The sequence below is a fragment of the Balaenoptera borealis genome (genome assembly GCF_965194805.1).
Source record: "Balaenoptera borealis genome assembly, chromosome: 16".
NCBI lineage: Eukaryota > Metazoa > Chordata > Mammalia > Artiodactyla > Balaenopteridae > Balaenoptera > Balaenoptera borealis.
Window position 1 is genome coordinate 77,465,408 of NC_138872.1, and position 1,021,196 is coordinate 78,486,603.

Consider the following 1,021,196-nt stretch of genomic DNA (forward strand, 5'->3'; position numbering starts at 1 on the left):
AGTCAGTTAGATAATATAATCCAGGTAATACTGTGTAATAGCTCAATACTCAGTGGCTTAAAACCACAAAGTTTTCTCACTCATGCTACATGTCCCCAGCAGGGTGGAAGGGGGCTCTGCTCATTGTAGTCACCCGGGGGCTCATTATTTGAGCGGCCACCGTCTCCAATAATGCCAGTCTCAGTGCTTGAGGAACAAGAATGCTCCAGAGGAGGGTCTTGCACCAGCTGTGAAATGCTTGCCCCAGAAATGACATTAATTACCTCTGCTTGCCATTCACTGACCAGTACTGGTTACATGGCCCCAACCAACTATGTTGCAGGGATGGCAGAAAATATAATCCTATTCTGCACACCTAGGTGTGGAGAGCTGGAAGTATTCACTGAACAGCGCTGGTGAGAGAAGTGTATAGCCTGGCGATTAAGATTGAGGGTTTAAATTGAGGTTCTACCACTTACTTAGTTGTGGAACCTTGGACACATTACTTTATCTCGCCAAGCTTCTGTTTCCTCACTTTTTAAATGAGGAAATAATTATACCTTCATCAGGGAGTTTTAATAAGGATCCAATAAGATAATGCATTCACAGGACTTAGTATAAATAAACTTAGCATAGATCAGCTTGAGGCCAGCCCAAGTCGTACAAACCTGGGGACCATTTACCCATAGCTTTTGGAAATAAAAAAAACAGAATTATGTCTGAGGAAGAATGCAGGAGATGCATATACAGATATGTCAAGAAGAAAGGGTTCAGAGAAGAGTCAAAACCTTGGCATGAAGAGACAGGGCAAGAGAGAGATGCCCAAGAAGAGAAGAGTGGCAATTTTAAAACATGGCCACAAGTTCTTCCATACTCTCCTATGGAATCTGGGCAAGACTGTGACTGCTTTGACCTATAGAGTACAATGGAAGTGACACTGTGTCATTTCAGTGCTATGTCAGGTAGCTCTCATCTTGTTTGCTGAAACACTCGTTCTTGGATCTCTGAGCCACCACTGACCAACCTGAGGTCACCATGCTATGAGGAAGCCCAAGACATGAGAGGCCACATTTGGAACAACATTTGCCACTGATGCCAGCCAGAGTCATTCCAGACCAGGTACCAGATATGTGAGTGAAGAGCTTCCAGATGATTCCAGCCCTCAGAGGTCATCCCCCCACCACCCCTGCCGCCACCATCTGAGTCATCCCAGCTGAGGCCCTAGGCATCATGGAGTAGACGCAAACCATTCCCACTGCACCCTGCTGTCTTCCTGACCCACAGGCTGAGCAAAATAAAATGGTCATTTTACATCACTATATTTTGGCATGGGTCATGATGCAGCAATAGATAACCAGAAACACGAGAGTAGGGGAATGGTGATTATAGGTGAATGGGCAATTGTGTGGATCAGTACAAGAGACAAAAGCCTGGATATTTTACTGGATCTAATAATATGCTTTCCTGGGAAAAAAATGGGTCCATTTAAACGGCTGAAGGTAAAGGGACTTCCCTGGTGGTCCAGTGGGTAAGACTCCACACTCCCAATGCAGGGGGCCCGGGTTGGATCCCTGGTCGGGGAACTAGATCCTGCATGCATGCCGCAACTAAGAGTTTGCATGCCGCAACTAAAAAAAAAAAAAAAAAGAGTTGAAGGCAAAGTGTCAGTTTCTCTTTGACTTTGGATTTGGCCGCCAGGACTGGGCTTACGTAAGCATTGTGCTCTGATTTGGCACCTCCCATCTGGCCAGCTTCATTCATAAACCTGGCAATACGCTGCCCCTTCTCTTCCTACAGAAACCTGATTTTGATATATCTTCCACTCACCCTCTGGTTTCAGCTTTCTGTAGTAGTCTCGTCGTGCTGATTTGGCAAAGCTAACCTAACTGCCTCTCTCCTCCTCCCCCTCCTCCCCCTTCTCCTCCCCACCTCCGTCTCCGTCTTTTGGGTTGGTCAAAGAGTAGTACAGGCAGCTCACAAAGCTGTCACTGAGCTTTCTCAAATCTGCCTCCTTGTCACACTTACCTTCCCTTTGAGAAAACCCAGGCCATCAGGGACGTGTGTTTATCTACAGTAGCACTGCCCAAGGGCATCTCCTGAGCAGCTCAGAATCCTCCCTTCCAGGTTGACTCAAATCTTGAAAGAAGGGGAGAGAGTCTCCACTCCCTACCACCAAGCACATCTCTTCTCCCACACTTTCTGGAAGCCCCTCTCCCGACTCATGGACCAGGAATGTGCAGCATATCAGGAGGAGGATGTAGCCCACCACAGAGGCGTGGCGCCCATCTTATAAGTCATCCTCAGCAGGTGAAGGACGACTTTTCTAACACCCATTTTGTAGGTGGAAAAGTCCTAATCTTAATATTGCAGCACTGTATTATTTTCCTCCAATTCTTTACCCCATATGGTTTTGTTGTCAAAAGACTCAGGATTTTTGTAAAAGCTGAGATTTCCAAAGTTGTGTCCATTTTATACCTGTTTCTTAACAATTTTACAATTTTTACTGTGACACCCTACTTGCGATAATTTCCCAGCTGCATTTCCTCTTTCCTGAAAGTCCACTTCCTGAAAGTCCTGTTTCCTGAAAGTCTCATGAGCGTTCACACTGCGTCAGAAACCTTCGGTCTCCTTTCTTTATTCCCTCTGAATAACGTGATAGATCTTTAGCAAATACCCCTGAAATGTTGCTAACCTCTACAGAAGAGTTTGCAAAATGTGATCTTACCTAGCAGAAAAGAAAGAATAGACAAAAACTTGACAGGCATTTTAAATCAGGTTCCAAAATGATCTGCACGTTCCTTTCTGGATGATATCAGCTGCTCTTGATTAAGTCAATTAAGAATCTCTGAGAATATATACATTTTAATCTCTCTCTAAGCCTCTGTTTCCTCAGCTGTAAACTAGTGACTCTGAGGGTAGATTTAAACAAGACGTCACATGTAAAGTACAACCATTGCATGGCATTTAGTTCTCAAGAAATGCTGCTTATTTTTCACTGCTCCCCTAACGACACCCCTACCCCTTCTCTGGAGGCCTTAAAATACCCTTGACTGTTTGGCATCATCTGAAATGTTCTAAAAGACTAAAACTTATATACTAAGGATTGAAGTTTCAGCTTTCACTTTGGGGAGGTTGACACCAGGGTGCGACATCAGTCTGAGTCTGTTTTCAAAGACTGATAGAAAAATGACCTGGGTTAGCTCCCAGAATGTAGGTCAGGAGACACTTTTCCATCTTCCTCCCTGTAGATGGGCTCCTGTTAACCTTGTGAGAGGCTCCGGTTTAGGTGGTGTCAGCAGATTTATCAGGGGCGTGTTGGAGGCTCGTGAGAATCAGCAGTTTTGCTTCACTGGGGTTTCCATGAGAGCCTGCTTTTGCCTCATTTCACGTGAGTTCGCGTGAAATGTGAAATAATGGAATAATTTCAAGGAAACAGCGATCTAGACCCTTGAGTTTCTCATGGCCCTTGTACTAAATCATAAATCAACTCCCATTCACTTGAAGTGGAGCCCCCACCTGGATTTTCCAGAAACTTCTGAAGAAGGTAGCAGACGTTTTGGATAGGACTGTGAAATCGCCAGACGGATTGTTGGCTTTCTGCCTCTCTTTTCTTATTTAATCCATCCTAGTAAAGGCTGAGAATAATGAACCTTTTATATATTTTCATCTCAGAGGTCAGGAAGCTGAGGTTTAGGGAAAGGAAGTAACTTAACACATAATCTGCTTGTGCAGTGGTCTGGACCACAACTCAGATGGCTCAATTTTCTATTCCAGTGTCTTTTCTCCTTGCCATGCTTCCATTCTCTTAGTAAAATATTGATTGTTGCATATTATATACTAGGTACAAGGATGTGGAAAGTGATTTTTCAGAATGGAAAAACCAGACTTGAACACTGTATGTAGACACATATAATTAAATAATCCATATTTGAGTAAAGAACTGAGTCTAAACAGGATGGAGATTTTCAGGTTCTCTGGTCAAGCTGGTTGTATTTAGGCATGGGGTCTTCTGGACAGACGACAGGAAGGGAACGGCACTGTGGGGTCAATCAGGTACACCCAAATGGCACAACATGAATAATCTCATCATTAATGAATTATGAAAATCTTAATGTCAGGGCATTATGATAATTTTAATGCTTCTGTCGGGTAAGATGCCCTTACCGAGTGCCTTTCTGTTACTATGATCTTTCCCCTGCATCACCTACCAGCTGCCCTACCTCTAACAGCTAAAAAGGTTAATATCTGGGACAGGAGGAGACTTCCAGAGCCCCCTTATGTGCTAAGACTAGCATCTTATCTGAATCTTTTATTTTAGTTCACTATTTTAATGTGTATTCTAGTTATGCTTCTCCAAGTTCCTTGCAGAATGGGGTTGTGTGCTAATAATGAAATACAAAACATATTGTTTTTTCAATTATTTCAAAGAAATATACATTAGATGCCTTAATGTAAACTATAGAAATATTAAAGCCTAGGATAGCCATCATCTTGCCAAAAGATGAAGAAAAAGATTCCCGTTACATAAGTCTGGCATTTAGTTACTGTTCCTTTAACAGTGATTAATAATGGAATAGCCAATCACCCTACCTTCTGTCCATTTTTCTCCATTTAACTAATAATAAGGATCCAAAGACTCGGAAGTATTCATTGCGTAGATTGGACTCCAGATATCATCTATGATTGAAATATAATGTAATTTAGGAAGAAAACATCAAACTCTTTTCATTTCAGACTCCATCTATCCATTATCAAAGGCAGAAGTCTTAGCACATTTTTCTTCAGGGAATCTGTGATGTTTAGAAAGCTACAGCCATAAGCATTTTTTTTCTTTTTTAATGAATCTCAAATTTGAATGGGCATCAAAATCACCTGGAGGACTTATTAGAACACAGATTGCTGCTCTCCACACCCAGAGTTTCTGATTCAGTGGATCTGGGATGGGGCCCAAGAATTTGTATTTCCAAGTAGAGATGCAGACACCGCTGGTCCTGGGACCACACTTTGAGAACCGCGGACTTATGGTAATGTGACTGCTGGGCGAGTGCCTGGATGAGAAATAGGAAGATCAGTACACCTTGGGAGGTATTGTCTTTATTGTGGAAGAATCTGAAGACTTCTTTACTAAGGGTTGAGCAGAGGACCCAAACTCAAAGGAGAAGTAACAGACCTAAAACACATCAGGCCAATTCTGGCCCAAGGTAAGTGAAGTTGGACTTCAGTAAAGGAAAATCTGGAGATCTAAACTGCTGTCAGGGGTGAGCGGTAGAAAATGGTCATGTGTGGAACTCAGCGGAGCTGTGGGCATTTGGCCCTCCTTGTTCGATACCACCACCATCCTTGTAGTCAATATATTCTGGTTTCTTCTTCTATACACCTGGGATGATACCTTCTCCATCTTGTTTTTGGGTTCATTCTTTTCTATCCATCCACTAAATAGGTATTTCCATGGTTTAAATCAATAGTCTCTCTGGGTCATCTTGTTCTTTCATGCTTTCAGTTAACACCTACCAGTAACCTCTCTTAAACTTCGGAAATGCCTTTTCTAAATTCTTCAAACATATATCCTATAGGCACCAAATATTCCACATATCCAATATTAAAAATGTTGAGCCCACAATGAACCCACAATGCATCTCAGTTAATGATTTCATCCACCGAATTGCCCATGCAAAAACCCTAGAAATCCTCTGAATTCCCCCTTCTCCCTCATCCTGCCCCATCCACCAATTCTCCAGACCCTGACAACTCTATGACCTGACCATCTCTTGCCTCTGTCTCCTCTTCTCCATTTCCACAGCCACACCTGACATCCAGGCCCTTATCAGTGCCTTCCTAGACTACTGAAATAACCTCTCACCTTCCTGAGTCAATCTGCCACTCTGTCTTCTGCCAAACAACTTCTATTCCTACCATAAAAACATAATTTTAATTCTTGCAGCTCAAAAATTCAAATTGTTCCATATCTCCTCCATTATTTACCTCAAACGCCTCGGCAAGGCATCTAAGGCCTTGCATGACATAAACCCAAACTACTTTATCAGCCTCCTCCTCTTCTTGCTCACCTGCCCCTAAATTTCCATCATAAACGAACTAGCATTGTTGCTGAATTTGCCATGTTCTTTCACTCTACTGGCCTTGACTAGTTGCTTTTTCTGCATGGAATGTCTTTCCTACCCTTATCTGCTCTGTAAATCGTATTTGCCCTTTCATACCCAGCTGGCTTATCACTGCCTCTGCAAGGTTTCCTCAGCTGTGCCAGGTTGAGTTGGTTACTCTCTGCTTTGTGCTTTCTTGGCAAATCAGAAGTGGCTTGATGACAGCACACAATACATTATAATCATTCTATATCTGTGTCCTTCATGAATACCTCTAGGGCAGAATCCACAGCTGTCCTGCCCCAGCATCTAGCATAGTATCTGGCACAAAATGGATGTCAATATATGTTTGTTGAATGAATGCTCTCAATTTCATGCTCCAAGAAATACAACCCAAAGGGATGTCAATATTATGCCATGGTATTTCTTTTTGTGAGTAAGAGACAATTCAATATATAATTTTCACATTTTTTCAGCAGCATAAAATAAACAATGTTTGGGCATTACCTAGGAAATGTATTCAGTTTTCCTCTTGTTTGGATCATTTCCAGCGTGTATCTGTGTCAACTAGTCCTCTTGTCTATAATCCTCCTCTTGGAATAAGATGTTCATTTCATACTTTTATTGCATGCTTGTCAGGAGTTGTAAGCTCTATAAAAGAAGCTCCCTGCATTTATCATAAACTGGAAGCTGTAATTGGGAAATGCACAAATGTACTGGGATAGACTCCAGGCAGGTGACTGCCACCAAAGAGACAAATCAAGAATCTGAAAGGGAGACAGACACCTCCATCTTATGGGTGGGCAGTGGGGAATCCTAGCAAAGGAGGCCCACTATGAACAGCCATGGGTCTGGAAGCTCAGGTTTCTCTATTTATCCATGGGTAAATTTCCAAGTAACCCTACCTATTTTGCCCATGACCTCTAACAAGGTAAAGACATTCTTCACACCACCAAAAAGTTGAACTCTCTCAGGCATTAGATGTCTGTTACCAAATACTGAAAAGGTGAGCAAGTAAAAGAGGGAGTGAAGTCTTTTATGCCCAGAGGTCAACATTAGAACAAAGGAGTGGAATTCAGAGAGAAACAAGATTTTGTCTTAAATTAGGAAGGTTTTCCTGAAAACTAAATCAGGTCAACTCTGCTCAATGAGTTAGGATGTTCCCATGATTGAAAGATAGCCTGGATGGTGATATGCCCTGGGTAACATAAAGATGACTTATCCTGGGGGAGGAATATACAGGGGGTGACCTGGGATTCTAAGAGGCAGATCATTCTGTGCAAGCCTGATCTCCTTACTTCATCTCTTAGCCTCCAGAGAAAACGCCACCACCTGAAGACTTAGGATAGCGGCTGTACATTCTTTGGATAACCGCCATCTTGAATCATGAACTGCATGGCAAGTCTTCCCCTCTCTCTCCTTGACACAAGGCTTTGAGTGGGTGTTACAAGGATGAGCCTCCTGTAAGAATTCTCCAGGCAGAGATTTGAGGGAGGCGGATTCAAATAACAGCAGAAATGTTCAGTTTTGTCCTGATTTTCATGGCTTGTTGCACAGCCATTCACATGTTTCTTTGTATGAGCTGTATAATAACCAGCTTTCAAAAGGACAGACAGCATAATGAATGGATTGTAAAACATGCTCATAAAAACAGTAGAGTGTGTCTAGAAGTGTTATCTGCTTTTGATTTACTGTGTACCCTGTTTTGCATTTTCACATCATTTGCAAGTTTTCTATTAAAAATAGGCATTTAATGGGCATGCAATTAAATTTAATTTTTCTTCTTCTTCCCCCCAAGGTGATTTTTAAAAAGTGTGTGTTTGGTGAGGGGGGAGGGGTGCATTTTACAGTCCTGACAGAACATGGATATTATAGCCATCGAGTTCATTACAGGGTAATTAATGCATGTTAAGTATCTTGTAAATATTATGTGGTAATAGCTCTAAATAAATACACACTCCACTTGGAAAGATCTGCTCCACCCCTGCCACAGGGAGTGAGATGCTCCTAATTAATGCCTTTAGAAGAGGATCCTGTGTCACCTTGGATAGTCTTGGGAAATTACAGCTCTAGTTTGTGGAAGGCAGCAGTGAATGGTTAATTACAGAACCTTGACATGCCCGGTGCCTGTCCCACCTGGGCTAAGTGGGTCGGACAGGCCCACCTGGCTCGCTCTCTTCCTTGGAAGGCTTTGTTAAAAAGCAGGCTGTGCAGCTGTAGTTGTGCTGCTGGGAGCCATTCCAGCCCCAGGAAGATAAAGCTTTCCAGGAGGACCTGCTGGCAAGTGCTTGATCTTCTTGGAGCTCTTCAGTCCAGGATGGGGGGCTCTATCTGGTGAGCGAGAGGCACCGCTGTTGTTGATGTTATTTATGAGTATGGGTTTAAATGATGCTTCCTGTTGACCTGCTGCTTGGTTTACAGATGGCCTCTGCCAGGTGTTGGTGTGTGGGGCTTGGGATCCTGTCTTAGCACCTTGGAGTTATTGTCAGGATGCTGAGTGTCTCCACGGCCACTTTCCCAGAGACCTTCAGAGTACAGCAAAGTGACAGAAAGGCTCTTGCATCTCTGGGTCCATTTCTTTTTTCAAGTCAGCTGGGCCCAGGCTGATGTGTCATGCACCAAGATCATGGCATCAAAATAGTTATAGGGGTAAAAGTTTAACATAAATCAACTTTCGTTCATACCTAAACACTTCTGCACAGTACTCAGTGATTCTCCCTTTTTCCAAAGATGTTCACATATTGATTTATTTGTCTATCTATGACTTCTATGCTCTTCGGATGTCAGCATATGGAGATGGGATTAACTGTCCAGAGCAAGCTTTCCTGTGCCCTGGCAAAGTCTTCCTCTCCTACCTTTGAAAGAATACTGCCCCTAAACCTCTCACCTGGTACCCGGAATGCCTAAAGAAGAAAACCAAGCCTTAACACCTTCAATGAGAGAGGTGTTTCAAATGCCAACCTCTGGAGTTGAGATTCAAATGTAGGTAAATGCAGATATAGAATAGATCCTTTAGTCAGAGTTTAACAGTAGTGAGTTCCTGAAGGCTTGAGATTCCTGTGGAGAATGATACCTAGAATAGGGCACCGGGGCCTGCTGGTATGGCTGAAGGAACCAAAGGCAAACTTGATCCACTTCAAGATGAGAAAGTCCAAGTACTGAAACACCATGGACATGGATATTCACATTGCTGGATATTCATGATGCCAGCAAGAAAATGTGGTGAATTCCCAGAGCATCAAGATCAACAGACAAACCAAATGAGGATATTGAGCTCACGGTGTCAGTTGCAGGCAGGGACTACTAAAAGTCTGGGCAGAAGTATGGGGCAAGGAGATAATCCTTGTAAAATACTTAAGACAGAGCCTGGCAAAAGTGAATATTCAATACATGCTGTGTCATCATTATTAAGGAATGTGCCCTCTTCTCTCAGCATGGTAGTGATGCTAGAGAAAATCACACCTCTTGTTCTGATGGAGACATAAAGGGAACCTCACGAGGTAAGGGCAGACATTTTTTAGCACCGTTACAGAAAAATCATTCTGACGCTTGTTTAAAATGCCAAGGAAGACTTTATTCAAAACTATTGCAATGGGGGAGAGAGATTGAACTCAATTCCAAATACAACAGGGACAGTGGGGTTGCATAGCCCATGGGCTTGGTGAGGGAGTGCATGGAAAATTATTAAGAGGAACTTGGTTAGGTATCAAGGGTTTTGGAAGAGGAACTTGATTGAGTATCAAGGGTAGGGGATTCTCAAAAAAGGTGTCTTAGCAGGTCTCTTTGCTAAAAGTGGGCTTGGCTGGCAAGGACTAGGTCTAGTCAAGAAGCAAGCTTAAGGGACCCTGACTAGGGCTGGGTCAAGGAGGGAGACTTTGTTAATCCCTCTTCTCATTCAAGGAAAAAAGAGTCATTATTCTTTCCTCTGGACAGTATAAGTCAATTTCTGTTTGGTCAGCTTTTGTTCATTAAGTACCAACTGACCCATCTCTTGAGACTTGGTGGTAGAGGATATTTCCTGGTTGGTGTGAGCCAGCAGACATTTAAAGAATACCTACTTTTTGGAAGATACTTGGTTCTACTTTGTGAAGATGGGAGTTTGCTCTTAGAAGAACAATGGATTTACATCACACAAAAGAAGTGTATCAGTCAGGATTCAACCAGAAAAACATAACCAATAGGGAGGATATATTTTCTTTAATTTATTACAAGAAATTGGCTTATGTGATTGTGGCGGCTGGTTGAGTCCAAAATCCACTGGGCATGCATGCCATCAGGGAGGGAGGGTCATGGACAGTCTGAAGCTGTGGTTCACAGGAGGAACCGTTTCTCTCCCTGGGAAGCCCCAGCCCTGCTTTTATGGCTTTCCAATGGATTGAATCAGGCTCACCCAAATTATCCAAAATAACCTCCCTTACTTAAAGTCAGCGGATTAGCAACACCTGGATTAGTGTTTGATTGTAGCTGGGGACCTTGGCTGAGTCAGGTTGTTACATAAACAAACAAACAAACAAACAAAAAAACACATAAGGCAAAGCTTTGTTCAAAAAAAAAATGCAAAACTTGGAAATAAGGCCAAAAAGATGGTAACATGACCTTTTAGTGCCATATTAGAGCTTTTTCTAATATGTCCACAGGAGGGTCATCTGACTCTCTTGGGTTTGTAACTGGCTTTAACCGAAAACTGATTTAGGCTCAGACATTTCACAGTCCTATACAGTTGCAGGCCAATTTGCAGAAAACTGGTGAGGCATGATGATTTTCCTTTTTTTCTGCTTGGAAAAGAAGAAGACAAGCCCAAAGGTTTTACTACCCTGTAGGACATTAACTAGTTTTGTACCTACCTTGGCAGTCTTACTTCAGCCCTCTCTTCCCCATGGATTGTATAAATCCTGATTTCTCATATTCCATCAAATCAGTCCTGTCATTCTGCTGGTTGCCTCAGTAAAGAGTTAAATAAAGCTCTGACACGTATTCATTATCTGTTTGTATGAAAATGTTGTTTGTAATGATTTGAGAATTGTGCTCTGACGGGTTCAAAGGAGGGTGTAGGTAAGGATGGGGCTGGTAGGGGAAGAATGAGACTATGGGATGAGAGGGAAGGGAGTGGGTGTCTGTGTATAAAGGGGTAAGTTTCAATCCAAGGGGAGCAGAGCAGGTGTCACTGGCTGGATGGAGACAGACCCTTGATTTAGTAATTCGGAGGGAAGGACAAGGCCTGTTAAGACTGAGTTTGTTGAATTAACCAGCAACAATTGCCCATAAAAATGCCCTTCCTACCAACCCAGAAACCTGAGAGAGAGAGAGAGAGAGAAAATACATTCTCACATAATTTATATATAAACCAAATAGTGAACCTCTGCAGTGGTATAGTGACTGTGGTGTGATGGTGTAATTGAAGGTCAAAAACGAGAGATACTCTGGACTATCGATTCTAATACCTGTGAAATTCCTACTGCTAGTTGATCCTTTGGCTTCAGGCTTTGACAAAACTGATTAAAAGCTTAAGATTATCAACCACTCACAGCTAAACCCTAATTGTTTTTATCATGTAAACTAATCCCACGTTAGGACAAGCGTTTCTGTTGTGGTGGTGATGGTAAAGCATGCATAACGAAATTTACTACATTAACCATTTTAAAGTATATGATTCTGTAGCATTAAGTGCAATCACCATGTTATACAACCTTTGCCTCTGATTAGTTCCAGAACATTTTCATTACCCCAGAAGGAAACTTTGTACTCTTTAAGGAGTTCCTAATCCTTCCCCCAATCCCTAGCTACGACAAAATTGCTTTCTGTCTCTGTGTGTTGTGGATTGTTTTTTTGCGTCCTCCTAAAATTCGTGTGCTGAAACCCTAACCCTCAATGGGATGATATTAGGAGGTGGGACCTTTAGGACATAATTCACTTAGACTTATTTTATTTTTTTGCTTTGTTTTTTGAATTTTATTTTATTTTACTTTTATACGGCAGGTTCTTATTAGTTATCTATTTTATACATATTAGTGTATATATGTCAATCCCAATCTCCCAGTTCATCCCACGACCACCCCCAGCTTTCCCCCCTTGTGTCCTTAAGTTTGTTCTCCACATCTGTGTAGGATGTAATTCAGTTTAGATGTGGTCATGAGGGTGGGGCCCCTGTGATGGAATTGGTGTCCTTATAAGAAGAGGAAGAGATGAGGGCTCTCTGATGTGTTGGCCATGTGAGGACACAGTGAGAAGGCAGCTAGTTATCTACAAGCTAGGAAGTGAGTTCTCACTGGACATGGAACCTGTTGGCACTCTATTTTGAACTTCCCAGGCTCCAGAACTGGGAGAAATGTGTTTGTTGTTAAAGCCACCAAGTCTATGGTATTCTGTTATAGTAGGCTGAGCTGACTGAGACACTATGCATTTTTGTATTCTGATTATTTCATATGTGTGGCCCTTTGCGTACCTCACTTTTTTGTTTTTGTTTTTAATTTATTTTTTTATTGAAGTATAGTTGACTTACAATGTTGTGTTAATTTCTGCTATACAGAAATGTGATTCAGATATATATATATATATATATATATACACACATACATATACATTCTTTTTTTTAAATATTCTTTTCCACTATGGTTTATCACAGGATATTGAACATAGTTCCCTGTGCTATACAGTAGGACCTTGTCGTTTATCCATCCCATATATACTAGTTTGCATCTGCTAACCCCAAACTCCCACTGCATCCCTCCCCTCCCCCTTGACAACCACAAGTCTGTTCTCTATGTCTGCGAGTCTGTTTCTGTTCCACAGATAAGTTCATTTGTGTCATATTTTAGATTCCACATATAAGTGATATCATACAGTATTTGTCATTCTGACTTACATCACTCAGTATGATAATCTCTAGGTCCATCCATGTTGCTAAAAATGGCATTATTTCATTTTTTTATGGCTGAGTAGTATTCCATTGTATATATGTACCACATCTTTATTCATTCATCTGTCAATGGACATTTAGGTTGCTTCCATGCCTTGGCTATTGTGAATAGTGCTGCTGTGAACATAGGGGTAGCACGCGTGTTTTGGATGGAAGGAAATGTAAGTGTTGGAGAGCCAGAGTCCATGTCAGAGGAAGAGCAGAGAGGGAGTGAATGAGTTGAAAGGAGAAGATGTGGTCAGAGGCAGCTTGCAGAGCCCGTCTGCAAGTCAGGAAGGAGAGGCGTGGTGGTGAAAGCCTGGGTGACCTTAGCTTACTTCCCTGGTCTACCTCCATTTGTGATTTCTGAAGAGATACAAATGTCTAGAGGGAACAGCTTAGGCTGCAGGTGTGATTTTTCTGAATGATACAGAGTAAAAGTGACCATAGTCTCTGAGTCCACTGGGAAGGCATCGTTCAGTGATCTGGGGAGGTACCTGCCAGGTGGGTCTGCACACAGGCTCTGCACTCAAGGTCAGAGGCTCTTGAGGCCTCCTTGACGCCACGGACATCTTTCCCTTTCTCTGACCCAAGTAAAGAAAGCATTCCATTTGATGGTGTGCATCTGCATCCCCCAACCTGCAACTACTCAAACCTATGATTGAATTGCCAGGCAATGTGAAGCCCTGCTGATTCCCCACAATTCAGGCAAAGCACATGGGGGCCCTTTCAGGAGCCAGGCATGCTCCAATCAAGCCACTCCACGTACAAGTCTCTAATAGTACAGTAATCAGTGATAATCACCCATACAGTTTATGTACAGGAGGGCCTAATAGGATTCATGCCTCTGTGGTGAATACATTTTCATTTATAGGACTAAATGCAGGCATACATTACTTGTTTAATTAAAAAGAAAATTCTCCAGCCAACAATTTGCTCCCTCTCCTGGATGCACACTACATATATTACTGATGTTTCCTTTAAATCTACTGGTTACCTGTTCCTCTGGTCACTTGTCGTTGTGTGTGACTGCCTGCTGTTTGTGAAGGTAAACCTCTGCTCCTGGTTTCTCTTCGCTGAGAAATCAGGGCCCCTGTGTGTTACTCGCATGCTGACACCGGTTCAGGTCCCCAGACAGGTGATGGTCCCTTGGAAGTGCAGGGTGTGAACATAGGATGCCAGAGGGCAGCGGCTGCCAGGTCAAGCCAGGGGAACAATCACTTGCAGCTCATGATTTATAGGAGTCTTTTGATAACTCTTGCTTTTTTTAAGAGAATGAAATAATGCCATTTGCAGCAACATGGATGGACCTGGAGATTATCATACTAAGTGAAGTAAGTCAGACAGAGAAAGACAAATATCATATGATATCACTTATATGCGGAATCTGAAAAAAAATAGGATACAAATGAACTTATCTACAAAACAGAAACAGCTCACAGACTTAGAGAATGAACTTATGGTTATCGGGGGGGAAGGGTTGGGGAGAGGGATAGTTAGGGAGTTTGGGATGGACACGTACACATTGCTGTATTTAAAATAGATAACCAACAAGGACCTTCTGTATAGCACAGGGAACTCTGCTCAATATTCTGTAATAACCTAAATGGGAGAAGAATTTGAAAAAGAATAGAAAAAGAAAGAAATAAAATAAAAAAACTACAACCCTTGCTTTTTTTTCTTCTGGTTCTCCTCTCCTTAGCCCCTGTCCTGGATGCAGCCAGCTGCCAATCAGTGCACGTACATCTGGGGCGCTTCTCTCGTTTAAGAGCAGACCTCTCAAATAAATGGATGACTTAATGGACAGTCTTGCTGAGCCCCACATATGAGAAGATGACTGGGCTTGAAGGGACTAAATTGAACACCAGGTCAGGTGGAGAAAGTGGCATCACCAACTGTCACTCGGCCTTGACGATATTCAGGTGTGCTCTTCTGTGTTGACGACTCAGGTATGCTCTGAGTGCTCTCAGAGGTACTGTGTTTCTGATCTTGAAATGCTTTTCCTTTCACAGATGCTATTACTCATTCACTTAGGTTATGAGGATGAGCAAGAGGGCATAACTACCTTCTAGGAGCTCATGGGTGGTGGTGAAGGGGCCGGAAAGAGCACTCACGTAATTCAGTGTGTTTCCTATAGAAAAAGGTTGAAGGAGATTTGAAAGAATGATTAAAGAACAAGTAATGAAGTTGATGCAGGATGGGATATAAGGGTAAAAACAAGGTGAGGAACAGGAAATAGAGGCAGGAATGGTGAGCAGTTAGGAATTTTAAATACAAGCTTTACTGCTTTTTTGGTTGTTTGTTCTTAACAGTTCCTCTACTTCTCCTAGCTTCTATTTGCTTCTCCATAAACTGGGAGTAACAAATCTGTGGCAAAATAATACTTTGAAATATTAACTCAGGCTTATCCCCTGGTCTTCCTGTCAGCCTGCTTACAAGGTTGGCCCTTGGCCGTTGTCTGGTAACTTGGATTTTGGGAGGTTCCCACCAATTTCACTGAAAAGAGCGGCCTCACTGTGTCTAAACTATTTGTATGAACAATGTGGTTTATGCCGAACACCTGCTTTCCTTCTGGGAGTCTTGGATTTGGGTGCCTGCGAGGCAGAGGGTGCCTGCGTGACCAGCCCCCAACAAAATCCTTGGGCACTGACTCTCTAATGAGCTTCCCTGGTAGACGACACTTCACATGGGTATTCACAACCCATTGTTGGGGGAATTAAGCACAACCTGTGTGACTCCACTGGGAAAGGAGTCTTGGACGCTTGCACTTGATTTCCCACGCACCTTTTGCTTTGTATGTATTTTTCATTCTAACGCATCATAGCCACGAGTACGACTTTATGAAGATTCCTATCAGCGCTCCTTGCAAATAATTGAGCCTGGGAGTGGTCTTGGGGACCCCTCCCCCACCGCACAGTCAGCTAAAATATTCTTATTTGCTCTGAGAAGGGATGGCACAATGAATATCAATCCATTACTGGCTTTTGAGTCTCAAAAGCCTAGGCTGAGAGGGCCAGAGGCATTGAATGATGAGTACCTCATGATCAGTCCCTCCCTCCCCTGCCAACCAAGACTCAAACGTATTCCCAGGAAGAGGGAAGAGAAGGAGGGAGGAGGGAAGAGTGGACACTGAAAGTGGAGACCCGGACATCGATCCCTGTCCTCCTCTCCCTCGAGCTGAGCCCTTGGCAGCAAGAAGAAAACATGTACAGTTCCAGGGGATCTGAAAGCAAAGGGACCTGAACCACCTTTGGTGGACTCTGAGGAGGTTCCATGACTCAGGGTAGACTTGGGAGAAGGGGGCGTAGGCAAACTGGCCTGACACAGCCTTGCATGTGGATCAGACAGAAAACCACGTAGAAACAAAAACTCTTTACCGGGATGCCAGTGAGGACAGGTAGACTCACCCGGGAGCAGAGGCCCCACCCTCAGCCCTGGCTGTCTGCTGATGCCTTGGTACCAAGTAAGCCCCTCACAGCACAGACACAACTCCAGGGAAGCAGGGAAGACATAGTAATAAGGAACGTTGTATCTTGTGCACAGCTGAGTTTGTGACCTGCAGCTTGTAGGAAGCGATAGAGCTAGAATTCAAAACCATGAAGGTAGGAGATTAAAGCCTATTAGATCCAAGTGTAGACCTCTTTACCCACAACCACACCTGGTCATGTCTAAAAATGTATTGCTTTCAACCTCAGCCGAGGTGTGAATGTCATTCCACATCTTTCTCAATGTCTGTTCAGCTACCTCTCTCATCCCCCGCAGCAGATACTCAACATCTGTACCTCTTTGTTCGAAAACATTTGCTGGCTTTTGGAGTGAGTGAATATAGGGTGAAGGGATTAGAAGATGTTGTCAAGAGAGGGTTTAAATCAATGGCCCCTTGAGTTTGGGCAGGATAGAGACGGCATTACAGCCATAGCATACAGAGGCAGTGCAGGTTTCACTTGCAGTCGAGCTGATCAAGGCTTCTTAGGGGGGACAGGATTCACTTGAATCATGAAGAATAGGTAGGATGTTGCTGGAAGGTGATTAGGTAGCTCTTTGCACTGGAGGAGAAGTTTTGAGCAGTGGTGCAAATATTTTAAACTTTAAATTGGTACTTAAATTGTGTATAAAACTATTTCAGTAGCTCATATTCTATTTAAATTTCTCTAAAGCACTCATCCATACATTGTTTTGCTACCCCTCCATCTTTGTCATCTGCGATCTCTTTTTTATCCCTTATATGAGACCTATGCCTTGTCTCCTACACCTCACCTAGCCCATCCATAGCTTTAAATATGAGGGAATTTCTATTTCTGCCCTCTACCTTCAATCAGAATCAGGAAGAATATCCCCAGGACTCCACTGGAATAGATGGTACAAGCTTGTCTCTTCATTTATCTCCTGCATCACATATGCAGATATAGCCTCTTTTCATTTGGACTTCGTCTAAATACATCTTCCTTTATCCCAATAGGAAAAGACTGAAAAAACTTTATTAGACTAACCTGAAAGGGCAGCTATGTAATTTGTTTTCTTTTCTGACTTTGTTATTGTTTGTTTTAAATTAAAACATTCTTTTTTTTTTTTTTAAGCAAATTGATTTTATTATTTATTTGTTTATTTATTTTTGGCTGTGTTGGGTCTTCGTTTCTGTGCGTGGGCTTTCTCTAGTTGCAGCGAGCGGGGGCCACTCTTCATCGCGGTGCGCGGGCCTCTCACCATCGCGGCCTCTCTTGTTGCGGAGCACAGGCTCCAGACGCGCAGGCTCAGTAGTTGTGGCTCACGGGCCCAGTTGCTCCGCGGCATGTGGGATCTTCCCAGACCAGGGCTCGAACCCGTGTCCCCTGCATTAGCAGGCAGATTCTCAACCACTGCGTCACCAGGGAAGCCCAAATTAAAGCATTCTTAATTGATCAGTTTGAGAGAACATCTTTTGATCCTGCACCATAAAACATGAGGAAACCAGGGTACCAATATTACCTTTCAACTTATTTCTCCTTTTTGCTTTTATTTTGGCTGATTATATAATTTCTAAGTTGTCATGTATAACATTGTCAGTTGTTTTGTACTTAATTCTGTGGAAAATTGGATTCGATTCCAGTATTTTTGCCAACATCTCATCATTATTCACTTCTTGGCTGAAGTTTATTCTTTGGTAGCTTATTCAAGAAAGGCTCATAGGGAATGTATTACCTAAGCTCTTGTAGGACCAAAAGTGTTTTTATACTTGAGTGACAGTTAGGTTGGATATGAAATTCTTCAATTAGACTCCATTGATATTGCTCAAGTGTTTTCTAGTGATGAACCTTGCTATAGAGTAATGGGAAGCCAGTTGATTTCTCTCTTTTTATACGAGAAATTTGGTATTTTTTAAAAACTCGGCTTTGCTTTTACCTCCTTTCTTTATATTTGAAGCCTAGTAACTTTATTGTCTTAGTAATATTGATTCTCTGTCAAGCTTTTCCAGGGACACAGTGTGTATTTTCAATACATAAGTTCAAATCTTTTGTTTCTCAATGTTTTTCTTGAATTATTCCTTTAAATACATTTGATGTTATTTTGTTTAGTTCTCTTCTCCAGGGCACTAATTATATTTATGCTGAGAAACAATGTAGCTACTTAATGGCTACATGAACTTAGGCAAGTTGCCTCACCTCTCAGAGTTTGTTTCCTTTTCTAAAAACTGGAGTAAAGACCCTCAGAAGGTTGTTGTGAAGATTAAATAAGCTAATATATGTAAAGTGTCCTGGACTGGGCCTGGCATGTATTATGCACTGTTAGCTCTTATTCTTTTTATCTATTCTGCCTGACTTCCATACCTCTCATTTCCTCTCTTATCCAGTGGTAAACACTTCAGAGCTCAGTCCGAAGCTGGGGGTTAGTTAATAGAATGTCCTTTCTTGATGGGCCCTGGGCTAGACCCTAATTCAGACAGATTAATTCTTTTTCTTTGCCCAATATTTATTGCTAGAAATTTCTTTTTATATGGCCCCAAATATCCATCCTATAATTGCCAAACATTCTTCCTGATTCAATCAGTCAAAATAATTTATTGAGTGTCTACTATGGGCCAACAATTATACTAGGCACTCTTAAAAGATAACCTGAGGGATATTAAAAATTTTAAGAGTTTCTCTGAGCAAAAATTGATTTGAATTGGGCAGCATCCAATCTAGCAGATAGAGAGAAGCTCTGAGGGGCTATACAGAATTTATAGCCAGAAGGGAGCAGGAATAAGAAAGTTATGCTGGGCAAAAAAACAGGTGGATTGCTGAAAGTTACTTTCCTTTAGGTGATGGCCAGGGTTTATCAGGCAGATTACCAAAGTAGTGCTGACCAGGGGATTCCTGCTTGAGTAGCTTAAGATTCCATTTTTCGGAGAGCCAAAACTGTAATTAAGTTAAGCCTTGGTTTGGTGACACAGGGCTTAGCATAAGTGACTCCATTATGGGCTTATTGTCTTGTTTTTGTTTTTATCAGTTTCCTCCATTTGATCAGACTCTCAGCTTATCTGAGAGACTTGATAAAAATGTAAGGTATTAGTGCCACTCCCAGCTACCACTCTCGAGTTCTCACTGTTGCTGCTGAATCTTTGTGTGGTGTTCATGTTCTTTAAGTTGGTCATTCTCTTTGCTCCAATGTTCTGTCCTTACACAGATCATTTGCTTGGTGATTAGTGCCTGCAAACATGCATTTAAAACTTTTGGGAGAATACAGAGCACCAGGGAGACTATTATGATTACTCTTAGAAGGATAATTCCTAATGTCTGGAGTGCAGTTTGTAGCTATGGTCCCCAAGAACCAAACCAATCAAAATCAAATAAGTCAGAGAAAGACCCCATTGAACGAGTCACTTTCTTAAGCCAACTGACCATATATAAACTTTGGTCAGAGAGTCTAAGGATTTTTGTTGGGCAGTTGTTGCTTTAGCAGCAGATTCAGGGATAGTTGCCAGAGTTAAGGAACACTCCCTTCCCATACATTAACAGAGAGAAAAGCAATCAGCAGCAAAAAGGCAATGGAATAAAGGTTTCATATTGGAGATGAAGATCTTGATCTTGGGAGAGCTGCCTACACAAGCTGTCCTCTGCTTCTTGGGAGGAACCTCCCTAGTCAATTTTCATTTTAGATCTCCAGCTGGTGTACAGTTCCAAGAGTCTGAAGAAGGAGTCCTTTTTAATTGGGAGTTGGGGACCCAAGGTTCAAATCCCTGAAGTTTGGCTGCTGTCTAGGTAGCAAGGAGGACCTGGTATAGTGCCTACTAAGGAGGTTCAAAGACAGACTTTGTTCTTAGTGATTCCAATCAAAAGGGCATGAGAAAATTGGAAATGTTAGTTTGGAGAGTGGTAGCCAGATATTTGAAGAAACTAGAAGAATTTGGAAATCAGTCCAATTTTCAGGTATATAACAAAACCTTAAGGACAAATAACAGGACTAGAATCTACTCTCTACAAAGGTGTGAACATAACTTTTCTCCCTTTAGTCACCCCTATTCTTACCAAATATAATCACAGTACAAATAATTTGTTTTCATTAAATGTGACCTGACAGTTTTTGTAAGTGCAGCAAGAATAGTGACTGACCATATAGGCTCTTTTTTTTTTTAATTAATTAATTGATTATATTTTATTTTTGGCTGTGTTGGGTCTTCGTTTCTGTGCGAGGGCTTTCTCTAGTTGTGGCAAGTGGGGGCCACTCTTCATCGCGATGCGCGGGTCTCTCACTATCGCGGCCTCTCTCGTTGCGGAGCACAGGCTCCAGACGCGCAGGCTCAGTAGTTGTGGCTCACGGGCCTAGTTGCTCTGCGGCATGTGGGATCTTCCCAGACCAGGGCTCGAACCCGTGTCCCCTGCATTGGCAGGCAGATTCTCAACCACTGCGCCACCAGGGAAGCCCCATATAGGCTCTTTTTGAGTCTGCTTTGCTGGAATATTTCATAATGATTCTCAGATTGAACTCTTAAAAGCCTCTCAAGGCTAGGAAGCTAAGCCAAAGACCTGCCATCAGATTTTGCCTGCCATACCTGTAGGTTGGGTGAATTCCTCTCTTCTCAAGGTCCCCCAAATATCCTGAGGTTATTGAGCCTGACAGGAAGTGACCTTCCTTGCTCACCTGGCAAAGCTGCCAGGAACCCTGTACCAAGACGATTTTCCCAGGGGAATTTATTGGCGCCATAAAGTCAAACTTAGCTCTTTAAAGCTGCCTGGTCATATCTGAGTCTATGCACGTCTCTCTCAAACATGACATTCCAGTCAAAGCCTTCGTAATATAACCAGCCTCCATTTGTGTCCTTTACAAGAACAGTTTCTTGTTGAATTTATGCAAATAACTGTACTGCTTGAAATAAGTATACTCACCAAGTTTCCAAATTCTGGAGGGTCCAGGTAGGGGGGAAAAGTAATTGTTTTATCTTAGTTCAAAAAGATATACTTTACCAAATTGCTTTTAAGTCGTAGATAGATTAAGAGGAAAAGTTTCCTTAAATCTGGGAAAACTAAATCTTAAAGAACCAGCAGTTTTTCAAACAAAAAGTCATACAAATTATAACCATCCTCATCAGTTCATTTAGTCCTGTGTAATTAATTCTTGTTCTGCTTGAATCTACTTTTTCCACCAGTTCTGGGAATTCTTACCCAGTTCAGTTTTATGATCTGAAAGTTATCAGAAACCTGTACTTGTCAGAGTTCTTTTCATGAGTCTCCTTGAGGATACAAAAGCAGAGTGAAACAATGTCTCTAAAACAAAACCCATAAAAATGGCCATGGTTAAAGATCTGGCGATAATTCATTATAATGCAATTGACAAGGAAATTTGCTTATTTCTGTGACTTACAGCATTTCAAGATAATAACTAGAATTATAACTGAAAATGCTAAACCAGGACAATCAGAACTTTATACAATTTCTGGAACATATATTAATACCATGTATCCATACAAAGATAGCATAATTATTACTTCTTATTTGAAAATGCTTCCCATGTAATTTAACATACCAAATAAGCCTAGTTAGTTTAACATCTCTCTTTTTATAAGGAGAGAAAACAATTTTTTTGAGATGTTCTATGGGCCCTCTGTAAAATCCCCAAATTAGTTTGAGATCAAAAAGACTTAATTTAGAATTTTATTTTGGGACGTTTGTCAAAAATATCAAAAGGCTTTGGACACTTGATTAAAAAGGATCACAGATCATCATGAAACAATACTTAATTAGCTATTTAACCAAAGTGACAATAAAAGATTTTAAAGACAAATACAGAAGGTTACATAGTTGTGAGCAAAACTTAGCTCTTTTAATATTGAGAAGATTCAATTTTCTTAAGTAATCAAAGACTTGATAAAGACAACATGAAGCAAAGTAAAACACAAAATCTTTGCTTTCTAAACAGATTACTTAAAAGTTAAAGAAAGGGTTTCCCTTGTGGCGCAGTGGTTGAGAATCTGCCTGCCAATGCAGTGCACACGGGTTTGAGCCCTGGTCCGGGAAGATCCCACGTGCCGTGGAGCAGCTATGTCTGTGAGCCACAATTACTGAGCCTGCGCGTCTGGAGCCTGTGCTCCGCAACAAGAGAGGCCGTGACAGTGAGAGGCCCGCACACCGCGATGAAGAGTGGCTCCCGCTTGCCACAACTAGAGAAAGCCCTCGCACAGAAGCGAAGACCCAACACAGCCATAAATAAATAAAATAAATAAATGAAGATACATGAAATTGCTAAAATTATTAAAAAAAAAAAAGTTAAAAACCTTTCAAAATCTCTTAACAGGAACAGAACAATACCTTAAAAAACTTTCATCCTTTAACAGAAGAAAAAAAAAAATTCTAGTTTTGCATCAGTGTACCTTTGATATTAAAACTCATTTTAAAAAAATTGAAATAAATCCATTCCAATCTTAGCCAGTTTGACCACACGTAAAATTTCTTTCCCACGATTCCTTTCTCACAAACCTTCTGCAACGTTTTAACATTCATGCAGGTTTTGTTCTATTTTTTTTCCTCTTTCTGATTCTGAAATAATCAATCATCTTACTTTTCTTGCCTACTTTTCATACAGTTGTTTCTTTTCACCCTTATTATTTCTAAGTAGTTTTAAATTACATATAATGATTAGAATTCTTAACCCTTAGAATGCTTAATTCCTAGTGAAAACTAAGAACTATTACACTAGCATCTGTGGACTGACAAATTTATAGATTTATTTATAATTTCTAGAAGTATATTCTTCCTTATAGTAAATTTTTCAATGTGGCACAAAATACATTTACTGAGAGACCCAGTCTTTAGTTTATTCTGTGATAGGGAGCCATATGTTGATTAGTTAATGTTTCAGTATTTTACTTTAATTGGAAATGACCTAGATAGTCAATTAATTTCCACCATTTAACTTAAGTCAGCAAAACTCTAAGGTTTCAAGTTACCAAAGGATCCTAAAAACTGTATTTTTTTTTTTTTTAGAAATTACAGTGCATTTTTTTTTTTTTTTGGCTGTGTTGGGTCTTCGTTTCTGTGCGAGGGCTTTCTCTAGTTGCGGCAAGTGGGGACCACTCTTCATCGCGGTGCGCGGGCCTCTCACCGTCGCGGCCTCTCTTGTTGCGGAGCACAGGCTCCAGACACGCAGGCTCAGTAGTTGTGGCTCATGGGCCTAGTTGCTCCGCGACATGTGGGATCTTCCCAGACCAGGGCTCGAACCCGTGTCCCCTGCACTGGCAGGCAGATTCTCAACCACTGCGCCACCAGGGAAGCCCTAAAAACTGTATTTTATAAAACCTCATCACTGTTCAAAAGTTTATTTATAAACTTTTATTTTTCTTACATCTGTTTAATTTACTTGTTAAAAGCAATCATGTTTAGATTACCCATGAATATTTCACAAGACATTAAACATCTAACCATTGTTTTAAAAGTTATTTTTCTTGCTGACAAAGTTTGTAACAGAGATAAGTTATTTGACTAGTAAATCCCAGTAGAATAAAAGTTGCATGTCTGCACTAAATTTAATGCTGAAAGCTTTGAAGACATGCCTATTTTAATTAAACCAACAAACTTACACTAGCTTTTATTTACTGAAGATTATCCTTGATCATGTAAATTTGAAAAACATTTGGGTTAGTTTCTATTTTCTGAGAGAACAATTACTTCGATAAGCAATTATTTTTCTTTAAGCCAGTTAAATAGAGCTCTTTTACAAATTAATTTTGGCAATACCATCTGGACATAGAAAAATGTCACACATTTATAATATACATACAAAAATATACATAAACATACAGACAGATGCAAACAGAGATATTATAGCTTTCATTTTCAAATTTTAGCCATGAGATAGGTATGATAATGTAAGGCTCACTAGTTTATAAAAGAACAGTGGGATCCAAATTATGTTTCTGGCAGATGGAATAAGTTTACCTGCTCAGATGGCAGATGACTCAAGCTTTTCACTAATATTTGTGGAAGAGACTTTTCAGATTTTTTGCAGGCCTAATCTTCAGAAAGAATGCAAGTTCCATGAAGAAGAAATTTTGTTCCCAAAGTCCAGATCTTTTACAATATCTACAAGCCTTTTGAGAAGACTAGGGGAGGTTTGGGGATTAGCAAAAAGGGTAAGTGGGATTTAAATTGTTCCTAGATCCTCATTTCTGTTCTTGTAAAGACTAAATTTGTAGGACAGGTATAGTTGTTTTTACTTCCTCAAAGAATTGGATTGTAACCTGAATGATACAGAGTGGCATACCTGTCCGACTATATTATCTTCAGCTTGCTTCTTTAGATCAGGGAGAAGATCTTCATCTAAGATGAAAATCAAAAGATTCCTGTGTTCTAGATTTAGAGCTATGTGTCTTGGAATGCTTTTCTTTCAAAATGTTTTTCTTTCTTTCTGGGTACATAGTTTCATTTTAGCTTAGGGAAGAAGGCTTTAAAAACAGTTTCTATCAGGGTCCCAATATCAGCTTCCAATCTGGCCAACTTCTGACCATAGAACTATTAAAAAAGTCAAATATCTTGTGAGATTTCAGCTGGGGCAAATGGTAAATATTCCTGGCAGTACTGAACAAATCCCTTGGATGCAAGAGGCGTCCCTAAAGTGAGTGCCAAAGATATTACCCTCCCAAGGTCCAGAGCCCCCGCAAAAGATAACCAAAAGAAAGAAAGACTTAGACAATTCTCTGACAGCCTGTAACAGTGGTAAGACCCTAGCCACAAATGGAGTACAACCCACTTTTCTGTCCAGCCATATCTAGCTGCAAATGAGGTGCAACCCACATTTCCGTCCAGCCATATTTTGGAGGGCCCCCAACTTGACATTTGCCAAGCCAAGTTTTTAAGACACAAAATAAGACAAACAAGAAGGCGATAGCTGTCCCTGGGAGGGAAAGGATCAATAACCAAGACCACCCAAAAGCAGATTCATAAGTCATAATTCAAAGATCTAATTCTTAGGAAAAAAAGGTCTTTTTTTTGGCTTGCTAATCTGAAATTAGAAAGGAAGGGACAGCGTGAAATTTTACCTTCCTCTCCCAGCCAGGCACTACAGCTAGAGATTTAAGAGAGCTGACTTTGGTAAGAATTCTCACCCTTTGCTGGCTTCTGCTAGTTTTCACAGAATTCCCTCTACAGGCTCTGGAGCGAGTGGGGTGTCCCATCCTTGTCACCAGAAACTGTACAGGAGGAAAATACGTTTCCCTCTACCCTTTATGATGAGTGCTTAGCTGAGACCCTTTTCTCTCTGGGACATCTCATAAATGGATAAGCTTATTAAGCTTAAAAGGTCTCCACTGTAATTCAAAATTATCTTTGGCAAGGTTAGCATGCTTGTTCAGCCTTTTTTTTAAAAAATTAATTAATTTATTTATTTTTGGCTGTGTTGGGTCTCCGTTGCTGCGCGCAGGCTTTCTCTAGTTGTGGTGAGCGGGGGCTACTCTTCGTTGCGGTGCGTGGGCTTCTCATTGCAGTGGCTTCGCTTGTTGCGGAGCACGGGCTCTAGGCACGCGGGCTTCAGGAGTTATGGCACACAGGCTCAGTAGTTGTGGCTCATGGGCTCTAGAGCGCAGGCTCAGTAGTTGTGGCGCACGGGCTTAGTTGCTCCAGGGCATGTGGGATCTTCTAGGACCAGGGCTCGAACCTGTGTCCCCTGCATTGGCAGGCGGATTCCTAACTACTGCGCCACAGGAAAGTCCTTGTTCAGCCTTAACACAAAATTTTATTTACCCGAGGCCTCACCCAGACCCAGTCCAGCTTAAATCAGACCCAGTCTGACCCTGGACCCAGTCCAGTTTCAAAGTTAGACTTATTCCAACTCACGTTGATTTCTGGACCCAGTCCAGAAAAAGAAATGCTCAAATAAAGTCTGAAAGTTCATAACACAAAAGCTGTGGAGGTAGAATCTGAGAGGGACTTACTCATGACATCTAGAGGCAGCGAGAAAGCAGCAAGCTCAGGGGTTCAGACAGGTGTTTCTGCCTGATTACTTGTTGCTCCTGGGACCCATTCCTTCAATTCCCTCTTCTGACACCAGAACTGTGAAAAGATAAACTAAGGCATATTAAAAACTTTAAGAGTTTATTTGAGGAAAAATTGACTTGAATCAGGCAGCATCCAGCCTAGCAGGTAGCAAGGAATTCCAAGGAGCTGTACAAAAAGAGACTTTAATAGCCAGCAGGGAGCAGAAACAAGGAAGTTATACTGGACAAAGAAGCAGGTTGGTTACTGCAAAGTTACTTTCCTTTAGGGGATGCAGGGGTCCATCAGGCAGATGACCTAACTCATGCGGATTAGGCAATTCCTGACTGACTGGTCTGGGAGATCTGAAACTATAAGTCTCAGTTTGGTGATGTGGGGCTTACCATAAGTGACTCCATTTTGGGTCTGTTGTCTTGTTTTTTAACATCACTAAGAGGAATAAAAGTTAATAAGGTGTAATCCCTCTTCTCAAGGAATTCCAAATCTTTTTTTCAAATCTTCCAAAACAAAGCCAGAAAAGGAAGATTTGGAATTCCAAATCTTCCAAATCTTGTGGGAAGATATAAAGCAATTATCAATTATTATTTTAGATTTTGTTGCTACTTAAGACAATTAAAACAAGAGCTTAGTTAAGGAGAGAAAAGTGAGGGGAGCTTCACGGAAGTGGTAAATTTGAATCAGAAGATGGGGTGTGGGTAACATTTGATTGAGTAAAAGGAAAGAGAAAAAAATTTCCAGGTAAGTCATGGTGAGGGGAGTGAAAATACTTATTGTATTAATTCAGAATCTGCATATAGTAAGGACACTAACAGGACATTGGGTTGGCTCTAGGTGGACCAGGGCATAATACAGGAAACCTCAGAAACTACACAAACCAAGTAGGCAGTGGAAACTTGGTCTTTACTTGTGGACCAGGACAAGGCAAACCTTTTGGGAAGTAGCACATGAAAGAAATGAATAATAGAAAGTTCTAGATGTTGAATGAATCAAGTAGGAGTTGTTCCTCAAGCTGCTTCAGATAATGAGTGATAAGAATCCTGATCATAGCAAGGAAAAGTGAGCTAAGTGCTAAGTATTGAGGCCAGGATGGAAATGGGAAAAGAGAAAGTTTTGTAGCTGGAAGGAACCAGAAGTCAAGCATGAGAAGTAGCTTGAGGAGAATGATGCAGAACTAGAGATAAATTTTGAGTTTCTTTTTTTTTAAATAACTTAGGGTCGGTTTTGTAAAGGTTGACACAGCCTTACTGAAAAGGATGACAGGACTGGAAATACACAGCACAGCCAGCAGGGATCCACTTTCTCTCTCTTGTGGGATCCCTAGGAAGCTACAGGTTTTCACACTACCTGGTGTCTGAGCTCATTTGCAACCAGAGAATTGGTTCACCTGTTTGGAATGGTATAGGTAAGTTAATTGTGTTTATTAATGAACCATTCCATTTGCTTTTATTTTTTCCCCCTTGCTTTCGTGCATGAGCATTCTTGGGTGTCTTACACTGAGAGATTTAAGGATGCTTTCTCTAACTCAACTCTGCTGCTAAGATCCATTGAGGAGTCAGGAATGAGACAGGGTAGAGTTCAAGAACTTGAGTATTATCCTTGTCTTGCAGCAATTTGTTCAACAGACACTGAAGGGAAATTTCTGTGGACAGATGGAATGAAAGGAAACCAAGTGTAGAAATAAACAGCGTTTGTCATTTGAAGTCGGCATTTGTAAGGATTGTTTTTTGAGATGAGGAGCCTGAGTTGATGACTTCAAGTAATTGAGGCAATATTTCAAGTGATATACACAAATTCCTACTTGATAGATCTTCCTCTCTAACTAGCCATCATCCTATTTTATAATGTTATCATATTTTTAATTATATTGTACATACTTGTTTACAGCTATTTGCTATATATCCATGGTGACATCACAGTAAATTAGTTTTTACCCATTGCCTCTGACTGTTCTTTGCTTCAAACTGAACCATAAATATTGCACCTGAGAAAGCTTGTTCAGATTATTTATCACGCTGGTGTGTGACCACAATAGCAATGCCCTAAGGCAGAATGTCCTGGAAGCTGGCTTACAGGAACCCTTGGAGGGGAAATGTCTACGTGCACGCAGCAGGGTTCCCACATTAATATATGCTCAGGGAGTAATGTTGACTGCTTGTATGGCTGAGTATTTGGAAAGGAGTTTATGATACCAGCGCTCCTATCCCTCCATTGGCTACCGTGGAGGTTGGGACGTGTAGAGTGAAAGGCAGTTGACAAACTAAGAGGAATGAAAATGAAAAGTAACTAGCATGGTGGCTGGTGTATAGGAAGTTTCAGGAAATGGTAGTGTCTCCCCTTCCTTCTGCCTTGACAGAGGGAAATGGACCAGAAACAGACACAGCCAGGTTATTGAAATGCCTCATCTTGGCTGCATCTAGTTGCAGCCAGAGTCTCTATTTAACACTCAGCTGGGCTGGAATCTAATCGTGTTTTCCTTATTTCTCCAACTGTAGCTTCACGGTGTTGGGAAACTGGGCTCCTTCCTGGTCCTTTGTGGCCAAGGTCCACTTACAGTATCAGCTATAATTACAACAGCTGTTTGGACTTACTGAGTATGTTTCATGGTCCAGATGATGTGCCAGGTGCTTTGTATAAAACATATGTAATCCTCATGTGAGTCTATGAGGCTGAGACGCGGAGGTGTTGAGACTTGTGCTCCAGGTCACTCAACAGACTCACCTATGGAGCCTGGATTGGTCCCCACATTGGTAGGACTCCAAATCTCATGCCTCTAACTGCCTATTTCTCTTCCTTTTCTGGCTTTGTTTTCATATAATAGAGTATCAGCCTAAGAGCCCAGGTCCCGAGACTGTCTTTCCTATCCCTCAACAGTAGTATTTCACTTCTGTGTCACCAGTGCCCTTGGATCATCCCACCACTTCCACTTGCTTTTCTTCCCAGGCCTCCAAATGCCACTCTATGACTGACCTGGGGGAGAGGGATGCAAGAAAAGGAGTGATTGGGCTTTAGTGGTGCCAACCAACCATGTATCACTGAGAGATGATAGAAGGCTACATTGTGACAGCCAGCTACACTGGGATGATGTGACTAGAAAAAGCATAAAAAAGAGACACAGAGATTAGAGCAAAAATGAAACTAGATTATAGAGCTCATCATTGGAAAAGTGCAGGTATTAGTTTCTGTCTTGGAAGAAAGAGACAGAATTAAGGGGCAAAGCTACGTCTAAAAGCCATGTAGTCATTGCTGTAAAATAGGATCAGTAACTGGGAAATCAGGAGATAGATCAGAAGCAAATGAGGGGCAGCCTATCTACTGATGGTGAATACTGAGGCTCTGGCTTGGACTATACTTACGGGACTGAGAGTTTTCCTAAGCATAAGCTTGACAATTTTAGGGACCCACAGCACCTGAAAATTATGAGCACTTGAACTCATGTAACTAGAGGTCTGGATCATTCCTCTTTCTTGTCCAAAAGTTTAAGAACAAGGGTCATGTTCCATAGCCCTCCACAGAGCTTAAAACCACCCTAGGCACATAGTAGGTGTTTAATAAGTACCTCATTGACTTACATGGATAAAGAATAGCACCAATTCTATGCCCTCCACCTCCCTCAGAGAAAAATTATAATGTTCCACATGGGAACAGCAGGGCATCACAGGGATGTTTGATATTTTAAGAGCTGATTTCAGATGCTCAGAGAAATCTGGTAATGCATTACTTTTCTGACCCAGCCATGTCTGTGATATAGTCACGGCATATAGCATCCTGCCAAACTCTGCCATCACATGGGGTGAGCTATTTGAGGGAGGCAGGTGGAAATTCCAGCAGAAGTTTAGGCAAAAGAGAAGTGTGGAACAGAGAATCACTTGTTACTGAACCAAATCCCTGGGCACAGATAGGGAAAAACTGAAGGAAAACTCTGATCAAATATACCAGCAGCTAAGCTTGGAGATGTAGAGAGCTGGAAAGAGCATTGCTGCCACCCTTACAAAAGAGAAAAGTCCAGACACACTGAAAATTAATTGCTTTTCTTAAACCCATCAAACAAAACAAAACAAAACAAAACAAAAGAACAACGTAGCAGGGCAAAGAAGTAACCGAAATCTGGAGAGAGATGGGTGTCTGTAGGAAGAAATAAGATCTGAGCATTTGCTTACCTGGGCAGATGTCACTTGATGTCACATAAAATGGGTAAGAAAATTCAGTTAGAAATTGCTTACAAATTACTAAAATGTGTTCGTGTAGGCTAGACTGCTAATGGGACATCCTTGGGAACTGCAGATATAGGAAAGTTTACCCCAGGTTGCAGGATTTTCTCCAGGAATTCCACCAGGCACTCATAGGGGAAATGTGGGGTGTGGGGTCCTGAGGATTCCTCCCGCGTGGTTTTGGCTGAGGGAGGGAACAGCAGCGACTGTTGAAACTCCACCCAGACCTGTCTACCTCACCTTCTCTAAGGAACGACAGTCTCAATCTGCATCAGAGTAGAACAAGAAAAACTTCTTCAAGGCACTGGTAAAGGGCACTGATGGCAACCCGTTGTCGCTGGGGGCAGGGAACAGAAAAATGAAAAGATCTCAGTCCCTGGGAGGAGGGCATGAACACCTTAGCACAAGTAGAGTCTTCACTCTTTACTGAGAAGGAGGTTGTTCTTAGCGCTACGTTGCAGTGACTAGGAAAGTTGAAACTTTGCCCAGAACTGTTAGGTCACAGTCTACATCTGGATCCTTACAGGTTCTCCACTCCAAACATTGACCTAATATGCTTCTGTATGGCTAGATGAATTTAAGGGGCCTATTTGCTGGGAGAGCATGAAACTCCTTTATTGCTTTAAATTCTTGGTCTTTTCTCCATTCCCTTTGCCCTCCTCATCATCTAGAGTTCTGTCCTTCCTCCAGAAGGAAGTAGGGGGAGCCTGGAGAATCTTCCCCACCTTAACCTCTCATGAACTTTCAAGCCAGAACAAGAATCGTGGCTTTTCCTCTGATGACCCCTGGGACACCCATTAAAGTTTACTTATTGGGTTTCCAGGGTGGCTTTGGAAATAAGAGGAGTCACAGGCATGTTTGTAAGGCAGGATCCTGCTCAGAGGAACACAGAGGTGCACACAGATGAACAAGCATAGCACAGGATAGTACCTAGCATCTGAATGATCTGTTTACACATTTTTCTTCCTCACTTGCAGGAAAAGGAGCCCATGAGAGCAGAATCAGTCCTTTTTTCTTCCTTTCCTGTTCCAGCTCGCGCATAACGTTTTCTAAAGAACAAGTATATAACAAATGTTTGTGGAATGCATGTTAAACATGCACATAAACATACTCATGCACACACAAAGACCACAGTTGCAAGGATTCTTCCTTCCATTGGTTAAGTCCTACAGAAGATGCATCTGCCATTTGGCAATATCCTCTCATTGTCAGTCTCAGACTCACCTGGAGTTGGCTTCTCTTTCTCTTGATGGAGATTATCTGCCAGGTGAAAAGGCTGAGGCTCTTTGTCACTGTTGGGCAATTGATGGAACCTCAGTCTGAAGCTTTAGTCTCGCCTACTTGGGGACAGATGAGCTGAAGGTGTCATTTAGCTCATAGACACGGTGGTTCATCAGTGTTCAAGATCTGAAGTTGAAACGTTGTTTAAAATATTAACTTCATAGAGTTGTTTCAGGAAGCCCCATTCATATTCCTAGTTTGTATTTGTGTGCAGTGCAACATTCTCGAGGAAGTCCACTTATTTTCACTACTGAATGCTACATTCTTTTTTCTTGTCACAGGGCCCATCTTCTTTATTATTAATAAACTACCACGTTTAGAACATTCCCTTGGAGACAGAGAGGCAGCTGCAGCAGCAACAACAACTTCCTAACTGAGTAGCAATGGTTGCTTCAAACCCATCCTTAATAATACTCACGCCTTGAGCTGTCCCCATAGAAGCAAGGAGGGGCCACCTATACTGAAAGAGCCACTGTATTTGACCAGCCACTCTTGTGGCCAAAGGCAGGAACCTGATAATGAGTGTGGCAGATTGCATTCGGGGGACACCTTCACTCTGCCCTATATGCATGCCCTTTGCCATGTGACTTTCTAGTTCCTCCCATAAAGTGGCAGAAGATATTCTTGGCTCCTTGATTCCTGGTTTAGGCTTTCAAGCCTTACTTTGGCCAATAGGATGTTAGCATTACATGACACAAGACGAAGCTTTATTAAAGTGTCTGCATGATTGTACTTGGACTAGGACACTTCTGCCATAGCCATGAGAAGGACGTTCCTGGTGTAGCCTGCTGGTCCCAGGAGGAAAGTGAGAGTCCTGGGAGCAGAGCCAAGCCCCTCCATCTGAGCTCAGCTGGATTAGCCACCCCCTCCCCCTCCCGAGCCACAGATGCACGGAAGACTCAGCCTGTATGAGCCAATCCCCAGATGCCCCACAGATTAGTGAGAATAGGTGACTGCTGTTTTAAGTCACTGTGCTTTTGCATAGTTGATTACATAGTACCATTGTGACCTGCTATAGACTGCTGTGTCTCCCCGAAATTCATATGTTAAATCTTAGTCCCCATTGTGATGGTATTTGGAAGTGGGGCCTTTGGGAGGTGATTAGGTCATGAGGGTAGACCCCTTATCAAGGGGATAAAGGTTATAAAAGAGACCTCAGAGAGTTCCCTTGACTTTTCCCCCACGTGAGAACACAGTGAGAAGACAGCCATCTGTGAACTAGAAAGCAGATTTTCACCAGACACCAAATCTGTTGTGGCCTTGATCTTAGGTTTCCCAGGCTCCAGAACTGTGAGAAATAAATGTTTGTTGTTTATAAGCCACCCACTCTATGGTATTTTGCTACAGCAGCCCCAATGGAGTAAGACATGCCCTAGTTAACTGATACAATGGGGAATTTCAGAGGAAGTAAGGAAGTGGTCAGAGTAGGTCTGGAATTAGAGTGTCCAAGGATTGTGAATAGCCTTAGTGTAGACGTGACCAAGATTCTCTCAGTCTGGTTACTCTGTGCACAAGCTCCCATCTCTATTCCTTTTCCTGGTTCAAACCTTCATCATCTCTCCCCTGGATTTCCACAAAAGCCTCTTACGAAACTAATTGCTTCCTCTTAAAATGTGCTTGCCACACAGCTGCCAAAATAATCATTTAAAACAGAAAGCAGATCATGGTACTTCTCTGCTTAAAACCTATAATGAATGGATGAGATCCAAACTTGGGCATAATTTGGCCTCCACCTCCCTCCCCCAATGTTCACTTACCCGGTTGGCTCCCTTGGTTCCCTCTGCTGCAGGTCTTTGGCTTCCTACTTCCCACGTCCTTTCCTCACACACTCAAAGATGATTCCTTTCCTGGGACCTGCACCCTTCCTATTTCCTCTTCTAGAAATACTCTTCCCCTAGGTTCCTGCATTGGCAACCCCTGATCAACATCGGCTCTAAGTTCTCCTCCTCTGAATGTCCTCCCTAAACTCCTTAACTCAGCGGTCCCCAACCTTTTCGGCACCAGGGACCAGCTTCATGGAAGACAATTTTTCCACAGACCGGAAGGGTTGGGGGGATGGTTTAGGCAGTAATGTGAGCAGTGGGGAGCGGCAGATGAAGCTTCATTAACTCGCCCACTGCCCACCTCCTGCTGTGCGGCCTGGTTCCTAACAGGCTGTGGACCACTAGCAGCCCGGGGGTTGGGGACCCCCGCCTTAACTAATACTTCCCCTGACAACTAGTTACTCATTATCCTATAAGACTGCTTTGCTTATTTCATATCACTCATCAGTCTGCAAGTATTATACTTGTTTCTAATCTGTTTCCCCACCTAGACTATGTGTTTCTGGAAAGCAAGGATCTTTTCTAGCTTGTTTGTCATCACTGTATATCCAATGCCTAGAATAGCACTGATTGAATGAATCAATGAAAGAAAAAAGGAAGGAAGTGAGAGAGCAGAATAGAATTTGGATTTATTCTGAGGATCAAACTATGAACATTTGTAGCGCAAACATCTCGGTGTCTGGGATTAGACCTGAATCTGTGCCCAGAGTTTAAACAAAAGGTGAAGTCAGAGAGATAAATAAAAGTTAGGTGGTAGCAAGCATTCCAAGCTACCTGAAGAAACTTGGGCTTTATGTTTTAATTAAGGTAAAATTTACCTAAAATACAATGCACAGGTCTTAAAAGTTCAGTGTGATAAGTTCTGACGATTGTATGCCACCCAAAACAAGATGCTTAACATATTCATCATGGCAGAAAGTTCCCTTGATCCCCATTCCAGTCTGTTGCTTACCACCCACTATGCCCTTCCCCATCTGCTGACCCCCATCGGCAGATTTCTTTTCCCTGTTGCTGGACTTCACAGAAACAGAATCATACAATATGCTCTTCTGTGCCATCTTATACTCAACGTGAAGTTGAGATTCATCCAGGTCATTGCATGTATCAGTTGTTCATTGCTTATTGCTAAGTAGCTTAGCAACCAAGTGGAGACTTGGTTTTTGTTTTTTCCAATTTGGAGCTATTATGAATAATGGATAAAGCTGCTAAGAACATTCTGGTATAAGTCCTTTTTGTGCTCATATGTTTCATTTCTCTTGGGTAGATACCTAGGCGTAGAACTGCTGAGTCATAGCAACTGAATGTCTAACTTTTGTATAAGAAACAGCCAAACAGTTTCTCAGAGTGATTCTACTATTTTATGACAGTTCCAATTAACATTTCCAGTTGCTTGATTTCCTCACCAACACTGATATGTTCCATCCTTTTTAAATTTTAACCACTCTAGCACATTTGAGGTAACTCTTTGTGTTTTTAGTTTTCCTGATAGACTTGGTCATTCATATATCTTCCTTTTTAAAGTACCTATTCAAGTCTTTTGCCCATCTTTAATAGGATGGTATTCCAGTGTTGTTGATTTGTATTCTGGATAGGAGTAGTTTGTCAGATATACGTATCGCAAATATTTTCTTCTAGCCTGTGGCTTTTTTCTTCTTTTTCTTATTGTCTTTTGATGAGCTTAAATTTTTTATTCTGATGAACTGTAATTTATCAAATTTTTCTACTGTTGTGTTTTTTATAATCTAAGAAAGTTTTGCCTAGCTAGTATCATAAACATTTTCTCCTACTAAGGGGGCAGCAGCATTCCAGGCTCTGGTCCACGATGTGTGTGCACAAAACATTTTATAAAAGGAGTTGCCTTGGGAGTAGGCCCCTAAGGGAATTTTCTTCACTGTCTAAGGCCTCATTCAACAATAAATTCTCTCTGTACCCACTTCCACTGAAGCCTCAGAAGGTAGGGGATAAAGAAGATCCAGAGAGAAAAACAAGGGGAAACACAATCAAGTGTATAGGGGGCTGACTCGTGTCTCCCCAAAATATATATCCAAGTTATAACCACCGGTACCTGAATGTGACCTTATGTGGAAATAGGTCTTTGCAGATGTAGTTGAGTTAAGATGAGGTGATTGTACCCTAAATCCAGTGACTGGTGTCCTTATAAGAAGACAGGACACACAGAGACACAGACACAGAGGAGACAGTAAGAGAGAAGAAAGCCATGTGAAGATGAATCCAGGAGAGATTGAGGTTATGCTGCTACAGCTATTGAAGTTATGTTCCTACAGCTAAGGACTGCTAAGGAGTGCTGGGAACCACCAGGAGCTAGGAAAAGGTGAGGAAGGATGCTTCCCTAGAGCCTGCAGGGGGAGCCCAGCACTGCTGACCCTTGATTTCAGACTTCTAGCTTCCAGAACAATGAGAGAGTAAATTTCTATTGGTTTAAGCCACTAAGTTTGTGTTAATTTATTACGGCAGCCAAAGGAAATGAATACAAGGTGTTTCCTCCCAGAAAGCAGCACTAGAGTTGAAATTATAACTGCTTCTATTATTTATACAGATGAATTTTTTTTTTTAAAGAGAGATCTTGTTCTTTTTGAGATCTCTCTCTCTTCTGTTCCCCAATTTTATCTGGACCTTCTTTTTCCTAGCCCCAGTTATCCCTGTCCTGCCCCAAATTGGGTTCTACTCCCAGAAATTTTCATCAATAAGGAGTTTTTCCCAGGAAAGGGACTAGTTTTAAGAGTTTATGGGGCCCAGGTTGCTCCAGAAGCTGTAGACCTCATCTTAGGCTTCTTTCATGCATCCATGAATTGGATCTTACAAAACCTTCCCACTTATGGTGATGCTCTGGCATTAGTCTGTAGTACTTTTCAATGAGTAGCTGTTTGATATTTTGAGTTTCTCCTTTTTTTGAAGCCATCAGAAGCTTCATTGCCCTACTTCTGCTTCATTCCACAAAGATGCTTAAATTATGTAAGTCTGATGGCTGCTATTGCTTGCATTTGGGGATATAGGGGGTACCTTATCTGCAGGTTTTTGATTTGCCATCTTAGTTGATGTGTCTGTTTTTATGGGGGGGATTCTGGGAGATTAAAAACTATGTCATCACCACCACCATCTTCTGAGAATCCTATCCATTAACATGCCACAGAAAGTCACTCCCTGTCTCAGCAACTCCAAAGGATAAGTATTCTTTCCTGCTCTGTTGATGTAGGACTTGGCCATGTGCAATGTGAGTAAGGCCACAATTTGGCAATTCTGAGTCTAAGCTTGCAGTTAAGGCAGTTTAACAGGCATTGCATGTTTTTTGTCACCCCTTTGGGATCTTATGACCTTCACCATTAGAACTTGTCCCAAGTAGTCACTGCCCCTCTGCTTGGGACCCCAAAATGAGTCATGTGGAGCAAAGGACCCCAACCACCTCACAGGCCTGTTAGCATGAAAACATTCCCTTAATTTTTGATGACTGATGTGTATCTTATGAAATAGAATAAGACTTGGCAAACTATAGCCCCTGAACCAAATCCAGTCTGCTGTCTGGTTTTGTAAGACCCTAAAACTAAGAATAGTTTTCATAATTTTAAATGTTATTTTAAAAGGTGGACAGGTATTGTATATGGCTTACAGAGTCTAAACTATTTGCTATCTGGTCCTTTAAAGAAAGTTGCTTACCCCTGAAGCAGAGGAAAGAGCACACAACCCATAGCACGAGACCTGGGATCTATGTGTACTGACTTATGTCTATTGTAGCCTCAGTTTCCCCACATGTAAAATGAGCCGGTTGAACTGCAACATCCCTGAGTTCCCTTCTGTTCTAAGATTTTACAGGAAATATAAAAGACTTCCCTGGCGGTCCAGTGGTTAAGACTGCATGCTTCCAATGCAGGGGACAAGGGTTCAACCCCTGGTCAGGGAACTAAGATCCCACGTGCCTCATGGCCAAAAAATAAAAAATAAATAAAAATTAAAAAAGAAAAAAGAAATTTCTAAAAAAAAAGATAGTTATATTTGAAATATGTTTTGATGATACCAGCACCCTCACACTTGTGTAAACGCTGACAAATAATAATTCCAAAGATGAGATATACAAGGTTTCCTGTAACAAAGGCAAAATTCCCTGGAGAAGAGACAATTTGAGCTGTGAGCTGGGAGGTAGGCTGGAGGGAAGCAACCTAAGCCTGGATAGGACAAGGGCTACTGGATACATACCCTGTATTTATTAGTGCTGTTCCCTGCCTTAGGGAGCTTTGTGATTCAGACTACAAATTTCTAATCTATGACTAACTGGCACAAGAAAGAAAAAAACCCATGGTGTGTGTGTGTATGTGCATGTAACATCTGATTTGACTATAGCAGCAAGAAATTGATCTTTTGTGAATTGATGTGATTTAGAGATGCCTGCAGAATAAAAGTATGGTATTTCAGAAAGAGATGAATAAAATACCAGTGTTTTATTGGAATGATGCTATGCCACTGAAAAATCTTTGAGTTTTGGAAGTGGGGAAATTGCGTCTTTCAGAGTGCCAGCCTGCGAGAGTGGACCCTGGAAGTATGCTGTTTGGCTGCACTTCAGCTCATATGAAGCATACCTAATATTTTTCTGTCTGCTCTACCCTGCTGTGCCGACTTGGAAAGGTAGCTGAGGAGGGCATTCACCAGCAAAGTTGGTGACTTGGCTCTTGGAATGGAGCACATCCCATTCTATCCTTGATGTGATTCCAAACGCGTGACTCAATGTCCTCTCTTCCAGGGAGGGAAACTCAAACCATTTAATATTGGGGAAATGTAAAACATTATGAAAAATGTTGAAGGATTAAAATGTTAACGCAGATCTTCCCCAACCAACACTTTATATGAGAAACATCTGCTTGGAATTTTTTTGCTCAAGGTGTTGAAGGGAATAAATGCTGCATTCCCAGATAATAGCAGTTTCTCTTTTGTAGAAGGTGAATGGAGATTATTAATGAGGCCAAGGTATGTTTCCTCTTCCTGAGTCTATAACTTAGAGTAAAATCCTTTCCTTCTCTTGTTTTATTGGCACTTTACATTTGTATTTGAAATAGCCAAAGTGTAATGTTCCATATCAAATCAGTGTGCCAACTAAATTTCGAATGTAGAAATGATTTCTATAAAGACTCAATTTTTAGTAAAAGACCTCTTTTCCAGCTAATTTTCTAATCAGGTCCATATCCTCTTTGTAGCTGAGTAAGACTCAGTCTCTTGTGAGGGAAAAACATGTCAGAGTTACCTAATTTTCCAAGTGTTGTTTGGGAATGACATGGCCCTTTAGAGTTTCAAAGTTCCTATGAAAACTCTTCTTTCCAGTTCAACGGGTTCCTTCAGGAAGAGAGGAGCCTGGATGACTTTTTACAAAAAGTCTTCACTAGCACTAGACAGCCCATAGGCCATTTCCTTAGTGACTTTTTGATAATTTGTGGTGAACAAAGAGAGAAGTTGGGAAGAGAATAAAAGTTGAGACGAAATGTAATTTCAACCTATGTCCCATGGAGAGGATTAGATGAAAAAGGGCTTTACCAAGTCCCAGTCCCTTGCACAGCCCTTTGGAGAACGTCACATCATTTAGTCTGGCCTCTGGGTCAGACCTACACTGCAATCTTCAGTGAGCTTGGCACAGCTCCACAAACAGGACTCAGAAAATACAGATGCGGGCTTCCCTGGTGGCGCAGTGGTTAGGAATCCTCCTGCCAATGCAGGGGACACAGGTTCGAGCCCTGGTCCGGGAAGATCCCACATGCCGCGGAGCAACTAAGCCCGTGCGCCACAACTACTGAGCCTGCGCTCTAGAGCCCGTGAGCCACAACTACTGAAACCCATGAGCCACAACTTCTGAAGCCCGCGCGCCTACAGCCCATGCTCCGCAACAAGAGAAGCCACGGCAGTGAGAAGCCCGCGCACCGCAACGAAGAGTAACCCCCACTCGCCGCAACTAGAGAAAGCCCGTGTGCAGCAACGAAGATGCAATGCAGCCAAAAATAAATAAATTGATAAATTTTTTTAAAAAAAGAAAAGAAAGATAATACAGGCTCAAGGGACATGTCTTTGAAATTTCAGTGTGGAAAGCTTAGGACCACAGAAAGAAGTTCCACTTCACAGAGTGAAGAACTCCACTCAAAGAGGTAGAACTGGGAGAAATACTTACACATGTTCCTTTTATGCTTGGCTCAGGGCACTTCGCTGAGCTGGGGGCAGATTTTAAAGTGATTGAGCCTGGCTGGACAACTTCAGTGGTTGGATCATCACTCTTAAGGCTGGAAAGCAAGACATGGTTTCACATTCTTGCCAGCATCATGCCACCTAAGGTGTGTTGATTGAATTGATTCAGGGATTGTGTGAGTTATGTGTATATAAGGCAAAATCCTTGCCTATAAGAGTATCTCAAACAATTAGGGAGGAAGATAGAGATTTTGCCCATCCTGGAACTGCGAATCCTGGGAAAGTCACACAAAGACACAGAGGCAGTGGTTATTGTTCACAGAGGATGAGGGAGCAGAGTTGAGAGAGTTTTGTTGGCTGTGGCGCTTGCCTGGAGGTGGTGATACCAGTAGTGGTGGTAGTGAGTGTTCATTGACACAGATAGCAGTGTAGACAGCTGTATTCTTTCCAACAGGAGCTTGGTAGACCTTGGTCAAACTCAAGACTGCTGGCCTTCCTTTATCTTTGCTAATTTCCCCAAGCCTAGGTCTCCAGCCTTCTCATAATTTTCCAAGCTATCCAACACCTGTTTACAATTTTTCTCTTTCTTCTTGGGTTATCCAGAGTCGGTTTCTGTCCTGCAGTCAAGAATCCTGACTGAGATGATACTGATTTTCAAGAATAAGAATTTGGCTCTTTGTGGCATGCAATAGCAAGACACAATTATCACTTCTGGTCATCTAACCTAGGATCTTTGGATGAGACTAAGTGACTGCTACAATGGATCAGTATGAAGAACCTTAGAAATTCAATGTCTTTGAGGAGGATGGCTGCTTGTAACAAAAACTTGTTCCTAAAAGAGGATGACAAGGGCTTCCCTGGTGGCGCAGTGGTTGAGAATCTGCCTGCTAATGCAGGGGACACGGGTTCGAGCCCTGGTCTGGGAGGATCCCACATGCTGTGGAGCAACTCGGCCCGTGAGCCACAACTACTGACCCTGCGTGTCTGGAGCCTGTGCTCCACAACAAGAGAGGCCACGGTAGTGAGAGGCCCATGCACCGCAATGAAGAGTGGCCCCCACTTGCCTCAACTAGAGAAAGCCCTAGCACAGAAACGAAGACCCAACATAGCAATCAATCAATCAATCTAAAAAAAAATTTTTAAAATTAAAAAAAAAAAAAAAAGAGGATGACAAGCCCAAGTCCCTAAATTCTTGGTTCAAGGACAGACTAAACAAAGATTCCATGATGGCTGGGTTAAATAAAAAACAGAACAAAACCTCTTAACTTCTGCAGCTGCAGATCTGAGATAGTAAAAAACTAGATAAAGAAATTAATTCTTTGGTTGTGGAATGTTGGTGACATTTGAAATAATAGTCTCATTAGGTTTCTTACATGAAAGTGGAGGCATGGCTCAAATTGACCGGCCAAAAACAAGAATGTGGATTTATGAGAGGATTCAGAGTATTCTGAGAATATGCAGACTCCAAACCCATGCTTCCTATCCCCTGCCAGCCAGAGAGGTCCCTTCCCCTCTGTTTGAAGAGGCTGTTTATCCTTTTATTGATGACCCTGTAATTCCTTCAACTATCAGAGTTTCCAGAGCTGTGGAGTCAGATCCCATCATGCCCCAAGGTACCAATTACAACGTCAGAACTGTGAGGAGAATGGTGATATAACAAAAGAATGACAGAAATTTGTTGCTTTATAAAAAATAAATAAAATTGTGGAAAATATGTGCAAATGGATTCTAAACCAGCTTGACCTAGGAAGGAATCCCACAAGATTAGATCAATTTGAATTCACTGACATGAGTAAACTTATCAGAGATCCTGGATTCAATTTGTTACTTCAGAAACTAGTCCTAGTTCTAATTTTTTGTTCTTGTTGTTGTTGGTTGATTGAAATGTCGACTCAATATTTGCCTACTCTGGGTGAGGTTTAGATGTGAGAAACTGCTTGATATAATGTAGAGGACTTCAGGGCATAGGAATTTTGCAGTGAATTTATCATATAGCTTCCAACTAATTCCCTAACGATATCACACGCAAGAGAAATCTTACCCCTCGCCTTCCACAAAGGAACCTGTAACCATTTACCAGGATAAATGTGCTGGCTGTCTGGGTATTATTAAACAGTGGCTCTGAGTTAGTACTAATCCTGGGGACATAGAATGTCATTGCCTTCCAGCAGTTAGAGTAGAGTTTTAATGCAAGTCCATCTCACAAATGCTCCCTGGGCTCCTAAAACCTTACCGAAGTTATTTTTCCAATTCTTATGTGTTAAAATAATTATCCGTATGTGTTGAAATAATTATATTTGGCAATTAGAAGAATGGGCTGAACAGATGTCCCTGAAGTTCCTTTTATTTAAACCAAACAGGAAACCATTTCTGAAAAATCCAAAAGGATAGTGCCACTATCAATACACAAAACAGCAGAGGTTTGGCACATGCCAGAGATGGATGGGTTTCAAAGAATGGCAATAGATTATTGTAAACTGCACCAGATGGGCATTCCAATTGCAGTTGCTGGTCCTGATGTAGTTTTCTTAATGGACTGGTTATGTGTCTGGCAAATGTTTTATCTCGATCTCATTAAGAACATCAGAAGTACTGTTCTTCCTTCTGCTAGGGTTATCAGTACATCTTCATAATCTTCCCCCAAGTTTAAGTCATCTATCTGAGTCTGTGCTACACAATTTATTCTTCAGAGATATTAATTATCTTACCCATTGTTTCATGACTTTGATGAGTTAAGGTTGTTAAAAACTGAGGACAAGAACATTTTATTCATGAAAGCAGCACGAAACTCATTGGTAGGGGGTTGTAGTGTCCGTGAGAGGCTTGATAGGGACTGTCCACTGTAGACCAGGGTTGATGGTAGGGGAACTTGACTCCCCAACATGAAAGGGGATGATGGGATTATGGGAAAGCAGAAAGAATGGCTGCACTTAACCATCAGAGGCAAGGTTTATATGATTGCTGTTTGGGCAGGAAGGCTAAACTAGAAATTAAGGTCCCTTGATCTGCAGACTTCTATTATGATGGTTAGTCATGGAGTTGCTACGGTTGAAACATATGGGCCCCTGGCTAAGGTGTTGCATGATTTGTATAATCAGAGAAAACTATATTTGGTGAATAGAAGACTCACAGTAATTTCCAGATCTAAGTCAATTTATAGAACCAGAGCCCATTGACTGAAGGGAAGTCTGGGTGCCTTTAAGAAAACAAAAACAAAGAAACAAAAAAAGGACCTACAACATCACTAGATAGATAGATAGATAGATAGGTAGATAATTAATAGATAAATATAATATATAGATAGGTAGATAGATATACATACATATACCTATAAATATATATGTGGATATGTCCTCAAATCCTTCCTGAAATGAATCTTTATATCTTTGCCGAGGTAACTGTACACTAAAAAATGAATAATGCCTAGATTTGGGGGGCGGGAGTCTGTTAAACAAAAAGTAAAATTGACATGAGGGGATCTGATAAGCCATCCGAGTCCCATAGGTAGAGTAGGAGCTTATGGAGATCAAGTGATAAATGGAGTTTTGGCACAAATCAAATTTGGTTCATTAGGCCCTCAGATCTACACGTGGTTATTTCACTAGTTCTTTAACGTGTAATTGCAATTGATACATTTACCAACTGGTAGAAGTCTCAATTTTATTTTTTTACGTGTAGATTAAGGGTCCTTATATTACAAAGGGCCAGATGGAGCCCCAGTGACATGTTCAGAACCAATGATTCCTGGGGGAATTTCAGAAATCAGTGCCAACATCAAATATGTGAATGGTGCAGGGGTGGTAGCCCTTATTATATCCCATTTCAACAAGCCTTTCTTGCCTCTGAAAAACAAGAAGGATATTGACAGATGATAACAGACTCTTTAAAGTTAACAAGAAGATAACCCCCAATACAGCAGCTGTGCCAGATGTGGTATGTTTACTGAACAGATCAACACAGCATCTGGACTTGGTATGTGGCTGTCAGTTTAGTAGGTGCTTTCTTCTTGATACGCGTTAGTAAGAAGATTAAACATAATCTGCATTTGCATAGCAAGGACAGCAGTACACTTTCTCCTGTGTATCTCAGGCCTATAAAAGCCTTTTTGTTTTCTGTCATAATACAACCTGTAGAAATTTGGATTATCTTGATAGTCCATAAGATATTACACCGGCCTGAGATATTTTTGACATCATGCTGTTAACCCAGTTAGCAGTTAGTGTCAAGTACTAGGATATTCTGACGAGGCATATGCATGCCAGAGTGCAGAAATAATCTCCATAAAGATGAAGGTGTCTGTAACATTGATGCAGCTGTAGATGTTCAGTAATTTAAGAGCAGAGATTATTTCTAAGATAAAAGGCAAGCTGCTGTAGCTTCTCCATCCTATCATTAAGAAAGAGGCATGGCACATGCCGGGCCTCTGGATTTCGGAGGCAGCATATACCATTATTCATATACTTGTGAATAATGTTCTAACCCACATATCATGGGACCTAAAACACCGTCTGTTTTGAGTGGGACACAGGAGAAGTTCAGGATTGCCGTCCAAAGTGACATACTACTTGGATATTTTGATCCAATGGATCCAGTGGTGTTGGAGATACCTGGGATGATTAAGGATCCTGGAAGGAGCCTTTGGAAAGACCCAAAAGTGTCAGCTCAGACCCTTAGAATTCTAGAAGAAAACCATGACTTTCAGAGCAGGGAACCACCTTCATCTGAGCTACCTCTTGAGATGGGGGAGAGGGGCAGTATAGGGGTGGGGGAGTGGCAGGCACAAGCTATTGGATGTAAGGTAGGCTCAAGGATGTATTGTACAACACGGGGAATACAGCCAGTATTTGTAATAACTGGAAATGGAAAGCAACCTTTAAAAGTTGTGCGTGTGTGTGTGTGTATATATATATATATATATATATATATATATATATATATATATTTTTTTTTTTAGGAGTCTCTTAATATTATATGGCTTTAGCTGTTTTCTTTGCCACCACAGTGACCAACTTCAGTAGGGGTCACAAGATCCCATGACCTGAACCAATGCCTGAATCTATGGGTCCTCCCTCCACTTTTGGTGGAGAAGGGAGATCTCCCCTAAAGGGTACAACATCAAGCAATATTTCTTACTATCCAATTTGGAAAATGATTTGTGAAGGTGATTTAGGACTGGATGAAAACAAGTTTAGAATATTGATGTCAAGGAGTTTAGGGGAAGTCATATGAATGGGTTTCCCAGAAAGGACCCAGAATGTAGAGAATAATTGTGTTCCGTGTCAAAGCCCACAAAAGGCCTTTACTGCAAAGCTCTCGATAATTAGGAATATGTCAGTCATCTCCTTCCTCAGTTCTTGCTTAATAAGCTCAAGAGCAAAATGTTTACAGAGGCAGCAGTATAGTGTATGCATTACTTAAGAACTTAGACTTCTCCTCTTCAAGTTTGATTTGGCTTCTGCCACTGCCAAGTTAATCAGTGACCAGCACTGAGTCCAGTACAGCAACATACCTAGTGATGGACAGCAGCTGATAACATGCTGGTTTGCTGATTTTATTACTTCTTTTCATCCTGGAGTGGAGTACAATCTCTCTTCACAAAATAGACACTTATTTTAGATTTAGAATTTTTCTCCTTGTCCATTATGCTGTTGCCACTAATAGCATCTGTGGGCTTCCTCAATGTCTTATACACTGACACAGCTGCTCAATCAACGTTCACTCCTGAACAAGTAACTCCCTTTACAGTGAAACAAGCAAGGTAATGGTCTGATACCCATGGTATTCATCGGTCTTATACTCTGAAGTAGCAAGCCATGTGGAACAGTGGAATGGCCTTCCAGAGATTCAGTTATCACACTCTCTGGGAGACAACTCCTTGCAGTAGTAAGGTGATTGAACCTAATTATCCAGGAGAAATAGGATTGTTGCTGGGGACAGGGAAGAATACGGATTAAACCTTGCAGGCTTCTCACACCTTTATGTCTACTGCATCTCCATCTGGGTGAGATCACACCAAGGAGCAAGGTTTTAGATCCACCCAAAGAAAAGAAAATTATAATTTTCCAATTTCATTTGTTTTCCAGAAGTGATTAATTCTGAGTGTTACACTGACTGACAGTGATGCTTTTGCCTATAAAGGGAAATTTGACTTCAGATCTTTTTTTAACTTTTTTTTTTTTTTAATTTTATTTATTTATTTGTTTTTGGCTGTGTTGGGTCTTCATTTCTGTGCGAGGGCTTTCTCTAGTTGCGGCAGGTGGGGGCCACTCTTCATCGCGGTGCGCGGGCCTCTCACTATCGCGGCCTCTCTTGTTGCGGAGCATGGGCTCCAGACGTGCAGGCTCAGTAGTTGTGGCTCATGGGCCTAGTTGCTCCGCGGCATGTGGGATCTTCCCAGACCAGGGCTCGAACCCGTTTGACTTCAGATCTTCCATAACAAAGCTGGATGATATAAACTGATGAGACTCTGGTTCCTCTTCATTTGTGAGGTTACAGAGCAAATATAGATGTATTCTAAATGCTTGACAGATACTTACAATTATTAAATAGAACAATTTTTAAATTTATAATAATCAGAATAATGATAAATGCTATGTAAGTGTTATATAATCAAGGCAGTGGCCTCCAGTGGTATTCCTGGCTATTCAGTTCCAAATTTTCTTCTTTTAGGTTTTGCCTCACTCTGAAAATTAAAAGAGGTAGATATTTCCTCTCCCCACTTACCAGAAACTAGGGCATAGTATATGCCCTATGCTAGAACAAATCAGGTGATATAGCCCAGTTCTTTAAAGTTTGAAGGACTGATGTGAATACATACATAGGAATAAAAGAGAATTTTCCTGGTGCCAGTGGCAGGCCAGAGTAAAGCTGTAGGTGTAAGTGTCCAGCAGTGGAGACACCAGCATCACTCTAATTGAACTGCTGGGTTGTGCTGTGACCTTGACAATGCATATTCTCACCTCCTGTTTTCTGAGCTTGATGCCCCATCATATCCTTTCCTGCTAAAGTTATCCAGTTGGTTTCTGCTGTTTGTAACCAAGAACCCTGGTAAAGAATTAGGCAATTCCAAGTCTGTGTCATTAAGGCTACACCAGGCATAAAGTCAGGAGGAAATGGAACTAGTTTTATTGATATGAGTCAGGAGGCTTCTCATAGGTTGTGACAGGTAAGTTAGGTAATGGAAGATTACACGTTGGGTTAGATTTGAAACCCCAGTCCCTCTCTAGTGGTTTTATTCCTGAACTCCTGGATCAATGGTTGGAGGAGAGGGAAAATAGTCAAATTAACTATGTAGCTCTCATTTACATTTTTATTTAAATCTTAAGTGGTTGTTTGTATATTGAATTTATTTTTGGTTTTGTGTAAAGCCTAAGCTTTAAGACATGAAAAAAAAATTTGACATAAAGGATCTAAAACAAAAGAGTGGCTCTCTTATAAAAGTCACTGAGACATTAAATTTATGCTAATTTGTTAGTATATAATGTGTACAAGTGTTCATTACAGTGCTATGTATAAGAAAAAAATTGAATAGAAAATGTCAAACAATAGAGGAAAGATGAGGTAAATATGATGGAATACTATGCATCTATTAAACATTTATTTACAAAGAGATTTTAGCCTGAGGAAAATATTTGGAATACTTGGGACCCCAATATTTGGGATATAATGTTAATTGAGAAAGACAAAATTGTACACAGTATGATTTCAAGTTTGCAAATGCATACGCCCGTGCATACACATATACAATTCTAGAAGAAATTACATGATTGCAATTGCTATTTTATTTTTAAATTATTTTTTGTGATTTCCAAGAATTCTACAAAAGGTGTGTATAATTTCTACAGTGAGGTAAGTATTGTCTATGAGAGTCAATGCAGTTGTGAATGCTGAAAATAATTGTTATAAAAGATATTAATGGGACAATAGGCAGCATCTGAATAGTATCTGTAGATCGTGTAATAGTATTTCATCAATGTTAAACTTCCTGATTTCGATTACTGCACTGTGGTTATGTAAGCAAATGTCCTTGCTCTTAGGAAATACGCACACTGTTGTTTTTAGGAGTAAAAACACATGATGTCCTACAGTTTATTTCAAATGAGAGAGAGAGAGAGGGAGAGAGAGAAGTAAAGCAAATGTGGCACAGTGTTAACAGTTGGTGAATCCAGCTAAAAGGTACTGCAGGTATTCATTCTACTACTCTTACAACTTTTCTGTAAGCTTGAAATTATTATTTTTTTAATTCGAAACATATGTCCTATGATGATAGTATAAGTCATTAGCCACTAGATTTATTAGGGGGGAGTATTTTCTGTTCTAAGACAGATCAGCTTGTTGAAAAGATTATGGGCTTTGGGGTGAGACACATCTGGTAGAATCCTAGGTCTGCTATTTACTAACTGCATGACCACAGGCAGTTTAATCTCTAGAGACTCAATTTCCTCATCAGGAAAATGGGGATAGTATTCTTTCCATTGTGAAGATCAAAATGTTTGTAAATTCCCTAACACTCCATCTCATCACAGGTGCTCAAAAATTGCAAATTGCTTTTAGCAATAAGTGATACATTCTCTGAAAGTGGACTGGTTGGGAATCAGCATCAGCCTGATTATTTATTAAGCTCAGGATCTTTCATTCATCTTTGCTCTTTGAATAGGCAGAGCACTGTAGGAATCCCTCAAGCACAAAGCAGAGAGAAGAGCTCTGAATGTTTGAGCGATGGAAATAATCATAATATGTATTTAATACTCACTGATCATTTACTGTACCAGGGTCTTTTGTTTGTTTTTAAGTGGATTACTCATTTAATCTTTACTCCAATGCTAGGAAGTAGAAAATTCTATTAGAGTGATTTTATAGATGAAAGAAAGTGATTTTTTAAGTGAATGATTTTATTAACAAAGAGTTTAGACACTTGCCTGTGATCACACAGCTGGTGGTGCCAGGTGTGAACCCAGATACTTGGACTCTTGAGCCTGTGCCTGTCATTCACTATAACTGTACTTTGCTTCTCAAACTTAATATGATGGAGAATTACCTGGGGATCTTGTTAAAGTCACGATTTTGATTTTGGTGTTTGTTAAAATGTAGATCTGTGTGTGTGTGCATGCTGAGATTCTGCATTTCTTTTTTTTTTTTTTAACATCTTTATTAGAGTATAATTGCTTTACAATGGTGTGTTAGTTTCTGCTTTATAACAAAGTGAATCAGTTATACATATACATATGTTCCCATATCTCTTCCCTCTTGCATCTCCCTCCCTCCCACCCTCCCTATCCCACCCCTCTAGGTGGTCACAAAGCACCGAGCTGATGTCCCTGTGCTATGCAGCTGCTTCCCACTAGCTATCTATTTTACGTTTGGTAGTGTATATATGTCCATGCCACTCTCTCACTTTGTCCCAGCTTACCCTTCCCCCTCCCCATATCCTCAAGTCCATTCTCTAGTAGGTCTGTGTCTTTATTCCCATCTAACCACTAGGTTCTTCATGACCTTTTTTTTTTTTTCCTTAGATTCCATATATATGTGTTAGCATACTATATTTGTTTTTCTAACAAACTTCTGCATGATGTTGACAGTGCTGGCCTGTGGATCACAATTACTTGTAGAAGGAACCTGGAAGACGAAATCCAAACCAGATCACATTTGTACACATGGATCCAGGTGATCCCAGTCACCTCCCAGCTGCTACCACTTCCTGCCTGCCATTCCTGCCCTCATCCCACGCCACCCACTGCCCCAGGTGCAGCGTAATTCATCCACACTTCAAATGGCTTGTGCTGGTGTGCTGTTATCCCGTCATGTCACACGCTCTCATGCATCTGTGCCTTTATCCTGGCTCCTTGTGCTTGAAAGAACCTCGTCCTCAAGATGTCACTACGATAACTTGCTTTCCTGATCTTGTTCAATTCAGCGTTAGTTGTTCCTTCCTCTTTGCTCAGAGAGCACCATGTACAGACTCTTGCTTTTAGCACTTATCATTTTGTACTGTACTTATGTGTTTGAATTTCTACCTCTTACACCAGATGATAAGCTATCCAAGGGTGGATATGGTGCTCTGTCTATCTGCATATACTTAGCACTCAGCAAGGGCTTGTCACATACAAGGTACTTGCTAAATATTTGTAAAGTAAATGAATAAGGGAAAGAATGATTGGATATATGAGTGAAAGAATAAGCAAAAGATGTGAGGCCACAACTTTTAGGCTGTGATGGTAATCTACAAATGCTTTGGATTATATACCCCTTCTTAAACAATTGAGCAAGTATATACATATATATGATATATGTACACACATACACACATGTTGTATTAATATCTTACGTACATTTTGTTTATTTATTTATTTATTTATGGCTGTGTTGGGTCTTTGTTGCTTTACGCGGGCTTTCTCTAGTTGTAGCAAGCGGGAGCTACTCTTCCTTGCGGTGCACGGGCTTCTCATTGCAATGGCTTCTCTTGTTGCGGAGCACAAGCTCTAGGCCTGCGGGCTTCAGTAGTTGTGGCGCGTGGGCTCAGTAGTTGTGGCTCGCGGGCTCTAGAGCACAGGCTCAGTCGTTGTGGCGCACAGACTTAGCTGCTCTGTGGCATGTGGGATCTTCCTGGACCAGGGCTCGAACCTGTGTCCCCTGCACTGGCAGGTGGATTCTTTTTTTTTTTAATACATTTATTTATTTATTTTTATTTTTGGCTGCGTTGGGTCTTCGTTGCTGCACGCGGGCTTCCTCTAGTTGCGGTGAGCGGGGGCTACTCTTTGTTGCAGCGTGTGGGCTTCTCATTGCGGTGGCTTCTCTTGTTGCGGAGCACAGGCTCTAGGCGTGTGGGCTTCAGTAGTTGTGGCTCATGGGCTCTAGAGTGTAGGCTCAGTAGTTGTGGTGCACGGGCTTAGTTGCTCCGCGGCATGTGGGATCTTCCTGGACCAGGGCTTGAACCCGTGTCCCCTGCATTGGCAGGCAGATTCTTAACCACTGCTCCACCAGGGAAGTCCCTTACCTACATTTTAAAACAAACATATAGATTAAGAAAGAGTGGTCCCAAAATAAAATAAATACAAAATTTAATATTTTATTAGCAGACCCCAATGGAACATCTTGTATGCTCTGTTGTGAGGGATATGCACCCACCTTAGAGGTCCCTGGGCTAGAACAGCAAATAAATGTAGTAAATTTATGAAGGGGTAGAGTTCAGTTTAATGGCACTCGAGTGAATATGAATCAGAAGAAATAAATAGGGAGAGAAGAAATAGGTCCAGGTGAGTATAGGATTTCCAGCTCCTGAGCCTTTATATTTCTCTGAAAGAGTCAAAAATTATATAGAGTGACCTAAAACCCAACACCAGAAACCTCTGAGGCTTGATAGCAAAGTGCCTTCTCCTCTGAGGACTGGTGACTGGATAGTGACACTAAAAGTGGAGAGAAGTCAGGCCCCAGGGGCCCAAGAAGGTAATTCAAGACTCATACCCCATACACTCTGGCTGAAAATTAAAACACTTTATTTAGCAACAGATAATTTGAAACCAGAGTTTAATGGTCTTTCATAGGTAGAAAGAGATCCCCTTCTTTCATTTTATTTTGTTACTGAAATTAAGTATTTAAGACTTTAAGAGACTTATGTCCTTGCTGGATGAATAGAAAAGCCTCTCCAGGACAAGGTCCAGGACAAGGTCCAAGCCAAGAGTGGAAGCAGGAACATTTGATTCGGCTGTTAAGGATGTGAGGCTAGAGTGTGTGGACCCCAATCCTTTTCTGGCTCCCAGGCAAGGGGTTCACAGTGTAAGTGAATAAAGCAGATGCTCCCCCAAATAACCTTACGTGCTCATACACATTCAAACTGCAGAACTGGGCGGCACCCCTTGGTAATCCACTGCTCTGCCTTAATCCTTTGCTCCTCCTCCGTGTCCATCAAGAACACCCCAGGGCAGCCTGCCCCCTGGAAAACTCACAGTTCCCTCCAGGATTGTGTGTATTTAACCCCTGGTAAACCACAGCTCTGGGCATTGCAGCAATTCTCAGGGTCTGTGGGTCCTGAGAACGGGTAACCATGGCCTCTGAGAAGCTATATGATGTAGACACCATAGGTGGGAATCCAGCTTGAGCATTTACACCTTAATTTGAGTGTGGGTCACTGAAGGAGGCTTCCCAAAGGTGCCCAGGGGTTAGTCTACACTCACTGCCCCTTTCTATCCTGTTGGCTTATTGATCCTTAGCCCTCTCCTGATGAGGCATACATATATACATATATATATATATATATTTTTTTTTTCCCCTTCAATGTGCGTCTTTACTATGTCTTCTAGACTCTACAGAGAAGTATTGAGTTATAATTAGACACAGTTCTTCACTGCAGTTAACTCTTGCTGGTTTTCCCCTGTCACACTCATTTTGACATCCCGTCTCTAGTTTAGATGCCCCACTTCTGAGCTCCTACAGCTCCTCAGCATACCATGTTCCTAACAGCTGCATGTGGTGATTAAGAGAATGATATCCGGAGCCAGTGGGTTTGGGTTCAAATTTGGCCCAAGCTGTGCAACTTTGAACAAGGTACTCCACCTCCCTTTTTTTTTGGCCTCAGTTTTTTCATCTGTAAAATGGAGATAATAAAAATGCCTTTGACAAAAAAAAAATACAACACATGATCCTGGACTGGATCCTTTTACTATAAATAGCAATTTGGGGACAAGGGACAAAATTTGGGTGGAGTCTTATGGCTTAGATGGTAGCAGAGCATCAGTGTTAATTTACCAATTTTGATCTTTTTTTAGGGGGGGTTAAGTGGGAAATGTCTTTGTTTATAGGAATTCTGTACTAAAGTATTTGGAGGTTTGGGGGCATCATGTAGACAACTTACTCTCAATGGTTCAGTTTTTAAAAAGTTAAGAAAGAAAAGAAAAAAATATTATAGAAAAGAGAAATAATGGTAGGGAAGTTCTGGTGCTGCAAAATAATAAAGAACAGGGCCTCCCAGTTAAGTCAATAATTTGTTCTTGATAATCAGACTTACCGCCCAAAAAGTGCTGACTGAGAGCCTATTTCCCGCTATTTTAATGGGAAAAATTATATGGTTAGTACATTAACATAAAATACCCAACTAATTTCCCTAACGTAAAACCAGAACAAAGTAAAACACCTGTATATCAGATACATTAGGTTAGTATATAATATGTTTAAAGCATCACTTTCTCACCAAACTGTATGGTTATTAACACACTTTTGCTTTGTATGTAACATCCCAGATGTCATCCCCGTTGCTGTCACTTAGTGTGCTTTTCAAAGCGTTCTACACATTATTATATCAATATGACTCTATTCTACTAATTTTATTTCACTCAAGATTTATTATGTATTTTTATTATTATTTATTAACTCAAGACTTATTCTATCCATAGTTTTGCTTAAAATGTGGTATAGAGTTTATGGAAAAACATCAAATTTTCCTATGTAACCAGTGGTGAAAAAAATATTGTACCAAAAATAAGTATGTTCAATGATGTTTGTGTAGTACAGTCCAAGAAGCATTCTTTTTTTTTTTTTAAATATGCCATGCTGTGGACTAATCCACTTTTCTTTTTAATTAATTAATTAATTTATTTATTATTTTTGGCTGCGTTGGATCTTTGTTGCTGCGCGCGGGTTTTCTCTAGCTGTGGGGAGCGGGGGCTACTCTCTGTTGCGGTGCGCGGGCTTCTCATGGCAGTGGCTTCTCTTTGTTGTGGAACATGGGCTTTAGGCACATGGGCTTCAGTAGTTGTGGCTCAAACACTCAGTAGTTGTGGCCCATGGGCTCTAGAGTGCAGGCTTCAGTAGTTGTGGTGCACAGGTTTAGTTGCTCTGTGGCATGTGGGATCTTCCTGGACCAGGGGTCGAACCAGTGTGCCCTGCATTGACAAGTGGATTCTTAACCACTGCGCCACCAGGGAAGTCCCCAAGAGGCATTCTAATGAAAGAAAATGTTACCTCTGGAGACATATGGGTTGTACCTGTATATTATAAAGCTACAATAATTTCAGCTGTAAGTCTTAAACTGATAATTCAATAAAACAGAACAGATTGACCCTCAAAAAAATAAAAAATAAAAATAAAAATGCCTTCCTTCTAGAACTATGGTGAGGATTCAATGAGGTGTGTATTTAAAGTGTTTAGAACATGTGCCTGATAGAAAGTCAGCACTGTAGCAAATATTGGCTAATACTATCATGCTTGACACAATGTCCTGTAGGCCCTGATTTGCTCAGATGCCTCTCTGATCAGCCCAGACTATCATTTCTTTAAGGCAGAGACTATATCTTCTGTATCTTTGCATTTCCAGTCTGTGCAGAGTGACTGACATAGGATAGATTTTTCAATAAGTATTTGTGAAATGGGTCAATGAAACCACAGATTGTTTAGGAAAAGGGCCTTAAACAAAAGTTTACTTTTTTCCCAAAAGTAAAATACACTCTCTAAGAAAATCTTATATACTTATCTGCCACCCCCTAATCATGATACAATTCTGATCGATAATCAATATTGCTTATACCTATATTTCTAGCATTTATCTTGTTATACATCATATAATCCCACTTTGCCTACTAGGCATCAATAAATTACAGAACATTTAACCTAAATGGGGAGGAAATCTAAAAAAGAGTGGCTATATGTATACATATAACTGATTCACTTTGCTGTACAGCAGAAACTAACACAACATTGTAAAGCAACTATACTCCAATAAAAATTTTAAAAATAAAATAAATAAATGGAACCCCAGCTAGTGATTCTGAAAGCAAAACGAAAATGACTGCCCTCCCCTCTCTGCTGCAGCTCCATATCCTGACCTTCATATTGTAGGTGGGTTCAATCCTTCAGATTCCTGTAGGCTCTTATCCTGCTGAAGGGTTGGGAGTCCATGGCTATAAAGTAGGAGCTGGGTGACCTCTCCCATCAAACCAGGGCAGACTGGAAGGAGGAGTAAGGTACCCAACAACCAGGTCAACTCCGTAAGCTAGAGCAGCCTCAGCCGCACTTCACAGGAAGATTATACACGTAGTGCTTCAGAGGCCATGAAAGTCTGCTACAAAATGGGAAAACCCTTTGATTCATGCAGACTCAATTCCAAAGAAAAATATTTAATGCTTAGAATTTATTTTTTTGTTGTTGTTGTAAAAAGTTTGGTGACAATGATGTTTTGTATCCATTAACTCTGAGTTACATTACTTATGAACCAATCTATCAAATGGGAAGGTTCATCATCTGAGTGAAAAAGTCAGTTCGTTGTGATTATCCGATTCTGCTTAAAGAACATGATTTTAGGTACATTTTAATAGCAGGATCCAGAGGCCTGACTATATGCTTGTATTTCTCATCAACAAAACTTCATGCTTGGCTAGCAGGCCTTGAGCTATGATCAGTTGCAGTAGGAAAACATTGCTTTTGGATCTGTTAAGTCATCAAGACACCACCATCTTAATTAGACATTTTAGCTAAAATGAATGTTTAAACATGGAGGCTTCTGTTAACTCTTTCTTCTTAATTTTTTTCCCTATAAGACACAGACGTGCCATTTCCTGCCTGAGTCTTTGGAGAGAGAGCTAAGGGCGAGGTAACTTAACTGTCAACCTGCCTGCTCTCTGCAAAACCACTGACTGAATTCAGACAAATTGATTATTAGCTTGTTGATTGAGCAGGTTTCCATTCTGTTGATCCATCAACTGACCATAGCCCTTTTCTATCTGGTTCTGCAGACACAGTCCACTGGTGAAGACACCCTTAAAGATGGTCCAGGCATTGTCTTAAAGGCAAAAAAAAAACAGACCCAGTGGACTGCATAAACCATCTAACCTTTTCATACATTCAGTGGATGTCTTTTGTCTTCACAATACTTATAGGTTTAATAGCAAGCCACCTCTCCTTTTAATTTTGCTCTGATAGAAAAAAAGTGGCACAAACACTGGGAGAAATTCCAAACTTGGATTTATTTTCTCAGTATTTCAGATAGGGCTTAATGATTAATGATTAGTGTTCCCAAACCTGTTAAAGTGTATGGGCATGCATCTTTGCAAAACGTCTCCAAACTCAAAGTCCTTTTCTTATCTCAAATCTCATAGTCTTGGTTAATCAATGTAACTAATCCCTTAGCCAAATACTTAAATAGTTTGTCTCTACACAGTTAATTGTGTGTATGGATGGGAAACATGCTAGAGAGGGCATAAGGATACATGGTTCTCTGATCACAATATGTAAAGATGTAAAAGCAGAGGGTGGAAGGGTGACTAGCAGCATGTTCTCGTAGAAGGGAACAGCTGTGAGGCTCGAGATGCGAGACCTATGAAAGCAAGCCAGGGACTTTCCTGATTGTCCAGTGGTTCAGACTCCGCTCTCTCAGTGCAGGGGACGCAGGTTGGATCCCTGGTCAGGGAACTAAGATCCCGCATGCCGCGCAGTGTGTCCAAAAAAAAAAAAAAGAAAGCAAGTCAGTTCTTTCTGATGAACCCCACAGAGACTTGGCATTTGAAGTCACAGGTCCCTCATGAGCCCCACCCAGTGTGCTGAATCACGCCACCCACACCCACAGGACAGGAGAACCATATTGTTTGGAGAAACTGAACTCTAGACGCTGCAGGATTGGAAGCATCTGTTACAGAGGAGGACATCTGGAGAATTAAGTAAACCTCTCTAAATAAATCCAATCATTATCTCTCAACAATCTGCAGGATGCTAGCAGTCAGGCATATAACCCCCAAACAGCAGAAGAGAGGCTCTTTTCACCAGAGAAATTGGATTTCCTTAGAGAAAAGATATACAAATACCAAGATGGGGGTTGGGGACTTTTCCAACAAAAGTATCAGCTGGCCACTCAATAGTAAAGTCAATCCGTTGAAAAGCTTCATCCGTGCTCACAGAACTTCCAATCTGTTTTTCAATGTCTTGTCATTAAATTAGAACAGATGGTCAAGGATCAGTAGGCTTTTAGGGAAAATTTCCTGTATGCAAAAGAGCAAACTGGGCGAAAAAAGAATTAGAAACAATGCAGGGAGCAGAAGTTAACTTTAAGATGACAATACTTAATATCATCAATGAGATGAGAAGAAATGGTATCCTTGAAATACAAGGATGATCTAAAAAGGAACAGTTAGAGAACCAAGAATGAGCTCTTGGAAACTGAAAATATAAGCACTTTAAAAAACAGAAAAAAAAATGTTAGACAGTACAACCTAGAGAATTCCAGAAAGGAGAAAAGAAAGATAAAGAGACGGAACATAGGAAACAAAATATAAGAAAATGAGAGAATCGATTAGAACAAAGAAAACAGTACAGAGGAAATGATCAAAGAGAAGATGTAGAAAAACCTCCAGAATGAAAGGACATGTAAGACAATCATCATGAAAATTCAGAAAAAAGGAATTAAAAGAAATATTTTGAAAAGCTTCCAGAAAGCAAATCAAAGGACTAAGAATTCTAAAAAAGCATCAGACTTCTAAAACGGAACATTAGAAAGTAAGACAATGGAACTATGCCTTCAGAAACTGGATAGAAAATAATATCTAACCTGGAACTTTATATGTAGCCAAATTATTATTATTCAACTATGGATAGCAGAGTGTTCAAGCCAAGAGAGAGGTAAAAGGATTGCCAGGAGGACAGACAAGGTTAAGTCCACAATGACAGTGGTGTAGAAGATCTAAAGAGAAATCATTTCAGACTGTAGTGGAGGGGGCTCCAGAGAGGATAGCCCAGAAAACAAATGAAACTGAGAGGTTATCAGAAAGTTGTAAAAACACGTTTTGAGAGACATATCTCAGAGGTGTGATAGAGTGTGGGAAGACGTGGCCTTAGGCTCAAGGAAAACCAAGCCGATGGAAAAACAATTATTAAATACAGGGGGCAGAAAATTGTTACAAGGAAAAAAGGAGGTCACAGTATACTACTCAGCTCAGCAGTGATAATTATAGCCATAATAATAAAAACATGGAATATGGATTGAATAAAACTTGTAATATAAGTGTATTGGAAAGATAAGCTGAGAGAAAGGAGAACTAGATCTTTATCTATCAAAATCAGAAGTTACTACATTATGCTTTAAAATGAATTACCAGAGAGTAGTAGATATATCTTATTTAGGAAAAAAAATAGAATTAATGGGAAAAATAGCTAAAAGTGCTAGAAAATTATTGTTCCCATGGAATGGGAGAGGGGAATTTGGGGGCAGGACTCTGCTGTTTTTAACACAGGTCTTTTGGTTTTATATGACTTTTAAGAACACGCTTTACTTAGTACTTTAGAACATTTTGAAATATGTACAATGAATTAATAGTAAATGAGTGTTTATCTAAATTTTCAGGTAAAACTGGTGCTCCACGAGCACTTGCCATATTTCTCCTGCACCTTCCTCTTCCTCCCTGGCACGTGACCAGGTATGCTTGGGGTCTACATACCCCAGTTTAAGAAGCTTTGGCCTAGGCTCTTTCATGATGGGTAAATATTCAGTTTCCATTAGATTTTTGGAAACAGTGACAATAGCTGGAGGACGTCACTCTTGCCTTTTCAGAACCTTCTTCACTGCTAAGATGTTTCCATGTCCCCTCTATTAATGATTCCATGTGTGACCAGGAAGAGCCTGGAGACCCCAGAACTGATACCATTACCCCTGTTTGTACTGACCATGAAAGCAAGTCTCATGGATGGTTAGAGATTGGCTGTGTCACCCAGCTAGTTCATTACCGTTTCCAAGCTGGCCATTACAGTGCTGGTTGCTATGAGGATTTATTATAATCCAAGCCAGGTATGTCTATTTATATGTACTTAAAATTTTTTCTCAGCTAGAGACTGAGCTGATGGAGAGGACGTTGAGCACCAGCTGTCTACGGTTTTCTATTGTTAATTCATTACACTTCATGCTTTATCCTCTCTGGAAATCACTGCCATCCTGCTTCCCGGGAAACAATAACACTGGGGTACTTGCTGCTGTAATTGCCGACAATATCAATTATTTAGTTTTCTGCCAATTCCTATTAGACTTTTTCTAACCGGAGAATTTACACTGTGTTATTGAATTAAAAACAGTGGAAAGCTTCAGGGAATTGAAACTAATTAGCCAGCATTTGTAAACCCCGTTGTTGGAGATAATTTGTTTACATGACTAATTCAACCTTTTAATGATGGGGGCCCACACGGGCCACGGAAGGTCCCACGGCAACCATCCTTGGCTGGGCGCGGGGATGCCAACATGGTAAAATTCATTTTTCTTTGTGATGAGGTGTGATGCCCCAGCTCACTGGCACCTAACCTTGCCTATTAGCATGTTTATCATTACACTTGGGAGAAGCTTTGAGCTTCCCAGGCTTCCCGTGGTGCTTTTTTCTGAGCAGTTTTTTTTCTCATCCGCGTCAGCAGGGCAGCTCCTAACAACTGCTTCATCAGTTCCGCGCATTTTCATAGCTCCTGCTGCCCCCACCCCACCTCCATGTATTCCTTTTACGTCTCTTTGTCTTTCAGAGGTCATGATTGGATTCTTCAGCGCTTAGATGTTTTCACGTCCCCTCTATTAATGATTCTATATATGACCCATACTTGTTGATTACCCAGTCTGTGTGTTTGCATCATGATAAGTGCATGGCTTGGGGCAAATACAGCTGAATTTGGTCTGGTAAAGAGGAATAGAGATACCTGACATCCATTTTGCCTATGGTGAACCTGACGGTGTGGTTCTATATAAAGAATTAGAAAAGAACTAGGTAAATGTAAGTTGTGTTTCCTTGTGGTCTTTTGATACCGGGCTACTTAAATGCAACTTTCTTGATGAGAATGGTTGGAACACGGACATCTATTTGCTGAGAGTGATGCTGAGAAATAATATCAACTCTTGTGATCGCTGGACGTATTTTAATTAACTAAGTACTTTTGTTAAGATTTAAGGACCATTTTAACAAATAACTTTAGCAAGAGCATTCCAAGAATAACTGCAGTTCCTGTGTCTCCTGCATGAATTTCCTGCCTTAGCTGCTGTCTACTAAGATGTTCTAAATTTTGAAAAGGTGGGTTGATAAATTATTGAATGTGTGGATGCAATGGTTAAGGTCTTCCCATTTGCTATGTCCGGTGAGTAAAGGATTCCCTTCAAGATATAAATTAATATCTGTGGCAAGTATTTTAAAGCCTTTTACTCACTTTCACAGGTATGTTTTAGCCTTTCTTAAACTTGGACCCACTTAGGTGTTGCTCTGCCATAGTATCTCCTAGGCATCTTACTACAATAAAAGAAGCCGTCTCTATTTTGTGGTATTTATACCACAAATTCTTTGTTCTGTGTGGAAGGTAATTAAGGTCTCTTTTGTCACTCTGTAAAACAGTGGGGCCGGCAGTATGTGGAGGTCTTTACTTAAAATTCAAGGAAGGTTCTGTTCTCACTTCCCCCTGATTGTATCCAGTGAGAATAGTTTTCACTTAATTTCCATATATTTGTGCTGATGTACAAAGGAACGCTATCACTGTAGCTAGCCTACATGGCCTGCTTTATAGGCATTCCATCATGTCATTCCACATCATCCCTAATGGGCAGGATTTCTTTCTGCTGAAAGAGACAAAAACCAACTCAAAGTGATTTGAGTAAAAAGGCATCTACGGCTCCCAGAGTGGAAAAGTCTAGGGATAGATTTGGCTTTAGACTCGCTGGAATCAGGTGCTCAGAGTTACTTGCTGCACTGCAGATTTCAGCTGGACTTTCTTATATGTTGATCCAATTTCATGTAGGTTTTCCTCTAAGGGGAAAAATAACCCACATATACACATGAAGACTTTGATTAATTCTCTCATTATTTTTTCTCTGCAAAAAATTGGTATTGTAACTGCCCTCCAGCCAAAGACCCAACAGAACAGACCTGTAGTGGAACAAGTTGGGTGGATTGCTCTTTGAAACAAGGGTGAAAACACACCATGGGGAACCCCTGGGCGTCTGAGTAAGAGGGTGTTAGAAAGGATTTATTATATGATTTAGGTTTTGATTAAGTAATTTTGGAGAGAGTTGATGGAAGCTTGGCTTTACTCTGGCTTGGGTGCTGTTGGGAAGTGGGGACAATTTTATGATTGTCTCCACTGATATGGGGACATATCAGTGACTGATTTCCACTTAATCAGTCTTAAGTGGAAGGAGTAAAGACAAGAGCAGAGTGAAAGCTGTCATGGTGGAGAACCAGCAGTCACTCATGGTAGCTGGGGCGGGGCGGGGGGCGCTGGGCATTGTATTTTTGTGGTTTGCACAGTGATGTTCTTCCTATGCTTGGACAGAGTTATGATGTGATGTTGGTTATTATTTTACTTCATCATGATCACAGATAACACAATCTGATATTCATGTGTTGTGAGATTGTTGATAGCCATAGGGGAACACCATGGTCTAGCTGTGAGCATGAGTCAGTACCTAACAGCTCCAAGGTTTAGGTGTAAGTGGCAGGCTTGTCATTACATATCAGGGGATGCTTTTCTCTTTCTTGGTTCCCCCTTTTAGGCAAGATGAAGTCAGACCACAGGATATTCATCCATCATGTCTAGATTGCTGAGATTTGGCTGATTAAGATCAGGAGGGGGTCCCCTGAACCTAGTCTGTAGTCAGGTGAGGGTCAATCTCTCCTTCTCCTTCTGGTATAGAACAAGGTGTTGGTTCGTCTGATGTGACAATGGGCTGCACAGAAGCATTTAATTCTCTGGACCGGCTACATCGGCAGCTGTAGCACAGGCAGTTACCAGAAACCACATGATTATTAGTCCCTGTAACAGGTCTCAAACAAGAGACCTAGACTGTAAAACCTAGGCAATGAAAACATACCCCAGAGTCCAGCAGGACCTGTTTTAGAGACCCAGGAGTCCCGGAATTTTTTACTTGCCCTGTAGTATTTACATAGGGGCCACAATCTTGGAGGAAATCAAGCACTATATGATTGCCCATGGCATCTCTGGCTAATGAATTTAGACTCATTCACTGGGCGTCCAGAGCAGACATTGTATTATACGTGACATCTGCGAGAGTCCACAACAAGGTTCGGATCACTGTGGAAATTGCAACTAAGGAAGTCTGAATGAAGAGGGCATCTGTTCTCTCACCTGCAGTCTCCCATGCTTGCTTCATTCCAGAGCTTCCTGGGAGGTGTGGTAGTTTTAAATATCTAGATATCTCTAATAATTACCCCCCAAACACACAGGGTAAGTTAGTGTGACGCAGACAGGTACAAGCAGGCAGATCCTCACGGAAGAAGTAGAATCTTGGTGGGGCATGGGCTGTACGGGGAATATAAGGATTTTTGCCATGACAGGGGTGAGCCAATTTTCTGTCCATTTTATAGGGGTCCCTGTAGTGGTCAGGAAATCTTCTTTGTTTTTAAATCATTTAAACATCATGGATTAACCTCCAACCATTTACCTCTTATAGTATACATATTTGTTCTTTTATCATTCATGAGTGAGTAGGTTTAGACAAAGAGCAATCCATTTAGGCTACTAAACTGATTTAATTTCTGAGAAGCCTAAATTTCAAGAGTAAATTCAACTCTGTATAGCAGAGTCTCTTGGCAATTTTTAGTTTTTCTTTACAAGTTTGAACCATCAATAAATAGAATTAAATCAGGGATATCCAAAAAAGTCTACAGAAGGTTTGAAAAAGGCATGAATATTTCCCTTAAAGAGGTTTCTTTTCTCCCGACAAAAGAGAAAACTAGATTATAGAAAACCAAGAATTGCTTATTTTTTTCTACAAATACTCATATCATTTTAATAACTTTGATGAGAAGAAATAAATGAACAAAGAAATGTAAATGTATAATATCTAAAAACAATTGCATAATTTGTTAATCTATTGTAATTTTTAAAAGTGAGGATAAATTATGTTTAATGACCAGTTTTTTTGTATTTTTTTCTATTTAAAAACTGTCCAGGCATCCAAGATCATTTATTAATTAATTTAAACATTTGTCTAAGGTCTTAAAGTTAGTTATGGTTCTGAAAATTATAATACAATTTGGCTATCACATTAACTCCCTATGATTTGTAGCATTGTAGGAATTTTATAACATTAATCCCTTTAACGATACATCCATTATTATCATTTCATTTAAGTGAATATAATTTTACATGTATAAATTTTTAATTTTAAACAACCTAAGGAGACAATGGTAACTTAACTAACTCATAAAACCAGTGTAGGCAGTTTAGAAAGTTTAAATATGAAACAAGTAATTCGGTACTTATACAAATAAAACTGTGTGCTGTCAGTATTTTTATAGGATAAAGGAATTTTTAAAGACTGAATCATACCTCGTACTCTTGTTTTATCTTAGAGCTAAAGCCATTTTTAATTTTCCTCATAGCTGTAGCAGCAAAGGCTGTTATATAGATATGCTTTTTGAGGCCCACAAAAACACTGTTTTAAATTTCCTCTCTTTTTTCCAGACTTTTTTTAAAATAAATTTATTTATTTATTTTTGGCTGCGTCGGGTCTTCACTGCTGCACACAGGCTTTCTCTAGTTGCGGTGAGCGGGGGCTACTCTTCGTTGCGGTGCGCAGGCTTCTCATTGTGGTGGCTTCTCTTGTTGCAGAGCACGGGCTCTAGGCGTGCGGGCTTCAGTAGTTGTGGCACGTGGGCTCAGTAGTTGTGGCTCACGGGCTCTAGAGTGCAGGCTCAGTAGTTGTGGCGCCCTGGCTTAGCTACTCTGCGGCATGTGGGATCTTCGCAGACCAGGGCTCGAACCCCTGTCCTGTGCATTGGCAGGCGGATTCTCAACCACTGTGCCACCAGGGAAGTCCCTTTTCAGATATTATTGAGTGCTTATTTGGGTTAGATATTCATTCATAGAGTTCTGACATAACAACTGAATGATTTTTTTTTTAAATCTTTAACTCTTTAACCTTTCTTTCCCCAAGAGAGGGACAGAGAGAGCTTTGAGAGGCAGCCGGCTTTAGGCAAATCTGAAATCATCACTCTAAAAGGCTAATTATGTTTTCTCTACAAAGAGAGGACAGAAGGTTTAGATGTAGGAAAACAGATTTTGACATATCGGCTCACAAAAGAGAGAGGCATGCAGCTGGTTTTGATACAACTTGTACACACTTGACAGTTTCATCAGCCCAAACAATTAAAAAGTCAGCAATTATTTAATTCTCAAATACTAGAACGAAGGAGGGGACAACTCCTGGGTTAAACAAAGTGCTCCCTCCCATAGACAAACAAGACAGGGAATCTCCTCTTGAGGATTTCTTCACTTTTTTATTCAAAGGTACCTTTCAAATGAATACTCTCAGTCCTGTAAAAAGCTCCCCAAAGTGGCCACTGCATTTCTGAATTATTCCTGGTGAAACAGTGCCAGTTAATGAGATAAGCACACAAGTTAGCATGATAGTGAGAAAACAGGAGGATGGCGGAGTTTGGCCTGGGAGAGGCCCAGTGTAGACGGAGAGCCTGGGAGAGCTTCTGGTGTACTTTAGGAGCTACTTGTGCTACTTCATGGCTCTGGGTCCCAGCTGAAGGCCACTCATCACCCAAACCTCATCAGGGAGCAGACACAACCTCCTGATTTCAGGCAGACAAAGATAAAAAGTTCTCAGGAACACCAAGAGAGGACTCAGGAAACATCCTTCTAAGGTTTTAAAATGATGACCCAAGTCAAAGTTGGTCCCCCAAAAAAGAGACCAGTTTCAGGAGACACAGTGAATTCCACAGCCCTTGGGCCTGGCTTGAGGACAAATTTATCAGACCTAGTCCCATATTCTGTCTGTGATGGTCCATGTTATATGTCAACTTGGCTAGGCTATAAATCAGTCCCTCTGTTATTCAGTCCAAGGCTAAACTAGATATTGCTGTGAAGATGTTTCGTAGACATGATTAAAGTCTATAATCTGTTGGTTTCAGTAAGAGGTTATCCTAGATAATCTGGGTGGGCCTGATCTGAGCAGTTGAAAGCTCTCAAAAGCAGAGCCAAGGCTTCCCTGAGGAAGAAATTCTGCTTGTGGATAGAAGCTTCAGCACATCTCCCAGTGTTTCAGCCATTCTGATGGCCTGCACTCTGGATTTCGGTCTTGCCTGGCCAGCCCCACAATTGCATAAGCCAGTTCATTGCCAGAAACCTCTTAATATAGATAGCTCCCACTTGTTCTGTTTCTCTGGTTGAACCCTCACGGATACATCTCACTACGGACGTTTCCTGTTATAGACAAAGAACACTCAAGACCCTAGACAAGCAGACAGACTGCAGGAGCAGGTATTAGAAGATTAGAAAGCAATTGCACCAAAGAACAATACAGATCAGATGAGATAAACAAAAATGTTGGAAGGGAACACATTCCCAGGAAAACAAGGTAAACCTAATGCTGAAGTATTTAACAAAATATTGGAGCTCAGTTTAGCATGGACTTATCTTTCAGCCATGGGCAGAGGGCATCTCAAACAGGTAGAGGCACAGAGGGTCTCGGGTGTAAACACCAGCACTGGGTCCTGGGTTTCTGTCCAGGGCAGTGAGGTTTTCAGCTGAATCTTGGTGGCACATCCCTTTAGCCAGTGCTTTCCAGCCAAACACCACAGAAGCACAGCTGTAACGGAGTAAGTTGGGCTTATCCCTCACTGCAGCCCAGGAGAATGTACACCGTGGGGAAGTGTTGGGCATTTCAGTAAAAGGATGTTAAAAAGGATTTGTCATAGGTTTTAGACTTTGGCTAGGTAACTGGGGAAGGCTACTCCAAGTGGAATTTACTGTGGATTGAATGCTGTCAGGAAGTGGGGACAAGTCTATGATTGGTTGTCTTAATAAATCTTATCTGGAAGGAGAGGAGAGCATGGTTAAAGGTGTAATTGGTAAAGAATCAACAGTCACGCATATTAACTGGGAGAAGGTGATATTTGGTACTTATGTGGTTTCCACAATGACTTTGTGCTATAGACAAAGTTTATCCCCCCAAAAATTTTGAATCCCCAGTGTGATGGTATTAGGACGTAGGGCCTTTGGGAGGTGATTAGGTCATGAAGGTGGAGCCCTCATGAATGAGATTTGTGCCCTTTCGAAAGAGACCCCAGAGGGCTCCCTTACCTCTACTGCTATATGAGGCTGCAACAAGAAAATGCCATCTAGGAACCAGGAAGTGGGTCCTCTCCAGACACCGAATCTGCTAGTACCTTGATCTTGGACTTCCCAGACTCCAGAACTGTGAGAATTAAATTTTGCTGTTTAAACCACCTGGATATTTTTGTTATAGCAGCCGGAGCTAAGACATTTTTGGTTTTGTCTGTGCTTATGAAAGATTCTGAAATGGTTTTGTTGCCTTGTTTTTGTTTTGTCTCACAACATGTCATAGTAACAGACTGTGTGTATCGTAGTCACAGAGCGCAGAGCATCGGCCCCCTGGTCTGATGTTGGTGTTGCTGAGATTGTTGCTACCCAACAGGAGAGCAGCATGGCCAGGCTCTGAGCACCGGGCCAGCTCCTGGATGTCAGAAGCTGCTCTTCTCTTTCTTGGTCTATAAGTTGAAATGGATTTTAATCTTCTATGGTCTGAGATTTATCTTTTAAAAATGTGGAATGAACTACAAACAGTATAATTATTATATCTAATTTACGAAAACAAGAGAAATGTATTACATAGTGTGATCATTACTAAACATAACAATTTTATTAGAAATCACATCTTTTGATAAGGTAAAAGGAAAATTTTTATGTAGGTCATTGATCTATGAATAAATATTACTTATTACTTAAATGAAAGTAGTTGGTATAAATTTTATTCCCATTTTGAATTTTTATTTATTTAAGTGCTGAGACAACTCATGTCCTTAAATGAGTAGATGGGAACAGAATTTAAAAACAAAACCAAAAAGGACATTAATTGTTTTGGTTATCTGCAAAAGATTCCTTTTGATTTACCACTAAAAACTAGTTTTAATGATCTGCCTGTTTGCAATGCAACTGAGTTCCTCAAATTGAAAGTAGAGAATCAGAAACTACCTGACTTGCGAAAGGACTTGTTTTGCAGTTATTAGAGATCATATTTTCCCAACCCCAGGAGCAACATTTTAAATTCTCTTTTGTTCAACACCTCAGAAGTTGTTTTGTTTTGTTTTTTTAATAGTATGAATGGGGATGGATGAGAAATTTGTCTGTCTTTTGTAAAATGTGAGAAATGTGATTGTTTAAAGGAAAGTAGGGACTGAGACTCCAAGTCACTTCAACTGGAGGTGACTTCTCAGTTAAAATAGTTTTAGCAAAGAGTATAAATGCACAATGAGAACCTGGAAACTGGTTTTCTGAAGCTGAATATCTCGGGTATCCTCAGAATTCCCTGCACTTTGAAGACTCACCAAGCGATCTGCAGATTGTTTTCCTGGGAGAAGCTGGTGCATCAATGTAATAGGCTCATTATGCATCATGGTTGTTTTGCTTATGGTTTAGCGATGTTACCTTCAAGTTTCCTATGGTGCCTAAAACAGTGACTTTGCACATAAGAATTTCTCTGCAAATGTTGGTTGTAGTGGAAGAATCCATTGTATTGCTTTAGGTGAGAAAACACAATTACAAATGGCAGCGATCCTGTGCCATGGAGTACCAGTGCCTGACATAGTTCCTGCCAATTAAGAGGTAGCCAGTCATTACCTATTGGTTGATTAATATCAGTTATCATTTATGAAACAACTGTAGGGGCCTGAGTTAATATACATGAGTGTATGGGTGTACACACACACATACACCCACACACACACACAAATGCACACACTATGATAGCTCAACAAGTTATATATTGTTATCCTCATTTTATAAATAAACAGTTCAGAAAGGTTATGTAACTTGCCCAAGCCATAGAGCTAATACACAGTTGTGTAAACATTCTAATACAGTTCCAAAACACCTGTTGTTTTCATCACAACACATTGCCTCTGAGTCACACCTGAACTTACATCCTGGTTACCCTGGGGAACAGGAATAGTTTCTTAAAAAAAAAAAGTGCATCTCCGTTTTCTTACACTTCAAAGGAGGAAGAGCAGTTCTGTCTTGTACTTGTGAGATAAAATACATAAAATACCAATACAGTGCATGGAATGCTTTAGGTATTTAATAAATGCTGCCTCCCTGTCTCATTTGAAAGGAAAGAAATAAAAATAAATCTGTAGAAGTCAAAATGGATACATTTGGCTTTTAACTTGTTTGGTGACATTTTTGGTGAAACAAAGCATTTTCCAATTGCTCAAGTCTCAAATCATCCAGACCCGCTACTTGGCTATTTTGAAAGCTCTTCTTAACGCAAACCCACTTGGAAACAATTCGGGGAAGATGGATTCAATCCGAACTGCAAAGATTAGAAACACTCCACAATTTTCTTTCATTTTAAGAAGTAGAACACAACCTGAAAATGGAATATAATTGGGGCACAGGAGCATCTCTGGGCTGCCTATTTTATTCTCATTTCCTCAGGAAGTGTTCATATTTGATCTCTTGGTGTACACATGGGAATTAGAGCTACTCACAGTCTGTCTTTGAAACAGGCAAAGGGTATCAGCTGGGATGACGTGCACGCTGTTGAACCACATCAATCCGATAATCTCATCTTCACCAGTGAACAGCCCCCGATCTTTTTAAAGGCAGTAGAAATTCTATAACAGGAAGACAAAAGTGAAGCCCAGCCAGTTCCATTCTTTGAAGAATGTCTTGCCTGTAGATTTAGCCAAGGGATTCTCAAGGATCTGTCTACTTTTATTTACTTATGTTATATGTTTTGTGATGAGGTAGGCTTGAAACTTTGGGAATTTATATATGCCAACATAGAAAAACAAATCTTTAACCAAAAGGAAACATAGAGCTCAAGAGGCAACAGGCATCCAATGAGGCAAGTGGGCATTTCATAAAAGTCTGGACATCAGAAGGATGCTGAAAGGCCTTTTCCCTTTTCCCTTCCTGCCAAAGTGTTGAGTGACTGTTAGGAGAATAAGTGAAAGGATTGGGACCCTCTAAACCTTCCCTCTGTTAGCTTAGCCACACCTGCAAACGGTTAAAGAGGCAGCCCGGTGACAGGGGAGAAATAAAATAGATATTTCACCTTCCATACTTGGCTGGGGTTCAGTTCAAAGTCCCTCTTTGGATGCTGCCTATGGGCCCTGGGATGTGTTCCAAGAGGGCAAGTTATTGGGAATGACGTGCCCTGAGCAGCAGAAAGCATCCTGTTTTCAAACACTTAGATACTCTCCTGGATGTGACCCCGCCCTGGCCCCCACCCTCCACCCAACTTTGAGATTTCCTAACCCCTTTCCGCTGGACAACATTGTGAATGCTGATGTCACAGCAGCTGTCTCTCAGTCACACAAAATCACAATTCTCAATCCGCCTGATGACTCACAGATAATAACAGGTGACCAAATATTGTGGCCATCAGCGGTCATGGGACTCCTCAGCTGCATTCATTTTCTACTGCTGCTGTAAACAAATGATCACAAACTTGGTGGCTTAAAGCCACACACATTTATTCTCTTAGAGTTCTGGAGGTCAGAAAGTTAAAATGGGTCAGCAGGGCTCTAGGGGAGAATATGTTTCCTTGCCTTTCTCAGCTTCTAGAAGCTGCCCACGTTCCTCGGCTGGTGGCCTGGCATGACTGTCTCCATCATCACATCTCACATTCTCTGAGCCTGACCCTCCTGCCTCCCTCTTACAAGGATCCTTGCGATTATATTGGACCCACTGAGATAATCCAAGATAATCTCCCCATCCCAAGATCCTTAACTTAATTACATCTGCAATGTCCCTTTTACCAAGTAAGGTAACATATTTACAGGATCCAAGGATTATCACTTATGGAACACCTGCAGGCGCCTGGCAATTAACATCATGATACATGTGGGTATAGATACATACCCCCCCCCCAACACACACACAAACTACAATGGCCGTACTCAATGGCCGTGGGCATCTTTGGGGACCATTATTCAACTTAGAACATATGCCAAGTCATTGTCTCAGAGCACAGACTCTAAAATTAAGCTGATCTTCTCCATGGTCCAAAGAGCGTTAAGTATAAATGTCTGGTGTACTCTTTATTACTGGGTATTATAAACCACTTATTTGCAGCATAGCTGCTAAAATCGTCTCCTTTTATAGACTGAGAAGTCCTTGAGTGCAGGGAATGGCATCAGATGACACTCATCTTGGTAGACCCAGTGCCTACCACATACTGGGTGTCCAGTAACTACTTCTTAAGACTATAGGGTCCTTTCTATATGCGAGGAAGTGGTGATGGTGAGGGAACCTGGTAGAAACCTAGAAAATAAATTAAACTCACATTTTATCTTTCACAGCATGATTTACTTTTTACTTATTTATTTTTTTGATATGTGCTTTTGATGTTTTAGTGTTCCTTGATGAAATGTAGAGCATGTGGGGAAGTGGTTTCTTATAGGACTAGGGCAGGCAAAATGCAAGATGGCCCCAACCAATCAATCAACCAGCCAACCAACCAACCAGCCAAACTAACCAACAAACAGAAAGAAGCAAAGATGGAGCATGTTGAAAGCACACAGAAACCAGTGCTGAAGGAGCTCCTAGTGGCCAAAGCTAGTGTTGAATTAAAACCCAAAGTATAAAATAAATATCCAAAATTTCATGCTGATGTTTGCGATGACCTAGATTGGTCGGATAGGGAGGGTGGGAGGGAGGGAGATGCAAGAGGGAAGAGATATGGGAACATATGTATATGTATAACTGATTCACTTTGTTATAAAGCAGAAACTAACACACCATTGTAAAGCAATTATACTCCAATAAAGATGTTTAAAAAATAAAAAAAATAAAAAAAAAGAGGGAGGGGATATGGGGATATATGTCTGCATATGGCTGATTCACTTTGTTGTGCAACAGAAACTAACACAGCTTCGTGAAGCAATTATACTCCAATAAAGATGTATCAAAAAACCCCAGAAGACTTCATACTCTAAACACACACACAAAATAAGTAAATAAATAAATACATAGTGGAAGAAAGAAAGAAAGAAAGGAAGGAGAGAGAGAGAGAATTCTTCAATGCAGAAGAATTTGGTCACATGTCAACAAAATGCCACGTGGGATCCTGGACTAAATCCTGGACCAGAAAAAGGACATTAGTGCAAGAACTGGGAAACTGAATAAAATCTGTAATTTAGTTGGTATATTGTCTTAATGTTAACTTCTTAGTTTTGATAATTTTACTATGGTTATGCAAAATGTTTACCTTGGGGTGTCACTGCAGGAAGGCTATCCCGGAACAGTTCCCTAAGTTTAAAATTATCCTATGATAAAAAGTCAAAGCTAACTTATGGCAAGAAGGTTGTGTTGGCAATTTTTCTGCATGATTCTAAATACTTAAGTTGCTCTTGTCCCGAGGATGAAGGCATGATCTCCTTTTAAAGAGTAAGAAGTCCCTACCTTCGCTTGGCACTTAGAGTTTTCCACGTGTTTTCACAATGATTTTCCCATTAATTATGTGAGCGATAGATATGGAGTGATACTAGTTTTTTTTAGATCAAGAAACAGATGTTTGTGGAAAGTAAATGACTTGGATTAATAACCGGGTTTTCTGATTTCAAGACCAGCGCTCTTCCTATTCAAGGCAGCTTGCCAGTATTCCTATTCGTCTGTGCTTTGTAGCCATTAAGGAATTACCATCTTGGATTTGAAATCTGGCTCTTACTCTGTATTCTCTAAATAGATACCAAAGCATCTGGCTTTAACCTTGGTTAGATATGCCACACTTCCAACCAGACTTACCTGCAGACTTTCTTTTCCCTAATAACTTTTCAGTCTTCACACAGGGTGCAGGTATAAGCCTTTTCTTATTCTGATACCACATTTTAAAGAACTTGCAAAGTTCTTGCAAGTCTGACAGCCTGATCTGCATGTACCTAAAACGCTGTGGCTCACCCTTTTAACTCTGCTTGATCATCCAACATAGCCACAGCATAACAGGATTGATTCAAGTTTTGAATTTATGGATGGTTCAGGGTTTCCAACTTTCAAAAGCGCCTTTGATGATGGCAATATTGTGGGCAAGGGATGTGGGCATTGGGAGAGATAAGAGTTTCTGTGGGCTGGAGCTCAAACAGTTATATTCATGCCCATGTTTTGATGTGGTAACTTCACTTGCTGCTGCCATCTACATCTAAATTGGGGCTGTAGGAGTCTATTGGCAGCCTGGGTGAAAAAAATAAATGGAAAGAAAGTACATTCTACGGTGCTAAACAGACCTTTCTTCCCTTTCTCAGACATACCTGAGTGATGGAGGAGACCAGAGCCTGAATTAGTCTGCTAGGGCTGCCATAACAAAGTACCATGGACCGGGTATTTGTTTTCTCACAGCTCTGGAGGCTAGAAGCTCAAAATCAGGGTGTTGGTAGGATTGGTTTCTTATTTCTTCTGAGGCTTCTCTCCTTGACTTGTAGATAGCTGTCTTCCCCTGTGTATTCACATCACCTTCCCTCTGTTTTTGTCTATGCCCAAATTTTCTCTTCTTATAAGGACGCCAGTCATATTGGATTAAAATGCACCCTGATGACTTCATTTTAACTTAATTAATTATTTAAAGACTGTCTCAAATGCAGTCATAATCTGAGGTACTGGGGGTTAGGACTTCAATGTATGAATTTTAGGAGGACACCATTCAGCCCATGCCAGCAGCTTTGTTACAAACCAGAATGCAATCAATCAAATACATTCAACAAGCCTCCATATACTTCATGGTGGCCATTAGCATTCTTCAGCTTTGGTTTAGTTCTTCATAACACCTTGGGGGTTGGGGGCGCAGGGATTCTGCACACGGAATCTACAACCAGACCCAGGCTCCACCATAAAGGTGTCCATATGGGGTGATCTTGCTGCCATTGGATAGTCCATAACATTCCTCTCTTTTCACTCCTATGCCCTATCATATTGCTGTGGAGGGAAATTACTGTCCCCCAACCACATAAGCCGCACATCTGCACCCAGGAAATATTTTCTCACTCTGTTTCCTTGTAATGCATCTAATGCTCCAGCTCATCATTCAACTCATGCTGTCAGTTTCTGAGAGTTCACTTTTTTCAAGAAGGGCAGAATAGATTTTCTGGGGCTTGGATCAGAGGACAATATGAGTGCCTGTTTCATTATTATTCAGGTGTGGTGAGCCCAACAAATCAGGAGATGCTTTCCAGTGAAAAGGTAGTTTGTTACTCACAGTTTTCAAGAGGAGGGGGCATGCCACACCATGCAGGGCCAAATGGGGAAGCACCAGAGTCAGTCTGGGGGCAGAGGGAACAAGGGGGGAAATGTGGGCAAGAGCCTTTATTGTGTTTTCTGTGAGTAGAAACAGGTGAGTCAGGGTGAAGGGGCTTATGTTTGGCTGGTTTTCATCATTTCAGCCGTGGCTCCGGAGTTTAGGGACTGTCCTAAATTGTCTGGTACCTGGCCCTGGGTGATGAGGAGAGGGGAATATTGGTCTGGAATTTAAGAGCTCAGTAGAGGAGAAGGTTGGGTGTGGGCTTTGGACTGGTTGGTTTGCATGTGAAAGATGCACTTGTAGGACAGTCATTTACTCTAAGAATTGGCTGGTCCTAGGAGGGGCAGTCTTCCCAAGGTTGGTAAGGCCCCAGAGGCTAAACATGAGAATAAAAAGGCATGCATAATACAGTAGCACCCACAACTGTCCCATTCGAAGTATCATTGGTTGGTGTCCTGGACTGGACTGAGATAGCTATAGCCCCTCTCTCCCCAATGGACTGAGATACTATGTCCAGAGAACAGGGGAGACAGGCAGTTAGCCTGTGATTGATCTGTCTTACTTAGTTCACCAAGTAGGAAATTGTAGATTCTGTCAGGAGTCTGGGGGGATGCCAGGTCACTCTTCAGAAAGTGGACTGTCTACCCTTGCTCAGTTCCCATTCCTGGGGAGCCCTGCATTTGGTTTGTGGACACTGCCACATGGTAGTAAGGAGCTCTGAAACTGGCAGAGACGTGGAGCAATGAAATCATAGTTAAAGCCGGACAGAGCACAAGGAAATGGGCAGACAGCAAGCAAGGCAGAGAGTTGGAGCAATCCCATCTCAAACCTTGGCATGGGCATGGCAAATATTGAACTTCCAGGACCCAGACACTGTGCTGAGATTTAAGAGGTCTGCACTTCCTGATAAGAGCAAAGCAGCAGCAGTGCATGAACTGTTTGATACTGTCAACTCCCAAACTCATCTGAAAATTAGACAAAGGAAGTATGGAGTGAGGTGGGATCCTAGAACCCTGGGGCATGGGGCTGTCAGGAAAAGGCCCTAGCTGATAAGGTCCTGAGGCAGGATTCCTCTGGATACCAGTAATCTGGGAGGATGGAGAAAGCCCAGGAACACAAGTGACCTGTGCAAAAGAGAGGAAACCTGAGCATCACAGGAACTTTCCAGAGGTGCTGATGCCAAATGGTGGTCATACAGTTGTTCATTGTTCATTCATAAATATCCATGAACACTTACTATATTCTGGGTACTAGGCACTGGGAATATAATGATGAGCCAAACACACATGGTCCCCATCTGGTGCTTAGAAGGCTTTCACTGCAGAGCCCTGGTCTATAACCCTCAGACAGAGCCTCCTAGCATCCTCAAATACCACCAGCTTGCGAGTGACCACTTGTGGTATCCTAGGACCATCACCTGTAGAAAACCAGATGCTTATTCCTTGTAGCTGGGCCAGAGCTGAGGCCAGAGCAATGTTCTTCATGACTCATAAGATACCTACCCTGAACCAGTCACCATACCTCATGCCCTTTAATGCCTCCCAACAACCCTGTGAAGTAAGATTATAATCCCGTTTTATGGATAAAGGATTGATTCCAGAATAGGTGAGCAAGTGGCCAAAGGTCACACAGAAGAAAAGTAATCAAAACCCATCTCCATCTGACTGTAAGGCCGGTGCTCTTTCTAAGTTATCAGGCATCTGGAGTCAGGTTCTCAATACAAATGGAAGATGAATCTGGGTTTTTACTCTGATTAAATCATTCCATTTGCTAATAGGTGTTACATCTATTTCTAGGTGTGTAGACACATACTTCTTAGTAACATTTTGACTCATGATTAATAAAATGATATGGATACACCCAAAAGATTAGCGTATAATTTCCAGTTTTTAAAATTTTAGTGAATAAATAACAACTCTATTCTTTATCTAGTTTAAAATGTTAATGAATAGCTCCCCTTCTAATTGCCAAGCTGAGTATTTAAGGGAACCTGACACTTCATAAATATCGAACTATGAGGTTTCATGTGTTGGTTTTCTATAAACATAGGAATTGTGTAATTACTACCCCTGCTATTCATTAAAATTCAAAATTAGATAAGCAATAAGCAGGAATGTTTTAGTTCATTATTATTCATATCAAGTACTTTGCTTATGATATCCCCTGCCTCTTTTCATGATTTCTTTTGTGTTCTGTCCTTTTTCTTTTGAGCACAAAAAATGGTCCATTCAGTGGAAAGCTCTTTCTCTGATTTTCTTTTGGCTTGTTTTCTTTTTTCTTTTTCTTTTTTCCAACTGAGTCATCATTTTATTTGGAAGGAATGGCGGCATCAGAGAAAGAGTTCTGGGCTTAGGGTTGCAAGACCCTTAGTCCTGGTCTCAACCCTGTAACTAACTTGCAATAGGTTCTCTAAGGCACATCACTTGCATCACTGGGCTTGGGTTTCCTCGTCTTCAAGATGGGGAATTTGCGCTAGATGATCATTCATTCATTCATCTTTTTTTCCTTAAACAAATATTTTTGTGTATATATGTGCCAGGATTATGCTAGATACTGAGGTTCTCGAGGTAAATAAGATATGATTGAACTTTCTGCCCTTATGGAGCTCATCAGATAACCACACAAACCATTATAAGGTCACAATTATGATTATTACAAAGGGGATACATAGTGTGTGAACCATTATAATGGAGGTTTGGACACAGAGAGATCACAGGAAGCCGCTCTGGAAGAAGGGACGCTTAAATTGGTATCTCAAGGAGGAATAAAAATTAACTAGGTGAAGAAGGAAAAGAGAAGAATCCCAGGAGTCGGGAAGAGCTTGGGCAAAGGCCCTGTGGCAGGACAGGCTAAAAGGCCCATCTGCATGAGGAGGAGAGAGGGAGAGAATGAGAATATGAGATGAGGCTGGAGCGGTAAGTAGTTGGGGCCTGTTCAGACAGGTCATGGAAAGAAGTCTTCTTCACCATAAGAGCAATAATGATATGCATCAGCATGTGTTTTAATCATACTTCCTTTGAAAGTGGTCTTGTTAGATAGATGGAGGCTAGATCCCTTTAGTCTTGGTGTCTCTCTTCCTTTTCCCAGGTCTTCAGAGTTTGCAACACTCTCTAAGGGATGTAGGTTCTAAAGACAGTTTGTAAGTGTATTGGTTAGTACCAGGTCACAGGTGGGTGATGATGGCAGACCCTAGGGCTGAGAGGTTCACACTCCTTCCCTTGCTTGTTGCCACATTCCTTCTACTGCTTGGCATGCAGGAAAACTCGGGGAGACACAGCTCTGCACAATCAAAGAATTATCGTGGTGCACTCTTCATAAAATGACTGCATGAACCTGAACTTAGAGCTTCAACAACAATCCTCCAGGTCTGTAATTTCACATACGCTAAGCTGATTCTCCCAGAAATCGATAAAGGCTCAAAGAATACACAATTTCTTCCTTTTATGTATTACAATCTACGATTCATATTTCAAATACTTTGCTTGACATAATCTACTTGTAATTTTTATTTTATTTCTTAAAAGGAAAGAGGGAGATAGCCGAGATTGTATCCTGGCAGTCTCCCTGGGGGAAATACTCCTTCCTTCTGGGAACAGGCTGTGCCCTGAGTCTTCATCACCAGCCTTTGACTACAGAGGCTACTTTTCATAAGATGGGGAGTGGGGTGATGGCTCAAAGGGAGACTTGAGGGCTGGCTCAATTCCAGGCCTTGTTTAGAAGTTGGTCATAGAAAACTCCCCAGGCTCAAATGTTACTGCAATTAGTTGGAAAATTGAGACTATCTTTAAGGCAATGCATCTCTGCAGGAAATGTAGCTGAGCTGGGAGGAAACGTGGCATCAGAGTGGTCCCCAAACTATCAGAATCTCCTGGAAGTTTTTTAAGAATGCAGATGCCTAAGCCTCATTTCTGTGGATCTGTTTTGGTGGATTGGGAGTGAGGTCAGGGAATCGATATTTTTAACAAGCTCCCCCAGGGGATTCAATCTGATAACGATTTCAGCTTCTGAAATGCAAACTGTTTTATTCATCCCTGTAAGAGGAAAGGGATGCTCGGAGACATAAGGGTAAGTGGACACATTCAGAGCGCTCGTCACAGTTGAGAAGTCGGGAACACTTTTCCTGAGTACTCTCTCAGCTGTCTGAAGGCCCTTCTCCCTTCTCCCCAGAGCCCAGCACCCCCAAACCCCCGTTTGCTTCTAATTCCATCCTGAGTAAGTAGATAACAGGCCGCCCCTCAGGGAGATGCTATCCCCGTGCAGGCCTTTGGGGGGGCGGCAGTAGACGCTTCGGAATCAGACCGACTTGTGCTGAAATTCCATGCTGGCTTCATCCTCCCAAATTATTTTTTTAATCAACTTTACTGAGGTACAATTTATAAGCAATAACATGCAGCCATATTAAGGATAATTTCATGAGTTTTGAGAAAATTTATAACGTGTCACCACCATCACAATCATGGAGAACATTTCCACATCACCCCAAAGTACCCTTATGACCTTTGCAGTGACCCCTACTCCTCATCACCAGACCCCAGGCCAATACTGATCTGCTTTCTGTCATCATAGATGAGTTTGCTGTTCTAGAAGTTGATATAAATGGAATCACTCAGTATATATTATTTTGTTTCTGGCTTTTGTTTTTTCTTTTCCTCCTAATACATGTTTTTAAAAATTCATCCACGTTTTACATGCATCAGTACACTGTTCTTTATTATTACTGAGTAGCATTCTAGTGGACGGATACAGCACAATTGGTTTATTTATTCACGTGTCAATGAATATTTAGATTGACTTATGGCTATTAAGCGGCTATGAACATTTGAGTAGAAATCTTTGGGCAGACATATGTTTTTTATTTCTTTTGGGCAAATATCCAGGAGTGGAATTCTGGGTCCTATGATAAGTATGTGTTTCACTCTACGAGAAACAATCAAAATGTGCTCTGGAGCGGCCAGACCATTTTGCATTCCCCATAGCGGTGAATGAAAGTTCCATTTGCTTTGCCTTCTCACCAATACTTGGTATTGTCACTGTTTTTCCTTTTTAGCCATTCTAGTGGGTGCAGAGTTGTATGGGCAAATTACTTTTAGCTTCCCTAAACTTTAATTTTTTCACTCTTCCAAGAGGGAAGACCTCACTAATAGCTGTTCTACAGATGAAAAGAGAAAGTTTGTAGTACACGGGGCCTGGCCTGTAATAGTGCTGAATAACTATTAGCCACAATTCTCATGGCCGGAGTGCTCCACCTGGCTGCACGTTACCTCAAGTAGGGAGATTTTAAAAATCCAGCTTCCAGGGGTTCATGCCAGATCCATGAAATTAGAATGGCTGGGGATGCTTAAGATGTGCTGCTTTGTGGAGACCAAGCCTTGTCTGCCTCTGCACAGGGTCCAGCCTGGGTCTGGCCAGTATAAAGCAGCAGCAAGTAACTATTTTGACCTTGAGCGTGTAAGGTTCGTATGTGTGCGCAGGGCTGAAATGGCAGTGGGGGATCAGTTGCTGCTGCAGTGACCTTTCCAGGCAGGCGGGCCAAAGACAGACACGTTCGCTCTTTCTGAGGACTGTGTGGGATGGGAGGGGAGTTTGCAGTCATGAGGTCTCCAGCACAACGGGCTGTGTCTGCAGGCGTGCCGGCCGCGGGCTGAGTGGGGATCACAGGCAATTAGGCGCAGCCCGCTCGCCAGGCAGCTGCAACCCACTTCGTCGCTTCTTAGGCCGGCTGTGTGTGGTTTTAGGAGGCTTTTGCGGGCCCTCCTCTGCAGCCAGCTGGCAAAGCGGTGGGATCAGCCAGAGGGTGTTGCCTAGGTTCTCTTTGGAGGACCACGTGTATGCTCAGAGCCCCTCCTCTCTCCTTGGAACATGATACACAGGCAGGGGACAGCCTCTCCCTCCCTTCCAAAGTGAGAGACCCCTGCAACTGGCGGAACGGTAAAGCAGAACGTGCCTTGGCCTTCCTGTGGCTGCAATTTCTGGAAAGGCTTTTCTATATATAATCCTAAGTAGCTTAGTAATTTTCCAGAGAGACAGTATACCCAGGACAGAGAAGGATTTTCCCTGACTTGAAATTACAGCATCTTCTCCATCTATCTCTTCACAATCCTGGCCTCCTGTTTAGTAGATGCTGGGTACTTGTTAGGTGACTAGAAATGAGTTGAAATCAGAATTTCTAGAAGATTTGGATATTTTATGCCCAGGAGTTGCTTGGAGCCAGATGTATCGGGGTGATGATCTTGACCTTGGCTCTATGGCATGTCCCTCCTATGACCAGCCCAGCTTTGTCCCTCTGAACCCACAGCTCACGCCCAGGCCTTCCACTGCGATACCAGCTGCCGGGTCCCTCCCCTGCGATGCTGCACATGATCTCCACCCCTGGGGGTCTGCAAGCCTCCTCTCCACCCAGCCCCTCACTGAAATGTATCTGCCCTGAGTCCCTTGGCTTCTCCTCCCCTGCCAATTGAGAAAACAAGCTGAGCAAGAAGATCTCAGGGCTTTTTTCCTGTTGAATCCTTGGGGGAGGCAGGCAAAGTTTTCAGGCACCCTCAAGATGGGTAGAAGATATGTTTGGAAGAGGATGGGGGAGTCATTTCACCATCTCCCTGCATTCCATCTAACTGCTGCTGTGCAATTAACCACCCCAGATTCAGTGGCCTAAAATCACAAGCTTTTATTATGCTTCCAGGTTCTCTGGGGCAGAAATATGGACAGATACAGTCAGAATGGTTTGTTTCTGTTCTGTTCCATGACATCTAGGACCTCAGCTGAGAAGTTTCCAATGGCTGAGGGTGAGTCCAGTGGCTGGGGGCTGGAATTATCTGGATGCTTCTGTATCTGAGTGCCCTGCATAGGATGACTTAGAGGCTAAGCTCAGTGAGACTGTCAACCAGAGCATCTGCATATGGCCTCTCTGTGTGGCTTGGGTTTCCTTATGACACAGTGGCCTCATGGTGGTCAGACTGCTTACACAGAGCCAGGAGCTCTAAGAGAAAAGTCAAGCGCATCTGAAGACATGTAAGGTCACTTCTGCCATACACTCTTAGTAAAAGCAGTCATAAAGGCCTCCTAGATTCAAAATGTGAGGACACGGACCCCACGGATTATACGATAGGAGTGTCGTATAATCTGGGTGTTAGGATAACTGGTGCTTTAGGACCTCCACTCCACAAGTCTTTGGTTGGAAAGCTGTCAGAGGAAGAGAGCGGTGGGGTGAGGCACATCAGCCCCTTATGACCCTTATGTTCCCTTCTCGACACCTTCCTGGGATCCCTCCGCGGCAGCTCTTGGAAACTGTGCTGCTGGATTTCAAGGAGAGACACAGTGTTTGGTCCTCAAATCCCACCCTGAGACATTTCGATTTGATTCTCTGCTTGGTGGTGAGGCTCCTGCAGTGACAGCTTTGAGAAGAACGCTATCCTGGGAGGATGAGAAAGGCGGCAGCTAGCTGGGTGGAAGGGAGAGGGGCCGCCGTGGGCGGGGAGATTGAAGAGATGACCACATGAATGCTCAGAACCGGGGAGGGACCTGTGTCCACAGAGAGAAGAGAAGGACCATATCTCAGCGGCCAAAGAACAAGATGTGGGAGGGGCAGCAGTTTTCAACAAAGAGGTCATCTGATAGATCAATTCTTCTGCCAGACTCCGGGACCAGGGTAATGAAGATGTGTAGACATCCTTACTCCACCCCATTGAATGGCTTTGAGTGAATAACTGCAGCATCTCAGCCGCATAGAAATGACATCAGAAACCAGTCTGCTGTTCCAAGTCTCTTCTTGCTAAGGAGCTCCAAGTGTGGGGATCCTTGCCCCTCCACCTCCATTGTACTTACGATTTTTTAAACATATAGAAAGCACGTTGTTTGCGATTACATTGGACCTTCCAAAGGAAGCATGAACATAAATTCTGAGATGAACAGCCTAGTGCTGGAAGCCTCTCGGCCTCACTTCAATAACTTATTTCAATGAATCCCCAGCCGAAAGCATCTTACATACTTCAGTTCTTGAGAAGATGAGACATGAATGCTGGGGAATTATAAGACAGAGGGGCTTTATTGCAACAGTGAACAAGCTGGAAATTACAAGGTAATGGAATCTCAGTGGGAGGACCTCATACCCTGCCATTAGCTAACTCAGACAATGATTGCTGCAGGATCGGCTGGGGTTATACAAGCACCGCACAGGTTTCTGCACTTCACATCCTCATCTGGTGAAGCCCAGACATAATCACACTTGAAGGCAGAGGGCACACCTGGCTGCCGGGAGCTTTGACCTCACAGGAAAAGTCTACAGAATTACCTCCTCTGGGAATCCTTTATCCTACAGGGGATGATTTCCTTCTGAGCCCTTGTGGTGCACAGACGCTAAATAGTGTTCGGAAAAGGTGGAGTGGGTCAGGCCTGGGAGTAGGTACTAATCTCCCAGGATATACCTCTGCAGGTGCTGCCTCTTGCCCCTTTGTGGGATCACTGGACCAAAGGACAGCCCGAGCAGAGACCCCAGTCAAGAGTATCTTTCCTGTGTTCCCTGCCATGTAGGCACGAAGGCTCCGGGCTGTGCAGGAAACACAGAGGCAAAAGTGCAGCCCCGATTATGGGCAATGCAACCACCACCACAAAGACAGCAGCGCACAAATGCCAGGTAAAACGCGTACACCAGGTACTGGGCTACTGTTCCACGTACCTTTCTACGACCTTTCCAATGACCTCCCCAGGGAGGTGATCGTAGCCCCGTTACACAGAAGAAGAGAGAGAATTTAACCTGAGTGCACACGAAATTAGGATTACATCATCCTATCAAATATTGTTTTCTAAAATTTGGTTCTTTGAGGATCATCTTTATGATTTCTGCCCTCTCCATGCGCTGTGTATTTTTTTCATTATTTACTTATATATCTTTGAATCAGTTTGCCCATCCTGCCCAGGCTTTGCTTAGTTAAACACAGCAGAGGGGTGGGGTGCAGCCTAGGAGGAGCTGGGCACTGGACCAGGTCCCGTCCCACTTGAGTCAGGCTGACCCACGTAGGAAGTCGAGTTTATCAGGAAAAGCCTTGAACCGCAGTCTTGGCATGCTTCAGCATCTCAGAATCCAAGATGAGGCACGGAAGAGGTGGCGGACCTCACTAAAGGAAAGTGAAGGCTGGATAAAGCCTTGGCCCTAGGTGATTCTGTGGGCAGCCTGCAGGGAGAAGGAAGTCATGGGCATCAATTGACAACCTCAGTGGTGACCTTGAACGTGGGGTTTTGGTCCCTGGGAGGAGCTGAGCAGAGCAGAGCCCGGGCATGGTGACTGGGTGCTGGAACATTCACCAGGTCGGGGGCAGCCTGGAATGAGGGGTAGACTGTGTTTCTAGAACTGAAACCAAGGCAGGAAATGAGGCTGGAACTCTGCACAAAAGCCCACGTGCCTGGGCCTTGAGGGCAGGACTTGACATTGGAGCCAGAGGGCCCCACCGACTCCCTGTGCCTCGGCCTTCCTTAATGCAGGGGAGTAACCGCAGGTGGGCGGAATCGGCAGGTGGACCTGTGAGGCCCCAGCTGCAGGGAGAGGAAGGCTGGGAGGCAGGGAAGCAGGCCTGGCAACTCTGGCTCCGGTGGAAGCAGCCTGGGTTTTCTGCTAAGATGACGAAGGTTTGCTTTCACTCCCTGATGGGAGAAGAATGCAGGTCAAGTGCTTGCACAAACGAGCCCACTGTGCTGCTGACCGCCCTCAGGCTCACCTTCCTCTGAGCCTTCCAGGGCATGTGAATGAGAAATGTTTCCAGTCTGTGTTTATAAGCGCAAGCAAACAAGAGCTGGGCTGTCATCCCAAGTCAGAAGTAAAAATGCAGCTAATTATGTAAAATGGGATGAAGCGCTAAATCCAGAACCATTTCAGAGGGAAGAAGAGAGGGAGGCGTGTGGGAGGGGGGGAGCATTGGAAGGAGTCCGGGTCTCCTCTGCCACTTGGAGCCTTTGGTGTCTGCTCTGTGCCCCCTTTTCACTTTGTTCTGAAAAACAGCAGAATTAGCTAATGTCCGAGGTATGAAATTCAGTTCAGTTTATCCATCATTTTCTAGGAGCTTATTATGCACAGAAAGGAAGGAAGGGAGGGAAGGAGGGAGGGAGGAAGGAAGGAAGGAAGGAAGGAAGGGAGGGAGGAAGGGAGGAAGGGAGGAAAGGAAGGAAGGAAGGGAAAAAACTACTCAAACAAGCAAATCCCCAAAACAGAACTCTATTTTGCATGTGCTGCTCTGATGTATTTTCTGATGTGTAATTTGTTTTCCTGAGTGCACCTTCTCATCAGGATGGAGTGACCCGTGTTCAGATGTGTGCTGCGAGTCACCTAGAGAGTGTTCCTCCTCCCCATTTTAGAAAAGGAAGAATTAACATCTCTGGAATACCTACTATGCCCCAGATACTGTAATGACATTTGATGTTCGTTATCTCATTTGACTCGAATCACACAGGTCAAGCTAAGCTGTGGTGCAGTAACAACCTCTAAACCTCAGTGGCTTAAACAATGCACGTTTATTTCTTGTTTACATTGCATGTCCATTGCAGGTGGGCTCTGCTTCTTGTGGGACCCAGGCTGAGGAAATAGCCTTTATCTTGGGTGGCACAGGGAGCCATTCTCGATAGAAAGGTAGCCCTGGAGAGTACACATGAGCAACAAAACTCTCCTGCCCCAAAGTGACATATGCTCAGCTTCATTCATAACTCATTACATGGTCGTCACATGGCCCCATTCTGCCCCAGGGGATCCAGGACACATAATCCTACCTTGTGACTAGAAGGCAGAGACTGGGAAATATTTGCCAAAAAGCACCAGTGGCTTCCACAGTTTCTTAAAATAGTCCCTAGCTCACAGGGTTACTGTATTATTCTCACTTTACAGATGAGGTTTCTGAAGCTAGGAGAACTTGACTAACTTAAACTCCAAAGAGTTTTTATGCCTTCATACAATTTCTTTTGCTTTTAGTATTTGTGAATCTGTTTCCTAGAAAAAGCTAACATGTGAGTAAACTGATGAAATCAGATGTCTCAGCCACAAAACTGGTTGCCAAACTCTCTCAAATGGCAGGCACCTTGCAAGGTCTTGCCCAGGTGGCCAGCCATGTCACTGGCCTCTTTCCTGTGAATAACTTTTTAACTATAAAATTTAAACTAGGGTGAGATTCTCCAGACAAGAGTCCCATAGAATGTTAGTGACAATGCATACTAAAAAGTGTTCCATTATGTGTACTTAGGAAACATATATTTTGGAATATGCTGGTATACACAATGTTAAACAGATTTTATCACTGCAGGTATTCTTTTAAAGGACTGACTTTGCTTATATGACTTGTGACTCTCCAAAAGGGAGACTCTAGCATGTGATGTATCCCAAACGCATTTGCTTAAGTTTTCTGGAAAATCTATTAACATGGAAATGCTGGACCAAGATGTTAATGTGTGACAATGATACTCATTGCATTGTAAGAGGTATAGAGTCTAAACTCCTTTCATGCAGTGGTCTGGAATAGGAAAATTCAGGACAGGAGCATCAATTACCGCACAAACAGAGCCTGTATTATCCCAGGTGCTGCAGATAGAGAATCAAACAGGTATGGTCTATGCCTTCAAGGACTACATGATTTAAACAAATAATTATCTGTTATTGGCAATTATCATTTGCTAGGCATGGTAGGAATGCAATTTTTAAAATCTTCACTCTAGCCCAGCCAGGTAATTTTCATCTTCATCTTTAAAGTGAAGACAGATGACTAAGTTTATACATAACTAAGACTCAGATGAACTTGCTTGGCCAAAATCACAGTGTCAGTTAGACACTGAACCCGGCTCCCCACCTGGGGTCTTTCACTCTGATACTCGGTGACTCTCTGCCAGGTCTCCTGCAGGGATAGGAATAGAGCTCAGGGCAGTGTCATGGGCACAAGCTCACAAAGCTCAGAGGAGGGTCATTTTCACTCTTAAATGAGACTTCTGCAACCTTCTCTCAATGCATATGGTGCATGGAACTCGGAGGTCCTCAACCTTGGCAGTCAATGAGCCTCACTGCAGGAGTTTTACAAAATGCCCACATCCAGGCTGTCCGCCATCCCAGCGAACTCAGAACCTCCAGGGGTGAGAGCTGCCACTGCTATTTTTCTGAAGCGCCCCAGTGATTCCAGCGTTCAGGCAAGATTGAGAACCAGTGGCGTGACCCCCGCTTGACCTGTGGGAAGCACCAGCCTCGCTCTTAGCTCCTGTACCTCTCACCACCCAGTCGGAGAGTGAGCTCACACTTGAGATGTAGAAATCAGTCTGTTCCAGGAAGAATTCTTTTGGGTGTTAGAATAAACCCCTTCTCTTGGAAGGAGCAAAGACTTTGGATTTGGACCATCCAGAGTTCTGCCCCTGCTGTGGTCCATGCTCGGAATGCCTTCATCTCTCTGGGCCTCAGCGGGGTTTTTTTGTTCTTTTTTTTTTCACATTTCTAAAACTGGAACTTTAAAAAAAAATTTTTATTGGAGTATAGTTGATTTACAATGCTGTGTTAGTTTCACGTGTACAGCAAAGTGAATCAGTTATACATATACATATATCCACTCTTTTTTTTTTTGGATTCTCTTCCCATATAGGCCATCACAGAGTATTGAATAGAGTTCCCTGTGCTATGCAGCAGGTTCTTATTAGTTATTGATTTTACATATAGTAGTGTGTATATGTCAATCCCAGTCTCCCAATTTATCCCTCCCCCCCATACCCTGGTAACCATAAGTTTGTTTTCTACATCTGTGACTCTACTTCTGTTTTGTAAATAAGTTCATTTGTACCTTTTTTTTAGATTCCGCATATACGTGATATCATATGATATTTGTCTTTCTGTGCCTGACTTACTTCACTCAGTAAGGTTTTTTAGTGCATCTGTAATAACACCCTCGGCACATACGGGTGCAAGGAGGAAAGGAGGTGATGTTCAGTACTTGACACAGAGCAGGTGTCAAACGTGACAGTCCCCTTTCTCTCCCTTCACTGTTCCCTCTTTTCCCTGTGCTTTAATTTAAACTGAGTCTATCATCTTAAGAATCTTAAGAATTTCATGGCTTGTCCTAAAACTAAGACTGGTGACGTTGCCATGAAGTCCTGCCGTAGGACCTGCGAGGACATGGAGGAGGTGATGGCTTTTATCATTTTCTATTGGCTCCAGCTACATTATTATTAGTGCTACCATTATGAGGGCCTTTGTTTAGCTTGAGGAAGCTGAGTCAAGTGTTCATTTAAAGCAGTGAAGCTCAACAGAGACAAATATGTGTATACAGTCTCCATTCTTAGATGCACTAATTGCTCGCCCGACGCTCTAAATTCTAATTAAAACCATTCCACCAGATGATTTTATTTTATTCCTTTCAACTTGTAATTAAAGCATTTACTGGCCAACTATCCGAAAGAAATGAAGAGATTCCACTTGGATGTTTGAAGAAGAAAATGGGATGAAGGCCCCTGAGGGGGTGATTTGGTTGTGGTTTAACAAGATCAGCTCCTTGTTGACTGGAGATCATTTTGGGGGAAGCATTGACTCTGCTTTTGGACATTCGATTTAGCTAGATTACAGCTACATTCAAGAATTCAGTTCTTCATGCATTTATTGAATGCCAGTGCATGTCCAGGGAATCATTACGTGAATCCGGTGGTCACCAGTCAGGAATGTGTAAGTGGCAAACCAAGCCACAGGTAATGATCCACACTTTCAGAACTTCTTCAGAATGCCCTGCTTAGGTCTTCTTTTCCTTGCTCTCATCTTCCTGATTTTGGTTGGTTGTTTTAGTGACCACCAGTTAATGACTATAATCAAATGGGTCCCCACAGCTCTCTCAGATTTTACTTGCCCCTACCTCACTGGTCCCACCTTCTACCCTGCTAATCACAGGCAGTTTTTTTGGGGGGAGGGGCTATGTACTGGACAGACACCACCTACCTAGCTCTAGGCTAGTTGTTACATGTACGGAGTTTACTATCCTTAATATAAAGATAGTCTTTACAAACTTATAAGAAAATCTGAGGCCACAGTAGATAAATAAAGACCCAAATCATTAACAAAATAAAAATATGAATAGCCAAATATAATGCATTTTAAAACAAGCACGAGACAGTGTTTTTCATCCACCAAATTAACAAAGGATGATCATAAGCCATAATGCTGGTGAGCAGACACATTCCAAGGTGCTGGTAAGACTAGAAATGGTATCAGTTCCTCCCCTAACAAGCTCGGGGCCCAGAACAAGAGTATAACTGGGGGCCCACGTACCATGTGCCTACAGATTTAAAAGTTACAAACAAAGCTAAGAAGCGTCAAGGATTTTCAGTCTTCCTACCTAGACAAATAGGTAGGACTTCCTAATGACTTGGGTGAATTTATAATTCTTGGACTCTCAGGAGTTCTTTGGTAGAACTTGGCGGTCCTGGCCCCTAGCAGCTCCCGCTCCTCTTCCCTCCCCAGCTCCACCTTTGCTAGGAGGGGCTCTGTACACAGGCATGTGGACCCCCCAACTGCACATCCAAGATCCTTCCAGGTAACCCACCCACCACACACAGCCTGGGGCATGCACAGTGCAGTTGAGGTCTTCTCTTGAGGGAACAGTCCCAGGGAAGAAACTCTGAAGCCGTGGAATCAGGTGTGGTACCAGAGGAAGGCAATTCCAAGACCCCAGGTGCTGGGAGCAAGATCTAGAAAGCCAGAGGTCATGGGCTCCCAGTGGGTTATCCCCTTGACCCATAGGAAGTGCCATGGCCCAAGGGAGGCCAGAGAGGGGCCCAAGAAAGTGTGGGGGACCAGGGCAGGGACCCTTCTTGCCAAGGTCGGTAGTAATTTGTGTTATCTTTCTGGGAAACAGTTGGACAAGTTTAAAATGTTGGAGACGCATTGTCCAATTGTTTCCTCGAAACAATGTCCCAGACATCCAGTCTCTGAGAATCAGAATACAGAAGACTCAACAAAAAAGTAAAATAATAATTACATATAAAATATTATCTAGTAATATGACTTATCATATCCCTCTCAGAAAAGCCACAGCCTAAATGTCTAACAATAAGTCAATTACTAAATCAGTTATGGTACTATCCAAATAGGGCTTATAATGTTCAGAGTCAAAAATAAGAAATGATGTAATACATGATGTTAAGTGAAGTATTTAATACATAGTAGCAAGTGGTTAAAAAAAAAAGATGTGAAACTTTCCATACTTAAACCATATGGTTTAAACATTATGACTTAAACCATAGAAAAATATTTAAATGTAAATATGCCAGAATAGAATATTAACTGCTATTGATGAAGTGGGTGGGCATGAGGGAATGAATTCTAGGTAATATTTTTCTCTTTATGTAAGCTTTTATTTGGAAAATTTTCTGAAGAACAGCTTATTAATTTTACTCTCAAGAAAAGAAAGTACAAATTATTTTAGATGTTTTGAAATAGGGAGTGAATGCACAATGTAAGTTATTGTTGTGGATCTAGTTTTTGCTTTGGGAGTGCGTTCATAGTTGCTTATTACATTGTTAAAAATAAATGAATTAAGGTACAAGCAAGCAAACAAACAAATAAACAAACAAGCACTATAGTATGCAGGGAGTAATGATCAAGGTGTGTGGTTGAGTCAGAATTATGATTAATCCTGTACAACTGAGGTCCAAATATAAAAATAAACAGTAAATTCATGCTAAATATATTAAAATAAAGATATAAACAGAAATGAAGGGCCAAAAGGAAAAGTAAAAACAAAGCTTTGCTCACTATAAAGGTAAACACAGTTGATGGTGATGTGATTTTTTTCCTGAGCTTCCGGGCAGGTAGAGCAAAGAAAGGTCCCTGTTGATCCCTCTTTCTGTTTGTAATCAGCACCTAGAGGGGCACGTAATTTACGGCACTGCAGTCTTGGTCTGTCCCTTGCATGTGCATTGCCTGTCTGTTACCGAACCCACGCACAGTGAGGCCAAACAATACCAAAACGTTGGACTTTGGAGCAGAGAAAGGTTTACTGCAGCGCCATGCAAGGAGATGGGTGGCTCATGCCTTAAAACCCCCCGAACTCCCTGAAAGCTTTCAGCAAAGCCCTTTCATAGGAAAGGTGAGGGAGGGGCGTGGTTAGCTGTTGAAGATTTCTTGGTGTCAGATCCTTTGTTCTTGAGGTCAGGTCACGGTCAGGTCACCATGTCCCTGTAAGCCTCCACCAAAACAAACATTATTCCCTGTTCTGACAAGAAAGGGCAGGGTCCCAAGGCTCAGGTTCTGCCCTCTGAGGTCCAGGCCCTGGCTAAGAGGAGGGGGTCCCCGCGGGGGCCAGTTACCCCACCCAGGAGCGTCCAGCACCCGGTCTGGGTCCTCCCGCCGGTGCCCAGGTCCAGCTGAGGAGGCAGAGCTCAGCTGGTGGCGCCCTCAGGGCCAGGTCTCCAGACCCTGCCCAGCCATCATCACTGAGGGAACCAGGCGCCCAGGACCCAGCCGGCCCTCAGGCTCCTCGGGCCACCCAAGGCGGGGAGGGGGAGAGGTTCGCTGCTGCTTCAAGGCCTGGGCCCGGCCAATGGGCGGCCGTGGCGAGGGCTCTGGAGCCCTGCAGGACACGGCCCTCAGCCTGTCCCGGGGCCCCCCAGCTCACCCGGCAGCCCGAGGCCGGCGGGTCTGGAGGGCCCTGGGGAGAAGGCCGCGAGCTGCCTCTCACCACACTCTCTGCTGCGAGGACCACACACTAATGGCTGCGTGCCCTCCCCGCCCCTATTACATCTCTAGAGGGCGTCTTTCCTGTCTTTGTATTTCCGGTGTATGAGAATGGCAACAACAACAACAACAAAAAAAGCCGTTTTTTTTGAGCCATTTCTGACATCCACTGTACTTTGAGCCTCAGTTGTTGAATCAAGACAGGTCTCTGCCCTCCCAGGTCCCAAGAAGATTCCAGAATGACTCAGCATTGCCCTGGGTTGGATCTTTGCAGCAGCCAGAGAGGGAAATACCTGTCTCTAATTTAAAGGTGGCTACAGAGAAGAGCTGATCAGGCAATCAGAATGGAAAAAATAAAGAAGACATAGAGTTCCTGCCAGGAAAAGTTTGGGGGAGGAAATTTCCTAAATACTGTGCATTAAACAGAGCAGAGTTTGGGGGTCTCCGAGAGCACCATCACTTGTGACACTAACTGCAAGTTCAGGGTCCCCAAGACCACCCTTAGGTTTGATAATTTGCTAGAAGAACTCACAGACTCACTGAAAACCATTAGACTCAATGTTACAATTTATTATGGCAGAATAAAACCAGTTAAAGTTAGCAAAGGGGAAAGACACATGGGGCAGAAGCCAGGAGAGTTTCACATGTAGAGCTTCTAGTTGACCTCTCTGGCTGGAGTTACGGACAACACTGTCTTCTCCTAGCAACAATGTACAACAATACTCATGGAGTATTGCCACCCAGAGAAGCTCACCCAAGTCTTGGTGTCCAGAGTTTTTATTGGGGCTTCAACATCTAGACATACTTGCCCACCCACATGGCTTGCCTCAGTCTTGAGCTCCTCCAAAGTTTTAGCTCATACCACATGGCCCAAGCCCTCCATTATAAATCATCTAGACTGTAGGGGGTGGCCCAAGGCTCCCAAGTAAACAAAGACACTCTTATCAGGCAGGTCATTCTAAGAGCTTAGGGATGACCTTCTAGGAATCAAGGGCAAAGGCCAGACCTATTCTTGGGTAACATTATTTCTTTAATACACAGACAGACCTACGTGGATTCTCTAAAGCCAACTCTACATGATGTCATAGGTGATGAAGGTTTCTTATTTGGATGGTTGTGTGCTTTAGGTAATCTACATGGCTATTCCTCTGTCTCACCCCTTGTTAGTAAGAACAATCCAGAGCTGAAATAAGACAGGCTGTGGAGGTAGTGTTTCTAAACAGTAGTATTGCAGGTTGGGTTCCCCAGAAAACAATCTCTGAGATGGAGTCATATGTGCGCCATATTTCAAGGAATAGCTGCAGAAAGCAGAAGAATAGCCCCCCAAATGTCTGCCTCTTAATCCCTGGAACCTGTGAATATGTTACCTTGCATGGTACAAGGGACTTTGCTGATGTGAATAAGTTAAGGATCTTGAGGTGGGGAGATGATCCTGGATTATCTGGATGAGTCCAAGTACCATCTCAAGAGTTTGCACAGCAGGGAGCATCAGAGGTCAGGAGGGTCAGAGTAAAAGAAGGTGTGACAACAAAAGCAGAGGGCTTAGAGAGAGATTTGAAGATGCCTGTACTGCTGGCTTTAAAGATGGAGGAGGGGGCCGTGAGCCAAAGAAGACGCCAGTCTCGAGAAGCTGGAAAAAGCAAAGAAAGAAATTCTGCCATAGAGCCTTCAGAAGGAACACAGCCCTGCCAACATCTTAATTTAGCCCAGTGAAACTTATGACCTCCAGAACTATAGGAGAATACATTTGTGTTGTTTGAAGCCACCAAGTTTGTGGTAATTGGTTACAGCCGTCACAGGAAACCAATGCAGTGCCTCTGGGAGTGAGAGGGAGCAGGGGCGGGGAGAGAGAAATCCAGGGTGATGCTCAAGGCTCAAGGTCAGCCTTGACCAATGGCCTGGGGACCTCTAGAGAGAAAGAGAGAGCCCTCCAGAGTTGCCTGTGGTTGGGCTGAGATGGCCTGGCCTTCATGCCCCTGCTGTTGTTGGACCCAAGTTTGTGTGCTTGATGCACAGAGGCCAAACAAACTGAAATATCAGAGTTTGGATCGGAGAAAGGTTTATTTATTGCAGGGTCATGCAAGGAGAGAGGGGTGGCTCACACTCAAAAGACCCGAACTCCCCGATGGGTTTCAGGGAAGAAGTTTTTATAGGCAGAGTTTTGGGGGGGAGGGCTGCAGGGTGTGTAACTGTCCTCTGATTGGTTAGAGGTGGTGTTCCAGGAATCTCAGTCATCAGCCTTCTGGTCCCAACCAGTCTGGGGTCCACGAGCTTGTGCACAGCCTGAATTTACCGTCCTCCCCCTGGGTGGGGGCCTTAGTTCCTGTAGAAGAACTCAGAGATCTGTATCAGATTGGTTTGTAAATCACCCTTCCCACTCCCAGGAGGAGCCAGGCCCAGGCCCCATGCTGCACTGATGTTTCTTTCTGCACTCCCTCACTCCCCTAACTAGTAGCAACTGTTTGAATCTGCCCTTTGGAACTCAGGGAAGGTCTAGGAGGCTGAAGCCTTTTTCCTACAAACAAGAAATGGGGGACACGAAAAGGCTTTTGTCCCCGGAAGGGCCCCCCAGGGTCCTGCTTGGTTTCACTGCAGTTACCCATCCTCACTGCAGCGGAGGTAACCCCGAGATGGCTGATGCCGAGGTCTACCTGCCAACACACCCCCAGCTTCTGGGGCAACAGGTCCTTCCTTGTAAGGGATCTGGGCATTGTATCCTAGTGCCCACCCACGTTGGCCTGTGGACACGGTCACTCCATTCCCCCTAGACTTCTTGCTTGAGTCAGAGGGAGGAGAAAGCAGATGAGTCCCCTTGCTTTGTTCTTGGGGGACGAAGGCATTTTCATGAAGGTTCCAGCAGAAGTTAATCCTCCATGGGTTCAGTTAATTAATTCATGCAGACAGCAGAGAAAGAAGGCCGTTCACAGAGGTAGCCCACTCATGCTTACTCCAAATGGCATGCTTGCACACCAAAAATAAGCTAAGGGTTCTCAGGGGGTGAGTGGCTGCCAGGATGCAACCCTCAAAACCAGTCATGAGTTCTGGCAGAGGACTGTGGCTAGAGGAGGCTAAAATAATAATAGTAATAATAACAGCCGATGCTTCTTTATGGTCTATCATGTGTAATTCCAAGTGCTCTGCCGCTTTGCAAACTAGAGTGTGATCTGCAGACCTACAGCGCCTAGAAGCTCATCAGAAATGCAGACTCTCAGGTCTCATCCCAGACCTGCCAAATGGAAGCTGCAGTTTAGTAGGATGGCCAGGTCATTTATTCGCAGGTTAAAGTTTGAAAAGCACTGCTTTACGTGTGTTAACTCTTTTAATTCTCAAAAACAAAACAAGGAGGAGCTACTATTCTTATTCCTCTTTTACAGATGATGGCGTTTAGGCGCAGAGGAATTAAGTGATAAATCCCACAACTGATAAATCTCTAACCAGGATGGAATTGAGGAAGTCTATTGCACAGTCTGAGCTCTTAAGCTATCCTGCTGCTGAAAGGAATGACTATGTTGTTACACAGAGCTGGGTTCATACATCATGTCCTTCTTGCTGTCTGTGTGCCTCTGGTCAGGTTATTTAACCTCTCTGAGCTGCCGTTTCCTCATCAGTGAAGTGGGTCAAGATTAGCATTTATGTCACAGGGCTTTTGTGAGGCAAACTAAGAAAATGCATATGAAGCACTTAGCAATCAGTGTTCATTTCTGTTATGATCACGGTTATTTCTTTAATCATCATTATCATCATCATTGTCATTCTTATTATCATCATCATTGCTGTCATCTTCCTCATCATTGTCACCATCAGGTGGAGGTTGCCAGGATGAGGACCCAGGTTCAGGGGGTTCAGGAGCTGCCAAAACTCAGCAAGAAGTCATGAGGGTGAAGTTCAGGATTGGTTCTGACAGCTGACTCTGTGGATTAACCACAGTACCAATTTCTTCAACCTCCCTAAGCCCCAGTGTGGTCTGTGACTCATATTCTGTGCTCTTTCTGCCCATCCAGAATTGATAGCCCTGACTAAATATCTTCCTGGGATAGATAACTTGAAGGCAGCCTTCTCCCCAAATTGTGGTTGCTGTGGAAACAGGTGTCCCTCAGGACCGGAAGAATGCTGGCAGAGACTTGGCTTCTCGACTCCTGGAAAATAATTGTTCACTTTCCCTTGTGTTTGTTATTCCCAAGTAGCATTTATTAAAAGAGCACACGTTGTGTGGCGCCCATCCTGACTCTCACCTCTGCTTTGTGTCTGTTGGAAGGAGCGTGCCTTCCGGCTTGTATCTGTGTGTTTGCAGTTGGTGCTGGTGGGCTGGCTTAGACCTGGTGTAGACTCTTCGAGATCTAGCCTTGTGTTTTCTTGTAGTGCCTTGAAAACATCCTCTTATTTTCTGGGACTCCTTGTACAAGCACTGCCTCCCTTGTTTAAAAGAAGGCCAGAGTCTTCAAGGCTTCCCCCCGAGGTTTGTCTTTCTTTCAGGTCAAGGGGTTCTATTTGGATTCCCACTGCTGTCACCACGCTTCCTTCATGAGGAATTGCAACCCCTTTAATCTGTTGGGGGGGTGTGTGTACGCGTTCATGTGGACACAAATAACTTTCTGTTGTTTTCCTTAGCACAGCTGATAGATGCTGAAATGTTAAAAATAAACAAAGAACCTAACTAAATAGAAGGGAAAAGCAAAAATAAAAACAATAACCAGAAAAAAAAAACAGAGGCATGGAAACAGTCCGGAACTCCTAGATGAGGGCTACACTCGGTCCCAGAGTTCTGGCTCTGCTGTGCAGGCTCTTTCCCTTCCCTGGTCCCTTTTTACCTCCCAGGGCCAGGCTTCCTCCATCTCTGAACCTGCCCTGAATCCATCACAAGGGGAGCTGGTTACCTGGCCACCTCTTGAAGCAAAGGCCTAGAAGAAAGATTTTAGCTCTGCTATCTGCCCCTCCCCTCCCAAAGAGAAAGAAAATATTCCAGAATAGAACAGGACATGGAGAAAATATTGGGTCTAAGCTATCCTGGACCCCGAATCACCCTTCTCCCTCTTCATTATTTCTTTAGAAGGGGACTTAACTCTTTGTGTTTAGTCAAGATAAAAGAAGAGGAATTTTGGGACTTCCCTGGTGGCACAATGGTTAAGTATCCGCCTGCCAATGCAGGGGACACGGGTTCGAGCCCCGGTCTGGGAAGATCCCACATGCCGCGGAGCAACTAGGCCCGTGTGCCACAACTACTGAGCCTGTGCTCTAGAGCCCACGAGCCACAACTACTGAGCCCGTGTGCCGCAAACTGAAGCCCACGCGCCTAGAGGCCGTGCTCCACAACAAAGACAAGCCACCGCAATGAGAAGCCTACGCACTACAACAAAGAGTAGTCCCAGCTAGCTGCAACGAAGACCTAACGCAACCATAAATAAATAAATAAATAAATAAAAAGAAGAGGAATTTGACTTAAAGATCATCCTCACCTCATCTTGAATCTTTTCTGCTTTGAAATTATTGGGACTTCCTACCTCTCTCCCTCCCTCCCTCTCTCTCTCCTTTTCTTCCTTCCTTGCCCTCATTTATCCCATACAATAAATATTGAGTTTCAACTATGTGCAAAGTGCATTGAGTGGAGCATTGATTTGAAAATGTCTACTTAAACACATTTTTCGTTTCTAAAATTCTTAAGCTGAATAACACTGAACTTTGCAAATAACGAAACCTCTGTATAATTTCACTCTCCTCTTTTTGAACACACGGTCTTCTGCAGCTCCCTACATGTACGTGTTCTCTGTGTGCGTATATACGTGTTTGGTTAGACACATGTGCCAGGATGTGTGCGCCTGTCTTTGGAATCCAGGTCTTCCTTCACGTTTCTTTTATGTCCGCGGACCCAGAGACTTTTTGGAGGCGGACTTTCCAAGCCATTAGCATCACGGCAGCCCATCCCACCCTTACCCCGTCCCCCCTCCGGGACACATGCTACACCATCACCGTGCATGGCACGTTGCGCAAGTCCTGGGGGCCTAGGGAAAGTAGCTGACCGGATGCCTAAGGAGGTGTAGCACAGCTGCTTCTCACCATTCAAGTTCCAGAACAGGCCGTGCACCATGGGGAGCCCTTTCTCAGCTAGGTAACAGGAGGGAGGCGGCAGATGGCACCCACACACACCCCTCCCCCCGCCCCCGCTTTTCTGCTGAAGCTTCCCCCACGAGAAGCACCACTTAAGCCGGCTTCTCACCTCCTCTCACTGTTCTGGGGATTGTGCTCACGTGAAACAAAGCTTCTGCCAGCTTTTCCTTCCGAGAAGGAGGGGCTCTCCATTAAGCATCCCCCCGAAAATGGCCATTCTGCTCTCTGTCTGCTCCCCAGCGGCCCAAATCGCTTCCCTACGTCCTTCTCCTTCACCGCCCTGTCGGGCGCATCCATCTCTGACAGGTGCGGCGCGAGCCCCGTGAATGCCGGGAGCGAAGACCCCCAAAGGATAATGAGAACCGTTTGCTTTCATGGAGTGCCTTTCTTTCAAGGATCTCCGAGTACCTTTCAGACAATTAAATGTTATTGTTGTAAATGGGGAAACTGAGGACTAAATAAATTAAGCTCCTTCCTCAGAGACGCATGGCTGATGACTCAAAAGAATCCAGCCCACCTGTTTTTCTCATTTTCGATCCCTCCAAAAGTGTAATTTACAACCTGAAAAGTGATGCTAATGCAAAATTATGGAGTCCGTTTTCTGCTTCTGAGCAGGTCTCTTTCCTTGACTGCCCTTCTTACCTCACCAGCCCATCATCCCCTTCCCAAGGGTCTGCCTGCCCTAAGTCTCTGAGGGTCCTTCTCTGATGCAATTCCAGTGGCAGAGCTGTGCTCTGGAAAAACAGGGCCAGAAAGGTCATTAGAATATGTGGAGGCCGGGATACCTCCCTCCCTGGAGTTTTCTTCTCCCTTAGCTTCATTCATTCATCTTATGTGTGTGCGTGTGTTTATATGGCCACCTATGACAACTTCCGTGGGTGTGTTCCTGCAGATACAATAGAAGACAATATCTCATTTGGGACATAGATAACCCATTACAATGTTGATAGATTTATTTATTCCTCATAATGAAGTCTACTTAATAATAGTAATAAATATTGAAAAAATAGCAGCATACACACACACACACACACACACACACACACACACACACATATGGATTAAGTACTACATGTTGAGCTTCATTTTAAGAGCTGTATACACATTATCTCTCTACTTATATCAATTTTCTGAGCCAGGAACTCTTATTATCCCCTTATGTAGAAGAGGAAAGTGAGGCACAGAAATGTTATAAAGTTTTCCCAACATCTAACAAGCATCAGGTATTGAACTTGGAACTTTAAATATAAAATCGCAAATGCATTCTGCAAATCTGAGAAGAACTCAGCTTTCCACGAAGAAAGGGAGGTTTAGGAGATTAAGTCCATTGCTTAGGGCACACAGCCTGTGAGGTGAGAACAGGCATGGGGCCAAGGCTGGCCATTCCCACGGTTATCACTCTTTCTGCCGCTGTCCGTCCTGTAGTGCCGGCTCCTTCTACAGTCTACACAGTGCCCAGCAGAGGGTTGACCCACAACATCCCATAAACACGTGCTCCTTCTTTTTATTGAGCTCGTGGATTCAAAATTAAATATTGATATTAAATTCTGTTATCCATACTCCTGGGAGTAATGGCATGGGTGATTCAAAGGAGTGAATCATTACTCAATCATGGATGCTTTGTTTAAACATGCATTTATGTTTGAATACAGGTTTGCTATTTATGGGATTCATGTCACTTCTCACAAAATAATGAGGATGTGGTGTGATGGTCTGACTCAGGGGAAGTTGGGAGTAACTGTCCCTCTCGCCGCTCAGTGTCCTGCTGTGTCCAGCCCTGCCACAGGGTAAAGGAGCTAGCGCATACATGGGGGCCGCACACTGGCCATCCTGGCCGTCCTTGCCTTATGAATGGCTTTTGTTTGACTCACTCACAGAGTGGACCTGCGAAGTGGTATCCTTTCTCCCACCCTCCCTCCCTCTCTCTTTCTTTCTTGCAGTAGAATTTATTATCCTTGTCAACATTAAGAGGTTAGGAGATTTTGTCGAGATTTCCAGTTTCTCTGAAAAAATTGTGTCTGACAACATAAGCCCCACATTTGCACTTGGCAGTTAGCTAGAGCCAATTACTGAAAGGCCCCTCTTCTAGAAGGGACATGAACTCAATCTTCATCATCCTCTGTCATCTCTTTTATACCAAGGCCGAGTGTCAGTTGCCACCAAACCTCAAGCTTATGCAAACATTTTCCTGACTCCCAGTCAGTGCCACTCATTCCTGTTATAGATCTAGCAGCTGAAGGCGTTTGAGTTCGTGAGCCTCATCTTAGGTGATGCTAATCACGTAGGAAGAGTAGAAGAACACGCAGAACGCCACTCCGGCTCATCCCCGTGGGCCACCTTCCTCGTATCTCCTCTCTGGACAGGGCGCCAAATGAATGTAGCCTGAGATAGGATGGTTCTGCCCCTAGTGTCAAGCCCATAGAACTTTCTAACTTCTCTCAAGGAACCTAGAAGGAGATAGGCAAACATTAATCTTGAAAATTAACTGCCAAAGAAGTCCAACCCTTTCATTTTAAACTTTTCAATTAAAAAATGCCCTTTCTGTGAAAGCACTTAATAGTGAGTGGGTAGTCTCCATCCCAAATAATTTATTTTAGCCTGAGGAGTGCTGATTTTTCTACCCTGATATACTTGCTGTCTGACATAGCCTTTTTTTGTGGCAAAAGTTGTAACGGATGTTTTGTTTAAGAAGAGGAAAATCCATGCCTTATTCCATACTCATGGTGTGTAAATAGAAACATTGGTGCTGTTGCCAAAGGAGCTAAAGGATAAGGCTGTCAAGAACTTGAGAGCACTCTTTGCCTTACCAGAAAGTCACGGGGTCAGCACATTGGACATTGACACACATTTCTGCCAATTTTGGCTCTTGTCCTGGTTATTGTGGGAGGCTGAATTAGTGTTCCCAAATCTTTTTCAGAAGAGAATTTATATCTTCATTCCCTTTTCTCTCTGACCTTGCAGATCCTTCCACTGGAGTCTATAGATTATACATCTGTATCCATTTTTGGACTTTACCATGCGCTTTGCTTTGATAAGTGGAATATGGGTAATGAGTGACACTGTGCCAGTTCCCAGCTGAGGGTTGAAGAAGTTAGCAAATTTCTACCAGCCCTATTAAGCATCCACTCCCTGTAATGAGAAAAATATGCCCCAGGTAGCTGTCGCCCCTTGGGTCTTGGAATGAAAATACAGGGAACAGACCTGCATGCAACATAACCCAGCTGAGCCCAGCTACAATCAGCCAAACCGCAGCCAAACATCAACCCACAGCTTAAAACAAATATTTGTTGCTGCAAATCACTGAGATTTGGTTGGTTGTTATGCAACACTAAAAAAAAATCTGGCTAATACAGCTAGTGAATGGGAGAAAAAGGAGATTCTTTGTTCTAGTTTGCCAATTATTGAGAATTTTGATTATGCCATACTATGTCACTATGATTTTATCTGTTCGGTCTGCAAATGCACTTTTACTAAGATCTTTTGGTTTTGTTTCACCATGTTCAGTATGCTTCTGTGATGGTACAAGCAAGTAAGCTTCACTGTACCACTCCGCTAGACTGACATTGGTACACATCTTTTGTATTAAGTGAAGCCATCCACCTCAATGGAATCATTTGATGGGAACCACAAGTTTACCGGATATTGTGAAGAAATAAGAGGAAGGCTGGTCCCCCCAAAAAAGAGTAGGTTGAAGAGATATCTTGTAATTTGTCAAGAGCTAAGATAAGCACCTTATTTTTCTAAATTAAAAAAACCCTAGGTGTTTCAATCTACCTGACTCCACCAGCTTCTACTTTTCAGTAGAAAACTGAAAAACCAACTCCACTGACTTCTGTTATCTTGATTCTGTGGGCAGCCTTGAGAACTAGTCCCATTGGTCTTTTTGTCTGTTCATTTACAGTCATCTTGTCGGGGTCACAGATAAGTACCCAACTCATTAGGCGCCGACCCCTAGTGGAGCAATCATCATAAACCACCATGAGCTCTTCCCAGTTCAATTGATGTGTAAACTATTTAAGGACAAGATGAAATGAACAGGAAAGATTTTCTGGTTTAGTTTAATTGCTTCTCAGGTGGCCTCTCATTTACCAAGCTCTGCTACAAGTAAAGAACCAGAACTACCTTAATGAAACTAATGTAAAAGACCCAAGCACTTTGGGGAATACAGCTTGATTCAACAGATCCCAGGGAACCTGCATTGCCAGATTGAAAGAAAGACTGTTTCAGTCTACTTGGTGTGCTTGGTGAGTCTTCTTTCGTTTGCATAAGAATAACTTCAAATTGCATTCTCTTTAGATTTAATGAGCAGATTGTGTTGTCCACAAATTCCTTGCTCTTTAAAGTATAAAAAATGATGGCTACCTCGGGACTTCCCTGGTGGCTCAGTGGTTAAGAATCCACCTGCCAATGCAGGAGACATGGGTTCATTCCCTCGTCCAGGAAGATCCCACATGCTGTGGAGCAACTAAGCCTGTGCACCACAACTAGTGAGCCCACGTGTACTGAAGCCCACGAGCCTAGAGCCCATGCTCCGCAACAAGAGAAGCCACCACAATGAGAAGCCCATGCACCACAACGAAGAGTAGCCCCCGCTCGCCGCAACTAGAGAAAGCCTGCGCACAGCAATGAAGACCCGACGCAGCCAAAGATAAATAAACAAATTTTTAAAAAATGATGGCTACCTTAAACATGAGTCAGGTTGTCTCTATTGGGATGTCTTTATTGGGATGCATTTTGAGGGCATCAAGGAAAAGATGGCTTAAAACTTGCAATAAAAATACCGTGGGGTAGATGAAATAAGATTGGCGGAAACATGGTTGCTGAGGCAACATGGTGCTTCATTGTGCTATTTTCTCTACTTCTGTGTGTGTTTGAAATTTTTCATAATAAAAATGAAAAAAACATTTAAGTCTACAGTCATATCAACTCAGATTTGGGCACTTGCTTTGTGTCTCTCTTTTTTTTTTTTAATGAAAGAGTGGCAGTCAGGAGACCCCATTTCACAAAGCATGTTGGATCCTGGTGTTCTTAAGCTTTCACTACTTTGTCAAGTCATGGAAACAACTGGATTTCCAAAGTCCGACTATCAAATTGATGATTGGTGGTTACGGGGTGGGGTGGGGAGTGAGTGAAGGGGGTCAAAAGCTACAAACTTCCAGTTATAAAATAAATAAGTCACAAGGATGTAATTATAGCATGGTGACTATAGTTAATAATACTGTAATACACATTTGAAAATTGCTAAGAGATTAGATCTTAAAAGTTCTCATTGCAAGAAAAAAAAGGACAAAATTGTAACTATATATGGTGACAGATGTTAATTAGGCTTAATATGGTGATCATGTCTCAATATATATAAACATAGAATCATTACGTTGTACACCTGAAACTAATATACTCTTATGTGTGAATTAAACCTCAGTTAAAAAATACAATGAAAAAAATGAAAAATAGGTATGATAATGCTTACCTGGTAAGGTTGACATGAGGATTGATCAATTATACATAAAATGCATAACCTAGTGCCTGGCAGACTATATAACCTCACTGAGTGATGGCTGTTATTTCTCTTTTTACCTCTCAGATCCAGAAAGGCCCCAGACATTCAGATCAAATAGGTAAAACAATGGATGATCCAAATTGTTGATGACCTCTCACCATCCAGGTGCCCATCCACATAGAAGAAAGAGTCCAGAGCCAAAGACCTTGCTCCTCCAATAATGGTAAGTGTCAAGGGCTATTTCTTCATGAGAAAATAGCCTAAGCTTTTGTGAATCACAGATAAGCTTCCGGGGGTTACTGAACCTGAAAATGCCATGCACGGTGTTATCCATGTGCCTCTGTGCATTTTTCTGGGAAGATAGACTGTAGCTTTTATCAGATATTCAAATGAGTCTCTTTTCTTTCATTCACTCATTCAGAAAACACTTTTTTAAAAAATTTTATTGAAATATAGTTGATTTATAATATTGTGTCAATTTCTGCTGTACAACAAAATAATTGTTATGCATATATATATACATTATTTTTCATGTTCTTTCCCATTATGGTTTATCACAGGATACTGAATATAGTTCCCTGTGCTATACAGTAAGACCTTGTTGTTTATCCATTCTATATATAATAGTTTGCATCTGCTAATCCCAAACTCCCAATCCTTCCCTCCTCCACCCCCCTTACCCCCTTGGCAACCACAAGTCTGTTCTCTACGTCTGTGAGTCTGTTTCTGTTTTGTAGATAAGTTAATTAGTGTCATATTTTAGATTCCACATATGAGTGATATCATATGGTATTTGTCTTTCTCTTTCTGACTTACTTCACTTAGTATGATAATCTCTAAGTCCATCCATGTTGCTATAAATGGCATCATTTCATTCTTTTTAAGGCTGAGTAGTATTCCACTGTATATACGTGCCACATTTCTTTATCCATTCATCTGTTGGTGGATGTTTAGGTTGTTTTCATATCTTGGCTATTGTGAATAGTGCTGCTATGAACATAGGGGTGCATGTATCTTTTTGAATTAGTTTTGTCTGGATATAAGCCCAGAAATGGGATTGCTGGATCATATGGTAATTCTATTTTTACTTTTCTGAGGAACCTCCACACTGTTTTCTATAGTGACTGCACCAATTTACATTCCCATCAACAGTGTAGGTGTCCCTTTTCTCCACACCTTCTCCAGCATTTGTTATTTGTAGACTTTTTAATGATGGCCATTCTGACTGGTGTGAGGTGGTATCTCACTGTAGCTTTGATTTGCATTTCTCTAATAATTGGCAGTGTTGAGCATCTTTTCATGTGCCTGTTGGCCATCTGTATTCTTCTTTGGAAAAATGTCTATTTAGGTCTTCTGCCCATTTTTTGATTGGGTTGTCTTTTTGTTATGGAGTTGTATGAGCTGTTTGTATATTTTGGAAATTAAGCCCTTGTCAGTCACATCATTTGCAAATATTTTCTCCCATTCCTTAGATTGTCTTTTCATTCTGTTTATGGTTTCCTTTGCTGTGCAAAAGCTTGTAAGTTTGATTAGGTCTCATTTGTTTATTTTTGCTCTTATTTCTATTGCCTTGGGAGACTGACCTAAGAAAACATTGGTACAGTTTATGTCAGAGAATGTTTTGCCTATGTTCTGTTCTAGGGGTTTTATGGTATTATGTCTTATATTTAAGTCTTTAAGCCATTTTGAGTTTTTTTTTTTTTTGTATGATGTAGAAAACACTTTTTGAGTATTTATTATGGCCTAGGTTGTAGAAAGTACAGCAGTGAACAAAACAGGAAAAATTGAACTGCCTTTATGGAATTTAATTTCCAGTGGACCTAAAAATTCCTAAGAATCACTGATCCAAGGAAACCAAGAAGCAAATGGAATGTGGTTTAAATCTTCCAATAGCTCTCTTTTGGTTGCACTGAGTTATGGACTCCAAAAATCTGTCCAATTGGGTCAAACATGTTTTCTGCAGACATAGGTATTTGATATTGTGGGCACCAAGGGAAAGAATTAATGAAATTTACTGATTAATTCAAAGCCAGCAAATTTCCTCCGAGTACCCCACTATGGAACTATAAGAATAAAAGGAAGCTATTAAACAATGTGGTAAAGTGAAAAACAAACATCAAAACGAACAAAAAGTCCTGGTATTTTGGCATCAGAGGGACTTCGGTTCAAATCTTCAGCTACCTAACTGTGAAAGATTAGACAAGATACACAAATTCTTTGAGCAACAACATTATCTTGAATTAGATATATTTATCTCGCAGGGTTGTCGTGAGTATTAAAAGGTAGAACTGGCCCTCAGTGAATGTTAGTTCTCTGTGGCTAAGGCAGTGATTCTTATAATGTTGGGACCATGGACCCATAAATGTAAACCACACACACACACACACACACACACACACACACACACATAAAAACACACTTGCAAATGTTTGTGATACTGACAAAGACTTGCCAAATTTTAAATTTTGTCCAAGTCGAAGGATTTATAAAACACAAACGAGCTACAATAAAACCAGGCACACAGTCACATACATACACACACGCAACTATCGGTTACCTTCTTTGATTAATAAAGGATATTTGAAAAAGACAATACAGTAAAAGACGTTTAATTTCAGCATAAAAGACAGTCCTTTAAATGGAATAGATTTTGCTTAAAAACTAATATATTGAAAACCCAATACATTAAAACTCAACATAAACATATATAAATATATAACAATATATTATAGGATATATAACAATACATAACAATGTTAACTTATTAAGTTAAAAGCTGGGTATGTTTTCTTTATTTCCTCATCTCAGTTGCAAGGGTACTGTAGTCCATTTGCTTCATCTCTTGATTCTCAGAACCCTACAATAAGATGGGCAGGATGATGACTTTTAGTTGCCTTCCAGAGCAAAGACTCAGGGGTGAAGCGGCTCCAGGTCCCCTCTCTATTCCTGGCTTTGCCAGTGGGTCCCTTAGAACAGAGACCTGCAATTGTTGGTCCAGACACTAGTCATTCTTTTAGGGCAAGGGGAGGGGAGTTTCAGCTTGATGTGGGCAGAACCTTGAGGGCAGACAAAACTGAGTTACCTCACAACTGCAGGAGCCTCGTGGCGGAAGCTGGACAGCCAACTGAGAATATCTGCTCCCCTTTCCAACAGCATCTTCAAAGATGTGAGGTTCACACCTGCCAGGTTTTCCTTTGACCCTGGAAGAAGATTCCTGGGCCCTTCAGTTGAATTCACAGTCCCTGGTGACTTAGGAGGGAGGATGGATAGAACCAGATAGACTTGGGCTAGAATCCCATCAACCAACGTTTCTGTGAACACAGTGTTTCATGTCTCCCAGTCATTCATATTTGTAAAATCGGGACAGTAATTTCAACCTCCTTGTGTGGTAAACATTAAGGAAGGTCAGATGTGTATGTAAAATTCCTGATGTCATCCTTCTGGGGCCGCTGTGTACAGTTGTGCAGGTTGCGTCTTGCTTAAGGGCACCAGCTCCAGGGAGCAAATGGGGGCAGAAATCCAGCCAGTGCTCAGATCTGCTGCCGCCTGGAATGAAGAAAGGCCTTGTAGTCATTTGTGCACCCAGACCGGACACTTTCTCCTAAGTCTGAGAAAGGCTCTGGATGTTGTGGGTAGGTCCTGCCTTCTTTTCCATCCCCTCCCTTTCATCATTTCCCCTTCAATGAACCTGGGTCGTGAAATCTACTACTCCGAACCGTTCACAGTTCTCCCTGGGCTGCTCAGCCCCCGTTGAATGGACTGCAGCTGCTTCCAAGCAAATGAGAAGAGGAAGATTTCTTGTTACCTCCAGGGCCTTGACAAGGATTGGTTCTGTCTCTAAATGAAATACCCTTTAAATTGCACTGAAATTGCATCGCTTGTCTCAGTTAAGTGGAATCCTATGCACTATAAATCTGCCTTGAAAGGGCTGTTTAATTTGACTAAGATGTTACAAAGGGTTTACCAAAATTTAAAGCATTTGTCTATGGAAAATCAATTATGGCCCAATCCATCTCACGGATGACGGAAGTGTTCTCATTTTCGGATGGCGCATGTGCACAGGCACGCACGCGCACACACGGACGTTTGGGGTGCAGTGGCTGGAGTCTTGTGTTGCAGGAATTCCATATAGATTAATTAGGGCTTATTGACGAATGATTAGCAAGTTATCAATTGCAGTAATTTGAGCACATTGCTCATTGTTTCTAGAATGCTCGGTCCTTACCCACCAGCCACAGACCAGGTTTCAGCTTGTTATTCGCATTTAGAGGAAAGAAAGAAAAGTGCTCTCCATTCCAGGTCCCTCACTTTCTGTTTCCCTCCAGTGACATGGGTACAAGTCCACTCAACTGGGTCACATAAAGCTCTGGTCCCAGTATTGAAGGCAAATTATCAATGCACCAAAAGTTCCACGTGCTAAACCAGGGGTCCCCAACCCCCAGACCACCGGACTGGTACCCATCCGCCGCCTGTCAGCAACCGGGTTGCACGGCAGGAGGTGAGCGGTGGGTGAGCGCGTGAAGCTTCATCTGCCGCTCCCCATCGCTCGCCATCGCTCCCCATCGCTCGCCATCGCTCCCCATCGCTCCCCATCGCTCGCCATCGCTCCCCATCGCTCGCCATCGCTGGCATTACCTCCTGAACCATCCCCCCGTGCCCCCCCATCCCTGAAGAAACTGTCTTCCACAAAACCAGTCCCTGATGCCAAAACGGTTGGCAACTGCTGGCTTACATGCATCCCTTCCTCTGGGGTCACAGCCTCACCTCCCCCTGCAGAGGGTCAATGGAGGGTCCTTAAGACTATAGAGAAGCAGAGGCAAAATTCTGGAAATACATACTACAGTTGTCACTCATTTCAAAGAAACAGGCAGGAAACCAGAAGGTTAGTTTCCCAGTTCTGTCTTCCCAGTGCCATCTGGCAGCCAGGACTCAGGCTGCACAAAAGAGTCAAGAATTAGACAGGATCTGTTTGAGAGGAGACTCATGCGAGGGCTCTTTCCATTCAGCTCAGTACCTGCATTCCCATCATTCCCCAAACCCTCCACACCCACTCCTAAGAGCCCCACCCCGGACAGCCCTCTGAAAGTATCAAGGGGAGTAACCGAGGAGAGGGCAGTCCTCACCTAGGCTGCTTTGGGCATATGACTGACATAGCGTTTGTAACATTAGAAGAGAAGGTTTTTAATGGCATGAAAATGTCTTTAATCACAGGAGCTAAACTGCGTGCAGCTCAGGTTCAAGGTGATGGAGATGCTCTTGTTCTACATCTGCATTTCCATCTCACTTAGATTAATTCATATTTTAATTGCTTCTCTCCCTGATTGAAGTAGCAGAAAGGAGCACTTTCCTTCCTTTGATCTCACATTCTCCCAGGCATGGCCAAGGTCAGGCGCTGGGGACACAGCCTCCTGGGAGGATTTCCAGGAAGGGCGTGGGGAGGCAGGCGCCCCCTTATGGGCAACGGTGCTCTTCGGAGGGAGGAAAGGCTAGTGAGGACGCAGGGAAGGCACAGCTGGTCTTGCCGGCCGTAGCCGGAGCACAGTGGCTTTGAAACTGGTCAAAATAAACAGTCGCTCAACTCGTTGTCCCAAGTCCTGTGTTTGGATTCCTGCTTCAGCCATGACGTTAGTAAGAATGTAGCCCATTCTGTCCTACAACTGATGGGGTCCCTAAGTCTTCAGGCCCTGACTTGTCACTTTGCTCTTTAGTAGGAAAATCACAGCGGTCCTCTTGGCAAAAACCTCTGGGATTCTGAAGGTGCTTCTTGTCTGTGTCTTGTGGCCTCCTCTTGTCCCAATTTCCTGTCCCTTTGTAGGTCTCACACCAGTGGGTATTTTCTTCTCTCTACCCAGAGGCAGCAAATAAGCAATGCATACTCGATTCCGTAACAGATAAATCCAAGGGTGTTCATGTGAAACAGAAGATTCACTGAAGGTCGGTGTCACAGCAAACCCTCTAGAAATGAGCATTAGACAATATGTTTCCTGAAAGTTCCCAGGCCATTCTCCCCAGCAGGGATGCTCTCCTGGTTTGACAACTGCATGCCTGTTTCTGCAACTGTTTCTTATCCTCTTGACTCAGGTCCATGTATTAGTCTCTTAGGGCTGCAGTAACAAAGTACCACAAACTTGGTGGCTTAAACAATAGAAATCGATTGTCTGTAGAAGTCTGAGATCAAGCTGTTGGCAAGGCCATGCTCCCTCTGAAATCCTTTCTTGCCTTTTGGTCATGGCCATCAATCCTTGGTTTTCCTTGGCTTGCAGCTGTATCAGTCCAATCTCTGCCTCTGTCATCACAAGGTGTTCTGCTAGGTGGCTCCTCTGGCTCACGTAGCCGTCTTCCTCTGTGTGTGTCTGTGCGCCCCAGTTTCCCTTGTCCTCTAAGGACACCGGTCATTGGAGTAGGGCCACCCTAATCCAACCTGACTTCATCTGGCCCTGATTACATCTGCAAAGACCCTATTTCCAAATAAGGGCACATTCATAAGTATTGGGGATTAGTACCTAAACACATCTTTTTGGGGACACAACATTTCCTCATTTCTGGGAACTTCAAATTCCTCCTTCCTTATTAGGCTGAGAAGTTCAGTTTTCTATGTTTGTGCTCTACCCCATTGGAGCATGTGGAGTATGGGATGGGGGGTGGGTAAGAGAAAAGAGGATGGGGGCAGAAAACAGGAGGTATCCTCCCTCGATATCCAAAGAAGGCATCAAGGTATTTTCCCAAACAAAATCACATCTCTCCCTAATATGGATTCTCTGTAATATGGATTCTGCCTCTAGTCTTTTAAAATAAGTTTGTTTTTTTTTGTTAAATTTCCCCACATCAGTAGTCATTACTCCTCCACATAGGAGATGGTTTTTTTTTTTTTTTTTTTTTAAACTCTTGTATTTCTCACCACAACCCTGAAAATCAGATATTATTATGTTCTTTTCAAAGATTTTGGACTGAGGCTAAACATCGTGCAGCTGGTAGGTGACAAAGCCAAGGATGGAAGTCACAGCTACTTAATCCCAAAGTCAATCTTTCTAACATGCAGTTGATTCCAGCTCCGTCACTCCTTGGCTGACCGGTCCTCCCCTGACTTCAGCTCAGCCCCTTCTGGTTTTACATCTTGGGTACTGCAGGAACTGCCCGCCTTAGTTTCCTGTGCTGCTGTAACTAATCACCATCAAATGGGTTACTTAAGGCAACGCATATTCATTTTCATGCAGTTCTGGAGGCCAAATTCTGAAATCAGTTTCACTATGTCAGAATCAAGGTCTCAGCAGGGCCGTGCTCCCACTGGAGGCTCTAGAGGAGGATCCATTCCGTGTCTCCCCCAGCTTCTAGCTGCCAGAATTCCTTGGCTTGTGGCCTCATCACTCCAGTCTCTGCCTCTCTGGTCACTTTGTCTTCTTCTGTGTGTGTGTGTGTGTAAAATCTCTCTCTGCTTCCCTCTTATAAGGATACATATGATTGCATTTAGGGCCCACCCAGATAAACCAAGATAATCTCTCCATTTCAAGCTCCTTGGCATACTCACATCTGCAAAGATTCTTCTGCCTTGTAAGAAAACACTTGTGGGTTCTGAAGATTAGGACGTGGACCTATCTTTGGGGGCCATGGTTTAGTCTAGCACCCTGCCCTTTATTGCTGTCTTCTGACTGCCCTTCCTTTGGCTTGTGTCTTGCAGGCTCTGGGTTTCTTGCCCTCCTGGCTCCTTCCATGAGTAGGGGCAGATGGGGAGGGGAAAAGGAGAAGTTCCCACGTGTGGCCTGCTAAGAAGACCGCCACACTAGACCACTCCTAAGAGGCACCGGGGAGCTCTCTCTGTCTTGGTTTTATAAAATGGTTGTAATAATGCTTGTTTGCAAGGGAGCTGGAGATCCTCCACTGCAGATGAACGCAGAGGCTGTTTTGGATGGCAGATAGCTGCTTTGAGCCTCTGAGATCTCATAAAATGGAGGTCTTGCAGAGCCAAGATGAGGAAGTTATTGTCCTATTGGGGAAAAGAATTATTCAGAGTGAGAAGGAGGAGGGAGGAAGCCTGTTCATTGACCAATGACAAGACTGAATATCATGGCTGCTACTGCCAGGCGGGGGGCGGGGGGAGTCGGTGCCTTCCATTTGCAACCTTATATATGATAGTCATCATGGGAGCTTGGCCACAAGTGCCTGGGTTAAGAAATCCCCAAACATTCATCAAGCTTTTCCGCGGCAATACCTGATATGGAAACCTTTCTGTTACTTTCGGTTTTAAGCATTTCTATCCTAAGCTGATTTCATCCCTATTGGTCTCAAAGCATAAAGCTTTTTTGCCTTACACATTTTAGGATAGGTGGTACCCCGAGGCCAACAGCCAAAGGTCAAGATCAGCTCTCTAATTATGAGGCTCTGGATGCAAGAATGCATTTGGGGAGTCTTGCTTTGGGATGATGGCTGCTTTACATGTGTGTATTTTAGTCAAACGAAATAAGCTGGATTTGATTGGCTTCAGCTAAGACAGAAAAAAAAAAAAGAAAGAAAGAAAGCCTGTGTGGCAGAGGCAGGAGGGCGCCAGTTCTTCTGAGTCCTTGGGAAACATTCACTTTGAATGGATGAGCATATAATTTTTGATCTGTGCTGTGATGCTTTTCAAAGTGAAGGGGACATTCCTAATAATTAAGTTGGAATCCCAGGCATAAGCCTGGACTGTCTCAATTTACTGTCTAACCATGAGTAACTTGCACTCCTACTTGGCTGGCCGTGGGCAAAACAGTAAAGTAGATTTGCTTCCATTAGTCTCTTTCCTTTTGCTTCTGTTCCCCTCTGTCTCATACTCTGAAAGCCATCATTCCGGAACTTGATGGGAACCTTTTCCCACATCTGATGTTATAATCGAGGATGCTAAGAACTCAGAAGATGGTGACTTTGGGTCACACAGTAACGTAGAGATGGGCTCAGAGCTTGTCTCCTCTCTCCAGAAGAGAGGGCGGATGTTTTCATAGCCGGGACTAGCCAGGGTCCAATACCTCTTACCCCTCTGAGCCCAGCTCAGTTCAGAAATGCCTCTTCTCTCCTCTGCCTTCCAATGCTTTGGTGCTCGGTGAGATGCCTGATGGACATCTGATGAATTAGCAAATACTAGTATACCGTCGCCTTTTGGGGGATGATTCACATTGCTATAAAAGGCTTCTGTAGAGAGTGTCTCTATGCAAAGGAGTGGATCTGGAATATTGGTGTCTCACCTACTGGTAGCAGATTTAGCAAGGAAAATTCTAGATATAGGAAAAGTGAGGGGGTGGGGCACACACGTGGGTAATTTCTATTATTCCTGTGCAGAAGGTGAGACCAAAAGAGAACTTAAGAGTGTATCTGTGGTGGAGGGAAGGGCGAAAGAGAAGGGCACAGGAGTGAAAAGAAAGGAAGGGAAGGGAGGAGAAGAAAATAAGAGAAGGGGAGGAGAAGAGAGGGAGGGGGAGGGAGGGGGCAGGAAAGGCAGGATGTTGCATTCTCCAGTAGCCCTGTTGAGTATAGTTCATGGTGAGGTTGATATGCTCTGGAGAAAAAGGATGTGTTTGAAACGGAGTAGAATCCCAGCTCTGTGTTTGTTGTCAGCTCTGGAAGCTACCTGGGAGCCTGTGAAGCTAATTCCCTTGTCAAGAGGGGCCTGAGTTACATAGTTAATGACTTGCCATGTCCCCAGGTGAGGTCTCCGGACCCCCAGCTCAGAGCTCTTCCTACTCTGCTTCACCATCTCTTTTTTCAGAACAAGAGTGTAGGAAAGGAGCAAACAAAGCAGACACTTCCTGTACCAGTAGGAGTTACCATCATGCACCTCAAGTCCCCGCATCAGAAAACAAAGCCAAAGCAATCAAACGCCAAACCAGAACCCAAGAGAACCAAAAATAACAAGGTTACCCTTGCACCCTTCCTGTATGTTCCAGACTCACGACAAAACAAGCTTACCTCTGACTTTCACATTTCAGATGTCTAAGGGTATGACATGTTTGCAAATATGAAAATCATGTCCAAAAACGCTTTTCCATCATGAATAGACTAACTGTAAAATTAGTAATTTTGTGGGGTTTTACTTTAAAGAACTGTTATGTTTCTTATTTGATAAACCAGATGTTCTTTGCAAATTCACTTCTTAATTCTTGTCTCTGATTCCACATCCACATAGAAGATATATTCCTGGTGATTTTTCTCTAAAACTGTCCCAAAGATAAAAGACCAGAAGGTCAAAAATCCTGAATCATTGTCCATCACTTGTTTCTTTGCAGGTAATTTAGGTAATTTGTCATTCAGCCCTACTGATCTTTTTTCTTTTTTTTTTACCATTTCCCAGATTCAGCCTTACTCTCCTGCTTCCCCTGCCCTCTCTCTGCTCCTCGTCTTTTTATAATCCTCCCATTTCTTACTGAGTAATAACCTTCCTTCTAGTCTCCCTTGTGATGACTCCTGTCTTCCCTGCAATTTGCTGCCAAAATAACATTCCTGCGGCATTATTCTCATTCTGTCATCACTTCCACTCTCAAAAATTATTTCCTGAGACTCCCCTTGTGGCTCAGTGGTTAGGAATCCTCCTGCCAATGCAGGGGACACGGGTTCAACCTCTGGTCCGGGAAGATCCCACATGCCACGGAGCAACTAAGCCCATGCGCCACAACTACTGAAGCCCGCACACCTAGAGCCCGTGCTCCGCAACAAGAGAAGCCACCCCAATGAAAAGCCCGTGCACCACAATGAAGACCCAACGCAGCCAAAAATAAATAATAAATAAATAAACAAATAAATTGATAAAAAAAAAAATTATTGCCTGAAGGAAGCAGTCCAAATTAATCACCATGGTATAGCAGGCCTTCACGATCCAGCCTTACCTTGAGTTCTGAAAGGTTGGCTACTGTCCCACAAAGAACAACTTCACAAATGGTGTGAAGGCCCTGAAAAGTATCTTCAGCCTATCTCTCTCCTTGGTGTGTCCTTTGGCCGCCTATGTTCCTGATTCCTCTTTTCTTTTTCCTCGTCATTTTCTCCTTTACCAGGGTTACTCAGGGTGTGGTCCAGGGTTTAGAAGCATCTGCATCCCCTGGGAGCTGTTTAGAAATGCAATACATGGGCACTGTTCCTGACACACAAAATCAGAGTCACCAGGCCCAGGAACCTGTACTTTAAGAAGCTTCCCAGGTAATTCTTTTGCACACTAATGTTTGAAATATAATGCACTGTTCTAGATCATAACGTCTCCCAACATTGTTTGGCAGTTATTGGCTCTCCCAAAGTTAAATTATTATTGAATTAGTTAGTTATTTTGTGGCAGAGCTGGGTCTAGAACCCAGTGTTCCTAATTGCCCTTACTTTGCTTCATCACCTTGACTATCTCATTGCCCTGTAAATACTGAGTTGGGAGAAGTGGAGCATGTAGTCTGTTTCTCACTTGAATCCTCAGACATGGCCACTATCCTACCAGCCACATAGCCCAGTGTAGCCCTGCCCCGTGGTCACTGACCTGGGTTGCCCCACTATCCTCTGTTCCACCGCATTGTTCACCACCCATGGGACTGTGACACCTTACTGCTGTTAAAAGACACACTGTGTGCCTTTGAGATCCAAATGCGGAGACACCTAAGTATGGAAATGGCTGGGACACTGGCACATTCAGAGGACCACCTGGGCCTTTGTGCATTGACACGTCTACACATGGACATGTCCACACCACATGCTCCTTCTATACCCTCTGATTTCTACTCACTTCCAGCTTCACATGCTCTGCTCTGGATGCACTTTTTTTTTTTTTCCCTAGCTTATGTATTTATTTATTTATTTTTATATTTATTTTTGGCTCTGTTGGGTCTTCGTTTCTTTTTTTTTTTTTAGAAGATTTTTTTTTTTTAATTTTATTTATTTATTTATTTATGGCTGTGTTGGGTCTTCGTTTCTGTGCGAGGGTTTTCTCTAGTTGTGGCAAGTGGGGGCCACTCTTCATCGCAGTGTGCGGGCCTCTCACTATCGCGGCCTCTCTTGTTGTGGAGCACAGGCTCCAGATGCGCAGGCTCAGTAATTGTGGCTCACGGGCCCAGCTGCTCTGCGGCATGTGGGATCTTCCCAGACCAGGGCTCGAACCCATGTCCCCTGCATTGGCAGGCAGATTCTTAACCACTGCACCACCAGGGAAGCCCCGGGTCTTCGTTTCTTGTGCGAGGGCTTTCTCTAGTCGTGGCAAGCGGGGGCCACTCTTCATCGCAACTATCGCGGCCTCTCTTGTTGCAGAGTACAAGCTCCAGACGTGCAGGCTCAGTAGTTGTGGCTCACGGGCCTAGTTGCTCCGCGGCATGTGGGATCTTCCCAGACCAGGGCTCGAACCCGTGTCCCCTGCGTTAGCAGGCAGATTCTCAACCACTGCGCCACCAGGAAAGCCCCTGGATGCACTTTTGATTCCTATTTGGTACCAGGTTCTTGCCCTCAGATTTATGTCATAATTCCTGGTTCGACTTATTTTGATTTCTGTAACACATTCTTAGTGGAGGTCAATCAAAGTTGATTCTTTAGGGTTTCCTGCATTAGCCAGTGACTTCCTAGGACTCCATTTGTCCTGGTCCCAACCCTTATCCTCAACAAGTCCTAGTACATGGACAAGTTAATGACTGGCCTCAGGGTCACCAACAAGATACAAGAAGACTTCCACCTGCAGAGGATAACCATCACCAAGGCAACCATCACCATGTTTCCCGCTCACTTTCTCTCATACCCCTATTTTGATGCCATTGGGTCCTCCAGTTCATTGACATTGCCACATTTCTGCCCCACCTTTTGTGTGTTCACTTCCTACCTGGTCCAGCTTGGATTCCACACTCCATCCTTATCATCCCTCCCTTGCACTCATCCTTATACCCCACTCCTCCCTCCCACCATCCTAACTTCCTCCAACTCAAATTTCAACCTCTCCCCTCTGCCCAGCGCTGAACACGGCCACGGAAGATCACCCTACAGAGCTGACAGCTCTCCCTTTAAGTTCATGACTACAATCCTCAGGTGGAACCTCAGCGCTGCCCAGGTGTCCCATTACATCTCCAGAGTGGATTCTCCCACATCCTCCAGCCTCTCACTCCCTCCTCCTCAGGCTTGTCTGACGTCATAGTTCACTGAGAAAATAAAAGCAGTGGGAGAGTGACCCGAATTTGCCGCCTTGTTATCTACTCGCCTGGCTGCAGTTTACACACATTCTCTGCCTTCCCTCCTTACAGAGTGGATGACATGGTCTGGCTCTGATGTAAGGCTAATGTCACCACTCAAACACATGCCCTTCCTACGATTACCATGTTCTCTTCAGCACTGGTTTTCTCCCTCTTTCCAGAGCCATTTCCATCAGCTTAGGAAGGTATTGCCAAAGCTCACTTCCTTTTAAAAAATGCCCTCCCTGGGGCCTGCCTTCTCCTTCAGCTACTGCCCCAGGTTTCTGCTCCCTTTTAGAGCCCAACTCCTCTTCCTTAATCTCATGGTCTCTCTTCAACTCACAATGATCAGGTATTTGTCTTCGCCACCCATGGAAACACTCTTGCCAAAGTCAGCAGCCATCTTCCTTCTGCCAGATCCGACGGTCACTTCTCTTTGCTCATTTGACTCAGGATTCAGCAGCATATGGCACAATTACTCACCCCTTCTGTCTGGAATGACTGTCTTCACGGGAATTCCAGGTTACCGCGCTCTCCTGGTTCTCCTCCAACCTCAGCGTGGCTCCTGGGTTCTTTCAGTTTCAGCTTTGCAACCACACTCCCCCGAGAACCCAAAGACTTTGCTTTCCTGGAAGCTGCCCGGGGGGTCATGGGAATAACGCTGCCATGTTGTCAGTTGGCATCACTTATACTTTTCACTGAGGTATAATTGACAGAGAACATTGTATTAGGTTCAGGTGTACAACTAATGATTCGATATTTGTAAATATTGTGAAATAATCAGCACAATAATCTAGTTAACACCCATCACCATACATGGTTACACATTTTTTTTCTTGTGATGAGGACTTTTAAGATCTTTTAAGATTTATTCTGTTAACAACTTTCAAATATAAAATACAGTATTATTAACTATAGTCACCATGCTGTACAGTACGCCCCCATGATTTACTTATTTTATAATTGGAATTTTGTACCTTTTGACCTCCTTCATCCATTTGGCCCACCTGCCAGCTCTCACCTCTGACAACCACCAATCTGTTGCCACTCATGACTAATTCTGTATCTATGAGGTTTTTTTTTTTTTCTTTTAGATTCCACATGTAAGTGAGATCATATGGTATTTGTCTTTCTCTGTCTGACTCATTTCACTTAGCTTAATGCCCTCAAAGTTCATACACGCAAATGGCAAGGACGGGATGGTATGGAGGGGCTGGTGGTTAAAACACAGTCCCTAAAGCCAGACTGCCTTTGCTCTGCTTCTTCCCTCAAGATATTAGCATCTTTCTGCAGATCTTTGCATGGCTCTCAGATCTTGTGGCTCAGTCCTCCAGCTGATTATGGCCTCTGCTCAAAGGTGACTTTCTCAGACCTTTCCTGATCACCCTAAAGAGATCACCTGCAGAGCTCCACACCTCTCTCTCTATCTCATTACCCTGCTTTCTTGTCTTTGCTAACTTACAGTGTGTAGCTGGTCTCCCCCATCCCCTAGAATGAAAGCTACCTGAGGCCCGGGACATTGGTTTGTTCACGGCTGTACCTCTAGCATCCACAATGGTCCTGGCTCCTGGCACTTGATCAGTGAATGAGGGAATGAGTGAGTGAATGAATGTCTGGTGGGTTGGCTGTGGTGGCATTCAGAGGTGGGCATGTATATGGTCCCAGCTGCCTTCATGTTGAGGGACACAGAATTCAGAATGCCTTCCCTGTGTCTTTCTTCTTCTTCTGCCTCCCCAAGGTCTGGCACAAGGTAACAAACAGGAGCTCCATCAATATTAATTGTATAAATAAACAAATGCATGGATTTCAGAGAGTCCATTGCTCATGACTCTCTATTGCTTTTAGAAATAGTGACAAGATTCGACAAGCCCTGTATCCACATGGATGTTCTAATCAATAAAAATGTCTTCACAGGGAAAACAAGGCAAGGTACTTGATGGCCCCGTACACTGAGGATGCGGGACTGTAGTTTTAAAGATAGTCTTTTCTGCCGTGAGCCTCCCCCTCAGCTCACCCCACAGGAGCATGTCCGGCTTAAGATACATTTGCACATCCTGCCTTAATTTGCTTAGCGACAGATGCTGTTATCAGAGGAAATCTAAATCGCCTCTTCCTGTGCTAATGAAGCACTTCACCAAGTGCGTGGGGATTTGAGAACAAGATAGATTTATTAATGAGCGTCTAATTAAAGGGACAGTGACAGAGCTCTTTGACGGGGTGTTGGCAGTGGGGGGGGATGTTTCTATTTCTTGTAAAGACTGACACTTTTTTATGACAAAATGAAAATGTTTTACATTGGTGTAAAATTCTAAATGTCACAATTTCGAAATGGAATGTAGAGTTAAGTTTAATTAAATGCAATCGAATGTGACACCCTTGTCCTGGATGAAGTTGAGTGAGGTCTGCAGATCTGCTGTCACAGCTCTCCCCCTATCTCGCCAACAACCGGCCCTTCTGCTATTTTTTTTTTTTTTTTCATCTAACACTACCCTGAAAACCCAACTCTGAAAAAAATGACTTTCTTTGCTACTAAAGAGGATGCTCCAGGAGGTCCTTGGCTGCATGATGGACACTCAGCACGTGTTAATGACACCCTACCCCGACTCTCGACCCTCGGTGCACAGCACATGCCACACAGCAGGGAGCACAGTGAAGAGGGATTCCATAATTGATCCTCCATTTCCCCCATTCTACTCCTTAGTGTGGGAATGCAATGTGGGCTGGAAGTTGCTGTGTTTCATCTTTGAAAGACATAAAGGCTTGTCGGCCATGTTCAGAAATGGGACTCAATGGCTTGGCTTGCAAATCCAAGCCAATCTAACCATCATCGCACATCCACGAAGGAAAGCTTGCTTTTGCTGGATGAAGAACTATCCACTGGGCCGTAGGCAGGAATAGGGGAGCTTTGGTGCGGGAGAAGGGAAGAGGGAGAAGGGGAGAGGTGTTCTGGAAATGGGTTGGGTACAGCAGCAGAATCAGAACAGAGCTCAGTATAGGTTCTACTACTGTGAGCTCTCTTGACATCACAGCTTGATTTTCTAGCAGCTCTGGGAGACTCTACACCTGCTCTTGCCAGCCAACATCCCTGGGGAGCCCACCATGGTGACCATCATAGGCCCATGATGACACAGTGGAAGGAGGGCTGCCTTTTGATCCATCTGAGAGGGAAACTGAAGCCGCAGAGGCTTGACTCCATCGAGGTCACTACAGTGATGTAAAGAAGGAGCCTAGCAAAAAGGTCTGTTAGCCTGGGGCCGTGGGCTACAGTAGAGAAACAACCAAATGTGGCTGGAAAAAGACCATTTCTTCAATGAAAGAAATCCATTTCTTTTAAAAAGAGATTCCCTAAATTATCATTAGTATCCCATTACCTTCAATTGAGAGTAAAAAGGGTTTGCATTTTCTTTGTACTCCAGCCATGTGAAAGACAAGGAGGCTGGGAGAAAGGAGAAGCTATTCCTTTACTTTTGTTAACCAAAGATACTGTTTAAAGTGATTGGTTCACTTGCAGAGACTCTGGAGTTAAATGTCCCTAGAATCGTTTCCTTATTCTTGAAGACTCACTCAAGGATTTCCCAGACGATATTGTGACTTGGAGTACAATTTTTGTAACAGACCCAGAGAACGGAAGAGACGTTTTCCAGCCATACGCATGAAAATAACTTTATCCATTTACATAAAGAATAGTGATCATTCTATGAGAGTTCCTCAATTGGTCCACTAGGTCTTGTTTGATAAAATAGAGGTGATCCTTCATGCTGCACCCGATGGAGGTTTCAAATTGGTCTCCCCTTGGTAAGGAATCATGGCTCCCTCTTGGGGTGCTATGCTGGGAAAGTGACACAGCCTAGGGATGCCGTATTTCTGCTGGGCTTGCAAGTAGTGAATACAACTTCAGCACTCTGGCTTTGAAGAGGAGGGAGAAAGATCCGGCCAAATCTGGGGGACCAACAGTCCACATAAATGTTTGAAGAGCTGGGATCAGCTCAGGCTTGCAGCAAACAGTGTTCATAGTGATATCAGTTCCGCTGTAGGCCCTTGAGACAGAGTCCTTCTGACCTTGCATGTACTTGGGGTGGTGTCAGGCAAGAGGTGGTTTCTGGTTCGGGCCAGTACACACAGCTGGGCATACAGAGAGTAGGCTCAGCCCTCCTGGGGAGAAGGCCTGGTAAGAGGTGTGATGTCTGGATCCAAGCAGAGCATTGAAGTTCAGGTCTGGGTTCATCCCAGTGGGGAACTGCTACGAACCCTACCAGAAAGATGGACCCAGACTGGGCACCTGCTTCTCCATGGACTAGGGTCTGGGACCCAAGCCTGGGTGGGTGAGAGCATCTGGCCTGCAGGTTCCAGAGTAGGGTCAGGGGAGAGTTCACAGGTAGTGTCTGAAGGTGAACCTGGAGTTGAGATGCAACCGAACTAAATCAACTGAAGTGCTGGTTAGAGAAGAAAAAACAGTACATGGAAGGCCATGGTAACACCATGACAGGTACCGCGAGGGGGCATGAAAGCCCTGTTTGATGGGTAAGCGGTAGGACTTAAAAATAGTCCCCGAGATGCCTGGACTTAGACATAATGATTATTACACCTCTCATGCGTTAAGTACCTACTATGTGCACCTTTTAAGAACCATTACTGATGCTTATAACAACTGCTCCAGAAAATTATCATCCCAATCTCTCATACTGAGAAACCGAGACCAAGAAATACCTAGTAACTTGCCCAACTTCTTAGAGCTAAGAATACTGTAGCTGGAATTGAACCAAATGCATCGGATTCCAAAGGTTGCTGTTCTTTGTCATACTTTCTCTCCATCATATAAAATTCTGTAGCTTTGCCCACAGTGGAGTGACACTCTGGTTGTGAGAAAATGGAGTAATCATCCAGGGAAGAAATTGGGCTGTAAGAATGCAGTGAGCACATGAAAGGCCTCCTGCAGCTGGGGGTCCACCATCTGCCTCCACATTCCACCCGCCTGCTCTCAGCCAGGGTCCTGTTGGCTCAAAGATGATGTATGCCAAGGTAGTGGTTTTCAAGTCTTTGGTATGAGTTTGGGTGGGGCTGGAGCCACCAGGCATGTGATTTTCACCCCTCTAAGTTGAGAGGGAGGTGCTCCTTGGGTCTTGATATGCCATCACATCGTGGATTCAAGGGGGCTGAGTACCACTGCAGGGTGACATGCCAAGTGATGAGAAATTCATGCCTTGGAGGAAAATTTCCTGCCATACTTGGCAACAGAGTCTGTGCTGTCCTTTGAGTCAGGCCCTTTGCTCGAGGGTGATGAAGTGTGAAGCTGACAGTACAGGTAAGGTTTCTTCCCACAGATTCCTAAACTTCAGTGGGGCCAGCGCAGCGCCCTATCGTCCGAAGAGATGGAATCTATCAAGCGTTCGTTTGAGAACAACTGGCAACGGCGCTGCTATTTGTGCAGAAGAGGTTGGGGATGCAACCAGAGGTGCTTTGGGGGATTTTGAGGTGGTATTGGATGGCTTCTCCAGAAACCGCAGATGTCAGGCAATCCTCTATGCTGACATCCCACCCATGGCCGAGCGCGGAGGTATAACATCTCCCTGCTGCAAAAGCTGCAGGTTTTTTTTTTTACTAAGCTGCTGATTATAGTTAAGAAACATAAATCTCTCACCATTTACGGGAGGTCCTGGTGTGCAGAGCCAGATCTTAGAATCAAAATCTGCCAGGACTGGAGCCTTTAACTCCTAATTTAGCAAAAGTGAAGCCAGAGAGAGAAAATGACTTTCCTAGGAGGACACAGCACTGAGTGGAGGACTTGCACTGGAATTCAATCTCTTTAACTCCCTGAATATCAGTGATTTTTCTTTTTTTCTGCAGAAGCGAGAGGGTCTCCTATATCACACTGCATCCCATCAAGAACCCTATACATTCACCAAGTGAGGAAGGGGGACACAGGGGTGTGGAGTCCCCGCATATGCGTGCCCATAGTCTGTCATGTATCCAGGATCCTAGATTTCACTTTCTTTGCTTCCAGATGGAACAATTGCCTCTCCGCTTAGGCATCCCAAGAAGGAGATTTTCTGGTCTTACTTTTTAAATGTAAGCTATGCATAGGGTCCTCTGAAATGTCAGGCCACAGTCAAGGTTCCAGTGCCTGAAAAGGGGACTCGTATGGATGGAGTCTGCCTGCTCTAGACCAGGGTTCGCTTTCTGCACAGATGCCTTCCTTGTCATTGGAGGATGCGCTGGGGGGATAATAAGAAACAGAGAGGGCTATCCCTCCTTCCCAGCTGCCCTCTCTTGTCATGCTCTCCTCCTGGATCAGATAAGTACAAGGACATAAAAACAAAAACAAAACACAAAAAACAAATTCAAACAGAAATCCAAAGGAAGGCGGACTAATACCCCCACCACCACCCGCCCCAGCACACATGACACTACTTACATCACAGATCGAAAGACAGAAAATTCTAAAAAGTGGAAAGGGTAAACGTGTCTTTGTAGATGCCTTTCCCCAACGCTGGCATGTAGAAGGGGCGTCCCCTAATAACTAGTTTTACAACTCTTTTGGGGACTTCCCTGGCGGTCCAGTGGTTAAAACTTCACCTTCCAATGCAGGGGGTGCGGGTTCGATCCCTGGTCGGGGAGCTAAGATCCCACATGCCTCGCGGCCAAAAAACCGAAACATAAAGCGGAAGCAATATTGTAACAAATTCAGTAAAGACTTTAAAAAATGGTCCACATCAAAAACATCTTTAAAACTCTTTTGTCATAAAGGTGGAAGAGAAGACTTCAGCCAGGATCCCCAATCTCACCTCACTGGACAGCTGCCCCCCGCCACCCCCCCCACCTGGGTTATTCTTTTATAAAGCCAGATAGGCTGGAGTTTTAGTGGTTTGGGTTGGAGGGCAATTGTGATGGCAGTGGAAGTGTTAATCTCATCCAAAAACACCTTCACAGAAACATCCAGAATATCTGGGTCCATGGCCCAGCCCACATATCTGGGTCCATGGCCCAGCCACACTGACACAAAAAATTAATAAAAACAACATTCTTCAAATAAGCTTAAATTTTATGTGAAGAGGGAAACGTCAAGGGGCTCTGCAGCATTTGGAGGAGACAGGAGTGAAGGTGAGTGTGGCGAGGATAGAAAGAGCTGGGGAGGCAAATAGCCAGTACAGAATATCGAGAAGGCAATGGATCCGGGAGCTCGTTTCCCAGTGTTTCCTGAATCAAGAACATTTGGCATTGTGACTAAGAGATGCTCACCATTGCTCCAACTTACCAAGCACCCTAACCCTGGGTTATAGACATGGATGCACGAGGGTGTATAGTTGCCTGGAATTTTCCTTACTGGCCCACTCCAGTCTCAGGAACCTTTAAACGTTCTTTATGAGTCATATAATAAATACAGTAACTCCCCTACATATGAACCATCAAGTTGCAAACTTTCAAAGACGTGAACATGCCCCTGTATGCCAGCTGTTGTACTGTACGACTGTACTTTTCAAGGTACTGTACTGGAAGATTAAAAATGTTTTCTTTATTTTTTGTGTTTGTTTTTTATGTATTATTTGTGTGAAAAGTATTATAGATCTATTACAGTACAGTACTATATAGCCGATTATGTTAGTTGGGTACCTAGGGTAACTTTGTTGGCCTTATGAACAAACTGGACTTATGAACGCTCTCTTGGAATGGAACTCGTTCGTATGTAGAGGACTCACTGTAGTGAGAAACAGCATTCGTGGCTCAGAGCTCCCATATCTGCCAATACTTTGTGAAAAATCGTTAACACTTATCAGAGCGTGTTCTAATTTTCTGTTTGCCTAGCTTGTAACACACATTAGTGGGTTTATTCCTCAAGGCAAAAACCTCACGTTATTTATGTGATGGAATTAGCATGCCCCCTAAAGAAGAAGAGAGGGACCAAAAGACAGGTGATAATCCCCCCAAACCCCCAGACTTAGTTGCTTTGTGAAAACTAGATCATTCCCCACTTCCCCGAGTCCAGCCCTGACAGCATCCCACACTTTTCTCCCCCTCCTCAGCCCAACTCCCACCAGCTACAATAGTACATATTGTGTAGATTAATATTGAATTTCTTACCTTTTCGTGGATCGCTTTCTTTTTCTAGCCCCGTGGCAACAGAGGAATTCTCCCTTATTTGACGCTATAAAACACAGCAACTCTGTTTCAGCTTGCCAACTGAAGGGACTCTTGCAAATGGGTATATTTCCACAGGCCTACACAATAGGACTAATTGCATGGGTTTGCAGTGTAAGCGGAGGTCGTTTGATTACTAGCTGTTTTGTACCGTGAAAGTGCACATTAATTATTTAAGAGATGGACTTATAATTATTGTAAGCCTTAAGTAATTACCTATAATTTTGGCAAGGGTTAGAAAAACTGATAGTCTAGCAAATTCAGGTTTTAGTCATTAGTAAGATCATAATTACATTTAAATTGCAAAATGAAAATTATGCGATTTATCTCCCCAATAATGCATAAACATTACAGTGATTGTAGGTTTTAATGGACTATAAAAATGAGAGCAGCAATGGGCAGTCAGGGGCAGTTTCAGCCCCTTGCTATTATTTTATATTTTAACTGCTTCTTGCACACCATTGCTCTGTCTACTGCTCCTTGGGTGAGCAGTGGGGCTGCTGTTTATCTTTCAGCATGAAAGCAATGAGGTCTTTGAAGGAGAGGAATAAAGGGAGACTACAGCAGTGGATCATGGGAAACCATAAATACCAGCGGAGTATTTGCACTAGAGCAGAGCAAAGAAAGAACTTCCCCTAGGGACTATCACAGAGTTTCATACTTGAATTTTCATTTGATTAGGGTTGTCATATCTATTTTACAGATGAGGAAACTAAGGCTCAGAGAGGGTATGAGACTTTCTTGCAGTTGTACTGCTGGCCCGGAACCCAGCCTCTGATGCTTTGTAGCTGGCTGTCTCCACTTCGTCATGCTATATTCGGAGTCGAGACCCATTCAGTAGCATGTAAGGCATTATATGGGTTGGTTTTGCCAGGCAAACACAGCCATGCTGTATTTAGGCATGAAATTGTGACACTTTCACAGACGACCGTCAGCCTAAAGTCTTTTCTCCTCTGCGTGGACAGCGTACTTGCAAAATGAAGCTCAAATATCCCTTCCTCTGGAAAGCACTTCCTGGGGCAGAATTCATCACCCCTTGCTTTGTTCCCATATTGACCTGATTAATGTTTCCATTGTGATTCAAATTCATAAACAACAAACTGTAATAAAACACAATATCTCCAACTGGACTGAAACATCCTGGTTCATAGATCTTTGGCAGTCAGTGAAAGCTGAGGAATTGTTTATTAACTGAGTCAATCAATTAATCATTTCTTACCTGTCCACTCTGCTCATTATCTTACATTAGATACAGTGAAGGTTGTAAAGAAAGGTAATAGTTTCTGTCTGCTCCAGGATTTTGCAGTCCACCAAAGAGGAGCAAACAGCAGATGAAGACGAAGTGACAATACAAACATATTTATCATCACTGAACAGACTCCACTGGTGTTAGAAGTGTTTGCTGAGATAAGTTATGAATTTTTCCTCCGTTGGAATGCCAGAGGAGTTGCCCAGACTCCTTTCTGCCTTGCTTAATCAGGTTCAGTTCTACCTAGATGCAAGAAGATAAATATTTCCTGTTGTCATCATCTAATTACAGGATGATGCCTGCAATAAATATTGACTGAGCACCGAATCTGTGCCAGGCTTCATGCTGGGAAATAGGACACCAAAAGAACAAACTTCAGCCAGTACATTATTCGGGAAGACAGACATGGGCAGTACAAGTATAAAGAAAAGAAGGATGTATGCTCTTAACCAATAAGAGCTACGAGAGGGGGGAAGGAGGGTACTGAGGAGGAGCAGAAGCGGGTGAAAATGCCCCCAGTGGTGGGGGCAGAGGGAATGCTTAAGGGAGACTTGAGTTTTGAGAAACACCCTGAAAGATAAGAAAGATTTCAATAGTCAGGGCAGAAGGGTTGGAATGGGTGCCATCCCAAAAGTAACAACATGAGTAAAAGCATGGGATACATTTAATTTGGACTATTGATCTTTCAGGCTGCGTGAGTTTGATGATTCTTAGGGTAGCAACTTCCACAGATTGTGGGTTCTTGTTAGTTTCCTGATCCCGGCCCCAAATTCAGCGAGGGGTACTATTTGGATGACCCGCCAGCAACGTCATTCCATAACCTCATAGTGGCTCAGAATGATGGGACACCCCCATGGGTAATGCTGCTCTGCAGAAATGACGTGCTTGCATACTTGTTCTGAGCAAGAATTTAAAAGAGGGGCTGTGTGTCCAGCCACCTTGCCACGGGTAAAGTGTCTATTCCAGGAGTCTAAATCTGAATGCTTAGAACACAGTGTTGTCAGATGGAATTTGCTTGATTGGGAAACTTAACTACTTCCAAAACTCTGCTCCCATGACTTGGAGGAATCGGATGGAGATACAATTCAAGAAAAAGCTAAAAGAATATTTCTTCTCACATCACAGCCTACTGCTGGATCTTACGGGGAAAAGCAAACCAATGATCACACCATCTCTGCCCTTAGGATACTTAACAATTAATGGAGGATGAGAGGCAAGATCCGACACATGCATGTAGAGCTTTATTATAAGAGAGAACATTACTGCCCTAAAGAAGTAGTGAGTGCCATAGAGCAGAAGCGAACATCACCACTTCAGCTGGGAACACGGGCTGCCATTTTCGATTAAGGCTTTGGCATTTAAACTCAGTCTTGAAAGAAAGATAGGCCTCTGTGAGTTAGAGATGAGAGAATGAATTCTTAGAGAGGAAACAGCAACTACTAAGGCAGGCAAATGGTGGGAAAGCACACACCACATGTGTTCATTGGAATTATCGTGGTTGCAAATGACTGAAAAATCAACTTTCCATAGTGTAGGTTAAAATGGGAATTTATAGTAAGGCTCATAAAATTGTGGGATGGGCAGAGGTATAGCTGGTCACAGCGACAAAGGGGACAAGTGGCTTGAAATCACCAGCACTTACTCTCACCGCTGAATCGCTCAGCTTGTCACTTTCACTGTCTTTCTCCTTTTGGTGGGAACCATGGTGCTGGGCTCTCCTATTAGCATACTCCCAGGACTCAAACTCTGGTTCAAGTTCTAAAATCCCATGCAAGTGCCCAGTTCAGGTTGTACCAACTTCCGTGGGCAGAGAAGGGGAATCTTGTGAAAACACAGAATTTGTAAGAATATGAAGGTCACTTCTAAAACCACATATTTGGACTTGGGAAGGAACATTTGGGAGAAGCAGTGGTGGGAGGGATAAAATACGAAGCATATTTCCTAGAAGAAAATAAGAAGCATGTGGGCCAATAAAATAACAGATGCCTTAAAATGCAAAATACAAGTTTTGGAAGATGTGGTTGGAAACGTTGGTCAGAGTCAGATTATGGAACGCGCAGAACGCTGGCCTAGGGGTTAGGATCTTTGTGCTTGAGACAATATTTAGCACTGGTGAGTTTTGAGTAGGTGCTTTCCATCATATTATTTCACCTGGCTTTCCACTAACTATTTAAATCAAACCACTGTGAATTAGATTAAAGGGGACCTATTAGAAATAAAGATTGAGATTTATCCCAAAGATGAGGCAGATAAACTGGGTAGGATAGAAATGATAATAATATAAAGCATTCACTTTGAATGCATTTTACTTACTAGATAATGGCTGGTTTTAACTGTGGGTGCATGTGTGCGTAGGCATAGAAGAAGCTGAGATGGTGATGTTTACTGGCCCCTGCTTCTCTGAAATATATTCTGCTGGTCTCTTGATCCCACAGGGCTGCCTCATCAGCCCCATCGTGGTGAATCGGAGCTTCCAAGCCTGTATACTAACTCAGCCGACAGCCAAGTTTTAGCTCCTTTCTAATAAAATATGCTTGCTGCGGAGACGGTGAAAAATGTGAACTCCACCTCTACTTTCATTGTAGTTTTCCTTTGGGGAATGAACACAATCTCTCCTCGGAAAGTCCTCACGTTTGGCCATCTAAACTGTCTCATCTAAAGAGAAGGCATTATTTAGAGGCTCTCCCAGTGACAAAGGGTTTTCAAGCTTTGCCCTGCCCTTCTTTTCATTACTTTTCTTGAAGCTGGATGGTACTTACTAGGGGGCCAAGGGACTCTGGTTCTTGAATTGAGGAATAGCTTCATTTCTTGTGAATTTCCATGAATTCCATTTCATGGAATGTCCTACATACAGGGAATGGTAAAAGTGCTGTCCTGAAATGCTGGCTTGTCAAGAAATGACTGCAGGTGGGTTGAGTCAGGAGTTCGATAGCAACAAATGAGCTAGAAAGAGCTATCCTTCCCTGTCAAAAGCCTCAAACAATTGCGGGTTTCTGATGTCCCGGCTGGAGAGTGAATAATTCCTGTTCCAGTCACAGTGAAGGCTGCATCTTTTCTTGGGTAGAGATTAGGTCTAGAATTGCTGAGAAAGGAGCCAGCCCTTCACACAGCCGTTGAATGACTGCTGCCTCCGTGCACATCCATGGAACATGAGATACACTTGAGTGCCAGGGCCTGGGGTCAGTACTGTACAGTGGCTGACCAGGCCAGATCCAATTTTGTCTGCACGTATCTGCAAAGCTCCATATGTGTGTGAGGCACACTTGGAACAGATGGCCACTCAGGGTCAGTGGGGAGGAGAAGCAGCCAAGACTGACCGCTAAGCTGTAGGCAGAAGTCACCGAGACTGAGCCAGTGTCACAGGTCTGCCCCAGACGCTGAGACACAGTGTTTAAAGGTGATCGTAGGCTCAGGTGTGGTTGAGCAGATGCCGGTACCAGCAGCATCTGTACCAGCTTCAGTGAGAAGAGTGGAGTTGGTCAGGTGGAGTTGGTACAGATTAGGTGAGTTCTCTCCATCCTTGCAAGATCCAGCAAGCTTCCAGCAATGGACCAGGGTTGAGCCCTGCAAAGACTCCAAGAGCTAAGTAGGTATGGCTAGGCTGGCATTCCAAGGAGGGCTCCAAGCCCAGAAAAAGCCTGGAGCATGAGGCAGGGTAACTGAACGAATAGAGTAGTATTCAAGCAGAGGCCAGTCTGCTGCTGCGACGCAGGCTAGGTGTGTAGGAAGAGCTATAACTGACAGGTACACGGGGGTCAGGGCTCACCCATCCGAGGTCTAGATCAAGGTTCTTTTGTCACAAGTGCCACTAGACACTGAAGCCAGTGCCGCTGGGAAGCATTCTGGCTCGATCAGACCTGGGGTTCTTTGGCTCCCCTGTGGGCCCCTCAGCGTACCAGGCAGTGGCAGTTAGGGAGGACCAACGCAGGGAAACATCTTTGTGCCTGGCCCTGTCGTGGAGACATTTCTAATTAGATCCAGAAAACTAGTAATGGCAAATGAACTCTCCTGACCCTCACCACTAGAGTGTCCCTCAAAAGGATCTTCATCTATCACTGTTGTTCCAGAAGGATTCCTTTTTAAAATTTTTATTTATTTATTTTTTCTGGGGTCAGGGGGGCTGCGCCTTGTGGCTTGCGGGATCTTAGTTTCCCAACCAGGGATCGAACCCAGGCCCCCTGCTGTGGAAGTGCGGAGTCCTAACCACTGGACCGCTAGGGAGTTCCCATGGAAGGATTCTTGATGACCTAAAATATCACTTCCAAGTCCAATATAATTTTATTTTTATTATCCCATTCCACATAGCTGAGGCCTATGGGATGTGATTAAAATAGCTTATTGTTTTGATTATAAATGTGATACATGTTATCATAGAACGTATAGAAAAATGTTCATAAAAAATCAGCAGTCTGTTATTAGGATGACTTCTGGCTCTGAAGGATACATAGCTAAAATTGTTGAGAGAAATAAGACTTTAAATATCTCAGAATAATTCTTCCCTGGGATTTTGGTGCTCTGTTTGGCCATTGATGGTGGATGTACAGAGGCTTGTTTCCATTAACAAATGCAAGGCAGGCAAACAAGGACATGGAGGCTACAAAACGGGAGACAGCCAAAGAAAGCTCTTCTTTTTGATTTTTACATGCATTTTCATACTTCCATTTGAGCAGAGATGAGTCTGGTGTATTTGAAAATTCACTTCAAAGGAAATAATAAAATCTTGGTGCAAGAGAAATTGAGATGCTTTCCAATTTCCCAACATCAATAAAATGCTCCCCAGCACGTCTCCGAAAGTCACTCTGGACAGGAAATTGACAGCGATGGTTCATTTCCAAGGTGGTGAGGGAGGGGACATTGAGGGTAGCAGCGAACTGAGGCCAGTAGAGCGCAGGGACAGGGAGAAACTGGTCTCGTAGCAGTGGATGCCAACATTCCAAAGCTCTGTGTTGCAAAGACCACGGCTAATTGTGGTCTTGGTGCAGTTTTAAAATCTCTGAGCAGGGAGTTGCAGCTTCTGAAGCTTCTGGCAGCATGATACTTACTGTTGGAGGACTGTGGAAATCATAGACTCAGGAGAGCCGCTCAGATGGAAACAATAGGTGTTACAGTGTCTCCTAAATGGATCCAGATTATCCGTGTGACAGGGTGGAAAAAAGCAACAAGGTCAGCCAGGAACATCTCACTGCTTCTGCCTCTGACATGTATTCTCATTACCCTCTGTCCTGGTCATCTCCTAACTCCTTCTCCCCAGATCTCTGAGCCCTTCAGTCATTCTTTGGCTTCTGATGCCCACCTCAGGCTTACTTTGCTTTCATGATAGTCTACATTTCTCAGGTGTCAGGATATTTGTCTGCCCAGCCTGACTCTTTTCTGGCATAGACTTTTGACGCCTCATCTTCCTTCACCCTGATACTTTGGGACGCTTCCAAGAAAGTGAATGAATTCCAATAAATAACAGCAGTCAAGAATTAATTCTATGTTGATTGGCTGGAAAAGCCTTATAGGAATTAGGACAAAAGGACGAGATCATAGTCCACTAGAGTGGATTCAGGGCTGAGAGTTCTGTGCACTGGGGAAATGACGGGTAAATCAGATCCAGAGGGAAAGGCAAGCCAGCCAAATGCTCCACACGTGGACCATGGTCCATAGGTTCCAGACTGAGTCTCACCCAGGTGTCAACAATCATTTTCCAGTTGCAGGTTGAGAGACTGGTGCGAAATGCCTAAAGCTGGAAGTTGCAGACCTGGTATATGGTCCCAGGCACTATGATTTTCCTCATTACCCAGGAGACCTGAGGTTCGTAACCCCAGAAGGAAGCAGGAGGAGGAGGGGATGGGTACAGAAAAGCCAAAAACTAGTAACTGTCCACCGCCATGTGTTATCTACAGCTACACCTCTTCCCTTACATGTATTTCTCGAAATACCGTCACTGAACAGTTCAATATTCCTGTACAACTGAAAATACTCCCACCTCTTTACCAAAAAAGAGCAAATTAAACTCCTATCACTCATGCCTCCAGTCCCACGTTCAGAATCTCTGCTTGATATTTACTTCGCCTCCACTTCTGCGTGAGCCCGTCTGGATCTTCGGCCGTCTACGAAGTAGATGGCTAATTTAACTGCCACCCACCCAGCCTCCACTGCGTGTGAGGCAAAAGGAAGAGGAAAGAAGAGGGAAATTAATCAAAATACAGAAAGGCATATTTGTTATTGACCACATGCATTATTTATATCTACCCACCCGTCTCTATCTCCACTTGTGTATCTATTGGTCCAGGTCCAAAGTGGGCTCCTGGTCTTCCCCTAAAACCTGTGCCACCTTCCCGTCTCTGTGGCTTAGACCAGAAACCTTAGGGGCGTCCTTGACATCCTCTCTTTCTTACGCTGTATCAAATCTGTCAGCAAGTCTCAGTGATTTTGCTTTCAAATTCCATCCAGAATCCAACCCCTCGGCACCCCTTCCCGGTTATAACCCTGATGCAGACACCACCAGCTCTTGCCAGGATTGCTGCGTAATACCCTAGTGTGCCTGTCTGCTCCTCCTCTTGCCCACTATACACTATTCTCAACACAGCAGACAGAGTTAACCTGTGAAAAGGATGTCATATCAGTAGACACCATCCTGCCCTAACCCCCAGGGGCTTCCAGCAGTCTCCACTAGAAACCAAACTCCCCAAGATGCCTGGAGGGTATCCGTGACCTGGCATCTGTGACTCCCTGACTGGGACCGTATCCCTCTCACTCACTCTGCTCCAGCCAGCCTGCCTCTGCAGTGTTCTTCCAACAGGGCTGGCTTATCCCCACCGCATGCTGTGTGCACTGGCTACTCCTTCCACTTGGGAATAGCCACATGGCTTGTTCCTTCATGCCCTTCATATCCTTATTCAAATGACGCCTTCTCAGGGATGTCTGCTCTGACCACTTGGTTTAATATCGTAACCCTCCTTTTCCAACACCCAGTTTCCCTTCTCTGCCTTTATTTTCCCCTGTGCTCCTTACCACCTTCTACCATAATATATATTTTACTTATTTATGTGGTTTATTATCTGCAATAGCTCCATGAAGAAAGGGAATTTTGTTTTATTCATTCCTTTGCCCCTTGTCCCAGACAGTGCTTGGTATATGGGGAGGCATTCAGTAAATATTTGTGGAATGAATGAATGAAAGCTTGAACTACTTATGGGACAAGAGCTGGTGTTCCACCAGTCTGTAATGCTTCTCTCTTCCGGTACCTGTTCCACTTTCCCTCATCATTTCCCAGCACCGCAGCCAATGGAGGGCTCTTGGACAGGTTAGGATGACCCGCATCTGCATCCTGAGCCCTTGGCGGACCTGCCCAAGCAGAGTTGCTGTCATCTCCCATCACCCTTTATTGCAGATCAGAGTGGTGTGACCGTCCCAGGGATTCCCTGCGTTCCATCTGTTCGTTTCCTACTCCCCATTGTATAATAGCAGCCCAATTCTCCTTGGTACTTCAGTCAGTTTTCCCAGACAATGGGGTAACCACATTTGTCCCAGATAAATGAATAGCGGGAAGTATCTAGGTGTAGGTCTCAGCTCCCAATTCCACTCTCTCTCCTAAAAGAGTCAAAATCATGGGTACAGGAAGGAAAACATTTATAAATGGGTCATTAGGTATCTTCATGAGAATTGCTTCTCTCACATTTTCTTCCTTGGTAAGGGATTCATCATGTGTTCTAGCTCTGGAGGCAAGAGCACCATGTGCTGAACCCTGGTGCACAACTTTCAGAAAGAACCTTGAAGGTCTTGTCTTCCACCTGGCACTGTGATTGAGCCATCAGTAATCCCTTCCACACATCTGTAAAGTCAGATGCTCCTGGGTGATAGAATTCATGACGAGAGTGAATTGCATGGGCATCAGCTCATTGCCTTTCTTCTCTGCCGGGGGAGAACATTCTTTGGTCAGAAGCAATGTAGTGTGAGACAGTGAATAACATATTCAGTAACTTGACAGATGACAATGCTAGCAGAGAGGCCTGGTAGGCCAAGAAGCAGAAGCAAAATCAAATCCATAAAAAAGGGCTGCTCCAACGGAATAAATTGCACAGCGCTTTCTTATAGGAGGCGCTCCATGTAATCAACCTGCCACCAGGTAGCTGAACGACCTCCTACAGGTATGTTATCCTGTCGGTGCTCCTTCACGTCCAAGGTTGATTACCGATGTCAGCATACTGGTCAGTCTAGAGTGACAGCTGGTGACAGAAGGGCCTTAGTGAGAGGAAGTCCATATTGCTGAGCCTGCTGTTAGCCTGCATCTTTAGAGTAATAGTTGCCATTTTGTTCACAGGGTCCTTTCATTGGGTATTTGCAGAGGAGGATGATTGATACTGAAGAAAGGGCCAATCTATCCATCTAATTATTAAGCACCCTTAATAGTGGGGGGCCTTTTGCTGAGCGTTTACATCGGATACAAATATTCTCATCCTCTGGCCAAGTGTAAAACTATATTCTACCCCATATAATTCTTCCCCCAGCTGCCTTGTCATCGGTACGCTGGTCTTGCTCCTTCCAAGTCCCTGTCATTGTAACCACTGTACCTGCTCTCCTGGAATTCTTCATTTGCTTTGTGTTGTCTGTATTAACAGCAGACTGATCGATCTACAGGAATTCTAGGCGATCCTGGGCAATAACATAATTAGCTGCTTTTGCCATTGTTTATGGTGATTTGGAGGCGGGAGAGCTCTGAGGAATGACAGGAATGCTGAAGAATGAGGCTTAAAAGAACAAGGACCGGGGCTTCCCTGGTGGCGCAGTGGTTGAGAATCCGCCTGCCAATGCAGGGGACACGGGTTCGAGCCCTGGTCTGGGAAGATCCCACATGCCGCGGAGCAACTAGGCCCGTGAGCCACAACTACTGAGCCTGCGCGTCTGGAGCCTGTGCTCCGCAACAAGAGAGGCCGCGATAGTGAGAGGCCTGCGCACCGCGATGAAGAGTGGTCCCCGCTTGCTGCAACTGGAGAAAGCCCTTGCACAGAAACGAAGACCCAACACAGCCAAAAATAAATAAATAAATAAATAAATAATAATTAAAAAAAAAAAAAAGAACAAGGACCAAGGGATCTCAAGGGTCCAGGTAGCATGAACTTTGATGGTCCCACCAGAGGGACCACTCCACCTGCTGGAATAGGTAAGTATTACCATCTTCATGGTCATCATCACAGCTCAAGATTCACATTCTGGTGCAGAATATCTAAACAATCCTGCCTGGGTGCCGTATCTCTACTTCTTGGCTATTCCAGACTCTTATCTCGTGGGAGAGGAGCAATTTCCCAAAAGGAAATCAATGTGCCAATCTCAAAGGTGAAATGGACACTGGGTAGCCATAGGTTCTACAAATTTCTGCTGTCCTGGACTCCTTGGTCTAAAGGTCTTCACGATGTTCAAAGGTCTTTTGATGGGGATGGTTGTGTTGGTTGGGTGGGGATGGAGTGATCATTACTCAGGAATTTGCTTAGAGGGTTGGTGCGTAGTAAATGCAAGATCCTTCCTACCGCCCACCTCATCTCCCTGTCCGCAGCCTGAGCTGCTGACCCCACTGTTTGATGTGTGATAATCACATATTATCACACATGGTAACCCCTCACGTGCATCTCAGAGGTGACCTTTGCCCCCGTGACCTGTACTCTCTCTTTTTAAGGACCATCCTGACACACATGAGAGCACACTGCCTGTTTTTTGGGTTGGGAAGGTATGGCTGTAATTTTCCCAGGCTGCCGGCCCAGCCTCTGTTTCTGGCTACGTTCACTCTCTTCTTTCCAGACATGAAATCCTATAAAAGGCCACCACAAAGGAAAGAGAAGAAAGCTCATAGCACCGGTGCTCCGCCTCCTGGCAGGTTGTCATTAGGTCTTAATGAAGCTTGGGTCTGCCATCCCTGAGGCCCTTTTTAATTTCCTCTTGATCTGGCTCAGCCGGCTCCTTAGCCCTGAGAACCCCCAGAAGGGCTGGGCGATTCTTGTGCTCAGGTGTCACGCAGAACTAAAGCTGGGGACAAGGAAAGAGAGAGTGGAAGGAACTGGAAAGAGGCTTTCTATGGCTTCCAAGAGCAGCATCGCTGTGTCTCTAAGACATTTTCCCTGGGTGCTTGTCTGCTGAGTCCCAGCTTCTTGAGAGGGGGCCTGGAGAGGGAACACAGGCCGGGAGGTCAGAGAACCTTGGCTCCAGCTGCTGCTCTGGCAATTTGCTAGCTCTGTCCCTTGCATATCTCCCCTCCAGCCTTGGCTTTCTCTTCTCTTCATATTGTAAAGAACAGTGTCTGAGTAAAAACGGTTGTGCACATGCATGCATGCTTATCATTCACGCAAGGAGTCAGACACTCTGCCATGCATTTTATCTACATTATTGTATTTAATCGCCACATCTAGCTTTGGGGCTGAAATAGTAGTAAACCTATCTTATCGATGAGAAAACTGAGTAGTTAACACACGTTTTAGCTGACATCAGAATCCTGTCCGACTCGAAAGCTTGTGCTGACACGGTTGGACTCTGCTGCCTCTGTCCTGCGTCACGAATGCTGAGTCGGGGGTAGAGTGGCCACTTCGTCATCGCTGCTGTTCTATTTGAACATATGCTTAGTTTCCAGGCCTGTGAGTCTCGCCGACTCCACGTGGGCCGAGTTGCCGTGAGCAATATTTCGTCAGTGCTTGTCACCGAGAGCATTTTTATATGCTAATAAGTATTAATAATTCATGTTCAGTAATCTGCCTGGTGTTGGTCCCACCCCCGTTTCTCGCTGGGGGACAAAGTGGATGAGAAATAGTGCTCCCTGGAGGCCAGGCCAGGCCATCTGCATAGCTGTCTCTGAGGAGGGCTTGGTGCGCTGAATCTCTGCTGTTGAAGGGGGGATGGGGATGACACAGGGGAGGTGACAAGGCAATGCCAGCCTCGTCTGGGGACACACAGCCTTCAGGCTCTGTGCTGGCAGCTGGGCGGCTGCCTCTGTCTGCACTGGGGTGACGCTCTGCTGCCTACCATTTCTTTCTTACCTGACTTTTCGCAGCGATTGTTTCAAATCAGTTGCCTTGTGATTTTCTGGACTTTGTTGAGCCTGAGTAAACTCTCCCTGGGAAGCAGGCCTAGCAGGTCATGAGGGCTTTTCCTACTTGGGCTAATGTCTGTGTTACCCTTGAGCTTGGAGGAATTTTCCAAGCCACTAATTTGTACTTTGCCAGGAGACAAGTGTGATGAGTGAGTGGTATTATTTTAGGCTTTCTAAATTGGAGCACCGCTTTTGGGTACTAGATGTTCTCAATTTCTCATTTCTTTCAACTCAGAGATCTGGCAGTTTTGTTGTGTTCTTCAAAAGGGAAGTTAGGTTTTTCAGAGAAGTATTTCGGGCCCCTCTCCTCAACACGCTAAATGATGACTTTGGGTCTGCAATTTAATCCAACAAATATTTATCATGTGCCTATTAGTGGTCAGGCTCTGAGCTAAGAGCTGCAGGGGGTATAACGATTGATTTATTCATTCCGGCACCCATCTAATTATTCATACATTTTTGAGCACTGCTATTGACCAGTTACTGGCAGGTGCTAGAGCTGGGGCTATTTGTCAGTTAGGACTGTATCCTGCTTCAAGTAACAGAAAACCGAACAGAAGCGCCTTAAAAAAAAATAAGGGTTTCCTGGCATTAGGTAATAGGCTCTGTGATGTTTAGGATGATATTTCTGCTTTCATTGAACCTCTTCCTCACAATCTCAAGATGGCTGCTGCAGATCCAGACATAACTTTCGATTCAAGGCAAGAGAGACGAAGTAGAGGGTGGGGAAGAAGAGGCATTTTTGTAACTGAGCCTTTTGACAAATATAGGGGCCTTGTTGCTGTTTTTTAGGGGAGTCAGTAGGTAAGGAGAACTGGGGGCCATCAGCCAGCATATCTTGCAGAATGTCCGGGTGTTGCCTGGGCAGAGCTGAAGGTACAGGAACACCAGGTACTAGGAAGGAGGCTACAATCATTTCCCCACCATCCAGATTAGCTCAACTATCCACTGAGCTAAGGAAGTTAATAAAGGTTACCTAGACCCTTTCCTGTCTCAGGCATTCTAGCGACTTTCTCCTGTATGAATTCCCTATGGACTCTGAGTTGACTTTTCCCGGAAACCCGAGGCTGGGGTTGCCATGGAAGAAGAATAGAAAGTGTCCTCCATGCTCTCACCCTGTCAGGGAGCAGGTCACAAATCCAATCTAATCAGGGCCCCATCCTTATGACCTCATTTAATCTTAATTACTTCAGAGGCCCCATCTCCAAAGACAACCACTCTGGGGGTTAGGACTTCAGCATGTGAATTTTCAAGGACCACAAACATTCAGTCCATAACAATAGCCTTCTCATTCATTCTCAGAAGAGAAGAACTCAAGGCATTATTCACCATCTGCCCCATAAAGGGGCAGATCACATGGCATAAAAGAGGTGTTCATGCCTGTCCATAAAAAGGGGCTTTTCCCCAACTCCAAGGACACTTCTAGTTACAGGCGTCATGCCCGTCCCATAGTAGGTGCTCATAAATGTTTAATAAATGAATATGTGGCATACAGCTCATAACATTGCTCGGACTGTTAAGGCTCAAATGGAGTGATGAATACACTAAGATCTGTGTAGTGGTAGACTTCACAGCCTGGTGAGACTTGAGAGTCAGCAGAGAAGTGATCCAAATGATGCAGCTTGTAAAGGTTTATCCAGGGGAGAGATTCTCCATGCCCACATGCACTTTGCGAATCTGAAGAAGGAGCAGTCATTTTCTGACTAATTTAGGTGGGTGTACAGGCAGGGTTGTTGTCTCAAGGATGTGTTGATTTCATAACCGCATCAGTGATGGAGAAAATGGGTCCTCTGTCATTAATTATTAGCTTCAAACAAAATGTAAAATACACTAATTATTCTTTCCTAGGATCAAAACCTGACTTTGTCTCCCCCTAAATTATTAAAGGCGAATGAGAGATGGAGGTGGTGGGAGGGAAAGGGGGGATATGGAATCATCTGGAAGGATTCAGCTAGGGGAAGCAGCCACAGGGCCATGGTGGGAAAATTTGTATTGAATCACTGTTCCGCCCTTTACTATTTTCATGACCCTGGTCCAGGAATTAAACGTCTATGATACTCATTTTGTAAAAGCTAATATTGCCTTCCCCACTAGGTCATGGTAAGGATCAAATCAGATCATTTTTCTACAGTACTTAGTGTCATGCCTGGGACTTCACCAGTAACCTATAAATGTTAGTTCTCTCTGGATATGTGATAACACAAATCATCTGATATCCTTTTCAGAACATGGCCGTGGACATGGTGCAAGTTAGGATGTGGAGAGGGCAATTTGCTCGCTAGATGAGGCCGTTTGTCTTCCAAATGTATTAGTTTGAAATAAATCCGTATGTTTCAGGCTCTCTAAGTGATATGGTTAGATACAGGTTTGCTGTTGTGATTTTAGTCAGAGACACAGCAACCACTCTAGATGTTGTTATCAGAAAGGGATTTAACCCAGGGAATTGGGTGCTGAATAGGAAAAACCTCAGTCTTTCCTCCTGGGTCCCTCCTTTACTCCCATGCTACCATCAGACTCACAGCAATTCTGATACCAGATGTGCGGGGATCTTCCCCCACCAAGCAATTCTCTGTGACATCAGCTCGGTATGCGACAGTTTAACTCAATTCTGATACTATCGACCTGGAGATAGAGTCAGATCCCACAGGTTAAGGCTTAGTCCTACAACACTCCCCGACCGCCCCCTCCTTCAAAATGTCAATTGCAAATCCAGGTTGTCATTTGTGCCTCTGACTGATGGGGCTATAAATTACACGTTCCCATGACTCCCTCTTCATGTTCGATTAATTGGCTAGAGCAGCTCACAAAACTCATGAAAACAGTTACTTACATTTATCATTTTATTAAAGGATATGATAAAGGATACAGATGAACGGCCAGTTGGAGAGATACATAGGACGAGGTCTGGGAAAGTCCCAAATGCAGGAGCTTCTGTCCCCATGGAGTTGGGGTGAATCACCCTCCTGGAACAGAGATGTCTTCACCAACCCAGAAAGTCTCTGAACCCCATACTATTGGGATTTTGTGGAGGCTTCCTCCTGTAGGCAAGGCCAATTATTGACTCCATTTCCAGCCCCTCTAACCTCTTTGGAGAATGGGGGCTGAGGCTGAAAATTCCAAGCTTCGAATCGTGGCTTGGTCTTTCTGGCCACCAGCCCCCATCCAAGAGCCATCCAGGAGCCCACCCAGAGTCACCTCATTAGAACAAAAGATACCCCTACTGCTCTTGTTATTTAGGAATTTTTAAGGGTTTTAGGCGCGGTGTTTCATAAATCGGGACAAAGAACAAATATATATTTCCTATCACAAATCACAACATCATAGGTGCTCCATGGAACTTTGGCCAAGCTGGGGATGCCAACACCAGGGGAAATCAGCAATGATCCCAGGAGATCAGGCAGTTGCAGGAGTTGCAAGAAACAGCCACCCCCAACGTAGCAGGTGATTCACAGGAGAAAGCTGGGAAAAAACCGTGAAACATCACACCACCTTCTGGTGAAATCTGTGCGCCTGCCCACCTCTGTCCAAGGCTTACAATTGTTTCCGCTTCTCTCCCACCTGCCACATACGATGTGAGTTCCTGTCATTGGCAGAACCTAAATAAGAATCCAAGTGACAAGGGAGCCTGTGAAATGTAGTTTTCTGGATCCTAGCAGTGGCCACACAGGGAGAGCTTAGAAGGGAGACATGCTGCTGAGTACCAAGGGATGGTTAACCCTCGTTATTCATGGATTCTGTGTTTACAGATTCACCCGCTGGCTCACTGAAATTCATTCGTAACCCCAAATCGATAAATATTCATAGTACTTTTGCAGTCGTTCACAGCCATAAGAAGAGTGGCGAAAAATTTGTGTTGCCAACATACACTTTCCCAGCTGAGGCTGAACAAGAGGCAATCTGCTTTCTTGTTTCAGCTCTCAAGCCGTGAACAAGTATCCTTGCCATGGTCTGTTTAATGCTGCGTGTTTGTGTGTGTGTGTATGCGTGTGTGTGTATGCTTTTTCTATTGGTGATTTTGCTATTTAAAATGGCCCCCAACTACTGTTGAAATGCTGTCTAGTGTTCCTACGTGCAAGAAGGCTGTGATGTGTTAGATAAACCAGGTTCAGGCCTGAGTTATTGTGCTGTTCTATGGTAATGAATCAACAGTATATATTAACTAAAGTGTCTTTAAACAGAAACACATATAAAACAAGTTTCTGTATTGATCAGTTAATGGATGTGTGACCAGAGGCTTTCAGGAACTTAATTCTGTATGTATGCTAGGGGCAGTGATTCAGTATTCGCTAATTGAGCACTTGCTGTGACTTTTTCGCAAGTACCTACTACGAATAGCCGGTGAGAATCAAGCGTAATATTTAGTGCATAATGAGAGATGCGACAAGTGCATCTTTGATACATTTCTGAGCTTGTAGTTTTCTTTGTGGTGGTGAGGACAAGAGACTCACTGAGGCTCATCCTTTGATGTCTTAGGACGTCCTTGTGAGTATATCCAGTTAAGAAGGGAATTGATTCAACATGCTTCCACATACTCAAGATCATCCCAAATTCACATGCAGGAGCTGGCTTTGAAATTGAGACTCTAGAATTTCCAGCATGGTTTTCCCAAGTCTGTGTACCTTCTCTGGTAGATTTTTTTTTTTTTTTTTAACCACTTATAAGATTAAACAACTGCCTGAACCTCCAATGTTTTTCAAACTTTAAAAGGAGAAAGATATAAGAATTCATGCTGTCACCTTGGTGGAGGGAGGGAGATACCAGGTTTAGCCCACTGTCCTCTGGCAGTAAGTTTGCCCTTGTTTTACATATGAAACACCCAAAGCCCACAAAGGTTAAGAGGTTTGCCTGAGGCCACCATGAGGTCAGAAAACCTGCCTACCTCAGTGTCTTTCCTTTTTGCTTGGTTGCTTTAAAATACAATTCAATTGCTTGTAAAATAAGGAAGTTGAACTAGCAAGACTCTGCGGTCTCTTAGAAATCTAAAATTCCATGACTTTGTGACTCTGGCATTTATTGAAGGTTTAAAACTGTTTAACACTATGTTTGGAGCTGGGGCTGACCTGGTGAGGGAAGATATAAGAACAGAACACACTGAATATGCTCCAGAGAGTGTGCAAACAGGTTACAGAGACATAAAAATTTAAATAATAGTACACTGCATTCTTTATGCCTTTGATCAAGTAACACCTCCTCCAGGAAGCCAGCCTTGATTTCTACCATCTTCTCAGTTGTAAATTATTTTATGCTCTTAACTGCTATAGCATTAACTTGGATGTCTCATTAATACTAATGACTAACAATTATTGATTGCATATTACAACCATTGCATTTTAGATAGGTAAAATTAATCTTCAAAACAGCCCTGTTAGAGATCTGTCCTTACTAGCGTCATTTTATACATGAGGGTATTATCTTTCCTCTTCTGACAGTCTCTTGTCAGCATTACAGCTTCTGACCACTCTCTCCTCTGAGATACTATCTTTCCTTTGATTTTTATCATTCAGCATCTCCTGGTCCTTCCCTGCACTCTCTGACCATTACTTTTTCCATTTTCAAATTTTTAAAAATTTATTTTTATCATCTTTATTTAGGTTTAATTGACATATAAGAAACTGCTGATGTTAAAAATACACAATTTTATAAATATACCTGTGAAACTGAAACCATATAACTCAGATGGGGACTTGAACCCATGCACCAGGACTTGAACCCGGCCTAAACCCAGGTTGGGACTTGAACCCACGGTCTTTTAATTGAGATCACACACCTGGTCTCAGGACTTAATGAAGCTCATGTTCTTGATGTCTCATCGCAGAAAGAATTCAGTGAGAGACAAAGTGATAGGTAAGAAGTGGATTTATTTAGAGAGAAACACACTCCACAGACAGAGTGTGGGCCATCTCAGAAGGCGAGAAAGGCACCAGGGTATGGGGTTGTCACTTTTTATAGGAGTGGGTAATTTCATAGGCTACTGAGTGGGAGGGTTATCCCAACTATTTCGGGGAAGGGGCAGGGATTTCAAGGAACTGGGCCACTGCCCACTGTTTGGCCTTTTATGGTTAGCCTCAGAACTGTCATGGTGCTGGTGGGTGTGTTATTTAGATGCTAATGTATTACGGTGAGCTTTTAATGAGGCTCAAGGTCCACTGGGAGTTGAATCTTCCACCATCTTGGACCTAGTTCGTTCTAACTGTTGCAGGAAGGGGTACCCCCTTCCAGGGCCCAAGAGTGGGCTCTTGTCTAACGCTTGGAAATGAATTGTCCGAGGGGACACACGTGCTGACAAAGCAAGAGACTTTATTGGGAAGGGGGCCCCGGGCGGAGAGCAGCGGGGTCCTCACAGCCACAGCCACGTGGCTCCCGGTCTCGGGTTTTATGGTGATGGGGTTAGTTTATGGGTTGTTGCTGGCCAATCGTTCTGACTCAGGGTCCTTCCTGGTGGTGAGCATATCACTCAGCCAAGATGACTCCAGCGAAAAGGATTCTGGGAGGCTGGTAGGACATAAGGACTGGCATCTCCTCTCTCCTTTTGACCTTTCCCGAATTCTTCCAGTTGGTGGTAACTTGTTAGTTCTTCATTCCTTACCAGGACCTCCTATTGTAAGATAACTCAATACAAGTGGTTACTATCTTGCCTGGCCAGGGTGGGCCGTTTCGGTCAGTGGTTCCCCTAACATAACCAGTTTGTGTCGTGTCCTATGGCTATGTCGTTCCTTTAAAAGGTGTGCCCTGCCGCCCTTCCCTCCTGTTTCAAAACTGTCACCACAATCAAGATAATGAATGTACCCATCACCCCTGAGAGTTTCTTTGTGTCCCTGTGTGTCCCTTTGTATTCTCCACCTATCTCCCCCCTCACCCCAGGCAACCACTGATCTGCTTTCAGTCAGAGTTGAGGCAGTACTTTATATTCTCTAGAGTTTTATATAAATGGAATTTCATATAATATGTACTCTTTATTTGGTCCGACTTCTTTCAATCAGCAGAATTATTCCGTGGTTCATTCTTGTGTCTGTTGTTAGTGAATTTTTTTATATTGCTAAGTAGTATTCTATTGAGTTCCAGTTTTACCACATCCTTGTCCACACTTGGCATGGTCAGTCTTTTTAATTTTAGCCACTGTATTAGGTATGTAGTAGTATCACATTGTGGTTTTAATTTCCGTTTCTCTGATGACTAATAATGTTGAACATATTTCCGTGTGCTTATTTGCCAACCTCACATACTCCTTGATGAAGTGTCTATTCAGATCTTTTGCCAATTTAAAAATATGTGTTTTCTTTTAATTGTATGTTGAGAGTTCTTTCTACATTCTCGATGCAAGCACTTTATGAGATACACGTTTGGCAAATAATTTCTCCCAGTCTGTGGCTTTTCTTAATAGTGACTTTTGAAGAGCAAAAGTTTTCAGTTTTTATAAAGCCAATTCATTAATTTGTTCTTTCATAGGAAGTGCTTTTGGTATCACATCTAAGAAGTCTTTAGGTAACAAAAGTTCAGAATGAATTTCTTCTAAGTTTTCTTTTAGATGTTTTACAGTTTGATATTCAGTTGTATGATCCATTTTGAGTTAATTTTTCTATATGCTGTGAGGTGTAGATAGACATTTTGGGGGGAGGGGGAGGAGAAATTACCCACTTATTCCAATATCATTTGTTGAAAAGACTATCATTTCTCAACTGAATTGCCTTTGTACCTTTGTTGAAAACCGGTTTTCCATATACATGTGGATTTAGTAAGTCTTAAAATCAAGTAATGTTAGTCCCCCAGCTTTCTAGTTCTTTTTCACAGTTGTTTGGCTATCCTAGGTGCTTTGCATATCCATACGAATTTTAGAATTTGTCAATCTCTTAGTAAAAGGTATTTTTAATTTAATTTCAAGTTTCCACTGTTCATTTATAGTAATAAAATTATGATGATTTTTGTCTTGTAATCTTCAACCAAGCTAATCTCACTTATTAGGTTTTTATAGGTTTCATCCTATTTTCTACATCATCAATTCCTCTACCTTCCTAGGTTCTGTGCCTGGGGCCTGTGAATTAAACTGATAAAAGAAAGATTAATAGGAGAAAAAGGAATAGTAATTTAATTAATATTTTAAATTTTACATGCATGGGGGATACAGAGAAAAAACATGAAAACCCAAAATGGTTAGACTTGGAAGCTTATCTGCCATTTTAAAAGTTGAGAATTATGTTGTGGTTTTTTTTAACATTTAATATTTATTTATTTGGTTGTGCTGGGTCTTAGTTGTGGCGGGTGGGCTCCTTAGTTGTGGCATGCATGTGGGATCTACTTCCCTGACCTGGAATCGAACCCAGGCCCCCTGCATTGGGAGCACAGAGTCTTAACCACTGCACCATCAGGGAAGTTCCTGATATACCATTTTAACGACGTGTGATAAGGAAAAGTAACTAGACAAAGGAAAGGGGAATTGGGGCTTCTAGGGGTAGTAAATTGTGGGAAGATAAATATATGGGGAAACGAATGGAAGATAAGGGTTATTTTAGTAAGGTTTGTTTATACAGACTCTTCTTGATGCTGACTTTCTGTCTTCTTCATGGCCATAAAACTCCCCTGGAGAAAGAATTTATAGCAACCTCCTTTCTCAGAATTTTCTGTTTTTAGTCAGATAAGAGAGGCTCCAAGAAGTTGTCTTCCTACATCTGTTGATTCTCAATTGCCTTCCTCTTGAAACAATCCATATGCCAAAGTGGCATACTTTGGGGTGGCATATTATGATCCCCTTCACAATCATGTCGTCTGTAATAAGGACAGTTTTACTTCATTATTTCCAATATGAATGTCTTTTATTTCTTTCTTTTTATTACCTGACTGCACTGCTAGAACCTCTGGTGAGAGCCGATATCTCTGTCTTGTTCCTGATCTTAAGAGGAAAGCATTCAGCTTTTCACCGTTAAGAATGATGTTAGCTATAGGTTTTGTTTAGATGTCCTTACCAAATTGAGAAGATTCTCCTCTCTTCCTAAGTTGCTGAGAGTTTTTATCTGCCATGGATGTTGGATTTCTTTTCAGTAGAACCTAAGAAGTCTTTGAGTGACAAAAGTTCACAATGAATTTCTTCTAAGTTTTCTTTAAGATGTTTCACAGTCTGATATTCAGTTTCATGATCCATTTTGAGTTAATTTTACTATATACTGTGAGGTACGGATAGACATTCTTGGGGGTGGGGACGCAGGGGACATTATCCAGTTGTTCCAACATCATTTGTTGAAAAGAATTTTTCTGCATCTATTGAGCTGCTCTTGTGATTTTCCTTTTAAGTTCGTTAAAATGGTGAATCACATTGATTTTCTAATGTGAAGCTTTCCCTCGGGAGTCTTTTTGTGTTTCCAAGATAAGTCATCATCCCTGATCCTCCATTTCCTGAGGAATGTTGGGCTGTGAGCCAGAACAAGTGTGGGTAGGAGGAAGAAACTTTCAAGTCTCAAGGGTGAAAAACAAGTCTTATTAGTCAATCAGTCCTAGGATTCTGCACTGAACCAATTCAAAGAAGTTGATGAGTGGAGTTTGGCTGGAGAGGGAGAGTTCTGGGGACAGCTCATGGCTTTTGGAGAAGAAGTAGAAGATGTCCCTTAGGGACAGACAGAGGTGGGGCTCTGGGCACCTTCATGACACTGTTCACAGATCATTGTCATTTTACTTATCTGTGGAAGGGAAGATGCAGCTAAAAATTGAGAACTTCCCTCCTATTACTAAGATTCCACTGGTCCTTGGTACATAATCTGTCACATTCTTTCAGTTCTTCCCTGAAGCTGTTAATCAAATGATTAGCTTAAAATCCAAATCCAATCATGTTACTGTCTACCCTGTTACTCAACTGCCTGTGAAATAAAGTCTCTATCCCTTTAGCATGACTTACAAAGCCCTTTATATTCTACACCCAACTTACCTGTCCAAGTCCTTCTTCCATTGCTTTCCAAGCACACCCAATGACCCCGAAGGACCAACATTTCTGACTTTCAGAAAACAATACACCTTCTCTCCCAAGCCTCATTGCCTTTGTCTGCAGTGCCTTCCCCCCATTTTCAATCTCTTTCTGTCTCTCTCCTTTTATAGTCTCAGGTTTAGACTTATGTTAATCTCAGTTTTAATTCATTGCACACTGTCATCTGTTGCCTCCAACTCCCCAGAACCCCAAATGATGCTACAATGGATTTGTATGAACATTTCCCTGGGAGATAGATGCTCAGAAGTTGAATTGCTGGCCAGAGAGCATTAGTGTACCTAATTTGACTAAATATTGACAGATTGTTCTACAGAATGGCTGCTCCAATATCTGCATCCTCTGCATCTCAGAAACACTTGGCATTATCCAGCTTTCTAGATTTCCCAGTCTGATAGGAATTAATTACTGTGATTTTGAATGTATCATCGTATGCTCCTTGGCTTTTAAAATTTCCTCTGTCAATTTCCTGTTTCTACCTCTTGCCCTCTTTTTTCTTGCCTTTGCCTTTTTCTTCACCTAATATTCCCTTCTGTCTTCTCACATAGGCCTCAGTTCAAGCGCCACTACCTCTCTGAAGCTTTCCTTGATTACCTCTTCTGAGTGTCTGTGACATTTTGCTTATACCCATATTATACGTGTCATAATACACTGCCATTTATTTCCTTTTTTGTCTCTTATGTTAGAATACGAGACAGAAATAGATAATAACCCCATTTCTTTATCAAAGTACATAGCATAGGGTTTGGCACAAAGCTAGATCTCAGTTATGTTTAATGAGAGGAAAAGAAGAATTGTGCAACGAGATTAAAAATATTCTTAGGATAACTTAATCTATGAAACCAGAGAGAATGCCACAGAGAAATGTAGATTATCCAACAACATTAGACATGCTGGCAACAGAAGACAATTATGTTTAGAGGACAACCCTATGTCCAATTCTTAAAGCAAACATCTGTTCCTTTTGATCTACATCTACCCATGCTGGGTAAACTCCCTGCTCTATAACCATACACATTCACAGTGTTTGTTGACATTGGGCCAAAAGGCATCAAACTGAATTCAGATGACTGGAAGGACGGATCTGTGAACTCAGCATCTCAAGACACTGCCAAGTACATTCACATCAATTTGCAAAGCCACCATTCCAGTTAGAGGTGTCATCTTGAGGGGCTATACTTGGAGTTAAAACAAGACAAGCACAGGGTTTAAATGTCATAGTATGAAAAGTCAAATAGACCTTTACTGGCAAAGAAGAAGGATGTTTCTATTCCCAATGCCCAGTGAATGTGGTCAAGGTTGGCCTTAGAGATGCATAATTAAGGATAAAAACTGGCCTCAGTTCTTATGAGCAAGGTCCTGTGAGAGTTCCTACGGTGGGAAAGGCCTGGCCAAAGGAATTAAAATCCAGTCATCTGTTCTGCAGCCCTGGAGTGGGGAGTGCTCTGGACTCTGAGATTGGCCAGGCCTTCCAAGAGTAAGCCTGAGGACTGGCCAGCTCACCAGGGCTGGAATGTGGTGTTTGGGGTACCCATATCCCACTGCTGCCTTGGGGTGTGGGGAGGTGGCATTTGAATGAGCAGGAGGTCACCACTGACCTGAGCGGGCAGTGTTTCCTCATGGCTTCCTGGAACTTCTACTGATGATGGGACATGCCAGGACTTGGGATGGAGACCCAAGGAGAGAAAATTGGGGTTGAAGGGGGGTCAGGTCTTGGACTGGCCTTTAGGAATTACTCAGTCTTAATAACTGATCTTCAAACAGGCATGGAATACCCGGAGCAGGCATCAATTTCCAACTTGTCTGTTATGGATGAACAGTTTGGGATGAGAATGACCATAAATTGCAGGCTGGTAGGAACACCTTGGTCCTTGGCTGAGTGTGGAATTCCAGTTTTTCATACAACATTACCCTAAGAAGACAAGGATGATTGTAATAGGATATTCATTTTACAGAATGTGTAACTGAGACCCAGAGAGGATAATTGTTCTTGCCAAACATATTCATCATTCATTCATTCACTCATTCACTCCTCCAGTGAACACTAAGTAAGGATTTATCATGCACCAATACCTTTGCCGTCTTTGGAGACACAGTGGAGAACAGGACAGATAGGATCCCTGCATTCATGAAGTGCACAGACCTAGTTACTCAAGATGGCATGTGATTATAACCATGATAAAAATCCTCTGAAGGAAATGAACAACAGACTGGGAGAGTGTAAAACAGGGAACCCCAACTAGTCTGGGAGAGGCCGGCAGAGGTAGTGAGCTCACCCTGGAGGGAATGGTCTCCCTGGGGAAGAAACAGTTAAGCTGTTTCTGAGGTGCACAGTTTCACTGCCATGGAGACGGGTAGAAAGGAGGCTGTACGCTGGGCACAGCACTGGGAGGGAACCGGGCTCCTACCCTCGAAAACTATGTCCCAACCTGGGAGGATTTGATGAGGAGTTTATAAGCAATAGTTCAGGGTGGGGTTACTGGCAAGATGAGGGTGTGTGCAGGGTCTCACGTGGTCTCCTAATCTTGATGAACTTCTCTGGTCCCTTTCATCTCGCCTCAGCTGGTTTCCTGCCTGCTCCTTCCTTGATTAGCAACTGTTCCAATCCGTCCTTTGGAACTCAGGGAAGGTCATGGAGGCTGGAATATTGCCTACAAGCAATGGGGGACAAAAAAAAAAAAAAAAAAAGGAAAAACTTCCCTGCCCAGGAGCCCCACAGGGTCCTTCTAGGTTTCAAAGGGCGCTGCTCCTCTGAGGAGAGAAGGGGAGAAGCAGGGAAAATCTACAGCCCTTTTCACATCCCAGGAGCAGGGTCCACCCCCTTTTCCCAAGCTTGGGGGCCTTCGTTTATAAAATTCAAGTGTAGAGGAGGATTTCCTTTGCTCCTACCAAAATAACGATCGAAATCATCATTGTTCCCACTCGGAGTCAAGAATATCCATCACAATCTCATTCTTGGAAAGTTAACAAAAACACATATGTGCGTTTATTTAGCACTCACATACCGCTGGGATCCTATTTATTTCATCTTCCCAATGATGTGAGGAACAGCATTTTTCAGATTAGAACTTTAAGACTCAAGGAGGTTTATATCATCTGCCTCAAAGTCATTTAACAAATAATTTGGCAGAGCCAAGATTTATACCCAGGTCTCCTAAATCAAGCCAGTTTAATAGCTGACTCTCCTCTGACCCTAAATTCCTTGAGTCTCAGACCTTTACCTCTGTGATCCTGTGACCACAGCCTCTGGCGTGGGCTGGGTCCTGAGCTGAGGGCAGGGCTGGGGGCTTGGTGGGTGCCTGGTGCCCACGGCTCCTGGCTCTTACCCTCTCACACTTCCGGGGACTAGGGTCTGAAAAGCCCCCTATTTCTTTGATTTGAACTGAAGTGAAAACCTCTCCTCCCTCTCCTGCCCTACACATGTTAACACACGCGCTGGGAGGAAAATAGGAGACGTGTTCTCACTGTGTTGTCGCACAGGAAGAGGGTTCTGAGGTGTTAATATGTTCTCTAGAGTTCTAATGAGCCCAGCAGGGGAGAGTGTGTGCCAGTCCCGGCTCAGCTTCTCCCTCTCACGGGGTCATCTGATGCTTCAGCCGTTCAGGGCCCCCTGAGGTTCCAGATGATGCTTCCGAGAGAGGGGGCGGAACTTCTGGGCTGCACACCCAGTTGTCCACACAGGTAAGGAGGAATGGCAAGGCGTAGCGGTCACTTCTCCACCGCTCTGATCCAGGCGAAGACATATCTTCAAGAACATTGGGTACTGGCGGTGGTTCCTTGCAAAACAACCCTCCAGTCATTGCTCTGTGCATGTGCAGCCTTTGGTCCGTCCAGTGAAGCTGTGCAGCCTTCAGAGCTGCCGTGCCCTCTCTGGGACTCTGGGACCTCAGACCTGCCTTGCCTTCCCGGCCTGCTTTGTCCCCCGGGGCCTGGTCTGCAGACTGCGTTTCCCAGACTTTGTCTGGGTTCAGCCAATGGAGGAATCCGTGGGAAACTGGAAGCAGTAAATTGGAAGGAGCCAGAGTACCGCTCTGTTTCTACCCGGCCTTCAGCAGCATTTCCAGCATCTACTGTATCTCCCTCTAGGCTCTCAATCTCTCTCCTCCCCATCTCTGTCTCTGTCTCTATCTTTCTGTGTCCCTCTTTCCCCCCCACTCCCTTTTTCTCTAATTCCCTTCCCTCATGTCTATTTGACCTAAAGGACCACCAACAAAGTGCTGCCAGGTAATACAAGACTTATTGGCTGTTTATATTGCAGGGATCCTATACCTATTTTTGCAAGATATCTTAAAAATCGCAGACTACTCAACACTCTGTCCCATTCTGGGGATGGTGCTGGCCTGTGCCGGACCTTCTTAGGCATGTTAAATCTCATAGGCTAATTAATAATATGTAATACTTAGGGCATTTGGCTGGTAACACGATGGTCCACTTCATAAATTCAGGACACTAGATATTCCAATGTAACCCTTGGCTATGAAATGACCACAGATTTTGAACTACTGGTTTGTCCTTAAGGCCTTGAAATTACCATGGATTCCTAATTGTACCCCTGAGTATCCTCAGGAATTGGGGATTTTTGTTTGTTTGTCTGTTTTCCTTCTAGGAACCAACACTTGTAGACTTCTGCCCAAGGTTACAGGTTATTCTCCAATAATGCAGACTGTGGTGTGGGGTCCACCTTAAAGGCAAGTGCACTACAGGGAAATATTCATAAAGAGTCACTTGTTAGTGTCAAAAAGAAACAACAGGAAATCCATGGGCATTATTCAAAACCTATAGGGAAAAATATAATATTTATCCCTGAACAATCTGTGGTTTTGAAGAGTGGGATTTCATAGACAATGTGGGATTCTGAACAACACTTTCTCGCTGCCCTCGTCCTATGCGTGAGTCTGCATAATGAATGCTGGAAATCTAGACCTAAATCTAGGCTAGGTTGTTCCTCAAGCATCCCACGATGGAGAGGGGGAGTGAAAGTAGCAAATGCATAATTGAAATGAATGTGAAATGTGCTGGCTGAGTCATTAACTCAGACTTAGCAAGTCGAGGAAGATCTTCATCACAGGGAGTGAAGCGTGAGATAGATCTGGACCATGGAAGATACTTGGCCATGTTTGTTGACTGAATACATGAGCACATGAATGCCAGACCAAGTAGATTTTTTAATCAACTAGAAACATGGGGGTCAACCAGAGGAAATAGCATAGTCGGTGCAATAGGAGAGAACGTGTCTTTTTAAACCGGAGCATCCAAGTGTCTTTTTGTAATCACTTTCCTGGATGTTTCTGAATTGGAATTTGAGATCCTGGAGCTTATGGGCTTCAAGGTAAATAATGTGACAGCTGTGGAGAGAGAACACCTTTCTCATGTCCAGGTCCCAAGTTGCAGGGGGCCTCCTTGGATTGCCCTGGGCAGAAGAAGAGGGAAGGTCCTCAGAGGTGAGCCAGGCATCAGAGCTAGGGGTTCCTTCACCTATAAACCCACAGCCTGGCCTCTGGGTGAGCCTCACAAGGCACCCCTCAGCCCCACCTACTACCCTGCGAGCCTGTCACCATGGAAGGTGATAAGGACCAGGAAGGGCAGGGCCTTTATTGTACAGAGAGAACAGCATAGGGGAGAAGTCTTGCTCTGGCAACACTGCTATTCAGAGGCAGGACATTTTATTCAATACCGTGAGTGCCTGATCATCCATCATGCATTCATGTAATCAGCAGGCATTTACGGAACACATACCTGTGCTTCCTGCTGTCCTAGGCCCTGGAGGTAAAATAGTTTGGGTCTCTGCACTAACACAGATCCCATTCTCGTGGGGAAGCAGGAGAGGAAATGGACAATTACGACGGAGCACGCTGAGAGCTGCAGCAGGCACGAGGGCTGTGCGCACAGACTCTGCCCAGGGCGTGAGGGCTGGAGAAATTCCGCTGGGGAGGTGCTATAGTGAAGGTAAAAAGGTATCTCTTGTCATGTTCACAGTTGCATGAAATCTGTGTGTGTACATGTGCGTGTGTGTGTGTGTATTTTCTGCTAGCAAGAGGTGGAATGAAAGAAAAAAAAAAATTCAGGTGTTAGCCTATAGCTTTTGAAATCAACCCTGAGCATCTACATCTGGAGATCCAGGAGATGGCGAAAAAATAATAACAATATGGGAATTTCTTTTGGGGGTGCTGAGGGAGGAGGAGATGAAAGGTTAATTTTTGAAAATAGGCAGTAGGAGAATTTGACATTTGACTAATATGCTAGAGCAGTATGCATCGTGTGTGTCTGCTTTTGTTCTAAGATATATCAACTTTTCTTCAGCAGAGGCCTAAGGGATCAGAAACAATGAGTTGATTTAAAATAAAGGTTATGAAAAATGGTAAGGCCCTGGAGACAATTTACATGAATTTCCAAAGCCAAGAGATTGTCAGCTGGGGCCATGAAGTCAGGACTGGGCTTCCAGGGACAAGCTTGCTTATTTTTTTCCAAGTAAAACTGGGAATTGCTTTTTTTAAAAATATTTCCTGAGCTAAAGTGGGTCAAGTCACTGGTGAGATCTCATTTGCCCATCAAGTCCTAGTGACCAGCTGTGAAAATGTGAAAAATGGATTAAAGGCAGCTCTGCTGGCTGTGTTTACAGAGTGCCAAAGAACGGAATCCAGTTTTCTTGCCAATGAAATCAAAAAGTTATCCAAGTGTCGATGGACTGAATGTTTTTGCAGTCCCCAAATTCCTACGTTGAATCCCTAACTCTCATTATGATGGTATGTGGGGACAGGGGCCTTTGGGAGATAATAATGAAGTCATGAGGGTGGAGCCCATGATGGGATTAGTACCCTTACAAGAAGAAACCAGAGCCCTTGCACCAAGGAAAGGAAATGTCATGTGAGGACACAGCAAGAAGGAGACTGTCTGCAAGTTAGGAAGAGAGCCCTCACTGGGCAGTGAAACTGCCAGCACCTTGATCTTGGACTTCCCAGCTCCAGAACTATGAGAAATAAATTTCTGTTGTTTAAGACACCCAACCTATGGTATTTTTGTTGCAGCAGCCCAAGCTGACGAAGAAACAAGCTAACTTATTCAAATGTTTTAAACCATGCCCCCAACTCAGAATCACCAGCTTCCTCCCTTAATCAGCTCTTGTTCTTATCTTTCTTAGTTGATCGAATTGCCCACTTTCCCAGCGTAGAGATCATCGAGTTACACGTGCCCTGTTCTCATCAGACACATTCAGTGACCAAGTCCAGCTGAAGTCTGCTCCCTGCCCCTCCAAGACATCTGTTTTTTTCTTTCTGCCTCCTACCAGATTTATTGTAGCTTTAGTGTTTCTCTTCCCAACCATATTTCCACACCATTTTATCACCGTGATCCTTTAGAAACAACCCAGAACTTGAAGGCTATTTGTTCCCCCTTTGTCTATGATAAAGAGGCAAAAATCCTCACAATGCATATAAGAGCATTTCCAATTTGGCCACAGCCCACCCTTCTAGTTTCATCTTATGCCCCCCTCCCCTTCCATTCCCTTCCACCCCTGCATCCTTCTCTGCAATTAAAAGGACTTCCTTCTTCCTGCTTCTCTACCTACACCTGCGTCCACGTCTCTGATTCTTTGCCCACATAGTTTTCTATGCTTAGAATGCTTCCCCCATCCTTCTTTGCCTGTAACCCACACCCCACACTCAGGGCCAGACTAGGGCAAGGGGAGTGAGGCCCCCACTGCACAACTGTGAGGTGCTGGGTCTCAGGATCATGTGGGTGCCTGAAAGCAAGTGTCGCCTTTGGTTTGCTCCCTAGGCCCTCGATGGCCTCACTCTAGTCCCAGCCCCACCCCCTCTCCTTATTCCTCACCAGCTGAATGCTTCCTCCTTAGAAACCCTGCTTCTCTCCAAGGCAGAGGTAGCAGTGCTCAGCTTTTCACCTTCCTGAGCTACAGAAAACAATCTCCGCAGATGTATTCCTTTGCATTCTGTGCACAGATCTGTTCCGACGTAGATTCAATTCAATCCACTGGGCACTTAATGAGAATTTGCCATATTGTGTGAATAAACGAATAGCAGTGTAGCCATTTTGCTCTTACTTGCAAAGCTTCCCAAGATTGATTCTTGAATGGCGTGCAGAGTGAGTGCCGATCAATATATCATATCCACATCGGTGTACACTTGATCAGTTGACATCGGACTTGTTTTCTGTATCTGTGACAGTAGACATTTGTAGAGGAAGATTCTAAAACACAGGCAAACTCATTTTGCAAGTCCCTAAAAGATCATTCTTTCATTACAGAGTAAAGAGATATGAGAAAGTCAACTATTTGGGAGGTAATTTATGAAGATTAGAAGGTAATATCCTTTTCCAGTCATACGAGGTATTGATTATGTCAAATCCTCCAAAACATCAAGGGTAGGCAAATAAACATCTACTTGCAATCCATCTAGCTTTAGTTGCTGTGTATATAAATAGTGTTTCTGTGACGCGGGAAGAAGCAGTTAATATTGCCACATATAGACCCACGGCCAGTGACAATGAGTAAATAGTTTGGGGAAAAGGTAAAGAAGCTTCTGAGGGGAACAGCCAAGAGGGAAGTGCTGTTGGTTGAGAGCACACCCTCGAGGGCCTCCTAATATGTCATGTGGAAATTAGAGGGCACAATGTTTCATGAACACTATCCATCAATTGCAAAGAGTTAAAGGCAGCTCTCTATATCATTTCTGGTTTATGAGTTTGCAGGGATTTCTCATGGTTGAAGAAAATGGTCAGAAATTACAAACAAGCTCATTTAACAGATACATTTTATTTCAGCCGATACTATGAATTTTTTTGGAAAATAATTGGTTTGCAACTTGTGTTAGCCAGGTCTCTTTTGGTTGACAGTTATAGAAACCAAAAGAGGGATTTTTTTTTTTTTTTTTTTTTTTTGCTTAAATCACTGCTAAGACAGGGTATATATAGCTTCAGGCATTCCTGGATCCAGTGGCTAGAAGGATAACATCAGAAATATGTGTATATTTTTTTAGCTCTGCTTTATCTGTGTTGTCTTCAACAAGCAGGCAAAGATGGCCACCAGAAGATCCAGTTTTATCAGCTTATAAACTTGTGAGAAAAGAGCTTCTAGTATTGCAGCAAAACTGTTGGTTGTGCCTCATATTGGTGTAGTTTGGTTCATGTGCCTGTTTCTTAATCAATCACCATGGATAGAGAGAAACTGCTCTGAATGCCCAGATCTGGGTTTGCTGGAGCCAGGAGTGGGATTAGACCTGCCGTTACATTGTGTGAGCTGAGAATAGGGTGTAATAGTTCCCTAAATGGTTACCAGTAATGACAAAATATCCACTAACCCCATTTGATCCAGTTTTCCAAGATTGTTCATTCATTTGTTTATTCATTCATTTATCCTGCTTTTTATCCAGTCTGACATTCTTTGCTTTTCAGTCTGTTTTATTTACATTTAATGTATTCATTGATCTATGGTTGTATTGAAGCCAACCATTTTGCTGTTTGTTTTGTATTTGTCCCATCCATCTTCTGTTCCTCTGTTTTTTCTCTCCTGACCTCTTTGAATTAATCAGATATTTTTCATGTTCCATTTTAACTCACTAAATAGCCTTTTAAACTATAATTTTGCATATTAATTTGTAGTGGTTGCTCAAGGGATTATAATATACACCCTTATAACCTACTTTGATTTAATACTGTACCACTTCACATAAAATATAAGAATCCTGAAACAGTACAATATAACTCCATTTACTGTTCCCCTCAGATTTGTGTTGTTCTTGTACTTATTTTACATGTACATACCTTATAAACCCACAAAACATTAACATTTTTAAACTAAATATTCCTGTGCCTTCGAAGAACTTAATAAGGAACAATTGACTTCCTTATCTGCTGATATACAGTTGATACTCCATTATTAATGGTATACAGTTGATACTCCATTATTAATGGTAATGTTTTATTAAGTCTCTGTGAGCACTGAGTAAGTGAATAGTAAACTGTTGTCCCTAGGGAGATACAGGGTTAGGTTCCTGCAAGACTCTGGTCACATTTTCATCAACTAATTAACAATGAGCCTTGTTTTATGTGTGTTTATGTTTAAAGACACCTTAGTAATATATAGTGTTGACTCATTAACATTGGACTCACGGCCAACAGAGCTGTAACTCGTGTCTGAATTAAGCTTACCTACACACCTATTTTCTCATAAGGCACACATCACGACCGACTGCACTTCAGTATTACATTTAGGGACCATTTTAAACAGCAAAATCCCAACAAAAGCACAGAAGTGTGAAAACCATGGCAGTAAATAAAATACAAAAAGGTCACTAGTTTATAGCATGAGTGCTGAAACAAGAAGGCAGCATGTCACTTCAGGTGGGAATAGTGCACATCAGGCAACTCAAAAGTTTCCCCACTCTGCACATGTCTGTGAAGGACTGCAAAATAGTTACAAATATTCATTTCGGGTTACACATTTAGTGAATAGGTAAATTCACCAATACAGAATCCATGAATAATGAGGATTGACTGGATGTATCGTTTCTGGCATCCTTCATTCCTTACAGAACTTAACTGCTGTCTGGTTTTATTTACTTTCAGCCTGAAGAAATTTCTTTAGCATTTCTTAAAATTCAGGTCTGCTGACAATACATTCTTTCAAATTTTGTTTCATTGAAATGTTTGTATTTTGCTTTCTCATTTGAAGAATATTTTTACTTGATATAGAATTCTAGGTAGAGAGTTCCATTGTCTCTTCATCTCCATTGTTCCAAAAGAGAAGTTATTTATAAATACTACCATTGTTCCCCTGTATATAATATGTCATTTCTCTCTGGCTGCTTTGAAGACATTTTCTTTATCTTTGGTTTCCAGCAGTGTAACTATGATGACCTACTTATGGTTTTCTTTATATATATCCTGCTTAGGGTTCTCTGAGTTTCTTGGAAGTGTAGGTTAATGGTTTTCACCAAATTCTTGGAAGTTAATACTTCTTTATATATTATTTCTGGCATTTTTCTCTCCTTTAGGGACTTCAATTACACATATATTAGAGTATTTTATATTGTCCCATGTTCTGAGAACTTCAATTTTTTTCAGTCTTTTGTTTTCTTTTAAGTTCACAATGACTTTTTTTTTTTTAATGTATCTCATCTGCTGTTAAGCCCACTCAGTGAAATTTTCATTTCAAATGTTCTATTTTAAAGTGCTAGATTTAATTTTGATTCCTTTTTTAATACAGTTCCTCTTTCTCTGTTGATATTCATCTTCTGTTCACTAATTAGAACCATCTTTTACTTTATGTCCTTGATCATGTATTTAATTACTGCTCACAACTCCTTGTTTGTTAATTACAATGTTGAGTTATCATATGGTCTTAGTCTATTGACTGATTTTTCTCTTGACTATGGACCACATTTGATTGTTCTTTCCATGTCCAATGATTATTTTGTACTAGACATTGTGGATGCTGCATAAACTCTGGATTATTTTATCTTCCTTGGATGAGTTGCTTTTTGCTCTAGCAAGTGATCTAACTACTGGCTAATTACCTTGAACTTGTGAATGTTCTGTTTTATCCTTTGTTAGGGTGGGTCAGTTTCAGTTTTTCTCTTACAATGAATCCTTAGTCCTGGGAAATCGTCTTTACATGTAAGGCATGACCCTTCTTAGAAATCAACAGCCCAAGGTGTTTATCAACACTTTATAACTTAAGATTCAGACGCTGAACTCTATCTCTCCTCAAGCAGGTCACAGCTGAAATCTCACCTCAAGTTTTTCAATTTTCCTGCTGTTGCTCTCTGCTGGGTGACTTGGCATCTCCCTTACATATGCATGATTCAGATGTCAGTCAAGGATTTAAGGAGAGTTTACATGCAGATTTAGGGATTTCTCCTTCTGTAGATCCCTCCTTTGAACGATTTTCCTCTCCTTAAATTTTCAGCTATTCTGGAAGCCCCAAATTCTTCCTTCTGACACCCCAAGGTAAAAAGCTGTATATTTTTGTTTGAGTTCTAGGCAACCTACACTGAGCATACTGGGATAGTTCTTAGGGGAAAAGCTAAATAAACATAGTTGTCACCAATGAATTTTCTCTCATTCAAGCATTGAATCCATTCCATTTTCTGCTTGCTTTGATTGTTCTCCAGTGCCAACAGAAAGGTTGTTCTTTGTTTTGTTTTGTTTATCACAATTGTATCATTGTTATCTGCATGAAGCTTAATCAGATATAAATTATTTCACAGTTACTGGAATTGGAACTTTCATTTATTCTGTCTTTAATCCATTTATTCAATGAGATACTTCCAACCTATGATTTGAATCTGTCAGTGGTGGTATGGGCATACCCATGGGGAAATGAGAAAGTGGATATTTGGAGAGACCCTCTTTAGATGGCTGGAAAAGACATCTTCCTGGCAGAAAAGCAAACTGAGTAGAAAATATTTGGGGAGAGAGCAAAGATTTTCTCTTGGTGAAGTGGGAAAAGGTTACACAGTATGTAAGCAATTGTTCTCAGAGAGAGCAAAATGATTCCCTATAACTCTGAGATAACCAGTGAGTGCTGGTAAGGTTTAAGTTTGGTGAACTTTTATACATGTGTTTGTTTACTCTGTTTTGTTTTGTTTTTGAGCAGCTTTGATATGGAGAAAATTAGGGGTTTATAATAACAAAACCAAGCTTAGTTTAGTGATCCGGTTTTCTCAGAAAATCTTTTTTATTCCTTTTGGTTTCCCATCTTTTCCATTTAAAATAATAATAATTTATTAAGTATATATAATTTATTATATTAATTTTATAAATTAAATAAATGATATAGTTGAAGGTATACATATATAATATTATATATATATATATTATTTGGATAGATACATACTTTCCTTCCTTTCTTTCAGTGCTTCTGCCAGAGCTGAAACCCATGGACTTATTGAATGTCTTATTTTCCATGTCTATATTCTATACAACATTGCTTCTGATGAAGGAAACTATTTTATAGCAAAATAAGTGTGCAATGGACTCATGCCCATGGAATTTACTAGTCTTACCATGTATCACGTTACACATAGGCAGCTGGTCAGAGAGACGGGGAATGGTTTCATTAAGAGTTGATTGTAGTACCAGGTGGGAGAAAGCATGCTGAAAATCTGATGTTGAATATACTTTCAATAAGTGACCAACATACAGTGCTCTTTCTCATAGCCTGAATACGCAGGTCTGGGAATCAAAGGACCCGATAACCAACTCACAGATAATTGGCTTCCCATCCTTGCCATTTTAGGCTTAATTTCCACAGGTGGAGTGCTTCCAACAGAGTGCATAGGTAGGGTAAATAGGAAGTTTAGCATACCACCTGGTCATTTTGGGGTTGTTTATGCCATTAAACCAACAGGCAAATAAGGTTGCTATTCTGCTGGCTGAAGTGATAGGTCTTGATTATTCAAGGTAATACTTCAAACTTGAGCTCTCTGGAGAAGCCATTTCTTAGTTCTATGTTCAATAAGAAACCATACCAATCATATGAAGGCAGGGCCACCCAATATTCAAACCCTTCACGAATGAAGTTTCATATCACCACACAAGGTCAAGAACCCTGACCATCTTGGGACCTGCTTGAAAACAAAGGGAGCATGAAATGGCAGTGGGAGAGGACAGTTATAAATATCAACAGTGACTAGTTACAGAAATGTAACTGTTTTCCCACATGACCTCTGAATAACACATTCAAGAAGAAAAGGATACTGATTTTGGTGAACTTCTAGCAATCTCTACCACACTGCAGCAGCGATGATTGGTCTTATTTTGATTAATGATCATGTTAGAAGTGAATCGGGGCATGGTTTATTCCAAAATCAGTCACTTGTCTTTAAATGTGTTTTGAAAAAAGTTGAAAATTAGGTTTTTACAAAATTTTCCAGCTAGAATGCAGATAGCCTGAAAATGAAGTGCCAGTGGAAGGGAGAGAGCGAAGTCAGGCAGCAGGTAATAAAACAGAGTAGATGCCGACTGTCAATAAGCTTAAAAACATGATTTACTGAGTCAAAGTATAGAGGAAAATGGAATTTGCTGGTCCAGGGCCAGCCACTGACCCATCAAACCCATGCCCCTGGCTGTGGGTTTTTTTGCGGGGGAGGCAATTCTTCTCTCTCTGTGAGAGGATCTTACTTAATGTGAACAAAGACGACACTAAGGCATGGCGTGCCATCCGTTTGCAGGAGCCTCTGGGCCGAGCTGTCGTACTGAAGCTGCAGCCAGCAGGAGTCACAGCTAAATCTCTGGGCCTGAAGTGGCAAACAGTGGCTTTTTTCTTTCACTCTCTCTGAATGACCACCTTGAAGGCAAATCAACAGGAGTGACAGGGGAAGAGAGAGCCATGTGGCTGAGCTGTCTGCCAGCCAGAAGGGGGAATTCAATAGCTCTCTCTTCTCAGCTGAGCCAGCTTTTCTGAAATCCACTGACATTTCTGCCTGTTAGAGAATGGAAACACACGCCTTTCATTCCTGAGTTGAGCGGTGGTGTTTTGTCTGCAGTGCCTTTGCTCTCCTGGCCTGATTGTTTGCTGAGTGAAAAAACAATTAAATCTCCCATTCAAGGAGAGCCTGTTTGGGTAAGAGCTGTTTAAAACCAGAGAGCTTTATCATATTAATGAGCGCTGCCGCGAAGATTAATACCAGGAAAAGGGATTCCCTAGAGAATTGAAGAGCCAAGCTGAGAATATTAGGATGTTATGATCCTCGCATGATAGAAAATGACGGATAAAATGGCACATTACCCCCAGAGATAGGGACTTCTGTGTTAAATAGGCATGAAAATGAACACATATATATTTCACATAACTTGATAGATAATACAAACTCAGCTGTAATGCGCACACACTTATAACTAATTATCTGCCTAAGATCCGCTCTGTGGGAGACCCAATGCTGGCCTTCCCCGGACAATAGCAGTCAGAACCGGGAAAGCAGGAATGAGAGAGGCACAGGGGTAGACCAGCTCCAGGTGGCGGAGGGGTGTTTGCATCAAATGCCGGGACAAACACAAATTTCAGAGCCAGAAGCAGGGTTGAAGACAAAGCTACAATTCCAGGAGCTCGTAGGAGAGATGGGAGGCAATAGTGTTTTGGGGAGAATAGGTCAGTAGAAAGGGAGGCCCTGTCCAGGCAATAGGCATGCACAGCTTTGCAGCTTTGGGGCTGGGCTTGGTCACCTGGTGGGAGATGTGATGCATGGACCCATCTGGTTCAAAGGGCCAGAGGTGAGTGGATGGCTTGTCTGATTCATATAAATTTAGCTTCTTCTTTAAAAAAAAAAACCTCTCTCTCTCTCTCCGTGTATATATACATATATACATATATATATATATATATATATATATATCTATATCTCAAAGGAGCTCAAAATGGGATGTGGTCAATCTTCACAAGTGTAGACTGCAAGTTGATTGATATGGTTCAATTATTGGATACTTTTATTTTTTAATTAATTAATTTGTTTGTTTGTTTGTTTATTTACTTACTTATTTTTGGCCATGCTGTGCAGCTTGCGGGATCTTAGTTCCCCGACCAGGGATTGAACCCAGCCCCTGGCAATGAAAGCACGGAGTCCTAACCACTGGACTACCAGGGAATCCCCTATTGGCTACTTTCAGAAAAACACATATTTGCAGTACTCACTCTCACACCAAGAACAGAAAGTATGAAAGTTATATTGGGTCTGCTTGAAAGGCTTCGGGTCATTTACGATTTGTTTATTAAATATTAATGGGATTCTTGAGCCTTTAACTCTTTAGCTTTGTTTAGTTGGTTAATTGCATTTCACCTTTGAGAAAAGGTCTTGGGTGAATAATGACACCAGGACCCATATTCTTGTGTCTCTGAACCACAGGAAGACCCAGGCAATGGAAAAGCCAACTGAAGAAGCCTCAAAGACCAAGTTTGCTATTATTAGTAGATTATGGATTGAGAATGAAACTCACAATAATAATAGAAAGCTCCTCCATTAAAGGGATTTTTCAGAATCAAGGCACTGTGGTATCAGTGGAGGACGGAAAACACTGGACTTGAGGTAATTTGGCCACTTACTAGCTGTGTGGCTTTTGGGCAAGTTAGTTAACCTAGTTGAACACAAGCCCTGTACTGAGGAAGAAAGCAGTAACTGATCTGAAGGGCATTTGGGGGAATGAGAAGAGATTTAAGGAGGTATGTCACACATAGAACTCAGTCAGCACAATGCGCAGAATGCAGTAAATTCGTATTAAATGGCAGTAGTGCGGCAGAATTGATTACCTTCAAACCTGGTAGCAGGGGATAAAGAAAGTGATTATGTCTTTATGGGTCCCACTGAGTTGAAGGGGCCCTAGAAAAGAGAGTCAGGAAAGCCTGAGAACTGACTTCAACAAGCCCACATTTTTGGAATTAGCTTCTGTCTCTGCCCCAGTCAGAGAAAGATTGTGATCTATTCTGAGCTCCAAGAGCTGAGGGTGAGACGGATGGGAAGGTGGAACAGAGGTGGCAAGGCAGGTGGGCTCAGAGTGGCAGTAAGAAGCCAAATCTTGTGGTGGGAGTGGGTCAGGGGGTGTCCAAGTCTCAGACACTTCACCTTTGAGAAGCCAGAAGAAGCATCCAACAGAAGGGCACCATGCAGGAAGCTGATGTAGCAGCTTTATTACAGGGGAACGTTCTGCCTCTGCTGGTTTCTGCTTGAGCTCTGCTGTTGCATAATGATGGCAAGAAAGACCCTAGTAGACCAGAGTACAGGTAGCTGGTGATACTAGTGCGCCTGACCCTGTACTTTCATCATCCCAGTGGCTCCGGGCAAAGAGGTGGAGTCTTTTAGGGCCCAAATTGTTGGGTAGAGACAGAAGCAATTCCTCAAGACTGCTGAATGAAAATGCTGACAGCTCAGAGATGGTACCTTGGCTGACCAGAGAGGAGCGCATGCCTCCTCCCATTTTCTCCACCTGGACATACATCAAGAGTTAGACAATTAGGGGGGTCAAGTTGATCAGGGCTGGAAACCCTGTGTGACTGAGGTCTCCACTCACCACCCTCTCAGAGCAAACCTTAGAGGAACCAGCATTCTGGGACCCAGCTATATCCCACTCACAGCTAGGTTAGCAATCACTCATGGGTCAATTAATAGAAGGAAATTGGAAAGGAGTCCTAGAGGCTTTGATGGAGTTTAGGGGCACCTGATATCTTTTTTATTTTGAATCCTAAACTCGGGTTACTTTTGCCTATAAATGTTCTTCAAACCTGTATGTAGAGAGTTGATTTATTTGCCCAAGGCAAATTTGTGTGCACTTATAATTCAGCTAATACTTCTAGAAAGATAAACTTAAGTTTCTGATCTGGATAAATAATCATAAAACCTAGATTATTAAAATAATTAGGTATTGCCATTCTATTGCAAACTATATTTAGGACTAGAACATGAGTTCTATTTACTGAGTCAGATGCTGGCTTTGTGCTGGCATTTTGGTGCATTATGAATTTTCTGGGACATTGTCAGCTTTACATAGTCTGATAAATACATTCACTTTTTAAGACAGCTTTATTGGTATATTATTGACATAAAATAAAGCACATATATTTAAATATAAGATTTTATAAGTTTTGATGCCCGTTATCTCAACCAAGGTAATAAACATATCCATCACTTCCAAAAGCTTGCCTGTGTTTCTTTGCTTCCTTACCTCCCTGCCTTCATCCCTTCCTCAGGTAACTGCTTATCCACTTTCTGTCACTATAGATTAGTTTGCATTTTCTAGAGTTTTATATACATGAAATCACACAGTATGTACTGTTGTTTCTTCTCCCATCATTTACTCAGTATAATTATTTTGAGATTCATCCATGATGTTGCCTGTATCAATAGTTCACTCTGTTTATTGCTGAGTAGTATTCCAGTATAAGGATATACCACCTCTGCATATCCATTCACCTGTGAATGGGCATTTGGATTGTTTCCAGTGTTGACCTATTACAAATAAATCTTCCAAGAATATTGACATGCAAGTCATTGAAAGGAAATATACTTTTATTTCACTTGGGTAAATATTTAGGGGTAAAATAGCTGGATCATATGGCAAGCATATGTTTGGCTTTTTAAAACACTGCCAAACTGTTTTCCAAAATAGTTGTACCATTTTACATTCCCATCAGCAGTGTATAACAGTTCAACATCCTTGTCAGCACTTGATATAGTCAGTATTTTTTATTTTAACCTCTTTAAAAGGTGTGTAGAGGTATCTTATCATGGTTTAATTTATAGTTCCCTAATGGCTAATGATATTTAACATGCTTTCCTATTTATGCATATTTTTAATCTGTATATCTTAATAATACATATATTATTATATATATGATTGGCAAACATTTTCACCTAGTTCATGGCTTGCCTTTCATTCTCATTACAGTGTCTTTTGAAGGGGAAAAGATCAGTTTTTATGCAGTCAAATTTATCCATTCTTTCGTTTACAGATTATGCTTTTAGTGTCATATCTATGATATGGGGTATAAGATCAACACAGGTTTTCCTTATGTTTTCTTCTAGAAATTTTATAGCTTTAGGTTTTACATGATACACCTCTCCATTTATCTATTTCTTCTTTAAATTCCCTTAGCAATGTTTTGTAGTTGTCAATGTACAATCCTTGTACACTTTGTTAGATGGACTCCTGAATATTTCATCTTTTGATGCTATTTTAAATGGTATGTCAGTTCCTGATTGTTTATATAGAAATACACTTTATTTTTGTATCTTGATCTTAGATCCTGAAACTTTGCACTTTTTAGTTCCAGTAGCATTTTTTGTGGGTTCCATTGTATTTTCTATATAGATTATTATGTTGTCTGGTAATAAGGACAATTATAACTTCTTCTTTTTCAATATGGTTTCATTTGAATTCTTTATTTTCTACCTGATTGCATAGATTACACAGAATGCCCAAATACAATGTTAAGTGGAAGTGATGATAGATGATATTCTTAACTGTTCCTCGTCTTACAGACAAAGCTTTCAGTCTTTTACCTGTAAATAAGGTGATAGCTGTCAGCTGTAGCTGACAGCTGTAGCTGTCACCTTATTTTCATAGCTGCTCTTTATTTGATTGCAGAACTTCCTCTCTATCCTAGAATGCTGATCGTTTTGTTTACTTTAAATTTGGAATAGATGTTGGATTTTTAAAATAATTTTTCCATCTATTTAGATGCTCATATGGGTTTCCTTTCTTTTTTGTTTCTTTGTTAATATGGTGAATTATATTGATTGCTTTACTGATGTTAAACCAAAATCGCACTACTGGGATAAAAGTCACTTGATCATAATATTTTATTATTTTATTTTAAAATTTACTTTGCTAAAATTTTGTTTAGAATTTTTGCATCAATGTTCATAAGGGATATTAGTATGTAGTTTTCTTTTCTTGGAATGTCTTTGTCTGATTTTGAAGTAAGTATATTGCTAGCCTCATAGACTGAATTGGGAAGTATTCTTTCCTCTTCAAATTTCTGGAAGAAAATTCTGAATTAGTATTATTTCTTACTTAAACATTTGCTATAATTCACCAGTGCAGCAATCTAGGCCTGAAGTTTTCTTTGTGGGAAGGTTTTAAGCTACAAATTCAACTTTATTTAATAGATACAGGACTCTTCAAATTATCTATTTATTCTTGAATGAGCTTTGGTAGAATATATCTTTTGAAGAATGTGCTCTTTTCATCTAAATTGTTGAAATGGTTGGCATATCCTTTTGTTATCTATAGAATCTAGAATGATATTACCTCTTTCATTATGGTATGAATAATTTGTCTTTCTGTCTTTTCTCTCTCTCCTTCCTTTCTTTCTCCCCCCTTCCCTCCTTCCTTCCTTCCTTGCTTGCTTCTTTCCTTTCCTCTCTCTCTCTTTTCCCTCTCTCTCTCTCTTTTCCCTCTCTCTCTCTCTCTTTCTCTCTCTCTCTTTCTCTTTCTTCCTGATTAGTCTGTCCAGAGGTTTATCAATTATATTGATCTTACAGAACCAGCTTTTGGTTCCATTGTTTTTCTGTCTGTTTTTTGTTTGTTTGCTTTCAATTTTATCAGTTTCCTCTTCCTCATCTGTATTGTCTCCTTTCTTCGACTCAATTTATGTTTAAGGCACAAATGTTTAAAAGCATTATGTCTTCTTAATGAATTGACCCCATTTATCATTACGAAATGATCTTTATCCATGGTAATATTCTTTGCTCTGAAATCTACTTTATAGACTAATGTAGATATGACAGCATCCTTTTGATTAGTTTTAATACAGTATATTATCTTTCCTTTCTGTTTGTGTCTTTATACTTAAAGTGAGTTTCTTGTAGGCAACTTATATTTGAGTCTTACCTACCACTCCAAATCTAATAATCTCTGTCTTTTAATTGTGATGTTTATGCCATTTACATTTAATGTGATAATTGATAATTGGCTTAAATCCATTATCTTGCCATTTGTTTTCTATTTTTCCTCTCTGTTTTTTTGTTTCCTTCTTCCTCTTTTTCTGTCTTCTCTTGCATTAACCGAGTGTTTTTTACATTTCCTTTTTTAATCTTTCTTGTTACAAACATTCTTTTCAAGTATACACAGAATATTTACCAAGATCGACCATATTCTGGACCATAAAGCAAGTTTCAGTAAATTTAAAAGGAGTCAAGTCATACAAAATATGTTAGTAGTGTTTGATTTCTAATTATATTGGTACTATAATTATATATTATAGTACCATCTTATAGCATCAAAATCAGATCCTTATGGTCCATTCAATGAAGTTGACGTCTATATGTGTGGCAGATGCTTAGGGCCCCTTTGGTCTTGACACAGAAATGAGAAGCTAACAGAAGGTGGATTAGGAAGGGTTACTGAAAGGAGACATTAGAGGATATGGGTTTCTTTGATCTTGGATTTCTTTGATCCTCTGAAACACTGCTTCTGCAATGATTTTCTGCCAGTTAAGTATCAGGTGATTCAGATAGCTTCCAGGGAAGAATATAAAGGAGATTAGAATTATATGGAAAAGCCAAAGGAAACATTATTCAAGTCTATAAAATCCCCATGGATATGAAAAGGGTTACTGGGATTGCCCCACAGACCCCTGAAAACTATAACTATTTCTGCATTCTGCCTGTCTTTTCAATGTAAATACTGCAGGATAAAGGATTAGAACAAATGAGATGAGGTTTAGTTTTACATTTCACTCAGTTCAAATTTTAAGCTTTTTTGAATAAATGTATGGATGAAAAGTTGTCTGGTCAGGTAGATATGATAGCACAGATCCAAAGTATAGAATTGTCTATGGAATGACTGGTGAAATTAGGGGTGATTGATAACTGATTCAGAACTGGATTTCTATTGGTGTGACCTAATGAGACAGGTGTGATGTAAAAATAGACAATGCAGTTCTGGGTATGTTTTTGTAACTCATCACGAACCTTTGTGGCCAGTCCACCTCTAGGGAAGGCAAATGTAAACTATGAACATTTTTGATTTCAGTGATTAGATTTAGATTGGTCATTTAGCAGAAGTTAGGAAATACAAATATTTCTTCTGGGAAGTTGATAATAGCATGCACCTTGGCTTAAAACAGGCAACATTACCCAGTAACACAATCATTAAGCACAAAGACCTGCCTACTCCTTTTGCTGGTGCTTTCAGCTCTCCAACCCAGCTCTTAGGAGGTAGGAAATATGACAACAGGAATGCATCCACATTTTACGCAGCTGGCAGTACAAGGACATTTCATACACATGTGACCAGTTTCCATTCAGTGGAGATCTAATCTCAGTATCTTTGGATTCTTTTCCATAGTTCATTACGTTCTAATCAGTTATGGCTCTTATGAAAAAGAACTCCTCTGAGACTCTCAGAGTAGAACAAATCCATAAATCAAACACAATGGAATTTTATTATTGTTTTCTTTTTGTTTTTCTCTCCTGCCTGCACATCTCTCTCCACTGGCTTGGAAAAGAGATGAGCTATAAAACATCTAGGCTAGTGCAAACCACCTGCTTGGGAATATTTTCAGCCAATATTATGGAGAAGCATTGGGACCAGAGAACTATGCCCCATCCAATGCAATCTGTTATCTCATTTATTCTTAGAGAGAACTTCTCATAGATATTTTATCAACAACACCTTCGGCTACCCCGTAAATTCAGGCATCAGAGGCCAATTACATAAAGTAGATGTAAAAGATATGGAACACAGAATTTCCGAATCTGATACAACCTGTCTCCCCTCTTTAACATCCCTATTTCTAGATAAAACTTATTGGCCTACAAAAACAAAAAAAGTGTTTCTAAGTAAATTAATTGTATAAACACAAGTCCCTGGAGAATGATTAAACTATTTAGGAGACAAACAACTCTTCAAGCTTTGCAGAAGTACTGCTTCTTTAAAAAAAGAGTCATGCTTATCACAGATGTCTCATCTCTTCATTAAAGCAGATCCCCTAAGGATCTTTGCTAGCAATGTTTTGTTGACCCAATTCCAATGACTCTATGCATTTGAAAAAAAATTACATTCATTTTGAAATATCCGGTAATCCATAATCCCAGAATAATGATTTTATTGAGTTGGTTTGACATTACAGCTTCAACTTTTACTGACAGGATGGAAGAAATAGCTTTATTATTATAAAATCCAAGATTTTCTTCAGAACACCTTCCACTTACTTCTCAGTGTCATAGAGATGATAAATTTACTTTAGAATTAATTGATGGCAAACATTTAGTTCTCCTGAAGGATTTATATCAAACTTCCTTGTGGACAGTGAAAGGTATATAAGGAGCATGTTTTCTTTTTTGCTCTGGTCACAAGTGATTTGAGAGCCAATTTCACAGCTAAACTATATGTTTAAACAGTCTCTCCAGGAGATTCCTGGGCATGGGAAAGTTTGGAAAAGCACTGCTCTGCATTATTTTATGACAACATCTTTACTAGGGTATTTTCTTCACTCTTCTTAGGGGACAAAATTTGGCGATTCAAATCTGATGCTGTCACGCCACTATCTTTTAAAGCTACTTGTTATGGACTGAATGCGTCCCCTCATAATTCATATATTGAAGTCCTAACACTCTGTCCTTGGAGATTGGATCTCTAAGGAATTAATTAAGGTTAGATGAGGTCATAAGGGTGGAACCCTGATCCTATAGGATTAGTGTCACTTTAAGAAGAGACACTAGAGAACTCCCACCCCAACACCCCATCTCCTCCCTCTCTTTCTCTATTTCTTTCCCTTCCTGCACACAAAGAAGAGGTCACGTGACCACACAGTGAGATGGGTGGCTGCCTACAAGCTAAGAGAAGAGACCTCAGGATGAAACTTACCTTGCTGGCACTCTGGTACCTTGATCTTGGACATTTCAGCCTCCAGAACTGTAAAAAATAAATTTCTGTTGTGTAAGCCACTCAGTCTGTGGTATTTTGTTATGGCAGTCCAAGCAAACTAATGCACTACAGTACTTTAAATACATTTCATGCTGGACAGTAACAAGTTAAGAGTTAGAATATGAGGATTTTATTTTTAGTTCAATTATTGTCTTATCATTTAGCCTTAAATTCACTTTTCCACTTCATTCACCTCAGTGATTTGCAAGGTATCTGAATTAGACAATAACTTTAATGAGCTTTATTTCTTTTGTGTGTATAGATTCTTCAGGGTTGGAAGAGAGCTTAATAATCATCCAGGAAAAACATTTCATTTTATAAATGAGAAAACTCAAGTCTAGAGAGCTAATTGATCATAGGAACGAGAGCAAAGCCCATATCCCTGGACACTCAATCCTGTTGATTGTTTCCTGATGCCAACATATGGCACCAGCTCCACGTTCTTGATTGCCTACAAGCTAGCTGGTTAGAAGACAGCTATATTCAATCCCATTCCATTATTCAGTGTGACTTGTCTTATGTGGAACCCTAGCCACAATGTAATTACACTGTGATTTACATTTTAAAAAGGAAGTCCAACAGACCTAAGTTCACATTTGGCATTGTCCCATAATAACCGTGTGACCAGGGCAGGTGCCCAGCTTTTATGAAGTTCAGATTCTTGTCTGTAATAGAGAGGAAGCAATACCTGTGTCATGAGTTGCTTGTGGGAATTTAGTGGATCATTCTCATGAAGCACCCAGCATAGTGTCTGGGGTGTTCAATAGATGTTGGTTCTCTGGACCACGTATCTTCTTTTCTTATACAAGCAGCTATTAGCAAAGGGTGAACTTTTACTTGAGTTCCTGTCTGGTCACTTTCTTTCCTATCAGTATGGTTTTAAAGAGCATTACCTGACTGGCCTTTGAAGAAGTAAAAGAAGGACAGAGAATCTGCGATAGACCTGCTAGTGACTGCAGTAGTCGAGATTGAGAATCAGGGGATAATTGCCAGGAGAAGGAAGGAGGGGAATTAAAACTCAGATTGGAAAGTCCCTGTATGAGATGAACTCATAAGCAATCTGAAGGTCAGTCACTTACACATGGAAAAAGAACGGGAGCAGGAAAATGAATTTCTCTTAAGTGATGGGGCTCTGGATGTGATTTATGAGGGAGCTCAAACTGAGGATTATTTGATAAGCTGACTGCATGGTGCCTTGGACCTTTGATGAGGCAGTTGCATAAAGGCATGTGATTCGAACATGCCATGAGACAGAAGTTAAATGTAAAGCACAGGAGTAGCTGCTGCTTTTTTATTAATTTACAAAAGTTCAAGTCATGTGCAAGTTCTCAGATTTGGTTCGAAGCAAATAAATCTATTATCTTGAGGTGAGTTGCAATTCCCCAGGAGAGAATGTAACTCCTGAATTAATATTTTTTCATATGCTAGAAAGATATTTTTTCATTTAAATTTTGATCAAAATACTAGATGCCTATGTTTTTAAAAAATCAAATAGTTCAAAAGTTATTTAACAAAAAAGGAACAGGCTTCACCTTCCGATCCCCAGTTCCTAACCAGAGAGGCTACAACTTTTTCAGTCCTCCTTTTATTGTTTCTCTTCCAGATAATATGTTTATAATAATAGGTCATAACTTATCAGTTGTAAAGCATATATGCTGACTTGCTAATATAAAAGAGGAAAATCTTGGTCACTTTATCTTCCCTCTTCCTTCCAGGGTCACTGTACGTAGAATACATGACTCCACATAGAATACAGCAGGAACTCCGCAAGTCCTAATTTTTGATAATTATAGTTTGTGTTTTTATCTTGGTTCTGCTTATAATTTTAAATGATATATTTAAACCTCTGTTTCTTCTTGCATCAACATTAGCAGATGCCTGAATTTATACCATCAAAGTTGGGCCCTTTAGCAATCACATCCTTTTCTTTATTTCCTCTCCATCTCTCCCTCCATTCTCCAATTTCTATAACCTAAAACATCACTTTTATATGGTGAAGATCAAGAACTCAATCATGGTGTTCGCTAACCAAAGTGAGGGCTTCTTTACTTTTTTCTATAGGTTAATTCTAAAACTTGGAGTTTTGTAAATTAATATATTATGTGTGTCCACACACACATAATATATTATATATATTATTATATTATTATATATTATATATATATATACACATATGTCCTATCCTATCACGACTATGTACCATTTTCAGCCTGCAGAGCCCTATAATATACTAAGGTTATGTTTCCTTCTCGGGAATAATGCCACTAAAGAGAGAAGATTCCTTGAATGTAGATTAAATAGATTTCTCTCTCTCTTTCTTGATGACTCTATTAATGGCTCAGAAACAGTCGCATTTTATTTTGCCTCATATTTGGATCCTGAGTTTCTTCCCCCAACTTGGCGTTCCTTCCTTCCTTGTTTCTTTCCTTCCTTCCTTCCTTTTTTCCTTCCTTTCTTTTTCCTGGTGATAAAACAATAATATGTCTTTACTGTACCCTCAGGCTTGTCCAGTCCATCAGCAATTCCATCTATTAGAGCATCCAGTTCCTTTACTGGAAACTTGCTTCCCTGGATCCCTTCAAACTCCCTTTCCAATCTCATTCCAGCTGCCTCCTGGCTTCCATCTTGGAACTTCTATTTTTTCTACCCTACGAAGAAAAGCATGGAGGGAAGAGTTAAATGGCATATCTGTTCCAAGGACAAGTAAATGCTCAACTAAGTTCTTTGCTCTGTTCCTCCTCTCACTGCCTACTTTTATTCTTCCAGACCTCTAGTATAGAGTCTGTCCTGGGTTATTCTCAGAAGGCCAGCTTCTCCACCACTGTATCCTTTCCTTAGCATATTGTGAGCTGAGGCTTTCTCGGTTTTATCCATCAACGTACCTTTTATCTGACTTTCATCTTCTCATAATGTATTGAGACCTCTCAGCCTCTAATGATAGCATTCCACTTGCATGCCCCTTGCCTCGATTTCATGGGTATTCTTTATATTTTATTTGGATTTCTCTGGTGTCTCACGGGCAGAGTTGGTGGTGGTCAGTTTGTCTCCCTGATGGGGAGAAAACAGAAGCTAGTGACAGGTGTTGAGTAGAGATGAATGAGCTTGTCAGGTGAGGAGCTGGTCAGGTCCTGCTTATTTTATTGATTCCAGACTCCTTTTACTGTTTCTGTCTTGTTCCCAGCCTTCCTCTGGCCACTTTTCTAGTCACTTGTTCATGGAGCACACAGAACATGAAGTGAGCGAACGTTGGGGGAATTCCTCTTGCCACGATTGCTATTATTATTTTTTTAATTTTATTGGGGTATAATTGTTTTACAATGTTGTGTTAGTTTCTACTGTACAGCGAAATGGAGTTCCCTGTGCTATACAGCAGGTTCTTATTAGTTATCTATTTTATACATATCGGTGTATATATGTCCACGATTGTTGTTATTTTGTTCTATCATCAAAGTTAACATTCCACTGACAACGGGAAACTGGTGATTAACAAAAATCATGCCTGTCTCCTGAAAGTACAGTTAAACATTTGTATTAATTAAAAGTCACTTGGAGACACTTGAAAAAGTGGGCAAGTTTGTTGCTTTGCATGGCAATGAGTAGAGCATGGGTTTTTAAATAGTTGTTCAACAAGAAATATAAATGTGTATGAAGATTGTCCTTTTTTGTTGGGTGGGGAGGGGAGGGGTGGGCGAGTTGCCAGGGCTGCTTTTGGTGCAGAATTCTGAGAATCAAAGTGGAGATTCACCTGTGCTGGAGACACCAAGAGAACCAGAAGGTATACATGGTGGGAAATACAGTCATCTTGGGTGCCAGTTTGTGTGGGTCCCTTACACGGGCATGTTATGAAAATAAAAGGGGTCAGTGTAAAGTAGTAAGTCCCAGGGTCCTTGAGTCACTGACTATTTTCTTCCTTGGTGCCTCCCTGCCTCTACTGTGCCTAGGTCTCCAAGGAGGGGGCATCTTACAGTGAACAGAGTTCAGGCTTTGGACTCTAGACCTTCACTGTCTTCACTAGCTGTTTCATCTTGGGCAACTTTCATAAGTTCTCTGTTCTGTGGTCCCTCATCTGTGAAACAGGAAGTGAGGATAAAATGATGAGGGATGAGGGAAAGTGATCACCATTAAAAATGGTCACTAACACTCAATGAGTGTTTTAGGGTGGGAAATAGAAAAATAGAAGAAAAAGCATGGTCTAGATCCAAAAATCACTCAGAAAAAGACTCTACACCTCATCTTTTAAGTTTCCTAGAATGATGGGTGATACCTCGGACTGGGTTGGCTCTGGACACTGGATCTGAACTTGCTCTCTAGAGACCTCTTCTAGAGCTATTAGCTTGGGGAGGTATTGATTAGTTGTTCCTTCAGAACAGCAGGGTTATATCGTTTTGACCTTTCAGGGTCTCTCTCCCTCACGTGGCTGGGGGTAGTGTGAGGTGAGTGAGATGTGCAGAGGGTAAGGAGTGGCTTACGTCTCAAGGTGACACCTAGTCCAGGACCAATATCACCTCGCTAGGACGCCCAAATCCCCCCTGTCCTCAGCACACACAGGTCTGTGTTCTTGTCATTTGTACGAGCTTCCGCTCGTAACAAAAGGAAGGACCGTTTCACAAATAGGTCCTAGTGTCCAACAAAGACAGAGCTCTTTCTATTTATTTGAAGCTTTTAAACAACTTAAAAACAAATTTCTGGGACTTCCCTAGAGGTCCAGTTGTTAAGACTCCACGCTTCCAATGCCAGGGGCACAGGTAGAATCCCTGGTCAGGGAACTAAGATCCCACATGCCGCGTGGCGTGGCCAAAAACAAAAACAAAACACCAAATTTCAGGTTCGACATTGACTCGTGCTGTGATGACTTTGGGCAAGTTGCTTAACTCTTCTGTGCCTTGGTTGGGGATAAAATGGGGATAACAGGACTGTGGTGAGGCTTGCACGAGTGAATGGCTGTGACGTGTTTAGCATCGTGCCTGGCACTCAAAAAGCGCTCAGAGTGGCAGCTGCCTAATAAAGGCGACTAACAAGTCAACCTCCTTCTAGAGAATTAGGTTTCCAACCCTGACCCTTAAGATTGCTGGGTGATTCCCTATAATATTATGGAAAATTCCACTTCAAAGTAAGAAGGAGCTGACTTTTATTGTCCACGTGCTATGTGACTGGGGATATCTAGAAGCTTCGCCTGTGCCCGCTTCTTTCCTCCCATAAGAGGTAAGACTGATTTTTCTAAGGAGGAGCCCAGATTTTGAGAAGTTAATCAAACCCTCCAGACCTCATTTTACAGAACAGGAGGCACAAAAAGGCAAAGGAGCCACCCTATGTACGAGTGCCTGCCCACGCATGTGGTCTTGCTGGTCACACCAATTTCCTGAGTCACATTTTGGAAAATGGATCTATTGAAAGAGTTTGGGTAGGGGGGATGCCACTTGGAGGAATGCGGGAGAATAGTTCCCAGCTTCACCATTAAATGACATCCCTTTTGCCAACTCCTACCGTCCAGGACAGATGGCCTGCCTTTCCTATAGGACCCAGGCAAGGTCTCCAGCCCAAGCAAAAATTTAGACACTTGTAGGCACAACTCTGTGTTGTGTGTGTGTGTTTGGTGTGGGGGGGGGGGGGTGGAAAGAGAGAGAGAGAGAGAGGGAGAGAGAGGTAAGTCATTAAAGAAGTGGTTCAGCTAAATAAAGGATCTCATTTTGTGTGCTATTTTTATTCCTCAAATGTCTGCCTTCCTCTCCCGCCTTGAGGTTCCTACTGAAATCTGACAATCGGAGTTGAACTTCTCTGTCAGCTTCCATTAGGCAAATCAAGCAGGAAAAAAGAGAGCGGGAGTCTGGCTTTGGCAGGGAGCTGATTCAGCAGTGATAATCTGCTGGAGCTGGTGGGGGCCAGCTACCAAAGGGTTTAATTAGTCAGCGAGGTGCTGTCTCCACCCCTGGCCTCTCCTTCCTCTTCCCTCCACCCTCCAGCCTCTGAGATGAATCTCTTTCCCTGCCTTCTCTGCCTCTAATTTCTGGGAATGTAGCTGGAGCAGCACATAGCCGGGGGTGTCCTTCAAGGACGTTTCCTCCAGGGGGACGGATGGCTTGCATTGGCTGTCTCCCTCCCTCCATCTCTTGGCTCACCTACTGTGAGCAAGAGTTGACCCCTCCTGGAAAAACTAGGCTGCAGTGGGGCTAAAGCCACAGCAATTTCTTTCCCAGGGGACTAAAAAGCACCCCATCTCCCTCTCTGATCCCGCCTTCATCTTGCCTCCTATATTGGTCATGCAATCATTCATTCAAAAACAAAATTACTGTGTCCATACTGGGTGAAGCATTCTGGCTGAGACGGGGGTAGGATTCAGAGATGAGGTCTCTTCCCTCAAGGAGCGTAGTATCTAGAAGGGGATGCTGAATGGAAAGAGGGGAGAGGAACAGGAGACAGGTGGTCGTGGTCTAGAAAAGTTAATTGGGGCCAATGGACCACAGCCAGCCAAAGGACAAGATGGAAAATAATATGTGAAATAAGGTTAAGAGATCTGGGAGCTCTGGGAGTTTGGAGGAGAATGACCCACTTCTAGAAAAGAACACTTCAGGAAGTGTCCTTGGAACTGGGTTTTCAAGGTTGAGTGAGATTTCACTCAACCAAGGGATGTTCAATTCACTCAAGGGATGTTCAATCCCTTGAACATCAGGTAGAGAGGGGCAGCTGCTGATCTCCCATGGGAAGCTGGTAACATCTCAGAACATCTCACACTCCATCTTGGAGATCACTAACGTTCTTCAGCTATAACCGCTCCCCTGAGCTCTGCCCCACCTCCTAGCCTCAGCCACTCCTGCCTCTTCAACTGCTCCAGCGTCACAGCTGGACACAGCCATGGTGCCCCTTCTCCTGTCGCCATCCTTGCCAACGTCAGGTCACCGAGTTGATGTCACTTCTGCAGGCTTCTTGCAGCTCCTCCATGCCAGTTATCCACACTGAGGCTGGGAATGGTCCTCTCCACAGCTGTGATGCTGTGATGCACATCTCCTTTTCATTCTCTTCATTCGGTGGCTCAGTTTCTTACAGCACCGTGAGTTTCCTAGAATCTTACAGTCACTCTCTTTAGGATTTTGCATCAGTTCTCCAAAGATGAGGTTCAAAGATGATAAGAGCTACACCAGCCTGAAAAACACTTCTGCCTCGCTACCAAAAAACCGTCATCTCGGGTCTGTGTCCCACGCCCAGCATCTTTATGATGTGGTCTGGGGGGCGGAGGCTCGGGAAGGTGCTCTGCTTTCCAATTGCGTTTGAGTAATCTCAGTCTCGAGTGGTCATAGTCCCAAGGACGCTTATCAGTCTCTACCCACCAAGCCTATAAAATCTTCAGGCAAACTGTGCCACTGGTGGGTGGTTGCTTTGTCAGGTACTTCCAGTTCTTGTGATATGCCCTGCTCAGGGCTACTATCTCTCCATTTAATTGAATCAAACTAAGCTGTGGGGTGACTAGGATTCATTGGAGACCTAGCCACAGAGGCTGGGTTCTCTCACTTCTCATATGCCTTCTGGAAATGCACCCAAACGTGTGCACACGCACACACACACACGCACACACACACACAAGACAAGACTGCTGCTTCTTCCTCATGGCAACTTTCAGCTTTTCAAAGGCAACAATCATTTGTTTCCATTCCCACCTCATCAATTCCAGGCTACACATTCCAATTTCTGCTGCGTGCAATCATGCATCGATGCACACAGGTGGAAAGGTGAGGGCCCCCCGCACCTCTTGTCTCTTCCAAATCCCTTCCCCACACCATGCTACTGCTTATTCTCTGGGGTGTTCAATCCCTTTCTCCAAACAACTGTGGAGATTAACCTAGCTCTGCAGGTCTTATGATATATTTTTAAGCATAAATGAGATAAGCTGTGATAAGGAGTTCAAAAAGCAGAAAGCACTAACAAATGTGAAAGATCAATGTTATCATTAAAAACTTGGCAGTCTTCAGGGTAGAGATGGCTATTCCAAGACAATGCTGTCTCTAGGTACCTGGATGGTGGCTCCTAGAGGATTTTGACCTTGAATTAATGTCACTAACAATGCAGAGGAAAGAGCAGAGTCTTGATGCAACCCCAACTACGCGACCAGCAAGCTGCTAGCCTCAATGCCCCTGTCTGTAAACTGGGAACAAGTGGCGCATCTTGCAGTGTGTTCATGAGGGACTGCAAGAAAAAAATAGGTGAACCTGCCTGGTCAGAGCAGTTGAGCAGCTGCCAGGCTTCATTGGAGAATGGGTTCCTTTCGTAGCAACCCAACGATGAAAGGAGGGAAAGAATGAGACTCCAAATAAAGCCCTGCCTGTATTCTGAGAATAATCACTGAACTTGGGGCACTCATTAGACAAGCCAGGGTCTGTTTGGTCTTTCAGCTCAAATAAAAGTCTGAGACACAGGGATATCATTATCATGTGTAGCTCATCAGAAGTAAATTCAGCGTTTGCAGGTAAATAGAATAAATCTCAATGAGGGTCCCTTGGAGGAGGGTGCCCCAGCAGCAGGCAGTATACACGAGGTGGTGGAAGTGGGTCGCTCGTCTGAGAGGACAGCCTCAGAAGCCTGTGCCTGGGCAGAGTGGGACATTTCCATTTTCTTTCTCTGCATGAATCCGGATTTTGGCTGCCCTGGGCAAGCATACAGAGGGAGACAGAGGAGAGGGATGGGCCTCAACACAGCAGTGTGCTAGCAAGAGCCGGGGACATTTTTACCCTGCCATCCGCTCTGGCTACACAAAATGAGTGCGAATTATGGGGGCCCGCTGAGCCTTTGATTTCCCTAGGCTGCCATCCCAGCAGCCACTTTCCTGGAAATTAAGTGCGTGTTTCATCTGCTTGCAGAGGGAATGACAGTTACGTGTTTGCCTGTCACTCTGCCACCAGCGGTCCATCGCAGCCCCTCCTCCCTCCCCAGTTCTAAAGTAGCCCTTTCAAAGGACACACGCGTCCCTCCTCTGGAGGCTGGCTGGGATCTGGAAGTCTTCCAATTAGAGATGCTGCTTCTTTCAAAGGACAGGACTTAGGTGGAAGAAAGCAGTTAGGGAGAAGGTTTTTTGTCCGTTTCATTTATGTGAGTTATTGTTTCCTTTTTCTCTCTTCTCTTCTCTCCTTCCTCTTTTCCCCTCTTTTTTCTTCTCTCCTTCCCTCCCTTTCTTTCTTTTCTGATGGGAAGTTTAAAAAAAGACTACTATTTTTTTTCTGCCAACAAAGTGAGCTTTCTAAAGTGGCTCTTCTGGAACTTAAGCATTCAGGTAAATCACCCGGGGGTCTTGATGAAATGCAGATTATGATTCGGTATGTCTGGGGTCTGACCTCAGATTCTATAGTTCTTACGAGCACTCAGGTGATTCTGATGCTGCATGAATCACAGGGTCCATGAACCACACTTGGAGTGGCAAGAGTCTAATCACCCATGTGTCATGTTATTTCCCCAATCGAAAACCCAAGGTAACTCCCTGTTGCCTGTAGAATGAAGTCTAGACTCTAGAAATCATGAAAGGCCTTTCAGCTTCTGGTCATTCACTCATTCATTTATTCAGTTAGTCAGCAACATTTATTAAGTGCCTCCTAAAGGCTGAAGCCCAATATTCCTTTCCAGCCCCATCTCCTACCACTCCCAGCCATGGCTTCCGCGTCCTGCCCATCTTCACCTCCCAAACATCACGACTTCCCACTTCTGTGTCTTTACCTCAAGCTCTGCTTTCAAGCCCTTTCCCCTCTGTTCTATTTTTCAAATTGCTCCTGACCCTTCAAGATGCCCTTTAAATGTTGGCTCCGCTGAGAAGCCTTCCCTAAAATCCTCCAAACACTTCTTTGAGTATCTCAAGGAATCATGTACAAAATCCCGGCACAGCACTTGTCACCTTGTAAGGCAATGCTGGGGTTTTGTGTCTGTAACCTCCATTAAACGGGGATTTTCTTAAGAGCAGGGCTAGCATTTTTCTTTCCTTCTGTCTGCCCCTGGCACCAGCCAGAAACAGTCAGATGCTCAGTAAAGTTTGATAAATGAACGAGTGAATATTAGGAAAGAAGAGGTACCAACTCCCTTCTTGTCCTCTGGTGGAAACACACATACCTAATATGAAGAAGGCTTAGAAGAAACAACAGAAATGTATAAATTGTTCTCAAAGTTTTATAAAATAAACTTGTATTTTTGAAAAGTTCTAGATTTACAGAAAAGTCATAAAGATAGTAGTATAGAGAGTTCTCATATATTTCACACCCAGTTTCCCTTATAATTGATATCTTACATTAGTAAGGTATATTTGTCACAATTAATGAACCAATATTGCTACATTATGGTTAATGACATTCCACACTTTACTCCGATTTCCTTTGTTTTTACCTAATGCCCTTTTTCTGTTCCAGGATCCCATTGTAATAATCAACCTTGATAGTCTGTAATTGATGATTTGACATCTTGAAATCACGGGCCAAAACTGTTGACGTCCCTACCACCCCTGTGGTTTTACAGCACACAGAAATCATATTACTAACCTTCCAACACAAACTCCAACATCTGTGTTTGCTTCCTGCTCGGTAGGGGACATCCCCACCAGACAACTCCCCACCACTTCTTTATTTAGTAGTAAGGACTCTGGTCTACACTTTCCTCTCATTCCTTCTGCTTCCTGAATGACCCTGGTGCTTCCTCGTGTGGTCCTGTATGACGGGCGTGCCCCCTCCTCTTGGGAATTGTAAGACATAAACTCTTCTTCCAAAGCAGCTGTCTCCATGTCTGTCATCTTACCACACCTGATTAAAACAAATCCCAGGTACATTTCAAAACAATTGGTGCGGCCAGCCAGGTGGCTCAGTGACCGATAGTGATGACATGCCTCTAAACTGCTCTTGGCTTACAAGCTGAATTTGTAGAATGACTGGCACCAGCTGTAAGGGCACCGTGGGCTATTGACATTTTGCATTTTAGCCACCACTGCCTTTTGCTGTGTCTGCTGAATTCTACTTTGGTTTGCCCCATTGAATTTTTGTAGGACCTGAAGGGAGAAATCCCAAGACTCCTGCATAGCTTAGGGTAGCTGTAGGCTGGGCAACTTTCCCAGCTGGCACTCGTAAGATGCTTAAGATGTGTGTAGTGTCTGGGCAAAGGTGGCCGGGGTCACTTAGGGTAATTGGGTGGCTGATAAGACAAAGGCACCTCCCAAGGGAGTGGGAAAGGCTTTCTCAAGGTGTTGGGGGTGGATGTGATCCACAGACCAAGCAACACAGGAAGGCCAGGCCTACCCACAGGATTGCTGTAGACTGGGCATTGTGTCCACTCTTCTTCAAATTACTTAGGTGACACCCCCCCCCCCAACTTTATCAAGGGAGTTTCACACATTTGTAATTTAGTTCACTTTTTTCATCACATTCTACATTCTATCCTAGGATCCCCTGACCTCCTAAATGATTCTTTTTACTTGCATACATTATGGTTCACTCTGTGTTGTAAAGTTCTATGAGTTTTAACAAATATATAGTGAGTGTCATGCATGAACCATTATAGTTTCATACAGATAAAAAATTCCATGTGTTTCATCTGTTCAGCCCTCCTTCCTTCCCCTATGCCCCTAGCAACCACTGATCTGTTTACAAGCCATAGTTCTTCCATTTCTAGAATGTCATATAAATGGACTCAGACAGTATGTAGCCTTTTCTGACTGGCTTCTTTTACCTAACAATGTGCATTTAAGATGCGTTCATGTCTTTTTGTGGCTTGCTAGCTCATTCCTTTTTATCGCTGAATAATATTTTATTGTATTGATGGACCACTGTTCGTTTATCCACTCACGTATTGAAGGACATCTTAATTGCCTCCAGTTTTCAGTGATTAGGAATAAAGCTGCTATGAACATTTGCATGCAGGTTTTTATGTGGACATATGTGTGCAGATTAGTTGTGTAACAAATTTAATTTTTACCAATAAACATTTAGTGAGGGGTAAATATTTAAACACTTTGCTCAAAGCTGCTTGAATGACCTATGATTCTGGGTACGTAAAGAGAATTCCAAATCACTCTTTCACTGTGTTACCCCAGGAGTAGAATAATAGATCTAATAGTTGTCCAAGGAAGGAGAAATAAGTTATATAAATTATGTGAGAGGATTTGGTCTTGAATGCCCAGGGGGACACAATAGTTTAATTCATTAGTTACCTGGTTATTTTGAAATTAGCTATTTAGGAAGCAGATTTGGGGGGGTGGTGTTGAAATCTAGTAAGTGATTCTTAAAATCAATTGTTCCTATAAACCCAAACTGGTTTGGAAATTGGCAGCTGACATCATTTATTGTCAAGTAATATGGCTCTTCTCTACTGAACTAATTTCCCCTGCAACCAGTCTGTCTCCTCCATGTCTTATGAATGCATTCCTTTCTTCCAACCATTTATCAACCTGTTATACCCACTCCAGGCCCTTCTCCTCTCCCCTTACTAATCCGACGCTGACTAAATCCTTCAGGATTTGGTTCCATCCCACCTTCTGTCATTAAATCATCTTAAATTGTTTTATTCTCAATGTCGCCTTCTTTTTAATTACATACCACACAGGTTGGCCCTTCTGTTAAATAATTGATGAATTAATTAAACATGTATTCAGAATCCACTATATTCCAGACTTTTTGCTTAGTCTTAGGTGACAGAGAATGTTTTCATAAATGGCCTGTACTCACTTTTACTTTTCACTTCTGTATCTTGCATTTTAGTTTTCTTTTGCAATGAAATGAAGTGATTTCCATGGGTAGGAATATCTTTTTCTCCTGCATCTTCAAAAATACCCATAATGGAGATGTGTGCGTTATAATAATGGCTAACATTTATTGAGTGTTTATTAAATGTTGGCACTGTTAAAAGCTTTACATATATCCATACATGTCTTCATAGCCTCTCAACATGCTTACCATATAATTGTCTCCATTTTACAGGCTAAGAGCCTGGGTCAGAGAACGTTAAGTAGTTTGTACCAAATTATACAGCGATTAAGTGGCATAACCAGGATTTGAGCTCAAGCAGCCTGACACAGAGCACTTGGTCGCTCCCATTTCCATTCCCCAGCTGCACATACACAACTATCTTAATCACTATGCCCTACAGTCTCTGGCCAAAAAAGTGCTCAACACTGGATGATTTTTCAGTTTGTAATTCTTCATGGAATCAGTCATGTGCAAACCCCACTGTGACTTGTACACATAAGCCCATAAAAAAATAACATACTCAAGAAAATGAGAAAAGAGGCCATGGACTGGGAGAAAATATTTGCAAAAGCCACATCTGCTAAAGGACTGGTACCCAAAATATACAAAGAACCCTTAAAATTCAACAATAAGGAAACAACCTGATTAAAAAAATGGGCCCAAAACCTTATTAGACACCTCACCAAAGAAGATATGCAGATGGCAAATACAGACACACCTCATTTTATTGTACTTCACTTTATTGTGCTTTACAGATATTGTATGTCTTAGAAATTGAAGGTTTGTGGCAACTTTGTGTCAAGCACGCCTATCATTTTCCTAACAGCATTTGCTCTCTTTGTGTTTCATTTTGGTAATTCACACAATATTTCAAATTTTTTCATTATTATTACATTTGTATGGTGATCTGTGATCAGTCATCTTTGATGCTACTATTGTAATTGTTTTGGGGTGCCATGAACTGCATGCAAATAAGATGGCTAACTTAATGGATAAATGTTGTGTGTGTTCTGACTGCTCCACCCACTGGCCGTTTATCCATCTCTCTCCCTCTTTTCAGGCCTATCTATTCTCTGAGACGCAACAGTATTGAAATTAGGCTAATTAATAACCCTACAATGGCCTCTAAAGTGTACAGGTGAAAGAATCACATGTCTCTCACTTTAAATCTAAAGCTAGAAATGATTAAGTTTAGTGAGGAAGGCATGTCGCAAACCAACATAGGCTGAAAGCTGGACCTCTTATACCAAATAGTTAGCCAAGTCGTGAGTGCAAAGGAAAAGTTCTTGGTGTAAATTTAAAGTGCTACTCCTGTGAATACACAAATGACAAGAATGCAAAACAGCCTTACTGCTGATATGGAGAAAGTTTTCGTGGTCCAGATAGAAGATCAAACCAGCCACAACATTCCCTTAAGCCAAAGCTTAATCCAGAGCAAGGCCCTAATTCTCTTTAATTCCAAGAGGGCTAAGAGAGGTGAAGAAACTGAAAAGTTTAAAGCTAGCAGAGTTTGGTTCATGAGGTTTAAGGAAAGAAGCCATCTCCATAACATAAAAGTGCAAGGTGAAGTAGCAAGTGCAGATGTAGAAGATGCAGCCAGTTATCCAGATGTTCTAGCAAATATAATTAATGAAGGTGGCTACACTAAACAACAGATTATTCCATGTAGACAAAGCAGCCTTCTATTGGAAGAAGAAGCCATCTAGGGTTTTCATAGCTAGAGAGGAGAAGTCAATGGCTGGCTTCAAAGCTTCAAAGGACAGGCTGACTCTCTTGTTAGGGGCTAATGCAGCTGGTGACTGGAAGTTGAAGCCATTGCTCATGTACCATTCTGAAAATCCTAGGGCCCTTAAGAATGATGCTAAGTCTACTCTGCCTGTGCTCTGTAAATGGAACAACAAAGCCTGGCTGACAGCACATCTGTTTATAGCATGGTTCCCTTAATATTTTAAGCCCACTGTTGAGACCTACAGCTCAGAAAAAGAAGATTCCTTTTAAAACATTACTGCTCATTGACAATGCACCTGGTCACCCAAGAACTCTTATGGAGATGGAGAAGGACATTAATGTTTTCATGCCAGCTAGCACAGTATCCATTCTACAGCCCATAGATCAAGGAGTAATTTCGACTTTCAAGTCTTATTATTTATGAAATACATTTTGTAAGGCTGTAGCTGACATAGAGAGTGATTCCTTTGATGGATCTGGGCAGAGCAAATTGAAAATCTTCTGGAAAGGATTCACTATTCTAGATGCTATTAAGAACATTTTTGGTTTATGGGAAGAGGTCAAACTCAACATTAACAGGAGTCTGAAAGAAGTTGATTCCAACCCTCATGGATGACTTGAGGGCTTCGAGATTTCAGTGGCAGAAGTAACTGCAGATGTGGTGGAAATAGCAAGAGAACTAGAATTAGAAGTGGAGCCTGAAGATGTGACTGAATTGCTGCCATCTCATGATAAAACTTTCATGGATAAGGAGCTGCCCTTTCTGGATGAGCAAAAGCAGTAGTTTCTTGAGATGGAATCTATTCCTGGTGAAGATGCTGTAAAGACTATTGAAATGACAACAAAGGATTTAGAATATTACATAAGCTTAGTTGATAAAGCAGTGGCAGGGGCTAAGAGGACTGACTCCAATTTTGAAAGAAGTTCTACTGTTGGTAACATGCTATCAAACAGCATTGCATGCTACAGAGAAATCGTTCATGAAAGGAGGAGTCAATCAATGTGGCAATCTTCACTGTTGTCTGATTTTAAGAAATTGTCTGGAATTCCCTGGCAGTCCAGTGGTTAGGACTCCACGCTTCCACCGCAGGGGGCAAGGGTTCGATCCCTGGTCGGGGAACTAAGATTCTGCATGCCGTGTGGTATGGCCAAAAAGAAAGAAAAAGAAAAAAGAAAGAAACTGCCACAACCACCCCAACCTTCAGAGCCACCACTCTGACCAGTCAGCAACCACCAACATCGAGGCAAGACACCCCCCTGCAAAAAGATTCTGACTCAGTGAAGGCTCATATGGAGGTTACCATTTTTTAGTAATCAAGTATTTAATTCGGGTATGTTAGTTGTTCTTTTCGACATAATGCTATTGCACACTTAATCAGCTACAGCCTCATGTAAACATAACTTTTGTATGCACTGGGAAACAAAAAGATTTGTGGGACTCGCTTTATAGCAATAGTGACTTTATTGCGATGGTCTGGAACTGAACCCACAATATCTCTGAGGTGATCTGTAAGCACATGAAAATATGCTCCACATCATATGTCATCAGAGAAATGCAAAGGAAAACAACAGTGAGATACCCCTACGCATCTATTAGAATGGTTAAAATCCAAAGCAGTAACAACTCCAAATACTGGCAAGAATGTGGAACAATAGGAACTCTCATTTATGCTGGTGGGAATGCAAAATGGATCAGCCACTTTGGAAGACAGTTTGGCCACTTCTTGAAAAACTAAACATACTCTTACCACGTGATCCAGCAATCACACTCCTTGGTATTTACCCAAAGGAGTTGAAAACATATGTCCGCACAAAAGCCTGAACAGAGATGTTTATAGCAGCTTTATTCATAATTGTAAAAACTTGGAAGCAACTAAGACGTCCTTCAGTAGGTGAATGGGTAAACTGAGGTACATCCAGGACAATGGACTATTATTCTGCACTGAAAAGAAATGAACTATCAAGCTATGAGAAGATATGGAGGAACCTTAAATGCATATCATTAAATGAAAGAAGCCAATCTTTAAAAGCTACATGCTGTATGATTCCAACTATATCCCATTGTGGAAAAGGCAAAACTATGGAGACAGTAAAAAGACCAGTGGTTTTCAGGGGGTAGGGATGAATGCAGGGAAGGAGGGATGAATAAGTGGAGCACGGAGGATTTTTAGGGCAGTGACATGACTCTGTATGATACTATATTGGTTGATACATGTCATTTATACTTTTGTCCAAACCTACAGAGTGTGCAACGCCAAGAGTGAACCCTAATGTAAACTATGGACTTTGTGTGATTGTGACGTGTCACTGTAGGTTCATCAATTGCAGCAAATGTACTCTGGGGAGAGACGTTGATCATGGGGGAGGCTGTGCACATGTAGGGGCAGAGAGTAAGTGGGAAACCTCTCTACCTTCCTCTCAGTTTTGTCGTGAACCTAAAACTGCTCTAAAAAATTAAAGTCCTTAAAAAAATAGATAACTTCCTCATTGTATCCCAAAGTCTTCCCAGAGATACTCCCTGACCCATTATCTTTGAGTGTGTTTGACTCCTCTCACAGGTAGCTGGGTGCCCACTTCACCTTGTCCCTGGAAGGATTTTTCCTGTTGCTTTGTGCTAATTCTCAAGCCTTTCTTAGAACTTTCCCCAGAGTATCTTCCATGTACATGGTGCTGGAGTGGGTGGAGACATATGCATTTATTTATCGATTCAAACATGCCCAATTTATTTAAGTTGTACCGACTGCCCTGTGGCCTCTGGGAATGTGTGTAATTCTCAGAGGCAACCTTTAAACTAAATCAAACTGAAAAACTTATCTTTAAGTAACAACTTACAGATCTAATAACCAAGGAAGGCTGCACCCGAACACAGATGTTATAAATCTATTATCTAAGTATCCTCTGTCCTAACACAATTTTCCCTAAAGCCTTTGAAATGTTAAATTTCTGCCAGACAAGCACACATGAATTCCAACAACTGGCTTGATGGATTTTTCACAGTTTTTTTCCATGAGTCATATTGCATGCTAGAAATACCGTGTAAGGAGAAGGCTATGAATGGGGTGAGTCTACTCAGCCAGAGAGTATGAATCACAAAATCTGGGGTTATAATGAGGTTCAGCCTGATGTGGGATGGTCAAGTTTGGGGGTAGGAGAGTCTAATGCCAGTGTATTGATAGGATGTTGGGTGGGGTTATCAGGTCTTCTGCTTAGAAACGCCGACTTGTGGTGCAGAAACATTTTCTACGGAGGACAAAACCAACAATAGCTGAGCAATATAAAAAGCAATGTCCAGTCCGGGGGCCAAAGCAATGTGGAATTAAGCAAGGTTGTTAGAGATTCTGTTGATCATGTGGAAATTTAGAGTTGAACCTCTATCCTAGCAGGCCAAGAGGAAAAACCAGGAACCAAGGACAAAGACATCATGGGTGGGGTGGGGGAGGGGGAGGTAGGGAGCCCATCATCTTACTTATCCCTGTCCAAGACTGACGCCAGGTAGGAAGGGCTGGACCAATTCCAGAAGCCAGCCTAGTAGAGAGAGCCTGCCAGTTTCTTCATGTATTTCTTTGGTGCTGAGCCTGCAATTGGAAATAGAAGGAAGGACCACAGTACTCAGAGAAGCAGCCAGCACTGGCTAAATAAGCCACTGCTTTGGTGGCAAGTAGCTTCACGCTCACGCTCTTAAGGAAAGAAAAATCTACTACAAATATCTCTTGGAAAATTCTATAAGTAATCAGCGTCAGCAGAGTCAAACTGAGAACTGTTATTCCCAGAAAATCAGATGCTTCTTTGTAAGATTAATTACTGGGATTCACCAAACCCTGGCTTTGAGCGGATGGGGAAAGACTGTGAGGGCTGTCCTTCCCTTTTCCCAATAATTTAGCCTATGACGTGGCAGCCCCTTGGCTCCCAACGTCACCTAGACATTACGAGCCACCTCTACCCTCCCTTTGCCCTCCCCTCTTCACCATACCTGGTGGGATATTTTCCAAAGTGGTCCTTCCCAAACTACGCTCTCACCATTGGACTACGAAAATTCCAGTTTCTCCAGATCCTCACCAACGTGTAGTATTGCCAGTTTTTTCCCCCCTTAACTTTAACCATGTTTGAGATGGTATCTTGTAGTTCTAATTTAACTTAAATCATTGTTAACCAGTGATGTGGAACAACTTTTCATTTGTTTACCGGCCATTTGGAATCCTCTTTTGTAAAGTACCATCTCAAGAATTTTGCAGTAGCATGTTTGTCATAAATCATGTGATTCATATGTGTGAGTTTGTTTCTGGGTGCTCCATTGTATTCCATTGGTCTGGTTTGGATCTAAACTTGTGCCCATACCAGTTGTATTTTTTAAATTGAGATATAATTGACATATAACATTGTGTAAGTTTAAGATGTACAATGTGCTGATTTGATACATTTATATATTGCAATAAGATTACCACCGTAGCCTTAGCTAACACCTCTAACATGTCACCTAATTGTCATTTCTTTTTTGTGGTGAGAATATTTAAGATCTAGTCTCTTGGCAGTTTTGAAGTATAAAATACGGTATCGTTGCCTATAATCAAATGTTGTACATTAGATCCTCAGAAGTTATTCGTCTTCTAGTTGCAAGTTTAATGTCTTTAACCATATCTTCCCAGTTCCCCCCAGCCCCCAGCCTCTGGTAACCACCATTCTATACCCTGTTTCTACAAGTTTGGCTTTTTTTTAGATTCCATGTCTAAAGATGTCATATAATATTTGTCTTTGTCTGGCTTATCTCACTTAGCATAATGCCCTCAAGATCCATCCATGTTGTCACAAATGGCAGGACTTCCTTCTTTCTCATGGCTGAATAGTATCCCATTGTGTGTGTGTGTGTGACACTTAGGTTGTTCCACATTTTGGCTATTGTGAATAATCAATTATCTGAATAGGCACAGTTTTATAATAAATTTGATATCTGGTAGTTATATTTTCCAACTTTTTTCTTCTTTAGGATTGCCTTGGCTGTTCTTGGCCCTTTGAATTTCTATCTAAATTATAAATTTACATTCTTAAACTATGTATTCAGTTTTCTGACATATTTACCCTTTCCAGTGTTATTTTTAATACTTTGCTACCTAATTGTGTTTCTATATGGGGTCATTTAATATCTGCCTAAAACACTCTCTTTAGAATTTCCTTTAGGGAGCATTTAATGAGCAGCAATTTTCTCAGTTTTTGCTTGTCTGAAAATGTCTTTAGATCACTTTTAGTTTTAAAGGATAGTCTCACTGGGTATATAATTCTAGGTTAGAAATAATTTTCTTTCAGAACCTTAAAAGGCACACTCATTGTCTTCTGACTTACATAATTGCTGTTGGAAAAACAGCTCTCAGCTGTTTTAAAGAATAAATATTGTTTATGCCTTTGAAGGCAACATGTCTTTTTTTTTCTAACTTCTTTTAGAGTTTTACTTTGGCTTTCAGGAATTTTATTATGATATGCCTAGTATGGCATTTTTTGTATTTATGCTTGTAGGGAGCTATAAAGTTTTTTGAATGTGTGGTTTAATGTCTTTTGTCAGTTTGGGAAATTTTTCAGCCAGTGGGCTAAAAAGCAGTACTTCTGTCCCATTCTCTCTTTTTCCTCCTTCCAGGAATCTAATTATAAGTATGTTACACTACTTACCATGTGTTATATGTCCTGCACGCTACTTTCTGTAATTTTAAACAGTGTTCCTCTCTGTGCTCAGTCTGTATATTTTTCTACTAAGTGATCTTCCAATATACGAATCCCTTCCTCTGCTATGCCTAACCTGCTATTAAACCCTTGATTTTCAATTTTAGCCTTTACTATTATTTTTTGTTCTAGAATTTCTATTTTGGTTATTTTTATAGATTCTAATTCTCTGTTGACATTCTCCATCTTGTAACCTATTTTCCTAAACATATTATTTTAAAGTCCTTGCCTTACTATCTGTATAACCTGTAGGTCTGATTCTTACTTCCATTTTATTTTTCCTCTTGGCTTTTGGTCACTTGCTCCTGCCTCTTGGCTTGCATAATATTTTTTTTTTTTTATTGAATGCCAGTCATTTTAATGAAAAGTTGTAGGGTTCTGGATAATTTTATATTCTTCTAGAGCGGACTTAAAGTAATTCTGGCTATTAGGTACAAATGCCTTAATTTAATCAGGGACCGAGATGATTGGAGACTAGACTTAAGGTTCTATATGGGCTTGCCTATTTTTTGGTTCATACTTGCTCCTGGAGCATAGACCCTTAAGGTCGCAATTAAAACTCACCCATGAGTGCTTAGCCAACTTCTTGGCTCTTCCTGAAGTCCAGTATTTTTCCCTAGCACCACAAGACTGCTAAAAGTTCTATATGTATATGTATAGTTCTCTGAGCTGCCATTTTCTGCTTTATCAGCTTTTTTGTCTAGCTCAGCTTTGGATTCAGCAAATGCGGTGAAGTCAGAAGGGACACAGAACGTCTCTGTAGGTCCTCTTCTCCAAGATATCAACCCCTGGAAGTCTTTGAGCCCTGAACTCTCATATCTACCCATCCCCAAGGTAGTGCTGAAAGCTCTAGGCTGTCACTTTCTGCTGGCCATATAAGCTCCAGGCTAGGGCTTGGAAAATTCCTTAAGGACGGGAAAGCATCGCTCATGTGGCTTCTCAAGACATGGTAGCCTTGGTTGTGTTCTGACAACACCAAAAAGATCTTTTTTTTTTTTTTTAATTTGCTTCTTTCTGGATCTCATCAGGAATCCTTAGTTGCTTTCAATGAGAAGATAGCGAAGAGAAGAAAAGAGGCACATTATAAAAGGAAGCAAAAGCCCTCAATAATTTAGTTTTAAGCAATCAAAATTGCTTACTTGGATTGAAGGTTGGGAACGATGCTGCAATGTATAGCTTCGGTTACGAGCAGTGGTGTGCTGGTAAATGTTTAACAACTGGCTCTCTGAAAAAAAAAATCTCACTTGTGGTGTTTTACAATTTCTATGGTGTAAATGCTCTACCATGCCGAATTTCCAGCTACCAACATGATGTCACTGTACACAGAGTTGGAAAGAGATGGGCACAAATGACTTTTGAGGGCTGCTGCAAGCTGGCTCTAGCATACCACTCCAGTATGCCACTAGTCTTCAAAGAGACCAACTGACCATTGGTGGCAACTCAGCTGCATTGGGTTCCTTCCATCCATGAAGGGCCAGGCGTTCCTCCTTATAGAAATATATATCAAACTTGTTACGGGTTTGCTTCCCCCTCCCCACCCCCCAGAGCCTCCATCAGTCCTCTCTTTTGTGGCTTACATTCCTGATCCACAGGTATGAAATCCCATACAATGTAGCATCCATCCAGGGACCTACTTCATAGTGAAGAAGATTTGAGCATGGGCATATTGTCCACCATTGTCATATAATCTACTATATAATCTAGAAGGAAATGACCTCAAAAAATGCTGAAATAGCCTTCTATTGCTGAAGCAATACTGTGCAAGGATAGAGTGGCATCCTTCAAGACACAGCATATACATTAAATCAGAGACCTTTATATGGTACTGTGTCCCCTATGGGAAGAATATATGCATCTGGGAACAAAGAGGTGGAGTCAAGTTTGCCCCTATTTATCATTATACCCAGTGACCCACTGAAGGACTTTGTATTTTCTGTTCCTGAAATTCTGGGCTCTGCAGGCTGGTCCCCAAAGGGGATATACTTACTAGAGGGCAGCAAGAGTCCCACCAAACTACAAACTATAAGTGCTTTTCCAAGGTACTTTGGATTCCTTGTGCCCAGGAATCAGCAGATGAGAAGGGGAGTCACTAACTTGGCACCAAAAATATTATTGTGTTCTGTAAATACAGTGGTAAATAGCTGTTGGCATTCAGCTTCACACTGGAGAACAAGCAGTAAGGCATTGAGGGGAATGTGGCATAAGCGGGAGGATAGAGGCTACTCAGCCTCAGCTGATTGTTGTGTTTGTCTCAGTATTTGGAGACCTTCCAGTTTTTCCAAAGAATCCATACATTTGTAGGTTGGTATAACATCTCCTGGTTTTCAGAGGTTGGATGCTGAACCTGGGTCTGGGGTCTACACTGAGGACTGAATGAAAGATAGCTCAACTCTTTCTCCTAGGGTAGCACACTTTGTCATGGTGCAGCTGGGCTCCCTGGGAAGCAGACTCTGAGATGGAGAGGAGCATGTAAAAACTTTATTAGAGAGTGTTTTTGGAAAGGAGGAAGTGCCAGTGGAGAGGAGGAGAGAGAGGCCACCTTGGACTGAAGGAGACATTGAACTGTGTGATACTGTCTCAACGGAAGCCCCAGCCAAGCCCACGGAGAGGTCTCAAGATGGAAGGACCCTTCAGAGCCATCCCAAGTTGGGGTGAGAGGACCCAGCTTTCACACCCCCACATCCATCTGTCATTGGATGCAGGCTGGTCCAGGAAGGGGCTGTGGTCTGGGGTTCGGTAGCTCTCTGCTGCTAAGGCGATGCCCAAAGGGGGGCTGAGGGTAGATGACTCTGCTGGCAGCACTCAGAGCAGTGGAAGCAGCACGTCGTTTATCCCTGGATCACAGCATCCACTACCAATAAGAGCTCAGAGGGGACCTGAAAAAGAGAAGGGTCACCTTCTTCTGTGGATTCAAGAGGGAGAGTATTGTATTTAGAGTTAAAAACACTGGTTACTTACGAAGGGTCCAGGGTGATGTCCATGGGAACCTTGATGATCTTTACAATCTTGTTGAAATAGAATGTCAATCCTCCCCTGAGAGTGAAGACTTGAACACAGGTTTGGCATTGCCACTCTGGGAAGTATAGGCAGGACTCCACACACAAAGAATCTTGATGGTCCCCAAACCAACTCACTCACTTTACAAATGATGACACTTGGGCCAGAGAAGGGTTTCCTGATATCACATGTGGCCAATCCCTGGTAGGTTGAGAACCAGAATCAGAATCCCTCACCCCAGCCAGGGATCTCTTACTCTCTGCAACATCATGTCACCTCTAGGCTGTCCCATCTACCATTTTAGCCTTGCCATCTGGAAGCCTAGATTTTAAGTACAATTACAATGGTGACTTACATGGATACTGGTGAGTCATACGTCGTCCATCCCCTTATGAATAAGAACCAGTTAAAGTATTATGTCAAAATAATTTATGAACTGTGTCAAGGCAAAAATGAGAAATTCGATTTGCATAGAGCACTATTGATTAGCATGCTGTACCATTGCTCTGAACACCATTCAGGATGGCGTTCAAGAAACTCTGGGATGAGAGGGAGGTAGATTCACAGTGCACGGAGAGTCTCTATTTGTGAGCCAACTAAAACATATCACCAACCCCAGCTGCCTCTGTCACCCCTCCCTGTTCCCCCAGCACGACGGCACTGACAGATCTAAATATGAAGAAGAAAAATGTCTCCGGCAGGCTGTTATTTTGCTGCCTGAATTGTGTCAGGGAAGTGTAAATATAATCACATTTTATCCGCCAATCTGAAATGGATTTCAGGGGAAAGGATCACAATGTTAGGAGAAATCTCTTTCATTGTAGCATGCCTTGATCGAAAATAACTCCCTTGTTACCATCAGTAATGTGTTCAAGGAAGAAAAGAGCAGGGCAGTTCATGACAGAATTACTAGGCAATTCAATCAAAACCCCGTGCCTCGCTTTGCAGGTTATATGGGAGACAGGTAAGTCCAAGGTTTACCTCAAGAGCATGTGGATTGTTCTGAAAATCTTCATTTAAACATCGGTATCTCTGGTGGTTTACGCCGAAAACCATTGCGGAAACACTGGCCTCTCCAATGCAGACCTTTAATATCTTGGCTTGGCCAGTCCTATGCCCATCAGGAGAGCCTTTTAATTCCAGAGCAGGATGAACGGGCCCCCCTTGTTCCCTCTGAGTCCTAAACATACTGCATTTATAATGTAATCATTCATCACTTTGGTCTTACTTTTCTATTAAATGAATATATCTATACAGTTGTCAATCAGACCTTCTTTTCAACATTTGATAGTCAGGATGAGTTGAAATAATTAATTCCCCAAACAGAGGCATCTGATATTTAATTGGACTGCGGAACCTTGGTGTGTGTGTGTGTGTGTGTGTGTGTGTGTGTGTGTGTGTACACACACATATATATAAGCACGTATTCATTCAAATGCTAAAGATATTTAAAATCAGTACGAAGCACATTGACAGGCTTTTACTCTTTCTTTGCTACAATAGCCCTAAGAGCATAGATACTGACCCCCAGAGAATAAGCACCCATTTAAGGATGAGAAAATTCATGAAGGACCCTTCAGACTGTCCTTGCAGTAGCCAGCTCCCAGAGATCAGGCAGTCTGTTCCCAGCTGCTCACCGTTGTCATAGCACATGTAACGTCGCTTGAATTTAGAGCAAGGGAAAGCGGCAGAGATCACCTTAGGTGTCTGCCAATAATGTGACTTGACATTTTAAGCTGGTCTCCTATTACTTTTGAACTTTTCACTGAGAAATATCCACATGACACCTCCTCGAAATTGTCAAGGCACCAATGTAGCCCTAATCCTCCCCACTCAGGCATTAAAAGGGAAAGAAAACAGAAGTATTCATGACACAGTTACATTCTTGGATGAAATTACTGATCTAAATTTAGAACTAGGCCAGGCTTTGAGGCTTGCCCTTCATTCGAGGTCTAACGCATGAAAGACCTCGTGTCGGGGATTTTTTCAGGCTTGCTTGGAAGGGGGCATTTAACCCAATTTGATCTACAGTGAATGCATCGGGAGCTGATTCTCTGCCGCTGGGGGAACGACGCTGCCCGCCCTGTGGTGTCTCGGCACTTTGAGAGAGATTCTTTCTGATGTCAGCGGGAGCTCTGTTTCCAAAAAAGAAGCAGACAACATAGAAGAAAGGAGAGCCAGGGTCTCTGTTTCAGAAAATTTCTCCCCCGGTTTGTCAGCCAGTAACACCCACTGTGCCGAGGGCGGTGGCAATGGCATTACTTGGAGAGGGCTGGATGGGGGTTGGTGGGGTGACATTTTCTTCTGATGGGAGAATTAGGATGGGATTCTCAGCTCAGACATTTTTAAGGCCAAACCTCTTTCAGTAGAGAACAATTAGGAGAGTCATCACTTGAGGCCGGGTGGATTTTTCTACTATCTCAGCTACTTCACTAATGAAAAAAAAACAATTCCCTAAAAGCACACAAAGTCATTGTCCGTCAGTAAAAGAGAGTGAATTTGAATTTCAAATACCTTTTCTTTCACCCAGAGCCAAATGCTCAGTCAGCACAGCTGCTTCTCCCCGCCCCCCACCTCAGCCACCCCCATAAACACCCATAATCAAGGCCCTAGGTAGGGCTTAAATTAACAAATGATTGCCCTTGACAATGTCATTGAAAACAGCACTCAAGTACTGTCGGGTTCCTCTCTGCTGTACAAGGTGCATCAATTAGCTTTTGCTGCATAAAAAATTAGCCCCCAAATTAGTGGCTTAAAACTCTACCATGTATAGGTCACATGGGTGGGCAATTTGGGTTGAGTGCAGCGGGGGCTGCTGGGAGCTGCCTCTGTTGTCACGGACTGGACTTGCTCAAGTGTTTGTGGGGAGCAGGCCGTCCAGGGCCTCACTCACATGACTGGGGGTTGGCTGGCTATTGGTTAGGGGGACAGGGTAACTGGGCCAACATCCTCATCAGTCACCCAGCAGGCTAGCCCTGGCTGATTCACAAGCTGATGGATGCAGGGTTCCCACGGACAGCAAAGAGATAAAACTGCAAGTCTTCTTGGGGCCTAGGATTTGAGAGCGAGCAGTGTCATTTCTACCACATTCTAGCAAGTCGAAAGACCAGCCTGGATCCAAAGAGTGGAGAAATAGACTCAGCTCCTTGACAGAAGCTCTAAAACCCCATGGCCAGCTTTTCAATCTAGCACACAAGGATTGCTGAGGTTCATGTTTTAATACAATAAATCCCATGCATACGAACCTTCAAGTTGTGAACTTTCAAAGATGGGAACATGCTTATGCATGTCCCATCATGTAAGGCATGAGTGAAATTGCAGCTTGCCCTCTGTCTCCTGTTGCTGACGATCCTTCAGCTCTACCATCTCCCACCTCCTCTCCCTCCTCCAGTCAGTAACTCTTCTTGCCTGTTCACTCGATGCCAGCCTCTGTATGCCAGTTGTTATACTGTACTACTGTACCTTTCAAGGTACTGTACTGTAAGATTAAAAACGTTTTCTTTATTTTTTGTGTTTGTTTGTTTTTTATGTATTTTTTATTTGTGTGAAAAGTATTATAAACCTGTTACAGTACAGTACTATATAGCCGATTGTGTTAGTTGGGTAGCTAGGCTAACTTTGTCGAACTTACGAACAAATTACAAATGCGCTCTCAGAACAGAATTCGTTCGTATGTAGGGGACTTACTGTACCATGTAGTGTAGCTGAGAGTGTCTCATGAGCAGGGACCAAGTCACACTTGAGCTATGATTCGTGGCTACCTAGCCTGGCAGAGAAAAGGGACTAAACAACTGAATGCTGTTGAATGAAAGCAAGTTTTAAAATATATACCTTACAATTGTGATATAGCGCTAGGAAAATAAACACAGAAAATGTCATAAGTCAAGATAACCTTGATTACTCATATTGAGATAGAAACAGCCACTGGTCCCCTATCAGGGTTCTCCTTCTAATTGCCCTCCCAGCCTCCAAATGACAGAGGAGTCATTTTAAGACTTCACCATCTAGAAATATGTCAGGCCAAACCCTCTCTCTCCTACCTGAGACCTATCCATAGAGGATAGGTCCGAAGCTTTCTTTCCTCTCTGATGACTGTAAAGGAAATGTCCTTCTCCTTGAGGTCAGGCTGGCTCACCCTCCCCGTAGCCTTCATGGGATGACCATGTGGGAAACCAAAGCATTAACCCCAACAAAAGTGACTCCCATATAACCAAAGGGACTGTTTTCTCTTTGCATGCAATTTCCAGAGAGCGCCTCCCCATTTCCCTCTGAGGATGGTGTTTAGGACTAAGTTGAAGAAATCCCACAGGGCAGTCAATACAATTTGCCTTCAGTCCCCCCAGCTACCTTTCTCTGCAACCCATTTTCCTTCCATTCTTTTCACGTCAACCTTCCCTGTGTTTGAGAAACCCTGTGTGTGTCTGCTCTCACCCAAGTTCTCAGCTCTCAGCAAGGATAATCTATCAGTGATTTATACCTTAATGGGTTATATGAACTGCACTGCCTTTTCAGAGGTATTTGCAGTATCCATGTTAAATCTGATCTCTAATATAAAATATAAGGCTTAATTGCTTGTTAAATAAAAGCACAGCATGGCCTTAGATATTATAAAGTACCTACAAAAGATATAAATTAGTTTTGGATGGGAAATGAACTGTACCTTTAAAAAATGTGTGACCACAGAGAGTAAGGGGGCCACCTGGGATGGGGGAACTTTCTCCATAATTCCTCAAACAGAACCCTCTGATCAATTAGTTATTTGCCTCTGACCGAGGTCACACTGAAGGCTTGTAATCTTTCAAGCTGCCCCCTTGTTCAGCTCGAAATACCTCCCTTTCTTAGTGTCTTCCATCCACATTCTGATCAGGAGTCTTGAAATACAACCCGATTGGGTATTTGCCTGTGGTTCCAAGGTGAGAACTGGACTCTTCCCTGAACTGGCATGTCCCCCAAGGATCCCAGTCATCTCCCCTGGCTGTATTTGGAGCACTTTCTTTTTTTTTTTTTTTTTTTTTTAATTATTTTTTTCTTTTAATCAATTAATTAATTAATTAATTATTTTATTTTTGGCTGCATTGGGTCCTCGTTTCTGTGCGAGGGCTTCCTCGACTTGCGGCGTGCGGGGGCCACTCTTCATCGCGGTGCGCGGGCCCCTCAGTGTCGCGGCCTCTCTTGTTGCGGAGCACAGGCTCCAGACGCGCAGGCTCAGCAGTTGTGACTCACGGGCCTAGTTGCTCCGCGGCATGTGGGATCTTCCCGGACCAGGGCTCGAACCCGTGTGCCCTGCATTGGCAGGCGGACTCTCAACCGCTGCGCCACCAGGGAAGCCCCTGGAGCACTTTCTGATGTAGAAACTACTGCTCAGGTGGAGGAAGCCAGAGTCTTGACGGCATGTCCCAGGGGGATGCTCCGTGATCACCCTTGTTCTTACAAAGCATCTCTGGGAAGTCCCTGCAGAGGAGCACAAGAAGTTGACGTGATGAAGACTCAGCACCAAACACACAAAACCAACAACTAAACCCTCAGGGGTTGTTCCAGTTAAAGTTAGGGCAGGGTCTGCACTGTCCTATATGTGTATGCTTTCTCCATTAGAGTAACCATCCATTAGAGAAATAAGGGCTGAAAGAAAGATGGAAGAAAACAAATAAAATGTACGGAGCCATGACTGACTCAGTACTCCTCACTGCACCTGTGGGAAGGGGATGGATGATCTTCCCAAATAGCCAGCAAGCTCAGAGTGAGCTGAGGGGCCTGAGGCCACGCTTGGTCAGCCTGACTCTGCAGTCCACTCATTACCCCATTTGCCTCTTTGACTGTTTACAAAAACAAAGATTTTCTAGCGAGAGGAAATTAGAACTGCAAAGATCGTGGGAACCATCTAGTTCAACTCCCATGGTTTTAAAGATTAAAATATCATCCTGATTAGTAAACAGTTGTATTAGTTTCCTATTGCTGCTGCAACAAATTAAAGCCATTAAAAACTTAGAGATTGTCATACTGAGTGAAGTAAGTCAGAGAAAGAGAAATATTTATGATATTGCTTTTATGGGGAATCTAAAAAGAAATGATACAAATGAAGTTATTTACAAAACAGAAACAGACTCACAGACTTAGAAAATGAACTTATGGTTACCAGGGGGGAAGGGTGGGGGGAAGAGATAGTTAGGGAATTTGGAATGGACATGTACACACTGCTGTATTTAAAATGGACAACCAACAAGGACCTATTGTATAGCACAGGGAACTCTGCGCAATATATGTAACAACCTAAATGGGAAAAGCATTTGAAAAAGAATAGCTACATGTATATGTATAACTGCATCACTTTGCTGTACACCTGAAACTAACACACCTTTGTTAATCAACTCTACTCCAATATAAATAAAAAGTTTAAAAAAACAAACAAAAACTTAGTGGGTGAAAACAATGCAAAATTATTGTCTTGCAGTTCTAGAGGCCTTAAGTCCAAAATGGGCTAAAATCAAGCTGTCAGCAGGGATGTGTCCATTTCTGGAGGTTCTAGAGGAGAATCCATTTCCTTGCCTTTTCCATTCCAGCCTCTTGAGGCAGCCCACATTCCTTGGCTGATGGCCCCATTCATCTTCAAAGCCAGCAATGGCAGGTCTACTATTTCTCACATAACATCATTCTGACACTGACTCTTCTGCCACCTTTTCCCCATTAAAATTAAACCTTTCTTTCTTTCTTTTTTTTTTTTTTTTACAAAGCAGATCAGCCATATGCATACGCAGGTCCCCATATCCCCTCCCTCTTGAGCCTCCCTCCCACCCTCCCTATCCCACCCCTCTAGGTCATCGCAAAGCACCGAGCAGATCTCCCTGTGCTATGCTGCTGCTTCCCACCAGCCAACTCTTTTTTTTTTTTTTTAAACATTTAACACATTTTTTTTTTAAGTATTTGTTTATTTATTTATTTATGGCTGTGTTGGGTCTTCGTTTCTGTGCGAGGGCCCTCTCTAGTTGCGGCAAGCGGGGGCCACTCTTCATCGCGGTGCGCGGGCCTCTCACTATCGCAGCCTCTCTTGTTGCGGAGCACAGGCTCCAGACGCGCAGGCTCAGTAGTTGTGGCTCACGGGTCCAGTTGCTCCGCGGCATGTGGGATCCTCCCAGACCAGGGCTCGAACCCGTGTCCCCTGCATTGGCAGGCAGATTCTCAACCACTGCGCCACCAGGGAAGCCCCTAAACCTTTATTTCTTAACAATTGGGCTCACCTAAGTTTTGACTTTGGGCCCACTCAGATGATCCAGCATAATCTCCTTATCTCAAAGTCACCTGATTAGAAAACTTCATTCCTTTTGTAACCTTAATTCCTTTTTTTTTTTTTTTGCCAAGTAATCTAACATATTCAGAGGCTCTGGGGATTAAAATGTGGACATAATTGGAAAGCCACGATTCAGTCTAGCACATTTGGTCTGCTTAGCTTCACACTAGAATGTAGAATATCTTATTCCTAGATGATGCTCTTTGCCCATTTCCAATATTTTCCTATTAATGAAGAGCAAGATCATTTCTTTTCTTTCTTTTTTTATTGTTTTTGATGTGGACCATTTTTAAAGTCTTTACTGAATTTGTTACAACATTGCCTCTGTTCCATGTTTTGCTTTTTGGCCGCGAGGCATGTGGAATCCCAGCTCCCCAACCAGGGATCGAACCTGCACCCCCTGCATAGGAGGGTAAAGTCTTAACCACTGGACCGCCAGGGAAGTCCCAAGATAATTTCTAAATATCTAACTGCTGTTTCCTTCTTCCTGCGGCTAAAGTGCCCTCACATCTGAATTTTAAAAGGTCTGGGCCTCCATGAGTCAAGACTGATTTTTTTTTTCTCTGAAATCACCATTTGGCCCTAAATATAAATATAGCTAAGGGAAAGTTTACACTGCACCTTGCAAAACAAGTTTCAGAATCATGCAAAATGAAGTAGAGCTGGGGATATCAATCTGCATATGGAAGAAGGAGGGAAGGAAGGAAGGAAGGCAGGAAAGAAGGAAGGAAGGAGGGAGGGATGGAGGGAGGGAGGAAGGAAGGAAGGAAGGAAACAATTAATATATATTAAACACCTACTCTATATCACTCAGTGGAACAAGTCTATATATTTATTCATTCAGCAAACATCTATGAACTCCTTCTTGATTGACACCATGTGTCCGAGTCTAGGTTCTGGGGATACAACCCTAAATGAGATAAATAGAGTTCTTGCCCACAAGAAGTAGTGGAAGATCTAGGCAATAAACAAATACACAAATAATGTCATATGGTGAAATTGTCATAAACATATCAAGAAGGGCAGGGGAGTAGAGGGTGTTGGAAGACAGATGGCATTGCATTATTGCCCCCATGGCTCTGGAGGCAGATGCTCTTTCACCAAGGCTCAGTATGCCAGACAGAGGGATGTAAAGTGAGGAGTGCTGTGTGATTCTAGCAGCCATACTGTCCAGTGTTACATGGTCTTTGTATGTAAAAATCCCTGCACGTGGTACTTCCGTTCCCATGGCCAGTCCACAGACACATTATGACAGCCTCAAAAACAGGACAGTGTCATCTTGCGTGTGCTTCCATCTCCAGTGAGCTGCTGGGAGCCCACCTCTCTGGTCTTCTCACTGAAACTGAAGCTAATCTTACATGCAGGGACAGAGGTATACAAATAAAGGGGCTCAAGTCCTTAAAATACCCACTGCACATCCATCCTGTTTGCATCTCTGGACTTCCCAAATCTATTAAAACCCTCCGAGGTGCCAGTTTGAAGAACTCAACAGCATCAGCCAGGCCACTCTGTGGACAGAAGGCAGGAAACCAATTTACAAGAGTGCAGAGATAGTTTAAGGCCATTCCAAAGGGAGAAGTCATTTTTGCCATGGCCCTGATTCCTCCCTGGAGGGGAAAAGATAATGAGGACTCACAGCTGCTCTTTCTCAAAGGGGAAAGACCACCAGGTTTCTCTGCTGCCCCTCTATGCAGCCTTCTTCTCCAGGTGCTCTGCAGCCCAGGTGTAATGGATTTCAATGTTGTCCTACTTCTTCACTCCTCTCCTATGCACAACCTTTGCATGGGAACTTGCAATCCCTTTCCTCACCACCAGAGGTAGAGTATATTTTCTGCCCCATTGACATTGATTGGGCTTGTCCACATAAATTGCTTTGGCCAATATGATTTTAACAGACACATGCAAACAAAGGCTTGAAGCATGCCTGTGCGTTTTCCTCTTGTATTTGTGTCATTGCCATGAGAACTTGCTCTGAAGCCTGCTGGTCCGACAAGGATGAGAGCTCAGTGGAGGAGCAGGAGCAAATCCACAACTCAGAGCAAAGATCAGCCAGTTGAGTCCAGATCAGCTGACCCCCAGCCAAGTACGGGCACATGAAGAGAATAAATGAGCATTGCTTTAAGCCACTGAGTTCCAAGCTGGTTTCTTACACAGCATTATTGTTGCAATTAGCTGACTGATACACAGGGGAGTGCAGTTTCCCCTGGTATAAATCTTGGTAGCAGTAACAAATATGCAAATTAGAGCTTTGAAGCCATCTGAGGGAGATATTTTTGAGAGCAGCAGCTGAACATGGGGCCAAGTCAGTCCTGAAACATCAGCTTAGAGTCTGCACAGAAGAAGTCTTATTTACTAGAAAACACCAGTGCTGCCTCACTCCAAAGATCTGGGGTCATGCCTTCTCTAAAGCCAGCAGCTCTGCTCTGCATTTGACCCCTGCTGGACGGAGTTATTTTGGATCTGTTCGTGTGACTCTGGGGCTTAAAATAGTCGCTGCTGAGCCATCTGTCTTGGGATCCATCTCACTTCTGAAACGTGTAGCAGCTGTGGCTGAATTGAAACCAGCTCCTGTTAAGAAAGTGAACAATCTCTCAGCTTTTCTCCATCCTATGAGTGTGCCCTAGGGAGAAAATAAAATAGAGGGCATTTGGCTGCCAAAGAAGGATAAGAGCTTGAGAAGAGAACCTGGGAGAGGCTGGGTAGATAGAAAATGAAGACTGGGACGGCTGCCAGAGGGTCTGGAAAGGAGCCAGGTTACATAAAGTTCAGACAGAGATGCTGCCAGCTGGAGGTGCAGGAGTAAAGGGGTAAAGGAGAACAGGAGGGAGCGTGGCCCTTGGGATAGCAGAACAGCAAAGTGTGGTGGAAAGGTTACCAAGTCCAGGGTCAGAGGCCCCAAGCCGAAGACTCAGCTAGACCGCCAAAGTTGTCACTGTGGAATCTTCTGCAAGTCTCTGCAACTCCCAGCCTGAGCTTTCTTACCATAAAGATGGACTGAGTGATACCTAGCTCAGGTTGAGGATCGATCAGAATGATACAAAGACTAAATAAACTGTATAAACCTAAGCAAAATGTAGTCAGTCACACCCAGGTCTAGTGGCCATCTGTCTGTCCTTTTTGCTGTTTTATGGTATATTTCCAGGACTTAGCTCAAAGTCTGGTGTATACATGTATGCACACACACCTGTGCACACACACGCACTCAATAATTTAATTGTTAAATTAGTAAATGCCATTAATACACGTACGAAGAAACACGACTCAAATTCCTGGCAAAGTAAGAAACAGCTGTTGTCTTTATCCTGAAACCTTCGGAAGTTGCGTTCCAATACAGAATAGTTAATGACAGTCGACTCGCCAGTCTGACACCCATGGTAGAGCAACAAGAGCCACTGTTGCCCTGAGCAGGATCCCAGCCCACAAGAAAAAGTTCATCGCCAGTGTGGAGCTGACGGGAACCTTGTAATAATGGAATGGGGCAGGCTGCTGGGGAAAATGCCCGTCTTCCATCTCTCTTCCTAAGGCACGTGTCTTCATTGTTTGCAGGCATTTCCACATGGTGTGTACATGGGCCCCGGAACTGGACACACCTTGTGTTGCCACTTAAAATCTGTATGATCTTTGGAATGTTGCTTAACCTTTTCTCTATGATTCATTTTCTCCTCTATAAAACGAATACTAAAAATATACTTACTTCAAAGTGTTGTTAAGAGCAGGAGTCAGCAAACTATAGCCTCAGGCCAAGCCCAGCCTGCTGCCTGTTTGTCTAAATAAAGTTTTATTGGAACATAGCCAGGTTCACTTGTTTACATATTGTCTAAGTAAAGTTTTATTAGAACACAGCCAGTTTCACTGGTTTAAATATTATCTAAATAAAGTTTTATTGGAATACAGCCAGGCTCACTTGTTTACATATTGTCTATGGTTATTTTTATGCTGCAGAGTAGCTGGGACAGAGTTACTCAAACCTGAAAGAGTTACTATTTGGCCCTTTACGGAAACAGTCGGAAACAGTTGGCTAACTCCTGGTTTAAGGATTAAATGAAGTAACAAATGTAAACCTTTTAATACAGAGTCTGGAACACAGCTACAGTCATGAAATATTGTTGGTATAAAATGGGGGTAAATAGAAATAACTGCTTTTAAGTTTTTGAAGAGAGGGTTTGTTGACACAAGTCCAAGTGAGGGATGTGGATCCAGGCCCCACAGGAGTCAACAGAGGTGCCATAGGAGCCAATGGGAACCTCAGCTGGGTTGGCACAACTGGGTGTCCACATCAAAGGCAGAGGAAGAGGGACACAGAAACCTCCTGAGTCTCCAGGAGAGAGACCAGGGCAAGAAGGGTTGGGAATCATGACACTGAGTCTGGGGATGGGGGATGGCAGGTGTTTTGGTGAGAGTTCTTGGCAGAGAAGGGGTTAACCCATTACATAAGGAGTATTTTTAGGGAACTGCAGGGGAAAAAAAGTGCTCTCCCAATTGGAAAGCTTGTGTGGTGTGTGAGCTACTCCAGGCGCCCTAAAAACCTGCTGGCTTCACAGGCGTGCTTCAAATACCTTCCACTGGCCACTCTCCCTTTACACTCGCATATAATTTTATCTCTTTCGGTCCACAACAATTTATCTTTTTAATACCCTCTGTTCGTAAAGCTGTGCTTGGCCCAGTCAGGCATTTCCAGTGCTGGCTTAAAAATTTCAGTGGCTCACTCAACGAATATTTTAACAGGAGGGGGAAAAAAAATACACAAGAGAAGAATGTTTAAGTAGGCTGACTGCCAGGCAAAAGGGAGCAGAACAGTAGAGACAGAACTTCTAAAAACCTTTCTTCAGATAAAAAATAAAAACAGGATCATGCGAGCATTCTGAAATGGGCTGGATATTAAGTTTTCTCATTGCAGATGCACTCAGTGCTACCAGTTTTATCCTTCCTGGACTTCAAGTAATTTGGGGATTGAGTGTCCATCTATTCAAGAATTATTTCTTTGCTTTATGACTAGGATGTCTTAGTAGCAAACTTCCAGAGTTATTGTTTTATTATAAAAAATAGACATAAAGATCAACTATTGTCTATTGTATTGTGCAAAAGGTTTTTCACCTCCAAAGCTTCATTGAATCCTCAGAACCAGTTTTCAAGGTTTAGAGAGAGTCAAGAAGAGAATGAACACCATTAGGCTATACGGCCAGGTCAAAGAGCCAGCGGCAGAGTCACAAGTTGAACCAAGTCTATGGGAGTCCAATCTCAGTGTCCTTTCAAGTTCACAAAACTACGTCATGAATTACAGCATCCAATGTTGCCCAGAACACAGCAGGGGCAAGTGGAAACAGGTGCCTTATCTGGTGGAGTAGGGGCTTCCAAGAAGGAGCACATAATTCTGGGGCATCTTGCCACGCCAGACTTACCTGCCCACCCACCCACCATTCTGAAGGGCAGCCCCCAGGGATGAGTCTGACCACACACTGCTTATCAGTAAAAATGGGCATTGTCACTAAGGTTCCAGTCAATACCCTTGACTTGTTTTCCATCTTAGGTTTCATCCTCTTTCCAATGAGACTGTAGGTTGATGTTGCTTCTGAGCAAAGAGTCAAGGAGGACACTTTTGAAAGGAGTTCAAACCAAAAGCATATTTTAATTTTCCTGTACTTGGCAGAGAGGCCACGAGGCCTCAAATGTGAAAAGTCCAGGTCTTTACCACTAGAAAGAGGAACATCTTTATGTGGGGACTTGGGATCTGAATTTCGTCTCATTCTTGGGACTCTTTCAGTCCATGACTCTTTCGAGGGCACCATTTTCTAAGCTCTAGTCCCAGCTTGCACTCAAGTCCATTTCCTTGGTTTCCTTTTATTATATAATACAGAAAACAATCTGGACTTCACAGAAGGCAATTCAAGGAGCGCAGTCATAGTGTATAGGTTTCTACTATCGTCTCCCTCCTGGTTCCTCTCTTTGTAGACCTGTGGACTGCAATTACAAGACAACTTTATTCTGTCTCTCATTGTCCCTTTAAACTTTATTTCACGAGGGAATCTTACCCTTGTTTTCTCTGCTCACTCTTAGACAATAGAACATCTCCAAGTTATTTTCAGTTACAAACACAGATTGATTCAGAGACTACAATGTTCACACCGCAATTTAAAGAGAGACTCTGAACATGGCTGGAAGCCCGCGGTAAGAAAGGGGGCAGAGGGGTCAGTATTCTCAAATTTCTCTTCCTGCTGCTTCCGCTCTGTATCCCCTTGAACCCCCTTGAACCTCCTGCCCCGGCCCCCTCCCACCCTCACAGCACCAGCCTCCAGGCACTGCTGTTGGAGAAGGAAAGGGCAGAAGAGGTGTTGCTTGAACTGACTCTGGAGTTGTCTGGCTTTTTGTTCTCTGGGTCTGTTCAGATGTGTACAGTTGTTGCTTTCTCCTTTGCGGTGCACTTGGAGACTGTTGGCTTGGCGTCCTTGACCTGGGCACCGGGGTGGATGTATCTATTCTAGGTTGTGACTTAACAATCTTTCTTCAGCCCCTGGGCATCCAGCTGTGGTCCTCTGGCCTCTTTCTGCTGACACTTCTTGGCCCCCGGTGCAGCCTGATTGAAAAGGATCCAAGATGGCCCCATAGCTGCCTTGTCACCTATGCCTGCTCCGTGGGAACACTGGCATTCCCCATGGCCCTACAAACCCTGTGCTGGCCAGTCCCAATGCCACCCTTCCCAGGCTCCGCCACCAAGGCAGGTGGTCAGCCCTCCCAGCACCCTCCACCTGGGATATCCTGGGTCAGGAGTCTGAAGCAGTTCACAACCCACTTTTCCGTTCTCAGACATCAGGCTCCTGTGTCTCCCGAAACAGGGATGCCTTTGGAAGCTCTGAAGGGTGCTTTGGAGCCCCTTTTCCCTCATCTCCTCTGAAGAGGCAACTCAGCATGATAGCTGTCCTTTGAAGGGATATCCTTCCAGAGTATTCCCCATCGTACCTTACCCTGCCCCTTTGCGTACCTGGATCTGCTAAGCCATAGAACAAGTTCTCTTTGTTTCCTTTTAAATAGCGGCATCTACAGTTTAGAAGGAAAGCTACCAATTGTCACAAAGTGGAAACAGAGGCAGAGAGTATCACTCTACTTTCCTGCTCCCCTCGTCTCCCCTTTTCCTGGGAAAGTTGCCACCTTGCTTTGTATGATGAAAAGTTCTCCAGACACCAAATCCTTTGGGAAAGAGTCCAAAAAATAAAATTCTCATCTACATCCCCAACCAGACCCCTCCCCATCGACTCACTGTCCGATCTGAGCTGCAAGCTTCTCCCCCGTGAATCTGGGCATTGACGCTATGGAAGCCTTCAGTGGAGATCCTGCCTGCTTGACCCCGCCCCCAAGAGGCCAACCATACAATGAGAATGAAATGCAAAATGTAGATATCGGGGAGGTCTAAACAGTCTACAGGCGGGAAAGCAACAGAAGTTAGCTCGCAGGAAGGAGAAGGAAGTTCCTGAGAGATAAAATGCTACAGATGGAGGAGTGTAGTCCAACCTGGTCACCAGGGCCTATGGTAGCAGGAAAGAAGAGCTGCAGGGTGAAAGGAAACACTGTGTCTCTAACAGTCAGTGCAACTCAGCTGTGGCCCCACCTGTCCCCTCTCTTCTCTCTCAACATCAAAATAAATAAATAAGAAAAGGGCAACATTTCCCTGCAAGCCAGTGAGGAAGGTCACTGTCAGATCTGGAGACATGTTGAGGTAGAAGGACAGACAACACTGTCACAGTCAGAAAATTCAGAGTTTAGGGGCAGATCGGCACGCCCTTGTAGATGGCCCAAGCAAGGGTGGTGAACCAGCCAGAGTTGGAGGCTGCAGCAGGAATTCCTTGTGAGACAACTGTCCCCTCCCCTCTGGTGTGCACCAGAAAGATACAAGAGGGCATGCGGTGAGGCCATACTGCTTGACAAGTGAGGGTTATTGTTCCAGCTGACTCGGAGACAAACATTGAAAATGACCTTAATTAGCATCTAGAAACTTGTAGGGACGAGCAGAATAAACACATCTTAACCTCAACATAACATCTATAAGTGTACTATTCATTTGATGAGAATTATACATGCAAAGTATTAAGGGGAGTGGGTCGGGATGGTCAGAAAGGGATGCTGGCTCAGCTATTCAGTGGTTGATGATCTCATTCAGTGGTTCTCAAAGCAGAAGTGACATCCTGGGACTTTCTAAAGATAAACATGTCCTGGTCCCCCTACCTGGATCTCTGATTCAATGGTTCTGGATGAGTCCTGGGCAGATAGAGATTAGAAAAAGCTATGCAAATGAGGCTGATTCATACCCCTGGTGGAGAACTGCTAAATTAAGTCTTGGACAAGTTTACATTTCTTTTCTACCTTTTCTGTCTGCTTCTGTGTGACTCGTGACCACTTAATTTTTTTTTTTTAACACATCAATAAGAGAGGACCAGGGAAAAGGAAAAGTGCAAACTCCAGGGGATGCTCAGATTCTTGTTTTTTTTTTTTTTTTTTTTATTTTAAATTTATTTATTTATTTATTTATTTATGGCTGTGTTGTGTCCTCGTTTCTGCGCGAGGGCTCTCTCCAGTTGTGGCAAGCGGGGGCCACTCTTCATCGCGGTGCGCGGGCCTCTCACTATCGCGGCCTCTCTTGTTGCGGAGCACAGGCTCCAGACGCGCAGGCTCAGCAATTGTGGCTCACGGGCCCAGCTGCTCCGCGGCACGTGGGATCCTCCCAGACCAGGGCTCGAACCCATGTCCCCCGCATTAGCAGGCAGATTCCCAACCACTGCGCCACCGGGGAAGCCCTCAGATTCTTGTAAGTGGTTCAGATAAGGTTTCAGTGGCTGAGGCTGATGAGACTGATGATTGAAGAACCGTGTATTGTGAGTACATTTTCATAGTCCGTTTACCAAATATTACCAGGACTCACTCCACAGAAGGAAAATGATTTTAAAAAATTAAAAAGCATGGAAATCAAACAACTGTACTATTTGGAAATGTCAGTTGATGGATAATGAGTTACTAAGTGATTGTTTCAGAAAAAAAAAAAAAGAAGGTAGATACTTTTTCCTCCTCCATCACATTTATATAAGTAGAAATATTCTAAGTTTTCTGGGATTGGAGCACAGGTAACAAGATTGGCATTTTGTTTTTGTAGGGCAGCAGTGGCTCAGAAAGCTGGAACAGTCAGCCATTTTAGAGAAGCAGGCTTAGATTTGGATTACCAGTAGAATATCTGCCTGGATGGCAAGGACATCACCACAACACATCCTGACAGCATTTGGCACTTAGATTTAGATGGCCTGGAAATCTGTGCCACATCAGAGTGACAAAGGCCAGCTTCTTGGTGTCATCTGGGGCCTGGCCAACTAGATATTCCTCTGGTTCTGGAGAACGTCTTTCTGCCTAGGAGTCAGTTCGCTGGAATTTGATATTTATGTAAAATGGCAACCTGATTATATTTACTCAGTCTATTCAAATCTAGGGGAAAGCAGATCGCCTACAGAGACCAAATATTTGGCTCCATGAAGACAGGAGAAACAGGCAGACCAAAAAGACAAACTGGATGCAATGCGCTCTGGATTCAAACAGACCATGATTCATTTCCTTAACATCTGGCTAAGTTATTCCACCAAGGGTCTCAGCTTCCCTCATGAAGAAACAAGCACTGTTCGCAAAAAAGTCCATGTGTTCTCCCAGACACTCGATGGGGTTCTACTACCCCCGTCCCACGTCCTTTGACATCAGGCATGGTCAGGTGACACGTGAGCACAAGAGAGCCATGAGCACTTCGAGGGAGTTAACAGCCGGTTTGCAAACCATCCTGCTTTTTCCTCTGTGCCCCTGGGACTGGCAACAGTGGCTGCTCCATTCCCTAGATCCTGGAGTGAGGAAGCTTGGGAGGAAAGCTGCCAGCTGAGCAAGCATCAGACATGTAGTGTCAGTGATGAAGAACTGTTACAAGCCACTAAGATTGGAGGCGTGTTTGTTACCACAGCATCACCTAGCTGATCCTCCTCACTGATCTGGGAGTCAGTCCATTTTCAAGGGTGTAGAAAAGAATTGAAGCAAAGTCTGCAGAGCACCTGGAATGATGTTGACATATAGCAGGTAATGAACTTATTCAGTCTTAAAATGTATGTTAGGACATCATACACCAGAGGCTGTACTAGATGCTGGGGACAAACTGATGCATAAAACAAAAAGTGGCCTCTGCTCTCATCTGCTTACCGCCTAGAGACGATTCCTAACCCGCGGACATTGTCACTGCTGCATTTTATAACAGGCTCGCTTTGCATAAATGCTGGAGCAGGGAGTTCACCTATAGAGGAGGCTCTAAGAAGACATCAGAATGCACCGTGGCTGCCACATCCGTTCTCAAGAGCTAAAATCATACTGGGTACAGGGCACGATATTTTTGTGGGGACATGGGGACTTGGGTACATATTGCATTTTGCAAAAGAATATTGATGATAGCTGCTAGTTATTTTGCACTTGCTATGTTCCAAACCCGGTGCTGAATGTTTTCCACACATTATCTCATTTAATAGAATCCTCACAAGAATGCTAGGAGACTGGTGTTATGATGCCCATTGGATTATGAGCAAATTGAGGTTTAGAGACTAAACTACTTACCCAAGGGTACAGAACGGTTAAGTGGCAGAGTCTGAATTTGAATCCAAATTTGATACCAAAAAAAAAAAAAAAAAAAAATGCAAGTCACAGGCCTGTTAGACTATTTCAACCAGAAAGAAAAAGAGTTAGCCTACCATTTTTTTTCTATACAGTTACACTTTAAAAATAGGCTTGCAATTCAACAACTGCCTCTTTTGCAAAAAGTTTATCTCACACAAGTTGCATTCGTTTGGCTGGGTGTATTTTTCTGTTACTGTGTTGTTGTGGTTGGAACCCTCGCCATCAGTCTTGGCAGACTGGTCTCTGCACAGAGGCGGAGAATGGATAGATCAGGATGCCGTGCTTGTGCTTGTCAATCTTAAGGGGAAAACTTGGCCCTGATAAAATCCCCTGAGACCGGTTGCTTAGGACCACAATGGGGAAGGCAAATCTCTCAAGTTACAAAATAGTTCAATAAGGCTGTCACCACTCCCCTACCACCCCCCCCCCCCGCAAGGTGTCTGGAATGCCCCCACCCAAGAGCCTGGAGCAGGATGGATGCCAGGAGCTCATCCTCATCCCCTTTGGCCCGTGGATCATTCAGAGCAGGCGCTGTCAGATCCTGTCTCTTTGAGATCCCAGTGTCATCTGTGCTAGGTGGTTTCATTCTGGGAGAAAGACAGCCACCAGCAAGGGTTCTAGAAACATTATTTTCTTTCCTCGTTTGACTGACAGGAGCGAGGTGACAGGAACAGTGGGCTTTCGCATGAAATGACGCCTCTGCCTCTGTGTTATTCCAGCCGTGGAGCTGGGAGCACTCCACTCACAATAACTCATCACGTCCAGAACAGAGCTCATTATCTCTCCCTGCAAGCTGCCTCCCTTCCCCCCCCAGTATCCCCTCTCTTGGTTAATAGCATCGCCATACACTGAGTCACCCAGCTGGAGGGCTAATAAGTAGGCAGGAAGGAGAGGAAAGGCCTTGGGATGTGGAATTACAAGAGCAGGACTTAATCAGCATCGTCACAATGGAGGGACTTTGGGCAATTTACCTAACCTCTCAGAGCTTCAATTTCCTCTCCCATCGGAGTTTTGATGATTATAATAATGATTGCGATGTATAAGATTTCCCCTCTGTCCAGCCTTGCTTCAGGGTTTTTGTGGGGTTTTTTTCCCTGCTTAACCTGTACAGTTAACTTTCTTTTTTTTTTTTTTTTTTTCAGTTAACTTTCTTTAACTGTAGTGGCCAATTTTGCCTGGCCAGGTCTGAGCCCTATGGCCCCCTCAGTTGGCTTGTCATTAGCTATTTAGTCCAGGGCACTTCACAAGGACTAGCTTGTAGATTCAGCTTTCCCACTCACCTGAGTCCTTTCACTCCACTGTAGCCATGGGGACCTTCTACTCTTAATAAAATGCATCAATTTTCTGATTATAGAGATAATATACATTTTAAAACTGAAATTATAGAAAAGTATAAAGAACAGAATAAAAGCATCACATGGCATAATACTTCAAAGACAGCTACAGTTGCTATTTTGTTAACTCCCTCCCTGTACGTGCTTATGAGTGCTTAACACCGCTGGGACAGGGCACCCCACTTGCAGGAAGCAATCCGTCAATGGGCAGAGCAGGCAAGAGGGACAGCGGTGGGAGCATGTTTCTATCAGCTGAGGAGAGACAGGACCTACTCACATGGGCACCAAAGAGTCCTGAGCAACTTCATTGGACAGCAGGGAGGTTGAGTTCTGTCCCTAATAACAGCCTCTACCCTTCCCAACACAGAATCCTTACACAAATTGTATGTCCAGAAAAAAAGCACACTTCAGTCAAAGACAAAGTATCATATAAAAGGGACCAAGACAAGAACTGTATAGAAACTATACAAGAAAAAAGGTCAAAAGTGGGAGAAAATGGCAAATGAGAAATGCATAGAGAGAAACGTGGTCTTTGAACAGAGGAATAGTGGCACTACAGTTTCATTCATTAAAGGATATTTTAATAAAGTATCAATATTTAAAAATAAAGCTCAAAGCAGAAATGTAAGCACACAGAGAATATATGGCACCGTAACAGAATGAGCTGAAACTGAAGCGGGCGGAAAGAAGTGAACAAGAGGGAAACAGAAATATAAAAATTCTGAGAAATACAAGCTACATTAAAGAAAAGATAAAGAAGAGTTAGTATAGTTGAAAGCACAGTAGTTTATTATGGAGGAAAGGGTTGAGAAAATCAAGCAGAAATGAACATAAAGGAAGAACCAAAGACTATACATATATTCTATAAACTCATATATGTATATAATATCGATCTCTATATTATTTCTCCGTATTGTGTTCTATCTACCTACTTACATATCTATGAAGAGAATAAAGTCAAAAGAGTTCCAACTTGCCATAGGCATTGTCCCCAAAGAAGACACTAAAATAATGAAACAAAAAAATTGTAAGATTTTAGTCCAAGAAAACTTTCCGTAAAATAAAGATCGAATGCACATAATGAAAGCACACCATGCTCTCAAGAAAAACTGGCATGGAACTATTAGCACCAAGAGATATCCTAAGAAATAGTGACCATTACAGAAAAAGAAGCATTGAATCAAAATATCAAGGAAGCTGTAAGGATAAAAATCACTGGATTGGGGCTTCCCTAGTGGCACAGTGGTTAAGAATCCGCCCGCCAATGCAGGGAACATGGGTTCGAGCCCTGGTCCGGGAAGATCCCACATGCCACGGAGCAACTAAGCCCGTGCGCCACAACTACTGAGCCTGCACTCTAGAGCCCGCAAGCCACAACTACTGAGTCCACGTGCCACAACTACTGAAGCCTGTGTGCCTGGAGCGCATGCTCCGCAACAAGAGAAGCCACCGCAATGAGAAGCCCGTGCACCGCAACGAGGAGTAGCCCCCGCTCACCACAGCTAGAGAAAGCCCGCACGCAGCAATGAAGACCCAACACAGCCAAAAATAAATAAATAAAATAAATTTTTAAAAAAATCATTGGATGGGGCCTCAGACTTTTCCATATTCAGTGCTGGAGACAGTGGAGTCACACTCCCAAAATCTTCAAGGTAAGAAATGAAGACCCAACCATTTTATACCCAGTATAACTTTTGTTAAAGTACAAGGGCAAAAGAAAATCATGCTAGTACTGGCATAAGAATCAACATATAGACCAATGGAAAATAACTGAGAGTCTAGAAATATACCCTAGCATTTATATTCGATTGATTTTTGACAAGGGTACCAAATCAATTCAATGGCAGAAAGACTAGTCTTTTGAACTAATGGTGCTGGGAAAACAGGATATCAACATGCAAAAAAATGAAGCTGGACCCCTAATTCACAGCACATACAAAAATTAAGTCAAAATGATCAAAACCTTAAATGTAACAGCTAAACATAAAACTCTTAAAAGAAAACATAGAGTTAAATCTTCATGACTTGCATTAAGAAATAATTTCTTATATATGACACCAAAACCACAAGCAACAAATGGAAAAATAGATAAATGGGACTTCATCCAAATGAAAAATATTTGTGCTTCAAAGAACACCATAAAAAGAGTGAAAAGACAACCCACAGTGGGAGAAAATTTTTGCAAATCATACATCTAACAAGGGGATTAGATCTGGAATATATAAAGAACTCTAACAACACAATAATAAAAAGATGAATAATCCAATTTAAACATAGGCAAAGCATATGAATAGATATTCTTCAAAGAAGTTATACAAGTGGGCAATGAGCACCAAAAAAAAAAAGATACTTAACATCATTGCCATCAGGGAAATGCAAATCAAAACCACAATGAAATACCACTTCATCACCACTAGGATGGCTATAATAAAAGAGATAGATAATAATGTGTTGATGAGAATGTAAAGAAACTGTAACTCTTGTGCATTACTGGTGGGAATGTAAACTGGTGTAGTCACTGTGGAAAACAGTTTGGTTGTTCCTTAAAATGTTGAACATAGAATTACCATATGACCCAGAAATTCCACTCATAGTCACATACCCAAGAGAAATGAGAATCTGCATCCACACAATAACTTGTACATGAATGTTCAAAGCACCATGGTTCACAGTAGCCAGAAGTGGAACAACTCAAATGTCCATTAACTGTTGAAAGGATAGACAAAATGTGGTGTATCCATACAATGGAATATTACTTAGCATTATGGTAAGCGAAAGAAGCCATCACAAAGGACCGCATAGTGTATGAATTCATTTATGTGAAATGTCCAGAATAGGCAACTCTATGTAGACAAAAAAAAAAAATGCATCCGTCGTTACCTAGGGCTGGTGGGGGGAGCGGGTTGGGGGAGGGTGGGAAGAATGTAGTGTGACTATTCATAGGTACCAAGTTCCTTTTTGGCGTGATAAAAATGTTCTAAAATTGATTGTGGTAATCATTCTCAACTCTGTGAATATACTAAAAGCCATTGAATTGTCAAGTCAAATGGATGAATTGTATGGTATGTGAATTATAGCTCAATAAAGCTGTTATAGGAAAAAGAAGAAAACCATTTTAAAGGGTATAAAAACTTAGAGAATATAAATCCCATAGGGTCTTGTTAAAGAAATACTAGATGATTAACTTCAGCCAACAAATGAACAGTAGCACTCTGGTAAACAGACTGGCTGTAAACATTGAATCAATCCAACTGTGGGACGAAGCTAAAAAAAAATGTGGTTTCAAAACTGTGCTTAAGTATTACAGATTATAATACAGTAAATAAAGTAAGAATCTCTCGGTCCATTCTGATGTAAATAAACAAAAGGAGAAGGAAAAGCTCTACCTTATAGTACAATTCAAACTAATAAGTATAAAAGGATTGATGGAAACAGAAAATCACTATTTGGCAGCCCATAGTGGTCCTTGGATATAGTGGACCTATGGTCACTGATTCAGGCAGGTATTGGTTCAGACATGCTAAGGTAGGTGGGTAGTAATATGATGATGTACATAATATTGGTATGATCTCAGAATATACCCCCACGAGATAACAACCAGTTACAAAAGGGAAAATGATGTCATTATGGTGGAGAAACCTGGCATATACCAGCCTGACCAGGTGATCAAGGTTAACATCACCAGTGGTGCGTAGCTTGAGTTGACATCGTGTATACATAAAGCACTGTGCTGAGAGCACAGCATCATGTCTGTGATACCCCTACCAGGAATGCACGATCTGGATCTGGTGTTGTGGAGACGTCAGATAGACCCACGCTGAGTGTCATCTGACAGCGTGTGAAGCCTGTACTCTTTAAAATTGTCGAGGACGTGAGAGACAGAAAAGATAAGGAACTGTTTCAGGTTGGAGGGGACTAACAGACAAGACAATGAGATACAGTACATGTCCTTGGGTGGCGGCCTGGACCATAAAGGAAAAAGAGACATAGTTGAGAAGTTGAGACCGTTGGCCAAATTTGAATGGCATCTTTGGATTGGATGGAAGCAGTGTGAAAATGTTGACTTTCTGATCTGGAAGCTTGTATGGTGGCTCTGTAGGAGATTATCTTTGTTTTAGGGGACACATACTAGAGTCCTTACAAATGAAGGGATTTCACGTCTACAGCTTGCTCTCAAATAATGAAGAAAAAGAAGTGTGTGTGTGTGTGTGTGTGTGTGTGTGTGAGAGAGAGAGAGAGAGAAAGGGAGGGAGGAGAATATGGAGCAATGCAATGAAATGTTAACACCTGGGGAATAGGGGTGAAGAAGTTATGGGAGTTCTTTGAACTTGTTAACTCTTCTGTAAGTATGTAATTACTTCCAAATAAATTATTTTAAAAAGCAGAATATAAATGTTACAAACCCTGAAAATGTAAAAATGTTGCCATGCAATTATCGAAAATCAAAAGGTGGTTAGCTCTGGGTCTCAACATGCTATTCCTTTTTCCGGGGACCCTCTCACTCCACATTTTAAAGTGGTGGATTCTCTTGTGTCATTCATGGCTCTGCCCAAACATCCTCAGGAAAGGATGTCTCTGACCACCCTTGCCTCTGTTTTCTTTGAGGCACCATCACCAGCTGGCATCATACTAGATATTTAGATACCTAGCACTTGATCTGCTGGGCGTATATTCTGCTATGTCTCTTTTTATTTATGACCCAGGATGCTATTAGGAACATGCATTGCATTTAGTTGTCGTGTCTTCATCTCCTCCAAACTTTGGTGCTTAGAAAAGTGTCTGGCACCAAATAGGTGCTCATTAAATATCTTTTATTGTCGAAAAGCTGGGGTGAGGAAGGAGGGGAGAAAGCAGAGCATGAAGTACTCTGATTTCTCCTTTACAGCCAGTGGGACCAACAGATAAAATTTAGAGGGAAAACTGCTGTTTGTGTCATTTGTAGCCATTTGTGTAAGAAAGAGACGAAGTAGGTGGAGGGACTTCCTTGGTGGCTCAGTGGTTAAGACTCCACGCTCCCAATGCAGGGTGCCCAGGTTCGATCCCTGGTCAGGGAACTAGATCCCACATGCATGCCACAACTAAGAGTTCACATGCCACAACTAAGGAGCCCACGTGCTGCAACTAAGGTGCCAGCAAGCGGCAACTAAGGAGCCCTTGAGCCGCAACTAAGGAGCCCTTGAGCCACAACTAAGGAGCCCACCTGCCACAACTAAGATCCAGCACAACCAAATAAATAAATAAATAATTTTTAAAACAATATATTTTTGTTAATAAAAGAAGTAGGTGGAGAACAGGCTCCGTATGCATCGGCTGTAAAGGTTTAGCACATCTCCATCCTCCTGGACTAGGAAACAACAGGGCACTCACGTTTCCCCCCACACACCCCTTACTTCAAAGAGAATGTCTGGCTGACCCCATCCCATTTTAGGGCAGGCTCTCATACTTTGGAAATCCATAGATCCAAGAATCGTACTGCCTGGGCTCAAATCCCAGTTCAGCCATTTCTTAGCTGTGTGATGTTGGGAAAGTTACCTAACCTCTCTCTTCCTTGGTTCACTCATCTGTAAAATGAGGACAATAGTAGTACCTATCTCATAAAGATATCTGAGGAGAAAATAAAATGTAAAGTGCCTAGAACAGTGCCTAGTCCAGAGTAAGTGGTAGCTATGACTGTTGTCAAAAGATTTGGCCCTTTTTGTTAATATCTTTTAATCAAACCACTATGGGATAAGTGACTTCCAAATATTAAATAGACCCCATTCTTTCCTCTAGCCTAGTCCCTCTAATGATGAAATTATTCCAGGATTTGAAAAAGAAATACAAACTATCAATGTTCAATGTGTCCTGTGATATCATTCATGCAGAGACTGCTATATGCCCGCTTTCCTTCTCCTTGTTTTCTTGGGCACAGAGGGAGGGGTGTGTGGCTGGGACCTGGACGATGGGATGTGGACAGAGCGATGCACGCTGCATGACGCTTCATGCCTCTTTCTTTCCCTCGTGTTTGGCCAGCTGCAGAATATCCAGTAGAGAATTCTGAGGCTCTAGGGAATGGAGAGTCTGAGTCTCAGAATGACCCCACTCACCCATCTTGGGCTGCAATCTGAGTGAGGAATAACCCTTTATGGGTTTAAGCCATTGAGTTTAGGGGCTTGTTTGCTAAAGCACTTAGCCTGACCTGGCAGAGAAATGCATAGTGGGCCTACAGTCTTCAAGGCACTGTTCTAGGCTCCAAGGATACAGCAGTGAATAGAATAAATAACGTCTGTGCTGTCATGGAGTTTATATCCCTCCTGTTACAATACAGATCATAAACTACTATATGAATAAATGATACGCCAGGTGGTAATGGTAATCCTTGCTTAAGCAAAAGAAGATAGAAAAGAAACCAGGGCAAAGTGGATGAAGATTCATACAGATAATAGAGGACCATGTAAATAGTGATAAAACAAGGCATGGGACAGAGTGGGCACCTAATTCTATGAGGAAGTTAGGCTGAGCAGAGCTCTGCACTTGAACTAGGAAACTGAGCTCTGAGCTTCCTGACAAGCAAAGGAAAAAGCAAAGCACGTTGAATTAAGTAGTTAGGATTATGGGAATAGGGGTGTGTGTGTGTGTGTGTGTGTGTGTGTGTGTGTGTGTGTGTGTGTATTAGATAAAATGTTTTTCCAGTAGCAAACCCCAAAAGGAATGTATTTCAATAATCCCTTCAAGGACCTCAAGTTCAGAGGATGGAAAAGGTATTAACGTTCTGAGTCGTGCACAAAGAATTATGGATGAGTTGGGACAGAAAGTGGTGACTTCCCAGGAGGAGAGCTGGGGACTTATTGTGAGGCTGAGCCGGCGTTGACCAGCCTCTCTCTGCCTCAGTGACCTCCAGTGATTTCCTGCAGTGAAGCTTTTCTAAATGCACAGGCTGTTAAACTCCATTGTGCTACTTTGACATCTGGAACAAATCCTTTTGTCATACACCATCAGACTTTAAACAAATAAGAGCTAATGAGTTATCCAGATGCCATGAGTTTGCCCCAACCAATAATTACTTTGTTCACTCAAGGGTAGTATAGAGGTAACAGGCAGAAAGATCTCTCCTGTCCCACCTTGCAAATATCTGACTTGTCTGATGTTTACAATGTAACATATTTATTTTGCCAGGTCTGCCCTATATATCATCCTGTCCAGAAGCTCTCCACCATAATGGTGTGGAAAGAGTCTTTGTTTTGGAGCCAAGCCCAGCAGAGTTTCAGTCCGGGATTCTCTCCATCATTACCAGAGCGAGCAAGGGTGCACCAGTGACCCTCCGCGGGCCCCACTTTCCTCACCGATACACTGGAGGTAACAGCACACGCTCCATAAGGTGGGATTACGTAAGAGTTTAATACAATGTCTGGCACATAGTAGGAAATCAATAAACATTTGTTCCCATTCTATCCTCAAACCACTTTTAATAAGTGTGCCCTTTGAGAAAATGGTCAGTGATTTTTTTTTTTTTTAATAAGACATATTTGGTAAGTTCACTTTGAGGATAGCGATTTGTTCTTTTGAATTGAAAGCCAATTAATCAGTGTAATGTGGCCTTCCCTCTACCGGATGCCTCTCCGAAGTCTCTTTCCCTACAGTTGACAAAACAGAGAAAAGGCTGTTTGGGATAAAAGGATGCACACACGCCTTCTCAGGCTGGTTGCTGGGGGGTCGGGGGGGGATATTAAGCCACTGGATGATATTTGTGTGTCTGGTCTCTGGGGACAAAGAGCATGGGAAGGGTGGACCTACTTCCAGCTACAGTAGCTCAAAGCCATGAGCACCTGTAGGAGAGGAAATGAACCGAAGATGAGGCACCTGGAAGACCAGATGAATATGGGTGGGACATCAAAACATCATCCCCAAAGGCAATCTGAGATGCAGATTTGGGAGCACGCAGAACTAAGCAGCATATGTGGGAGAGGCAGAGGCGATTGGCCAGGGGGCGGGTGTCAGCACAGACAGGAGCCAGCAAGACAGAGAAAGGGCAGCTGTGGCCAGTGCATGGTCTTCCCAGACCAGCCGCCACAGACAGTGGCTGGAGGGCTTTTTTTTTTTTTAATGGCGTATAATTGCTTTACAATGTTGTGTTAGTTTCTGCTGTACGACGAAGTGAATCAGCTATATGTACACATATATGCCCTCCTTCTTGGAGCTCCCTCCCCCCCCCATCCCACCCATCTAGGTCATCACAGAGCTCTGTGGAGGACTTTTATTTATTTATTTATTTATTTATGGCTGTGTTGGGTCTTCGTTGCTGCGTGCGGGCTTTCTCTAGTTGCGGCAAGCGGGGGCTACTCTTCGTTGCGGTGCACGGGCTTCTCATTGCTGTGGCTTCTCTTGTTGCAGAGCACGGGCTCTAGGCACGCGGGCTTCAGTAGTTGTAGCTCACGGGCTCTAGAGCGCAGGCTCAGTAGTTGTGGCGCACAGGCTTAGTTGCTCCGCGGCATGTGGGATCTTCCCGGACCAGGGCTCGAACCCGTGTCCCCTGCATTAGCAGGCGGATTCTTAACCACTGCATCACCAGGGAAGCCCAGGAGGACTTATTTTTTTAGCCTTTCTTTTAATAAGTTTTTAAATATAGGTATTATAGGGAAAACTACAAAAATCAGTACTGTGTCACAATGATTTGAGAACACACAAAACCCTCCTAAGCACGAGCCATCACCCAGCACGCAACCTCTATCCTCTTCTCCCTCCAGGAAAGTAACTGATCCCCTGACTAGGATATAGAATATCTTAATAACTCTCTTGCTTTTCTTTATAGTTTTGCCACTTTAGCATGCATACTCATACACAGTGGATTTGTTTGCCTATTTCTTGAACAGTTATATAAAGAGAGTCATACACTATGTATCTTTTATATCTGGTTTATTTTGCCCAACATGATATTTGTAAGATGCATTCGTGTTGTAGCAGGTAGCAACACGTCATTTATTTTCATTGCTGTGTGGAATTCCATTGTATGGATTTTCTGTGGTGGATTTATTCATTTTGTTGTTGATGGACATTGGGATGGTTTATGGTTTGGGGATACAACCCAAAGTGCAGCTATGAATATACATTTTTGGTGCAAGCAAACACATTTCTATTGAACGCGCATGCATGTGTGTGTTGCCTAGGAGTGGGACTGACGGTGTATAGGGTGTGAGTGTATTTGTGATTAGTTGGCAATGCCCAACTCTCTTCCAAAGTGGTAAAATGGCAGTACCATGGAATAACTGATCTCAATGGATCTTCCATAGATAGTTCTTTGAAAAAGGTCTCAAAGCTCCCTCACGTCTTCAGCGGAAACAGTTTCCTGACCTAATATACACTGTCCTGCTTATTTTAGCAGCCCTACCAAACTGTTGGATGCCACATACATTCAAAGAGTGATATTGCTGTTGGATTAGAATAAGAACTACTTCTACTGGGGTCAGTTTGTTATATACATATACCAAATAATATAATTCAATATACCATAATATTTTATAATTATACTAAACAATAATAGTAAATATTATATAATACGTATGAATGTACCAAATAGTAAATAATACAATCACTGGCTACGTATATTGTCAGACTAGGTCTGTCTCACTTTCTCATTATGAAAAAATATTTAGCAGCAGCTAGCAAAGATTGTTATCTGCCCCAAACCCAGAGAAGGCAGCTTTCTGTTCTACTGGCTCAGTAGCTGACTCTTTCATTTAGCCTTGACTAAGAGGTAGAAATGTGCTCAACTACCCATATCCAAAACTCAGGAATTTGGAGTTATCCTTCCATCAGACTTGTTTTTGGCCTGAGAGAAGCAGGCCCAGGTCTAGGATCAGTACAAGAGTGAGGGTAGGTTTTCAAGATAGCCTCAAAAAAAAAAAAAACTAGAACAGCAAAAATAAAAGCTAAGCTACATAATGAACACCCTAAAAGAAAGCATAAGTGAAGCTCTTGGAAGAATTCTGCATCATGACAATTAAGGATAAAAGAGAGGAAGACAGGAAGAAAGCTTTCCCATGAAATAGATTTATTTAATGAAGTGGAAAAAATTAGAAATAAATAACTGCTTTAAAAAAATTAGAACCAAATGGATACTTATTATGCAATGGCAAAAGATAAAATAAATAAAATGAAAACATCATTATCGGAAATACGTTTGCTGCAAATATTTAGGCTATGGACCCTTTCCCTAGAGAAATGAGTACTTATAAATAAACATAATATTTTGAATTTAATTTTAGGAGATTCTGAAATTCTCATAAACTTCTGCTTGGAATGTAAAATAGTAAAACCACTTTGGAAAGCAGTTTGGCAGTTTCTTAAAAAATTAAAAGTACTCATGCGATGTGATCCATAGCTATTTACCCAAGAGAAATAAAACCATATGTCCACACAAAGATTTGTATGCAGATATTCATAACAGCTTTATTTGTAATGGCCCAAAACTCAAATCAACCCAAATGTCCAACAGCAGGTGAATGGATACACAAGCTGTGATTTATTGTATAATGGAATACTGCTCAGCAATAAAAGGGAATGAACTCTTGATACCTCTGTAAAGTACAAGAATCTCAGAAGAATTATGCCAAATGAACTATACTGCATATTTTCATTGATTTAAAATTCTAAAAAAAAGTCCAAACTCATCTGTAGTGACAGAAAGATCAGTGGTTGCCTGGCAAGTGGTCAGGGGTTTAGGAATGAAGAATTACAGAGACACAGGAAATTTTAGGGCTGACAGAGATGTTCATTATGTTGATTGTGGCGATGGTTTCATGGGTGTATGCAGACATCAAAAGTTATCACGTTGTATGCTTAAATGTGTGCAGTTTGTTATATGTCAGTAATTCCTCAATACAACTTTGTAAACCATTATGCAACACAGTCTTGACCACTTCCAATAACAGTGCACACATTTAACACCTGTTTGGAACACAATTTTGCAAGATGCATCATAAATTCTTACTATTACTGTTATTACAATACAGGTGAAATGTAAAAGAGTCAACCCAAATAGGCAATGATCGGGCAGTTTGTGGTAGGTGGTGTTATTCCCTGATTTGTCTTTTAGAGAAATGCCTGCTTGGAAATGTTACAGACTCACCTATCAGGGAGCACCCAGTTCTGTGGATGCAGCGTCTTATATCAACCATTTTGTTCATGTTTATCTGCAATCACAGATTGTTGTGTTTGATTGACCCTTTGTTCCTTGTGTTTAAAACCGAACAGCTAAGTTCTTTAATTACTCCTTTAGGGACAGTTAATACATTCTAAGTGTTTCCTAAGCTTGGGAAAGTGATTGAGTGTTTCTGGTTAATACTTTCATATTCAAGGTTAATTATTGTTTTTTGATGATATTTTAAAATTCATTAGCATCCTTAATAAAGTTGGCAACCATTGGTTGGTTAAGTGGACAAAACTATTAGTATGAAAGCTAGATTGTCAATGAAAGATAAGTCTATTCATTTCTTGGTCACAGACAACATGGGCAGACCCTATAAAATAAAAATTGCTTATCCTGAGTACCTTCTCTTTAACTCAGTGATATAAAAAAGTGCTGTAAACAGCCTGGAGCTTATTATTTCAGCAAGACTGAATAACCACAAAGAAGACAGGGCAAAGGACATTGAGTACAAAGAATTTGGAGAGTGGATGGGAAGGTAGCATAACTGTTCCTCATTGAATGTGATGAACTGCACATAGAAATTTACTGGAAGGGAAAGAAGCAAGAGAATGCAAAGGTTTTTGGCATTTCACAGACCTTCTCTGAACCTTAAATTTTAATGTTATCCTTAAAAAACGATGCATCCCTTGTTCTGGAAGGGAGGTGAGAACATGCAAACTTCACATCGGGCTTAAGCCGGCTCTCTGCTGATTGAATTCTACAGAAATCAGTAGAGATGCATTTCACAGTCTGGAGCGATCTCAGGGAGTCCTTCCCAAGAAGATGAGCGAAGAACTGGTGCATCCCTTGAAGAGGGCTAAAAGGGAGCAAAGCAAAGCTACAGACATTGAACTAAATTCAGGTAAGAATTTCTGACACCATCACTCAAAGCAGTGGATGTAATTAAGATAGAATGAAAATCATGGAACTGCTAAAACAGCAGAACTATGAAGATAAGGGTAATACCATTCCACATGGCTCCTTCCTGCCTTGCTTAAAAAAGTTATTTAGTAAACATCAACAGTGCTCATAGCATGTTAGGTAAAAATATGGGGAGAGGGAGAGAAAGAGAGGGAAAGAGAAAGTATTTGACTGTCATAGTTTACCTTGTCACTCTCCTGCTGAAAAATGGCTAATTGGCCCTTCACTGAATTAAAAACAGTAAATAAACACCTTAGCAGGGATAAAAATTTGTTCATATTCTGTCCCCAATTCACCCATTTCTCATTATATATCCTTCTCCACTATCTAGTCTTTGGATTTGATATATCAGGATAAGCATGGTACATAATCAATTACCCAGTTCCAAGTATTAGGTAGCAATACCAAACATTAGGTTCATTAATGCTAGTTGCTATCTCACACACACAACACACACACACACGCGCGCGCACACACACACACACGCGCGCACACACACACACCACTACCTCAGTGACTCAATGTAAAAAATCATCCAGCACTTCACCACTTCGTTCACGCAAAGTCCAGCCAAGATATTCCTGGTCGGGTGGCTCTCTGGACAGCTGTCCTCTAAGTATTAAATCTGACTCATACGTCTTCCATTTTGATTGACTATGTCCCTTAGAGTCTCTTTCCAGCCTTCTGTTCTCCTGACTCACTGGCCAAGAGAAAGCAAGTGAACAGTCTTTCAGAAGATTCTAGGGGCCAGCCCTGCAGGTGGTCCATACATCACTTTTGTCCACATTCTCTTGGTCAAAACTAGTCACATGAACCCATCTAGAAATGAGGGGATCCATCAGTGACGTGTTGCCATATAGCAAAACACCCCATAGCATAGCTCATGTACTTAGCTCACAATTCTGTGGGTTGGCAATTTATGCTGGATTTCACTGGGCTGACTCACACATCTTTTGGTTAGATTCTGCTTCTGGTGGTTGACTGGCTATTGGCTGGAACAACAGGGACGACCTGGCCATGAATCTCTCATCATCCACCAGGCTAGCACAGGCTTGTTCTGTGGCAGCTCAGACTTCTAGGAGTGGAAAGAGAGGAAGTTCCAGTGTACAAATGCTTTTCAAATCTCTCCTGGGCCAAAGAGAGAATGAATTTATGAATGAATGAATGAATGAAACAATCTGAAGAGTAAAAAACTAAAGTGTAAATCTCAAAATAAGCATGGTCTTTAACCAAGTAATAGCATTTCTGGGATTCCATCTTAAGAGAACAATCCTAAATAAAGGGCAAAGTGTAATTTTTAATGGTAAAAGTTAAAGACCTCATGATGCAAAGGTTATGTAACCCATTCAATGGAACATTACACAGATATTAAAATTGAGAAAACAATATAAAATTGATGTAATACATTGAATGATGTAATAACATCAAAACATCTATGATTTAATAGAAAGTTAAAAAGCAGGATAGTATATAACTATAGCAATGTTAAGAAAAATAATTATAATATAGAAGACTCCCATTAAAAAAGCTGAGCACAAAACACTAACAAATATTAACTGCACTTACCTGCGTGGTACATGCAGCGATAATTATTTAGTTTTGTTTTAATCTTCACTTTTCTTATTCTCTAAATTTTCTTTAAGGCGCAGTTCTTGTTTTTATGGTGAAAAATAAACATTAACAAAGTAAAAGCACTAACATAGTGTTTGCTACAGTGAGAATGGTCACCAGGGGGCTGAGGACTCAAGGCGGGGAGGAAGGAGGGTGGATCTGTCGGTACCCCGTCCCTGGCCGAGGGGCGAGATGTGTGACCAGTTCCATCTTTGCCACCTTCCTGTGTAATGATGGCGTTCCAGGTGGCCCCACCTGCCTCCGTGCTTAGAGACGCCTTCTTAGTGGTGGTGGCACTTTTTCTCTGAGTCATTCACACTGTCCCTCTGTCTCCTGCTGTTAAAGCGACTGGCTTTCCGACACGTTGGTCTGAGTTGAGGGCACCAAGCTTAGCAGAATCCCCACTAGCACCTGCGTGCTAATTAGCAAAAGGCACCCTTTGTGGGCAGAAAGAGCCCAGAGCCAGGAGGTGGCTGTGATGAGCAGACCCCGGGCTGGATTTCAGCACCCGCTCCAGCCACCCTCCTGGTTGCTTTCCCACCTCACCCCTGCAGGGTGCAACCTCGCTCTAGCACCCATGTATCTGGGTAAACCTAGTTATGTTTGAAGCCAATGAACTCAACGGAGTTCAACCAGCTAAGGTGAGATGTTCATTCCATGCCATCACTTCTACCTAACTCTGGATGTAAATGTTTGACTGCACTTAGACTTAAAGGTTCTAGAAGGTAGCTAGTGGGAAGCAGCCGCAGAGCACAGGGAGATCAGCTCGGTGCTTTGTGACCACCTAGAGGGGTGGGATAGGGAGGGTGGAAGGGAGATGCAAGAGGGAGGAGATATGGGGATATATGTATATGTATAGCTGATTCACTTTGTTATAAAGCAGAAACTAACACACCATTGTAAAGCAATTATACTCCAATAAAGATGTTAAAAAAAAAAACAAGGTTCTAGAAGGCAAGGACGACTTTATCAGAAACTTTACTCCCATAAACTCAGATCAGGGTGTTACACAAACCTTCCCAGTTGGCCTGCAAAATACTGTGTATTTAACTGCTCATGCAAACAGCAAGAAAGATTCAATTCATAGCATATAAAAGCTCGAAGGGAATTTTGTAAAACAATCGAGTTTATCTGATCATAAAGAAGACTAAAGACTTCAGGAGATTAATAATAATAGAAATACCATTAGAATGGTGATAAATAAAATAATAATAGTAACAAAATAATAAAGGACTAAAAGATGAAAGACATGACAAGTAAATAGAATGTGTGGTCCTAGATTGTATCCAGGACCAGAAGAAGAACAATTGGGAAACTTTGAATGAGGTCTGTACATTAGAAAACAGTGTTATATCAGTGTTAATGTCCTACATTTTGATCATTGTACTGTGGTTATGATAGATATAGCATTCAAGGAATCTGGATCAAAGGGATACAGGAATTCTTTTCACTGTATTTGCAACTTTTTCTTTAAGTCTGAAAAAAAAAGTAACAAACACACCCACACAAGCATAGTCCCTCCACATCATCTTACAGACGAGGACATTGAGCATCTTAGTCACTGGCTCAGAGTCAGAGGGCAAGTGGGCAGCGACAGAGGGAGATGTCTCCGCTCTGCCTCCTCGTCCAGGGTCCACCGTTTGCAACGATTCCGGCCAGTGAGGCCCGTGGATGGGAGGGTGCTCTTGGAAAATAACCCTCAGTCATTCTTTTTCTGAAGTCTTGGTCTACTCAGTGTGGTCAGACTTGGTTTAAAGGCTCCAGAAGCATGGGAAGGAGGGTAAGAGCCAATCCTGTGCCCCATCCAGGGCTTAGGCACCTCTGAGGACCAGTTCCCTCAAGGCACTGGGCTTTTAGGAAGTCTATAGTGTACTTGACATCCTTGCTGCCTGAGAGAAACCCTCAGAGGGGCTGTGTGGAGAAGGTCACTGCAAGGTCATTGGACAGCGGTCATTACAGTGTTCATCAGAGTATCTAAGGGACGCTGGAGCTGGACACAGAACTGGGATCTGCCAGCTTCTTTCAAGGGTTTTGCTCCCAGCAGGAGAGGAATCCAACTCACTGTACAAAATGGTAGTCCTTGCTCTTTACCCAGAAATGCATGCTTCTGCTAGATGAATGGCAAACGAGGGGTCCCGGTTGGGTGTCTCCATCTTTCCCACAAGTGCATGAGCTGGGGGAGAGGGGATGGAGCAGACTTCACCCAGATCACACAGACCTCCCCCTGAGGTCTTTCGGTGTGTGAGGCTGCAGAAGGCCAGGTGGCCTCGTCCAGTTCAGACCATGGAACCCAGATCTTGATAGGGTCTTTGGTTGGGATAAGGAGAGGCACATTTATTATAATAGCCGTGCCATTCATTCACAATGACTTGTTCTCCTGGGTCTTCAGGGGTCAAGCTGGTTTATTCTTAGGTACACCCGTCTTTGGAAAGCAAATGCTCCTTACTTAGACTGTCAACAAATATTGATGTTTTGAGCCTCCTTTCTACCTGGTGAACCCAATTCCTGATCGTGTGTGTGTGTGTGTGTGTGTGTGTGTGTGTGTGTACTGGCTCGTTTCCTGTTAGCCACACCATTTATAGGCACTTAGAGTTCAGCTTTTCCCCTTTATTAAATCAGTAGTTATTCCCCCCGTAGAGGTTCATCTTCAGAAAAATGTTGTCATCTCTCAACATCTCCTGTTTCCTCACCTCTTCTAGTTGTCCCTCCGGGTTTATCACCTTCAAAACATTTCTTGACTGAATTTTTTTAGTTGAGCTATGGAAGACACAGGGATAAATGCATAACTTTAATCGGTCTGGTTTGACTGTATTGTACAAATGTAGAATTTTCAACCATTGAGGGTATAACTGTACAGCCGTGCAGACCGTTCATTTACAAGTCCAGGAGCATGGAGCACGTAGACTCTAAGTGGTGCAATGTCAAAGCCCCAGGGAGAGGAACACATCAATCACTGCTTCTGGGTTCAGATCTGTCTGTGGAGAACTTGCTGAAGTACAGAGGCTGTTTGGACCCCTTCAGCGATCGCATGGCCGGATCACAATCCTTTCTGAAGGTCAGGATGAGGCAGCATGCTCTTGGATGGAAGTGAAGATGGACTGAGGCCGTCATGAGTGGCCTGTTGGTAGCATAAGGGGACATTGGTGGGGGACGTTTTCTGAGGACCCCACAGCCTTGCCCTTGGTGCTTTGAGTGTGGGTATTGTGCACCCAGGCGCCCAACTGGTGATGAGTGGAAACTCTGACAAACACGTGAAGGAATCAGAGCCAATAATAGTTCATGGGGTGCGCTGAGCGGTCTCTGAGGTGCTGGCTCCCCCCCCGCATCCTGGACTGACCCCCCAGCTCCCAGCCCACCAGCCGGCCCTGCACAGCCCAGAGCCCCTGAGGCCAGGACTAATTTCTCATCTTCCTTGCCTCCTTGAGGGGATTTCCCTGGATAGTCTGTGACTCTGAATCAGATAGGAATTATGATAGTAATAGACATTTATTGAGTGTTTACTTAGCATCTGGCCTCTAACTCTTACACCACTGCCCCACAGAGGTTGTTAACGCCACTCTGACCTTCCAGTACAATCAGTTTAATTTAAAAAATTCTATGGAGGGACTTCCCTAGTGGCACAGTGGTTAAGAATCCGCCTGCCAATGCAGGGGACACGGGTTTGAGCCCTGGTCCAGGAAGATCCCACATGCCACAGAGCACCTAAGCCCGTGCGCCACAACTACTGAGCCTGTGCTCTGGAGCCCACGAGCCACAACTACTGAGCCTGCGTGCCACAACTACTGAAGCCCACACGCCTAGAGTTTGTGCTCCGCAGCAAGAAAAGCCACCGCAGCCCGCGCACCGCAAAGAAGAGTAGCCCCCGCTCGCCTCAACTAGAGAAAGCCTGCGTGCAGCAACAAAGACCCAATGCAGCCAAAATAAATAAATAAATAAAAATTTAAAAAATTCTATGGAGTGTTTACCCTGTGTCGTCAGATCCTGCTGATTGTTTTATTTGTTTGTTTTTTTTGGCTGCACCACACAGTTTGCAGGACTTTAGTTCCCCGACCAGGGATTGAACCTGGGCCCTCAGCAATGTAAGCGCAGAATCCTAACCACTGGACCGCCAGGGAATTCCCAAGATCCTGCTGATTATTTGCCTCCAAAATTTTACTAAACCTGTTGCCTGCTTTCCGTCTCTTGTCCACCACCCTGGTCCATCCCTCGCCTCATCTCTGCCACCAGAACAATCAATGGTCAGGGTCACTTTGCCCTTCTCCAAATTACCCTCCAGCCCAAGGGATCTTCCAAAACAACAGACCCTGGAGAGGTACCCACTTGTCAAAAACTCTCCAGTGACCCCCCATCACCAACGTGACACAGTTCTGCTCATTCTCTGAGCTCACAAATCCCCACGAGGTGAGCCCTGCCTGGGTCCCCAGCCTCCTTTAGCGTCACCTACCACTTTGAACTTACGCCAAAAGCCATCATGCTGTTTCCCTTCCAACTGGAACTAGCTTTCTTCTTTTCCTTCCGGCTGGTTCTTTCCCACCCAATTTCAACATGGAGCTGTTGAGGTACCCAGCACACACACGTCTGTTCTAGGACTTACTCCTGAGCATGATAATGATCTGTTGGTGCATCCTTTTTAGACTCTGAACTGCTAAAGGCAGGTCTCTATCTTAATTGCCTTTGAATTACTATCTTTAGGAAGTAGCTAAACATGCTTTATAAAAGCCTCTTATAACACAGGTTACGTGTCCAACACTGCTTACAAACATTTCTTACAAACATTTCTACAATCTCCATGATAAATGTGCGCTGAACATATGGTGTGAGCTGCCTTATACACATAACCTTACTGTGTTAGGTGATCTTTTAGAAACATAAACCTGACGACACCTTCCCTGCCACCTCCTGGTCGCTCACCGTGCTGGGGCCGCACAAACACACCAAGCTCTGATCTACCCCAGTGCCTTGGGCGTGCTGTTCCCTTAGCCTCAGAGCCTCACTGGTGGACTCTTTGTCATGCAGGTGACAGCTCTTCTGTCACATCCTCAGAAAGCCCCTCTCTGATGTAGACTCTTCCTCCCTCCCCCAAGTCAGGAGTCACTGCCCCATCAGCCCTGTTCATTTTCATCACAGCATGTGTCTTAACCAGCTGTCTTGTTCCTTTGCATAAGTGCGGCCTCCCACTGGAATGAAAATTGCCCAAGAGCAGAGACTCACCTGTCTCGTCCTCTATCCCCTGAGCCCCGAGTACCTCCTGGCACACAGTCTCAGTGAATATGCCGAATATCTAATTTAGTCCTTCTTATAATCCCATGAGCTATGTGCTATTATGATCCTTATTTTACAGACGAGGGAAGAGAGGCTCAAAGAAGTTCAGTGAGTAGATTGTACAGCTATTCAGCTGAGACTCCAGGCCTGTTTGATGTTGTAGCCGGTGCTCTTTGTCTGACTACTGCACTAGTCTGTGCCTTACACTGAGATGGCATCCCAGTCTGGTGCGAGGCTGCACAGTGTCTCGCCCCCTCCCTGCCCATTCCTGAGCAGGAGGAGGAATTTCTGCTTCTCTGCCCTCATCCCTCAGGCTTTCTCTCCCTCCTCTTCTGCTTGGCTTGGCTGCACACACACTCAGAGCTGCCTTAGGCCACTCCACAGTTTGGTCAGACTTCCTGTCGAAGTCAGGATACCTGGCACTGTGTCTCCTACCTCCAAGTCCTGGACCACTGTGTCCCCTTCTAGTGCTAGCGTTTCCCAATGGCATGTGTTCTCTGATGCCTGTTCTGCCCCTTTAAAATGAAGTGTACTTTTGAGAGGACAAGGGGCATCCTGGAGGCTAGGCTTTGGCATGTGTTTAGGGTAAACCTGATAGCATTTGCATTGATGATCAACTCCCTTCTTGCACAGAATGGCTGAATGCCACAGCGTCAATCCTGTATTTGATCTCTACATCACAGACTCTAAGTTTGTTTTTCCTCTGGAGACTGAGATCTCAGTTTTGATGATGGCCTTTTTCCAGCTTCCTCACCATAGAGAAAACAGTCTTAAAACCATTCAAATGTTTATTCGTTTCACACATATTTCTAGCCCCAACAGTATCTACCAAGTATGCTAAGTGACATCGATGTGTAAGATAGGACCAGTCTCTCCTCACTGCCATGGTCGCCAGGGATGGGAAATGTATAATGCCTTCCCCAAGGGAGTAATCATTTTTATTTTCACCCTTGTACTAGATCACTCACTCCACCATCTTGACCTCTTAAATTCAGCAGAGCTCCCCTATGACCATGAAGAACACCCGAGGTTGCGTGAGAAACATTAGCTGGTGCATAAAGCTGTCAAACTCCCAAGAAGAACTGGCCCAAAGCAGACACTCCACAAGACAAAGATGGAGGAGCACGCAGGAAATGAAAGGAAGCATTTTTCACCTTCCAATGTGGAAGAATGCCCAGTAACAGAGCCAGAAAAAGACCCAAGGAGGTCAATCAAGATGACTTGACATTCAAGTCAAGGTAAATTAGGTGGAGGGGAAAGAATAAGGAAGAAGAACACAGAGATCAAAAGCCCAACTCCTATACCCAGATGTGATGACTGCGTTTAACCTGGGGGCCACAGAGGCTGCCCCTCCTACCCATGACTTTGGGGTAATGAGGGAGGTGGGAGCCACCAGGTAGGAGGGCTTCTGCAGTGCAATCAGCTAATTTGGGGGCTGTCCTTTTTTTTTTCCTGCTCCTGAAGCCTATGCCTTAACTTGCTTAGGCTTGCTGCTTTAGACTCTCCTTGGACCAGCTGGCTTGCACCGGAACAGAGATCATAAAAACTGTCAACGTCAAGTGATTAAGATCTGTGATTTTAAAGACTTTTCTCTTCCCAGGTTTTGCCACATTCAATTGACATTTTCACTCTACGAGGCGAGGATGGGAGAGCGTAGGGGCCATATAAGAGCAGCACGGACTCCACTGCATGGGGCTTGAGCAAGAATTCTGAGACTGCTTCTTAAACATTCCCTGGCTTTCTGTGGTCCTTTGCCTCAGATTCCCATCTGATTAGAGGAGGCATCTGCCCTCCCTGATGAATACCTATTCTAAGGTCCAGAATTTTTGTTTTGATAGAATCTCACTTACATGCAAGTTTATACATCGATCCTATTTTCAGGAGGTAATTTTTACACTTGAAAGGCCCACTTTCACATCATGCTGGTGGTTCGAAAGCAGAACCAGAGCATAAAAGAAAAAGAGAGAGAGACGAATGTGTCTTCTTCAAATCCACTTCTTGGGGCCCAAGTCTCCAGAACAGCATTGTCAATCAGGAAGATAAACACAAGATCTGTGCTTTTTCCCTTCAAGGAGCCACTGGTGAGTGACCTCAGTGGAGGGCTGCAATTGGCTCTTCCCTTCTAGGTGTCCTGTCTGTAATTGTCAGTAATGCCAATTCATTAGGTATTTCATTAGCTAAGCTGAAAACCTATATCCTGATCTTTAGCTGAAAACATCTCTGAATTAGATCATGAAAATTAGAATAAAACTCATTCACCAGTGGCAATTAATGAGTCATGACTAACTAAGGAAGAGGGAGTAGGGCGGGAGAGAGTGGCTCTCCTTCCACGCTGCTGATAGTTAAGAGGAAGGGAAATTACACCGCATTTTGTGAGTTTGCTGGAGCATGAAACCATCACAGCTGGGAGCCACCAGACTTCCTGACCCAGCTCCTGGGCTTCTGGGTACCGCCTTCCTTTCAACATTCGAGGGGAAGAATCCCGAATGTGGGTAGTGGAGAATCATCCTCAGGGTGGAGACCCAGCCCTCAGTTGGTGGTGTTCTTTGCTGGTGTGCCAAGTAGAAGGCTCTTTATCTTCTATTAGGTATGGAGGAGACAACCCCAGAGGTATGACTCCAATTTGCATCTCCTTCACAAAGGAAACTGAGGCCTGAAAAGTTAGGTGGCCTGTCCCTGGTTACACAAGTAATGTCCTGAAAGATGGGGACCCCAAGTCCAACCTCCCGACTCCAAATTCAATGCTCTTTCCTCTAAACCATGATGCCTGCCAACTTTTAGGCAACAATCCATGCATCATTTAATACCTGCTCTATGGGAGGTGGTGGGCAGGTGATACAGACAGAAAGAAGGGTAACACATGGTCCCTGCCTTTCGAGAGTAAAGTATAATGCGGGGATACTGTCAGGCAACAGGCATTTAGAAAACAATGTGCCCCAAGAGAGGTAGGCAAACAGTACCCTTAGCATATAGAGGTCACAACCTTTTACTGCCTGGAAAAGTCTAGGAAGGAAATATTTCAATAGAGATTTTAAGCATGAGATCATTAATTTGTGTCTGAGATTGGATTCACCCTATAAATAGACTCTAAAAGAAGGAACTGAGAGCAAGAAGTTTATTTGGGAAGGACATGAACCACAGAGAGAGAATAAGGAATAGATAAAGGGAAGAAAAAGCAACCCATAAGGATGTATTATTAAGTCAGCTATCACAGTTTGTGCATAAACTCTGGTAACAGGTACCAAATGAGTGTCTCAGAATTATCTCACCTGATGGGTGAGGGAGCTGGGGTATTTATGCACCCACTCCCAAGTCAGGGTTGAGTTCCACTCCTGATGAGGAATGTTGAGTGCTCGGCACTTTCAGCCCTCTCTGGCTTGGTGAAAGCCTCAGGCACAGACATAGACCCTGACAGTTGCAAGGCTGCCAGATACATGAACGTGTGTAAGGTCTGAGGGTTATAGATGAGGCACTGGCAGCGTCCGCTCCAGTGGGCAGAAGGGGCTGGCCATTGCCAGCAATGCAGCGGCAAGGGGGCTCCAGGGAGCATGGTGTGTTGAGAGCAAAAGAAGTAGAAAAATATTTGAAGCCTAAATTGCAGGAAGGAGAATGGGGGATGACAAGGACAAATGGGTATATAGGTGAGAGCATGGGGCTCTTTTGTGTCTTGTTTCATAATCTGAATGGTTCATATTCTGTTGTCCTGGTTGATTGGGTCTAAGACAGAGTAGGGAAGGGGTCTAGGATGGTTGTTGAATTTCTGGAAAAGGGTTTGGAGAAAGAACTTGCCCATATCCTGGAGCAGCACAGACCAAGTCTTACGCCATGCAGTTCTGATGGGATTGGGTCCCTAAAGGAGTGTTTTGGGCCATTGAGCCCCAGGAGGAGGGAGCAGGTGCAGGTCACTCTCCAGAATCCCCAGGCCTGAGCAGACAGCCGTTCATGTCTAACTCACTCCACCTAGGTCTCACAGCAAGCCTGGGGCCTCAACAACTGTCCCATGTCACAGATGGGAAACTGATGGGTTGCGGGAGCTGCTGCCTCTCTCTCCCACTCCTCGACCCCCTCGAGACCCCACTTGGCCACTCTCACAGGTCCCTCCTCCCTGTGCTCCCTTCCACCCAGGTATCTCTCTGCCCAATGACCTTCCACCAAGACCTCATTTCACTGAAAACAATATTCGCTGCCCTCTGAACTTCTTAGAGTTTCTGCCTGTTTCTCTTTTTTTTTTTAACTTACATCCTAACTTGTCTCCTGGGCCTCAGTCTCCAGCCCTGGCAAATAAGAGGATTACGCTATGTCTGTAAGAGTCCCTAAGCTTTGGTATTTAAGTGCTTGCTTCTCTGTAGTCACATCAAAAAGACGGCGATGCAGTGGAGACGCAGAAGAGGGAATGACCCCATCTCCTTTGACAATCGGGAAGCCTTTATGAAGCTGTGTCATTTTAGACAGAGACACGGGAAAGGTAGGACTGCAGTGGGAAACCAAGAGATAGAGAAGAGGTTACATACGCCCGGAGGGAAAGGAAGTGACCAGATGATATCTAGGGTCCTACCCAAGCATGCAAGTTCATGATTCTGGGTTCCTATGGATACCTAGGAAACAAGTAAACACAAATCTCTAGCAGAGTGCTCCCAGAACTTCCTGTGGGTGAGGAGGTCAGCAGGTGACAATGACGTCATTTCTGAAACTCAGTAGCTCCAGCCTCTGTCCCACCTGAGTCCTGCTCTAGAGCTGAGAAGCCACGGGAGGTTGTTTCTTAACCATCAATGAGTTTAACTTGCATGCAGTTTTTCAGGATTAGAAAAGACTCCTCTGACTATGAGCTTTAGTCCCCTGACAGTTAGTAGATGCTCAATAAATTCCAGATGATGATTGTAATAATATTGGTTTGTCTATAGAATTTCATGGAGAAATTCTATATAGATTCATCTACAGAATTTTCTGGAGACTTATGAAAACAAGTGAGATGATCCCCTGCATAAAATGATGTAGGAGGAGCCCTGCCCAGAGGCTGGGAAATGCGCTGTTCAAGCTACGGAGCAGAATCTTGATGTGTGGTCCCTGAGCCGGCAGCATCAGCTTCACCTGGAAGAGGGGTAAAAAAATGCACGCTCTCAGGCTCCACCCCAGACCTACTGAGTCAGAAACTCTGAAGGTGGCGCCCTGCTCTCTGTCTTAACAAGTCCTCCAAGTGAGTCTTGTGCTTGCTCTGGTTTGAGAATCACTCTTTATTTTGAGGAATTTATGTAATGCCTCTGTATAAATGGATTTTACTCAATTTATTCAGAAAAGAAAGGAAGGGGAAAGGGAGAGGGAAAGGGAAGAAGAAGGAGGAGGGGGGGGGGAGAAGGAGGAGGGGGAGAGGGAGAAGGAGAAGAAGAAGAGGAAGAAGGAGGAGGAGAAGGAGAAGAAGAAAGAGGAGGAGGAGAGAAGTTCTCTGGAGTTCCAGAATGACCCAGCCGAAAGACCAGGTATCACTGAATCTGTCATTAGAGAGGAAGAGTTGGCCAAGGAGTGAAACAATAAGTACAAGGACAGCAATATGGCTTCCAACCCCTGATCTGCAGGCAGTAAGCTTTGTCATTGTAGCCACGTCACTCAGCCTCTCTGAGCATCTGTGAGGTGAGGGCTCCGCCCACGTGCTCTCCGGGAACGCATCCAGCCTGCCTGCCACTGCGCACAGGGTAGATGAGGATTTGCCCTCCGCCTCCATAAATAGAACCAGCTCCTATTTGCCTAGAGTGATGGCCTCCTCGTGCTCTGGGTCACAAGGGTCATCTTAGGAGCCTGCCGCCCTCAGGGCGAAATCACAGGGAAGGAGAGTGGACCCCTCCCCCCAGCTGTGTCCTGACCTAATGGCTCCCTCTTTCAACTGACCACCCAAAGCACCCTGGGTCTGTGCTACTCTTTCTTGAAAATTGAGATCTAACTCACATTCTGTAGAAGTCACCCTTTTTACGTTATCACCCCAAAAAGAAATGCTGTACTCACTGGGCAGTTACCCGCTATGTCCTCCTACCCCAGCTCCTGGCACCACTAATCTACTTCCTTTCTCTATGGATTTGCCTATTCTGGATGTTTCACACCAATGGAATCATATAATATGCAGCCTTTATGTCTAGCTTGTTTCATTTAACATAATGTTTGCAAGGTTCATTTATGTTATAGCAAGTATCCAAATGTCATTCATTCTTATGACTATAAAATACTCCATTGTATGAATAAACCACATGTTATTTATCCATTCATCAGCTGACAGACATTTGTGTTGTTTCTAATCTTTTGGGTATTCAGAGTAATACTGATATAAACATTTGTGTGGCACATTTTGTGTGAACATAGTTCAGTTCTCCTGGGTGTATATCTAAAAGCGGAATTGTCATTATAAGTTACCTTATAAGTGGAGTTATAAGGTAACTCTACCTTTAACCTTTTGAGAAACTGCCAAAATTTTTTCCAAAGTGGCTGCACTATTTTAAATTCCCATCAGCAATGTATGCGGATTCCAATTTTTCCGTATCCTTGCCAACACTCATTGTTTCTGTCTTTTGAGAATAGCCATCCTATGGGTGTGAAGTGGTACCTCACTGTGGTTTGAATTTGCATTTCCCTAATGACTGGTGATGTTGAGCATCTTTTCATGTACTTATTGCCCACTTGCTTATCTTCTTTAGAGCAGTGTGTATTCAAATCCTTTACCCATTTGTACATTGGGTTGTCTTTCTATTTTTGAGTTGTAAAAGTTCTTTATATATTCTGTATACTAGACTTTTATCAAATATATGATTTGAGGGACTTCCCTGGTGGCACAGTGGTTAAGAATCTGCCTGCCAATGCGGGGGACACAGGTTCAGTCCCTGGTCCGGGAAGATCCCCCATGCCACGGAGCAGCTAAGCCTGTGTGCCACAACTACTGAGTCTGTGCTCTAGAGCCCACGAGCCATAACTACGGAGCCCGCATGCCATGGCTACTGAAGCCCATGTGCCTAGAGCCCGCAACAAGAGAAGCCACTGCAATGAGAAGCCTGTGCACCACAATGAAGAGTAGCCCCTGCTCGCCGCAACTAGAGAAAGCCCACGTGCAGCAATGAAGACCCAACACAGCCAAAAATTTTTTAAATATATATATGATTTGAATACATTTCCTTCCATTCTGTTGGTATCCTCTGAAGTAAAAAAGTTTTAATTTTGATGAAGTCCAATTTTTTTCCCTTTGGTTGCTTGTGCTTTAGGTGTCATATCTAAGAAACCATTGCCTCATCCACAGTCATGAAGATTTACACTTAAGTTTTCTTCCTAGAGTTTTATAGTTTCAGCTTTTACACATAGGTCTTTGTTCCATTTTGAGGTAATTTCTTGTATAGGATGTGAGGTAAGTGTCCAACTTCATTCTCTGGCATGTGGCTATCCCGCTGTCTTAGCATCATTTATTGACGAGACTATTCTTTTCCTACTGAATTCTTGTGCCACTCATAACTCCTTGTAAATCCTGCCTCCTGTGATTTACTCCTTTGTGTGGGTTTCTCCAGTTAATGTGGCTAAATGGTCAGTCCACTGAGGGCAGGAACTGGGGACAAATCTTTAGCTCCCCCATGAGGGCTATTGAAAGCCTCTGTGTGCACGCATTAATTGAGTGAGTCATTCTGGAAATTGCTGCAGAGTGACGCCTCCCTTCTAAAAATGTTTCACCTAGAGGCCCTAAGTTTCCTAATAGCCCACACCAACATGAATTTAGTTTAATGACGTTTAATAAAGTCCGACCCAGAAGCAGACACAGGGAAGAGTGGAGGACAGTGGCTTCAGATGAATTTGTGCTCCAAACCTGATGGGACAGCCCGTGAGTGCTTCGTGGGGAGGTCCTGGCAACCTGGTCCCTTCATCCTCACCCCCCAACTGCTCAGAATGATCCAGAAACACCAAGGAGGATGGGCCTTCCCACTCAGCCAGTGAGATCAAGGAGGGAGAGGAGATTTAAAGGCTGTGCAAGGGAGAGCCAGGCAAGGACAGGGGGGAAAAAGTATTCAGAGGCTGAAGAGCCTGCCAATAGAAAGGCCTAGAGAGACACAGACATGGAGGGCAAAAGGGGGTCATGGCGCCGGCGACCTGAGAGCTGATCATCACTCAGCTGCTCGTGGAGGGTAGGTCCCCAGACCACCTACCTATATGGGAAGCTGCCCTTGGAAGGCCAACTGACCAACAAGGAAAATAATAGCAGCCTTTGCCTATTCCTGGCAACACATTGTTAAAATAATGGGTTTATGTTTCAAAGGTTACTTTTCCCCGTGTTTGATCAATAAAATGTTCTTTAGATCAATACAAGTGTAATTTTCGCTGCTGGCAGCCATTTACAGCGTACCGTGTAGGAGTCACTGCCCAGCGAGCTCCGCTCGGGAACGTCTTCCGAGCGCGGGGCTCCACTAGCAGTGGGTTGTGCTTGAGAACAACAAGGATAAGCAAATAAGATTACCAGCCAATAAGCTAGATGTTGGCACCAACGTCTTGGTGTCTGCATTCATCTCTTCAGCTCGAGGCTTTCAGTAGAAAGAATCTGGCTCTCCTAAATTTGTTTTTAAAATGAGATAATAAGAAGAGTGGAATTGCTGATGTTTATTCGGCACTTGCCATGTGCCAGAAACTATTCTAAGTGCTTTCTGCAAATTAACTCATTTGAATCGGTCATAAACCCAATGAAATAACCCCATTATCACCTTCGTCTTATTGATAAGGATATTCAGGCACAGAGAGGTTGAATAACGGGCGCCAGGACACAGAGCTGATAAGGAGCCAGGCTGGGATTCGAACCCAGGAAGTCTGATGACAGAGGCTCTGAGCGCTGTACTGAGCCCTCCCTCAGTCTGCGTACTACCTGTAGTCCCTGATACTCACTTATTAGATGCTCACCACACGCCACACCTGCCAGGCACCGTGCTTTGTACTTTCACAAGGTGTATGTTCTTCATTCCACTAAACCCTTTTTCCATAGGTGAGAAACTGAGGCTAAGAGAAGAGCAGTAACTTGCCCAAGGTTTTATTGCCAGGAAGCAGCAGAGCCAACATTTGAAGCCAGGCCTCCTGAGACCCCTGCTGCTGGGCTTTACCCTCACCTTCAAGAAGGCAGGCAAAGGGAGCTTCAGCAGCCACCTGGTGAAGGAGCAAGGACGCCCACCAAGGGAGCTCAGAATGAGGGAGCAAACCCTCGGGGGCGGACTAAGTCCCGCGGACCCCCAGCAACGCGAGCGTTCAGCCACAGGACTGCTTAGGGAAAGCCCACCCGACGCAAATCCCTGCTCATGCTGTGGCTTTGCTGTACACCTGCTGGTGGATCTGAGTGTCTCACTGGGCTGAGCGACAGATGAGCCTGAGTCTGGTTTTCAGACATTCTCTGAGCCCTTGCTTTTACCGCTGGCACAGGCAGGCCTCCGAGTGCATGTGACTCCGGATGCTGCTCTGCTTTCTCGGTGCTTAATCTTCACGAAGATGGAGCAGGTAGCGAGTCAAGAGCCCTGGCCTGGGAGCCAGAATGCACGGATTCTGCTCCCAACTCGGCAGCAGCGCGTGCGAGTTCACCAGGTCACGCTGTCTTGTCTCTGAAATAATGAACTCGGACCAAGTCATCTCTGAAGTGTTTCCCAGCTCCAACACTGCAGGAATCAGTGGAAAAGGAGAAGGCCAGAGCTGCTGCGATAGAGATGAACCTTTCGTTCATTCTGCAATATTTATTGAATGCCCGTCATGTACCAGACATGGAGTTCAGCAACGGGCGACATGGACGACATTCCTTGTTGTCCTTGTGAAGCTTAAATACTAGTGATTGGTGAGATGCCAGATTCATTCATTTCATTCATTCATTCATTCATTCATTCAACGATCACCTATCATGTACAGGTGCAGGGGCAGGTACTAAGGTTTCAAAGGTGAGAAAGTCAAGGCCCTGCCCTGGAAGCACTGAAATTTTAGTAGGGAAGTAAGACGTGTCAACAAACACATCTCCGTGTTGAGGTTGTGACCAAAGCCATGCTTCATCTGAATCTATCCCCAGCATCGTATAAGAACATGCCAGAGAGCAGGGTTTAAGATCCAGCACCAAAGTGGGACAGAAGAACACGGAAGCCAGGGAGGAAGGCAGGAGGCCATCTGGCAGAATCCCCTGGGTCGGGGCAGGAGCCTCTTCCGTGTGCTGCCCGTGAGCAAACGCTCATGCCTGTGTTAGCTGAATGAAAGGGGCTCAAACAGGGCAGGCCTCAGACCTTGCTCCGTCTGCGCCCCAACTCTGCAGTCTCAACGAGCATGGAGCAATATGCAAGCGAGTTCTGCCCCTTCTCTGAAGCTCATCAAGCTGTTAGATGGTGGCCACTCTCTGCACCTGCCTCCACTCCTACTGGGGCCTTTCAGTTTGCCGGGTTTCCCCAGAGCACCAGTCCCCCGGGAAGGGGAGCCCTGTGTCGCACCCCAGCCAGCCTAGGTATCTTTCACCCCACTTCCTGGGAGCCAGAATTCATTCGTGCTCCCCCTTACCTCTCCAGGGCATGGCTGGGACCTGTAACTTGCACTCTGTCTTCTCAGCACCTTTCCTCCCGCTTCTCCTTCCCCGAGGCTCAATAGCCCTTTGGTCTCAGTGGCAACAAACCCTGACACCATCATCTAGTTAAGAGAGATGACCTTTGACAGGTCACTTCCCCTCTGCCGACCTCAATTTCCCCATCTGTACAACCAGACTAACTTCACGTGTCTGGATGACCGACAGAGCTATATTGAAAAGCAAACGTAATTGATAGGAAATAATAAGCTAGGAAGCATTATGTGTGGAGGTAGAGGATATTGCAAGACACCCCAGAGCAGCAAGACGTAGAGATTGGGAACCACTTCTTTCCACGTTGAAAGATACAGATTAGCAATCCCTGAGAATCCCACGTGTGTCAGGCACTGGGAGAGCTGCTTTTGTGGCCCTAATCTCATTGGAACATCACATTATTCCTTTCCATTTATAAATGGAGAGACATAGGCTCTGGGAAGTGATATATTTTCCCCAAAGACACAGAGCTTAAGCGAAGGATCTGGCTCTTTAAGCCACAGTTACCCAGAGCACGAAACTCTCATCCACATGGTCTCTGGAATAATACAAAATGTGCCGTGCTCCTACCTTTAAATATAAACCCGCTGCTTTCAGACCCAATTAGGAGCAGGTAATTACCTGTGGGAAGTGGGGAGTTGGACAGTCTGCCGGACCGAACAGAGAGTCCGTGAGCTAGTCTTTTCTAGTTATCAATAAAATGCTACAACAAAATCATTATTTGGCAACGTGTTGATAAAATATATCATCCAGCCCTGGATGGAAAGTAGCCACAATCACCCCTCTAAGATAACATTGTGCGTTGGTGTCGTGGCTTCTCTGCCTGTTTTTGGCAGAAACGTGCCCTGCTAGAGGTTGACCCAGTTTTCCCAGACTTCCGTAAAGAGGACGGTATAATCTCACAATCCTCAGCACCCCCACCCAGGGCCCTTGGTCCCTCCCCTAGAGGCTCAGCCTTGAACCGGCCCCAAGAGGATCCTGAGCGAGGCAGGTGGAATTTCCACTGCCTGAGCCCTGGAGCTGGAGGCCGGGGGGTGGGGGGGACTAAGCCAGCTGCTGTTGCCGGGTGGCGGGTACACTGGAGGAGCCCCTGGCATCCCGCGCTCCCTGGATCTCACCAGTCCAGAAGGAGTCCCTGGGATTCCAGCTCAGCTTTCCCGCCCACCCCTACAGGAACCTGGCAGGAATGTGTACTCAGCCTGGATCACAGCCTGTTTGGTGAGGTCAGCTGTGCATGGTCCAACCTCTTCCCCTGGAGACTAGATTCTGCTCCCCTGTGACACCTGTGACAGTCACGATCCTGCTGTCTTCTGATTCTGAGTATGGTCTGTCTCTTGGTCACGGGCACCTGCCTGAACCACACCTGAGCTAGTTGACCCTTGATCTCCATGGACCCGCTGCTGGCGGTCCACCTCAGGGCCGAGAAATAAAAGGTCACTTAGTCCCGCCTTTCTCCTGCTGCACCAGCCTGAGCCTCCAGGGTCCCAGCATGCTTCCTATGAGAGCCAGCGGCGCTGCATGCCTCTTGCCCCTGCTTTGCCAGAGTCGCGTGGCTTCCTGCTTAAAGGACATGTGAAAGTCACTGAGCGAGCAAAGGACACTTGAACGCTGCCTGGCCCCTTTTTCCCCTGGGGCTCTTTCTGTCTTGGCAACTTCCCACTGTTTTACTTGTTCCTTGAAACAGACATGTCACTGCAGTATCCAGGGGGGCCGCCGTGACGGCAGAGTGCTTGGTATCGTAAGAAACAGCTGTCTTCAGTTTTGTGATTTTCCCGGAAAGGCAAGAGGAATAGAAATAGGGGGATGTTCACCCTCCACTGTGGGCAGGGGGAGAGAGTCAGATGTGGTTTGCCATTAGCAGGAAGGTTTCCACTTGAAACACCACCTTAATTAACTGCAAAGAGTGATGGGCCAGGAGGTGCTCTTGCCCACCCCCATCCCACGTTCCTCAGGCTTCATTCCCCCACTCATTAGTGCTTGAACTGGTGGACTCAGTAGAGCAGTTTGTCCTTCCCAGTGGGGAAGAGCATCAGCCAACCCTTTGAGGGCCTGGTTAGAAGAAACAAATGACAGAAGGGAAAATCTGGCCCTTCCTGTCTGTCTGACTGCTGGAGCCGGGACATGCATCTTCTCCTCTCAGCACGCCTGGTTCTCAGGTCTTCAGACCCAGACCGGAATCTGCATCGTCTGCCTCCCCAGTTCACAAGCCCCAGTTCACTCAGATTGAATTACAACACCAGCCGTCCTGGGTGTCCAGCTTGCAGGTGTCCGGTTGTGGGACTTCTCAGCCTCCATAATTGCACGAGCCAATTCCTATAATAATGATTTAAATATAGAGGATATAGATACAGATATAGATCCTACTGGTTCTGTTTCTCTAGAGAACTCTGCTTAATACATCCCATATGTTTGAGGGCTTTCCTCACCATGCTGTCATCCCATCACCCAAGCATCTGAGGCCATCCTCAGGGAATCTTGCCTAAGTGGGGAATTTGCCCTCTGGTCGAACATAAAGCAGTAAGAAGATGGTGGGCCTTGCAGTCTGGCTCTGTGCTCACATCATGCCGGACCTGCAGGAATTCTCAACCTAAAGATGTTTGCAAAGCTGCTTCCGTTCAGCCCTGAACACCGAGGTAGGGAGGAGAAAATGGGAGAACATAAAGTTCTGCACAACAGGAAGTCACGCTAGAAAGCTGTGAAAATCATGTACCCTTTTGAGGCGTAATGGTTTTAATTTTCTCAGGCCCTGATCTCCCTGGCAACAATTTAGAAGTGCAGAAGCATTCATGAATCAAAGTTGGGCACGTCTGCATGTTTAATTACGTGTCATGGGATGGAAACCTTCCTTTTGATCTTAGAGTTTAAAGGGATTTAGGCTTTAACAATTACATTTTTTTTTTTCTCCTCCCAAAGTCAACGTGGGCTATTGAATAGTATCAGCAAGGTTGGGGGTGGGAGAGGTTGCTGAGAAAGTCAGGGGGGATTTCTGTTCTGTCCGGGCTGCAGTGATGTACTGACCACGTGCTCCTCTTCTTGGGGAATGAGTGAGCTGGGGAGGACGCTCCCCCCATGCTGTGAGTGCCCCTGTCACCAACGCCCCTGGCCCACTCCACAGGATGCTGGGCCTGCAAAGACCAGAGCTTAGATCTAAGACAGGTTAGGGTCTCCTTACCCTGTTCAGAAATGACCCCTGATGAACCTCCAAGTCTCCCCAGTGACAGATTGATTCTAGATTGATTCCACCTTCAGGACAGATGTTAGTGACCACCTAACATCAGATATGAGATGGAATTCAGACACAAATGGAAGGTGGTTAATCCTCCATAGAATTTAGATTGCTCTTCTTTCCTTTTCTAAACCCTGTTTTCCCTCTCTTTCTTCACCTCCACCCCTTCCTTCTTTACCCTACCCCTTACTTATTCACTTCTTCCCTCCCTCCCACATATAATATATTTCAGTGATTCTTCTGAGCCCTCCATTAGGGGCACACTTATAAAAGACTTGTCAAAACACTTAAGGTCTGGATATAGAGGTTTCTCACCCTTTCAGTGAGGGATTCAGGTGGGCCCAGAAGTACCACAGCATTGACACAAAGGTTATTGTCATCTACAATCCCACCTCAAAGGAACTGACCTCAACTGTTTATTCAGCTATACATTCACTCAGATGGAAACCCATCTCTTTATTTACTGAGTCAGTATGCCAAAGTCATGAGTCTGTGAGGCCAGACTGTTTATGTTTTTTCCTGACCTCTCCATGTACACTCCCTCTCTATGCCTCAGTTTCCTCATCTGTAAAATGGGCATGGAAAAAAACCCTCACTGGGTTACAGTGAAAATTTAAAGATAATCATTTAATATGCTTGGCTCAGTTCATGGATATAACAAACCACTCTTAAATTTAGTGACTTAAACAGGGTTTGCAAAGTTTTTCTGTAAAGGGACAGATAGTAAGTATTTTCAGCTCTGTTGCAATGACCCAACTCTGTTGTTATAATGGGAAAGCTGCTCTAGACAGTACGTAAACAATCAAGTGAGGCTGTATTCCAATAAAACTGTATTTACAAAAGCAGGAGGCAGGCCAGATTTGGCTGATGGGCTGTGGTTTGCCAAGCCCTGACTTCAAACAACAACCATTTATTTGCCTCCTAGTTCTATGGGTTGATGATTTGGATGAGAACCCACTATGTGGTTTTCCTGGCCTTGGCGAGGCTTACTCATGTATCTACAGGCAGCTGGCAGGCCAGCTGGGGCTGGCTGGTCTGAATTGGCCTCAGCTGCTCCCTGTGGTCCCTCATCTTCCAAGAGGCTAGTCTGGGCTTGTTCAAACGGAGGTTGGGCAGGGCTCCATGAGACACAGCCGAATTGTGCAAAGTCTCTTGAGGCCTAGGCATGCCCCTGGCTGTCACTTCTGCCACATTGTATTTGGTCAAAGTAAGCCACAGGGCCCGCCCAGTGATCGGGAAACTGACTCTATCACTTGATGGAAGAGCTGCAAATTCACATTGCAAAGTGGAAGATATACATGAGGGAAATTATCGCTGCCATTTTTGCAAACAACCTACACATTAGCGCGTAGGAAGTGCTCTGTAAAAGTTACCTGTTAGCGTGAACCTCTTCTGTATCATGGTCTGTGGCAGAAAGAGGAGAGATTATACAACCGTGAAGTCCTAGCTTTGAGATGCTCACCGTCCAAAATGTCAAGTAACAATCACAGAGAATAAAAATAAGAAGTGACTCTGCAGCATGGGTTTCAAAGCTCAAAAAAGTTAAGCAACTAAAACACAGAAGATAAAAAGTTCTGGTAAGTTTAGGCAGCCCTTAGGGACTGTAATCTCAGAGCCCTTTATGACAAAACAGTATTACGTAGTATTCTAGGCTTCGGACACCCGAGCTGAGAATAACATAGCCTTCAGTCTCATGAGAGAAGATTCGCCACCCTCCTGATCTCTGAAGGAGAGAGAGCCCCAGCATTAGCTAATCCACTGATTTCCTGATCTCAATTACACTAGCAGAAGGAATAGAGGGGAAGTTGTTAGATGGGAGCCATGAAAGTAGAAGAGATCAACTGGGACAGCATCTCAGGTAGAAAGGTCAGTAAGTGCAAAGTCCTTGAGATGGGAGCATGCCTGCTGCATCCAAGGGACGGTTAAGAGACTGGTGTAGCTGGGTCAGAGACAGAAAGTAGGACAGTGGTGATAGATGGGGTTCCAGAGTAGCAGTAATTGGGGCCAGATCATCCTATAAGGGCATAGACTACGGGAAGACAAGGGTCAAAGCAGGAAGGCCAATTAAGAGAGATGCTGATGGCTTGGTCCTAGGATGGTGGAGGTTGGAAGAAGTTGTTGGCTTCTAAATATATTTTGCATATAGAATCGGCAGGATTTGCTAATATATTAGTTATATGGAGTAAGAGAGGAATCAGGGACAACTCCAAGATTGTTGACCTGAACCACTGTAATGCTAGAGGTGCCATTTATCCATGCCTCCATCCATGCCTCCATCCACCCATCCATCCATCCATGCATCCATCCATGCCTCCATCCACCCATCCATCCATCCATCCATCCATCCATCCATGCCTCCATCCATGCCTCCATCCATGCCTCCATCCATCCATCCATCCATCCATCCATGCCTCCATCCATGCCTCCATCCACCCATCCATCCATCCATGCATCCATCCATGCCTCCATCCATCCATCCATCCATCCATCCATCCATCCATCCATCCATCCATCCATGCCTCCATCCATGCCTCCATCCATCCATCCATCCATCCATCCATCCATCCATCCATGCCTCCATCCATGCCTCCATCCACCCATCCATCCATCCATCCACCCATCCATCCATCCATCCACCCATCCATCCATCCATCCATCCACCCATCCATCCATCCATGCATCCATCCATGCCTCCATCCACCCATCCATCCATCCATCCATCCATGCCTCCATCCATGCCTCCATCCACCCATCCATCCATCCATCCACCCATCCATCCATCCATGCCTCCATCCATGCCTCCATCCACCCATCCATCCATCCATCCACCCATCCATCCATCCATGCCTCCATCCATGCCTCCATCCACCCATCCATCCATCCATCCACCCATCCATCCATCCATGCCTCCATCCACCCATCCATCCATCCATGCATCCACGCATGCATCCATCCTTCTCTCAATCTTTCCATCCATTCATCCATCCACACATCCATCCATCATCACAAAACATTAATAGAGCACTTCCTCAAAGCCATGCCAGGTCATGTGAAAACATAGATAAAAGGTACATGTTCTCCCAAAAGTCCACATGTCACTTAATAATAATATCTAATACTTATATGTTTCTATACGACAGGTACTGTTCTAAGTGTTCTACAAATATTAACTCATTTATCCCCCCAAACAACTCTAAAAGGCACTATTATTATCCCCATTTCATATGTGAGGAAACTGTCCTTTGACTCCTGTTTCAACATTATGAAAATAGCCCTGGTTAGGTTACAGCAGTGTAGATTTGAAACAAATACTTTTCAGGGTGAATTTTTTTATTTTTTATTTTTTTAGTAAAAACATTTCTTTCAGGTGGCACTGTAGAGAGGAAAGAGTATTAATCTAAAATTCAATAACTTGGGTTCTGTGGTTAGCTGTATGGCTTTTGACAAGTTCCTTCCCCTCTCTGGGCTTCACTTTTCTCCTCTCTAAAAGAGGATTGTATCTAAGTGCGGTGGGGCGGGGGGGAAGGACAGGGGTGGTAATGACTAGATTTATCAGAATCAATTAATACAGTTGTGCAGGTTGTACACTGCACAACTCCCAGGGCCACCACGTACATAGGCTAAAGGTGAATGGGGTCACCTGATGTTGTTCAACATGATGGCCCTTCTCTTAGGTGCTTTCTGCCTCTAATGATTTTGTAATTCGGTGATAGTTTCCTCTATTCAGAAATGATACACTATTCTTTGCGTTGATGGGGGACCATATTTCCCCCCCCAAAATTTTCTAGCCTCTCTAAATTTGGGGTACAACTTAATTGCACTCAGAACTTTCCATGCAGAAAACAATCTTCTCCAAACTCCTTCAGCATCTCTGCTTGTTTTCAAAATTTCCCCAGAGAAATCTCCCCGCTGTGGAGGAATTTGTGCCTACTGAAACAGGCAGAGCAATTTGAAATTCTGTATCTTCACAGTTGAATAATTTCAAGCCAAGCCCAAAGTGCATTGGTAGTAGGATAGGAAAGGAATCTGCCACGGAGGCATGTAAGCAGCCTTAGGCAAGAGCAAAGTGGGGGAATCCCACTATGCCACATGTTCCAGGGACCCAGAAAGGAGTAGTAATATGCCTCATCACCCCCCTTCTCATTTTTCTTCAACTCACTGATGGATGCCTGAAATCTTTTTTATTAAAATTCAGCATTTGGAGACTTCTGCTTCTACTGTCAAAATACAAATGTACCATTCAGACTGAGTTTCCTCAGTTGAGAACCTAGGTCTCAAAGTATTCTAACACATAGTAAAAATCTAAAAGTGAATAAAACATCATCTTAATAAAGTTTCTTTCTTCCATTATGCAAGTATCATGTGCTCATTATAGAAACTTTAGAAAATAAAATTTTAACATAGTATTTTTTGGTTTACTTTGGTGTTCCCATTTCTCTTAATTTTAAACTTTATACAGTTTTTATTTTTGCCTTCTTTGAATCACCCAGGATATAAATTTTATGAATATTTTAACTTTTTATGGACATATATACACTACCAAATGTAATATAGATAGCTAGTGGGAAGCAGCAACATAGCACAGGGAGATCAGCTCGGTGCTTTGTGACCATCTAGAAGGGTGGGATAGGGAGGGTGGGAGGGAGACGCAAGAGGGAGGAGATATGGGAACATATGTATATGTATAGCTGATTCACTTTGTTATAAAGCAGAAACTAACACACCATTGTAAAGCAATTATACTCCAATAAAGATGTTAAAAAATTTTTTTAAATAAATAAAAAGACTAAGAACCTCTAAATAAATAAATAAATAGCCTATGGTTATGTTATAAACAATTTATCCCATATTATCACAGCCTCTTCATAACATAATTTTTAATTAAAAGTTTTATTGAGATAATTATGGATTCACATACAGTTGTAAGAAAAATAGAGTGCTCTTCACCCAGTTTCCCCCAGTGGTAACACCTTGCAAAAATATAGTAGAATATTATTCCAGAATATTGACACTGACACAATTCACTGATCTTATTCAGATTTCTCCAGTTTTACTTATAACTCATCTGTGTCTGTGTGTGTATGTGTGTGCATTTAACTTAATACAATTTTATCAGACATGCAGATTCCTATAGCCATCACAATCAAGATACTGAACAGGTCCACCACGACAAGGATTTCCCATGCTGCCCTTTGATAACCATACCAACCTCCCTCTTTTTCCCACCCCAGTCCATAACTCTTGGCATTCACTAATCTGCTTTCCATTTCTAAAATAGTGTCTTTTCAAAAATATTCTATAAATGGAATCATGTAGTATATCACATTTTGTGGTTGACTTTTTTTCTCTCAGCATAATTCCTGGAGATTCATCTAATTTTTTGCATGTATCAATAATGTATTCCTATGGAAAACAGTGTGGAGGTACAGAGGTTCCTCAAGAAATTAAAAATAGAATTACCATATGATCTAGCAATTCCACTGCTGGGTATATATCTAAAGGAAATGAAATCAGTGTCTTGAAGAGATAACTATATCTGCACCCACATGTTAACTGCAGCATTAGTCACAACAGCCAAGATATGGAAACAACCTAAGTGTCCATCAACGGATGAATTGATAAAGCGGCTGTGATACACCCACACACAGTGGAATACTACTTAGCCACGAGAGAAAAGGGAATCCTGAAATTTGCAACATTATGCTGAGTGAAATAAGCCAGACAGAGAAAGACAAATACTGCATGGCATCACTTATATGTGGAATAATTTTTTAAAAAGTCAAACTCATAGAAATAGAGAGTAGAAAAGTGATTTCCAGCGGCTGGCGGGGGTGGGGGTGGTGGGAGAAATAGGAAGAGATAAAAAGGTACAAACTTTCAGCTATAGGATGAATAAGAGAAAAACAATCATTTGTTCCTTTTTATTGCTGAGTAGTACCTCATGCTATGTATGTACCACAGTTGATTTAAACATTCACCTGTTGAAGAATATCTGTGCTATTTCCAGTTTGGGGCTCTTACTAATAAAGCTGCTATGTACAGGATTTTATTTTTTTGGTGGACCTAAGTTTTCATTTCTCTGAGATAAATGTCAAGAGCACAATTGCAGAATCATGTAATACTTGCATGTTTAATTTTATTAGAAACTGCCAAACTATTTTCCAGAGTGGCTGTACCATTTTACATTCTCACCAACAATGATGGATTCAGTTTCTCCATACTCTCACTAGCATTAAGTGTTGTCACTCTTTTTTATTTTGGTCATTCTGATAGATGTGTAGTGATATCTCATTGTAGTTTAATTGGGGGGATCTCTTTAACTACAAGTTCAATATTTTAACCGTTAGAGGGCTATTGAGATTATCTGCTTCCTCTTGGTTGAGTTTTGGTAGTATACAGCTTTTGAAGAATTGGTCTATTTCTTCTAAGTTGTTTAATTTATGAGCTTAAATTAAAGCTCTGTAGTATTTCCTTATAACTTGTTAATGGCCCCAGAATCTTTAGCGATATACCAGAATATGTAGTGATATAAGTAGTATATCACATTCTTGATATTGGCGATTTGTGTCTTCTCTTTTTTTATTTTTGCCAGTCTTGCAAGAGATTTTTCTAGCTTCCTAATATTTCATTGTGTGGCTTTGAAAGAGTTTTATAGCCCAAGGGTTCAATAATAGGGAAATGGTTCTTCCTAAAAAAGACCTCTCTATGCATAAAAGTTATTTCCATAATTTGTATTCTAAATCATAGGGTATATTCCCAGACTGGAAACAGTGTTTCCAAGAGTACATTCTTAAAGGTTCCCAAGTAGTACATCTTGGCAGTGTTCTGATTATCGATAGCTGTGTCACAAACCACCCTACACTTGGTGGCATAAAACAGCAATCACACATTGTCTCACGTGGTACTGTGTTTGGTTGAGTGGTTCTCACTCAGAGTCTCTCACGTGGCTGCAGTCAGACCATGGCTGGGGCTGGAGTCACGTTGAAGGCTTCCTCATTCACATGCCTGGTAGGTGACGCTGGCTGTGAATAGGGACCTCAGCCATCCTATTGACTCGAACAGCTACATGAGATTTTTCCATGTGGCCGGGGATCAAACCTGTAGCTGGATTCCAAGAGCAAGTGTCCCAAGAGAGAGTCCAGGCTGATGCTGTATTGCCCCTTATGATCTAGCCCTGGATGTCACACATCATCACTTCTGCCAAATTCTATTTGTGAGAAGTCAGTCACTAAGACCAGCTCATATTCAAGAGGAAGGGAATTGGACTTGATGGGTGGAGTGTCAACATATTTGAAAACATATTTTAAAGTCACCACATAGAGGAAGGAAAAGAGTGGGGAGTGGCTGGCCAGAGAGGGGAGAAACATGGCAGATGGAGATATTATAAGTACTCAGTGGCCAGCTCTGTATGCAAGAGAAGAAAAGGTAAGACAAACCTCACCTATTGCAGGATAGGGTTTGGTAGGTGAGCTATAGGAGTAGCCCTCTGCAATTTGTATAATGACACCCGGGAATCATAAAATCCCTTGACATGAAGAAGTGGCTTCTTTCAACCAACGGGGTGAATTCTGCATTTTTTATTAGATTAGAAAGACTAAATTTCTCTAGAAATTCTGGACTAGGAGGAGAAAGAAAACGGCTGTGGTGTATTTTTGCATACACCCATGCTTTAATAAGCTCCTCTCCATGTAAAACCTTATTATATTTCTTAGAGAAATCAATGACAAGTTATTGAACATAGCACCCGGAACAGAACATTTCCAGTGGTATTTGGCATTATAAGAGTACAATAGGGACATTGTGAGATCCTGACTAAGGTGGCCTAAATGTTCAGTTCGAATATTTCATCCCTGTAATGACTCAGGAAGCAGGAGGGAGGTGTGAGCTTGTGCTAGCAGTTTTCCTCATATATAAAAACTGCATGTCTCATGTCCTGATTAGATGATGAATGTAGCTTTTTGATGGATGATGCATTTATTTTTTTGTTCCAAAGTCTCCTACCTTTTAGGAGAATTCTATGTAATAGGTTTAATAATTAAACTAGGCTCGGATGTAGACAGAAAACAGCGTAGTCTATCGACCACTGAACTTCAAATTTAGACTCCCTGTTTTGTCCTCTGTCTCCATTTATGCTCCCTGAAATTTCAGTTAGGTTCTTCAGCTTTTCAGCTCAGTCTAGGATAATAAAACATCCCTCAATCATTTTCAGGCAAAAAAAAAAAAGATATAATAATAAAGAGTGTCATTTTCTAGGGATTTAAAAAAATCTAGTCTATAGTCATATCCAAACGCTAAACTATCATTCAGTTATTTTTTTTTTACTTCCCCCAGATCAGCCCTTCCCTGAGCAGTTGGGCAAAGGAGCAGTGGATCTTTACCTTCTCCCTTCATTTTCACTCCATCACTTTCTGGATGTAATTTGGGTCTCTGCAGGGCTGGAAAGAAATTAGGGAGGAGAGGCAAGGGGCAGGAAACTTCTTTCTTGACTGATACCATTGTGACTGTCATTGGATCTTCTGGGTGTAGTAATTCTCTTTTTCTTGGAGACTTTTGAGTGTTCTTTGGAGACACTTCCCCCATCACCAGGAATCCGTCTAGTGTGCATTTCCCTTAAGTGGACAATTCTTCCTTCCTCTGGTTACTCACAGCTTTGCCCTCCACTCCGAGCCTGAAGTCCACCCTCTGTTGGGGTCACCTTGTCCTGGTTGGGAAGAGTCCCGTTAGCAACTCTACGTCCGGCACACAGAGACCGCCCTAGCTTTTGCCCTTCCTGCTCTGGCCTTTCCAGCATAGTCCTGTCTTTGCCTTGGGGCCAGGCAGTGAGAGTTCAAGACCCACTCCACAGCCCCTCAGGCACAACTGGATCAGGCACCTAGCTCCTGACGACCCCAACTCCAGGGTCACATGGAATACCCTCATGGGATGCTCTCCCAGCCCTTCTGACCTGAGCCCCCCCCCCCCCGCCCCATGGGGAGAGGAGGCAGAACACACTAGTGACTCTGCAAAGCAAACCTCCACATCGTCCTTAACCAAATTCCATACAGGTAGCCTGTGTGGTGGGACCACTGCTGGCTGAGGCCGGCTCAGCATCTCTTAGCATGTCCTGTGCCTGGTGTGGGACCATGCATCTTAATTAAGGATATTCACGTACTCGGCAGCTCTCATGCTGTGCTTGGCCTCTGTCATCTCTGCAGAAAGTCTGAGCAACACAGTAACATCTATTTAAACGCAATTTTTCTTTGACATCTCACTTCACTGGAGATACTGTCTAGGAAGCAAGAAAAAGAAGACCCTAATAGAAAGAGACTTGACAACTTCCTAAAATGAGGGATGTTAAGGAAACCTTACCGTTTGTTTCAAGCCTCAGACAAACCATTTCATGTGGTCATCTTTTTGTTTGTTTCAAATTATATTTATTTTATTATTAATAGGGTTAAACTTCTTTTTGAATGTCATTACCCATTTTTTATTTCCTTATAAATTGCCCATTAATAAGCCAAGCCCATTTTCTTATTGGGTAATAAAAGCTTTGTATCTTTTTAAAATTAATTAATTAATTAATTAATTTATGGCTGAGTTGGGTCTTTGTTGCTGCGCGTGGGCTTTCTCTAGTTGCGGTGAGCAGGGGCTACTCTTCATTGTGGAGCACGGGCTTTAGGCACGCGGGCTTCAGTAGTTGTGGCTCGCGGGCTCTAGAGCACAGGCTAAGTAGTTGTGGCACATGGGCTTAGTTGCTCCGCGGCATGTGGGGTCTTCCTGGACCAGGGCTCAAACCTGTGTCCCCTGCATTGGCAAGTGGATTCTTAACCACTGCGCCACCAGGGAAGCCCTAGCTCTTTGTATCTTAAGGACCTTATCCAACCTTTCGTTAGAGTCATTTTTATTTATTTATTTATTTCAATTTTTTTCCAAGTTAGGAGCTTGGATTTTATTTAATGTGTAATGAGAAGCCATTGGTGGATTTTTATGTATGGAGATGACATGATCTTATATTTTGATTAAAAAATGTTTTAAATATCAACTATCTTGAGGCAGAATTCACATACAATTAAATGTACTTATTTTAAGTCTATAGTTTGATGTCTTGACAAATTTATACATCTATGTAATCACCACCCCAATAAAAATGTGTAACGTTCCTATCACTCCAGAAAGTTCCCTCTTGCCCCTTTACAGTCAATCCTCCCATCCCCACCCCAATCCCAGACCTCAGCGAGACCTTCTGTAAACCTTTCAGCCAGTTTCCCCTAATGTTAACATCTTACATAACCAATTATACCTCAATAAAGCTGGGGGGAAAAAAACTAAATTAAATTAACAAAACAAAACAAATGCAATCTTGAATTGGATCCTGGGACAGAAAAAGGACATTAGTGTGAAAATAGTGAAATCTGATTAGAGTTTGGGTAATAACTTCATGTGATAATCTTAAACATCTAAGGACAGTGTAGGCTCTTTGTTGAGTGTATCTGCCTCCTGGGATCCAGCATGTTTGTTAGGTGCCCAAGTATCAGTCACTTGTAGTTAGGACCAGGGAAAGGCTCTCTCCCACCCACGGAAGAGTTGAACCAGGACAGCAGTCCCTTTTGTGACAAATGTAAACAAACTGCTTTGCAAGGGTGTTTCAAGGACTCTGTCCTCATGCCAGATGGATTCCAACTGGGGATAAATTTGCACTGATTGTCCCATGGGGATAACTAGAGTTTCAGAAAAAACTCCTGGAAGCTCTCCACTAGGATATATATTTTTTAATGCCTTTAATAAGGAGACTTTCAGAGATACAGCCTAGAAACTGGTCAAGGCATGATCCTCTGGTTGGCGACAGGCAAAGGAGGCACTTAACCAGGTTGTAAAGAAGGAGAATCTGCTGGAAGACTGGCCGGGGCACAGTGCCCTGGCTGAACTCTGCTCTGGGAGGCCCTGCCAGCACCTTCATCAGGGTACGAGAGACCCAGAGACGGGCCAGAAGTTGCTAGGAGAAGCACAGGGGTAAACAGAGCTTTGGCCCCTCCCTGCCCCTTCCTGACATCTTTTCTGCAGATGCAGCTTCAAATGGAGTGATTGATCCTAGATTTTTTTTTTTTTCCTCTCTCTGGCAGAGCCAGCCAACTAGTTTAGACATTTCTATTAGATTAGGAGCCAGGAAATGAGAAAAACTCTGCCTCATAAAGGAATTGTTCTCAGGTCACATGCCTGCCTGGTAGAAACGCAGAGAAATCAACAGGAATGTTTTGTTTGCGGGGGAAACCAAATGAATGATCACCTTTGTGATTTGGCTGTTCTTCCTACCACCTCACACTCCCTCTCGCCCTCCCCACCCTCCCCATTCTTCCCCAGCCATCCTGTGGAGTCTTCAAACACGGCTCCCTTAGAATCATTCTGTCACAGCATCACCGAAGCACAGAATCTCAGCATCTCAGAACGTTAAATGCTTGACGTAGTAGAGCAGCGTGTACTCTGAGCTGGGCAGGACGAAGGTACCAATCCTGGTTTGCTGCTCACCAGCTGTGCGACCGCAGGAAAATCAGCCAGCCTCCTGTAGCCCTGGTGTCCTTATCTGTAAAATAGGGGCAAAGGCCATGATGACCAAGTCGGATAACGCCTCGATAGCATCCACCACAGCGCACGTGATAGGAATTCAACAACCTCGAATCCCTTGAGATTAGACGTTCAGCACCTTGAAATCCTAGAATATTAGCAATTTAAAAAAATAGGCACTTTCTAATTCAATTTCCTATGGCATTTGTTAATTTCCTCTAAACAATCTGTAGGCTGCCGTGTTCCTTTTAAAAAACAGCATTCAAATCTGGAGTGGTCTGACCAGTGCAGAATAAAGAGGGTCTAATACGACGGAAACATCAGAATGATAACCTTGGTGAGCTAGCCAAAACCCTCAAGTCGAAGCTGAGGTCCCTATTTGTTGATATTCATGCAACTGTTTCGGGAGCTTAAGTGGAGAAGTGTACCTTTATTCCGACTATATTCCTTCTCATCAGATGTGACCTGTGATTCCAGCCAGTGGGGACATGATGTCATACCTCTCTTTCCCACCCCCTCCCCATCCAGGGGTGGAGAAGAGATTCTAGATGAATTACCTTCCAGGGCATTGATTAGCCACATTTGCTGATGATCATTAAAAATTCTTTCACATGGCTGTGACTTTTTCTCTCTGGCACTCTCCTTTGCCAAAGCTCTTCTATCTATGCTCCGGAAACCGGAAGCCTAGCAAGTAAGGCTTACCTCTCTTCTCCCCATTCCATGTAAGAGGGTTCAGTTGAGAGCAAGCCCGGGTGGTCCTCCATGCCCTGTTTTTCTCCTACGTGGCAGCCAGGGGAGGGAAGGGGAGAAAAGGCACCAGCAAACTTAATGACCGTCCTCTGATTGATTCTCCATTGGGACTGGCTGGTGTCGGGAGACGGACTCTGATCTAAAGGCATATGTGTCTAAGAATTTAGGATACATGCTTTTTCCTGTGGTCCAACAGAGGTTAGCAGAGCTCTGTTTTGGGGGTCCAGGCTCCGTGCCGGGCTAACGTTAGTCACTTTGCTTTGCCCTAGAGAGGACATCTCCTCCAGAAACTCATCATGATGAGTGCCTAGGGTGTTGTTCAGAATTAGAGCATTCTTAGGCTTCATACTACCCCATTAACACTGGCACAACCTCTTGATGTTTCAAGTCATTGCTGATGGTCAAAGTCTTTACCAATGGTTGAACAAGGTAGGGTGAGTTTAGGCCCTGTAGAACATAGCTAAAGAATCATACCTTGTGCCTTATAATCATGGAACTTCCAGAAACTGGCATTCATTTCCATCCTGTATCCAGGTGGTCACCCACATCTACTTGGATATGCCTAATTACAGGAAGATCACTATTTTGTAGACATCCACTTAACATCTCACTAATCCTTAAAGTCAACTTTTAATAAAAAAGTATCTGTATTCCTATAATTAAGAGTGTTAGTCAATGCCTGAGCTCAAAGCAGTAAATTCAAACCACTCCCTCTGCTGTATTTGCACTTGGTAGATTTATTTCACTTGATAGATGCTCAATAAATATATACTTAATAAATTTAATAGTGTTGTTTAGTGCCCTGAAGGCACAGTGGGTCATTTTCATATAAGTGGCCACTCATGTCGGGAGATTTGGAAGATGTATTATGTCAGTACAAGAAAATTTTCTTTCATTCAATTTTCTCAGCATTTAAATAAATAAATACTATCCTGCCAGGCAGCGTGGAAGATGCTGGGAAAAATATAACTAAGAAATGTCCTTTGACCTTGAGGATTCTAAATTCTCAAGTAAGGAGAAAGGATACACACTTAGATACTTATTTTTTTCATTATGACAGAGTTATACAGAGCAATGTACCAAGTGTCATGAGAGTGGAAAGCAGAGAAAAAAATCTAACACATAGACATAGAACCAACCGAGCACACTTAGGTTCTCCTGTGATGAGGGTTGAAGATGTTGATATCAACCCCACATAATCAGGTATGATCATTCTGCTATCACTCTGTTTCTGTCTCAATCACTGGTGTAAACAATGGCTAAAACCCTGAAGTAGTCTGATCCCCAGCTCCTCAGTTTCCCAAAGGTGTGAGTAGTTCAAGAGCAAAGGGAAACGTGAAATTTGTCATATGCCAGTCATTAGCAAACACCAAACATCTCCGGTGTTCCAAGCCTGGTAGTGGGAGGACAAAGAGATGTGATCAACAAAACCCTTGCCTCAGAGAGCACAGAGTCTGGTCCCAGACACTGACAAGGAAGTAAACACACCATGCACAGAGCAACAAAACCCAAAACACGGACAAACATAGTGCCTTACAATATATTTCTTCTTACATGTAACTTTACTTATGTGAAAAGTCTATGGTAGATAGTCTGATTTAGAAGGAGGAAGAAAAGTAGAAAAAGAATCTGTTAAGGAAAATTCATTTTTGCTTTTGACACTTTCTTCTTACTTAAAATTCCTGTGTGTGGTCTTGATGCCTGGAGCTGCAGCAGCCATCTTGTGAACATGAGGAAAAGCCAAGTGACTCCAGAGGTACCAGCCCAGCACCCTCACATCACTGAGCCAATGAACACACCCTGGAAGCACCTTCCCGCAAGTTGTGTTATATGAAAAATGTAATGATTTTCTTGCTTAGGCAGCTGTTAGTCTGATTTTATGTTACATGTAGTCAAAAGCATTCCTAAATGATACAAAGTCTTACAAAAGTAAAAACTTGAAATTTTACATAGATAGATATAGATATATAGCTATATATATATATATACACGTATGTGTGTGTATATATATAATTAATTAATTATCTTTCATTTAAAGATTACATGACAGAAAAACATTAAGCATGTAAATACATGCATGTAAGTAAAGAAGAGGCATGGCCCCTTTCCTCATTCATATGTACTGAGGATGGAAGGTATCATTACACTTGTAACTGGAAAATCTCAGCTTGCTTGGTTATTAGCTTGGTAGACTAGATTCATTCAGTCAATTATTTCCAGGGGAAAGACAGTATTTCCAAGGAAGTGAAAGTATATGAAGAAATATAATTGGACATGAGATTGTCCTGAAATATCTAGGAGAGATGGCAAATAGTACCTAGAATGTGTGTATTTTGCATTACATGTGATTGTCTCTGTCTACTCACATACAAAGATGTTTGAGTTCCCATGTCAATGGCTGCTCATGGATAGTTCAAACACCTCCTGCCCACCCACTTCACCATGCAAGCAGCAGTCCCAGCACTAGGCTCCTGGCCAATAACAGACCTTCTTTAAAGAGCACTGGGGACGCTTAAAGAGGAGTTCTGTAGACATTTTAGTGCCTGTTTAAGGCCATCTCTTTAAATACCCCAAAGATGTATAAAGAGAGTGTAGGATCTAAAAATGTTTTTTGCCTCAAGAAAAGTACTAATAGACTTCCTATCACTTAGACTCTCTAGGATATCTTATTCCCTGAAAAATTTTTAAAAAGAGTATCTTATATTCATAGCATTGCCCTCTGTGTGCCTTTGTTTCACCATGACTTGAAAGTATTATTTTTCTCCCAAGAGCTAGTTTTTCCTAGTGTTTTTAAATAGTAGAGTCCTTTTATTTACTGGAGTGCAGAAAAGGGATTTAATTTTTTTCTCAAATAGAAAATGTCTTTCCATGAATCAAGCACATTCTTGCTACGTAAAAACAGTTTCAGGCACAACTCCTACACAAAGCATTCACAAGTTAATAACTCTTGTTGCAGGTATAATCCACCCTGGCAGGGAAAGTCCAGAGTAATCCTTTGGAAGAAGTAGCTGCTGACTTGGGAAATGCTGCAATTCTGCAGGGTCAGGCAGAGCAAGGCATTAGGCCACGTGCCACAGAGTGGCAGAAGTGGAAATTCTCAGTAAGTGATGTTGTAATGTGCTGGAAAACAGGTTAGCAGGAAAGAACACATGGAAAAACAGTGGGATCCAGAAGGATATCAGAAGACAGGCTTCAGGTTGCAGAAGCGGGGGCGATGTTGAGAGGAAAAGATGAGAGACTGCCCGGGCTGGATCCCAGCCCCAAAGCTCAGCCAAGTCGCCAACTCCTAGATGAGAGATTTTCCTGGGCACCTGCTAGGGGCAGAGTCAGAGGGTGAAGCCCAGGACCAGACCAGAGAGATGGTGAACTAGGTCGGATGTAAGAGATAAACAGGCAACACAAAGGTTGGAGCAGGAATGTGAGCATTTCATTATAAAGCCCAAGTCTGAGAATAATTGGTAAGGCAGGGATGGGTAGACAGCAAAGAACCCAGTTAGTGGCAGGGCCAGAATCCAAAGGTGGCTCTTACTGAGACCTGAATCAAAGTGAGAACACGGACATACGATGGGTCTGTCGTGCAAGGTCAAAGAGACAGAAGTGGGTCACAGAAAGACAGCTTAGCTCGAGAGCATTGGCTTAGCTCCCAGGCAGGATTCCTTGGCATAAGACAGCCTTATCACAGCTACTCTTCATCACACCCAACTCCTGCTTGCTGCTATTAACCCTTTTCTTCTTCCTGTTTCCTCTATGTCTTCCTCTGGTGGCACACCACCATTGGCCTTTCTACCTAAAAAAACCACCCTAGCAGTTAGTGACTTAAAACAAATCCATTTCTGTGCATTGGATGGGATTTTGCTGATTAGGACCCCTTAACTCGGCTGTGATTTATGGGAGGTGATTCTGGCTGCAGCCAGTAGTTTACAGAAGTGGCAATGCCTCAGCTTTGGGGACCAAGACAAGATCATCTCCTAGAGCGAGGCCTTGGACTTATAAGCAAAGTAAGACCACTGTCTCATTGGACATGAAGTTCTCCTTAAGAAATAGAGTGTATGTCCAATAGGTCTCAACAATGACAAGAACAAACCAGAAGGTCCTGCCCTCATCTCCATGAGTCAAGGGTCTGTGATGGGCCTGAGTTTCTTCAGCTTTCCAGAAAAAAAATGTATGGTCCTTCTAGTTGACCTGTCAAGACAAAGGCCCTTGGTCCTATAAGACTGAGACAGTGTCAGATGCACATGGCAAAGACTTGGGCACAGGGCTTTCTCTAGGAAGGACTGCTTGATGCCTTTCTATGTAGCATCTAATCCACTGTCTACTGGTACCATTTTGTCTTTGAACTTCAGCTTCAATATTAAGTGTCCTGTCTTATTTTACTGTGCCTGAGACCACTTCTTCCTCTCTTTTTCAATTCTCCAGACATCCTGAAATAGGCCTTATTCCCCCAACTCTGCTAGATTCTATCTCCCCGGCTGAATTCTGCACAGAAGGGTTTTTTTTAGATTGGTGTCCAGCTTCCTACCTCTGCCTACTGCTGCCATCTTGGAATTCTTGTCCACCCCTCCATTCATCCATGAGGCATTTAATGAGCACCTACAATGTGCTAGGCGCTGAGGACACAGATATAACCCCTAACGTTATGTTCTAGTCATTGGCAGAGACCTTTAAATATTACTGATGTCAACGACCTGCCTTCCTTGTCCTTCTTGCCAACTGGCAAAACCCATCTGCCTATGTGTTCTCCCAACCACAGACGTGTGGCCTGTGGTTCCCGTGATACTGAGTGTGGCTCAGATTAAGCCAGGCAGGAAGAAAGGGAGGGTCATGATTGGTGCAAAGAGCTGTGCTCATCTTGTCACTTCACTCCACCCACGGCGGGGCGGGCACAGCTCTTCTTTATGTAGAAATCGTCACTGTGTTTTGTCCTCTGCACCTGCCAGGGACACTCTTTCTCCAATATCCACAGCGCCTCCCATCACCTCTTAAGGTCTTTACTCAAACGCCGCCCTCTCCATGCAGCCTTCCTTGATGGCACATTAAAAATGTCAAACACCTTTTCCCCCGCCACAGACCCCCTTCCTCTGCCCTGTGGTATTTCTCCCCGTGACCACTATCACCGTGACATTCTATATATCGTACTTACTCATTTGTCATTGTCTCCTGCGTTAGAACATCAGTTCCAGGAAAGCAGGGTTTTACCTGTTTTATTTCATGCTGTCTAGAAGTAGAGCTGGCAGAGTAGGTGCTCGAAGAATGTTTATGGAATAAAGAAAGAAGAACGTCTATAATCTGTTATGCACTGGCCCAGGGACTCTCGCTCTATTATCTTATTCAATCCTCTCTCCACCCCGTTGTTATCCTTCATCTACGAGAGTCAGAGCCGTCATGTAATGTGTGTGAGGTCCCTTACTTGCAAGATATGGGCCTGGGATGTGAGCCCACGCCTGCCACCAAAGTTACTATATTTCTCGGTAACATACGTGGCCTCGTTGTGAAGATAAACAGAGAGATGAGGAGACAGAGAGAAAACAGCAACAGGCATCTGAGACCTGGTAAATCCAAGTAGCCTATTAAGAGTTCCACGGCTGGAAAAGCATCATGACCATTTTTGGTTTTCGTTTGTCCATTGAACCGTCAAGCACAGCTTCACCAAAGTGCGTTCCACGACGCACCTACATTACGAAGGCCCAGAGAGAGCCTCTGTGGATTGGCGCCATTTCTCCATAGGAATCACATGTCACCAGCACCCCCACGCCGCTGGCTTCTCGGAGCTGTAAATAGATGAAAGATGTGTAAGACACACAGTACTTGCTAGTCTGCCCGAAGGGAGGAGGGGAATATGCTACCCAGCAAATCAGCCTGTTTAAAATCCTTCTTAAGGAAATGCATGATTTATGAGCCATTTAGAACACAGCACTGAATCCCCGTGTGTTCTAAATGAGTTCGACAGAGAAGCAGTTGCTGGTAGGCAAGATGTGGGACCTCTGTGCGTGGCTTCCTCTTCTTGTTTCTAAAAGAGGAGGGATGGCAAAGCAATCTTAGGGCTAAAGATGAGAAAGAGAGGTTGCTTCGAGAGAAGTATGATTTAACCTTCCAGCCACGGAATTTGAATACCTTCAATTGGACAGTTGTTTTTTTTTTTAATTTTTTATTGAAGTATGGTTGATTTACAGCGTTGTGTTAGCTTCTGGTATATAGTGAAGTGCTTCAGTTATATATATATACGTACACATACACATTCTTTCTCATATTCTTTTCCATTACGGTTTGTTACGGGATATTGAATATAGTTCCCTGTGCTCTACAGTAGGACCTTGTTGTTTATCCATTCTCTATATAGCAGTTTGCATCTGCTAATCCCAAACTCCTAATGTATCCCTCCCCCACCACCACCCCCTTCCGCCTTTGGTAACCATACGTTTCTTTTCTATGCAATTAGACTGTTTTGATGTTTGATAGTGTCACTGAGACTTAGAACTATACACAAAGAGCTCAATATTAAAAGTGCCAAGATTGTGAAGGGCTTGTTTAGTTTACAGACAAAAGCAAACATCCTATCAACATCACCTTGAAAGCACCTGCAGGCCCCATGTGCTGCTTTGAAATCCTGTTAGTCTCTGGACCCTAAGTCCCTTCCAAAGAGACCCTGCAGGACTGTCCCTTAGGTCAGCACAGGGCTGTGGTTGATTGATAGTGACTCCGCATGTCTGCTCACCAGCCAGGTGACCTATAGGACATAAGCTTCTCGTCTCTTGATTTTCTCAACTGTAAAATAACAGGGCTGGACAAGTAAAATTCTCTGGACTGTTCAACTAAAACATTCCTCGCTCTCATGACACTTGTGGTTGACATATTACATTATTTTGACATATCAGCAACCCTGACTGTCCTTCATCCTCACTTACTCTGAATGAGAATTTTCTGCCTTCTCTAACTTACCCAAAATGATGGCTGATTATTTGATATGTTCAAGAATGATGAATAAATAGGTAGTGACTGAGATAAGGCCACTTGCTAAGTGTCCACTGGTAACTTTTCTAATTCCTCTAGGTCTCAGTGCTGCTGAGGCTTATTTACACACACACACACACAAAAGACAAAGTTGCTCAAGAATGGGTGATGTAACAAATAACTAGGACACACTTCACAAATAGCGTTGGGTTTCTCCAGGTTTAAATATATCAAAAGACTGAACTCTAAGGAGCAGTTCAAAATTGTTGAAAGGGGGCCATCCTGGGTATTGAGCCACAACTCTGGGTGAGTTGCGGGCGGCTCTGATAGTGAACCGCACCGTCATTTCCTTTCTGCGTCCTTCTTCAGAACGATAAACTCGGCTGCAAGAGCCCCACTGCTGGTACAGCTATTGCCAACGAGCTAATTGAGTTTGTTGGCCTTGAAAAGGCATCAGTGTAGTAATGAGATGAGGTAATGCTGTGTTCCCATCCTCTGGTTTCCCTCTCTGCCATTACTGAGGCTTTATTTATGAGACTGGAAACAAAAGCAAAACACAAGTCACATCGTTAGATGTGACTCGGGTGAGGCTGGAAGAGAGCATGGCTTAGCTTTCCTTTGTTTTCAAATACATCTGAGATGCAGGGGTTCAAGTTGAGCAGGGCAGCCCCGGAAGGCAGGTGAGTGTGCCCCCTCTGGGGTTCCTGAGGGTCTGATGGGCGTGGCTCCAAGAAGAACACACGCCCGGGGTTGACATCTGGAAGTAGGGGGCTGCAGACTGAGAAAAGGCTGGTTACACGACCACCAGTTATAAACAGAATCAGAACGGCACAAGGCGAGGTTGAACTGACCCGGCAGACACGGAGATCAGTTTGGAACGAGGGGAGGGCGGGAGTCCCTCTGACCCAAAGTCGAAGGAAGAAGAGCAGGTCTGTCTGGCTTCACCGTGGAGGTGACATGTCTGTCACAGGCCAAGCAGGTGCCACGCAGGGAAGTCCATCAGGGCTGCGGAAGGAAGAGCAGAAATAAACCCAGGCCGCCAGTCATCGGAAATTCCCTGAGCCTCTCTGTGCCAGGGGCAAGCCAGGCAGAGCACCTGCCCTCAAGGAATGTACCTTCTAGTGGCAAAAAAGAAGGAATGGGGCATAAAGACAGACAGACCAATGGAATAAAAAAGAGAGCCCAGAAATAAACCCTCAACAGTGGTCAAGTGATTTTCTTCATGAGTGCCAAGAGCATTCAATGGAGAAACAATATTTTTTAACACATGGTGCTGGGAAAACTGGGTAGCCACAAGCAAAAGAATGATGTTGGACCCTTACCTTACTTACATCATCTACAAAAATTAACTCAAACTGGATCAGAGACCTCAATGTAAGCGCTAAAACTGTAGAACTCTTCAATGAAAACATAGGGGGAAATGAACTGATGGGTATAAAAATAAGTGAAAAAGATCACTTCAGCTACACCCCAGTGGGACAAAGAAGATTGAATAGAGAACTGGGCGGAGCTGGAGAGGCTGGTCAGGGAAATTGTCTCAGGGAGAGTGTGACAGAGTTGAGCTCTGAAAGATGAAAAGGCGCCAGGCCTGTCACGATCAAGGCAAGTGCTCCAGGCAGGAGGAAAGTAAACCACAAAGGCCTTAAGCAAGGAACGGGCTTGATGTTCTGATGGTCAGTGTACCCAGATGTAGGTAATGAGGGAGACGACCTGGGAGACAGAAGCAGGGACCTGATGATGGGGGGCCTAGGGGACCATGGTGAGGAGTTTACATTTCACTCTCAGGGAAACGGGAAACCACTGGAGGGTTAACCAGGGGAAGGACGAGACGTCAGTCCTTTTCCCTGTTGTGTGGAGCGTGGCTGATGGGAGGAGAGCATGGGAGCTGGGAGTCCAGCAGGCGCTTCCTCAGACCAGGACTGCGGCAGTGCCGATGGTGAGAGGTGGCTGGATTCTAGACATTTTGGGGGCACTTAGAGCCGATGGGGCTGACTTATGGGTTGGATGGAAGGCATGAGGGAAATCAAAAAGAAGAAAACTCAAATCCTGAGATTCTTGGCCTGAGCAACTGTGTAGACGACTGTGGTGCCATTTAAGGAAATACAAAAGTTTGCGGTGGGGCTTGATATGTTTGAGGAGAAGTGCAATAGTTCTGCTGGAGCCATGTTAAGACAGATTTGTATTAAGCCTCCTTATGGAGAATTTGAGTAGGCCGTTGGATTTATGAGGCTGGAATTCAAGGAAGAGGTCCAAGGTGAAAATAAAAATGCAAGGTGTATGTGTGTTTGAGCATGAGTGTGTGTGTGTGGTGTACACATATGTTCACACATATACATGACTTTGAATAATATATGCATGCATTGGAATGATATATGTATGTGCATTTGTTTATACAAACACACGTGGCTTTGAATAATATATGTGTGCGTGCAAGTATATCATATGTTATATATTGCATTATGTTATAATACAATATACTATATATAATTCAAAGTCCTGGGAGTGACTGAGATCCCCAGGGCCAATGCCAGACCTGGGAGCGCTCTGGGTGGGACCCGCTGGTAGAGGGAATGACAGCAACAGTTATAGAGAAGGAATGGTGAGTACAGGAGTGGAATAGAAGGGAGATCAACTGAATCTTGGAAGCCCGAGGAGACAGGGAAGGCTTGGTGGCTTCGAGGACACCATTGCTGGGACACATATCTCCCTCTACTCTCTACCAGGGGTTCGGAAGTGGTAAGCCCGAGAGGCTTGGGCAGAGAAAGCCAGACGAGCTTCCCGGTCTCCTCTGATTGGGGGTGTGGCCCCGCCCCCTTCCCAGCACAGGGATTTGGACTCTCTTAGCGCTCCATCCTTCAGAATCATGCAGCAAACAGCCTCTCAATGCCACTCACCCCGGGGGCAGGAGCCCCATAGCTCACCAGGCTGGTTTAGCACAGCACCAAGGCCAGGCAGCCTTCAGATGTCCAGATGTTCACTGCGGGAGTCTGGGAAGGGGCAAGGACTGGGAAGAAAGCCCCAGAAAGAGTTCAAGAACGGGATGTGTTGATCACTGACTGCTGGCAAAATCTGGACTGGCCTCGCAAGCCAGGGCCCCCCTCTCTACACTCCAGCCAACCTCCCTTCTTGTCACGAGACCAGAGATTGAAACCAGGCTCTGCTTCTCTGGAGCTGTCCAGCTTTTTGAAAAATCACCCAGTTGCTCTGAACCTTGGTTCCTCACACCTTATGGAGGCTACTTGAAGACAACAGGAGATAATGGGATAAAGTGAGTAGCGCCCAGCAGATACAACACCTCTGAGAATGTAGGGTGTTACTTCAGTCTGTTTTTCACAGAAATCCTTCTGATAAAATTCATAAAGAAGTAGAAATATCCATTATGAGTTGTATCCTTCTTTGTCCAAATGCAGGGAACAGAGCCTCTAAATATACCCTTGGGACATCTCTTATCTTGCCATCTGATTCTTTAACTTCTGTGCCATAATGAACCCCTTTTTGTGTCGCCTCCTCTTCAGCTACACACTTCGTGGGGTGACCACCTCGTGTAGCAACTACTTCATGTCCCCAGGAGGGCAAATATTTCCTGAGCGAATAAATGATGGTGATATCTGTGGCCTGACACACAAACATCACATACACACACACACACACACACACACACACACACTGAGTTGCAAAGAATGAGATGATTAAAATATTTTTTACAACACACTGAGCAGCTCTATTGTCTGAATCACTACTTGATAAAATGGGGGGAAAAATCGTGGAAATGGATTCTGTGAGCTGAGCCTAAACATGGAGAATGAAAGTCCTGTTTGTGAAGAGAGGGGAGAGGAAAAAGTGCTTGCTTCCTAATGGAAGAGAGAAATTTCTGCAAGAGGAAAAAAAAGACAACCGAAAACAAAAGCAAGATGAATGACTTTCATTCTGAAAGGAACACAGTGAAACAATGGTGCTAAATGAGATGGAATTCCTGACACATATCTTCTCTGTTCTCCAAGGGCTTTTATTGTGCCGTGTGTGCTGAGAGTTATGTTTTATCTTCCCAAAAGGAGTCAGCGTACTTTATTTTCTGCGAGGTACCTCTCTCTGCCTCTCCTCCCCACTTGCTGAGATTTAAGTCGGCTATTGTAGTGCTCTATCTCTGATCAGCCTTAAAGATCTGAAAAGCCCTGAGTTTGCAAGAATAAAAAACGGCCTCTGTGTTTGACAGTGATAGATCCCGCTTGTCCCCTTGGGATGACATTCCTGCACTAGGAAGACCACAGATCCTTCCGATAACAAGCTACAGCTCCTGCTAGCCTGCCTGTGTCTTTATGCAGAGGTCAGGGCACCTGCTGGAGGAAAGGAATTGCCCGGCGAGCTCTGGCTACTTTTACCGAGCCCAGCAGGATGCTCCATATTAGATGGGACAAGTTTAGGGTGAAAGGGTTGGTAGAGATACAGCCTTTGAACTCAAGGAGGTTATCATGGAAAACAAGATTTAAAACACAAAAACGATCCTTTTAACTTAGACCTAAATCCCTACTCAGCTACTTTCAAGAAGTGTGCCTTTGCCTCCGTAAATCTCAGTCTCCTCATCTCTAAAATGGGACCTCTGTCACAAAGTCAAGGAGGTCATGCCTGTGAGGCCCTTATCACCGTAGTAAAGGGCTGGAAAGACACCACTTGTTGTTGTTATTACTTTTAGAGGCTGTGAGATTTTTATATCCCTAGCATTTCTTGGAACAGTTAGTGATTAATACCTTTTTATCTTTAATGAATGAACAATTAGAATACAATTAGGCAAAGAGAATTGCATTACTCTTCTGATTAAAAGCTTGGTACCCAAGGGATGAAGTCCAAACTCTTTAGTGTGGCTTTCCATCTGGCCCCAAAGTCCCCTGCCAGCCCCTGCCATGCCAGGGAGAGCTCTGCAGAGCCGCCCCCAATTGTACCTGCCGGCTGAGCTACTCACGCACCTGAACTTGCCTTGCATCTGTAAGTCTGCACACAGCATGTGTTCAGTCTTTCCCTTCAGCACCTGTGAGTGAGCTGGGCACCTTCTATACAACCTTCCATGCCCAACCCAACATGCCACTTTCCCTATGAAGGCTTCCTTTCACTGCCCCAAATGCACTGGAAGTTTCTCTCCCCTCTGGGCTCACATGTTTTACAACAGTGCTTTTTTTTTTTTTAACATCTTTATTGGAGTATAATTGCTTTACAATGGTGTGTTAGTTTCTGCTTTATAACAAAGTGAATCAGTTATACATATACATAGGTTCCCATATCTCTTCCCTCTTGCATCTCCCTCCCTCCCACCCTCCCTATCCCACCCCTCTAGGTGGTCCAAGATTTACAAGCAGCTCATGCAGCTCAATAACAAAAAAACAAACAACCCAATCCAAAAATGGGCAGAAGACCTAAATAGACATTTCTCCAAAGAAGATATACAGATTGCCAACAAACACATGAAAGAATGCCCAACATCATCAATCATTAGAGCAATGCAAATCAAAACTACAATGAGATATCATCTCACACCAGTTACAACAGTGCTTTTTATAGTGTGGTCCCCGAACCAGCAGCATGAGTATCAGCAGGGAACTTACTAGAAATGCAAATTGTTAGGCTCTGCCCCAGGCCTACTGAATCAGACACTCTTGGGGTGGGGCCCATCAACCCGTGTTTTAACAAGCCCTCCAGGCGTTTCCGATGCAAACTCAAATTATAATAGAAAACCATCACTTTATGCAAACTTCTACTATAACATGTCTCACAGTGTATTAAAATCACTTGCCTAAAAACAGGACTGTCCTCCTTGCCTCTTAGCCAAGTTATTTTTCTTGTCTGTGTCCTAATATTTTATTGAGTTACAGCTGATATACAATATTATACAAATTACAGGTGTACAATATAGTGATTCACAATTTTTAAAGGTTATACTCCATTCATAGTTATTATCAAATATTGGCTATATTTCCTGTGTTCTACAATATACCCTTGCAGCTTATTTTATACTTAATAGTTTGTACCTCTTAATCCACTACCCCTCTATTGCCCCTCCCCACTTCCCTCTCCCCACTGGTAACCACTAGTTTGCTCTCTATATCTGTGAGTCTGCTTCTTTTTTGTTATATTTACTAGTTTGTTGTGTTTTTTGGATTCCACATGTAAGTGATATCATACAATGCTTGTTTATCTCTGTCTGACTTATTTCACTTAGCAGAATATCCTCCAAATCCACCCATGTTGTTGCAAATGGCAGAATTTCATTCTTTTTCATGGCTGAGCAGTATTCCATTGTGTGTGTGTGTGTGTGTGTGTGTGTGTGCGTGCACCACATTTTCTTTATCCATTTATCTGTTGATGGACACTTAGGTTGCTTCCATGTCTTAGCAACTATAGATAATGCTGCTATGAACATTGGGGTTCATGTATCTTTTCAAATTAGTGTTTTTGTTTTTTTTCAGATATATACCCAGGAGTGGAATTGCTGGGTCATATGGTAGTTCTAGTTTTAGTTTTTTGAGAAATCTACATTGTGTCCTAATTTTCTTCATCTATAAAAATGGGCATAATCATATTACCTTGCAGGAATGCTAAAGAATTAGAAATAATACATATAAAATATGAGATACAGTATCCCAAACACTAATCCCCTCCTGACCCCTTCACCCCTGACTCCCAACTGTTTATTCATGTTGCCTAGCCTATCGGTCATTATATAAAACTTTCCACTGCCTTGAAAAAGAGACGCAACTGACAGGTCTGTCCCCAGGTGGAGGGAGTCTGTTAGGCTTTTGGGAATTGAAGGAGACGTCCCAGCATCGGCAAGGAGAGCTCAAATCATTACGAGTGAGTTAAGTATAAGTTAACAGGACATAGCTTTTCAGCAAGAGGCTGAGACTGGGAGGAGAGAGAGATCATTCGTGACTCTACACAGGCAGGGATGAGTCAAGCTGAGGTCAGGTAAGGACGAGTTAGGGGGATGGGCAGGGGGCTATGCAGTCATCTTGGCTGGGCTGCCTTGCGTGGAGTTTTCTCTCTAACGGTCAGCTAGTGTGCAAAGATCCCAGAAATCGCACTGTTTGCCCAGGAGCCTGGTTCTGAAACCGTGGAAACACCTGGAAGATGGGATCACGCTGCAGTCCTGCACCAGGACTGTAAAGGCTCATTGCAGCTTTGCTGGCAGGAAGCGTCGGTGGTGCTGGTTTGGTTACGCGTGTGATAAATGCCAGGGGGGCAGGCAGGGCCTGCAGTGATCTGGGAAGACTTCCCAGAAGTGAAGTTTATTGGGATAAACGAGATAAAAGAGATGTGGGATTCAGGTGAGCAGAGAGGGCTCAGTCAATGTCCCAGGGAGGAGAGCAGCCTGGGCAACCTCTATTATGTTCCCTTACAGCGATATTTGCTTCTTTCATAGTGCTTTTCACAATTTGTAATTATTATTTGCTTAACCCTGGCTTCCTTCTCATTCTATACATTCTAGTAGGGCAGGAACCATGTCTAATTTTCTCATCATTTTATCTAGAGCTGGGTCTGGCATGCGGTAGGTTCTCAACATACATTTTCAGTATTCACCCTGATGAAGTAAACAAATGAACAAACAAATGAACGGCCATATTTCAAGCGTGATGAAGGACCAGGCTGGCTGACACAGAGGGTCTGTGCTGGTGAAGCAGCAGAAGGTGATCAGGTAAGGTGGGGTCTGATTCTAGAAGGCTTTGACATTTTTGCCAGAAACGTTGCACTCGACTCCATAGTCAATAGAGAATTGTGAGCTCCTGGAAAACAAGAAGTATTTCTCACCAATTTAGCACATTTGTTGGGTACCCAGACCATGCCAGACATCACACAAAACTAAATCAGAGAGCGTCTCAGTGTTAAAGGAGGTCAGAGTCTGGGCGGCGACAGGCATTTGTGGTGTACCTAAGCAAAGATGGCATAAGGCAGGAATGATGAGTGCCACACGGGAGAAGCAGGCAGACGGTGCAAAAGGAGCTCAAAGGGGAGACTTTGACGTTCCACTGGGGAAAACAGAAAACCTTTCAAGGAGCACGACGTGTTTGAGCTGGACATGGAAGGAGCAGCATTCAGACTTGGAGAGCTGTTTGGGGAAGAGACAGCGGCTGTGGAGTTGGGGATGTAGGGAGAAAGCAGGTGGTTGGGCTTGTTGACTCATCTTTGACTCCCCCCATGATGTCAAGCATGATGCATTGCACACTGCTGGCATTTAATGAGCGTGATGTCTGTTGGTTTATCACTGTACATCCTTGAGCAGGGGAGTGACAGGGGAAACTGCAAATAGTTAATACGCAACTTCATCAGAACTGTAACAACTTTTCACCAACCCCAAATACCACTCAACTTATAGTGGGTGCTATAGGTTGGTCCATCAAGTGGCAAAAGAGAGGATGGTTTATGTGTGTGGGATATGAGTCATTTCATACAGCCAGAGAATTCATACAGGAACTATAAAGGCAGGCCAAGACAGCCATGCATGAGTTTATACCATATCAAGGATATCATCCTAAAAGGAGCAGGGAGCTTTTGGAGAGTTTTAAGCCAGGGGCATAGGATCAGACCTGAATTTTAAGAAGATCGCGTGCCTGGCTTGCGAAGGATGGGCTGTAGTATCGGGTACTCTTCCTCCCTGCTGCCATAGTAACTACACTTTTTCTCTCTCTGCATATCTGTCTTTCCCTCCCACCAGAGAAGAGCAAGTTCCTTGAGGTCATGGAGTGGATCTTATCCACCCTTGTGTCCAAGTGGTTGTCAAATAGAAAGCACTCCTTATTAAATTAGCAAGATTGTAGGGAAGGAGAACCATCGAGCAACAATTTGAGTAATTCAGGGCAGGAGTGACAATAGCTTAAGCTAGGATAGCATTTGGAAAGAATGGAACATGGGAGACAGATGTCAAATACACGAATGGTGAAATATAGAGGACTTTGTGACAGATGGGGAAAGGGGTGACAGAGAGGGGAATTTAGGAATGATTTAGGCAAACTAGTGGATGGCAGGTGGCCCTTTGGGACAAGAAACAGGAGAAGAATCAGGTTTAGAGCAGCACAGTGCAAGTTCCATCTTGGACATGCGGTCTTGGGTAAACCAATGGAACTTTGAAGGAGAGACGTCTGAAAATGGGTTGGATTTGCAGATATGGGGCTCAGAGACAAACCTCAGCTAAGGAACGTAGTGACTCCCAAATCAATAGAGTGATGGATGAAGACATGGAAAGACCTGAAATCACTCACATCCTATCTAACAATTGGGGTTACCTACCCTTCTCATTTTTGCCATCTGGTCCATTACAAAGTGGTGTCTCAACGTTGTTCTAATTTCTGTCTCTTTGACTACCACTGAGTTTGAGCCTTTATTCATCTACTCATTGCCTACCTGGGCTTCCCCTTCTGGGTATTGCCTTGGGATATCTCCAGCCCATTTTTCTATTGGTTTTCCTTGTCCTTCTGGGTTGGTTTGAAGGATTTCTTTGTATATTCTAGAAATTATTCCTTTGACTGTTGTAGGCATTGGAAATATCTTTTCCCCGGCTGCCATCTATTAAATTTTTATTTGAGATTCCTAGCTCCTGCAAGGGGAAGGAACACATTAAAAGAGGCCCAGAAATACAGAAAAAGAAGCATATTTTGAGTAAGATAATGAGTTGGATACTGGACAGGTTGATTGAAGAGGGGGGGATTTTGACAGGCAGAGCTGGAAGCGGGAGGGAGACGTGCCCCGAGGCATGCTCCAGGGGGCCCCCTGTCAGAAAAGCCCGGGTGTGGGGTTGGGTGGGGTGAGGATCAGTAGGGAGTGGGACTGAACATGAATAGGATGTTTCTGTTGACAAAGAGCTTGGGGTGTGGGTGAGAGGCACTTGGGCTCTAACGGGCAGCTAATGCCAATCCAAGGACTTGGTCTTCATCAGTGGTGACGGATGTCCAGCAGAGACACCTGCCCAGAAACATCCTTTAGTGAGCTGAGTCTGCAAATGGCACGGAGGGGGCTTGGGACAGGGACAGACTGAAGCCAGATCATCAGTTAGGAAACTTGGCAATAGGACAGTACGATGGTGAGTTTTATGCGTCAACTTGGCTAGGCTGTACAGTACCCAATTTTATAATCAAACACTAATCTAGGAGTTGTGACAGTATCTTGTTGATGTGATTAACAACTATAATTGGTTGACTTAAAGGAGATTACCCTCAATATGGTGGGTGGGCCTCATCCAATCAGTTGAAGATCTTAAGAGTGAAACAGAGGTTTCCCGGAGAAGAAGAAATTCTGTTTCAAGGTTGTTAACACAGAAATACTGCCCAAGTTGTCAGCCTGCCCTACAGATTTTCAACTTGCCACCTCCCACAATTGCATGAGCCAATTTCTTAAAATATAATAGAAAATAAATATCTGTGTGTGTGTGTGTGTGTGTGTGTGTGTGTATGTGTATATATATTGATTCTATTTCTCTGGAGAACCCAGACTGATACTGGAAGTAGTTTATTGGCCTTTGAAAATTTGTTCCTGCCTGTCATTAATTAAAAAACAAAAGAAAAAAAAAAAGAGGGGGGAAGAAACATGCACTCCAATACATATGGATTTATTTATGTATAAATTATTTACCTGTACCCAAGTACTAATATGTTGTATCTATTACAAAACACAAAATGGAAGGATTTAAAGAATGAACTATAAAAAGACCTGACAATCCAAGATGTAGATTTTCTTCTTGCATCTGGGAAGGCATCAGTCTTGGGAATCAGCTGACTGAGGTAAGAGATGAGAAAGATTCAAGTACAACGTACTAAGGACTGAATTAAGAAACTCTAAGATGAGGAGCTAAGCCAGTTAATAACTTTGTACTCAGCATTCATGTATCTGTATTTAGGCGAAAAGATTTCCCCCCAATATACCCTTTCAATGAGTTTTTCCAGTTCTCCTGAAAATTGTTAGGGTACATACGCAATCAGAATTCTGAACATCCCCAAAATAACCAGACTCTTAGACTTTTTAAGCCAACTGTCAGTTTACATCAAGATTATCCTCACCCACCTCAAGGAAGTTGGCTCTGGTTTGAAATAATTCCTGGCCTTTGAAGAGTGACTTAGGGTCTCAACATAGCCCTACAACAAGGATGGGAGGTGGGAAAAATTAGAATGATGTTTCCCTTTTTTGTAGATGGGTATTGTTAATAATGAAAAAGAAATCGCCAAATTCTTAGAAACTGAAAGAAGAATGGTGGTGGCCAGGGGCAGTGGAGGAGGGGAATAGAGAGTTGTTCAGTGGGTATAGTTTCAGTTTTGTAAGATAGCGAAGTTCTAGAGAGCTGTTACACAACGAGGCACGTGTAATTAACACTTCTGTACTATACACTTAAAGAATGGTTACAAAAAATTTTTTTAATGGTTAAGACGGTAAGTTTTCTGTTATGTGCTTTTTACCACAATAAAAAAAATAAGCAAACTGGGGTTTGGTGAGGTTAAATAACTTGACAGAGGTCATAGCATCCATCAGTGGATAGATTCAGGTTAGGATCAATGTCTTTCGGGGGCCAGCCCAGCGTCCTTCCCGTTGTATAGACAATGCAATATATATATATAGGAGTTTTCCATCCCTTTCTGCCTGTGGCCGTATCAATTTAGAGGAGTCAAGACTGCCTTTGAGATAACAGATACTTAAGTAGATTCCAAATATTTCTTTTTTTAATCCTTTGTGTACAACATTGACTTTTCTAATCAATCGTTAAAATAAATCTCAAGGATTTGCTGGATTATTTGGGAAATGCAGCAGGGACCACTTCAGCTTATCAGTAAGTAAACAGGTACAAATCGGAAGTTAGAAGCGGGGCAGGGTGCGGGGGGAGTCCCAACACCTGGCCGCCATCCAGGTCTGTGATTTAACTTTCAAATGACAAACCAGTGATACGTGGGAATTAAACAGCTGGGGAAGCTCCGACATCACTCCATCAGAGGAGAAGGCAAAAGGCAAACCCGCCAGCGCAAAGAACGCTTACTCTTGTTTGGTACGCCAGGCACACAGGTGAGAGCTACAGATTGAAAAGCCCCAGGTGGCCTCAACATGGGAGGCCAGGGTTCAGAGGACGCTGCTTCCGGGCTGTTCTGCTGGCCAGCCTCAGCTGAGTCAGCAAGGCCTGACCATCCTTTCAAATAGGTCTCTTATTTGGTCCCTTTAAAAATTGTTATTATTTCAATGAACTTCTCCCAGGATCAGATAAGAAAAGATTTATTACGCACATATGACCAACAGAGTAAGATAAAACCTTAAAATACTCATTGTGTTAGGCTGCTAGGGCTGCCATAACCAAATACCATAGACAGGGTGGTTTTAACAATAGACATTTATTTGCTCACAGTTCCAGAGGCTGGAAGGCCAAGATCAAGGTGCCAGCAGGCTTGGTTTCTCTGGGGGCCTCTCCCCTTGGCTTGCAGACGACCGTCTTCTCACTCTGTCCTCACCTGGCCTTTCCTCTGTGCATGCACACAGAGAGTGAGCTCTGGTATCTCTTATTCTTTTTATCAGGACACCAGTCCTGGTGGATGAGGGCTCCACCCTTATGACTTCATTTAACCCTAATTACCCCCCTTTAAAGGCCCTATCTCCAAATAGTCACATTGCATTTGGGTTAGGGCTTCAATATCTGATTTTGGGGGGAGGACATAATTCAGTTCCCAACACTCATTTTTGTGCCTTTCTTTTCTACCCTTAGTTGCATATGCCTTACAGTAGTCAATCAAAGTCATCTACGTTGCCTTGAGGCAAATGAGATTGTTTTAACGAAAATGTAAATAGAATCCAAGATCAAAACTATAATTTTATAAAACAAAACTTTTGTGTGATGGAAAGGAGAGAGTGAGGGTGTGTGTGTGTGTGTGTGTGTGTGTGTTTGCTCGTAAAGGGGATTGTTGAGAGCAGAAGACCCTCCTAAGAATAAAAAGTGGGAAATTACTTTCCAGGCTTCCAAGTACCTTTCTCTAGAATTTGCTATGTGACATGATTTGCCAAAATGAGGGAGTATATTATGAAAGAGGAAGGTCTGGGATCCAAAATCAGGGAATCTAACAGGAAAGAGGTGAATGCCTTCTCTGGAGTTGTGCTTGGGGGAGACCTCAGAAGGCATCTGTGCCGCAGGCCCAGAGCACAGCTGATCAAAGTGGGAGCAGTTCTGCAGGGCTGAGTCTAGGGTAAGACTCACACATAGATGCTTGCGTTGGGAAATATTTCATTAAAATACTTTGGCAGGGAAATTCCCTGGTGGTCCGGTGGTTAGGACTCCGCACTTCCACTGCAGGGGGCCCCAGGTTCAATCCCTGGTTGGGGAACTAAGACCCTGCAAGCCGCACGGAGCCACCAAAAAATAAATAAATAAATAAAGTGTGCTCACGTGCCAGGTTAGGTTGCCTGGGTTCAAATGCTGGCTAGTCAAACAAATCTTAAATTATTGAAAAAAATACTTTGGCAGGAGACAAAAGAGCCCCGCAGCTATACCTGAAAAAGATACTTTGGTTCCAGAATGTGAGAAGAAAACTAGAAAGGCAAACATTAATGTGCCTAATTAAATGTTTACAAAACTTAAAATGACAAACTAATCAACCGCAACCCACTCAGTCTTTAATGACATGCATATGTGCATGTGTGTGTTTATTGTGGGATATGGGTACATTTTTATATATTGTAGGATGGAGCCTCCAAACATAAGTTTGTGCACAGCCTACAAAGATCTGAAAACAGTGTGGCCTATTAGAGTAACAATCTATCTCCATGTCCCCTGGGTTATTGGCAAGTTGGAATTACATCCCGAGGTCTACATCTTCTGGATGTGGGGCTGGTAGCTGCCCCCATCATCTGTGCTTGGCGCACTGAGAACAGCCTGGTGAGCCGGAAGGTTCTGGACTCCATCTTCATCCTATAATCCATCTACTCAACATTGTCTGGCAAACATTCCTGACCAGAGCCCACCCAGGCCCAGGTCAGTCCAGCCGGCAAGAGCAGAACAGCTACAACCCCGAGAGAACTTGGAGGAGCTCTGAACCCCAAGAAAGGGGTGTTGTCTCCAACCACTCCTGGGGATGCTGGGCTGAGAAGGGGGCAGTTAATTCAGAACACTTGCCTACAGTTGTCACCTCCAAGGAAAAGTACAAAGAGGCTTTTTGTTCTATTTGGTGACCCATAGTCCTTGATGTTTCAATAACAAGCGGAGACAGGATGTAGGCATAAAGGTCGATAGAGGTAGCCCCCCCCCAATATTTTGGAAGAATAGAATTATAGTTAGTGAGTCATGGGTAGGACACTCAAAACCTTCACGGTCACCAGAAGATTCAAACCATCTGATGTAGCGTTTCTTGTCTCCGTTCCGGCCAGCTTTGGGTTTGATTGACTGGAATACGCAATGGCTTGATGGAGGCACTAAACTCTTTGTATAGAAAACGGATCGTGGTATAAACACAGTGCTTCTTCTTAAGAGCCCTGTAGGAAGCTTTGGTTGCTTGTCTGCCAGCCACTCCCCCGCAATACACACACACACACACACAAGCATGCACGTCCTCCCCTGGGAGCAATGACACACTGGGACCCAAGGCAGTCAGATCACCGACCGGAATTTATCTAAAATGACACCCCTTCGTCCTTGAAAGCGTTTTGTTGCTGTCATTCAGAATCCTGCCTGAAATAAAACCTCAAGACTTTTGTCTGAAACTTCACAGTTTGGGGCTTTAAGAAGAGAAGACAAGGAATTTCAAAGTATTGTAATTCTGCTTTGGGAAGAAATAGTTCCTGGCCTTGCTCCTCAGATGTCCACATGCCACACGGATTCACCTATTGACTTGTTCGTCCGTTCCACCAGCATTTACTGGATGCCAGCGCTGGGGATGCGAAGGTGAACAAGGCAGAGTCCCCACCTCTGGCTCAAAGTCAGGTAAACAGACACTAGAAAGTGCTGAGCGACCTGGAAGCTGAGGGCAAAGAGGGGGGGAGCTGGCTCTTGTGTGAGGAATAGGATTCTTCTAGGTTTGGGGAGAGAACAGAGAATTAAGCCAGGGAAAGCAGGATGTGCACAAAGGCACTGAGCCGTGGGGAAGGAGGGTGCAGTGCGAGGCCTGAGTGCCCGGGTCTGCAGAGGGGAAGGCGGGGAGCGGAGCTGGAGGTGTAAGGAGGGTCCAGATCAGGGAGGGTCCAGATCAGAAAGGCTCCCCCCTGGCATCCAGGCCGTGTCTCATAGGTGGTGGCACAGCAGTGGAAGTCATCGAACGGTAACTAAGGCAGTCGGGGATCTATCCAGATCTACACCGAGATTCTATACATTACCTCTGCTTATGATAGGAGGGCCAGGTCATGGAAATAACTCAGGGGCTGTTATGAGAGCCCAGGCATAATAGGATGAGGGTCTGGATTGAGGCAATACCAGGAAGGTAGAGAAAACGAATTCAATTGTAGAGATTTCAGAGGTAGACACTACAAGACTTGGGAACTGATTAGGGACGCAGGGATGGTGGAAGAAGCTTGAGTCCACAGTAAGACCATGGACGGACACAAGCAGGAGAGCACCAGAGATGCTGAGTGACTCATCCAGCATCCCACAGCTATCACATTAAACCATACAAAATTGCTGATACCAACCTATACACAATGTCGATTTCACATGGTTCAACCTAATCATAAAAAGTCAGACCAATCTAACTAGATGACATCCTGGAAAAAGCAAAACTATGGAGACGGTAAGAAGATCAGTGGTTGCAGGGGTGGTACACGGGATTGTTAGGGCAGTGAAACTATTCTGTATGATACTATAATGACTGATACATGTCACTGTACATTTGTCCAAACCCATAGAATGTACAACACCAAGAGTGAATCCTAATGTAAACATGATAATACATCAACGTAGGCTCATCAATTACAACAAATGTGCCATTGTGGTGTGGGATGTCGTGAGGGAAGCTGCACATGTGTGTGGACAGAGGATACAGGGAAACTTCTGTACTTTCTGCCCAATTTTACTGTGAAACTAAAACTGCCCTAAAATTAGTCTATTAATTTTAAAAAAGTAGGACCAAGACTTGAATCCGGCTCTACTAAATCCAAATCTTTTCCTTTCTGCCATGTTGCCTGAGAATGAAGTTTCCAGAGCACTTCCAAACTCAGGAAGCCAATCGGCCAGCTTTTTAAAATAATCACCCAGGACTTTAGCCCTTAAGGGGTGCATCTTGGAAAGAACAATCTATTCAAGGTGAGGAAGTTTGTTGAGAGAAAGAAAAAAAGTAAAAAGTCAAACTCAGCTTGTAGACTTTGCAAAGTCATGAATGTAAATTACAGGTTTACTGGGCCTTCCTCATGCCTGCTCCCGAATGTTCCCCATTGCTTCCCTGAGACCCACGGGGCTACAGTTCCCTCCCAGACCTTGGCTCCAATCTGACCTTCCCTTTCCTAGAGTCATTCCCGCTTCATGAACCCACCATCCCAACCCATCACCTCACACACAACATTCAGGGTGTAAACTTTACAAAGACACAACCAAACCCGTAATCATACAAGGAGGAGAGAATGGTACCCACAAAGACAGAACGACAGGAGCCCGAAATAGGGATGGGAGAGAGAGCACTGAGCCAGGGGCAGCACCTGGTTCCTTTCCTCTTCCTCTTCCCCCTCCTGGAAGTAATAACCATGGGCACACTCGGCCTCTGTCCGGCACGTGACTCCCTGTGGTCTCCCACCCATGCTGGGATTCTGTCTCCAAAGCTCCCTCCCCCTGCTCCTCCCACCAGGGGTAGGGTGCCCCCCCACCGGCCCCCCATACAGCAGTTCCACCTGTGGCCTTGTCTCCCATCCCCCATCCCACCCCTTGACCCTACAGACCACGCCCAACGTGGCTGGCTGTGACCCCAGCCTGAGCATCCCCTCTGTGACGCAGATGGCATATGAGGCTGGGTGGCTTTTGTGTCTCTTCTTTCCCTCTGGTAATTGCAGGCCAGGCAAGGCCTGAGCAGGAGCCCTTAAGTGGACTGACAGGCTTAGGACGGCCAGCTGCAACCTCAGTGTCTGCCAGTGGGCAGAAGGCAGAAGGAAGGGAGCCCACAGATGTGGCCGAGTCTCTCAACCTCTGCTTGACAGAGGAATGCTCAGCCTGGACGTGGACCCGTGCCACCGCCACCATCCTGCCTGCCCTGGAGGCCCCGCGTGCATGGGCCGGGGCTTCGGGACGCTCAGCAGGTGCACACAGGTGTGATGGTGGTGCCTAGACCTTGACCTTGACCGAAGGACATAATGACTCAGCTCAGTGAAAGCAGTGGTCCTGGCTGCACACAAGTTTCATGTACTGTTTGCTAGTTTTAGCCTAACATCCCAGAAGGCGGGAAAACATGTCACGTGTTCAGGAGAGGTGTGAGAGGAAACACATGTGGGGGCAGGGGGGCAGGTCAGGTGTAAAGGGGCCGCGCTCTCAGTCTGAGGCCCGGATGTGTCAATGCTCTGTGGGATCTGTGCCAGCCCGTGCCCTCTCTGTTCCTTGGCTTCTTCCTATGATAATTCCTGCCCTTCCTCTCTCCTGAGGGCGGTGAGGAAGAGCCAGTGAGATAACGGGTATGGAAGTGCTTTGAAAAGGGCAATGTGCTACCCAAGTGTGAGGCACTAGCATTTCCGCAGGAAGTCACCCCGCACAGGGGCGTTGGGAGGGAGGGCTGAATGAGGCGATCGATGTGGAAGCCCCTTGTAAATGATAAACTACGAACTAGATGGAGAATGATTAGCGACGAGGCATGATTATCTATGTGGTTCTGATAACAACACCATTTTGCCACCTGCTGCCCAGACATTTCTGTAACTGCGTGACTTTGCAAAGACGTGAACTTTGCCTGCTGTGGTTTGCCCAGCTGTAAAATGAGATACCTCCGGGGATGGCAAACACAGCTGGCTCTCGCGGATCCACGGGGGCAGGGTCCCAGGCTCCAGAGGGGATGTGCTAAGTGGAAGAGGGTTGGCTCAGAGGACAGACCCAGCATCTGGATTCAGCGCAAGTCCTAGGGAGGCCGATTCGGCTCCAGGCGACGCTTGCTAACGCGGAATTACTTCCTCCGGCCCCTTTTGCCTTTGAACGCGTTGCTTCCTTTCACCCTCGCAGGTTCCCTGCGAGATCGGTTTTCTTATCGTTTCCATTTTACAGATGAAGAAACCGAGGCTTAAGTCCGAGATCACACAGCTTTGAATGTGAAGCAAACCGGATTTCTGGGGACATCGCCATGACAGCGAAGCCCACGCTTTCACGATGTCAGGCCCGTTCGTAACGGCGGTTAAGAGCGCGGTGGCTGAGGCGTTGCTTTCCTCGTGGTGTCGTAAGTGGGGCAGTTTTCCATCGTGCAGAGAGTGTAAGACTGGGCCAGACCACCCCTTACGGGACTACTGCAGAAGTGGGAAGGGTAAGGCACATTATAACCCCAGTTGAGAGGGCCAAGAATGCAGAGTGCCAGGTCCTAGACTGGAGCTTCAGATTTAGCGGATCCAGGGAGAAGCGGAGGATGTGCATTTCTGAAACTTCCTCACGGGAACTGACCAGCTCTTGCTGAGAACCATGGCCGCACGGCGATGTCTAGAGCCCGTCCAGGGTTAAACGTGCAGCTCTGGTGATCTTTTTTTTTTTTTTTTTTTTAAAGCATCTTTCTATTTTTTTAAAAAAATTTATTTATTTATGGCTGTGTTGGGTCTTCGTTTCTGTGCGAGGGCTTTCTCCAGTTGTGGCGAGCGGGGGCCACTCTTCATCGCGGTGCGCGAGCCTCTCACTGTCACGGCCTCTCTTGTTGCGGAGCACAGGCTCCAGATGCGCAGGCTCGGTAGTTGTGGCTCACGGGCCCAGTTGCTCAGCGGCATGTGGGATCTTCCCAGACCAGGGCTCGAACCCGTGTCCCCTGCATTGGCAGGCAGATTCTCAACCACTGCGCCACCAGGGAAGCCCTGGTGATCATTTTCATTGATGGGTCAGGCTCACCATGATAAAGCTCCCAGTGTCCCTTGAGCTTTAAAGAGGATACTGGCTGGGGCAGTCTCATTGCTTCCTCATCCTTGTCAGACCAGCCTTTGATTCTCATCCTGAAAAAAGGAGGAATGAGGGACAGGAAGAGGTGAGGGAGAGGATGAGTGGGAGAGATTGATGGATGGATTGATTTTTAACTTTTTATTTTATATTGGAGTATAGTTGATTAACAGTGCGGTGTTCGTTTCTGGAGAGATTATTTTCTTTGAGAAGAAGGCTGAGGAGAGAGAGACAAGCAGCGTGGTGCAACCGTAGCTCCGTCCAGTGTATCACCATTGTACAAGATAAATGAGTTCTTTTCCAAATGATCCTGGGTTGTGTGCTGTCTTGTTCTGAACGATGTGGATTATCACTTGAGCATCTTCACACAGCTTTATAAACACCAGGCCATGGGCACACAGGTCTGGAGAGGTACTACTATTTAGCATACCCATAGGAAAAACAACTAAAATAACCCCCAAAGGCAATAAACTCATCTTCAACTGGCGTTCCACACCAGCCATGGTCCAGCTCTCAGCTGCTTGTTCCCACACCAGAGGATAACTCCTGAATCCTGTCTCCCGTGGCAGGGGGCTTCTCCATCTTCAAATGCCTCTCTGCCTTCTCTTCTCCTTGTTTCTCAGAGCCAGCTGTGTCTTACAGCCCCCAAAAGCCTTCCCTGATCTGCCTAGCTATTAGAAATGTCTCCTTCAGGCGTGTTGTCTGCCCCTCTCTTAAGCTCATAGGCAAAGAAGAACACCAGCCAGGACTGGGTCTGGAAGCCTAACCTTTCCTTCTCAACTAAGCTTAAGACACTTAAAGGCCGGGACCAATAAGAAACTTCCTCTGCAGGCACCATCCTCCCAACCTAACTGATCATCAGAATTACCTGGGAGTTTGAAAAGCGACTTCTAGGTCCCAGCCCAGACTTGCTGCCTCAGAATTTCCGAAGTAGGAGCCCAGGAATCTATTTTTTAAAAAGTTCCCTGGGTGATTCTGCTGACTCGTCATCACAGGGAAGCACTGCCCTCCAGCATCTACTTAGCACGACGTGGAACACTTGGACGGTTCCCAGACTATTTGTTTCTTAGTGATTGATGGATCAATCCAGTAGCAACACACGTTTCCCCAGGCCAGTCACACCTGCCTGGGAGTTGGGATTTTGGTGCCACCAGCCAAGGCTCTGGAAGCCCAGGAGAGTCCTCCCAACCTGTAACCCCAGGCAGAGTGCTAGATGCACCTGGGGCTGTCCCACACGAGCTCAAGGTTGCCCATCCTCTTGGTGGCGGCAGGATGGTTGTGCCCAGATCATTCTCAGCAGGGCCCAGGTAGCAGCCCCGTGGGGCTTCCACTGCCTCCCCTGCCCCCCGAGCCAGCTGCATGGCTAAGCACCCAGGGCTGCTGTTGGACCAGCACACCACTCATTCTCAGAAGCCATTACAGCAGGGTCTGCTCCAGCCTTCCCTGCCTTGCATGCTAAGTCAAGGGTATCTGCTCCATATGGCAATGCGTAACTTACAACACAATCTACTTCCTGCTTATATAGCCGATTTCATCCAAAGCTTCCATTTGCATATTTATTAATTTACAAAATTAATGCCATTTTCTTAGTCCATTACAGGATGTGTTCCTGGTCCCTGTCTTTGAATTAATTTTAATCTAAGGTGGAAACATTTGTTAAGGGAGTTGGTTCAGGCCAAAGTCATCAAACGCATGGCAATCAAATGCCAGGAGGGTGTGGGGAAGAGAGGGCTAATGTTTACTGAGTGTATAACTATGCTGGGTTCCAAGAAAATTAATGGTGCAGAATGTGAGTCTCCAAAATATCCCTGTGATGACATATTGTTGCTGTTTTCTAAATAAGGACATTGAGATTCAGCGTAAGTAGCTGGCCCATTGTCACATAGTACGAAGCAGAGACTTAGATGACCACAAAAGTCAAGAAGCAGGGTTTCCATCTGCCCTGATTTCCATTAAAGGCCATCCTTCTGCATAACAAACATTTTTTTTCAGAGAGAGTACCCAACACCCCAGGTATTTCAATGCTCACAGATATTCCTGCCATATATCATAACACTTTAGACAGACAGGAGTGCAAGATGCCCCCTGAGAACCTTCCTCCACCTGTTGTTACCAGCACTGGAGCATACCTACCCAAGAAAACAAATGTTTTGGTTAACATTCCCACTTGGTGACAGTGTAAAAGCTTCATCAGGAAGGCAAGTCGCTTTCCATTTAAAAAATTCTACCTTTACTCCTCCCTGCCCCTCCAGCCACTAACCTAAAGCTCCTTCCCTTCCATACCTAACTTCTTGAAGATACAGCTCTCCAGTGTCCCTGTTGTCCTCATTTTCCCATCGATTCCTCAGTCTGTGTCAATAGGGTCTTCACCCCATCAAGAACGCTGCCGCCATCACCATCTCAACCATCAGTGTCCTTTCCGCCTGTCTCTGGATCAGATCTCTCCATGGAATCTGTTACCTCCAGCCACACCTTCCTTGAAGCTTCCTTACGTCCATTTCCCCACCACAGACTCTCAGCCCTGCTCCCACCCTCTTAGTGCTACTTCTTACATCTCCCTTTTCAGCTCCTCCTTCTTCACCCTGCAATTCCCTCACGACTCCCAAGTCTGAATCTCTACCCTCCTGCAGTCCATTCTCCACACCACTAGCAGCAACATTTCTGAACCACAGTTCTGATCACGTAACCATCTGGCTTGACATCTTCTCTAATCGCTCCCTTGGATGGATGCAGTCACCTCTAGATCATGTGGTAGAATTCACACTCCTTGGAGGCAAAGAATGAGCCTGCTTATTCGGTTACTCACGGCCCCTAGAACATAATACATGATAGATGCTCAAAAAATACTTGTAGAAAGGATGAATACCAGTCTCACCATGATGTGAAACCCATCCCATTCTAGCTTTATCTCCCACGACGCCTTTAGACCCCAAGAGTCAATCATCCTTAACATCAATACAGCATGTCCTAGATTTTATCACAACTCTCCACCTGTGTTCAGGCCATTCCCACCTGGTGGGATAATCCTCCCATAGCTTCCACTTTGCATACTCCCTCCTTCACACTCCAAACTCAGTTCTGACTTTACCTGTTTCCCTGATGCCCTCAGGACTGGTGACAATAAACTAATCCTTCCTCCATGGAACCATCCTTTTGTTTTTTGTTTTAATTAATTAATTTCTTTCTTTATTTTCAATTTTATTTTATTTATATTTTTATACAGCAGGTTCTTATTAGTCATCAATTTTATACACATCAGTGTATACATGTCAATCCCAATCGCCCAATTCATCACACCACCGTCCCCACCCCCTGCCGCTTTCCCCCGTTGGTGTCCATACGTTTTTTCTCTGCTTCTGTGTCTCAATTTCTGCCCTGCAAACGGGTTCATCTGTACCATTTTCTAGGTTCCACATATATGCGTTAATATACGATATTTGTTTTTCTTTTTCTGACTTACTTCACTCTGTATGACAGTCTCTAGATGCATCCACGTCTCTACAAATGACCCAATTTCGTTCCTTTTTATGGCTGAGTAATATTCCATTGTATATATGTACCACTTCTTCTTTATCCATTCGTCTGTCGATGGGCATTTAGGTTGCTTCCATGACCTGGGTATTGTAAATAGTGCTGCAATGAACATTGGGGTGCATGTGTCTTTTTGAATTATGGTTTTCTCTGGGTATATGCCCAGTAGTGGGATTGCTGGGTCATATGGTAATTCTAGTTTTAGTTTTTTAAGGAACCTCTATACTGTTCTCCATAGTGGCTGTATCATTTTACATTCCCACCAACAGTGCAAGAGGGTTCCCTTTTCTCCACACCCTCTCCAGCATTTGTTGTTTGTAGATTTTCTGATGATGCCCATTCTAACTGGTGTGAGGTGATACCTCATTGTAGTTTTGATTTGCATTTCTCTAATAATTAGTGATGTTGAGCAGCTTTTCATGTGCTTCTTGGCCATATGTATGTCTTCTTTGGAGAAATGTCTATTTAGGTCTTCTGCCATTTTTGGATTGGGGTGTTTGTTTTTTTAATATTGAGCTGCATGAGCTGTTTATATATTTTGGAGATTAATCCTTTGTCTGATGATTCATTTGCAAATATTTTCTCCCATTCTGAGGGTTGTCTTTTCGTCTTGTTTATGGCTTCCTTTGCTGTGCAAAAGCTTTGAAGTTTCATTAGGTCCCATTTGTTTATTTTTGTTTTTATTTCCATTACTCTAGGAGGTGGATAAAAAAGATCTTGCTGTGATTTATGTCAAAGAGTGTTCTTGCTATGTTTTCCTCTAAGAGTTTTATAGTGCCCGGTCTTACATTTAGGTCTCAAATCCATTTTGAGTTTATTTTTGTGTATGGTGTTAGGAAGTGTTCTAATTTCATTCTTTTACATGTAGCTGTCCAGTTTTCCCAGCACCACTTATAGAAGAGACTGTCTTTTCTCCATTGTATATCCTTGCCTCCTTTGTCATAGATTAGTTGACCATAGGTGTGTGGGTTTATCTCTGGGCTTTCTATCTTGTTCCACTGATCTATATTTCTGTTTTTGTGCCAGTACCATAGTGTCTTGATTACTGTAGCTTTGTAGTATAGTTCTGTAAAAAATGCCATTGGTAATTTGATAGGAATTGCATTGAATCTGTAGATTGCTTTGGGTAGTATAGTCATTTTCACAATATTGATTCTTCCAATCCAAGAACATGGTATATCTCTCCATCTGTTGGTATCATCTTTAGTTTCTTTCATCAGTGTCTTATAGTTTTCTGCATACAGGTCTTTTGTCTCCTTAGGTAGGTTTATTCCTAGGTATTTTATTCTTTTTGTTGCAATGGTAAATGGGAGTGTTTCCTTAATTTCTCTTTCAGATTTATCATCATTAGTGTATAGGAATGCAAGAGATTTCTGTGCATTAATTTTGTAGCCTGCTACTTTACCAAATTCATTGATTAGCTCTAGTAGTTTTCTGGTAGCATCTTTAGGATTCGCTATGTATAGTATCATGTCATCTGCAAACAGTAACAGCTTTACTTCTTCTTTACCGATTTGGATTCCTTTTATTTCTTTTTCTTCTCTGATTGCCATGGCTAGGACTTCCAAAACTATGTTGAATAATAGTGGTGAGAGTGGACAACTTTGTCTTGTTCCTGATCTTAGAGGAAATGCTTTCAGTTTTTCACCATTGAGAATGATGTTTGCTGTGGGTTTGTCGTATATGGTCTTTATTATGTTGAGGTAGGCTCCCTTTATTCCCACCTTCTGGAGAGTTTTTATCATAAATGGGTGTTGAATTTTGTCAAAAGCTTTTTCTGCATTTATTGAGATGATCATATGGTTTTTATTCTTCAATTTGTTAATATGCTGTATCACATTGATTGATTTGCGTATATTGAAGAATCCTTGCATCCCTGGGATAAATCCCACTTGATCATGGTGTATGATCCTTTTAATGTGTTGTTGGATTCTGTTTGCTAGTATTTTGTTGAGGATTTTTGCATCTATATTCATCAGTGATATTGGTCTGTAATTTTCTTTTTTTGGAGTATCTTTGTCTGGTTTTGGTATCAGGGTGATGGTGGCCTCATAGAATGAGTTTGGGAGTGTTCCTTCCTCTGCAATTTTTTGGAAGAGTTTGAGAAGGATGGGTGTTAGCTCTTCTCTAAATGTTTGATAGAATTCACCTGTGAAGTCATCTGGTCCTGGACTTTTGTTTGTTGGAAGATTTTTAACCACAGTTTCCATTTCATCACTTGTGATTGGTCTGTTCATATTTTCTATTTCTTCCTGGTTCAGTCTTGGAAGGTTATACCTTTCTAAGAATTTGTCCATTTCTTCCAGGTTGTCCATTTTATTGGCATAGGGTTGCTTGTAGTATTCTCTTAGGATGCTTTGTATTTCTGCGGTGTCTATTGTAACTTCTCCTTTTTCATTTCTAATTTTATTGATTTGAGTCCTCTCCCTCTTTTTCTTGATGAGTCTGGCTAATGGTTTATCAATTTTGTTTATCTTCTCAAAGAACCAGCTTTTAGTTTTATTGATCTTTGCTGCTGTTTTCTTTGTTTCTATTTCATTTATTTCTGCTCTGATCTTTATGATTTCTTTCCTGCTGCTAACTTTGGGTTTTGTTTGTTCGTCTTTCTCTAGTTCCCTTAGGTGTAACGTTAGATTGTTTATTTGAGATTTTTCTTGTTTCTTGAGGTAGGCTTGTATAGCTATAAACTTCCCTCTCAGAACTGCTTTTGCTGCATCCCATAGGTTTTGGGTCGTTGTGTTTTATTGTCACTTGTTTCTAGGAATTTCTTGATTTCCACTTTGATTTCTTCAGTGATCTCTTGGTTATTTAGTAGTGTATTGTTTAGCCTCCATGTGTTTGTATTTTTTACAGACTTTTTCCTGTAATTAATATCTAGTCTCATAGCGTTGTGGTCAGAAAAGATACTTGATATGATTTAAATTTTCTTAAATTTACCAAGGCTTGATTTGTGACCCAAGATATGATCTATCCTGGAGGATGTTCCATGAGCACTTGAGAAGAAAGTGTATTCTGTTGTTTTTGGATGGAATGTCCTTTAAATATCAATTAAGTCCATCTTGTTTAATGTATCATTTAAAGCTTGTGTTTCCTTATTTATTTTTATTTTGGATGATCTGTCCATTGGTGAAAGTGGGGTGTTAAAGTCCCCTACTGTTATTGTGTTACTGTTGAGTTCCCCTTTTATGGCTGTTAGCATTTGCCTTATGTACCGAGGTGCTCTTACGTTGGGTGCATAAATATTTACAATTGTTATATCTTCTTCTTGGACTGATTCCTTGATCATTATGTAGTGTCCTTCTTTGTCTCTTGTAATAGTCTTTATTTTAAAGTCTATTTTGTCTGATATGAGAATTGCTACTCCAACTTTCTTTTGATTTCCATTTGCATGGCATATCTTTTTCCATCCCCTCACTTTCAGTCTATGCGTGTCCCTAGGTGTGAAGTGGGTCTCTTGTAGACAGCATATATATGGGTCTTGTTTTTGTATCCATTCAGCAAGCCTGTGTCTTTTGGTTGGAGCGTTTAATCCATTCACGTTTAAGGTAATTATCGATATGTATGTTCCTATGACCATTTTCTTAATTGTTTTGGGTTTGTTTTTGTAGGTCCTTTTCTTCTATTGTGTTGCCCACTTAGAGAAGTTCCTTTAACATTTGTTGTAGAGCTGGTTTGGTGGTGCTGAGTTCTCTTAGCTTTTGCTTGTCTGTAAAGCTTTTGATCTCTCCATCGAATCTGAATGAGATCCTTGCTCGTTAGAGTAATCTTGGTTGTAGGTTTTTCCCTTTCATCACTTTAAGTATATCATGCCACTCTCTTCTGGCTTGTAGAGTTTCTGCTGAGAAATCAGCTGTTAACCTTATGGGAGTTCCCTTGTATGTTATTTGTCGTTTTTCCCTTGCTGCTTTCAATAATTTTTCTTTGTCTTTAATTTTTGCCAATTTGATTACTATGTGTCTCGGCGTGTTTCTCCTTGGATTTATCCTTTATGGGACTCTCTGCACTTCCTGGACTTGGGTGGCTATTTCCTTTCCCATGTTAGGGAAGTCTTTGACTATAATCTCTTCAAATATTTTCTCAGGTCCTTTCTCTCTCTCTTCTCCTTCTGGGACCCCTATAATGTGAATGTTGTTGCACTTAATGTTGTCCCAGAGGTCTCTTAGGCTGTCTTCATTTCTTGTCATTCTTTTCTCTTTATTTTGTTCCACAGCAGTGAATTCCACCATTCTGTTTTCCAGGTCACTTTATCCGTTCTTCTGCCTCGGTTATTCTGCTATTGATTTCCTTCTAGTGTATTTTTCATTTCAGTTATTGTATTGTTCATCTCTGTTTATTTGTTCTTTAATTCTTCTAGATCTTTGTTAAACATCTCTTGCATCTTCTTGATCTTTGCCTCCATTCTTTTTCTGAGGTCCTGGATCATCTTCACTATCATTATTCTGAATTCTTTTTCTGGAAGGTTGCCTATCTCCACTTCATTTAATTGTTTTTCTGGGGTTTTATCTTGTTCCTTCATCTGGTACATAGCCCTCTGCCTTTTCATCTTGTCTATCTTTCTGTGAATGTGGATTTTGTTCCACAGGCTGCAGGATTGTAGTTCTTCTTGCTTCTGCTCCCATCCTTTTGTTTGCTTCCAAGATAGGGAGACAGAACAAAAAATATGACCAAGCTAAGAATCGGAACTCAAAGTCTTTGACCAACCCATGAACCATGACTTAAGTCATCCTCAGGAGACAGAGGCAATTTCAGGCTATAAACACTTTATTTCTACTTGGAACTTATGTTCTCAAACACCAGCGTAGCCGTCAGATAAATTGGATCTGACAGTTTCTGTGTTACAGGGTGTTTTTGCCCAAATTGAACAAGGATCCGAGGCTCAGTGGCTAACTTGGTCTCTTTCCTGTAAGATTCCAATTCTGGGTCTCAAGACCTCCCATGCTGAGGATGATCTGAGGTGAAGAAAATGAAGGGAAATATTTCCAGGCTGGGAATGCTTCTGCACTGGTTCTGGAATAGCTGGCCTGAGCACCCATGCCCACCAGGCTGTTCTTTGCATTTGGTTCCCACTTTTGTTGGTGCCTATCTTTCTAATGAGGGATGGGGGGAAGGATAAAGGGTGGATTTGCTTCCATCCAAGTTGAGGAACACTTTCAAATTAGGGCCCTCAGAGCCAAACACGAAGCAAAGAAGAGAGAAGCCCCAAAATGTAAAATTTTAACTGAGAAAAAGCCTTCAGAAGCCAAGCTTTACCCTCTTCTCTGATATCCATCCGCCCATGCATCTCTCCCTTCATTCAGCAAATAATTACTGAGTATCTGTTAGTTGACTCTGACTCTGTACTCTGCCTTTGACCCAGGCCAGCAAGAATGATGAAGTCTTGAGCTCCCCCTAGAGGCCAATAGTAATTGGGAGGAAGGGAAAGGGGTGAGATTGCAGGTCAATATAAATGACAGTTTCTAGATGATTCCCCGAGAGAAGGAAGAGTGAGACACACAAGCACACGGAGAAGTGGAGGGAGCACTCCCGGCGGCATCAGCCCAAGAGCCCGTTCACAGTTCATTCCATAGGCAGAAGGGTGTTGTAAAGATAATTGAACAAAGCAAGTGATTAGAAGGCAGACTGGAAGAAGAAGAAAGAAACTGCCCTCTTCTGAGTATCTGTTTTCTGCTGCCATGTGCACTAGGCTTTTCATCCATAAATCACAATTTAAATCCTTGCTGCTTTGAATCCCCATGATAAACCTGAAGGCTGGGTATTATTTTCCTCATTTGGCAGATGAGAAAATCGGAGTTTCCAAGTTCACGTTAAAAATAGGTGTGATCTAGAATTTGGACCCTATTTTTTTACATGCCTCGCTGCCTTCGAGGCAAGAGAAGTCTGGGCTGTAGCCACTGCTTGGGATCGTGCTGTGTCTGTTTTATAAGCTAAAATAGACGATCTTATTGCCTTAACAGCCATGCTGGCAACTGTGTACCAAGGGCTTTATAGGTATTAGCTCAGTCTTCACAATAAAGCTGGAAAGTGGTAACAATAATAATAATAATCAAAGCTATAAATTATTATCATCATTATCCCCTTTCAGAAATGTTGACTTACCCAAAATCATAGCTAGGTAGTAGCAAAGATGGATTTGAATGTAAGAGATGGCCTGGAGCAGGGGTCGGCAAATGTTTTCTTTAAAGAGGTTTGAATTGTAATGGCAAAGCAGCCACAGACAATACCTAAACAATAGGCATGGTTGTGTCCCAATAAAACTTTATAAAAACAGGCAGAGGGCCAGATTGGCCCACTGGCCATGGTTGACCAACCCGTCCTAGACTCTTCTTTGTTTGATTAGGAGATGGCCTAGAGGATGGTGGATCCAGAAGGGCCTCACAAGTAGTGGACTCGGACATTCCAGGCACAGACACCGGATGTGTGAAAGTGCAAATGTGGTTGAAAATGGTGAACGTCGTGTAGAGGTGGCCTAGCCTGGACCGGCGGACTGCATGGCTGAATGGGGGCCAGAACTGCAAGGCAAAGGGGCCAGATGGTGAGAGCAGCATAAGTCACACTAAGGAGTGACAACTGTCCAGGGATCAACAGATTTTAAACAGGGGAGTGGCCTGGGTATCCAAGAAAAGGCCCACTGTGGGCTGACGTGAGTCTAAGGAATCCTGAGACTGAGGCTGGGCGCAAACTGAGAGTCATAATAACCGTGCAGAGAAAACAGGGCTATCAAATGTCCATCAAAGGATGAATGGATAGCGACTTCCCTGGCGGTCCAGTGGTTAAGACTCCACTCTTCCAATGCAGGGGCCACGGGTTTGATCTCTGTTGGGGGAACTAAGATCCCGCAGGCCTCCGTGGGGTGTGGCCAAAAAAAAAATGGATGAATGGATAAAGAAAATGTGGCATATACATACAATGAATATTATTCAGCCTTAAAAGGGAAGGAAATCCTGTCACATGCTACAACATGAGTGAAGCTTGAGGACATGTTGCTGAGTGAAATAAACCAGTCACACCAGAAAAAGACAAATACTGAATAATTTCACTTAGGTGAGGCACCTAGAGTGGTCAGTTCATAGACACAGAAAGTCACGTGGTGGGTGCCAGGGGCTGGAGGGAGGGGTGAACGAGGGTTTGTTGTTTAATGGGTATAGGGTTTCCGCTTTGCAAGATGAAAAAAATTCAGACCTGCGGTGCAACAATGTGAATATACTTTACCAAATGTAAATTTTAAAATGGTTGAGATGGTGGGTTCTATGTTATGTGGGGTTTTTTTTTTTTTTTAACCATATTTAAAAATAAAAGAGCTAATGGATTTGTAAACTCAGGCAGCAGCACAGGAGAAGGTGAGGAGGGGCAGACGTGAGAGAGGCCGGAGAGGCAGCGTCGTGAGGCTCCCATCACCGTGAATATCATCCCGATGCTCTGACCTGGGCCTTCAGCCGTGGGCTGGAGTCTTCTCACCCGACTTCACTTGGCGTGGCGTCTCCTGCCATATGCTGGGCGACCCTGTTCATTCATCATGCCTCCTGAAAAGTCTCTTAATTACATTATGTTCACAATCCATAAAACATAATTAAAATATGTAAATCCATTATATTCTTTAATGAGCACATTGAGACCTCAAATTTTTAAATTAGATATAAAATTGATGTGGACCTACTACTATTGATTACTCACGGTAATAAATCATCCTCCATTTGGATTGAGACGGTTTCCCTCCTCCCCTTAGATGCTTTTTTTTTTTTTTCTTTTTAGCATCTCCTGTGACCATTTGAAATGATGCGCATGCGGTCTTTTAAGGATGGCAAGGCCCGGCTTGCTGTAACTTGACAACACTGGTAGCAAAAGCAATAACTAATGTTTGGACTGGAGCCCTGGAGCCTGCAGAGGATTTGCACAAAACACTTTCTCACTTACACTTCAGCAATATTTTTGTTTTCATTTCAATATAAGTACACTGATGTTTCATTCTTCGGGAAAATATCAGAAGCATCCCTAGGCCTTGTCTCTCTCCCTCTGCTTGTCTTCTGCTCATCCCCAAGCCACATCTTGTACTCCCACTCAAGCAAGTCAATTACTATTTGCCAGACACACCGTGTTGCTATATGCCTCCACGGTTCTGTACACAAGTTAGTCTCTCTCTGCAGCGACTGTCCTTATCTCATCTGTCTGTGGAATTTGTACAAATTTTCAAGCCCAACTCAGGGATCTCCTTTTCCAATCCACCCTGACAAAGTCCATGGCTTAGTGTTAAGGTCTATAACAAAGCTCTACTTTCTAAGAACGCCTTCCATGGGTACCATTTTTATATGCGCTATGTTTTTTTTTCACTGGACCCTCATAATGGCCATGCAAGACAGTCATTAAAGGTATCACCATCCTTTTATAGGCCACATGCTTGTAAAGCTCATGAAGGTTAATTGATTTGTCCAAAGGCTTGCAGTCTGTAGGCGGGACCTCTGCCAGGACCCAGGCGTGGAAATGCCCGGGACTTGCTCTGTCTGATTATAGAAGCTCTTTCCTTCTTGCGAATCTTTCACAAAGGGCTTCTCTCTCACTACCCCGCGCATCTGCTATCAATATGCTACAGAAGCTTTAAGTACTTTCTTCCCCCTCTAATCCAGTTCCTTCCCAGCCATAGCCTAAGGGTTTACTTCTATTGTCATAAGCTTAAAGTTGGTTTCACAGCTTAAGCTAGAAGTTAAGCACCCTGGCTTTAGAAACACACAAAGTCTGAGCTGGAATCCCCATCTTCCCACTTACTAAATGTGTGACTTCGGTCAATTTGTTGAACTTCTCAATCTTGGTAATTTTATCTCTACTATGGATAAACGATAGTAACTACCTCAAAGGTTGTGAGGATTCTGTAAAATAACGCGTGTAAAATGCCTGCCTCTTAGGCAGTGACCACTAATTGTTAACTTTGGTTATTATTACCATTATCGTTATCATTATTATCCTAACCTAAGAAATCCCCTCTCTATTTGTGGATTGGGGCTTTGCTCCAGAATATTCTTTTAAACATTTTCTGTGACCATAGGCAGCAGAAAGAGCCAAGAAAGCTACCCACCAGGGAGGTTTCCCTCTAAATATTAGAGATGTATTTTACTAAAATACATCTGGAAGGGGCCCACGGGATTAATTTGGAAGTCCAATTCCTTCTTTTCCAGGGTTAGAAATCAGGATCCCAAGAGGACAAAATGATTCACTCATCATTCATTTTCTTTTGATAAACATCTATTAATTGCCTGAACATCTATTAATTGGGTACCAATCTAAGTACCCAGATAAGCCAATAAAAGCATATTTGATCCAAAATATCTGAAGTAGAGTAGTAATAGATCACCATCTTGATCATCAGTGTATCTACATTGCCTACCATGGGGTCTGGCACACAGTTAGAACTCAAAAAAAATTTATTGAATAGTGGTACAATTACCATTCCTACTGTATCTAATTTCTCATAGCAACATTGTCTCTTTGGAACAAATTCCAATTCAAGTTACCAAAATTACACCACCCTCTTTTAGCAATATGGTTCTAAATTGTTAATGTTTATAAAAATCACCTGGAGGACTTGTTAACACACAGATGGCTGGGCCCCATCCCCAGAGTTTCTGATTCAGGACCCAGGAATTAGCATTTCTTACATGTTCCCCATGATGTTGATGCCGCTGGACAGGGAACTATATGTAAACAACTACTGTTCTCAGGGATGGCAGAGCGTAGATAGAAAGAGCTTGGATCCCTGAATCACTGCATGGAAGACACCCACCAAACACCCACCCTGGACCAGGAGTGAGTGAAAATCCAACTTAATAGTGTTAAAACTCTGCAATTCAGGGCTTATCTGTTAGAGAAGCTAGAATTACTGAACACAGGATAAAAGGTAGTTGTTTCTGTGAAGAACAGGAAGGTACAATAAACTTAGGCCTCTGATTATCATTCCTTGGCTTAAAATACAAGACTCTGTAGACCCTAACCTTCTCCCCTGAAGTCTTCCATCAGCTCCCCCTGCTATATTCTCTAAATTCTAGGTCCACCAGGTTGTAGGAGGTACATGGAGGAAAGAGACCAAGAGTGAGGTCACCCCAACTAACTGAAAGATAGCCTTCTGAAAGTTTACGTATAAAATTGGAATAAAGTGAACGCAACAACTTGTTCATTTGTTAAGCAATATTTGCTGAGTGCTAATGCAGACAGATGCTGTTCCAGGAAGTGTAGATACAGTGATGAACAAGCTAGCTGAAGGCTTAGAGCAAAGACACACAGGGTCATCTGCAGGGTACTGTCTTCCAGATGGAAGCAAGACATAACCATGATCTAAATGAATGGGTTGACAATCTCAAGAAATTTGGATTCTATTTTCAACCAGAAGGGGCAGTCATTTGTCAGCATGGCAAAGATTCAGGGAGGCATCTTTTGGCCTTGGTGACGTCCCTATCCAGGAGAGAGAGAACACTAGTGCCCCGTGGACTCTGCTTATTAGGGAGAAGTGTGCCTCAGGCTGTCTTAGCTGAGAAGCCACCTTCTGTGCTCTGTGTGCTGATGTGCTGATGTAAGCACCCAATCCTTACTATTAGTTAGATTTCTCAATGGAAAGATACACAGGCTTTCTGGTTATATATCAGTCTATCAGAAGTTGGACTAATGTGAGTCTCTCTGAAGATCTAAGCCTATCACAGTACACTGATAAAAAGCAAGTTCTTAGGCTTGCTCAGCCTAAAGGGCTATTTCATGGACCATGACCCTATGTGAAACCTCATGACACTTAATCTGCCACACTCCCCTGCTGACATTCCACCTTTACCACATGGCTTCTTTCAAATACTGACCCAAAATGGTTGTGATTTCATGCTTCTCAGATATTATGTGTGCTCATCTCTCTGTCTGCAACTGCCTCTCTGCCTTATCTACTTAGCAAACTCCTACATTTCCCTCAAAATCCAGTTCAAATATCTTTGGGATGACTTTTCTTGTTGAGCAGCTTTTCTGAATTATCGTTTTACTTTGGACATACCTTTGTTTTTAATCACCTATTAAATGCCTCTTGAATGTAGTCCCTGAAGTTGTTATTATGTGTTTAATCCTGATAGAAACGGCTTAGTGATAGATATTGTTATCTATATATCACAAATGATGGATTAAAGCCTCAGAAAATTTAAGCCCAAGGTTACAGTTAGTGAGTTTCCCAGACTAGGATTCTAGTCGAGCTATGTCACTTGCAAAGGTCATCATTACAGTTATAGCGGACCATTATTTATTTACTTGTCTGGTCTCCTCCGTTAAACTGTGAGCTTTCATAGGAACCATGACTTGGATCCACTCCTGCACATACCTGCCACTGCCTGCACTGGGCATGCTGTGTGTGCATGTTGAATGAATAAGTGAATGAATGAGTGGGTGGCTTTTTCACCTGGCAAGGATATGGCCACGTAAAACAGATTTTCTACAAATATTTTATGTCACTGTCTTTACCTTTCTGACTTGCTTAATGGTATGATCTGCTCTTCCTCTCTGGAGATTCCATATAAAAGATTCCACTGAGATATTCATGGACAGATGCTCCTCGTGGTCCCTTGGGGGAATTCTTCAACCATGCAACGCTAATTGTATGTACATTAAATGGCCCGGACACTGAGCTTACCTCTCTTGTTCATACTGCAGTTCAAATCCAAGTTGTGCTTGTTTAAGAGACAGAAGGAGACAGCCTCTAATCTACACAGGATTTCTTTTCAGCTGCTCTCTCTCTAATGGCAGATGGTTCACAGGCCCGTCCCGTGACTGTTATGATACTTACTGCATAAGAAGAGTCTAGAGGGGGAGGAGAGAGAGATGAAGATGGGATCAAAGGCGATTACCATGTGTTTATACTTCAAATCCCACTTACAGGAGGAGTTGCAGCTCAAAGATGGAGGGTAGGGATGGGGTGGGGAGAAAGCCAGAGACATACAAGATAAAATCCGGAAAATTAGGCAGTTAGAGTAAACTGACAGCAGAGATGTTTATTTCAGGCAGGTACAGACTTTGTTTCTTCTAACCTGCTATTTCAGTATCAAGGCTTCTCTAAGGCTATCTCCATTTCTTCCATGAAAGTTTTAGTTAAATAAATTTATTCTTAATATTTTTACAACAAATATGACAATGTCCTTGCTATGTAATTATCTTCTACAGATAAGATAAAAAAAAAACTTTTTAAAAACACTTAGATTCTCCCACAAAACAAAAAATACAAATAAATTCCTAACATGATTTTAAAACAATGTACAGCCATGCCAGAAATGGGGGGAAAAAATGTACCACAAAGTAGGAGGCCATTTTTTTGCAAATTGGCAAAATCAGCAGAGATAAAAATGATGATCCAAATTTTAGTAAACATTTAATGCCATCTGCATCCTCATATACACTGGTGAGGATATTGATTGTTTCCAACTTTTCAGAAATATCTGTAAAGAATATTAAGGTTACACATAAACATTATTCCTAAATTCTGGTTCTGAAAAATCTATCTTAAAGAAAACATTCAATATGGGAGAGGGAGGGAAAGCTTATGTAAATATATATTTATCACAGTATTATAACAGTATTAATGAGGTAAAATGAGGAGCAGAGTAAATGCCTAAATCCGCAAGTCTGCTTTGGTCCTGGTACAGTCCTACAACAAAACAGTCTGTCTTTTACTCATTACCTTTGTTTACCTCTAGAGGTAAAATAAATAGCCAGTATATTTTCTTCTAGTTTTTTATTTTCTCATTTTTTCCATCTAACCCTTTATTCTTTATGGAATTTATTTCAGTATGGGTCATGAAAACTCAAAGGATGTGGGTCTGAGTTCTGTCTTTACCACTGCTGTGTTACCTTGGGCAAATAATTTAAGCTCTCCGGGTCTTAGTTAACTGACCATAAAAAGCACAATGATCACACTTGTCTTACAGATTGGTTGTGACTTGGAGGTGAGTTTGTGCATCTAGAAATAAAGATTATTTCAATTGGCAACTGGACTCAGGGGTGGGGATCTGATAGGTAATCACCCAGAAGTCAGAGAATAAACATGAATCTGTGGGGAAATCTTTCTGGAAAAGGCAACTCTGAATCAAGTTTTAAAAATAAGATGAGGGGGCTTCCCTGGTGGCGCAGTGGTTGAGAATCTGCCTGCCAATGCAGGGGACACGGGTTCGAGCCCTGGTCTGGGAAGATCCCACATGCCGCGGAGCAACTGGGCCCGTGAGCCACAATTGCTGAGCCTGCGCGTCTGGAGCCTGTGCTCCGCAACAAGAGAGGCCGCGACAGTGAGAGGCCCGCGCACCACGATGAATAGTGGTCCCCACTTGCCACAACTAGAGAGAGCCCTCGCACAGAAACGAAGACTCAACACAGCCACAAATAAATAAATAAATAAAATTAAAAATAAGATGAGGGAGACTCCTACTTCCAGCCATGAGGGAAAAAGAGAGATCAGAATTCTGATCCAGCTGAGGAAGGCAGATAAAATGCAGGAACCCAGAGTTTTCAGAAACTGAACAATAGACAGCACAGGACAGTGATTCCCACAAGAAGGGAAACAAATGAAGTGAGCCCTAGGGATACCCCAACTCACTGCCTGGAGAGGTTCACTGGTTATAAGCACATGGAAGGGAGCAAAGACAAGTCTGGTGGCCTCGTGGAATTGAGGAGGCCAGGTGTGGAGTCTGGGCTGGAGGGCTGGAGACTAGGATTTGCATGGAAGTTTCCTGGAGGGGAGAAAACAAAGACAGAGAGAGAGCCGGAGATCAGTAGAGGGCTGTTCTTGTGTCTTTGGCTGAACACTGCTCTTTTCACATGTGTAAGAAAACGAACCAGGCTGGGAAAGAACCTCTGGAAGCAGTCAGAATAACTCCCAGGACTCACAAGGGCTGGGTGTCACGCATGTTCTCACCCCACTGCACGGAGTGAAAAGATCTAACCTATGGAGCAGAGTGTAGTCCTCAGGATGGTTACCTCCCTCGTGGGGTGCTAGCCTGAAGGTATGTGACCCCCCCAGAATTCATATGCTGAAATCTAATCCCCGATGTGATGGTATTTGGAGGTGGGGCTTTTGGGAGGTGATTAAGGGTCAGTCTCTCATAAAAGAGAGACCCCAGAGAGCTCCCTTGCCCCTTCCACCATGTGAGAAGACGGCCATCTGTGAACCAGGAAGCGGGTCCTCACCAGACACTGAATCTACAGGCACCTTGATCTTGGACTTCCCAGCCTCCGAACGGTGAGAAATAAATGTTTGTTGTTTAAGCCAACCAGTACATAGTATTTTTTAAAAAATTATTCCCGAAGTGTTCACTCAAAAGCTTTTTTTTTTTTTAAACATCTTTATTGCAGTATAATTGCTTTACAATGGTGTGTTAGTTTCTGCTTTATAACAAAGTGAATCAGCTATACATATACATATGTCCCCATATCTCTTCCCTCTTGCGTCTCCCTCCCACCCTCCTATCCCACCCCTTTAGGTGGACACAATTTCCGAGCTGATTTCCCTGTGCTATGCGGCTGCTTCCCACTAGCTATTTTACATATGGTAGTGTATATATGTCTGTGCCACTCTCTCACTTCATCCCAGCTTACCCTTTCCCCTCCCAGTGTCCTCAAGTCCATTCTTTATGTCTGCGTCTTTATTCCTGTCCTGCCCCTAGGTTCTTCAGAACCTTTTTTTCTTAGATTCCATATATATTTGTGTTAGCATACGGCATTTGTTTTTCTCTTTCTGACTTACTTCACTCTGTATGACAGACTCTAGGTCCATCCGCCTCACTACAAATTACTCAATTTTGTTTCTTTTTATGGCTGAGTAATATTCCATTGTATATATGTGCCACATCTTCTTTATCCATTCATCTGTGGATGGACACTTAGGTTGCTTCCATGTCCTGGCTATTGTAAATAGTGCTGCAATGAACATTGTGGTACATGACACTTTTTGAATTATGGTTTTCTCAGGGTATATGCCCAGTAGTGGGATTGCCGGGTTGTATGGTAGTTCTAGTTTTAGTTTTTAAGGAACCTCCATACTGTACTCCATAGTGGCTGTATCAATTTATATTCCACCAACAGTGCAAGAGGGGTCCCTTTTCTCCACACCCTCTCCAGCATTTATTGTTTGTAGATTTTTTTGATGATGGGTATTCTGACCGGTGTGAGGTGATACCTCATTGTAGTTTTGGTTTGCATTTCTCTAATGATTAGTGATGTTGAGTATCCTTTCATGTGTTTGTTGGCAATCTGTATATCTTCTTTGGAGAAATGTCTGTTTAGGTCTTCTGCCCAGTTTTGCATTGGGTTGTTTGTTTTTTGATATTGAGCTGCATGAGCTGTTTGTAAATTTTGGAGATTAATCCTTTGTCAGTTGCTTTGTTTGCAAATATTATCTCCCATTCTGAGGGCTGTCTTTTCATCTTGTTTACGTTTTCCTTTGCTGTGCAAAAGCTTTTAAGTTCCATTAGGTCCCATTTGTTTATTTTTGTTTTTATTTCCATTTCTCTAGGAGGTGGGTCAAAAAGGATCTTGCTGTGATTGATGTCATAGAGTTTTCTGCCTATGTTTTCCTCTAAGAGTTTGGTAGTGTCTGGCCTTACATTTAGGTCTTTAATCCATTTTGAGTTTATTTTTGTGTATGGTGTTAAGGAGTGTTCTAATTTCATTCTTTTACATGTAGCTGTCCAGTTTTCCCAGCACCACTTATTGAAGAGGCTGTCTTTTCTCCATTGTATGTTCTTGCCTCCTTTATCAGAAATAAGGTGACTACATGTGCATGGGTTTATCTCTGGGCTTTCTATCCTGTTCCATTGACCTATATTTCTGTTTTTGTGCCAGTACCAAACTGTCTTGATTACTGTAGCTTTGTAATATAGTCTGAAGTCAGGGAGCCTGATTCCTCCAGCTCCGTTTTTCTTTCTCAAGATTGCTTTGACTATTTGGGGTCTTTTGTGTTTCCATACAAAATGTGAAATTTTTTGTTCTAGTTCTGTGAAAAATGCCATTGGTAGTTTGATAGGGATTGCATTGACTCTGTAGATTGCTTTGGGTAGTATAGTCATTTTCAAAATGTTGATTCTTCCAATCCAAGAGCATGGTATATCTCTCCATCTGTTTGTATCATCTTTAGTTTCTTTCATCAGTGTCTTATAGTTTTCTGCATACAGGTCTTTTGTCTCCTTAGGTAGGTTTATTCCTAGGTATTTTATTCTTTTTGTTGCAATGGTAAATGGGAGTGTTTCCTTAATTTCTCTTTCAGATTTATCATCATTAGTATATAGGAATGCAAGAGATTTCTGTGCATTAATTTTGTATCCTGCTACTTTACCAAATTCATTGATTAGCTCTAGCAGTTTTCTGGTAGCATCCTTAGGATTCTCTATGTATAGTATCATGTCATCTGCAAACAGTGACAGTTTTACTTCTTCTTTTCTGATTTGGATTCCTTTTATTTCTTTTTCTTCTCTGATTGCTGTGGCTAAAACTTCCAAAACTATGTTGAATAATAGTGGTGAGTGTGGGCAACCTTGTCTTGTTCCTGATCTTAGTGGAAATGGTTTCAGTTTTTCACCATTGAGGACGATGTTGGCTGTGTGTTTGTCATAAATAGCCTTTATTATATTGAGGTAAGTTCTCTCTATGCCTACTTTCTGGAGGGTTTTTATCATAAATCAGTGTTGAATTTTGTCAGAAGCTTTTTCTTCATCTATTGAGATGATCATATGGTTTTTCTCCTTCAATTTGTTAATATGGTGTATCACATTGACTGATTTGCATATGTTGAAGAATCCTTGCAATCCTGGGATAAACCCCACTTCATCATGGTGTATGATCCTTTTAATGTGTTGTTGGATTCTGTTTGCTAGTATTTTGTTGAGGAATTTTGCGTCTATGTTCAACAGTGATATTAGCCTATAGTTTTCTTTTTTGGGGACATCTTTGTCGGGTTTTGGTATCAGGGTGAGGGTGGTCTCGTAGGATGAGTTTGGGAGTGTTCCTCCCTCTGCTGTACTTTGGAAGAGTTTGAGAAGGATAGGTGTTAGCTCTTCTGTAAATGTTTGGTAGAATTCGCCTGTGAAGCCATCTGGTCCTGAGCTTTTGTTTGTTGGAAGATTTTTAATCACATTTTCAATTTCAGTGCTTGTGATTGGTCTGTTTAGATTTTCTCTTACTTCCTGGTTCAGTCTCGGAAGGTTGTGCTTTTCTAAGAATTTGTCCATTTCTTCCAGGTTGTCCATTTTATTGGCATATAGTTACTTGTAGTAATCTCTCATGATCTTTTGTATTTCTGCAGCGTCAGCTGTTACTTCTCCTTTTTCATTTCTAATTCTATTGATTTGAGTCTTCTCCTTTTTCTTGATGAGTCTGGCTAATGGTTTATTAATTTTGGTTATCTTCTCAAAGAAACAGCTTTTACCTTTATTGATCTTTGCTATCGTTTCCTTCATTTCTTTTTCATTTATTTCTGATCTGATCTTCATGATGTCTTTCCTTCTGCTAACTTTGGGGTTTTTTTGTTCTTCTTTCTCTAATTGCTTTAGGTGTAAGGTTAGGTTGTTAATTTGAGATGTTTCTTGTTTCTTGAGGTAGGCTTGTATAGCTATAAACTTCCCTCTTAGAACTGCTTTTGTTGCATCCCATAGGTTTCGGGTCATTGTGTTTTATTGTCACTTGTTTCTAGGAATTTCTTGATTTCCTCTTTGATTTCTTCAGTGATCTCTTGGTTATTAAGTAGTGTATTGTTTAGCCTCCATGTGTTTGTATTTTTTACAGACTTTTTCCTGTAATTGATATCTAGTCTCATAGCATTGTGGTCGGAAAAGATACTTGATATGATTTAAATTTTCTTAAATTTACTGAGGCTTGATTTGTGACCCAAGATGTGATCTATCCTGGAGAATGTTCCATGAGCACTTGAGAAGAAAGTGTATTCTGTTGTTTTTGGATGGAATGTCCTTTAAATATCAATTAAGTCCATCTTGTTTAATGTATCATTTAAAGCTTGTGTTTCCTTATTTATTTTTATTTTGGATGATCTGTCCATTGGTGAAAGTGGGGTGTTAAAAGTCCCCTACTCTTATTGTGTTACTGTTGATTTCCCCTTTTATGGCTGTTAGCATTTGCCTTATGTACTGAGGTGCTCTTATGTTGGGTGCATAAATATTTACAATTGTTATATCTTCTTCTTGGATTGATCCCTTGATCTTTATGTAGTGTCCTTCTTTGTCTCTTGTAATAGTCTTTATTTTAAAGTCTATTTTTTCTGATGTGAGAATTGCTACTCCAACTTTCTTTTGATTTCCATTTGCATGGCATATCTTTTTCCATCCCCTCACTTTCAGTCTGTACGTATCCCTAGGTCTGAAGTGGGTCTCTTGTAGACAGCATATATATGGGTCTTGTTTTTGTATTCATTCAGCAAGCCTGTGTCTTTTGGTTGGAGCATTTAATCCATTCACGTTTAAGGTAATTATCGATATGTATGTTCCTATGACCATTTTCTTTATTGTTTTCAGTTTGTTATTGTAGGTCTTTTCCTTCTCTTGTGTTTCCTGCCTAGAGAAGTTCTTTTAGCATTTGCTGTAAAGCTATTTTGGTGGTGCTGAATTCTCTTAGCTTTTGCTTGTCTGTAAAGGTTTTAATTTCTCAGTCAAATCTAAATGAGATCCTTGTTGGGTAGAGTAAACTTGGTTGTAGATTTTTCCCTTTCATCACTTTAAATATGTCCTGCCACTCCCTTCTGGCTTGCAGAGTTTCTGCTGAAAGATCAGCTGTTAACCTTATGGGGATTCCCTTGTATGTTATTTGTTGCTTTTTCCTTTCTGCTTTTAATATTTTTTCTTTGTATTTAACTTTTGACAATTTGATTAGTATGTGTCTTGGCATGTTTCTCCTTGGATTTATCCTGTATGGGACTCTCTGCGCTTCCTGGACTTGTTTGACTATTTCCTTTCCCATATTTGGGAAGTTTTCAACTATAATCTCCTGAAATATTTTCTCAGTCCCTTTCTTTTTCTCTTCTTCTGGAACACCTATAATTCGAATGTTGGTGCATTTAATGTTGTCCCAGATGTCTCTGAGACTGTCCTCAATTCTTTTCATTCTTTTTTCTTTATTCTGCTCTGCAGTAGTTATTTCCACTATTCTATCTTCCAGGTCACTTATCCGTTCCTCTGCCTCAGTTATTCTGCTATTGATTCCTTCTAGAGAATTTTTAATTTCATTTGTTGTGTTGTTCATCACTGTTTGTTTGCTCTTTAGTTCTTCTAGGTCCTTAAACGTTTCTTGTATTTTCTCCATTCTATTACCAAGATTTTGGATCATCTTTGCTATCATTACTCTGAATTCTTTTTCAGGTAGACTGCCTATTTCCTCTTCATGGTTTGGTCTGGTGGGTTTTTGCCTTGCTCCTTCACCTGCTGTGTATTTCTCTGTCTTCTCATTTTGCTTAACTTACTGTGTTTGGGTTCTCCTTTATGCAGGCTGCAGGTTCGTAGTTCCCATTGTTTTTGGTGTCTGCCTCCAGTGGGTAAAGTTGGTTCAGTGGGTTGTGTAGGCTTCCTGGTGGAGGGGAGTGGTGCATGTGTTCTGGTGGAAGAGGCTGTATCTTGTCTTTCTGGTGGGCAGGACAGCGCCCAGTGGTGTGTTTGGGGTGTCTGTGACCTTACGATTTTAGGCAGTCCCTCTGCTAATGGGTGGGGTTGTGTTCCTATCTTGCTAGTTGTTTGGCATAGGGTGTCCAGCACTGTAGCTTTCTGGTCGTTGAGTGGAGCTGGGTCTTAGCATTGAGATGGAGATCTCTGGGATAGCCTTTGCCGTTTGATATTACGTGGAACCAGAAAGTCTCTGGTGGACCAATGTCCTGAACTTGGCTCTCCCACCTCCCCACCTCAGAAGCTCAGGCCTAATACCCGGCCGGTGCACCAAGACCCTGTGAGCCACACCGTTGAGTTTAAAAAGCCTCTTTCCACTTGTCCATAGTATTTTTGTTATAGCAGCCCAAAAAACTGAGACGTGAAGACAAAGTCTCCTGGACTTTCTTCACCTGGAACACCGAGACTGTATCTTTGCATGTCTACATTCCTTCTGAGACACGCTGTAGTTCAAATAGACCATCCTTCCCATAAATGCAAGAACCTAAAAATAGGTTCAGCTCAAAAGCCGCATCCTGGGCACAGATACACAAAGACCACTGCCAGCACAACTTCAGTGAGTGGACTGAAAACTGTTGATGTGAATATATCTTCCCACCAAAGCCTGTGCTCCTGCTCCTTTATCTTACGCAAGTTCACCCATCAACATTCCTCCTGGTACTCATTATTGTTAGCTAAATACCTGAAAAATAAAAAAACTCTATCCTTTCTGTGCTTGACACCAAACTATGCAATGGGAACCTTGCTTCCTGAGTTTGGATTTCTTTAAAAATCTGCATTTATAACCATCTGGATCTCTAGGGAATATAACTTTACTTCTAGATTAAAATATGATCTGACAGCAAGTCACATTCCAGACTACAGATAGCCCAGCCAAATATTGAAAAACTCATTAAGAGCAAGACTATTGGGGTGGATTTGTTACTCATTTATTCAGAGACTTTGAGAAAGTTATTAAATATCTTGAAGCCTTGATTTACTCCTCTGTAAAATGAAGCCAGTAAGGTTCTCGTGAGGATGAAATGAGGTGTTTTAGACAAACGCATTTTCCTTGAATACAGTAAGGGCTCAAAACACCATTAAATGCACCCCTATGCCAGTCAGGCTGTTCGTTACCTTTGGGCTCCAATATATCATTGACAATCTTTCTGTGACTTGTTAGCCTTCTGAGCCATCATTTCTTGGATGGCATGACCCACTTATGTGACATAATTTAGCAGAAGGAATTAGTTCAAATCTAAACCGTCTTCATCATGATTAGATCATAAAGCTCAAAATATGTGAATTCAGTCAGAAAAGTTGCCATGTCTTCCCCCCACCGGGAATTCAGAAGGGTTCCATGGAGCAATTCTAAAGAAATGTTAGCTCTGCCCTCCTGTAGTGGACGGTCAATGCCTGCTCCTTCTCTACTTTTCCACATAGACATTTTCCCCTAATGGATCACCTCAAAAAAATACCTTTCGATTCTCTTAGTCATCCAAAGTCAAGGAAATCTTAATTGTGCACGCGGGCTCAATATAGCAGTGAAAGTCATCTTATTCTAGGTGACCTAGACCCTATCTTCTCTATTTAATTCCCCAAATAAACTGAAACTAACAACCAAAAATATAGAAAAATCAAGAGTCATGACAAGTGTATTTTCTGCAAGAAATATGTATTATTTTTATAATAAGAAAATTATCATAATCGTCAGCCTGGATGAGGAATCTCATCTCTGCCATAGCAAAACACAGACAGAGCTAGCTTTCTTCTCACAGCTGCACATTTTGTTCTGAAACATGAACCAGTAGAAAAACATCACATTTTCCATCCCTGGCCTACTCAAATTTTAGTCCAGTCCAATGAATTCTGCAATCCAATCTGGTTATAAAAATCCGAGGGCTTCCCTGGTGGCACAGTGGTTGAGAATCTGCCTGCCAATGCAGGGGACACGGGTTCGAGCCCTGGTCCGGGAAGATCCCACATGCCCGCGGAGCAACTAGGCCCGTGAGCCACAACTACTGAGCCTGCGTGTCTGGAGCCTGTGCTCCGCAACAAGAGAGGCCGCGATAGTGAGAGGCCCGCGCACCGCGATGAAGAGTGGCCCCCGCTTGCCACAAATAGAGAAAGCCCTCACACAGAAACGAAGACCCAACACAGCCAAAAAAAAACTAAAAAAAAAAAAAAAAAACTTATTAAAAAAAAAAAATCCGAGGCTCTCTCAGAAGGACATTCAGTCAAACTCAAGTTCTCTTCATTATCTCAGCCACTTTTGCCCCTCAAATCCTCTCTGAACCTCCCTTACAGAGCCTGGCTAACCCTAAAGACCCCGAGGGTCTCATTCTCCTCCACACTGCTGCTTAGAGTCTGGGGTGCTGGGTGGAGAAGAGAAACACAGCACACCTAGTTCCTAGGCAATCAGAACACTCTCCTCTGAACTTGGCTCTCTCCAAGTCACCTCTCATGGCCCCCAGAGAGGCAGACAACCGGATAATTTTGCCCCTAAATGGAGGCAGACTCACACCCCACACTAAGATCCAGGGCACTTTCGAATCTTGGTATTCGGGTGTTTAGCAATACATTCTCAAAATCGTACTGTCTCCACTACCATTCCTTCAATATTCCATGACTGAGAGAGACAGGAAAGAATCTTATATCTTCATTAGATCCATATTTTCATATTTTTATGCCCTTTAACCTTTTGGTTTCCAGGCAGCTTCTCATTCGAAAAGCTCTGTGGGTCTAACTTCATATAGCCAAGTGTAACTGCCTGTTCATTCTCTATCTCTTAGATATTTTCACTGAAGATATCTTGCCAAGGTCTCCAAAGGCTAAGGAAACCATTTTCAAGGGATCTGTTGTTGAAGGAGTTCACTAGAGGACTGTAGACACATACATCCAGGTGCAAACAGAGAAGTAATTCTTTAGCTATCGTATCCTCCGATAACACGTTACATGTACATCCCATCCAGCCACCTAGAGGTCATCCTTTTTCATTGATATAGTAATGAAAAGTCACTTCCTAAATCACTATGACACTTCCCTAAATTAAAATTGATCTAAGCATCCCAAACTTATAATTATTATCAATTGCTATTAATTTCATAGAAGTTGTGATAAAAAATCAACACAGACGACTACAGACTTCACACCTTCGCATAAACTGGAATCTCAGCAAGAGACAACAGAATAGGATTTCTCCTTCTCAAATTTAGTTTAAATCTTATATGTAGCGAGCACACAGAATATTCAGGCAAATGCATTCTCTACAAATTTACCCCATAGGCAAACAAAGCACACACGTAGGGCACCAGCAAAGGAACACCAGACACTAAGAACAGTTCATCCTTGAAGAATTTTACTCAAAGCACCTACCCAAATTATTTAGAATTAAAAAGTCTGGTAGCATCAAGTGTAAGCATGGATATAGAGCAAGAAGAACTGCTATACTCTGCTCCTGGGCGTATAAATTGGTGCAACCACTTTGGAGAACAATTTGGTAACAGTGAGAAAATGTGAGGATGCACATACTCTGTAATCCAGTGATTTCTCTCTTAGGAATTTACCCTACAGAGTCTCTTGCTCAGGGACACATGTACACAAGAAGGAATGCTCATAGCAACACTGCTGATAACAGCAAGTATTTGAAAACAAACTCCATCCATCCAAAAGAGATGAATCAGTTGTGATATAGTCACATAACCACACAGAAGTAGTCAAGTGGCTTTAGAGGTCATCCAGGTAAGTTGTTGTCAAACCTGCTTCTGTATAAAAAAAATCACCTGGAGAGCTTTAAAAACACAGATTCTGAACCAGATTTTTTTGGGGAAAGGGTGGAGCCTGGTACACCCATTCTCCATGAAGTAATATTAAGGAAACAATGATCTAGGTTATTCACAGATCATTGAAACTGTGGTCTGGAGGGGTAGATTGACTTGTCTAAGTTGGTAAAAAGCGTGAGTGAGGAACAGAATCAGGTTCTCAGACCTCTCAAGAGGTCCCCTGGTCCAGACCTCTCTCCAGTCCATCACATAACCTTCCTACAGGTCAAAAGAAGGTCATGTAGTTCAACTAACCCATTACTCCATCAAGAATGTAAAATTGCATATGTTGACCTTGACCTAAGAGAGCCTGTCAGAGCCTTGTCAGTCCTTTCAGATCTGTTGATTCTGCTAAACACTCTGAGCTTGTGGTTCTTCTCTCTTAATTAGAAAGTTTGAATTTAATGGAATCTTGAGATAGAGATAGATAGAAAGAGAGATAGGAAATAGAGATAGTAATGTTTTCTCCCAGACCCACAGGAAAAGAACACACATGGGAGTCAGAACACTTATGTTAAAGACCCATCTTTTCCTTGGAAAGTCAATTAATCTTTAAGCCCCTTTTGCTCAGCCATCACATGGGTAAAATGATACTGTCCCAGTGTACCTCCTTTCATAGGGCTTATGTTTTAGGTCTGGCCTCGGCCTTCAGCAGGATTTTATGGGTTTGTTGGCTTGGTCTGCTGTTCGGTTCAGTAGAGTATCGTTGCACTGTCAGTGCTGCAGTGGGTGCAGTGGGGTGTAGGAAGTACTGGGGGTGAACCCATCAGTGCAGTGAAATGGCTATTCCAGCAGGAAGAGCAGACAGAAATGTAGCGGTCCCAGTCATCGGGGGAAATGAGAGCGCGCATTGCCCTAATAGTGAGACGTGGAGCTTTTCATCCATTCTTCTGTGGCTTCATTTGTTCATTCATTCCAGAAACATTTATTGTGTCCATCCTTGTTATTCTATTCCCCAGGATACAGCTGTGAATAAGAGAGACAAGACCTTCCAAAATTTATAGTGTAAAAGGGAGAATAGACAAGAGTATAAACAGTTAACCATAAACTGAGATGGAAAGAACAGGCAGCTGTGGGCAAAAAGAATAAGAGTGTCTCTACAGACTTCAGGAGAGAGGAAGAGCCGCCTAGGGGAACTGACATTTACACTGAGACCTGGGAAGTGAGTCCTGAATCAGGTAAAAACACAAAGCATGTCCAAAGCCTCAGAAGCAGGAGGGACCATCCAATAAATGAAACTGAATATAGCTGTGCATGGAGTAGGGATAAAGGAGCAGCTGGTAAGCTGTGAGACCAGAAAGGTGGCAGGGGTCAGATGTAGTGGGTTATATGGTCATATGTCCTAGAAAGGAAATTGACTGCCACATACAGAACAGTGGAAGCTCTGTCTATACTCTTCCCAATGACATTCCTCTTCTATTAGAGGTAATGCCATACTGATGGGGTGTTTCTTGTGCCCATGCTTTCCTCATAGTGTGTGTGTGTGTGTGTGTGTGTGTGTGTGTGTGTTAGAGAGAGTATATTTGTATATATATATATATAATTATACATAATATACAATTATATATAATATACAGTAATTATATATTATAATATATAACATTAATAAAATACTGTAAGTATTAATGATTGTTTTATATATATGTAATATTACATATTATGATTATTATGTTTATTACATAATATTACATGATTATATAATAATTTCATAGTATATGTATTATTGTTTCACCTTTTTCAGTTCCTATAAATGGAGGTATACTTAAAAATTCTTCTGCAATTTGCTTTTTCACTTATTATGTGTTGAGTGTCATTCCTATCAATAAATAATTCATGCTTTTTCCCCCATGTTTTCTGAAATTTTTTCAGTATTTATTACCCTTTTGTTAGGAGGAAAAACAATAGACAACTGTTAGCAAAAGTCATCAGAAATGTTTAACTTGTAGGGTACTTGAAGTATGATTGTATTTACCTGCTCTTTTTCACAATGTCTTTTGTTAACTTTTCAGGATCTTAGTTCCCCGACCAGGAATCGAACCCATGCCCCCTGCAGTGGAAGTGAGGAGTCCTAACCACTGGACCACCAGGGAATTCCCCCTTTCATTAACTTTTATCTATCTTTTCTCACTTAGTCACGAGCTGTTGATGACAAGCTGAGAACCAGTACTACATTGTGCTTCTTGCACTTTTTGAATTTCCAACAGTTTTTACTTCATTAAATTTTTGTTATGCTTTATTTTGGACGTTCTGCTTAAATTTAAGATAACATACTCTGCTTTAAATTTAATATCTGATTTAATTTTAATATTGCTAGCCCTGATTGCTTTTCATTCTCCTTTCTGTAATTGGCCAAACATTGTCATTATAGCTTTCTCACCCCATTTTATTTTAGTATTTCTCTTAAAAGTAGCAAATACATGAAGGAAAAAAATCCAATCTGAAACTTATCACTTTTTAAAAATGAGAATGTAAGTTGTTTACACTTTTTGGATATAAGTTTTGTTCTTGCTATGAGGTCTTTAATCATATTTTAAACTACAGATTTTGTATTCTTTAATTATGTTTATTTTTGTCTTTGGACAAGTTAACCATTTTATTCACTAATTCAAGAGATATTTATTGAGCATTTACTCTACACATGACTATTTGCCTTAAAATGCCACTAAGATGTGCAAAATAAACAAATCATTTAAATTCTACCAGCAATTGTGTCACAACTCTTCATATTTTTGCAATTTATATTTACATAATCATAATCACATCAAACAAATCAAAACCATTTTTTATTGTGGTAAAAAACATAAAATTTTCCATCTTAACCATTTTTAAAGTGTACAGTACAGTATTGTTAATTATATGCACATTGTTGTGTAACAGAGCTCTAGGATTTTTTTTCCTCTTGCAAAACTGAAATTCTATGCCAATTAAACAATTCTTCTTTTCCCCTCCCTTTGGTCCCTGGCAACAACCATTTTATTTTCTGTTTCTAAGAGTTGGGCTACTTTCGACCCCTCATATAAGTGGAAGATGCAGTATTTGTCTTTCTGTGACTGGGCTATTTCACTGAGCATATATTGTCCTCAAGGTTCATCCATGTTGTCAGATATTGTAGAATTTCCTTCTTTTTTAAAGTTGAACAGTATTTCATTATATGCATACATCACATTTTCTTTATCCATTCAACCATTGATAAACAGTTAGGCTGATGCCACTTTTTGGCTACTTTGAATAATGCTGCAACGAACATGTGTGTGCAAATATCTTTTTGAGATCCTGTGTTCAACTATTTTGGATTTATACCCAAAAGTGGGATTGCCAGATCATACAGTAGTTCTGTTTTTAATCTTTTGAGGAACCTCTGTTCTATTTTCCATAGCAGCTTTACCATTTTACCTCCCCACCAACCATGAATAAGGGTTCCATTTTTTTCACCTCCTTGCCAACATTTATTATTTGGTTTTTTGATTGTTTCTTTGGTAAGTGGCCTTTGTAACATGTGTGAGGTGATATCTCATTGTGGTTTTGATTTGTATTTCCCTGATGATTAGTAATGTTGAGCATCTTTTTGTGTGATTGTTGGTCATTTGTATATCTTCTTTAGAGAAATATTTATTCTGTCATCTGTCCATTTTTAAATCAGGTTATTTGTTTTTTGTTGTTGAATTGTAAAAATTCTTTATACACTGTGGATATTAACCCCTTGTCAAGTGTCTGGTTTGCAAATATTTTCTCCCATTCTGTGGGTTGCCTTTTCACTTGGTTGATGGTTTGCTTCACTCCACAGAAGTTTTAAAATTTGATGTAGTTCCATTTGTTTATTTTTGCTTTTATCATGTGTGCCTTTGTCATATCCAAGGAATCATTACCAATTCCAACATCCTGAAGTTTTTCCCCTGTTTTCTTCTAAGGGTTTTATAGTTTCAGGTTTTACATTTAGGTCTTTGATCTGTTTTGAGTTGATTTTTGTATATGGTGTAAGAGAAGGGTCCATTCACTCTTTTGCATGTGGGTATGGAGTTTTTCCAACATCGTTTGTTGAAGATACTATCCTTTCCCCATTGTGTAGCCCTGTCACCCTTGTTGAAGATCACTTGACCATACGTGCAAAGATTTATTTCTGGGCTCTCTATTTTGTCTCATTGGTCTATATGTCTGTCATTATTCTAATGTCATATTGTTTTGTTTGCTGTAGTTTTAGAGTATGTTTGAAGACAGGAGGCCCTCAGCACTTCATTTCTTTATCAAGATCATTTTGGTCATTTTTGTTGATTTTTCTATTGTCTTTTTATTCTCTATTTCATTCATTTCTGTTCTAATCTTTGTCACTTCCTTCCTTTTGTAACTTTGTTTATTTTATTCTAAATTTCTGAAAAGATGGCAGCATGAGGGCCAACTGCAGAAACATTTTCCACTGTCCCATCCTTCTGGGTTAGTCAAGGTCCATTCTGTATTGACATCCATATTGTCCTATGATCCCAAGTCACCTAATGGCCATTGTGAGTTATACATTTTGCTGAAGATCAAGGATACCCTGGGGTATAAGTTATCTTATCTCTACAGTACTTCAACTCTCTAGTAATTCTAGGGCTTATTATATTTTTGGTCTTCATATCTCAGTAGCCACTTAAAATATAAAACCTTTTTGACAATAAAATACTTTAAAATGAACCCACAGTCATTACTGCTATATTCACTGTTGCTTTGCCCTTTTGCCCACTTTTGAGATTCATCCTGTAAAAATCCTGGTTCTGAAAGCAACATCTAGAAAACTCGATTATACCCAAACCAAAGAAGTCATCATTTTTAAGGCTGCTAAAATATACTTGGCATTTCCAAACGAACCTCCTTTATCTCAATAAGTGACAATTACTCCAAGTTCTTATTTTAATTCTAAAGCTACCATAGGGCTAAGCCTGGAAACAAGCTTGCAACATTGAGGTCCCTATGAAATATTTCCTCCTTAGTTTCAATAGCCTATTTTCTGAGGCAGAGATTGAGTGACAGCTTAAAAGAGTACAGATTATAAACCCATTTAAGAATGCTGCATTTTTTGAATTTGTCACAAATGGAAGGAAAAGCCAGGGTGACGCAGGCAAGGCTCAAGTGCCAACATGTGTCTTTCTGTTTATTCATTATTCAAGGGTCAGACCCTCAACCAGGGCCAGAGAGAAATGACAAAAATAAATACATATCAGTGCAAAAATCTGCAATTTAAAATAATGAAAAGCAAGATTCCTATTCATTTTTATGGCACAAACCTGACATCATTTCACTCCAATTTTCTATAATGGAACCAGCTGGGCTCTGGGAGGGAACTAGTAATAGGTTTTAATGGATGAAATCTGCCATTGAAACTGGCCATTTTCTAACGCGATCTCAGTGCCTGGCACCCAGCCCATCATACGGCATCATGCTTTCCTCAGTGCTGCACCGGCTTGTGAGATAAGAGGGATGAGTGCACAGGAGGACCGCTGAGCTTGGAGGAGCCTCTCCCATCTCCATCCAGGAGAGTTCTGAGCCCCGGTTCAGGGTTCCATAGTCCCAACTGGACAGACCACTGATGAAGATCCAGGGTCATGTCCTCTTCAATAAAAACTAGTGCAGTGGAAGTCAGACTACACAGAGAGCAGAGAGGGCCAGGATGGCTGAGGGTAGTGCCTTGTTCATTTCACTAGTGAGCCCCTGTGTCGATTTCCAATTCTATTTGGTTACAATAGACACAACTGGATTTTACTGGGTCTGGATTAACAGTCAGCGAAGGTTTCTCTCTCTCTCTCTCTCTCTCTCTCTCTCTCTTCCCCTCTCATTCCATTAAACATTCCACCTCTCCTCCTATTCAGCTCTCAAACGGCTGTTAACATATGAAAATAGCATGCAAAGAATGGAATGGGCTGACTGCCACGGAGATAAAAATGGGATGTTCGTTCTAATTTATTTCATGGCATCACGCCTTCTCGCTGTCTCTGTTTTCTTTGCTAGGCAGCTTGATTGCCTCTTCCAGAATACGACTGGTCTGGCCCTCAGCCTTGTGTCTGAGCCACGGTGGTGGTTAAACAGGTAGCCAGCCTTTGAAGGTTAGACACAAATCTGAAGCAGGTCACACTGCTCTGGTTTATCTGGGCACAGGATATTAGGCTTTTTTTTTTTTTTTTTTTAAACTTGTAGCGTATTTTCAGCTAAATGATCGCTAAATGTTCATTTTGGTGAAATGCTGCAGGATCTCAAAATGAATGATGTTTTCAAATAATGTATACTCACTTTGCCCAAAACATGTTTTACAACTTCTGTTCCAACTGCCTCATGCCAATGCTCCTGCAGGACGAAGACAAGATTTAAAAGCAAATTTAAAATGCTTTTTAGAGGACAAGGCATGACCCAAATAGAAAACGAAGATGCATTCAGGACAGCTACTTCCTCAGCACCCACGTCTCTTTACTTTCTTTTCTTTCCTTGATTTCACGACCGTGTGTCTTTCTCTGTGCTGCCTCTCTCCAACAGCTGTGGCCACAGCTCTCATCACCAGGTTTTGTTACCACACAGAACAACAACAACAGAAATGCAAACGGAAATTTGGTTGCGTAAACGTTATCTTGACCAAGAGCTTGGAAACTCTAAATTCTAAGCCGGGGTGAACGGCCTCTGATTTGAGGCTGGCACAGAACACCACTGCGATTCTTTCTTTCCACTCCTGCTTGTGAAGTTACTGACTCTGCAGCTTCCTTGTCCAATTCAAAGTGCTATGTGATGTCACTGACCTCCCCAGAGCCTCTCTCCCCTCCACTGCCCATCATTCAGGCTACAGTCTAACTGTATCCCACTGTGGACATTCTCTGATCTTTCAGGCCTCCCTGCAGTTACCAAACCCTGGTGATTTTCTGTCCCTTCTTCTTCCTACAAGGCATTTATCAGCTGCCCCAAGTAAAGCTGCTTTCTCTGTTCTCACGACAGGTTTATATTTCCAACTATCAGCTGCCCACACTCCTACCTAGTGAGCATCTCAAAGGCCAATTCTCCAATGTGGAGAATATAGTCTGACATGTAGAAGGTGTTTAAAAAGCATTTGTTACATGAACTGACAAATCGAATGGAAAGTAAAAGAGCCTTAAAACCCCCCAAACAAATAGCATTTTCTTTTTCCTCTAGATGTTCTGAAATACAGGAGTTGGAGCTTGGTTTCCCACTTTGCACTGATTGCTCTTCTTGATTTTATATCTTTCCAGTACAGTCAACTCTATTGTGTATACTAAAGGAAGCTAACAATGGTATGAATAATAATAAAAAAGGTACTGCAAAGATAATTTGTCTTGATATTCCTAATAATGTGCTTTTAAAGCAGTCTTTCTTTCCAACTAAACTTAGAGGGAAATGTAATAGAAAGCACTCTGAACTTTAAGAGATGAAGTTTCTTTCTTGCTTTGCTAACAACTTGCTTTATGATTGTGGTCAAGTCTTTCGTTCTCTTTCAGCCTTAGTTTCTTAATCTCTAAAGTGGGTTGACTTGGGTCCAAAATGAGTAGGATCAGATGGTCTCTGAAGTCCTTTTCAGGTCCGTGGTATATTGTTCCCAAAGATAGCTACTTCCATCCACATGCATCCCATACTCCTCCTAGTAAAAGAGCGAATGTGTTCTCCTCCCCTTGAATCAGCGGTGCGAAAACTCTTTTTAAGATCTCTGAAAGATGCAAGGTAGTACCAGTAGACCTTCACAGATAGACAATAGGGAGTCTAAGAATCTTACTGTCCCACATCAGCCTGACAAAGTAGAGAGAAGCATGAATGTGGCTTTGGGAACCACAATAAGATTCATAGAAAACCCACAAAGCTTTAAAATAATTTTACTAGCAAAACACCCCCAGCTTGGACTAAAATAAAAAGTGTGAAATGACAAGAGTCCTCTGGGTGCCCAACATGACACGGCGACAGGAAGTAGGATGAGAAAACAACTCAGCTCTAAGCATGAGCCCTTTCTTATGCAAACAGAATGACCATGAGGGCAGAGCCTAGAGCAGAGGAGAAATGTGAATTAGGGAGTCATCTCAGAGTGCAGAACTGGCCCCTAATCAAGGAACATTTCATACCCTGTAGTTGGGGGAACTGACTACATGTGCCTAATTTTTTGAACAAGTTGTGTATTGTGGTTATTCTGTTCTTATCTCATCATTTATGTTGGGTGTATTTGTGTGGGGTGAGGGACTGATAACTTGGCATGTTTTTGGTGTGGTTATTGTTACTCTTTTGGTTTTCAAAGTCTCCAGATCAAGAGGAACTTCATCTGAGTAGCTTCATCCACATCTAAGCACATTCAGACCTGGTTTTAAATTCTGGCTTTTGGATTTGCACCTGAGGCACTCTTTGGATGAGACTGAAGGTCTTTGGGGGGATGGGGAGATGACATTTGCACATAGGAGGGACATAAATTGTTATGGCTGTAGGGCAGACAGTGGTAGGTTATATCCACAGATGGCCTTAAATAACTCCTCTTATGTCCCAATCCTGTATGCATATGCAACTCTTCCCATTGAGAGGTAGACCCTGTCTTTCCTCCTCTTGAATCTTGGCTGGACTTTAACTTACTTTGACCAACAGAATACAGTAGAAATAACACTGTGCCAGTTCTGAGTCTAAACTTTAAGAGTTTTAGTAGCTTTGTCTTTCACTCTCTTAAACCACCATGTAAGATCCTGGCTATTTTGATGTAAAGAGAGGACCCACCAACCACCAGCCATTCCAGCTATGCTACATGAGCTCCCAGGCATGTGAATAAAATCACTGTGGACATTCTAGCCCCAGTCAATCTCCCAACGGAATGCAACTCCATAAGTGATTTCAGCCAACAGTGCCTGGAGCAGATGAAATGTCCAGCTGACCCACTAAATTGTGAGAAATAATAAAGCATTATTGTCTTAGGCCATTGAACTTTGGGTTTGCTTGTTACACAGCAATAAATAACCAATACATGTTCTAATAATGGATTATCTATAATTAAAATTATGTTGTGTGCTCAGATTCACAACTCCCGGTTTAGGTAAGCTGTCTAGAAGAAGAAAGGAGAGAGGTTACCTGCTTGGTGCTAAATACAAGTTGTGGATAAGCTTCCATGAATGACTAAGAGTTGACTGTATTTTATTTTTTATACTTAGCTATCTCGGTCTTATTCTGTATTTACATTCTGCCAGGACATCTGAATTGAAGTGGGAACACTTAGCCAATTACCTGCTACTTATCCTGTGTGGAGCAAAATACTAATTTACAGGGTCTTACATCTGGGGTTAGTCAAGATGCAGTGAAAATTTCATGTTTGGAGAGAAAGCTACTGGTATTTGGGGACAGATGAAATAAATGATTGACCAGATGTTTCCTGTTTTCCTTCCAGATACTTGGCAGGAAATAGAGAGTACCTTAATTTTCTTGCTTGTGAAGGGCATCTGGCAAATAAAGCACATTTCTTCATTGGGGTGTTTGGTAGATCCACTGATCCATTAATGTGAAATAGCAGGAAACCTCATAATGAATTACTTTTGACACAGTGCCATATTTATTATGAAGTAGGCCCCATTTGAATTTGAATTCCATATTTATTATGAAGTAGGCCCCATTTGAATTTGAATTCCATAAAAAAAGGTTTGGTTTCAGAATTTTTCTAAAATATTCATTATACCATGCTCTCACCTCTAAGCAAAATCCTGAATTCAAGTGACAATGAAGAAGAGGTAGTAACTGCATCGAATGAGATTCAAAGCATATATAATATGATATATATCGATGACCAAAAGATGATTTTACAAATATATATATATATATATTTTTTTATTATCTGGAGCCCTTTCCCCCATCCAGAAGTGTGACTAGCCTCACTCAACATTTAGCACATCCAAACTCTTGACAAAGTTTATAATTGAGCTCTTGCTGTTGAGACATATTTGAGAAATAGCTTGCTTCCTGGTTTCCATGGAGACCACTTCCCAACTTGTGGCTGAAGGTAACCTCTGTCCACCATGTCTGGGGGTAGTTATCAAACTGTCACTGGCAATTTTCCCCCTCATTTACTAGAAACAACATTCCAGAAAGAAAATAATGGGATGACATGGTGAGAACATACTCTCACTTTGAGACTGCAATTTTGGGAGGACTTCTACTGTTAGCTGCAAGCTCCTGGCCCCAGGGGAGTGTGACCAATCCATAATCTGAGCAGCAGAGAGAGTAGGGAAAATAGCTCTGGACTTGTGGTCAGACTGCATAAGAGTTCTGGCCCTGTCCTGCTAGCTCTAAGATCTTGGGCCTGTGAGAACAGCAATAGAGATGATCAGATTATTATAGAGTTCTTTTCTTCCTTTCTTATGAATGCAGTTAATGGTTTTTGCCCTCCTTATTGCAAAAGACTCTTGTAACACCAAAGGGGAAGGGGGAGCAGGGATAAACTAGGAGTTTGGGATTAACATATATACATTACTATATATAAAATAGAAAACCAACAAAGACCTATTATACAGCACAAGGAACTATACTCAATATTTTGTAATAACCTATAAGAGAAACAAACCTGAAAAAGTGTATATATATTTAATCATTTGGATGACAGTACCCAATATTATTTTAGTTCCTGCAAATAAAGTCTCACTCCATGCATCAGAACTTAATTGACTACTATTGTGTGTTAGATTTAAGAGCAGCTTGGAAAAAATGAGAGAGTAATTCATGGTGTTTTCCAGGTCAGAATTCACAGATGCCCACATGGCGTCTATTCATTGTATGAACATCTATTAAAGGAATGAACTTGCTAAAAGTTGCTTCCTTCCACATAGAGAAATTGCTGTAGTATTTTAAACTGTGCAAAGGACAGACCTAATTTATATCTGTTTTCTGAAAACACAGGCACTACATATATTTTAAATGCAGCTAAAATTTGGCAACTGATTGTAAGAGAAACAATCTTACAACTGAATAAGGTATTTTTTGAAAAGAGGTTTTGTGCTTTTAATGGCTTTCGATTCTTAGACTGTCTAGGCTGAATGAACAGGTGAAACTGGATGTTAGACATTTGCAGCTGATTTTTTATTCAGTAATCTCACCCCATGCCCAACTCCTTATCTATTGCTAAAGAGATGAGATTTCTTAGCGTTTTACTTAAAATTGACATGCTCAATAGCTACGTGTGGCCGGTGGCTACCATACTGAACAGTTCACATACAGAATTTTCCGTCATTGCTGTCTATTGCATAATATTACCATAGATACTTGGGAGCCTTTGAAATGCTGGTGGGAAAATACTATGTTATTATTTGTATTTTAGAAAAACTTCTTGCACAGGAAGCTATTAATAATTTGGGGAGGAGTAAAAAAAATTAGCATGCCAATCTACACAAGATTACACAAAATTACAAGATCAGTGAGGATGGGATAAAGGTAGCAGATTTGATACATGTAGAGTTTGGAATAAACTAAGCTTTTTCACTATGTTGATAAGTTATGAGTAAACTGATCAGGGCTATCAATCAAGATGGTCATTGAATAAATAAATGTATGTGTGTAAAGGGCTTGGCTAGTTTTATTCATATATGGAAAGTGGAGTAGAGGATTGTTGCATATAATAAGATGGCAAGAGTCAACTAAACAGGTTCCATGTTCCCATGTAGACCATGAAGTTGACAGCCTGAAATTTTCATTTTCAAGCAACATCTTTGACCTTTCTGAAACTGCAGATATATTTAGCTTCACATCAAAGAACTGAATCGTCTTTATAAGTCTTTGAGAGACTGAGAGGCACATTTGGAAAATGAAGTTCTTTTGAAATTCTTGCAGGGAAGTGTATGATTGAACATTTCCAACGTTCTGGTCTTTTAGCAATGTCTTTGCCAGTCATGGGAATGACTCTGACATCTTCCTACTGTGACTTCTGATTGAACAGATCAACTGCAGCCCATTTGATGAGTGGCCCAATTAGCCGAGGGGACAGTGGAGGTTTCTGTCAATTGCACCATTTGTTGACAGATGGAAGCTAAGTCATTCAATTGAAAACTACAGTCAGAAGAAGGGAGGCATGGTTAAGAGCCTAAATAACTAAAATTGGAGAAAGAGTACATTTAGTATTTTGCTTTCTGGAAAAATGGAAAGGTGGGACATTAAGTTTTCTAAGAAATCACCCCTGACTCCTTTCTTCTCAAAGTTCTTCTCTTGACTCTTTCTTCCTGTTGGCTGAAAAAAAAAAAAGCACAACCTAAAAGCTGAGAATTGTGTTTTATTCGGCAGACTTCCTGAGGACTTAAGCCAGGGAGACAGCCTATCAGGCAGCTCTAAGAGATTGCCCGAAGAGGTCAGGGAGGAGCCAGGATGTATGGGAGTTTTTGCAAAAGACCCAAGTAGTCAGAATATCAAAAGATTACTGTTAGTTAAAGAAAACCAGACATCTCAAGTTAATGAATTGAGTGCTTTTCTATGTATGGGAAGATGCAAGAGTCTGGGCTTATTGAAATTATTCCTTTGATATGCACCTTAACTATCTAGGGCCAGTATCCTGTTTCTCTCCATCCTGAATCCCCTCCAGGTGCATCATTGGGGGTGGATGCAGGGGCTGATGGCCTACTGGCCACAACCTCCTTTGTGTAGCAGGTGATATTCTTGGTCCACATTCCCATATGCCCCCGGTATCAATCTACCCTACTACTACTACTACTAATGATCATGCTATCATTTATTGAGCACATATTATGTACCAGCCCCATGTTAAATTACTCTGCAGGCTATCTCTCCGCATTATGTCGACTGTGAGTGGTTGAGTGAGGTCTCAAACCGAGTTCTGTCTGATTCCAAAACTATGTTTTTAACAGTCCATGCTGGCGCTTCTCTGGAGAATGCTGAGGGGCTCCTTGTGTCCTTCATTAAGGAAATACCAGCACAGCCTGGCACTTGGCTGTCATTTCGATCGCCATAGGAATGGTTCTTTTTTTTTCCCTTAATGAGTCCTACAAGAAAGCAGAAAAATCGCCCTGCAGTGGTGCAGAGAAGAGATGGTAATTTGGCTGCTATGACTATGAGAGGCCTTTTTCTTTTCCTTCCTGCAGGATTAAGTGGATTCAGTGTGAAAAGACCAATCTGGGAAAGTGGTAAAAAAATCAGCTAAAATATGTGGATCCAGAATGAGGCATTGTGTCCAGTCAGGGGCATTTGAGGTCAGCAAGGAAGCTGAAAACATGCAAAGTCAATAGGACCAGGTCAGGAAGCGTCTATATCTCTCAACCATCTCATCCTCAGGGGGTAAATGATCATTCAAAACAATTGCCAAAGGGGGGGAAAGTCCACTAGAAAGAGATTAAAAATAGCCTCTAAAAACATGAAAAACATGCAAAATCACATTAACAACATACCATGTTATGCCTTCCGAAGTGGCTAGAATTTTTTAGAAGAAATTTAAAGTTTGATGGAGGTATGCCAAAATGGGCATTCCTCCCATTATCTGACATACATTTCAGATAAGTCGGTAAATATGAACAATCTGTTAAGGAATCAATTTAGCAATGTTTGCAAAGGTTAAACGTGATTCTCCTTCACCCTTAATTCTACCTCAAAAAACATCCTAAACACTGGATTCAAATACATAGAGAGAAAGTCACATGAACATCAGGAGAGAACTGGAGAAGTAAATTCTGGACTGTTCATAAAATTGATTTTTTTTTTGCACTCAATAAAAACGGATTCCCCCAGTATAAAAATATGCATTCATAGAGACCACAAATGAATACAAGAAAATACCATTTGTGGATGATTCTAGATGTTTGGGATTATAGATGCTTTATTCTTCTTTTCTTTTCCATGATTCCCAAGTTTTTGGCAAAAAGTTAGTATATGCTAGAGAAGGAGTTTGATATAGTGAAAAGAGCACAGAGCTTTGGAGTGGGACTTCCTGGGTTCAAATACCAGATTCAGACTTATTAACCATGTGACTTTGGGCAATTTGCTTAACCTCTTTGTGCCTTAGTTTTCTCATCTATAAAATGGGGTGACGATCATGCCTATCTCATGATGGCTAAATGAGTTAATGTATTTAAAACGTACTTTGAACACTGTCTGGCACACAGTAGAACTGTATAGCCTTAGCTATTACTGTTATTGTTATTAATATTGTGACTGAGGAAGAGAGATCTGAGTTTCAGTCAAAGCTGGGTTATATATTAACATTCAGCAAGCTATCAATCCTTACTGAACCTCAACTTTTTTCATTTATAAAATGAGTATAACAGTGTCAAACTTGTGGGTTTTTTATGAAGACTGATGATTATGTATAATATATACATAGTCTTCATATATAATATAATGTAATATAATATGTAATTGTGTTATTTGCAAAGATTATTAGATATACAACCTATATGTAATATACATATACATATTATATATATATATAACATACATACAAAGTATAAGCAAAGTATATACATTATACACATACATAGTATGAGCTAAATAAATGATATCTGTTATTAAATTTAAAGAAAAATATGTTGTAAGCCTGAGAAACACATATGTGAAGAGCATTTGGGAGGGTCATTATTTTGTTGTAATATCTTATTTGTGTTCTGGAGTATTTGCTAATGAAAAGACCTCTGAATGTAATTCTGTGCTAAGGGTATTTATTTAGTACACTGTGTGAGGTAAAGAAACACAACCAGTTCAATATCATATTAAATATTCCCAAATGTCCAACATACAGGTCACACGTGGAATAATCACAAAAGTCATAATTTAGTCCTTTGAGGCAGCAGTAATCAGCCTGGAAATGATTCCTTTTAAGGTGTGGTGTGATAATAAACACCTAAGGGACTCATTCCTCTCAGGATATTTACAGTTTAAAGAGGGGTGTTTCAGAGTTATAGACAGAGGTGCTGAGGAGGGTGTATCCATGAGGAATGGAAGGTGTGTGCGTGTGTGTGTACGTGTGTGTTTTGGGGGGAACCTTTCCTGATACCCTGTCCCTCCAAGCCATATAGGCTGTGCTCTGGTCTTCCAGACCCTTACCTGATTTCTCACATGAAGGTGGCCGCCCCTGGAGAAAACATCTCACAGAAAAGACCCCAGGAGCCTCAGCTCACTTGTGACTTCACAGGTGAACTGCCAGGAGCTTCCAGGGCAGTGGGCTCAGTGACCACCCCTGTCCCTCTGCCTTGAATGGTGGTGAACGCATTAGCATCAGGTCTCAGTGTCCTGTATGTTCATTTCTAAGCCATTGGCCCAGATTAGGTACAAACTGTCCCCCTAAATAAGAGAGCTCTGTACTCAGATGAAAATTATTGATTTCCAATCTCATACCCAAAGGACTTTATCATTAGGTTACATTAGGTAGTTTGCTTCAATTTTGACTTTTGGATTTGGGCCTGAGATTCCATTGTCAGGCCATACCATTAAGTGCTGTTTAATTAGTTGTTTTTTTTTTAAAAAAGGATTGCTATAAACCAGGGCATTTATTCAGGATTCAGGGATTGCCTTGCCTCTCCTGTCCTCTACCATGCTCCAGCTCTTATCAAGACTGTGTTAAGAAACTTACCATCTGATTCTGACTGGTGAATCAGGAAAATCATTATCACTCAATGATAGCTGCTTGCCTCTGGTATGGAAGAACTACCTATGCTCCTCTTGAGAATTAACACTTTATTACCCTCTGAAAAGATGTCCTATATCAACCTCTGCCTTAAAAATGCCATCACCCCCCAAAATTTGTAGCATATCATAGACAAAGCATGAATTTCCTAAAGATGCAGTGAGCCTTTACAAATCAATTAAGAACAAAAATCAGTAAGAACAAAAATCAGTAAACAATCTCAGTTGGCAAGAGCAGAAACCTATCTGTTCTGATAACCACCACACTCCCAGTGCCCAGGGACCAGGCCCAGCATGTAACAGATGCTCAAATAAATCTCAAGAAAAAATGAGTAGACAACACGAATAAAACAAAGTGCATATAAATATGCTTAACCTCACTAATAAATAAAGAAATGCAAATTAAAATAAAATACAACTTATATATGTTGACAAAAATGAAAAAAGCTGATAACACCCTATGTTGGTGGAGGTTTGAATTAAACAGGCATTCTCAAACACGGTCTCTGAGGGGGTTAATGTGATACAATTCTTAGGGGGAAATTGTGTGATATCCATAGAAATTTTCAACTACTTTGACTTTTCAACCCTTTGACTCTTGACACCTCTCTGATTTCAGTCTGCAAACAAACCATCATCACACAATAATATGTATGTAAGTATGGTCATTTCAGGAATATTTGTAAGAGTGAAATATAGGAAAATAGCCATGTTATTAAATATTTTTATAATTAGAGACAATGTTTGCTGAGCTCTCGTCTGGTGCTTATCTCTTTAGTATGTGTTTCGCAGGCAATATTCCACTTAATCCATTCAATAAACTTAGGAAATTGATTTTATTAATACGTTTAGTCTCAACTGAAGACAGATCTACCTCTCCAGACCTCAGAGGGAGGCAGCATAATAGATTTCTGGAGTGAACTCAGTTTAGGAAGTGGACTCCAGGTTTGGGAGATTTGAAAGCAACACATGAATTGACACATGTGGAAGTTCTTAGCATAAGTGCTAGTATATTACTCATGCTCGGAAGTCCCTGGGTACTAGTTCCCGATATGCGTTCATGTTGATTAGTGCCATGAGTTCGTCACCATAAAGTGGGAGTGAAAACAACTAGTATCTAAAGACTGGAGTCAGTCTTTTTTGGAGAGGAGGGTGTATCTGCTTCAGAAAATACCTTTATGAGCCACTCATTATAGAATGCAAGACCCTGGAGGAGGTCTGAAGGAGGCTGTGCTCCAAGAGAAACAGACAAACTGTTCTGCAACAGAATGAATAGAAATTAGAAGAACAGAGAAGGAAGAGAGAGAGAAGAGAACGAGGGTCTGGCTTAATGGAGGTCCCATGCATTTAGACAACAAGGATGTGGAACATCCTATTTAAATAGGTTGCATTTGAATACCCAATAAAATTGGCCTTTTTTGTAAGTGGGGAGGGTTTGAAGGAAGTCAAGGAGAGGGGATGATTCCCCCTGTCTGTCTGATGGGAAGCAACATCACAAAGTATCACTGCAAGCGTAAGCGCCAAAGCTTAGAGCCAGGGTGACCAGGGAACGTACATCCACCCAGAATCTTCAGAATCTGTCTTGGAAGGGACAATGGGCTATCCACAATTTATGGAATGGGGTTGCAAACCCATCTTAAAATCTAGAGTCTAAGGGGAAGGATAATTCTGGCTGACATCTGAGTTACAGCAACATCCCTTTGAGACTGAACTTCAGAGAAGGTAAGTGAATTGTTTATGCTCACATGGCTGGATAATGCTAAAAGTGGGACTCGAATTTGTTCTTCTGATTCACCCCTTGTTGGAAGTAAGGAACTCCTCTTGGCCTTGCAATGAAACCGGCTCTGAAACCACCTAGTGTCAGCATCGGTCAAGCTCACTATCAGAGAGGACCATTTGCAAACTTCAACTTGAAGTTTTCACATATTCCAAGAGAGAAGAACATCATTATCACAATTAATAAGCAATGGTCGGTGCTATTTTATGTGTAGTTGGGGTAATAGTTTCAGAACTCTAAAGGGAACAGAAAGGGCTATTTTGTGAGAGAAACATCCCCTTCACTTTTCAGTAAGTGAAGTGTCTGTGAAAGTGGTCACTTGGAAACCTCTAAAATGAGCTTTTGTCTTGACTAAAAATCCAATAAACTTGCTCCATCCTGTGCCCTTTTAATGAATCATTTCTAACTCTCAGGCACCGTATGTTCTTTTTAAAGCATCAAGAAATAAGAACTGACGTGGAGAGCCTCTGGAAAGCAGCCCAGAGCAAGGCAGATATTTTTAGTTGTTGTCTTAATGTCACTCCCACTTTCCTGCTTCCATTACTGTGCCTGGGTTTCTTTTTCCTGACCTGCAGTTCACACTCAGGATTATTCCTTCAAGAACCTGTGCCTGCCTGGACATCTATATCTTGGTCCCATTCTCCCAGCTGTGTTTGCAGATTCTTAGGATTTGGCTGCCTTGCCTGACCTTGCCTCCAGGGTCATCAGCTGAACTTCCCTCCCGCTTACTGATTTTTGGAAGTAAATGTTTTAAATTTCTGGTTTCTCTCTGACTTTTCAGCCCTATATCATACCAATCCCCCAAACAACTATAATATCGAGTATTAATTAACCATTAATATACCATCGAAAGCACAAAATTCAGCTGCCTGAATCATCCCAAGCTGGGGAGTTTGGGTAGATGTGATTATTCTGCAGAGCTGTGGGCTGGAGTGAGGAAGTTGTTCCCAAGGGATTAACAACAGTACAGATACACCCTGATTTCACAGAAAAAGTAGAAAAAAGGGAAGGGAGAGGAAGAGGAGGGAGAAATATTGGGTGAATCTGACCCAACTTCTTGCACAGCTGTTTGATTAACACGGAATATGAAACACTAAATATCAGTTAAAGTTAAAACTGGGAAAGTGGGAAACCAGGAGGAGAAGTGTAAATAGAAGGAGAACCCAAGCAGCAGGAATAAGAATCCAACAGTTTGGAGGCAGAGTAAGAAGGTCTGTTAGGAACAAGCCCCTGCAAGTTGAGCTCACTTTTTAAATAAATGGCTGGTAAAATATCTCAAGACCATAGGATGGGGGCAGCTGGAACTCTATCTTTTTCTTTCTGCAACCTCACAATTGATGCAATCTAACAACTTTGCAAGATGTTTTCCTGTGGGCTGCCTACAAATTGAAATGGACTCTGAGATTGTACTGTGGCTCCAGTCAGTGAAATGATTTTTCACCTGTGGATGGAAAAGGTCATATAACATCTCATTCTCTGGCTTTCAGAATGAAGATCATCTTTCCAGGTTGAGCATTATGGGATGGCCTCTCTTTCCACTTCTGTCCCAGCCCACTTAACTCAGAGCCCTTCCTTCATAGCTGCATCTCGCTTCCTTCAGCTGTTGCTTTGAAATAAATATGACCTCCTGCTCCAGGGCTTGGCTATTTCACTCTTCTGTGATGGTTAGCTTTATGTGTCAGCTTGGCTAGGCTAGGCTGCCCAGTTGTTTGTTCCAACACTGGCCTAGAAGTTGCTGCGAAGGGTTTTTGTAGATATGATTAACTTTTACAACCAGTTGACTTTGAGTAAAGGAGATTACCCTCTATAATGTGGCTGGTCCACATTCAATCAGTTTAAGGCCCTAAGAGCAAAAACTGAGGTTTCCCAGAGAAGAAGGAATTCTACCTCAAGACTGCAATTTGATGTACTAATTGCAGTGGGTGGTTTCCTTTGAGGTCCACTTTAGGTTCAGTCCACCATGAGGGAAATTTCTGTTCTACCATAGACACTGTTAAAAGGTGGTTAGTTCTTTCTGCCTGGGGGATTGGGCAGAGCTCCTGGATTTAGGGGAAAGGCCACAGGATAGAAGATTTATAAGATTTCCGAGATTCCTTTCCAGCTGCTCAGCACCCAACAGAGATTCTGTCTGTCTAACTATCATCTATCATCTATCTATCTATCTATCTATCTATCTATCTATCTATCTATCTATCTATCTATCTATTTATCTATCTATCTATCATCTATCTATCTACTTATGTTGAATTAAAATGAAAGTAAATTTTGAGACATCACATTATCTGGCCCTCCAGGATGGAAAATGGTCACCACTTTTAGAAATGATTAAATACATCTTAAAGAATGAGCGTTTGGGTTCAGATTCATGTTAGAGAATACCTTTTTGGTTACCTGATAATCATTTCAGAAAACATATTTTTTACTTTGGGTTTCAATTGATTCAATTATTTCATTTGCTTTTGTTTCCACTTATTTTAGAATTCCCAGATTTTGTTTGCTTTTTTTTTTTTTACATAATCTACTTTTCGTTCAATTTGGTGGTAAGCAAATTGGCCTATTTAAATGCAGTTTTGTATATTTAATGATCAGTTCAGTTCAAATCCGTGCTTTAAAAAAAATTGAAATTTTGCCATTAAGTAGTGAGATAATCATTTGTTTGCATGTTTTTTAAATTTATATTTTGTCAGGCCCTTTGATATATAATTTCCTTTGATTAAAGTTTAACAAATGTACCCTCATTTAAAGAATATTTAAATATTAATCACTTATTTATTCATTTATCTACTATTAAAAAGCATATTTTTTTCACGAGGTTCACTTCTTGCATTCGTCCAGAGTTCCCAAGGTTTTGTCATAACCCATGCCACACTGATTGTGTAGAAACGCCCCAATCTGCTATTGCTGGAAGGATACTTTAATGCTGATGAGCAGAAATGTCAGGGCATTTATATTTTTGCCCAACACTGATCCACTTGGGGCTTCCCTTCCCTGGTGGCGCAGTGGTTGAGAATCTGCCCGCCAATGCAGGGGACACGGGTTCGAGCCCTGGTCTGGGAAGATCCCACATGCCGCGGGGCAGCTGGTCCCGTGTGCCACAACTACTGAGCCTGCGCGTCTGGAGCCTGTGCTCCGCAACAAGAGAGGCCACGATAGTGAGAGGCCCGCGCACCGAGATGAGGAGTGGCCCCCACTCGCCGCAACTGGAGAAAGCCCTCACGCACAAACGAAGACCCAACACAGCCAAAAATAAATAAATAAAAATAAATAAATTTATAAAAAAAAAAAAGACTGATCCATTTATAGCTTGGACTACTAGGAGGGTATTATTCTTTCTGCCAAAAGGGGTTTGAAATGTATATTCCTTATTTTCATAGACAAGGAAAAAAATGCAGACTCTGTCCAAGGTATAGATCTGGTGATGAGGTTAAAGAGACACCTGAAAAATCACATAGCTATTTTTGCTAAGATGTGAAATTCTGCCAGCATGTTCCAGAGCACATTGGAGAAGAGAAAGCTTCCACAGGATCTAAGAATGATGGGTTCATGGATGCTGATTGCATGATTAAGATACCCTCATGGACAAATAAATAATTAAATAATGTGCATGGACCAAAGATGAGTGTGATGTGAATCATGGATTAGGATTAATCCATTCTGGGCACCCAAGCTCTCTTTGATACAAAACAAAGCAAAGACTTCGGTGGTTCCAGACTGCAGGTTAAGACTAAAGAATTGCTAGGACCTTCTGAGATGCATCAGACAGGTTCTGAAGCTGATGTACAGTGTTGGGGAGTAGAACACTGGACATGTGAGATCTCCCAGAACCAGAGAGCTCTGAACAAGAATAGACCTTTAGCCATGCCGGTTAAGTCTCACTGTTAGTTCTCACAGAGGATAAATTGAAGCTCTGTGGTTCTTTGTGGTTCTTTGCATACACATATGGAGAGAAAAGCATATGCAGTTCATCCTACCAAGTAGGTGTTTAGTAATTCTGGAAACATTTTCTTGCCATCAATTTCTTACAGACCTGAAATAAGATCTGAAAGATCTTCACTTTTTGCTCCTTGTTTAAAAATGCACAGGGGAAGCCCTACCTGATAATTATGGCCTTGATGTTTGGCACCCAGAGGTGGCAACATTTAGTCATTTTTATTATGAGGGAAGATATCCAAAATTTGATAAAATATAATGTAAGTCAGAATTCCATTGAGAAAACAGAAGCCACTCTAGGTATTCCAAGTAGGAAGGCCTTTTACAGAGTGTGTGAAAAGCTTACATAATCATTGGAAGGACTGCAAAAATGATTGTTAGGGAAGCTCTGAGAAGGAGGTAATGAACAAAGGCTCATCTGAAATCCACAGCAAATCTCAGGAAGCTCAGAGGGTTCCAACATCACCAGTGTCAGCTGCCGATGATGTCAAGACAGGTGAATTCCCGGAGTTTGCCCAAAAGGTATTACAAATTTCATATTGGCCATCTGCCCATGTGGCTACGTGCAACTGCTATCAATGATATGATGATGGTGATGATGATGATGATGATGATGATGGTGGTGGCTTCTCTTGCTTTTTTGTCTTTGAAATGTACTTGCTTGCCCTGTCTTTGGGAGGATCTAACCTGGAACCACATAAAGATAGAGATCCTGAGACATCTATCTCCAGGCCTGTCTCCTGCAATGCAGAGAAGGCTGTAAAAAGGCAGTTGTGGTGATGCTGAGTTAAAAGCAAATAATCCAGGACAATGAAGAAACAAAAGAAAACTACAGAGAAGGCAGGAAGCATTACAAGACTGGTTTGTAACGTGGTGGCAGATGGAATTATCTATCAGCAAAGATCCCTCCTCCCTTTTCCTCCAACTCTGTGGAAGAAGTTCACTTTCCCACCCCATCCATATGGGCTTGGGCTTATGTCTTGCTTTGGTCAAAAGAATATGAGCAGAAATGACAGGGGACATTTCCAAGAAGAGGCTTTAAGAGGCACTGCCCATTTCTTCCAGGCTTCTTGAGATTCTGCATTCATGAGAAGAGCATGTTCCAGAAATGAGAAGATACATGGCACGCAGCCCAGCCCAACAGAGCCGCAGACAACCTGCAGACTTCCGGCAGATATTCACACTTTAAGCCATGAAATCTGGGAGTTGTTTGGTGTCTTGGCGAAACATAACGGGTCTCTGAGCCTGTCGTTTAATTACACACTTTCTATACTGATGGTTGCATGAAATAGTGGAGTGAGCACAGACTTTGGAGTCCTCCTTCATCATTAATGGTGATGATTGCAGTCTCCATCTATTCCATTCAGTCTCCATCACTCTTAATATCCACCACCAATATTCCTTATATAGACAGTATGAGAAGAGGAGAGGAAATTAAACATTCATAATTAGTAGCAAATATTTGAATAACAAAGCAAGGAAGAAACTATGCGTGTATTTTTTTCATTTATTTATTTATTTGTTTTTATTTTCAGCTGTGTTGGGTCTTTGTTGCTGCGCGTGGGCTTTCTCTAGTTGCGGCAAGCGAGGGCTACTCTTCGTTGTGTGCACAGGCTTCTCATTGTGGTGGCTTCTCTTGTTGCAGAGCACGGGCTCTAGGCATGCGGGCTTCAGTAGTTGTGGCACGCAGGCTCTAGAGCGCAGGCTCAGTAGTTGTGGCGCACAGGCTTAGTTGCTCCGCGGGATGTGGGATCTTCCCGGACCAGGGCTCGAACCCGTGTCCCCTGCATTGGCAGGCGGATTCTTAACCACTGCGCCACCAGGGAAGCCCTATGCACGTATTTTAAAGTCCTCTTTTGTTTGTTTCTTTGTTTGCAACTGCAATGAGGCCACAGTTGGTTTTCAGAACTTCCTTCTTGCTCTATTCAATCTATGATCCCTTTGCCCTCAGCCTGCGTCTCAGCTATGGTTTTTCTCTGATGAAGTGACACACTTTCCCTCTTGAAATGTGGTCCTGCCTGTATTTACTTAGTCACTCCTTAAGGTATACCATTTGGAATGGAATTACTAGGACCCTCCCCTCAAAGATAAATATTCCCAGATTTCCAATAGATACTTCTCGGATCTATACTTCTTGGAATCCATTCCCACACATATTTCTTGAGTCTCTACCAATACTAATGAACACAATATTATTTTGGTACGTAAACTCTCCTCCCAGGTCAGACCTTATACATATCTCTCTGGGATATGCTAGGATTTTATCCAGTTGAGTCTGGAGACAGTGAAGTGTGGTGGGGGTACTTCTTGAGGGTCTTATTGAGGATGGTTCTTTGCAAAGTAACTGCCTCAGATGAAGTCACTGCAGGATCCTTAAGGGACAGGAGACTAGCCTCCTCATGAATGGAAGGGATGCTTCTGCTTTTAAGAGGTCTTAGTAGAATTGGGTGGGGATGAGGGGCAGGGGAAGCTTCTCCTCTTCGTTAGAATCTCCGATACTCAGAGTCTCAGTGTTCCCCAAGCATATTATCGAGGACTGAAGGAGCAGAGGGCATGAAAGACCATTTCTACTTCTGCAATACACGATTACCTTTCAAGGAAAGAAGATACTGCCACTCCACTGTCCCTTGGGTCAGGAACCCACAGCTCCCGTCACAGCTGTCTGAAGCACCACCAACAGGTGTTGCTCTGCAAAATCGCATGTCTGCCCAAACCCTTGGTTCTACCTGTCATTGTGAAAATATCTTGCACTTATCTCCCTCTTTCTAAATCTTACATGTGAGCCTCTCAGAACAGAATGTAAACCAGAATCCTGTTGGCAAGGGATTGGAGGAAACAGGTTCCCATGCTTTCAGCACCAAGGAGAGCATATAAGGAGTTGGAAATGGTACCCCACAGACAACTGTCCCGCCCATCAGGTTATGTATCCCCCCTACTTATTTATCCTTCTCAGTACTTTCCACGCAAGGGTGGAATTTTCTCTAAGCTCCTTTGTCACTACTGTAACCTCAATGCCTGGCCAGTGTCTAACCCATAGAGGGACTTAGTAAGCACCAGGCATGAGAGGATTATTACCTGGTCCATGATTATGAAAGCCAAGTTCTTGCACTCTACCTCACTCTTTACTAGAGGAGAGGAATATTTCCATTTCTGTAACCCATCAGATCAGGGAAGACAGAAACTGCTTTTAATACTCCTTTCCTGCTGGAAGAATTAATTCAATCATGTGGCCCAGCCAATTCACACGAAATTCAACTCCTGGGTCTATCAAATGGCATTTACTTCACTGGGGGGAGGAGAAAACTTTACAAAGTAGGTATACAGGAAAGCCAATCTTATCTGCTGCTATAATTTTCCCCGGTTTTTAAAGGCCTCATTAAAGAAATGGAGGCCATGATTCCACCGGGATTTATACACCCATCAGGGAAATGCCGGGGAAGGAGATAACAGAGACCATGGACTATTAGCTGAGTTATCTCTGAAACCACACTGTATTTAGCTACAAGCACTGTACATCGTGGCCTAATTGGGAACACTGGTTAACCCAGAGTCAGACCGATGTTTTATCTCCTGGTCACACTTCTAAATTATTCCTCAAACAGAATACGTGGTAGAAGCCAAGAAACCCAGCCCTGACATTGCATGTGTGGGCCCAAAAGAAACCAGGCAATAGGTCTAAAAGATAATCAGACAGTAGCATTTGTAGACATTTACTCATTCATTTATTTAAGACATGTGTTTATTCATTTAACAAGCACTCTAGAGAAGGTGCTTGTAAGAGATGTGGTCCTGGAGGTCTAATAAGTTAAACTCAGAAGAAAAAAGGAACAAATTACTTAGTCTCTGAATCTCAGTGTCCTCTTCTGAAAGGTGAGAGTAATAATAGTTCATATCCAACAGTGCTGTTGGGAACAGTAAGAGATAAATGACATGGGCTCGCCATAAAGAATAAGTGATATAGACAGACAGATGCATAGATAGGTATGTGACATATATACGTATATATATATATATATGTATGTATTTATATGCACATACAGATATGTGTAAGTGTGTGGGTGTAAGCTCTCCATGCATCCCAGGTTACATTTGAGCCGGCTGCCAGAAAGTACAAGCTGAGGCAGACATGAAAACTGCCAGAATTTTTGATGTGGTCCCCAACCCTTACAAGATCCAAGGCACGTCATAACATTTGCCACCTTGGAAGCATTTTGAAGCATGCGCTGAATACAGGAAAACGCAGATCAGATCGGTGGGAAAGGCATTCCAGGTACGGCAGGGGGCAAAGGCACACTGTGCTGATGGGCAGCAAGCCCTGTCTGTTTGGCTCAAGCAACAAGCACTGCAGCAGAGGCGACTGGAGGCGGCCAGGCGGGGATCAGGAAGACAGTCAACGCGAGGCTGGGGGCAAGCAGGCAACCTCGGTTTCCATCTACTCGGAAGGCGAATAAAGCCCAGAAAGTTTAGGGCACTAGTTTGAAGACACCAGCTGGTAGGTAGAGGCAGCGAGCCTGAAGGTCCTGATCTACACCACGGAGCCTCTGGGGACAGTGTTGAACAAATATTTAGAAATAGTGCTTTCTGATTATTGCTGTTAATTAAGTATCAAGGAGTCAATATAATGAAAATACTCAAGTTGCAGTATTTCTGTCACCAGCGCCTCTTCTTGGGCTGGTACAGGTGCTGCTGGGAGCCGACCTTGACGCCGATAGGTGGACAGAGCAAGGCACAGGCCCGGCTAGTGACATGAGCCCATGACAATGGCGACACTTCCTGTTGTGTTCCAGGAAATGTTTCTAGTGGAGAGGAGGTGGCACTCTAGCAGAAGGGAACAGAGAGCTGGGGGTGGAGAATGCCCAGGGCAATGGTTCCTTGGAGTTGTACAGAGGAAGCCCTCCTCTGTAAGAAAGGAACCAAAGCCGAAATCAGACTGAAGCAGGCATATTGAAGCCCAAGGGGAGGAAGCTGACTAGCTCCCTCGAGCGGGAGGTCAAACACAGGACCCAGCCTGGAAAGGGTTTCTGAAGACCTTCGTGCCAGCTGTCAGAAAGGGCTGGGATTTCCAGAGACAAGTGCCGAATGGAATACTGCAATGGCACTTGTATGCTTCAGCCTGAGCTCATCCTCTAGGCCCGTCTAGACCCCACCTGCCTGGTCTCTTGCTCATTACTTGGCACAAAGCGGGTGGATCGGAAATGCCCTTGGAGTGAGCTGGGAGAGGACGAGCAGAGCAATGCTTAGTTTCAAGTCTCAGACGGTGGTTCCCAAGGAAAGTAGTCTTGCCTGGGAACCAGGAGAGCTGAGCGCCGGGGTGCAGAACTCAGCCCCAGGAACCAGCAAACGTGGACTCCAATCCAAAACCCTGTCTCAGAACCAGGTTTCCAAGGATGTTCCCAACCTGTCAGACTAAGTCAGAAACGTGGTCCTACTCTGGACTTCTGCTTTGGCCGTCTGCCCTTGCCGTGGTAGACGGCACCCTAATTCTACCCTCTAAATAAATGTTGAACAAATATTTAAAAGGGATGCAAAACTTATAAAATTATTTTATAAAATATAATAAAGATAAAAATAATAAGCTTGTCCTGAGTGTCGTGTCTCTCTGTCTGTCTCTGGCTCCCTGTTCTCTCTGATCTCAGGCCAGCTGTGTGGTCTCCAAGCCTTTAGCCTCCCGGCCAGCAAAAAGGTCACAATAAGATCACTTTTCCAGGGTTGTTTGATGAGCGGGCAGTAGGTGCTCACCTAACTCTGCCAGTAGGTATTTTCTCTTGAGGAACTCACTTCTGTCTGAAATTCAGTGTTCTTACATGCAAAACGAGGGGTTTGGATAGGAGAACCCCTAAGGAACAAAGTGGAGCTTTCTGGTTTCGGCTGCGGTGTGTTTCCAGACCAGCACCAGGTGGGGAAGCAAGCGTTGCCCCTGGCAGTGCCGGGCAGCAGGGAGGACCGCTTTGCCCCCAGGTCCTCTAGAGTCCTTTGAGGTTAAAACCAGACTCCAGCCCCTTTGATGGCCAAGCTACCTGCAACTGCTTCTCGGAACTTTCAAAAGTGAGCTAAGTTAAAAGGCAGACGAGGCATTTTTTTTTTAGGCACTTTGTTTCAAAAGGATTGCTGATAGGGCTTCTTTCTCCTTAGAGCATAATGTCAACAGCTAGCTTGGAATCACTCTTGTTACTTTACGGAAGTAGTCTTCCCTTCCCATACTGACACTTTTTATATAATAATGGATTGAATACAATAAAGTGCTGTTTTATATCCATTCATTTATCGATTTACACATTCACTTTTCTTGAGATAAATGTTATAAGCCATAGTAATAATATATTAATATGTTTCATTAATATTGATCACTTTTATACTTGGAGTAAGTCCTTCATGGTTTATATTTATTATTTTATATTTATTATTTTGATGTATCGTTAAATTCTACCGAGATGTTTTAAATCACACAGTTCTATATTCATAAGTGAGACTATTCTATAATATTCTTGGTTACATTAGTCAGGTATTGGGATCAGGAACATTTGTGTTAAGGGAGAAATTATATGGCCTCCTGTCTTTTGGGGGCGGGGAGCATTTAAGGTCAGCTATCTGTTTTTTAAAGTTTTGGGAAAATGACCAGTGATTTTACTGAATTTTTCTACTAGTAGCTCTGGGGAAGCTGTTGTTGTTTTCCCTATTCATTGGGTGCTGGTCACCATCAAAATTGGAGTAAGATAGCACGTTCAACTGGGTAAGTAAAGAGTGTTTCAGAAAGGATTTATCTACTGAGGTGTGAGTAGATTGCAGTGTGGGAGCATCACTACCTTAGGCATGAGGGAGTGAGAGGAGGAAGCGATCAGTGGAGCCCAGCAGGACCAGTCCAGTGCGGAGAGGGCTGTGGGGCAGAAGCTGTGCCCTCTGGCAATGGGACACGGACAATCCCAAGTGACCCTGCAGGGAGAGAGCTGGCTAATACACAGCTACCCGACCACACTCCCCTCCTGCCTCCTGACCCATAGTTGGTGCCTCCTACTGGCCCAGCCCCACTGGAAAGAGGTCAGAGGCATCCCCCATAGGCCACATCCCATCAGTGTTGGTGTTACCCAGCCCTCTAATTTTCACCAGTTTAATTGGCAGGAAGGGGTAGCTCCCTGTGGTTTAAACTGGCATTTTTCTGATTTCTAACCACCAAGAACCTTGAGCTCTCATCTTGTGCTCAAAACTTTGGTTATTTCACTTCTGTCAATGTCCTTTTCTCAGCCTCTCTGCACCGTTCTATTGGGGTTGCATTTTTATCACTGATAGGCAGAAATTCCCTGTATGAGAATGTCAGTGTGTCCGTCAGGGGTGCTGTCTCCTCATGCTTTCCAAGCCACACATTCCTGACGGGCCAGTCCTACGCAGAATTCTCCATCAAGGGGGGGAGATTGATTCTCCTCCCGACTCTGTCTCCCACTCTTTCACCTGCACCTAAAGGAGCAGCGCTTGTGCCCAAGAGTCTTAATGAAACACCTCTTACGGCTGCTGTCCTCACCCTGTGGCTGAACAACAGGATTGCAAACAAATACTGCTGGGAAAGGGGGAGGTATTCTATCACCTAAAGTGAACCATAGCTCAACCAATCAAAATGCCCTTCAGTGGTATTAACCTTTCAGATTTAGCACCTAAGACAATTCCTCATTAGTGGCTGTAGCATTTGCATGCCTCCATCAACATGAGTGATTTTCACTATTTTTTTAATCACAAATGTCCCACCCATGACAACTTTCTTGGACTCTGCATTCTGTGATTTCAAAATAAGCATCTAGTGAAGAAAGAGTTCGATGCTCAAATAAGATGGAGAAATCTGGGTTAAGTACCTATTTTTGAATGAAGAATTTCTCATCATGTGCATTATGGATTTCAAAAAGGTGTAGGGAGTGTCAGTTAGGAACATAACTGAGGCAGCGTTACTGTGGTGAATGAGGACTGTTCTAGGACGCAAAAGTTCGCCCATCTCTTTAGCAGCTTAGATGTGACAGCTAATCATTCCTTATGGTGACCAAAGGGGAAAGGGTCAGGGGAGGGATTAAACTGGGAGATTGGGATGGACATATACACTCTACTATATATAAAATAGATAATCAACAAGGACCTACTATACAGCACAGGGAACTCTACTCAATACTCTTCAATAACCTAAATGGGAAAAGAATTTGAAAAACGATATATGTATTTGTATAACTGAATCACTTTGCTGTACACCTGAAACTAACACAACATTGTGAATCAACTATACTCCAATATAAAATAAAAATGAAAAAAAAATCATTGCTAAAGTCTCAGCTTCTGAATCTGTACTATGGAGACAACTATACAGTTTGTGCATCAAGACAAGGAGATTAACAAGATGTTTGAATTTCTGTCTAAGCCTAGGATTTATTCATCTCTCAACCTTTTCTACCCTGATCCTCCAAACTCTCCACCCAGCCCTTGTGGGAAATACTTCATAGGAACAGCCAAGATACCTCCACAGCTGGACCAGTGACGCTGGAAACAAAATCTTTGTTGATTTAGTTGTGCTTCTGTGAACCTCCAATGGGATGCTGTTGGAAGCCCAGCAGTAATTGTGCATCTGGCCTCCCCACCTCCTGCTCCAACAGGCTGTCACTGGCATAGAGACATGTTCCATTGGCAAAGACCGTGTTTTCAATCACAGCTTATCTGAGCAACGTCTGAAGTCCAAAACTATTATTTACAGCTCAGTGAGGAGAGAGCAGAGAATCAGGCGCTGTGGAGGAAACGCATGCTGTAAAAACCACTCACAGTGAGTGGCACGGTTTGAGGTGCAGAAGGAGAGAAGAGGGGTTTCTTAGGATATTTTCATGCCTCAAATGTCTCCCCTGGAAGCCTTCTCTAACGAATGCAGCCTGCACTGATCTCCCCTCTCCCTGAACAACGGCCTTAGTCAGGTTCTCCAAAGAACTCCAGAGGAACAGAATCAATGGGAGATATATGTACAGAACCCTGACTATCTCTAAATATAGAGATACATAGAGAACCCTGACCGTCTACATATAGATATGGATACATACTAGAATCCTGACTAATACAGTTGGTATAAATATATATACAATATATTTATAGTATGTGGTGTATATATATATATATTATATATATATGGATATGGATTTATTTGGTTCATGTGATTATAGAGGCTGAAAAGTCACACGATCTGCCATCTGCAAGCTGGAGACTCAGGAAAGCACGTAGCGTAATTCAGTCCAAGTCCAAAGGCCTGAGAAGCAGGGAAACCAAGGGTGTAAATCCCAGTCCAAGGGCAGGAAAAGATGAGGAGAGGGTCCAGCTCAACAGTGAGACAGGGCAAAAAAGGGGGTGAGTTTCTTGTTCCTCTGTCTTCTGTACCATTCCCACTCTCAACGGACTGCATGAGGCCCACTGACACTGGGGAGGGCCGTCTACTTTTTCAAGTCCACCAGTACAAATGCTGATTTCATCCAGAAACACCCTTACAGATACCCAGAAATGATGTTTCCCCTGGGCACCCCGTGGCCAGTGAAGTTGACATAAATTAACCATCACACTAATTCACCACATTAAGGGGGCTGACTCCTCCTGGTTTCCCTGGGACTTTTCTGGTTTTCATACTGAAAATCCAGTGCTCTGGGAAACTCCTCAGTACCTGGCAAACCGAGACAGTTGGCACCCTACCCATACTGCCTGAATTAAGCATTTTGCCACTTGATTATATTTGGTTTAAAAATTCGGCCACATTAACAACAAACACTTATTGGGAGTCTAGTGATTCCACTGTGCTCAGCTTTGAGGACACACTGCCCTTATCTGATTTTCTTTTCTGTTTCATTATCCATCACATTTTACAAAGTGCTTTTCCATACCTCACACGCAGATCTTGTACATACCCTTGTCCAAGATAAGGAATCAGAGCTCCTTGGAGAAATGGTTGGTTCCCAGACTAAGGCAGGGAAAATAAAACAAGGTGAACCCAGAACAACTTGTGATGCCAGAAACACTTTCTAAGTATTTTAAAAAGTATAGCACAGGAGCAGGTCAGAAGAGCACAGAAGACAATGTGAAGGGCCCCTGATGACCAAACCTGGGACAATTCCAGACATAAAATGAATAAAAACAATCTATTCTAACCTTTGGAATAAAGCAAGTGTCCAAGAATGCATGTTAACATAAATGAATGAATGAATGAATCCAATCAAACAAATAAATAAATGGAAATAAATTCTTATAACAAAATTCCAATCAATGAATAATTCTGGCTGAGTCAAGCTCTTCTGCGGCAGTCCCATTTATCTTACTTTTCTTCCTTCCTCCCTCCCTCCCTCCCTCTCTCTCTCTCTTTCCTTCCTTCCTTCCTTCCTTCCTTCTTTCTTTTCTTTTCTTTTCTTTCTTTTTTACTGTATATCCCTCTAAAGATACTGGAGTTCAATAGTTGCTTAATTCATGTTCTTGATTTGCTGATACAAAAAATGTAGAGTAGTGGATTTTTTTAGTATCAGAGAGAAAAATGACCTTGCTCCTTTCTGGGAACAATTGCAGAAGAATATTCTAGAAAAGGACTACCCAGAAGTGCTGCAGTGGAGTAAATATGTTCTTGGTGAATCCCGGAATAAAAATAATAACCACGAACATGCAAAGCGCTGCTGTGTGCCAGAGGCTCCCCTTCTGCCCTGCCAGATGCAGAACCCTCCTCGGCTACGGCCCACAGTCCTGCAAGGCCGGGGTCAGAGTAAGGGAGGCATGGCTGACCATCAGTCACGTTGTGTTGTGAAACCTGGCACCCGCAGAACAATTGCTTGTGGCTTAGGTCCCATAAGATCCCGTATCTGATGGTCCTCTGGATTCTGACTACACCCTTCATCTCTCTAGTGGGTCCACTCCCATTGCTGGGTCCAGGCTAAGGGTCCAGCACACGTAGGACCTCGCATTCCCCACTTAAACAGCATCCTCCCAGGAAGCCATGTGCAAAGTGCTTCCTCTTGCCTTTAACCAAACAAAATAAGCAAATGACTAACAATTCACCCTTGTGTATCAGCAAAGATAAATATAGAGGTGGGGATCAGAGGCCCCGTGAACTCAGTCTCCATATAGGTTCATCTGGGACTGACCCTCAATAAATTGAAATCCTTGGGATATTCTTAGCTTTGCTAAGGAAAAATAAAAATCTGTTTTCTCTTCTTTTCTTTCATTGGTCATCTTCTCTCTCTTTGTATTTCTCCTCTCTAAACTTACTGTTTGTTTTTGTTCTTTGTTTTTCCATCAAACACATTACCCCAGCATCTTTTTATAACTACAATTTCTGCCCCATCAGCAACTACAGAGGCTGTGGCAGGTATCTGGGTCTTGTCTCTGGTGCCACAAGAGGAGATAAAAGCCGAGTGCCTGGCAGAGAACTTTGAGTGAGAGACTGAATGGATAAATATATTCAAAATCAAAATCCTTTCAGACGTGCGGCTCAATTTCCCATATGTAATTGAAGTCACACCATTCTGTGCCAAGGGTGGATAACAGCTGATATCCGGTCCACACCTGCCCCCCATCACAAGTGCCAAACACTGTTCTAAGGAATGGATCATTTCATTGTATAGCTCCTAGGTGCTAGGTACTCTTCGAACAACCGCTTCACAGAAAGGAAAAGTGAAGGATGCAGATGTAAAGTTCCCTGCCCAGTACCATGAGCAAGTGGTAGAGACAGATTCAAAATCACGTTATCCATGCGAGCCAGAGCCCAAGCATGTAAGTACCACTCAACACGGGGAATTAAGTTGGAGGCTGTTACCTTAAGCCTTTGCTCTTTTTCTGCATACAACACCCTCCTTAATTAAACCCATGGTAGGCCTCCCTCATTTTTCAAGGGAAAAGAAATCATCCTCCTCCACCCTGCAGAGGGAAAAGGGTAATGCCCTGTGTCCAATTTTCTTTTCATTGCAACTTTTATTATGGAAACACAAATGTTCAGTGATACCAAAATGAAAACAGAGAAAGTTAATTTTGTCATCATTATCTAATAAAATTCTTAATGGGTTTCTCACCCATTATCATAAATACTTTATTGTTTCTAAATTTTTTGTCTCAACTTCACAGTAGTATATCTTGTTTCAAAAAAAAATGAAACATTTAAAAAGAGACATGTTCCTTCAGTGTTTAGATCTCTTAAGTGTCATTTGCTATTGGGGATTTAGTTCTATTTCCTCAGTTTAGATCAGGAATAAGCGTTCTCAAGGTGGATTTTGCAGTTTTAGTGCCATTTTTATGTAGTGAAGATTTGATGGACTATTTGCCATGAACTGTGTGATCTTGGACCAGCCTTTTGACTTATGTGGGCTCCATTTCCTCATCATTAAATTATATCCTAGATTCTTTCCTCTGCCTTACTCCCCCCTCATCTAATAAAAATACTTATGGCTAATTTAATTGAAGTGTTAGTAGTATTTTTGTTTTCAAATCTCAAAGAGTTGTTGGTTCCAGATAAACTTACTCTGTATGTTGTGGTGGGACTGTGGGAGAGAGGGTGGAGACTTGTGTATAGAAAACTGTACAATAAGTCCCCTACATACAAACCAAGTTGTGAACTTTCAAAGATGCAAACGTGTGTGCACGTGTCCAATCACATAAGTTAGTTCACGTGTCTGGCATACAGTGTCACATGCGTGCATCCTCTACAAGTGGTTGTGTTTTTGTGTACTTTACTGTATAGTACTGTATAGAGGACAGTAGTACAGTATCTTTATTTCTTGCCTCTTCACTTGACGCCAGCCCCTGTATGCCAGCTGTTGTACTGTACTACTGTAATTTGCAAAGTACTGTACTGCAAGATTGAAAATGTTTTCTTTATTTTTTGTGTTTATTTGTTTTCATGTATTATTTGTGTGAAAAAACGTATCACAGTATGGTACTATACAGCCGACTGTGTTAGTTGGGTACCTAGGCTAACTTTGTTGGACTTATGAACAAATTGGACTTACGAACATGCTCTCGGAATGGAACTCATTCGTATGTAGGGGACTTACTGTCTCTTTTATAGAACAGTGGCTCTCAAAGTGGAGCAGTATTATCAGCATCACTGGGAACTTGATAGAATGTAAATTCTTAGACCACATTCATCCCCTACTGGATCAGAAATGCTGACAACTACCTCATACCATTTTATATATATATATGTATGTATACACACCCACAGGCACACACACATGTGAGGATCCCTACCTCACACCATTTAAAATAGATACACACACACACATATACTATTAAAAACATATGCAAAAAAGCAAGACTTCAAGACTTTTAGGAGAAAATACATGAGACTACATGGATCATCTCAGAGTGAAAAATAATTTTTCAAGACAAGACACAAAGGCACAAATAATAAAATAAAAAATTGCCAAACTTGACAATAAATGTAAGTTCAAGTCCCTCCTCATCTAAACACAATATAAATGGGAGGGAGATGCAAGAGGGAGGAGATATGGGGATATATGTATATGTATATGTATAGCGGATTCACTTTGTTATAAAGCAGAAACTAACACACCATTATAAAGCAATTATACTCCAATAAAGATGTTAAAAAAATAATAAAATAAAATAAAATTGGTATACCACAAAAAATTAAAATAAATAAACACAATATAAATAGAAGGTAAAGAAAAAACACAAACTATGAGATGTTATTTGCTATACATATAACTCTAAAAAAAGAATTGGTATTCAGGTGAATACAGATTAAAAATTGAAAGAGGGAAAAAGCAACTCAATAGAAAAAAAGGTAAAAAAAAATAGAAACAGGCATTTCACAGAAGACAAAGCATGAATAGTCCATGAAGCTGTGAAATGATTCTAAATGATAATCAGAGAAATGTCATACTGTCAAATCACTTGAAATCAGGCAATACCAACTATTGGCAACTATTAAGCTGTTATGTGAGTAAGAAAGTAAAGTTCTTTAGGATTTGAGAAAATATGTACTTTTGTTTCTATTTGTTATGCTAGCCTACACTAACATAACTAACATATCTAGAGAAGAATAAGAACGTATGTATTCTAAGACACTGTACTTCCACACATAGGTATTTACCTGAGAAACTCTTTCCTGCATGCCCAGAAGTCATGTATAGTTACATTCATAATAGCAAAAAATAGACTATAAACTATCTAAATATTCATTAACAGTAGAATGGGTACATAAATTTTAGAGTAATAATACAACTTAATATTTTAGTGCAGAAATAATAAACCACAGCTACACATATCAACATGGATGAATATCAGAAACATAACAATGAGCAAGAAAGAGTAAATCACAGAAGAATATATACAATATGATACCATTTATACAAAGTTCAAAAACAGACAAATCAAGAAATGCATTGCCGTAGTCTGTTTGGGCTGCTATAACAAAATACCACAGACCGGGTGGCTTATAAACAATAGAAGTTTGTTGCTCACAGTTCTGGAGGCTGGGAAGTCCATGATCAAGGTGCCAACATGGTTGCATTCTGGTGAGAGCCCTTTTCCTGGTTCATAGCCAGAACTTTCTAACTGTATCCTCTTGTGGTAGAAGGGTCAAAGGATCTCTCTGGAGCCTCTTATATAAGTGCACTAATTCCTTTAGGAGGGCCCCACCCTCATGATATAAGCACCTCCCAAAGGCCCCACCTCCTAATACCATCATCTTTAGGAGTTAGGATTTCAGCATATAAATTTTCAGGGGAACACAAACATTCAGACCATAGCATGCATTATTTAAGGATACAGATTTATATGTTAAAAAAAAATAGAGATAAGCTTGAATACTTAGACACAAAACCTGAAACTGTAAAATTCCTAGACAAAAACATAGGGGCAAATCCTCAAGACATTGTTCTAGGCAATGATTTCTTGCATATGATACCAAAAGCACAGACAACAAAAACAAAAATGACAAATGGGATTGCATCAAACTAAAAAGCTTCTGCACAGCTAAGGAAATAAACAACAGAGTGAAAAGGAAACCTACAAAATGGAAAAAATATATTTGTAAACCATATAGCTGATAAGCACTTAATATGCAAAGCATATAGAGAACTTTTACAACTCAGTAGCAAAAAAACCCCAAATAACTCAATTTTAAAAATGGGCAAAGGACTTAAATAAAATTTTCTCCAAAGAAGATATACAAATGGCCAACAGGTGTATGAAAAGATGTCACCAACCATCAGAGAAACACAAATCAAAACCACAATGAGATATTACCTCACACCTGTTAGGATGGCTATTATCAAAAAAACAACCAAAAATAAGTGTTAGTGAATATGTGGATAAATTGGAACTTTTGTGCACTGGTTGTGGGAATGTAAAACAGTATGGAACTTCCTCAAAAAATTAAAAATAGAAATACCATACTATGATCCACCAATCCCACTTTGGGGTATTTATCCAAAGAGGTATTTGTACTCCTATCTTCATTGCAGCATTATGCACAATAGTCAAGATGTAGAAGCAAACTAAATGTCTGTCAACAGATGAATGGATAAAGAAAATGTGCCATATATACAGTGGAACATTAGTCAGCCTTAAAAAAGATGGAAATTCTATCACTTGTGAGAACATGGATAAAGCTTGAGGACATTAAGTAAAAAAAGCCCATCACAGAAGGACAAATACTGCATGAGGTATACAAAGTAGTCAAGCCCATAGAAACAGAAAGCCGAAATGTGATTGCCAGGGGCGGGGGTTGTGGTGATGGGGAGCCATTGCTTAATATGTATAAAGTTTCAATTATGCAAGATGAAAAAGTTCTAGAGATCTGATTACATGTGCTTACAGTTAACACTACTGTACACTTAAAATTTTGTTATGAGGGTAGATCTCATGCTACACGTGTTTTTTTTCTTTTACCACAATTTTTTTTAAAAGCAAGAGAATTATTAATGCAAATTTCAGTATAGCAGTTACTTCTGAGGAGTGGGGTAGGACCTGTGATCAGGGAGGGCATAGAAATCTCGGTTGTGACACAGCCTAAGCTGGGAAGTGGCCCATGGAGGTTCCATTTATTTTTATTGTTTGAACTCCACACATGTTACAGTCAGTCTTCTGTATATGTGACCTATTTCACATAAAACAAATTTAAGACTTAAATGACATATGATATATAAAGAATTTATATACGTGCATAGGGCTTCCCTGGTGGCACAGTGGTTAAGAATCTGCCTGCCAATGCAGGGGACAGGGGTTCAAGCCCTGGTCTGGGAAGATCCCACATGCCACAGAGCAACTAAGCCCGGGCACCACAACTACTGAGCCTGCGCTCTTAGCCCACGAGCCACAACTACTGAGCCTGCGTGCTACAATTACTGAATCTGGAGTGCCTAGAGCCCGTGTTCCACAACAAGAGAAGCCACCGCAATGAGAAGCACGTACACTGCAAAGAAGAGTAGCCCCCGCTCGCTGCAACTAGAGAAAGCCTGCGCACAGCAATGAAGACCCAATGCAGCCAAAAATAAATAAATAAATAAGAATTTATCGCAGTATCTAGAATAAATTAAGCTATATAGTAGGAGTTCAACAACCATTTGCTAATAATTTTTATTTCTTTGTATTTTATATATATTATATATAGTTTATACACAGTTTATAATATATTATAATACATAATATATTATATATGACATAATATAATAATGTATTATATATAATACATATAATAATATATTATTATATATAATACATTGTACACAATATAATATATAATATATATTATTATACTATATTATATAATACAATAATTTATGATAATATACCAATATATTATAAACTATATGTAAGTATATATTATATGCATATATTTAAATATGCCTATATATCATATAATATATATAAAGTAGGTCCATACTGTATAGAACTTTGTATCCTGCCTTTTTTACTTAACAGTCAATAGTGAGTGAAAAAGAATATTAAATATTCTTCCAAAACATATTTAATGGCCACAAGGTGTCCACATCTATAGATGTCCTATAGTGCACTCAATCATCCCCCTCTTGTTGGACGTGTACTTCACCGAAACCATTGCAATGCACTGAAATTATTTGATGACCATGTCTCCCCACGCTTAGACCATGAAGGCCTTGAGGGGAGGGCCCCTGGATCCCAGGCCCCAGGGCACAGCAAGAACCAAGTAATCTGCAGGCTGTGGGCACAGACAGCTTCCTTCTTCTCCCCTGCACCTGCCGGACACAAGCCTGAGATTTTCATTTCTTGAAGGATTCTAATACGGAGTCTTTCCCACATTGGTGCTGGGTTGTTCCCCCTGACATGCTGGACCACAGTGGAAAGAATTCTAAAGTATTTTGAGACCCACAATAGCAAAAGAACAGTAACTGCCTATTCTGGCAGCTTACATGCAGAATCAAAAGACCCAGTTGTGCAGGTTTCTTGGAACAAATAACGTTTGCCTTCAGTAACTGTCTAACGCTCAATACCTTCGTGTGAAGGTTATTATTACTCTTGTGTATTTATCTAAGACTCAGAACTTGTAGGAATCTTTTCACATCTACAAATTAATAGCGGGATGATATCATGGGTTTTGTCTACCTTTTAAAAATAACTTAAGCTTAAAGTAAATCTCACATTTGGGAAGAAATTCTGGTCTGCTTCCCAGAGAGCTAGATAATAAACTCTTACTTACGGGGTGCATGATTTACCCACTTGGCGGATTTTCTAAAGTGTGCCTTTAAGGTTGTCTGTTGAAGGGACTATTTGGGCTTAATTGATCAATTATGATAAAAATTATAGAATGTTCTAGCTGGGAAAAGCCCTTGTTTGACACGAGTGGATGAGAGCCTGGGTCATACAGCTAGCTTGTGGCAGTGAGTAGATTGGGATAGAAATGTAACTTCCTGCTCAGGACGTCTGTTACCAACCTTGATGCCTAGACTGTGTGTTTGGTCATGATCAAGGAGCCACTACAGTAACCCCAGGTCTTAGAGGCAGGCCACTGTCTTTTCTGGATTCCTTAATTGCAAGGGACACATAATTACTAGTCACCTGAAGAAAGAAAGGGGATGCAATGGTGAGAACACTGCAGCCATTCTCTCCGGAGTCCCCCTCTCTCTGTTGTGCCTTGTTGTCCCCACCGGTGGCCCTGCTGAGGCCCCTCCCATTGATACCGAGAAGGACCCTGTGGGGCTCCTGGGCACAAAAGCCTTTCTGTGTCCCCCATTTCTTGATTACAGGAAATAGGCTTCATGCGGCCTCCATGACCTTTCCTGAGTTCCAAGGAGCAGATTCAAACAGTTACTAACTAGGGAAGTGGGGGGATGTGGAGACAAGGGAAGAGGAGTCAAGAAACAAGAGTGCAGCCTCGGGGCAGGGTCCCGGTTCCCCCTCAAGGGATACACATAACAATGTCTTTGAGCTGTTTTACAGATACAGAAATCTCCACCAGGTGGGAGAAATTAACAACATGCTGCCCACAAGCACATACACCCCAGACCGGTTGGAACCAGAAGGTTGATGATGCCGACTCCCACATGTCTCATCACCAACCAGTCGGAAGAATGTCCACAAGCTGATCACACCTTCTTTGAACCATTCCTATAAAGCTTCTCACTACCCCCTCCAGGTTGGGACACACAGTTTTGAGGACATTAGCCCACTGTGGCCCCCTTTGCCTGGCAAAGCAATAAAGCTATTCTTTTCTACTTCACCCAAAACTCTGTCTCTGAAAATTAATTCAGTGTCAGGGTACAGAGGCCAGATTTGGCTTCACAATGGCCACTGCTGTGGGCACCACATTGAGGCTGCCCTGGGGGACCTGATGGGCACAGTCCCAAGGCAGGCTGTATCCTGAGACCAGGGAAGGGCTCTTGCTGAAGCCCATAGCCCTATAGTGTCTTTACTTGGCTCCCTCCTGATCTTGTTTGTGGGTTTGCCTCTAATGGAAGTTATATGGGTAGCATCGTGCCCCCTCCGCAAAGATATGCTGGTATCCTAACTCCTAGTACCTTGAAATGTGACCTTATTTGGAAGTAAGCTCTTTATGGAAGTAATCAAGTTTAAATGAGGTCATTATGGTGGACTATAGTCCAATATGACTGGTATCCTTATAGAAAGGGGAAATGTGGACACAGAGAAAGACACAGAGCGCGAGAGATGATGTGAAGACACAGAGAGGATGCCATCTATAAGCCAGGGAACATCTGAGGCTACCAGAAGCTGGGAGAGAGTCCTGGACCAGATTCTCCCCCACAGCCCTCAGAAGGAATCAACCCTGCTGACACCTTGATTTCAGACTTCCAGCCTCCAGAACTCTAAGGCCATAAATACCTGTTGTTTGAGCCACCCAGTCTGTGGCACTTTGTTATGGCAGCCCCAGGAAACTGATGCAAGGGGCGTCCTTCTAACCCATGATCTCTCACTGTCAAGCTCTCTCTACTAACGATCCTTTTTTACTTTTATTTTTCACTTCAGATTCTTTACAGAAAGAATCTATTTGGTCTAGTTCTTTTTCTCATACTAGCTGAGTCTACAGATTGGTTACTCTTAAGTTAAAGCCCCACACCCAGTTCAATTCTCTGTGATTTAAAACAGACTGTGTCCCTTCAGCTGAGGGCAGGTTTCAGGCAATACCTATGACTCTGGAAGAGGGTGGGGTCTTTAAGCACTAGACTGACACACTTGTACTATTGTAAGGAAAACCACATGTGAATGTATAATGTCAATAATTTGCAAAGCCATACTAGAGGACAGAGAATCTCCAAGTCAAAATAGTAAAATATTTGAAGAAAAAAAAAAATTTCTACAGAGGGAAGCTATTGAGAAAAGTCTGGTAAAACAAGAGCAATGAGCAAAACATGACTATACATTCTCAGCTGTGTTTAAAGAAAAGAGACACTGAAACACTCCCATCACATAAGAAAGGAAGCCGAGAACAAATCGTCCACGAGTTGTGAATAGGATTCTTCAAAGCTACCTCCCAGTTACTTAGGTTCTGATTTTATACTTGCCAAGCAACCTTCTGCTTAGTAAACCAACCTATCAATCAGTCTTCTGGGAAGAGGATGCCCTAGAAAATGGACATGGAAATTCTGGTCTTTCCCTTGCCAGGGAATAGATTGTCATTCAGACTTATACATCAGGCTCTTGTGAGTTTAATCCACATGAGTCAGTTCTCCCAAAGACTCACATATCTCCCCGTGACTGGAAACAACGAGGCAGCAGAACTAAAGCTAAGAACTAGACCCTGAACAGCAGTAACCCCAATAAACACTACTGTAGGTCAGACCCCTCTGATTCTTTTCTGGCCCCTCTTGCCCCTATCTTTTATTGCCACCAGGAATCTAAGAGAATATTAGAATGGGAAGCAGTCCAGTGTTAGAGAAAGAGAACTAATCTTGGACTCGGGTAGAGTCCAAGCTTAAGTTCCGTCTTACCACTTACTTAACATGTTAATTCTGATCAAGTTGCTTAACCTCTGTGGCTTCCATTTTCTCAACTTTAAAATGGGAATATTAAAATCTATGTCACAGGGTTGGGGAAAAGAAGGCCTCATGCACAGAGCAGAGCACAGAATGCATATGTAACAGATGATCGCATCCTGCCCCAGCTTGTAGATAGTCCCGGGATGGGATGAATTACTGCTCACTCTGTTTAGTTATCTCCTCTTACCAGTAGCTGATGGTTGTTCAGGGAATGAAAATTAATTTTTACATTAGCCCAAGAAAAACATAATTAGGAAGTCAAATCTGTTGCCGTAGCAGCCTCAACAGTAAAAAAAAAATAGGAATATGCATCACTGATAATGGGGTATTTAGCAGCCTGGAGTGTCCATGCTTCCCGCCCCTCACACAGATGGCTGAATCAACTGATAGCGATTTCATGGCACAAAGCAAAGAGCACTGGACTTGGAAATTTAAAAACTTTCATTTCGGTCCTGCTTCTGTCATCTTGCGGGAGACCTTGGGTATATCACCTCTTTCTTTGTGCTTCCCCTTCCTCCTCTTAATATGGCAGTACTCCCAAGTCAACCTGAAGATGTGATTCTCCTATGAGTCAGGGAAGCTTGGAATGATGGAGGGGCTGGGAAGATGCGTAGTCTCAGGGTCTATTTACATAAGAGGACGGAGGATGTGGCAGCCATGGAGGCACACAGCTCAGATCTCCCTTCAGGAGAGCCTGCCTTGAGGACTGTAGTTCGCAGTCAGTCCCCAGCGACTGCACCTTCCCGGTCTTACACCAATCCTTTGTGGATTCTTCACAGCATTTGCATGGAAGCCACATTTCTCTCCCAGCCACTCCCATCCAGTGACGGGGCACAGCAAGGGTCCTAGCCCCAGGTCGTGCCCACCCTTTCTGTGCTCCTCTAACCGGCTGTCTTTGCTTGGAGAGTGTGGTAGCCAGTCTGCAAGGCAGCCCCAGTGATGCCCCAATGAACACAGGGGATTCTGTCCTGTGTAGACCCTCCCACAAGGGGCTGACCTATAGAACCAGTAGGAGCCCACGGAATGGATACTGTGTTTCTTCTAAAGCTAGATTATTAAAGACATCATAGCTTCTATCTTGTATTCCCTTGGATCCTTCACTCCGGAGGAGGCAGCTCTTTGAAGATGTATGTGTGGTGAGAAAATGGAGGATAAAATGTTTTGTTTTGTTTCTCTTCTTATCAACCTAGAAAGCAGGCGTTGATCAGATGCAAAGCCCATTAGCAGCAGATGCTGCCCCGAGCCCCACCACTTGCTGGTTCTCTAAGTGTTCAGCTCAAACCAACCCCCTTTTTTGTCGCATCAGTTCTAGATCGTTCTAGATCTTTCCAGATGCTGAGAAGGAACCTGAGCCTCCTTGGGTAGGTCCTGGATTAGAGGTGATTGCCAGATAAGTCACCTCTTCAGAGAGTCTTCACCCATACAAGGCAAACCCTGGCTCCTTAATGCAAACTGTGTGTGGACACGAAGATGTGCAAAATGGTCTCCTGTGGTTTGGAGCCAGCTCCTTCTCCCTGGGCTAAGAATGCTTTATTATATAGAGTGAAGGTACATATGGTCATGGGCAGTGGTGCTGGGAGAGCTGCAAGCTCAGATACAAGAGTGAGGATGGCCACTGCTCTCCACCCAGGACCAAGCCTCCAGCAGCTCTTGTTTGGGCTGCCATATTCATCTGCCAATAGCTTTCCAGCCCTCCACTCTGGCCCTCCTCCACCACCTTCTCCCCACAGTAGCGGAGTGATCGCTTAAAAATGCAGCCCCATTTCTATCTCTCCACTCCTTCAAACCCCGGTGCGGATCAAGTCCCGGGGGCCCTCTACACGTGGTCAGCATCCACGTTGTTCACTGGGCACACGTGTCTCTGTAAAGTCCTCATCCACGCTTTCCTCTCTGCCTGGAAAATTAGCCCCACGAATTTTCTTACTAGTCCCTCCTCACTCACCAGATCGCAGCTGAGTGTCACTGCCCCAGAGAAGCCTCCCATGACACTCTGATCATGGACCTCATAGCCTGACTCACACTTATGACTAAATCAGCACTTGTGAAATGATTTGATCCATGTGTATTACCCCTCCAAGATGGGTACATAGTAGATGCTCAGAAATGAACAAATGACTGAACGTATAGCTGGATGGATGGATGAATAGCCGTGTCACTGTCTGGGTGGTCCCCACCTTAACTCTGCTTCTTTAAGACAAGCTTTTACTCTGGCCTATACTTGACATCAAATGAATGGGCGATACAGAAATCACGATACTATCCAAGGAACTGCCCCAGGATCCTTCTTACTTTCTTGTCAATTCTTTTCTACTCCCCGCCTTTTACCCGCTGTGTCCCCATCACTGGCTTCCTCTCATGGGCAGATAGTCTCCTGCCCACTTTGATTGATGTCCCTGTGCTCTGCCAAGACCCTTATCTGAGATATTGACTATCTGGGACCCAACTCCCAGCTCCTGGTCATTTGGCCAACCCCCGAGAACACCTTCCCAGGCTCCAGTGCCCGCCTCTGAGCACACACGGCACAGACTCACAAGCCCCCTGGTTGTCTGCAGGTCCAGCTTGAAGTGTGTGAAATCATGCACAGCATCTGAAATTTTCACAGAGGCATCCTTGCCTGGCATATAATAGGCACTTGGTACTTATTTATTGAATGAATGAATGAATGCCTCCAGGTGAAGGTGGGGCAGGGAAGGAAAATAGTTATTTTCACCGGGGAGTCAAGGACCAGCAGAGCCTGTGTCCCCAAGTGCTTTCAACATCTAGAGGGCTGAAGATAATTAAATGGAAACCATCTATTCAACTGTTCACCATGACAACTGCCCTTGATTGATGAGCCCTGAGGAATAGCCTGGAAAGATTTCAATCTATCTAAGAGGATCACTATCAACCAGGGATTTTTCTGAGCTGATTTTTCTAAGATCTGCAGATAATGTTGTCACTAAGTTTGACAGAATGACAATTTTCAATTCATCCCACTAGTACCTCACAGTTTTATCTGGCAGCCTGCATGCTGGCTAAATGGCATTTTAGTGTTAATGCAATGGCATTGCAATCCTGTGTATCTCTTTCCTCTCATTCCGTTTAAGGATATTTCTTTAAGGGAACAAAGAATAAGAAAGCATCTGATCCTCCCATGATAATACTGTGGTGGAGAATGGCTTAATGGCACAGTGTTATGAAAAATCCAGTAATGTATTTAAAGAATGGGCATCTTATTACTTGTTGAATACCATCCACGATAGCATATTTTATTAGGCTGGTTTACTGACAATGCTGGGTCACAAGATGGATAAACATGCTCTGAGCACAGCCCGACCACTCATCCCAACCACCATCCCAACTGGTCCATGTCTCAGCAGTTGGGAGTTACTGCTCTTGTTCACCTTTCTCAAGTTCAGGGTTCAAAACTGAAAAGTCACTCTTGGGTGCAGCTCAAAGAACTCAACCACGGTGGGCTTCTGGAATGTGCCTGACTGTTAGGTGGGCACTTGTAACTGAACTTCCTGGATTGTTTGTACTTTCTCTTCTACAGTCCTAGAACATTCCGTGCAAATTGAGGGGTCCCAGGGTCTTAAAAATCCCACCAGTGAGGGTCCCCATGCTCTGGATGCTGTGGAAGGATGCCTCCCTCCCAAGAGGAGAATGAAAACCTCAGGGTGAACCAGACTTTACACCGGGACCAGGCGTGAGAACTGTGTGTATCCCTGAGGCACTCCATAACCATTTTCCCATCCGGAGCCCTGTAACCTCACCCTACATCATGACACATCTACCTTAACATACCCTTCCCCAGCCCCAAGAGCCATCCCTGGGGCCTCACTCTTCCAGAGCTAGGATTTCCCAGATTGTTCAGACCACTTGTATAAACTAAAACTCCTATGGCTGCTGTTAATCTCAAGAATAATCTCACTGCAATAGTTAATATGCCAGAAGGATATCAAGTCCAAACTCCAAACTGCATATTAAGGTAAACTCTTCTCGGCCCCTCTGCACTTGCTTCTGGATGAAAAAGTGGGAGAGGTTGGAACAGGGTGGCAGCGGGTGAATTCTTCCCCATTTCCCATCAAGTGCTGCTGTCCTCCCTCTGCCATCCACAGGCTGCCTCCCGAGCAGGAGGGACACCAGGAGAGAGACGGGGCAGGACTGGTCAGGGCCCCTGAACTGCCTGTTGGTCTCCTCTGCCAAGAAGCAGACATTTACTGGCACCCCTTGCTCAAGCATCATTCTGTGGGTCCCCTGGAGCTCCCCGCTGGCAACCCACCTGATTCCGCTCCCTGATTAGCAGCACCACCACCCCTTTATCAGCCCTTCCTTCCTCCAGCTTCTCTCTGCTGAAATCGCCTTCAGGAGATTCTGCCTCCCAGGGGCTACCACTGTTCCCAGGAAACATGTGTATTTGCCCTGAATCAGAGCAGGTGTGCCAGCTCCCAGCGTGGTCACTTCCCTTCACTCTCGGCCATCTGAGACACTGCACTCCAGGACATCCACCAGGGGCCTCCTGTGTGGCCTCCTTGAAGCCCTTCTCTGTAAACACCTGGCCCTTCCCCATGGAACTGGGGGCAGGACCCACAATCACCAATGCGTCCTGACCCTCCCAGTTCTATCCCAAGAGATCCCCGTGAGGGCGCTGGGCTAAGAGACCCAGGAACTGTTGTCATCCACCTTTGGAATTCAAGATCATTCCCAAGTGGTCTAGAACCTCACTTGGGAAGCTAAAGTGCTGGTCACCTATCGTTTCGTTCTCTGTCTTTTGGGGCTTCAGCTGAAACTGAGGTACAACCAGTCCCATTTTGATATCCTATGACACACAGAAACACAGATTAATTTACAAAAATACTTCAGAAAATATTTACAAATGTGTACTAATTTACACAAATATAAAACAAAGCCCCAAAGCACTTTACTACTAAACTACTAATGCTGAACATATGCATTCCCATAATCTAGCAATTTCACTCCAGGGTATAGACCCCAAAGAAACATGCACATATTCCTGAAAAATATCCAAAACAATGCTTGCACTTGTACGATTCATTATAGTCTCAAACTGGAAAGTACTTCAAAGAACAAAAACAATAGTAGGAGAAAAAAATGTATGGTGGTTTACTTACTCATGGGAGTACCGTGCAGCAGAGAAGATGGACAAACTACAGCCACACACAGAGTGGACGGAGCTGACGAGTGTAATGCTAAGCAACAAGAAGGCTAAGTGTCCATCGACAGAGGAATGGATAAAGAAGATGTGGTACATATATACAATGGAATACTACTCAGCCGTCAAAAAGAATGAGATAATGCCATTTGCAGCAACATGGATGGACCTAGAGATTGTCATACTAAGTGAAGTAAGTCAAACAGAGAAAGACAAATGTCATATGATATCACTTAGATGTGGAATCTAAAAAAATGATACAAATGAACTTATTTACAAAACAGAAACAGACTCACAGACTTAGAAAACAATATGTATAATAACAAATATATATGTAAAACTGAATCACTTTGCTGTACATCTGAAACTAACACAACATTGTAAATCAACTATACCTCAATTTTTATAAAAAGGCTGGGAAGAGGACATCCTGTGCGGTTCCATCTATAAAAAGCTCAAAAACAGGCAAAACTAATATATGGTATTAGAAACCAGAGCAGAAGTAGTGACCGAGAAAAGTTATGACAGGGCCCTCGAGATTATTACAGGGCCCTTACCAGGGCTGGTAAGATTCTGTTTTGATCTGAGAGAGTGGTGTTTGCTTTGTGAGACCACATCACACCGCACATGCGTGATGTGTGCACTTCTCCGTATGCATGTTACCAATTAATAAACAAATTACTTAAGAGAAGGAGTCAGCTCCAGGCAGAGCACATTCCTAGGCGCCGTGAGAAAGGAATGACCACAGCCAAGCTGAGCAAGAGGGCGGCCCAGCCAGGGCCTTTGATGAGGGCGCTCTGTGCCCTGCCCCTCGGACCCTGGGTCCTGCAGAGCCCCACCCACTATGACACCCTGATTTCTCCTGCTCCATTTTTCCCATCACAGTGTCAGATCACAGTGGCCATCTTCTTCCATCTTCTTAAATGGCAATAGTTTTGGTTCTTCTGCAGGGTGATAACAAGGAAAGAGCACGGCATTCTTCTTTTAAGACTATAATTTAGAGCAGTTTTAGGTTCACAGCAAAATTGAGAGGAAGGTACAGAGATTTTCCAAACACCCTCTTGTTTCCACACACGAATAGCCTCCCCCATTATCAACATCTCCCACCAGAGTGGTACATTTGTTATAATCAATGGACCTACACTGGCACATCATAATCACCCAAAGTTCATAGTTTACATTATAGTTGCTTCTTGGAGTTGTACATTCTATGGATTTGGACAAATATGTAATAACATGTATCTACCATTATGGTGTCACATATGGTAGATTCACTGCCCTAAAAATTCTCTGTGCTCTGCTTATTTGTCCCTCCCTCCCCCCTAATGCCTGGCAACCACTGATCTTTTTACTGATTCCATTGTTTTGCCTCTTCTAGAGTGTCATATAGCTGGAATCATAGTATGTAGTCTTTTCAGGCTGGCTTCTTTCACTTAGTAACATGCATTTAAGATTCCTCCATGTCTCTTCATGGCTTGACAGCTCCTTGCTTTTTAGCACTGAATTACATTCCACTGTCTGGATGGACCACAGTTTACTTATCCATTCCCCTACCAAAGGACATCTTGGTTGACTTCCAAGTTTTGGCAGTTACGAATAAAGCCATTCCAAACATCTGTGCGCAAGTTTTTGTGTGGGGAGCATGGGATTTTAAAACAGAATATCTCACTTGGAGGCCCAGTTTCTCCATGTGCCGGCTTGGCTTCTTGAGCAGGTTGTAGAATTTCTCTAAGCCTCAGTTTCCTTCTCTGTACAATGGGGATAAGAAGGCGTACTTCCTGAGAGATTAAAAGAGTTAAGGGCTCAGAAAGCATTCTGTACAGTCTACGATGATGTGCACATCTTAGTTCATGATTACTAGTCTTCACTTTTAGATGGGGAATTGGACCAGGTCTCAGTCACCTGGCAAGTGGACAGAGGAGGTCTCTGGTCACCCATCAGTGTCACCTGTGCCTGCAGTGGCAGAGAGGGCTTGAAAGCCCCTGACAGCCGGTCCTTCTCATCTCTGGGCGTCATCCCGGGCTCCTCCAGACTGTCTTCACTCCAGGGCTTCTCAGTCCCTCGTCTCTACCCTCCAAGAGAGATGGAGCAGCGTGGGGAAATGGATTACCATTGCTTGCCACCCCCGACAGGAAGAAAGGCACGGCTGCTCTCTTTCCTGCAGCCCTTCCACTTTTTTCGACCGGTGATTAATAGAGATCACTCTAGGCACAGTCAAGCCCATGGAACAGTAGATAAATAACAGGCAGAGTTTAAGAAGATGCGTGTTCTTTGAGTTAATAATTTCAACAGCCGGAGAAACCTTGTGGTTCTCATGGTAACAAGGACCTGCGATTTGGTCTCTAATTTGAAAGCCTCAGACTAATGTGTACAGATAGCTATCTTACAGGAACTTCTTTCTTCCTCTTAATTGGGGCATTTTTAATGAAGCAATGATATGATGCAATTTGGAGAAACAATGTCAAATAGACAAATTTGCTCTATATATGTCAATGAAATGCATCCTTGCCAACGTTCTCTAAGATGATGTGGAGGATTTATGGTACTTGCTTCAGAGCTTTAGTAAAAACCTGTGTTCCTTGCAAACAAATTTCCTAAGACTACATCCGCTGTTTGCTCCTGAATTCCCAGGCAATTTCAAGTGATGATAGGGATTTAGGAAGTTCCTTTGCTACAGTTGACTTAATGTCTGGGATGGGATTTAAGAGAGGTGGGACAGAAAATATCACCCTTGTTCTAGAAATAGGGATGCAAATGTCTGTTCTTGAAAGAGTCTTGTTGATTTCCTAGGTATAAACTAAGCCAAACAGGACTTCCCTGCTGGTGCAGTGGTTAAGAATCTGCCTGCCAATGCAGGGGACACGGGTTCAATCCCTGGTCCGGGAAGATCCCACATGCCATGGAGCAACAAAGCCTGTGCTCCACAACTACTGAGCCTGCGCTCTAGAGCCCGCATGCCACAGCTACTGAGCCAGTGTGCTGCAACTACTGAAGCCCGTGTGCCTAGAGCCCATGCTCTGCAACAAGAGAAGCTACCACAATGAGAAGCCTGTGCACCGCAATGAAAAGTAGCCCCTTCTCGCCGCAACTAGAGAAAGCCCATGCACAGCAACAAAGACCCAGCACAGCAAAAATAAATAAATTTATTAAAAGAAGAAAAACAACTAAGCCAAACAAACAAAACCCTAAGTGTTGAAATGTCTGGAGACCTGCCTTTTGGAGATGGTCAGTGGGCCACTCAGCCCTTTGACTCTCTTGTCAGCTGCCTCCTGCTTAATGGGTTTCTGGATTGTCAGGAAATGCGGGGTGGTTTCCTGTATTTGCGCTTGTCACTTCCATCCAAACGTTCACAGCATGCCAACTGCTTCCCTTCCTGGAGTGATCAAACTGCCCTTTGATCACGCAGAAAACACCTTCCCCTGTTGTCTCTTTGCTCCTCTCTTCAGGCATTTGAAAGCACGGCAACACCGTCACTGGGCCGGTTACCTGGCTCACAGCTGTGAGAAGCTGCCTTTGATCTCGCACACATCTGCACCTCACAATGGCTTCTTTCCACTGGCCGAAATGTGCCTGTGTGGTTTTGGTGCCCACCATGGTCACGGTCAACACCGGGTGAGTTCTATGTGATAGGAGATGTTGTGAAGGGGGAGATTGCAAGCCAAGCCGTGGAAACTCGGCAATTCTTGTTATATGGAAATTCTCTTTCCTTGTGAATCCCTTGCACGTTACCACGGATGGCATGCTTGGAGAGTGAGGGTGCAGGGAGCTCCTGGAATGCAAATTCCAGCCCCCGCCCCCTAGACACACAACCTCTCTGTTAATTACTCAGCTGCGAGGCAAACCTGAACCATGAGTACAAAGCTTTACAAAAGGTGTTAAATCACGAACAAGGAAGAGAACAGAATCACATGAAGCTAAAAGCCTGGTTTGGGACACAGTTTGCTCCCGGAGTCTCTCAAGTCCTCCCCATCCTTGAAGAATCCCAGGTCCTCCCCAATTCCTGGAAAATCCCAGAAAGAAGTTAAGGCCCAGACACTTTTACCCTCCTGCCTTCTTCTTCCCCTTCTCTTTGGTTTTCACCATGCTGTCCGGAGGGGAAGCCCCACGTGCATCACCAATCCCATTTCCCCACAGCCAAAGCACAGGTTTAACCTCAGAGTAGGAGGGCTGTTGTCCCAAGCCTTCCCCAGCTGGTGCCCAGCTCCGTGTCTGCCTGGGGAGTGCAAACAGCTTTCAAACACCCATGGAAAGTCATTTTAAATAAATAAATTAATTAATTAAAAAAAAATCCAAATTGACAATTAAAAGACTAAATCACAACCCATGAAAAAGCTAAATCGACATGACTTGGGGTCTTCTGCTGTATTGCTTTATCCATAAGAATATATTCTTCCTATGATAACATCATGGTGTGAATATTCAAGAGGAACTAGGCTTAAAATAGTTGGATGAGAAATGACTTTCTTTCTGGCATAGGCTTATACTCTGTACACCTATATTGGAGTTCCATCCATAATTTGGGAGCTATCAAAACAGCAGTCCTAAGTGTGACCATTTGGCATGCTACCGTGTATATTTCTAGTTCTAGTTGATCTTTTAAAATAATAATATGATTTAGTTACCACCCATCACCATACAAAGAAGGAATAAATAAATACATACATACATGCACACATACATACATATATACATAACACGGCCGATTGTCACAGACCCTACAAGCAAGTGGGGTGAAGACCCCACGCCCTGCGAAGGCAGATGTTTTGTTGTCTCAGGATGCACACCTCCCCTCTCTGTTTCCCTGGCTAAAACTCCTGCACCCCCTGGATTCTCCAGAATATTTGGCCCATCAGGCTGTTCACTTATGTCAGGCTCTTGTTCTTTGACGGTTCTGTCAAATCTTTTGTAGATGTAATTGGTTATAGTTTCCATGTCCTCAGAGCTGCTAAGCTAGCAGTTTAATTTATCCTAATTCAGAAGCTAATTGTCTTGCACTGTTGGCTAATTAAATGTTCAAAGAAGTGATAAATTAGGCAGGTTGATCATTACAGCACAAGTAATTAGCCCGTTGATATGAAACCAGCCAGGTTTTTAGGACAGGGCTTGGAAGGGGGGCCATGCAGAGCGGTCAGGCCCTGTGTCCCACTGATTTGTGATAAGGAGGGTCAGCGGTAAAGTCTCGGGCCTGCCATCCTGACCGCAGGTAGGGGTCTTACCTTTCAAAGCTAAGAATCTGCCAAAGTCTTGGGTTGGCCAAAGTTCAGATTAAGCCACATTGGCCACCAATGGGGCCTCGTGGACATATCAGCATCCACTGAGGTGTGGCCCAGGGCGGGACAGCGACCCCTGCCCTGGGGTATCCACACACCTGAGGCAGGTAGGGGTTGACTGAACATTAGAAGCAGGTTTCGGGACAAAGGCTGGACCATATGCTTGAAGGAAAACCCAACAAGCCTGGCCCAAGGCTTCAGTCTCACGTGTTTGCTGAAAACAGCATGACTAAAGTTGAATGGCAATGACAACCAGACTGAGACAGGCTGAACTCTCCGAGGCTGGGCTGGGCAGTGGTCAAGGAGGGACAGATTTGCAGAGGTAGGTGTGACCTCTAGGATGATCCCATTGGAACATGTTGTGATGAAATATTGGTTGCCATGGGCTACATGGTCAAGGCATCCACCTGATGTCCTCCATGGTGGATGGTTTGCAGGATGGACTATCTTGACCTTAGCAAAGCCTTCATAAGGGCCTGAGGAGTAAGCAGGGAATGTTCCGACATCAGCTGGGAGTCTCCTGCAAAACTAGACTCAAACTGAAAACAAGTTCTATCTCACACACCCAGCACATGTGGTTGGAAAGCCTGCAGCACTGCTCAGCCTGGCTCCTAAATGCTGAGTTCCCACCTCTGTCCAACCTTGCATCTCCACACAGAGTACCTGTTCTGCACAGCGCCCCCTGCTGTAAGCGGAGGATCCCTTTACTCCCCAACTCAATGCTTGGATGCCACAGATTGCCCTGGTGTCTGGGAGCAGTACTGTCCAATAGAAATAAAAGGGGAGCCACAGCACATGTAATGGAAAGTTTTCTAGTAACCTCATTAACAAAAAGCTTAAAAAGGTGAAATTAGTTCTAACAATATATTTTATTGAACTCAGTATATGTAAAATACTATCATTTCAACATGCAACCAAATTTTTAAAAATTATCAATGAGATATATGCATTCCTTATTTCATGTTAAGTCTTCAAAATCCAGTGTGTATTTTGCATTAACAGGACCTCTGAGTTTGGATCAGTCCCATTTCTAGGATTTAATAGCCACATGTGGCTAGTGGCCACCCTTCTGGACAGCGCAGGTCTGGAGTAGTGGAGGGAAGCTTACTTCACAGAGCGTGTGGGAAGCACATACTGCCCCCGTCCCCCGCCCTGCCCAAAGATGCGCACATCCTAACCCCTGGAACCTGTGAATATGTTATATTACCTGGCAAAGGGGAATTAAGGAAGCAGATGGAATTAAGGTTGCTAATCAGCTGACCTTGAGATGGGAAGATTATCCTGAATTATCCAGGTGGGTCCCCTGTAACCACAAGGGCCCTTAGATATGGAAGAGGGAGGCGGAAGAGTTAAGTGTCAGAGTGTCAGGCTCCATAAATACTCGGCTGGTGACTGGCGGCTTTATGATGGATGCAGGGGCCACAGGCCAATGAGGGTGGGCGGCTTCTAGAAGCTGGAAAAGGCAGGAACACAGACTCTCCCCTCGAGCCTCCACAAGGAACACGGCACTACCACCCCCGCACCTTGATTTTAACCCAGTGAGATCCATTCTGAACTTCTGCCCTCCAGAGATATTCAATACAAGATAATACACTCGCATTGCCTTGATTCACTAAGTGTGTAATAATTTGTTAGAGGAGCCATAGATAACCAATAGGGGAAGACAGAAAACACCTTCATCTTGGGTATCAGCATCTTTTCCTAAGAGCTGTAGGACTCTGGTCATGCTCTCTGTGTTCAGTTGTCTGATTAAGTTAGAATTGGGCTTCCTGTGGTTCTTCTTTAAGCAGAATAGTACTAAAATCATAATAATAATAAAGTAAAGTGGCAATCCCAGCTGGTATTACTCCCGACTCTCTTGCTATCTCCACCCCCAGCCATCCTCCTAGAAGACAACATGTCTCTCCTGGTCCCCTTTGCGTGTCCATCATGCCACTGTCTGGAATTTGTGTCTCAGAACACATATATTACAATTCATCTTTTCACATATAAAAATATGGAGAAACTTTTAGTTACCACAATGTATCTTAGGAAGAATCCTGTTTTTTAAATGGAAGGGATGTTTTAATAACCCGCTTTGGGTAAAAGTTGGGGCCCCCAAAAGGGCAGGGATGCAGCCCAGTTCCCAGACTTCATGAAAAGAGGTAAAATTGTTCCAAGACAAGACCAGGAGAGATTTCCCTTTGCTCTTGCCTCATGGAGCCAGGAAGCTGTTAGGAGCCCGTGTCACATAGGATAAGACCCTTCCTTATGAGCACAAATATTCAGCAAACCTACTAACCCCACAGAAGGTTTGGTGGGAGTGGGGTTGTGAATAAAAAATTTAACAAAAAGCAAAACAGTTAAAGAGGATGAATTCAACAAGGGCTGATGCAGTTTGAAGCAGAGACCGCCCATAAGGATGCCGCCCTGGACTTCCCTGGCAGTCCAGTGGTTAAGACTCCACACTTCCAATGCAGGGGGCTTGGGTTCGATCCCTGGTCGGGGAACTAAGATCCCGCATGCTGCACGGCGTGACCAAAACAAACAACAAAAAAGGTTGCTGCCCTGACATGGCAGGAAGACCTCAGTTGCCAATGCCAGAATGATCCAAAATGTGTAAGCCTGTGAGTGTGTCAGCCGCAGGTGGCTCTCCCTCACAGGTGGCTCAGAGATGTGCTCAGGGTGGCCCAGGTTGTCAGCGGCAGAGCTGAAGTGGTGCCAGAAGTCCCCTTCCACGCCTCTATGCAGGTCCCTTGCATTCGCATCTCCCCATCTCTGGTCCTGTCTCCCCCTCCCAGAACGCCCTTTTCCTCTCTCCCAACTCTCCTTGTCACTCAGTCCCCTGTAGACCTACCCAGCCTCCAGAAAACATGTCTCTATAGAACTCCATTCAATGCACACACCTCCTTTTAATATTCATGAGCAGATCATAGTTAGGAAAGCACCATATTGGGCTCATTTAAAAAAATAACTGCCGGGCTGGCTGCAGAAGCATCACTTGGGGAGCTTACTAAATATGAAGATGCCAGGACCCCAGCCCAAGATATTCTGAGCGAAGAATCTGTATTTGCTAATAAGCTCTCAGGCAGTTCCAAATCTGGCCAGCTTTGGGAGCCTCTTCGCTCCTGGGGACTGACACACGGAGCAAGTCTTCTTGGGTTTGCTCTGGGATGAGGGGCATCTGCAGCTGCAGCCCAGCTCCTTTTTAACAAACGGAGTTCCTTTCAAACTCCCAAGCGATTCCGCGGCTGGGGTTTTTGGTCACACCCTACCAGCAGGTGGGGACTTCTTCCCCGACTCCCTCCCTGATAAGCCTCCCTTTGATTGGCACAGGAGCTTGGAGGTTCAAAGATCATGCACAGACGATCAGAGGACCTCAAAACCGAGCCGTCAGGGCTTTTATCGTCACCTCTTTGGAGATGATTTTATCCGTCAGTCTGTTCTGGGCCACAGTCCCCCATAGAAAGGTATTTATTGATTTCTGGCTTCTAACAGTGTGAGGAAGTGGACCATAGAGCAGCCTTCTGAGTGGGATGATCTGACTTCTAAGCCCTATAATGAGCTGGGTGTTAGAGCAGTTCCGGTAGCCTTGACCTATAGCACCTGGAGCTGCTGTGTCCCCTCCTCCAGGGGGGCTCAGGGGCTACAAAAGGAAACAAGGGATGATCCCCCAGTGACTACACAGCAACACTGGACCTGGCAAGGCTGACAAATCACACAGCCTTGAGGCCACTCTCCTCTCCTTGTGGGTTCCCCAGAACTCACGAGGCACAGAGCCCTATCCTGGAATGTTCCACCGTGCCTCTGCAGGCCGGAAAAGGACTCCCTGGGATCCTGCACCAGGCCCATGGCCCATGCTTGAACGTGCTTCATGGCCCAGCCAGCCCAAATGCCTGGAATTCCATCCCTGGGGATGTTTCCCCAGCTGTAGGTGTTGCCTCCAATAACCGTCAACATTAGTTGACGGTCTGACAGTTTACCAAACATTTCACACATATTACCACCTAGGCGACTCTCAAAAAGATATGATGGGAGATAACCCCAAATCTTGCATTTTACAGATGAAGAAACTGAGTTGGCAAAGAAACAGCATGACTCGGTCATTACCCAGTGTTTGCAGGTGGCAGAAACCAGATGTTGCTGCATAACAAATAATCCTAAACCTTAGCTGCAGAAAGCGATGACTATCAGTGTATTATTATGTCTCATGGTTCTGGGGATCGACTGGGCTCAGCTGGGTGGTTCTCGCTCAGAATCTCCCCTGGGATGGCAGTCAGACTGTAGCCAGGCTGGGTCATCTGAAGGCTGCCTCACTCATAGGTCGGGTGCCTGAGCTTGGGAAGATCGAGAGCTGGGAAAAACCAGGGTTCCTTACCTCTGTCTCCATCTGTCTCTGTCTCATTGCTCTGCATGGTCTCTCCAGCATGGAAACTTCAGAGTAGCCCAGCCTCTCACACAAGAGCTCAGGACTTCAAAGCAAGTATCACAAGAGAACATAGCAGAAGATGCCTGACCGTGACCTTCTCTAACTCAGCCTTTTAAATCAAGTAACATCCCTCCTGCCACATTCTGTTCACAGAGGCAGACACAAAGCCCTGCCCATCTTCAAGGGGAGGAGACATAAACATCTTGATAGGAAGCATGCCTTTGAATTTGCAGACATATTTTCAAACCACCACACCAGGTCTTTTGATCCCGGATGTCAAGATGTTCTACTAGATTACTTCCTTCAGGAGTTAAAGCTTGAGAGACCTTCAGGTTGATGCCTTGCTGTGCCTTCGTTTACTCTATCAGCTGAGCCATTACTGAGAGAGGGCTTGTCTCTCCCTCTTCAGGGAGCTTCAGGACAGAGTTGAACAAGGAGGAAAAGTAGCTGGAAGGCACCGGAGTTTTGGCGGAGGTTTAAAGAAAAAAAGGGACAGAATGACAGAAAGAGGATTGATTGGGGCACAAGAAGAAATAGCAAATGACCTCTCCCCTTCCTCCTTCATTTTTCCTTTGCTCTGCTCCAATATTCCCCAATGCCCAAAGCAGGAGGAGGGCAGGATTTTGTAGGTAGGCCAGACTCCACCTCACTTCACAGCTCCTGGCCAGCCACGCTCGAAGCTTTGGCTTTGTTTTTACAGGTTGAAGCCACTGTACAGCAAAGGTTTATACCGATGTCACTTTTACAAATCATCAGTGAAATCAATGCAGCTGGTAGTTGCCAAGTTCACGTAGGTCTACGTGACTGAGCTCTAAACACTTTGTTTATTTCTAGTAGTAAAGTTTTCATAAACCATCTTTTCTTTTTAATTGAGCTAATAATTTCACTCCTGTCCTCTGGGTTGAGTCACACCAGCTCTAACCTGACCATGTCTACCTACGTGGTGATGGGCGCCATAGTAGGAAGAGCAAGAGAATTAGCATGGGAGGGTCAGGTTTCTGCTCTGCTGTCTACCTGCTGTGTGTCTCTGAGCAAGCCGCTTAACCTCTCTGAACTGTTTTCATCTTACATAAAATGGGGGATATGCCTTCCTTGAGGTCAGTGTTAAATGCACATGTTAGAAAAGAGTCCCTAGCCAAGGTGCTGGCATGCAGGAAGTGATCAATAAATGCATCTTGAACCTGTTTTTAATTAACTTTATGCTTAACCTGACCCCTCCATCTGGCAATCTTCTTTGCTCACTCCTCATGCATTTAGACTCACAGATATAGGGAACCAACTAGTAGTTACCAGTGGGGAGAGGGGAAGGGGCATGATAGGGGTAGGGGATTAAGAGGTACAAACTATTATGTATAAAATAAGCTACAGGGATATATAGTACAACACAGGGAATATAGCCAATATTTCATAATAACTATAAATGGAGTATAATCTTTAAAAAGTGTGCATCACGATATTGTACACCTGTAACTTATTGTACATCGGCTATTCTTCAATTAACAAAAAGAATGCTTGCTTCGCCTTCTGATTATGAAAGTGATCATTCTCATTGTATGATATTAGCAATGTACTAAAAAATGTAAATCACTGCCACAGAGCAATAACCACTTCTAAATAGTCTGATATTTCCCTTTCAAGCTTTGTGTATGTATGAGTAGGTATGCCTATGTACAGATGCAAATGCATGCGTGTACAGGTATGTCTGGGTATGTGGTCTGGATGAATCCTCATTTGCCATTTTATGTTTTGTCTCTGTCCTGCACTTTCATTGTGAACCTCTTCCTATATCACTAAATAGTCGTTAAAAACCTGATTTTTTAGTGTGTGAACATGCCTCCATTTAACCAACTGTTCTCCCATGGTTGAACTTTCTGTTTCCCTCTAATTTTCTCTACTAGTTTATTAATAATACAGAAATATGAATAGCCTTATTCATATATCTTTGTCCACCTCTCTGATTATTTTCTCAAGACGGATTCCTCCGTATTAAATCACTGTGTCAAGAACATAAACAATTTAAAAGATCATCATATGTATTGCCAGAAAGCTTTACAGAATTGGTGTCAATTTATATCTCCATCAGCTATTTGGAGAACTCCAATCTCACCATACACCGCCCAGCATTATTAGCTATAATTTATTTCTTCATCCATTCATAGGCAAAAGAACTATCTTTTGTGTTGTCATAATTATTTTCTTTTTAATTAAATTTTTATTTTGAAATTATTGTGGATTCACAGGTAGTTGTAAGAAATAGTACCAAGAGACCCCACATACCCTTTCTCCGCGTGCTACCCAGTGATAACATCTTACAAAATTATAGTACAGTATCAGGATTGCTGTTGATATAGTCAAGATACAGAACATCTCCATCGCCACAAGGATGTCTCACGTTGGCCCTTTTATAGCCACGTTTACTCCCCATCTCCATGTTCTTAACCCCTGGAAATTACTAATATGTTCTCCATTTCATTAATTTTGTCATTTCAAGAGTTTTATGCAAATGAATCATAGAGTTTGTAACCTTTTGGGGACTGGCATTTCCCACTCAACATAATTCTCTAGAGGTTTATCCAGGTTGTTACATGTACTGAAATGTTTTCCTTTTGATAGCTGAGTAGTATTCCATGGTATGGATGTACCACAGTTTCTGTAAATGTCCACCCATTTAAGGACATGTGGGTTGTTTCCAGTTTTGGCTCTTTAAATACAGCTGCTATGAACATTTGTGTACAGGCTTTTGTGTGAACCTAAGTTTCCATTTCTCTCGGATAAATTCCCAGGAGTACGATCACTGGGTCATATGTTAGTTGCGTGTATAGTATTTTAAGAAACTGCCAAACTGTTTTCCAAAGAGGCTGTACCATGGCTTTAATTTTTCATCCCTTTGCTTATTCATTATCATTTTATTTGTTACAATGTCAATATCTTTTTATTTGTTAATTGTCTGTTTATGTCCTCTTTACATATCTCCATTGAGATGATCTGTTTCTTTTAGATTTAAAAGATCTTTTTAAATAAATAATGATAATAAACTTTTCCCCTTAATATATCTTTGTCTATTGTTGTTGTTTATGATGTGTTGGATGAATAGAAGTCCGAGATATTTATGATTTGACCCATAGATTTTTATGATTAGGAAGTTTTTCCTACATAGCAATCAATTAATTTATTGTGAACTTTTTCCTTGACACTTTAATACATCTGGAATTTCTTTGGGGGTATCCTATAACATGAAGACATAACATAATTTTGTTTCAAAGGAGTTACTCAAATTTCTAATATGAGTTGTTGAGTCACACTCCCCTTGATCCTCAATTGTAATTCTTTCTTTAACATACGTGCCAGCTCCTGATTCAGTGCTATCTGTTCTGTTTCATAGATCTGTCAACTCCTGACTCCAAACACATTTTCATTGTGTGGCATTATGGTACGCTCTGTATGTGCCAGCAGATCAGATCACTCCACTCTTCCTATTTTAAATTTCATAATTTTTATGAGTCTCACAACTCTTCGTAATTCTTACCTTTTTTTTTTTGATTGTTTTAAAACTTTAAATTTGAAATAATTGCAGACTCACAGGAAGTCACAAAATATAGCACATGGAGTCCCATGTAATTGTCACTCAGCTTTCCCCAACAGTGACATCTTACATAACTGTAGTACAATATCAAAATCAGAAAATTGACATCGGTACCCTACTGTTAATTAGACTACAATATTATTCAGTTTTCACCACTTTTACATGCATCCACTCCTGTGGATGTTTGTGCGTGTATGTGTTTGTGCTTGCATGCACATACAGAGTTCTATATAATTTACAGATTTACATGTATAGATTTGTGTAAATACTACCATGATCAAAATATAGAGCTGCTCCATCACCACAAAGGAGCTTCCACCTGATGCCCCCTTTATATTTGCGCCCTCCTTCCCTTTATTTTTTTTTAATAAATTTATTTATTTTATTTATTTATTTTTGGCTGCATTGGGTCTTCGTTGCTGTGCATGGGCTTTCTCTAGTTGTGGCGAGCGGGGGCTACTCTTCCTTGTGGTGCACAGGCTTCTCATTGCAGTGGTTTCTCTTGTTGTGGAGCATGGGCTCTAGGCACGCAGGCTTCAGTAGTTGTGGCACGTGGGCTCAGTAGTTGTGGCTCACAGGCTTTAGAGTGCAGACTCAGTAGTTATGGTGCATGGGCTTAGTTGCTCTGCAGCATGTGGGATCTTCCCGGACCGGGGCTTGAACCCGTGTCCCCTGCATTGGCAGGCGGATTCTTAACCACTGTGCCACCAGGAAAGCCCCCTTCTTCCCTTTATATTTGCATCTCTGTCCCCTGGTAACCACTAGTCTTTTCTCCACATCTATAGTTTTGACATTTGAAGAATGTTACGTAAATAGAAGTATGCATCACATAACCTTTTAACACTGGCTTTTTTCACTAAGCATAAAGCCCTTGAGCTCCCTCCAGGTTTCTGTGTGGCAACAATTCATTCCTTTTTTACTGCTGAGTATTATTCCATTGTGCCAGAGTGTGTTTACCCATTCGCCCACTGAAGGACATTGGGATTGTTTCCAGTTTGGGGCTGTTACAAATAAAGCTGCTATAAGCATTTCTGCCCAGGTGTTTGTGTGAGCCTAAGTTTTCATTTCTCTGGGATAAATGCCTAAGGATGTAATTGCTGGGTCAGAGAGTAAATGTAAGTTTAGTTTCATTTAAAAACTGCCAAACAATTTTCCACAGTGGCTGTGCCATTTTATTAACCACCAGCAATGTATGAGAGATCCAGGGTCTCTGTATCCTCTCCAGCATTTGCTATGATTATTTTTTATTTTAGCTATTCTAAAAAGTGTACAGTGTTATCTCACTGTGGTTTAATTTACATTTTTTAATGTTGAATAATCTCTTCATTTTTACAGATAAACTTTAAAATCATGATCCAAAGGTTCCCCCTGAAAAATCCCATTAATGTTTTTCTTGGATTATGCTTAAATACGCCTTAAGTTGAGAATAATTTAAATTTTTTAAATATGCAGTCTTCCAATCAAGGGATGTATTATCTCTCTCTATTATCAATTAATATTTTTCTGAGTAAAGTTTTATATTTCCCTGCATATAGGCCTTGTACATTGCTTATTATATTTGTTACTAGTTTTTGCTTTGCTTTATTCTGTTTTGTTTCATTTTTGCAACTTTCCTGAATAGGATTCTCTCACTATATCTTTAAGCCTATTGATAGAGTGTAGTAAATATATCTATTTTTGTTTATTTGCCTTTTATTCAGTCACTTTACTAAACTCTATTATTCACTGTAATAGCTTTATAGTTTTTCTATATACACAAATATATGTAATGAAATAAAATGGTCTAATGGTTAATATTTATTAAGCATTCGGAATGTGCCGGCTAGGCAGTGCACTGCACAAGCATTATTTCACTTACATCCATTTGTCATCTTAAGAAAGGCTCATCGGCTACATGTGCCTCTTTGCTTGAATTAATTATGCCTGGAGTTGGTGTCTGCTATTAATTGTAATTATAAGCTGTTGTAGAGTGTGAGTTTATACACACCGGGCAGTTAGTCAGATTGGAAGCCCCCTCTGAATAATCATACCTTAGACTGACGTGTCGCATGGGAATATGTGCAGAAGGGAGATGGCAAGAAAGTTTTAGTTGAATGAAGACGAGGTGGGAGGGGAAAGCAGGGGTTTTGTTGGGCAAACAATAAAGGACAGGGTTTTACATAAATAACCTGTGACTCTCCACCCCCATCTTTGCAGACACATCAGATCACTTAGGGTGAGCTGGAAAACTCTAGTCCAAGCCTCCCTCAAGCCTCCTTCCCTAGAAGGGGACTTTCTGATTTCTTGAGTTGAACATTTGAACATTTCCTGAATTGAAACATGAGTTTGTTTATTTACAGTCTTTCTCATTTAAAAAGTTAAGTATGCACAAGTGCACATTTAGACGCTCACTTTTTTTTTTTAACATCTTTATTGGAGTATAATTGCATTACAATGGTGTGTTAGTTTCTGCTGTATGACAAAGTGAATCAGCTATACATATACATATATCCCCATATCTCCTCGATTTCCACCATGACTCAAAAACTTATTACAGTTTTTGCTTTAATTTCCAAGTAAGTGGGTATTTTAAGCATTTATAATCATTATTATTATTATTTGCTTTGTGATCAGAAATATGAACCCTACAATGTCTGCTTTTCAAAATTTATTAGTTTTCCTCAAGTCCTGGTATATGGCCAATTCTCTCATAGATGCTTAGGAAAGAGGTGGGTTCTCTGTAGACTGAAAAGGTTTATAGAAACATAGAGATGTGGTAGAAGCAGATAGATGGATATAGGTACCGAGTAATCCAGTTGTAATTATTTTACTATTTAAAGTTTAATCATTAAAACACAGAGGTGCTTAAGGAATTGTGTTTTCTCTCACACTAATTGTTTTCTGGTCATTTTTTCCCCGCACTTCTAATGGCTGTCTTCTTTTATACATTTTGATGCTGTTGAATTTTATACTTATTACCAAAATAAAATGCCCCTTTTTATTATTTAATGTACAGTAAGTCCCCTACATACAAACGAGTTCCCTCCCAAGAGTGCGTTCGTTAAGTCCAATTTGTTTGTTAAGTCCAACAAAGTTAGCCTAGGTACCCAACTAACACAATTGGCTATATAGTACTGTACTGTACTGTAATAGGTTTATAATACTTTTCACATAAATGATACATAAACAACAAACAAAAAATAAAGAAAACATTTTTAATCTTACAGTAGTGTACCTTGAAAAGTACAGTAGTACAGTACAACAGCTGGCATACAGGGGCTGGCATCGAGTGAACAGGTAAGAAGAGTTACTGACTGGAGGAGGGAGAGGAGGTGGGAGATGGTAGATCTGAAAGATCGTCAGCAATAGGAGACAGAGAGCAAGCTGCAATTTCACTCACGCCTGACGTTGATGACACAGGTTCTAGTTCCTTGCTGGATTCAATTCTATCTACACTCTTGAAAAAAACGATCCAGTGATGTCCGGGTAGTAGCTCTTTTTTTCTCATCATAGATGACATGGTAGCACTGGAATGCATTCTGAATGGCTCCTGCAACCTTCGTGTACAGTTCTACGTTCAGGTCCTGTGCCTTAAAAACTAACAGTGCCTCCTCAATTAAAGAAAATCCCCTTGCTATTTCCTGCGTTGTGAATCTCATCAGTTCTTCAGTTACTTCTTCTTCCTCTTGTATCTCTTCGCCCTTTCTCTGGTCCTCCAATTCCATCAGGTCTTCAGTGCACATCTGCATCTTTGAAAGTTCTCAACTTGGGACTTCCCTGGTGGCGCAGTGGTTAAGAATCCACCTGCCAATGCAGGGGACACGGGTTCGAGCCCTGGTCTGCGAAGCTCCCACATGCCGCGGAGCAACTAAGCCCGTGCACCACAATTACTGAGCTGGCGCTCTACAGCCCGCAAGCCACAACTACTGAAGCCGGAGAGCCTACAGCCTGTGTTCCGCAACAAGAGAAGCCACCGCATTGAGAAGCCTGCGCACCGCAATGAAGAGTAGCCCCTGCTCACCGCAACTAGAGAAAGCCCGCGCGCAACAACGAAGACCCAAAGCAGCCAAAAAAGAAAGAAAGAAAGAAAGAAAGTTCTCAACGTGAAGGTTCATATGTAGGGGACTTACTGTATTTTGCCTGGAATGCTACTGTTTCAAGTGTCTTTTACCTTGAGTTCTGCTATTTCAATGTACTTTCCTCACTCTTGCTTTTCTTTTGTTTGCACCTGCTCCATCATGCCCAATATGTCTTTGCCCATCCTTTAAAAGGTGGGATAGAAAAGCAGTGTGGTGATAAAAATTGGTCTTGCCATCCACAGGTGTCAGAAAGCCCCATTCTAGTACATTCCCTTAGCTTCCGGAAGGTCTATACCTATCAGCAAAGATATGACCAACATATCCTTCAATATTTTATGGAGAATAAAAAAGGATATTCACACCGTTTCTTAAGACTTAATCCACTGTAGTAGAGACAGTATTTCTTTAGTTTGTATGGGTGTCATTAGTCCCTTGCTTCTGGTTAGTAAATGCCAACTGGGTATCCAAAAGGAAAGAAGGTCATGCTAGATAAAGATGGGCTGCCCAGTCCTGGTTTATTTCTCAAGCCTTCTCACCTTGTGAATGAGGCTATTCAGACCCTTGACTTGGCTGGATGCTGTGTTGGATCTTGAAGGAGAAATCAAGGCAATACTTGCAATACTGGACTTGAAGTCATTTTCTGCCAGGCACTTAGAGTCAAGCCAATCAAAGCTAAACAAATAGTGGGGTGGCAGTCATTTATACATGAGAAGGGGAATTATTTAGAATTTCTAGAAATGTAACTATGGCAACAAATTAAGAAAGTTAGCTACAACTTGTCATTCCTTAAAGTCATGCATATTACATTATCCTAATAATTTATGTAGTAATTACTTAATAAGCCCAAAGGAGAGGAATATGTAATCATGTGAGCCTCAGGCTGTGATGTATTTGTGGTTTAAGAGTGGATGGCCTTGTCTTTTGCATTCAAATTTACTACCTTCTGTGCACTGTGGATTCAGCAAATGGATGACCTCTGCTTTCAGGAATGTCAGGATGGCAAAAGCAAAAATTATCTCTACAAAGACAGTCAGAGAAGCTCAGCACTACGTCCTCAGTTCATGCATGTCCATAGAGCAATGCACCAGATAATAAGTGGAATGTTTTGGTTTAACAGTCATATTTTAGAGTATTGTTGGTTCCATTCTTTAATGGAATTGTATTGGCCACTAGGTGACTGCAGATTTGTCCACTTTCTTATCAATTGTTTGGGGTGTGGGTGGCCAGGTTCTTTGACACAAGTAATCACTGGAAAGAGCAAATCTAGAGCCAAGTTGTTGATTCCCTGGAGAATGAGGTTCCTGTCAAACCCAAAGTTGATCAGGACCCAGAATAGTTGAGGGCACTTGACATCAGGTCTCTGCCAAATGAATCATTCATTCAAGCAATTTGGAGAAACTCGCTTTTCCAATTTTTCTCCTAAATTCAGCTCATAATCTTGTCCTTCTGGCCCTTGTGAAAAGGGTGTTTCTCTCGGTCATTCTAGGCTTGTTGATAGAAACAAGCACAAAACAAAAGGAAAACAGTTACTCCCCAGCCTGTTCTATTCAGAGCATGGTTGGAACATCCATTGTTCCAACCATTGTTCCTGCAAATTCTTCCTCTACCATTTCCTCCCTGTTCTCACATTCACCCTCAGCTTCTGGTGTCTTATTTTCCACTTCAATTCAACGCTGTTTGTTGAGCATCTACCACACGCTGGGCACTGTGAGATGCTAGGAAATCACAGTAACTCAGGTTTGTCTCATCTTCCACCCTCTTAGAGTTTACCGTCTGTAAGATGTTATCCCTGTCTGCTTCCTAAGACTTAATTCTTTGACCACTTCCACTGCCAGAACCACCACTGCCCTCCCAGGTACAGCTGTTCCCAGTGACATGAAGGCCTTTCTTTCATCCTCAGGAAAAGTACTGCAGCCATGAGCCCAATTCCATGACTGGTTCTAGTTCCTGTTTATCTCTGTTCCCTGGGTCACCAGCAAGGGAGTCACCTGGAGTTTTGTTAAGCTTTTAATCCTTGGACTCACCCCAGACCTACTGGTCAGAGTCGCTGGGGTGGTAATAAACTCACTGGTTGATTCTTAAGTACACTATACTAGGATGCTAAAAGCCCTTGGATCTTGTCACCGGCCAGGGCAAAGACTCCTGCAGGCCAGGAGTTTGTTACTGCTGCACAGACTAGCTTGTACTGACTAACACACTATATACTTGGCAGTATGTGGTGACGGCCATAGGCTTATACAGAGTCCCCTTCTCCCTTTCTACCTGCTTCCTCCTCAGTGACTCACCCATCTCTCGCTCCTTGAGGCCAGATCACCCTTCTTTCCCCTCCTCCAGACAAATCTCACCCTGCTTAGCAGATTAAGGGTTAGGCCTCCTCTTCTCTTTCTCCCATGTTTTTGTTTGTCTATTTGGCTACAAGCATATTTCTTAAGATTGCTTTCAGAGGGCAGGGAAGTCTTTATACAAACAGACTTGCATTTGCAGCCAGCACCTTGGTAAAATAAACAACTGTAAGCATTTTTAGAGGAGGATAAATTAAATCTCATTTTAAAAGGCACATAGGGTAGTTTGTTATTTGAAATGATCACATGTTAAATCTTTTGTGAAATAACTTTTTTCCTGCTCATCTAGACCATTCATTTCTTGTTTTTTAAAAAAATTCTGTTTATATACACGTATGCACACACACACACTTATGTGTGTGTGTGTGTGTGCACGCGCTTGTGTGTGTATCTGGTTCAGTTTAATGCGGGGCGTCTGTAAAGTGCTATGGGTGATGAGCTTCTATTTAAAGGGTTTTTTTCCTTCTACTGATGATGGCAAGAGGGCAAGGAAAATGATTAACAGGTTAGAAGCAGACTGTGAGGAAAGACTAAAGGAATTACGGATATTTGCCTGGAGCCAGAAGGCTGATACGTAGTTAATTACAGTCTTCAAGTTAATGAAGCAATATTTTATGGGTGATAGTGAGCAACTGTGTTTTTTTTTATTCCAAGAACAAGAAGACCTTATGCTGCTACCAGACAGACTGGGTTTTAAGTAAGGATTTTGAATGTAGTTTGGGGATGGAGCAGATCAGCAGCTGGAAAGATCGGGGCACTGTGGTCTGGATTTTTAATAGTAAATAAGCACCTTCATGTGAGGCACCATCATACTCAACTATGGTCCCAGCCTGGTGGCCCAAAGCAAACACTAAGTATATTATAATCTCTGTGCTTTTTCCCCACTGTCTTATTCGTCAAATTTCCTCCTTCTTCCCATCTATTTGTCTAAACCTTCTTAGCTTTCAATTCCCTAGCTTATTATACAGTTTTCCTTCTCTACTCCAGAGCTTTTTCTCTCACCTCTTGGCTTTCACCACCTATTGTCTTCTTAGAGTGCCTTAGTTAGGATGAGCCAATCTTGGCAGCAGTAACACACAAACCTCCACATCTCAGGGGCTTAAAAGATAAAGGTTCTATTTTTATTTCATCCAAAGATTGCTGAGGATTGTGGACGCTCCAGTGCAGTCCTCTTTAAGCAATGACTCAGGAATTCTGGCCCTTTCCTTTGTGTGGCCCCACTATCTCAGGACTAAGAGAGATGTGGCAGGAAAGAGTCTGATGGATAGTCACATGCTCTCCTCCAAGCTGACCGCCAACCCCAAGCTCCTCCTACACAGAAATTCTGCAGCCGCTAGTGCCCTCCTCCAAGTTCCTCGGCTACCGCTCTAGTTGAAGCCCTCACTACCCCTGATCTTCTGTTTCTCAATATCTTCCTTACAGCCTTCTTAACCCTCAGTCTCCCCCGGCAACTATGCCTTAGAGTTGCTGCAGGTTGACCTTCCTTAGCCTATGGCTGTGATCACATCACTGTTCCCCTCGGGCTGTTTGGGCTTTCCATGCCTCACTCTTTTCTCTCCTGGGATAAAAGTTCCCTCAGAAACTCCTCAATCCTTAGAGTGCATTGAATTTCACCATCCGTGGCATGTCCAGGTAGCTCAGGATATCTGCAGGCTCCCATTGAATCACCTGTTTCAGTCTGGAATCTTGTACGCATGAGCCACCTACGTGCCTGTGCATGGAAATGGTACCATTCTCCAACACGCAGAGCAAATGCTGCCTCAGCCACGAAGGGGGTCTCTGATGCACCAGGAGCCTGCCTTACCTCTGATCTCCCACGACGCAGCGTTTAGCCCTCTGTTAGGGTATTTCCCATATTTTGTCTTATGACACAGCTTATTTGGAGTCTCCTTGCTAGACTGGAATCTTCTTGCAGCTCCAGGAAAACTTAGGCCATTATTGAGCCCTTATTCTGCACCAGGCACCTTCCCCTTGTCATCTGTTTAATCCTCACCCTGACCAGGTAGGTGTCATTATGCTCCTTTCACAGCTGAGCAAGACAAGATTAAGACGCCAAATGGCTCACCCTTTACATGATCTCAATAAATATCTGAGGAATTAATTAAATTGTGGTTCTTTCCAAAGACTCTGGACTGTTCATGCAGATATGCCTTCTCAAAGTTTCCCCAAGAACTCAAAGATAAAAATGTTTATTGTTAGGTTTTTAACCGACATTCATTAACAATGCTATATTATATACCCATTGAAAGGCCATCCTGAACCCTGTTCTCAAATATATCTCGATGCTTTTGAGGTGGAAAAGTTCTTAAAGAGAGGTCAACACAGTAATAGTGAACTGCTAGCAGAGAAGCAGTTGACTCAGGGTCGGTTAGAAAATACATACTGACCTCCTCCAAAAGAAGAAAGAGAAAAGTCAAGTGCAAATGCTTGTTCTTCTTTAGAAGAAGAAACCTATTCTGAGCTTGGGTGTGCTTGTGCTGGGATGAGGACACTTTGAGGATTCACCACCCTCTGGATCTTAAGGAAACAGCTGCCTTAGGGAAACGGGAAGATAGCTTTCACTCAACTCAACCACAAATATTACTGGCTTCCTTTGCAGAGAGTAAGAAGAGGAGGTGCTGCTGGGGGATGAGGGTGATGGACCCAGATGGACTCAGGCTGGATGGCATGGATGTGCCTTATCACTCTGCCCTTGAGAAACTCTGCACAATTTTTATTCATGCTGACAATACCAAATAGTTGCCTTGAGTCGCCGCTGGAAAAAGAAATACACTCGAAATATAAATCCATTTTGGCAACACTTACTTTTTTCTGAGAGTATCCAATTTGGAGATCTGAATAAGTTAATGATAAATGAGATCATTTTTCATTCATTTAATAAATATGAATTGATAATATAGAAACTGGCCATTGGGGATGTTGCAGTGAATATATAAAATCAGATGTGACTCAACACCTGTATTGAGGTAGAAGGAGGTTTATCTCTTGGGAAAAGGAGCTGGGTTAAGGTCTGGGTGTAAGCTTGAGGGGACATGTAGTGTCCTTGGGGGTCTACATCCTACTCTTTTCTGCAAATCATTAAAATTCAATTTCAAATTTTTTATCTTTAACAATATCCTGAGGTGCTGGTGAAGATGTCAATGGACATTTATCCTGAGTGGCTTCCACACTCTTTGAGACACAGCCTGCACCCTACCCACCATCAGTTTTGGCAGCTGTAAACCCAGATGGTGTCTGCCTTCCTGTATTAGACCTGTTGACCTCTCCAACTGATGTTAGGATGGGATCAAAGTATCAGTCCCTGAATAGATGGAATCATTATTTAAAGTAGCCAGGGATAAGAAAGCCTAGGGCAAAAGAGACCCATGTTTAAGAGAGACAAAATGGAGAAAATTAAATCTGCTTTCAAGCTCAAGGGCTGGGTTGAGGCAGGACATAAGTGATGAAATGGAGAAAGTCAGGAGGTAAAATGCTGGGTGCCTGAAGCACAGATAAATTGGTAATGACACCAAGGGGGCCAGAGAAAATTTCTGAGAACAGGGATGCAGGGCCAGAAGTTTTAAGCCCAAATGCATAGATGGATGGTTTCAGGTGACATCTTGGGGGTAAGGATGGACAAATGTATGTTTGGGTGTGACCTAGGGTCACAAGAGAAGGTGATAGCTAGAGAAAGAACATCAGATTGTTTCAAAGGGAATGAACTCTGGCATCACCTTGGAACTGAAAAGCTTTTCAAATCATTCCAATGGAATCATGCTCCATTCTGGGGGGAAAAAAATCAGTATTTGGTATTGCTTCAGAGAATTTGTATTTCTTCACATAACAAATCCTTTGAAGTTGCACTGAAGTTACACTTGAATGTACTGTATTTGCATCCCATTTATTAAGTCACATGGGTTGTTCTTCCTAACCTCTACATCACAGCACAAATCCTTTTCACGCTCCATTTCCTGTGCACTGCAACCTCCTATTTGGTAGATAATGTTCTTTTTTTCCATTATGATTACAAATGACTGGGAATAAATACACAAGCCTCAACCAGCCCCGTGTAATAACCTGCCTACCACCACAATGTGAGTTGCTGATGCCTTTTTGTTTATTCTTTTTCTCTACATAAGATGGTTACAAGTGAAAGATTTTTGCAAGGATAGAAGCTCTTTAGAAGATCAAGAGTGCATTAAGATATGGAATGTGACTTTAGACCTCTTGATGGTGACCTGGTTTGTTATTTACCTCAGCTTATTTCTCTCAAACTATCTGGGGTTTTTTTTCCTCCCAATTTTATTGTACCTAAAGTGTTTTTTTTTTTAACTTTTTATTAAAGTACAACAATTAGCAGAATGGATTTTTTCAAAATTTGCTACAGCAATATATTTGGTCCCAAATACTCTTTCAGAATTTTGCTGTTCCGCCTCTGGAAATAGAGTCTGTTTCTCCTCACCTTGAAACTGGATGAGGCTTTGTGGCTGCTTTGACAGGCAAAATGCATAGTGAGTGACACCACTCATCAAAGACTAGGGGATAAAAGGCAATATGGCTTCCACCTGACTCTATGCTCACCCTGGGAGTGTGGAGGAAGCCCAGGCCACATAGCGGGGGGGGGGGGGGGGGCCCACGTGGGTGTTCCAGCTGATCGTTCCAGCTAAGGTTTCACCTGACAGCTACCATCAATTTCAAGTCATGGGAGTGAGCAAGCCTTCAGGTGATCTCAGAACTCAGACTTCCAGCTTCCCCAGCTGACACCAAATGGGGCAAAGACGAGTTATCCCTGCCAAGCCCTGCCCGAATTGTAGATTCATGAAAAAAAAAAAAAATGTTATTGTAGGCTTTAAGCCTACCAAGTGTTGGAGTGATTTGTTACACAGTGCTGGATAATTGGAACAAACATACACAGAGAAGAAAGACACATGTTATCAGTATACAGATCGATGAATTTTCACAATCTGAACACAGCAATGTAACCACACCCAGATCCAGAAATATCTTCTCAGAAGCCCTCTTCACTCCTTCTGGTCACTGACTTCCAAGGATAACCACTCTCCTAACAGCCTGGATTAATTTTGCCTGATTTAGTATTGGTCAAACTTTTATCATGGCTTTTGTGACCCCATTAGAAGAAAAGACCCAGAACATAAAGCGAGATCCCAAGAACAAGGAACCCCAGCTGCAGGGAGGGTTCCCAGTTAAAAGAGGGCTGCTGGGTGTTATAGATTGAATTCTATCCCCTCAAAATCCATATGTTGAAGCCTAACCGCCAGTGTGACTGTACTTGGAGATAGGGCTTCAGAGGAGGTAGCTAAGATTAAATCATGTCCTAAGAGTGGCACCCTAATGCAACAGTTCTGGTACCCTTATAAGAAGAGAAAGAGATACCAGGAGCACATACACATAGGGAAAAGGCCATGTAAGGCCATCAATAAGGCAGGAAGAGAGACCCCACCAGAAACCAAACCTCCCTGCACCTTGATCTTAGACTTCTGGCCTGCAGAACTGTGATAAAATAAACGTCTACTGCTTGAGCCAACTAGTCTGTGGTATTCTGTTGTGGCAGCCTGAGCAGACGAATACACTGAACAATCAATGGAGCTGAACTTCACTCCAAGGAAAAGCTTGAATGAAAACAGAAAAATTGAGTCAGAAGTCTCCTCAAATCTGGTAGATGTAGATGAAGGCTATGATATAGAGTCAATGGTCAGTGGACATGTTTAGATTGCCTGCCCAGACCATGCCACTTTAGGGCTAATTGATGATTCACAGCCATTGATGATGGAGAAGGACTAAGTGTCCTTGGCAACAAGTGTTGACCACCCTCCCATGACCACGGTTGACTGGAAGAGGGGTGGGCAGCTGATCCAAGTTGAGCCAGTTGAATTTGCTCTCTCTCTCTTTAGCACAGAACCTATAAGCAAGCTAAACAGCAGTAGACACCTCCACAGTCATATAATCTCAGAAGTAGTAGCTGACTTGACTGGATCATATGCACGATGACAAATAAGCCTAAAAACATAAGCCAAAGAGAGAAGGGGAATGAGGTAGATACACAAAGAGAAGCCCATATCATAGCCTGAAATGGGGAGGGGGGAGAGAAAGGAGAGGCACAGAGACAAAGTCTGTGGATACTTCCTGCAAGGAGTACTGTGAGGTTCCCCTCTCTTCCTCTAATACATTTCTTTGTACTTGGGTCATTTTAAGTCATGCCAAAGGTGGGTAGTCAGGCACACACGTTGACAGAAGCAATTCCACACTCTAACTGCTTCGGATCTAAAACTGTCAATACGCCTGCTGCCATGTTGAGGGCTGGTTCTGGACATGGGAAGGGTTGATGTTGAAAAGTTAAAGATGCTGCTTTCCTCCAGGGATGGTCTGATGTAGATGGGGACCAGCATACAGGACAAGACCTCCACAAATTCTTTAACACCCCAGGAGTAGCCAGTGGCTCTCCACATTTTATGTATATCATTTAGCTTCGTGGAAATGCTTTGATATTATACTGACTATTCTGTCCTTTCGTTATTTGTTCATGGGTCTCTTTGCCCAGGTGACTGAGAATCTCCACAGAACAAGCAGTGTGCCCCTGCCCAACTCCATAGTCCATTGGGTTCAAGCCCAGGGTCAGTGCACAGAAAGTATTCAATGTCTGTAGAATAAATGCATAGTTGAGTGAAAGAGGTATGACTTCCCATCCTATTCTGTTACTAACTTACCTCTGTCGCCTTAGGCAAATTCATTAATCTCTCTGGGTAGTGGTTTTTTTCTGATAAAGAAAGTAATGAAATTGGGCTATCAAGTCTTTTAAGTCCCTTCAAGCTGGAAGTCTCGATACACTCTATTTATATTCTGGCAAAGCTACAAACTACTTATAGAAGAGAAACCAAAACCCTAGCGGCCATCATCTCAAAGTAGCATCTAAATGAGGCTGTGATCGGTCCATCTGTTTATCTTGGAGATCAGTCACGCTCCTGTTTCAGAGCACTGATCTTGATCTCTTCCCCTCTGAGGCTGCCCCGGGTCCCGTCCCAGCCTTGTCGTATGTAGCAGGCTGATGTTTGATCTTTGGTTCCCATTTGTTCCTGCTCTTATCACTCTTGGGAGACTGTGTGACCCTCTTCTAATGCTGTCAGAGGTCTCTAATGCCTACGTTTCAGCATATGTGTGTCATCTTGTAGACGTCGCTGAATGTTCATTTAGCATTGCTCAGGGACATCCCGGCCCTGGTGAAAGACAAATGCGCAGTGAACCGAAATTTCTCTCTCTTAACTGGTCTCAAAACAGAAACTTCAAATCACCTGCCCTTTTGGTTAAGGGATTCCTGAAGATAATTTCTTCACTTCCCTGGCCCCAGAACCAAGGACTGGATACAGTGGGAAGGGCACTGAACAAAGAGCAAGGGAACCTAGTCTAATCCAAGTTCTGCCACTTAAGTCAATATTAATACACTCAATATCATTAATTCTAGATCCTTCATTTAGATTTTCTTAGCTTACTTTACAGAGACTGTGTCTAAATGGTGCCTAAACTTGCCTAAAAGTGCCTAAACTGGGTAGACTCATGCAGTATCATGGTTTTCTATCAGAAGCTCTGAGTTGTTATATGTGATGAGACCCCATGTCTTCCATCCAGTGATTGTTTATGTCTAAACACCAATCTCTGGAACAGCTTTTCCAATTACCTACCCTACAGGCTCTTGAATGGCATGGGAAGGGGTGGGAAAGGGTTCTAACTGGTGGTTAGTGCTTAGAGGCCAAGATATAAAACATCATGCAATTTGTGAAATGGTCTTGTCCCAAGAAAAAATGTCTCCCCAGTTCTAATAATACCCCCATTGATTCAAGAGCTAGGGCAAGAACTAAAGAGGGCACTTAGCCTGATTTTAGTCAAGTGCTCAAGGAAGAAGGATTCAAGGAAGGCTGTACCCCCCTGGCACATCTTAGCAGGAAAGGACAAGGCAGAGTCTGGGGCTGAGACATTGTGTCCATAGCAGAGAGCCTGTGTCCATGGCATCCCTTGAAGTATCCTGGGTAAGAAGTCCAGGGTCTGAATGTTGGCTATCTCCATATCTCTTTCCATCAGAGAAGAAACTATTGTTTGAGCCACCATTGGGAAGCCCATTGATAATTCTCATACTGTTTACCAAAAATTGATTGCGCATTAATAAAGGCACTTTTTAGAAGGAGAGGTCAAAGCTTTCATCAGATTTTCAAAGTGATCCCCCCAATGTCAAGAACTACTACATGGCCTATCAATGAAAGCAAAGTAGTCAGTTCATTAACTTTTGATGGGCTCTTCCTTGCTCACACTCTCACCCAAACCTTTATTTTTTCCTTTATTTTGCTTTGAAGAACGCCATAATCCTAATGCAGTGTCTCTCCACCCCCTGATGTTTTGAAATATCTGATTTCTGCTTTTCTTTGTTTATGTACCTCCCTCCTACTCCCAGGCGCATCTATTTGCCCAGCGATGTGGGCTGTGCTTGTCAATAATGGCACTTAGAGTTCAGAGTAATGATCTCAGCATGCCGTTTCCATCTGTTATTTCCATACACCTGACATCTTCATAGTAGCTTTTCAGGGAATAACAAGACCCTCCTTTACAAACCATCCTTCTCTCTCTAAACACTTAATGTCGAAATTGTCTGGGCTGCTCTTTATGGAGTTCCTGAAGCATCATGACTGAAGCTATCATTCTGACTCTTTGTAATAATCACAGCTCAATTTTCCAGCCGAGACTGGTCTCTAGCGGGACTTCGGTCAAGACCGTATATTCACAGACCTCCCTGTCATTTCCTCCCTTAGATTCCGGCTCTGGTTGGAGCAGTTGATTCCCCTCATTAGCAATGTCACTTCCACCGTCTCACATAGTACATCATCCTCACATGAGCTCAGGGCTGCCCTTCCAAGAGCATCCCCAGCTTCTCAAGAGTGGGAAGAGCTGGACGGTGGTGGCATGGGGTTGCTAGGTTTCTGTTCAGTTGAAATTTGAGCCAACACAGCCTTGACACCTGCAGGCACCCACTCAGCAATGCAAACCCAGAGAAGAAGGAGAGGACCTCAAGACAGAGCAGCTACGAACAGAGGGAATTCGCCTGGGTTGTTGGCTTGGATTCTGGAGAGCTGACAGTGTCGGGCTGGAATCTGGAGTCTACAACATAATCAATAACTGTGCTAATCTAACGTTTATTAAGCCTGTTCTGTATGTCAGATACTGTGGTAGGTACTTTATGTGAATTAAGCCATTTAGTCCCCATCACAATTTTATAAAGTAGCTACTATAATTTCCCCCATTTTACAGTAAACTGGGGCAGAGAGCTGGATTCAGGTATAATTCAGCTGGGATGGGTATCTAAGGGGCACTGATCAAGTGAGTGGGGGCTGGCAAAGGAGTTTTAAGACACTGACGATACTAAAAGTTGTAAAGACTTGGGACTCAAGCTTTGAAGCCACATGCCCAGCAGCGACTGGGGGTGGGGGGGCGGGTAAAAAGATTTAAACCTCTGGAATGAATGGAGACAAAAGAGCCAGGTAGTGATCTGGGCTCCAAGCAAACAGATTTGAGCCAAAACTAGTATCCGAGAGGGAACGGATGAGGCTCAGGTCCAGCCAGGGGGCCTGGAGCAGCATGGTGGGAGTGGGGGCACTGCAGCTCTGGGAGCCTGGGGGTGGCTGGTCCCAAGCCCAGGAGAGACACGCATGGGTTTGGGAGCCCTAGGAGCCCGAGATCCAACCAAGGGCCTCAGAGCCATTCTGCCTGTTTAGGAACCCGTGGCCTTTGGGACACTGAGCACCCACAGGGCAGGATGTCCCTACCTGGGACCCAGCGCTGACAAGAGCTGTGGCATGAGCCAATCACTGCCTCTGCCTTTGATGCTGCAAATCAACGAGAACCGCTTCAGGAGGGTGGTGGTCTGAGGGCCACGGGTCTCTGGAGCTCTGGCTGCCCTGCCAGCTCTGTCCAGGTGCTTTGCAGAGGCCGGTTTCTCCTACAAACCCAGTGATTACGGTCCCAGGCCTTGCCTTCAGCTGCTTGACAACTAATTCCCTTAGCTGCCTGAGGGTCTAAGATGGGTCCTATTCCAGGGGGTGGTGCTTCTTAACAAGGGGCCCTCGGACACTGAGAAGCCTTTAAGGGCCGAAAGAACGGCTCTTTAGTGGGGAAATTCCAGTCAGGGAGCAGGGTGCCATGATGAGGAAATGTCCCAGAGGATCACCGCTGGGTCGGGCACAAGACTGCTTTCCGGGGGGAGACCTGAGCTGAATTTTCTGAAAGTGTCAACGTGCCCACTTAAGGCCTTGCTGACACATGGTTGGAAGTGAGACCAACCAGAGGAAAGTGGAGAGTAGCATCACAAGGCAGACGTGGTCCTTCACAACCTGGGAGGAAATCAAGCTACAGCCCACTGCCCGTGGGTGCTCTAAAACTCTAGAGCCTTGTGACTTCCCTGGGTGTGTTGTTTATGCCTCCTCTGAGGCTCACAGTGATTGGCTGCAAAGCCATCCAATCAGGAAGAGCCTGTGGCTTGTTCTCAGGGCCAGCAAGGAGGGCAGGCTGGAGGAGCTGAATTCCCCTCTGCATCCATGCTTGGGAAACAGGGAGCATCAAGAGGTGACCATACGGGTACCAGGGCTCCCCCTTAATATTTGCAGCCCCCCTAGTACTTCAAGGTCACCTCATGATGGCAAAGAACAGCCCTGCTGGCACAGTCTCAGGCATCATTCTTATTACTCTGGTGCTATTTGGAAGTGCGGGGACAGACAATGCAACATCTTCAGCCTGAATCAGATCAGAGGAGGAAGTGTTCACCAAGATTCTACAGATAAAGCTTGTGGTGGTTTAAAAATATGTTTTCAAAGCCTTTGATGTGCCTCTAACGTCTCTCCCCTGAACACAGGCTGTGTATGTCTAACACATAAAATGCAGCAGAGCTAATACCATGTGACCTCCCAGGCTAGATTCAAAAAGCCAATATAGTTTCCACCTGACTCTCCTTCTCTCAGGACATTTATTGCTGAAACCAAGCCACCATGTTTTGAGGAAGCCTTTATCTAGAGGCCGTGTATGGGTGCCCAGCCCACAGCCCAGGGAAGGTCCCAGACGACATCACCATCAGCCGTCAGCAGGTGAGTGAGCAAGCGTTCTGGGGATCCCAACCCTCAACCTTGCAGCCACCGGAGGAAGACACCAAGTGGAACAGAAATGAGCTATCCCTGCCAAGCCTTTGCATGCATAGTAGATTCATGAGCAAAACACATGTTGTTGTTGTTTTAGCCACTAAAGGTTGTGATGGTTGGTTACAATAGACAACTGGAAAAAAAGTCCTATCCCTGTGCTGTACCTACGTCACCATAGAAACCCCGCCCTGTAATAAAGAACGATATTAGCAAGTGAAGCAGAATATAGTGGCAGGAGATGCCTTGATGTTTCTCTCCAAGGGTCTCATCCTGCATTCTGATCTCCTTCCAGAGGACTTTGGTATCTTATAATCTACGACATGAGTTACCAAGCTCTAAATAATTGCATTATCTTAAAATTATTTGTGATCTCCCTTAATGAATAGCATCTACATGTCCAAATAAAATGAGCAACTAAGTTACACAAATTTTATCAAGTAGGGAAAGTGGTCATTTATTTTCTAGGTCCTAATTATAAGGTGCTGAAAAATGCAAAGGCAAATAAACAAGCAAACTTCCTGGAAATCGAGACTATCTCCAGATCATCTTCTCTTTAAGTGAGGAAAAATCAGGGCATAAGGGTTAGTATACTCTACGAAAAGGACTTTAGCTTAGCTGTAGAGAAGGTGAGATGCACTTCTAGGAAAGAAGAAAAGGAGAGACAGAAGGACGAGCCAGGGCAACCTTTTAAATCCCCTGCTTCTTAACAATTGGAATTAACCCTCTTCTGACTGTAAGGCTTCCCAGAGATAGAATAAGAGGGGAAGGCAGGCTGCCAGTTTATAGGCAGGAAAGAAGGAAGGGGAACCCAAACAGGGGTCTTAGGTATTCAAAAGCCTTCAGAGGGCTCCTGAGAGAAGGTCGTAAGGAGGAGAAGCGTTTTTGGAGCCGTTCAAATCCCTCCCTTTGTGGGCTCATCCTAAAGCCTAAAAGAAGTAGGCAACCCACCACACACACACAACATAAACATTCAGAGCATGTAATTCTCAGTTGTGCCTCCCTGCCCATTAGTGATTCTTCTGTGATACCCTTCCCCTCCTCCAAACCCTGAAAGTGTTCCCCTTCACCTTTTGGAGTAATCAGCACGTTGCTTGCAAGCTTGTATTGGCCAGACTGGGGGCTCCTCCAAAGTGGAGGGGATGTGCTATTTGTCTCATGCCTCCTGCAGCTCACATGGATCGCAGCACCGAGGAGACAGGTGTGACGGTTAATTTTATGCAATTTTATGCATCAGCTTGGCTGGGTCTCAGGATGCCCCGACATTTGGTCAAGAATTATTCTGGGTGTGTCTGTGAGGGTGTTTCTGGAAGAGATTAACACTTGAGTCAGGGGATTTTGAGTAAAGCAGATGGCCCTGCCCAGTGTGGGTGGGCCTCATCCAATCATTTGAGGGCCTGAACAGAACAAAAAGGCTGACACCCCCTACCCCTGGCCTCCACAAATAAGAGGGAACTAGTCCTGCCTGACTGCCTCAAGACGTTGGTTCTTTCTGCGTCTTTCTGGGCAGATCCTGGCCTCAAGATCAGGGCAGACTGGAACTACACTATCGGCTCTCCTGGGTCTCCAGTCAACCAACTGCAGACCTTGGGACCTGTCAGCCTCCATAATTGTGTGAGCCCGTTCTTTATAATAAACTTATCTATCTATCTGTCTATCTATCTGTCTGTCTGTCTATCTATCTATCTATCTATCTATCTATCTATCTATCTATCTTATTTATCTACACATCCATCCATCCATCCTATTGGTTCTGTTTCTCTGGAGAACCCTGACTAATACAACAGGAAACCAAAGTTTGCTAAAAAATGAAGGAATGAATGAATGAACACAAATCAAACCTTCAATCATGTACAGATATAAGGACAGTGAGTGTGACTCTAGTTTCATCTTTAAATCTCATAGAAATGGAATACAATTGGAAAGTGAGTTTAAGGCTTGAGTTGAGTTGGGATACAGTTCAGTAAGGAACATTCAGAGAGGAAGAAACAAGAAATTAGGAAAACTGGAATTCAGTTATCCTGTACTATTGGATTTAATACTCTGGGCAGGTTCATACTCGATGCTGAAACCCAGAGGTTTTGAGAAAGTTCAGAATGAGAACAACAGTGCAACATACTCAGGCAAACACAGCACATACAAGATGCATTTACAAAAGGCATGGGATAGAGCTGTGTGCCTGGATATAGTTCTGTCTTTGTGTGTTTCCGAGACTCAAAGAGGCAACTGAGAAGGACTCCCTCCTTGACCAAACTTTAGTCAAACTCCTCTGAGCTCTCTTCTCATTCTTGGCCTACCTTCCTTGGCCTGCTGAGCCCAGTTCAGCAAGAATCCTGCTAAAACAGTTTAGCCAGAATCCCCCCATTCTTATTACTAAGTTTCCTCTTAGTAATTCTCCATCCACTGCTTCTGGCACCTGCCTGTTGTCTGTAAGTCCCCAGCTGCCCTTGTTGCATTTGGCATTGAGTTCAATCTCTCTCCGCTATTGCAATAGTCTCGGATGAAGTCTTCCTTGACTATTGAACTCTGTCTGGGACAACTTGTCTTTGATGCAGCGCCAAAAACTGGGCAAAACATTAGCCGGTCCATCTCCTCCAACGACTCACCAGCGCAAGAGAGTGCCTGCCTTTAGCTGACGCTGTGGTATGGCTTTAGATCAGGATGGCATCTCAGCTAAGAGCGCAAGCCTAGGACACCTACAAATGGGCATCTGATTTCCTCCTTGCTAAGGTTTGAATGTTGTGTCCCCCCCCCAAAATTCGTATGTTGAAATCCTAACTCCCATTGTGAAGGAGGTGAGGCCTTTGTGAGGTGATTAGGTCATGAGGGCTGACTCCTCATAACTGGGATTAGTCCCCTTTAAGAAGAGACCCCTTGACTCTTCTGCTGATGAGAATGTAGCCCTCTATGAATCAGGAAATGGGTTCTCACCAGTCACCAAATCTGCCAGCACCCTGATCTTGGACTCCTAGCCTCCAGAACTGTGACAAAATAAAATTTCTGTTGTTTATAAATCACCCAGCCTATGGTATTTTGTTAGGGCAGCCTGACCGGACTAAGATACTATGGTATGTTACTTATCTCTCTGGGTTCCTGTTTTCTCACCTATAAAATAGGGACAATAATAGTATCTCCATAGGGGTTTTATGAGGGAAAAAATGAGTTAACATTTGTAAATGGCTTAGAGTATTGTTTTGCACATATCAGAGCTATATTTTTTTAAAAATTAGTCATCTCTTAGCACGGATCGTTTCCAAAAACTTAGATGGGAGATGGGAGAAGGGGCAGATTTTATTTCTCTGTGTTATTTCATTGTTATAATGAGTGTGTATTATGATTAGGAGGAAGGAAGGAAGGAAGGAAGGGAGGGAGGGAGGGAGGGAGGGAAGGAAGGAGGGAGGGGGGAGGGGGGAGGGAGGACAAAACACGATCTGACCTTCAATCCTAAGCCACTCTATAGAGACAAATCACTTTCCCCCTGCCCTTTTGACCAGAGAGGAAGTCAGTCCCATCTGAATGGAAGTTCCAGCCCCTAACTGAATTTGGTGAGTGTCTGAATGATCATGCCTAGTCTTAATCTCTCATAAATCAAAGCCTGGGAATGATTCTAACTGTGCATAAACAGAAAATATGAAAATTAATGCTTGCAGGAACCTTATTTAATTTTGCTGTAAACTGATTTCCGTGACATTTATGCTGTTTGTTTTGTGCAGTTGTGTGTGGGGTTTTTTTCCCCCTCTTATATTTTGTTTTCTGTTTTCTTTTTCCTCTGGCTCAGTTTCAGAGAGGCTAGTAATCTGCACATTCATCTCTAAAATGACCTTCCTTTCTTGAAATGCATGTCCTTCTGTTTGTAATAAAAGGTCGTAAACTTGTCGGGCCCATCAAAGCCATTACTATGGCAATACACTACAGGATTGTGATTATTAACCTCTGGATAAACAGGCAGGCAGGGAAGATGGATGGAGAAGGATAAGGCTTGTGTTTATACACATTTATCTTTGGTAATTAGCCATCTGGGGGAAACTGCAAATACAGGCAACAGAAATTGATTTATCTTCAAATAATAAGTTTTGCTTTACAACAAGGTCTAAAAGTGGATCCTCTCAAGTGCTAATTTTGCATGTCACTTGCATGCTTTAAGGATGAAAGTAGTAATTACCAGGCCTTTCATATGCAAAAGCAAGGTGGTGAGGAGCAGGCTGGCTTCAACCACAAGAGAAAAAGATGTGTTTCTCGGCCTTCTTAGGTCCGAGAGGCTGTATCTCCCTGGAGGTCCAGGGCCACCTGTGCAGAATCAGCTGCGGACCTGTGGTCTTGAGAGTGAGTATCTCTGGTTCCAGGAAGTCTCCTGTGGGCTTGGAGCAAACTTTCTCCATGGATGCTAAGGTTCACAGCCAGGAAAGGAGCCCCCTCAACCCTTGACCTGCATGGACAAGTGAAGCAGGGTTCTTTGGCAGACCCATGTGGGGATGGAGGGATCGAGATACGGTGTGTCTCATTTCTATCACGGACTCCATACCTAAGGGCTCACTAGCTGCATTTGCACCCTGGCCAAAAGTCCTGTTCCAGGAGGTAACAGCCCAAAGCAATGAGGAATTTGTCCAGTGATTTTACTTTTCCTTTATAGTTAACCCTCAGGTAAGTGCCTGTTTTTAATTAGCTGTGGTTCAAAACCATCCATCCAGACTCACACGTGGCACCCTCTGAATTTATTCAAAGACAAAGGAAAACAGAGTGGAACACTCTGGAGAGGCCCCGTCGACACCCATCTGCTGCAGCTGCGTGTTCTCCCATTAAACCATTCTCATAAATAGCACTGGATCCCACAGTCTTTTGCCAAATGTTTTTTGGACTGTTTTTATTAATAACAAATTGGAATTTGTTGCCGCCTGAAACAGGCCCCAAGCGTGGCCGCCTGTGAACACATCTGGCAGGAGGTGGAGCCGCCCTGCACCTAATACCTGTCCGCATGCTACGTGGGATGCAGGGCCCGGTCCAGACCACCCACCCCAGGGATGCCTTCCGTGACCAACGGAGCCCACCCAAGCGGCAGCACAGCTGATGGTAAACGGGAGGGCTCTACACCTGGGAGCCAGGTCAAATCCGACCCCTGCCACCGGGTCTTGTTTTGCTAACGTAAAATGGAGATGTTGACGGTTCCTACCCCAGAGGGCTAGTATAGGTAGTGCAGCTAGATTACGAGCAGGATAATCAGAAAGAATTGAACATGAGGGGTTCACTAGGCAACTAAAATGGCGCGGAGAATACTGCAGGCGTGGCAATGCAAATAAATAAATATTGCCGCCACCTCAGGCTGGGAACGCAAGGAAGAGGTTGGAATTATTCAAACTTAGAGGCTTGGGGGAGGGGCACTGTGGAGGTGAACCCCAGACCCCTGAGGAAGCACGCTACTCAGCCAGGGCGGTATTTTGGTGGGGTGGAGAGATGGGGGTAAGGAAGCTAGCTCCACAAGTGCTGGGAAAACTGCAAACTGGATTCAGTTGCTGCTTCAGAAAAGCACTGCTGCTTCCAGAGTGAAGAAGCACTCCTGGGATAACCCTCACAGAAACAGGAAGAAAGGAAGCCAAGGGACCACCAATGCGCAGTGGCCGGCCCCTCCTTCCACCTCCAGCCTCACATCCCACCTCCCCAGCTCCTCATGGGCAGCACTTAGCAGGGAGCCAGTGGAGGAGCCGAAGTGTGGCTTGCAGTGTCCTAGCCCATGCATCACAGAGCAGAGATTAGAGGGGAGGGTGTGGAGCTGAGAGAAAACAGCTTAACAGCTGGCACACCCGGAGAGGGGGCAGTTCCCAGCCCTGACAGCTGTCTTACAGAGGGGCTCTTCAAAGTTCCTTGGGATGAGAAAACCAGCAAGTGTGGGCATGTCATCTACCTTTAGGGAACACCAGTGGTGAAAACCAGAGATGCTGAACTTTGCCAAGTTGAAGAGATAAGCAGAGAACTAGAAAAAAGAGAGAAAGACAAAAGGATGCAAAGCTGGACTTGAACCAGAGCAAAGCACAAAAATGCAAGACCATGGCCATGAACTGATGGGGCGGATGCCTGCTCCTGGTGAATGGACAGGTAAACTGACTTAGGGCAGAGGGTCAGAACAGACACCTTTGACTAAGGCCTCAGACCATATCCATTCTGACCCCCAGTTCCTTCCTTTGTCAAATGAAGACCTTAGCATTTGACAAAGTCAAATGAGTCCTTTTTAGCAGTGATATTCTTTAACTCTATTTCTTTGTCCTTCAACACTGCGCTAGAAAATAACTGGCAGGTCTCTATATTTCTCTGAAGTTTCAGTGCTCTCTTCTGGGAATATTCAATGAATATTCCTTCCAGAATATGTAATGAAACTTCTCTATAGAGAGAGACCAAGAACAGGAGGGCTCTCTCTTAGCAATGCCTGGACATGATATCAAAAGGTACAAAGAAAATACGGAAATGAAGTGGATTCCTTGACATGACAGTTTGGAGGCACTGTAGTAAAAGTAGTTTTACTTTTGAAGTAAAACTACTTGACCTTTAGGGGAAGGAGGCAATCTGGGTACAAAAAGGGGAATTCACATTGCTTCATTTAATTATTTTACCATAAATCCAATAAAGCAGCATTTGCAAAAATACTTCCAGTGTGCTAGGCAGGTGATGGGGTCAAGGAAGTTTCAGGCACAATTTCTGACCTTAAGGGCATTATTATCCAGCTCATTTGCTCACTTAGCAAATGTCTGTTGAGTACCTGCTCTACTTAGGAGCTGAGTTAGGTGCGGAGGACACAGTGGCAAGCAGGACTGACAGCGTTCTGTCCTCCTGGAGCTTATGACTAGTAAGAAAGACATGGGGAATATTCTCCAAGTAGATAATATACAAAGAAAGCAATCAATAATGGGAAATTCTGATAAGTGATAATTAAAAAAAAAATAAACAGAGGGCTAAGAGAAAATACTGAGGAAGGGTGAGGGTGGAAGACTGCTTTAGGTAAAGCCAATAGGGAAGGTCTGGAGACCTGCCAGGTGGAAGGCAGGGAGGAGAGAGGGGAGATTGTTCCAGACAGAGCGAGCAACGTATACAAGAGCCCAGAAGGTAGACAAAGCTGGCCTGTTTGAGGACCTAAAGGAGGCTGGTATAGGCAGGGCATCATGGGCAAGAGAAGAGGAAATGAGGTGAAGCTGGAGAGGAAGGCAAGGCTTCAATCAATCTGCTCTGCTTTGTATATTAAGGAGATTACCCTCAGGATGCTGGAGGAGACCAGATGGTAGAGGCAGGCAGATCAGCAGGGGGACCGGGCCATAAATGAGATTTGAGTGGCTTGGATTACAGTGGAGTTGGAAAGAAATTGATGAATTCATCTATTTTGAAACAACTGAACTTGCCCCTGGGAAGGGCAGGAAAAGAGAGAAATTGAAGTAAATTCTAGGTTTCTTGGAGGACAAGGTTCAGGAAGAGGCTATGCATACATAAGGTAATTATCAAGAGATTTATATGAAAGTCCAAGACAACAAGGCGGATATTGCAGGAAGATGGTGGATAATTGATTCCCACCTGCATAGTGACGTAGTAAGTGCTAAGTTACTAAACACTGGGGTTTCCAAGGATGTTTCATGGGAAATAGGTTTAAGACGTGGATGAAGAGGGAGGAAGTATAAAGCGAAACAGAGGGGATGGTGGGTGAACACATTTGCCAAGAATGCAGCGTGGAAGCAGGAGGGGATGGGGAAGGCCAATGGAGATGATGTCCAATGTCATTCCGACTCAGAGAAAGTTAGCTGCTTCTACTCAATGCCATCCAAACACCAGTCCTGGGGCCGCTCACAGCTGCCCCATCAACACAGTCTACTTGGGGGCTTATGTGTGTCCTGGGTTGTTATAGAGCATGTCATCCACATTAGGCCATACAGCTGGGCTGAGCAATGTCCAGAGGCACAAAGAGGCATCATTCCTGCTGGACAATCTGTGAGCAATGTGCGGGTGTCGATGGATTGTCTTATTAAGGGGCAACGAGAAGGGCAGCTAATGTAGCTTTTCCGTGTAGTCAATGATTAGAGCTCAGTTAAGTGAATGGCATTGGCTGGGCTCCTACGGGCTCCCCGATGCTCAGGACAGCTGCTCCTTCCTCAGAGGTTGTGCCGTTTCTTTCATGTGTCTTCTCTCTATGTGGTTGTGAGAAGTCCGGGAGTTGGGCATCAGCTAATTATTCCACATCCTCTCCACCCTCTAAGACAAAGCTCAGCCAGTCAAATCCTACTCATCACCTGTTTTTGTACAGCTCAGAACCTAAGAATATTTTTTATATATTTAAATGGTTGAAAAAACCCAAAGAAGAATAATCTTTTGTGACACATAAAAAGTACGTGAAATTCAAATTTCACTGTCTATAAAGTTTTGTTGGAATATGGTCACTCATTCATTTATGCATTGTCATGTCTGTTTTCACATTACCCTGATATAGTGGAGTACTTGCAGCAAAGACCACATCGCCCACAAAGCCTAACATAGTTACTGTCTAGCCCTTTACAGAAAAAGTTTGCTGAACCCTGTTCTAAGGCAATGGACGCTCTTACAGAATAAGAGGAAGGTACGGAAGTAAAGGAGAAAGTATATCAACTGATATTCAAAATATTTTCTTCATCCATGCGGAAGGCCTTGAAAACCATGCTAAGGAATTTGGATTTGACGTTATAGTCACTAAGGAACTAGACAACATTTTGAGCTTTGAGTGGCGTGGCAAAATGGTACTTTAAATATGCTGACTTGGGTTTATGCACAATTTATTTGACATGGTTACAGGAGAAAAAAAGCTTTTTAAAGTCATCTACTAGAAACATACATTTGAGATAATAATACGTGTTGAAAAGAAATATACAGACTAGTGATTATCACTAGGAAGATCAAAAAATTAACTGGGAAGGGGCACAGGGGGACATTCTGGGTGTTGGAAGTACCCTAAATCTGGGTTTGAATGGTGATTATGCCAGTGTCATTACAGATTAAAGATGGCCACTAATTCTTTGCTCTTCCTCCCACTGAAAGGCTGGCCTTGGTGACTTGTTTGCACAAGAGGATTTGATAAAATTGACATTCCAGGACATTTTTAGACCTGGCAACTTCCATCTCAGTCTCATGGAATGTTCATGCTGGAGAAAACCAATGCCAAAAGAAGTCTGACTATCTGAGACTGCCATGATGTGAGGAAGCCCAAGCTAGCCACCTGGAAAACTCAAAAGGAGAGAGAGATACCTGGTGGTTCTGACAGTCCAACCCAGGCACAAGCTACGTAAACAAAGAAGCCTTTGGAGGACTCCAGCCCTCACCACTACCAGGTGGCTGCATCCATTCAAGCCACTGGGGGTTTTAAGGTGTTCTGGTTATCTCTTTCTGAGTAACAAAGGTGGTTTGCTACTCAGAAAGAGATAACCAGAACATATATATATATATATATATATATATATATATATATATATATATATATATATGCATATTAGGCACTTTATGTCATAACTCAATTAAAAATAAGTAGATTGTACAAATTCAAATGCAAAGATATTCAAGTCCTAGTGTTCTTCAGTTTGTTGTAACCAGGAACTAACTGCATGATTAGCAATAGGTATAAATTTTTCTATCAGAAGAAGATAAATGATCAGGAACTGTGTGCACAGGACACCTATGCACAAAGCATGTGTATAGCATGTGATTTTCACGACAGACCCATAAAATAAGTATTATTACTTTCTTGTGCCAAATAAAAGATTTGCCCAAGGCCACATATCTAGGGAGTGAGAGAATTCAAATATGAACCTAAGTTGATTGACTCAAAAGTCCTTGCTCTTTCCATGGTACTAGGTAGACCCTTGGGAATTTGCTGAAGGTTATAGCAAGTTTTTATAATTTCAAATAGGTCTTACTTATAATCAAGCCAATGACCAATATGAACCAGTATGAGCACAGAGACCCAATCTAGACCCGTTTATGAGACAGTTTGAACTCAAGAAATTACAAGAAGAAAATGACTTTGTTCTCTTCTCTAACCATTATTTTTGTACCTAATAATCATTGATCCTCCTTTCTACAATGACTTTCAATATGTCAGTCCGATTCTATTACTTTCTAGACATCTTCAGGCATGTAAAGTCAGTTGAGTCTTATTTAAAACTTCAATCTTGTCTCCAGTTCAAAACTTCTCACCTTCCCCCATTAGAGTCAGTAAAAATTGGAGGCAGCAGGTTAGAGACAGAGGAAATAAGCCAGGACCAGGGGGACCAGGATAGGATTGAGGTCTGGGTCGGGAACAGGTACCTGAGACGTGGAACAGGTTGGGCAATAAGGCCAAATGCTGCTCCTCAGGGTAAGCGGGAGGTGGCAAGAATCTGCATTATGAGGCACATTCAGGTCCTGCAAGTAAGTTTTCCAAGTCCCCCAAAGCCAGGTACAGATGGAGAAGGGTAAAGCAGACACTAATTCTGGAATGCAGAGAAACTACCTGCAAGGTCCGAACCTCAAGCACAGGGTCCCTGTGATGCCCATTCAACTTTGAATGCATGTGTCTCTCTCTTAGCTCCTGATCAGCCTCCTGGCTGCCCCTATTTGCTCACGACAATCCTGGAGTCTAGACAACCAGGAGGATGGAATGGATGTGAAATACCTCTTTCTTTGGGGGAACAGAGCAGAAATCAAGGCACTCAGGTGCCAGGGGCTGCCTGGGTTCTGCGTGTGAACACAGTTGGGCTAATGGCCCAACCTCCAGCTGGACCACTTGTCCATCCTTTTCTTCTTCTTTATGTTGCCGTCGCTTGGTCCACATCTGTCCATGACCTCCTTCCAGGGTTTCCCTGCTTATACTCAGGGCTTGGCTTGATTCTTACAACTACCCTGGACTGAAGCTCCACCTCCAGCCCAAGTCTCCTTCACTCAGATGGCCCATTAAAATATCAGGTGTTTTGAGCCCTGTGTTATTAAAAAAACAAACAAACAAACAAACAAAAATCAAGAAAGCAAGAAGAGAGAAAGAAACAGAAGAGGGAGAGAGAGGAAGGAAGGGGGGGATGGAAGGAAGGAAGGAAGGGAAGAAAGAGAAAAAGAAAGAAAAAGAGAAAGGAAGGAAGGAAGGGAGGGAGGGAGAAAGGAAGGGAAAAAGAAAGAAAGTTGAGTCATGATTGGCAAACTCCACTGAAGAATGTAGGGGAAATCTGTACCAAATTTAGGAAGATTTATATTCAAAATGTTTTTTTTTTTAATTCAGACTTTAATTATCTAATTCAGTCATGTGGAATACCTCTTTCCATGGCCAGTTGGAATAAATGAGGTGTCTCTGTCTCTCACTGGAAAAAAATGTACACAGATGCCAAGTATTTGAATAAATTGTAAAGTTGTTGGCTTTGTCCACATAGAGTACTTTTTTTCCCTAGGCATTTCTGCTGAGTTTATCCCAAGTGTAAAGAATGACTTAATTTGCAACTAAAAAATGTAAAAAAAATTTTGTCAAAAAGCCCACTCTATGTAGCAAAAATCACATCCTATTAGGGATAATAATATACCCCCCTCTAATTGCTGTCAAATACTTATTAACCAGACTTTTTCTTTAAGGGCTATTCTTGGGTACAATTCTGTCCAATTATTTTGAGAAGAGTATTAAATTTGCCTGATTCTCACTATTTTTTCACTGAGTGGAGATTAGAAACTGTATTGGGAAATAATATTGATTTACCCAAATGGATTTGTTTTGCAAGGTAAAAAGAATCCTGTGGTATTGCTGTGTAAATATGGATGAGCAATTGACCATGTAATTAACAATCCACCCTTTTTACTGTATCCAGTTTGTTACTTAGTGCATCTTCCGGTATAGCCTCATTACAATTCGGTACATTGTATGATAGGCAAGGAATTCTCAGGAAGTTCGTTTTGCCTTTCCTTCGACATCAGAAAGTCATTAGGAAATGAATATAGTGGAAGAGGGTGCTCCATATCCCAGGGGGCCCAGGGGGCCTTATCGCTGTGCCATCTCTCAGGCCATGTGGCTGCTCCCTCCTCTCCCAGGCATTTCTGTGACTTCTATCTAATCTTTTCTTGTTTCATTGTGCGCCCAACTACCTCCTCTCTGCAGATTTACGGCACCAGTTATGGACCAGTAACACCCTCTAGGCCCAGCATGTGGGAGACACAACAAGGGCTTTGAAGTCAGATCTGCATTTGAATCTTATATTACTATATTCTAGCTATGTGACCTTGGGCAAATGTAAGTGTCCCCCAAAGCAGGAAACTAGTTTCCCTAGTAGATTTATGGCCCCTAATCCTGCTGATGAGGTCCGTTTGTCCCTTTATCAATGATGTTAACTTCGAGCATTTGGTTTAAGGTGATGCCCGTGATCTCCACTTCCTGTAAAGTTAAACATTTTTCCTGTTTAATTAATACATAATTCGTAAAGGGATACTTTGAAACTATGCAAATATCTCGTTCCTCATCATACTTTCAGCTTACTTTTAGCATCCATTGTTAATTCTTAACTAAATCAGTTATTATTCTGATGATTTTCTACTTTGTTCCTTCTACATGTCAGTTGGTTTTCTACTGTAAGAAAGAGCTTTATCTTCTTGATTATTTGTGTGTTTGTTTATTATCATTAGGGATTCCTGAATTCTGATTCTACTCAATTGGATATTCAGATGGTCCCAGATTTAGCCAGTGGAAATTCCTTCAGGCTGACACCTGTGTTCTTTTATGTGTCCCCAGAACTTTCTTATTCTCTTGCACGATAAGATGTTGTGAGTTCCCCTCGTGCTTTCCTTGGCCCAGCCCTGGAATCAGACGCCTCCCCCCACAGTTTAGCTGTATCAATATTACAACCTTGCACTTCCCTCCTAGGAACTCACCTTGTCCCTAGACCCCATGCTGTCCCTGACATGCTCCTCTCCAAAAGGCAGTTTAACTCCCTGGTGTTGTTGAAGGTGACAGCAATGGCATTTTTGAAGCACTGAGACCCAGCCTCCATCTTAAAGGGCCTTTGACAATTTCAGTACATGCTCCATAATAAGGAATGCCTTGAAGTCCAACCCCAAGACATGCTTGGTCATCGATTTAAATGAGCTTCTCTTCTCATAATCAATCCAGACATTTACAAACCTGAGATTTTCTTAAAACTTTTAGAGTTTATTCACTATACAAGATATTCGCTAATATAGAGGGAGGGAGTTACCCAATCTTGATAAATGTGCCAGATACGGCATGTAGGTCAATGAGGACGCTCCCTCTTTGTCATTTGCACTCTGATGCTACATTAGGATAAGCTAAAAATTTGGCAAGATCCAGTTTTCCTGCATATTTACCATCCCATGTACTCCTAACCCTTTGGCCTAACAGAAGATCAAGTGTAAAAAGCTTCATTTGAACGGCTGCCATCAGAAACTCCTATACCTACTTTAAGTGACAGGCTGAACCAGATGCTTCCTTATCTCTTATCATTTCATGTTTGTTATCTGGAATACACAAAGTTTATATTTTCTTGGGAAAATGAAACAAGACTTACAGTGGAGAAGGACTTACCTAAAATCACCCATTTAGTAAGTGGCAAAACCAAGATTTAAACAGCGTCTGACTCTGATGCTTGTGAACAGTTTTCTAATTTTAAAAAACTTCTTTAGTTATAATTTTTGTATTATATAAATTCTTCCTTTAGAATGATCTTTAAACCAAACCAAATTGAAGTTTCAGTTTGGTTCCTTTCTCACTAACTTTTAGCTTTTCTACATTTACCTAAAACGTAACCTTAAACATAGTCACTGATTAGCACACTCATTTTAGAATAACTGGCCTTGTCTTAGCTGGGATTCAGAAGTTCTCTCTCTCACTCATCTTTGGGCTGCTTTGACATCAAAATGCCTCACTACTTACTTCTGAGCAGCCAGCTAAAGGGGCCTGTCTTCAGTGCCTCCACCAGCATGAAAGAATTGCCAGAGGGAAATAGCAGTATTATGCTTTCATGTCCAGTTTCCTGTTCTTGGTTCTGGTTTGTTTGTCTTTTTAAACCCATCACACACTTGTAGCTGTACAAGGTGTGTGTAGGTTGAGATCATAAGCCACACACCTAGCATGTCGGAGCCCACACCTGCTTCTATAAACCCAGGCAATTGCTGTATCATGGCTGGGAGAAAGCATTTCCTATTCCAGGCAAGTTCCGGACCTGCCCTGCTTTCTCTCAACCAGCTCTCCTCTGCTCACCACCCTAGGTCCTGCCCTTTGTGATTGGGTCCCCTTAGTTTTAGAGACCCGATTGGCTCCCCCCTTTCTCACTTACCAGCTCACTAGACTCTCAATTCCTCACCGCTTCCTGATGTAAGAGTCCCTGAAGATTCAGGTGAGAGTGAAGAACCCTCCTGAATCCCTGGTCCTGAGGAAACCCATGGACCTCCCAAGGGCCTGGGTGGATTTGGGGCAGGCCTGGGTCATGACCTGCAAGGACTTCTTGCAAAGATAGTATAGGAGGGAGGAGATCCCAGTGCAGGTCAGAAGGTGGAAAATTACCATTCTTGTCATTCAAGAAAGAGTGACCCCAATAAGAAAGCCTGAAGGAGCAGTCCTAGACTTGGGGAGCTGAGGACAAAAAGTCCTTGTGTCAGCTAGAGATGCTAGGCAGAGAGAAGGCCCAAGATACAGGTGAAGGTCAGCACCAAGGAGACAGCTCTCTGGAGGTCAGAGAGAAGGAAATGGTTCAGCATACGCTGTGGGCCCTGACCTCTGGTGGGGTCATCCCTGCATCCTCTACTGGGTGGACAGTAGACTCTTATGGGTGAAGACACACCTCATTTCTCCTTAACTGTGGGAAGATAAATTCTACCTCACTCTTTCAGATCTTTAGCTAGTTGCCACTTGCTTAATGTAATTTCTAAACAGCACTTAATTATCTAACGAGCAGATGCTGATAATTTTCTGTAGCTATGTTTAGCAGCCTGCACCATTTACAATGTGCCTCTGTTGGAATGCTCCAGAAACCCTCTCCTCAAGACGCTGACATCATCAATGTACTGGGCATCTCTGATTCTAAATCCTTTGTCCTGTGAGCACGGTCTTAGTCAGTTTGTGCTTCTGTAGCAAATACCGTAGACCAGGTGACTTAAACAACAACATTTACGTCTCACAGTTCTGGAGACTGGGAAGCCCAAGATCAAGGTGCCAGCAGATCTGGTGTCTTGATAAAGAGCCTCTTCTTGGTTTCTGGATGGCTGCCTTCAAGCAGTGTCTTCACATGATGGATAGACAGAGACCGTCTCTTTCATGTCTCTTTTTATGAGAGTATTAGTCCCATTCACGCCTCTCCAAACCCCACCTTCTAATACATCACATTGGAGGTTAGAGCTTTAACATAAGAATTTGGAGGAGACACAAATATTCAGTCCACAGCAAACACATTCACACCCATCAGTACATACACCAGTCAGTACATCAGGCCCCATTTGCTGGTTCAAAAAATACTTGTACAAGGGCACGATATTTTGATCCAAAATACAAGAAAATATATTTGACCAGAGATTTTGTTTCAAACACATTGTTCAATTCCATTCGTAAAACCAGTTACTTTTTTTGTTTGTTTTCTAACAAAGAGTTTTAAGACTCTAAATTTCTTTTCTGCCCGACATTAAGGACATCCACCCTGATGAGTCAGGGACTTCAAACAGAAGCTGCGTGTCCCCAGCTCCTCACCTGCAACGTGTGTTGCAATCCTTCCGCAAGGCAACTAAGGAAATCAGTATTCTAGGCATCTGTGAAGAGTAGGGACCAGCTTTCCTTCACAGCACGGAGATGCTGTTTCACCAGGGTGGTGCATTAGAAAGAGCCTACTTGCAGCCGGGCAGAGTCAGTGTCAAACCCTTCATCCCTGCTTATCATGAGCCTCCCTTAGTTTCCTAATCTGTAAAATGGGAATATTCGCTTTGTGAGGTGGCTTTTTGGATTAGAAACACTATGAAGTTCTCGGCACACAGAAAATAGGCAAAAAATGAAGCAAAGATTATTATCATCTGATGAAGAAGAAATATCTTTAAGAAAGAAAGCTCTATCCTTTTATATGTCATCGTATCTATAAACACTAGAAGGGGCGAAACATAGACGTCATTATCCCAGAAAACAGTTTGTTTAACCCTGATATTCTGATAAAGAACCCAGGTCAAGGAAAGGAACCTCTCTTATTTTTGCTTATTGGCCTTTTCCAATCACCAGTGGAAGCCCTTCTCCTGTTTCCCCTCCACCGCTAGAATTTCTCACTCAGGTGTTCTGGAGCTGGCATGAAAAAAAGTGTAATAAAATAATTCTTTCAGACAAGTTTAGAGAGAGTTCTCCCAGAAGACAGGATCCTGGCTTTGAGTCACATAAAGTGTGTGCTTTGTCAATAACACAGAGAGCAAAGGCGTGAATGAATTTTATTTCATTGGACAAGCCGTTCGGAATACAGATAAGGCCAGGCAAGCAGCTAAACTCTTAAATAAATGTTTTAGCACTATCTAGAAGGGAAGACTGCAATTGATTCCAATCTTTTCTGACAGAAAATCAGTTCTTTTAAAACTCCCAGGGCAGCAAAGAGTAAAAAAAAGATCCCGTTTCTAATAAAAGTCGTACAGGTCTGCAAAATAAAACATGTCACCAGAAGCTGCAAGCCGCAATTAACATGCACGTAATTTCCCAAGGTGCTTCTCTCTCTCAAGAAAACAAAACAAAACAAAGCAAAACAGAAAAACAAACAAGTTTACTCTGATTTGTAATTTTATAAAACGATATTTTCTAATTGCCCATAGTGTCTTTCAATACTGCCAAGGACACAGGAAGAGATATTCTAATACCAAACAAGGCCAAGTTGAATTGAAATGATAGTACTAACATGCCAGTGTGACTGCTACCGAGTTTGTTCAGAGGTGAAGGGATTTTATTGTATTTAAAGAGCTTAACACTTGCCAAGATCTCCATACTCAACACCTCCTGGACTTGCAGATGTTACTCTAGCATCGCACTTCTCAAACCCAAAAGAGAATCCGTGAGAATACCTGGAGAACTTGTTACAACAGATACTGCTGGGTCCCACCTCCAGAATATCCAATTCAGTAGGTCTGGGTGCTGCCTGAGAAGCTGCATTTCTTACAATTTCCTTAGAGCAGCAGTTCCCAACCTTTTGGGCACCAGGGACTGGTTTCGTGGACGACGATTTTTCCACGAACGGGGGGCGGGGGTGGATGTTTAGGCGGTAATGCGAGCGATGGGGGGCGGCAGATGAAGCTTCCCTCACTTGCCCGCCGCTTACCTCCTGCTGTGCGGCCCGGTTCCCAACAGGCTGCAGACTGGTACTGGTCTGCAGCCCGGGGGTTGGGGACCCCTGCCTTAGAGGGTCCAGGGGCCCCTCTTTGAGAACCACCATACCAGCATTAAGAATCACAGACTGATTTCACAAAACAAGGATAAGAATTTATACAACTAGAAACGATCATGTAAAAGGCAGGATGAAATTCACTGCATTACCAGCTTCTCTATTGGATTGTCCTTTTTTCTCTTTAGGATAGAGTTTAGTCATCTTGTTGAATGTCTTATAATCCCAGTTACCATTTTCCTAACCCCCTTTCAGCCTGTCCCTGTACTCTTTAGTCCCCTGGACCACACTGATGACTCTGACATCCAGCTTTAACCATGCCTCAGCTTTGCTCAAACACCCTCAGTGGCTGGGCATCGCCTGTAGAATAAAATGAGCATGCCACTGGAGGGGGCCGCGGACAAACTGACCCAACAGTAATTCCATCGGACTTGCATGTTCCAAAGATGAAACGACTGCTGTCCCCTCCTCAACATCCCCCTTTGAGAAGCCTCACAGGTCTGTACCGTGTGCCGGCTCCTTTGCTGCAGCAAGTGATGGGTCTAGCTTCGTTCAACATGGGCCATTCCCTTTGGTCTTTGGCTATTGGCCAACGATGGTAGGTAGGGTTATTTTTGCAAAGATTAAATAAAATCAACCAGAGAGAGTGATTGTCACAATAGAATGGTGATGTGACTAAGAGTCTGTTGGCATAGTTGATTATAGATTTAAAGTTTCTTTGGTGGCAAAGGTACGGGGTTGTACAGAGATGGGCACACCATGTGTTCCCAGATGGAGGTGCAATATCCTACACCCCATCATTCCCATGGGAATCTAGACCTGTAGTTCATGCCACTCACTCAGAGTGAGGATTCCCAGATGGGAAGAACTTCCTGCGCCTCTGGACTCCTTCCCTCCTGATCACCTAATGACAGCAGCTATGCACAGATTAGTCTGCCTGTCCCCCATGGGCAGGTAACAGATGCACAGCAACCTGACCCCATTCCCGAGTAATTATTGTGAGGATGAGCGATGCAGAAGCCAGTTCCCCAGACATAGCCTCCCGCCCCAAGCCATGGCTTCAGACTTATCTGAGATCTGTTCTTCTAATATACCAAATCCTTAGCACAATGCCTGGTGGATAGTAGGAGCTCAGTAAATATTAGTTACACCTCCTTTACATACCTCCTCATTCTAAAATCTCACCATCCTTTAAGAAGCACTCAGCTGGCACTTCATGAAATGAAACCTCCACTCCCACCCCAAAAGCACCCAGGAAATTCTCCCTTCTTGAAAGCCCCACCACACATTGAGTGAATGGCTCCCATGCCCCAGCTCACTCTGGGGGCTCACAGTCCTCTGCGACTGCTAACAAAACTCCTTGACTCAAGCCCCTTTGTCGCCCATGTTAGCACCTCACATTGTGCCTGGCATGGACCTTGCATCTCGTAGGGACTAGTAATTTGATGATGGACACCACTGTTAATTTTAGAACCGAAATGCAATGTCCTTGGGTTACCATGCGTTCAGTTGGCTAAAAGCAGTTTGCCTACATTTATTCTAAAAAGCATCCAGTAAAACCAACAAGAGGAGATTTCGTAAAATCAAAAATTGGGTTGGCATTCCCCTTTTATTCTCAACAGACTTCTCAAATACTCACAATTACATGAGCTTTTCATACCTTTTATTTTTTTTAAGTAGAAATAAACCAGTTGGTTCCTCAAGCCTAGAATAAATTAACTGAACGCTTAAATCCACTGGCCCTAATAAATCTCTTTTCTCTAAGGAATGATATTCATAGTGGAGATACTTGCTGATAACCCTAAATGATTCACTTTTGCACAATGTCTGGAAGGTGGTAGCATGTGATATTTCAATTTTGGCCAACCCAGTATTAAGATCACAAAAAGGTTTTATTTTTTAAGTGTTCTTGTGTGTCAAGCCAATGGGTCAAAGGCCATATTCTGGCATTCTGAAGAAAATTGAAATCATGGCATTAATTATTATAATAAGATACAGATATTAATTTCTTGAAATACTGTATGGCTCTAGCTTCACAAAATTGGGAGCTGTGTAATAGAAGAATGAGCTCAGCATTTGATCTCAGGAGATGGCAGTTATCAGCAGTGAGAGAATGGGCAAGAAACTTATTTCTCTGTACCTCTAAAATAGAGAGGATAATAATAGCTACCTCACATGGTTCTTATAGGAACCAAATACCCTGAGAGTGCTGAGTAAACTGTAGAGTGCTTCATAAATGTGAGTTACTATTCAATCTGTTCATAGAGATGTCGTATGTCAGAGCAGGAAAGGTATGCAGAGACCATCTCATCCATAACTTGGTAGTTACGCTAGAGGAAATTGAGCCCAGAGGAGGCTCTTGTTAGAGAGTCAAAGGGTCAAAAGATCGACCTTCTTTCCACATTAGAAATAAGGGCAAAGCTAACTTACCAGAAGCCAAATATTCAAGCTTTACTAATACTCCCAATCTAGGAACATTGTTTTGGGTTGAATTGTGTCCCCCCTAAAAAGATATACTGGAGTCCTGAACCCCAATACCTTAAACGGGACCTTATTTGGACATGGGGTCTTTAAAGGGATAATCAAGTTAAGATGAGGTCATTAGTATAAGTTCTAATCCAAAATGACTGGTGTCCTTATAAAAAGGGAAAATTTAAGCACAGAGACAGACACACACACACATACAGAGAACACCATGTAAACATGAAGGCAGAGACTGGAGTGATGCTTCTAGCCAAGGAACACCAAAGACGCCAGTCGTCCACCAGAAGCTAGGAAAGAAGCACAGAACAGATTCTCCCTCACAGGCTCAGAAGGACCCAACCCTGTGGACACTTTGATCTCAGACTTCTGGCCTCCAAAACCAAAAGACCATAAATTTCTGTTGTCTAAGCCAATTTGTGGTATTTTGTTACAACAATCCTGGCAAATGAATACAAACACTGTGTTCTTTAATTCTTGAACCTGATAAAAATGTTAATCGCATTTGGGGCACTTTCAAAAGGAGGTTTATCTCCAAAGCAATTTCAATACCCTTCTTTCATTTTACCTTCACAAGACTCTCTTAAATAAATAGATACTAACATTCCAGTGTTACGGATATTTTTCGTGTTAATTATTTATATTCTGCAAAGATACAGAAAATATTTGGGGCAACAAACGTTTTAATACAAATAAAACACAAAATAATTCCTAAAAAGAGAAAACCAAAGACCTAACTTGACAAAAGGAATGGGGGAGGATTTAAACAAATTGTGAGCACAAATATATAGTCTGAGCACAGTTACAAGAAATGATCACAAGTGACATTGAAGTTTCCCAGCAATTAAGGCCAAAAGGAAAGCACAATGTGTTATCATAATAACTATAAACCAATATAATAATAACTATAACCCCAATATGTAGAATCTTTTAGTAATTTTTGGATTATCTTATTTAGTTCTCACAAAAACCTTTGTGCCACAAGTTTTTATTATCCCCATTTTGCAGATAGGCAAACTGAGAACTGGATGGTATAATTTGCCCAAGATCAGAGAACTAGTAAGTGGTGGCTCCCAGATTTATGCAGGCTAACTCCAGTGTAATTGCAGAGCTGTCTTCTTAATTACTCTATTACACTGCTTCCCTGTGCAAGACAAGATTCTCCTAACTCAACCCTGGAACAAATTTGCCATGAGTCCTTAAGTAAGGAACACCAAACGGCATCAAGAATAAAGTCAACCACAGTTTTACCTAAAATGCTCAGATATTTTACCTTAACTTATCAACAGTAAATATTCGCTGAATACTTGCTACGTGTTTGGTGCATCATAGGTACTCAGTATAATGTGTCAAGTTTAAAAGACAGAACGATCACTACTTGCTGGCCACTGGCTCTCAAGAGATAAATGAACAAGTCCTCTTTCCTAACAGAGTAAGAAAGAAAGACATGAAGGAAGTTATTTGGCTATAGCAGGTGAAGTGTGTTAATCAATATGTGCTAAGAACGGTGGTGCCACGAAGGGAAGGGTGATCCTTTCAAACCACCAAAGATGCACAGAAGAGGGAAGCAATGCAGTAGGTACAGAATCCCTAACAAGATGCAGTAGGTGGAAGCTGGGGTAGAAGATGCAACAGCAAAGGTAGGCAGGGCCATATCAAGAAGGGTTTTCTATCATATCTACCAACATCAGCATTTCTTAAGATGCTCTTTCTTAAATTCCATGGGAAAAATTCAAGAAGAGGCAGAATTCCGTTTTCCTGCCGATGAGCTTCCTATGCCTGCGGTAACAAATCATCACCAACTTAGTGGCTTAAAACGATACACATGTTTTATGTTTTATTTTACCATTCTCAAGTCAGAAGTCCGACATGGGTCTCACTGGGCTAAAATCAAGGAGTCCTCAGGGTTGTATTCTTTTCTAGAGGCTCTAGGGGAGAATCCATTTTCTCGCCTTTTCCGGCTTCTAGAGGCTGTCACATTCCTGGCTTGTGACCGCAAACACCATCAGGCCAAGTCCTTCTCATATTTCCACCTCTTTGGTTTTCTCTCTGTCTGCTTCCCTTTTCCCTCATTTAAGAACCCTTATAATTACATTGGACCCACCCAGATAACCCAAGATAATCTCTGCATCTCAAGGTCAGCTGACTTGACAACTTTATCTGCAACCTTTGCCAGGCAACCTAAGATATTTACAGGTTCTAGGCAATAGGATATGGATATTTTTCAGGGACCAACATTCTGCCTACCGCACCTGGTGCATATCAGGAAAGGAATTTGAGTCTCTCTGGAGTATGCTCCAGAAAGCTCCCAATTCCAGGGAAATCAAGCCATTTTGCCTTTCATGGGGCACATGCTTTGCCTCTGTAATTGTTAGTTGGCCAATACTGCCAAGGTGATAAAGGAATCTGTATGTCCATATGTTTTTGGGGCAAAGATTCTTCAAAGGGCCTTCTAAGCCAGTTCCTTTCACATGTTATAAACCAGGGACACATAACTGGTTAGTGGCATGTCAGTCCTACCCGTTTTGCTGAATAAACAGTTTATTTCAATGTACAAAGCCATCCCAAACATCAGCTAGTGACCCCAAAGAGATGCAGTTTATGGGATCTACATTTTGATCTGTTTGCCAAGGTCAATGTTCTCCAGCCAAGGTAGAAGAATGGATAAAATGACCTCCCAAAGATTCTTGCTTATCAGCAGATGCCTTCATTTCTAACCCAAAACAATGCTGCATTTTATCCACTGAATGATTTTCTTTTTAACTTGCTATCAATTCACTTTAACAGTCTCAGTGACTTTCAGGAGAAAAACCTGTAATTTAATGATTATAAAGATACCAGAAAACTTATCTGTGATACTAATGTTGGAATTAGAAGCCCGGATTTCTCTTCCTTCTCCTCCAGGGTTGGTGCTGATTGGCTGGCTGACAGACTGGCAAACAGATGTGCTCAGCTCAGGCAAGGCAACTTAATACAAAGAAGAAATGGCCTTTAAATGCAGTACTTAGTCCCATCTACTCAAGGTTAAGGGTAAGTTTATGTACAGGGAGATCATGTGATGATACGAAAAGAAGAGGATCAGGAGAATGGAAATGAATTATTGTAAGCCCTGATTACCTTGAATTCAGACTTAATTAAATTAATAATTTATGTAGATATACAGGTTTGGTGCATATTTACACTAGAGTCACCATAAAGTTTAACTTAAATTTCTACTTATTCTCTCTTGTCACCATAAAAACGACTAAATCTGTTGGTTAAAAAGAGTAGAGTTTTCAAAAATCTACAAACAATAAATGCTGGAGAGGGTGTGGAGAAAAGGGAACCCTCTTGCACTGTTGGTGGGAATGTAAATTGATACAGCCACTATGGAGAACAGTATGGAGGTTCCTTAAAAAACTAAAAATAGAACTACCATACGACCCAGCAATCCCACTGCTGGGCATATACTCTGAGAAAACCATAATTCAAAAAGAGTCATGTACCACAATGTTCATTGCAGCTCTATTTACAATAGCCAGGACATGGAAGCAACCTAAGTGTCCATCGACAGACGAATGGATAAAGAAGGTGTGGCACATATATACAATGGAATATTACTCAGCCATAAAAAGAAATGAAATTGAGTTATTTGTAGTGAGGTGGATGGACCTAGAGATGTCATACAGAGTGAAGTAAGTCAGAAAGAGAAAAACAAATACTGTATGCTAATACATACATATGGAATCTAAAAAAAAAAAAAAAAAAGGTTCTGAAGAACCTAGGGGCAGGACAGGAATAAAGAGGCAGACGTAGAGAATGGACTTGAGGACACGGGGAGGGGGAAGGGTAAGCTGGGACGAAGTGAGAGAGTGGCATGGACATACATACACTACCAAATGTAAAATAGATAGCTAGTGGGAAGCAGCTGCATAGCACAGGGAGATCAGCTCGGTGCTTTGTGTCCACCTAAAGGGGTGGAATAGGGAGGGTGGGAGGGAGACACAAGAGGGAAGGGATATGGGGATATACGTATATGTATAGATGATTCACTTTGTTACACAGCAGCAACTAACACAACAATGTAAAGCAATTATACTCCAATAAAGATGTTAAAAAAAAAGAGTAGTTTTCCTGTAATATTAAAACATTGGTTTTAATATTTCCAAAGACTTTTGACTTATGGCCTTTACCAGACTAAGAATGTTTGTTATAGGGGACTCCATTTGTTGAGATAATTGTTTGTTCTCTCAAGATTGTAAACTGTATTTACCATAAGGGGTCAATCTACTCACCAACCTTGTGATAATTAATTTGCCAACCACAACCCCACTGAACTAGCTCTAATTAACTCAACCAGTAAAAAGAATGGTGCAGATTCTCTAAAAATTAGAGAATGGCTAAAGGCCATTCTTCTTGTAAATAATCACGTTACATATGAAAAAAGTGATTCTATGGCAATGGTTCTCAAACTTTGTTGCATATTAGAATCAAATGAGGAGTGTTGAAGAAATCAAAACCCAAGGCACAGTCCCAGAGCAAATTAATCAGAGTCTCTGGGGGTGGGGTGGAGTCAGGTATCAATATTTTTAAAGCTCCCTAGGTGGTCCCCATGCACAACCAAGTTTGAGGGGGTCAGTAGACAAGTAGTATCAACATCACCTGGGAGCATCACAGAATCCTGGACCACATTTTGATTCTACTGAATCAAAATCTGCATTTAATCACATCCCTAGGTGGTTCCTAAGCACATTAAAGTTTGAGAAGCATCGAGCTATGTTGCTTTCATCCCAGTGCAAAAATCTCAATTTGTCGCCAACTCAGCAAGGACACCTAGAACAGAGCAATGAATGTGATGCTAATTAATAACACAACTTCGGCCAATTCATTTATCTTCCTTGAGCCTCAGTTCCTAATGATGAGATTGGGCAAGATCATATCTGATGTCTTTTGCACCCCTGAAATTTTACGATGCTCTGTATTCTATGTACACGTGCTGGTTAGGAGGCATTCACTTTTAATCATGGCTGGGAATACTTTAGTCTTCATGGAGCAACGTGACTTTTTTGAACAATGTCCTTGGAATTTTCAGCATAATGTGCCTTACTGGCAGGCATGCTTTCAAATAAAAGTGAGGACATTCAAATATTATGGCTTGATTAGGGTATTATGGTCTCCACGGAGCTTATTTATATAATCTCTCACTCTTTATCATTTCAGCCTTTGTATTTCACGAGGCGCCTACTGGAAGCATCACTCATGTATTGTCTTAGAGGACACAGTCCGCCTTTCGTGGGTGGAAGAGAAGATGGCTTCCATGAGTCCATCCCTTCCCCAGGTGTCGCTGATAGTAAAAACTGCATGGAAATGAGACTCAGGGGAGCCAGATTTTTGTCTTGGTTTTGCCATTGTCCAGCTACCTGACCTTGATTAGTTCACTGATGATGTCTGTACCTGTTTCCCCCTCTACAATCAGAAGATCAGACTAGATAGACTCCATTTCTAACATGTTGCCTCTGCTTATTCCCTACGTACAGCCTCTCATTAGCATGCATATACTGAATTCCTTATGATTTCTGTCTTCAGAGTGGGCAGAGGACCACGTGGATTTTCTAGGTAGAATTTAGATTCCTTGGGTATTGCCTGTGTTTTGCAGAACCTCCAGTTTCCCTCCAAAATTGGATGAAGATGAGTGTCTTTGTTATTTTGTTGTAGCAGCTCAAGCAGACTAAGACACAGAGATTAGGCCTTTCACAGTGAGAAGTCTCTCTTGGCCCTAAATACTATTCAAAATACCTAGAAGAGAATGAAGCTTGATACAGGTGATACAGTACATTCTGCTTGTTCTAGAATGAAACTAATTCACAGCCCAGTCAGTAGTTTCAAGTCCTGTCTGAGAAAAATAATAACCACCAGATATTTTCAACCTACCAACTTCTAAAATGATCTAATTCTTTCTTGAGTCTTGTTTGCAATAGATGAAAGTCAAACTGCATCCACATGTACATGATGGCCTACATGGACCAGCTTCTTTAAGGCCCGAGAGGTCTCAGTTTCTTAAGGTCTGCTCTGACTGTATAACATGAGTCCCTTTCTTCTGGATACAGCCTGCAATGAGCTGCATAGGTCAATTCACCCCACATTAGCCCAGTTTGCTCCAGATGCAGGTGTAAAGTCTTCAACTCCAGTCATGCTGGAATGCTTGTTTCACTTTCCATATGTTATTTTGGTCTCCAGTTTGACCCCTGTTTATTTCACAAAATTCTCAGGCCCATGAATTCAGATATCAGGTTTTTGGAAGCCCATCAACAGTATCATTTTGTTCTGTTTTTTTCCCTTCCATCTTCTGGAACCAATTGAGAGTAAAACCCAAGAATTAGGCAGCTGGAGATCAAAACCTTTTTCTTTATGACTGACCAAGCCATTGGGATAAACTGATTTTAGATCTGAGGCCAAATGGTATTGTATTCCTTGACCCTCTAAGCCAGACAGACTTAACTCACCCAATCTCAGATACAGATGGACAAGGACAGCCCACTTCCTCTCCCCCACTCCTCAGGCCACCCACATAGAAGGAGCCCAAGTGGCTGGGTTTCTGCAAGCATTTAGATGCCAAAGAAACAGAGGAAAGGACTGAGCCCGTTGTGCTCAAATTGCTCTTCCAAACTTATCCATCAGATGACTCATGCTTCCTCCTTCAGTGAGGAGTGAGTGAGGGGAGTTAGGAAGTGAGGAGGTACAGAGGTGCCAAGACCGTTAGGCTAATGGACGGTTTTGTCCTAAGAACAAGATCAACAAGGAATGTGCATTTTCTCATGAAAGTCACGTCTGGCTTCCCGAGGGGAGGGGCTGAACGTTTCTGATCCACCATCTTTAGACTCCATAAGGAGAAACAAGACGCCTTCTCCCCACAAGACTCACAATAGGAAGGTGTTTAAAAGTTAGCCACAGGGCTTCCCTGGTGGCACAGTGGTTAAGAATCCGCCTGCCAATGCAGGGGACACGGGTTCGAGCCCTGGTCCGGGAAGATCCCACATGCCACGGAGCAACTAGGCCCGTGCGCCACAACTACTGAGCCTGCGCTCTAGAGCCCACGTGCCACACCTACTGAAGCCCGTGCACCTAGAGCCCATGCTCAGCAACAAGAGAAGCCACCGCAGTGAGAAGCCCGCGCACTGCAACGAAGAGTAGCCCCCACTCACCGCAACTAGAGAAAGCCCGTGTGCAGCAACGAAGACCCAATGCAGCCAAAAATAAATAAATAAAAATAAATAAATTTTTAAAATTACAAAATAAATAAATAAATAAATAAAAGTTAGCCACAAGCTAAACAAAACAGTGCAAAACATCAAAAACAAAAAGTCAGTTGTCCACTCCAAGGAGGAACCTAGAGGTCTCATGTCCTCTTTGAAGTATGCATTCATCGTTCCAAGTGTGCTCTTTCATAAAATGCCCTGTGTCTTTACATCTGTTTGTATATCTTGACTTCTGCTCTGAACAGCTGCTATGCCAGTTGGTGGTGCACAGCCCAGTATGAGTCAAAGTTAGCAGTGAGAATCCTGGAGCTTGTTACACAAAAATAGAGAATTCTCAGGATAAAGTTTCTCTCGGGGTGTATTATGAATCACACTGGGTTCTAATATTAAAATAGAGTTAGCAGGGCTTCCCTCGTGGCACAGTGGTTAAGAATCCTCCTGCCAATGCAGGGGACATGGGTTCGAGCCCTGGTCCAGGAAGATCCCACATGCCGCGGAGCAACTAAGCCCGTGCGCCACAACTACTGAGCCTGCACTCTATAGCCCATGAGCCACAACTACTGAAGCCCGTGTGCCACAACTACTGAAGCCCCCGTGCCTAGAGCCCATGCTCTGCAACAAGAGAAGCCACTGCAATGAGAAGCCCACGCAACGAAGAGTAGCCTCCACTTGCTGCAACTAGAGAAAGCCCACGCACAGCAACGAAGACCCAACACAGCCAAAAATAAATAAATAAAATAAATTAATTAAATTAAAAAATAGAGTTAGCAGAGGATGGGGCAAAATTTTTCACCTTTTTCTCTCTTCCATTCACTGCTAGGGAGATGGCATTATCTTAAGCCTGGGTGGCACTGAATGGCCAAACATCTGCATAATAGTTTATTTTTGTCTTTTTATTGCTCCAACTAATTGTCCTGATATCTACATCATTCCCAAGATAAGACCCTGTGCTAGTGATTGAAAAGCTTCATTTAACTTACTTCTTTAAGTCATATGGACAAGTTCACCTACAGTTTTATGCATTTCAGGATAGAGCCAAGGTTCCTGAATATGATCACGATAGAAAACTCTAAAGCGTTTTTGCTGTAAAGTTGATGTGGTGAAAAGAGAATTAAAGTTATCTTACTTTTGGTGCCCAGAAACCTTTATGTGAATTTCTCCCTCTGAGTTAGGCTTGAACTGGAGGGTATCTGACTCCCAAAAATTAATGTCAAGATTTGGGAGGTTGATGGGCTTTGTCTTAAGGGTCCAGGAATACTTAGGGGTTCTTTTATGAAATTGATTATAGCACAGTCTTATCGCCAGCCCCTCACTGTGGACAAAGGGCCTTCTCCTGCTGCTATCTTGTTCCCTGACTGCCTTCCACTTCTGGCTCAAAAGAGCAAATCGGCAAGCCAAGGTTGCAGGGCTAAGTTAAGATGAAAATAGCACTGTTATCAGGAAGAGTAGACCAATTTCTTGCTAAATTATGAAAGATGGGCAAGAATATTTTTTTTAATGTACCAGAGAGCTACAACATAGTGAAGAATTTTTTAATGTACCAGAGAGCTACAACATAGTGAAGAATTTCCTGGTCCAGGGGAGGCAGACTCTGCATTTGGGGCTACTTTTCCCTTGAGGGCCTTTGTCAACTCCTAAAGGAAGGCTGAGAAGCTAAATTGTACTTTTGAGAAATTCCAGGCATAAGGGACAGGGGTTGGGGCACAGAGCCCCTTTCCCCTCCCCTGTCCTAGTGGAATGATCAGCTCATTTTGGATTGAAATCTTGAAATGAATTCACCTCAGTCTGGGATATGGAATGAAATTGGAAATGGAATTTGGTGATCACAGACTCTAGGTGACACATAAGAACAAGGCCATATGAGTCAGGAGCAGGGTACATGGAATTAATGTATCTTTTCATTGCCCAGGGAGGGGAGGAAAGTACTTAATCTCTAAGGTAACCATTAAAAGAATGAGTAAAAGACAATATCCCTTCTGTATGTGTTAGGTATGGAGCTAAGAGTGAAATAAAAAAAAATATGAAATAAATGTAAAATATGAAATAAATTCCAAGGCAAGAACAGAGAGAAAAAGGAAGAGAGAAGCTGGAAAAATTAGAAAACACTTAGTAAGATGATGACTTAAACCAAACTATACCATTAATTTCATTCAACGTTTATGAAATGTTTGTTTAATGTTTCATTAAACAGAACCTCAAGAAAATAGATGGAATGCTCCTAAAAGGTTACAATGAGGACAATTTATTTATGAAGCAGGAATTTACAAATGTGTGGTTACAAAGGATAAGTCAGCCTGAAGGAATGAAGGGAGAAAGTGATAACCAGAAATGAGAGACAGAGAGAAATATTCCCATGGAAGACTAGTGGTCTTTAACCAAGGGATACAACTTGCTCAAGTCAATGCTTTCTACTTCCTTGTACCTCCTGCTGACTCCCCATTTGCTGAACCCAACCAGGAGCCAGATCTCATGGTAACCTGATTGATAGAGCCTGGGGGCAGCAACCAGGGTAGAAAGGATGGTGAGGAGGGAATCTGGAGAGGAAATAAAAACTATCCGGATAACATGTCAATTAAAAGACAAATATTCTCAGACTAAATAACAAACAGACAGACACCAACAAACTGTCAACAAATGACACCTAAAGTCATAAAGAAACAGAAAGGTTGAAAGTAAGTGAAATGATTTTTTTTTCTGTATTGCATTTTTTTCCCAGCTTTATTGAGGTATAATTGACACATAAAAATTCTGTGTATTTAAGATGTACAACAACTGGGAAATGTTACCCCTAATTAACATACTGATCACCTCACATAGCTACCTTTTGTGTGTATGTGGTAAAAACATTTAAGATTTGGTTTTTCCTCTGTGTGTGCACATCCCTGGTATCTCTGAGTATAAATTTTCTCTTCTGCTAAGGACATCAGTCAGATTGGATCCAGACACCCCCCCCGCCCCGCCCCCCCCCCCCCCCCCCCCCCCCCCCCGCCAATAGCTTCACTTTAACTCCATCACATCTTTAAGGACCTTATCTCCAAATATGGTTACTTTCTAATGTACTGAGGGATTATGACTTCAACATATAAACTCTGGGGGTAGGGGACACAATTCAGCCTATAACATGTAGTTTTTTAATTTTTTAAATTTTTATTGGAGTATAGTTGCTTTACAATATTGTGTTAGTTTCTACTGTACAGCGAAGTGAATCAGCAGTACATATACATATATCCCCTCTTTATTGGATTTCCTTCCCATTTAGGTCACCACAGAGCACTGAGTAGAGTTCCCTGTGCTCTACAGTAGGCTCTCATTAGTTATCTATTTTATACATAGTATCAATAGTGTATATATGTCAATCGCAATCTCCCAAATCATCCCACCTCCCCCTCTTCCCCCTTGGTATCCGTACGTTTGTTCTATACATTTGTGTTTCTTTTTCTGCTTTGTAAATAAGATCGTCTATGCCAATCTTTTCAGATTCCACATATATGCATTAATATACGATATTTATTTTACTCTTTCTGACTTACTTCACTCTGTATGACAGTATCTAGGTACATCCATGTGTCTACACATGACCCAATTTCGTTCCTTTTTATGGCTGAGTAATATTCCATTGTATATATGTACCACATCTTCTTTATCCTCTGTTGATGGACATTTAGGTTGCTTCCATGTCCTGGCTATTGTAAATAGAGCTGCAATGAACATTTTGGTACATGATTCTTTTGGAATTATGGTTTTCTCAGGGTATATGCCCAGTAGTGGGATTGCTGGGTCGTATGGTTGTTCTATTTTTAGTTTTTTAAGGAACCTCTATACTGTTCTCCATAGTGGCTGTATCTATTTACATTCCCACCAACAGTGCATGAGGGTTTCCTTTTCTCCACACCCTCTCCAGCATTTATTTTTTGTGGATTTTTTGATGATGGCCATTCTGACCAATGTGAGGTGATACCTCATTGTAGTTTTGATTTGCATTTCTCTAATAATTAGTGATGTTGAGCATCTTTTCACATGTTTGTTGGCCATCTGTATATAACATGTAGTTTAAGTGGAGTTTCAAAATAGAGTAAAACTATATGCGTGTATTCAATGTAGCATTTTTCCCAGGAGTCCACTGGTTTATTTTTCAGAATTATGAACTCAGTAGCCATGTGTCCATGGTTTCAAAACAACAAATCAAAACATAATAAGCTCCTTTAAAATGGCTTTCAAGCCTAGTTCATTTCACCCTTCATATAGAAAAGAGCATCTGTTTAATGAACACCGAGCATAAGGCTGGAAATATGGTATACAAGATGAAAAAGGAAGTTTGCCCATAAATCATGTTAGTAGAACCAGTTTTTTAAACAATACATAAGGGGCAAATAACGTTTATAGTCATTCTGGAATCACAGATTTGGGAAAACTGCCCAGTAAAAGCACTGCAAATCTCAGTTCTCCTGTCAGAAAATAAGGGGCCCTCTGGGTGATTGTATGTGATACCTTCTAGGCCAATTTATTAGCAATATCACTAAAGTCAATTATTTGATGTTATGTGTTTGCATTTCTGTTTCAGTTGCCTGTGGCTGCAAACAAACCACCCCAAAACTGAGTGACTTAAAGCAGTAGCAATCACTTATGATCTTTCAATCATGTGGATTAACTGGGAGGTGCTTCTGCTGGTCTGGCTTATAGTCTCTTAGGTGATTGCAATCGAATGGTTGCTGAACCTGGAGTCATCTGGAGGCCCAGCTGGGATAGTGCCTCCTCTGCATGGGGCCTCACCTAATGGTCCAAGCTCTTGCAGGGTAGCTGGACTTCCACATGGTGGTTCAGAGCTCCCGAAATTGCAGATATGGGAGTTGCCTGAGCTTAGATATCATAGCACATTACTTCTACTGCCTTCTATTCATTAAGCAAGACACAGGCAAGTGTCACTTTAACACAGGAGGGGACTGAAGAAGGGTGCGACTGGGAGGAGGTGTGGTTCACTGGGGCCGTCTTTGGAGACTGGCTGCCAGAGGTTCCCTCTGGCTATTTGGGGTAAATTAACTTCTCTGAGCTGAGATATTTCAACAGCCTCCAGTCTGGCCTCCCTACTTCTCCCCTTGCCTCTTTTCAGTCTATTTCCTTTGCAGCCAGAAAGGTCCCATTAAAACATCAGGCAAGACGGGAATAAAGACACAGACCTACTAGAGAATGGACTTGAGGATATGGGGAGGGGGAAGGGTAAGCTGTGACAAAGTGAGAGAGCGGCATGGACATATATACACTACCAAATGTAAAATAGATAGCTGGTGGGAAGCAACCGCATAGCACAGGGAGATCAGCTCTGTGCTTTGTGACCACCTAGAGGGGTGGGATAGGGAGGGTGGGAGGGAGGGAGATGCAAGAGGGAAGAGATATGGGAACATATGTATATGTATAACTGATTCACTTTGTTATAAAGCAGGAACTAACACACCGTTGTAAAGCAATTATACTCCAATAAAGATGTTAAAAAAAAAAAAAATCAGTCTGGTCAAGTTAGTTCTCAGCTCAAAATCCACCATGGGTTCTCACTCAGAATAAAGATGCAGTTGCCCCCTAAATGTCCTATATGACCCTCCCCCTCCTCCTCGACCCCCTGCTAGCCCTCCAACCTCATCTCCCACTGCTTTTCCCCATTTCACTCCATTGCAGCTACCTGGACCTCCTTCCTCCTTCAGTATTCCAGGAACACTCTTCTTTTGGGGTCTTTCCACTTGCTGCTCCCTTTGCTTAGAGCCCTTTCCCCACCTTTTCTCCTGGTTCACTCACTCATCTCTTTCCAGTTTTTACTCAAATGACCTCCCAGTGGCTGCTTCCCTTCCACCTGATTGTCACTCCCTGTCCCCATTACCTCCTTGAGTTTTTTCCCAAAGCATGTATCACCATCTAACACACTGTATAATTTACTGACTTATTCTGTGTATTTTCTTCCATACCCACATGCAGGTGAGCTCTTTGAGGGCAGTGGGGTTTTTTTTTAAATAATAATTTTATTAAGATCTAACTCACATACCATAATATTCACCCTTTTGAAGTGTACAGTTTTTAGGATGTTAACAAAGTAGTGCAATCATCTCCCCTGTATAATTTTAGATCAATGTCATCCCCCTAAAAGAAACCCCATACTCATTAGCAGTCACTCTGTTCCACACTCCTGCAGCCCCTGAGAACCACTAATCTCCTTCCTGTCTCTATGGATTTGCCTATTTTGAACATTTCATGTAAATGGAATTATGCAATAAGTGGTCTTTTGTGTCTGGCTTCTTTCACTTAGCATAATGTTTTCAAGGTTCACCCATGTTATAGCATGTGTCAGGACTTCATTCTTTTTATCTGAATTACTCCACTGCATGGACAGACCACATTTTGTTTATCAGTTAATCAGTTGATGGGCAGTTGGGCTGTTTCCACTTTTAAGCTATTATGAATAATGCCGCTATGAACATTCGTGAACAAGTTTTTGTGTAGACATATGTTTTCATTTCTCTTGGGTATATACCCAGAAGTGGAATTGCTGGGTCATATGTTAATTCTATGTTTAGATTTTTGAGGAACTGCCAAGCTGTTCTCTACAGCAGCTGCACCATTTTACATTCCCACCAGCAATGCACAAGTGTTCCAATTTCTCCACATCCTGCTCAGTCCTTGTTATTTTCCTGGCTGTTTGTTCTTTTTTTTTTTTTTTTTTTTAATTATTAGTGTAGCCATCTCATTGTGGTTTTGATTTGCACTTCTCTAATGACAAATGATGCTGAGTATATTTTCATGTGCTTATTGGCAATGTATATCTTTGGAGAAATATCTTTTCAAGTTCTTTGCTCATATTTTAATTTGGGTATTTGTCTTTTTTGTGATGTTGTAAGAGTTCTTTATGTATCCTGAATACAAATCCTTTACCAGATATATAATTTGCAATTATTTTTCCCAATTTTGTGGCTGTCTTTTTACTTTCTTGGTGTCCTTTAAAGCACAATTTCAATGAAGTCCAGTTTATTTGGTTGTTTTTGTTGTCGTATTTAAGAAACCATCACCTACCCCAAGCTCACAAAAATTTGTTCACGTTTTCTATTTCTTTGTTGATCTTCTATCTATTCTATCCATTATTGAAAGTGGGGTATTCACATTTACCATTCTTACTGTCAAAGTATTTTTTTCCCTTTAATTCTCTCAGTTTTGCTTCTTGTATTTGGGGGTTCTATTGATGAATTGAGACTTTTATAATTATAAAATGTCCTTCTTCAGTGTGGTATTGGCACAAAAACAGACCTATGGATCAATGGAACAGAATAGAGAGCCCAGAAATAAACCCACACACCTATGGGCAATTAATCTTCGACAAAGGAGGCAAGAATATACAATGGGGAAAAGATGGTCTCTTCAGCAAGTAGTGTTGGAAAAGTTGGACAGCCACATGTAAATCAATGAACTTAGAACACACCTTCACACCATACACAAAAATAAACTCAAAATGGCTTAAAGACTTAAATATAAGATATGACACCATAAAACTCCTAAAATAGAACATAGGCAAAACGTTCTCTGACATAAATTGTACCAATGTTTTCAGTCAGTCTACCACGGCAATAGAAATAAAACCAAAAATAAACAAATGGGACCTAATCAAACTTATAAGCTTTTGCACAGAAAATGAAACCATAAACAAAATGAAAAGACGACCTACGGACAGGGAGAAAATATTTGCAAATGATATGACCAACAAGGGCTTAATTTCCGAAATATACAACCAGCTCACACAACTCAATAACAAAAAACCAAACAATCCAATCAAAAAATAGGAAGAAGACCTAAATAGATATTTCTCCAGAGAAGACATACAGATGGCCAATAGGCACATGAAAAGATGCTCAACATCGTTAATTATTACAGAAATGCAAACCAAAACTACCATGAGGTACGACCTCACACCAGTTAGAATGGTCATCATTAAAAAGTCTACAAATAACAAATGCTGGAGCGGGTGTGGAAAAAAGGGAACCTTCCAAAACTGTTGGTGAGAATGTAAATTGGTGGAGCCACTATGGAGAGCAGTATGGAGGTTCCTCAAAAAACTAAAAGTAGAGTTGCCATATGATCCAGCAATCCCACTCCTGGGCTTATACCCAGACAAAACTCTAATTCAAAAAGATACACGCACCCCTATGTTCATAGCAGCACTATTCACAATAGCCAAGACATGGAAACAACCTAAATGTCCATTGACAGATAAATGGATAAAGAAGATGTGGTGCATATATACAATGGAATACTATTCAGCCATAAAAAGAGAATGAAATAATGCCATTTGCAGCAACATGGATGGACCTAGAGATGATCATACTAAATGAAGTAAGTCAGAAAGAGAAAGACAAATACCATATGATATCACTTAGATGTGGAATCTAAAATATGACACTAATGAACTTATCTACTAAACAGAAACAGACTCACAGACATAGAGACAGACTTTTTACCTAAGCACCATAGTTCTTCTGAATCTTGGGTAAAAGAGAAAATGCATGTACATAGTATATATTATAATTGTATGTGGCTTTTTCCCTCCTAGTTCTAATTTTAGGAAAAGCTCCTCCTTTACAGGCTAAGTCAGGGGTAGGGTTGAGGCAAATCTAAAAGGGAGAAATGCTTCCTTTTGTTTTAAAATTTTACTCCAAGTGTTTGACCTTAGAGTTTTCAGGGCTTTCCAGTCAACTTGTGTATTTAATCAGATATTTTGGATGTGGTTTTATCACATACCTTGGGCCCTATCCAGCCTTCCATCCACCCACATCACTTCTCCTGGTCCACCAACCACACCCCATACACTAAGTATCTACACAGTGTCCATCCCCCTTTCTCTCTTCATCCCTCCAGCAAAACTGACAACAGAGAGCAAGAGAATATGAGCCCCTCAACTCAAAATTCATCCTCGGTGTAATGCATCTTGACTCAGGGACAGGGGCAGTACAGGTAAATTATATCCAATCTTCCAGTAGGATTTCAGCTACTATAGCTCTCTGAGAAGACAAGAAAGGATTTGTGGCAATGGGTGATGTAAGGGGGTGTGTGTTTCCTCCTTACTTGTGAAAGCTAAAGTTATTTTTTCTTAAGTCTCAGTTTCTATCCACAGGTGTTTGGAGCAATCCCTGCCATCTCAGTGGGCAATACACTTAGTCCTGCAAAGCACCTTTTCCCAAGATGTATTCCACAGACCACAAGAGGTGCAAGGTCATCTCTGATAGAAGGGATTTGTGGTCAAGTAAGTCTAGATACTCTGCATACCTTAGACCCTTGTAGGGGATATTCAATGCATACAAGCAAAGTGAAGCCTCCGAGATTTTTGCAAGGGGAAAAAGTCATCTAGTTTTGTTTAACTCTATATTTCTTCAATTTATTTGTATCACAGAACCCTTTTTCCCATGATACTTATCTCTTAGAACCAACATCCTATGGAATACCCTTTGGGAAACACTATTTTAGGCTGATTCTTGAATTTGTGAACAAATCCAATTAACTTTATTTCAGACCTTGAGAATCTGAGAAAGAGTTAATGGGTGTTACATTTTCTCACTAAACTGTTTCTTGCATGATGACGCTGCACCAAATTATGCCAGAAGTGCAAGTGCTTTTATAAACAGTGGATCAGAAACCTTCACCAAAGACTCAATGTCCGTGTTGAAGAAATACAATGTTCTGAACATTAGAATTGCAGGTATTTTTCACTCAAGTACATCACAACCGTATAACTTTACATTTGGAAAAGCATCTCTCAGATGAACTGCATGACATTTTTCGAATGCAGTTGCAGAATTAATCAGTTGCTCTCTTTGCTTTATTTTAAAGGGGTAAAAAAAAAAGCCAGAGAGTAAGCATGTTTATTTTGAAAACAAGTTTCCTCAGGAAGAAGATGATTGAGAGGAGTTCTGAGGTATAATTAGAAGATAATAAGATAAAGGGGAGGAGGCCATTCTGGGCAGAGAAACACGTAAATGTAGCAAGTGTGGGACAGTGAGGGCAGCCCTGGCCAGAGTGGGTATGAGGCTGGTGAGGAGGCAGGCCCTGGACCATGGAGGGCTCTTCGTGTAAAGAGATTTGGACACTTTCTTATAAACCAAGGGGCACTTTTGAGGCATATCTTTAGGAGTGAAATGTGACCTGGGCTGCCTGGTAAATTAAGTAAGTCTATATATTATTTCTGGAAATAATTTCTTTAAAAGGGATTTCAAAGGATGACAGACTCGTGCTCCAGTTGTGATCTAATTTAAGTAGAGAACAGTGAAAAGGGACACAGGATTATCTCCCCTAATTTGATTCCCCTCCTAGGGGCTCTAGCCTATGTAGTGCCTTTGTGTGAATTATTCAAAGATGCCAAGGTCATGTCAGCACCCACTTATCCCCTCAACTGGACGCCTTTGTGCAGTACACAGCCTGTTCAGTTGTACATGTTGCTCCTAACTCCCCTTGTATTCTGTCTTCTGGTCAATGGCACCATCATCACCCATCCAGGGGGCCAAACCAGAAACTGGGCACCTCATTGTACTCTCCTCTCTATTTTTCCTTCAATCTTTCTCCCAAACCACTAAATCTTACTAATTCCTCAAACCCATTCCAAATGCCACTGCCTCAGTGCAGGCTTTGATTGCTGCTTCCCCGTGCTTTTGCTATATCTTCCCCTTTAATCTCCCAGAAAATGGCAGAAATGCAGTGGGTGGGTTGGCAGCATGGAGGGGAGGGCAGTGCACCTGAGATGTACCAAAGGCGACTGGCTCTACCCCCGAGCAGCCCCAGTTGGACCCACCACGAAGGGAAAGGATGACAATAGCTTGCATTCGAGCATCTAACCCACGAGTCCTGTTATTATTTCTAGTCCTCACAATAACCACGCAAGCTGGGTATTTTATTCCATTTTACAGATGAGAAATCACTGTTTACAAATGGTTAAGTAACTTATCTGGCGTTGCACTGCTGGGGAGGGGCAAAAGCTCCCAAGTCCTTGCTGTCCTGCTGTTGACACTAAAACATGCTGTCCCTTGTCTATTCTATAGCCTAAATGCATGGACTTAATTCCAGGTTTGCTTTATCACCTTTACAAGAAAATTTAAATTGTAGGGGCCGGCACTCAAGAATTAGAAACCTGCCCTATGGAGTGTGCCCTTAATTAGGCCAGCACCTGTTATTTATTTATGCTGTATATTTTTTCATTGTTTTTAGTGCTACGCATGAGTTCAGGAAAGCATCTTTGCAAATATTCTATGAAATAGACTGATTACTGCTAATTAAGTTCTCTTAACATGAAAGGAGGAAATGACTGGCTTCTTTTTAGCTCTGATAAATTATCGTGGTGGGAAAGATATGTGAGATGAAGCACAAAACTGGTTTTGTATTCAAGCTTTGCTGGAGAGGTGGTGGAAGGTTTGGGGCATTTTGTGAAGGGGAGATTCATGGAGAGCGAGGGGAATTCTAGGCCTGCTGGGGTCCATGTGATACACGCCCAGTGTGCCATCTTGGCCAAATGGCTCCATCTTCTGACATAATCACACCAGCCACACACATAATCACACTGAAATTTGGGAGCATTCCTCAATTTTCAATTTTTTAAATCCTCCTTGTAAAATTGGTCTTGTTGTCAAATCTCTTACATACCCTAGATCTTTTCCTTCCTCCCAGGTTCACTGTAGATGCCTTGACTCAGTCTTCCCCTTTCCTTCACCTAAGCCCTCACAATGCATCACCTTCTAATCCACATGGCTGCCTCCAGCACCTCACCCACTCTCTCCTCGCCCTCTTCTCACTCCACTACAGCAGCAGTGCTCAAATTAAGGTGAAAAGAGGAACCACCTAGGAAGCTCATGTCTTATCAGCTAGGGCTGCCATAACAAAATACCATAGGCCAGGTGGCTTAAACAACAGAAATGTATTACTCATGGTTCTGGAGGCTGGAGATCCAAGATCAAGGCGCCAGCACGGTCAGTGTCTGGTGAGGACTCTCTTCCTGGCTTGCAGACAGCCACCTTCTTGCTGTGTCCTCACATAGCAGAGAGGGAAGGTAAGCTCTCTAATGTCTCTTCTTATAAGGTCTGAGAACCAGGGGACTCAGGGATGTAGATTCCAGTCCGGATCTGAGAGGCTGAGGACCAGGAGCATCAGGGGCAGAAGATCCACAGCCCAGGTGGGAAGGGGTGAATTCCTCCTTTCTCTGCTTTGTGTTCTATTCAGGCCCTCAATGGATTGCATGATGCCCACAGGCACTGGGAAGGGCAACCTATTCACTGAGTCCACTATTCAAATGCTAATCTCATCCAGAAACACCCAGAAACAATGTTTAATCTGGGCACCCAGTGGCCATTCAACTTGACACATAAAATAACCAACACGCTTATGAGTGAGCTATGAGTGAACTTTGAGTTACAACAGTGCTCATTTTTCAGGTCATGTGTTTGGGATAAAATGATCAAAATTACTCGTGAAAGCAAGGATGAGAGAAACATAATAACTATAGCAAGAGGCTTTAAAACCTGCCCAGTTCTTCTTCATCGTATACATGAGGAAACTGAACTGGGGGACAGGGGCAGACAAGCAGTTCAGTGGGCAGGGAAAGAGCTGGACAAATCCCTAGACAGCAGTGCAGTGTTTTCTCTGGAAGCTTTTACATTTCAGGGTCGTTCACAATTGCCACAAATTTTAGAGAGTAAGAGGGTCCTCCTAAGGTACAAACAGTAAATGTGGGGTCACTTCCAAGAGATTGTCTAGCCTGGGTCTGGGCTGGCACCACCCTTTAAAGATTCTGATGAGTCGTCCACCCTTGGTGTTCCTGATTCTCAGGCCTTTGGATTCAGACTGAATTATCCCACGGGCTTTCCTGGGTCTCAGATCACAGATGGCTGATAGTGGGACTTCCCAGCCCCCGCAAATGTGTGAGTCAATTCCTTATACTAAATCTCTTCCTATACAAATGCTGTTGTTGCTGTTGACTGGTGAATTCCAAGTGGCATCTTGCATGTGCTCAAGAAACGTGTTGAATGAATCCATAAATTAAGAAAACTTAAGTTATACCTCGTGGGATCTTGGGCAAGTTGTTAAATGTCTCTGAGCCTCAGTCTCCTGAACTGTGAAAGGCTTTCATGCTTCTTATTGAGGATTAAAGCAGATAATGTACGAGTACTTAGTGGCACCGAGCCTAGCACACACGAGAATGACTTCTTGTGATTGAAGCTTCTGTCACCCTTGTTATTACCAGTGACCGGTCTTATCTGCACAGCCCGAGCACCACAATAGGTCATTCTTTCTCAGCCTAATCTGTTATCGAAAAAGTATTTAATGGTATAAATATACTTCACCTAATAACTGTTTATGTTCCCTGTACTGTTGGAATCAAAAGGCTTATTTCCAAATGTAGACGCAATAAATGAATTTTGGGCAAATCACTGAAACAATACAGAGAGAACATCCTGAAAGTCATAGACTTTCAGGATGACATAGACATGAATAATACAGCAGCTCATTATTACTAAATATTGGTAAAATGTTTTAATGCTGTTCTTGTTTACCAATCCATATTTATTACTTTAGTTTTGTAAAGTGAAAAAAATTTACAAAGCCTCATGGAGTTCCCCTTTCCTACATCCTCATTTTTCTAATTGGGACATGTTTATTTGATCGTGAATTTCTCTACCATGATTGACAGGATCCTAACCTCTGCAGTTGAACAGGAATTATTATATTAATTATTAACTATTATTAGTATTTATTATTATTATTATTAATTATAATTAATAATTATATTATATTAATATAATTATTACATTATATTTTGGAGAGGAGATAATGGTGTATACCAATGTTAGGGGAACCACTGACCAAAACCGCCCACCCTGGCCAGGCACGAGAGCAACCACTTGCATGAGTTATCTTACAACAGGAGGTGCTGGTAAGGAACTCGGAACTAACAAGCTACCACCAACTGGAAGAATTCAGGAAAGGTCAAAAGGAGAGAGGAGATGCCAGTCCATATGTCCTACCAACCTCCCAGAATCCTTCTCGCTGGAATCCATCTTGGCTGAGTGATGCACGCGCCACCAGGAAGGACCCTGAGTCAGAGTAATTGGCCAGAGACAACTGGGAAAATAACCCAATAACCATAAAACCCGAGACTGGGAGCCACGTGGCAGAGCAGTTCTCCTGGGTTCCCTTACGCTGCTGCTCTCCACCCAGGCACCCCTTCCCAATAAAGTCTTTTGCTTTGTCAGCACGTGTGTCTCCTCAGACAATTCATTTCTGAGTGTTAGACAAGAGCCCACTCTCAGGCCCTGGGAAGGTCCCCCCTCCTGCAACAAGAGATTGAGGTAGGAAGCCAGAATGCCAATTCACTAATTTACAGGGAATGAAATATAACAATGAACCCCACATTCTTATCAGCCTAACCAGAGTGTTCTCTCCTAAAGAAAAAAGAAAAAGAAATATTGATATGCTTTAGAGTCTTTGGATCTTTAACTTTGTCTAATAATTATGATAGGTAGCTAGACTTGGCAACCCACCTCCCTCCAGGTGCACACCCGTGCTCCTTCCTCTCTTCAGCCACCATCCCTTCCCTCCCCGCAACTCCCCGCACCAACACACCCTCCTGGCAGAAAAATAAAAAATAAAATAGCACAAAGGAAAGACTGACATGTTTTCCCTTATAAGAATTGAAAATTATTATTCTGAATTCAAGTTACTTAAGAAAGAGCTAACACAGAGGGACACTCTGACCCTCCTTTCTGTCTCCCTGAAAGTAGGAAATAAATCTCTCAAGTGAAAGGTGCACTCCCTGCATCTGGAGATAGAAGGACATCCTTACTCCCAGAGATAGGGAATTCAGGGCCAGGAAGCCTATATAAACAAACCTTGTTACTTCTTTAATTTACTACCCTCAGCCCAAACTCCGTTCAGATTCTTCACTAATTGGGCACCCAAAACCTAATTTTCTTTGTCATTCCTCACAAATTTATTGTTTCTTTGTCTAGAAAGTATAAAAGCTGCCTGCTTTGGCCACTCCCTAATGTGCATGAATTAAAATTTCTTTCTTTTTCTCCTGTTAATGTCTTGTATAAACTTTATTATAATTCCAGTCACAAGAACTCAAGAGGGGTAGAGGGGGAAATTTCCCCTTCCCCATATAATACACAAATGATTAATATTCATGAACACTGCATAGCTTTAATATAGTTCAGATAGGTTTGGGGAAGGAAAGGAAGATAAACTCATTGGCTGAATCTACCATGTTGATATAGAAATCTGGTTGAAACTTTCTACTACTTCTGCAAAGAAAGAGAGGCCTTGACTTGGGGAAACTGGTAGGTACCCTAAACCTCATTAAGCTTCTATGTGCAGCTGCCCTCGCCTCCACCACTGACATATCCTGACACCCCCCAGAAGTCCAGATTTTTGACAACTGAGCTCAGTGGGATTTACTGTGGTGATTCTTGCATCAGTGTACCCATGGATATAAACAGTCATGTTCAAAAACTTAGACCCATTACAGAAGAAGATGTTAAGTTTAATATCTACTTTCTCAACCCAGCCCCATGCAATTCAGCCTCATTAATTATGGGTATTTCTCTGCCCTCTCCTCTTATGCATAGCCCTGGCCCTGCTTTCTTTGTTCTACAGTCTCAAACTCAATAGCAAGGTGTCTTTGTATGGCTCTCTTGGTGATCTTTCTTTCAGGGCCTTTGTACTTGGTTTTCCTCTACCTGGAACCTTCTTTCTTTCTTTTCTTGTCTGCTTAAGTTTTATTCATCCATCACACTTAAGCTTATTTATCTTCTTCAGAAACTGTATGTGCTTTCATTCACCACTATTTACCCAGTGCCTCGGATTGTTTCTGGAATATACTAGGTGCTTAATAAATATTTCTTGAATAAGTAAATGAAATATATGTTAATCCCAAACTCCTAATTTATCCCATATATCTTATTTATTTATTCAAGAAATATTTATTTGGGATTAACATATACATACTACTATACTGTATATTAAATAGATAACCAACAAGGGCCTACTGTATAGCACAGGGAACTATATTCAATATTTTGTAATAACTTATAAGGGAAAAGAATTTGAAAATATATATATATATAACTGAATCACTTTGCTGTACATCTGAAAGTAACATAACATTGTAAATCAACTATACTTCAAATAAAAATAAATAAATAAATAATATATAAAGATGCTACAAATCTATAAGGAAAAAAATGCATAGAACTGAGTATAAAAATGGACAGAGCATATGAACAAGCAAATCAAAGGAAAAGAAATATGAATTGGGTATAAGGAATCAGATACTGCTCTACACTATAAATAGAAGTATATGTCAGGATAATTTTGTAGGGAGGGATTTGGACACTATCAAGGTAAAAATTGTGCATTCCCTCTGGTCCAGCAATCTTACTTCTACACATAAATATGCCCTCATACACACAAAGATATTCATTGTATCATTATACAAAATAGTAAAGAACTGGAAATGACTCTGGAGTCTACCCACAGAGGAAGAGTAATTATGACAAGTCTAATTTCTAGGTCGCAGCCAGGTGCCTCTTAAAGATGTAAATTCAGGGGCCCAGTCTCTCTCCAAGTTATGGCTCTACCATCTTAGAGTCTTTTGTTTCCACTGTGTGGATAGGGGAGAGAGTGTGGAAGACAGCATGAGATATGCCTGGAAGTGACCTCCATCACTCGTGCCCACATCTCACTGGCAAGAACTTTAGTCACATGGTCCCGCCTTGATGAAAGAGGGGCTGGGTTCTTCCTGTGTACCCAGAGAAAAATGAAAAAGTTGGTCTGGAAATAGCTTTGAAGTCTTTTGCTAAAGTGCAAAACGTAAGCTTCAGAAACGGGTGATTCATATTTTTAAAATTGCAATGGGTGTGTTCTCACCCTTATGTAACATTCGACATTTTTATAAGTGTAACAGGATATTGAGCTGGATTTTTCCTGTTGCCCTGGAATTATTAGCTAGGGCTCAAAGTCCAAGTCAAAATGGCTTTAGCATTCCCATATTCTAAAGAGAGCTGTATCCAAGTACCACCCCCATCCTAGTCATCTCAGAACCCACTCACGTACAATCTAAATAAGGGGAAGAAAGGGGGAGGGAGGAGGAGACTTGTTGGCATCTTGAGGGGAGCAGTAGTTATGCGGAGAAGCTTTTTCTCTCCCCAGGAGGACTCCAGTAGAAAAACTCACAGAGCTGTCAGTACCTCCTGGACTTGGCTGTTGGCATCTCCTGTTCCAGCCATGTGCTTGGAGTCAAAGGATCCACATGTCACCCAGATGCTCTCTTCTGAACAAAGAGAAGCATAGTGAGGAGATTTTGGAGAGTTTGTTAGAGTCCCTCGATTTGGGAAGCCCTTGTGAACTGTAGACACTCCTCTTTCAGAGCTTTCCCAAGGCAGGAGGTTCATGACACCAGAAGGGCAAGAGAAAACTGTAGAGCAGTGTACCTAGCAGAAGAGGATGGGGAGGTAAAGTGACTCACCCACATCCCAGCTCTCCCACTCTTTGGAGGAGGCAGAAGTCCTCCCTGCCTCCTGCAGCTCCTCACAAGGGAGCCCTGTGGTTGCAGGTGGCTGCCAGGCCAGCCAGACAGCATGCTATGTGTCAAAGAGGTTGTGTTGATAAGAGACCAGACAAGAAATTCAGGTAAGGCTTTACTGGGGCCCCTGCTGCAGTAAGGGGGAGCGAGAACAAGGAACAGTTTCCCTTGCTTGCTCCCCGGGGTCGGGAGGTGGGGCCAGACTGTTTCCTTACATGGGGTGAGGGTAGCGTCGGGTCCAGGGGTCAGGCCAGAGACGTGGCTTAGGTGGCTTGCCCCTCCCTTTGGTGGTGCTGAGCGTAGGGGGCATGCGCAGTACCCTGCTTTTGCTCCCAGCTCTTCAGAAGTGGCAGTTGGGTTTTTTTGGTCTCTTTATATCCTATTGTCCATAATTTGCCCCAGCTGCATATGCATGCACTCATTTTTAGTCCCTTATAGTTTCTTTGTATTTTGTTGCTTGAGGAGATGACATTTGTCCAGGTGCCAGCACTGCAGCAAAGGGTCCCAGGTCCCACCCTGTCTCAGTTGGATGCCTGAATGGCTGGAGGGCAAAAGAAGATGCCCATCTGGGTGTCCATGGTGAAAGATGGGTTAGGGTGATGTTGAACTTGACTTCAAGAAAACCTCATACCCCAAGTATGAAGAGACCAATGGCTACATCAGCAGAGGCAACCAGCAGATGGAACCAGAAAAGGCCTAAGAAACCACTGAAATATGGCAATGACTTCCTTAATCCCCATTTCCTTCCCCCAACCAACCAGAGGGCCTCGGTCATAAAGGGAGATTAATGGAGTGGCTTGTGTCAGAGCTAGACTATGCCCCCCCCAGCCCTCCCTCCACTCTGAGCTACTAGATGCACTGAGATTAGAGTTTAGAATTAAATATTATAATAACATCAAGTTTGAGATCAAAGTTTTCAAGAAGACTAGATGTTTAGTAATCAAAAGTGACTAAGAAGTTATTGAATCTGCCTGAGATACACTTGAAAGACAAAAATGGGTAATTTGACAGGTTATGGTTGATTAAAACAGAATAAAACAGTTTTATTCAGTGTACCCCACTGATGCACACCCCCTCTACAGTTAAATAAATGTAAATTACTTTTTTGAATTAAAAAAGAGGGTTAAAAAGCTATATGTTGTTGATGTTGTCTGCTTATTCATTTTACCTGGAGTTGGGTAACGATTTTCACTCTCTTTTCTTTTAATTTTTTTAAGGTTTTTTTTTTTTTTTAAGTTTTGAGAGTTCTTTGCTTCTCTCCTTGATTATGAATTCTGCACCATTTGCTTTGTCTTTTCCTCTTTTTAAAATTCTCTTCATGACAGATTGGAGTTCTATGCTCCATCTCCTATGACCATCACTTTCCATTCTTTTTCTCTTAATTTTTTACATAGTGTTTTTTCTTGATTCTGAGTCTTATTTGGTTAATTTGATTTTCTGCCACAACAGTTCAGTCTTTTACTCCTTCAATAACGATCTGATTTTAGTTATTGCACTTTTCATCACAGACTGATTTTGTATATTAACTGCAACACGTCTGGTATCTTCCCAAACATTTAAAGCACTTCTTTTTAAATTATTTTTTGCATAACTTATATATACATATATTCTTTTAATTGAAGTATAGTTGATTTACAATATTGTGTTAGTTTTAGGTGTATGGCACAGTGATTCAGATTTATGTATTTTTCAGATTCTTTTCCCCTATAGGTTACTACAAAATATTGAGTATAGTTCCCTGTGCTATACAGTAGGTCCTTGATGTATCTATTTTATGTATAGTAGAGTGTATATGTTAATTCCAACCTCCTAATTTATCCCTCCCCCACCCCTTTCCACTTTGATAACCATGAGATTGTTTTCTATGTCTGTGGGTCTATTTCTGTTTTGTAAATAGGTTCCTTTGTATCTTTCTTTCTTTTTTTTTTTAGATTCCACATATAAGCAATATCATATGATATTTGTCTTTCTCTGTCTGGCTTACTTCACTTAGTGTGATAATCTCAAGGTCCATCCATGTTGCTATAATTCAAGTACTTCTTGCATTATAAGTGAAAGATCTATTGAGGGGCTAGGATTCCTTGGTTTTGAACCCTGACTCTGCCACTTAAGAACAATGTGACCTTATAATCACTGAGAAAGGGATAAGATAAACCAATCATTGCAAATCTGGCGGAACCTGTTCCGTAATAGCAGGAAGAAACTGGCAGATTGCATTTAAAGGGCTAGAGAGAGTGGGGAAACCACATAGAGATTCAGTGTGTTGGAAGTAAGGGTTGCTCGGTTTGAGTGCTCAGACATGAGATTAGAGGTTAGATCATGAAGGCTCTTTATAACTGAATCAAATTTCAGGATTTTACCCCGTAGACACATACTTCTTAAGTACACATTTCTGGAACTATGAAACCAGTGTGTCAGGGGCTCCAAAAGCCTCAGATATTTGCCACAGTTCCTTGGATTTTCAATATTAAGTGATGTAAGGAAAACACTCTTTTAAATTAAAACAAATATATACACTATGGCATAGAACACAAAATCTAAAATTCTAAGATCAGCCTGGATGTTATATAAGCATATGATACCTCTGGGGACCCACCCCGACCCACGGGCGTACACATCCTGTTGCTAAGAGGTGCCATTCGAGATGCAGCTAAGAGAAGCCATTCGAGATGCAGCTAAGAGAAGCCATCAGCCCCCGCAACAAAGTCTCAGGGCAGCCTCCTCTGATGGAAGAAAAGCCTGCTTCTTAATCCTTCCCACATAAGCCTTAAGGGACCACACACTTTCTCCAAGCTGGGGCAATTGCTCAAATTAGGTGGTTTAACTGTAAAAACATCCCAGCCTTTCAGAAGCTACCATCCTGAACAGAGATAAACTAAAGACAGTGTTCCCCACTAATACTGATGTATTTTCAATTTATGCAATCCAGTGTGCAGTGGTCTGCACCATCCCCTGCCTCCAGTGATTAATGGCCTGGCCCCAGCCAGGGTCCAAAAACAAAGAGCCAAGGGAAGAGATGCAATGGGTTTTATATTATCATGACTGCGACATACTCATTCTGTGGTGTCAGTGCTGACTGCAGGGTCCTGATTATGAAATATGATGCATGTTGAATTTAATGACATTCTCTGCCCTTCTGGTGAGTTCACTGCCTTCCAATGTCATTTTCTGTTCTCATCTGAGTGGTAATAAAAGGAATATCATCGACTGTGGTAGCCTGTAACTACTGTGTGTTTTACAATAAATTGCATTTCAGGACCTTTCTCCCCAGGAGAAAAGTGCATGGTCAGAAGGATTACTCCGAGGCAGTTTCTGGGATCCCAGTCTCCGAGAAGATGAGGAACAAGGTGGAGTTGCCCTTTTTAGGAAACTATTCCCTAAGAACACTCATTTTTCAAGCAGCTATATATCAAAGGTCAGTTTGGACTAAGGGTAGATGATAAAACAGACTCCAAAGCAAAAATGACTATGGCCCAACCAAAATCATTGCAGAATGGACCAGGTCTAATCTCTTAGTAAGTTCTGGAAGGCGACTCTGGAAGAACACAAACTCAGAACTGGGAAGGCAGCCCTGAAAGCCCTGTTCTTTCTGTCTGTGTTCAGATTAACCTTTTGTCCTTATCCCATGGGAAGGTAATCTCCATTTGAGGATGGGGAGAAAGATAAGAAAAGTAAGACTTAATGAGTGACAACTGTGTACCCGACCTGTGGCAGGTACTCTATGGTACGATGTCACCTACTCTCACAGTATGCTTGTGAGATTATCACCCCTTATTACCCCCAATATGTAAATGAGGAAATTTAGGCTTGACAGCATTGGCAGGGTCACACAGCCAGTGACGGTCAGAGCCAGTGATCCAGCTCCGGCTCATCTGATTCCCAGAAGTATATTCCATGCACCAGAAGCACCGGCCTCACTTAGGAGTTTGCTGGAGACACAGAACCTCAGACATCTGCCCCGTCATGCATGTGGAGGTATGAGATGCATGTCATACATAGACTCCGAGCTGGTCAGGGGCTAGAAAGTTTCTGACATGTGGGGCAACCAGGACAAACTTCTCTCTTCACTGTTCAGAGGGACTGCTAGGTAATGTCCCATTGACTGACTGTCAGGACCTTAGATCCATTGATTGTCCAGCTGGCAGGGGCATTGCTGGGGACAATACTCCTCAAATTCCAGAGCGCCTGACAATTGCCTGGGCAGCTGGTTAAAGTACAGACTCCTTAGTTCTCCTTAGTATTGTATTAGTCAGTGTTCTCTAGACAAACAGAACCAATAGGATGTACACATATAGAAAGAGATTTAGTTTAAGGAATAAACTTGTGCAATTATGAAGCCTGGCCAGTTCAAAATCTGCAGAGTGGACCAGCAGGCTGGAGTCCAGGGAAGAACAGATGTTGTGGTTCAAGTTCAAAGGCCATCTGCTGGCAGAATCCCCTCTTGCTTGGATAATGTCAGTCTTTGTTTTATTAAGGCCTTCAACTGATTGGATGAGGCCCACCCACATTAGAGAGGGCAATCTGCTTTACTCAAAGTCCACTGATTTAAATGTTAATCTCATCCAAAAACACCCTCATGGAAACATCCAGAATAATATTTGACCACATACCTAGGCATCATGGCCCAGCCAAGTTGACACATAAAATTAACTATCACATATATTGCAATGGTGTTTACACAAATCTACATGTGTGAAAAAAAATGGCATAGAACTGTACACATACATAGTACCAACATCAAACAATTGGTTTTGATATTATAGTATCATTATTAAATATTTAATAATTATTTTAAAAGTAAATACTTACTTAATAATTACTATAATTATTAAGATACAATTATCAGGATTGCCTAGTGAAGGCTACCTGGGACCTCTCTGCAATATTTTGCAACTTCATATGCATCTAAAATTTCCTATGCAATATCTGTGCAACTTCCTATGAATCAAAAAAAAGTTAAAAAAAAATTTTTAATAGTGCAGATTCCTGCGCATTTGCATCTGCTCCTCACATTTCCCTCCCTCCAGGATTCTGGCCCATTTGGTCTGCTGGTTATTCAGATGCAGAAAGGCACTGCTGACCATAGCGTAAGCATGGCCCCAAGGGGACATGTGATATGACGGGGGCTATGGTTTAATCTATGCAAAAAGGAACTATGTTACCTGAATTACTTTCCACCCCAGAGGAGAAAAATGTTAAGAGCAGCAGATTAGGAGTGAAACAACAGTAATTCTTTGTAATTCTGGGCTTACGGCATCAGTCACTGTTGATAACAAAGGGACAATGAAAGTCATCTGTTTCAAGTACCTCACTGGACAGGCGAAAAAGAGGCCCAGAACCTCAAGCCATGTTCCTGTTGAGTTACCTGTCCAAATAATCACATCGTCAGCAGCAAAGTCTGAACCGAAAACAGAGCTCTGGGATTCTCAAGGCCCGAGCCAACCAACTACAATCTCACTTACAGGTTTCACTGGACTCTCCACACTTTGTTGTGCTTTTAAACTTTAGAAAGCCTCTGTGGTGGGGAGGGCAGCCACGAACAAGGCCATTTACACAAGAGGAGACCGAGGTCAGGGAGCAGCTTTCCAAAGGCTTCCCCGTAAGACAGTGGACTTGGTCAAGTGCGCTTTCTGCTCCAAGAAAGTTAAATAATGAGTCCTAAGTCCTACAGACCAAGACGTAGTAGCCCCAAGACCATCCCCAAACAGGAAGTGCAGCCAGCCCAGGCCTGGCCCCAAAATACCGGGTTTTAACTCTGTTGCAATACCAGTCATAATCCCCAGCCCCCTGCGTGGTCTAAGCCCAGCCCAGGCACTAACTGTGTTAATGCAGGAAATCTTACTGTGGTCCGAGTTTCCTACTGTTTAAAGTGAGAGCACTGGACTCAAACATTAAGGATTTAGGGCTATTTTTATTTTGTTTCATTTTCCCTCAATTTGCTGTGTAATTTATAATCTAGGTTGTATTTTGGAGACGCTCATATATTAAGATAATTGCCAGTTATTTTCTGGTATTTGCCAAAGTATCCACGCTTGTACAATGGAGGTAGAAGATATAAGTGACAGGTGACAGAAGATGAATACCTACATCAGCAACTTGGGACCACTTCAGCTCAGGTCTTCACATCCTTCCTTCCCCACATCTAAGTCATTAGAGATTCCGGTTGATTCTATTTTTTTTAATGTGTCTGAAACATATCCCTGCAGCCCCGGCCAAAGTTCAGGCCACTCATCAATTCCTGCCTTTTCACCTGCAGCTCAAACCCAAATCTCACCCTCTTCTCATTCTAGGTCCAAACCACTGCCATAGTGATTTCACTAAATGTAAATGTAAAATGTAAATATCATTCCCCTACATAAAGCATTTCTCCCCTTAAAAATGAAATCCAAATTCCCTAGCTGGGATTCCAGGGCATCCTTGACCTGGCCTCTCCGACCTCAATGCTCATGGCTGTCCGTGCTCCTGGGACCACTTGCTGCTCCCCAATGCACCATTCCCTTTGTACCCTCTGCCGGAGATATTCTCCCCAACTTTCTGCCCTGGTTAACTCCTGGCATTTGTCCCCCTGGGAAGCCTTTGTATTCCCTCTGACACTGAATTAATGACCTTGTACTGTATTCCCATAACATCCTATGAATTCCATTGGCACCCATGCCGCCTACCCCGTCCTCCAGGTGTTAAGTTCCCTAGGGGTGATCATTCATCTCTGTGTTAGTAGAACCAAGTGCAATTCCAACAATGTACTGGCTAAGCCACTATTATATCAGAATAAGAGGAACGGCATCTTGGCATGGAAAGTGCCCTGGGGTCCAAACAGGAACATGATAAGGGTGAGAGATCGTGCAGTCATTCAACAGGTATCCCCGAATCACCCCTCTATGTCAAGCTGTGTGTTACGAGATAGAGGTGAAATGTTACCACCACCTCTGACGAATTCTTGCCCCAAACTCCAACTTGAATCACATCAAACCTCAGAAATAGCTACCAGTTGGCAAGACATTCAGGATCCAGAGGAATCTGTTTAATGTCATGAGAATGCAATCATAAAAGTCCAGAATGTAGGAAAATCTAGAGGACAAATGACTTGATTTATTCATAAAATAAATTGAAAAGGAAAACATTTTTTAAAAAGAGAAAGAGGGAACTTATAGATTAAAAAACACTTAAAGGAATCAAATGCCATGTGTGGACTTTGACTGGATCTTATTCAACAAGCCAACTCTTTAAAAAATATGAGACAAATGGGGAAATTTATTAACTGAATGGAATTTGATAATATTAAAAAACAATTGTTAATTTCATAAGATGCAACATAGGCATTATGGTTATATACTTTTTAAAATATACATACACTGAAACATATACTTATTAGGAAGAGGCAGTATAGATAAAGAAAGATTGACCATGACACTGATTATTGAGTGATGGCTATATGGGGTTCATTGTTATTCTTCCTACTTTTGTGTATGTTTGAGTTTTTGCAGAACAAGTTAAAAACGGTGAGCAGAGAAGATGCTCGTGTTAGCATGTTATTTACAATTACAATAACTGATATGAAATAAATAATTACAAGTGAGTTATTTACAATGAGATGAGACCAGAGATACTTCTGACTTGTGATGTATTCGTATTGAATTCCATTTAAGTGCTATAGGAAATGCTTTCTCAGCAATTTGTTTTGCTAAGATTAGCAGTTTATAGGGGGCAGGGCTAAAGGTCTCCCCATTCATTGTCAAAATCCATGTTGGCACATCTGTGAAGATTTGGTTTCCTTTCTAAGGTTTTGGGTAAGATACAGGATCAGCAAGTGCCAGGAGCCAGGGAATAATATAGGTCTCAACTCCTGTGCTGGAAAGGGTTCAACGATTTGTAAAGATCGATTGCAATGTATCTGAATTACTACTGCTTGTGTGGTACTTTACAAGCAACTTCTTACTGAGTGTACCTAACTACTGAGATTAAAGGATGGTTTAACTTTATAAATTAGAGTGAATCCATAACAGTGTTCTCAGTCCCTTGCATTTCTTTTGATGCCCATAGTGAGTGACAAAGGGGTGGAGTTTACAGCTGATTTGCTTGATTTGTTCAAAACCCCTCTTCTCACCTCTAACCTGTCAACTGCCTGTTGTCACCCCTGTGCCCAGATGGCCATTGTGGCAACAAGACGCTACTGCCGTGCCACCGAGTTGTGATTTCATAGTATTTTTCTTTTCTTTTTCATCCTACTTGGGGATACATTTTAATGAGGACAGGACAAGGACAGACGAAGAAACTTTCAGTGGAGCGTCTACCTCTACATTGCACGGAATTGAGACTGATGCCACAAACATTTCTATTATAGACGACGGAACATAAACAACAGGGTCCTACTATATAGCACAGGGAACATTATTCAATATCCTGTGACAAACCATAATAGAAAAGAATATGAAAAAGAATGTATATATATGTATAACTGAATCAATTTACTGTGCAGCAGAAACAAACGCAACATTGTAAATCAACTATACTTCAAATTAAAAAAAAATGACCAAACAGCACAGACTACCAAAGCAAAGACATTGATAAAGCAAATACAATCTGCAATAATAAATACATCTGCAATAGATGCTAAATATCATTAAATTATTATATAATTTAGACAGTAAATATGGTCTATTTTTGCTTCTTTCCAATAGAATACATTTGAGCACATTTTTACCAAAGAAATATGTTGGGATAAAGTCACTACTCGTATTAAAAAATAAATTATAATATTTTAAAACTTAGCTTACCATGTGTATTTACTTTATCATAAAAATAATTTTTTCATCTTTGATTTTATTACTCATTGTTAGACATGTGTTCATTCATACCACCACAAAACATAAAATCTGAAGTACTATTTTCTTCGTATTTTGAAGGTACATCATCAAATTCTGGGTGTATGTCAGAAGATGCACCTGGTTTGTAAATGTCAGCAGAAGTAAGTTTGAGAGGCATTTTTTTACAGTAAGCAACAGCTGCAAGATATTCTGCTACAAAAAGAGCTATCCTGTGTCATTGCATTTCTACAAACCAACATCTAGGGCATGGCAGTGAGGAAAGTGAATTGAAGATTGTAACACTAAATGGTAAATAGTATCTTATGGGTATCACAGCCTTGTTGAGATAAAATTCTGGCTTGAAAGGCCTCAGTAGAAGAGAATGACATTTTTTTTCCTTTATTTTTTCATAGAAGTATAGTTGATTTACAATGTGTAAGTTTCAGGTGTACAGCAAAGTGATTCAGATATATATATATATTCTTTTTTAGATTCTTTTCCCTTATAGGTTATTACAAACTACTGAGTATAGTTTTTTGTACTATATAAAATAGATAACCAACAAGGTTATTTACTTTATATATAGTAGTGGGTATATGTTAATCCCAAACTCCTTATTTATCCCTCCTCCAACCCTGTCCCCTTTGGTAACCGTAAGTTTGTCTTCTATGTCTGTGGGTCTATTTCTGTTTTGTATATAAGTTCATTTGTATCACTTTTTTTTTAGATTCCATATATAAGCAATATCATATATTTGTCTTTCTCTGTCTGGCTTCCTTCACTTAGTATGATAATCTCAAGGCCCATCCATGTTGAGAATGACATTTAAAGGCACAATCAAATCAGAAATGCATACTGGAGGGAAAATCCACACAAGCGTGTGGGGAGACACACTGAAGGTGATTTCAGTGAGGTGAAAATGAAAAAAGAATCGAAATAATTGCAGGAATTTACTCAAGTCCAATCCACAAAATGGAAGAAATAAAAGCTGCTTCAGTAGCAAGCTCTATTGGCAAAAGACTTTCATTCTCTAGATGCCCGATGCACATTTAATTGGTCTGAAGCAGAGCATCTATGAAATCCATTTATTTCTCTTCCTGCTCCACCTACTTGCTCCATCCACCCCTGGCATCTTCCAGTTTCCTCAATACACCCAACTCCCTCTCACCTCAAACCTTTACACATGCTGAGTTCCTTACTCGAGTGGACATAACTTACTTTGGCTTGGCTGGCTTCTTCTTGCCCTTCAGACTATTATCCTGTATGACACCACCCATAAAAGAACTTCCCTATATTCCCTGTAATTCTATATTCCAACACCATTCCTTTCACAGCATTTATCAGAATTTGTCATTGTTTAATTTATTTGGAATATCTCTCTTCTCCACCATCCTGAGAGGTCCATGGTAAATCTTATTTACCATTATATCCCCAGCATGGAATACATAAAATGACTTTAGTATCCAGTTCAGGATGGGTCATGAAAAAATATTTGCTGAAAAAAATAAATGAATGATCATAATCCAGTCAACTCCTATGAGAAAGAAGGGGTGTCTATGTAAATAATATGACTGCAGAGATAAGATTCAGAGGTGCTCTGATTTTAAAAAGGCACCTTTCAAAATGGTATAAAGAAGAACTCATGACCAAGGTTAAATACAAGAGAAAGATGTCCAACTATGAGTAAAGCACCAGGAAGGCTACAATCCTAACGAGATGAGGCTGCAACCAAATGCTAGGAGGATTCACTTGTACTTTCGTAGTTGCATCTAGAGCTAGTCAAAGACAGGAAAAGAACCTGACTTCCTGCTTGGGGTATAACATACAGCATTTAAGAGCATTAAAGAGAAAGATAATCTTTGGGCAAATCTTCCATGGAGAAGGATCTTTGGTCTGGAAAGATAGTTGGGATGAAGTTGATTGCCATAAAAAAATCAAGAGAAAAATCACTGAATGTGGCCAGTACTTTAGGTTAACTCATTCAGTACCCACTCTGAACCCTCAAAAGCCTTCCCAAGCTGTAAAAACTTGAAAATAAAAAATACTTTTCCGAGATTCTCCTGCAGCTAGGTTTTCATGGGATCCAGGTTCTACTAGGTGGATGGTCACACAAGACACATGAGGAGGACATGAACATTGCAACAAAGAGATTAAACATTGGGAATTTGGCTTTTCTGGTAAGCATGATGGTGGAGACATGTGTTTTTTGGGGCCAGCAGCAGCTATTACAGCTTTATGATCATGGCAGTAATGGGTCTAGGGCTGGCAGTGGTGGCACTGTCTTACTTAGTTGCCAGCTTACCATTGCAACAGAGGATGTGGGATTTGGGATCTTAATTGGATGTGGTTCTGGAAGTTGTGCTTAGAAGCTCAACTCAGAGTTTGTTGCTCCAACTTTGCCAATATCTTTGTGAGCTATTTAATGCCCTTTATTTAGCTCTTTTCTGTTCAAAATTGCCAGAGTGGATTCTGTTCCCTGCAACTGAGAAACCCAACCAACTCACTAAGAAGAGGGAAGACTTCTCTTTACATTTACATGAATATTAGAGACAACTATGCCTGGGAAATTCTTTGTCTTTTGCAAAAGTAATTTTGAGATTATCTTGGATTTCTTTCTTTAAATCTATTTCTTCTTGACTACTAACAATGAAAACCCAACAGAAACATTAAGAGGGGCCGTGTGTTTATTTTAGAGATAATCTGGTAGAAGAATTATGTGTGTGTGCCAATGAACTTTGGGGGAAAGAATGTCAAAGACAAAAAATGAGTGCTTTCAATGGAGGAGACCAGACTAGTCAATTCCTGGGATCTGGAGGGAGTGAAGAAATATGTCAATTAAATGTTTGTAAATAAATGAAAGAAAAAAATTAATGTTGGACCTATCAATCCATGACTACCTATTAAGTGACAGCTACACTTCTCACTATGGGTGAAATCAAAGATGGAAGAAAATGACACCAACTCTTTTCTCAAAGAATATACAATTAGTTGTAGAAAGAAGGGAAATAGGTATTAAACACTAAAAACCAATATACGATGCTATGTAACCAAGTGAAAAATATTTCAGTAAAGACATTGGTCACTGTGAATAAGGGTCATTGGAAATAGCTCCATAGAAGTCATGTCAATTGCCCTAAATCTGGGCAAAAGAGTAAGCTCTTGGAAAGCAGAGAAAAGTTGGGAGGCATTTCAAAGACAACAAATGCATAAGCATGGACACACATGTGTTCTTTTTTGTTGTTGTTTTGTTTGTTTTTGCTGGGAGACTCAGAGCTGGTGGGAAGGATTTGGGTTGGAGGGTGGTGGGAAATCCAACTGAGGAAGCCAGCAAGAGCTTCCATTGACCACATGGAGTCAAAGAATTTCTGGATTATGAGAGACCTTGAAGGTCATCTAACCCAACACTTGAATACTTTCTACAACTTAATCTCTCATCTCATTTACTATTTTTACAATCTGGGCAGAACAGGGAAGATATGATTTTTAAAACCCTAGAGAAGACCTCAGTAAAAAGATCTTAAATAAATCCAAGATACCAATAACCTCAGAAAAACAAATTGCAAATTAAATTTAATTTGTTCCAACGCCTTAATTTTACAATTGAGCAAAGTGGGTTCAGAGAAGTAGAAGGACTTCTGGAGCCTACACAGCTTGGCAGGGCCCACCCTGGTCTCAACATCCAGCCCAAGTCTCTACCTTGACCAAGAATTACCTGGCTCTGTTTTGTGAGTACTCCATTTCTCTTACTATGCATGAAAAATGGTAATAAACTTCTCTCTCCAAACATCCTTTTCCCCAAGGAATAATAGATCACGGGAAGAGAGAGGTTTGCCATCAAAGAGGGACATTATCATTTTTATACAAATGCTAAGACAATTCTGAGCTCTCAGCCTGAACTAAGCTACCTTAATCGAAGCTACCTGTGTCTCACACCTGGGGAAACTTGGTTTAGAAAAAAAAAAAAAATGAGTGGAATCCATTTCAAGTGTTCTATCTTAGGCCTCTCAGTTTGCACTCAATTTGTTTTATCACATAGTGATAGGAATTAAAGGCCTTCACTACAGTTTAGGCAGCTTGCCAATACCTATTTTATAGCAATAAAATATGTACAAATTAAGGAATCTCATGTGGAAAATTCATTCAACAGCCTCAAAAGCCAAATGAATGGTAATTACTTTGAAAACAATGTGGCAGCAATCAAGCACGATTGGATCATGCTTTTAAATGTACGTCTACATTTTAAGAACTAAGATAATTATGAATTATGAAAATAACTAACGGAGACAATGGCACAGCAAAGCTGTTGTTTATGAAACATGAAGGGACATTTTCAGAGGAGTAGGGGGAATGAGTCATTTTCCCGCACCTGCCAGAGAATATTGAATATGACACAAAGTACAAGCCTGGGTTCTGCCTCTCTACCCAGTCATTTCCCATGGGGATTACTACTCTGAGCCCCAGTGTTTGCAGAGGTTGATGGGGGGATGCGAGGTTTCCAGCTCCTCTTCCCACACAGTGTGGGATTAAGTACCCATCCATTATACTATTCATCACAATTCTAGTAGATCCACCCCATGTTACGCCCAGAAATATGGATGAAAATATTCTCGGGATGATCAGTTGCCAAACTCTCTTTCTGTAAACAAAATTTTTCTGAGAAACATCTCTTGGAATGGAGAGTCTGTGAAACTAGGTTTATTTTGCCAATCTCCTGTCTTATGTGAGATCCTGGAAAGTCATTCAACCTCTGTGTTTCTCAATTTCCCCAACTTGAAAATTATGGGGTTGGCCAGCCGATCTCCAACACGCCATGTGTCTATGCTACAATGCAGATGGTGTCCCTTGGAGCTGTGAATGGGGCGGCCAAGTGGAGTGATCCAGGGAGACGTGGAGGGGAAGAGCATTCCAGGAGGGGTAAACAGCAAGGTCTTAAGACAGGAGCATGTCTAGTGCACTTGAGGAAGAGTGAGGAGGCCAGAGGGGCTGGAGTGAATGAGGGAAAGAACAAGAGATGAGAGCAGAGAGAGAAACTGAGGCCAGATCACACTGGACCTTGAAAGCTATCATATATTGGTTTTCACCCTGAGCAAAATGGGATGTTTGGAGGGCTTGTGAGCAGAGGAATTGCATGATCTGACTTTGTGTTTTACCAGGACTCCTCTAACTTCTGGAGTGAGAATAGACTGAAGGGGAGTAAGAATAGAAACAGGGAGACCAGTTAAGAGTCTGTGATAATCCAGGTAAGAAATGAGGATGGCTGGTCTCAGGGTAGTAGCTTTGCAGGTGATGAAAACTGGCCAGATTCTAGATTCTACTGGGGAAGGTGGGGAGAGGAGTATTGGGCAGGATTTGCTGCTGTAAATCCTTCCATATCACTGAGAATCCAAATAACCTCAAAGATGAATAGTTTTCCATGGTTACAAATGTTGGTGACTCAGTTCCCAACTCATGACTTTGACATCTTTCATTTGCATTTTAAATTTTCCAATAAAGCTTCAAGAAAATATGCATTAATCAAGTTTCATTTCAATATTTTGAACTTCTCTACCAATAACAAGTCCTTACAGTCAGACAACAATTGGCTTATCACAGGATTTTACTGAAACAGTGTAAAAGTGCCCATCTTTTCAAAGACCTACCGTCTTAGGCTGGGTTCTCTCAAGAAAGTAAAGCCTGAGACAAGGACTTGTTATGACAGTTTATTTGGGGAAGTGATTCCCCAGGGAACAGGAATCTTGGAAAAGTCAAACAGAGAAGGAAGTTGTTTCAGTCAAGGGTCTCCAGAGAAACAGAATCTATCTATCAATCCATCAAGAGATTTATTTTAAGGAATTGGCTCATACAATTTGGGGGCTGGCAAGTCTGAAAATCACAGGACAGGCCAACAGCCTGGAAACTCAGGTAGGAGTTGATGCTGCCGTCTTGAGGCCGAATTTCTTCTTCTTTGGGAAACCTCGGTTTTTGCTCTCAAGGTCTTTCAACTGATTGGAGGAGGTTGACCCACAACTTCCTATGTATCTTGTCCCCAGAAATGTCATGGTCATTGCCATAAATTCCTATAAGTCTAGGGTACACTGGCTACCATCCAAGCTTTGCTATCCGTTATATTAATTATTTCTGCTTTGCCTTGTCAGTTAAATGCCACCACCTGACCTTTGCGGTACAGAGGTCCTATTATCCCCATTGATAACAGGGAATTCAGCACCATGGCAGCATCTCCACCCCATGGAGAAGATCCGCCAATTAACCTCTCAAAGAATTCGGTGCTCCCCTCACCAGCACATTTCTTACTGTTTCAGAAATGTGTAAAACACATTTCTAGATTCTACTGGGGGAGGTGGGGAGAAGTCTGTGAGATGGGAGAGCATGTTAAGTAAGGAGCTGAATTTTCTGGTTTCATGTAATAAATCATTCTAACATTCCACCTCTCTCAACTTTTTGACCACTAACTCATTCCTGTACCAAAACAGTCCTTGAAATTCCACCTTATTTATCATCCTGTGGAAGCTTCAAGAAGCCCTCCCAGCAGTGGATTAAGACTGGCTCCAAGTGACCTTGCCAGGACATTAGCCCCCAGTTTGGGATGAATATATACACACTACTATATATAAAATAGATAACCAACAAGGACCTGCTGTATAGCAGAGAACTCTACTCACTACTCTGTAATAACCTATATGGGAAAATAATCTGAAAAATAATAGATATATATGTATGTATAACTGAATCTCTGTGCTGTACACCTGAAACGAACACAACATTGTAAATCAACTATACTTCAGTTAAAAAAAAAAAAGAAGAAGAAGAAATAACTATGTCTGAATGTATCAATATTGATAAATATAAAAAAATAAATGTCTCCCATCGACATGGGTTGGCCCACAGGGGACTAATTCCCTCACGTTTGGAATCTGTACATGTTCATTCCTGGGGGGGTCGGGGAGGGGTTCCCACAGACATCCCACAACATGGCCTCTGAGAAAATCTGCAACAGAAAGAGAGTGATTCATGGTTCAGACACAAGGTGTGTCATGGCCTGTGTGAAGTTGGCTTTTGTCAGCAAAGACTGAGATAAAAGTGGGCGAAGACAGGTGAGGTGAGACACACCTACTGTGTGTGAAGGAGTGTAGAAGAAAAACCATTCATCTTTTCAGAGCCTCTGCTTTCACACAGGCACAATGGGGCTGTCAATCAATGTCTTCCTCCTGTGGGCAACTGGCACCCAGTCCCCTGGGGCCCTCTGGAAAACCATGTGGATTCACCTCATCACTTTCCCACTGAGGGATGAGAAAGTTGAAGTATTTATTCACCAACTTCTGTCACTCCTAGGTTAAAGGTCGCTCCTAGGGAGCTAACTTCCAATGCGTCCAGTCAGCCCCCGAGCTCAAGACCTGAGCATGGTCTTATGACTGGTGAAGCCCCTTGGGCAGAGAGATGCAGGAGGCCATCAGCAGAGACGGGGCCTCTGCAGGTGAGCTGCAGGGCAGGCCAAAGAATGGGCACCAGCAATGTTTCTACAAGTATTTCTGCCTCTTCAACTGCTGTTGGGCAAAGGCCAGATCCATTGGGGAGGTTGGTTGCAAGAATTCACCACGTCTTCCAAATCCTTTTGCAATCCCTCAACATTAGCAAGCATGTGGTAAACTCTCTTCCGATAGAAGGCACTTCTGCAGCACCCCTCAGATGCATCAGAATTTTGTTTCTGCCTAAATGCACACCCTCTATAGTCTCCCATTCCGGGGCTATCAGAAGTTTTGAAATTCTTTTGTAAAGCTACCGCCTTACACCTCTGAAGGGAAACAGCAAAATAAATGCTCTGATGGCTGAGAAAGAATAGACACGCCTGCCGTCCAAGACATTATCTTAAAGCCACCACAAAAGACCTCTTCCCGCTTTATTAAAAGTGGCAGCCAATGCCGGGGCGCCCGAGCACGGGGCCAAGGAGCTTGCAAGGGCAATCCTCACGCCGTGCAGTGTTAACAGGCAACGAGTTCAGATAGCCCAAGAATTTCTAATTCGTGGCTGCTTTCACCTTCCCAGAGCGGATACCCAAATTGATTCTGCCGACTTCAGGCTCGATGTGTGAAAACGCTGACTGACAGAAACACCTAAGGGTAATACGTCTGCCAAGTGATTGGTTAAACAGCTATTCATTTTGAAATATATCTTCGAGAAGCAGAATAACAGAGGGCCACTGTAGTGTGCGGCCCATTAATTATTCAGTTGACAAGAAAATTACCCTTCAGATCAACATTTGTGGAGGCTTGTCGGGATGGGCTCGGGGGAGGCGAGTGGAGAACAGCATTCGGCAGGGTTATCTGCACAGCCCACTGTGAGGCCCTCCTAGGTCAGGGAGGATTGAGTTTGTGTATACAGTGGAAAGAGCGTGAGCATGAATCCTTCGGCCCAAGTTCCTGTCTGTGTGATTTAGTGGAATTGATTGGACCTTCTTAAGCCCTGTGGTCCTGATCCATAAAATGGGGATGTCAAAAGCAGACTCAAGGGTAGTTATGAATCAGTGAGAATGCAGATAAAGCACCTGACATGTAAGGATGCTTGTTCAGTGCACATCTGTTTTCTTCCACTCCGTGGTTTCCCTGTGCTCTGTGACAGCTTCCTGGGTACCTGGTTGTAAGGAAAACCACGAGACCACCTGGCTGGGTATAGGGACCTGCTCCTTCAACCCCACCCGGCAGGATGCTGAGCCATGGCATCCAGCCTGGTGGTCCACTAGGAATGTTTGCTCCTCTAGAAAGTGGAGTCTGGAAACCGTCTGCTGCTCCCCAGCCCAGGTCTGAATTTCTGGAGGGAAGTGAGCCTCTGGTGTCCATCTGCTGGAAGGTTGCAATCTCCTCATCCTCCCCACTGAGTGGGGTCAGTCAAGCTGGCTGGTTCTCCTGTGAGTTCACATCTGCCTCCTGCATCAGTCTTACTTTCTCTCTGGGACTGAAACTGATTGTGAAATCCAGTCCAGCCAGCGGGGGCTCTGGAACTAGCTGGCACATTCAAACTGGGTCATTGGAGGAAAGTTGAAGAAAAAGAGCCATTGACAAAATCATAAGCTGTTACCAGCCCTAAGCCTGAAGGGACAGAGGAGGGAGGGCTTAGCAGAGCCCAGAGAGAGGGGGTGGGGGGCTGGAGACTGGCTGTCACATTTCATGGAGGGATGCAGCCGGGTCACAGCAACCTTGCGGGTAGGGAGCTAGGAGAATAAACTCGGAGCCCCCCGTCCCTCCTCCCATGGGCTGAGCTCAGCCAGGAGCCAGAGGGTGAGAAAGCCTGTTGCCACAGTCCAAACAGGTCAGCCTTCTGGGACATAGACAACGTGGGGCAAAGAAGGAAGAGGAGTAAGTGGAAGGTGGCCAGCACTCAGTCCCACACTGATGCTAAGTCACGTTGAACCTGAGGCGACCAGCACTCCTTGGAAACACTGGACCCTTCTTAGGTGCCGTTGTGAGCTCTCTCAGCCCCATCTCTGACTCCAGCAGCTACTGCAGCGAGCAGTTTTAAGCAGGCTGAGGCCACAGCCTGGGGCACCTCCAGGAATCCCCTCACCTTCCATCTACGAAAAACCGGAAGTGCAGAGGGTTAACAGTTTGGGGGCTGTGCTTGACCCACGAAGGCATAAGTGCCTCTCCTCCCCCTCCCAGCAACAGTTCAGAGACATATATCCTAAGCTGCCTTGAAAGGTCTGGATTCTGTGGATAAAGAAGATGTGGTGTGTGTGTGTGTGTGTGTGTGTGTGTGTGTGTGTGTGTGTGTGTGTATAATGGAATACTACTCAGCCATAAAAAAGAATGAAATTTTGCCATTTGCAGCAACATGGATGGACCTTGAGATTATCATACTAAGTAAAATAAGCTAGAACGAGGAAGACAGATACCATATGATATCACTTATACAAGGAACCTAAAAAATAAAACAAACTAGTAAATATAACAAAAAAGAAACAGACTCACAGATATAGAGGACAAAGGAGTGGTTACCAGTGAGGAGAGGGGAGGGGGAGGGGCAAGATAGGGTAGGGGATTAAGAGGTACGAACTACTATATATAAAATAAATAAGCCACAAGGATATATTTTACAACACAGAGAATATAGCCAATATTTTATAATAACTATAAATGGAAGATAACCTTTAAAAATTGTGAATCACTAGGTTGTATACCTGAAACTTTTAAAATATTGTACATCAAATATACCTCAGTTAAAAAAAATAATAAAATAAAACATAGCAATCAAAAAAAAAAAAAAGTCTGGATTCTGATTCTGAACTGCAACCCACTGGGTCCCAGAACTGCAGTCTTCACCAGGTCCCTGCAGCCCCTTTGCCCCAGCAGATAACATTGCTTCCTGCTCTAGATTTTAGACTCCCAAACCTGATGACCAACACTCCCTAAATGCCCTACCCAATCCAGTCTGTCCAGGCAGGAAAATGATAACAAACTGGATAAAGGATTTTTTTACACAGGTGCAAGCTTTTACTGCCCCTAGGTCCAGGATCAAGTACCCTAGTCCATGGTAGCCAACTCTGGAACTCATCCTGGTGTTGGTTTTCCATCTCTCTAGTTCCTCACTCCTGTTCCCTGCCATCATTTCCCGGATAAACTACCTGCATTCAAGCCTTTGTCTCAAAAGCTGTTTCTCGGGTCAAGGGGGAACCTAAACTAAAAGGCATTGGTTCTCAAGGGTGATTTGAGTACTTCCAGAAAGTCCAGCCATTTCAGAGCCTATGAAGTTCTTTTTAGTTCATACTCGAAGCCCATCCCTCACTCTTCCCACATGCCATTGGGAACAACTGGGATGCCTGGCCATTCTCTGACCACTGTGTTCTGAAAACAGCTCATTTGTCTTCTCTCCAGCCCTTGGATCCATCTTTCTGACCAGGCTCCTGGAGACCACTATGCGCACACCCTTCCTGCACCTTGAAGCCGTGAGTGGTTCTCTCTGGATTGCAGTAGGAGAATTAGGAGACTATGGGGGTTGCCTGTCAAAAGATGGTGGTGATGGAGATAAAGAGATGTGGATGGAGTTGAGAAGTATCAAGGAGACAGAAGTGCAGGATTTAATGATTGTGGAAGGCTCAGGAAAGACAAAGGCAGGGATGGGTCCAGGCTTCTCCCTTGAGCAGTTGGGTCAATGGGGTGCCATTTGTCAGGCCATAGTCTAGGAGGGAATTTCCCAATGGGAAGGTCAGAGAAATTCTAGTCATTCTAGATCCCCTCCCTGCCAAATGTTCACCTCTTTATATATCCTCTACATATATCCAGCCAGGTTCCCTCTGAGAGTTTGGTTATAGATCTCTATTTATAGGCTAAAATGTATTCTCTTTTAGTTGAAGTAACACAAGGTGGAATTTTTAAAATTCAACTTTGCCAAGAAACCTAGAGCAAACCAACTTATAATGAAGACTTGGAAGAGTTACAGGTTAGCTTGCCTGGCAGTTTGCTAGGCTTAGAGTTCCTTACTTCCTCTTCTGGGCACTACAAAGGACTCTATCCCTCTCTCCTAGTTTTCTGGATTTAGGCAATTACCCCACCATCTGCCTTCTATTTCCTGAGGAGATGGGACACATTAGCCCCATTCATGGTCCTAATTGAACCATGGATGGTGCCCACACCCAGACCTGCTGTGAGAGCCAGAGCCTGGGAAGGAGGAAGGTCAGTCTGGACACATTAGAATATACATTCCAGAATGGCTTATGGGGAAAGCTCATGGCAAAAAAACCCAAACACAACATCCTGGATAATCATACCAAACAGTGGTGAAGCAAGATGGAAGCAGCCCACGTGGTTGGAAAGACCAGATCCCAGGGTTGGAGATTGGGAGATGGGGGGAGTGAAGTCAGGGGTCCTAGAATAGACTGGACAGTCCAAGAACGGGCAGCTCTTGCAACAGACATCAGATTCCAGTGGCAAATATCTTTTCCATGCACTATGCTGGAAAAGGACACAAATTAGTCTTGGTGGATCCCGTTCTAAGAGAATGAAACCTTCCAAAATTAGCAGGAGAGAGAGGCTTGTTTACTGAGTGTGGATTATGAGCCAGGCATTGTGTAAGGCCCTGGACTGACTCATTTGGTTAATCCTTATCAAACTTAGGGTATAGAATCCTTCCCACTTGTATCAAATGAGAAAATTAGGGCTTGGAGAAGTCAAATTTCTTGCTAGCTGAGCTGGGATTTAGGTTGGCTGGTTTCTAAAGCCCCTATTATTTTTATCAGCATATTCTCATTCCTCTGAATGTATTTTGCTTCCCTCTACCTCCTGTGATGCTGCAAGACTATTTATGTCACACTTTGGCTCCACCTGAGTATGAAACATATGGTGTCTCAAGAACATGAGGAAGTGGTAGGGAGGCTGTTGTGACCAGATGGGACAAGGGTTAAGCCTAGACCCATCTCTGACTTCGGTAGGGTCCAGGGTAAGAGAATAAATAGAGGCTTCACGCCAGGCAGAGAAATAGTAACAGGTTGTAAGTCAAGCCAACGAACTGCTAAATAAAGTATGTATTTCTTCCTTGACAAATAGATCTTCATGATAACCTAAAGGGCCAAGTCAGAATTTAGAATTCTTGAGCTTCTCTGGGTTCTGTGCTGAATATGGCATTGTGGAGACCCTCACCCCCAGCCCCCTGCCTGATCCCTTTCTCCCCATTCTGGGTTATATCCTGCTTTGCAAAAGGTCTTGCATGTTTGCACATGTCTAAATTCTTTCCACACCCCATGCAAATAGCTTTAGGCTAAGCTTCAAGCCTAGAGTCGTTCATACTATGGCAGCTCCCAGGGGAGAGGCTTGCAAAGGCCCTAGAAGCAGAATCATGACTGTCGAGGCTGAGTTCTGAGTTTCAGGTATCTGGAGTATGGTCTAGGGGGAAGCTGTGGATTCCAGGTGGGCATATCCTCTTGACCACGTGGTCTTCTTGCCCCACGGGTTGCGTCCAGCTGGAGGATAGCCCTGGTGGGACCCTCTAAAGTGTGCAAGCCAGGACAGAAGCCCCTTTGCCCAGGTCTGAGGCCAGTACTGGCTGGATCGTCCACTACACAAAGCAGCACAAAGGGACTGGTGAGCTCCAGGATGCTCAGGCAGGGGCTACAGGATGCAGTTCAAACCAGCAGGCTGGTCAACTTGTCCTACAAGTACAAAAGACAGCCCCTCCCCTCACAGTGGGAGGCAGCTGGGATCTGGACACCGAGGGAGGAGGTTTGGACTCCCTAGGGCAGGAGGCATCCTAATGCCAGGGAGGGCATGTTTCAGAGCGCTGCTCCCCATAATGGACTGAAGGCTAAATGCAGAGAGGTAGAGCCCTCGCTTAATTCTGAATAAACCAACAGCACCAGACACGATCAGGTCATATCAGGACAGGTAGAAACAGGCAGCAGGAGTAACTCCGGGCCCCACTCCTCTTGGCAGGGCTGAGGCTGCAGGCTGCAGCCCTGCCTGAGTCAGGACTGGCTAAGAAACACACTGAGTCTGGTCCCCAATGTGGAGGGCACTGGTGATTCTAATCAGGAGAGACAAGGGAAGGCAGGAGTTGATCTTTTCCCTATTAGGAGTGACAACATACACTGCGAGAAGGGCAGGGACGGGAGCTTCTCCTGCTTGCTGAGTAGCACAGCCCCCAAGTCAGTTTAAACTGAAGGGGAATAGAGAACAGACTTTTAGTTGCCAAGGGGGTAAGGGGAGTGAGGGAGGGATGGATTGGGAGTTTGGAATTAGCAGATGCAAACTATTATATAGGGAATGGATAAACAACAAGGTTCTACTGTATAGCACAGGGAACTATATTCAATATCCTATGATAAACCATAATGGAAAAGAATAAGAAAAAGAATGTATATATATGTATAACTGAATCACCTTGCTGTACAGCAGAAAGTAACACAACAGTGTAAATCAACTATACTTCAACAAAATAAATTTTCTAAAAACTGAAGGGGAAAGAGTGTGTTACCTACAGTATAGAGATTGATCAGGATTTCATTACATCTGAAATCACTGATTGCGGGGTGAGAGGGTAAGGGTCAGCAGGCTTGTTTAAAGGGTAGTCTTTGTTGTTCATGTGTTAGGGGTCCCCAGGTCTGCAGTGCTTCTGCTACATAAATCCTCTCCCTAAACACATGCTCATTTTTTAAAAGAAAACATAATTGGTATTATCATTTCTTTTTTGTTGTTGATTTTTATTGTTTTATTTGAAAGACAATATTATATTAGTTTCAGGTGGACAACTTAGTGATTTGAGATCTTTATCCATTACAAAATAATCGCCACAGTAAGTCCAGTTACCATCCGTCACCATACAAAGTTGTTACATTATTGACTATAGTATCCAAGTGTACATTACATCTCCTTGACCTATTTTTTTTTTGTAGCTGGAAGTCTGTACCTCTGAATCCCCTTCACTTATTTCATCTGTGCCTCCACCTTCCTCCCCTCTGGCAACCACCTGTTTGTTCGATGACTTTGTTTCTATGAGTCTATTTCTGTTTTGTTTGTTTGTTCATTTGCTTTGTCTTTTAGATTCCACATATGAATGAAGTTGTATCTGTCATTCTCTGTCTGACTTATTTCACTTAGCATAATGTCCTCAAGGTTCATCCATGTTGTCACAAATGGCAAAATTTCATTCTTTTTTATGGAGCTATCACTCTCCCAGATTTGAAACTATACTACAAAGCTATAATAATCAAAACAGTATGGTACTGGCACAAAAACAGACACATAGATCAATGGAATAGAATAGAGAGCCCAGAAATAAACCTATACTCATAAGGTCAACTAGTCTATGACAAAGGAGGTAAGAATATACAATAGGGTAAAGATAGTCCCTTCAATAAATGATGTTGAGAAAACTGGACAGCTACAGGCAAAAGAATGAAACTGGACCACCTTCTTACATTATATACAAAAATAAACTCAAAATATATTAAAGACTGAAATGTAACACCTGAAACCATAAAACCCTTAGAAGAAAACATAGGCAGTAAACTCTTTGACATCAGTCTGAGCAATATTTTTTGGGATATGTCTCCTTGGGCAAAGGCAACAAAAGCAAAAATAAACAAATAGGACTACATCAAACTGAAAAGGCTTTCCACAGCAAAGGAAACTACCAACAAAATAAAAAGGCAACCTACTGAATGGGAGAAGATATTTGCAAATGATATATCGGATAAGGGTTTAATATACAAAGTAAAGAACTCATACAACACAGTATCAAAAAAAACAAACAACCCAATTAAAAAATGGGCAGAGAACCTGAACAGACATTTTTCCAAAGAAGACATACAAATGATCAACAGACACATGAAAAGGCTTTTGTCACATCCTGGGCTTTTGAGGGGGAGCCAAATTTATAAAAATCTAGAATATTTTATACAGCTACATAAGCCAAAAAAGAAGAAACTATGATGAAGACATTTTCAGACATGCAATGACAGAAGAAAGAAAATGGAAGGGAGGAAAAGAGGGAGGGAGGGGGAAAGTGGAATCCAGACAGCCAAGAAAGGAAAAAACAAAGGAAGACTGGATCTAGGAAAACTTAACTCCTATGCAAGAAGTTGACCAAGGAAAGTTTCAGGATAACAGCCATGCAGCAGATTCAGAGAACAAGAATGGTAGATTGGACTTTCAGGAGAGATTACTCTAAGGGGGAGGAAAAAACTGAAAGATTTCATATGTGTGAACATTTGGGGAGAAAATAACCATGTATAGGAAATTGACAGGTCTGATGGTAAAATTCAAAGACATGTACATAGAAAACAAGGTTAATGAAAAATAATTAATTATCCTCTACTCATTTCCAAGAAAGGAAATGTAATCAAAGACAAAGTATGGCCCATGAGTGAACAATATTTAGACAGCTACCATAACATAAATCTTATGATTGATTTTCTAAACATACAGCTGAGTTGTTAGGATAGGGAAGAAAAGGTTTATGTGTAGAAAGGAAGCGTGAAAAGGAGCTAATTCATCATTTACCTACATACAAAAAAACACAATAGACAATATTTAAACTGATAAATCAACAAGAAGCAGTGGAAAAAACACATGTATTCAGCCAATGCAACCATCTGCTACTCAGAGAACTGCATATTCTCAGTCTGAGATGAGGGTATAAACATGAGGTCATTTAATTTTCTCATCTGATCTCTACCTTCAACTGTGCTATATTGAATTTCATTTTCTTTTCACCTAATAACCTCTCAGTCAGACCCCAGAGCTTGTTGGTCATTTTAAGAATGGTGTGAAATGTCCAATCCCTCTGCCTTCATTTTAAAACTTCAACCTTAGGTCCTGTTAAATGTCCTCCTCTCCTCTCTTCTCTCATCTCCAGATGAGCCTCAACCAAGGAACTCAAAGCGTGAAGGAGACATGTCAGCAATTTCACCCCCTTCCATTTTGGTCAGGAAGTAGGGGTCAGAGTAAAGGTGTAAACACTTTTATGTTTACCTGACACTGCTGTTGTTGCCTCCTAGTTAACACTGGCTGGTCTTAGATGTTGACCATTTGGCCAGAATCTTGGTGCTGATTCGCTCTCTCATATGGAACTTGTATGAGTTTTTTGAAGGACCCTCAGGTGCCTTCTCACCACCAGGTTCACCTCTTCTGACTCCATCCAACCTCACACCCTGGCCTCTTGCTCCTACTGTCCCTTCCAGCAGAGTGCCACCAAGATGGCTCAAGCTTGGCTAACTTCCCCAGTGCCCCTTTGGTCTACAAGAAATCCTGCATCTTTTCCATGCCTTTATTCCCATCTTGCTCTCATTACTTCCTCCCTGCTGAAATAGACATGAAGGGCAATCAGCCAATGGGCCTCAAACAAACAGCCATCAGAGGAATGAGATGCCCATCTTGCCGTCTTGTAGATACCCCTAACCTCTACTTGGAACACCCCCCCCCCCAATTTCTTGATTCACAGCTGCAATGTGCAGGGTGCACAGGAAAGTGAAGAGACACCCCTAGGCTGAGGGCAAAATCCTTCCAGTTTCTGGTGTTCTGCCCATACAGGCTGGAGTGGAAGGACCGGGTGATGGCAGAAAGGCCACTTAGAGGCAGTATCATGTAATGGTCAAGAGCGAGACTATCTGTGATGGAAACCTACTTCTGTCGGTGGTCAGAATTACTAGTTACCTCATCTATAAAACAGAGGGATTTCGTAGGGTTACTACAATAGTTAAATGAGTAAATGACTCTAAGGAGTTGAGAATAGGACTTGGGACAAGTGTTATCTATTCCTATTATTTCTGCCACATGTTAGTAAGATCTTGGGAGACTAGTCTTGTCATCTTGTCAATTCTCTTTGGACTGTGGGAGTTTTTAGCACCTATTATTTTCCACTTTGAGGTTATAGCTGCAATTCTGAGACCAAAGCAAAAATCTATTCAATGCCCTGCTACACATGTTATTCAGAAATATGGAGATAAATACTGAAAGAAATAAAGCTAAGACAGTAGATAGTGATTGCCTCTAGGGAGCAAGACTGGGGGTGATGAAATCCCGCAGAGGAAAGTTGCTTCTTATTATAAACACTTTAGTATTATTTGATTTTTTAAAAACTAGATGCATGTATTCCTTTGATAAAAATTAGCTCAGTTTTTAAAATTATGTATATATTTTATTATTTTTTTTAACATCTTTATTGTTTTGCAATTAAAACAGTACAGTAGAGAAAACTTGGCACTCTCCTCCTTATGCGTAAGCGTGAAGGTTTCTATTAGAGTCTAATGGACTTGAAATTGCTGAGTCACAAGAACTGTACATCTTCAACTCCATTAGATCCTGTCAAATTGCTCCTGGAAATAATTGCATCATCTGACCCTCAGAATAATTCCTGGTCCCTACATGTTCCCCAGTATTTGCTATTACCAAACTTTTCAGCCTTTGCACGCATGCTGGCTATGAGATGAATCCCCTTGGTGTTTTAACTTGCATCTTCCCAGTTACTAGTAACGTTGAGCATCTTTTCTTGTGTGTCTTGACATTTCTGGATCCTCTTTCATGAACCATCTGTTCTTATCCCTTGCCCATTTTCAACTGAGCTGTTTCTATTTTTCTAATTGGCATGTAGGAGTTCTTTATATATTCTGAATGTTGATCCTCTGATGGTTTTATGAATTGCAAGGATCTTCTCTTCATCTGTGGTATGTCTTTTCACTTTATTACAAATAAAATGGCAAGAAGGTGAGACAGGATAACACATTTAGTTAAGAGTAAGTCTCTTAACTCAGCCACTTATAAACTAACCACATGGCATTGGGAAAATTATTTGATTTCTCTCTGCCTCGGTTCCCTCATCTTTAAAATGGAGGTAATAATACTCTTCATTTTATTGTTATTAGAATTAAGTGAGATAATACGTGCAAAAGACTTGGAACAGTGTTGAGAACCTAGGTGCAGGACAGGAATAAAGATGCAGACATAGAGAATGGACTTGAGGACACAGGGAGGGGGAAGGGTAAGCTGAGATGAAGTGAGAGAGTGGCATTGACATATATACACTACCAAATGTGAAACAGCTAGCTAGTGGGAAGCAGCCGCATAGCACAGGGAGATCAGCTCGTGCTCTGTGACCACCTAGAGGGGTGAGATAGGGGTGGGATAGGGAGGGTGGGAGACGCAAGAGGGAGGGAATATGGGGATGTATGTATACGTAGAGCTGATTCACTTTGTTATACAGCATCAACTAACACAACAACGTAAAGCGATTATACTCCAATAAAGATGTTAAAAAAAATAGCAGTTGTTTTTACAGTGTCTATTGTCATCACAGACATTTAAAATTTTGATGAAGCTAATTCTATTGTTGTCTCCTTTTATGACGTTTTCCTTTTCCAACTGATTTAAGATATCCTCCCCTACACCAATGTCATTAAGAAATTCTCCTGTGTGTTCCTTTAAGTGTCTCATGGGTTTGTTTGTTACATGTATGTCTTTAATCCATATAGACTATTGGAGGTATTTATGTGTGATAGGGAAATAATATGATCTTTCCATTAGGGATGGCAATTTGTCTCAGTATCATTTATTGAATATCTGGGTCTGGCTAAGGGGCACTAGAGACACATTTGGCTTAGGTTCATTAAGACACATATATGGCTTAAAGTCAGTTGTTCTAACCATCCTGGTTTTCAGGAATATCCCTGCTGCACACAGCCAGCTCCCCTGGATCCTGACACAGCATCAGAAGCACATGGGCAATGGAACAGGAATAAGGTATGAAATACATGTCTTTCTTACATCAGACAGGTAACAGTGTATGTAGAGAGTTCAGTTCTCGTTGATGTCCAGTCAAAAATGTAAACTCTTAGCATTAGGAATTCACGCAGTGGTACAGTGTACACAATTACCAATACACCCCACGCTTACGTTTTCTGATGGGAGTCATGCCAAATAGAAAATACTAGAATCCCTGTGTTTGCAGGTCACAGACCTGGAGAGAGAGAGACTGCAAACAGCAAGTATAGCTGTGGGGTGAGTCACGTGTTTCCTTCTGTCCAATTATCAATCATTAAAAACAGATTTCCATCGAAAAGGCTAAGTTATCATTCTATCCTCTCCTCAGAAAATGTAATAAAAGCATTGTCATATGAAGAAATGAGACAAGGGACTTCCCTGGAGGTCCAGTGGTTAAGACTTCACCTTCCAATGTTGGGGGTGAGGGTTCAATCCCTGGTCAGGCAACTAAGATCCCACATGCCTTGCAGCCAGAAAACCAAAACATAAAACAGAAGCAGTAACATAACAAATTCAATATAGACTTTTAAAAAATGGTCCACATCAAAAAAAAAAAAAAAAAGTGAGCCAAAAGTATGCAGCCAAAAAATGGATGAGAATTTATCAAGCAATTCATTAATAATATTTTGATAGTTTTCTGAATTTTTGTGATGTTTACAGTGTTTTTCATCACTTTAAAATACATCATTTTGGGGCTTCCCTGGTGGCGCAGTGGTTGAGAATCTGCCTGCCAATGCAGGGGACACGGGTTCGAGCCCTGGTCTGGGAAGATCCCACATGCCGCGGAGCAACTAGGCCCGTGAGCCACAATTACTGAGCCTGCGCGTCTGGAGCCTGTGCTCCGCAACAAGAGAGGCCGCGATAGTGAGAGGCCCGCGCACCGCAAAGAAGAGTGGCCCCCACTTGCCGCAACTAGAGAAAGCCCTCCCACAGAAACGAAGACCCAACACAGCCAAAAATAAATAAATAAATAAGCCCAAAGTTTAAAAAAAAAGTTGTGCCATTTAAAAAAATAAATAAATAAATAAAAATAAAATAAAATACATCATTTGTCAGATTTCCTGCCGCCTTATAAATTTGTACTTTCTCATTCAATTTGGTATTTCTTTTTCCTTAAAGAGAGCTCCCCAAGTATTTCAACTTTGGGTCTCTCAAAGCTTGAATCTATTCCTGCTAGTACATTCATGTTTTCAAAGAAATGATCCCATTGGAGATTTCTCATTCTCAGATTATAAAACAGAAAACCAGAAAGGTGGACCCATTCGCTCCAGGTCACAGAGCAAGTCCCTGGCGGGGTAAGGACTAGAACCCGTGGCCTCGGAGACAGCGTTCTCCACGTTCTCTCATGAGGCCCCCTGCGGGCCAGGCTCCTCCCATCACCTTCCTCGTGGCCAGGCTCCTCCCATCACCTTCCTCGTCTGAGCATCACGGCATGACACACAGCTTTCTGACCAGATGCCCGTTTTAATAGGGTTATTCTGAGTGCGCTTCACCCATATAATCCCCTGTCCTGTTCCCTGGAGCTGTCCCTTCCTTGTCTCTTCCCTCTCCTGGAGGAAGCCTTAAGGAGAAAGCAATTTGATGAGTTTCCCTTTCAATGAGCATTCCATTTTTGTTGCTCCCTGACCAAATGACCTTTCTGCTCTAGCCACCCACCAAATGCCATGTTCTCTCCCTCCAACGCAAATGTCACTTTGTCATTTGTTTGAAGCATTTCAAAGGCCACTATATGTTGAAGAATAAAGCCAATGATAGGAGCCAGCTCACCTCCCCAACCTCACCTTTGACGACTCCCTATTCCTTCCTCCCTCCCTCCCTTCCTTCCTTACTTCCCTCCTCCCTCCCTCCCTTGCTCCCTTCCTTCCTTCCTTCATACGTCACCCAGTCATATTTACACACCTTCTCCTGAATTCTCACCAATTCCCCAGAAACTTATCTGCTATACCCCACATCTGCAGGTGTGGAAAATGAGTCTCAGAGAAATTGGATGGCTTCTCAAATGTAATGAACACCATTGATTTCCTACACAGCATCGGCTTCCCCTTTCTTTCTCCCTAATAAAATCCTGATCTTGTTCAAGTGTCTAGTAAGTCAGAAAGAGAAAAACAAATACCGTATGCTAACACATATATATGGAATCTAAAAAAAAAAAAAAAAGGTTCTGAAGAACCTAGGGGCAGGACAGGAATAAAGACGCAGACTTAGAGAACGGACTTGAGGACACGGGGAGGGGGAAGGGTAAGCTGGGATGAAGTGAGAGAGTGGCATGGACATATATACACTACCAAATGTAAAATAGATAGCTAGTGGGAAGCAGCCGCATAGCACAGGGAGATCAGCTCGGTGCTTTGTGATCACCTAGAGGGGTGAGATAGGGAGGGTGGGAGGGAGATGCAAGAGGGAGGGGATATGGGGATATATGTATATGTATAGCTGATTCACTTTGTGATTCAGCAGAAACTAACACACCATTGTAAAGCAATTATACTCCAATAAAGATGTTTAAAAAAGAAAAGAATACAATACTGGAAAAGCCAAAAAAAAAAAAACCAGTATCTAGCCCTCATCCCTACAGCCCCCCCATACCCAGCGCCAGTCCTTCAAGGACAGCAATTAGCCAAAGCAAGAAGAAACTTTTTCTGTAAAGGACCATACAGTAAATATTTTGGGCTGTGGGCCCTACAGTCTCTACTGTAACCACTCAACTCCTCCATCATGTCAAGGAAGCAGCCACAGACGATACATAAACTACTGGGTGTGGTTGTGCTGCCCTAAAACTTTGCTTATGGACACTGAAATTTGAATTCCATATAATTCCGCGTGTCCTGAAATCTTACTCTTCTTTTGATTTTTTTCAACTATTGAAAATGTAAAAACTGTTCTTAGCTCATGCAAAATCAGATGGTGGGATTTGGTCCTCCAAGCTGTGGTTTGCCAACCCCTAATCTAAGCCATTCAGTGCATGGCATTTTCCTGGCAATGCCAGGGAAGGCATACCACCTCAGGGACCCAGCCACACCCAAAGCATCTTAGGTGATGTATAACCGATTAGAACTAAGCGTCCATAGGATTCTAGAGATCTGAACTGTGGGAAGGATAGAAGTGAGTGCTTCTGTCTCTGCTGTTCTGCTTCTCGCCCACTAATATCACAAATCTGAGGCCCTCTCGTGGAGGGTCCTGCCTGAATCCGGCTATTAATTTCCCTCCCAAGGCTGAAGTTGGCACAGGATAAGATTGGCACTTGGGTTTTGCACTACATCCCTGGAAACTTCATCTTGAGAAGATCAAGCAGAGTTCTCCTGGATTTCAGGATTGATTAGCTGCCCCCCATAAGAGCAGAGAATGATCTGACCCACTCCCTCCCTCCTGGCCCATTAGGATTGATGAGACAGGGCCTGGGATTCATGCCGGAAATGATCCAGATACGAACAGAAGGAGGAGACGGATATGTTTCTGATATGCCGTACAATTTCCAATATTGATTTTGATTCAAGGAGACCAATTAAAATTATCCATTCTGGTCAGTTGCAAAACTTATCTGCTCAATAACGTGTCTAAATTCATTAACTGCTTTGTTTTAACAATATTTCATTTTAAAGTTTAATTTTATCTACACATTAGCTCCATTTTACTCATGCAAATAACAGCTTTATGGTTCTATTAGCAATAACTCATTAGCATCCTCTGCAAAGCCAGGGGAGAATTTGCCATTTTGGAGAACATCCAGTACTTTTAATTGGAGAGTTTATGTAAAGCCTACATTCACTTGAAATCGTTTGCATTCACAAATCAAGTGACAAGAGTATCTTTGACACAGTGGCTGTATTCAGTAGAAAACTCACCACCAGAAGTTCCCCCTTCACCTTTCCCAGAGCTCAGGCTTAGAAAGCCCTGGTGGCAAAAGGAAATATTCCCTTTGGCCCATCACTGACATTTCCTGTTGGTAAAGTTAAAATAGTTAGTGGCAACGCAAGGGTGTTTAGGATACCTTAAACACTGAATATCTCCAAGGGAGGTCCCACTGCATTTAATATGGCAAACTCTTTCCCAAGAGCAGTCTTTAAATTAATCGGAGCCCCTCGCTAAGGTTAATTTTCTGATGCTTTTCTCGAAGAGTCATTTGTTGAAATGTTAGTCCATCCTTCCCCACACACAATGGGATTGTCAAGAAAGTTCTTAGGGAGGGAGAGATGGGGGGTCACGCACACTAGAGGACCAAAGCACCAGAAAAAAATACCAGGACTGGGGGAGCAGAATAGCTGGAGGGTCTCGGCCTCATGGATAAAAGGAGGACACTCACATTTGAGCATTTGAGAATGTGCCCAGCACTGTTTGAAGTGCTTTACCTGCTGTGTTTCCTGTAAAGCAGGTAAACCATGAGACACTCACCAGGGAAAGTTTTTCATGGTTTACAGATGAAAAAGACTCTTGTGACAGGCACAATACCAACCACTTCACACACCATAGTTTCCATCTTTCCACAGCCAACTTGTGTGGGGTTGCTGAGAAGATATTTTCATTGCATTATACAAATGAGAAACTGAGACTCTGGGAGATGAAGTTCACTCAGTGAGAAAAGGGAGCAGGTCTGGCAAGCCAGTCAGTCTGTGAGCCCAGGCGAGGCCAAGACAAGGGCCCAGGGCCAGATGGGGGGAGGTCCAGGAATTGGGGGGAATAGCTTTAGGCTGAAGTGGAAAAGTTGACAGCAGAGTCCTCTGTACCAGAGAGATGCTGTCAAGGAGATTTCCCAGAGTCTGTTGGAGGGTTGCTACTGCCTTTGAGGTAGGAACATTGCATTCCCCACCTAACCTCTCACACCTGGCCTAAAGGGCCCCATTCCCAGCTCCCTCTGGGTGGAACCCAAGCAGATGCAGATGGACGCCCTGCAGTTTTGGGGCATGCTTAAGTGGGACTTGATTACATGTGAGTGAAACCCAGTGTGAACTGGCCGAAGCAAAGGAAAGAAATGACTGGCCCGTGTGATCCAAAGAACAACTGGGATAAGCAGGATAGAAATGGGGCTCAGAATTCTCTAGAACACAGAATGGGTTTTCCTCGGTCTTCTTTGCATTTTTGATTTTATAGTCCCTGCTGCCTGGCTTTCTACCCATGGTTGGAACACAGAGGCCAAGAGTTGCCTGAATGTTGAAGCTTTTGTTATTATTGAGGTAAAAGCATAACACATCAAGGTTCTTACTGACAAGACCCCACTTCGTTTAGGTATAAAAGGCAGCCTGAGAATCACCACAAGGGCTTGCAGAGTCCAGACTGGGGGCTCTGAGGTCAGAAGCACAGTCGACAGAACATTCTGGAACTGCTCCTGCCACGGGGAGAGCTGTAACGACACACTGCAGAGCACTCCTCCACTGTGGGCTGAGGACGCCAATCCTGGGCCCCATTCAGCTGCCTCTGAAGGCTGGACACCCTTTCCCACCCTCCCACGGAACAAATTCTGCAAAGAGCCTCCTTCCTCATGTCATCGCTGCTAAATTGTTCCCAGACCATTGCATCTGGTTAATCCCTGCGCCCCAGTCGCAAGGAAGCCTGGAAAAAAGTGATACTGGCTTGGGAGGCAAGGCTCGAGAGCTTGGAAACTTCTCAACATGAGAAGGGTGTGCAAAAGAGGCTCGGGCACCCCAAGAACACATGTCTACTCTAGGGATTCATCCAGACAGTGTGCTGGGCTCAGCACAATCAGAATACAGGTCAAGGTCAAGCAGTTTCCGGTCCCCTTAGCTCAGCAATGCCTGTCCAACACCATGGTCACTTTGAGCAGACTAGGATCCAGTGCCCTTTCTCCCTTCCCACTGGCCCCAGGGATTCCATACACTTCTGCTTCCTTTCCAAGGCTACCACCACCCACTCCATTGAGGCAAACTGCACAGAGGAAGGTGGTACCCTTCCCAACAGGCTCTTATCTACCATGGATGCACACACCCCATTCATTTGTTTAAAATGAGATGAAATTCACATAACAGAAAACTAACGCTTTTAAAGTGTACAATTCATCGATGTGAGATGCATTCATGATGTCGTGCAGCCATCACCACTATCTAGCTACAGAGCATTTTCATCACCCCCAAAGGAGACTCAGATCCATGAAGCAGTCACTCCTCACTCCCTCCCTCTCCCAGCCTCTGGCAACCCTACTAATCAACTTTCTGTCCCTATGGATTTACCTATTCCGGACATTTCATAGAAAATGAATCATACAGTGGTTGACCTTCTGTGTCTGGCTTCTTTCACTTAGCATAACATTTCCAAGGTTCATCGGCATTGGGGGCAGCTATTTTTATTTTAACAGATTATGTTTGTTGGCTAGGGCTGCTGTCACAAAGTACTACAGACTGGGGGGCTTGAACAACAGAGATGTATTGCCTCACAGTCTGGATGCTGTAAGTCTGAGACCAAGGTGTTGGCAGGGTTGGTTCCTCCCGAGGGCTGTGAGAAAAGGATCTGCTCCAGGCCTCTCTCCTTGGTTTGTAAATGGCCGTCTTCTCCCTGTGTCTTCACATCACCTTCCCTCTGTTCGTGTCTGTCTGTGTGTCCAAATTTCCCCTTTTTATAAGGACCCCAGTCATATTGGATTAGGTCCCATCCTAATGACCTCACTTTAACTTGGTTACCTCTTTAAAGACTCTGTCTCCAATACAGTCCCATTCTGAGGTACTGGGCCTTAGGACTCCAACATATGAACTTGGGGAGGTCACAACTCAACCCATAACATATATTTTTTCACTCCAAATTAGACAAAATAAACAAGGACTCTCCAAATATCATCAGCACAGAGAAGTCTGATAGACCGTCATCCTCTATTGGCTTGAACTTAAGTTTGGTGGCTTTCAGAAGGCCAAGGCTTTCCCTATTCCCCGGTGTCCTTGAGGTCGGCCACCTGGTCCCCTTCTTATAGTTCCTTTTCAGATCACAACAGGCCTCCTTCTCCATGAAATGCTCACTCCCAGGAATTTCTTGATGAGACTCTTCTGGCTCTTGTGTGCCACTCCCTTGCACACAAATACAAATACCTCTATACATCAAGGGCCTTCAGGCACCTGCTAGGCCAGGACGCCCATTGTAGCCCTCTTCAGCCCTGGGACCCTTGCCTATGCCCCAGCCTTTGAGCTTCTCCCCCCTCTTGGTTTTTTTCTTCCAATCCTCTGGGACTTGATTTCCCACCAGTGCAAGATTTAAACACATCAATCAACCAGTCCTTGCTGCAGTGTGGGTCTTCCAAGAGAACTTGAGGTCTTTCCCCAAATAACATGTTCCCAAGGAACAAGATAATGGCAGGGATCCTGAGACCTGCAGGGAGAGACAGCATGAAGCCACGGCAGCCAGGATTCCCCTATGCTGGGATGATGTGATTTGTACATCTCTTTCTTTTCTCTTTCCTTCTGCAAGCACTTGGAGTCAGACTCACTGAATGAGAAGGAACCACAGCCCAGTGGAAGAGACCAGAGACCCCTTGTCCCCTGTATGGTGTAACTGGATGTGTGCTGAGTGACCAGCCATATTCAACTACTCCCCAGGCACAGTCTACTCATTTGCCAAATAAGGCTAATTCCACCCATCTTTCTTATCTCACAAGGCCTTTAGGATAATAAATAAGTCACTCAAAACATAAAAGACAATGAGAAAATGAAGAGTTTTTTTCCTACTGTTTATTCATCTAGCACTGCCAGAAATGTCCAATAGAGCTTCGTGCAGGGCTGGAGCCCCAGGGAATGTTCTCTGAGCTTGCCTAGCCTTTTCTAACCTCATCCAAACAATTTTTCTTGCTTCCCTGAAAGAAAATCCAACGCTTCATTTAGTGAATTAACCTCAGATGTTGGAAATGATTTCTTCATAGCTATAGGGAGGCTGTCCAGGTTATGTCAAAGTACTGTTCAGCCGGGGAGGCCAAAAGCCAATCTGTTGGAAAACCAATCTGGATTTATCTGAAAAAGAGATTTATCCTTCATAGAGCAAGGAGCAAAGCAAGGGATTGGTGAGAGCTCACAGATCAATTCTCTTTTAACCTTTGAACTGTGAGTCTGTGTTACATGGTTCCAAGTTCAGAGGGGCCAAGGCCTCTTCTAAGCAAAACAATAATCGTCTCATATCTGGTAAAACAGATGAAGGGGAAAAAATATGTTAACCAGCACGGTAACGAGCAATTGCCTGCCTTTGCAAGACCAAGCCCTGTTTCCACACAGTTCCATTTGCTACATTAACTTTAGCCTCCAAGTAAGATTTTTACTCAGACGTGAAATAATTGTTCCTCTAACATCATGTGACAACAGGGAAATGCCCGGTATTGATACTGACACATTCTAATCCGTTCTCATGTGTAAAGTGGGTGATTTTCCTAAATGATGTGCAAATCTTAAAGGTGCCATCCCTCCCCCATCTGAAGCCAGATTTAATCTACATTACAAATTAGTGCTCTGATGCTAGAGAAATAATCTATGCTTCCCTGTATGGAGGAGCCCTGTGCATTTCTAATTCTATTTATTACACTGACTAAGTGAAAGGAGGAAGGTGCTTGCGGGGAGAGGATTGGAGAGAAAGAGAACTGTTCTGGCTACTCCAACCGTTCCTTATAACTTCCTCCTGAGACCTTTCCATCTGGTTAGACTAGAAAGTATCCGACTTGCTCTTTTCGAATCGTGCTCTGCCAGCTGACAGCACTTTGGTGATCTCATCTGCAGTCTTGTCAAGCTTTGGGGATGTTGCTCGTCCAAGCCAGGACATTCAAACCTATTTACTAAAAGCTAATAGTTTCAAGATGTCTTATGGTGTGCAAGGGTGTTTCCTATACTGCCCCTTCTCTCAGCCTCCGGCCAGCCAAGTGATATGGACAAGGATTCCAAGGCTGAGAGGGCACGAGAATCTCTGAAGGGTCTGTTCCAACAGCTTCCCAGGCCCTAATCTCAGATGTTCTGATGCAGCAGGTGTGGGGTCGGACCTGAGGATGTGCGTGTGCGACGAGTGCCCAGGTGTTGCTGCTGCTGCTGCCTGAGGCCCACAGCATGAGGCCTGCTGATAAGGATTATTATCTCCATTTTACGTAGGAGGAGATGGAAGCACAGGATCTCGGAGGGTGAGGACTCTGCCCTAAGCCTCTTAAGCCAAACCCCCTGCTGCCTCCCTGTTACTCACTCAGCACCTGAGTTTTCAGTCCAAAATCCACCCTTCTAGAGGGAGGATGCAGAAATCAAATGGGGCCACAGGATCTGCCCCTCTCCATCCATCTTCACCACCCCCGTCAGAGCAGACAGGGGCCTTGCCCACCTGCCCATATTTGACCCTTCGTCTGTCCCAATTATGATCAGAAAACGCTTACTGCATTTTCCTCAGCTTTTTTGGCAGCCCCCGATACGTGCGGCTTCCACGTTCATGACATAACATTCCTGCAAATTCATCCCGGGCCACGAGCCCCCATTTCCCTTGTCCAGACGTGCTGATTTACACCTGAACTCAGCAGACAGTGTCCCTATGAATTTCCCCTTCCTTCACCTTTGGGGCCTTGAAAAATTGTGCATCCAGTACTTGGATGCCTTGTGCAAATCCTTCAACTTGCAGGAATGGTACCCATTATTATTCTGAGCCTTTTGATACCCAGGAGGACCTGCACAGCATCTCTCACTGTAGAGACCCCTCCCCATCTTGGTTACCACAAACTCTATACTGTGTCCTCATTAATTCTCAGGACCTCAGTCAATTCTGCTTCACCAACCAAGTTTACTCTGCCAATTGGAGTTAAGCCCGGAGTAGCAGTTTCCTCTTGCTGCCTGTTCTACCCTCTGGGAGCTAATATTGGCAGACTAGTCACAGATATGTCAGATACCTTGGATTTCATCTGACGGGACGTCCCAGTTGATGTCAGCATGGGTCTGGCCATTTTTTCTATCACTCCTGCATTTTGACTCTGGGCCAGTTGGGGGATTCCTAACACTCATGCAGGCCCTCCCCTGGGCCAAAGGCTTCTGCTCTCCTCTCCCAAATGCCTTCCAGATGCTTCCATGCACCAGTAAGAGAAAATTCAACCAGAGAGAGGTTCCCTGGGCACACAAAGCTACTCCACCTTGTTCCAAAGTAGAGCTATTGGCTTTGCATTCACGCCCCCAATATACACACCCCTACACACCCCCCACACACTCACCACCTCTTCAGTCTAAGTAGCCCCACTGGTATCTGTCATATATATTGGGCTTCTATGTAAAATTTTGTTGGAAGAAAAGAGTTAGTACAATCCCATCATTTTATTTCATAGGTATAGAAAGTGGCGGCTCAGAAATTGTTTACACAAAATTACAATGATAACCAGTGTCACAGCCGGGGATATTCAGCTGCCCTCTCTGCTTTCCTCCTCTTCCTCATTCTTATTCTCCTTTTTGGACTCCTTTTACCATACTATATTGCTTCACATATTGCTTTTTCATAAAGCAGTTATTATTAATTAGATGTAAAATAGCTATTAAAAAAGTTACTTGGTGAAATTAAAAAAAAATTAATTCTATAAAATTCAATATAATAGATATTCCCCTGGAAGGTTCTGGGCTGTAGAGTTTTTCCCTGGTGAGTTTTATAAAACACCACCACTTGATTCTCATAAGCCATTTTCCTTTGTCTATATAACAGAATCTGCTCCACAATGGTCAGGAGGAAAAGCTCTGGTTATTTTTTTTTTGCGTAATTAAGCTAAACTTTGAAGATCCTTGGCAAGATTGCTTAGATACAGATATCAGCTCTTAATGGGCCTCTTCTTTTCCATAGGGTTATATCAGAGTCATGGGTGGTGTCAGGTGAGAGAGGAGATCAAGCCATCCATACATTCTGGGAAGTGCTCTTATTGGTCTAAGTCCATTGTGATTGCTTCCAAGACACTCCTGGTCCAAGTCCACAGGATATTGCCCTGGCCAGAGGCAGGACCTCCAAGACTCACAAAGCACATGCCCACCTGCCAGCCTTCGTATGTCCTTCTTTTGGGCTCTCATGACCTTGGTGTTTGGCATCAGTCCCCAAGCATCCCTGTGCCACCCTCTCACAATCCTTCCCATCTTGAGTTGACATGTGGGAGCACCACCTCTACATCCTCCACTGGCCTCAGAAATCACTGTGCCCCCAAGTTCAGATGCCCACCCCCCACTCTTTAGACTCTATTTTTGTGGCAATCCAGCTGTTTTCTTCTATAAACCAAAAAATGAAAGACTTTAATCCCTGCTGTAGGCCCAGAACATCAAGTCACAAAGCTCAACTTGTCCCCTTAAGAGGGAAAAGTGGGGGAGCCCTCTCCTTCTTCAGTGGTGAGACCACAAAGAAATGAGACAGAGCTGCTATCTCCCTTTGTGTACCAGGCTCCAGGGCTTCTGCCTGAAGACCCCAGTCATGTTCCAGCCAGCCCCTTGATGACATCCATGCAGGAAAAAAGGGATATCAGGTCATCTAATGTTCAGCATCTCTAGGCTATGGTTGGGGGTATGCACGTCATGTGCTAGACCCTGAGACAGAGGTCCTACTGCAGCCCACTGCCCCTTCCCAGTGTTCCACCTGGGGGCAGCCTTTTCCCCTTCTCCCAACCCAGGGCAGCTATCTGTGGGGTACATAAAGGGGGTGATGAAGAACTATTCTCACCTGTTCCACCCACACCAGGGTCCTTTGCCCTGAGCACAACCCTGCAGTGTTCCAGGACTGCAGGCGATTCCAATTCCCTTCTTAGGTTTTTGTTACAGAGTCATTATTATTAGTCTCTTGTATTATACAACTTTTCATCAATTCTTGCTCTTTTCTCCAACCAGACCCACAGTTCCTTAAGGAGGGAATATGACTTATTCTCCTTTCGTCCCTCTCCATGTTCTACATCTGGCACATGTGGAAGATAAGTAGCAGATATGCAATAATATTTTTATTTTCATTATATTTATCTGAAAAAAATCCAAGTTTGTGCCCATGAAAGAGCTAACTGTTCTTACCTTCTAGAACAATGGCCATCTATCCATGGGTTGCACCACATATTACACATCCTGAATTTTTTTCTCTCTTTTTTCCTCACCATCCCAATGCTTTAGTTCTTTCCTTTGCTTAACTGCTCCTGAAAGAAACAGAATGAATGTCGTATGTTCTCCCAGAAAGGGGCCTCACAATGCAACTCACCAGGGGTGTGGGGAGGGGACTTTGCAGCAAAAGCTGCAGGCCACGGGGAGTTATTGTTGAATGGGCTCAGCGCTTTGGTTTTACAAGATGAAAAGATGTCTGAAGATGGATGGTGGTGATGGTTACACAACAAGTTGAAGGTCCTTAATACCACCAAACTGTACACTGAAAATAGTTAACATAATAAGTTTTTTTTTTAACATAATAAGTTTTATGTTATGTATATTTCACCACAATTAAACAAATCAATTAATAAATTAATAAAGCTGCAGGCCTGCTATGGGAAGAATTCTGCTATGGGAAGAACAACCCATCCCAGCCCCCAGACGTGGTGGCTGGGAGCAAGAGACGCTCAATTGTGACACATTTTAATAAAGTATGCTAAATTACATGCTGGTGGCATTAATAGCAATCAGGCTCGTAGAACATGGGATCTAATGGCTCATAAATGAGATGCAAGTTCGTTTTTACAGGCCCACTATAATAAACTAATTATTTTGGAACTCTCCAATTATGCATGTTTCAAAAAGCTGAATTGCATTAAAAACATGTTATGGCTTTATAGATTTTGTCTGTAGGGAGAGGAGGAGATACATCTGCTCCACAAGTGCCCAGGGAGAGAGAGACACAGAGAGAGAGAGAGAGTCACAGGCAATAGATAAAGAATAAGCCAGCTGCCAAATGACAAATGTGGTGAAGGAAGACAAAGAGCTGTCAGTTTCCTCATCAATTACAGCCGGTCGCTAACCCGCGAGACAGCAAATTGCACAGCCATCAGAGATGGCTCTGTTAGAATTATGGAGTTGGAGATCGCCACTGATTTATTCAGTGCCTGGGGTACAGAAGGGTGTCTGTTGCTTTGGGATTAAGATTTCCCTGCTCAGAGCCATCTGCAAGCTCAGGGGTAGCCCATCCGTGTCAGAAACACCCTGACTCTGATTCTCGGGAGGGGAGCGGGCGTCCGGCAGGCCTGCCAAACACCCCAGAGGCTGCTGACACGTCCCCTAAGGCCCAGGTGAAGCTGCAAGGAGCCTGCCAGGAGGGGGTTGATGTGCCACACACACTCTCAGATCCTTAAAGGGAGGGCCTCTATCGGTAGAAGGGCCCACACACTCATCTGGTTAACTGCATGGCCAGGTAGGTTTAAATCCCGTGGGACAATCTCACACATTGCCTAACCATCAGAGTGGGGGGGTGGTGTTGTTTAAATTTGATTGTTTTTGTCTGTACAAAATTATATGCTCACTGCCGAATAATGGCTATCACCGCTTCACAATCATAAAATGAATAAGGTTGATCTCATTGCTTTTATTTTTCCAGTGAATAACTGAGTCTCTTCATGTCTTACTAGCAGGAGGTCTCATTTTCCTCTTGAAGTTTCTCCTCTCCCTGAATTGGCCCAAAATCCTGGGGGCTTACATGGTCCAACATGAGGCGATCTGACTTCTATCCTTCCCTCAAGAGGGACTGATACGCAAGTCTCTGCCTCAACTACTACTTTCCTTGCATTCATCCCCAGCTGGGGCTGAAAGCACCCTGCCAGGTACCTGATCTCAGGGAAAGTCACATCCCCACCACCTGCCTCAAACTTGCCAACCAACCATCAGAGTTTCACCAGGAAGAAGGCCCTTTCTTCTCAGGGTGGACCTCAGTCAAAGGCGCTGAACGTGCGTGACCAAGATCGCAGACCCCATACCTCTCTTTTCCGCACCATGGCTCTCAGGGTTCCTGAGGTCCCCAGGTGCTGGGTACAGATGGGTCCTACAACCCCAGAACCATTGTCTATCTTTGGTCCCTAGGAATTCAGCACTGGTGGCCCCAGAGCTCACCCTTCTCAACCATCAAAACCAGTGTTGGGTTCAAATCTCTTTCTCCAGTGTGTTTCCCTCAACTTCTCAAGAGGAAGCCCCCTTTCAGTCAATGGGGATCTTTGTAAAGCAAAATCCCCAAGTGAAGCCAAGGGGCCCACAGTCTCTTTGGAGAACCACGGAGTTCAAGTGATTTGCTGGCATCACACTCTAGAGGAGAAGCCACGAATTCCATGTCTGTTAGAGCACACCTGCCCCACCCACAGGTAACCAACATTCTGCTAAACACCCTCCTTTTCTTTTTTTTTTAATTTAAATACAGTTGACTTACAATATTATATTAGTTTCAGGTGCACAACATATCTGATATTTTTATAGATTACACTACATATAAAATTATTTTAAAATATTGGCTATATTCCCCATGGTGTACATTAATCCTTCTATCTGATTTATTTTACACATAGTAGTTGTGCCTCTTTTTTTTTTTAAGGGAACGCTATTTATTTATTTATTTTTGGCTGTGTTGGGTCTTCGTTTCTGTGCGAGGGCTTTCTCTAGTTGCGGCGAGCGGGGGCCACTCTTCATCGCGGTGCGCGGGCCTCTCACTGTCGTGGCCTCTCTTGTTGCGGAGCACAAGCTCCAGACACGCAGGCTCAGTAGTTGTGGCTCACGGGCCTAGTTGCTCTGCAGCATGTGGGATCTTCCCAGACCAGGGCTCGAACCCGTGTCCCCCGCGTTGGCAGGCAGACTCTCAACCACTGCACCACCAGGGAAGCCCCAGTACTTGTGTCTCTTAATCGCCTTCCCCTATCTTGCTCCTCTTCTCACCCTTCTCCCCACTGGTAACCATGAGTTTGTTCTCTGTACCTGTGAGTCTGCTTCTGTTTTATTACATTCATTCATTTTATTTTTTAGATCCCACTCCTATATAGTTTGTATCCTGCTTTTTCTTTTACTTTGTATTATATCTTGAGCATATCTATTATCATTAAATATTCTTCAATATGAGTTTTACTCAAAATAAACTATTGTACAGATGTGTCTTAATTTAATTGTCCACTTGCCTGTTGTTGGACATTAAAACTGCTTTCTGGGAGGGACTTCCCTGGCGGTCCAGTGGTTAAGACTCCGCGCTTCCACTGCAGGGTTCGATCCCTGGTCGGGGAACTAGGATCCCGCGTGCCGCGTGGCACGGCCCCAAAAAAATAAAAAGTTTTTTTAAAAACTGCTTTTTTTTTGGGAGAATATAGATATTATCAATATTCTTATATATGAATCTTTGCCTGCATCTTTGATTATTTCCTTTGCACAAGTTCCTAGACGTGCAGTTACTCTCAAATAATATGGACATTTTAGACTCTCAGTAAATATTCTCAAAATACTGTCTAAAAACCATTTATTTACAAGAGCATGATATTACTTATTTCTCTACATCTGTGCTAGCTTTGGATATTATCATTAAAAAATAAGTTTGGTAATTTAATAGGCTAAAACGACCTCATTTTAATTCATATAATACTTCAACCATTATTAACAAGACGGGGAACTCTTACATATATTTTCTAACCAAATATATTCCCTCTTTTGTAAATTTCCAGTTCTTGTACTTGTCCATTTACCTAATGATATCCTAGTGCTTTCTTATCAGTACGTGTGAATATGTACATAGAAGCTCCCTGACCCACCCCAACTGCCAATGAATGAATAAACAGGCAGTTTAGAAACAAGGTTGATGGATTCTATCCCCCTCTGCAGGGTGGCACCTAGGGCTCGAAGCCTTTGATCTCTGTATCTCTAGCAGCAAGCCCAATAAATGTTAAATGAATGAATTTATTATAAGTAATAATAACGAATAGCCTTTTGATGCCACGTTCGCGGCAAGTATTTTTCAGTTTATTTGCCTTCAATATTTTCACATACATAGACATAGAATCTTTTTGATCCTCTCCTTCATGGCTTCCTGCACTGCTTCTAAACCACAGAGGTCTTCCCCAGCCAAGGGTGTGTGAAATATTCAATTCTATTTTCTGCTCATCTTCCCACTGTCTGCTGTTTTACATTTAATTTTATTTCTCATGTTCTTAATGGAAGCCAAGCCACTGGACCGGACCCTCCAAAGGCTCTTTTGAACCAGATGCAGAGGTAAACAGTCCCCTTCATCAGGGAGGGCACCTGAGGAGGTGGCTTACTGCGCTGCATGTTTTCCTGCATCTGCTGCCAGCTGGCCTTCGAGGGAGAATAATTTTTAACAGCAGGCTGAGCTCCCTCTGCCAGGAAGGATGTTATAAACACCAGTCCTCTCCGCTCAGTATGGGGCTTCGTTCTAAATCAGTTCATTTTCTTCCCTCCATCTGAGAAGCAGGCCAAACAGGGGCTTTATTTACAAAAGTTAAACATTCCTTTAATTGGATTGCTGGCATTTAAGCCCGGAGCCCTCTCCCCTGCCTCTTGGTCCCTCTCCTTCATACCTGGACTAGTGCCAGAGAGAAATACCAAGGGAAGACTTCCTTTAATGAAGAAGACATGAGAGGGGTCCTTTTGGAGATTTATGTTACAGCTTGGAACCACCACAAACTAATGAATTGAATCACAGAATCCCCAGCCACTTGATCGTTGAGCAAAGGAAATTCGAGAACTCTCTAGACGGGGGAGAAACAGGGTTTGGAACACACATGGCATGTGCTCCGCGAAGCACGTTTCATATCTGAGAACAAGGTTATTTCCAAATGCACATTCCTCGCCTGACCATCTGAAGGCAGTCCTAAGGTCATATGCTGACATAGAGAACCCTGACGAGAAACAGAGAACCAATCTCCAATCCAAGCTTGTCTAGCTTGTAACAACATGCATGTCACACCCTCCTCAGGCTTCAGATTCCTCACTTACAAGTGATTCCTAAGTTCCCTCCCATCTCTGACACTCTCTGTCCCTCCATCTTTCTATCTCAATAATGCTGCTAGTGTACACAGAGGACCAATGATGATACGGGCAAAGGATAAATCCAGATACATTTACATCCTTTCCTCTATAAGAACACGATGTCAATTCAAAAGGTCAAAAGCCTAAATGCCTTGGATCCATGTGACATCTAAGAAGTAAAACTCTCGCAAATTGGATTCAGCCATTAAGTCCTGAAGATGGAAAAAGAGGAACCAAGCATGAAGGAATTTCCCTCAAAGGAAAATTAAAACAAAAACAACAACCACAGAAGGAATACATGCTCATTAAGCATTGGTTTAGGTCAAATGTGTACATATACATAATACTGTCCGCATTCTACAGATGTAGAAACTCATGCTGAGAGAAACCACAGTCCCCCGACCCTTCCCCATGGGCTGTGGGCTTCATGAGGGTTGGATCTCTTTTGCTGTTGTTGCTGTTTCAGTTTTTGCATTTGTTTGTTTGTTTTTGGTATATTCTCAAGACTTAGCACATTGTAGGCACTCAATAAATATTTCTTGAATAAATTAATTTAAATTAGCAAAAGAGATCCCTTCCTCCAGGTAACAGCTAAGCATGGCCTCAATTTCACCTCCCACTCACTCCCTCAGCCAGATGCCCTTATGGAGGATACAACCTACACACCTGTATATGGCAGCCCTAGGTAAGAGTGTTGCAAATGCATATTACTGATGGCCCATAATTTCTGCCAGGAAGGCATCAACAACAGGGCTCAAAGCACCTTCCCAACTCACAGGGGTCATCTGGTTGTGTTACCATAGGCTTGGATGCAGATGACGGGCATCCCTCTGTTATCCTCTCTTAAAGACCAATTCTGATGTCCTGGACCATTCAGATCATTAATGACTCTCATCTTCAAGCTTATGGATAATATTAGCATGTAGCTAATACCTAGATATTACTTGGCATTACAATTTATAGAAAATAAAAGGAGAATAATAAACCTTTCAATTGGTCTCTGTCTCTTGCTACCCTAGAATTTACCATTTCTATTTTTTTAACTTTTTATTTTATATTGGAGTATAGCCAATTAACAATGTTGTAATAGTTTCAGGTGCACAGCAAAGTGACTCAGCCATACACATACCTGTATCCATTCTCCACCAAACTCCCCTCCCATCCAGGCTGCCACATAACATTGAGCAGAGTTCCCTGTGCTATACAGTAGGTCTTTGTTGGTTATCCATTTTAAATACAGCAGTGTGGCAACCTAAGTGTCCATCAACAGATGAATGCATAAAGAAGATGTGGCACATATATACAATGGAATATTACTCAGCCATAAAAAGGAACAAAACTGAGTTATTTGTAGTGAGGTGGATGGACCTAGAGACTGTCATACAGAGTGAAGTAAGTCAGAAAGAGAAAAACAAATATCGTATGCTAACACATATATATGGAATCTAAAAAAAAAAAAGAAAGAAAGAAAATCATCAGAAGAACCTAGGGGCAAGGCGGGAATAAATATGCAGACCTGCTAGAGAATGGACTTGAGGATACGAGGAGGGGGAAGGGTAAGCTGGGACGAAGTGAGAGAGTGGCATGGACATATATACACTACCAAATGTAAAATAGATAGCTAATGGGAAGCAGCCGCATAGCACAGGGAGATCAGCTCGGTGCTTTGTGACCACCTAGAGGGGTGGGATGGGAAGGTGGGAGGGAGAAGCAAGAGGGAGGAGATATGGGGACATATGTGTATGTATAACTGATTCACTTTGTTATAAAGCAGAAACTGACACACCATTGTAAAGCAATTATACTGTAATAAAGATGTTTAAAAAAGACAAAAAATATAAATAAATAAATAAATAAATAAATAAAGCAGTGTGTACATGTCAATCCCAAACTCCCTAACTATCCCTTCCCCCCACCCTTCCCCCCGGTAACATAAATTAATTTCTATTTTCAAAAAAATTTCAGCCCAGAATTCAGTTCAAAGAGGAGAGACAGCCCATCATTTGGTAGATGCTAATATTTACAACAGATATCTCAACCCACAAAAATAGAGTGTTTTGTCCTATTTTATGGGGCAAAAATCTGTCTTTAATTTGATCCAAACCACAGCAAAGCTTACAAAGTCCTACCTCTAGGCATAAAAGGAGTAAGGTGGGCTTTTTTAATAGCTGCTGAAAGAACACATAATTCAAAGCTTTTCCTGCGTTTGATTACAGTGATCTAAAGGAAAGATGATATTAGTAGAATTATAATCAACAAATCATTTGCAGAAGATAAAGTGGCTGGTTGGCAATGAATCAAGTGCCTATATATTATGTGGCAAACCTAACCACAGATTAACCAAACTGAAGATCTATGTAACTACTCTATCATTTGTTTGTTTCCTACTTTTGAGCTTTCCTTCCTAAACAGCATGGTTGAACAATCCATTTTTGGTGAATTTTTGGTGTAGCTGATCCAGTACTTTCAACTATTGCCTCATCCTTGAAATTTACATCAGTTTTTCTCCAATTGTTATTGATCTTATTATTATCAGTAAAGTAATTAACTGCCTTTGGTAAGGGACTTTTAAATTTCCTCCTTTGCCCAATGTTTTAGGGGTTCATCTCGTGACTCCATTGTTTTGGGGTGGGACAGCTGGCTGGATTGAAGGGCTTTGACTCATCACTACACCTGAATGGTGAGGACAACTTTGGTTACAAAAAGAAGTGTTTAGCATCTGTAGTCTATGATGTTCAATGTGTCCAGGAAGGAAAATTCTTCAAAAGCATTGAGAAATGAGTTTGAACCAAAATGATGAAATGAGCAGAGAAGTAGAAAAATCTCCTTTCAAAATGGAAATCCTAAATGTAAGAAATAAATCAAGACAGAATGGTTGAAGATGTTGTGGTGGGGAAAGTAGAGTGTGAATCAGGAACTTGATTCACACTTGATTCATACTTCTATCCCACTACCTCATGTAACCCTTTAAGTGGTCATCTTCAGATCTCCCCAGGTGAGTGGTCCTACACTCACATGACGGGAAAAGTGAATGAAAAGAATCCACATGTTGGGACTTCCCTGGAGGTCCAGTGGTTAAGACTTCACCTTCCAACGCAGGGGGTGTGGGTTCGATCCTTGGTCGGGGAGCTAAGATCCCACATGCCTCCTGGCCAAAAAACCAAAACATAAAATAGAAGCAATATTGTAACAAATTCAATAAAGACTTTGAAAATGGTCCACATCAAAAAAACTTAAAAAAAAAAAAAAAACAGAATCCACATGTTGGCAAGTATCTTGCCTCGATGGGCCAGAATTTCTTCATCAATAAAATGGGTAAGAAAGACAGCCCTTCACTGCTTATCCTTTGATAAAATGTCAGTGAATCAAATACTTCTCTCTCTCAGTCTTGAACAGACTCAATTCTTATTTAGAATACTTATTCATCTCAAACATATAATCAATGCATGCTCATTTTAGGAAAAAGAAAGAAAAATCAAAGAAGAAAAGTGAGCAAAAATTTTAAATCACCCATTACCCCATTACCCCATATTAACTACTGTAATTATTTTGTATAGTTTTGTTTCAGGTGCTTAAAACTATTTATTGGTTCCTTCTGTAAATATTGTTTTGATATCTTTTTATTCCCAATTAATACATTCTGAATATCTTCATTGTCTATAAATGTTTCCTAAATTATTATTTAATGACTTTATATTGTCTAGTCATATAACTATAACTTATTTAACCAGTTCTGTATTATTGAATATTCATTTGTTTTCATTTTGGGGGTAATATAAATAACACTGAAATGTATATTCCTATAATAAAGGCTTTGCATATAGCTTTAATTATTTCCTTAAAACAAAAATCTATAAATGGATTTCTGGATCAGCAACTATACATATTTTTAAGGCTCTTAAATATCCCATGAAAATATCATCCCAAAAGGTTCTACTCCCACATTTGTGTTGAAATGCCCAGTCACATCCAGCCTTATCATCACAGGGTATTACCATATACATATATATTTAAATCTTTGCCAAATCACTGAAAGAAAAAGAGCATATCACTACTTTGCATTCCTTTTATTACAAGTTGAGCATTTTTTCGTATGTTTATTGGAGAGCTGTGCTTTGTTAAGAGTAATTTCATTGTATTTATCCTCTATTTTGCATTTTTCTTCTTCTTAATAAACAGTTCCATTCCCCAAGCTGCTATCAAACACCTTTTTTTTCTTTGTAAGAAATGTTTTATTTTCATATCCTTAATCAAAGAAGAAGACCCAGAAACAAGGCATAAATCAGTTTGGTCCTCACAGGCAAACTACACGGATATAATGTATGTTTTAGCTCCATGGGAGTCAGGTGGTGAATGGCTGGTATAGCTCATGGGAAAGAAAGCTGGCCCAAGCATCCTTCTCAGGCAATCCTGGTTCCACATCTTCTCCCAGAACTGCTCTTCCACAAGTTCACAGTGACATCTTAGTTGCCAAATTCCAGATCTCCCTGCCTACCTTCTGAGACCCTCAGCAGAAATTTCTCTCCATCATTTCTGACCGCACTTCCTTCTCTTGGATTCTCTGAGTTGATCACCCCTGGTTTTCCCGCCATTGCCTCCATGACTCCTTCTCAGCCTGCTCCGCTCGCTCCTCTGTCCACTCGTTCACACTTCTCTCCTCCCTGGCTTGGCATCTGTATTCGTCTCCTAGGTCTGCTGTACCGAAGTACCACAAACCAGGTGGCTTCAAGCAACAGAACTGTATTGTCTCAAGGTTTTGGAGGCTGGAAGTTCAAAACTAAGGGATTGGTAGGGCCATACTCCCTCGGATGGCTCTGGGGAGAATCCTGCCTTGCCTCTCCTGGATGCTGCTGTCTGCCAACGTTCCTTCGCACACCTTAGCTTGTGGCTACATCACTCCAGCCACGTGGCTGTCTTCGCTCTTGCGTCTTTTACATCATCTTCTCTCTGTGTGTCTATCTCTGTGTCCATATCTCCCCTTTTTCTAAGGACACCATTCATATTGGATTAGAGATAAAGAAGTGCTCCTGTAAATTAAATATTCCTAAAACTCTCAGAAATAGAGAAACTAACCCAAATGCTTTTCAAGTCCACATAATTTGGGTAAATCTTTGGTAAATAAGAGTAGCTATAATATTAATATAAATAAATATTTATAATATATAACTATAGAATATATTTAGACTATATTAATAAATATAAATAATTAATAAAACAGCACCGTCTTCTGAGTGACCAAGTGTTTTAAGCTCACGTGTGGAATAAAAGTTTTAAGAATGTACTTTTTAATAATAATTATGTTTTATAATATCTGCCTTAAAACAGTTTCCAGAGTCTTTTTGGTAACTTGCAACCAAAGAGTAGGTCTGTGGAAAATCTTGAAAAAGATATCTTATATCATAAGGTCAAAGTAAGCTAAAATTGGGTGGATTTATTTATGTGGTTTTTTTTTTTAAAGGAGCTTTAGTATCAATACTGATGCAAAACTAGAGTTTGGTTTTCTCTGTTAAAACAGCAAAGTTTTCTTGGATTATTGGTCTGTATCTAATAAGAGACTGTAAGAGTTTTTTCTTTACCTTTTAAGCAATCTGCCTAGGAAACAAAGATTCTGTGTCTCATCAGAATCCTTTCCTGTGCTTTATGTTGACTTTATCACGTCCTTGATTATGTGAGCGAACTCAGTATTCTCACTTTTAAAAGAGCTAAGGTGTTTTGTTTTGTTTTGCTTTAAATAACCATGTTATCTCCTTCAGTTACTTTGGAAACCTTTTATTGTTATTTTGGCTAAAAACGTAGCTAGGCATTGTTTCCCAGTGACCTATGATTCTATTTAGTCAAGTGTTCAAACCTTTTGACATTTTTGACAACTTTGCCTTCCCCCAAATCAAGTCCTAAATGAAATCTTCTTGCTCTCAAACTGAGTTTGATATTTCCCAGAAATATCTGGAAAATCTCAAAGAATTTGTTCTTTCCCCTTGTAAAGTGAAAAATGTTAAAGAGTAATTAGGTTTATTTAATATGCTCAATGGCATGAAAAGCATTGTCAACTAAGAAACGCTTAGTCTTCCCTAGGTTATATTTGTATGGGTAAATATTATTAATAGAAGTATTTCAGAAATTGTATAAAGTTCCTAGAAATTTGTCAATGCCCTCATGCTCCACATATCCTGGTGCTGTTTTGGGGCGGTCTAACCAGCTTATATGACTTGGCCTATTAAAAATAAATGAATAAAAAGTCAGCACGTTTTTCTAGAACAGACAGACAGAAAAGATGCATTTGTGAGCTCATCAGAAACTCACCTCTTTTGAGATGACATTTAGCAGAGATGCCAGAACATGTCTGCTTTGCCCAGGATGTTGTGTAGAATTAGCCGGATGACACATGCTTTTTGGTGAGTGTTTTGTTCCCTTCTGAAAATAGATACTGGCTTTGGAGAAGCCCCACAGTCCTTCTTCTTCAAAACATTGGGAATGTGGGATAGAGCCATACAAGCACAGAACCAAGCATCATAACAGAGACCACTTTGCCCAAATCCCTCATCTCACAGATGTAGAGCAGGAAGCCTGTGAGGTTAAGGGATCCACCTAAAGGTGCAGAACATGTCAGAGGTGTGGCCAGGGCAAGACGAGGGCTACCGATTCCCTTCACATGCCCTAAACCTCCCTGCTAGAATCTCCTGTGATCTCATATGACCAAGATTGAGTCAGTGAAGGGGTTTTTTCTCAAATGCTAGCACTAGAAATGTTGATTCCAAGAAGGTCCCCTGAGCCTGCATTAATATTTACGTCTTTCCAATTTAAAGGAGGCCAGTAAAGAAATCCTGTTGCCAAGAAGTCCTATTTGGACCTGAGTTGGGGGGATGCAGGATTCTTCATTTTTATTTCTGTGGACATCCCAATATCTGTGTTGGCTCTGGTTCCGTACCTTTGATACTGTCTCTCCCTATTCTTGTAGCTCTGTTGTCATAATGCCTAAAATTACAGTGTACCAGATTCAGTCAATTGCTTACCAGATTCCCTTAAAAAGTATATAACATTGTTAAAACTATTGTTTTTAAAAAGCACCTTTAAAACATGACATTTATTAGCCGTTATATTAAGATAAACTATAAAGTTATCCCCAATATAGATGTTACCTTTTGATTTAAATTCCTACTTGAGTAAACTAGGCAAGGAACATTAAAAGCAGAATGGCTTTTAGGACCCATTGGGTAATGTTAGAATTTGTGGCATGCTAAACACCAGCAGAGCATATGAGAGCCCGTCCTGGTTAATCACATTTGGGGCCCAATTAAACTTTTCCCCACTTGCTCCAGTTTCTACCTGGGGCCCAGTGAAGGGAGCACAGCAGGTGAAATTGCCAAAGACAGAAGGAAACTTGAGCTGCGTTGTGTGAGGACAGATTCGCTGCTCATTAGCTGGGCTCTTTGCAGATTCTGAAGGACAAGCGAGAACAAAGTCAGAGCAAAGCTGGTGATAGGAGATTTAAAGCCCCTGGAGCTGTTCTTTGCTACCCCTTCCTATGAACCAGAACTTCACCCACCACTTAGCTGTGTTGGTGGCAAGGGTCTCCACAACTGGAAGAGCAGACAAGCTCTGTGGATCAGTGCATCAGGACAAGGAATGGCTTCAGCCCTTTGGGGGGAATTGACAGATGTGTGATCTTCTGTGCCACCTTTATCTTTCAAATTGATTGAGAAGGGCATCCAGAAAACTGACCTGAGTCTTCCTTGAAGTGACCATCCCAGGTCTCCGTACTCAAAGGGTCTGGGAAAGAATTCCTTAATGCTTCTTCCCTTGGAAGAAGTGATCCTTTTGGTCAACCTGATGTACCGTTAAGGTGTTTGGGTTAATAAAATCGGGATGAGGGGTTCCTGCAGTGATGCTGGAGGAAAGATCCATTGGGACATGGGAGCAGGAGATGGAGCTGACGTCTGAGCTGAGAGAACCTTTGTTGGGAGGTATCTTTCTCCACTCTGACCATGAGCTAGCATCTAGAGGTGCCTCTGGTAAAGGAAACAGAATATAGAAGAAAAGAAACGTCTGCCACCAAGCTGTCCACTGGAGTTGACACAAAGCAGAGGAGCTCCATGGTACTTGGTCTCCTGTCTCCTCCCTCTCCGTCCGCCTGAGCAGACTGGTGACCGTGTGTCAGGCTCCACTCTCTCCGAGTTCCCAGGCCTGGTGAAACTTACCCAGGAAGAACACACCAGCAATCTGAGGCCCCCGATCCTGGCAGAGCGGCCTTCAAAGCTCCATTTCCCGTGTTGCCCGCAGTGCCCTGTTCTGTGCTGAGACCCATCCGCTTTCCTCTGAGGTCCCCAAACTGCCTCTGTTGTCCACCAGTTCCTTTCTTATCATTCTGTTCCATTTCTGAAGCAGAGTTGGCAAAGCATGGAATTTGGAGAGGACAACGTGGCTTGCTCTCTTTCTCCCCGGGTCACCCTCAGGGAGCTGGTAAACCTGTCCGAGTCTCAGTTTCCTCTCGTTTATCACAGGAATAACCTTGCCCTCGCCACACGCCTGCTCTGAGGGTGGACGAGACTGCATAATCAGGGTCCCGTGCGGGGCTGCCAGGCACAGGCACTCAGCCAGGACACGTGCCCCCTGCGCCCACTCCCCCCAGTGGGGGCCATGCTGGCCTTCGATTTCCTTCCTGTGCTGCAGGGCTCTGGGCTCTCGTTCAGAACACACATCTGGATCTTGGATTCTTATGGCCATTATCCCCTCATTCAGTCAACAAACAGTGGCTGGGCCCCTCACATGTGCCAAGCGTGCACTTAGGTGTCAGGATCCTGGAAATGAGCAGGACACACACCTAGTTTTTAGCGCACCCTCCCAGCAGGGGGAGACCGACATGGAAATAGAGCAATGAGGGGCTATAACAGAAGCACATGTCAGCAGCCCCAAACCCCATCAGTGTTCCCTCTGGGTCTTGCCTGCCTCTGCCGCTTACTAGTCCTGGGTAATAACCTCCTGAGTCTCAGTTTACCCATCTTTAAAGTGGGAGTGCTCTCAATTTACAAAGGCGATGCAAGTTTCTGACACCTAGAGGAAAGCCCTCTAATTTGCTTCAAAATGAGCCCCTAAGGGTTTCTCGGTTTTGCACGTGGCTTTCCAAGGAATCAGTTCAAATATCCAACAGAACAATTTCCCTTAAAACAAAACATACAAAACACACAAGCTGGACCCAAAAGCCACTCTAGCTTTTCCTCCTCAGGCGGATTGCTAACGCAGCTCTCAGCTGCCCAGCCGGCTCCCTCCCTGGCGGAGAGCAGAAGAAAGGACGCCCCTTTGTAGACCAAGCTCCCCACTCTTTCCTCTGCCACTGCTCAAAACAGATTGTTCTGTTAGAAGCTGGTGGGCTCTGCCTAAACATCCTGATGACAGGAACTCCCAAAGCTTGCAGCTATTTCTGAGCAGGGGGCGGGGCGGAGGTTGAAGAAATAAAATCACCTCTAATAGGTAATTATCAATTCCCAGGGCTCCTCACTGCAGCTTCTACATGCAGAAAAACATGAGGGGAAGACTTGGAGTGCCTCTGAAGGGGGGACATGGCCATGCCCCTGCTGAGCAAACCCAGCAAAGGGCCACTTGGTCCCTCTCCAGGAGAGGGATGTAATAAAGAGGGACAGGAGGAGAGGACAGTTCCTGAGTACCTCTCTACCTCAGGCAACCAAGGCACCTCATTTAAAATTCACAGCATCGGGCTTCCCTGGTGGCGCAGTGGTTGAGAGTCCGCCTGCCGATGCAGAGGACACGGGTTCGAGCCCTGGTCTGGGAGGATCCCACATGCCGCGGAGCAACTGGGCCCGTGAGCCACAACTACTGAGCCTGCGCGTCTGGAGCCTGTGCTCCGCAACAAGAGAGGCCGCGATAGTGAGAGGCCCGCGCACCGCGATGAGGAGTGGCCCCCGCTTGCCGCAACTAGAGAAAGCCCTCGCACAGAAAGGAAGACCCAACACAGCCAAAAATAAATAAATAAATAAAATTCACAGCATCCTAAGCCTTCCCTGGTGGCGCAGTGGTTAAGAGTCTGCCTGCCAATGCAGGGGACACGGGTTCGAGCCCTGGTCTGGGAAGATCCCACATGCCACGGAGCAACTAAGCCCGTGCGCCACAACTACTGAGCCTGCGCTCTAGAGCCCGCGAGCCACAACTACTGAAGCCCGCGTGCCTAGAGCCCGTGCTCCACGACAAGAGAAGCCACTGCAATGAGAAGCCTGCGCACCGCAACGAAGAGTAGCCCCCGCTCGCCGCAACTAGAGAAAGCCTGTGTGCAGCAACGAAGACCCAACGCAACCAAAACAAATAAATAAATAAAATTTTAAAAAAATAAAAATAAAATTCACAGCATCCTAGAAGGTAAATTTTATGTTCTCTACTTATGTAAATTGCCCATAGTTGCATAGATATAAGTGTAGGGACCAGAATTCAAAACCAGCTGGGTCTGATTCCTTATTTTTCACCCTAGTCCACAGTTCCCTAATCCAGTCTCAGAGAGGGTAGGGGGACGTCTCATGATGAGGTGGGGGTCTCAGGCCACTGGTTATTCTGGAATTATCACTTCAAACTCCAAATTGGCTGTAGTCAACCCTGTCCCTAACTCAGCAAGGCCACCTACCTAGCACATCAGACTGTGAAGTCCTCACCTTTGGTCCCCTCCATTTAAGACAGGAGGTACCACCTCTGCTTACCAGAAACTGCCCACCTTCCTCCCCACTGCAGCCTTTGTGCCATGCCCTCCATGTGCTTTAACATAATCAGATGTGTTTTTCTTAATTAGTCATCATCATTGATTTGACATCCTGCTGTGATTTAAATAAACTTGGTGAAATTAATGAGGCCCCTAATAATATTCAGTCTTCTTATGCTAATTATTTTTTGGTGACCAAGTTCACTGTTAATATAAAAAGCAATATCAACCCTGCCAAAGATCAATATTTGTACAGAAAGCGAGCTCCAGAGTCTAAGAGAAGGGACACACCATCATTGGTGGATGTCGGGAGAATTCCTGAGACTGGCCCAAGGAGAATGTGGGCTTGCTTTTGGGAGGGGCTTAAGACAGGGATGAGGAGAACGGTCCTCGAGGGAATCTGTGGAAGAACTGGATGTGGCAGTCCTTGTGGCTATCTGGGAGACTTCAGAAGTCCAGACGCTGATAGGAATTCAGAGACACTGAAGAGTCAGCCATTGTCTTCACCACCACCCCCAATCCCCAGCCACCTGATCTCCACGCCCCCAGGGACTCAACTGTCCAATAAGCCCTCTCAGTCAACACCTTCTCTCCACGCTCCCTTCCCCTGCTCTGCTCACAGCCTGTGCTTCGTTCATGCTTTCACCATCAGGAGACCTGCCTACCCACATCCAGTCTCAGCCCCTCCAACCCAGCCTCCAAACCAGAGACCAGATAATTGTTCCCCTGCTATGGAGTACAGATCTTAACTGTCATCATCTCCCCAAGCTACATCTCACAAGCTTGAAATGTTCTAGTAACTCTCCCCCACCCTACCATTCCAGATAGTTAACTCCAGCTCACTCTCCGCCCTTAAAAATCCCACTTCCTCAAGAGGATCTTTCCAGCACCCTTGTTCAGAGCTCCTTGTTTGCTCCATGACCCTTGGCCTTCCCACTTTTATAGGTCCATCACACTGATTTTCAGTATTTGTGTCTTTCTTATTCCCTGGACTCTGAACTTCTCAAGGGCATGGCATTTGTCTGATTCATCTCAGGCTTCACAAAGCTCAGTGACCCATAAATGTCTGATGAACAAACGAATGAGCAAATTAATCCTTGTGGGAGAAGGGATTGTGGGAGAAACTGAGGGATCTGCAGGCAGGTAAGCTGGAAATAGAATCTCAGATATAAACTGAAAGCTAGGGCAAGGGGGGCACGTGGCATGCCTGCAAGGGTTTACTTTTCCCAGTAAATGGACTGACTGTTGACTAAGGTGTTTATAACGAACTGGTGGAAAGAAACAGGCCAGAGTGTAGACTCCTGCCTCCAGATCAAGCAATTACTACAGATGCTGGCTGGGGACATGGCTTGAGGGAATACAGAAAAATTACCAACGACATTTGGCTCAAGCTGTGCCTGAAATGAATCAAAAAGGGTGAACCAAACCAAACCTGAACTGTGTCCAGGAGACATATTTCAGGAGGTCCCAATGGGCAAGAAACAGCAACTGCCAGTGAGGAAAAGAGAGCTGGGTTTCTTGCAACCCTGTGGAGGGGCCTTGCTGAAGGGTAGCATCTCCTGCTCTGAGAGATGTTGGGATTCTTGTTGAGGGGATGCATTTCCCTGCTGAGCAAACCGTGTGTGCATGAACTGTCAGGTCTCCTAGGAAATGCGTAGCTCTTTCCTGGGCACATTGGGAGTCCCTTGGCTCTGATCACAGAAGAACATTGAAAATGTTCAGGGTGCCCCCAGGAGGCACAGTGGTGGGGGGAATCCCATCAACCAGCACCAAGCAAGCTCTCAAGCCACACACACATCAGCACTTCTCAGAGATTCACTCAAAGATGCCTGACCTGGTGATTATGGAGTATAATTCCCTTAATATTCAAAGAGAGACTTATTGAGCCTCTGTCAGGTACCATGCACAGTACTAAGGGCTAAATCTCGAAAAGCCCTTCCTGTGATGATGAGTTCCTAAAACGTGTTAGTTCACCTTCAGTGAAATCTCAGGAGGCATGATTTGGAAAGGAATACCAAAGAGCTATTGTGCTGGTCTGGAATCTTTATCTCCTATAGATTTGGCAGCCTCTCTTTTCCTTGGCAGGAAATGGGCTAATATGAGAACAGGGATTCGTTTCCAGCATAAAAAGGGAAGATTGTATATATATGAGCTAAGCTTCATTTGAATTGAAAATCCAAAAACTGTCTCCCAAGTAGAAAGAGTCCAGATGTCAGAAGGTTTAGTGCCGCAGGGAAATGCACTAGAATTAATATTCAAAGATGGTGCAGTCTTTCTTCAAATTTCACGACTGATAACTAAAGTAAGCCATGAAGTGCAACCATGCTAATTGGCAAGAGGCACATGATAGACAATAACAGGGTAAGAGTTCATTTCTCACTGTAAGTAATTACACAAGAGGATTTTTAAAAATAAAGGAACAGTACTTCCCTGGTGGCGCAATGGTTAAGAATCCGCATGCCAACGCAGGGGACTCGGGTTCGAGCCCTGGTCCGCGAAGATCCCACATGCCACGGAGCAACTAAGCCCGAGCACCATAACCACTGAGCCTGTGCTCTAGAGCCCGCGAGCCACAACTACTGAGCCCACGTGCCGCAACTACTGAAGCCTGCGTGCCTAGAGCCCGTGCTCCACAACAAAAGAAGCCACTGCAATGAGAAGCCCACGCACCGCAACGAAGAGTAACCCCCACTCGCCACAACAAGAGAAAGCCTGCGCACAGCAACAAAGACCCAACACAGCCAAAAATAAATAAGATAAATAAGTAAATACATTTTTAAAAAATAATAAAGGAATGAACACCCACATTCACCATATGTGAATAAGACCACCATAAGACCTAGACTGGCAGGCTCTGTAGCTGCACAATATGACATCACGACTCCATCTTCCATAAGCCTAAGTGAAATGAAATCTTTTTTGTATATTAACGTGTTAAAACTTGGTATTTCAAGTCCAGTGTGGTGTTTCAATGCCACGCAATACACCTTTTGGGACCACATATAACGTATAACATAAATCCTTTGACTGAAATAAATATAACTGAATCAGAATTCTTTAGGGGGTGCTATCCTTTTTGATCACTATGAATCTTCCCAGTCCTACTGTCTTATAGACATTACTAGGAGTGCAAGACTCCACCTCGTCTACACCAGAGTCTAACATAGGGGAAAGAGACTCAAGGAGATGAGAATCGGGAGCAAACAGTCAGCTTTATTAAAGTGCTCAATAACTGCCAAAGAACAAGGCAAAGTTGAACTTGAGACACAGCTGAGACGTGAGGCCAGAGTGGAGCATTTTGTCACTGCTTGTCTTAGCTTAGGTTCCTCCCAAAACAGAGGCTGGGGTGTGGGGAGCTTATTTGTGAGAGAATCTCAGGGAGCATCAGCAAAGGGCCAGGGATGGTGATGGAAGGAGGAAAAACCCATCCATGGGTGTATTATTGAGGTCACTGCCATGTGCACCTGGGGCTCAGTCCCACCTGGGACCTACAGAGGAGTATACAGAACATCTCCCAGAATGGTCCACCCAAGGTCAAGATGGAAGCATGTATCTATTGGCTCCTAAACCCTTGGTTGAGTGTTGCCTCACGTCCATGCTGAGCATATACACTTGATGAGTGAGCTCCCACCAGCATCGGGGGTGTAGAAACACTAGGGGTAGAAATGAAAGGCCATCGTGGGCACTTGGGGTGAGCAGCTGGAAGCCCACTCAGGAACTTTCCACTACAGCTGTGGCTCAAAATGAATGGGGGACAAGAGTGTGTGAATTGGGACACTAAAGGTGTGTGATACACTCTCCAGATGTGCAGAGTGGGGGCCCCCCAGCAGGGAATGGGGAGCCAGGTCCATTGGCTTGCAGACGGCTGTCTTCTCTCTGTGTCTTTACATGGTCTTTCCTCTGTGTACCTGCGCCCCTGTGTCTCTTTTTACATCCAAATGTCCTCTTCTTATATGGACACCAGTCAGATTAGATTAAGGGCCCATCCTAACAGCCTCATTTTAATTAATCACTTTTAAAAGTCCTATCCCCCGGGCTTCCCTGGTGGCGCAGTGGTTGAGAATCTGCCTGCCAATGCAGGGGACACGGGTTCGAGCCCTGGTCTGGGAAGATCCCACATGCTGCAGAGCAACTAGGCCCGTGAGCCACAACTACTGAGCCTGCACGTCTGGAGCCTGTGCTCCGCATCAAGAGAGGCCGCGATAATGAGAGACCTGCGCACCGCGATGAAGAGTGGCCCCCACTTGCCGCAACTAGAGAAAGCCCTCGCACAGAAACGAAGACCCAACACAGCCATAAATAAATAAATAAATAAAAATTTTTTTAAAAAATAAAAAAATAAAAAAGTCCTATCCCCTAATATAGTCCCTCTCTGAGGTACTGGGTGTTAGGGCTTCCACGTATGAATTTTGAAGGGACACAATTCAGCCCCTAATATGAGGAAAGGCTAGGATTCTCTGCCTCATTCAGGGAAGCATTAATCAATTCTAAAGGGAAAGTACAGGGCTTGGTATTGTCTTGGGATTCAGTCCCAGTCAAGGTGTGAAATGGGATTTCAGGCCTCTCTGGGCAACTAGCCTCCCCTCCTTCCCTGGTGGTCTCCAGGGCAGACAGACCTGCCCAGTCGTCAGCAGGCTCCACCAGGACACAGAGGCAGTGCCTGCCTTGCTCCCAGCTGAGAGCAATCTACTGCTTTGGGGTTGATTCACAGTCAACGGCATCAGAATGGCTTCTGTCTGTCACCGGTAAGAACTAGGCTTCCCTTCCCTTACTGACATGAACCCTGAACCCAAATCATTCATTCATCCATTCAGTCACTGATCCAATGTTTGTTGAGCACTTACTATGTTCCAGGCCCTGTGCAGTAAATTGTAGAAACAACCTGTACCTAATGCCGGGCACAGTTGCAAAAACTTGACATCCATAGTCTCATGTTATCCTCAGGGCAGACCCTGAAAGGCTGACCCTTACCCCCAGTTTATGCTTAAGAAAACTGAGGCACAGAAAGAATAAGCAGCTTGCCTAAAAGGTTACACAAGTGATAGATTAATAGGTAAAGGCAGGTCTAAGTGGTCAAGTTCAAGGGTGTTCTGAGAGAATTCTAGAGATGGGGCCTACTGGCCATGACTGGTCTTTTATGAGCTTCCTGGGCATAGAATGTGAGAGGGCAGAGAATATAAAGAGGCAGAAAGGGAAGTAAACATACCCCACTGAGTAAGCATTTCAATATTTGTTAGAAAATGGCACTCAGAACTCTTTCAGGTCAGACCTCGGACCTTGGACTCCAGACTCTTCCTGAGAACCATGACCTCAGGACTCAGAAACCACCTGCAGAGGTGATCCAAGGCATCTGTCAGATTTCAGAGAACTGAAGTCAACTTGTATCCTCCTCATTCACAGAGATCTCAAGAGCAGGGTCTCCCAACCTGGATTCCCATTAAAATAGGGAATCATTGGTCTTCTGACCCGCACTCCAGACTTGGGGCAAAGTCTCCCTGGCTAGGAATCCCCATTGTTTCTGAAGTCAGATGTAAATAAAGTCAAGCCCTATTTCCAAAGAAAGTGTTCTACCCTCCTTACTATTTTCTTCTGGGTTGTGTTGCAGACAAAGCATTTCCTGCAATTAGGTAACTGTAGCTGTAACTTATTTCCTTTACCATTAATCTTCTATAAACTGTGAAATTAACAAACTGCCCCATGACAAACCTGTGAAACCTGCCATCTCTCACTGCCATTTAAGCAGAACGTCTCTGCTTAGAGATGCTCTACTGATAGCACTTGAGCAATTTTGATGACTGTTTCTCTCCTGCTCATTATAAGAATGCTAATCTTCAGATCTCTCTCTTTCTCTGTGCATTCATGAAAGGACTCCAAGCTCCCCACGCCATGGTGGAGGTGAAATTCAGCACGGTATTTGCTGACATTACCGTGGTCCGCTCACAAGGAATTATCTGATGATGCGGTATTAAAGAATTAGGTCAAAGAATCTGGATAAACCTTTAGGATTAAAGGATCTGCGGTTGTCTCACGGACGAATATTTTGAAAATCTAGTTATAGTCAGACACAGACAGTATAGTCATTGTTCATTCATTCGGCAGATTGGAACCTGCGCTTACTAAGTGTTCAAGAACTCTTCAGAGCACCAGAGAAATAGCTCTGGCTTTCCAGGAACTTGCAGTAGAGGGAGGCAGGTGGGAGGCAAAGCACACTGGTGATGACACTCCAATGGGATCACTGGCATGGGAACCAGGGGAGAGGGTGACAAGCTCTGCCCGCAGTCAGAATGGATTTCACAAACAAGGTGACATTTGAGCTCATCTTGAAGGATGGGAAAGAGCTTGCTGGATGCAGCATAGTGTGGGTACAAGAGGGCCTTCTTGGTAGAGGAAGCAGCATGTGCGAAAGAGCAGAGTACGGTGTGTTTAGAGATTTGTCTACCCGACACAGGGTATGCATGGCAGACAATGTGCTAGAGAGTCCCCAGGGGCCAGATCCCGCGTGACTTGAATATCAGGATAAAAGTTGGTCTTGACATTGTAGGCCAGTAGTTTCAAACCGTATTTCATGAAGTCAAAGAATCTTTAGCAAGGGAGAAAGGGCTGGCAGGAAGGACAGCAAGCAGAGTACTGAGTTCTTCACCCCACTTCGGTCAAAGCAATTTGGCTCACATGAGTTCAGTGGACATGGTTGTGAGGATGGGAAAGAAAACACAGACTCACAAAGCATTTCCAAAGTAGATGCATTAGTCAAGGTTCTCCAGAGAAACGGAACCAACAGGATATACACATAAAGAGGTTTATTATAAAGAATTGAAGGGAATGGCCCACACAATTATGGAAGCTGAGAAATCCCAAGATCTGCAGTCGGCCAGCCGGAGACCCAAGCAGACTTGACTCAGTCTGAGTCCAGAGGCCTGAGAGCCAGGAGAGGTGATGGTATAAGTTCCACTCCAAAAGCTGGCCAACTCGAGATCCTAGAGAAGCCAATGGTTCAGTTCAAGTCCAAAGGCAGGAAAAGACCAATGTCTCAGCTCAGCAGTCAGGCAGGAGACAGTCCCTCTTACTGGCAGGAGAGTCGAGTCGCCCTTTCTGTTCTATCCAGGCCTTCAACAGATTGGATGAAGCCCGCCCACATCAGGGAGGGCCATCTGCTTTCCTTGGGCTACCAATTCAAATGCTAGTCTCATCCAAAAACACCCTCGCAGACAAACCCAGAATATTTGTTTGACCAGATATCTGAGCACTCCGTGGCCCAGTCGCAAAAGATTAACTATCACGGTGGAATTAACAAAACTTAGAATCAAGAGCAAAGGTTCTGGAGATCAAAGACTGAGTCTTTGCAATAGGAAACCTATAGCAATAGAAAGGACCAGAAAGATGGAGGGAGCAGTCATCTCCTCCATCTCTGTTCCAGGACCGGGGCTGGTTCCCATAGATCTTACCAACCTACCCACACCCACTTTACAAGAAGCTTGAATAAGCAACCGTCTTGGGGGGCAAACAAAAGAAGCTGGCCGGAAACCAGTCTGGCTCCATCCACCAAGAGGCCCAGACACCTGCTGCTTTATAAGGCTCCAGCGTCACCTAATGACTGATCACAGACCACCAGACACCTGTGAGACCACCTTGAGACTGGAGTCCCAGTACATGCCCATCAGGGAATCAAGGAGCCCTGCACAGCCCCTTCTCCAACTGGGGCTGGGTAGCTGAGCCCTCTGTCCTCCTGCTGATAGGACCAAGGATTCATTCCCTTTCTTCTATATTCTGGGCCAACTCACGTATCTACTTCCATGGGGTCTCCTCTATGGGGTCCTATCCTTCCCAAGCCTGCCTGTGGAGTGAGTCTGCCCAGCTCCCTCAAGACAAGCACACTGGCCCATTCCTATTAAAAGTTGTAGTAAGTTGGCCTGTAGTAAGTGCCTCTCAGTAAATGGGCACCACAAAAGAGCATGTTGAATTTACAAACTTTTTTAAGAGCACAGAGGTCTACCAGTCACGGACCCTGGTTCACACCATCTCCCCTTTCTGAGATACTCCCATAATCTCCGGGGCTCTCAGTGATCCTGGATCACTCTTCAAAGTAGAGCTCAGCAAGCTTCTCAGCCCCTCAGATCCCTGCCACTCTCTTGGCCGCCCAAGCTCTCCATCCTCCACCACCGAGGTATCTTATCCCAGCACAGGGCAGAGAGGCAGGTAGGACGGAACAGAGTGTGTGAACCAGGGGCCACTGGTGGACCCCGGTTCCAAGCAGATCATTCAAGTTTCAGTGACTCCCCCATTCTGAGCCTCTGCCCCACACAGGAATGTGCCCTTGGGGTATAGCCTCTTCCTGCCCATCCCTGAATATTTCCGTAGTTTGGATGGTTGGAATCAAAACCCTCTCCTCTCTGTAGCAAACGGCTCCTTATCACCCAGTTCCACACAATTTACTTAGGATGAAATCTGATGCTCCAAATCCATACTGTGCTGTTTTCTTTCTTTCACCTCACAGGGAATTTGTTCAGCAAGAAATGGCTCTTTAGGATGCATTGATCTCTCTCCACAGCCTCCTGATTCTGGAATGTGGGTCTGCAGAAATTCCTAGAGGGAGGGGCTTTCTTCCCAAGTCCAAGGGCTGCCACAGCGAGAGCATCCACTAGAGAGGCTTGCAGGACCGCTGACCCCTTTCTTAAGCACAGCACAGTCCGAAGAGAACTGTGCTCAGAGTCAACAAACTCTTCAGCCATTGACTCACTTGACAAATATTTATTAAGTGTCAGTCATGTGGCCTGGCACTGCCCTGAGTGTTAGGAATACATTAGTGAACAAGACAAGCATCCTTCCCAGCCTTCATAGAACGGGCACTAAAGTTCCTTTACGTCTTTCAGCTGTGTGACCTTGACCAATGCACTTCATCCCTCTGAGCCTGATTCCCCTTCCGGTATAGAAGGCTAATGATGTGAACTTCCTGAAATAACACATGGGACCATCCATGGGACAGGGCCGGGCACATTCTAAGCATTCAAAAGCCATTAGCTGACACGGAGAGATTTTCCATCTTGATCTGGAAGTCCTGGGAACATCATCAAGTTGATGAGAATAGCCTTAGGGCCCAACTGGATGCAAACTGGGGGTTTGGGATCCAGTCTGAAAACATTCAAAGTATAAAAATTCACAGACTATGGCAGAAAAGCAAACATAAACCTCTTTATGTGGTTCCCTGCTTAATTTATTTCCAACTTTGTCTTAAGTGATATTTCTTGCTGATGAACACGAAATGGAAAAATTTTTAACTAGCGTTAAAATCCCCGGTGAATGCTCCAGATTCATAAACCAGCTCCAGTGGGTGCTTCTGAGCAGGTCGGTGGTGTACTACTGCCCCCATGTGTAGCGAGCTTAGCTAGCAAGGATCTGGGAACTGAGCAGACATTAGGATGGGTTTGTTTGTTTTTTTTAAGCAGGAACACTTAAGAGAAAATGGACTCTCAAAAATCCTCTTTATCCAAGATCAAATAGAATAAAACCCAATTAAGTCAGTGCAGCTGTCGGCTGTTTAACCAACTCCAACGGCACATCCTTTCCTCCCTCCCCTTGCTGTCTTTCTCCCCCCGATGTGTATTGGACACCAGGCTCCATTTACAGGGAATGGATCCATTAACCCCAGGGATAGAGAAATTTCTCCTAATAGAGTGCAGGGCTCACATGTGCCCCAAACGGCAAGCTTTGAGGCCTGACGTGGGGAGACCTCCAGGATTCATGGCCTCTGCCCAGAAGAGTCTCTGGGGTACAGTTGTTCAGTTGGCCTGAGTTCTTTCCCCTTGCATGTCCTCTGCCTGCCTCAAGCTGGCACCATGGGTCTTTATGCCATTTAGGTCAAAAAACATTTACTGAGCAGTGGCTCATAACCCTGATGGGAGCAGATAATCTAGAAGGAGAAACTAATGGAGGGGCAGAGTGACACAGTGCCCAGAACTAGACGTTAGGAAGCATGGGTATCACAGGGAGGAAGAGAGGGGCCAACTCTAATGGGAATCGGGAACCGCCTCCCGGAATAAGGGTGACCAAGCTGAGTCTTAGAAGTGGAAATGCATTATCCCACGAAGGAGTAGGTAGATGGGAGTCATGGGCAGAACCTACCTATTGCAAACAGTGTCGAAGTGTGAACGGGCACAGAACTTTGGAGAAATGGAGTGTAGTTCAGCATGATTGGAACATAGGGGTGGTTTCAGCAAATGGGAAGTTTACAGAGGTGATTCTGGAGGCCACCGCATGCCAAACTAAAGACATTGGCTGAAGGAATGGCCACAAGGTGTCATGGAGGAGAGCAGGGAAGTCTGCCTTTCACCAGGGCAACAAGGTCAGCTGGACAAAGGAGGTCCAAAGCGGAAGCCACCTACTGGAAGGCTGTTCCAGCAGTCAAGGCCAGAAAGACCGAGTTGCAATTCAAGATCAGGAGACATGATTGGAGAATTATTACAAAGAAAAGCATTAGGTCTCGGGGTTTGTATAGCCAACCACATTCTCTTCCCTAATAGCCCCTCATGAGAATGAACAAAGAACTAACACTTTCACTCTGCCCTTGTCTGGTTCCCAATTGTCATAAAATTTGGCCCAGCTGCTGCCTTGTTGCACTTCTCACCACCCAGGCCAGGTCACCAAGCCTTCTGTCTCTCCTCTGGCCAATTTGCCTGTCCCTCTGACCACTTGTACCCCTGCCAGAGAGGTGGAAGTGACCAGTCCTGTAGAGGGGAGGATTTGACCAGCTCAAGACCGCTGGGTGGCTCAAAGGTGGACATTGTGAGGCCTCCCAGCGTGACAGCAGCTGGCTTTCCCTGGGCTTGGGCTCAGACGCCTACCCCTTCTCTGGGTTTCAACAGCTGATCACTCTACGGAAAACTCAAGCTTCCTATTCAGGGTCCCTGGGTTTTATCAGCTCTCTGTTACGTGGGGCGCTCAGAGGTATTATCTACAGGGAGACAAAATGAGGAAGTGGGAAGAGTTAAATCCTAGTACTTTTTGTGCAATCTGGACAAGGCATTTCACCTCTCAGAGCCTCAGTTCCCTCGTCCAATGGGATGGCCAAGAGCTTTCCCATGGGGCGACTGTGAGGAATGAATGAGGTCATATAAGTGAAAGCACTGAGCAGGTGGTTTGATTGTTTCCATCCAAGTGGAGATTTATGGAGATCAAGACAGGGAGCCCTGCCCACCTTCTCTCACTCCTGAGTGTAAAACGACTACATTGCATAAGACCACATCCACGAGGAATGGGGTTTGTGTTTGTGTGTTATGGCTGATCCCTGCTACTTTAACCAACATACAACAATTGAGAACACTCAAGTGTTTCTCCTAATGTTTCCTAACAATAAGGTTTGTGCAACCAAGAGAACAGTAGCTTTCAGATATTAAAGTGCTTATATGCATTAAAGAACGTTATCCACTGGGTGTCAATAAACGATAAAAATTACATAATTTTTCTCTCATAGTTTTAAAAATCCCACTGTTCAAGTGGTTTAAAAATGGAGTCAATTACTGAAAATGGATAACCAACAAGGACCTACTGTATAGCACAGGGAACTCTGCTCAGTATTACATAATGACCTAAATGGGAAAAGAATTTGAAAATGTATAACTGAAAAAAAAATGCAGTACAATCCTAGGGAAAAAAAAAATTTCTGAATTGTACCCTTTAAAATGGGGGAATTTTATGATATGTGAATTATGTATCAATAAAGCTGTTATTTTAAAAAGAAAAAAAGAAAAAATATTGTGAATTATTTTTTAAAAAATTGAGTCATTTACAATTACTCTTAACAACATGGATGGATCCCATATACATAATGTTGAGCAAAAGAAGATAGATACAAGAATATGTATCGGGCTTCCCTGGTGGCGCAGTGGTTGAGAATCTGCCTGCCAATGCAGTGGACACGGGTTCGAGCCCTGGTCTGGGAAGATCCCACATGCCGCGGAGCAACTGGGCCCGTGAGCCACAACTACTGAGCCTGCGCATCTGGAGCCTGTGCTCCGCAACAAGAGTGGCCGCGATAGTGAGGGGCCCGCGCACCGCAATGAAGAGTGGCCCCCACGTGCCGCAACTAGAGAAAGCCCTCGCACAGCAACGAAGACCCAACACAGCCAAAAATAAATAAATAAATAAATAAATAAATAAATAAATAAATAATGCAACTGCAGAAAGAAAAAAAAAAAAGAATATGTATCTATGGTTCTACAACATATGGTACATGTGATAGAACCATAGATACATGAACCATATGGTACATGTACCATATCTTTATCTATTAAGATAAAGCAGTAACACAGGCAAAAGTAATCTCTGCTGTTAGAAATCAGAATAGTGGTTGCCCTGGGGATGAGGGTTAGTAGTGACTGGAAGGGCCAATGAAGAGAGTTTTCTGGGGAGCTGGGACCACTTTTTATCTTGACCTGAGTACTGATTAGGTATGTTCAGTTTGTAGAAATATAGAGAGTTATACACTTAAATGTACTTTATGTGTATTATAGTTCAATAAGGAGGTTTTGGGGTTTTAAGTACATTCTTGCCTACTATAAGAAAAAAGCTTTGTCCACTTTCACCATCCTAAGTTATCAACACCAAGAGTCTCCAAATGATGATGCTAACGTTCTCACCTATCATTTTGTCTCTCCGGATATCCCTTTGCCTGACCATTGACAGAACATAGCTCTGTGTGATTTCTCTTCGATTACAGTGTGAGTCAAAGGCAGCACAAGAAGCCATTGTAAATGGCTGCCTTTCCAAGAAAGTGATGGTTCATCAGAGAGGTCCCAAGTGCTATTTAGGACAAATCCAACACATACACAACTTTGGAACTGGTGTTTGATTCCAAGGTTCTTAATGGAAATTGCCATAGACCTCTCTTCTGTGTCAAATCTCCTTTGACCCTTACTCGAAGAGATTTCCACCAGGAATATTTCCAAAATGTGTTCTTAATATTCAGGTCAGGCGCAGAGGGCTATGTTAGTCCAGTGGGAGGGCTACCCACATGGCAGGTCTGGGAAGGAAAAAGAGATAAACGATGCGGGAACTGGACGGAGCTGGGAGAAGTGTCTTCCTTAAGCAGACTGAAGCATCCTGGCTGGAGAGAAGAGAGAGACCATGGTTTATGGAGGGTTCAAGGCCATGGCCACAAAGTCGGTGCTAAGCATAAAGCCTCAGGGAAAGGGCACGGCCAACAACGAGACAGTGAACTTCAAGATCAGAAGTCAGGGGAATAGAGAATAACAGACATCACAGAGGGCAATGCCAGCAACAGAGGTGTGACTTGTGCAGAACCAGGTGTCTGACTGGTAAGAGCAGGAGAGTCTCTCTCTTCAGTGACGCTTCACGTAGCAGGGGGTGAACTTAAAAATTAAAAAATAGAACAGGACAGGCTGCCGAGACACCATATCACCTAGATTTATAATGTAATTCTGAAAATAAACATCCCAAACAAATGCTTCCCTCAAGTTTTTTTTTAAATCTATTCCTTTGAAATAAGTCAATCCCCTAGTAACCGTGGGTCACTGATGATGAGCCTGGCTTTGTGGGATACGGAGGAGGGGGGCCCTGCCCTCATGGAGAGAAGAACATTCTGAGAAGCATAACTATTCCTCTGAAATAAGTCAATCCCCTAGTAACTGTGGGTCACCGATGATGAGCCTGGCTTTGTGGGATACAGAGGAGGGGGGCCTTGCCCTCATGGAGAGAAGAACATTCTGAGAAGCATAAGTATTACAGGATACAGGCGAAAGATGCCATTAAGAGGAGGATTCACAATGTCTGGGGAACTTGAAATGGTCCATGAACTGGGGGATTCTAGTGACCCTACCCAGATCGGCGTAACACTAGAGAGAATGAACACTAGCTGCAAGGGGGGCCTTATACTGTCATTAACTCTATGATGGAAGTACTTCAGAAAACACTCGAATGGAATCTTCAAGTCAATTCACATACTTCCTGGAAGATGATGTCTCTTGAGTGATTTATTCAGAGTCGTTATCAGTACAATTAACCATAAAGGCCAGAGACTGAGGGGATATTCAGAATATCCCACCAAATAGAACAAACACTGGCTCAATCAGAATGGATGGCAGTACACGTGTACCAGATATTATATATATATATATATATATATATATATATATATACATACACACACAAAAAGTGTAATGACAGAATTCTAGGACATCCAAGCTGGAAAGTATCAGAGATCTTCCTACCCCTCCTCCCCCAAGTACCCTTTGTGGGGGCTTCCATTTTCCCAGGGTTTCCATCTGCCACATGCATTGGGTTTGCCCAAGAACTCAGATTATCAAGTTTCCTTTGGTACAACTGCGGGATTTTTGTATTTTGCCCACAGGTGGTGAGTAATACAGTTAGCAAACAATTATACAGAAGCAACTTGGTCTAAATTCTATTTACTGAAAGCAAGCTGATCTGAATCTCCTTCCAAGAATGAATCAGGGCTCCAGATGCTTATAACATCCCTATAGAATGGGAAGACTGGCCTAGGGTTTTGTGCCTGGGACCTATGGTTCTGTTCGAGGCCATCTCCAGACGAAGAGTCACCAGGGTTCCTGTGCTGGATTTTGGGGTGGAATTCTGAGGTTCCATGAAAAAACTTCATCTAGCAAGAGAAACTAATATTAACCTGGCTGGAAAACCAGAGCATGAAAAAGCACAAGGCGAGCAGGGAATGAACTTTGGACTCAGAAAATTGTCATTGTCCCGGGGTGCCATGAAGACTGGCCCCATGAGGGGAGAAGCCATGACTGAGAGCACATCCCAGAATCCTGCCTCTGATGGGTGTGAATCTAGCTCCGGCTTCAGATACTGAAAGCTAAAGACACATAGAACAGGATTCCAGGCCTCAAATCCAGGGAACCACACGTCTCAGGGCAGGGGTCTGCAGCAGTGCCCAGAGAGCAGGTTTGGGGTGACGCTTTCTTCCTGTGGAAGACTAAGTCCCTGCCCTCCTCCATCCCAGTCTCATCTGTATGACAGTCACCAAGTCTCCTAGCTGGTCTGACCACACACTAGACAAAGACCTTCGTTCAAAGCCCCCTGCTGCCCAATCAGAGGCGGATGAAGGTCTGATGCTCATCAGCCCCCGGAGACACCACTTAGCAGAAGAGAACTGAAGGAAGTCAAGATGGTCCTGGCTCCCAAGGCACTTAGAGTGTGTTCCAGGAAAGAGGACGTGCACCACGGAGTGCCGGATCACACGCCAGCCCGGGAAGAAGAGAACAGCGTTTGGGGATGTTGGGATGTCAGATCCCATAGATCTGACTGGCAGCATAATTATGCCAAAGCTGTTTTGTTATTGATCAGTGGCATTTTTTTAGGGCCACACAGCTTGGCATGGAGAAAACCTTGTAAGAGAAGAAGCAAGAGCGTAAAGGTTTGAAAGTAGAAAGACCTGGATGCAACCATAACTCTTTGACCTACTAACTATGTGACTATAATTAAGTCACTTCACATCTCTGTACTTCAGCCTCATCGGTAAATTAGAGACCAAAAAACCCATCTCCTGGATTCTGTTGATGATTAAATGAGATAATTGACTTGACTCACCTGGCACCATTTCTGGAAATCATAAACACTCAACCAATGTTCATCCTTAAGAATCTTTTTTCTTTTCTTTTTTCTTTTTTTTTTTAAATCAGTGTTCAGGTGTTCTTTTAAATTTTATTTATTTTTATTTTTGGCTGTGTTGGGTCTTCGTTTCTGTGCGAGGGCTTTCTCTAGTTGCGGCAAGCGGGGGCCACTCTTCATCGCGGTGCGTGGGCCTCTCACTATCGTGGCCTCTCTTGTTGCGGAGCACAGGCTCAGTAGTTGTGGCTCACGGACCTAGTTGCTCCGCGGCATGTGGGATCTTCCCAGACCAGGGCTTGAACCCGTGTCCCCTGCATTGGCAGGCAAATTCTCAACCGCTGCGCCACCAGGGAAGCCCAAGAATCTTTTTTCTTGACAGAAAGTGACCTAAGCAAGCAACTGCTTTTCTGAATTAAAGTGCACTAAAGAGAGCAGCAAAATGAACAAATGTGACAGCGCCCAGATGTGACCCAGATAAGGAGATGTACTGAATGATTCGATAACGACTCAAACCAAAAAATCAAAATGATAATGCTTGCCCTGTCCAGACCCTAAATGAATGCCATCGTATTATTCACTACACCTGAACAAAAGCCAGAGTATCCGCTAAGCCAAATGAGTGTTTGCCCGGGTGGGTCCTAGGATGCAGGTTAATGGAAGGGTGTACATCATGCAGCATGCTCGAGCCCAGGGCAGGGTTCTTGGATCCTGAAGCGCTTCAGGTGCAGGAATCTGATTTTCTCTGGCATGTGAGAGAGTTTAAGACTCTCACTCCATATCTCACACCAGTAGGGAACTTCCTAAACAGTTCCCTTCTGAATGCAAGAACAATCTTTTCCAGGACCTTCTCTGAAGCCCAGATTCTCAGTGGGCTGGGAGGGTTCCATGCTTTGCTTTCAGAGGCTGGTATGAGCTCTGTGACAGCAGGGGTTTTAATGAATAGTCATGGGCTTTTCTTTGAAGGCAAATCTGCTGGTTAGTTTTTTGCTTCTCTATCTTGCTTTAGACTATACCCATGATGAGGGTGACCATATATTTTATAATGGACCCTGGTACACTTGAGAGCATGAAAAGGGCACTATTAATAATTTAGTAGAACCACAGCAAAAACCAAGATGGTCACCATATCATATGGTCATAGTGAATCATCTGTGATTTCAGTTCATTTGTTCAGACACTTCAGAAGCAATCTGAGAAGATAGATACATCCCTTCCCCAATCTTTCACAGTTATTGAATCCATCCTAATTTGTCAGCAATACTTTCAGCAATGTGTCTATATGAAGACTTGCTCATAGATGGCATTTAGTTTTCGTATACAAGCTCTCTTTCTTTTTGCAGTAATACTACATCCATCTATATTATAATTAAATTATGTCATCACAATAACAAGTGCAATTGGCATAGATATAACTGACTCTTGATAAGCGCTCTACTCAGTTGAGGGCAGTGGTGCCTGATACAGCAGACAGGAGCCTAGTAGCTTTAAGAGATTATTAAAATACGAGCTAGTATGTTTCCCAGAGGTGAGAGGCAGTAAAGCATAGTGGTTAAAACCATGGATGGTGGCTGAGTTAAGTCCCAGCTCTGCCACTTATCAGCTGTATGAACTTGGGCAAGTACTTAACCTCTCTGTGCCTCAGTTTCCCCATCTGTAAGATGGGTTTCCAATAGCATCTACCTCATAGAGTTGTTGTGAGGATTAAATGACTTAATAGAAGTAAAGTGCTTTACAATATGCCTGGAACACAGCAAGCACTATGTAAGGCTTTGCTATTATCATTATGATCATCATTATTAACCAGAACGAATGTTTAGTGAACTGGTTAAGTGGAGTTTGGTCGAAGGAGCTTTTACTATATGTGGCCCCCAAATATCTATAGTGTCTGGAAATAAATATATAAAAATGGTGAGGCAGCTTTGAATTGGGAGGTAAGTTAATTTTTTCAACAGAGACTGGGAGGGGCCCATCATCATCATCATTTGGGAGAGGTCAAAACATCTAGAAATGGGGCTCTGATGGGTGGCTCTATTAAGAATTTGGGGACTATCAAAAGAAGGGCACCCCAGGCAAAGGGTTCAGCCCACACTAAGGCAGATGACTCAAGAAATCACACCAGTTGAAAAATGGTTGAAAATAAGTTGGGAGGGAAGAGGAATGAAGTTAGTTAGAAGTGATACAGGTGAGGCCAGAAAGGTAAGTAGGGGGTCAGACCCATTTCCTGGAGGAAATGAGGACAGATGTGGGAGAGCGCTTCCAGAGCAGCTCTGGTTATTGGCAGGGAGCTCCCAGGGGGTGTATGTAGCAGGAGGTGCAGACACCGCCGTGCACCCACTCAGCAAAGCTGCCCCAGCCTGAAACCAAAATCATGTATTTGAATCCAAATATACAAGAACCGTTCTGGGCTCTATGCAAGCTGTCCATCACATCTGGCTGTTAGCTTGTTTACAGCAGGGTGTAAACTGACGTTCAATTACCAACGGAACTTTTTCATTAAACCAGAACTTTAAAATATGCATGTAGAATTTTAAAAAATAACCTGCACTAACGAAACCAATTTTTAAAAGTCTGAAACATGGCTTTGCCAGGTTTTCAAAGCCATCTGTTTTCAAAGCCTACCTTTCTCCTTGTTTACCACAGCCTGACTGCTGTTTTAACAACCTCCAGTGGGATTTCACACGCCTCATTATGCAAAATCACTGCTTATGCATTCACTCTGCCACTTGCCTAACTAATCTCGACTCATAACACCTTTCTGAGGAAGATCCCCAGTCTGGAGTCCTCCTGCAGGGCTGTAGATCAAGAACAGTGGTAGAGAGTGTCAGAGCAAGACAATACATCCTCCGGTGTGTTACTGTTAGGAGACAGGCTTGATCTGGGACCCTACTTGAGGTGAGAAGCAAATAAAGAGCAATAACGATTATAAATTCAAAATCTTTCTATTCAGAAAAAAAAAGCCAATAAACAGTGACAGGGAGGTCTTGCATCAGATATAAGTTAGAAAGGCAAGTTTGATTCCCATCTTATCTACTGCCCGCTTCCTATAAATTATCAAAATTATTCAAAGATTTTTTCATTTCTTCCTCTGCATCAGGCTTTGGGCCTGTCATCTTTTGGTTCAGAACAGTCAGGAGCCTAGGTTCAAACCCTAGTTCTTCTGCTTCTCAGTCAGAGGACTTTAGGTGAGACACTTAGGATGACTAACAACCATTGAATCATGTCTAAATGGTGAACCAGGCAGGTAGGCACCAGTGATAGAGCTGGTCGTGTTAAATGGCCACCAGAGCAAAGCCTGGATTACCTGCGATGGATCAGTGTCCAGTTCAATGACGTACCTTCAGGGGACCAGCCACTGAACTAGGCCCCCAAACCTGTTACACGTGGAGCAAAGTAATGAGGGTTGACTTTGTAAAGTACATTGGTTCTTAGTCTAAGGTAGGGATGCTCAACCCTGGTTGCATGTAAGAATCACCTGGCGGCTGATAGGCACCAGCACTCAAGCCCTGGTACAGCGTCCCTGTTCTCCTTCAGTTAGTGTAGGGTGAGGTCCAAGGGCCAGAATTTGTTTTTTTTAGTAAATTTTTATATTGAAGAATACATGATACAATAAACGACACAAATCTTTGATGTACACCACCATAAAAATTTTTAGAAACTGAGCATACACGTGGAACTACTGCCCCAAATAAGATATAAAACATTACCAGCATTCCAAAAGCTTCCCTTCTGCATTTTCCCAACATTTGATCCCCACCCTGCAGGTAACCACTGTTCTGACTTCATCACCATAAAATTCCCTGATGTCAAACTTTGTATAAATGGAATCATACAGTTTCTTTCTTTCTTTCCTTCCTTCCTTCCTTCCTTTCTTCCTTCCTTCCATCCTTCCTTCTTTTGTTCTTTCTTTCTTTTTCTTTTTCTTTCTTCTTTTGGTCTGACTTCTTTTGCTCAGTACTATGCCTATGAAATTCCTCCAAATCATTAGGTATTGCAATAATTGCTGTGGTGTATTCCATTCTGTATTCCACAATTCATCCACTCCCTTGATGATGAACTTTTGGGTTGTTTTCACTTTGGAACTTTTATGAATAATGTTGCAATGAACATTCTGGTACATGTCACTTGGTGCCCAGGGAGAGGCATTTTTCTTGGGTATATATCCAGGACTGGAATTGCTGGGTCATAGCATCTACGTAGGTTCATCTTTAGTAGAAAATGCCAAACCCTTTTCCAAAGGAATTGAACCAGCAGTGTATCAAAGTCTAGTTGTCAATGTTATAAATGTTGGTGTATAGTGGTATCACATTTTTATTTTAACTTGCATTTTCCTGATGACTTATGACGTGAAAGACTTTTTTGTGCTTACTGGCATTTGGATATACTCTTTTGCCAGGTGGCTCTTTTGCCCAACTTTTAAATTGGGGTGTCAGTATTTTTGTATAGATTTGTAATTCTTTAAATATTTATTATAGGAGTCCTCTGGGAAACACGTATTGCATATATCTTCTCCCATTCAGCAATTTACTTTTTCACTCCCTTAATTCATGTCTCTTGATGAACAGAACCTCTTAATTTTAGTGAACTCCTGTTTATACCTGGGAGTTATATAAATTTTCTTTATGGGTCTTATATAAATTTTGCCTACCCCAAAGTCATAAAGATGCTCTTACATTATCTTCCATAAGCTACGTGTTTCTCCTTTCTTGTTTAGGTCTATGATCCAGTTGGAGTTGATTTGGGGCTATTGTGTAAGGCAGGGGTCACGGTTCTTTTTTTTTTCCCCAGAGAGATGCCCAATTGACCCAGTTATTAAAAAGACCAACTTTCCCCACCCTGTTATAGTGTCAATCAGTATTTCATTAAATGTTCATGGTAGGAAAGCTGATTTTAGTACTTTTCCATGGTTGAGATTTACTGCTCAAGATCATAGAAAAATAAGAAGTCCTCAAGAATGAAGCAAACAGTAACTAGATGTAGACTTCTGGAATGGAAAACCTATCCATATCTTTGTGTGTATGTTTAGGAAAAATTGACGCTTCATGGCTGAGTTGAGAAATCTAAACATCCACACAACAAAGCAGAATTTGGACAGCAGTAGCGGCACCCAAAATGACCAAGCTCAGAGCTCAGCCCTGAATCTTGAAGAAAACAGTGACCTTGGCACCAGCTCCGGAGTCGGGAGATGGTCAGGGTAAAGCAGGTGAATGAACGCTCTTCAGCTGTACCCAGGAGCAGCGAGGCAGCTCTGTGGGAAGGGAAAGGGCTGCATCCCAACCCGTGAATCTTGTTCCTCCTGATCATTGGTTCTTAGGAGCTAAATGAGGCAGGAACTGCTCCCCTTTCCCTAGAGAGAAAACTGAGAGTTGGGCAGGTTGAGGGCTTGCCCAAAGTCACCTGTGTATGAGCCAGAGCCAGGATGAGTCACAGAAAAGACAAGTTCCCAAAGGTGGACATGTTTCCCAGCCTTCAGAATAAAGCCTCCATCCTCAGAGGAACAACTTTCCTCCCCAAGGCTCACTCAAGAGACTTTAGCAATTAATTACTAGTGCAAACTGGTAAATTGGAGTTAATTATCTGGACAGATCTAATTGCAACTACAACTTTGTCGAAATTAAATAAAACCACCGCTTAAAAGTGCACAGAGCCTTTTCAAGACATTACTTAAGGGTGTCTGAACAGGCCCAGCCAAGGCTGTGAGCTCGCTGGGATGCTGAAGTTGAAGAACTGGTCTGTAGCACACCGGTCCTTGGTGGACCCACTCCTGCATCTCACCCACCTCCCAGGAATCCCAACATCCCAGGATGGAAGGAGTCAACCCCTCCTTCCCAGCTCTATCCTATAGTATGTCCAGTCCAAGTCCATGGAGCTGGCTGGCATAGCCTGGTAGGTTCTTCCCTGTTGTTCCCATCTCTGCTCCGACATTGAACATCATCTTGTTATGGGCCGTTGGCTGTCACTCCAATAGAGCCTCTTCCAGAGGGCACTGACCTCAACAACCTCAGAAATTCAGGGACATGAAGCCTCCAGGGGGGCATGTTGAGTCTGGCTAATGCCTGGAGGAAGAATAGGAGTTCACCAGACAAAGGAGATAAAGGCATCCCACACAGAGGAAGAGAGATGTGAAAAGTGCTGAAAGCAAAAAGGAGCCTTTAGCAAATGAGAATCTACAGAGTGGCTGGAGGTAAACAAGCTGTAGGTGTGAAGAGGCTGCAGAGGTTGACTGGGAGCAGGGAGAACCTTGTAGGCCATCGTAAAGAGTTGAGACTTTGCCCCAAAGAACATTCTAGCCACAGGAATGTATTTAAGCAGGGCAAGGTTGGAAGACTTCTCACAACAAGATGAAGTTGTATAACTGAAGACGCTCTGAATTGGGAATCAGGTCACCTAGATCCCTGTCCCCCGTTGGCCAATGGGCCAGTGATTTTTCTACTTAGTTTCCTCATCTGTAAAATGGGAAGAAATGCTTGTCTAACTTCCTTCATGGGGGAAAATTGACACTTCGTGGCTGGGCTGAGAACTCTAAACAGTCACAAAACAAAGCAGAGCTGGATAGCAATACTAACACCCAAGAACCACTGAGCTGGTAGCCTGGCCCTGATGCTTCCCAGATTCTTCTCAAAGGGTCCAAAGAAAATGGCGACCATGGTGCCACCTCCAGGCCCGGGAGATGCTCTTTGGCAAAGCAGGTGAATGGGTTTCAATCACACCCAGGAACAGTGGCTAAGATGAGATCATATGTATACACGTGGAATCCCCAAAACACTACTCAGACTTCTCAGGCTTGAAAATCGGTTGTATTTGAAGACATAGACAACCCTCATCAGATTCTGACTTCCTCATCACACCTTGGGGGTCACCACGGCCATAACCCCCAAGCCCACCAACCCCAAAGCCCATCCTAGTAGAGCACGGAGGGCACCATGGCCTCGGCCCCACCTTCTGGTCACTCTGATGATGAATCTATCTGGGTGATGGCAAAGATTCAAGCTACCCATCTTTTCCCCCTGCTCTCACCCTCACTGAGCAAGCCCTACCAGGTAACCAGTTTCTGGGTTCCATCTCTGCCTAAACCCCTGATTTACCACTGAGGTTGTGGCCTACTGACCATGACTCATTTGTCGGGACCATAGCATCCTTTCTCGATGTGTCTGTCCTAGCCCTTGAGAAGGTTGAGCCAACAGTATCGCCCTGGGCCAAGATGGAGCCAGGGCTGACCTCTCCCCAGTGGCCAGAGCACCACAGGGGTCGATTCAGCCTATATGATGACTAGTGCCAGGTCAGATGGGCAGTAAGCCTGTGAGGGGGGAGGGAGAGCCCCATCTGAGGGGCAGGATTCCTTATTCAACAGCTGCACAGCTTTGAGCAAGACACTTAACATGTTTTCTGCCCTTCTAAAGGTCATTTTTAGATTAAAATTCTCTGAGCCCAGGACATGGAAGCAAACTTCAATGTCCATCGACAGAGGAACAGGTAAGATTTGGTACATATATTCAATGGAATATTACTCAGCCATAAAAAATAATGAAATAATGCCATTTGCAGCAACATGGATGGACCTAGAGATTGTCATACTGAGTGAAGTAAATCAGGCAGAGAAGGACAAATATCGCATGATAGTGCTTATATGTAGAATCTAAAAAAAATGGTACAAATGGACTTATTTACAAAACAGAAATAGAGTTAAAGATGTAGAAAACAATCTTATGGTTACCAGGGGAGAAGGGGGGAGGGATAAATGGAAGATTGGGATTGACATATACACACTATATATATAAAATAGATAACTAATAAGGACTTACTGTATAGCACAGGGAACTCTACTCAATACTCTGTAATGACTTATATGGGAAAAGAATCTTTAAAAAAGTGGATATATGTATATGTATAACCGATTCACTTTGCTGTACAGCAAAAAGTAACACATTGTAAATCAACAATTTTTAAAAAAATAAAATAAAATTCCTGAGCCCAATTAAGATTTTGGTGATGTTCACACGGGGAGAACAAAGATTTGGAACAGAGTGGAGACTCCCTGGGGTCCAGGTTCACCTCTGATCACCCTGCACCGAGGGTGTCTTATGCGGACAGGCGGCAGGGCTATGCAGCCCCGGAGCTGGCAAGGTCAGGGAGATGCACAGCGGACACCCACCTCCCACCTGCTTTCATCTCAGGGAGCCCTGTGTCACAGATGCCAGCACTGAGTGGAAAGAAAGAACCCTAGCCTGGACACCAGCACACCTGGGCTCTGTCCCCCTTTCTCCCATGCCGGCTTTGTGATGTCGTCGAAGTCTTCCCCTCTGTGAATGGGTTTCCTCAATGACAGAGACGGGGACGTGAACGAGATCCAGCTCAGAGATGCTATGGATCAAGGGCACAATGAAAAGCAGCATCGACGGCGCTGGTGGTGACAACAGCTAACGTTCAGGGCTATTCCGTTTCGGACACTGAACACATGGCATGTCTGATTTCATGCAGTCCCACGTGACCCAGAGAGGCAGGCACCGTGTTGACACCATTGTAGAGGTAAGAAATGGGCACCTGCCAAGTTCCCACAGTCGTGGATGCTGTCTCTCTGCCCGTGAGCCTTACCCACCACCCCGCACTGCCTTAGTCTTGGGTCCAGCAGTCCCTTTCCCTCTAGGCCATCCCTGCATCCTGGCACCAGCACAGGGCCCACTGTATTCGAATACCTCCAGCTGGAATTACCATGTGGTCCTGAAATTCGATAGGAGAGAAACTTTAGTCAGGAGAGAAGACACCCCCTAGAGACTGTGGTTAGCAAGACTTCAGAAAAGCTGCAGGTGCAAGTCCCAAGCAGCCCTCAAGGACTGTGAAAATAATTGTAGTGAACCAAACCCAGCATCAGAATATAATAAGACCCAGAAGGGGAATGTCGGTCAAAAGCAAGAGCCGCCCCTAGGATGTCCGTGAGTCACTGGGGAGGACGGTGCCCCAGAGGAGGCCCCGCCTGGCTGACTGGTCCCTCCTTCCTACCGGCACCAACCAGGCGCCTGCTGGGCACCGCCCCGCGCCAGGCACTGCGGGGGCATCAGGCAGGGCCCCTCCCCCGGGAAGCCAGCCAGCTGCCGGGAGAAGGCAGGCCCAGGTAGACCCGTCCAGAGCACAGGCAGAAAAGCGGCTGCCGACCGAATGAGCTGGGGACTCGGGATGCTCCCAGGTGGAGAAACTGCTTCTGCCTCCCAGGGTCAGAGGGGCTACAGGGCAAAGGTGATTTCTCAGCCAATAATAGGATTTCACCAGGCAATAAAGAGCACTTCTAGCAGAAAAGAAGGAAGGAACAAAGTTGCAAAGACAGGGACTCAGGTGTTCAGGGAAGGGGGGTTTCAGCTGAGGCTGGTAGCGCGTGGGAGGGCAGAGGGTAGGGAGTCTCGGAAGGCCCAAGAAGGAGGCAGCAAATGCCACACAAAGAAGTGGGGATGCGTCTTCCGCCTGCAAAGGGCATCGGCAGGGGAGGCGTATTGAGAGCAGCCAACCAGACAGCAGAGAGCAGAGTGGAGGGTGGATGGAGGGGTGGCGAGAGAGGCTCCAGGCAGGGGGACCCCTGGCCAGGACGGGCATGGAGAAGAGGCCCAGAATCCAAGAGGAAACTCAGAGGCTGAGTCACCAGGTCTATTTGGTGGTCACGCTGGGGCCAGGTGGGGACAGAGCAGCTGACTTCGGGGGTTTATGCCCCAGCGCTGCCCACGGAGGCAGCCGGGCTGTCGGGACAGCCAGCCTGGAGCCAGAATGCAGAGGGAGGCTGCCGCGCACTTAGCTTCTCCCCGGGCTCATCGCTGCCACTCAAGGCGGCTCAGACTGGCGCTTGAGATCCAACCTGGCTTCTCAATGCGATCCCGCTACACACACTCATGCACACACACATAACATGCACACATACACACGCACAGTCATACATGCACACACGCACATGTGTGCACATGCCCACATACACACACACACATGCACACACGTGCACACATACAATATGTGCACACAGGCATACACACGCACACTGCAGCTCCTCCATTCCAGGCAGGCTCGTCCCCTCCAGGCCTTTGCCCACCCAGGGCCCTCTCCTCATCCTTCCGGCAAAACCCCTGCCCCACCCTGCCTTGCCCTGGGTTTCCTTCTCCAAGAAGTTACCGCTCCAAGCTAGCTGCTCACCGCCGGGGCCCTGTGATGTCTTTCTTCCAAAATCTCAAGCAATGTCATTTTAGACAGCCGTAGCAAAAGTGACAAGGAGTGTATAAACTAAGCGATCCAAGGAGGGACACTAAATGTTGGCTGGGGCTGGGGAAAGTGTCTGGGGGAGGGGATCCTCTTCCACTCCATTCACTGGGGTTTGGACACCAGGCTGAGTACACAGAGCAGCCCAGGTCCCTGCGCTCAGGGATGAACAGGCTGGCAGGAGAGACAGAGGATGGATGTGGCGTCCTGGGCACAGACAGGGACCAGGCTCTGAAGTAGGGTGGTGCGGGGCCCTCAGGAGCTCTGCGACAGGGGAGGGGTAGGAGGAAGGCCTCCGAGAGCAGGTGAAGAGGACTGAATGGCTTTGGGGGCCCTCCCCAGGTTCCCAGACCCAGGTCAGAAGCACACCCTAGGCAGAGCCCCAGGCAGCATGCCGGCAGGGGCAGAGATGAGGCTCCCCTCCCTGGCCTGCATCCTCGGGTTTCCAATACCCAGGGCAGCGTCGCCAGCTGAAGAGGGAGAGAGGTGTAGGTACAGTGCTGCCCAGGTATCAGGGAAGCGGTGCTGAGAGCACCAGTGGCCACCACAGCGGGGCTGCGTGGGCAGAGAGGAAAGGAAGCAGCTGGTATGAGCCGGGCGGGCAGGGAGGCCACCTGGGAACTCCATGGGGGATAGAAGGGGCTTGCGGCAGGAGCCCGAGGTCTGTGATTAAGCTGGTAGGGACTGAGGCAGCCAGTCTCGTTTGAGGCTGTCACTGCCACCCTATTCACATGACTGCATCCCCAGGATTAATCCGTTCTTCCCCCGACAGCTCCTACTGAGCCCCTGGTGTGCCTGCCTGACCTCACCACCACCACCCCAGCCTCTGCCTGGGAATCAGAGGGCATTGCAGGGCCAAGAACAATTCTGCAGGCCTGGTTCATCTGTCCCTGGTGCTTTCTTTCTGAGTCTTCCTAGATGAAAGATGCAGGGTGACTGGTTTCATCCAGTCTGCCCCATCTCGGGGCAACTGGAATCAGCCCAGGGGGTCCCTGAGTCCCCACTGATGGCAGCATCCTGTTAATCGGCCAATTCCCACACCCCAGAGCGCCGGCCATTTCCCAGGGATTATTAGGCTGTTACAGGGACTTTTTCCTAAGAGAGGGATTAGCCTGTATTCTAAGGGGTGATGGGTTCATACACAGAGAGCTTCCTCTTTCTCTTGTTGTTCAAAGATGGTCTTGCAGCAAAGAGGTGGTGAGGAATCAGCCCTATTCGTTCATCTCAGCCCTGCCACTTCCTGGCCGTACAACCTTGGGCAGGCTACATAACCTCTCTGAACCTGTTTGTCTTCATCTGTAAAACAGGGTTAAAAGAAGTAGGACAGTCAGGATGATAAGTGATAATGATGTAAGGTACCTGTGCCCAACACGTGGTGACCATTCACAAAAATTGCTTCTCTTCCTTCTTTGTCATGTTCTTGTTGCCACTGACCTCAGGGGCAGTGAGGTGTGAAAGAACAAGTCAGGGTTCCAAGCTGCATTTCCCTGAGTTCAGCTCCAGCTCTGTCCTTTGTAAATCACCCTAGTTTTCCAAGCCTCAGCTTCAGCAATGGTAAATGAGGAGAATGATGGAGGAGCTGCAGAGTGCAGGTAAGCATTCAATGGGAGGAGCCTGACACCAGGTCCGGAGCGCAGGGACACTCAGCCGTGCATGCCCTTCCTCTTGCTGGGGTGAAGATGACAGTGGGTTCTTCTTAGTTCGAGAGCAGCAGGGTCCTGAACCCCAGGATTTCTACTTTGCAAGAGCTGATGCAGATCTGACCAGGAGCTCTCCCCACTCTGCACTCAGGGTGACCTAGAAACTTGTCCAGCTTCTACCGTGAGTGGCTTTGATCCAGCAGGAACCACCCCCTCACCAGCTTCATGGATTCTAGTAAAATTATAGCTATGAAATATTACTAATGTTAACAAAAAATGATTAAGATACGAGATTGCTAATGGACAGTTTTTAAATGCTTCCACTAAGAGGCTACAGACAAGATCAATCCTTGCGATGTGCAGTCTGGGAAATCTGTCCTGAATAGCTGCCGTGCTCAGAGTACTTGCACCAGATACTATATGGGACAGATTCATTGCAGGAGTGGCTGCTCTTTGCAGTGTCACTTTAAAGCTCCTCCTATCAAGAGGTGGACTCTATTGGCCAATAGAATGTGACATGGTGCCAGTTTCAAAAGCTAGGCATGCTTCTGCTGTTCTTTTGGGCCCTGGCCATGTGAATAAGCCCAAGCTAGCCTGCTGGGTCCTGAGACACCCAATAACTCCAGTTGCCCACCAGCCAACTGACAGCATGTAAATGAGACCATCTGAGATAGCCAATCCTCAGCCCATCTACCAGCTCAGCACAGACACATGAGCCAACCCAGCCAAGATCAGCCAGGCCTGGCCCCAAACTAGCAGGTTTCTCAGGTGACATACAGACTTATGAGCAATAATATATGCTTTTATTTTTTTAAGCTCCTGAGTTTGGGGTACTTTGTTGCATAGCGTTAGCTAACTGATACACCATGGTAAATCATTTGATTATCTCACTTTATCTTTATAATAATAACCCTGTGAGCTAGGAATTTTTATCCCAATTGTACAGTAAACTCCCCTTCAAAAAGCTTTAGCAACTCACCCAGTTGTCACAGCTAGAAATGGGTAGAGCCATAAATAAACCTCTGATCTGCTTGACTCAGTAGATTGTATTTTTTCTACTGCAGCAACTTCTCTCTTTTCTCCAGGTAAGAATAGCAGATGGTTACTTAAAAGGGGGATTACCCTTTTTTAAAGGGGGAGGCCCAAGCCATGGTGATTGCTCTCACGATGGGACAAATCATACTCTAATGTTCCTGGCCCTCGTTAAAAAAGCTTCTCAGAATTTGGGGGCAGGTGTTTTTTAATCTTTCAATGTGACTTCCCATCAAGAATCTCAGACCTTTCCAGCAAGTCTAGGAGCTGTAGCCTTGACCTTCCTTTGCTTGTTAATTAGGGTATTGGAGGGAAAACAGAGAAACCATGTGTACAGGCAGAAGGGGAGTTTTCAAAGATAAGTTGTCCTTAGGGCCACTCAGCTGAAAAATTTCATTAACTCATTAATTAAGATATATACCACGAGAATTCCAGGGAAAAGAGCAAATACCATCTGTACTGTGGAGGGGCCAAATTTTTCTTTTAGCCTTTAAGACCCAGTAATGAGCACATGCTCTGAATTAGCCTCCAAATTAACTGCTTCATGGGAGTACAGCGGTATTGGCAATCCAGTTCTGTGTCAAACAGTGCTCAGAAAATTGCATCCATGAGGTTTAGGAGTCATCTTCTTGGATCTAAGTTTTAAGAAGGCAGGTTATACACAGCTCAACCTAAGAAGTCTCCTTCTGAAAGTCAGAGGTGTCTCGGGATGGAGTGCACTGCCTCACAAGGTGGTGAGTCCACCGGCATGAGGGGTATGCAAGCAGAGCCTGAGTCTGGCTGGAGGAATTTCTATTTTCTGTGGGAGTCTAGATGAAATGATCACTCAGGCAGGCCCCTTCCAGTTGTGAGACTCTATTTCAGGACTTCTAAAAGGTGATTCCCTTACCCACAGAGAATGGTTTCCTCGACTGTCATTAGAATATCAGAATATATTAGAATATTCAAACATCTTCAGTGGCCATAGCAGCATGCCCAGGGTTTCAGAGACTATCGATGACTTTCCAGCAGGACGCTGGGTTCAAGGAATCATTAAGATTGGAAGCATTTTCCTACTTGGTTTAAAATTTCCAGCTTTGATCGCTAAAATTGGGGCCTAGCAGGAGGCATTTCAAAAGCAAATTGTGAATGATGATGTTATTTTGGCCTCGGTCAGGCTGGCACTTTGGGTGACCATGAGCCATCAGGCAAGAAACCTCTTTTGACAACTTACAAAACGTTTAGATTAATCAAATTTTAAGGCTGGCTCCTGCCTGGGGAGGATGGAGCTTGCAGGAGTGGCTGGAACGTTTTACCATATCTGGGTTGATCACAGAGGGCGATACGTTTGCTTTTCTAGCAATTACAGACATTGAGTCAGACAAGTGTTGCATTGGTATGTTTAATTGGTAAAAATACTCTAATTAGATTTTTAATAGATGCCTTCTGACAGCAGAAACAACAAAGATGATTGATTTTTCTCGTGAAATCTTTGGAGGAGAAAATCTCTTGCTTTCAAATTTGTTGAGAAGCCATTTCTCTGAAGCCCCTTCAGTTAACATTTGGGCTCTTGTGAGCCTCTCGTGAGCAGAGTTATTTCAAATATTCATGGGGGTCTAAATCTGTGTTCTTTCTCAGTTCAACCTTTTGCACTCAAAATTCATGAGTGTATATTGATTTAGGCAGCCTTCCCAGGACCCTTGTATCATTGGACTCTTTTGTTCAATGTTAATATGCCCCAGCTTATCAATTATTCACTTGCTAAATGAAAGCAATGTAAATCTAGCATTCTGAGCAAAAAGAACTGTTCTTTTCATTCCCTAAAAATATGATGTCAACAGAGACTGGTGACTTCACCAGACTAATGCTTGGTTTAGTAGGTAACAATGCCTGCTGGCCCCACTGTGTTCTCTTTTGTCGGAGGTGCCAATGCGGTAAAATCTGAGTTAGTAAATATTCACCTTCAGGAACGGGTTTTTCACATCATACTTTGAAGAGCAAGAAAGAAAGAACAAGACAGTAAGATTAGCGTCAGAGACTGAATATAAAGGAAGCATCAGGGATCATCCTGAGATGGAGGTCTCTCTACTGCATCTTTCTCTTCGTCCATCTCTGCTCCCCTAACGCGACCATGACCGTGGGCCATGTGGATGATAGTAAGCACAGCTACGGTTCATGTAGGACCCGTCTCGGGCCCCCAGCAGCCCTGCAAGCTAGGTGATGGCACATTTTGCAGATGAAGAGGCTGAGAAGCAAAGGGGGCAAGTTGTTGGCTGAAGATCACACCACCTGGAAAAAGGTGGAGTAACAATTTGAACCCAGTTTGATTTTCTCAGAGCACATGCCTGCGGTTCCCTCCGCTTAATCAAGGTCACACAGCTAGTTAGGGTCAGGACCAGGGTTTATAAGTGGGGCTGACAAACTCCAAAACCCACACTAGATCTGCTTCTAGCACTGATATCCCAGAGGTGCCTCTGAGACCCGTCTGTGTTCTCAGTCAGCAAAGCAACGTTCAGTGACGGTTAAGATACTTTCAGATTTTCTTGTCTGTGAAATGGGATAGTAATGTTGGCTTCGTATAATAGTTACAAGGATTCAACCAGGTAATAGTATTTCTGTAAAGTACCAAATGCACATTGGACCCTCCGTTAAAGCTGGTTTCATTTCCCTTCTTCCTTGACTTTCTTTCCCTTCTGAACCCTGGTAGAAGACTTAGATGTGTTGGAATATTCGCAGCATGGCTTGGAATTACAAAGGGTTTCTGGTTAATTAACTCTCAGTTAATCAGATAATTCAATTAACCACAACACTCCCATTCCCCTGAGCAATTGGTTAACGGAAGTTTTATTGTATACAAAGCATTACAGAGTGTCATCCAGTAACACTACTTACAGAAAAATGGACGCAAAAAAAGGCATTTCATGGGAGAAATGGTAGATCATGTCATCTTTGTCTCAGCTGCCTCCTCAGCCACCCCTTCACCCTCCTACCCCTTCCCTGTCCTAGGACCTTCATTCAATCCCTTTTCTAGACACAATGGTTAATAACATCAAAGCCTCTGCCCGACCCAGGACTGGCTGCAGTTTGGATATTTACCCCACCAGCACTCACCACAGCTCTATTTACATGCTATGGGGCAAGGCAGTGGGATGGACTCTATTCTTAATTTAACGTATAGTCAGTGTTCTCTAGAGAAATAGAACCAATAGGATATAGAGAGTTATACTGAAGGGGATGTATTATAAGGGATTGGCTCATGCAATCATGGAGGCTGAGAAGTCCCACCATCTGATGTCTACCAACTTAAATGCTAATCTCTTCCTGAAACACCCTCACAGATATACCTACAAATAATGTTTTATCAGCCATCTGGGCATCCCTTAGCCAAGTCAAGATGACACATAAAATTAACCATCACACTTAGCCCTCTTCGTCTTCTCAGCTTACTACCCAAACACTGTTCTTCCTAAAAACTCCTCTGTCTTAAGAGACATCTTGAAAAGGGAGAATGCATCCAACATAAAGAATCCTATCACTGGCTCATCGTTCATCCCAGACTGCCCAGGGTAGTAATCCACGGTGCCAGCATCATTAATATTACTGCTCCCCCACTTTCACTCTCAAAGGTTTGAATGATAAAGTGTGTAGCCATCGGACCTCTCCTGGTCCTCCATGCTCATGTGGCAAGGGACTGTTCTACAGCAAACTTCCCATACACTGTGGTACAGTGAAAAGACCTTGGGTTTCCCTGGCCTAGCACACAAGGATTCAGATCCTGGCTGTGTCCTTTGTTCTTATGCACATTTCCTGACCCTTCCGAACTTCAGTTTTTCTACCTGTAAAATGTATGCAGTCCCCCTCATTGTATTGCTGTGAAGATGATGTCTATAAAACACTTAGCATGAAAGAAGTCCTCAAAAACATTACCTTCCTTCCCTTCCCTTTCTTTCTTCCATCCAGTTCAGAGAATTTTCTTTGTGCTTTAAAGTTGCGTTCTCTACCGATACTCAAAACCGCATCCATCCTATCCTATTTTGATCTATTCTTCCTCAATTATTTCCTTTTTCAATATCTTGACTCCTTTCCTTTCAACAAGGACCCTCTTCTGCTTTCCAATATGATCGATTCTCCCCCCACTTTCAAGGAAGTCGCATTAATTAAAACACACTTTGTGCCAGGCATGGCAAAAGACGCTTGATTAGACCTTACCTCACACGAACTTTTGGAAAATCATCTTTCCCTTCGCCCTTCTGGTTCTCAGCCAATCACCTTTCTTCACACGTTACAAAATACTTCAAGCATGTTGTCTATTCCTCTACCTTTAGCTTCTACCCACTTCCTAACTCCCTATAACAGACCTTCTTTCCAAACACTATTTTGAAATGCTCTCTTAAAGGCAACCAAGGACACCTGCAAAATCCAAATGATTTCACTAGTTCTCAACCTGTTGGAACTCTGTAACATCTGACACTTTGAGCATTTGCTTATTCGTGAAACTGAGCATGTTACTTAATTATTGGGAATGTCACTTGGGTTATCTAATGCTCAGCTGTTCTCAGAAAATGTGTCCTTTTCTAAGAAAAGGATAATGATGGAGGATCCAGGCAGGTGGTACATGTGAAAGACAAGCCGATGTGAAGCACGTGGCAAATGCCCCTCACATGGTGTCTACCATTATTGCAAATGGCAGTAATAACGGGAGGCTTCAGGTGCCTGCAGGTGGGCACCTGCAATGCTCATTTTCAAAAACTAGCAAGCAGACTCTCCAAACTCTAGAAAATTCCAGCTTCACATGGATCCCAGGAAGAAGTGGCTCTGTTTCTTAGAATGCAGAATGGACATGGCCTAGCAGAGAAGCAATATGTGTGAAAAAGTCTGGGGCCATGGCTGTAAAGAGGAGAGCAAGCTGGAACTGCCAGGGCATCTTTGTCACCAAGCAAGGAGACCCTCCCTGAAAGTAAAGCGGAAAGATGGAGACAAGAGAGAGAGAGATGCCTGACGCAGCTGGAATCAAAGAGTCCAGTACTCAAAGCAGATACGGTCCATGGCCAGCTCAGTTAGCCCATACATTTCTTTATTTTTTCTTTATTGTTTTCTCAAAGTGTTATGAGTGAGTCTCTGAAAAACCTGCCACCAGAAGCACCAACCTGAGGAACAGTTAACATGTATTGGGGGTTCATTCATGCCAGGCGCCTGCAGGGCTGTCTTGCCATACATGCCGCCATCAGACTCATTCAGCACAAGATGGATGGAAACACACAGAGACATCTGTGATGTCTCCATGGCCTCACGCTAGTAAACGTCTGGTTTCAAGCCCACGTCCTCGAGCTCCAAATAGCACATGGTCCCCAGACCAGCAGCAGTGTCACCTGTCACTTAGAAATTTGTTCAAAACGCAAACCCTGGGCTTCCTTGGTGGCGCAGTGGTTGAGAGTCTGCCTGCCAATGCAGGGGACACGGGTTCGAGCCCTGGTCTGAGAAGATCCCACGTGCCGCGGAGCAACTAGGCCCATGAGCCACAACTACTGAGCCTGCGCATCTGGAGCCTGTGCTCCGCAACAAGAGAGGCCGCGATAGTGAGAGGCCCGCGCACCACGATGAAGAGTGGCCCCCGCTTGCCACAACTAGAGAATGCCCTTGCACAGAAATGAAGACCCAACACAGCCATAAATAAATAAATAAACAAATACTTTAAAAAATAATGACTCCCTTCTTTAAAAAAAAAAAAAACGCAAACCCTTGGTTCCCATCCAGACTGGATGCCTCAGACACCGTAGAGATGGGACCAGGATTCCATGTTTCAACAAGGCTTCCAGGTGTCTGTGATGTGCTCAAGCCTGAGAATCCCCACTCTCTGCATCCCTGAACCACGGGGATCTACCTAGAGTGTGGGTCCTGACAGCCCGATGCTGGCAGCACTGTGGGCCTTTGGAGTCACTGCTCTGACCACACCCAGAATTTTAAACACAATTCACCTGGAGTAACAAAGTGAGCACAATGATTAAAGGTTTGGGGAAAAACATCAGAGCCAGCAGACCAGCATAGGAACAACACAAGTCCTAAAGAATACCCATGTCTCTCCTTGATGTCCTGCCCTCTGACCCCCAGGTTGACCTTGTGAGTCAGTCACACTTAACCCTGGCTACCCACTGCAATCACCTGGGGAAATTTTAAAGGTATTGCTGTCCCGGCACTACTCACAGAGATTTGAAGTGAATTGATCTGGGGTGTGGTCTGGGCATGAGGATTTTTTAAAGCTCTCCAGGTCATCCTAATGCAGGATCAAGCTTGAGAACCGCTGGCTGTGGGATGTTTCCAGGCTTTTCTGAGATACAGCTCTCTTGTGGCCCACTGCTTAAGCCATCCCCTGTCACAGCTGCTGCAGGAACACAGTCTCTGTGAGGAAGCTCTTCTCTGTTGGGCTGTTTCCACCAGGCTTATCTTTTCAGTACAGTGTTGGACAGCACAACGAAGCGCATCGCTATGTAGGAAGGTGGGGTTTCCACCTAGCACACACACCATCGTTAGTTTCAGGAGCCCTCTAAGACCGCAGTTCATAAACCAAGGGAAGGAAGGCAGCCACTACACCCAGAGGCTATGCCAAATCTCATTTGAACAAGCTCCCCACATGTTGGGTTGGGAATCACTTGGAAGTGTTTAAGAACATTCACTTAGAAGTCAGTTGTCCTGGGTTCAAATCCCAGCTCTTTCACGCCCCAGGTTTGTAAGCCTGGGCAACCAAATCTTTCCAGCCTCAGTTCTTCATCTGTAAATTGGTTTTCTCTGGCTGTGTAACAAATGACCCCACAGTTAGTGGCTGAAGACAGACCTATCGTCTCACAGCTCTGTAGGTGGGAAGTCCAGGCATGGCATGGCTGGCATCTCTGCTCCAGGTGTCACAAAACCAAAATTAAGGGGTCAGAAGCTACGTTTTCATTTTTGAGCTCAAGGTCAACCTCCAAACTGATTCAGATTCTTGGCAAATTCAGTTCTTTGCTGCTCCAAGACTGAAGCCCCCATCATCCTTTCAGCTTCCAGCCAGGGGTCCCTCTCAGCTATTAGAGGATGTGTTCAGATTCATACCATGTGGTCCTTCCATCTTCAAAGGCAGCAGAAGTTTCCCCACATCGGCTCCCTCTCACACTCTGTATCTCTAAATTCCTCTGTCTCTAACCTCTAGACTCAGGTTTTTTTTCAAACTTTTAATGTGCTCATGTGATTAAATCTGCCCCACCCGGATATAACATATCTAATCAAGGGAATGAAATCCATCACGTTCACAGTCCCAGGGATTACACAGGGTGGGTACCCCAGGAAACAGGGATCTTGGGGCCATCTTAGAACTCTGCCAATACCAGGGAATCATAATGACACTTAGTTTGCAGGATTGTGGTGAGAAATAAGATAATGCCAGCTGAGCCCTGAGCGCGGGGCTGATCGTGTCGCAAGCATTCGATGTATTAGATGTTGCTTTTCTTGGCAGCCTTGTGAGTCCAAGATGTCCTGATTCCTGGAGTTCCTTTTCAGAGGCAACCTTTGCTGGCCCCTCCAGCTGAAATCCACCCTCTCCCCTCATCAGAGCTGGGCTCTCCACCCCCCACCCTCCAAGCCCATCCCGCCACGTTCTGGCAGCATCGATGCCCAGGGAGCACCAATGGCTGGAACACCCTTTTGGGAACACACGAGGATGTTTCTGCTGGAATGCCAAGACAGCGATTCCTGCTGGTCTCATCTGAAATCGGCACAATGCTCCTTGCGAGGATTATGTTGATAGATCAGTATCTCCCCCTGATGCCTTCAGAAGCACAATGTGAATACTGGAGCTGTCAGTGTTAATAACGCCCTACAATCCTGTCCTTTTAAAAAAAAAAAAAAGGCTTCTCAAGGCAGATAAAGAGAATCTAATTGAAAACATCATAGGCAATCTTCTCTAAGTAGCAGCTACAGCATCAATATTTAGTAATGAAATTCTGTTTTGTTTTATACCCCTCCCCCTAAATTATTTACAGGAAAACATCAAAATGCCTGCTAGCTCCAGCTTGATGAGTTTTTCTGTATAAATCCTGGACTGGGAATCAAGGGGCTTAGATGTTATTACTCGCTTGGCAGCCAACGCTCAAAATAACCTCAGGCGGTCTCTTTCTATCTCTGAACGTCAAGTTCTTCATCTGTGGATGAGGCAATAGAGATAAGTGATCCCTGAGGCTCCTTTAAGCTCTAGAAATAATCCCTGAATACTCCTGTCTACACCCCTCCCTTTGTGAGTAACCTTAGTGCCCACAGCTCACAGCACGGCACGCAACCATCCTATCACAATAATCTCCCCAGGTGAGTAATGTCTCTCCAGGTGAGTGATGTCTCCCCGGGTGTGTGATGTCTCCCCAGGTGGACCCTAAGGTCCTGAAGGCCTAGGGCTGTTGTGTATTTCATTCATTTCCTCCACAGATATCCATTCGGTGCTGACTCTGGGTCATATATGGTGCTAGACACAGAGGATACAGTGATGAATAAGGCAGTCTCCTCCCACAAGGACGTCACGGTCCAATAAAGAACAGGCTGTAAGCATGTGCTGGCAGTACAGCTTTAGAGGCACGGGGCTCAGAGTGAAGGCTTGGAGGACAGTAAGGAAAGGAGGAGGAGGTGATACTGGGTCTTGAGGGATGGAGGGATGGCTGCAAATGTACAGGGTGGAAGAGGGCAACCCGGGCTGTTGGTATGTGGAAGTTACGAAGAATTTGGGATGGTTGAAGGATACAGCTTGAGGGTGCTGGGAAAGTGGGAGATGCTGGAGAGGCAGCAAGAGCCAGGTCTGGGATGCTTCATGTCACAAACTAAGGACCTTGGGTTGAGTCTTGCAAACATCGGGGAGCCCTTGTAAGGACTTAATGGAGGAGTCCTGGCTCCAGAGAGCACCTATCACATCACATCCGAGGTCCGTGGCGCCCTCAAGACTCCACAGCTTATAATGTGAACAGGCCCCTGGAGTCGGGGAACTTAGCAGCTCTGCAGACGGCGGTGACAAGTGTGCCCTGGAGGGGACAAGACTGGAGCAGAGAGAAGTCAGGAGGCTGGTGACATGGCCTGAGAGAGAGAGAATGAGTTCAGAACCAAAGCGGCAGCAGCAGGCTACGTCTTTCACAACCAGAGCTCCAGGCTGGACCCAGAAATGAATACTTGATTGGAGTATCCATGTGGGTTAAAAGAGAGCAAGCATACTCCAGGGGGTGCATGCAGCGAGAAGGGGGCTAGACATGGAGCCTGCTGGCCTTTCTCTGCAGACACTGAATCCAGGTGCCCCTCCGAAAGGCCTTCTGAGCAGGTTTGGAAGTTCTCACAGGGTCTGCTGCGCTGGAGCACCCAGAGTGGAAGAGCAGACCTCCTGCACCCTGGAGCACTCTTTCTTCCACTGAACAGGCAGTGGCAGGAGCTGCATGCAGGAAGCTGGGAGGAAGAAAGGGAGACAGTAGATCCAGACAAAGGAGGGAACCCCGCCAGTCACGGTGTGGAAGAGGGCACTGCCCCGGCACCCTCACCCAGATCCGCTGAGGCCTGCAGCCCCTCTCGCCCTGGAAGCCCTTGGTTTGGATGGAGGAAGAGCCCAAACCAAAGGGCTGGACTGATGCATGAACCAGAACCAGGCATCCTTTGAAGTTCATTTACTCTCCAAGGAGGTAAATCTAGAGGAATGTGAGGGCCTCAAAGGATAGTGTGACAACATTACCCAAAAAAATCAATCAGGAAAGCAGCCCAGAAAGCCTCATCTTTAAAGATCTCTCAAACGGATGGCACGGTGCCCATTTTCCATTATGACCCAGCTCTACACAGTAATTGAAAGGAGGCCCACGAAGCAGACAACCATAAAGCACCGACCTCTCTCCTGGTAATTATGTGATCAAATTATGAAGGCCTCTGAGCCAACATCTCAGCTGCGATGATGCAATGGAAGACCTGTGGATCCGTGCTGGAGGGAGAAAGAAAAGGCCCCTGGAAGTGTCTCGCTACCATCAGAAAAGGATGCGCTTCTCCCTTCTCTTCATCCCCTTGGAATGATCAGATTCTCTTTGACTTGTAGAGTGCAGGCATCTTCCCAATTTGCATTGCCAGCTATTTTGCAAGAGTCTTAAAGAAACGAGCCTTTCGGGGGGCAGGGGGTAGGGGAACAACACAGGGATCACCCCAAGCTATAGGTGCAGTTTTTCATCTTCCTGTGTTCAACATTTGTCATATGGAATATGTCCTGTCCTGGGGTCATTTCTTCCAAGTCCATGGATATGTTTCGATCTCCAAAACCTGTGATTGCAAGTTGAGGTCACTCTTCCATTAATGCCCCAATAATGATGTGGAGCCCTACCTGTCCCTGCAGGTCTCAAGGGCTTCTTGTGCATGCCCCTTGAGGTTTTTTTTTGAGAGACCCGGGGTGTTAGGCTTGATGCCTGGAGAGAGTCAGTTCCGGTTCTTGTACCTGATGTCTGCATCAGTCCTCCCCTCCACTGCCTCTACGAGGAAGTCCTCCTTGAGAGGGCCCCAGACACCAGCTCCCATTCTCCCAAACACTAGGATCCGGAAGAACAACTGCCCCAATGACCGTAAGTCTCACTTTGTCATCTGGGTCCTGAAGCAGAATCTCACACAGTTCCTCATGGAATCTGGCCTCGGCTTCTGGAGAGAGTCTCTGCAATCTCATGAATAACCATGGATCAAGCCTCTCCCATCGCTCTCCACCCCATACACACCCCTAAAAGGGTCCACATCTTCTTAAAAGTAAGCAAGATTATCTAATCATAAATGTGGCTCACACCTTACTTACCAATGCAACAGTTCTCTAAAGGAGAAAATCTGGAGGGCCCCTCTGCCTATGACACAGACAAAGCTTTTCAAATCAAACAGAGCAGTTTAGGTCCAGAAAGCCACTCTGTCTCAAGCAAATTCATTCCCAAAGAGGGTTGATGCTGTCTAGACTCCTAACCTAAAGCTACAGGTTGATGGTCTTCCTTGAGCAAAGGATCATTCGGACCCAAAAAATTATTCAAGACAGCTGGAAATATTTACAATCTGGGTCTTTACAGAAAATATTTGCTGATCCTTACCTCTTGCTCTAAGTGACTATCAGAATTCCTTCCATTATACAATTCTGGTCATGTCACTCCTCTCATTTAAAGCCTTCAATGGTTTCCCACTTATCACAGGATAAGATTTAAACTCCTTAGGACAGCAGAATTCCTGTTGACAGTTGGAACTGAGCTTCTACCTCTACTTCAGTAAGAAGGGTAGCAGAGAACCCCGTGGGCTGCCATTGGGATGAACCCAGTAAGGAGAAGGAGCAAAACCTCTTGTGTATCAGTCAAGTCTGGGTCCCTTGGGGACAATCAAGCACTATTGTCCAATGAAGGGGGAAGAAACAGCTTTTGATTTAAAAATCAGAAATGAGAAGCTGTCCTCTAGGTATGCCCTCTCCTCCAGAGATAATGTGTGCAAACATGCCTTTATGTTTTGAAGGTCTAGGTGGCCCCCCAGAGGCAACCAGGCTCTTTTGTTTGATAAAGAACCTGAGATGAGGAAGGAGAGTGGTTGGTGGGGGGAGGTGATGGAGGCCAGGGCTTGTTAGGGTGGCAGATCTGGCACTGCGTCGTCTGCCAGTGGCCCTGGAAGAACCAGGGGGCCTACATGTAAAGGAGAAAATAATATGTTAAGTAGCAACATGCTCAGGCCCAGAGGAGAGTCAGAATCAAAGAGGAAACCCAACACTGTGCTCATGGGCATGGCTTGCGTTGATGGGACCCCATGCTCCCATCAGGGTTCCTTCAGAAGCAGCTACCACCCAGTAAACTTCCTGGCCACCACGTGAGTCAGCATTTCAGGTGACTGCACACTTCAGAGACACTGTGCACTGATTTCCCTGGTTGCTCCTTAAGCTGGGTGCTGGGCCTTAAGCTCTGTACTTTTGGAATGTTCTAGAACATGCTGGTAAACACAGAGCTGGAAGAATGGACACCATCATCGCATGAATGTGACATAGCAAGCCTTTTTACTACATGTTCCATTGCAACCGCAGAACCAGCCCTAACTGGCCCTATCCTGTATCTAACCAGATACTGAGTTGTTTTTCGGAGCCAACAGAGCAAAACTGTAAATCATGTAGGCGAAGCATGCACAGAAGAGACTATTTTGACCTCAAATAATACCAAGAACCAAAGTTTCTCCCCCACCACGGAAATAAAAGATGACCGGAACTTGAATGCCGGAACACTTTCAGAAGTGAAGGGTCTGTTGCCCAAGAAGATCCAGTGCTGACGCCCCCTTTACCCTACTTTACCATAAATGGCCAAAGCCCTCCAAATGAAACGTGCCCTGCCAGCGCTTCTGCATACCAACTGTCCTTCCCAAACTCAAAAAGTTTGACCAAACCCCAGATTAGAGAAACAGATTTGAGCTCTACCTCCTGTCTTCTTGCTGGTTGACCTTGCAATAAAGCCTTTTCTTTTCTCAAAAGCTGGTGCCATAGTATTGTCTTCTATCCGTGTCCGACAGCCAGCCCCTTGTAACACCATTGCTGCTTTATAGACAGATCTATTCTACCCACTTCCCTTGCTCTAGCCAACTGTTCCTAGACAATCCCCACTCTTCCAAGCCTGCGTTCCCTCTGCTTGAAAGGTCCTCTCCCCTCCCCACTAAGTGAAATTATATTCATCCTCCAAGACCCAGCTTAGATGCCATCTCTTCTGTGGCATCTCCCCAGAAGGTTGCATGTAGCTAAGAGGGCCTACACCGTGTTCATCAACAGAAATGAAGGTGGCAGGAGATACAGGAGGCAGAACAGTGATAGAGGGGTGGCCAGGTTAGGCAGAAGAGGATGAAACAGGAGCCCAGCACAGGCATAGCCTCCTCTAAAGAAATTTTTCAAGGATTATGCTAGAGATATCACCAAAAGAACAGCATTCTGCTAACTTTTTTCCTCTGGTAGAGTCAGAAGCCACAACCTCAAATGCACTTAAATCACGGCATCCAAAGCACTTCAATGTTTTCACAGTGTCCCCTACCCTCTTCACACACACCGGGGCACAACAAGCTGCTCTCCTACCTCCCCACTAAAAGAATCACTCCACCTCGGACCTAGCGTGCACCTGCCACGTCCCGACAGGCTCCACGCCCCCGTCTTTCTCTTTCTCCCATTACTTGGCTACTGTTCATTGCACCTTGACCTTTAAGCCTCATGCCTTCTTTTTGCCTTGACTTTCCTTCCAGCTATATAGTTTTGTTGTTTTTGTTTTTGCGGGGTTTTTTTCTTTTTCTTTCTACTCCTTGACTCAAAACCTGTGTGCATAGCTTTTTTTTTCTTCTTTTTTTTAAATCGAGATTAAATACACGTAACATAAAACTTACTATTTTCATCATTTTAAGGTGAACAATTCAGTGGCACTAAGTACATCTGCAGTGTTGCGCAACCATCCTTACTATCTTGTTCCAGAACTTTTTCATCACCTCAAATGGAAACCTGGGCCCATTAAATAGTCACTCCCACCCCCCCAGCCCCTGGCGACTACTGGTCCACTTTCTGTCTCTATGGATTAATGTTTCATATTAATGAAATCATATAATATGTGGTCCTTTGTGATTGCTTTCTCTCACCTACCATAATGTTTTCAATGTTCGCCCATGCTGTAGCATGTATCAGTACTTCATTCCTTCTTATGGCTGAATAATATTCCATTGTATGGATAGACCACATCTCATTTATCCACTTATCACTTGATGGGCATTGGATTGTTTCTACTTTGGGCATGAATATTTCTGCTGTGAACATTCATGCATAGGTTTTTGTTCCAACACCTATTTTCAATCCTTTCAGGTGTATACCTAGAAGCAGAATTGCTGGGTCACACGGTAATTTTATGTTTAACTTATTGAGGAAGCACCAAACTTTTTTGTGGATAAATTATAAGTAAAGTCTTTCCCACCCAATCTATTCCAGAAGATCTCCCTTCCATAGGCTGGCTTAAGGGCAGCACCTGGATCTTCGAAAGAAAACCAAGACTTGCCCTGATTTATTGGAGGACATCTAGAAATTTCCCCCAATCTTTCCGCCTTTGGGTGGGGAGGGTCAGATCCTATCAATTAGCCTGTGGCTCCAGAGTCTCCAGAGCAGGGGCAGAGAGGGCTGGAGGGTTGCACAGGCTTTTTATAAGTCAGGCCACGCTTGACTTCCTCCTGAATCCTATTTAGCCAGAAATCAGTCACATGACCACAAACTACACTCCAGGAAGGAGGGAAAGTGTTATCATCCTGCGTGAGGGGAAAGAGGAAAATGAATCAGGGTTTGGTGAAGATACCCACGTTTCTGCAGAAAGGCCTGAGGCCATTAATGGTGTGAAATGTGTAGCGCTGTGGACAAGCGGCACGGGGGCCGCAGGGAGGGGCAGGAGATGGATTTGTGTGGGCAACAGGGTAAAAGAGTGAACGGTGGGCACTCCTCAGGACCGAGAGGCGGGGGGGGGGGGCGTCCCACCATGCCCCAGAGCACCCCTTCTAATCCAATCCTGCCATTTTACAGAAGAGAAAACTGAGGCCCGGAGTCGGAAAGTACATGCCCACAGTCAAGGCACCAGAAACACAGTTCATTGGCCAGCCATCTTGCTGGGCAGAGTTGCATTCCCCACCCAGGAACAAATCACTGCTGTTCTCCAAAAAAGGGGGAGACCTTCATGTACGGAGCAAGAGCTATTCCAGGCCACCTCTGCTGAAATAGAAACACACTTGTGGTGCCTGGGGGATACACAGTGAGACCAGTTACTCACTTACCATCCTCAGAAGCCAGGTGGCATTTGAAACTGCACCGTCTTGGGAGACCACGTTCCCCCGTTGGCTGCTTTCTCTCACGTTTCTTGCCTCCATCCACTTCCATCACGCTGACAGCCTCCCTCAGATAGCGCCCCAACTAATCCACACAGCAAAAGGCATCAAGCTCAGGAAAAAACTGACCTGATGGGTTAAAATAAAAACAAGACTAAGGGGGACTTCCCTGGTGGCACAGTGGTTAAGAATCCGCCTGCCAATACAGGGCACACGGGTTCGAGCCTTGGTCCAGGAAGATTCCCACATGCTGCAGAGCAACTAAGCCTGTGCGCCACAACTACTGAGCTACTGAAGCCCGTGTGCCTAGAGCCTGCGCTCTGCAACAAGAGAAGCCACCTCAATGAGAAGCCCACGCACTGCAATGAAGAGTAGCCCCCGCTCACTGCAACGAGAGAAATCCCATGCGCAGCAACGAAGACCCAATGCAGCCAAAAATAGATAAATTAATAAATAAATTTATATATATAAAAAAACAAGACTAATGGAACAAGAGCCGAAATCCTGCAACTAATTTAGAATAGTTCAATAATGCAAAATATCCTTCTTAATAACAAGAGGCCGTAGCATACGATGATAACAATAATGACCAAAGTAACTGTCATGATGTAGTCAAACAATGTAAACACCAACAGAGACAAGAAGGGCTTGATTCCAGAGTCTGCCTGACTTGCCAATTTCAAATCCCTTAAACTTCTCATTAAGTGTGATTTTTAGTTGATCTATCTTTCATCTCAGACAGTAACCTTTAATGGAGTTAATTAATGGAACATTTTTTAAATCCCCCTGTAATTTTTTTTTGATTACAGTTATAAAGTACACCATAGTAACCTTTCCTGCTTTTGTAATTACTGGTTTGTGAAATTCCAATTATTTCCTCTTTATGAACAATCACCTTTAAAGAAAGTTTCCCTGGTCATTGTTATGTGGCTTTCAGTTTGATAACAGAAATTATAAACCACCACAGCCCAATATTATAGGCCATAAAATCCATGTCACGTAATGTTGCGTGTAATTACATCCTGCATTAAAATCACTCATCTCTCCATTGTCAGCCTGCGTTGTGATTATCTGTTTATATGTCTGGTTCCTCCACTAGACTCTGAAATGTTCAAGGGCAGGAACCCACAATATGTAATTCATCTCTGAACCCCTTTTGTCGAGCAGAGGGTCTGCCCCACCAGATTCTTGTTTTGTGAGCTGATGGGTGGTTGGATAGGCATCAGAGATACGATTTGAAATGCTTCACTTCTTTTGCTCACCCAAAAAGCACTTCTTCCTTCAAGCATTTTTCCAAGCATAATGCTGGTTTGTTTGCTTTCTTTTTCTTTCCACCCAATCTGAAGGAAATGACCCTAAATGTTAAAAATGCTCATCTCTGTATAGCAAGACCAAGGGCGGTATTTATCTTCTTCTTCACATCATTTTGTATTTTCCAAATTCTCTCCAATAAATATATAGTTTTGGGCTTCCCTGGTGGCGCAGTGGTTGAGAATCTGCCTGCTAATGCAGGGGACACGGGTTCGAGCCCTGGTCTGGGAAGATCCCACATGCCGCGGAGCAACTAGGCCCGTGAGCCCCAACGACTGAGCCTGCGCGTCTTGAGCCTGTGCTCCGCAACAAGAGAGGCCGCGATAGTGAGAGGCCCGCGCGCCGCGATGAAGAGTGGCCCCCACTTGCCGCAACTAGAGAAAACCCTCGCACAGAAACAAAGACCCAACACAGCCAAAAATAAAATAAATAAATAAATAAATAAAATTAAAAAAAAAATATATATATATATATAGTTCTTTCCAATCTGGACATATTTAATAAGGGAGACTTTAATCAAATAAATCTAATCTTGAAGAAAAAACATGTAGGAGCACCTACAATGCGCAAAGCACATTGAATAGAGGTCAGTGCACACCGTGCTCTAGGTGGGACATTCACATATTCAGTGTCAGTCTCTATTATTACTAACTGCGTGGACCACTTAGAACCACTCATGTCAGGGCTCTGGCCCTGTTTTCTCATCTACAAGATTAGAGTGGTGGATTCCAGGATCTCTAAAGTCCCCTTCAGATCCCCAGTCTTAGGGTGTAAATAGCTAATTTTCCATAAGAAGTCATCCAGATCATGAGCAAGACATGGATAAAATTATCTGAGAATGTCGAGGATGGTGAGACTACTTCCAGTCAGTGGATCAGAGCAAGTTGGAGAAAATGATGCTAGAGCTGAGTTTGGAAGAATGAGTAGGACGCCAACATGCTTGGAGGATGGGGGAAGGGCTGTACAGCAGAAGCTCCCTGAGCAGAGGCGGGGGTCAGGGAGGGGGGGGAGGGCGGGAGGGCAGAACAAGAGGGTGTTCAGTTCACAAGGGAAGAATGAACTGGCTGCAAGTAGAGAAGCCGTGGATGGAAGACAAACAAAGCAGTCTCAGGTTGAACCTTGTAATTGACAAGGAGAAACCCTCAAGATGGCAGAGCTAAGAATAAAAGGCTGAATCTTTGCCTAAAATAAAGCCACAGTGTGGCTGAGATGATTGGGTGGCACAGGTCACAACAGAAGCCTCTTAGCCAGCAAGATCGGGACTGATGGCTCAGCATCACCAAAACGTGGGTTAGAGCACGGAATCGCAAAAAAACGATACAAGCACACCTGCAATATCCTATTTTAACTTAAAAATGTATAAATATGCATCCATTCTTTGGGTACATCCTCACTACTTGGAGTTCCACTTGATTTCCAAATCTCCTGTTCTATTCACTTGAAGTAGAACAAGAACTGAAGACACTTCGAAGCAACTGGGACCCAGAATTCTTCCCCATTTGTATAATCCTTCCCCAAATTTCACAGTTGCTTTGCCTGCACTCAATTTGACAGCAGTTTATAAGCAATTTGCCTTTATTAAGTCTTTCCCAAGCACTCGACTTAATTTCCATGGAAATGACAACTCTATTACCTTCCTACTCATATTCCATCAGTACTGCAATATTTACCTAATTTTGTAATTGCTATAACAAATAATTTTCGCATGAACAGGTTTGGGACAAGGGTAATTGACTCTTGGTAAGCATCCAGTTTCCCTGATTGGAACAGCTGTGAGCCTCGGAGGGGCGAGGGCATTGGTCAGCGGGTTTTACAGAGGAAAGGAGGACCACTGGTTAGCACAGCAAGACAGGTAAGTGGAGGTCATTTAGAAGCATGGTGTGCTGGCTCTGGGTGCGGGGGCAGATTTCTGGTGTTTGCAGATGTCTATGGTGTTAATACTCTCAATCTGACATGCCTGAATGCAGAGATGTGTACAGTCAGCTGTTGTGACCCATAAGAGCCAGCTCCAGGACACACTGGTTAAGAGCATACCTTTGGCCATGGCAATGAGAGATCTCTCCAAATGGACCATGAAGCAAGAGAAGAGGCTCTCAAGAATCTCCAGGTGAAAGCCTTTCAAATGGGTTCCATTTTTATTTTTAATAGCAAGGAAATATTTTCGTAAAATAACTTTCCAGCAGTTGCATGAGGTTTCCCCTCTGCCACATCTAGGCTTTCCCTCTTCACCATTGCTCTGCTGATACTTGCAAGCTAGTCTCCAGGTTGAAAAGCCTCCAAGTCACCTGTATCACTCATATGACCCCAAACACAGAATAGATCCCCAGGATGTAGGAGAAAGTGAACCCTGGGATGGACCAGAACAGGGGCAGGCTGGACCTCATCCTGATGTGCAGAAGGGGACTTTGGGAAAGAGGAGCTGGAAAGGGAGGCAATGGAATCTGCTATGGACTGAAACGTCTGTGTCACCCCAAAATGCATTTATTAAAACCTAAACCCCTAGGTGATGGTATTAGATGGTGGTACTTTTAGGAGGTGACTAGGTCACAAGGGTGGCACCCTCATGAATGAGTTTAGTGTCTTTATTAAAAAGGACTCAGAGAGCTCCCTCGCCCTTTCCGCCATGTGAGGACACAGCCAGAAGACGGCCATCTATGAATCAGGAAACAGGTCCTCAACAGACACCAAATCTTCCAGCACCTCGATCTTGAACTTCCCAGCCTCGAGAACCATGAGAAACAAGTGTTTGTAATTTAAACCACACAGTATATGATATTTTTGCTACAGCAGCCTGAACAGACTAAGATAGAGTCTGATGCCTAAGAAGACAGAGGTAGTGGGATCTCTGCTGCACAAGCTAGGAGAGCTGGGCGCTCAGGTCCCTGGGTACGTCCACATCCACACCCGGTGTAGGCAGTCCCTCAGAAGCAGTGGCCATTTACTCTCTGGGATCTTCCAAAGACACATTAGACCCTTGGGTCTAATGGGGCTCTGAGAATGGACAGAGGACCGGTTTGGGGGCTTACGTCTAGGGAGGTCTGTGGTCACGGCCGTGACAGTTTCGCCAGGCTGGGGTCTGCTGTAGGACGATGGCTACCTCCCAAGTTTGTGGCAGGAGACCTGCTCCGGCCCCCGGTCATCCTCCTGCAGAGGGAGATCTCCTGAGGAAGGACTGGGGTGGAGACACCGCCGGGGATAAGTCTGGTTATTAATTAAATGCTCGAGTGGGGTCAAGCTGGCTTTCCTCAGAGGTGACACAAAATGACCCTCTGAGAACCAGGGTCTGTAGAAATGGCTGAGTTGGATGAGAAGCACCCTTGAGACCATTCAGTCCTCAGTGGTGATCAACCAGGTGCGCACACAGGTGGCAGGTGGAGAACGGACTCTAGCGAGCATCACCGCCCTCCTGAGGAAGGACTGGGGCTGGAAGTCAGGGGTCAGGGCTGAGTCCTACAGTTTAAACAACTTCAACTGTGTGCCAGCCACGAGCCAGGCATTCCCCTTGAAGAGACCTGGTCCCAGCCCTGCAGCCCTCAGCCTTCGCAAGCGGTGAGCAGGCAGATGGAAATTCCTCAGTGGTTTTCAACATCTCACATGCTATATACCACCCACTACTCCATCAAAGAAGCCAGGTCTCAAATCAAGTGAAACCCAAAACCCACATTTTCCTGAGGAGGAAATTAACATGTTTACAAATATTCGGCAGTGGCTGTCATTTATGGAGCCGAGGACTCCAAAGGCATGGCACTTCCATCGGTTCTCTACGACGCAAGTGCGCAAAGCAGCAATTTCATTAGTAATCAGGGATTGTTACAAATCCGGGAAGCATAAATGGTGTTATTATTACAGCCATTATTGAAAAATGCATGAGTTAAAGAGAGATTGTCACAGTCATGGAGGTAGGGACCATTAAGGGTATGAGAACTCTTAGAAATGAAGACCCTGTGATGCTCCCTAGGGTCCGTTCTCCTCCTGCCACCTGTGTGCGCACCTGGTTGATCACCACTGAGGACTGAATGGTCTCAAGGGTGCTTCTCATCCTTCTCAGCCATTTCTACAGACTCTGGTTCTCAGAGGGTCATTTCGCGTCACCTCTGAGGAAAGCCAGCTTGACCCCACTCGAGCATTTAACCAGACTTATCCCCGGCGGTGTCTCCACCCCAGTCCTTCCTCAGGAGATCTCCCTCTGCAGGAGGATGACCGGGGGCCGGAGCAGGTCTCCTGCCACAAACTTGGGAGGTAGCCATCGTCCTACAGCAGACCCCAGCCTGGCGAAACTGTCACGGCCATGACCACAGACCTCCCTAGACGTAAGCCCCCAAACCGGTCCTCTGTCCATTCTCAGAGCCCCATTAGACCCAGGCACCTGCAATTGGAGCCCCCTTCCCACCATGCACCCCTTCCCTCTGGTCCCAGTTAGTTGTCTTCACGCTCTTTCCATTTTCCTAAACAAGCCCCAGAAAAAATGGGACTCCTTCTGTCCATCCTACTCAGATCTTCCTCCTGCACAAAGCATGGGGCCAGCATCTCCAGCTGCTGTGGGAGGATGGAAGAGGGAAGGGCCGAGGGGCACAGGAAATATGATTTGGGGGGAAACAGCAGTTATTACTTCCAAAGTACGATGAACACACTTTGAGATGTCACCTGGGATGGGAGTGGCTGATAAGACCCCAGAGGATATGTTCAAATTGCTGCAGCTGGGCCATAATCCACCTCTGAAGGAGGGGCCCTGGGCTGCCCTCCCTCACCCTCTGTCCTAAATAGCGCTGAGCAGATTTGGAGAGAGCCTCAGCGGGAGGGTGCGAAGTTGGTGACAGCTCCCCCAGGCCCCTAGCAGGTGTCTCCTCCTCAGCCCTCAAGGAAGAACTCCAAGAAGCAAGCAACAGCCCAACCACAGGTCCCCTTGGCTTCTGAGATGCCCCAGAGACAGGGGGAGCTTGATGCAGTGCCCTGGCCGCCTGGGGCCTAGCTCCCTGAAATCCCTGTAGTCTCTCATATTCTCTCTCCCTTCCCAACTTAGTCTGTTTGAGCTGCCTTTACCACCTATACTTCTAGGGACATTCTGTTCAGGATCACTTGGATATTCTCTAAGAAGATGGAGCCTCTCTACAACTCTCGTCTTCTCCTTCTGAGCTCTCACCAGAATTGCTTTCCACAGTCCGTTCATGGCCGTGGAGGCTTTTTCTAGCATCACTCCCACACTCTTTCAGCCTCCACCCATTACCCAGTTCCAAAGCTGCTTCCACATTTTTAAGCATTTGTTATATCAGGACCCCACGTCTCGATACCAATTTCTGCCTTAGTCTGTTCAGACTGCTATAACAAAATACCATAGTCTGGGTGGTTTATACTAAATGTCCATTGAAAGATGAATGCATAAAAAAGATGTGGTATATAGATATACAATGGAATACTATTCAGCCTTAAAAAAGAATGAAATAATGCCATTTGCAGCAAGATGGGTGGACCTAGAGATTATCATACTAAGTGAAGTAAGTCAGACAGAGAAAGACAAATATCACATGATATCACTTATGTGTGGAATCTAAGAAAAAAAAAGATACAGCTGAACTTATGTACAAAACAGAAATAGACCCACAGACATAGAAAACAAACTAATGGTTACCAAGGGAAAAGGGGGTGGGAGGGGGGAAATTAGGAATTTGGATTAACATATACCCACTACTATGTGTAAAATAGATAACCAACAAGGACCTACTGTATAGCACAGGGAACTATACTTACTATTTTGTGATAACCTATAAGAAAAAGAGTCTGAAAAAGAATATATATGTATGTATATGTGTGTGTGTGTGTGTATGTGAGTGTGTGTATATATACATACATATATATATATATCTGAATCATTTTGCTCTACACCTAAAACTAACACAACATTATAAATCAACTATACTTCAATTAAAAAAAAAAAGAATGGGTGGTTTATAAACAACAGAAATCTATTTCTCATACTTCTGGAGCCTGGAAGCACAAGATCAGGGTGGAGCATGGTCGGGTGAGGGCCCTCTTCTGGGTCATAGATTTCTTGCAACATCACATGGTGGAAGGAACTAGGCAGCTCTCTGGATCCTCTTTTATAAGGACACTAATCCCATTCACAAGAGTTCCACCCTCATGACTTAAGCCCCACCTACTAATACCATCCATCACCTTTGGGAGTTAGGATTTCAACCTATGAATTTTGGGGAGACACATTCAGATTATAGCAGAGATGATGGTTTTTCAATAATGGATTTTCTCTAATCAGGTCTGGAAGGTTCCAGAAAGGTGGTCCCAGCATTGTTCCAAGGGTTTTTCTATGTGGCACTTGGGTTGAGTCCACTGGTTCCCTGAATAAGCCTGTGTTATATTATGTGTTAACATATTATCAGGAGTCAGGCTTCCTAAAGGACATCTGCTAGTCTTTCCAGGAGGTTGAATGGGGGTTTGGGAGAAGCTGGGGGCTGGAAAGGGGAGGACTTTGGGATTTGAGACGAGCCTCTTGCCAAGTAAATGAGGTGACAGGTATTTAGTCTCTTAGGTTTGGGTCATGGATTATTCTCAGACACCCTTAAGGTGGCTTTTCCTAGATCTCATTTAAAAAGTAAAGGTGGGAAAGACAGATAAAACAATAGAAGAGAACAGGTGTGTTCTAGAGAGAAAAAATATAAATGGTGAAAAACTGTCAGTTATAATAATAACAACTAGTAGAACCTGTTTTTCACCCACTAATTTGGCAAAGATTAAAAATGTATAAATGCCTGAGAATTCCCTGGCAGTCCAGTGGTTAGGACCTGGCCCTTTAACTACCAGGGGCCTGGATTTGATCCCTTGTAGGGGAACTAAGATCCTGCAAGCCTCATGGCACAGCCAAAAAAAAAAAAAAAAAGTATAAATGCCTAATGCAGAAGAGGATGCAATGATATAGGTGTCTTATCTACCACTTATTGTGGTCTGAATAAGTATGGGAGGCAGAATAATGCCCCCCACAGAAGTCCATTTCCTAATCTCAGAGCCTGTGGATATGTTAAGGTACATCGCATGAGTGAATCAAGGTTGAAGAGGGAATTCGGTTGCTAATAAACTGACCTTAAAATAAGAAGGTCATCCTGGATTATTTGGGCGGGCTCAATATAATCACAAGGGCCCTTAGATGTAGAAGAGGGAGGCAGAAGAGAAGGTCAGAGTGATGACATGGGACAAGGACTCAACCCACCATTGCTGGTTTTGATGATGGAGGAAGCGGCTATGAGCCAAGGGATGCAGGTGGCATCCAAAAGCTGCAAAGGGCAAGGAAATGGATTCTCCCCTGGACCTTCTGGGAAGAATACAGCCCTGTTGACACCTTGATTTTAGCCCAGTGAGGCCCATTTTGGACTTCTCACCCTCCTACTGAACTGTAAAATGGGAATCGTGTTGTTTTAAGCCACGGTTTGTGGTAATTTATTATAAGAGCAATAGGAAATTGATACAATTAGTATAATTTTCATTATACTGTACTACTTTGAAAGTGTGTTTTAAAAGTCTGAAAACGTTTATGTTATTTGACCGGCAATTCCATCATTAAGAAACTATTTCGAGGGAAGGTACCTGTGCTCAAAGATGTTCATTACAGTACTAGTAATAATAGCAAATAATAGAAACAACCTAAATGTCCAACAATATGGGACTTGTTAAGTAAATTAATACGTTCTTGTGATGCAATGTCATACAACCTAAAAAAATAGTTGAGGTAGGGAAAAACTTCCTCAAGGTAAAATAAGGAAAGCAGGACCCCAAATTTTATATAAAATATGATATTCGTTTCATAAAAAGACATCAGTGTACACATATGATATAGCAAAATGCCAAAACTAGTTATCTCTGGGCACCAAGACTATGGGTTAAATTTCTTTTGTTTCTTGTAATGTTTCTATTTTCTGAATGATCTATAATGAATATGCCTTATTTTTCTAATCAATAAGAAATTTTAAATACAACTCCACAAAACAAAACAAGACAAAGCAAAAATCTCCAGGGTGCCTAACAAGGATATTTTACAAAAGTAAAAAAAAAAAAAAAAAAAATACAGGAAGTAATAGAATTCCTTGTGCATCTGTGAATGGAGGTGGTTTTGTGTCCTAATGAAAACAGTATCTTAGAATCCTGGAATCTCGGAGTCAAAAGGGCTCTATGAATCCCCTACTCCACACCCAACTCCAGTGTGAATCTCCTCTTTGGGAGACCAAAGCTAAATTAGATTTTACCGTGAGGAGTATTGGGGATGGGAAGCTCTGTGCCTTACCTTTTAGGGCCACCAAGGGTCTGTGGTCTGGACGTTGAGTACATGCATTGACCTATGGAGAGAAGACAAGAGGAACCATCTTCATTTGCTGGACTGTGAGGTCTCTGAGGCAGGAAGCACGTCTATTCTATCCCCAGATGTGTCAAACACATAACAGGTGCTCCATAAATATTTCCTGTGGAATGAGTCAAGGTAAAGGGACTGCGGCTGGTTCAGAGCAGGAACAGGGTTCACAGTGACTATGCAGGGGTGTCCCCCAAGTAGGTGGCCAGCCCTGCACTCCACAGCAGCCAAGGGACGTCACAATCTATGGCTCACATCCTAGTATATACGGGAACAGGTCCCAGGAAACTGGTCTTGTAGGATCAAATGCGGTGGAAGCACCCTTAGTTCCTTGGAGTAGGAGACAAAAGTGTCTTCATTTCTACTTCCTTGCCCTGGTTGGGACCAACTCAAAGTCAGGTCCCCATGACAGTAACTGGGCTGATGGGAGGCAGGCAAAGCTGGTCACAGGAGTATGCTGAAGCCTTATTTGCATGTGATCAACACAAGGAAGTTCTTGTTTGATGTACTTATGAGGGTGAAAGTAGCACTGGCGTCAAAATGCCGGGCTCAAACTCCGGCTTTGGGGGCCTTCTGACCTCTCTCTACCTCCTGCCTCTTCTTTCTAGAGTTTGGCCTCACTCTTTTGCTACGTGTGGGCTCCTTCCATGCTGTGGGGAAGATGACTCCAGGCTGCCAGAGTCACACCCTTCCAACCTCATGATCCCAAAGGCTAAAGGCAGTCCTTCCAACTACATGCAGCAGAAAAATCCTGGGAAGGAGCTCTGACTGACCCAACTAGAACCATGGCCAGAAGGATGGAGCCCTCCAAACAGCCAGACCTTGTCAAGAACCCACACTCCAGCAGAGGATGGAATCACGGCTCTGCGATCGACAGCCCCTCCAGAGCCATTTGGAATTGGGGGTGGGGAGGGTGAGAGGAAGTTTCTGGAAGGAAAGAGGATGCCCGGCAGTCCTAAACAACAAAATATCTTTGACAACAAATCCTAACTGCTCTTCCGGACTATGCCCACCTCCCCTGCCACTGCATCAGCTCCCCCTATTTTGTACATGAATCATCTCCGTCTCCTGCAGATTCCATCCTTTCTGTTTCAGTCATGGGCCTGTTAATTAGGCCTGTTCCTCACCGTGCTTCGGTGCCTTTGGTTCTGTGACACAGGGCTGCGGGGAAAAGCAGCTAAAGAGGACTAATTAAGACTCGGAGAGCTTTCAATAAGGTACATGGAAATGAACAAATTAACTGACGATGCCAAAAAGGCAATATTGCCCCAGTGGGGATTCCGCATATGGAGATAACATTAAGGAACGCAATAGTCATTGAGAGCAAACTAAGAATTATGAGTGATATTCAGTCCCATTACCTCCAAGGTGTCATACGTAATAGCAGGAAAATGTCATTAGATGTTAGGAGACAAAACAAACAGGTTAAGAAAGCCCTAGTGGGGGAAGCAGAGCGAAGGAAACAGTGCGACGCTGAGTTGGGGAGGTTTTGCTGGCAGTAGGTGACAAGTCCCAGGCAGAAAAACTGGTCTCTTGTTGCCGACCAGTCTTTGCAGATATGTGACATTCTGCTTTGGTGAAAGAAGACTCCTTTTTCTTCTGTTAGCTTGGATGATACTGAGGAAGGCAACTCGACACATTCACGGAGGATCCAATGGCGTCCCCTGGGGGTACCTTTCAGTCAATGGCGTCAAATGCGATCCCAAGACCATCAGCATCAACCTCATCTGGGAATTTCTTAGAAATGTAAATTCTCAAGACCCCCTCCAAACCTATCCTGGTGTGGGGGGCCCAGCAACTTCTACTTTAACCAGGCTTCCAGTCCAGGGGGACTTTGATTAAAGGCTCAAGTTTGAGAACCACTGGTCTTGGAATTAGGAGCCTGGGGTCTGTTCTAAGCTGTGTGAATTACAAGCAGATTTGACCATTTAACCCCTTTGATGCTTCCAATGGCAAATATAATTGTCCTTACCCTGCCTCCCTCACCACGTTTTCATAAGAATCCAATGGGATAGCTGATATCATGGAAAACAGTGGAGAATGACACAAATATGATAAATTATCCTGATTATTTCAGATACAGTTGGTCCAGCTAAATGGAGGTTCCAGATTCAGAGGTGCAGGGGCACGTGGTACAAAGATGAATAAAGGATATGATATGAAACCCAGGTTTCTGGAAAACATGGCAATTTTTACTTCCCAAACAAAGGGTCTTAAAAAAGGTTTGCAGGCTCTCAAACACCTTCCCCTAGACAGTCTTCTGATGAGTTAAGTGTTTTCTGATGAGTCATCAGAAGTATCTGGTTCTCATTTCCCTTTAAATTCACAGGAGCATAAAGATGAAAAAGAACTGGGGCCGGAGACAAGTGCTTTGCCAAAGCTCCCCCGCCATCCGTAGTTGAGATGGCTCCAGGTGCTCAGCCCTGGGACATGTGGTTGGGCTGTTCATCCAGGCAAAGGCCAAGTCTTCTGGGAACCAACCAACTGGAAGGTGGGACCATCCAAGATGGCAGCCCTGGACTCCCGGAGCAAGAGAGGTGGGGCCTTGGCAGATGTAAACTATGTGCTCCCTCCCCACCCCAGATAAGGGACTCTGGTGAAAGAGGGGAAATGAATATTTACAACATCTTCGAAGGGGAAAGGAAGACCCAAAAGTAGACGTACAGCTTGGTGGTGGGAGGGGAGGGGGCATGGACAGAATATCACTTTCCTTGGATACTGATGTGTAAGCTTCAGAGGTTTCTTAGCTAAATCTCTCATCACAGGATGTTAGAGACTGGATACCTCCAAACCCCACTCTCTCCCTTCCTTTCAGAAAGGTTCAGGTCAAAATTCTAGTACTGGCAGCTTTAGGGTTTGAACTCAAGTTTTGACACTCCTGGTAGAACAATCTGGATGAGTATCTCAAAGGCCAGGGTCTAAGGCATTTCCTGCTTTATCTTTCTCTAGGTTCAGCTCTGATGGGGAAAGGCTCAAAGCAAACACTTATGGGGAAATGCCAAGCATCTTGTTGGTAACACAGCCCTGGGCAAGGATGCTGATTTCACAGCTAGTGTCACATTCCAGAGCAGTACCTCTGAGATACATGGAGAGTATGTCCAGCTCAAAAGCTAACAGAGAGTCCTGGTGGGGACTTCCACGAACCTATGGCTTCCTCACTGGCCATTTCCTTTATACTCACTTGCTCTGGTTATTAATGAACATGGCTGGGGAAACCTGGGCCACATGGAGAGCCTATGTAATGAGAGACCTCATTTGCATCACCAAATCTTGGTTGCCCCACATCATTTCGGCATCAGTGTGGGATATAAATTAATATTTAGATAAAAATTTAAAGTAAGATAAAATTTAAACCAAATATTAATATCTAGATTAAAATTTAAAATTCCCTTCCCCTTTAGGATCTGACCAGCTCTAATTATCTCTATACCCCATCTCCTTCCCAATCTCTGCTCATGTTAGGTTTCTGATATGCTTACCCTGCTGAGGAGCAGACAGCTGGCAACAACCTTGGAACAAGGTCAAGGGCAGGCAAGGAGAGGGGTTGGTGCTTCCAAGTCCAAGGGCTGTGCTTGAGGTATGGTATCAAGCTACACAGACCTGTGTGGGATCACGAGCACGTGACAAAGATGACCCCAGGGGCCACCTTGGCTGAAGAGAGAGATTTGTTTGACCACCATGTCCCGGAAAGCCCTGTGATTGTCAAGTGATTCACCAGATCTGAATGTGTGTGAGAGAATTTCTGGCTGTCTTTGTTTGATGGAGGTGATTCGTTTTCTGGACTAATTGCCAGTCTCTACACTGACACAAACATATACACACGTACTGAGCGGTGTCTTAACAAAAGCTTGGCCCATCCGTCAGAGTTGAGGGTGTTCTTGGAGGGCTAATTGACCATGCATAAATTTCCTATTGAAAATTATAGCAAAAAATGGAGAAGAGAAGAAGATAGCTTTTGCAATGAATAATTAAACCAAAGGATGCTTCTTCGGGGAAGGTGGGGAGGGGCGGGGTGGAGGAAGAGCTAATAGTCATATTTCCAGTCTTTGTAAGAGATAAATGCAGAAATACAGATTCAGAAATGTTTCCAGATCAGCGTTCAAGGCCCTCCCAAATATTGTCCTGTTATGACCTTCTCCCCCATGGCTCCTGACATGATCCGACCAAACAGGTTGTGTTCTGTTTCTGGAACATGTTTTTATCCTGTGCCTTGGATTTCTCTTTTTCCACTACTTCTCTTTTTGCTGAAATACCTTTCAAGACTTGAGTTTTTCCTCAGCCATTTCATATTTTCCCTCCAATCTCATTTTGTTTATACATCTCTCATGAGCTTGAATTTCATCTTTTATTGTAGCTATATTGGACATCCCTCTCCACATCTGGAAGATGGGAACGGTAAACGGTGTTTCATCCTGCATCTTCAGGTCCAGTTTTCTCCGTGAGGACCCCAAGAATGATGTCGAATTTCTCTGAATGTCAGTGGTGTTTTATCAGTACTTGATTAAATTCAACTGTATAAACTGAGCCGATGACTCTTCTAGGTCACTGACTCATTCTTTCTTTTACTCAAAAAACATTCATCAGATGCTGATTCTCCTCCTGGCTTTGTGCTCAACACTGGCAAGTGAATAAGCTATTTGTATTAGTCTCCTAGGGCTGCCGTAACAAAGTACCATAAACTGAGTGGCTTAAACAATAGAAATTTATTGACTCACAGATTGGAGGCTGGAAGTCCAAAATCAAGGTGTCAACAGGGTTGGTTCCTTCTGAGGCCAGTGAGGGAAGGATCTGCTCCAGGCCTCTCTCCTTGGCTTATAAAGAGTCATCTTCTCCCTGTGTCTTCACATCATCTTCCTTCTGTATGTGTCTGTGTCCAAATCGCCTCTTCTAATAAGGACTCCAATCATATTGGAGTAGGGCCTACCCTAATAACCTCATTTTTTTTTTTTTTTAATTCTAGCAGCCTTTTTTTTTTTTTTTAAAGTACAAACAGATTACTTTTTAAATTTATTTATTTATTTATTTTTGGCTGTGTTGGGTCTTCATGTCTATGCGAGGGATTTCTCTCGTTGTGGCAAGCGGGGGCCACTCTTCATCGCGGTGCGCGGGCCTCTCACTATCGCGGCCTCTCTTGTTGCGGAGCACAGGCTCCAGACGTGCAGGCTCAGTAATCGTGGCTCACGGGCCCAGTTGCTCCGCGGCATGTGGGACCTTCCCAGACCAGGGCTCGAACCCGTGTCCCCTGCATTGGCAGGCAGATTCTCAACCACTGCGCCACCAGGGAAGCCCCACCTCATTTTAATTTAATTACTTTTTAAAAGACTCTACCGCCAAATATGATTACATTCTGAGGTACTGGGGGTTAGAATTTCACCATATGAATCTTTGAGGAGGCACAATGCATCCCGTAAGAGTACAATCATTGCCTTCACACAATGCATAGGAAAAGGAGAGAGCTAAGTAAACAGGCAATTACAGTGTAGTGTGATGTATGCACAGTAATAGAGGAGATACAGGAGAGTGCGGCTGGATGGACATTTAATCCATACTTGCCAGGCGGATGGAGAAAGCGACCCAAAGGAAGTGATATCTAAGCTGAGACCACAGTTCTCAGTACCATAGAAAGTGTACCTTCCATTGCCAAAGTGGATGGCATAGAAGTTGCCCCAGGTTCAAATCTAGGTGGTGTCCACCCCACTTCTTCACCCCCCACAGGAGTAAGAAACACCAGAGGAAGACAGTACCTGAGAATTCAATCAGCGGGCTGGTCAACATGGAAGAAAAGCAGTCTCAGGTATTAGTCAGCTTTTGCTAGTTTGCTGTAGTAACAAGCCCTCGGGGGCTCAGCGGCTTTCAACAACACAAGTTTCCTTCTTGCTTGTACTACTTGCCCTTTGTGGGTCAACTGCTCCTCTGATCCTCATTTTATTCATCCCAGGCCCCAGGAGGAAGATGTGGACCCTCTCTAGACACAGTGATCTTATTGCAGAAGTGCAACAGTGACGGAAACTTGCAGTATCCTTTAAAGGCTCTGCTGTAGACAGATAAACCACTTTTGTGCATATTCTATTGCCCTTAACAGGGAACATGGCCAGGCCTGCTGTCAGTGGGGTGGGAAATATTCTCTCACAGAACATGGGGGTGGGGTTACAATGGAATGTAACCCTGTGAGGTTGGACCTGTTAAAAAGGGGGCAGCAAATATTTTGATGAAATCTTACAACCTACCATACGTAGCCATATGCCAATCAGTCCCACACGTTCCCCAATTCCATCTTTCACTCAAGGCAGGACACAGAAAGAAAGCAAACCTTACTACTTTATAACTGACACCCATCAGAACACTTTCCCTGCATAGGAATTTAATGTCATGGCCTTTGGGTCTGCGAGTCAGTGTCTGGGAGAGGAAGAAATATTGCTCTTGAAGACACCGTCGATTCAGTGTCCCTGAGAAAATGATCTATTGGCCTGAAAAATTCCTGTTATAGTTTGTAGTGAATGGCTAGGATAAAAGTTGGTGCTTCCTAGAGGCCTGATTTTCTTCTTTCTATAAGATGATGAGGCTGACACATTACTTAAGATTTCCATCTGGCCTCGGTTATAGCAAAAAGTGTAGAGCAAAATATGGAGCCTCGTATTTCTAGTTGAATTATGTCCTCCCATTTTTTTATATGGCTTCTGAAGACTTCATTGTTTCAAATAACATTTTAGAAGTTTTTCCCTAGTTGGAAAAGTCAGTGTACTTAAAACAAAAATTTAGGAAAACAATAGAAAGTTATCCATAATACCACCTCTCCCCCACAAAAAACCACTTCTGATAGCATTTTGGTATATTCCTTCCAATATTATCTTTATATTTATTTACATATAAATAGATGATGTATATTTTATTATTTATATATATGTATTCAATATATATTTAAGAGAATAAAATCTCCTCCATTTCTCTTTTCCCCCAAGTTCTCCAAAAGAGACAGGGGACCAGAATGGCCCTTAGATCCAAATTTAATTGAGTCTTTTCCAAACAATAATTTTAAAGCTTTTGCTGGCTATATTTGTGGCTGAGGAAGGAGCCATTCAGTGGTATGGTGAATCTGCTTTTTACGTGCTTTTGAATTATTCAGTCTTGAAATAGTGTTTTATAATATTAATAAAGCCTCACTTTACTTACCATCTTATAAATAATACCAGCTACAAAATTGAAAAAATTTTTCATCAAGAATTGCCTAAGTTCAAAGCTGATGGGCCAGGAAGAGTGTGTGTGCAGGCTGTTGCTTGGAGAACAAGGATGTCAGATGGAAAACAGCAACACCCCTAGTCTGCAGGGCTGGGTACCCCACAGCCACCCTGTGTATACATGATAGCTTTTCCTGGGAGTCCGATGGTTCTCATACTATTATTTCAACATTTATTGGTGTTGTAATTTAAAATGCCTTTTTATGTCCTATAACAATGTCACTCAAGCATTCATACGTCAGGATACAAGTGCCAGGGCTAAAATACACATCCCCAAATCAATAACTCACCGCGAAAGTTAAGGTGATAAAGCAGCATGGCATGCCTCGCTGTTGATTTAGGACACACTCAGCAGAAACGCAGGCGCATGTGTACCACAAGGCGGGGACAGCGGTGCTCACAGCAGTACTGCTGTAATAGCTAAACGCTGGACACAGCCCAAATGGCCATCAGCAGCCAAGCGAGCGGGTAACAAAAGGATGGCGTTCTCCAGCAATGGAGGGCTGTGCAGCTACACAGGCAGACAGACCCCAGCTACATGCAACAGCATAGATGAACTGCACAACATCACAAGGAGCAAAAGAAGCCAGACCCACAAATAAATACACACTCTATGACTTCAGTTATACAGCGTTCAAGAAAGGAGACAAGATCCAACTAGAGTGTTGGGGAATGCATGTTTAGGTAGTGAAATTGTGAAGAAAAGCAAGTAAGTGATGCCTAGTAAAAATCAGGGTGGTGGTTCCTTTAGGGAGAAGGAGGTGGTGACTGGCTGGGGGGGTGGATAAGAGAGACCCAAAGGGGACTTCTAGGCACTTGGCCCAGGTGGTGGGTACACAGGTGTCTGCCTTGTGAAAAACCACTAAGTTATGCATCTTTGCGCACTGTGTTGTGGGTACGTTGTATTCCACGGTATAAAAGGTTATAGCAACCAGTGTGACTGGGTCATGTTCCAAATTGTGAACCTGTTTGTTCTCTATAAATATCCTCCCTCCCTTCTCTTGCTTTTACCCAGAAGGGCATCCTCCAAAGCCAGTCATAAAGGGAGAACATAGATTTGAAGGGCCAGAGGAAGAAAATGGCTTATAAGCTCAGTTTCTCCCCTTCCAGAGACTAGACAAAAGAGGACCTTGGGTAGGGTAGGGGAAGAAGTATCTGAGAGTAGGAGGAAGACGGCAGAAGGAGATGGAGCGTGGGACCTTTCTTAGCAGAAGTCCAAGATGCAGAATAGAGGGGTCCAGGCTGCCCTTGAAGAGTGGCCCTCACTACACACATGACTCACGCAAACAAGCTCAACCACCCACAGAAGACACCCTGCCTGCAACAATCCAAGACTCTTGTAGGAAGACCCAGCAATGCCCCCCAACAGAAGGGAAGGCACTTGGGATTGCTATGTGGGGTTGGGGGGCAAAGAGAAAGACCCTTGACCACTAACCAAGGAGAACCCAATGGAAGCAGTGGCGATGTCCCCATCAGCCGGAGCCATGGGGAACGCTCTTTCATCTGGAGAAATAAGCGCTATGTCTCTATCTCATGTTTTTTATAGGCACAATCTGAAACTTTTGACCCAGCTTTTTTTTTTTTTTAAAGATTGATTGATTGATTGATTGCTATGTTGGCAGCTTATTTTTAACATCATCTCTTTCCAGAACGCACAATGACATTTGCATTCAGCTTTCAAAACATATTTAGAGCAGTGATTCAAACTTAATTCTGTGTTTGAATGACTTCAAGGCTGGCTGTCATTTTCTCTGTGCCCAACCCAGTGCTCTGTGGCTCCTTTATCATGACGCATGCTTTAGGTGGCTGGTAGCATCTGCGTTAGCTTTCTGAGCACAGGGAGGTGGGCGGCTGTGTCCCTGAGTTGTTGCCTATCTGAAGATGCCTCTTTTGGGACTCACACAGGAGCACCACCATGTACCACGACTCCTTTTCCCTTTAGAACCCTGGCTTCATTTGCCCACGTTGTCTCCTATTAAATGCTGCAGAAGGTAAGTCTGACTTTGACTCTTTGTCATTAGCTTCCTCTCTTGGAGTCTGCGTGGGTGATCATTTCTTTGTCCTTGGAGTTCAAGAATTTCACCAGGCTATTTTCTAGGTGTTGATCTGTTTTTATTCTTTTCACCTGGGGCCTGGTGGGTACTTTTGATCTGCAGATGTAGGTTTTTCTCAGAACTGTTTCATCCTGTTATTTCTTTGAATGCCACTCTTATTCCTTGTGCTGTGATCTCTCTTTCAGTGACATGGGTTTTCAAAATGCTGAGGCTCTGTTGTCTGTTCCCTAGAGCTGTCCTCACCTCTCTGAGTTCTTTTTTCTGGTCACTTTGCCCTTTTCTAAACAGTCTGCTCAAGTTTACATCCATTCAGGGGCCTCTAAATGGAGGGTTTATTCAAATAGGTCAGCATTTGACTTATTTCCTCCCCTCCAGCTCTTGTAGATTGACTTTTCCTCCGTATATTTTTGCCAAAGGTAAATTCCACCCACCTGCCACTGAAACAAGAGGAGAGATATTACTTTTGGCCCCAAGTACAGACTGTTTCAAGAGCAAGGCATGAATCAGCCATAGCCGGGCCGACTGTCAGAGACTCCAGGAACAGCCCGGGTCCTAGCTCTCTTGCATATTCATTGTACATCTGGCATCTGATCTCCAAAAGCACAGCCAGGAAAAAAGTCAGAAGCTGGTTCTCTGCTGGAGAAATATCACCCAGATGCCCCATTTCTGACGCTGGCAATTACAACCAGCTTCTTTATGGGGGTCGTGATCGGGAAGGCCCTAAGCACTTACTCATTGGCCATCCAACTAAGTGATACAATCTCTCCTCCAATTATTTGCAAGCAAGAGATGAATGAAAAGTCAGCTCTGGCTGGATTTTAGATTGACCTTCTAATGATGGGAATTAGAGTCGTTCCATGGAGTTGAAATCATGTCTATCATCCCAAGGATAGGAGAGATTTAGGGGAAAATACATCCTTAATTTTTATGATTTTCTGAGACATCCCACAATTGTCTGTTTAAGACTTTTCTCCTCAAGCGTTCCCTGGTTACATAGTTCCAATCATTCGGTAGCTGCCTCACCCAATGCCCTCAGCATAGCAAATGCCAGGCTTTATATGTGGCATTGGTTGTAAGCTTCTGGAATTTAAATGATTTTTAACTGTCCTCTATCTATAAAGGCATCTCATACCCTCTTTGGGGAAGGATATGGTGTAAATTGTAAAGATTTCTGCAACCTAAAAGGCCTTGGTTTCACAAGCTCATTGATACAAGCGTCCTCACACTTAAATCTTAGTACTTAAATCTTTAATAGAGTTGAGTTCTCACCTCCTCACGTGGAAAATCTAGTCTCTTAGTGAACTTATCCAGGTGAGTTAGCCTGTGCTCTCCTAAAAGGCAGAGCCAGAGGCAAGGGCTTATGTCCAGGTATTTTATTTTGAAAGGTAATCCCAAAGAACAGGGGTATAATATGGAGCGAGTGAACCTGGGGGGAGCAAAGCTAATCACTGGCTGCGAGATTAAGCTGGTTAACCTTTGCACTGCAAGAAACCGGAGCTCTGACCTCCAGAGCACAGCCAGGTAGAACGCACCTCAGAACTGTTTTTCCTAGGATGGAAAAGGGTAGCTCTTACCCCACAATGGTCGTTTCCATTGACCTCACGCTTCCAGGATTGCCCAGGGGCATGCGTCAGGATGCCTGCATGGCTCCTGCAGGCAACCCAAGTGAGGGAAGCGTCAGGGAAGAAGGCAAGGGACACCTGGTACAGCGGAGGAGAGGTGCTGCCAAGTTACACCTGCGGCAGCTGGTTACCACAGCAACAGTCAAGCCAAACGTCAGGCTGAGAGGATGTGAAGTTGAACACAAGATGCATCCTCTGCAGCAGGCACTGGCAAGGAGTGGGTCTTCCATGTGTCTTTTCAATGTTTCCTATTGCAACCAGGAGAACCCGTGCTACTAGGCACTGGTTACAGAAGAGGACCCACCACCCTGTGCAGTGGGAAAGCGATGGAGATTTGGTAGAGACAGAGGTAGAGATAAAGAAGGAAGGCACCCTAGTTAAAAAAATTAGATGAATGGAACATTTGCTAAGTAAATATAAACTTAATATAAATATAAAAGTACTCTTTGGGAACTTGTACACATACAAACTCTTTTAACTCACACTGAAAACACAGGAAGTAGGTATTATCTTCATCCCATAGATTATGAAGGTGAGTTTCAGAGAAGTAATACTCCCAGGATTATGCTGAATCCAAGTCAAGGTTTGGATTCAGGAACAACGTCTGATGCAAAAAACAACGGCATCGTATATCACCCAGGATGCTAAAATCTATCAACTCCATTATTTTAACCAACCAACTGACTTGAACATTTTTTCTTGGTTGGTTGGTTTTAAGTTTTGTGAAAGCTTCAGGCTTTCTTTCCAACTGGCTGGTGATTAATGTGGTGCTGCCAATATGAAAATGAAAATATAAACATGGCAGGGATGGCTTTTGGTAATATGCGTGCTAAGCTGATACAAGCCAGCCCCACCCTTGCCAAAACAAATAGAAATTTTGCATGCAGTATCATGACAAAATACATAATGCAGAGGTGGGTTCAAAACTAAGAAATTGAAATCCTCAACTGCCAAAAACATTGAGAAAAATTAAAAATAGAATAGAAAACCAAGGACTCTATAGGGAACCACTGGTTTCTTCCCCAGAGTATAGGTCCCAGTGGCTTGGGTTCTAATTCCTACAAGGGGACTGAGAATAGGTGTTCAGGGCTGAGAAAAGTGGGGAGTCAAAACTGTACTATGTGTATGAAGTCCAGAGATTCAAAAAACTGCCTTATCCTTAAAGAGGATATAGATGGATTCCATCTACCTTCCTAGGGAGGCTAAAGGAAGTTTACTGTCTATCAAATCATTTGGCAAGAAAGTTACCTATAAAATATCCAAACTTCAGGCAAGTTCCTCTTAAAGGAGTAAAGTTAAATTACATTATTTGAAATATAGAGGAACTACAAACCAAATATTTAACATAAAAACCTTTGCAGTTCAGTGGATCCCCTAAATGGTAACAACAGAAAGAAATATATAACTGCTCCAAAGGGATAAATTTATAACCAAGAGCATAAAGGCTTCTCACAGAAATAAAATCATCCCAGATTGATATAAATTCACAATACAGAATTGCCAAAATAGGAGAAAATGAACTACACTGAGGAAGAGTGAGCAGGTCTGTATTTAGAGAGATCTGGCTCCCAAGAACTGCATATAATGGAAGAAGAAAGAGGATGTGAAACAGGTGTATTTAAAATGGCCAGAGAGTTAACAGTTTAAGAAGAAAGTATAATGAAGAATAGATCAGTGTGAACAGGAAGAGGAAGATTTGGAAAGGAGCTAACAGACCTTCTAGAAATGAAAAGAAAAAATCATAAACACTTAAAACTCATGTGGTTGGTTAAACATAGGATCAGAAAAAGAAAGTACTGTTAATTGGTCAACTGGAAGATAGATTTGGGGAAATCACCAGAAGGCACCTACAAAATAGAGATGGAAAATATAATAATTTTATAATATTTTATAATACTTATCTATAACTATTTTGTATATAATTATTTTTAGAATATTTATTTATAATTACTTTATATAAAATTATTGTATAATATGTGTATATAATTATATACTAATATATAATATTTTTATTATATTTTATTAATTTTGAGGGAAAATAACTGTTGGCCTAGAATTCTACATCCAAATGAACTATTTTTAAGACTAAAGGGGAAAAAGAATAGGGGGAGGAGTCAAGATGGCGGTGTGGGAAGGCGCAAAGTTAGCGTCTCCCCACAACTAGGGTGCCTGCCGGCCACTGGTGGGGGACTCTGACCCCCAAGGAGATGGAAGGAACCCCAAAGTGAACTGGTAGGATGTACGGGGACTGAGGAGGGAGGAGAAGTGGAGGCCAGACAAGATCATTGCCCCTGAGGCCAGGGAGACCGGGAGAGGCAGGCAGGAGGGGCCCTCCCAGACCCCAGACCTGAGGAGCAGGAGAGGAGAGGAGGGCATTTGCCCTGCCCACTCGAGCCCAGAAAGCCTGCTAGGCTCCGAGCTGAGGTCCCCTGCCCTCTGAGACTGGGGTGGGGGGCACGCCTGGGCCCCTTCTGTTCCTTGAGCCTAAGCCCCACCCTCCACAGCCCCCAGGGCCTTATCCAGCCCTGTGGGTCTTGAGCATTGGCCCTGCCCACCACCCAAACCTTGCCGTTGCTTAGGCCCCACTCTCCACAGCCAAGGCCTTCCCCCCACACACACTTTTTTTTTTTCTTTCCCTCCTCCTCTTTTTTACTGTTGTGCTACTGATGTACCTTCCAGGTCTTGATTTATCTATATTTTTATTTTTACATTCTTTCTAATATATCTGTTAGTTTCCTAGTCTAATTTTATTTTTTACTTTGTTATATTTCTCTCTCTTTTTTTTTTTTTTTTTGCCACTCCATGTGGCTTGCGGGATCTTGATTCGCGAGCCCAGGGTCAGGGGGAGGCTCCTGCAGTGGGAGCTCTGAGTCTGAACCACTGGACTAACAGAGAACCTCAGACCCCAAGGAATATTCATCGGAGTGAGGTCTCACAGAGTTCCTCATCTCAGCACCAAGACCCAGCTCTACCCAATAGCCTACAAACTCCAGTGTTGGAAGCCTCAGGCCAAACAACCAGTAAAACAAGAACACAATCCCACTCATTAAAAAAAAAAAAATGAGACACCAAAAAATATGTCACAGATGAAGGAGCAACATAAAAACCTACAAGACCAAATAAAAGAAGAGGAAATAGGCAATCTACCTGAAAAAGAATTCAGAGTAATGATAGTAAAGATGATCCAGAATCTCAGAAATAGAATGGAAGCACGGATTGAGAAAATACAAGAAATGTTTAACAAAGATCTAGAAGAACTAAAGAACAAACAAACAGAGATGAACAGCATAATAACTGAAATGAAAAATACACTAGAAGGAATCAATAACAGAATAATGGAGGCAGAAGAACAAATACATGAGCTGGAAGACAAAATAGTGGAAATAACTGCTGAGGAGCAGAATAAGGAAAAAACAATGAAAAGAATTGAAGACAATCTCAGAGACCTCTGGGACAACACTAAACATACCAACAATCGAATTATAGGGGTCCTAGAAGAAGAAGAGAAAAAGAAAGGGTCTGAGAAAATATTTGAAGAGATTATAGTGGAAAACTTCCCTAACATGGGAAAGGAAATAGTCACCGAAGTCCAGGAAGCACAGAGAGTCCCATACATGATAAACACTAGGAAAAACACACCAAGACACATATAATCAAACTAACAAAAATTAAAGTCAAAGAAAACATATTAAAAGCAGCAAGGGATAAACTAAAAATAACATACAAAGGAATCCCCATAAGGTTATCAGCTAATTTTTCAGTGGAAACTCTGCAGGCCAGAAGGGAGTGGCAGGATACACTTAAAGTGATGAAAGAGAAAAATCTACAACCAAGATTACTCTACCCAGCAAGGATCTCATTCAGATTCGATGGAGAAGTCAAAAGCTTTTCAGACAAACAAAAGCTAAGAGAATTCAGCACCACCAAACCAGCTTTACAACAAATGCTAAAGGAACTTCTCTAAGCAGGAAACACAAGAGAAGAAAAGGACCCACAAAAACAAACCCAAAACAATTAAGAAAATGGTCATAGGAACATACATATCGATAATAACCTTGAATGTAAATGGATTAAATGCCCCAACCAAAAGACACAGACTGGCTGAATGGATACAGAAACAAGACCCATATATATGCTGTCTACAAGAGACCCACTTCAGACCTAGGGACACATACAGACTGAAAGTGAAGGGATAGAAAAAGATATTCCATGCAAATGGAAATCAAAAGAAAGCTGGAGTAGCAATACTCATGTCAGATAAAATAGAGTTTAAAATAAAGACTGTTACAAGAGATAAGGAGGGACACTACATAATGATCAAAGGATCAACCCAGGAAGAAGATATAACAATTATAAATGTTTATGCACCCTACATAGGAGCACCCCAATACATAAGGCAAATGCTAACAACGATGAAAGAAGAAATTGATAGTAACACAATTATAGTAGGGGACTTTAACACCCCACTTACACCAATGGACAGATCATCCAAACATAAAATAAATAAGGAAACACAAGCTTTAAATGACACAATAGACCAGATAGATCTAATTGATATTTATAGAACATCCCACCCAAAAGTGGCAGAATACACTTTCTTCTCAAGTGCACATGGAACATTCTCCAGGATAGATTGCATCTTGGGTCACAAATCAAGCCTCGGAAAATTTAAGAAAATTGAAATCGTATCAAGCATCTTTTCTGACCACAACACTATGAGATTGGAAATCAATTACAGGAAAAAAAACTGTAAAAAACACAAATACATGGAGGCAAAACAGTGCGCTACTAAATAACCAAGAGATCACTGAAGGAATCAAAGAAGAAATAAAAAAATACATAGAAACAAATGACAATAAAAACTCAACTGCCCAAAACCTATGGGATGCAGCAAAAGCAGTTCTAAGAGGGAAGTTTATATCAATTCAATCTCATCTCAAGAAACAAGAAAAATCTCAAATAAAGAATTGAATCCTGGGCTTCCCTGGTGGCACAGTGGTTGAGAATCTGCCTGCCAATGCAGGGGACGCGGGTTCGAGCCCTGGTCTGGGAAGATCCCACATGCTGCGGAGCAACTCGGCCCGTGAGCCACAATTGCTGAGCCTGCGCGTCTGGAGCCTGTGCTCGGCAACGAGAGGCCGTGATGGTGAGAGGCCCGCGCACCACGATGAAGAGTGGCCCCCACTTGCCTCAACTAGAGAAAGCCCTCGCACAGAAACGAAGACCCAACACAGCCATACATACATACATACATACATACATAAAAAAAAAAAAAGAATGTAAGCAGACAAGAATAGCATTAAAAAAAAATAATAAAAAAAAAAAAAAAAAAAAGAATTGAATCCTACACTTAAAACAACTAGAGAAAGAAGAACAAAGAAAACCCAAAGTCAGTAGAAGGAAAGAAATCATAAAGATCAGAGCAGAAATAAATGAAATAGAAACAAAGAAAACAATAGCAAAGATCAATAAAACTATAAGCTGGTTCTTTGAGAAGATAAACAAAATTGATAAACCCTTAGCCAGACTCATCAAGAAAAAAAGGGAGAGGACACAAATCAATGAAATCAGAAATGAAAAAGGAGAAATCACAACTGACACTGCAGAAATACAAAGGATTATAAGAGACTACTACAAACAACTATTTGTCAATATAATGGACAACCACGAAGAAATGGACAAATTCTTGGAAAGGTACAATTTTCCAAGACTGAACCAGGAAGAATTAGAAAATATAAACAGACCTATCACAAGTAATGAAATTGAAACCATAATTAAAAATCTTCCAACAAACAAAGTCCAAGACCAGATGGCTTCACAGGCGAATTCTATCAAACATTTAGAGAAGAGCTAACGCTGATCCTTCTCAGACTCTTCCAAAAAATTGCAGAGGGAGAAACACTCCCAAACTCATTCTACGAAGCCACCATTACCCTGATACCAAAACCAGAAAAAGATATCACAAAAAAAGAAAATTATAGACCAATATCACTGATAAACATAGATGCAAAAATCCTGAACAAAATACTAGCAAACAGAATCCAACAGCACATTAAAAGGATCACACACCATGATCAAGTGGGATTTATCCCGGGGATGCAAGGATTCTTCAATATATGCAAATCAATCAGTGTGATACACCACATTAACAAATTAAGGAATAAAAACCATATGATTAACTCAGTAGATGCAGAAAAAGCTTTTGACAAAATTCAACACCCACTTATGATAAAAACTCTCCAGAAAATGGGCATAAAGGGAACCTACCTCAACATAATAAATGCCACATATGACAAACCCACAGCAAGCATCATACTCAATGGTGAAAAACTGAAAGCATTTCCACTAGGATCAGGGACAAGACAAGGATGTCCACACTCGCCACTCTTATTCAACATAGTTTTGGAAGTCCTAGCCACAGCAATTAGAGAAGAAAAAGAAATAAAAGGAATACAAATTGGAAAAGAAGAAGTAAAACTGTCACTCTTTGCCAATGACATGATACTATACATAGAAAATCCTAAAGATGCCACCAGAAAACTACTAGAACTAATCAATGAATTTGGTAAGGTTTCAGGATACAAAATTAATGCACAGAAATCTCTGGCATTCCTATACACTAACAACAAAAAATCAGAAAGAGAAATTAAGGAAACAATCCCATTTACCATTGCAATAAAAAGAATAAAATACCTAGGAATAAACCTGCCTAAGGAGGCAAAAGACTTGTACTCAGAAAACTATAAGACACTGATGAAAGAAATCACAGATGACATAAACAGATGGAGAAATATACCATGTTCTTGTATTGGAAGAATCAATATTGTGAAAATGACTATACTACCCAAAGCGATCTACAGGTTCAATGCAATCCCTATCAAACTACCAATGGCATTCTTCACAGAATTAGAACAAAAAAAATCTTACAATTCGTATGGAAACACAGAAGACCCCGAACAGCCAAAGCAATCTTGAGAAAGAAAAACAGAGTTGGAGGAATCAGGCTCCCTGACTTCAAACTATACCACAAAGCTACAATAAGCAAGACAGTATGGTACTGGCACAAAACAGAAATATAGATCAATGGTACAGGATAGAATGCCCAGAGATAAACCCATACACATATGGGCACCTAATTTATGACAAAGGAGGCAAGAACATACAATGGAGAAAACACAGTCTCTTCAATAAGTGGTCTGGGAAAACTGGACAGCTACATGTAAAAGAATGCAATTAGAACACTAACTAACACCATCCACAAAAAGAAACTCCAAATGGATTAAAGACTTAAATATAAGACCAGACACTATAAAACTCTTAGAGAAAAACATAGGAAAAACACTTTTTGACATAAACCACAGCAAGATCTTTTTTGACCCACCTCCTAGAGTAACAGAAATAAAAACAAACATAAACAAATGGGACTTAATTAAACTTAAAAGCTTTTGCACAGCAAAGGAAACCATAAACAAGACAAAAAGACAACCCTCAGAATGGGAGAAAATATTTGCAAATAAAACAACAGACAAAGGTATAATCTCCAAAATATACAAACAGCTCATGGAACTCAATATCAAAAAAACAAACAATCCAGTTAAAAGATGGGCAGAAGACCTAAATAGACATTTCACCAAGGAAGACATACAGATGGCCAAGAGGCATATGAAAAGATTCTCAACATCACTAATTATTAGAGAAATGCAAATCAAAACTACAATGTGGTATCACCTCACGACAGTCAGAATGGCCATCATCAAAAAAGCTAGAAACAATAAATGCTGGAAAGGGTGTGGTGAAAAGGGAACCCTCCTTGGGAATATAAATTGATACAACCACTATGGAAAACAGTATGGAGGTTCCTTAAAAAACTAAAAATAGAACTATCATATGACCCAGCAATCCCACTACTGGGCATATAACCGGAGAAAACCATAATTCAAAAAGAGACATGCACCACAATGTTCATTGCAGCACTATTTACAATAGCCAGGACATGGAACCAACCTAAATGTCCATTAACAGATGAATGGATAAAGAAGATGTGGCACATATATACAATGGAATATTAGTCAGCCATAAAAATAAACGAAATTGAGTTATTTGTAGTGAGGTGGACGGACCTAGAGTCTCTCATACAGAGTGAAGTAAGTCAGAAAGAGAAAAACAAATACCGAATGCTAACACATATATATGGAATCTAAGAAAAAAAAAAAAAGGTCATGAAGAACCTAGGGGTAAGACGGGAATAAAGACACAGACCTACTAGAGAATGGACTTGAGGTCATGGGGAGGGGGAAGGGTAAGCTGTGACAAAGTGAGAGAGTGGCATGGACATATATACACTACCAAACGTAAAATAGATAGCTAGTGGGAAGCAGCCGCATAGCACAGGGAGATCAGCTCAGTGGTTTGTGACCACCTAGAGGGGTGGGATAGGGAGGGTGGAAGGGAGGGAGATGCAAGAGAGAAGAGATATGGGAACACATGTATATGTATAACTGATTCACTTTGTTATAAAGCAGAAACTAACACACCATTGTAAAGCAATTATACTCCAATGAAGATGTTAAAAAAAAAAGAAACGAAATTGAGTTGTTTGTAGTGAGGCGGATGGACCTAGAGTCTGTCATACAGAGTGAAGCAAGTCAGGAAGAGAAAAACAAATACCGTATGCTAATGCATATATATGGAACAACAACAACAAAAAATGGTACTGGTGAACCTAGTTGCAGGGCAGGAATAAAGAGGTAGACATAGAAAATGACCTCGTTAATGTTTCAAACTTCCTTCCAAGACACCATAAACAAAGTAGAAAGTTAACTAGCAAAGCAGATGTTAGCGAACTATATACAAGAGATTGCCCTCAAGATTATATAAATGATTTCCAAAAATAAATAGGAAAATGTAAATAACAATAGAAAGAGCAGCAAAAAATATGTGTGTACGGATAATTCACAAAAGAGAAAAAAACATATGGTCCATAAATATGAAAAAATAAAAATGTTTAGACCTGCTAATAATCAGGGAAATGCAAATGAAAACATTAATAGGATATGACTTCATACCCAGCAAGCTGACAAAAATTAAAGTATGACAATGAAGAAACGGGAACTACGATAACCTCTGCTGGGAATGTTAACCGATACAGCCACTTTGGCAATATCCATTAATGTGAAGATTTGCAATCCATACAATGCAACTCACCATTCCTAAGTATATTGTTTGGAGGAACTCACAACCATATGTAAAGAGACTGAAGTCTGTTCATGTATCAACTTATATAAAAGTGAGATATGAAAAATAACCTTTAAAATGAAGTACAATCTGTAAAAATATCAAATCACTCTGTTGTACACCTGAAACTAACATCATAAATCAACTACACTTCAAAGATTAAGAAAGAAAGAGAAAGAGAGGAAGGAAAGAGGGAAGGAAGGAAGGAAGGAAGGGAGGAAGGAAAAGAAATAACCTAAATACTCTCCAAGAGCAGAATAGGCAAATTAACTAAAATATATTCTAAAATGGAATATCACAAATCAGTTAAAACGTAAGCTAGATCTATACAAATGAATGTCGAAAAATCTTACATAACGTTGAATGAAGAAAAACAAACTGCTGAAGGATAGTATATTATAAGAACATTAATATAAAATTTATAACACAAAACTCAGTACTAACATTTCTTACAAATACTAACATTAAGAATACGAATGAAAAGGAAACATACCAATTTCAGAATAGTGTACAGCTCTGATGAGAGAGAGGAAATGAGGTCAAAGGAGCCCAAAGAAGTCTTGAACTGTATCTTTAATGTTAGCTCTTGAAAGATATTTCAAATGTGCAATAAAGTTGGTTAAACACTAATCTGTGTAATTATAGCAATGGCTCCATGAGAGTTTCTAATCTTTATTCCCAGCACTTTCCTGTAAGTCTGAGATTATTTTCTGATAAAACAAATAAGCATGATGGAAAGTGTGGGAAAAGAGTGATTATAGAGATTCACGAATGGAGATCTTAGTAGAGGCCAAAGATAGGGGTCTTGATTTGAGAGTTATCAATACTGATTGTTGTTTCACAACGAATTGTCCACAGCCTACTGGTGGCCCAGAGGATTCTTCCAAGGAACTATGAGCATATGCAAAAATTTTAAGTCCTTACTGTGGTTTTTACTGGAAAACAGCTTTTAATTACATAGGCATTCATTTTTATGTATATATGGAGCTTACTTTCTAGATACTAATCTCTGAAGAGAATTTTTATGATCGACACAAGTAAGTCATAAAGTAAAATTAGTGCATTATCAACAGTTTCCAAAGATTCTAATTCAGTACTCTATTAGGAGATTTTGCCATCAGAACCACGTCAACACTGCAAATCTTCTAATCTGTATGTGTTCCAAGTTACTCCAAAACTTATTAGCTTAAAGCAGTAATGGCAAGAATCCTGAGAGAGAGGCTCACATCCCCTTTTATGACCTAGTCTTCGAAGACCCATAATATCATTTCCCCCACATTCTGTTGGTCAAGGCAGTGACAAAGTTCAAGGGACCAGAAATATTGCAGTGTCCATTTTTGGAAAATAGAGCATACACAGACGTATGGAGTCTGTGATCTATGCAATCCCCTCCAACTCAACAACTTTATGAAAGGACATCCATGTGTGCATCCTCAATACTGTCTTGGGTTAATCATGATTTTCAGTTGCTGCTACTTAGATTACAGTCTCATAATTAGTCGACGATTATCAATTTAGTTTGCTGAAGGTTATTTGCTTAACCCTGTACGGGTTAATCATGCATATTTATATCAACAATGTTTTGGTATATTTTTATAATAATTAAAATTTAAGATGTGTATGTAGTATTTTGAGTAGGAAGCACCAATAGATGTATAATCACCCCAAATGTACTCATAGAATGAATTATGTGCTGCCCATGAATTCCTGCTCTTTAAATAACTTGCAATACATTATCAAGTGTAATTAAAGTACTTTTAAGTTTATAAGCATTTTATGAAGTAAATATACAAGCTCATCCTGAAACATTTACTTAGCTCTGTATAATTATTAAATTAGTCTCTCATTTGGAAGTGGGAATGGAAAGAAGCAAGACAGTAATATTTTATCCACCCCAGGGGCCCCAGGTAGGTGCTCAACAAGATCTAAACTGAAGTGTATAGCTCATTCATTCATTCGCTCATGTATTCATTCAAGACAATGACTGATTTGGGGAGGAAGGTGGAAGAGGTGGGGGAACCAAGGATGACTTCAAGGTTTCAGTCTTGGACAACTGAGTGAATGGTGGTGTTTTTCCTAAGATGGGGGCAGGTATTAACCTCTCCAGGACTGTGACCTCATCTGTATAATGGGAACAGCCTATATGCCTTACCACCTTTTCTATCAGGGTTGTTGTTTAGATCTTGTTACCTTGATGAGGTGCCACCACTTATCATATCTAAAATGAGTCCATCTCTACCTACACCAGGCTTGGGTTATTAACAGCTTCACACACCCTTCACCGATCAGTGGTACAGACCAAGCAATCATAAAGACAGCACAGAGAAAACCACTGATTCTCCACTTAACCCAACAAAAATAAGCCTTTTAAAAACACATATACATGGGGCTTCCCTGGTGGCGCAGTGGTTGAGAATCTGCCTGCTAATGCAGAGGACACGGGTTCGAGCCCTGGTCTGGGAAGATCCCACATGCCGCGGAGCAACTGGGCCCGTGAGCCACAACTACTGAGCCTGCGCGTCTGGAGCCTGTGCTCCGCAACAAGAGAGGCCGCGATAGTGAGAGGCCCGCGCACTGTGATGAGGAGTGGCCCCCGCTCGCCGCAATTAGAGAGAGAAATCCCTCGCATAGACATGAAGACCCAACACAGCCAAAAATAAATAAATAAATTTAAAAATATTCAATAATAAATATTAAAAAAAAGCAAGTCCTCTAAAAAAAAAAAACACATATACATGGCAGCATGTACTAATGCCAGATGTGGTGAATAGGACACGTGATCTGACTTTGATTTGCAATAGTGAGAACGGGCTACATTAATCCATCCCTTTATCCACTTTATTTACCAGAAGTATGTAAAACTGTAAAACTGAGGAGAAGGAAGAGGCATGGACCGGAGCAGAGTCCTTAGGCCCACAAGAACCCATCTTCAACGTGCAAAACAAATCACGAAGAAAGGAGTTCAAATTCCTGTACAAAGATGTGCTTTCCTCACCACCTTCCAGCGCACTTACTTTAGAACCCCAGTCCACCAATTTTGTTAATTCCATTAAATTCATTAATTCCACCATTTTTTCATGATCTCAATTTTTCACATTTCTCAAGTTCTCCCTTCCCTCTTTACACAGTTTAGGTTCTGTGTGTCTCTAACTATAACGACCTCTTTACAAACACCCCTTCTGCACATCTCTCATGGCAAGATACTCCACTGTCAGATCCCATCCCTCACTGAGGCCAATCACCCACCTCCTCTGTGCCTGCACTCAGGAAGCTGAACACCGCTGGATAAGAAATCCCACAATTGTGCTAACTCATCTCTCTTTCAATTTGTGACGGTGTATCTCAAACCAACACTCACCCAACAACCTGCCCTAGGACCCTGGTAATTTCACTTTCTCACTTTCTGAGATGCTATCACGGCTTCTTTCTTGTCAAACCTGCAAAATACCTCCCTACCACCTGGACTGACAGCATCATCTTGTGATTCTTTGAGAAAACAGGAACCATCAGGGAAGAACAACTTCCCTCTCCCGTTATCAAATCCAGCTGTCTCCTTGGCATTCACGTCCATGTCCTCTGCCTCCAATCCAGTTACAGGGGATGAATTGTCCTTGATCCTATCACAAGCCACTTGAGCTGTACATTCTCTCCCCGTCATCATTCAAGGGCTTTATTACTACAACTCTCCTTTATCTTTCTATAAAGTGTTCTATTGTCTTCCACGGTAAAGATACCCTATCCTGACTCCACATTGTCCTCCAGCTCCTGGGTTGTTCTCAGCTCCTTTTCATGGTAAAATTTATCAAAACTATTTTCTAGTCCATCCCTCTCCCTCCCCCCGATTAAGAAAAAAAATTTTTCTAAACTTACTAGATCTCCTTCCTCGTCTCATTCTCGCATAAGTCAGTCCAAAGGACCTTTTTGTAATTTAGTCCCAACCCACTCTCTAGATAAAGAAGCTGAGACCCATTCATATGTCTTTGTGTGAGGTTCCCACAACCTATAAGTGGCAAAATCAAGACCAGAATTCTTGTCTCTGAACTCCTGTTCCTTTCAGGACGCCCCTTTTCACACCTTTGATCTCACCCTTTATCCCGCTGACTTGACTTAATTAAAACTGATATCAGAAGAGTTTTCCAACTTGCAGTTCCCTGAAACAGACCCAGGTGAGTCAATCACTCACGTAGATGCTCCTCCCCAAGCCACACCCACGTTCAGACCCCACACAGCCTCCACGTGAGTTCCACAGGTACCTGTGAACTCTGGAGAGGCGGAAACGTGAGTTTGCCAATCACATTATCTTCAACATCTCTTGTTTCCCCAAGCTCAAATTGAGTAAATTATATCCGCAATTTAACTCTTAATCAAGAGGCCCTCGAGTCTGACTTCGGAGACTTACTTTACGGCTCCTCATGTGTCAGGTATGAAAATGAAGAATGTCTTATTTGCTCCGCGGCGATGCTCAGTCACCGTAAATCACAGATGCCCGGCAGGGCTGGGAGGCTGTATTTCAGGAAGCCAAATGCGGAGGGAGGGACCCGGCACAGCGAAGGCGAGGAGAGAAGAGGGAGCAGGAGGCAAAGCCAGAAGCTCAGGTGTTTGGGAAACGTGCGTTCTGGAATCCAAGCTGACACAGAACAAGGAGAAGGTGTTTCACTCCCGCTGTTTTCCCAGGAACAGTCCTGGGGCAGCTGAGTACAGCTTCCACGGGCCAGGAACTCTACCACTTCAATTCAACTCCACAAACCAGAGGGAGGAATCTGGCCAACTCCTGCCTTTCAGTCTGCTAGGTCCCCATTTACTATGCTATCGTTCATACAATTACAAATACCTTGACCTTTAATATACCTGTTCCAGGTGTTTCCCCAGATGTCATCCTCTCACACTCCCGTTCCTTTTCTCTTCGTCCTCTACTTCCTGCTCCACACTTAGTGGCCTTATTTTATGTTGGTTTCCAGGATAAGTAACCCACTTTCTGGTAACTGACTACATGCTCAATCCTGAAAGCCCTTCTGATTTTACTGGTCAATCCAGAAAGCCCCTCTGTCTTTTGTAGTTCCCCAGGTCCCCCACTCTCCTTTACTTTGTCAGAGAACTGGTGGGCGTGGAGGTGGAGGAGAGCTCTTACAGAAGCTTCTTCAGAGAAAACTGTATTTTTAATTAACCAGATTTTCAGATAGGAATATCATTAACAGAAACCCAACCTACATACACTGGCTGAACAAAATAACATTTTCTTTTTCTCATACAATGCAAAGTCCAGAAGTAGGGTTTCCAAGGCTAATGTTATAACTCCATGATGCCATCAGAGACCCTAGCTTCTGCTTATCTTTCTGCTCAGCTGTCCCCTAGTGAGTGCTTCTTGCCTCATGGACACAGTATGGCTGCTCTGCCTCCCACATCACAACTAAGTTCCAGGAAGACATCAAGAGAAGGTTCTCCTGGGTTTCCCTGGTGGTGCAGTGGTTGAGAATCCACCTGCCAATGCAGGGGACACGGGTTCGAGCCCTGGTCTGGGAAGATCCCATATGCCGCGGAGCAACTGGGCCCGTGAGCCACAACTACTGAGCCTGCGTGTCTGGAGCCTGTGCTCCGCAACAAGAGAGGCCACGATAGTGAAAGGCCTGTGCACCGCGATGAAGAGTGGCCCCCGCTCGCCACAACTAGAGAAAGCCCTCGCACAGAAACAAAGACCCAACACAGCCAAAAATAAATAAGTAAAAATTAAAAAAAAAAAAAAGAGAAGGTTCTCCTGCTGGTCTTTGGTAAGCTCACTCATGCCTCTGAGATCAACTGGTCCATGTTGATGGACCGCTCTCATGTTTGATGGTTGGGCTGGCTGTCAGCAGAGGCAACAAGGATAACAGTACTATGTGTCTCTCATCATCCAACAGGCTAACATGGGCTTTTTCACATGGTGGTGGTCACAGTTTATCAAGTGACGCGCAAGCACTTTTCAAGCCTCTGTTTGCATCTCATTTGCCATCATCCCATTGGCCAAAGCGAATCACAGATTCCATGTGGGGAGGGCATGGATGCAGCAATGGGAAGAATTCATAACCATTTTTGCAATCGAGCACACTACCCTGAATAAATTTACATTATAAACAACTATAACTGCTGTAACCTATTTTGTTCCAACAGAAATTAACCATTCGTGAGAAAAATTTTAATTTTAAAAAATTTTATTTATTTATATACATCCTTCTTTATAAACACATTCAGCTTCGTCTTAGATAAAACATCTCATGAGAGTAATAACAGAGCTTGTAGAAAACAATATGTCATTGTCCTATTTAAATACCAGTTTTGGAAGAGTTAAGGAGATTTTTGTCAAAAGCATGTCTCTAGTTGTACAATTCTTAAAAACACTTTTGTGCTTCCCGTGTTGAGTTCAAAAGAGGTGACTTTAATTTTATACTTTGCAAAAATCCTAAGATTTCAGTTTTAAAAGACTAAGAATGCACTCAATTCTTATAAAGAGTTGCATCCCTTTTGGCATGACTCATACACAATCACACAATCACGGATGCTGCTGCTTGCCCAAGAGTTCACATGAAAATCACGCCCATGGTATGGCTGGGGAAGTATGCATAATCCTTGGCTCAGTGGGGACTATTGGGAGAAGTTCAAGTGCTACAGGGAAGACAGTGAGGGGGTAGGGGTCAGTTAATATACCTGGCTTGGCCAGTGGCCCTGGGTGCCCAGATTTGATTGGCACAGGGAAAAGTTCATGTTGTAACAGTTTAGGATTGATGGACACAGCAAGGTGAGGGTCTTGAAGCAAGTCTGGATAAGTATACAGTTGTTTGATCATTGAGCTGTTTGGCCAGATGAACAAATGATTGCCTGAACAAATTGGTTTTGAGAAATTTTCTGATCCAAGCAGTGAAGTTATTTATTGGTTTATAGCCTCTCCTTCTGGGCAAGAATTTCCTGGAACAATTTAACAAAGTCATATTGACACACAGGTAGTCTCGGTTCAGTCCAGATAGTTGAGCTCTGTGTATGTAGGTGGTCTCCATCCTCAATACTGAACCAGAGTACAGCCCTGCCCCGGTGGTGGCTAGGGACCTGCATGTGTCCTGAGAGCACAAGGCTGGTTAAGAGTCCCTTTACATTCACTGGGCTTTGAACAAACCAGGCCAAAAGATATGTAGAGTTCACATTGAAGCTCTTTTAGGGAAAACTGTCCTCCAGCTGCCTGAGAGTCAGGGCTGGCATCTGAAGAGAAATGCTGCCCTGGGGGCACCCTGAAATATTCCCAGCCTTGATCCAGGACATGCACAATATTTCCTTGGACACTTACAAGTCAGCCTGTTAAGTTCTTTAAAGATAGATGCCTTCAGACATCATCATGAAATGAAGCCAGGTAATACTGGGCAATAGAACTCTTACAAGTTAGTAGCATTTGACAGTGAAGCAGATGGAGCCTTGGGTTCTCCATTCAATGTGTATTATTGGTTGCCCCTGGCCCCAGCTATTAAATGCTAATACCTGAATGTAAAAGTTTAACCCTGAATGTATTTGGAAAACATATGGATGACTATGTGTAGTTTGTTAAAGTCAATAAGATAATAAATCATAACTCTAGCATTTACCTATAAATTGGCTTTCTCTTCTTGGTCTTGTTATAATTTCCTCATGCCTGATCCTGTCCTTCAAAGAACAGATGGAAGTGGGAGGAACAGAGAAGGAAGATAATACCTATCTTAAGTTGCATTGAGGGCAAGCTAAGGTGCTTGACACCTCAAATTCTGAATGCATTTTCTCCCAAAAATATGACTAATAATAGTGCTTGTAGGAAAGATCTTGTTGGAATAATTTGGGAAATTTCAATATGATATATAAATTAATATTTCTTTTCTTGGGTGTGATTATGTAAAGAATGTACTTGTTCCTTGGAAATGTATGCTGATTTATTGGTTGGTTAAGTTGCATGATGTCTACAATTTATATCTCATGGTTCATCAAAACAAACAAAAAGATATTTACATACGTAAAATAAAACAAACACAACCAAATAATATCAATGTTGAATGTAGGTGAAGGATATAACATTTAAGTGGTTCCTGAATTATTCTTCCAACTTTTCTGTAAATTTGAAATTTTTCTAATGAAAAGTTGGGAAAAAATAATGGCTATAGGCATTACTGCAGATGGAAGGGGGTCAGTTGTGAGTGAATCTTCTTCCCTACTACCAAGAAGCTAGAAATAAGATTACAAACTGAAAGTTAAGCTATGAAATCACCCAGAATGAAACAGAGAAGAGCTTTGCAAAATCACATTAAAACAGAGTGGCTCCCAGGGCAAAGACTGCACCGAAGCTATTAAATCTAAAGAAAGAATAGGCTCATCCATGGAAGCGTAGAAAAGAGAGAATCAAAGAAACAAATGCTTGGGTGGCAGTGACCACCCAATTTCTATCCAGAGGACAGGACACCTTGTCAAGTGGGCTTTGGACGTGATGGTCTCACTGGCAAGGAAGTCCCCTGTTACAGACATGGATTCAGCAAATGTCCGGCCCTAAGTCTCTTTCAAGATCACATAATTAAAAACCCCTTTACTTAGATTTCATGCTCAATAGGAAACCTCCTGATAATTATGTGGTTTCCCACAGAGATTGCCTCCAGGGAGACAATGTGCTCCAGGACATCTTAAGCGTCCATTCCTTCAGCAGTTACCAATCTCATGATAAATTATAAAATTGGCATTCTGATTTTACATAGCAGACTGTTCTATCTGAATGAGTCCTTACCTGAGAGATGAATCCACAATTGGTGTGCAAATAAATTACATTTCTGAACCTGCGAGACTGAAAGTTAGATTTTGAATGATGGAGAATGCATCCTAAGATAGCTACCTGGGTCTCTCCTAATGAAACCCACACCTTGTAGCTCACCTGTCTTAAGAAGTAAAGCTTGCACTGTCATTTATCTAATCACCACACCACTCTCTTTGTATGGAAAAATATATTCTGACATCACAATTACTAACTTATAAATGCATATTTGGAGCACAACCCATGTGACCTGGAAGCTGCCAATAAATTATTGGAAGGGATTTCAGGTCAAGACTGTGCTCATGCATGAAGCTCCCCCTCACTCTCAAAACAGAGAAATACTACATAATGTATATGGCTTTTAAAAATTCAAAATACATTGCACTGTTGGTGGGAATGTAAATTGATACAGCCACTATGGTGAACAGTATGGAGGTTCCTTCAAAAACTAAAAATAGAACTACCATATGACCCAGCAACCCCACTACTGGGCATATACCCTGAGAAAACCATAATTCAAAAAGAGACATGTACCACAATGTTCATTGCTGCACTATTTACAATAGCCAGGATATGGAAGCAACCTAAGTGTCCATTCACAGATGAATGGATAAAGAAGATGTGGCACATATATACAATGGAATATTAGCCATAAAAAGAAATGAAATTGAGTAATTTGTAGTGAGGTGGATGGACCTAGAGTCTGTCATACAGAGTGAAGTAAGTCAGAAAGAGAAAAACAAATACCATATGCTAACACATATATATGGAATCTAAAAAAAAAAAAAAAAAAAAAGGTTCTGAAGAACCTAGGGGCAGAATGGGAATAAAAATGCAGAAGTAGAGAATGGACTTGAGGTCACGGGGAGGGGGAAGGGTAAGCTGGGACAAAGAGAGAGTGGCATGGACATATATACACTACCAAATGTAAAACAGATAGCTAGTGGGAAGCAGCCACATAGCACAGGGAGATCAGCTTGGTGCTTTGTGACCACCTAGAGGGGTGAGATAGGGAGGGTGGGAGGGAGACACAAGAGGGAGGGGATATGGGGATATATGTATACATATAGCTGATTCACTTTGTTATAAAGCAGAAACTAACACACCATTGTAAAGCAATTAGACTCTAATAAAGATGTTAAAAAAAATTTCAAAATACATAGCCAAGCTCAAAAGCAAAAATGAGGAACTCCAGGTGCCAGAAACATTGCAATGAGTATGAGCTGAAACTGTATGGCCACAGGAGTAACTAAACCAGATACATGTCTCACAGACTGAGGTTTTAAAGCCTCCATGGAAGCTGAAATTAAGGCCAAATCTCCACGTTTGGCACAGGAGCTAGAACTGAGCCCTTTAACAGGAGCCAGGAATAGTAAATGTCTTTCCTGTCCTTTAAAGTAAAATTACAAAAACTCTGCTCACTGACGCAAGAAATAGAATCCTCCAAACTGCACTGTCTGAGGGTATGAGATCAGAATTCTTAAACTATCTACATGATGCAAAAAACTTGAGCCAAGATATAAACATAAAAATTTGGTCCCAAGATTTCCTTTGTGGCCCTAATAGAAGCCACAAAGGAAACTATGGGAGCTATGAAAATTCCCATAGGAATTTACAATCCTGCAAGCCAGGATATGTACCACCAGTGTGAAAAATAGTTCATGCTGAAGACATGGTTCAAACAACTCTTGAAGAAACCTAATGATCTAGATCATCAGCAAACACAATAATTGGCCATGCCCAAGGAATCACAAATTATAGATCAATATGACTGGGACTTTAAAATAAATTTGCATGAAGTGTACATATATGAAGAAAGGAATAAAGTCTACACATGAGAAGGACATAATGAGAACCAAAAAAAGCAGATTTGAAAAAGTAAAAATTAAATTTATAGAAATAAAAAAAATACAGTAATTGGGGGGAAATTACTCACTAGATACGTTAAATAAGAGATTAGAACTAGTCAAAGAGAGAATTCGTGAAATGGAAGATAGACCTTGGACAAAATGAAGCAAAGAAAAATAAAAATAGAAACGAAAAATGGAAAAAATAATTATAAGCTCAGCGATATGTACATAGGGAGTTTTAGGAGTGAGTAGAGAAAATAAATGTAGCAGTTAAGAATGTGTTAGGCTCCAAGTAAAAGAAAGCCCAACCAATAGTGACTTAAACAGTGTCTTATCTACAGCAAGACATCTGGGGAAGATGCTGTCCAGAGCTAGAATAGCAGCAGCTCACACCATGCCAAAACAAACAAACAAGTAAATATATAAACAAATTCTCAGTGGATTAAAGATATAAACATGTGAAGTAAATCATTAGAAGAAAGTACTGGAAACTACTAATTTTATGACTTACTGCAAAGAAATCTTTCTACAAACTTTTTTTAAGCAGAAAAAATTCATAAGTTAAATAGATCAAAATTTAAGTTTCTTGAATGATGGAAGATACTTTGGGCAAAATTAAAAGCAAGAGATGGGGAGGAAATGTTTTCAGTCCAGATAACCAATGAAAATTAATATCCAGAGTTTCTACAAATCATTAAGAAAAGGATAAACAAAGCAAATACAAAAAAGGCAGAAGCATAAGAAAATTCAATTCACAAAGGAAGAATGACCCTGACAGCCAATGAACATATGAAGCAGTACTCACCCCCATCCTCACTGTGACCAGGGAAATGCAAATTAAAACACTAAGATAAAATTGCACAATATCAAACATTGGTGAGAATGTGGTGAAATGTTAAGTAGAAACTTTATACCTTGCTGGAGGAGCTGCAATATAATACAGCCCCTTGGGAGAGCAATTTGGCAATGTTTAGTAAAATTTAAACCTACTAATTACTTCGAGGATTATACTAAAGAAATCTTCTCATGAGCACTTGATGTTTTTAGCAACCTTATTAATAACAGCAATAAATTATAAAGAACCTGAATGCTCATCAAAATTGGAATGTCTAGATAAATTTTGGCATATCCATACACTACAAATGCCTACTAAAACTGTTCAAATGAATTAACTAAATTGACATATGTCAATATGGATAATTACCAAAAAACAAATGATGAATGAATGAATAGGGATAGCTACCAAAAACAAAAGCCTGCATTTCAAAAAAGAGTTGCTGAAGCTCTATTTACAATAGCCAGGACATGGAAGCAACCTAAGTGCCCATCGACAGATGAATGGATAAAGATGTGGCACATATATACAATGGAATATTACTCAGCCATAAAAAGAAACGAAATTGAGTTATTTGTAGTGAGGGGGATGGACCTAGAGACTGTCATACAGAGTGAAGTAAGTCAGAAAGAGAAAAACAAACACTGTATGCTAACGCATATATATGGAATCTAAAAAAAAAAAATGGTTCTGAAGAGCCTAGGGGCAGGACAGGAATAAAGACGCAGAAGTAGAGAATGGACTTGAGGACATGGGAGGGGGAAGGGTAAGCTGGGACAAAGTGAGAGAGTGTTATGGACATATATACACTACCAAATGTAAAATAGATAGCTAGTGGGAAGCAGCTGCATAGCACAGGGAGATCAGCTCGGTGCTTTGTGACCACCTAGAGGGGTGGGATAGGGAGGATGGGAGGGAAATGCAAGAGGGAGGAGATATGGGGATATATGTATATGTATAGCTGATTCACTTTGTTATACAGCAGAAACTAACACACCATTGTAAAGCAATTATACTCCAATAAAGATGTTAAAAAAAAAACAACAAGATCAGAGACTTCCCCTCTATGGTGGGTTGAATGGTGGCCCCAGAAGATATACCCACATCCTAATCCCCTGTGAATATCATCTTAGATGGCAAAAGAGTGACTATTTCCTTATGTGGCAAAGGATGTACTTAAGTTAAGAATCTAAAGAGGAAGCATGTATTCTGCATTACCTGGATGGGCCCTAAAAACAGCCACACATATCCTTTAAACAGCAAGAGCCAAAAGGAGTTTCAAAAAAGACATAGAACAGAAGGTCATGTGACCACAGACACAGAGATGGAGTAATGTGGCCACAAGTCAAGGAATGCCTGGAGCCCCAGAAACTGGAAGAGGCAAAGAAGGATTTCCCCCTAGAGACTTTGGAAGGAGTGTGGTCCTGCTCACACCTCACTATCAGACTTCTAGCCTCCAGAACTAGGAGAGTATCAACTCCTGCTATTTAAAACACCCAGTTTGTGGATATTTGTTATAGCAGCCACCAGAAACTAATACAATATCCAGGAGGAATGGGGCATCAGGTCAACAATTTATTCTCAATTAGTGCAGAGGAAAAAAAATCGTTTTAATTGTACTTTCAACTTTTCCATAAGTTTAAGATTGTTGCAAAATTTTAAAACAAATTGTTAAAACTCAGCTCAAAAAATATTCATGGGCTCAACATCATTAATCATTAGAGAAATGCAAATCAAAACTACAATGAGGTATCATCTCACACCAGTCAGAATGGCCATCATCAAAAAATCTACAAACAACAAATGCTGGAGAGGGTGTGGAGAAAAGGGAACCCTCTTGCACTGTTGGTGGGAATGTAAATTGATACAGCCACTATGGAGAACAGTATGGAGGTTCCTTCAAAAACTAAAAATAGAACTACCATATGACCCAGCAATCCCACTACTGGACATATACCCTGAGAAAACCATAATTCAAAAAGAGTCATGTACCAAAATGTTCATTGCAGCTCTATTTACAATAGCCAGGACATGGAAGCAACCTAAGTGTCCATCGACAGATGAATGGATAAAGAAGATGTGGCACATATATACAATGGAATATTACTCAGCCATATAAAGGAATGAAACTGAGTTATTTGTAGTGAGGTGGATGGACCTAGAGACTGTCATACAGAGTGAAGTAAGTCAGAAAGAGAAAAACAAATACCATATGCTAACACATATATATGGAATCTAAAAAAAACAATGGTTCTGAAGAACCTAGGGGCGGGATAGGAATAAAAACACAGACAACATAGAGAATGGACTTGAGGACATGGGGAGCTGGAAAGGTAAGCTGGGACGAAGTGAGAGAGTAGCACTGACATATATACACTACTAAATGTAAAATAGATAGCTAGTGGGAAGCAGCTGCATTGCACGGGAAGATCAGCTCGGTGCTTTGTGACCACCTAGAGGGGTGGGATAAGGAGGGTGGGAGGGAGACACAAGAGGGAAGGGATATGGGGATATACGTATATGTATAGATGATTCACTTTGTGATTCAGCAGAAAGTAACACAACACTGTAAAGCAATTATACTCCAAAAAAGATGTTAAAAAAAAAAAAGAAAGAAATTATGTGAAAATGAGTCTTGGGTTTAAGAAACTTAAAGTGGGTCAGCAACTACAAGAAAGGAGCATTTTATCTCCCAGGTTTCAGGATTTGGTCAAGGTCAGTAATAGACACTGTATCCAAAAGCTGCCCAAGCAGTTCCCAAGTCCAGTATTATATACCCAATTCTGAAGTTGTTCACAGCTCTCACCATGGCCTTTCCAGCATCTCAGCCTATTCATTCTTGAGCATCAAGGCAGAAGAGGCAGCCAGAATTTCAGAATAAAAAGGCAGAATTTTAATTGCCTCTAAAATGTGAAAGATCCCAGTTTGAGCCTTAGCCCCTAGACATCTGATAAGTGGAGGGTTGATCAACTGAATGAAGAGGGCGCGTGGGAAAGAACTGCAAAATCTGATTCAAGGGCGATGATCAGCTCAGAAGAGGAGGAGATATTCCGAGTCGGGCCAGCTGCCCATCACTCTGACAAGGCTTTGGCCCAGGCCCCCGTTGGCTCTTGCCTCTGTCCTAGAAAAGGGATGTTGTAACCAAAAGGCCAATAACCACGAGTCAGCCTGACTTCATCTGGAATCAGGAAAGACCACCTCCTCCCGATGACGTCATGTTCCCCTCTCCACCTATGTGACATTATTTACTCAACAAAGCCATTCCACCTTCCCCCCATGTTAACAGGTAAGATCTGCACGATTCTAAGTATTTGCTGACTGTAGCTGCTGGGCCTGGGAAGGGCACAAATATGCAACTGTCAAGCCGAGTGTCTCATAATCCAACAACTCGCAAGGAAAAGAGAGAAAGAGTCTTCCCAGGACAGATATGTCTGAGCTGAAAGCGACTCTCAGTGGCAGGCTAATTTCTCCTTTCTTTCCTGATAATGGTTCATTACCTGACATAGGATGGGAGTTGTCAGTGTTGCAAGTGGCTGAAAGTGGAGAGCAATGCCTACTGAAGACAATTTTCCTTCCTTTCATGATCTCTGTTCAGAATGTTCACTTTGCAGCCTTGTTTATGTCCTGCCTCTCACGACGCTTGGCTTGGCTTTCCAGATGAGCAAATCTACCAGTAATTTCTCAGCCAGAATGGCCTGGGTCCTCTGTGAAGTTCCCTCCAAAGAGCCATAGCTGCCTGCAAACAGATCCTCGCATGGGTGTGAAGATATCAGACCCTCGGCTTCAGCACAGGCAGCCCTAGTGCTTCTTACGATGAGTGTGTGTTTCCTATGGGCAAGGCTCTGGGTTGTGAGGTAGTGGACCCCCAGCCCATTCTTCCCCCATTTCTTAGGTCAGCTTGGACCTTGGGAGGTGGCGGAGCATGTGAGGAGGTACAGACTGCTGCAAACCAACATCACACCAGCGCCGAGGACAGGATCACAACAGGGAACCCAATTCACATTCCCAGATATGGTGGAGTGCCAGGTCAGGGGCTCGGCTGCAGCATGAGACACTCCCTCACTGCTGTCCCTGGATGCTGTGGAAGTCAGAGGCTAGAAGTCTGGGCCCCAAACTCTGGGGATGGACTGAGACACACTTAATAAACACAATAATGAAAGCTGGGACACGGGAAGAGGGAAGAAGGCCCTCTGTCAGTGCATATATAGCCTATAGCATCAAACCATATAATATCAGGTCTAGCATGTACAAAATGATGATTTTTTTTCATATTATTTTACCATGGACTTTTTTTAAAGTGCCTGATGGTAGGCATTTAGGAACAATTGAACTGATGAGTTCCCTTGTTCTCTCTCCATGTTTACACTATGAATCCCTCACTTGGCAAGATCAAGGCTGCATGTGGTTAAGCTAGTTTGGACTGGCTGTTTATAGTCACTGCCTAATCATCAAGATCATTTGCCCCACGAAAAGGATCATCAGCCACCCATTCAACATGAGACTGTGGTCCGACATTTGCACCATTTGGGGCCAAAGCACCCTGCAGATCTTGGCTTCCTCTCCTCTCCTGCCTCCCAGGAGAATTGACAGAGGCTATGCAAGGCCCTCCCCTCTTGGCTGAGACCCTCCAAGGAAACTACCAGATCAAAGTTTCATTGGTTACAGGGCACAGCCCTGACTGCCACTGCAGAAACTATGTAATGACGCCACAAAAATGCCAGCCAGGCTGGGGGTCACTGCTTAACAGGTGCAGATGTGGACAGTAAAGTTCCCTGGGCTCCTAACCTGTTGCCCTTCCCGAGCCTCCCTGCCTTTGGTCCATCCCATGCACTCGCTACTTACAATGCTGGATGACTTCCCATCCAAGCTCAAAATCTTAACAGTCTGACCCCAACCTCTCTCATCTCCCATCACTCTCTGCATCATATCCTTTACTCCAGCCATACAGAACTAATCTCCATTCCCCCAAATACACCACGCTGGGGTCTCATGGCCTTTGCACATGCTGTTCCTTCTGCCTCAAATTCCCTTCCCTTTGACTGTGCCTATTCAACCTCCGAGACTAAATCCAAATAGCATCCTCTGTGCCGCTTCCCCTCTGGGTCCCTACTGCACACTATTCATGCTCCTGGCACCACGCTAATCACAATGTGCTATAAATTCACTTTCTGTCAGTTCCTGAGCTCCTCAAGGACAGGAGGATGTATGACTCATGCTTCTAGTTTCTGCAGAAAATTCTGGCACAAGGTCCAGTACAAATCAGTCAACAAATACTTTTGAATGAAATAGAATTTGAGGGTCCATTATCACTTACAAAGGACTTCCCCACCCAGCCTCTAACAGGGCTGCAGATGGCACCTATCCTAGTACTTCTGGGCCTGAGATAGTCCCTTGCAGATTTCAGTGAAGTTGAGAGGCCCCAAATTATTCCACTGATCAACAAGTGCTGGATTTACTTTACCCTCCTATGTATTTAGGACTGAGCTAATTAGTGTGGGAACTTCAAAAGCAAGACCTTGCTTTGAAGAGATTTGCATTCTAGGACTCATATAAGCCAAACAGTGACAGAAAGGTACTTGGCAAATGACTAGAGCTTAAAAAGGTAGCAGCAGCGCTTTGAAAATTTCAGGTCCTGATACATAAGTGGCCTGTGAAATCGATTTGTTAAAACATGATGAAAATTTTGGGATGAAATGGAATAGAATATGATGGGATAGGACAAGACAGCCTTGCATGGCATAGCACTGCATAGACTAGACAATGTAAGACCTAGTGCATCAGTGGTAGTAAGTATTATAGGAGTGTTTTGAGTCATGATATAGTAAGTGTTTTTTACTATGGGTCACGGCCAAAACATTTGAAAGCCACTGTCTTAGAACTTGGAAATCAACAAGGAATAAGCAAGGAGTTGACCAAAGTGCCTTGTATAAGAAATTTGCTCCCAAGAAGAATGGAGAAGAAAAGGTAAAAGAGAGAGCAAAACAGGGAGTGATCTATGATCAAAGGTCAGAAAAATTTCCCTGGTGATGCGTTGTCAAACGACATTTTAAGAATGAGATGCCTAATGTTCAATTAGAGGTCATTTCTCAGAAACAAGAAAGACTTCTGAAGTCTACTCATCCTACTCTGCCCTTCCTTGACCAAAATACGCACATGAACCCACTCTGCAAATAACAGGTTAATCTCTGTTTAAGCAACATTACCACTGATTTAAGCTAATTATATGTAGAACAGAGACAGAAAAACAGCCGATAAGATGGTCCAACCACAACATGAGGGAGAGGCGTTCACAGTCAAAAGAGCATAGCTGCAAGCCCTCTAAGAATCTGTACAATCTTAGCAAGGTCTTCATAAAGTACAGGGGGCAAATGAGGATCTGGCCTTCTTCTCTAGCTCTCAAGGAGACCCCAGCCAACATCCAAGTCTTCTGTGAATAGTCACATTGCCTGGCGGTGAGAAGTGCAACAATCAGGTTGCAAGGAGAGAGAGCTAAATGACAGGTCACCCAATCCAGCCATGTATCCCTCTATCCCCTCCTCCGGAAGCCAACGAAATGTCACCATATGCATCTGCAGAGATGGAGATGGCGCTGTTCCCTGCACCCACCATCTCGCCATCAGTTATAGCCCTGAGGCCACACAGAACAAGTCTAATATAACATCTCCCCCAAATCCTGAGTGCCCTCTGTCCTGAGCCTTCTCTCCTGACCGAATTCCCCGAGCTTTCCTTGGAGGACATGGTGTTTATTGCCCCTCACCAGCTGGTCACTCTCATCCAAACACACTTTAATTCATCCGTGGTTCCTTTACAGCCCTCTAGTTATGGGGGGCTGTGCACAGGCTCCAGAAACCTCAGCCACCTTGTTTTAGATGCTATATTTGTATTAAGGCAACCTGAGCTCCCAGGAATGATTGCAGCTGGTGGCAATCATCGAGTTTGTCTAATTAAGCTTGTAGGAAGTAAGAAATGTATGCACATTTTATCTAGCTGCCCCATGGCTTTCAAAGCACAAGTTCTTCTTGCTAATGCAGTATAAAGGGTCTGTATTTCCTCTACCGATCCGAACAATAGAAAATGTGATTTCCTGCAGCTTATTCATGATAACCAAGTTCCACCACAACAAAACAGTTCAGTGTTCCTGTGGTTATAATAGTGTTGTTATTATTTTCACCCAACAACCAGTCTCGTGGAACTTTCTCCTTGCTCTGAATTTTTGAAATCGTGTTATTGATTGGTATTCAGCTTTGTGTAACAGAAAGAGAATGGGGCATGAAAGAGGCTGTCTGGGCTCAAGGCTTGACTCCATCCTTTATCAGCTCCATGACTTTGTAAGTGAGTTGACCTTGACCTAATCTTGACCTCTCAGTGCCTCGGTCTCCTCGTGTATAAAATAAGAACAGTAAAAGAAACCATTGGCTGCTGTGAGGTTTGCGTGCAATAGTGCACATGAAGTGCTTGGCACAGGGCCTGGTACCAGAAGAGTGTCCCATAAGCAGGGTGGCAATTTAATCTATTGCCCCAATTGGGATAATTCTGGAAGAAACACTATTAAAAGTTATGTAGAGACATAGTATTAATTGGGACATAGGACCTACCTGTCCATATGCATCCGCCATGATGATGGTGCTGACATGCTTCATACCTAAGCCCTCACTTCCCAGTCCACGAAAGAATGATCATGCTATCTATTTTCTAGGATTATTAAGAGAATTAGAGGCAATCTGCATAAATTGCCTGGCACAGAGTAGTCGATCAATAAACAGCAACATTTAAAATATCATTTTTATGGCTTCCAGCCCAAAGTTCATTTCCTTCCTGATGTACCCCCTCTGGCATCATAAATAGGAGGAGAACCCTGCATCTGGTGGCTTTATTCCCAATATAACCAGTTAATAACTGAAGAGGAAGGAACAGTCATGCGGTAAGAGTCAATCTGAGTCCTTTCTTGGCTCCAGCTGATGAATATAAACGATTTGAAAATTAAAAAGCCATTAGACTATTAAAAATAGCTTCTAAGAACAATCTCTCAATAAATTCTTTTCATGCTTAAAAACCCAACTGGAAAGAATATAAATGGTAATACAAGCCATCTGAAAAGTCAATAACCAGATATAATGGTCAATTTCTCTGATATTATTGTCTAATTAAGGAATTTTGCTATAGTCGTGATTGCATTTAACTGAGTCAGTATAGTCTAAAAGTGATGTAGAACCGATTCCTTTCAAGCTAAGGAGAAAAAAATAAAACTTGAGTACAAAGAGGAACAAATTCTGATTTATGTTTTATGCTCAACTGGCTGACTTTCCAAAGTGTAATTCAAGAGCTAAAAAAGAACCCAGCAAACGAGCCAGGTGCCCAGCCCAGAGACTCAGACACCCAGGCTTCAGGAGGTGGCAGACCTCTGCAGGTCTGTGTATGTGGGAGATAGGAAATGCTCTCTCTTTATGGCCTCTTGCCTACAGAAGCAAGGGGCTCTGGATGGTTCCCTCTCAGTTCAGTGATTCTCAGGCTTTGGGAGCTTTTAAAAATCCCAGTGCCCAAACCACTTCCCAGACCAATCCATTCAGAACCACTGGGAGTGGGACACCAGCTGTAGCATTTTTTAAAGCTCCCCAAGAGATTCCGACGTGTACCCAATGTGGAGAACCACTGTTCTAGATGGTTCCTGAACATCTATAAGCACAAGTCAGGTGGTCAAAAAATTCCTTAAGAACATGAACTTTCCAGTTTCTGGCCTCAGTGTCCTAAAGGAGAGTCAGCAGGTTCTCCCCATATCTGCACTCACACCCCTTAGGATCCTAGGGGAATCCACCCAGCAAGAAAACTGCAGCATAAGAGATGAATATTTCTTGTGCTGAGAGCAAAATCCCCCTGGGTGAGTACGATGGTTACCTTTATGCATCAACTTGACTGAGCCATGGGGTGCAAAGATATTTGGTCAAACACTATTCTGGGTGTTTCTGTGAGGGTGTTTTTGGATGAGATTCACATTGAAATCGGTAGACCGAGTAAAGTAGATTGTCCTCCCTAATGTGGGTGGGCCTTATCCAATCAGTTGAAGATGTGAATAGAACAAAAAGGCTGATCCTTCCCCAGTAAAAGAGAATTTCCCCTGCCCGAGTGCCTTTAAACTGGGACATTGGCTTTTTCCTGCTTTCGGACTTGAACTGAAACATCAGCTCTTTTTGGATCTTGAGCCTGCCAGCCATAAGACTGGAACTACACCACCAGCTCTCCTGGAGCTCCAGCTTACCTACTCACCCTGCAGATCTTGGGACTTGTCAGCCTCCATAATCGTTTCAGACAATTCCGTATAATAAATCTCTTTCTATGTATATACATATATACATCCTATTGGTTCTGTTTCCCTGGAGAACCTCGACCAACACAGTGAGTCTGCTCCTTACTGCTATTCCCCCAAGTACTCACCTCCTTAAAAACTGCATCCTGGTTCTGAACCAGTGGCATAACCAGCAATGTGTATGTGAAAAGCAGCTTCCAAGATGGTCCCCATGATCTCCAACTCCTGGTGTTCACACCTGTGTAGTCCCCTTCCACACTATCTGGGTTGGTCTGTGTGACCAATAGCATAAGGCAGACCTGACAGTGTGTCACCTCCAAGGCCAGGTCCTAAAAGGCATTGTGGCTTCAACCTTGCTTTCACTTGTATCAGTCACCCTGGAAGAAGTCAGCCGCCATGTTGTGAGGACACTCAAGCAGCCCTATGGAGAGATGCATGTGGCTAAGAACCAAGGCCTCAGTCCAACAGACAGCAAGGGGTTGAGGCCTCCTGCTAATAGCCATTTAAACCTTCAGATGATCTCAGCAAATGGCATCAACTCCTACCCCGCTCTCCAAGCTCACCTCCCATAGCAGTGACCCCTGTCAGTTCTCTCTGTACAAGGTGTCTCGAGTGCATACATTTCTTCGCATTTCTTCAGTCTCCTTCCCAGCTCATGCCAGTTATGCCTCATTGGGTCGACATCAAAAGTCTCCTAACTCCTCTCCCTGCTTCCACACTTATGTCCCTCTCAGTTGTTTTCCACACAGCAGCCAAAGGGAATTTTCTAGTACAGAGGTTATATCAAAGGTTCCCAAACTTTCTCAGTTCATGTCCATCTTAGTGACTCAGCAATTTTTTCTTACAGCATCCCTAGTCCAAAAGGAATAGCTAACAGTCCTGCTTGGTTAGGGTCAAGCAACTTAATAAGTATTTATGTTCCAACAATTTAGTTGCCGTTTGAGAAAATAATCCACATAAATTGAAAGAAAAAATTAATATTTTTGTATCTTTCTTACATAACCACAATTACTCACCAGTGGTATGTGTGCACCCGTTGGGCACTGCACAAGTCCTAAGACTTTGGAATCAGATTAGACCCTGCCATCCTCATTTCCACTGTTTCATGTTGATTTTGGCTTTTTATCACAGCAACCGCCAGCCTTAATGATAGGGTTACATGTGTCTCCCTTGGGTCTAATCACACTGCTCAATTCTACAGTGAATAATATTTATATAATCACACTATTGTAAATGCTGCCTGTGAGTTCTCAGTTTTTTTCATCAGCCTATAGTCAAAGCCTTTTCTATGGTTTCAGAAGAGAATATAAGTATTATAAACCCATAAATGCCAAAGTGATATGGGGGAGGGGAAGGATAGGCAGCTGCATTAACCATCTAAAATTATGGATCAAAAATCAGTTGTAGAGTATTTCATGCAGGGTTATGATGGAAACCAGTAAAAGAACTAAAGGCTGAAAGTCCACTGAGTCTACAGTTTGAGCCAAAGATGGAGGTCGGAAAGACTTTCACCATTCATTTCTGTACACTCTTCCTTTTCTATCCTTTGGAACCACTGTTTAACCACATGACGTTAGTTTAACAAGCAAAACAAAACCACGTCTTTCCACCCAGATGGGGTTTTAATACCTCCTTTCCACAAGCCTTCCTTCCATCCGTCCTCCCTCCTGACAAACCAGTTTATAGTGACTTTTTACTTATGTGCCAGGCATGGTGTTTGACTGCAAGAGTTCACGAATGTCCTATATCACATTACTTACCCTCTTCTGGTGCCGTTTCTCATATGGTTCCTTTATACAGCCCTCTGCAAATACGGCTTCCAACTCCTCTATCCAACTCCTCAGCTTCTAGAAAGCAGACTGTGTCTTAAGTCTTATTTATATGTAATCCCCTCTCTGTGCCCAGGATAGAGCCATTCACAGAAGGTATTCAATAAATAGTTGTTTCCTGACCCCAAGTCCATTTGGCTACAAAAGGAGAGGCTGAATATTAGCCTCAAGGGAATGCAGCATTTTTTTTTTTATCTGTCTTCTCCACTGGACTCTATTCTCCTTGAGGGCAAGTGCTTGATTTTTACACATTCTCAATTAGAGACTGATAGATGCTAACAGACAAAAACTACTCAATACCTGAGTATGGAATGAATAAACGAATGAGTGAATTCAGCCAAGTTGGAGGGAGAATCATCTAGAATCAAAATCCTTGTTCCTGCAGAAATTATCCAGTAAGGCTCTTTCCTTTGAATTCTATTGTTCATTAACCTCTGACATTAAACACTTATCCATTTTGTCTGTATCTACTATGTGTTCAAAACCCACAGTATTTAAAGGAGGTCTTGGGTAGAGAACACAACACATTTATCGAAAGCCCTCCTTCAGATCTGAGTTTGCATGAAAAAGGAGAAATTCTAGATTTGCTTTCTTTTTCACATTTGTTTTAATTTGCCTCGGGAACAACACACAAAATTTCAGGATACAGCCAAGATGGTGTGTTCATAATCAATCCCTCTCTCTCTCTCTCACGCACACACACACACACACACACACACACACAAACATCTGTCTCTCAGCCTTTTGAATCCCATTGAAAGCCCTGAGAATATGCGAGATTTTATGAAAGGTTGTCTTTATGTGACACTTATTCAAGGTCTCCTCTGAGATGAACCCAAACCCTTGAAATACTCCAGGCTGAGAGCTATTACCTACACCAAGTGCAACTGTCTACCTCTTCAAGGCCTTTTGACTTTCCAAGAAGGAGTATTCTACATTGCCTTTGGAACTAAGAAAACCTCTAACTACTGGTAGACAATATGACAATGAAAATATGCCAGCAGCTCCTACCATATTATCCCAGATATATTTCCTCTGCCAGGCCCAGGGCTGGCAGCAACATCCCGTCCTGTATCTGTTGGATATTGTCCTCTCATGACCAGCAAAAGGACCAGTGAGAAGGTCACCGGCTGCCACCATTTATCAAACATCTATCATGTGTCAGAAACTGTACTGTAAATATAAAGAACCTAAGACAGTGGCCACACTGTAAATGCCACCAAGGACCAGGGATTACCCCTTGGTGGGTCTGTAGGTGCCCAGCAGACGCCAGCATTACTGTCAACTGGCCGTTGGCTCTTCAGTGGCTCGGCCTGCCTCCTTGTCTTCCACACTGGAAGAACCAGGCATCCAGCATCTGCGCTGGAGGGCAGGGTTGGGGGCATGGACGGGAGAAAGCCTCCCTCAGCCAGGCAAACAAATGTGTGTGAATTTGGATGAAAGATTAACCAGGTTCAGCTGTTCTCCACTGCAGTTTCAAGCAATGAAATCCAATTCATACAGAGTCCATGTACAATGAGGGATCGAGGTGGGAGTCCCCACTCTTGCTGACTTGTTCTCAGACCCCCTTCTCTGTGTGTATAGGACCACACCCCTAGACTACCAGCGTGCTTCCAATGGCCACACCTTGTCCAGCAGAGAGGACCCTCCATGCCCCCCATCACCCCCATGCTTTTTTCCCCTTCCTTCTTCTCCCCCAAATCCCCCACTTCCTCATCTGCCATAGATGTCATCATTTCTACTCCACTTGACAGAGAGAGAACATTTGACCCCTGAGAGGAAGAGAAGACACTCAGGGGAGAGGTCTTTTTGGGTTAGGCCTCCAGGCTGAATGCCTTACGAAAAGAAAATACTCAATCAGATGAGTTGTCCTGTAAAGGTTTATCCTTTGCAAGCATATCCTTGGACGGGGGCAATCCAGGGAGACGGTGGGCAGAGAAATCCCACCCCAAACATAGAAGCACTGCTGCTGCCGCTGTTGTGTGCCTTGTGTATATTACCTCATGGCACCCACAAAACAACTCTGCATGAACAGCCCTGTTTCACAGATGAGGGAATAATGCTCCAAGAGCTTGCTGGATTATTCCAATGTCAATTATGTTGCTTATGTTGACCATTAGCCCTTCCCTATAGGGTTCTGAGTTAGAGACGGCCACAGGAGGAAGCTATGCAAGATTGGGGGGCGGTGTGCAGAGATGAAGTGAAGCAGGGGCTCTCTGAAGGAGTTCAGGGTCAGGTTTGGGGACACACAGAAACAGAGATGCCCATCAGGTTCCGGCTTTTTCTTCCTTTCGTCCATTCCATGTCCTGCTCTTCTTCCAAAATGCTAACTCTGCTGACCAAAGTGACCCCACCCACCACCCCCGGATGTTTGGCCGCAGACCCACAGAGGGAGTAACTTCCTGCCACCCTCTGTATGAGCTCCCTTTTGCTGTCCCATTTTGGCAGCTGGATATGCCTGACCTCCTCATCACCAGAGCTTCAGGAAGCCAGTTTGTGACTTCTCAGATCCTGCAATTCCCCTTCTAGATCTAAAGTATAATTTCTATAATTTATCCCTTCTTCCAAATATATCTAGTTCTGCTTCCCAGACTGAACTCCAATCAGTAAAGAGAAAATTAACTTATATTCAAAGGCCACAGACCTAGGAAGTAGCAGAAGCAGAAGCCAAGAAGGTATGAAGTCGGTGGTCAGCACTGAGGGTGGGACCAGAAGTGGCAAAGCTCATCTAGCCCTATAGGCTAGTTCCAAGGGAGCCCCTGGGGCTCCAGGCATGTTTTCCAAGTCATGACAAGCGTCAGTGGGCACTGAAGGCCGTGGTAGTAGAGTGTCCCATCCAGTGGTGGCATCTAGTGTCCAGAGCAAGTGGCTGAGCCCCTCAGGCTTGTGGACAGCCATCCTATCCATCAGAAGACCCCATCAGTGACCAGGTAACAAGGGACATCCTCCCTATCTCCTCCTTTCCAGGAAAGAGGACAGATCAGCTATCAGAATCCAGCCAAGCAGGGCCACCACCCCCATTTGGAACTAGAATATGAGGCTCAGGAGCTGGACTTCAGGAAGAGGAAGCAGCCAAACACCAGCTCTGATTTCCAAGCCCCACCCCAGGACAGGCTGTGGCTGCTAGTGACCGATCTGCCCTGATGGAGCTTGGTTCAGGAACCAAGGAGCCTTTGGAAGGAAGCCTTAGTAACACCCTCTGGAAGGGCAGGACTGGGGAAGGGTGGCAAGGGAGGTACTGACACCCTTGGATTTTCCAAAAAGAGCCTACGGAGAAACATAGCATCAGAATTGAGAGCTCAGACCCCAGAGACGAACAGAGCAGGGGGGAGAATAGGACACATGTTCCTCATGGTACCAAAACCCTCCTGTATGAGTGGTAAAGGGCTCTCAGCCTGCTGTAGACAGTGTCCTGTGTTCAATGTTGAACCACAAAGTAGAAGTAAACACATCACTACTAGAAAGTCTAAGCAAGCTGCCTGGTTTTGCAAGTGAAACCTTTGAAGGCATCTGTCTTCCTCCCTGACCATCCCTACCTAGAAAGCAATCTCCTCTCACCAGTCCTGCCTCTACTCAACACTCAAGATCAATTCATCTAATTTGTGGATAAGCGCATAGGCTCGGTCACCACGTCCACTGGCTTAAAGTCCCAGCCCTCTCACTTCCTCCTGAGCCGGTTTCCTCCTCTATAAAATGTGGATAAAAGGAATATCTATCAGAGCTTGCCTGAAGGTTAAGTGACTTCATAGTGTAACTGGCTAGGAATACACAGGGCTTACTGTAAGGGTTTAATAAATGCTGGCTCATAATTAAGCACTTACTGTTTTCCAGGCAAAGCTGCAACAGACGTAATCTTTGACCTCATCAAGGGCTGGTGGGAACTCTGTTGTGTGTAGCAGCAGCCCCAGCTCAGAGGCCACGTAACGAGTATCCTGTCTGCCCAGTCCGTGGGCAGCACCTACCAGACAGCCACAGCTGGATTTGCATTATGGATGGAATTGTGCCCCCTGCCCCCCGCAAAAAAAAATAGTTGACCTTCTACCCAACCAGTATCACAGAATGTGACCTTTTGGGGAAATAAGGTCTTTACAAAGGTAATCAAGTAAAAATGAGGTCATTAGGGTGGGCTCTATTACAATATGACTGGTGTCCTTATAAAAACAGGAAGTTGGGTCACATAGGCAGACAGGCACAGAGGGAAGATGACATGAAAACACACAGAGAAGATGGCCACGTGACTGACGGGAGGCATCTACAAGACTAGTGCCGGCCAACACCAGAATCTAGGAGAAACAAGGATTCTCCCCTAAAGACTTCAGACAGAAATCAACACCCTGATTTTGGGTTTCCAGGCTACAGAACTGGGAAAAAACACATTTCTGTTGTTTTAATCCACCCAATTTTGGTACTTTGTTATGGCCGCCCTAGGGAACTAATATAGACTCTGTGGCCTTGACCCTTGGCTAGAGCTGCCTGGACTCTGGAGTGATGGGGGGCCCACCTCCCACCTGACATGGGGATGGGGAAGCAAAAGAAGCTAATCAGCGGGCTTCCCTGGTGGCACAGTGGTTGAGAATCTGCCTGCCAATGCAGGGGACATGGGTTCGAGCCCTGGTCTGGGAAGATCCCACATGCCGCGGAGCAACTGGGCCCGTGAGCCACAACTACTGAGCCTGAGCGTCTGGAGCCTGTGCTCCGCAACAAGAGAGGCCGCGATAGTGAGAGGCCCGCGCACCGCGATGAAGAGTGGCCCCCACTCACCGCAACTGGAGAAAGCCCTCACACAGAAACAAAGACACACCACAGCCAAAAATAAAAATAATAAATAAATAATAAATAAAAAATTTAAAAAAAAAAAGAAGCTAATCAGCAAAGAAAATAGAATCACAAAAAAAGCAATACATAGAGAAAGCCAGTTTTGGTTGCTGTTAGATTCTGTTTGGTTGCTTTTTAAGTGTTGACTGAATTCCTTCCCTGAACTCTGAAAGCACCTAAACGTCCATGTAATAAATTTTCCTCTAGGTCTTAATCTAGCTCAAGTGGGTTCTTATAATGTGCAACCAAAGAAACTTAAAAAATATGACATCAAAAAAAAATGCAATGGCCACTACGGTTCAACATTGTTAATGTCACCTCCCAGATATGGCAGACAGTGTTAGCACCAAGAATGTGTGGAGGACAGAGGTTCCCTCCACATGACAGTGGAAGGAGGTTTTTATACCGAGACTTCACAGGATACCTAAGAGTTGACCAGCAGCAGAAGCACTCCAGGCAGCAGGGACCAGGTTTTAGATTCTTGTGTTTCTGCAATATTAACACTGAGCTGGTTGATATCAGGAAGGTTTTTATCATTCTTGAGCTGAAAAGCAATCAACCTGGAAACAAAACCACTGCCCAGTTGCCATGTTAAATTGAGCTAGGCATCGAGAGCTGTCCTGCATCTTCCTGTTTTCAAAAGAAAGCCTCCAGGTCTCTGCCAACTGAGACCCCATCTATTGATCCCACAGCAAATTGACTCCCCTGCCTGTGTATTGCAATTCAGACGTAGACATTGAAAGATGTTACCTTCTAATCACAAGAGCAGCATTCGAGCTGCACAAATATTTGCTTTGTTCCTTGACACTCCACCAATTAAGACAAAGTAGAGAGGAAAATCTCATTACAGCAGGTTGAATGAATGGAATGCTGTGGTTAGCAGGCACCCTCAAGGGATGCATGGAATTGGGAGACAGGTCTCGTGGTCAGACAATAGATCCTTCTTTCTCATCCCAGGATGGAATAATGTAGGATGTTTCTTTAGAGTCAACATATATTGTGATCCAATTGACTCTTAGTACAAGTGTCCCTCCCATAAATAAGCATCCTTTTCTAATCCCGGCCCAGAATCTCAACCACCCATTGTGCCTTGCTCTCAAGTTCTCTTGCTTTCTCATTTCCTCTGTTTCCATTTTTCTTTCTCTGCTTTTCTGTTCTGTTTTTCTCTTACTCCATCTTAGTTGGGGGTCTAGTGGGAAAGCAGCTTCCTGCCAAAAAAGAGGGAAAGGGAAACAGTGAAAGCATTCTCCATCTGCCAGTGACATCAGGGGAAGAAAAGATGAAAAAAATAAGCGTGTGATTTCATTCCATTCCGGTGTCAGGCTTACTGCTGCCGACAGTCCTATTGGTCCCAGGCCAGGGCATCCTGTGTCCATGCCAGGCTGAGCCAGGTATAATGGGGAGATTAAGAGCCCAGCCCAGACCAGAGCAGCTCAGGCAGTCTGGCAGCTCTTATTACTGTCAAACTGCAGGAAAACAATGCAGTCCACCCATGTGCACCACCAGGAAATCTCAAAAACCACATCCTGGAGAGAAGGTAAGGAGAAGCCTTTTGGGAAATGACTGCTCCCTGCAGTTGGGAAGCCTCAATGGGCACCACCAAAGCGGTCTGCTTGTGGCAAGGTGGTCTCCAGTGAATGACTGACACTTGCTCTGTCTCGGTCTGAGAGCCGTAGAGGCGAACAACACACTCACGGGGCCTGGGGAAAGCTCCAAGTCTAGAAACAGCCTTGCAGACCAGGTCCTCTGTGGGGACACCTAACATGACCAGAACAGACCCAGCCACAATAGAGCAAGGCCGGAAGGTGCATGGGAGGGAGGCCGGTGAGGAAGGAGAGAAGAGATTCCAGCAGAAGGAACAGCAGGAGAAAGTAGGGATACAGCAGGAATACATGGAAAAAGCAAGAGGATCAGAGATGATCACCTGGCCCAGGGCGCTTGAAATTGATTGGCCCCGAAGAGAATGGAGCCAGTCCTGTGTCCTTACACCTTGTCCCCTAGACGTTTAATATAACATGAGCAGCACTATTCACAGTAGCCAAGACATGGAAGCAAACTAAGTGTCCATCCACAGATGAATGGATAAAGAAGATGTGGTACATATATACAATGGAATACTACTCAGCCATAAAAAAGAATGAAATAATGCCACTTGCAGCAATATGGATGGACCTAGAGATTATCATACTAAGTGAAGTAAGTCAGACAGAGAAAGACAAATACCATATGATATCACTTACATGTGGAATCTAGGAAAGTAAGATAGATGAACTTATTTGCAAGACAGAGAGAGACTCACAGACATGGAAGGCAAATTTGTGGTTGCCAAAGAGGAGGGGGAGGGAGGGATAAACTGGGAGTCTGGGATTAGCATATGCACATACACACAGTGGGACCTATTGTAGAGCACGGAAAACTATTTTCAGTGTCTTGTAATAACCTATAATGAGGAAGAATCTGGAAAAGAATAGATATTAATAGATGTATATGTATGGCTGAATCACTTTTTTGTACATCTGAAAGTAGCACAGCACTGGGGATCAACTATACTTAAGATAAAAAAAAGAAAGAAAAAATATACATAACACAAAGTGTACCATCTTAACCATTTCTAAGTGCACACTTCAGTGGCATTAAGTACATTCACATTGTTGTGCAACCATCACCACCATCCATCTCCAGAACTCTCTTCCTCTTCTCCAACTAAAACTATATCCACTAAACACTAACTCCCCTTCTGCCTCACCCCACCAGGCCTTGGCCACTATCCTGTTTTCTGTCTCTGTGAATTTGACTACTCCAGGGACCTCATGTAAGTGGAACTGTGCAGCATTTGTCTTTCTGTGAGTGGCTATTCCACTTAACATAATGTCCTCAAGGTTCATGCATGTTGTCACACTGACAGAATGTCCTTCCTTTTTTAAGGCTGAATAATAATCGTGAGAATGTTTGTACCGTGAGCATGGAACTTGTACCATTAAAATAAGTTGAACTAAATAAGATAGGCATGAAAAGTGCAAAAAATTAAAATTAGAAAAGGAAATCTTTTGCTCTCCAGGACAGAAAACCCAGCCCAAACTGACTGAAGCAGAGAAATGGGCTTGGTTGGCTCAGGGACTGAGGAATCCAGGGCAGGGCTGGCCTCAGTCACGGCTAGGTACAAGGGCTCACTGTTATCACCACCTGAACTGGCAGGGGCCAAGCACTGGGCAGGATACTAGGAATAGAGAGGGGACTAAAGCAAGCACAGCCCCAGCCCTAACAGAGCCTGTCACCTCTCCTAACAGCTGCACCCATGGCAGACATCTCTAATTGATCCCCACACTCTCTAGCCTGAGATCAGCTGGGCCTTTGGGTCTGCCTTCACACAGAGCTCCAGAAAAGCACCACTCATGGATTGGAATTGGCTCATGACATAAACCCACCTGCCATTCTTCCCCTAGAGCTCAGTGATGATAAATACAGCCAGCACTTATTCAGGGCTCACTGTGTGTTCCAGGGGGGTTCGCTATAGTAACTCGTTTAACCCTCAGAATAGCCCCATGCAGTAGGGACTCTGTCACTAACCCCATTTTACAGATGAGGAAACAGAGGCGCAGAGAGATTGAGTAACCTCTCCACGGTTACAAAAACCAGCAGATTATTGAATCCAGATCTGAACCTAGGCTTGCTGGCTACCCCACAGGGTGTCACCTTGGGAGCCAGCCAACTCCCAACACCCTGCTGAATCCTCAACCCTTCTTCAAACCATCATGGAAACATGGAACACAACGACAGGGTTCTAGAGGAAATGACACGATTTTCTAAAGTACTTTCGCTTTTTATCCAAACTCAAAGAGAGGAGCTCAAATGAATTAAATTATAATTGGACAATATGGGGTTTGGGCTTGTAATTGTTGTAATTAATTCACCATCAATATAATCCAAGGAGTTAAAAATAATGGATTGAAAATGATTGAAAACGCATTGAAAATGTAATATGTACAAGTGAAAGACTTGTCTTACATAGAAAGTACTTAACCGAATATGACACACGATAATAAATCTCTTTCTTATTCATTACGTGCTGCATATGTTACAGTTCACAGGCAGCTTATCAGTGGAGGACAAGGAGCTGCGCAATTGCTCTTTAAATCCTTCTCAAGACCCCCTTTTGGCATCAGAATAAATTTCGCAACAGCCTTCTTTTAACGCCTCTGCTTTTCATGCTTGGATGCATATTCTCACGGGAGCCCTCGGCTCAGGACCCCATGCAAGGGAATCAGAGCATCAGAAGCTCTGGAAACACGGGCTGGGGTAGCAGAGGAGGGAGTCAGTGTGGTGAAGGGCACTGTTCTGACATCGGCCAGAGCTGGGTTCAAATCTCTCAGCTTGGCCACCGATAGCTGGGGGACTTTCAACCTCTCTAAACATTGGTTTCTTGATTTTTAAAAACTGCACAAGCAAATTGCCTTCTCAAAGGGTTGTCATGAGAATTTAGAGAGATAATTATATCTGGGAATGAGTCCCAGCTTCCTTTCCTCCCCAGAGGCCACAGTTCAAAGGCCAGCATATAAATAGGGATAGTCATGTGGGTCTCATAGGATTGGTGTTAGGATGACAATTATCATCCAGTATTCACTGGTACCCTTTGAGGTGCCAGGAACTCTGCTGAGACCCACACAAAGCAATGAACAAGAACTCTCTTACCTTCAGAGAGTTCATAATCTAGCATGGGATGAAAAACTAACAATGTGTAAGGGCCACAGTGAGGTGTGTCCTCTGGGAAACCCTGAGGTGCTTTAATCACTCAGAGGGCCCTGCCTTATACCTCCTCAGTGATGTCCTGTGTCTGACATTCCAGTTGGGAGGGACAACAGGAGAAAGCTGGAAGGATGGGGCTGAGGGTAGAAAGAACAAAGGCCAAGCTTTAGAGAAACCTTCGAGCAGGCTGGTTGAGGAAGTAGAGAACTTACTGGAACACCAGGGGGTTGCATGGACCGGACCCTGGGCCAACTGAAATCAACATCTGCTGGGAAAAAGAAAGTCAGAACCGGAAGAAAAAGCCATTCCTGACTTACAGGCACTCCAAACTCAAGGCTGGTGGCAGCCAAACTAGCCACGGGCCCACCTGCTGGAGCACTGGATACAGCTCAGACAGTACCTGCTGAGTCCCCAGATGGCGGCCACAGCAAGAGACACTCTCTGTGACCAATGACCTCAAATAAATTCGCCTTCCCCAGACCAGAACTGCCAAAGGGGAAGCCCCGTTCCGTGCGCAGTCCTTACAAAGGGAAGGAAGGGAGCTGTACAGGCAGCTGTACAGATGAGGGTGTTGGAGAGTGACGGCCGCTGCTTTTGACTTCAGTTTTACCACCAGTCAGGGAGATCCTCCTTTGCTCTGAATAAATCCGCATTAAGATGAGAGAGATGTCTAGACACCTTTAATCCAGAAAATCCCTCCTTCTGAAAGGAAATCATTCTCTACTTGGTAGGGATATCAAAAGGCAGTTGTAAGGTGATATAAAAAGCATGGATTTGGGCATCAGACAGATCTATGTTCAAAACCCAAGTCTGGTACTTACTAAATACCTTTGTTCTGGGAAAGTCAGAGTGTCTCTGAGTCAGATTTTCTAATTACAAATGGGGCGTTGTTAGGATTACAATTTCATTCAGTATTCACTGAGACCCTCCCAGGAGCCAAAAACTGTGCTCAGACCCACACAAAGCAATGAATGAGATGAGGCTCTTGCCTTGGGAGAGCCCATATTCTAGCATGGGATGGATAGCAAAGAGCCACAGTGCAGGTATCTGGCTTGTGTAGTAGAATCTGCATTTCAGAATCACTAAGCATGGGGCAAAACAGCTGTGCCGGAGAGCAGGGGAGGGAGGGAGAGTTCACTGAGGAACAGTGTTGAGCTTGTCTCAAAGGACGACTTAGGGCCTTCTGGTAGACCAGATGCCACTGGTATTCCAGGCAGTGGCACCTGCAAGGGCAAAGGCATGTATGTACAGGGGGAAGAAATGGTAAAAACAGTGGGAGGTGACAGCAGAGGGGGAGGGGTGGGCACACAAGGAGATGAGGAGAGGGTCTCATTCGTTGAACTCAAGCGTCTGTGCTTTCCTGCACCAACATGATGCTTTAGCTCTATCTTGTCTTATTCACAAAGGCTTTGAGGGAGCCAAGTGTGAACTCTATTCAAAGGTCATTGAAGAGTAACATTGGTATCCAGAGAAAATTCTAATTCTAAAAGGTACATGCACCCCAATGTTCAAAGCAGCACTATTTACAATAGCCAAGACATGGAAGCAACCTAAGTGTTCATGGACAGATGAATGGATAAAGAAGATGTGGTACGTATATACAATGGAATACTATTCAGCCATAAAAAAGAATGAAACAATGCCATTTACAGCAACATGGATGGACCTAGAGATTATCATACTAAGTGAAGTAAGTCAGACAGAGAAAGACAAATATCATATGATATCACTCATATGTGGAATCTAAAAGAAAATGATACAAATGAACTTATTTACAAAACAGAAACACTCTCAGACATAGAAAACAAACTTATGGTTACCAAAGGGGAAATGGGGAAGGGATAAATTAGGAGCTTGGGATTAAAATATACACTACTATATATAAAATAGATAAACAACAAGGACCTACTGTATAGCACAGGGAACTATATTCAGTATCTTGTAATAACCTATAATGGAAAAGAATCTTTAAAAAGAATATATATATATATATCTGAATCACTTTGCTGTACACCAGAAACTAACACAATATTGTTAATCAACTATATTTCAATAAAAAATTTTTTTAATTTTTTTAAAGAGTAATATTGAAGTAACACAATTAGTCATGAAGTTTATTAAAGTGTCTGAAATTAGTAAGAGCTCAACACATCCTGGTTTCCTCCTATGCACTGAGATGGCAAACATTTCATTTTCTGGATGTTTCCATCTTCTCAGAATGTGTCCAGTGATTTAATGTCTCAACATCGCCTGTAGGGGGCAGGAGTAGAGAGAGGGGTCACGTCAAAGGAGGTCATCAAGCTTGAATGGAGCCATCACCACAGGCAGGGGAGGGGTAAGGGAAATGACCAAGCAAGCTGCTGTACAAGAAACCCCTGGATCCTGTGGCTTTGACAAGATAGAAGGGCATTTTTCTTCCATGTAACAGTCCAGGAAGGGTGGATAGGATCTGCGCCACGAGGTCCCTCAGGGACCCAGGCCCTTATCTTCAATCTTGGGCCTGAAGCTGCTGCATTTCCACATATACATTTAACCAAAGAACAGGGAAATTGAGGAAGTTTGGGGCAAACTGCTTGAGGTTGGAGGTACTTCCACTCACGTCCTATTGGCCTGAACTTAGTTGCATGAGCACATGTATGTTGAGTTGGGTACCACCAGGCTGTCCAAGCAACAGCTAGGAAAGTAAGACTCAAGTTCAAAAACTTGCAGGGGGTAGGGGTGGGGTCCTCTGGTTCTTACGGAGCCTGGAACCCCCCCACCCCCCGTCTTCTCACAAAATGCCCCGGAGGTTAATAAAGGAGGTGTTGTCAAATCATAATAACATGGCCCTGGGTTGCAGTTACTGCTTAGCTGCTTGCCAGCTGCCAAGACCTTGTACACATCGCTCACTTGACCACTCTGAGACTTTCCTCCTCTGTAAAAATAGGTTATGACGACAATGATGGCAATTTAAATAAAATACAAAAAGCGCCTGGCTGATGGTAAGTCTAATGAATGCTGCCTTCCCTTCCTTGTCAATAGAGGTGATTGAGTCTCTGAGTGAGACTAGGGTTCACTGAAAAAGTCTGGGGGATCACTAGAGTCTTTCCATCGGGGGACCTCACTGGAGCTGGGAGTTACAGTACATGGTCACAACCATAAGCAGACAGAAGTCACAGAAGCAAATAAAACACTCCATCTTTCAAGCAACATCACTGAGCACCCAGGGACCTGGGCTCAGCTTAGGACACAGTGAGGCCAGGAGGGAAAAGGACCGGCATCGGAGGTGGAAAGTTCGGGTTCAGTTCCAATTCTGCCACCCAATGGTTAAGTGACCTCAGGAGAGTCCCTGGAGCTCTCTAAACTTCAATTACTTTATTAATAGATGACAATAATGATACTTACTGTTATGGAGGATGGAGCCCTCAAAACAAGATTAGCGCCCTTATAAGAAGAGACCAGAGAACTCGCTCTCTCTCTCTCTCTCTCTCTCTCCCTCCCATGTGAGGACACAGAAAGAATGCAGCTCCCTGCATGCCAGGAAGAGGGCTCTCACAATGAAAGGAATCTGCCAGCACCCTGATCTTGGACTTGCAGGCTCCAGAACTGTGAGAAATAAATGTCTGTTATCTAAGCCTGCCAGCCTATGGTATTTTGTTTTAGCAGCCCAAGCAGACTAAGACACCTTACTTTGTTGGGATAGTGGATGAGCTGCTGAAAAGGTAAGTAAGGTGCCTAAATCAGAGCTGGCCCGTAGTAGGTGCTCAATATATAGGAATGATGGTATCATCATCACAATTATTTCCATCATCATTTTTATCAGGTAACCCCTGCCCTCAAGGAGCTCACTGTCTGGTAGGGGAAACAGATATGGAAAACAATGCCTGGGGCATAATAACAGAAGCATGTGCAGGCACTGCAGCAGCCCTGGGGGTTTCAGAATTAAGGGGATCTTCCCCCAGGAATAAAGTTGGACTCACACCAAAAGCCATGTAGGCTCTTCTGCTGCGCCAAGCACTCTGGTACAGCTGAGCCTGGAGCAGGGGCTCCCAGGCAGGTGAGTGGAGCTGCCAAATGCATCCTGCCCCTTGGCCTCGCAACTAGCTGGGTACCGCTCTCCGCAGACACAGCAGGCACGGAAAAGCCGGCCACCTCCCGAGTTGTGGTACACGATGGCACCCTTCTGGGTGCACAAGCTGTCCCCGTTCTGATGCCAGAAACATAGCTGTGGCAATGTCATATGGAGATGGGTTTCGTCCCCCGCCCTCCCTCTCCACTATGCCTGGCAAAAAGTTAACTGTGCTTTATTTCACTTCAGGTCCATATGGCGCCTCAATTTCTGATCAGAGGTATTACAAATTACAGTCTGTCTCTGCAGAACATTAAAGTAGGCTCATTTCTTTTTCTGTGTCAACACGTTTGTTTCAATTGTTTGAGAGAATAGGCTAGATGGCGTTCTCGTCTTTCGAAGATAATTTCTTTTCTCTGTTCCCCAGTGACAGAACCTCGGTTAAGATGTTCACCTCCTCTCCCTACTCCATGCCCCTCCCATGATTTAATCTGCCCGGGGCAGGCAGGTTGTTTTGCAATTAAAGTTTGCCATCCAACCATTGGAAGAGAGATTAATTAAGGAAGAAAGGATTTTCTCTCTTTCTTGTGTGTTCAAACGCTTCTTTAATAAGAGGAATCGATGGAAATCAAAATAAAGGATTGGAAACTGGTTCCCTTGAACCTCCCCCCCGCCCCGCCACTCCCAATGTCTCTGCAATCAAGCCCTAAGGCGCGTGGGTCTTTCGCAGTCTTTCCCCCGTAGCCCCGGTCAGATACCCTCAGAGAAATCAATTGGGCGCCCCCGTGGGGATGAGATGGACAGAAGGAAACTTAAACGGGATTTTTATAAATTTCAATACTAGCACAAAACAGAAGCAGGACAGCTTTATTGATTTAAACATTAAAATAACATGTGCTTTCTTTGCATTTTCCCAGCGGTGATAATGTTTCTTATTTTTAATCTAGATTGAAATCTCGGAGACTTTCCACAAGCCTCTTGTGGTGATTACCAAAGATTAGTAATAACATGTCTAATTAGTGTAGGAAGACATAAAAATCAATGGCAGTTTGAAATGTTATACTGACTGGCAGCGCTCAGAAGAGAGCTGATGTGTGTCTCCAGAGATGGGGCAGCACCTGGCAGCCCCCATCTCAGCTCCAAGCCCCAGGAGTGGGCTTACACCCATCCCGAAGGAAGCTGAGGGCTTTGCAGAGGCTTCCCACGTTCCCAGGTCCCCTTTCTGTGAGCTTCTGATGTCTTTGTTGGAGGAAACAATAAAAAGGGAGCATGATTCATTGGCAGGGGGGCCAGCCAATTCAGTGAGCGCCCCGATTCCCAGTTCTGCCTCTCAGTGCAATTCAACAATATTTACCAAGCACCCTACCCCCCACCATGCCCAGGGAGCAACGGAGGAAAGACCCAGCCCCTGTTCTCCACAAGGCCCTGATCCACTGAGCGAAGGAGGGTCCTATGGATGATGGAGTCCCGTGTGCCCCCTCTCAGGCTCAGAACTCAGGAAGAAATTCCCAGGTTTGTTCAGTTCCATCTGGGCAGGAGGTAAGGGTCCCCTTTCCATCCCACACAAGACAGCCATACCTCCACCCACTGTCCAGCTCATGCTCTAAGACCCTTTCCCTCTTCATCTCATGGCTTCCCATGCTCTCTTTCCCAAGGCCCAGGGTCACCCAGGCCAGACAACAGGAAACAGCCCTGCAAACTCTCCAGGGAGAATCTTCCTTCCACACCCAAGAAGGCATTTTCTCAGAGTCTCTGTTTCTGCTTCACCATGTGTCTCTGAGTGGGGGAGACAGCGGGAGGGAAAGACACCTAGGATGTCCAGATACAAATGCATGGATTATAGATTACAGATATAGCTCACCATTCAAGTCATGCTAATAACTTAACACACTGTCCTAAGATGTATAATGAAGGGCCTCAGAAACACGGACGAAAGAGGGGTTAAGAGCTTGGAGATGGCCCTCGAAGGATGCAGAGGTGGGAAATGGTGGTAAGGCTCATGAGAAGCCCACGTACAGGGGCAGAAGCATCAGAATGAGTGGGGAGGGAGAGTGAGGGATCCATGTGGTTGAGGAGTGATGGCCTCCCCTCCCCTCACGCCTCATCCCACCACCATCTCCCTCTGACCCCAAGACCAGGGCATCTCTCTACCACGACCACCAAGAGCCAACCAATGGGCAGATATTCCCAGGGGTCTCTCCCAGCCTGGGAGATTATGCAGGACAGAGTGACAATGACGACACCATGTGGCCCTAAGAAGCAACAGCAGTCTCTGACGATCCTGAATGTGGATGTGGGGTTAAACCAACTCCATTTTGGATTGTGATGCTCAAAAAAGTCAAGATTGGGACAAGCTTCAGAGAGAGATACTAACTTCCTGGAAATAAGGCATGTTGGCTCTTAAGCAATTGCATGGGAAAATAAGACCTAAGTCTTCACTTGCACTTGGAGTTTGGGAAACTATTCATGCTGGTTCATGAAGGGTAGGGGTGTGGAGCCTGGGCAAGTTGCAAAGGGCAGTGAACGTCACTATGGAAAGTTCACTGTTTAAATTTTAATTTATTTTTTAACTTTGAATTTTGAAATAAATTCAGACTTTTTTTAAAAAGCTTCAGCAACAGTACAAATAATCCCCATATACCTTCATCTGCCCTCCCCTAATATTAATACCTTATGCAACCACAGTACAATGATCTAAATCAGGGAATCCAAATTGACACATGCTATGAATTAATCTACAGACCTTATTCAAACTTCTCCAAGTGTTTTACTCATGTTCTTTTTCTGATCCAGGACCCTGTGCAGGATCCCACATTGTATTTAGTTGTTATGTCTCCTCCAGTTCCAGACTGTTCTCAGGCTTTGTCTTTTATGACCTTGATATTTTTGAAGAGTATTAGCTAGTTATTTTGTAGAATGTTCCCAAATTTGGATTTTTCTGAGGCCCCCTCGTGTCTAAATTCAGTATATTTCAGCAAAAGGACCATAGACGTGAATGAGGATGCCCTGGTTGGTACATCGGATCAGAACACACCTGATGTCGTTATGTATCTCACCCCAGTAAGCTTAACTTTGGTCGCTTTATAAATTGGAACCTTGCTGGCTTCACTGTAAAGTTACTGCTCCTCCCTTTGTAATTACTAAGTATCTTGGAAGGAGATACATTGAGATTATGTGAATACCCTGTTTCTCGTCATACATTTTGCCCGTTCATTTTACCATCCTTTGGTTATTTTTGCCTGAAGCAATTATTACTGTGGAGTGTGCCTGAGTTCCTTCCTTCTACCTTTGATAATTAGAATTCTACTGTAAGAATTCACTTTCCCTCCTCTTCAGTTTGTGTATTTAATGATCTACTAATGGATGCCAGTGTGGACTCCTGGATATTGGTGTTATTCCATGTATTATAATCCATTTCTATCACTTCTTTCATTGCTCAGCTTGTTTCAGATTTGGTCCCTGGGAGCTCCTTCAAGCTGGTTCCTGTGTCCTTTTGACATGACCCTGTTGTTTTATTTAAAGCAATTTCTTACTTGTTGGCACCAAGATATTCTGGGCTCATCTTGTGCTTTTCCTACCCCAGCCCTGAACCAGCCACTCGCTGATGCTTTTACATCCGATAACAAGTCATCACTAGTAGTGTGGAAGCACTCTGAAAACACACCCTGTGGTATATGTTATAATATCTCCCTCTGCACCAGCATAGAGCCCAGGCTTTGATCATTTATTTGCTCCATAAATTACTGGTTATTGAGTGAAATAGAATTTGTCGCACCTATTCCTTGGTCCCGCAAGAATGCACCAGCCCTTACCAGGCGCTAGGCCCTGTGATGGCTGTTAAGATAGAGGTTAACCAAGCCCAAATCCCCCTTCTAAGAGCTCAGAAGCAAGTGGGGAAACAGGAAGCCAGTATAGCCAGAGGACAGCGTGTGCTCAAACAAGGCAGCAAAGACCACAGATATCACGTCCCAAAGGAGATCCAAGGCACATGCAGAATTTACCAAAGAGCGATCTAAATTTTAGGAGTTTAACAACTCCTAAACCTCTCACTCATAACAAGGGTTAAGAGTTGGAGATTAGAGAGGACTTCTGAAGACAGCTTCTTGGGAGAAAGCTATGCTAAGTCCCAACCCCAGCCCTACCTCCAAGGGGAAGGGACACTATCTCCTAACCCAAGCCTGATGTCAGAGACTTCAAGGAAAGGAGATTAAGAAAGGATTTTTAGAACCAGCTGCTGTGTTGTTAATCCCAGCCCCTACCAAGGGCGAGGGTTGGGGCGGGGGGGTGTCTATACTTCACCTTGAGCTTCAAGAAGGGGGCTATGGGGTTTCAACAGAAGCCACCAAAGCACTTAATACATAGCCCCTAAATTGGAAGACATAAAGGGCTGGTGTCTGTTTCCTACCTGAGAAATACAAAGGGTGAGAGATGAGTGAGCCAGTCCCTGATAGACAAACCCTAGGAAACGTGGTGACAGTCGGGTTCTTTCTCTGCCGAAAAAGCATACAGGACAAAACATACAGGCATCTCCCATGGACCAGGTAGGGTTTTAGATCCTATCCTACAGAGCCACTTAGAGATGCAATGGACCTCCACAGAAAGACCTAGAGGCACCCCTGGAAGTATAGAGGTCTCATAAAGAGTAAGCAACAGGACCCAGGAAGATGCATCACTCACATCAAAGGAACTAGAGCTGAGAGGTCCTCAGAAATCAGATCAGGGTCTCTGAAGATGCAAAAACCCCACAAAAGTGCCCCCAAGAGAAAGACCCCCTTAAACCTCCTCAAGGACAGAAAATGTGACATCACAGCCCTTGAGTTCCAGGCACACAGGCTGTGCGGCTCCCCCCTTACCTCCTCTTCCTCCTCAGACGCCAACCATGCAGGGGTCAGTAGATGGTAGTAGAAAGGTCAGGAGGGCTAGGAGGAGACGCAAGAAGAAGGGAAAGAGAGGCGATGACACCCACCCCATCCCCGAATGTCCTGTCTGCACCAGGCTCAACATAGAAGCGTGGGTTTGATCGACTTTAATTCAGGTTGTGACCTTTGATTACCCTGTGGGACTGGGATTCTGTCTTATAACTTAGAGTGACCATGAGAGTGTTTCTCCCCTACCTGGCCCAGAGGTCATCGACTGGCAGGGAAAGAGCTAGCCCCACAGAACAGGGAGGCAAACATAAAGTTGCGTTAGGATCACAGCCCACGATTTGTGTGATTTAAACAAATTCTTCAAAGGATGCAGGAACAAAGCGCTGTTAACAGCCCAAAAGGAGAACTTTAAAACAAACCATTAATTTCTGGGTGCCTCAGTGTCTTCGTCCAAAAGCAAAAAGAAAGGAAGAAATTAGGATCCTAAGAGCCTTCGGAAGATAACAAGGAGGAAGGGGTATCCAGGACTACCGTATCCATGCTCTGGGTGAGGCCTCTTACCTACATCACCTTATTTAATCTGTGCCTAAACACAGAGAAAGGTGGTTGGATGCCAAACAAAGCCAGATAAAAGAAAACCATCTGACTCAGAGGATGCCTCCACACCAGAAATCTTCATATGTGGCTCGGCTGATGGAAAAAGAGAAACAGCTTTCCAACGGTGACGACCTCCCCATGAGAACATGCCTCTAGCAAAGGATCTCCTTCATCCCTCTCCAGAAGAGAAGAGGAAACACAAGAAGAAGCGCCTGGTGCAGAGCCCCAATTCCTATTTCATGGATGTGAAATGCCCAGGATGCTATAAAATCACCACCGTCTTTAGCCATGCGCAGACAGTAGTTTTGCATGTTGGCTGCTCTACCGTCCTCTGCCAGCCCACAGGAGGCAAAGCAAGGCTTACAGAAGGCTGCTCCTTCAGACGGAAGCAGCACTAAAAGCCCCTGGAATCAAGATGAATGGGAAACCATCCCAATAAACACATTTGGGATAAAAAAGAAAAAGAGAAACAAAAACTCAAAACTCCTGTATTCAATCAGCTTTCTCTCCCCCTCCCCCTCCCCCTCCCTCTCCCTCTCTCCCTCTCTCTCTCTCCTTTCAGGAGCACTTTTCACCATCGGGCAATATTTCCCTTTTAAGTCCAGATACGTGCTTTTAAAGCTTTACAAAACGTGTGGCGGGAGCTTCCTTTTCCTAGCAGGTGGACTATTCCCAGGGCCCACAGTCCCCTGCAGCGAGCGGTTCCCTCTGGCCAACGTCACCGGGGCGGGGAAACAGTGATTTCGCCCACCCCCAGACGCATTCCCTGCAAACCGAGCCAGCAAAAGGCTCCCCAGGAGCAGATGTTTCTGTTTAAGGCTGATAGGAACTGCAGGGACCATTTTTCTCCCCATCAGTTTTCAAGCGCAAGAGGCAGCTGTTTGCCAGGAACACAGACCTGGATTCTAATGAGGTTCGTGGCTGAGCCAGGCCTGCACGAGGTGGGCCTGACCGATACCAGAATGAGGTTATTAACGAACCCACAGAAAGCTGGCAAAGGGCCATTTCAAAACAGTCTGGAGGAGAAATGTCTTGTTTCCTAAAATGGAGTTTGATATTTTTAAAAGCATAATCAATGGGAATTGTCGATTTGGTCTAATTTCTGCCAGGGATTATCGCTCAATTTAAAAAAAGAGCTGTCGATTTTTCAGGGTATTGGTTTTCCCCCAAGGTGCATGACGCAACAGTCACACACTACATCCCCAGAAACCTAACCTACAGGCTCCTTGTGAAGTTGGGCGGGTGGATTCGTGTCAGTCCAGCTAATGACCACCCCTTGGGTGGGTACCTGCTCCATTCTCCTATAACTTTGGGGAAACCAGGAGCTTTCACATCTCCACCTAGGAGAGAACGCTCCTTCCGATGAAGTGTTTCCCATACTGGTTTCATCCACAGAGTCACCATCTGCTTTGCAGAGACCCTACTCTGTTCAAATGACCAAATGTGACTTTGCTAATACAGATTCTCATTCATGGGAGTTTCTGCTATGATCATTTTGGGAGCAGGAGACAAATGTTTAAGGACAAGTTTCTGATGTGGTTTTGGAGTGGAAAAATGAAAATTGAAAAAATTCCTAGGCACTGACTTCAATTTTTCTGCAAATTGGAAAACGGCTGCAATTATTCTTTAAATAGAAAGTTATAGAAACAAACCTTTTCATTTTACAATGAAAACCCCACAGACTTAGAATAAAATCCATCTGGAGAAAAAAAGATATTAATTTAAAGTCACTGTAAAATAGAACAGCTTAATATTAGAACCTCTTCTGTGCACACATTTAGATAAGGGAGAGAGAATATCCCTGAGAAAATAATGGGCGTCGCATTTATTGAGTGATTAATATGGATCAGGAGCTTTCATATATATTATCCCACTTTTTCTGCACCACAATTTTAAGAGATTGATACTATTATGCAAATTTTGCCGACGCGAAACTGAGGCTCAGAGAGGTTAAGTAATTTGCCTAAGGTAACACAGTTAATAAATAGTTAAGTTCAGGGGTTTTTTTAAATTAAATATTTGTTTCTAAATCTGCTTACATGAGTGAAAGCTGTATATGAAAAACACTGAAACTTACTGAGAAGTCACCCACAATACCCGAAGATAACTACCTTTCTTTCTACGTATACTTGTGTGCACACACACACACTCATATACACACTTAAATGGAATCATACACACTATTATACATCTGCTTTTTCACTTTCGAATGTGTTCTAATATATTCTAATCATGATTCCCTGTGTTACACACTATTTTTCATTGTCCCATAATTCTCCATTGCATTGCTGTACCAAATTCTATTTAACCATTCCTCTATTGGGTAATTAGGTTGTTTCTAATTTCTTTCTATTATGAACAATGATGTAATGAATATCCTTGCAAATAAATCTTTGCCTGCATCCAGAATTGTTCTTTAGGGTAAATTCCTACAGATGGAATTTCTGACTCAAAAAATAAGAACATTTTCAGGCATATATATATACAAATATATACACACACACACATATATATATACACATATACACACACACACACACACACATATATACATATATATACACACACACGTATATATAGTAAAATATTGTAAAATCACACTCCAAAAAGGTTGTACTAGGTTAAATCGGTGTATGCAAATGCCCCTTTCCTCAAACTCTAACACTGGCATTGTCTTTTTCAAAAATGCCAATTTTTGAAAATTGTAAAAATGTATAAAATGACCTCCTGTCTAAACTTTTATTTCCTTAATCAGTAGTGATAATGACCTGTTTTCCTGTTTCCCTACCATTTGCATTTCTTCTTTTGCAAATTGTTAAGTTTTTTTGCCCATTTTATAACCAGGGCAATCATTATTTTAGTGATTTGTTAACACTCAATATATTAAGTTGATCGCACCTTTTTCTGTAATATATGTTGCAAATAGATGCCTCAGCTCATATTAAGCTCTTTTTCTAGCTTATGGTGGTAATTTGCCAAACTAAAACTTTAAACTTTTAGGTTGTCAAATGCACCAATCAATCTTTAAAATTCCGCCTTTGACCGGAACTTAAAAATCAACATATATATTATTCTAACATTCTTATGAGTTTTTTAAATAATGCATCCTGAAGTCTAATTTCCAAACTGTTAATAATTCATTGACTAAAATCATTCCCTTCACTTTACGGTACACTCAGTTGTTACATATATTGAGCCTGTTGTGCACTTCATACTCTGTTCCTTTGATTGACTTGGCTTCGAGCCGGGGCCACCTGCTTGAATCATCATAGGTTTACAATGGGCTTTCAAATCCAGTCACTGGAAGCTACTGCTTTCTGACCACAGAGCCTGTGTTTTTCCACAGTAACCCATCTGGGGGCTCAAGGAGGGAATTGTCACCATGCTGAGGTTGGGAAGAAAAGCTCTTACAGAAACATAGCTCTGCTTTCCACCTGTCACCAGAGCTGGTCTTGCCGAGGAAAGTGAAATGAACAGAAGACTGGACTGTGGATGCCGGGTTGAGGCTATGTTTATGGAGTCAAAAGATTCATCCCATCTTAAAAACATGAATGGATGTTAACGGAGGGCTACTATGTGCTGAGAGTCGTGCTATGCTCTGGGGAAATGAAGATGAATAAGATGCGATACTTGGCTTCAAGAAGGTCACAGAGTAGGTGCGTATAGGAAATCAGACACACTGACCGCATCTCGTGGCTGAGTCTCCTCAGCATCTCTTCGCTGGGGCCACCAAGCCCCGAGCTCAGGATTCCTTCTGCCCTGGCTTCTGAGGAGGCAGGAATTACCCAAGCAGTCCATCTTCCCTTCTTCCAGTGAGTATGCTGCTAAATCAGTTCCCTACTTTCCACTAAGTGCTAAAGGATTTTAGTTTGTGTTCTAATTGTTAACACGGATCAAACACAACAATTTAAAACACAATTGCAAACCCAAATTTAACATTTTTTTTAAATCAATAAATCAAGTTCCCTCTGAGACTTCTCCAGGGAAAAACAGTGCCCCTTCCCTGAAGGCTGAAGCTCTGAATAATGCTGACCTTTCCTGAAGTCAAAGTTCACCACTGCCAACCCTGCCATGGCAAGATCCAGGTTCCTGCAGATGAGGACCTCCAGGTCACTCCCACTCCGTGTGGTTCAAGCTCTAGGTTTCTTCTTCCATCTTTGTATAGATGTCATTAGTTCACTGAACCAACCCCCTATGCTTCTGGCTTTTTCCCAAGTCACCTTCTTTGATGGACCTATGGGCAACCACCTGACCCAATTCTGTTGTTGATGAAGAAGCCTCCAAGAAAGCTTATTTTAAAAGTCTGACTCTTTGACTCAGACTGGAATTCCCCTTTGACTCTTTGCAACTTCTTCTTCCTGCCCTTCCATGGAGGTAATGGCTGGGATGGCAGCAGCCATTTTGTGATCATGAGGCAAAAAGCATGAATACAAAAAAAAAAAAGAAAAAGAAAAAACAACCCTGCATATTAAGAATAGTGGAGCAGAAGAATGAGAGCTTGAGTTCACAATGTCACTGTTGAGCCACCATATCATTACTGGGCCACCTACCCCAGACTTCTGAGTGAGGAATATAAACACTCATTTATTTAAGCTATTGTTAATACGATTTTTGTTATCTGCATAGCCAAACCCATTCCTAGTGTGATCCTTATTCTGGGTTCTCATTCCAGTAACATAACTAGTCTCTCAGTGCATCCTTTTTTTTTTTTTTTTTTTTTTTGAGGTAAAATGACCATGGCATAAAATTAACCATTAACTATTTTAAATGGCATAATTCAGTGTTGTTTAGTACATTCACAACATTGTACTACCATCATTTCTATATAGTTCGAAGACAAAAAACAAACAAACAAACCAAACTCCATACCCATCAGCAGTCACTTCTTACTCCTCCCTCCCTCCAGCCCCTGGAAACCACTAATCTACTTTCTGCCTCTATAGATTTACCTCTTCTGGACATTTTATACAAATAGAATCGTATAATATGTGTCCTTTTGCATCTGGCTTCTTTCACTAGCATAATGTTTTCAAGGTTCTTCTGTGTTGTAGCATGTGTCAGGGCTTCATTTCTTTTCATGGCTAAATAATACTCCATTGCATGAATATACCACATTGCATTATCCATTCACCCACTGATAGACACTTGGGTTGTTTTCACCTTTTGGTTATTTGCTGTCATTCATGTACAAGTTTTTGTTTGAACATCTGTTTTCAGTTATTTTGAGTATTTACTAGGAGTGGAATTCCTGAGTCATGTGATCATTCCATGTCTAACCTCTTTTCTTTAATCTAAATTCTTTTATATATTTTATTGATGTGGACCATTTTTAGAGTCTTTATTGAATTTGTTAACAATATTGCTTCTGTTTTATGTTTTGGTTTTTTGGCCATGACGCAATGTGGGATCTTAGCTCCACAACCAGGGATCGAACTCGCACCCCCTGCGTTGGAAGGCAAAGTCTTAACCACTGGACCACCAGGGAAGTCCCACATGTCTAACTTTTTGAGGAGAGATAACCTAACACTTGGCTGCTCTTTTCCTTATAATCCTGGAGGATGCCCCCTGAAGGTCAAACCAAGACCAGAGTGCTGCTCCCCAGGGACCAGTCTGCCCGAGGCTATGCATGCTGTCCAATTGGAGATATTCCCCCATCACCATGTTTCCTCTACAAATGGTCCACCCAGTACTTCAGCTTCAGCCCTGGGCTAATCACAGGCCACTCTCTTGACCAGTGGCCCCTATTACTCTGGAACCCAGTGTCCTCTGGACTAGACTGCCTACCCAACCCCAGGTATTGGAAAAAGAGCACTTCAGGCATGAGAGAAAAATGAGTTGGATGAGTGCTCCCAGCTCGCCTGGGTAAGTGGACTCTGGTGGAAGTTTCAGAAGTTAGAGTGAGGGCTGGAGAGGGCAGGACTGGACAAAGGGGAGCCAAGGGAGGTGAAAGACCGGGTCCAGGGAAAAGCTGAGACACAGAGGAGAGAATTATGTGTCAGATACCGGACAGATTCCCCAAATGCTGAGATATCTTAGGGTGTCTGAAGGTCCCAGAGTGGGGTCTATAGCACTCAAATAGCAAGCCTTTGTCATGCCCCAAAATGTAAGTCTGGACCTGAGACAATTCTGCAATCCTCCACTGGCACCCACTCCTTACTAAATCGTGTTATAGTCTCTAAAAGAGTCCAAATCCTACTCAATCTTTTCAATGAAAGGTCCGCATAAAAGCAGTGATATGTTTCTGCTGTGAGTGGATATACCCCTGCATTTTTCATATTACAGAGACAAGAGTTTCGGGCCTAGATCTTTGCTTTATGTAATCCGTAAGTGCTAGGAAAGAGTGTCAAATTTTAGAAAAGGTTACACACATTTGTGTATTAACTCAAAATGGTGAAAAATGAAGAACTCAAAATTTCATCTTCTCTGTTTCCAAGGATACTAGCAGTTTCGTATCACCGTATTCTACTACTCTTTAAGTAAGAGAAATACACACACTTCCCCCTCCCCCATAAAGAAATAAAGCTCATCACTCATAGGGAACGGGGTTTGGAGCCGTGTTCTCTATTTCACGGAGTAACAGAATCACAGACAAGAAGGGTCCTGGGAGGCCACCTGGTCCTATCAACCTATTTTGCAAATGGGGAAGCTGGCCCCTGTAAGGTTAGGTAACATCAAGGGCATACGTAGGTCGGCAGCTGAGCAAGGGCAACACAACAGCTTGGGTCTTTCCCATCATACTGCCTCCCTTCTTGCAGTTCAAGACGAGATTCCAAACAAAGCTAGGAATTCATCATTGCACGGCAGCAAACCAGCGGCCCCTGCTTTTGCCGTCGTTCACGGTACAACTGCCAAAACAGTTTGACAGCTCCAGACACAGAGTTCGTGTTCCAAATCATGTCTTCCCATTAGAGCTCTGATTTTCTTCCTCCTGGTGTAATTACCCATCTTATTCAGAGATGTCAAACCGTGGGTGCTTGTGAGGGTAAAAGACAGGCCACTCCCAGGAGTCTGAAGCTCTAGGTTGATGGGTTGAGACTGTCATAATGTACAAATGAGAGCTACTATTTTGAGAGCACTGACCTCGTATCTGGCACAGACACAAACTGACTCCTGTAAATCACTGCAAAACACTAGAAGTGGCTGTGATCATTATCCGCACTCTTCATCTGACAAAACGAGGCACAGAGGCAAACGCTTGTCGGAGGCTATATAATTAATAAGCAAAGAGCTGGGATCCCTATGCAGGGCCCCTGACCTCAGGCATTTGCCCCCTGGCTGAAACACAAGGGAGTGGGGTGGGGCCACTTGCTGATTTGTCCACTTCCCGCTGCATAGTTTCCATGACAACAGAGCTGTTTCACCAAGGTCAGACACACACTTCACAACCCTGAGGGGTCCCTTGACTTAGGACTTTTTAAAGAAGAAAGAAAGTTTGGCTGAGAAGGGTTGAACCCATGTGTGGAATGGAAACTACATTTAATGCTAAGTTAAAGGCAGAATCACACTGAAACCAAGCTAAAGATGTGAGCACAAGTCTCCAGATTAATCTTCCCCTCCCTCCTCTCCCCTTTCCAGTTCCCAAGTGCCTGGCTTAGTGGAAGGAGGAGTCAGAAAAACCTAGACTTAAATCCAGCCCCAGCTACAAAGATACGGAGCATGGTAGGCTGACAATCATTTCCAATCCATCTCTCCAGTGAGAAGACATGGCGACCCCCAGCTAATTGGGGATGAGAGCGTCACCTTTTTCCTCCCTTGCCTCTTTCATTGTGTCGTCCGCATCCATGGCTCCTTTATAAGATGTCCCATGCTTTCCTTGTTCCTAGCCAGTGCAGGCTATGAGCCCCTCTCTTCGTCTAGGGGTTTGTGACGCTTTGCAGAATCACCTTACCTCTATGCTTATTTGCAGGCTCAAAATGCACCTTGAGTACTGACTCTTTACCCAAAGCGTAGCTAAGGAAACTGCTTCTGCCCAAGGCAGCCTGTGACATGGCCTCCACTGATGACTGTTTCTACAAGAGTGGCTTTGCTCTGGGTGTGAAGCACTGCACTGCTGCCTTCCTTCTGCAGCTCCGTGCTCTGTCCCTGCGTGCCGGAGGGTGTTTCCACTGCATATCCCGACATGGTCATGTTTAACGTCTCTACCACCACTCAGTCCTCATCCTATGAGCCCTGGAGGTGTGAATATTGAATGACTTCGTGCCCCTACTCTGGCTGTTGTGTAGCATGGGCATACACACTTGCATGCATGTAGCTTCTGTGGTTGACAACTCATGGGAGCCGACACAGCCTTTCTCTGGATGTGTCTGCAGAGACAAATACAGTTTTCACATGCCATACACGTGTTACAGTGAAGAAACGGTGACTGGGCAGAGGAACTCAAATGAATGGTTTGGGACGTGGTCCCTCTGTGTGCTGACAATAATGGGTCAGATATCCTGCCTGAGGCTCTGTAAGTACAGTGGAAGTATTGTAAGTGCGATTCCTGGTTATTATTGTCTCCATTTACAGAACATTTAAGTATTAAGGAAATGCACACCTGCAATTCCATTTCCCCCTGGAAGGACAGATGGTCACCATCCTTGCCCTTTGTATCACCCCTCCCTCCCCCACGTCACCACTCTCTCCCTCTCTGCAATATCTTTCTCTTTCAGAATATTAACATGCTCCCATCTCTCTATTTCTTAAAAAATAAATAATCCCTCCCTAATCTTCAATAACTGTTAAATTTAACTAACATGGAACCATCCAGACTCAGTAAAATGGGGGCAGAAACCAGCTTCATACATTCTCCCATGGTTGGGCTCCTCAAGCCCACTCCCTAGAGTAGCACTTTCCAATAAGATTTTCTGTGGTGGTGGAAATGTTCTACGTCTACACTGTTCACTAGTGTAGACACCAGCCACGGGTGGCCATTGAGCACTTGAAATGTGGCTAATGTGACCAAGGAACTGAGTTTTTTCTTTTATTTAATTTTCACTAATTTAAATGGAAATAGCCCCACGTGGCTGGTGGCTCCCGTGTTGGTTGGTCCCTGCCACCCCTGGATCTCACTGCAGTACTCTGCCATCGCCTTCCAAGTCACTTGCAATGAGAGGAAGTCTCATCTCAGTATTGACACCGTCTTGCCTGGTGTAATAATCACATTATTACAGTCAAGTCTAGGCTAATAACAATACTCCATACTCCATGCTTTGATCCACTTAGAACCCCTCCTCTCTGCCCACCAGGCCAGCTTTCTGGAGTGTATGTTGTGTGTTTGGCGCGGTGGGGAGGAGCAGTCTCTTACTTCTTCATTCCACCCCCTCCTCTACTCCCCAGCTTCACTTCCCTCCAGGGTCAGAGCAGGGGATAGAGGAGAGGGGACATGTAGACAGGATCCCATGGGTCCCTGCAGAGGTGGTCCAGTCCCAGGGCCCTCTGGATGGGGGGACCCACAGTTGTGACCCTCCCTCTTCTAGGACATATTTGTGGAAGTTTTGCACATCCCCAGTGGGGTTCTCTTACTGTAGTTTCTTGACCTGGGCAATGCCTCACCTCCTCGGTGGGCCACTTAGTTCAGTGCCCACCCCTCATGCAGGCCTCTTAAGACCCCTTTTTAGACAACCCCAGGTGGGCTGCATTCCTCTGAGTCTATAGCTGAACCCCAGAAGCACAGCCCTCAGTGGAGAAGCAGCTTGCTTTCAAGGTCTCCCAGCTTCTACCCTTGTCCTTGGCAATCTATTCGCAACTCAGCGAACCTAAGGATCCCATTAAATGTAAGTCACATAAGGCCACCCCTCTGCTCCATACTCCCTGCTGGTTGAAAGCAGAACCCTCATAGCGGCCCAAATTCTGGTTCTCAGTCTTGGCTGCACAGAACTGGGATCTCCTGGGAGGCCTTTAAAATACGGATTCCTGGATCCCACCCCCAGGGATTCAGATTTAATGGGATTCTGGTATGAGGTGGGGCCTGGGTATCAGGATTTTTAAAACTCCCCAGGTGGTTTTAATGCACATCCAAGGTTAAGAACCACTGGTCTGCCTACACAACCTGGACCCTGTCTCCTCTCTGTCTTCATCCCCCACTGCTCTTCCCTGCATCCTCTCTGCTCCATCCACAAGGGCCTCCTTGCTGTTCTCAATCACCCTGGGCTTACTGCGGCCCCAGGGCCTTTGCACCTGCTATCCACTCTGCCTGGAATGCTCCTCCCTTACCTCCTTCAGGTCCTTGCTGAAATGTCCCCTTTTCAGTGACATGTTATTAAAAAATGGAGCCCCCCCCCATGCATCTACTAACACCTGCCTCTTCTCTGCTTTCTTTTCTCCATCGTAACTAACACAATTTAGTATACAATATATTTTGCTTGTTTATTATTGCCCTCCATTAGAGCTCAAGCTCTGCCAGGTGAAGGATTTTTGTCTATTTTGCTCACAGCTGTAGTCCCTGGACCTAGAACAGTGATGACACATGATAGGTGCTGCATAAAGTTTTCTCAGATGAATGACAGAGACTCTGTCATATTCATGATGGAATCGTCGAAGTGAATGAATGAATGAATGAATACAGACTGGGCCTGGCCTGAGCTTGGCAGAGACTGTCTGGGACATGAGGAGAAGCTAGAGGGAAAGAGCAGCCCCACTGTGAGTCTCTGGAGAGTCCAGGTGAGTTCTGTCCCCAGTCCGTCTTCCATCCCAACAGACGAGTACTTCAGGCAACATCCCAGGCAGCAGCTGGTCCGCCTTCAGCCAATGAGTCTTGTTAGGTCCTGGCTGTGGTCCACACCACGTGTCCTCTCATGTCCCTGAGAGACATCCTTCAACTGGCCCAAGACCATGGGAAGGAAGTGGGAGAATCCGGATTTGAAGCGGGCTCCTGCCTCTGTCCTTTCCAAACACTGTGCCATTTCCTTGTGCTCTGGCAGCTCAAGGACCTGCCTTATTATGACTGTCACATGTGCCGCTCCTGGTTTATTTCACATCTCCCACCACAAGAAAATGAGAGCAGCCTTAGTACTCACAATGGCTATGACTCTTGGGAACATGTTTGTACTGAAACAGTATAGATCCTCTTGCAACACTGGGATTTAGTGCCGGTCACAGCATCACTCACGACACTGCATCCGTCCTCCACGGTGCTGCCCATGAACACTGCTTCGCATGACTCTTTCAAATGTTGTTCTGTACTTTGCTGAAGGATCACAAATATGAGTCTTGCCCAGAGGATGCAGGGAGATGTGAGCAATGATTCTTTTCTGGTCCTGTTAAGTGCACTGTTCCGAATTTTTTTTCAGCTTTTTTGAGGTAGAATTGACAATAGGGATCATATATGTTTAAGGTGTACATCACGATATTTTGTATACATCATGAAAGGGTCACACAATCAAGCTCATTAACATGTCTGTCACCTCACATAGTTACCATTTGCTTTTTTTGTTCTTTTTTTTATGATGAGAACACTTAAAATCTACCATCTTAGCAAATTTCAAATACATAATATAGTGTCGTTAACTATAGTCCCCATACTGTACGTTAGATTTCCAAAGTTTCTTTATCTTCCGTAACTAAACTTTGTACCCTTTGACCAACATCTTCCCATTTCCCCCTCCCCACCCTAGCAACCACCATTCTACTCTCTGCTTCTATGAGTTGACTATTTTTAATTTCACACATTAATGAGGTCATGCAATATTTATCTCTCTGGCTTATTTCACTTAGCACATGTCCTCCAGGTTCATCCATATTGTCACAAATGGCAAGATTTCCTTCATTTATAAGGCTGAATAATACTCTATCATTTCATTATGTAATATTCATATATATGTATATATGTGTGTGTGTAGTATATATATATGTGTATATATATATATATATATATATATATATATATATATATACACACACACATTTGACCCTTGAACAACACAGGTTTGAAACGTGCAGGTCCACTTATACACAGACTTTTTTCCAATAGTAAATACTATAGTGCTACATGATCCACAGTTGGTTGAATCCACAGATATGGAACCACAGATACAGAGGACCAACTATGAATTATACGTGAATTTCCAACTACATGGAGGGTCAGCGCCCCTAACTCCCAAGCTGTTCAAGGGTCAACTGTGTGTGTGTGTGTGTGTATGTCACATTTTCTTTATCCATTTATCAGAAATTTAAGTTGTTTCCATATCTTGGCTGTTGTGAATAATGCTGCAATGAACATGGGTGTGCATGTATCTCTTCAAGATCTAGATTTCATTTCCTTTGGCTATATACCCAGAAATAGGATTGCTGGATAATACAAAAATCAACTCAAAATGGATTAAAGACTTAAATGTAAGACCTGAAACTGTACAACTACAAGAAAACATAGGGAAAAAGCTTCTTGACATTGATCTTGACAATGATTGTTTGGATATGACAACAGAAGCACAGGCAACAAAAGTAAAAATAGATAAACGGATTGCATCAAACTAAAAAGCTTCCACACGGTAAAGAAAACAATCAACAGAGTGAAAGGCAGCCTACAAAATTGGAGAAAATATTTGAAAACCATATCTGATAATGAGTTAATATTCAAAATATATAAGGAACTCATACAATTTCACCCTTCACTGATGGGGGCCATGCACTTTCCTGCCAGCCCCTCAGCCTGTACCCTAGCAGGACTCTCAACTCTTGTAGCTCTTTCCCCTGGGGTCTCTTTGCCCAGGCAGGTGGTCCTCTTAGCTGAGGTCCTTTCAAGATGACACCAGCCCAGCTATGCTCCCCAAGTCTACTCGGCTCGTGGGGAACACGGACCCTTGCCCAGCAGCTGGTGGACAGGCAGCTTGCCCCAACTTGAGCCTTTGCTCCCGGCTACACTTTCCACTTCCTCTTAGTAAGTTTCCCCACACCTTACACTTCGTAAATTTCCCCACACCCTGCTGCTCTGTTCTTGAAGCAGCAGCATAAGCACTCAGCCAGATCATCAGGTGGCCGTCTCCTCATCTGGCAAGTACCCCACTCCCCACATGGGGTTATCCCAGGTTATCCCTCAGATGACTTAAGTTTAAGCACACCCCATAACAACAGAGCACTGTTCTCCAAGGCTGGTGATATGGCCTCAGAGTCCCAGAACCACTCTCGGGCCACCTGTTCACTGGTCCCGCAGGAGTGGCTCTAGCACCTCTATTTGGAGATGTTGTTTGAGGTCCGAGCGGACTCCCCCAGACTTTTAATAATTGCTGACCTTTATAAGCGCCTACTAAGTGAATGTACCGTGCAGTCCCATCAATTGGGTGTCATTGCTGTCAACTCCTTCACAGATGGAGACATGGAGTCTTCGAGAGGCCACAGAATGTTCCCAGGGGTTACACAGCTGATAAGAATTGAAACTGCAGTCCATACTGGGCAGTTGGACCCCAGCATCTGTGCTCTCAAACCACTGCCCTTAGCCTCCTGACTAGGTACCCTGTGTCCCACAGAAGTCAAATAATTAATTGTATTAGTAAATGGTTTAATGTCTATCTTTCCTTCCTTCCCCTTAAGGCCAAGGGCCTCTTGTTCACTGCTGAATTTTTAATGTCTAATAGTCATCTGTTTATACAGTGAATGCTCAGTAAGTAGTTATTCAATGAATGACTGTACTCGAAGACAAATGGGAGAGAAGTTGGCTATGCCTAAGACCCCCAGAGATAAAGGGGCTGATTACCCCAGCCATAAGGATTTATAGCCTGAGTCAAGTGGACACAATACCAAAAATAGAGGAAGTTCAGGAGAATGGAACACAAAGGCCCCTGTCTTTCAGATGGCATCAGCTCGGCTCATTAGCTCTGGGAGCTAAGGATTGCAGCCTCAGTCCCCAGTTCTGTTTTCTTGTTGGGAACCTGTGAGCTCCTGGTGTAGTCAGGCAGGTCCCTGGCCAGGCAAGTGGAGTCATGGTGTCAGGGTATTGAGAGGAACAAAGCCAAGGGCCTTTGGAAGTGTAGGAAGAGGCATGGCTCGTGAGGAATGGGGCTTTGTTCCCTTTGTTCTCCCTGCTTCTTTCCCAGAAAGGTAGTGCTTTTCCAGAATCTCAGAATATGTCTTTCATAGGAAGAAAATCTGTCTGATAATGTGCTACTTTTATTGGAAAATATCACCACTAAAGGCAACAGTATCAACCCAATATGGTTTTCATGAATATAGTTGAAAACTAGAAAGTCAATGCCAAATCAATCCCATCTATGAACCTGAAGATGTTGCCATGTATTTCGCAAATTAGTGAGAAAGTAGCAGAGTTTAGAAGGTGAATACACAGAGACTCGTCGTCCTTGCTAAAACTCAGGGGCCCTGGCTAATCTGAGACATGCCACTGTCTGCTGGATGTGCCACATGCCTCCCCTTTATTTCCAGCGAGATGTTCGGCTCCCCTCTCAGATTGCAACAGGCTTCCTGTGCTGCTGCAAGAAAATAATCACAGGCTTGCTCCACGGCTCATGGCCTGATGGCAGCAAATGCCTCCTTTTACTTTCCCCATTGTCACCGTGGCTTCTTCTAAGGAAAATCGTGTTCAGTCGCTGTGTCTTACTTATGCCAGGACGCATGATAAGGAATTATCACCCGGCAGAAATAAAGTGCTCAGTTCTTCCCTTAGATCTGCTATGAACTTGGTCTTGGGATCACAAAGGTCAACCAAGTTGTCCCCAGAGTTAGAAGGCCGACATGCTCACAAAAGTTGCAATGCCACTCAATATGAGCTGTTATAACCATTTTGACATAGTGCTGCGGGAACACGGGAGAGTTAAGTAACTAACTCTGCCTTGAGGAAAACAGAGAAGGCTCCCTGGAGGAGGTGCCATCTGAGCAGTATCCTGCCATAGACAAGGTCAGGAAAGGGTGTCCCAGGAAGAGGAAACAGCTGAGGCGAAGCCACAGAGGCACAACAGCATGAGATTTATCAGAGAAGACACAAGTGGTTCCTGTGTGGCTAGATCATAAAGAAATGGAAAAGGATAGATATAGATTTTTAGGGGGTGGGCATGTCATGTGACTGAGTAACATTGGTCACATAGGTGGTTACCAATTTGCCTACATGTCAGACTAGCTGTGAATCTGATTCTTATTAGAATCACACTGTTACACATTCATAACATCTTTAGGGCTGAGTCTTGATAGAATCAGAACAACCCGTGCATTTTACAGATTAAGAAATTTAGGAACAGAGAGGGTAAGTGCCTTGCCAAGAAGTCACACAGCAATTTAGGATGGTGCCAATGACCTTGAGTTGGTGTCTATCAACTCAAGGTTCATATAGCAGGAACACGTGTAGTTTCTAGAGGTGACAACACCAATTACGAGTGTGTTGTTGGACATGAAAGTTATGCTCCCAAATATAAACTGTGGTATGATTTTGAGTGGTTCTTATTACATTTTTATATTTTTCTCTATTTGCCAAGAAGTTCTACCATGAATATGCATTACTTCTGCAATCAAAAAAGTACATACTGGTAAGGGAAAAAAATAAGTCTTTTTAGTGCTTTAGACACTAAGAGGCTTTGGCTGTGGCTCACAGCAGACCTGCCCTAAAATGGATTTCACATAACAGGGACGAGCATTCAGAAGAGGTTCCCACTAAGTGGGAAGAAGAGCCAGGAAGGCGAGTTTTCATGGACGTATTTATTTCCACTTGAATCTTTGCTACCTTACAGTATAAGATACATTCTTTGGCTTCTAGGTGACTTCTTTCTAAAATAAGATACGTTGCTGGCTCTTAACATAAAATGTGTGTATAGTTCTTTAAGAGAGTAAAAAACAGTAGTTGTGACAGTGTATTCACCAGAGACAATTTGGTAATAGCTCTCAGAAAGCTTAAAAAGCCCCATCTGGGTATTTATGCTGTTGAAATAATCAGAGATGTGCATAGAAGTTGTGTGTAGGTCACACAGAGCATTGTGCCTGGAGACCCAATTTTGGTGAAAGGAATAAAGAAGGAAGGGGAGGGGGAGGGAAAGTAAAAGATTAGAAATTGCCTAAAATAGCTAAATGTCTAATAATCAGAGGTTGGTGAGGCTAACATACATAAATATCCTGTTATAGATTATTTGTGTCCATGCATCCAATATAATCAAAGCAGAATGTAAATACTCTGTGAATTTTGTTTTCAAGAATGTCTATGTGTATGTTCATGTGCTCGGACACAGGACCAGAGTACCGTACTGGCCTGGTGATTTCTGGGTACTGGAATCACAGGTGATCTTCATTTCCTCCCTCACATTTCCGTATTGCCAAAGTTTCTGCAATCAACGCCCTTCTTCTACCATCAGAACATTCACAAAATGTACTCTGAAAGAGCATTGTCTGGACTGGTTTAAAAAGTGTCAACAAAAATAAAATTAACCTTTTTTGTGTGTGCCTACAATGGGCTAGGCGCTGTGCTATGTGCTGGGGCCGCAGGGAAAAGTCAGATATGGTCCCTAAGTCCTTGACCCCAGAGTCCAGTGGAGGAGAAAATTTAGACAGATAAGTACACTGCAACATGATTAAGTATTGCATAGGACAATAAACAAGAGGGCTTCGGGAAAGCAAAGGGAAAAGCACTCGCTCCTCCCTGGGGGAGGGTGCGGGGGTGGGGTGGGATGAAAAGGAAGGCATATTTGAGCTGGGCTCTGAGGGGATATTTGAGCTGGGCTCTGACAGGGGAAGAGGAGTTCGTTAGGAGAGCAAGATCTAGGTAAGGCATTCCTCATAGCCAGAGCAGCATGAACAAGGGGAGAAGAGCAAGGTAGGATCAGTTTTGGGGAACAGGGAGGAATACAATGGGGCAAAGTCCTGGATGGCCACTAACAATTCTGGGCTCCATCCTGTGGGCAAACAGGAGCCCACGGCAGATTTTAGGAAGATCACTTCGGCAGCAATTTTGAAGACAACTTCCACCAGACTCCACTCGAGAACACTTATTTAGCCAAATCATTTTTTAACAGTTAGTTGTCTTTGGTGTTTTCTTTTTTTTTTTTTTTTTCCTTTAGGATGATGAGATTATGGGTCATTTTCTTATTTCCCTATTCTCCCCTTTTTATATATGCTACCCTGTTGCTAAATTAGTTTCATAATTTAAAACATTGGGGGAAAATAGTTTTTCTAGCTAATCAACAAAATTTTTCACTTTCCAATGCGATTTCTTCTCAGGATTGAATAGTATAAATCGGGTTGGAAATATCTCTTCCTGGAAAAATTTTTCCATCAACCAGCGCATTAAAAACTGATTCCCCAGAGGAAATCATTGCTTCTTCTCCATTTGCTTCTAGATGTTCAGCCATGCGTCTTCTGTGTAGGTATGAACACCCTAGATGGACGTGTTTGGAGCCCATTCTTTTCATTTTCTGTAAGCATTTGCCCAGTGTTGTCATCCGTTCTCTGAAGCTCTACTGCAAGTGGGTCCTTAATCGCCCATGAGCAGATGCTCCATCTCTTACTTAAATATTCCCCCACCAGCAGACTGGTAGTTTGCATCAAACGTGTTAAAATAAGGCTTCCATGAACCTCTTTATATGTCAACTTAGTTCCTTGGAATCGGTTACTAGAAATGAAAATCTGTGCTAAGGGGGAATAGAATCAATCCCAAAGGAGTTTAGGGAATAAGGACATTTTTTAAGACTCTTCATACATACTGCCAAAACTGCTTTTGTGCGTGGGGTGTTTCAAATCACACTCCCTGCAGAATATGGTTTTTAGCTGCTGCTCTTTTTCGTGGCAACTGGCCTGGATTTTAGTTGTCTGTCCATCAACCAGGGGGCAAGTCCTCCTTCATTTCTGGCCCTTAGTTGCCTCAACTAAGGGAGACGGGGGGCAGGGAGGGGAAGGCTTTGCAGCTGAAATGTTTATTTCTTCTCTCTATGACTAACAAATTTGGACTTAAAAGAGTCTGGGCCATTATTTTGAGCTACTGCACGTGAAAACAACATTTGTTTTCGGCCTCCCTTATTTGGCTCCATTTTTTCAAGGTGAAACCAGGCATGAGACAGATCTCTACAGCGTCTCTCCCACACACCCACACACAAATCTCATTTTCTGCCAGATTTAAAATGCAACAGTTACAGAGTGGTGCCTATTATTCTAGTCAACATGGTGCCCTTACCCAGAAGTCTGGTCACCCTTATATATAATTTATGAATCCAACCCAGAAACAAGGCAAAGAAAAAATGAACATAGACTGAAGTGTCTGTGGTAATGAAATCACTTTTCTGTATCATGTCCCCACGAGTTCAGGCTCATTTCCATTTCTCGATTTCTTCCCAAATTTGTTACCCCAGTGACTGACACGCCAATTGCAATTTCCTCCCCACGCTTGCTCCCATGTTATCCAATAAATGCCATGGCCTTTCGCTGCACTGTGCACTTATTTTCCAATTACTGTGGGTAAACAGGGTAGAGTAAAAGCAATTGAATTGAAGTTTTTAAATCATCTGATTCGGTCCCCAGCAAAATTTCAGAGATGGAGACATAAAACTTCAAGGCCATCGTCTCCAGAAATTACAAGGTTGGGAGAAACTGCCTTGAATACACCCTCTTTTGCAAAGAGCCATTTCCACTGGGATATCTTTACCCCAAAGTGGATGGACGCCATGTACCAAAAAGACATGCTTCCAAGTCTGTCAGAGTGACGCCCTCATTTGTTTAAATTCTGAGCCCCTGCCCATCAGCTTCTTTCAATCTCCATTAGCAGGTTGGAAATTTGTTTAGAAAGCCGACAGGTACTATTTAGGGGATTAATGACCACTGATTTATGAATATTGAGGAGCATTTCAATAATCGGAGGCAGAGACATCACTGGTGCTGCAGCCAGCTCTCCCTGCCAGTACAGTCTACGGCAATCACTCAAAGCCAGTTAAATGATTCTGATTTATGACCTTAACCTTCAGGGTCCACTCCATTTGCTCTCTCGGTGTGTAAATTCTAAAAATGCAATTCCCGCCACCTCCAGAGAGCCAATTTAAGTCAACATTATGCATGAACCGAGAATGCGGGAATTCTCAGATCTCTTACTTCACTCATTAAATTTGCACCGAACATCTTGCAATTAAAATTTCATATAGATTTCTTCTTATGATTGACATTTGGCCTTGATGAAATGAGTTCAAATTTGGTCTCTCAGAAGACTTAGAAGGAGAGAGATGGGTCTGGACATTGTTTCGAGAGAGATGATGACGGGGCCCTAATACTTTGATTAGCATTTTGAACGGACTAGTCCGGGAAGGGTTGCCTCTACCACACAGTGAAAGATATTGGGGCGCCAAGCCAAGAATGAGAAGCCAAGCCAATCTGCTCACTTAGTTTGGCAATAATGACATATGAGACTCAAGAACTCTTAGAAGAAGAAGAAGCATCACGGATCCCATAGATCAAGGCCTCCATGTTTCAGACACAGAACCTGGTATCCAGAGGGGAAAGGACTTCCCCAACACGGCACAGACGTGGGTGTTCATGAACCCCTTTCTCCTTGGGCAGTGTGACCATGGGACCAAATTCTGGCTAATGGAGTAGTAAAGAAAGTGATGACTGCCACCTCCTGGCTGGCCCATAAAAACCTTTTAGACCCTGTCCTTACTCTCCCCATCCTACTGCACGGGCAGCTGTGTGAGTGAGAAATTAACATAGTGAGATAAGCCATTGAAGTTCAAGGGTTGCTTTGGCAGTTAAACAACTCTAACACATCCAAGGCACACTGTGGATCAGTAATACCCGTAAAAGCACACAGTGAGCTAAGGAATAAGAGCTGGAGGCCAAGCTTCCAGACTGAGGGCCCTGTGCGTTTCTCTTCCATACAAAGTGCCTTGGACTCTTTTGCTTGATTGATTTTGGAGAAATCAAAATTTTTAATGTATACATCTAACTAGGTGTCAGGACCAAGCCTGAGCTAAGATTTGGGAAAGTAACTCCCCTCCCCCATGCACCTATTTAAGTGGATATATATGCACCGGGGCCATTGTTTTGTTTCCTCGGTGTGTGCGCTTGTTTTACTTTGGGTGGGGGCACTTTGACAGGAGGATAAACGGGTTTACTGTTGCAGGGTTATTTGTAGGAATGGGTCCTGAGCAAGAGAGGAAAGATGGAAGCATTGACATGGCTGCCCAACTTTGCAGAGGAGGCAAGGGGCTAAAACAGCACTGCAGCTGAAGGGGCAAGTCTGGTGGAAGGCTCCATGGGACTCCGGCAGCCCAGCGCTGCTTCAAGGCCCAGGACAAAAAGTGCAGCAGGAAGGGGACAGTGACGTGTACATTTTAACTACAGCCTGGGGGAGAGGGATCCTCCATATGTAGCATTTGCCAATTTCCACGGTGTAAATACTTCCACCATGGTCAGTTTCAAGCTACCAACGTGACGTCATTGGGAAGAAACACACACAATAGGCTCTCACAACCAGTAGAAGTCGGCTCTGGCACAACACTGGGATGGAGTCGAAAGAACTCGGTGTAGCTTCAGCATCCTATAGGTTTGAGGGGGCTTCGGTGAAGAACAGCTGAGCCAGTGAGAGCAGATTCTCATGGAAGGCACAGCAGCAGAGGTGGGAGAGGCCCCTTCCCTAGATAATCTGTGCCCAGTGGGCTGCAGACAAGGAAGGGTGAGAGGGCAGGAAACAGAGGGACACATCCTAGACACAGGGACTCTGTTACATGGAGATGCGAGCAGGTCAGAGGCTGTGGACCTGGGATTTCATGGGTCAGGGAGAGAAGGTACCTTAGTTTGAGCATTCATGTTAATCATCTTCATCTTTACCCCCAAGCTCCTGAGACCTGAGCCATTTTGAATACGCAAGAAAGACACTGTTGACAGTTGGAACAACAGGTTTTTCCCAGCCTAGAAGTCACTAAGGTTTGCCATATATTTAGGGGGAAAAATTCAAAAAGAAAAGGCATACAAAAATGCTGCCTGGTAGAAAGCGAGCCGGAATTTCAGTGAGAATATCTGATTCTGGTCTCAGTCCTTCCACTTTACATCTCAAATTTCGTTTCTTCGACTGTGAAACAGGAAGGGACCTCCCTGTAGTTCACGGGTTTCCCCTAAGAGTTCAACGAGACAGGACACAAGAAACACCTCCCGCCCAGGAACCATCTCACCATCACTCAGAAGGTGAGTTCAATCCAATTCTGAGCCAGAAGAGTTGTCTCTCATCCAGATTGAAGACCGTGCCCGGGATGCCTCTGCAAACCTCAGAATCAAGCTGGAGGCAGATCAGCATTTGACTTACCCGCCTTCTTCCGGATTGGCCCGGGGGCCCGCAAACCCAACCCAAGCCCACAGTGAGCGGTCAGTTCTCAGCCAATTGGCTTCACGGATTGAGGCCGATTGTTGTTTGCCGTGTGGATTCCAAACGCTAGGCAGAACTGCACTGAGGACATGGGCAGAACTTCAGCAGACAAGGACCCACCAGGCAGACAAACACATTAGGAAGAGTCTCTGGAGCCGCAGGTGGAGCCCTGCTCCCTGGGACTCACGCCCACCTGGCACAGGAGACGGAAGCGCGTCTATCCTGTCTGCTAAGCCGTCCGTGGACAAGACGGAAGGAAAGCAGTGCGTTCCCATGGCGCATCCTCCTCCTTGACCAATGCCGCTCTCAGGATGTCACCCCTCCTCTACCTCACCAAACATAAGTGGACGGAATAACAGAGTAGAGGAGAGTTGGTAAATGTAAGACAGGGCATATGGCTCAGCACACAGCTTTAATTCATTTCTTTCATTTGCTGATCAGTGAGTGAGCATTTGGTAAGTGCCCAGGTCCCAGGCTCAGTGCTAGGATCTGGGGGCACGGGATGGATGAAGCAAGGTCCCTGCCATTGTGTAACTCAGTTTGAGAGGAGCAGAGGGAAAGGGAGACACATCTGTAAACAGATCACAGCAATAAGATATTAAAGATTCCAACCCATTATATAGATGAGGCTTGGTGGGAACCCAGGGGGCGTTCAGCGGGGACAGCGGTCAACCTCACCTGGTGGGGGAGGCTCAGGATGGGGTCTCTGAGACGCGCATCACGTAAGCTGAGTGTGCATCATGAAGGAGATGATGAAGGAGATGGAGGAAAGCAGTGTTTGGGGCAGAGGGAACAGGACAAGGAAAGGCACTGATACACGGAAGAGTATGGCAGTGTGGGGAGCTCCTGGAAATTCAGTAAAACCAGAGTGTTGGTGGCAGAAGGAGGGTCCCTGAGAGGCTGGAGAGGTGGGCGGAGGACAGATCGGGGTTAGCCTCACTTTGGCCCCAGCTGGCAGATGCACCCCCAAGCTCCTCTGACCAGCACAGCCATCAGACCTTTCTCTATAATCAAAGAAAAGCATCTGTACATGACTCAGGACCCAGGATCATAGTGAAGGAGGCAGGATGGAGAGGGGCATGCATCTTCAAGCTATGGGGGCACACAAAGATGCCCTTGTACGGAGAGAAGGTGCAAACGCAGTGCCTAGCTCTGGGAGCCAATTATCTGGGCCAATTATCCACTGTCTGGCATGATGCGAGGGGCAAATACGGGCCCAGCTCTTAGGATGCATCTACACTGGATATTGGCCCTCAGGGCGCAACATAGAGCAGATCACAACCTATCAGCTCCCATCAGCACTTGTCCGTGACATCAGCCGTCATGTGATGGATCTGCCCAGCGTCGTCCCACTCAGCAATGCTTCTGAAATGCTGCCCTCGCATTGCGTGACCCCGTCCGTGCTGTGCAGTGACCGTGCGCCATCCTCCCCTGGACACCGGGAAGTGGGTGGGACCTATGAGAATAGTCATCACGTAACAGTGATCTCACCCTGCATCCCTACAGCACCCCAGGGTCCTGACACCCTTTTGTGCACTTTACCTCTATGGCTCCCGCCCCTGGGCCAGCGGCTCCCACGTGCTTAAGTCAGACCCCGCGCAGTCAGGGCTGGGGGCTCCCGAGTCCGCCTCTCCGTCCTCGCCCACATCGGTTCAGTGCTTAGCATGGAGTGTACTGTCATTTCATGGATAAGTGCAGCTCTTACAATAACCACGGCAGCAATGAGGTCCAGCGCTAACAGGCACCGTGCAAACGTGTGGACAGGGTCGGCATTGTTGTGCCCATTTTACAGAAGAGGACCCTGAGGCTGAAAGATGCAACTCGCCCAAGACTCACAGCTTGACCCAGGTTTTCTCACACTGTCTCCTAATAAGGAGGCCATCAAGTGATCATTTGCTGTTCACAACGCTGCTGCCCCTGAGACGGCAGCCCTGCCCAGCGGTGTCGTAGCTGTGTGCAAGGCCTCCCTGTCAATCAACGCCCAGGCGAGAGAGCCTGGGGGGACACGCCACCCCTGTAAGTGGCTTCAGGCAGAGCCGGGCCTCTAAGAAGAAGATTGTGAAACACCTTTGTCAAAGTGCGATAACCTTCTCTCTCTAAGTTCTTTATGGACTCAGAGGAGCAGAGTGTGTGTGTGTGTGTGTGTGTGTGTGTGTGTGTTAGTGACAGAGAGAGAGAGAAAGAGAAAGAAAGAGACAGAGGGAGCTCTGGACCAATCAAGAGAGAAAGAGGGCACCTCCATTTTCAAAGTAACATTCGGCACAAATTTTTTCAAATTGTAACAGGTCCAAGTATACTGAGCTCTGTGCGTATCCGCAACCTGGGGCCGCCCCCCTCCAATCCTCGTAGCGCTTTGTATCCTGTCACAGTTCTGATCATCTTCCAGCCAGTGTCACATCACACCACATCCATCTGCTTTCCCGTGTCAGGAGGGTAGGACAATTCTAAGCGTGTTCCCAAAGGGCAGGACTTCCAGCTTACATGTCCCTCTAACCCCAGTGCCCAGCAGAGTGTCAAACACACAGCAGATGCTCAACAGATATTTGTTGATGGAAAAGTTCCCATTCCAGCAGGAAAATCCAGCACACAGACAAATGGGTTTCGATATGGCCCAGTCGCTGCTGAGGAAGAAGCAGGGACAATGCACAAGAGAGGACCAGACAGGTCCTTGCACACCCATGTTCAAGGCAGCATTATTCACGAGAGTCAAAAGTGCCATCGATGGATGAATGGATAAACAAAATGTGGTCTGTCTGTACAATGGACTATTATTCAGCCATAAAAAGGAATGAAATTCTGACACCTGCTACAACATGGAAGAATCTTGAGGATTATGGTAAATGAAAGAAGTCAGACACAAAGGGACAAATGTCATATGATTCCTCTTGTATGAAATAATCTAGAAGAGGCAGATTCATAGAGACAGAAGGTAGATGAGAAGCTACTGAGGACTGGGAGAAGGGGGTAGTTATTGCTTTAAGGGTACAGAGTTGCTATTTGGGGCGATGAAAAACTTTGCAACTAGACAGTTGTGATGGTTGTACAACATTGTGAATGTCATGAATGCCACTGAATTATACACTTAAAAATGGTTAAAATGGAAATGTTTATGTTGGATATATCTTGCCACAATAAAAAAAATTCCAAAAAACAAAAGGAATCAGGGATTGATGGATAGATGACATTGGCAATTGAGTCTGGGTATCAAAAAAAAAAAGTAGAGCAGAGTATAAAAGAGTTAATTCAGTCCAAAGCATCAGAGAGGGCTTCTAGGAGGAGGACAACTGGATGTGCTATCGAAGGCATTAGTCTGTGCAGACAGGAGAGGATAGGTCATTCCACAAATAGTATGTGAAAGGTTTGCCTCGTCTAATTCGTGGTAATATGACCTGTGGAATCATAAGTTTATTCCTCCCACAAGGGCTCTCCGGGTCCCAAGAGAAGGACCATCCTCGTCCCCCAGGGACACCACTCTCTGCCCTTACCACCCACTTAGAATCTGCAAAACTCAGCTCAGCTGCTCCACGAAGCCTCCCCACTTGCCCAGCCAGCACCAGCTTCCCTGCTCTGAATCCTCCTGTACTCCCGAGCTGTTCCACACACTCTAAGAACTTAATCACACACTGCTTTGCGTTACTTCCTCATCAAGCGTCCCCAAAGCCATTCTATGGTTTATCAATCCCCTGAAATGCGCTGTGAACAAGAGCTTCCATGGTCAGATAATTTAGGGAAACAGCAGACCATCTCTCCCTCTTAAACGTCTCAATGTACATGAGTTTTTAAAGACGTGGAGAAGTCTTTGACTTTGTATTGTCCAGTGTGCTTTGCAAAATTATTCGGCCACACGACCCTCTTTTTATTAACACTAGTTAATATCTCGCTGTAATCAGGCTCCCCAGGACCTAGGTAGGGAAAGCCTGCCCTAAGAGATTCACAAACCACAAACTTGTCTTCCCAAGAAGAATGTAGGCTCGTGGAGGGTAGGATCTGCATCTGCAATGTCTTTTCTCCCATCCTCTCCCGGTGCCAGGCACACACCTCATGGTGCATCCTGAAGAATCCTGTTGCCTTGACGACCAGCGCTGAATTGCTATTTCAGTTCTCCATCTTTGGAGCCCCAGGAAAGCAGCAAATGCCATAAGGCATTAGTCTAAGTGTGCAGCATTTTCGGCAAAGTGGTGTTAATAATATTCAGCTCAGCTCATCAGCCAGGGCTCCCCAAGACAGGCAAGGACGAGATGCTGCTGGTGACACGTCACCGAAGCCACCTCCTTGAGAGCCCACTGCTAACGGGAGCACTTCATTCTCTTTTATTTTTCCAGCTAATTTGGAAGTGGTGCTGCATTGCTTATGGTTCTTGGAGGTAATATGACCCCTCCGGTGAGTAACTCCAATCTCTGTCACACCATCTGTTTTGTCATTTTCAACAGCTCCACTGTGCTTATGGAGCACTTTATGGGGATGCTGAGGTCCAAGGGTGTTCTTCGTGCCTCTAATTATAAGGCGAGCACGATTTCCACCTGGTCCCAGGGAAGGAGGCTCGGATGGGGCTTCCTCCCTCCTCAGCCAAGTGCCGGTGGCAGCTCCCTCTCCCTGGACCCTCAGCTCTTTCCCCTCCATGCTGCAGTGAGCCCGTGGGCTCTGCCTGGGACAGAGAGAAGCCTAAAGCTCTTCCTAATAGCACCAATTTCCCACAAGGCTCAAAGAAACAGACTTGGCCAACAAGTGGAGGGGTTATCTACAGCCAGCTTATTAGAAATGGTCAAATAGGGACTTCCCTGGTGGTCCAGTGGTTAAGAGTATGTGCTTCCACTGCAGGGGGCATGAGTTCAGTCCCTGGTTGGGGAACTAAGATCCCGCATGCCATGTGGTGCGGCCAAAAAAAAAAAAAGGAAATGGTCAAATAGCTGTACTGTGACGGATAAGCAATATTTGTTTGCAATGGACTTTTTTAAAAAAATAAATTTAGTTATTTATTTTTGGCTGCGTTGGGTCTTCGTTGCTGCGCGCAGGCTTTCTCTAGTTGCGGCGAGCAGGGGCTACTCTTCGTTGCGGTGCTCTGGCTTCTCATTGCGGTGGCTTCTCTTGCTGCAGAGCAGGGTCTCTAGGTGCGCGGGCTTCAGTAGTTGTGGCTCGTGGGCTCAGTAGTTGTGGCTCGCGGGCTCTAGAGCACAGGCTCAGTAGTTGTAGCACACCGGCTTAGTTGCTCCGCGGCATGTGGGATCTTCCCTGACCAGGGATTGAACCATGTCCCCTGCATTGGCAGGTGGATTCTTAACCACTGTGCCACCAGGGAAGTCCCTGCAATGGACTTTTATCATGGGTTATGTTTATTTCTTTGATGATCTTCCTGGTTTCTAGCACCAGAGACTGTTGGTGCCATGGTGTGTGTTTGGTCCCGTTATCTTGTGACTTCATAACACGTTGTCCCCCAAGACTTAGTGGCTTAAACACCAATCATGAAGTTTGCTCACAAATCTTCAGTCTGGGCAGCTCCACAGGAGCTGGAGGACCCAGTTCCAGGATGGTGCACTCACTTGCCTACAAGCTGGACCACAATACAGGTGCTGGTTGTTGGCTGGTAGCTCAGCTGGGATTCATCTGAGGACCTTGGTTCCTTTTCTCCTAGGCCTCTCCGTGGGGCTGCTCGGGCGTCCTCACAGCATGGTGGCCCAGGACAGCTCTAAGTATTCCAGGAATAAAGAATAAAGCCACAGGCCTCTTAAGATCTAGGCCTGGAAATGCACAGCATCACTTCTACCATATTCTATTGTTCAAGCAATCCCAGAGCCCTCCCAGATGTAAGGGGGGGTGCCAGATACCCCCTCTTTCAATGGGAAGAGCTTCCAAGAGTATTTGGTCATCTTTCACCCACAGCAGTGCTCAGCACTCACAGGTGATTTACGAAACACCCTCACTTTGGTCCATGTGAGTTTGTACCAGAAAAAGCTGTGTTGTCCATCCTCATCACAAATCCCCATCTCAAGAGCTTAGCTATGCTACTCCATGGTATTGCTGCCCCGGCATCCGTTTTGTTTAACCAGATGTCTTGCGGGGGCCTTACACTGACATTAGCCCCTTATTATATTATTATTATACTATATATGGTGTATAACATATTATATATTATTATTATGTTAGCAAGCACATCCCCTAGATAACAGCCCACAGAGTCACAAGTGAATGTACATTCCTGATATGACTTTTCCAACAGCCCAACTTCTCCCCTACGTACCTGGACCTTCCGCTTGTAAGCACCTTAGATAAGACCCACAAGAAGCTCACCAAAACCCTACTCTTTTGGGATTGAATCGACCAAAGCAGACTTAGCCCAGGAACCCCAAAGCACTCCACTGATGGACTCTAAAAACAGTATGTGCCCCAGATCCAGTATCTCTCTCTGCCTGCACCCCACAAGTCTGCCTTGACTTCCCCATGGGGCCCCTTGCGGCCTGCCATGTACCTCCTCCAGGACCTGTAAGTAATAAACTTCTCTGTTTCAATTCCCTCTGTTCTTTATCGAAGCAAGCCTCATCGTCCGACACCCCAGAGCTCTCTACTTAACAAGTGTTAGTTTAACAAGGTCACAACACCATCTCTCAGGAGGCAAGAGAGAGGACTAACATTTATGGAGACCCCACTATGAGCTGCCATTCATCATGATTGGGTCTTTCCAAACTTCATCTCACTTATTTCTCACAATGACTCTGGCTATAGAGATTTGCTCCCTCATTTTACAGAAGAGGAGAAGGAGCTCTGAAAAGTTAAGAAATTTCCAAGGTCACACAGCCAGTAACGGTAGCCAGGATTCCAACCCAGTTCTGCTGGGTCCCCTAGGTTCTGTTTGTCCTACCTTGTCGGGGACAGCATAAGTCTCACCTGAGCCAGAGCATCTTTTGGTTCATCGTGGGGGTCTCCCCCAAAACCCCTGATAGCCCTTCTGAGAGGTGGCTCGGTCCACACTGCAGGTGTTAGGGTCACTCCTTGGTCCCTCCCCTACCTCACCCCTGCCATAATCATTCTGGTGATGCCTGCTGCCGATCTCCTGGGGGAGGGTAGTCCCACATTACACTGCTGGCCTCTGGCACCCAGCAGGCTGGGAGCAGGCATTCCACGCCCTTAGGCTCCACCCACTCCCCGTGGCCTGGTACATGGGCCTGGCTTCTATGTCAAGGACCTCACTTAGCACTTCAGTGCTAGTTCTCAGGCTGGAGCCCTGCCCAGGACTCCAGGCTTCCTGGCCAGGACCCTGAGCCCCTGCCCAGCTCTCCCCAGTATCCTCCTGGGTGGGATCGCTGATGCTTGCTGCTCCCGCTCTCAGCACTGGGCTGGAGTCCTTCCACAAGTAGACAAGGTCCTCGTAAACCCTTCGACGATGCCTGGAGAGCTGGCACGCCAGCTGCTGCTTGGAACCTCCCGCCATTAAGGCTCACGTCCAGCTTACAGCCGCCCTCAGTGATCTCCACACCTGCCCCAGCCACCCCTGCCCTCCCCCTTCCACACCTCTGTCACTCCGTGACACAAGAGCTTCTGTCCGGCCTCTTCTGCAGAGCCCAGCCAGTCCCCAGCCAATCGATCTGAGCACCCAGCCTAGTGTCGGTGTGCCTCAAGGAAGGGGGAAATGGCGGGGAGGGGGGAGGGAGGGCCGGTACACCAGGACTGCCGAAGCCCCTCTGAGCTGCAAACACACCACCCCCGCCCTCGCCTCACTAGAGGACCCACCCCAGATTCCCAAGAGCTGCCTTGCTCCACCCGCTGCTTCCTTCTCTCTGGGGTTTTCACCCTCTTCCTATGGCTCATCCTCCTTGATTTACAAGCATCCATAGTCTCTCCCGTCCTATAGTCTCCGCCTCAACCGCATGTCCTCCTATACCTCTCCCTTCTGAGCCACATCTGCTTCCATCCACAGTGCCTCCGTTTCCCAGCCTTCTAGTTACTCCGTGACCCACCGAAGTCTGCCTCCCGCCACGTCACTGAAACCACTCTTGGCAAGTCACCCATGGCCATTCACGGCTAAATCCCATAAATGCTTCTGCAGCCTCATCTTTCTAGAACCCGCAGGCAGTGATGGCCACCCCTCCTGCTCTTAACCCCTCCTCCTTTGGCTGCTGGAACGTGACACCCTCCCCTGGCTTCCATCTCTCTTTCCCTCCATCCCTCTTCCCCCGCCCAACCCCAAACGCCCTGCTCCCCGGACCCCCTCCCCAGCCCCTCTCTTCTCACTCCACACACTCCCTCTTACCCCAACCCTGCTGACAACTTGCTACTCCACACTCCCAGCCCCTAGAGCTCTGCCAAGCTGCAAACCCAGATACCCACACCCCCAGGCACCCTTAGAATCAACATGTTCCCACCTGAACTTGTCAGCTTTCCCCAGACCCCTGTCCCCAGCGATGCCCCACCATCTTTCCTGCTGCCTGAGCCAGAGCCCCTAACCCTCCCGCTCCTTCACACCCACATCCCACCAGGCACCCCATCCAGCCAGCGCTACTCCCTCCCTCTGGAATCTGACCTCCAAATTCTGTCTTCATGACCACAGCCTTTGTTCTCAAGCCTTGTCATCTTTGGGGCCAGGCTCCTGTAAAAACCTGCTAACTGGTTTCTGCCTCGCAGAGTTCACCATCCATCATTGCCACAGATCACTTTCTAAAAGACCAACATGATCATCCCGCTTCCAGCTTAAATCCATCACCGGCCCCAGGAGGGGCTCCGGGAAAAATGCTAAATTCTCCATGACCTGGACCCTGAATTTTCTCTCCGGCCTCATCTTTGTCCCCCACCGTCACCCCACCCCTCACACTTGGCCTCCCTATTTGCTCAGCGCATCCACCCTCCTTTACTCCTGCTGTGACTTCTGCCTGGAAAGTCTCCTCCATCAGCCTTGCTCGTACTCATTTTCTCAGACTTGTAAGAAAAATAGTAGCTCCTCCAGGAAGCCTCCCCTGATTAGCACCCAAGCCATACGCATTTCCTCTATCCTGGCTCAGTCACGCTGAGCTGCCATCTGCTTTATGCATCTCTCCAAGGAGACTGAGATCCCTGAAGGCAGAAACAGCCGAGAGCCCAGCACCGCACCTGCAAACATTCAGTAAGGGTCGGAAGCTTGGGGGAAGGGAGGCACAAGCACAGAGAATCACATGAAACCCCGTAGAACAACGAGGCGTTTGCGCAGAAGACCCAGCAGCGTGTAGAATTTTCTAGTGTCTCCTCCAATTCCGGTAACCTAGTGCTAGTCCACCCTTGTTTTACTTTTGTCTACTTGTCTATTTTCCTGGCTGCTCTTGTTGCAGGGAGGGATGGAGGGGAAGATGTAGCAGAGAGTGTGGGGCACCCCTTTCCTCCGTGGCATCTGCTGCTGTGGACCAGCACTGTCACTCCCGGTTGGAGTTTGTTTGCTCTAGTTCAGCAGATCTGTGGGCAGCAGCCCCAAAGGGCAGCCGGGAGGCAGATAACTACAAATCCTTCTTCCTGGGAGATGCCCGAAACAGGAGCATCTCTCTATTTCAATCTCCCTCGCCCCCCCTCCCCCCCCTCCCCTCTTCTCCCCCTCTCCCTCCTCCTCCTCCCTACTGCAAATAGGAGCCACAGATTCCCTCCCTGTCTATCACTGGCCCTGTTGGAGTCAGGAAGCCCATCTGTATTTCAGGCTTCCCTGCACAGGCACCAGGCCAGGTGCTGACCATTTATGAGACACTCATCTTCGCAGGATTCCGAAGAAGCAGGGATCCTTAGTCCCATCTACAACTGAGCCGGATTTCAGGGAGTGGCATTTCTTGTCCAAAGTCACAGGGTGAATAGATGGCAGGGCAGGAGTCCAGGGTAGTTGCACTGGAGCCCACACTCTCCAGTTTACCTCCTAAATCATCCCTCGGTCCCAGAACCATCTCTGGTTTCCCCAACCTTTGAGTGCAATGAAGTCACTTTCATATGAACACCAAACTGCCACCACTCTTCATCTCCACTGGCTAACTTGGAATCCCATACGTAACCCCCTCACAGTCTTTCCAAAATAATTCTGGAAGTTCCCAGGGGGTATTCTAAGAAGATCATCACCCTGATATCCAAATGCATCAGATGCTGCCACGACCAACTGTTTAAATATGACACCATAACTCTACAGGCCAAGGGGACCCCTGGACAATCTTCCAAATCTGGGAAGACAGGAGGCAGGGGTTGTGGTAAATCATAAATCAGGCAGGTATGTGAATTCCAACTCTAGCGTTCTCAGGTGCAAAACACAGCTCACTGGGCCTCAGTTTCCTCCTCTGCACAATGCTTGATGTGGGTGCAGTAATAGCACCTCCTTGGGGGGCCAGCATAAGGATTAAAAATCAGGTTTGCAAAGGACTGCACTGTCTCTTGAACAAGGTATGTCCTAAGTAAATGAGAACTCGTTTTAAAAATTATTATTACCTTCATTGTTTTTATTAAATGACTGGAAGGAAAGCAGACAGAGCAAGGCTGGGACTTTTTTCTAATATATAAAGTAATCAGCCCAGATGTGACAATGAGTTGGATATCAAGCCATGATCAAAATATCCTGCATTGACTGCTTTTTGTTAAAACAGCATTTTTCAGAAGCAGAAGGGGTGGCTCACACGTCAGTTAGGATTTGTGAATACAGTAGGCTGCTCCCACCCCTCATTTGGCAGAAATCCGGTGCCCAGGAGGCAACCTGTAAGTTGCTGGCCCTGCAGCCGTATCCCTGGTCCCTTCTCGTCTGCAGTGATATCCTCCAGGTCCAACAGCACCTGACCTCCAGCTCATCTCTGTCTTTGTTTCCCCTCTAGAGCAACCAATAACCGTAACTTGAAATCCTGCCTCTTCCTCCCCTCTGGAACCCTCTGCCAATCTCCTTTCATTGCTCATGCCGGGTCCCCCCACCCCAGTATTTTCATTCTTCAAGTATCTGATTCACCTGAGGAACTTGGAAAATGAAGATTCTTGGGCTGTCTCTAACACAGACTGAATCAGTCTCATGGGATGGACTCCAGGATCTGGTCTTAATAAGTTTTCCATGGCCTCCTTGGTCCACCGAAGTTTAGGGGTCACTTCTCTAAACCCTACACATCATTCAAGAATCAGCTTAAATCTCACTTTTTCCAGGAAGCCCTTGCTGATTGCCACAGTGGGCTGTCCTTTTTCTACATCAGAGAAGAGGTAGTCTTAGCAGGAAACTGTGCCATGATTGATTATTCATGTTTGCCATCAGAGGAGGAATAGGTGAATGTCTCCCATGCCACGCATCCATTATCTCTGGGCTAGATGATCACAACAGACGTTTCAGGCCTGATCTTCTAAGACTGTGTGTGTGTGTGTGTGTGTGTGTGTGTGTGTGTGTGTGTGTCCACTACTTTATTTCCCCTACGGGAACACAGCATAAATCTTGCCACAAAATATGGATGCCATCACCTGTCCCTCTATCATTGCAGCATTATTTCTCCCTGTTTTACCAACTTTTGGCCCTTTTGAATCCTATACTACCTACAAAAATCTCCAATAGGTATTATCATCTGACTTTTTCTCAGTTAATGCCAATAATAGCCAGTTAAGTGAGGGCCTCAACTCATTAGCATATAAACATAAAATGGATTTTATTTTTTCTCATTAGTGCTACAACTTTTCTGTGAAGCTTCCCTCCCTCCTGGGCTGTAGGCTGCTCTTTTAACAAGATGTAATTCAGTTTCATCATTTCTGATTCAGCTCCATTGAATAAAACAACCTTGCTCCTGTTGCTAAGGTAGCCCTATTTGTTCTACAACGTTACCCTTGTATTTGAGGCTAAGCTCCCCTTTCTCTCCCACGTCAGTGCTGGCTGGCTGGACACTCAGGGATTGGAGGGGGTGCGGTTCTGTTCTTTCATATGGGCCACCACCCAGCCTCTTGCTGCTGGGGTCCCCTTAAGCAGCACCATGATGGCTTAAGTGTGAATGTCCACTTGACCATGGGGGAGCTTGTCACTGCCAGGCCACAGATAGGGCTGCCTTCTTTGTTCCCCACCCGACCTCCAGCACTCCCTCCACCCCCTCCTTTCCTTACTTCCTCTCTCCCCTGCCCCAGCCTACCGGGCAGCTCTACTGCCCAGCACCTGGGCAGGTAAGAGCCACTTTCTAGCCTCTGATGTAGACCTACAATGCTCTTCAAGCACCCCAACAACATGGGAAGGCACAGAGAAGGCCAGGAAATTTTCGAGACACATGTCCACAGGGAGTGATTGCTCTTGCCCCACAGATAACCTCTTCTCCCAAAAGGCTCCATCCTCATGGCCCTCACACAGCTTCTTCGTGACTGGAAGTAGGATGAGGGGGTGGAGCTGGTTCTGCTGAGTTGGCAACTCTCAGCCACCCCAGGGCACGTGGTTCTCTGAACTCAGAATCCGGGGCACTAACTGAGCACCTTGTGTTCTCCTCTGTGGCTTTCATAGGCAATCTCGGGAAACAGGAGTAACACCCCAGGCCCCGCAGACCCTCAGGGTCATGAGTTACCCCCCACAGACATCACCGGTGGGTGACGCAGACAAGGAGGAGGCTGGTGGCTGAAGCCAAAGGTGACCCAGCCTGGGCCCAGACATCTCAGGGTTTCCAACGCAAGCCGGTGTCCGTGGCGGAGGAGTGCAGCCCTGACTAGGAAGCTCATAATTCTATCTTTCATTAATTAGCTACCTTGGATTTGCCCCTCAGTGGCTCTAGTGCAGGAAGAGGAAGCAGGCAGCCTGAAAACCTGAGCCTGGGGACTTTCTGTTCACTCTCTTTCTGTTCACCGAGCTGCCCTCAGTGTTACAGGCTGAACTGTGTCCCCCCAGAATCCACATGTTGAAACCCTAACCTGCTGTGCCTCAGAGTGTGACTATTTGGAGACAGAGACTTTAAAGATGTGATTGAGTTAAAATGAGGCCACTAATGTGGGCTCTAATCCAATGTGACTGGTGTCCTGACAAGAAGAGGAAATTTGGACACAGAGGGAAGACCCTGGGAGGACACAGCAAAAAGGCGGCCATCGGCAAGCCAAGGAGACAGGCCTCAGGAGAAACCACCCCTGCCCACACCTGGATCTCGGACTTCCAGCCTCCAGGACTGGGGAAAATAGATGTGTGCTGTTTCAGCCGCCCACTCTGTGGTGCTTTGTTGTGGCAGCCCGAGCTAACCAAGCCCCTCAGGAATGGGTGGGGTTTCCACTTACTTAAATCTGACAAGCCAGCCGGCCCTAAACCAGCCTCCAGGAAGTTGGGAAGGGTCAAGAAAGTGTAAAAACATCCATGAGAAGGGTAAAGGCAGCTTCTCCAGAGGTCACCCCTACCAGACAGCAATGGCAGCGGCTGGGGCCTCCACGAGGTCAGGAGGCCAAGGGCTCTCCTGGGGCGTTAGGGGTTGGGGGGGGCCATAGCCCTGTTCCATCCGACCCCCAACCCTGAGTGGCCAGGGTCTCGCAGCCTGTGCATCCATGAGTGTATGCATTAAAGGAACTTAAATTCTCTCAGACTAATATCACCACCCTGGTGTGACAAACACAGAGAAAAGAGTAACCTCTCTCTTTCTTAATAATCTCGTGTTCATAAGAGAAATCCCACACACGACTCATGTAAATTATCCTAAAATGTCCCAGTTGCATTGAACTCCTGCATCCGCTCACTTGTCCAGAGAGGTGATTGTAGTCAAGACAAATGAACTAAAACCAATACATTTTCTTTATTCTCACAATATTCCTTTCACTGTCGTGTCAAAAACTATAAAACACTTATGAATACACTCACGAAGAAAGGTACAAAACACACATGAGGACAACAATAAATGATTATTAAAATGCATAAAACAAATTCTGAACAAATGGAAAAATATGATATGGTCAGTGTTCCCAAACTTTAATATATAATTTTAATGCAATTCTGTATAGAATCCTGACAAGGGTTGTTTTTTGTTTTTTGTTTGTTTGTTTGTGTGTGTATCTTAGTTTTTGGAATTGTATAGATGTCTTGAAGAATCATCAGTCAATTTAGTTTTGACAAAGGAATGGATAAGTCAGTGGAAGATGGTAGAGAACCCAGAATTAGATGCCTTTGTATGTGAGAAATTCATTTATGACAAGGATGGCAGTTTAATTCAAGGAAAATGGATGGATTATTTACAAAATGTGTTGGCAAACTCATTATCAACCTGGAAAAAAAAGTGAAAACAGACACCCCTTATGATCTCTTGTACAGAAAAACAAAACACAACCTTCTAAATGTATTGAAAACAAAAAAGTTAAACCAAATCTCGGTGACCACATGTAAAATCTGAGAGTCAAAGTGAATTTCCTAACTAAAATTAGAAACCCAAAAACAATAAAATAAAAACACACAAACCAAACAATGTAAAATCTTAAATTTTAGTGTGCAAAAAGAACCATAAACAAAGTTAAAACAAATAATAGATCTGGAAAAAGTATTTGTAGTACAGATGCTAGACAAAGGTTAATAGCTATGATATAGAAAGAACTCTTGGGAATTTAGAAGAAAAGATAAACACAACAAAATTAAAATGGAGTCAACCATGCATTCATAGACAATTCACATAAGAGCAAACCCACATGGCTGAGAAGTGTATGAAAAGATGCTCACATCCTCGGCAAATTAAAGTCACAATGAGATATCACTTTACACTCGTCAGTATGGAAAGCACTGGAAACAGCTATAGCATCTATTGCTAGCTGGAAAGGAGTCTCCTTGGAGGGGAAATGTTTCCACCTTTGGGAAATGCAATCTGATAATATTTATCACGAAATTAAAAATCAGATATCCTGTGACCAAGGCTCCCACTCTGAGAAGATTTGCCCCAGAAATAAAAGCAACAATCAGTTAACTGCAGCCTACTTCCTATGGCAAAAATCTGGAAACGGAATGAATGGTCACAAATGGAATAAAAGTTAAATAAATGGTGGTCCACCCACACCATGGAGTAGAGTGCATCATTTAAAAGAGAAGATGAGAGTCAGAGCAGATGATTTAGAGCAGTGCTTCCCAAGTTTTTTCTCATGATCACCCACCCCATGAATTTTAATACCACAGATACACTGTACATCTGTTTATGTTGTTAAATAGAATTGAGCTTTAGAGGGCCATAGACCATCGTAATACCTAAGTTTTTTCATGCCCCAAGAATCAATTTTTGTCCCCTTGGGGTCAATATTGCCCCTGTTAAAAATGCATGATTTAGAAGGATTTCCACAAGGTCCTATAGGGTAATGCAGAAAAGCATTTATAAAAGATACCATTATTTGTCAAATAAACAATGACCTGAAACACATCTATACATCTGTACAGAATTAGATAAATACCAATATACAGGTTAGTAACATGGGGGTGTGGGAGAGGTACAGGGGTGGAGGCAGAAGTGGAGCAGGGAAGAACTGATAAGCCTGCATGGGGGAAGCCAGGAGTGAGAAAAGGGGGGGAAGAGGTATTTTAATGAACGCATTTATGTGTTGTGCAAAACCATGTATGGATGTGAATATACAAATAAAGACTGGAAATAACAAGTAATAATTATTTTAAAAATTGTAAGGACTCACTTAACAGCCTTGAATGTTCCTTTAGAGAAATCCCACATGTGACCAGCCTAAAGTCACCTATGATCCAGCTACATCATGTCTCTCTGTTCCCCAAATAGGCTGATCCTTTCAGAACCTCATGCCTTTGTGTAGCCTTGAACACTGTTATGGGTTGAATTGTGTCCCTAAAATATTCATATGTTGAAGCCCTAACTCCCATACCTTGGAATGTGACTGCATTTGGAAACAGGGTCTTTACAGAAGTAATCAAGTTAAAATGAGGTCGTTAGGATGGACTGTAATCCAACATGACTGGTGTCCTTAGAAAAAGGGGAAGTTTGGACCCAGAGACTGACACAAATTAAGGGAAGATGATGTGGAAACACAGGAAGAACACCATGTGAAGATCAGAATTATGTTTACCACAAGCCAAGAACTACCAGAAGCTAGGAGAGAAGCCTGGGGCAGCCCCTGCCCTAGAGCCTTCAGGGGGAGCAGGACCCTGAGGACATGCTTGATCTCCAACTTCTACCCTCCAGGGCTACTAAAAACTTAATTTCTGTTGTTTAAGCCATTTAGTCTGTGGCACTTTGTTATGACAGTCCTAAGAAACTAATACCCTTTCCCTCTTATCTGGTGAACATGTATGCATCCTACAGCTCTGTGTAAAACTTCATGTCCTCTGCAAAGTCTTCCCAAATTAATCACCCCCTCCCTCTTCCGTGTTCCAATAATATTTTGTGCGTGCCCATCCTATAGTACTTCCAAATACTATTTAAATTATTTAATAATTATATTTAATTATTTAATAATGATTTAATTTAATAATTAAATTATATCTAAATTATTTTTTCTCTGCTAGATCTTGACGCCCTTGAAGACATGTCACATGTCTTTGCATCTACTTTTGCATCCTCTGTAGCCCTGCATAGTACTGATCACAAAGTAAGTGGTTCACAAATATTTGCTACATGAACGTAAAAAATCTAAAATAAAGCTTTCCACTCTGTCACCTCAAAGCAGGAAGACACGAGTAAGAGCGGGAGGTTCCTTGGACAATAATTCTTCCGTCTTGGCAAGGCTCTTCAATTCTAACAAATCGATTTAATGATGAAAATGTCTTTAATGGGGGCAATATGGCAAAAAGTAACTAACTCCCTAATTGAAATCTAGAACTTTAGAAGTAATTAATGGGAGGGCCAAATTGTCCTTCACAGCAAGAATGCAGGTGTAATCCCACCAGCGGGGGTGAACAGGGGCCGGGGAGGGCTCCAGAAAGATGTCATCTGAGCAAACCACGTCGGAGGGCAACGCGCACGTCCACGTGATGCGTGTTCCCCTTAATCAATGCGGAGATGCCATCAACCAGGGCTGGCAGGTGCCGTTTTGCTCCGTAAGAAGGAACACTTCTTTTAATGAGCAAAAATTTCCGTCACTGTTTCATGCTCAGACTCGGCACTTGCAGGAAAGGTGAGGAGAGCCCCTCTTTCTGAGCCAATGAGCATTACGCAAGTGCCTGACTATTCAAGACTCAAAGAATCTTGGGACCCTGGCATCCTTCCATCATCTTGGAGGCTCTGGAGTCAGACCCGCCCGTGGGATTTTCTCTGGCTCCTCATTGGCTGAGACCCACGCGGGGGGCGTGTCTCCCCTCGGGTTTATGCAGCCTCTCTTCCTTGCCTGTAAAGATGCCACTGTTAAGTGGGGGATCAGTGATAACATATTGCACAGCAGCAGATGGCATCTATATTTAGAGGCCCTTCAGAGGAAGGATTAATGCCATTTAGAACGCACCGTAGGCCAAGAAAATGAGAGTTGAGTGTTCCAAATGAATCCTTATAAAACCTCCGTTTGTCCCCTATTATCGGCTGAGTTGTGTGCCACCCCCCACCCAAAATTCATAGGTTAAAATCTTGACCCTCAGTATCTCAGAATGTAACAGTATTTGGAGATAGGGTCTTTAAAGTGTGATTACATTAAAATTAGGTCATTAGGTGGGCCTTAATCCAATAGGACAGGTGTCCTTATAGGAAGAGGAGATTAAGACCCAGACACACAGAGGGAAGCTGATGTGAAGACACAGGGAGAAAACAGTCATCTGCAAGCCAAGGAGAGAGGTCTCAGAAGAAACCAACCCTACCGACAACTTGATCTTGGACTTCTAGCATTCCAGAACTGAAAGAAAATAAACTTCTGCTGTTTAAGCCACCCAGTTTGTGGAACTTTGCTATGGCAGCCTGAGCAGACTAATACAGCCCACATGCACACAGGATGCAGCACCATCTCCTTAGCTTAGCACACGTGACCCTTGGTAAGCTGGCCCCACTGACTCTCTTGGGTCCCCTCTCCCGCCCCTTTCCAGTCCTTCCTTCCCCAGGCACGTGGCCCTCCTTCCCAAACACTCCATGACCTTTCATGCCACTGGGCCTTAACACATGACCGTCTCTCATTGGGGAATCACTCTCCTCGCCTCCAACCTCCTCTTGAAAAGTCCTGTTTACCTTCCAGATTCACTTCAAATGCCCCCTCCTCAGAGAGGACCACTCCAAACCTCTCACCTCCACCCACACTAGAATCAGCTGCTTCCTGTTCTGTGTTCCTCTTATTTTCTCTTCATGCCTCCAGTCTGGCTGGAGCTCCTTTGGGGGCCAGACTGTGTCTTTCTCACTTTGAGGTCCCACCCATACTTGTCACAGTCAGGGTCTGGTGGCATGAGGGAACTCATCAGTTAAGGCCATATCTTATGAAAGATCATGGGGTGGGAGAGAGGAATCAGCATGTGGCCAGCCAGTCTTTGCCACCTGAAATGGCCCTGTGGATGTGACAGATACAAAGAGAAAAACAAATGTAATGACAGAGGCTGTAACTGAGCAGGACACTATGGGGCCTTCCTGGGACAAACCCCCTACCCCATCCCACCCCCATCCTCCACCTGCCTCGTGTGTGTAGAAAAGCTTTAGCATCCTAGGCCTTCCCCAAGGTCCAAGGAATAAATTTAATCAGAGAAGTGAGAAAATGCAGAAACAAAGGAAAATAATCAAACGACAAAATAATAATAGTTTAGCCATTAAACAAAGTCCAGAACCTTTGGTTCCTCCTCAAGGGCTATAGATAATATTCTGAGCCATGTCGTCTGAGCTGTTTTGCAGATACTGAAACCCCCACCAGGTGGAATAAGGTAACTGTATGCTGCCCACAAGCACATAGACCCCAGACTGGTTGAAACCAGAAGGTTGATGATGTTGACTCCTGGTTGCCTCACCACCAACTCATCAGAGCTGATCATGCACCCTGCAACCCTCTCCTCAACGTGTAGCCCCTTCCTCTTTTCCCTATATAATTTCCGAACAAAACCTGGGGAGGGGGGAGTTGGTTCTTGGGGATATGAGTCCACCTCCTCCCCAGGATTGTCAGCTTCCTCAATAAAGCCATCTTTCCTTTTACCCAGCACTTGTCTCTTAGTATTGGATTCTTGAGCGAAGAGCAGCTCAAACTGAGTTCGGTAACAAAGCTACATGTCAGAAAAGAAAAAGCTTGGGACTCAGGAATGCTGTGTTGTAGACCTAATTCCAGCACTAACTTGCCATGTAACTTTGGCCAAGTCACCTAACCTCTTTCTCAGTCTGAGGTTGGACTAGTTCATCTCTAGCTCTGAAAAAAAAAGAAAAAAAAAAAACCCTAAGAAATTGTGACTCTATAGCCATGACAAAATAAAACAAAAAGACCATATTCCCTTAGACTCCCCAGATTTATTCATGCTTTAACTTACTGTGCATTTATTGAGCACCTATAACTTTCCAGGAGGGTTAGAAGTTTCCAGGGGGAAGCAACGTTTGGGCAGGAAATTGCAGAAGAGTCTTAGAAATGAGAAAATAGCATTTCCAGAAAATCAAATCTCCCAACTTCAAAGAATCCTTCCAACCCTTAACAAGATTATGCTTTGCCATTCCAGCACAGAGCATTATTTCTGTTAAGTATGAGTGGGTGGGAGGAGGACGAAATGAAACAGTTCCAGCAGTGCGAACATGGTGGACAAAGGTCAGAGGTGAGAGGGCAAACAGCATGCTGGGGAGCGTGACAGCCACGTCCTGGAAGAGTGAGGAACCCACGGGGAGTGGGGAAGAGGACGCACTTTGGTCGTGGATGGACTTTGAAGGGGTTTAAATGTTAAACTGAAGAGTCTTGATGGCAATCAGTGGCAGTGGGCAGCCCATGAAGGTTTCTGAGCAGGGGGGTAAGCAAAGCAGATTTGTGGGTTGGAAAAATCCTGTTGGAAGATGTTTGGAAGTGGGGTGGAGAGGGTGATTCTGGGTGCAGGAACCAGTTCACAAGCCAGGGTTATGGCTCAGGAGATGCATGACGGGTCCTGGGATGGGGCCTCAGGCTGGGATGGAGGGAGGGCAGCTGAGGTCTGCCCAGGATTGCTCAGCTTTCAGAGACCTGGCTTCCCCACGTCTCTGCCTCTGACTGAAATCATGGCAGGCCAGGCCCAGCAGGATTGCTCATCATCTCATTGAATCCCACATCCCTGGCAGAAATGAAAGAGCTTTAAATTCAATCATCAGTTGGAATGCATCTCTTCTCATCATCCCCAATCCATTGCTACCACCACTACACACACACACACACACACACACACACACACACACACGTGCACAAGCAGAGCCTTTGTCTTTTCATGGGAAGCCTGTTATTTCATTTAGAGAAGATCTATGTGATTTAAATTGGAGGCTTCGGACAAATTGCATTTGAAATTGAAAGGGGGTGAAGTAGCCAGATGTATCATCAATTTAGGAAGAGAAGTGGAGTCCTCGGCTGCTACCTTGGTCTGTTTTATCCCACTGTTACTTAAAATAAAAGACCACGAGCTGAGTAACTCTAAATTTCTCAATCTGGGCCTTTGACAGGAAACTGAAGGATTCATCTGTAGAATTCTTTATTTTCCATTAAGAACCCAGCCTTTTCTTTCCCAATGAATGAAGATGATGCTTCTGAATTGCAAGCTGAGCCTCATTCCCTTCCTCCCATCTCAGCAGAGTCCATGTGGAAAACAGGCTGGCTAATTGGGTTTATATAGAAGGGAAGTGGAGGGCCAGGATATCTGAGAACAGCGAGTGTGCAAGAGTCCAGGAGACAGCCCTGCCCTGCTTAAAGAAGGAAACTAGAGTGTGAGTCTGCGAAAAACTATATTCAGAGATCCTTGAGCAAAGCACAGTCTCTTAATGTCCTAGCATATCTGCAAGAGCATCTTAAAAATGACTGACAAATATAAATATTATTGCTATGTATATTATTATGAAAATGTTTATCAGGAAGGGACTCCTCAGAATAATGGGGCCCTAATTTTACCCAGAAGGAGAAAACTAAATTTTCCCCTCTCTGAGACATCACCCTTTGAACACTTACTTCTATATGACATGAATTTTAGATCCTGCAATATGTTAGATGTTACAGTCAGACAACCGGGTCAGAATCCTGGGTTCAGCACTTAGAGTCTGTGTGACATTGGTCAAGGGAAGTAGCCTTTCTTAGATTTGGGTTCCTCATTTGTGAATTGGAATAATAATTGTCCTTATCATAATACTCCCACAGTTGTTTTGAGACTTAAATGAGAAGATGCCTGTAAAAATAATTTTCAGTAAAATGTTGAATATAGGGCCCAACATATAGTAAGTGCTCAGCACTGTTTCCTTTTATTAAATTTGGAAAAAACCAACTTGGCATCTCACGCTAGTCTCTAAAAAAAGCTAGAGCTAGTCCTGCTCTCAGTTCTAAGTGTTTAAAAATATTTCAAATGAAAGGCAGACTGGTTGGAGGGGGGAGAGAGGACTGAGGTATCTGGGAAGGAAAGACATCACAGATGGCCCATCAGGAACTTCACAGAGTGTCACATCCAGAGGTACCTGCCAGCTCAACCAGGGATGAATCTTCTATGAGGACCAGATGCTACTAATTGGCGAGGAATCCTGTGGCTGCCACCCAAAGAAGAGAACAAATTCTTTGCCACCACATGGTTGTTTTTTCATTCCAAGTGGAATGCATTAACTCTTCAAACAGGCATACCAGCTTCAGTCTCCAAAAGCCCATGTCCACATTTAGGAAATTCTTAAGCAAGATACTGGGGCATTTCTAGTTCACTGATTCTGATTCTCTGCTCAACCAGCAATCCTTGGACCTATATGATCTTTGGGAGGACCACTGGTGATGTACCCTCCACATGGGACTTCAACTGAATGTCCCATGTAGGACTTAGGAGCTCAGTGTTTCCACTCTCTGCCCATTCCTCCTCTTACATCATTTTTCTCCACGTCTCTCTCTCTCCCTTCCAAATTGTCATCTCTTTCAAAGACAAGGTCTGGTCCTCGTCCCCTCTACTGGGGGCTCCCAGAGCCCAGCAAAGGACCGGCCACATGGTAGAGATGTGCTCAACAGGCAGGTAAATATGACCTGGGCCCCAGTTCCATTTTCAGCATTTCCCTCCTCAATTCCCATACCTCAAATTAACACCATCTGCTCCTGTCTCATCAAATTATTTTCCATCTCTTGAATACATCATGCCCTCCCACACATCCATACCTTCCCACACGCTTGACCTTCTGTCTCGAGTCCCCTGCAAGGAAGAGGCCAAACCCCATAAAAGGAGAATATTATAGAGCAGAGGTCATCAAAACTACAGCCTGTGACACCATCCCACTGCCTGTTTTCATCAATAACGTTTTATTGGAATACATCCATGCCTATTTGTTTACATATTGTCGACGGAGGCTTCCACGCTACCATGGCAAGAGTTGAGTAGTTACTCTAGAGATTGTATGACCTGTCAAGCCTAGAATAATCACTTTCTGGCCCTTTTGCAGAAAACATTGCTAACCCAGGCATGGGCTACAGAGTGAGACAGACTTCAGTTTGAATTCTGGTTCTGCCAATGATCAATAAGTAGCCATGGGAAAGTTTCTTTACCCCTCCGAATTGTGGTTATTTCCCTCGAAAAAGAAGAAAAAACCTATTTGACAAGACGATTATAAAGACAGGATAAAATAATATGAGTAAAAGGTCCCAGAGTGGTCTCTGGCAAAGGGTACAGGCAGACCTTGTTTTATTGCATTTTGCAGGTACGGCATTTTTTTTTTTTTTACAGATTGAAGGTTGGTGGTGACCCTGCGTCAAGCAAGTCTATTGGCACCATTTTTCCAATGACATTTGCTCATTTCATGTCTTTGGGTGACATTTTGGTAATTCTCGCAATATTTCAAAATGTCATTATTATATTTATTATGGTGATCTCTGATGTTACTATTTGCAAAAAGATTACAAATCACTGAAGGCTTAGGTGATGCTTAGCATTTTTAGCAAAAAGTGATTTTTAATTAAGGTGTATATATTGGTTTTTTAGACATAATGCTATTGCACACTTAATAGACTACAGTATAGTGTAAGCGTAACTTTTATACACAATGAAAAACCAAAAAATTCTTGCAACTCACTTTATTGGTATATTCACTTCATTGGTATATTCACTTTATTGCAGTGGTCTGGAACCGAACTCATATCTCCGAGGTCTGTCTGTATATGCTCAACAAATATTTTCTTCTCTCTCCCCTTTCCTTTTTCCTCTATGTATTATTCTGCTCAGGCTGAATAGCAAAATACCACAGATGGGGGGGAGCTTAAGCAACAGAAACTTATTTTCCCACGTTCTGGAAGTTGGAAGTCCAAGATCAAGGTGCCTCCCTTCTCTGCTTACAGATCATCAGCTTCTCAGGTGTCCTCACATGGCCTTTTCTCTACACACATGTGGGAGCGGGGAAAGAGCTCTCTGGTGTCTCTTCCTCTTCTTATAAGGACCCCAGTTCTACAGGATTAGGGCCCCACTCTTATGACTTCATTTCATCTTAATTCCCTTCTTAAAAGCCCTATCTCTATATACAGCCACATGAGGGATTAGGGCTATTAGGGCTTCACCATATGATTTGCCGGGGGGTTACAAGTCGATCCATAACACTCTACTTGATTCCCTTTCCTTTTTCTCCTCTAAACGTGTTAGAAATCTACCTGGGCTAGTTTGTATTATTGGCCTCAATTCTTCACCCTCCTTTTTTATATCCATACCCTTTGCCATGTGATTTTGCATTTCCCCTCATTGAAGTAGCAGCGTCCATTTCCTTACCCCTTGACTTTGGGTTCAACCATGTGGCTTGCTTTGGCCAACAGAATGAGGTAGAAGTGGAAGTGCCCCAGCTCCAAGCCTAGGCCTTAAGAGACCTCACATATTTCCCCTTGCCCTCCTGAATCTTCGTCATCACCAGGAGAATGGCATTCCCCAGGCCAACCTGCTGGTCCCAGTAAGGCAGCCACTTAATTATAGTAAGATCAGTCTTTCTTATACAATGCCTGGCTCTCTAGGGGCTACACTTTCAATGCGGCAAGAACGAGAGGAAATCTCCCCTTGCAAGGGAAGATGAAGAGGTAACTTGCCATCTAAGTCTTCCTTAGAAGGAAGGAGGTAGTGGCTGGGAGGTGGGGATTATTTCTTAATCTCTCTTGAGAATTCCCAACCACAAGTGTGCACTCAAAGGGGTTTGGGGACTGAGTTTATACTGCTTGATTTTTTTTAAAAAGCCCAATGTGAGAATTTAGTTTAAGGTGGTCCTGAGTTGGTAGCACCTCCAAGCAACTGGCAAATGTCCCCGAGCAAACCGAAGCAAACGTGCAATCTCTGAGTATACCCTCAAAGAATTATCACAGGTACGTATTTCAATAAATATGAGTTTACAACTAAAAATCAAAAAGCTTATAAGGAAAACCCATGAGACTCAACAACAGCAACAAAAACCTAGCAGAATCAGAGCCACAAATGAGGGCTTTGCTATACATACAGAATGTCCTGTACGGACATCACAAACATGGCGACCCCAGAAGACAGTGAGGAGGCCCAATCCAAGACGAGAGTGCGAGGGGTGGAAAGGAAGTGCCAGAAATGGGCCAGAGGTCTGGAGTGGTGTCTCTAGCAGTAGTATCAAGAGAAGTGTCCCCTGTCGTGAAAGAAAACCTGAGAGCGATTAGAGGGTCGTAGCAGTTTCTGGAAGAGTGGTCCCATAGCAAAGGAGGCAGAGTTCACCCACAGGTTCACAGGACACAGAAAGCTGGTCAGGGAAGTCAACACCTGTGCCCATCCATGGTCATGGGTCTAGTCCACAGTGGTGTGGGCTTCTCCAGTTGGCACTGGTCTGTCCCACCCTCCCCTATGTCAGCAAAAGTAGGCAGGGTAAAGAAAAAAATGCAGCCCACCAGCAACTAACAAACCCACTGGCTTAGTCCAGGCTGCCATGATAAAGTACTATAGACTGGGTGGCTTATAAACAACAGAAAGGAAAGTTATTTCTCACAGTTCTGGAGGCTGGAATTCCAAGATCGGGATGCTAGCCCGGCCAGATTCTGGTGAGATCTCTCTTCTGGGTTACAGACTGCCGACTTCTTGTACCCTCACATGGTGGACTGAGAGAGATCTCTGGGGTCCCTTCCTTAAGGGCACTGGTCCCATTCATGAGAGCTCCACTCTCATGACCTAATCACCCCCCAAAGGCACTGCCTCCAAATACCATTACACTGAGGTTTAGGATTTCAACGTATGAATTCGAGGGAGAAGTAAATATTCAGTTCATAACACTGATTTATTTGACTATGGGTAGAACACAAAAACTCAGAACTGTGAAAGCAAGCAAGCTGGTGAATAATGTAAATGAATTAGCCCCACTCTTTCAAAATGAAAAGGCAGAGAGAGACAAAGAGATATCTGAGTTCAGAAGCGGCTAAGATCCAGAGTAAATAGTCAGCTTCACAAAATTACCCCTTTCAGTTTCAATCTTTTATACTTTAATCATTTCCAGCTACAGACACAGTTCTTACCATGAAGACAAGGGCTCGGAATGAACACAAGGATAATGAAAGTGAAATACTATTATATTTAATACTATAATATCATTAATGCAACTGCAGTCAGAGATCAAGGACTTTTCAAATTAATTATTTCTTGTTCCAACACGCACCATGAAATGGGCTTTCTAAATCAGAATGACACATCTCAACCTTTTCTTTATTAAGATAATTCTATTTTATTTCTTGGATCTTTGCAGCCTGGGCAAGTTTTATAAATATTTAAGAGAAAAATTAGGAGGGAAAATGCTGGATAATGCATGAATAGCAACCAGTTAGCTTAGACAGAGGTACACTGAGAACTCGCTGTAGAATCTTCCTAACTTTAGTACACAAAGTCTGCAAATCTGGACAGTCTTTTCCCTATGTGGGAAGATTAGCAGTCCCTGTGAGTACACTGAGAGTCTGTTTGTCCTTCTTAATTTGCATTTTCCATTTTACTGCCATAGTAAGGAGGAAGGTCACTGCTTGAAATTTGCTCATTACGACTGAATTGAGGCTTTAAGGTCAGCTGTAAAAATTAGGCAACAAGTTGATAACTTGCCTATTAATGGTCTCTCCTAGGTGGACCTCTAATTGCTTGAATGACGGATCATCCATAGAAACCACTTTCACCCCTTATCTTGGTTTCCAAAGAAATCTCAATGTGCACAAAGACCATGATCCTTGGAAATAATCTGAGGAGCTTGTTGCCGGTCCACCGAGAGCCACTCGTGTGGAGTGGCTGGGGATCGTGTCCATAATGAGTGTGACGGTCGCCTCCATGGCTGGCAGAGCATTCTATAGGAACACCGTTGCTGATTTCCAGGAAGGGACCATCAACTTCCCCCACACTGAGGTACTTCTGGTCTCCGGACAGTTGGACAGCTTCTTCAAAGCAAACGTTTTCTGTGAAATGCCTCCCCAGTTGATGCTTCAGAGCTGACTAATTGCCAGGATAATCACTTCTAACCATTTACCTTCTGAAAGCATCACTCTTGACTTGATCATGTAATTCTCACAGCACTTTCGACTGACGGGAAAGTACACTATTTTACTTGCAAAGCTGATTGCAAATTATTTTCTGATTGCAGATTTATTTTGTTTGTGACAAAATGTTTGCCGCTAATTGCTAAAATAATCTTGTAGGAACTTACAGTTGAACGCCTAATTTATTAACCCACTATAGTTTCTCCCTAACCCCTGTTTTTATCCTTTTATTTATTTTAAACACCTGTTTACAGGATCATTAATCCTCACCAATATTGTCTGAAATCCTTGAGCAACTTCCAGGGCTGTTTCTACAAAGAAAACCATACAGTCAATGAAACTCGACACTCAAAAATCTGCCCCACTCACCAAGCTTTCCCTTGGGGGGAATGAGGATAAGAAAAGGAAAGCCCTCGTAGCTTGATCCATGACAGGAATGGAAAGCAATAGAAGTGAATCTTGTTGGTCTATAAAGAAATATCCATTCTTCATTCGTGTCTGGACAGCCAGAAAATTAAAAGTTGCCAGATTCTTTTTTTGAATAGTCACAGGTAGACAGAGCAGTAAGACAGTGTTTCAACAATATCCATATCTGGATGACATTTTTTTAAGACCTTTTGACCTAATATTAAGCAGGATGAAGATAAATACAGACTCATCAGACCAAAAAACACTAGTGACAGAAGTGACCAGGTACAGCTCACTTATGACACAAGTGAAGAAGCTGAGGCACGGGGCAGTCAAGCAATTTGACCTGAGATCCTGTGCTAATTAAGATTGAGTTGGGACTGGTGATTGGAAGCTCGCTGCAGCTCCAATATTTGAAGTTAGCTTCCATACTCAAGATTTCCTCAGTTATTTTGCATTTGCGATGGGAGGAAATAGTATTGCACATAAGTGTTCATTTTTGTAGGGGCTTGTGCACAATTACAGAAGATAACTGACTTGTCCTAAATACTCACCTTGGAGATGAGAGCTTTATTTCTTTAAATGCTGCTGAAGGTTAAAGCACGTCACATCTGAACCCAAAGACCTATCTTGGCAGTGTCTTGACAAACGTCAGTCCGTGCCAAGCACCAGAAAGCCTTCTCAACACTGCCTGCCCCCTACTCAAAGCCCAGCAGAGAGAAGGAACTCAAGCTTTTGGTTGAACAAACAAGTGTATGACAATTTCTCTGAGCTTTGTTAGGAGGCAGTAATGCTCAAGAAAGGACTTTTATCTGACACTAATTTTCCCAGCTCTGCTTGACCAAAGTTCATGTCAAGTTGACCTTAATTCATTTACTTTCTTGGATATGCTTCAAGCTTAGCTATATTAATTCTCCCTTCCTGGTGGCTTCCTGTGCTCATTGCAAACCCCTTTTCTGGATCTGGCAGGGAATTGCCTATAATTACCCTTAATGCACTCCTGGAGCAAAGATATGCATGTTAAGAGCCAAAATAGTAGGTTAACTACAAACTGTGCAGTAATGCAATTACCTCCCAATTATCCCTTTCAATGCTTAGGGAATGAATAGGAGACATTAAGCCCAATTTTGTGGTAGAATCCCTGGTTATTGGAGGTCGGGGTGGAGGTAGAGAGGAGCAGAAGAAGGGAGAAAAATAAGTAAGGCTGCTATGGGTAATGAATGCCAGGGAATACTGGTGACACCTTACTGGAATCATTCCTATTGGTATTGGATTTCTTTCAGATTCTTCTGGCTGCTATACCCTGCAGAAGATGGATTGGGTTAGCAGAGTATCCATATCTATTCGACCAAGATTCTCTGCACAGCATTGACCTAGTGCGAAAGTTTCTGTCTAGAGGGGTGCATTACCCCAAGAAGTGCATATCTGCGGGTTAGCTTTCGGAGACAAGCAGTTCAACAGACATTAGCTAGTCATTAATTTTTGGCTGGGAAAAATAAGGTACATATCCTGTCTGTCCAGGTTGAGCTATACCACAAAATAGGAGTCCTGCAAAACAGGGGAGACCTGAAAAAGGCGTTTAGCCAAGGCAGCCTAATTTTAAAGCTAAGAGGAAGGACCCTGGTTCTGAGAGATGGAGGCAAGCATTTCAGAACTACGTCCATCCAGAGAATGCTGGCATTCCTCTTTGGCTAGAGCATGGTACAGGGCTTTGGAGATGACTTAAAGGAACAATAAGAGCGGGGGAATTAAGGCCGTTTGTGTGCCAGCTTCCCCAGCATCCACATCCCCCTGATGTCACACGTGAGGTCAACTACTCCTATCAACCAGGATTTTACTGTTGGTCCCTGCAGCAAGCGAACCAGTATTTAAGACACAACCTTTACCTCTTAAATTTCCTCTTGTTCTTTTTTATCCAATTAACAGAGATGATTTGTAATCGAAACTATATCTTCTGTGATCATATTGGCTGCTATGGTTATCTATTGCCGTGCAATAAACCATCCCAGAACTTAGTGGCTTCAAATAGCAACTTATCATTGTATCTCGTGGCTCTGCAGATGAACTGGGATCAAGTGGGTGTCTCACGTGGACGGCAGCTGAGAGTGCAGTCATCTGAAAGGTCACCCAAGCTCAATGTCTAAGGTAGCTCATTCACGGGCCCGGCTGTTGATCAGGAGTTTAGCTGGGGCTGTTGCCCAAGGTACCGACGTGTGGCCTCATCACTTACCTTGGACTTATTACAGCCTGGCAGCTGGGTTCTGAGAGAGAAGAACGTCCCAAGGACAAACGTTCCAAAAGACCCAGGTAAAAGCCACAAGGCTGCTGATGACATAGTGTCAGAAATCCTAGAATGTCACTTCAATACATTCTGTTGATCAAATGAGTCACTGAGGCCAGCCCAGATTCAAGAGGAGGAAAATTAGGCTCCAGCTCTTGATGTCAGAATCACCACTTCTACGGAGGGAAAGAATTAGTGATGGCCATCTTCAGAGACTATCTACCACATTAGCAAGAATCCCAACTTCATGTCACCTGAAAATCTGATATAAACCCCTTCTTTGTTCAGAGCCATCATTGAGATAAATCAGTGACAATGCAGGATCAAGGGAAAAGTCCAATGGCACACTGTTGGAGTCCTTCTTCCAGGCTAAGGTTTCTCAAATTAACTTGAATCCTTTATTAGATGGAATTAGGTTTACCTATGAGTCACAGAAAAACCCAAAATAACAGTGGTTTTAAAATAATAGTAGTTGTGATTACTCATGTAAATCTGTCCAATGGGGAAAACCCATTTATAGGCTTTGCTCCACAATGGCCCAAAGGACCCTGGATCCTTCTAGTTCAACATTCAGCCATCCTTAGGACATGGCCCTCATCCTGAAAGTCCAAGATTGCTTGGCATTGTGCCAAGCAGCAAGATGAAAGTGGGGATGAAGAAAAGAAGGAGCCAAGAGCTAATGCCAGCTTCTCTTAAAGCAAGTTCCCAGAATCTGCCATGCAATACTTCTGCTTACAGCTACAAAGGGAAGCTGGGAATGTAACCTTTCTTCTGCGCCTCCATTTTCCTGTTGAAAATTCAGAGGTTTAGATTCACAGGTAGCGTGAAATATTGGCTATGGGGGGTCCACTAGCACTCATTGGTATATCCACCCGCTTCTGAGTAACCAGGGAATTCACACACACATGATCTTCCCTGTAAGATACACTTACAGCCCCTGGAGAGAGGTGGCTCCCTCTTCCCCAAGAATCTCTGCTCTTCCCATATCTCCACCCAAGATGTTTTGGCAGAACTTTACTATCTACAGTCTCTATTAAAGTAAGTAAGTAACAGGCATTTTGTGTTTCCAACCATAAAATTATATCGTAATATTTAATGTACCCTTTCAAATAGTCCTCCTCTCTCAGGTATTCTCTTTCACCTGGCCACTGTTACCGATACACAGACTTTCCTGATGGAGAGCCACTCCTTCAGGCCAAATACAGCAACAGACTTCACTCTGAGTGCCAACTCGGACTGGAAGGGGTTTCCTGGAGGATGGCATCTGGGCTTAAAGGGATGCCTTGGATTCATGTGTAATACCCAGTTCCTCCCACTGAGAGGGTCTCCATCCCGAATCCCCACTAAGCGGGCTGGGGCCGTAACATTCTACTTCAACTGTCAACTTCTCCCCCACCTCGTATCGACCCACATTTACCAAGTCATACTGGCATCGTGCATCAGACTTGTGCCCACTTCCTTTGAAGGTCAGTTTGAGTGGCTTCCCAGCCGCTAACCTGCCTGATCCCCAAGCTTCTGCCTCTTCACTTCCTCCCGAGAAGTTGAGGTCTCAGTACACTTGATACTCAGTACCCAGGAGTGATGGCATCCAAGGGCTAGGGTCTATGGATAATAATGATTAATAATAACGACTGGGACTTCCCTGGTGGCGCAGTGGTTAAGAATCTGCCTGCCAATGCAGGGGACACGGGTTCGAGCCTTGGTCTGGGAAGATCCCACATGCTGCAGAGCAACTAAGCCTGTGCGCCACAACTACTGAGGCCGAGTGCCACAACTACTGAAGCCCGCGTGCCTAAAGCCTGTGCTCTGCAACAAAGAGAAGCCACTGCAATGAGAAGCCCGCGCACCACAACAAAGAGTAGCCCCCGCTCGCCGCAACTAGAGAAAGCCCGCGTGCAGTAACGAAGACCCAACACAGCCAAAGATAAATAAATAAATTTAATTTTAAATAATAATAATAATAATGATTAAAACAGAAATCCCAAAAAGGGGGTTAGTGTGGTTGAGATGTCTCAGCTCTCACTGGGGGGAGGACTGACAATGGATACACGTAGGATGAGTACTCAAAGATCAGCCAGCAACAGACAGGAAGTGAATGCAAACTGGATCCAAATAAGAATCTGGAAAAACCGTATCGATCATCAGGGGCCAGAAACAGGAGACAAAACCTGTAGGTTAGGAGCCAGATGAGCACCAGACCAAGTTGCGGATAAGGAGTGTGAAGGTGAGAATAAAGAACAGAGTCCAGGATGCCTGATGTAAACGGGGCTAGGGGACCAAAATGCCATCTCACTGGGCACGGGACATGTGATAAGGGGATTGTCAGCCTAGCCGAGGGGTCCGGGGTCGGGACAGACACTGCAGGCAGATGAGAAAATATTCAGTCGGGGCCAAATTGAGAAAGGAAGGAAAAGAGCTTATTCCAAGCAGGTCTTGACTCACTTCGAAGAGACGAGAGAGCCAGCAGCCACTTCAGATGGAAAGCTGCCCGGGCAACATCGAGCGCTTTTCCAAATGCAGCCCTGGGAAGCCACGGCCGCGGCTGTAACAAAGCCAGCCGGGCCCCAGATAAACCTTTTGTAAGGCTGGTTGCTCCATTTTGTTTCACATAATTTATTGCTCAGTACATATCGATAATACGATTGTCAGCCCAGCAGACATTTTCCATTTTAATAGTACGCATGAGATACCACATTATTGATCCTACACCACTAAATAAAAAACTCGTTTGTCAGGGGAGCACGGAATGGCTTTTAATGGACACAGCCAAACACCTGCTACTAGTTAGGGAAGAAAAAGGACCATCCTGCCGCAAGGACATTTGGAAGCAGCATCGAAATGTTCCATTTTAGGGATTAGCAGGGCTCTCAGAAAACAGGGGGTGCTTTCTCCAAAGGTCCAAAGGCTGAGTTTCTCATTGATAACAGGAAAAGCTGCCATTGACCGGGAATCTGTTCCGTGCCAAGCATTTTTATTTTCTGTACTCTGTCTTATGCAGTCCTCACAGTGATGCTGCAGATGCACGTATTGCTACATTGCATAGGATGCTCTGGGAAGCGAGGCACAGATGCACCAGCAAATGGAGCCAGTCATCATGGCTGTGTGTTTCTCACTAAGCGGAAGTCTGATGGTTGATGCTCCCAGGGTTGGCACTGCTCATTAATTACAGGGCTCTACCATCCTCTCTATTTTCCCACAAGACAGCTGCCAGGCAAGCACCCTACATCGCCTGCCACTTTCAGATGAGGGAACCGGAGGGTCCATGAGTAACTTAAGTGACTTGGCCGATAGTCCATGACTAAGAAGGAGCAAAAAAGCTGGAATCTTTATCTGCTTCATTTTAAGATGAGTTTCCTTGCCGTGCAAGTCACTGTTGCTTTATCATATACACCATGTTATGGGCTGAATTGTGTCCCCCCGTAAAATTCATATGTTGAAGTTCAACTCCTAGTGCCTCAGATGAGACTGCATTTGGCAGTAGAATCTTTAAAGTGGTAATTAAGTTGAAATGAGGTGATTGGAGTGGGTCCTAATCCAATATGACTGGTGTCTTTATAAGAAGAGGAGATTAGGACACAGACACAAGTAGAGGCCAGACCATGTGAGGGCACAAGGAGAAGACAGCCATCTACAAGCCAAGGAGAGAGACCTCGGAAGAAACCAACTCTGTGGACACCTTGATCTCATACTTCTAGCCCCCAGAATCATGAGAAAATAAATTTCCCTTTATCTGCTAAATCTCTTCTCTCTTTAGGAATTTCCCCCACCCAATGAATGTGTGTTTTTTCCTCAGTCACTAATTGATCTTTAACAGTGGGTGTATGTCTAACTTTTGAAGAAACTACCGAACTACTTTACGAAGTGGCTGTATCATTTACATCCCCACCAGCTGGGTATGACAATCAGTTCCTCATCAATACTTGGTGTTGTCAACCTTTTATTATTTTAGCCATTTGAATAGGCATGCAGGGGTATCTCACCGAAGTTTTAATTTGCATTTCCTTAGTGACAAATGATGTTGAGCATCTTTTCATGTGCTTATTTGCCATCCATACATCTTCTCCGATCCAATGTCTATTCTGGACACAATTTGGTGATTCTGGCCAAGCGCCTGCCTGCTCAGCTGGTGCAGAAATGGATACAAAGCATTGCCAGCACATTCCTGTGAGATGGGTGAGTTGAAGGTCAACTTTTCTGACGGAACATGCTTCCGTGGGTCCACCCTGGTCCTTTCCCCTTGTCTGAAGTGTCTGCTGGCTCCGGGCCCCTCCTGCCTCAGTGTCCATGTTGACACCTTCCCCTGGAAAATCTGCTTTTAGATGATCCGAGCTTTCCATGGGAAGGAGCTAATAAAGGGTGATTTGGTGATATATCTTCTCCAGTCTGTGGCTTATCTTTTCATTCTCTTAGCATTTTTGAAAGACCCAAAGATTTTAATTTTGATGAAATTCAATTTAGCAATTTTGTCTCTTAAAAATCGTACTTACAACACTGTATCTAAGAACTCGTTGCAAACCCAAGGTCAACTCTGATACAAAAGAGCCCTCCCTTCACTGTCCTTCACTACCTTCCAGGCCTGTGAGTATCCTCCCAAAATCCAGGCACGAGGCTTAAATAACCTTTTGAGCTCAGATGGGAACACAAAGTGTGATACTCTTGCGCTGGCCCAGTTGATGGATGCAGAGGCTACCACTTTGGATCTGGGTGAAGGAAGCGAGGAAAGAGTTAAAGGAACTATGGGAGATGAACGGTGCCTGCAAGGCCTAACTAATGACAGCCAGGACTGGCCTCCAAAAGAAGAAAGCCCGGGGCAGAGGCAGGTCAATCCTCCCGGGACCAGATGGCTGCTGCCACTGGGAAGAGGCATTCCTCCCAGCGACACAGAGTCAGGGGCTTCCTGATGCAGCTGGTTTGGGGAAGGATACTCAGAACAATAGGGGTTTCTCTCTCTCTCTCTTTCTCTCTCTCTCTTCCTGTCTTTTTCTTTCCATCCTCCAGTTTCTACCTGTGCCCATATAGAAAATAAAAGTCCTGCCCTAACTTATTATCTGTGCAAAAGAATGCAATGTGTAAGGGGGCACATCTGGCCCCGCCCCACCCTTTATTAGCTCCTGCCCATGGAAAGCTCTGATCATCTAAAAGCAGATTTTCCTGGGGAAGGTGTCAACATAGACAACGAGGCAGGAGGGTCCCGGAGCCAGCAGACACTTCAGACAAGGGGAAAGGACCAGGGTGGACCCACGGAGGCATGTCCCATCAAGAAGGTTGACCTTCAATTCACCCATCTCACAGGAATGTGCTGGCAATGTTTTGTATCCATTTCTGCACCAGCTGAGCAGGCAGGCGCTCGGCCAGAACCACCAAAATGTGCACATGGGGAAGCTGTGCCAAAACGGAACGGAAACCTCTCTGAGCCGGTCAGGCAAAGGCAAACTTCTTGTGCCTCGTAAAATCTTCACACCACGCAGATGGCATCAGCAGCGGCTGCATGTCTTCTTGGGGGCTGAGCGGCTGGGAAGTTCAAGCCACCACCTGGGCGCTTGCTATGTTGTCTCCCGATTTAGGTAAGTGTCTCCATAAGTTCTCACAGTCTTTGCCATTAAAGAAATAGCACGTCCTCTAACTGTGTCTGTTGGCACCTTTCCATCAATCATGTCACCTCTCCCATTGTAACAATGACATGGTGACAGAGGGCACCAATGTCTCAGCTTGTTCGCTCTCCCAAGCAGCTCATTAACAGGCATGGATTGCAGGTCGTAGATTCCTCCCAGTTGGAAGCCATTAATTCATATGAGCAAGGCCTTGGTTCACGGGGCAGATATACGCTTGCAAGAGTAGGGCTCAGTCTGTGAAACTGTCTGATGGCCTGGAGGCTACGCTTATCGTGGTCTTGATCAGAGGTTCTCAAAGACTGGTCCCCCAAACAGCGGCATCAGTATCACCTGGGAACGTTTAAAAAGTGCAGATTCTCAGGTCCTGCTCAGAACAACTGAATCAGAAACTCTGGGTGTGGGGCCTGGCAATCAGCGTTTTCACAAGCCCTCCAGGTCATTCTGAGGCACTCTGAAGTGTGAGAACCACTGGTCTGCATATCGAGGGAGAAGCCTGTCCCTAAGTTCCCCTCAAGGCTTCAGAGAAAGTCCTTATCCCCAGGGGCTGAGTGTGGTGAAAACACAGGACAGTCCCACCAGGTTCACCCACTGTCAGCTGGGCAGGTCCGCACCGGCAAAGGCCACACTGCTTGTGCATAGCCTTCCCCACCACAGCCCCTGGATGAGGAGTCATGACTATTCAAGCTAGAGAGGGAGAAGCAGAGTCTCTGGAGCTCTGGCCAGTCCATCAGAACTTCCATGAGGCTTTTCTGGAATTGACCTGAAAACTTAGATCATTCCATTCTAGCACTAAAGTCAGATGAGCAAACTTAGAAGTCACCGTGGGCCACCAACACTCATCCCTTGCTGGAGCCTGGACCTCCCAAACTCCTGACCAGCCAGCACATCAGGAGAGCTGAGTGGTGTCTGGGGAGGAGAATGGCCCACCAGCCTTCAGTCTGTAATTTTGTAGCTGGAGAAAATTAAATGAAATGGCACAGAGGCTGCTTAGAAAAGGGAGAGATGTACAGGGTTTCATAGTTTATCCAGACACAATAAGAGCTAGTATTTACTGCGTGCCCACTCAGTGTGAGCACCAAGCCTCCCACATTCTCTCCTGGTATCCCTACAACAGCTTAATGAGCATCATCTATCATCATCCCATTGTACAGATAAAGTAACCAAGGCACAGCAAGGTTAAAGGATTTGTCCAAAGTCACACAAATGAAAATGTAGAAACCAAAATTTGAACTGAAGTGTGTCTGACAGCATAGTCTGCAACTCTCATGGCTCTTTAAAAAAAAGATGAAGTTAAAAAAAAAAAAAAAAAAAAAAAAAAAAAGATGAAGTTGAATATATATATTTGAGTGGGTATGTGTATATGTGGTGTGGGGGATGGGTTAGAGATCACAGTTCTTCACAAATAACCCTTGTGGTTGCCTCTTTATCATCTTGGTGTAAACACTCCCCAAGGAAGTATAAAGAAACAATAAGTGAGGCACGGCTGTGCCTGAGATGGAGCGTGAATGGGGCTGGTTCAGACCAGGTAGACCAGATGACCAACACAGGGTCATGGGCAAGTGGGGTCTGGACCTATTTGGGTGAGACAGGTAAGCAGCCCTTACATGCAGAGCATGCACAGCACAAGGACAAGCCCTGGCAAAGGAGGACACCCACGTCCTTTATCATTTCAAGTATAATGACGTTCAGCATGAAACTAGAGAAGGAAGCGCTGCCCCTCCATGCAGTTCTGGGCTCTTGACAGTGATGAGATGTTCAACCTGTGAGCAATTATTTAAATATTCAGCACTTTGCATGCATGACTGGATCAGCATTGTGACCAGAATCACAGGAACACGGAATTTTGCAATGGAACAAACCTTAGAGGCCACATAAAGCAATACCTTGATCTTTGCAGATGAGGAAATGGAGGTCCAGAGAGGTCCTGTTCTTCTCCTAAAGTCTCTGGGAGAGGAGCCCAAACCCTCTGACTCCTGATCTTATATCATTCTAGAGAACAGGACAGGGAGAGCTGAAACCTTGCTGCTGGATCAGTTTTGATCTGATGCAATCATCTTATAACTGAATGCAAACACAGGTTTGCCAAATAGATATCCAAATTACAAGATAGACAGCTATGACTCTACTCTCAAGAATTTATGACATACCCCAAGTGTGGAATCGTATAACCATGGAGCCATATAACACTTAATTTTTACTAAAAACATATTGATGGAACCAATGATAATTAATTTTTACAAAATCTTAGCTACCTGGAATACATAATACAATATAAACAGTTTATATGTCTTTTCATTTCACAAAAATCTATGTCTTCATATATTAATAAATTGTTCCTTTTCATTTCTCTATATTTCTAGTCTTGCAAATTCTGGTTCCTGTGTATTAGATAGAACACTCGCTGAAATTCAACAGATCTCAGCATGAAGAAGAAGAGGAAAAAGAAAGCTGATCATTTCTCAGTGTCTCTTAGCTCATATACACACAAAATTTTCATCGGAGGGGTTGTATGTATGTTCAAACATAGACACATGGACTTGTTAATTAAGTTAGCGAAGACAAGAATGTTGATTTATTTCAGTAGATGTGCATCAGCTCTGCCTTAAAAGGTGCCACAAAGAATTTTGAAATAAGAATACACTGTGTTGTTCAGGGTGTGGTCAAGTGGACACACTCATATACGGCTAATGGAAGTCTAAGTTGACATACCCATTTCATACTACTGCTGAAGTGAAATTAATCAAGGAAGACCTGCTGGAAGAAGTGGGTTTTAAGCCAGGTCTCAAAGAAGGTTATGGACTTGGAAGAGAGGTGGAGGGCACAAAGTCAAAATGGAGGGAGGTAGAGACCAAAGGGAGATTGCTACATTTCTTGGCTCATTGCCCCTTCCCCCATCTTCAAAGTCAGCAGTGTAGCAGCTTCAGATCTCTCTCGGACTTTGACCTTCTGCCTCCCTCTACCATCTTTTAAGGACCCACAGGATTACACTGGGCCCACCTACGTAATCCAAAATAATCTCCTCATCTCAAGAGCCTTAACTTAATCACATCTGCAGTCATTTTGCCATGCAAGGTAACATTCCCAGGTTTGGGGCATTAGGACATGGACATCTCTGGGGGCTACTCTTCTACCTCCCATGGTTCTTAATCTACCATGCCTCTATTTCCTCAACTGTAACATGGGTTTAGTAATATGGTATCTACTTCATAGGGTTGTTGTGAGAATTAAATGACTTAATACCTCTCAAGTGCTTAGACCAGTGCCTGGCACATGGTAAAAATTCAGAGTTGTGGTTATTTCTATCTGCCCAACTGAACAGATCAGCAGGACTCTTTCCTTTACCCCTGGATTCCTTAAGATAGTGGTTTTAAAATTTTCTTGACAATTACCCCCAGTAAAAAACACACTCTACCTCCTGACCCAGGACACCCAAAGATTTATGCATTTACGTAACCGAAATAAAAGTTTCACAAACAAAACTTAATCCCACTCTGTGGAACAGATTCTGATTATTCCTTTTCATTCCATTTCATTTTCATGCAGTGAAATAAGCTTGAGGAGGCCTAGTTAAGACAAACGCTGGCATCCAAACTCAACACCTTTTCTTTCTCCACCTGGTGCAACTGACAACTGGCAGAAGCTGTGTGAGGCTGAGGAGACCCTGGTGCTTCTTCCAGTGGTCCTGCTTGACTGAGGTAGGTTTGATGAACTGAAAGAAGGAGACACTGGAATACAGGATCCACAACGAACACTGCAGATTCCTGCCTTTGTATGTCCACATCCAAAATTGTATGATCACTGAGTGGCTTTCAGTACACCGACAAGCTTTAATTTGTCAACTTTCTTATGTTAACGCTGGAGAGCACCTAATTGCCCTGTCCTCCTTATTCACACCGCATGACAGGTGAGGTGCCGCTTGCTCATTGACTCGACAAGGTTTCTGTGACAGCTTCTCTTGTCCACGCAGAACCAAATCTGGAGAGGCTGTCATTCGATGTGACAAACTGACAAGACAGTGCTGTCAGTCTCCCAGATGGGCGAGGGCCTGTAGTGACTGTCAACATCTAAGGGTCACTGTGAATCTGATCGTGACTGTGTTCGGCGGCTGACAGCTGATGAAGCATTCCTCCGATGGTTCAGAGCCTACACATTTTTCACCTCAACTGGCCTGAGCAGTACATAACTGTGACTGACACACGTATGTAATTTCACTTGGGCTATGACAAGCCCTGCCAATGCTTTTGAAGAGTCTTCCTGCTACCACCAACAAAGCCGCCAGCCTGGTTCCCCTTCATCCTTGCCTCTGACTCCCAGGTCACTTGATGAGATTGTGAGCTTCCCTGACTCACAGATGCCTGGGATGTTAGGTTTGAGGGGACTTAGACCCCCAACCTAACTCCACAGAGGGGAGGTAACACCCAAGGACACTCAAGAGGAGAGACCTGAGGGTGCACAGATATAATTAATAATAATCATGGACATGGGTCTCACTTGCAGTTACATTATATCAACAGACATACAACACATAACTAGTCAGTCGTTCTCAATCCTAGATGCCCACTAGAATCCTCTAGGAGCCTTTAAGAGGTATCCCCATCTGGATCCAACCCCCAGAGACTCTGATTCTCTTGATGTGGGGTGAGATCTGGCTTTCAATGTTGTAATAGCTCCCAGAGGATTTGGTTGCACAGCCAGGGTTAAGAAGCCCCTGGAACCTGACCACCTGGGTTCAAATCCAGATGCTACCACTTACCAGCTGTGCAACCTTGGGCAAGTTACTTAATTTTTCTGGGCCTCGGTTTCCTCATCTGTAAAAATAGGAGTGATGATAATAATACCTCCTAGGATTGTTCCAAGGCCGAATGAGTTATTAGATATAAGGCCTTTGTACACTGCCTGATGGAGGGGACCTGATCAATAGATGTTAGCTATTCCTGTTATTTAAGGATTTCCTAAATTTAAAAAGGCTCAAAGAGGAGACCATACAACACTGAGCTTCTCTTTTTGGGCTTTTTCTAGTACAGGATGTGTGTGAGAGAGAGAAGTAAAGAGTAACTCGAATGCTTTTGGCCTAAGCAATGGGAAGAATGTCTTGTTTTGCTTCATTCTGCCTTGTTCAATCCTTGCAACATTCCCATTAAATAGATGAAAACACTAAAGTTCAGAGAGGTTCAATAACTTGTACAAGATCAGAAGATCTTCAGGACTTCCCTGGAGGCCCAGTGGTTAAGACTCCGCACTTCCAATGCAGGGGGCGCAGGTTCAATCCCTGGTCAGGGAACTAAGATCCCGCATGCTGTGTAGCACAGCACCCCGCCCCCAAAAAAGAAAGACCAGCCCTCAAAAGAAACTATTAAAAAAAAAAATCAGAAGATATTGGGGAGTAGCCAACCCAAGAGTCTGACTCCAATATTTCTAGCGCCAAAGTCCAGGCTTTCTTCCCACTCTATCATACTGCGTTCCCAGGTGCACCTGAGTCTGGTCTTTAAGAAGGTGATGAATATGTATGAGAGGCGGTGAAAGGAAGGACACTCCAGTTGGATGGGAATCATGGATATGAGATTGACTCTAGGTCCTTTGCGCCTTAACCGTCTGTGATTTTGTGAAGGAGGTGGTGCTATACCACGATGACAAGCAGGCTGGCCTAGCTAGAGTAAAGGACCCTCAAGCAGAGAGGTGTGTGGGCCCCGCTGGAGAGCACACCAATGAAGGGGCCCAATGCCACAGACCTAGGAGTCTGGATGATACACTCTAGGGAAATAAATGTGTATCTCTGTTGAAAATTCTTATTAAATTCTGTTTAAATGTTATGCTAAATCATGCAAACTGCAAAAACCACAATGTGAGAAATTACATAGCTTGGATGATCCATTTTTCTTCAACAAGTAAATTGCAAGAAAAACAAAAAGAAAGCGGGAGAAACTGTAGACCAAAATACTAAATGTAATGGGTGGGCTTTGATTAAATCCTGATTCAAGCAAACTAATACACACACACACACACACACACACACACACACACACACACACACACACAACACACACACGCTTAAATAATCATGGAAATGTGGATGCTGACTGGATACCTGGGGATCTAATGAACCCTTCCTTCAAGTACATTACAGACTAGTAAGCAGATATAAGGAGGTAAGTCATATATCTGAATTATTATATGATACAAGTAAGGAGTAATAAGAGTTCCAGAAAGAAACCATAAAATGCTGTGACAGTTCTGAGTAAGGAGTTCAATGTCAGAGCAAGAGAAGGGGAGCTCCTTTTGATTGAGCATCTTCTGAGCACAATCTGAGCCAGGTCCTGCCCTAAGGTCTTTCATAACCAGCGGTGCCTTTCAAACTATGCTTGGCCAAATCCAGGGGGCTTCTTGGGAGCCCTGCCCAGGGCCACATTGCTGGCAGATTTGCCAAGGTCAATGGAAGGACTTCTTTAACTAGAATATCTCAGTTCTTTGTCTCTCCTGGGGAGATTTCAGCCTGAAAAAGTATATAACTGGAAAGAAGCTTGAAACTCCCTGGTCTATGGGCTTCCTGGTTATCTCCCCTCAGCAAGCTGCCCTTAGCTCTTTCAGATGATCAAGTTTACCATTAAGGGCTTTGCTGAAAGTAGAAGAAAGCCTGCTTTTCCATGAGCACAGACATCAGTCAACTACAGTTCAGCTGAAATCCCTGACTTAACTCACACAAAGCACATTTAACTAGAGTTGCACTATCTACTTTGCCTTATTAGAAAGGACACTGCAGCGCATAAATTTTATCGCGATAAATCTCATCATTAACAAAAGGCATATATCTGCACAGTAAATCGGATGATTAAAAACTGTTTCTACTATACAGTGGGCCAATGAGAAAGACATAATTTACAGCCAAAAGCTGCAACCAGACGTGTGGATCCTGGAGGGAAGGTCCTGGAATCTTGTCTCCAAATGGAAGAGGTCTGCTAAAGAAACTGGAGTTTTAGAAACACATATAGGTCCTTCCAGGGTAGAGCTGTTGCTTTGGAGCAACAATATGGCAAGGCAGGTGGGAGGTGGCGGAAGGTTCTACCCTACAACCATCACCACTACTGTGAACTCCTACTTCAGAGACCCAGAGCCCAAGCCACCAGCCAGAAACCAAGGCAGTGAGTCCCTCTCTAGTGTAAGATCTGCTCCCTTAGCTAGCCTCCACTTCCCCATGCCCACCCCACTACCTTCTCTACCTCTCCTTCCATGTCCTTTACAACATCATTTCCAAAAGGCATTCCTCACAATGCCAATTCCCAAGATGCACCTCCAAAATAAACACCTGTGGTAAAAATATCTGGGGAAAAGCTGCACATAACAGGCTCCCTTTTTGGAAATCCATGTCACATTTACTCTGTATAACGGGCACACTCCTTTGTCTCTCCGGTCCCCTTGGCTCTTCTGGAAAGTGCTTTTCCTCCCCCATTTCTCCCCTTCACGTAGCTACTCAGGGAGCAGCCATTTTGTTCCGTGTGATCAGCTGCACTCTTGGCTGCAGTTGATTGGTCCAAAAGTAAGCACCTGACCTAAGCTTAGGCAATCACAGTTTCTTTCCCAGACCCCACCTACTAGCGACATTTGATTGTTCCCAGGATGGATGATTGATTCAAGTTAGGCCAGTTTTATTTCTTGGAAATTCTGGAAGGAAACTGAGAAGTCAGTGTTTTTCTAGTGTTCGAAGCTGTAAGATACAAAGCTCTGAAACCTGTCATAAGCACATTTCCCACCGTGATGACTAGAGAGGAGAAGGAAGCTAGGATGTGAGGGGAAGAGGGGGAAGAATGCCCACTAAGGAGCAGAGATGGGAGACAGAGTCTGTGAGCTTTTGAGTGCAGGTTAAGGACTTTTGGAAGCCCACTGTATTGCCATCCTGAGTGCTGTGAAATACCCCATGTCCTTGTGATGAATTTCCCTTTCACAAGTTTGGTTTCTCCACTTTGACCAAGGGGGTTCAGAACAACTTACTGCAGTAAATAAGCCCATTTAGCATTAATGAACCCAATATTTCCATGCGTATTTGACCACTGAACCCTTTTTCAGATTAACTAGTTATCTAGTTAATTGAATGTTCTCTTCTATCATTCTCCCTTAGAGTTTCTAGCCCTTTCCACAAAACACCCTTTGAGAAATGCTGTCTTACAGAGAAAACTCCCCAAAACACAACACAGGCAAAAAGTGAGATGTGTCTGTGAAAGTTCATTTCATGAATGTGAACTGGGAACAACAGACTCTGTGGACTATAGATTTTTTTCCGAGCTTACTTGTAGCAGAAGAACTGTTGACTATTTCAATTATCTGGAAATACAATCACTTTCTGTCGCTTAAGGGACCACATGAAATTCTGTGAGTTGTAAAGAGCTGTACTAGGTAAATGTTTGCCATTAACCAGAAATGTGGCTATGGGCTGGTCACATCAATCTGCCTCTGGCCTGAGATCCAAAAAGGAAATTCTGGCAGAAGGCAGGCAGCCTATGAAGGGGATGAAAGAGATATATATGCTCTATCAGCTAGCAAACACTGACCTGGAAAACATCTCTCTTTGCTCAAGGATATCCTTGAGCAAAGACAGATTATATATATATATATATATATATATGGAAGGATACATATGCCGAGGGGAAAAATTGGGTCTATAAAAAGATTGTATAATACACACATGAAAACTTTGCCCTAGGTGTACAGAGGAAAAGCTTACCTGGGAAATTAACTGATTACAGGAAACAGAAGAAATGTTTAGAATACACCTGTTTTATGTTCTTAATTTTTAAAAAATTAAGAAAGCTCATAAAGCAAGTTTTGAATGATGAAATGAAAAATCAGAAATGTAGGCTCAAATAAAAAAGAAGCTGGCAGAGACAGGAAGAGTGCCAGGAAGCTAAAAACAGTAACAAAATTAAAATCCACATTGGAGGCACTAAAAAGCAAACATCAACGATGGGGGAAAAAATAGGTTGGTGGTGGAGATGATTAACCAGGTAAATGCAATAAGACTGAGGGGGTGGGAGTGAGAAGAAGCACAGAAAGATAAATATAATAAGAAAGAAGATAATATGCAAGTAGGCTAGAAATCCAATATTTAATCTCTGGATTAGCCGTATTCCTAAATAAGAAAGCAGAATAAGTGGAGGAAGCAAAAATCAATGATTTAGTAGGAGACAATTTTCCTGTGCTTGAAAAAAAATCTGAGCATATAAATCAAAAGGATTCAACTGTTTTAAGGAAAGTTATGAAAAGAGACAAAGTGTGCATATTTTAGTGACATTTTTCAGTATCAAGGTTGGAGGGAAAATGCCACTAAACTAAGCAAAAAATAAATATAATGACAGGTCACTTACAAAGAACCAAAATAAGGCTAACCCCAGATCCTACCAACGCCAATATAGAAAGCAAAGCAATGTCTGTAGAATGTTAAGGGGGAATTCTGTGACCCAAGAGTTCTTTGCCTAGCCTGGATGCTGTTCACGTATATGCCTTTGTTCAAGACAAAGGAAAGATAGTCTGAGAGAGGTAATGCCACAGAAAATTCTGTTACTGACTCATTTCTCCTGAAAACATTAACCAAAGTTATAATCCCTAAACCTACCAGATGAATCAAAACTAAGGACTCATCTGAAAAGTTATAAAATGATTGTCTAAATAATTGACAAAAATATGGTACATAAATGAATGTCCAAGTCTACAGGGATGCCTGAAAAACAAGTTATATATTGTAAAAAAAAAAAAAGTCAATATGAATAAGCACCTGCGTCCTACAATGTACCCAAGGTGATATTGGCACATCTAGGGAGTTGAGTGAAGAGAGCTACAACACATCATTCACTCCTCGTTTCAAAAAGAGGAGTCCAAGTTTCATACATTATTCTTCCATTGAATAATTACAGGAAATGTAAAAGCAAAGATTTTTTTTTTTTAAGATTTTTATTTTATTTATTTATTTTTTCACTGCGCTGGGTCTTTGTTGCTATGCGCAGGCCTTCTCTAGTTGAGGTGAGCGGGGGCCGGACCAGGGATCGAACCAGTGTCCCCTGCATTGGCAAGCGGATTCTTAGCCACTGCGCCACCAGGGAAGCCCAAAGATGTTTTTGAGAAGTGTAAAATTAACAACTTATTAAAACTAAATATTTGCGCAAACCATCAACTATCACAAGAGAAAATAAAAGCAAAGAAAAAAACTACCCATAAGGCAAAATAATGGAATGTGAATGAGTGAATGCATGAAATAATATGATAAATAAAACCAAACATATTTATTAGTTATGATAATAAGCAAAAATGGGTTCTATTCGCCAATGAAAACGTTCAAATCCTATTTAATTAGCGTTATGCTGAGGGTCCCCGAGAATATATGTATCAACAAACCTCCAATATACCTTTTCTTTCCAGATTACTACAGTCCAGAATATATATGTCTAAATTGTATCAATGTTTGTAATTATCTATTTATTTTGATTCTTAGATACCAAAGATACAGATGTGTATATAAAATATATATGACGGGTCACTTTTAAAGAAAAAGATCACTCGAACTCCCAGGTAAGCACAACCACATTAAAAAACATATGTACATTGCCAGTGTTTATTAATAAACACTCACAAATATTTAGATATCAAAAAGAAAACAGGGACATTTCCTAACATATGTAAATGTCAGATTGAAACTGACATAATATTGTACATCCACTATATCTCATAAATAATTAAATAAATAAATGAATAAATAGAAAGCAGGGGCAGCTTGTATGCAATGTACATAAAACTTATTTTAAATACCCTGTAATTTTCTAGTCAACCTGTCTTTATGGCTGCTGAGTGTTTTGCTAATCTCCAACCTTCAAGCTCTTTCTTCAAGTGCCTACCAGCTTGAAGGTAAGTGATTCTCCATTCCAGGCCACTCTCACTGGACAGGATCCGGGGCTCTGCTTCCTGAAGTCTGGAAATTGGAAGGACTATGCTAATTTAGCGATTCTACCCATTCATGCCTAGGGGTAAAACAAGCAACAGAGTCGGGGTAGAGAGACACAACAGGATCCCTCCTTCTCCAAATTTTGGTTGAGTTAACGGTACCCACCTGAGTTGCCCTTTGTTGGTCTGTCAGTGGCCAGTCTCCCAGTGTGCAAACCTTGAACACAGCTCTTAAATTACATGTTAACCCATCTGCATGAATCTACTCCAATCAGTTTCCCCGAAAAGAAAAACTGTACCTTGTTTAGATTGAACATCCTAAGAAATATAAAGACTCATAAACATTTCAGTTTGGAGGTTGAAAAAAAAGGAAAGGATTAAGAGGACAAATGGTTGCTGTCCTTGGAATGCTGTGTTGTCAGTGGGACTCCTGGCATCCAAAAGTGAGAAAATGCAGACAAAAACGCCAGGCGGTATGCAAACACACTTGTCAAATTCACAGAGCCAGAAAAAGCTATTCCTGCAGTTTATCTGCCCCAAGTGGATTAGATACTAGCAGAGACGTGGAGATTTTGTTGAGCTTACAATTTTCATTTTTAAATTTGAAAAAAGGAGAAACATGGGGAAAATAAAATGAAGAGAGGAAACTGGCACGTCAGAGCTGGAAAAGAGCTGAAAGATTTAGTCCAACTCCTCCTTTGACAGATGAGGAGGCTGAAGCCCAAATAAGTAGCTTGACTTATCCCAAGTCCTTAAAAAAAAAAAAAAAAAAAAAGACCTTACATGGATATGACTAATAACAGACACTGATAAAGGGAAATGGGAAAATTAACCAAAGTTTGATCTCATGGGTTGTTTCTCCACAACTGCACTGTGGACCACAGCGGTCAGCGGTGAAATAAACAAAGGGTGAAAGTTTATTCCAAAATACATCTCTCCCCATATCTGCCAATGCCCTCTTTTGACTTTGATTCCAGTTACTGTTGCTATGTACAAACCCACCCCAAAATGTAGAGACTTATCAACAGTCGCTTATTTTCTCATGGTCCTGCAATTTGGGCAGGACTCAGTGGGGACAATTCATCTCTACTCCATGATGTCTGGGGCATAGCTGATAAACCACTGGGGGCTCTGAAGGCCCATTCACAGCTTGTTGGTAGCTGATGCTGGCTGTTGGCGGGGACCTCAACTGGAGCTGTTGGCTGGAGTACCTACACGCGGTCTCTCCTTGTGGCCTGGGCTTCCTGGCTGCATGGTGGCTGGGCTCCAAGAATAAAGTCCCAACAGGACCACATGGGAACTGCATGGCTTGTTATGACCTAGCAGCAAAAGTCACACAGTGCCTCTTTTTCCATAGTCACAGGTGACCCAGATTCCAGTGCAGGGGACATAGACCTTGCCTCTCAGTGGGTAGAGTTACGTTACATTGTTTCAGTGTTAAAAGAACATGCGGAATGGGAGATCTTATTGATGCCATCTTGGAAAATATATTCCGTACAACTTGAGACAAGGATCTTCAACTGATGGTTGGGTGGGGAGAGAAATCTGCACTTTTTTAGGCTACTTTGGGGTTTCAGGGGCCGAGGCAGTGGCGAGGGGAGGGTTGAAAAAGCATAAGCAAATGTTGTAATTCGTATTTTATTTAATTAATTAATTTATTTTTTTGGCTGCGTCAGGTCTTAGTTGCGGCACGCGGGATCTTTGTTGAGGCATGTGGGCTTCTCTCTGGTTGTGGCGTGCGGGTTTTCTCTTCTCTAGTTGTGGCACGCAGGCTCCAGGGCACATGGGCTCTGTAGTTTGCGGCACGCAGGCTCTCTCATTGAGGTGCGCGAGCTCAGTAGTTGTGGCGTGAGGGCTTAGTCGCCCCGCGGCATGTGGGATCTTAGTTCCCTGACCAGGGATGGAACCCGCGTCCCCTGCATTGTAAGGCGGATTCTTTACCACTGGACCACCAGGGAAGTCCCAAGGACCTTCTTAAGTGAAACTGACTTTTTATTTTTACTGCAAGTATGTGGTAGCAAAGGATACAATGAGATTAGCATGGTTTGATGCCACTGCTAAGGCACCATTGCTCTGGCACCATCAGTGCAAATGGCAAATAGATAACAGTAATAATACTGTGAAAATACTTTTATCCTGAGAATATTTCGGGCACCCTCAGGGTTCCGTGGACCACACTTTGAGAACCTCCATCTGGTGCACCATTTTCATTTTGCAAGTGCAGCAACTGGGGACTGGAAAGGAAATAACTAACTCCAGGCTTCAGCATTTTATCGCCACTTGTCACAGGTTGGGTTTCCCAGGAAGCAGACTCCAAGATGGAATTCCTTGTTCAGGAAAGCCTAACATGGGGGTCATTACCTGTGGATTCTGGCTTCCCCAAGGTCACACATTTTCTCGTTCCAGGTCCCCCGCCTGCCAGTCACTTTCCCTCTCTGTTGTGCCTTTGCCCCGTGCACAATGCCCTTGATAATGAGACTGAAAATAAAAAGCTCTGTGTTCTCCAGGCAGGCCTCTGATTCAAGGCTTTGCACTAAAAATATTCTGCCTTCAAAATCGACAGGCTCTGACTTGTGAACGGGTCCGTAGACGCAGAGGCTTAAGGATTTCATTTGACCCCACTTCAAAGCCATCTCCTGCTTTCCAACGTGTCCCTGGGTTCCCCGGGACCTGGATAAATATTCTCTTTGCTTGCACAAAAACCTCAGAGAATGACTCATTACCCGGCACAATAGGTGACTTAATTGGCAGGTCATGGTTAAGTGACTGCACCACTTGGCAACCCGAGGCAGATGGCATCATCCCCAGGACGAGAGGTCAGGGTGGCTCTGCTGAGCCTTAGATTGCTGGCTCAGCATCCCCCCCCCAACCCTGTACGCAAGCGAACGCAGCTGTTTCCAGTCACTGCTCCCTACACCACACTCTCCATTCATCCCACACGGCCACAAGGTTACCCTCCTAAGATACTCCCAGAAGGTGGGATCCACCTGACACTTTCTGCATCTCGCTATAGTCCCCTGCATTGAGTTCAAACTCCTGCCCCCTTCTCAAGGCCCTCCATCACCCTCTAACCTCTAATACACACATTCTGCTCCAGAGAAACTGTGCCCTCTGCTCTCCCCGCACCACGCTGTGGTCACTCAGGCCCCTGCCATGATGCACACTGCTGCCCCACCCAGACCCCATCCCTATTTCCCAACGACTTTTTCAAAGCAGGCTCAGTCCAGATCACCTCCTCCAAAAAGCTCCACCTGTCATCTGGACTCTCCCTGTTCAAATTATGTGCACCATACAACGTGGGACTTAATTATACACCATCTTGAATGTTCACCTTTGTTTCTTGTGTTATAGGCAACTCAAAGCAACTCACAGAGCTGTTATCGTGTTCCAGGGGCTGAGCTGAACAGGAGAGGCAAAGGTGAACCAAGCAATGCCTCTGTCCTGGAGGGGCTGGTGGTGAACCCACACACACACCAGAGTCACACTCCCAAGCAGGCTGTCACTCTCTTCAGAAGAGACCACCTCCCCAGTGCCTGGCCTGAGAGGCAGTGTGGACAGTGAACGCCTCAGCTTGGGAGCCCCGTCCATCTAGGGTACACCCGTTGTCCTTCCACCTGCCAGCCAGGCGTTATACAGGTCTGGACACCTGTATATACAGGTCTGGACACCAAAAGGCAGCCTTTAAGTCTGCCTATACAGACAGGTATACAGGTTATACAGGTCTGGACACCAAAAGGCAGCCACCTCCTCCACCTATGGATAAACTCACAGCTGAACACAGAGATAAATAATAAATACACTATGGGCCAGGCACTACGCTGAGAGCATTAAATGTATTAGGACTCTTAATCTTCTTAATCCTCCGAACTAGGTACATCTATTATCCTCATCTGATACATAAGGAGACTGAGCCTTGGGAGGTATCAACTAGCCCAAGACCACACAACCAATAAACAGAAGAGCCAAGAGCCGACCCACTCAAGTGGTCTTATTCCAGAGACTCAGCTCTCAATAATAATTATTATCATACTTAAATAGCAGCTAATATTTCTAAACATAATATATGTGAGCACTGTGCCAAGTGTACTATGTGGATTATTTCATTAATTCCCCCAAAATCCTATGAGATAGGGTTACTAACCCATTTTACAGATGAGAAATTGAATCTTAGAGAGGTTACCTGGCTCAAGGTCCCAGCTATCCAGAAATCAGACACTGGCATAGCTGCCTCTTTTAGCCGACTCACCAGTAACCCAAGGGTCATGACCAGTGGCTGGGTCTGAATTGGCTTCCGGCCTTGTCCACATGCACCTTCTGTGTTCATAGGAAATGACCACCTTGCTCTGATGACAGTCCTTGTCTGTGGCTGGTGGGTCACCTGGCTACACAGCCCCAGACAGAGCCAAAGGATGGTTGCCCACAAAGTCCTGTACTATAGCCTGAATGTCTGTCTGTGTCCCCCCAAAATGCATATGTGGAAAACCAATGCCCAGTGTGAAGGTATTAGGAGTGTATCTGGAATGTGGTTAGTTCATGAGGGTGGAACCCTCATGAATGGGATTAGTGCCCTTATAAAAGAGGCTCCAGAGAGCTCCCTCGCCCCCTCCATCATGTGAGGATACAAGGAAAAGGCTGCAGCCTGGAAGATGCTGTACCTGGCCATGCTCACCTGACCATGCTCCTCTCTGATCTCAGACTTTCAGCCTCCAGAACTGTGAGAAATAGATGTCTGTTGTTTATGGACCATCCAGTCTGTGATATTCTGTTAATGCAGCCCAAACAGACTAAGATACCCTAGCTGGAAATCTGCAGGCTGCCCTGCATGTCCCAGGCCCGTAGGCTCAGCAAGACCTCAGGGCCAGACACTAAGGCATCAGACTTCAGTCATGCAAACCTAGACTTAACGTTCCTTCCCAGAGAGAAGTGCTGTTTTGAGAGGCTGGGAGACCTTGGGACAATCCCTTCCTTCCCTGGCCCCTGTTCCTCTGTCACTGAAATGAGGATTAAGTGAGAATGCCCACAAAGGGCTTGTCTTCTCTAGAAGCTCAGCCAACAGTGCTATAATTATTTTAAATTGATGTTATCGGCTAAGTGCCAGGCTACCTGGAAAATTCCTTCAGTTTCCTCTGGGGTCCAGGGAACTGACATCAGGGAGGACCTGGATGGATCCAGTCCCTTCCACCCAACACTCAGACCTTCCACGCTGCCCTCTTCTTCACCGCCTGCAACCTCAGACTGAATTTCCATCTCGAAAGAATGCTCTCAGCCTCAGCCTGCCCCTCCCCTTCACCTCTGGGGTGGGCTTTGAAGATCTCATCTGGACAGAATCGATGTGCTAAGTGCAGGCAAAGACTAATGCTCTGTTACAATTTTTCTACGTACCTCATTTATCTTAATGGAAATATCCTAAATTTTAAATATCCTAATATGATTTTTTTTAATTTATTTATTTTTTAAATTAATTAATTTATTTATTTGGCTGCGTTGGGTCTTTGTTGCTGTGTGCGGGCTTTCTCTAGTTGCAGCGAGTGGGGGCTACTCTTTGTTGCAGTGCGCGGGCTTCTCATTGTGGTGGCTTCTCTTGCTGCAGAGCACGGGCTCTAGGCACGCGGGCTTCAGGAGTTGTGGCACACGAGCTCAGTAGTTGTGGCTCGTGAGCTCTACAGTGCAGGCTCAGTAGTTGTGGCCCACGGGCTTAGTTGCTCCACTGCATGTGGGATCTTCCTGGAGCAGGGCTCGAACCCGTGTCCCCTGCGTTGGCAGGTGGATTCTTAACCACTGCGCCACCAAGGAAGTCCCCTAATACAATATTTTAAAAGTTAATATTGTAATATGTATCTCAATTAGCTTAGCGCAGCCCCTCTCGAGCAGAGGCTGTGGGCTCCATGCCGAGGGACGGGACCCTGCGGACATCATAGGAGGTGGGCCAGGGCCAGAAGGAAGCCCAGCTCTGGCATGAAGTGTTGAGGAGAGCTGCTCGAGAACTTTTGCACTTAGAAGACCCCTGGGCTTCATTATGTTAACAACATGGCCTCAAGGTCCTTCCATCCATAGAAGAAATGCATTTCTCAGCAAATTATTCTACAGCCAGTATTTCTTGAAATTGCATTATAATATCAGAAATGTTGTGGACAGGGCAGAGAACAGAGCGATGCATACTTGGGGTCCATGGTGGGTTCTGAGTGAGTTTCTGGTTTTGCGTTAGGGAGATGGGAACAGGAGCAGATTGCTTTGAGGGGGGGAGCATGAGGGTGTTTTTTGCCTCTTTAAATGCACACACATATTATTGGCTGTTCTTTTCCATCATCACTTTACTCTAAGCAAAGCCTCATTACTTAAAAAAAAAAAAAAAAAAAAAAGCTGGAGCGTCCTAACAATAGTCCATAATTACTTTGCAAATGGTTCTGTGGAGTAATTATGCCATTAGTCCAAGTGCCTTCTACATCAAAGATTTCTCTCTCTCTGCAGTGCCTTATCTATTTGGGTTAGGGAATGAGAAGAAGCTCCCGGGAGCCTGAGTGATGGGGACCCAGGCTGTGGGCACAGGGATTTAGAGATGCCCATCTTAGCACGTCTATTGTCAAACCAACAATTCCTGCAAATGACACCTCCCCACAGGAAGGCAGGATGCTAAGGCAGAGTTCCCAAGGAAAAGAGATTAACAATCAGCCTTTGGAGAAAGCGTATTCGGGCAGCTGCCTCTAAGGATTTCTGGCCACACTAGATAGAGAAGGGAACCTCAGAGCCATCTTTGGCTTTACTCACCAGTTTGTTACGACAGGCTGTGGACATGTGAAGGTCGCCCGTCCTGCAGTTAATAGATCCAAGTGAGAAAACCTTCTGTGGTTCCCATACATCCTAATGAGAGAGGAAAAAAAGCATAGACCGCATTTAGTTGAGGACCTGCTCCATGTCAGCTGCTGTACTTGGCATTTCACTCCTAGTATCTAGTAATTCACACTATATTTATTGCTTCTATTCTACAGATGAGAAACTGAAGCTCAAAAAAATCATCAATGCCCAGGCTTCTCCAATGTTTCTATCCCAGTATCCTAAGCAAAGTGGCTTTTATCCTCAAGGTCACTACCATAGTCAGAAATGGCTGCAGGAGCTCCAGCCATCACATCCATATCTCAGACAGAAAGAAAGAGAATGTGGGGTGGGGGAGAAGGCAAAAGGGCACTTCAAGGAGATTTTCCAAATCCCCACCCAATGGCTTCTGCTTCAATCTCATTGGTCATCCCATTGCAAAGGAGATTGAGAAAGAGTTTTTAGCCAAGCAAGAACTACCTTTAAAAATATAGGGCTCTGTTACTAAGAAAGCAGAAGAGATTGGGACAATGGGTAGGTAAGCCACAATCACTATTCTGCTTTACACACTTTATTTTGTTTAAACACTCACAGTAATCCTGCAAGGTGGATGCTGTTACACCCATCCTGTCAGTGAGGCTCAAAATGTGTAAATCCCTTGCCCAGCACAGAGCAGTTAGTAAGTGGGGCTGACCCAAAGCAGGGTTCAACCACAGTGCCCACTGCCCATCACTGCAACTCCCTGGCAGAGGCCTGACAACAAAGGGCAGGGCAGCAAGTGGGACAAAGCAGGGCTGTACAGTGATGGGAAACGAATGCACACTGGTGGGGAGGCATCTCACCGTGTGCACTGGTGCGGGTTCCTGTGGGGAAAGAGGGGACAGCACGGAGCTGGTGAGACACATGGAGAAGGGCAGGTGCTACACACCTTCTGTGCAGCCTACAGTCCTGGGAGCCCCACAGGGGCCACCTCCAAGAAGGGAAAGACTACAAGGGTCTGTTTCATTGCTCTATCCCTAGTTCTCAGTAGAATCATTAGATCAGTGAATGAATGAACAAACAAATGATTAAATTAAGAAGATACTTTGCAGCCTACTGCCTTCTTCCGGTTTAGATGGATTTCAGAAAAAAAGCTATTCTGAAACAGACATTCCAGACTCAGATTCTGGTTGCCTCAGAACACAGACCACACATGTTGTGACAAAATGTAGAGGCACACAGCAGATCTACCCCCTCTGAACAACCAGTGATGCTTTTTATAATTTTGGTAGCTATTTAAAACTGCATGGTGCAATACATAATTTTTTATTGATCTGTAATTATAAATGTATCTGATCAATTAAATAAGATGATGAATCCATTCGCAGGCTTCTAAGGCATGTGATTCATTTTGATTGATTGATGATTGATTGATTTTGGTTGGTTGCCCTCCCAGAGTTGGGTAGGTAGGTAGGAGGTACCCAAATGTCAGTAGAAAAGACCCCCTGAGTCTCCCAAAATCCTTGACCCTGGCTCCAAATATTCTACTTCATTACGCCCTCCAACCACTACCGTTTTTTAGGAAGTCACCAATTAAAGATTCATCTGGCACAGACAAGGCTGGGAAGGCTAACCCTTCAGCTCTCTGACATCCCCACCGAAGAGGAAGAATTCCTCAGATCTCCAGGGTCCTTTCCATCTCGTGAAAAGCCAGGGGCTCTCAAGCACTGAGGGACTGGGGGTTTCTGAGAGGGGCAGGAGGGGCGACCTCGGAGCCTGCAGCTCTCAAAGTAAAGCAACCTAAATGGTGAGCGACACCTAGGACAGAGGGTGCCTAAGGGCGCTAGGCAGGAGAGCAGCAATGCTTCCCTTTTTCCTCATCAATTACACCTTGACCTCAGGCTCAAATTCCAGGGTTAAACAACGCTTCTGAATCAGCTCATTCATCTTCAGATTTCTGTTACTCACCACCCCAGAGATGCTGATTCAGTGTGTCTGAAGGGTCCCCAATGTGCATTTTTAACAAGGAGGTGGTGACTCCATTGCAAATGAGAAAAACTGCCTTACTCTCTGGGCTACTCCTTGTGACTTGTTAACTTTTCATCCTTTCCACTACCTCTAAGAACAATCGAGTTCAAGGCCACTTAGAAAACATTTACTTATAGGAAGGCAGTGACATAGACACAGTCTGAGATTTACAGGCAGACGGAGGTAGGAGGCGGCATCACGGGCCCCTAGGACCGCAGCCCTAGAAGAAGAGGCAGGCCTGGAGCAAGTACCCCGTGAGCACGGAGGAGGCGGCAGCTGCACACTGCTGCCGAAGAAGGAAGTGCAGTTCCAGCGGGAAGAAGCAGGGGTGGCTTCACAGGAGACAGAATTTGAACTTGCACCCGAAGGGTGCAGAGTTTTAAAATCAAGGGCATGCGGGATGGGTCCTGGGGGAATCCCGCAGTGGCTGCTCTGGTGTTGAGTTGAAATCTACTTCTCGAAGTAAGTCCTTCTGACAGGCCCCAGCTCTACCCAGTTTTTCTCCTGCTGCAGCGACAGCTCTGCATCTCCACCCCAGGGCCACCCAGTCTGGCTTCCCTGCTCTACGCGAGGTTGGGAGCACAGCTGGAGAAGCCCTCCCAGCTCCACGGACTGGGGCCCTCGGGGCTGCCCCCCCCTGCTGGCTCTTGATCAGCTCCCTTTCCCCTTGGCAGCTGCTCAGCCTCCTGTCCTCTCTGCAACATCCCTACATCCATCCGGGTGCAGCCCCACCCGCAACTCCATATAGAAAGCGGGACGGCCACTTGGGCAGAGGGAACACCGGGGATTCACCTTCCAGCCTCGTTCCCACCTGCTTGTCCCCCAGCGCTGGTACCCACAGCTCCACAGCTGGACTCTCACTTCCAGTGGTGTCCGCAGGGCTAGGGAAGGCCTGGCTTATGATGGACATGGCAAACCAATAGGATTTGGTGAACTTCAGTCTGAAAGAAGCCTCCATCACTGCCCCCCACCCCACCCCCAAGCCCTCCTACCCTATCTGCACTCTTACCTGATCCCACTCATCACCATTTCCAGGGAAAACACAGTCCATTCCACATGGAAAATCCCTCCCTTCTGCCCTTGCCTCCCCAGCTCCCCCTCGTCCCCATGACCTGTCCCTGTGGATTTGTCTAAACCAGCAGCTGCCCTCACCTCCCATCTCCCAGAAAGAGGTGAGCTGCCTCCTTGGTAAAGCTCATCCCCACCCCAGGCTCCCTGCCTCTGGCTTTCCACCCTCTTATCCACCCTCCCTCCACACCGCTGCTTCTCAAAGTGTGGTCTGAGAACCACCACACCTGAATCGGCGGAGATGCTTGCTAACCATGCGGATCCCAGGCCACCCACTAGATCTACTGAACTAGACTCTCTGCAGCTGAGGCCCAGGAGTCTGGATTTTAACAAGCATCCCGGTAATATTTTTTCAAATAATAAACACCCCCCCATGACTCCCACACACACTTCCCATCCTCCTAGGGACAGCAGGGTAAAGACCAGCAATCGCAGCCCCACCACCCCGCCACATCCCCCTGGCAGCCCTTAGAATCTGCGGTGCTGAGCCCTGAGCGACCAGAGAGCTGCCAGCTTCCTAAACCCACACTGTTTGTCATACCCCTGTGCCTTCGTCCCTCCTTTCCCCTCTCCAGAGCATTCTTCCCACCCACTTCCATACCCCAACTCGAAACTCCTGAGTCCCCTCCCCAAACCTGCTAAGCCCCCATGCTTCCCACTACAGTAAATGGCACCCCCATCCACCCAGTTGCTCAAGCCTCAAACCTAAAAGTCCTGTTTGGTTCCTCCCTGGCCCTACAGCCCAGTCTCAGCAAGTCATTTGGTCCTACCCTCGCGATGCAGCCCAAATCCACGCACCCTGGACCACACCCACCATCGCTCAGCTGGCCTGCGCTCAGCACATTCTACCCCACGACCTCCTCTTGACCAGTTCATCCCCATCTCTGGCAAATAGCATCTCAGAGAGGCGTTCCCCAACCTCTTGTCCCAAAAGAACTATGCAAAATTAAATCACTTCCTCTTTCTGCACAGGAAATAGCACTCCCTGAAGGTGAAGAAATACCTGTGTTTACTTGTCCATCTTCCAGCTCTTTCGCTATAAGGTAAATAACACAAGGGCAGGGACCCACTTCAAGCAAGTAACCTCTCAGCCCAGCAACCCCTAAGTGCCCTACCATAGACACCCAGTAAATATTCATTGAATGTGAAATGAACTCTTTAAAGTCTTTACAGAAGTTAACTTAATCCACACAGGACCCCCATTACTGTTCCTTTTATTACAGAGGAAGAAACCAAAGTAAGGTGAATTGCAGAGACAGCACAGCAAGTGAAGGACATGGCTGGGATTCGAACCCAGGACAGCCAGAGGTCAGAGCCCAAGCTTCCTTAATCAAACTGCCTCTTCTCAAGGCCAGGACCTGGGGCTTAGGACAGTGTCCAGTCTACTCTACAGATGGTATCAGCTAGCTATGGCTGCATAACAAAATGCCCCACAGCGTATTAGCTTAAAACAACATTTATCATCTCAGTTTCTGTGAGTTAAGAATCCAGGCTGGTTCCGCTGGCTCTGGGTCTCTCAGAAGACTGTAGCCAAGCTGCCAGCTGGAAGGAATTTGCTTCCAAGCTCACTCCCATGGTTACTGGCAGAATTCAGTTCCTTAAAGGCTGTTGGGCGGAGGGCCTCAGTTTCTCCCTGGCTATTAGCCCAGAGGCCACCTGCAGGTCCTTGTCACGTGAGCCCCACCGTGGCACAACTCACAACATGGCAGCTGGCTTCACTGGAGCAAGTGAGAAGGACCAGAGAGGGTGAGAGTGAGGCAGAAATCACAGTCTTTTTGTAACTAGATTAGACTGCTTGGGCTGGCAAAACAAATACCACAGACTTGGGGGAGACAACAGAAATGGACTGTCTCACAGTTCTGGAGGCTGGAAGGCCAAGTTCAAGGTGTTGGCAGGGTTGGTTTCTTCTGAGAGCAATGGGGGAGACCCTGTTCTATGCCTGTCCCCAGATTCTGGTGGTTTGCTGGTGATTTTTGGTATCCGTCAGCTCAGGGATACATCATCCTTCTCTTTGCCTTCCCCTTGGCATTCTCCCTGTGTGTGTGTCTGTCTCTGTGTCCATATTTCCCCTTCTTATAAGGACTCCAGTCACACTGGATTAGAGCTCACTTGACTGACCTCATCTTAACTTGACTGCATGTGCAAAGACCCTGTTTCCAAATACAATCATATTCACCAGTACCAGGGGTTAAGATATAATCTTTTGGGGGGAGGACACGATTCAACCCATCACAGTAACCTAATCTTAGATGTGACATCCCATCGTTTTTCCAGAGCCTCTTGATTAGAAGTGAGTCTCCAGGTCCAGCCCACACCCAAGGGAGGGGATTATACATGAGCCTGGATGTCAGGAAGTAACCATCATTAGAGCCATTTTAGAAGCTGTCTCCCCTACATGTATCCATAAAAATTACTTGAATGAGTAATCCAGCATCTATCATACTTGTACTGTCATTGTTTATACATTTACTTCTCCCCCCGCCCCAGTCTGTGGGCTTCCTGGAAGCAGGGACCATGTCAGATTCACCACTAGAACATTCCTGGCACCTAAAACTGGACCTGCCACATGACAAGATAGGTGCCCAGTCAATATTTATTGAATAAATGAATATATAAGTAAATGAATGAGAAACAGATAATGTTTCTCTCTGTCCAAGGGAGCAATTACTTCTAAACTCTATATTAGGAGAGCATCACAATAGGCCATTGCCTTTATGTGTCTGGGATTAAACGGATTCTTCTCCAGCCAGCCCAATCTTAACTATTGATCAGAAAACTAAACACTTGCTTATTTAAGGGGGAAAAGGCAGCATTGGCTGCGTACAAAGAATTTGTGAGACAAGTCAGGTGTCTGATGAGTAATTTTCTCTGCCATTTTCATAAGACCCACGAGGTACATCTGTTTCATTCACTTTGATCAGAACTAAAAACAACCTCAAACATACTGCCTAATGCAGCATCTACCTGACAGGTGTGCAGGGAGTGATTATATTGTCTCTTTCCATCCCGGAAGCTATTAATGAGAGCCAACATGACTGGCAGCCTAAGACATGAATTCTGGAAGGGGTGGGGAAAAGAGCCAATCAGAGCAAACAGACTCTGTGGAGAAACTATGGGGTGGAGAGCACAGAGGCCACGTGGAGCTCTTCATAGGATGAGAAATGAGGGTCAAAGCCAGAGCCTTCACTGGAACCTTGTCCAAACCACAGGCCAGGTTCTCAGAACAGGAATCAGGCAATTGGGTCTGCTCTTGACACTCACAGGAGATATGGCGGATCAGTTTTAGAGAGCCGATATGTCAAAATAAAATACTCATCGACAGAGCATGCGTGGGAAGTGGTGTCTGTATTATTCTGGAAAGAAGTGGACCGGGACTCGGGAGGTGTGTGTTGGAACCCTGTCCCTGTCCCTTGCTAGCTCTGTGATCTGGAGAGATCTTCCTGAGCCTCAGTCTCTCTGGCTGTAAAAGGGGGATAACAGTCCTCACAGAGTAAAGTATGTGAACATTTGCATATTACAATATCTGTCAAACAGTCCAGATCCCAGGCGGTTCTCAGAACACACTTGGTCATCAGCTTCCTGTTACAGGACTCAAGCTTAGCCTTGGTTTGGGAAGTAGCTCGGCAATGATTTCCAAAAACTAATTTTTTGGCTGAATGACTAGGGAGAAATCAGTGTGTCTGTTCTGCAGAGCTGTGTCACGAACCATTGCTTCTGTGGCTTCTTGAGCTATGTCCTCTTGTCGTGTGTGTGTGTGTGCATGTGAGTGTGTGTATGTGTATATGCCTGTGTGCATGCATATGTGTCCGTGCACACTCACACCTGCACATATGCATGGATGTGCTCAGTTTCTGGGCCTCCAGCGATTTCTTGTGCTGTCAGACTTTGACAAAATCCTAATAAAAGCAGGGTGATTGCTAAGCAACTTCTAGGGGCTCCACTCAGTCCACTGGATGGAAAATCATCTATATTCATCCACCAGCCTTAAGGGATATAGTGCAAGGCTTAGAAACACAGACTGTTTCCAAACGGCCCGAGTTCTAATCTCTGCTCTGCCCCTCTCCTCGTATGACCTTGGGCAAGTTACTTATCTGCTGTGCCTTCGTTTCCACATCTGCAAACTAGAGATAGTCGTGGGCCCACCTGGTAGAGCTGTCATGAGGATTAAATGAATCAGGCTTTAGTGCAGAGTTACAGCCCGCAGGAGGCCTCCTGGTCCTAACACGGCCATGTTCTGCTTTGCTTGGATGACTCTGGGAGGTAGAACACTGTCAGTCCTTTCAACATGCCTTCCAGGGCGAGCAAATTCATCCAGCACCCAGTGCACAATCAGTGCAAGCTTGGCAGATGAAAATGAATTCATGAGTAAATGCAAAGAATCATACTTGCTATAATAGAGTCCACTGAGAAAGAAAAAGCCAGTCTGTGTGTTCAATCTTTTAAAAGACACATGCCATCTAAGAGTATTTGGTATGGAGGAAACTACTGAAAATTAATCCCTTCTATCTTTTGGCTGGGGCTTTGGATGTTCTCATGCTGAGCAGGACTGAACATCATATGGAGAAGGGAAAAGGGGTGTCCTGGGCAGCCCCCCAGACACCCAACCACAGGCCAGCTTCCCCATCATGGCCAAGACATGGCTACTCTCAACGGGACACCGCAGGGCCCGAAGCCCTGGGGGCAGCCATTGCCTTCTGGCCACCCCCAACACAAAACTCTCTGAAAATGTCTCCTCTCTCATCTTGTCAAAATCCCCCTCCTGCATGACTGGGAAGCTGTCGGTGTGATCTACAACCCCCAGGCAGGCCTGGAAAATGAGCTAAATTGCCTGAGTCACTAGCAATGATAGAATCATTCTACAGGAAATTGGAAATCAATTCATGTCATCACTGTACAGAACTCCTTTATCAAGAGTTCCAGCTCACCCTGTAATGCAACCATGAAGGACTTGAAGGCCAATATGGTAACAACAGGAAGAGAAAGGGCCGTGTGTGTGTGTGTGTGTGTGTGTGTGTGTGTGCGTGTATGTGTGTTTATCCAAAAACACATCAACATCCAAAGACAGTGCCAAACCCCTCAGGCTGGCGGAAGACCTCGGCATCCAGCAGATGGAGATGTTGCGTCCTAGGAAGCTGAGAACTAAGTTGTGCATCCGCTATGGAGTTTAATTGAAAATGAGATGCTCTTCCTGGAACCTGGCGCATGCCCTCCTCAGCAGAGCACCTCTGCCTGCGCTGGGCTAGTGCACAACGAAGAGCAGTAGTAGCCATGGTCCCCCCTGCACAGAGCACCTGGACATCCTCGAGGAATCTTCAGGTATGTTGTCCCAACCGACAGCACAAAGAGTTTTGGTTTGCTTTTGATTTGCGATGGGCTTGGCTTGCATGGTTGGATCGTTTTGTATTTTGAGAAGCAGCAAGGCCATAAAAGTTATCCAAAAGATCTGTGTTCAAGTCCTGACTCTTTCACTTACATATACTCACATAGAGAGTATTAGAAAAACTGCTGAATTTCTCCGAATCCCACTTTTCTACATTGTCCATAAAATATAGAAAGTAGCACACATAGAGTTGTGATGAATGAAGTAAATAAGTTTGTATATGGAGAAATGCCATGTAAATTTACAATGATACATAATGATGGGTTATAATATTGGTGTAGCTGTTTACACATTAGGCCACTGGACAAACTGAGCCCCAAAGACGTAGAATGACTTGCCTAAAACTCGTTCATGTGAAAATAAGAGTAATCACTGGGACTTCCCTGGTGGTGCAGCGGTTAAGACTCCAAGCTCCCAGTGCAGGGCACCTGGATTTGATCCCTGGTCAGGGAACTAGATCCCACATGCATGCTGCAACTAAGAGTTCACATGCCACAACTAAGGAGGCAGCGAGCTGCAACTAAGGAGCCCGCTGGCCACAACTAAGGAGCACACTGCCACAACAAAGAAGCAGGCGAGCCACAACTAAGGATGCTGTGAGCCACAATTAAGACCTGGCACAACCTAAATAAATAAATAAATGTTTTTTTTAAAAAAAGAGTAATCACCAAGATTTATGTTAGATTATAAAACACTTGCTTGTTCATTGTGGATTTTGGAATAAGGATCTAATAGGGAGGATCATTCTCCTCCTTCTTGTAAGGAAGACATTTGGAGAGCATCAGGGAAGAGCTCACAGACTGAGGATTAGGGACCTTGGTCCTTTTCGCCACTGGACTCACTCTTACTTTAGAGACCTCTGGGTACCCCAAACCTCACCCTTCTTAGTGGTTCTAATAAGCTCCCCCATAAGAATCATCATCCTAGAGAATTCTGAATATCATAGGCTCACACTGTCAAATTCCCCTCAATGATCACTGACAGGAGAACATAGGTTGGAAGAGGGGCAGCGGATGGCTGCTCCCATACCTATGCGTATCACAGACACCCTCCCATGGCTTGGCTCAAGTGCCCGTCTCCCCCAGGAAGTCTCCCTGATTGCACCAACCCTCAACGAGCTCTTGAAATCATTGCCTCGTCTATCCCATTATTTGCACCTATTTCTTCTTTTTTTTCTTTCAATGTGTAAATCTTGCCTCCCAATCTGACTGCAAGTCCCTACAGGAAGGAGGCCACACCTCTATCCTTGAGTGTCCAAGTGCTATGCTATGGATTAGGGCCACCAGGAGATGCTCAAGAAATCTTTGATGAAGAGGAGGAGGATGAAGAATTTTCATTCCTCACTGGATGCAAATAGTTGTAGGTCTAGTGGAGAGGCCAGGGCTAAAAGTTACAAATTTGGCAGACTTCATGGCATGATTTTAGTACGCCACATAGGTACTCACCCCAAAACTTGCAACCACATGGTTCTGCGTGATACCTGGGTCTTAGCAACTCAGCTGGCAGAAAAAGAGAAGAACCAAACCAACCAGCTGCAGACCAGTTGGCCCTGGGAGGGTTAACCAGGGTCTAGTAGACGAAGTCTGGACTGTGGTGAACTAAAATGTGGCTCATGGGAATTCCCTGGCAGTCCACTGACTAGGACTCGGCGCTTTCACTGCTGGGGCCTGGGTTCAATCCCTGGGAACTAAGATGCCACAAGCTGTGTGGTGCGGCCAAAAAAATTTTTTTAATAAATAAGTAAATAGAATGTGGCTCAGGAGCACATGGAGATTCAAGGGAACGCATTCAGGGGGCAGGGTGCTGCTGAGGAAGGTCAGGCAGCAAGTGATACCCGAAGTCAGAAGGAAGCATCTTCCCTGTCCCGGGCATCAGGTCACAGCCCAAGGACCATGTACATGAGGGAAGCCCAAGGGAGTCAATGTAATAAAGAATCTGACTCCATTTTGGATGTTTGACTGCTGCCAGCTTCCAAGTCCCACCACTCTCCTTCCCCACCTGCCCCACAGCTGGGCAAGATGATAGGAAAGCCAAGGCATAGGTAGGAAGATCAAACCACATGTGCACGGGAACACTCACTTTGGCCCCACCCCCTGGCCACCTACTATGGACTGAATTGTTGTGTCCCCCCAGAATTCACATGCTAAAGCCCCAACCCTCAATGTGATGGTATTGGGAGATGGGGCCTTTGGGAGGTGATTAGGTCATGAGGGTGGAGCCCTCAGGAATTAGATTAGTGCCCTTATAAAAGGGACCCCAGAGAGCTCCCTTGCCCCTTCTGCCATGTGAGGACACAGTGAAAAGATCACCATCTATGAACCAGGAAGCAGGTTCTCTCCAGACACTGAATCTGCCGGCACCTTGATCTTGGACTTCCCAGCCTCCAAAACCTTGAGAACAAATTTCTGTTGTTGAAGCCACCCAGTCTACGGTATTCTGTTATGGCTGCCCAAGCTCACTAAGACACCACCATAAAACCCCAAGCCAATCTCCTTTCCCTGTGTTCTCATGCCATTGTCAGAGCAGCCTGGGGGCCTACCCTCCTCTCCCCAGAAAGCCTCATTATGTGAGTAATAAATCCTTTCCTATTCTCTTAGTGCATCTGTGGCATCATCAGCCTCGATATCTGAGCCACATTTTTTAGGAGGAGGGGTTGATCCCACCTTGGTGGGGTAACCATAACAGCCAGCAAGCCTCAGGGAGGATTTCCAACCCCCAACAGTCAAACAAGCTGGGGCTTGGGGCTTAGAGCAGGGAAACTGGAATTCAAGTCAGTGGTTCTAATTGGGCTGACATGGAGCAGAGGTGAGGAAAGACTAAACTTGAGAAACCCTGGGCTCCCACAAGACCAATGCCACACCCCACCCTCTGGTGCTGACTTGGGCAACTGCAGGGCTGAGCCTGCAAGTAGAGGCACGCACACTGCTACCCAGGAAGGACAAAGGAAAGCAAGGGCTGACTTGGCACAGCATGTTAATGTAAAGAAATTCTCACTCTAAGATAAACATTGGCTCTGCCCCAGCCATGCCCACCAGTAACCTTTGGAGCAAAGCATTCAAGGTGTAAGCTGAGCAGAAACTATAGATTGGCTCCTTCTAACTACTCCCAGGCCTGTGTTTCTTGCCTTCCTTTATTTTAGAGGTGAGAAAGCTGAAATATTCCATCTTTAGTCTCCTTTTCAGCTAGCGATGACACTGACAGAGTTTTGGACAAGGAGATATAGAAAGAAATTTTCTAAGGAAACCAGCTCCCCCAAGTTAAAAAGATGAAGCCCAACAAGGAAAAATCCCTTTGTCTCTTCCTACTTCCTTCTGCCTGGAATGCAGGTGCAAAGCAGCGAAGTGCAGCAGCCACACTGTGACCATGAGGGTGGAAGAGACATGCTAAGGATGATGGGACAGAAAGATAGAAGGGCCTGAATCAGCCCTGAATTGCTCTCCTGTGAGCTTCTGATTATGTGGGGAAAATAAACTGTTGCTTGGTTAAGGCACTATAGTTGATTTTCTCCTACGCATAGGCAAACTGTGGGTAAAACAACTGGCACATCAGCAAAGCTAGAGGAAATACCCATTGATGGCTGACCAAGAGCACTTACTTTAGTGTCAGATCTGACAGACCTGAATCAGTGTCCCATCTCTGACTTCTTATAAGCTAGGTGGACTTGGGCAAGTTACTTAATCTCTCCAACCCTTAGTTTCTTCATCTGAAGAATGAATATGATAATAGTATCCACTTCAAAGAGTGACTTAAATGCAAACTTCAATGCAAAGCACTTAGCCCAGGGCCTGGCACAGAGAGAGTCCTCAGCAAATGCGGGTTATTTTGGTTAAACTGGTTCTTTCCACAAGGTCAATGCTCCATTTTCCTTGAAGGAACAATTATGAATAAGCTAATTATACCTTTTTTTCTTTCTTTTACTTTTCAACCACTTAGGGGCATTTATGCTGCCATGATATTCATGTTCGGAGGCCAGTGGGTCACATAAATGAGTCTCTAAAGACTCACTCAGAGAGACACTGGAGTTGTCGACTGTTGCCCCTTCCCTAACATGAAGAGTAGAGACGGGTCTTTAGAAGGGCTTTGAGTGTGTCCCAAGAGGAGTGTCAGGATCAAGCCCCTGTGTTCTTAGGGACAGTGGGCTGGGCCAGTTTTCCAACTAGGAAGTAGAGAGGGAAATCTAGGGGGTAGAATATCAAAGAACCCCTCCCCTGACCCCTCTGTATGAAATCTTTCTAGCAGATGATGGAAGCTTTCCTTCCATAATGAGCACTGATTCTCAAATGCAAATCCACTGGGGACAGAGGACACAAGAACCTCAATTCTCTTTAAAGTATGGATGACTGGCATTGGGGTCTTTCTGGAAAGCAGGGTTTCAATGCATTGAGGTCTTTGCAGAAATCAGTGGAGGAAGTGAGAAAACTAAAGTGCAGAAAGAGGAGGTCATTGCCCAGTGATGTACTCTGCAACGTTCACAGTTTTGCCAGAAGTCACTCTTCCCTGTTGGTCCAATAACAATCCCCGAGTAACGTGTTCTGTCCCTGTAGAGTTTTCCAGGCCTTAAATTCACCCCTTCCTCTCCTTCCAGAGATCCCTAGCCATTGGGAGCCAAAATAGCCGCTGGACTCATGCCGGGAAAGTGCCCAGTCACCGCCAAAACATAGGGCACAGTGGAACTCCCACCTCCCACCTCAGGACCATCACAGTAAGGCTTGTCCAGGGATGTGCTGTGACCTGCAGACCCCGCTTCCAATGTTGCCCACAACCGGCTGAGTGATGAGGTCCACTTAGGCCAGCTGGCTCCATCAGGCAGTCAGGGCTGGAGCAGAGAGGGCTTGCCAAGAACTTGGGGACTCAATAAACCTCAGCCAATGGATTCCAAGTTCTGACCCATGAGACAAGCCTCTCCCCTCCCGTGGAAAAGGAGTAAAAACACAGGAAAAGCAGAAATCCTCTCTCTCAAGCAGGGATGGGGGTGTGTGCTCACACACACATACACACACATTTAAGCACGACCTCATTTGATCTTCTCAACAGGCCTGCGAAACAGTCTGGGCAAATATTATTATCTCAATTAATAGGTGATCAAATTGAGACTCAGCAAGTTTAAACAACTTGGCCAAACCCAATCCCACCAATAAACGCAGGCCCGGGCTCTGGGGCCGACCACTCTCTGCCTCTCTGCGTAATTGCCCTAAATAACTCCCATATGCTCCACAGGGAGGATCGGGAGGCCACCTTTCCCCTCAACGGCAGCAAGGAGGTTTTAAATTTGTATTTTTTCAAAGTGCAGAGATGTTTTCAATAGTTCCTGCCTCGGTAAGCCTTCTCCTCTGGATGAAAAAGAATCCGGTTGGCGAGCCTGCCCTACAGATGGCCGCAGCTAAATGCCTAACAGCTTGGGTCCTGCATCTGATTGCAAGCGATGAAGAAAAACAAAGGAGGCCTTAAACCGTGGCAAGGCCTGCCTGGCTTCGGCACATTCTTTTGCGGCGATATTCAAGATGTGTGCGACGGCCGCATTTCAATAATTTTTAGTGTGTTATTCTCTCGAATCTTTGAAGTTTCTCTTATGGAGAAAACATTTTCTTTCTTGGTTTTTTTAAAAATGCAAAATATGGGAGCCTTACGATCTTAACTCTCACAGCTCATAAAGACTTGTGCAGAAGCGGTAGCCAGGCCCGTAAGGCCTATTTCCTGTTCTCCAGGAGAAATAAAATCCCCTCTCCATGTGACCCAGCTACCACGGCCTCTTTGTCACAGGGAGAAGGAAACACTTGCTGTCTACTGGAGCCTCCAGGCCTCTCTTGGAGACAAGAAAGAGGCTGAGGATGAAGCCACTTTCCAGGAGGCAATAAAGTCTAGATTCATCTGAGAATCAAGGCAATGCACAGAATTCCTCTTAACATGTCTGCCTAATTCCTCCTTTCCTTGAAATACTGCCTTGCACCCAATTACACCAACAATCTTTTTCAAATACCATTTCTGACCCCGCACTCCCTTTTCAGGAAACTTCTGAGGCTCTCTACGGCCCATTGTGTCAACACAAAACTCTCTAACCCCAGGCCCGAACATCCTGCTACGTGTCACCCACAGTGTCAGCTCTGCAAGGGTCCCTTCTCACCCAGCCTCTGCCCCTTTGCCTAAGCAGTCTCTGCCATCTGTTATCTGCTCTGTTACTGAAGCCCCAGCCCACCTTGTCTCTGGGCCTTCACGGGTTTCCTCCACCACTGTGTTTATCCAAATGATGCCTTTGGCCTGGGAGTCAGGCAAACCTGAGTTCAAATCCTCTGCCACTTAAAGACAGGTCATACCTTCTGGACAACATTATGAGAGTTAAAACCAGTAGGATGATACAGGTATACTTTCATGCCTGGCACAGAAGAGGCATTTTACCACATCTGGGTGAAGACGCCCAAACAATTCCATCCATCAACGTGGAGAAAGGCATGGAAGTGTTGTATGGCATTTGTTGGCTCTTCTTTATAGTAAAGATGCTTCAATGCATATAATGTATGTAATTTTAAGATTCACAAGCAACGCTTTCCTCCAAGCAGCCTGTCCTAACTCACCTGACATTTGTCTACACCCCTTTCCTTTCTTCCTAATGAGACTACCAACTTGGGGGTTGGTTATGCTTGCTAACCAGTCCTACCCTAGGTAAGTCTTCACTCCTTTGCTTTGTGCTAATAATCCCTGCCCTACATCAGGGCAGTTCGGCATCAGAGCGCACGGGACTGAGGCCACACTGATCAAGGAGAGAAAGAGGAATGTTAGGGTGTGAGGAGGGGGCATTAGGGTGGCCCCCAGATTCAGGAACCTCATCACAAAGGCTGGTCCCAGGGGTGGAGCAGCCCAGGAGCTAGGATCCAAAAGATCACGATGAAGTCTAGCATGTCCCCACTGGGGACATGTCATCTGGCAGGCTGGTAGGGCCCATGGATAATCCCCACCTGGGAAAATAAATAAATGAATGAGAAAGAAATGGACTGCCAAAGTCTGGATCTTCCAGATCAGAGTAGCCACTTTCTACTTCTAAGCAACACGGAGATATGTCCAACCAACCAGATATTACTCAGGTACCTGAAAATGTGAAGCAAAGTTCCTTCAACGACCTTCTCCCTAAGAATGTATGGCTGGAGGTGGTCTCACAGGGGATAGTGGGGTCTTGGGAGGGCTACGGGGTGGAAGGAAGAGCCACTAAGGGCACCTTGAGGAGAAGCCAGGAAGCCAGAAGGTTAAGACACATGCCCCTGCCCCACCAGAAGCCAGCAGTCCATATAATCAGCTCTAAGGGGTACAGTGAGCTCAGATTCCACGGGTGAGGCAGGTGTTGGCATCCAGAGGATATATAATGTAGTTAGGAGGTTAAACAGGGAGCTGATATTCAAAAAACCATGCAGAATTCGAATAACACATACAGCAGCCTAATTCCAGGCCACACAGTTAGCAGAGAAGGTGCCTTCAATTTACTGTGTAGACCAAGCTAGCAGATGGCAGTAGTGGTAGGGGTTTTTTTAATGCTTTCTCTGGTAACAGAATATATCCTACTTTCAAAGACACACACAGACAAGACAGATCCCATCTTCAGAAGTAGTTGTAAGTCTCAGGTCTGTGATCCCCCTCACTGCAGTGATTGGTTGGTGAAGGGTCACATGACCAGAGCTGAACCAATGGGAGTCATCCCTGGAACTTTGGCTGGAGTTGTGGTTGGCGGGCCGTGCTTTCTTTTCACTGGGATTCCCCAGCTTTAAGGACAATGTGGATCTACAGCTGTTGAAGGCCATCCTTGCCAGCACATGGGGAGAGCCTGCCTGAGAATGAAACTCGTCCAGAGAAAAAGAAGCAGGAAATGAAAAAGATAGAGACTCCCAATGATTAATGGTTTAAAACCCTGGATCCAAATGTACCTTGAACACATCTTCCCTGGGACACAAGCCAGTAACTCTTTTTTCTTTTAAGTCAGGTTTCTGTTACTTGTAACTAAAATCATTCTGACTTATACACCTGGCTCATTGGCTCAGGGCCAGGCTGATTCATTCTTCAGGTGTCTTGTCTTCACTCCTGGATGCTAAGCAAGATTGAGGCAGGCAAAAGCGGGACTGGGGAGCTCATGGCACCTCTTAGTTTACCCACCTTGGCACAGTGAAAAGGACCCAGAATTTGGCATCAGGCCGACTGTATTCAAATCTCTATCCTTCCATTTACAAGCCGTGTGACCCAGGTTGGTTATTTAATCACTCTAGGCCTTCATTTTCCCAACTAAAAAATGGTAACAATAACATTTCCCTCGTAGGCTTTTTGTGAAGTTTTAATGAGATTGGGAATATAAAGGACTTGATCCCGCGTCTGGCTCACAGTGGGAGTTTGATAAATGGCAGCAATTTTATGTCACCGTGGTGGGTTTGTCCTAGCATGTTCAGCACTGGGAACAAGAACGGCATAGATTATTGAAACTTATAAATAAGGTCCTCAAAATAGCATTGCCGCCAATGATTTCAATCTTCTCCCATGTCTTTTTTTTTCTCTCTTTTTTAACCAGAGCTGCTAAATACCAACCAAATTGCCCAGAGGGATATGAAAGAAGGAGAAAAATCACAGTGCTGTAGCCTCCGGGTGGTGACAACTGGACCCAGGGGTGACATCCCAAGCTGCCTCCTCTTTTCGGCTACAGAATGGAGAATGCAGGGCCCCGAGTCACCCGCAGTCTGTGTCCCAGCCACTTTCCTCCTCCAGCTTGGGCGCAGGGGCGCATGGAGCAGAGGCACCCACTCTGAACTAGGAATCTGGAAACCTGGGTTCTATGCTTGGTGTCATGTGGCACCTTTCACAGCCAACTGTGCTTGGCTAGGCCTCAGTTTCCCCATCTGTAAACTGGGAGTGCAAATCAGATGATCTCTGAAGTCCCTCTCAGATAGGAACCTTTGAATTTGTAGAGGCCAGCCTTCACTAGGGATCCCCTCTAGGAGTTTCAAAATAACACTCCCGCCTAAACTTCCCACAAGATCTCCCTCCATGGAGTGCAGCTTGCATGCCTTCAGGGGTAAGTTCAAATCAAATCATAACATTGGTGCGGCATATAGCCTTTTGTCCTACTGCAGGCGGCATCCAGAGGTGCTCAGGGATGGAGATTAGCGGGTGGCGTCATTCTCAGAGTGCTGTCCCCAGACCCACAGCATCAGCATCATCTGGGAACCTGTGAGAGATGCAAATCCTGAGGCCCCCAATCCACAGCAACGGCAGCGGGGGCGGGGGACAGCAATCTGTGCTCTAACAAGGCTTCTAGGGAATTCTGACACACACCACAGTACATTCTAGAGCTGTGTTGTCCAATATGATAGCCGCTAACTATGTGCGCCTATTTAAATTTAAACTGGTGGAAATTACATTTTATTTGAAAGTCAATTCCTCAATCACACTAGCCACATATCAAGAGCTCAAGAGCCACATGGCTAGTGGATACCATACTGGACAGTGAAGAAATAGAATATCTCCATCATTGCAGAGAATTCTGTTGGAAAGTGCTTCTCCGAGTGTGGTCCGTAGACCAGCATCACTGCCTTTTGCTGGGAGCTTGTTAGATGCAGACTCTCTAGCCCTGCCCCAGATCTGCTGGATCAGAACCTGCATCTTCACAAGTTCCCTGGGTAATTGGAAAGCACCTTAAAGTCTGAGAAGCACTGGGTTGAACCATCCAGAACAGAAGAACTGGGTGGCTGCCATACACCGCCAAGTAGAACAGCACAGAACCCACGAGCATTAGGACACGGCGACATCGCAGCCTCCATGAACCAGCACGGCCATGACTGCCCAGCCCAACAACACAGTGGCTTCCAAACAGCTCAACTTTGCGACTGACATGAGTCACAGGCATCGTGGCCTCCATAAATGACAACCACGTTGCTGTTACTATACAAACAAGGTCATGACTATACAATACCCCATCACAGTTGCCAGAAGCTACATTATTGCCCTCTATATCATCGTATCCAATTGTCAGCTACCCCCCAGTGGGGGTTCCAAATTGGACCTGGGAAAGAGGGCTTCTCCAGAAACCTATGAGAGGCAGAGACCCTTCAGGACTTATTGCCACAAAGCCCTCAATGGCTGTGGGGTTTGCCAAGTCTGCCTGTGGTGTCTGATCCCCGCCGATGCTGAAACTCACATTCAGCATCAGGCTTCCTGTGCTGCCATGGAAAGGCTCCTTATCAACAACCCCCAAGCCCAGACTGAGGCTTCGCCGCTCATCTCAGAGAAAGGAGCCCACCAGCTTGTTATCCAGACTCATTGATAGACTGTGGCCCTCCCACCAGGAAGAGCTGGTCATCCCCAAATCTGGCTCTGATGAGAACATCACTGACAAGACCATCTCAAGGTTGCTTCACCACAAGATTATTAATTGATCTAAGGGAGATTCCTGAAAGGGGTGTTAATGGCCAAGACGAACGGATAGCAATTATGTCTTCATAGCGATGTTGTGGTTTGCTGGATTTTCCCTGCTCCCGTGGCCTCTTGGGTGCACCCTCAAATACGGCCCATTGTGATAATAACATCAACTAACCCCTACATTGGAGTTGTGACCCTTCACGAGCCAACTGCTGGTAGGTTTGCAGGGCTATGTGGGCAGCAGCTTTTAAAGGGTCCCAACACCGGCCGATGTTCCTGAGGCCACTAGTCTCAGACCAGTAACTGTAAGTTGCCCTGGACCAGAAACCCCAAACTGCAAGCTGCACTTTCATTCACTAGACCCCAGACAGATCTCAAACCCTGCATTCCCACTTTGCTGACCTATGAACAAAACCAAAGGCTTCCCCCAGCCTCAGGTGACCTTGAGCTGAGTACATGACTCTTCTTCAGCTCCACCCTGGCCATGAAAGCCAACATCAGGAAAGATGCTCTGGGGGCCAAGAGAGCAGGGTCCAAGTGCCAGCTCACCTGCGTGTTAGACTAAAGTTATCTCGCCTGAAAAGGGGAGGAGAGTAGGAGACCGTTCTATTGCTATGGTTGTATCATGAATCAGTCCAAAACACTGTGGCATGAAACAGCCATTTGTTACATTCATGGATTCAGTGGGTCAGGAATTAGGATAGAGCATCATAGGATGCCTCATCTCTGCCCCATGGTGTCTGCGGCCTCAGCTGGAAGATTCAAACAGCTGGAGCTGGAACAGCTGAGGCTCCTCCAGCTGCTCTGTCTCTCTTTGTGTTCTCTCCTTCTGATCTGTTCTGCGTGGAGGTTCCAGGGTAACTGGATTTCTTCCACGTCAGTTCAGGGTTCCCAAGACATGTCTTGATTGGTGGTGTGGTGGGAACCCTCCCCCTCCACACATTGGAATTGTGGGCAGAACCCCTTTTAATTGGTGTGGCCATCTTTAAAAATACAATCTGTCCCAATAATATCTTCCTTGAAGAGGGGATGAGAGGATTAAATGCCATGATGATCAAGATCGCCTGGAAAAAGTGCTTCACATGGGCTCATGCATCCCACAAACATTGACCAAGCACCTGCCTTGTCCTAGACACCACAGGATGCCCTCAAATACCCCCGTCCAGTTGGGAGGTAGAGCATGTACCTCAATGGTTCTAATTCAAGGGGGAATGACAGAGTGTTAGAGAGGAGACAGAAATAAGGAGCTAGGGGAAGCAGGACGGAGCAAGGGATGAACAGATGGGCAGGCAGGTGGACAGATACGGATAACATGAGTGAAACCCCTTTGCAAAACCACAAAGGGCTGATATTTTGGTGGCAGCAGTAATGATGGCAGAAATCCTAGAAAGACTGGAAGATACTTGAAATCACTCTTTTTTTTTTTTTTTTGCTTGTTTCTCTCGAAGAGCCTTACTCTGCTCTTCCCCCAAGTCTAAGATTCATGCATTCAATCAGTCAATCATTTATTTCTAACAATCATTTATGGAGTGTCTATTACATGCCAGGTATCATGGAAAACCCAAAGATGAAGGAGTCTTGGTCTGGGCCCGCCAGGGGGACTGAAACTCACACTTTGAATAATGGACACAAAATGGGCACGGAAGGAGGAAAGCAGGAAAGGCCCCACCACCACTCCCCCGCTGTCCCCTGCCATTTTTCTGCTGTTGAATCCGACTCTGGAAGACCAGATCCCACCGACTGGGGCTGCCGATCCCTGTCGAAAGCTCTGAAAAGCCCTGGGTCAGCAGAGCCCTCAGCCGCCAGCCAGGAGGACTCCAGCCCCCAGCAGCTTGGCGTTCTTGCAGCTCCCTTTCCTCACTCCATTCTGGCCCCTCTCCCGGCACCTGCCTTCTTCCAGGCCTGGCCTCCACTGTCAAGGTCCCCACGTCTACCTCCAGCCCAGGTTTCCCACCATTTGGGGGTTAACTTTTTCTGATGTTCCCTGCAGGGTTTGAAAGCACAGCTGTTATTGCCATTTGGAAATTGCTTTTTCAAATTGTTCGGCTCCCTCTTGGAAACAACCACAGTGCCATCCTCTGGCCAAAGTCTGGATTCTGCTTGCGGCGGGCTTCCCTATGTAGGTGGAGGATGGCTTTCAAATCACTCCTGGGGCTCCATCTGAAGAACACCCCTGCTCCCTGGGGGACATCCCTACCCTCCTGTAGCAGGAGTTCCGCAAGGAGAATTCTGGAAATGGAGAACAAGTCACCAGGAAAGTTGGGGTGACTCAAAGCAAAAAGAGAAAAAAAGAATTCTTGGGCAAGGGAATAAAACTCTGAGGCCACACTTTTGCTTGGCAGGAAACTTCTCTGCGGAGTGAAAGTGACATGGGCTAGAACTTCTCTCCTGAGACATGGGTTCACTGGCAGGGGAGCAATACTTGGAAGGGCAAAAGGTAGTGTAGCCAGGGGTCCAGATTGGAAGCCAACAGTCTGCCCTCAAGCTTCCTGCTGGGGAAAAAATTAAGATATCAACAGCTGTTTACCTATATATGTCACATATGTTTGTGTCTGGTATTTTGTCAACAAGTGAATGTTATTATTGTGTTAGAATATGAGGGTGATGAGTTTCTCGATTCATTTATTCATTTCTCTAGATTCATTCATCTGTTCATTCAGTGCATCTTTTATAGTGCTGGGCACTGATCTAGGTGCTACGAATATAAAATCCACAAAAATTCCTGCCTTCGTGGGGTTTGCTTTCTAGCACGAAGAGACAGACAAATAAAATATGTAAGTAAAATGCATAGTGTATTAGAAGATGCTGAGGAAGATGATGACAGCCATGAAAGGTGATAAGGAGTGGTGAGGGTGATGTCATTGCAAAAAGGGGTTCAGGGAAGGCCTGAAGGTGATACATAAGGAAAGACCTAATGATGGAGAGAAAATAAACCGCTGGCTTCTGGAGGAAGGGACTTCGAGGCAGAGGGAACAGCAAACGCTAAAGCCTGGAGATAAGAGTATGCCTCCCGTGTTTATTGAGGAGGCAATATGGTGGGAAGAAAGAAAGTGAGAAGAAGTGAAGACAGAGAAGAAGAGGGGGTCAATGGGGCCCAAATTCTATAGCAACTTAAAGGCCATTGAGTAGCCCTTAGCTTTCACTCTGATGAAAGGAGAGGTCCTTGTAGGGCTTGAGGACGTGATCTGACTAATGTGAACCTCCGAGCACATTCTGGCTGCTTATTGAGGTTGGAAAGAAGGGGGACAATAGTAGAAAGAGGTGGAGTAGTTGGGAGGCTATTGCAATGATCTGAGCAAAAGAAGAACATGAACTGGAGCAAGGTGGTAGCAGTAAGGGGCATAAGAAGTGGCCAGATTCAAGATACAGAGGGATGGCCGAGCCAAGTATTGATACTGCTGAGAGATTAGATATCATATGAAAAGAGAAAGAGTAAATAGGAGGACTCCAAGATTTTTAGACTGAGCAATGACAAGCCTTGAGCCAGGCACTAATCAAATTCTTCCTCCCAAGAATCTGAAATAAGAGATAGAAACTTTTGACTATCAGTGGCAGGTGCTGGAATGGAAAGATTGGTCAAACAGGGAGAGAATGTGATGGGCAGTCATGTTGGGCCACAGGCAAGAGGAGTAAACAAAAGATAGATGAAAGAGAAGAATGGGGCAGACACACAAAGGTGAGCAGAATTGAAAGGGATCACCTTAAACCTGATAGATGGAGAAAAAGGCCCCGCTCCCTGACTCTTCAGATCTGCTCCAATGCAAGGCCACCATGTCATACAACTCCAAAGACTACCATGTACAACACAGTCCATGCAAATGGTGCCTCTGGAGTTGTGCAGTGCACAGCTTGTGCAACGCAACATGGCAGTCCTGTCCGCAGCTATATTTTACGCCTATAACAAGACATCCATTGTATTAATATCTTCATCATAATCCTTTCCCTTGAGCTAGCACAGTGAGTTTCTGTTTCTTTCCAGCAAAAGAGTTTGACAAAAAACAGGCTCAGGAGGCAAAGACCATTATGTTGACCCCTCACTCCCTTGACTCACTGACTCACTACAAGCCCATCAGTATCTCTGTGTTGCACATCTCCAAGGAGCATCATTCATCCCGAGATGCTGGACCTAACTGTTTGAGGACCTGAAAAACAAATGCACATTATGTGCTGCTGTTGGGGGGACTGGTCATCCTCTTCTTTAGTGGAATTTATGATCATGGTCTGTCTCTTCTATATGTTCGCAGTGTTTTGGCATTATAGACTTCTAAGGATAAGACCATGAAAGACAGTGCCCTAAGGCTCTCACTAGACAACTAGGAAACTGGTTTGGTGGGGGAGCTGAGTTCTCCCACACCAGGGATTTTGATTCAGTGCTGAGTGGCTGAGGGGTTCCACACCTCAGATTATCTAAATCCTGCATGAACTGCCCATCACTTTTAAGCAGATTCATCTGTATACATCTCACCATCTTTTCTCTGGTCCCTGCCATCTTTGCCTGGGAGAGGAGCAGTGTGATACAGAAGAAGAGCTATCGCCAGGCAGTAATCTACAATTAGCACCTACACAGAGAGAGGCCGCTGGTCAAGGATGTTGAAAAATCATTTCCTTTTTCCCATCTTCTTCCCTCTCCAGCTGCATAGAGCCTGAGGTCCCCCACATTTAAATCTGCAATTTGTCTATGTTGCAGCTCATAAAAAGGAATATTTTAACAGCAATCTTACATTTATTCACATTTTACGTACCTTCTGCATTTTGGATGAAATACATCCCCCCAAAGAAATCCCTCCATGTATTCTAAGCACATTGGAAAGCCCACTGTTTGCATGCTTGCTGGTTTTCTGAATATCAGAGTGTCCTCCTCCTCTCTGGGCTGCCACTAACACATCAAATAATTTAATGCTGTTGTTAATAAATAGATCAGAGCACAATTCGAATGCCTGGTATTAGGCATTTGTTTGATCGAGGTACCATTTTTCACAACAAGACATTTCTCTTTCCTAGGGTTATTAAAAACAGAAATTGAGCCATGCGTTGATGGAATCAAACTGCAACACATACATTTTGTGGATTCTAAAAACAAAAGAAAAAATGAATACTCTCAAAGCCTGAGTGTTGCCCAGCTTCCTGGTACATGAAGTCTCAGGCAAAGGTTCTCAGGGAGGTCCCAGACCAGCCACAGCTACATCACCTGGAAACTTGTGGGAAATGAACATTCTCAAACCCTCTCCACGCCTCCTGACTCAGAAACACTGGGATCTGTGGTTTCACTAGCCCTCCATTCTGATGAACGCTCAAGTTGGAGAACCAAAGAGTTCCAGAGATTGGGACTCTTTAAAGAGTGGCAGTAAATTATTACTTGAGGAAAGCATAACGAGTTGAGATTTTAAAAGTGTATAGTCACAGTCTCTGAAGAGAGGCGATGTCCCCAAGCAGGGGTATGTGATAGCAGGAAAATCCTAACCATATTGCGCTCTGGGGAGGGTCATTCATCTAAAAACATGGATGACGGTCCCACAGTGTGCCAGGAAGTGGGGATTTGGGCCAGAATGAGCAGTGGTCCCCACCTACAAGGGTGTCCAGTTTTGTGGGAGAACAAGAGCATCCTAAGGAGAGTTAGATGTTGCTAAGTGTTAACTCAAGAGATGTGGGCTAAACCATGGGGCCAGCACAGCAGGAGGCCTAGCTCTGGCTGGGGCAATACAAGAAGTATGCACAGGGAAGGGAACCCTTGAACTCAGCCTTGAAAGAGCAGGAGGAGTTGTCAAGGAAGAAGTGAGAATTACCTGTTACGCAAGGAAAACTGAGACGTGAAAAAAGGACCTCCAGGGCCTACGGGAGCACTGAAAAGTATGTGGTAGGTTTGGTTGCTTTAAAATCATGCTCTAGGCCCAGCAAAGGGTGCCATTTTATGTGGAAGAGGTATGTCAGGGGGTTCAGAATCATGTCCGAGACCCAGTACTCAGACCAGCTATAACCCTACTTTCTGCCCAGGCAGGATTTTAAAAAGTCGCCTCCTCATCAGATGCCTGCATTTGCTTTTATAATATTCCTGTTAGTTATATGCCACCTTCAGGCTAACCCCTAGCACTTCTGAATTCAGAAGGCCAGATGCATGCTGAGCAGGACCCCTCACAGGAGACAAAAGTACTATCACAAGGGAAAGAATGAAAATCAAAGACCATAGGGTCAACATGCTATACTGGTCAGGAAGTCTTCCTTGCACACCCACTAGATGGCCATCCAGCTCCACCATCTACTGGCTGATCAGCTTTGAGTCCATTATGTAACCTCTCTCTGCCTCAGTTTCTTCATCTGTAAAATGGGCATAATAAAAATCTCTACAGGGTCATTAGGAGGATTAAATGGTTTAATATATATAAAGGACAAAGGATAGTGCCACAAATAGTAAACGTTTTACATGTGTTAGCTATTATCATCATCATCACCACCACCATCATCATCACCATCATCTTCATCATCATAATCGTCACCACCACCACCATCATCATCACCATCACCATTACCACCATCATCACCAGCATCATCACCAGCATCATCAGCACTACTATCATCATCATCAAGTCTGCTCAATCCCAGAGCCTGACGATGGGGCAGGGAACACCAGGCTAATAGTATGACAATAGCTGATCATACCAAACTGATAAATATAACTAAATATATTTCCTTCACCTCAATCCAATCCCATTCCTCACTGGCAGCTTGACTGCTCTCTACAACATCTCTCCAAAGCAGTTGTTGATCCGTGTTTGAACTCCTCCCCTAGTGGAGAGCTGACTACCTTCCCAGGAAGCTCATCCAACCGCCAGATCCAGCAACTTGGCTCTAGGGCTTTAATAGTTCTGTAATTCCAAGAACATCCATGCTATACCACTGTGGAATTACTTCCGTGGGTAGAAGAAAACTAGAAAATAGGCCACTATTTGTGCCACCTCCATCCTTGTTTTTTTTAATTTTTATTGGAGTATAGTTGCTTTACAATGTTGTGTTAGTTTCTGCTGTACAGCAAAGTGAATCAGCTATGCGTATACATATATCCCCTCTTTTTCCATCCTTTTTTATACCCAGGGCAAAATGTTTGGTACTCTCCCCAATGAGAGGTGGAGTCTAATTCCACCCCCACCTTTGGATCTGGGCTGGCCTTAATAACTTGCTTGATCAGTAAAATATAACAGAAGTGGCTTTCACCCAGGTCTCTTGAAACCCTCCAGGAACCCAGCCATCACCTTGTGAGAAAGCCCAAGAGGCCACGTGGAGATGCCCATGTGGAAAGGAACTGAGGCCCCTGACCAACAGCACCAGCTGAACTCTAGCTGGCAGCCAGCGCCAGCTTGCCAGCCATGTGCGTGCGCCATCTCGGAAGTGAATCCCTCAGCTGGCCTACACAGTCCATCCGCCCAGCCGATGCCACTCGAAGCAGGTGTAGCCGTCTCCACCAAGTCCTGCTCAGATTTCAAATCAATGAGCCTAATGAATAATCATCATTGTTTTAAGCTTCTAAATCTGGAGGTGATCTGTTAAACTGCAATAAATAACTGAAACGTCCTGAAAGAATTGAAACATTGTATCCCTTATCTGAGAAGCACCCTTAAACTCCTTCAGAACAAGTAAGGGATACAGAACAAGAATTCCCAGCTGATCTGAGTTGGCGCTGGGAATTAAATACTATAATCCTAGTGTTGGGAGTAGCACTGACATATATACACTACCAAATGTAAAATAGATAGCTAGTGGGAAGCAGCCGCATAGCACAGGGAGATCAGCTCAGTGCTTTGTGACCACCTAGAGGGGTGGGATAGGGAGGGTGGGAGGGAGACGCAAGGTGGAGGAGATATGGGGATATATGTATATGTATAGCTGATTCACTTTGTTATACAGCAGAAACTAACACAACATTGTAAAGCAATTACACTCCAATAAAGATGTTAAAAAAAAAAAAGACTTCTTTATGATGAGGCACAGCCTTGCTCTCCTTAACTTCTTTCATCCATTCAACAAACACTTATAAATACCCACCACCCACCAGGCACTATGCTCAAGACTATGGAAGAGAAAGATGGACCAGCCATTGTCTTAAGGACTTTATGCTCTAGTGGAGGAGGAGATCTGAACCCTCCCAAATGAGGCAATGTGTCAATTGAGAAGTATCACGCAGTTCTAAGGAAACTCAGAGAAGGGAGAAATGTGCTCTGCCTGGTGGCGGATGACAGTGAACTGACTCCAGAGGGATGAAAAGGATTTCCCAGATGGAGAAGAGAAGAAAGGGGTAGAAGGAATGAGGGTCCATGAAAGGACCTGGCACTTTCAGGGTCAGTTAGGAGGCTGAAGTGATGGGGGCAGCAAAGGGCGTGAAGCAAAAAATAGAAAGATGAGGCTGTGAAACTAGGCTGGGGTCAGATCCAGAAGGACTTTGTAAACGAAGAGTTTGGGTTTTACCTTGAACACAATAGAGAGCTATGGAGGGAGTTTAAGCAAGGGCACAGCAGACCCAGATTTGCATTTCCGAAAGAACAGTCTGGATGTGGTGATAAGAGGCAACTGAAAGAGGGCAAGCTGGGAATCTTTCCAGTAGCCTGGTCGGGAGGTGAGGGGATCCTGAAATAGGGCAGTGGAGATGTGGAAGACATTTCTTCAGAAAGTTTACAAAACCCAGTTGGAGATCAATTGGGTGGGGCAGAGAAATCTGGCAAGGATGATTCCAGATTTCTGGCTGGGGAGGTGACACTCAACCAACTGCCAATGGCAGCAAGAGCAGCCATGATGGAGGGGCAGACAAAAGTCCCCTTTGGTTCTTTTTAGGCAGCTCTCACCTGGCCCTTGGGACATCCCAAGGCCTGATTCCATTTCAAATGCTTGAAGACAGTCATAACATCTCAAGCTTCTTGCGTGGGTATTTGCTTGAGCCTCTTCATTCCCATAATCCTCTGGTTTCCTCATTTCCGATAGGATCAGAACGTACATCTGACCAATGGGGAGAATCTGTTCTCCTAGACCCCACGCCAAGAAAAGATGGACCCTGTTAAGGCTTCTTCTATTTTTTAAGTGTCTTTTTTAAGGATTACAACATCAGCATATCATGTACACATAAAAGTACGAAGAATAATACAGAAATCACCCATAATTCCATTTCTCAGAGAGATTAAGATTTGGGGATATTCCTGTTCACTGTTTCTTCTATTTATACATATTTGTTTTATCTGATTAATTTGTAGCCTAAGCATCTGTCTAGGTCTCTCATATTTCCTGGAAAATATGCTTTTTTAAATGGCTGAAGAGAGCCCAACATGGGTATACCTAAATTAATTAATCTAATCCCTATCATTAGATATTTAAGCTGTTTTCATGCATGTGTGTGCTTTGTTTTCTATTTGGTTGTGTTTCTGCTATTATAAAAACCTTATGTCAAGCATGTTTGTGTATAAATCTTGGGTATTCTTTTATAATTATTTCTTTAAGACAAATTACTGGAATGGTCCAAGGATTAAAAGATTTGAACATGTCCAAGGTTTTTGGTGCTTATGACAAAGTTCCTCTCGAGAGAGAAAAGGATGGTTTTGTCAGGTCCTCTTGCCGAATGTGGAGGAATATACGTGGCCACACTTTTTGGAGCCTAAAGCTTGTGAAAGACATTTACTGACTCTTTCTTGGTGGAAGTTTGAAACTCTTTCCTCCCCCTACCCTGTGATTTACAACCGGCCTGACCGGCTCAGCTGCCATAAACACTGTCATCACACGCTGTCAACCAAATGGAACAAAACCTCCAGGGTCATTGGACCCCTGAGCAAACACCGGGGAACAGTGGCTGGTCTCTTCTGCTTCCAAACGAACACGATGTTTTAATAACGCCCGAGAATGCTTTTGTGAAGTCCTGCTCCCCAGAACTTTCCCATCAGGCCCGGGGCCCGTGCAGTTTATGGTCTGGGCCTGTCTTTCCTGAAATGTAATGAGCGGCCAGCCAAGTCCCTGGCCACCTCCCCTGCAAGGCCCCCAAGCCCTGTGCAAGGCCCATAGGGCATACTAACCAACTGGCATCCAAGGAGAATGCAGAGTGTGCCTTGGCCCAGACCGTGGACTCCCTGTCCAAGGGCTGGATGAGTTTCAGCTGGCTGTGTGCAAACCAGCCCTTTCTAGTTCTTTCTACACGATGTATGGAATGTCCTCCTCGAAATCAGACTCACTGCTTAGTGGGGGCCCAGGAGGGAAGACGTAGGATGATTTCAATCCCAAGTGAGTACAAATCGCAGCCGAAGAGTCTAGTCCAGACCTGGAGAGAAGGGCTCCACTCCAGGCATGCTCAGACTCTGCACCACGGCTCAGCCAGCAGGGGAAGGTGCTGGCATGGGGAGGTGCCACACATTCTCTGGATAGGAACACCCACCACTTTTTAGAGGTAACCCCAGAAGGGGTGGCTGGTAGAAAATGGCACAACAAAGTGGAAGCAGGCAGTGCATTAGTGGCAGGCCGCATGGCTGTGTTCAGGATAAAAGGACAAAGACAAGCGAAAATACCTTCATCTCAAACTTCAGTCCAAGCCAGACAGACATAATAGTATTTGTTTTTAGGAAGATCACTCTGTGCACTGAGAAGACTTGCAGAAGGCAAAACCTTGAGGCTGTAGAACGTTAGGAAGATGCTGCAATTGTCAAGGAGAGAGATGCTGAAGGCCAAACGAGAGATGGGCGAGGAGGTGGAAGGAAGAAGAACTCAGGAGATATCAAGGGGGCAAAACTTACAGAACTTGAATACTATGGGACATTCCGGTGGGACAGATAATAGACTCCAATTTTCTCAACTGTCAGTGACAATCACAGGACCTGTTGCAAAGGGACTTTGTGGATCAAGCTAAATGCCATATGCAAAGTGCTTAGAAAAGTGTCTGGCTTAGTCTAATGCATTAAAGATTAGGTCCTAAATCACTATTCACAGTAGCTAAGAGATGGAAGCAACCTAAGTGCCCATCCACAGAGGAATGGATAAAGAAGATGTGGCACATATATATATATAATGGAATACTACTCAGCCATAAAAAAGAATGAAATAATGCCATTTGCAGCAACATGGATGGACCTAGAGATAATCATACTAAGCGAAGTAAATCAGACAGAGAAAGACAAATACAATAATGATATCACTTGCATGTGGAATCTGAAAAAAATTAGTGCAAATGAACTTATTTACAAAACAGAAACAGACTCACAGACATAAAAAACAAACTTATGGTTACAAAAGGAAAAGGCAGGGAGGGATAAATTGGGAGTATGGGATTAACGGATGCACACTACTACATATAAAATAGATAAACAACAATGATTTACTGTATAGCACAGGGAACTGTATTCAATACCTTGTAATAAACTATAATGGAAAAGAATCAAAAAAAGAATATAGATATACACATATATATGTATAAGAGAATCCCTTTGCTGTACACCTAAAACTAACACAATATTGTAAATCAACTATACTTCAATTTTAAAAAAAGAAGATTAGGTCCTAAAATAGGTATGACTTGTAACAAGATCATTGTTTTATAAGTCTGCAGGTCAAGGCCAAACATACCGAGTCAGGAATCAACATGTAGATGGCAGGTGAAGCCACAGGAATGGACAGACTACCCAAGGCAAACATACACAGGAAGGAAACAGAGGAACAGACACAAATGTTGGAGGCACCAATGCTAAGGAGCTGCTTGGGTGGTATTTGTGGAAAAAGAAGAGTGAGAAAGAGCGGCTCCAGTTGAACCAGGAGAGAATGTGTCACAAGAGCCAAGTAGGAAAAAGCATGTTGAGAAGAAGTTGCCCAGTGCAGCTGACGGGTCAGGTAAGCCAAAGATGGATGAGGGTCCATTGGATTTGGCCACAAAGAGCTCACTGGGCAGGACATTTTCAGTGGTGAAGGTGAGGTTTCAGTAAATGGAAAGAACAAGAGCGTGCATGGGAGATGTTCGTTGCCATATTACATATCATGGAGAAAAGGGGGCACAACCTATATGCCCAACAATAGGGGATTATGTATATCATGGTACATCTATTCTGTACTTTTCTTCCTAGCATTGTATAACAATCATAAAACAATTACTATTACGTAGCAGAGTTAATAGACACAGATTAACAGTGAACAAAAGAAGCCAAAAGACACAGGTCTCAAAGTAACACAGACTACATTTTTTTCAAAGTTCTATGATGATATAAGGAAAAAAACAGGCAAGTAGAAAATGGTTACTTCATGCCCTAGCTTGAGAGATGTGTTGAGACTGGAGAGTTCAAGAAAGGCAACAAAGATGACTCAAGAACTGGCAAATATAATGGAAAACAAGTAACAATAGAACATGGTCCAAAATATTACATGGTGTAGAATGCAGTTTTGTGACTATATCAAGGGTAATGGAAAAACCTAGGAAATGCAAATTCTCATGAGGACTCTATACTATAAATGTGTGCAATTCTCCACTAGCCAGAAAGCTCCATGAGGACTGGGGCCTCACTCTCCTGTTCTCTTTGGGATTCCCGGCCCCTAGCACATTGCAGGGCAGACCTAAAGTAGAGTGTGAGAAATCATGGAAGATTATTACAACACAATGTGAAGTGAAAAAATCAAGATACATAAATATAGCATCTAAGTTAGAACTGCAATCATTAAAACATGTACACGAGGGAGAAAAAGACAAAAATTTTAGAAGTGTATTAGGGTGAGGGATTGTGAATGTGGACTTTTTTTCTTTTTATTTCCCTAATTTTCCATAGTGGGTTTATGCTACTTTTATAATGTTAAAGCATATGCAGTGAAAGAGAGAGAGAAGGAGAGAGAAAAGAAAAGAAAAGAAAAGAAAAGAAAAGAAAAGAAAGAAAGAAAGAAAGAAGGGAGGGAGGGAGGGAGGAAGGAAGGAAGGAAGGAAGGAAGGGAGGAAAGGAGAGAGAGAAAGAAAGAAAGAAAGAAAGAAAGAAAGAAAGAAAGAAAGAAAGAAAGAAAGAAAGAAAGAAAGAAAGAAAGGAAAAGAAAGAGAAAGAGAGAAGGAGCCAAGCAGAGAGGGAGAGAGGGAGGGAGGGAGGGAGGGAGCGCAGGAGAAGAGGATAGAGCCAGCAAGCGTGGACCTTGAAGCCAATGACTTGGCTTAGACCCCAACTATGCCACCCACTAGCTGTATAACCTTGAGTGAGCTCCTTAAAGACTCTGTGCCTCGGTTTCCTCGTCTACAAAATGGATATAAAATGGATCCACAGAGTTTTCTAAGAAAGCCAGCAAAATAGTGTTTGTCCATCCTCTCTCACTGTGGGTTCCTGGGCCCCAGTCTGTGCCATCAGCACATTGATGCTGTGCGGGTCGAATGGTGCCAAACTCATCCTCCAGCTCTGAGAATGGGTTGGAGCTCTCCTTTTTTGTAGAAATGTCCAGCCTGGGGAGTTTTTTTCCCCAAAGCTCCAGGAAGCCTTGCTCGGCTTCCTCAAGTCTGACCCAAAAGACCTGCTTTCTATATGTACGACTTCCCTATGGAATAGGAAAAGCCAGGGACAACCTGGGCCCCAAGAGCAGCTCTTTTCTGGCAGAGGTTGGAGGTATGTAATCCTGCACCCGGCTGAGCTAGGTATTCAGCTTTGACCTCCGGACGCTGTACACACTGGCAAACGGTGAACAGGTTCTTCTTCCTAACATCCCACAACAACACCGTTTTACTGCTAGAAAGCCTAAAAAATCCTGACAGAGTCAGCTCAGTTTTTCCCAGTCACCCCATGGAGAAAAGCATGACGGGGTAATATGTCAAGGTCCAAAACAGCCCAAGAGGGTCTCATGGCATGATTTCCCTGCACCATGTGCGGGTATCAGAGGTCACCTCTTTCCCCTTTCACAGTAGTGGGGATGCATGCTCCGTGACCCATGTTCCCCAGGCCCTCCAAAAGGGAGTGGATCCAGGCAGATTCTCCACCCCCGGACTCAATCCTGAATGCCTCTCCTCGACCCTCACACTTCACCCTGCTGACTCCCAAAAATCCCAGCCACCACCTCCAACTACTGCCCTTTCTTCTTGCTTCTCATCCTCTATCTACAACACATGGGCTGCGCTCCCAGAGCCCTTGGCTCAAGTGATGTCTCTGCTCTTGTGGGACATGGGGACAGGCAGAGAGTTGATCCCACCCAGGCACCTTGTCCTTACAGAGCATGGAAACCCCCTGCTTGGGCACGACCAGCTCTGCCCCACGCCCGAGCCTTCCTTGTGCAGGGGTCTCTGCTGACCTTTCCCCCGAGCACTGCAGGCAGATCCCCCGGCTGACCTTCTCTCCGACTCTCCCTTTGGACTCCACTCTTACTGTACAGTGATCCCACATCACAGCCAGCAGCCTTGTTTCTGAATGTACAGTGGGACTTCCCATCAGATCCTCCCAAGTCAGCGTCCTGGGAGCTCAGGTGTCCAAGGTACCAGGCTTTGCCCATGGACTCTCTCTGCAGGCTGCCTCAGACCAAGCCTCAGCTGGGAGGTAACAGTTGGTAATCTCCCTTATCTTCCATTTGGCTTTATCTTTCAAACTAACTTCTCACCTGACCTTGTTCCCCTTGGAGAGTCTATAAAAATAACCTGGGAAATGAGGTGCAGAGAATTTGGTATATAATACCATGCCCTCTGGTCTCCAAACAAGTTTTTGAAACACTTTGACATCCATTTGGTCACTAAACCTTCAAAATCACCCTGTGAGGTGAGTATCATCTCCAGTTTTTGGATGAGGAAACTGAAACCCACAGAGGTGAAGTGTATTTCCCAAAGGCACAGAGCCAGCACGTGGCAAACTTGACATCAAGAGCTAAGTTTTCTGATTCAAAACTCAGTGTTTCTCTCCCACACCATACTCTCCCTTTGCAGGTAGCAGGGACCGAGCCCTGGGCTGTCGCCAAGACCTGAGGCCCCAACTTGTTGTTACTGGCTTCCAAGTGCAGATATCACGGCAGTGACAGTTCAGTGACTTTATTGCTTCCATGAGGCACTGACTGCCCACCCTTCCAGACATTCCTCCCCATCCTGGCATCTCACCTGGATGGAATGATTCATGCTGAGGCGCTACTGCCTGAAAACAGCTCCAAGGCCCTCCTTCTCGTGTTTGCATTTTACATGAGGGAGCTAGAAGACACCGTCTTAGCCTGGATCCCCGCAAAAGCAGAGTCTGAGACAAGGAGTTGGGTGCAGGGAGTTTGTTTGGAAGGTGATCCCAGGAAAAGAAGAAAAAGGCAGGGGGCAGAGTGAGAGCAGAAGGGAGGAAAAAATGATAAAGGATAAGTTACAGAGGTCACCACTATATATAGTACAGCAGTTAACACGTGTTCTGCTGTCCCTAGGAGAACTCAGTGATAAAACACAGCTGGCACCACACTCCAGCACAGCTGAAAACAGTCTGCCACATATAGACAGACTCTGTTCCACTCAACCTCTGACAGATATTCAGAATGTCCTCAGAATTACCATTCAGGACAGGAGGCTGGGGCGTTTATCCACAAGTCCCTACCCTACTGGTCATGTTACATCACCTAATCAAGAGAAGGACATCCCATTATCTTTGCCACATGCTATTGGTTAGAAGCTAGTCACAGGTTTCACCTGCTCTCAGGGGAGGGGATGATACAGGGCATGACTCAAGCAGGTCACCTTAGGGTGTGTCTACCACACTAGGTCAGCAGTTCTCCACCTGACTGCACATTAGAATCACCTGGGAAGCATTTTCCAGTAACCAGTACTTGGGCCATGCTCCAGAGATCCTGCTTTAATTGTCCTGAAATGGGCCTGGGCGTCAGCATTTTTAAGGTCTCCAGATGATTCTAGTGTGCAGCCAGGGATGCACTGGCCTGGATGTGGGAGAGGAAATGGAGTTCCCAGAAGAAAGCAGTCTCAGCCTAATCTAGGAGTCCCAGCCATGACCTTCACAGGTCAAAAGCAATCTATTTTTCATCCCCAGTAAAACTAGCCACCCGCAGCTGATTCTGCACACAGTCTCTGCCTTTGCTGACAGAGCTGACTGCGGTCCAGCTCCTCACCTTTGCCCCTCCCAGTCCTTTTGCCCCTGCCCATACCCCTCAGTAGTTACACACCACCCTGGCTTCATACTCTTTTCTTCTACAATTATTCTCACTCCTGGCATTTTCTTACTTTCTTTCCCTTTCACGTCCTGTATCAGTCAGGGTTTGCTCACAGAATCAGAACCACCAGGAGATGTGTATAATATGGACTGTATTATGGGGAGTTGACCTCGGGCACCTGTGGCAGCCGGTTTCACGGGCTATGTACGGCTGTTGTTTCCGTATCTTGTGAAGGAGCCTGAAGTCCACAGGGTGAGTGGTGAGGAAGGAAAGATGGACATGAAGCAAGGAAAAACAAAGACAACCTGCAAGCCATAAGGATGGGCTGGAACTTGCACTGGTCTCTCACCACCTCTGAGCCTCCACCTTCGATGATGGGGCTGATCTGCAGGAAAAGCTGGTGGCCTTCCTTACAGAGCCAAACACACACCTGGCCCAGGAATCAGAGACGCCGAAGCCAATTAGGTGAGCCAGAGACCAGCACATGGGAGCTGCAACAGGGCCCAGGGCCTGCTCCCACCTCCCAAGCGAATAAAGAATGTGGCTGCTGTTCCACGCCCACCTTCCAAATATCATGCACCATGTCCCTTGTGCCCTGGCTAACCCAGAACTAAGCAGGGAAGGGGACTGTGGGAAATGTAGTTCTGGCTCAGATAAGTTGATGTGGCACAAACCCACCATACTGCCCCTCTTTCTTTCTCTTTCTCATTCTCTCCTTCGCTCACTTGCTTTTTTTCCCTGCATGTATCCAAAGGCACTTTCAGTCATGAAAATTCACTCCTATGTGAACCTAAATATTTAATAAGAACCTATAGGGTTCAACGTTATGCTAATACTATTGGTGGTGGCTATCTGGCAAAGGTAGTAGAGGAAACTATCTTCACCTTCTCACCCAGGCCAGAGGTGTTACAGGGACCCACACTGATCTAGCCCTGTTTGTTGCCTCCCTGGAACCCCCCAGGGCCAGGGCCAGGGCCAGGACCCCTCACTTCCACTTATTATATCTAGGCCCATGCAGTCCCTTGGGTTTTGCAAAACTGGGATATTGTCCCTGGCCTGGGGCCTGAAGATATTTGCCACTGTATTTCTCTATGCTTATACCTTTTGCTAAAGAAGTTCAGGCTGGTGCCCATTGCTCTCAATCACTGAGAAAACTGTAAATTATATATGCAATGAGCAGCAGACCTTGAAAAGATACGATCCTCAGAGGTTACAAAGGAGGAAACCTAAATGTCCATCGATAGAGGAATGGATAAAGAAGATGTGGTACATATATACAATGGAATATTACTCAGCCATAAAAAGGAACAACATAGTGCCATTTGCAGAGATGTGGATGGACCTAGACAATGCCATACAGAGTGAAGTAAGTCAGAAAGAGAAAAAAATATATTGTATAATATCGCTTATATGTAGAATCTAGAAAAATGGTAGAAATGAACTTATTTGCAAAGCAGACGTAGAGTCACAGATGTAGAGAGCAAACTTCTGGTTACCAAGGGGGGAAGTGGGGGTGGCATGAATTGGGAGATTGGGATGGATGTATATACACTACTATGTATACAATAGATAACTAATGAGAACCTACTGTATAGCACAGGGAACTCTACTCAGTGCTCTGTGGTGACCTAAATGGGAAGGAAATCTAAAAAAGAGTGGATATATGTATACATAGGACTGATTGACTTTGCTATACAGCAAGAAACTAACACAACATTATAAGGCAACTATACTCCAATAAAAATTAATTTTTTTAAAAAAATTACAAATGGGGAAATAGAGGTCTGGAGAATCAAATGACTTGTCCAAGACCACTCAGCCAGGAAGCAATAGATTTCATGTTTCCAATTCAAGTGTCCCAATTCCCGGCCAGCGATCTTTCTCCTGTGCCAAGCTTCTCTGTGAAATAAAGACTCAGAAGTAATGCAGTTTGTTCCCCGAGGGGAGGGCCAAGCCAGGCAGCCCTCCTTCAGATCTAGGGCAGACATCTCTTTGAAATGAGGGTAACACCTCAGGAAATAAAAGTCTGTCTGCTCAGAAGCAATCATTTGGAACTTGGGGCCCTCCTGTAGAATCCGCTGGCCTCTTAGCTCAAGCAGTTAACATGTGCTCTGCTGTCTCTTAGAGGGCTCTGAGATGAAACACAGACAGCTGCCACACTTCCCAGCACAGCTGAAAACAGTCTGCAGGGGCCTATCTGGAGCAAATCAGTCTCACTGGAGTGAAAAATAGCAGACGTCAGAGTTAGCCAGCAGCCCCGGGAAACCCAAGCCCGGCTGCCCTCAGCTCTGCCCTCAGAAATCATCCTCAGTCAAATCGCTCACTCACACAAGGCAGCCTCTTGGCTCCTGCCTTCCCTTCTGCCCCCGAGGCCCATCTGTGGCTGCCAAATAAGTTGGAAAGCTGGAAAGGAACCCTAGAATCTCCTCAGGGGGGCTGTAATCCAGGAGGTTTCCTGGCTCCAAGTCAAAGACTCATAGACTCATAGGACACTTAAGCTTGCAGGGACCATTGGGGGGCATCTTACAGATGAGGAGACTAAGACCCTGACTCAGGAAGTCGGCTCTGAGGCTTTGACAACGACCTTCACCAAAGCCAACCTTGGCAAAACTCAAACACCAGTGAGGTTTGTGTCAACACTGAACACTTTCTGCTAGGGCCAGGGATGCGTGGATAGAAAGGATGGATGAGCACCAAGTAAGCACCAAGTACTTTTCCATAAGGAGCAGCCAAGTCTTCCAGCCAAAGTCTCTGTCCAGATTCTGGTCCCCACATCCTCTTTGTAGCATCTTTTCCTCGGGGCCCCTGGACAACCAGGACCAGCACCTTCTTAAGGCAATCACGTCTCTGGAGGCGGGACCCCCCAGATCCCCACATTCCCTTGGGCTCACTGCCTAAGGTGTAAGGGTTTCTGTGTGACCTGCTGAAGCTGCCCGTCATGGACACGTCTATGTCCACCTCTGCATTTTCACATCTGTGCTCTGCTTCAGGCTGCTGAGTGGGGGGTTATCCCTCATCAGGAAGTCCTGCTCTCCTTTTCTACTATTGCCCTTGGCTTTGGGACCCCCTGTTATCTGTCCTGAGCTCCGTTTTCCTGGGATCCTTTAGATTCCACTTCTCAAAGCTACTCTTTTCCCTTGGTCACCTGCCTTAAAGGGTAAGTTTCAAAAAGACATCACACAGACCTCAAGAGTGACCTCCCCGATGGCACCTGCCTGTAGACCCCCTCCAGTTACACCAGCCAATCCCTACTGGGGCCGTGTTGGTCCATGGTCAGTCCTGGGCTCACCCTGGCTGTCTCATCACTCTGAGTCCCCCAGCTCTGAGGTCTTCAGCAGGTTGGCCCTCAAGAAATGGTATCCCTATAGCCTTTCCTTGTTCACTTCATGCAGAAACCCTCTCTTCCAGTCCCTCTGTTGCCCCAGTCATGTGAAGATTCTCTCTCTGACTTTCTGCTTCTCCTTCAAGAAGTGCTGAATTCTGACACGCCACTGAGGATAGGAACTTAGACACGAACATCCCAGATGGTCACCAAACCCATACCCGGCTTACTACCTACCTGCCTAGAGCTATGACTGGTCAGTTTCAGGCAGGTCAGGGAGGCAAGGGGCACAAGGGTGGGGGTGGTACCCATGAGGAGTGGAAGGAGGCAGCAGATTAACTTATTCAATAGCCATTTATTACACACTTTGTCTATACCAGGGGACCAGACCAGACTCTGGGGATTCCTGGTAATCAGGACAGATGGACTCTCTGCCATGGGAAGTCTTTTATTTAAGTAGAGGGAAACAAATATAAATAAATACAATTATAATTTCAGATCACAGCAAGGTTTATGAAGAAGAAACAGGATAGCAGACTGGAAAGTGATGGGGGCCAGGGAGATGTGCTACAAAGACAATGTGACATAAGCCGAAGCCTAGGTGGTGAGAAGGAGGCAACTGGGCAAAGATTTGAGGGCAGAGATTTCCTGGGGGTGGGAACAGCATGTGCAAAGGCCCTGGGGTTGAGGGGGTTCAGGGAGGAGAGATCCAGTTAAAGTGTAGCAGAAACAGAAACAAGGCCAGAGAACTGTAGCTAGAGAAGAGTAAAACAGGGAAAAGTGGAGAAAAGGCTTCAGTGGGAGGATGAGGGGCTCAGAGGGACTGGAATTGTGTTGCCAGTGTCTGCACTTTGGGGTTGCTTCAGGCTCTTGAGACGGATACCTTGCAATCGGCGTGGTCCCTGGAGTGGGACAACCTGCATGGCTTCTTGTGGCCCTAATCGTTCACAAGTCAGTCCCACAGCTATAGATCTGTTCAGCCACCAAGGGGCCAGCCAGGCCAGATGGGAGTGCTGACCCCTGTAATGTCCCCTCCCAGGGGCTAGATGATGCTTAGCGCTGGCCCATAACAAAAACAAACGAGCCTGCCAGGGCCCTGGGCATTCTTGTCACAGGCTCTGGTAGTAGATCCTTTGTCATATCCTTGGCAAGAGGGAAGGGGATCAGTGCACAGAGGCCTTACCCAAACACCCGCATCCTCAACCTGGCCAAGGTAATTAACGCATCTCACTCTGGAGGAACATTCTTCATTCCCATCCTCAGAAGAATTCCTATCTTATTTTGCCTTATTAGATGTTCTTGTTTCTGATTTCACATCTAATATGCATGCATTGTAGAAGATGGAAAAGTCAGAGCGTGTAACAAAGAAGATAGCAATTAGGCACAAGTCTAATCCCACAAGAAGCCTCTAACCCTTAGCACAGTGGTCCTGAGTGTGGCCCTCCAACTGGCAGCATCAGCATAGCTTATCAGAAATGCAAATTCTCGGGGCCCCCCTCCCCCCTAGTAACTCTGGGGTGACGCTCAGTCTTTCAGGTAATTCACACTCGAGTTTGAGAACCACTGCTTTAGAATACGTCCTGTCTTTCTTCTATGCTTTTTAACATAATTGAGTTCATTCTATGAATATAATTGCACATTCTGATTATTTTCTGCCACCAATATATCAAAGGATGCTCCCAGGACATTGAAAGCTGTTCAAAAACTTTTAATGAACATCATTCCTGATGTCTGTATAACAACGTGTCCTGTGGTTCTGCCATCACTGACTTCACCAGAATTCTTTTCTAAACATGTTCTAGGGAGTTTAATAAGTCCTACCTGTCCAGCTGGATCCTGCAAAGTCAGGACGATAAGGAACAGAAGTAGGAAAGAGCAGCTGCTGACCCTGAAGAGCCACATCTGGATTTTGCTAAAGAGGAATCCTGACCAACACCAACATGTGTTGGTCCATGTGGTTCCAGAGAAGGTGCTGACCAGGAGCTGGTAGGTGGGGGCTCCAGCAGGGCTCTGTGGCCTTGAACAAGCCCTGTGCCCTCCCTGAGCACAGGTCTGACCACCGAGAGGCTCGACCTCCACACCACCAGAGTCTCCCAAAGGTCTCTTTCTATGGATTCTGGCCACTTCTAGCCGGCTGCCCTCCCAGACGGTCCCATAGCGCTCAGCATCCCAGAAGCACAGCCGCTGCCGGTAACAAGGCTGTTGGGTGGTTCTCCCACCCAACCTCCCCCTGCTTTCCTGCCTACCTGCCACTTACTCTGGTCATCTCTGTCACCAACAAGAGAGGTCTATGACCTGACTGTCAGACACCTACGACCTGTTCCAGGGTCTGCCCAAATCCCACCCACTATTGGCCTAGAGAGGATGATGACCGATGGCCAGGGCCACGTCCTCAGGGTCAGCACTGAGTCGTGTTTCCTCCCCCCAAAAAACCCCGCAGCTGTGGGGCAGCTGACTTTGTCTCAAAGCGTCTGAACACTGAGACTCCATCCACACTCTGCAATGCTGCCTAGTGGCCGTTGTCCACCGAACTGGGAAATAAGCTGCAGAGGCCCTGCTAGGCCTCTCCCAAAGGATAGTTTAGAAGAAGGTTGGATAATCCTTGCCCGATCCCCAGCCCCCCTCCTTCCATCTCCAACCACCACCCTCCAGCCAGGACCCCTTCCCCCACTTCAACCTGTCCACCCAAGCTCCGCCCCCTCCCTGACCCTCTCCCCCAGCAAGTCCCTTCAGCAGCCACTGCCCTTAATTAAGAAACTTCTTGGGACTTCCCTAGAGGTCCAGTGGTTAAGACTCCATGCTTCCACTGCAGCGGGCACAGGTTTGATCCTTGGCTGGGGAACTAAAGATCCCGCATGCCGCGCCGCCAAAAAGATAAATAAATAAAACTTCTTTATTTCTATAAACACTTTCTGGAATTCTTCCCCCCTCCTCAACTTCACCAAAACCCCAGATCCCACTTGCCTCAAGAGTCTTCCAAGTGGAGGCTGCCCCACCTTCTGCCCTCCGGCTCCATGTATTTTGGGGCCATCAGCCCATCACCAACTCACCACTTCTGCCTCAGGGCCACGGTTCCCACCCAACCACTCATACCAGCCGGCGGCACCCACACCTCTCTACGGCCACAGACTCTGCGTCCACCCCGGTCCTGCTCTCCTCCTGCACGAGGTCTACCAGGCCTTCTTCAGGTCAGTCACTGCCTTTTCTCTCTGCTCCCACCACCCACAGCCAAGGGCACTTTCCAAGCCTATCACTGGCCACCTCTGAAATCCTGAGCTCTGAAACTGCCTTCGGTCTGTCTTCTGTCCCTCCACCTCTGGCTGAATCCCCTCCTGTAACCCAGTGCCCCTAACACCTCCCTCCTCGCCCAGTCTGACCACCGCTCCCAGCTCCTGGGGATTCTCCAGGCTGGGCCTCCCCCCATCATTCACTTCGGCTCTTCTTGAACCGACCCCCCCAGTCTCCCCATCCCTGGCCTCCTGCTCCTCCCTAGTCGCCCCTAACGCAGAATCAAACCCGGTATCATCCCTTCTCCGTGCGCTCCAGGGCTGCAGTCCCTGGCCGAGGAGAAATGCCAAAAGTAGGCCGACTGGCTCCTTCAGACACTCGGATGTCCGGCTGTATCTGGAATGTCAACCCCACCATTCTGAAAGCAGCTCTTTTGCCCCCTTTCCTGTTTGCCCATTTCTGTTCCCCTCTAACCTTAAAAGAACCTAATTACAGGAATGAGATCACTAAGCAATTGAAACTAACTCCTGACTCACGCTCTCTTTAATGCACACCATGTCTTGTCTAACCTGTTGATTCTTTTCCTAGATAAAAAGGAGTAAGACTAGGTCTCTACCCCCAGTAGTGCCCCTGAGCAATCCTGCAGGCAGATCGCTCAGGCAAGGTAACATCTGAAGAGAGAGCCAGCCAGTCTGTGCTCAAGGAGAAGGATACAGAACCCAACCTCCTGCCTCGATGATTCACTGAGATTCTTCCCCACTCCATTATTCCCTTTGAAAATGTCATGGCTGAGCAGAATCTTTGGAGTTGGTCTCTGGACACGAGTCCGCCATCTCCCCAGATTGCTGGCTTTTCTGATTAAAGAACCTTTCCTATCTACTGAACTTGCCTCTCAAATTATCGGCTTATGAGTGGCTAGCAGCCGAACCAGGGTTCGGTTACAGTTCCACGGGCTTTGTGCACCCTCATGAATTCCCTTGGCTCCATCCCTAATACCACATCTAAAATTTCATTTCTCTTCTAAATCCCAGCCCCGTCCCAGCCTTCGCTCTCATGGAAGGGCCTGGCTCTGGTGGCCGTCCCTCCCCATCCCTCCCATTCAACTCCAGACACATCTATTTCCTCATCTGCTATCACCTCCTCTGCCCCCCTTGGGCAAGCAACCCTCCTTCTATGGGACAGAGACTCTGTCACCTGACCAGGAACCCGCACTGGCAGATCACATTTCCCAAAAGTGGCCACAATGATGTTTCTGCTCCGCCACACTCTTCCAGGCCTTTGCCAAACCCCCACCAGGAGGGGGCTCTACATAGCCCCCCCTCGAACTTGAGCAGGGCTGCATGACTCTCTCACTGCATGAGAGAATACAGAGGAATGTCCCTCAGTGACTTCTGAAGCGAGGCAGCTCTTGCCCGGCTCCCCGAGAGCATGCACTTTGGAGCCCGTGCTAATCCTGCTACCCTGAAGCCTCCAGGCTGAAGGGACCACGTGGAGACAGAGAGAGAGATGCCCAAGAAGCGTGCCCAGCCCAGGGGTTAGATACAGGATAGAGAAAGCCTTCGGGATGGCCTCAGCTCAGCTACTGCTGCTGCTGAATGAGAAATGCTGAGTGAGGACCACTGAGCTAAAGCCCATCCAGCCCCCAGGACTACAAGAGGGAACAGCGAAACGATGCTGGCATTTGGGGTGATTCGTTATACAGCGTCACCAGCTGGACTCTCACCTGTGCGTTCCCCACAGGCCCCATTCCATCGCCAACTGTAGCGGCCCTTGCAGCTGCAGCCTCTCATTTTCCACTGGCTCCTGCCTCTCCCCAGCTTTCTAACGTTCTGTCCCCTGACCCCTCACGCCATCCAGCTGGGGCCCCTCCTCTCTTCTCACTGACATCACCAGGCACCTCGTAATGCACATCACAGCTTTTACATCTTCACTGCTTACTCAGTCTGGCCTCGTGCTGTAGGTAGGACAGCGTGCTGGGAGCTGGGCATTGGGGGGAGGGGGGGCATTAAAATGATGCTGCAATGGTCCAGGGGATAAACGCGGGCATGTGGGGACAGAGAAGGGTGGAGGGGAGAAGTTCTATCAGAAGCCACTGATTACTGATAGGGATGGGGCACAGGAGAGAGAGAGAGGAACCCAGCATGACTGCCAAGTTTGTGCCTCCAAGGATTAGTGCCATTTTTCAAGAGTATCCAGGAAAATGATCAGGCTCTGGGGATGCAGGAGGAACATGCATTTGACCTTGCCGCAAGGCATCTGCCTCTCCTCGGACCCCTCCTTCAGGTCTGCTCCTGGTCCCCCCACCCCACCCCCAGCCACTCATTCTAGGGGTGCCTAGCTGACAACCAACGCTTTCTCAGGGCTTCACATGCTGCTGCTCTACCTGGCTTCACAGAGGCCAATGAGGATTCAAGCACCCCGATTTTCAGGGTTGGGGACAGCTGGAAGAATGGGAAGGGGACAAGCCTCATGGAGCAGAGGCATGTGATCCAGGTAGCTCAGCTGCAGCCGCCGCCACGTTCCCTCCACACAAGAAGCCGGCTTCGGGGTCTGCATTTTAACCTGGAAGCTCCGGGAGAGGACAGGACAGGAAGATGTAAGACACTGGTTCTCAAACTATAAAGGTGCACCAGCATCACCAGGAGGGCCGTTTAGCACAGGTCGCCGCCCCCCCGCACCCCCAGAGCTCCTGACTCAATAGGTCTGTGGGTGGAGACTGAGAATTTGCATTTGTAACAAATGCCAGCTGCTGCACTGCTCCCGGCACTTAAAGAAAGAGGGAGAGAAAGGATGGTTGCCCTGGGCAGGGAGTCCCTCTCCAATTTCAGGGAGAATGAATCCCATCTTGTTCACTGCTCTCTCCCCAGTGTCAGACGCAGAGTAAATCTTCAATGAAGATCTGTTGAGCTGACAACCCTAAATCAGAAAATAATGGCCCCAAGGCCCAAGACCAACCTCCTCTCTTTTTGGGTGGAAAAGGCAGCTCTGAGACAGACGGCCAGTTCCTCCCTGCATTTGTACTGCTCAGCTCCCGTCCCTGGTGTTCAGCTCAAAGAATATACATCCCCACCCCATCCCTTCCGCCTGCCTTTCCCCTGAGCTGGGAGCTGCCTCATTGACATGCAGCCCACACAACTGCAGGGCTCACTTCTGGATCACTGAGAAATGGGTCCGATTTGAAAATGTCAGGATCTCGTTAGCAATTCCAATGGCCACCGCGGTAATTATGCCCTTTCATGTTCCAGCGTGTTCCACCGCATCAGAACTGACACAAACACCTGGTTTTATAATATCACTGCCTGGAAATAAATGTCCAAAATGATATGAAAATGTACTAGGAAGAGATTAATAACTGTTCTTCCAGGAAGAAAGAGAGCCCTTTTCAACCAGTATATTATATATTTTTTCCTCTTAAAAAAGCCTCTCTGATAGCATCTCCCCTTGAGGGAAACTGAATTATATTATCACTCACCGGCAGTAATCAGTTCTGTCAGCTGCAGGGCTGAGCTGCTGAAGGCAGGAGGGGGGCAGGAGACATTGGAGAGAGGCAGTTCCCAGGGGTGGGCCCTGGAAGCGACACCCCACCGCCCTCACCCCACTCCCAGTCCAGAGTTTTTCTTCTCACAGCAGATAGAACCTGGATCTGCTGATTGATGAGCATCTTGTTACAAAGCTGGGAGGTTGGATAGGAGCAGAGTGGCATCTGTTCACCTAGAAAGACCCTGTCTGGCCACCCATCTAGGTCATCACAGATCACCGAGCTGAGCTCCCTGTGCTATATAGCAGGTTCCCACTAGCTATTTTACACATGGTAGTGTATTTATGTCAAACCTAATCTCCCAATTCATCCCACTCTCCCCTTCCCCTCACCCCAGCCCCGTGTCCACATGTCCGTTCTCTACATCTACATCTCTATTCCTGCCTTGGAACTAGGTTCATCTGTACCGTTTTTCTAGATTCCACATACATGCATTAATATATGATATTTGCTTTTCTCTTTCCTGCTTACTTCATTCTGTATGACAGACTCTAGGTCCATCCACATCTCTACAAATGACCCAATTTCATTCCTTTTTATGGCTGAGTAATATTCCATTGCATATATGTACCACATCTTCTTTGAACAAATGGGACCTACTTAAACTTAGAAGTTTTTGCACAGCAAAGGAAACCATAAACAAGACGAAAAGACAACCCTCAGAATGAGAGAAAATACATGCAAACAAAGCAACGGACAAAGCGTTATATACACAATATAAAAACAGCTCATGCAGCTTAATATCAAAAAAACAAACAACCCAACCAAAAACAAATGAGTTGAAGACCTAAATAGACATTTCTCCAAAGAAGACATACAGATGGCCAAGAGGCACATGAAAAGATGGTAAACATCACTAATTATTAGAGAAATGCAAATCAAAACTACAAATGAGGTATCACCTCACACTGGTCAGAATGGCCATCATCAAAAAATCTACAAACAATAAATGCAAGGGCTGGGTACTTTATGTGCATTTCCTCATTTAATTATCTCAACAGCCTTAGGAGGTTGGCATAATTATCCCCATTTTATTGATAAGGAAACTGAGGCACAGTGATGTAATAGTCACATTCCTAAGGCCACACAGGTAAAAGAGTTGCAGCACCTGGAATCTAAACAGGTCCCTCTGACTTTGAAGGCCTCTCTCTTCCAGTATTCCATGTTGCCTCCAAGACAGCAAATGCTAAAGGCCACACAGGGACCCAGACAGAGAGCTGATGTCTGAGCTGGAGGCGGCAAACTTCAAAGAGGCATCCCAGCCAGGGCTGGGCTAGGCAAAAGATCAAGATTAAAATGAAATGGGGGTGGGTGGGAGCTGGGTGTCGTTGTAAAAGGGCCACACGAGGGATCCTTGTGGTGATGGAACTGTTCTATATCTTGACTAAGGTGATGGATACTCGAACTTACCCATGATAACATTGCATAGAAGTAAACACACACACATCTGCACACACATGAGTACATGTAAAACTGGGAATAGTTAAATAAGGTCAATGTCGATTTCCTGGTTGGGAGACTGCACAACAGTTTGGCAAGATGTCACCTTTGGGGGAAATGTGGAAAAGGGTATACCAGATGTCCACATTATTTCTTCCACTTGCATGTGAATCTACAATTATCTCTAAATAAAATGACTACTTTTTAGAAATTAAATGAGGAAAGCATGCCAGGTAAGGGGTATTCCATGACCGAAAGGGCACGGGCTAGGAGTTGAGAATGGACACTGTCTGGATTGGGAACTGTTTTTTTCTAATGGAAACAGAAACTTCACGTGGTAATAGGTGATATGATTAGCCGTCTGCGAAGGCAGGGACCATGCCTTCTTCCTATAAACCCTCCAGCTCCTGATACAAAGACAGGCAGGTTTGCTTATTTGTGGTTTACCTCCTGGTATATATCGGTGCCAAGCCAGCCATTTACTTGGTAGATGGTATGACATAATGTAAAGGTAAAGCTTTAGTCACACAAACTTGGATTCAATTCTTGGCTCTGTCGGGACTTCCTTGGTGGTCCAATGGTTAAGAATCCATCTTGCAGTGCAGGGGACACGGGTTCTATCCCACACGTCTCCGGGCAACTGAACCCACACCACAACTAGAGAGTCCACATGCCACAACTACTGAGCCTGCTCGCTCTGGAGCCCACACGCCCACCACAGCTAATGAGCCCACACACTCTGGAGCCCACACGCCACAACTAGAGAGAAGCCTGCGTACCGCAACAAAAGATCCTGCGTGCCACAACTAAGACCTGAAGCAGCCAAAAAATAAATAAATAAATAAATTTTTTTTAATTCTTGCCTCTGTCGCTTAATCATGTTGGCCCTTAGATAAAATGTTTAACCTCTTTGAGACTTTATTTACTCATCTGTAAAATGGAACTAGTACTGCCTACCCCATTGATTTGGAGGATTCAAGGAGAAAATATCTATAAAGTAAAATGCCCAGCACATGGTGGATACTCAGTAAATGGCAGCCATTGGTAGTACCACGTGGTGATTCACCTGTACAGGGGAAGGGAACACTGAAAGAAGCTTCTCATGCAGCCCTTAGAGGGGACTCGGTCTGGAGCCCACAAGGAGATGTCAAGACGGAACATCAAGAACTCACTTTGCATGAAGGGCTCTCAACCTCTTGAGATGGATCGTAAAAGAGATCTGAGACCAGGAGTTTATAACGTCAAATGGAAAAGGGGGAATGAAGGGGAGGCCCAACCTCTGCCAGGAGCAGCAAGGAGCTCTGCCTGGGACAATGGTTTGAGGTCCAGAAGGAAGGGCTGAGCATGATGATGACCAATGTCAAATGTCAGCCCAGCCCCTGGGGAACATATTCTCATGACAGCCTTGGATTTTTAACTGTCTCTGTGCATCTACCAGTCTCCACAGGAAAGAAACTCCAATGTTCCTTCATTCTTCCCAGCCCTGGTTCTGCACTCAGCTCTGTACAAATATATGCAAATGGGAATTCATATATATATATACATACAGACTCACACACATACACATGCAACCACTTACCCACAGACTCACATACACACACACATGCATATGCATACACACACATACATACACAAACATGCACGCACATATGCACATGCATACATGCACACACATATTCATATGAATATACATATACACACATATACACATGCAACCACTTACACACACAGATACACATACACACACATGCCTCTGCATATACACACATACATACGTACATAAGCATGCACACATATACATACACATGTATGCATATATAGACGCATACACACATGCTCACACACACTTCCTGCTGCTCCCAGTGTCCTTGCTCACACCATCTTTCCAGCCTCAACTTATCCCACGGTGGACACTCAGCACCGAGTCTCCATCCATGCCGGAGCCTCCGTCATGTGTATCCTGATTCTCACCCTCTCCTCTACATTGCCTTAGTCTACCCTCAGTAAACACTACCCAAGTCATCCTGGTTCCAGGACTTGTTATCTTAGCACCTGAACCACATGGTTGCCCCCGCTGGCCCCATTACCACAGACCCTATAGAGAGGAGGTCAAATCCTTGGAGCCCAAGTGGGAAGGAGATACTGGACAGCTTGGAATCCCAGTTGCAAAATCCCCCAGTGGTGGGAGAGCAGAGTGGAGAGAACACCCAACATTAAAGATTTCATTGATTGTACCTGCAGGGGCCTTGACTCTCTCCCAAGGCTGGGGGGGAGACAAGATGCTCCAGGCAGACCTGGGTGACACCCTATGCCCCGTCTTCATGTTCTGTGACCTCAGAGCGAGGCCTCCCAGCCACTCCCAGGGAGGGGCACCTGCCCCCACCCCAGACCTCGGATCAGGTGACAGGCACCAGGAGGGGTGGGGAGGTGTTGACGAGCTCCCAGGCGCTTGGCCACATTTTCACTGCAGAACTGGGACAGGTGATGGAGAGGTGGGAAATGGCGCTGAACAGAGCATCGTTTCTAAAGCAAACCAGCAGTCTTCAAAAGATGGGAATCAGCAAGATTAATGAGGCCGATTACTGCCAGCTGCTTAAAGGAACTTGAAGGCTTTCGATGTCAGTACATTTATGATGACAGAGTAATTAGAGCTAATTAAGAAAAAATGAAGCTGAGAACACTGCAGTTGGTTCATACCGGCTGAGTCTCAAGGTGCCTCAGACCCTCTCCAGAGTCTCCAGAAATGCTCTCAGGGGAGCAGCCTACAGCCAGGGGCCCCCTCTATTTGCCCTCTGGAAATACCGGATCAACTGAGCAGGGACAGAGCTGTGGGTGAGGTCCCCTCAGGCTGGCTTGACCAACCCAACAAGTTTGATAGGATGCACTGAGGGGAAGGAGGTCCCGTTTAACCCAACATCAAGACTGTCTTGTCTAGGTGAAAACCAGTAACCATTTCAAAGAATTTCTCTTTCAACCAGACGTGTTGAGGACATACAAGGTTAGCTAAGAAAGAGAGCCCTCAGTCAGATTTGGTCCCACAAAGATTGACAGAAAAGCTGCATCCTCTTTGGACAGTGTATCCCAAGGCAAAAATGGATGCAGCAGCCTGCTACCTGCTATGGTCACATGACAAGCAGCTTTTCTAATGGGTGGGTGGGCCGTCCCGAACCACCAGCACCCCTTCACTCCAGCTTCCATCTCCAACCAGAGACACAGATTTGCAAGGAGGCCAGTGGGACTGGGCTGGGCTGGGGGTCTGGACTGCTCTACCCCAAAATTCAAAATGCAGAAAAGCAGATGGATTGACAGCTCCGTGAGGCTCATGATCCTTGGTTTGTCTGCCATCCTCTACCCTGATCTTCCCAGGGTCATTCGAGAAAGCTATTCCTTCGGCCTTTTTCCTAGACTGACATAGGGAACATTGACATAAGAAGATCAGGGGAGCCCTGGAGAGCTCCCAGACGCCCCGCCACCATTGGCTTTGTCATCCCCAAAACTTGCCACCAAGAACTGAACCCCTTACCCCAGCAGGGGAAACCCAGCCTCAACGCAAATCCCCCCAGGTATGGGGCATGAGAACCAAAATTCTAACTCAATTGGCTGCTACGCCCCATCCAGCCAACATGCAGTAAACCCAGCCCCTGGGTCCTGTCATGGCCTTCACCTCCCCACCACACAGGCTCGGGTGGACCAGGGGCAGGGTAGAGATCAGCGGGGCTGAAAGTGGGGCAGACTTTCATCACAATCGAAATAAAAACAAAGAGTAAACTCCAAAGACCGACCTCACCAGATGGAAGTAATATGCGCCTCTCAACCATTTAGTAACGGTCCACCTTTGTGCTCAGAGCTCTTTATGGCAAAAGCAGAGTGAAAAATAAACACAAGCTCATAAACGTAAAAGGCAGATTCTTTTCCAACAGGCTGAGGAAACCAAAGCACATGTGCTAATCCCACTGCTTGCCCTTACAAGCTGCTTCCGCGTGTGGGTCCCTCTGCCTCCCTGGGCCAATCACTCATCTGTAAAGTGCCAGAGCACATGATTTTAAGTTCCACCCACCGCCATGAGTCCACGGCTCTGCACCCATCTCTGATTCTTAAGGACTTTCACTTAAGTTGGAGTCACAGGGGGAAAAAAAAACCCTGCAAGAACCAATGGATGTATTTCTTGGCTAAAAAGAACCATTTATTCTGGAAAATGAACTACATCCCTGATGTGGGCATTAAATCAAGCAGCATCCTGAAAGCATATGTTCAGGGCCACAAGAGGCATGTGAGTCCAATTAAAATATTTAAGCTCGTTTTCCTTCTTCAGAGAATCACGAAGTCTAACTACGTACATATGTCTGGCATTTTCTGAAGCTCATGATGAGGCCTTTGCATGAGCTGTTTGGAGTTTGAATTGTATTGGATCAATACCAGGTGCGGGTGGTGTAATGAAAAAAAATTTTTTTGGAAAAAAAATCTGGTGTGCTGTTCTTTCCTTATGGTTTCTATGCCTTCTTTTTATTCCTTGAGCAATTTAAAGCATGTAGGACTTGTTCTGTAGTTTCCTTCAGCTTATTGCTCTGTTACTTCAAGTGTTCTTATTCTCATGATCAGAGTTGGCTTTACTAGGTATCAAGTTTGATGCTTTATCTGCATGGTACCAGGGTAGGCAACCAGGAATGCTATTGTATAAGGGGCTGCTGGGCTATCCAGGAGAATCATGAAGAGGCCCATGCATGAGGGTAACTACCTTAATGTTGATGATCCAGAGAATCCTATTTCTGAAGAGTGTCCTGAGTAAGGAGACCAAATTAATGTGTAAGAGAGTTAAAGACTGGATCTTCTGCCAGCTAACCAGTTCATTGGTGGCAGGAATATATCTGCTAAGGGACAGTCTGAGCTGCTGTAACAAAGAGACCCAAAGACACAATGGCCTCACCAACTTGGAACCATATTTATTTCTCACTTAACAATCCAGAGAAGTCATCCCAGGGCTAGGAGGGCAGCTCTGCCATCCCCAACATACCTTCCCAATCTGGGTCCAAAGTGGCTGCTTCAGCTCCTGCCGTTACATCTGCCTCTTAGCCAGTAGGGTGGGAGAAGGAGCAAGGCAAGTTCATGCATATTTTTTTTAAGATTATATGATAAAGACTGCTAACTATTCAAGAAAATCTGTGGTCCCTTCTTCGGTTGGTTATGGCCATGTGACCAAAAAAAAAAATCTCTGATAGAATGTAAGCAGAAGGGAGGATTCAGAAAGAGGACCTTAAGGACCATGTATAGAAATGACCTGCATTAATTCTGCCCCATTCCATTGGTGGGAGCTCAGTCACATGGCCCCACCTACCTGCAAGGTAGTGTGCCCTGTTTCTGTACCCTGCCACACCCTCTGCCTCTGTCACTCAAATGTCCCCTACGCAAAAGAAAAAGAACCAGTGCTTGGGGTGCACATGCCATGAGTCAGTAGCTGGGTTAGGTCATTTGTAGACATTAGCTTCATTAATTCTGTACAGTAAGAATAATAGTTTCCACTTTGTAAATGAGGCTCAGAGAGCTTGAGAAATTTGTCCAAAGTCACACAGCTAAGCAGGGCTGTGATACAGCCCTTGCAATGTCTTCCACACCAGGATGTCTCCGGGTTCTTCCTACGCAAAGCACCTTTTTCTGGCACCACAGAAGGGGCTGCTTTGACCCTCCACATTGACTCACACACTGTCTGATGGGGACTGGGACCAATGCTGATAACATAAAAGTACTCCCTTGAAAGATATTTGTTCTCCATATGAAGGCAGGAAAGTGATCCAGGAAGGGGTCCTGGGCTTTATGGGTCACTGCCTGCAGGGAACATTCCAGAACCCCTCAGGAGACTATGAACCTGGGCTTGTCATCACAAAGGCCTGGAAGGGAAGGGGACAGAGGCGAGGTGTGTTTACAACAGCAGGATTATGGGGATGGAGATGGTGAGACTAGTCTCACCCACAGGTGCCCAAAACAATCCCTTCCTTGTCTTCCGCAGCCTACACACATGCAGACACACCCCAACCTCTCTTGCCGGGCCCTGGGGCTACCATGGAACATTCCAAGAAGAGCATGCTGAATTTTTGGCTGTATGAATGGAACATCTCCCTGATTCTGAGAGGTGTGTGCCTTAATTTTGGCATCACCTAAATGGTCCTCCCTGAAGCCCAGGATGAGAAAGCATGAAATGGGATCATTTATTCGGTCATTTTGTTAGGAGGTAGAATAGCACAGACTCTGGAGACAGACTGAGTTCAAAACTCAGCTGCACAACTTCCCAGATGTGAGACCTTAGGAAAACCAATTAACCTCACTGTGCCTTAGTTTCCTCATCGGTAAAATGCGGATAGTAGTCCCTACAAGTGCCAGGAGACACTTGGAAAATCCTGCATCTCACGCTTAGAGGCTCTTTGGCATGTGATACTTCTATTTTCTTCCTGGGAAGGCACAAACTTAAGGACATGCCCAGTGTCCCCAACCATGGTCCCCAAATCCTTGGACATTTTGCTCCAGAACATCATTTATCCTTGTTACACTGAGGAAAGGAAACGAAAGTATAAAATGCTTTGCATAATTCTTTCATCTTGCTCTTCAGCTTGAAAAATCACACACGCTTGCTACTTTGTTATATTCTTAGTAGAGAATAGATGAAGTCTTCCTCCTAGGGTTCCAAATGAGCAAGGAAAAGCTGTGACTTGGTGTCACCACTGCCAGTCATCTCAGATCAAAAGGCCCTCCTCCAGGAAGGCCAAGTCACGCCCACAGAGCCCACTGACAAAACTCTCTTTGTCTTCATCTCCCTCCACTATTCAGACTTTTGGGGGTAAATTTTTTCCCAGTAAAGGGCTGATAAACCAGACAGAGTATTACCTCTGTTCATAATATTATCTTGAATTAAAAAATAAAATAGACTCTTATAAATCCCTTTGGTCTCATAGCTATGTCTTAGTTCAGAATCTTTCACTCAGTGTGTTATTTAAAAAAAATCAAGACACTAGTTAGGGCCTGACAAAGTGGTGGGGCTTCCCATACCTTTGGCCAGAATGTCCCAAACCCACTCCCCAAATGTGGTTGTAGGGATGAGTGGTCCAGGTAAAATGCTTGGAAGAGGGCTCAACAGTCAAGTACAAGATTCAGGATAGCAAGTGTGTCATTCAGTAAGTGCTATGTGCCCAGAGTCCCTGCCCTCAGGAGGTCATAGTTCAGATACCCCAAGGGGTTGGGGCCACGGAAAGAGGTCAGAGAACATTCCCCAGGGCCATGCCCCTGACGAGGAGAGGAAACCAAGCAGACAGAAGGATGCCAGGAGAGAGCACCCCAGGTGGACTCAGAGTGACTGTGCACTTGGGGGGAAGCAGGTGTTTCCAAAGAGCTGGAGCAGAGAGCCACGGCGGAAGTGACAAGTGGGGATGGGCCTGAGATGAGGTCCCCAAGCAATAAAGGAGAAACAATGGGAGCTTTTCAAGAAAATGGATGGGTAGGAATATTGGTGAAAGGGAAACTGGGACTGGAAAGAAAGAAGGGAGATACAGGAGCCGCAGAACTGGAGATGTTTTCTTTTAAGCAGCATTGGAAGAAGCCAAGGAACTTTCCTCCAAGCTGAGGTGGGGTGAGGGCAAAGGGAACATCCAGTGGGTCCTACTCTGTCCCGCTGGGCTCAGAATGTAGCAGCAAACTTGATCAACAGCAATAAAGACATCAGTTCTCACAAATAAAAGACGCCTGGGAGTTAGCAGTGCTAGATTTGGTAAAGTGGCTCAACCATATTATCAAAGACACAGGCTCCTTCTGTCTCCCTGCCCTGCCATCCCCAGGATGCTGTTGGCTTTGTGTCCTTGAGCTTGTCACCTCACAGTCACAAAAGAGCTGCTGATGCACCACACAACCGCATTTAAGGCAGAGAGATGAGAAAGGGCAAGAAAGGAGCCTGGGCCCTATAGGATCCTCTTTTACTAGAGGAAAACATCTTTCCCAGAAGCCCCAGCAACTTGCTTCATGTCTTATTGGCCAGAATTAGTCTCACGTCCACTCCTAGACCAATACTATGACTGATCTGGGGAAGTCGAGGTCCATTCTCTGGGTTGGGGGCAGGTTTACCTTCCCTCGGCTCATTGCTGCCTGCCTGGATGTGGAATAAAACTGGGACCTGTTAGCACAAAAGGAGAGGGTAGGAATGGCTGCGGAGTGGGCCACATCCTGGCATGGATTGTTCCTGCCTGGAGCTAGTGCTTCTACTCCCCAGGCAATGAGGGGATTAGAAGAGCCATCTCCAGGGAATCAGGAGGTGTCCCCAAAGAGATCGAAGGGGGCCAGAGTAGGGATGGGACTTGCCGGGGGTTATTCATCAAGAGCCTGGCAGAGAACTCCCAGCCAGCTCAACCTCCCAAGACTACATTTGGTTTGGGGTTTTTTTTAATTTTTAATTGTGGTAAAATACACATAAAGTAAAATTTACCATCTTAACTATTTCTAAGTGTACAATTCAATAGGGTTAAGTACATTCTCAAAATGGTCTCAGTTTTTAAAAGGCCAAGAGGATTTTCTAGCAGATCCCAGCTAGACATGTAAGGAAAATGGTGGATAAAAATCAAAAGCTTCTGCTTGGTGGTAGTTAAGATTGGTGCTAATTATGGTCTTAGGATGGGTGTTAATTATTCAGAAGGAGACAGCATGGTGCAGAGGCCAGAGCACGGCTTGGAGACAGACATCAAAAGGCCTGTGGTCTCTGGTCCCCATCTGGCCAATGCTCAGTTGCTCACAGCAGGGCCGGGGGAGAGAGACACGTTGCGAAAACACTGTCGTCTCTTGCTCTAGAGGTGTAACCAGCCTCTGGGCACAGCCAGACCCCTCCAGACATACTGTCTTGTCCACCAGCTGACAGCAATGCCTGAAACACCACGATTCAAGTTTCATGCATGGTGACACATTACACTGAGGCCAGCCATGCATGCCCTTGTGTGTTCCTAAAGCAAAAACCTTCTCTCCCAGAGAGTTTATCCTGTAGTGGGCTGTTAAGGCATAACTTCTTTTCTTCTCACACCACTTTCTGTATAATGCACCCCCTTCTGAGCTGAGCACGCAGTAGGCACACAGGAGAGACCTGTGGTTTTGTAAAGGAAAAAGGACTGGGCTGCGAGAATAGCAGAACACAAACAAAAGGCCTTTGCTATCATCTCTCCCAGCTCAGATAAGCCTAACAAGTCTTATAGCTTCAGAAAAAGAAATCTTTAACCCAATTATGTCAAACCCCACTGGATACATTTGATCCGGGAAAAACATCATCTCTGGCAATCATAAAGAATATTAAGGTATTAGCAGCCGTCATTTTAGAATTGCATTGGAAGGGGAGCTGGAAATAATTGCACATCAGTTGCTCAAAAATCAGCAGAAAAAGAAATTTACATTAGTGTATAAATTATCCTCCCCAGCAATATAAATTAGGATTTTATACCTCTTAATGACAACAGCACGGGCCCTGGCTGTGCTAAGTAGAGATTTCTTGAAGCAAAGAGTGGCTGTGTTCTGAATCCAGCACCTGGGCCTCAGTGCTAAGCTGGGGAGCAGAAGTGATTTGAATCTGATGGTTACCCGACTGGAAGCCGGCCCTGCTGGAAGATTCTCCAGTCAGCAGAGCACCGGGGAGGTGGGCAAACCTGGAAGATGCTCTGCAGTGAACAAAAGTAATTTGCTCTCTCTCCCCCAACAGCACATGTGGCCCTCCCCAATTATGCCTTGGAAACAGAAGGCTCTGGATTTACTTGGAAAGCTGTTATGTTATCAACACTTTGGTTAAGAACATTTGGTGGCTTGAGCTGCAACTCCTCAGCTTTGTGGCAGGAGAGACAAAGCAATTTAGAAGCATGGACCGTCTTTGCTGGAAGGACCAGCGGAAAACACTTAGAAACCCCTTATTGTCAGGAGGCCAAGGCCCAGGGCAGGGAGGGTGAGTGGATGGGGTACAGTGGGAAGAATGGAGGGCTTTTCCTGTGACAGGTGACAGAGCCAGAGCCAAGCTCACTCCACAGGGCAGATGGCCAGAGCATGAAAGGCAGCCTCTGGCTTCAGGGACAGAAGACCCAGGAGCTCAAATAATGGGGCCAGAATTCTATCATCTATCATCTATTACCTTTTCTCTTTCAGGTGTGTACGCCTCTGCGTGTTGCCTTCTTTCTCTCCTGTTATATAGTCTGACTTTTCCCATTCAGCCAAGCAAGATGATTGCCAAACAAAAAGAAAACCAAAACAAACGCACAAGCAGAGCTGTGGTCCCCTCTCTGCCTGAGGGCGAGACTCTGACTGGCTCTTCTTGGGGAAATGCCCAGCCCCTGGGCCAATCACTATGAAGAATGGATGGAATATTATGATTGGCTAGGCTTGGGTCACAGGTTCGCCAGTGCCGTTTGGGTGGGCCTTGGTGGAGGTGGCAATGACGCATCTGTGATCCTACCAAAAACCACAGGGAAAGGGTGAGGAGCAGTGCTCCCAGAGGAAACAGGGGTGCTGGGCCCTCTAGAAAGTGGCTCTTTCAAAGGGCCTAAAGAAATCAGTGATGGAGCCAGAACCTGGCCCTCCATCCTCTCCCTGTGGTCCTGAGCATTTTCTCCCTGGCAGTATGCCCAGTGAGGGACCCTGGTTTGGGGCTGATCTAAGGAAGAGGAAGCCGCAGGATGCTCCACCTCTTGACTGTTTAGACACCACAGTCCACGTACTACTCTGCAGGAGAGAGAAAATGGAGCACAGTGGGCCACGAAATACAGTCCCGGACTCAGGCAGACTTGGGCATCTATGATTTTAAACCATGCCCCAAGCACTCTGGATGCCCAGCCAGCATCAAAGGCTCTGGGCTAAGGCACTGGGGTCTCCTGAATGGCCCCATTCAAGTTGCAAACAGGGTGAAGGAACAGAGTGGGATGTCAAAGCCACAACACACAAGCACGGGACACAAACATGTCTAGAGACTGGGATTGTGCAGTGTCATTTCCAATGGGGTCAGTATTACTAATGGGTTAAAATGAATCCCTAGAATAGCAGATTCCCAGCCTCTCCCAGGAAGAGGACGCTTGGTGGTGAATCCTGTTTCAGAGGCTCTGAGATGAGGAGGGGGTCCAGTCAAGGTCATACCAAGGTTATGGGAATAGAACCCACATCTCTAGCCTCCCTCCCCTGTGCCTTTCCAGACACTCATCTACAAAAAGAGTGGAAGCAAAGTAACATCTGACCCTCTGCCCTGCCCTCATTTCCTTCCTGATTTAACCTGCAGTTTCCCTGCCCCTTCCCTGTGGGGCCTGAGGAACCTGGGGGAAGGGGTCCCTGAATCAGGGAATCAGAGCCAATAAAATCTGGGGCCATAACTACTTGTTTCTGCTGCATTGGGGTCTTACATCCCCAGCCGGATCAGAAACCCTTTGAGGAACCCAGGGTGATGGTGATATTGTGGGTATTACAGGGAAATGTGCCCCCCTGGGAAGCAAGAAGAAGCAGGGTTGGTGCCTGCTTTGCTGTTTACAGGCTGTGTGTGAGCATTCTAATCACTGAGAATTCTGGAGCCTCAGTCTTCCCCTCTGCAAAATGGGGATACTGGTACCCCCCTCCCAGGGCAGAGGTGAGGCATAAGGAGACTTGTACAAGGATCTAGGCCCTGAGCACATGGGAAGCCTCTTGCTTCCTGCCCTCCTGGAGGCTCAGGCCAACTCTTATCTTCTCTGTATCCCCCACGGGCCGAGAACCAGGCCCTGACTGACTGGTTGGTTAATTAATGTGGAGACCAGGTCTCTACGAGGACATTTTCTGATGGTAAAAGATCCCTGGAGAATGAAATGTTACATGTCACTTGTCAACAAGTCCCAGCACTTCTCAGTGAAAGAAGCATCTGATTCTGGAAAAACTTAATTAAAACTGCTGTTGGCACTCAAGTGACTTACACCATCATTCCCAGCCTGCGCCTGGCGATTCCCTGGGGAGACACCAATTATCTCCTGGGGATGTTGTGAAATTCTCAAAATACTCTTCTAAACAATATGAATCTTTAATTCACTTTAACTATTAAAAAAAAAAAGTGAAAAGGAAAGAAAAGCAAATCATGCAGTACTTTTTCCAGAAAAATCTCCAAAGTTTGGAGCCAAGTGAAACCTAAAAGAAATGGGAGGTTCTTGCAAACAGGCACAGGATGATGGGTCAAACTCCAGTGTTCCCTGTTTCAGTGCTGGCTGAAGGCCCACTATGTGCTGATCACTGGGCAAAATCCCAGGCCTACTCTTTTCCCCTCTGACTTGAAAGGAAATGGACTTTGTAAACAGAGGTGGTCAGTCTCTTGGTTTCTCTGCCCCCAGCAGCAAAGCCTGGATTATCAGCTTCTTGCATGAGCCCAGAACTGGCAAATATCCTCAAGGAAATAGCAGCTAGAGATCATTAGCTCACCTCCCTGCCGTCTCCCCACTCCAAAGTCTTAGCCCCTCTGGTCCCTGTTGCTTCCACGGTTTTCTTGCCTTTAAACAGAAGCTTCTGTATTTTTTCTAACTTTTGTCATTGTTCTTAGCAAGACTGTTGACCTGCCCTTACTATTCCATCCTCCCCAGAAGTGCAGGTTCAAAATTATATGTTTGTACCCATGAAATACAGGCCTGAGTTTGTAGGGAATAAATTCATTCATGCATTCATTCAACAAATATGTATTATGTGAGAGTTGATGTCTCTGAGCCAATCACTTTGTGGGAAAGAGGACGCCTCCCCATCAGAGAGTGAATGTTGGCCCTGAGTTGTTACAAAAGGCTGAGCATCCACCACTCTGGGCTGCTGTAGAATCGGACGTTCCACCTTCTTTCAGCTGTTAGGGTAGTATTTGGCTCTTTATGACCCTATTTCTTTTCTAATCTGCCTTCAAGGCTCTTTGTGACCTGTCTTCATCTGGAAAAATAAAGTGTTACGTAGGAATGGAAAATATCTGGCATATGTGTCACCTTACCCATTTCTGTACCCATGACAGGCATCACTAATCAATCATGAACATTTTCTCTCTGAACTAAGATATGGCCTCAGAATCACATTCCTCACAGTGCTCCAGGTAGCCACTACCAATCGATTACAGAAAGCAAGCAAGACTAAATACTTTTGCCAGCCCTGGGTGAAAGAAATAGTCTTATCCCTCTCTATACCTTAAGGTTCTTCCCAGATTCCACACCTGACCTTGACTCCTGGCACCTGGTACTTGAACTTCAGTCCTCAGCTCAGTCTCCATCTGCTCTGACCTTCCACATGATTTACCCTACATCTGCAGACAGCCCACTGGATTTCAAACCTTCAGTTCACTTCAATCACTTGTTTCCCAGTCTTAGCCCATGTTCACCTGCCCTGGTGACAGTCTGCTTCTTGTAATCCTGGCCAAGCTCAGTGCCAGCTTCTCACCCTTTATCCAGAGTCCCTCCACCATCTTCCTAACAGCCTGGGTACCACTCGACTCAATGCACTGCCTTGAAGATTATGTTATAAGCCGGGCTTCAGACTGGCTGCGTTTGAACCACGGATCAGGAGGCCTGACTTCTAGGCCCAGCTTTGCCTGTAGCCAGGGGACCTCAGATGAGCACTGTCCCTTTCCAAGCCTGTTTATCTTCATGGGGAAATTGAAAGGTTTGAACTACAGTCAGGATAACATGCTGCCCCCTCCTATTTCCAAGTCCATGGCAGACATTGCTAATCAGTCTTGAGACTCTTTCCCACTGAGTTCAGAGCCACTAACCCAGAGCTCCAGAAAACCACTCCAAACAGCTGGAGTAGGCCCACAGGAGAAAATTTATTTGCCATCCCTGTGCTATTAATACCCTAATCGTTTGTCCTGCAGCAGCCCTTTGAAACTTTCTCCAGCCTCTCTAAACTCTCAGTTCTAGCCATTCCATGTGTGGGAGGCCGAATAATGGTCCTACAAAGATGCCCCATCCTAATCCCCAGAGCCAATGAAAATGTCACCTTACATGGCAAACGGGACTTTGCAGGTGTGATTAAGTTAAGGATCTTGCAATGGGGGATTATCCTGGATAATCCAGTGGGTCCAGTGTAATCACAGTGTCGTTATAAGAGGGAGGCAAGAAGAACAGAGTCAGAGAGAGAGAAGACGTAAGGACAGAACAAAGATCAGAAAGGAGAGAGAATGTTTCATGGCTGTGAAGATGGAAGAAGCAGCCACAAGCCAAGGAATGGAGGTGGCCTCTAGAAGCTAGAAAAGGCAAGAAAATTTCAGGGAAGCCTCCAAAAGGATTGCAGCCCTGCCCACAGCTTGACTTTAGACTTCTGACCTCCAGAATGGCAAGAGAACAAATCTGTGTTATTTTAAGCCACTAAGTTTGTGGCACTTTGTTACAGCAGCCACAGGAAACTAATCCAGCATCCCTACCGCCAGCTCTCCATCTCTGGATCTCTGGGCTGTGACCCTGCCTTCCCTCCACCAGGCCCCAGTGCATCTGTCTGGAGAGCACGTGTTCTCTCGCCTTGTTCCATAGTTATCCAGGTTTGTGCTTTGCCATGACTACTAGCAGACTGTAAACCCCACAGGGGAAGAGCTGTGTCTTACACCCTCGTGCATCCGCGGTGCCCGGCAGCGGAAGAAACCCACAGAGACTGGCTTTGAACATATCTGGGTTTGAATCCTGGCTCTGCCCCTTACTAACTGTGTCACTTTGGAGATTCTGCCTCCTCATCTGTAAAATGGGTGAAGGAACAGTATCCACTGGGATGCCACGAGGGTTTAGTGAATGATACTCAGCAGTAGTCCCAAGGATCAATAACACAAGGAAAGCTGAAAACTTCCTGGCCTCCTGATCTGAATCATGACGATCAGAGGCCCAGGGTGCAGCCCAGCGCTGCCTCAAAGCCTCACTACTCCATCTGGCTGCTCTTTTGATCCTTAATCCTCATGACCACCCTGTAAGGTAGACACTGGTAGTTCCATTTGAAGGTGTAAAAACTGAGGAAATTATTCATGACCTTGAGTATGTAGTGTTGAAACTGTACAAGGAAGTGGTTACAACCCCAGATACTAAAGCCACACCATTTGAGTTCAAATCCCAGCTGCATATTAGTCATAGAACCTTGGGCAAATTAATAAACTCTCTGAGCCTCGGTTTCCCCTTCTGTAAAATAGGAATAACAAGAGTGTCTACCTCATAGGGTTGTAGTGAGAATTTGGTGACCAATGACCAATGACCTCTTCCTTCTCCACTCCTACATAGGTTCTCAATTTTCTCAAAGTCTTAAAAAACTAAAAATAGAATTACCATACAACCCAGCAATCCCATTACTGGTTATATACCCAGAGAAAACCATAATTCAAAAAGACACATTCACCCCAATGTTCATTGCAGCACTATTTACAAAAGCCAGGTCATGGAAGCAACCTAAATGCCCATCGACAGACGAATGGATAAAGAAGATGTGGTACATACATACAATGGACTATTACTCAGCCATAAAAAGGAACGAAATTGGGTCATTTGTAGAGACGTGGATGGACCTAGAGACTGTCATACAAAGAGAAGTAAGTCAGAAGGAGAAAAACAAATATTGTGTAATAATGTATATATGTGGAATCTAGAAAAATGGTACAGATGAACCGGTTTGCAAGGCAGAAATTGAGACACAGATGTAGAGAACAAACGTATGGACACCAAGGGGGGAAACTGGGGGGTGGGGTGGTGGTGGGATGAATTGGGAGATTGGGATTGACATGTATACACTGATGTGTATAAAATAGATAACTAATAAGAACTTGCTGTCTAAAAAAAAATTAAATTTAACTTAAAAAGAATTTTTTTCCCAGAGTCAACAGATTCCTACAGGCCTCCTCCGGCCCTAAATCCTGGGGTTCTGTGCACATCCTCATCTCTCTAATGCCCGGCCACATTCTAACGGTGATGGACATGGGGTTAGCTGAGGTCCACAGACTCATCAAAGTCCACTCTGGACTCAGCTGCCAGGAAGACAAGAGGCCTGTGCCTCCTCTCCCTCCCCACCCTCCTTGGCCCCAGCTGCTGTCCTCATCTGTTGGGCCATATTCCCTCCATCGTTCAAGATGTCATCTTGGAGTCAGCTTCCAGGTCCAGAAAGCTAACAGAACCCTCCCTGGTGTGCAGCAGCGTCCCTTTGCTGAGGTTTCACATACCAGCTGAGGCCGCAGCTCTCAGAACTGGCCTCGGGGAGCCCCAGCCACCGCTGCTCCTTGCCTGGCTCCCCCTGGAGCCTGGAATCATTGGAGGCCAGAGCAAACCTCTTCCACACTTGCCTCCTGGGACCCTGGGTGTGATGGATAGGAATGGAGACTCAGGGACACATGGAGCAGTGGCCCTTCACTGCAGGACCCAGAGGTCCCAAGTGTGAAACTGTGCAGCAGGGCTCTGCAGTGAACTGATAAGGTCTTACCTCCCCTCCTGAGCTTTGATCTCTGAGAAAGCAGGTGCCCTTCTGCTCCTCCATGTCACCACAGACACGGGGCCTGCTGTGCACAAGAAGCCCAATAAATCCTAGTGGGATGACTGGCTGGGTGGATAGATAGAGGATGGATGGGTGGATGGATGGATGGATGAGTTTGTGAGTGAGTGAGCAAATAAATGAGGGAATGGATGAAACATCTGCTTCCAGGCAAGTGTCCTTGAGCCCGATTGGGTTTCCTGCCCTCTTTCCACCTAAACTCCTAGGGAATTAAACATCTCATCCCCAGATAAAAGGTGTTTGAGGCTTCAAGGGACTGGTGTGTAAGACACTGGGGCTTGGAGAGGGGGGACGCAAACCACATCGTGAGACCCACACTGCCCCCGAAGATGGTGAGAGACCTGGGTCTGACCCTGCCCAGCTGTTAACTCAGATTGTTAACCAGAGACCTCGTGGCTATCCCCCAGATCCTTAGAGAAAAAGGCCCGAGTCCCCAGAAACGGGGGCCTCAAAGCCCTGACTCACTCAGAACCCTAGGCAGGCCCCAGAGAAGGGCTTCCTCATCCCCCAAAACAACTTGAAGAGCCAGGAACACTCTGTCCCACCACTTGAAGAGACAGTCTAGGGCATCTCCAGTCCTGTCGTATCCACGGCTCAGCCAGCTCTGTGGGATTAAGGATGTGAATCCAGGAAAACTCATGTAAAGTGTCCTTTGAAAGGACTCCAATCACCCTTGAAAGGAAAAGATAAGAAGCAGGAATATACAGAGATGAAGAATTGAGGCTCTGGACTCAGAATGGTTTGGCCCAGCTCCACCGCTCACTGGCTGTATGACTTTGGAAAAGTCACTAAACTATAAATCAGTTTCCCCAACTACAACATGACTGTAATTCTCATCTCATGAGGCCATTTCGGGAATTAAATGGCATAGGGTCTGGAAAGCCCCACATGGAAGCACCTGCATGTAGCCAGTCTCCAGCGGTGGCCGCGGTGACCATGGTGGTGGCGATGATGACAGTGTGGTTTCTGGCAGGGACAACAAGCCTGAACCCAAACCACCAGAATGAAAGGAAGAATGTGATCTGTAACTGTGGCCTAATAAAAAATATCTTTGATCTTTGTTCGCGGCTCCTCACACAAACCTTCAAAAACTCTTGGAATTTCTCGCATGATTAAGAGTGTCTTTTATTATTTACAACAAGTCCCCTTTGACCCATGGCTGAGTCCCTTAGATAGCTTCAGGATTGGGGGTTGAGCTCTAGAAAAACCGATTTGATTAGAGGGTTGGAACTTTCAGCCCCACTCCCTGACCTTTGGGGAGGCAAGAGGGGCTGAAGATTAAGTTCTATCCTGTGGTCAGTGATTTAATCAATCGTGCCTAGAGGATGGAAACTCTGATAAAAACTCCGAAACAATGAAACTGAGCGAGCTTTCAGAATGGTGAGTAGATCCCCATGCTGGGGAGGTGGCACCGTGGGAGAGGGCACCAAGGCTCTGGGCCCCTCCCACCCCCGGCCCTATGCATCTCTTCCACGTGGCTGTTCCTGAGCTGTATTCTTTCTAATAAAACTATCATCATGAGTATAGGGCTTTCCTGAGTTCTCAGAGTTGTTCCAGCAAATTCTCAAACCTGAGAGGGGCATGGGAACCCAAGAACTGTAGCCAGCCAGGCAGAAGGATGAGTGGCTTGGGGATACCTGAAGACTTGCAGGTGGTGTCTGAAGTAGGGGGCAGTGTTTCAGGCTGAGCCCTTACCCTGAGGAGTCTGTGCTAATTCCAGGTAGTCAGTGTCAGAATTGAACTAACTTGCAGGACACCCAGTTAGTTTCAGAAAGCTGGTGTCGGAGCAGAGTGACACGAATGGGGAGCAGACGAAGAGCTTGGGGGGTGGGGGACAGGTCCAGAGGAGGAACAAGGAGAGGAGTGCTCGTAGTTCAAGGTGTTCAAAGCCTCCTCCCCCTTCCCCTTCCCCCTGCTTCTCTCCTCCAGCCTCCCCTTGCTCCACCTTCCCTAAGTCCCAGGAGACAGAAAGATGGATGTGAAAAGAAGATGCGGCCAAAGCCAGGGCTGATGTGAGAGGAAGAACATCAGGCCCCGTTTGCCCATCCCAAGCTGAAGACAAGTCCCCTGCCTCATTTTTCTGCACCATTCACAGTGGTCCTTTGTTCAATCTGCAGACTCGTGACTCCATGGAAAGAGGGCGTGGGGCCCCAGACAGATGAGGAGAGCCAGGCCAGGGAAGACAGATGCCCGAGGAATGGCAGGCATCCTCCCAGGACGTGACAGAGCTCGGAAGGAAGATCTATTCCAAGGAAGATCCGTTCCATGACAAATTCCCCCACAGAGTAAATCTCGCTTTAAGTGTTAACAGCAGAATCCATAAGAAAAAAGTTTCCTGTGAACAGAACATATTCCTGAGGGGCCACTTTGCTTCCTGCTGTGTAGTAACGACCCTCCAAGGAAGGTTGTCTTCCCATCAGTTGCTTTTTTCCAGAGAGCGGAAGGCCCGAGTTTGACAGAACAGGACAAACATCTTTCAGCCAGGCAGGCAACAGGGAAAAGGGGCGGGGGAGTGGGGGGGAGCCAGTGGCCAAAACGGTGCAGTGAAAAGTGAGTCTGGGAGACCTGGGTGTAAAACACCAATCTGTCCTTTACCAGTGATGTGATCTTAAGCAAGTCAACCCTTCCCTCTGCCTTGGTCACCTGTTGGAGATAAAATGAAACGATGCATAGTAAGATTCCTGGCCCAGAGGAGATGTTCAGTCACGTGTGTTGACCCCATACAGCATCCAGCTCGGTGCTGCCCCAACCACACCCCACATCAGGAACCTCAGGAAACACTCTGAAAATGCAGATGCCTGGGCCCCAGGATCGCAGATTCTGAGATGGGGCCCAAGTATCTGTATTTCTAAAGGGTTCTGCAGAGAAAGCCCTGAGCCAGCTGATGAGTTGGTCCACATCAAAAGGACGCTGCTGAAAGATGACCAGAAATGGTTAGCTGGAGGTATGGCGGCGGGGGCAGGAAGGGAGGTCTCTTCATATTGTTATTTATCTTTTGGTTTTCTAGAATAATCACATCTTCCTTTCACACCTGCCTTAGCCAAGCTGGCTAGTGTATCTGTCTCCATCCTCAAAATGCTTTCTGCTGTATTCGCTCACTTATGCAAAGTCCTAGGCTGGTTCCCAAACTCAAGCACACATCAGCATCACCTGGGAAGGGGGAGGGGAGGCTTGTTAAAACACAGATCGCGGGGCCTCCCCGCCAGAGTGTCTGATGCGGCAGGACTGGCATTTCTGACAGGTGCCCGGGTGGTGCTGGTTCTGCTGGTCCAGAGATGGCACTGCTCCACTTCCGCAGAGGAACAGCATCCTGCTTTGAGCTGAGCCCTGCTCAGAAAGCCATTCCCCCAGAATATCCTTCCCGTGCAACCACCCCAAAGGCCCCTCTTTCTCCCATTCAAAATCTGTTTGGGTTGAAATCTAAATATTTGAAAAGGGTGTCGTACCCCCAATCCATCCTCTGCTCTTTTCTGACTGGCTCTTCTTCTGGGGGTGCTGCCACCATAGACAGCCTCTCTTAGACTCCTGTATCAGCCAGCTTTGGGTGAACAGGAGGCACAGATGGTAAATCCAGTAACTAGAGCAGAGAGAGGCTGGGGTGTAGGTCTCCTGCTCCCGCCCTGCTTCACGGCCATGTCTCTGGCATCACAACCACTGTCTCATCATAACCCAGGAACCCCAATCCCATCCCTGCCCCTGCAGTCCTAGAGGTGGTAAGAGCTTTAAAATATCACCCGTCTCTGATGCCTCCCCATCCTTTGTGGGTTCCCTTGACTCTGCCCACTGTTCTGGAAGTGGCCCTTTCGTTGAAGTTTCTTATTGTGAACCATTTGCTGAGACCTAATAGGTACAAATGAATTACCAGTCAATCATTCACATCTCCCTATGAATTTGTTCCCTGATTCTCAAACTTAGCTGCACAGTAGAAACACCTGAGAGTTTTAAAAACAAAACTAGTGTCTGGGTCCCACCCTTAGAGATTCTGATTTAGTTGGTCTGGAGTACAGCCTGGATATTAGGATTTTTAAAAGCTCCCGAAGTACTTCTCATTCCTGATAATATGGAGTAGACACACTTCTGCCTGTCCCTCCCATTAAGTACAGCTACATAGTACAAAAAGAGAAAACTACAGGCCAATATTCCTCAGCAATATAGAGGCAAAAATTCTTAACAAAGTATTAGCAAATAGAATTCAGCAATATATAAAAAGAATTATATATTGTGACCAAGTCAGGTTTTTCCAGGGATAAGAGGCTGGTTCAATATTTAAAAATCAATGTAATTCACTGTATTAATAGGCTAAAGAAGAAAAATCATATGATGATATAAATAAGTACAGAAAGTCATTTGACAAAATCCAACACCCATTTGTGATAAAGACCCTCAGCAAACTAGGAATGGAGGGGAACTTCCTCAACTTGATAAAGAACATCTATGAAAAACCTACAGCTAGCATCTCACTTAACGGTAAAAGACTGAATGTTCCCTTCTAAAACCGAGAACAAAGAGAGGACAGTTACTCTCACCACTCTTATTCAACAAAGGGCTAGAAGAGCTAGACAGTACAACAAGGCAAGAGAAGAAAATAAACAACATACTGATCAAGAAGGAAGAAATGCAACTGTCCCTATCTGGAGATGACAAGATTCTCTTTGAAGAAAATCCCAGGGAATCTACCCAAAAAATCCCTCCTAGAACTAGTAAGTGACTTCAGCAAGGACACAGGATACAAGATCAGTGCACAAAAATCAATTGTTTTTCTATATACTAACAACACATGAAAACCAAAATTAAACACACAATACCATTTACAATTGCTCCCCCAAAGTGGTATACGTACCTGTATATCTAACAAAAGATATATAGGACTTATATGCTGAAAACTACAAAATGTTAATAGAAGAAATCAAAGAAGATATAAATAAACAGAAAGACTTGTGTTCATGGGCTGAAGACTCAACCTAGTAAAGATGTCAGTTCTTCCCAAATTGATCTAGTGGTTTAATGCAATGCCTATCAAAACCCAGCAAGACTTTTTGTAGACATAGAAAAACTTATTCTAAAGTATATGGAAAGGCAAAGGAATTAGAATAAAGTCATACTGAAAAAGAAAAAGAAAGTGGAAGGAATCAGTCTATGCACACTTTCTTTCTCTATAGCTACAGCGTTCAAGACTGTGTGACATTGGCAGAGGTACAGACGTATAAATCGATGGAACAGAATAGAGAATCCAGAAATAGACCCACAGAACTACAACTACTACTACTTGATTTTTTACCAAGGTGTAAAAGTAATTCAATGGAAGAAAGATAATCTTTTCAACCAGTGGTGCTAGAGCAACCGGATATCTGTAGGCAAAAAAATAAAACTCAACCTAAGACTCATATCTGATACAAAAAGATAACTCAAAATAGATCATAGACTTGAATGTAAAACATCAAGTTCTCCAACTTTTAGAAGAAAACATAGAAAATCTTCAGGACCTAGGGCTCGGTGAAAAGTTTTTGGACATGACATAAAAGCACAATCCATAAAAGAAAAAAAAACTGATAAATTAGACCTCATCAAAATTAAAAACACTTGCTCTGTGAAAGACCCTGTCAAGAAGATGAAAACACAAGTTACAAATGGGGCCCTATGGAGAGTGGGGAGGACTTGGTGGGTCAGAGGGCAGGGGCAGGACCAGGACCTGAGTGGTAGGGAGAGGCACCCAGGAGGAAACAAGAGAACCCTAAAGACAAACCCCCACTACTGCAGCTTTGCCAGATGTGAGTCCTGTGCCCCTAACAGGGTTTACGGTTGAGAAAGTGGCCTCTGCCCACCTTGCCCTCTCTTCCATAGGTGTTGAAAACTTTGACATTTGTTCACTTGGAAGGACCTGCAACATGTAAAAACTTCAGCACCTACAAAAGATGCTTCCAGTCTGTTGAGAGGCACACGTGTCCTTATAAATACTTGAATTGATAAGGAAATTGTAGGGCAAGGTCTGGAGCATAGGATTCCAGCTCAGCTCCCCTGCAAGGGTGGGGTCTGGGGCGGATCCATGAGCCTCTGTAGGCTTCAGTTCCACCAAATGAAAGATGGAGGTCAATATCTCTCCCACGAAGTTGTTATGAAGATTCAGGGAGTTCAGAGATGAGGGTGTCAAGAGGGCTGTCCAAATCTGTCGTTATTACCCCCAGGAGCAGGATAATATTTATTACAACATTCAAGCAGGACTCACTATGTACTTTTCTATACATTCTGCACATAGTAACTCACTGAATTTTCACAAGCAAACCACAAGGTAGAGACTATTCTTAATTCCATTTTACAGATGAGAAGGTAGAGACACTTCGCCAAGTTCACACAGGTGAGAAGGGGCAAGACCAGGACTGGAACCCAGTTAGTCTGGCTCCAAAAACCAGTTGAGTTTTTAAAGCCACAGACTCAAGGCTGCTCCTTGCTTCGCTGAACGCAGACCCACAGACACACATAAACAGTGTAGAGGTTGCTTTTCCATCTCAACTATCTGCAAGGCAGTAGGCAGCAAAGCAGTAGCCTCTGATCTTACCTTCATCGTTGTGACTGTGTGACCCTGAGGTCAAGGTCACCATGTGCAGTTGTGCAGGTTGTTCACTGCACAAAGTCAGCTATCCCAGTGGGCAAGTAGGGCCTGAGAGTCAGCTTGCATTCTGCTCACCAACCGTTGCCCCCTAGCTTGGGGCTGTGTCTGCCTGGAGGGGGTACATTTTTCTAACTCTCACAGATGATTGAATCAATTCTACTTAAATCAGTTTCTCCTCCTTCCTAGATCTCAATTTCCCACATACAAAGTGACAGTGTTCTATGGAGATGACCCCTAGGCCCCTTACAACTATGAAATTCTCTGACCTGACAATGAATCACTCAGTGGGCTCACGAAGGGGCCGTTCCAAGCCCTCTTGGCCATAGGCAGCTTTTAAAAGCACTCAAGCTGGCTTTCTTGGACTAAATCCCCAATGATCTGCTCCCTCTTACTCCTGAGAGCTCTGACTAAAGCCGTGGATTTTGATCACACAACTTCCTCCTGGCCATTTCTCCCTGGCATTCATTATATTGCTCATCGGCGCAGACGTGCAGGGAGGAAAAGCACACCAAATCTCCCACTGGCATAGAAAACAGAAGCATCTGCCAGTGTCTGTGGGCAGCTGGCTGTGGGTATCCAGTAGCAGAGATGTTTGCACTGAATCAGCTCCCACTCAGATCTGCACACAGCTCTGCAAGCAATAAACCTTCCAGATGGGATGGCTGCATGCAGTAGGAGAGCGTTGGCTGGGCTTCAAAGGACTCTGTGGAAAGTGCAGGAAAAAATGACATGAAGTGGGAACGCCCCAGGAAGCAATATTGCGCTCCCTCCTCTGACCACTGCCAAATATCTCCAGTTTCTAGCTGTCACAGCTTCTTTTAGCCATTCCTTTTTCCCTCCTGTTCTTCCACAAACATTTACCCAGCACCTCCCCCATCCAGGCACTGTGTCAGGCTACACGTACCACTGGGAATCCAGGTCCCATTCTAGAGAGGCTCACACGGTAGTGGGGGATGGAGATATATAATCAAATAGCTGCCATGCAATGGGAGGGTTGCTGTAGTTTTAGCAACCACCATGTGGTACCATTGTTGAACACACGGTCCCCAAGAGGCTGGATGGATGTATCAGGAAGAACATGGGTCATGGAATCCAGCAAAACTGGCTTTAGACACCCACTCCATCATCACCATTTCTCATTTCTAAAATTACAAGGGCAAGTCAGGCCCCCTCCCAGGAACTTGCCCCACTGCCCTCTCCTTTCTCTGAGTACCACACAGGGGAGCCCTCACATGGTCTCTTGCTTTGATGGCGTGCCCTCTCCCCTGCCAGCTGACAGGCCTCAGGAAGGCTGGCACATCCCCCTCTGCACCTGGCACAGGGCCTGGCATCAAGGACCCCTCATGAGCCTGCGAGGATCCAGCTCTGACCATATACCACCTGCTCCACTGGGCCAAGCAAAGGGGCCCAGTCAAAACAGGGTCCGTGAGGAAGAAGTTGTGAGTCCCCATGGAGGCCTTCTACCCTCCTCAGGTGGCACCAAGAAGACTAGGGGTCCCATAGACACCAGGTGTTGTGATGTCAGACCCTGGTCCACACCCTGCCAGGACAAGAAGTAGAGCTTCCATGAAATTGTCAGGGTCTGTGTCACTTCCTCTTGTGTTTTCTTTCCCAACCTGGCTGTTATAGGCTGAAGAGTATGCCCCCAAAATGCATATGTTAGAGTGCTAACCCCCAGTAGCCCAGGATATGACTATGTTTGGAGATGGGGTCTTTAAAGAGGTAATTAAGTTAAAATGAGGTCATTAGGGTGGGCCCTAACCCACTATAACTGGTGTCCCTATAAGAAGAGAAAATTTGGGGCTTCCCTGGTGGCGCAGTTGTTGAGGGTCTGCCTGCTAATGCAGGGCACATGGGTTCGAGCCCTGGTCTGGGAAGATCCCACATGCCGCGGAGCGGCTAGGCCCGTGAGCCACAACTACTGAGCCTGTGCGTCTGGAGCCTGTGCTCCGCAGCAGGAGAGGCCGCGATGGTGAGAGGCCCGCACACAGCAATGAAGAGTGGCCCCCACTTGCCGCAACTGGAGAGGGCCCTCGCACAGAAACAAAGACCCAACACAGACAAAAATAAATATGAATAAAAATAAAATTTAAAAAAAAAAAAAGAAGAGAAAATTTGAACACAGACACATACAGAAGGAAGACCATGTGGGGACACAGCAAGAAGGTGGCCACCTGCAAACCGAGGAGATCAGCCTCAGAACAAACCAACCCCGCCAACATCTTGATCTCAGACTTCCAGCCTCCAGAACTGGGAGAACAGAAATGGCAGTTGTTTAAGCAGCCCAGGCTATAGCATTTGATTATGGTGGCTGAGGTGACTGATATGTCGGTTGTGTTGCCTTTGAGTGGCGTTTCCATTCCAGGTCATAAATGAAAACAGCTGTTCACAAAATGCCTCTATCCCCTCTCTTGCTCTCGGTCCCAGAACAGGAGCATTGATTTCCCAGTTGGGATCTTTACTGTTGAAGGTATACAACATTCTCAGCCTCCCTGAATACCTGGGCTGAGAAAAGCAATGGTAAGACTGGGGATGCGAAACTACAGGTCCCATCCCACCCTACCCCTGCGAGTCACGCATCCAGCCAGCCGGCCTCTCCTGTCCGCTCCACCTGCTGTGGGCTCCACCTGGACCAGAGAACCTAAAATCACAAGCCTTCCTTCTTCCCGCCTGCATCTCCCAGCCTCTCTCTGTCGCATTTCAAATTCTCTCAGGGCTCCTGAGTAGAAACAGAGGAAGGATCAAGGCAATTCAGCAGGAAATCTACAAAGGGTTCTCTAAACGCTGGTGAAGCTGCAGCTCATCCACAGTGCTGAATTTTGATTTATCATCACTTTAATATCTTAGCAAGTGAAGGGCCCCCTCGTAAAGCATCATCGCCGCCTTTAAATAGAGAGAAATCATTTCCCCTGTGCCAGGGCAACAAAACTCCGCTCTCGTGAGCTGCAGTCCAAGAGGAAATCTTCAGCAGAGGTTAAGAGCGTTAATACAAATTAAGTAAGGTGCTTTCATATCCGAAGGGGCAAACCACTTCACAGCCAGTAACATGCTGATATTTAAACAAACTCGCCTCCCATTAAGAGAGGTGGCTGGAGAGAGCGGCTGCTTTGCAGCCGGGGGGTAGAGAGGATTGTGGAATAAGGTAGCACCGCCCAGGGCCTACTTCCAGGGAGCCCCTGATGCCCAGCTGAGGGGAGCGTGGGCAGTGGGCAGCCTTCAGCTATTCAGTTCTTCAAGATCTGCCAAGAACCAAGGTCACGTCCTTCCCAGGTAGCCCGTGCCCAGTGACCAAGTGAGGCGGAGATATAAAGATCCAGCCATTTGGGTCCAACATGGGACACCTCTGAAGGGTGGTGATGCTTTCTCCAGAGCCCCCCACCAGGGTGTCTGGAGCTTTGTCAGGCCTCCATCGCCATTCAACTTCTGCCTCTGCCCAAAGCTGCTTCTTCCCCCCTTCCTTCCATTGATATGAGCCCTAATAAACACCTTGAACCCCAAACTCCATCTCAGCGTCTGCTTCTGCAGCATAAGACAGATTGGGGATACCAAAAGGGAGCTGGGGCCACAGCTGGAGCCACAACTGGCCCAGCCCAGCAGAGGCCTGGGTACAGGGGAGCGTGCAGGGATGGTGAGCCTGACCTACCCTGGAGGCGATACCATCTTGCCTAAACTTTCATGACACCGAGAAATGCATGAGACATATAGGCAACACCAGAGGAGAGAAAGGAAGTCTGCAGCCCAGGTGCTGCTGGCCATCTCCCATCCCACATTGGGAGAGAGAAGGAGGAACGACACATTGGACCTGCAAGAAGAGGTGCTGGTTGGGAGAGGAAGGAAGTGAATTCAGTTCCGATGAGATTGATTCCGGTGGGATCTGGAGTGGAGGGGTCGGGGAGGAGGGAAAGTCTAGGAGGTGGAGGATAAAGGGGCCTGGAACTCTGAGCAGCAACCTGCCCAGGAGGTATAGATCTGGGCGGTATTAGCATTTTGATGATTCAGCTGGGAGCATCTGAACATAGGAGCCTGCCCAGGGAGTGTGCATTGTGAAAGAAGGGGAGGCCCCGGGACGGCCACCAAGAATAAGGATAAATTGGTCCCAAGCATGAGGCTATGGGAATCTAGAGAAGAAAGAATCCCTATAGGTGGACGTGGTCATCCAAGAGTTCCCACAAAGAGAGGGGTCTTGAGCTGAGCCTGGAGGAACAAGTAGGATGAGGCCATATTTAAATCCTAATGGAGAAGGTGTGATTAAGAGGTGACCTGGGGAGTTCTGGAGATGGAAAGTAGTGATTGTAGCACATTGTGAATGTATTGAATATCTCTGAACTTTACATTCTAAAATGGTTGTGATGATAAATTTTATGTTTGTATATGTGTATCACAATTTTAAAATTTGGGAAAAAACAATTGACAATACATGGCATGATACAATGAAACAGACATAGGCCAAAGGAGCTTTGAGACCTTATGTGGGGATGCTGGGAGGTAAGAAAAACAATAAATACCATAGCATATTTTAAAATTGTGAATCCATCAAAACTCCAAGCTGTAATTACTTACAGTGGACCCTTGAACAAGACAGGTTTGAACTGCATGGGTCCACCTATATGGGGATTTTTTTTTCACTAAATATATACCACAGTACTACACCGCCCATGGTAGGTTGAATCTGGGGATGCAGAATTGCGGATATGGAGGGCTGTGAAGTTATATGTGGATTTTCCACTGCACGGAGAGTTGGCGCCCCAACCTCCACATTGTTCAGCTGCTACAACCTAGCTCTTGAGAGTAACAAAGATGAGCTAAGAAATACAGACCAATTTATTTCAAAATGGAGTTTCAAGAATTAGGGGATCAAATTCTCATCCTTAAGTGGATTCAACTTTTCCCAAATCAAGACATGAATGGGAATCCAAGAGTTCCAAGAAAATTCTTGCAAAGCCCCTTATCTCTAGCCTATCACACACTCAACAGGAAGCATGCATTGGTCTCTCTTCCTTTTTGTGAGCTACCCTGGCCCTTCATGGGAGACCTGGAAAATAAAGTCGAGAATCAGCCATATATGGCAGTAATTTAAAATCCTAGGAATTGGGACTTCCCTGGTGGCACAGAGGTTAAGAACCTGCCTGCCAGTGCAGGGAACACAGGTTCGAGCCCTGGTCTAGGAAGATCCCACATGCCGTGGAGCAACTAAGCCCACGCGCCACAACTACTGAGCCTGCGCTCTAGAGCCCACGAGCCACAACTACTGAGCCCGTGCGCCTAGAGCCCATGCTCCGCAACAAAAGAAGCCACTGCAATGAGAAGCCCACGCACCAAAACGAAGAGTAGCCTCCACTCGTCGCAACTAGAGAAAACCCAACGCAGCCAATAATTAATTAATTAATTAATTAATTTTTTTTACTCCTAGGAATTGTTTTTCCTATAAAGACAATCTTGCAGAAAATGTTTCCTTCCTTCCAAACAAAAATGCTAACCAATAGCTATTGTTTAAAGAACAAGAAGTTGAACCATATTAAACAATGGGTTTTTAACGCCAAAAAAAAAGAGGTGAGGATGGAAAACACAGGAGAGAACAGGATATTCAGTGATGCCAGCCACTCGCTGCTCAGCGTCCTTGGACCTTATATCACCAAGCCTCATTCTTCATCTATAAAATAAAGCCACAAATGCCTGCCTTGCAAATTGTTTTAAGGATTCGAGAGGATACGAGGAAAGCACTTGACACAGTGCCTGTCACTTGGTAGGTTCCAAACAAGTCGCAACTATTTTTATGATGGGAGAAGTCTTGCTTTTTAACATGCAGCAGCAGACACGGGGGCTTCCTTTTAAAATCATTCTCCAGGAACAGAACTATTACTCATCATATCAACAGAAACCTTTGGGGCTGGCAATCTATCAAATACACTTCAGCGGTTTGTGGGCCAACGATTTGATCCTGAGACACAGAGACAGATGTCCCGAGCAATGGCAGTGTAAAGGGACTGCTCCAGAGTGCCTGTCTTACAAACACCACCCCTACCTGCGGTCCACAGAGGAAGCCCGACATCTCAGACGGCAAGATCACTTTTTGTAGTATGCAAGGGCATGAGGTGCCAGATGCCTCATTCTTGTGCTCCATTTTGTCCCCAAGATAACCTTGCTCAGTCGTTGCTATCATCTCCCTTTTCACAGCTTGAGGAAACTGAAGCTCAGAGGCATTAAGACCCTTGCCCGAGGTCACACAGCAGTAAGCGGTGGGACTTGGATTTGAACTCATCTGTCTGAAGCTGGGATTCTGAGCGTTCCGCTATACTACAAGGCTTTCCACATTCTTTCCAGTTGTCCTGCAATGACCTCACTGCTCTGTATCCCTTCCCCTCTCTTGGTTTCCTTTCCAGAAACGCATCTTTATCATATCCCTCCTCCGTGAATCAGTCCTGGTGACACTGCAGGTTAAGCCCAGGCCCCGGGGTCTCAGGCAACTCAGCTGTGTCCATTTTCCAATCAAACTGTTGCCTTTTTGAGTCATTTCTATTTAGCAGCTGAAAACTTAATCTTGTTGCTTCTAGATATCCTGGTTATTTCTGATTTAAGCCAAGTCTTTGGGGCATAACTCTCCCATCAAAGACAAAGATCATCATCTTTGGCACCATTCCCTACCTCTCTGAGTTTCCTCCCTTCTCATGGACCTTCCCCTACCTGTCCTGTTGGTCCTGCTTCTGATTTCCCACAGCTTCCTGCGTGCGTACCGCCCAGCAGTGCAGGGAGGGAGGGGGCTCTGCTCTGAGGCGGAAGCAGAAGTCATTGGGCTTTCTGGGCTGGTCTGCTTCTCGGGCTGAGGCAGGTGCTGTCCAGCTTCAGTCAGTGCCCAGTATCCTCATGAATCATTCTCCTGGTGAAGGAGGGTCCAGAGTCCACTCTGTGAAGTAGCAGAGTCAGTGGGCAATGGATCCCCACTGGGCCACACTCACTGCCACCATGTGGGTGACCAGTAGAGCACGGTAAAAGTTATATCCTCCTGTCCTCTCAGCACCAGCAAGTGTCTTCCACCCCATAACCCCACGGGTGAGGTCCTCTTGCCCCTCTGGGTAACTTCTTAGAGGGCTGGCAAGCCAGGTCGTGCTCCTAGCCATCCCCTTGCTTCACTCCCTGCCCAGGGGATGCTGTCTCCCGTTCTTTGGCCCCTCCTGCTTGACTGTGCTTTTTGGCTTCACCATCCTGAGTGTCTCCGTGACCAACAGTGCTGGATGTAGCTCTCGGTTCAATCACGTGGCACGTTCCATATTTGATGTGCACCCCAAGCCCCTGTGATCGGAGCCTCCCCAGAGATGAAAGAAGATTCTCTTGGGTGGCTCCTGCCCACCCGGCTTCTCTGCACGGAGTGGAAAGGAGTAGACCACCATTATGACTTTCCTTCCTGATCGCTGCTCCCAGGTTCCCCCACACCACCCCCTGCCTTCCCGTGGGAGAGTGGGGCGATGGGGGAGCGGAGGCTGGGAAAACAGGTTCTACTGGCACGCATCACTTTCAAACTCTAGGGACTCTGAAGCCAGGACAAAGCCAAAGGCCAGCCCGACCTCCCTGCCACAGACCCCCTGGTCACCTGTAGGTTGGGGTTCTTTCCGTCCCCCACATGGCAGTGCCTCTCACACTCAGCACATACACATCACCGGGGGCTCTTGTCAAAATGCAGATTCTGAGTACGTAGGTGGGGCACAGGGGGCCTGAGGATCTGCATTTCTAACAAGCCCCTGGGTGATGCGCTGCTGTGGGTCCACAGGCCACACGGGGAACATCAGGGCGCTGCCAGGACAGGACCTCACACAGGATGCACACACTTGCCACCTGGCTCCTGCCACTGGGCAGGAGGGGTGGGAGGGACGGTAGGGATGGTGGCACAGATTGCCACCTTCAACTCCACAGACACCCACAGCCCTGCCACGGTGAAGCTTGGTGGGGCTTGTCCCCTCCCTCGTACAGGGATCAGAGAGACGGACCCCCTAACACCAGCTGTTAGCAGCAGACATGAAATATGAGTCACAGCAGCAAATGTCGGGCCCATCTCCCAGCTCTGCACCCTTTATCATCTTCTCCTTCCTCCCGTTGCGGTAGGGGGAGTGCTCTGACCCGTTAAAACACACACACACACACACACACACACACACACACACACACACACACACACACACGCATGCATTAAGTACACACACATATACACACACGCGGGCCACATTTGCTGCACGTTTCCTCAGCCTTGCTCTTGGCCTGCAGTCAACTCACCAATCGCCTGCTTGCTGTAAGGATGCACAGCCCCACTCGGCCCCGAGGCCTGACCAGACAATTCCAGATGGGCTCAAAGGGCAGCATCAAGCATGACAGTGACAAGGACAGGACCACAGCTCCCACTCCCCACCCTGGGCACCCGCACTGGGGAATGAGGGATGACAGCAGCACCTGGGCTCAAAGGGCTTCATCAGCCCCTCTTCCCACACCCCGTCCTTTAGAGGTTCCATTCAGACACCCCAAAACACCATCTCCAGGAAGGAAAGGTAAGATTTGGGGGAAGAGGTTAATCAAGCTTAAGATCCTGAAGTGCTAGCCAGTCAAGGCAGAAAAACTAGGAAGGAAAAAATTAAACTTCGGGCTAGAAAAATATTCATCGGCACCAGAAAAAGAACTGCTTCTCCGAAGCCCCAGTTGGCAAGGAAACGGAGCAAAAGAGAGCCAGCCCACAGCTGCAGGGAACACTGCATAAATCCCAGATAAGAGCTGGCCGGCATGAAGGGTAAGACGCATTTATTGCCAGAGAATAAGAAAAACTCTTTCACTTTGGGAAATCAACTTCTCCCTGGAACATCTTGATGATGGGAACTCCGGGCGACTGGGTGCCCAGCCAGGCTCACCTAGCTGCTTTCTCATAGGTTGGCAGCTCAAAGAACCCTCCTCCATCTCCCTCTCTCCCGGGGCAATGTCTTATTGGCCCATTCCCTCTGGCACCCCCAGACTCACACTTTGTGATTACTGAAAGGAGCTGAGGGGGCACCATATTGAAAGGGGAGTGTGGACATGTAAATCTCTTTTGCAGAGTCATTCCCAAGGTTCTGGCGTGGAGAGTGTATTAGTCAGGGGAGGTTAGGTGATGCTGCGGTAACAAACAACCTCGAAGTCTCCGTGGCATGGAACAGCAAATGTTTATTATCTTTCTCACTGCATGTCCAGCATGGGTTGGCTGGAGGCTTTGCTCTGTGTCATGCTCATTCCAGGGCCCAGCTGATGTGGCAGCCAGCATCTCAAATGACACTAGTCACCACAATAGGGAAAGAGAAACAGGCAGCAAGGCACTGGCTCTTAAAGCTTCTGCCCTAAAGCAACGCACACATGTTCACTCACACTTCACTGGCCGGAGCAAGTCACGTAGCCAAACTTCACTTCGAATGAGAGGGGAGATGCAGCCTTGTCAGGCTCCCAGAGGAGAGAGTCAGAACGTTCGTGAACAGCCCGGATAACTACCATGGGAGGGGTGGGGAGTGGGGAGCATCAGAAAGAGACGGGAAGAAAAGGTAGAGGGAGATGAGGGGAGGGGGGAGAAAGAGAGGGTGGAAAGAAACCGAAGGGGAGAGGAAAGGGATGTCCAGCTGACCGAGGCTAAGATGTCTCCTGAAAAAATTCCTGAATAATTGAGAACTTGCTTGGTTACATGGATCTGTAGGGAATCTGAGCATTTTGACCTTTGTTCTGGCTCTGTGGTAAGAGGCCCAGGGCCCCAAGAAGGCTCTGCTGCTTCTCCCACTCCTAGAGGAGGGATGCCTGGCCACCACAGGCTGCCGCCCAGATCATTCCATCTGAGTCACCTTGCCTGTATCCTCCTCGGTCCCCAGAGGCCCCTTCAGCCCACTGAACGTCTTTCTGGGAAATCTCATTTCTCACCCTGGTAGCAATCTCAATTCCTCCTGTCAGATCCTCAAGGCTGCCCTATAAATAAGGCCCAAATTCTTTATCGCTGGAGTCAGCAGAGGCTTGCACATGGGATGTCCTGACTCACACTACAGTCATATTTTCATAAAACCTGTGCATAGAGCTTCATATGAAAAGGAACATGGCGGGGGTTCGGGGGGGGTGATGAACCGGGTCTCTCTCTGCAGCCAGGGCCCCTCCCCTTTTTGGGGAAGGTCTCAGGCTAGCACTGAAGTCTGGAAATAAAAAACATTGTCAGTGACCTTGTCCACTTTCAGACGGAAGGCACGACGACTGATGATGCACAGGGACCGCTCTGACAGCCTTGCCCTGTCTCTCGGCGAGCCAGGCCCTGCCGCAGTGTTCTTGTTCAAGCTGGGCCACCTAAGCCCGGCCGAACTCATTCTCAACCCCCGACCTTCTCTGACCTGGGATCATCTCCCACCTACTTCCAAAGAGGCAGGCAAAGTGCCAGTGAAGGCTTCATATGTTCAAAGTCAAGGTCTCGGGAAAAGAAGAGTGCAGTCCCGCAGACTGGACCCTAACAGCGGAGCGAGAACTGGGCAGCGCACAGAGCAGGGAGAGGAGCCTGCGGGGGGGTGGCTGCAGGCAGCAGGGACGGGAGGGAGGCCTGTGAGCTGGAGGATCTCCAGCACCTTCACTGGGCCCCAAACACATTATCAGCTGTAAGCCTCCCAGCAGCTCTTCGATGGTGTCTTGTCCTTCTCATTTTAGACACGGAGAAACTGAGGCCCAGAAATGTCACTTATCCCAGATTACAAAAGCTGGGAGCGTCAGCGCTGGAATCTGAACCATCTGCCTAGCTTTCCGCTGCCCTCGGGCCAACCTACGAGAGACTAATTCCTCTGATGCTCAGGCGTTAGCAGGTTTGCTGCAATTTTATTTCTTACTCAATATCATGGACACTCTCAGGATCCTATAAATAAGAATAGCTCCTAGGCTCTCAGCTCTGCAGATAAACAGACTTTTGATAGCCTCTCCTTCACCGTGGTAAAGAAGTTTATGAGACTAGGATAAAAATCCTTGGAAGAAAGCCACCACCTGCCTCCCAGCTACAGTTGTGATTCAGAGGAAAATGTCCCCATGCTCTCTTGAACCCCCCTGTGTGTGAAAATAAGAGGTGGCCCAGCAGGAAAGTAAACAAGAGAGACTACATGTGAAGCACAGAGAAAGAATGAAAAGAAGCTAAAAGAAAGAAAAGATAGTGCAAGAAAAGACCCACAGGAAGTGGGTCAGCATCTTAGGGAAGGATTATTATGTGGTGTTGGGTCCAGTTCAGGGATTTACCAAAAGGATGTGTTTCCCTGAGCAGGTTAACAATTTCCTTCAGTGCAAACCAGTATCATGTAATAAGTTTCAACCCCTTCTGTCTTTTTTTTTTTTTTAACTTGGCCGTGCCACACAGCTTGCGGGATCTTAGTTCCCTGACAAGGGATTGAACCCACAATCTCGGCAGTGAAAGCGTGGAGTCCTAACTCTGGGAGCACCAGGGAATCCCCCCAGTCTGTCTTGTATGAGAAGACATATGCTTAGTCAAGGAGGATTTGGATACAAGCCTCTTGGGTGGGGTCCAGAATGTCTGGACAGAATCCATGGCACGGGTTGCCAAGAGCTGGTGGGAGTGCTGGCTCAGGGGTCACGCAGGGGGAGAAGACCCCAGGAACGGAGCCCAGCTGGAAAGTGCGTCAATCTTGGGCGCTTGGAATCAGAAGGAAACAATAAACCACAGTTGTCTTCGTGTGGGTCCTCCAGAAGCAGAGCCTGAGACGAGGTTTGGAAAGCAAATAGCTTATTTGGGACATGGTCCTAGGAAACTCTGGTAGGAGGTGGGAAGGCAGATGATAAAGGGTGAGCTATCAAGCAGGTTAGCCATGAGCTACACAGGCAGCTGCAAGAACAAAAGATTTGACCAAGAAGTTTGCAACAACCAACAACACTCTCTCCCCTTTTAGTAAAAAAGAAGCCTGAATTCTAACTCAGGGAAATGGTTCTTTGGGACATGAGTCCACCACCTTCTCCATCTGCTGGCTTTCGGAATAAAGTCGCTATTCCTTGCCCCAGCAGCTTGTCTCCCGATTTACTGGCCTGTCGTGCAGCAAGCAGTACAAGCTTGGACTCGATAACAAGGGTGAATACATATATATATTCATTACGTGGTATACCTAAAACTATACAATGTTATATGCCAGTTTTATCTAAATTTTTTTAATTTTTAAATAAAAAATAAGAAAGAGTGAGCATCAGATTTGAAAGTGAGCAGCTGACTTACTTCGCTTAGTAAGATCATCCATCCATGTTGCTGCAAATGGCATTATTTCATTCTTTTTTATGGTTGAGTAATACAGAGAAAGACAAAATCATATGATATCACTTATATGTGGAATCTTAAAAAGTGATACAAATGAACTTATTTACTAAATAGAAACAGACTCACAGACTTAGAAAACAAACTTACGGTTACCAAAGCGGAAAGGTATGGGGGAGGGATAAATTAGGAGGTTTGGGATATACACACAACTATATATAAAGTAGATAATCAACAAGGACCCTCTGTATAGCCCAAGGAGCTCTACTCAATACTCCGTAATAACCTATATGGGAAAATAATCTGAAAAAATAATCTGAAAAAATGTATATGTATAACTGAATCACTTCGCTGTATGCCTGAAACTAATACAACATTGTAAGTCAACTATACTCCAATACAAAATTTAAAATTTTTTTAAATAAAAAATTTAAAAAGGGAAGAAAGTGAGCAGCTATAACAGAACATGACACAAGCCACAATCCAGAGGGCAGGCTGGGACTCACTTCAGTTATGATAAGACCTGTGGAGGATGAGATGGTGCTGGAGGGCTGCACGGCCAGGGTGCTGCTGTGTGCTCTCGGTGGCATCAGCATCTCTCCGACTCCTTGGGCTTCCAGGACGGCAGGTGGTGGATCCCAGGCCCCACTGGCCCGCTGCACTGCACAGGCTTATCAGCTAGTGAAGGGACAGGTCACTTTATACTAATGATCTAATGGTACAGGAGGGTCCACAGAGCACAGACCCTAAGGTTAAGGCAGCCTGAGCTCAGATTTCCTCCTTGCCATTTGCTTGCTGTGGGACATCAGACAGGTCAGATCCCTTCACCCAACTCAGCCTCTGTCCTCTGATGTGTAAAGTGAGAAGAATGAAACCTGCAATGATCACAGAGCCCCCAGCCCAGTGCCCGGCACATGCTCAGCATCAATAAATGTGCATTCCATCTCACACACTGCTGGTGGGAGTGAAAATTGGTTCAACCCCTTTTCAAAACTATTGGACATTATCAACCACAGCTAAAAATACTCCTACCCTATGACCCAGCACTACCACTCCTAGGTGTAGGACCCACAAAAATGACTGCACATCCCCAAAAAAAGTTATGCACCAACTGTATTCACCATAACCAAAAATGGGCAACAGCCAATGTCCATCCACAAGAGAACAGGTACATAAAGTGTGGTATAACTATACACCAGAATACCGCTACCCATGGCAACATGGGTGAAGAGCACAGATAGTTCATTACACATATGTTGAGACCCCTGAAGAATATGAAGCTTTCAAGTCCAGGGTCCAGGCACTATTCCTCCCTATATCCCAGCACCCTGTACAGAATAGGTGCCCACAAAATAAATGGTTTTTGGAATCAACCTTTGTGTGTGTGTGTGTGTGTGTGTGTGTCTACATCCCCAGCCTTCTGATAATCAAGCAAGATGACTGCCAGCTGCCACCATGACCCACATCCCAGGAAAGGGCCACAGGCTGTCCATGCAACCAGTAAGCCAACATGAAGAGTTTGCTTTTTTTAAATCTTTCCTGTTTGACTTCTTTTTTTTTTTTTGAGGTATAGTTGATATAAAATACAAACATAAGGGGGTTTTAATAAGCTCATCCCATCCCAGCCTGCCTGCTGCAGCCGGTGAACCCTCATTAACCTCACACACCCAGGCAGCTAAGAGGCCCCAGAGGTGCACTTGGCTGGGGTGGCAGCAAGAAGCTTCTGCGTCCCTTCACTTCTCCGTTAGGTTCACGACTCACCAAGCTCTAATTCACCCACCAATCGCTAGAGGTTGAACCAGCTTGTAACAGATTTGTTCACGGATCAAAGTCATCTGGCAGAGCATCTGGAGGCTGACCCCGAGCACAGCATGCGTGCTTCTGAGTCTCTGCACTCAGCCTGCGTCCTGGCAGATGGATTAGCAGAGAGGGAGCCCCCGTGAGAAAGCCTGATGACCCCGCTCTCCCCGAGACCACCGAAGCACTGTGTTTGGACTTCTCGTATGTACGACCCTTTTCACGCGTTGCCACAGATTACAGTGTGACAGCAGCAAGATTTATTAGCAGGTGAGATTTCCTCCACCTCCCCATTTCAATGCCTCTCTCCCTCATCCTGCTGGGAAAAAAAAAACTCTTGCCAACTGGTTCCAGGACAGTCGGTGATGCCAAACGAAAAGGAGCTACACTGATACACAAAGTGAAAAGCTGTGAGAAGGAAAAGGGGCTTGGGGTGGGGGTGGGGACACATACACCAGGGCTAAGAAGGAGAGAGCTTGGATCTGGCAGGTGATGGTTCTGGAACTGCCGTGGAAAATGAAAACTGGGGCAGGAACGGCAATTTGGAAAGTATGACTAAAGATTATATAAATTGGGACCTCACTGGTGTTCTTCAAGACGCTTAAGTGGGAATTTCGTTTCATTGCCATGTAAGGGGCTGGATTCTACAGAAAGTCTGAGTCACATGAACCCTTGCTTTCACTTCCGTTAGATGGTATCAATGTCACTGATTCTCACACTAGACAGTGAGTTCCCGCCCAATTGTAAACCAAGTGGCATCTGCTTCGTCCCTGAGGGCAGCCAGGTCAGGATGGTGTGTGCCCATGACTGAGTTCAAGGGCAGGGCTCAAGACCTCCCTGACAACTTGTACACATCTACACACAGCATAGGAAGCACCAGAAGGACAAAACAGCCCACTCCGTCCACCTCTCCTTGACGGCAGCCTACGGACACCTTAGGATTGTCAAATAAAAACAAATCCAGACCTAGTAAGGAAAGATTTATTCAAAAGGATTATGGGGCATGGTGGGGGGGAAGTATTGCATTAGGAGGAGAGAGATCTGTTACAAAAGGGAGAAACTCTGACCATAAGGTCTGCAAGCTTCTCAAGAGTTAGGCAAAAAAAGTTTTCCTCTTATAATGAGGGCTTAGCAAGGCTAGAAAGAACTATATGTGGGGAAATAGGATGAAAGGGTGGAGCGATCGGAGAGTAGATCAGAGAATGTTTGACCCTGAAGCCACTCTACTCTCAGTAGGAGCTGTCTGCTGCCAAAGTTCAGGAGCCTTAGAGAGAAAAGAAGCTTGACCAAAGTTTGGTTAACAAACAGTTTGTTCCAAATGATCAGTGGGGACAGCATTTCAGCTAATCATCTACTAAGAAAAAAATGGGAGTTTGGAGAGTCTGTGTGTGCTTATCATTGGTAAACAATGGGGGCATCTCTAAGTCTTATCTAACGCATACAAAGAAGAGTTGTTCTTTGCAGTAAGCCATCTTTCCAGAACACAAGGGGGGATTTCTTTTTTTTTTTTTTGGCTGTGTTGGGTCTTCCTTTCTGTGCGAGGGCTTTCTCTAATTGCAGCAAGCGGGGGCCACTCTTCATTGCGGTGCGCGGGCCTCTCACTATCGCGGCCTCTCTTGTTGCGGAGCACAGGCTCCAGACGCGCAGGCTCAGTAGTTGTGGCTCACGGGCTTAGTTGCTCCACGGCATGTGGGATCTTCCCAGACCAGGGCTCGAACCCGTGTCCCCTGCATTGGCAGGCAGATTCTCAACCACTGCGCCACCAGGGAAGCCCCAAGGGGGGATTTCTTAACCATCAGATAAAATTCAACATTGTCAGGATGGACTTGAGCTTTTGAGTCTGTGCTCTTTCCCTAAAGGAGGCCTGTTGTGGAACCAAATGTGCCCTGCCAGTGGAGGGACTCAGAGGAGGTTCTTCACTAACAAGCATCCAGGAAACACAGGCTACAGCAGAGCCTGCTCACCTGAAAGGGATGGCCGTGCTCAGGACATGCCCCCAGTCCAGTGCCCCACGTATGCTTAAGATGACAGAGGAGCCCCATGTTAGGAGGAGCTCTCAGGCCAGACTTCAGCTTCCCAACAGCCTTCTCCAGCCACTCTCCAGCCCTCCATCCTGCTACCTGGTGACCCATGCTCTCTGCTTCACTTCTGTTGACCTAAAACAGACTGCCAGTTATTTCTTCAGAAAAAAAAAAAAAAAAAAGGGTTAATTTGGGATCAATAGAGAATTTCAGTTTGGGTTCTGCAACCGTGGTGAGCCACGTGCAAGTCCCCAGCAAAAGCAGAAAGGAGAACTCCTTTATAGAGGAGAACTCTTTTGTAGAGGAGAACTCCTTTATAGAGGAGAATAGGAAGTTGGGAGGCTTATAGTAAGCAGAGTCCATGGCTTTTCATTGGCTGAGTTGTGACCGTCTCTCATTGGCTGAGCTCTTGCTGGGCAAGAATAGGGAGTCTTTCTTCTTCCTGTTGGGCTCTGATATCATCACAGGGTGTGAGAGCTCCACCTTCTGGTCTCCTGACTATTTAATTGAAGTTTCTGTTTATTAATTTTTTATGTTTTCCCCTTTTGTTCAAGATCTTTCTCTGAAACCATCTTTGAGCAAGAGTCAGGTTCTCTGGTTTCAGTGGCTTTTTGTCTCTCAATGTTAGGAAGGACCCTCCTGGGTGTTGTGTCTTACAATGGAGGGAAAATGCACAGATCAGAAACCTAATAAGCTCACATTCGCGTAACAAGGAGGGGTAGGAGGGAGAGTTCTCAGGCACTTTTTATCTAAAGGCCGTTTTATCAAGACCATAGATATACATGGAGATCATCTGAAGCATTATGTCATCATCAAAGGTTTGCAGACAAAATTCCAACAGGACTGGTCCAGATATCTTGAGAGAGCTGTCTCATCAGATGTCGTCTGCTTCAATTCTGGGAAATCTTTACTTACAGGTCACCAGATGATGTGAAATTCTGGTCAGGGTTTGGCACTCTCTTTAGGTGTGTCACATGAATCAAACAGTCTATTCCCTAGAGTTTGATGGCACAAAGGTTCGCTAGCATTACCTGATAGGGCCACTTCCAAAAAGGCTGAAAGAGCATCCTTCTGGAGGTGTCTTTTCCAATAGACAAAAATCTCACATCACACATCAAAAGGTGTGATGCTCAAGGTCTTCGTCTCCCAAGAGCACACTGTGAAAAACCTGCTCCACGAAAACGTGGTTATTTTTATTAGACCCATTTAGACCTTAGCAACACTGGAGTGCCTCTCCTTTTATCAGTTGTGGATCAAAAGAGACAGCAGCCAAGTGCATTGGGCATCCTGTGACTATCTTAGAGAGTAAGATTTATGAGTTCCAAAAGGGGTGGATCTGAGATTTAGAAGGACCAATGACAATGCTTTTGGCCAAGGTATTTTGAGGACCTCTACAAATTTTTCCAAATGAGTCTTAATAACGCTGTTGGTGCATTTGACTAACCCAGAGGATTGAAGGTGGTCAGCCCAATGGAAGTGTTGTAAAACCAGCCAAACAGCACAGACGTGTCAAAGTATCTGACCAGTAAAATGGGTTCCTTGATCACTGTGAAGTTCGAGAGGAGTTCCCCAGGTAGGGATAATCTTTTTCCAAAAGGACTTTAGCCACTGAAGAGGCAGGAGTCTGTCTGCAAGGGGAAGCTAAAGGAGTTTCCTGCAGATTTTCACCAGGAGTCAAGAGTGTTAAGCAGTCGCGAGGGACTTCATCAGAGACAGAGGGAAGAGTAGTAGCAGGGTTAAGGTTACTGCAGTGCAGAAAGAATTATGTGAGGAGGAACCAACAAAAGAACTTCGTCAGAGAGGAAGCAGCTGTCAGAAATGTTAAGCGTGGTGAGAATTCAGGGGGTCTTCTACTGCATGAGGTACAAAACTGATTCAAGAGAATCCCACAGTGATTTTCTTGGTGGTCTTAACCAAAAGAGCAGTGGCAATAATGGCTCTAAGGCAAGGGGATGTCCCCATGCCACAGGGTCCAGTTCCGGCTATATGGCTCAATGGTGGTCCCTGTGTTTTTTGGGTGAGTACCCCAAGGGTATTCCCTTCATTTTCATATACAAAATGGAAAAAGGGAATCTGATCATTGAGATGCTCAAGGACAGGTGTGTTCATCAAACTCTCCTTTAAGGTCTTAAAGGCTATGTTGTCTGGTTCTTCTCATAAAATTGGGTCAAGGTTGTTATTCTCCAGTAAAACATACAGAGGTTTGGCCATAAGAGAGAAATTTGCAATCCAATTTTAGCAATAACAAACTAGCCCAAGAAAACCTCACAGTTGGTGCTTAGTTTGGGGTTTCAGGAAATTTAGGACACCATGAAGCCTGTTTGAGTTGAGATGTAGCACTTATTCTGATATCAGATGCCTTAAATATCAAACCTGGGTTTGGGCAAACTGCAGTTTTTTTCTTGGTGACCTTAAGGCTAAAATCTTTAGCAGGTGGATGCTATCCTCCTGTGAGGAGGTTTGAGAAGGAGAGCAAAGAAGCAAATCATCCACATATTGCAACAGAGTAGGACCTCTAAGGAACTTTATATCATCCAGATCAGCCTTCAGGATTTGTGAGAAGTAAGAAGGACTCTGAGTAAAACCCTGAGGCTTTACTGTCCAGGTGAATTGTTTTTCTTCCCAAGTGAAGGAAAAAAGGCATTTTTTATCTTCAACAACCGGAATACTAAAGAACGCACAGTGTAAATCAATTATTACAGGCTGGTCTCCCGGTTGCAATTCTAGAGCCCTTTCAGAATTTTCCCAATTAGTGGTTTTCGTCCAATGCTGGGTCTTCACTGACAAGCATATAAACTAGCTGACATAAGTGGGAGAAACCAGGTTGATAAGTCTGAATGACTATATTAAATTCCTCAGCAAATCTGTGAGGATCTTCGGTTACTCTGGGAAAATCTCTGACCATGGCTCACAGGTTAGCTTTAGTCCAGAGAGTATAGGAAATTAAGGGTTTAGCTTGTGGATCCTCAAAAGGCTTAATTTTAAAGGGGCAGCTCTGATAAGTTCAGAGGAAAGGGGAAGTTTGGAGAGAGAATTAGTAAGGGGGAACTGAGGATGTAGCAGAGGTGTAGAAGGCACAGAAGGGAAGGAGGAAGATGGTGCTGGAGGTGGGGCCTGACCATGAGGAGCCAAGGGAGAGAGACAAGATGGTGCTAGAGGCAGAGCCTGAGACAAAGAAGCCAAGGAAGAAGAGCCTGAGGCTTCGGACGCCATTTTTTCTTTCTTTAACCATTTGTTTGCCTGAGTTAATCTTAAAATCTTATTTTGCAGAGAGGCAATTTCAGGCCCCTGATAACATTTGGAAGTTTCAAAACACCGATCAAAATAGGCATTCCATTCAATTTGGGAAATTTTAGAGCTGTGGTTGTCCAATTCGGTTTTAAGAAAAGTAAGTTTGGGGATTTCAAAAGTTCCCCATAATGGCCATTGATGTTCTAAATTGCTTTTGGTCAGCTCAGTCCACTTAGAAATGCACATGAGGAAGGACTGTGGTTTTCAAACATAAGACCAGCCAGGGTTCCTATGGCGGGGGGCACCCTCAAAATATTTAGATAACTGGGATCCCATTTCTCAGAGGTTTTTCTCTAGAGTAAAAGAACAATTTTCAAACAGCCTAAACAGCTCAAACAGCTCAAATAGCTCAAATAACCTGCAGCTCAAATAGCTCAAATAGCCTGAAGGCCTAACACCAGCCAGTTCTAAGGGAACAGTCTGGCCCCAGAAGAGTCAGGCGGAAAACTGCTCAACACGGTTCCAATAGAACAGCCCCTATTCCGAACAAATTGGGCCAAGGCTGAACGGGCACGGTTCCAACAAAACAGCCCCTGTTCCCAAAGGAATGGGCCAAAGGCTGGCCAGATCCAGTTGGGACAGTCTGATTTCAAAATCAGGCCAAAACTTACATTCAGAACAAGCCCTTAACCAGAAGGGATGAAACCTTAAAATAGATCCCAAATAAAACGTGGAGAGCTTCAAAATGCAAGGAGGGCAGAAGCTCGGATCCAAAAGAAAAACTTCCCCTCAAACTCCAGGGTCAGCGAGAAAAGCAGTGAGCAACAACGGGATAAGTGTCGGTACCGCACCTGTTTGCTCGCTGGCCTCAGAATACTGGGGGGTCTTGTCTGGATTCCTGTAAGGGTCACCAATATGTTGAGCTTAAACAAATAGACTGCCAGTTATTTCTCCAGAAAAAGAAAAAAAAAAAAAACTTTATTTGGGATCAACAAAGAGTTGTAATTCAGGGTCTGCAACCCTAGTGAGTCACATTCAAGTTCCCAGCAAAAATGGAGAGGAGAACTCTTTTATAAAGGGGAAGGGAAGTTGGGAGGGCTACAGTTAGCAAAGAGTCCATGGCATTTCCTTGGCTGAGTCGTGACTGTCTCTCATTGGCTGCGCTCTTCCCAGGCAAGAAAAGGGAGTATTTCCCCTTCCTGTTGGGCTCTGCTATTGTCACGGTGTGAGAGCTCCCCCTTCTGGTCTCCTAACTCTATCTAATTAAGGTTTCTGTTAATTTTTTACACTTCCTGCCGTCTGGGTTTCGTTCCCCCCTTTTATGACTCCTCGGAGAACCCCTAACAGCTCCCTCCAACCCATGGATGAGCCACTAGGCCAGTTATTTCAAAAGTCTTTCAGAGAGAAAGACCTATTCTTGCTGTCAAAGTTTTGCCAAAGCTCAATCACAAGGTAATGGTATTAAGATGGTAAATTTTATGTTTTTAGCTCCATTAAATTTTTTTTAATTTTTAATTACCAGTATTTCATCCCCAAAGAACAGCATGACACACCAGAAAGCCAGAGACCCCAAAACGAGTTTGGTGGTCATTCAAGACAGTCATGACGCTGCCTTGGAAAAGGAGCATCATCGCTGTCTCAGGAGAGCAGTGCATCTTCTGGGTCCTGGGGTGTGGACCGTCTCACCCTTGTCTCCCAGTGTTCAAGTACTTTGGCCCACATGCCAGAACCCTACCAACCTATACAACATCCTTGTGCAAATTAGATAAGCACACTCCTTCTTGTTAGAACAAGCACTCTCTACACATAGCCTGCTTGTAGAAGGAACCATCATGCAAAGAAAAAGCTACCCTTCCTCTGGGTAGAAGGAGGCCTGTGTCAGGGTGCATGACTTGGCCAGCAAAATGCACACTGGAATTCACCCACCCCTCTGCCTGCTGCCTTTGTTCAACGCACAAACCTCATAACCATATTTGGCAGGCCTGCCCATGCCTTCCTCCAACCAGCACCTCCAAAATCTGATTTGACTCTCTAGGGCCTATCTACCCAACAAGTAATTTCCTATTTGGCCTTTCTTGGGTCTCAGCTGGGCCTTACTCTATTTCTGGCATTTCCTCCTACTAAATTCATTGGCTCAAATTGCCGGGACCCTCTAGGAGGAGCCACCACTACCATCATCACCATCCAAAATTCCCACCACTAACCCCACCACTACCATCATCCCACCACTACCATCATCACCATCCAAAATTCTTCCCCAGCTTACAGTGCATGAAAGAATCAGCCAATGTGTTTACAGCCAAGCCTAATGTACAGAAGTTCAAGTACATTTCCTTTCAGATCCAGGCCTTCTTTGTCTTCAGAGCTTTTCTTCCTTGTGGAACACCTGGCAAGGCGTGAAGTGATTTCCCTCTTTCCAGGTGGCCCTCCATCCACATCATCAGCCAGGTTTATTGGAAAATGCCTCATTCCCTAGGCCTTGTATATTACTTCTTATGTTGTATAAAGTGTTTAGAGCAACAAAAACTGAGACCCATTTCCCAGCCCAAAATAGAGGAGAGTCATTTTAGCCGAAGTTATTGAACTGCTATGAAGTGTCTATTCTGGCTGACCCCACCAGGGTTAGTCTCCTCTATCCATTTCTTATCTCAGTGGAAACATCATTTTCATGGAGCAAAATAAACACTTTCCCATTTCTTTTAAGAAAGGGAATAGAGAAAGAAAGTAAATAACTGCTGACATCCAACCTGTTAATGACTTCGTGGCTCCCCATAAAAGCTTCTTACAGAATTTTGCTCTTCCTCTCTGGCTCTTAAAGATTAAACTAAAACTAGTCTGGTATGAAATGCTGTAGCCCTGTCATTGCTTATGACAATGAAGTCATATGAAAGGGAAGCCATCTCCCTGCTCCCGTGCTCCTTTCTCTGCTCTTGCAGGAATAGGATCAATGTCACCGCCAAGGCTGGCATGTCATCAGTGTTGGCAGGTACCACCGTGAGCGTGGCAGAGAGGCGGCTGTCCCACTGACAGCATCAGCTGTTGTTTCACGTGTTCCCAGCCGGGATGTCACATATAACAGAAGGAGACAGCAGGGAAGAGCCCCAATAAGGAATGAGTGTCACATGGAGAATTATCCCGAGCCGTCCCCCTAGCCTCTCCCTCCTGTTTACAACGGAGATGCCCAGACCCCCTTCACTTGGTCCCTCGGCACACAAAAATGAATATCTAAATCTGCCTATGACTCACCTCATTCATTCATTCACTATTTATTGAGCCCTACTGTTATGGGCTGAATTGTGTCCCCCACCAAATTCATATGCTGAAGTTCTAAACCCTCCAGTAACTCAGAATGTGATTGTATTTGGAGACAGGGTTTTAAAGAGTAATTAAGTTAAAATTAGGCTCTTAGGGTGGCCCCTAATCCAGTACTAATCCTCACCTGATAATATATTATACATTTCTTGTTCAGCCTTCTGTTGTCTGTTTCCCTACTAGACAGTAATCTCCATAATGCAGGTACTTGGACCGTCTGGTCCATCGCTATATTCCTAGCACTTCAAACAGTGCTGGGCTCATATTAGGGCCAACAAATATCTGTAGAAAGGTTGAATCATATCTGCAAACTGACCATAAAAGGTGCTTAGTAAAGTTAGAGACGATGATGATAATGATGATGATGATGATGGTGATGATGATGATGGTGATGATGATGGTGGTGGTGATGGTGATGACGATCAAAATTCAATGAAAACTAAATGATCTGGGGCATCCCCAAATGATGGTGCCTTTCCTGCAGGTGGGTAAGGAGGAGATCTTTAAATCCCGCTCCTTAAACTAGCCCAACTAAGGCTCAAAGGAATCATTCCAAAGGTGTCCGGGTTCAGGACTTAAGAGCAACATTCAGGAACAAACTGAATCCTTAGAGGTGGAACCAGCAGAGAATACACACTGGGTTTGGCTAAATCTCAGGGTGACAAATCATCAAGCTGGAACCGTGTGGGGACACCCCAGCCAGCTTCCTTTCTCCCCTGGGTCTGGGCCTCCACCAGCCACCACTTCTGGCCCAGGGGCCAAACTTTCACCCTACTTCTGCTAAGTGTCCTTACACAGGCACTGAAGTCCTCTCAACCACCAGGCACACACACCTGGTGACTCTTCTTTCTTGCTTTGACCGCGAGGACACTTAGGGCCAATTAGCAGTGCCCTCCCCTTGGCTCCCACCTTAGTAAAACTATCGGACTTTATAGCTTGTATCCCTACATATTATAATTTTCATTCTGGCCTCTCTTTCTCTTCTACTTTTATTCTCCCTTTATCTTGATGCATTCTTCTCTTTACTTTCTATTTTAATGGGTTGTTTTTGTTTGCTAAGCTGCCTCAGGTATTTCTGGAACAAGATGGGACATGAATAAATCAGTAAAAAAGTAAGAGCTAATAATAATAGCCAGCATTCACAGAGCCTTCACCGTGGGATGACACTAAACTAAGCCCTTCTCTTCTCATGCACTAACTCATTTACTCTTCACAAGGCCCGTTCAACAAAAATAACAGAAGACTTGTGGTTAGATCCATTTTATAGATCAAAAAAACGTAGAACAGTGAGACTACAGAATTTAACCAAGATCAGACAGTGCATGACAGGCCCTGGGCTTACCCCCGGGCAAGCAGCTCCAAGTCGGGCTCTGTGCCACCAGGAGAAACTGCCAACTCCACCCTCCCGCAGACACGTGGAAACACCAGCAGTCCCTGAGTTCCTGCCTCTTGACTCCACTGTTTATTGAGACGACTTCCGAGAAACCATTTTGCAAGTTCTCAGAGCAGATAGTTGGGAGAAGTGGTCACTAATGAAAGTATGCAGCTCGCAAATGTCCCATTAGCCATAGATGGAAGTACATTGGTGAGATTCAGCCGTTGCAAAATTAATCACCCTGAGTGAGCGCATTAACATTGACTATCACAAGCATCTTGCATTTAGCTGTATCTTGTTTTCCACACCATCATGTTTGCATCACCCCAGCTGCACGCTACGGCCTTGCCTCTGGCAAGGCCAAGCTCTCCTAGTCTTGCTGATGTGAAATGCCTCTAGCTGCCTCCAGAAGCCCCTTTGGCAGCAACCTCTGCACTTACGGGCCCCTGCCCTCCACATACCGTGCCAGCCAGGGCCTCAAAGCCTGCAGAGCAGGCTCTGAACAGGGATGGGGGCTACTGAGAAAGAGCCGGAACCCAGGCCTTCTGCACTTCCTAACTGGGAGCCTGGAGATCGTGTTCCACTCATCCCAGACACACAAAACCTCCTGAATCCCTAAGAAAATGTCAAGTGTCTCCCAAGTGTCTGATTTCAAGGGCCAAGCTCTATGTTTCCCACAGAGCCAGCTTCCCTTCCATCCAAACATGAAGCCCCCTAGGGGCTGGTTGCAAGTACTAACATCAATAGAATCTGCCTAGAGACAGTCAAGGGAGACATACTGAGTTTGCAGGTGCCCTCCCCCTGCCCTCCCAGGAGGCCCACCCCACCTCCATCTCACATGCATGTACGCCCGTGCATGTGTACACACACGCACAGAGCACACACACACACACACATGCCTGCACACACCATGCCCCACAAGCACACATGCCTGCACACACCATTCACACACATATTCCCCTTTGACTCCCTCCCAGGAGCTGGAAGCATCAGTCCACGAAGACCCTGGAAAATGCAAGACACTAACTGATCTGCCCAGATTCGCATGAAGAGCTCAGGCCACATGGAAGTCAGATGTGCGGAAGACGTACGTCAGCCTTGGAAGACGTGCGCGGAAAATACACATAGGTCCTGTCTACACAGTACCGGAAACCACTCTCACTGGCACATGGAATCCTTAGCTGGAAATAGATCAGAAAATAAACAGTGCTGGTGGGAGAGAGTTCCAGATAGGCTCAAATTTCTTCCGGCTGGTATGCAGACGTGAGCAGTAGACAAGCCAACAGAAAAGTGGGGTTCCTTTACTCCAGAGTGGATGGTGATTCCGGATCAAAGAAGCACAGGGAGTGAACCAGAGGGAGGAGGGCCTCCACTATTTTCCAGACCAACTGGCTTCTTTTACAGACAAGGAAACTGAGGCTCGGAGGTCCGTCATCTGCTGCCTGCCAGCTTGGCAGGCTGCCGTCTCCCTGCAGTCCAGCCAGCCTGGAGCCTTCCCCACACCCAGAATGCCATACTCGGAGGGCTTCCAGAAGCTTCTTTCAGTCTGAGGGATCCTAGGTTCCCTCCTTACCCTGCTTCTCAGTATATCCAAGCACAGAGCCTGATAGCCCCATAGGAGCAGGGAAGAGGCACAACTCAAGGGAGAAGAGTCCTGACCTAAGCAATTTGCACCCATCTCTGGTCCTCGGTTTCTCATCTGTAAAATGGGAGGATTGGATAAGCTCCCTTCCAGCTCTGCTGCTCCCTGACCCGATACCATTCCAGGGAGCCAGCAAAACTGGGATGCTCATGAACTTTGCCCTCTGCTTGCCATTAAGTACCCCCTTTCCAGGACATCCTTCCCTCTTTTGCTCCTGCCCCCACAGAAAAGCCCAAAGTTCTCTTACTATCCCAGTTTCTTGGGTCATGGAGAAAATATCATTAGGAAGAATAATTTACAATGAAGGATAAAAAAAAACAGATTCTGAAGAGGGCAGTGCTAAACCCAACAGAGTGGCAGGAAAGCTGAGCCCAAGCCTAAAACTGGGTCATCTGACCCCCAGCTCGGCACCCTCCTGGGGTCACCTTGGCTGCCTCTGGGGTGCATCTCTCAGGGCTGGGATGACCCGACACTCAGCTTGTCCTGCCCATGTCTCAGCATCCTGGGACCGTGTCTCTGACACACACACACAGTCCTGAATGTTCACTAAATGAAGATAAGTTGCCTTGTGTGGGAGACACCCATTGTGTGCAGAATCTTTGCTAAGCCTCGGCCAACCCTCGGTGCCATTCCTGCCCCAGCAGTGACCCTCACACGGGGACTGAGACCACCTTCAAGGGGCCCCATCCACTGTGTCTCAGCTCATGGCACCACACTCCTCTCACCTCCTCACCGGGGCTGCCCTCTTGCTATGTGGCATAAGATTCTTGAGAACCAGACCCGCTCCAGGCCCACGCGTGTGTCCCCTGGAAGGAGGGGTAGTGAGTGCCCCCCTTGCCCACAGCTTTCCAGGGAAAGGGCAGAATCACCAATCTGGCACACAGAGCCCCTCACTACTGGGGCCCGGGTCACCCCTTCAGAGCGTCTCCCCATGTCCCCACTGGAGATCGACGCCCCACTGTCCTGAGTCACTGCTCCCACCACCAGGCCTTTGCACAGGCGGTGCCCTCTGCCAGGAATGCCCTCTCCCTGCTTCTAGAAATCCTCCCCCACCCGCAGTATGAGTTGGTTGCTCTCCCCCCTCAGCCCCCATAGCACTTGGCATGTGCTGTCTCAGAGGGTTGTTTGGTAACCCCCCGCTTCTCTGGGTCCCTGCAGGACCATGAGATCCTCTTCTGGGCTAAGTGAGACCCCTGCCTCGGTCCCCACAGCAGCCTGGGACGCCCTCCATGCCAGCCCTGTCCTCATCGATTTACTTCTCAGTGTCCCCCACTCCACTCTGAGACCCCGAGGACAGGGACGTCTCCCCAGTGCCCAGCACAGAGCCTGACCAAATGTTGCCAATAGACCATGTCCTCTATTATGATTAGGATCATTATTGTCTCATCTCGAGAAAAGGGGAAGAACTCAGCACTTCCTCCGGCAGAAAGTGTTTTGCTCATTTTTCTCCCGTCTGTCTCGAGGCTAAGGGAAGGCATTTGCCAACCATCCCCCAAGGATAAACGGAAGGTTCTGACCTCAGAAAGAAAGAGTCATCCGAGTCAAACATTGCACAGAAGAGGGTGGCGACTGAAGTTCTCAACCAAACGGGGACACAGCTGAAAGGGAAGGGGACACTGTGAATAAGTAACTCCACAGGGACAGCAGCTGTACACAGGGACTGGCCTGAGCAAACCTGCCTGTGCGGACATCCCGCCTCAAAACCAGCTGAGGGGGCGGATCCCCCACTGAGGACGAGCAGGTCACCCAGTGCTAACCTGGCCACCAGGGCCCTTGTCTCAGAGGAAATGACACAGATCAGAGCCCAAGCCCTGTTCTCCCGGCATCTCCACGTTGCAGCTCAGAAGGGACGGGTCTCAGCCACAGAGCTGCTTTCTAGAAAGAAAAGAGACCATCCAGGGGCATTGAGGTCTCCCTGTGGGAGGCAAAGGATTTCAAGAGGCCAGTGGTCTCCCCAAAACAATGCTCAGAAGTCCTACAGGTGTGAGCCAACCCGGTTCTCTGCAGGTGGGGATCTCCGTCCTGGAAGCCTACCCGCAGGGAGCCCTGGTGTCCTCAGGCTGGAATGGTGGCCCTGCAGGGTCCCGCCAGGAACATCTATTCACACACAGTGTGAGGCCTATGACCGTGAGACCCTTATTATCATCAACAGCTTAGAAGGAACATGCTGTCACCATCTGAAAAACACTGGTCCATTTATTGGTCTACTGGTTTAATCTCGGCTACAAACTCCTTGTGAGCTGATCCTGTGTCTGTCTGGTTTACTGCTGGGTTCCCAACACTTAGAAGGGTGCCTGGCACACAGTAGGCCCTCAGTGAATGTGGGCTGAATACACAGACAGACAAAGTGCTGCTGGGCTATTCTGTCTTGCATAGTGGGGCAGATTAATAGTGAGTCTTTCTAGAACAGAAAGGAACAGACACTGCCTCCCTGTCTGCCCTCCGAAGCTGATCTGCTGGGGTAGGGGGAGGAGACACGAGGGGAAACGGAAGGGCCTGGGTCTCCGACATTCTCCCCACCGGTTCCTTGAGGCCTGGAATCTGGACCTAGGAGCTGAGCCTTCCTGATGAGGGCAGGCAGGGGGAGAAGGGCTCTGGAGGGGCCATCCCAGCCCCTTCCAGGAGGATATAGACCGAAAAACCGCTGACCCACCCTCTGACCGGCTGCACTGCAACGCTCCTGCAGAGTTGGTCACTTATTCTTTTAACCGTGGACGTACCAGAAAGATCCGCACCTTCCAAAGCTCATGTTCCCAGCTGAGGCCAGATGTGTCACTCTGGCCCTCTCTGCTTCAGGATCCCCTGATGCCCACTGTTCCCCTGATGACCACGACCTGAGCCTTGACCTGTGCCAGCCCCGGGCGCCGCAGCCTGCACGCGCAACCCCCTTTAATCCTCCCCACCAAAGCAAGGGATGCAGTGCCAGCCGCCCAGACTACCGGCCAAAACCGGGCCAGGCGGGAAACGATGACGCTGATGGGGGCCGCCCTGCTCAGGGTCCCGAGTGACGGGGTTGAGGGGGGGGGGGGGAGGAGCACCGTCAGGCGTGGGTGCCCAGCTAAACAGAGAGCCGAGCTCTCATTCCCGCCCCACCACCAAGGCGCCAAAGACCACGCATTCTGAGGCCTCCCCCAGTTGCAGACAGGCTGAGCACAGGAGCCTGCAAACGTCTTCCACGAATCAAGAGAGACACCTGGTGGCCGTCATGAGCGCTCCCACTCAGGCCACCAGTGCCTGTCCAGCCTGGACCCCCGGGTCTGCCGCCCGGCTCAGCCACCCCAGCCAGCACACCCTCCCCGCCCCGAGGCCAGCGGTCCTCCCAGAGGATTTCAGGCGTCCTACCATGCAGGGGGATCTCAGCCCTGGATCTCCGCTCTTGTGGAGCCCTGGAGTCCTCCAGCTGAAATAGTGGCACTGCCCCCGGGAGGAACTCTTTCTAGTCAAATGAGATAAATAAACCTCTTGTTAGTACAATTTCCCCCGGCAGGGACCCCTCAGAATCCCTGCTCGCGGTGCAGGAGGCCCTGCACACCCCTCTGTCCAGCTTTCAACCACCCCCTCTTCAAGGTGCAGCTACAGGGTCACCTCCCCTGAAGCCCTCTAAGGTCCCCCACGTCCCAGAAATGCATCTCCCTGCAGGGTTCACACCCTCCAACTGAATCTCGGGACTCCAGGTCCGAAAAGGCACTTGGTTCTTCATCTTTAACTAGACTGGAACTTTCTTAATTTTCTCCCAGCATCATCCGAAACTGTAAATTTTTTTTCAGTGAATGATTTTGAACACATCGATGTGAATGGTGGGTTCTGTGGAGGCAGTTTTATTTAGATACAGGGGATTATTTTTAATTGAGGCAAAATACACATAACATAAAATTTACCATCTTAACCATTTTTTAAATTAATTTATTTATTTTTGCCTGCATTGGGTCTTCGTTGCTGACTGTGGGTTTTCTCTAGTTGTGGTGAGCAGGGGCTACTCTTTGTTGCGGTGCGCGGGCTTCTCATTGCGGTGGCTTCTCTTGTTACGGAGCATGGGCTCTAGGCGCGTGGGCTTCAGTAGTTGTGGCACGTGGGCTCAGTAGCTCTGGCTCGTGGGCTCTAGAGTGCAGGCTCAGTAGCTGTGGCGCACGGGCTTCGTTGCTCCGCAGCATGTGGGATCTTCCCGGATCAGGGCTCAAACCCGTGTCCCCTGAATTGGCAGGCAGACTCCCAACCACTCTGCCACCAGGGAAGCCCCTACCATCTTAACCATTTTTAAGTGCACAGTTCAGTGGCATTAAGTACAGTCACGTTGCTGTGTGATCATCTCCACTATCCGTCTCCAGAACTTTCTCATCTTCCCAAACTGAGACTCTGTCCCCATTAAACACAAACTCCCCATCCCCCTCCCCCAGCCCCTGGCACCCACCACTCCACTTTCTGTCTCTGTGGATTTGACTATTGAAACTGTGAATTAACAGTTTTCTGTATTTTATGTTATTCTCTCCCTTCCACTACGAGTGGGAGGGGTGGCGTGTCTGGGTGATCCCCTCACACAGATACACTTCATTTTCAGCCAGCAAGGCCTGGCCCACGGTAAGAGTAGATACAGTGGAAGTTAGTTTATTTCCCCATTTCACAAACATTCTCTGAGCCTCTGTGGAGTCCAGCTGATGGGTTCAGTGCTGAGACACATCTGTGAAGAAGACGGTCACAACCCCTTGGAGCTGAGACTGGAACCAGCGAGAAAACATTAACCAGTCTTGACGCAAAGGTTTACGTAATTTTACAATTGTGACATTGTTCTTTGAAATCATCCACGCAGCTACGAGGGCTATCTGGTGGGGGAGATCAGAGAGGCTTCCCTGAGGAAGTGACATTTCAACAGAGACTTCCAGAAAGAGAATGAACATTGGATGAAGGTGGGAGAACAGAGGGAATGAGAGGTTTCCCTTCCTGCTGTTGCTGTAACAAATAACTACCGAGGGAGTGTAAACCAATACAAAGCTGTTCTCTGACAGTTCTGGAGGCCAGACACCAAGACATCAGCAGGGCTGGTTCCTTCTGGAGGCTCTAGAAGAGAACTCATCTCCTTGGTTTTACAACTTCTAGAAGCCACCTGCATTCCTGGGCTCATGGCCCCCTCCTCCATCTTCAAAGCCAACAGCGTAGCATCTTCAAATCCCGCCCCGCCCCCCGTCCCTCTCTCTGGCTCTGAATCTGCTTCTGTCATCACACCTCTTTCTCTGTCTCCAATTCCTCTGCCTCCTTCTTTCCGTTATAAGAAATGTATGACTACATTTAGCCCACATGCATAATTCAAGACAATCTCTCCATCTCAGTCTCACATCTGCAAAGTCCCTTCTGCCACACAAGCGACCATATCCACAGGTTCTGGGGATTAGGACAAGGACGTCTCTGGAGGCCATCATCCTGCCTTCTACAGAAGGTAACGGCGCAGAGTTAGACACCTTTCTCAGGGGGGAAGGAAACTCTTAGGAATGGCCTCTGCCCCCATGATGCCACGCTTCCTGTTTGTTGTTCATTCTGCCATTTGTTAAGTATATAAGCCTAGCTGCAGAGTCACACTTAATCCTCCTGGGGACCCTGGGAGGTAAGCGGTGCAATGACCACCACCCCCAGTTTTCAAATGGGTGCACAGGAGCCCCACAGGTCACATCAAGGGTGCACTTAGCACCGTGCCTGGCCAATGGCAAGACCTCAGCAGATGGCAGTGGTCATGGCGATGCCGGCCACCTGTTGTAGGTGCCCCGCCCCTTCCATACATTGGCCCCCACTGACAGCAATGGGATATGACCATGTTGCCCACCATCCCTGCCCCGACCGCTCACCCTTCCTTTCTCCCCAACCCCAGCCCAGCCCACTTCTGAGCCTCCAGCCTCCAGATCGTCTAATCCAGGGGCCCTCAAATGTGCTCCTCGGCCCAGCAGCACCAGCCCCAGCTGGAAACATACTGAAAATGTAATCAATTCCTGGCACCCCACCCAAGACCCACTGAATCAGAAACTCTGGAGTGGGACCAGCATTCCTAGTTTTAACAAGCTCTCCGGGTGATTCTGACGCGGCTCAAATGTTAGGCTGCTTCCTCGTCGGGCCCTCTTCTCACTAAAACTAAAACAGAATGATTTATAGTGCACAAATATACTTTGTAACCTCCACCATTCAACCTAGAGGCAGCTATGTACAGTGAAATACAGGTAGACTAAAGTGAGTTTCACTTTGTAGTTGATGCTACTTGTACCAGTTCTATCATTAGTAAGTCACTGTTTAATTCTGCCAAAGTCAGACAAGGCTCTCTGGTTAGTGCAAACAAGGGTCTCCATCCCGGGCTGCAGTCTGACCCGCCAGTGCTCAGAAGGCATGCTCGTGACGAACTCGCACACTTTCCAGTTCCCCACCTCCAACGGTGGCCAGGGTCTCCAGCCTGCTTAAGTGCTCCAGGCTTCTGGAGCTCAGCTGGACTCCTTCAGAGTCGACTGTGTTTCTGTGCTTGACCACAGTCAGGATTCTCCCCCTACCCGGCCTGCAGGGACCCCCACCACCCCACCTCACGGGGACTGGGTGCAGGCCTCATACGGGGTGGGTGATGTCTCCCCAGGGCCTCTCTAGCCCAGGAGCGGGACCTAGACCCCAGCCTAGCACTTTACTCACCACTCTGTGTGTGTCCCTTTGTGTGTGTGTGTGTGTGTATGTGTGTATGTGTGTGTGTGTGTGCAAGTTTCTCTACCTTCCCCGTCCCAAGCTCTAAATTCCTCTGGGGCAGGGACTGAGTTTTAGCAGAAGATCCAAGAAACAGACAGAAAGCAGATGTTAGTCATCCAGATGTTAAGTGCAGGCGACTCGACCTATGTGACTTGGATGTCACTGATTCACTAATGGTGGGATTCCAGCATCAGCTCTAGGGATGGAGGGGGGCATTGACCTCGGTCACAGCCATCCTGACACCTTCCTCTGTGGCTTTGGAGGACACGGCACAGCTGGTGGGTGGAGAGAGAGGCTTGGCTTCATCCGTCCTCGGCGCTTGGATCTCCAAGGCCGTTGGGCACCATCTGATGCAGAAGCCGTGATGCTGCCTTGGTGTGAGCTTCCTGGACAGTGAGGGAGGTGGGTTTCTTCAGCGGTTTTCAAACCATGCTCCACACAGCCCGAGAGCACCCGCTAAGGAGCCTCAGGCCACAGCCTGCGAGGCAAGGAGAGGGCCACAGACAGGGGGCTCCACGCCTCCACGCCACGCCGGCCTTGCTCTCTCCAGATCATCTTCGTGTATCCTGGGAACCCGTCTAAGAAATACGAGGAGTGTCCCATCGAGGAGGGGCAACAAACATGGAACAGCCTCATTTGTCTCCAGTTGCCACCCTCGTCATGCTCCATGGAATAATCTCCCTTTCCTGCCCTTCAAGGACTTCCCAGAGGATCCCAGAGTGTTCCAGGCACTTCCGGTTACTAGAAACCCAGTTCAGTCCAAAGTTCAATCACATATCACAGTTAATATGTCTTTTCTGCTTCCCCGGGTGAGAACAGGCTTCCTCCCAAGGGTCTTGAAGTGGGGAGAGAAGGTGGTCTTCTAGGCCCTGGAGCTCTGCCCCTCTGCTGTGCTGGGGGTGGGGAGGAGAGACAGTGAGAGGAAGAAGGGGGGTGTTGTCTTGGAAATGGGCTACCTCAGATGGTGGATCCTGCTCTGACCTGGGCTTGGGTCCACTGTGGGTGTCCCTGCATAGATGCTGGGGATATTGGTCAGGATAAGGAGTGACCGCAGCCGCAGGAGGCCAGCCCAACCATCGGAGATGGCACCCAGCAAGGAGCACTTCCCCTCACATCACAGGCCGAAGGGCTGGGGCCATCCTCCTCTGATGGAGAGCTGCCCCCTCTGGATGTTGCTCAAGCAGAAGAGAGAGGGAGAGAGCAGGCACCCCCGTCTTCACTGCCTTGGCCCAGAAGTGGCCATCGCTTGGCCAGAACTAGTCAATGCCCCAACTAAACTTGGAGGGAACGTTGGAACCAGCTCAGGAACTGTTGAGTGAACGCTAACTGCATTTGTCCGGTGTGCATGGTTTGCTTGGGGTGGTATAAACCTTCACCCAGTCTCCTCCATCCTTGGAGACTACCTCTTGGAGAGGGGCAGCCAATGGCCTATGCTGCCAGCCCCTTTCTGACCATGATGGCCTTTGGCCTGCTCGCTCTGGGTCCAACTTCTCCTCTGCACCCAGCATTTCTCCCTCATGGAGCTACAGAAACCCTGAGGTCTCCTCCCAGAGCTGCAGAGAACTGGGGGGAAGGGGGGCAGAGTGGAGAGGAGAGGGGGTGTCTCCAGCCAGGCTGACACCTGTGGAATTCTCCAGACCACAAACAGACAACAGTCATGCCAGGCTCTCCCAACAAGCCCACCGGCCCACTGCACCCCGACCCGATGGCAAGGCCAGAGCGCAAGTGCTGACTTAATGGCCTAGCAAGGGTGGGAGCAGGGAGTAAACCAGAAAACCCTCCCAACCTCCTCCAGAGATTCTTTCTCGCTCTCTCACTCGCTCTGGGCGCAGAGGGAGGAAATGCCACAGGCAGATGCTGGAAAAAGCCCTTTACCTCAAGTTCCCCTCCTTCCCCTCCATCATCAGATGCCAGAAACCTGGGGAGGGGTGGAGAGCAAATACCGTTTGGCTCCAAGGGGCAGACTGGCCCCAGAATTCACAGCTCTCTGTGCCAGGTGGGCTGTACAATAGCTTTTTGCCCCAGTCAAAGCCTTCCATATACCATCTCATCAGAATGAAAATGTCTGGAATTCAATAATGGTGATGGTTTCACAACCTTATGAATATACTAAAAACCACTGAGTTATACACTTAAAAGAGGGGAATTTTATGGTATGTGAATTCTATCCCAATTTTTTTTAAGTGTGTGTGGGGCATGGAGGGGAGATCGCATCACAAGAAAGGATTCCAAGGCTGAAAAGAGCATACAACCACTGGGCTGGCTGATATCCAGGTCTTTGCCGCCTGGGCAGCCTGTGCTCGGGGGCGTGTGGTCAGCGTCCTGAGCGCTGCGATTCTCTGGGTTATTAAAGGGGTACAACTGCCACCTAGCGTTCACCTAGTGGGATAAACAGCAAGAAAACGAGAAGGCCGGGGGGCAGGAGAAACCGCATAGGGAGAGAGGTGGGCTGGAAAGGGACTGAGACACCCCATCCTACCCAGGGACATTCTCACCTTCCCCCCTCCCAGAATTACACACCAGCAGGGTGCAGTTGTTCAAAAAGAGCCAATGCCCCATTCCTGTGTTAGTAAAACTTGATAAGTAAAATCCGAACCCACCCACTTGTCATTACACTAACAAAATGGGGGCCGCTGAAGGCCCAGAGGGCCCCTGGACCAGCTGTGAGACCATAGGTCAGTCACTGGCCCTCTACAGGCCTCTACAGTGTCCCATCAGGAATCACACACAGGGCCTACCTGGCCAGGTGGGCTCACCCAGATGAGGGGGACAAGCCAGGTGAGGGGCTGACACCCTAGTGCTCCTGCCCCATCTAGGGCACCCACCAAACCAGCTCCAGTAGGATCCCAGGCCCAGGGGCCCAGAATATAGCTATTTGTCCATGAGAGGATCCAGAAATGGAGACAATATATCTAAAATCTCTCAGGTTTTTATTTGCAACGGGTTCCATTTTTTTCAAACACTAGGAGCAGAAGACAAAATAACAGTTATGAATCACTCCTGCCAGAAATGCAATAACCTATCTGGAAAACACCAGATGACCCCAAATTAAGGGATATTCTACGAAACAACTGGCTTGTGCTTCTCAAAAATATCAAGATGAAGAAAGACAAAGACTGTGTTCCAGATGAAAGAAAAGTAAAGAGACAGGACAACTCAATGCAGCACATGGTCTTGGATTAAATACTCGGCAAAATTTAAATATGTCTGTATATTAGATAATAGGATTGTATCAGAGTTGAATTGGATAAGGGTACTTTGGTAGGGGATGTCTGAAATATTTAGGGGTGAAGAGTATGATGTCTACAACTAACTCTCAATTGGTTAAGGAAAAAAATACGTACATATTGAAAGTAAAATATGGCAAAATGTTACTAGCTGGCCTTTATATGATTGTTGCAACTCTTGGTCTTTGCACAATTGTATACTTTGGACTACTGTTGTTATACTATTGTTTATACTACCGTTGCAACAAGTTTGAAATTATCTCAATTTTTTTAAAAGACAGCAAGAGCTAGCCTAGGACCACCAGTTTCCACCCTCAGAGTTGGGCGCCTCCCAGGGGCTGGCAGGTCTGACTGGTGTGGAAGGGGCCGGCTGGCAAATCCGGGGTGCAGGGAAAGCCCCGGCCCCCAGCTCAGCTCACCCTCCTCTCTGCTCATTGCTGTCCCTTCCCCTCTCTCATGGGGAGGGTGGCCTCCTCCTGTCATTCCCCAACTCACTGGCATGTCCTGTGTGGCGGCCAAGAGCGGGGTCAGGGACAGTCCCAGACCACGATCAGGTGTGGTTCTGGTTGCATCCGAGCCCCAGCAGTGCCTCCGAGTCCCCAGGTGACCTTGGGTAAGGGGCTCAGCCTCCCTGAGCTCCGGTTTGCTTAGTGATAAGATGCAGCAGCTATGACAAGATGCTGTCCAGGGATGGGCAGGGGACCAGGCTGGGGCAGGCAGAACCTTGGAGGAGCCGGTGGCCCAGGAGCCAACATGGAGAGTGGGGGTAACTGGAGAGGGGCACCTTGGTCACCTGGGCAGGGTGTGCTGGCTCAGAAGATAATGTTGATTAAGCACCCACCTTACTCCCTCCCCAGGCCATCTCCTCACTATCTGCCATGCTGTAGTCACCCCAAATCTCCTCTGCTTCCAAGACACAAAAATCTGCAGGCTCAACTCCATGAGTTTTCTTTGGCTGCACTGAGCTTCAAAAGCATCTGAACGTGACCAGTTCCTCATGGGCCCGCCCCTCCCTCACATCCTGTACCAGCCACTTGTTCACACTTCCTGCTGGTGCTGAGGCCACTGGAGTTGGGAGTCCTGGCTCTAAGTCCTTGCACTTCAGTTTTTAGTGCCCCGAGCTAGAAACCAGGTCAGCCCAAGAACCTCTCCCTCGTGCCGCCCCACACCCCATCGGTCTCTCCAACTCCTCTCCAGTCCCGCTCTCTCCTGCATCCCCGCTGCACTGTCCTTGTGCAAACCTTTCACAGCCATTTCAGCATCACCCGTCTGCTCACTGGCCCCCTGCCCCCGGCTGCCTTCCACAACGCATCACGATCCATTTAAAAGCATGTGTCTGACCCTGTCATTCTTTTCCTTAGATACGTTCAACATTGCTCCCAGCACTGGCCTCCCCCACGCCACCCGGAGTGTTCCGGATGATCTCGTCATAGGAGGAGAGAAAAGACTACCAATTCTATCTATGTTTAGTTTATGTCTCACTCCTTATTAATTGCTTTTGGAGGTATTTTATCTTGAGGGATACGTGTATCACTTATAAATCACCAATATACATACTTTGGGGGAGCCTGCTCAAAGTTTTTTACCCATCTGGATGCACCATCAGAAAAATCAATTGATCACAGCCACGGGATGAAGGCGAGGGTCCTCAGCCAGCAGGAAGGGCGTCCCCTGCCAGACCCAAGCCCACTCTTCAGCGCTTTTGCCTCGTTTCTCTACCCCACCCCCTCCTCACTCCTGATGCTCCCTCTTTCCCAAATAGTGCTGATTCTGCCTGAAATTTTGCTGATTCTGCAAAATTTAGCATCTCAGCAGCTCACAGAGCTGTAGCACCTCCACCCATTGGTAAAGCATCCTCACACTCATTATCTTATCTCACAGTCCTACAGCTAGACCACTCAGGAGTTATTGTCTCCATTCTCCAGAGGAAGAAGCTAAGAGTAGAAGAAAACAGATGGTAAGCCCCTTGACATAGGTCTTGGTGATGATTTTTTGGATTTGATGCCAAAAGCAAAGGCAACGGCAACAACAAGAATAACAACAAAAATAAACAAGTGGGACTACACCAAACTAAAAAGCAAAGGAAACCACCAACAAAATGAAAAGGCAACCTACAGAATGGGAGAAAATATTTACAAATCATACATCTGATAAGCGCTTCATATCAAAAAATATATAAAGGACCCATATGACTCAGTAGCAAAAAAAAACAAACAATTTGATTGAAAAACAGGCAGAGGATCTGAATAGACATCTTTCCAAAGAAGACATACAGATGGCCAACAGGCACATAGAAAGGTGCTCAACATCACTAATCATCAGGGAAATGCAAATTAAAACCACAATGAGATATCACCTCACACCTTTTAGAATGGTTATTATCAAAAAATAAATAAATAAATGAGATAACAAGCATTGGGGAGGGTGTGGAGAAAAGGGAACCCTCGTGCACTGTTGGTGGGAATGTAAATGGTGCAGCCACTGTGGAGAACAGTATGGAGGTTCCTCAAAAACTAAAAATTGAAATATCATATGACCCAGGAGTCCCACTTCTAAGTATTTAACCAAAGGAAACAAAAACACTAAATTGAAAAGATATCTGCATCCCCATATTCATTGCAGCATTATTTACAATAGCCAAGATATGGAAACAATCTAATGGATGTTTCCACAATGGATGAAAAGATAAAGAAACTGTGGCATAAATACACAAGGGAATATTTTTCAGCCGTAAGAAAAGGAGGAAATCTTGCTATTTGCAATAATATGGATGGACCTTGAAGGCATTATGCTAAGTGAAATTAGTCAAACAGAGAAATACTAATACTGTACGATCTCACTTATTGGTGAATCCCTAAAAAAAAAAAAAATACTAAGAGTGTAAGATATTGTCCAAGGTCACACCCACATTGGCAATAGAGCCAGGACGAGAACCCTTATCTCCTGACGGGTGATCCCAGCTTTTCCCATGAACTATGATGTCCCTTAAGGACCCTCTGGAATGTCTCCAAAGAGAGAAGGTGGGTGTGTCTAGCGTGATGGTGAACTTTGGGGAGGAGGGCTGGCTTCACCCTCAAGGAACTTTTCCTTTCTTGCCACAGGGAGCCTCCAGAGGCAGCCCTGCAGCTGGCCGCTGCCCCTGGAGACCGTGAGGGAAACAAGGATCATGCCTGAGCAGTCTCTCCAGGCCAGGCCAAGCGCTAGGTGAGGGACTGGGGCGGCGTGGAGGTGTGCTGCTCAGACCTTCCTGTGCAGAAGGACTTGCCGGCTGCCCAAGGAGAGCAGGCAGCTGACAGCCTCCAGTTGCAACCCCCTTGGGATCTGCTATGTATGGCATTCAAGTCAAGGCCGCTCTCTTCCCGGGCAGCACCCATCATGTGCCCAGCCATTTCTGCCCACATGGGGCTCCTCTATGGGGAATGTTTACCCCAGAGCATCCCATTGGGGTGGCCAAGAGTGTACCTGTGTCTCGTCAGAGGCTCTCCCTGCCCCCCCCTTCTGCTTTCTTCCATCTTTCCTTTTACACGTGTCAGACCCTCATTTGGCCAGAAGGCGTTCCTTACCCAATGCTGCTTTCCCTACCCCTCTGTCTTTCTCAGCCATCCTCCCCCTGTGAACCTCTCGCACATCTAACTCCATCTCAGTGTCTGCCTCCTGGAAATCCCGACCGAGCACCAGGAAGCGTAATCATTCTCTCCTTAGAGATAGAAACACCGAGACGCCGCTTTGCCCAAAGTCATCCAGTGATGGAGCCAGATGTCAAACTCAGGACTGTCTGACTCCAATATCAGCGGCTGATTCAGGAACAAGCTGAATGCTTAATGGATTCAGATAATGCCCATTGTGAAGGGGGCACCCCAGTCTAGAGGAGGGGGTCTCATGTCACCAGCCTGCCTCCACCAAGGACAGGGCGTAACTCAGGCCTCTGACCTCACTGTGGCTAAAATCCACATCACCTAGGTGCACCCACAGCCAGCCACTTCCCCCAGCCCATTAGCGCCGCTCCCCGGGGCCACAGGGAAGAGGAAGGAGAGAAAATGGGGCTGGAAATCAGGAAAGCTGGATTTGAGTCCCAACATAGCCACCAATTTTCTGTGTGACCCTGGGCCTCCCTTTTCCCATTGACACGAGAGGAGATTGGTTCGGAGGTGCTGTGTCCATTACCAGCTCTCAAATGCTAACTCTCCCTGGATGGTTGATCGGCCTCATACCTCCTGACCTGCCCTGACTCACCTCCCAGCGTGACAGCAAAAATATGTGACCAGACCCTTCACCCATGTCACCTCATCTTCCATATGGCAGCAACTATTTCTAAAATCAAGACAGTTTTATTTTCAAATGCCTGTATTTATTTCTATGAGGAAAAGTAATAATAATAAAGTCCATGGAGCTGTGTATTATCATCTATTATTCTTTGTTGAAAGAATAAAGTCATCTACATTTTGGCCTTTCTAGAAAATCCTAGGTCTACCCACCATCTTCAGCCTTTAAACAAGCACAAGTCCTATGGACCCCTTAGCTCCATCCATCCCCCCAAAACATCAGAAATTAAAACCAAGAATATTTTTTTAAATGTCTGTATGTGTATAACTGAGTCACTTTGCTGTACAGCAGAGATTGACACCACATTGTAAATCAACTGTACTTCAATAAAAGATATATATAGTAAAAAAAAAAAAAAAGCAAAAAAAACCCACACCTGAGAGGGCTCTGGGTAGGCACAGTTGTGAATGCATTGGGGGTACTTTTTAAAGTGGTTTCAATCCGCCGTGGAAAGTAGTTTATTACGTCACCGATGTCTGTTTACACACACTGACATTTGCATGCAAATGAGCTGTGCACATCATTTCAGCTTGGCTTCCATTTTGTACCTTAATTCATGGGCCATGTGGAACAAACCAAAAAAAAAAAAGATAATTTTATAATTTAATTTTAAATGATTTATTCATTTTTCCTTCCCAGAGACAACACACAAATATAGCCTGATGGAAAAACCCAGAACAGGGCCACCCCTGGTGCTGCCTTGAGGGGAACAGAGTAAGCTGGGGCCTGGGGGCCATTCCAGGAGGGCTCTCATGTCTGGCTCTTGTCCACCCCCACCTGGGCTTCCTTAGTTCAGAACTCCAGCCTGGGGGCTTCCATGCCCTGTTCTAACAGGTAGGGGTGCTGCCCAGATGAAGGCCAGAGGCCTGGAGCAGCATAAAAGCTGGTGTCAATTTTTTTCTGTAGCATATACTGTTCGTGGCCACTACACCCTGGGTCTGTGCAGTCTCTGATGGTTAGAGCTCTGTGCAGGCATTGGGACTTGGGCAGGGAGGTGTGACACCAGTGACTACGGGCGGGTCTCTCAGGACAGAAAGGACAAGGCCCTGCCTTCTCTCATCACATCAGCTCTGTGGCCAACCTCGGAAGAACTGTTTGAGTAAGATGGGTCCCTTTGCCCCCACAGACCTGTATCCCAGCGCTCAGAGACTCAGAGGCAGATGGGCAGACAGATATATGCATGCACACATGACTCCTACCCAGCCAACGTCCATCCTCGGAGGGAGGTTCTATTTATTCCCATCTTACAGATGAGGCAAGTGGGGGCACAGAGGGGTTGAATAACTGGCCCGAGTTCACACAGGTAGAAGTAGAAGGTCCAGCTCAACAAGCCTGCTTATCAGCTCCCAACTGATCCCCGCCCTCCTTAGGCAGGCAGGAGGCCATTGACCCCTCCCACCCCCTTCCTCACTTGGTCAAGGATCTGGGCAGCCCTATTCTTCCCGAGGGGAGGCAACAGCGTGGGATGGTCCCCAAAGCTCTCATAAGGTATTTGATGGCCAGATGAGACTGCTCCACCTTCCCTGGGGCACAGCGTTTACACCTGAACCTAAGCCCTTGATTTCTGGAGCTCAGTGGAAAATATCTCCCAGTCCAGCCCGGAAATCAGTCTGAGCCCAGAAGTCATCTCTGCTCAGGAAAGAGATCACAACAGTGCAGCCAGCACTAGCCAAGCCCCACTCCCTGCCCAACCCAGCCCAAGACCAGATCAGGAGGCCAGCTCATCCACAGACGTGCAGGACCATTCCGCCCAGCCCTGCCAGGCCAGAGCCATCCAGGATAGCCCACACAAAGCCCAGAGCTCAGCCTGGCCTGTCAACCAGCCCATCCCAACAGCTAAAGGAGTTTGGTATGGAGCGTTCCACAGCCCAGCCCTATGCTTAGCACAGCCCAAGGAAGGGTTCAGCCAAGAGTCACAGCCCACAACCAGGCCAGCCAGCCGTAAAACCGGAGCTCAGCGCTTGATCCTAGCCACTGTCCAGCAGACAGCACATTCACCCCAGCCTGGGCCCACCACCTCCTCCCAGGACCCCAAGCAGCTCAAATCCTCACCAAGGTCCCTCGCTGTGTAGCCCAGACCAGAGGCTCCCACCCGGACAACCTAACAAAATACCCCAGCAGAACGCAGCTCCCCTCCGCCCAGCCAGCCTGGCCGACACAGCACAGGGAACTTCCTCAGGAGACAAGCAGGAGGCCTGGGCCCTGGAGGGAGAGCCAGCTGAGCAAAGCTCCCTCCAGGCTTCCGCCACGGCCCCCAGCAGGCTGTGCCACATTGGCACCACGTTCCCATCAAAGCAGAGAGGGTGTCCCCGCTTCCTCTCCAGATCTGTGAGGGTTCCCAAGAAGGAGCTAAGAATGTCAGAGACATCCAAGAAGACCAAATCTTAGACTCTGGACATCAAGGTTTTCTGAGTAAGGACTGAGTGTCCAGCGGCTTCTCTGGGTGGGGAACAGCCAGCGGGGTGGCGGTCCAGCAACTCAGAAACATAGCAAGATCCTGCCTCAAGATACTTCGCTCATCCCTGCTCTAACTAAAGCTATGAGACCCCAATTCCAGAACAACCCAAGATGGCTGAAAGGCCAGCCAAGTGGATTCAAGAAACACCACCAGCGACCACGCTGTTGAGTTCCTCCTCCTGAGTCTGGGAAGTGGAAGGTTAACAGAACTGCCTCTGGAGCCAGATTACCTGAATGTGAATCCTGGACCTTCTGTGTCTACCTGTGTGACCTTGGACCAGTGTCCCAAACTCTCTGTGCCCTCGCTTATCTCCTCTGTAAGGTGGGAATAAATAGTGTCTCCATCCAAGGGAGCAATTCAAGGCATTTAACCACCAGTGTTGCCCAGCCACCGACCATGCGAGACAAACCTGTGCTGGGACAGGATCCCCCAAAGGGCTCTTGTGGGCCAGGAGCTGACCATTCCGGTGGTGGACTGTGGGAAAGTCCAGTGGCCGGGAGGGCTGCAGCCACACAACCCCAGTGTGAATGGAGCTATATGATACAGAGGCCTGGTCAGCTAGGACTACTGTATACCAAGGAATCTACCAAATTTATCTCTAATCCAAAATTAGGTGTTCTCTCTGAGGCATAGAGAAGTATTATTAGCATGAGTTTACAGTTGAGCAAAATCAAGGCTCAGAGAGGATGAAGGCTCCAGGAAGAGGTTAAGTCACAATTTGAACACAGAACTACCCAAGGCCATGTTGACTGTGGAAGGTCAGACTTGAGCCCAGACTGGGTGCTGGAAAAGGGGGGTTTTCTCTTGCTGTAAGGTGGGAGATGCTCTGGGGAAGGCGCAGAGAGGCAGGTACTGACCTATATAAAGAGGACTCACTCAGGAAGAGCCAGGTCCCTCTGAGGTAGAATACCTTGATTTTAGTCTGATGAGACCCATTCAAAACTCCTGACCCAAATAACTGTGAGATAATAACTTTGTGTTGTTTAAGCCACTGAATTTGGGGTGATCTATGGTAGCATCAATTGAGAGCTAATATAGTAGGGATGATGGAGACAGAGATGATGCAGTGGGGATGCTAGAGACAGGTGATAGAGGCAGAGGCTAGAAACGGTACAGATACACCCACACCCTGAGATTTATCCTTCGAGTGTCCTGGGGACTTGCTCAGACTTCCTTGAAAGCTATGGTCACAAAAATGCCAGAACAAGATTCGTCCTAAGTAGGGGAAAGGACAATGCCTGCAACTTCCTAAATCCCCACTTTAGAAATCCCCAGCAGGGAAAGAATAGAAAGATAAATCATATATGGTAGGTGCCGATTATATGCCAGGCACTGTGCTGGGTTCTTTACCCACGTTCTCTCATTTTATATACAGGACCGCTACGGGATAGGCATTCTTATATGCATTTTATAAATGAAGAGAGATAAAGCCACTTGCCCCAGTTTACAGAGAAGGGCTTGAGTCCAGAGTCCACTGGGACTTACCGTGGCCTAAGAAAACAGGTCCCCATTCCTTCAGGGGTCCCCCTGACCCCTGAAGGAATGACCCCTTCAACAGGTCCCCCCCACCATGGCAGGGTCTGGGGAACCACAGAGAGGGACAGTGCTGCTGTCTGCACCGACAGAAGCAATGGAAGCAGCAGGACTGTTGCCTGAAGCCCAGGCGGTGGGACAGAAACGCTGGGGAGAGAAAAGCTGCGGATCCCCTGGGCTGGAGGACACACAGCCTGAAGGCCAGGCAGCGTCACAGGGTGAGTGTTATGGGCTGAACTCTGTCCCCACAAAACACTCAGGTTGAAGTCCTAACCTCCAGTACCTCAGAATGTGACTGTATTTGGAGATAAGTTCTTGAAAGAAATAAAACGAGCTTGTCAATGTGGGCCTAATCCAATATGACGGGTGCCCTTATAAGAAAAGGAAATTTGGACATAGATACACACAGGGGGGATGAACATGTGAAGCCACAGGGAGAAGGCGGCCAGCTGCAAGCCAAAGAGAGAGGCTTCAAAAGAAACCAACCCTGCCCACACCTTGATCTCAGACTTCTAGCCTCCGGAACCGTGAGAAAATAAAATCCTGTGGTTTAAGTCCCCCAGACTATGGTATTTGTAAAGGCAGCCCCAGTAGACTAATGCAATGGGGATAGCTTAGGGTCAATGACCACTGATTTTGCTGCCCACATCCACAGAGAGACCCGTAGGCTGGTGTAGCCTGAGGAACAAGGCACATATTTTAAGAGCCTTGTCTGGAATTACCATGTCCCTAAACAAATATGCCTCCCTCATGTCAGGACCGTCACGGGGGCCAAGATGGAGAAACAAGGAGAAAACTGGTATTTTGGGGTGGGAGGGGTGCTTGATATAGTTTAATTTGCACTCAGCGTCCACTTGCAATACCTTTTATATTTCTACATCCCCCAGCGCAAAGGGAGAGAAAGCTAAAATTTACATTTCCAAGACCCCCCTGCTGCAAAGGTTCTGCATGCAATTGAGGTTCAGTTAATGAGACACAAATGCATGAGATTTGCAAGGGAGGCAAGAGGACGTTTCAACAACCTGACACACCAGCTCCAACAGATAGGGGTGTGTGCCATGTCTGGGCCCCAAGCATCACTGTCTGCCCCAGCTTCCTGACCCTGAAGACAGCAGCTGCCTGACCTCTGAGAGATCACAGCTGCAGTGGCAGCCCCTCAGTCTCATTCCTCCAGCCCTTCCAACAATTTTGTAAGCACTTAATAACTGTATTAAATGCCTTTCTGCTTGTAATACCGAGAGTGTGGAGATACCAGTCAACCATAGTGAGAAAAATGGCTGTGAAGACCCTCAGCCTGAATGAAATACTTGGGATAATGTTCAGACCAGAAATAAACGTGACTTTGGATTTGATGCCATTTTTCTGAACAAATAGACTCCTCCAGAGCGCCTTGGAAAATATCAGGGGGGGAAAAAAGGTGCACAGAAAATAATTTTTAATTGTCTTTTCTGGAGGGACCTAAAAGGCTTCAAAAGGTTAAAACTTTTCCTAAAGAGGAAAGGAGAAAAAACTCTAATGCTTGTCCAAAACACATTTATTGAGTGCTTACTGGTCATGCCATAAATATTTATTAAGTATCTACTATGTGCTAAATGTTGTACCAGGAAAATTACAAAAAATATGTTAGTGATAAAAGAACCCTAATACTCATTTTAGAGTTTTTCCTTCAGGTATTTTTTGTTATACGGCGTAAATATGTACCTAATATTTTTCCAAAATGGTAATCAGCTCTTCAATACTATAAATTACGTAGTCCTTTTCTCATTATTTGTGATGTCTGCTTTCGCATAGAGTATGTTCTACTAATTGGCTCTAATCTGAGTTTAACTATTGGGTCTAATATGTTCAACAGCTTCCAATGCTCTTCTTTTCTTATGTGGGAGGAAAATTAAAATGAAGTCAGTATTGATAAGAGAGCTCTCCAAAACGAAGCCAGGAGGCCACTGAGGAAGTGTGACATACGCATGTCTCAGCCTGGATGGATTCTGACCTTCTGACCAATTATTGTCCTAAGAAAGCATCCAGAAGATCTTCCAGAAACTCAAGATACTTATCAGACCCTTATCCTAAAATTACTCATGATAGTCTATCTTCTTATCAGACCCCTGCCCTAAAATAAGCCTTGATTCCTTAAGGACAAATATTTTCTGACTTATGTGAAAGTCAATCACAATTCTAACTGGGCAACTTTAACAACCTGGTGGTTTTATGTCTTTATAAGCCCCGGACTCTTTCTCTTCTCTGGAACACTCTGTTTTACGCAAATCTGGATCTCCTGAATTGCAATTCTTAAGACCCCATATAAAGCTCTTTGCTCTTTGCAGCCTCAAGATTGCTTATTGCTCGGCACTTAAAATATTATTTTATATTCTAGTCTTTTTGTTCATCATATTAGTCAGCTTTTGCTAGATGGCGCTACAATAACAAACAGGCCCCACATCTCGGTGGCTTACAATTGCAAAGGTCAGCTGTGATGGTTCTTGTGGCATTGCTCCATGAGTCTTCTCGGTCCAGGACCCAGACTGAAGAAGCAGCCCCCATCATGCTCGGCTCGCAGCAGAGGGAAAGGAGCAAGAGGATATTAGGGACTCACAACAACTTGTAAAGCTTCTGCTCACATGCCATTGGCCAAAGCAAGTCACATGACCAGGCCCAATGCTAATGGATATGGGATGTATATTCCTCCCACAGGAAGGCAGGCAAGCCCCATGGCAATGGACAGGATGTATGGTTCTCTCACAGAAAGAGGGAATGCTTTGCTGGGAACAAAATTATAATCTACCACATTCCTCCAGGTGAATTGTAACATCCTTTTGACAAAAATCCACTAAAAATGCCTTTGGGACTTTTTAAATTTACCTGATATTGGGGATGAAATGGACAGCTTGGTGAATCTAGATAATAATGCTGTATTGTATACTTGAAAGTTGCTGAGAGAGTAGATCTCAAAAGTTCTCATCACAAGAAAAAAATGTATGTGTTTTGATAGATGTTAACTAGACTCATTGTGGTGATTATTTTGCAATATATGCAAATATCAAACCATTACGTTTATACCTGAAACTAATATAATGTATGTCAATTATATCTCCATTTAAAAATTGCATTTAGATTTTTTTTAATTCACATGATATTAAGTATTTACACTAACTTGGAAATAATATACTTCTTACAGTCTTTAATCTCCCAACCAGAAACATGGCATTTCCCCCATTCATTCAAGACCTGTGGTCTTTTCATAAATATCCTGCCTCTCATTCTGTGTGTGTGTGTGTGTGTGTGTGTGTGTGTGAGAGAGAGAGAGAGAGAGACTACCAGAAATACTGTCATTTTTCCCATGTAGATTAAAGAGCTAAATATTAAAATATCATATAATAGAACTTAAAAAAAATAAAACTGGCTAATTATCACTTCTTTGATGGCATTATTACTTTCCAAGCTTTGAAGCAATAGAAGAAATCACAGATGAAGAGAACATCGGTGTAAAACACATAAAAGGCCTGAAAGTAGTACAATTAAAATTAAAAGGGAAGTACTGGAGTACATAATTGCTTGAAATACAACCAACAAAGTGTTCATTTCCAAGTCTTGGGTGTATGTTTGTCGGTGGGCAGTGCAATGGGCAAAGGAATCTTCCTCAAAAGAGGAAACTCAATTCGCAGAGAAGGGAATGCCTATTTTTAAATGGTTCAACCTCATGGCAATCAAAGAAATGCAAATTAAACTACCATAAAAAATCACGTATACATTGCAAATGAGCTCAGAATCCTTTTCATTGTAATAGCCAATGTTAGTGAGGAGGCAGTAAAAAAAAAAAAAAGAATCTCACATAGGTTCCTGGAACAATGTACAGGAGAACTGCTTGAAACCCCTTTGCAAAACATTTTGACAATGCACAGGGAGAACCTAAAAAAACGTTCATACCCTTTGACCCAGCAATCCCACTACTAGGAACTTGACCTCAGGAAATTATTCGAAAGAAGAGAAAAGGCTATTTTAAAATATTCACTGCAGTATTATTTGTAAAATCTGAAAAAGCAATATAGTATTGTGGACAGAGTAAAGGGTTTGGTTTCCAAAAAAATGGACTCAAATTCTGTTTGACCTCCTTCCTTCCTTTGTCACCTACGGTCTCATAAGCTGTTGGAAGGATTGAATGAGATGTATGTGCCTGTTTTGTAACTGAATATAAAAGACAGTTTCAGGGACTTCCCTGGTGGTCCAGTGGTAAAGAATCCGCCTTAAAATGCAGGGGACATGGGTTCGATCGACCAGGGGAACTAGGATACCTACCACATGCCACGGGGCAGCTAAGCCCACGTGCCACAACTGCTGAGCTTGCGTGCCTCAACTGGAGCCTGCCTGCCGCAAACTACAGAGCCCACGCGCTCTGGAACCCTCACGCCACAACTCCAGAGCTCACACGCCCTGGAGTCTGCACCCCACAACTAGAGAGAAGCCCGCGCGCCACAACGAAAGATCCCACATGCCTCAACGAAGATCCCATGTGCCGCAACTAAGACCCAACGCAGCCAAAAAATAAATATAAATAAATAAATAAATCTTTTTAAAAAAATTGTGATATGCCAATGGCCAATCTTTTTTTTAAAAGACAGTTTTATTATTTCTAATCATCAAAATGAAGACTTGGAAACAGCCTACACTGACAACGATAGGGAAAATGCTAAGTAAATTAGGATACCTCCAGCCCATGGAGAATGGTGCAGCCATTAGGGACTGTAATTATTAAGATAATGGAGCAAACTGAAAAAACACTCCTGATTTTTTTCACGCAGAAAACAAAATGACGTTACAATGATGTAAAACTTGTGCACATGAACGAGAACAGGGAAGAAAGATGGGTGGGGGCAGAGAGGGGTGGTAAGGACGGCTTCCGAATTAGGGTGGTAGATTACAGGCATTCTTTTTTTTAGTTCTCTTATTATCACTATGATTTGTTTGTGCAATGAATACAAGCCGGGCATGGGGAGAATTGCCGCTGAATTATATCACATGGCTCCTCCCTTCTTCAGAGACAACCCAGTGCTTTATTACCTTTCCCGTGGATGTGATGGATTGTGGGAATAGCTTTCCTCCCATTATCCCAACCTTGGTCCCCTGGGTGAACATCTGCTAGATCATAGCGTATTGCATTTCACCAAATCAGAAAACTTTCCTGAGCAACTACTTTATACCAAGTTCTGAAGCTACGAAAGAGGCTAACGGGCCATGTACATTGGTGGGGGTCAAATCTAGGCCCCCCAGGAGCAGAGAAGGGTCCATAGGGTAAAGAGGGGAGCTGGAGCCTTCACAGAAGGCAAGCAAATGGCTGGTGTGAGGTCATGTGGGTGAACACTTTGCCATGGGTGTCAGAGCCCAGCATGGGTGGGCACTCAATAAATATTTGTTCACTTGAACTGAACTGTATGGAACGGGGGGCCTCATTCCCATCTCCACCCTCTCCTATTCCAGCCCAAGGTCAAGGATAAGTCACAGTCCTCCTAGAGAGCCCTTCACCTTTCTCCCAGTGGCCCCCTTCACCACAACCTCAGCCCAGACCAGGCTTCTGGTCCCAGTTCCTTGCTCCTGGAAAATGTGCTAGAAAAAGTCCCTACTGGTCCCCTAAAGTCCTCCAGGTCTTTGATATTCAATAGATGAAAATTCTAGACCTGGGGAATACTGACAAAGAACACTCGCTGATTTGTAGTCATTTGTTGAAAAAAAGGGGGAAAAGAATTCCTGCAGAGAAATGAGAAATGATCACATTTGGGTTTAGATTTAATGAACCACTTTACTACACATGTAGAGATGACTCTAAAATTCCAGGGAACAAAACTACACATGTAGAGATGACTCTAAAATTCCAGGGAAGAAATAGCAATTGTGTCTGCCTGGTCTCCTTTGTCATCTGTCCTCTGCAGAAGCTGAAGATGTATCATCCCCCACCTGTTTGTGTGAAGGGCCCATTGTGATCAATAATCGCTTATTCCTCTTAATGTTTTCAAGTAGTACCTCTTGAGAAGCCACCTAACAATTCATTTGGCCAATCAGTGGACATTTTTCCAGCCTGCTCTGGGGAGCAGTGCTATCCCACTATCACACTGTATGGAAACATTTGCCTGGAGGTGGTCACCTTTCTTTAAAAAACAAAATTCCTCTTGCACAGCTAGACTGGCAATAGGTTTCTTCTCCCTGACCTTGTTATTCATTTTTATGCTGAAATAAAATTTTATAGCAATTCCAAACACACTTCAAGCCATGTCAAATCACCAGGCAAAGTCCGGGAACAACCCACTGGGAAAATGGACCATTGGGGTCCCTCTCAAACTTGGTGGCCACAAGCCCTATTCCTCAATTGCCAGTGCTTTTAACACCAGAGCCGAGTTCCTGGCTTTCCTCCTCAAAAACGCACCCTGTGTGCTCACATCCAGGGGTGGGCCTCTGGGAGTCATTGATATGTGAGTCTATATTTTACTTATAATGCTTTATTCATTGAGGTATGCATTCTCCAAAGCATTAGAACTTCTGGGGCATGTTGATGGTGTTGCAAAGCCGAGAGAGAACATGTGAAATCAGGAAGACTGTTCAGAAGACTCGGTGTATAGAGAGTTGTAAACACAGTGTCCTTACTCTCATCTTGGGCACGAGGGACACCTGGGGACAAAATGGTACCTGGAACTGAAGTCCATCCACCCATTTCTACATTAAGGGAGAGGCATTGGTTGGAAGAGTAAAATAAGATTCCATAGAACTGGACCCTTCTTTGCTCTCTCCTGGGGTTTAAAATGATTCCACAGGGTGGAAGGTCTTTTCCCGATAAGAACAAAGCTGGGGGTCAGAGAGAGACCCAGGAGAGGGGATCAGAGAGAAGCTGGCTCCTCAGGGCTTGTTTCAGCTGGCTACTGCTGCATAACAAACCACCCCCAAACTTAGTGGCTTAAAACAATTTCTTTTTCCTAATGAACCTGCAGTTTGGGCAGGGCTTGGCCAGGGTACCTCATCTCTGCTTCATTCGGTGTAGAGAAAGGACTAAGACCAGTACTGCCCAGATCCTGGTTCCAGTCTCTTCCTGATGCCCAGTTAGTCACTTTTCTGGCCTTCTTGGGTTCTGGGAGATACTTCCATAATTTTAGAACAAATTCCAGTTTTCCAGTGTAAGAGGGCTATGCATTGCCCAGCTCCAGGGGAGACCACTCACATAGTGTTTCAATGCAAATGCTGTTCATATGTAATGCAAAATGAATAGCGCCCCTGGAGTTGTGCAATGGAGATGTGCATAAGAGCATCCCTAGAGATGGCTGGACCTAACATTTGGCCTGATCATCCCTCTTGACAAATAGTGGAAGCCGGCATTGTCAGGGAAACAGAGACTGGGTCTCCAGTCCCCCCAGTGACCTCGGGCATCACTGAGATCCCCTCTCTAGGACTCAGTCTCCATCTATCAAAAGAGGAGCTGCAAGGGATGGCCCTTCCAGCCCTGACGCTCATGATCCTGTTGCCTGTTTTGAGAGTGTGTCCTGGTAAAAACACCGTGCGCCTTTATCTCAGGAAAGATTCCATTTAGATTCCTTGTTAGAAAACCTGTTGGCCTTCTTGTGGACAATTTGTGCTGAAAGTCGCCTCTGCAGCAGGATGCTGAGGTTTCCTCTCTGCCCTGTTTTTTCCAACTCCTCTGGGCTCATTTGGCCTGGGACCAACAGAATGGAATAGGGACGTTTAATATCAGCCTCCCCAGGCTCATTTTTCAATCCCCACTTAGAGTTAGCCTTAGGGTTAGGGCCAGGGTTAGGGTTAAGGTTACTTTTAGGATTGAGGTTAGGGTTAAGTTTAGGGTTAAGGATAGGCCTAGGCTAGGGGTAGGCTAGAATTAGGTTAGAGCTAAGGCCAGGACTCAGGCTAGGTTTAGGGTTACGATTAGGGTTAGTCTTAGGGTTCGGGTTAGGGTTAGGGTAGGACTAGTGTTAGGTTTAGGGTTATGTATAGGCTTACTCTTAGGGTTACACTCAGGCTCTGTGACCTTGCCTTTATTTCTACCTATCTCACTACTTTCCCAGTCTCCTTTGCCTGTCTCTTCTTCTTCCCAGTCTTGAAATACTGGTGTTCCTGGAGCCTCCATCCACCCTGATCACTTTTTTAAAAGCCTCTAGCCTGTATCATGCCTTTGCACAAATTAGAAATAGTGCCTATCATTCAAGTTCCTTCACTTCCTTCCATCTTCCAGAAAAGCATCTTAGTATACTGACATTTCTCTTTACAAGTTACTTACTTACAGCTAAATACACAGATCTTAAATTTACAACCCAATCATCTTCGACAAATGCACATTCCCAGGTAACCTGCACCTCTATCAAGACCCAGAACATTCCATCACCCTAGAAAGTTGTCTGTATTGCTTACCCCAGAAGCAACCATTCATCTGATTCCTATCACTATCTGTTTAACCTGTTCTAGAACTTCATATAAATGAAATTATACATTGTATACTCTTTGGTGTAAGTCTTCTTTCAAACAACAACTGTTTTTCAGATTTACTCATGTTGTATTATACTGACTTTTTTAGGACAAGACTTCTATTCTGAGTTTTTAGCATGAAGCAATTTATCACTATCTGGCTAAGGCTTGTCACGGTAAATGAAAAGATCTATCCTGCCTACAGGGTTTGCTCTGACCTCAGCTCTCAGGCAAAGTGCTCTGCTGAACAATCTCAAGTCTTAGATGATGCCTGCCCTTAAATTTACTTTGATTGAATACAAGGGGGACTCATCATTTATTCCAACCATGGTTTGTAAGAAGAGACCAGATGTCAGCTCCTTCTGCATCAGCCTGTTCAAGAGAAATTGGAATAGGATGTGACAGGGAAGGGTGGGGAGAAAGCTCTTCTGCAGGAAGGGTGGGGTGCAGTATCTTTCTGGAAGCAGAGAATCTGATCAGAGATGGCTTGGCATGGTGGAGAGATTAGCCGATATGAAGCTGGGAAAAACAAGTTTCAGACCCAGCTTGATCACTTGGCTTCACAATTTTAGGCTAATCACTTAACCTCACCTCATTCATAAAATGTGGAGAACACACTTGTCAGAATAATAATAACTGGTGCTTGGCTATTGCCACAGAGAGCAGATGAGACTCTGGAAAACTGCAGGTACCTGGTAAAAGTGAAATGAATGTAATCAGAAGTGCGTTGTAAACTGTAAAGTGCTTGTTGAAGCATCTGCCCATGGTCTGCAGGGAGCCGGATGGGTTGCACTGTCACTTCTCAGGAATCCTGCAAGGTGGGCCCGCAGAATGATTCACCCACAGACCTTCCCTTGTCTGCACTGTCAGCCCGAGAGTGTTTCCCAAACCCGGCCCCGCTGCAGACCCGCCCACTAGAATCTCCAGGCCAGGGCTCCACAGCCAAGTGTTTTTCAGTTTCTCAAGTGATTCTCGTGACCCATCTTGGGACAGTACCGTGGAGCCACTGCTCCTTTGGGGAGGATGGATTTTATGTAGTCAGTAGGAGACAGAAGCCCCTCGGTCTGCACATGGATTAGGGCATCTCATGACCTTCCACAGGCGGGCTGACTCCTAGAGGCCAGATGGTGGCTACCACCCCACAGTGAGGTGTCATTGGAGAGGGTCCCACCATTGCCAACGAGAACTGCGGAGACAGAGACATAAGTGCTCACCAAATATGCCACGTGTGCCCCCGTGTTTCCCAGCCTCACTTCCAAATAGTTTGGGAGCGTGTAAACGGCTTTGACCAATGGCCTGTGAGTAAAAATGACACGTATCACTTCCAAGTCAAGGCAGCTAAAGCCAGCGTGCCTCATCCACCTCTCCCTTCTCCTTCCATAGAAACCTCAGGGATGACAGGACCTCAAAGACATCTCTTTTCAACCTGGGTCCCTGAGTGCCTGTATGGAGCGCAGGCTCCTGTCGGCTCTCGCTAGAGATGTAACAGGAGTCAGGAATGAACCTTTGTGGTCCAAGCCACTGAGATTCAAGTTTCTTTTGTGGCAGCAGTCAGCAATAATTATCCTGACCAATGCAACTACACGTCAAGTGGCAAGCCCCCCCCCCATTATCCATGGGGGAACGTTCCAAGACCCCCAGTGGACCCTGCAACTGCAGATAATACCAAACCCTATGTATAATATGTTTTTCCTACACGCACATACCTATGATAAAGTTCAATTTATGAATCAGGCACAGTGAGAGAACATCCAAATTGCCAGCATCACTATTCTTGCTCTTTGGGACCACCATTAAGTACAGTAAGGGTCACTTGAACACAAGCACTGTGATACTGCAACAGTAGATCTGATAACTCAGATGGCTACTAAATGACTAACGGGCAGGATACGCTGGACAAAGGGATGATTCACGTCCCAGGCGGGGCAGAGCAGATGGCATAAGATTTCATCACGCTACTCAGAATCGCATGCAATTAAAAACTTATGAATTGTTTATTTCTGGAATTTTCCATTTAATACTTTCATGCTGCAGTTGACTGTCAGTAACTGAAGCCGCAGACAGCGAAATCATGGACAAGAAAACCACGGACAAGGAGGGGAAGACTGTATTTCCAAATATCTCTCAGAAACTGAAATGCTCTGCCTCAAAAAAGCTAAAAATAGAACTACCATACAATCCAGCAATTCCACTCCTGGGTATTTATCCAAAGAAAATGAAAACACCAATTCAAAAAGATACATGCACCCTAACGTTCATAGCAGCATTACTTACAGTAGCCAAGATATGGAGCAACCTAAATGTCCACCAACAAATGAATGGGTAAAGATGTGGTACATATATACAATGGAATACTACTCAGCCATAAAAAAGAATAAAATTCTGCCACTTGCAACAACGTGGATGGACCTAGAGGGTATTATGCTTAGTGAAATAAGTCAGACAGAGAAAGACAAATAGTGTATATTATCACTTATATGTGGAATCTAAAAACAAAACAAACTACTGTATATAACAAAATAGAAACAGACTCACAGGTACAGAGAACATACTAGTGGTTACCAATGGGGAGAGGGAAGAGGGGAGGGGAGGGGCAAGATAGGGGTAGGGGACTAAGCAATACAAACTACTATGTATAAAATAAATAAGCTACAAGGATATATTATACAGCACAAGGAATATAGCCAATATTTTATAATAACTTTAAATGGAGTATAATCTATAAAAATATTGAATCACTATGTTGTACACCTGAAATTAATATCATATTGTAAATCAACTACACTTCCACTTTTAAAATACAGCCAAAAAAAAAAGAAAGAAAGAAACTGAAATGCTCTGCATGTTAGCAGAAGAAACTGAGGACTTTTAGCAGCCTCGATAACCACCAAAAAGAATTCCCTAGTAAATAACCAAGTCTATCTCTTAAAAGCTTTGGAACAGTTCCCAAAAAAAAGGCCATCAGAATGCTCAATATCAGCAATGTTTAAGACAACTCCCTGCCTAGGACCCACCGCCCCACACATATGTGAACCACAGCCCAAAACCAAGAGACTGGCCGCCCATTCAGTCCCAGCGATTGCACCTAATAAACATTTTATGGACCTGTTCAATTGCAGAGCGATGCAAGCAATTAACTTCCATCATGGTTTTACTGTGGAAAGATGTTACAAGCTTGGGCCATGAAAGTGGAGCCATGCGTCAGTTCAGGAAACACGGCTGCCAAAGCCCAGAGGGGTCCATCATCAGAGCAGGTGCAGAGATCAGAGGGGCTGCTCGTGGCTAATGGGCAGCTCCTGATCTTGCCCACAGTTGACTGGCACTGAGCCTGAGGCTTCATGCTCCCAGCAAAGCTCCTGGAAAATGCTGGACCGAACCAGCTCCCCACAGAGTATGGGGTGATGTTGAATACACCACAGAGGGCTGCGTGGGTCATAAAAATCTGGTATGTCAGTCTTGCTGGCCTATTCCTGTGCCTACTACAGACTCACTTCCTATGACTACTGATGCAATGTCACAGCAGACATCTGTGGGGTGACATCTATTAAAGAATGGCAGAGAGAAAGAGAGAGAAACAGGACTTGGGCCACTGAGAGGCCAAGAAGAGGGGTAAGAAGAGGGCAGGCTGGCTGATGTCCCCTCCCCAGTCCAGAGGAATGTGCATAGAGCAGTGTTTCCCTAGCAACAGTCTCTGATTGGTCCCCATCTGTCCACCAGCTGAGTTGGGTCCTGACCAGTCTGTTCTCAGTCCCCTTGCTGGGCAGAAACATGCAGAAGAGGATGGGAGATCCAGCTCAGGCTCTCTCTGGCCCCTTGAGTCCCCAGGACCAGATTAGATCTTTAAAGGCTCTAAACACTGAAGATGGTAATGCCCTATCCACTCCACAATTCACGACAATATGGTACTTTTCGGAATGACACGAACTTACATTACTACTAGAATTAAAATAGGTTTTTTCTTGATTTTCTGATTGCAAAATTCTGGATAAGCTTGTCAAAAGTGAAGTCTTCTCTGCCTCTTCATGTGTGTGCTTTTATGAGTGGATGTGTGTGCGTCTGGGTGTGAGTGTGAGTGAATGTATACGTGTGTGTGTATGTGTATGTGTGTGTGTGACTGTGTGCTTCTGCTTTGCTGGGCTCCTAAATCTGTTCCCTCATCCCTCCTTCAGGCTTCCTCTCCGTCAAAGTGTCCTCTCTAAGGAGGGCCCCAGACAGGCTCTGCCTCCTCAGGGAAACCAGGTAAAGCCATTTGGTTTGAGGATGTGGCTGGAGGGCCAGGAAAACCCGCAGGGCAGGAGCATGCCAGGGGGAGAGAGTGGAAGGGTAGGGCATGGAGGCAGGATGCTCGCAGGAGCTGGACATGAGGAAGGAGGTCCTGAGGTCTGTCAAGTGATGGCACTTTCCTGGATGCCTGCCCACCCCCATCAGCCCCCACCAGACAGGTAGGCTGAGACCAAGGGCCCGGAGCCACCACCACTGTTACTCCACCACCCCCATCACCATGACGAGCTCCTACTATGTGCCTGGTGGTTTGCATACATTGTCCTTTTAATCCACACAATTCCTATGTACTCTTGTCCCCGATTTTACAGATGAGGACTGAAAGCTCAGAGAGGTTAAGTGACTTTCCAGGAGTCACACAGCTAGTAAGTGGGGGAGCCAGGATTCCAACCTAGTCCACCTCACTCTGCAGGTGCTCCTTCCACTAAGTCATGCTCCCTCCAGGGAGTAACAAATCAGGGGTCAGGATGGCAGGACTGAGCAGAGGCCGGTGCCAAGGAAGTCACGTGGGTGGACAATGAAGATGCAGGGAAGCAGGAAAGTTCAGGATAAAGACCCTACAGGCTCTTCCCAGGTCAGACCAAGGAGCATCTTGGAAGGAATGCTGGGACTCAAGCCGGAGACCCCTGTCCCTGGGCTCTGCTTTGAGGTAGGGTGGGCAACTGGACCACCATCTCTAGTTTGAAAAACTAAATTCCAGCAAGACAGGATCCTCTTTTAACTGTGTGCCGGGAAGCAAACAGCTGACATTGATGATCATCCATTTTCTCCATCGGCAAAATGGCAGCAATGGTCAACCCACCCCCGAGACGGAGATCTGCAGCAAGAGAGTGATGTATTTCCAAAGTCCTTGGAGCTCCTTGGGTGCTCTGAAAATACAGCTGCTGAAATGGCCAGGGCAGTGAAAGCTTTGCATGTGTCCCAGGTTTCCATCCAAATCCACACTTGGGAAAAAAAAACATGGAACTATCCTTGGAGAACATGGCCAGAGTGCGGGATTGATGTTATGTCAGCTGTGGGTGGATTGTCTCTCCTGCAGCTCATCCTAAGCAAACCTTACATTCTCTTTTATTAACAGTTTGCAGTCATTCTGCTTAATTACCTGTTGTGCTGACATTTGGCACTGCCTTGATTTACTTTGCTTTCAAACCCTTCACTTCTCTCCCTGCCCTCACCACCCCTGTCCCAGGAGGGAAGGACATTTGTTGATGGGCTCCTCTACCATGGTCAGAGTTAGCTCATTCAATTCTCAGAGTAACGCTATGATGTAGGTAGAGAATATCTCTATCTAACAAAGGAAGTTGCGGCCCACAGAGGTTAAGGTAACTTACCTAGGTCCCAAAATGAAGGCAAGCTGAGAACCCAAATCTGTGTGCCTGGGTATGTGATTTTTCCACCCCACAGAACAAAATTTGCTTAGGTGAGCTGCAGGGTGGACAATCCACCCACAGAGATTTTTCCTCTCTACTTTTCCTCTCAAAAGTAGAGGAGAATCTGGTCATGAGGAGCAACTGGGAAAGGGCCATTTGCTCACCCCTCCCGAGTCGGGCCTCACAGTGTGGCTTCATTTGGGGTGTGAAGTTCTCATGGTCTCTGACCCATTCAGACTCAAATATATGCATGGTGATCTCAGCTATCAGAGGTTTTTGGAGAAGCAGTACAGGGTGGGACAAGAGCACTGATGATCTGGATTCCTCCATCAATCATCTGTGAGCAAGCCCCCTCCCCGCTCCTGGTTTCAGTTTTCCCAGGTATAAAATGAAGGTGCTGCGCTAGGTCAATGGTTCTCAAACTCTAGCAGGCATCAGAATCCCCTGGAGAACTTGTGAAAACACAGATCTACCCCCAGAGAGCTGGGCTTCAGGGGAAGGGATGACAGGACATTCCTGATGAGTTCCAAGGTGGCGCTGCTGTCACTGGTTCTGGTACAGGCTTTGAGAACCACTGTCCTAGACCGTCCCTAAGTGCCCTTTCATGTGGGCTCCTCCTCCATATGGGACCACCGCCCCCCTTCTTTCCAAACATGAGGGATTGGTCATGATGAGGGTGGGTAGGCTAGAGCTTGGAAACTAAGATGACTACCCATTGACAGCCCTCCCTGGTGCTCTCTGCCTGACTGTGTGTGGCTCTGCCATTTCTTAGCTCTGTGATGTGGCCAAGTTCTTCTCTGCAAATGCCAGTTTCCTCTTCTGCAATATGGGTCTCACATGAAGATTAAAGGAGCTACACATGGAAAGCACTTAGCGCCTGGTACATGCTACGCCTTAGTAAGTGTTAGCAATTATTAGAGTTTCGGGTGCCTAAACACTAATCCACCCACCTGGGAGGCCAACCAAAAGAGAGTGTCCCCACATTCTCTGCATGTTATGGAGTAGAGAGCTTCACATGAGTCTCAAACTGGGGTATGTGAACCCCAAGGGCCTGGTACCAACAGGGTAAAGAGAGTACCTCTTCCAGGATCATACTCAGTGATAAGCCATTTCAAAGTGCTTCTCAAACTTTAATTCACAGGGACATTTGGTAAACCAAAAGGATGGGCCACAAGAGCCCATGTAGGAGACAACTCCTCCCAAGGGGAAAGGAACCAGTGTGACCCAGGAACTAAGCCTGCTACATTTCCGATTCAGTAGGTTGGGTGTAGGGCCCAAAGTTCTGCATTTCTAACAAGCTCCCAAGTATGACCATGTTCCTGGTCCATAGGCTATACTTTCAATAGTACAGTTCAAATAGTATTTTCTTATAAAGCAAGTGTAAATATATTATAAAATGAAATACAACATGTTTGTGGATTTTTAGCATTGTTCGAAAACTAAATTCAACTGAGTACATTTTAAAGATATTAATGGCTTTATTCAACTTCATGAATCAGTCAGCATGCAATCTAGCAGATAGAAAAGAGCTCCAAAGAGCTGCACCAGAAAAGAGACTTTGTAGGCAGAAGGGTGTAGGAACAAGGAAATTGTGCTAGGCAAAAAAAAAAAAAGCAGGTTGGTTATTGCAAGGTTTACTTTCCTTACAGGGGATGGAGGGATCGATCGGGCAGATTACCTAACCAATGCTGATCAGGAGATTCCTGGTTGCCTAGTTTAAGATTCCATTTCCAGGAGAGCTGAAACTGTAATTAAGTTAAGTCTTGGCTTGGTGACATGGGGGTCAGCATAAGTGATTCCATTTTGGGCCTGTTGTCTTGTTTTTAACAGTATAAAACACGAAACACCCAGTAAATGTCACTGTGATAGCCCATTTCAGATTATACCACCACCATCACCCCCAGTCCTCTCAGGATACAAATTCTCTGCCCTAAGGTCTACTTTTGGGGGGAAAACCTAATGAGCCCCGTCTGAAGCCACAGTGCCCTACAAACTCACATGGGTAGACTGAAAGGATGGGCCAAAACAGCCCTCCCAGGGGACAACTCATCCTAAGAGGAAAGAAACCTGGGTGTTTGTTTGTCCCAGCAGCAACGCTTTAAATGACAGAGAGTGTGTGGATCCCAAGGACACTGTAGTATCTGCTGGTTAAATCTGTCCCTCACCAGCCCCCAGACTCATACCAGTGTCCAAGAGAGAGGAAAGGCTGCAGGTTAAAAGTAAACTAGTTCTTTCAAAGAATTCAGCATCACATAAGGGCCCAGGTCATACTGCAGTGGGACCCTCTCAAAAAGAGGAATCCAAGTGAAGGGAGCCTTTCTCCCTAACCCCATCATTGGCCTTGGATGGCCTGGAGTCCTGGAGTGGCCACCAGCAGAGCAGGGCTAGAGCAAATGTGGAGCACTTTTGGTGGCCCCAGGAAAGGATCAAACGTCCACTCATTAAAACCCTTCAAAGAGAATGCACCCAGAATGTACTGGGCACATAGAGATAGATGAATCAGCAACCTCATGGGGGTCCTCAGGCAAGGATATACTTGATACAGAAAACCACAGGGTCCTAGAACAAGAGCGTCTACCCCAGGGGGGTCTGGAGGGCATCCCATCCTGAGGATGCAGCACCAAGAGTAAATGCTACACAACTAAGGAGAACTCTGCAGCCCCATAAGAGGAGAGAAGAGCAGCAGGGGGAAGAGACATGTGGCAAGAAAGAGGGGCTTTAAGAGGCTGACACCCCACAAAGCCAGCGAGTACTCAGTGAGACTATGGCTTGGGGAGGAACTGGAGAAAGATGGAGCCAAGTTAGGAGAAGGGATCCAAAGTCCAGTCATGATAGACGTTCACAGCACGAGACAGAGTTTGTACTGCGTCCTGAGGACAATGGGGAGCCATGGAAGGTTTTAAGAAGTGACATGGTCAGCCTCGTGGTTTAGACGGATCACTCTAGAGGCTAGGGAAAGATTCAGGGAGGGAGTCGTCATGGCAAAGTCAAGGAGTCCAGGTGGGAAATGAGGGCCTGAACTGAAGCAGTAACATTAGAAGTTTGAAGAGAGATCATTTGATCCACTGGTTCTCAAAGTGCGCTCCCCAGAGCAGCAGCAGCACTTAGGAACTTGCTGGAAATGCACATTCTCAGGCCCCACCCCAGACCTACAGGAGTGGAGTGCTGCCATCAGGGTTTTAATAAGCCCTCCAAAGGATGCTAGTGCATGCTAAAGTTTGAGAACCACTGGCTTAGAAGGAAAAACAACTCAATTAAACTTGGAGATCAGTGACCCATGAGAAAGATGCAAGGGTCAAGGCTGACTCCCAGGTGTCTGGTTTAAGGAACTCAGTGAAAAGTGGTACCATCCTCTGAGAGATGAAACACAGGTAAAAATGCAGGTTTATCGGGGAGGGAAGGAGATCAATACAGGATATGTCAAGTTTGAAAAACCAATAAATTATCACATTGAGACGCCTAGTAAGTAGATGCTACGTAGCTCCAGAGACAAAGCTGGGGTCATCAATCTGGGGATGCATCATTTACAATGCTTGTGCTACAAATATAAAAAAAAATTAAAACAGCAAAGCATGGTTTTAACAATAAAGACATTTAGAGTGACTTCACCTCCAGATGTCTGGAGGTAGGTAATCCCAGGGCTAGGGCAGCAGCTGGGCAATATCACCAAGGATTCAGGCTCTTTCTCTCTTTTAACTCCACTGCGTAGTAAAGAATCTAACCTTGTCAAAAAAGAGGTCTTGACACTGTCCTCAGTTTCTGGAAGGTAGTCTCTAAACTCTTAGAATGTCTTGCCTAATAAGAGAGTATTCATTTATCTGGGAGCCTCAGGCCATCCAGATAGTTACAGTAGGATTTAGGGTGGGGAGTTTGGGTCACAGAGTATCAGTTGACCTCCAGAGGGACTGGAGACTGGAGACTGTGATCAAAAGCAATCAATTATGCCTACGTGATGGAGCCTCGACAAAAACTCTTGGACACCAAGACTTGGGTGAGCTTCCCAGGTTGGCAATACTCCATGTGTATTGTCACACATCAATTCTGGGAGAATAATGCTGTCCTGACTCCACAAGGAGAGGACCACTGGATGCTCCACGTGTGAAACACTTTTGGACTCTGCCCCATTCATCTCTTTCATTGGCTGACGTTAATCTGTATCTATTCTTTTTTTTTTTTTTTTTTTGATGTGGACCATTTTTAAAGTTACTGAATTTGTTACAATATTGCTTCTGGTTTAGGTTTTGGTTGTTTTGGCCACGAGGCATGTGGGATCGCAGGTCCCCAACCAGGGATTAAACCCGCACCCCCTGCATTGGAAGGCAAAGTCTTAACCACTGGACCTCCAGGGAAGTCCCTGCATTGTTATTTTAATCTGTATCATTTCACTGTAATAAACCATAACTGTGAGTACAACAGCTTTCAGTGAGTTCTGCTGAATTATCAAAGCTGAGGGTGATTTTGCGGACCCCCCTCAAATGTGCAATTAGTGTCAAAAGTGAGGGCACCCATGTGTGAACTCTTCCCTCTAACTTTACAGCTGGCCAGACTTGCATATCCACCATCCTCATTACATTGGCTTTTAATCCCAGGCTAGTTACCTCATGGTCACAGATGGCTGCTACTGCAGATGATATCACATCCTTATACAACCAGATCAGATGGGTGGGGCAGGAAAAGAAGGTCTCACAAACATCTCTCTTTTACCAGGGAGGAAAATCTCTCCTCGAAGCCCCAGTAGATCTCCCCTTACTTAACACTACACTGAACTGGATCACATGGCACCCTGAGCTGCATGGGAGGCTGGAGCAGCAAATGTCTGCAATTTTTATCTTTTATTATAGAATAGAGGCAAGGAGGAAAGCAGAGGGAAGGTGATGGATGTTGGTAAGCAACCAACAGCATCTGCCATCAGGAGTCACTAGTGTTTGGTGCCGCTTGTAGCCAGGGGAAGGAGGAGAGAGTACACAGGGGGAGAGTACACAGCAGGAAGAGGAGAGAGCTGAGGACTAAGACTTAACAACAAATGTGTGAGAATCAACAGAAAAGGAATTTCACCAGAGATGAAAAGAACCATCAGAAAAGTAGGAGGAAGTTATTAATGAGTGGTGAGCATATGCTGAGAGAGGGGAATTTCTAGAAGGATAGAATGGCCCTCAGGATGAAATGCTGCTGAGAGGTCTTGGACTGGAAAGGCTCAGGAGGTTCAGCTAAAAGGAGGCCTTTCATGACACCCATGGGGATGCTCTCAGGGCAGAGAGGGAGCAAATGCCAGACCTCAATGGGCTGAGGAGTGCCTGGGTGGCATGCCGCAGCGGGGGCCTTGCACAGAGACACCTCCCCCAAGTCCATGGTTAGGGAAGAAAGAAAACGAGGCAGTAAGGGAGTCTATCCTCTCTCGAGGGAGACCTGGGAGTAAGGGGAGTAATTTTATTTTTTAATACAGGAGCATTTGAGACTGTTTAAATGATGAGAGGAAGGGTGAGTAGAGTAGGAGAAGTTGCCAAAACAGGAGGGAAACCACATATACATCTAAAACCCACTCCAAGAAAACTTTGAAATATTCAGGAATCCACTTGATTATTTATCAGAAAGAAAGTATTATTTACTTTTCATAAATGTTGCCTTTGCCTAGGCATAGAGCAGTTCCTGGGGGCCAAGAAATATTGTTTGTGTGCCTTGTAAGGGCTTTCTGGCTTCTCACAGAGCAAGCCGTTCCAAGATGCTAGACGAATGTACGAGTACTCAGATGGTATCAGCACAGAGGGCATGTTCTATCAGGAGGCTGAGCAAACGGCCGCTAGGAATGCGATGTTAGAGACTGGAGGAGCCGCTCTCCTCTTTCCTCTAGCCAGAAAACTCTCGGGGCACCTGGAGCCCCACTCTCAGCTCTTTTTTTATTGTTATGTTTAAACAGCTTCATTGGGGTATAATTAACATACCATAAACTGCACATATTTAAGGTATATCATTTGGCTAGTTTTGACACAGGCAGGCACCCGTGAAACCATCATCACAATCAAGATCATGCATTTAGCCACCAGCCCCAAAGGCTTCCTCAAGTCCTTTGCAATCCTTCCTTCCTGTCCCTCCCTGCCCTCCATCCCTGTCCCCTGACAACCACGGCTGTTTTCTGATGCTGCATGAGTTTGTAATTTCTAGAGTTTTACATTAAAGGACATTCACTGTATTACTCTCCTTCATGTGGCTTCTTTCACTCAGCAGCATCATTTTAGGATTCATCCACGTTGCTGCCTGTATCACTAGTTCATTTCTTTTTACTCCTCCGTAGTACTCCTTTGTACGATTATACTACAATGTGTTTATCAATTCACCAGCTGCTGAACATTTGAGTTGTTTCTAGTTGTGGGCTATAACAAATAAAGCTGCTGTAAACATCTGCATACAGGTCTTCGTATGGACACATATTTCTCTTTCTCTTGGGTAAATGCCTAGGAGTGAGATGGCTGGCTTCAATGGTAGGAATGTGTTTATGTTTTAGGACACTGCTAACCTGATTGCCAGAATAGTTATACCAATTCACATTCCCACCTGCAGTTCCGGTTTCTCCAAATCTCGACAACATGTATTTTATCCGTTAGCTCTTAACCACTCTGCAGCTAGATGCTTGTCTATCTCCAAGAGAAATCTAGAAATACCTTAGTAGTTTTTCACAAGCACTGAGGGTGAAGCCCCAGGGTTGAAAGGTTCTGGAAAGGGGTTTAGAATTTGGAGGATGGGGATGGGGGTGCCTATGTCACAGGATTCTTAAACCAGCACAGCCCACCCCTCATATCAGACACACACAATCAAGCACAGCTGAGCCTCAGATACGTAAGACAGTTCAGTCAAGGCCCTCCCCGATCACTCCTTTCCTGCTCCAGCTCAGCCCATGTCCTCCCAGCTTTGACACTTCATCCACAACCCCAACGTGCCCCTGTCTCGGACCCTTTGGACTTGATCTCTGCAGGCTCCCACCCACCCCCAGGACTCCCACTCTCTCCCCTCTGGTTTTGTTCTCACTGGGGTCCTTGCTGACCTGTGCTACCTCAAGAGGACAAGCTCTACCTCAGCCTGTCAGCACCCCAAGTGGACACGGTCCCTGGCCAGTGCCAGCAGGTCCAGAGCTGCCTGCCCTGTGTCCCTGGACCTACCTGGAAGAGAGAGACAGAGAAAGGCAAAGGCGGGTAACAGAAGCCCACCTTCACGCAGCTCTGAGGTGGGCCCAGAAAAAGCTCCTTTCAGGCAGAGCTAATCCCTTGCCTCTTGAATAATGAAATGATTTGGGAAGCACATGCCAACCAGGGAGGTAGCAGCAGATTTGACCAACCTTCCCAATAGCTTGGAGATGTGGTCAAGTGCAGCAGGGGTCCTCCGGGACCCGCAGCCTGGGTTCAAACCCAGAGTCCCTTACCTAGTACTTAGTGAAGCTACTTAACCTCTATGTGCCTTAGTTTTCTTATCTATTAAAGGGGATAATAATAGAACTTACCTCCCAAACGTGCCTCAGTGATCAAATGACACATATCTATAATATATTTTACTTCAATTAAGTGAGATTAATTTAATTTAATTAACTGATATATATTTTAATAACAATGCCAGTTACATAGCAGCAAGAGCTCAGTAAAAGTGAACCATTATTACTGAGGCAGAGACCTTGCTGAGCATTTACGTGTTTTACTTCATTTAATCCTCATAATAACTCTACGAGAGGATCACCATTATTATCCCCACTTCACAGAGAGGATGCTGAGGCATAGAGAAGTTCAATGCTTTGCCCAAAGTCACACAGCTAGCAGATAGAAGTGCAGGGTCTCAACCAGGTAACCTGACTTCAGACTACACTGCTAACCCCTTCATCATTCCACCTGTCACCAAGCACCAGTCAAGATGAGAGGTCCCTGAGCTGGTCCCACACCTCACATGCAGAAGGCCAACACCTCTCCTCCAGTGATCCCCTGGACCGACACAACTCATAAATTCACCAAGCACGGGAGCATCTCAGAAACCATCCACTTTAAGGCTTTGAGGAAGGGAGTTGGTGACATTTTAGCTGGGTCTTAAAGGATTAGTCAGCATTTTCTGATCAGACAGGTGAGAAAACATTCCAAGCCGAGTGAATCCCATATGCAAAGGTTCAGAGATGTGGAATCCATGAGAAAGAGTTGGCTGTGAGATGCAGGAATCCCTTAAGCTTAAGCAGCAGGGACATAATTTAAGAAGTCTAGAGGTAAGTGATTTCAGACTAAGAGGAGCCAATAGGTGATGTCATCAATGCCCTAGGATCTTTCTCTCTGCCCTCTCAGCTTGGGACCTTTTGCCTTTCAACTCTTGATCTCACAGTTCAGAGATGGCTGCCACAGCTCCAAACATCATGTCCTCACACAACTGTGTTAAAAATACGAAGCAGGAGGCAGCCAGAGCCTAAGAGAGATCTCCTTACATGACTTTCTCCTTTTATTAGGAAAGAAAATCCTTTTCTAGACGCCCCAGCCAACTTTCTCTGACATTGGCCAGCACTGTATTAAAATCCAACTTTAGACCAATCACTAGCAAAGAGAAATGAGATTGCCATGGCTGATTCAGATCAATTACAAATCATCGCTTGGGCCCAGAGGGGGCTGCCAAGTTTTCTGAGCACACTGTGCTCCCTTGATTCTGGGGTAACCTTAGTAATAGGATGGTCAATTGAGCAGGGCAGAAGTGATGAACATTCAAGCTGCAGCCCTGAGCTGCCATGTAAACAGTCTGAGTGCCCTGAGGCCACCAGGCTGTAAGGAAGCTCAGACTAACCCTGTGATGTGCCTACATGAAGCGGCATCCCCAGATGGCCCCCAGCTACCCCATCCCCTCTCCTTCCTGCCCCTCCCACCCCTCAACCCCTCCTGCCCCCCACCTGCCTAAAACAGCATGAGAGACTCTTCCTGCCCAGCACAGCCCAGCCAGGCACTTCCAGAATTCCTGACCCATACAAGTCATGACAGGCATGAGGTTTAGGGTGATCCGTTTTATTCCAGTCCATTTGGGGGTGGTTTGTTCAAGCAGCAATAGATAATGGAACACTCCTCAAGGCCACACAGTGGCCAAGCTGAGATTTGAACCTGACCCCACAGTGCCTCTCAGATTCACAAGCGGGAGAGGAGAAATCTCTCTTTGAAATGTCAGAAAGGATTTTTAAATCATCACGGATCGCGGGGTCATGTGCCTCAGAGAGGAAAAAAAGCCCTGTTAGGGAAACAGAGGAGGAAAAAAAAAAAAATTAGTGGGAAGACAAAGGAGGGTGGACACAGGATGTGCAGTGCACTGTGGGGGGACGGGTTACTCGGGATGAAATGCTGGGAAGGGCCATGTGGCTTTGGAATAAAAAGTAGGTTAATAAAGCTGGTAAATGCGAGGTGAGTCTGAATGCATTACCCCATGAAGGATGGCTGCTCTAATGAGGAGAGAGGCGGGCAGAAACCCCATTGTCAGGCCCCACGCTGCCGTCGTCTTTGGAGGAAACCATGGCAGGGTCAAGGTCTTTGACCCGTGTGTTAATAATCTGTGCCTTCTGCTGGGAAGGCGCCGCATGCTGCCAGGTCAATGGGAGGTGGGTGGCAGGCCTAATTGGGAGAAGGGGGACATGGCCAGGCTCACCGGCTGTGCCATGACAGAAGGCACATTGATCACTCTCCGACGACAAAGGGGAGTCCCATGGGGTCAAAACCTGCTGAGGGCTGAGGAGTTCCTGAGCTCCCCATGAAGCCAGCCCCATGGAGGGCAAAGGAGGGATGAAGGAGGCCAGGGGGCCCTCAGAGCACTGAAGCCACCCCTCAACTCACCCCTGGCCTCAGCTTTCTCCTTTTTTCTTTGAGTCTCAGACTCAGCCTTTCTGGTAGGGTCCGGGGGCCGGCCAGCTGGAATAATGTTGTCTGCGAGCCCGAGCAGGCTTTGTTAGCTCTGACTGAGCGAGTGACCGTGGAATTCAGCCACACTCAAGCCTTGGACTCGGTATGGGGTGGGAGGGGGTCTCTTTCTGTTTGGTTTAGTGTCTGTATCGGTTTCCTGTTGCTGCTGTAACAAACTACCACAAACTTCATGACTTAATATAACACACATTAGAATTGAAAACAGATAAGCAAATGCTTATACCCAAATGTCACAGCCGCACTATTCACAATAGCCAAAAGGTAGAGACCACCCAGATGGGTATCAACCGATGAATGGACTGACGAAATGTGGTCTACCCATACGATGAAATATTATTCAGCCCTAAAAATGAATGAAGTTATGATACATGCTACAACATGGATGAACCTCAAAGCATTATGCTAAGTGAAAGAAGTCAGACATAAAAGGTCACAGGTTGTATGATTCCTTTTATATGAAGTGTCCTGAATAGGTAAATCCATAGAGACACAAAGCAGAATACTGGTTGCCAGGGGCTAGGGGGAGAGGGGAGTGAGGGTTTAGTTTGGAGATGATGAAAATATTTTGGAACTAGATAGAGCTGGTGTTTGCACAACATCATGAATGTACTAAATGTCCTTGAATTGTTCACTTTAGCATGGCTAAATTTATGTTCCATGAACTTTGCCTCAATAAAAATAAATATACAAATAAGTAAACATTATTTTTTTAATCTTAGAGTTCTGGAAGCCAGAAGTCCAAAATGTCTCATTGGGCCAAAGTCAAGGTGTTGGCAGGGCTGGTTCCTTCCGGAGGCTCTGGGTGGAGGGGGTGGGGGGATCTATTTATTTGTCTCTTTCAGCTTCTAGATGCCACCTGCATTCCTTGGCTGGCGGCCCCTCCTCCATCTTCACGTCCTGCAATCTGGCAATCTCCCTCTCTCTCCACTTTTCATCACCTTCTCTTAACTTTGACCCTCTTACCTGCCTCTTCTTAGGACCCTCGTGATTATATCAGACCCACTTGGATAATCCCAGGTAATCGCTCCATCCCTAGATCCTTAACTTAATCACACATGCAAACCTCTTCTGCCATGTAAGGTGACATTCACAAACCCCAGGGATTAGGAAGCAATCATCTTTAGGGGGCCATTATTCTGCCGACCATGGTATCAGAGTCTTGTTTCCTTGCCTCTTAGATTCCCCAGGGGCAGGGATCCTGCTGGTCTTTGGGCAACAGCCTGTGCCAGCTTCGTCCCAGGCAGCACCCTGGACCCTCCTCCCAAGACACTAAGGAGAGGCCTGCAGGGCTAGGTAGGAACTGCTTGGTCCCCCCTCCTGGGGTTTAGCCCAGTGACCAGCACAGAGACTTCAGACCCTGGGCTGGGGGCGTTGAAGGCTGGCAGTGGGTGCCAGCTGCTGGCAGGAGTGTGGTGATAAACCAACTTTCAGGGGGAAAAGCTCTGATCTGTACTGTGTGCCAAGGTGTAAATACCCCCACCGTGGCCAATGTCATGCTACTAGTGCAACGTGAATGCAGGTGGCTTTGGGATGAGACAAGTATCATCATGAGCTGTCGGAGTGGCTGCCGGCCACCACTGCCCACAGGGACACCAATGCTGGCCAAGGTCCAGCTGCAGAGACACAACTGAAATGTGTCGTCAAAGCCACGGACCCGGGCTTCCCTGGTGGCGCAGTGGTTGGGAATCTGCCTGCCAATGCAGGGGACACGGGTTCGAGCCCTGGTCTGGGAAGATCCCACGTGCCACGGAGCAACTGGGCCCGTGAGCCACAATTACTGAGCCTGCGCGTCTGGAGCCTGTGCTCCGAAACACGAGAGGCCGCGATGGTGAGAGGTGGTCCCCACTTGCCGCAACTAGAGAAAGCCCTCGCACAGAAACGAAGACCCAACACAGTCATAAAATACATAAATAAATAAAAGAACGTGAATTAAAAAAAAAAAAAAAAAAAAGCCTCCAGCTCACCAAACGGTTTAGGCAAAGCATTTAAAAAAAAAAAAAAAAAAAAAAAGCCACGGACCCCAAGTGAGTGATGGGTGTTTGGACACAAAGCCAGACAGCTTCAGAGAACAGAGCAAGCCATGCCCGGGGAGTGTCTTATCCAAGGGGGCTGATGAGCATTTACATCGTGGGTCTGGCCTATTTAAAAGGGCAGACTTACTGTGCTGACTATTATTTAGACCCCAAAACTACTCCTCTGAACCTGCGGTCTCTCTATAGCTCCTTTCTGAGGGTGGGAATGGAGTTGAATTAGGGGCATCTTTGAGATGCTATATTAGTTTGCTCGGGTTGCCATAACAAAGGACCATGGACCGGGTGGCTTAAACAACCAAAATTCATTGTCTCATGGTTCTGGAGGCTAGAAGTCTGAGATCCAGGTGTGGGCAGGGTTGGTTTCTCTTGAGGTCTCTCTCCTTGGCTTACAGATAGCCGCCTTCTTGCTGTGTGCTCACATGGTCTTTCATCTGTGTGCACACGTCTGTGTCCTAATCTGCTCTTCTTATAGGAACACCAGTCAAATTGCATTAGGGTTCACCCTAACAACTTCATTTTAACTTATTTACCTCTTTAAATGTCCTACCTCCAAATTCAATCACATACTAAGGTATTGGGGGTTAGGACTTCAACGTATGAATTTGGGGAGGACCGTAACAGATGCTTACAATGGGCTTGATGTTGTGACTACACAAAAGTCAGTCTGAGGCTGCCCCACCAGCCCCATCTTCCCACATCCTTGTTATTTCTGCAGCTCCTTTTAATTGGGCTTCGCCCCTTCCCCTTCCCTCCCCTCTGAGAATCAAAGCAAAGGGTGGCCCTAGGAGGGGTCCATATCTGGTGTAACTGAGTCTGGTGTGTGGCTCTGAAGCTAGATTAGAACCAGATGCTTGTTCAAGTTTGGGATATGGTCTGGAATCGAGAGACCACAAACAAAGAGGTCTGCCCATGGGTGGGGCCAGGGTGGGGGAACCACGGTGAGAATTTGCAGATGTGTTGTCAGCGTGTTAGGATGTAGCAGTCAACAGCAGGAAGCCATTGTCTTTGGTTTTGCCATTTCCTGTTACTGGACACCAATGCAGGGGTCTGGGTTCCTCTTTGAGCAGGATGAGCCTTGGAGCCAGCTCTGAGCCTCAGTTTCCAAACATGAAAATGGGCCAGTGCAGGCCCACTATGCCTTATCCAAAACCTCAGGGTCAAATGTGTTTCAGAAGTCAAAATATTTTTTATTTTAGAAAGATGATACAGGACACATACCATCTGTTGCACAGTGCTCCCGGCAGGGTCTAGGATTGCATCCCATTATCTAATACTGATAGCCCTGCAGCAAAGTGGATGAATAGCCGCATGACGTAGGATGCATAAGGACTACAAATGGCCTCACATCGGCCCCACTCGGATTTTACAGCCAAATGAGTAAGGAGAAAACATCGTATTTAAAGAGCTTTATGGATTTCAGAATTGAAAAGTGATTTTAAACCTGTAATGTACATTTTAGAGGACTGCTTAGAGATTCAGTGAAAAATGGCAGTGGGGAGAGGGGAGTTCACATAATACTTGCTAGAAGAAGACAAAGGAAGCCTCTCTGTGCAGCCACTATGGAAAACAGTATGGAGGTTCCTCAAAAAATTAAAGCTACCATATGATCCAGTAATTCCACTTCTGGGTATAAAACCAAAGGAAATGAAAACAGGATACCAAAGAAATATCTGCACTCCCATGTTCATTACAGGATTATTTACAGATTATTACAGGATTATTTATAGATTATTTAATCTATAAACATTACAGATTATTTACAATAATTAAATAATAATTATTTACATTATTGCCAAGATGTGGAAACAACCTAAGTATCCATCAACGGATAAATAGATAAAGAAGAAGTGGTGTATATATACAATGGAATATTATTCATGAAAAAGAAGGAAATCCTGCCATTTGTGACAACATGGATGGACCTTGAGGGCACTATGCTAAGTGAAATAAGCCAGATAGAGACAAATACTGCAAGGTATCACTTATAGCTAAAAAAAAAAAAAAAAAAAAAATTTTTGGCCACACCACACGGCTTCCAGGATCCTAGTTCCCTGACCAGGGATTGAACCTGGGCCCACAGCAGTGAAAGTACCGAGTCCTGACCACTGGACCACCAGGGAACTCCCTTAAAAAAAATACTGAAAAAAAAGTCACACTCATAGAGACAGAGTAGAAAAGTGGTTGGGGGCTGGGGGCAGAGGGCAAATAAGGAGAGACTGGTAAAAGGGTACAAACCGTCACCTATAAGATGAATAAGGTCTGAGGATCTAATGTATGACATGGTGATTATACCTGATAACACTGTATTGTATAATTAAAATTTGCTAAGAGAGTAGAACTTAAATGTTCTCATAAAAAAAAAAGATAAATATGAGGTGATAGGTGTGTTAATTAACTGGATGTTGGGAATCCTTTCACAATATATATGTGTATCAAATCACCACGATGTACACTTTTAAGATGTATATCTTAAAATTTTATTTGTCAATTTTACCTTAATCAAGCTGGGGGGAAGCCTCTCTTGCTTCTATCTCGTTCTAGCGCAAAGGTGGGTTCTGGGGACCATCTGCTGCCTCCCTGGTCCCCAGCCCATCCCAAGGAGTCTCCCCATGATCCACCAGCACCTGCCGTGGAGGCTGCAGACTCAGGAGGTCTGGTCAGTGAGGTGAGGTCACAGAGCGCTGCCCACCAAGGCCACTGCCCTCCTGTGTGCTGGCCCCTGGCCATATCAGCCAAAGAGTCACCTCCTCTGCCTCTGTCTCCCACAGACCCTTTCTTTCCCCATCTGAGTGGTTGATGGGGAAACTCTCAACCATCTGGTCAGAGTCTGGGTGTGGACCTGGCCTCTGAGGAGCTGCCTGAGCCCCAGGGAGCCCCAGAGAACCTGTGAGTCAAATATTGAGATACAATCAGACCAAAGCCCAAAGGCCAGAGAAGTCAGGCAAAATCTGCTGTGGTCCGCCCCGTACCTCCCAAGCCAACGTGGGGACAGGCTGGGGACAATGCTGATTGTATTCTAGCACAAGGACACTAGGAAAAATCAGCAAACACCATTATATCCAGGCTGTGTGATATTTTGCCTCTAAAAATAAAAAAAGTCAACAATAGATAATTCACTGGACTTTATTAAAAGTTAGAGAGGCTGGGAATTTGGGGGTTTCTGTTTAGTCTGATTTAGACACAAAAAGGTTGTGTGGTCTTGGGCAAGTCCTTTTACTTCTCTTACCTCTGTCTGCTCACCTCTAAAACAGGGGGCAACGATGCTTGCCCTCCCCTCAAGGTACACAAGGATTAAATGAAACACTGAATGCGAGGGATACACTCGGCACCCGCCCCTCTGTGCAACTGTTGACCCCCAGGCAGGGCGGTGACACAGTTCCCAAGGCCCCGTGTGGCCTGGGTGGGGGCACCTTCCTGCCGCCCCTGCCTCACCACTTCCCTCCTACCTCTCCTTGTTCCAGCCTCACCAGCCTCCTTTTGAGGCTCTGAAAAACACCAAGCTCTTTCCTGCCTCAAAGCCTTTACAGAACCTCTCCATGGCTCCTTCATATCGTCCAGGTCTCTGCCCTCGTGTTCCACCATCAGGCAAGCCTTCCCTGACCCCATCTCAATTAGCACTCCCACCACAGTCACCCCCTGGCCACAATCCACAAGCCTGATCTAGCCTCAAGATGATGTCCCGTGTAATTAACCAGGTAGGATTTCTGTGCACAACTCCATGAGGACATCATCAGAGCCAAGGCCAAAGACAGTGGTGAGGGGGGCTGTAATACACACAAGGGGGTCGACAAACTTTTCCTGCCAAAGGTAGATTAATAAATATTTCGGGCTTTATGGCCATATGGTCTCTGTCACAACTACTCACCTCTGCTACTGAAGCGCAAAGGCAGCCACAGGCAACACATAAGCAAATGAGCGTGGCTATGTCCCAGCAATATTTTATTTACAAAAACAGACAGAGGGCTGGGCTTGGCCCAGGGGCCACTGTTTGCCAATCCTGATCTAGGAATCTAGTCGAGGAATTAGATCATCCTCAAGTACAGGATTCCCAAAATCTAGGCACATGGAGAAACAATGGAAAAAGAGAGAGACAAGAGGAGAAGGGATAGAGGGAGTCAGGAAAGTACTACAAAGAACTAAATGTGCTTTAAATATACATTCACGCCGGTGCCTTGGATCTGCTCACAAGCATTTCCACTTGGTCTGCTGGATGATTTCTTTTACGGTAACCTAAATCTTATTTTACAATTACATCCTAAAATGCAATAGGAAGATACAATTCAGTTTCCAGAAACTTACTTTACGGTCGACTTTGTTAAGAGCCACCATAGAATTGAATTTCCAGCCACCTTCAAAATCAATCAGTGTTTGAATTCCTCCTATCCGACTCCTCTAAGTGATCTGTCTGCCTGAGCTTGAACATTTAGCAACAGGAAACTTATATCCTCGCAGTCGGGTGCTTCCGCAGTGGCAAAGTTCTCCTTTTCACCGAAGCGTCCCCCTGCATCTCTTATAGATTGACGCTAGCTTGATGCTCCATTGCCTGTGGTTTTTGGCACGATAAAGGAGTCTCTTCAAGGCCTGAAAGACCTTCTCCCATTGCCTAAAAGGTTATTCCTCCCTCTCTTGGAAACACCTCAACAGCATCAAGCAAACCCTGCTACCTGGCTTGAACTGACCTTTGGTGGCTAGCTGTTGATTAACCATTTCATGTCCAAACAGTGGGCTCCACCAACATCGGTTAAAGGCATGTGGATGACAGAAGCAGACACTAAGACGTTCTGGAGCCCTTCCATAAAGGGGATCAGTGACGAACATTTCCAAATTCCTGTCCAGAAGTTACATGAGTTGCCCAGTAAAGCAGTAAGCTTAGTGTTCCCAGAAGCATTCAAGCAGAGGATGCTTCTCCTGCCTACCAGAAAAATGCTGAACAAACTGAAAATTGACGACTCTTCATGATCCATCAGAGTATTGAGGTCACAGGGCAAACCGCTGCCTCCAAAGCTGGAGAGGCAGGCAGAGAATCACAACTTACCAGAACAGAAGCCCAGGGGCAGAAACCTTCATGTGAACCAGGGGCAGGAAAACCTAAACAGCAGTTGACGGATTGCTGGAGGCTCAGCATGGACAAATCTGAGAGCTAAAAACTCCCAGGGGGCCCAGTCATAAGACAGCACCCCCAGTTTTGCAAGTGTTATTACTCCCAGGAGCCCGATCAGGTTCTCACAGCGAAGAGCACCGGCTTCATGCTGTCAGCGCTGGAGGGAGAAAGTGGGCCTGCTGATACACCCAGAGCACTCTGTGTTCTTCTTAACAAGCACGGCCATCAGGAGAAACGATTTTATCAGCTAGGGTTTTGCCAGAGTTTACATGGCCTGGGAGAAAGAAATACCCAACCCAGCCCTCTCTAGCCTTCCACGTGGGGAAAAGAAATACCTTACTCCAGCCCCCCGCTAGCCTTCTTGTCCCACCTAAGTGGGGGAGGGGTGGAACTGAGAAGCACATGTGACGGTCACAGCCCAGGGTCACAGACTCACTAAAACTGAGACCTCACCATAGACTACTCAATGCCTCCTCTCCCCCCAAATATCACCACCACATCAATCAGACTCCTATATAATAACAGAGGAATACAACTCATATCTCAGACCTTATTTAAGAATCTATCTCTAGGGAATCTCAGAGACAGTGGGGGAGACAAGAATAAGGACATCAGAGGAAATTTTAGCCTCTGATACCTACAGTAACAGCAAGCAGTAAACAGGGCCTACCTCCTAGCCAGACGAGCATAAAAGCTCACACTAACGGCCTATTTCCCCCAGTCCCTTTACCCAGTACCTCCAAATTATAAGGCATATGAAAAAACAGAACATTTGGTTTGAATAAACAGAGCAAGCATCAGAACCTGACTCAGATATGGCAGAAATGTTGGGATTTAAACTCAAGGACAATCACTCATATAAAGAAGTATATTTAGGGACTTCCCTGGTGGTGCAGTGGTTGGGAGTCTGCCTGCCAGTGCAGGGGATGTGGGTTTGGGCCCTAGTCTGGGAGGATCCCACATGCCGAGAAGCAAATAGGCCCGTGCGCCACAGCTGCTAAGCCTGAGCTCTAGAGCCCGCAGGCCACAGCTGCTGAAGCCCACACACCTGGAGCCCGTGCTCCACAACGGGAGAGGCGCAGCAGTGAGAGGCCCGCGCACCACAATGAAGAGTAGCCCCTGCTCACTGCAGCGAGGACCCAACACAGCCAAAACTAAAATATAAATAAATAAATAAATTTATAAAATAAAAAGTATATTTAATAGACAAAGAGAAGAGACAAAATGAAATTTCACAAAGTGCTCAATTAAAACCAGAGAAGTCTGAAAAAGAGTGGAAAACAAAATAAAACAAAACAAAAAAAGAGTAAGGGCAACACATAGAAAACAATAACAAATATGGTAGATCATTTTAAACATCACTTTAAACATCGATGGTCTAATACACCAACTGAAAACAGAGACTGAGTGGATTTTTTTTAAAAACCCAACTATATGTCTATAAGAAATACACTTTAAAGACACAGATAGATTAAAAATAAAGGGAAGACTGGGGCTTCCCTGGTGGCGCAGTGGTTGAGAATCTGCCTGCCAATGCAGGGGACTCGGGTTCGAGCCCTGGTCTGGGAAGATCCCACATGCCGCGGAGCAACTAGGCCCATGAGCCGCAATTACTGAGCCTGCGCGTCTGGAGCCTGTGCTCCGCAACAAGAGAGGCCGCGATAGTGAGAGGCCCGCGCACCGCGATGAAGAGTGGACCCCGCTTGCCACAACTAGAGAAAGCCCTCGCACAGAAACGAAGACCCAACACAGCCATAAATTAATTAATTAATTAATTATTTTTAAAAATCCAGTAAAAAAAATAAAGGGAAGACTACCCAATGTAATCTACATATTCAATACAATCTCTATCAAAATCCCAACAGTGTTTTTTACAGAAACAGAAAATTCTATCCTAAAATTCATATGGAATCTCAAAGGACTCCAAATAGAGAAGATGATCTTGAAAAAAAGAACAAAGTTGGAGGTCTCATACTTTCTGATTTCAAACTTACTATAAATCTACAGTAGTAAAAACAGTGTGCTACTGGCATAAAGACAGACATATAGACAAATGGAATAGAATAGAGAGCCCAGAAATAAACCCTCACATATGTGGTCAAATGGTTTTGACAAGGGTACCAAGACCATTCAATGGGGAATGAACAGTCTTTTCAACAAATGGTTCTAGGAAAGTGGATATCCACATGCAAAAGAATGAAGTTGGACCCTTACCTCACAACTGTATAAACATTAACTCAAAATGGATCAGAGACCTAAATGTAAGACCAAAAACTCTAAAACTCTTAGGAGAAAACGTACAAGAAAAGCTTCATAACATTGGCTTTGGCAATGATTTCTTGGATATGACACCAAAAGCAAAAATAGGCATGTTGGACTATATCAAAATTAAAAACTTCTGTGCATCAAAGGACATGATTAACAGAGTAAAAAGGCAACTGACAAATGGGAGAAAATAAGTTACAAATCATATATCTGATAAGGAATTGATATTCAGAATACATAAATAATTCCTACAACACAACAACAACAACAAAAGCCCGATTTAAAAGGGGCAAAGGACTTAAATAGACATTTCTCCAAATAAGATATACAAATGGCCAACAAGTGCATGAAAAGTTGCTTAACATCACTAATCATTAAGCAAATGTAAATCAAAACTACGAGATACCACCTCATACCCTTAGGATGATTATTGTCAAAACAAAACCAGAAAATAACTAGTGTTGACAAGGATGTGAGAAATCAAAACCCTGTGCATTATTGTCAGGAATGCAAAATGGTGCAGCCACTATGGAAAATAGTATGGCAGTTCCTCAAAAAATTAAAAGTAGAATTATCATATGATCCAGCAATTCCACCTCTGGGTATATACTCAAAACAGTTGAAACCAGGGTCTTAAAGAGATATTTTCACAAGCATGTTCATAGAAGCAATTCATAATAGCCAAGAAATGGAAACAATGAAACTTTCCATTGACAGATGATGGATCAACAAATGCAGGATATGCATACAATGGAATATCATTCAGCCTTAAGAAGGAAGGAAATTCTGACAAATGCTACAACACAGATGAGCCTTGAGGACATTATAGCGAGTGAAATAAGCCAGTCACAAAAGGACAAATACCATATGATTCCACTTACGTGAGGAACCTCGAGTAGTCAAATTCATAGAGACAGAAAGTCGAGTGGTAGTTGCCAGGGATGGTGAGCAGGGAAGTTGTTGTTTAATGGGTATAGAGTTTCTGTTTTGCAAGATGAAAAGAGTTCTGGAGACTGATTATACAACAATGTGAATATATATAACATTAGTGAATTGTACACATAAAATTGATTAAGATGGTAAATTTAATGCTATGTGTATTTTACCACAATTAAAAAAATTTTTAATAACAAGTTTTTAAAAGTAAAGGGATGGAGAAAGTTATAGCACGCTAACACTAGTCAAAAGAAAGCTGAGTGCCTCTATTAATTTCAGACCAAACAGACTTCAGAAGATGGAAAATTATCAGGGATAAAGAGGAGCATTACATAATGACAAAAAGGTCAGTTCTCCAAGAAAACATAACAATCCTTAATGTGTTTGCACCTAACAACAGAGCATCGAAATACATGAGGCAAAAGCTAATAGAACTTCAAGGAAAAATAAATGAATACACTATTATAGTTGGAGACTTCAAAACCCCTCTGTCAGTAATTGACAGATCTAGCAAGGAGAAAATCAGAAAAGACACAGTTGAACTGAAGAGCACCATCAATCAACTGGATCTAATTGACATCTATAGAATATTTAATCCAACAAAAGGAGAATATACATTCAGCTCTAACTCATATGGACCATTCACCAAAATAGACCATATTCTGAGCCATAAAACACACTTTAACAAATTTAAGAGAATAAAATCATACAAATTATGCTGTGAGACTACAATGGAATTAAACTAAAAAAAAGTAATTGATAAATAGCTAGAAACTTCCAAGTTGTGTGTTTAACACTTGGGGATTAAACAACACACTTCTAAATAACATGTGGGTCAAAGAGGAAGGCTCAAAAGAAATTTTAAAATATTTTGAACCAAATGAAAATGAAAATACAACAATCAAAATTTGTGGAATGCAGCAAAAGCAGTGCTTAAAGGCAATATAGCATTGAATGCATATTTTAAAAAATATCTAAAATCAATAACCTAAGCTTCCACCTTAGGAAACTAGAAAAAGAAGAACAAATGAAGCCCAGATTTCTGGGAGACAACATTTGTCAACCCTTGGTGAGGTCTGCATTGCCTGGGGAGGAAGATGAAGAGCTCTGTATTTTCTGACCAGAGTTGAAGTGACAAATTTTAAATTGGGTTACTCAATCAAGTTTTATCTTGATGAGAATTCTCTTGGAAATCGAGTGCTCTCCACAGAGTTTCATCTAAGAATGGTGAGCTATCATCAAAGTCAGCTGAAATCTGTGGAAATCTAGGAGGAACTTGGCCAAGCATCCATGCAGGGGCTGAAGAAGCCAGGCAGAAGAGACAGCACGAGCAGAAGCGTCTTTCTTTGCCTGCTGAAGCAGGTTCAGGTGAGTTAGGACAAGCCATCAAAGATGGTATCTGGGGCTTCCCTGGTGGCGCAGTGGTTGAGAATCTGCCTGACAATGCAGGGGGCACAGGTTTGAGCCCTGGTCCGGGAGGATCCCACATGCCGCGGAGCAACTGGGCCCGTGAGCCACAACTACTGAGCCTGCGCATCTGGAGCCTGTGCTCCGCAACAAGAGAGGCCGCGACAGTGAGAGGCCCGCGCACCGCGATGAAGAGTTGTCCCTGCTTGCCGCAACTAGAGAAAGCCCTCGCACAGAAGCGAAGACCCAACACAGCCAAAAATCAATAAATAAATATTTAAAAAAAAAAAAAAAAGATGGTATCTGGCCAAACCCCCTGCAGAACTGATATGGAAGATGCGGAAGACTGCATTATCCAAAGACAGCCACAGCAATCTCTCCCATACCACATGCTCTTCCTCAATGTGGCCTTGCCACTCCCCGCATCAAGAGGTGGGGTCCAGGTCCCCTCCCTTTGAATCTCGGAGGACTTGTGACTGCTTCTACCAATAGAGTATGGCAGAAGTGACTGTGGACCCCCCCACAAGGTTTAGTCAGAAGGAGCCATGCAGCCTCCACCTGGCTTTCTTGGGATGCTCACCTTGGAGGAAGCTGGCTCTTACGTGAGAAATCAGCCCCCCAGAGGCTGCCACACTGGAGAGGCCACTTGGAGCAGCCAACAGCCATCAACTGGCAGCCACATGAGTGCGCCATCTTGGATGGCCAGCCTAGTCATGCCTTCAGATGACTGCATTCCCAGCCAGCAGTGACCTTAACCAAGTGGGAAACCCCAATCAAGAGCTGCCCAGTCAAGCCCTTTCACAATTCCTGACCTACCAAATAGAGAGCAAAATAAAATAGTTATTTTAAGGTGCTCCATGTAGGGGTAATTTGTTATGCAGCAGTAATAACCAGAAGGAGAGAAGGGGAAGGTACAGTGGACAGGCAGGCATGGAAAGGGAGGGAGTGTTGCCCATGGCAGCTTGGAGGACATTGAAGAAGGAGAAGGTGAAGATGAAAGCGAAAGAAGACGAAGATGATGGGGAGCGAGAAGAGAGAAAGACAAATAAAACACTGATGGAGTCCAACCTTCCTTTTCCAACTAGCCTTTCTAATTTTCTCAGGACCCTGGCAGCAAGGGAATAGTCTGCTCTTTTCTCTGATGTTTCATCCCCTGGCACTCCTGAAGTCTCTCTTGACCTCTTTACACCTTGATACACAGTTTATTTGGGGCAGGGAGGAGAGGAGTTGTTTTCTGTTCCAACTCCCTTTTTATCCCTTCCTTTCTCAACAAAACCCTTACAGAATGCATACACCACTGTGCTCCATGAGAAAAAGGACAACGTGCACTCCTGTGGCCCTGGAGGCTACCAGGCACCTGTGGGGAGGCAGGCAGAGCCCCAGTGTTCTTCTTTCTTTCCCTGCAACTGTATCCATGTGAATATGGACATCAAGCAAATACCAGCATTTAGATCTCTACTCTTTCTGTGTAAAACCAGAAAAGCAGGATTAAAGAAAATCATCGGAAGGTGGTTTGAGATGTTTGGGAGGGTTAAGCGGGCATGTTGACAATATAGCTTCTTCTTGGGTGATGCTTAACGGATGTTCTCACCACTGAAACTGTCGCTTTAAAAATAAAATCCTCTCCTAATGATGACTGGAGCCCTGCCACTTGATGGAGAATCAGCAGAACATAAAGGATCTTATTTGGAAATGACATTCTGTATTGTAATTTTTGTTCTGTTTTATTTTTAAATTTTCTTTTTATGACACGTCTACATGTGCTTTAAAATATTCCAACCAAGAAAAAGAGGGGATGGGGAGAAGGGACGAAGCAAGGTTGGCAATATGGTGACCATTACTTAAGCTGGGCAATGGGTCTATGGGGGTTCATTGTACTACTTACTCTACTTTTGCAAATGCTTAACATTTTTCCATTATAAAAAGTTTGGGGGCTTCCCTGGTGGCGCAGTGGTTAAGAACCCACCTGCCAATGCAGGGGACATGGGTTCGAGCCCTGGTCTGGGAAGATCCCACATGCTGTGGACAGCTAAGCCCATGCACCACAACTACTGAGCCTGAGCTCTAGAGACCGCAAGCCACGTCTACTGAGCCCGCGTGCTGCAACTACTGAAGCCCGCACGCCTAGAGCCCGTGCTCCACAATAAGAGAAGCCACCGCAATGAGAAGCCTGCACCGCAACCAAGAGTAGCCCCCGCTCACCACAACTAGAGAAAGCCCAGCAATGAAGACCCAATGCAGCCAAAAATAAATAAATTTTTTAAAAATTATTTTTTAAAAAAAGTTTGTTGTTTTTCTTTTAGTTTCACTGGAAAGGAAAAAAAGATGTTCTGTTTTAAATGTTAAAATGTGCACATCGCCTTGTTACAGTAAAACCAGTGTGTACACAACGATTTCCATGTCTCTCTCTCAGAACATATTATACGTCAGACCTTCCCTTTTTGAGTCACTTAATAAATATATTGTCAAACGTAGTGTCTCTAAATTCTAGCACAATTTTGCACTGTGCACATTGCAGGGCCATAAGGATTGATCTAATTCAACCTCTCAGCAGGTGTAATTCACCAGCAATTACGTCATCAGTACAACCCTGGGAACACCGCATTGCTCAACATTTAGTCCTTGATTTTTGTACTTAATTTTTATCTCAACTTGGTTGTTTTTCAAAAGGGGCAATTATATGCACTGAGATGCTAAGATCTGTAGCCACTAGATGGATCTTAGGTGCTCTAATGCCTAGGGATAATCGGGGCGTTTGTTGGCAGGTCTTCCCCTATAAACTGTGTCCGAGGAGATAAAGAGGCTCTCAAGAGCAAGGAGTCAGTGTTGGTGGAAAGAATTTGGGTAGAAAGTACTTATTTTCCTTTACTTAGGTGCCAGTTGTCAAGCGCAAAGCAAAGCCAAATAGAATTAACTCCTGTGACCTGGTTGAGGTGAAGGCCCTGCTTGGTCTGCTAAATGCTATTGTGCGCACATGAAACATTTTAAGAGATGCTACCAAGGGCATAAGCTTTGCAAGCTATACAGTTAACTAGCTGAAGTTCAATGCCACAATGTTTTTGAAGGTGTGCTTATGAGCTTAGTTGTATCTCCTCAAAATTCATATGTTGAAGTCCTAACCCCCAGTACCTCAGAATGTGATTGTATTTGGAGACAGGATCTTTTTTTTTAAATATCTATTTATTTAGCCGCGCCGGGTGTTAGTTGCGGCACACGGGATCTTTGTTGCGGCATGTGGGATCTTTAGTTGCGGCATACCGACTTCTTAGTTGCGGCATGCAGACTTCTTAGTCACGACATGCATGTAGGATCTAGTTCCCCAACCAGGGATCGAACCCGGGCCCCCTGCATTGGGAGCGCAGAGTCTTACCCATTGGACCACCAGGGAAGTCCCTGGAGACAAGATCTTTAAAGGATGATTAGGTTAAAATGAGCCCTTAGTGTGGTCCCTAGCCCAATATGATTGGTGTCCTTATAAGAAGAAGAGATTAAGGCTCGGGTACACGTGGAAAAGAGACCACATGAGGACACAAGGAGAAGATAGCCATCTGCAAGCCAAAGAGAGAGGCCTCCGGAGAAACCAACCCTGCCTACACCTTGATCTTGGACTTCCAGCCTCCAGAACTATGAGGAAATATATTTTTGTTGTTAAGTTCCCCAGTCTGTGGCTTTGTTACGGCTGCCCGAACAGACTAACACAAAGGCAAAGCCTTTTTTTTTTTTTTTTTTTTATCAGTATACTTTATTTCCCCCGGTTGTTTCTATTACTATTGCTGTCGTCGTCGTTGTTGTTACAGCAGGATTTGAAAACTGGTCGCGGGGTCTGGGCACAAAGGTCGCGACAGCATCTGCAGCGGCCTTCCCCGGGCCTCCTATGAGGGGGTAGGATCGGGCGCCCGAGGGTCCGCGGCTGACCAGGCGGACCGGCGAGGGTGCAGCCTCCCACCGCCAGGCAAAGCCTTTTAATGTATAAAATGCAATAAACGTGGATTATATCAAATGTTTTTACATGTCCAAAAATATTTTCTCTAGTAATCTGTTGATTAAATTATGTTGATTAACTTCTTGAACCACATTTGCATTCCTGTAATAAACCCTGCTTGCTAACAGTGAATTATTTTTGATGTATCGTTAAATTCTGTTTGTTACTATTTAGAAATTTTGCATCTCTATGTATACATACAATTGGTATATATTTTTCTTTACTGATAATATCAAGTTTTGTTATTTAAGTCACTATGAATTCACATAATAAATCAGGGAGCTGTTCATCATTTTCTTTGCCTTGGAATAACTTAAGTAACTGAAATTATGTGCTATTTAAAGCTTAAATAAAGCTTATTCACGAAGCAAAAAACAATAATAATAATAAACAGGACTAGTCCATCAAGAGACAAAACAATATAACAAAACCTACTTAAATGGAATTTCTCTTCATGGATCAGGAATTTTTGAAATAGTGAACATTTTTGAAAATAAAGGAAAGGGAATCATTTCGTCCAATAAAGGAAATAAAGATTTAAAAAAAAGAAAAAAGAAAAAAGACAGCAAGTACACTCTTGCTTTAGCGCTTGAGGGCGCTCTGGGGTTGTCTACATCCCTTGTCACTGTCTGAATTGCCTTATTTATTTATTTAACTTTTCCTGTCACCATGACAGCAAGGCCCTTGCCTGTATTGTCCACTGTTGAAATCCCAGCACCTCAACGGGCAGCGAGTTGGCTCTCAATAAATATTTGTCTGATGAATGAACCAGGCCAGTGTTCCTTTTGAAGGCTGTGCTGTCCCATTCAGTAGCCCCTGTTCACATGCAGCTATTTACATTTAAATTAATTTAAATTTAATTTTCAAAAAATGTTTTTTCACTGGCCACATTTCAAGGGGGCCTGCCAGCATATTGGGCAGCTTAGACACAGAACATTTCCACGACTGCAGGAAGTTCTACTGGGGAGCACTGCTCTCGGGGGTCCAAATGTGGGCCTCACGCAGCAGCACCTCCCAGAGTCAGGTGGAAGCCAGAGAGATGGAGAAGGTTGTTAACACCAGGAACGATCGTGGCCGCCTTTCACGGAGCACTTGCTCTATGCCAGAGACTTTGCTAGATGCACTAGAAACGTTTTCACTGTCCTTTCCGACAAAACTGCAGGGCAGGTGACGTCACCCCTATTAATGATAAGGAAACTGAGTCTCCCAGTAAGTGACCTTAGAGAAGGGATAGTCCCCGGTTCAGGGGTTGGCAGGAGCTGGAGAGGGGCATCAGGGGCCCAGCCAAGGTGTAGACCTCAGGGACAAACAACGGGCCGAGAGGGGGTTCTAGAGCATGGGATGGGAAACTAAGGCAGGAGCTGCACCTGTCACTGGGGGGACTTGACAAGGGAAGGGGGGGGCCTCACACAGGGGGCCCACAAGTGCCTAGGGCTCACCCACCCACTGGGTACCAGGCCTGAGGCCATGAGACCAGTGCCAGCCCCAGCTGCTGGAGATGCTGAGGCTGCTATCCTTGCTCTGCCCTGGCCAGGACGGGGCCCAGCGCCCCCAGCCCCCGTGGGGAGGCCTCGGTGGCCCTGGATAAAGATAACAGAATGGCCAGAGTGACAGGGCACCCTTGAGACCCCAGGGCAGCAATGCCCGGGCCATTCCTGGCCTGCTGCCCTGCTTCACAGTTGGTTCGTACAGTGCCTGGGGCAGGCAGCCTCCTGGAAGCAGAGCAGGGAGCGTGCCTGGATTCCATGTCTCTGCAGCGGAGGGCCTCCATCTGAGGGTGGAGTCACCCTGCTCTGGACAGGAAGTGCCCAACCTCAAGGGTATGCTCTGGACTGTCACTCAAAGCAGCCAAGGGGCTGGAGGGGCAAAGAATGAAACAAGATCATCAGCCTTCCGCAGTATCAGCAATCCATTGCAGGGGCTCCAAGACAGATGGAGCTCTGGCTCCTGGCACCTCCCCTTTCCAGAGGGGCGAGTGGTGGAGTCAGGCACCACGCTGCTCTCTGAGCAGCCCCCTTGGACTGCTCACCTCTACCCCCCCGGACTCTGGGAAGCCAGGCAGAAAGGCAGAGGTCCTTTATGTGCCAGACAAGACTGCTGTCAAGGGACTGTAAATCTGCTTGAGGTGTTACATGTCTGTTTTTAGAACAAGAATGTCACATCAGCAGGAACCAGTAGGCCAGAGATGGAGGGGGGACAAAGCAAAAGAGATTACCGTCTGTCTCAGAGCTTTGGGTCTGCTGCCCACGTATCTAGGGCACATTTGCACAGCACAGAGAGCTACTCGCCCTCCTCAGCCTTATCAGGCCGCTCTACACCCAGCAACGTTGGGCCCTTTCCGTGTGTTAAGTCACAGTGTGCTCACAGCAAGGCGACAGGCAAGTAGCATTGTCCCTGCTTTGCAGGTGATGGAACAGGAACTCCAGCTTCTGGGTTAGGATAAGAGGGTGTCCCAGGCTCCCCATTCCAGGGCCAGGACCCAGCATCTGCAACTCTTTGCTAAGGCTTTCTCCAGCTTCTGGGTCTGCTCTGCCCAAGCAGGACAGGCGCAAAAAATGGGGAAAGAAATGCCCCCGCGGCTGCCCGTCACCAATGACCGATGGGAGTTGGTTCACATACACCTGGATGACCTCACCCCACAGGTGGGACAGCTCCGAGTCCCTGCATTTACACTGTCACCTGGAGGTCCCCACTGGATTCGGCTCAGCTGCCTCTGTGGAGACTTGCTTGAAAGCGTCCTGTGTTGGCTGCCTTCCTTTCCCTATCTTGACACAACCCTACCTGGGTTTCTGGGACGACTTGCCCTTGAATCCTTGTCTCAGGGCCTGCTTCTGAGGGAACTCAAACTAAGAAGATAAGGAGGAGACAGCTGAGAACCAGTGGGGCCACTTGCGGCCACTTCATTGTAAAGCCTGGGTGGCGGTGGTCCGGGGGGGGGGAGCCAGGCTGGACGCGACGTCCAGGCTGGTCACTGGGATGTGTGGCCCAGCAGCAGAATCTCCAGGGAGAAAAGATGTTCAAATTGATGCTGGATCAGGACTCTATTCCGAGTAGCTTGTCTAGATTAGAGAAGGACCTGAAGACGTATAATCAGGGTCCAGCCCTGGGAAAGGGGTCTGGCCAGGAGCTGGACCAGGGCTCAAGGTATAACCACAGTGTCCATCCCAGCTGAGGCAGAAGCCCAGAAGGATCATTCAACACACCCAGTGGATCAGAGGAGAGGCTAGTACTGGGTGGAGACAGGATTCCTGGGACCCACAGGACATCTGACCCACTCAAGACCCCATCCCCAGGAGCCAGTCTACAATGGCTCAGGCAAAGAGCAGGTGAATTCTGTGCAGGAGGGTCTCACCTGGGCAAGGATAAGCCAGACAAGGATTTCCACCCAAACCTCCGTGCCCTCCTCCTGGCAGCTGGGCTCTGGACTCCCCTCGTCACCACCAGCCTACTCCCATGCAGTCCATCATAGCCAGCTTGTGTCCTAAATATCTCATCATTCGTCCTCTCTCTCCATCCCCACTGCCATCTGCTGGTCCCAGTTACCACCCATCTCTAACCCAGGCTGCAGTACCCTCCGGGCTGGTCTCCCTGCTCCTGCCCTGCCCTTCACCTGTCCTCTGCTCCGCAAAACAGCCAGAAAGGTCTGCCAGTGGATCAAGTCTTTTCTTGGCTTAAAGGCTTTGGTGCCTTCCAATTTCCAACCCTCTCCTGCCCTTCGTGCCAAACCACCTTCTCATCTTGGGACCTTTACAAATCCTGCTCCCTCTGCCTGGAGGAAACTCCCCTACCTCACTTTTCTCTGTTCCTACATGACATTCTTCCATCCCCTTCAAATCTCAACTCAAACACCACTTTCTGAGCGCTACGTTCCACGCACCCCATCCAGATGACCGTTCTGTTACTGGAGGTGTCCTGACCACTGTGAGAGCACCAAGAGTCAAAGGGACAAAATATACAAAAGGAGCAGTTAAGAGACCTAGAGGAGAGATGGAGGGACTTCAAAATATGTCTAACAAAAGTTCCCAAAAAAAGAGAAAAGAGGAAACGATGGAGAAGCAGTATGTAATGGGACAATCAATGAGGATTTCAAGAGTTAAAGAACAACATGAAACCTCAAATCAAAAATATATCCCAGGGCTTCCCTGGTGGAGCAGTGGTTGAGAATCTGCCCGCCAATGCAGGGGACACAGGTTCGAGCCCTGGTCTGGGAAGATCCCACATGCCGCGGAGCAACTAGGCCCGTGAGCCACAACTACTGAGCCTGCGCGTCTGGAGCTTGTGCTCCGCAACAAGAGAGGCCGCGACAGTGAGAGGCCCGCGCACCGCGATGAAGAGTGGCCCCCGCTCGCCACAACTAGAGAAAGCCCTTGCACCGAAACAAAGACCCAACACAGCCAAAAATAAATAAATAAATAAATAAATTTATTAAAAAAAAAAAAAATCCCAAGAATAGATAGCATAAATTAAGTCCATATATGGCTCTATCATAAATAAACCACATAAGATCAAGGATAAAAAGGAAATCTTTTAAATTATTGAACATTAAGCATAACCATGAAAAAAGGAAAGAAATATAATTTCAACCTTCCAAACCAATAAAGTTTTATACCTAAAAATATGTATGTATATACACGTTATGTATACATATAGAGCCCACAGAAGACAAAAAGGAAAAGATAAAGTAAGTAAAAAACATACATACAATGAGGTGGTATAATAAACCCAAACATATTATTAATCAAACTATATATCATTTGGACAACACAAATAAGAAGTTTACATATGGGCTTCCCTGGTGGCGCAGTGGTTGAGAATCTGCCTGCCAATGCAGGGGACACGGGTTCGAGCCCTGGTCTGGGAGGATCCCACATGCCGCGGAGCAACTAAGCCCGTGTGCCACAGCTACTGAGCCTGCGCGTCTGGAGCCTGTGCTCCGCAACAAGAGAGGCCGCGATAGTGAGAGGCCCGCGCACGGCGATGAAGAGTGGCCCCTGCTTGCCGCAACTGGAGAAAGCCCTCGCACAGAAACGAAGACCCAACACAGCCATAAATAAATAAATAAATAACAAATACTTTAAAAATATATATATATATAAAAATATATTTAAAAAAAAAAAAGTTTACATATGAGAGACGATAGATACTGTACCACCCAACAAATTGAGAACCCAATAAATTGAGAATACTCATAATTTTCACAGAAAAATTTATAAAAAGTAATCATTTATTAAGTCATAAAGAGAGCTTTGACAAATTTTTTAAAAAGATGTTTATCATCCAGACCACACTCTCTGACCATAATTTAATTTAAATGGAACTCAAGAATAAAGAGATTTTTTTAAAACCTTGGAAATCTAAAACTTCATCCTAAATACCTCCTGGGTAAAAGAGGAAACGGTACTTAAAATTACAAATGTTTTGTAACTAAGTGACAATTAGAGTAGCACTTATATAATGCAACTAATATAGGTTTTAGAGATAAATGTGTATCCTTATATTCATGAATTTAAAAATCAACAAAGATTAAAATGAATGAGTTATGTGATCAAATAAAGGAGCTAGGAAAAGGAAACCAGAGCAAACATAAAGAAAGTACAAAGATGGAAATAACAAAAATAGGTCAGACATAATGAGCTAGATAACAAAGAAGAAATAGAAAGGAATTTTTTTAAAAACTTATAGCAGAAATTGCCCTTGCTCCCCACTTTCCATTCTTGTTTTCCTACGATGTAATAGACTCTTTAGGAGGCATGTGGCAACCCAGTAACCTTTGCAGCCCGATACAAAACATGGAAGTGGGCAAAAGTACTGGGTCATATCTGTAAACTGAAGTAGTTTGCTCTCCCTTCCCCTTTTTCTCTTCCAGCTGGCTGGGATGCAGGCATGAAGGCAGGTCATGATGAAGAGGGCAGAGCAAAAAGATAGAAAGAGCCTGGGCCCTCAATGAACTCCATAAAAGCTGGGACTTTATGTGAGATAGTGTGTTAGTTTGCTTGGGCTGCCATACTAAAATATCACAGTCTGGGTGGCTTGAACAACAGAAATTTATTGTCTCACAGTTCTGGAGGCTAAAAGTCCAAGACGAAGGTGTTGGCAGGGTTGGTTTTTTCTGAGGGCTCTCTCCTTGGCTTATAGATGGCCCACTTCTCTCTCTATCTTCACATGGTCTTTTCTCTGGGCACACTTACGTCTGGTGTCTCTCTAGGTGTACAAATTTCCTCTTCTTATAAGGACACCAGTCAGATTGAATTAGGGCCCATCCATCCTAATGGTGCCTCATTTTAACTTAATTACCCCTTTAAAGGTGCTATCTCCAAATACAGTCACATTCAAAGGGCTTCAACATGTGAATTTGCAGGGAGCAAGGGGGTGGGGTACACAATTCAACACATAACAGGTAATAATGCATGACTTGTTTAAGTCATTAATCATTTCAGGTTTCTGTTGTAGCAGTCAAATTTATATCCTGTCCAAATACAAAACCAAAAGCTGGTTCTTTGGGGGGGAAAATGATCAAAGAAAGACACTACTAGTTAGCCTATGCAAGAAGAAGGAGGAGGAGGACGAGGCAGGAGGAGGAGGAGGAGGAAGAGGGTATAAATAAGCAAAGCAAGTAATGAAAAGAAAGATACTCATTCGAACAGTAACTACACTAGTAAATACGTCTAATCCATCCAGAAGTTGACCTATCCCAAGCTCGAAAAAGTTTAGAGGCAAATTTGTTGAAAATTCTGAGGACCAGAAAATATATGTTTTTTATAAAAACATTTCAAAGGACAGAAAGAATGAAAGTTACCTATTTCATTTTATGAAGCCAGTATAACCTTGATGGCAAAACCAGACAAGGATAATTTTTTAAAAGGCAATTACAGATCCATTATACACTTATGAACATGTATTTCAAAATCTTAAATAAAATATCAGCAAATTAAATTTAGCAGCTAATTTAATTTAATTTCAGTGAAATATATATATAAAATAGTTGCTGGCCAGGTGGGATTTCTCTCATGAATAATAAGTAAATCTATTAATGTAATATGCCACACTATAGAATTAAAAGAAAAAAAGAGCATATGATCATCTCAATATCTGCAGGAAAACCATTTGATAAAATTCTGTACTAATTCATACTATTTAAAAGATTTTTAAAACGCAATCTAGAAACAGAATATAATGTCATAGATGTGATAAAAAGAAATTGTTCAAAACTCACTGCATATATTATATTTAAGGGTAAAATTTCAGAGGCAATTCAATTAGACTCAAAGCAATAAAGGATGTCCTTTGTCATTGCTTCCTTTTAGCACTACACTAAAGTACCCAGCCAATGAAATAAGGCGAGTAAAAGAAATAAAAAGGCATTAAGTGAAAAGGAAAAGTATATCTAGAGAAAGCATAATTGTCTACACAGTGAATCCAAAAGAATCTATTCACAAACTTGCAATCAGCAAGATTGTTATACATGAGATTGACATATAAACATCAATAACATTCCTATGTACCACAAATAAGTAGAATATATTACTTTTAATTCTGTTTACCATATCAAAAAAATTAAAAAATTAAAACTATGATGTGCTTAAAATAAATGGAGCAGAAAGGTGTGCAAGAACCTAACGGTCTAAATTACAAAACATTATTGAAAGACTCAAAAGAGTGTCTGGTAAGTAAAGAAATATATACCACAGACATGGACAGAAAGATTCAATATCATAAAGGTACCAATTCTACCTAAATTTATGTATTAAATATTATAGAATTTCAAAAACATCCAAAACTCTCTTTGGGAACTTGGCAAGATGCTTCTAAAATTTATAGAGAAGAGCAAAGGGCCAAGAATAGCCCCAGACAGATTTATTAGATAGAAAGATTTATTACATAATTAAGATGGTGTTGTAAGGATAGACAACTATACCAATAAAATAGAATAGAGAGCCCAAAAGCCTATATAAATCAGTGGGGAAAGGGTGGACTCTTCAATAAATGGTGTAGGGTTATGTATAAAAAATAAAACTAGATCTCTACATCATACAAAAAGATCAATTCCAAGTGAACTAAAGACATACATGTGAAAAGCAAAACTTTTTAAAGTTTACAGGAAAATATCTTTTGACCTTGAGGTAGAGAAGGATTTCTTAGAAAGGGCATAAAAAGCATGAACCAAAAAAAAAAAGGACTAATAAATTTACAAATTTCTATCTACAAAAGGTACTATTAAAATTTTTAAAAGACAATCTGCAGACTGAGAAGATATCTGCTACCCAACAGGGATTACAATCAGGAAGAGGTTGTGGCGGGGTGGGGGGGGAAATGGGTACAAATCAAGAAGAAAAAGATGTACAACACAGTAGGGGAAAAAAAAAAAAAAGACAAAGAATATGAAGAGGCAATTCACAGAAGAAAAAACCCAAATGACCAACAAACATATAAATCAACCTCACTAGTAATCAGGGAAATTGCAAAATAAAACAACAATGAGATACCATTTTACATTCATCAGCTAAGCAGAAGTTAAAGTCTGATAATACAATTTTTGATGGAGATATAGAAGAAAGAAATTCTCATATGTTGCTGGTAGAGTCAGTTGTATAAGCCCTTGGAGAGCAAAGTGAAGATGCTCACAGTTTTTGTCTCTATTCAATTTACTCTTTTCAGTAAACATCCAAGAGAGAAATCTCAGCACCTGTACTCCAGAATACATTTACAGGAACGTTTATTGCAACATTGCTTAAAACAAAAGGAAAAACACAGACACAAAGGGACTTCCCTGGTGGCGCAGTGGTTTAGAATCCACCTGCCAATGCAGGGGACACGGGTTCGATCCCTGTATCGGGAAGATGCCACGTGCGGCGGAGCAACTAAGCCCGTGCGCCACAACTACTGAGCCTGCACTCTAGAGCCTGCAAGACACAACTACTGAGCCGGTGTGCTGGAACTACTGAAGCCCCCGAGCCTAGAGCCTGTGCTCCACAACAAGAGAAGCCACCGCGATGAGAAGCCCGCGCACAGCAACAAAGAGTAGCCCGCACTCGCCGCAACTAGAGAAAGACCGCACGCGGCAACAAAGACCTAACGCAGCCAAAAATAAATAAATAAATTTATTTATTAAAAAAAAAAAAAAAGAAATGTCCACCAGAAGAAGAACGAATAGACAAATTAAGGTATAATGTATAATAGAAATGTGATGTAGCAGTTAAAATGAATGAACAAGAGCTACATGTATCATTATTACATACATAGTGTCAACTTGTATAAATCATTAATGGTAAGCCAAAAAAAATAAAGCAAGCTGAGGAAGGATACGTGCAGTATGATACTACTTATATAAAATGCTTTTTGGTTCAATACTTTTAGTACAGTTTATTTGCATACAGTAAATTTTACTCTTCTTAGTGTACAGTTCTGTGAGTTGTGGTAAGTGTGTGGTCACTATCACAATCAAAATATAGAACAGTTCTATCACCACCCAAAATTCCTTGGTGCCCCTTGGTAGGCACCAAATCCCTTACCCTACTCCCAACCCTTGTAATCATATAGTATGTAGCCTTTTGAGCTTGGTTTCATCCACTTAGCATAACGTGTGTGAGGTTCATCCATGTTATTGAGTGTATCAACAGTTTTTTATTGCTGAATCATATTCCATTGTATGGATGTATCAATTTATTCATCCATTCCCCAATTACAGTGCATTTGGGTTGTTTCCAGGAAGGAAAATTATGAATAAATCTGCTGTAAACATATATGGGCTGGTTTTTGTGTGAACACAAGTTTTTATTTCTGCTTGGTAAACAACTAGGAGTGGGATCGCTGGGTCATATGGTGAGTGTATGTTTACTTTTATAAGAAACTGCCAAACCATTTTCCAAGTTTTCTGTACAATTTTGTATGAGTTCTAGTTGCTCTGCATCTTCACCAGCACTTGGTATTGTCGTTTGTTTCTTTGTTTCTTTATTTGTTTATTAAATCATTGTAAGAGGTCTCTACTAGTAACTCATTTTGGTTTTAATTTGCATTTCTCTAATAGCTCAAGATGCTCAATATCCTTTCATGTGTTCATCTGCCATCCACATATCTTCTTGTCTGCAGGGTTTGTTCAATTTTTTGGACCATTTTTAATTGGGTTATTTGTTTTCTTATAGAGTTTTCAGGATTCTTTATATTCTGGATACAAGTTCTTTATCACATGTGTTTTGTAAATATTTTCTCCCAGTCTGTAGCTTGTCTTTTCATTTTCATAAGAATGTCTTTTGAAAATCAGATGTTTTTAATTTTGATGAAATCTAATTTAGCATATTTTTCTTTTACACCTCATGGATATACAAGCTATAACTAAGAAACTTTTGTCTAACCTGAAGTCACAAAGATTTTCTCCTATGTTTCCTCCTGGGGAGTATTTTAATTTTAGGTTTTACCTTTAGGTCTATGATCCATTTTGAGTTAATTTTTGTACAAGTTGTGATAGGTAATCAAGATTCTTTTTTTTTTTTTTTTTTTGCTTGTTTGCTTTTTTTTTTCCCATATGGGTGTCCAGTTGTTCCAGCACCATTTGTTGAAATGATTATCCTTTCTCCATTGAATTGCCTTTGCACCTTTGTCAAAAATCAATTGGCCATATATGTGTGGGTCTGTTTCCAGTTTATAATGTTTCAAAACGTGAAAAACAGGATAAATTTTTTTCAAAATATTTCAGCCATTCTAGTGGATGTGTAGTTGTCACTGGTGAGGTTCCCCTGGACACAAAGATAGAGTTTAGCATGCAGAATATTTATTAAGAAGTGCTCTTGAGATCAACACCTGTGGTCAGGAAGGAAGCAGGTGCAAGAAGAGGGAGAAAGTGAGCCTCCACTGACCCCAGAGGGAGCACTAAAAAAGGAATGGCCTGAGTTAGCCAAAATGGCTGGTGGGGTCACATATCCATGGAAGGTGGTCTGAGAGAGGCACTTTTGCATTCAATCACAGGAGGGGTATGCTTGGGGTTGTCTGTTTGTTTTTTGTTTTGTTTTGTTCATTTGGCCACGCCGCATGGCTTGTGGGATCTTAGTTCCCCGACCAGGGGTCGAACCCAGGCCCTTGGCAGTGAGAGGGCAGAGTCCTAACCACTGGACTGCCAGGGAATTCCCACTTGGGGTTTTAATTTGCATCTCCTGGCTGCTAATGATGTTGAGTGCCTTTTCATATGCTTATTAGCCATTTAAACGTATATCTTTTTTGAGGGGAATCTGTGAGAGGACGATGAAGTGGCTTATGGCCTTAGTGAGACACAAGGGGACCCCTCTGGAGCATCAGCCTCTGCACACAACACAGAGAAGCAGCCCTCAGGCTAGTGGAAAGGCAGACAGACGTGGATCCAAATCTCAGTCTTCCACTTCCTAGCTGTATTCCCTGGGAGAGTGATCCAATTTCACTGAGCCTCAGTTTCCCCCTCATAAAATAACTGAGATTGTGACTAGGGGCGGATAAGAAGGAAGTGAAGATGTCCTGGCTTTAATCTAAACTCTGGTCCTCCAGGATTTAAAGATGTCCAGTCAATTCCGGAGGACCAGTGAAGTTGCCCCCACGGGTCAGTTTGTGAGAGGTACCCAAGAGCTTCCCAGGAAGAGGCTCAGCCTGAGGGAAGGGAAATGTAATTCCCAAGTGGATGGAGCCAGATCAGTCTTTTAGGCTGGCCCTGGGCTCAGTCCCACGGCTCCAGGTCGGAGTCCCAGGGAAGGAGAATACAAAAGAAAACTGGAGGAATTCTGTATGCATTGTCCATTGCAGTGAAACAAACCATGCCGCACTTGGCGGCTTCAAACAACAACAAACATTTATTCTACTCACGAATCCATGGTTTGGGCAAGGCTCAGCGGGGACAGCCCATCTCTGCTACAGTCGGCATTAGCTAGGGTGGCTGCCTAAGGCTGCACCGTTCACTTTTTAAGACGGCGCACTCACATGGCTGGAAGGTGGGCGCAAGCCATAGGCAGGGAACCTCAGTTCCTCTCCGAGTGGGCCTCTCCATGCGCTGTTTGGGCTTCGTCATAGCATGGTGGCTAGGTCCCCTGAGCAAGCATCCCAAGCAAACCAGTGGAAGCTACAACACTCTTTACAACCCATTGTGTCACTTCTGCCACAGTCACAAATCCATCCGTATCCGAGGAGAAGGGGCGTCAGAGTCACATCGTAGGAAGACCATGTGGGATGGGAGACATCGTTCCTTCCATTTTTGGGAGAATACAATCTGTGGCAAGCCCTTTCCCTAAGATATCTGCACAATACTGAGAGCTGACATGGCACATTTTGTAGCTGTGTGACCATGGAGAGCAAGCCTGGAGGGACAAGTGGGGAGAGGAAACTCCCTTCTAGGCTCAGAGGCCTGGGCTGTGGCGGAACCAACCTTCATCCTAGAGAGGTCCTCGGCCTTTCGAGGAGCCGGGGCCACAGCAAGGGGGAAGGAGACAGCAGAAAGCTTGAGAGCAGCCATCCCAGCTTGAAAGTCAATCATAGGAGGAGGAAAATGGCAATAAGAAGTGATGGAAGAATGTTAGTGAGCACTAGTGAGACCCCCCTAGGGCTCCTGGAAACTTTGAAACGCAAAGAGGTCCCATTAGAGCAGAAAGGAAATAAGCCAGAGGAATACTTTTTATTACCATTTTTATCCCCAGACTGGAGAAAGGTACTAGAAGAGACAATGTATATCAAGCACTCATCATATAGTTAGCACAAGGTAGGACCTCAGCCAATGCTCTTCTGAACTGTCTGATCAGTTCCCCACCCATAATGAGCCTTGATTATTCTATAGGGGAGGAGGGATAAGCTTAAGGTCCTCTTGGAGGGCCTACCACCCAGTGGGTCCTGTGGTTGATTGCCAGCAGATAACACCTATGCAGCTGATCCTAAGGTCCCCAAACCCCCTGTCAGGAGTGGGATCTGGCACTGCAGCATCAAGTGTCCAGGCCCATCCGAAGAGCTAGGGTGCTCCCTTCAGGGCCAGGACCATGGGGACCAAAACAGAGTCAGGGCCAAGAGCTAAGCTGGACCAGGCAAAGGATTTCCCCAGAGAGGATGAACACTGATCTAGTTTCCCATGGCTGCTGTCACAAATGACCACCAATTTGGTGGCTTAAAACAACAGAAATTTATTCTCGCACAGGTCTGGAAGGCAGAAATCCAAAATCTGTATTCCCGGGCAGAAATCAAGGTGTCATCAAGGCTGTGCTCCCTCTAGAAGCTCCAGGGGAGAATCCTGGTGGCTGGATTCTGATGGTGGCCAGCATTCCTTGGCTTGCAGGCACATCACTCCAATCTCTGCCTCTGTGTTCATGTCACCTTCTCCTGTCTGTGTCGAATATCCCTCTGTCTCTCTCTTGTAAAGATGCTGTGATTACATTGGACCCACCTGGATAATCCAGGGTAAACTCCCCATCTCAAAAGCCTTAACTTAATCACATCTGCAAAGACCCCTTTTCCATATAAGGTACCATTTACAGGTTCCAGGGATTAGCACTAGGATATCTTTAAGGGCCATTATCAGCCACCACAAGTACAGACACAGGATGAGTTTGGATGATGATCAGGAGGGAGGCTAAGGTCAGAGCAGGAGGAGCAGGGTGAGAGCTATGTGTACAGAGTGAGGGGAGGAGGGGATGTTGACGGGAATCCATCTGGGCTCTGAGTCCCAGGGAAGGAGACAAGAGCCGGTCAGAAAGCCAGCCTGAGATGAGGCCAACAGTGCAAGTCCTGGCTGGTCCCGCCAGGCCAGAGCAGGAAACAGAGGACAAATGCCAGAATCCTACTGTAAGGGGAGCATGAGGTTGAGCTGGGGAAGGCCACTGGGGCAGGCGGGGAAAGAAGGGTAAACCATTCATCTATAATGACCTCTGGGCAAATTAGAAAATACATCCCTTTCCCAGAATGCTTTACTTGCATCCTTGGAAAAGTATCATAACATACTGATATTGTAAGAGCAATCAACTTTACTGCTTTGTGGGGAGAGTATTGTAATCAACACAAATCTAACGAGGCCCCTTAGACGTACCCAGGGCTTGCACCATCATGTATGTGAGAACTAGGGTGGGTGAGGTCGAGGGGCTCCCAGGTCCAAACGAGAGGCTGGAGGAGGCTTGGGCAAGGTCCAGCATGGGCTCTGACGCTGCCCATGGCTGAGTTTTGACAGCCATCCATCCCTCATCTATTTGTCTGAGTGGGCGAGATCCACTGAAATGGTCAGGATGGGACGGGCAGATAAGCAGGAGGTGAAGGCCTTGAAGGATGTTTTATTTGGTGCTGACGGTGTGATTCCAGGGTGGAGGCATGGATGTGAACGTTGCCCAGGACCAGCAGCAAGAACGACTTCCTCTGAGGTCTCAGGGCTCGATTTCACTCCCCAATGACAATTGCCATTTATTGAGCATCTACCCAGTGCCAGACGACTGCCCTCTTAGCCATATCCTCCCTAATCATTACCACAACCCTGCCGTGCCAGTGTTATCATCCATCCCCATTCTACAGATGATGAAACCGAGGCTTCAAGAGAGTAAGTGACTGGCTTGGGGACACACAGGAAGAAAACTGCAAGACTGGGATTTACCCTGGGCTGCCTGGGGCTCCATACCACCTCCCAACAGGAGATGGGCAGCTCCAGGCTGAGAAGGCCATGATGACACACCAGGTGCACTGGGCCTCCTGAGCCTGGGTCCAGCCTTCTGTCTCCTCGGGCCTGACCAGCTCACTCTGTCTGGGAGTTGAACAGTAAATTAAAGGGCTTCATTATCTCATTTGAGGGTGGAATAAAATACTTTGGAAAGGCTGGTACATTAAGTGCAATCAAGTTCTGAAAGGTTCTCTGTCACTGGAAGGAACGTCCTCTGATAAATTGCTCTCTTCACTGAGATGTGGCTAATATCTCATGAGCAATCCCAGCAGTCTCCACTGCAGATGTTTCTGCATCTTCACAAAGGATATTAAAGAGACCAGATTCCTTCCCAAGAGAGCAAATCACCTTTGCAATGTGCAAAAAGATGTCCTGGGTACAGCTCTCTCTCCTGTGACCTGCCGAGAAGGAACTCTGGGGCTACTTTGGATCTAGGGTCACTCGGGACCCTCAGGCCACCCCTACTTGCCAGTCACCACATGTGCATCCTGAGTCACTCCACAAGCCTTGAATGAACACCACCCCGGGGAAGGCCACACATCATCCCAGCCCTACCCTCCGTGAACTTACAATCCAAATTAGGCTGTGTGTTAGTTCCACAGGACTCAGCTATCATTTTCCCAACAACCTAATGATCAATGGCTCACCACTTTCCTGGGAAGCAGCCATCCAGACACTTGCATTTTAGTGATCACGAAATTGATGCACAATTTACCCCAAATCATACCTTCAGAATCTCAGACCTTGATGCTCTCCAGAATCAGTTCCCAGGACATTAAAGAGCTGCAGTGAGGCCTGCCTTAGGCACAGGTGAAATAACATCAGAAACGCTTCACACCCATCAGGCTCTTCCCATCGGTCAGGCCTGTACTCAGCACCTACACATACCACCCCAAGTCCTTAAAACAACCCAATTTACAGATGAGGAAACTGAGGTACTGGGGTGTGAATGGTAGGGGTGTGGAGGCCCCTCAGCCTCTATCGTCCAGCATGTCAACCTTTTGGTTCTTAGAGGCTATGCAGTCTGGTCCTCAGTCACAGATTATAACAAAAGGTGGGGGGGGGGGACGGAGAAGGAGGGAAGCAGGGAGTAAGGAAGAATGAAAGAAGGAAGAAAAGGAAAGGGAAGGGAAAGGAAAGGAGAAAGGAAGAAAGAAAGAAAGAAAGAAAGAAAGAAAGAAAGAAAGAAAGAAAGAAAGAAAGAAAGAAAGAAAGAAAGAAAGAAAGGAAGGAAGGAAGGAAGGGAAAGAAAGGAAGGAAGGAAGAAAGAGAAAGAAAGAAAGATAGGAAGAAAGGAAGGAAGGAAGGGAAAGAAAGGAGAAAATACTGCTGAAAGGGCACAGGCTAAGGAACAGAAGGGGAGGAGGCAGGAGGACGGTATGAAAGGAAATAATCCAAGACAGAGAGAGAGAGAGAAGACAGACTCTGGTGCCTCTTGTCCTGCCCTAGCCCTGCCCAAGGATGTCACAAGAAAGGGGATGGGGCACTCAGCGTCATCACGGTGCCTGATGTTCACTCATTGACTCAACCAGTGGGCCTTCCTTTAGTAGCACTGTGTTCTCAGCCCTGGTGCAGGCCCTTGGGAGACCCAAGAAAAGCTGTGTCCTCAGGTCCTCTCCTCCTGACCTTCCCTCAGCTTCAGTCTCCCCATGTGTAAAATGAGCATATGAATCCCTACCTCTCCAGGGAATCAGGTGCAATGAGGCACACGCAGGCACCGAGGAGAAGCCCTAGACACACCCATTTCCTTACTTTCTTCCTTCACTGCGGGGAGCCACAAGCCGGGAAGGAGTAGAATAGAAACCACGGAGGGGGCCTGCCCTTGAGGCCAGACTGCCAAAGAGCTGCCCATCCACGCATTAATTCATTAATTCATTCAACAAATATTTACTGAGCATCTACTGAGTGCCAGGAGCAGCGCTGGAGGCTTTCCCAAAGGCGTTCTTTTCATTTAATCCCCACACGTACATGCCCTATGAGAGAGGCACCATTATGCCCATTTTGCAGATGAGGAAACCAAAGCAAAGAAAGATGTAATTTGCACAGCACTGAATGGAATAGAGGCCAAATTCAGACTAGGCCTGGTTCTCTAGGATGCAGTGTTGGGTGGTTGGTTGGTTGGTTGATTGGTTTCCCACACCGCACACTCTCTCCCTTGGTGGGGCTGAGTGACACCTGGTGTCTAAGTGTGGATTTGCAGCACAGAGCTGGGACCTGGTCTCTGGGGGCTCCTGGCAAGGCTGGGCAGGCCTGGGAGCACCAAGGAAGGAAGAGCCTCCGCCTGAGACCAGGATGATGGCTGATGGGGATTAAGCTGTGACAGTTTACAGTAATTCAGGCCACTGCACTTTGGGCACCAGTAATCCTTTCCTGTGGGAGTGCAGGCGAGCGTGTGGGAGGGGCCATCTCTAGCAAAGAATCTGAGAAATCGCTTCTTCCTGTAGTCCTGTGGAAAAGTGTGGGAAAGGGAGGTGGCTGGGGCCTGGGGTCCCTCAGAATAGGCCAACAGGGCATCCAATTCATCGGGCTCCTCCCCGGCTCAGAACTTTCAGTGACTCCCCACGGCCCTCAGTGTTGTTTGTCAAACCCAGGGAAAGATATTTGAGGTCAGCTCACCTAGGGACTAGAGAAGGATCCAGAAAGAATCAGAGCCCCAGAAAAAGATGCCCCTTAGTTCTCCTGGCCGTCTCCTCCCTCTCTTCTTTTTCCATTCCTACGCCATCTGAGCAGCCCATGCTGGTAAAACCCACGCTAGGCCTTAGCCAGGCAGAGCGAGAAGTCCTGCCGGTTCTTGGGCATTGTTTTCTTAGGTCCAGAGACCCCAGACTTAAGAAGAAAGGGGTTGCTGGCATCTACATTCCCACACACCACCCCACCACGGCAGAGTGATTGAGGCCTGGAGAGCTGATGAAGAACAGAGACCCAGGCTCCTCAAAGCAGGACAGGGCCTGGCCCTCAGCATCTTTACCAAGTGCCCCTGTGATTCTGACACCAGCCACAGTTTAAGAACCACTGCTCTAGAGCAGGGCTGCCTAATAAAAATATAATGCAAGCTATACGTGACTTTGAATTTTAAAAAGTAAAGAAGAAATAGATGGAATTAATTTTAATAATATATTCTATTTAACCCAATATCCAAAATACTATCATTTCAATATGTAATCAATATAAGAAATTTTTAATGAGATATTTTACTTTTTTTTTTTCATACCAAGTCTTTGAAAGCCAGAATATATTTGACATTTATGGCACATCTCCATTCAGATGCTTAATTCTCATCCACAACACTTGATCTGTATTTGGATTTCATAGATTTCCATAACCAAGTTGTTTCACAGTAGTGTCACCAACTCATCCCTGTTTACCCAAGTCCTGGTTTTAAAACTCACAGTTCCACATCCTGAAAGCTCAGTTCCAGGAAAACCAGGACAGTTGGCAGTTCTTTCCAAACATACTTGAATACTTTCCAATAACTGAATTGAGTATCAGTTTTTAATTTCAAATTAATTAAAATGAAGTAAAATTAAAGTTTATGTTTCTCATGGCATTAGCTCCATTTCAAATGCTCAATAGCCATGTTTGGCCAATGACTACCATATTGGGTCTAGGAGGCAGGAAGCCTCCTTCCCTTCACATTAAGACCATCTATGGAGGATCTGAGCTTGGTTTTCTCAAGAGAGCCATGGTCGCTGAAAGAGTTACAGGTGGTAGGGCCACAGCATAGAACAGCTACCTTGGCAACACGAGGAGGATGGAATGGACATTAGGAGGCCACTGTAACAATCTAGGACGTGGGAACATGATGGTCAAGGTGAAGAGACAGGCTGGGTTACAGAGGTGTGCAGTAAACAAAATCATTAAGACTTGGTGACTGATTAGATGGGGGAGCGGGGAAGCAAGAGGTATCAATTATCCTGACCAGGATAATTCCCTGGTCAGCTCTCCCCTGTCCCCCACCCCCTCATCACCACCACCAACCAGGGTGATTCTAGAATATTCCAATAATCTATTGCTATTTAAATGCAGTGGTTTAGAACAACAATAATTATTTTATTATTATCGCTCATGAGAGGCTGATTGGGCTCAGCTGAGCGGTTCTTGCTCAGGATCTCTCATTTGTGTCAGGTGAAGGCTTCTTCCCAGGTCTGGTGGTGATGCTGGCTGTCAGCTGAAACCTATGGGCCAAACTGTGCCCACCACTCCTCAAAATTCATATGTTGAAGTCCTAACCCCCACTACCTCAGAATATGATTGTATTTGGCAATAGGGTCTTTAAAGAGGTAATTACGTTAAAATGAGGTCATTAGGGTGGGCTCTAATCATTATTACTGGTGTCCTCATAAGAGGAGGAGATTAGGACACAGATACACACACAGAGAGAAGACCACGTGAGGACACAGGGAGAAGGTGGCCATCTACAAGCCAAGGAGAGGGGTTTCAGAAGGAACCAACCCTGCCAACACCTGGATCTCGAACTTCTAGCCCCCGGAATTGTGAGACAGTAAGTTTCTGTTGTTTAATTCCCCAGTCTGTCTTATTTTGTTACGCAGCCCTAACAAACCAAAACAAATTTCCACTTGTGATCTGTCCACGTGGCCCATGCTTCCTCACAGCATGACAGAGGCGTTCAGAGAGTGAATGTCCCAAGAGGACCAGATGGAAACAGGATCAGCAGCTATGACCGAGTTTCAAAAGTCACAGGTGTTGTTTCCTCTGTGGTCACAGGCCTGCTCAGATGCAAGAGGAGGGAACATTGACCCACCTCTTGATGGGTTGATGATCAATGTCACGTTGCCAGGAGAGCACGCAGAATAAAAAATCTTGTTGCAACCATCTTGGAAATCACAACATGCCATATCAGGCTGATAACTTTAGGGATTGGCGATGATGTCATCAACCAAGACAGAGACTACAGGAGGAAGAGGAAAAGGGCTGGGGTGCGTTAGATGATGAGGTAAGGTGTGAACAGGTTGGGCTGGTCAAGCCTGTGAACATTTAGGTGGATGTCACCAATGACTAGGAAGTTAGATATGTGAGTCAGGGCCTCCGGAACATGTTCTGAGCTAGAACTGTCAATTTGCGGGCCCTCAAAATATTAGAAGCCAGAGACTGAGTCCACCCACACAGTGAGAGAAGATGAGGGTTGAGGGAATGTATCAGCTAGGTATTTCTGCATAACAAACCATTCCAAATCTTAGTGGCTAAAAACAACTGCAGTTGACCCTTGAGCAAGGAGGGGATTAGGAATGATGACCCTCCTTGCAGTTGAAAATCTGTTTATAATTTATAGATGGCCCTCCATATACGTGGCTCCTCCATATCCACGGCTCCACAACCACAGATGCAACCAATCATGGATCTTGCAGCACTGCATTATCCACTATCAAAAAAAAACGGTGTATAAGTGGACCAGAGGAGTTTAAACCCACGTTGTTCAGGGGTCAGCTGTATTTATTATTCTTCTATAGGTTGGTTGGGTAGCTCCTCTTCTGGTTTCACCTGGCTCATTCATGGGGCTGCACTCATCTGGACAGTGAGCTAGAAGGTCCAAGACTCACATGTCTGGTTGACGCCAGCTGTCGGCAGGGGACAGGGCTCAGCTGGAACAGCTGGAACACTTGGGCCTCTCTTTCCATGTTAACTTTCACTTGGGCTTCTTTACAGCATAGTGGCCTCAGGGGAGCATCCAAGTGGGCAAGTCTCAATGCGCAGGACTTACCAAGTACATGTGCTACCAAGGTAAGACTTCATTGGCCAAAGAAATTCACACGGCCAAACCCAAAGTCAGTGTGGGATGGCTTACCAGGAGGCATGATTCACTGGCAGCCACTGCTGTAAAAATACACTATAGGCAGGAACACCAGGTGGGCCTCTGCTCATTTTAGGGTTGGGCGGAGGAGAAACCAAAGAGGGAAAACCAGAAGAACCAGGATAGGACCAGAAGAGTACAATGCTAAGGAATCAAGAGAGGAGTGAAATCCATGAGAACATGCCACGCCAGTACTTGCATGACCTTGAGAGTGAATGTCTCACCCTAGCCCCAGCCTGAAACCATCCTCTGGATTTGGCAACCTAGAGGTCAGTTTGCTCAACATCCCAACATTCATTTCAGGTGTCAGTGTCACAGAAATCTTAAGCACCAAATATAGCTCAGTGAAAGCAATTCTATAAATCCAACCAACATGGTCTAAATTTGCAAACTTTACAATAGTCTGGCTTTATTAACTAGAAGGCCCGGTGTTTTCAAATGTTTTTGACCAAGACGCACAAAAAGAAATACCTTTGCATAAAGATCCAGTGCATGCACGCACAGAGACGCACACACATGCCTGCGTGCCCACACGTACATGTGTGGCCAAAACGAAAGTTTCCTGGAACACAGAAAAGATAATAGTAACCTACCCATACTATGTGCAAAGCTCTGTGTAATTTTCTATTCAGTATTATTTATTTTTTAATGCTAGTCATGCCCTGCTAAATTGATTTCACCACCCACTCATGGGTCATGGCTTGCAGATTAAAAACTACTGACTTAGGCCATCCAAAGCAGAAGTCAGAAAACTGACCAAATCCTGCCTTTAGCCTTGTTTGTTTGGTTTCACCTGTTGGTTTTTTGGTTTGGGGGTTTTGTTTTAATAAATTTTATGCCTTCAGGTTGGCCACCCTTCTCCTGTACCATTTCCAACTGTCTGATACCCAGCTGCTTCACACGTCTTCACAATTGCCTGGCCCCTGAATGCATTTCTTTTTGGGCCTTCTAGGCCTCTAGATGCTAAAGGAATAGATGTATGCATTTATGCATTCCATGAATACTGAATGCATGTCTCTCACCTGCCAGCCACATTTCAGGCACTGGGAATACAGCAGAGGACAAAAACCACTGCCTTCATGGAGCTGAGATGCTAGAAGAGGGAGACAGACAAGCAAAACAAAAAAGAATATTCTTTATTAGATGGTGATAAATTCTTTAGTGAAAGTAAACCGGGAAGGGGGTCAACACGCTTTAAGAGCCACCAGATTGCAGGCTTCAAGGCCCTTTGTGGAAATGCGGTAGCCTGATGTGTCCCTACCTCACAGAGGTGGGCTGAGAGAGGAATGTGAGAGGGCATGACCAGAATCTTCCTCCAAGAGAGTTCTCAGACAGGCCCAGCAGGTAAACCTGACCCATCACGTCCCCAAATTACTCTGCCAACGAGCAGAGCACCAGTAACTTTAACCTAGAAAATTTCAAAATTCCAGTCAGCCATTAAGGGGGAGCCGTTGCGGGACGTAGTCACGGGCACACCGGCCCGGAGGTGGGAAGCCCTTCGTGTGTATTTCGGACTTTTCCCTAATTCTCAGTCCCCATCACCCTCTCTCCCGCCGGATAAACGGCCACCTCATTAGCTCTGCACACATGACCCTCTCGACCGGACTCCTGGTGACTGCGCCTGCCTTATCTCTTGCCTCTCCTCCCTCACATTTTCCGCTCCAACAAAGCCAAACACAGCACCGTGGGGGCTTTCACGCTTCTGTGCCTTTGGACACGCTGTTCCTTCTGCCTGGAAGACTGCTGGCCTCCAACCCCGCGCGTCCCCTCCCCCTCCTCAGCGAGCTCCCGTTCATCCCTCAGAACCCAGCCTGGATGTCCCCTCCTCCAGGAAACCCCCCAAGGCCCCATCTCTGTCTCCCGCACCCCTCTCTGTTTTGCTTCTCTGCACTGTAATTACCGGTTTCTCCAAATCTCTCCCCTCCCAGACTCAGGTCTCCTCCAGCGCGCGAGTTCTGTGGGCGACTCGCTTTGCGCCCAAAAGCGCCTAGTCCCGAGCTCTGAGGGACAGAGCTTGCACTCAGGCTCAGGCTGGCTCGAAATGCCCCCGTTTCTGCCCTCCGCCTCCCCGTCGGCCTGCGGGGACCCGCGCTCCAGCATTTTCCCCAAGCGCATCGGGCGGGCCCCTAGGGCGGCCGCCCAGCCCCTGACATCAGCGGTCGCCGGCGACCGGGCCGCGCGACTACAAGTCCCGGCACGCCCCGCGGCGGCCGCGCATGCCCAGCGGGCCGGCGTTTGAGTGGCAAGTTGTTTGTTACAGCGAACACCAGCTGCTCTCCGCGCCGGGCGCCGCGCGCTGCTGCTCCGCCAGCGCTGCCGCCCTCGCCCGCCGCCCGCGGCCCCTTGCGGCTTGGCGGGCCTCCCCTTTGTCCGCCCCGGCCCGCCCGGCGCCGAGCTCCCGGTCACCGGGCCGGCTGCCCGCGGCGCTTGGTGCCGGCTGGGCGTGCAGGGGGCGGGGGCCGCGGCTCGCCCCCCGCGGATGAGCTGCCGCGGAGCGCGGGCGGACGATGGAACTCCACATACTGGAGCACCGGCTGCAAGTTGCCAGCGTCGCCAAGGAGAGTATCCCGCTCTTCACCTACGGCCTGATCAAACTTGCCTTCTTGTCCTCCAAGACCAGGTGAGCGCGCGGGGACGCGGCGCCGGCCGGGGAGAGACAAAGAGGCGCACCCGGGCGGCTGTCCTCGCCGCCGCGGCTCGGAAAACAACTTCGAGCCCCGGGGAGCGCCCCCGCCCCACCCCCGCCGCATCGCTCGTCTTGTGTTTGACAAAGCCACCCAAAATGCCCTCCAACGGGGTCCTTCCCCCCCGACCCTCCCTACAACATGCACCCCTGCCGCTGTCTCCCCCACCCTAGCCCCCTCCCATCCTCTCCCCGAGATCCAGAGGGCTGGGGAGGCAGCTGTGACGAATCCGCTAATGAATGAATGAACGAACGAATGAATGAATGAAAAACAGGTGTGGAGACGCGGCAGTGTAAAAAACAAACTAACGCCCCCCCATCCCCCAATCCCTCTGTTGGGCCGGCCCCCGTCGCCTGGGCGGGGGAAGGGATTCTGCTGAGCGCGGCTACCCAGAGCAGAAAATCATAAAATCATTAGTGGGTGTTTATCTCAAGGTGCCTACGAGGATTGCGGACGGCGCGGGCGGCTGGGGGAGGGCAGAGGAGGGGGCTGCGGGTGAGGGTCGCTGTGGTTCTTTCTCCTCTGGGTCCGGGAAGGTTTGGGGGGGGGGCGGGGGGGCGGTTGCCGAACCGTGGAAGAGGGAGGAGCAGGCGTGTTTATGGCTCTGCCTTGAGGCTGGGCTTGGATGCTGCAGGAGAAAAATAGTTGAAGGCCTTGGGAGGTTGAAAAAAAAAAAAAAAACAAGTTGGATTTTTCCCACTGCCGGTCAGGGTCTGACTTTTGTGAGCCCCGGTGGGTGCTTGGATTAAGGTGGTGTTTTTTTAAGGAGCCCTAGCCCAGTGGAGTGTGAGTGCAAGCTAGCCGCTGTAACTTAAATCCCTTGTTTGTCCACCATTGTGACTGTTGAAAGAGATGAAGTTGTTGCTGGCTGGGTTTTCCGGGCGTTGAGGCGGAGGTAGTTCTCCTTCTCTGCAAAATGAATGAATAAATTACAGGTCAAGGTTAATGTTAAAATGCCGGGCCCCTAGGCTACCCCCCCCCCCCCGCTTGGGTGCTGAGTTCAGGGGAGCTCCCGGGATGTGGGGAAATAATTCAGTCCGAGCCTCTTATCTGCCTGTTAAAGTTCTTCCCTGGAAATCTCACTTCGATGTGTGTGTGTGAGCGGGCAGCTCAGTCCCGCCATTGTTTGCGAGATGGAATGAGAGCCAGTGGCATCTTGTTTACTTTCTTCTCTGGCTGCTTGCTGGGGTCTGGAGGGTTGGAATCCGCACCTTCTCTGGGCCCTGGCTCCTTTGCTTGCAAAGGTAATTATTAAACAGGTCATTTGAAAACAAAAGCCAACAGCTCGGATTCTGAGCTTTCCCCCCACCCCCGTCCTCGCCCCCCACCCCAGCCCCGTCTGGTTGTTGACACCCACCCATTCTGCATCTACCTGCCCTCTGCTCCCCACCCCCTAGCCTGTCTTGAGATTCCAAGGCTGGAGTTAAGAGAAAATGGCCTTGTTTTTCCAACCCTTGGCCGTCAGCCCCAGGCAGCCCCCTGGCTGATTTCTCGGCTACCATTCAAACCACCGGGATGATGACTCAGGCTGCTGCTGTGCGGGGCCTGGGTGCTGGGAGGAGGGGGCATTTGGGGGTTTCTTAGAAAGGCAGCAGAGGGCCACTCCCTCTGCCCCTTTCCCTTTACGGAGGGATTGGCTCTCTTCCAGCCCCCAGCCCAGGGTCCAGTTTGGAGGACTCATAGATAGGCCTGTCCTGGGGGTGAGCCCCTGCTGACCTGTCTGACCACAGAAACCGCACCCCTCAGTGGGTCCCGCTTCTCCCACTCTTGCAAGAGGCAGCTGGTCTGAGGCCCAGGTGACCAGTCCAGTCTCAAGATGACTCAGAGGTCAAAGGTCATCTCCATGTGTGCAGGGTCTGGCCCTAGAAGGTGCTGAGCACATTTGTCAAATGGCCAAAGGCCTGCGTCCCCAGCACTCTGGGCCAGGACACTGGCTTCAGGTTGTGACTAGCCCCCTCACTGCCTGTGTGACCATGGCAAGGTCCCTTTCCTTCTCTGGCTCTGACTTTGTCCATCTGTAATGAAGACAGCACCACTTGGCCCCCTAGGTTTCACAGAGCTGTTGTGTGTGTGTAGCATGGAATGATTGTGGGAATTGGCTTTTCTGCAAGTATAAGGGGTAGCGGGGTGTGGATATATTATTTAAGCAATTTTCAATGATCAGTCATCCAGGTAGAACTTTTGGTCCTTTTTTTGATTCTTCCATCAGTACCTGCCCCCAAGTGGTGGCCCATAGCCCTGTCATTTTTGTCACTGTGCCTTGTTTACAAGTTTTCAGTCACTCCCTGTAGGGGTGAATCCTCGGCATGGCATTTGAGACCCTTTGGGATCTGAAGCCAGAATTCTCATCTTTAGTCACTCTCTGGCAAATACTGTGTGACCCACAATTTACTTCCCTTCACACCTCCCTGCTTTAGTTCTCTCTCTCTCTCTCTCTCCCTGGGACCTCCTCCTCCCACCCCCCAGCAGTAAATTCCTATTCAACCCTCAAGATCTAGTGCTATCACCCAAAACTTTCATGAACCCCTCTTCCCTCCACCCCCAGCAGACTTAGTCACTTCCTCCCTCTCATGTCTACCTGGGTGGAGGCTTGGGGAGGGATGTGGCATCAGTAGATGCCCACTCCGTGTGCGGGTGCAGCTAGGTTCAAGAGATGCTGAGATACCCTGCCTCCTCCTCTTTGAAGCCCAGAGCCTGGTGGGAAAGGAAGAAGAGGCAATCACAATACAGCAGGGAAGGGAGTACCTAGGGGCTAGCAGAAGGATCTGGGGGACTGCCTGAGGGAGCCTGGGAGGCTTCCTGCAGGAGGTGGCACTGTATCTTAGGGCTTTAAAATAGGAATTAGCCAGATCCTGGTTCAGTATCCTGCATATGCCACGGTACAACTCTGTGAATTAGGTGGAATGAAGGAATCTGCAATGAAGGAATCTGAGGCTCAAATGTTAAGTGACTCATTCAAGGTCATGCTGTAAGTGGTAGAGCCCAGATTTGAATCAGCATCTTTCTGGCTCAAGCTTAGAGATTTGCTATTACAGGTTCAATGACACCCATATTCAACAGTTATGTCCAGCCCTTGTATTTGCAGCGTACTGTTCTAAAGCTTTAGGAGCACGGGATGGAACCTGTAGATCTTTCTGCATCCCTTCCGCCCTGCCTCTGTGGGCCTTATCTTCTGCCAGGAATGCGTGTCCCTCATCACTTCCCATCTAGACTTTCTACTTCCTCCCCTTAACCTTTCATCACTTCTGAACTTTTTTCCATAACAGTATATCGTTTGCTTGTCTTATTCTCCCACCACCTAGATTATAAACCTTACTTTCAGGAAGCTTTTTGTGCATCTTTTTATCTTTTCCTTCTCCCCCCACCCCACTTCCAGTACCAGAGATAACAGAGCTACCACTGATTTTACCATCTGTTCCAAAGAGATGAAGACACTGGGTTTGGAGAAGTAAAGTGGCCTGCTCAAGGTCACACAGCTGGGAAGAAACAGGATTGGGATTTGAACCAGGTCCTTTCTCTGCTGTGCTTAGCACACTGCTTTGTAGGCACTTAGTAACTGCCTATCTGATGGATGTCTGACTCGTGCAGAGTGACCCAGATTCCAGCCAGAGTCTTTTCTGAGTGCCTTGGGGGCTGGAAGAGGCTCGGCAGGCTGAATCACACCTGGAGAAACAAGGCCCAGTGCCCTTGCCCCAACTCTCGGGGTAGCATCTGAGTGTGGCTGGAATAGGGGGCAGAAGGCAGGCTGAGTGCACTTATTCTAGGCACAAAGCTGGAGGCGGAGATCCTGGCTGAGCAAAATCAAGGCTACCACAGAGCTTCGCCCTGTGATAGCCTGAGGTTCTGTAGCCTGGCCAAGGGCCCGCCGCAGCCCACCCCACCATTCCAGTCTCATCTCACATGGCTCCCAGCCACAAAGATTATTTGCGTGCATACACACACGCTATAGTGTCTCTAGCCTCAGGCCTTTGTCTGTCTGCCTGGAATGTTGCTCTTTGCCCTACCCCCCTTGTCCACCTGCTCCTTCTTTTAGATTCCATTTTAGCCTCACCTCCTCCAGGAAGTCTTCCCTGAGAGCACAGCTGAGCTCAGATCCTTCCTCTGGTATGATGGGCTTAATCTCAAAAAGATGTAATGTGACCAACCATGGAATATCAGCAGGCTCCTTTGGGCTGCAAATAAGCTGGCCCAAACAATAAGAAGTATGAACTTTGCGCGATGAGGTCATGAATCCGGCTGTTTGAGGGTTGGTAACTTAAAGGCTTGGTGATGTCATCAAGGGCCCGGTCTTTCTCTTTGGCTCTGTGGAATGGCTGAGGCAGCTCCAGGCATTATGGGCAGTCACAGGACGGGGTGGCGAGGACTCAGGGAAGCGAAAGGGCTGTTGCCTCCCAGGGTCTATGAGAAAACCTTTCTGGGAACACACCACCTCAGACGCAGACTCTCATCTCATTGGTCAGAACTAGGCACATGAGCATGCCTCCACCAGTCACAGTTACAGGAAATGAGACTATCATGAACTAATCAGGATCCACCACTGCAGCTGGGGCCGGCTGCCTGGAAGCTTGTGGCCACTGGGAGGTGGGGCTCCTTGGGGACCCCAATTTGCTGTCTGCAACCCCGGAAGGGAAAACTGGGAATAATTAATAAGTGTACGGTTAAAAACAACGATGACAACAATAATAGCTGACACTTGTAAAGCATTTACTACATTCCAGGCACTGTTCCAAGCACCATATATCTGTTAGTTCATTTAATCCTCACAGCAACCCTCTAAAGTTGGAGCTGGATTGTCCCCATTTTTCAGATGAGGAAACTGAGGACCTTGAGTGCCCAAGGACACACAAAAGTAGCAGAGCTGGGATTTGAACCCAGGAAGTGGGGTCGCAGAACCTGTCCTGAGACCACTCAGCCAGGTCTAAAATCACACCGGTTTGGACATCCACTCCCCAGGGGCAACTGAGAGTCCATGGCAATGAAGCGGGGGCAGGGGCAAGATCATTATCCTGAAATGCAAGTTCAGGTGACAGGAAGCTGCAGCACCCTCTTTTTTTGCCTGTGAAATGCTTGTATCCAGAAAGTCCATCTCATTTGATTGGCAAGAAAAAGCACCAAAGTGATATGCAGTAAGCACGTGCTCACAGAAACCCACACTGCCCACTTGGGCCGGACCCGCAGTCTGAAAGTCTCGGGTAGAGGCATTTACAGGAGAAAAGCTCAAAGTTGCAAAAAGTCCATTCAGAGTCCACTGTTTTCTTGAGTGCATGGGGCTGAAGCCACTGTTTGATTGCATTAGAGAAAGACAGGCTGGCAGGGGAGTTAGGGCCTGGGACCCGGCACCTGGGGTGGAATCCCAGCACCCCTACATCCTGGCGGTGTGACCTTGGGCAAGATGCTTGACCTCTCTGTGTGCTCAGTTTCTAAAACGGGTAGTGATCATGTCCACTGCCTAGGTTGTTGTGAGGACTTAGACAAACCATGACAAGCACTTCAAATAGAGCCTGGTCCACTGTAAACCCCAGTAAGCATTAGCTGAGAGAGAATATGCCCTTTAAGCTGGTCAGGGACAGTCTGCGGAGGCAGAGTTGGAAAAGCCCAGGATTAGGAGATTTTTTTAAGGCTTCTTAATGCGCATACAATCACATTCTGACTTAGGAAGTGGAGATTCTGTCACTGCCCTCCAGGTACCTCGCCAAGGACGCCAGGCATTTAGGGCTCTGAAAGGGGCAGCCAAAATGCTGTAGCATCCCACAGCTGCAAGCAAGTAAGGCTTCCTAGAAGAGGTGGCACTGTGAGCTGAGTCTGGGTGGAATAGGGAAATGTCAGGAGGTAGAGGTGCTGGGGATGAAAGAAGACAGGCCGGGCAGGGAGCAGGAGGGGGTGGGCACAGATGGAGGAGGTGGGGAGAGCACAGGGTGAGCCCCAGAGCCAATTCCCACGCCCGCCTGGGGTATCCATGACCTGTTGCTGCCCCAGAGAAAGGGGCTGGCTCAGCCCCAGCTCCCAAGCACCAGGTATGGAAAGCACAGAGTTGTCCTTGGCCTGCCCCACATCCAACTGCTTAGCGAGGTCGCCCCCCTCACCCGAGCCCCCTGCTTCTGCCGGCGCCAGTCCTCCTCATCTCCCCCCTGAATTATCCAAACAGCTTTGCCACCAGTGCCGTCTGCCTCCAGGACAATGCAAATGGTTAGCACAGCCAGAACCCTCTGGGCAGGAGGAACCACAGGAGCAAAGGCCTGGAGGCTGGAAAGAGAAAGGTGTATGCAGAGTGCAGGCTGGGACTTGTGGCCCGTGTGACCACAGCTTGGGGTTGGTGCAAATTGGTATGTTTTGTTCATGCAGAAACCCTGCAACGTGCACCTGCTGTGTGCAGGGCCCAGTGGAAGACACAAAAGGAGCTTTGGTCCAGTGGGAAGAAAAGGTGTGTTCTCTGCCAAAGGTAGAGGGTGAGAGGCCCAAAGACCCAGAAGGAGGGGACCCCTGGTACTGCGGGGGCTGCGTGGAGGCCCTGTGGCCTCACCAGAGGTGCTGCTGGGGTAGATGTCATGGTTCACTCTGAATCTCTGACTGTATCTCTGCCTTGCTCAAAACTGTTCTCAGGCTGCCCCCTGATCCTTATCTGACATTGTGAATATTCTTTGGTCTGACTTCTGTCCTCTCTGGCTTTGCCCCATCTCTCCACCACACATGCCCTAGTTTTAGAGTAACTGTGGTAGTTTTTAAATACCCCAAATTCTTTGACACTGTTCCCTTCAAAAGCTAGACCTCCCTTGCCTTTAAGTGTGGGGTCTGGATTAGTGACTTTCTTCTAATGAGCAGAAGAGAACAGAAGCAATACTGCGAGGCTTCTGGGGCTAGGGCTTAAAAAGATAGCTTCTGCCTGGCACTGCTTTGCTCTGTCTCTCTCTTGCTCTGTGGGAAGCCAGCTGCCATGTTGTAAGGACACTCAAGCATCCCTGTGGAGAGGCCCACAGTGGAGTGGAACTGAGGCCTCCCACCAACAGCCAGCCTGTGAGTGGGTCACCTTGACCACAGATCCTCCTGCCCCAGGCAAGCCTTCCAATGACCGCAGCCCCAGCTAGCACCTGGGCTGCAACCTCATAAGAAACCCTCTGCCAGAAGTGCCCAGGTGTGCCATGCCCACATTCCTAGCCCATAGGAGCTGTGAGAGATACACAAGTTTGTTGTTTCAAGCGACTAGGTTTTCAGGTAATTTGTTATGCAGTGGATAACTGATACGGTGACTATGTAATTTATCATCCAAATGGGGACACTTCTGAGAATAACAGGGAGCACTAAAAATAATTACCCTGGACAACAGGGCAAACCAGAATGTGTGATCGCCCTAGCCAGCTTTCATCCAGCCAGATAGCTCTTGAAGCCACCCTGGGGCTGGGTAAGTGGCTTTCTGGGATCACCTGTGCCTCAGGGTATAGGGTGGGAGAGCTGGTCCCCCTCTGTCCTCACGCCAGGTGCATGTCCAGGCCTCCTCAGGACCAGTGCTCCACTGCACTAACTCATCTTCTGTTGCAAAGGACTGAGCTTGCGCTTGCTGGCAAATGTTTATCTTATAACAGACCTCTGGTCTGAGGAACCAGCCCTGAATAAACCAGCCTAGTCCCACCGGTGCTGGAGCAGTCAGATTCTGGTTGTCCAAGACCCAGTGCTGTACCTTGGCACAAGCTGACAGGCCTACCAGCATCACCCCCAGCTGCCAGTTCCCCCAAACCTTTAGCCACTCAGTTTGTGGTGAGTGTGTTAAATTACACCTTCTAAGGGGAAGCTCACCTCTGGATGCCTTACACTCTTCCTTGCCTTAATTATAATATATTGGATGCACTCTGACCTCTGAGAGCTAGGCTTACAAGCTTGGGGTCTTATCTGCCCACCCATGTTCATGGCAGCATCATTCACAATAGCCAAAAGGTGGGAGCAACCCAAGTGCCCACAGACAAACGCACGGATAAGCAAAATGTGGTCTGTACATGTAATGAAGTATCATCCAGCCTTAAAAAGGAAGGAAATTGTGACACATGCTACAACATGGATGAGCCTTGAGGACATTATGCTGAGTGAAATAAGCCAGTCACAGAAAGACAAATAGTGTTTGATTCCACTTACATGAGGTACCTAGAGAAGTCAATTCATAGAGACAGAAAGTCGAGTGGTGGTTGCCAGGGGCTGGTAAGGGGGGGGTGAGTGGGGACTTGTTATTCAGTGAGTATAGAGTTTCAGTTTTGCAAGATGAAGAGTCCTGGAGATCAGTTACAAAACAATACGAATGCACTTACTACTGAAAAGTAAACTTTAAAATGATCAAGATGATAAGTTTGATAGCATGTATGTTTTACAGAAATTTGGGGGACAAAAGAAAAAGGTAGTAGCCTGGCGAGTGTGCAGAACCAAAGGGCAGTGTGGTGGGTGAGTGGATGGCGGTGAGCCAGGGTAGCGTGGGCAGCAGAGTCAGACCGAGGGAAAGAGCTGGCACCCAGTGAGACAGCGGCTTGGAGCACGTCATGCATTAACTCACTTAATCCTCACAGTAACCCTTAGCACGTAGGTACATTTACTGGCCCCGTTTTGCAGATGGGGGAACTGAGACACTGACTTTGCTCAAGATCACAAAACCAACAAGTGAAGAGTAGGGTTTTTTTTTTAATGACAGCTTTATTGAGATATAATTCATGTACCATACAATTCACCCTCTTCAAGTGTACAACTCAGTAGCTTCTTGTGTATTCAGAGTTGTGCAGCCATCACCAGTGTCTAATTCCAAAACTCGTCCATCGTCACCCCAAAAGAAACCATAAGCAGACACTTCCTAGCCCCTGGCAGTACTAATCTGCTTTCTGTCTCTAGGGATTTGCCTGTTCTGGACATTTCCTATCAATGGAATCATACAATACGTGGTTCTTTGTGACTGGCTTCTTTCACGGAGCATCATGTTTTCAAGGTTCATCTATGTTGTAGCCTGTGTGTCAATACGTCATTCCTTTTTATGATAGAATAGTATTCCATTGTATTGGATAGACCACATTTTGTTTATTCATCCATTGATGTATATTTGGATTGTTTCCACATTTTTGTTATCATAAAGATCACTGCTGTGAACATCTGTGTACAAGTGTTGGTGTGAATGTGTGTTTTCATCTCTCTTGGGTAGATCCCTAGGGATGGAAATGCTGGGTCACATGGTAGCTCTGTGTTTAACATTTTGAGGACCTGCCAGGCTGTTTCCCACAGCGGCTGCACCATTTGACATACCTGAGGGGTAGGGATTTGAACCCAGGGCCTCTGGCTGCAGAGTCCATGTTCGTAAACCACCACACTAGCTTAGTATGGGTAGGAGCCTGGAGTCCCATACCGGTTGGGTGACCACAGTCTGGGCTACTGAACCTCTGGGAGACTCGGTGTCTTTGTGGGCGAACAGGATTATGGGGAAGGGATAGCCCAGGTTAAGCACCTGGCCACAGCAGGCTTTGCCCATGGTCCTCCTGGTACAGCGCTCACTGGAACTTGGTGTCACCTAAGCGGGTGCATCAGTGGAGGCAAGGAAGTGTGACATGTAGGTTCCTGTAGCTCTTGGGGTCCTTGAGGGGCCTGGGCAGCTGTCAGTGGAGAGGGGGCTCCCCAGCTGACCCAGCCTAGGCTGTGGCCGCCTGATCTGAGCCCAGGCTGCCGGGAGGTATATAGTTCTGGCAGGAAGGGAGAGGCGGGCAGTCAAGTCAGGCCTCCCTCCTCCTGCACAGGCCTCGGACCCTGGGCAGTACAAGGTGCATACGTTCAAGGTAGGGTTAGTTTTCCCTCCAAGGTGGGCCTCCTGGACGCTCCCCTGGACTTTCCTCTCCACCCTCAGGGCCTCTCCACCAGGCCTACCTTCCTTGAGCCCCTCCCCACCCCACGATTTACTCCCTTTCTTGAGTAGGAAAGGCAGCGGGTGGAAATTTTTTCTCAAAGTTCAATCTTTTTCCTTCAGAGTTCAAAAGTCACTGAGGCAGTGACTGATAGGATGGATTTAGAACAAAGCCTCGGCGATCTTTCTTGAGAGCCTACTACGTGTCAGCCTGCAGTAGGGTTTTCCATCCTTTTCCCTCACCAGGCTCCATAGGAAGGAGGGCTCCCAGCCGACGGTGGAGTCAGCAGCTCGTAACTCACCCCAATTCACACAGCAGACACCTAGCAGACTGGGGTTCAGGCCTGTGCTAAGGTCCATTTCTCAGGGGGCGTACACACTTGTAAGAGTCAAGAAAACGTATTTTTAATCCAACGTACACCACTTACCAGCTCTGTGACCTTGGACAAGTTGTTGAGAGCCTCAAAGGAGGCTCAGTTTCCCCATCTTTACAATAGGCACCGTGCTATCGAGCTCTTTGGGTTCCACTGAAGATTAAGTGGGAGATTTTACATCAAGGGCTTAGGCACCCGACCCACAGTGAGCTGATCATTCATATGAATTCAACGGATATTTTTTGAGGACCGAAGTGCCCTGGGCTGGACTGCACGCCTTGGCGAAGGGGTAGCGGTGGCCTCTGTCCCCACGGTGCTGATGGTCTGTTCTGCTTTGGAATTGTTGGAAGGGCTGAGCTGGTGGTTGCAGGATGGAATGACTAATTCTGATTTTTATTTGACCAGGGGTGTTTTTTTTTAAATTGAGTGAGCTGTGGGGACTGACAGACTGGCCCAGGGGGCCGGGGATGGGGAGGCTAGCAGCAGAAGAGGAGTCTGCAGGCACGTGGGCCCGAGAACCTTTGTGTTTAGGCCGGCGGCCCGCTGTAAGGGCAGCTTGTCAGAACCAAGAGCGCCGGTGTCCTTTCAAAGGCATGAGCTCTCCGCTCCCAGCAAGGTCCTGGGAGCCCTTCTCAGATGGTGGCGATCGCGAGACCCCTCAGCGCCCACCTGTACTGCCGGCCTCGCTTGGGCACCAGCTGTGTTGTTAAAATGCCCCGTAAAAAATCAAACCATTGGAAGGTTGCCCTGAGTTAATGCCCCGAGGAGCGCTTGTTCTCAAAAGCCAGGACCCCTGAGTCCCCCTGCAGAATGAAGGTTCTTGCATCACCCCCACCCCTACCCCGCGCACACACCTCTGTCCCATGAGGGCAGGTGTCCTCCGCAGACTCGTCCCTTCACCCACCAAGGGCAGGGACCGGCCAAGGGGGGTCCCCGTGGGAGCAGTTAGGTGCTTGTGAGGTCTGGAAGCCTGTGCCTCCAGCTTCTGAGGGCTTGTCTGCCACCCCAGGGGGAATCAAGCCCATGGGACGGTGGCTTGGGAACGCAGAGGCTGCACCGTGGAGATGGTTCATTCTTGCTCTCTGGGGTTTCCTTACACCTAGCGTGGATTCTTGGCCCTTGAGGCTTCCTTCATCTCCACTAGTTCCCAAGTGTGTCTCGATACCCATTCTGTGCCACATGCTGGCCCTTTGAGGACTTGGACACCAACCCTGGACTCGTTGTAGACAGCACGGTGGGGAAGACAGCTCTCCAAGATCTTGATTACACTAATCTGGTGAGAGGAAAGTCCTCAAGGCTCAGGGGAGCTCGAGGTACAGGAGAGGAAGTACAGTTGAGTCCAGGTGGGTCGGGGAGGGCTTCCAGGAGAGGTAGCACTGAGCCAGGCTTGAAGCATTGAGGTAGAGAAGGGACTTCCAAGAAGGAGGCACAGCATGTGCAAAAGCACAGAGCCCTGGCCAGTGTGGCCCATGGTGAGCTGGAGCAGCTTGGGAGCAGGAGGGGATGGCCCTGTTATGAGGAGAGGGTGGGCTCTGTCCAGCCTCCTCGGTCAGGATCTGGTCACTGGTGTAATCCCAGGGCCGAAGAAGGCTCGTGGGAGAGGGGAGGGCAGGGCAGGTAAGGAAGAGGACAGCTGGGGGAAAAGGCCCAGAGAAATGGCCCAGTGGAAAAGGAAATGAGAGAGAATGTGGTGTGGGAAATCTAGGCTAGCGAAATGCCACTTCTGGGTGTATACCCGAAAGGATTGGAAGCAGGGTCTCAAATATTTGTACACCCATGTTCACAGCAGCATTATTCACAACAACAAAAACATGGAAGCAACCCAAGTATCCACTGACTGATGAATTGATAAGCAAAATGTGGTGTACGCGTACAGTAGAATACTGTTCAGCCTTAAAAAGGAAGGAAATTCTGACACCTGCTACAACATGGATGAACCTTGGGGACTGAGTGGTATAAGCCAGTCACAAAGGATAAATACTGTACAAATTCATAGAGACAGAAAGTAGAATGGTGACGCACAGGGGCTGGTGATAGGGAGAATGGGGAGTTATCGTTTAATAGAGACAGAGTTTCAGTTTTACAAGACGAAAAGAGTTATGGGGACGGATGGTGGTGATGGTTGCACAACAGTGTAAATGTAGTTAATACCACTGAGCTGTATACCTTAAAATCGTTAAGATGGTAAATTTTATGTGTATTTAATATAATAAAATGCATACTGAACAACAGACAACAAATCCAGGCTAGTGAGAATGAGAAGAAAGTTGAGAGGTGGAGGTGTTGCAGGGTGTGGGGGGTGGTGTGTGTGGAGAGGATTGTCAGTGAGAGAGCATGAGTCTTGACGGATCTGAGTTTGAACCCTCACTGTGCCACCTGTATGAGTCAGCTTGAGCTGCAATAACAGAATACCACAGCCTGGGTGGCTTAAACAACAGAAGTTTATTTCTCAGTTTTGGAAGTTGGGAATCCAAGATCAGGATGCCAATAGATTCACTTCCTGGTGAGGGCTCTCTTCTTGGCTTGCAGATGGCCGCCTTCTCCCTGTGCCCTCACATGGTCTTTTTTCGGTGCATGTGCATGGACAGAGAAAGCAAGCGAGAGCTCTCTCTTCCTCTCTGAGGGCACTAACCCCATCACGGGGCCCCATCCTCATGACCTCATCCAAACCTAATCACCTCCCAGAGTCCCCACCTCCAAATACCATCCCATCGGGGGTTAGGCCTTCAACATATGAATTTGTGGAGGACACAGACATTCAGTCCATATGCCACATTTGGAGTCATTTCACTGCAGTAAGTCTCAGTTTTCACATCTGGAAAGTGCTGCTGAGCCCCTGGGGTCCTGTTGGAGCCTCATGTGCTCTTGTGCATACAGTGCCTGGCCTCTAGGAGTTGCTCATCAGGCCTTGGCTGTCATCGGCTTGGCTTCCCTGAGCATCCATTGTCCATAACCCCTAGATGTCCCCAGATGGTCTGGGGCTCTGGGAGATGCTCATTTCCCTCCTTGCAGGCTGTGCTTTGGGCCTCTCTGACTGGGTCTGGTGCTGTGGTCTCTAAGCAGGAGGGTGAGCATAGACCAGGTCTCAGGAAGGCTTAGGGGGGCTGTTTGTCTTCACATTGAGGCTGGAGATCTTGGGGTGCCTTCCCCATTCTTTGTTTACCCACCCCTGAAGGACCCAGGCTTACTGGGTGGGGGGGCGGGGTGGCGGTGACCAAGCAGCTTCTAGCTGGTGAGAATGCAGAGTGCCAGGGTCTGCTTTAAGATGACAGGTCACCTGGCTTCTTAGGTGGGTCAGGGTCAGGCCCCCTCCCAAATAGAGGGTTGCAGGTGGGCAAGAGAGGCTGTACCCCCAGCCTAGGAGAGGCAGGGAACCCCATCATCCTCTGATTCTCCTCCATTCTGGCATCAGGCTATGTCTGGGCTGTCGCCTGGGTCCTGGGCAGGAAGGAGGAGAGGATTGTGACTGCCAGGGTCACAGCACAAGTCAACAGCAGGGCTGGGGTTTGATCCCCGGGATAGTCTGGCCCCCAACGCCATGCCCCTGGCCATGACACCCTCCTTCCTGCACCCTCTCAGTGCCCCCCGCTGGCACCCCACTCTTACCTGGCTCCCCTGCCTTGGCAGTCCACCTTGGCCCTATCGCCTCCTTGCCTCTGTTTTTTTTTCCCTTTGTTTTTAATTTTTGGATAGATAGCAAATTCACAATTTATTAGAATTCCAAAGTTACACAAAGGTGCCCAGTAAAAGCTTCCTCCCACCCTTGTTCTTCAGCCAACCAATTCCCGCCCCCACAGACAAGGAGATCAGTGGGGATCTCGGTGATATTTCCTGTGTGTGCGTGTGTATATATATATATGTGTGTGTGTGTGTGTGTATGTGTATGCAAATACGCGTATGTAGTATTTTCTCTCTCTTTTTTTGTTTTTTTTAACATAAATTGGTATTAAACCATGCTCAGTATTCCCATTCTGCACCGTGGTATTCTTCAGCTGAAGTTCGTCTTAGTGGTGATTCACATCCTTCGTTTTAACTGTTGCACAGTTTCCCAAGGACGAGGTGACCATCATATCTTTAAACTTACTCCGCAGGTGGACCTTTGTTCCCAACCTTTTTTGTCATTATTTACAATTAATGCCATACCACGTAACTTGGGGCACAGGCCTTATTTTGCACACGTGAGAATATGCCTGCAGGCAAATGCCTAGAAGCAGAACCCGGGGTCAGAGCACGTGTGTTGGAAAAGTCCTCACGTAGTGCCTGCGGAAAGGGGTTCCCGTTGACATCCCTGTCTGGGTGTCCTGGGCCTGCTTCCCACCACCTCGCCACGCAGTGTGTCATCAGACAGCCTGGTAGGTGAAGGACCCCTCTATGTCACCTTCCATTCTGGGGGTATGTGTTTATGCACACACATGCCAGCCCTGAGGCATTTGCTTGTCTTCTTGTTTGGGGCCCTCTGTCACCGTTCATCTTATTTCCCCCAGCCAGCTCACACGCCCCCAGTGGGCTGTGGCAGGTCTTAAGCCTTTCACCTCCAGAGCAGCCAGCCTCTAGTCGGCCCACCATAGTTAAAGCCCTGATTTTATTTGCTCTCGTATCAGGGTATTTGCCCATCTCTGTGGCCAGCTCCCCCGCTGTCCCCCTCCATGTGCAGGTGAAGACATCTGTCTGCCAGGCCCTGGGGCCCAGGTAGCCACGCCCACACTCAAGCATCCCCAGTGTGCCCAGCCCTTGAAGCTGAGTCCACACCTCCAGGGGCTGCCCCCTCACAGGTCCAGAGCTCTCTCACCTCCACAAATGTTGGAAACTGGCCCAGGTCCCGGCACCCCCAGGCCTTTCCACCTTCCTGCCAGATTTAGCTGATGGGGAGGCTCCAGGCTCTGGGAGCAGCTGGGCCTGAGCAGTGCCCTCCCTGGGGCTTCACAGCTGTCCCAGAGGTAAAGTGTGCCAGACCCCATAAAGATACCCACCCGCCCCAGGGCGGTGGGTAGGCAGCTTCTGGCCCCTGTTGCCCTCAGAGAGCTCTGGAAGAGCCTTCTTGCCGCTGCCAAAGATGCAGCAAGAAGCTCACCCACCTCCTGTGCAGGTGGAGGATGCTGGCACCGCAGAGGCCCAGGCCTACCCGCTTACCAGTCACACATAGCATGTTCTGCCCACTTAACTCACGGCCTTTGGTGGAGTGTTAGCCTTTCCAGGCCTCAGTTTCTTCATCTGCAAAATGGGGTGATAACACTGACTTAGCCAGCTCATCAGAAATTCCTTTTAACATTGTTATGTTCTGATTACTTTAACGCCACTGTCTCCCTTACTTTCACTCCCTCCACAACTTTGGCAAATTGGATGTGGCCCTGGGATATAGGCCACAGCCAAGTGAGAATTTTAATAAAAGTGAAATATTTGGCCCAGAGCCCATGGAAGGCCCTTGGAGCCTGGCCCTTCTCATTGTGGGGCAGGGCCACTAGACTGTCATTGAGCTGCTCCAGGCAGCTCAGAGAGGTAATGACAGGTACAAACCCAGCAAAAGAAAATGCTGCATCCCCCAGGAGAGGTTGGGTGGTAAGGAGCTGACAGTGGGTACCTGTGTTGATTTTCGGCCCATCCTGACTCTGGAAAGTTGGTGCCACCATCAGCCAGGAGTGCAGGACAACGCAACAGCTTGGGCTGGGGCTTCCTTTGCTGGCATGTCTCAGCCATAGCTGGACCCCCAGGCCAGGCGCACTTTGGAAGCAGCAGGGGCTGACGACCCCTGTCCAGTTAGTAAGCATAGCTCTGCTGCTGACTGAGCCTGCCCCAGCCTGGGACAGCTAGGGAGAGTAGACCAACCAGAGGGTTCTTTGCTCCAGGGCAGGAAGGTGCAGGGCTGGAGGCTGGCCACCAAGGGGTCCCTTCCAGCCCTCTCCTGCCCCAGCCTAAGGTCTGGGACGGCACCATTTGGGTGTAAGCGCTGCCCTCCCTGGTGGAGAATGTTAGCACACTGAATAGCTAGTTCTCGGCCACTCTGGGCTGGACCCAGCCTGACATCTTTAGTTCAGCTCTTTTATTTCATGGATTTGGAACTGAGTCCATAAAGGAGAGGACTTGCCAAGGCACGTGGCGGTCACACTGATCCCCCCAGGTGCAGACAGGCCCTGGGGAGCTAGGCTGCAGCTCAGCTCAGAGCCCCTTCCCTTCAGCTTGGGAACCATTCTGTACCGTTTCTCATGGGCTTATGTTCATTTCAGCCCTTTTCCCATCATCTCTGGTCATTTGTCCAGTTGTTCCACGAGTCTCTTCTCAGTAGCCGGCAGTGTCTTTAAGGGTATTGTGGACTGAATATTTGTGTCCCCCCAAAACTCATATGCTAAAGCCCTAACCCCTAGTGGGAATGTATTTGGAGATGGACCTTTAGGAAGTAATTAAGGTTAAAAGAGGTCATAACGGTGGGGCCCTGATCCAACAGGATTAGTGTCCTTAGGAGAAGAGGCACCAGAGAGCTCGCTTGCTTTCTCTCCACACTGTGCACAGAAGGAAGGCCAGGCAAAGATGCAGCCTTCATCAAGCCAGGAGGGAGTCCTCTCCAGAAACGCTGCCAGCACTCTGTTCTACTTCCGTCCTCCAGAACTGTGAGAAAATAAACTTCTGTTGTTTAAGGCCCCCAGTGCTTTGTTCTGGCAGCCCTGGCTGTTGTTGCCCTATGTGTCCCCCATGCCACCCTAGCCCTCCTGGACCGTTGAGATTGAGGACCAGTGGAAAGAGCCCCGGTGAGACTGTCCCAAAGCCTCAGTGTGCCCATCTTGGTAACGGGAGGATGAAGAGAGAGGCAGGTAGGTCAGGTACTCGTGGGCACAATAGCAGTTTTCCTGCCCTTTCTCCCTGGCTCAAGGTTGAGCTCATTAAAAGAGCTAAGTGTCAGGAATTCCGTGGTGGTCCAGTGGTTAGGACTGTGCGCTATCACCAGGTTCGATCCCTGGTCTGGGAACTAAGATCCTGCAAGCCATGCAGCGTAACCAAAAAGAAAAAACCAAACACAGACAAAAAAAAGAGCTAAATGTCAGTGCTAAACATTTTACCCCCTGAGCTAAGTGAACAACCGGGGGGCTTTTCCTGGGGGAAAGTAGTGGTAAACTCGAGACCCCGCCTCACGCCAGCAGCTAGTCCTTCACTCTTGAGGACCTCAGTGAGGTTCCGGACATCATGGAGACAGAGATGGAATCCAGACCTGGAATGGTCCCAGGGCCTGTGACTTGGGGGGTTAACCGCAGCCGAATGACCTGGAGCTGCAGGCCACGGAGGCAACATGGGTATTGTTTCAGGTGGAGGCTGCTTGCTATTGAATGAGTGATGGGTAGAAAAGTTCTAGAACTGTACTGTCCAAGTCGGTAGCCTCTAGTTCACATTTAATTAATATGAACTCTAGCTAAGTTCATATTAATTAAAATCAAGTAAGATTTTTTTAAAAATTCAATTCTTTAGCCACATTAGCCTCATTTCATAGCACTCAGTAGCCACACGTGGCTGGTGGCTAACCCAACTGGACAACGCGGGTGTAGACCATTTTCATCATTCCAGGAAGCTCTCCTGGATAGCACTGTTCTAGGTCTGTTTGGACTCAGTAGAGAGAATGCCAGGTTCGTTTCAACGATGGCTGTCCTGGCTTAGGGTTGGGCGGAGTGAGGTCACACCTGGCCGTATGTGCCACCCTTTGCAGGCATATGGTGGAGACACACCCCGTGGGCTCCTAGACAAAGCAGTCGGGTATGCTGTAGTGTGATGTGGTTGGACCTAGGCTGGCCTGGCCAGCAGGAATTGGCTCCATCCGGGGACTTCAGGGCTCCTTTCTGACATCCCAGCTGCTCCCACACTTAGCTCTGCTTCAACTTTCTGCTCCAGCGCCACCACCTCCAGGGTGCCCTCCGTGAGTCCCGGACCCCCAGCGCTCCCCTGCTTGCCCTTCTCTGCTTATTCCCTGCATCCACCCCGCGTATGTAAACACATCATCACGTCTGCATCCCCAGCTAACGCAGCGCTGGGCCCGTGGAACTGCGGTGGACAGGGCAGCGGCTTGGCAAAGCTGGAGCCACGATCCTTCCCACGTAGGCCCTGGGTTCTGACTCTGGGAGTGACAAGGCGCCAGCCCAAAGCGCAGGGAGATTCAGGGCATGCCCAGGGTCACCCAGCTTGCTAGGAGTCGAGGCTGAACAGGCCCAGCTGGAGGTGCTGAAGCCCAGTTGGAGCAGGGAGCAGCTGAGATGCCCAGGTCAGCGTCCAGAGCCGGCAGATGGTCACAGGCCATCTTCTGCTTCACCTGGTTTACATTTCGCTTAACCTACTCCTGACCCCACCTCAGAGGCAGCCCAGGGAGCTCTAAGGGGTCCCAGGGGCCGTTAGCTCGGGACCCCGCCTCCTCACTCCAGACACCGATCCCATGAGTGGTCACACACACAGACACCCCTTCATCCAGGAAATTGACTGCCCCTAAATCCCAAGACATTTGAGAACTTCAGGGGGTCTAGGAAGGGAAAACTGGGGAATCTGTAGGCCAGACATGTTTTCTTTGGCCCACCTGGTGTGTTTTTTGAAAAGTACACCAACATTTAGCTCTCGCCTCCTCGCTTCCAAGACGACCAAGAAAAGAAGGAATAATGGTTATGCCAGAAAGGGCCGCGGCCACCTGCAGCCTATTCGCTGCACCAACTGTGCCCGACGCATGCCCGAGGATGAGGCCATTAAGAAGTTCGTCACTCGGAACATCGTAGAGGCCGCAGCCATCAGGGACATTTCCGAAGCGAGGGTTTTCTATGCCTATCTGCTTCCCAAGCTGTATGTGAAACTGCATTACTGCGTGAGTTGTGCCATTCACCGCAAGGTAGTCAGGAGTCGTTCTCGGGAAGCCCGGAAGGACCGAACACCTCCACCCCGATTTAGACCTGCTGGTGCTGCCCCACGACCTCCGCCAAAGCCCATGGAAGGAGCTAAGTCCTTAAAGACTGAAGAATACTGTCCCCTGGAAAGAAAATAAAGTAAAAAAAGTACACCAACATTTAAATATTGAGAGAGATCACCAAAATCTGGATTTCCAGCTTTTCTGGAAAAATTGGAAGATCTTGCAACCCAGGGCCCACGTGTGACAGTACATCGGAGCTGAGTGGCAGCTGCCCCTCTTTGGTAGGAAAGGAGCCGCCCGCCCCCACCAGCCCCACAGGCAGCCTCAGTCCCTTCCATACCCTGGTGTCCCCCACCGCCCCACCTCCACTGAGACCAGGTACCAGGCCCATTTGTCATTGTGCTGTTACTGGCCTGTTTCTTGGGTACAGAAAAATATGTCTCTACTATTCTGCCCCAAAAGTGCTAGGAAGAAAAAGAGGCCGAGAGGGCCATGGGCTTCTTGGTACAAGTGAAGAATGTTCCTGGGTATGGAATATGCAAAGCTTGTCTGACTTCTGGTTCTCTTCACCTGAGTATCTTGCACACCTTTGAGCTGTAACCCCCTGTAAAGGCATTTCCAAGCTCTTCCTTGATATCCTCCTCCCATCCTCCATCCACCCCCTTTGGTTTCTTGTCCCTGAAACCCCTGCAGAAACACATGTGCGTCTGTGTCCGACTCCCTATCTTGGGGAGCTCGGCTGATACTGCTGACTTGGTAAAGATGGTAGCAGCTGAGCAGACCTCCTCTTGGGGCTCCTGACCGTCCTCCCAGGCTCCCAGCTGGAGGGACACAGGGGCCAGGGGTCTGATATGGCCAGGCTCACGGGCTTCGGTTTCTGGGTCCTGCATCCCCTGGGCGGCCCCCTGGTGGTCCACAGTGAATGGAGTATGAAGCCAGCTCCCCCCACCTAAGAGAAGATGGGACTCAAGCAGATACAGAGAGGCAGGCTCAGAGATAGAACAGCGAGATTGCCAGTGAGATGTGGGAACTGCTCTCCATGCAGCCAAAGTGAGCTGCTTAAGACATAGACCCTCAAACATTTCAAAGCCTTCTTTTTCCTTTTTTTTTTTTAATGGACCTCAGGTGCACAGAATGCAATTACTCATCATCCTTGTTCTGTGACATACTTATCGATCCTAGCTTTCAAGTTACATTTGTTTATTGTTTGAATAAGAATACCCCCCACTGCGACCATGCCATGATGGTAACTGCTGTGCACCCACACTTACCTTTCCCTTGACTTTTACAGTTTTGTCCTGTGTATACACCTGACAAGGGGATCTGGCTGTGTGTTTTCTGGGGCTTGCTTTTTTCCACTCAACGATGTATTACAAAGTATAGATGATATTCCATGTTTCCCTGGCTATACACAATTGGACCACAGCGCCGTAGAATATTTCTCTTCCGCGAGTTAGGGGTCTTTCCTTCTGGGGTCCGCTGCGTATGCTGCTTCCCCTGCCTGGATCTCATCCTCTCCGAGCCCTTCCCAGACACCCCATCCTAAGGAAACCCTCACAGCTGCTCTGTTTTAAAACCCCTCCTTGAGGACTTCCCTGGCGGTCCAGTGGTTAAGACTCAGAGGTTCCAATGCAGGGGGCGCGGGTTCGATCCCTGGTTGGGGAACTAAGATCCCACATGCCTCGGGGCGCGGCCAAAAAGTTTAAAAAAAAAAAAAATTTTTTTTTTAAATAAATAAATAAAACGCTTCCTTGTTCCACAGCCCTTCCCGCAGTCAAACTACGGTAATGCTTTGTGTGCTTGTTTTTGCCTGGCCCCATGTCAGCGGGGTCCTTCCCCATCTCAGCAGATGCTTGACCGCTGTGCTATAGGACCCACCCCGTGGAGAGGGTGGGACTCAGCCACGCTTGGGTGGGCCGAGGTGTGCAAAGGAGTTCTTGGGGGCAAACTTGAGCTGCTTTTGTGGAATTACGGGAATTTGGGACAGAGGAAGCCAGCCAGGAAATCTTTTTTTAATAAGGATGTTTATAGCAGCTTTATTCATAATAGCCAAAAACTGGAAACAACCAAATGTCATCAACAAGAGAAGGGATAAATTAAAATATATTATAATACATTATAAATATATATAAACATACATATATATTCAGCAATAAATGTGGCTACAAAGCGACATAAAGTAAAACAGATGAATCTCAAAAACAATACACTGAACAAAAGAAGCCAGACACAAAATAGTACACACCGTATGATTTCATGGCTGTGAGGCATGCAAACCAGCAAATAATCTTTAATGATAGAAACTGGAACAGGGGTTGCCTCTGGGTGGTCTTAGGGATCCACAGGCAAGGGACAGAAGGCTTTCTGCAGTAATGGGAATGTTCAATATCTTTTTTTTTTTTTAATTGGAGTATAGTTGATTTACAATGTTGTGTTAGTTTCAGGTGTATGGCAAAGTGAATCAGTTATACATATACATATATCCACTCTTTTTTTATTTTAGATTCTTTTCTCATATAGGCCATTACAGAGTATTGAGTAGAGTTCCCTGTGCTATGCGGCAGGTTCCTATTAGTTATCTATTTTTTATATATAGTAGGGTGTATGTCATTCCCAATCTCCCAGTTTTTCTCTCTTGATTGGGGTGGTGGCTAAATGGGAGTATACAATTGTCAAAACTCGTCTAACGGCACACCTAAAATCTGCACGTTTCATTATGGTAAATTATGCCATAGTTCAGAAAAAGGCTTTGAGTAAAAAAAAAAAAAATTACCTGTAAGAAACTGTGCTCCAAGCCCAAGGTGACCTCATTAAAAACATTTCTCACCTAAAGCGATGAGTGCCATTGAGGAGCTGCTTGGTCCCGGCCCAGTGAGGGGGGGAAGGTGTCACCAAGGGGACTTTTTTTTTTTTTGGCAACACCACGTGGCATGCGGGATCTTAGTTCCTTGATCAGGGATCGAACCTGTGCCCCCTGCAGTGGAAGCTTGGAGTCTTAACCACTGGACCGCCAGAGAAGTCCCAGAAGGGATGTTGTAGAGTCCTTTTCCCCATCCATCTTCAGGTCACCTCCTCACTGCCTCTGCCCCCTCAAACCTTTGTTCTGAGGACCCTAGAGGTACACCCTGGCATGTGAGCCACGTAGAAAGGCAAGAACTTGAACCTTTGGCCTCCACCCAGCCTGCCCTCTGGGATTTTTCTTCTCTGGTAGTGAAGTAGCAGCCACGTGGGGCGTGCACAGATCTTACGCGTGTGGCTCCGTGAATTCCCACAGACTGACCACACCTGGGGAACCAGCTCCCAGGAAAAACCCATAGAAAATGTTCCCAGGATCCTGGAAGTCTCCCCACTCCCCTCTTCTGGTCACCACTCCCCTCTCCTGCCCGCTCACCCGACTTCTGTCGCCTCTGTGTGATTCTGCCCATTTTCGAAGCATTGTTGGTGCCCAACCTGGGACAGCCCAGGCAAACCAATAGGTCGTTCCCGTCCATCACCTCCCTGCTGGCATTGCGGTGAACGGGTATTATTGGAACCAGCTTAAACCCACGGCCCTGGGTCCTGACATTCGGGGAGCAGTGGCGCTTCTGATTTAGGAAGCAGTGTGCTCCACGGGGTGTAACAGGTGTTCTCAGTCTTGTCTCGGAGGGTCCAGAAGTGCCATCCCCACAGCGGCCTGGGGGAGTCTGCAGGCGTAAAGATAGCAGAGCCGGGTGTGAGGCAGCCCAGGAGCAGCAAGCAGGGGCTCCTTAAATGGACACTGCCTTGCAGCTAGGCCCCCGCCCAGGGGGGTCCCCCCAGAACTTGGTGGCGGATGTGCCATGCTCAAGCCCCTGGTTAGGCAGCTTGCCAGCGACTCTCCCGGCCAGGAAGGCCCAGGCATCCGGCAAGGGAGGCTGGCCCCCTGCCACTCTGGTTTTCCAACTTCAGCTGTACACCCACCCTCAGCAGGCCCCCGGGTACTTTTCAGGGTTCACCAGGTGAGTGCAATGTGTAGCCAAGGTTGAGAACCAGTGCTTTAAGCAAACAGCTGAGGTTTATGCAGCGTTTTAGCCCGTAAGCCCTGTTCCCGCTGTGCAAAGACGTGATGGTCCTACTGGGCTCCTTTCCTGCCACTTTCCCAGCTGGAGCAAATATCCCTGCGTCTCTGAAGGGCAGAATTAAGACTAGCTGGGTATCGGTTATTAAAGAGGCCACATTGATAGAGCTTTCTAGAAATAAGCTACCCCAGGATGGAATGAATTGCCGCGCAAAGTAGTGAGCTCCCCCTCCCCAGGGGTATGCAAATAGAGGCTCGGTCTCCGGGGTTCCCTTACCAAAGGAGGCAGCACACAGTGGCCTTCCCAGCCTGATTCTGTACCTCCCTGTGCTCCACCTTCCTGTCTGGGTGATTCCAGGAAGATCCGCATCCCCCGCCCTCCCCCCTCCCCCCCCAACCACCGCCCCGCCCCCCCGCCCCGGCCCATTGCAGTTTTAATGGGAAACTTGTGGTAAATGATTCCACCAATTAAACCAACCCTCGCAAATCTCTTCCCTCTGCTAATTTATCAGGTTCGTAAGTCTGAAATCTCAGCGTGGATCTGCTGGACGAGTTTACCTGGAAATGGCCCTCCTCCTCTCCCCCCTCTGTCTCCCCCTCCGTCTCCCGGTTTAAGGTTCGCAGGGCTCTGAGCGGCCCGGGCTCCTTGCCCAGGATGCCCAGGAGAGGCCCCTGTGAGGACCTCGCTCTGCTGGGTTCGGAATCCGAGAGTAAACAGATCGAGTGTCGGCCAGGCTGCCCGTGTAACAGGCAGCCGCAGCCGCTGAAAATGAGAACGTTCTCTGAGATGACTCAGCCTGCGGCCCCAGGGTCAGGGCAACCCCAGGCCTTGGCTCTGCCCTGGTGGTCGGCTGTCGGCCACGCCCAAGGGGAACAGCAGTGGGGTTGTTTTTTTTTTTTTTTTTTTTGCTCTGTTGGGTCTTCGTTGCTGCACACGGGCTTTCTCTCGTTGCGGCGAGTGGGGGTTACTCTTCATTGTGGTGCGCGGGCTTCTCGTTGGGGTGGCCTCTCATTGTGGAGCACGGGCTCTAAGGCCCGTGGGCTCTAGAGCACGGGCTCAGTAGTTGTGGCACATGGGTTTAGTTGCTCCGTGGCATGTGGTATCTTCCCAGCCCAGGGCTCGAACCCGTGTCCCCTGCACTGGCAGGCAGATTCTCAACCACCGCGCCACCAGGGAAGTCCCAGCAGTGGGTTTTTAGAGTCGACCGGTGTGTGATTCCGTTTTGTCCCATCAGGATGAGGGCACGCGCAGCAGCCTCGGTTGTCTGCCGGGTCACTGTCTTCAGTTTCCTTATCTGTCAAATGGGCATCAATACTTCCTGTCTTAGCGGGTGGATGTGAGAAATGAGTCTGAGACCAGTCCAGCCGGCATAGGCAGAGAAGTGTGAGTCTGAGGCTTGGGGAGAAAGCCTGGGCCACAGTGGCTGGGACCCTGGGAGGGAGAAAATTGGCAGGGAGGGTGTAATGTGAGAAGAGCATTGGGGAGGCTTGGAAGAGAAGACACTGCAGGAAGCAAAAGGAGAGTGTCGATATTGGAAGACCCTGTTGTGGTTGGTATGAGTGTCCAGGCTGAGGCCTTGGCCCACCATGTAAGGTCCAGCCAAAAGGTCCGAGGACAGGAGGGCATGAGGGAAGAGGCCATCAGCTTTGGCTGGTGGAGGTCACTGTGAGCTGAGGGTTGAGGCAGGCCAACGGCAGTGGCTGGAGGGCTGGTGGTGGTGGTGGAGGGAAGAAGGTGATGGGCACGAGGTAGCCTTTTTTTAGGATGGAGGAAACTTGAGCCTGTTTGTCACCAAGACAAGGAAGCCAAGTATGAGATTCCTGAGGGAGAGGCGCCAGTGGGAACAGAGGCTTAAAGATAGGTTGCCACAGTGGTACTGTTTTTCTGAGGCCAGAGAAAGGGGATGAGATGGATGGAAAGGCAGAGATGTTTTGAGAGGGCGGCCTAAGTCTTAGGAACCTGGAAGTGGAGGTTGGAGTGCAGAGCGTGGGCACGGGGAGACGAGGGAGAGAGAGGGTTGAGCTGCTCCCAAGAGAGGTGGAGGGACAAGATCCAGGCCCTGGGGGATTTCCAAGCTGGAGGTCGGTGCTGATGGGGGGCCATCTAAGGATGGAGTCAGCCAAGGGGGCCACCCAGGACACCCTGCCCCCGAGCCAGCAGCAGACGGTACAGAATTGGAGGGGCCACAGGAGATGAGAGAGGCGCAGAGTGACCTGGGAGCTGAGGCATCTCAGAGTTGCCAGGCAACAGGATGGCAACTCCATCCAGGCAGTACCTCAGCGTGGTTCCAAAGTCTTATAATGGTGAATCTTCTAGGGACGGTTGGTTCCCAATTAATAGTGTCAGGGGCTTGGTGGGGCGGGGCTGGGGGGACGAGGACCACAGATTGCTTTAGGGTCAGGTCTTTTGATTATTGTTTTCAGCCTGCTGACCGAAACCTGTTTGCATCCTTGGAGGGTGTGTGAGGGTGTGTGTGTGTGTGAGGGTGTGTGTGTGTGTGTGTGTGTGTGTGTCCTCAGCTGCAGGAACAGGGGAGGTTGAATAAGCTTCCAGTTCCAGAGAAAACCAGGGGAACATCAGGGCCATTATCCGAACTGAAAGGAAAGAAGGAAACCAGTGCTGTTGGATCAGCCGTTGGTGCCTGGTGCTTTTATCTACAGAGGGATGTCGACCTCGAACCCTGGCCCCGTGATCGGTGGGGTTATCCCCCTCTTTATGAGAGAGGACACAGGCTCAGGGGCTGCGTAAATGTCTAAGGCCACCAGGGCTTACCAAAGGGGAAAGGTGAGGGGGAGGGATAAATTAGGAGTGTGCGACTTACATATACACACTTATATATATAAAACCAACAAGGACCTGCTGTATAGCACAGAGAACTATACTTAATATCTTGTAATAACCTATAATGGAAGAGAATGTAAAAAAAAGAGTATATACATATATAGATGTATAATTGAATCACTTTGTTGTACACCTAAAAGTAACACAACATTGTAAATCAACTATACTCCAATATAAAATTTAAATTTTTTTTTAAGTTTTTAAATGAAAAAAATAAAAAATAAGGCCATCGGGGCTGGTGCTGTAACTGAGACCCAGAGCATTAGCCCTTTACACACAGCACCATCAGACTATTAAATAGAGACTGGACTGTGGGGACCAAGTTGGGGATCGAATATACATCTCTTGAGCCCAAGTGAGCCCCCAAATCACTGACCAGCCAAGACCAAATAGAATGACCCAAACGTGAGTGAGTTGTAGCCCTGGGACCAGTCCTGCCCGTTCATCCTAGGACTCTTGCCTGATTCTGGCTCCTGGACCCTTCTCAGACCACCTCCTCTGGATAGCTCTTTAGCTGCGGCATTTCCTGTACCTTTTTACAGCCTAGCAGCCTACCCTGGCTCCTGTTCTGTGGCTGGGTCCCTTCTGCCAGACCCTGGTCCCAATCACCTGCAGCCCCTCACCCTTGCACCAGTGACCTCAGCTCAGGTTCATAACCCTCACCCATCGTGTGTCTTTGCACGGCTCACCTTTATTCATTTAACTAACTAGCTAATGTTAATAGTGTAATCAGGACATGCAAAGCCAGAGCAAAAGTAGGATGGAGACAATACCCTCCGTGTAACCAGAGGTCTCCCCCGCCCATCCCCAAACCCCGGGTAACGTGTTCTTTATTCCCTGGCTTCCTTTATATGTAGTAACATTGCAACTCCGTGGAGTCTTAAAGGTGTTGGGTTTTGTTGTTGTTGTTGTTTTTTCATTATAGCTGCTTTTAACTGTAAAAAGAATACCATGCTGGACATAACAGTTGGGGACTTATTTTTCCATCTACTATTATATTGCTGAGACTCATTCGGAGTTTTGCAAGTCCCTGCAGAGTGTTCATTTTGACTGTTGGGTAATAATATTCTTCTGTCATCATTTTCCTCCTCATCCAGTGATGGGAATCTGGGTTGCAGCCAGGTGTTTGTTACCAAGGACGGGCTCTTATCAATTTTCTCGTTCGTGTCTCCGGTTACCCAGGTTTAAGACAGTGGATAGCTTCCAGGAGAAGAGCTGAGTCATAGGGAATATGCCACAGGCCACACGTGTGCCCGGGCTGCCCCCCACCTTAGAGACCACACAGCACAGTGGTCCCAAGGTCATAGCTGCCTTAACCTAACTGAGCATCCGTTTTCCCGTCTATGAAATGGCAGTCATTAATTACACTCCATGTTCATTCAGTTAACACAGATGATGCACAGACCCTCTGTCCCGTTCAAGGCGTGGGGCATCTGGATGAGATAGACTCAGCTGTCTCCCAGGAGCAGGTATCTCACCAGCAGAGATAGACCAGGAAGCGAATCATCTCAGCACCTCAGTGGATGTGATCATTCGCTGGGGAGGGGATGGGCAGGTGAGGGTGAGCGTGCACTGGGACAGGGGGCTTTGGCCTGCCCTGGGGGACCTGGGCTGGGTTCGTCGGCCGCTGCGCGAGACTTGACTGTCCTGCTGGTAAGGGTTGGGGTGGAGGCCGTGAGGAATGGGGAGATCCGAAGTCAGGCAGAGACCCAGAGCCCACTGCAAGACCAAACACTGCCTGGATAGGAATGCTGCCTCGGACATCCACTCGGTCCCCGGGCCAGCGCACTTCATCAAGTGGCCACACGTGCTTCGGCGGGGTCTTGAGCACGTCCACGTCTGTTCCACACCTCCTTAAATCCTAAATGACCCTGCAGGAGAGGTATCTTCAAACCTCTCTCACAGATAAGGAACCTGGCGTGATTTGAGGACCAGTAAGTTGTTCCAGCCTCATCTTGGATAGGTGGCAAAAACCAGGACGCCCACTTGGGCCTTTTTCCATCTCAGTCCCTCCCAAGGAAGAAAGGGAACCACCAGCCAGCGCCTCGTATATGCCCTGCACTTGGGAATGTGTTCACGCAGCAAGAGTCTGCCCTTCCACAGACGGTGTTCCTACCCTGGCATGACCCTTTTGATGCTGCCCGTCTTCCTTCAGGATGACCATCCTGAAGGAAGAGCCATCCTGAAGTTCTCTGTGGCTTGTGCTTGGGCCTTCGGAGCAGGGCCAGGGAGCGCCACAGTCCCTCACCAACACAGGTCTCCATGGAGGAAAGGACCAAAGCAGTGGGTCCGGGCCAGATTCAGAGGCGAGTACATTGTGCCAGTTCAAGGCACCCCTTCTGCCCACTGACCTCTCTCCTGGTGCATCTGATGAGAACGTGCCACAGAAGGCAATGGTTCCCTGCCTTGGCCTTGTGTTTCTCAGTGACCTCACCAGCCCCAATTTGTTGACTATTATTTCCTGGCCGTAAATGGAGGCACGCCCACCACCACCGGCCTGGTCCAAGTCACCATCAGCTCTCACCAGCCTCCTTGAAGACGACGACTAGCCTCCTCACTGGTCTCTCGGCCCCGCCCGGTCCTTACAGTGGCCACAGGCGTCATCCCTCCCCCATGACGTCTGACGTCACCACCTGTCATTCCCCTCCCCCACCACGTGGCCACTCTGGCCTCGGTCACTCCCAGCATGTACCCACCGCAGGGCTTTGGGACAGCAACACGCCTGCTCTTCCAGCTTCTACAGGTCTCATAGGGACCTCCCCTGCTCTTTTTTTTTTTTTTTATTGTGGACAAATGTACATAACACAAAATATACCGATTTAACCATTTTTAAGTGTATATCTCAGTGGTATTAAATGCTCACATTCACATTGTTCTGCAGCCTTCACCACCATCACCATCCACTTCCAGAACTTTCCATCATCGCAAACTGAAATTCTGCACCCATTTAACAGTTGCTCCCCATTCCCCTACCCCCCAACCCCTGGCAGCCACTCCCTGCTCTGCTTTAAATTGCAAATCCACTTTTTTTTTTTTTTTTAAATTTATTTTTGGCTGCGTTGGGTCTTCATTGCTGTGCGCGGGCTTTCTCTAGTTGTGGTGAGCGGGGGCTACTCTCTGTTGCGGTGCGCGGGCTTCTCATTGGAGTGGCTTCTCTTGTTGCGGAGCACGGGCTCTAGGCGCGGGGGCTTCAGTAGTTGTGGCTCGTGGGCTCTAGAGCGCAGGATCAGTAATTGTGGCGCACGGGCTTAGTTGCTCCGCGGCCTGTGGGATCTTCCCGGACCAGGGCTCAAACCCGTGTCCCCTGCATTGGCAGGCGGATTCTTAACCACTGCGCCACCAGGGAAGTCCAAATCCACTTTTTTTATTGGCTGTGCAGCCACACCACCATCTGACTCACTATTTTATTTATCCAGCCCCCATGGAAATTCTAACTGTCCAGTTATTTAAGGTGTGTCTCCAGCACCTGAAGCAGTGCCTTAATACATTAAAGGCACTTAACAATTTGTGATGACTGAGTGATCTGGCCACTTTTGCCTGGGTCTCAGGGGCTTTATCTAGACCTTACCGATTCCTTTTGCCCTACCCAGCCCCTGTTTACAGTCCCGTCTGTGCGTGTCACCCTAGAATTTGCAAACACTGTTGCCCACGCTGTCCGATTCTCCTGGCCACCCAGGACATAAGCAGATTTTTTTCCATCTTAACAGAAAAAGACATTCTTCGGGATTGCCCTTCAAATCACAGAACGTTACGCAGGTTTTTTTTTCCTAACTAAAACTTGAAATGGCAGCTTCCACTTGTTAAAAGACAGTAGAAATGAAATGTAAGTAACACGAAAGACCTATTGAAGACCCAGGAGAAGACCCAGATGAAAAAGCCACGGCTGGTTAAGAGAAGAAAGCCTGACAACACACCCTCCGCCTGGTTGTCCTTGGGGAAGAAGAGCCCGCGAAGGCGGGAGGCCACCATGCCCGCCCCAAAGCGCGTCTGTCACTCGCTGTATATTGTTCAAGGCTCCTGTGCGCTGCTGCAGGAACGCATCGGCGGGGCTGGCAGAGGCAGGGGCGGGTGGTCCCCAAAAGCGGGTCAGACCCTGGCCCCTCCATCTCCTCACTGTGACACGCTGCAGAGGAAGATGTGGCTGAACCTCCCTCGTTGTAGACTGAGCAGGCTGCACTCGGTAAGAAACACACGTGGGTTTCCAGGTGCTGAAATTCAAAATGGGCATTCAGAGGCCCTGCTGGAACAAAGGAATAACAGGTTGCAAATAGGTACCTGGAACATGCTGGAAGCCTGTTCTCAGTCCTGTTTGCAAGGCCTGTCAGGTGTGTGTGAAGGCTCTGCGTTCATTTCATAGCCCGGCTGACCAGGCTCTAGTTGCAAAGGGCTGGACTTGTTCTGTGGCCAGGCAACAGGGGACCTCAGCAGGGTCTGGCTGACACAGGGCACATTGTGACCCCACAGAAAACAGGCCCAGTCCCAGATGGGGTCCGGCCCACAAAGCTAGCTCCCACCTCCCAAAGACCCCGGTCTTCTGCACAAAGAGACTCCACATAAAGCCAACTAATGCTGAGCCCTGACTATGTAAAGGGGTCTTTGTGGTGTCTGGGGAACAAGGAAGGGAGCGGAGGACAGCCTTGCAGGACCATCACCCAGCCAGCGGGTGAGTGGAGAAGGCGAGACGGACGCAGATAGGAGCTCCCGCCCGATGGTGATGAGTCAGGCCACCTCCCTGGCTCCCCCGACCTGGACAGTCCCTGTGCTCAGACGTGTCGAATGTCTGTGAAGATTCCTGAGGTCCCAGCGTGGCATGTCAGGGAGCTGAGACCAGGGAACAGGTTTGGTGCTCCCAGATGCACTGGGAGTTTCAGGCTGAGTCAGTGTCTTCCATCATAAACCATCATCTCTTCACTGGCTACCTGGTGGGAGCTGGGCTCCTGGGAAGATGAATGGAGACTCTTCAGCCAAAGCTTGTTGCTTGGTGTCAATGTGTAAGAACCAGTGTTTCAAGGAATCAGAGACTCCGCGCTCCACAGAACCTTGGAGGTGGCTTAATCCATCCTCTCCTTTGAGGCAACATCACCGCTGCAGCCCACCTGCCTGGGGCTCAGCCCCTCAGACAACTGACATCTCACCACCTCCCAAGCCAGCCTGTTGGTCTCTGTAGCCCATTTGGCTTTAGAGCTTTTCTTACTGGGAATGCAAGCCGGCCTCCCCGTGGTCCCCCACTTCAGCTGCCTCTGTCCTCCAAGAAGGAAAAATAGCCAACATATTGAGTGCTTACCATAGTCATGCTGGGCATTTATTCTTCAACAACAACCCTATGAAGGAGATATTAAATATTATCATCCTCATTGTACACATGAGAAAACCGAGGCACAGAGAGGTTAAGTAACTTGCCTAAGGTCACACAGCCATAAGCAGCAGCATTGCTTCCATCCCATGGCCCACAACAGCCACAGAAATTTAAAGATGGTGGCTGGAATCTTCCCCCAGGCTGAAGGGGGTTCAGTGTAAAGTCCCCTCGCTTCCTCTGGGCATGCTCCCTGTGGGCCCTGAGGATCTGAACAGACACAGACTTCCTGGTATGGACTCCAGTACTATCCAGCACCCGTACTTTGTGCATAGAGCCCAAGTATGCATTGGCGCCCCCTGGACAGGGGACTTGGATGATTTTTTTTTTAATTTATTTATTTATTTAGGCTCAGGCTGCAGAGCACAGGCTCAGTAGTTGTGGCTCACAGGCTCTAGAGCACAGGCTCAGTAGTTGTGGCGCACAGGCTTAGTTGCTCTGCGCCATGTGGGATCCTCTCAGACCAGGGATCGAACCCATGCCGCCTGCATTGGCAGGCAGACTCTCAACCACTGCGCCACCAGGGAAGTCGGACTTGCATGACTCTTGGGGTATGTCCTGAGCCACAGTGAACCGGGACTCTCCCCAGAGCTGCTGTTCCCCAGTCTCCCTACTTCATTGCCCAGGACTCTAGAGTTTTGTATCCTATCTATCTGATTGCTCCAGCAGGACCTGCTGATCAGCCATCACACACAGTTGCACAGATTGTGCACTGCCCAACTCTAAGGGCACTCTTTACACAGACTGTGCAATGAATGAGCCCTCCCCACCAGAGTTGTGATGTACCACCTGCCCAGCTGCCTGGGCAGCAGATCTGTCTTGGATTCTGATCAGAGCTAGTTGGGATTTTTGCCTGCCCTTGAAAAGCATTTTCCAAACAGACTCAGTGGTTCTGGGATCGTCTCTCTGTGCCTTGTCAGCCAGGCCCCTTGAGGTCCACCTTGCCATGGAGCTGACAGGGTTCCATGTGGCCTGTGCCCTCCCTGCCCGAGCCGGAGCTGGATGGAAACTAATCCACCTTGAACCTGTCCCTCATGGCACAGAGGAATGAAGCAGCCCAGGGTTCACCACCCCCAGGTGCCAGATTGGGACTGGAACCCAGGTCTCTTGACCCCAGGATCTTGGTCCTCTTCCCGCTCTCCCAGGCTGCTTTCTCTAACCCTGTTGTTCATCCTGTTCCTAAGCACCATGCGGGCGTCTAGAGGGCAAACACTTCTCCTCCTCCCCGGTTTTCCTAATAGCACTCAGCAGCAGGCTGGGTAATTGCTGGGTTTTGGTCCTCTCTCCAGCTCCTTGTAGACAAAGTACAGAGAGGCCACAAACGCTGGGGCCCGGCATCTGGGGTGTGGATCTAGCCAGGGCTCATTAGAGAGCGTGGAGTTGGGACTGGAGACTTGAGCGCCTCCCAGAGAGGGGGCAAGTCAAGGCAGTGCCACACAAGGGCAAGCAGTGTTTGCTCTGATTGGGGCGTCTCTGGCTTTGGGGGTAGGTATGTGGCCACAGTTCACTCTTTTGCTCATCAGACTTTGAGTGTTGATTCTCTGTCCAGCCAGTGTCAGGTGCAAGGTGTGTGTACAGAGAACCCACCGTCCCTGCCTGTGAGAGTTTATGGTCCACTGGGGGAAACAAGTATGACTTGTAATAGAGTGTGGAAAGCACTCAGGACCATCATGTGCAGTTGTACAGGTTGTACACAGCCCAACTCTAAGGGCATCTTTCACATACACTGTGAGATAAATGAACTGTCCCTTCGAGGTGTGATGCACCACCAAGCCCAGCTGTCCACAGTGGCTTTAAGATCCAGACAGGACCACCCCTGTGGTAGGAAATGAGAGAGAGGAGGTGGTGGGGCCAATCAGAAAAGGTTTCACCCCAAAGAAGACGCTTAAACTGGGTCTTGAAGGATGAGCAGCACGTCTCCAGCCAAAGAAGAGGGAAGGGGGTGCCGGGAAGTGGAAAGAGTATTTGTCTACCTTTGGGGGCGTGAGTCAAGGAGGCAGGCAAGAGTGGGGGAGTGAGGCAAGGGGAGGCTTCTAGGCAAGTGCTCACGTGGAGGGGGTGATGGAGAGAGGGGAAAACAGATCTCAGAGCAACTTGGGAGGTAAGATGGGGTGAGCTCAGAGATGTGTAGGACTTGAGTGGGTAATATTAGGAGAGCAGGAGGCCTGCTTCCGAGTGTGGGGACCAGAGCAGTAGCTGCAGGTCCCTCCGACTGACTCGCCCTCCTGGAGGCCTGCCCACGCCAAGGTGCACATTCCGAGATGACAGCTGGCACTCGGCCCCTGGAGACGGGTCACATAAACAGCATAGTCATACCCCATCGGCAGCAGAGGCCGATGTTGCCTTCTGCCGGTGTTTATGCCCTCCAGGGTCATTTATATGGTCTATTTCTGGAGCATCCCTCGCCACCGAGAGGGCACCGGGAGCAAGTACCACATCTGTTTGCCTTCTCAGGGCTCTCGGATGACTGGGTGGCCACCCCCCCCACCCAGGGAGTCCTTGCTTGTGGCAATCTGGTGATTGGCGGGGAGGTGGGGGGGGGGGCTTCTGAGGCTCTTTCTTAGCACACAGGGGTCCCCAAGGAGGAGCTAGGCCAGACCAGTGGTTGCCATTCACTAAGTGATAATTTGCCATTGTCCCCCAGCAGTTATAGATTTCATTTGTCCAGGCAGTAGTTGCAAATTGGATATGGGACAGGCAGGGACAGAGATGTAATTTGAAAACCAAAGAGCTGGAGGGAAATTGAAGAGTGTGGTGCTGCTGGTTGATCAGAGCGTCACGGGGGGCGGGGGTGGGGGGATGCGGGACGCCACCTCGTTTACAACTCTGGCGAAGCATTTTCCTTCAAGTCGGGTTCACTGAGGTATAAGTCACATATACAGCAGAAGCCGCCCCTTTTAGGGTACAGTTCTTCGGGTTTTGACAAGTGTATATCATCTTGTCACCACCACCGTCAAGAACCAAACACCTCCTTCACCCCAAAAGTTCCCCGGTGGCTGTCAAATGTCAGCCCCAACCCAGCCCCTGGCAACCAGGAATCTGTTCTCCTTCCTTACAGTGTAGCCTCTTCCGGAATGTCATATAAATGGCATCACGTAGCATGTCTCCTGTTGAGTCTGGCTTTAACTTAGCAAAATGCTCGTGAGATTCGTCCACATTGTTGCAAGAATCAGTAATTCAGTCCTTTTCACTGCTGACCAGTATTCCCTGGTGTGGATGTGCCACAGTTTACCCAGTTCTTTGGGTTGTTTCCAGTTCGGGGTGATTACAGATAAAGGCTGTAAACATTTGCGTACCGGCCTTTGTGGGGCCGTATGTTTTCATTTCCCTTGACTAAATACCCAGGAGCAGGGTTGCCAGTGGTCATGTATGTTTCACCCTATAGGAACCTGACAAACCGTCTTCCAAACGGCTGGACCCTTTTGCAGTCCTACCGGTTCCAGCTGACCTCATTACTTGTGAAAATTTAAAGAGTAAAGTGAAAAGGGTGCTGCGGGGCTTCTGTTGATCAGGCTTCAGTGTGGCAGGATGGCTGCCAGGAGAGGGGAACCAGGGGGAGAGAAATCCGCGGACATTCCGGCCACCCTCATCCCCGGCGATGCTGCATCCACTTCAGGATTCCTTTCCCATTTTAATCTTCGTCGAAGTGCTGTTCGGGCCCTCGCCAGGCTTGCTCGTTGGGCCTCCTTCTGTCACGGCTTCCTGTGATGGATGGGTTTTACACATCGGGCATGGAGCCCTAGCTGAGCCCCATACTTGAGATCAGCGACACCAGATAAATCAACGACCGTGGGCAGTTTCCTGCACACCGCTGCCTGTGCATGTCATCTCTCCCTGCAGCTGCGCCTGGGGTGTTCTGGGGGCCAGTCTAGCTGGATGGGCGACAGGGAGACGGGCGTTGAGGGGGTGGTAAGCCCCTCAGCTGGAGACAGCCTCAAAGCCCAGGCCAAGGGCTGTCTGGACACAGAGCCCAGCATGTGTGCCAGGTGCCAAGAGCGTGCTCAGGGCTGAGGCCAGCAGGGATGAGATACAGACGGACAGAGTGATCGCCAGACCCTCCCTGGCCTTGGGAAATTGATGGTCCCATTTGTGGGAGGAAATGAGCAACTTACACCCCAGGCCAAGCAGTATTACCAAAGGCAGCATGTGGCAGTTCAGGGACCCGTGCCGCACGGTGGCACAGACAGCCACGCCCCTCTCTCCTGCAAGGGAGAAAAGTACCCTGAAGGCTGGGCTGTCGGTTGGGTGATGCGAATTAGGCCGTAAATGACAGTGGGAGCTCTCAGAGTTGGTGAGGAGAGGGGCCACGACCATGGGCGGGGGGCACGACACAGCGACAGAGGCCTCAAGGTCACAATGTGTGTGGGGAGCGGGGCGCACGGAAAACACGGTTCATATGCATGAGCCCTGCCAGAGCTGCCCTTGGGCCTGTAGGGGACTCTGGAGGCTGGCCGGCTCAGGGGTCCTCAAAGATCGGGGGGTGCAGAGGAAATGATCAGCGTCCCTAGGCCTCTCTGAGTCCTCCTGAGTCAAAACTGAGGCAGTGGAGGGAGAAATAAGTAGCCCCCCAGCAGCCTGGGGCAGAACTCTGGGTAAACCGGGTCACAGCGATGGGAGAGGGGGCGGGGGAGTGGGGCGGGCGGCTGCCACAGGGTCTGCTGGGACTTACAATACCCTGTGTCTGTCTGTCTGTCCACCCAGGTGCAAGTTCTTCAGTCTGACCGAGACCCCGGAGGATTACACCATCATTGTCGATGAGGAGGGCTTCCTGGGTAAGTGCTTCTCTCCCCAGGGGCTTGGCTGGACTGGGGCCGGCAGTCAGTGCCGGCTGACCGCCCCCCCCCCCCGTTATTTCTGTCCCCACCTGCTGGTGGCAGAGCTCCCTCCTCTCCTGTGTTCTGGCTGATCCCCTCCCTTTCTGCTCGCGAGACTTTTTCCCAGGAAAGGCCCCAGAGCTGAAAGGGGGCGGGGCTTCCCCAGCCAAGAGCTAAAGCAACCAGGAAGGCAGGGTGCATGCTCCCTGGGACTCCTGCCGCGAGGGAGGTGCTTTCAAAATATCTTCAGTCCTTGTTCGAACAGGAACGTGCCCCAGTCACCATCCTTTTATGATTTCCCTTTATCTTCCTTCCATCTTTTAAATTGAGATAGAATTCACTTACTAGAGAGTGCATCATTTTAAGATGTACAGCAGTTCCGTGGTCTTTGATATTCCCAAGGTTGTGCAGCCGTCACCACTATCCGATTCCAGAACACTTCCGCCACCCCAGAAAGAAACTCTGTTCCCTCCTCCTCCACACCCTTTTAGTTTTATTATTGAAGTTCGTTATGTTTGTCCAGCTCTAAAGTAACAGTGAACGTTCATTGGTGGCGAGTGCTGACCGATACGTATTACTTGATGAGAAGGTGTCGTGCTTGTCCTGTGATTATCAGTGAGGAACTGAGAGTGGAGGCGGGGAGTCGTGTGTCCAGACTCACCAGCAAAGGAGCTGGACCCCCCGAGAGCTGGTGGTCATTCGGAACTGCTAAGTTAGAGTCTTCCTAATATGTAGAGAGGGCAACAAATCCAACAGTTTTTGAAACCCTAGCCCTACCCACAAGACAACTACTGGTCACTTTTTCGTGGTTTTCTTTCCAACTTTTCTCAGGCGGTCTGTTTAATTTATAGAAATGTTTTCACTTAACATAACAACAAAATATGCTATGATATCACAGCCTTTCAACATCAGCCCTGGTTCCTTGCCCAGGCCCCTACGGTTGGAGTTGAAGTTGTTTTCATTGTCCTCCAATGAGAAATTTATAAACTCTGTCGGTGCGTAACATGTATTCTTATGCAGGTTGATTCCCAAAACGGAGTCTGAGAAATGGCATTGTGGAGTCAGGAGTTGACTGTTTTGTGGTTCTCGATGCGTATTGACCCTCTTTACTGGTGAGAAAGTGAAGCCCCAGGAAGCGACTTCCCAGCTACGCCCTGTTGTCCTCACATGCACGTGGTCTAGGGCACCAAGTCAGTATGGGGGGCTGGGCTCGGCGCCCCACATCCCACGGGCCGCCCATGCCTCCAAGGGGGGGCGGCTGTGTGGCCAGAGCAGGAATGGGGCAGACCCCACTGGAGGCCCTGCCCCTTCGTCAAAGACACCTGTGTCGTCAGTCATTCATTCATTCATTCATTCATTCATCAGACATTTTCTTTTCTTTTTTTTTAATATTTATTTATTCAGTTGTGCCAGGTCTTAGTCGCAGCGGGGGGGCTCCTTAGTTGCAGCAGCGGGGCTCCTCAGTTGCAGCAGGTGGGCTCCTCAGTTGTGGCTTGAGGGCTCCTTAGTTGTGGCATGCCAACTGTTAGTTGCCGCATGCACGTGGGATCTAGTGCCCTGACCATTGGGAGCGTGGAGTCTTAGCCACTGCGCCACCAGGGAAGTCCCCCATCAGACATTTCCTGAGCACAGGAACCACAGACCAGAATTTTGCCTTAGCCACAACTCACATGAAGAATGTCTGATCAGGCAACCCAAGCACATGTTTATTTTCTCATGGGCATTCAGGCCTTTCTGCAGAACTGCTGAGAATCAGGGCACCTCAGATGTAGAAGGAACACCCTCAGAGTGTCTATTCTCTGGGAAGGGATATTCTATCTAATCCACCTCCCCAGACCAGTATCTCTGACTAACTCTCTACCTCTGAAGGCAGCAGGTAAGAAAACTCCTTGTGGGCTTCCCTGGTGGCGCAGTGGTTGAGAATCTGCCTGCTAATGCAGGGGACACGGGTTCGAGCCCTGGTCTGGGAAGATCCCACATGCCGCAGTGCAACTAGGCCCGTGAGCCACAACTACTGAGCCTGCGCGTCTGGAGCCTGTGCTCCGCAACGAAAGGCCACGATAGTGAGGCCCGCGCACCGCGATGAAGAGTGGCCCCCACTTGCCGCAGCTAGAGGAAGCCCTCGCACAGAAACGAAGACCCAACACAGCCAAAAATAAATAAATAAATAAATAAATAATAATTAAAAAAAGAAAAAAACTTTAAAAAAAAAAAAAAAGAAAACTCCTTGAGCAGGGAGAGCGGGAGGCTGCAGGACCTGGGGAGCCAGTTTTGCTGGTCCTGGAAGGCTGTGTTTGCAGGAATTGTCAGTAACCAGGGAGCCGTCCTTTGGCTGAGCTGAGTGTCGGGTTATTCTGAGCCAGCCCCTGGGGTTGGGGGGCGGGGGGCAGTATTTACTGAGCACCTGCTACGTGCCGGCATCTTGCTGAGCCCTGGAGATGCAGCCGGAATGAGAGACCCCACCTCCGACCCTGTGAGCCTCAGGGCCTGCCAGCTAATTCCACCATTAATAGTGGAGCTGCCATTGCGGTGGGTGCTGTGCAAGGAGGGTGTGGATGCTGAGAGAGCGAGTCACAGGGGACGCCCCGCTGTGCAGGGGACCCCACGGGAGAGGCCCTCGAAATAGGAAGCAAGACCAGAGCTGAGTCTTGGACCTCCACGCCCACCCCTCCGCCAGTCAACATAGATTAACACATTTTACCAGCCCTGCCGGTGCTTCTGTCTGCAGACACTGTGCTAAACACTGGAAACGACTCTTATGGTCCTCACTTTATAGATGAAGAAGCTGAAGCACAGACATATAATGTGTAGCCTGCCCAAGGCCTCACCACTGGTGTCATTTATGCATGTTTCCATGGGCCAGACCCCGGACAGGGTAAGGCAGGGCAGACCAGGAGGTGTAAGGACCGAGCCTCAGCTCCTAAGGGACTTACAGACCCTGAGGTTCCCTGGAACCATAAACAATGGAGGCGAAGTCTCGCTCTGCCTCTCCCTGAACCTTTCTGAGTGGCTGGAATGGAGCCGGTGACAGAGGGGTCATCGGCTTACTCTTTAGTGCAGGGTAGGTAGGACGTGGGGAAGCAGGTTTAAATTATTAGCCCAGGAGGGGCCCAGCCGCTCTGTGACTTCTGAGTCAGGGTCTCGCTTCCAGGCCGTGGCTCCTGGTCAGCACGTCAGGCTACTTGGATATCCATCGTTACCAGAGAAAAAACTGTGTACATATATTTAAGTAGTAAGTATCTCTCGCGCTTACACTATGGAGCTACAGGGGAAAACCATACAAAGTAAGACTCCCGTTCCCCCTCCGCCACTCTTACTGTTAACTGGAGCCCAGCAGAGACATATCACCTCCTGGGATCATTCCAGTGGCCTGAAGGGTAAAGAGTGGAGACCCATTTTACAAGTGAGGAAACCGCCATTTACGTGCCCAGAGTCACTGTGAGTGACAGAGGGGGATTTGAAGCAGGAAATGCTTTCAGGGTGGTTCCAGCCGAAATAAGGAGAAAGTGCTGCTGAGAAGTGGTGGTTCCCAGCAGACCAGGGTCAGGAGCAGCTGAGGAAAAGGGGGCAGGCCCAGGGCAGTCTGCCCTCAGAGGGCAGGATTTGGGGCGGGGTGGAGGCTGCAGTGAGAGGTAGCGATGCTGACTTCTACCCTCTCACCTCGCTTCTTGGGGGGTTCTCTCAGGAGACTCCTCTTCAGAAAGGGAGTCTGGTCTTGTGGCTGCCCCAGTGGGACCAGGGAGGGATGCTGGCTGTGTCACATGGTATGAAGGATGGTGCCCCGTCTCCCAGCTCTGCACATGTTGCTTCTCACCCAAAGGCTTCCCTTGGCCACTGTTAACATCAGCCAGGGTACATTGGTTATTGTTCGCCAACAGTTATCTCCAGTGTGAAGCTTTCATGGTTAGAAACCAGCAGCTGTCTGCAATTCACTTGTACGTAAGATGCTGGACCTTTCCTGGGAGGGAGGGGCGATTGTCAGTGACATTAACCAGACAGCTCCTTGTTCGTTGTGGAATTTTAGAGGTTCTTGGCTCAAATGGATGCTGTGTGTCTGTATGGCCAACAGAAGGGAGGTGCATGTGTGTATTTTGAGCTTTTACATATTTAATGAGCACTTACTTTGTGCAATGCTAGGTGTTATCAGGGACCCAAAATAATAGGAGCAGCAGCGCCTGCCCTGACCTCTGGGTGGTGGGCAGAATCCCAAGTTTGCCGTTAGAGGGGCCCAGTGCACATCGGGGGGCCCCCCATCCGTCACAGTCCCCTTACGTGTGTCAGTGTGATCTGTAGCACACTTGGGGCTTGGTGCCGTGATTGGTCGAAAGATGGAGGGAGGAGGATGTCGAGAAGTAACTGCTGGCCTCACCCAGGGCTGAGAGGGGAAGACCCAGGTTCTATCCAGCCTCTGCTACCTTCTGGGCAAGTTGCTCCCTGACCTGGGGCCTCCGTGGCCTCATCCCTGACACAGGATCACCTCCTTCCCTCCCTCCCAGTTCCGTAAGGTGTGCGTGTGGCCATATGACATGCCTCAGGGAGTCACGTGCAACCTCCACTTTGCGTGTCCACCAGGGCAAACAGTGCAGGGCCCATCAGCACTCCCCGCATCTCCCGCCTAGCTCTGAGCTCCTAATTTACCAATTCAGTAATACCCCCAGCAGGGGTCCCCTCTGCACGAGGTCCAGGTCAGTGAAGGAGCTCGGATCCCAGTCGGGGCCAGTTCTTACTGCCCCCTGAAGCTGACCCGCCCTCCCGGTGAGCACTGATGGGGAATGATGCACACCTGCCTTTGGAGCGTCTCCCGTGTTGTGTAAAATAACAGCCTGGCAGCTCAGCCTGGAGCTGAGATTACATCTCCCAGGATGGGAGGAGGGGTGGGCCTTGAGGATGGAGTGCCTGCTGCAGGGAGGGCCGCTTCCCTGGAGAGTCCCCGGCATCATTCCCATGACACCCCAGCTCCCGCCCGCCCACTCCCTTCCCTCGGCCTCTCCAGGGCTGCCTCATGGCAAAGTCCTTCCCACGAGGTCTCCGCATTCTATACCCCCAGGTGTGGCTATTTCTCAGTGTTGACCTGTAGTGTATATGCTTCTTATCTTTTCATTCCACTGAGTATAATTTCCCAATATCAGATAGCCTTCAAAAGTGTGTTTTCCCGATACTCTTTATATTTTGACAGTTTTCAAACTTGCACAACCGTTGAGAGCCTACAGTTAACACCCCTGTTCCCTCCACCTGAAACTAGACTTGCCGGCTGGTCACCTTTGAGGACAACTGTTTTCACTTCTTGTCCATAAACGGTGCACACGTACATTTATTATTTAATGGACCACTTGAAACTAAGACCTCAGGACAGCTCACCCTGAATACCTGAGCCTGTATCAGCTAAGAATAAGAGCCCTCTCCTACTTACCACACCTACAGAATGAGACATTAATTGCATAATTAATACCTACCGTAAATTTTATATTCTGATTTCCTTCATGATTGGAACATGTGTTTCATAGCTGGAAAACCTGTTTTTTAAACAGATGCATAGTATTCTGTCACAGATGAACTGTGGTTCGTCTACCCGGCCCTGGCGTTGACTTTTTGGTAGCTCCCAGGTCTTTGTCTTAAATCCTTTTGGGTTGAACGTTCATACCCATAACTCTCTCTTTGTCCCATGTGTAACTACTCCTTTACAGTGAAATTGTACATTTTTAAACTCTTGATACATTTTTCCCCAACTTCTATCCAGAAACCAACAAAACTCCCAGCAGCAGCATTATAACAGAAAGGCTCTGGCACTTGGCAAGCCCTCGGACGCCAGACACTTAGCTACACGCTTGATGGGGATTATCCCATTTAATCCTCCAAGCATCTTCTGGAGTCTATCCTGATTTCATCAGCCCAACATTTGAAAACTAAGAAACCAAGAGGTGGTGATTTTGCTCAGAGTCACACAGCCAGGATGCAACCCGCCCACCTGACCCCAGGACTCTTGACCCTGCTGCAGGCAGGGTGGGAGAAGCCTGACAAACTCTGTGCAGAGGACGTGACCACTTAGCACAGGAAACCGCAGGTCCTGCAGCCGGAAACGGGGACTCCTGGGGCGGTGGGGTGGGCTCCCAGCAACAGAGCTGCCGACTTGCTTTCTGGGAGGTGGCAAGCGTCCTCAGCTCTGATAGGCTGTCTTTAGGGTCTTGGATGATGGGCAGTGACAGTATTTCTTTTTTTTTTAAAGATTTATTGATTGATTGATTGATTGATTGATTGATTTCTATGTTGGGTCTTCGTTTCTGTGCGAGAGTTTTCTCTAGTTGCGGCAAGCGGAGGCCACTCTTCATTGCGGTGTGCGGGCCTCTCACTATCGTGGCCTCTCTTGTTGCGGAGCACAGGCTCCAGACACACAGGCTCAGTAGTTGTGGCTCACGGGCCTAGTTGCTCCGCGGCATGTGGGATCTTCCCAGACCAGGGCTCGAACCCGTGTCCCCTGCATTAGCAGACAGATTCTCAACCACTGCGCCACCAGGGAAGCCCCTGGGCAGTGACAGTACTAATAATCCCTTCCAGTCTTGGGATGTGTCTACCTTTCCTCTAGGGAAGAGCACGCTGGCTCCCTCCTGGCAGCTCCTGGCGGCCCAGCCCCCAGTCCCGAAGCGGCACCTGGGGCACCCTGAGGCTTGGCCTGGGTGAGGATGGGACCAGGCAGGCCTTCCCTCTCCCCTGGAGTGTCAGGGCAGCATTTGGGGTCCCTGTGGCCAGAAGCAGTGAGCACTGTGGTCTCCAGCTGCTTTGCTGCTCTGACAAAGCTCACCCTTCTGGAAGCTTCAGAGAGGTGACCGCTGACCCAGGGCTGACCACCCTCTCAGTCCAGGCCTGCTGCTTGAAGCACCTCAGTGGGTTCCATCCAGACTGAGAGCTGGGACCGGCAGGCAGACCCACCCCCGCTCACCGGCCGCCCAAACTCTGAGCAGCATTTGGATTGAGCTGAAATCCTCTGGCCAGTGGCAGCCTGCAGGCTGCCCGCCATCTCCCACCCGCCCACTTCTGCCCCCATTTCCAGTCGGCCTCAGGCCTGGGCTTCTCCGCGGGACCTGTCCAAACCCACTGAGAAACTCCTCAGAGCAGAGCCTTGGTTACCCTAGCACCCCCTAAAAATGCACATACCCTGGCGCTTTGCGGACTTGGAGGGAATGGCCTTCCCCATTGTATCAGCAGCAGCTTCCCAGCGGCCTCCGCTGCAGAGGACGGAGCCAGGGTTAGAGTTTGTCACTGTCTGAGCCCAAAGCCTGTATTCTTTGCCACCACCCTCACGTGCTCGCCGAGGACCCCACTGCTAAAGATCAGGCCCCACTGGATTGTGGAGCTCAGGCGGGGGACAGAGGGCAGGCCTGAGGCTGGGGCAGCAGAGGCTCCACCTGCCGGGTGAAGGCCTTACAGGGCCAGTGGAACCACGGTGTCAGAATTGGGACATTGGAACCTCAGCTGCCCGGACCCCCACCCCCCAGCTTTACAGTCCCGAAGCTAATCCCTGCAAGAGGGGTTTTCGCGACACCCCACCACGGGTTGGTGGCGGGGCGGGTCTGGACAGACATGCCACGGTGCCAGAATGAGGTGCCCTCCCCATTTACTGCACCGTGACCTTGAGCCAGTCAGCTTCCCTCTCTGGGCCTCAGTTTCCTATTCTGTGAAATGGGGCAGGGACTGACTTCTGAGCCAGGTCTATAAGCAAATGGACAGCGTTCTGCACTGCTGGACTAAGAATTCAGAGAAGTTGGCAGTGTCTGGGGATGACACTGGCTCCCCCGGGGCCCTCTGCCTGATCCTGGGAAGTCGGGTGTAGGAGCGTGGGATGATGTCGAAGGCCACCCTCCACCTGGGGTCTGGCAGTGTGACCAAGCCCTGACCACAGAGACTGAGCTGGGGGTGGAGGGGGGGGACGGGGAGAGCAGAGAAGGTCGATGGGTGGGAACAGGGGCCTGGGCAGAGCAGAGGGCCAGGGACAGCCGCCTCGTCCCTCCTCATCCATTCTTTTGGAGCCTCCGTGTGCCAGGCGCTGAGAATAGCAGAAAACAAAGCCGACCGAGACAACCGCCCCAGGGCGCTGGCATGCTAGTGAGGCCAATTGTAGACTTGAACTAGCCGCTCACCCCACACGGCCATGGGAATTTAAAGGAACCAAAATTAAGTACAACTTAAAATTGTATTTCTTCTGTAGCACTGACCACATTTCAAGTGCTCCGTAGCCACATGGGGTAAGTGGCTTTGGACACCGTAGGTATAGACCATATCTATCATCCCAGAAAGCCCTCTGGGACAGTGCTGGTTCCCAGCGTCACGAGGACTTTGGCTTTTACTCCAGAGAACGTGGAAAGCCACTGGGCAGTTTTGAGTTGTGAGGAGCTTGGAACAGGCAGGCAGAGGCAGGTTCACAAAAGCTGACGTGGTCCTGATGTGTTAGCATGCGGTGATGGAAAGGACCCCTCCAGAATTTTCCTAAGAAGGCTTTTGGGGTTCTGCCCTAATGAAAAGTGAAATTTTAATTTTTTATTAAGTATATTTATTAATAGTTTATTTATTAGTATATTAAAATGGTGCTTCAGATGACGGACCATCAAGGCACCCTGGCCCTCGGTGGCTCCTGGGGCTGTCTTTGCTTAAGATGGCAGGGTTCGGGGCTCACAACACTGCCCCCAGGAAATCCCCTCCATGGCCAGTTCCAGACCCCTTAGAATTTCAGAATTGAACTGGGACGCTCAGTCCTGGGGAGCGTGTTTCCTCTGGCGGTCCTGGGGCTGAGAAGTCTCTCTTCTGACACCCCAGATGACAGGTGGAGAGACTAGATGTGGAAGCCTGAGATCAGGCTTTCCTCCTGCTCCCCCTCCCAAACCCCTTCTCTTCTCTGGGAAGCAGCCTACCTCTCCAGCCAGCCTGGCGGAGGACTGGCCCCTCTCAGCCAGCAGGGCCAATGGCCTCCGTAGGCTGTGGTTGCCATGACGACCTTAGCTGGGCAGGTAGGAGCCTGGGTGAGGCTTCCGGAGCCATCTTGCTGAGGCCAGCACCGCCCAGCCCAGCTTCCCTCAGGCAGCATCATGATCGTCACAGCCCCCTTAACTCACCAGTGTCCGGGCCCCTCTTCTCATCGCCCCCCTTGTTGGGGACCTGGCCCTTCTTCCCATGTGGTGCCCAGCATAGAGCATAAGGGTCTGTTTAGAAGTCAGATCTGGGTTTGAATCCTGGCTCTGTTATTCCCTGTCTAAGTGATCTTGGGTAAGTCACCAGCCCCTCAGAGCTCTGGTTTGTCACATGTATGGGGTGAAATAACAGTCCTCGTACGGGGTGGGTTTGAGCGGGCGACTGTGATGCGTGGAGAGTTCCGTGTGCAACCTGTGCTCCGTTCTGTGGCCGCCCGTCCGTGCAGCCGTGCACATGTGTGTACCATGTCCCGTGCACAGCCTCCCCTGGGTACTCTTTCTGCAGGACGGGGTGGAAGGGATGGTCTTTGTGAGCTAGTCAAGGAGACTGGGCGATCACTGCCGCTCCGAACCTCCCCCACCCTGCCCCTGCCGGGGCCCCCGCCCCCAGGATCCCCAGGCTCTCAGGAGGGACTTGGGTGACAGTCACTGCCCACTGGAAGGTGGCAACCTCAGGAGGCCTTCTGGAGCTGAATGTGCTTCCAGAGGAGCCTGAAGCACAGGTCTAATTGAAGCAGGGAGAAAAATCCCAGGCCCCCCACCCTGTCTTCTCCTGGCCTCCCCTCTACCCCCCAGCCCCTGGGAGGTTCCTGGGAACCCAGTTTGAAAACCATGGGACCCAGTCCACCGGTATAAGGTCATGATGGCAGCACCTGGTACCCAGAAAGGTAGTGAGAACCAGAAATAACAAAATTGTTACTGCTGAGTACTCATCACTTCACAGCAGGGGAAACTGAGGCCCAGCACAGCTAACCCCCTTGTTCCCATGGTCCCTGCCCTGCTGAGCTGCCCGGCACATCCAGAGTCCTCTGAGAGCCTTCCCTGCTCGGTCCTCCCAGGATGGGACCTTTAAGGACGATCCCGTCCTCCTTTGACAGATGAGGGCGCTGAGGCCCACAGGGCGGGCTGGCCAAGGTCACACAGCTGGGGCCCATCAGTCATAAGCCAGCCTTCTGTGTCCCCCTCCAGAGCTGCCCTCCTCGGAACACCTGAGTGTGGCAGACGCCACCTGGCTGGCCCTCAACGTGGTGTCGGGTGGCGGCAGCTTCTCCAGCTCCCAGCCCATCGGTGTGACCAAGATCGCCAAGTCGGTCATCGCCCCGCTGGCCGATCAGAACATCTCTGTGTTCATGCTGTCCACCTACCAGACGGACTTCATCCTGGTGAGCAAGCTGCAGCCCACGCCCAGGCAACATGGGCACCCCCTGGGATGTGGTCTGCAAAGTCTGTGCCTCTCCCCGCCCCATTTCGTGATCAGCTCAGAGAGAGGTCAAGGGTACCTTAGGGTCATCAGTCCAGTGTCAGCATGGCCCTGGCTGGGCTGTAGCCCCACCCACTGCCTGCCCTTTGTGTGGACCATGCTGGGTTTAAGCTGGAGGCCAGGAAGTGAGGGCTGGGGGCGTGTGTGGGTGGGATGCCCTCCTAGCTGGATGTCTGGCTCCCCCAATCCCATACCCCTCCCCTGGGGTGGCAAGTGTGTCTGGTCATGGAGCCAGCGGCATTTCCTGGCTACTGTGTTATTCGTGCTCTTCTCCCATAGGGCGTGGCCACCCTGGAGAGTGTGGGCCTGGGAGGGGCAGTGAAAGGTGTGGGCACCACACACAAGCGGGAGTGGGGGAGTGGACCTGCACCTCCTGGCCCTCGGCGCGGTGTCTTCTCCCCTCTACATCCTCCCTGCTGCCCCTGGGGAGGCATGTGCCCCTGGTCCCAGGCTCCCGTCCCAGGACAGCGGGAGGCAAGGACAGGGGAAGCTCGTTCTGGGGACAGAATCTCAGAGTGAAGGGGCTGGTGACCCCAGGCCCACTCCATCCAGGGACCATGGTACACTCACTCTTTGACTCCCCGTCCCCAGGTGCGTGAGCGGGACCTGCCCTTCGTTACCCACACCTTGTCATCAGAGTTCACCATCCTGCGGGTCGTCAATGGCGAGACAGTGGCAGCCGAGAACCTCGGCATCACCAACGGCTTCGTGAAGCCCAAGATGGGTAAGTTGGGGGAGGGGGAGGGTTGTGCAGAGACCTCAAGAAATTACCAGGTCCTGCCCCAGGGCAGCCCCATTCTCAGAGCATCAGTTGAGGGCCGGGCATAACACGGTACAACAGTCCTGATCAGACTCTGTTCCCAAGGTCTAGCCAGGGCAGTGGATGTGGATGCAGCCAGCAATGGCCAGAGGCCACTCCTGACCCAATCCAGGCTATCAGGGCAGGCCTCCCAGAGGCAGTGACTCTCAAGCTGGAGCTTGGAGCACAAATAGGAGCTAAGCCAGGTGGTGAAGGTTGGGAAGGGCGTTCCAGGCAGGCGGCGTGGCATGTGCAAAGGCCCGGGGGCCTGGGGGTGGGCCTGGAGGATCAGGAGAGCTGTAGGGGGTGCTGGAGGCTGGAGAAGCGACAGGGGCCAGGTCTTGCAGGGCCTGCAGCCGGCCTCCCCAGAGCAGCTGCCAGCTGACCCCACCCCTCTTCCCGGGCCCTCTCCTGCCCCACGGTGCTCCTCTTCTCCCGGCCTCAGCACCCCTTGTCTTTGTGCTCTCACAGTCCAGAGGCCCGTCATCCACCCTCTGTCCAGCCCGAGCAACAGGTTCTGTGTCACCAGCCTGGACCCTGACACACTGCCCGCTGTTGCCACACTCCTCATGGACGTCATGTTCTACTCCAACGGGTAGGGCCTCCTCGGGTGGGAGGGGCTGCAGGGTGGCCAAGGGGAGACACGGCTCTGTCTGGTAGCCCCAGTCTGAGGGGGGAGGCACAGACCTGCCCTGGGAGCTCGTTTGAGAAGCGAGACATGGCTGTATCCCAGATCCCCATTCTAAGAGGGGAGAATGGCGTTCCTTGGGAACCCCAAAACTTGGTGAAGCCCTAGGCCCACATGTGGATATAATAAACACCCCACTATCACCTGAGCTCCTAGGGCAAGCCCAGTCACTTGAAGAGCTGGGAACTCAGGTTTTCTCATTTGGTGGACGACAGCTTTGCCTTTTTCCTCAGGGCAGATTGTAAGTTTGGGCCAACAGCAAGTGGAGCGGGCCCAGGGGCCAGTGAGCTGACAGTGACCATAGGCTGTGCCCTGAGGTGTGGGCCATCGCAGGGACAGAGAAGCCACCCCCAGGAAGGGCAAGTGTAGCCTGTGCCGAGGGCGGGATGGGTCTCCAGAAACGTGAAGTGTGGTGTTCATCTCTGTGAATGCCGTGGAGACACCCACGCCTCACAGATGCGGAGACCGATGAAGGCAGTGCCTCAGGGCCCCCAGCAAGGCAGGATCAGAGCCACGACTTGGCCCGTGCTCTTCCCAACACCCCCAGACTGATGGGCGGGGCAGGGGGGCCTGGTGGGGCTTGGGGTGCAGCAGGGGGCCCCACTCCACCCCTCACCACCTGCCCCGGCCCACAGAGTGAAGGACCCCATGGCGACCGGCGATGACTGTGGCCACATCCGCTTCTTCTCCTTCTCCCTCATCGAGGGCTACATCTCCCTGGTGATGGACGTGCAGACCCAGCAGAGGTGAGCCGGGCCCCGGCGTGGAGGCTTGTGATGGGCTTATCCACCCACTTGGTCCTAATAAGTCCCTACCCCAGCCCTTCACTGCAGGTGAGTGGCCCCGGCTTACAGATGACAGGCCACTCAGAGACAAAGGCCCCGGGTCATCCAGCGACATCCAGTGCTGTTTGCCCCTCACCTCCCCCCGACCCCCGTCTGCAGCTGGGGAGGGGTACCCTGACCAGCCTGAGCAAAGGGGGCAGCTGTTCCAAAGCCCAGTCCCAGCTTTGCCTTCCTGCTCCCCCTACCTACCCCCAGACGAGGAAGGTGCAGAGTGAGTGCACTGAGGGCTTGGGAGAGTCCTTGGGGCCCCTGAGCTCAGGCCAGACACCCCCTTGCTCTGGCCCTACATCAGTGCCCAAGGACAGGGAATGCTCCAGGGAGGGCTGGCAGAGGGAGCACCGTTAACATCTGGGGATTAACATCGCTCGCTCCCTTTCAAGGTTTCCTAGTAATTTGTTGTTCACGAGCGCATCTGGAGAGCTCTGGAAGATGGTGCGGATTGGAGGACAGCCCCTAGGATTTGGTGAGCCCTGGGGGGCTGGGGCCGACATTGCCGAGTGCCGTGCATCTCTACCCCTGGTATAGATGGGGAGACTGAGGTCCCCACAGCCCGCGCGGTCCCTTGACCAGTGAGTGACAGGAGGCACTGGGCTTGGAGGATGGAAGAGCAGCTTCAGCCAAAGCACTCTTCTCCGTCCCCCGCCCACTGAAAAATTAAAACCTGCTTATTATTAGAATAGTGGGAACATGATAAAAATAGAAGAGGAAAAAAAAAAATCTCTCCTTAGTCCCACTGTTGACAGGGAATGACTGTTGTCATTTTTAATGAGTTGTTGTTTTTTTTTAACACAATTGCCGAACAGCTCACAGTAAAACTCAGACATCCCAGCCCCTCACCCTTTTCCCTGTGTAACCACAGTGAGCTGATCCCCCAGGAGAAAATTCACAGGAATCCCCCAAGACTCAATCTAGCTTCAGTTTCCACGATTGTCCAAACTGTCTTTGGTAGATGGTTTTTCCCATCAGCATATTCCAAGGGGCCACGGGTCTCAGACGCCTCGGTTAGAAGGGCCACACGGTACCGATTCTCCCGGCACTGAGTGTAGGCTGCTGGCCCCATTGTGATGACGGCAGCGAGCTTTGTCTTGATGAGACATGATCTCTTTGGGCTAGACTTGTCAGACCCAAGACCTTGAACCCGGAAGACACTCTTGGTAAATCACAGGACGTTTGTTTCGGGGAGTGCCCCTCAGCTGGCCCTGATGGGATCAGTAAACCCTGATTTCCCATAGACAGAGTGCAGAATGTTCCAGATAAAGCTCAGACTGCTCCAGGGGCCGTGGGGTCAGCCCCAGGGGCTCTGCTTCTGGGACGGGACATGAAGGTGGCAGGGCATTTTGACCTGAGGGCTGCAGGTCGGAGAGAGAGCCAGGCTCTGCCGCCTGCCTGTGGCTTTCTCTGGACAGGGTCGCAGCTGGACAGCACCCGGCAGGGCTGGACAGCGCCCCCTAACTTTGCTCACGTCAAGGCCAGAGCGAGAGCCATCCCCGGGGGCAGGACAGTGGGCTGCTTTCCGCGGTGCTGGGCAATGTACACTGAAGGCTCCTGGTCCAACCCTGGACTCCAGCGTGTCTCTCGGGGCCACCTTCTCCACAGACCCCAGCATTTCTCCCACCCACATTTGCTGCCCAGTTTGGGGCCGTGGGGATGTGGAGACCCAGTAGCCTAGAGGCAAGTTCCCCAGTGAAGGAGGCTGAAGGAAACCAGGGTGACCTTGGGCAGGTTGCTTAACATCTGAGCCTCAGTTTCCTAGTCTGTAAAACAAGGAGGATGGTAGATCCTGCTTCAGGGTGGTGCGAAGCCCTCCATGACGTGTCAGTTACACCGAGTGCTCAGCAAGCAGCAGTTGCTGTCACTATCACATGTAAGGACATGTAAGGCTTGGAGAGGGTTGAGGAAGGGAAGGCTTCCCGGAGGAGGTGGCTCCAGAGGTGACCGGTAGATGTTAACCCGGCTGATGGGGAGGAGAGGGCAGCACCAGCAGAGGTGGGTGTGATGCAGCGGTGCCTCTCCACGGTAGAAACAGTGGAAAAGGGCCTCACCAGGTCATCACAGGCAAAGGGGCAGGCGTCACCGGAGACTCAGATGAGAAGCAGGAAGTTGTGCATATCAGTTTATCTTTTTTTTTTTTTTTTTTTTTTTACTGAAGTATAGTTGATTTACAATGTTATGTTAATTTCTGCTGTACAGCAAAGTGATTCAGTTATAAATATATCTATATATATTCTTTTTCATATTCTTTTCCATTTTAGTTTATTACAGGATACTGAATATAGTTCCCTGTGCTCTACAGTAGGACCTTGTTGTTTATCCATTCTATATGTAATAGTTTGCATCTGCTAACCCGAACCTCCCACTCCATCCCTCCCCCACCCCCTCCCCCTCGGCAACCACAAGTCTGATCTCTATGTCTGAGAGTCTGTTTCTGTTTCGTAGATAAGTTCAATTTGTGTCATATTTTAGATTCCACATGTAAGTGATATCATATGGTATTTGTCTTTCTTTTTCTGACTTACTTCACTTAGTATGATCATCTCTAGGTCCATCCATGTTGCTGCAAATGGCATTATTTCATTCTTTTTTATGGCTGAGTAGTAGTCCATTGTGTATATATGTACCACATCTTCTTTATCCATTCATCTTTATCCATTCATTTTGACATTCATCAAACGTCAGTGGACATTTAGGTTGTTTCCATGTCTTGGCTATTGTGAATAGTGCTGCTATGAACATTGTGGTGCATGTATCTTTTCGAATTATAGTTTTGTCTGGGTATATGCCCAGGAGTGGGATTGCTGGATCATATGGCAAACGTATTTTTAGTTTTTTGAGGAACCTCCATACTGTTTTTCATAGTGGCTGCACCAACCATGTGGGAGGGTTCCCTTTTCTCCACACCCTCTCCAGCATTTGTTATTTGTGGATTTTTTTAGTGATGCCCATTCTGACCCGTGTGAGGTGATACCTCATTGTAGTTTTATTTGCATTTCTCTAATAATTAGTGATGCATATCAGCTTATCTTTTTATCCCCAGCTTTGGTTCAAAGTTTACCAAAATACACTCAGTATAATAATATTACAGAAAAAAGAAAGTCAGGTTGAAGGGAGAATCGAGGTGGGAGAGTAGATGAAACTTGAATCGTCTTACCATCTGCAGTTGCCCTGGGCTGTTTTGAGCGGCCTCACAGGCGGGCGACAGGGGACACAGTGTGTGAGAAGCAGCGCTGTGAATCTAGCAGGCAGCAGCTGGATCTACCTTCCCGGGATGTGGAGGGTTTTAGCGCCAGGCTAATAGCTATAAATAGCCCTGCAAGAAAAATAACTTGAGAATCTGAAAGATTCTAGACTGGCGAATTCCATATGTTTTAGACCACGGTTTGCAGGAAATATGTTTTCCATCACAGCCCAGCACACACATACACAAACAACTCTACGGTTTCACAAAACTGCGCTCGCTCTGGTGCTGAGCTGTTTGCCCTTTCCTTTTCTGTTGTCATTTTATAAAACCCTGGTTACCAGCCTTCTAAATTGACGTCCCAAATGGGTCACCACCCATGGTTTGAAAGGCACCATTCTAGACCCTAATCTCCTACCCGCCCCCCACCCTTTTACAGAACTGAAAATGAATGTGTCTGTAGCTAAAGAATCTTAGGACACAACCGGTCACCACGTAGCAGCACAGACGGTCACCAGAAGTGCAAGCACGAGGCCTGTACAACCACCAAAGGGGCCCATGGGTCCAGCCAGGAGCCCTGGGAGACCAAGCAGAAAGCAGGAGCTTGAGAGACCTGCAGGGTCACATCTAGGTCCCAGTGTGGGCTGACAAGCAGAACCAGGGCCAGGGAGTGAAAGGACGCCAGGGAGGCTAGGAGTGGGGGAAGGGTGAAGCCCAGGTTGATGCCCAGGCTCTGGCCCCAGAATCCCATGGGGAGCTGGTGGCCAGATCTGGACTCTCCCACCCAATCAGGACAGCGCTGGGGAAATGCATCATCGCCAGAATCACAACAGTAGCTTTGAGGGGTTGTGCTGATGGAGAGAAGAGTGGTCCTCAGATCCTGGAGGTCTTCCTGTAGGAGGAAGCTTTGCATGGTGACTTCAAAGCGGGGAGGAGGGTGGAGGAGAGGGGAGAACCATCCCCAGGCAACCCCAAGGCCACCTTATTGGCTGAGGTTTGGAGGAGGCCAGAAAGCCACCGCTTTGGAGATCCAGAAGGAGAAGGAAATGACATTCCTTGTGATCAGATGCCTGACACTGCCTTTAGGATAGGCAGGGACCTTTACCCAGTGGGGACTCCGATGAGGAAACTGAGGCTCAGAGAGAGGAAGTGACTTGGCCACGTCATCTGGCTAGAAAAGGGCGACAAAAAAGAGGGCCTGAACCCACATCCTCTTATCGCCACGCTACCTCCAGCTCTGTTTAGGGAACTCGCAAGATGGCCAGGGAGATGAGTCCAAACTACGAGGCACGGGAAACAGGCAGAGGGTGGTCACAGTTAGACAGAAGTGGCTTCTGTGGAGCCCTGAGGATGGAGAGCTCACTGCCGACCAAAGAGATCAGAGAAGCCTGCTGGATGGAGGGGTGGGGAGTCTCTGGGAAGCTTGCGGGTACAGGGCGGGCACTGCCAGCGGAGGGAGAGGAGAGGCCAAGGCTGTGCTGGGTGGCCGGGTGGGAGGAGGCTGAACGTGGTCCCCGCCTCTGTCTCCAGATGAGTGCGGCATCGTGGCCCAGATCTCCGAGCCCTTAGCTGCTGCTGACATCCCCGCCTACTACATCAGTACCTTCAAGTTCGACCACGCACTGGTGAGTGTCCGGCCCCGGCCCCCAGGCAGGGCAGGCCAGCTCTAGGGGCTCACGGGTGACTGCTTCCCACCCCCTCGCAGGTACCGGAAGAAAACATCAATGGCGTCATCAGCGCCCTGAAAGTCAGCCAAGCAGAGAAGCATTAGAAGGCCCTCTTCCACTCCTCCCCGTCTGCCCCCCAGGCCTGGGCCCAGCCCCACCCTGAAGATTCTTCTCGCAGTATTTCTCAACAGACTGGAAAATCGGCCCCGGGGCCCCCAAGGAAGGGGTCCCTAGGACACGCCCCTGATGGCTGACCCCGCCAGGCCTGTGGCCCAAGCCAAGGCCTCCCCGTGCCCTCCTGCCTTCCTGGAGCCCCCAGACCCTCCAGAGAACCGCCCCCCCCCCCCCGCCTCCTTCCCCCACCCCTACCCCAGAAAATGATGTCTGAGGCCCAGGGAGCTTGTGAGCTGACCCACCTTCTCCTCCTGCCTCGCCCACGGCCAGGGGCAGACGCCAAAGGAAGCTGGCGCCTTCTACAGGACACTGGGAGTACCGATTCTCGGGTCGTCTTGGGGGGCTGGCTGAGCAGGGCTGAGTTCATGGGGCCCCGGAAGGCCCTTGTGAGGGTAGGGGTTCTGGCCCCTGTGGTCACTGGTCTCTGGTTCCATTGGCTCTGGGCTGGTTCCTGCAGAGTAGAGGCCAGTGGGCCGCCCTCTGGTCGTGTGCTGGTGAGGCTCCAAGGGAGCACGGGTGGGGCCCTGAGCTGGGGGGGGACCCCAGTCCCCCAGAACCTGGCCTGCCAGCCACAGGGCCTGCGCCCCGACTCCCAGCAAGACTGCCAAAGGGGCCTGTCCAGACCCTCCCCACCACAAGCGCTCAGTCCCGGGGGGAGGGGGGTTCCCAGGAGACCCACCAGCCTGGGGCACGAGCTCCTGTCCCCTCTGCTTTCCCTGGACCCTCCTGGGGCTGGCAGAGCCTCAGGTTCCCCTAAATGGGGGCAGCTCCAGCGTTCTGGGCCTGGGGTTTCTTAGGTCACCCTCACCTCCCCAGCAGTTAACTAGACCAGCACAGGGCTCCCCCGTTTTCCTGCCCCGCCCCGTCGCCCCACTTTTGGGGGAAAGTGGAAGGCCTCTGCCCCCAACTCACCTGCCCACCCACCCCTCGGTCCAGGGACCGTGGCGTTCACGAGTACTTGACCTGGGAGGCAGCTTATCTGAGCCTTAATAGAGAAAACCGTACCTTGTTTTAGTTTCTTATTTAATGTATTTGCACCCAGGCTGCAGTTGGCAGTAGTTTCAGGGGATGGCCCGCTGAGTCTGTCGGGGCTCAGAGTGTGACATCGCTTGGTTGGCATCCTGTGTGGCTCCAGGGACAAGCTTGAGAATCGGGAGCTGCTTCCAGGGGTCTCGGCCCTCCCTTTGGGCAGAAAGCTGGGAGCAGAGGTCTGCTTGTACGGGGGTCCCCAGGGCATCCCCCCACGGAGCTGCCAAGGCAGAGTGGTTCTGAGCATCGGCGGGGGCCCGAGGGCCGCAGGGCGGTGGGCAGCCAAGTGGCAAGCCAGCCCCCTCGGAGAATGGGGTGACCCCCGTGCCTCCTCTCCAGCTGGGAGTGTTTTCCAAGCAAGCAGGACCTGCAGGGTCCTCGTCGGTGCCCGGGCAGCAGCTGACACGTGCTGTCCCTGAGAAGCTCGGAGGAGAAGGGACATTCTCTTGGGCTGGTGAAGCCCCACCCACCCCCATTCTCTGTGCCGCGCGGGACCCTCTGAGCCACGGAAATCCACCAGGTGGGGAAGCTGTCCGTCTGGATCCTTGCAGATGTTCGGGGCCCAAGTACTGATTCGGAACCCACGTGTTTTTTTTTTTTTAAGTTAATTCATTTTGCACAAAACACCAAAACATGTCAATTGTTTGCTGGTTCCAAAACGGGGGTGACCACGTGGGCAGGGCAGCACTTCACGCCCCGAGTCCCCTTACTGTCCTTGGAAGGCCTTGACTTTTCCGTGGCACGCCCTCCAGACCCCTTCCTGTCTGTCCTCCCCCGCCTCTCCTCCCTGCCGAGCAAGTGTGTCGGCCCCTTGACCCCCAGAGACGTGTGCTCCCTAGACCCCCTAGGACGTATATTGTACACACATATAAATACCTGTGTTTTATGTTGATACAGATCTATTCTGTAAATAGCATATATACTTGAGCAATATATATGTTAATATATACTGTGTGAGCGTGCACACGCGTGTGTGCGTGTGTGTGTGTGGGGGCGTGAGGGCTTCCGCCCCGCGGTGTCTGCCGTGCACACAGGCACGTTTTGAGCCACCATATATTTTTAATTCAAGTATATAGGCAATACGATTATTAGAGAACCCGGCTGGCTGCCTTGGCCCTGACTTGAGAGAAAAACTAAACCAGCGGCCCGGGAACTGAGCTCCGGGGCAGGTGTTGAGGGTCCCTACCCCCTCCTCCCCGAGTATCCCTTGAAAGCTGGATTCGGCCCCTTCCTGTAATCCCGTTGGCACGACCGAGGCCTCTGGACACCCTTATTTTATTGGGGGGACAGTGGCACAGAGGGAGGAGCAGCTGGAACAGGGCAGCCCCCTTGCCGGCGCTCTCAGCCCGAAGACCTGGGCCAGCTGGACGGGCGCCCTCCGGCTTTCCGTCCAGGTCTGCTCCCACAGCCCCATCACCTGATTTCTGTCGCTTTAGAAGCCTCAGGTTCTTTCCCCAGGTCGCCTCCTGGGGACTGGCCCCATCCGACTGAGAAAGGGACGGATGGATGCCCTTGACGTTGTTTCCGGGAGGGGCTGGTGCGAGGACACGGCTCTCTGGGCTACACAGGTGTGTATCCAGCTGGCAGGGCGGGAGCCAACACCCTGAAAACCTGCCCCCTCTATTTCCCACACCCCCATCCTCCCGCCGTGTGCAGAGGCCGGCACATCCTCGGTGCCTGTGTGTGCCCGTGAGTCAGCGGTTGGGTCTCCAGCAATCTGGGGGAAGAGGGAGTGGTCTCCCCGGTGGCTGGCTGCCCCCAGCCACCTCTGGCTTTGCTGTGCGCAGGGGTCCCCAGACCCCCAGAGAGGCGGCCTGAAGAGGGTGCCCTGTCAGGCTGAGGCACTCTAGGCTCTGGCTTGGGGGTGAGCGGGTGGCCCAGGAGCTGCCACCTGGGCTCCAGGTGTGTCTTTGAGTCTGTGCTGTTCCCTGGTAAGAAAAGCTCAAACCATCTAAATGCTGTGCTCGCTCTTCACCCGCCCCATCCCTGCACACTGCAGAGCGGCGCGAGGTTAAGGTAGGGAGAGCGAGGGAGACCAGGAGCCGCGATCACCCACTTCACCCCTGCCCCCAATTACAAAAATCTGCCTCTTTGGCTCAGCTCTCAACACGGGCGCCCCTGGTTCCTAAGAAACCCCATTCTCCCTCGGCCCTAGTCCTGACCCAGCAAAGAGTTGGGCAGTGCCCGCTCTGCACCTCTTTCCTCCACAGGGGTTTCCAGAGCCCCCCAGGAGGCAAGGCCTACACCACTGACCTCAGCCCAGGGCACCCGTCCAAGCAGGAGAGGCACATAAGGCCTCCCTTCCCCAGGATTCTGGGGGTCCAGAACCCCCCCCAAGCACCAGCATTCTCCCCCTCCCATCAACTCCGGGCCACAGGCCCCTGGTGGGAAGGGAGGGACCGGGTGACCCGGAGCTGGCCGCTGTGGCCTCCCCATGCGGGCAGCGTGGCCTCGGTGACCAGTGTGGTGTCCAGAAGATGCGTGGTCGGTTGGGGCTTGTCCCCTCTGTGGTGACAGAGGCTGCCACGGAGCTCAGGAGAGGAGGCTCGGGGGGGATAGGAAGGGCCAGGCCCCCACCCACAAGCCAGCGGTACCACTTGCCTGATAATCAAAGATGAACCTGCCCACCCACCACCTGCCCCTTCTGGCCACACTTCCCAGCCACCCTGAGCCACCTTTCTGAGCCTCTGGATCTGGATGTGGGCACAAGCAGGGCCCTTCCCAGCCCCAGCTAAGAGAGGGGACCTTGGGGACCTTCCAGGTGGTAGCGCTACAGCCCTGTGCTAGGAATTTTTGATGCTCCTTCCTGAGTGAAAACTGTGGCAGGGGGGCGGGTAGGAAGGAAGCACCCCCGTGTATCTGTGGCCAATGTAAGCCACGGCTGGGGAGCAGCCTGCCCGGGCGCTGCCGTTACGGCCGCCGAGAAGCGGAGTTGGTGGTTGGCTTGGCAGGCAGAGCTTGGGGGAGGACGACGGGGTCTCCCAGCGGTGGAAAGACAGGGGCTTGGGCTTTTCAGGTTTCCTGGGTACTGTGCCGAGGCAGGGGCTAGGCCTGGAGGGGGCAGTAGCCCTCTATTCAAGGAGGCCGCCTGGGAAGAGAGCCACCAAGATGGCGCATGTTGGTCAACCAAGATGGCAGACGGTGGTCAGCCCAGCAGAGGGTGGGCTTGGGAAGAGTGGACGGGACTTGTGAGGGGAGTTGAGCCCTGGTATAGCTGGATACCTTTTCTCACATGCCAGCTCTTTTCCATTCTTTCATTTTCAAATTAGAGGCAGCACAAGGACCCTTTTCCGTAGACCGAGGGAGAGAGAAAGCTGCGGGCTGGGCTATGGCCTTTAGCTTTGAAACCCACGCCCTCCTGGGAAGCCTGCTTTCTTGGGAGGGAAGGATGGGAGCTGTTGGCTGAGGCAGCCTGCTGTCCTTGGGGCTGAGGGCACCAGGATGGCCTGGAGTACAGGTAGAAGCCTGCGGCCTGGCCCGTGCTTTCGTGGGCAGCCTGGTGGGGAGGGAGCTTGTGGCTCTGGGTTCTCGGTGTGGGAGGCTGTGAGCGCGGCAAGTGCTGGGCGTCAGAGCAGTGTTCTGGGCAGGACCACTCGTGTGTGTATACGCACACGTGAGCGTGAGCGTGCGCTGTGTCACGCACCCTAGTGTGGACGCGAGCACGCACGTGCAGAGCCCAGATCCGAGTGAAGGGACTGGCTCGTCCGGTGTTTCGAGGCCTGGGTACGTTCTTACCCCAGGGCCACATGTAGAGCTGAAGGGGTGCGGGAGCAAACCTCGAACGCAAGGCAGCCCCGCCCCCCTTGACTTTGCTGAAACTGCTCTGCGGACGGACGGCGGGGGCAGGGGTGTCCCTGCAGGGGCTGTGCTCCGCCCGGCAGCGGCCCGGAGGTCCGTGCAGCCAAGGGCTAGACCTGCTGGGCGGACTTCTCAGCAGCAGCCAGTCCTGAGGACAGTATTTACAGGGAGCGGTTCTGGGGGCTGCTGCCCCTCCGCCTGCTGGGGCTCGTCCATGAAGAGCGTCCAACAAAGTTGGAAACCGGAGTGGAGGGCAGGGGGGGGTGGGTGAAAAACTGGCCAAATTCAGGTCCCAAGGCAGAGGCCAAGCCCAGTGCATTTTCCTCTCCACTGCTTCAGTTTACCTGTTCAGAAAATGATCCAGGAAGAGCTGGGCAGGGTTGGCTCCAAAACTGGGGGTGGGGAGGAGCTAACAGCAAACAAAACCCCAAGCCCTCCTCTTGCTCTTTGCCAAAATCATTTCCGTTATCCTGAGATGGGGGTGAGTGGATGTTGGCTGCACAGCAGGGCTCAGAGGGGCCTCTGCCCTGCCCAGGGTTTCGCCTTGGGGGTCGGGCCCTCCCCTGGCATGCCCCGGGTCACCAGCAGTAGCAGCGGCACTTGCATCTGTCCCAAGGTCTGGGCGAGGGGAGAACTGGGCAGCCCTGTACCCCAGGCCCTCACACTTTCTTTCTTTCTTGAAGAAACACAAAACCCTTGAGATTCATGTACTGTATGACGGAGAGAAAAAAAGTACCTAATGTTCCCCAAAAAAAGACAGTATATTTTGTACTTTGTAAAAGTGTTCATTAAAATGGAAGAAAAAAATGATGTTGGCTGACGGCTGTCTGATTTTGTGCTGATCCAGGGCTACGTCTCATCTCTCTCCCTTCTCCATACTGTGGGTGGGGGCACATAGGCCAGGAGCTGGGAGGAGACAAAGCAAGAATCTGAGGGAGGAAATAGCCCTGAGAGCGAGAGGGGCTGTATTAGTTACCCAGTGCTGTATAACAAGTTGCCCCAAAATGTAAGGCTTGAAATGATTATTTGTGTGTCCTGGTTTTGGTGGGTTAGGAATTTGGGAGCAGTTTGAGCAGCTTGGGCTCAGAGTCTCTCACGAGGCTGCAGGCATCTGAAGCTCGGCTGGGGCTAGAGGGTCTGTTTCCAAGGTGCTTAATCCACATGGCTGGCAAGGTGGGCCTGCCTGGCTGTCGGCAGGAAGCCTGTTCCTCTCCACGTGGGTCTCCGCTGCTTGAGTGTCCTCATGGTATGGTGCCTCGCTTCTCCCAGAGCAAGGGATTCAAGGACCAAGGTAGGACCTACCTAAAAAAAAGTAGTTTTTCTTCTAGCTTCAGAATTCATGTACCATCATCTCCATCATATTCTATCGTCCTGCAGCCCAGCTCTGATTTGACCCTGGAGGAGACCACACAAGAGTGTGAAAACCAAGAAGTCAAGGTAACCTTGGGGGCCACTTTGGAAACTGGCTGCTACACTCACCATTCCTCCCCAGATCTGTGGCAGAGGTGGGCCTGGGGGACTGGGGACCCCTGGAGCAGGATAGGACCTTGGTGGTGGCAGGGGAAGGATCAGGGGCTGGAACCCTGCTGTGAATGTCACACCCCCCCCAGGAAAGGTGTCTTGGTGCTGGAAGCCCAGGAGCTGATGCCTCCAGATAAGACACCCTGGGGGCAGGAGGGAGGGCACGGTGCTTGGCGTCCCTCCCACAAGCGCTCTGGGGTTGAGCTCCTGCCCCCTTGGCAGGTGGATGCTGGGACTGCCCAGGCAAGAGGCCTGAGACCAGCAGGTCCTGGACCTTGGACGCCCTTCACCCTGCCCCTCTTTGATGTTTTCCATGGAGGGCAGGTGTGAGCAAGGCAGGGCTCTGCCTACATTGGGCCGCACCATCCCCTCCCCCCTGCCTCACAGGAGAAGCAGCCCTGGAGATGGAAGGGAGGGAAAATGGGAGCTAAAGCACTCACCCACCACCCCGAGTCCAAGAAAGCTCTGGCTGCTGTGAAGGCTTTTCTTTCTGGGGTTTGCAGACTAAACACCCCCTCAACCCTTCACATATCGCACTGGAGCCACAACATGGGTGGGCACTCTTGATTGCCCAAAACAGTAGCAAAGGCCTCCTTTTCCCACCACTCACTCATGTTCACTGTCTCTAGGGTGGTGCCAGACCTTGTGCCAGGGGCTGGAGACCCAGATGACGCTGCCGTGGCCCCTGCGCCTGAGTTGCTCCAGGAGGTGTAAAGACGTGAAAACAGGCTCTCCCAGGGAGTGCAGTGCCAGGCTCCACCACAAGGGGATGCTGTGCCCTGGGGCCATGACCACTGTCCGGCAGTAGGAGGAACAAGAAGCCAGGACGTTAGGGTTGAGCTTGGTAAGGCAGCGGGACCCAAACAGAAGGAACAGCAAAGGCGCAGAGGGCCTAGAGGGGAGCGTAGCTGGAATGGAGAAGCAAGGTGGGGGAGGGAGGAAATGGACGGGGCTGGTAGAAATGAGGCTGAAATGCAAGGTGGGTTCTCAGGCCAGCTGGGGGCCTCACACTCTGCTACAGACCATGGGGAGCGACGGAGGACTTCACGCAGGAGACCAAACTTAGCATCTGAATGGTGAGTCTGGGTTATTGAATATGGCTGATAGAAGGAGGAAAGGGGGCAGCCAGGATCCTGGCCTCATTTCTCAGGAGAGATGACCCTGGCCAACTCAAGGGCCTTCGCAGTGCAGTCAGGAATGGCGGGGGGCATCACAGATGGAGAGGACCGGCTGGCGTCCCACCTTCCGAACCATGCATGTGCCCTTGCCCCAGCCAGGGCGTAATTCCTCGTGGGAGCAGCTTTGGCTGCATCTTGGCAGGGTTCTTACCCCAGCACGTTAGACTCCCCTGGAGAGTGGGGAGAGTTACCTGTGCCAGGACTCCACCCCAAAGAGTCTGATTCAACTCATCTTGGCTTCAGTATAGTTTTTAAAGCTCCCCAACCCGCTCTTAAAAAAGTAATAAAAAGGGGACTTCCCTGGCAGCCCGGTGGTTAAAGACCCCATGCTTCCAATTAAGGGATGCAGGGGGTGAGGGTTCGATACCTGGTCAGGGAACTAAGATCCCACATGCTGTGTGGTGTGGCAAAAAATAAATAAATAAAAGTTTTTTAAAAAGTAATAAAAAGAATGCAGGGCCACAGAAGGAAAGAGCACACTCTGTAGTCACTTTGCCTCCCCTTGGTTTTATTCAGCTGGTGGAGAAGCAGGGGCTCATGATGGTGAAAACTAGCTCTCCAAAGGGAGTGTGGAATGAGATCGTGGTGATGGTTTTACCACACAGATAATAGGCTAAAACCACCGAATTGTACACTTCAAAATGGTTTTATGGTATACGACTCACATCTCAATTTTTTAAAAAAATGAATGTGGTAGAGAAGGCAACAGGTGTGAATGCATAGCAAGAAGGATGGCCAAGAAAATGTGAGTTATTCTAACATCCCTTGACGGTTAAAGAAAGTTCCTATAAACACAGCGGAGGGTAGCATAAAGGAGTAGGAAGACCACAGAGGTCTTTACCTTGCAAAAGTTGGTCTTGGAGCATCTCGTTTGAGATGTTTTCCAGGAGCTGTCCACCTGCGCTGGACCAGCGGGAAGCTCTGGCAGCCATCAGCTGGACCGCAGCCCATCTCCCCACACTGATAAGCACCGGGCACTGAGAGGGTCCTGAGTGGAGAGAGCTGAGGAGAAGTGAGCAGAGACCCCCTAACGGGCCTGTAGGTAGCAGCCCAAGTTGTATTCCGGGAAATAGATAATCAGTGCCTAGGAACTCAGTATTACAGTGTGTTGTGGATTCCACAATACAGGTGTCAAAACTTAAAAATTTAAATGAAGGACCCAGCAATCCCAATCCGAGGTATCTACCCAAGAAAACTGAAAACATGTTCACCCAAAAACTTGTATGGGAATGTTCCCAAAAAATCAAACTCTGGGCTAATGTAAAACGTGTACATGAATGTTTTGGCATTATCCACAATAGCCCAAAAGTGGAACCAACCCAAATATCCATCAACTGATGAATGAATAAACAAAATGTATATCAAGAACAAAACCATTCCCAGATAATTCTGTTCCACAGCCGAGGTTGAGAAGGCCAGGGTTAAGGGGTAGAATCTGCCTCAAGGAATCCCAAAGTCCCCATGGAGAACACCACCCCCTTTGGCTGCTCTGTGGGGCAGTGGCCTCATCCTGCTCTCCTCCATTCGGAGGCCAGACCGATCAGGGGCAGTCAGCCCCAGTGTACCTGCTAGGATGATGCGTCCTTCTTATTGCCGCATCCCAAGCACTGGCAGGTCCTGGCATATGGACGGTGCTCCGGAGAATGTACCCCATCAGCCTCTGCTGCTTCTTCAACATTCCCCCCCCCCCGGAATGAAGGTCAACTGCAGCTATGGAACAGCTTACGGTCAGTTTTTGTCTCCAAGGGTAGACTCAAATGGGGCATTGTCTTTTTTCTTTTTTCCTAATTGAAGTATAGTTGATTTACAGTATTGTGTTAGTTTCAGGTGTACAGGGAAGTGATTAACTTGTATATGTTTTTTCAGATTATTTTCCATTATAGGTTATTGTAAGATACTGAGTATAGTTCCCTGTGTTATACAGTAAATCCTTGTTGCTTATCTATTTTATGTGTAGTAGTGTATATCTGTTAATCCCATACTCCTAATTTATCCCTCCCTCCCCTCCTTTCCCCTTTGGTAACCATGAGTTTGTTCTCTATGTCTGTGAGTCTGCTTCTGTTTTGTATATAGATTCATTTGTATTATTTTTTAGATTCCACATATAAGTGATATCATACAGCTTTTGTCTTGCTCTGACTTATTTCACTTAGTGTAATACCCTCCAAGTCCATCCATGTTGTTGCAATATTTCATTCTTTTTTATGGCTGAGTAATATTCCATTGTGTGTGTGTATGTGTGTGTGTGTGTGTTTGTATACACACCACATCTTCTTAAACCAATCATCTGTTGACAGACATTTGGGTCGTTTTCATGTCTGGGCTATTGTAAATAGTGCTGCTATGAACACTGGGGTGCATATATCTTTTCAAATTAGCGTTTTTGTTTTTTCTGGACATTTTCCCAGGAGTGGAGTGGAATTGCTGGATCATGTGGTAGTTCTACTTTTAGTTTTTTTTGTTTTTGTTTGTTTTTTGGGGGGGGGGTTGGGCTGCATTGCGTCTTCATTGCTGCGCATGGGCTTTCTCTAATTGCGGCAAGCTGGGGCTACTTTTCGTTGCGGTGCACAGGCTTCTCATTGCGGTGGCTTCTCTTGTTGCAGAGCATGGGCTTCTAGGCACACAAGCTTCAGTAGTTGTGGCGCATGGGCTCAGTAGTTGTGGCTTGCGGGCTCTAGAGCACAGGCTCAGTAGTTGTGGCACAAGGGCTCAGTTGCTCCACAGCATGTGGGATCTTCCTGGACCAGGACTCAAACCCGTGTCCCCTGCATTGGCAGGCGGATTCCTAACCACTGCGCCACCAGGGAAGTCCCTACTTTTAGTTTTTTAAGGAACCTCCATACTGTTCCCCATAGTGGCTGCACCAATTTACACTCCTACCAACAGTGTACGAGGATTTCCTTTTTTCCACATCCTCTCCAGCGTTAATTATTTGTAGATGTTTTGATGCTGGCCATTTTGACCGGGGTGAGATGATACCTTATTGTGGTTTTGATTGGCATTTCTTTAATAATTGGCTATGTTAAGCAGCTGTTCATGTGCCTGATGGCCATCTGTATGACTTCTTTGGAGAAACATCTATCTAGGTCTTCTCATTTTTTGATTGGGTTTTTTTTTTTTTTTTTAATTGAGTTGTATGAGCTGTCTCTATATTTTAGCTATTAACACCGTCAGTCGCATCGTTTGCAAATATCTTCTCCCATTCCGTAGGCTTTTTGTTTTGTTGACGGTTTCCTTTGCTGTGCAAAAGCTTTCAAGTCTGATGAGGTCTCGTTTGTCCAACAGGGCATTTCCTGATGGGCATGGCTTCATGTCCTCTCCTCTCTGGTCTCCTGGCACTTGTGCTGCCACCAGGCTACCAGAGCGATGGCAAGACTAAGCTACTCTCCAGCCCCGTGGGCCATCCTCGCCCCCACCAGCTACGTCCCACCTGTTTGCCTCCCTGGCAAGACAGTGGGCTCCTGGTTTGAGGAGGTGACCACGGTTTCTGGATTTATCCTTCTAAATGTACTGCTGAGCACGCACCTCAGTGTGGCCCCAAGTCTGAGAAAATACATCTTAGAAGGACTCCAAACACTGTCTCAGCTCAAGCGTAATCTGGCCGGCTGTTGCTCCAGGTTGAACAGCGAGGTTCGTGTGGAAGAAAGGCCGGGATTTCTTGATCGGTGCAATGTGAGTCTCTGGGGGTGGCTGGTAATGCGTCCTGGGAGAGAGAAGGGCAGGTATGGGGCTTTCGGGGGAGGGGATAAGTTCCTGGGGGGTCAGTCCTGGGCTGGCGGGCGCTGGGACGATGGCTGTCTCACAGGGCCGGGCCTGTGCTGGGTGCTGCCCCCAAGGTCTGTCCGTACGTCACACCACACGAGGCAGCTGATCAGTTCTGATAAAAAGGAATGGCCCACGGGACAGTTTGAGTCACTCCTGTTGCTGGTCGGCAGGTGCTGGGGCCGGGCGTCACCCAGGAGAACAGTGTCGGTCTTCACGGACGCAGCCCGAGCTCTCGCCCCGGGCCTGGTTAGCTGGGCGCTCAGCCAGGCCGGCATCTGCTGGGCCCAGTCAGCACCGTTTCGACTGTGTGGTTCTCAGCATCCGACTGTCGCACAGAACACAGCAAGCGCCTGAGTGTTTGGGCACTTATTATGGGCAGCCGTCTATTCAAGGGACAAGCGTGGTCATGACAGGATTCCGAGTGTGTCAGGACTGACCTGACGAGAGTGGAGAGCCGCGGCTTCTATTAGCTGCTCGAAGGTTTTGCGCAGTGAGAGCCGTCCCTCCCGCACAATCGTTATGAAGTGGCAGCCTGCACGTCTGCCAGGGGCTCAGGGGACGGAAGGCGGAGACCCAAGTGCCTTGGAAGGGACTGTCCACTCTCCAAAACGGCGGTGGAGTCCCTGTGCCTTCTCAGGGCTCTGCACTGGCCCCAACATCTGTGAATGGATGGAGTCTGAGGGTGAGAAGAGCGATCACGTCGGAGGCGGCCCGTGGTCGCTTCACCCAGCGTGTCATCCACGCACTCGATAACGCGAGGAGCCCGGAGCCTGAAGCACTGACCCTTCACAGGAACAAAATGAGAAATCGCAGCAGCTGAGCCAATGGTGTAGAAGGCCTCTGTGTTAAATGCTGGGAGAGGCTGGGAACAACAGGACAAAAGCTGAGAAGGGACACGAGCACAGAGGACAGCCACGGGAAGGGCCTGGCAGATGCGCTCCAGCCGGGAACCCCTGTTGCCACAAAGGGCACAGACCCCACTGGGAGACACTGGGTTTTGGGGCGTTTTTTTTAGATTTTTTTTTTTTATGTGGACCATTTTTAAAGTCTTCATTGACTTTGTTACAATGCTGCATGTGTTTTATGTTTTGGTTTTTTGGCCGTGAGGCATGTGGGACCTTAGCTCCCCGACCAGGGATCGAACCCGCACCCCCTGCATTGGAAGGCGAAGTCTCAACCACTGGACCGCCAGGAAAGTCCCGACACTGGGTTTTAAGACAAATCCAAAGACGTCCCTTAATATACCCTGGGGGCTGTGTCCAAGGTGGAAGTAGTTACTAGATCTGAGTCATGGTTGCCACTTGAGGGGAGGAGGGGAGGCTAAAAACCATTCCCACCTTCGACGGAGACCCTCCATCACCACCATCCCCTACGGTCCCCGAACATCACTGGGGGACCCCGGCCTGCCCGTCGGGGACATCACCCTCCTCAACTCAGCATGTGCTCCAAGGCGTGGATCTCCCTGAGGATGGATTACTGCCGTGCACCACTGGGGTGACGTGGTCCTCGGCCCAACTAGAAGCTCCAGGAAGGAAAATGACAGATGGTTTTCAACTTCTGTTTCAAGTTTATGGAAAAACTTTGCTGTAATAAACATAAGAACTGGTCCCCCTACAGAGAAGTGGAAGTGGTACAAGGCCAGGTGAGGGGTCCCAGGGCCGCTGCCCCAGACACCGCCTGGCCGGTTCGCGCTGCCTCAGGTCGCAGCAAGGATGTCGGGTCGGTGACGGCTCTGCTTTAAACCGCCGCCCCCAGCACCACCTGTCCCTCTCCGGCTTTTCCTCCACAGCCCACGCAACCACCTAATGCACTTTGCATTTTGCTTGTCTGTTTTGCCTCCTCGAATTAAGTGTCATGAAACCTGCTTACAGGGATTCTGTTTGCCACCACGTGACCCAGTGGGATCAACAGTACCCGACAAGTATGGGGTACAACAGTAGACGTTTGTTGAGTGAATGAATAAAAGATGGGGGATGTAGGCAAACCGTGAGTGAGAGCCTGCTTTGCGACACGACTGCCCAGTTGGTTTTATACTTCATCATTTTCTCCCAACTGCACCGCGGGAGCAGACTCCGGTCAGAAAACAGTTTTCAAGTGGGACTGTCTTCTAGTGTATTTTTCACTGGTTTCTAGTTGCCTCTTTACCAAAAGCCTTGTTTTTGAAAGCTAATCTCTAAATGATCAGGTTAAAATAAAAAGGCCTCTCCAGTTCTTAAAAACGAAAAAGCAGAAAATACTTTATTCCAAAAGAAAGAGATTTTTAAAAGACGTTTTTAAAGAAAAAGACAAGTTAACTACTAATGCAAATGTCTGTCACCGTTTCTGAATTTTCCTTCTCCGAGGCTAGTACTCCAGCCAAGCTTTCGCAGGATGTGTTCAGAGCCCTTGGCCCACAAGAATCTGGCCTCGCTCTTCCTCCCGAGGGGGCTTCTCAAGTCTTCCAAGCCAGGCAGTAAGAATGGTTACAAGGCTGCTGAGAGCCGTGGGCCCACAGGGTCCTGGGCTGGCGCCCACTGGCATTTCCAGGGAGAACCCCAGTGCAAGGGGTTTCGGCTGGTGTCCAGCAGCAAGCAGGGACGGCTGAGCGGGCTAAGCTTTCCAAAGACCAGACGTGACACCAGAAGCCGTCGTGTGTTCCCCAGAAGGAGGCGAGATGAGCAGATCATCCTCGCCCTGCCGGGGCCGCACACCCCTGGGGCTCGGCCGATAACGGCGGCATCTGTGCTGAGCGCAGCATGTCTCACCCTCAGCGGGGGGGGACCCCGTCCCGGCACCTCCAGTCACCCCGCTCCGGGCCGCAGGGGAGCGCGGCTCACCACACGCAGGCCCCGACCCTCTCGGGCCCCATCCAGAGCCCCAGCGGCTGCCTCTGTTGCGCAGTCCAGGCGGTCCTGAGGCCAAGGCCTGGCTCGAGCGGGTCGGGCAGGAGGTTCAGATGAAGGACCTGGCCAGAGTCACCATGTGATCCACGCCACACGCCACATCCACAGGCTCCCCAGGCATCGTCACCTGAACAGACAAGACCCAGCACACCGTGAGGAGGGATGGCCTGGCGGTGGCCGAACAAGGGCCTGACCCTGGCTCTGCTCTGGGTAAGTGACCTAACCGCTCTGAGCCTCGGCTCCCTCACCTGGAAATGGGGTGCTTACGCCCACCCGGCAGGTCTGCTGGGAAGGGTAGATGCACCCACCGTGGGAAGGGCCATCCTGACTCCCCACCCAGACCAGGGCAACACCCCCGCGAGAGGCCACTCTGGGCATGTGCACGGACCCTGCCTGCACCGTCCTGGGACGTGCACACCCCACAGAGGCCATTCCCCATGTGTGACTCCCCAGAGGTCAACCTGCGCTCAAGCCAGCTGTTCAGTGACCCTTCCCAGAGGTCACCAGACAGCTCCCTGGAGCAGCTCCAGAAACCCTCCTGCCCTGCCCTACCCTCAGGGTCCACTGTGGGAAGGAGGCCTCCCAGCCCAGTGTCTTCACCCGCTCTACCCGTCAGCTCCAGACCCAGGCAGGCTGCTCCCAGGTCCTGTGCACCCCGGAGGAGGGGTGTTTACTGCGTCTCAGAAGGTGCCAGAGGCCTGGCTGGCAGCCCTGCCGACACTGCCACCCACACTGCCACCCACACTGCCACCCACACTGCCACCACTTCTTCCCAGGCAGGCCCAGCCCTCCGGGTGGCGTGCACACAGCCTCGTGCGGGTGTGGAGGCTCCAGCCTGCGGGCCCTGAAGGTGACTCTCACTGTCCCACAGCTGGGCCGTGGAGACGGACCCCCCCTCCCGCCAAACTCCATGGTGCCCACAACACAGGTGGGGTCTCCAGGTGCACACAGCCCCCCAGTTCTCCAGGAGAGGGGCACTTTGCTTTCTCCTCTTGTTGTATTATTATTATAAATGTTATTATTATTACTATTATTACTTTGAATAGGTGATAGCCACGTGGCTACGATAGAAAATGACATTCAGTAGAAAAGAAGAAAAGGTATTAAATACCTTTGGATGCCACCCTGTCATCATATGCCCTGCTCCCCACCTTCCCCCTGAACTGGAAACTACTTTTAACTGGTTTCTTGTCTTTCCAGAGATTCTAGACGCAGAAAGCTGGTGCGAGCGTAGTGTCTCCTCAGGGAGCAACTTCGAAGACGGCGCACCTGCACCTGCACCTCCCCCTCAGCCCCTGCCAGGACGCTGACGCTGCTCTTCTGACCGGACCCGAATCCTGCCGTCCCTCCCCAGTGGCAGCGCGCAGCGGGGCAGCGTGACAGCTGGAGAGGGATCTGTAACAGCCTGCGGAGTTTACTGAGCTTTGGAAGGAAAGGCCTCGTCCAGATGGCCTGCCCTAAAAGCCCAGAGGCAGCAACGTCAACCGTTCAGAGACAAGTCCATTAGGGTCTCCCGGCCACAAGGCAAACGGATGCTAGTAACCAAGTCGTGCTACTCACCCGTCCCTAAACAAACGCCTTCAGCAAAACCTGTTACAGAAATCACTGAACAAACATGCAGCGGTGCCCTCAGCTCATCGCAAAGGCCCAGAGCTGCAGAAAGCGTTCCAGGCTGGCCATAGAAGCAGAAGAAAACATGCTGCCTGGGCTGACCAGGCCAGGTGAGCTCCTAGCAACCTCCCCGGGCCACGAGAGCACCTTTATTGACCTCCCCCAGGAAAGGGCCACGCTCCGCGCTGACCTGCGGCCGAGCTGTCACACTTAGGCACCTCTGTCCTTGTTCCCCAAGGGCTGTGACCATCAGAACCCAAAGCAGAGGGAGCCACCTCGCCTTGGCTGACTCGCCGGGACGATGGTCGTGGCTGACGCCGGCCCCAGGAGCCTCCCTGGGGAGCAGCAGGTGGCTCCCGAGGCCGCAGCCCCCCCCCCCCAAACTGCCTCTCAGTGCAGCCTCTGAACTGAGTCCAAGAGAAGGCTGCCCTCAGCCACGTTTTATTTGTGGCCTCATCAGGGTTAAAAGGAGTTTCTATTCTAAACCAGTTTACACTCACATTGTTGCAAAGGCAAACAGTTCCAGAAAACGAACCATATTTGGCCTGAGTGACTCTGAAAAGTTTCAGCAGAATCAGTGTAGGAACAGCTCTCTGCACAAGGACAAGTTCCCAAGACACAACCCCCCCCAGGTGAAGCACAGACGACGGCAGAGGAGGAGCGCTGGACCAGCTGTGATCCGGCCACCGGACTTGCCGTGTCCCCACTCGGCTGCGCCCAGAAGCCAGGCCGCACCCCGGAGGGGAGCCGCTCGGCCTGCGAGGAGGCCCAGCCCCTGCGGCGCGCCCTCCCCTGGGGCGTCAGAACTGCCGGGGCCTGTGGCTCCTGAAGCAGCCAGGTAAGAAAGAGGCCCAGCAAGCAGAGGGTTCCCAGCTTGTGCTCCAACCCAAGCCCCACCAGAGAGGCGCACGGTGAGGGGGAAGCATAGTCTGCACTCAGAGCACCGAGTTCACGTCGCAGCCCACCCACTGCGCAGCTGGGAGACTGGGCCAGCGGCTTCAAATCCTGAAGAAGTCAGTGTGCACGGGTGCAGGCTGGGGGGCAGCCCAACCTTCACAGGCTGTTCTGAGGATAAGAGAGACGGTGCAAAGCACCGGCCCCCGGGACAGCTCCGGGCCCTGAGAATGGCGGTCATGTGCGATGGAAAGTGAGGGCATGGCCTGGGTGGGGGTGGGGCCGCTCAGAAGCTCTCCCCAGTGTCCTGTTCCCAGGCCCGCAGGGCTGCCATCGGGCAGAGGGTCCCCACCTCTGCCTCGCCCTCCCTCCACTGTGGGGACTCCAGGGGAGCCCAGCTCAGGCCCTCGCAGAGGAGGGGGACCATGGTGACGTCTTAAAGTCAGAAATTCTGAGTCTCATTCTTGGCTCCGCCTTTTTTAAAAAATATATTTATTTATTTATTTATTTTTGGCTGCGTCGGGTCTTTGTTGCTGTGCGCGGGCTTTTCTCTAGTTGTGGTGAGCGGGGGCTACTCTTCCTTGCGGTGTGCAGGCTTCTCATTGCAGTGGCTTCTCTTGTTGAAGAGCACGGGTTCTGGGCGTGCCGGTTTCAGTAGTTGTGGCACGTGAGCCCAGTAGTTGTGGCTCGTGGGCTCTAGAGTGCAGGCTCAGTAGTGGCGCACGGGCTCAGTAGTTGTGGCGCACGGGCTTAGTTGCTCCGCGGCATGTGGGATCTTCCCGGACCAGGGCTCAAACCCGTGTCCCCTGCATGGGCAGGCAGATTCTTAACCACTGAGCCACCAGGGAAGCCCTCCACGTCTTACTAGGTGTGTGACCTTAACGGAATCACTGAACCTCCCTGAGCTCTGAGCATCAGTGTGGAGGAGGAAAACATCCTGGACAGCTTCCGGGAGGAGAGGTTTCAATCAGGTGACTCAGATGTCACTTCCTAGGCCTACGAATCATCAGAAAAGCCCAGGCTCTGTAAGTAAGTCTAAGAAGAACTAGTTAATACCACTGTAGGAGCTACAAATGTGGCTTTACTCTTTTTTTTTCTTTCTTGGAATAATTTTTAAATGATGTAACATATCCCCTACTTAAGATTAATAAGAAAATAGTGTTTAAGGAATAAAAATCACCTGCAATTTTTTTTTTAAGTGAGACAACAGAACAGACTGGAGAAAGGTCCAACTACCCAACAAGAGACTAACCTTTAAGGAATCCAACCTAGTTGATCGAAAACCTGGTTCCTGTCACCACCACTCTCCCAGAGCCCCAGCCTCGCATCTTGGAGCCGGCACGGACCTCAGCGCCATCCTCCCGACCAAAAGGTGACACGTGGGTGAAGGAGCTCCACAGACACACAAGGGGAGACAATGGTGTGGGGCATGAAAGCAGCCGTCACGGGAACAGACCAGAGTGCCCTTTCCCTGATGGCATGGAGGTTGGGAACGACACTTCAGAGGGACGTTCAGTGCAGGGGTCCGGCTTGACCAACGGGGCATCCGCCCCCAGGCCTGCCACCCCACCACAGAGGCCAAGCCTGGCCCGGCCACTTGGACAACGAAAACGCTCTCAAACCTGATTTCACAGCTGATCTTCGCTCTAATTGGGAGGACATGAAGGCAGGTGGGGAGCCCCTAGTCACAACGGTCATTCATTCAAAACCCACCTGCTTGGCCGTTTCCCCAGCTGCCCCTCAGAAGGAAGTCCCTTGCGGGGGTGGGGGGTGGGGGGTGTTAAAGAGAGGGCTGCGAGAAGCCCCCAAGAGAACGAGCAGGATTCTAACTGCTCCGTATTCCCTGAGCTGCCGGCCAAGGTCCACCCGCCGCCACGCCTTTCCTCACCCGGGCTGGGGTCCCCAGGGGACAAGCGGGTCAGCACCAGCCAGGCTGGGAACAACTCTGGGCCACAGTCATTTTTTTTCCAACAAGTTTAAAGTCTCCCTTTTGACGTGTTCTCTTAGAGAAAGCACCGGAGTCAAGGCCTGCCGAGCTCAGGGGAGCCAGCAGCCAAGGGGAGGGCTGAGAGAAAGAGCCCCTAAAATACCACAGTAAGTGCCTCGAAACATTTTCTGTGGGTTTTTGACCGATAAATCCTTTCTTTTTCTTTCTTTTCTTTCCTCCTTTCTTTTTCTTTCTTTCTTTCTTTCCTTTCCTTCTTTCTTCCCTCTCTCTCCCTCCCTCCTTCCCTCCTTCCTCTATGGCTGTGTTGGGTCTTCGTTGCTGCACGTGACCTTTCTCTAGTTGCAGCAAGCGGGGGTTACTCTTCGTTGCGATGTGCAGGCTTCTCATTGCGGTGGCTTCCCTCATTGCAGAGCACAGGCTCTAGGCACGCGGGCTCAGTAGTTGTGGTTCACGGGCTCTAGAGCGCAGGCTCAGTAGTTGTGGCGCACGGGCTTAGTTGCTCCACGGCATGTGGGATCTTCCCAGACCAGGTCTTGAACCCGTGTCCCCTGCACTGGCAGGCAGATTCTCAACCACTGCGCCACCAGGGAAGTCCCCCTTATTTTTTTTTTTTAATTACACATTTCTTTTGCATTTTTACACGTTTGTTTTTTTTAAAATGCTTTACACAACCTCAAAACACGTTAAAACCTAACTTTCGGGCTTCCCTGGTGGCACAGTGGTTGAGAATCTGCCTGCCAATGCAGGGGACACGGGTTCGAGCCCTGGTCTGGGAAGATCCCACATGCCGTGGAGCAACTGGGCCCGTGAGCCACAACTACTGAGCCTGCGTGTCTGGAGCCTGTGCTCCGCAACAAGAGAGGCCGCGATAGTGAGAGGCCCGTGCACCATGATGAAGAGTGGCCCCCGCTTGCCGCAACTAGAGAAAGCCCTCGCACAGAAACGAAGACCCAACACTGCCAAAAATAAATAAATAAATAAATTTAAAAAAAAAAAAACCTAACCTTCAAAGAAAACACTTAGGCACGTACACACACGCGAACACACGCAAGTGCACACACACAGGCGTGCACGCACACAAGCGCCTGCTCCTCTACACAGAGACTATCTCTGCAAGGGGACGATGAAACCAGAACCAGTGGCTGCCTCTGGGACAAGAGATGGGAGACTTATTTTTCATAATACATTTTGTACCACGTCCATATGTTCTGTATTCAAAAAATTAAATAGCCTTTTTTTTTTTTGAAGAACTTAAAGAACTGACTTAGTAAACGACACTAAGATAAACTACAACTTAAGAAGGAACCCTCTTCCCCTTTAACTTTGAAATGAGCCTTTTGTGTAATTGCACCCTCCCCTCAGAAGAGCCTTCATGTTTCACTCTGAGGGCTGTGGTAAGGCACTCTGAACATTAAACATCCCGCTTTCTTTTAAATTCGCTGTAAAACATACCTCTCCACGGGCCGCTGTAAACAGCTCCCGGCACGTCCACTTCTTCATCTCAACCCTCTCCCTCTCGGAGCCCCGAGGCACCGGCCTGCAGCTCACTGCTCCCTGAGGCACCCGTGTGCCCGAGGCCAGCCTCCGAGGAGGCTTCCTACAGGCACCACGGGGCTGGAAGCCCGGGCCCGGTGCTGGCCGGGCTGCTGCGTCAGGTGAGTCTGCCCTGCGGGCCCGCCGCCCTCACGCCCGCCGCCCTCACGCCCGCCCGGCCCAGCCTTACCCTCCACGGGAAGTACTGGTCTTCCAGGCGACCGATTCCCAGGCACCCTCGGACGTTCTTGCCCCACACAAAGAGCTCTCCTCTGTCTGCAAATAAAGAAAAATGGCTTGGTTGGGGCTTGAGGCCAAGGGCAAGTCTCCAAGAGGAGGAAGGGTCATGAGAATAGGCTTTCTAGAACCAGGTACAAAAAAATCAAAGTTAAACTTCAGTTTCTCCCAGGCATTAATGCTTTCTTCTAAGGGGACAAGTATACAGTACCATCCCCATACCAAAAACACGTCCCGGCCCAGATTCATGCTGGGTCCCTCTCATGGGAGATGAACACATGCCTGGAGGTGGGCCCAGGGGCTCCTGCACACGGCCCGCTCTGTGCGGCCCTTACACACACACCCTCACCGCCCAGTTATGTCCAACCGAACCCTGCCCTCCACAACTCCTGAAATCTCAGCATCCTCAAATCCTGGTCACGCCCTGACAGAGTGAGAAGTAGGACAATTTGTCATGTCTTGTCTGGGTCTCCACGTCTCAGGAGCATTTGGTCAAGTGACACACGGTGACAGGGCGCCTGTCTGGGTCGAGTCTACATCTGTGTGCTGGGAGCTGGGACAGCCCGGGGACTGACACGCACGTTCCTGTCCTCGCGGGGCTGGAGCTAGTTGAAGAGCGAAAATTAAATTATTAAACCACCTAATGCATGTTTTCAAATTGTAAACAGTGCCATGAAGGAAAAGGACAGGCAGGGTGCTGTCGGGGCAGGCCAGGAGACTGAATCCAGACTGGGGCTCTGGGAACGCCGGCTCCAGGATGGACCCTCAGACCGGGCAGGGCCCTCAGCGCAGACTTCCGTCCACACCGGCCTGGGGCATTCTCGGCACAGAGCCCCCATTTCCCAGCCCCCTCTGGCAGAAGGCTCTGGTCATGGGAAGAAGGGAAGACATGGAGGAGCCGGGACTGAAACAACCGGCTGATTAAATACAGGACCTTCCGCGACGCGCTGGCAGAGCCCTCTGGTCTCGCTGCCGTCCTTGGTCTTCCACCTCACAGGCGTGTTTAACACAACAATTCAGTCTGGCCCCCAGCACGTCAGCAGACCGCAGGGCAAACCAGAGGAGCCCAGGCTCTGAGGCGCCCTCTACCGAGGAACAGTCACTGGCACTGGAGGGCGGCTGTTGGGTCTTGGGGGAAACCTAGGTAGGATTTCATTTCAGTGTGACCCCAAATGGCCTCATGGCACGACAGCAGACAAAGCAATCTACCCTAGTCAAAGGCTTCGTACGGGTTTCCAAGTACGTGTACTTTGCACATAGTTTAAGCCTTAAACACTGGGGAAATAGGTTACTGTTACCTCCAGAATTCGCCCACACTGACTCTATCTGCTACATCAAAATAGCTTTAAAACGCCAATGTGACACACGCATTTGCAGATGAAGGTGGCTGACCCAGCGAGAGGGGCGTGAGGGGTCCTCCACGCCGGTCACCACTGCTGCCACCCAGTGCCTCAGCGCACAGACAACACTCCACGCACCGCCACAGCGGCCCACGCTGCAGCCGCCACTGCTCAAGCCCCAAACCCTGAAACGCAGACAGTGACTGAACGGTAGTGAGGACTCCGGAACAGACGGTGCTCGTCTGGAGCAGTCCTCACGTTAGCACGAGGCCAGGGAACCCAAACCGACTGTCCCGGCCCAGATGTTTCTAAAGGAAACAACAGCTTGCCGTGAGACAAGATAGTCTTTAAATTGCAAGGAAAAACTGAATTTACTTGAGAATCACAAAATGAAATTTAGTTCCGTCTTACTATTCAAGTCAACTCACGAGGAGCAAATTGAACCGACAGCCGCAGTGGTGGGATGAGAGCTGTAATCGAGAAGCGCAGACACGCGGGAGGTCTGCAGAGTAACTTTGTATGTCATGGCTTGGTAATTGGGCAACCCTCTGAGAAAACCTCCATTTCAGCCCCCCTTCGATCACTCCCCCCAGCACTGTGGAGAAACCAGGCACATCTACCCCCTCAAAACCACAGGACAGTCTTACAAATGTGCCTCTTGCCGCCCCACGCTCCTGGCTCGGATGAGGGTCGGGCTTGGCCAGGGACCGGGATGAAGCCCCCCACATTCACTTCCTGCTCACCCACCGCGGACGTACCAAACCTCCGCGGGTCTCCCCCAGCAGCCCGGCCCACTCGAGGGTCCCCTCTCCCACCACCAACTGCATCCGCTTGAGAAAAGTCACTGCAACGCCAGCCTAACCACAAACCAAATGAACTGAAAACAAACCTCCCGGGTGAAAAGGAGACACACATTAGACCACCTCAAGCCAAACAACTTCTGGATTGGCTGCTCTCTTTAAATATCCACACAAGGGCGCCACTCCGCTGGATGGATGGAAACTGAGAGCAGCCCAGGGTTTGGGGCTGAACCTGAGAGGGTGAAGCTCGGTAAGGCCTTGGGGCCACACGCGCTTGGTCACTTACTGGTGAGGGCGGCGAAGTGGTTGAGTCCACAGCGAATGCGGGAAACCTGGACTCCTGGGTTGAACTCCGTCAAGCCAAAGAGAGTGGGTGGAATCATTTCTGGAAGGGCAGTTTCCATGAGGTTTGGTCCTTTCCCAAGAATTCCATAGCCCCAGACGAAAACATGTCCTTCTCCTGGATTACAGTAAAAACAACGGTCAGGAAGTCAAACCAAGTGCAGCCCTCCCTCGCTAGAAATCTGAACCACACCACCAAGATGCATTATATCCACATGGACTTTTTTTTTTTCCCTCTTCTTGCTTGGCAAGAACATGTTGACATTTAAAATAATGTTTCTTTTCTCCTTTTTCAAATTCTTGCTTGTGGAGTATGTCTAGCCAGCTAACCAATCTCACAACACAAACGTCCTACATCTTGAGTGTGCTGGACGGGGCCACTCCATAAATCAGCCACAAACCCCACGTGAACACAGGAGAGCCTTAGAGGGGCAGCTTTTCCTAACAGCTCTACGTCTCACACGGATCAGAAGGCCAAGCCAAGTACACACACAACTTCTGGCCAGATTCTAAAATTCGTAATGATCTTCAGGTCATAAAAAGTTTACTACTCATCAGTGGTGCCAGACGTTTAATCCCAGGGGCTTGGCTCCCAGTACCTGAACCCTAAGGCTCTTCTCCTGTGTGCCCGTGGCTCTTGGTACGGCCTCTCTAGAGAAGGCAGGCCTGGGGGCTTTGGCCCAGGCGTAGGGAGAGGGCGCAGTAGTGCATCCGCCACTCCAGAGGTTTGGATAGTTACTCAGCTCTACGCTGGCTGTTCGTCGACCTATAAATCACGGCTGTTATCCTTCTGTCAAGAATGTCACCCTCACCCTCTATTAACTGAACTAAACTAACTAGATCTTCCCACAACTGTGCTCCCCGCACTGAAAACCATAGCCTGAATCCAGTGGACACCAACTCTTCCTCACCCAACCCACCCACAGCTTCCCAACCAACTGCCTGCAAGAGGGTCTCACCGTTTAATACAGCACAGCCTGTCCCCCCACTCGCAGCCTGCTTCACCCGCCCGACTCCTGAGAAGGGCAAGCACCGGGGGACGTTCACCTGAATCAAAGGAAGGGTCCACACTGTTAGGAAGACAAACCAGCGAGAACTTGGAAATACTGTTTCATGTACAGAGTAGATAAGCCCCGGTTCATTCATTCCCTCCCCATATATCTCCTGAACGTCGTACACATGCTAAGCTTCTAACTGGGTGCTGGGAAGATGACAGGCGGCAGGAGAAACAGTCCCGCTCTCAGACTGTAGTCCAATGGGGGAGGCAGATGTCAGCCAAAACTAACACAGGATGGATCTGTGCTGAATGCAACGAAGGAGAGCACAGGGGTCCCTGGCGTGAGTGTCAGGGAACCTGATCTGGTGTGCGGGGAGGAGCAATCAGGAGTAAGCGGGCCAGGGGAGAAGAGAAGGAAATCCCAAGGCAGCGAGATGGACGTGCAAAGGGAGCAAGGTGAGTGTGGCACGTTCAGGAGCTTAAACAAGGTCAGAGTGGCTGAAGCAGGGGGACAAGGGGGAGTATTTGTAAGAGGCCGGTGGGGAGAAGGGAAAGCAAATCACGCAGGGTGCTGTTGATCATGGTTAGGATTTGGTCTCTATCCTAAGCACAACAACGAGGCAGTAAGGGTTCCAAGTGGGAGAGGGACGTGATTTCTAGAGGGGAATGTGAGTGGACGTGGGTAACAAGGGAGAAGGGCCAGGATGTCAGGATAAGCATGAATTCACTCCGGGATGTACTGAACTTGCAGTGCCTAGAGACGGCCAAGTGGCACTTCTGCTCAGAGTGACAGATGGGAGGGTCAGGGGTTGGTAGAACGAAGTGTGGCCAACTTAGCTGTCCAGCAGGATTTGGTCTTGGCACCCCTACTGAGGAATAACTTTGCAAGACAGATTTTAAGTGCTTCCGTGACAGCCATGAATCTTTTCAGAGTCACTTGCAAATGAAGACAGCTGGAGGGTAACAATCCCTAAGATGACTCCAAAGGAATAAAGGGGCTTACTGATCCGAGATGACGCGAGGCTGCTGGCCTGGCCTGGCGTCTGCTGCCTGGCTCTCACAGCTTCTCTACCCAACTGGGCTCTGGCACAGGGCCCTCGGCAAAGGCTGAGAAACGCTCCAGCAAAGAGCCATTGGAAACGCACCACTGTTGTCACTGACAGGATGAGGTTCAGACCACGTAAAGATCATGGATGCGGTGGGCTGCTTCCAAAACAAATGACCCGTCTGTGCTAGTCACACCATGGATAATCTGCGCCCTTGTGTGTGGGAGTTAGGCCTAGTGACTTGCTTCTAAAGAACAGAATTCCAGCACACGTGAGCGGAAGGCACTGCCAAGATGAACTTACAAAGCCCTGGCTTCCGTCTCACTGACGCGCTCTCTCGCCCTCTCACTGGCTCACTCGGCTGAAGCCACGCTGTGAGCCGCCACTTGGAGAAGCCTGCATGGCAAGGAGCCCAGGAAGGCTTGGACGGCCACTGTGAGCTGGCCAAGCGCCAGCGAGGACCTGGGGCCCCAGGGCCAACAGTCCACGAGGACCTACACCCTGCTGCCAACCACCAGAACGGGCCCGGAGGCAGGGCCTTCCCAAGGTGAAGCCCAAGGTGACACCAGCCTTTGAGAGACTCAGAGCCAGTGACCCAGCTAAGCCACCCCTAGGTTCCTGACCCACAGAAACGGTGAGACAATAAATGTGTGTTGTTTTAAGACAATAAATGTGTGTTGTTTTAAGCCGCTGCTCCGTGGTGGGGTCCTTTGTCATGCAGCACAGATAATGACGACATGACCCTGGCTCTGCCCTCACAGGAAGGCCGTGGGAGACACTGATCTCAGGCCTTGCTATCCGGAAGCCCAGTCCCTCTTCTAAACATTTTATTTGCTGTTTATCTTATGGAAACAATGAATCATTTCAATGACCACGTTTTCGTCTCTGTTTTGGCTACTAGAGAGCTCACAGCCAAATCTGCAGCCACTTCTAGCTACTGTGTCAGACCACAGAGAATGAATTTTTTCATCCAATTAGCTATCTTTATCCGTTTGTGCATATCTCTTTATCTATTAATATATATTTAAAACCCTTCTGTATGTTGTCAAAATAATGCAGGACAGAGAAGCAGATGGAATTACAGATGCAACGAGATTGGCCATTAGGTGTATGGGGCTTTTTGGAGAGCAGGGTGGGGAGGGTGAATGAAAATGTTCTGGAATTAGTGGGGACAGTTGCACAACCTTGAGAATATACTAAAAACCACTAAGTCACACAATTTAAAACAGTAAATTACCTATTTTTTTGAACGGGCCATTAATTGGTAATTGTTGAACATGGATGATGGATACAGAGATTAATTATGCAGTGAGGTCTACTTTTTGCTTACATTTGGAATTTTCCTTAATAAAACGTTTAAAACCCTACTGTTACTGTACTGACGGTGTGACAGGGAGAGGCCACCAGCAGGACTGCCAATGCCCTACTGCATGATCTAGGGGCCGCACAGGTGTCTTCATCAAGGTGCACACCTCAGATCTGTATATTCGGGGGTACACACACTAGATGGCAACAAGAGGCCGACTGTGACATCACAGGACCTTATGTAAACAGCCTCACATCCCTTTCAGAACAAGACAGGGCACACAGCCATACCTAAACTACTGCTCTAAACCAGGACTATCTCATCGAAGTATTGATAATGATGGCTTTTGCATCTAAGCTTTCTTTCCAGGCTCCAATGAGATCGCCAAGAACTCGGCCCCTTGAAGAGGCAGCCGTAGCACAGGTGAGGCCTACACGGCACCCTACACGGCACCCTACACATCACCCCTTCGTGAAGGATCTCTTCTAAATATCCTTAACACTCTACTTCCAAACCCCCAGCCCCGGCTGCAGAGGACCTCGTGGGGTCGTACCTGTGTGGAGTCCGTGACCGAGGCCAGCTGCAGGTACTCGGAGTTCCCCCACCCGAAGAGGCTGCCATCGACCGACACAGCCAGGCAGCAGTCCCCGTAGGTGGCCACCTGGACCACGTTCACTCCGGCAAGGTCTCCAGCCAGCTTGGTGGGCGCGCTGGTGATATCGTAGTGACCCAGACCTGGAACAATGGAAAACTGTGTTACTTACTTTTAATTGTTTATTCTTTTAACAAACACTTGCATTGACCTACTATGTGTCAAACACAGTTTTAAGCACTTTGCAAACATCAACTCAAAATCCTAATCTGTTACTCTACATGCTGTACAACTTCCTTCTCCATGTTCTCTCAGAAGAGGGAAAAAATCATAGTAATTGTTTACTTTTAAAACCCTTGATGGGACTTCCCTGGTGTTCCAGTGGTTAAGACTCTGCGCTCCCAATGCAGGGGGCCGGAGTTCGATCCCTGGTCAGGGAACTAAGATCCCACATGCCACAACTAAAAGATCCCGCGTGCAGCAACGAAGATCCCTCGTGCCGCAACTAAGACCCGGCACAGCCTAAATAAATAAATAAATAGAATTTCAATAAACAAACAAACAAATAAATAAAACCCTTGATATTTTCTAAGTCTGATTCAAGTTAGATACCTTTTTAGGATGAAACACCAACACACAATGAACCTATCAGACCTTGTATATTACATACAGGCACACCTCGTTCTACTGCACTTCACAGATACTGCATTTTTTACAAATTGAAGGTTTGTGGCAACCCTGTATTGTCAAATGATGGTTGGCACTTGGGGGGCAGTATTTTTTAATTAAGATATGTACATTTTTTAGACATAATGCTATTGCACACTTAATAGACTAGACTACAGTGTAGTGTAAACATAACTTCCATATGCACTGGGAAACCAAAGTTACAACAAGCAATTCCTAATGCACTGCTGGGCTTGCTAGAACATAAAAGAAATCTCTAAGAGCCCATCCCACCTCAGCCCCCCACCCCACACCATCCCCCAACTACAACAAATCAAAACTGGCAAACTGGTGTGGTACACAGTGACCAGAGGAAAAGACGGGGCTTGCCGGGAGGACAAATGTCACCATCAGCACTGCAATGGAGAGTAACCCCTGGGCAGCAGACCAAGGTAGAACCCTGAACCACAGACGCGTGCTTGCACCAGGCTTTTTCAAAAGGGCCCAAAGCAGTGTCAGACTGGCAGCACCCCTCGGCAACAGGCAAAACCCTGTTGTTATGTACTCCATATACAATAAAAAAGATTTTTAAAAAGTAATTCAAAATGTTGAAGGGTTATGAAAGAAATAGGATGCTGAGATAGAAACTGCTTTAGACAGAATGGTCGGGGGAGCCTTCATTGAAGAGACAACCTGAAGCTGAGGCCTACAGGATGAAAAGGAGAGCATAAAAGAGCATTCTAGGCTACGGGAACAGCATGTGCAAAGGCACAGTGGCAGCACAGAGGAGGACAGGCTCCAGAACGGGCTGCAGGGGGCTCGTGGGGCTGGACTCAGAGCCTGGCAAGCAAGGGCAGTGAGGCCATGTGACAGTGGAGCTTCTGGAATGGCACCAGGAAACTGTTAACCACAGTTATCTCCAGCGAGTGGGACTTTCACTTTTCACCATATTCCTTGGTCTATGCTGTCAAAATGTATCAACAATTTCATTCTTTTCATAAAAAGCTTATTTTTAAAAGTTACCCACACCAAGATTTTAAAAAATAAAAAGAAGCTTCCGCTTTATAGATAAAAAAATGCACATTTTAAAAACTGGCACTGTAATTAAATCAGGACACTTAAATTGACAATACTCACTGCTAGAGAGGTTATGATTAAATTGATACTTCTGTACATTGCTGATGGCAATATAAACTAGTAAAACTTTTGGGAAGCAATTTAACAACACATTCTGAAAATAAAAATATTCAAATCCTTTGACCCACTCCTGGGAATTTATCTAGGGCAACAATCCAAATGAAAGAAAAAGCTAGATGTCTATACATGACAAATGTCATATCTCCAATGGCTACTGCACCCCCCAAAAAGTATGCCTCCTGACAACAGGGTAATGAGTAATCACCTGATAAAATGATTAATTCACCTTATGGTACATTAGTTTGATGCTGTACCATACAAATATTAAAAACTGCAACTGAAAATTATACCAACATGGAAAAATGTTTTGTGTAAATTTAATGATAAAACAAGCATAAAAAATCACACCTCTGCTATGATTACAATAAAAGATGTTCACATATGAGCAAGGACTTGGGAGAAAACATGAGTCAAGGAACACAGATGATGTGATGAGGTAGCAGGATTATAGAGGATTTACACAAGATTTAAATCTTAAATTTAAGGTCCTCCCTTCAGACAAATATCAAACACAGAAAAATAAAATATACAAGGATGATAAAGCTTATCCCTCATTCCTCCCTCCCTTAATCACATTCTTCTCAAATGAGTTAAAATCGAGCTCCCTTTAGGTGGCATTTGTCTCTTAAAAGACTCAGACTTGTTGCGGGACTCTCCAATCCTCTATCCAATCCGGGGAGCCAGGGGTGAGGGGGATGGGAGGGGACACAACAGAACAGCGTTCCCAGGAAGTGACAGGAGAGGATAGAGTCGGATGAAGGCAGCTGCACCATCCCACAGGGAGGGGGGCGGGGGTGGAAGGGACGCTACCTGTTTGCCCATCCGCGCCCCATCCACAAGAATACACTTCTCCTTTATCCGTCAGGAACAGACTGTGGTCCTGACCGCAGGCGACCTATCACACAAACAGAGGTGAGGTTGGTGAGAAGGAATCCTTGGAAGCCGGTGTCCTGGTCCAAGTGCCCAAAGCCAGGCACCACTCCCCACCGCTCCTGAGTGCCAAGGGGGCTGGGCCGGTAGGCTGTCCTGCTCTGCTCCACATCTGACTCTTTCTCATTCCAGTGCAGCCCAGCTTGTGTCTCCTACTCCCCTGAAATTGCTCTTGCTAAAAAAAAGAACAGTGCCAGGTGTCCTAAGGAGCGAAGCCGAGAGCTCCTCCACCCGATGCCACCTGAGGAACCGCTCCCTCCATAAGCCTCTCCCCACCCCCCAACAGTGTCCCATCTTTGTCACTAGCTCAGTCTCCACTTCGGACCCTTCAGGGCTGGAATCCTCCGCAGAGGTCTGCCCTCTGCCCTCCTAGCTCTGCACGCTTCCTGGGAGATGGCACCCACCCCCACGGCTTCTGCTGCCACCGCCACGCGGTCATCTCCAGTCTCAACCACTCTGCTGAGTCCCAGACCTACTGTGCTAACTGCCTAATGAAAAGCACCATTTAGCAAACATTCCTTACGCCAGGCACTGCGCTAAGTCAAAGACCAAGGCCACCCAGTAAGAAACCGAATCTCAGAGAAGTTTGGTAACTTGCCCCAAGTCACCCAGTTCACATGTGGACAAGCAGGGACTTGAACTCGCATCAAGGTGGCTCTGAAGCCTGGACAAGATGCACACTGCACTCCACTGCCACCCTGAAAACAAATCCCCTCGCCACCTCCCCCTCACCTCCGCTGCTCCGGGACTCTGCCATCCGGGCCAAGGACATCAGCGCCACCCATCTGCCTGTGGAGTCACACTTGGCTCCTTCTAGCTCCCTCCCTGCCCATCGAATCAAGCCTCGAATCTGGTCAATTCTCCTTACGTCTCCTCACCTGTCCCTTCTCCCCACAGCGTCCCACCTGGACTTCACCTCCTCCCTCAACTTTATTCCATGGCCAAAGTTACCTTCTTAAACAGATTGTGACTTGGCTGTCACTCGCCCTGCTTAGAACCTTTGGCAGCCCCTGACCACCAAGAGGACGCAGTCTAAACTCCTTAATGAGGTGTACAAGACCCCGCATCGTCCCCTCTCAACCCGTCTTCCAGCCGGTTCCACCCCGCCCCACCACAGGCAGGCACACCACACTCCAGCCACACTGCATGCTCTCGGCACCATCAAGCCTTCAGGCTGCTCCTTCTGCCATAAAACCTTTCCTACCACCCACCCCGGTCCAGCTGGTCAGCTCCTCGGCTACCTCCTCCGTGATGCTGTCTCTCCTCCCACTCCACGCCTGGTAGACGTACCTGTTCTCCTTCTGGTGCTTTCGGTAGACACTCATTTACATATTTAATCATTTAAGTATCTACCATATGCCAGGCACTGTACCCAAGCATGGGTAAAAGAGAAAGCAGCCTGGAACACACACAGCCCTCATATACTCTGAGACAGCTAGTTTTTATAACCTGCCTCTCCCACTAGAGTGTTACCCGCCCTCCCCAATTTTTACTAAACTTTCTATCCCCACAAGCTAGCGTAAATCCTGGCCTATAGTAGGCAGGCAATATTTACTAAAGTAATTTATTAATTCAGAAAATCCCCCTAACAATTTGCCATCACCTCACCCAACTTTCACCCTTTCAAAATCACCCGCCCCCGGGGCGGGACCAGTGGTTCTCAGCCCACGTCTCTTACCTGGACCACCCGTCCATCGAAGTCCTGCATCCTATGGACTTTGTGACTTTCGCTACAGCCAGGAGCAATTTGGGGAGAACCAAAAGATATGGTCATGATAAGCACTGTGCGGTTCTGGCCCCTCCCGTCACCCCAACTAGCAGCCTCCCCACACACATAGCAACGCTAGGGAAACTCTCAAGGTCAAATATAAGGAAGAGGTAGGTCTGGGCATGAAAGTAAAATGAAACAAAATCCTTTGGTGATTTTAATACGCTGCAGATTTCTGACTGGTGTTTAGACCTACCAGCGTAATGTGAGGAACTAGAGGGAAATTTTTTTAAAGACTAGAGGAATTTTTAAGTTAATCAATTTGGTGAAAATAACAAACAGAATCAAAGAAGTTCCATGCATCACAGTCAACGCTCACACGCTCTCCCTCCCACCTGCACCGGAAAGATACTCTCCACAGCCTTCCAGTGAGTTCTCACTGCTCCTCTCCAGCATGAGGAACCTCGAGTTTTACTGCTCTGTGGGTCTATCACATCGTAATCACTCAGGGGGTGTTTAATGCTTGACACAATTTGGGGAAGGGGTAGTCCTTTTGGGAACTCACCTGTAAACTTCATTTTCGACCACTTTTCTTCCACACTGCCCGTAAGAATTGTTCCCCATGCTGAAGACTAAAGGATAACACTGCCAGTTAAATGCTCTGCAGGTTCATGGAGTTCTCAAATGTCAGGACTGGAGGGGGTCTCAAAAGCGGTCCTAGCCCGACCACTCACCCTAGCTGCCCCTTGGCTTCCTTCTCCAACATTCCCAGCCTCTGCAGGCACCCCCGCAGGTGTGCTGGGGTCCAGACTGCCCGCGAAGGCCTGGGCCACTGTTGCCGTGCCTTCCGTCTCCCCGCCCGGGCCCTGGTTGCGCTTCTCAGGAATTCCACAGTGTGAGGCGAGCACACTCCGTGAAAGGCCTCAGCAGCCCCCATTCCCTGTACTTGTCACTGGGCTGCCCTCAATGCCAAGCCCCCTCTTTAAAGAGTTCCTAACACCACCTTCGCCTTTTCCTACAAAGCACACTTAGCCAAAAAAAATGAAATTTGAAAACGTTAGTCAAGTTGACCTTCCCCTGGAAACAACCGCTCTTCTGGAGAGTGCCGGGGTGAGCCAGGAGCCTGGACCGTGGAAGCCCCCCACCTGGAAGCAGTGTCAGCAAACAGGCTGCTTTCAGTACAAGGGAAAAAGCCGTCTACACACACGGTCGGCTTGGTGGCTCCATGGCTAAGGAGCAGGGGGCCAAAGTAAGGCTGCTTGCTGTGCGCCATCACACTTATAAATGCCTGAGGTTTTCCAAGAACCACAGAGGGCAGAGAACACGGAAGGGTTAGCAAAGGCTGCCCAACACAGGTCTCCTGAAACCATCCTACTGACTTGCTTGGGAAATGCCAACAGCTTCACTAACTAGATGTGGCCCAACTGAACAAGCCACTTCAGGCCCAACAGCAGGAAAGCGGTCCCCACTCTCCCATCACCTCCTTCGCTGTCTGTCAGAACGAGAGAGTGGGCTCTGCCGCAGGAGACTTGCAGCACCTGCGTCTCCTGAGGTCTGTCCAGTGGCAGTGGGACGGGCGAGGGCTCCAAAACATACTCATATCCCCTCGCTGAAACGAAAAGGACAAGGTGCACATACATTACACTGCCTGAGAGAGTACATTAGTGGCAGAGCTAAGACGAGAACTCCAGCCCCACTCCCAGCCCTTGGCCTCCATCACATGTTGGGTTATTGAAAAGCACACTTATTAAAGAAATCTCTTCCCACGTCATTTAGCACCTTCTGGATTTTTTTTTTTCACACCCCCTGCAGTGGAAGGACGGAGTCGCAACCACTGGACCACCAGGAAAGTGCCACCTTCTGGATTTTTAAGGAAAGGAAAAGTATTTTCTTCCTGCAATACCCACTAGAATTTCTAGTAAAGTGAAGAACAGCATATACGGTATGATACCACTTAGATTAAAAGGAAGTAAAAAGAATACATAGATGCATGTGCTTGCATATACATAAAATCTCTCTAGAAGGATATTCTGGAAACTGTTGACACAGGTTGTCTTCAGGGAGAAAAACTGTGTGGCTAGGAGGACAGAGGTGGAAAGCAGACTCTTCTCCATATATTCAACTGCGTCTTTAGGATTCTGAGGTATGCAAGTATGTCATCTATTCAAAAAAGAAAATTTTAATATTTAAATAAGCAAGAAAGGGAGAAAGTGTTTTAGAAGGCACTCTAAAGAAGAACATTATTGCTTTTCATAATCCTACTGGAGAAGCCAAAATGGTCTATATAGGGAATTCCTATGGTAGGTTTTAAACGATGAGCTTCAGAATATTTATAATGGAGGCTGGAGTTAACGAGAAGAACTGCAAACACACTGGCTCTCAACCCACTTCCCACTAACGACCCCTCTCTTTTCTCCTATGAACCTCCTGTTTAAAAGCATTTTGTCCTGGGGACTTCCCTGCCGTTCCAGTGGTTAAGACTCCGTGCTTCCACCGCAGGGGGCGCAGGTTCGACCCCTGGTTGGGGAACTAAGATTCCTCATGCCACATGGCGCAGCCAAAAAATTTAAAAATTAAAAAAATGAAAATATTTTGTCTACCAAATATATGGCCTTATTATTATGCTTGCCTGTTAGTATTTTTAGTGACTGATATAATTTTCAAACAGAGCTTCTGATCAGCATGGAATAACAAATTTATCACAATAAGATGATGTAATTCTAAGCAAAACCAAAGACGCTGGACAATGCTGTTAGTGTATACAGACTTATTAGCTGCAAAAATACAGTACTTTAAAATACTAAAACCTTACATCTCCCATTACTATCTTCACTGACCCCCTAAGGGCCTGGGAAGCAGTAAATACATAAATTTAAAGGGAATCTGAAGTATTACAGCTCCTTTTTAAAATAAATAAATAAATAAATAAATGGAATCTGGCTCCACATCCAACTACCAATTGACAGGAAATACAGAGGACAGAGGATCATGTTAAATAGCACCACAGGGATGCATTCAGCAAACTCCAGACTGGAAACTTCTACAGGATAATCAACATGATTTCTTCAATAAATAAATATCAAGCAGAAAAAGACTGACACAAACTCAAAAGTGTTTTAAAAGTCTTATCAACCAATTGCAATGTCCAGACCTTATCTGGACCTTGATTCTAATAAATTTTTTAAAATAAAATAAAAACCTAATGACATTCATGAGACAACTAGCAATTTAAACACTGGAGGGGAGTTCCCTGGTTGTCTAGTGGTTAGGATTTGGCACTTCCACTGCTGTAGCCCAGGTTCAATCCCTGGTTGGGTAACTGAGATCCTGCAAGCCGCACAGCACAGCCAAAAAGAGAAAAAAGTTAAAAATAAAAGAAAATAAAATAAACACTGGATATCTGATATTAAAAGATTATATTGGGACTTCCCTGGGGGCACAGTGGTTAAGAATCAGCCTGCCAATGCAGGGGACACGGGTTCAAGCCCTGGTCCAGGAAGATCCCACATGCTGCAGAGCAACTAAGCCCGTGCGCCACAACTACTGAGCCCGCGTGCCTAGGGCCCGTGCTCCGCAACAAGAGAAGCCACCACAATGAGAAGCCCTCGCACCGCAACGAAGAGTAGCCCCCGCTCACCACAACTAGAGAAAGCCCGTGCGCAGCAACAAAGACCCAACACAGCCAAAAATAAATAAATAAATAAATAAATTTATATAAAAAAAGAAAAAAATGGTCCACATCAAAAAAATCTTTAAAACAAAATAAAAAGATTATTTTGTTATTTTTAGGTGTGATAATGATGTCGTGTTTATTTTTTTTAATAGTCCTTAATTTTTTTAGATATGTACTGAAATATTTAAGAAAAAATCAATAATGTTAAGATTTGCTTCAAATTTGTTGAGGGGGACGGTGGGGGAAATGAATAAAACATGACTGGCATGAGTTGATGATTGCTGGAGCTGATGGCGGTATATGAGATGCCTTATACTCTTCTGCCCATTTCTGTATATAATAAAAGGTATAAAAAAATGTAATGTGGCGTCTTACACAGCGAACAAAGACTTCAATGCTAATTTATAGGGATGCCTTATACTCTTCTGCCCATTTCTGTATATAATAAAAGGTATAAAAAAATGTAATGTGGCGTCTTACACAGCGAACAAAGACTTCAATGCTAATTTATAAAACAATACTGATACAAAATTAAGTGAAAAAAGGCAGAAAACAAAACATATGCTGTAATCAATTATATTTTTAACATATTTGCATATGAATGGGGAACAGGAAAAAATGGGGGGGAAAAAGTCTTGTCCAGTATATTTCTGGGTAATTTTCCCTTTATTTTTAAAAATGTTTCTTATCGTACTTATATTGATGGCTAGCATCTACTTTTTAAAATGTCATTATAAATCATTTCTAACATTTTTACAATTCAAGTTTCAGATATTTGGAATCAAACCTCCATCTTAAGGATTTCACTGAATTTTTTCCCTAGACCATATTCTAAGCACTGTAGAATATTTCAAGTGATCTCCAAGCTAGGAAAGAAAGGTCATCTCTTTGGGGCCAAAAAAGAACACCTTTACTGGGACTTCCCTGGTGGCGCAGTGGTTAAGACTCCATGCTCCCAATGCAGGGGCTCAGGATCGATCCCTGGTCAGGGAACTAGATCCCACGTGCATGCCGCAACTAAAAGAGTTCACATGCCACAAGTAAGGAGCCCTCAAGCCGCAACTAAGACCCGGCACAACCAAATAAATAAATAAGTAAAGTTAAAAAAAAGAGAACACCTTTACTTACCAGCAAATGCCCCTCTGCCTAAAGGTTCAATGTTATTATCAAACAAGCTAAAAAATAATCCCATCTAGATGGTTTCAAACAACATCCCTTTAAAGACTCCATCTATTCTGTTGTTATGGTTTGGTTTATGAAATCATATTCTTAAAAATCAAAGGGTGGGGCTTCCCTGGTGGCGCAGTGGTTAAGAATCCGCCTGCCAATGCAGGGGACATGGGTTCAAGCCCTGGTTCGGGAAGATCCCACATGCCGCGGAGCAACTAAGCCCATGCGCCACAGCTACTGAGCCTGCGCTCCAGAGCCCACAAGCCACAACTCCTGAAGCCCGGGTGCCTAGAGCCCGTGCTCTGCAACATGAGAAGCCACCGCAACGAGAAGCCCGCGCAACACAACGAAGAGTAGCCCCCACTCACCGCAACTAGAGAAAGCCCGTGCACAGCACCGAAGACCCAACGCAGCCAAAAATAAGATAAATATATTAAAAAAAAAAAAAAAAAAAAGGGTGCCTTTTCAGACCAATCACAGCAGAGAGAAACCAAGGTGAGAACGCTCACTTTTATCTTTCCGGCTCCTGTGAAATCCAAGCTGAGAATCTTTGTTGAGCCCCATACCCCAAACTTTTGTAACATCCTTGGTTTTAGAGGACAGCAATGTGAATCCATAGCCACAGGCAGCAGATGAAATCTGAAAAAAAAATTCCCATAAAGCACTGACTGATTTGTGACATCAAGTTTTCCCAGCAATAAATGACAGGTTGTTTATCCATTCCAAGAACACACACTATTACTATAGCAACTAACATTTATTGGACGTTTACTATGTGTTAAGGGCTTGATATGTACTATCTCGTTTAATCTTCACAATCACCCAATGGTCTAAGTATCAAATCATCCCCATTCACCAAGACACAGTCTCACAGAGTAGTTAAGTTGAAGACTACCTTATTTTGAATCTTGGCAGGACCGCAGGGTTTACAACTGGTAGACCCTTACCAGCTGTGTGACCTGAGATACACTGCTTAACTTCTGTGTCTGTTTCCCTCTATTTAAAACAGAGATAACAACAGTGTCTCTCTTATTGGGTAGCTGTGAGGACTAAATGAGTTAACGTAGTTAAAACCCTTAAAGTAGGGACTTCCTTGGTGGTCCAATGGCTAAGACTCAGTGCTCCCAATGCAGAGCGCCCGGGTTCGAGCCCTGGTCAGAGAACTAGATCCCACATGCCGCAACGAAGATCCCACATGCTGCAGTGAAGATCCCGCGTGCCGCAACTGAGACCCAGTGCAGCCAAATAGATAAATATTTTTTTAAAAAAAACCTTAGGGGCTTCCTTGGTGGCGCAGTGGTTGAGAGTCTGCCTGCCAATGCAGGGGACACGGGTTCCAGCCCTGGTCTGGGAGGATCCCACATGCCGCGGAGCAGCTGGGCCCGTGAGCCACAATTGCTGAGCCTGCGCGTCTGGAGCCTGTGCCCCGCAAGAAGAGAGGCCGCGATGGTGAGAGGCCCGCGCACCGCGATGAAGAGTGGCCTCCGCTTGCCGCAACTAGAGAAAGCCCTCGCACAGAAACGAAGACCCAACACAGCCATTAAAAAAAAAAAAAAACTTAAATAGTACCTGACTTAATGTAAGAGCTATATAAAGTATTTATTATCATTGGTGGTGGTAGTAGTAGTATTTGGTAGTTAAGGAAATCAAGGCTCCTAGAAGATTAAGTAGCCTGCCTAATACAGTCTCACAACTAGTAAGTGGAAGCGGTCTGATTGCAGAGTGCATGTTCTTTACCCTTATGCTACACTGTTATACTCTCAAACCACCACTGCCATGAAGAAGAATTAGTATTACAGCTACCGTGAATATAACACATTGACAGGGCCAGTGTGTTTGCTGGGTGTTTTACCCACACTGTTATCAATCCCCACATTCACTGATCAGATGAGGAAACTGAGGCTTCAGTGGGGCTGGAAGCAAACCAAAGGCAGCCTGGTTTTAGAGTCAACCCCCTTTCCATAATACCCAGAGTGGCCTGAGGCAGTCGTGGTTTACACCTGATGTCCCAAGGTTCACTCTCAAGCAAATGATGACAAATTACATGGTCACCCTGATGATCCCCCACTATCTCTTGGTTGTTTACAGTTTACCAAAGGCCTATGTAGTCAGTCTCAGAGACTACATGTAAATCTAACCTAATCCTGATGAAAATGCCAGCTTTCCACTGATAATGAACAAACGTGAGGTTTTTCTTTTTTTTTTAACTCCAGCATTTCTTGAAGGAAGCGAGCTAAATACTTCTTTTAAACTTGATGACTTGTTTAATCAAGTCATCTAAAAGTTATATCTCTCTCCTTCTGCCTTGTGACATTTTCCCTCGTAACATTCACATGGAAGGTACATAAATGTACACTTGTATTAGGAAAAAAACAAACAAACAAAACCCCTCAGTTCTCCGGCCTTCTGGAATGGCTCCGCCTCCACAGAAATCACCCAGTGGGGAGGGAGGAGCCAGCCCCTGACCAAACAGCAGGAAACATAAAAAAGCGAGTCCAAGACTGATGCCCAGCACACTACGATTATTCTCATCTGTTTACTCAACATTCAACAAATATTTGGGAAGCACCTACTGTATTATTAAATCTGCTAATATGTGAAAAGGCTTTGAACAATACCTGACACAGAGTCAGCATTAAGCAATGTTTTTTATAATATGCCACAAGGGGACTTTCCAACTATGGTGGTGTGAAGAGGTTAGCGAATCTCTCCCCAAACAACAAGTATAAAACTGGAGAAAACTGCAAAAAACAAACCCACAACCATTTCAGGGCTCCAGAAGTCAATCAAAGGCAAATATATCAAGAAGTTACTCATGAAGGGCTGCTAGAACTACAGGCAAGAGTATCAGGGGTTTGTAGACCTCTTGTCCTGGGCTGCTCCATCTACCCCAGCTCGGTCAGCACAGAAGTTAGAAAAGGGCAGAGCTGGTCATGAAAACCATCAGCTTTGTTGCCAGAAAGGACAAACTTAATTTGGGGTAGAGGGTGAAAAGTCACGTGCCACAGCAAACTCAGCAGGAAACAAACAAGGAAGATCCACAATTCAGCAAGCCTGAGGTTGCAATCCTGACTAGGGTAAGAGGAGAGGCAGACCAGCCAGAAATTTAATGGGAAGATCCTAGAAATGAGAGAGCCATGGAAGGCTCTCCACACAAGCATGGCTGACTGAGAAACCGCACAAAGGAGCTCCCAGCGGAAAGAAAAGCTGAGGCAGACTTGAGATCAGGCTGAACTTTCAATGTGGTTCCCAAACCACACACAGAATCAAAGGTGAAGGAGAGAAACCTTATAAGCTCAAGGTGTCTGAGCACAGCCTCTGCCCAAATCACTGGCTGACCACAAAGGTATGCAGATAAGGGGCAACCCTGAAGAAGCCTGGCTAAAAAAAAAAAAAAGGCAGTGCGGGGAGGGGAAGGGAGCTAGGACAGGGAACAAAACAAAAACCCCAAGCAAAGACACTGGTGTCAGTGGCCACGCAGAGCAGGGGAGACTGACTCCCTAAATTACAGAAAAGTTACCCCACCCACAAAAAAACAAAAACAAAGAACTCAAGGAAGATAATATCAGAATCCAAAGTTGTTATATCCAAGAGCCCAGTTTTCAGTAAACAAGTACAAGACATGCAAAGAAACAAGAAAGTGTGACCTATACTGAGGGAGGAAAGCAGCCAAGAGAAACTAAGTGGACCAAGATGTTGGATTTGTGAACTATTGTTTGAACTATCATTCAAAGAATATTTTAAAACCATATTTAAAGAACTAAAGAAAAATATGACAACAATGACCCAACAAATATGGAATCTGAATACAGAAATAAAAACATTAAAAGCCTAAATGGAAATTCTAGGGTTGTAAAGTATAATAACCAAATTTTAAAATTCACTATATAGGCTCAACAGCAGATTTGAGATGGCAGAAGAAAGAATCAGTTAAGTTGAAAAAAATATCAATAGAAATTATTCATTCTGAAGAACAGGAAAAAAAAGAAACATTGGGAAAAAAAAAGAACAGTGCCTCAGAGACCTGAAACATAACATCAGTATATCAGCACCTACATAACAGGAGTCCCAGAAGAGCAAGAGAGAGAGAAAGAAAGAGGCAGAAAAAAATACTCAAGTAATGGCAGAAAACTTACCAAATTTTATTAAAAAACCCATAAGTCTAACAGATTAAACTTGCTCAACAAATCACAGTTAAACTTTTGAAATACAAAGAGAAAATTTTGAAAGCATCAAAAGAAAATGGATTCATCAAGTACAAGGGAACAACAATAAGATTAACAGTTAACTTCTCATTAGAAACAAAGGAGACCAGAGTAGAAGGACACACTCAAAGTGCTGAAGGACAAGAACTGTCAACCAAGAATTCTATATCCAGCAAAACTATCGTTTAAAACAAATATGCAGATGAAATAAAGACATTCCCAAAGACTGAGAGAATTCACTGCTAGCAGACCTGCTTTAAGAAGTACTAAGAGGGCTTCCCTGGTGGTGCAGTGGTTAAGAATCCACCTGCCAATGCAGGGGACACGGGTTTGAGCCCTGGTCCGGGAAGATCCCACGTGCTGCAGAGCAACTAAACCCGTGAGCCACAACTACTGAGCCTGCACTCTAGAGTACTAAGAGAAGCCACCTCAATGAGAAGCCCGCGCACTGCAGCGAAGAGTAGCCCCCGCTCTCCGCAACTAGAGAAAGCCCGCACACAGCAACGAAGACCCAATGCAGCCAAAAATAAATAAATAAAATAAATAAATTTAAAAAAAAAAAAAACAGAACTACTAAGACATTCTTCTGGCTAAAAGGAAATGACAGCAGATGGTAACTAAAAGTCACAAGAAATGAAGAACATCAGTGGAAATAATTATAAAGATAAACATAAAACACTGCATAAACAAATTTTCTCTCTTTTCCCCTCTTAAATGATTTAAAAGAAAACTGCATAAAATAATAATTATAAAATTGTATTGTTGGGCTTAAAACGTATAAAGATGTAATATATATCACAATAACCACACAAAGGAGAGAAGAGGAAATGGGGCTATGTTGCAACAAAGTTGCTATAGTCTTTCAGAATTAGGTCACTAGTAACCTAAAATAGATTATGATAAATTATATATTATAATCCCAAGACCAACCACTAAAAAAACAAAAACTCAAAAAGCATATTAAAACACCTGACAAAGGAATTTAAAGGGTCCAACAGAAAAATACCTATTTAACACAAAAGAAGGCAGCAAAGGAAAAACCGACAAACAAAAAAGACATACAGAAACAAACAGCGAAATGGCAGATGCAATCCAACCATGTTAGTAATTAAATGAAAAGGACATGGTGCTTCCCTGGTGGCGCAGTGGTTAAGAATCCGCCTGCCAATGCAGAAGACACGGGTTCGATCCCCAGTCCGGGAAGATCCCACATGCCGCAGAGCAACTAAGCCCGTGCGCCACAACTACTGAGCCTGCGCTCTAGAGCCCGTGCGCCTAGAGCCCGTGCTCCACAACGAGAAGCCACCACAATGAGAAGCCTGCACACTGCAACGAAAAGTAGCTCCCGCTCACTGCAACTAGAGAAAGCCCGCGCGCAGCAACAAAGACCCAACACAGCCAAAAATAAAAAATTAATTAATTAATTTTTTAAAAAAAAGGACATGGATTGACAATCAAAAAATAGGCAGAAGCCCTAAACAGACATTTCTCCAAAGAAGACATACAGATGGCCAATGAGCACATAAAAAGATGCTCATCATCGCTAATTATTAGAGAAATGCTCATCGCTAATTATTAGAGAAATGCAAATTTAAACTATTGATACAATGAGGTCACACTGGTCAGAATGGCTATCGTTAAAGAGTCTACAAATAATAAATGTTGGAGAGGGTGTGGAGAAAAGGGAACCCTCTTATACTGTTGGTGGGAATGTAAATTGGTGCAGCCATTATGGAAAACAGTATGAAGGTTCCTCAAAAAAAAACTAAAAACAGAGTTGCCATATGATCCACCAATCCCACTCCTGGGCATATACCCAGACAAAACTATAATTTGAAAAGATACATGCACCCCTATGTTCATAGCAGCACTATTCACAATAGCCAAGACATGGAAACGACCTAAATGTCCATCGACAGATGAATGGATAAAGAAGATGTGGTAAATACACACAATGGAATATTCTCAGCCATAAAAAAAGAGTGAAATAATGCCATTTGCAGCAACATGGATGGACCCTGAGATTATCATACTAAGCAAAGTAAGTCAGAAAGAGAAAGACAAATACCACATGATATCACTTATATATGAACTCTAAAATATGACACAAATGAACTTATCTAGGAAAAACAAACAGACTCACAGACATAGAGAACCGATTTGTCGTTGCCAATTGGGGGGTTGGGGAGGGAAGGAATGGGAGTTTAGGATTAGTAAATGCAAACTAGTATATACAGGATGAATAAACAACAAGGTCCTACTGTATAGCACAAGGAACTATATTCAATATCCTGTGATAAACCATAACCGAAAAAAATATGAAAAAGAATATAGGGGCTTCCCTGGTGGCACAGTGGTTAAGATTCTGCCTGCCCGGCAGGGGACATGGGTTCGAGCCCTGGTCCAGGAAGATCCCACATGCCACGGAGCAACTAAGCCCGTGCGCCTCAACTACTGAGCCTGCGCTCTGTAGCCCGCGAGCCACAACTACTGAAGCCCACGCGCCTAGAGCCCGTGCTCCACAACAAGAGAAACCACCGCAGTGAGAAGTCCGCACACCGGCACGAAGAGCAGCCCCTGCTTGACACTAGAGAAAGCCTGCATGCAGCAACGAAGACAAACAACACAGCCAAAAATAAACAAAATAAATAAATTTATTTTTTTAAAAAAGGATATATATGTATAACTGAGCCACTTTGTGCTGTACGGCAGTAATTAACACAACATTGTAAATTTATACTTCAATTAAAAAAAAAAGGACATGGATTTAGGGACATCAGTGAAAATGGTGGAGCAATAAGAACACTGGCAAACATTCTCAGAAACAATTTTCAGAACTCTGGAAATTAACCAAGGACTTAAAGCAATCTGGGGAATGTTTACTTAAGAAAAGCAGCTGAATCTCAGAACAGCAAGCTTTGCAGCATTTTAACTTGACCTATTCCCATCCACCTATTCTCAGCTCCTGAAAACCAACAGCTCACAATTATAGTGAAAACCAGCAGTCTGGAAGCCATTGGAGGAGGCAAAATGGGATTGGAGAAATTTCAAAGCCCCATTCCCAGGGAATTCTCATTTGATCTATCTAGTGGTTGCCTGTAAGACCCCAAGCACAAGGCTCTATTTATCTGATCTGACCCAGGTATCATCCAGGGTAAACAGCCTTTTCCCCAGGGATGTTTGTTGAAAACTGTCAGAGACCAATGATGAACACTGCAGCTGCCTGGATACTGGTGGATAACAGCTGGAGCAAACAACAGGTTAACCAAGAAGCTATCAACCAACTTGACCTTGACATCTAGAACACTCCACCCAAACAAAAACAGAATACACATACTTTTCAAACACACATGGAACATTCTCCAGGAGAGACCATATGCTAGGCTATAAAACAAAGTCACAATACATTTAAAAGGACTGAAATTAAAGTATGTTCTGTAACCACAACAGAATTAAATTGGATATCAATGAATAAAGAAATTAGGGAAAACAAATATTTGGAAATTAAACACTTCCAAATAACTCATGGGTCAAAGAAGTAATCACATAGGAAATCGAAAAATAAGGTGAATAAAGATCAAAATACAACATAACAGAATTTATGGGCTGCAGCTAAACAGTGTTTAAAGAAAAAATTATAGCTATAAACACCTACAGTGGGCTTCCCTGGTGGCGCAGTGGTTGAGAGTCTGCCTGCTAATGCAGGGGACACGGGTTCGGGCCCTGGTCTGGGAAGATCCCACATGCCACGGGGCAACTAGGCCCGTGAGCCACAACTGCTGAGCCTGCGCGTCTGGAGCCTGTGCTCCGCGGCAGGAGAGGCCGCGATGGTGAGAGGCCCGCGCACCGCGATGAGGAGTGGCCTCCGCTTGCCGCAGCTAGAGAAAGCCCTCGCACAGAAACGAAGACCCAACACAGCCAAAGATAAATTAATTAATTAATTATTATTTAAAAATACCCTATTAAAAAAAAAAAAAACCTACATTACAAAAGAAGACAGACCTCAACTACAGCCTAACCTTCCAGCAAAAGAAACTAGAAAAGAAAAGCAAACTAAACCCAAAGCAAGCACAGGAATAAAATTATAAAAATTCAACTGGAAATCAATGAGACAGAAAACAGGAAAACAATACCAAAAACTGAATTAAACTAAATGTTGGTTCTTTCAAAAGATTAACAAAGCTGACAAATCTTTAGCTAGACTGACCAAGGTAAAAAGAGAGAAAATATGAATTACCAAAATCAGCAATGAAAGAGGGGACATCACCAACCTGCCAACCCTACAGAAATTTAGATTATAAGCGAATACTATCAACAACTTTATGCCAACGAATTAGATAACTGGCACAAAATGGACAAATTCTCAGAGAGACACAAAGTACCAAAGCTGACTCAAGAAGAAATAAAAAATTTAATATACCTGTAACAAGTTTTTAAATATTGAATTAGTAATAAAAAAAACTCTTCCTATAAAGAAAAGCCCAGGTCCAGATGACTTACTTCACTGGTGAACTCTACCAAACATTAAAACAAAAAATAATACCAATTCTTTACAAACCTTTCCAGAAACTCATTTTATGAGGCCAGTAATACCCTGATACCATGACCAGACAAGGAGGACATCACAAGAAAAAAACAACAAAAAGTCCTTAACAAAATATTAGCAACCAAATCCAGCAATGTACAAAAGGGATTATTCACCACAATCGAGTGGAATTTATCCTAGGAATGCAAGGCTGGTTTAATATCCAAAGATCAGTTAATGTAATATATCCAATTAATAGAATTAAAGACAAAAAAATACATGATCACAGAAACAGACATAGAAAAAGTGTTTGACAAAAATCTAATCCCTAGTCATGATTTTTTTCAAAAAGAAAAAGAAAAGAAAAACTCTGAACAAAGCAGGACAAAAAGGGAACTTCCTCAACTTGACAAAAGGTATCTATTAAAAACTTATAGCTAATGTCATAATTAAAGATGAAAGACTGAATACTATCTCCCTAATATCAGGAACAAGGCAAGGATGTCACTTCAATTCACTGCTACACTGAAGGTTCTATCCAATGCAGTCAGGCAAGAAAAAGAAATCAAAAGTTTCAAATTGGAAATGAAGATGTAAAACTGTCTTTATTCACATACAACCAGACAATATGATCCTGTGTGTATAAAACCCTAAGGAATACACGAAAATCTATATAACTAATAAGCAAGTTCAGTAAAGTCACAAAATATTAGGTCAATATACAAAAACCAATTGTATTACTATGTAAAAGCAATTAACACTCCAAAAATGAACTTAAGAATACAATTCTATTCAAAAGAACATCAAAAAGAAAAAAACACTTAGGAATAAATTTAAAACAAAAGACATGCAAGACTCGTATACTGAAAACTACAAAAACATAGTTGAAAGAAATTAAAGACCCAAGTAAATGGAGAGACATTTCATGTTTATAGATTGAAAGACTCAAAATTACTCAGATGGCATTTGTGCCCAAATTGATCTACAGATTCAGTGTAATCACTACCAAAATCCCAGCAGGTAGTTTTGCAGAAATTGACAAGCTAATACTAAAATTTGTATGGAAAAGCAAAAGACCCAGAAGAGCCAAAACTTAACATCTCCCAATTTAAAAACCAATTATAAAGCTACAGTAATCAAGAGAGTATAATTTTAGCATAAGGATAAACATATAGATCAATGGAACAGAACTGAGAGTTCAGAAATAAAGCCCTACATTTACCATCAACCGATTTTCACAAAGGTGCCGAGACTATTCAATAAAGGACAGTGTTTTCAACTAGTGATAGGACAATTGGATAGCCACATCCAAAAAGTCCCTTACCCCACACCATACACAAAAATCAATTCAAATGACTGTCTCATAGACATACATATAAGAACTCAAACTATGAAGTTCCCAGACAAAAACAGAGGAAAATTATCTTTGTGATCTTGGGTTAGGCAAAGATTTCTTAGATATACCAAAAGCACAATCCACAGCAGAAAAACTCATCAACTGAACTTCATTAAAATCAAAAACTTTTTCTCTCCAAAGGACACTATTAAAAAAATAAAAAGAAAATCCATGGACTGGCAGAGAACATTTGCACATATCATATATGTGATAAAGTACCTATATCCAGAGTACATAAATAACTCTCACAACTCAATATTAAGAAGTCAAACCCAACTTTTCATTCCTCTGGAGCTTAAATTCCCTGGCTCTCTCGATCTCCCCTTTTAGGGCAAAAGATCATTTGTTATCCTTGACAGAGAAGTCAGAAACCAAACTGGTCAAATCTGCTTCTTTTTCACCACCCACCAAGACGTCCACAACCACGCCAAGCAAGAACCTATCCTAAACATCCGTTTTCGCTTTTCTGGATGTTAGTTAGCTGCCGAGATAAGCCGCCCTCCGGTAGCTGTTCTTTGCTGCATCTTTTCAAATGTGAGTCAACTCAGGGGACTCCTGTGCAACCATTCCAGTGTGTTTAGACCTTTCATCCTTCCTCTCATTCCTGTTACTGCTCCAGTTAACATTTCATTTCCGAATTGTTCACCGACTCCAGCCGGCCCACGCTTTTTCTGACCTTTTGAAGTCAGCTTTCCTAACAGCAGAACTTCTGGGGTCTGATTGGCCCGAAGGCGAATCCCAAAGTACGAACACCTGCCAGCTGGGGGGCCGTGGGCCTGTCTCATAACCTCTCCGAGCCTCCCTTTCCTCCCCCGTAACTGTGGCAACAACCTCGACTCCCGAATGACGCGAGCCGGGCGCAACACCTGGCACGTTTCGGCCACTCGGTACGTGCTGGCAGCGCCCTAACGCACTCCCCTCCGGCAGCCCGCTCGAGGGTCGTGCTCTCCGAAGTTTGGCCACCCAGCGTCGCCAACCTCTCCGAGAGGGCCGAGTGCCTCGGGAGGCGCGGCCGAGACCGGAGGGCAGCACGGAGGGAGGAAGGGAGGGAGCCGAAGTCCTCACCTTTTGGTCCAGCTCCAGGCGGTAGGGCACGGCCTGGATCCTGCGGCGCGGCCGCGAGCCGGCGCGGGGCTGGGGCCCGGAGCCGGGCAGCACGAAGGTGGGCACGCCCAGCGCCCCGGAGAAGCTGAAGCCCCACACGAAAATGCGGTCGGCGCGGGTCGCGCGCTCGCCCACGTACTGGAACACGGGCGCGTCCGCCTCGGCCTCCGCCGTCTCGCGCCGGCTCCGCGAGCGCCCGGGCGCCGTCCAGTGTCCGCGCCACAGCCCAGGCCCGCTCAGCCGGCGCCCCAACCGAGTCCCGGCCGCCAGCGCCATCCTCCGCTACACGCCTCTGCCGTTCCCGGGCGCCGCCATATTGGCGACCTTTGACCTCCCCCGGCGGAAGAGCCTGCGTCCACGTTTACTATTGGCTGAAAGCAAAGGCCTTGAGGGCAGCCAATGGCTCAGGGAGGCTGGAGGGCTGGGCTGGACTGGGCGGAGCCTGGTATCGCCCGTTCCTGAGTGACTCGACCTAGAGGACCCGTCTCGGCCCTACCGACTTAGTGCGCAACCTCTCTGCGAGCTCCGGCAGCCGGCCTGAACTCACTCGCCTTCCCGCAGAGCGCGCGTTTGCTGAGCACCTTCCCGGCTCTGGTGGGCGCTCTCATTTTGCAAAGGCCCTTTGCTTCTTGGTAATAAGCAGGAGTAAAATGTAAGAGGTTGCCCACTCTGCGCGACTCCAGCGTAGTGCTCTCCCCTATCCTCTGTCCCTCGACATTTTTTACCTGGCCCTGTTGCCTCTGTTCCCGCGCCCACGCCGCTCAGTCGGCGCTCCAGCCACAGCGAGCTCCCTGCTGTCTCCGACAGTGCATCCTCCTCCCAGCGTCACCTCGCCCCTCAGCCCATCACGCCACTTAAGGCAGGTGGCTCTACTTGTAATTTCTGAATCCCAGGGATGTTTCAGGCCTTCCTCTGCACACAGCGCCTTGAATGCCCTTCCCACTGCCCTCTTCTCCCTGCAGGTGTCTAGCAAACTCCTACTCGCCTTCTAACATGCAGCTGGAGCACCTCCTTTGAAGTTCCAGGAAGGCAAGAACTTCATTCAGATTGTCCTCACCAGTTTTGTACTAGAGCTTAGCATGCAGCCAGGAACAAGGCATGCCCTCATGAATGATTTGGGAGTCTGGGGACCTGGGTTCCTGTCCTGGCTCTGCTACGGACTTGTCCCGTGATGTTGGGAAGTTGTCTCCCTCCTCTGGATCTCACCTCTAAAATGAGGAGGTATTAAAAAAAAATCAATACATGAAAGGAATTTTTGAACTTCATGGCCTGTAGCATCTCTTGCAGCCCATTATGATCTATGACAGTCATTCCCGAATATTAGTCCCAAATGCTGAGGGCAAACTGTCTCTTTTTCCCTCCTCTTGCTTCCTTTTCTCTCCTCTTTATATGCTCGATACCTGTATCAACTTTAATAACGTAATAGCCAGTATTTTGCCAGCAAAAGTGAGGTTATTTAGGAATAAGAAGAGAAACTGCAAATTGAGAAGTACAAACTATGACAGACCACAGGCAAATCCGGAGAACAACGAAAGGGAACTTGCTTTTATATGGAAAAGTGGGTAATTGGGAGGGGCTGTGATAACCAAAGAGTCCACTGGAGGAAGCTGGGAGTCCAAAGTATAGTGGCTTCTCATTGGTTGGGTAGAGGCATCTTCCTGTCCCAGATGTGGACATTTGTCTCTTCCTGTTTGGAGTAATTGAAGACACATGGTGCGCTCCCCTACAGTCCTGTCCTGACTCCAATTTTAGCTGAGGTTCTTTAATTCCGCAAGGCCTCCGTGGGATTAGATAGGCAAGGATTTTATTAGGGAAAATATCTCTGTAAGAGAAAAAGGGGAAGGGAGGTGCTCAGAAAGCTGGGAGAGCCACCAGGCCACGATACAAGTCTGACTCTAAATGAGGGAGAGGGACTTCCCTGGTGGCGCAACGGTTAAGAATCCGCCTGCCAATGCAGAAGACACGGGTTCGATCCCCAGTCCAGGAAGATCCCACATGCCGCAGAGCAACTAAGCCCCTGTGCCACAACTACTGAGCCTGCGCTCTAGAGCCCGCGAGCCACAACTACTGAGCCCACGCATGTAGAGCCCGTGCTCTGCAACAAGAGAAGCCACCACAATGAGACCCCTGCGCACCGCAATGAAGAGTAGCCCCTGCTCGCCACAACTAGAGAAAGCCTGTGTGCAGCAACGAAGACCCAATGCAGCCAAAAATAAATAAATAGATAAATTTGTAAATAAATAAATGAGGGAGAGGAAGAGGGAAGCCTGGGTAAAAGTGTCCTATGGCTGCTGTACAGTCTAAGGAAGACTTGGTAAGGTCACTGGGGAGTGCTGGAGCCCAAGATGACCGTCAGAGGAATCCATGCCTCCCAGGATCTGGTCTGCCCGAGTGTCTACTCCTGCCTCATTCAGTCACTGGGAGCAGTGCAAGGGAAGCATGACCTCACTGCACACAGAGGAGAGATTTCACAGCTTGGGTTAATCACGTTCACTGCAGGTAGAGGCCTCTGAGGAGCGGTCTCACAGCGACCACGTCGTATCAGGCAGTTTTCCCCCACCACCCTCTATGAAACAGCCCCACAGAAGGGTAAAACCTCAGCCACATCTCACCACAGAGCGGTAAAAACATGTTTCACAGAATGACTACAAAGCACATTCCAGGACAACAAAGTAATCTGAACTGGTCTTGATAGTACAATAAAACTGGATTCCTTCCAGGTGTGGAATTAATTCAAGAAACTCAGCTAAAATTGGAATCGGGACAGGCCTGTAGGGGGAGCGCTGGTGCCCCACCATGCATCTTCAATTACTCCAAACTGGAAGAGACAACTGCCTACATCTGGGACCGGAAAGTGCCGCTACTTTAGCAGCCCAACCAGTGATGACAACCACCAGCAGCCAGCTCCTGCAGCAGGCAGTGGCCAGCGGCCCAGAGCGGACAACAGCTTCCTCCAGCAGCCCCCTCGGGCACTGTCAGAGCCAAGTGCCTCCTATGAAGCACCTCCCCATGGAAGACCTTCCTTGGCCCCCAAGAGAGTGGATTTCTGTAAAGTTCCAGAGTGCACATTTCCTGTGACCTTTGCTAGCAGGAAAGGTAGCTACCTCTCAGTGAGACCCCTACCATTCAGTGAGCCATGGGTGAGCCTTTCCCAACGAGGTCTGGGTCTCAGCTCTGGGGGGTGGCCTCTTTCTGGGGTGGCCTGGCTCAGCCCTAGTGGCGGGGGCTCCTCCCTCTGTCTACCATTCCTGTATTCTTTAGAGTTCTCTTTACTTCATACCAGCCAAGCCCTTGTTATCATTAATAATTCTTCATATTAAACCTTCTCTGTTCAAATCACAGGGTGGTTTCTGTCTCCTCACTGGACTTTGAGACACCAACTAACAAGCCACTAATTTCACTAAACCCATTTCTAACATTCATTAAGCTAATCAGCAACCCCTCCAGTGTTGATGGAAAGAGAGCTGCCTGGAGGCTCCTGGGAGCTGCCTCTGGTGCGTGGCTACTCCGATTAAATGCTAACTGACCACACTGGGAGTGTGTCTGGGAGCCGCCCCCCCCGGCCGCCCTCCCACACACGGAGGGGAGGGTGGTTAGAGCTGAGTGAGGCAGTGGACAGAGGTAGGAGATGAGGTTGGAAGGATGGAGGAAGAAGGGCAGCAGATCACCTTTGGCCTTTGGGCCATGGTAAAGTTTGGGGCTTTTACCTGAATTTGTGACTCTACAGATATGTACGGGAGCAGGTGCACCCAGGGTCCTCGGTCACCCCTCTCGTCCTTAGTCTGACGTCTCTGACATGGGAGGACGAGCAGTTCCACGCAAGCTCTGACTCTCTTCAAGCTTCTTGTCCCACGTGCACGCCAGGCATTTTAAAATTTCTACCAAAAACTCCACAGGTGCCTCAGACACAGAAAGGAGCTCACAGGGCCCATACATGCATGCAATCTGGAAGAGAGGAGGAATTAACATCCTAGAGGCAAACGTCAACCAACGGGCTTAGGAGCCGAGGGATAAATGCCACCACTGAGGTCCATTCGGGGAGGCCCTCAGTGCACTTCTCAGGATCCTGGCAGAATTAGGACCCCATTGGCCACAGCGGCAGCTTCAATGGTGACCCTTACATCTGCTTTTCCTGCACGACTCTTGCCACTCCCTCTCTCCTCTTCCCTACGATCACCTGCCAAGTAAGCCACCAGGGAACAAGTCTTTATGTAAGGCTCTGTTTGGGGAAGAACACAAGCTAAAACAATTGGCACCTGAAGTGGGGTGGTGATAACCCCTGGCTTGCTGTAGCATCATGATTACTAAGGCTCTTTTTACTTGGGGTGAAGGGATGAGGTGCAGGTAGACTCAGAGCATTTGGTTAAGCTGTATCTCTATGATATGAATAGTATGGGGGTAATAGTAATTGTAAGTTTGTGGAGTTGGCTGGCTTTGTTAACTGTGTAGGAAGCCTTGAAGAAAGAATGACAGGTTTAGATCAGCCAGCTATTCACTTGGGGCATGCTGAGAAAACCAACAGGCCTCCTGTTGTTGCTGTTTAAAAAGATGATGCTGTTTAAAAAGACTTTCATCTCCTGCAGCCAAAAAGGAGCCAGGGGCCTGGGATTTCAGGGTGACAGAGCTGCAGAGGAGGCCGGATGGACAGCCTCGGCAGGTCTCCTAGGCTGAAGTCAAACCCCGATAGCAAAGGGGTGGGAACTTGAGACTGGGATGGGGCACTGGGACCGTGCACCTGAGAATATTACAACACAGACGCCGCCCCCAGTCTAATTTCCAGTCCAGCAGAAACGGCCCCCTCTCCCTTGATATAGGGGAGCAGCCTCCCCTCGCCTAGATACCACGCTAAGACTCCAGCTGAGTAGATGCCTCACGAGATGACGCTTATCCTCCTCAAGGTGCAACCCACTTCACCTCATTGCTGCCAGACCGATATTCAGTCCAGTCTCAGCAGAACCTGAGTGAGAAAGAGCAGTCCCTATTTTAAGAGGAAACAGCTTACTCACTGATAGAATTGCAGTACTGGGCTCAGCAGGACTAGGGGAATATGTGTGGGTGCATGTGCACCTTTAGGGTGCTGGACCAGAAGCGCAGAATAAAAGAATGGATGGAGAGAGTTTGTTGACACCGGGCCAGCTCCTTCAGGATTTAACATCCTGGCAAGGAGCCAATTCTAATGCTTCTGGGATGGCTCTGTGAAGCTTACATATGACAACAGTATCAATAAATGAGGTGGAGATGCTGGAACTCCCTGGAAAAGAGTCAAAAGGCTCGGGGAGGTGGGAATGTTAAAGCGGATTAATCCACCCTGGGAGAGTCCAGAGGACTCTTCCGTCACTAAGGCAATAAGAGATGTACTGGTGAGGAAGCTCTAGCATCTTTGAGACGCTCGGAGTGCCTAGGCTAGGGTGACAGTGGCAGATGGTGCTCTAAAACTAGACTCCCAAAGACGATGGTAGCTTCCAGAGCAGCAGAGCCAGGCGGCTGGACTTTGCCATCAGAAGCAAGGTGGGTGGACTTGGTAGAACAAGAGGCAAGGGCGGAATGGCAACTGTAGTGTCTGGCACCGGTGATCTGCGGTGTGGCTATCTGACCACGGTATTCCGAGGGATAAGATGGAAGGGCAGACAGCTAGGGTGCTCTCTTGCCTTGTATAACTGGAAAAAAATCTGGTGAGCAGAAAGCTGACATTGGTTAGTACAATGAAAATCAATCTCTCACCCGGTTTTAGGATCTAACCCAGTTCTCAGACCAGAGTCCAGCAATGATAGAGGAGGCTGGGTCCACTTGAGGAAGGACCCTGCAGAGCCACTCCAGTAGCGTCAATAAATATTCTCTTTACCATTTCCCAAAGGCACCTGTGGTTACTTACCAGAGTTACCATCCACTGGAGGAACGAGAATCAGATCTCCCAAGAGCTGGAGAGAGGGTCTGAGCTGACACGGACACCATAGGACCTGAAACACCAACAAGGCCCCAGTTAGAGTGAGGGCACATGGAGCCAGGTCCAAGTATGTCCCACAGCGGGTCAAATGTGTCCACACACCCACCCTGTGGCTATTTCCCTGGTTCCCAGTTACACAGTTGGGACAGACATTCTTAGCAGCTCACATTGGTTCCCTCACCCTGTCTTGACTCAGGAAGTATTAAAGGAGAAGATATACTGCATCCCAGGTGGAATTGTAGACCTGAGCACCAACTCCTAAGATGTGAAGGACTCAGAAGTGGTGGTTCCATCACGTCTCCATTTAGTTCACATGTTTGACTCCTGCAAACACCAGTTGGGTTATGGCAGACAACTGTAAACTACTATAAACTTAGCTAAGTGCTTAGTCCAGTCATAGCTGCTGAGTCAGGGGTAGTATTTTACTGGAACATATCAATATGGTTTCTGAACTTCCCAGGGGATACTGATCTGGTGATTGGGTTCTTTTCAATCCCAATGGTAAAGAGGATCAAAGGCAGTTTGCCTCTATATGGAAAGGACAATACTACTCATTAATTCTCCCTGCTCTCACTCCTGATACCTCCAAAATTAAGGTTCTGTGTACAAGACTTTGTCTTCAGCTCTGCTTTTACTGATAAAGCTGAGACATATACCAATAAAGGAGAATCATGTAAATATTATTGTATGAGGGTTCTCCAGAGAAATAGAACCAATAGGAAAATAGCAAACTCCTTATCTGCCATCTGCAAGCTGGAGACTCAGAAAAGCTGCTGGTGTAGTTCCGGTCAGAGCCAAAGGCCTGAGAACCAGAGCAACAGTGGCGTTAAGTCCCAGTTCGAGGGCAGGGCAAGACGGATGTCCCGGGTCAAACAGGCAGAGAGAAAGAGAGAGAGTACATTCAATCTTCCTCTGCCTTTTTGTCCTATTGGGGCCCTCCATGGGCTGGATGAGGCCCACGGACATTGGGGAGGGCCATCTTCTGTACTCAGGCCACCAATACAAACACTCATCGCTTTTAGAAACACCATCACAGGCACACTCAGAAATGTTTAACCACCTCTGATTATTAATTTAGTTATAATATACTTATATATGTATGAAATGCATATAAATTTTCAACTGTTCTTTCATAAGCAGGACTGTCCTGTTATCTAGTGTATGGCCTCTCCGATTTTTTGGTTTTAAATATCTGTTCTTTTACAAAACTGGCAATGCTGGTATGTAGTAGGCTTTTTAAAAATCTTTACTTGCCAGAATTAAAAAATTGATAACCCTATATGGGTTTCTTGAATTTCTAGAACATTTTTCTTTTAAGGGATATCTGAAAGAACCATTGGTTTGAGATTTCGGAAAAAAAGGGCACAGTAAGAAACTCTGCAAATGTGAACCACAGCCACTGGGTGGCGATGCTTGCCCATCAATTTTGTGGCTCACACTAATGGAGAAACAGGATAAAACAGCCTAAAAGCCAGGTTTGGCGAAAGGAGACCTGGATTTACAGTCAACTGGGCTTTTATATTTTACTATCAAAGCCTGGTTGGTTTTATGTACTGGCTGTATGCTGGCAAGTATTTACATTTTTGTCCAAATTGCTATTCAGAAAAGATGGTTCTACAGCAAAATACCAGCTACCCCAAAGTATTAAAATGTCTGTGAACTGTTAGCCAAACTAAATCTTCCCCCGACCCATAAGGACATTTTCCTGTAGACGTTCTAATTTCTTTGTTACTTGGGTAGCTGATATGATAGTCCCTAGTTTAGGAAAGAGTGAACTTAATTATTAGTCTTATATATTTTAATTTTTATTATTAACTTTTAATTATACAATTAATCTATGACTTTTACCTTTGTAGAAAAATTAATAAAACACTATACATAGCTAAGGTTAAAGGCTCCTTTAACCACAGCACCACATATACCATGGAAAACCATTATTTTATTTTTGTTAGGTGTGTTTTTAAAAATTGGGATAATATGTATTTCATTCTGCAACTTCATCTTTTCACTCAAAACTATATTGGAGATAACTTTTTTAAAAAATAAATTTATTTATTTATTTATTTATTTTTGGCTGCGTTGGGTCTTCATTGCTGTGTGCGGGCTTTTCTCTAGTTGCGGCGAGTGGGGGCTACTCTTAGTTGTGGTGCGTGGGCTTCTTATTGTGGTGGCTTCTCTTGTTGCAGAGCACGGGCTCTAGGCACGCGGGCTTCAGTAGTTGTAGCACACAGGCTCAGTAGTTGTGGCTCGGGGGCTCTAGAGCGCAGGCTCAGTAGTTGTGGTGCACAGCCTTACTTGCTCTGCGGTATGTGGGATCTTCCCGGACCAGGGCTCAAACCGGTGTCCCCTGCATTGGCAGGAGGATTCTTAACCACTGCGCCACCAGGGAAGCCCTGGAGATACTTTTACAACAGTTTGTTTGGACTTAACCCCATTCTTTTCCACTCTTGGATATTACTGTGAATAAACTACATCTTGTTTAACCATTCTCCTTTTTTGATGGACATTTGAGTTGTTTCTATTTTTTTCTATTACAGTGAATATTCTTGTACGTGTTCCTTTTGCACTTATTTAAGGGTATATCCTGGGTAGATATTGATAACCAGAACTGCTGGGTCATAGAAAATGCTCATTTAAAAAATTTAATAGATGTTTTTATTCTCTAAAAGTTGTGCTACAATAGTATATGGGTGGATTCATTTTTCCATATACCAAACACCTGATACAAACTTTTAAAATGTCAATCTAATACCTAAAGCATATCTCATTATTGATTCACTTTGTATTCTGTAATCTCTAGGAAGGTTGAACATCTATGGTTACTAGCATTTCATGTTTCCTTCACTGAGAATTGTTTGTTTATTCATATTCTTGGCCACATTTCTATTGGGTTGTCTTATTAATTTATAGAAGTAATTGATATATTATGCATAGAAACCCTTATGTGTTGAAATGTGTTGAAATATTTTATCCTGTCTTTTTCTTAATTTATGGTGTCTTCTGTCCTACACAATTTTATTTTCTTGTAGTCAGTTTTACTAACTTTATCGTTTACAGCTTCTGCTTTCTGTGTCTTGTTTAGGAAAACTACTACCCAAGATAATAAGGATATTCTGTAATACTTGTAAGACACTTAATCTAATGTTTTTACTTTTTCTATGTAGATTTGGAGTTGATTTTTATGAGTGGTATGAGACAAGATTGTATATTTCTTGATATTTTTTCAAACAGATATCTGATTGTCCCCAAATTATTGGCTATTAACAGACTTTATCTGAAGATTTGAAATGTCATTTATAACATATGATAAATTTCCACATACATGGATCAATTTCTGAATTCAATTTTTGTTTCTACTGATTTATTCTCAAACTAATATGACAAGATTTCACCTGCTACAGCTTTATAATATGCTTTGATTTTTATTCAATCAAATCTCTCTTCTTTGTTCTTTTACAAAATTGCCTTTGCTATTCATAACATTTACTTTCAAATAAATTTTAAAATCATCTTGCCAAGTTGCATTAAAAAATCCCACTGGGATTTTTTTTAATTGGAATTGCATTAAATTCATGAGCTAATTGAGAGAAATTAACTAGGAGAAATGACATTTTACAATCTTGAGTCTTCCCGTGGCACATAAATGTGGTATACTCTAATATTACCATTGGTTTCAGCCATCTGCTTGATGAATTCAGCTCGCTGCTTCTGGGTAAATTCTTCTTTCAGTTTTCTGAGAAAAGGGATCTTCCAGCTTTCTAGGGCAGTAGTCTCCAAATTATTTTGATTATGTATCCCTATGGGTAAAATTTGTGAGCATGAAAAAATATATATAAATCATTTGCACATATTATTATACTAATATGTACTTTATGAAATATACAAAGAAATTATTTAAATGAGATAAAGATTAAATAAACAATAATTTTTAAACAAATGTCTTATTTTGTTTTTTAAACTCTTTGCTCTCATTAAAAATAGTAGTGATAGGAAAATACCAGTAGGTAAGATGATTTTTAGCAAAAACAATGTGACTACATATGTTTAATTTAAAATAATTTTATTTTTCATGAAACAGGAATGTGAAGGGCTGGTTTTTTAATCAATATGGGGGTATAATTTATGTAAAATAAACTGCATTCATCCAAACTATAGTTTGAAGAATTTTGAAAAACGTATTCAGCTGTGTGAGCACCACTACAATTGAGATACAGCATAATTCCTTCCCCACCAAAATCATCCTCATGTCCTTTGCAGTCACTCCCTTTCTCCACCCCAGTACTAGGAAATTGACATGGTTTTTGCCACTATAAAATAGTTTGCCCTTTCTAGAATTATATATATGAACAATCATAAAATATGGGCTCTGATGTGTGTCTTCACTGACTAAGCATGATGAATTTGGAGATTCCACGTACCCGTAATTCATTCTTTTTTACTGCTGAGTACCATTCCATTATATGGACGTACCACAATTTGTTTATTGAGTCACCTGTTGATTGACATTTGGCCTTTTCCGTGCATTCATATATTATGAATAAAGCTGTTAAGAACATTTGTGTAGAAGTCTTTGTATTCACATATATTCCTTTTATCTTGAAAAAAAAGTTCATTGAGAATGTTTACATCTATGTTCATGAGGGATATTGGCCCGTGCCTTTCTCTTCTTGTGATGTCTTTGTGTGGTTCTGGTATCAAGGCAATGCTGTCCCCATAGAATGAGTCAGAATGTATCTCCTTCTCTTCAAGTTTTGGGAAGAGTTTGCGTAAATTTATTTTAACCTTAAATGTTCAGTAGAAATTACCAGTGAAGCCATCTGGGCCTGAAATTTTCTTTATGGGAAGATTTTTAACTAAATTTCCAATTCTTTTATAGATATAGGGCTATACAAATTATCTATTTCCCTTGAGGAAGCTTTGGTAATTTATGTCTTTCAAAGAATTTGTCCATTTCTCTTAAATTGGCAAATTTAGTGCCAAAAACTTGCTCATAATTTTCCCTCATTATCATGTATTTTGCTCGTTTATTTTTGAGTCATTTCAGGCAACAGGATAAATCCAATCCTTGTTACTTTATCTTGGCCAGAAGCCTAAGTCAGGACATTTACACTTAACTCTGAGATGGAGAGTTATTGGACAGTTTTGAGCAGAGGAGTGAAATGAGGTACAAATTACAGAATTCTCCAGGTTGTGGTGTTTTGGTGCTATGAATAGTCTGAGGAGGGTTAAGGGCAGAATCAGAGACAAATTAGGAGTCTACTGCAAAAGATGATGTTGGCTGGGACAAGTGTGGTGGTAGTGGTGATCACAAAGTGGTGGAGTCTTGGTCAAGTTAGAGCTGACTGGGTTGTCTGAAGGATAAGTGTGGGGTACGGGAGAAGTAAAGGATGCTTCCAAGGTTTGGGGCCTGAGTAACTGGCAGAATGCAGTTTCATTAATTGAGAAGGGGAAGACTGCAGGAGGAACTGGGGAGAGGGTGGGAAACTTTCTGCTTGAGACGCCTACTCATCCTCCAAGTGAGGATTTCAAAGTAGGCAGTTGGTTATATAGACTGGGATTGAGGGGAACGGTCTGGGCTGGAGATACATACTTGACAGTCATAACCGTATCAGTGGTATCTAAGGCCCTGAGACTGGATGAGGTTTTCTAAGGAATGAGAGCAGACAGGAAAGAGATCCAAGATTAAAGCCTAAGTTACTGCACTACGTAAAGGTTGGGGGGAAAGAAACACCTGCAACAGATTTAGAGAAGTAGTCAGAAAAGTAGGCAGAACAGCAGTCAAGTGTGGTGTCTTAGAAGCCCAGAAGAGTTTCAAAGAGGATGTAGTGATTCGTTGTCAGATGCTGATAGATCAAGTGATTCACAGACTGAAAAACGACTATAGCAACGTGGTGGTCATTTGTGACCTTGGAAAATAGTCTTAGTGGAGTTATGAGGGTTAATTGGAATGGGCTCAAAAGAGAATGAGAGAAATGAGAGCTAGTACATATACACAACTCTTCTTGCTGTCAATCAGTTGTTCTTTCAAACCAGAAGATGTGTATTTTGACATTTTTAACAAATGAGTCAAAACACTGAAACTCTTCATATAGAAGATTTTAAAGTAGATTAGAAAATTGTTTCCAGGTTAAGTTTTCAAGTATGAGAGTTTTGTACTCCCATTGTTTTGGGCAACAAAATTCAATCAATCCTTATTATTCACTAACTCCATATTTGTGAATTCACCTACAATTTACAGGTAAATTTAAAAGCAATACTCACTCTGCTTTCACCGATTAGCAGACACAGTAGAGTGGCAAAAAAAGTTGTTTTGCCTGCCGCGCACGTTCCCAGCTGAGGTAGAGCAAGGTGACACCAGTCTCCCACTGTAAACAAGTGTCCTTTTCCTGGTCTATGTAATGCTACACTTCCCACATTTTGGGGGTTTTTTCTTCTTTTTTTTTGATGATTTTGCTGTTTAAAATGGTCCTCAAACATAGCATTGTCTAGTATTCCCAAGCACAAGGCAGCGATGTGCCTTACGTAGAAAATACTTGTGTTAGCTAAGCTTCCTTCACACAACAGTTACAGCGCTGTTGGCCATAAGTTCAACTAATGAATCAACAATATACATTAAATAAGGTGTCTTTAAACAGATACACACATAAAACAAGGTTATGTATTGATAGTTTTACCAAAATGTGAAGAGGCTGGCAGAAACCTAATCCTGTATTTCTCCTAGGAGCAGTATTCAGTTTTGCTCAGTGTTTGCTAAGAATTTATACACCATAACTCTTCCAAACAGAAGGAATCAACTATAACATAATGGAAATATTTTCAAACATCTCTTTTAAAAATGATGTCAAAAAAAGCAGGTACCATCTCAACTAACTGCTGGATGGTTATCTTTACCTTGAAATAACATCTTTTTTAGCAGCTTCTGCTAGGAAGCATATCTTTGTGAGCCACTTACAGAAAAAAATGTCAGCGAATCGTGACACTTGTCTTTTTGCAAAAGAAAATGTGTATTAGAACATAACTTCAAGACAGTAAAGAATGAGAACGCTGCCTTCAATTGCGTCTGAATATTCCTTTAAAACGAGAAACAAGGCAGCTATGTTTAATTGGAGCAATGGGTAAATGGTTTCTATTATTCTATTCTCCTTTTGGCATATATAAAATATGTAACTGTAACTTTGCTTAAACAACACTATAGTAATATTCGACTACTTGCTGGAGTGCCATCACCATCTGAGGGACAGCTCATGATTGGTTGGTTATGTCACTGACCCCCATCAAAAGGTGAGGACACGTTGTTACAGTAATATAACAAACAACTCATTGGCTTTAAGGCAGATTCACCGGTCACTGGAGTTGTGACCTCACCGCTTTAAAGGTACAAACTGCAATCATGCGAAACTATCAAATTAAAGAACAGCAAGAAAGTAGTCCTCGTTCGGGGGCGGTGTCAGGGGTGAGACCAGACACGTGCAGCCACTCATCTAAGGCTGAAGATGGACGAGCATGTCTGGCCTTGAACAGAGCGGGACTAAGGGACTTCCAACAAGCTCACTGTGAAGCTGAACTATTCCACGGCACCGGAAACGGCAACTCCCACTTGGGGCGCTGCGGACACACGAGTCTAGGCTGCCTTCCAGGAAGCCAAAAAAAAAAAAAAAAAAAGGAAAAGAAAGAAAAAGAAGGGATAGTGGAGAGCAGGGCTTCGGCCGCCGCCCACACGCCGCGCCCTCGCCTCTTCGCGGTCGCGGCCGCCGCCCTCGGCCCCCGGGCCACTCCCAGGTGGCTCAGCCCTCGGACCCCGCGGCCGGCCGGGCACTGCCCGCCGGCGGGGACCTCAGGTGCGTACCCCGCCCCCGCCGCAGCCGCCATTAAGAGCGGGTGCTTTGCTTGGAACTTTCTCGTCCCGCGGGCCTGACGGAGGGGAGGCCTGGGGAGACCGCCCGCCCAGGCGCGCGGGCTGCAAGCACCCCCTTCGCCGCCAGCCCGACCGGCCCCCGAACCGGCGCCCGGCGGGCAAGGCCCAAGGAGTGGGGGTGGGGCGGGGAAGCCCTGGCGCGGGGGCAACGGTAGCACGCACGGAACGCGCATCCCTCTCCCTTCTGATTGGCTGAGCGGAGGCGGTGGGGGCGGGTGCTGCCGACTCTTGGGCTCTCTAAGGCCCGAGGTGCGTGAGGTCACGCTCCAGCTGGCGTACGCGGGGATACCGCGCTGCGTGCGGACGCGCTTGATTGGTTAGTTGGGGGGGCGGGTCAGACGCTGTTGCCTGGTAACTGCGCCCGGCTCCAGGGCGGAGGTGTCCCGACACCGCCCCTCACGTCGCGCGCGTTGCCGAGCGGCGCGCGGTGTGGGGTTTGTTGTGGGTGTGGTCAGTGGGGTGGCCACCAGTGGCTCGTTTGTTGGCAGAAAACCAACCTAGAGGTCAGAAAAAGAGTCTCTGGTCCTAGACTACAGTCCCTCACGACTATGATTTAGCGATAAAGGAGAAAAAAGGCTTGCAGGGCTATATTCCCCGTGCTTCGAACCCAGGATTTGCTGTTTAATAACAGCTTTATTGACATAACGCCATGAAATTCACCTTTAAAAGTGTATAATTCAGTGGTTTTTGTTTATTCACAGAGCTGTGCAACCATCACCAGTAATTCTAGAACGTTTTCATCACCCCCAAAGAAACCCCATATCCATTAGGCAGCCATTCCCCTTTCCCATCCCCGCCCTGGACACCGCCAGTGTGCTTTGTATCCTTATGTCTCTGCCTATTCCAGGTATTTCCTAAGGATAGAATCATCAAAGGGAGTGTTTTGGATCTGGCTTCTTTCATTCCTTCTTATGGCTGAATAATAATTCATTGCATGGATATACCACATTTTCATTTTCCATCAATTGATGAATGTTTTTGGATTATTTCCACTTTTGGGCCATTATGAGTACTGCTGTTGAACATCAGTGTTCAAGTTTTTGTGTGGACATTTGTTTTCAGCTCTTGGGTACATACCAAGGAATGGAATGGCTGAGCCAAAAATGCCACCGTTTCGTTTCCTGCTGGTAATTTGAAGTAAGCAGATGTCTAAATACGGAATTGGAAATTGGCAAATTGGATATTGCTCATAGCTGCAATCGAAGAGTTGAGCAGCCTTTTCTCTTCTTTTCTTCCACCTGGAGAGGAAGGCTTGATCTGTGTGACCGGCCACCTTGCCTTCAGTGGACACAGGGCTTGGCGCCAGGCTACTGCAGGTGTTAATCCATTTGGAGCGGGTCAACTTTCTTTCTGCCTTCCTGTTGTTTAGCGCCCGATGTTTGCTGCCCAGAGCTCTGGGTCTTTGCCCACACCTGCTGCCTGGAAGGTCTCTTCTCTTAATTCTCAGGCTGCAGAACTTGCTAACATGCTTTCAGTCTCATCCCCCAGGTTGTTGACTCAGAACCATTTCGGGGGGTTCTGGCTTTCATTTTGCCTTCATTACCTGCTATTCTGCTGTATCTATGCAGGTCTGTCTAACTCGAGACCACAGGATGTGGATTTTATTCACATAAAAATCACTTTGTTTCCCCCTTGTCTTTCCTGCCAGCAGTGTATGTTTTCACATAGCACGTGCTCATTACATGTTTTTTAATTTTAAACATTTGTTTGGCTAAACTAAAGTTCTTGATTATTTGTTAAGCTTTTTTTTTCCATTTAATTTGGCCGCGCTCCACGGCTTGTGGAGTCTTAGTTCCCCGACCAGGGACTGAACCTGTGGAGTCCTAACCACTGGACCCCCAGGGAATTCCCAAGCATTTAATTTTGACTTTTTTTTTCATTTTTTGACATTGAAAATACATATTATATCTAGTTCTTTTCCATACTCCTTGGTCATTCCAGAAGAGTCCTGGTTGTCTTGAAATTTGTTGTTATTCTTTTTTTGGGATTTTTTTCCCAGCTTGAGATATAATTGACATATAACACTGTATTAGTTTTAGGAGTACAACATAGTGATTTGACATATGTATGTATTGTGAAAGGACTTCCACAATAAGTTTACTCAACATTCATCACATCACATAATTACAATTTTTTTTTCTTGTGGTAAGATCTACTCTCTAAGCAACTTTCAAATATGCAGTACAGTATTGTTAACTATAGTCACCATGCTGTACATTACATCCCCAGGACTAATTTATTTTATAACTGGGAGTTTGTACCTCTTGACCATTTCAATACATTTCTGTTGAATGCTGAATAGGTACACTTGCATTTGTAGTTTCCTCTTACTGTAGGCCTGGGCTGAGTCAGGGAGAAGGTGGCACCTTGGGAACTTGCTAATTAAAATCAAGGCTTCAGGGACCTGAAAAATTAACCTTTGGAAAGGTAAATTTAGAAACAGTTTAAAAAATAAAGCAGGTGTCTATTTCAAGATTTCAGAGGTTTGATAAATGCAGTGGATGACATTCCAAAATTTAAGTGGTGGAAATGAATTCTAGAACAGGGATGGGCAAACCTTTTTTTGTATAGGGTCAGATAATAAATATTTCCAGCTCTGAGGACATGTGGTCTCTGTCACATGCAACCCTGCCTTTGCAGGAAAGCAGTCAATGGACAAGATGCAAGCCAGTGAGTGTGGCTATGTTCCAATAAAACTTTATTTATAAAAATAGGTGGTAGTCTGGTTTTGATGTTTGCTTTTCATTAGTAAAATATAACATTGAAAAGGAGAGAAAGTTCTCAAAGTTTGCTGGGAAAACTGTGAGATTTGAGAGTTGTTTCAGTTTACATCTCCAGTTTTAAAAAAGCAAAAAGTTAAGCACTATATAAAATCTGTGATCTAAATGAACATAGCTGGTGCTTTAGATTTCAGTAGAGAAGTTAATCACCATACAGGCTTTGGGGGTTTGAACTCTGGTACAAGGTCTCATTGTCAAGGATTTTTAACTATTAGAATGCAACGATTTTGTTTCTCAGGGAAATGTCCTCGAGGTGGGAAACCACATGATTAGCTTATAACCATGGTTCATTAGTTTGGATGTGCTGTTGACACATGGTGTGTTCTAAATCATAAAATGTAAAAGACAAAGTTCCTGCCTCCATTTGCTGTTAAGTAAAGGGTGCAAACAAAGCAATAATTACGAAACATACATTTTTAAAATTATTGCCAGTAGCACAGTTGACTCCAACCGGTAATAGCTTTTTTGAGTTCCACCTAGTTTCATTCCGCCTGTTATTTTATTCTCTGTTAAAGTTTTGGCATCACCGTCCTCTCGGAGATTACTGTGGTGTAATTACGGATTAGGTGCAAGCATAAGAGCCTGGAATACGCCAGTCCCTTAAGTGGGCTCAGATCTCCCGTGGCTCTCAGTGTGAGCATCTCACAACACTGTGTCTGGTTCTACTGTTTAAAAATGCGTATTTTTCATACATCATGGCCCCTACACTACATCACTGGATGATTAATGGAAGAAACAATGACCCATGTCAACACTGCAGGGAAAACTGGCTCTGCACGACTTAGCAAGAGGTCACAGAGAGGTCACGATGAATCCACTATTCATGTCATCAATATGAGAGTCACCATACTGTGGCTTTGAGGGTTCCAGTAGCTGCTAGGTGACCAGCCAAGTATGTGATAAGGCTTTAGAGAGACTGCAAAGTATTAAAGTTATGGCTAGACGACGTGAAATCTAAAGACATATCTATCGATGGCAAAATTCTAAGAGAAAAGGGAAACCACCACCAAAGAGGGGATGGACTTGTGATAGACAACACAGAGCCCGCTAGGGGTGGTTGACAGATTTCAGAACTACTTACCTGAAAAAATGCGTGGTGTCGGCAAAGTTGCATCTGCTGATAAAGAGCTGGAAAAGCCTCTCCACTAAACAATGAAAGAAATCATGGAAGAAAAATGTTCTCTCTGGGAAAGATATGTACTGCTTCCTCGGATAATGTTGACCATGCTTGAATTTGCCTTTTGGTGTACCTACTTCCATTGTAAGACTCGACTCCGCTGAATGAGACATAGTCTTTTTTTTTTTTTAACAGTGTTTGAATTCGTTAACTCTGAAAGATAATGGTCAAGAATATATTTCTTCATCACAGTTTTAAAAAACAGTAAGGTATTAAAGAGCTTGGTTCCAGGTTTATCTTTAGAACACTGCAAATTTACCCACGTGAGTCCTTTTTTAAAACAAATATTTGCTTTATTTTAGATAAAAATTGAACACAGGTTCACTATATTTCAAAGCTTATTTAAAAATCTTTGTGAGATTTCTGTAACTTCCAATGGGAAAATTATTTTAATATTTCAATAAGTAATGCAGCTGACACGTAAAGATAAAGAAAAGAAATTGGAGTGAAACTCTAGCTTCGCCAATAGATGTATTTTGTATAAATAAAAATTATTTCAAGTTGGACCTTTTAACATGAAGTAATTTAATCAGAATTCTTTTTTTTTTTTAAATAAATTTATTTATTTATTTATTTTTGGCTGAGTTGGGTCTTTGTTGCTGCGCATGGGGGCTACTCTTCGTTGCGGTGCGCGGGCTTCTCATTGCGGTGGCTTCTCTTGTTGCGGAGCACGGGCTCTACGTGCGAGGGCTTCAGTAGTTGTGGCTCGCGGGCTCTAGAGTGCAGGGTCAGTAGTTGTGGCGCACGGGCTTAGTTGCTCCGCGGCATGTGGGATCTTCCCGGACTAGGGCTCGAACCCGTGTCCCCTGCATTGGCAGGCGGATTCTTAACCACTGCACCACCAGGGAAGCCCCCAATTCAGTGGTTTTTAATATATGCATGGTGTGGGCAGTCATCACCACAGTCAATGTTAGAACATTTTCATCACCCTGAAAAGAAACCCTGTATCCTTTAGCTACCCCACCTCCCAGCCCTAAGCAACCACTAATCTACTTTCTGTCTCTATAGATTTCCCTATTCTGGACATTTCATATGCATAGACTCATGTAATATGTGGTTCCATTGATTTTAAAACGAGGGGGCCCATAGAAGTTCAGAGGTGAAAGGAACCTTCATAGTAAGTGATTGATTTAGTCATAGAGGAGGAACCTGAGGGCCGCTGCCCACTGGGGTCCCAGAGCAGTTTGGTGGTCTGGGGAACCCACAACCTGGCTTTCCTGGCCCCTGCTTCTGTGAGGACCAGCCCATCATGCCTCATGCCCTGTAAGCTTGCATCACCAGCCTGACTTGGTGTGTCCTCTGGTGTTCACTGTTAATGCCACTGTGTGATGGCAGTTTCTTTCTGGCAAAGGGAGCAGGAGAGGATGCAGCCACCGGGTTAGGAGTGCAGGGATTGTTCCATGAACAGCGTTGACTAAGGACTATCCAGGGAGGACTTCCCTGGTGATCCAGTGGCTAAGACTCTGCGCTCCCAATGCAGGGGGACCTGCGTTCGATCCCTGGTCAGGGAGCTAGATCCCACATGCCACAACTAAAGATTCCGCATGCTGCAACTAAAAAAAGATCCTGCATGTGTCAATGAAGATCCCGTGTGCCGCAACTAAGACCTGGCACAGCCAAATAAATAAATAAATATTTTTTTTTAAAAAAGGACTATCCAGGGAAATGACCTCTTGGGACAGGCAAAGAACAGTTCAGTGAATTTCTGTTGTAATCCAGATACAGCCGTTTCTAGAGAGTAGAAAGCCCCAAACGAAATGCATCCTTCCCCATCAAGCCTGATGGGACTCAGTCCCCTCCAGCGTTCTTACCATCAAAAAGTACTAGATGCTCTTGAAAAGTTCTGGTAATGAAATAGGACCTCTCCTCGCCTGTGGCATCCCCACGGGCTGTTGGTATGGTGTCCCTCCCATTTCTTAACACACACTAAATGTGATTGACATAGCAGATCTACAGCAATTGAAGGTGAGAAGTGAAAACAGCAGTAGGCAGGAAGTTGCCCTGCGTCTAGCTTTTCATGGACAAATCAACATGTTTGTAACCTGAGAATACATCTGCTCCTTTTTCTCTGTCTGGGATAATAAAGGGAAAATAAGAATTATGAATGAAAATATTCTGAGCTCCCAAAGAATCAGGATAGGGCATAATCTAAGTGAATAGTCTGGTAAGTGGCAAAAATAGCATGCCTTTGCTGTTTCATACTTTGTGATACCCATTTCTTCGGCCTGCTGTACTAAGTGATGATCATGGAATCTAGATGCTAGAGGAAAGAATTTCTAAGACTTAACACGTGTCCTTGGTGGTGCTGCTTGCTGCTTTTTCTGACTCCAGCTCTATGGGAATAGACTTCTTGTTATGACAAACAACATTCACAAACTTCTATCTGTTCTCAAATATGGGTGTGATAACAAGAAGAGTGTCAAAGGCTTGATATTAAGATAATTATTTAAAAGCTTCAAATTGGGACTGCTCTGGCGGTCCAGTGGTTAGGACTCCGCGCTTCCACTGCAGGGGGCAGGGGTTCGATCCCTGGTCAGGGAACTAAGATCCTGCAAGCCTCGCAGCGTGCCTAAATAAATAAATATTTTTTAAAATAAATAAATAAAATAAAATCTTCAAATTGAAGTATATTTCCTCACCTGTCCATGCCCAGGTCTTGCCTGTTGATTTATGTTCCTGGTATGATGTCACACTCTCATGTTCTATTTCATAATAGGGAAAGTTATAAAAAAATTTTAAGTCAAACAATTTGCATCCTAATAGCTCTGTACGTGCTAGTCTACGTTCTTTCTTTCTCAGGAAGACTTTAGCTCTAACTTAAGAGATCCTCAAGGATCCTCAAGTGTCTTCAGAAGATCTAGACAGATGAGTAGTTATATTTTTAGAATTCCTTTTCAGCCTGCTATTTCCATCCAGATTGGCTAGGGTAGGCGATGGTTAAAAACACCACCAGATTTTGGTGCATTCAAGGAGCAAGGATTTATTCTTTGCTTGCGCTAGAGGTCTCTTGTGATTGGCTGTGGGTCTGATCCACAGTTTCCTCAATCTGGAACCCAACCATATGGAACGTGGCAGATCCATTGCAGAGAAAGGAGTGTGGCAGGAACCTCTGCGTGGAAATGATGTCATTTCCCTGACATCCTCGGCCAAGGCAAGGCACGCGGCCACATACCTTCAAGTGGGCAAGGAATCGAACCACGGGCTCTGAAAGAAACGTTTGCGAATATTTCTGAATAGCCTTATAGGACCACCGTACTTCACCCCTGTAGATCTTTAGGCTTCCTCCCACATACATATTTATGTTGATCTGTTTATCTTTTGCTTACAAACATAATTAAGCCAGATATTGCAGGGGCCGGACACAATGACAAGTGCTTATATTGTATGCTCTAGTTCAAAGAACTCTTTTTATGGTGTTAGAGAAACTTTTTCAAAGAAACTTTTTAATGCTCACTTGATTTAGAGTTTGGGGAAAATTAGAATGAGCTTTCATGCAGAAGTCCTAGCAGGGAAAGGAAGGAAGGGATTTTCTCTTCCCATCTGTAATACACAAAGCCACTTCTCTCCTTTTCCTGTGTATGTGGACCAGAATGTGGTGCCAGGCATGGTCATGCTGAAATCTGACAAAACAACACTGGATCAATAAAGGACCTTACCTTCCTTCCTCCTCGTCTGGGAAATAGTTAACATGCCTCTCTAGCATAATACCTGAATTTATTTTATGAGAAGGTGATATCTAGGTTTAGTGGAAAATACACTATGGAAAGTTAGCATTGCTCTACAGAGATCTTAGGCAAATCACTTACTGTCTCTAAGTGTTGGTTTCTTCAACTTTAAAGGAAGGGTTGAACTAGGCACCTGTGAGGACCCTCACAGCTCTAAACGTGTTGAGCAGGACACTGAATTTCTACCACTCACTTTCCTAATACTTCTCTTTCCTAGGGATCATGGCCCAAGTAGCAATGTCCACCCTGCCCATCACAAATGAGGAGTCCTCGGAGAGCAGGATGGTGGTGACGTTCCTCGTGTCTGCCCTTGAGTCCATGGTGAGATGGCTTTGCAGTTCTATAAAATGTCACGTGGTTGGATCACTGCCGAACATCAGAACGGTGAAACACTTCACCAACACTTTTGATGTTCAGCTTCAGTGTTACATCCTATCTGTGTACACATATCCTTTTTTATAGGGGATGATGGGCTTGTCAGATAATTAAGAAATTTTTTTCTTACATTATGGATGGAATTGTATAAATGTAATCTCTCTAGATCTGAAAATTTAATGAAGGTACCTCCGTTACCTTGTTTGAGAATACTTTTTGTTTAAAGTCAAAGGTAAATTAATAATCCAGGGGCTTCCCTGGTGGTGCAGTGGTTGAGAATCCACCTGCCAATTCAGGGGACATGGGTTCAAGCCCTGGTGCAGGAGGATCCCACATGCCACGGAGCAACTAAGCCCGTGCGCCACAGCTACTGAAGCCCACGCACCTAGAGCCCGTGCTCCGCAACAAGAGAAGCCACCGCAATGAGAAGCCCGCACACCGCAACGAAGACCCAATGCAGCCAAAAATAAATAAATAAAATAAATTTTTTAAAAAATTAATAACCCATTGATATGCATCTATTTACATCCAAAGTGTAAAATTTACCTTGTGGGTGAAAATTTGAGGGGAGATTTACATAACCTCAAAGCATCTGATCACAAGATACGTATTGATGAAAGAAGGGAACATCAGTAACTTTATAAAAGTAGAGAAACCTGACAGCCACCCCCTTAATCAAGTGACCAAGGGGAACATCCGCAGTAATGGGACGGAGGGACCTCCCGAGCTTCCTGGTAGGGGGCACTGAGGAGGAGCAGTACCGCGTCCGTGGCATTCCTGCCTCTAAGGAGGACACATAGGACAAACCCAGATTTAGGGACATCCTACAAAATAACTGGGCTGGACTTCTATAAATGTCAGTCTCACGCAAGACAAAGATGGAGATCTGTCTGTTCCAGATGGAAGGAGACTGGAGAGACAGGACAGCCAATAGAAAGTGCGACCCTGGATTGGATCCTGGACCAGAAAAAAATCTAGAGAGAGATTTACTTTTTCTATAAAGAACATTATTGGGTCAGTTGGCAAAATACCAAACACACAGGTAACTCACTCACATGCACACATGCCTACCTAGACCCATCATATTTAAACTGTAGAAAACCAACTATAAAGAGAAAATTTTAAAGCAACTTATAGTAAACTGAATAACGGCCCCCAAAGATGTCCTGTCCTCATCCCCAGAGCCTTTGAACGTTACCTTATTTGGCAAAAGGAAGTTTACAGATGTGACTAAGCTAAGGATCTTGAGATGGGAGATTATCCTAGATTATCTGAGGGTAAATAAAAATGTTAAAAAAAACAAACAAACCCTGGAATGAATTTTTTTAAAAAGCATCAGATCTATTTGAAGAGAACTAGAAATATCTTACCCCAGAACTGACCACATTCCTTCTTTTGATAAATATTGATGAAGCAGCTCCTATATGTCAAGGTCTTCTAGGTGCTGGGGCCAGAAGACTTGAGAAGACAGATAAGGTCCCCCTCACATAGATTTCATGTTCTATTTGGGGAGACAGACAATAAACAAACTCTGTGTGTGTGTGTATTTGTATCAGTAAATATAATACATATAATATTATTTTAAAATGAGGGTCAGGGGGACTTCCCTGGTGGTCCAGTGGCTAAGACTCCGCATTCCCAATGCAGGGGGCCTGGGTTCGATCCCTGGTCAGGGAATTAGATCCCACACACATGCCGCAACTAAAGATCCCACATGCCGCAACTAAGACCTGGCACAGCCAAGTAAATAAATAAATATTTTTTAAAAAAATAGTTAATAAAACAAGGGTCAGAAAACAGAGGTTTAGGGGAGAGAACAGATGGTTAAGGGGGGTGGTCTGGGAGAAATTCTCTGGGCAGTTGCCCTTTATGCAAAGACATAGATGAAGTGAGGAAGTGAGTCAGGCCAGTATCTGGGGGCAGAGTGTTCAAAGCACCAAGAACAGCTTGTGCAAAGGCCCCTTGGCAGGAACAAGTTTGGTGTTTTCAAGGAATATCAAGAAGTCCAGTAACACTGGAGCAGAGTGAGGAAAGAAGAGGTGGCCAGAGGTCAAGTACAAGAGGCTGCGACTTCCCTTGCAGTCCAGTGGTTAAGACTCCGTGCTCCCAACGCCAGGGGTCACGGGCTCAGTCCCTGGTCAGGGGAACTAAAATCCCGCATGTCACACGGTACAGCCAAAAAAAAAAAAAGGCAGCTAGTAACCAGATCATATCAAGACTGGGACTTTTTCCCTCAGGTAGTGGGAAGGCATTGGAAGGTTTTGAGCAAAGGAGTGATGGCAGTGGCGGGGGGTGCTTGTGCAAACAGTCGATGACCATGGAACACGAGTGGAAGCAGGGAGACCAGTTTGCAGGCCATGGTTCACGTGGGAGGTTTTGGTGGCCTGGACTAGGGTGGGAGTGGCGGAGATAAGAAGCGATGGGACCACAAAGATCTGATGAAGGTAGAGTTGCTAGGACTTACCGATGGATTGGATGTGAGCTATGACATTTTCTTGAGAAAATCACGTTTTGTGTGTGTGTGGTAGGATATATATATACACATGGCGTAAAATTTACCATCTTCACCATTTTTTTTTTAATTTATTTATTTATGGCTGTGTTGTGTCTTCGTTTCTGTGCGAGGGCTTTCTCTAGTTGCGGCAAGTGGGGGCCACTCTTCATCGCGGTGCGCGGGCCTCTCACTATTGCGGCCTCTCTTGTTGCGGAGCACAGGCTCCAGACGCGCAGGCTCAGTAATTGTGGCTCACGGGCCTAGTTGCTCCGCGGCATGTGGGATCTTCCCAGACCAGGGCTCGAACCCGTGTCCCCTGCATTGGCAGGCAGATTCTCAACCACTGCGCCACCAGGGAAGCCCCCCATCTTCACCATTTTTAAGTGTACAGTTCAGTGGCATTAAGTACATTCACACTGTTGTGTGACCCTCACCACTGCCCATCTCCAGAACTTTTTCATCTTCTTAAACTGAAACTCTGCACTCATTAAACCGTTATTCTCACTCACCCCTTCCTCAAGCCTTCAGAAACCGAGATGTGTGTGTGTGTGTGTTTTTTAATAAAATGTTATCGTATTTAGGAATACTTTTACTATTTACAGAAAAACTGGAGAATTCCCTGGTGGTCCAGTGGTTAGGACTCTGCACTTTCACTGCAGGGGGCCCGGGTTCGATCCCTGGTTGGGGAACTAAAGTCCCACAAGCCGCGTGGCCTGGCCAAAAACATAAATAAATAAATAAAAGAAAAGCTGTAAAGATCATACAGAGTCCCCACATACTCCTCACCCATAACTTACATAACTGTGGTACGTTATATGTAACTATGGGACATTTGCCGAAACTAATAGATCAATACCGTACATCACTATCAACCAACTCCAGACTTCACTCAAATTTCATCAGCTTGTCCACTGATGCCCTTTTTCTGCTCCAGGCTCCACCCTGTGATCCCACATGGCGTTTAGTCATCATGTCCCGTTAGGCTCCTCTGATCTGTGACAGTTTCTCAATCTCCTCTTATTTTTGATGACTTGGACAGTTCTGCAGAGTTCCGGTCAGGTATTTTATCAAATCTCCTTCCGTTTGGGTTTCTCTGATGTAGCCCTCCTGTTTAGACCAGGGTTATGGAGTTTTGGAAAGAAGACCGGAGAGGTGAGATGCCTCATCTTCTCGTCACATCGCCTCAGGGGTGCTTGGCATCAACGTGTCACTGGTGGGGCTCACCTGGATCACTGGGTCAGGGTGGCGTGATGGTTCGTTTTGTGCGTCAACTTGCTGGTTGAAGAACATTTCTGGGTGTGTCTGTGAGGGTGTTTGGGGAAAAGATTAGCGTTTGAATTGGTGAGCTGTGGAAAGCAGGTGGCCCTCCCCAGCGTGGGTGGGCATCAGCCAATCCATTGAGGGCCTGAATAGAACAGAAAGACCGAAGGAGGCTGAGTTTGCTCTCCACCTGACTGCGTGAGCCGGGACGTCCATCTTCCCCGGCCCTCGCACTCCTGGTTCTCAGGCCTTCAGACTCGGGCTGGAATCTACATCAGGGGTCCCCAGCCCTCAGGCCTTTGAACAACACCACTGGCTTTCCTGGGTCTCCAACTTGAAGATGGTGGGACTTAGCTTCTGTTATCACGAGAGCCAATTCCTTATGATAAATCTCACTATATGTACACATGTAATCTCAGTGTTATATATATGTGTATATTATACATAATTATTTAACATTGTGATTGCATTTATATATATAAAATCTCCTGTTGGTTCTGTTTCTCGGGAGGACTCTAATGTAAGTAGTGTCGGCCACGTTTCTCCATTGTCAAGTTACTATTTCTTTTCTTCTCCAAGTCCTGTTCTTGGGAATCAGGTCACTAAGGCCAGCCCACAAACAATGATTCTTGGTACTCATCATGGTCAGGTGATGTGGCCTTTCTCACAGGGCTGGTGGGAGTGTGAGCCCCTCTGAAATGCTATTTGTAATGTTTCAAGAAGCTTAAAAGAATTTATACCCTTTGAGTCAGGTGTGCCACTGACATGATTCCAGCCCATGGAAATAAACGTGTACGGAAATGTTTACATCCTTGGAATTCTTTTTTTTTTTTTTGAGGTATAATTGACATACAACTCGGTTGTTTATTGTAGTGTTATTTGTAATAGGAAAATAACTTCTGTAATGCTATGGTTAAACTATGGCATATACATAGGATAGAATATTATATATTCATTCAAAACTCACGTTTTTCAGGATTATAAATGCTCAGAAATAATGAAAAGTGAATAAAGCAGAATGCCAACCTATATACAGTAGTATGTTTCTGATTTTGTTTTTTAAAATTGTGTGTGCATATTTTAAAATGTGAATAGTGGGTAATTTTGGGTAATGGAATTAGAGGTGATTTCTTTTTTTGTGTACTTTTCTGTATCTGCTGAAATTTTTGTAACAGCATATATCATAATGAGAAAAAAAAATGCTTCTAAAAAGATATTTTCTACCACTGATGACCTAAGTAAGACTAAAGATTGATAACTTCACCTAATACCAGATTCTGTACTTTAGATAAAGGGCTGAATTTTTGGTTCATTTGACACAGAGATAGATTTGCCGTGAAGTTAATGGAGCTTAAAAGCTTCTGGGCACCTCCCTTGCACTGGCCACTTCCATGGCCTTGCGGGATCCTAGCAACACATGCACATATGTTTTTGTAAACTTTGCTAAAGTGAGATCTTTTAACCACATCAGTTAAGGTTGCTGTCTCCTATTCTGCCTTCCTCTTTCTGTCACAAGCCCTGTGTTAACTTCCTCTTGCTGCAATAACAAATTACACAAACTTAGAGGCTTTAAACATCACACATTTATCTGACAACTGTTCTGGAGTTCAGAAGGCAGAAAGTGGGTTTTACAGAGCTAAAATCAAGGTGTCAACAGGCTGTATTCCTTCTGGAGGCTCCCAGGGAGAAACTGTGCCTTGCCCTTTCCAGCTCCTTGGGCTGCAATTCCTTGACTTGTGGTTCCTTCCAGCAAGGGCACCAATGTGCCCTTGGATTCCCTTGTCATTCCCTTCTGTCTCCTTCTTTTTATACTAGGATCCTTGTGGTTTCATTAAGGGACCCCTGTGGCCCCACCCAGATAATCAAGATAATCTCATCTTGGGCTTCCCTGGTGGCGCAGTGGTTAAGAATCCGCCTGCCAATGCAGGGGACACGTGTTTGAGCCCTGGTCCGGGAAGATCCCACATGCCACGGAGCCACTAAGCCCGTGCGCCACAACTACTGAGCCTGCACTCTAGAGCCCGCGAGCCACAACTACTGAGCCCGCGTGCCACAACTACTGAAGCCCACGTGCCTAGAGCCCACGCTCCACAACAAGAGAAGCCACTGCAATGAGAAGCCCACTCACGGCAACGAAGAGTAGCCCGCGCACAGCAACGAAGACCCAACGCACCCAAAAATAAATAAATAAATAAATAAAATAAAAAAACAACTTTCATTTAAAAAAAAAAAAGATAATCTCATCTCAAGATCCTAACTGTTGGGCTTCCCTTGTGGTGCAGTGGTTAACAATCTGCCTGCCAATGAAGGGGACACGGGTTCAAGCCCTGGTCTGGGAAGATCCCACATGCCGTGGAGCAACTAAGCCCGTGTGCCACAACTACTGAGTCTGCGCTCTAGAGCCTGCGAGCCACAACTACTGAGCCCATGTGCCACAACTACTGAAGCCCGCATGCCTAGAGCCCGTGCTCGGCAACAAGAGAAGCCACCGCAACGAGAAGCCTGCGCACTGTGATGAAGAGTAGCCCCCGCTCGCCGCAACTAGAGGAAGTCTGCACGCAGCAACGAAGACCCAACACAGCCAAAAATAAATAAAATAAAATAAATAAATTTATTAAAAAAAAAAAAAAAAAAAAGATCCTAACTGTAATCACATCTGCAAAGTCCCTTTTGCCTGTAAGGTAACATAACAGGCTCTGGGGATTAGGACGTGGACATCTTTAGGGGCCATTATTCTGCCCCCCATAATCCACTGTGTCAGGTGATGTTTGAGTGGAGATGGGCATTTTGGGGGTCTCAAGAAGGGGAAACTGGGTTGGAGATTACATTTAGTTTTAGTTTAGTGGTAAGTATTATGTGGCTTGATGTTATTTCTGTGTCTGGGTAAATTATTGCTAGATGTCCTGGTATAGGAATGGTTTCCAGGAATAATCCGATGGTTGACTGTCAACTCTTCTGGTAACTCGACATCAAGGGACAAGACGCGAGGTCATATTGTGGTGTGAACATGTTCCCAACTCCAAAAGTATGTGGGTAGTAGAGGAGAAACAAGGTTTTAAATGTACAGAGCCAGAAGCTAGTCTGTGGGAAATTCTTCCAGTCATTAAATGGGTGTAATTGTCAACAGAGGATTTGTTTTTCATGATGCGTTGTCAAAACAGAAGTTCCCTCTGGTGAGGAAGATACTCAGTAATGTAGCATATTCAGTTATAAATACACCAAACATTCTTTTAAATTGTTGAAATGAACTACACGAAGTAGAATTTATCAGAATTCTTGTCTGTAGGGGATCAACCTGTAGCACCACGAAGAACAGCAAGTGTGTCTGTGGTATGAATTTTCATGTTTCATTCATCCTTATCATCAATAATAAAAAGGTAATCAATCACGTTGGAGGAAATATTAAATTATCTCTATTCTCTCCATAGAAAATGATATTATGAAATTGTTGTCACAGGAAGAGGCAAAGAGTCTGCAGCCAAAGACGTAGGGAAAAAAGGCACATGAGACAGTCGTGTCAGGTGTCAGGCGGTCAAGATTCTGTACTCAGTTCCAACATGAGTGTTTTTCCCCACACTAACAAGCAATTCTTAGACACCAGCTGGGTGTCCTACCATTCACCTCAATCCTGACATTATTTACCTAGAGAGAGCATCAGATTCCACAGGTTAAGGGCTCAGTCCTACAAGACTGTCTTCCCTACCCCTCCCCCAACTTCAGATGCCATTGGCAAGCCCGCATCGTCACCTGTGCTTCTGACCAACCCGCTATAGATTGGAGGGTCCCACGTCCCCCTCCTCGGGTTCGATTAATTTGCTAGAGCTGCTCACAGAACTCAGAGAAACATTTGATTTACTAGATTACCGGTTTGTTATAAAAGGATATGTATAACTCAAGGACAGCAAGATGGGAGAGATGCACAAGGCAAGGTGTGGGGAAAGGGGAACAGAGCTTCCATGCCCTCTCCAGGTGCACCACTCTCCCTAAATATCCACTTGTTCATCAATCCTTTTGTCTTTTTGGGTTTTCCTCGAGGCTTCATTACCTAGGGACGATGGATTAAACCACTGGCCATTGATTCAATCTCCAGCCCCTCTCCCCTCCCCAGAGGTCAGGGGGAAGTTCCCACCTTCTAATCACCTGGTTGGTTTTCCGGCAGCCAGCCCCCATCCTTAGGCTGGTCCCAAAGTCACCTCATTAACAAAGCAAAAGACACCTTTATCTCGCTCTTAGAAAATTCCAAGGGTTTTAGGAGCTTTGTGTCAGAAACAGTGGAAGAAAACCAAATATACATTTCTTATTATAAATCACAAGCATCATCACAGGTACTGAATAAAAATCTTCTTCTTGTGGTTTTATGATGTTAATGGTATTTGCTTGATAAAATTTGTTTTGTTTTTTTTCTTGGTGGTTTTTCTCATTCTAAAGAAATATTTGTTTTGTACCTAATTTTGTATTTTTTTTCTTAAGGCAGACCTCTCAGGCCCCACAAAAATCCAGATCTGTCCCTGTAGATAACATTTCATTCTTTTTTTTCCATTTCAGTGTAAAGAACTGGCCAAGTCCAAGGCGGAAGTGGCCTGCATTGCAATGTATGAAGCAGACGTGTTTGTCGTTGGAACAGAGAAAGGACGTGCTTTTATCAATGCCAGAACGGATTTGCAGAAGGATTTTGCAAAATACTGTAGGTGTTAACAATTTTATCCTTTGTATTCGTAAATCTTAGAATATTGGCAGGCAAGACTTATGTATTGTTTTCTTCTAAGATATCATAAGCATTATCCTAAAAATGGTTCTGACACATCCCTTTGACTTAGCAAAACACTGAGTCCAAGAAACATGGTCAATGTATTTTACACTGTATCCTCAGCAGGGCCCTGGTTTTGTAGAATACATTTGAAGAACATAGATGAAACTGTCTTTCATTCCTAAAATGAAACCAAATTGAAAAAAAAATACTCTTATTTTACTCCTTCCCAAAGGAAAGGGAAAAACTCCTTCAAGGCCTATTCAGTTTTTCTTTCAGTTAATAACCATTATACTCCTTTGTCTTTTTTTTTTTTTTTTTTTTTTTTTTTTTTACTGTGGGACTTTCAGAGCCTTCAGTGTGCCAATATGTGTTACAAGGAGCATTAGTGAGCATCTGTGGTCATCTGTGAGCTAAACTAGTCTAGTGCATTAGTGAGCATATGTGGTCATCTGTGAGCTAAACTAGTCTAGTGTGTTAAAACCTACATGCTGTATAATGATTATCTCTACCACTGTAGGTCATCTGCCAGGTATTGAATTAGCAATTTTGTATTCCCTGGAACCAAGAAAGGGAAAAAAAAAAAAAGTTTATCAGAGGGTATATTTGTGTGTGTGTGTGTGTGTGTGTGTGTGTGTGTGTGTGTGTAGGGGGATATGGGTATAGATATATAGATGTCTCCAAGGGTTGGCAAAGGATGTATATATCCTCTCTCTATATGTATACAGTTGACCCTTGAACAACATGGGTTTGAACTGCACAGGTCCATATATATTTGGATTTTTTTCAATAGTAAATACTACAGTACTACAACATCTGTGGTTAGTTGAATCCACAAATGAGGAACCGTGGATACGGAGGAAACATGGATACTGAAGGCCAACACTAAATTATACACAGATTTTCACCAGCACCCCTAACCCTCATGTTGTTCAAGGGCCAACTGTATACCATTTTACAACAAAACAAACCTATATCTATAGAAGATCATATATATATATATATATATATATATATATATATATACACATATATATATATACACATATATATATATATATGGGAGAGAGGATGATTGAATTCGGATTGACTTTTAAGACCAAACTTAGGGTCTCTACTATCAAGAAGATTAAAAAAATGAAGCAATCTTTCAATAAGATGGTGAGTATGTAATTGATGAACAAGAAGGGTATGCTCAGATCAATGTCAGCTGCCAACTGGATTTCTAATCGTTGAAATTGAATCACAGATTTTTAAAAAATTTTCACAGTTGCATGCTAATTTTTCATATATAAGACTATTCATATTTCTCTGAATATGATTTCTCTCTTTTTTCCTTGATAAATCTTGTAAGGCATTCATCTCTTTTAATTAAATTTCCAGTGAGGCAACTTTTGGCTTTGTGATTTTGTCTATTGTTTCTTTGTTTTCTTTGTCATTTATTTCTGCTCTTTATTATTTCCTTATTTAATTGAATTTAATTGCTTTTCTTTTCTAGCTTCTTGATTTGGTAGCTTAGGTCATTGAGTTTTAAAAAAAATATTTAAAGTTATAATGTTTCCTTTAGGTTCTGCTTTAGCTGTAATCCTCAGACTTTGATATGTTGTGTTTTATTATGATTTTGTTCAAAGTATTTTCTAAGAACCCTAGTAATTTCTTTTTGACCCATGGTTACTGAGAAGCATGTTGCTTAATTTCCTAATATTTGGAAATTTGGGGGTTATTGATTCTAGTTAAATCCCATTGTGGTCCAAAAACGTACTCTGTATGATTTTTTTTTTAATTTATTTTATTTATTCATGTTGGTTGCACCGGGTCTTAGTTGCGGCAGGCAGGCTCCTTAGTTGCGGCTCGCCGGCTCCTTAGTTGTGGCATGCAAACTCTTAGTTGCGGCTCGCCGGCTCCTTAGTTGTGGCACGCGAACTGTTAGTTGCGGCATGCATGTGGGATCTAGTTCCCTGACCAGGGATCAAACCTGCGTCCCCTGCATTGGAAGGCGGATTCTTAACCACTGCACCACTGGGGAAGTCCCACTCTGTATGATTTTAATCCTTTTGAGTTTATCAAGACCTAATTTATCACTTAGCACATCATTTATGTTGGTGAATATTCCATGTACACTTGGAAAGAATTTAGATTCTGCAGTTAACAGACCAATTAGGCCAAGTTGTTAAATGTTATTCAGTTCATCTGTATCATTTCCAATTTTCACCTATTATTTTATCCATTATTGATAGAGGAGTGTTAAAATAGCCAGCTATATTGTATATTTGTTCTTCCTTTTGGTTAGTACATTTTGCTTCACACATGTTGAAGATATGGATATGAATGTTATCAGATATAAATTTAGGATTGTAATGTTTTCCTGCTGAATTGACCCTTGTTTTCCTCACAAAACATTCCTCTTTGTTTCATTTATCCTCCTGATCTTGAAGTCTCCCTTGTCTTGTATTAATATAGCCTCACCAGCTTTCTTATGACTAATATTTGCATAGCACATCTTTTCCTATTCATTTACTTTCAGCTCTCTGTACTTTATATTTAAACTATGTCTCTTGTAAACGTGCAGTTAGGTCTTTTTTGTAAAAACCAGTCTGAAAATCTGACTCTTACTTGGATTGTTTCATCCATTTACATTTAACGTCATTATTTATATGGTTTAGTTTAAGGCTTCTATGTTGCTGTTTCTTTTCTATTCATCTCATATGTTCTTTGTTCCGTTGGGACTACTTTCCTGCATTATTTTATTTTATTTCTTATTTATTTTTTTAATTTATTTATTTTGGCTGCATTGGGTCCTCGTTGCTGCACGCCTGCTACTCTTCATTGTGGTGCGCAGGCTTCTCATTGCGGTGGCTTCTTTTGTTGCGGAGCACGAGCTCTAGGCACGTGGGCTTCAGTAGTTGTGGCATGTGGACTCAGTAGCTGTGTCTCGCAGGCTCTAGAGCACAGGCTCAGTAGTTGTGGCACATGGGCTTAGTTGCTCTGTGGCACGTGGGATCTTCCCAGACCAGGGATCAAACCCGTGTCTCCTGCACTGGCAGGGGGATTCTTAACCACTGCACCACCAGGGAAACCCCCTGTGTTATTTTAGATCGAGAAATTTTTTTGTATTATATTTTATCTACTCTATTGACATTTTAGCTCTTTTAGGTTTTTTTGTTGCTGTTGTTATTCTTGGGATTACAATATGCCCTCCTAATTTGTCACAGTGAACCTAAAATTACTATTTTTCTACTACACCTACAATGTAAGAACCTTAAACAGTATAATTCTGTTTCTGTTTAGCCCTAATATGTTATAAATCCTGCAGCACCTTATGATGTTTGTTTTAAGCAATCACTTTCCAAAATTTTTTAAAATAATCTTTTTATTTACCTACATATGTACCACTTCTAATACCCTTTTTTCCTTCTTGTAGCTCTGGATTTCCATCTGGAATTATTTCCCTTCAGCCTGAAGAACTTTCTTTAGCATTTCTTTTAGTGTGGGTCTAATAGTAAGAAACCCCCTCTGAAAATGTATTTACCTTGCCTTCATTTGTGTGTGTGTGTGTGTGTGTGGTTTAAAAAAAAAACATAAAATTTACCATTAAACCATATTTATGGGTATGGTAGTTCAGTAGTGTTGAGTATATTCACATTGTTGTGAAACAGATCTCCAGAACTCTTTCATCTTGCAGATCTGAAGCTCTATATCCACTAAATAAACAATTCCCTTTCCCCCACTACCTTGGCCCCTGATAACCACCATTCTCCTTTGTTTCTATGAATGTGACTATTTTACATACCTCATCTAAGTGGAATCATAGAGTATTTACACTATTACGCCTGGCTTATTTCACTTTTGGTGTACATCCTGAAGTTTCATCCATGTTATAGCATGGAACGAGATTAAGTCTGCCCTCAAACACCTCTAATGAATTTTTCAGTTCAGTTATCGTATTTTTCAGCCCCAGAATTGCCGTTTGGTTTTTTTTATAGTTCCTCTTTGTCAGTACTCTCATTTTGTTCATGTATCATTTAGTTGTCTTTCTATACTCTCTTTTAGTGCATTGAGGATCTTTATTTTAAATTCTTTGTCAGGTAGTTCATAGATCTACATTTCTTTAGAATTGGTGTCTGGAGTTTTATTTTGTTCCTTTGAGTGGGCCTTGTTTTCCTGCTTCTCTGTATGCCTTGTAATTTTTTTTTTTTCCATGGGATTTAGGCATTTGAAAAGACAATCACCTCTCCCAGTCTTTGCTTACTGGCTCCGTGCGGGGAAGACCACCCATCAGCCCTGCTGGCTGTTCTAGAACCTCTTAAACCTTTTTGAATCTCTTTCGCCCCCTGGTGTCTTCCCATAGAACTGCAGCTCTGAGTTAAGTCGGTGCTCTGAGTCAGGCAAGATATAAATCAGTTCCTCCAGTAGCCCCCAGACAAGCCAGAATGTTGGACACACAGTCCACTCTTTTGTTTCCACCTCAAGGGAGGAGCCCCAGTCTGGGGGTTCCTTCGCAGCTGCTCTGCACTATGCCACATAGAGGGAGAAGCATGAATAGGCACGGCAAATGCTGCGAACCTTCCTACCCCTGTGCTGAAATCTCTTCTTGGTTTTACAATGGCTGGGTGCCATAGCTTCTCAGCTGGTCTGCAGAGTTCTCACAGAGGTGTTCTGGTCCGTCTGTTGTTAATTTGGTGTATCTGTGGAGGAAGGAAGGCCCCTTGCCTCCTAGTCTGCCATCTTGCCAACATCATTCTCCTTGCTTTCGTTTTTGAATCATTTTTTTTTTTGAAGTAGAGTTGATTTACAATGTTATGTTAGTTTCAGGTGTACAGCAAAGTGATTCAGTTACACATATATTTATATATTCTTTTTCAGATTCTTTTCCATTATGGGTTATTACAAGGTATTGAATATAGTTCCCTGTGCCATACAGTAGGTCCTTATTGTTTTTTGAAGACTGTTTTTACTCGATATGGAATCTGGCTTGACAATTTTTTTCCTCCAGCCCTTTTTTTTTCTCTTTTGGCCACATTGCGTGGCTTGCGGGATCTTAGTTCCCCGACTACGGATTGAACCAGCACCTTTAGCAGTGAAAGCATGGAGTCCTAACCACTGGACCGCCAGGGAATTCTCTTCCTCCAGCCCTTAAAAAGTTTCATTCCATTTCCTCCTGGTTGCCACTGTTTTAGATAACAAAGTCAGGTTAGAATTCTTATTTTTGTTCCCCTGAAGGTAATGTATCTTTTTCCCTAGCTCTGTCTCATCTTTGGTCTTCAGCAGTTTGGCCATGAAATGCCTATTTATAGCCTTCTTTGTTTTTACCCTACTTGGTCTGTGGAGCTTACTGAATCTGCATGTTGACGTCTTCATCAATGTTGGACATTTTTGGCCATTCATATCTCTTCAAATATTTATTCTGATTCTCTTCTTAATTTACACAGAGAAGGAAATTTGCTATTTAATGTCTTTCTTTTTTTTAATTTATCTTTGGCTGCACGCGGGCTTTCTCTAGTTGTGGTGCGCGGGCTTCTCATTGCGGTGGCTTCTCTTGTCGTGGAGCACGGGCTTTAGGCGCACGGGCTTCAGTAGTTGCAGCACATGGGCTCTAGGGTGCGCGGGTTTCAGTGGTTGTGGCTCGTGGGCTCTAGAGCACAGGCTCAGTAGTTGTGGCGCACGGGCTTAGTTGCTCCACGGCACGTGGGATCTTCCAGGACCAGGGACTGAACCCATGTCCCCTGCATTGGCAGGCAGATTCTTAACCACTGTGCCATCAGGGAAGTCTGGCAGGTGGATTCTTAACCACTGCATCACCAGGGAAGTCCAGAAATTTGCTATTTATTGTCTCACAAGTCATTAAGGCTCTGTTCCTTCCCCCCCCTTTTTCTTTTTGTATTCAAGTTTCAGATTGGATAGTTTCTATTGGCATTTCTTTGAGGACACTGATTCTTCCTTCTGCCATATCCAGGGTGCTGTTAAGTCCATCTGGTGAAATTTTCATTTCTGATTATTTTCCATTTCTAAAATTCCATTTTCTTTCTTCCTTTTCTGGTTAGCATTTTCATTTCTCTGTGGCAATTTCCCTTATATTCATTTGTTGTGTTCACCGTGACTATAAAAAGTCTTTCATGTATTTATAGCAGTTGTTTTAGTCCTTATCTGGTAATTTCAACATCTGGGTCATTTATGGTTCTACATCTATAGATTTTTTTTTCCTGTCTTGATCATGGGTCACATTTTCCTGCTTCCTCACATTCCTACTAATTTTAAATTTTATACTGGGTATTATGCATATGTTGTAAAAATCTGCTAAGTAAAATTGCATTTTGTTCTGGCAGGCAGTTAAGTTACTGGCAGGTCACCCTGCCCCCATGTGGATGAGAGCTGCCCTTGGCCCTAGAGCATCCCTCTTAGTCTCAGAAGGCGGCCCCTCCTCCTAAGATGTGCCCCTTAGTTTCACATGGTGTTAAACAAGCTTCTCGAACTCGGTGGATCTTGAATACCAAACCCTGTCTTTCTAGCACCACACAGCTGTTTAAATCTCTGCTCAGCAATTTACCTTCCAGATGTTGCTTTTCCTTAAAGCCTCACCCTGTGCTTGCACAGTTTGGAGATGAAGCAAGAATTTGAGGCAAGTTGCTATGATGATACTGGGTGTCCCACCTCTGTGACTCATTTTCTCCAGGATTTCCTCTTCAGTGTCTAACCACAATGGCAGTCCTGATATGTGACATAGGTTTCCTCGTTTCATTAAGACTGCTGCTTTTTGGTTAAGCTCTATTTCTCCCTGAGTCCCACAGGAAGTCAGGAGTTCCCATGGGGGAAAAGCCAGGTGAATGTGCAGCTCATTCCATATGTGTGCTTCCCTTCTTTCGAGGATAGCATTCCTTCCTGTTTTCGCCTGTTTCTGGTTGTTCTTCAGTGCTTTCAAGTAGTTGATCTTCTCATTTTGTCCAGAGCTTATCATTCATTGTTCCTGGCAAATACACACTTCTCTGCCATCGCTGGAACAGTAATGCTGGGTGTCATTCTTGAATATGTGATGGTTATTTCTCTAGAAGTTGTCTTGGAAGTAAGGAAAAATTACCATGGAATTGCATCAAAAACACATTTACCTGCCTTCTGAAGTTAGAAACCAACTCCCTGCTGTATAAGCATTCACAAATTTAATCCTCAAAACAGAAGGACTTTAGAATCAACCTGGGTTAGGGTTATAAGTGCTTAATATTAAAGCAATATAAAGTAAACCAGGGACTGGCGAGCTTTCTCTGTAACGGGAGTGATAGTAAATGTTTTAGTCTCTGGGTCATTACAGCCTCTGTTGCAGCCACTCACCTTGCTTTTGTAGCATGAAAGTAGAAGCAGGTGATATGGCGATGAATGCACCTGGTCAATAAAACTTTACTTACGTCACTGAAATGGGAATTTCGTGTTATTTTCTCAGGTCATGAAGTAAGTCCTTTTGAACTTATTTAACCATTTCAAAATATGAAAAACCACTCTTAGCTCACAGGTCATACAAAAAACGGGCCGCGGGCAGGGTGTGGCCCCAGGCTGTAGTTCACTGACCTCTGGAGTAAACCTGCAGGCCGTACTGTCAATTATTCTGTTTACCTCTTATTTTACCTGTGGGCCAAAATTGTTTGAATGACCAAACACACATAGGTTTTCACCTGCTTCCTTCTTTCAGCCTAATTGGTTCTGATATGTGAACATGCCTAGGAATTGCTTTGCAGAATTGTTTACACAAAACTATATATATCCTGTACTTCCTGGATGTCTGAGGGTTTTCAAGTATAATTCTGTCTGTGCATGATATTTGCCTTACATTTGACCCTAGAACGTAACTCCATCGTACAAGCCTCTCTGGCCCAAGAAATCACTTTGACGGTTTTCAAGTTACTGCCTCTCTACTGCAAGTCCACCCTTCTTTGTCCTGCCTTGTGATACTGGAACTGGACCCTGTAAACATTTCTCCCGTGGCAGCTGGCCCAGGACCTACCGTGGAGGCTTTTTCAGGAGGTCCCTGGAGGAGGAAGGCACTTCTCTTCCCATTTCCAGCGGGCTCTCACCTGCTTGCACCTGTAGCACGCGGTGGCCAATTGCACTTGGGATTCCCAGGGGCACCCCTGCCGCACACAGCATCCAGTTGGCTCACCTGCATCCTGGCCGGCTGCCCAGCAAGTCACACAGAAGTCCCAGAAAGTTCCAGAAGGAAGCTTCCCAGAGAAATCCCAGGGGCACCACACCCACAGGCAGTTTCCCAGGGAGTTAGTTCCGCCAGTGCCCGAGAGAGGGGCCTCCTAGAAAGTTCTGCTGGCATCACCCCACGGGTGGTTTCCAGAGTTCTGCCACCACCCCAGGGAACAGCTTCCCTGCAACAGCGAATCTGGCGGCACCCCGGGGGCAACTTGCCAGTGGTTTCCACTAGCACCTCTAGAGGACGGGTCCCTGCTTGCCAGCCCCAGCTTGTGGCACCCCTGCGGACTCTGCCCCCTCCCCAGAGAGGCCTAGATCTCAGCCTCGGGGGGACTCCCTTCCAGGATTAGTTGCTCCCTCAGCCCTTGTGGTAGTTGATACTCCTGCTGCCTGTTACTTGTGTGTTGTCTAGAGTTCTCATTACCCCTTAGCAGTTCATCCTTGTTACTACGATTCTTTTTTTTTTTTTTGGCTGCACCAAGTCTTAGTTGTAGCATGCAGGCTCTTAGTTACGGCATGTGGGATCTAGGTCCCTCACCAGGGATCGAACCAGGCCCCTCGCATTGGGAGCACAGAGTCTTAACCTCGGGACCACCAGAGAAGTCCCACTAATGATTCTTTTATTAAACTTTCCCTGTTCAAATTAATGTGTGGTTTCTGTGTCTTGACTAACCCTGATGAAAACAAACAAACAGTTTCAAAACTTTTGGAGTAGTAGCTGACCGGGGGGCTGGTCCCGAAGCTGCCCAGTGCTGAGGGTCTTCCTACACAGTGACCGTCACTCGCAGACTGGATAGCAAATCATTTTCTTTCTTTTCTTTTCTTTTTTTTTTTTTTTTTTTTGGCTTCCCTGCTCGGCCTGCGGGATCTTAGTTCCCCAACCAGGGATGGGACCCGAGTCCTCTGCAGTGGAAGTGCGGAGTCCTAACCACTGGACCGCCAGGGAATTCCCAGCAAACAATTTTCTGTTACCATTTCCTCTGAACTACTAATATTTCCTTATATGTTGAATTATTTATTGTTTATCAATAGATTCATTTCAGAGATGATCACTATGTTATTTTATCCTGTTCATCATAAATAGCCTGTTCTTTGTTGTGTTGTTTTTTTTTTAAATTAAAAGATCTTGTTTTGGACTTCCCTGGTAGCACAGTGGTTAAGAATCTGCCTGCCAATGCAGGGGACACGGGTTCAAGCCCTGGTCCGGGAAGATCCCACATGTCCCAGAGCAGCTGGGCCTGTGCGCCACAGCTGCTGAGCCCGTGCTCTGGAGCCCATGAGCCACAACTACTGAGCCCGCATGCCACAACTACTGAAGCCCGCGCGCCTAGAGCCCATGCTCCGCAACAAGAGAAGCCACCACAGTGAGAAGCCCGTGCACCGCAACGAACAGTAGCCCCCGCTCGCTGCAACTAGAGAAAGCTCGCGCGCAGCAACAGAGACCCAACGCAGCCAAAAATAAATAAATAAATTTATTAAAAAAAAAAAAAGATCTTGTTTTATGTCTATTCCTTTTTTTCCCCTTTTTCCTTTCAGTACCAGAAGCATGGACGTTAAGGAAATGTACAGTACAGATACTTGAATACTGACTTTGTACTGATCACTCGTTTACAGGCATTGCCGAAGGGCTGCAGGAGGTGAAACCCCCAGGCCCTGCCAACGGGATGCAGATTGATTCAGGAGAAATGGAAATACTCAGAAAAGCTGTCGAGGACTATTTCTGCTTTTGTTACGGTAAAGCTCACTTTAAGCATTAATTGTCTGAATAGTTCACTACAGAAGATGGTATTAGAAATCATTTTATCAGCGTGACTATTTAGACCGTCTCTAACGTTGGAAAAATCCACATTCACATCAAGGGGAGAGCCAGTTAAGTACCCGATCAAGTCTTCTTACGGAAGACCACTTGGTCTCTTCTGGTCCGTCGGAACCTCTGAATTCATCAGCCTTCAGTCTTTGCGGAGCCCCCTCCCCATGGCCATGCAGTTATTACAGACGTTCATGGTTGGTTCACGCACCAGCCTCGTCCTCACTGGTCTCCCCGCCTACCCACATCTTCCCACAGGCATGGAGACGGATTTTTTTTTAATACCCACACAGTGCTTTAAAAAGCTAGATAACAAGGAAGTCTGCAGGTGTTGTACTTGTGATAGAAGCACCTTAGCATCTTAGGGCCTGGATCATCATTCCTAGACAGCTGCAAACATCTATGTGACCTGCAGGTCCCTGTGAGCATTTGGATTTGGGGGACTCCTCCGGCATAGGGGATCTTAGGGTCTCAGGCTACACCTCCATATGAGAAATGGAGCTCCAGCACCTCGGGGCTGGTCAGCCAGTGCAGAGAGACCGACACATCCCCAGGTGGACTCAGCTTTCTACAGGCAGGTTGGCCCAATCTGTACAGTGTGACACAGGGACAGTTCAGCTTTGGGCAGGGCTCTCATCCTCTTTGGCTGCAGCCTGAGTAACCTCAGGGTGTTCCCTGCAGCCCTGGGTACACCAGGGTGAGCCCCCTGAATTGTGCAACCTCCAAGAGAATGGAGAAAAAGACCTATTATTTTCTTTCTTTTGGAAATAGATTATTTTTAGCTAATTAATTTACTTATTGAAATATAGTTGACTTACAATATTATATTAGTTTCAGGTGTACAACATAGTGATTCAATATTTTCTTTTTAATAAATTTATTTATTTTATTTATTTATTTTTGGCTGCGTTGGGTCTTCGTTGCTGCGCGCGGGCTTTCTCTAGTTGTGGTGAGCGGGGGCTACTCTTTGTTGCGGTGCGCGGGCTTCTCATTGCGGTGGCTTCTCTTGTTGCAGAGCACGGGCTCTAGGCGCACGGGCTTCAGTAGTTGTGGCACGCGGCCTCAGTAGTTATGGCTCACGGGCTCTAGAGCGCAGGCTCAGTAGTTGTGGTGCACGGGCTTAGTTGCTCCGCGGCCTGTGGGATCTTCCCAGACCAGGGCTCGAACCCGTGTCCCCTGCATTGGCAGGCGGATTCTTAACCACTGCGCCACCAGGGAAGCCCCTGTGATTCAATATTTTTATAGATTATGCAACCTATTATATTCTCTTATGTGAAGATTTAAAGGAAAACATTTTATACTTTTTCTTTTGGCCTTTTGGTCGGAAATTTTATTAACTTGAGATATAGAGGCATAGGACACTTTAGGCTTTTAATTTCAGAACCAAACACCACCACCTGTGTTTATGACACTACGTGAAATTGACTCTCAGGGATTTACGCTCATATTGTTTAAAGACGTCCTGCTGCTTCTTCTAGGCAAAGCCTTGGGGACGACAGCGATGGTGCCTGTTCCTTACGAGAAGATGCTGAGGGACCAGGCAGCCGTGGTGGTGCAGGGGCTCCCAGAAGGGGTCCCCTTTCAACACCCTGAGAACTATGACCTTGCAACCCTGAAGTGGATTTTGGAGAACAAAGCGGGGATTTCATTCCTTATCAACAGGTGATAGGCTCTACCCCCTCCTAACAGCTGATAAACTGACAGCTTAATTTCAGTTAGTTAATTCTGTCCCGTTATGTTTAGAAGTTGGTTATTCAGATGTTTAATCTGTCCGTCTTGTGTGTGCATGTCGGGTAACAGTATTGGTTTTCTTGCAGACCCTTCCTGGGTCCCGTGAATCAGCTAGGTAAGTGACAGCTTCTCATACTTGGTGACTGCCCTTGACTGCTAAACCAGTTCTGCTTTTCTTAATTAAAATGCAAGTTTGGCACATTCTAAAGCTTGTTTCTGCTTTGTCTTTCCTGCATTGAGGAGGCCACCTCTGATCCCGGGGCCAGGGGTGGTGGTGATGTTTGCAGGGACTACAGCTCAGGGAAACACACGTAGCCAGCCTGAGAGCCGAGACGCTACCCTCCCGCCAGCTCGCATGCCCTCGGAGGGCAGGAGATCTACCTTGTCCGTGTGCACAGGAGTGTGAGGATGCTGGAGTGACTTCCTGGTCTTTGAGCACCAACCACGGGCCAGGCGTTGTGGGATTCAGGAGTGGTCCGGGCTGTGTGACCGTTCCCGTGCTTCTGAGATACATGGTCTGGGAGAAGGAAAGAGACTGTTCAGAGAACCAGGGGTGACCCGTGGAGGAAATCCCTGAGAACCCCCGGAAGGGGTTAGAATTGTGTGGTCAGAAGAGCTCCCTGGAGGAGCTGGCCCCCAAGATAAGCAGGATCTCAATAGCTTGGTTCCCCCAGGAAGCCCATTCCATGTGGTCAGGCAGAAAGTTATGTGCAGGGTGTTTGAGACCATGTTTGGGAAACCAGGACCCCATCATAAGCTCCTCAACTGATGAAGGGACCAAAAAAGGAAATAGTAATTTTACCAGGAGCATTTAGAGATCCATCTATGCCCACTTCCTTATTTTCTCAGATTATTATTCTGGATCATAGTTGGAAACCTTGGGCCATAGCTGTTCATGAAAGACCAGGTCTAAAGAGGGTGTTATATCTGAGCCTATATAGGTACAGAAGCCAGGCGGCAGGGGTGGGTGGAGGGTCCTACTGTCCACATGGCCTACCTCGGGGTACAGAGGGCAATGGGACACTCCTGTGCGTGGGCTACTCACGGAGCAAGTATTTCTGGAGCAGTTGCGAGTCCCTGGGGTCCCCCAGCTCACATTAAAGGAGGGGCTGGAGGGTGAGGGGTGGCAGCTGACCAGGTGACTGTTGTCCCAGGTGGCTTGTATTGTCATTATAGAATCACGGTAATAGCTGCTGACACGTATTTTGTGATAGGCACTGTTCTAAGCACTTTGCATGTATTAATTAATCCTCACCCAACCACCATCTTGAGACGAGGAAACTGAGGCACGAGGAGGCTTAGTAACCTGCCGGAGGTCGCTCGGGCACAGGTCTGCTCCTTGGCCCCCACTGTGCCCACACAGATGGCCCAGGCCCCGGGGGCTGCTTTGAGTTGGTCTCTCCTCCGCTGCTATTCCATGATGACCTAGAGCCAGGAATTCTGTTCTCTTTGTATTCGCTTTCCCTGTATGTGCCTTTGAATGTTGTCATATTTCAAGGTGCAGACAGGGGCTAGCGTGTGTCTTTTTACTCACGCACAGGTGGGCCTGGGGTGGTAACAGATGCTGAGAGGTCAGTGACATCACCAAGTGAAAGGTAAGGGAGAAATAAAAAATTAAGTCCACATCTAACCCAAATGTATTCGTGTTTAGGCTATGGAATGTCTTATTTTGTTACATATTCTTTATTCAAAAGGATGTTTGGGTTTATAAGAATATATTCATTGACACCTTTAACTTTCTGAATAATTTGTTACAATATTAAAGTTGAGGTAGCTTTGCATTCAGTTTGATGGGGGGGAGGGGAACCTATGATGGTGTGGAGATCTGGGGATTAGATTCAGTGTGTCCAGATGCCTTTGGGCAGTTCTCACCCTGCCCATCTTAACCAGCATTCCCTTCTCCTTTTAGCTGTGCCCCCATCAATGTGAAGACTGAACCCATGGAAGATTCTGGTATGTACACTGATGCTTGTAGAATCAGGTGTTCAGCAGGTCATTATTTGACTCCTTTCTTTTGTTTCACTTAAAAATGGGACTTTCAGTAAACCAGGAATAGAGGGGAATTTCCTCAACTTGATAAAAAAAAATTTACAAAAAACCTACAGCTAATATCATATTTCATGCTGAGAAACTAGAATCTTTCCCACTAAGATCAGGAACAAGGCAAGGATGTCCCCTGTCATCACTCCCTTTCAACATCATACCGAAAGTCTTAGCTAATACAATAAGACAAGAAAAGGAAATATAAGGTATACGGATTGGGAATGACAAACTAAAACTGTCTTTAATTTGCAGATGATATATTGGTCCATATTTGGGTAGAAAATCCCAAAGAATCAATAAGATAATGGGGATAGGGCACTAATTAACCTCAACGGGGGCCTTATTTGCAGAATAATCATATTTTACTCAAATATCTAGAAAAAAAGCCTTCTAATTCAATAAATATTAGGTACTAAGATGTTATTAAGTAGATACATTTGTAGACAAAGTTATTATTTTAATTATATGGAAATTAGAACTTGACTGCTAAATGAGTAAAAAGTCTTGAATACACATTTGGAATATGAATTTGATTTATGAATAAAGCAGTGTTTTTATTTTCGGACATAGCTTATTTTATTGCTTTCTTACACTCTGTCATTTCTAAATGTTCTACAATAGACATACATTACTATGACAAAGTATACTGGGAAAAAAAATCCCTCTTTGACGGTGAGAGTAGTTAACCCCCATCCCTGCTCTCCCATGCCTCAAAAAAAAAGAAATGGCATTAGAAGGAAAAATGTTAAAGGTTAAAAATAGAAAAAAATTTTTTTAACTCAAATGTTTAATCAAGGTATGGAAAAATATTGAAAGCATTAGAAGTAGAAACGTTAGAAAACCTAAAATAAACAAGCACATAAAACTGAAACTCAAACCTCAAAAAGATAAAGATGAACACAAGCTGACTATACGGGGTAAAATGAGAAGTTAATAATGTTTAGAAAAGCAACGTAGAAATAAGAAATAAACAATTCCAAATGTAAAGTTAAAGTTAAATCTGAGATAATGTAAAAGAAAAATATTCAATATTAAGAAAAGATGGAGAGAGAAGGCGAAGAGAGATGTTACCACCAGTGAAATGGAGGTCAGAGCACGAGCTTTGCTGAAGGTGTCAGGTGTGGTTTATGCTCAGCTGCCTCCCCAGTCCCTTGGGGCAGGAGTAGCCTGAATCCACCCTTGTCATACCCCAGGGTCACTCCTATCCACAGATAAACATGTGCTTGGTAGAAGCTCCACCTTAAATGTCAGCCTGAAAAATAAGAGTGCCTGTCCATTTTAGTTATTCTAGGTAAAACCAACACAAGTCAATGAAAAGGAGCCAAATATTTCAGCCAACAGAATTCAGCTGTGGTGTCTTCATCCCACTTACACATGACATGCCTTACACGCTTGCCCCTTTAATCTTAGCCTTGGGTGCGTTTCCAAGCTCAGATACATTCTGCCTGCATCTCTGTTGGTAACAGAGAATTTAAAACCCCCAAGCCACAGTCTCCTCTCAGAAACCGGGAAAACAAATGGGGTGGGAGTGAGGGGTTGTCAGCTCTCCCCGGGGGGGGCCTTTCAAGGATCCACAGCCCCACCACCTTCCCTTCCCTCCTCACCAGCTATTGGGTGGATGAGTGTCTCCCACCAGCCTTAAAATAGGGCTCTTTTGTTGAGGCCTCTCTTTGGAGATGTGATGCCCTATAAACAAGCTCCCTAATAATGTGACTTTCTACCATGGATTTCATGATACAAATTGCTTCCAGGTGCCTGCAGGCTTCTGTGAGCTGACCATCCATTGGCCTTATTTCCTTTGATGTTTGTGTAGCACTTGCTGCACAGAACGTTTAAATGGTTTTAACTTCTGAATTTCCCCCTCCCCCCTCGTATTTTGAGGAAAGGCTGAAGCAATTCTGCATTCTGCACCATCAAATCTGCTTTCAATTGCCTGCATTGAAAAGAAATTTTTCTTTGACAGCCCAGCTGTCACATATTTATCAAATGTTTGTACTTTAAAGTTTTACTATAAATTACAAAAGTTATACATGTTTTAAATAAAAATTCAGTGTAGTAAGTGGTAATAAGTAGTGTAATAAGTAGTAATAAGTAAAATTCCTCTTCACTCCTCCCCTCTCAAAGCTCCATCTCTCTTAAATCTCACTGCACCTCAAATTCCATCCCCATTTTAAGGGCAACAGCTCTTAACCAATTTGTGGAAATTCTTTCAGATCACTTACAAACATGTAAAGAGCTTTTTTCTTTTTTATGCACAAGTAGACCTCCATTTGTGAGCTCTCCTTTAATCTTTCCATCAGACTACCTTTCTGTCCCACTTCTGAGCAATTTCCTCAACTTAATCTTCCATTTCACTGATATGGCCATCAGCCGTGTCCATTCTGTTCCTCAGTTTAACAAATTTTTCTTTCTGACAGTCACATTCGTTAATACCCAGTCTTACTATCCCTATGCCAACAGAGCTGTTAAAGGTTTTCAGACGACCTCCCCCGCCACAACTTGTAAATTAATGCTGAACAGTGAAATCCCAAGCTTGTCACAATTTTTGTTTTTGCTTCTGTTAACTTTCACAGTTAAATTATATGTATACTTCAGTATCAGTTATCTATTGCAGTATAAAAGAGCACCCCAGAACTTAGTGGCTTCAAACAATAATTTAGTCTTTCTTACAATTCTGTGTGTTGGCCAAGCCGTCCTTCTGGTCTGGGCTGGCCTCACTCCTGGGGCCGAGGCCTCAGCTGCCAGAGTTGGGCCTCCCTCTCCTCTTGGTCTCACATCCTCCAGGCTCATTCACATGGCAACTCTGTTCCAAAAACAGCAGACGCTGATGCACAAGCACTTTTCAAGCCTCTGCCTACATCCCACTGGCCAAAGCAAGTCACGTGGCTAGGCCCAGATTCAAAAGGTGGAGTAGTTTTCCACTTCTAGAAAATAGGAGTGGGAAAGTTACATTGCAAACAGGTGTATATACTGGGATGGAAGACATTTGTGGCCAATTTTTGCCATCTACTACACCTTTCCCTGATAAAGCCTTTTGGTTTAACCAATGTAGTTTCCCCAGGTTTTGAAATTCATTTTGTTGTAGTAAGTAAATTAAGATTATCTGTGCCAATTTGGGCCCCATTACAGCAGCATATTTGCAATATTTATATTGCATATAAATGCATGTACATATTCATCCATCTTGAAAGGGAAAATTTCCCCGAACCGGGAATAAGACCTCGTTCTCCTTCCCTTCTTTTCCTCCTTCCTTCCATCCATCTCTCCTCCCTTCCTTCTTTGCTTTATGTTGTTTTATTATTATTTTATATTTATATTTTTATATGGATAAACCATTTGTTCCTAGTGCATGAGCTACAAGTTCTTTTGCTGATTGCAGTGTTGCTGTGTTAATCCAAACAGAACCTGGAAGATATAATAGCCAGTCATATCTCTGTTTGTGAGTCTAGCCTAACACATAATTTTATAATTTCCATTGCATTCAAAGGCATTTCACCGAAAGCAACAGTTATGTCAGTCAAGAAAGAATCAGAAGATCCTAATTACTATGAATATAGTATGCAAGGTAATATCATTTTATAATAATTTTCTTCTTTAGAAGTTATCTGTGATGGAAACTTTTAATTAGCGCCCATCTGAGAAACAGGAAAAGAGTCGTAAAGATCCATGTACATTTACCCAGGATCTAGCACAGTGCCATTAGGGTAAACAATTTTATAGTCATAAAATAGATTGTATTAATATTTAGCCTGAATCCACATGATTCTAGGCATCCGTGAATGTAAAGACATTTCAGGCTGCGTTTTACTAGAGTTTGTCTATTAAATATTATTTTGTATGTTCTAAAATATTCCCGCCTTAATTCTCTTCTGTCCAGTCTGTCCCCTAGGTTGCTGAGAAAATAGTAAGTGTTAAAAGAGATGGAGATGAGTTAAGAAATTCAAGTGCCTTTTCTTAATAGTTGTTTCACTGACAGCATACAAGTTCAACGGGGAGGAGACAATTGTTACCAAATACACAAACTTTCCAAACATGGCACAGGCGGGTACTGTGTGCAGTTGGGTGGCTTGGTTCTCTACCCAAAGACCAAAATCCCGCTGGACCCCAGCGTGACGTCAGTTTGACGATATGGTACCATCATGTCGCTGTGACTGCCGTACGGTGTTCAGATTCTTTCTCCATCTTCCAGCTCCACTGGGAATGGAGACAGAGTGCAGGACGATTTGCAGTCACATCCTCAAACATTATCAGATCGGAAATGTTTCCTACAAAATCTTAACTTTGAAAATTTTTCTGCAGCATTACATAGCTCTGAAACTTTCACTAAAAAAAATTGTTTCAAAAAATCTAAAGGCAGAGACCAGTGGAAGTTCTGTTGTAATTGCTCTGTCCTGGGCCAACCCCACCCCACCCCACCCCACCCTCGTCCGCCCCCGCCCGGCCTGTCCCTTGTGACCAGTCTCCTTCCCTCTGGGCAGAGGATCTCTTTTCAATCCATCCCACACACCCCACCCCAATCACATGCTCTTTGAAAACTGGGATCTCTCCCCCACTCACACTGCCTGTGGCTCCGCACCACCCGTAAAGTCCCAGTTTCCTTCCACGTTCCTCCTGCTCTTTCTGGTCTCCCCTCCTATTTCATCTGCCTCCGCAGCCATCACCCTCCCTGGGCTCTTCAGACACACAGCTCGGTCTGTGATTCCTTGAAAGTGCCCTGAATCCGCCTTCCACGGGGCTTTTATATAAGCTGATCCCTCCCTGTGACTCCCTTCCTGCCCCGCAGACCACTGAGGAGTTCCCCCGCTTCTTTCTGGGCACAGTCAGAATCTCAACTCCTGCAGGGGGCTTCCAGCGTTTAGTGTGACCTGCCGTGTGCTATCTATGCTTTTGCCAGGCCTCCCTCAGCTAGTGGCAGGAAACACAGCATCTTACTCCTGCCCTGGAGCCCCAAGCCCGGGCTTTCTACATACTGAGCACTCAGATGTGCTTGCTGAGTTGAATGTGACCCTCATGAAGAATCAGTGTCACATTTGTTTCTAAATTACTGTTGTTTTGAACAAACTACTTTTTTTTTAAATTTATTTATTTATTTATTTATTAGCACCGTTAATTTTTATTTATTTATTTATTTATTTTTGGGGCTGTGTCGGGTCTTCGTTTCTGTGCGAGGGCTTTCTCTAGCTGCGGCAAGCGGGGGCCACTCTTCATCGCGGTGCGCGGGCCTCTCACTATCGTGGCCTCTCTGAACAAACTACTTTTAATTAAATTACGTCTTGGCTCCCAAGAATATATTTTTGAACTTAAATGACCTTGGTGTTGATCAAATCGTGTACAGTCAGGGATAGGATACTTACAGATTCTGCTCCCAAAGTCATCAGTGGAATGAACAAGTTAGATGTACCTGCAATCGTTCTATTTTAATTTTTCAGAAAGAAGTACGTTATTTGAAGAAAAACATTTACGTTAAATGTGTGAATTTATAATCTTTCTCCTGCTTGGCTTGGAAATGACAGAACTATTCAAGAGATCTTTGTAGAACAGCTTCCTTCTTGATGCCAAAAAGTTCCAAGTTGCCTAACATCATGGACTATACTCCATAGCACTGAATGTTTTTGTAACCATTTAGGTTAAATACTCACATGCTGAAGTACTGATGTCTATATCCTTTAAGTAAGGGAGATATTTTTAAATCCAAAAAGACAATCAGTGTGACCTGCTCAGAATGGCGACTGGCCCTCGGGGAGCCCCCAGCGAACACGGCCCCACCAGTGCTCAGAAGCTACCCCCACCAGGACCTCATGATCCATCTGCAACACAGATCTCTCAGAAGACCTCCGACACACATTTACACGTGCACACATAACATCTTGACCCACGGAAGTCCCATAGGTCTTTTACATGCGCAGGGACCCCATCTCCAGGGTCCCCAGAAATGAAGAATGCACAGTACAAGCTGTGCTGAGATATAGTGCACCCAGGCTTCCTTGATGCTGATGGATGTCAGAGCATCAGTACCATTCTATTTTCTTCCTGGCTGACTGCATGATATGGGAGAGAAGCCTTCCAGGCCCAAGGGAACATGGATACAAAAGCCCAAGATCAAGGAATTAACATAGTCTTTCTCGAATCACACCACTCCGACACTGACTCTTCTGCTTCCCTTTTTCACATTTAAATACCCCGTACATCGATTACATGGAGCCCAGCTGGATAATGCAAGATAATCTTTTCTGAAGGTTAGCAATGAGCACCCTTAATCCCATCTGCAACCTAATTGCCCCTTGCCATGTAACATAATCTGTTCACAGGTTTTTGGATATCTTCGGGGGGGGGGGGGGCGGGGGGCATCTGCCTATCGCAAACACTAAACAATCATATGCCAACAAATCGAGTAACCTAGATGAAATGGACAAACTACTGAAACTGACTAAGGATAAAACACAAAATTTGAATAGTCATATAACAAGAATTTGAATTAGTAATTCAAAAACTTCCTACAAACAAAAGCCCAGGACCAGATGCCTTCACTGGTGAATTCTACCAAGTGTTTAAAGTCCTTCATGGGACTTCCCTGATGGCACAGTGGTTAAGATTCCGCCTGCCAATGCAGGGGACACAGGTTGGATCCCTGGTCTGGGAAAATCCCACACACCATGGAGCAAATAAGCCTGTGCACCACAACTACTGAGCCTGCGCTCTAGAGCCCGCGAGCCACAACTACTAAGCGTGCATGCCACAACTACTGAAGCCTGTGCGCCTAGAGCCCGTGCTCTGCAACGAGAAGCCACCCCAATGAGAAGCCCGTGCACTGCAACGAAGAGTAGACCCTGCTCACCGCAACTAGAGAAAGCCCACACGCAGCAACAAAGACCCAACACAACCAAAAAAAATAAATTTTAAAAAATAACAAATAAAAAAATAATAAAGTCCTTCACAAAATCTTACAAAAAATAGAGGAGGGAACACTTCTAAACTCATTCTGTTAGGCCAGTATCATCCTGATACCAAAACCAGACAAAAACAACACAAGAAAACTACAGAAAAATATCGCTTATTCATAGACGTACAAAATTTTTCAATAAAATGCTAGCAAATGAATCCAGGAACATATAAAAAGGATTATACATCATGACTGTTGGGCTGCACCCCACAGGTCTGCAAGCCCTGTAGTTGCCCAGCCTCGAGACCAAAGAAAGCCCAGCGACAGAGACATCAGTGGCTTATTGGACAGAGGGATCTTACACATCTGAAGCAAAGTCCTGGAGCAACACCCCACCGTGCGGCAAACAGTAGGCAGCACGTAACAGCAACCTTCACTACTTGGAGGAGAAGGACGCTACCATTTATAGAGGGAATCGACATCAGGTTGGCTCATCAGTAACCAGGAAACCAGCGCTGGGGCAGGGGGCAATCATGTAGGCAGTTACTAATTAAGCCCTATAATTAAGAGGATTGGGTAGTCATGTGAGTGAAGCAGCGACTGGTCGAGCTGGGGATGTACAGAGAACAGGAGAACAGCCATCTTGAATGGCCGGACCCTACAATGACCAAGTGGGATTGATCCTAGGAAGGAAAGATTAGTTCAACATATGGAAATCAATCAGTGGAATAGCAACATAATGAATAAAGGACAAGACCCACACGATTATGCCCATAGATGTAGGAAAAAGGCATTTGACAAAATCTAATATCCTTTCGTGATTAAAAAAAAGAACACTCAAATTAGGAATCCAAGGGAACTTTCTCAACATAATTAAGAGCATCTACAGAAAACCTATATAGCTCATGTCATACTTTATAAGACTGAAGGCTTTCCCCCTAAGACCAGGAACAAGACAAGGATGTCTGTTCTTGCCACTTCTTTTTAACATTGTACTGGAGGTCCTAGGCAGGGCAATTATGTAAGATTAAAAAAGGCATCCAGGTTGGAAAGGAAGACGTAAAACTATTTCTGTTTGCAGATGACATGATCTTGTATGTAGAAAATCCCAAGGAATACACACACAAATTAGAGCTAATAAATAAGTTTAACAAGGTTGCAGGATACAAGGTCAATATACAAAAATCAATTGTATATCCATATGTTAGCAATGAACAATCAAAAACTGAAATTTAAAAAAATTCCATTTACCACAGCATCAAAAAGAATGCAATACTTAGGAATAAATTTAACCAAAGAAGTGTAAGACTTGTACACTAAAAACTACACAACAGGGACTTCCCTGGTGGTCCAGTGGCTAAGACTCCATGCTCCCAATCCAGGGGGCCTGGCTTCAATCCCTGGTCAGGGAACTAGATCCCACATGCTGCAACTAAGAGTTCGCATGCCACAACTAAAGATCCCGCATGCCGCAACGAAGACCCAGCGCAGCCAAGTAAATAAATAAATATTTTTTAAAAAGTGGCTGCACTATTTTATAAAACAAACAAACAAACAAAAACAAAAAACTACAAAACAGTGTTGAAAGAAATTAAAGAAGAACTAAATAAATGGAAAGACATCCTGTGTTCATGGATTGGAAAACTTTCCTACGATTTATATGGAAACGCAAGGGACCCTGAAGAGCCAAAACAGTCTTGAAAAAGAACGAAGTTGGAAGATGTGTACTTCCTGATTTCAAAACCTATTACAAAGCTGTCATTATCAGTATTCCGTGGTACTGGCATGAGGATAGACATATGAATCAATGGAATAGAATGGAGAGTACAGAAATAAACCAATATTTTTATAGTCAGTTGATTTTCAACAAGGGTGCCCAAGACTAGTCAATGGGGAAAGAATAGTCTTTTCAAAAGATGGTGCTGAAACAACTGGATATCCACCTGCAAAAGGATCAATTTGGACCTCTACCTCACACCATATAAAAAAAGATGAACTCAGGACTTCCCTGGTGGCGCAGTGGTTGGGAATCCACCTGCCAATGCAGGGGACATGGGCTCGAGCCCTGGTCCAGGAAGATCCCACATGCTGCGGAGCAACTAAGCCCGTGTGCCAAAACTACTGAGCTGGCGCTCTAGAGCCCACGAGCCACAACTACTGAAGCCCAGGCGCCACAACTACTGAGGCCTGTGTGCCTAGAGCCCGTGCGCTGCAACAAGAGAGGCCACTGCAATGAGAAGCACGCGCACTGCAACAAAGAGTGGCCCCCACTCTCCACAACTAGAGAAAGCCTGCATGCAGCAACGAGGACCCAACGCAGCCAAAAATAAATAAATAAATAAATAAATATTTTTTTTAAAAAAAGGCAGACAGTAGCAAGTGTTGGTGAAGATGCGGAGAAATTAGAATCCTCATACATTGCTGCTGGGAATGTAAAATGGTACTGCTCCTTTTCAGAATAGTTTGGCAGTTCCTCAAAATGCTAAATGAGGAGCATATGATCCAGCAATTCCACTCTTAGATATATATCCAATTCTACATTTTCCCAAGAGAAAATATATGTCCACACAAAAACTTATACATTATTCTTAATAGCCAAAAGGTGGACACAACCCAAGTATCCATAAGCTGATGAATGGAGAAACAAAATGTGGTCTATCCATACAATGGAATATTATTCAGCCATTAAAAATAATGAAGTACTGATACACACTGTAACATGAATGAACCTTGAATACATAATGCTGAGTGAAAGAAGCCAGACACAAAAAGGTACATATTGCATGATTCCATTTATATGAAATGTCCAGAATAGGCAAATCCATAGAGACAGAAAGTCCATTAGTGGTTACAGAGTCTGAAGAGAGAAGGGAGTGAGGAATGACCCCCAGTGGGCACAGGGATTCTTTTGGGGGTGATGAAAATGTTCTAGAAATAGTGATGATGGTTGTACTACCTTGTGAATATATGGAAAACCACTGAACTGTACACTTTAAAAGGATGAATTTTTTGGTATGTGAATTATATCTCAGTTTTTAGAAAGCAAATTCAATATAAGATTAGCTTGTATAATCTGTATAAATAATCTGTATAAAATAAAATTTGTGATTAATTTTGACTTTTGACTTGAAAGCACTGATTATCAGATCATTTTGAACACATTTGATACCCATTCAGTACATAGGATTTTTGCTGTCAAAACTCTAGACCAGGAGTATTTTTGCTGTAACTGTGAATAAATTTACCTGAGAGCCCTTGTCCTCTTGGTAAATTGATACTGGTCATCTTATCACTCATTTCCTTTTTAAAAAATTATTATTGTGGGAATTCCCTGGCGGTCCAGTGGTTGGGACCCGGTGCTCTCACTGGCGAGGCCCCGCATTCGATCCCTGGTTAGGGAATGAAGATCCCGCAATCCATACGGTGCAGCCAAAAAAAAAAAAAAAAAATTATTGTGGTAGAATATATGTAACATAAAATTTGCAATTTTAACCATTTTTAAATGCACAGGTCAGCGACATTAAGTACATTCACAGTGTTGTGTGACCATTACCACCATCCATCTCCAGAACTTTTTCATCATCACAAACAGAAACTGTCCCCACTAAGCAATAACTCCCCATTCCCTTCCTCTTAGCCCCTGGCAACCCCCATTCTACTTTCTGTCTCTATGAATTTGCCTATTCTTGGTGCCTCATATAACTGGAATCAGACAGTATTTATCCTTTTGTGACTGGATTATTTCACTAGGTGTAATGTCTTCAAGTTTCTTCCATGTTGTAGCAGGTGTCAGAATTTCATTGCCATTCACTTATTTGTAATTTTGCCTTTTTTCTTTATGGAATGGCTATGAATCCATATCTCTAACCCAAATTTGATGATGAAATTTGTGCTCCAAAGCAGGTCCTTCAAAAAATGATCCTTCAAAAAATTCCTCATTTGAAGTATTTCAAAGGTCTGTTCCTCCATGCCCACTTTCCAGAGCATGTCAGTATTTTAAGTTTATCTACACTGAATTTACTGTGTGTGATATTTAGTTCTGGGGTTTTTTGTTTTGTTTTGTTTTTTTACTTTTTGGAATGGAAGAGGAGGAAAAGAAATGCATTGGCCTACTTGTAGGGCTTTTTTTTTTTTTAATGTAAACTTGATCTTGCTTAGGCTTGAACCTAATACAAGGCAATTTGTTTTTGTTTTTGTTTTTTTAAATTACCTCAACTTCTGTTTGGTAAAGTCATGTAATGAGATTCAACATGGGTGTGTGACTTGCTTTTTATATGTAAGTGATTTGATCTTTGTCACATTTGTGACTGTGTGTTACACAGCCTGACTAGTTTGATGATGCAACGTTGAAATTGCATCGTTTTCTAGAAATGAACCAAAGATGGCCTCTGTATATTGGCCCCTAGGTGGTTTATTTTTTCACAGCAGGATGAGACCTATCAACTCAAAATCCTGCCAGCCCCAAATTCCGGGTGCCTGTGTATGTGATACGCTGAGAAGGACACACCGTCATCTAGGCAGTGTTCTGGCTGAGAATGCAAGACCTGAGTCTTACCATGAGGAAACGTCAGACAAACTCAAAATGAGGAACATTCTAGTGGGGAGGGGAAGGGGGGGACGGAGGGGACTCAAATCTTCAGAAATGGCAATGCCATAAAAAACGAAGGCAGACTATGGAACCATTCAAGATTAAAGGAGACGTGACAGCTAAAAACAAGACCTGACCCCCCAAACTGGATCCCGTACTGAAAGGGAAAGGCTATAATGAACATTTGGGCAACTGACAAAGTTGGAATATGAATGGTAGAATAGATAAAATTGTCTCACATGTTAAATTCTGTGAGTTTATAACTATACTGTGATGGTATAAGAGAATATCCCTATTCTAAGGAAATAGTCACGGAAGTGTTCAGAGATAAAGGGCCATAATGTATGTACCTTTCCCTCAAATGCTTCAGGAAAAAAAGTGTGTGTATATACATCTATCTCTCTATATAGATTGGGGGCGGGGGGAGGGAGAGACAAAGATTACCAACAAACAGGGTAAATTGTTAACATCATGTTATCTGAGTAAAGGGTAGATGGATCTTCTTTGTACTATTTTATTTTTGCAACTTTTCTGTTTAAAACTATTTCCAAATATAAAGTTTTTTTTAAGAAAAGACATTTATGAGACAATTGAGGAAATTTGAACAATGCCTAGCTAAGAGATGATGATAAAGAATAATTGTTCATTTGTAGGGGTCATCGCAATATCATGGTAATGCTAAAGGAAGAGACTTTACTTATGTACTTGCCTGTAGTTATGCAGTATTTGCACACTGAATTCTGGGATTTACTTTAAACTACCAGTGCAGGGTGGGGTGGGCACGGATAAAACGGGATGACGTGAGTTGATGACTGTTGGCGCTGAGGGACGGGCACATGGCTTCATGATGCCATCTCTCTGCTTTTCTGTATTTGAAATTTTTCCAAAGCACAGATAAAAACAAAAACAAAGGAAAAAACGTAAAGAAAGGATTGTTTGTGTGAATTTGATATTAGGGAGTCGAAGTATTGCATGTATATTCCTGTGCGGGTCTTGAATTATTTGCATTGTTTTTAAATGATTTCTTTTTTAAAATTTGTACTTCTGCCTTGTTTGCTTTCCTTTCAGAGAGCCATCATTCTTCTGCCAGCACTGAAGTAATAGAAATGGAATTACCAGTGGAAGGTTAGAAAAATGAGGCATTTTCTCTCTCTCTCTCTTTTTTTTTTTTTTTTTAGTTTACAGTATTTTGAAGAGAATACACTCTTTTAAACACACATGTTTGAAAATACAGAAGACAACATGCCTTCTTAGAGAACTGGCCGAGTCCTCATCCTAAGATGTAGTATTAAGAACTCTGTCACTCTTACTCTTTTGATTTGTAAATGATTCTACTTTAAGTGCCTGGCTATAAAGGTTAAGTGGTAAGAAAACTTTGCCCTGATGCCATTTGTTACTTTATTTCATTTTGTCTTCTTGATGGGCATGCCAAAATCTTTTGAGCAAAGTTGAATAGAATTTTAGGAAATTCTTGAATTAGAGGTAAAACTTGATATATACTTCCCTCCATTCGTGTATAAATCCTGAGTATCATATTTAAGGCCTAAACTCTTAAAGTGGTTTATATAAGATAAAATTAATAAAGGAGATTTCCTCTGCAAACATAGAGGTATGAATGTCTTTTTCAGTTTACAGGCAAGTTGATCTTGTTTTTAGGGGTTGTACATCTGTCTCAGTACCAAAATGATTTGTGTTTTTCTTTTACATCAAAAACTTTCTCCAAGGAGCAGAGTTGCAGTCATTTTCGATAGCTTCCCTGATTTAGGGAGTCTGGAGTTTTTTGTTGTAGAGGATGGTTCCAACGGCCCCCTGAGCAATTTGTCTAAGTCTCTGACCTAGAAGAATTTTGGTAGATTTTGCCAGAGAACATACTATGATAGAGTCCAGTCTTAGAATTGTTCATTCACTCATAAAATTAGTCATTTTGAACTTCATTGCTTTAGAACCAAGAAGACAAGCGGACTCTGTCATTATTTAACTTCTGTTTATTTTTCTAAATTATGTATTTTCATTGTGGTTAAAAAAAAACCACATAACAGAAAATTTACCATCTTAACCACTGTGAAGTGTGCAGTTTGGTAGTGGTGAGTGTATTTACATTGTTGGGAAGAAGATCTCCAGAACTTTTCATCTTGCAAATCTATCCCCATTAAACAACAACTCCCCCATTTTCCCTCCTGGCAACCCCTATTCTACTTTGTGTCTCTAGGAATTTGACTACTTTAGGTATCTCATATGAGTGGAATCCTACGGTATTTGCCTTCTTGTGACGGGCTTATTTCACTGAGCATAATGCTCTCAGGGTTCATCCATGTGGTAGCGTGTGTCAGGATTCTTCCATTCATTTTTTGTTTCTTTTCTTTAACTCAACGTCTGACCTTCTCTGGATGTAAAGGAGGACAATTATTTTGAATTGAGTTTAAATCTATTCCTCCCTTATGTCATTTTACTTGCCTTTGTAAAAGCCTGTTAAGGTATTGTTTGGTCATTTTTTAAATGGATGGATAGTACAATATTTGGAAAGAAGAAGACCTGTGTAGGAGTCAGTTGTAGAACTGGTGCTGAATTAGAATCAGAAAGATTTCATGGGATGTTGGCCCTCGAAATAGTTCATTTCTAAACGGATTTTTTATTATCGTGATATAGTGGGAAGCCCATTTACAATAGAGCTGAATTTGTTTGATTTTTAAAACCTTTTTATTTTATGTCGGTCCTTTTATTTTTTTTATTATTTATTTATTTATCGGGGGCAGGGAGGGGCCGCACTGCACAGCCTGTGGGATCTCAGTTCCCCAACCAGAGATTGAACCCCAGGCCACGGCAGTGAGAGCCCAGAATTCTAACCACGAGGCCATCAGGGAACTCCCTAAAACCTTTTTATTTTAAAATAATTATAGATTCACAAGAAGCTGCAAGAATAGTACAGAGCAGTCCAATGTACCTTCACCTGTTTTTCCCCAAAGGTTACATCCTACGTAACGATAGTACAATATCAAAACAGTTTTGCATTCTAGTCTTTCTTCTTTTGCTAACAATTAATGTAAGATTGGACAAATCTTTCTAAAATGAGCCAGAGTTAGGCGAGATAAGCTAGCCAGGCTTTTGTCTATATGTAGAACTTAATGTATATGTCATAATTCTTATCCACCAGAAAACTCAATTAGGTACTTTAGGTACCTCATATAAGTGAAATCATATGATATTTGCTTTTTTGTGACTGGCTTATTTCACTGAGCATGTATATGTCATGTACATTACATGCATCTGTGTAATAATAGACCATGAATCACATGGGGGCTGCTGGCAGGATAAGAAAGGAGCAAATGGCTTTTTTTAAATCCTAGTAATTCCCAATGACAACCAGAAAACACTATGACCAGATGTATTCCATTAGCTCAAATAGAAGGATATTCTGTGTCCATTACTGCGGGTAACTTCACATTATTTGATAATATCTGAAAGTTCCTTATCTCCTCTTATCCCTTATAAGATTATCCTTTATTACCCTATTATCCTTTTTAAAATTAAAATTACCTTTATGTTTATACCTCTATGTTTAGTAAATATAAAATGTATTTAAAATGCCAGGATAAGCGACTTTTTGGGTATGGGAGCAGTAAAATGTTGGAATGTGAGAATACATAAACAATGAATGTCATTTTAGAAATTTTTTTTTCAAGATTCTACTCAGCTTGTCCCTTCAGAAATGAGTGAGGACCCTGAAGCTGAGGTGAAAATTGAAGGTTGGTTGCCAAAAACCTTGCCACATTCACACGGCTAAGTACAGTTTTCATTTTTTCTGAAAGGGGAAAGATTGAACTCAATGTGTGTGTACCTATGACCAGAGCAGCCCATATTCCCATCAGGTACCCAGTGCTCTAGGCTTGTCAGACAACAGAATTAGGCTGTGCAAATTAGCCCGGGCCAGAGTAGGGCCAAACTGTGCTTGGTCCAGTGAGGAAAGAATGAAGCCCGAAGGAGGGGAATGAAGTGGGGAGGGGGAAACTGAAAGGGGGAGGGGAGAGGGAAAGAATGAAGAGGGGGAGGATGAAGAGGGAGGGGGAAATGAAGGGGGCAGGGAGGGAAGAATGAAGGCAGGGAGAATGAAGGGGGGAGAGGGGAAGAATGATGGTGTGTCTCCTTGTGTCCCTTTGAGGTCTTGCTCTTCAGATGCAGAATCTCAAACACCCAAATGGTTGATCTTTCACAGAACACAGGGATTGAACTTTGAGTCCCTCAGAAAGGACTAGACAGGCTCATTTACATTTCTCATATAGAACTTAAGTGAGCGTTGTGTGTATCATTTGACCAGAAATCATGATAACGTCAACTGTGCTTTTACTATTTAACCCCATCTGAGCCTTTCCTTGACTGTCTGTTATCTCATTTCTCATAGGACATCTGCTTCCTAAGTGTCCTCTTGGACACATTCGTATGTCTTCTTTCCTATCCCCCACCTTTAAACTGAGAATAACAACAAAGGAAATTTTTTTTTCTTTTTTCTTTTTTTTTTTGGCTGAGTGGCATGTAGGATCTTAGTTCCCTGACCAGGGATCCAACCCATGCCCCCTGCACTGGGAGCTTAGAGTCTTAACCACTGGACTGTCAGGGAAGTCCCAGGAAATATATTTTTAAACACGCTTCTTTTTAAATCAAATTGGACTGACTGAAGTATCAGGGGCTAGGAACTAAATAAAAGCCCTGGTGCCCTTTCTCCTTTGACATCGACATTAAACTACAGAGACTCAAACATCAATTATTGCCAAGCCAGCTTGTTATTCTACAGCTAAATGTTCTCTGGAGTTTTAAAAATTTAGCCTGGCCTTCTTTTTTTTTTTTTTGGCCACGCCTCCTGTCTTGCAGAATCTTAGTTCCCCAACCAGGGATTAAACCCAGGCCCTGGCAGTGAAAGCACCAAGTCCTAGTCACTGGACCGCCAGGGAATTCCCTAGTCTGGCCTTCTGATCAAAGTGGCAATTTGATAGTTTTAGAGGAGAAGTAACCTAATTTTCTATAAGTTCTAAATTTCATTTTCTGTTTAAGGAAACACCAATTCATCCAATATTACAAATTCTGCAGCAGGTGTTGAAGATCTTAACATCGTTCAGGTGACGATTCCAGGTATGGAATTCTATCTGACTTTATCATAATTTAGATTATGTTTTTCATTTTGTTATATTTTAACCACTTTATGACATGGGTTAGTCTCTTGGAGCTATTTTTTTGCTAAGTTCACCCTGTCAACTAAGGAAAGACAATTCAGGAATATAAAATATGACGCCAATTGCCACACACTGAATATCTTGCTATATCATACCTTGTTTATCAGATATATTGCTTCTCACAGCCCTGCCCTGGTGCATTACCTGGAAAATACCCCTTAGGGCAGCCAGCTCCAAGCACTGGCTACCATTGGATTGGAACTAGCCACAGAGGTGAAATGTATTTGCTGCCCATCAATTAATCTTCTTTTCTGAATAGGTGTATATAAAACATATCTGGAGAGATACAAAATAATCTAATAGCATAGATCCTCCAAAGAAGGAAACTTGAAAGCTAAGATAGGGATGGAAGAGAGACATTTCATGATTTACTGTTTTATATCATTTGAATTTTGAACCACATAATCGCTTTTAGTTATTCAAAATTAAATAGAATAAAAATTTCAAGTATTAAAAAATTTTCCCCCCTAATCCTAGCACATACATCTTATTCATTTTACTTGCTATGTTGCACTGGCTAGGATCTCTATTATAATGTTGAAGAGTAGGGGTGAAAGTGGACATCCTTATCTTGCATGATATTGAAAATGTTCTCTAAAGCAGTATGTCTTATATTTACATAGAGTCATAATTTGGAAAATTCTCTGTCATCTATAATGCCTTAAATTTACAAATTTCCAAAATGCTTAATTATTGCTAAAACTAAACTGAATGATAAGCCAGGTAAAGTGCTTTCACACGTGCTAACAGGTGTTTCCTCCAACAGCTTTTCTGGGGAGCAAATACATGAATAAACCTGGTTTGCTTGTTTTTTTAATTTTTTTAGATAATGAGAAGGAAAGACTATCAAGCATTGAAAAAATAAAACAACTAAGAGAACAAGTCAATGACCTCTTTAGCCGAAAATTTGGTACGTTTTTATATCGTTACATAACCAAATTTTATACATTTGAAATATTTCCTTCTAATTGATTACTTTATCTAAGAAATTGATCTTTCTGTGAAGGAGCTGTGATCAAAATTAGTGTGTATTTTTACTGAAGAAGAACTTTTACATGGAAACACTAATTTCATAATAATAATAGCTATCTTTTGGCCAATAGGCACATGAAAAGATGCTCAACATTGCTAATTATTAGAGAAATGCAAATCAAAACCACAGTGAGGTACCACCTCACACCAGTCAGAATGGCCATCATTAAAAAGTCTACAAATAATAAATGCTAGAGAGGGTGTGGAGAAAAGGGAACCTTTCTACATTGTTGGTGGGAATGTAAGTTGGTGCAGCCACTATGGAGGACAGTATGGGGGTTCCCTAGAAAACTAAAAATAGAACTACCATATGATCATGCAATCCCACTCCTGGGCAAATATCCAGACAAAACTATAATTCAAAAAGATATATGCACCCCTATGTTCATAGCACCACTATTCACAACAGCCAAGACATGGAAACAACCTAAATGTCCATCGACAGATGAATGGATAAAGAAGATGTGGTGTGTATATATATATATATATATATATATATATATATATAATGGAATACTACTCAGCCATAAGAAAGAATGAAATAATGCCATTTGCAGCAATATGGATGCAACTAGAGATTATCATACTAAGTGAAGTAAGTCAGAAAGAGAAAGACAAATACTATATGATATCACTTATGTGGAATCTAATATATGACACAAATGAACCTATCTACGAAACAGAAACAGAATTACGGACATAGAGAACAGACTGATGGTTGCCAAGGGGGAGGGGGTTGGGGGAGTGATGGAGTGGGAGTTTGGGGTTAGCAGATGTAAGCTTTTATATATAGAATGGATTAACAAGGTCCTACTGTATAGCACAGAGAATTATATTCAATATCCTATGATAAACCATAATGGAAAAGAATATTAAAAAAAGAATGTATATATATATGTATAACTGAATCACTTTGCTGTACAGCAGAAATTAACACGACATTGTAAATCAACTATACTTCAATAAAATAATTTTTTAAATAGCTATCTTTATCAAATCATTATGTTGTATACCCAAAACTAATACAATGTTGTATGTCAATTATATCTCAATTAAAAATAAACTTAAAATATTTTTAAAATAATTATAATAGCTATCTTTCACTTACTGACTTTTTACCATAGCTGAGTATTGTTTTTAGTGTTTGACATGTGATTAATCATTTAATCCTCACAAAACCCTTTTCAGGTAGATACTATGATAATACCTATTTCATGGGTAGAGAAACAGTCTGCTACACTACCTGTTACCAATTTCAAAATCAATAAAATTATTCATACACCCTAGCATGGCTGGAAAATAAAGTAATGGCTGATCACCAATGTTGTTACTTGATGCGATTAATTTTAAAATCTTGACATTAAAGATAAAGCACGGTTTGGGAAAAGCAAGTGACACACAACTGGTTTTACACTCTTTGTATCATCACAGGTGAAGCAATTGGAGTGGATTTCCCTGTGAAAGTTCCGTACAGGAAGATCACCTTCAACCCTGGCTGTGTGGTCATTGACGGCATGCCCCCGGGGGTGGTATTCAAAGCCCCTGGCTACCTGGAAATCAGCTCCATGAGAAGGATCTTGGATGCCGCAGAATTTATCAAATTCACCGTCATCAGGTACGTGAGAGTCCCCTGCCTGGTCAGGAGAATGAGCTGCAGATCGTAACTTGCTCAAGGTGGAGCAGCTGCGGGGCACAGGGATTCTCACCCCAGGACGTGGGCGGTGGGTCCCTGCAGTCAAGTGCTATGTCATGCTGCCTGTCACACTCAGTTCATCGTATTCTGCTTCTGGGAGCTGTGTGTCCTCGCTCCCGTTTCTTGGTGATCGTGGGCAGCCTGTTTTAGTTTAGCCTCGCACTGACACTCACAAAAGTTTGTCAAATAGAACTAAGTGGACAAGAGAGGAAAAGTGACCTCTGTTGCACTCACCAATGTCTCTTTCTCTTCAGACCACTTCCCGGCCTCGAACTCAGCAATGGTGAGTATCCTGGGGGAGAGAAGATGGTCCTAGCCCCTGCTGTGCCACGTGGGCTGTCTCAGTGGACACTCACCGCCAGAAAGAGCAAAGCATGCCGCTCTTTATGTGCATTTTGTTTTTCCTGCTTCTTTTAAAGCCCTTTAATTCTGTTGCTCAAGTTTTATTAGCCAGGCATATTTTTCTCATATAACAATTTGACGGAGCTTGCTGTGTGTGATGACATACCACATTCTTATCCAAGAGTCCTTTATGGGGTCGGGGTGGGGGGGGGGCAGCTCATATCATAATACTGAACTACTACTCTACCTTATTTGGTAAATAGTACCTGCCTGGCCACCCCAGTCCCACCACCAGGATCTCCCACCCCTGACCTCCCCACAGTTCAGAACCAACAGGGCCTGGCACAGCAGGGCTCCCAGAACCCCCTCCAGTTGACTTCTGTTCTGATTGGACAATGTCCCAGCCACTCTGCTTGTTAAATATTTTTAATGTCTCCCCTAAAGTCCTTGCAAGCAAGTCAAAATCCTATTGGATATTAAAGCAGAAGGCGTAACCAACAAGGACCTCCTGTATAGCACAGGGAACTATACTCATCTTGCAATAACCAATAATGGAAAAGAATCTAAAAAAGAATATATATATATATTTATTTATATATATATGCATATGTATATATAACTGAATCACTTTGCTGTACACCTGAAACTAACACAACATTGTAAATAAGTGTATTTCAATAAAATTAAAAAAAAATAAAGTACCTATAGAAAGAAAAAAAAGCATAACATGTAACGACGTTCCTAAGAGTCATCTAGGGAACCTCCTCATTTAAATTTGGAAACTGAAGTGTTCTTTTAAAATGCACAATTATTATTCCTAAACTCCTCTGGTTGTTAAATAGCATTTAACATTTTTAATAGCTTTATTGTGGCATAAATTTACATACCGTAAAATTCACTTGTGCAAACTGTACACAATCCAGTGATTTTTAGTATATTTACGGAGTTGTGCAACTATCACCACAATCTAATATTAGAACATTTCCATTCCCCCACCTGAAAGATTCCTCCTACCCATTTCTGGTCATTTCCCATTCCCACCCCCAGCCCCAGGCAGCCACTAAATTGACTGCCTGTCTCTGCCTACATTTTCTTAAAGTGAATTTTTATACCTGTGTTCTCTCAAAGTAAAGCTCACCTGCATCGTGGCCCATTTCTTTACATTGAAAACAAGTAGGTTCTTTGAGGGTCTGTGGCTATCACCGGCGTCTTTTGGGACTCACAGCAGTTAAATCAGACGTCTTCTGTGCTCATTCCCTTCTCTGTTATTTCAAAGTTTTCTTGAAAATCAAATGAAAAAATATATGTTAAAATGCAGATACACTTTCAAATCATTCTCATTTAAACCAGATGGGCAAGCATAGGACTTGCTGAACCTCACCAAAGATGTCTTTCTTTTGGCTCATCTACCTTTTAATTTTATTTATTTATTTATTTATTTATTTATTTATTTATTTATTTATTTATTTATTTATTTTTGGCTGCATTGGGTCTGTGTTACTGCGCACGGGCTTTCTCTAGTTGCAGCGAGCGGGGGCTACTCTTTGTTGTGGTGCAGTGGCTTCTCTTGTTGCGGAGCACAGGCTCTAGGTGCGCGGGCTTCAGTAGTTGTGGCACGTGGGCTCAGTAGTTGTGGCGCACGGCCTTAGTTGCTCCGCCGCGTGTGGGATCTTCCCGAACCAGGGCTCGAGCCCACATGCCCCACACTGGCAGGCGGGCTCCCAACCACTGCACCACCAGGGAAGTCCCTTGGCTCATCTACCTTTCAAAAAAGGGAACTAGTGGTCAATATTGAAAAACCGGGGACTTTTTCATAAAAGTCCATTTCCAGGTTTTCTTTAGCAATCTGAAGATCCGAGCAGGCCAGGGCCATGCTCCCTCTGGCAGTCGTTTGCTTGCCCTGAGTGTCCCCCGTCCTCACCCCACACCTCTGCAGGGCTGGGGTGCTCTCCAGTTAACCACGCCCCCCCCCCGCCACCTTATCCCTTGCATTTGTCATCATGCTCTTGCTGGTGTTAGACTAACAGTCGATTTAAGAGAAAACTGAACTGTTTCTTGTCTCCATGTTTCTATCAAAAGTGGGAAAAAGAAAGATAGACCAAGAGGGCCGTGTATTTCAAGAAAAGTGGGAGAGAGCGTATTTCTTCGTGGAGGTGCAGAATATCCCTACATGTTTAATATGCAAACAGAGCATGTCTGTGTCCAAAGAATACAACCTGAGACGCCATTATCAAACCAACCACAGCAAGCACTATGACCAGTACACAGAGAAGATGCGTGACGAGAAGCTCCAGGAGCTGAAGAAAGGGCTCAGAAAGTATCTCTTAGGGTCATCAGACATCGTGTGTCCTGAGCAAAAACGAGTGCTTGCAAATGTGAGTCCAAGGGAAAACCCTGCCGTCCAGCCCATAGAAGACGTGGCTGGGAACTTATGGGAGAAATTACGTGAAAAAATCAGATCATTTGTGGCCTATTCTATTGCCATCGACGAGATCACAGATATAAATAACACCACCCAGTTGGCCATATTCATCCGGGGCGTTGATGAGAATTTTGATGTATCGGAAGAACTTTTGGATACGGTGCCCATGACGGGGACAAAATCTGGAAATGAGATCTTTTTGCGTGTTGAGAAAAGTCTTAAAAAGTTTAATATCGACTGGTCGAAATTAGTAAGCGTGGCCTCAACTGGCACTCCTGCGATGGTAGATGCCAACGACGGGCTGGTCACAAAACTCAAGTCCAAGGTGGCGATGGCTTGCAAGGGCTCAGATCTGAAGTCCGTTTGTTGCATTATTCACCCGGAATCGCTCTGTGCTCAAAAGTTAAAGATGGACCACATCATGAGCGTGGTAGTTAATGCCGTGAACTGGATCTGCTCCCGCGGACTGAACCACAGTGAGTTCACGACTTTGCTCTATGAGCTGGACAGCCAATACGGCAGCCTTCTGTACTACACGGAGATTAAGTGGCTCAGCCGCGGGCTGGTGCTGAAGAGGTTCTTTGAATCGTTGGAAGAAATTGACTCCTTCATGTCTTCCAGAGGCAAGCCCCTGCCTCAGCTGAGCTCTCAAGATTGGATCAAAGACTTGGCCTTCTTGGTGGACATGACTATGCATCTGAACACGTTGAACATCTCTCTCCAAGGGCATTCCCAAATCGTGACACAGATGTACGACTTGATTCGGGCGTTCTTAGCTAAACTGTGCCTCTGGGAGACTCATTTGGCCAGGAATAACCTGGCCCACTTTCCCACCCTGAAATCGGTTTCCAGAAATGAAAGCGATGGCCTGAACTACATTCCCAAAATCGTGGAGCTGAAGACGGAATTCCAGAAGAGGCTGTCCGATTTCAAACTCTACGAAAGTGAACTGACCCTGTTCAGCTCCCCTTTCTCCATGAAGATCGAGAGCGTCCAGGAAGCGCTCCAGATGGAGGTGATTGATCTGCAGTGCAACACGGTCCTGAAAACCAAATACGACAAGGTTGGAATACCAGAATTCTATAAATACCTCTGGAGCAGCTATCCCAAGTACAAAACCCACTGTGCCAAGATTCTCTCCATGTTTGGGAGTACCTACATTTGTGAACAGCTCTTTTCCATTATGAAACTGAGTAAAACTGAGTACTGCTCCCAGTTGAAGGACTCCCAGTGGGATTCTGTGCTCCACATCGCGACGTGATGAAGCACACTCCTGGGGGGGCAGGATCCCCTGGGCTGGAAGCCTAGAATCCTCTAGACCCGAGGGGTTGCAAGATGAGAAAATGAGTTATTAAATATATCTGGTTTTCCGTTTTTTCCCACTTTGACTCGGAAATATTATTTGCAGTTATCATACCTGTTTGTATGACATTTTATGTTTCCCCATAGCCCAGTAAAAATCAAGAAAGCTTTATTGTATTTCTAGTAGTTGACTCTTCTTACACCTGGCCTGTTTCACTCACTCACATACTTGCTTGACCCTTGTGGGCATTGGGGCTGCATTCTGAAGTTTAAATCAGTCCACAGAGAAACGGAGAGACAGATGCATATATGCACTGGGGGTATATGTGCACACACATCTATCTCCCCGCCATTGGCGTGGAATTCCGTGTGACCTCACGTGTTTCCAAGTTGAAGGAGAATCAGTTAGAGACGTGTTCACATGCTGTGGTGTCCCTGCCTTAGCCATCCCTGCCTCCACACGAACCTGAAAAGGTAGGACTTAAAATGGAAAATCCCAAAACAAATAACGTAGGTTTTCAAAGCCTAAGTTGAGGTTTGGGGGCTGTCTTTTTTTTTTTTTAACTTTTATTTTGAAATCATTTCAAATGTATAGAAAAGTTGCAGAAATGAAAGGAGCCTGAAGAACACTTAACGCCCTTTTGCCAGATTCTCATATTATTAACATTTTACCCCGTTTTATCATTTGTTTGCTTTCTCTCCCCCTCTCTGTCTCCCATGTGTGTGTACATTGCCTGTGTGTATAAATGACTGTATGATTATCTGTAATAATGTATATAAACT

The 1,021,196-nt window shown here is 44.8% G+C and overlaps 3 protein-coding genes, 9 long non-coding RNA genes and 2 pseudogenes across 30 annotated transcripts; 9 read left to right on the forward strand and 5 right to left on the reverse strand.

Moving 5' to 3' along the window:
- Positions 1-1,909: 1,909 nt before the first annotated feature.
- LOC309612686 lies at positions 1,910-234,696 on the forward strand. Its single transcript, XR_014235340.1, has 4 exons — positions 1,910-14,894; positions 101,458-101,596; positions 217,859-218,038; positions 222,592-234,696. It is a non-coding gene; the product is annotated as an uncharacterized lncRNA (long non-coding RNA).
- LOC309612692 lies at positions 107,434-118,764 on the reverse strand. The gene is made up of 2 exons (XR_014235346.1): positions 114,993-118,764; positions 107,434-109,354 (listed from the first exon to the last, which is right to left on the reverse strand). It is a non-coding gene; the product is annotated as an uncharacterized lncRNA (long non-coding RNA).
- On the reverse strand, positions 189,490-201,988 carry LOC309613556. Its single transcript, XR_014235784.1, has 3 exons — positions 200,107-201,988; positions 191,375-199,371; positions 189,490-191,292 (listed from the first exon to the last, which is right to left on the reverse strand). It is a non-coding gene; the product is annotated as an uncharacterized lncRNA (long non-coding RNA).
- Positions 234,697-246,707: 12,011 nt separating the features above from the next.
- LOC309612689 lies at positions 246,708-274,264 on the forward strand. Its single transcript, XR_014235343.1, has 2 exons — positions 246,708-250,885; positions 251,792-274,264. It is a non-coding gene; the product is annotated as an uncharacterized lncRNA (long non-coding RNA).
- A 177,154-nt stretch (positions 274,265-451,418) lies between these two features.
- LOC309612682 lies at positions 451,419-850,559 on the reverse strand. Its single transcript, XR_014235335.1, has 6 exons — positions 849,225-850,559; positions 675,128-675,220; positions 539,595-539,646; positions 529,949-530,128; positions 471,074-471,192; positions 451,419-463,056 (listed from the first exon to the last, which is right to left on the reverse strand). It is a non-coding gene; the product is annotated as an uncharacterized lncRNA (long non-coding RNA).
- On the forward strand, positions 601,602-601,946 carry LOC309613138 (small ribosomal subunit protein eS27 pseudogene; annotated as a pseudogene). The gene has a single exon. The product of its transcript is annotated as a small ribosomal subunit protein eS27 pseudogene (transcript).
- Positions 850,560-851,058: 499 nt separating the features above from the next.
- On the forward strand, positions 851,059-910,994 carry CASTOR2 (cytosolic arginine sensor for mTORC1 subunit 2). The gene is made up of 9 exons (XM_082358646.1): positions 851,059-851,373; positions 887,460-887,530; positions 897,718-897,911; positions 898,601-898,733; positions 899,280-899,403; positions 900,132-900,242; positions 900,722-900,804; positions 905,047-905,141; positions 905,222-910,994. The coding sequence occupies exons 1-9, from the start codon at positions 851,261-851,263 to the stop codon at positions 905,285-905,287; spliced, it is 990 nt and encodes a 329-aa protein (XP_082214772.1). The 5' UTR covers positions 851,059-851,260; the 3' UTR covers positions 905,288-910,994.
- On the reverse strand, positions 851,848-864,838 carry LOC309612693. The gene is made up of 2 exons (XR_014235347.1): positions 855,489-864,838; positions 851,848-852,346 (listed from the first exon to the last, which is right to left on the reverse strand). It is a non-coding gene; the product is annotated as an uncharacterized lncRNA (long non-coding RNA).
- On the forward strand, positions 870,005-870,825 carry LOC309614506 (small ribosomal subunit protein eS26 pseudogene; annotated as a pseudogene). Its single transcript has one exon. The product of its transcript is annotated as a small ribosomal subunit protein eS26 pseudogene (transcript).
- LOC309612691 lies at positions 887,540-893,809 on the forward strand. The gene is made up of 2 exons (XR_014235345.1): positions 887,540-888,684; positions 893,310-893,809. It is a non-coding gene; the product is annotated as an uncharacterized lncRNA (long non-coding RNA).
- On the reverse strand, positions 910,986-953,100 carry RCC1L (RCC1 like). 11 transcript variants are annotated; one of them, XR_014235320.1, is made up of 12 exons: positions 952,712-953,096; positions 942,030-942,159; positions 938,158-938,286; positions 937,243-937,309; positions 936,648-936,699; positions 934,850-934,934; positions 932,138-932,319; positions 929,195-929,282; positions 928,180-928,353; positions 925,707-925,792; positions 911,487-911,579; positions 910,986-911,090 (listed from the first exon to the last, which is right to left on the reverse strand). XR_014235320.1 is itself a non-coding variant. In XM_082358591.1 (11 exons), the coding sequence occupies exons 1-11, from the start codon at positions 953,024-953,026 to the stop codon at positions 911,541-911,543; spliced, it is 1,347 nt and encodes a 448-aa protein (XP_082214717.1). In that variant the 5' UTR covers positions 953,027-953,096; the 3' UTR covers positions 911,129-911,540. The 11 variants fall into 11 exon arrangements, 9 of the variants coding, with proteins under 9 accessions (XP_082214717.1, XP_082214721.1, XP_082214715.1 ...); XR_014235319.1 differs by lacking the exon at positions 925,707-925,792 and having other exon boundaries at positions 952,712-953,097; XM_082358591.1 differs by lacking the exon at positions 910,986-911,090 and having other exon boundaries at positions 911,129-911,579.
- Positions 911,553-923,370, forward strand: LOC309612678. 3 transcript variants are annotated; one of them, XR_014235326.1, is made up of 5 exons: positions 911,553-911,621; positions 912,335-912,549; positions 916,169-916,555; positions 920,731-921,979; positions 923,235-923,370. It is a non-coding gene; the product is annotated as an uncharacterized lncRNA (long non-coding RNA). The 3 variants fall into 3 exon arrangements; XR_014235327.1 differs by lacking the exons at positions 911,553-911,621; positions 912,335-912,549 and having other exon boundaries at positions 914,601-916,555; XR_014235328.1 differs by lacking the exons at positions 911,553-911,621; positions 912,335-912,549; positions 916,169-916,555 and adding an exon at positions 919,619-919,740.
- Positions 923,567-932,237, forward strand: LOC309612677. Of its 2 annotated transcripts, XR_014235324.1 has the most exons (4): positions 923,567-923,705; positions 924,043-925,638; positions 931,942-932,007; positions 932,106-932,237. It is a non-coding gene; the product is annotated as an uncharacterized lncRNA (long non-coding RNA). The 2 variants fall into 2 exon arrangements; XR_014235325.1 differs by having other exon boundaries at positions 923,692-925,638.
- Positions 953,101-966,082: 12,982 nt separating the features above from the next.
- Positions 966,083-1,020,590, forward strand: LOC309612618 (general transcription factor II-I repeat domain-containing protein 2). Of its 4 annotated transcripts, XM_082358543.1 has the most exons (17): positions 966,395-966,532; positions 970,702-970,770; positions 974,509-974,612; positions 982,966-983,104; positions 992,966-993,085; positions 994,637-994,820; positions 994,976-995,004; positions 996,430-996,484; positions 996,799-996,842; positions 1,000,420-1,000,497; positions 1,009,469-1,009,525; positions 1,012,081-1,012,143; positions 1,013,444-1,013,521; positions 1,014,449-1,014,532; positions 1,016,086-1,016,269; positions 1,016,602-1,016,630; positions 1,018,769-1,020,590. In XM_082358543.1, exons 3-17 carry the CDS (start codon positions 974,514-974,516, stop codon positions 1,020,370-1,020,372), a joined length of 2,847 nt encoding a protein of 948 aa, XP_082214669.1. In that variant the 5' UTR covers positions 966,395-966,532; positions 970,702-970,770; positions 974,509-974,513; the 3' UTR covers positions 1,020,373-1,020,590. The 4 variants fall into 4 exon arrangements, with proteins under 4 accessions (XP_082214667.1, XP_082214668.1, XP_082214669.1 ...); XM_082358541.1 differs by lacking the exon at positions 970,702-970,770 and having other exon boundaries at positions 966,083-966,532; XM_082358542.1 differs by lacking the exons at positions 970,702-970,770; positions 1,014,449-1,014,532 and having other exon boundaries at positions 966,083-966,532.
- Positions 1,020,591-1,021,196: the final 606 nt, after the last annotated feature.

What these genes read in the sequence shown, in the direction of transcription:
- CASTOR2 (XM_082358646.1), top strand. Translation starts at nt 851,261, where the DNA reads ATGGAACTCCACATACTGGAGCACCGGCTGCAAGTTGCCAGCGTCGCC. An exon ending in TTCTTGTCCTCCAAGACCAG is followed by an intron (nt 851,374 to 887,459) that starts GTGAGCGCGCGG and finishes CTGTCCACCCAG; the next exon opens with GTGCAAGTTCTTCAGTCTGA. An exon ending in AGGACAGCCCCTAGGATTTG is followed by an intron (nt 900,805 to 905,046) that starts GTGAGCCCTGGG and finishes CTCTGTCTCCAG; the next exon opens with ATGAGTGCGGCATCGTGGCC.
- RCC1L (XM_082358587.1), bottom strand. Translation starts at nt 953,026, where the DNA reads ATGGCGCTGGCGGCCGGGACTCGGTTGGGGCGCCGGCTGAGCGGGCCT. An exon ending in TCTGACAGACAGCGAAGGAG is followed by an intron (nt 937,310 to 938,157) that starts GTGATGGGAGAG and finishes GTTATCCTTTAG; the next exon opens with TCTTCAGCATGGGGAACAAT. An exon ending in GGGCGCGGATGGGCAAACAG is followed by an intron (nt 932,320 to 934,849) that starts GTAGCGTCCCTT and finishes CCATTGTTCCAG; the next exon opens with GTCTGGGTCACTACGATATC.
- LOC309612618 (XM_082358541.1), top strand. Translation starts at nt 966,085, where the DNA reads ATGCGAAACTATCAAATTAAAGAACAGCAAGAAAGTAGTCCTCGTTCG. An exon ending in TGTCTGCCCTTGAGTCCATG is followed by an intron (nt 974,613 to 982,965) that starts GTGAGATGGCTT and finishes TTTCCATTTCAG; the next exon opens with TGTAAAGAACTGGCCAAGTC. An exon ending in GAAGGATTTTGCAAAATACT is followed by an intron (nt 983,105 to 992,965) that starts GTAGGTGTTAAC and finishes ACTCGTTTACAG; the next exon opens with GCATTGCCGAAGGGCTGCAG.